Source organism: Bos taurus, chromosome 16 (genome assembly GCF_002263795.3).
Source record: "Bos taurus isolate L1 Dominette 01449 registration number 42190680 breed Hereford chromosome 16, ARS-UCD2.0, whole genome shotgun sequence".
Taxonomy (NCBI): Eukaryota; Metazoa; Chordata; class Mammalia; order Artiodactyla; family Bovidae; genus Bos; species Bos taurus.
The window spans coordinates 30661998-31618918 of NC_037343.1; the positions used below are offsets into that span (position 1 = coordinate 30661998).

Here is a 956921-nt window from a genome sequence, read left to right on the forward strand (position 1 = left end):
CTTGTCCTTATAAATACTTGAGGGAAAGGCAAAACTAAGCCAGAGAAAAATCTGAAGACTTGATAAGAAATGCACTGCTGATCGTCTTATAGATTTGTCAGTTACTGTGTGACACTTGATGAATTATTTCATGATCAGGAACATCTGAATGAATTAAGTAGCAAAAAAAAAATCTTTACACATTCCCTATAATACCTCCTTATTAATACCTGATTTACCATTCTACATTTTTATGAGAAATAAGTACACTAATGACCATAAGGCACAGCTTCTGAATGTTTTTATATATGAAATAATATAATGACTATTCTTACAATGGTAAGAGTATGAGGGGCTGGAAATAATATTTAGGCATGCCAGATTTCCTGTTGGCTTAAGATCCCACCCAGGCACCTCCATCCCTAAATACATGTGAATGTCTGCTTATTCTTCATTTTCCTGAATAAAGTTAAAGAAACTTTATTAAAAGTAGGACTTTCCTGGCGGTCCAGTGGTTAAGACTCCACACTTCCACTGCAGGGGACACAGGTTAGATCCCTGATATGGGAACTAGGATACCACATGCTGAGTGGTGCAGCCAAAATAAATACATATGATTTTTTAAATGATGATATAAGCTATAGGGTATTAGGGTTGTAACCAAACCCATTAGTGAGTACCTAACATAATTTATTTCTCACTGAAAAGATTTCCTATGGAATATAATTTGCTAGCTATGAGAGTGTAATCAAAAAGGTCTTGGTTTCAGTTTTAAATCTAAAATTTATCAGTTATTATGTGACACTGTATAGATTATTTCATGATTTTTGCCTGAGTATTTTATATGTAAGATTGAATTAACCATGTCGCCTACTTTCAGCAATGTTCTGAGTATTAAATGAGATTTGTTTAAAAGCTAATTTCAGTTTTGGTGCGTGTTAGGGATTCAATGAATCAGAGCCAGTAAATAGCTATAAAACAGTGACAATGGTAGCAACAGTAGTAGTAACAGTACTCAACAATGCCTCAACAGTATTGCAAGTATAGCAGTATAGTATTGCAAGTAGTGCAAGTATACCTTTTGCACTATACACTGATATTGTGACTAGATAGTTAATTCTTTGATTGTCTTTTTTCAAACATGATATCTTCACATGTAATGTGGTTGGCTGAAGTCTGTAAAGTGTTTATATCTGTATTCATCCATAGATAATCTAATAAATTTAATAATTTATTTATTAATAAATAAATAAATAATTTAATAAATTGTAATTCCTTTCCTGACTAGTAAACACTATGCTCTTTCGCAGCCTGTGAGTTTATTCTCTACTCTTTTTATAAGATAGATTATCAGAGAGAATCTTTATGAGAAACAATCACCAAAAAAAAATAATAATTCACTCTTGTTATTTGGTTGCTCAGTCATGTCTGACTCTTTGGGACCCCATGGATTGCAGCATTGACAGAATTCACCCTTGGATAACACTTTGTTCTTTTTGGAAGCATGGTTAACTAGAGTAATTTTAGAAATATTCAATATGGTAGAACTGAATGATAACGCATGAAGAAAAACAGAGTATTTAAAAAAGCCTTTATTTATGACTTTTCTAAGTAGAAATTCACCAAATAACTTGATAGAATTAGTAGAAAAATAACATTATCTTACCAGCATGAAGTATTAATAGCCAACCCAGTGTTGGGACTGAAAGGCCAAAAGGATAGTACTTGATACTTGAAATTACCTAAATAATTTACTAAATATAGACATCTGTTTCTATATATATCAAATTTATGTAATCACATAGGAATTTGAGGCTATATCTTAATTAAAATTCTACTTATTAAAGCATTTATATTGAATGAAACAGTATAAAACTAAATATTCAGTATCTGAACAGTCTTCCTTGATAAATGGTGCTTCAACAGCTAGAGAACCTACTCAACAGAAAGGAGGTAAGATCTGCAGAAAATATAATCTGAGCTTTAGATTTTTAAGTTCTAATAGGATCAAAAAGAATTTTTAAAACCTAGGAATAATCTTAACAAAGAAGATGAGAGATCTTTACAAACTATAGGACACTGATGAAAGAAATTAAGGATTACAAAATAAATGAAAACAAAAAGATACTCTATGCTCGTCAATTGGAAAAATTAATATTGTTGAAATGTCATATGTGAAACAAATCGCCAGTCCAGGTTCAATGCAGGATACAGGATGCTTGGGGCTGGTCATCTGGGGATGACCCAGAGGGATGGTACGGGGAGGGAGGTGGGAGGGGGGTTCAGGATGGGGAACACGTGTACACCCGTGGCGGATTCATGTTGATGTATGGCAAAACCAATACAATATTGTAAGGTAATTAGCCTCCAATTAAAGTAAATAAATTTATATTAAAAAAAAGAAATGTCCATGTTACCCAAAGCAATCTACAGATTCAATGTAAGCCTTACCAAAATTTCAAAAGCATTTTCTACAAAAATAAACCAAACAGTTCTAAAATGTGCATGGACCCACAAAAGACCCAAAGAGCTGAAAGAGTTTTGAGAAAAAAGAAAAGCTGGAGGCATGATGTTCTCTGACTTTAAATTATATTAAAAGTGATAGTAATCAAAGCAATTGATTTTATTGACTACGCTAAAGCCATTGACTGTATGGATGACAACAAACTGTGGAAAATTCTTAAAGAGATGGGAATACCAGACCACCTGACCTGCCTCCTGAGAAATCTGTACGCAGATCAAGAAGCAACAGTTAGAAGTGGACATGGAACAGTGGACTGGTTCCAAATTGGGAAAGCAGTACGTCAAGGCTGTATATTGTCACCCTGCTTATTTAACTTATATGCAGAGTACATCATGTAAAATGCCAACCTGAATAAAGCACAAGCTGGAATCAAGATTGCCAGGAGAAATATCAATAACCTCAGATACACAGATGACACCACCCTTACGGCAGAAAGTGAAGAAGAACTAAAGAGCCTCTTGATGAAAGTGAAAGAGGAGAGTGAAAAGGCTGGCTTAAAACTCAACATTCAGAAAATGAAGATCATGGTATCTGGTCCCATCATTTCATGGGAAATAGATGGGGAAACAATGGAAACAGTGGCAGACTTTGTTTTCTTGGGCTCCGAGATCATTGCAGATGGTGACTGCAGCCATGAAATTTCTTCCAAGGAGCCATGCTTGCTCCTTGGAAGATGACCAACCTAGACAGCATTTTAAAAAGCAGAGACATTACTTTGCTAATAAAGGTCCATCTAGTCAAAGCTATGGTTTTTTTCAATAGTCATGTGTGGATGTGAGAGTTGGACCATAAAGAAGGCTGAGCGCCCAAGAATTGATGCTTTTGAACTGTGGTGTTGTGGAAGACTCTTGAGAGCCCCTTGGACTGCAAGGAGATCAGACCAGTCAATCCTAAAGGAAACCAGTCCTGACTATTCATTGGAATGACTGATGGTGAAGCTGAAACTCCAATACTTTGGCCACCTGATGTGAAGAACTGACTCATTTGAAAAGACCCTGATGCTGGTAAAAAATGAAGGCAGAAAGAGAAGGGAATGACAGAGGATGAGATGGTTGGATGGCATCACCGACTCGATGGATATGAGTTTGAGCAAGCTCCGGGAGTTGGTGATGGACAGGGAAGCCTGGTGTGCTGTGGTCCATGGAGTCACAAAGAGTTGAACATGACTGAGCAACTGAAATGAACTGAATCAAAGCAATATTGTATTGACATAAAAACAGACACACAGATCAATGGAATAGAATAGAGAGCCCAGAAATAAGTTCGCACATCAGTGATCAACTAAAGGAGCCAAGATAAAGTGAAGAAAGAATAGTTTCTTCAATAAATGATGTTGGAGAAAATAGACAGCCACATGCAAAAAAGGTAACCAGACCCCTATCTTATGCCATACACAAAAATCAATGCAAAACAGATTAAATATTTGGACATGAGACCCAAACCATGAAATTCCTAGAAGACAATATCAGAAGTAAATTCCATGACAGTCTTGGCAAGAGTTTTTTGGATTTGACACCAAAAGCAAAAACAAAAGCAAAAATAAATGAGAAGACCACATCAAACTTAAAACCTTCTGCATAGCAATCAATTTTAAAAATGAAAAGGCAACCCATAGAATGAGAGAAAATATTTGCAAATCATAAATCTGATAATAGGTTAATATCCAAAATGCTTGTAATCATGCAATTCAATGGGTGGGGGGAGGCAATATGATTTTAAAATGGACAAAGGACGTAAATAGACATTTTCCAAAAGAAGACATACAACTGGCCAACAGGTACATGAAAAGGTGCTCAGCATCACTAAGCAACAGGAAGTACAAATTAAAACTGCAGTGAGATATAACCTCATACCTGTCCGAAAGCTTATCATCAAAAAGATAAGACACTACAAGTATTATAGAGGATGTGGAGATAAGGGAATCCCCGTACACTGTTGGTGGGAATGTACGTTGGTACAGCCATTATGGAAAACATTATGGTGTTTCTTCAAAATAAATTAAAAACGGAACTACAGTGTGATCCAGTAATTCCACCTCTGAGCGTTCATGCAAAGGAAATGAAAACAGGGTATCAAAGAGATGTCTCACTACCATGTTCATTGCAGCATTATTCCCATTAGCCAAGGTGTGTGTGTGTGTGCTAAGTCCCTTCAGTCATGCCCAACTCTGTGCGACCCTGTGACTGCAGCCTGCCAGACGCCTCTGTCCGTTGGATTCTCCAGGGAGAATATTGGAGTGGGTTGCCGTGCCCTCCTCCAGGGGATCTTCCTGACCCAGGGATCGAACTCTTGTCTCTTATGTCTCCTGCATTGGCAGGAGGGTTCTTTATAGAAGCAACCTAAATGTCCATCAAAGGATGAATGAATAAAAAGCCACACAAACATACTCAATGGAATATTAACCAGCCATGAAAAAAAGGATATCCTTCCATTCTCAAAAACATTGATGGAATTTGGAGGCATTCTGCAAAACAAATAAGCCAGACTACATGCTATCACATATATGTGGAATCTGGGGAGGGGGTAGAATGTCAAATTCATAGAAACAGAGAGTAGAAAAAATGATTTCCAAGGGCTAGAAGCTGGGAAATAACAAGGGAGTGGTAAATGTTACAGTGAATAGATTACAGTGACAAGATTAATAAGGTTTCAGGATCTAATGTAAAACATGGTGACTATAGCTGATAACACTGTATTTGTAACTGAAATTTGCTAAAAGTAGAATTTGTATTTTCAAATACAAAAAAAGATAAATATTTGAAGTGATGGATGAGAATTCCACCATGAGATACACTTTAAATATTCTACAGTTTTACGTCAATTATGCTTTAACAAAGCTGAAATTATAAATTTATAAATAAATAAAATTCAAAGAATGAGATGTAAAATCTTTTCACTGGCTTTTTTGCAGTCATTAGCTTAGTCATAATTTATTCTCTAAAAACATAACCAAACCAAGAAATACACTTCACATTTACTGAGACCAATTTGATCCAGACTCTGATAAGAACAGAAGTTGAAAACAAAATGGAAGATCTGATGGTGAATTGATACAAATTTACATACTAGCTCTGTAGAAATGATTGTGAAAACTCTGGCAAGACATTTGCTTAATTGGAATCTAAATTTTCACATGTATATATTTAAAATAACAAGAAAGTGTTGTTGTAACCACTGAACTTGGGAAAGTATTTTGAAAACTGAGAAAAACTTCTATGGAAAGCAAGTGTATTATTTGTTTTGCATGAAACAAATAATAATCTGTATTTTATTATTTTGTTATTTACTGAAGTGACAGATAAAATGTATTGATGAAATGTATTTTACACATAAAAGGTATGCCCAAATGGCAGTGATACCTGTCTTAGAAAATTTTATCAATAACTGTATTTTAAGACAATATTTTAAGCCTAATCCACTATTTATGAATACATAGTCTTTCTAAAGTATTTCATACTCTTCAAGATTTTTGTTTTGTCTGATCTTTAAAAAACTGCCAGTCCATCAGGGTAAGGCTAGAGTATTTATTTAGGAAGAACACCCCGGTAAAGCGGTTTGGTTGTTCGTTGGAGGGGGTTCCGCGCTTCGCTCGGCTCTCCGTTGGGCAGCAGACGCGGCGCCGCATTCGAAGAAGTGGCCTAAGACTTGGGCAGCGGTCTCAAAGAAAATGGCCCGGACCAAGAGGACAGCTTATAAATCCACGGGTGGGAAAGTGCCCCGCAAACAGCTGGTCATCGAAGCGGCCGGGAAAAGCGCCCCCTCTACCAGCGGGATGACAAAACCTCATCGCTACAGGCCCGGGACCGTTGCCCTCCGAGAAATCCGTCCTTACCAGAAATCCACCCATTTTCTGATTCGGAAGCTGCCTTTCCAGAGGTTGGTGAGGGAGATCGCCCAGGATTTCAAAACCGACTTGAAGTTCCAGAGTGCCGCCATCCGTACGCTGCAGGAGGCTAGCGAAGCGTACCTGGTGGGTTTGCCTGAAGATACTAATCTGTGCGCGATCCATTTGGAGTTTCACCATCACGCCCCAAAGACATCCAGTTGGCTCGCTGGATAGGGGAGGGGGGCAGGAGGGGAGCTTTCAGTGAAAACAGTTTTTATGGTGTTTTGTAAATTCTGTAAAATACTTTGGCTTAATTTGTGACTTTTTTTGGTAGGAAATTGTTTATAATATGTTGCGTTTGTACTTAAGTTGTTCCATCTTTCACTCAGGATGATGGGAAAAGTGGCCCTTCACAGACCTCAGTTAATATGAGCACTGTTGCTCAGAAAAGACAAGTTGTTAATATGCAGAAGGGACGAGTGATATTTCTTGCTTCTCATGATGCATGTTTTCTGTAGGTTAACGGCTTGTTGGGTAATTATAATGGTACTAGAATTGATAAATCTATACTGGGTCCTTTTGCAGTAAAAGTGATTATGACTTGATCCAAGTGTTTTTAACAGTTGGGGCTGTTAAGTCTGACCATACATCACTGTGATAGAATGTGGACTTTTTCAAGGGATGAAGATAAGTCTTAACCACAGCATAACTTGCAGTTTCCTTAAAAAAAAAAAAAAAAAAAAAGTAAACCTCGCAGCTATAGAATACACTATACACATTTATAATAGCTATTTTGTATATTGTAGAGTCAACATTTTAAAATTAAGTGTTTCACATTGACATGTTGGGGGGAGTCTTGCCATTAAGATGTGTGGGATTCAGAGTACAGTTGGTTTTCTCCTAACTAGACTGCACCTGTTTTCCTACATAGTTCAAGTGCTTTGCACATTATACCTTCTATCAGTCCTCATTGTACCACATGTTAACTAACCCTCTAGGTGATAATGCAAACACTGATGGGGGGATTGATTTATAAGGGCCCTAGAATATAATACAAGCCGAGCTATTCACACCAACCAGTCCATTCTGAAGGAGATCAGTCCTGGGTGTTCTTTGGAAGCTGCTGCTGCTGCTGCTAAGTCGCTTCAGTCGTGTCCGACTCTGTGCGACCCCATAGATGGCAGCCCACTAGGCTCCGCCGTCCCTGGGATTCTCCAGGCAAGAACACTGGAGTGGGTTGCCATTTCCTTCTCCAATGCATGAAAGTGAAAAGTCAAAGTGAAGTCGCTCAGTCGTGTCCGACCCTCAGCAACCCCATGGACTGCAGCCTTCCAGGCTCCTCCGCCCATGGGATTTTCCCTGCAAGAGTACTGGAGTGGGGTGCGATTGCCTTCTCCAATATGACCTTTACTTTTACTTATTTATACACAAAATATGCTTAAATATTATTATATGTATAAAACCATACAGAAGCTAACATTAAAAATAAACCATCTTATAAGTGGACCAACAGCCTCTTATATCTAATCCTTTCACAGTATTTGCTGATTTTTTAAATTTAATTTTATGGAAATAAATAGATTTTTTAAAATGATACCACAAACTAATGTTTTGTTTTGCTGCAAAAACTACTACGATTTTATCATAGGAAAAATTAAGGGAAAAGACTTTTAGTTCCAGTTCTGAAAACATACTAATGTTCCTCAACATAGTTAATGTAACTGTTAATACACATTTATAGCTGGAACTAATATAAGTTTTTTTTTTTTAGTTATTTGGCTCAATATTTCCTCAGCATAGTAGATGTATTAAGAAATTTTTACTATTATTTACATCATTTTGGTTGTTGTTACAAGTACAATCACACAATCACTAACATTTTATGTATGTATTTAATTAATTTATTTATTTTGGGGTCTTCATTGCTTTGCATGGGCTTTCTCTAGTTTCAGCGAGCAGGGGCTACTCTTCGTTGCAGTGTGCAGGCTCCTAATTGTGATGGCTTCTCTTGTTTTGAAGCACAGGCTCTGGAGGGTGCAGGCTCAGTAGTTGTGGTTCAGGGGCTTAGTTGCTCTGAGGCATGTGGAATCTTCCCAGATTAGGATCGAACCCATGTCCCATGCATTGGCAAGTGAATTCTTATTCACTGCACCACCAGGGAAATCCTATTTATAGATGTAATTATTTATTAAAATGTAAGCATTAACTGACAACATAAGATTATCTCATCAATAATTAGATATTGACATGATACTGAAACGGCTATAACACACTTTTGTAAACACTGATTTTTAAATTTTATTTCTTTGTAAAATTTGAAGCTATGATAAAAAATAGTTTACCCAAATATAAAATAAAATGAAATTTAAAATGTAGACTAAAAGTTATTTGTCTTCTAATAGGTAATTTTTAAGCAAGTTATGCCATCAATAATTAGGTTACTATTATAAAATGATAATGCTGTCTTTGATCACTCTTTTGTATTTGCTGATTGATATTACAAAATACAAACATTTTTCTGAGGGATGACCTGGTTTTGGCTTTTTGCATGGTCAAATAGTGCATTTCCTATGTTAAAAATTTAAGGTGGCTTTGTATGATTTTATTTCATTGTGTTTTACTTTAAGGATAGAGGAGCTGTGCAGCTGCCTAGAAGGGTTGTCATTTAGGTGATATTGAGCTACTGAAATGAGAAAAGGTCAAGACCTTGCAAAGTGTAAAGCTGTATTCAGATTGGACTCTGCTCTTCTTTTGCATTACTTTCTTCAGGCTCTTTCTTAGGGCTTGTGATTCAGTATGTGCTTGTGTGTGTGTGTGTGCGCTTAGTCAAGTCCGTCTCTTTGCGCCCCCATGAACCGTAGCCCAGCAGGCTCCTCCATCCAGGGAATTTTTCAGGCAAGAATACTGGAGCGGGTTGCCATGTCCTACTCCAGGGGATCTTCCTGTACCCAGGGATTGAACCTGCATCTCTTGCATTTCCTGCATTGGCAGGTGGATTCTTTACCAGTGTGCCACCTAGGAAGCCCTTGTGGCTAGTGGGCACTACTAAAGCAGCCTCATACTGTAACATTCAGTAAGATTTCTTAAGTGATTACTGGCTTAGATGAAGTTTCTTGATTATTTTTTTAATCTATTTTCTTTCCACTCAACAGGTTGTATTCCTTGAGTCCAAGCAGCACAGTAATCTGGCAAGAATGTACTCCCAGAATAAGAGCTTTCCATGGCTTGAAGGAAAAAGGAGACAGCCACAACCCATGTAAGATGAGAACGGGGCCTGAGAAGAGCTCTGGGACGCCGCTGGAGTAGCCCTGAGCCTCTGGTGGAAGTGCTCATTCACATCCCCAAGTTTACTGTGAAACAAGCACTGTCTCAAAACACAAAGAGAAAAATAAAAAATAAACAGGAATCCCTGTCTCTCTGGTATTTATGTTCTAATGGGAGTGGAGAGGAAGCAGATGGTTAATAAATAATGAAAGCAGATTACATTAGTGAGGAATAAGTGTGACAGGGAAGAATAAAGCAGGAAATTGAATTTGCTATTATTAGAAAATTGAAGCACTAAAAAGTAAAGTCCGGGTTGAATCAGTAAAAACTTTACATTTAAAAATAGACATAGACTTCCCTGGTGGCTCAGTGGTAAGGAATCCACCTGCCAATGCAGGAGACATGGGTTTGATCCCTGATCCAGGAAGGCCCCACATGCCACAGAGCAAGTAAGCTCATGTGCCACAGCTGTTGAGCCTGTGCTCTCGAGTCTGTGCTCCACAACAAGAGAAGCCGCCCCAATGAGGAGCCCGTGCGCCACAACTAGACAGTAGCCTCCACTTGCCACAGCTGGAAAAGAGCCCTCGCAGCAACGAAGACCCGGCACAGCCAAAACTAAATAAATAAATAACTTAAAAAACAGACGTAAAGTAGGTGAGGTTACTGGGGCTTCCCTGGTAGCTCAGCTGGTAAAGAATCCGCCTGCAATGGAGGAAATCCTGGTTCGATTCCTGGGTAGGGAAGATCCCCTGGAGAAGAGAGAGGCTACCCATTCCAGTATTATTGGGCTTCCCTGGTGGCTCAGATGGTAAAGAATCTGCCTGGAATGTGGGAGACCTGGGTTTGATCCCTGGGTTGGGAAGATCCCCTGGAGGAGGGCATGGCAACCTACTCTAGTATTCTTGCCTGGAGAATCCCCAGGGACAAAGGAGCCTGGCAGGCTATATAGTCCATGGGGTCACAAAGACTCAGACATGACTGAGCAACTAAGCATAGCACAGCATAGGTGAGGTTACTAGCCATACGAATAGTTCTGGGAAAAGTGTCTCAACAGAGGAAGCACGTGTGCAGTCTTGGACATCTCCTTAACATCAGGAGTGATAGATGTGGTCATCTCATCTCTTTGCTCCAGGAGAGCTCAACTCCTGCCATTAACTTTGTCCTTGAGGTATCAGAGGAAACAAAACTCCAGTTCACTCCACTTGACGAATTCCAGTTACTCAATCCAGGGGCCCAACTACCTCCTACACTTCAGTGTGAGACCAAGTTTGTTTTATCCTAAGCTTAAATTGAAGAAAGTAGGGAAAACCACTAGACCATTCAGGTATGACCTAAATCAAATCCCTTATGACTATATAGTGGAAGTGAGAAGTAGATTTAAGGGCCTAGATCTGATAGATAGAGTGCCTGATGAACTATGGAATGAGGTTCGTGACATTGTACACGAGACAGGGATCAAGACCATTCCCATAGAAAAGAAATGCAAAAAAGCAAAATGGCTGTCTGGGGAGGCCTTACAAATAGCTGTGAAAAGAAGAGAAGTGAAAAGCAAAGGAGAAAAGGAAAGATATAAACATCTGAACGCAGAGTTCCAAAGAATAGCTAGAAGAGATAAGAAAGCCTTCTTCAGCAATCAATGCAAAGAAATAGAGGAAAACAACAGAATGGGAAAGACTAGGGATCTCTTCAAGAAAACCAGAGATACCAAAGGAACATTTCATGCAAAGATGAGCTCGATAAAGGACAGAAATGGTATGGACCTAACAGAAGCAGAAGATATTAAGAAGAGATGGCAAGAATACACAGAAGAACTGTACAAAAAAGATCTTCATGACCCAGATAATCACGATGGTGTGATCACTCACCTAAGGCCAGACATCCTGGAATGTGAAGTCAAGTGGGCTTTAGAAAGCATCACTATGAACAAAACTAGTGGAGGTGATGGAATTCCAATTGAGCTACTTCAAATCCTGAAAGATGATGCTGTGAAAGTGCTGCACTCAATATGCCAGCACATTTGGAAAACTCAGCAGTGGCCACAGGACTGGAAAAGATCAGTTTTCATTCCAATCCCAAAGAAAGGCAATGCCAAAGAATGCTCAAACTACCACACAATTGCACTCATCTCACACGCTAGTAAAGTAATGTTCAAAAGTCTCCAAGCCAGGCTTCAGCAATATGTGAACCGTGAACTTCCTGATGTTCAAGCTGGTTTTAGAAAAGGCAGAGGAACCAGAGATCAAATTGCCAACATCTGCTGGATCATGGAAAAAGCAAGAGAGTTCCAGAAAAACATCTATTTCTGCTTTATTGACTATGCCAAAGCCTTTGACTGTGTGGATCACAATAAACTGTGGGAAATTCTGCAAGAGATGGGGATACCAGACCACCTGATCTGCCTCTTGAGAAATTTGTATGCAGGTCAGGAAGCAACAGTTAGTACTGGATATGGAACAACAGACTGGTTCCAAATAGGAAAAGGAGTTTGTCAAGGCTGTATATTGTCACCCTGTTTATTTAACTTATATGCAGAGTACATCATGAGAAACGCTGGACTGGAAGAGACACAAACTGGAATCAAGATTGCCGGGAGAAATATCAGTAACCTCAGATATGCAGATGACACCACCCTTATGGCAGAAAGTGAAGAGGAACTCAAAAGCCTCTTGATGAAAGTGAAAGTGGAGAGTGAAAAAGTTGGCTTAAAGCTCAACATTCAGAAAACGAAGATCATGGCATCCAGTCCCATCACTTCATGGGAAATAGATGGGGAAACAGTGGAAACAGTGACTGACTTTATTTTTCTGGGCTCCAAAATCACTACAGATGGTGACTGCAGCCATGAAATTAAAAGGTGCGTACTCCTTGGAAGGAAAGTTATGACCGACCTAGATAGCATATTCAGAAGCAGAGACATTACTTTGCCAACAAAGGTTCGTCTAGTCAAGGCTATGGTTTTTCCAGTGGTCATGTATGGATGTGAGAGTTGGACTGTGAAGAAGGCTGAGTGCTGAAGAATTGATGCTTTTGAACTGTGGTGTAGGAGAAGACTTGAGAGTCCCTTGGACTGCAAGGAGATCCAACCAGTCCATTCTGAAGGAGATCAGCCCTGGGATTTCTTTGGAAGGAATGATGCTAAAGCTGAAGCTCCAGTACTTTGGCCACCTCATGCGAAGAGTTGACTCATTGGAAAAGACTCTGATGCTGGGAGGGATTGGGGGCAAGAGGAGAAGGGGACGACAGAGGATGAGATGGCTGGATGGCATCGCTGACTTGATGGACATGAGTCTCAATGAACTCTGGGAGTTGGTGATGGACAGGGAGGTCTGGCGTGCTGCAATTCATGGGGTCGCAAAGAGTCGGACACGACTGAGCGACTGAACTGATCTGATCTAAGCAGCTAAAAAGATAGGTATGAGAAGGTTGTAGCTGATTTCTGGTTTAAGTAGAAAGAGGTCAGAAGTAAAATTTTAGGCATGTTAAGTTTGAGAAGTTTCTCAGACAGCCATGTGGAGATGCTCTTAGAAAGCTTTTAGGATATCAGTTCAGTTCAGTCACTCAGTCGTGTCCAGCTCTTTGTGACCCCATGGACTCACAGCACGCCAGGCTTCCCTGTCCATCACCAACTCCCAGAGCTTGCTCATACTCATGTCCATCAAGTCGGTGATACCATCCAACCATTTCATCCTCTGTCATCCCCTTCTCCTCCTGCCTTCATTTTTCACTAGCATCAGGGTCTTTTCCAATGAGTCAGTTCTTTGCATCAGGTGGCCAAGGGATTGGAGCTTCACTTCAGCATCAGTCCTTCCAATGAATAGCCAAGACTGATCTGCTTTAGGATGGACTGGTTTGATCTCCTTGCAGTCCAAGGGACTCTCAAGATTCTTCTCCAACACCACAGTTCAAAAGCATCAATTCTTCAGCGCTCAGCCTTCTTCACAGTCCAACTCTCACATCCATACATGACCACAGGAAAAACCATAACCTTGACTAGATGGACCTTTGTTGGCAAAGTAATGTCTCTGCTTCTGAATATGCTATCTAGGTCAGTCATAACTTTCCTTCCAAGGAGTAAGCGTCTTTTAATTTCATGGCTGCAGTCACCATCTGCAGTGATTTTGGAGCCCCCCAAAATAAAGTCTGACACTGTCTCCATTGTTTCCCCATCTATTTGCCATGAAGTGTTGGGACCAGATGCTATGATCTTTGTTTTTTGAATGTTGAGTTTTAAGCCAGCTTTTTCACTCTCCTCTTTCACTTTCATCAAGAGGCTCTTTAGTTCTTCACTTTCTGCCATAATCGTGGTGTCATCTGCATATCTGAGATAATTGATATTTCTCTCCACAATCCTGATAGTTCAGTTGGTAAAGAATCCGCCTGCAATGCAGTTTGATTCCTGGGTCGGGAAGATTCACTGGAGAAGGGATAGGCTACCCACTCCAGTATTCTTGGGCTTCCCTTGTGGCTCAGCTGATAAAGAATCTGCCTGTAATTCGGGAGACCTGGGTCTGATCCCTGAGTTGGGAAGATCCCCTGGAGAAGGGAAAAGCTACCCACTCCAGTATCCTGGTCTGGAGAATGCCATGAGTCGAATACGACTGAGCAACTTTCACTTTCACTTTCCTGGCAATCTTGATTCCAGCTTGTGCTTCATCCAGCCCAGCATTTTGCATGATGTTCTTTGCATAGAAGTTAAATAAGCAGGGTAACAGTACACAGCCTTGATATACTCCTTTCCCAATTTGGAATCAGTCCGTTGTTCCATGTCCGGTTCTAACTGTTGCTTCTTGACCTCCATACTTATTTCTCAGGAGGCAGGTCAGGTGCTCTGGTATTCCCATCTCTTTAAGAATTGTCCACAGTTTGTTGTGATCCACACAGTCAAAGGCTTTAGCATAGTCGATGAAGAAGAAGTAGATGTTTTTCTGGAATTCTGTTGTTTTTTCTATGATCTAACAGATTTTGGCAATTGATCTCTTGTTCCCCTGCCTTTTCTAAATCCAGCTTGAACATCTGGAAGTTCTCAGTTCATGTACTGTAGAAGCTCATACAAAGATCCATGTATCTATGCATTTACTTATTATCTATAAACCTGTTTTATTTTAATTTTTAATTCAATTGTTTTGCATGATTATTCTTTTTATATTATGGTCTAATGAAACTTCTACTTTATTTTGTTTGTCTAATGTGAGTGAATCAGTAATTGGCCAATTAAAAAGCTCAAATTCACAGATGCATAGCTGATTGTTCCCTTGAGATCAATGCTCACAGATAGATGTAAACTATATGAAAAAAATACTCATTTGATATTTTAAGGATTATGATATTTTCTAGAAATGTTTAAGGCAAAAGGAGATGAGAGCAGCAGAGGATGAGATGTTTGGATAGCATCAAAGGACATGAATTTGAGCAAACTCCAGTGGATACTGAAAGACAGGGAAGCCTGGTATGCTGCAGCCCATGGGGTTGCAAAGAGTTGGATACAACTTAGCAATAGAACAACAACAATAAATATTTTCTAGAACCTAAATTTTTCCCATGGAACAAATATAATTGGTAACATTACATATTCAGATAAATATATGTTGTGTTTTCATATGTAATTCAGTCATCTATGCATGTAAGTGGTATAGATTTTAGAAATACAATCCCATATTCCAAATTTAAAAAATGGTGGTCTTTACTGAAAGAGATACTGTCTGAGTTACTGGCCAATTGGCCACCTGAATCAATCAGTACTTACTGTAGAAAAAGACATATTTACAGGTTTTCAAGTCAAAGGTATCAAATATAGGGAATCAGACACTTAGAAAATTGTTTAGGTACTAAAGAATTAAAAGCCAAGGGGAGAATTTGTAGGTTTCAAATTTTACTCATGAGTTTTGGGGCCTCCCTTCCCTTCCCTTCCCTTCCTCAGATGGTAAGGAATCTGTCTGAAATGCAGGAGACCTGGGTTCGAACTCTGGGTCAGGAAGATTCCCCCTGGAGAAGGAAATGACTACCCACTCCAGTATTCTTGCCTGAAGAATTCCACGGACAGAAGAGCCTGGTGGGCTCCAGTCCATGGGGTCACAGAGCGTTGGACACGAGCGAGCGACTAATGCTTCACTTCACTTCTCCCCTCACCACTTTGTCAAGATACTGCCACCATTACTGCTCCTGCCTTGTAAAGCCAGGCAAGTGCATGAGAAATAGGTGGGGAAAGACCCAGAACCCTCACATAGAAAAGCACACAGTTCTGGCCTTCCAGCTGGAACCACCATCTTCCAGTAATTCACCAAAACGACCGAAACTAAGGGAAAGAGGGGAAGCGCCTGCTGTGTGATCTCTGTGCGCTCAGTTGCTCAGTTGTGTCTCTTTGTGACCTCATGGACTGTAGCCCACCAGGCTCCTCTGTCCATGGGATTTCCCAGCAAGAATACTGGAGTGGATTGTTGTCTTCTTCAGGAGAATCTTTCTGATCCAGAGACGGAACCCACATCTCCTGCATTGGCAGGCAAATTCTTTACCACTGAGACACCGGGGAAACCGTAGGCCTTCAGAAAACATGGAAATGTTCCTTTGGCCACATACATGTGAGTCTACAAGAAAGCCGATATTGCAGACATCAAGGGAATGGGCATTGTTCAAAAAGGAATGCCCCACAAATGTCACCACCGCAAACCTGGAAGTCTACAATGTTACCCAGAATGCTATTGCCATTGTAATAAACAAACAAGGGCAAGATTCTGGCCAAGAGAATAAATGTGTGATTGAGCATATTAAGCACTCTAAAATCCTAGGTTGCTTCTTGAAACATGTGAAGGAAGATGATGATAAAGAGGAAGCCATGGGACTTCCCTGGTGATCCAGTGGCTAAGATTCCACACTCCCTAGGCAGGGAGCCCAGGTTCAATACCTGCTTAGGGAACTAGATCCTGCATGTTGCAACTAATATCTGGCTCAATCAAATAATTAAATATTTAAAACGAAAAAAAGAAGGAAGGCAAAGAGAAAGATTGTTGGGTTCAGTTGAAGCACCAGCCTGCTCCACCCAGAGACACACACTTCATGAGAACCAATGGAAAGGAGCCTGAATTGTTCAAATCCATTCCCTGTGAATTCATGGCATAACAGGTGTGAGAAAAAATAAAAAGACCTGGATGGTTAAAAAACACGTATAAAAACAAACAAACATGTACTTCTGCTCACCACTACTAACAGGAAGAGAAATAAGACATCCACTTCCTTTCTCCCTTCTCAATCTCATGCAAGCTTATCTCATTGATAGAACTTAAACAACCCATCCAGAAATCTGGAGGAAAGGAAACTGAGATATGTAATTCCAAGGCTTACAGTCCTCCTCCATTCTGAAGGAGATCAGCCCTGGGATTTCTTTGGAAGGACTGACGCTAAAGCTGAAACTCCAGTCCTTTGGCCACCTCATGCGAAGAGTTGACTCATTGGAAAAGACTCTGATGCTGGGAGGGATTGGGGGCAGGAGGAGAAGGGGACGACAGAGGATGAGATGGCTGGATGGCATCGCTGACTCGATGGACGTGAGTCTCAGTGAACTCTGGGACTTGGTGATGGACAGGGAGGCCTGGTGTGCTGCAATTCATGGGGTCGCAAAGAGTCGGACACGACTGAGCGACTGAACTGAACTGAACAGTCCTCCAACCAGAAGGGAGAGCAGAGAAGGAATTTGGATTTGATGTTGCCAAAATGCATTCTTTCCCACAGTTCAACCCAACGGCTTATATTTTAACTTTTGAACAATGGCAAAATTGACAATAGCATGTGTTGATCTAAGATAATACAACCCATTCCTCATTTAAGTGAAAATGTCCTGAAACTCTCTCAAGGTAGAGATCCGAAGTTGAATCAATCACTGTATCCATCTCTGGGGAATGGTTATGTCTTGTTTTTCCTAATGAAGATACACTGTTCTATGATAATTAGAGATAAAATTATAAGGTAGAGGTGCACCAACACATCTTACATGTAATATTTAGGAAGAAAGAAAACAATGGCTAATATATGCTAATTAAAATGAAGAATTTGTTGCTGCTGCTGCTGCTGCTAAGTCACTTCAGTCATGTCCGACTCTTAGTGACCCCATGGACTGCAGCCCACCAGGCTTCTCCGTCTATGGGATTTTCCAGGCAAGAGTACTGGAGTGGGGTGCCATTGCCTTCTCCAGTGCATGAAAGTGAAAAGTGAAAGTGAAGTTGCTCAGTTGTGTCTGACTCTTAGTGACCCCATGGACTACAGCCCGCCAGGCTCCTCCGTCCATGGGATTTTTTTCTAAATGCTTAAAACTAGTAATGAGATGCTGGTGCTTTTAATTTCACTTTTCCACTACATAGTCTGTCTCTTTCTTGCCCTCAAATCATTTTTGTTGTTTATGATTATTTACTTGGTGAAAATTTCTCAATAGCCCTACATGCACTAGATTCAGGAGTCTTCACTAATTAGACAGGAAGTACAATGAAGTACCCTTTGGAAATCTTCTGGATTCCAGACACACATCCTTTCATAACCATTAGGTAGCAGGATCAATCACTCCAACCACCATAATAACCCACACAATTGCCTGCTGGTTTCAGAGCCATGAAGCACAAACTATCTAGGATGCAGTCTCAATGCTCTAATCAATCTAAATCCTTCCATATATATTCAGTTGAAATTTAAAGGTGATACTTCTTCCTAATTAATGCTCTAAATTTCATGCAAGACTTAGCTATGCTATTAATTCATTCACCTCTTAATTCTGGGACCAAAAGTATTAGATGGGGCTATAAAAATAGCTGTGTTCTGCTACTATAAAAATATAAAAGATCAGGACTTCCCTCGTGGTCCGGTGGCTAAGACTCCACACTCCCAAAGGAGGAGGCCTGAGTTCAATCCCTGATCAGAGAGTTAGATCATGCTACATGCCACAGCTAAAGATCCCACATGCTGCAACTAAGATCAAAGATCCTGTGTCCACAACTAAGATCTGACCCAGCCAAATAAGCACGTTTTAAAAAATAAGTAAGAGATCACTTAACTGCTGCTAAGTCACTTCAGTCGTGTCCGACTTTGTGTGACCCCATAGACGGCAGCCCACCAGGCTCCTCCGTCCCTGGGATTCTCCAGGCAAGAACACTGGAGTGGGTTGCCATTTCCTTCTCCAATGCATGAAAGTGAAAAGTGAGAGTGAAGTCGCTCAGTCGTGTCTGACTCTTAGCGACCCCATGGACTGCAGCCTACCAGGCTCCTCTGCCCATGGGATTTTCCAGGCAAGAGTACTGGAGTGGGGTGCCATTAAGGGTGATTGAAATGCTCTTTTTATCACATTGCTTGAAAGCTTGAAAGCTCTTTTTATCGCATTTTGACTGAGAATTTAAATTCCCAAACTAGTAATTTCCCACTTACAGGCGATATCATGTTGACAAAGTCAACCAGTCCACCATCAAGTCTTGTAGTGATTAATCTTTCATACTGTTTCTTTTATAACAGCTAGTTTACCTCCCTAACTAAGCCATGCCGTCAAAGAGCACATTATTCAGGCACGCATAATAATTTAAGTAGTTATTTGCTATTTCATACTGTGGAAAACCAGTATATATTTTCCACTTAGGACCTTCCAAAATCTGCAGAAGTAAAACAACTTCCAGCTGCCATTTTTGATGATTTAGTTCTTGGAAACATTTTTGGTTCTCTATTCTATTGTATTCAAGTCGTGTAAAGAAGCCAAAAACCTCTAAGTATTTCAAGCAAGCAAAAGTTAACATAGAGAATTGGTACTTACAAAACCATTGGAAGTATTAGATGAATGAAATCTTCAGATTGCTTTTGGGTTTTTTAGTTGTGATCGAATTAACCAGAAATTTACTGTTAGGACAAATGTTATAAAATGACTGGAAATCTTCACTGATTACTGAGACTTCCATGAATATTTGTGGAGTCAAGGGAGAATAGGGGCTTCCCAGGTGACACACTGGTAAAGAATCCACTTGCCAATGCAGGAGATGCAGGAGACATGGGTTCAATCCCTGGGTCGGGAAGATCCCCTGGAGAAGAAAATGGTAACCCACTCCAGTATTCGTGCCTGGAAAATTCCAGAGACAGAGGAACCTGGTGGGCTACAGTCCGTGGAGTAGAAAAGAGTCAGATACAACTGAGGACAGCACATACAAGGGAGAATAACTTGCAGGACCTGTAATGTGTGATTATAGGACTCACACAGAAGGGAAGGAAATAAATTCCACTGAAATAAAAGAGAAAAGAAAAGACCTCAGCATAGACGTCCACCTCAGGGTTTTGATGTAAAGAACATGGAAAAGATGATAAAGATTGTTGCATTTTGATTCACATTTTTATGGATACTCTCTAAATGATACAATACGAAAAACAGTTAACCTTGAGAAAGTTACAGCAAACATTCTCTCTCTTCTCCCACAACTTACAGTCCAGGGAGAAATACAGATGAGTAAGCAGAGTATCTAGGGACACTTTTCTAGATTCATGAATTGATCCTTCTCACCCCTGGCTCTGAAAGAGCCAAGAAGGCAGGGGCAAAGGGCCCTAAGGAAATAAACCACTTGTATACTGAAAATTTGGAGAAGGCAACGGCAACCCACTCCAGTACTCTTGCCTGGAAAATCCCATAGACAGAGGAGCCTGGTAGGCTGCAGTCCATGGGGTCGCTAAGAGTCAGACACGACTGAGCGACTTCACTCTCAATTTTCACTTTCATGCATTGGAGAAGGAAATGGCAACCCATTCCAGTGTTCTTGCCTGGAGAATCCCAGGGACGGGAGAGCCTGGTGGGCTGCTGTCTATGGGGTCGCATAGAGTCGGACACGACTGAGGTGACGTAGCAGCAGTAGCAACAGCATACTGAAAATTTCAAAACATTGCTGAAAGAATTATATAAGACTCATTAATTGGAATGACATGCTATGTTCATACACTGGAAGACAACATTGTTGACACTTCCATGGGTAATGTTGACATTACCCAAAGTGATGTACAGATTCACTGCAACACCTAACAGAACTCCAAAGCCATTTTAAAAGAAATGGAAAAAAACATTCTTAAAATACATATGGAACCACAAAGGACCCCAAAGAGCCAAAACATCTTGACAGCAAAGAATAAAGATGGAGGTTTCACATGTCCTGACTTCAAAATATTACAAAGTCTGTAGCAATTGAAACAGAATGGCACTGGCATAGAAACAGGCAGATAGACCTGTGGACCAGAATAAAGAGTCCCCAAGTAAACTCACACAGACGTGGCCAAGTGATAATCTCTGAGTATCTATGATAACACAATGGGGAAAGGATAGGCTCTTCAACAGCAACAGAATGAAAAGGCAACATACTTGCCATCCTTATACCTTAAAAAAAGACTTATAACTCCAAATACATAAGAGCTACTACAACTCACTTTAAAAAATATTTTAATGAACAAAAGAATTGGATATATATTACTCCAAAGAAGACATACAAATAGCCAACAGACATTTGAAAAGTTGCTCAGCATCGCTAATCATCATGGAAACGCAAATCAAAACCCCAGTGAGATATCATCTCACATTTGCTAGGATGTGTATTACAAAGAAAAAAAATTATTTAACATAGCAAAGTTGGCAAAGAAGTCGAGAATTAGAACTTTTGTCCGCTGTTGATGGGAATGTAAAATGGTGAAGCTGTTATGGAAAACAGTATGGAGGTTCCTCAAAACATGAGAAAAGAAGTCCGACTTCCAGAAATATGACCAAATGAAACGAAATCGTTACAGCAGAGAGATAACTGTCATTCCCTGTTCATTGCAGCATTTCAAACAATAGCCAAGAAAGGTCAATCTCGGGTGGAGTGGGAGCCTGGAACTCACATGTTCCAGGACCAGGGGAGCTTGTCGTTGCACTGAGAGGACGCAGCAGGCAGAGCTCCCAACCCTGGCCCAGCCTCAGAGGATACCCACCCTTGCCCGGGACAGGCAGGTATGTTTACGTAAACTATTTATATTTCCATGCCATTGTCTGGAGACTGGGACACCTTTGTTGGCATACACTGTTCCCCAGAAGTACTCCAGGTACTTCCAAGTATGTCTGCACAGCCTGAAAAGCCTTATAAATACCCTATCTGCAACACTCCTATTGCCACAGACAAGAGGAAAGATGAGATGGTAAACACAAAGAGCTGTGTATTCCTCTGCGAGAAACTATTCACACGTTTGTATTTACAGACGACATCCTCCCTCTGATTTCAGGCCCTTGGGTAACTGTAAGCTATTTGGAAGGCCCCCAGGGGTTACTCCTGTGCAAATGAGCAGCCCTAAGATTTCCATCTCCCTCACAACAATCGTTTTCTTTCTTCCAGGCCCTTCGATTCATTAGTAAGGTGACCATATTTCCCAGTTTGCCTGGGACAACCCCTGTTTGCATCTGCTGTCCTGGAGTAAGTAGAACAGCTCCAGAGCATCCTAGTTTGTTCCATAAATTGTAGACCATCCTATCCCTTAGCCATACCTGTGTTTCAAGTTAATTCTGTCCTCTAGTGGTTAGAGAGTCTCATTACACATATCCCAGACGCAGATGGCCCTGGAGGAGGACCCTCTGGGGTAACATCTTGGCCCTCTGGGATCCCAACTTCAGTGAAAAGCTGAGCTACTCTAACTGGTGTAGATGGAAGTGACAATGAGTCTTTGTCCAATTTAAAATGCTGATTATTAATGAACTCCCAGGGCTACCCACGGGCACTCACCAGGGAGGTGATCTTTCTGGGGGAAGGGGTGACTCAGGTCATACATTTGCATAACTGGGTCTACTTGCTTTCTTGAGAATTTGAGGGATTCTTGGTCAATTGCTGAGCCATATCTGGAAGACTCCTGTATTCCACCTACTTCCTTCCCCTGCTGGTCACCTGTTCAGCCACTGACTTGATGGAGAAGACCTAGGTCACTCAGAATGACCTCAGGCACCTTCTAACCTTTCTTCTTTGTCCCCTCACCCTCACCGCTTTTCTCTGCAGAAGTCGGTGCCTGCCCCTGAGCCCTTGGTCTCTCTCTCCCTCCTCTTCTGGGGAGCACAGGCCATCAATCATTCCTCTCCCTCATCCTCATCCCTCCTCCCCACACACCTCCTCTTATCTGCACACTTCTCTTGACCTTGCTGTTCCTTCCAGTTACCTCCTCTTTCTTTTTAATTTCAAACTTACTTTTTTCTGTTTGAAAAGCATTATCTGTATATTAGAGAAATTTGGAAAATACAAAAAGGTATTGGAAGGAAAAAGATTACCTATTATTCCACAACCATAAGACAACCACTTTTAAATTAACAGTCCTGTTGATGCCTAAATTCCTGTGTGTGTACAACATACATCTTCATAAACTTGGTGGCCTGTTGCATTTACTATGTTATAAAATAATTTCCCATTTAATATATCTTGGACATTTTGTCATATGATATTGTTAAAATATATATTTTATGATTGCTATCTCAAAATGACTGTATTTAACCCATTTTTATTAGATATTTAATGTTTTCTATCTTTTTTCTTTTAAAGAGATAGTTATTATTTTAAGAATTTTTATACTGAAGAGTTCAAAAGAGGTGAAAGTAAGTGTTACTCATTTAGTCGTGTTAAACTCTTAGCGACCTCATGGACTATAGCCCGCCAGGCTCCTCTGTGCATGGGATTCTCCAGGCAAGAATACTGGAGTGGGTTGCCATTTCCTACTCCAGGGGATCTTCTTGACCCAGGGATCAAGCCCATGTCTCTTGTACTGCAGGCAGATTGACCGTCTGAGCCACCAGGGAAGCCCATCAAAAAGTGGTAGGTTTTTTCAAATTTTTTGATCTGTATTTAAAAGGAACGTTTGACAAAGATTCATTGGAAATAATCTGAACAAACAGGAGAATAGTTATTACCAATGAAACCTACAAAAACAATTCCAGGACATACAATTTATCCGATATAACAACACCTCTAAATACTGTCACTGATATAAAACCCTGGTTCTCACTTTTCTAAAGACACAGTGGTATAATTAATAATATCCAATCACTTCTATTCTTTATTCAGTATATAGAAATTAAAATATCAATTAAAAATGAACATATCCTCCTCTTTAAATGCTTCTCACAGATATAATTTCAATATTTTTATTCAATAGTGGTGTGGTTTAAGAGATTTTTCATTCATGAGTCCAACAACAATCCACCTCAAAGGGAACTGACAGGCTATAGGCTCACAGTGCAAATAAAAGAGTTCAGGAATGCAGCAACAGACATTTCTAAAATACAAAACAGATAGAATTCTTAGAAAATACATGCAATAAGCTCTGCTAAGCAGCTGGCCACAGAACTATAAGATTTAGTAATTCTACTGATGATTTCCATGGGACTCCAGATGTTACCAAATTCAACCTAAACTCTCAGCTTCGGATTTGTATTTTGCTTTTCCAGTTTCACTAATGACACAAACATGATTCAAATCCCTGAAGTATTCATTATAGTCAAGGGCATATCCTATTACAAACTTGTCTGGAATTTCAAATCCAACAAAGTCCGGTTGATAGCCAATGCTTCGAGGGGTCCTTTTCACCAGCAAGTTGGCAACCTCAACCATCTTTGGATTATGCTGCTGGACGAGGGATAGGAAGATCTGCATTGTTTTGCCAAAGTCAATTATATCTTCAACAATCAAGATGTTCTTTCCAGCTAAAGTTGAGAGATTATCTCCACCAAGGACTTTGATGGCACCTGTTGACTGGTCATTACAGTAGCTCTTAAAAAATCTAGTCTGATAAAATCTACAGTCACAGGAATGAACCTATCACTATTTCTGTTCAGCTTTAACGTAGTCCAGCAGGTCCGCACAGAACGTATAGCCCGCCTTGAGCACACGGAGGGCCACGATGTGGTGGCCTCCCATATCCCCCATCACATCTCGGGCCAGCTTTTCTGTCCTGTCCAGAATGAGTCCATGAGGAATAAACACCTTTTCCAAATCCTTAGCATAATGGTTTGGTACACAAAATAGATCTAGGTCATCACCTGGCTCCTCATCACTAATCGTGACACAGGTGCTGTGGCACGCCATAACGGAGTTGGCTGGTGCGCGGGCCGAGGGCAGTCTGGCGAGGCGGCGGTGGGGTGGCGCAGGGGAAGCCAGAGGGCCCACCCGGAGCTCTTCCTAGTGTCTGCTGTTTTCTGCTGTCTTAACTGTGGCCATCGTTTATTATTTATGGGAATAAATTCCTAGAAATATAACTATGGGCATATGTCAACATTTTTCAGGCATTTTCTATTTTATCAAATTATGAGCCAAAATATTTGCATAAATGTGTATTCTCCCAACAACTCTGTATTTGGCTTTTCTGAGCACCCCCTGGGGATATTCCTCCCTCAATGGGGTATTGCCGTTTTAGAAAGCAAGCTATACAATAAAAGAATATGGAAAATAACATATATATATATGTGTGAATAACTGAGTCACTCTGGTAGACAGCAGTAATTAACACAACATTGTAAATCAACTATAATTTTTTTTAAAGTTGCTAATCTAGCAATGTTCTCTGTCTCCAGGTTTTCCATGTTTACACCACCTATTTATTTTTTTAATCTCTTGCAATGTGACTTCTGGTATCAGAGCTTTTCTAATCCAAAAGTCTTTTTCAGACTTGATTCTTCTTGTTCCTTTGATTTATTTTCTCAATCTCTTGAGGCTCTGCATGCCATGCAGCCTGGAGCCCTGAAGTTAAACCTTCTGCTCTGGGGCTCCTCATTGGCAGCCTCTCTCAGTGAGCTTGAGATTCCGGACTTTGGGGGCAAAGTTTAATACACCCCACATCCAGATGGATGGATGGATGGATGGATCATAAACCTATGTCCTCTCCTTGGGCTCTGGCTCTTCCTACACCTTCAGCTTTCCTGCTCAGACTACAAACACCCGTCTCCTTCTACCACCAATAGTCTCCTTTTCTGCTTCAGTTGGGGGTGACATCTCTAGGGATGGATCCCAGCTTACCTCTCTACCCAGATACTCAATCCTGAGACCTGGACAATTTCTATGTCTGCTGAACGTCTTCTTCTGGATGTCTGTCCACTTCATCAACTCCTGTCAACAACTTTGATATCAAAGTCTCCCTCTTTCTCTAGGATCCTCTTCCTTATTTCTTCTACTTCTGTGTGTGGCTAAAGGGACCATGGCACACTTGACTCCTCTTCTCCCCTTGCTCTCTATCTACCACCTATTGTCCACCAAGCCCCATAGGAGAACATCTTCCTGGTGGGTTTCTCCATCTGCAGCCCTCTTGCCAGTCTCACGGCCACTGCTTTAGCTCAGGCCTTCGTCTTCTCTTCTCTGGACAATCTCATTAATTTCTTTGCTACTGGTACCCTTCGCCTAACCTCTCCTTGCTCCAATTCAGCCCATATGCTCAGTGGTTACCAAAGGCTCTTACCTGAGCCGTCTCCTTGAAGCATTTCTAATCATCTAAATTATCTGCTTAAGATTTGTCACCAGTCAGTAGTTCCTCACTAACCACAGAATACCCTCCTCAACCTCTTCAGCCTATCTTTTAAAAACACTTTCAGTTTTAGCTCTGGCCTTTACTCTTAGCCTAAACTCCCACCCCACCCAGCAAAGCTCAATCTGACACCATCACTCACATGTTATAGGAACGTGCCTTACTCTCACCCATCTATACATCTTTGTTGATGTCATTCTTTCCAATTGCTTTGCCGTGCTTCAGGGACCAGATTAAATCTTACATCTTCCACAGAAACAGTCCTCATTCTTAAAAAAATTAAGTGACCCTTTACCCTCTGAATTCTTATATCATTTACAAGTAACATACTTGAACATCCTTGTGTAGGTTTGTCTGTCACAGAGGAGGGTTTCTGAGATGAAGGTTGGAGGCTGGAGGGACTGGGATGAGCTAATCACTACACACTCCTAGTACTTACTACAAAATGCCTTAATAGTGCTAACGTTTACTGGGCATTTACATGAGAAAGCATATTGCATGCATTGCCTCGTTTAATTTTCACAGTATATGAGGCAAACAGGAAGCTATATAGGAGGGACTTAAGGGCTGCCGTCTAACTGGAAGCAGAAAATGCCAAGTAAATATGTTGTTTTTACTTAGATTTTATACTGATTCAAGGTGGCTTTGGAGGATACTGAGAGCAGTTATGGAAAAGAGGGACAAAATCTTCCCAGCCTACCACTTGGAGATGCAAACTGCTAATGTAGGAGTTATTCTTATGCTCATTACACAAATGAGAAAATTGACGCTTAGAGAGGTGGAGTGACTTGCCCAAGGTCATACTGCTGACCCAGGTGGAGCTGGACCTTGAGCCCAGTCCTTGTGATGACAAAACCCAGGCTTTATGGCATCATCATTATCACAGTACAGCTTGTCTTACCAAAAGTTTCCCTCTTTGGAGGTAGGAGTTTGCTTTTTTTACAAAGTTATTTTTCTCAAATCAATTGTCACAATGCTTACCATGTAGTTAGAGCCCAATGATTATTGTTTGAATGGATGAATAAATGAATAGGGAGTGAATACAAGAGACAAAGCCATCATAGTAGCCTTTTTCTTTTTATACTCAGATTACTATCCTCAGAAAATCCAGTGATCCTCTTATGTCCAGAAACTCCCCTTGTCCCTCCTTGGGAATAGAGTCTATGTTTGCCTGCATGCTGCTGCTGCTGCTGCTAAGTCGCATCAGTCGTGTCCGACTCTGTGCGACCCCATAGACGGCAGCTCACCAGGCTCTCCCGTCCCTGGGATTCTCCAGGCAAGAACACTGGAGTGGGTTGCCACCTCCTCCAATGCATGAAAGTTAAAAGTGAAAGTGATGTCGCCCAGTCGTGTCCAACTCCTAGCGACCCCATGGACTGCAGCCCACCAGGCTCCTCCGTCCATGGGATTTTCCAGGCAAGAGCACTGGAGTGGGGTGCCATTGCCCTCTCCGGTTTGCCTGCATACATTGGTGTAAATACATTGGCTGGCCTGGCCAATGCTAAGATTTCCTGGGTGAAGTAGTGTGGATATAATGATACTCATAGCTACTAGATAAGAAAACAACAGCATTTTAAAAAGCTAAGATTGTGGCATGACTCACAGCTATCAAGCCTCCTTTATTCCTCTAAGGGAAGGAACCATTTCCTGTAATTTTCAATAAAACTTATAATAAAGAGAAGCCATGTATTTTAAAAAGGCTACGATTGGCTTCTTGTTTAGCAACTTTAATTATGTAGCTGTACAATTACTCCTTCAAGCATAACCTGGCTAGCTCTGTTACTGAGTTTGATCTTTTACAACACTGGGCTGGATGTGTGCTGAAGTGTACTGTTGATCTGGAATACAGTAAAATCTCGGGATTTTGTTATGCACTGAACTGTAGCCTTCCAAAATCCTTATATTGAAGTCCTAACCCCTGTACCTCAGAATGTGACTATTTGGAAGTAGGGCCTTTAAAGAGATAATAAAGGTAAAATGAGGTTATATGGCTGGGCCCTAATCTATCATAACTGAAGTCTTTATAAGAAGAAGAGATGAAAACACAGACATAAGGACTTACCCAGTGATTAAGATTCCACCTTCCAACACAGGGGGCGTGGGTTCAATCCCTGTCAGGGAACTAAGAGCCCACACACCAAAAGGTGTGGCCAAAAATTAAAAGTAAGTAAATAAAAAGTTTGTATGTATGCACTTCCACTTACCACCTCACTCTGCTTGACTCCCTCAAATTGTATGTAATCATTTTATACTGTTAAGTTAGTCATGTTCCCATTATGGCTTGCAATTGTAATTATCTTTTATTTTTTTGTCTGGCTATTGATTGTGAAAACTGATAAACATGTTTTACTATTGTGGGGAAAAAAAAAAAAAAAAACAACCAGGGACTTCCCTGGCAGTCCTGTGATTAAGACTCACTTTCACTGCAGAATCTGTCTGCAATGTGGGAGACCTAGGTTCTATCCCTGGGTTGGGAAGATCCCCTGGAGAAGGGAAAGGCTACTCTCTCCAGTATTCTGGCCTGGAGAATTCCATGGGCTGTATAGTCCACGGGGTTGCAAAGAGTCGGACATGAATGAACGACTTTCACTTTCACTTTCCACTGCAGGGGGCGCAAGTTTGATCCCTGGTGAGGGAACCAAGATCCCACATGCCACGTGGCCTAAATAAATAAAATTAAAAAAAAAAAAACAGACACAGAAGGAAGACTATCTGAAGACAGGGAGAAAGCAGTCTTCAGCTAACCTAAGGAGAGAGGCCTCAGAAGAAATAAAACCTGCTGACACCTTGATCTTGGACTTCTAGCCTCCAGAATGGTGAGGAAATAAATTTCTGTTGTTTAAGCCACACCGTCTGTGGTACCTGGTTATGGCAGCCCTAGCAAACTAATACAGATCTTAAGGTCTTGATGTGGGAAAAAACCTGGAGGCCATCCGGTACATTCACCCTTAGGAGTCTTGCTTTCACCACTTCACATCCCCCTCATCTTTCTAACAGTGTTTTCCTTTGAACAGCTCCTCTTTGAAGATCTCCTCACCTTCACAAGATGCTTATTTCATCTCAGGCAGCTTTGACTAACAGTGAGCTTTGCAGATAGAACAAAATCTTTGTCCAAATTCTGAAGGCAGCTCTGCAAGTGTGCTATAACCAGCATAGAGCAGAGAACTGGCACAATTTCTTTGCAGGATGGGTTCCCTGGAATGCAGACTCTGAAGTGGAGTTTAGGGGACAGGATGTTTATAAAGAAGCGTCCTCAAGATCAACACCTGTGGAAGAGAGGGGGCCAAAGCAGGAGTGGGCAGAGGGAGACATGGACCTGAGTACAGCCCCAACCACAGCCTTGCAGAACCCACAAGGGTCTCTGGCTTTGACTTATCATTGGATGTGGCCCCCTGGGTGGGGCTGTGATCTTGAGAGGCAGCTCATGGAACCTGAGGGAATTCCAGATGCAGAAGAGACGTGTATGCGGAAGAGCCGCCTCTCAGTCAAGGCCTAGCCTGTGGAATCTCTTATCTGAGGATGAACAATGTGAGCCTGCCATGGAGTTTATGAAACAAACTCACTCACAGAGCTTCCCTGAGCAGCTATCTCTAGGAATCTTTACAGCTCAACTAGAACTGGAGCTGGGTCACCAAGTAATCTCAGCATAGCACCCCAGCAGTTGAAGCATCAAGTCTGGGTGGGCTCTGGAAGTGCACCACTGTGTTTACCACAGAAGCCTGGGTTTACAAAGGACATTTGTATGGAAGCACATACCACTACTGGCTTTTAATGACTGCCTGTGCACGCATGCCAAGTCACTTCGGTCGTGTCTGACTCTTCGTAATCCTATGAACTGAAGCCCACCAGTTTCCTCTGTCCGTGAGGATTTTCCAGGCAAGAATACTGGATTGGGTTGTATGCCCTCCAGGGGATCTTCCCCACCCAGGGAATCGAACCCACATCTCCTGCAGCTCCTGCATTGCAGGTGGATTCTTTACTGCTGAGCTGCTAGGGAAGTCCTAATGACTGTCTACTGAACCCTTAATTTTTTAAAAATCTCTGCCTGCCAAGATCCAAAGGACCCATGAGACTGGTTTTCTTAGAATGCAATTAAAAATTTTTTAAATTTTGTAACCTGTACCTGGTTCTTCCCTCGTCCTCACCAAATGCTTCCCAAATAAAACTCCACTTGCACAAGAATTTTATTAGGCAGTGACTGCAGGGACTATACTAGACTGATTTCTTTAATCAGAGATCTGTATTGCAAAGGGCAATAAATTCCATTTAATGAATTAGGAAAAAATTTTCTTTGTTTGCAATGTCAAAAGTCCTGGGAACATTTGTGTGGAAGTGATATGCTTTCGATTTATTCCTGTGATGATTCAGACTCTTACTGCCCAGTGAAATGGTCTGGAAGGGCTTCCATTAATCTGGTTTTATGGGAGCAAAGGGGAATGTGAAAGACAATGTTCCTGCAGAAGTAGGAGAGGAGCCAAAGCAAACACTCCCAAACAGAATCAACCCAAATGACTGGAAGGAGGAAATAAGGGGAAAAATAGCTGAGCATGTGGTCCAGAGTGGGACCATGCCCACAGAATCCTGGGCCTTCTGACAGAGGGAGCTTGAAGCCACATGTGCAGCAGGGAGGGGTGGTCTCTACCTGTTTTGCTCTGCCACCCTGCACTCTGTTTTCAAGACACACATAGGGGTCTTTAAAAAAGACAAAACAATCCTATTAAATTTAAATTCTAAAAACTGCCCTCCCTTGCCCTGCCCTCCCTTCTCTTTGCTCTTCTCTTCTTTCCTGTAATCATAGGAACAGAGCAACAAAGACCTGGACTCACAGCATTTATGCAGAGTCACCATCAACCTACAGGACGAAGCTAATTCCCATGGGCTTTGATGAAAAACGCTTTCTTTTTGTCTGTAGCCTCGATTGGTAGATAAGAGTTAGAAGGCTGGCTCTGCTTGGCAGGGGAATTGATGGGCAAGGGGGAGGGTGAAAGCCCTGATTGGAGGAAAGATGAGGAGATGAGGGCCTGGCTCTGATTGGTAGGGGAGCCTGCCATTCGCAAACCCTTGAGTGGTGGTGGAGAGAGGAGTCATGCTCTGATCGGCTGGGAGTTCTCTGGGTGTAAGCCATGTTTACCTCTGTGCCTCTGAGAACTGGTGTTGCCTGTTTCAAACCTCTTGTCTCCAGCGCTCCATCTCTCCAGCATGGGGTCCACTTTGGAATCTGTCTGGGTGCTAATCCCTCCTCACCCCAGAGGGGTACTGCTGAATCCTCACCTGCCATGCTGTCAGCCTCCCCAGGTTGTAAGGAGGGCTGTCTCCAAGCCACCAACTCTGCACTTTTTTCAAGGGCAAGGGCCCAGCTTGGCCCCAATGATCAGTGTTGCAGAAAAGATCACAGGCATTAAAATGGCATGTCAGTAATTCTCTTTGAAACTTACTAGAAAATATGAAAAATAATGCACCTCACCTCCTTGTCCCCACCTGTAGATTTAGAAACATTACTGAAGAAAGCAAAAGGTTTTCTTCCCAGTGCCTGACTCCTCATTGGTTTAACTGACTTTGAGGACATGCATTAACATCTGCTGAAGACAGGCTTTGTGCCCTTTCCAGCCCCCACTTCCATCCCCTTCTCCAGCGGTCCATGTGTTTTCACGAGGTCTTCAGGCTCAGATTGGTGTACCCACCAAACATTCCTCCTTGTAATCATGTGAGGCAAGAGCTGATGTCTCAGAAAGGCATCTGGAAATTGAAAACTGGGTTTCTCTCCTTTTGAGGTCTTCTGAGGCTTCTCACTTCTCTCAGTTTACCCTTAATGGGAATAATAAAACTTTTCGTTTTTACCAGAGTATTTCACAGAAGAACTAAAAACAAAACAAAACAAAACAAAAACCTATAGGTGACAATGTAGGGAAAAACAATACTATTAGAAATAGGAGCTAGAATATTTAAGGAGGAAAGGGTGATGTGTGGGAAGGTCCTAACCCATAAGTTACCCAAGAAAGAATGTGGTGGCTGACTGCACTTTCCACCTTGTAGCTAAGACAACACGCAGAATGTGAGGTCACAGAAAGGTTGCTGTGGAAGTTTCCCCAGGGACACTGTCTCTGGGCCTCTGGGGAAGGGAAACACAGGCGCTGGGGCAGAGGTCTGTTGGCTGTGTGAGCACCTTCTGAACAAAGGCTTTTGCAGACAGGTACCTCTCATCTCAGGGCTTCCCTGATAGCTCAGTTGGTAAAGGATCCGCCTGCAATGCAGGAGACCCCAGTTCGGTTCCCAGGTTGGGAAGGTCCCCTGGAGAAGGGATAGGTTACCCACTCCAGTGTTCTTGGGCTTCCCTTATGGCTCAGCTGGTAAAGAATCCACCTGCAATGTGGGAGACCTGGGTTTGATCCCTGAGTTGGAAAGATCGATCCCCTGGAGAAGGGAAAGGCTACCCATTCCAGTATTCTGGCCTGGAGAATTCAGAGGGTCATCTGAATGTAATGACCCCAGTTTTCAATTTCCAGATGCTTTTTCTGAGACATCAGCTCTTGTCTTACATGATTACAAGGAGGAATGTTTGGTGGGTGCACCAATCTGAGCCTGAAGACCTAGTCCATGGGGTCACAAAGAGTGGGACATGACTGAGTGACTTTCACTTTCACCTTTTCACCTCTTATCTCTTCCCACTCTGTCCTCATTCAGGCCTGCATTTGGGATTTTTGTTTTTTACCATTTCGATGTTAGCCATATGAATTTATTGTTATTTAAATGATTGATCTCTTAAGTGTTTATGCCTTGCTAGTCTGAATAGTAATGAACCAGAGGGGGGAAACACACACACACACACACATGCTCAAAATGCATGATTTCTGAAATCCTGTTTATCTTTCATTGTTTTCCCCTCTCTTCTTACTATATTTGCCTCTGACAAATCAAGGCTGCTTTGCAGACGTGTAGGCAGACATGGCATTTACGTGTCCTATATTATATCTGCTGCAGCCAGAGAGCTCTGGGGAGGGTGCTTCCCAGGCTGCACCAGGAGCCTAGCATCTGTGCACAGACTGTGGCTCTGCAGGGCCTGGCCTCGCCTGCTCCCGCACCCTCCCCTTCCTGTCCTTTTGCCAATTCATCACTCTTCGCAGAAGGGAAGCAACCAGATGGATTTTGGCCACCGCTAATGTACTTCTATTTATGAGTAATCATTTTAAACAGAAAATGGGGTTTGCTGTCCTGAGAGAAGGTCAGAGAAGGCCAAAGCTCTCATCCTGAGAATCCGGTTTTACTGAGTGAAGACAAAAAGGTAGAGGGGCTAAAAGGTAGTTGTTGGTGAAAAGCAGTGGCAGCCGAAAGCTAAGCCTATGGATACACCAAATGGAAAAGCCATCTTTTTTTCATTAGAGGAGGAAATGAATAATTTAGTTTTGGCTAGGTACAACCACCCCAGTCATATATCTGGAACAAGGGCTCAATAAAAGCTAGATGACCTAGGAGCTAAAACAAAAGGAGTAGTAGAGACTATATCTTCTATTTGTGTTATTGTTGTTCAGTCACTCAATCGTGTCCAACTCTTTGCGACCCCATGGCAGCACACCAGGCTTCTCTGTCCTTCACTATCTCCCGGAACTTGCTCAAACTCATGTCCACTGAGTCGGTGATGCATCCAGCCATCTCGTCTTCTGTCGTCATTAGGTGTTGCCATCTGAAAACCAGGAGTAAAACACAATTCCGTGAATTCAGATTATTGACAGTCATGAGCACCGTAGGACAAACACCACACAGATCCACATTCGGAAGGCTTTTCACCTCAGGTAAAGTCCTACGTTAAAGTTTTTGCATCACATTCTAAGCTCTGATTAAACTCTCATTTCTGTGTTAGATTGAAAGCGCTTTAAAGCCTACAGACTAAGTTTTGAGTATTCCTCGTGTGTGCGTGCTCAGTTGTGTCCGACTTGTTTGCAGCCCCACAGACTGTAGCCCACCAGGCTCCTCTGCCCATGGGATTTTCCAGGCAAGAATACTGGAGTGGGTTGCCATTTCCTTCTCCAGGGGATCTTTTTGACCAACAAATTCTGGCCGCGTTCTGCCCTTTTGTAGACATGTTGATTCTAATTGCTGAGTTGATGTGCTGTCTTCTGTTTATACACCAAGACACTGCAGGTGCTGAGGGAATCCGGAAAGGGGGCTGAGTGCTGCTCCCCAGAGCTCCGTGCCTAAGCCGCTCTGCTTCTCTGGCTCTCGTGAGCCCCTCCCTCTCGTCCTCCGTGTCTGTGCTATGCTGTGGCACCCATAGGGGTTGCTTTCATTTAGTAAACAAAGATATAGGATGCCCAGTTAAATCTGAATTTCAGATAAACAACAAACAATTGCATAGTATAAATTTGTCTCATGCGATAACTGGCATCCTGTATTTTATCTGGCATCCCTAGGCTATGTTTAGACTGTCTGCCAGGGAAGCCCCTGCCTTCTCACTAGGGCCCCTAGAGTCCATTACAGCAACTGCCCCATGCCTGTGGCCTGCAGTACGGAGTAACTGCCTCTGCTGTTTTTTCCCATGTGTAAGACCCAGAGCGGACTTCCCTGGTGGCTCAGTAGTAAAGAATCTGCCTGCCAATGCAGGAGTCACAGGTTTGATCCGTGAGTCAGGAAGATCCCCTGGAGAAGGAAACCCACTCTAACCCACTCTAGTATTCTTGCCTTGGAAATCCCATGGACAGAGGAGCCTGGTGGACTACAGTCCATGGGGTCACAAAAGAGTCGGACACAACCAAGCAACTAAACAAAAACAAAGACCCAGAGTAACAGTGATCAAGGGCACAAAGTTGTAGCTAATAAAAAACAGGAGGAGGAGGATGCAGTGGCACCCCCAGGAGAAACGCTCTATAGATATTTCCAACTTCATGTTCATAAGTGGAAAATCTTTGACTTATTCTCTTGATCTTGACCTTAAGGAAGTCACTGGAACTCCTTGGATCCCAGCTTCATTTCTGACACAATTCCCACCTGATAACTCTAAAGGAACATGGTTTTAAAGAGCCAGGCAATACTTACATACAAGAGCTGTTGCTTAGCTAGTTTTTTCATTTGCAGGAAAGAGACACTTTACAAGGTCACCAAGTGCCAGGGCTTCTGGAAATGGAGTGTTGTTTGGGTGATGGATCTTGGTGATTCCAGACGTTTCTGCTCTGCTCTGGAGGCTCTGTTGTTTGGGGGACTGCAGCTTATGTGGTTTCTCTGATGTCTGCTCCACTTCTCCTTCTTCCTGTTTGCCAGGGCTGGATGCATAGTCTGGACCCCAAATTCTAAGGACCTGAGAGAGGATCTGCTGAGGCAGATACTATTAACTGAAACTCCTGATTCGATGTTGTTTTGGAGACTAGACATGTGTCCAGATCACCATCCTTCCTCTTGTTCAGGCTTGAAGGAATGCATCAGGCTGGGGCACCAAGCCCCAGATCTAAACAACTGTGGCCTGAATTTCAGGATGATGGGACACAGCACTTAGCACTTTATTGAGAAGGGACCACCTGGCAGTCTCTTCCTCCAAAGGGGCTTTGGGCACAGTGGGCACTTCAAGTTTCTGAGTGGATTTCCACCTTTTATCCTCATGCACAGCTTCAAAGAACCTCCGCTGACCGTGATGCCACTGTTGCATTTATCCACCAAATACAGACTTCCAAGTGGTCCCTCCTCCGTGATGGCAAATAGAAAACTTTTGGTTATTCAAAAGATCATGAAGTTACATTAGCAATATATAGAAGAAGGGGTACTTCCCTGGTGGTCCGGTGGCTAAATGCTACACTTCCAGTGCAGGGAGCCTGGGTTTGATCACTGGTCAGGGAAGTAGATCTATCATGCCACAACTAAAGATCCCAGATCCCATGTGCTGCAACTAAGACCTGGCACAGCCAAATAAATAAAATACTTTAAAAAAAAAGAAATATATAGAAGGGGAAGCTGACTAAACAGCTAGTTGCTGTGATCTCATTCGTCATCCAGATTCCAACTGTGGGGACTGCCTCCCTTCTTTGCCTTTTAATTACCACTAAACTATCCTATATCCTAATCTCCTCTCTGGTGATGGCCGAACTACTATTCCTATCTAGATAATTTAGTTTTTCCAATCAAGAAAAAATGAAATTAAAGAAAAAGCAGACTGCCTATAGTTATAGTTACTTTTAGACTCAGTTCCTGTCTGGACCAGAAGCTTAGGCAAGGATTTTTTTTGTTTTCCTTCCTTGTTTACTTTGTGCAGATCTTGTCAACCCCCCAATCTTGTACTTGGAAAATAACAAGCAGCCATTTATGGGCTGTCATCATTCTGATGAATGGTATGAGCCTTCTCTGTTCCCTAAGTGCATATCTTCTTCCTGACCCTTGATCTGAGGCAATTAAGAAAAGCAATAAAATCACAAAACCTCACTCTTGATCAATGTATTCTGGCCAGAGGGAGATCAGGTTGTCCTTACAGAATACCTATAATTAGATTGGGTTTGAAATTTGGACTGCTGCATCAAGTAGGAAAAAAAAAAAGCATAGTCTTTTTTCTATGCATTTTTTAAGCATAGAAAAAAAATCACCATCCCAACATTTCTGAAAGAGCCAGAGAGATCCAAAAGCTGTGAACAGACTTAGGAGTGAAATCAAGGCCTTTCGAACTAGGGACCTTATTGTGACACTTTCTAAGTAGCCAGTTGTGTAGTCGTTAGGTCTTGTACAAACAAGGGGTGGTACTTGGAAGTCACCAAAATTTTTGTGTAGCCCAAGTAAGCAACAACAGTGAAAGGGAATAAAGTATTCTAATAGCAATGATTCCCTTACCACTCATGATACCTTGAGATGCTGTGAAGCTACAAACTAAACTTTTTTTAATAACAGTTTTATTGAGGTATAATTTATGCACATAACTGCATCTATGTAAAGTGTACAATGCATTTTGAAAGATGTATAAATCCATGAAACTATGATCACAATCAAGGTACATTTCTATCAGTTTCAGAAGTTGCCCTGTGACCTTTGTAATCCATCTTCCCACCATCCTTTGCCCCTCAAGGATCTGTTTCGGTCACTATGGGGTTAGTTTGCACTTTCTAAAATTTTATATAACCGGAAACGTACAGTATATAGTCTTTTGTTCCTGGCTTCTTTAACTCAGAATAGTTAAGAGACTTAACCATGTTTGTCTGTGTATCCATAGTTTGTTCTTTTTTTATTGCTGAATAATATTCTATTGTGTTCGCGATGAACTATGGAGTGTTTCCATTTTTTGGCTATTATGGCTGCTATGGACTTTTGTCCATTTTCTCTCTCTTAGGTAAGAACCTAGGTGTGGAATTGTGGAGTCATGCAGAGATCTGTACTTCATAAGAAACTACCAAGCTGTTTTCCAAATGGTTGGTGCCATTTCATATTCCCCCTCCTTGTGTATGTGAATTTGGTTGGTTCACAACCTCACCAACACTTGGCAGCAAGTGTGCACACATGCATGTGTAAAATATGTGTAACATAAAATTTGCCATTTTAACTATTTTTTAAGTGTACAATTCAGCAGCAATAAGTATATTTACAAAGTTGTGAAGCCATCGCCACCATTATCTTAAAAAAAATTTTATCCTCCAAAGTTGTTTTAACTTTTACATTTAGACTCATATAACTTTCCGTTCCCGCTTCCCTCAGCCCGTTAACCATTGTTCTACTTGCTGTCTCTTAGAATTTGCCTATTACAGGTATTTAAGTCAAATCACACTGTTTGTTCTTGTGTCTGGCTTATTCCACATGACGTGTTTTTGAGGTTTGTCCCTGTTGTAGTATGTACCCTTTCATTCATCTTGTGGTTTTGATTTGCATTGCCCTTCTGATCGATGCTGTTGAGCATCTTTTCATGTATTTATTGGTCATTTGTAGGTCTTCTTTGGAGAAATGTGTATTCAAGTCTCTTGCCCATTTTAAAATTGGGTTGCTTGTCTTTTTGTTGAACTGTCAATGATCTTTCTATATTCTGGATATTAAACCTTTACCAGATATCTGAATTGCACATGTCCTCCCTTTCTGTGGGTTGTCTTTCCGTTATCTTGATAATTTCCTTTGATGTACAAATTTTAAAAATACTTTTTGAGGAAGTCCTATTTACCTGTTTTCTCTTTTGTTGCTTGTGCTTTTGCTATCATACCTAAGAATCCATTCCCAAATCCATCGTCATGAAGATGTACCCTTATGCTGTATACACCCCTAAGAGTTTTGTGGACTTAGCTCATATTTAGGTTATCAAACCATTTTGGGATGATTTTTGTATATGTTGTGAGGCAGGGGTTCAGTTTCTTTCTTTTGCACGTGGAAATCCAGGTGTCCTGAAACTCTTTCCTCACTGAATGAACCTGATGCCCTTATCATAAATCAACTGGGCAAAGAGGTCCAGGCTTGTTTCTGGATTCTTAATTCTATTCTATTGGTCTATGAGTGAGTGAGTGAGTGAGTGAAGGTCACTCATTTGTGTCCGACTCTTTGCAACCCCATGGACTATACAGTCCATTGAATTCTCTAGGCCAGAATACTGGAGTGGGTAGCCTTTCCCGTCTCCCGGGGATCTTCCCAACCCAGGGATCGAACCCAGGTCTCCCTCATTGCAGGCAGCTTCTTTACCAGCTGAGCCAAAAGGGAAGCCCCCCATTGGTCTATAGGTCTATCTTTATGCCAGCATCATACTGGCATAAAGGTTACATAAAGGTTACATACTGGTTACTGAAGTTTTGCAGTGACTTTTGAAATTGGGAAACCTGAGTCATCCAATTTTGTCTCTTTTTTCAAGACTGTTTTGGCTTTTTGGGCCGCCTCGCAGTGCCATATAAATTTTATAGTTGGCTTTTCTATTTTGGCAAAATAGGCTCAAAATAGGGATTACATTCAATCTGTAGATCACTTTAGGTATTATTAACTTAACAATATTATCTCCCCATTCATCAATATGATACCTTTCCATTTATATAGATATTATTTCTTTTATAGTGTTTTATAGTTTTCACTGTACAATTTTCTCTTTCTTGGTTAAATTTATTCCTAGGTATTCTTTCAGATTCCATTGCAAATGAAATTGCTATCTTAATTTCCTTAATATCATTACAGAATGTTGAATTTTGTCAAATGTTTTTTCTGCATCAATTGGGATAATCATGAAGTTCTTTCCCCTTATCCTATCAATCAATATGATGAATTACATTGATTTTCTTAGGCTGAACCACCCTTGCATTCTTGGGGTAATGTCAGTCTTCTAATCATTCTAGCAGGTGTGTGGTGGTATCAGTTTTCATTTGCATCTTGATGACTAATGATATTCAGCAACTTCTCATGTGCACATTAGGCACTGTGTATATACACAATGCCTAATGTAAATAAATTTATCCAGTAAAGGCCTTGTATTCAGTACTGAAAGGGGCTTTCAAATGGGTTGTCATAATATTGAGTTCATGAGATCTTTACATATTCTGAATAAAGGCATTTACTTGATAAATTTATTGTGAATTTCCCACCCTCCATCTTCAGCTTGTTTTTTCATTTTCCTAACCATGTTCAAAGAGCATGTGTTTCAACAGTCCAGCTGATTAATTTTTTCTTTTATGGTTTGTGTACTTTGTATTCTAAGAAATCTTTACTTACTCAAAGGTTGTGAAGCTTTTCTCCTGTTTTAGAAGCTTTATAGTTTTAGCTTTTACATTTAGATCCATTTATTTCAAGTTAATTTTTGTGTTGTGTGAGGTAAAAGTTTAAGTTTATTCTCCAGTGGGACAGAGAGTTGTTTCAGCATTATTTGTTGAAGACGTCCTTTCTCTCCTAACTGCCTTGGCATGTCAGTAGGTCATTTGAACACATACACAGGGCTTTCCTTTTGCCAAACCTCAGTTTTGATTATTGCAGCATTTGGTTTTGAAATCAAGAAGTTCAAGTCTACCAGTTTGGTTCTAACAAATTCACTGCTATCTTCTAGGTCATATGCATCTCCAAACATATTTGAAAATCAGCCTGTCAACTTCTAAAAATTGCTGGAATTCTAAAAGGGACATTGTCAGGTCTATGGATCAATATTATTTTCGTAAAATGAATTAGCAAGTGCATTTTCTCCTTCTGAAAGAGTGTTTTGTTGGATAGGTACTATTTCCTACTTAAATGACTGCTAGAATTTACTGGAGAAGCATCTAGATATGCAGTTCTGTGAGAAAGTTTTCCATTGTGCTATTTAGTGCTATTCAGACTTTAGATTCTGAAGAAGGTTCCTACCAAGAAGCTTTTTACTCTTGGAAAGCCCATCCACTATCAATGCCACAAATGCTAACAAGAAGCAAAAAGTAATAATTTTGGCTGGAGAAGATTCCTGTCTATCAAGGTGCTATGCAGGTGGCCTAGACAGAATTTTACTTTTACTCCTAATGCATGATACATGGTGGAAAGGAATGGACTTAAGCTTCCACCGCCATGAGCAGTAGTATTCTGTTCCTTCATTCTCCCCTCCCTTTCGCAAATAGATTTACTTTGCCAGAGGCTAACTTCTTTAAGCTGGTACCACTTCTTGTTTTGAGAGCCCCAGCACCCAGCTCAGTGCTAGGTAAACTGTAGCATTCCAGTCTTTCATGGTACAGACAACAATTAACACTGTCCCTCATGGTGCTGCAGTGTTTTCGGAGCCCCAGGCAAGAGACTGAGTTTAGGACTTAACTCTTCTTAGGACTGCGAAGAAGAGATGCCTAGTAGCCTCCACCAAGAGAGACTGAAATGCTACCAGAATTCCTCAAAATTCTTTAGCACATAAGGCTCACTAATTTATCCTTGAGGTTATTAAAATATCAGCTGGCACCAGAATTTGTACCATAAACCTTAGATCACTCTTACTCTTTTTGAAGATGGAAGCAACACGATAGAAGTGAATGTATAATGGATTCTGGAAGTACAAGGCCTGATTTTAGGGATGTATGCTTACTGATCTAAGCACCAAATGAATAAGTGTGCAAAATCTACGTACACTTCATAAGTAAGCATGCAAGTGTACTGAAAATGTTAGTTGGTCAGTTGTATTCAACTCTTTGTGACCCCATGGGCTGTAGTCCACCAGGCTCCTCTGTCCATGGAATTTTCCAGGCAAGAATACTCGAGTTGGTTGTCATTTCCTTCTCCAGAGGATCTTTCTGACAGAGATTGAACCCACATCTCCTGCATTGGCAGGCGGATTCTTTACCACTGCGCCACAAGGGTAAGTTAATATCAACTGAGCCCACAGAAATGAATAGAGTTATACAGGTCACGTTAGTGGGAACACAAGCATTTAGTCTCTCTCTGGATTGGGGTTAAATGCCACAAAGTCAGCTTCAGCAATACAGGTACTAGGTAAAAGATTTCTTTGTTCTTTTTCCAATCTTCCCTCTTCATTTCTCAATTCCTATCCCTTTCTCCACCTTACGATTTCAGCAAGACCCAATTCACATCTGTCCTTTCAAAACAAAGCCTACCTCCAAATTTTAAATCCTCTTAGCATAATACACAAATTCACAGCTCAATATAGTAAACCTCCCAGGGAGATTTGATTTTTAAATCTGAAGGAATGAATTTTTACAGTGAATTTCAGTGGCTGTTTCAGGCAGATGCGGAGATGTTTTAGAAGCACAGGAGCATTATGTAGGAACCTATTAGACTACCCAAAGTAACCTACTTGTGGGGCCAGACCAACTTCTGAAATTACTTTACTTTCACTTTAAATAAAGCGGTTTTTCTCAGTACCCAAGAGGTTCAAATAAACTCTCTGAGACATTTTGTTGGTGTAGATTTTAAATTACAAGCTTGATCTGTTACCCCCAAATACAGTTTTTAAGGAAGATTAGTTACAAATCGTTGTCAGTACTTTCCAATGACAGGAAAAAATTACATGATAGTCAAACTGGATGAATTCTTTATGTGAGAGATAACAATTCTCTCATCACCAGATGGAATTACTCCAATTCATGCAATAAATGACCATTACATTTTAAAAAGCTGCCCTAGTTTTTCTAGGTGAGATTTCATGCCTATTTTAAATCAAGACATCAGTATGCTCTTGAGCTCAGCTCCCTCTCCACGGGACGCAGTGAGGACAAGCCTGGCTTTCCTGAGATGCAGCTGCCTCCAGGGACCAAGGCGTCGTCTCAGATCTTTCCCCTCAGTGTGAAGGCACCTGGGAAATCTTCAGTTTCAGAAGCAATGGCCCTGGTGGCCAATGTAATACTACAGAGTATTTAGAACTTCAATAGTGATCGAAAAAAGGAACAGGAAGGAAATTTTGACTTATCTTGACATAAAACCGGCAGAAATCAGCATTGCCAAATTTCTGTAGCTAGAAATCATGAGGGTAAAACAGAAGAGGTTCGTCTATGTTGGGGATACCCACACAGTAGACTCTGTGAATGTCTCTTACAGAACCACATAAGATAGTACCATCAACATTTTATATATTTACATACAAGTTGAATACAAATTCTTAAAATTTATAATAGAACATTAAAATAATCTTCTAATAAAATCAGCCTTAAGTATAAGGAATCTAGATTTCAGTATCTTGTACACTTCTAAATAAATATCTTTGATCTATAATCCTTGAAAATATTATAGTTTATGGTGGCATGATAGAGACAAGTCAAACAGTATTGTAAGTAAAAATAAAACATCAATTTAAAAATAAGCCTAAAAACACACTGAGTTGAAATTATAGAAAATCAACACTAAGTATACAGTAATTAAATATCAGGTATAACCAAATGCGTGCTAAATGACACAATTTCAACTTCTATAAAAAGCCCTTTTAAAAATCATAAGTCTAAATAAATAAGCTGAAACACGAAGGGATGTACTGTACCAGCCAGTAACAACTAGTAAGAAAATTCTCTTTTTCTTTCAAATGATTCTAACTGAAAAACATGAAATAATGATCATTGCTAAAAAACTATAATTCATGTGTTTTGTTTCTTTTAGAATGCTATCAATGAGATTAAAAGGTTAAAGAAAGGCTTCCTAATTGTTAGATCACTGTACTTTAGAAAAGGAAAACTGACAGATTTAAATAAAAATCAGACATTTGTCTATTTAAGATATGATTGGATTTTCATCTAATGACCCCATATTAGGTCTGAATTAAGCCCATGATATGAATGCATATTCAAGCATCTGAGTGTCTGATCTGTTAATACTGAATTATATATGATGATTTAATTTCATTCATTAAAGTATTAGTTTATTTTACCTAAGACCAGAATCAAAACATCTAGAGCAGGAACTAGTATCTTATTTACCTTTGTAGAAGGGGTCTTAGATTCTCAGAACATAATAGGTGCTCAGTAGGTCTTACTGAATTGAGCTGAATCCGGCATTCATTACAGGAAGCACTGAATCCATGATGAAACTGGTTGCCTGAGACTCAGGGGAAGCTATTCAGTTTTATCTCTAGGCCTGTGATGAACTTCTGGCTAGTTAACCAAGTTAACTGTCACTGTATCTGTCACAGTTTCTCAATTCAGGGCCAAGACTTCTATAATTCATCTGTTCCACAGTTATGCCTTCTTGAAAGTTTTGTGCCTGCACATTTATAGTCATGTTGAAAGGATAATCTTTGTTATTCTATGTTGGGTTTTTGCTTATGGTAACTGTCTGAAACACACACACACACACACACACACAAAACCATTTTGCAAGTGGAAAACAGAATCTGGAAAGAGTGCACAAAGCCTAAATTATATAGCTCCCAAAGTGAACTAAAAAAGACACTGAAACCATAAGGAAACTCCTTTTCATTACACACAAACTTATTGCGGGATGGCTGGAAGCAACGTCTTTGGACCAACAATCGTAAATCAAGAGTGTCCTTTAACCATTAGCTTAGTGAAGTGAAGTGAAGTCACTCAGTCGCGTCCGACTCTTTGCGACTGTAGCCTACCGGGCTTCTCCGTCCATCGGATTTTCCAGGCAAGGGTACTGGAGTGGGTTGCTATTTCCTTCTCCAGGAGATCTTCCCGACCCAGGGATTCAACCCGGGTCTCCTGCATTGTAGGCAGACGCTTTACCATCTGAGCCACCAGGGAAGTCAACCATTAGCTTGAAGGTAGCCAAAAGTGGTTTGGCTCCAACACTGCCCTGTCTAATTCTGCTCAGTGCAGCTCACTACACTGGGAGGCAGTGAGGAGGAGGTGGACACGCTGTCCAAAGACCATGCCATCCACCCACAGTGCTCAGATCAATATCGCTTCATGGTGTGATTATTCTGAGAGTTCCTCTGGATTGCCATTTACAGTTGCTGTTTCTGATGTTTGTTGTTCCTCTGGGGAGCGGGGTGGGGGAGGTGAGGGCGCATGTTACGGAACTCCTGAAATAAAAGCTGCTGAGAAAGGTTCACTCTTTGATTCTCACTGCCAGCATGCCTGTCCCTCTTGAATGCTTGCTAGGAGAGGTAGATCCAGTGTTTAAGTTCTGCTATTCCCTGTAGTAACTTAGTGTAATAGAAGTCCACGTTGTCTGCGAAGTCTGTACAAACGGGTGACCCCATGTCACCAAAAGTGCAGTATAATGCAGTTCCTCCCACACTAAGCAAAACCGTCACTATGCACAGCAAGACCAGTAAAATACAGGAGCCACCTCCAACTTCATCTGCAAACAGGAAAACAGAGGAAGGTTAAGCTGACACAAGAGTCAAATTCTAGTATCTTGTCTCACCGGTTAAGATAACCAGATGTTTGTAATGTTAGTCCTCTAAGGATGGTCCCTGATAGAAAGCTAGTGTATCAATGACTACGAGGACCTGTTACCATAAAGATGCACACTTGTGGAACTTGTGAATGCTAAAGTTAAAACTAGTTCATTTATCCAACGGATGTAACCACTTCCATAAAAAAAGAAGAAGAAATCTGGCAGTACATCTCAAACACATGTGGTTAAGGATTTTTATAGAAACAGGATTATGTAATTGTATTCTCCTTTGACATATTTAGTTTAGTAGCTCTTCACAGTTAATAGACCTTAAGAGATTTAAGAGTTTATACTTAGTACACATTTTATACATACAAATAAAAAGGACTGTATCATTTGTGCTGTGTTTCTTAAGTGTTTTGGGGGGTTTTGGTCAGTTCAATACTTTTATCATCTTTTCTGTTTTTGCCATGATTCCCACTCACCATCTTATCTTGGTTAGCAATCTATTTTATGTATTTTTTCAGCTATTTCTTTATCATATATTTATGTACAAACATTTAGATATAATTTATTTTAAAACACCTATTTTGTTTTATTTATCTACACGCACTGACACTGTTTAGAGCTGTGCTGTCCAACATGGAAGCCAAGAAGCGCAGGTGGCTACTGAGCACAAGTTATGACTTAGTCTAAGATGCGATGGTTCCTAAGGGAACTAGGGACTGTCAGTTCTAAGTCCAGGGTTCCTCCTACTAAATTCAGTACCAATTGGTACAAACAAAGAACTGAGCACTTTATCTAGAGAAGACTGTGATAGTTACAAGCAAGGTTCAGAGGTAAAAATGAGCAGTGAGAACAGATTATTTCCATGGCTCATGCCAGCTTTATAGTTGTAAAAATTTAGAAACATCTACTGCCATCACTTTATGTCGTACTCAGAAATTGTGTCTACACACTGACATCATTATTTAATACTGCAGTTGTTTTATAAACATGAAAAGCACACTGAGAGATTCTAGGCCATGTTTCTACTCACTCTGATTTACCCAGGCCTTAGGTAAACTTAACAACAACCTTAAATACAAGCCCAGGAGGAAAAAAAAACAAACCAAACAACAGCAACAGTGTTAAACTACTGCTCTTGAGAGACACTTTTTTCCATAGAGTTGAGAAGAAATCACCAAAAAGAATATATTTGTAATTTATAAATATTTTCCACAACAATCAAGGAATATTGACTGCCACTGAAAACAAGACAAAAACAGCAGGCTCACTAAAAACAAAAAGTCAGAAAACAAAACACTAAACAAGAAACTGAAATGAGCTCTGAACACTGACAACTATCTGTGGGCCAGGCAGGCAAGGAGGTGAATTTTGCAACTGGTCACTTATTTGAGCAAACAGAATACTTAGGACTTACTTAAGAACTTATGATAGATCCCTTCTCTGTGTGCCTTTATATAATGCAACTAAGTCTACATATTCTTTACAAATCCTATTACCAAACATCTTACTGTACATTAATTCATTCTTTTGGCAAACACGGATCAAATCTGTGCCAGACACAGTGCTGAGCACGCTACCTTGATCTAGGCTGTCGTCTATTTCTTGGAACCTCACTCTTCGCTTGGATGGTTTCTGCTGCATCTGGGCAGGACGATCTCCTACACTATCATTCCTCTTCTTCAATATAGAGACCAGTCCTTCAGCAGGAACAACCTGTCAGAAACGACAAGCACCATCTGTTATATCGTGGTAAGACACCTCAGGGATATTTTACATGTAATGGTAAGAAGGCTCATTCAATTCAACAAGTGTTGGAATTCCTATTAGAGTTTTAACCATAGGAAAAAAAAAAAACATAACAATTATCAAAATTTTACAAAATAATACTTCCACTTGTATTCAGATACTGCCAAAGACACACTTCTAAAACACTGATTTCTAAAGCCTTGAACTGAATGCAGGGCCAGGCAGCGTGACACAGCATCATCGACTGGAAATCAGGCCTCCTTTAAAGCTCCCCTTACCTGTTATGTCATCTATAAAATGATTCCTTTCCGCCCCTCTTTGCTTAATCATGAGTGCTGGGTTTTGCTTTACAACAGAGGCTTTTTTTTCATTCATCAGCAACTTTTAAGAAATGAATATGTGAGGCTAAAAATATACTTGATATCAACTTTTTAACATCAAAATCAGTGTTGTCCTCAATTTCTCTGAGAAACTACACATTTACTAAGTAATGTTACAGTGCTCTAAACACTAAGAACTTCTCTTCTAGAATATCTCTCAGACCCAGTTTACTAGGCACGTATTACCCTGTAGTATGCATAGTGTGGCAAACTATGGCCAGTAGGCCAAAGGCCCACGGCCTAGCTTTGTAAATACAATTTAATTGGAACACAGCCAAGCTCACTCATCCACATATTGTATGTGTCTGCTACAAAGGGAAAACTAAATACAGGCCATAATGTCTAAAACATTCAATACTTGGCCTTCATAGAGTTTGGTATTATCTCTTTAGTCCCCCACCTCTACCCCTTTCTACGCTGTCTTTCTGGTTTTCACTTGGGATACCTCTCCTCTCCCTCCACCCCACCCTTTATTTAGGATCAATGACAAAACAGAAACCCTTGCCATTTTCGAATGAAAAGACTCCGAGGTGTAGGGAGGAACAGAAGAGAACTGGTTCGTAGAGCCAGGCTGGGAGACTAGAGGCCTTACTAAAGGCCCCCTAAGCAGTATGTTGGTTCATACAGGTTGACTTGAGGCTGCCTGCTTGGACACGCTGCAGGTGATGACACAGTTGGGCACTGTGTGCCTAACACTGTACATGTCAGTGATCTGCAGGTATCACCTCACTGTAAGCTGGCTACTTCCTGTAATGTCATTTATCTGATCAATGGTATAAAATACTTAATATGACTTGGAGTTCCAGCCAACCATCTCTGATAATAAATTATTTGGAGTTCCAGCCAACCATCTCTGATAATAAATTATTTGGAGTTCCAGCCAACCATCTCTGATAATAAATTATACATAAATATTATAGATTCTATTAGTTCTTTTTATAACTCAAGGCTTTTAGGCTCAAATAACTCAATATTGTCTTCTACTGGGCTTCCCTGAACATGGGTCTATAGAAACCATTATCTCAAAAAAAAAATCAATGTCAGTAATTTATTCTTTTTATAGAAAATATGTATTTCAGATGATGTATTTCTTTTGAGAAAGCTAAAGTACTTTAGTGACATTAAAATGATAAGTACAAATTATGTAAAGGAAGTTTTCAATCTTTCATCAGAAAGCAAAACATTAAAGAGAATCTTCATAAAACAAAGAAAAACTTCACAAGTATCATGCTGAAACTGGGTACTTAAGGGAGAAAAAGAAGTCCTAATACATTTCTAAAGGGCAAGACATGGAAAATGGAAATTAACTTTTCATTGATTCATTTACTATCAATTTTCTCAATAAAATAGTATTTACCAAAAGTGATGTCACCTATCACAGGTGCTTTCAAATCGCTTTAACTACTTAGAATAAACAATTCTGTTAAGAATAGCTCTGAAGAAGACCCCCAGAATCGCATTGCTATTAACTTATATCATTGTGATCTGAGTTTTGAATCTGTAAATTCAAGAAACAGACCCAACAGAAAATCTAAAGAACTGCAACTATGAGTAAATGGATGGTGAAAGGCCAAGAGAAACTCTCAGAATCATCTGGAAAGACACAGATGGTGCTTCTAAGACCTAGAAGCTATACTAGGTGCAGGAGCTGTTCGGCCCCCACTTTAGCTCCTGCCTGGCCTAATTTGGGGTGTTTGGCTCCAGAAGTCAAGTAGTTACAGGACACAAGCCTTTCCAAGTGGCCCCACCTTATTTACCATGGGTGGCAGTGAACTTTGGCAAATTTTTTAAAGAGGGAAGAGGAAAGAGTATGAGAAATTACAGTTATGTGGGATGAGCCAACATGCTGTCTTGACACCCTCCCCACTCAACCCTTAATTCCTAGCAAAAATCTAACCACAGGCTTTACTTTCTTTTCCTTTTTCTCTCCCACCAAGAACATGTTTCAGCAAGACAGTGTCTGAAGTGAAGGAATGTGCTGTTTTCCGTTATTTCCCTTCAGTCTTGCTCAGGGATCTTCTCCAGGGATCCTTTTTTAACTGCCCTCTGGTCCTACAGACTATAGGGATGGTGGGACCAAGTTTAGGCATAGGAGATGCAAGCCAAAAGGGAAACTCTTAGAAGACAGGTCTTCTCTGTTCTGCGAGGAGTTTTGAAAGGTCTTAGAACCTACCTCTAGCGTGGAAATTCCTACTTACCATGCCAAGGCAATTGAACAAAAAATTAAAGAAATGGCTTCGGTAGAGTTTAATTTTATGGTAGAAGGGCAAGTTAGTTAAAACAAGATCATGGTGTTAGTCTTGGGTCTCATTCAAAAGTTTGCCAAGTGTTTCCAAGTTTAGGGGACACAGAAATGTGTCTTCTTCAAACTACTTAAAAAAAATTTCTATGCTTCTATGCCTTTTAATTTTTTTATCATAATACCAAGATTAAAAGGTTAAGAAATTTTAAACCTCAAAAAACAAAGCTTTAAAAACTAAATTTAGGTAATTCTCTGGTGATCCAGTGGTTAGGACTCTGTGCTCTCACTGCTGAGGGACCGGGTTCCACCCCTGGTTCGGGGAACTAAGATCCCACAAGCCACATGGTACAGCAAAAAAAAGAAAAAGAGAGAAAATTAAACTAAATTTAGTTTCCCACTTCAATTACCAAATTCCTTTCCTACTGAAACAAAGTATACCAAGCCTTTACACTGATAACAAAAAGAATGTCTAAGCTGCAATTAGTGTAATTTTTACTGGTCTACACTATGAATTAGTGCAGAATTAAAAAAAAAAATGAAATATCCACCTGACCTGGCTCTGCATGGGCTTCCCAAGTGGCATCAGTGGTAAAGAACCGGGCTGCCAATGCAGGAGATATAAGAGACACGAGTTCCATCCCTTTGTAGGGAAGATCCCCTACAAAGGAGGAGGGCATGGCAACCCTCTCCAGTAATCTTGTCTGGAGAATCCCATGGACAGAGGAGCCCGGTGGGCTACAGTCCATAGGGCTGCACAGAGTTGGACACAACTGAAGCGAGTTAGCATGCATGGTGGTAGCTCTGTATTGTAAATAAATAGCTCTCCTGCACTTCCCCTCAAGTATCAATGATCATCACAAACAGCATTTTAAGAATGAACTGGTTATAAAAACAAGATTATTCTGCAACTCTGCTGGCACAAGAAATCATAATATGACAAGGAAAAACACAGGCCTTGCTATTAAATCTGCCTCCTTAAAGGAGAAAATAGATATTAAATAATATTATTTTATTGACCTAGGCTTTGCTCAATCCAGAACCTTAAGGCTGGTAAATTTTGCTTGGTTTGCAACTAACTTGATAATTAATATTCATAAATCATATTACAAATAGCTTGAACGCCAGCAATCTCACTGTTGAAACACATGTCAAGTTTTCTGCTACTATTCTTCACTGAAGGAAAAAGTCATGGTTCTCTGTTTGGTCCTTTAGATCTGGGTTCCATAATAAGAACTGTAATTTAGTGAATCTCCACACTTTCTGTAAAGACATTTACATAATATGTCATACTTAAGTCCTATTTCACAGATGAAGAAGTCAAGCTGAGACAGATTAAATAACTTGCTTACATTTGTAGCACCAGTTATTGGCAGAGTTGAATACAAACACAAGATTAAACCTCCTGCCATGTCCTTAATGTGAAGAGATCTTATTTTCCATGATTACTAAAATTTTGCTTAGTGTCATTTGTTATATACTACAATTAAAGTGAGATGAACAGAACTTTCAAATAAACCTAATAAGTTTCTTTTGTCTTTCCAAAGCACTTTATACAACAAATCCTTATAAGTCACCTGAATTAAGAGATACTTAAATTAATGGCTAAATCTATCTAGAGACACTGGGGAGGAGATGGTTAGATGAAAGATCATTTGTGTCACTCAATTCATCTGGAAGTAGATTAATGTCATGGCTACTACTACAGCAAATTAACATAACAAGTCACAGCTGGAGCAACAGGAACTGCGGCTAAATGGAGGAAAGTCATCTTCTAGAAAGAACACAATGGTTATCTCCCCACACTGCTGCATCTTAGAACACGCTGCAATTCGGACAGTGAAAAACAAATGATGATGAAGTACAGTGATACTGAATTTTTCCAAGATTAATTTAAAAAGGAAAAAAGTTTTTTAAAATAAAAATATGAGTTTTATAATGCACCTAAGTTTCTAAATTAGGCACTATCTCATATTTTTGTAATTACGTTTTATTTGTTTAAAGGGACAATAAGTATAAAATAGGAAAAGAAATGGGTAAGAATGTCAAGACACCATCCCACTTTTTAATCCCCAGTAAATCATTTTAAATGATTCCAAAGGTAGATTCCAAAACAGAACTCCTGATTCTCTTTCCCTCAAAACTGCTCCATTAGCAAATCTTGTTAGTTCCTCCTTCATAAAAATATATCTTCACCACATCCATTGCTACTGAGTCCTTCACTATATCTCACTTGAATAATTGAAATAACTAGATTGATCTCCTTTCTCTGGCCTCTGCCTCCACTTTTCTAGTCTCCGTAGAGCAGGCAAGAAACAAATAAAATCACATCTTCTGCTCAAAATCCATCTCAAGATGTTACCACTGATTAAGTTTAATTCCAGTGCCTTACCTTGGTCTACGAGGCCCTCAGGGAACTCGCTCAGCTTGTCTTCTCCACCTGAACGTCCACCGTTCTGTTCACTGTGCTCCAGCTTCGCTGGCCTTCCAGCTGGTCCCCTCCCTGTCCTCCCCTCCACTCTGGTTAGCCAGAGCCCATTCCTCCACCCTCCCCAGCACTTTGGTCTCTCTATACCCCTTCCTCCTGCTAAAATTTCTTCAGAGCCATTATCAATATATAAAATGGTACTGTTTATTTTTATATGAACTTAACTTATTATGTGTCTCTCCCTCTAGAGAATAAGTATCATGAGAGCAGGTTACTTGATCTGTATTCACTGGTATCTCCTTAGTTTCTAAATTATAGTAGGTACTCAATAAATATGCCAAAGAGCAAATGGATATACTGATGAGCAATTTATATAAAGCCCCTAGACTATACTTGCTCAAATAACATAGCCTTTCCCCTTAAAATAATCAAAACCAAATCTATCCTTAAAGGTGATTTATTTTTCTAAGTGAACTAGGTCAAAAAAAGAAAAGAGGAGCAGGGGAAGGCTTACTGTATACAGGTGGCTGTTGGGCTTTGCAGAGAATACAAAAATGCATTCAACAGGATCCTCGCCCTTCAGGAGCTTGCAATTTAGTGAAGAGGGCAATATACAAACAGGTGTGTGTGTCCTTTAATAATGGGACAGGTAGATAGAACTTTGGGAGGAATGATGTTCAGGCCCCTCCCTCATCTGCAAGTCAAAGGGAAAAACATTATGGACTTTGGTGATCAAGAAACAATGGCAGCAGCTAGCATTTATTGAGTACTGCCCATGACGGGCACTGTGCTTGGCACTCTATATGCTAAAAAGGCAGAGCTTAGACCTCGAGAGTGGACAAGAAATAAACGTGTGGGGAAAGAGTTTGTCACTCCAGAGCAGACTAAGACTAACACAGAAGGTGAAGACCAGAGGTGACAATATTCGAGTAATTCCTGGGAGGCAGCAGGGAGGCCATGCTGACAACAGTAACAGTTTTAGAACAAAGGAACAGCAGGAGATGGTGTTGGAAAGGCAAAGTGGGCGAGATCACCAAGTGTCTCGAACATCAAGCCATTACTATAGAGCCCTTATCCTGGAGCCAAATGGAGTCATGGGAAAAGACTGACAAGCAAACATTATTTTATAGCAGAGGTTTAAACTCACAGTCTATGTGTTAGATCCAGACCCTCAGGTGTGTTTGGTTGCACCTAGAGAATTTCAAAAAGCTATTCAGCTTTCTAGACAAGAAATGGGAACGTTCCCCCATCACCTATAACTGAGTCATTTCATTTACCCGTGTTGCGTGAGTGGCTGGGGAAGCCTATCGAGACACGACTTTTTTTTTTTTGAGACACGACTTCTATACAGTACTAAATATAAGACCATTTGAAGGGGGAGAAGATGATATGAGCAATGGGGAAACTTATTAAGTAGCTACTGCAAGAGTCCAGAAAGAGGCAGTAAAGATGTAAATTTAAAGAATGATTTAAATGGAAAAGAAAAGGAGCTGGGTCCGAGACATGACAAATAAGAGATGAAGTAAGTAATCAGAAAATTTAGAGGGCAGGATAAAAAAGAAAGGCAAAGATGAGACCATCTGGCACAGAGAAAGGATAGGTAATCCCTGGATAATCCTCTGGGGCTCATTAGACACTTACATAAATCCTGGGTCAAGCATTTTCCATGCACCCTCTTACGTTATTAGAAGACTATATTTCCTCTATGGTGACGAAGCTGGGTTAACCCTGCTCCTCTTTTTTTTTGTGTGTGTGTAATAAAGTTTTATTAAAGTATAAAGGAGATAGAGAAAGCTTCTGACACAGGCATCAGAAGGGGGCAGAAACAGTACCCGCTTGCTAGTGTTAACAATGAAGTTATATAATCCAAAGACTGTCTGGAGGTTGTAAAGACCTCATCAGACCTACTCCCATAATTTACATTTTAAGATAACACTGTCCTCAGGCAAGACACATCCTTGTAAAGACCAGGTCTACTCCCATAATTAACATTTTAAGATAACAGAAGGTTGAATCCAAAGACTGTCCTTAGGCAGGATACATTATTGTTATATAATCCTAAGGAATGTGGAGAAAGAAAAAAAGTTTGTCCTTTCTTCCTCCTTGAGAATTCCAGATCCCTCTCTCCTTGGGGACCCCTAGACTCCCTATCAACCTGCCTAGGAACTGACTCTCTCATTCCCCCCTTTTTTTTTAGGAGAATTATGTTGCCTAGGGAAAAGGGGCATCGTTCTCGTTCCATAACTACTTCCAAGCTGACTGGGGCGTTGTCCCTAAATTGGTAAGGCAACATATTCTCCTAATCCTCATATTGAGGATATCTGATCCAGGGGGCCCAAATAGTAGCTGGAGGAAGCTACAGCAGTAGCAGGAGTTTGAGCAACCATTTGTAACTTGCTCCTCTTAAAATAGTCATTCAAAAAAACACCGTGATTGCTGTTTCTAAGATTCTCCTTTGTCTGAGATCCACGGAAGAGCTAATTATATGATTTCCTAAAATCCTGCTGCTTGATCCTAGCCTTGCATCTTACATTGGTAAGGGAATCCCACAGTGGTTACTTAATGTAACTTAATCCCCAATCCCACCCAAGAGACAGAGATGACTACTGCACAGAAGTCACTTAGATTAGTTTCTCTGGAGACAAACTCAACACCAATTCTGGGTTGTTACCTTCCTCCCCATCAGAAAGTTCTAGGTTATGTCCTTCCCTATTTTGGTTCCCGTGAGACAGGTAGACCTAAAGCTAAGTAATGCTGCCGATATAGACACAGGACAAGGAACATGTGTTGCCCTCTTTCAGATTAAAAGTTTTTTTAAAGACCCAAGCAGTAGTAAAGGAGTAAAGAAATTATGATATTATTTCTAAAAACAAAAATCGCTTGAATCTGAAGCCTTTAGTTTTCTGAACATATGACATCTCTGCCAACAGATTACACATACATATGTTAAATGAAAAATGAATGGTTTACTTTCATATGGCATATCATGTTGCCAAAATCTGCTCATAAAGGGATCTCTGAATTACATACTATGATTATTTTCAATGTGAATAGATTAACTTTTGTAAAAATTTATCCAATACTTGATGTGATACTTATTTAGAAAACAAAACAACTCCCTCTTCTCCACATATGTAGCAGCCTACTATGGGCTGAGTGGACTTTTATTATCAATAGCAGTATGAGGCTGGATCCTGATGCCTCCTTGAACTTGTATAGCATATTTCCTCCTAAGGTTCTGATGTTAGGAACAGCTAAAGAGTTTAAAGAGACGATAATGCAATCCTCCCAGGTTCCAGAACAAAGCAAGTCAATGATGTGTTAGCATTACCAGGTTGCTGGGTAAGAGGAGTTTGCATTCTGACATTAAAATGTCAGGGTATTATGGGTATTGAGAAAAAATTTCATCTTTTTCTAAAAACTAGGATAGTCAAATTCAGTAAACAGGTAGCACCTGCAGTCAGACAACTGTTAGACTGAGGCTTCACACATATAGCATCCTTCTCTGAATTTTTAATCACTGCATCTGTAATGTCATGGCACTCAAGTTACATAAAAATCACTGAATGAGGGGATAAGTGAGTGAATTGCTCTAACGTACAGACACTCCACACGTGATGAACTTTTTTCTTACGAATCTATGAAATGAACATAAATATTTTTGATGCTTTTTGAAAACAGTAGAGAGGGGTAGAATGGGGAGGGAGGTGGAAGGGATGTTCAAGTGGGAGGGGACATGGGTAAACCTATGGCTGATTTCATGTTGATGTTTGGTAGAAATCAACACAATACTGTAAAGCAATTATCCTTCCATTAAAAACAATTTTTTTTTTAAAGATTAAAAAAAATAGTAGATATGATACGTTTGATGACAGTGTGTCAGGTTCTAGGTTCTTTTTTTACGTAAGAAAGAACAGCAATGCTTCGGATACTAAGCTATTATTTTACTTAGCAAAATTATTCTGGCTTTGAAAACATTTCCCAAACCTAGAAAAGTTTCATTTATGCATATTTCTTTATTAATGAATTAAATTACTGTACATGTTTTTAGTTCTCTATGAGATTTTGTATAAATTATCTCATCTTAATGAAATAACGATGTTTAAAAAAAACAACAAACACTTCCACTGTGCTGGTAATGGCTATCAGGGCCAAGCTCCACTGAAGTCAAGGCTGAGCAATGCAGAAATGGCAAGAGAATGAAGGCAGAGAGAGATATGGCAATGAGAGAACATACCATTATATTCTACCATAAACAAAGTGGTAGAAAGTGTGACAGGCTGTAAGGCGATCTGTGAGGGGCGGAGTCACTGGCAAGAAATGATGAATTTGGGAGAGAAGGACTCACAAGGAGAGCACAGTTATGTGGAGGAACACAGGCTAGGAGCCTCAGTGGCTCCTGAGGGCAGGAAAAACATCCATGAATATTATTTAGTTATTAAGAAATTATGTTCTGTATCCTGTTCACAAAAGTATGGACAAGTGTGGCAGCAGACAGCCCCTCAAATGCCACGAACTTCATCTAATTCCTCACTGTATCTTCATCACCTGACACATGGAAGACATCCTGAATGCAATTTCATTGAAAGCATGAAATAAACAGTGTTTGGATTAAAAAGAAGTTTGCGCTTAAAAGCAAACCCCCTATTACCTGAACATTTTACTTAGCTCAAAACTTCATTCTTAAGGCACTAAGGAAACAGTAAGCACACTGATTTTCAGTTTCAAAGTTTAAAAACTTTTCCTGACACAGTTAGGCAGATTTTATTAAAGTATATTTTTTAGGATGGAGAAGCAGTATTCAGAAACAGTCAGAAACAGTCTGTTTAGCATTATCATAGAAAAGTAAACTAGCTTTGTCAGTCATATGCAGCTTCTGGGGTTTTAAAAACAGTACAATTTAACAGACTAATAGACTTTTAGGAAAGGGGACCATCGTGCAATGCAAAAGGCCAACGTAGAGGCAGAGGTTTATAACAACAATAAAAAACATGACTGAGAAAAAAAAAAGCTCAAAAGCTTAATTAGATTTCATAGTGCCAATGAAACTGACAACTACAATGGGGTGGTGGGGGGAGGGAGGTGGGGGCGCAGAAAGAATCAGTAAAAAAAAAAAAAGGAAAATTAAAAAAAAAAAATCCAGAAGAATCTATAGAACATGTCAAAACACGAGAATAATAAATGTTTTTCTTGAGTAAAAAAAAAAAAAATGCTGCTTATAAGAGACCTTTATTTTTTTATTTAATTTTTTTTTAATTTTATTTTATTTTTAAACTTTACATAATTGTATAAGAGACCTTTAATATAAATATATAAAAGAGTAAAAGTTAAAAAAATGGAAAAATATACCAAAGATATACTGGAAAAAAAAAAAAGTAATTTCACAGGAAGGATGATTTTAAGATGTACATAGCATAATCTCCATGGAGGAAACCTAGGAAAAGCTGACATTATGGGTTTTAGGAAGGACTATTCCATTTAGTTGTAGTACAGTGTTAATTCAACAGTAATTCCCCACCATAAATGGGGAGGAGAGACTCAACAGGAGTCTCTCTTAAGGCAGGGAGACTCAACAGGAGCTCTCTGTCCTTCTCCGCAGTTTATATTTAAAAAAGTAAAACTAGACCATACAACAAGTCAGCTTGATTCTTGAAAAGAAGCAGTTAGACAGTAGTAAAGTTCTGGTATTAAACCTAGATTTGGATATGGTTGTGACTTTGCTTTGATAATTCCCTGTACCTGAAGTCTGATGAAAATAAAGAGAAAGGAGTTCTGGGTCCAGTGTTATACTATTAGATCTATTTAAAATCTTTTTTTTTTTTTACTATTCTTAAAAATTATGATACAAAAATTATATATACACACACACACACACACACATATAACATTGCCATTTTAACCATTTTTAGGTGAAATTATATTCATGTGGTATAACCACCACCAATATCTATTTCTAAAATTTTCATCACCCCAACAGAAACTCTGCACTCATTAAGCACTACTAAACAATTTTCAGGAAAAAAATTAAGAAGAAAAGTCAGTTTATGGAGGGTTGACTGTCAATGGCAATAAAAAGATCTAGTTAAAAAGAATGACTATTTTATCTATTTTGTGAAGAAAAAAATTTTTAAAATCATAGTTGATAGAGAGTTGACTATAAACTGCAAGAAAGCAAGCTAGTAACATGACAGTAATTATCTTAGAAAGCTCTCACAGAGTTTCATTTCCATATGTATTCTGTTATCTACTTTGGCTTGGCTACATTTCCATCTTCTACTTGATGGTTTTTTATTTCAGTGATAATGCAGAATCAGAAAACAACAGATACAAATTAAATTAAAAGGTTACTTAGAAAAAAATATAAGATGAGACAAGAAGAAAAGTAGTTAGCATCCTAATTCTCAGAGAAATAAACAGAATTAGATGGTAGCTCCATAAGGCTGGTAACAGTATTTGAAGTCAGTATTTGAAGGCTGAGCCAGTATTTGAACTAAGGTGGTCACACATCGCTCTTTCTACTAGGTCAGGCTGCCTTTCAGAGGTGCTGTAGTTTTGGTATGGTACCCGCTGCCCCGGCCTGAACTTTAAAAAACTGTATTTTCAAACAAAGGATTTGGTCACTTTGAATATTCTCTCCTGCCCTCTTTTTTGGTTTTGATTAGCTTAATTACTATTTAGAGAAACTTTAAAACTTTGAATTATTTGTAAAATTGGACTTAGTCAAGGAATATTTAGTTTGTTCAAACCTAGAGCTGATAAATCCAGTCAGTATTTCCAACTCTTACTGTATTTTAAAATGTTTCATTCATTGTTATACTGTTTTAAAGAATTTCAAAATATATTAGTATTAAGAAGAAACAGTAGTATTTTATCTTCTAGATGTATGACAAGAAACGTAAGATTTCCTTACAAGAATGTAACTAATCTTGTCTTGTTCATAATTCCCAGGCCTGCCGAATGAAAATCGTAAAAATACGAAAAATGGTGTATATAATACTTACTGGAGGCATGCAATATAATTACCTGAGGTATAAACATCATGACTATACATAGTGAGTCAAAGTTTATGCTAACTAAATTTCCCTGTCATGTTTGAGGCCAGAGAAAAATTCACAAAAGCAAGGCAATACTTAACATACATGTGCTTTCAAATTTCACTTTTAAAATTATATTTATATTAAATCTCAAATTTACCTCTGCGATCTCTATCCTTTTTGCAAGATCATCGAGAGAGAGACAGCTTTCATCAGAAGGCAGGTTCTCCTGTAGGCTATAGGATGCTTCTTCAGGAGAAAGATCTTGAAGGAAATCAGAGTCTTCCTCTTGGTTATCTTCGTATGAGAGGGAATCTTCAGTATCTTTTAAGCATCCTCCTAAAAGGCTGTTCAAATAGTCGTCTGTCTCTTTACTGACTTGTTCTTCCTTATCTCCCTGTTCCTCTGGGGCCATATACACCTCTGGAAGCACTGTACTTAAATCAGACACTGGATTATTTTCACAAAGTACACTCTCAGAACCCTCTGAGTCAGCCTGCCCCTGTGGTGATTTTCCATCACGCTCTGTGAGATCAGGTTGCTGCAGCTCATTTAATTCATTGTTCTCAAGTTGGTCTGTGGGCAACGCCTCAGAAGCATCCCGGAGTGGCAACCGGAGTTCCTTTCTTTGTGAGTATTTACCCTCAGAAATCAATGCAGGAGGTATATGGTCAGAGCCTGGTAAAATCAATGGCTCTGTCACTGACTGGCTGGAAACCTTAGGGTTCTTAGCAATGCGCTCTGTTTCGGCCACGTCTTGGCAGGCCTCTGTCTGAGCCAGCTGCAAGCGGCTGTCATCCTCAGGAGCATTCCCTGAGGAGTGGGGGCTGGACCTGCTCCCTGCCGACTCCGAGGGCTGGGCGTGGAGCTCCTGCGTGGCTTCAGAGCTGCAGAGTGGCTCCTCCGTGTGGCCCTTCCTTGCAGTTACCGGGAGGCTCCGGGGATCTGCCTGCCTGACCATCTCATTACAGCAGGGACTGCTCTCCAGGGTCTCTTCTTTATGTTGGCTTTCTTTTCCTGATTCCATGCCAAGACAAATTTCACTCTCTGAAGATGAAGAAAAACAAGTGGTTTTAAGATTCAACACGGCACTTTGCACAGAAGGGAAGAGAAAGGACATGAATTGTACGTGGGACACAGTAATGCTCTGCACCTCTGAAATGGAAATTCAACCTGTTGGATTATAGCATCTCTAAGTAGAGGAAATACTCTAAACATTTAGTAAGTAATCCTTTAGATATAAAAATTAACAGAGATTATTCAAAAACATGTTAAGAACAAGAATATATTGCTTAGTCTTCATTATAATTGAAAAAAAAAAGTCATTTTTCAAAGGTTTAAAAGATATTCTAAACTTGATTAGCTGCATCTATTTAAACAAATATTTTAAAGTGTGGGAGAATTATTTTCATTATGTTTATGAAATATACTGTGTCATATTGTAAGAAAAACAATACTGGTTCTGATCTTTTAAGGCTAATTAAGGAACATGCTGTGCTGTGCTTAGTCACTCAGTTATGTCTGACTCTCTGTGACTCCATGGACTGCAGCCCACCAGGCTCCTCTGTCCATGGGGATTCTCCAGGTAATAATACTGAAGTGGGTTGCCATGCCCTTCTCCAGGGGATCTTCCCAATCCAGGGATTGAAACCAGGTCTCCCACATTGCAGGCGGATTCTTTACCATCTGAGCCACCAGGGAAGCCCAATAATACCGGAGTGGGTAGCCTATCCCTTCTCTAGGGCTATTTCTGACACAGGAATCAAACCAGGATCTCCTGAATTGCAGGTGGATTCTTTACCAGCTGAGCTTCCAGGGAAGCCCCTAAAGAACATAAATCTGTTTAAATTTATTTAAGCATCCTTAATAATAGCATCCTTAATTAATGTATTAGAAAATTACTTGTAACTTCTCAAGGGGAAGTAGTAACAGGCAGTGGTAAAAAGCAAGGCATAAGTCTTGGTACCAGGCAGAAATGGGTTTGGAATTTTGATATTTCTTTCAATTTCTATTTTAAATAAAATCAATGTAAAATACTTCCCTTTGATTTAAAATTAAACCATTAAAAACTTTCACAAAATAATACTGAATGCATATATAAATTAGTAGATCAGAGAAGCTTGTTCATGATTCAGCTTTTGGTTGACTGTGCTACGTCACTTTAGTCACTTTCACTTCAGCTAAGTCAAGAAGTCACTGACTGTGATCTATGGGCTGCAGCCTGCCAGGCTCCTCTGTCCATTGGATTCTCCAGGCACGAACACTGGAGTGCGTGGCCACGCCCTTTGCTAGGGGATGTTCCCGACCCGGGGATTGGACCTACGTCTCCTGCACTGGCAGGTGGGTTCTTTACCACTAGTGCACCTGGGAAGCCCTTTCGGTCGATCAAGCATTCCTAACTCCTGGCATGCTGCACTTCATGGGGTTGCAAGGAGTCGGACTCAGCAAGTGAACAACTATCACAGAAATTTTAACTTTTTCTTTTATCATATATTATTTAAAAATGATGTAAATTAAATAATACACGATGGGCCAAAGGTTAAAATCAAGGATGCAATATAGTGATGATTATACCTTTTCATGTATCGGTACTTCAATAATTACCAATTAGCAATGGTGGCACATACCGTAACAAAGAAAAGGCAGGACTTAAATGCCATCTTCTGATTTCAGAGAATCAGGGAAAGAAACTGGCAACCTCAGCTCTGTACTGCTGAGTTCGTATTACCTCTCCCAATGCCTTAAGTCAAAGTCAGATGAGGAGAGGACAAGGAAAAAGAGGTCTCTTTTGGGGAGAATACAGCATTCTTTCTTTTGTCCTACTCCAAAGAATCACTTGGGGAGATTGTAAAGCTCCACGAGATGGTGAAGGACAGGGAAGCCAGCTGCAGTCCAAGGAGTAGCAAAGAGTCGGACATGACTGAGCGTTGAAGAACAACAAAGAATCACTCAAAATTGGGAAGACTGCAAAAAACCATTTTAATCCCCATTAGGTTGTCAGCTTCACCACTGAGCTTGCTGGTCTGCCTCTCTGTTAAGATGGGGGAGGTCAGAGCAAGGAGGGCCCCAGCCAGCTGCAAAGGGATCCAAGCTCTCCTCCCTAGGTTCCCAGTACCCAAAGGTTCAGAAGACAGCCCTCCAAACACATCCATAGAATTCAAAGAGTAAAGAGCATAAACACATGGCAGAGAGGCCCTCACATCAGAGGAATGGGTATGCTGTCTCAAGCTGAAGGTCAGTTACCTGAAGGACCACAAATGTCCAGGAAAGTGACTTGGAAGTAAGCTCCTCCGCACTTGGTCCTGCTGGCGCCACCAACGTCCCTATGGACTAGATTCAGGCCTATGCACTGATCTAGATAGCTCAAAAGGGAACAGACCACGCGCCCAGCCCTTGCAGAGCTGGTGGACAGAGAAGAGCTTTGAATAAAATGAGATTTAAGTGTTAAATTTGGAACAGAATAGGACTAAGTCATAAAGAATCAAAATGAAAGTATTTAATAGCTGTAAGTTACTGAAAAGTTAGGGAGGGAATCAGCCTGAGATGGCATTCCACTGTAACAGGGAAGAGCAAATTCTGACTTTATGTTGGATCTGTTTCTTTTACTTTAACCTTTGCTTTTTATGCTTTTGTTATTATAATCACTGTCTACCACTGGAAGCAGATACAATGGCCTGCCACAGGGAACCCTGCCCCTCCAAACTGACTGTTAAATTAGAGTACCTTTGATCAGCTCACAGACAGACATTCTGACCCTGCTCACCTGTGAAAGGCTGCAGAAAAGAAATTAACATAACCCTTCCACAAGACTGGTTATTTCAGGAGATTTCTGCAAGACTTAGGACCTTTTTACTTTACTTCCTCACCTCCTTCCCCTCTCTGTTCTATAAAAGAACCTAATATCCAGGCTCCCATAAGACGGTTATTTTGAGAAATAATCTGCCATCTTCTTGGTCTGCCAGCTTTTTGAATAAAGTTGTATTCCTTGCCTCCAACACCTCATCTCTGATGTACTGGCTTGTCATGCGGTAAGCAGAGTGACCTTGGACTCGGTAACAATACAACCAGAAAGCGAAGTGGCTGACTGTAGTTACCAGATGAAACACAATCAATTTAAGTAGTTCCTAATGAAGCAAGATAGCACGTAAGTGGTGTGTAATAAAGACTATCATTGGTACAATGTATTATTTATAAAATACTAGCCTGAGAACAGTTGCTTCATTCCACTATTAGAAATAATATAAAATATAAAAAATTTAGTAATTTAAGATGTAAAGGGCAAAAATTTCAGACTAGATCAAGACAGTAGCTGTAATTTATGTGTGATGCCATATAAAGTATAAATGATGTTTTTAATACATATTCAGTCTCCAAATCAAACAAGACATATGCTATTTTATAATTTGTTGTATCAAATTATGCTTTTGGAGAAAAGCTTAAAAACCTGTCTTTACTGGTAATGCAAAACAGTCTTCTGCCTTAGTCTTCCATCTGTCTGATTCCTGCTCTCTAGGGGCAGCTTCTTTTCAATTCCTTTAGCTGTTTCTGCTCATATTTACCCTCCATTTCTAGAGAAGACTTCCATTGTTATCTATTGACTTTTCAGTTTTAGAGACCACTTACTAACTTCCTACTAAGGAAGAGAGTTAGTTCTCATGGTTCTTTAGATTCTTTGCCCCCACAGTGATGTTTTCTTTCCCCTCTAGCTCCCATTACAATTCAACATAAATCTGGGGCAAATCAATATTTAAAGTTTACAGTACTATGGCTTTGTAAGTATTATTCACAAGATACCCAGACTGCATTTTTCTTTCTCATTTATGCTGTTTTCTTTTGTGTTGATAACTGCCTCATTACTCTGTTAAAAATAATTTTAATCTATGCATCTTTGAACTCTGACAGATGGACAACTATGGTATATGTAACAACAGATAATCTTTCAGTTTTAAAACATATTCTTCTTGAGTCCCTGACCTGGAACTCCTTTCCAGGCTTGCTACACAGGTATTGTCCTGGAATTTCTTTTCCCAATGATCCTAGGAATTCATTTTGGCTCTATTTTGGAAACTTTGTTTTCTCTGAATCCCAGGTCTTCCTCTTTGTTTATTTTCTCTTATTTTAAGGACACTTCCTAAGAAAACGTACATGGAAGGTAAACTTTTTAAGATTATTCAATCTTAAAGTCTTTACTCCTTCACCACTGACTAAAACTTTGGTTGGGTAAAGTTTTCTAGGTTAGAAATCCTTTTCTCTCACAATTTTGAAGACACTGCTGTATTATGTCTAGCTTCCAGTAGGGCTTCCTATTTGGTAGAGAGGGGATATCAAGGTCTAAATGTTTCCTACACAGCTTTTTAACTTAAATTTAGAAGTACTCTCTGTGCTTCCAATTCCCAAACCCTCTCAGGCAGAAATCAACCTTTTCCCTGTAGACACTTAGTTTTCGGCTTTCTCTGGTATGTTAAGTTGGGGTTCCCAGGTGGCTCAGTGGTAAAGAATCCATTTCCAATGCAGGAGATGCAGGTTCTTATCTCTGGGTGGGGAAGATCTCCTGAAGAAGGTAATGGTAACCCACTCCGGTATTCTTGCCTGGAGAATCTCATGGACAGAAGAACCTGGTGGGCTACAAACCATGGAGTTGCAAAGACACAACTGAGCGACTGAGCATGCATGGTATGTTAAGCCAGTTGCCACCCATCCATCTGCTTTCCAGCTTCCAACATTTTCTGGATGTCATATCTGCTGCTGGTTGGTTCCTTGCCAATTCTGTCCTTCTTGCTTTCTGACTTTAAGGATCCCTTTGTGACATTACAATAGTATTAAAAAAAAAAAGTAGAAGTAAATGGTTGATCCACTATGTTTAACCAAAAATATATTTTGAATTTTCTATAAGCAGGTATCACAGTATAAACTTATTGCTAATGTTTCTGTTAATACTAACATGAATTTCTGTTAACTTTCTTTCTTGAGCCCAAAGATCTAGTAAGGTAAGTCTACTAATCCCTATTGCATTGACTTAAGACACACTAAAAAAAAAAATTCTACTCTGATGAAATAACAATGGAATAATAGTCAAATGTATGACATACTTAATAATACCAAATTAAAGAGGTAGTTCTCAAATGAGAAGTTAGACTTAATCTAAGTTCTAACATGTGCTCTACAAACGCACATGCCTTTGAGTTACTCTCGCAACTCTCATTCTGCCATGAATTCTCTTTAGGGAAAAATTCCCTATGTTATTTATGGATGAGACTAAAGCATTCATGAATTAACATGTTTCTTATACTTTCTCAATATCTTACTAATTATCATCAGGTAAAAACATTTGAGTGATATCAGGCTTGAAAAAGAAATTTTCAATGTTAATATTTATTTTGGCAGATTGATGAAAAAATGTGCCTTCATTAAGTCTGAAATATTGATAATAGTATAAATGAGTACATCTTCTACAGAGATTAATGCAAAACTAAAAATGTATACACTTGGTCCTCAGGGAAAAACAGGTTAAAAACCATAATGACATTTATAACTACTAAAATGACTTAAAAAAAAAAAAAGACTGACAATATTAAATGTCAGCAAGGATTTGGAGCAATTGAAATTTTCATATATTGCTGGCAGGGTATAAAATGGGACAACAGCATTGTAGAACTATTTTGACAGTTTCTTACAAAGTTAAACATGTACATTCCATATGACTCTGATTCTACTTTCAGTTCTTTACCCAAGAGAACTGAAAACATATCTACAAAAAACAAACAACTTCCTATCAGTTTTATTCATGATATCTCCAACTTGGAAATTACTCAAATGTCTATCAACAATTATGTGAATAAATGAATTGTGTAAAGTTAAAAATGGAATACTACTCAGCAACAAAAAAGAATGTATTAATGGTACATTTAGTCATAAGGGTAACTCTCAGAAGAAAGTATGCTGAGCAATTCTATTTCTATTACATTCTAAAACAAGGAAAACCTATTGATAATAACAGGAAGCACTGGATTGCCTGGGACTAGAGGTGGGAAGGACTAAGTATAAGAAAATTGGGAGAAAGATTTTGGAGTGATAAAAATGATTCATAGTCTGACTGGGGTAGTAGTTACATGAGTGTACACAACTGCCAAAACTCATCAATTTGTACACTTAAAATGGGTACATTTTATTGCATGGAAACTGTACTTCAATAAAGTTGATTAAAAAGTGGGAAGGGAATGATAAATGGAGAACTCAGGACAATGACTACCTTGGGGCAGGGGAGTGAAGCAGGTGATGGGATAGAAAGGAACACAAAGGCAGTTTTAACAGGAGGACTGACAATAATCTAGTCCCTCTGTTGGGTATAAGGTTCACAGGTCTTCATTTTTTTAATACATTGTTATAATGTATATATGTAACATATTTTCATAAATACTACTTAATAAAAATGAATTAAAATATAATAAAAATACATGGGCTTCAAGGCCAGAAAACAGGGTTTTAACTTTGTGTTCTAATTAGTTCTAATTAGTTTGGATAAGTCACTTACCTTCCCTGAGGTTCTTAAAATGACTTAGCCTACCTTAAATCGGTTGTTAAGAGGAAAAGATGAAATAATATACATAAAAGTATGCTGAAAACATAAAGTAATATGTAAATAACTTGGAGACTTTAATCATGGTAGATTAATTAGAAAAGTAGGAGTTGGACGCGACTGAGGGACTTCACTTTCACTTTTCACTTTCATGCGTTGGAGAAGGAAATGGCAACCCACTCCAGTGTTCTTGCCTGGAGAATCACAGGGACAGGGGAGCCTGGTGGGCTGCCGTCTTTGGGGTCACACAGAGTCGGACACGACTGAAGCGACTTAGCAGCAGCAGCAATGAATAACACATAGAGAACATTAATGGAATACTAGCCATAGCGGGTGGTGATAACATGGGAGGAAGTGGTGGAGGAAGGGTAATGAGAGCAGTCAGCACGTAGATTTCTTACCTTGTGCCAGGTACTGTTCTAAACCTTAATGAAATTACTAACTTAATCCTCATAAAGATCCTATGAGGTAAAAATAACCCACATTTGGAGCTGAGCAAAGGGAGGGATAGAAAAAAATTAAGCAACTTGTCTATGGTCACACAAATGTTTTCTTTTGGCCACGCCATGTGGCATGCAGGATCTGAGCTCCTCAACCAGATATTAAACCTGTGCCCCTGCATTGGGAGTGCAGAGTCTTAACACTGGATTGCCAGGGGAAGTCTCTTAAGGTCACACAAATTTAAGTGGTAGAGAGGATTCAAACCAGACAAGTTTGATACCAGAAACAACCACACACAGAGAAAAGCAAGTTACTTATTATACAAGGAGCTTAAGACCAAGACATATATAAAGAAAGAAAAGCAAAACTCTACACTGTAGAACACATAAGATATTAGAAACAAGGAATACGGGGTAAAACAACGGATTCATTTTGATATTTGGCAAAACTAATACAATTATGTAAAGTTAAAAAAATCATTTAAAGTAATATTTTCATATTTCTATTTTTTCATATTCTTTCTTACATTTCTCTGTATTTATTCATAGAATAACCTGTCTGAGTAGACTATGAGAGATTTGACATTTTTCTTTAAAAGATACTATTTTATCAGACTTGGCAAGATTTCTTTCTCTAGAATTTAGTTCACACCCTTCCCATAAAATGGTTATTAATGAAATGTCTGCACTGTGGAATCTGATAATCCACACAACTTCCTTAGCAGAAGTCTGCTGCAATTCAGTTAGAAACCAGAAGACACAGGTTCTGGTTGTGAGTCAAAGCACCAAGTGGCTTATGTGTGGTATCTCAGTTTCCCTGTCTGTGCCACTCATCCTGCGGCAGAGGCTAAGCTGGAAGTAGTGCCGAGCTATTGCTGGGCAGTGTCAGACTCAAACTTAGAACAGCCTTCTTCCCAATGTGCACAACACAGAGACATATTCACACCCAAACTAGGTGACTACTTTGTGATGTTTTCCCATAGGATGTTTATGAAGCTCATTATATTCTGATTTCCAACATAAAAATGACCAGAAAAAAGAGACAGGAAGAATAGAATATAGTAGGATTGACCTAAGGCAACCCAAATTTGCCACATAAGAAAAGAGGGGATAAAGTAAAGATCTGAGGGGAAAAAACTTAAAAGAGAAAAAGGCAAGTGAAATTGAAGGCATCATCATCATCATTTTATCTTTTCAGGCAACTCAGTTAAGACACATGATGCTGCCTGTTTAATATCAGAGTTTTCAGGCCCAGAAATATAAAGTAGTACTAAAATCATATACATGGAAAAACAAATACTCTAAAACACATTTTAAAAAATCTATCTTTAGTTTCTAAAGTTTTTATAATGAACATACATTATTACTATAAGAAAACAAATTTCTAAAACTCTTAACTTTTGATATAAGACAGTGATATAAAACATAACTATAATGCTTTAGAAATATATATATATAAATTAAAGTATACCACGTTAGCCAACAAAAAAGGAAGAGAATAAATTACTATAGATACGCTATCAAGATACAGAGCTTATCTTGATAATATCTAGATTTACAGAAAAAAATTTCTGGTAAAGTTTGTAAAAAAATTGTTGGTTTTTATACAGAAAAGAATGCCTGAATGCACTAAAACCAATTCGCTTTCACAGCTTATTTGCAGTCTTGTCATATTCTCTTAGATACATATAACCACCTACTGAAAACATGAAACAATTTTATGTTTTTATAAGAATTTAGATTTTATAATTTCTACTACTGGATATCTAAAAATAGGATTATACGATGTTAAAAAAAAAAAAACCTTGCTTTGCTATTTGTCTAGGAGCAGTATGCGCAGAAAAGCTCCTTCACAGCAACTCAGATGTAATACTTGTAAAATATTATATGAGGCAGGCATTTTTAATGTCTACTTCTAATTTAAAAACATACCCAGCTCTTTGGCTGTAGCTCCTCTTTCCTTTGGATCTTCAGACACTATTAACTGCGTAAAGCATTTCCTTCCCAGGGACTTCTGGACAGCTGCTATCTAAAAAGTTTTTCAAAAAGAAAGAAAGAAAGAAAAAAAAAAACTTTGGGGGAAACTGTTGCATTAAGTTAGAAAGCTGAAAACAATTTGAGGAAGGTTTCATTATTTTCTAAACCAGTCCATACAACAAAACATGACACGTTTTTCCTATAAACATTTTCAAAGAAAATCTCTTACCTTATCTTTGGATAAAAGAGGACTGTAGGAAAAAAGAGAGAGAGGGGAAAAAAGAATTAAAAAAAATATTATAGCAGCAAAATGCTTCCAAACAAATGTCACTGAAACGGCTGTAAAAAAAAAAAAAAAAAGAAAAGAAAAAAATACAGCTTCTCCGGATTCTAATATTAGCACAGAACATTTCCACTGCTGAAACATTACCACTGGTTCACAACAGTTCAAAGTGCAACTATATCATGTGTTAATCTTAGATGGCCAATAACTAATGAAAAACCTCCAAAGAAGCTATAAATACTGGGAGTCAGCAGGGGAAAAAATGTCAACCTTTGCTAATCATGTATTTCAAGAGTATTTTACACATATTAAAATTTCAGTTTATGTCATTATCGTCGAAAGTTGATTATGGTAGAAGATAATTTTATTCACATTTTCCACAGAAAAGGATAAAAAAAGACGTAATCTGTAAATATATTTTAGGGAACACTCAAGATAAAAGAATGCATACATTCACCAAAAAGTATACACAGTAATGTTCACAGCCATTTTATTCATAATGTTAAAAAACTGGAAACAATCCAAATGTCTATTAACAATATAATGGATAAATAAATTACTGCACAGTCATATAATGAATCCACATAGGAGTAAAGCAGAGCAAATTACCACTGCAGGTAGCAACATGTAACACAGACGTAATCATGTGCAAAAAAGCTAGATACAAAAATCTAGTCTGTGTGATAACATTTATGTAAAACTGCAGGACAGGCAAATACAGTGTTACAGAACTCAGAGAGCAGTTACTATCTGAGGGGATGGGTGCTGGCTTTGTACACAAATTAGGGTGCTTTCTGAGGGGCTGGACTGTTTTGATTCTTGGTCAGAGTATTAGTTGCATATATGTATCTGTACAGGTAAAAATTCAGCTGTGTATTGTAATAGTCAAACATTTTGTATTAATTTTAGGTGTATAATTTTGGGGAATTATCAAATATAAGCATACAATTTTAGGTTTGGTTTACAATACTATCTACTGTTCACTAGTAGAAATTCTCTAGAGATGTGAAGCAGTGTGACTGAAGACTAGTTTTTAAATTATGTGTTGGCACTAATGAGGACCTATTGTATAGCATAGGGAACTCTACTCAATTCTCTGTAATGACCTATATGGGAAAAGAATCTAAAAAAGAGTGGGTATATGTATAAAAGTATAACTGATTCACTTTGCTGTATACCTGAAACTAACACCACATTATGAATCAACTATACTGCGATAAAAATGAAAAAAACATTATGTGTTGGCAAGTTGCCTTATATTTAAAAAGAGGAAAAAAAAGAAAAAGAGTCACGTCTATATTAGATTCAATAATTCTTTATTTTTAAATAATTAAAACATTTGTAACAGATTAAACAATTATTAGTTCCCTGGGAAGAGCAGAAAAGTATCTATATTGAATGTTTTGAAAGTAAGAAAACAATCTCCCTTATCTATCTTTAATATTCCATTATTTAAAAGTTTTACAAAGCCAAAAGTTAACCTATTTAACATATTAAAATTAGGTCATAATGCAGAATCCATAAAAAGACTGTTTTAAAAGTTCAAACTAACACAAGAAAATTGTACATCCCAGAAATCTGCACTAGTTTAAAATAATTATCATATCCCCTCACCTTTATAATTCTGAGTCTTCAAATAATAATTAAAATATATATACTTAAGTGCTTTATTATTACTATGTTCAGTTTTAAAAATCCAACTCTTTGATACAAATCAAATAATTTAAAATTATCTGGTATTCTGATTAAATGCATTTGCATTCCAGTATCAGGCTACTCTTAAAAGTGTGTTTTTACTACAACATACAGAGACAGACATAGAAACACTGGAAAACAATTGTAATAAAAATCCTAACACAAATTTTTCCATCGGAATCACCTAACCTCTTAAGCAAAAGTTAATTGAAATTAGAAGTTACATTAAAAAATTTCTAATTAGAAGGTGCTTTGAATTTTGTAAAACAGACCTTTTGCTAAGTTTTGTGTAAGAAACAGATAAAATCTGAGAAAGGAACCAAATCATTTTATTAATTTTAATTTCTCCAGTTAGCATTAACAAAACAAATAAGTGAATTCTGCATTTTAAATATTCAGTATTACAATGCTTCTCCAATATTCTATTCCAATTCACTGTAAACAGTCAAGTACTTACTCTTGATGTGTTGCACAAAATTTAGCAAGCCGTTCAAAATCTTCACCATTAAATCCTTTCTCTGAATTCCTCAAAGGTGTAACTGTATGTGGTTGTACAGTTTTCCATTTTGTTTCTAAATTTAAAATATTTGTTAGTCACTAGCTATTACAAAACATGTTTAGAAGGGAAAATACTTAACTGGCTCTACTGATAAAGATTATCATGCAAAATTATCTTTTCAGCCCAAAGTTAACACAGAAATAGCTAAGTGATTGTTTTTAAATCTAAGTATATATCCCAGAGACTAAATCAGCCAAGGACATCAGAAGAAATGAAAAAGTTGCAAGTGTTCTTTTCTTGGCACTTGTATGAAAAACAAAATACAAAGACAAAAACTTTCTTAAAATGAGGTAAACTTGCGGTAAAAATGCTACTTTCTTTGCAACACTAACTTGACTAGAAACATCTACTTCCTGACCTAGAAAACCAGGTCAAATATGTTAACTTTCTAGATAGCAACTTGTTAGATTATTGATAATTCTGCACTCTAGTTTGTACTCACCCCACTGTTCTTGAATGGCAGAAAGATTTGCGAGCAATTGCTCGTGATACAGTCGTTCGAGCTGAATGAATTTCATTGCTTTCTCATCTGAACAGAAAATTTAAGGAAAATAGGAATCCAGGCTACAGAATAATGTCTTAGATTAACTGAGAATTTTGAAGTTTATAAAAAACTGAGAGGGCTCTAAATAATTTTAAATTTAAACAAAAAAGTAAGGGTTTTTGGTTTTGAAGTAGGTAAATTTTAATGTTGCATATCATGCAGTAAGCTACCTGGTTTCTATTCTATCAGTAAACAGGAGACACAAAGAGAAGGTTTTAATGTTCAAGAAATGCCTGCTTGCTAATAATACCTCTAGCAGAGTCAATTAAATATAATTTAATTGGAAATAGGGCCCATATGGAATCCGTAATCTAAGTGTTCCCCCTCCTTTTTCTCTCCTTAAATTACCTTCTGTCAAGCCACTATGTTACCCTCTAGTCAAATGTTTGTTTCTGATTTCAACTCCACGTGATCCTTATTTTTCACTGAATGCTTTTTTTTTTTTTTGTAAATTAACTTGCCATAGTGATTTTTATAATTATGTGATTTGACTTTTTTTGGTAGATTTTCTTAGGAATTTCTGCCTTCTCCATCTGTATCACACATTTAGCATTATATGAGGTCAGGATAAGCTGTCCAACTGTCTACCTTCCTTTGGGCCATGTTCTAAATGTTGACCCAGAAAGAAGGAAGAGAAAAAACTCATTGTTAGCTTTTTAGTCTTCCCATGGTCACTCAGAGGTTTAGTTCTCTCTCTCATTTGTGTCTTAAATATATGCCAGGGATCATAAAATAGACCAGGGAGAAGCAGAGACAATTCTATTTTCCTCTGCTCATAACTTAAAAATATACCAATGTTTCTCACACTTTACTGAACATAAATGTTATTTGAAAATCTTGGTAAAATACAGATTTATGAGTCTGATCCCCAGAAGCTCTGATTCTAAAGCCCACGAGTTTGCATTTCTAGGAAGCTCCCAGGGAAGCTGATGTGCTCTGCACTGTACTACATCATACTCATCATTTGGGTAGTCCTAAGCTTCATTTCCTTAAGAATTTGATTTCCTCCAGACTTAGTGATGAACAGCCACTGCCCTAAGTTTCTACCACACTTTACTAGTTTACTTGATAGGGGTTCAGGATGACAACTGCTTGTCCCCCAATCTGTAGTGAAAATCAGTAAGGTTAGGAGAAAAAAGAAATCACACAAATGGGGAAATAAAGATACTTAGGATGAGTTCTCTCTAAAGTGTATATATTGGACCTTCTCTGAAAAAATAAAAACAATTTTAAGAGAGGGAAATTAAAAAATGGAAGGAATAAATCTTTCTTTTACTAAAGTTATGGGCTTTCCAGGTGGTGCTAGTGGTAAAGAACCTGCTTGCCAGTACAGGTAGACGTAAGAGATGTGGGTTCAATCCCTGGGTCTGAAAAATCCCCTGGAGAAGGGCATGGCAACTAACTCTGGTATTCTTGCCTGGAGAATCCCATGGACAGAGGAGCCTGGCAGGCTACAGTCCATTGGGTTGTAGAGAGTCGGACGTGACTGAAGAGACAGCACAAACAAAAGTTAACATGCAGTCTTCCTTGACAACAGTTATTCTGTTTATCGCTAATGAAGAACTCTTCATTAGCAATAGATATAGCAAATTTTGCAAATTAGATATAGCAAATCTTCCCTTTGCTATATATATATATATAGCTATAATAAGAGTCATGAGATTTGCTGTGTATAATATGGCTGACAAACTCTACCATATGAATATTACTTGCTTTGTACTTCTGTTTAATTCAAAAGAAAACAAATCCAATGGGTTTCTATTTTTTTGCAACATGCATTCTCCCCTTCCTCCACACACAAATATTTAGATTTTGGTAAAATTAGAGCTTGTCCACAGGAGGTCAAACTTGGGTGGTTCTAGAGAATTTTCTGGAGTAACAAATGTCCTACATCTTGTTTTCTGAGATGGTCACATGGGTCCATGAAACAAAATCCAGTGACAACAACAGATCATACATTCATTGTAGGTAAATCTCAATTTTAAAAGTGGGCAGTTCACTAAGCGTTCTAGGCATTTCTTCTTGTAATTAAAAAAAGGATACAGTCCTCCTCCTGGAAATAAGACTCTGCTATCTGTTAAAAACAAATAAAAAACAGAGAAAGTTAAATTAACAGTTGAATAAAAAGACAAATTTGGAAGAAACCAAAACCTTGAAACTCTCAAAATCTTTGATATCAAACTAAGAAAACTCTTAACCATATTCGCCAGTTCAGAAAAAAATATGACTCTAGGCACAAGACACATTTTTGAAGTCACTTGTCTCAAGAAAAGCAAACACAGACATTCTTTGGTCTGTACACAATCTCATTCTTTCTATTCTATTTCAAGTCAAAGCAAACATCACTGATTCACTAGAGTTTAGAATAAGAACTCTAAAGAATGAGAGAGATGCTATCGAGGCTTATAAAGTAGAACATGAATGAAAGGATGGCTGTATCATGAACTAAAAAACTGAACTATGTCAGGTCACAAGGGATCTTAAAACCCATTGGTCTCATTAGTATTTCACAAACTACCTCAGGGGACACAGACTTTTCATTCTCTTTTGATATTTCAGAAAAGGACAGACCAAGTGCTACTAGTTGAGCAATGATGTTTGGAATAGATACAAAGTGCTGCATGGGATAAAGGGCACTGGATGGGAGGGCAAGGTCCAGGGACTCAGCCTCTGCACCCAGCTGAGGCATATCCCTTAGCAGATTCATTCTAGGGCAACTTTAAATTTAAAAATTCTTTGAGTCTAAAAACTTTGGAATCCTTTATTCAGATATAGCATTTATCAATAGAACAGTAAAACCAAAAGTATACATGGAGAAATATTTGCATGAATTGACTATTGTCATACTTAAAATACTTCATTAAGTAGTTTACACTTTCAGTTTGCCCTGATTTTTCCTAAGTCTCTAATGAAAAAGGTATTCTGTTTATGGATCAAGACCTCTACTTTCCAGGAAACTATCAGTACAAAGAGCAGTAAAATGCCAGTCAAACCTATAAATCAGAAATAAAAAAGGAATGTTTTTTTCTCTAAATCCCACAGTGGAAAAAGTATAGTTTTAAAGGAAATAGTTGCCTAGCTTAAAATTTATTCTATATATCTAATATTCTTCCAGGAGCAAAACAACAATATAGATGGACCCAATCACCTCTCTGTAAATTGTCAGCTTAATCAATTAGCTTTCAGACTTCTGGGACAGTTCCAGTCCCATAGGTGCAACCATAAAGACAGGATCATGAAACCCAAGGCCTCAAAAGTAAAAAGGCACTTCCAGGTGAAAGGGCAGCTTGAAAAATAAATACACAGGGTGCCTTCTCCTATAAAAACCTACTCCTGACAAGTCGAGCAGGGTAAAAGAAGGTGTGATTTTCTTTGATGCCCCAAATGTCTAAATACAGGAGGTAGCTTGGTAGAGCAGAAAAACATGAAAGTTTGAAGGTGAATAATCTGTGTTCTAGACCAAGCTTTGCCACTACCAGCTGTGTGACTCTGGACGTGTCATTTCATGTCTCAACCTCGGCTTCCTTATTTGTAAAACAGGGTCAGTAATACCTACAGCTCCTGGAGACAGAACGTGTGTCTAGTACAGTGCCCAGGACACAGCAGCAAGTGCTTAAAACGGGTTGCACTTGCTGACTCTGGACCAGAAATACTCTACCAGTGCAGAGCAGAATCGTGAAGAAGTGAGTTGAAAATCACTTTGGGAGGGCAGTAATTTTAAGTAATTTTAACCAGTTTTCCTGGTTTAAAGTATCTTTTATCTACTGGGAACAAAAAGGAATTAGGAAGGCGTATGTGTTTGTCCGCAGTCCCACAGAGTGGCTTCAAGGATCCCAGTGAAGCCATTTCCTGCTTGAGTCTGAGATGAGTTTCATGACATGCTCACTGAGCACAGAGTACAGCACTTGAACTTCTTCTCACGTCTATAGGAAAAACTCTCAAGTTTATGACTTAGGTTATACACTTAAAGCTAACCTGCCATTATATTAACAACGTCAGTGTATAAGAGATTACTCACACCCAAGAAAAATAATTTTTCTTTTTTGGCCACACTACACGGTCTGTGGAACTTCCCTGATGAGCTATCAGACCCATGCCCCCTGCAGTGGAAGTGCAGGTCTTAACCACTGGACCACCAGGGAAGTCCCCAAGAAAAGTAATTTTTAAATGGAATCTTCGAGAGATCCAAGAACTTTAGTGTGGACTCTGGAACCAGACATGGACTTGAATCTTGTCTCTATGACTTATTGGCTGTGTGACGTCAGACAAGTTAAAAAAAAATCTTCTTTGGTTATAATAATGTGTCATTCTGACAGTATTACTGTGAGGATTAAATGGCCTAAAAAACCTAGAATAGTGGTACTAAAACAGTATTTCCTATTTTAGTATTCTTATCATTGAGGCTGTTATTACTACTGTTATGTCAATACTGACAGAGATGTACAATGGATGCTTGGAAAACAAGAATCAATAAAACATATTAAGTGCCAAAAGAAAAAAAGAGTTCCAAGAGCTAAAAAACGTAAGTGAATATCTGCAGTGATCATAGTCATTAATATCAAATGTCCTTTGGCATATATTCATCCATATAATATGTTAGAAATAGTAACTATCCTGTAATTAACTCTCCATTAATACTTCCTTATTTCTGTCAGTGGAACTACCATTCCTCCTAACTGGGTATTCCTAGAATTACTCTTCTCTGATTTCTTTATCATCCCTTTTTTCATTATCTACACCGAGTCCCTAGGTCAAGATTTCAAATTCACCTCTCTGTGTTTCCACTGTCACCACCTTAACCTAGAAACTATTCTCACTTTATGTTTGAATTATAAACTTCTTCTTTTACCTCTTACCTTTATCAAAAATATATATATTTACATGGTTTAAAGAGTTAAACGGTTCTATAAGATGTGTTTAAGAAAGGCCCTGCTGTTCGTGTTCGATTCTCCTTTCTTCAGGAGCAAGCACTAAGATATCTCTTTTTAAAAAAATGCTGTATCTCTAAATATTATGCTTATATTTTCTATTTCTTGATTTTTTTTTTCAGTTTTAGAAAATGGGGATTGAGTCTTTTGCTCCTTCCCCTACAAACATATACCACACATACTTTCTCTCACATATTGACCTATCCCATGCTGTTATATTGTAGTAAAAGGTAGGCAAACATTTAATGTTTACCTTATTATGAGTAAGCCATGTAGTAAACTCTCATTATTTTTCCTTTCATGAAAACTTTCTGTTTTCACTGGAGTTTCTTTTTTCCTTTTTTTTTTGGTATAGTTTTCCATGCACTTATCGCTTATACAACGCTAGTCTATCAGAGTTGAAAACTTCCCTCAATGTATTCAGACACACCAAATATTCAGAAATCGGAAAATGATATAAAAGTTTCTCCCCAGACCCTTCTGATCTGCTCAAATAAAAGTGGGTACACTCTCCTTCTTGGTACAAAGCTGTCATCTAAGACTCTCTCTTCTCCTAGAGAACCCCTTCACCCGTCTCCGGGGTAGCACCCCATTTTCTTTTATCTTAATCTTCCTGTTCCTTGGTTTACTCTCTTGTTTTGGTGGAGTACATCATATAGTGACTTCCTGAGAAAGGATGAAAAGGAAATATCACAGACCCTGACATAGGAACATTCCTGGTATAGCTGAGGAAGTGCTAGGAGGCCAGTGTACCTGGAAAGAAGTGAATAAGAAGGAGTTTTAGGAATTAAGGTCTAAGAGGTAACAGGGCCAGATCATGGAGTGTCTTGCCATGGTAAGAATTTTGGCTTTTACTCTCAATGTGAAAAGAAGTCAATGGATGGCTTTGAACAGAGAAGTCTCATGATCCCAACTAACATTTTATCTGGATCACAATGACTGCTATGTAGAGGAAGGGGAAAAAAACCTAGATGGAAATAAAGGTAAAGCAGAGAGGGTTCTACAATTAGTTTACTGCAAGAATCTGAATGAAATCTGATCGTGTCTTGTACTATCAAGATGGCGGCAATGAAGGAGGAAAGAAGACATCAGAATCTACATATATTTTTTAAATAGATTGGCAGGATCTGCTGATTAGATATGGACGTGGGGAAAAGTGAAGGATGACTTCAAAGTATTTGGTCTCAGCAACTAGAGGGATGGATATGCCATCTAACAAAAGGGAGAAAAAAAAGTCAAAGTCTGATTTTGGGCATCTTAAGTTTGAGAGGCCCATGAGATGCCTCAGGAAGCTGGATGTTTAGTCTATACTGCAGGACTGAATCCTCAAAAACTCCAATGTTTAACAATCAGTAAAATTTGGAGGACTCAACAAATGACCCAGAGAAGGCATATCCAGTGAGGTAAGATATAAAAGTGGAAAGTGGGGGGGTCCTAAAAAGCAAAAGAAAATGCTGCAAAATAGAGCATGTGATCAACTTGTCAGAGCTTCTAATACTTCTGGTAGGAAGAAAACTGAGGACTAACAATTAGATTCACATGAGTGTGCAATACGGAGATCAATCCTGGCGTTTACAGTGCAATTCTGGTGGGGTAGTGGCACAAAGGCCACTCTGGAGTGAGTTCAAGCGTCATCTGAATATGGAATGTCACCTAGGTAGAACTCTTGCCCAATGTATTTTCAGTTCAGTTCAGTTCAGTTCAGTCGCTCAGTCAAGTCTGACTCTTTGCGACCCCATGAATTGTAGCACGCCAGGCCTCCCTGTCCATGACCAACTCCTGGAGTTTACTCAAACTCATGTCCATCGAGTCGGTGATGCCACCCAGCCATCTCATCCTGTGTCGTCCCCTTTTCCTCCTGCTCCCAATCCCTCCCAGCATCAGAGTCTTTTCCAATGAGTCAGTACTTTGCATCAGGTGGCCAAAGCACTGGAGTCTCAGCTTTAACATCAGTCCTTCCAATGAACACCCAGGACTGATCTCCTTTAGAATGGACTGGTTGGATCTCCTTGCAGTCCAAGGGACTCTCAAGAGTCTTCTCCAACACCACAGTTCAAAGCATCAGTTCATCGGCACTCAGCTTTCTTCACAGTCCAACTCTCACGTCCACACATGACTACTGCAAAAACCATAGCCTTGACTAGACGGACCTTTAGTAATGTCTCTGTTTTTTATTATGCTATCTAGTTTGGTCATAACTTTCCTTCCAAGGAGTAACCGTCTTTTAATTTCATGGCTGCAATCACATCTGCAGTGATTTTGGAGCCCCCCAAAATAAAGTCTGACATGTTTCCACTGTTTCCCCATCTATTTGCCATGAAGTGATGGGACCAGATGCCATGATCTTAGTTTTCTGAATGTTGAGCTTTAGGCCAACTTTTTCACTCTCCTCTTTTACTTTATGAAGAAATAATCAGACAGATCCTAATTATGGGACATTTTTACAAGAACTCTTAACTCTTCAGACGTGTCAATGTTATAAAAGCAAAAATAAACCAACAAATAAAACAGAATGCAGGGAATTGTTCTGGATTACTAAGGATTAAAGAATGTTCACAACCAAATGCAATGTGTGCTCCTTCACTGGATCCTGGATCAGAGGGAAACTAGTTATAATGAATATTTGTGGAACAACATGAAGAAACAAATATAGGCTCTATATTAAATAATATTAAACCAACGTCTCATTTCTTGGGGTTGATAATGGCATTGTAAGTTATTTAGGAGAGTGTCATTGTTCTTGGGAAATTTATGTGCAAGTATTTAAGGGTGAAGTGATGTAATGCCTGAAAATTACTTTAAGATGTTTCATGGAAAATAAATATGTGGGGTAGGGTTGAGTGGGAGGAGGGGAAACGAAAATCTGGCAAAATGTTAACAGCTGTCAAATTCAAGTGAAAGACACAGTGTGAACTTCTGGGAATTACTAAATAATGGGGAAAAACAAGTCACTCCACTTCTCTCTAACTTGTGTTTCCCTTGAGAGTAACTGACAGGATATTTTGTATTCTTGGACTATGGAAGGCAGTCATCAGCTGACTGCTGTTGCCCTGGTGTCTCAGTTTACTGCAGTCTCAGCCATCTCTTTCCAACAAGCAATGTTTGAATTAGTGACAGAGAAATATAGTTACACCGCTAATGTTTAATTACTTTTATGTTAAGCATACCAAGTGTTATTGATATGTTAAGTACTTGTACATGCAGTATTTCACTGAGTCGTCTACAACATTACAGAAGATGAAACTAAAAGCTGCTTAGTTTGTTAGTATGGGTTAGGGTTAGATTTTAAAGTAGAGCCAGAGCCCATACTTTAAAGCCACCAATATACTCTCTAATCTTCTTTGCCAGGAGAGGACAGACTGCTGAGGTATTTCAGAAGCATAACCTACAGGACTAGCAAACTGACATATTCCTAGGGGATGAAGGTGGAGTTCTACTTTGAGACATTAAAACAAATTAAATAATCTGCATCTGATCAAGACTGTTATCATCTTCCTGCCTAAAAATGTGATTTTCTACTAGATCTGCTTCAGCTATAGGATCACCTTGCTAGTAGAAAAGAGCATTTTCCTTACATTAATGTAACAATAGCCCAGTGACATAAACTGCTTGAAAAGATTTGGCTACACTTAGCTGTTTCTATTTACTCCAAATGTCCATTTCCCCAACTTTTTATTGAAATTCTACATAAGACTTCAAAGAATAGTAAAATCAACAGTCATATACCTTTTATTTAGATTTGTCAATTATTGACATTTTGCCAAATCTTCTCTTTTTCTTTCCCTTTCTTACACGTTTTTTCCCACTGAAATATCTTAAGTTGCAGGCATTATATAACTTTACTCCTAAATACTACTTTCACGTGTGTTTCCCAAGAATGAAGACACTCTCCTACATGACCTTCAATTCCATTATCAATCTCAAGAAATTTGACAATGATGCAATAGTAGTATTATTACACAGTCAGTATTCAAATTTCTGTCAAGTTGTCCCCAAAACACACGCTTTGAGAGATGTGGGTTTGATCCCTGGTTCAGAAAGAGACCCTAGAGTAGGAAATGGCAACCCACTCCAGTATTCTTGCCTGGAAAATTCCATGGATGGAGGAGCCCAGTGGGCTACAGAGTCAGACAGGGTTGCAAAGAGTCAGACACGACTGAGCAACTGAGCACAAAACAAAGCCCTACAATTATAAGGAACTTGCTTTGTGAGGGAGTCTTTTATCTCGCATTTGTAAAGATGATTATAATGTCTCTCTAAATTGTTTGGAGAATGAAATAACCATTAGTGTAAATATCCTTTACAAACTCAATCCACTGTACAAATTTAAAGAAGGATCAAAGATTACAAAGCTGCCTTGGTATTGGTGGTTCTCAACTACAGTTCTCAACTATGGTTAACATGTACTATATATGTTACCAGCACACGAGAGGTCAACAAGTAGTACACATTTTCTCAAAGGCATTCTTCAAGCCCACCAAGGAGGTAATATAAATTTGTAAGAACATATGTTTTCCTGCATTGGGACAAAAGCTATTTTACTTAAAAAAAATTATTCCCTGCTTATTGCAAATGTTTAATGAACAGGAAGAGTGAGTGAAATAAAATTGAAGCTTCTTCCATTCCCATATATGAATTATTTTCATTTTAAAAAAAGAAAATAAAACACAGCTCATAAATACCTTAATCTTTTCAGAATTATCTCATGTAAAAAACCTTCCGTATTACTGTCCTTAAGGTCTCCCAGTCTCCAGGCTCTCCATCTTCTAGTTTACGCTCTCAATCATCAAGAATTATATTTCTAGAATTCTAATTTTGGCACCTCCATAATTAAAAGCTCTCAGCCTCTAAAAGCAAGACCTTAATGTTACAAGTTATCCAATCTTAATTCCCATCTCTCTTCCATCTTAATCTTCAAAATGATATCCCAGTCATGTCTTTGCAAAGGCTGATCTCTTTCTGTACCAGTTCATTTTCTTTATCTATTGTGAGCCTATAAATCCTGCAAAACCCAGCTCAAGAATCACCTTCTTTCTGTCTAATGTCCAAAGGACAAAGTTAATCATGCATTTGTGCTTTTGCTGAACCTGAAGCACACACCTACTCTAATACTTTATACAGACTTCTACCATTAGTTGGCTACATAATTGCTTTTCCTATTCCACAGTGTCTGTCTTAAAGACATGTTCTTAGGTAATCTGTTTCCCTAGTGTCTAGCTTAGTTTTGGGTACCTTGTTGGTACTTACTAAGCACTTTCTACATTGACTCATTTGTAGACAATGACTCTCTTTTGTACACACTAAGTAAAAGAAGGGGTTTCCCTGGCAGCTCAGGAGTAATCAATCTGCCTGTAATGCATGAGACGCAGGAAATGCGGGTTTGATCCCTAGGTTAGCACGATTCCCCAGGAGTAGGAAATGTCAACCCACGCCAGTATTCTTGCCTGAGAAATCCCACTGAACAGAGGAGCCTGGGCAGCTCCAGTCCATGGGGTTTCAAGAGTCGGACACAACTTAGTGACTAAACCACCACCACCACCAAGTAAAAGCAGCTAGTGATTGTATGAGCCATAGATTGATGATCCAAGCCAACATGTGGCCACCAGTCAGTGATATGCCAGATTTCCTACCAGCTACTGATCCAAAGTCACCTTTTCCTGGACTCACCAATGACAGGTGGAGCAGAATCAATTACAGAGAATTGGATTTTAGATTATTACAAATATTGGCCCCAGAATTTCAGTGAGGCTGCAATTCAAAGTTCAGCAAGATACCTGGTGAAGGCAAAGGGGAAGTGCTCTTGAATCCAACTGCTCAACTTCACCTCGTATAAGTGAGAACAGAGATTGCAGAACCAACTTTGAGGCTTCCAGTTGATCGTTAGCATTTACTTCTGCAGATTCTTCATCACTAACGGCATGTGTCACTACATGTAGTATATTTTCTTGCATTAAAGGTGTGCTATCTTCTGAAGAAAGTCCTTTGAGAGTAAATAAAATGCCCATGTTAGAATAAATTTCCATCATGGTAGAACACTTAATAATAATTATGCCTTTTAACGATAAAATTTTCAAATAAAACTGATTATAGGAAAAAAAAAAAAAACCCACAGAAGCCACAAGTTATTTTCCTCATTAAGTTAAGATTCTGCTTGACATCTGATTCTTTCTATTAGCAATTAGTTAACAGAAGCAATTCTGTTAGTTCTATATAAACTTTTCTATTTACAATACATTATAGATTAAGAATCTATATTCTTAATTAAGAATATTAAAAAAAGAGAGATCTAAAGAAAAGTATGAAGGTTAAAATCTGACAAAAAATTTGACTCTCCCAAAGGAAAAATGAATTAACTATAATTTGAAGTCATACCTTGCTCCAAATGAAATAGCACTAAATAAGAAAGTAAATGTGGCTATCATATCAAAGGCTAAAGAAGTTAAGCCTTCTTCTCTAAACTCTGGTCTGATAACTTTAGAACTACCTCTGGAGCCCAGGAGAGCAGAGGGAATCAGATGTCCAGAGCTAATGGTCACAGAAACTTTCTTCCTAGTAAAAAAGAGTAAAACAAACTTGGAAAAAAAAAAAAAAATCAGCAAATAAATCCTTGGCCCAGAGCTCCTGAAATAACACACCAAATTTTAAAACTCTAAACATAACACATTATAACTTTACCCTTCACTGAAATCTCAGCATGAGTTCTAATTTTCATACTGAAATCGAGTAGACTGTGTGAATCTGTACTTACCTTCAGCTAGTCCGTCTCAGGAAGGCTCTTTCTCACTAATTTAGTATATGCACACCATGATTGAAGATGCCTTCGGCCTGGAGATGGCCTGCCATTTTATTTTGTATTTGTGAAAAACAGGAATGATTTTTCTGCTTTCTAATTTTTTTTTTTTTAATTTTATTTTTAAACTTTACAATATTGTATTGGTTTTGCCAAATATCGAAATGAATCCGCCACAGGTATACATGTGTTCCCCATCCTGAACCCTCCTCCTTCCTCCGTCCCCATACCATCCCTCTGGGTCATCCCAGTGCACCAGCCCCAAGCATCCAGTATCGTGCATCGAACCTGGACTGGCGACTTGTTCCATATATGATATTATATGTATTTCAATGCCATTCTCCCAAATCATCCCACCCTCTCCCTCTCCCACAGAGTTCAAAAGACTGTTCTAGACATCAGTGTCTCTAACTGCAATGGTGGTAATGCCAATGTAGGAAGAGAAGCTTTCTATAGAGAACTACAAAGAAACTAAGATAAATACTGTTTTCTTTCCTTTTCCTCCCAGCCACACTACTATACCCAAGACATTAAATCACGTAAGACTGTGATAAGGCTAATCATCCAAATTCTATATTTTTCTTAATTAAATTCTTCTTAATTTTTCATTAAATGTTTGGTAGAATTCACCAAGGGGCTTCCCAGGTGGCTCAGTGGTAAAGAACCCACCTGCCAATGAAGAAGACCCAGGTTCAATCCCTGGGTCGGGAAGATCCCCTGGAGGAGGGCATGGTAACTCACTCCGGTATTTTTATCTGGAAAATCCTGTGGACAGAGGAGCCTGGAGGGCTATAGCCCATAGGGTCGCAAAGAGTCAAACAAAATTGAATGACTGAACAACAACGAAAACAAAATTCACCTATGAATTAAATGTCTGGTAGAATTCATTTGAGGAAAAATTAGTGTCAATCCTTCTCAGACTTTTCCAAAAATCAAAGAGCAGGGAACAGTCTCAATCTCATTTTTACAAAGCCAGCATTACCCTGATACTAAAGCCAAATAAAGATACTACATAAAAAGTAAACTACAAATAAATGTCTCTGATGAATACAGATGCAAAAATTCTCAACAACTTAACTCAAAAGCACATTTAAAGGATCGAACACTGTCATCAAGCAGAATTTATTCCTGGGATGCAAGGTTGATTCAACATACATTAACCAATCAATGTCACACAGCACATTAACTGAATGAAGGATAAGTAACACATGGTCACCTCAATGGATGTGGGAAAAATTATTTAACAAAATTCAATATCCTTTAATGATAAAACTCTCAACATAGTAGGTACGGAAGAATGTACCTCAATATGATAAAAGCCATATATGACAAACTCACAGATAACATCATACTCAACAATGAAAGGTTAACATATTTTCCTTGAAGATCTGGAACAAGACAAAGGTGCCTACTCTCACCACTCCTATTCAACATAGTACTGGAAGTTCTGGTCAGAGCAATCAAGCAAGAAAAAGAAATGAAAGGCATCCATCTCAGAAAGGAAGATGTGAAACTGTCTCTGTTTGCAGATGATATAATCTTATAGATGGAAAACCCTCAGGACTTCACTAAAAAACTGTTAGAACCAACAAATGATTTCAGTAAAGTTACAGGATATACAATCACCATATAAAAATCAGTTGCAATGCTATATACTAACAGCGAACTATCTGAAAAAGAAAACCATTTTATTTACAATAGTATTAAAACAACAAAGTACTTAGGAATAAATTTAACAAAGTACATGAAAGCTACTGTTGTTGTTGTTCAGTTGCTCAGTCACGTCTGACTCTTTGCGAACCCATGGACTGCAGCACGCCAGGCTTCCCTGTCCTTCCCCATCTCCCGAAACTTGCTCAAACTCATGTCCATTGAGTCTGTGATACCATCCAACCATCTCATCCTCTGTTGTCCCCCTTCTCTTCCTGCCTTCCATCTTTCCCAGCATCAGAGTCTTTTCTAATGAGTCGGCTCTTTGCATCAGGTGGCCAAAGTATTGGAGCTTCAGCTTCAGCATCTGTCCTTCCAATGAATATTCAGGATTGACTTCCTTTATTTAGTAATGACTGGTTTTATCTCCTTGCTGTCCAAGGGACTCTCAAGAGTCTTCTCCAACACCACAGGTCAAAAGCATCAATTCTTTGGTGTTCAGCTTTCTTTATGGTCCAACTCTTGCATCCATACATGACTACTGGAAAAACCATAGCTTTGCCTATACATACCTTTGTTGGCAAAGTAGCCCTCCAGAGTCCTCTGTCTACAGGGATTCTCCAGGCAAGATTACTGGAGTGGGTTGCCATGCTGTCCTCCAGGGGATCTTCCCAACCCAGGGATAGAACCCAGATCTCCTGCATTGCAGGTGGATTCTTTACCACCTGAGCCACCAGGAAAGTCCACGAATACTAGAGTGGGTAGCCTATCCCTTCTCCAGGGGATCTTCCCAACCCAGAAATTGAACCGGGGTCTCCTGCACTGCAGATGGATTCTTTACCAGCTGAGTTACTTGGGAAGCCTGAAAGCTATTGAAGACAAATATAAATGTAAAGATATACTATGCTCATGGGTTGGAAGAATTAAAAAATAACTACGCTACTCATAGCAATCCTCAGATTCAATGGAATCTCTATCAAAATTGCAATGGCATTTTTGAAAGTATTAGAAAAGTATTAAAATTTATATGGAACCATAAAAGATAACATATAGCCAGAGCAATCATGAGCAAAAAAAAAAAGAAAAAAAAAAACCAACAAAGTTAATAGCATCTATGAGATTTCAAAAACTACTACAAAATTATAGTAATCAACAATAACATAGTTGGCATAATAACAGATGCACAGAACACCAGAACACAATAGAGCATCACAATAGAGCAACAGATTTGTTTCTACACATTTATGATCTTTATCAAACATGCAAAGAACACACACAATTAGAGAAAGGATAGTTTCTTCAACAAAGAGTGCTACGAAAATTGGCTTTCCATATGTGGAAGAATGAAATTGAACTCATTTTACTACATATGCAAAAAATCAACTTGATATGGAATTGAGATTTGAAAGTAAGACCTTAAACCATGCAACTGTTAGAAGAAAATATAGGGGAAGAGCTTCCTGACACTGATGTAGGTAAGACTGTTTTGGACATGACACCAAAAGCACAGGCACCGAAAGCAAAAGTAGACAAATGGGATTTCATCAAACTAAAAAGCTTCTTGCACAGTAAAGGAAACAATCAACAAAGGGAAGAGACAATCTATGAAGTGGGAGAAAATATTTGCTAACCATCCATCTGAAAAGGGGTTAATATCCAAAATACATAAGGAATTCAAACCACTCAATACCAAGAAAACAATGTGATCGAACTGTTGGTGGAAATGCATATTGGTACAGCTATTATGAAAAACAGTACAAACACTCCTCAAAAACGTAAGACTAGAACTACCCTGCTGCTGCTGCTAAGTCGCGTCAGTCGTGTCTGACTCTGTGCGACCCCATAGACGGCAGCCCACCAGGCTCCCCTGTCCCTGGGATTGTCCAGGCAAGAACACTGGAGTGGGTTGCCATTTCCTTCTCCAATGCATGAAAGTGAAAAGTGAAAGTGAAGTCGTTCAGTAGTGTCCAACTCTTAGCGACCCCATGGACTGCAGCCTACCATGCTCCTCCGTCCATGGGATTCTCTAGAATCAAGAGTACTGGAGTGGGGTGCCATTGCCTTCTCTGAGATGATCCAGCAATTCCACTTCTGGGTATGCACACAAGGGGAACAAAATCAAGAATCAAAATGATTATCTACACCCTAAGGTTCATTACAGCATCACTTACAGTAGTTCAGATATGGAAATAACCCAAGTGGCTTATTGTCAATGGATCAACACCTGAAGAAAAGGTGATGCACAGATACAATGGAGTATTATTCAACAGTGAGAAAGAAGGAAATGCTACCTTGTATGACAACTTGGATGAATTAGGAGGTCGTCATGCTGAGTGAAATAAGCTAGTCAAAGACAAATATTATATAATTTCACTTATGAGTGCAATCTAAAAAATAAAATTTTAAAGTGAAACTCAAAGAAGCAAAGTAATATAATGATGGTTACCAGGGGCTGGTGGGGGCAGTTGGGGAGATATTGATCAAAAGGTACAGAGCTGGGAGGCAGTCCTAAGATGGCAGAGGAATAGGACAGGGAGATCACTTTCTCCAGCACAAATTCATCAAAAGAACGTTTAAACTCTGAGTAAAATCCACAGAACAACTTCTGAATGCCGGCAGAGGACATCAGGCACCCAGAAAAGCACCCCATTGTCTTCGAAAGGAGGTAGGAAAAAATATAAAAGACAAAAAAAGAGACAAAAGAGGTAGGGACGGAGCTCCGTCCCAGGAAGGGAGTCTTAAAAACAGAGAAGTTTCTAAACACCAGGAAACACTCTCACTGCCGAAGTCTGTGCCGAGCCTTGGAAGCACAGAGGGCAACATAATAGGGAGGAAAAATAAGTAAATAATTAAAACCCACAGATTAGGAGCCCAACGGTAACTCTCCCAGCGGAGAAGCAGCGCAGATGCCTGCGCCCGCCACTAGCAAGTGGGGCTGGGCAGGGAGGCGTGGGCTGCATGGCTTAGAGTAAGGATAGGCCGGAATGCTCTCACGGGTAATCACAGCGAACTAATTTGGGCTAGCAAACCAGACTGTGGGATAGCTACCACAGGAAAAGCCCTAAGACACTGCCAGGCCCACACACAGAACAAAGGGCGGAACAGAATTAGCTGGCTGCAGACCATCCCCCTCTGGTGACAGGCAGCCAGAGCCGGAAGGGGGCAATTGCAGCCCCAGAGAGACATTATCTACCAAACTGCAAGCAGGCTTCTTTGCTTACTAAGACTTCTTGGGGTTCTGGACAGTCATCCGCCTGAGAAGGTGGGCCGGTTGTACACCCAGAAAACCAAGCGGCAGGGACGGAAGAGGTGACCGCGCAGCGACCGCGCTCGCCAAACACCTCATCACTCAAGAGCTGCTCGGAGCTGGGAAGGGCACAAAACACAGGCCCAATGGAGTCTGCGCCTCTGAGGACTACCAGAGTGCCTGAACCTGAGTGGCTTAGACCTGGGAGGTGCATGCAGCCCAGGCCCGGCCTTGGACGGTTCCGGCGGAGCAACCTAGAGCCTGAGCTGTATGGGCAGGGGGGGTGCATGCACCGTGAGTGGGGGCAGGCCAAGTGTGGCTGAGACACTAGGAGCACAGGCCAGTGTTATTTGTTTGCAGCGTCCCTCCCTCCCCACAGCGCGACTGAACAAGTGAGCCTAAAAGTGTCCACCACCACCCCCTTGTGTCAGGGCGGAAGTCAGACACTGAAGAGACCAGCAAACAGAAGCTAAAACCGAGGGAACCGCCTTGGAAGGGACAGGTGCAATAGATTAAAACCCTGTAGTTAGTACTGACTACATAGGAAGGGGCCTATAGATCTTGAGAAATATAAGCCAGACCAAGAAACTATCCGAAAATGAACTGACCCCACACTGCCCACACCACCACCAAAGAAAGTCCTAGATATATTTTTACTATTTTTATGATCATTCTTTCCTTTCTTTTTTCTTTTTATTTATTTTAACTTAAAAAAAATTTTTAAGTCCTCTATTGCTCCTTTAATTTTCATTTTTATAACCTACTATTACTTTAAAAAAAAAGACTTTTTTAAAGCAAACTTCATATATATAGTTTTTTAAAAATAACTTTTGTGACTTTTTTTTTGTCTTTTATTAAAGAAAATACTGTATTTTTGAAAATCCAACCTCTACTCTAGAATTTTAATCTTTGCTTTTTGGTATTTGTTATCAATTTTGTACCTTTAAGAACCCAATCTTCAGTACCTATTTGTACTTGGGAGCGAGATTACTGGCTTGACTGCTCTCTCCCCTTTTGGACTCTCCTTTCTCTCCACTAGGTCACCTCTGTCTCCTCCCTCCTGCTTCTCTTCTCTACCCAACTCTCTGAATCTCTGTGTATTCCAGATGGTGGAGGACACTTAGAGAACTTATTACTGGCTGGATCTGTCGCTCTCCTTTTGATTCCCCCCTTTATCCTCCTGGCCACCTCTGTCTCCTTCCTCCCTCTTCTCTTCTCTGTATAACTCCATGAACATCTCTGAGCAGTCCAGACTGTGGAACGAACATAAGGAAGTGATTACTGGCTAGCCTGCTCTCTCCTCTTTTGATTCCACCTCATCTCATTTGGGTCACCTCTAACTCCCTCCTTCCTCTTCTCTTCTCCATGTAACTCTGTGAACCTCTCTGGGTGTCCCTCACTGTGGAGAAACTTTTCATCTTTAACCTAGATGTTTTATCAATGGTGCTGTATAGAAGGTAAAAATAAGACTGAAAACCAGAAGCAGGAGGCTTAAGTCCAAATCCTGAGAACATCATAGAACACCTGACTTCAGGGAATATTAAGCGATAGGAGCTTATTAAACGCCTCCATACCTACACTGAAACCAAGCACCACCCAAAGGCCAACAAGTTCCAGAGCAAGACATACCACACAAATTCTCCAGCAACACAGGAATACAGCCCTGAGCTTCAATATACAGGCTGCCCAAAGTTACTCCAAATCCACTGACATCTCATGACTTGTTACTAGACACTTCATGCACTCCAGAGAGAAGAAATCCAGCTCCACCCACCAGAACACCGACACAAGCTTCCCTAACCAAGAAACCTTGACAAGCCACTGTTACAACCCCACCCACAGCGAGGAAACTCCATAATAAAGAGAACTCCACAAACTGCCAGAATACAGAAAGGCCACCCCAAACTCAGCAATATAAACAAGATGAAGAGACAGAGGAATACCCAGCAGGTAAAGGAACAGGATAAATGCCCACCAAACCAAACAAAAGAGGAAGAGATAGGGAATCTACCTGATAAAGAATTCTGAGTAATGATAGTGAAAATGATCTAAAATCTTGAAATAAAAATGGAATCACAGATAAACGGCCTGGAAGCAAGGATTGAGAAACTGCAAGAAAGGTTTAACAAGGACCTAGAAGAAATAAAAAAGAGTCAATATATGATGAATAATGCAATAAGCGAGATCAAAAACACTCTGGAGGCAACAAATAGTAGAATAACAGAGGCAGAAGATAGGATTAGTGAAATAGAAGATAGAATGGTAGAAATAAATGAATCAGAGAGGAAAAACAAATTAAAAGAAATGAGGACAATCTCAGAGACCTCCAGGACAATATTAAATGCCACAACATTTGAATCATAGGAGTCCCAGAAGAAGAAGACAAAAAGAAAGACCATGAGAAAATACTTGAGGAGATAATAGTTGAAAACTTCCCTAAAATGGGGAAGGAAATAATCACCCAAGTCCAAGAAACCCAGAGAGTCCCAAACAGGATAAACCCAAGGTGAAACACCCCAAGACACATATTAATCAAATTAACAAAGATCAAACACAAAGAACAAATATTAAAAGCAGCAAGGGAAAAACAACAAATAACACACAAGGGGATTCCCATAAGGATAACAGCTGATCTTTCAATAGAAACTCTTCAGGCCAGGAGGGAATGGCACGACATACTTAAAATGATGAAAGAAAATAACCTACAGCCCAGATTACTGCACCCAGCAAGGATCTCATTCAAATATGAAGGAGAAATCAAACGCTTTACAGACAAGCAAAAGCTGAGAGAATTCAACACTACCAAACCCGCTCTCCAACAAATGCTAAAGGATATTCTCTAGACAGGAGACACAAAAATGGTGTATAAACTCGAACCCAAAACAATAAAGTAAATGGCAATGGGATCATACTTATCAATAATTACCTTAAACGTAAATGGGTTGAATGCCCCAACCAAAAGACAAAGACTGGCTGAATGGATACAAAAATAAGACCCCTATATATGTTGTCTACAAGAGACCCACCTCAAAACAAAGGACACATACAGACTGAAAGTGAAGGGCTGGAAAAAGATTTTCCATGCAAATAGAGATCAAAAGAAAGCAGGAGCAGCAATACTCATATCAGATAAAATAGACTTTAAAACAAAGGCTGTGAAAAGAGACAAGAAGGACACTACATAATGATCAAAGGATCAATCCAAGAAGAAGATATAACAATTATAAATATATATGCACCCAACATAGGAGCACTGCAATATGTAAGACAAATGCTAACAACTATGAAAGGGGAAATTAACAATAACACAGTAATAGTGGGAGACATTAATACCCAACTCACACCTATGGACAGATCAACTAAACAGAAAATTAACAAAGAAACACAAACTTTAAATGATACAATAGACCAGTTAGACCTAATTGATATCTATAGGACATTTCACCCAAAAACAATGAATTTCACCTTTTTCTCAAGGGCATATGGAACCTTCTCCAGGATAGATCACATCCTGGGCCATAAATCTAGCCTTGGTAAATTCAAAAAAATTGAAATCATTTCAAGCATCTTTTCTGACCACAATGCAGTAAGATTAGATCTCAATTACAAGAGAAAAAATATTAAAAATTCCAACTTATGGAGGCTGAACAACACACTGCTGAATAACCAACAAATCACAGAAGAAATCAAAAAAGAAATCAAAATATGCATAGAAACGAATGAAAATGAAAACATAACAACCCAAAACCTATGGGACACTGTAAAAGCAGTGCTAAGGGGAAAGTTCACAGCAATACAGGCATACCTCAAGAAACAAGAAAAAAGTCAAATAAATAACCTAACTCTATACCTAAAGCAACTAGAAAAGGAAGAAATGAAGAACCCCAGGGTTAGTAGAAGGAAAGAAATCTTAAAAATTAGGGCAGAAATAAATGCAAAAGAAACAAAGGAGACTATAGTAAAAATCAACAAAGCCAAAAGCTGGTTCTTTGAAAGGATAAATAAAATCAACAAACCATTAGCCAGACTCATCAAGAAACAAAGGGAGAAAAATCAAATCAATAAAATTAGAAATGAAAATGGAGAGATCACAACAGACAACACACAAATACAAAGGATCATAAGAGACTACTATCAGCAATTATATACCAATAAAATGGACAACGTGGAAGAAATGGACAAATTCTTAGAAAAGTACGACTTTCCAAAACTGAACCAGGAAGAAATAGAAAATCTTAACAGACCCATTATAAGCATGGAAATTGAAACTGTAATCAGAAATCTTCCAGCAAATTAAAGCCCAGGTCCAGACGGCTTCACAGCTGAATTCTACCAAAAGTTTAGAGAAGAGCTAACACCTATCCTACTCAAACTCTTCCAGAAAATTGCAGAGGAAGGTAAACTTCCAAACTCATTCTATGAGGCCACCATCACCCTAATACCAAAACCTGACAAAGATGCCACAAAAAAGGAAAACTACAGGCCAATATCACTGATGAACATAGATGCAAAAATCCTTAATAAAATTCTAGCAATCAGAATCCAACAACACATTAAAAAGATCATACACCATGACCAAGTGGGCTTTATTCCAGGGATGCAAGGATTCTTCAGTATCTGCAAATCAATCAATGTAATACACCACATAAACAAATTGAAAAATAAAAGCCATATGATTATCTCAATAGATGCAGAGAAAGCCTTTGATAAAATTCAACATCGATTTATGATAAAAACTCTCCAGAAAGCAGGAATAGAAGGAACATACCTCAACCTAATAAAAGCTATATATGACAAACCCACAGCAAACATTATCCTCAATGGTGAAAAATTGAAAGCATTTCCTCTAAAGTCAGGAACAAGACAAGGGTGCCTACTCTCACCACTACTATTCAACACAGTTTTGGAAGTTTTGGCCACAGCAATCAGAGCAGGAAAAGAAATAAAAGGAATCCAAATTGGAAAAGAAAAAGTAAAACTCTCACTGTTTGCACATGACATGATCCTCTACATAGAAAACCCTAAAGACTCCACCAGAAAATTACTAGAGCTAATCAATGAATATAGTAAAGTTGCAGGATATAAAATCAACACACAGAAATCCCTTGCATTCCTATACACTAATAATGAGAAAATAGAAAGAGAAATTAAGGAAACAATTCCATTCACCATTGTAATGAAAAGAATAAAATACTTAGGAATATATCTATCTAAAGAAACTAAAGACCTATATATAGAAAACTATAAAACACTGATGAAAGAAATCAAAGAGGACACTAATAAATGGAGAAATATACTGTGTATATGGATTGGAAGAATCAATATGGTGAAAATGAGTATACTACCCAAAGCAATCTATAGATTCAATGCAATCCCTATCAACTACCAATGGTATTTTTCACAGAGCTAGAACAAATAAATAATTTCACAATTTGTATGGAAATACAAAAACCTCAAATAGCCAAAGCAATCTTGAAAAAGAAGAATGGAACTGGAGGAATCACCCTGCCTGACTTCAGGCTCTACTACAAAGCCACAGTCATCAAGACAGTATGATACTGGCACAAAAGACAGAAATATAGATCAACGGAACAAAATAGAAAGCCCAGAGATAAATCCACGTACCTATGGACACCTTATCTTTGACAAAGGAGGCAAGAATATACAATGGAGAAAAGACAATCTTTTTAACAAGTAGTGCTGGGAAAACTGGTCAACCACTTGTAAAAGAATGAAACTAGAACACTTTCTAACACCATACACAAAAATAAACTCAAAATGGATTAAAGATCTAAACGTAAGACCAGGAACTATAAAACTCTTAGAGGAGAACATAGGCAAAACACTCTCCGACATACATCACAGCAGGATCCTCTATGACCCACCTCCCAGAATTTTGGAAATAAAAGCAAAACTAAACAAATGGGATCTAATTAAAATTAAAAGCTTCTGCACAACAAAAGAAACTCTAAGCAAGGTGAAAAGACAGCCTTCAGAATGGGAGAAAATAATAGCAAATGAAGCAACTGACTAACAACTAATCTCAAAAATATACAAGCAACTCCTGCAGCTCAATTCCTGAAAAATAAACGACCCAATCAAAAAATGGGCCAAAGAACTAAATAGACATTTCTCCAAAGAAGACATACAGATGGCTAACAAACACATGAAAAGATGCTCAACATCACTCATTATCAGAGAAATGCAAATCAAAACCACTATGAGGTACCATCTCACACCAGTCAGAATGGCTGCGATCCAAAAGTCTACAAGCAATAAATGCTGGAGAGGATGTGGAGAAAAGGGAACCCTCTTACACTGTTGGTGCGAATGCAAACTAGTACAGCCACTATGGAGAACAGTGTGGAGATTCCTTAAAAAACTGGAAATAGAACTGCCATATGACCCAGCAATCCCACTGCTGGGCATTCACACTGAGGAAACCAGAACTGAAAGAGATACGTGTACCCCAATGTTCACTGCAGCACTGTTTATAATAGCCAAGACATGGAAGCAACCTAGATGTCCATCAGCAGATGAATGGATAAGAAAGCTGTGGTACATATACTCAATGGAGTATTACTCAGCCATTAAAAAGAATACATTTGAATCAGTTCTAATGAGGTGGATGAAACTGAAGCTGATTATACAGAGTGAAGTAAGCCAGAAAGAAAAACACCAATACAGTGTACTAACGCATATATATGGAATTTAGAAAGATGGTAATAACCCTGTATGTGAGACAGCAGAAGAGACACAGATGTATAGAACAGTCTTTTGGACTCTGTGGGAGAGGGAGGGGGGGATGATTTGGGAGAATGGAATTAAAACATGTATAATATCATATAAGAAATGAATCGCCAGTCCAGGTTCAATGCAGGATACAGGAAGCTTGGGGCTGGTGCACTGGGACGACCCTGAGGGATGGTATGGGGAGGGAGGTGGGAAGGATGGGAAACACGTGTACACCTGTGGCAGATGCATGTTGATGTATGGCAAAACCAATACAATATTGTAAAGTAAAAAATAATAATAATAATAAATTAAAAAAAATGTACAGAGCTGCAGTTATGTAGGATGAATAAATCTAGAAGTCTGATATACAGGCATGATGATTCTACATAATAATACTGCGTTGAACACTGAAAATACACCAAGAGAGTAGCTTTTAGTTGCACTCATCACACAGTAATAAATGACAACTACGAGATGAGACATGTTAACTGGTTTAACTGCATTATGTGTATCAAATCATCATGTTGTACACCCCAAATATGTACAATTAAAATAAATGAAATGTAAAATGCTGCTGTGAACAAGGCTGTTCAATCATTTAAGAAAAGTGAAGGTAAGAGTACCTGTGTAATAAAAGTATCTTCTAGCTGCTCCACACCCCACATGCTGTATTTTTTTTAACCCCTGTGACTATTTTGCATAAACTGTGGATTGCATAAACAGAAGCATATCAGAGTTTGCAAGAAAATAACTGAACGGCCTTGCAAAGAAGAATTATGTAACATTCCACACTAAAGAGCGGGTTTCTGTTTTCAGTGTTGTTAAGCTTTTAGGGAAATAATTTTGGGGCTTCCCTGGTAGCTCAGAGGGTAAAAAAAAATAACATCTGCTTGCAATGCAGGAGACCCTGGTTCGATCCCTGGGTTGAGAAGATCTCCCGGAGAAGGGAATGGCAACCCACTCCAGTGTTCTTGTGTAGAGAATTCCGTGGACAGACCATGGGGTCACAAAGGGTCGGACATGACTGAGCGACTAACAACGTGCGGTGGCGCGACGGGGAAGCATCCGCCTGCAATGCAGGAGATACAAGCTTGACCCCTGGGTGGAGAAGACGCCAGAGAAGGGAGTGGAAACTCACTCCAGGATTCTTGCCTGGGAGATCCCATGGACAGAGGAGGCTGGCAGGCTGCAGTCCATGGGGTCGCAAGAGTTGGACACGACTAGTGACTGAACCCCCACTACCAAAGAAACATAAATTGTTATCATACACGTAATCAAGTGACAAGGATATACTTTACACATAAAATTCAATAGGAAAACAATAGTTGGCCAAGTTCTAGCTACATCAATTTTTAAACTACTTAAAATACATCCTGATTAATTTCACATTGCTAGGATAAAAAACTCGCATTGAGAAAACTATTCTCAAAAAGTTGGGAGGAGGAGGACAGGGGACGTAAGGGCAGCCCCGAGTGCCGTTTCTGTTTCCAGTACTTACTAGCTATTCCTATGGCACATCAGTCAATCCTTCACTCCCTAGCCTCCCAAGCGATCTCTAAACTGGGTGTTCTACCATCTTATAAAACTATTGTGAGAATTAAATGAGACAGTGAATGTAAAAGGCAGGTATCCTCCCAAAGAGCATCTTAAAATAATATCCTGAGGCTTTACTGTCACTTGAATTAAAAAGGTCACAGGACTTGTAAAGCACTTCTGAGACAGTACTGTTTTTGTAATTTGAAGACAACATTAAGAAGAAAGTGTAAATAAAGCTAATGAAGCTCATATTTCTATTGTCACATTGAATAACAGGAATGATAAAAACTATGTTGGAATATCAAATTGCTTATTTATTACTCACCAGTACTATAAGTTTGAACATGCTTGAACTTATTTTTAGTAAAGACAGTAAGGAAAATAAATACTTGCGTAACCATAAGTACTCAGAATGACTAGCATGTTGTGAATTGACACGTTCATAATGTACTAAAACATTTTAAAGTAGTCATAACAAAGCATTTATGTCATAACACGGAAGTTCCAGTATTTTTCCATGTGAATTTCAAATTAATTATTTTTCATGTCACATTGGTCTTACAATCAGTTAATAGGAAAATTCATTCTAATACATTAAAAGTTTTCTTTTAATGGTAAAGACATATTTTAACAGTAAAGATATATTTATCATTAGTGAGAAAAGCCAAATCAGAACATATACTGGTACATATAATTTCACCTTCACTACAAACTGTCATTCAACATAAATGAAGCTTTCTTGTGTCAGATATGAATCTATACATACAGACAGGAACAAAAAATTCGATTTGTCTTCATCTGTGGGCTACGGTTAAAACTTGCCATTAACCAATTTGGTGTTCTTTTTATAAGTATACGTAGGTGGTGACAGTCAAATCACAGGCCTTCATTTCACTTAATATCTGTCAACTTCGTCAAGCTCTAAAATAGACATCACAGTTTACATGTACCTATTGAGGTTTTACACTTTAAAAAAAAAAATTACTTGTAACTGCCTTGGGCCAGAGATTAGAGGAGTAGTCTTACCTGAGAGATTTTACTCAATTTATCATACGATAAAATTCATAACTGAATTCTGTGTCAGTTTTGACACGTAGTTTTATTCAACTCAGAATCTGTCTCTCGTGGTGGTCAAGAGACACACCTGGGGGACACCAGTGCTGGGACCCCTGACCTTAACTCATTAGGAGTGTACTCTAACACTAAATTACCGGCAGTATTCTCCTTTAACAATCTAGCACTGATCTACCATTTGTTAATATATTGAAGAGATATTAACTGTTTCTCTGCGTGACAGGGAGAATGATGTAACCAGATAACTTAAAGGTAAAAATCTCATAGCGAGTACTTGAGGTAGTAATTAATCAAGATAATGGAAAACTATCACAGGCAAAATGGGGTTTGAAAAGGTGCTACAATGAGACATCGAGGTCTAGGTAAAGACAGAAGCAATGACTATACTCAGGATCAAACAGTGAAAGTAATGATGTAAACGAGGCTGATGGGGATGTTTGGGGATGGAAGAAAGGTTATTGAAAGGCTTAATGTATTTCACCCTTACGTTCATAGCAGAACTATCCACAATAGCCAAGAAATGGAAGCAACCTAAATGTCCACTGGCAGACGAAGGAATAAGGCAGATGTAGGACATACATTCAGTGGAATGTTCCTCAGCCATAAAAAAATTAAATAATGCCATTTGCAGCAACATGTATATATATATATATATACACATATATATGAATGAATAATAAACAGTAAAGTCCTACTGTATAGGATGGGGAACTATATTTCAGTATCCTATGATAAACCATAATGGAAAAGAATACTTTAAAAAAACAATGTCTATTTATATAACTGAATCATTTTGCTGCATAGCAGAAATTAACACAAAATTATAAAACTATACTTCAAATTAAAACAATAAAAGTTCAATCATTTCAAATACTGTCTACTACTTCAGAGTATAAGGATGCTTTCTTATATGCAGGTTAGTGTGACTTTAGAAAACAATCTGGTTTTTGTTCATGCTGGTCCCTCTGCCTGGTCAGTCAGCTTTTAAAGAGTAGAGGTATGTTTCATCACTGTGACATCAACAGTAAGCACAGTGCCTGACAAACAGCACGTACTTACAACACTTCTTGGGGAAAATGTTGGTTAAACGTTACATACCACAGAGTAGACTACAAGCCCATATTCACTAAGCCACTAAATCCTCACAACATTATAGATAAAGCAACTGAAATTAATCAGAGATTAAATGAGAGCCTTGGCTTTGAAGTCAAGTGCCTGCCTGTGAATTCAAAAATCAACTGCTTTCTAGTTCTGCAACTCTAGGCAAAGTCAATCTCTTTAATCCTTTATTTTTCTATCTGTTAAACTGGAATATACCCTATATGGACTCTCCTAAGAAACTTCATTTAGATGAGAGGTAAAGAAACAGTCATGTCTGACTCTTTGTGATCTCATGGACTATACAGTCCATGGAATTCTCCAGGCCAGAATACTGGAGTGGGTAGCCTTTCCCTTCTCCAGGGGATCTTCCCAACCCAGGGATTGAACCCAGGCCTCCCACATTGCAGGAGGCTTCTTTACTAGCTGAGGCACAAGGGAAATCCAAGAATATTGGAGTGGGTAGCCTATCCCGTCTCCAGTGGATCTTCTGACCCAGGAATTGAAACGGGGTCTCCTACATTGAAGGCAGAATCTTTACCAACTGAGCTATCAGGGAAGCCTGCCCATCAGAACAAGACCCAGTTTCCCCCTCAGTCAGTCTCTCCCATCAGGAAGCTTCCATAAGCCTCTTATCCTTCTCCATCAGAGGGCAGACAGACAAAAAACCACAATCACAGGACCACAACCTTGTCTAACTCAATGAAACTATGAGCTACGCCATGTAGGGCCACCCAAGACGGACAGTCATGGTGGAGAGTTCTGACAAAACGTGGTCCACTGGAGAAGGGAATGGCAGACCACTTCAGTATTCCTGCCTTGAGAACCCCATGAACAGTATGAAAAGGCAAAAATATAGGACCCTGAAAGATGAACACCCCGGGTTGGTAGGTGCCCAATATGCTACTGGAGATCAGTGGAAAACAAACTCCGGAAAGAATGAAGAGACAGAGAGAAAGCAAAAACACCACCCAGTTGTGGATGTGACTGGGGATGGAAGTAAAGTCTGATGTTGTAAAGAGCAATATTGCATAGGAATCTGGAATGTTAGGTCCATGAAGGCAAATTGGAAGTGGTCAAACAGGAGATAGCAAGAGTGAACACAGACATTATAGGAATCAGCAAACTAAGATGGACTGGAATGGGTAAATTTAACTCAAATGGCCATGATATCTACTACTATGCACAAGAATCCCTTAGAAGAAATGGAGTAGCCATCATAGTCAACAAAAGGGTCCGAAATGCAGCACTTGGATGCAATCTCAAAAATGACAGAATGATCTGTTTCCAAGGCAAACCATTCAATATCACAGTAATCCAAGCCTATGCCCCTGACCAATAATGCTGAAGCTGAATGGTTCTATGAAGACCTACAAGACCTTCTAGAACTAACACCCAAAAAAAGATGTCCTTTTCATTATAGGGGACTGGAATGCAAAAGTAGAAGTCAAGAGATACTTGGAGCAGTGGGCAAATTTGGGCTTGGAGTACAGAATGAAGCAGGGCAAAGGTTAACAGAGTTTTGCCAAGAGAACGCACTGGTCATAGCAAACACTTGGAAGGACTAATGCTGAAGCTGAAACTCCAATACTTTGGCCACCTGATGTGAAGAACTGACTCCTTTGAAAAGATCCTGATGCTGGGAAAGATTGAAGGCAGGAGAAGAAGGGGACAACAAAGGATGAGATGGTTGGATGGCATCACTGACTCAATGGACATGAGTTTGAGTAAACTCTGGGAGTTGGTAATGGACAGGGAGGCCCGGCGTGCTGCAGTCCATGGGGTTGAAAAGAGTTGGACACAACTGAGTGACTGAACTGAACTGAAATTAACACTGCTATTTATTCACAATTCCATGATCTATCTACTTTCAACTAAGAACATTGAGTTTCGAAGAAAGATATTAGGAAACAAAACTACATTCACTGCTTAAAAAAAAAATACTTTCCCCTGGAGAAAGAAATGGCAACCCACTCCAGTATTCTTGCCTGGAAAATTCCACGGACAGAGGAGCCTGGTGGGCTACAGTCCATGAGGTGGCAGAGTTGAACATGATTGAATGTCTAAATTACAACAAGAGGCAGGATGATTTTTGAGAGGACAGGGAATGGTGATTGGCTTAATGTATTTAAGAGAATACTTGATGAGGCTTGAACTTTGAACTTCCAGTTTGTGTTAAAGGGAGTCCTCAGGCTTTTTAAATCAGTTTGCTCTGGCTAAATGGGAAGAAACTATCCAGAAGACTAAAAGATGTCATTGGGGATTCCCAGGTGGTGCTAGTGGTAAAGAACTCCAGGAACCTGCTAACGCAGGAGATGGTAGGAGAAGTGGGTTCAATTCCTGGGTTGGGAAAATCCCCTGGAGGAGGGCATGGCAACCCACTGTAGTATTCTTGCCTGGAGAATCCCACGGACAGAGGAGCCTGGTAGGTTTTCTATGGTCCACAGGGTTACAGAGAGTCAGATAAGACTGAAGCGACTTAGCACATAGGTATTTTTATCCTAGGTTAATAAAAAGCAAAAAAGCCAAAACTTTCCTTGACCCAATTGTTGACAGTCCTTCTCCACTACATTGAGGCTAGATCAAATAAAGAATCTGAGGATTCAGAGACAATTAATGAAACAAACCAAACTCTACCACTTCCTTCAGGGTGAACCAACACCCTTTTCTCTGATCCTGTTTCATCTTGCTAAGGCTGTTTGGCAGGAATTGTTCTGAAGAAGCAAGGCTGCAACATACTCAGAGAGAAAGTGTGTGTGAAATGGTCCTGTGGCAAAGTATGTTCAGTCAGACATGAAACAGAACTTTTCTTTAAACATACTTCAAAATTAGAAAATGTCAAATAGCACAGTTTAACAATCAGGCTCAGTTTGAAGTCAGACTGCCTGGGATCAAATCCTGAGAGTGTCACCTGTCAGCAGTACAATCCTGGGCAAGTTACTTCTCTCTGTGCTTTCAGATTTCTCCTCTAGAGATTGAGACTAATCATGGTACTTAATAAGAAGATTAAATGAGATATTTCATACAAAGCAGGTATCGTGGTGGCATTCATACACCAACTGCTCAGAAAATGTTTAAGAACTTTTGTTTTTAAAACTCAGTGAGCTGCAATCAAATTAAATTAAATATGTCCATGACAGTGAATTTGGAACTCTATGAATTGTTATTTGGTGATTTTTTTATGTATAACATAAAACTTAACATTTTAACCCTTTTGAACTGTATGATACAGTGACATTACATTTACAATGTTGTAATTCACCACTTACCATTTGCAGAACTTTTCATCACTCAAACAAAAACTCTGTACCCATTAAAACTAACTCCTCATTCCCCTCCTGCTTTACACCTGGAATCCTCTGTGGATGACAAATGTTGCCTGCCATATCAGTAAACAAAGAATGTTGCGGCCATCACATCATTAGCCCCTGTAGCTGCCCGGCTGCTAAGCCCTGAGAGAAATCAGGATGGACAAAAACAAGCTGCCAGCCACTGATATTAGCCACCGCAGCCTCTCCCCAGTGGTGCATCCTGAGGGGATTTGGGATTGAAAAAAGCAAGATACAGGCCCTAGATAAGTGAGTCTCAGTGAACTCCAGGAGTTGGTGATGGACAGGGAGGCCTGGTGTGCTGCGATTCATGGGGTGGCAAAGAGTCGGACATGACTGAGCGACTGATCTGATCTGATCTGATCAAAGAAATGATTTCAGTGAGCCCAGACTTTCACATCTTCCTATACATAGAAAATCTATAAATTCACTGAGTGTTTTCTTTATTTAACGTTTTCTAGTTTCCTTTAACGGTAATTTTTCATCTGGTTTTTGTCGCAAAAATTGCTCTGTTTCCCAGTGCTTACCTTACCTCTTGGGAATAGTCTCTCTGGAAAAAGGTTGACTCCTGGGTTTAAATCCTCAGAAAGTCTGCCAAATTAAACAATCTCTCTTCTAGGCTATACTTTTTTTCCAAGTCAACAGCTCTACTCTACTTTCTGTCTCCATGAATTTGCCTAGACTAAGTGCCTCATGTAAGCAGAGCAACACAATGTTTGTCTTTTTGCGTCTGGCTTGTGTTACTCAGCACAATGTCTTCAAGATTCATCCATGTTGCAGCATGTATCAGATTATTACTCCTTTTAAGGCTGAACAATGTTTCCATATATATATATATTTTTTTTCTTTATATATTTTATCAATGGACATCTGGGGTGTTAACACCTTTTGGTTACTTTGAATAATGCTGCCCTGAACACTGATATACAGGTATCTGAGGCATTACTTTCAATTACTCTGGGTACATATCTAGAAGTAGAATTGGTGGATTTAATTCTATGTTTAACTTTTCAAGGGTCTACCAAACTGTCTTCCTGGAGCTCTATAGAATTTAAACTCCTCAACTGACGTATCTTTATGAGCCTGCAATAGTTATGCGTTTTCCCCTCCCCCCATCTCTAAGACAAAAATAATATTACATCCCAAAGATTGAGGTGATGTTTCTTCATCAACAGTATGTACACCTCAAAGTTTCTATCATACAAAAATATTATACAGTAGTACTCTTCAGAGCATTTTAATTTAAATCCATCCCTCTGGACATAGTTTACGGATTCTTTTTCCTGCTTGCTGAAATTTGCTGTTGAATCCTCTTGAGTGAAATTTTCATTTCAATCACTGTATTCTTAAGTTCCAGAATTTTGGCTTCACTTCTATTAATAATTACTAGATTTTATATACAACAGATGTGAAAAAGTACTTCAAGAAATGAACTTCATGAAACTCCAAGGGAATTTAATAAATGCATGCCCATGAGAGCTCCCACAGGCTGTTAGAGAAAAAAAAATTCCACCTGTCATATCAGTAAACACAGGATGTTGCAGCCATCAAGCCATCACATTACAGCTGCCCAGAGGGTGAACCCTGAGGGACTCAGGATAGAAACTGGATGCCCACTATCTAGTAGCCAGCCACTGCAGCCACCCCAATGAGGTACCCAGAGAGTCAGAACAAGAAAGCACAGAACACTGGTCCCAGGGAGCCGAGGTGCACGTCAAATGGATGATTTCAGCAAGCCCTTGCACCTTCCCATTTGTAGAAAAGCACTAAATTCCTTGAGATGTCTTTTTTTCTTTAATTAACAGTGATCTTGTAATATTCCCACTACCTGGCCTCTGTTGCGAAAACTCTATCTTGGCTCCTCCCTTACCTATTTGGAGCAGTTCTGTAGAGCTGTATGAGAGGCTGCATCCTGGGCTTAAGGTCTCAGTTTTGTCTGTCAAAGAAAGTATGATTCTCAACCTTTAGGCTGTGATTCTTTTTAGCTGACAAAGATAATTATCCTATCAGAAAACAATTCAATCTTGAAAACTGTGCTACTACTTGTAGTGTCTCCTAAGTGCTTGGGGTCATTCTATTATGTCTTTAATTTAATCCTTAGCCATTAATTTATAAGGACCCAGGTCGAGAGGATTCAGGTCACCTACCTTAGGTCACAGGGCAGCTTGACTGTGGCCTGAGAGCTTAACCACAGTGCTGTGCTGCTCCTCTAAAGGCAGAGGCTGCCACCTGAGGGCATAGGGGGAGAATGCGTTGCCCCAAGCAGTCAGTAATTACACTATAATTACATAAGATAACCCTCTGGCCCCAGGTCAGGTCAGAAAGGAGCTGACTCATTTTTCAACCTTGTCTCTCATAATACTAGTATGTAGTGTTAAGGAAAAGGAAGGAATATTTCCTTTTAACTGCTTAAATGTGTTTAGCCAACAACTGAAGATATTTAAATGTTGAGCACTCTTCTATTTCCACAGCACTAACTTGAACCTTTGAAAGAGGAAATTTTGGAAGGAACAAAGCACAGCAAATTTAGCATAGAAACTGCATACTGATATATTGAAATTTATTTCTGATTCATTTCCCAAATTCATGGCCAAGACAGGCACTAGCATACACAGGCGATTTGAGGAATTTTAGTTATGCAATGGTTCTAAGAATCATAACATGAAATCACAGCAATGAAAACTTTTTTTTCAATGTCACTATAAGGAAGGAAAGACATAACAATAGCCACAACTTTATTTTATGACAGAGGAGCCTTGGTGGGCTACAGTTCATAGGGTGGCAAAGAGTCAGCCACAACTGAACGACTGAAGACATGAAAATTACTATTAATACTTCATGACTTTTGGGGGATGGGACTCAAACAAGGCTCAAAGACCACTCCTTTCACTACCTAAATCATCTATGTTTTAAGTGTTTTAGTAAGAATGTGCCATCATAGCAGACTCTAACATAAACATATTCAAAAGAATATCCTTATTTTCTTCTCAGATACCAGAAAGGACACTTATCTTGAGAGGAAAGAACAGCACTTCTTTCAGCTTACTTGCTTTGCTGAGCTCCTAAAGAAGCAGAACTTCAGAAAATTTAATGAGCCACATGAAGCCACAGTCTGGTTCTATAAGCTTACCTTATTATATAAGCACCTCGGTATCCAGCCAGACTGTCTTAAACTCAGAAACCATTATTTACTTTCTCCTTTCACATTAAAGGCTCACTTAGGGCACACAACTCTCTGAGTAACCTAAACTTAACACTTAGATTTTATATATAACAGATCTGAAAAAGTACTTCAAGAAATGAACTTCATGAAACTCCAGGGGAATTTAACAAATGAATGCCCATGAGAGCTCCTATAGGCTGTTTCAGGGCAGAGTAAATGGAATGACTGTTAATAGGTACAGGGTTTCTTTTTGTGGTAATGAAAATAAACTGAACTGTCTAAAACTGACCATGGTAATGACTGCATGGCTTTCTGAATATACTAAAAAGCACTGAATTGCATACTTTATTATATGAGTGAATTATATGGTATGTGAATTATATCTCAATCAAGCTGTTAAAAATTTATTGGTTTTAACTATAATTCAATAAAAAATAAAAAATATATTGATTTTCACTTGTTTTTAGGATATTTACCTAAAGCTTCACCAGATTTAGCCACAGGGAAAATTTGATGGAATGCAGGTTGAAACCCTGTTTAGTTGACTATATCAAGGGGATTCCATTTTCTTAAGGAAAAAAAAATTCTCGTAATATAATGACAACTGGATTTTCCTGGGGACAAGTTCCAGGTTTTAGCATGTTTACAGAAATGTGGCCTTCAGAAAACCAGCAAATAATGATGTCTCCTAATACTTCTACTCCAATTTTTTTCCCCTAGTACTAGCTACTGGATACATGAAAAATTAACTACAAATTAAGCATAATGTATGCATGTGTGCTAAATCACTTCAGTCATGTCTGTTGAGTCCCCGTGGACTGTAGCCTGCTAGGCTCCTCTGTCCATGGGATTCTAAAGGCGAGAATACTGGAGTGGGCTGCTATGCCCTCCTCCAGGGGATCTTCCCGACCCAGGCGCTGAACCCACGTCTCTCAGGTCTCCTGCACTGGCAGGGGGGTTCTTTACCACTAGCACCACCTGTAAGCATAGTAGTACATAAATTCACCTTAATGTCTGTTTCTAAAAAACAACTGTTGAGAGGGCACCCAGCTATAAAAAACTTACTTCTGGTTTGGGGTTGAACATCATGTTCTATATGTCTTTCAAATCACATTTGAGAAGCTATTCTATTATTAGAAAAGTACTTATCTGCAAAACTGTGAGACTTTATTTATGTAGACTCTTGGAATTAAATAGTGAAAAGAGTAAATATGCTCATGTCTAGATCTCTAACTATAAACTCTCTGCCTTTTTAATCCTAACATGCAGAATGGATTGGCAAAACATAAGATGGAAGAAATGTTTGCAGAGGGCTTTTGCAGTACCCCAGTTAAAGATGACATTTAAAAACAAAAATGTACCAGTATATTGCTTACACATGAAAAACTCAACAGATACACTAGAGAGGAATTACCAAGTTTTAATTGAGTTTAGACTGTACCATCTTGATTCAGAAATCTGAGAAATTCACAGCTCAAAAAGGAATTTTATAGATATATGGAGATGAACATCATCATTACACAGATGTGGAAACTAAAATACAGAATAGTTAAGACTCACCAAGTGACCAAGAACCAGAAGTAATAAGATTTGAACTTAGGTTTTACAACTCATAATTCAGTTTTCTCACAATCTTAAACTCATTTTATTAAAGGTATATAAAATAATTTAAAAAATAATCTGTATAAAAAGTGTCCCTAAGTTTTGTAAATCATATGTTTCAAATGCATTAGGAATACTAATTCCACACATATCTGCTCACTGGATAATAAGTACTAAATAACTTGAAATTATATAATCACACCTAGGGTAACTGGAATAAGATCATGGAAGAAATAAAAGGGGCCATCAATCTTGAAGCTATGACCGATTGTTACACATACGCAACTAGGTCTCAGTTCTTAAAAGCATCACAAAGTCACATTAGAAAGGAACAAATAACTTTTGACTTATGTTTACAGAGTGAATCAATTTACATACAAATAGCGCTGTATATGTCACGGGTTTACACTTAGGTCTTTTAAGAAAATGCTTTCAAATCTCTCATCAAAATTTTTTTTGCTTTACGTCTACTAAGAAAAAGCAAAGAAAAAGGGATCCATTAATTGGAAAGCCAAATGATGAGTTACAGTAAAAAGTTGTCAAATTGCCCTACTGAATAAACAAGGATTTGTAGAAACTGAAAAGTTTCATATTTTACTCCAAATAAACAAATACAAATAAAAAACAGGATATGGATAGAATGGCCATATTTCTCAACCAGCCAAAGAAGTAGGAGAGCAGATGAGACAGCCCATTTTGTTCTCCAGAGCCTCACACAGGCCGTATGTAAAGTGGTGCTACACTAAGGTGTCCCATAATAAGGTATCCAGAACTCTCTAGACCCACATGGTTCTGATCAAAAAATAACCAGAGGCTGCCTTTTCGCAAGGGTGCCTTATGATTCAGGCAAAAAAAGTCCATAGCTCCAAATTTTAACTGCTAAATTATATGCCAGATGAAAAATACTCTGTAACCAAAGTAATATAAAGCTAGATGTCTTACTCAACATTGTTATATGATGTATATTAATATACATTAATGGAGTGAGATGTAAAGATCCAAAAAAGCTATGTAAGACTGGACTAGCCCATAAAATCACTGGTTAGAAATGAAAGCCAAAGTGACAATGGAAGGAAATTTTTAATGCTGATATTGGTAGAAAATGGTCTAATAGATACAGTAAAAGGCTATATATATATACATACATACATTAAAACCATCTAGTGAGAAGACATGTACAAAAAATGCCACCTTCAACACATTTATTATAGAATACTGGGAATAGCCAAAAAGTGGTTAAATACTTCATGGTACACCCACACAATGAACACTATAGAGACACATGTCACATACATGGCATACCACACAGCTGTGGTTTGTACGTGCGATCACAGAACTAGCTCTGGAACATATTAAGAGAAGAAAAGCAAGAAGCAGGACAATACACACAGTATGGGATGGGAAGACTGTTTATTTTAGTTAAAAATAATAATTAAAATAAAATACCTTGTGGTATCTTCTTTACAGTGCCTCTTTTGCTTCTTGGACTTCTGCTTCCAGGTATCTTGTGGTCCTTTCTCAAGAAGACCTGCCCGTCTTTGGGGCTTTCACAAGAAATGTTTTCCGAGTTCTCGCTTGCAGCCACCTCACAGCTTGGTGTGCAGCTTTCATTATTGTTCAGACTGTCCTGCTCCAACACTTCAGGTTTGCCCATCGCACTGCCACTGCTGGTCAGAAGCTCAAGCCCGTCCCCATCAAGCTGATTTTCATTTTCATCTGATGCAGAAGGCAAGCATGTTACTTTACTTTCCACGCCGTCACCAGGATGACATCCATCTTGTGGTTCTATCTGCAGATTATATGCAGGAGTTTCGCTGTCATCCATTAGAGCATCTTTTGTTGAACCGTTTAAGTTTCATTAAAGTCCTTCAATGTCTACAATGACAAAAAGAAAAATCTAGTTTATTTTTTTGAACTCTGGATTTTCAGTGATCTTTGATTTTCCTCTTCTCCTGGACTGTTTTACTGCAAATATGGAAGAGACAGAAATGACAAAGGCTCACTCCTACTATATCTACTTTTCTCACAACCCTACCCCACCTCACCTGGTTCCTGCTTGAATACAATGGCTCTAAATCCTGGGTGCATGTTTATTACCTGTGGAGCCTGTCAAATTTCTATTGTAGACCTATGAAATCAAAATTTCTGAGGACTAAGCCTAACTATTGATGTATTTTTTGAAGTTCTCAAGATATTCTAATGGTGCAACATGCTGGAACCACCTCCTTGATGAAAGAAATTATTGGTTAAGTAAGGTTGTCTGCTAAAACCAATCATTCATCTTATCCCTGCACACTTAAGAGACAAGTGAAAGTTAAGTGTAAGTCCTTGTGTAAGTCCTTATATGGCCAAGCAGCAGCAATATTTACAAATGAAAACATTTAAGAACAGTTTTAAAATAAAATTTTTAAAAAGTATATGGGGGAAAATTCAGGTAGCATATATTCTCATTACATACTTTACTTTCTAAAAATAAGCGCTGAAAAGTTCTTTAGAATTGTCAGCAAATTTCTTTTATTCAGTTTAAAAAAAGAGAGAACCATGATTAACTCTAGGCTACTTAGTTTAGACTTGGAAAAAATGTAAATCTACCCCAAGAATCCTTGTAACATTTTAAAGACATACAAAACAGACTTTAAGCCCTGTATCAGTCACGTTTTTTTCCCTTCTTCTCATCCAAAAGTATATCATATTTTAAGAAAAATGATGCCAGCCAGATTTAGGTATTTTATGCTTGCCAAGTTTTGCTTTGGGTTTGAATCAAATATAATTCAGCAATTTTGAGAAAAACATTGTGGTAAGAATTTTGTAAATTCTTCAAATTAATAAACAGAAAAGCTATTTGCTCTTTAGAAACAGTAAATATACACAGTAAATAAACATCATATTTAATTTTTTTTGAAAAACAGAAAAACAAAGTATAAAACAAAACATGAGCTCTACACTGACTGTATCACATGCTTTCAATTATCTTACAACTGGAATATTTTATCTGATTCAGAATAAATGTACTGCTTACCAAATATAAAAAATATCTAAATCTGGCTGGTATCATTTTCCTTAAAATATATACTATATTTCTTCATTAACAGATACATAATATAAAAAGTAAAATGATTTAACTTGACTAAGAATAACTTAGTTTAGACCTAAAATGAATTCAAACTAGAGTATAATTTTTAATTGAAAAGTGATTAATAAAGTATTTTCAGATCTCTATCATGAGAAAATCCAAATTCTAATAAGAGCTTAAAAGTGCATGTGGCTAATATGGTGTCCTATGATGGATGAAGAGATAAGCAAAATGCGATGTATTTATACAGTAGAATGTTATTCAACCATAAAAAGGAATAAAATTCTGATACATGCCACATCATGGATGAACCTTAAAAATAGTAAGCCTGATGCAAAAGTATAAATACTATATGATTTCACTTATATGTAATACTCGTAATAGGCAAACGCATAGAGATAGAAACTAGATTACAGGGTCTGAGGGCAAGGGAGGAAGTTACAGCTTAATGGTTCCAGAGATTTTGCTTAGAATGACGGACAAGATCTGGAAAGAGATAGTCGTGACAGTTACACAACAGTGCCACTGAACCGCAGACTCAAAAATGGTTAAAATGGCTTATTTTTGGTCATATATTTTTACCACAATAAAAGTAAAAATAGTGAAAAATTTATGTGGCTCTGTAAGAGAAATGTCAGTTCTTAAAACTGTCAACAGCCTCAGCTGTTTTCTAATGTAAACAATCAAGTTATTTTCTGTCATGTATCTGCGGTTGAAAGCATAAAGGTTTTATTTTTATCTGAAAGAGACACAGAGATTTCTTGCCAAGGCGGAAGGCAGAAAGCGATCTAGAGAGCCCCAAATAATACCAGTCACCTCTTGCTGAGTCTCTGTCATGTGTTAGAAGCTGTGCCAGGCACTTCATGTATCTTATTTCTAATCCTCCAAACAAGCCTACATGGAGGTATTCATACTGTGTTTGAGATGAAGACTCTGGGGCTCAGAAAGGCAAAAATATCTTGATTAAAATCGTATTTATTCCTAGAAATAAGTGGAATTGAATCTGAAACCAGGTCTTCCTGATTTGAATCCTATGCAGTTCAGCATAAATAACGTCTAAGAACACAGGCAGACCAAGGTTCAATTTTTGGCTCTGCCATTTAACAAACTGTGTATGTGACCTTAGGCAAATTACCTAGCATCTCCAAGCTTTAATTTTCTCTTTGTAAAAGTGAAGAACTGTAATACCTACCTCGAAGAGTCATTTGTGAGGCTTAGATGACATGGCAGATAAAGCATGTAAGCAGAGTACCTGGCCCACAGTAAATGTTCAAGAAAGTCAGCCATTAAATACTGCCCCCAAAATTTCACAGATGGGCATAGTAACAGGTTTATTCGAGTGGCTTAAGGTTCAGAAACAGTGCTTTTCTAAACCTCCTGAAAATTATTAGGTTCCTAATAACAGACTAACACTAAGCAGCATCATTTGAGAATGCTGCAGTATTAATTTATGATAAGGATATCTCAGCAAGCTCCTGGAACTTTTAACTATCTCTTCTATAAACCATTTCAGATGATAAAGATATCTAGAAATTAGTGATTAAGGCTCCTTGTTGAGTATAAAATTACAAATCACATTTTGCAACTTTATCGAGCATCATGTGCCAGTTAAACTGTTCAGACCAACACTCTATTCAATTCTCACAATTTCTCTAGCACATAGCTAATTTTTAGTCCTATTATAGGCTTCCCTGGGATTTCTTTGGAAGGAATGATGCTGAAGCTGAAGCTCCAGTACTTTGGCCACCTCATGCGAAGAGTTGACTTATTGGAAAAGACTCTGATGCTGGGAGTGATTGGGGGCAAGAGGAGAAGGGGATGACAGAGGATGGATGGCATCACTGACTCGATGGACGTGAGTCTGAGTGAACTCCGGGAGTTGGTGATGGACAGGGAGGCCTGGCGTGCTGCGATTCATGGGGTCGCAAAGAGTCAGACACGACTGAGCAACTGATCTGATCTGATCTGATCTGGTGGCTCAGATGGTAAAGCATCTGCCTGCAATGCAGGAGACCTGGGTTCGACCCCTGGGTTGGGAAGATCCCCTGGAGAAGGAAATGGCAATCCACTCCAGCACTCTTGCCTGGAAAATCCCATGGACGGAAGAGCCTGATAGGCTATAGTCCATGGGGTCGAAAAGAGTCGGACACGATTGAGCGACTTCACTTAACTTCACTTCATACTAATGAAGAAACCAAGTCTCATAATCTCGTCAAAGGTCAGCTAATAAGTTTAGAAATAGAACATGGAATGGTTGTGATCCTGAGGCTGCACTTGTTCATTATGCTCTATGGACAATGGGCAAAAGCAAGTTAATATTTCACTCCAGCTGTGGTATACCTCAGAGAAGAATCTCACCCTACAACAGAGGATACACTTCTAACAACCAAGAAGCTCAAGTTCCTGGAAGTTCTCTCTTTCCCTGGGAACTGCTGGATTCACACAATATACAATTTCTTATCTAGCCCACCTTCTTCTGCTGAGAACTTAAAAAAAAAAAAAAAAAAAAGATGTATATACTAATATACTATTTATGTTGAATATCTATTACCAGTAAAGTATGTCTTATTTCTTTGGGCCTAAAGACATTTTGCCTCCTATTATTTTGTGATGATGTAATTAGTTGAATTCTCAAAAGCCCACTTTGTAAACTATTTTCTAATACTAATACTTTCAAGTATGAATGTTCTGTAATTATTATTAGACACTGACCAATTCTTTGTGGCTTGGCGCAGAAGTCACTCCATTTGTCTTCCCTGACTTCTACATTCTGTAAGATATAATGTATACCTCTGCAGCATTCATGCACAGAGTTTCTCCCAAATACAGTTTTCTGCAGTGTATATACATACATACGTATACATGAAGGAGTACAGGACTTATTTTCTACAGTTTTCCTCTGAAAAGCAGAAAGGCACACGTATTCCTATATACTCCTCTGCCCATATTCTGAGAGGTAAAGGAACCTGTTATATAATATTTGGTGTCTATCTTCATTTCTAACAAATTTCATTTGGAACACTTTAAGCAGTAGGATAATATTCTTAATGGGATGTCAAATTAGTACAGTCCTACTGCTTTTAGAAACAGTTATAAATTAAAGTGTTATTTTTGTCTCTTCTTTCTCCTCTTCCCTTTCCCTCAGTGCTACACTGACAGCATTTCAAAAAGTTGATATTCAGGTACACCTATATTGCACTATATAAAAGCATTTAGCCAAGAGAAAATCATAGCAAGAAGCCTCAATTAACACACAGTACTTTAAAATATGCCCTAATATTACACTGGCTTTCCTAGTGGTTTAGTGGTAAAGAACCGCTTGCCAATGAAGGAGATGCGGGTTCAATCCCCAGGCTGGGAAGATGCCCTGGAGAAGAAAATGGTAACCCACTCCAGTATTCTTGCCTGGGAAATCCCATAGACAAAGGAGACTGGTGGGCTACAGTCCATGGGGTCGCTAAAGAGTTGGACACGACTTAGCGACTAACAACAACGTTGGAAGTTAGAAGTACAGCTGAAATGGCAATCTAAGTTATTTGTTGTACCTAAATTGTATGTCTATTATGTAAGAGTCTCTATAACTGCACCAATTCTCACAAAAGAAACAGTGGCACAGTACAGTGACTGCATAGCACTGACTTGGGCATAATTTTTGCCAGTTTTTGCCTTTTTAAAGCATGATAGTAAGTGCTGCCCAAGTTTTCAGCCTCTTGTGGCAAAAAAGCATACCAAATATGTACACTGCATAAAAGTTATTTGACATGTTGACTCCACGCCGAAGAATTTTGAGAAATCTATTCATGAGGCTTACATAAAACTTGAAAAAAAAAATTCTGAGGAAGCAGCTTTAAATAAATAGACTAACAAATCTACATTTTGTCAAAAAAAAAAACAACAATCTCACTCCCAGGTATGATTTGACTTCATTTTTTTTGGCTATCTGAATCACCAGGGAAGCCCCTGACTTCCTTTAAAAACATTTAAATTTATTTGACTTCATTTTTTGATACATCTTAATGGATTATCTAGGAGAAGGCAATGGCACCCCACTCCAGTACTGTTGCTTGGAAAATCCCATGGGTGGAGGAGCCTGGTAGGCTGCAGTCCATGGGGTCGCACAGAGTCGGACACGACTGAAGTGACTTGGCGGCGGCAGCAGCAGCAGCAGCAGCAGCAATGGATTATCTGGCTAGACTAAATATCAAGTGTAACTAAAATTAAAATATTAATTTATAGGAATGGTTAAATATATAACATTATTCAATTTTTTTAATTAAAATGCTTTAAGAAGATTTTGAGTGCCATTTTTCTGTAATTCATGTAAATGAGGCCTAAACACTACACTTTTACCTTTGCAAGAAGCCAAGATTCTTCTTAAAAATTAAGATGCAACCCCAAGTTTAAATTTGATGACTTATAGTCAAACCAAAATTTAGAAGACAAATTACCAAATCAATAACATATTCTATTAACCATAAATTCAAATATGCCTACTCATAATAACTCAGAATTGAGGAAGAAATTCACTCCAAGCCTACGTTGGGTCTATGAAGGTAACTACATATCACTTTACGTTTTGCCACCTTACTCACTTGATGTGTTCTAATACTACTTATACCTCATGACTAAACCTACAGTTTTCTGTGATTAATGTTTTGTTTAGACATATGTACCTGTTGGAAACATTTAGTATATCAGGAATCAAAAGCATGCCCCAGAAAAACAATTCTCAAAAATTTTGCAGCCCCAAATTAACAATTCATTTTTTCATTGAGATCATGTACATACAAAATATACACGAAAAAATTAAAACACTGAAGCAAAGGTTAGACTACACACATATGAAGCACTGTGATACATTCTCCATTCTGTTCAATACTATTTCTTATTTTCTTTAAATGCTACTCAAGGTCCACTAGGCAGATTTCATACCCCACTAATGAGCACCAGTCACAGCAATAAGGCAGTTTCTAGGAAATAACAGAATCTCAACCCGAAGACCACAAACTGAGTAGTAGATAAGTTTGCAATTATCTCCACAGCTTTTCTGAAAATGATGCAGACCATATGCATCATAACATAAACTCAGACATAAGCTTCACTTAAAATGTTATCCCTATAATATCAATAAAATAATTTTTGCTAATTTATATCATTCCCTTCACATTAAAATTTAGCTAAAATAATATGCTTGATTCAGGGTTCTTTAGCTGACAGTTTCAGTTGTTAGCTATATTCTGTATCTCTGTTAACCAATGGTAGCCACTAACTACATATGGCTCCTGAGTACTTGAAATATGAACAGTGAGACTAAGACTCAATTTTTACTTTAATTTTAGTTAATTTAAATTCTGAAAGTTGTTGATTCAATTACTGAAAAAATTATGCATGTTTGGAGTAAACTGGGTATGTGAATCTGCTTTTTCACCTAAATTTTAGGAAATTTAAATATAGATCAAACACTGCCAATTAAAAAATGTGTCCAAATTGAGATGTGCTATACTTGTAAAATAAACACCATATTTCAAAGACTTATTGGGAATGGCAAGAATGTCAAATAATAGACCTTTAATAATGTTAAATGTTTATTACATGCTAAAATAACATTTTGATCTAATGAATTAAATAAACTATTAAAATTAATCTCACCTTTTAAAAATAAATTTTAAAAAACTAGTCTCATCTTTTCAAACACTTTTCTAATGTGGTTACTAGAAAAGAGAATTCTATATACGGCTCACATTCATTTCTATTAGACCACATTGCTCTCCATTACACTGCACTGACAGTGCCACCATGGCCAAAGTCACGGCTCACAGTGAACCACTCCATTCATGATTCTTGCTAATACTAGTTATTCGGTTAGCATTTCCTGAGTACAGACATTATTATTACTATAATTTAACAAGGTAAATACCTAGTGAAAGAAATAGATACTAAAAGCTTTTAAAATTAATTTGTAAGTACTTGGTTATATCCTATTTTCAGGATCATGTTGTCCCCCTTTTTGGGTACTTTCCCATATTCAAAATACTCCTGGTACTTAAGAAATGTTGAATAGTAATTGTAATAAGTAAGATGCCTGGTTCCACATAGGGAAAGGAGTATGTCAAGGCTGTATACTGTCACCCTGCGTATTTAACTTATATGCAGAGTACATCATGAGAAACACTGGGCTGGATGAAGCACAAGCTGGAATCAAGATTGCCGGGAGAAATATCAATAACCTCAGATATGCAGATGACACCACCCTTATGGCAGAAAGTGAAGAACTAAAGAGCCTCTTGATGAAGTGAAAGAGGAGAGTGAAAAAGCTGGCTTAAAACTCAACATTCAGACAACTAAGATCACGGCATCTGGTCCCATCACTTCATGGCAAATAGATGGGGAAACAGTGGCAGACTTTATTTTTTGGGGCTCCAAAATCATTGCAGATGGTAACTGCAGCTATGAAATTAAAAGATGCTTGCTCCTTGGAAGGAAAGTTATGACCAACCTAGACAGCATATTAAAAAGCAGAGACATTACTTTGCCAACAAAGGTTCACCTAGTCAAAGCTATAGTTTTTCCAGTAGTCATGTATGGATGTGAGAGTTGGACTATAAATAAAGTTGAGTGTTGAAGAATTGATGCTTTTGAACTGTGGTGCTGGAGGAGACTCTTGAGAGTTCCCTGGACAGCAAGGAGATCCACCAGTCCATCCTAAAGGAAATCAGTCCTGAATATTCATTGGAAGGACTGATGCTGAAGCTGTAACTCCAATACTTTGGCCACCTGATGAGAAGAAATGACTCATCTGAGAAGACCCTGATGCTGGGCAAGACTGAAGGCAGGAGAGGGGGACGACAGAGGATGAGATGGTTGGATGGCATCACTGATTCAATGGACATGAGTTTGAGTAAACTCCGGGAGCTGGTGATGGACAGGAGGCCTGGCGTGCTGCAGTCCATGGGGTCAGAAAGAGTCGGACACGGCAGAGTGACTGAACTGAACTGAAGATGCCTACATAGTAACCTTTCTAAATAATTTCTATATGATAATATGTACAAAGGTAAGCTAGAATGTTTTACTTAATAAGAATAAAAAGCTCTATCTCACAATAAGGAATTTACTCTTAATAAATTGAAAAGTCACAGAAAACAGGTCTTAAGAAGGTAGATAAAAATATAGCAAAAGACACAGATGCAAAAAATTACATATAAAATGGATACACAACAAGGTCTTACTGTATAGCACAGGGAACTATATTTAATATCCTGGGATAAACCATAGCAGAAAAGAATACAAAAAAAGAATGTATATATGTGTATAACTAAGCCACTCTGCTATACAGAAAAAATTAACACACTGTAAATCAACTATGCTTCAATTGAAAAATACATTAAAAAATAATAAAAACACAACAAATTATATAACAGATTCTTTACCAGCTGAGCCACAAGGGAAGCCCAAGAATACTGGAGTGGGTAGCCTATCCCTTCTCCAGCAGATCTTCTTGACCTAGGAATTGAACTGGGGTCTCCTGCATTGTAGGTGGATTCTCACCCACTGAGCTAGCAGGGAAGCCCAAATGAAAGTGAAAGTGGCTCCATCATGTCTGACTCTTTGCAACCCCGTGGACTACACAGTCCATGGAATTCTCCAGGCCAGAATACTGGAGTTGGGTACTATTCCCTTCTCCAGGGGATCTTCCCAACTCAGGGATTGAACCCTGGTCTCTTGCATTGCAGCTGGATGCTCTACTGTCTGAGTAACCAGGGAAACCCAAGAATACTGGAGTAGGTAGCCCATCCCTTCTCCAGCGGATCTTCCTGAGCTAGGAACTGAACCGGGGTCTCCTGCATTGCAGGCAGATTCTTTACCACCTGAGCTACCAGAGAAGCCCTATATAACACAACTAAAAGAATATAAAAAGAAAATCAAGAAAAACAAATGCGCGATTATTGTAAAATGTGAAGGTAATGATTCTAAGAGAGTACAACAAACATGGATTTTATTTATGCATAGAAGGTACTCTTGCAACAACCTAGAGGGGTGGGATGGGGAGGGAGATGGGAGGGAGGTTCAAGAGGAAGGGGATATATGTATACCTACGACTGACTCACGTTGAGATTTGGCAAAAGCAGAATTTTGTAAAGCAATTATCCTTCAATTAAAAAAGAAAAAAAGAAAAAAATTACTGTTTGATGTACATTAGATTTCTTTACTGTATGACCTACATCACTGACTCTTTTATAATTTCTCTTTATATTTTTGTATTGAGATTGGGGGCTTGAATTCCAAATCAAACTTCACATATCATCCAGTGAACTACTGCTTTCTTCAACTGTATAAAATTTGTTGCTTAGTTTATTTTTGTGATTTTTATTTTTAGAAGTCATACAGTACTACTTAAATATCTTTAACTTTTTGATAGCACCTTTTTCCTTTTTATCCCATTTTATTAATTTTATTAAAATATTTTAAGTATATAATTATAAAGAAACTACTCATTCTTAGGAACCTGAATCTATTGTTTGTTGTTTCTGTCGACTCTTCATCGTGGTGAATTATTCTGTGATTTTGGACAAGCTGCTCTGTAGGGATCTTGCATAGGCAGATTTAAGGACCACCTCTTCCAGACTGCTTTAGCTTTTGCCTGGTATCCCTGGTTATATTACCAGTCAAGGCCAATTATTGTATTAATTCTTAACTGAGGAAAGCATTAATATGAACCTCAAACTTCAGAGTTAATAGACTCATGATTACCAACACAAAAAGCAGCAGCCACTTTCCAACAGAGTTATGAAGGGAGAGAAAGAAAAACTCCTCATCTCTTTGCTACTAGGCAGAGACCCCCTTCCCCTAAATCTATCACTGGAGAACTGAGGTCTTCAGGGTCCTGGCTGCATGTGCAGCTCTTGGCTCCAATGCCCTGTTCAGGTTCCTTGGCTTGGACTTAAGGCCCCCTTTTCTGTCCCAGTGTGGCAGTTAAAACCCAAGTCTACTGGATAACTGTCCCTCTTCTGTTGTCCTAAAATAGCTGCTGATTATACGTGATTATTTGATTTGAACCGAGATCTATGTGAATCTGGAATATGCCCTGTTAATTACCATATACTGCCACTTTTTAAACATCTTTCTAGTGCCTAGGCTAGTGCTAGATGCAAAGAAACCACTCAAGAATTGTCTGTTGAATGAACATTCTCCTTCAGTGTGTAAGCTTGGTATTGGGAATCCTGAGAACAAGTAAGTATTTAGCAGATTTTTAATGTGCTTAGTCGCTCAGTTGTGTGCGACTCTTTGTGACCCCATGGATTGCAGCCCGCCAGGCTCCTCTGTCCATGGGGATTCTCCAGGCAAGAATACTGGAGTGGGTTGCCATGCCCTCCTCCAGCGGATCTTCCCAACCCAGGGATCAAATCCAGGTCTCCCACATTGCAGGCAGATTCTTTACCAACTGAGCTACCAGGGAAGCCCAAGTATGAAACAGTGGGTAGATTACAGGATATCATCCAAACTACTGAGTAGAAATAATGTTGGATGGCACTTCCAGCTATGATTTATACTTGAATCACAACATTAAAATGTTTGATGGACTAATTATGAAATTCTAATGATAGCAAGATGCATGATATTGTGATGAATAATTGTTACATTTGTCCTCATTATAGAGACAGAATACTTCCTTGAGAAGAACTTATAGGCTAGTGGAGAGCACAGGTGTATAACGTACATAGTCAGACATAATGAATAAATACTTAACAGAAAAAGAGAAAACAAGGGGAAAAAAGTTAACCAGGGATCTGTAAATTCATAGGATGATAAGTGGACATTTCCTGATAACATCAGTTCAGTTCAGTCACTCAGTCATGTCTGACTCTTTGCGACCCCATGAACTGCAGCATGCCAGGCCTCCCTGTCCATCACCACCTCCTGGAGTTCACTCAAACTCATGTCCATCGAGTCGGTGATGCCATCCAACCATCTCATCCTCTGTCGTCCCCTTCTCCTCCTGCCCCCAATTCTTCCCATCAACTGACTCCAAAAATTGAGGTGGGAACTATTTGTATGTTAAAACAGATGTTATGAAGCATAATTTAAAAAAACATAAAATTCCAAAAAGTATTTAGGTTCAAATACATGCCTTCACAAAATGATTACACTTATTGTGAGGAATAACCATAACAACAGAGTGTGAGAATAAAAGCAAATATTCATACGGTACTTACTCTGTGCCCTGTATATACTGATTCATTTAGCTTCACAACAATCTTCTTAGGTAGTTATTATTAGCACCTCTATTTTATGCGTGAGCAAGCCAAAGCACTGATAAGTACTTATCAGGTCAAACAGCTGTCCAGAGTCTGTGCTGCCTCTGGTGACGACACACAAGGTAGAATCTGAGCTAAGCTGTTGAAGAGGAAAAGCTGGGACAAATTAGGAGGAGGAGGAAAAGAAACTCTAACATAACTTAAAATACATATAATACAAATTTATTCTTTGTCCTTAGAGAAATCCAGTCATAGATGGAGACAGCTTACACTGGATCTATGCTAAAACATTTACAAAGACCTTTTTTTTTTTTTTAAACGAAGTAAACACTGTATTTATTAAAAGATCTAGTGTAGCCTTTTAGGCATCAGGGACTGGTTTCATGGAAGATAATTTTTCTATGGGTGGGGGTGAGGGGGTTGGTTTCAGGATGAATCAAGTACATTTACTGTGCACTGAATTTCTATTATTACATTGTGATACATCATGAAATGATCATACAACTCACCACAATACGAATCAGTGGGAGCCCTGAGCTTGTTTTCCTGCAACTAGACGGTCCCACCTGGGGCTGATGGGAGACAGTGACACCTGAACTGTGTTGCTTATGTCCAGTCTACTCTGTGATTTTGTTTTGGTTGCTGTCCCTGCAGAAAACTCTGCTTCACACAAACAGGATGGTAGAAATATAAGCAGGCTTTTCAGGGCTTTTGTGGAAATCTCAGGATATTCTGCCTTGACTTTGATCTAGAACATGTGAAGATTTGAAGGTAACTTAAACCTACTTTTAAGGCCACCACCTTTGCGATCTCAAGCAGCTGATCCTCTTCTACAATGGACAAAACTGATTCACCTGGCATCCATTCCTTTCCAGCCCAGGGGTCTTTCGTGGTAGGGGAGTAATGCTCAAACTCTTTTGAAAGCTAAGACAGGTGATAATACATCCAGTTGGGAGAAAGAAGGCCCTGGCTCAGTCTCTTTCAAAATCTCTTTAAATGTTCAAAACATCAAAAATTCCAATTGTTCACTCATCGCTCCCATAATTCCAGTCTGGCTTTGAATGCAGCCACTGTATCTGCTGACTTGAACACAGCTGTCGTTCTCCCCTGGAGTGACAGAGTGAGTTCTTTGAGCAGGCTGACTATGTCACACAAGTAATCAAGTTTTGCCACCCATTCTGTGTCACTGAAATATACTGCCAGTGGTGACTGTTCTAAAAGAAATCTCTGGAGTAGCTCTTGTAACTCAAAACCTCTGGCCAGTGATCTTCCTTTATAAAGACACCTCACTTTTGTGTGTAAGAGAAGACGTGTGTGCTCTTGTGTCCATCTCACTGAGCTGTGCTAACAGACGTGAATTAAGGGCATGTACTTAAATGTAATCATTTTATTCACACCCTGCAAAACGTTGTTATGTTCAGGTGACATTTTTCAGCTAACCAGCATTTCTGCATGGATGACACAGTGCATAGGATCACATTCAGAAGCAACCTCTTGGTTACCTGAGTAGTATAACCAGAAAGTTTTAGTCATGGCAGTAGCTCTGTCTGTATATACTGACATGGAATGACCAATTCCATGTATCAACAATTTCCTGATATGTAATCATTCAAAGACTTGAATAGTTCTGCAGCTGTGGTGTTGGCTGGCAACAAAGGTTTATGTAACATATCCTCACGTACATCCTCCTGAAAAATATATGCACAAAAACAAGCATTGTTGCCTTGTTGTCAACCTGGATTGTGTACCACAGTGACTCATTAATCCTCTGATAATTATGACTCAACATCCTCTGCTATTTCATCAGTTTGTCTAGTTATGGTGCCAGCCAAAGGAAGAACACGTGCCGTCTTGTGAGCTGCAGTTTCTTCTAAAAGTTCATGACAAATGTCCTAAGCAGCAAGCAGGATCAACTCTTCACCAACAGGAAAGGGTTTCTTGGCTTCAGTAACGCAGTTAGCCACTAAGAACGATGCTCTTAGTGCAGACACGTTTGATGAAGTGGTGGCCTTCAATAATTGCTTCTGTTCTTCATGTTCACACTTTTTCCTTTGGAAAATCTCCAAAGGCTTGTCCTGTAATGCAGGGTGCTTCGTCTCCATGTGGCAAAGCAGTTGTGAAGGTTTCATGACTTCATTGATAGTCAGTCGCCACGTATTATAAAAAGCAGGCTTGGAGAATGTGAATCACTTGTTGCAATGAACCCATAACTTAAGTAGGACTCTTGGTATTTTCTTTAAAATGCAGCTTTCTTTTTGTTGGCAGTCAGAGTCTTCTGCTGTCTCATCATTGGGTCTTTCCCCCTTTTCAAAGAAGCTCTCCAGCAACATTTGTTTTTCACTCATTTTGGTGAAGGTTATATTGCAGGCTTCCCAAAACTGTGTGAGACATGTGTGCAGTGTGGGAAAAAGAAATGGATGGAAGTGGTATATAAAATAAAGGGTGGACCATACATGGACTGAAATAAGCGTTGGATTCTGACTTAGAGCCTGCTACCAGATGTGGCTTAATTGTCACTTGCCACTAACTCATTGACAGAATTTTGATGGGCCTGCAAACAATTGATTATTATGGTCTCTGCCGTTAACCTCTTTGCTAATGAATCTGTATCTGCAGTCACTTCCCAGCACTAGCATCACTGCCTCAGCTCCACTTCAGATCATCAGGCATTAGATTCTCATAAGGAGTTCACAACCTAGATCCCTCACATGCATATTCACAGTAGGGTTCTCATTCCTATGAGAATCTAATTACAGGAGGTGGAGCTCAGACAGTAACGTGGGCCATGGGATGTGGCTGTAAATACAGATGAAGCTTTTTACTCACCCACTCACCTCCTGCTGTATGGCCTGATTCCTAATAGGGTTGGGGACCCCCATCTAGTGGGTGCTGCCTCAAATTTGCTTACTTATTGCTTTAGGGCTTTTTCACAAGCTATGCCAATGCAAGTATATTATTTCCCAAGGTAGAATCCAAGTGCCTGAAGTAAGAGAATGTATTACTTCTTTTGCAACACTTAACATAGCAAAGCCCAAGGCACATTAACAGGTGCTAAATAATGATTGTTCAATTGAACTAGAACACCAACATCTCTTTTTTACTACCTCTTACCTAAGGAAATAAACTTAGAAAAAATGGTTACATCACTCAATATTTAAACTTTATTTAACAAAAAAGACCCCACAAATATTATCTGGTAGGAAACAGAAATAGAAGGGAAACTCTAAAAGAGCACTTTTGTCATTGAAAGATTAAATATAAGGGCAATTCAGCAAATCTGAAAAAAAAAAAAAGAAGCATGAATTAGAACAAAAAGCAAAGATTCAATTAAATGGGCCCACTCTATTTTCTGATCCAGAAAATTTTGAGTCTGTAATTACAAATCCTTCATTTTATGCTACGTAAATTAAAGGATAAGGTTTAACTATTCAAAGAACATACAGAAGAATTGTTTTAAGTTCCTTTCAAATATAGAGATAAGACAAATGGAACCAGACCAAGGTCAAATTTATTTTAATCTAGAATTTCCTTTTTTTTCAACAACAATTTTACTTGAAAGTTTCATCTTCTCACATTCTTGACTGGATTTCTCCACTAAAGAAAAACATAAAAGACATTTCCATGCTCATTTAAAAGACAAAATGAAACCTAAGAAATAAATGGAATAAAACTGGTTCCAATAAAAATTATGACCACTCTTGCTGAAATTAAGAAAATATATTATTTTACTAATAGGGATCTCCTGAAAATTTAAAAGTAAAAGGCTAATATCATAGAGTAATCTCAGAGGTCCAAGTGAAAGTGGCAATATAGTTTGAGAATTTGAATGATGGGTATAAAATATTGGATGAATTACAGGATATCACCCTGACTACTACTGAGTTTCCTTGGCCCAAAGTTAGTTCAAAGTCAGACCCAGAAGAATGGTCAGAAGGTCTAGAAAGAGAATTAGAATAAGGAGGTAAAAGCAGGAGAGGGAAGAGGCTATGGGGTGGGGGAAGGGGGGGACAACAAAGTCATAATAATAGTGCCAGAGGATTACTGTTTACATTTTTATTTCATAAGAATTGCCAATTGTGAAGATGTTTTAACCACAAAAACATTTGCACCTGAATCATTTTAGTACATGTTCTTTTAGTTACTAAAAGGAAGATGTCCAACTTAGCAATATTTTAAAAAACCTACAACTTTGCAATGATCCATCAACAACAGAGGGTAGGATACCTTCTAAAAAGCTAAGAATTGAATTAAGAGAATTCCCTGGTGGCCACTGGTTAGGACTCCTCGCTCTCATTGCTGAGAGGGCTGGTTCAGTGTGACCAGAGAAAAAAAACAAAACCCAAAATCAATATTTTATGGAAAAAGTGTTATTTTATTTGCTCCATATTAGAACAAGACTTCCAAAGGTTTGCACTCTGGCCCAAGCTTGAATTTTGAAGGCCAAGTTTCCATGGCTCCCAGAAGGCAAAGTTAAAACCCTTTATTAACATCTACCGAGAGCCAACTAAGTATCTAACACCAGGCTCAGTGCAGTGTACACTGCGGGTGGAGCAGGGTGGGGCGGGGTGAAGAGGAGCATAGGACAAAAAGAACTGAGGTGTAATTGTGTCCAAAAGTGTTCTATTTGAGGTGACAAAGCATGTATGAAAGAAAGAAATCACAAGAGAAGGCAATAATAATTGAGAATAAGTCAAAAGAAAAAAGTGATAAAAGCATATGAGAAAAAAATTAGGCTACAAACACTGAAATCTGAATTCTAACCAAGCCCTAAACTTGTTTGAAAAGCCTGAACAAGAAACCCCTCTGAGCCTTAATTTCTTCAGCAATAAAATCATGGGCCCTTTTAATTCTAACTATTTATGCCATTATTCCTCTTGAATGGCTATTAAAAGAAATAATTATGATAGTCCTTATGAACTGACAAATTATTTTTACTTAAAATTAAAAGATGTAAAAACAGAATTATGTGTTTATAACTCCAATACAATTATTAAACCAAAACAAAATTTAAAATTAATACAAGCAATAAAAACACCAATAATATTAACATTAACATTAATTTAATATGATGTATGATGCTGCTCTGCAAAAATTAAATGTTTATTCATAACCTGAATTTGGTATTCACTGTGATAACACAGGTTCCTTCGAGTTCAGCATATCTATTTACCATGAGCACCTTAAGACTCAGCTTTCCCACCAGTTTTCTCTACTGAGAAACCTTTGTTTTTACAACATGCTATAATGTTGCTCCAAAGACGTAACTTATTAATTTTACCAGGTGATTATAAAAAGAAATTTGAGCACTGAAATCCCATAGCAGAAAGTTGTTTTATGGCAGTGTTCATGATGATCTTGAATAAGCTTATGCTATTTTCTTTGGGGAGAAGGAAATGGCAACCCACTCCAGTATTCTTGCCTGGAGAATCCCAGGGACAGAGGAGCTTGGTGGGCTCCCATCTATGGGGTCACAAAGAGTTGGACACAACTGAAGCGACTTAGCAGCAGCAGCAGCAGTAGCAGCAGCATTTGCTTTTATCTTATCATAAAAATGAAAACAGGAAAATTTTTAAATTCTAACAGTTTTTTTCTTTTTGTACTTCTCTATGTTTTATACATTCTCTATGATAAACATGCATTTTTTTTCCAACTGAGCTTTTAAATGATAGCTTTATTGAGATATCACTCACATACCACAGAATTTACACATTTAAAATGTGTAAGTCAACCGTTTTCAGTATAGTCACAAAGTTGTGCACATATGTCACAATAAATTTTGGAACATTTTCATCATTCCAAAAAGAACCTCCTTGCTCCCCAATACCCATGTACCCATTAGTAGTCACTTCCCATTCTCTCAGCTCACCCAGCCAGCTCTAGGCAACCACTGGTCTACTTTCTTTCTCTATGATCAATCCATTCTGAATATTTCATATCAAGAGAGTCATATAATATGTGGTTTTCATAACTATCATCTTTCACTTAGCATAATATTTTCAAGGCATATCCATGTTGTAGCATATTATCAATACTGCATTTCTTTTATTGCCAAATAACATTCCATTATATTGGTTTACCACTTTATCTATTCATCAGTTGATGGATATTTGGGTTGTGTCTACTATCTGGCTATTATGGATAATGTTGCTACAAACATTCCTATATAAGCTTTCGGGTTGTTTTTTAACATCTGTTTTCAGTTCTTTTCAATGTGTACCTAGGAATGGAATTATGAGTCATATGCTAATTTGATGTTTAAGTTACTGAGAAGGCATCCTATTTTTTCCACAGAGGGCGTACCATTTTACACTCTTACCAGCAACATACAAGGCTACAATTTCTTTATCTACAGATATGAAGTAGTATACATAGTTTTGGTTTGCATTTCCCTGACGGCTAATGATGTTGAGCATCTTTCCATGTATTTATTGGTCATTTGTGTCTTTGGAGAAATGTCGATTCACATCCTCTACCCAATTTTTAAGTGGGTTATTATTTACTGAGCTGTAAGTTGTATTATTCCTGTTCTCAGAAAAAAAATTTTTTAAGGCATTGAACATATGCTAATATATGTTTTTTAATCACTAAGAATGTGGCAAGGTTACTATAAATACTGAGAGTTATGAAGAAACTTCCCTCACCCCTGATGTCTTCCTTTGGATTCATCTCTGGGGAGGTAAACTGATTTATCAGTTTGGTAAATTTGGTAATACCTAAGCTTAACTGTCTCAGCCACCTTTCTCTCTTGAGTGACCCTGCCAGCAGAAAATAGACTGCTCTGCTCTGTTGTTCTGGCTGGGTAGGCCTCCCATACAGGAAAAGACAGAGGAAAAAAGATTGAAACAAAGATTAAGAAGGAAAAATTAGACAGATGAACAATAAAGAGAGGCGGGACAGGACAGGCACTACAGTACAAAGACTAGGAGTTGTTAGAGGAAAATGAGTATGATAGGTTGGGTGGATGGGAAAAGTCTAAGAAGTAGCTGGAGGCCTACTGAAGTTGCCTTTTCAACTCACACTGCCCTCTGTTGTTGTTGTTTAGTTGCGAAGTTAGGTCTGACACGTTTGAAACCCCATGGACTGTAGCCTGCCAGGCTTCTCTGAGAGCCTGAGGCTCCTGGACGGCTACAGTCCATGGGGTTGCAGAAGAGTCAGACATGATTAGAGAATAAACAACAACCATTTTCTACTGAAATATAGGCATCGTCACATGCTGTTCAGTTCAAATATAAACTGCTACAATTTATCAGAAAACAATTTCATAACATGTTCCTGATTAGCTCAGTTGGCAAAGAATCCACCTGCAATGCAGGAGACCCAGGTTTGATTCCTGGGTCGGGAAGATCCTCTGGAGAAGGTATAGGCTACCCACCCCAGTATTCTTGGGCTTCCCTTGTGGCTCAGCTGGTAAAGAATCTAACTGCAATGTGGGAGACCTGGGTTTGATTCCTGGGTTGGGAAGATCCCCTGGAGAAGGGAAAGGCTACCCACTCCAGTATTATGGCCTAAAGAATTCCATAGACTGTAAGTCACAAAGAGTCAGACACGACTGAACGACTTTCACTTTCAGGGGAATGATTAAATAAATTAGCTTATACCTTAGATGTTACGCCACCACAAAATGTGCATATTGTGAATCTATAATAAATGTAACTTAAAATCATAAATATGATTTCAATTATGCCTACACACACTCCAGGGACACTGAAAGTACATATATAGAAATGTTCACAGTTCTTGCTGTTGGCTGATGGGAGTACAATTTTTTTTTTATTCTTTTCTGTATTTTGCTGTATTTGTTTTCTGTGTTACTTTCTGTATTTCTAACACACAATATTTTTTCTATTCAAGAAAAACGTTAAAGCATTGAATCAAAGACACAACATTTTTTAATAACTCCTAAGAATGCTACACAGTGAATCCATATATTAATACTGTTCACCTCTTTACAAATAATCCAAATAAATACAAGGTTATCACAAAGTTTAGCAAATTAAAAACAAAACAACCAATTTACTAAGTGCTCTGTGTACTTAACATTGAGAAAGACAGTCACTTTAAAATGCATTATATCATGTAATAAATGTGTTTTTTTTTTTCTCTTGGAAATTGCTTTTATCCACTATCTCAAAGGACTCTCATTGCTTTAAGACCCTATTTTAGAGCAGCAAATAATCACTGGGTATATTTGCCAATAACCTACAGAAACAGGAGTTGCTACAAGGCCAGTTCTCAAGGGCACAAAGTAGAAACCTCTATGGCGGACAGAACACTACAGATCTTAGAAATGAATTCATCTAAACTGTTACATAACTCTTCCCTATTATGTTTACCAAACCCTAGGTCAAAAAGGTTGCATTTAAAATTCTGGAAAAATGAAGAAATAAATTCTACAAAATACTTAGTAAATTAACTGTAAGTTAGACAAAACCAAAAAAGGTTTTCATGTAAATTTCCTTCCTTTTCTTAAAAAATTACCTGTATATATTTGAGATTTGTATTTTTCATCAAATGTTTTGGTGAAAGGGCTCATTTTTATTGCATTTCACACAGTACTTAGTATAATTCTGATCACCTATGGGCTCAGTTCAGTTCATTTGCTCAGTCGTGTCCCACTCTTTGCGACCCCATAACAGCAGGTCGCCAGGCCTCCCTGTCCATCACTAACTCCCAGAGTTTACCCAAACCCATGTCCATTGAGTCGGTGATGCCATCCAACCATCTCATCCTCTGTCGTCCCCTTCTCCTCCTGCCCTCCATCTTTCCCAGCATCAGGGTCTTTTCTAATGAGTCAGCTCTTCGCATCAGGTGGCCAAAGTATTGGAGTTTCAGCTTCAACATCAGTCCTTCCAAGAACACCTGGGACCTATGAGCTCAAACATTAGCCAATGAACTAATAGGAACTAATGCTAGGTTCAAGGTCATTGATGAGCTACCATATTTCAAAACTATTCACCACAGCATATATGGACATTTTAATGTGCAGGTTCAAATGGATATCAGATTAAAATCAACCTATCAATTCAATTAGAATAAAGAACAAAACCATTTTAACAGTATTTTAAAATTATAAACCTAAGCTAGGAGCTCTCCAGTTTACTCTCTAGTCCCCTTTTGAACAAAAGGTAAAAATTTATTAATTTTATCATTTCAGAAGTTATGAAATTTCAAAATGAGTTTAGGCTGATATGTTTACTTTTAATTAAGGTTTTCTCTCATAAGCCAGAGGCAGATTACTGTTCAGAAAACACTATGTTTGAAAAGCAATGATACTCCAATAAAAATTAATTTAAAAATACTAATAAAATTTTAAAAAAGAATACACTATCTTTGTGTTCTACATAGGAAAAACAGTGACTTAACAGATTTATGGAATGCATGTATCTTTGTGTCTCAAAAATCTATAACGACATTATTGTCTGGTCAATTTAGCAACTGTCACCCTAGTCTTAGATTTTACTGCACATCAAAACACTGTATTCATCTCAGGTGAGTCTCCCTGCACATCAAAACACTGTATTCATCTCAGGTGAGTCTACCTATCTCCAACTACCAATATCCCATTGTCTGGTTCTAAATTCCTATTCTTTCTAACTTCAATCTTTACTATCATTACCTCACTACCATTACCCAGTTCAACCATATCAAGAACTCCAGACTCAGGAGTTCCCTTGTGGCCAAGTGATTAGGATTCTAGGCTTTCACTGCCAAGGCCTGGGTTCAGTCCCTACTTGGGGAACTGAGATCCCACAAGTAATGCATCATGGACAAAACGAAAAGAAAAAAAAGAACAAAATTAAATTATTAAAAAACAAAGTGAAAACTCCAGACTCCTGCATTTTCTTTCTTTTTTTTTAAACATTAGTCAGACTCCTGGCATTCTTTCTTTTCAAGCACTGAATTCATGTATCATCTCTAGCTACTTCCTTTGTTATCTTATGCATCTACTGCACTGACCCTATAAACCCCAGGCCTGATCAACCTGACCACCTTCTCTGCTCTTATACCCAGGCGCTGAAGAAAATCATAACTATGCAGATTGGAAACTATAAAAGCAGTATCCTTCCAACATCAGGTGCAGCCTCAATGCTGGCCTGACATTCTTCCCCAATTAGTCCCAGAACCACATTCCCAGAGCGACACTAACCTTCACCACTGGCCTCCAGTCCTCTTCCTATTCCTAGCTCAGCAGTCTCAACTGGGCCACAGGTAAACAGAAGTTACCAGATGTCAGTTGGTAATCAGTTATTTCCCCTTCTTATCTCAGTAGTACAATGTTTCTATCTGCTGTTCAAGGGTAATCTTTCTACTTGTACCCAGTTTCTTACTTTTTTCTACTTCCTCAGGAGCATGCGTATATAATCAACCTATCTGTGAATGCATTCCTCTCACTGGGTAGGGGAGCCTCATAAAATGCAGCTTTCCTTTATCCTGATTCTGAGTTTATGAACAACTCTTTGAACTGCCAGGAAAAATTCAACCACTAAGAATTAATCATCTTTCTGTAAAATGCACAGGTGGTAAACAAATTTTAAAAACAAACAAAGTAACCACAGAACTGTGTAAAGGCATTCAAAATAAAAGGTAAGATATTTGAGGAAGATTTGTTTCTTAAAAATGAATCACTGTGCCTTTTCTTATAAAATAATTTATTAAATTATTTTTGTCATAAATAAAATATTACCAAAAAAATAAAGCATATATATAGGAATGTTTATAAAACTATAGCTGCTTATAAGGATTAGCAATTTATAACCAAGCTCAAATTAATTCTGTGAGTCTTATCCTATTCTGGGTCATGGACCCTTTGAAGAATCTGACAAAAAATGTCTCCTCAGAAAAATACACATAAAAAAAAAATGCACATATACTACCACTAAGTTTTGAGAGTTATTTCAGGTGGCTCACAGACCCCTTGAAGCCTGTTCTTGGACCCAAGGTTAAAAAACTCTGACTGTTTTCAGAGATTGTATTTTATCCATGTCAAATAGGTAGATACTGTTTTCCTCTCCTATAATAAAATATCTAAATAAACATTAATGATATTAATTCTTACCGTGATGTGACACAACGGTGACATGCTAATTTATATCTCCAGCGTACCAAAAGTTACTAGGAAGGCAAGAACGGAGATAGGTGCAAAAGTGAATATGCCTTCTCACTGTCAGCCATTCAAGAGAAATATTTTGATGGAGGTTTGGGGAAAAAAAAAATTCCAGAGTAAGGCAGCTTATTCTAGGTAAGAAATTCTTAGAAACGAATTAAAAAAAACCAGTACAGAGAAAACCTGTCTCAGAGGAAGATAACTTGCAATGCTTTGAAAGACTGCTGATAGAATATGATTTTTCCCCAAGGTATTTTATTTCAGTGGAGAATATTCCCTAAAGGAACACCTATGACAAAAGAGACACTATTATATTTATGCTAGCAGGAATTCCTTGGCAGTCCACCAGTTAGTTAGGCCTGAGTGGTTTAACTACTGAGGGCCCAGGTTCAATCCTTGATTGGGGAACTAAGATCCCACAAGCTGCATGGCACAGCCAAATAAATTATATATATAATAAATACAATATATATGTGTATATATTTCTAGCACTGTCTCATATTAGTGCAAAGTTTCCCTGTGTAATAGAGAAGAACAAATCTGACATCCTATTGGATCTATTTCTTCTTCTTTAACTTTTTGTATTCTATTGTTTTTGCCAGAAGTTTACAATGTTGCCAATAGCCTAAAACATACAGGATAGCCTAATCTCAAGACTCTGATCTCTAAAGGTAAAAACACTTTCCTATTCACATAGGGATAAAAAATAACATCTGTCTGGCTGGAGGTTTATAGGAACACTGTGACTGGCTACCTGGAAAGCTGCAAGAACAAAGGATTTCCATACTGAAAAGTTCCCAGAGACCAACCACAGGCACACTCCTTTCGGTAAAAAGAAGCCTGACCTCTAACTGGAGGAATGGTTCTTTGGGAAACTAGTTCATCACCTTCTCAGTCTGTTGGCTTTCTGAATAAAGTCACTCACTATTCCTTGCCCCAAGAACTCGTTTCCCAAGCAGTATTGCTAACACTTGTACCCAAAGTTTCTTCCTGGCAAGTCCACCAGACATCAAAGGTAGGACAAGAGAGGTCAATGGATTCTGACTGCTAAATTAAAGCTTCTGTTCAACTTTCATTACAGGAAAAAACACTAATTTTTTGAAAAGCCATGTTTTCCTTAAATTAAAATTTAGCTTCCTTCCCCCTTCCCCTCTATGGAGCACAACTACTTCTGTAATAGAGAAGAAAGAGAGGAAAAAAGAAAGGAGTAAAATTTGTTGTACTCCTACCACCCCCCCACCCCCACCCCCACCGCCAACGTTATACTAAACCATGACCTATTCTGACTTTTGAACTTTACATGGAAGACAGAATAGGAGAAAACCAAAAGGTGAAGCTAGGCAGAATAAACTAGAGGAGATATTATTCTGGACATTTTTTTACATACTCCGAAGCACTGGAACAAAATGAAAACTCTCCAGCAAAATATACAGTTTTATGCAAAGTTTTATACAAGTACATGGAAACTGTCATTTTAAGACAGTCTTAGAATATCTGTTTCATCACTGTAGGTAAGTGTTTCTGAAGCAGAATTTTTGCTCATAAGTTTCTGCACACACACATTTACTCTTGGAGGCTGTCAGGGAAGGTAAGCCATACTCTCAAGCATCAAAGACCTGTCATGATTTACTAGGGAATCCCTAGGTTTTCCCCAGGTAAACAGCTGAAAGAGGACAAAAAGGCTGTAGGCATCAAAATCCACAAAATTATAATTAACCAAGAGGGTACCTGATATAATAAAAAATTATCTCCTGAATTAAATAGTTTACTTTAGGTTAATTTGAAATAGATCTTTATCTGGCTAGCAAAAATATGAACTTTGGTTGACATAAGACCTATTAGGTCAATTTTAAACTAGGGTTCAACTGTAAGACTAATAAGACAAACCATTTCATCTTACAAAACATTTAATTATATGATCAAAGAAGTCACACGACATTGCTTCTCATTTTGGCTCTTTACAGTGCTGATGCAATGCTATAGGTATAAACTCTAATTGGAATAACAAAGAACTCCAGAACAATTTTTTTTTTAACTATTGAAGCAAAAGGAACCTAGTGATTACTTTGTAAACTGTTGAAGAAAATAAAGCTTAATGACTGATTTTGGATTAAGAAGTCACAAATGGATACAAAGTCTTTTCCTCAGGAAACTAAACTTTGCAATTTTCTAATCAGCATAGTTTCTACAAAATTCCATCCCTCTTTTAATTTGGGTTGAACATGAGGGAGGAAATCAAGTCTGTTACTTGCTATGAATCCTTCTGAGACCTGACTTAAGAAAACCTTTTCATCCCCACAGTGGAAAAAACAAAAATCTAATCTTCGGTGCTTCATAAGAGGGAAAAAAAAAACTCCATGAGGATTCAATAAATAAAATGCAAATTCACAAAAATAAATCCTTGCTGAAAAATCTTAAAGGAAGATGTTTCAGTTCATTTAATAATTACTTTTAAGATTTATCTGTACAGTGTTAATATCTGCAGAAGAGAGAAACAGTGAACAAGAAAAACAATGCATGCATAAATTAAAAATACAAGTGGTATGCTCTCCAGTATCCAGGAACAACAGCATTCTTTATGTGATTATAAAGTTCACATCTTTTAAGGAAACTATTTACCTAAAAATCTATAACATAAAAGGCTCTTCAAAATGGTTGTTTGCCTTCATTCAAATTACAAAACCATAGCCATCTATTTCACTGGGTTTTCAAGATGTAGCAAACATAGGAAAAAATTTAATTATTTATTCAGGTAGTAGTTTTCTAAAAAAATCAGTATTCTTATAAGAGGATTTAATAGCTACGGCAATTACAAAAAAGCAAGAGAGTTCCAGAAAAATAACTACTTCTGCTTTACTGACTACGCCAAAGCCTTTGACTGTGTGGATCATAACAAACTGGAAATTCTTCAAGAAATGGGAATACCAGACCACCTTACCTGCCTCCTGAGAAATCTGTATGCAGGTCAAGAAGCAACAGTTAGAACTGGACATGGAACAACAGACTGGTTCCAAATCTGGAAAGGAGTATGTCAAGGCTGTATATTGTCACTCTGATTATTTAACTTATACACAGAGTACATCATGCAAAATGCTGGGCTGGATGAAGCACAAGCTGGAATCAAAGTTGCCAGGAGAGATATCAATCTCAGATTTGCAGATGACACACCCTTATGGCAGAAAGCAAAGAACTAAAGAGCCTCTTGATGAGGCTCCAACATTCAGAAAACTAAGATCATGGCATCTGGTCCCATCACTTCATGGCAAATAGATGGGAAAACAGTGACAGACTCTATCTTTTTGGGCTCCCAAATCACTGCAGATGGTGACTGCAGCCATGAAATTAAAAGATGCTTGCTCCTTGGAAGAAAAGTTATGACCAACCTAGATAGCATATTCAAAAGCAGAGACATTACTTTGCCAACAAAGGTCCATCTAGTCAAAGCTATGGTTTTTCCAATAGTCATGGATGGATGTGAGAGTTGGACTATAAAAAAATGCTGAGTGCCAAAGAATTGATGCTTTTGAACTATGTGTTGGAGAAGACTCTTGAGAGTCCCTTGGACTGCTAGGAGATCAGACCAGTCCATCCCAAAGGCAATCAGTCTTGAATATTCACTGGAAGGACTGATGCAAAGCTGAAACTCCAATACTTTGGCCACCTGATGCAAAGAACAGATTCCTTGGAAAAGACCCCGATGCTGGGAAAGATGGAGGGCTGGAGAAGGGGATGACAGAGGATTAGATGGTTGGATGGCACTATCGACTCAATGGACATGAGTTTGAGCAAGCTCCGGGAGTTGGGGATGGACAGGGAAGCCTAGCGTGCTGCAGTCCATAGGGTCACAAAGAGTCAGACACGATTGAGCGACTGAACTGAATCACAAGATACTGTTAATTCCTAAAATCTCTTGTGAAGTTGCCCAGTCCTGTCCGACTCTTCCCGACTCCATCGACTATAGACTGCTAACCTCCTCTCTTCTTGGGAATTTCCAGGCAAGAATACTAGAGTGGGTTGCCATTTCCTTCTCCAGGGGATCTTCCAACCCAGGGATTGCACTGCAGGGAAACTCTTTACCATCTGAGGTACCAGGGAAACCCTTAAAATCTCTTATGTACAGTTAATTAAAATATCAAATGCTCCGATGTTAATAAAAATAACTAAATCTGTCATTTAAAAAAAATTTGTCCTACAGTCAAAGGGAAAAATAATCTTGAACTGTATTTTGACACACACACACTACCTTTCCTCTCCACGTGGCTAATGATGATGAACGGGGTGGGGGTCTGGGGGGAGGCCCTAAGAGATGGCAGGGAGGAGGTCATATAAAGGCAAAAAGTTTCCATCTCCAAATATGGTAAAGAGCAGAATCTGAAAACTGTGACCAAAACAATTTAAGAAATCTCAAGCTATTATAAGATTCAGAACTTTTTAATGATGTATTGCTTTTTTTAAAGATTGTTCAGATATGATTTTTTTTTTACTTTTTATTAAAGAATATTCCAAAAGTTATTTCAAATGCATTTTTAAAAAGTATCCCTTGGTTAAAAGGAAATATAATTTCCCCCCAAAGGAATGATCCATAAATAAAGAGAAGCCTATATTCACAAGAATCTTCAAGGCCCTAAACAAAAGAACACACTCATAAGAGTACTGAGACATAGATTATTGAATGTAGAACTTCTCAATAAAAATATAATCCTCGTAGAGGCCACTTAAATTGAGCTTTTTAAAAAACTTTCAGGACTCTGCTGGTGGTCCAGTGGTTAAGAATCTGCCTGCCAATGCAGGGGATACAGGTTCAGTCCCTGATCCAGGAAGATATCACATGCCATGGGGCAACGAAGCCCATGCACCACAACTAGAGAGTAGCTCCAGCCTGCTGCGTCTAGAGAAAAGCCCATGCAGCAACGAAGACCCAGCACAGCCAAAAATAAAACTGAAAAAAAAAAAAGCAAATTGCCAGACTATCAATTATTCATCCTTAATTGACTAAAGAAAATTAGCTAAGGCTAATTTGTAGGAACAAAACAGTGTATTTCCTCTTATCCAACTAAAATGGTAGCAACGGATAGCCACCTATATTTAAAAACAAATGAAATCCTACATTTTCCTACATAACATGCATGCACCTCTCATGAAACAAGCAACAACCAGTAACTGCTGCTGCTAAGTCCCTTCAGTCGTGTCCGACTCTGTGCGATCCCATAGACGGCAGCCCACCAGGCTCCCCCGTCCCTGGGATTCTCCAGGCAAGAGTACTGGAGTGGGTTGCCATTTCCTTCTCCAGTGCATGAAAGTGAAAAGTGAAATCGAAGTCACTCAGTCGTGTCCGACTCTTAGTGACCCCATGGACTGCAGCCCACCAGGCTCCTCCGCCCATGGGATTTTCCAGGCAAGAGTACTGGAGTGGGGTGCCATTGCCTTCTCCGAACCAGTAACTATCCCTTGCCCAAATCTGTCCCTGATCCTTTAATACTGCACACACTGCCAACACTGTGCTAGGTCTATACTGACTAGATTTTATACAAGGAATTTGTTTACTGATCAGGTACCATAAAAGTTGTGGAGGAGGCAAGTTTCTCACATTAAATTACAATGAATATAATTAATCCTTCAAGAACATTTTGACATTAAGTGTAAATGTAAAACCATTCGGCTAAAATAGTATTTAGGTAAGTTTAACAGAATACAGACATCAGGATAAGAACAATGAAGGATCATAGTAACCCACAGAAGTCTGTGAGCTGCAGTTACCCTTCCAACAGGGCTATCTTTCAGTCCTAACAGCTCTGAACAAGAGGCGTTCCATGTAAATCACCACCTCTGTTGCAAAAACAAGTTAAAACACATTCCTAGTCAATATGTCAGGAGCTTTCTCTAAAAACTGCCATATTTCTTTTATAGCTTACCCAAACCACCATATACATTTGTGTTTTGCTGCTACTCCCAGTGTTTGGGAGTCAAAAAACATACCCTCTTCCTTCCTAATTTTTGCTAAAAAGGTTTTATCTTTCCTTTGATAACACCATCATATAGAGAAGCACATACACAAAAACTCAGCCATACCTGAAACTGCTTCAGAACATGTCTCCAAAAGCAGATAATTCTACCTGTTCACCATAAAGTTCAAACTTCTTGTATGTCTTCAGGTTCTCCCTACTTAATGCCAACAGACTTAGTAGACAAAGACTCATACAGTTCCTTGACACACTGTTGACATGCAGATGTAAATAACTGCAACAATGACACCCCAGGAAATGACTGAGCACTCTATACATCTTATGACCCTCACTAAACAAGCACAGGGCAACCTGTTTATCCTCCTCAGTATTAACACAGTCAACACTAAGAGGAAGAGACCCTCCAGGGCTTTCATCCTGCTTAGAATCATCTCAGTTTGAACATCGTAGCACTTCAGGAAAAGGATTTTTAAATTTGCCTCACAGAATTTACCCCAGACTCTTAGGATAAGAAAACATCTTAAGAATCACACAGAAATCTTATAGGTAACATGCTAGCCAATAAGGAAGGTCTTAGCCACAAGCTAAGACCAGTAGCATCAGAATTCAAATGTAGCATAAATGTAAAATACACACGAAATTTCACAGACTCAGTATGAAAGAATGTAAAATATCTCACTGTTACCTTTTAAAACAGATCACTTGTTGAAATGATATATATAGGATTAAATAAAACATGTTGAAATTAACCCTACCTATTTTTTTGGTAATGTGACTAAAAACCTTTAAATTGCTCGTGTACTAATGCCTTGTATTTCTAGTGGACAGTACTACTGTAGATCCACAGCCTTAATTCTGACAACAAACTTTTACCACCTGGCATTTCCCAATCACAACAGTAACATAAAAGTCAAAAGAAAAGAAGTATTTTGGCTTCTTTATCAGTTAAATTGAGGTAACAATAGAAAAAACTTTAAAATAGTGGAATCACTTTGACTGACACCAAAGAGATATTTTCAAAAAGGCAAAAATAGTACCAGATGCAAAAACTATACTTCTTAAGAAAATAAGATGGGGAATAAACAACCAAGGTTTTTCTAATAAAGTAGGTATAAATGCTGATTATAAGGTTCATCTTTAAAGTAAAATGGACATTTCTTTCATTTCTAGCAACTGGGACCTCAGAAAAATAAAATATGTAATATTCTGTCTCTTGTGTTGTTTAAGCATCTACAACCTCAAACAAACCACTATTAACACTATAAAAGGGGAGATACTTATCATAACCTAATTCTCTTCTCCAAAATCAGAAGAGAATAACACCACTCAAAAGCAAAATTAAAAGTGACATCATTTTCTCCAGGGCTGAATATTATGAAGAAACCAAATTTTAAGAAAAGTATTTTTACCACAATTTTTAAAAGTATATTTTAAAAGTGAGAAATTGAACCACATAGTTCTCTAAGTGAACTATTTCTTCTTTTACTGTAACACATCTTTCTGCTTTGATTTTAACAATATTTAGACCTCCAGAGCTTGCATATTTCTGAATCTACAAAAATATTTTTATAAGGAGAGAGGGGACAGCTGAGTAAAAGGATGGGGGGCAGGTCTGGTGTTCACTCAGGTATTCAGAGGGTGCAAGAATAATAACTTCTGGAGAACTGTCAATGGCAAAATCCCATTTTAAAAAGAATTTTCAAAAATTAAGACCAAAGGGTCCCCTGGGCTCCACAACAGTTGAGAAGATACTTTCTATGCTGTCCTAACAAATTTATAATTGGAAAAGATCACAGTTGGCCACCAATTCCTTCTCCATTTGATATTTACCAGCTGAGTAAACCCTCAGACTTCTATTTGCTAAGTGATACATTCCTTAGAAACCTTTTCCTTGTGCATTTAAAATGCCAAGATCAATTACGCGGCCAGTAAAGTATGCAGAAAGGATGGTGTATATTTTAAAATAGGAAGTTGAATGCCTGCAGCTTCCTGCCTTGGTACAAAGAGTGATGCTGGTAAAGCTCTTGAGTATAATCCTTAAACACTGAAATCACTCTCAAAGAACTGAGGCTTCTAACACTGCCTAAGAGGTTAAAAAGACTGCCAAATTTTCCATTAGGGCATCCTATTTTTAGAGTCTTTGGAATCTCTCTTTTAAATTGCATTCCACAGTAAGATGTGTTGGACTAAGTTTACAAAAGCAACAACATAAGCATTCTAAGACCTTTATGTTTCCAAGCCTAGGAAGAAATGCTAAGCTTTTACATTTTTCTTCTTTAAGTCTTAACTTTACACCTTTAACAACACGCAAATAAAAATAAAACAAAGGTATATATTGGCCCGGAGGGAGGAATGGGAGGCACTAGGAGCTTCTTGACAGCCTAAGTGGTGAGGCGAGGGGGGGAACAGGTATGAAGGAAAATACAAATCACCCGCAGAGGTGGAGACTGTGGGCAACAGAATGAAAAGGAACAGAAGCGCAGAGGAAGCCGCAGGCTCCGCGGGCAGCCGGGCGACGGAGGACCTCTGGCGCGAGTGCCCTAGGGAGGGAGAAATGGGCGCGCGGCGCAGGGAGAGGCCACGGCGGCGAGAGAAAAAGAGGAAAACAGGGGAGCGGAGAAGGGGCGGAGGTGAGGGAACGGGGCTCCACCGCGCCCGGAGGGCAGAGGCGGCGATGCCAGAGGAGGACAGCGCCGGGGAAGGAACGAGGGGGGGGTCCCAATGGCTTTCCCCTCGGCCGCCAGCCGGCCGGTCTCCTGCATCTCGCTCTTCCTCTCCTTACCTAGGAACAGGAGACGCAAGGAGGGCTACCGCCGGGCGCCGAATCTGTTTCCAGCCCCGCTCGCTGACATGGCGGCCGACGAGCTGTCACAGAGGTTGCTCAGGTCTCCCGCCGGTCGGGTGGAGGAGACACCTCTCGCCTTCCCGCCCCGCCTCCTTGTGCTCACCCCTCCCGGCAGGCGGGAGGGCGGCCGGCGGCCAGGGACCGCGGAGCATAGAGCGCGGACGGCTAGAGAGGAGGCACAGAGGGCAGACGACCATAGAGTCCCAGTTCAGACACCGCCTAGACGGGCCTTCTCTCTCCCCGGCCGTCCACTCGCAGTCCTCCGGCGTCTGCGCCGGCACGGAATCGGAAGTGACGGCAAAGGCAAGACGGAGAGGTCATTCGCAGGCACAGGGTGGAGTGTTTACTTCCGCCGGCCTAGTCCTGGAGTAGGGCTAAGTGGCACGTGGGGTGTGCCTTGTATGGAGTTCGTCGACAATGTAACGATCCTGGGTGACCCTGGGACAGGCCTTAGAGGGTGAGAATGTGGGTCCCGGGGGCGGGAATTCCCTCTCGGCTGACGCTTTCAGCGTTTACCCGCGCTGCGCGATTTTGCGTTTTGAATTCCGGAGTGGCGAGGTGGAAGGACGTCCCGGCAGAGAACTGTCGTGGCTTGTATGACTTTCATACGCAACTGAAGCCCGATGTGGAATTTGGGAAATTGTCCTCGCGCCTGTACAAGTCCCGTTCCGAGACCAAGCGGTACGTAACCAGTCCGAGAGTGGCTGAGACCGTGGTGCGCGTGCTGCGGGGAAAACGAAAAGCTGGCCAGCTAATCCTGGAGTGCAATCCAGGTGAGTCCCTCGCGGACTGCATTTTCACGTCTGCGTACTGTCAGAAACATGACCCCTTCGTTTAAGGAACTTTATGGTCTGTGTTAATCCTGACTTCCCATATTTCTGTATCAATTTGCACTTTACAAAATGTTTTGATAAAACGTGCTCTTAGATTTCACTATCTTCCCCAAAGAACTTTTCATCTCTTTAGTGCATTTTCCATAGACCGTAGCAGGATGCTGGGAACACAAGATTTATAGACTTACTGAAGAATAATTTTTTTTAAAGCACCATTTCCTATCACGAGCAGTCAAGTTCTGTTTGAAGTGAAGTGGAGTGAAGTTGCTCAGTCGTGTCCGACTCTTTGCGACCCCATGGACTGTAGCCCACCAGGCTCCTCCATCCATGGATTTTCCCGGCAAGAATACTGGAGTGGGTTGCCAGTTCTTTCTCAAGTTCTGTTTAGGTTTCGCAGTACCTTTGCTATTAAAATATCCGGATAGCCAATAGTAACTGGTAAGCTAGAGGCAAGCTTTTTTGTTTGTTTTTTTTCTTGAGAGGTAGTGGAACATTGTAATTAAGAGCGCAGGTTTTTCACTCTTTGACGAAATGCTTTCAGAGCCATGCAGCACCACGTACCGGTTTTGATGTTGAAGTAAAGTGACTGTCTAATCCCCGATTTCTTTATATGTAAATAAGGAGTGTAATATCTACGTTGGGGATGTTGTGAGAATTAAAATTAGATCATACAGGTAAAACATCTAATTTCTTTGATATTGAAAAAGATTATGGTGTTTCTTTTGCAAATAAACTTTTCGTTCTTTTAATGTGCTAGGTCCTGGAGTACTCACCCGAGCATTGCTTGAAAGTGGTGCCAGAGTGATTGCCCTTGAAAGTGACAAAAATTTTATTCCAGAATTGAAGGTATATTTTTGTTTTTAAAAATAATTTATTGTTCAGTCAGCTACATTCCAGTGTTTTAGGGAAGTAAAATTAAGCACACAGATTATTTTTAAAGAATCACTCTTACAGGCTATGCCATGAATATCTCCTTACTCTCAATGGATAGAACAGAGTAAGTATCAATGATTGCTGAATGACTGAAAGATAGGATTCAAACTTTTTTTTCCTAATTCTAGCTCTGCTACATGTGGGTGACTTTGAACAAAATGTATAACTGGTGTCTCTAGGCTTGTTTCCTCATCACTAGTGGACTATCCTGTGCCTCTTCTTTCTTAGAAGGGGCTTGGAAGGGAGCTTAGAATCTAGTTGCTAGTATTAGGTTAATGGGACTATGCTAACCCTGGACTTCAGGACTTAAGGACTCAGAGGCTGGAGAAGTTTGATGTATTCTTATAAAACTCCGTGGAGTAAAGGTATTATCCAAATGGATTTTTTAGTGAATTCAGCTTCATGTATGGCTGACAAGTTCAGTAAACAGTAAAGTGGAAATTCCTGGCCTCATTGCCAGCCTCTTTTTCTTTTTTTCTTTCCTTTCTTTCCTTCTTTTATAAATCATTTGGTTCAATTCAGGAAAATAAAACCATACAACACATTAGATGGTTGTTTTTCTACAACTGAAAAAAACCAAGATTATAATCATGTTATGTAATTGATGTTTAATCTGCTGAAAGTCCAAAAACATGACGAGAAAAAGGACACACAAAATTGTTCAGAGATTCAAGATCTTGAATGTGATTAAGTAAACAAAGCCATCTGTAATTTCAACCTGGAAATTAAAAACAAGATAGCTTTTATTTTGGTATTTAGAAGGGTGCCTACTTTTGAAGATTACTCTACATGTTCAGAGTTTTTCCAAGAGAATGCACTGGTCATAGTAAGCACCCTCTTCCAACAACACAAGACAAATCTCTACACATGGACATTACCAGATGGTCAATGCTAAAATCAGATTAATTATATTCTTTTCAGCCAAAGATGGAGAAGCTCTATACAGTCAGCAAGAATAAGACCGGGAGCTGACTGTGGCTCAGATCATCAATTCCTTATTGCAATATTCAAACTTAAATTGAAGAAAGTAGGTGAAATCACTAGACCATGCAGGTATGAACTAAATCAAATCCCTTATGATTATACAGTGGAAGTGACAGATTCAAGGGATTAGATCTGATAGACAGAGTACCCGAAGAACTATGAACGGAGGCATGACATTGTATAGGAGGCAATGATCAAGACCATCCCCAAGAAAAAGAAAGGCAAAATGGCTATCTGAGGAGGCCTTTCAAATAGCTGAGAAAAGAAGAGAAGCTAAAGGCAAAGGAGAAAAGGAAAGATGTACCCATTTGAATCACTGAAGTGAACTGAACTACAGATGGCATTAACATGTCCTGTTTACAGTTTGTTATCCTGTAACACAATGGTTTTCTATAAGGTCAAAGTAACAGTCTCAAAACAATTGAATCAATGAAAAAAGGATAAATAGGGTCTGGAGAATTCCTCACACACAGTATTTCTTGAGAGAATGTAAGACTACCCTTGAAAATATTTCTGAAACTGTAAATAGAAGTGCAAAATTGAAATGTCTTAAGTCTCCATTCCCTCTTCCCCTTAGCAATAGCTTGAGCCCAGCCTTTAACTCATTATAAAGTGCAGCCAAAAATGGGAAAACTCTATACAGTCAGCAAAAACAAGACCAGGAGTTGACTATGGCTCAGATCATGAACTCCTTATTGCCAAATTCAGACTTAATTGAAGAAAGTAGGGAAAATCACTAGACCATTCAGATATGACCTAAATCAGATCACTTACGACTATGCAGCGGAAGTGACAAATAGATTCAAGGGATTAGATCTGATAGAGTGCCTGAAGAACTATGGATGGAGGTTCGTGACATTGTACAGGAGGCAGTGATCAAGACTATCTCCAAGAAAAAGAAATGTAAAAAGGCAAAATGGTGGTCTCAGGAGGCCTTACAAATAGCTGAGAAAAGAAGAGAAGTGAAGGCAAAGGAGAAAAGGAAAGTTATACCCATTTGAATGCAGAGTTCCCAAAGAATAGCAAGGAGAGAGAAGAAAGCCTTCCTAAATGATCAGTGCAAAGAAATAGAGGAAAACAATAGAATGGGAAAGACTAGAGATCTTTTCAAGAAAATTCGAGATACCAAGGGAACATTTCATGCAAAGATGGTCACAATACAGGACAGAAATGGTATGGACCTAACAGAAGCAGAGGATATTAAGAAGAGGTGGCAAGAGTACACAGAACTACAAAAAAGATCTTCATGACCCAGATAACCACATTGGTGTGATCACTCACCTAGAGCCAGACATCCTAGAATGCAAAGTCAAGTGGGCCTTAGGAAGCATCACTACGAACAAAACTAGTGGAGGTGATGGAATTCCAGTTGAGCTATTTCAAATCCTGAAAGATGATGCTGTGAAAGTGTTTCACTCAATATGCCAGCAAATTTGGAAAACAAACAGCAGTGGCCACAGGACTGGAAAAGGTCAGTTTTCATTCCAATCCCAAAGGCAATGTGAAAGAATGCTCAAACTACTGCAACAATTGCACTCATCTCAATGGCACCCCACTCCAGTACTCTTGCCTGGAAAATCCCATGGACGGAGGAGCCTGGTAGGCTGCAGTCCATGGGGTCGCTAGGAGTCAGACACGACTGAGCGACTTCACTTTGAGTTTTCACTTTCATGCATTAGAGGAGGAAATGGCAACCCACTCCAGTGTTCTTGCCTGGAGAATCCCAGGGACGGGGGAGTCTGATGGGCTGCTGTCTCTGGGGTTGCACAGAGTCAGACACGACTGAAGCGACTTAGCAGCAGCAGCAGCACATGATAGTAAAGTAGTGCTCAAACTTTGGCCACCTTATGTGAAGAGTTGACTCATTGGAAAAGACTCTGATGCTGGGAGGGATTGGGGGCAGGAGGAGAAGGGGACGACAGAGGATGAGATGGCTGCATGGCATCACTGACTCGATGGACGTGAGTCTGGGTGAACTCCGGGAGTTGGTGATGGACAGGGAGGCCTGGCATGCTGCGATTCATGGGGTCGCAAAGAGTCGGACACGACTCAGCGACTGAACTGAACTGAACAGTGCTCAAAATCTCCAAGCCAGCCTTCAACAGTATGTGAATCATGAAATTCCAGATGTTCAAGCTGGATTTAGAAAAGGCAGAGAAACCAGAGTTCAAATTGCCGGCATCCGTTGGATCATCAAAAAAGCAAGAGGGTTCCAGAAAAACATCTATTGCTGCTTTATTGACTAAGAAAAGCCTTTGACTGTGTGGATCACAACAAATTGTGGAAAATTCTTAAAGAGATGGGAATTCCAGATCACCTGACCTGCCTCTTGGGAAATCTGTATGCAGGTCAGGAAGCAACAGTTAGAACTGGACATGGGACAACAGACTGGTTCCAAATTGGGAATGAAGTACATCAAGGCTGTATATTGTCACTCTGCTTATTTAACTTCTAGGCAGTGTCCATCATGAGAAACATTGGGCTGGAAGAAGCACAAGCTGAAGTTAAGTTTGCCGGGAGAAATATCAGTAACCTCAGATATGCAGATGACACCACCCTTATGGCAGAAAGTGAAGAATTAAAGAGTCCCTTGATGAAAGTGAAAAAGGAGAGTGAAAAAGTTGGCTTAAAACTTAACATTCAGAAAACTAAGATCATTACATCTGGTCCCATCATTTCATGGCAAATAGATGGGAAAACAGTGACAGACTATCTTTTTGAGCTCCAAAATCACTGCAGATGATGACTGCAGCCAAGAAATTAAAAGATGCTCTGTTGATGGACAGGGAGGCCTGGTGTGCTGCAGTCCATGGGGTCGCAAAGAGTTGGACACGACTGAGTGACTGAATTGAACTGAACTGAAAGTGAAGAGCCATTCAAAGTTTCGAGTGAATTCATATGTATGTGCCAGAATAAAAGAGAAGTAATTAAATAGAACCTTTGCAACCCTAAATCAGAGCCTTAAGTGGTGCTCTTAGCAAGCAGTGCTTCTAGCCACCTAAAGGCTCTCAGTTGTACTAAAAACTAAAAGGATTTTCAAGGTTAATGCTTGACTCAGCATGTTTACCTAAATTTAAAATCCTTCTCTCCCCTAGTCCACTCCCCTGATAAAATTCTCAGATTCCACATTAATAGTGTTTCAAACAGGAACAATTTGTTTTCCTCTTTGGATGTGCTAGAGATACACATGTTGTAAATTGTGTTCTATAATGATAAATCATCACAACTTGTGTAAATCAACTACTCTTTAATTTTGTTTTTATTTAAATAGATGGAGTTATATCTCATTTGAATTGTGAAGACTATTGTTGAAGAAATAGCTATGTGTATTCAGTAGAAGAGACATCATCTTTTGTGGTGGTTATTCAGTCGCTCAGGTGTGTCCACTCTTGGCGACCCCTGGACTGCAGCACACCAGGCTCCTCTGTCCTTCACTATCTCCCAGAGTTTGATCAAACTGTTTTCCATTGAGTCAGTGATGTCATCCAACCATCTCATCCTCTTGTCTCCCCCTTCTCCTCTTGCCCTCAGTCTTTCCCAGCATCAGGGTCTTTTCCACTGAGTCAGCTCTTCACAACAGGTGGCCAAAGTATTGCAGCTTCAGCTTCAACATCAGTCCTTCCAGTGAATATTCAGGGTTGATTTTGTTTAGGATTGACTGGTTTGATCTCCTTGCTGTCCAGGGGACTCAAGAGTCTTCTTCAGTACCACAATTCGAAAGCATCTATTCTTCGGTGCTCAGCCTTCTTTACGGGCCAATTCTCGTATCCATATATGACTACAGCAAAAACGATAGCTTTAACTAGACAGATTTTGTCAGCAAAGTGATGTCTCTGCTTTTTAATATGTTATCTGGGTTGGTCATAGCTTTTCTTCCAAGGAGCAGTTGTCTTTTATTTTTATGGATGCAATCATAGTCCACGGTGATTTTGGAGCCCAAGAAAATAAAGTCTGCCACTGTTTCCATTGTTTCCCCATCTCTTTGCCATGAAGTGATGGGACTGGATGCACTCTGCTCTCTCACTTTCATCAAGAGGCTCTTCAGTTCCTCTTTACTATCTGCCATAAGGGTGGTGTCATCTGCATATCTGAGGTTATTAATATTTCTCCCAGCAGTCTTGATTCCAGCTTGCACTTCATCCATACCAGTGTTTTGCATGATACACTCTGCATTGAAGTTAAATAAGCAGGGTGACAATATACAGCCTTAAAGTACTCCTTTCCCAATTTGGAAACAGTCTGTTGTTCCATGTCCGCTTCTAATTGTTGCTTCCTGACCTGCATACAGATTTCTCAAGAGGCAGGCCAGGTGGTCTGGTAGTCCCATCTCTTTAAGAATTTTCCACATTTTGTTGTGATCCACACAGTCAAAAGGGTTTAGTGTAGTCAGTGAAGCAGAGTAGATGTTTTTCTGGAATATCCTTGCTTTTTCTATGATTCAATGAATCCTGGCAATTTGATCTCTGGTTCCTCTGTCTTTTCTAAATCCAACTTGAACGTCTGGAAATTCTCAGTTCACGTACTGTTGAAGCCTCGATTGAAGGATTTTGAGCATTACCTTGCTAGAATGTGAGATGAGTGCAGTTGTGCGGTAGTTTGAACATTCTTTGGTGTTGCCCTTCTTTGGGATTGGAATGAAAACTGACCTTTTCCAGTCCTGTGGCCACTGCTGAGTTTTCCAAATTTGCTGGCATATTGAGTGCAGCACTTTTAACAGCATCATCTTGTAGGATTTGAGATAACTCAGCTGAAATTCCATCACCTCCACTTGGTTTGTTTATAGTTATGCTTCCAAAGGCACACTTCCTAAGGCTTTTGTGGTAAACTGTGTCTTAGTTCATTTATGTCTTCAACCTGTACTTCAGTATCCAGGTCTACAACTTCCTACCTGCATCTCCACTTAAGTCACGTTATAGGTGTCTCAAAATTATCATGACCAAAATGTATTGTTTCCACTCCCAGCTCTGTGCCTTTTTCTATCACTAGTTTTTTTTAAGGGTCCTCTTGAAAGTAATCATTAAATGCTAAATTTAGAAATAGAGTCATATTTATAGGTTGAATTCAAACAGTTAAGAAAGCTTAGTTTTTTCTTTTAACTCATAACTTTAAATTGAAGATTCACTGAAACCTTGTAAATACCTGTAGAATTTTTTGTGCATGAGAACCTCAGTGTGCACATCAAAATGTTGCTTTCTTCTGTTTGATTTTTAGTAACTTCGAATTAAGTTTGTAGAGTCAGTAGCTAATACTTCCTCTCACTAGTAAGTTCTCAAGCACTGCCAGGTGAAAAACGTATGGGCAGTAAAAAGATTGAGGTATATTTTTTGTCTTCTAGCAGGCAAGGAGCTTTCCTTCTGTTGCTGGCTCTGACTTTAGGAAAAGTAAAGGAAAAATTAAGAAGAAGCTAGAGAGTGACCTACAGAATGGGCCATGTTTGTTTGGTAAAGGACTTACTAAACTGTTTTGGGAAAAAATGGAATACTCTCTTGAATCTGTCTAGAAATATTCTCTTGGATCTATCTGTCTTTCACTTTAATATTTTTATTGTTATTTTCTGTTATAAAACATCTTCCCATTTTTAAACACTAAAATTTCTAAACAAGTTCTCTCTTTCTCTCTCTAGTCCTTAGGAAACAGTGTGAATGGAAGACTAGAAGTGATCTATTGTGACTTCTTTAAACTGGACCCTAGAAATCATGGCATGGTGACCCCTCCCGTTATGACTTCAGATATGCTTTTTCAGTATTTGGGAGTGAAAGCACATCCTTGGAAAAAAGGTGATTTTTGTCTTTCAGTAGAGAAGTAGCTTAGAGTTTGTCAGTTTTTCTTTAGCAGTATACCAGGTTTGTTAAGATTTGTGTAAATATTTACATAGTATAGTTTATGGGCAGTTGCTCTTAAATTGATTATGGCTTTTCCGTCACCTAGATTCAATCAGAGCAATTTTGTAGGGGCTAAGTTCTAGATCATGGAATGATGCTAAGGCTTAGTTTTCATTGAAGTAACTTTAAAACAATATAGTTTGTTAACCTAATTTGACTCAGTAAAGTATACTCATAGGAAAAAAATGTTAAGAATTTATTTAAATACTTTTGCTTGTATCCTTAACAGGTTTCCCTTTAAAAGTAGTTGGGATCTTACCAGCTAAAACTGAGAGAAACACACTTTGGAAAATTTTACATGACCTGTATTCCTGTTCTTCTGTTTATAAATATGGACGAGCAGAACTAAATTTGTTTATTTCTGAAAAGGAATGCCGGGTAGGTTGTTACAAGTACCTGATTAGGTTTTTGTTTTGAAAGAGTACTGTGATTTTTATCAGATTAGTCTTAATCTGCGTGATTTTAATTTGGGCTCATGACATTTAAGAGTACCGAGGTTATTTTTAAATTTCTGTAGAGCGCTCCTTAGGTTTTATTTTTAAAAGGTTTTTGTGTGATAAAACATATGTAACTAAAGTTCGCCATTGTAGCTATTTTGAAGTGTACAGTTGCACTGCAGTGAGTGCACTCACCTTGTGGCACAGCTCTTACCAGCATCTGTCTCTTCACAGAGCTTCTTCATCATTCCATTCTAAAGCTGTGCACCCACTAAGCAGCTAATTCCCCTTCCTCCATCTCCTGGACCCCTAGTAACCGTATTTTCTGCCTCTATGAATTTGACTAGTCTGTGTTCCTCATGTAAATGGAATCGTACAGTATTCCACTTTGTGTCTGGCTTATTTCACTTACTGTTCTGTCTTTTTAGGGTTCATCCAAATTGTAGCACATGTCAGAATGTCATTCCTTGTTAAGGCTGAATAATAACTCTGTTGTATATTTACACCACCCCACCATCTTTCGTTTATCCATTTTTATCAATGGATATAAGTGACATGTAGCACTGTGTAAGTTTAAGGTATATAGTGTAATGTTTTGACTTATATACATAATGAAGTGATTGTCATAAGTCTTCTAAGCATCATCTCATACAGATAGAAATTAAAAAAAAAAAAAACTTTTCCTTGTGAAGAGAACTCTTGGGATGTATGAATTTGTTTCTTGAAGTATAATTGATCTAAACACTACGTTAGTTCCTGATATATATAACATGGTGATTTAAAATGTCTATGTATAGAAAATGATCACCGTGGTAAGTCTAGTTAGCATCTGTCATCACACAGAGATGCAGTATCATTGACTATATTTCCCAGGCTGTACCTTTCATCCCTCTGATAAATTTATTTTGTAACTGAGAGCATGTGCCTGCTAATTTCTTTTTCCTATTTCATTTATTCCCACACCCCCTCACCTCTGGCAACCTTCTGTTCTATCTGTAATTCTGTTTCTGTTTTATGTTTGTTATTTGTTTTTTAGATTTCACATATGAATAAAATTATACAGTATTTGTCTTTCTCTGTCTGACTTATTTGATATAGCTTAATACTCTATAGATCCATCCTTTGTTGTCAAAAATGGCAAGAGATCATTCTTTTTTAGTGCTGAGTTATATTTTGTGTGTCTGTGTAATGTATATATATGTGTCTATATATATATATACACACACACGTATTTTTAAAGAACATATCCATCTTTATCCGTCTTCTTTACCCATTGAACTATCAGTGGGCACTTAGATTATATTTCTTTCTTGGCTGTTGCGAATGATGCTGTAGTGAACATATAGTTGTAGATTTTTTATTCTCTGAAAGCTGAGGGCCTCCTAAAGTCCTTGAAAGTTATGTTTCTTTGCTGCTCAGAATGCTTCATGTTATTCATGTTTTAATCCAAGATAACTGGAAATGCTTATTTGTTTAAGAGCTACAGATTGGGATGGGGGTTGTGGGGGACCAGGGTCCAGAGATGAAAAGATGATTTGCTCACCCAGATCCAAATAGTAAGTAAATGGTGGCTGTCCCTGGAAAGAGAAGAACTTCCCAGATGGCTCAGTGGTAAAGAATCCACCTGCCAATGCAAGAGCCACAGGAGACGCGAATTCAATCCCTGGGTCAGGAACATCCCCTGGAGTAGGAAATGTCAGCCCACTCCAGTGTTCATACCAGGGTAATTCCATGCACAGTGGAGCATGGTGGACTACATTCAGTCTATATGTAGCCCATCAGGCTCACATGTTAAATGTACACGATGATATATTTCAGTATGAAAGTTTAAGGAGACTTTTACTTGAAATGGTTAAGATTTTGCATTTAATTCTCATTTTCTTTCATTTCTAGACGCTATTAAGATATTATTACCGTTTCTAGATGCTATTAAGATCTGACAGTTGATTTTGGTGTATTTTCCTTTTACTAGAAACTAACGGCAAATCCCCAAACTCCAGCCTTGTATCAGTCATTAAGTGTGCTCGGTCAAACAGCTTGTGGGATCAAGGTCCTGTGTACGGTGAGTAAAATCCTAAATTTCAACAAAGAGGTTCATTGTTTTTCAAAGAGGCTGCCTTTCTGTAAATGAAGAAAAATCAAATTTCTTTTTTCCCAAGTATTTAAGATAATAGAGCACTGTGGCGATGTTTTGTGTCACAAATACGTATTTCATTGTAAAAGTGTTTATTCTTTTACAGTGGAGAGTTTACCTTTTTTTAAAATTTGATAGCTAATAGTCAATTACAAAATTTTTTTCCCTTCTATCTAAACATTTTTCTTGTTTTTAATGGCTATTTAATATCTCATTATAGAGCATTCTCCTTTTTAGTTTATTTCCTTAGGCAAGATCAGAGCTATCTAATAGAAACATAATACAAGCCACATGTGTAATTTTACATTTTTAAACAGTAACGTTATAAAAAGTGAAAAAAGGTTATTGTATAATTTACATTCTTCTTTGCATAGTAAAAATCCAGTGTATATTTTACACTTAAAACCAATTCAGACTGGACGCACTTTACGTGTTCAGGAGCTACATATGACTTGTGGCTACCCTTTCGTGTGTATGTGTGTGTCTGGCATTTTTAATAGAGGCCTAAAGTATAAGAAAAAAGTGATACATACCATTTCTTTCATAGCATAGTTTGCCCATTCTGTTTTTTATTGTGGTAGATTATCCATCAAGTTATTGTTAGGGATATGTCTGTGAATGTTCTACGAACCCTTGTTCTTCCAAAGATATATTTGTTTAATTTTAAAGTCGCGTACAGTGTTTCTCCATGGAGTCTCTTCATTGCTTCTGTCCAGAAACACCTTAAGATCTTCAATACAAGCTTGGTCGTTAGAATGTGATCTCATTTGATTTTAGCTTTTGTTCCAATTCTGGTTTTTCCCTCCAACGCATCCCAGGTTCTTAGCTTGGATCACTCTGTACCTTGTCTTATTTCTACAGTGCTCTCATCCCTTTTCTGTATTCCCAGAAATCTTTTTCGCCTTTGACCTTCATGGCACTGACCCTGCTTTCTGCCCATACCAGTCTTGGTGCTATAGTTCTTGGTTTCCCTAGAATCCTCTCTTAACCCCACTGATCTCTTCTCATTCTGTTGGCTTTTCATCTCAGCTGTTCTCTCCTCCTGACTTTTGTTTAGTTGCTTCAAAGAGGCCCTCAGAGGACTTCAGCTTTCAGGATAGTTTTATTGTTTTTTGCAGTATTTATTTTCAAAAGCCCTATATTGACTTTTGCCATTTATTAACCTCCAGAAAGGACAAGTTATTCCAGACCCAGCATTTTAAACAGTTTTCCATTATATTAATGTTTCTCCTACCAGAGGGTCTGTTGTTAAACCCAGTTCTCAAGGTCTTGTAGGTTTTCCTCTCCTGTGAGTTTGGTAAATAGAAATGAGGTCTCCTCTGTGCCCACTGCAGAGCCCTAAACTACTGTAGATAGACCAGGTGTGGGAGTGTGCTGTGCACTGCCTGCTGCTACTGCTATTGCTCTGCCTTCCTCCTCTCGGTAACATTCATGAAACTGCTGGGAACTGATGGGCAACGATTGCATTTTTCATTCTATGTCAGCAGCAGCTGCAATTAGTAATAAATTATCATTTTTGACAGTAGACTTTCAAACCTTACACCCAATATTATGTCTTAGTCTTTTAACTCTGTGTCAAATGCTGTTCTTTTGGAATTAAATGTGTGTATATGAAAGTGAAAATTGCTCAGTTGTGTCCAGCTCTTTGCAACCCCATGAAGCCCATCAGGCTCCTCTGTCCATGGAATTCTCCAGGCAAGAATGCTGAAGTGGGTTGCCATTTCCTTCTCCAGGGGGTTTTCCTGACCCAGGGATTGAACCCAGGTCTCCTGCATTGCAGGCTGATTCTCTACCATCTGAGCCACCAGGGAAGCCAAATATGTGTTTAATGTATGTACACATATTAAATAAATTCTTGTGTGTATATGTGTATATACACACACACACACACACACACACACACAAACACACACAATTTCTCAGTTGGGTCATCTTTTAAAATTGCTTCACATACAAAATTGTTTATACCAAAGTTAGATACAAAGAAGTAATGATTCTTTTAAAAATTGACATAGTTTGTCTCCTTACATGTCCCAGCATATTCATATCAGTGACTTTTCCACTAAAGTAGAACAGAAACATCCTCAGTATTGATCTATTAGCCCCTAAACTGATTGTGCCTATAATAGAGAAATGCTTGCTAACTTAAGAATGTATTTACATAATTATATTAAGGGCAGCCGTGTTTATCTAAGCAAGTAATAGAGTTACCAGTATTGGGATAGACCTTTGACCCTCCTTTTATCTAAAAAAAAGAGAAGAAAAATGTGTATGATTTAACTGTCACATATTTTTCTTAAATTCAGTTAGACTTGGCTTTAATTTATTCTGCTGTATAGGCAAGACATTTTTTAAGGCGGTAATGATGTATGGCACTTTGTCCAAAAAGAAATGAAAGAAATGTGTTTTTTTAATTTATCTTCCCTCAAGGAGCCTTCCTCATTATTTGACACGTATGCTATAAAGGGAGAGCTGGAAAAGCAAAGGCATAGGGTAAGAATGAATGAATACCTTTTCCTTTCTTCCTCTGAATGTAACATACTTTGTTTTCTTTTGCATTACCTGGTATTCTGTATTTACTGAAATTTTAAATTTTAGAATATGTAGAACTTTAAAAAATATATCTTATTGCTTTTAATAAATATTCAAATTATTTTGGTAAAGAGTTGTATTTTTCAGCTATTTGTATAGTGAAAGTGAAGTCGCTCAGTCGAGTCTGACTCTTTGCAACCCCTTGGACTTGTAGCCCACCAGGCTCCTCCGTCCATGGGATTTTCCAGGCAAGAATACTGGAGTGGGGTGCCATTTCCTTCTCCAGGAGATCTTCCCGACCCAGGGATCGAACCCTGGTCTCCTGCATTGTAGACAGACGCTTTTATTTGCCAGCATAATAATAGGCTTAAACCCAGATTCTGTCTTCTCTTTTTAATTTTTGAAATGAAGATACATCTCAAATTTGGAAAATACGGTTATTTTAATAGTCATCTAATTTGATAAACTAAAAACAAGATTTTTTTTCCCTTTATAAGGTGCCAAAGTGATGATGTTATAAAGTGATCCTCCATTTAGATTATATAGAGCTACTTATAATAATTTTTGGACTCAATTCAGAAGTTCCACTTTGGGATTAAATGCTAACGATGCCCTAATCTCAGTGTATTAGCTCAGTATGACGTTCCCAATCGCTTCCTACTTTGTTTTTTTCTCACTCTTGCCACTAAAGGAAAACAGGAAAATGTTCCATTTTTAAATAATCATGACTTCAGAGTAAGCAGCGATCGTTGTAGTTTTAGTGGTGTTCCCCTGTCTGTGAACATAATTTATGGAGCCTCACAAAACAGGGTGCATTTTGGCTTGGCACCGCTAAGTGTTTATCCATATGGCCTGAAAACGAGTAACGCCCTGCATTTAATGCACTTTCTCATTGACTCGTTGACAGTGTCAAAAGGTACAATGTTGTTTTGGCTAACATAATTGTTCAAACTTTTAGAGATGAAGATGAAATAACCAAATGTTACATTTCATGAGAAATTTTTATTCAGGTATTTCACATGTGTCTTTGATGTTGGTGTGTTCATAATTGTTAAGAAGCACTTTTAGATATTTAACAGATTTTCTAAAGTGCATGATCTTCATTATCCACATGGTTTGAGGTTTCCACTTTTTTGAAGCCATGTTTTTGTGTTGTTCCTGGAAATTTTTTCTTAAGCTATTAAATACAAATAGCCATTCGTTGACATTGGGGAGGTTATTTTTTCTTCCTTATTTATCAAATGAACCAAAATCTGTAACTCCAGATCTATCTACAAGGTGCTTTTTAAAGTCACTTTCAAAAAACTTGGTAACAATGCTTGCAATTGTAACGTTATTCCCCTCCCTAGTTAATAATTGCTAAATATTTAAAAATTTTACTGCCTTGCTTTTTTATTCTTCAGCCTCAAGAATTCAAAAGCAGAAACCAAAGCTGATTGAGATTTTCTTTTTTGGCCATCTTGCCTTCCACAAATAGTATTTTTGTTTACATATGTGTATATATACATTTTTTTTTAATAAAGAAAGGGATTGTTGTATAGTAGCTGAGTCATGTCTTACTCTTTCGCGACTCCATGGACTGTGGCCTGCCAGGCTCCTCTGTCCATGGGATTTCCCAGGCAAGAATACTGGAGTGGGTTGCCATTTCCTTCTCTGGGCGATTTTCCAGACCAAGGGATCAAACCCATGTCTCCTGCTTGACAGGTGGATTCTTTACCACTGAGCCACCTGGGCAGCCTAAATAAGAGATTACTAGCTAATATGTGAGATTTCCTAAGAACTCAAGCATAAGGCTCCCTGTGCTCTGAGGAATTAATTTTAGGGGGGAGAAACAGCTTAACGTTACATCAAGTCATGTACAGTTTTTATTTTAATCTGTATAACACTATATACTAGAGCAGGTTGCAAACTTTTTGTGTAAAAGAGAGTACATGTTTTATGATTGCAGGCCACATACAGTCTATCATATGTCCTCTGTGGATTTGTTGGTATTGTTTGTTTTCTAAGAGTCCTTTATGTATGTAAAAACCATTTGTAGTTCCGTAGTATACAAAAACAGGCAGGCCATGCTTGCTAACCCTATATTTTTTAAAATGCAAATAAAAATTATAAGGCAATAATTTTTTTATGTTTAGTGTTTGCTGTTATGCCTCAAATACAGAAGAGACTCAGTATATATAAGTGTCACATTTAGGATTTCATTTTCCCCTGCTTACAAGTTAATAAGCTGTCACTCTTTCGTAGTGCTGGCCAGAGACACATAGCCCTGTGTCCCTTGGAAAAATGTGAATTGCTTGGTTGAGTGGTGTGCGTGCAGTGGGTTTGCCTTGCAGCTGAGGAACACAGAGCTGGGGGTGTCCATCCCTTTTATAGCAAACATTTTATCCCGTAGAGGGGCATTATCTCATCCCCCAGGAGAATAGCCCAGGTTAAGAGCAACTGGGGCCTTGCTTTATTGGCACATCCAAAAAGAAGCTCTAGAGACACTCAGGGTCTATGATGATTCTGTCTTCCAAAAGGTAAATTGAATGCATCAGTGAACAGTGTCTTTCACGGGCAATATTTTATGACTAATACATTTTATTTTCCTTTCTCTGCAGGAATCATTAGAACAAAACCTGTGTTTTGTTCAGTTGACTCCTCATAGAAATTTATTTACAGGAACCTTAACACCTTTTAACTATGATGTATTTTTTCACATGTTAAGACAATGTTTTATGAAACGCAATGCCAAGCTAATAGACCATTTACCGTAAGTAAGAATTATACAAGCAAATACAAAAGTAGCAACTTAATGTGAGAATTGTGCTTTCATGTTAAGAGCTTTGTTTTTATATCTTTTATGGCTTCGTTAACAGTGAGGGACCATGTTTTCACTCATCTATTAATATTGCTTCAAAATACTTCCTTTTTGCTGGTACATATTTTGAGGAAAATATATTTTCCACACAATTTTCCAGTTAAGGAAATTAATTTTCCAGTTAATTTTCTTAATTTTCCAATTAAGCTCTCCTGAGCTTAATTTTTTCCCCCTTCTTTGAAAAAACAACTAGGGATGCCTAAAATTTGTTTTATCTTTGTCGAGATTAATCTACATGAAGACCTGGCTCCTTGCCACTGGCATTAGTGGTGGCATACCCACCGTCTGCATCTGGTCATTGCCTGTCCTCGGTGGTTCTGTTTCCTAACCAAAGTAGGCACAAATCATTATACCACCCAGGTCCTCCTACTGTGGGTCATACCCTGTATTTCTACCTAAAGCTTTTGAGACGCTATGAACTGCAAGGATTTTTATACCCGTCACCAGGATTCCATTCACAGTCAGAAAAGTATTGGAATATTTTCCTCCAAAACATTTTACTACAGTTGTTTACTTGTTATTGTCAGAGGCTCACTGGTGGTTTCTCACTAGACCAATACAGAATAAGGCAGTGCTTATTTATTTATTGGAGAAGGCAATGGCACCCCACTCCAGTACTCTTGCTTGGAAAATCCCATGGATGGAGGAGCCTGGTAGGCTGCAGTCCATGGGGTCACTAAGGGTCAGACACGACTGAGCGACTTCACTTTCACTTTTCACTTTCATGCATTGGAGAAGGAAATGGCAACCCACTCCAGTGTTCTTGCCTGGAGAATCCCAGGGACAGAGGAGCCTAGTGGGCTGCTGTCTTTGGGGTCGCACAGAGTCGGACATGACTGAAACGACTTAGCAGCAGTAGCAGCAGTATTTATTTATAATTTATGTAATTATAAATTATAAGTTTATTATCTGCTTCTAATTTATTCACAGTAATAGTTAAACAAAAATGTGAAAAATTATTTCCTCTTTGAAAACAGACAGTAGTTTCTGCTGTTTGAATACTTACTGAACTTCTACCTAAACGTAAATGGAGTTAATTTTTTTGCAAAGAGAGTTAAAAGATGAAGCAGGTGGGCAGAATAATTTTTTTGAAGGACAAATGTTAAACTAGTGTTTTGCTTAAGAATCAATTAGAACATGTTAAAGCCTAAATCTGCTCTTTTCATTGCAGCAAGCCATGAAACTTTAGGAATATAGACATAGTTAAAGCTATTTATGATATGCAGGCTCTTAAATTGAATAAGATTAATTTACATATATTGTTAGATGTTTAAAATTGGGGTTAGAAACCACCTCTATCAGCATTCACTGCCAGTTTTGTTATGAAAGATATTTAAGCAGATTTACTTTGTGTTTATTTTGCAGGTCATTGAGTCCAATTGATGCAGTGCATATATTGAAGCAAATTAAAAAAAAAAAGGATGTAAGAGTAGTAGATATGTACCCTAAAGACTTTCTGCGCCTTTTTGAAACCATAGAATGTTCGAAAGATGATACCTGTAAGTGGCTATATGATGAATTCATGGAGGATGCACTCTCATAGTGAAGTGGACTGCTAAGACATTAACTGGAGCTGTCTACTATTTTGGAAATTATGACACAGATGAAAAAGAACTGAGTTTGAAAAGCTCACATCCTTTCAGAAGATAACTGTTCTTGTTTTGCACAACTAGGCAGATCATTTCTTCTGGACTGATAATGGTGTATTGGATAAAACAGTGGTTGCTATTTTATTCAAATGAAATGAAAACGTCTGTTAATTGAGGATTTAATCAAATTGGATTTGTTTTGTTTTAAATTCCTGTCTGTTGTAAGCACACTGGTAGTTATAGGGTATTACTAGGTGAAATTTAGTTTTAGAAATTCTTTTGGCCTTATATCGTACGCTGTATTTAAATTTTCCATTTTCGCTGTCGATTTTTATATCCTCCTGGGGGAGCAGAAGAGTACAGAAATGTGGAAAGTAAACTGATTTAATAGGTTTGTTTTACTTTTCAGTTTATTGAAATGTATTATCAAGTACTGTACAGTTATTTAAATTTTAATATGGTTTAAACTTTTTTAGAAATAAAAATATTTTAAGTAATAGGATTTTGTGACTTTTTGTTTCTATCTGTTCAAACATAAAACTGACCCTGACTTCTTCACTTTAAATTCTGTCTTGTGTAGTCAGTGTACTTCAGTGAGTTAATCAGTCTGTTATTCAGAAGTTTCATGCATTTTTGTTCCGTCAAGAACATCTGAAGTTAAGACTTTTACAAAGAGTCAGACACGACTGAGCGACTGAACTGAACTGAAATGGAATTAAAAATATCTGTTTTCTTAGCTCTTTGAAGAAGCTTCTAGATTTCACCTGAGGCATATCTAATCTCCTCTGTTAGATTTCTTTGGTGTTATATATAATACTTCATAATACCTAAGACATATTATTAGTAACTCACTGTAAGGCACATTAGTAATAATATTTAGCAAAACCATTTCTTCCTGACTTTCCTGCTATTGTCCTTGGTTTACATTTCAGTCCAGCTGGAAACTCTGAGTCCTTTTTTCTCTTGTAATTCCTATCCTGCTATTACATAATCTGTCTGATCTTCATAATGTCTTTCAGTCTTCCTTCTCAGTCCTATGCCTTAAGTCTAAATTTCTCCTGAAACTTACCTACTTCTCTCTCATTTTCATTACATCTTGTTTATTACTGCTATATTAATCTTTTTAAAACATTTGTTTCACCTTAGATTCTTCTAAGGCCTTGGTTTCCTAATGAGTAATAGTGGCGTTTATCAGGGTTATTATCAGGAGTGCTGGGGCTTCCCAGGTGGCAGGAGTGGTAAAGAACTGCCTGCCAATGCAGGAGGTGTAAGAGATGCGGGTTCAGGCCCTGGGTTGGGAACATGCCTGGAGAAGGGCGTGGAACCCACTTCAGTATTCTTGCCTGGAGAATCCTCTGGACAGAGGCGCCTGGCAGGCTACAATCCATGGAGTCACAGAGTCAGACATGACTGAAGTGACTTAGCAGCAGCAGGAGTGGTAGTGGTAAATGTTGATATAATACAGAGTTTAAGAAAAGAAATTAATAATTATGTATTCACTAAAAAATAAAGTAATTAATGAAGCTTAATATGTGGGGATAGTTGCTCATGGTAACAGGTGCCCCAAGAATTTTGAATTAAAGTTAGCCTTGTTGCACAGTAAAAACACAGGGGAGTCAATAGTAACCAAAGCCTCTGGAGAGGTCAGTTAACTAAAAATTTACAAGCAATGTAATTATCAGTTAGGCCAGTTTCAAATAAGTGGTGGAGCCACAACCCTGATGGTGGGAGTGTGTGCTTTGTTGTAAACTTGGCTGTATAGGGGCAGAAAAAGAAGTCGAGGTGGGTTCAGGATGGGGAACACATGTATACCTGTGGTGGATTCATTTTGATATTTGGCAAAACTAATACAATTATGTAAAGTTTAAAAATAAAAAAAAAAAAAGTCGAGGTGTAGGATGGGTCCCTGTAGTTCTTGGTTGATTTTTTTTAACATGAGACATTTAAATAGGTTGTTCAGTTGCTAAGTCGTGTTTGACTATTTGTGACCCCATGAGCTGCAACACACCAGGCTTTCCTGTCCTTCACTGTCTCCTGGAGTTTGCTCAAACTATATTCATTGAGTCAGTGATGCTATCTAACCATCTTGTCCTCTGCTGCCCTCTTCTTTTGCCTTCAGTCTTTCCCAGCATCAGGATATTTCCCAATGGGTCACCTCTTCACATTAGGTGGCCAAAGTATTGGAACTTCAGCATCAGTCATTTCAATGAATATTCAGGGTTGGTTTCCTTTAGTATTGACTGGTTTGATCTTGCAGTCCAAGGGACTCTCAAGAGTCTTCTCCAGCACTACAATTCGAAAGCATCAGTTCTTCGGTGCGCAGCCTTTTTTATGGTCCAATTCTCACATCCATACGTGACTACTGGAAAAACCATAGCTTTGACTATAGGGTCATTGTTGGCAAAGTGATGTCTCTGCTTTTTAAAATGCTGTCTAGCTTTGTCATAACTTTCCTTCTAAGAAACAAGTGTCTTTTAATTCCATGGCTGCAGTCACCCCCCCAAGAAGATAAAATCTGTTACTCTTTGTATTGTTTCCCCATTTATTTGCTATGAATTGATGGGACTGGATGCCATGATCTTAGTTTTTTGAATGTTGAGTTTTAACCCAACTTTTTCAGTCTCCTCTTTCACTCTCATCAAGAGGCTCTTTAGTTCCTCTTTGCTTTCTGCCGTAAGGGTGGTGTCTGAATATCTGAAGTTGTTGATATTTCTCTTGGCAATCTTAATTCCAGCTTGTGATTCCTCCAGTCCATGACATAATCTGCATATAGGGCTTTCCAGGTGGCTCAGCAATAAAGAATCTGCCTGCAGTGCAGGAGTTTCAGGAGACAAGTTCAGTCCTTGGGTCAGGAAGAACCGAGGAGGGCATGGCAACCCACTCCAGTTTTCTTGCCTGGAGAATCCCATGGACAGATGAGCTTGGCAGGCTACAGTCCATAGAGTCAAAAAAGTCAGACGTGACTGAAGCGACTTGGCACACACCCATGCCCTCTGTATAGAAGTTAAACAGTGTGACAATATACAGCCTTGATGTATTCCTTTCCCAATTTGAACTGGTTCATTGTTCCATATCCAGTTCTAACTGTTGCTTCTTGACCTGCATACAGGTTTCTTATGAGGCAGATAAGGTGGACTGATATTCCCATTTCTTTCAGAATTGTCCACAGTTCGTTGTGATCCACACAGTCAAAGGCTTTGGTGTAGTCAATGAAGCAGAAGTAGATATTTTTCTGGAACTCCCTTGCTTTTTCTATGATCCAGTAAATGTTGGCAATTTGATGTCTGATTCCTCTGCCTTTTCTAAATCCAGCTTGTACCTCTGGAAGTCCTTGGTTCACACACTGCTGAAGGCTAGCTTGAATGGATTTGAGCATTACCTGCTAGCATGTGAAATGAGCACAATTGTATGGTAGTTAGAACATTCTTTGGCATTACCCTTCTTTGGGGTTGGAATTTTCTAGCCCTTTGGCCACTGCTGAGTTTTCTGAATTTGCTGACATACTGAGTGCAGCACTGTAACAGCATCATCTTTTAAAAAGTATTCAGTCCTGTCAGATTCTTTGCGATCCCATGTCCTGTAGCCCGCTCGCCAGGCTCCTTTGTCCACAGGATTCTCCAGGCAAGAATACTGGAGTGGGTTCGAAGACCTCCTCCAGGGGGTCTTCCTCACCTAAGGATCAAACCCATGTCTCCTGCATTGGCAGGCAGATTCTATATCGCTAGTGCCACCTGGGAAGCCTTTAAACATGTTACTAGGTTACAAGAATGAAGTCAGCTGAGAAAGACATGTTAAATAAAGCTCAGAAGGATTAGCTGATGTTTTTAAGAAACGGTATGATGTCAAAAGACCAGAAAAGCACATTTTGTGGAAACAAGGTAAAAAGAGCTGGGTATGGGTGCTGATACAGATGTATGCAGGGAGCAAAAGATGAATTAATGCCTTTTAACTGGGAGAACCTGGGGACAGGAAGGATCAGCCTGAAATAATGGCCATGAAGCTAACAGGACCTGCCAATGAAAAAAGAAGGACTCCCAGATCTGAGGCTGGGTTATGCCAGTGATGGTTCCTTGTTCATTACTTAGAACCCTGAGCTTTCAGTCTTTACACTGAATTTCTCTCTCCGTCTCTTTCTCTCTTACACATTCTCTGAGCCAGAATGTCTGCTCCTGACCAGAGACCTTAGCCGCATAGCTCCTTAATCTCTACGTGGTGTCTCTTTCCTGATGGGCAGAAAGGATTTATAAGTTTACTTGCACAAACTGCCTAGGATGGTGTCTAACAAATAATAGGCACTCAATTAATGTTAGCTATTAGTATTACAAAAAACAAATCACCATTCTTGTTACCCTTTCCCTGTATTTTGTTTCCCTCGTAGCTAAGTTGGTAACAAATCTGCCTGCAATGCAGGAGACCTGGGTTCAATTCCTGGGTTAGGAAGATCCCCTGGAGAAGGAAATGGTTACCGACTCCAATATTTTTGCCTGGAGAATCCCATGGACAGAGGAGCCTGGCGGGCTACAGCCCATGGGGTCTCAAGAGTCAGACACAACTTGCAAATAAACCAGAACTGGTGTATGCTCTTGAGAAGTACCAGGCGGTGTCACTTCTGGCGGAATGGAAGAGGATTTGAGAATGACAAAGATTTGTTGAGTGCTGTGGGCAATTGGGGAGTTAAGGAAAGACTAATAAAGAGGGTCTAACTAAGAATAGAAACAAAATATACAGTTGTATCATTTTATCCTATACTACTGTGTCATGGTAGGACTAGAGCAACGGAGGAAAAGGACAATTAGATTAATAGAAAGTGAAATTTGTGTTTGAGGACATTAGCTATTAGATCTGTGTGTGTGAATGATTTCTGTTAGTGAGAAATTAGTCTGATATTCACTGTCTTTCAGATGGGATGGATGCAGCCTAAAGACAGTGACGGGGGGACCACATCTCTGTGGGGAGCAGTTTGACTGGTGTCCCCAGCTTCTTACTCCTTCAGTCTACCACTATATGCCAGAGGCCATACTTAACAGGCTGCTCCCAGACTAAGCATGGTGGAAGTACTGAGGAAGTCCCCATCTGATGACACACAGAACTCCAAAGGCAGTTTGGGGGTTTTCCTGGTGGTCTAGTAACAGAGACTCTGCGCTCCCGATCTGGGGACTTGGGATCGATTCCTGGTCAGGGAACTAGATACCGCGTGCCCCAACTAGGAGCTTGCATGCTGCAGCTAAAGGTCATTCATACAACAGCTCACACCTGGCGCAGCCAAATAAAAATATTTAGAAGACAAAAACATTTTCAGAGGGCAGTTTTGACTTAAGAGCTCCCTATTGAACTGACTAAAACTTGCTATGAATTTTGCTGTGTTTGGGGACTTCCTATCCAATCTTCCTGCCTTTCCTCTCTCTTCCCATAGATCACCCTGCAGTCACAGTCTGAAGCCCTTCCTGCCTTCTGCTCCCTTCTCTTAAAAAGGTTTTACATGGCTAATCTTTTCTTAGCATCTGCCTCTCTATGGACCCAAACTTGCTGAAGAGTCAAGAAATGTGAAAGTAATAGGAAGAAGAATGGTTGGAATAATTGAAGCATGTGTTAGAAATTCAAGTCATTTAAATTCTGATAAGAAGGTGCCAGAGATGGAGTGATGCCTAATGATGCAAAGGTCCCAGTACTACGTACTTTGGGGTTAAGCACTTTGAAAGGTATTTTGCCAAAAGGCCTTTTATTTTTGCTGGCGGCCGAGGATAATGAAGGGTCATTTGATTCATTTGAATACCCCAAACCTGGTGAGTTTAGTACAATGTTCAAATGGAATATTGGGAACATGGCCTGGTGTCTCTGAAGAAAATGTTTCACTAGAAAAGGAAAACAGCTGCCCATACAATTAGCTCTAGGTAAGGTCATGGTAGAGGAACCAGAGGTCAAATTGCCAACATCTGCTGGATCATGGAAAAAGTAAGAGAGTTCCAGAAAAAATCCATTTCTGCTTTATTGACTATGCCAAAGCCTTTGTGTGGATCACAATAAACTGTGGAAAATTCTGAAAGAAATGGGAATACCAGACCACCTGACCTGCCCCTTGAGAAACCTATATGCAGGTCAGGAAGCAACAGTTAGAACTGGACATGGAACAACAGACTGGTACCAAATAGGAAAAGGAATTCGTCAAGGCTGTATTTTGTCACCCTGCTTATTTAACTTATATGCAGAGTACATCATGAGAAACGCTGGACTGGAAGAAGCACAAGCTGGAATCAAGATTGCTGGGAGAAATATCAATAACCTCAGATATGCAGATGACACCACCCTTATGGCAGAAAGTGAAGAAGAACTAAAAAGCCTCTTGATGAAAGTGAAAGAGGAGAGTGAAAAAGTTGGCTTAAAGCTCAACATTCAGAAAATGAAGATCATGGCATCCGGTCCCATCACTTCATGGGAAATAGATGGGGAAACAGTGGAAACAGTGTCAGACTTTATTTTTCTGGGCTCCAAAATCACTGAAGATGGTGACTGCAGCCATGAAGTTAAAAGACACTTACTCCTTGGAGATAGTTATGACCAACCTAGATAGCATATTCAAAAGCAGAGACATTACTTTGCCAACAAAGGTCCATCTAGTCAAGGCTATGGTTTTTCCAGTAGTCATGTATGGGTGTGAGAGTTGGACTGTGAAGAAAGCTGAGCACAGAAGAATTGACGCTTTTGAACTGTGGTGTTGGAGAAGACTCTTGAGAGTCCTTTGGACTGCAAGGAGATCCAACCAGTACATCATAAAGGAGATCAGTCCTAGTTGTTCTTTGGAAGGAATGATGCTAAAGCTGAAACTCTAGTACTTTGGCCACCTCATGTGAAGAGTTGACTGATTGGAAAAGACTGATGCTGGGAGGGATTGGAGGAAGGAGAAGAAGGGGACAACAGAGGATGAGATGGCTGGATGGCATCATCGACTCAATGGACATGAGTTTGAGTGAACTCCAGGAGTTGGTGATGGACAGGGAGGCCTGGCGTGCTGCAATTCATGGGGTCGCAAAGAGTCGGACACAACTGAGCAACTGAACTGAACTGAAGATCATGGTGGCTAAAGATTTCTAGGAGAGCTAAGAGCTTACAACAGGAGATCCTTTTTCAGTGGTATTTATGAATCTCCTTGTGTGTTTATTTTAGAATATTGATAAATTTCCATTAAGAAAATAGATATTTTTCTCTGTAGAGTATATAAGGATGCTGCTGCTGCTGCTGCTAAGTCACTTCAGTCGTGTCCAACTCTTTGCGACCCCATAGACGGCAGCCCACCAGGCTCCCCCGTCCCTGGGATTCTCCAGGCAAGAACACTGGAGTGGGATGCCATTTCCTTCTCCAATGCAGGAAAGTGAAAAGTGAAAGTGAAGTCGCTCAGTCGTGTCCGACTCTAGTGACCCCATGGACTGCCGCCTACCAGGCTCCTCCATCCATGGGATTTTCCAGGCAAAAGTACTGGAGTGGGGTGCCATTGCCTTCTCTGATATAAGAACGCAGTCAGCATAAATGCAGAAGGTGGTTGGGACCAAAATAGGCTTGCTCTATATTAGCAGGATTTTTTAAAAAAGTTCTTTGTTATTGTGGAATATTTCCATTTGTTCTCTCATCACTGAAGTGTAGAATAGCGTTTAGCAAGTTACTTATCTGGGTCTTGGTTTGCCGTGTCCATGATAGATGGATTTAACTATGTGCAAGGAGATCCAACCAGTCCATCCTAAAGGAGATCAGTTCTGGGTGTTCATTGGAAGGACTGATGTTGAAGCTGAAACTCCAATCCTCTGGCCACCTGATGCGAAGAGCTGACTCATTTGAAAAGACCCTGATGCTGGGAAAGATTGAGGGCAGGAGGAGAAGGGGACAACAGAGGATGAGACGACTGGATGGCATCACCGACTCAATGGACATGAGTTTGGGTAAACTCCGGGAGTTGGTGATGGACAGGGAGGCCTGGCTTGCTGCAGTTCATGGAGTTGCAAAGAGTCGGACACAACTGAGCAACTGAACTGAATTGAACTGAATATAATTATCTGACAATGTGTTTTCAAAAGTTTATTTCCTATAGGGAGGAAAATATCTTTTTTACCCACCACAGAAGGAGAATCTTCTAAAAAATGAAGTCAACATGAGAAACCATGGAAATAGGGAGATGTCATTCTGATATTTGAACCCCTGGCCCCAGCTATACCCGAAGTCATGATGTAGTGGTTTAGCTGCCAAGTCATGTCCAACTCTTGCAGCCCCATGGACTGTAGCCTGCCAGGTCCCTCTTGGGATTTCCTAGGCAAGAATACTGGAGTGAGTTGCCATTTCCTTCTTCAGGGGATCTTTCCGACCCAGAAAGCAAACTCCAATCTTCTGCATTGCAGGTGGTCTCCTGTATTGTAGGCCAATTCTTTACTGACTGAGCCACCAGGTAAGCCCACCTGAAGCCACATACATGTTCAAAGCCAAGGAAATGCCTGTAGCCAATCCATTTCCTATTTTGTTTAAACTAGTTTGGGATGGAATTCTATTACTTTTAATCCAGAGTTCTAATATAAATACTCTCTTAATAGCACTCATCAATAGAATCCCATTCCTATATTAATACAGAGTCTTCTGAATTTACTGCAAATTAGCATGCGTCTAGCACCGAAGACTTTATGCTTTTGAACTGTGGTGTTGGAGAAGACTCTTGAGAATCCCTTGGACTGCAAGGATATCAAACCAATCAATCCTAAAGGAAATCAGTCCTGAATATTCACTGGAAGCACTGATGCTGAAGCTGAAGATCCAATACTTTGGCCACCTGATGTGAACTGACTCATTGGAAAAGACCGTGATGCTGAAAGATTGAGGGCAGGAGGAGAAGGGCATGACAGAGGATGAGATGGTTGGATGGCATCACTGACTTGGACGTGAGTCTGAGCAAGTTTCGGGAGTTGGTGATGGACAGCGAAGCCTGGCGTGCTGCACTCCATGGGGTTGCAAAGAGTTGGACACGACTGAGCGACTGAACTGACGGAAAGTGATGACTGTGGTTGGTGACTTCCAAGCCACAAGTATGGGCCTTTGGATCAGTGAAAGAGGAAGGGTTTTTTAATTCCATGACCTGGAATATATTATTTGCACCATTATATAGGCTTGAATGAGGAATTCTAGTTACCTGATGAGATATGTATTAATTATAGACTTTTAAAATAATTCAGTAATTCTTGGTTAAACGTTCCTTCGGTTTATTATGAAAATTGCTGGGTAATTCTGTAGTAAAGATTTATAGCTACTACTTAACTTACCTCTTGCTAATAAAAATAGTGTGTTAAACTTTTTGATAGGGTTTATGGGGAATTGAAACAAAATATTCTATGCTCTTTTTAATTTTTATTTGATCATTTAAAGTGAGGATATGAAAGTAATGGAATGAATAAGGTGTATTTTTAAAATTCAACTTTGACTCCTGGTAAAAGTTAATTGTAAAGCATATTAGTAAGGCTCTTTATTGGAAATATCAAATCTCCAAAACTTTGAGAAAGAAGGTCATGTGAAATATCTCACCCAGGATTTCCTTATAATTTATGGTATAGAAACCTTTACTATATATCTTGAGCCTCTCATAACATCCTTCAGTTCTCTTTAAAATAAACCTTTTCTTTTACTGTTTTCATACAAGAGAAACTCCCACAAGAATTTCTTGAGTGCAGGACAAGATTGAGAGCTTAGGGATTCTGAGCTTTTTTTTTCTAATACATCTAAACCATAGTGTGATCCCTTCTAGGGAACTTTATAGTATGATCAGCCACCTTTACAGTTTCTGAGTGGTCTTTGAATAGGAAATCTGGATGGAATCTGATGCTTGTGATTTATCATTTGGGAATTCTGAAGAGCAGAACTTCCCATTTCCTAATACTTTGATCAGATCAGATCAGTCGCTCAGTGTCCGACTCTTTGCGACCCCATGAATTGCAGCACGCCAGGCCTCCCTGTCCATCAGCATATTCTCCTGGAGTTCACTCAAACTCACGCCCATCGAGTCGTTGACGCTATCTAGCCATCTCATCCTCTGTCGTCCCCTTCTCCTCCTGCCCCCAATCCCTCCCAGCATCAGAGTCTTTTCCAATGAGTCAACTCTTCGCATGAGGTGGCCAAAGTACTGGAGTTTCAGCTTTAGCATCATTCCTTCCAAAGAAACCCCAGGGCTGATCTCCTTTATGATGTACTGGTTGGATCTCCTTTCAGTCCAAAGGACTCTCAAGAGTCTTCTCCAACACCACAGTTCAAAAGCATCAATTCTTCGGCGCTCAGCGTTCTTCACAGTCCAACTCTCACATCCATACATGACCACTGGAAAAACCATAGCCTTGACTAGACGAACCTTTGTTGGCAAAGTAATGTCTCTGCTTTTGAATATGCTATCTAGGTTGGTCATAACTTTCCTTCCAAGGAGTAAGTGTCTTTTAATTTCATGGCTGCAGTCACCATCTGCAGTCATCTTGGAGCCGAGAAAAATAAAGCCTGACACTGTTTCCACTGTTTCCCCATCTATTTCCCACGAAGTGATGGGACCAGATGCCATGATCTTTGTTTTCTGAATGTTGAGCTTTAAGCCAACTTTTTCACTCTCCACCTTCACCTTCATCAAGAGGCTTTTTAGTTCCTCTTCACTTTCTGCTTTAAATCTTTTTTATTAAGAGGAGGGGGGAAAAAAACCCTTAATCTTTCTGTTACTGACTACGTGATTCTCATTTTAGAACATGATATTTGTATTATTATGGAATTGTATATTCCATTGGTAGGAACAGATCCAAGTTTGTTGGCCTAAAGTTTAAACAACTTTAGGGAGCCATCTTTTTAAAACTATGGAATAGATACAGTAGTAAGAAAAAATACACACACACACACATATGCCATTTTAACCATTTTAAGCTTCAATTCTGTGGCACTAAGTGTATTCACATTGTTGTGATACCATCACCATTATATATTTTCTGAACTTTTTCATCATCCCAAATAGAAACTCTATATCCATTAAATGAATTTTCCATTTCCCCTCTCTCCCCTGGCCCCTACTCTTTGTCTCTGATTTTATCTATTCCATGGACCTCACATCAGTGGGCTCGTATAGTATTTGTTATTTTGTGTCTGGCTTGTTTCACTTAGTATAATGTTTTCAAGTTTCATTCACACTGTAACATGTTCAAATTTCATTACTTTTAAAGGTTGAATAATATTCCATTGTATGTATAGACTACATTTTGTTTATCCATTCATCTGGACATGGACACTTAGGTTGTTTCTATAATACCTTTTGACTATTATCAAGAGTGAAGCTATGAATTCTCTTGGAGTCCCTGCTTTCAGTTCTTTTGAGTAGAGGGATCTTTTTTTAACAAAAAGGATTCAAAACAATGAATACAAATATAAGTACAAGAGGGCATATTTGGAATAAGAAAAAATATAACAAATATAAATTTTTAAAACCTGTTAAATACCACAAATATGAAAAAATCCAGCAAAAGTTCAGTTTGGTCACTCAGTTGTGTCCGACTCTTTGTGACCGTATGGACTGCAGCACGCCAGGCCTCCCTGTCTATCACCAACTCCCAGAGCTTGCTCAAACTCATGTTCATCAAGTTGGTGATGCCATCCAACCATCTCATCCTCTGTCATGCCCTTCTCCTCCCACCTTCAATCTTTCCTAGCATCAGGGTCTTTTCTAATAAGTCAGTTCTTTGCATCAGGTGGCCAAAGTATTGGAGCTTCAGCTTCAGCATCGGTGATTGCAATGAGTATTCAGGACTGATTTCCTTTAGGATTGACTAGTTTGATCTCCTTGCAGTTCAAGAGACTCTCAAGAGTCTTCTCCAACACCACAATTCAAAAGCATCAGTTCTTTGGTGCTCAGCTTTCTTTATAGTCCAACTCTCACATCCATACCTGACTACTGGAGAAACCATAGCTTTGACTAGATGGACCTTTGTTGGCAAAGTAATGTCTCTGCTTTTTAATATGCTGTCTAGGTTTGTCATAGCTTTTCTTCCAAGGAGCAAGCATCTTTTAATTTCATGGCTGTAGTGATCATCTGCAGTGATTTTGGAGCCCCACCCCCAGATAAAGTCTGTCATTGTTTCCACTGTTTCCCCATCTATTTGCCATGAAGTGATGGGGCCAGATGCTATGATCTTCGTTTCTGAATGTTGAATTTTAAGCCAGCTTGTTCACTCTCCTCTTGCGCTTTCATTAAGAGGCCCTTTAGTTTCTTCTTCGCTTTCTGCCGTAAGGGTGGTGTCATCTGTGTATCTGAGGTTATTGATATTTCTCCCAGCAATCTTTATTCCAGCTTGTGCTTCATCCAGCCCAGCATTTCGCACGATGTAGTCTGCATATAAGTTAAATAAGCAGGGTGACAATATACAGCTTTGACGTACTCCTTTCCCAATTTGGAACCAGTCTGTTGTTCCATGTCCAGTTCTAACTGTTGCTTCTTGACCTGCATACAGATTTCTGAGTAGGTGGGTACGGTAGTCTGGTGTTCCCTTTTCTTGAAGAATTTTCCACAGTTTGTTGTGATCCACACAGTCAAAGGCTTTGGGGTAGTCAATAAAGCAGAAGTAGATGTTTTTCTGGAACTCTCTTGCTTTTTTGATCATCCAGCGGATATTGGCAATTTGATCTTTGGTTCCTCTCCCTTTTCTAAATCCAGCTTGAACCTCTGGAAGTTCTCAGTCCACGTACTGTTGTATGTAGCCTTGCTTGGAGAATTTTGAGCATTACTTCGCTAGCATGTAAGATGAGTGCAATTGTGTGGTAGTCAGAACATTCTTTGTATTGTCTTTCTTTGGGATTGGAATGAAAACTGACCTTTTCCAGTCCTGTGGCCACTGCTGAGTTTTCCACATTTGCTGGCATATTGAGTGCAGCACTTTAACAGCACCTTTTAGAACTTGGAGTAGCTTAACTGGAATTCCATCCCCTTCACTAGCTTTGTTTGTACTGATGCTTTCTAAGGCCCACTTGACTTTGCATTCCAGGATATCTGGCTCTAGGTGAGTGATTACACCATTGTGGTTATCTGGGTCATTAATATCTCTTTTGTATAGTTCTTCTCTGTATTCTTGCTACCTCTTCTTAATATCTTCTGCTTCCATTAGGTCCATACCGTTTCTCCTTTGTCTTTCGCTTCTCTTCTTTTCTCAGCTATTTAAGCCCTCCTCATTCAACCATTTTGCCATTTTGCCTTTCTTTTTCTTGGGGATGATCTTGATCACTGCCTCCTGTACAACGTCATGAACCTCTGTCCATAGTTCTTCAGGCACTCTCAGATCTAATCCCTTGAATCTGTTTGTCACTCACACTGTACAATCATAAGGCATTTGATTTAGGTCATAACTGAGTTATCTAGTGGTTTTCCTACTTTCTTCAATTTCAGTCTGAATTTGGCATTTAGGAGTTCATGGTCTAAGCCACAGTCAGCTCCTGGTATTGTTTTTGCTGATTGTGTAGAGCTTCTCTATCTTTGGCTGCAAAGAATATAATCAATCCAATTTCGGTATTGACCACCTGGTGATGTCCATGTGTAGAGTTGTCTCTTGTTTTGTTGGAAGAGGATGTTTGCTATGACCAGTGTGTTCTCTTGAGAAAAACTCTATTAGCCTTTGCTCTATTTCATTTTGTACTCCAAGGCCAAACTTGCCTGTTACTCCAAGTATCTCTTGACTTCCTACTTTTGCATTCCAGTCCCCTGTGATGAAAAGGACATCTTTTTTTGGTGTTAGTTCTAGGTGGTATTATAGGTCCTCATAGAAGCATTCAACTTCAGCTTCTTTGGCATTAGTGGTTGGGGCATAGACTGGGATTACTGTGATACTCTGTGGTTTGCCTTGGAGATGAACAGAGATCATTCTGTCATTTTTGAGATTGCACCCAAGTACTGCATTTTGGACTCTTTTGTTTACTATGAGGGGCTACTCCATTTCTTCTAAGGGATTCTTGCCCACTGTAGTAGATATAATGGTCATCTGAATTAAATTCACCCATTCCAGTCCATTTTAGTTTGCTGATTCCTGAAATGTTGGTGTTTACTCTTGCCATCTCCTGTTTGACCTCCTGTTTGATTCATGGACCTAACATTCCAGATTCCTATGCAATATTGTTCCTTACAGCATCAGACTTTATTTCCATCACCAGACACATCCACAACTGGGTGTTAGCCATGTTACCCCAAACTAGTTCTGAGCCCAGAGAGCAAGTTTATATTATAATATCATAATATAACATTATCAGTTTCTATAGCGAGGGTGAAAAGATAATTCAGTCTTCCCTCTAACATGGTTGCCTAAAATTTTTTTTTTTTTTTTATTAGCAGTAGTTTGAATTTTCTTCTTAACTAATTGGTGATTCCATGTCTCTAACTTCCTCTGCATTATTTTGTACTGGCTGGGCTTCTCACCTGAAGGCAAGCCCCTTGGGGCTCCAGCCCTTTGATCTCCCTCCACACTGCCCCAGGTCCAGTTCCATGAAGTACTTGGTCCTCCCCATTCCCTCAACCCTGTCTCTGCCAGGTTGGTCTTGGATTGGTGAGTGAAGTCTGGATCATAGTGGTCCCCAGCAGTGACTCATTTAGCCTTTTCTCCTTGGGATTGAAGATGTGGCTGTGGAGGGACTGCTGACATTCTCAAGACTGCCACCAGGAAATAGAGGATGACCCCCAGTACTCCATGGCTTCTATGTGCCTGAGACTCCTGCTTCCTTCCTTTGTTCATTGAGGAAGACTAAGAGCCTGGAAAGGGGCTTTTTAAGTGAAGAACTCTGAGTATGAAGTTTCCTTAGTCTCTGTCTACTGGCCAAGCATGGGACAGTGGGTGACCTACTTGGTAAGAAAAATGCTTTGCAGGGGTTAGGCTACTTCCCAATTCTTGAAGCCCTCTTTTTGTTCACAGTTGGGTGCCAAAGATCCTCAACACTAGGCTCAGTACTCTAAACTCAAATCAGGGATTATTTAACTCATTCTAACTTTACATTCTGGGGCTCAACATTGAGTTATCTTGGCTTCACATAACATCTCAAAAACTGAAATTCCTGGACTTCCCTGGTAGTCCAGTGATTAAGAATCCACGTGGCAATGCAGGGCATGTGGGTTCAATCCTTGGCTGGGGAGCTAAGATCCCACATGCCACAGAGCAACTAATCTTTTGCGCCACAACTGTAAAAGCCCAAGTGGCCCCAACAAAGAGCCCCCTGTGCTGCAATAAAGACCCAGTGCAGCGAAAAATACCCCCAAACAATAAAGAACCCCCAAAACTTAAATCCCACATTCTTTCTGAGCCTTAAACCTTCAGTTGAGGAGCCCATGCCTTCTCTTGCCAGTGTACTGCTCACAGGCACACAGCATCACACCAGTTTCATGAAACAACCCACAAGAATAGGGACCGAGACCCTGCCATTCAATCATCTGTCAAATCTCTGCATGCTGATTATGAGCAATGCATTATTTAAGATCGCAGGAAGATAGAAGTTTGCATCCCTGAAACTGTGTCCATGTTTTTTGCTTTGTAGCTATCTTTTTAATGCCCAGCATCTGCTTCTGAGATAAAAGTTTTGACTCCGTGTTGCCATGTATGGGCCCAAACAGAGATCTCTTGTGCATAGCCTCTTGGACACTGAGCTTTTCTGGAAGCATAGATGACCTCTTGTGGTATAAGCAGCTTGATGAGAGTTCCTAACTTCTCTTGGCTCTCGTGAAAGTATCTGATACTTGTTCCAGGCATTTCTTGCCTGCCCTGGCTCCTATTGTTCCTGAACAATGAACATGAGCAGGGAATGAAGAAAAATAAAGGTAGGTATTAGCAAAAAGTGCCTCCATAACTCTGCATGGGAAAGCCAGATGGGCAGAGCCCAGGTATTGCACTTTAGATATTAAAGAGGCTGGGATGTAGTGACATTGGTTTTCTCTCTTTAACACAGACCAAAATAAGAGTTATTTAACCAAGCTGTCTCTTCCATGGAAATGTCCAGTTAGGTGAACAGTTGGAACTGTAGGGATCTTCCTTTCTTATTGTATCATTGTCTGGGATATTGCTTTTTTCTTCATGGGAGGTGATGGCTCACCACCAGCCAAGTCCCAACCAGTGGGAAATGAGAAACTTATATATGCACACTGAAGAAGGCAATGGCACCCCACTCCAGTACTCTTGCCTGGAAAATCCCATGGATGAAGGAGCCTGGTAGGCTGCAGTCCACGGGGTCGCTAAGAGTCAGACATGACTGAGCGACTTCACTTTCACTTTTCCCTTTCATGCATTGGAGAAGGAAATGGCAACCCACTTCAGTGTTCTTGCCTGGAGAATCCTAGGGACGGGGGAGCCTGGTGGGCTGCTGTCTATGGAGTCACACAGAGTCGGACACGACTGAAGTGACTTAGCAGCAGCAGTATATATATGCACACACTAGGAAAAAGTGAGACTGCAGGAACAGGATATTCCTCTAAGATGTGGGGCAGCTGACTTTCTGCATCAGAGGGAAGGGGAACAAGTCATACATTAGAGGAAAAAGTGTCATGTCTGGGTAGCTGGAACCACATCCCAGAAAGGAAGGAATAAGTCATCTCATCTCTGAGCATGGAGCCCAGCATCATGTTCCCTTGAGAACTCCACATGCTTTGCTGCTGCTGCTGCTAAGTCGCTTCAGTCGTGTCCGACTCTGCGATCCCATAGACGGAAGCCCACAGACAGAAGCCCACCAGGCTACCATCCCCGGGATTCGCCAGGCAAGAACACTGGAGTGGATTGCCATTTCCCTCTCCAATGCATGAAAGAGAAAAGTGAAAGCAAAGTCGCTCAGTCGTGTCTGAGTCTTAGCGACCCCGTGGACTGCAGTCTCCCACATGCTTTAGTGACAGGGACTATTCTATGGTACAATTAGCCCCTGGTTCTCTGGAACTCCTTGTGACATGTTATTTAGTTCAGTAAGAGGTTTGTGAGTTGCTTCTATGTATCGTGCTTAATGCTAAATACTGGTATGAGATGATTATACCAGCAGTGTTGTTGAATGCTCAGGCATTAACCTAAACTTACAGATGTAAAAGCTTTACCTTAGAATAATGACTCCCTGCATTTGTAAGGTGAATTAAAGATTTAAAAAATACTTTCATAGGATTTCTTCTCATCACTTTGTAAAGTATTATAATCTTCATTATAACGTTACTAAACAGGCTTGGAAAAGTCGCCAGAGCTCACACAGCAGACCTGGGACTCAAAGTCATGTTTTGAAATCCTGACCCACAGCTCTTTCCACTCCAGCACAGCCACTGCTGGGCGACTTCAGGGAGTGCCAGAAGTTTGCCTCTCAAGGTTGTGAAAGTCAAGCTATTCTTAGGGCACGAGAATATTACCTCAAAAATTACTAACAGCAAAAGTAAAATGTACATTTACAAGGAAGAGTTTCAGCAGCCCCCACTTTTACCAGCTGATCAAACTTAATTTTATTAGTAGCAAACAACCTGATATTATGCATGCTCTGATATGATCTGATGCAATATGAAGTGAACAATCTATAATTTGTAGTGTGAATTTTTACTAAAAAACACTTAAGTCAAACCTCCATTTTCTAACATCTAGATCTAGCCTGAATTTTATAGGGCATGCAGGGTACTGCGGAACAAGGGAAATGACACTAGGAGAAAATAACAGGCAAATACAGAATGTGGAACATTTTAACAAGAATCCTAGCTTAGAATCTTAAAAGAGTCACTGTCATGAAAAAGAAAATGCAATCCTGTTTTATGAAGAAAAAGTTAGCAAAGCCATTCTTAGAGTGAATGTTTTTTGCTTGCTATTATAGAATGATTTTTTTTTTTGGTCGCATGTCTTTTGGGTTCTTAGTTCCTGGACCAGGGATTGAACCCACACCCTCGGCAGTGAAAGTACAGAGTCTTAGCTACTGGATCACCAGGGAATTCCCAGAATAAATTTTTAAAATTTGGAATATCTTTATTTTTATATAATTTTAAAATGATTGAAAATAAGCACAAATAATAATGATCATAGTTGTAATTGACATATATATTAAATACTATGTGCCAACACTGCTATTTTACTTGTTCTAACTAAATCTACACAACAGCACTGTGTGGGAGGCAGTATTATTTTCCCCATTTTTTGATGCAGAAACTGAGGCTCAGAAGTTGAATAGACCAGGCAAGGTCATACAATAGGTATCATTACTTATTATGATGATCATTACCTATTATCTTCCAAAGGAGAATGGACAGACAACCTCTTGGCTTCAGTTTTTTAATTTATTTAAATTTGAAATATAATTGCTTTACAAGGTTGTGTTAGTTTCTGCTGAAACAACACAACGTGAATCCAACAAAGAGCAAGAATTAGCTATATTTATACATATATACCTTCCCTTTTGAGCCTCCCTCCCACCCCCAATCCCTATCCGACACTTCTAGGTCATCACAGAGGAGAGAACTGAGCTCCGTGTGCAATATAACAGCTTCCCATTAGTTATCTATTTTATATATGGCAGTGCTACTCTCTCAATCAGAATAATTTTCTTAGATGTGATGATGTTGTTTTACAGAATACTGTTATTCTGCGGAAATGCATGTTACAGTACTTATGACACGTCATGATGTAAAGAGTTGTGAAACGTTATGATGTCTGCCATTTTCAAATGGTTCAACACAACAACTTACTTTGAAGTGTCTGAATCACTATTATAAACATACATACATAGCGGGAGAAAATGAGCAGAAACTGCAAAATGCTAAGAACTGTGTGATCTAGGTGGAGGGTATACAAGTGCTCACCGCACTGTGCTTTCAAGTTTCTGTCTGCATTGAAAAATGATCATAATAAAATGTTAGCGGGGGGAAAAACCGCCTCTCCATGCACCGCCGCCTTAGGAAAGAAAGGTCAAGAGAGCACAAATGACAGCCCAAACCCGCTTCTCCCCGGCGGGCGCAGCCAGCCTTGAAGGGACCCCATCTGGGCATGCTCAGAGGCCGCACGCGCCCGCCCCGCCCCTCGGGCGTACGTGAGCGCAGAGCGCAGGCGCGCGGCTCCGGTGGCCCGCGAGACCCTAGCTGCTAGTCCCGGCAGACGCAGAGGTGTCCGATCTCGGCAAGGATGGAGCCGTCGAAGGTGGAAAAGTTCAGCACCACCGACAAGGGAAACGGGCTGCGCGCGTTGGCACCGCTGCGGCCGGGAGAACTGCTTTTCCGCTCAGATCCTTTGGCGTACACGGTGAGCAAGGGGAGTCGTGGTGTCGTCTGCGACCGCTGCCTTCTCGGGTACGTATCGCCCTCGCCCGAGTCCAGAACAGTGCGGGGTCCGGGATGCCGGGGACGTAGCGGGACAGCTCTCCCCGGACTCTGCCGTGCCGTGGCTGCAGTAGATCTCCGCGATGTGCCCAGATGCCCAGCCCCGCACTTCCCTTAGACGCGCGGCTCCCCTAGGGCACCTCGCGGCAGACGGGCTCCGCCTGGCCGTCGCCTGAACTGCCGCGGCGGGTGGGTGAAGGGACCCCAGGCTCATCGCCTGCAGCTGTGCAGGGCAGAGCTGGACCCGCTGCAGGATGGGTTGGGGAGAGCCGGTGGGCAGACTTACGAGGAAGCGTTGAGTCGTGGGTAGTTTTGCTGGGGAGCAAAAAAGTCTGCGTCCTGGGGTATAAGCTTCATTGGTGCAGTTGCGAAAATCACAGTTGGTGGAGGTAGGGATGAGTGGGAGCAGGGATGGTGTAAATCTGGATCACAGCGGAGGCCTAGCCAGGCAAGTACTGAGCTTGCAGGAGGCGGAAGACTCTTGGTGTTTACGGAGCACTTCCTGTGGTCCAGATTCTGTTGGGCCTGTAGATAAGAAGAAGATGAACGGGACATCCTTAAGAATCCTTGAGGAGCAGATGAGTGAGTGAGATGATTAATTACAGTGTATCAGAAGGGCTGAAATTGAGACGCTTTCCAGGGGGCGCTAGTGGTAAAGAACCCGCCTGCCAGTAGAGACATAGGAGACCTGGGTTCGATCCCTGGGTCGGGAAGATCCCCTGGAGGAGGGCATGGCAACCCATTTCAGTATTCTTGCCTGGAGAATTCCATGGATCTGGAGATTCCAGTCCGTAGGGTCGCACAGTGTCGGACACGAGTGGAGCGATTTAGCACACGCTAAGTACTGTACAGTAGGAGCATAGGTTATTGAGGTTCCACAGTGTGCTTTGCATATAATAACTGTGCAGGCAGCTCTAGTTCTTAACCATCTATCTAGAGGCAAGAATTTATGTGAAAATGTTTTATAAGCCTGGACACATTGGACCAATGTAAAGTGCTATGTGACAGCAGTTTATGGAAATGTGTTAATATGTATGCACAGTCATAGGAATTGTATTCAAGAAACAATTGTTATTGAGCTATTATAGGTCAAGGAGAAAAGCTCTGTTTGAGATGGGCAGGATGATTTTTTTCCCAGGACTTCTTTTCCAGATCCATTAAGCTGGGATTGGGATTGTGGAGGTGAGGGGGTTAAGTGCAAAGCTTAAGTCAATAGCTTGACCATTAATACTGTTATGTCCTTATTTGGTTCATAATTGAGGAATTTATTTAATTTCATATTTTGAAGTTACTTAAGTGTATTTTATTTGTTGCTTCCTAAAGTAATGATCACAGTAACAACAACAGCAATTCGTTGAGAACACCTTGACATTTCTGTAGAATGTGTGGTTGAAAACAGTTCATTCCTTTCAAGTAATGAAATGCTGAAGGCTCCAGCATTGAAAGGTATAGATCTTTAATTCTCATTCAAGCAAGTTAGAAAACTGGGCTTTTCCTCCTGTTCAGTCTTGTGGGGGCTGTATCTAGAGTTTGAATGCAGTCTAAAACAGAGAACTTTCATTTTCTTAAACCCTGCAGCATTAATTGGGGAAGATGTGGAGCATCTTGCAGATAAAACCAGACTGCCAAGTTATTTCATAGTTGGACTAGAAAAGTTTTGTAATAAATACAGTATGTCCGATTATTCATTAAATTATCAGAGCTAAACTTGAGTCATAAGACAGATGAAATCGTACGTTTTCCAAAATAAACTACACAAACCCAGCCCTTCGTATGTGGGGTGTTTCTTGATTTGCCATACAATTCCATTACTGCTATCACTTATTTTTCTTATTAACAAAAAGTGTAATGATTTAAATTAAAAGAAAAAAAAAGGTGTTTCATGAAATTGTATTGGGGAGTTCTCAGCATTCTTTTAAAGTCTGGAGGAAACCCAGGGCTGAAAATGGGTGGGAGCCAGGGGAGTTCCATGGTTAAAATTGTACTGTAGAAGTAGTTGGAGTTGGGACTCTGGGAGTCTGTGGCCTCTGATGCTGCCTGGTAACTCTGGGTTCTGCAGTGTGTATTATCAGCACCCTGACAAGGGGCTCAACTGCTTGGGGAAGTGGTTATTGCTGGAAAGTTGCTGTCTCAACCATGCTTCTTTGTGATGTTAGTTTTTATTTTTGGGGTGTGGGAGGGGATGTGCTGTGCTGCAAAGCTTGCAGGATCTCAATTTCTGGACCAGGGATTGAACCCAGGCAGTGTTCAAATAGTGTATAAAAGGCATTCTCTGGGTTTACAGGTGGTTTTCTGAAATATACCAGTACCAGCTGCAAGTGAACTGCTGCAGTGTTGACCTCTCAAGGGTCATAAAACCTTGAGAGATGCCTTGAAATCAGGATTTGCAGATTCCTGGGCAAGGGCTAATGGGTTTACTGGTGGGTCAAGGACTTGGAATAAATAAAGTAGAAGGATCGATAATGAGGTGGGTTGGGAAAGGTCTCGTTGGATATGACTTCCATTTTTCCTTTTTTAAGTGGGAGTTATAATTCCTGTTTCTTTTGCTTCTTCCTTTTCTTCTGCAAGGAGGTTTGGGGAAGGGCCGTATGTCAGAGCCCTGAGCCTGAAAACATTTGGTCCATGTGAATGCCACAGCAGAGGACGTTCTTAATCAGACAGCATGACCTGCTTTGTGGATAGCAGTAAGTTCTCCTTCTTCAGAGAGCCTGGTGCTTGTTCAAGGGCTCAAGAACAGAGCGACCATTGGAGACAGGGATGGAGGCTGGTGCCTGGACCTCAACAGTGCAGACTTCCTCTCACCTTGGCCATCGTGGCTTCTACTGTTACAGTTTGTAAGGGATCCTGAGTTCCCCACACGGCAGCACACGTCTGGGGACAGCCAGCTGGCCAGCTGGGTTGGGTTTTTATTTTAGACCCTTTTGTCATGAAGGGATCACTGGTTTGTTCTCATTGGAACACTCATGTTTTTCCCTGCACTTGAATTTGCCTTTTCTACTTGTACTGCATCTCTTGAGACCGTATGAAATCTTCTGTGAAGGCATGGTATTCCTCTCAAGGTTGCCTCTGACCTTCACAGAGAGAGAAGTGTAGCAATGAGCTAGTTGATACCCATGGGTTGACTGCTCTTGATTTATGCTGTCATTTGAAGCACCTGATTTCATAGGCGTGGTTCTTAAACTTCAGTCTCAGGACTCCTTTACTCTCTTAAAAATTATAAAGATTTCCTAAAAGGGTTTTAAAAAAAATGTACTTAGGACTCTGAAGAGGTGTAAAGGAAACCATAACCACATAAATAATGTGATTATATTTGTTGATTTTGCTGCTTAAAAAACTAAATTGATCAGTTTTGAAATTGTGTACAGTTGGCCATCCATGGATCAAAAATCTTCAGGGGACAGAAAGATTCTAGAAAGTTCCAAAAAGCAAAACTTGAATTTTCAGTGTGAAGGCAACTATTTACAGACCATTTAACTTTTATTTACAACTATTTCCATACATTTACGGGGGTTCCTTGGTGGCTCAAATGGTAAAGAATACACTTGCAATGCAGGACATCTGGGTTCTATCTCTGGGTCGGGAACCTCTGGAGAAGGGATTGGCAACCCACTCCAGTATTCTTGCCTAACATACATTTACACTGTATTAGATTCTAGAGATGATTTGAAGTATATGAAAGGATGTGTATAGGTTCTGTGCAAATAAGATGCCATTTTACATAAGGGACTTGAGTATCTTTGGATTTTAGTATTGGCGGGGTCCTGAAACCAGTCCATAGCAGATACCAAGGGATGGCAGGATTTAGACATAATAAATAATTACATTTTGACAAGGATTTTAATGAAGTGGACTATATTTTCAAAGCAAAAGAAAACTTACTGAGAAAACTTGATTTACATTTTTGAATATCTCTTTAATGTCTGGCTTAGTAGAAGACCCACATTCTCATCACTGCTCCTGCATTTAGTGTATTGTAAAATCACACGTCATTTAGCCTCTAGAAGACTCCACTGTATACTATGAGAGGAAGAGAAGAAAACAGACAAAAAATGTCTTATTATCAAAATAGTTTTGACTTTGTGGGCCTCCTGAAAGGGCTTCTGAGTCCCTGGACCATCCTTTGAGAGCCTCTGTTGTAAAATACCGTACATGTCTTGTAACATTTGGAAAGTCTGGGGTTTCTTTAATGTTTTTTGTGAACCACGAATAATATTTGGCTTTGGTTTTCGCATAATCTGCCAGGATATATTGGGATCAGGAACTAAAGTACAGAGTTAGTGCCTGTCTGTCAAGATGACTCACTTCTCACTCTGGCTGGTTCTGGTTAAGAGTCAAGGGATTTGGATGGTGATTAACCTTGATTTTCAAAGGAAAGTAAGAGCCATTTTCTACTTACTTGTTACCACAATATATGGTGATTGAAAATTATTATTCAATAGGTAATATTTACTATAATTTACTAAGCAATGAATGGCAGGGGCTTCCCAGTGGGCGCTGGTGGTAAAGAACCCGCCTACCAGTGCAGGAGACATAAGAGATGTGGGTTCGATTCCTGGGTTGGGAAGATCCCCTGGAGAAGGAAATGGCAACCCACTCCAGTATTCTTGCCTGAGAAATCCCATGGACAGAGGACCCTGGAGGGCTACTGTCCTTAGGGTCGCAAAGAGTTGGACATGACTAAAGTGACTTAGCACACACTAAGCAGTGACAGGCCTGATTTTAAGCACTCTACCTTATGTGCTACCTCACTTAATTCTCATAGTGACTCTAAAAAGTGTGCATTATGTTCCTTATAAGCACAGATAGGGACTAGAGAGCTTTTATACCTTTGTAAACTGAATTGGTATGCTCCTTTGGAGGGCAGTTTGGTAGTACCTAGCAAAATTGAGCACTGTGGTTTTTTTGACTCTATTTTATGGGATTCTGACAAAAATAACATTGGTTGCACAGGGATACTTAGCATAGCAATTTGGTGATGAAAAGAAAGGGAGAGAGAATTTTAATGCCCATTAATAGAGACTGGTTAAATTATGCTGCAGCCATATTGTGGAATAGCACATGGCTGTTAAGACTGAAGTGGATCTGTTTCTACAGATGTGGATGGATGTCAATAACACATTAACTGGGTAAATAAAGTTGTAGAACAATGTATGTATTTGAAAGTCTTTTTGTATATGTGCTTGTGTATAGAAAAGTTCTGGAAAAACATCCCAGCATTCTGTTACGATTACTTTTGGAGAATGAGACTTGGAGCTGGGGGAAGATATCCCTTGGTCCTTTATATATTTTGTATTTTTCAAAGCTTGTATCATTTTTGTAATTAGAGATTTGAATAAACTTTGAGAAAATCTTTGTTTCATTTGGAATTGTAAAAGGGTGGTATTGCTTGGGATGAAGATGATTTTGAAATGCTTGCCAGTTTATGTCTGCTTTTTTTTTTTTTAAGTTGCATTTGAAGGAGAAAGAAATGGCAACCCACTCGAGTATTCTTGCCTGGAAAATTCCTTGAACAGAGGAACCTGGTGGGCTACAGTCCATGGGGTCACAAAAGTGTCAGACATGACCTAGGCAATTAAAGTCCCTTTTTTTTATAAAAAAATATGTATGTATACACATATGTAAACAAAAATACTGTTTGTGAAGACATGATGGCCGAAAAAGAAAATTTCAATCAGCTCTGGTTTCTACTTTTGAATTCTTGTAGCTGAAGAATGTCTTTGCTCTTTGACTTGTGCAGAAGATAGGGTTTAGGGAGTATGCAGGTTTGTGCAAATATGCATATATGTACACATACATGGGCTTCTCAGGTGCTGGTGGCGAAGAATCCACCTGCCAATGCGGGAGACGTGCGTTCAATACCTGGGTTGGGAAGATCCTCTGGAGTAGGAAATGGCAGCCCACTCCAGTATTCTTGCCTGGAAAAATTCCGTGGACAGAGGAGCCTGGCAGGCTGCAGTCCATGGGGTCGAAAAGAATCGGACATGACTGGGTACACACACACATACATATATAATATGTATTTTAGAAGTCATGAGTTCACATCAGTACTTTCAATTCAGATTTGTCTCTTCAGGGTTCTTTTTACTTTTCTTCATTCCCTAATCCTTTCTTCCTCAGTGAGAACTCTGAGCCTTGAAAGCCTCAGCATATTTACTCATTTGCTCAATTCTGTATATCATCTAAAATTGTTTCAGAATTGCTTTGCCCACATTGTTACCAAAAGGACCAGTATGGAATTCGTTTGCAATTTCCCCTTTCCTTCTACTCTGCCAGAGGCTGAGAATATATCATTAAATACTGTATTCGTTTTACATTCTTTCTTCCCCCCACTTTCAGTATATTTATTTGTATCCATTAGAAATCCAGTTGAATTCATTTGTTTTACTTTGCTTTCAGTTTTAGTTTTTCTCCCTTATCCTTTTGATTTAATTTTGTATTTTGAATATATGAACATTCATATGCTTCCAAAACTCAAATTATGGAAAAGAGAAATGTCACCCCTCCCATATTCATCCTGTTCCTCACTCCCACCCCTTGCAGGTAACCAACCTCATTGTTTTCTAGTGTATCTCTCTCTCTCTGGTAAAGAGAAACACATATATGTGTGTGTGTCTTATTTTCCATTCATATACACAAGATCGCATAGTGTATTTGCTCTTTTGCACTTGCTTTCTTCACTTAAAAAATCTACTGGAAATCACTCCATGTTTACAGAGATCTTTCTTACTCTTTTTTATGGCTCCATAATACTCCATTTTATGAATGTACCGTAGTTTCTAGTTTTCCTATGCTTGGACATGTAGGTACTTTTCAGTATTTTGCAGTGGTGAATAGTGCTGTCATGAACAACCTTGCACATAAGTATTTTCATATCGTTTCAGGTGTATACTGGGGGTGGAGTCCTAGGAGTGGGATGGCTAGGTCGTAGTGTGAGTACCTATGAGGGTGAGGGTGGTACCATTTTACATTTCCTCTAGCAGTGTATGAGTGCTTGTTTCCCTCAGTTTCGCAGACTTACTATATAGTCAGAGTTCTGAATTTTTACCAGTCTGATGGGTGAGAAGTGGTATCTTAGTATAGTTTTAATTTGCATTTAAATTGCACTATCAAAAAGTTACTGTATGTCAACAAAATGTAACTGATTTTGCATATACTTACTATGATTGCATTTTGCAATATACCCTGTACTGTTAAATTTATGTATGTTAAAGTAAAGAGCCATTTTCCTGAAAAACAATTATATTATCAGTAAAGTTAAACATCTTTTCATATGCTTAAAGGGCATGTTGATATCTCTTTGTGAATTATCAGTATGTATCTTTAGCCCATTTTTCTGTAAGACTTTTGTTTTTTTCTTTCCTCCAAGTTTAAAACATTTTTTTGTCTATTAGAGTTATTAGATTTATGTTTGATAAATATTGCAAATATTTTCTTTCTGGCTGTCACTTGTCTTTTAACATTTCTTGTGATAGAGCAATTCACACGTGTTTTCTTCTAGAACTTGTTTCTTCTGTTAGCCAGCAAGCTGTTCAGGTTTTCCTGTAGCTGCTTATGGAAAAACCCAAAAGAACTTTTTTTTAAAAATTAAGTACAAGGGAAAAACACAGTAACTTTACAATGGGAAAACTTGGCAGGCATTATTTAAACAGGTGATCAAAGTTAGTATCACCAGTAACAGCACAAATTGACCTCATGTGCTTCTTGATACGCCCTGAACAGGACACAGCATCACTTTTGTGATGTATGGATGCCAGAACATGTAACCTGAATTTAGTTGTGAGGAGACTTCAGTGAACCCAGCTGTGCATGCATGTTAAGTCACTTCAGTTGTGTCCAAGTCTTTTCGACCCCAAGTCTTGGCCCACTGGGGTCTTCTGTCCATGGCAAGAATACTGGAGTGAATTGCCATGCCCTCCTCCAGGGGATCTTCCCAACCCAGGGATCAAACCTGTGTCCTTTGTGTCTCCTGCGTTGGCGGGCAGATTCTTTACCATTAGCGCCACTTGGGAAGCAACTGAGGAAGAGTCTACAAAATAACTAGGCAGTGCCCTGCGAAAATGTCAAGGGTGTGAATGACAGGCAGAGACTGAAGAACTCTTGAATTCAGGGAAGCCTGGCAACTAAATGCAAATGTGATCCTGGATAAAGAATTGGACATTTGTGGGACAACTGATGAAATTTGAATAAAACCCATAGATAAAAGTATTGATTCAGTGTTAATATTTTGATTTTGTTAATTGTTCTTTAGTTTCGTAAGATACTAACATGGGGAATCTTTATGAAGGACACCTGCAAATTCTTTACTATTTCTTACAACTTCTCAAAAGACTGATAAAAATCAATCTGAAATTAATTTCAAAATGAAAAGTTTAAAAACAACGAAAGCTTTATCTTTTTGAGATAGATAATGGATGGCGTGACAGGCTGTCTGGTGTTTAAAGTGATGGAATTGGGAGGTATTGGGGAGTTTAGGTTATGTAAGATTGGTTATGTATTGATAATTTCTGAAGCTAGTTGATGGGTTTTTTTTATTATACTGTTCTCTCTACTTTGGGGAATGTTTGAAATTTTCTATGAAAAGGAAAAAGGAAAGGAAAAGAGTCCTTAAGTGTCTGTTCATTCTTGGCCAGTTGTATTTAAAAGTGAGACATCACAAAGTTTTAGGTTAAAAAAATTCTGGGCATTTGTACAGGTTCTTTCCCAGTGGGTGACTATATATATGGTCATCCGGTGTCTCCCAGCTGTCAAGGCTATTCTCTAAGGCTGGTCAGTTTTTGTGGGAAGGGATTATATATCACTTAGGGTTTGATCACAGACCCAGAATCCTTGAATGACAAGGGATAAGGATTATAGAGATTAGAGTTGACATGATAAGTTGATAAAGATACTGTTGTTGTTGTTCAGTCACTCAATTTCATCCAACTCTTTGCAACCCAATGAACTGAGCATACCGGGCTTCCCTGTCCTTCACTATCTCCTGGTGTTGGCGCAAGCTCATGTCCATTGAGTTGATGCCATCCAACCATCTCATCCCCCTTCTCCTCTTGCCCTCAATCTTTTCCAGTATCAAGGTCTTTTCCAGTGAGTCAGCTTTGCATCAGGTGGCCAAAGTACTGGAGCTTCATCTTCAGCATCAGTCCTTTCAATGAATATTCAGGGTTGATTTCCTTTAGGATTGACTTGTTTGATCATCTTGCTGTCCAAGGAACTCTCTAGAGCCTTCTCCAGCACCACAATTGGAAAGAATCAATTCTTTGGCACTTAGCCTTCTTTGTGGTCCAACTCTCACATCTGTACATGACTACTGGAAAAACCACAGCTTTGACTAGATGGACCTTTGTCGGCAAAGTGATGTCTCTGCTTTTTAATACTCTGTCTAGGTTGGTCATAGCTTTTCTTCCAAGGAGCAAGTGTCTTTTAATTTCATGGCTGCAGTTACTCTCTATAGTGATTTTGGAGCCCAAGAAAATAAAGTCTCTCACTGTTTCCATTTTTTCCTCATCTGTTTGCCCTGAAGTGATGGGACCAGATGCCATGATCTTAGTTTTTTGAATGTTGAGTTTTAAGCCAGCTTTTCAACTCTCCTCTTTCACCTTCGTCAAGAAGCTCTTTAGTTCCTCTTTGTTTTCTGCCATTAGGGTGATGTCATCTGCATATCTGAGGTTATTGATATTTCTAACCAAAATGATCACATGGATCACAGCCTTGTGTAACTCAGTGGAACTATAAGCCATGCCATGAGGGCAACCCAACATGAATTGGTCATGGTAGAGGGTTCTGACAAAACATGGTCCACTGGAGAATAAGTGAAGTAAAGTGAAGTGAAGTCGCTCAGTCGTGTCCGACTCGTTGCGACCCCGTGGACTGTAGCCCATCAGGCTCCTCCATCCATGGGATTCTCCAGGCAAGAATACTGGAATGGGTTGCCATTTCCTTCTCCAGGGGAATCTTCCCTACCCAGGGATCGAACCCTGGTCTCCCGCATTGCAGGCAGATGCTTTAACCTCTGAGCCACCAGGGAAGGGCCTCTGGAGAAGGGGATGGCAAAGCACTTAAGCATTCTTGCCTTGAGAACCCCATGAACAATATGAAAATATGCTGTTGCCTCTGCCCTCTGTAGTGGGCCTGAAAACTTGGTAAGTCAGAAGAACTGGTGGAAAGATAATCTGGTATCAAGTGGAAGAAAGGAAGAACAAATTGGAATCCAGTTACAACTAATAGGACAATTGGAACCTGTGTCTCTCCTTGCCTTCCCCCTCAATGACACCGATGGCCTACAGAAATTGCTGATGCTCTTTGCCACAGTACTGTTTGCCTTGAAGAATGTTCAGAAAGAGATACAGTGGGAATTATTGGAGGAAAGAGCTGGCCTGCTGCCCCAGGCCATACAGTGAGCCATTAGATGAGTAACAGTGCACACAAGCCGCAGCAGAGCGCGGTGCCCTACACAGACTGTCCGGATACACTGTCTTGCTGCACTTCTGCCTCCCAAATCTCACCCATGTCTATTTTGGCCAAGCTTCACCTAGAATCACACAGAGAGGGAATTTTGGTAAGTGTGGTTCCACTTTGCAATGTTGCTAAACTGCAGAAGCCAGCACAGGTCATCCCATGTCATCTATACATACTTCATTTAACTGTACTGAACTGTACTTAACAGACAAGTGCAAGCTCACTCTCCCACCTAACTATCCTTTGCACAACTGAAAACACTAGCCCTCTCCCAGAAAGAGTATCCAAAATCTCTTCACCCATCTTTGGGTGATTTCATTCTTCTTAGAGCTGAGTCTCATTCTCCTTTCAGTAGTCTATAACTTTGATATCCAGTAATCACTGTCCTTCTCTGAGATCCATCTGTCTTCTCCATTGCCATATAGGCAAGTTAAGTGAGGATGTGGGAGGAATCATCACCTTTGCCTCTCACAAACATGAGATGATGTTTGTGAGATAGTGCTACCACCAGTGATGGTAGCATTACGCCCTCAAGAAATGCAGTATTGGTTTTGGGTCAGTGTTTAGGAGAGCAAAGCCAGTTCTAGTGGCTTCCACTTGAACCATAATAGCCATTACTACATGGGTTAGGGAATGAGCGGGGATTCTGACAGTTGTTGGTGATGTCCTTCCCAAATCTGCATTCTAGAACTGGAGACTGTAACCGTGAGGTGGATTCAGGGGCTTACCAAGCCCACTGTGAAATGAATCTGAGCTAAAATCCTGTTGATTCTCTGACTTCCACAAGCTTCTATTTCTGAGAGATTGGACCAAATTTGGGTTCTGGGCCAAGAATTAAGTTCTGGGCTAATATCCAGTAACCCACCCCCACCAACATCTGCATTATGAGGACCCTAGTGCAAAGTTATCCTTGTAAATGGCTGTAGATGTCTTTTGGGAAGCCTAGGAGGAAAATTTATATTATCCATATTTGACTCTCTGGTAGAGTTCTTCTTCAAGGACCTGACCTTCCCTTCTCTCAAGGGGCTCTGGGTCTGTGAAGTGGCTCAGGAATGGGAATTGGTGGGAGGAAAGGGGGCCAGAGGATGAGATGGTTGGATGGCATCATTAGCTCAATGGACATGCTGCTAAGTTGCTTCAGTCGTGTCCGACTCTGTGCGACCCCATAGATGGCAGCCCACCAGGCTCCTCTGTCCCTGGGATTCTCCAGGCGAGAATACTGGAGTGGGCTGCCATTTCCTTCTCCAATGCATGAAAGTGAAGAGTGAAAGTGAAGTTGCTCAGTCGTGTCCAACCCTTAGCAACCCCGTGGACTGCAGCCCACCAGGCTCCTCTGTCCATGGGATTCTCCAGGCAAGAGTACTGGAGTGGGGTGCCATTGCCTTCTCCGCAATGGACATGAGTTTGAGCAAAGTCTGGGAGATAGTGAAGGACAAGGAAGCCTGGTGTGCTGCAGTCCATGGAGGTCGCAAAAAGTCAGACATAACTGAGCGACTGAACAACTACAGCACTTTATTTTTTCAGTGATTTAAGTCATACTTCTCTTTAGCAGCCCTCAAATTTTTTTCCTTATATTAATCAGGTAAAACTTGAGTAGACTGCCTTTCTATTTCAGTTCTAGGGATGCAGTGATTAATTAGGCTATGTCAAAGATCTCTGCAGTTCGAATCTTTCTGGTTACTGTTTTGGCTGCCTTTATGATGTCTGCTCCCACCTTCTCTTTGGTGACTGAGTACTGTCATCCCTTCTACCATGGGGCCCCACTGTCCCCCATTCAGTTTTGGGAGCCCTGTCTGATGGCAGGAGTTCACACTTTTATTCCTGGCCTCTGGAGAATAGCCACCACGGAGCTCTTAAGGGAGGCCAGGGCTTCTCTCATGAAGGTATTTCTTTTAGCTTGGTGAATGGCAAGTTATCTGGATCCTTCCTGGGACATGGTTCGGGCGTGGGTAAGCAAGTCTTACATATTAAATCCACTCAACACTGTGATCTCCCTAAGCCATCAGATAACTTCCTCCTCAGTGTATGAAACCTCTGACATTGCAGTTTCATTTAGTGTAGGTCACCTTTAGATTGGAAAAGACTCGGATGCTGGGAAAGATTGAGGGCAAGAGGAGAAGGAGACGACAGAGGATAACGTGGTTGGATGGTGTCACCGACTCAGTGGACATGAGTTTGAGCAAACTCCGAGAGAGTGAAGGATGGGGAAGCCTGACACGCTGCAGTCTGTGGAACTGCAAAGAGTTGGACATGATTGAACCACTGAATAGCAACAACCTTTAGTTCAGCTCTCAGCCAACCAAGCAAATGTTAAGAGTCATTTCCAGCTGCTTGAGCCAACTTACTGAATTCACACCTATTGAATAAATCCACTTATATCAATAAATTCAGCTCAATCCAGAATTATTGGGAATTCCCTGGTGGTTCAGTGGTTAAGGATCCACCTGCCAATTCTGGGGATGCAGGTTTGATCCCTGGTCAGGTAACAAAGATTCTACATGCCATGGGGAAGCTGAGCTCACGTACTCTAAAGCCTGTGTTTCACAAGAGAATCCCTTGTGCCACAACAAGACAGACCATGTGCTGTAACTAGAGAAAGCCCACTCCCCACAGTGGGCCCAGAGCAGCTGAAAAAAAAAAATCCAGGGATTTCCCTGGTAGTCCAGTGGGTAAGACACCAAACTCCCAATGCAGGGAACCTGGGTTCGATCCTTGGTCAGGGAACTAGATCCCACATACCGCAAAGTAGACCCACTGCAGCCAAATAAATAAAAATAAATATTAAAAAAAATCCAGCATTATCTTCCACCTGTACCCAACACTACAGCTCTCAGCATCCTTTCCCATATGTGTTTCCCAAGTTTTTGTTGATAGAAATTGGCAAAATCTTGCAGTTCTTTTGGTGTGTTATTCACCTCCAAATGGGTCACGTTTTTTTAGCTTTGTCCTTGGGGCCCAACCAGACTCGAATCTGGCCATAGATCTAGAAACTCTCGAAGGCAGTGAAAGTAGTTCCCAGAGAGAATCAGTAGTCCTTTATAAGGCACTTGGCATAGGGAAGGCCTTTGCAGGTTCTTCAGGCAAAGGGAAAGCAACCTCTTCAGAGTACTTTTACTGGTAAAGGTGATTCAACATAATTTGGGAGTTCAAGGTGCCAAATTTCATGAGTATCTGCCCAAATGTTTGCATTTCATATTTAGGGCCCCACTCCTTACCCGTCAGTTCCCTAACTTTATGTAAGAGTTAAACACATGAGTTTGGACATTCAGCTTATGTTGTCATCCAGTTCTTGCTGAATGTGGTCTGTGAATCAGTAGCATCTCTATCAACTGGGAGCTTGTTAGCAATGCAGAGTTCTGTGCTACACCGCAGACTGACTGAATGAGAATATACATTTTCTGTATGTGACTTCAAGATATCTGTGTAACTTGTATTTACACTAAATTAAGACTGATTTCTGTAAGTTTTTTTAAACTTTTTAAGTTCTCAGCAATCCAATAATTGGATAAATATTACATTTGAGATTATTTTGGGGATTTTTATGATTTTTTTAACTTTTAAAGCTATATATACATCTAAAATTTTTGCAGGTTAATGTTTTAGATGATTTCTACTTTTTATTTGGGAGTTCTGCAGTCTTAATTAGATGTGATGCTCCCTCTGGTGGACAGTGGATGAAAAGCATGCAGACATTTTTCAGGATACTGAGGGGCTTGGTTTTCAGCTACTAAAGCTTAATATTGGGACTTCCCTGCTGGTCCAGTGGTTAAGAATCCTCCTTGCTAATGCAAGGGATGCAGGTTTGATTCCTGGTCAGGAAACGAAGATCCCACATGTGGTGGAGCAGCTAAGCTCATGTGCTGGCACGACTGAAATCGCACACCACAACTAAAGACTCTGTGTGCCACAAGGAAAGAGCCCACTGACACAGCAAAGATCACGAGTGCCGCAACTAAAGACCCAGTGCAGCCAAACATGAATAAGGAGTTCCCGACCCAGGGATTGAACCCTTGTCTCCTGCATTATAGGCAGATTCTTTACTGTCTGAAAGCCCAAAGAAATATTAAAAAAAAAAAATTATTTTCCCTGAGTGATCACCTTCATGACTCTCCCTTCCAAACTGTTCTCGACCTCTGACGTTTCCCATAATGTTTGTTTTGAATTTGAACCAAAAATACTCCAACCAGAATCAAATTTTGTCATAGATATCTATCTAAAACTCACCATAATGAAAGAGCACTGGCAAACTGATACGGTAACAGTGCCTTCTTTATTTTTTGGCCATGCCACGAGGCTTGTGGGATGTTAGTTCCTGGACCAAGGATTGAACCCGAGCCCTTGGCAGTGACAGTGTGGAGTCCCAACCACTGAGTCACCAGGGAATTCCCAACAGTGCCTTATTAATAATATTGATCATGTTATTCACATTGAAAGTCAAAAAATCTTGTCTGAAACTGGTAGTTGGATTTGTGATGATATGGGAGAAAAATTGTGCCTTTGATCTATTTATAATGGAATTTATTACTAGGAAATATTTTGTGCAATTAATCCCCCCCTAGCTTTTGCTATAATAATTACTTACTAGGATGAAAATAATTAATGTGACTGGTGCAGTGACCTTTTCTTCTATATCACATTCTGATCTTAGAACTCAAATGGTTGCTTTTCCAGGGGCATAGGTATATATCTGAACTGTTCCTTTTCAGTTCACCTGTGTGCCAAACACCTTAGACTTTTGTTTTAAAAGTAAACGTTGTCAAAACCATTACTTCACTTGTCTGAATCCAGTAAAAGATTGCCTTTTTAAAGTTAGCTTGTTGCCATTTTACTGTTTTACACATGGCCTATTCATGTTCAATTTAAAATACTTAAGGGCATTTATAGTCCTAGATTAATGTTGATTTTTATTCATTACTCTGATTGAAAATGATGATGTTATGAAGTTCTCTGGTTTGTTTTGTTGTTGTTAGCCATCAAGGCAAAAACAATGAGAGAAATCTCATAAGGGAATAAAGATAGATTGATAGATCAACAGATTTGGCTTCATGAAAGAACTGTCTTATAATGGGAAGCCAAGAAACTGAGGGAAATATTTGTAACACAGAAAGGCATATATCTTAAATATATAAAAATCATTCATAAATCAATAAGAGAACTGGGACCTCCCCCCTCTTTGTTTCAGTCTCTGTAAACAGTTGTCAGCCTCATATTTCTCTGAGAGATTTTCTGATTCACAGGTTCTCAACGTTGTCTACCCATTGGAAGCAGCTTTAAAAGAATACTGATGCATGGGTCCCACCCAGAGATTCTGTTTTATTTGGTTTAGAGTATGGTTTGAGCATAGAAATTTTAAGACTCTCCAGGTTTTTATAATGTTCCGTCTTGAGTTGACAACTACTCTCTTTTTCACCATAACTAACTCCCTTCTTTGCATCTTTAAATTCAAGGGCGAGGGTGAAATTGGCACAGCTGGGTTTAGTCAAGCTACTTAGGATACCATAAATAATTCTGCAGTTGAATTTCAAACTGCATATTTACATTAGCATGTTCTGTTCATATTTAAATAATCATCATATGTGGGACAAGCATATATGAAGTTGTGTTTTTAATTTGAATGGTTGTGATATTTCTCACAAATTAACTTCATGAGTATATAAAAATTTAATTCTTGTTGGCATTTTTCAACTACTGCATTTACTCTTGTTAAGAAATAGATGTTAATTAGATTGATATTGTACAGATGATCAAGAAAAGGATGCTTGGATATTTAGGAAACAGTTTCTCTGGACGTTTTTTTCGTTTTTGACTGTATGATATTAGATAGTTTAGGTACGGAAGACTTAACCATTTTACAGAAGACTTTCTTAAAGTCTATGAAACACTGGTGTTCACTCCTTGTAAAATTTACTTGTAGAATTTTAAAAAATATCCAGACGTCCGGGCCACATTTTTAAAGCCCTACAGGTAAGGCTGATGCCTAGGTAAGGCTGAACTGAGAACTTTTAGGAAACAGGGGCTGGGGGAGCGGAAAGACAAACAGATTAATAGTAAATAGATATAAGTGAAATAGATAATAGCTATGGGGTATAACTAATGGAGAGATGCATATAGATTCTATGTGTATCTGCTTAGTTGCTTCAGTCGTATCTGACTCTTTGTGACCCTATGGACTGTAGCCCACCAGGCTCCTCTTTCCATAGGATTCTCCAGGCAAGAATACTGGAGTGGGTTGTCATGCCCTCCTCCAGGGGATCTTTCTGACCCAGGGATCGACCCTGTGTCTCTTATGTCTTCAGCATTGGCAGGCGGGTTCTTTACCACCAGCGCCACCTGGGAAGTCCATGGATTCTGTAGCAGATCATTTTGACTATATTGGAATGTTATTTGTATGGAAGGTTATAGTGAATAAGGTTGGAATAGATTCTGGAATACAGAAGGCCTTGATGGTCAGGCTAAATAATTTGAACTTTATTTTGTAGGTATTGAGGAACTCATAAAGATTTTTGAGTAGCAATATGAAATGTACAAATGTTGAGAAGACTTGTGCAGGAGAACTGGTTTGGTGAATGTGACTGGGGAGAGGTGTGGGAAGACTGAAGATGGGGATTCCAGTTCAGAGAAAATTTCCTTTACTTGGGTATGAAGTAATGAAGGCCTAAGTTAGGGGGGTGTTAGAGAGCCTGGCAATAAAACAGGTCCTTTTGAGAGAAGAGTTGATACAGTTCATTGACTGACTGTCAGGCGAGGGAGAAGTAAAAGATGAATGCAGGTTTTGGGCTTTAATTGTTGGAATAATGACACTAGGCAATGATAGTGGTGCTATTTGAAGTCATTGGTGTGGCTGAGATCCCCAGGTAATAAGTTACTGAACAAAAGATAGCACTGTTGAGGACCAAGCTTAAGAAAAATCAGTTGTCAGAGCTGGGAGACAAGAGAAGGCTATTAAATAAGGTAATAGTGCCCTTTTGAGGGGCTTAGGTTTTACTGTCTATGTAACATAAGTGATTTAATTCTCTGAGCCTCAATTTTACTTTTTTTGAAATGAAGGGGGCTAGAAATGAAGGGATTGAATGATTTCTAACATCCTTTTGAAACTCTTCTACCGTTCTTGAGATCATTCCTGTATTTGTTGCCTCTTCCTCCTTTTTTTTTTTTTTGTAACAGCTTTGTTGAAATATAATTCTTATACCATATCATATATTCAGTGATATAACATAAAAGACCATTTTTTCCATTTTTAACTGTATAATTCATTGGCATTAAGTATGTCGAAATGTTACGCAACCATCTCCACAATTGTAGCACATTTTCAACACCCCCAAAAGAAACCCTGTACCTTAAGCCTATCTTCTACTCTAAACAAACAGAGGAAAACCTTAAGATTTAAACCCTTGAATTCATCTTGTTTTCCACCTGCCTTGAAACCAAATGAGTTCACAGCCACCTAGAAATCACTTTCAGTTCAAATCAGCTCCTTGCCATTTTGACCCACTAGGTGGCAGTGTGGGAACACCAGGTAGGAAACGTGACTGGAGGACTATATCTCTGTTTCCGTTTCTACACAGCTACAACAGGCACTAACTACAGTTACATCTATTTGTGGTAGTAGGTGTAGTTGTTATGCAGGCACCCTCAGAGGACTGAAAGTCTCCCACCTGAAGACTTTGCTAATGCCGAATACTGTCTTTACCAGTCGACCATATTTCCAGTCACCTAAACCTATCTTCCGGAGAAGGCAATGGCACCCCACTCCAGTACTCTTGCCTGGAAAATCCCATGGACCGTGGAGCCTGGTAGGCTGCAGTCCATGGGGTCGCTAAGTGTCGGACACGACTGAGCGACTTCACTTTGACTTTTCACTTTCATGCATTGGAGAAGGGAATGGCAACCCACTCCAGTGTTCTTGCCTGGAGAATCCCAGGGACAGGGGAGCCTGGTGGGCTGCCGTCTCTGGGGTCGCACAGAGTCGGACACGACTGAAGCGACTTAGCAGCAGCAAACCTGTCTTCACAGTCCCATCTGGTTTCTGTGCATCATTTGTTAAGTGCAGTGCCTCCTTTATCATTTTCATTGCTCTGTATCTTGGAATCCTGTTCAGTCTTCAAGCCAGATTTTTCATTTTAGCTTTTGGCCCCAGTAATTCCTTGGGTCTTTTTTCACCTTTCCCATTGCTTTTCCTTCTTTCTCCCAGTCATGAAAATCCTCTGCGATAGTGATTCTTGACTTTGCTCTAGGAACCACCTGGGGAGCTTTAAAACATCCTGTGATGCTCAAGCTACACTCAAGATCTGTTAAATCAGAACCTTTGGAATTGGAACCCAGACATCATTATTGTTTTATCTCTAAATTGCCTACTAAATATTTTTGTCTTCCTATATCTTTTATACAGTCTATGAGAAATGAGCTAATTTAACTAGATCCACTCTAAGATCATAATATTTCAGTATTCCTAGCGATGTATGTCTTGCTTTTTTTTCTTCTTTGTCTGTTACTAGTTCTTTTCATTCTTATCTGAAAATGTCTCTTTCTTTCGTGCGTTCCCGCTGCCTCTGGCTTAGTACAGGCTCCTGTCTTTGTCAGTGCCCCCTCTACCCAAAGACTACCAGGAAAATACGAGCCATTGAACGAAGTGGGGTTTATTAATTCATTTCAATGAGAAAACTCACAGACCGTGGGGGAATTGTGGGGTGTCACAGAGGATGTTGGAAGGGATTTGTTGTAGGATTTGGCTTGTGTTAAGTGATTTGGAGAGGGCTCAAGGAAGTAAGACTTTGCTCGGAGTTGGATGCTGTCAAGAAGCAGGGCGATTCAGTGATTTAAATCTTACCTAGAAGGCTGCTGCTAAGTCGCTTCAGTCGTGTCCGACTCTGTGCGACCCCATAGACGGCAGCCCACCAGGCTCCTCCGTCCCTGGGATTCTCCAGGCCAGAACACTGAAGCGGGTTGCCATTTCCTTCTCCAATGCATGAAAGTGAAAAGTGAAAGGGAAGTCACTCAGTCGTGTCCAAGTCTTAGCGACCCCGTGGACTGCAGCCTACCAGGCTCCTCCGTCCATGGGATTTTCCAGGCAAGAGTACTGGAGTGGGGTGCCATCGCCTTCTCCGACCTAGAAGGCAGGAGGAATGAATTGAGGCTACAACTATGACTGATAAAGAAGCTACAGTCACCTGTGTTAGCCAGGATGGGGAATGTTTGATCATTTTTGTGGCTTGGACATTGTTCATGTTTTGTGTTCATGGTTTTGGAGAGGTCTTTTTTATTTTATTTTTTTGTCTTGATCCATCTTTGCCACAGAATAGCTTTGTCTGACGATGATGCTTGTGGAATTACCTTCAACAGGGGAACGCCACCCACTAGCTAAGAGTGTCGGGCAGCTCCTAGCACTGTGTCTACAGCCAACACCTGAGACATTGTCCTTATACTTTGAAATTTTCTCCTTCCCTTAATTAGCCAAAGCTGATAGTGCCAGGCTGGCTCTGACAGTGAGGGGCAGCTTCTTTCTAGAGCAGTTTCTTAGACAATTGTATCTTTTTATAGATCTTCCCTCTTTTGGTTTGTTCTGTGCAGTACTGATATAATCAGATCAGATCAGATCAGTCACTCATTCATGTCCGACTCTTTGCGACCCCGTGAATTGCAGCATGCCAGGCCTCCCTGTCCATCACCAACTCTTGGAGTTCACTCAGACTCATGTCCATCGAGTCAGTGATGCCATCCAGCCATCTCATCCTCTGTCCCCTTTTCCTCTTGCCCCCAATCCCTCCCAGCATCAGAGTCTTTTCCAATGAGTCACTCTTCGCATCAGGTGGCCAAAGTGCTGGAGTTTCAGCTTTAGCATCATTCCTTCCAAAGAAATCCCAGGGCTGATCTCCTTCAGAATGGACTGGTTGGATCTCCTTGCAGTCCAAGGGACTCTCAAGAGTCTTCTCCAACACCACAGTTCAAAAGCATCAATTCTTCGGCGCTCAGCCTTCTTCACAGTCCAACTCTCACATCCATACATGACCACAGGAAAAACCATAGCCTTGACCAGACGAACCTTTGTTGGCAAAGTAATGTCTCTGCTTTTGAATATGCTATCTAGGTTGGTCATAACTTTCCTTCCAAGAAGTAAGCGTCTTTTAATTTCATGGCTGCAGTCACCATCTGTAGTGATTTTGGAGCCCAGAAAAATAAAGTCTGACACTGTTTCTACTGTTTCCCCATCTATTTCCCATGAAGCGATGGGACCGGATGCCATGATCTTTGTTTTCTGAATGTTGAGCTTTAAGCCAACTTTTTCACTCTCCTCTTTCACTTGCATCAAGAGGCTTTTTAGTTCCTCTTCACTTTCTGCCATAAGGGTGGTATCATCTGCATATCTGAGGTTATTGATATTTCTCCCGGCAATCTTGATTCCAGCTTGTGTTTCTTCCAGTCCAGCGTTTCTCATGATGTACTCTGCATATAAGTTAAATAAGCAGGGTGACAATATACAGCCTTGACGTACTCCTTTTCCTGTTTGGTACCAGTCTGTTGTTCCATGTCCAGTTCTAACTGTTGCTTCCTGACCTGCATACAAATTTCTCAAGAGGCAGATCAGGTGGTCTGGTATTCCCATCTCTTTCAGAATTTTCCACAGTTAATTGTGATCCACACACAGTCAAAGGCTTTGGCATAGTCAATAAAGCAGAAATAGATGCCTTTCTGGAACTCTCTTGCTTTTTCCATGATCCAGCGGATGTTGGCAATTTGATCTCTGGTTCCTCTGCCTTTCCTAAAACCAGCTTGAACATCAGGAAGTTCACGGTTCACGTATTGCTGAAGCCTGGCTTGGAGAATTTTGAGCATTACTTTACTAGCGTGTGAGATGAGTGCAATTGTGCGGTAGTTTGAGCATTCTTTGGCATTGCCTTTCTTTGGGATTGGAATGAAAACTGACCTTTTCCAGTCCTGTGGCCACTGCTGAGTTTTCCAATTTTGCTGGCACATTGAGTGCAGCACTTTCACAGCATCATCTTTCAGGATTTGGAATAGCTCAACTGGAATTCTATCACCTCCACTAGCTTTGTTTGTAGTGATGCTTTCTAAGGCCTACTTGACTTCACATTCCAGGATATCTGGCTCTAGGTCATTGATTACACCATCGTGATTATTTGGGTTGTGAAGATCTTTTTTGTACAGTTCTTCTGTGTATTCTTACCATCTCTTCTTAATATCTTCTGCTTCTGTTAGGTCCATACCATTTCTGTCCTTTATCGAGCCCATCTTTGCATGAAATGTTCCTTTGGTATCTCTGATTTTCTTGAAGAGATCCCTAGTCTTTCCCATTCTGTTGTTTTCCTCTATTTCTTTGCATTGATCACTGAAGAAGGCTTTCTTATCTCTTCTTGCTATTCTTTGGAACTCTGCATTCAGATGTTTATGTCTTTCCTTTTCTCCTTTGCTTTTCGCTTCTCTTCTTTTCACAGCTATTTGTAAGGCCTCCCCAGACAGCCATTTTGCTTTTTTGCATTTCTTTTCCATGGGGATGGCCTTGATCCCTGTCTCCTGTACAATGTCATGAACCTCATTCCATAGCTCATCAGGCACTCTATCTATCAGATCTAGACCCTTAAATCTATTTCTCACTTCCACTGTATAATCATAAGGGATTTGATTTAGGTCATACCTGAATGGCCTAGTGGTTTTCCCTAAATGTCCCTTCAGTGACTGATTCTTAGCTCTCTCAGATTAGCAAGTGGTCCTGTCTTATCTGGCCCATCTCTGTTCAGCCTTACCTCTCAGTGTACCTTCTAGTTATGGGAGTTGAGGGAAGTGACTTCCTGCTCTGAACTTTGCCTTCTTCACCTTGAACGCTACCTCTCAGGTATGCTTAGAATTAAGAGAGATAACATGTGTGAAAGTATTTGGTATGGAAGAGGTGTTCATACTTACTGTTCTTGCTCTGCTTCTCACTGATTTCCTTCATTGATCTGCGGTAGTAGGTAATATTACATACTTTAGTTCCTAATTTGGTTCTTACTAGATTTTATTTCCCATTTGGTTTTAGCCTCCTTGAGGACAAGGATGTAGTCTTATTTTCCTGTGAATTTCCAGGGCCTGGCACAGTACTGAGCACACAGGGATGCTTGATAAGCATTTCAGTTTCTGAGATTTACAGGGTTATCAGAGCACTATGTCTACAGCCAGCTCCTGAGACGTTTTCCTTGTACTTTGAAACTTTCTCCTTCCTTTAATTAATTAATATGCTCTATCAGTTGGTACTACCAGTTAAGAGAGCTAGTATACATTGGGCCACAGGCTGAATTCTTTTTATCAAAATTATAATTCTGTGTAATCACCAAGAAGTTTATATCAAAATAAATTTTAATAGGTGAGTATTTAATTTACCTGTTAAAGATGACTGAAAGTTCAAAGAAAGTAAATTTTAAACATAGATAACTTCATACCAAAGTACTTTTGCTCTCTGCCTCAGCCTACGTGTAGTCAGCTACAGAGATAATTTTAATTTTTTTAAAAAATTGAAGTATAGTTGATTTACACGTTGTGCCAATCTCTGCTGTATAGCAAAGTGACTCAGTTATGCACATATAGACATTCTTTTTATAGAGATAATTTTAAATAATTATTTAATAGTGTATAATTTTTAGTGTTGATCTTTCATGTCTCTGTGTCTTTGAGTGACACAAGATAATGAAACTCTCTGATTTCCTATTATTTTTATTTTTTAATGCTTTTAAGAATATTTGATTTTCAGCTTCTTTACTTTATTCTCACGTTGCTGTCTAATACAGCAAATTTCTCTTCTGTCCTTTTTCTTTCTCTCTAGTTGTTTAAGTTTTGGTCTTCTGTCCTTTTTCTTTCTCTTTAGCTGTTTAATTTTGGGCATCTTAACCCCTGGACTTTTGTTTCCTCATTCATAAAGTAAGGATAATATCTATGTCGTGTGATCTTTATGAAGGTTAAGTGAAAGAACACATCTGAGAGTACCTAGTATAATGCCTGGAATATTGCTGTTTCTCAAAGCATGACCCACAACCATCAGAATAAGTTGGCAGTGGGCTTATTTTAAAATTTGTTTTTCTGTGTTTCTCAGAATATCTACTATTTTAGGCACACTAGTGTACATTCTTACTAGACTACCTGGGTGGTGTTGGTATGCAGCAAATTTTAAGACTTGCTTACCTGCAGGATAAGAACACATTCCCTATGGAATCTGTCTTTTTGTCTACTTTGTCTTATTGGCACTGAAATTTGAGACTACTGGGGTGAAATAAATATTACTTGAATGTGAATAGTTGCAGCATATCTCAGTAACAGCCTGATTAAAGTTTTTACTATTGTTTTCTATGCTTAGCTCTGACGTTTTTCTTGGCAAACTTCACTTTTATCTGTCTTAACTTTGCTTTTTGATTGATTTTCTTGAACCTGACCTTTTAATATTGGAGATCTATAGTAAGATCTTCTCTTGTCTTTAGTTAAGATATACAACTCGAGCTAGCAGATGATTCTAGAAGCCTACTTTAGACTTGTAAGAACTGTCTTTAGTCATTAATTTATCAGTCACAGAATGAGTAACTTGATTTAAATATAACTTGGAGCCCACCCCTGAATGAGCAGGATTTAGTGAGCAGTGCATTTTTGGATGGTCAATTTATTGACAGGTCAAATGATTCATGTACTGGGCATTGGAAATGGAAAAGCATAGTAAGTGGCAGCTATATTAGAAACTGAGCTTAGTTTTCTACAGCAGATTGACACCTTCTGAAACTCTTTTTCTTGTATTTTGAAGCATTTCCTATTTTTAACTTTTTCTTAATGTAGATCAACAGATTATTCAATTAGTCAGTTTGTTTAAGTGTTACTCTCTTTTCCATGTACTCATAGCATATATCTTTTATTCTGTGTACTACGTTGTATTTTAGTTAATTATTTGAACTTATATTTATTATATAATTTTCTGTCTCCCCTGGAATCTCTGATTGCAGGATCTATGTCTTTTAGTACTGCCAATATATACCGATTCTGATGGTTCTTCCTCATATAAATTAAATTTCTCAGTATAGTTTTCAACCTTATTTTCTGTATTTTCCATTAGTACAGGTAAATAATTTTATTTTCCTATCTTGGAGACTGTGATCCTCTGCCTTCCTTCTAGGTCCCGCAGCCATCCTTTTTGAAGAGTGTTAACGTTCCTTCTCCTTTCTTTCAATGATGTCATTTGGAGAACAGCACATTGTTTTGTCTTTAAGGCTTTTGATCATGGATGAGAATGAGTGTGATGTGTAGACTCCTTTTGGGGGGAGCCATTACTCTTTTTAGGGAAGCAGTTACTCTTTTTTGAGATTTGTTTTTAATATTTATTAACCTGTTTGTCTACGTGTTGTGGTAAAAAAAATTGCTCTGTACTTGGAATAAGAAGACTTAGGTTTGAGTCCTTCTTCTGTTACTTGTCAGATTTGTGACCTTTCACTTGCCTCATCTAATCAGATGATAGTTCCTATCTGTATCCATGGCATTATAGTGAAGATCAATTTATTATAGTATATATTTGTGTATATATATATATATATAGTATAGTATATATTTGGTATATATTATATACCAAAGGACTATGTAAATGTGGTATATTATCAAAATCATCACTCACATCCCTGAAGGAGCTTTTAAAAAAACGGAAGGTCAGTTAATCTAGAGATGGAATTGGGTTTTTCTGTTTTTGGCTGAAGCATTCAGAAGTTGGTGTAGTTACTTGTAGGTGAATGTCACCTATAATGTCTTTTGGATAATGAATCTGTTATTACTCATTCTAGAGGAATTGCAACCTGTTAATACTTATGTCATACCTGTTAAGGAGCTTTGTTATCAGATACATTCTGGTTCAGGTTCTGGTTTTGCCATTTACTGGAATTTTCCCTGATGCTCAGCAGGAAAGAATCTGCCTGTAATGCGGGAGATGTGGGTTTGATCCCTGGGTCGGGAAGATCCCCGGGTAAAGAAAACGGCAACCCATTCCAATATTCCTGCTTGGAAAATCCCAGGGACAGAGGAGCCTGGCAGTCCATAAATTCGCAAAGAGTTGGAGACAACTTATTGACTAAACAACAACAACAAAAATGCCATTTATTAATTGTATGAACCTGAAAAATTACTTGCTAAACCCAGTTTCTTCATTGATAAATAGGGTTAATAGTAATAATAATAACAATAACAACAGTACCTACCTTATGAGGTTGCTGAAAGAAATAAATGAGAAAACCTATGATAAAGTATCCAGCATCAGGTGCAATGCCTAAGATATTATTTGTGATTGATAAGTAAATAGTAATAGTGATAGATGGTACCACCCTTATGGCAGAAAGCGAAGAGGAACTAAAGAGCTTCTTGATGAAGGTGAAAACTCAACATTCAAAAAACGAAGATCATGGCATCTGGTCCCATCACTTCATGGCAAATAGATGGGGAAACAATGCCAACAGTGACAGACTTTATTTTCTTGGGCTCCAAAACCACTGCAGATGGTGACTGCAGCCATGAAACTAAAAGATGCTTGCTTCTTGGAAGAAAAGCTATGACTAACCTAGATGGCCTATTAAAAAGCAGAGACATCACTTTGCCAACAAAGGTCTGTATAGTCAAAGCTATGGTTTTTCCAGTAGTCATGTACAGATATGAGAGTTGGACCATAAAGAAAGCTGAACGCCGAAGAATTGATGCTTTTGAACTGTGGTGTTGGAGAAGACTCTTGAGAGTCCCTTGGACTGCAAGGAGATCCAACCAGTCCATCCTAAAGGAAATCAACCCTAAGTATTAATTGGAAGGACTGATGCTGAAGCTGAAGCTCCAATACTTTAGCCACCTGATGCGAAGAGCCGACTCATTGGAAAAGACCCTGATGCTGTGAGGGATAGAAGGCAGGAGGAGAAGGGGACGACAGAGGATGAGATGGCTGGATGGCATCATCAACTCAATGGACGTGAGTTTGAGCAAGCTGCAGGAGATGGTGAAAGACAGGGAGGCCTGGTGTGTTGCAGTCCACGGGGTCGCAAAGAATCAGACACACTGAGAGACTGAACAATAACAAAATGGTGATAGTAAGTATAGAGGATGATGATATTTAACACTTTTAGAGTACTTGCCATGTCAGGAACAATGCCAAGGGTTTCAACGTGCATTATCTTATATAATCTCACAAAATCTCCTGAGGTCTCTGTGAAAGTGTTAATCACTCAGTCGTGTCTGACTCTTTGTGACCTCATGAACTGTAGCCTGCCAGGCTCCTCTGCCCATGGAATTCTCCAGGCAAGAATACTAGAATGGGCTGCCATTCCCTTCTCCCCGGGATCTTCCCTACCCAGGGAATCCAGCTCGCCATCTCCCGCATTGTAGGCAGATTGTTTACTGTCTGAGCCACCAGGGAAGCCCATGAGGCCCATGAGGTAGGTATTCTTATTATTCCCATTTTATAGATGAGGGAACTAAAATTTAGATAAGTTTTAACTTGCCCTAGGCATCCAGCTAATGCTATTATTCCTGAAGTCAGACCCCATGAACTTTATTACTAATTAAGCTTTTCTTTCCTGTTTGAAACTTGTCAGATGTCAACAGTAATTATACATTCTGTGATGTAATAAAATCGACGATAATCTGTCTCAGAGATTAGGGAAAATTCTACAGACAAGAGTGAATATATAAAACCCTTTCTTGTAATGTGTAGCTAGCCCAGTAGTTTAGAGATTTAGGTTGAAAGTTATGTATTTTTTGTCCTTCATTATCTTAAAAACTTTTTTTGTTAATAGCATCTGTTAAAATAGTGAAAAAATAATGGTCTATTTATTAATATATGAAATATTATTTGTAATTAACCACAAACAACTTGGACTGCATTGAGACTTTGTTTTTAATCACAAAGACCCCAAATAGCAGAATGGATGAAAGGGGGAGAGAGAGAAAGAGAGAAGGGAAGAGAGAGATACAGATTATTACATTTTCGGTGAATGCTCATTGCTGGTATTTATGAATATATATATTTTTTCTCTGTTGTGCTGTCTTATTTGCTCCACGCTCTTGTAAGAAAGCTGATGTGAGAGTCAAGGCTGTATGAGAGAACATAAGTACATAATTACACAACCTTCTTTCCCATAAATGGTCCCTTAAGCCTTTAGTTCAGCAATAGAGATAACTTAGTGGCTGTTCTTCTAAAGAACAAAGAAGTTCTATAGTTTTGTTTTTAGAGAAGGCAATCTTTGTGTTTGCATACAACAATGCTTTGGTAAATGCTGTGTATTTAAGGGAAGAATAGGGTACCTTTGGGGGCTCAGTGAGTATTTTGATGTTAGTCTTAAAACATATTTTCATGCTGTGAATGATAACTTGTGATAAACTGATGCTCTGGGTGTCTTAATGGTGGTTCTTTTCATCGCCAGTTTAGTATGACTTATTATGTAATGCTCTTTAATGTTTTGCTTGAATTAACGTGAATGTTTTATGAGAATACCAGATTTCAAGGACTTATCAACAGCTTAATTCTTAGTTTAATGTTAAAGCGCATCAATTGAGGTCTACATATCATCAAGGGAGAACTCCTCCTTTCATTGTCTTAACTTAAAAAGGAACATTAGAAAAGCAGTCACGTGCGTGCAGTAGAAAATCAGTTTTGTTGCTGTGAGCAGTAAATCCTCTCTAAATGTACAACTGGGTTTTGTTTAGGTTCAAGAGAGGGCCAGTGAGATCAATCTGGTTGTGTAAGAACATATGGTCTAAGTCAGAAGAAACCTGAAATTTGGGGTAACGAGTTTTATCTCTTTGGGAAATCTACTTACAACCATAGACTCTTGGGAATCCTTAGGTTCCCTGGTCCCTCTCTGCTTGTGGTATAATGTTTTCTTCTCTCTGTTCTTAGACGGCAGTTTTCCAGGATCTTGTTGGATATTTCTCCTAGGGAGAAATGTATGACTTTGATTTTCTTGCACTTGAAATTGGAGTAATACTTGTTTCTCACTATCTCTTAGGTTATTGTGTTTATAAAAGACGTGTGGCTTGTTACCTTAATTTTACCAGCTGAAGTTCTGTGTCTGTTAGTTCAGGGGCTGGCCACATCTTTAGAAAAAGGTACTGAGATTGAGTAGCAGTTTATCCTAGGACATGTGAGAGGATGGGTATGTGTGCCTCTGACTGAGGGTTGTGGAGAGCCTATCTTGGTTGTTCCTGCTTATACTTGGCCATGATCGAGGCCAGGAAAGGGAATGAGATGGCTTCTAGCAGCCGTTGTAGCTGTTAAAAAAAAAATCTGATGGAACTTGTATCACATGGGTGCTTTTGTGTTTGATGGAAATAGATACATGACTAATTAATCTGTAAAGTGATAAAAAGTGCCTGGTACCTGCCTGTAACTTTGAGGATTGGGTCGGTGAGGAGGACTGCCATGCCTACACATAATAGCCTCAAGTGAGACCGTCAGTATAGCGGTTGTTTGTCCTGGCCTGACCCAGAGCGTCATGTCACCTTTCATGGCAAACTGAAAAGAGTCAGTTGCACAGTCATGTCCGACTCTTTGTGACCCCATGGACTGTAGCCCGCCAGACTCCTCTGTCCATGGAATTCTCCGGGCAAGAATATTAGAGTGGATTGCCATTTCCTTCTCCAGGGGATCTTCCGACTCAGGGATCAAACTTGGGTCTCCTGCATTGCAGGCAGACTCTTTCCCCTTTGAGCCACCAGGGAAGCCTGGATTCTCATGGCGAACTGAGAATCACTTTAATGAAAGATGTTAAGGAAGTGTTTTAAGCTTCTCAGAGAAGAGATGACATACTGATCTGAAGGTCCTTGGAGCACTTATTTATTAACTAAAAACATATTTTTTTATTTATGTGTGGCTGTGCTGGGTCTTTGTTGCTGCGTGCAGGCTTTCTCTAATTACGGTGGCGGGGGCTACTCTCTTGTGGTGCTCAGGCTTCTCATTGCAGCGGCTTCTCTTGTTGCGAAGCACAGGCTGTGGTGCTCGGACTTCCCTAGTTGCAGCGTGTGGGCTCAGTAGTTGCGGTTCCTGGGCTCTAGGGCGCAGGGGCGCTCAGTAGTTTGGCTCACTGGCTTAGTTGCCCCGTGGCACGTGGGATCCTCTTGGACCAGGGATCAAACCTGTGTCTTCCTCATTGGCAAGCAGACTCTTAACCACTGGACCACCAGGGAAATCATGGAGCTGATTTATTACGTTCATAATCTTTGTGTAGCAAGGCTTCCCTGTTGGTTCTTTTTAAAATTGAAATTTAAAGAGATCCTTTAAAAAAGAAAACAATGAAAAACCTTCCGTGGATTGCATTGAAATTTGCTTTTAATTTATCAGAAAGACCCAAAATAGCAGAATGGAAGGGCTTAGGAGAGGATTGATGGCTATATTTTCTGTGAATGCTCATTGCCAGTAAAATTTATTTTTGCTCTGCAGTGCCATCTTATAAGAGAGCTGATGCGAGAGCCAAAGTTGTATGAGAGAGCATAAACGCATACCTCCTGCTTTCTCTTAGACTAGGAACTGACAGTTATGTCCAAATAGGTAGTTTATAAGTCTTACCTTGCTAAGATTTGGGAAACACATTTTAATACAGTGAAAAATGTGTTGCTTATTGTTGAAGCTGGTTGATGAATACATGAAGGTGCATCATACTTTACTTCTTTGTATGTTTTAATATTTTATTGTACAGAATGTTCAGTTAAAAACACTGTAAATATGTGACAGAAAATCTCATATGGAGTCTTAGGAGCTAGACTTCTAAATGTTATTAAAAACAAATGAGGAGACTTGAACTTCCGGCAATGCTTACATATGTATATTCTCAAGAAGGCCGAGTCCAGCAAGGATTATGGCAGCGGGAATAGTTTCTGATCCACCTGGCACTAACCAGTTTATTCACTATTTAGCAAGATATTTATTTAAAGCCTTCTACTTGTCAGTCATTGCTTTAAGTACTGAGCAACAGCAGGGGACAAAACTGACAAAAATCCCTGGGTTGTTCTTGACACATGCCAAGCGCATTACACGTATTTTCACACCTTACCCACAGCGCCCAGTGCAATGCTAGATGGTGAGGTACACCTTCAGTGAAAGTGTGTTCAGTGAATAACTGTATAGAATAAGTGTGGTTTTTATTCCCATTTGACAGTTGAGGTCACTAAGGCTTAAAAGAGGTTACTAAAGTCACACAGCTGTTAATGACGGAGCTAGATCTTAAACTCAGGTCCTTGTGACCTCAGGTCCATGCTGTGAATCCTGACCTTGTACTGCCGCCAGGACAGAGGATAGGCGTCTACAACTGAGCACTTGCATGTCCATAGACGCTTTCTCACCCATTATCACTTTTGTACAGACGAGCCTTAGTATCTAGGTGAGTGTGTTGTTGTTTAAAGTCGTGCCTGACTTTTTTGTGACCCCATGGACTGTAGCCCGCCAGGCTCCTCTGACCATGGGGTTTCCCAGGCAAGGATACTGGAGTGGGTTGCTGTTTTTTTCCTCCAACCTATGGATCAAACCTGAGTCTCCTGCATTGGCAGACGGCTTTTTTTTACCACCACTGAGCCACCAGAAAAGCCCTTAGGGTGAATATCCTGAGATGCAATTACATTGAATCTCCTATCACTTAAAACATCAGCTATTAGATATTCTTATTGTGGTTTAAGTTGGTTTATTTTTCTTGTTTTAAATTGTCCTTATCTTTAGTCTTAATCCCTCTTATAATGTTTGGTAAAATATTACTCTAGCACTATGCTCTCATAGTGGGTCTTCAACAGATGTTTTTTAGAATGAAAACCTGGGAGGACCTAATAGCTAGTTTTCTCAGTCATCTTTGTCCTCAACTACATATGTATGTGTGTTTACTTGAGATTCACCTTTATGTTTTTCCCATCCAGTTAGTTGATATTTGATAATTGGTTGTCTTACTACCAATACTGTAGAGGTAGGTGGCATTTGTGATACACTATAGGTATTGCTTTTGAACTGTGGTGTTGGAGAAGACATCTGAGAGTCCCTTGGACTGCAAGGAGATCCCACCAGTCCATTCTGAAGGAGATCAGCCCTGGGATTTCTTTGGAAGGACTGATGCTAAAGCTGAAACTCCAGTACTTTGGCCACCTCATGCGAAGAGTTGACTCATTGGAAAAGACTCTGATGCTGGGAGGGATTGGGGGCAGGAGGAGAAGGGGACGACAGAGGATGAGATGGCTGGATGGCATCGCTGACTCGATGGACGTGAGTCTGAGTGAACTCCGGGAGTTGGTGATGGACAGGGAGGCCTGGCGTGCTGCGATTCATGGGGTCGCAAAGAGTCGGACACGACTGAGTGACTGATCTGATCTGATAGGTATAGGCTTTTTAAAATTAAAGATCCACTGGGTGTGTGAGAAGTACTTGTTTTCTCTGTTAAGCAATTAAAAACTCTACATTAAAGATGCAATCTGGGTCAGAGGAGATTTCATGGGCTTTGCAGTCAGATAGAGCTGAACTTACTCATTTTTTTTCAGTTATTGTGTGACCTTCGACAAGTTGCATAAATTCCGTGAAGTTTAACTTTCTCTTTTATGATATAAAGGGTTCTATAATATCTGCTGCAATAATAATTATGTGAGTGCTTACTATATGAAAAACCAAGAATTACGGCATAGCAAGTTTAGATAAACCTGCCCTTAGGTCACACAGTCACTAAGAGTGGATGTAAACCCAGAATAGAAATCCGGATCTGCCTAATTGCCAAATTTGTACCTATTTGCTGGTAGGAAAGCCATATAAATAGTCCCTTCTACCCATTTTTTCAAGTAGTTTCTCTACGTTTCAAAAAGAACATTAGAATATATTTATGTTGAAATGTGATGCCAGTCCAGGTTCAATGCACGATACTGGATGCTTGGGGCTAGTGCACTGGGACGACCCAGAGGGATGGTATGGGGAGGGAGGAGGGAGGAGGGTTCAGGATGGGGAACACATGTATACCTGTGGTGGATTCATTTTGATATTTGGCAAAACTAATACAATTATGTAAAGTTTAAAAATAAAATAAAATTAAAAAAAAAAAGAGAGAAAAAAAATAAATTCAGTTCAGTCACACACACACACACACAAAAGAAAGGTGATTTTAAAAGGCAGCACTTTTTTTTTTCAGTACTCTTTTTTTTTTTTTTAAACTTTACATAATTGTATTAGTTTTGCCAAATAAAGGTACCTGTTGGAGAAAGTTCTATAGGTAATTTGGTTCATAAGACCAGATTTTAATTTCAAAGTCTAATAAGTTCCTTGATTATATTTATTCAAATATTACATAAAAAGGAAAAATAGAGTGCATGAACACAGAAAACCCTGGGTAGTCCTCAAGAGAGACAAGATAATTTTTAGAAATGGCTTGATTTTGAGAAAGAGAAATGAGGTTTAAGTATATTAGGAATTAACCATATTTTAATGTTGGTCTAGTTTCAAACAAGTAAGTCTATTTCAGTTCGTGTCAGAGGTGTCTTTAAGTGTAAGGACTTGAAGCGTGTTGTTTTTAGTAGACAAACATGACTACTTGGAACAATATCTTTTTGTAATCCCACCTTTAAAAAGTTGCTGAGCAGGAGAAATCCAGAGACAAGCTGTCTTTGAAGCTTTTTGTGGCATATTTGAGAATTGAGTAGTCAAGAGCTTTGTGTCTTAATGATGTGTCTGCTTTTATGTGTAATGTTCAGTCAAATGCCAAGTTGTAAAACCTTGTCTACCTCCCCACTCCCCCTAATCAAAAAAAAAAAAGTTGTTTTTCTTCTGTATATTTGCATGGGAATAGGAGAAATAGGCTTTCGTCCTAAGAATAGAAAAAAAGACATTGCCCAAATCAAGTGTATTTTAGTTGGGTCTAGAACTTCATTGTAAATTGAAACTCTTCACATAGACTGAAAACAACACCTTGATTAAGTACTTAAAGTTAGGATATAAATGCCTTTTTGCTTAGGTCACTGGATCCTAAGTTAAATATCATCCTCTTCTAGTATATAGTTGGGTAGCAGAGTGAAGTGATCTAGAATTTATTACTAAAAGTGTGGTCTGTGGACCACCAGCGTTGGTGCCTTTTGGAAATGTAAAATGTCAGACCCAGCCCTTAGCCAGCTTAATCAAAGTGTTCGGGTGATTTGTGTGTGTCTCAGAGTCTGAGAAGCACCAGTTGAACATGAGCTATGGACATGAATCTGACCCTTTCTAATGTTGTGACATTGGGCAAGTTATTTAACCTCCTGAGTTTCAATTTCTTTATTTGTAGAACAGAGATAATAATGGTATATGTACAGTGCTTAGAGGAATGGAGTTCACAGGAAGTGCTTCATTAGAATTAGCAAGGCATTTTTAAGGTGTAGGGTACACTATGTGCAGCACATGAGTAATTACAGAGTAAAATGCCAATGTTTGTTACCATGAACCCATTATTAATTTACTGGTAAAGGTATTAAAAATAGCTTTAGGATCATATACTAGTATTATCTTTCTGTATCAGTGTTACTTGTCATGGAATAGCAAAGTGAAAAGTAGATAACTTACAACTTTGGAGCATGAATAAAATCAATTTAAGTGCAAATTCACAGTAAGAACTTTAATCATCCCATAAATCACCAGGAGGTTGTAGTTGAGGATTTGACCATCTTTGCCAAAAGTACCAAAAAGGCAACACCTTAAGGTTATCATAGGGCTGTTTTCTTTCTACCTGAATTGCCTCATACAACTGTACCTTCTTAGAAAGAGGGTGGAAGAAAGGAAGGGGGAGAATGACCTGCAGACTCTCTTCCTCCCCCCACCTCTTCCTGTCTACCTTCTTTCCTCCATTAACCTCCAAGAGTTGTTGACTTGTGCTTTAGAGGTTGGAATCCTCTGTACATATTAGAGAAGAAAAAGCCTAGTGCCTACATTTTATAATCCTATATGTAGAATTAAGTTTTGCTGTTAATAATTATTTAATATTAGTTTGTAAAAAGACTAGTCAAGCCGAATTTCTGTAAGAACTGTGTAAAAGGTATGTCTGTCTTGTCTGTGGAGGAAAACTACAGACTGCAAAGTTTAAAAGCTGAAAGTGCCCCCTGAGGTCTGTCCTGATGGGGCTTTATCTGTAAACCTACATTGTTGGAAATGCTTCGTAGAGTAACTGTGTGGTTTCCTTTACTCATACAACTGTTAGGTCAGTGGGAAAGAATTACAAGACAGAGCTGCCAAATAAACTATGAAAAACGTAATAGGCAAACTTTTAAAATCTTAGATATGGGCATATCCCAACAATCTGTACTGTTCTAAGGTGTGATAGCTTAGGAGTGAATATGATTTGAATTTAATATATTTTTAAAGAGTGTCAAATTCAGAACTAGCAGATCTATCTCCTGACCCTAACCATGGTCCTAAAGTAAATTGCTTCAGGAAATTGGATCCCAAAGATTACAATCTTTTTCCTTAGGTGGGAAATTTTGAAGTGTGTCTGTATTCCACTGGAGATCAAAGAGATGAAAGAATTTTGTGCTGATTGACGTGACAGCTGTGGATTGAGCAAAACTTCTTTTTGAAAGGGCTGTCTTATCTTGAAGATTATGACTTTGGAGGAACTAAGGTGAAGCAGTAGAAAGAATCAGAACATGTGCAATTCTTTAAAAATTTATTGGCTTAAATAAAAATTTGGCATGTGTTATGCATAATTAAAAAACCCTTTACACTTTGTGCAAAAAAAAAAAAAAAAAAAAAAAAGCTGAAAGTGCCCTGATATAGAATTAGAATATTTTGTATTTTATTTCACTTTATTTAGGTGTTAAAAGTGATTAAGCATATATAGAATTAGGTTGGGCTTCCCTGGTGGTTCAAATGGTAAAGAATCTGCCTGCATTGCAGGACACCTGGGTTTGATCCCTGGGTTGGAAAGATCCCCTGGAAGAGGGCACAGCAACCCACTGCAGTATTCATTCCTGGAGAATCCCATGGACAGAGGAGCCTGGCGGGTTACAGTCCATGGGGTTGCAAAGGACACAGTTGAGCAACTGACACTTTCACTTTTTTTTTTTTTTAGGAGTAGGTTACAAATAAATCTTGGGAACTTTTGGTAGGCCTATGGTATACTGAGTTTGATGGCCCTACAGATTTTTTTGTTTTGTTTTGAATATCAAAACCTCAGCCTTAGTGATAGACCATTGGGAAAAAATGACTTTGGTGTATGGCAACAGTTGGCTTCCACAGGATTAGGCAACAGAGGCCCACTTAGTCTCTTGGCATCACTGAATGACCCCAGGCTTTCCCCTGAGGGGCAGGACCTGCCTCTCTGCAGTTTATGACATGGATGTGTTACCCCAGGAAAGAACTCTGAAGGGACTGAGCCATTTGTGTCCAGCTTCCCAAACTCCCCAGTCATGTAAGTCATAAATGGGTCTTGGGCTTTCAGTCCGTAGTGTCTATCTGCTATTTTAGTACAGAAAAATGTTTCTTGAACCTTACAAGACCTATTACAAAGTAATGTCCTGAGCCAAAAGCAAGTGAAGTTGTAAAACAATGTTTTTAGAAAAATGGTTCTGAAATAAGCCTGGAGTAGTGATTTATAGAGCTAATCATAAAAGATTTTTCTTCCCTGAGATGAACAGAATACCCATCAACAAAAGTAATAAGGAGCCAAGATACTTTCTTTAGTTTAAAAAAATAGGTATAAAAAATACATAGTACCATAATAAATCAGATTTACTATGAATATATTCTAGACCCAGACTACTAAAGTAGTCTCCAAGATATAAAGCAAGTTAGACTTAGTGTACTGATTTTCCTTATTACCAGAACCTAAGCAGTGTAAAAGGATTAACTAAAGCATTAAGATACATGCTAATTAAGGGAATGGAAAAGCTTAAGAAGAGGAGACCAGATTGACAAGAAACTCTTATTTGTCCCTTTAGTAATAATCAAGCTGTAAGAAAACATGGGAAATCTTTAAATAGAACTGTTTCATTTTCTCCATTCAATTAAACAATAAATATTGTCAACTGTTCCTTCAGTGTGTAACTTGAATTTGAACGTTTCTCTTTATTTGCACAGCAGCCAACATTGTCTAAACAAACACACATGCACACATACACACACAAACACAAGCTTGTTTATTTCTGTGCAGCTGTATCTACCTAAGTGTACACACATACGCTGTGTGTGTGTATGTGTTTTAAGGGAAAAAATGGCCTGACAAAACTACATGTACTACAGTTGGGTTTTGGAGAAGTAAACCTAAAACAGTTCTTTTTGTTCTGGCCCAGACTTGGTTATTCATCTTAGAGCAGAAGCAGGGAGCATTAAGACACATAGAAGTGGTTATGTCATCAACGAAGAGCGAGTCCATGGTATACAGGCCTCTGTATTAGCTTTATTGGGTGTACAGAAATCATGATTTTGATCTCTTAGATCAGAAATGTCGGATATGTGTCATGCATGCTAGCACTTCTTTCTGCCTGAGTAGACTCGACTAACTTCCTGTGGTATTGTGGAATTGGCTTCTAGTCCCTCTTAATACCTTTCTCTTCCTAGCAGGCCATTATCATCTGATTATAGATTGTAACATGAAGCCCTTTCAAACTTATTATATAAGTGAGGGCCCTGGGCAGTGTCATCTCCTAAGGCTTCACATACCATCTCACTGTGTTTAGGGCTCTGAAACCTTTATGGCTTTGATCCTAGTTACAGTAGTTAAACTCTAGACTCTCTCCTCTGCAGTGGGCAGCAGCTGAAATCTCTGTTCATTTCTGTTAGCTTTATTTTAGCTGCTTGCGTCTTGCTCTGCTCAGTTGCTCAGTGATGTCCAACTCTTTGCCACCCCATGAACTGTAGCCCATGAGGCTCTTCTGTCCATGGAATTTCCCAGGCAAGAATACTGGAGAGAGTTGCTATTTCCTTTTCCAGGAGATCTTCCTGACCCAGGGATTGAGCCTGCGTCTCTTGCGTCTGCTGCTTTGGCAGGTGGGTTCTTTACCACTAGTACCACCTGAGAAGCTTGCATCTTGCCCTGCTGCTGCTGCTGCTGCTGTGTCGCTTTAGTCGTGTCCAACTCTGTGCGACCCCATAGACGGCAGCCCACCAGGCCCTGCCGTCCCTGGGATTCTCCAGGCAAGAACACTGGAGTGGGTTGCGATTGCCTTCTCCAGCATCTTGCCCTATCCGTGTGTAATTTTTGAGTGTCAGCCAAAAATTTTGGTAGATTTCATACTTAGAAATTGGGGGACACGTGCTCTTCTCTTTGAGTCTCTTTTTTCGTTTCTTCCCTTCATTTACTAGCTGTTTTAGATGCCCCAAACTCTGGTTTTTCAAGCCAGTAAGTTAAGTCTGAATTTTTTATCTTGATTTTAGCTGTCCTTTATAGCACAAACTGGGACCTGCCTTCAGAATAAAAGTCATTCAAACCAACCACCCAACCTGGAAATTCACCCAGGACTATTCCCTTCTTCCAAGTATAACCCCCGACTCCCTCTCTACCCACACTTTTGTCTTCTCCTGTGATTTTCTCTCTGCTTTTGGTAGCTCTCCAGTGCCTTTGGTAGTTGATTTTTTAATATTTTGCCCAGAGTTTATAGTTGTCATGGGCAGGAGGATTGCCGCATACAGGAGCAATTGCCCATGCCTTCTTTGTTCTTTCCTTTTCTATGTAATTTATTTATTTTGGTCGCCCTGGTCTTCATTGCTGTGTGTGGGCTCTCTTTAGTTGTGGGGAGTGGGGGCTCCTCTCTGGTGCGCTGGCTCCCTATTACGGTGGCTTCTCTTGTGTGGAGCACAGGCTCTAGGTGCAAGGGCTTCAGCAGTTGCAGTGCGTGGACTCAGTTGCCATGTGGCATATAGCATCCTCCTGGGCCAGGGATCGAACCTGTTTCCCCTGCATTGGCAGGTGGACTCCTATCCACTGTGCCACCAGAGCAGTCCCCTGTTCTTTCCTTTTTTAAAAAATTGAAATGTAGCTAAAATATTATTTATTTATTTCTAATACTGCTTCAGTTATACTGGACTGAAGCTCTGTAACCACTACATAATAACTCTCCTCTTTCTTCCCCAGCCCCTGGTAACCTCGAATCTAATTTCTGTTTCTATGAATTTGCCTCTGCTAGATATTTCATGTAAGTGGAATCATACAATATGTGGCCTTTTATGACTGGCTTCTTTCACTTAGTGTAATGTTTTCAGGTTCCATCCATGTGGTTGCATATCTCAACTTTATTCCTTTTTATGGCTGAATAATATTCTATTGTATGTATGTATTTCATTTTGATTATCCATTCATCTGTTGATGGACGCTCGCATTGTTCCAACCTGTTGGCTATAATATGCAAATAATGCTGCTGTGAACATTCACAATGTAACTTTTTGTGTGGACATTATCGTTTTTCTTGGGAATATGTGTAGGACTGTATCATGCATTTTTTTTTATGTGTGTTTAATTTCTGAATCATGTATGTTTAATCATTTGAGGAACTGCCAGATTGTTTCCCCATGTGGCTGTGCCATTTTACATTCTTACCAACACATGTGGAGGGTTCTCATTTCTCCACATCCTTGCCAACATCTGTAGTCTGTGTTTTGGTTGTAGCCATCACGGTGGGTTAGAAGTGTATTTCCTTGTGGTTTTAATTTGCATTTCCCTGATGGCTAATGTCTCCCTTATTCTTAAAATACCTAAGTCTCTTGACTTGCATGTAATACCACACTTTCTTGGTTTCCCTATTATCTCATTATCTACTTCTTAGTCTCATTTGTTGATTCTGCCTCTTCTGCCTGCCCTTGAAAAATGGAGTTCCTCAGGTACAATCTGGGTCTTCTTGTCTTTCTGAACATTTTTCTTAGGGAAGTTTGTTCAGTCTCATGCATTTCGATATCTTCTGTAGTAGAGGCAGTCCTTCTAGGTCTTCATTTTCCTTGACTTTTAGATATGGTATCATGAGCCTCCCTTAAGATGACCACCAAGTGACCGGCCAAATTAAAATCTGTGGTTCTAAAATTGTGAGCAGTTTGCTTTTGATTTTCTAAGTGTTAGTTTGAACTTTAGATGAGTGTATATGTTGGTGTTGGGGATAGAAAGGGAAGCTTTTGAATACCCTTGTTGGCAGCTGGAAATTCTGAGGATTTTTTTGGAGCACCTGGGAATTTGCTCACCTGCTAAGACCTCCTCACTGTGTAGAAGAGCTGTTTCTCATCTGACCAGAAGAGGCTCAAGGAGTCAGTGTCATAGGTGACTGACAGGTTGCTGAGATGGTGGCCTACTTTCCTCCCTTTTGTATAGGCTTTAGGTGGCTCAGATGGTAAAGTGTCTGTCTACAATGCGGGAGACCCAGGTTCGATCCCTGGGTTGGGAATATCCCTTAGAGAAGGAAATGGCAATCCACTCCAGTACTGTTGCCTGGAAAATCCCATGGACAGAGGAGCCTGGTAGGCTACAGTCCATGGGGTTTCAAAGAGTCGAACACAACTGAGCGACTTCACGTACGTTCACGTTACTGCTTAGTGAGATTGTGGGTCATTCCTTCTTACCAGGAATCTCACTTTCTTCTCCTTTTGGGTTAAGGACAGGTGGGAGTCAATAATAAGTAAATTTTTATATTCAGTCTGCAAGTGTTCTTTGTCATTTTGTGATACCAAAGGTGAGCCTGAGATAATCTATTACTAAGTTTATGTGTGTATGTGTGCTCAGTCATGTCCGACTCTTTGCAACCACGTGGATTGTAGCCTGCCAGCTCCTCTGTCCATGGGATTTCCCAGGCATGAACACTGAGGTGGGTTGCCATGCCATCCTCCAGGGGATCTTCCCAACCCAGGGATTGAACCTGAACCCACGACTCCTGTGTCTCCTGCATTGCAGGCGGATTCTTGGCTGCTGAGCCATTGGGGAAGCCTGAGAAACATCTATTACCAAGTTTACACCCAAATTTATAAGCCTGAGACAGATTTGTTGTTCATATGCTAAGTTGTGTCCCACTCTTTGCAACCCCATGGACTTCAGTTCGCCAGGCTTCCCTGTCCTTCGCTATCCTAGAGTTTGTTCAAACTCATGTCTATTGAGTTGGTGATGCTATCCAACCATCTCATCCAATGTCGCCCTCTTCTCCTCCTGCCCTAAATCTTTCCCAGCAGCAAAGAGTGAGTCAGCTCTTTGCATCAGGTGGTCAAAGTATTGGAGCTTCAGCTTCAGCATCAGTCCTTCCAATGAATATTCAGGTTGATTTCCTTTAGAATTGACTGCCTGTCTCTTAAAACATTGCCTGTAAATTGATGATTCTCAAATGTATGTCTCCAGTTCCCACCTCTATCCTCAGCTCCAGGAGACTACCTGTAGGGCAGTGAAATGTCAGGATGACTGCTTATAATATGCATTTGGTTCAAATTAGAAGAGAAGGCCATTTGTTTTCTAATCTAAGCTATAGATAGGGTGAGTAAAAAGTGCACAAAAAACATAAAACAAATTTCAAAGGGGGAAATAGTGCAATAAATTTTGATCTAAATATCAATCAAATTAAAACTTGGTACGCTTTGGAGCAACTGGTCATAGCCAGAAAGGGTATTGTATTGTGGCATTCAGAGCATTCTTTTTCTAGTAGCAAAAGGGTCATGACCTTATAAGCATAGAGAACAAAATGTGTAGGGAAAGAGCAAATCAGCCAACATGGCATGGTCAGCTTCCCTTGCCCCACGTTTTGTAAATGATTACATAACAGCTGAGATCACTTATAGAGCTGTGCACGCACGTCATGAGGTACTCACTTGGCCACGGGCAGCTTTTTGTTCTGTAAGCATATGTAAGCTCCGCCAGGAAAGCCCTTGTGGGTGTTTTGTGTTAGGTTATATTATGGCTGCTGCTACAGCTGTTGTGCCAGCCAGGAGAGAATAAACATGTCTGCAATTCCTATGGCTCCTCGCATTTTCTTCCAGCTTCTTCTTAGCTCATGTCTTGTCTACTATGGACTCAGTGAACAGTGTGCACAGTGAGATACAGTGAGAGAAGTGTAATCTTAACGTGCCATTTGACCTGTTGTTGAGCAATGTCCTTTATTGGTTTTTACCTTTAGAATCATCCTTTAGACCAGTGGTCTTCAGAGTTGAGTCCCTGGACCAGAAGCATCCCTGGGAACTTGAACTGCAAAGATTCAGGCCACATCTCAGATCTGTAGAATCAGAAACTCACCAGGTCAAGTCGAAGTCTTGTGTTTTAACATGTTCTCCAGGTGATTCTGATTCACATTGCAGTTTAAGAACCACTGCTTTGGACAATGCATGAAAGACACATAAAATTATGGCTATATAATGGAATGTGAATTTTATTTTATTTAAAAAAATATGTATTTATTTGGCTGCACCAGGTCTCAGTTTCCTTTATGCAGAATCTAATTCTCTGACCAAGGATAGAACCCAGGGCCCCTGCATCGGAAGCATGGAGTCCAGCCACTTAGCCAAGGAAGTCCCTGGAATGTGAATTTTAAATCTTAAGAATGTAGGACAAGAATAAAGCAGAGCTGAGGGAAGTTGGGAGGAGATGTAGAAGAATGGGTACAGGTTCTGATAGTTTTGTTTTGTGAAGGAGTCATCAAAGTATTTTGTATTTGATAGAACAAAAAAGAAATTGGTAGTATATCTAAAAAGTAACGAACTAAAATTAGTGATATTTTGACATTATTGACATTGAGAGGAATAGAGAGGGTGTTTATGGCAAGTGTAAGTTAACTAAAGCATCAGTCCTATCAGATGTATCTCATAGATACCTGTAGGTGATAAATTAAGCTGCTGCTGCTAAGTCGCTTCAGTCGTGTCCGACTCTGTACGACCCCATAGATGGCAGCCCACCAGGCTCTCCTGTCCCTGGGATTCTCCAGGCAAGAACACTGGAGTGGGTTGCCATTTCCTTCCCCAATGCATGAAAGTGAAAAGTGAAAGGGAAGTCGCTCAGTCGTGTCCGACTTTAGCGACCCCATGGACTGCAGCCTACCAGGCTCCTCCGTCCATGGAATTTTCCAGGCAAGAGTACTGGAGTGGGGTGCCATTGCCTTCTCTGAGGTGATAAATGAAGAAATATTGGTAAAAGTGAATTATTTAGAAAATTAAGAGTAACTGCAGGAAAACCCCTAAAATGAAATAGTTAAATATGATTGCCTTTAGGAACAGGAGAACGGAACCCTTGGTCCTCCTTGATTTTTTTTAACCATATGCTATATATTACTTTGATTACAAATTTAAAGACAAAAGAAAACATGCTTCAATTGCGGAGGAGTATCCACTCATTAAATTGCAGAAAGGGCTGCCTGTCACTGTTCTGAGCTCTTTTTCATATGGTTGAAAGCCTCTGATTCTTGTAATTACACATGGGACTTCTGTTTGAGTGTTAGATGAGTGGGTTTGTAGAGGTGTGGTGTGTGTGTTTTTCTGAGGCTCCTGTGGCTTGTGCTGGGTCATTAATCTTTAGTTTATATTCTTCCCATTTTTTTTTTTTTTTTTTATTACTTAAAGAGCATCAAAATCATTGGAAAACAAAAATCAGGCATTTTAGTTCAATGCTTACATAGTTTTATAGAATCATCCATAGCATAAGACTTCATAAGTAACAACTTAAGCTTTTATTTCCCAAGATAGGTCTGAATGTTTTCCACTTTCTATATTTGAATTGGGCTTCCTGCTAACTAGCTTTTAAAGGTTAATGAGATTAAGAGCCAAATTTGGTGCCTGTGCAGTTCTTAACCTAGTTGACTTTATGAGCTGTCTTCCTCCATTTTTATAGAACTTCTTTTATATCCAAATGTAATGATCTATTTATAGATAAGAGATAAAGTGTTTTAATCTTACTCAGGGGATCCCTGATGAGCCCCAGATGAAATCCAAGTGAAACAATAAGCTGAGCTCCAGTGCATTATCCTTATGCTAGCTGAAGCTTTAATCCTCTCATAAAATATTTATCTATGCTTTTTATCACAGATATAAAGATCTTTTGCATCGGAAGGTATATTTTATTAGTTTGCTAATTATGGCTGAAATGAAAGACAAAGTGTGAATGCATTCTTAGTTTTAAATATGTTTTTAAATTGGTTAAACCACTTAAAAAGCTTTATTTTGGAATAATTTTAATATTATAGAAGAGCGAAGAAATAGTACAGAAGACTCACATGTCTGTTATCCAAATTCAGCAAATTTTAACTTTTTGCTACATTCAGTTCAGTTCAGTTGCTCAGTCGTGTCTGACTCTTTGCGACCCCATGAATCGCAGCACGCCAGGCCTCCCTGTCCATCACCATCTCCCGGAGTTCAGTCAGACTCACGTCCATCGAGTCAGTGATGCCACCCAGCCATCTCATCCTCTGTCGTCCCCTTCTCTTCCTGCCCCCAATCCCTCCCAGCATCAGAGTCTTTTCCAATGAGTCAACTCTTCGCATGAGGTGGCCAAAGTACTAGAGTTTCAGCTTTAGCATCAGTCCTTCCAAAGAACACCCAGGATTGATCTCCTTTAGAATGAACTGGTTGGATCTCCTTGCAGTCCAAGGGACTCTCAGGCGTCTTCTCCAACACCACAGTTTAAAAGCATCAGTTCTTCGGCACTCAGCTTTCTTCACAGTCCAACTCTCACATCCATACATGACCACAGGAAAAACCATAGCCTTGACTAGACGGACCTTTGTTGGCAAAGTAATGTCTCTGCTTTTGAATATGCTATCTAGGCTGGTCATAACTTTCCTTCCAAGGAGTAAGCATCTTTTAATTTCATGGCTGCAGTCACCATCTGTAGTGATTTTGGAGCCCCCAAAAATAAAGTCTGACACTGTTTCCACTGTTTCCCCATCTATTTCCCATGAAGTGATGGGACCAGATTAGGTTTATCATATTTGTTTTTTCCTCTGTCTATACTCACACTCATACACACACACACACACACACACACACACACAGGCACACACTACTTTTTGAGAGTATGCTGCATACATAATGTCTCTTTTACTTAACACTTTATTGTGTCTTTCTGAAGAACAGCAATATTCTCTTATATCACCACTGTATACTCAATAAAATCAAGAAAACTTAACATTCACACAATACTTGTATCTTTAGTCCATATTGCCAATTTTTTCAATTGTTCTAATAATGTCCTTTGTGTGTTTTTCCCCTTCCCATTCAAGATCCAGGCTAGAATTGCTTGTGTTTGTTATTGCTTGGTAGTTTTCTTTAACCTGGAATATTCCTCAGCCTTTCTTAGTCTTATGACATTAATATTTTTATGATGTTAATATTTTGGAATACTGCAGGTGGTTGTTTTATAGTACATTCCTAAAACAGGGTTTGTCTGGTGTTTCCTCATGGTGAGACTTGGGTTATTCACCCCTAGCCAGAGGGCGACATAAACGATGTGTTCTCCCCGTCTCATGTCAGGAGGCACACAATGTCCATGTGCTCCTCACTGATAAAATTTTGATCACCTGGTCAAGGTCCTGCCTAGGTTAAGTAGTTACGATTTTCCCCTTTGTAACTTGTAAGCCAGTTTGTGGGGAAGATACTTTGAGACCATGGAAACATCTAATCCTCATCTTTTTTTTTTTTTTCTGCATGTGTTTAGCATCTCTTTATGATTGGTTCTTGCCTGAACCAAAATTTACTGTGATGGTTGTAAAATAATGATTTTTATTTTTACTTATTTATTCAAATCTAAACTTATTTATTTTAATTAGAGGCTAATTACAATATTGTATTGGTTTTGCCATACATCAACATGATTCCTTTTACTCCCTCCATATTTATGAATGTTTATTCTCTTCAAAGGAAGAGCCCCCCCTTCTTCATTACTTATTATCTGTTGATAATAGTATGATAGGTTCAAAAAAATAAAAAGCTGATTTTATTCAGTGAGTTACAATCCATCATTGTTCTTTTTGCTTAGATGTTGAAGTTATCAAAGATTTGACTAAAAGAGCCCCTTAAATCTGGCTCTTGTATTTTTGATCTGCCTCCATATTTTTTAAACACTCTTTTTCTCTGGTGCAACAGACTGTTTTAGGTTTGTCTAGTATATTCTCCCTCCTTGGATCAGCCATTTTTATGAATTCCTTTAGCTTCTTTTTTTTTAAAAAAAATTTCAATTTATTTTTAAACATGTTATTGAAGTATAGTTGGTTTACAATGTCAATTTCTTCTGTACAGCAAAGAATATGTGATTCAGTTACACATATATGTATCCTTTTTCACATTCTTTCTTTTATGGTTTATCACAGGATATTGAATGTAGTTCCCTATGCTATGCAGTAGGACCTTGCTTTTTATCCATCCTATATATAACAGCTTGCATCTGTCCTTTAGCTTCTTTTGATATCGTAACAACCACGTCTAGACTATGAGGTAGCGAAATTTACAATATTTAGGGCTTTTTCCACCAAGGGAAATTGTGGGAAGAGGAAAAAGACCCAGATTAAAGAAGTAGTTGGTAAGACTTCACCTGTTTTGGGAGGTGTGTTTGATAACGGAGGTGGTGACAGTGGAGAGCAGATGGCCAACAGCAGAGGCCACTCCAGTGGGTGGCCAAAGAGACTGGCCAAATGTGACCATACTCCTGGTTCTTCATGGCATGTTTTATACTTGTCATACCGGGATTCCACAAGTTCCCTTCTGCTCTAGTGATGGACTGTGGAGGTACTGAATGGGCTAGTGGGTACTGGGTTTAGGATGGAAAGGCTGCCATGTGTAGTGACTTAGTGAGCAAAGGCAGATGACTGTGGTTGTGGACCATGGCAGTGTGTGGTAGCACAGTGTCCCAACAAGCCATTTGGCAGGGGTAAGGGATGGAGAGAGGGATTAAGTACAAAGAAGCACCCCAAGAGAATTTGGGGGATGATAGAACTTTTCTGTCTATGCATTTTTGAAAAATTATAGAATTGTATATCAAAAGAGTGATTTTAATAAGGTATAAATTTTTTTAAAAGGCATGTTGGGTGTTTCTTGTCAAGGTAAAGAGAAGCCATTCTTCATTGTATAAAAACTCTAGTGTCAAACATTGTGCATCTCTTGGCCTAAATAAAGGAATGATACATTGATTCCCAATGTTTTAGTGATAGATGTCCTTCCAATATCTCTTTCAAACTCTAGAACTTCTTCCATTAATTTATATTTTAGTATCAGCACTGAATCCCTATGCCAGAGCAAGAGTTATTAGCAGGGTATTTGACACAATTCCAAAAGTAGACGCCGTCATATTTTGGTCATCTTCAGAGTGACGGCAGTGTCGAGTTCCTACAGGTGCATTACTTCCCAGGTTTGTGAATTAGTCCATTTTTCCTGAAGCAAGTCACGTTGTTGGAGAGAGGACCCAAATTATTTGGTAGAACACTGACTCCTGCTATCTCTGTTGGGTTTGATGAGATATATTTTGACAGGAATCCATCAACTGGTATTTGGTCACTTCCCCTCCTCCAGCTGTATTAATATATAGTTGAATATTGTGAAAGTTTAAAATGTACAATGTAATGATACGTGTATATATTGCAAAATGTTTACCACAGAAAGGTTAGTCAACATATCATTCACCTCATGTAATCACCATTTTTTGGTTGTTATTGAGGGCAGTTTTCCATCTTCTCCTTATTATTACCATCTTGAAGGATAGTAGCATCTGGAAAGCATAAGTAAGAGGTTTCAGTTCAGTTCAGTCACTCAGTCGTGTCCGAGGTTTAGCTGAGAGCTTTTCATTTTTTTTTAATTTTCCCTGCATTTAGTGCTTCTCACTTTTGGGAAATTTGTTTCCTAAAGCAGGAAGATACACCAAATGACAATCTCAAATCCCTCAAGTCAAGCTAATAAAAGAGTATATAACAAAACTGTCATCGTTCTTTCTTTGCTTTAACATACCGGACCGAGTAAGACCTTACTTACAATAAATAAACATTCCCAATCTCTGGGGGGAGAAAAGGCCCCACAGGACAATATGTTAGTGGTAAGTCCAGGTTAACCATAACCAGTGGGCTGGAAAAACTGAAAATCTGGTAGACTGCTTCTTCAACCACCACCCTAAAGCCACACAAACTTTAGTTTAACCAGAAACCATCCAGGAGAGGAGGAGCTGTTCCCCCGACGTGGAACAGCCCATTTTCTAGCCTTGTGGGGATTTATACTACTGAATATCATTTTTCTCTTGTGTTGTTAATCTTTCTCTCTTTACTGACTCATCCTTTCAAGCACTTAAATGTGTTACCTTGCCTTCCATCCCAGATAAAGTGGCACCCCTCTCCCTTAGCCTCTTGTCTCTCAAGGCTACTTCCTGTATTATCTTCTCTTTTTCACAAGCACAAAAATCTTCAAAAGCTGTGTTTACAATGGAAGACTCCACTTCAGTTTCATGTGTAGGTCCTCCTTGCCTCTAGTAGCCAAAGTTAAGATTTTAGGTCTTTTCAGCACCTGTTCCTCGGCCGTCTTTTCAGGACACATTCTTCCTTATCCTCTGGTGATCTCGGGTATCGTTGCAATTAATTATAGACTAGCAGTTCCCCAAATTATAGTTTTAGTGTAAAGAGGCCTCTCTTTTGAGAGATCTGTATATTCAGCTGTCTGCTTGGTATTTCTTCCTAGATATCTCAGAGGTGAACATGTTTAAAATACTGTGTTCTCAGTCTTCTTAAATCATCTTTCCTCCACTTTATTTCAATTATTGTTGCCACCATTTTTGCCCTTGTGATGCCTTGGGAGGGATCTCTGACATTCTCTCTCTCTCTCCCGCATCAGTCTGATAACCAGTGAATCCTACTGGTTTTAGCAATGAAGTATTTCTTTTTTTAACTTTTAAAATTTTTGGCAATGTTTCTTAAATAGGTGTTTATCTCAGTGTCTCTACTGGCTTCACCCTAGTTGAAACCAGCATGCCACCATGCCATCACCTCTCATATAAACCAGTGTAGCAGATTCCTAATATGTTGCCTTGTATCCATGTTTATTCCCCTTCTAGCTGTTGTTCTTTTTTGTTTATTGGAGTATAACTGCTTTACAATGTTGTGTTGGTTTCTGCTGTACAAAGAAGTGAATGAGCTGTATGTATACACGTATCCCCTCCCTCTTGAGGCTTCTTCCCGCGCCCCCATCCCACCATCTAGGTCGTCACAGAGCACGGAGCTGAGTTCCCTGTGCTATACGGCAGCTTCCAACTAGCCAGCTACTTTACACATGAGGTAGTGTATGTAGGTCACTGTTAACTGTCAATTTGACCCACCCTCTCCTTCTCCCCACCCCATTCCTGCGCTACCAATAGGTAGCTATTGTTCTTAATTTAGGGCTTAAAATCCTTCCCTGCCTGCATTCTCTCCCTCCCCGCCTCCACCTTGAGCCATTTCTTACCCTTTTCCTTTTCTTTCTTCTTGTTCTAATCAAGTCCAGCTATCTTTATGGTCTGTATTACTAAATTTTGCTTGAATTCTCCTTCTTTCCATACCTACTACCAATGTCAGAGTTTAGACCTCTATTATTTTACTTGAATGTCATCCCTGACACAGTCTCTTAAAGGTGTTTTTCACTACCTCCTGACTTCTTATATACCAGTCCAACCCCTCTTAAGCACCAGAATAAGTTATCTGACATTTCTTTGGATGCTGATTTCCTATAACATCAAGACCCACTCAGTGGACATTAGTTTGAGCAAACTCCAGGAGATAGTGAAGGACAGGGAAGCCTGGCATGCTGAAGTCCATGGGGTTGCAAAGAGTCAGACATGAGTTAGCCACTGAACAACAAGTCTAAACTCCTCAGTGTGTTTCTTTAGTCCTGCAGTCCTGATCATCCTCTCAACTCTGGGCTCATCTCCTGATTGTCTCTGCCCTGAACTTGTTTCAGCTAGACTGGGTTACCTGAAGCCACTTCTCCTGTCCCCCACCATTCCCAGCAAGCTGATTCTTCTCTCCAGGGCTGTACTCAAAATTCCAGGCTTCCCCTCACATCTATACACAACACACACACACACACATGTGTGTGTGCACACCTCTCTATCCCCCTCTTTCCCCCCACCACAATCCAACTTGGCTACCTTCTAATCTCTGTTTTAGATTTACCTCCTTCATGGAATGGGACCCTTCCTTGCTCTGCCTACCATCTCACACTGCATTAGGTACCCCACTCTGTTACACTCTCCAAATTAAGTTACAGTTAGGCTTATGTGTTTGTTTCTTTTCTAAACAGTAAGTACCTTTATCTTTATGTCCTTAGAATTAGACACATGTATTTAGAATAAATGATAATGGCCGCATGAACATGAGTGTTCTGAGAGCTAAGAAGTATGTGCCACAGCAAAAATCAAATAATAGTACTTTTACTGTGTCAGAAAAAAATATGTCTGTGTGGATATTTTCTCAATTGTCATATTTTTCCATACATTTTTCTTAACTTTCAGTTACATACTACTTATTAGCAAAATTAATGAATAATTACGCTTCCCAGAAGACGCTAATGGTGAAGAATCCACCTGCCAAAGCAGGAGATGCAGGTTTGATCCCCAGGTTGGGAAGGTCCCCTGGAGTAGGGAATGGTGACCCACCCCAGTATTCTTGCCTGGAAAATTCCACGAACAGAGGAGCCTGGCCAGCTAATGTCCATGGGGCTGAAAAGAGTTGGACATGACTGAGCAACTGAGCACACAATGACATATGTTCGAAAAAGCATGGAAATAGACTGCTATTATGCTTTGTATGACAGGTTTTGTTTTTCTACAGAAACATGCTTATGACATGATCACTTTCTGCCATTAAAATTGTCCTAAGTTTTTATGATGAATGTTAAAAAAATTTTGTTGAAGTATAATTGATTTATAATGTTGTATTAATTTCTGCTGTACAGCAAAGTGATTCACTTACCAGTTCAGTTCAGTTGCTCAGTTGTGTCTGACTCTTTGCGACCCATGGACTGCTGCACGCCAGGCTTCCCTGTCCATCACCAACTCCTGGAGCTTGCTCAAACTCAGGTGCATCGAGTCGGTGATGCCATCCAACCGTCTCATCCTCTATCATCCCCATCTCCTCCTGCCTTCAATCTTTCCCAGAAGTAGGGTCTTTTCCAATGAGTCCATTCTTTGCATCAGGTGGCCCGAGTAATGGAGTTTCAGCTTCAGCATCAGTCCTTCCAATGAATATTCAGGACTGATTTCCTTTAGGACTGACTGGTCTGATCTCCTTGCAATCCAAGGGACTCTCAAGAGTCTTCTCCAACACCACAGTTCAAAAGCAACAATTCTTCGGTGCTCAGCTTTCTTTATAGTCCAACTCTCATATCCATGCATGCTACTGGAAAAACCATAGATTTGACTAGAGGGACCTTTGTTGGCAAAGTAATGTCTCTGATTTTTAATATGCTGTCTAGGTTGGTCATAGCTTTTCTTCCAAGGAGCAAGCACCTTTTAATTTCATGGCTGCAGTCACCATCTGTAGTGATTTTGGAGCCCCCCAAAATAAAGTCTGTCACTGTTTCCATTATTTCCCCATCTACTTGCCATGGGGAAATAGTGTTGGGACTGGGTACCATGATTGTTGTTTTTTGAATGTTGAGTTTTAAGCCAACTTTTTTACTCTCCTCTTTCACTTTCATCAAGAGGCTCTTCAGTTCCTCTTCACTTCCTGCCATAAGGGTGGTGTCATCTGCATATCTGAGGTTATTGATATTTCTCTCTGAAATCTTGATTCCAGCTTGTGCTTCATCTAGCCCGGCATTTCGCATGATGTACTCTGCATAGAAGTTAAATAGGCAAGGTGACGATATACAGCCTTGATGTACTCCTTTCCCAATTTGGAACCAGTCTGTTGTTCCATGTCCAGTTCTAACAGTTGCTTCTTGACCTGCATACAGATTTCTCAGGAGGCAGGTCAGGTGGTCTGATATTCCCATGTCTTGAAGAAGTTTCCACAGTTTGTTGTGATCCGCACAGTCAAAGGCTTTGGTGTATACATACGTATACACCACCTATACACTCATACATATGTATATATTTTCATATTCTTTTCCATTATGGTTGATCATAGGACATTGATTATGGTTCACTATGCTATAGAGTAGAACCTGGTTGTCTGTCTGTCCTGTACATAATAGTTTGCCTCTGATAATCCCAAACGCCCAGTCCTTTCCTCCCCTTTGGCAACCGCAAGTCTGTTCTCTAGATCTGTGTGTCTCTGTCTGTTTTGTAGATATGTTTATTTGCGTCATGTTTTAGACTCCACATTTAGGTGATATCATGTGGAATTTTTCTCTATGACATTGCGTTTAGTATGATGATCTCTGGATCTATCCATGTTGCTGCAAATGGCATTATTTCATTCCTTTTTAAGGGCTGAGTAATATTGCACTCGGAGAAGGCAATGGCACCCCACTCCAGTACTCTTGCCTGGAAAATCCCATGGATGGGGGAGCCTAGTGGGCTGCAGTCCATGGGGTCGCTCAGAGTGGGACACAACTGAGCGACTTCACTTTCACTTTTCACTTTCATGCATTGGAGAAGGAAATGGCAACCCACTTCAGTGTTCTTCCCTGGAGAATCCCAGGGATGGGGGAGCCTGGTGGCCTGCCGTCTCTGGGGTCGCACAGAGTCGGACACGACTGAAGCAACTTAGCAGCAGCAGCAGCAGCAATATTGCACTACACTCACACACACACACACCACCCCCCCCCCCCCCATCTTCTTTATCTGTTCAGCTGTAAATGGACGTTTAGGTTGTCTCTATGTCCTGGCTATTGTGAACAGTGGTGCTGTGAGCACAGGGGTGCATATATCTTTTCGCATTATAGTTTTGTCTGTGTATATGCCCAGGAGTGGAATTGCTGGATCATGTGGCAATTCTACTTTTAGTTTTTTGGAGGAGCATCCTTCTTGTTTTTCATGATGACTGACCAACTTACATTTCCACCAACATGTAAGAGGGTTCCCTTTCTCCATATCCTCTCCAGCATTTGTTATTTGTAGACTTTTTAATGATGACCATTCTGACTGGTGTGAGGTGGTAGCTCATGGTAGTTTTGATTTGCATTTCTCTCATAATTAGGGATGAGAAGCTTCCTTTCATGTGCCTGTTGGCCATTTGTGTGTTTTCTTTGGAGGGTTGTCTATTTAAGTCTTCTGCCTATCTTTTGATTGGGTTCTTTGTTTTTTGGTTGTTGAATTGTGTGAGCTGTTTGTGTATTTTGGAAATTAAGCCCTTGTCGGTCACATCATTTGCAAGTATTTCCTGTTATTCCATAGGTTATCTTTTTGTTTTGTTCATAGTTTCCTTTGCTGTGCAAAAGCTTACAAGTTTGAATAGGTCCCATTTGTGTATTTTCTTGTAGATTTGGCTGTACCAGGGTCTTTGTTGTGGCACGCGGGCTTCTCTCGAGTTGTGGCTCGTGAGCATCTTGTCTGGGTCACGGGCCCTAGGGTATGCAGGCTCAGTAGTTGTGGTGCTGGGCTTAGTTGCTCCAGGGCATGTGGAATCTTAGTTCCCTAACCAGGGATTGAACTTCTGTCCCCTGCATTGCAATGCAGATTCTTAACTACTGGACTACCAGGGAAGTCCCCCATTTGTTTATTTTTGCTTTATTTCTATTGTCTTGGGAGACTGACTATGATGAGTTTTAAAGTGTCAATATTTCATGGCATTCCACATTATTTATGTTGTTCTGCATAATTCCTAGAGCAGCATGTGCTGGGTGTTCAGGAAAGATTCTTGTTGACTAATCAAGGGTATCATAACTCCTGCTAGCTGATAACGTTTGGAAGTCTTTAGAGAGTAGATGTGTTTGAAATCATTTTCCTTGAAATGCAATCAGATTTTTAGGTTTAAGATAATGTGGAAAATACACAAAATGCCAGGATATACCCAAGTGTCATTTGATGTATTCTTCTCACATTCTCTTCAGTTAATGTTTTTCAGAAATTATCTTAGACCATTTAGAGTCATTGTAGGCTTTTGATAATATTTGAACTCTGGTATCTTCTGCCTCGTGGCAGACTAACAAGTTAGACTAGGCTAACTTGTCATCTCTTGTAGCGCGGTAGTTACCCTGGTGATGACTGGGTTTCTCCCAGTCGGCATTCATTGTAAGTAAGGCAGAAACTTACTAAATTTATACTCAGCTAATTAAGAGTTTATAATAATTCTGACATCCTGATTTGAACTTTTCTTTGTATTGTTTAAGGCAAAGAGAAAAGGATTTGCTTAGCTAATTAAAACTAAACAAGGAGGACTGTTTAATGTACTTGAGGCAAACCAATAACTGTTTTCAAGCATGTAAAATAAACACAAACTAAGTAAAATTATTTTTTATTAATTTAAGCACTAATGGATTCTCTGAGGCACAACTTCTGTCTGGTATTTGTTGAGGTTACTAAGAAATACTGATCCACTGGTATTTTTCAAACTCTTTGTTCATGACTTAGTTAGAAATACATATTATATAGCTATCCATTGCGAACACATGTGTAGCTGAAAGGAAAGTTATAGAAAGCAATGTTTAACCTTACCACTTATTTCTACTTTTATTTTCACATATTTCAAAATTTTAAAAAGTACTTCTAGGAACTCACTAATTGATCAAGACTCCATTTGACGTAAGTACTTCGCTAGATTATGAATTTGGGTCCATGGCTTCCTTATCATTCTGTTGCCAGGTGCTAGCAGTGGCTGGCATGAAGTAGGTGCTCATTAGATGCTAACTGAATACACTGGAGGTTGGAAAGATGAGTAAGAAATGAAACAGGATTTATAAAAGGGGTAGATGTTTCTGGCAATGAAGTTTTTGGATGTAATCAAGGCAGCAGAGGCAAAGCCCTTGTGGTGTTGATATTTACTTAAGCTTTCTTGTTTTTAGGTAACAGAAACCGGTTCGAGCTAGCTTAAGCAAAGACGGATACACTAAAAGGATTCAGGCTATCTTATAGAACTGAAGGGCAGAGGTACATCTCACAACCTGGGAAGGGATTGAAGCTAGGACTGGAAAGGCTTCAGGATCCCATGCGTGTTCTGCATTGTTTCATCTGTGTTTCTGCTTCATTGCTTTCATTTTTTTGTTTTGCTGCAGAATGGTTTGCTGTGGTGCTCGGTCCACATGACAATTTATGTCCAAAGCTCCATCTTTTATATTTCGGTCCAGCCTTTTTTAAAAATTGAGTATGACTTGTATGTGTTAGAATAAATTAGTCTTTTGGTATGTGCTGTGTGGTAGATGTTAGTAATCTCAAGTCACTGCTTTTAGATTATATCTGCTCTGACATCCTGCTCTAAAAGTAGTGTTTCTAATGTCTTCGTTTTGCCTTCTGGGTCATCTGAAGACACACTGTATACATGTATGCATATGTAATTACTGCTTGCAAAAGTGCTAATTAATTCAGCATATTTTGCAGCATCCATTCCTATTACTAGGTTAGGCCATAGGATGGTTACAGAGATTAATATAATGTATTTAGAATCATTTTGCCCCTTGAAGGTTATGGCCCTGTTTTCCAGCAAAGTGATCCATTGATGTTAGCTCAAAAACTAATCTTCAATTTTCCCATACCTCCATTTCATCCCTGCTTGCCCCATTTGTCTCTTTCACCTCTATCCTTTTCATCTGGGATGAAGATCTTATTTCACCTTTCTTCACTTTCACTATTTGTATTCTACACGTGGGCTCAGGCTAGTGTCAGTCCTCGAAGCCTTATCCAGGACCCCCCACAGTTATGAGCTGACCTCAAGGAGGGGCTCTTTACTAGGCATAGCCTGGCATGCCGGGCTCCTCTTGGGCCCAGGAAAGAAAAACAAGAGAGCTGGACCAGAAATTACAGTTCTTATCTTCAAGAAATGTATAGACAAATGAAGAAGGTAAAATCACAAGTGTTATTAATATATCATTATAACTGTCATAACTCAAGTTTGAACACGGTACCAAAGGAATGTTTATACCAATGCCCGTCACATAGTAGGGCCTTTAGAAGAACTTTTAGAATCAGTACATAATGAGTGTGTTCATCTGTTGTAGCTTCACTGTAGAGGTAACAGCTGAGCTGATTTTTTTTTTTTTTTGCAGGATCTGTGAAAGTTGGAAGATGGGTGGGTAGTGGGTTGACATTTTTACTGTAAGAACAGCTTGTGTATAGGAATGAAGTTGTGAGCTGGTCAAGTGTGAATGTAGCATTGGTTCATGTAGCATTGGTACAAGGTAGGAGAATAGTGGAAGAGATTGGTTAGAGTCAGCTTGAGAAAGGCCTTACAGGTTATGGTAGAGAATCTGGACTTCGACCTCAGAGCTACATGAGAATTTCCAGTGCGGGAGTAATGGGAGGAGATTTTCTTTTTTTAAAGGTTGCTCTGTGGTGAGTCTAAGCTTGGGGTGGCAAGGAATGGGCAGTACAGTATGAGCATGAATCATGGTGTTGTTTTAAAAGTCCAGGCAAAGACACTGAAGACTCCATCCATCTAAGGGCTATAGCAATGAGGGTGAAAAGCAAGTATATCTGATATACTCTGGGGGGATAGACTTCGCAGGATTGTTAGCTCCAGCACAAGATTAGACTTAATCAATCTAGTCTACTTAGTGTATGGGCTGGAGGCTCAGGTGCCCCATCCCCTCCCTTCTGTGTCCTCCTCCGTGACTATCATCCTGGGTTTTCTTGGTTAATCATCCCTTAGCTATTTCTCTTGTTTTCTAGCCTTGCAGCTACTTCTTAGAACTGATTGTAAAGGTTTGGTTAGTCTTTTTGGCTATCACTCACCCTCTGGTGCCACCCACTTGTGGATGCTTGGGAATCAAAAATGAAAAAGGAAAATCCAGTCTTACGGGGATGATGGACATATGCACAGTTCCAGTAAATGGTGATGGATGGTCTCATGGAGGCATGGACAGAATTCTGTGGAAGACTGGAGGAAGGACGATCTAATGCTCCTGGGGTCAGTTAATGAAGAAGAGAAGAAAATGTTCTAGCTTAGTGCTGGTGGAAGCACATGTCAGATAGGAGAGAATTTTGAGGGGGTCTGTGGGATACTCAGGTGAGGGTCATCAGGAAGGGTGATGTGATGGATCTAGAAGAGCAGTAGTTCTGGACCTTGACTGCCCGCTAACGAAACTAAAAACAACAAAACAATGACCTGGTGCTTCTTATAGAGATTCTGATTTAATTAATGTGGGATGGGGACCCAGCTTGTTATGTTTTAAAAGCTACTGAGGTCATGCTAATGCACAGCCAAGGTTGTCAGTCACTTTAATCCTGGAAATTGTGGAATGCCTTGATCAGTTTGGGAACAGAGAGAATTAGAAGAAAATACAATTAGACAAAACCCCTGATTAAGAAACACCAAAGGCTTCCTATGTGATCATCATGAAACTATGAGCCATGCCCTGTAGGGCCACCCAAGACGGATGGGTCATGGTGGAGAGTTCTACAAAACGTGGTTCACTGGAGAAGGGAATGGCAAACCACTTCAGTATTCTTGCCTTGAGAACCCCCTGAACAGTATGAAAAGGCAAAAAAGATAGGACACTAAAAGATGAACTCCCCAGGTCAGTAGGTGCCCAATATGCTACTGGAGATCAGTGGAGGACTAACTCCAGAAAGAATGACGAGACGGAGACAAAGAAAAAACAACACCCAGTTGTGGATGTGACTGGGGATGGAAGTAAAGTCCGATGCTGTAAAGAGCAATATTGCATAGGAACCTGGAATGTCAGGTCCATGAATCAAGGCAAATTGGAAGTGGTCAAATAGGAGATGGCAGGAATGAACATCAACATTTTAGGAATCAGTGAACTAAAATGGACTGGAATGGTGAATTTAACTCAGATGACCATTATATCTACTACTGTGGTCTAGAATCCCTTAGAAGAAATGGAGTAGCCATCATAGTCAACAAAAGAGTCCGAAATGCAGTATTTGGATGCAATCTCAAAAACGGCAGAATGATCTGTTTGTTTCCAAGGCAAGCCATTCAACATCACAGTAATCCAAGTCTATGCCCTGACCAATAATGCTGAAGAAGCTGAAGTCGAATGGTTTTATGAAGACCTACAAGACCTTCTAGAACTAACTCCCAGAAAGGATGTCCTTTTCATTATAGAGGACTGGAATGCAAAAATAGGAAGTCAAGAAATACCTGGAGTAATAGGCAAATTTGGCCTTGGAATACAGAATGAACAGGGCAAAGGCTAGTAGAGTTTTGCCAAGAGAATGCACTGGTCATAGCAAACACCCTCTTCCAACAACACAAGAGAAGACTCTACACATGGACATCACCAGATAGTCAATACTAAAATCAGATTGATTAGATTCTTTGCAGCCAAAGATGGAGAAGCTCTATACAGTCAGCAAAAACAAGACCCGGGCTGACTGTGGCTCAGATCATGAACTCCTTAATGCCAAATTCAGATTTAAATTGAAGAAAGCAGGCAAAACCACTAGACCATTAAGGTATGACCTAAATAAAATTCCTTATGACTATACAGTGGAATTGACAAATAGATTCAAGGGACTAGATCTTATGATAGACAGAGTGCCTGAAGAACTATGGACGGAGGTTCATGACATTGTACAGGAGGCAGGGATCAAAACCATCTCCAAGAAAAAGAAATGCAAAAAGGCTAAATGGTTGTTCGAGGAGGCCTTACAAACAGCTATGAAAAGAAGAGAAGAAAAAGGCAAAGGAGAAAAGGAAAGATATACACATTTGAATGCAGAGTTCCAAAGAATAGCAAGGAGAGATAGGAAAGCCTTCCTCAGGGATAAGTGCAAAGAAATAGAGGAAAACAATAGAATGGGAAAGACTAGAGATCTCTTCAAGAAAATTAGAGATACCAAAGGAAATTTTCATGCAAAGATGGGCACAATACAGGACAGAAATGGTATGGACCTAACAGAAGTAGAAGGTATTAAGAAGAGGTGGCAAGAATACACAGAAGAACTATACAAAAAAGATCTTCACAGCCCAGATAATCATGATGGTGTGATTACTCACCTAGAGCCAGACATCCTGGAATATGAAGTCAAGTGGGCCTTAGGAAGCATCACTACAAGCAAAGCTAGTAGAGGTGATGAAATTCCAGTTGAGCTACTTCAGATCTAAAAGATGATGCTGTGAAAGTGCTGCACTCAATATGCCAGCAGATTTGGAAAACTCAACAGTGGCCACAGGAGTGAAAAAGGTCAGTTTTCATTCCAATCCCAAAGAAAGTTAATGCAAAAGAATGCTCAAACTACTGCATAATTGCACTCATCTCACATGCTAGCAAAGTAATGCTCAAAATTCTCCCAGCCAGGCTTCTACGGTATGTGAACCATGAACTTCCAGATGTTCAAGCTAGATTTAGAAAAAGCAGAGGAACCAGAGATCAAATTGCCAATATCCATTGTATCATTGAAAAAGGAAGAGAGTTCCAGAAAAGCATCTACTTCTGCTTTATTGACTATGCCAAAGCCTTTGACTGTGTGGATCACAACAGACTGTGGAAAATTCTTAAAGAGATGGGAATAGCAGATCACGTGACCTGCCTCCTGAGAAATCTGTATGCAGGTCAAGAATCAACAGTTAGAACTGGACATGGAACAACGGACTGGTTCAAAGTAGGGAAAGGAATATGTCAAGGCTGTATATTGTCACCCTGCTTATTTAACTTCTGTGCAGAGTACATCATGTGAAATGCTGGGCTGGAAGAAGCACAAGCTGGAATCAAGATTGCTGGGAGAAATAACAACCTCAGATATGCAGATGACACCACCTTTATGGCAGAAAGCAAAGAAGAACTGAAGAGCCTCTTGATGAACGTGAAACAGGCGAGTGAAAAAGTTGGCTTAAAACAACATTCAAAGACATGGCGTCTGGTCCCATCACTTCATGGCAAATAGATGGGGAAACAGTGGAAACAGTGTCAGACTTTATTTTTTTGGGCTCCAGAATCACTGCAGATGGTGACTGCAACCACAAAATTAAAAAACGCTTTCTCCTTGGAAGAAAAGTTATGACCAACTTAGCTTATTAAAAAGCAGAGCCATTACTTTGCCAACAAAGGTCTGTCTAGTCAAAGCTATGGTTTTTCCAGTAGTCATGTATGGATGTGAGAGTTGGACTATAAAGAAAGCTGAGCACTGAAGAATTGATGCTTTTGAACTGTGGTGTTGGATAAGACTCTTGAGAGTCCCTTGGACTGCAAGGAGATTCAACCAATCCATCCTAAAGGAAATCAGTCCTAAATATTCATTGGAAGGACTGTTGTTGTAGGCCTGATGTGAAGAACTGACTCATTTGAGAAGACTCTGATGCTGGGAAAGATTGAAGGCAGGAGGAGAAGGGGACGACAGAGGGTGAGATGGTTGGATGGCCTCACCGACCCAATGGACATGAGTTTGAGTAGACTCCAGGAGTTGGTGATGGACAGGGAAGCCTGGTGTGCTGCAGGCCATGGGATCAATGAGTCGGACACGACTGAGTGACTGAACTGCATTGATGGGCTTCCCAGGTGGCTCTAGTGATAAAGAGTCTGCCTGCCAATGCCGGAGACTTAAGAGATGCTGCTTTAGTCCCTGGGTGGAAAAGATCCTCTGGAGTAGGAAATGGCAGCTTGCTCTAGTACTTTTGCCTGGATAATCCCACAGACAGGAGAGCCTGGCCTGCTACAGTCCATAGGGCTGCAGAAAGGGGGACATGATTAAAGCAACTTAGGATAGCTGCAACTTAGAGATAGGTGGCAAGGATGTGCCAGCCAAGGAGACTCTGTAAACATAATTCCTAAATCTTAATTGTACCCTGTTTTAATTAAGTTATTAATGTGAGTTTTGCATAATTCTTCCCTTTTATGACCCATGGTGAATAGTCTATCTCCTGATACCTTAAATACTGGATTTGTGTTTATATATTGTTGATTGACAGACTGATGCAAATGATAAACATTAATCCTTTGGTCATTGATGTAGAAAATCATGACCTTTAGTTCTTATCAGTAGCAAATACCTATACCTGCTTCCAAGTTTATTTAAAAGAAGCCTGCATGAAAGTAACAATTTCCAAGAATCCGTTTTATTTTCTGAATTCTAAGTCACCTGTCATTTTTGCCATAAATTCTTTGAGGCATGAAATAGCCTGTCAGTTGTCTATTGCTCTCAAAGTTAATGAATGGTTATCAATTTATCATGGGTAATAACCTAACTGCAAATTGTAAAGAAGGCATTCTATCACATCCTAGCATTTTTGCCTCAAGGCTGTATCTGCCTTTTCCACAGGATATAGAGGCTCAGTGTTCCCAAAGCTTTCAATAGTACACATTTCTTACTTGAAAACCTCTTTACGCTTGGTAATGGGGCCATGAAATATTAGCTGTTTATATCTTGTTTTTTTTTGGAATAGATTTTGTGTAAATAAAATTTCTTGATGTAGGATGTCATAGTTTTACATCAAACCAGCACAGCATTATAGTTTTAGAGATATGTAGTTTTATTTCTAATTCACATTCCAGTCGTTCATTACAAGTACAGTGTAGTGATGTTCCAGCTTTGTAGCCTCTTGGTTAGGCAGTTAATGATTGGAAAAACAGGATTGTTTCAAGGAACCTTACCTTTTAAAGGCATGCCATTTTCTTTTACCACCAGCAAAGACAAAGAACTCTGTAACATGAGCTCTTTTAGATCAAGGACTTGGACTTGACTGTATATTTTTTTAAAAACACAATAAACCGAGTCCACATCTTACTCAACTTCCCATTTCAGGCACTGAGCAGAGTATGAAAACTCAGCACTATTTGTTGAATTAAAGTGAGCCATCACCTGTGCTTCCTCAAGGCTGGGTTATCTTAATGATGGGATTGATTTAATCTCATCACCAGTTTTTATCCTGGCAGTATAAGCAGAGGTGACTATGTAGCTACATGTGCTTATTTTCGGTTACAAACTGAAGATCTTATTTCAGTCCCAGTTCTTTCTTTGTTAATGAGCTACCCTCAGAACTTGCTTCCAGTCCTGTAACAGGCTTTATATAAGATTTCTTTGAATATTTTCATCTATTTAATTTTGGTTCATTCAGTTGGCGCCTAGCTTAGTGGCTTGCGAATATAATTGTGATTAAGTTAATTCGTTAATATGCCTTGTTAGGTGGGAGAATAGACATTACTGAGATTTCTTTAAGGTGTTAATATGTTTTCAAGAATCTCTGATCAATTATTACCATTGTGATAGATTATTTACCTGTGTCTGTATAAAAAGCTTCAAGTGCTTTTGGCTTCTGAAAGTTAGAGGAAGTAAACTGTTCTGACTGACTGCTGCTTGTGTGCTTATTCCTGAGACGTATGTGGGGAAGCAGGGAGAGAATCAGGTTGCCTTATCCATCTCATGTATTGTTTGGTTCTCTTCCTGTGTTTATTCTGTCTCCCCAGCCGTGAAATAGGCATTTGTCTTGATGGAACTGTATCTTACATTTTATTATAGCTGCTGTCGAGCTGTGCACATAGTAGGAGCCCCCTAAATTATTGATTGGTTGCTTAGCTGATTGATGAGTTAAGGGGGTATCCTTGACAACGAAAGCATCTTCACCATCTCAGTGCATGACAGTTTCTTAATGATTGTGTATCTGTCTTAGAATCCCAGATTCTCTCGTCAACTGATTTCATATGAAAATGACCCTTGTTTTTCGGGGGGTGTATTTCTATATACTTGTTCAGGATTTCTCTTTTTGCCTTGTGAACAGTGTACTCACATAGGCTCTAATGTGAGCCAGCTGGTCTGAAGCAACTGCCTTCATCTTGGCATTAACGGCCTTCATCAAAGTCTTTCATGGAAGAGGAGCCAATGGGAAGATCTCTGGTTACGGTTCCATCAGATTCGCTCCCCCTCTCTTTGTTTTGAGATTTGGTGCTTAGTTGGGTGATAAAAATGTGGACTGTTGTGCAAACACAGTTGAGGTTTACTGATAACGTGCAGAAAAATGACTTCGGATCCCCCCATGGGCTTCCCTGCTGTTTGTGTGTGCTTGGTTGCTCGGTTGTGTCTGACTCTTCGCGGCCCCCTGAACTGTAACCCACCAGGCTCTTCTGTCCATTGAATTCTCCAGGCAAGAATCCTGGAGGGGGTTGCCGTTTCCTCCTCTAGGGGATCTCCCTAAGCCAGGGATTGCACCTGATTCTCCTGCATTGGCAGGTGGATTTCACCATTAGCGCCACCTGGAAGCTGCTACACCACCACCACCGCCATAACATTTTGTATTTTTCAATTATGTTAAGGAAAAAGTCACCTATTGCTGTTTTGCTAAGGGTTAAAAATTAGGAGTGGTTTTATAATTTTTTCATAAACACGTTTGACATATACTGACATGGTCATTAACTTTTGTTTTTTGACCTATTTGTGTGGTTATTATTTTTATGAGTAAACTTAATATTTAATAATCCTTCTATTCCTAGATTGAACATTTTGTGCTCATAGCATATCTTTCATTTAACGTATCCCTGAGTTCTTTTGGGCATCACTTTTAGAGTTTTTGCAGTAATTTTTAATATGTTCTTTGTCAGATTTTGGTGTCAGTGTGATGCTGTAAATATTTGACAGTTTTCCTTCTTTCTCTATACCCTAGAAAAATTTAACTTGTATTATTTCTTCATTTGAAATTAAAAAAAATGTTATATTAGGAAGGGAACTGAGAAACTTCGTCTAGTTGTCTTAATTTTACAGATGAAGACCCGGTGGCTTGTTTATAGCTGCTTAATGGCAGCTGCTTGGGATGTGGAATTAGGGCTGTGCCACAGAGGTGAGGACTATTCCTTGTAGCTCAGTTGGTAAAGAATCTGCCTGCAATGGAGGAGACTCAGGTTTGATTCCTGAGTGGGAAAGATCCCCTGGAGAACGAAATGGCAACCCACTCCACTATTCTTGCCTGGAGAATCCTATGGACAGAGAAGCCCGGCAGGCTACAGTCCGTGGGGTCGCAAGAGTTGGACATGACTTAGCGACTAAACCATCACCATAGAGGTGAGGAAATAGCATTTACTGAGCATTTACTTAGGTGTTTAAAACCAGTAGCATAGTTTTGATGTACTCATTAGATGTGAGTTTGCTTATTTGAACATCAGGGTAAAAATCATACTGTTTTTTAGAAGCAGACTGTTTACAAGAGCAGTTTTAGATTCATAGCAAAGTTGAGTGGAAAGTACAGACCCCCATCTACCTCCTACCCCCACACATGCACGGGCTCCCCCACTGTCAACATCCCCCACCAGAGTGGTACACTTGTCATCACTGATGAACTCACACTGACACGTCATTATCGTCTAGTCCATAGTTTACACTAGGGTTGACCATTCCATGGGTTTTGACAAACGAATAACTACATGTTTCCACTAATAAAATACCACACAGAATAGTTTCTCTGCCCTAAAAATCCTGTGCTCTGCCTGTCAGTCTCTCCCTTCTCCCAACCCCTTGTGACCACTGATATTTTTTGCTATCTCTATAGCTTTGCCCTTTTCAGAATGTAATATAGTTGGAATCATATATGTAGCCTTTTCTGACTAGCTTCTTTTACTTAGTATAACATATATTTAAGGTTCCTTTATGTCTTTTCAATGGCTTGATGGTTGTGTCTGTGTGTGTGTGTGTGTGTGTGTGTGTGTGTGTGTGTGCGCACGCATGCATGTTGAATAATATTCCATGGCCTGGATAAAATTCTATTGGCTTTGGATGGCTGAATGCCTTTACTGAAGATCATGTCTCAGTCTTCTTTTAATCCTTAGAATCTAGTCAGTCAGCTTACAGATGTTTACTGAAAGCTGCTGCTGCCGCTGCTGCTAAGTCTCTTCAGTCGTCTGACTCTGCGGCCCCATTATATCAGGACTCCCTGGTGGCTCAGCGGTACAGAATCTGGCTGCAGTGTAGGAGCTGCAGGAGACCTGAGTTCTTATCCTTGGGTCAGAAAGATCCCCTGGAAGAGGGCATGGCAACCCACTCCAGTATTGTTGCCTGGGGAATCCCATGGACAGAGGAGCCTGGTGGGCTACAGTCCATAGGGTTGCAAAGTGTTGGATACAACTGAAGCGACTGAGCACGCATGAACAAAGTATATCGTCACTCTTCTTGACTCTAGTGATACAGCAGTGATCAAAACAGTCATGATCTTTGCTGTCCTCATGGAACCTGGCATAATTTCCAGAACCTAGCAGGTGCCTGGTTAGTGTGATTGAAATGTGTTTGCTCATGGTTCCTCAACCCAGTTGGAAATTTTCTTCTTTAAGGAGTTTGCAGTCATGGTAATGTTCATTTATTTCCACTAGGTGGCGGTAGTGTCATGTAGCCAGAGCAGTTTGCCCCATAATTGTCACTAATTGTTTGCTTATAAATATACTTCTCTTTATAATAAGTAAAATTTAAATCTGTTTATATTAATTAGAATGTAATTACTAATTAAAATGAGGACTTTTCACACACATTTCAGGATGAATTCCAGTAAGTAAAATTCCTCGTTTTCTTAAGTTTGTCTTCCTTTGTTTAATAATGAAACATTTGTTGGGATTCGGCTCCGTGCTAGGCATTGTACTGTTTTTGGGGATTTAGAATTGAATACGATTTCCTTTTTGTCTTTGACATGTCACAGTTTGATGAAAGAGGTAGGAAAAGAGATTCAAACTTACAATGAAATGTGTACGTGTTAAGTGTGCCATTAGGTGAGTGTTGACAAATGTATATACATGTGAAAGAAAGTTAGTCGCTGAGCTGCGTCCGACTCTTTGTGACCCCTATGGACTGCACCTGCCAGGCTTCTCTGTTTGCAGAATTTTCCAGGCAAGGATACCGGAGTGGTGGCCATGCTCTTCTCCAGGGGATCTTACCGACCCAGGGATTGAACCCCGGTCTCCTGCATTGCGGGCAGATTCTTTACCATTTGAGCCATCAGGGAAGCCCGAAAGACGTATATACACGGGTTTCAACCCAAATCCCTATCAAGTTATAGATCATTACCGTCTTGGAGTGGCTGTTTTTAAGGGCCACGTGTAGGCTGAGTTAACAGAAGAAACCAGTTGAAAGAGAAGTGAGGGTGATCAAACCAAGCATTTCCTGAGAGAGTAGTAACCTGGTTTCTTGAATTACTGTTTATTAATTTAAATTCAGTCCTTTTCGATCCTAGATGTACTTTAGATCTGTGTGTGGGATTTTACACGAGCTGGTTTTGGTGGTTTTCTGTCACTTGCAGTCAGAACATCACATCCATGCTGTCCTTAGCTTTCTAAGATGAGGGACTTGGCACCATATTGCTAATAACATAACTTAGAAACAAAAAAAAATACCTACCAACCTTAACAGCAGGTTATTGAATCACAGAGCTAAGTGTTTCAGTGCTGAAAACTGAAGCCTAATCAAAGCAGCTAACTTCATTGAGGACTTATTCTGTGCCAGGCACTGTTCCTCTTTGCGATCATCATCTCTTTCTAGGGCAGTTAGCAGCAGGTGGTTACTGTTCCCTCAGTCGGGAACATTGGCAAGGAAACTGATGTTCAAAGAAATTATAGAACTTCCATAAGATCATAGCTAGAGGAGTCAGATCTTGAAACCCAAGTCTCTCTGGTTCCAAAGCAGCCGCCCCCTCCCCCGCCCCCCCCGCCCCCCCACTGCCCCTTCTGCGCCTCCCCCCCGCCCCACAATATATCATATATATCATACTGTCTTAGAAGAAGGGATTTTTAAGATACAGAGCAGAAACACCACAAAAATAAAATGAAGACCTCAACTCCTTTTATCCTAGTTGTGGAAGTAAATGAAGACCAACCAAAGGAGAGCAACCAATGGCTATTCATTTAGTGCTTGCTGTAACAAGGGAATCACCCAGGCTTGTATTTGTCAGAGACTCAAAGGCAAATAGGGGAGTGGGGAACCTTGATAGTGGAAAGGAAGGTTCAGGTGTGCCTTGATGGGAGACTGTTTGTGTGGGGAAGCTGTAGGCAGGCTAACTAGAGCAGGTCATCCTCTGCGGTTGGCCTTCCCAGGTGGCTCCGTGGTAAAGAATCTGCCTGCCAATACAGCTCGATCCCTGGGTTGGGAAGATCCCCTGGAGAAGGAATGGCACCCACTCCAGTAGTCTTGCCTAGGAAATCACCTGGGCAGAGGACCCTGGTGGGCTATAGTCCGTGCGGTCGCAAAGAGTCGGACATGACTAAAGAGTAGCACATGCTACGTTCTCTGGAAAGTGTAGTGATAGATGAAGCGGTGGAACCCAGGCCAGTTTGACTATGAAACTCATGTTCAAGTAAATTTTGTGTTTTGTTCATTTTACTTCAATAAAAACAAACCAATCAAAAAACAACAGCAAACTAAAACTGCATCAGTTTCCTAGGGCTGCCTTAAGAAATTAATACAAATTCGATAACTTAAAGGGGAGGTGACTTTCCTCACAGTTTTGGAGGCTAGAAGTCTGAAATCAATGTTTGGCAGGGCTTTCTCTAAACATCGTATTGAGAAACCCTTTCTTGACGCTTCCTAGCTTCCGGTGCTCCCAGAAATTCATGGCATTTGTGGCTCCACAATCCTCCTGTCTGCCTGTGTTGTCATGTGGCTTTCTTCCCATATGTCTGTGTCTTCTCTGTGAGTTCTTAGAAGGACACCAATCACTGAATTTAGGGCCCACCTAATCCAGTATGACTGCAGCCTAACTAATGACATCTGCAAAGACCCTGCTTCCAAATAAGGTCACATTCTGAGGTTCTGGGTGGTCGTGAGTTTCGGGGCCACACTATTCACTCCAGTACAACAGCTTTGTGAAAAGCCACTTGACTGTATACAAGAGTCTGTTTTTGGACTGTGCTGTTCCTTTGGTATATATATCTGTCTTTATGTCATGAGTGTAGTGTCTTGATTACTCTAACTTTGTAGTAAGTGTTGGCATCAGATAGTGTGAGTTCTCCAAGTTCATTCTTTATAAAAGTTGTTTGGGTCCTTTGCTTTTCCGTATACACCTTAGAATCAGTTTGCCAGTTTCTCTAAAGGAGCGTGCGAGAGGTGTTCCTTGGCTTGTGGTCGCATGACTTCAGTCTCTGTCTCCATCTTCATGTGGGCTTCTCTTCTCTCTGTCTTCTTTTCTTCTGCCTCTTGTAAGGACAGTTGTCCCTAGATTTAGGGCCGACTCAGGTAATTCCAGTTGGAGCCCATCTCCTGATCCTTAACCTCTTTACATCTGCAAATATCCTTCTTCCAAATAAGGTGAGTTTCACAAGTTCCTGGGGTTAGGACATGTTCATATTTTTTTAAACCCACTCTAAGAACCACGCTCAGTCTCCAGCTTAAAAAATCATTTCATTATGATAAAATGCAAAACAAGGGACTTCTCTGGCGGTCCAGTGGTTAAGACTCTGTGCTTTTGCTGCAGGGAGGGGTGGCGGCTGGTTGAGGAACTAGGATCCCACATGCCGGGCGGTCCAAGGAGGGGAAAAATACAAAGCAAAAACAAATCATAGTTATACACTGAGTATATGATGAATGTCAGGATTCATTCTTTTCTGATCTTACATCCTGCAACTACCCCCAGCTTACTGGACTCCAGCCACACTGCCTTCTTGCTGATCTTCAAACATTCCAAGCAGGCCCCTTGCTCTGTTCCCAGGGCTGGGGTTTCTCAACCTCCAGATGCTACAAGCTACTCAATCAAATTCATCTGAGTCTCTGCCTCATGTTATTTCTTTGGAGGGGTTTCTCTCTACTCTAAATACCAACTCTCTATCATTTTTCATCCCATACACTGCTTTATTTTTCTCCTAAGCACTTACCCCCATCTGATAATTATAGTTATTTTTCTTTCTGTTTTTGTCTTCATAAATAATAACGTAAGCCCCATGGTAGTAGGGACTCTGTTGTTCTTTAATGTATTCCCAACACTTAAAAAGGCATCTGGCACATGGTTAATACTTAGGAGAAATTTTTGAAATAATTTGTATGAATGAGTAGGTGATTTTCTTCAGTAGAGAAATACCCTTAAAAAAAAGGTGATTTTAATCATACTATATTAAGACTCAGATTTTTAAAAAACAGCAGCTTAAAGAATGTGCTAATTGTCAGATTTGGAGCTCTTACACTGTTGGTAGGAATGCAAACTAGTACAGCCACTATGGAGAACAGTGTGGAGATTCCTTAAAAAACTGGAAATAGAACTGCCTTATGATCCAGCAATCCCACTGCTGGGCATACACACTGAGGAAACCAGAAGGGAAAGAGACACATGTACCCCGATGTTCATCGCAGCACTGTTTAGAATAGCCAGGACATGGAAGCAACCTAGATGTCCATCAGCAGATGAATGGATAAGAAAGCTGTGGTACATATACACGATGGAGTATTACTCAGCCATTAAAAAGAATACATTTGAATCAGTTATAATGAGGTGGATGAAACTGGAGCCTATTATACAGAGTGAAGTAAGCCAGAAGGAAAAACATAAATGCAATATACTAATGCATATATATGGAATTTAGAAAGATGGTAACAATAACCCGGTGTACGAGACAACAAAGGAGACACTGATGTATAGAACAGTCTTATGGACTCTGTGGGAGAGGGAGAGGGTGGGAAGATTTGGGAGAATGACATTGAAACATGTAAAATATCATGTATGAAACGAGTTGCCAGTCCAGGTTCGATGCACGATACTGGATGCTTGGGGCTAGTGCACTGGGACGACCCAGAGGGATGGTATGGGGAGGGAGGAGGGAGGAGGGTTCAGGATGGGGAACACATGTATACCTGTGGCAGATTCATTTTGATATTTGGCAAAACTAATACAATTATGTAAAGTTTTAAAAAAAAAAAAAAAGAATGTGCTAATTGTCAAATTTGGAGCAATTTGAGTATTAAGAAAGAATAAGAAGTCTGATGGTAGCATTTAGAATAGGTGACAATCTACTAGTCCGTAGCCCCTGGAGGAGAAAATGGCAACCCACTCCAGTATTCTTGCCTGAGAAATACCAGGAACAGAGGAGCCTGGCAGGCGACAGTCTAGTTCAGTTCAGTCACTTAGTTGTGTCCAACTCTTTGCGACCCCACGGGCTGCAGCACACCAGGCTTTCCTATCCATCACCAACTCCTGAAGCTTGCTCAAACTCATGTCCATCTTGTCGGTGATGCCATCTAACCATCTCATCCTCTGTCACTCCCTTCTCCTCCTGCCTTCAGTCTTTCCCAGCATCAGGGTCTTTCGCAGAGTCAGCTCTTTGCATCAGATGGCCAAAGTATTGGAGCTTCAGCTTCATCATTGTTCCTTCCAATGAATATTCAGAGTTGATTTCCTTTAGGATCGACTGGTTTGATCTCCTTGCAGTCCAAGGGACTCTCAAGAGTCTTCTCCAACACCGCAGTTCAAAAGCATCGATTCTTCAGCATTCAGCTTTCTTTATGGTCCAACTCTCACATCCATATATTATTACTGGAAAAACCATAGCTTTGACCAAATGGACCTTTGTCGGCAAAGTAATATCTCTGCTTTTTAATGTGCTTTCTAGGTTGATTACAGCTTTTCTTCCAAGGAGCAAGCGTCTTTTAATTTCATGGCTGCAGTCATCATCAGCAGTAATCTTGGAGCCCAAGAAAATAAAGTCTGTCAGTCACTGTTTCCATTGTTTCTCCATCTATTTGCCTTGAAGTGATGGGACCAGATGCCATGATTTTAGTTTTTTGAATGTTGAGTTTTAAGCCAGCTTTTTCACTCTCCTCTTTCACTTTCATCAGGAGGCTCTTTAGTTCCTGTTGGCTTTCTGCCATAAAGGTGGTGTCATCTGCATATCTGGTTGTTAATATTTCTTCCTGCAATCTTGATTCCAGCTTGAGCTTCATCCAGCCTGGCATTTCGCATGATGTACTCTGCATACAAGTTAAACATGCAGGGTGACAATATACAGCTTTGATAGTCTCCTTTCCCGATTTGGGACCAGTCTGTTGTTCCATGTACAGTTCTAACTGTTGCTTCTTGACCTGCATACAGATTTCTCAGGAAGCAGGTAAAGTGATCTGGTATTCCCATATCTTGAAGAATTGTCCACAGTTCGTTGTGATCCACACAGTCAAAGGCTTTAGTGTAGTCAGTGAAGCAGATGTTTCTCTGGAATTCTCTTGCTTTTTCTATGATCCAGCGGATGTTGGCAATTTTATCCCTGGTTCTTCTGCCTTTTCTAAATCCATTTTGAACATCTGGAAGTTCTCAGTTCATGTACTGTTGAAGCCTTGGTTAGAGAATTTTGAGAATTACTTTAATAGCATGTGAGATGAGTGCAACTGTGAGAGAGTTTAAACAGTCTTTGGTATTGCCTTTCTTTGGGATTGGAATGAAAATTGACCTTTTCTAGTCTTGTGGCCACTGCTGAGTTTTCCAAATTTATTGGCATACTTAGTGTAGCATTTTAACAGCATCATCATTTAGGGCTATATTCCATGGGGTCACAAAGAGTCAGACATGACTGGGCATGCACACATTATTATTATAATAGTCCATCAGTTCAGTTCAGTTCAGTCACTCATTTGTGTCCAACTCTTTGCGACCCCATGAATTGCAGCATGCCAGGCCTCCCTGTCCATCACCAACTCCTGGAGTTCACTCAAACTCCCGTCCATCGAGTCAGTGATGCCATCCAGCCATCTCATCCTCTGTTGTCCCCTTCCCCTCCTGCCCCCAATCCCTCCCAGCCTCAGAGTCTTTTCCAATGAGTCAACTCTTCACATGAGGTGGCCAAAGTACTGGAGTTTCAGTTTCAGCATCATTCCCTCCAAAGAAATCCCAGGGCTGATCTCCTTGAGAATGGACTGGTTGGATCTCCTTGCAGTCCAAGGGACTCTCAAGAGTCTTCTCCAACACCACAGTTCAAAAGCATCAATTCTTCGGCGCTCAGCCTTCTTCACAGTCCAACTCTCACATCCATACATGACTACTAGAAAAACCATAGCCTTGACTAGATGGACCTTTGTTGGCAAAGTAATGTCTCTGCTTTTGAATATGCTATCTAGGTTGATCATAACTTTCCTTCCAAGGAGTAAGCGTCTTTTAATTTCATGGCTGCAGTCACCATCTGCAGTGATTTTGGAGCCCCCCAAAATAAAGTCTGACACTGTTTCCACTGTTTCCCCATCTATTTCCCATGAAGTGATGGGACCAGATGCCATGATCTTCGTTTTCTGAATGTTGAGTTTTAAGCCAACTTTTTCACTCTCCACTTTCACTTTCATCAAGAGGCTTTTTAGTTCCTCTTCACTTTCTGCCATAAGGGTGGTGTCATCTGCATATCTGAGGTTATTGATAATTTCTCCCGGCTAGTGGTATTCAAAAAGGGTAGTAGGGTAAGGAGGAAAACAGAGGAAATCAAAAAACAAAGCTCTACCATGGAAACAGAAATCCCCCATATAAGTATAGATGGATGATAGAACATCACCATTGTGAAATATTCTCTCAGAAATGTTTATCTTGACTCTGATCAAGCCTGAACCAAAGTCAATATTTTAGGAAACACGGGGGATAGAAAAACAAGGTAAATGCCTGAAGAGGAAAATAGTCAAGTTCAAAATACATGACATTAAATAAGAGTTTTCTGGAACTTTTCAAAATGTCATTGTCATAAAAGAGCACACTCTGTGTGTGTGTGTGTGTGTGTGTGTGGGTGTGGGTGTGTGTGTGGCTGGGTGGGTGGATTGGTGTGTCTGAGAAAGAGAAACAGAGAGAAACTATTCTTTAGCCTAAATAAAGCTAAAGAGACATAATTGCCAGTTGTGATCTATGAACTTAGACTGGATCCAGGTTGTAGGGGGAAGTTAAAACAAATGTTCTTTCATCTACTGGTGAAATCTGAACACAGACTGAATAATAGATAATACTATATAATTGTTTATTTTCTTGGGTGGAGTGATACTTTGTGATCATACAAAAGATGTTAATCTGAAGAATCACATGCTGGTGATTTTAGGGTGAGTTATGATTTCTGCAGCTTTCAAATGGATGAGCCAAAGAACATCCACGTTGATGTATGACTGGAGAGATAAGCAGACGTGGCAAATTGTTAAGAAACGTTGAATCTAGGGGAAGGATATAGTGGTGACCATTGTATTTTTTCCCCCGCTCAACTTTTCTTTTTGAAAAAAGTGGGAGGAAAACAGTTTACTTACAAAGCTGGGAGTGAAAGAGTAGAGCTTGATAATCCAAGTGATGATTATGTGGCAATTAATTCCCCAGGGAAGATGAGGCTGCCTTGAACTGGGAAAGGATGTTGAATGAATTGACTAAGCATGAAGCTGACCTGTCCCCTGTGATTTATGATGTGTGTGTGTCCTTCTCGCTCTCCTTATGTGGGTATTTCTGTAGTCTATAAGGCTGAAAAAGAAATATTGGAAAGACAGTCATCCTTGTATTGAGAGAATCAATCTTAAAAGACAGGTACAACAACTTTAGGTAGGTGGCCTGTGAGTAAGTCTCTCTCTCTGATATTTGTGAGAGCAGCTCTGATGATTAGATATGTTTTCAAATATCAAAAATATTATTTTTTTTTCCTGTTTTTATCTTGTCAGAAGCCTGAAATTTCCCTCTGGCTTTTATAGTCAATAATCAATTTTTATGTCTTTAAGGAATTTGAATTATGCTATTGATTTCACAAGTATTCTTTTTTTTTCATACTACATTTCATTACTGAACATTAGTAAAGTTTATGGAACCAAAAGAGTATAGTACACACTCTAATCCACTTATTTAATCACCCACCAATTTCTCAGAAAAGACAAAACATCACAGATTTTCTTACAATTAAATCTAGTTTCTAAAGCAAACATTATAATGATAATAATGCATTTAATATTTAGTAAAAATTTCATTTATAGGATATGGTTTTCAAAGCTGTATATCTTTTTTTTAAAAAAATTACCAGCTTATAGAGCTCTGTTTTTATTCTTTTTATTTTATTTATTTATAATTGAAGGATCAATGCTTTACAGTATTATGTTGGTTTCTACCAAACATCAGCATGAATCAGCCATAGCTTTACCCGTGTCCCCTCCCACTTAAATATTCTCTAAGTTATGGTGTGACAAAATTAACTAGGATGCCAATTCTAAATTGCTATTATGTAGTAATAGAATTTTCCTTTTAATAAAGCAGTGCCTTCATATTCTTCAGCTTACCGAGGTTCATAAAATTTATCTCCATATGGTACCAATCTCAATCATAGATAAGTATTCATGAATTTTTAGAAATGAAACTTCTCATGGGAAGAGATCAAAGAGTTAGCTTGAATGGGTTTAGATAAACAGCATTGCTTGATACTATCTTTAATGTGAAAGTCATCATTTACTAAAGATTAGTATGTTGCAGAAGAAGAAGGGGATGACAGAGGATGAGATGGTTGGATGGCATCACCGATTTGATGGACATTAGTTTGAGGCAAGCTCCGGGAGTTGGTGATGGACAGGGAAGCCTGGAGTACTGCAATCCACGGAGTCGCAGAGTCGAAAACAACTGAGCGACTGAACTGAACTGAATAGGTTGACTGGGCGTCGCTGGTAGCTCAGCTGGTGAAGAATTCCGCCTGCAATCCAGGAGACCCTGTTTCGATACCTGGGTTGGGAAGTTCCCCTTTAGAAGGGGTAGGCTACCCACTCCAGTATTCTTGGGCTTCCCTCTTGGTTCAGACGGTAAAGAATCCACCTGCAATGTGGAAGACCTGGGTTTGATCCCTGGGTTGGAAAAATTCCCTGGAGGAGGGCATGGCAACCCACTCCAGTATCTTGCCTGGAGAATGCCCATGGACAGAGGAGCCTAGTGGGGTTGCAGGAGCCAGTCCATGGGGTTGCAAAGAATTGGACATGACTGAGCAACTCAGCACAGCATAGCACACAGTATATTGTCTCTCCCAGATCCCAGAACTTATTGGATAATATAGCCTTTTTATTTTTGACATTCTTTGAAGGATTATATTGTTTATATATAGTAAATTGTTGCACCTTTTCTTATTAAATAGAATTATTTCTAGAGTTGTCTTCAGGATGAATGAGGTAACACATTGTCTTATAGGTGTAGTGCTGTGATCCCTTGATTCTCTGCCTACTTGCTGTTTGCTGCATGTAATGATGCACTGTTTTCATAGTTTGTCCACTAATAACATAAGCCATGATTTTGGGCTCTGCTTCCACAAAAGCAATGGGTGACTGTGCAGTATCTTCCTTGCTCTTTCAATATTTGGTCTTTGTTTTTAGAGGCAATTGATATAATTACATCCTGGGTCTCTGATTTACCTTAGTGACTGGGGAGGTAAAGATGAAAGAACTAACCAGTTCTAGAAAGGTTTTAAAAAATGAAATAGAATTAACTGTTTGTGGTCTTGAATGAGCTTGATCTGTGGGGCAATTCATTGATTATATGTTCATATGTTGTTTAATCTTAACAGATGTCTAGTAATACCTTATTTTTATGAATCATTTAAGTTAATTTCTTCATGTCTAGGACTTTTTTTTTTTTTTTTGGATGTCTCAAAGGCGAAGCTCTAGGCTCATTTCAGAAGTGAAAATGTTTGTGAAATTAAGCCTAGGTCATTCAGACAAATCAAGTTCTTATCTCTTCTAAGCTTTCCCGGACAGGTGGCTGGCTGGAAGTCCCCTCCATACTTGCCCAAATTAAATTCCAAATCTCTTGGTTTGCAAAAGACTCTCTTCACACCTGTAGGGGTTTTCTAACTAAGCTCTCTTGAGTTCACTTCCTTTGTTAACTGTGTCATATACTATTAGACTCTGGGCACCTTAAACTCAATTTGAAATTCAGATAAAGATTTGAGAGTAGCTTAAAAAATAGCAGAATCTTATTAGTGCTGTTTACCCCTTAGGTCAGTAGTAAGAAGGGATGATTCTTAGGTTCTTAAACTGTGCTGTAATTGGGGCTAGATTCATGGAAGTCAATTTTAGAGACATAGGGTGGGCCTGTAATTGAAAATGTCTCCATTTTTTCTGAGTTGACTTGATTTTGTTAACAGTCCCCTTACTCACAGCCTAAATTACTGTCTGTTAGCATTGATTGAGTGTTTATGACATGGCAGGTTTTGTACTAAGTCTCTCTTGCTATCTCATCTAACCCTCACAACAATTCAGTGAAGCACATTTATAACAGTCATCATCATGACATGATGACCATCGCTCCTGTTTTATAGTTGAGGAAACTGAGCCTTAAGGAGATAAAGGACTTGTCATATATGTCCTGCTTTGCTGAAATATGTTCCTTTTTTATCCACTTTGTTGAGGGTTCTTATTGTGAGTGGATGTTGAATTTTGTCCAGTGCTTTTTGTTTCATGTATTGAGATGATCATATGGTTTTTTCCTTTCATTTTATGAATGTGATATACCACACTTATTAATATGCATATGTCAAAAGTCACACTTAATGAGGAAAGACTGAAAGGTTTTCCTATCAGATCAGCAAAAAGGCAAGGTTGCCCACTCTCACCATTCTTATTCAATATAGTACTGCAAGTCCTAGCCAGAGCCATAAGGCAAGAAAAGAGGTAAAAGCCATCTGAATTGGAAAGGAAGAAGTAAAATTGTCTCTGTTTGATGATAGCATGATCTTCTAAATAGAAAATTCTAAGGACTCCACTAAAAAACTGTTAGGACTATTAAATTCAGTAGACAAAATCTAATCTAATGTATAACATGGTGACTATAGTTAACAATGCCATATTGTATATTTGAAAGTTGCTGAGAGAGTAGATTTTAAAAGTTCTCACCAAATTCACACAAAATCTTAATTGTGTGAGTTGATGGATGTGTTTACTCACTGTGGTGATCATTTCATAATATATACATATATTCAATCCTTATATTGTATACCTTACACTTATATAATGTTATATACTCAATGATATCTCAATAAAGGTCATCCAAAAAGAAAAAGAAATTTATTTAAAAGTCACAGTACTCTTAAGTGGTAGAGCTGGAATCCAAACCCTGAGCATGATGATTAGAAAGTCCAAGCTCAGCCTTCACTATGTTGAACCTACTTATCTTAGAGCTTTTACTATGTTGCCCTGTATCTTGATTCTGCTTCTTTGCTTAGGACTTTATGACTGATAGTTTTCAGTTTGTGTGACTGACTTTCAATTTTGAGTCCCACTCTGGAGCTGTTCTTAGGTTAGTAGTCTTCAGAAGGGAGTATATATACACCTGGCATTTCGTGGAAGCTTTCTAGGGATTTTGCATGCAGAAGTAGTTTAAATGGTATTTAGTTGCTCAGTGCACATATCTGCTTTCCTGAAATTGGTTGCCTGAGAGCACTTGTGGTTGGCTGGTTCTCCTTTCCTACCGTCCCCTTCACAAATTGCTTTCCTCCTACTTGGCCACAGTCATGCATGCTTCTCCCCCAGAGTGAATCTTTCAGTAGTTGATTGCTTCCGGATGCAAAAACCTCTGGCTCTCCAAACAAAGGCACCATTTGGCAATTCTTAGCTCCTGAGTGAGAATCTGTAGCAAAGCAAACAGAGTCAGAATCCTAGATGGGACAGATCCTAGATGGGTCAGAATCCTAGATGGGTCAGAATCCTAGATGGGACAGGGCCTTACTTCATCTTGGTAACAAATACACCACAGGTGTCCATGACTTATTTCTTTTAGAGTTGAACTTGATTTCTCTGTGTATAGAGAGGGGGAGGGGTTACTGAGAAGGCAGATTAGCACATTTATTTGAAATGAAAAATGAAGTCAGGCTTTTCTGAAAGATAATAAGTTTGATTTGGTTTATTGATTTGATGGTGAGGATATGCTTAGCAATTAGATTGTTTGGTAAGCATATTTCACAAGTAAATGGGTGAAATCTACAGTAACCAGGGTTGCAACAAAAATATATTTAAAATACTGTTGGCTTATACATATATATGTATATGTATGTGCATGTAATAATAATAATATAAATATTATTCAACCATAAAAAAGAAAGTAATCTTGCCTTTTGAGACAACATGAAGATCCTGGAGGAAGTTATGCTAAGTGATATAATCCAGACACAGAAAGACAATACTTTATGATATCATTTATGTGTGAAATCTCAAAAAGTTGAACTTACAGAACCAGTGAATAAAATGGTGGGTGCCAAGGGGTAGGGGAAGTGGTGAGACCTTGATCAAAGGGTACGAACTTCCAATTATAAGATAAATAAGTTTTAGAGAGCTAATGCATAGTATGATGACTGTCGTTGGTAGTATTGTATTATGTACTTAGGATTTGCTCAGAAATTAGATCTTAAATCTTCTCATCACAAAAAAAGAAAATAACTATATGAGGTGATAGAAATGTTGATTAGTTTGATTGTGGCAATCATCTCACAATATATATGTATATTAAATCATCGTGTGTACCCTGAATATACAATTTTTCTTTGTCAGTTTTATCTCGTAAAACTAGAAAAATAGGATATATACATACATAATGTTGGAAATTCTTCATTAAGTTTATGATTATAATTTAAGAGGTCAACTTAAAAATGTCAGAGGAGTGCATTCTTTTAGGAGGTGCAAAAGCAAAGAACTTGAAGCACATGGTATTGGATCGCTGTGCCCTTTTTACCTATATCAGCCTTGATCAAGACTGGTTAGAGCCCCTCTTTGTACAAGGAAGGATTTAGGACTGACTTCTCCTAAGTGTTTTACAATTAGATTATGTATCTGAAGCACTGTAATTAAATTAATCTCAGTTACCACATCTCTTTCTGTAGAGGCTGCCTTTTAGTGTTACATGTGTATTGATTGTATAGGAGATGATTTCTGTTTGAGGAGTTATGTTCTAGAGCTTCCTAATTCAGATTTCAAATCTTATTGATGTCTGGCTGTGTGTTAAATTCTGTTAGACATGTTGGTGGATATTAAACTTACAGTAGATGGAGAAATGTCCAGTTTGACAATCGCACTCAAAGATATTGAAGAGTTTAACAGTTAACTATAGTCTTATTCCTTGATGAAACCAGAGCTGATTGGTAAGAGGAAGTTGAGCAAAACTTCTTATGCCAAATATGTGTAGGTGAACCAAAATGTTAATGCAAGAAGTAAGAGAGTAAAAGAAAAAAATGACTGTAAGGAATACACAAACTCCAAAGTAGAACTACCACAGTTTTTTCATTTAAATAAGAACATTTTTTTAATGGCTGAGTAGTACTCCATTGTGTATATGTACCATAGCTTTCTTATCCATTCATCTGCTGATGGACATCTAGGTTGCTTCCATGTCCTGGCTATTATAAACAGTGCTGCGATGAACATTGGGGTACACGTGTCTCTTTCAATTCTGGTTTCCTCAGTGTGTATGCCCAGCAGTGGGATTGCTGGATCATAAGGCAGTTCTATTTCCAGTTTTTGAAGGAATCTCCACACTGTTCTCCATAGTGGCTGTACTAGTTTGCATTCCCACCAACAGTGTAAGAGGGTTCCCTTTTCTCCACATCCTCTCCAGCATTTATTACTTGTAGACTTTTGGATCGCAGCCATTCTGACTGGCGTGAAATGGCACCTCATAGTAGTTTTGATTTGCATTTCTCTGATAATGAGTGATGTTGAGCATCTTTTCATGTGTTTGTTAGCCAGTCCAGATTCGATGCATGATACTGGATGCTTGGGGCTGGTCCACTGGGACGACCCAGAGGGATGATATGGGGAGGGAGGAGGGAGGAGGGTTCAGGATGGGGAACACATGTATGCCTGTGGCGGATTCATTTCGATATATGGCAGAACCAATACAATATTGTAAAGTTTAAAATTTTTTTTTTTTAAATAAAGAACATTTTAAAGATAATGAGTTTCAAGTCTGAAGTCAGATTTGTGGAGCATTTTGTATGGGAAGTTGGTAGGCAAGAATCCTAGAGAGTAGAGAAGATAGCCTGAGGTTAGGTGGACACAGTGGTTAGGTGCCCAGTGGGAATACTGACCTTCCTTCTCAAGGCATCGGGTTCCTGCCTGAGTTAATCTATGACCATCCGTCCATTCTCTTTTTGCACTGCTTCATCCCCTAGAAGTTTTGAGGGAGTAGAACCAGTGTTTGCTTTAATAATTTTGCTTTATCAGTGAGTTATAGCATATAGCTATATCTATAAACCTCTGGCCTCGTTTCATACCTGCTTCAAAAGTGTTTTGTTTTAAAACTTATTCTCCAACTGGTCGCCAGTTCAGCATCCATACATTACGTTATCATAAAATTGTCTTTCTTTTTCTCATTTTCTGTGTGACTACTTTTACTCTTTTTACTTCTTACTAAACCTTTTCAGTTGTCTTTTAATAAACCTAGGGGGTAGGATGGGGAGGGAGATGGGAAGGAGTTTCAAAAGGGAGGGGATATATGTATACCTATGGCTGATTCATGTTGAGGTTTGACAGAAAACAGCAAAATTCTGTAAAGTAATTATCCTTCACTAAAAAACTTTTTTCCTTAAGGGCACATAATTTTTGTCCTCTGTGCTCTAGCTCTGATGGATTGTTACATTACCCCTTCTTGCCTGATGAAAAGGGGCCTCATGGTATGACTCAAATGACACCTCCACTGTGCTCTCATAGTTCTTATATAACACTTCTCATGTGATATAGTGCATGATTTATAAATTGGATTTCTTGGCTAATTTGTGAGAAGCATGATGGTATCTGTCATTCTTCATCGCTTTCCTTGGAGCCTATCACAGAGGAGGCTTTTTATGCTTGTCGGCTGAATGAATGGATATATGTGAACATCAAAGGCATTAAAGAGAAAGACGTTTGAAGAAAAAGCCCAATAATAGTATTATTCAACATTTATGGTATGTTTCTTATGTGCCATAATAAGTGTTTTGTGTGTACTAACTCATGGAATTCTCATGACTTCATGAATTACTTCTCAAATTTTATTTCATAGATTAAAGACAAGTGAGAGTGGCTTAGAAACTTGGCCTTCATTCATTCTTAATTGGAATGCAAAGGAAGCTTTAATAGTCTATTTTGACCCACTCTAGGTGACATTATACCCTCAAAGTTAAGACTCTGGATTCTAGAGCCAGGCTACCTGGATTCAAATTCTGGCTCTGACTTTAATTTGCTATGCAGGTTATTGGGCAAGTGTGCTTTCATTTGCTCATTTGCCAAAAGAGGATGACAGTAGAATGTGCATTATGTGATTATTGTGGATACTGAATAAGTTAACTGTGGTATTGGAGAAGACTCTTGAGAGTCCCTTGGACTGCAAGGAGATCCAACCTGTCAGTCTTTAAGGAAATCAGTCCTGAATATTCATTGGAAGGACTGAAGCTGAAGCTGAAACTCCATACTTTGGCCACCTGATGTGAAGAACTGACTCCTTGGAAAAGACCCTGATGCTGGGAAAGATTGAGGGAGGGAGGAGAAGGGAATGACAGAGGATGAGATGGTTGGATGACATCATTGACTCAATGGATATGAGTTTGAGCAAGCTCTGGGAGTTGGTGAAGGACAGGGAAGCCTGGCGTGCTGCAGTCCATGGGGTCGCAAAGAGGCAGACACAACTCAGCAACTGAACTGAGTAAGTTAATGTGTGCAACACACTTAGGCAGTGCCTATTAAAAAGAAACAGCCACTAAATGTTAAGTATTTTTATTTCATAAATGACTCTATTGACACTTTTACTTAACACAGTTAAATGTCTTGAATGTCAGATTTGTGGCTATCTTCTTTGTGAGCTTTTTCAGAGGAGAAGGCTCAACAACATAGAGAATAGGGAGTATATTCTCTGTGTTTCTCAGGGTTAGTTGCTCAGTCCTGCCCAACTCTCTGCAACCCATGGACTGCAGTCCACCAGGCTCCTCTGTCCATGGGATTTTCCAGGCAAGGATACTGGAGTGGTTTGCCATTTTCTTCTCTAGGGGATTTTCCCAACCCAGGGATCAAACCCAGGTCTATTGCACTGCAGGCAGATTCTTTACTGACTGAACTACCAGGGAAGCCCAGGAAATTCTATTTTCCGTAGGATTTAAAAATGACTTAGTCCCTAAGATTTCAGTCTTGTTAATTTAGGGAAACTAAGAGGCCATTCTCTGTCCTTGTTTCAGTGTCTCTGCTGAGCCACTAGCATGTTTTCCAGGTTCTTGAAGATTTCCAAGTTTCAGTGATGTCAGAAAAGGAGTGACCAGTGGTACTTTCCTCACAGGGTTCTTGTGAGGGTGAAAAGAAGTGGCTTGGAGCACTGTGATCACACACTCTGCAGGGTTGTTTCAAACCATGACTTTGGCCTGTAGGTGAAGTGACCTTGCAGCAAAGGTACTGTGGGACTTTAATAAGTAAACGTCCATGAACGAGATCTAAGAAAGAACCACCTTAGAATGATTTTTACCTGCAGTGATCCTCTTAGAGACTGTTCTGTGAGTCTCCTAGTGAGGTCTTTCAAAGTCTTGGGGAAAAGTTTTCTCCTCATAGGCCTGTAATTTGTGAATGCTTATGGATGGCAGGGGAGAAGGCAATGGCACCCCACTGCAGTACTGTTGCCCGGAAAATCCCATGGATGGAGGAGCCTGGTGGGCTGCAGTCCATGGGGTCGCTAAGAGTCGGACACGACTGAGCGACTTCACTTTCACTTTTCACTTTCATGCATTGGAGAAGGAAATGGCAACCCACTCCAGTGTTCTTGCCTGGAGAATCCCAGGGACGGGGGAGCCTGGTGGGCTGCCATCCATGGGGTCGCACAGAGTCGGACACGACTGAAGCGACTTAGCAGCAGCAGCAGCATGGATGGCAGGCCAAGGGGAGAGGCACAAAGTGGAGATTAAGGGTTACCTATAGTTTGCTTCTGCATAATATGATCAGATTGGAGGGCCTTGTTGCTCCCATTAACAGGTGTGCACAATTCCCAACGGCCTGAAACCAAGCAGCAAGCACAGATAGCTTTACAACACATGGCACCGAGGGCATTGTTCCATTCACGAAGGGATTTCTTCCTCTCGCAGGAAAATACAAAGGAAGGGGTAAACCAGGACATTCAGAAAGACGGTCACAGATGAGAAGGCTCCAACCCTGTAATTATGAAAGGGATTTTGTGAGCTTTTTCTGTGAAAGCCCGTGCTGCCGCTACAGGTTGTTTGAATTACCCCTCTCTGCACTTCTGTATGGTAGTCAAATGTGAGGCTTTCTTTTTTAGTCACATCAGTGTCAAGATTTTCAACTTTACCTTAAATATATTTGTATTCCTATTTTAATTTAGTTTTTGTACTTAAAATTTTTTTTCATAGACATGCACTTGTTGATTTGAGGAGAGTTCCCGCTGAAGTTCTGCCTGAAAGACTTCTGTACTTTGTAATTAAAAAACAAAACAAAACTACTATTGTAATTATTTGTCGTGCAACCGTAAACATCACTAAATATTTAACACTCAGTTGTTCATCAGTATAATGAGTATTATGATGCTCTCTCACAAGCTTTTTGTGAGGATGAAATAACTTATGGAGAGTGCTAACTGTAGTGCCTGGCAGATGATAAGGCCTTAATATATGATAGGTATGGATCTTTGTTAGTCATTTTTTAATGATGGTTAATAACATGGGACACATAATCATATTGAATTATAAAAATAAATTACAAAACTGTATCCTGGGCCTTGAAAAATAAAATCTTATATATATTTTGTGTGTGTATTGATTTAACAGTGGTTATTTTTCTATGTAATTGCATTATTATCTTATGTTTGTTTTTCTCATTATTTCACAGTTTAAAAAACTCCCCATAGCCATGACTATTTGAGAGAAAAATTTTTTCTTTACTCTCTTCCTTTTTTTGCCCCCTTCTTCTTTTTCTTCTTTTTTGTTTTTTGAACTAAGAGTACTGTTGAAAACTGTCATGACTGCCTACAGAAATAATGTTTAACTCTTTTTGGCCAGAGGATAAATTGAAAATACTTACCCCTCTTTGGGATAGGATGTTTACTTTGCAGGTATATTGATGACATTTGGTGGTATTGGTGAAAGAAAAATGCAGAATTAGAGTGTGGCTGGTCATTATACCTTCCCAAAATCTATTTTGACATTTTTGAAACATTTCCAAAGTCGGTTTTTATCTGTGTGAGGTAATATTAGATGACCTGATCTGCCAATCACATTTTTATTTCTCACATGTTACATTTGGTTAAAAGAAGATAAAATCTTGACTGATTCTATGGTAATAAAATTTCTATCAGAACTTCACATAAAAACCACAGAGTTTAGTAATGACTGTCTTTGTGTGATGATATTAAGAATTTTAGAGTATATAACATAGCCCCTTCATTTTTAACAATTGTTAGTGTAGCTTGAATAAAATACAAAACTGGACTCAGAATCAACCGTGGGAAATCATGCATTATTGCTAGAAGGACTTAAAGAGTGTGTGGAGAAATTAAATTTTAGATTGAAGTCAGCCTTTTATTTTTATTCCCGTAATTCAATTCAAGAAATGGTGACTGTAGACACTGGGACTAGAAGCACAGTGAATGCACTGGAAGTACTGAAAAGTTTGATTTCTTAGGTGGGTTACATATAGTCTCTGTGCATAATTAAAGTTCAGTTCAGTTCAGTTGCTCAATCGTGTCCAACTCTTTGTGACCCCATGGACTGCAGCATGCCAGCCTTCCCTGTCCATTACCAACTCCCAGAGCTTGCTCAAACTCATGTCCATTGAGTCAGTGATGCCATCCAACCATCTCATCCTCTGTCATCCCCTTTTCCTCCCACCTTCAATCTTTCCTATCAGCAGGGTCTTTTCCAATGAGTCATTTCTTCACATCAGGTGGCCAAAGTATTGGAGCTTCAGCTTCAGCATCAGTCCTTCCAATGAATATTCAGGACTGATTTCCTTTAGGATTGACTGGTTGGATCTCCTTGCAGTCCAAGTGACTCTCAGGAGTCTTCTCCAACACCACAGTTCAAAAGAATCAATTCTTCAGTGCTCAGATATCATTATAGTTAGATAATTTGGGTGGACTGAAGTTTTTCCTTGGGTTATTACAAATTCTAAATTAGCAGAACTGAAGAAAATGATGTCTTCTCAGACCTAGGATATGCTGAACTTTATATTCAGACCCATACCTGGCTGTCCATTCTTAGTGATGGGTTGTGGTGATAAGGACACTTGTCTGGCAGTCAGAAGGTTCTAGGTTGCTTCTAGCACTAACCTTAGCTGTGTACCCAGACAATCTAATTGTCTTGTTTAGGTTGTAGTAAAGTGTATGTAGCATCAAGTGTATCACCTTAACCATTTTTAACTATATGTTTCGGTGGCATTAAGTCCATTCATATGGTTTTGCAACCATCACCACCATCCATTTCCAGAAATCTTTTCATTTTACAAGTCTGAATCTTTGTATCCATGAATAGTAACTTCCCCTCCCCCTTTCTGTTTTCTATGAATTTAACTACTCTAGTGAGTGAATGAGTGAAAGTTGATCAGTTGTGTCCAACTCTTTGCAACCCCAAGGACTGTAGCCTGCCAGGCTCCTCTGTCCATGGAATTCTCCAGGCAGGAATACTGGAGTAGGTAGCCTTTCCTTTCTCCAGGGGCTCTTCCCAACCCAGGGATCAAACCCAGGTCTCCAGCATTAGAGGCAGATTATTTACCATCTGAGCCGCTCAAAGTACCTCATACAAGTGAAGTGATATGGAATTTGCCTTTCTGTGACTGGCTTATTTCACTTAGCGTAATTTCCTCAAGGTTCATCCTTGTAGCTGGTGTCATAATTTCCTTCCTTTTTAATGCTGAATACTATTCCACTGTATATATACAATATTTTGTTTATCCATTCCTCTGTAGATGGACACTTGGATTACTTCAGTATTTTGACTAGTTGTGTAGTGCAGCTGTGAGCATCAAAGTACAAGTATCTGTTCAGGAAACCTCTTTAAATTCTGTTGTAAATATATCCAGAAATATAATTGCTGGATCACATGGTAGTTCTATTTTTAATTTTTTTAGGAACTGCCGTACTGTTTTCCAAAGTGGCCGTACCATTTTACATTCACACTAACAGTGCATAAGGTTCCAGTTTCTCCATATCCTTGCCAATACTTATTTTCTGTTTTTTTGCATGCACCATGGTTGCCTGTATGTGTGATGGTCAGTGTAAGTTTGTTGATACGTTGTTCAGATTTTTATGGATAATCTGAATGAACTAGACCAATGTTGCCTAAACTTTCTGGAGTGGGTGGTAAGAACACTTGCCCCATACCTGTTGAATCAGAATCTCCAGGTTTGAAAATCTATGTATTTGATCCTAGGTGATTCTTACTGCCAGGCAATTTGAGAAATACTGATTAGAACTTTATTTGCCTTGATTTTTGGTCAGATAGATTCATAAAATTTCAATAATCTCCCTCTTGGAGATTCATAATGAATATTATCTTAGTAAAAGATTTGTAAAAATACCTCTCCCAAAGCTCTTTTATCTTAGTCTAGTCCAGCATTTCCTAGCTTAAGCATGAGCCCTCTTTTGGCAGCATATTTAACTTCTTATTCTAGGCTCTTACGCCTTAAAATGTAGTTTGGTCGTTCAGTTCAGTTGCTCAGTCATGTCTGACTCTTTGTGACCCCATGGACTGCAGCATGCCAGGCTTCTCTGTCCATCACCAACTCCCAGAGCTTGCTCAGACAGATGTCCATCGAGTCCATGATGGACATCTCATCTGTCGTTCCCTCCTCCTCCTGCCTTCAATCTTTGCCAGCAAAGGGTCTTTTCCAGTGAGTCGATTTTTCCCATCAGGTGGTCAAAGTATTGGAGTTTCAGCTTCAGCATCAGTCCTTCCAGTGAATATTCAGGACTGATTTTCTTTAGGATTGACTGGTTTGATCTCTTTGCAATCCAACGGACATAGTTTGGTAAATATTAATTTAAACTGTTTAACTCATATTCTGTGTGAAAATTTGACCGTTCTGAAAATTTTACAGCTCAAAGGTCTTACTAGACTTAGTGGATTTACAACCTAGCATAACATATTCAGGCCTTAACTATCAATTAATTCCCTGTGTGAAAGAGGTCTTTTGTCTTCTATGTGCCTACCATACCCTGTCTGCTTAAAACTAAGGGGACTTTTTTTTTTTTAATTTTTTAAGTGGTTTCTTGGGATTGTTTTAATTATTTTAGCTTTAAATTTATAGACTTATTTATTGTTATCTTTTGTCACTAATGAAAGAGAAGGAAGATTTTCACACAAGAGGGAGAAATATCCAGGATTCTTCTTGTTTCTGTAGTAGTCAAAGTGATTCTGGTACTACAAAATGTCCTATAACTGACGAAAGTGAAGCATAGCTTTTTGTCTGCAAAGCAGAAAGTGCTGGGTGTTACCTAGAATCAAAAAGTCGGGTACAATAGCTTTTAGCCACTTGTGGTTATTTAAATTTGATTTAAATTTAAAAATTTAGTACTTTAGCAAATTCTCTGGCGGTGCCTTGGCTAGGACTCCTCGCTTTCACTGCGTAGGGCACTGGTTCAGTTCCTGATTGGGGAAGTAAAATCCCACAAGCCTCACAGTGCAACCAAAAAAGAACAAAAAAATAGTGGTTTAACCAAATACCTACATTTTAAGTGTTTGGCTAGTGGCTCCTGCAGCTGTAGAATGTTTCCACCATTGCAGAAAGTTCCATTGGGCATTGCCCAATCTAGAGGATCTGAAACGTGATTATACTTTATTGTTTGACCTACATGAAGTATGTCAAAGTTGCCATGTGTCATTCATGGAGATTATTTGCTACATGGAACCATGGAGCCAGAAAATTTTTCATTATATCTGAAGATAAAAATTTAGAATTAGAAAATAAACCCATTCAAAACCCAAAACAGCAACTATATACTCTTATAAGCTCAAACCCATTCAAAAAACAAAACAATAGCAACTATATACTTGTACAAACTCAGCTGTAACTCTTAACACTCATGAAAAGGATTTTTCATAAAACCTTTCAAATCAATTCTGTAAAATTTTTTATTGAATTTTTATACATACGTAGTGCATATGATAATGTGTATACACAATGTATATAAAATCACACGTTTATGTATATAAACTATATATAAATTATATATGGACATACATGCACATGTGCACACACACAACATACATAAATGTGGTTATGTATCAATACAAGAACTATTGATCAGTTTTTACAAACTGAAGATCACAGTGTCACCAGCAACCCATATGCCTTCTTCCTTTTGTTTTGTGACTATTGCGGTGCTTGTTTATTTACTAACTAATGAATTATCACTTCTAAATATTAACTGAATTTGAGAAACCATATTACAAGAACATTCTTCAAAAAAATTTAACTTTGAAATAAAATCGATTTGTGGTTGTACCTCCAGTCCTCTGAAGTGAATCATATCTTCAATTTGTGAGGTAAAATAGACACTTTAAAAAAATAAAATTTTTAGTGGAAGTGCTCATAAGAGAATAATTATAAAATACAGCTTTTAGTTTTTTGAATTGTCTTTTATCAGACATGACTATCCAGTTGCTCAGTCGTGTCTGACTCTTTGCGACCCCATGGACTGCAGCACGCCAGGCCTCCCTGTGACTGTAAGAAGTAACAAAAGGCACTATTTGTGAACATCCGAGAGAAACTTTCTTGAGTATTTGATAACGGCTCTTCACTAGTAGCAATCCTAAAGGAAATCAGTCCTCAATATTCATTGGAAGGACTGATGTGGAAGCTGAAGCTAATACTTTGGCCACCTGATGCGAAGAACTGACTCCTTGGAAAAGACCCTGATGCTGGGAAAGATTGAAGATAGGAGAAGAAGGGGAAGACAGAGGATGAGATGGTTGGATGGCATAACCGACTCAATGGACATGGGTTTGAGCAAGCTCCGGGAGTTGGTGAAGGACAGGGAAGCCTGGAGTGCTGCAGTCCATGGGGTTGCAAAGAGGCAGACACGACTGAGCAACTGTATTGAACTGATTCACTAATACAGTTCTGTTTGGGAAACATGGAGATTACTGGTCCTTTAGAGCACTGAAATATCTATTTCATATACACTGAGGAAGAAAAACCTACAGAATTATCTTCAGATTTAGGATTACAGTACGTATTTAACAAATGAATATAACAGCTTGAGTGGTTAAACGCTCCCCTAAAGGGACAATAAAAATGTTGCTATTTGTTTCAGTTGTAAAGCAAAGTTTAGAGCTCTGATGATGATGAAAGCCGAAGCATGTTTATATAGATTGTTTTATGCCTATGTATTGTTAAGGATCTGCAGCAAAGACTTTCACTAGCTATTGTAGGCTAGCTTTTCTCAGATTTTTTTAAAATTAGAATTTGCAAAAATTTCTATCTTGAGTTAGTTCAAACAAGTATTTTTATAATTGAAAACAGTAAATCACACCTTACTACTTGTGATCTGGGATATATTTTTTATTCTATTCATCTTTAGTCCCTTGTTTAGATCGCTTAAAGAGTGCCTATATTGATTTTACAACCCACTAATGGGTTGCAGCTGCATATGTGAAAATTCTGTTCTGGTCATCCACAGCAGTTGCTAATTGAGGGACTGTGACTTCCTCTCGCTACATGTGGGACTACATTGGTATAGATGCTCCTCTTCATGGATACTATTGGTCATCCAAATTCAAGTTTGCCTCTGTTAGTAAATGTGAACAACTACCACCTGTTAGACTGTGTGGCCATGGTTTCCTGATCTTACTTAACTTGTGTGTGCTTAGTCACTCAGTCGTGTCTGACTCTTTGCGACCCCTTGGACTGTAGCCCACCAGACTTCTCTGTCTATGGGATTTCCCAGGCAAGAATACTGGATTAGGTTGCCATTTCTTTCTCCAGGGGATCTTCCATACTCAGGGATCGAACCTGTGTCTCTTGTGTCTCCTTACTTATGTCTTCTTAAAGTTTTCATAGTGGTTCAGGGTGTGCCCCCTCTCTTGTGACAGGGGGTTCATGTGATCCCAGGAAATAGCCATCGTGAAGGTAATTCTGCTCAGAGAGTCTGCACTTCACTACCGTCACGCCTTCCTGCTCTCCTTATTTTTTTAAATTAAGATAAAATTCATACAACATAAAAATTCACCATGTTAACCATTTAAAAGTGTACAATTGGATTTTTAATATATTCAGTGTTCTGAAAATATCACTGCTATCTAATTCTAGAAAATTTATGTCACTGTGAAATCAAACTCTACAGCTCTTTCATTTCAGTTCAGTCACTCAGTCGTGTCCGACTCTTTGCCATCCCATGAATCGCAGCATGCCAGGCCTCCCTGTCCATCACCATATTCTCCCGGAGTTCACTCAAACTCATGTCCATCGAGTTGGTGATACCATCCAGCCATCTCATCCTCTGTCATCCCCTTCTCCTCCTGTCCCCAATCCCTCCCAGCATCAGAGTCTTTTCCAATGAGTCAACTGTTCACATGAGATGGCCAAAGTACTAGAGTTTCAGCTTTAGCATCAGTCCTTTCAAAGAAATCCCAGGGCTGATCTCCTTTAGAATGGATTGGCTAGATCTCCTTGCAGTCCAAGGGACTCTCAAGAGTCTTCTCCAACACCACAGTTCAAAAGCATCAATTCTTCGGTGCTCAGCCTTCTTCACAGTCCAACTCTCACATCCATACATGACCACTGGAAAAACCATAGCCTTGACTAAACGGACCTTTGTTGGCAAAGTAATGTCTCTGCTTTTGAATATGCTGTCTAGGTTGGTCATAACTTTCCTTCCAAGGAGTAAGCGTCTTTTAATTTCATGGCTGCAGTCACCATCTGCAGTGATTTTGGAGCCCCAAAAAGTAAAGTCAGCCACTGTTTCCACATCTATTTCCCATGAAGTGATGGGACTGGACGCCATGATCTTAGTTTTCTGAATGCTGAGCTTTAAGCCAACTTTTTCAGTCTCCTCTTTCACTTTCATCAAGAGGATCTTTAGTTCTTCTTCAGTTTCTGCCATAAGGGTGATGTCATCTGCATATCTAAGGTTATTGATACTTCTCCCGGCAATCCTGATTCCAGCTTATGCTTCTTCCAGCCCAGCATTTCTCATGATATACTCTGCTTATAAGTTAAATAAGCAGGGGGACGATATACAGCCTTGACGTTCTCCTTTTCCTATTTGGAACCAGTCTGTTGTTCCATGTCCAGTTCTAACTGTTGCTTCCTGACTTGCATACAGGTTTCTCAAGAGGCAGGTCAGGTGGTCTGGTATTCCCAACTCTTTCAGAATTTTCCACAGTTTATTGTGATCCACACAGTCAAAGGCTTTGGCATAGTCAGTAAAGCAGAACTAGATGTTTTTCTGGAACTCTCTTGCTTTTTCCATGATCCAGCAGATGTTGGCAATTTGATCTCTGGTTCCTCTGCCTTTTCTAAAACCAGTTTGAACATCTGAAATTTCATGGTTCACGTATTGCTGAAGCCTGGCTTGGAGAATTTTAAGCATTACTTTACTAGCGTGTGAGATGAGTGCAATTGTGCAGTAGTTTGAGCATTCTTTGGCATTGCCTTTCTTTGGGATTAAATGAAAACTGACCTTTTCCAGTCCTGTGGCCACTGCTGAGTTTTCCAAATTTGTTGGCATATTGCATGTAGCACTTTCACAGCGTCATCTTTCACGATTTAAAATAGCTCAACTGGAATTCCATCACCTCCGCTAGCTTTGTTCGTAGTGATGCTTTCTAAGGCCCACTTGACTTCATATTCGAGGATGTCTGGCTCTAGGTGAGTGATCACACCATCGTGATTATCTGGGTCATGAAGATCTTTTTTTGTACAGTTCTTCTGTGTATTCTTGCCACCTCTTCTTAATATCTTCTGCTTCTGTTAGGTCCATACCATTTCTGTCCTTTATCGAGCCCATCTTTGCATGAAATGTTCCCTTGGTATCTCTAATTTTCTTGAAGAGATCTCTAGTCTTTCCCATTCTATTGTTTTCCTCTATTTGTTTGCATTGATTGTGTGTTATATAGAATTGAGGAACTGCCAAACTTTTGCACAGTGGCTGCACCATTTTATACAAGCAATGTATGAGGGCTCCAGTTTCTCCACATCCTCAAAAGCACTTGTTATTCCATTAAAAAAAGTTAGTATAGCCATCTTACTGGGTATAAAGTAGTGTCTCTTTGTGGTTTGATTTGCATTTTCCTAGTGACAAGTGATTTGGGCATTTTTTATTTGTTCATTGGCCATTTTACATCTTCTTTGGAGAAATGTTCAAATCCTTTGACTATTTTTAAATTGGTTTATTTATCTCTTTATTGTTGAATTGTAAGAGTTCATTATTCTGAATAGTAAACCTTTATCAGATGTATGATTTTTCAAATATTTTCTCCCATTTCATGAGTTGTCTTTTCATTTTCCTGATAGTGTCCTTTGATGCACAAAAGTTTTTAATTTTGATTAAGTCCAACTTACTGATTTTTTTCTTTTGTTATTTCTGCATTTAGTGTCATACTGAAGAAAGTACTATCTAATGCACGATCACTAAGATTTATATCTGTATTTTCTTATAAGAGCTGTAGCTCTTCCATTTAGTTCTTTGATCCATTTTGAATTAATTTTTGTATATGGGGTGAGTAAGAGTTTTTATTCTGATACCTAATTGTCCCAGTATTTGTTGAATAGGTACCTGCGTACACTTCTGTTTATAGGAGGGAGAATGGAAATTGTCAATTCACGCATTGGTTCAGTAACACAGATCCAATATTTCATTTCTTTTTTCTTAAACAACTTTATTAAGATATAATTTAAATACCATGAAGTTCACCCATTTTAATTGTACAATTAAAATTGTGAGAGGAGAGAGAAGATAAGCAGACCCCATTCTAGAATAAATGGTTGATACCAAAGGCGATAATTGTAGATATAGCCTATGAGACAGAATTCTTCTTCTGTTCTGAAAAATGTGCCATGCCATTTATCTTCTAGTAATTTCTTGATTGTTTCCTAGATGAAGATATAAGACAGAGCTTCTAGATTTTTACATAAAGGAAAGTCTAGGTAAGCTCACAGATTGTTGGCCTATACCAGGAAAGTAATTTCTCTGGGCCTGAGTTAAGTACATTTTTCACTGTCTTGCTCCAGCTGTCTCTCATCATTCACCCGTAAGCCTGTGCTTATAAAGTCCTCTTGATGGTTGAAAATTCATTTACTGTGTGTGGTTTTATTATAGAAATGTGATCATGTGATATAGTTGCAGGAAGAAAGATATAAATAAGAGACAGTACTTTATTGACTAGACTTTATTTTCCTATTGTTGACATCGTTTATATTTTGGCAAAAGGGAGTTGGATCTCATAAAGAAAAAATTCCCTCTGAACGTTTGCCAGAATCAGTTTACTGTCATTTCTAGTTAAAAAGATTTTCTTTTTTCAAACTTACCATACACCTTCTTTTTGCATAGCAGATGGTAAAGATCAGTGAACTGCTATAGAGATTACAGGGTTTTTCTGTATTTTGATCTTTGATCTTAAGGCAGCTTTTAACCCTGTAGTAATCTCCCAAGAGATTTGAGGAAATATTTTGTAAAACAAAATTATGGGGACTATGAATACATAATTGGTGTTCTCAAAGCATTCTGTCAGAAGTAGAGTAAATGCTTTTAAGAAATCATTATCAGCTGTTATGTTTTTTATTAAGCTGATTCGTTAGGTTTATTTCTAAATGCATTATTGTAATTTAGTTTTGAATTTATTCTATTGTTAGGGAAATAGACTTTCCTTGATATATCAACAAGCAGCTGGAAAAAATCACCTCAGTGAACAGCCAAAACTCTCTAATTAAGTTTTCAGATTAAAAATTATATGAGTATCTTAATTTGGAATTTGGAATGGTGCTTATGACTTTTTACTAAGCTTTAATTTTGGTTTCATGGTCTTATCTTTTAGCAAACAAGTTCATGCATTAATAAAATCAAAATTGTGCAGAAAGAGCATTTCCTCTACCCTTAAAACATGACCTCCTCCTCTCCACAAAAAATGGTACAACTGCAGGCTTATAACTTTTTTTGAACTCATCAGAGAGCTTAGGTCCCAGAGCAGCCCACGGGTGTGAGGTCTAAGGAGAAACAGTCCCTATAGAGAGAGACATGAGCACTTACTTACCCGGGGCAGCAATTGCTGGGCACTGGCAAGAGTTTAGCTGAAGAATTCATGGATGCTGAATGTGGGCTGGTAAGAGAATGTGAAGACTTTGCAGGCTGTACCTCTAGGTAGATTTCTATACACTTGCAGCCTTTTCCTCTATGAACTCTACCAGGTGTTCCCCCCCAAAGACAGGTGCGGCTCCTGAGAAATCATCCTCTGGAGGTATAGGGATTGGTAAGAAGAGCCCCTGCCATGGATGAAGCAAGAAATTATGCCGGTACACTTGTTCCCTATCTTTAGTTTCTCGTATACTGAATGAAAGCAGTGGGAAAGGCCGAAAAATCACTTTGCCTTAGGGCACTGTGAAAACCCCATTTGCACTTGAGGGTAGGAAGTAGAATCAAAGCTACACTTGGGTGACACTTTGGGTTCAGAACCACAGCTGGGTAAGGGACAGGAGTAGTGAGAAGGGCACATCCTTGAGACTCAGTGACTTTCTAAGATTTATGCTTAATGAGAACAACAGAAAATCCCTATGCCTATCACAGGGTGGTGAGCATCAAGTAACAGGTAACAGTTGAACACTGCTGGGAGACTGGCCAGACCATGCAGACTTCCCTGAGGTGCAGCACAAAGGAAAGACCTAAAGCTGAGAGCAGGGCAGACATTAAGAACCAGTCCCCACTCTAAACACAAGTTACTAGGAGAGGAGTTAGAAGACTGTGATGCCCCAAGGACACCATATCCACAATAAATCTCAAACCTAGCCTGATTTCTGACTGGAGGAAAGTGAAGTGAAATGTGCTCCGTTGTGTCTGACCCTTTGCAACTCCATGGAATATAAAGTCCATGGAATTCTCCAGGCCAGAATACTGGCCTGGAATCCTGGAATACTCCAGGCCAGAATACTTCTCCAGGGGATCTTCACAACCCAGGGATCAAACCCAGGTCTCCTGCATTGCAGGCGGATTTTTTACCAGCTGAGCCATCTGACTAGATTAATTTAAACCTTCACCCTAAAAACATAGCGAAAGAAAAGAGTTATGTTGCTTCCTATGCATAAAATCTATTACCTTAGTTCTTAATCTCCTTCACAAGTTCAACTTTCAACAAAAAAATTAGGTGGCCTACAAAAAGGCCATCAAAAAAACCCCCAATACACTTATTGCCAAGAGACAAAGTAGTCAACAAAATCAGATTTAGGTATGACATAGATATTGGGACTATCTGACTTAAAACAACTATAGTTACTGTATTGAAAGCTCTAACTAAAAAGGTTAACATGGATTACATGGATAGTTTTAGTGGAGAGATAGAAACTATAAGAAAGAATTAAATAGAAGCACTAGAAGTGACGAAAGGCAGCCATGAAGAATGCCTTTGATGGGCTTATCAGTAGTTCTGACAGCCAAGGGAAGAATCATTGAGCTTGTGAATAGGCCAAGAAACTACTATAAAGGAGAAAAAAGTCAAAAAAGAGTAAAAAGAGGAAAACACAAAATAGAACAGAGCATCTAAGAGCTATGGAGTGATGTTAACAAGTCAAAGGTAAGCACGATTTTTATATTGTAAACCGCTAAAGAAACTGGAACAAGTAAAACTATAGGAAGAAAAGACAGAGCAGGGGTTGTCAGGGTTGGCGATGGGGAAAGGTTTGACTGCAAGGGGCAATGTGTGGGAACTCTGGAGGTGATGGAGCTATTCTGTACTGTGACTGTGGTGCTGGGTGGACGGCTCTATCCATCTATCAAAACTATCAAAAGTGTGATTTACTCTTTGTAAATTAAAAACAACAACCAGGATGTGAGGGGAAAACAAAATGGAATACAAATGAATAACATATCACTAAAGAGAGTGGGGAGGAAAAAAGCTCGCCTAATTAATGTCAGAAGATAGTCTTTTGACTGGATGTTGTAAGGCTAAAAGACAAAAAAGAGCTGCACACAAGCACTGCACTCTTGTTGGCGTATTTGTTTCTCACAGAGGTATGGATTAGCAATTCTGAAACTATATGTTTATTAGAGTTGAAAAAATAGGTAAGGAGATTCAGTTTTCTGCCAGAGAAATTACAAATAAGGAATGTGACCGATTAAAATGAACCCTGTGGTGTTGGATTGCACTCAGAAGTATCAGTATAAATTCATTCTGGATATTTTAGCTGTATATGTAAATAGATATAGAAATAAATATAGGTGCATATGTATGTGTTCGGTAGTATATGTACATATACAGTTGACCCTTGAACAACATGGGTTTGAACTGAATGGGTCCTCTTATATGCTGATATTTTGCAATAGTAAATACTGTTTGCTATATAATACAGTACTGCTGCTGCTGCTAAGTCGCTTCAGTCGTGTCCCACTCTGTGCGACCCCATAGACGGCAGCCCACCAGGCTCCACCGTCCCTGGGATTCTCCAGGCCAGAACACTGGAGTGGGTTGCCATTTCCTTCTCCAGTGCATGAAAGTGAAAAGTCAAAGTGAAGTCGCTCAGTCGTATCCGACTCCTAGCGACCCCATGGACTGCAGCCTACCAGGCTCCTCCATCCATGGGATTTTCCAGGCAAGAGTACTGGAGTGGGGTGCCATTGCCTTCTCCAAAATACAGTACAGTATTTACTATACTACAGTAGCACATGGTCTGGGGCTGGTTGAACATGAGGATGCAGGGGATCTGATGCTATGGAGGACTGACTGACTGTAGTTATACAAGGATTAATACCCACATTGTTCAGAGGCCAACAATATTTCTTATCACTGTCCATGGAGAGGGTCTGCCTAGAATCAGAGATAGCCCATTGACATGAGCACAGCTGGTTCCCATATCTTGTTTTCTAAATACCATTCTCCAGTCAATGGAGCTAGGGTTCCTTTGAGAATCAGTTGATTCCAGGACTGGATGCGAGAAAATACAAGATGAGCCTGGAGCATCTTGTATTACCAGAACTAAGAAAGTTCTTAGAAGAAGCATGTGGGCATGTTGAGAGGCATAGGAGCTAACCCGAAAGAGCTGTCAATGACCAAAGTTGGAAAAATTGGAACCATAAAATATCAGAGTAGTTTTAGACTATAACTCACAGAATAAAGTAATATTTAGGATCCCAGACTGATGCAAATAAATTAAATGAATAAGTGAGTGGGGAGGTAGCATATAGAAGAATTTGAATTGTAAATGTGGAAGGGATGAGGAAAGTAGAAAATTGCCATTAGAATACAACAGTAGTAATTTTCACAGGCAAGATCCAGTGATGGATACCAAAATTAGTGGATATTTGCAGAATCTTAGAATGTCCCTTCCAAGATATTAATTACAAGGGAAAGAGAGTATCTTTACAGTGGATTAACCTGGAAAATTCTACCTTAACGAAGACAAGAGCACCTCACCTTTGTGGTATTCTTGCCAAAATGCATAACCTCAATTTAATTGTGAAAAAACATCAGACAGATGTTAAATACTTGATCATTACTCTTCAATGGTATCAAATGTCAAACACAAGGAAAGACTTAAGGATTACCACAGACTGAAGAAGACTAAAGATATGCAGGGTACCTAAATGCATTGTAGAATCCTGAACAGAACAAGGATCTTAGTGCAAATATTTAGCTGGATGAAGTCTGAGTAAAGCCTGTAGTTTACTTGATGATTTCATCAATTTTTGTTTCTTAGTTTTGATAATTATGGTATGATTAAGTAAAATATTAATATTAGTGGAAATTGGATGAAGTGTATTTGGGAATTCTTTGTACTATTCAAGGTTTCTGTAAGTTTAAAATTATTTTAAAATAAAAAGTTAATGGGACAACTGTAGGTTTTTTTTAAATTGCTGCCTGATGACTGAGATACTATAAAAATAAACCCCAATGTTCATCGCAGCACTGTTTATAATAGCCAGGACATGGAAGCAACCTAGATGTCCATCTGCAGATGAATGGATAAGAAAGCTGTGGTACGTATACACAATGGAGTATTACTCAGCCATTAAAAAGAATACATTTGAATCAGTTCTAATGAGATGGATGAAACTGGAGCCTATTATACAGAGTGAAGCAAGCCAGAAAGAAAAGCACCAATACAGTATACTAACGCATATATATGGAATTTAGAAAGATGGTAACAATAACCCTGTATGCGAGACAGCAAAAGAGACACAGATGTATAGAATAGTCTTTTGGACTCTGTGGGAGAGGGCAGGTGGGATGATTTGGGAGAATGGCATTGAAACATGTATAATATCATATAAGAAACGAATCGCCAGTCCAAGTTCGATGCAGGATACAGGAAGCTTGGGGCTGGTGCACTGGGATAACCCAGAGGGATGGTATGGGGAGGGAGGAGGGAGGAGGGTTCAGGATGGGGAACATGTGTACAACTGTGATGGATTCATGTTGATGTATGGCAAAACCAATACAATATTGTAAAGTAATTAGCCTCTAATTAAAATAAATAAATTTAAATTAAAAAAAATTAATAAAGCTCCCATCTCCAGTTAAGAAATTTAAACTTGTAAATCTCCATTCACTTTAGGAAGATTAAGTTCTTTTGCATTCTTCTACTTTTGTTTTATAGATTTATTAAAACAAGGAAGAAAGTTTTATAACAATTTTCCTCTCATATATTTTGGGATCTATACATTTTATTTCTCAAGTTGGTGAATTTGAACATAACTACTGCTAAAAACTTCTGGCCCCCCAACTTTTTAAAACTTGGCATTTGCTTCCAACTCTTACTTGCATTGTTGATTCATGAAATGTTGAGTAATGGCTATGTGACAGGTGTTGAGCTGGGACACGTGGTACGAAGACTGTTAGGGTAGGTCTGTCCCCTTGGTGAAGCTGCAGTATTGGAGAATGTAGGGAAAATTGTAGTCGAGGAAATCTCATTGTCATGGGGGCATCCTATTCTGTGTGGTTTTTTTCTTCAGTCTCTTTGTACCTTCTGTTTGGAATTTGTCTCGTTTAGAAACTCAGCACCTTGGCACTGTTCCTTTTCGTCCACCCTCTGAAGCCATTTTGGACTTCTCAGTATTTTCTGATGACTTTCCTAACTCAGAGAGGAGCGATAGGTTTTGTCTTGGTTGTACTTTATCTAGTATTACAGTTTCTCAGGTGGTGCAGTGGTAAAGAACCCACCTGCCAATGCAGGAGATGTAAGAGACATGGGCTCGACTTGGGTTGGGAAGATCCCCTGGAGGAGGGCACGGCAACCCACTCCGGTATTCTTGCTTGGAGAGTTCCTCTGGACAGAGGAACTTGGTGGACTACAGTCCATAGGGTCACACAGAGTCGGACACGACTGGAGTGACTTAGCACGCACACACAGTTTCTCAGAATGCTTTTTGCTTAACAAACTACTCTTAAAAAAGAAACTTTGGAGTATAAATAAAATGCCTTCACTTGAAATTCTGCTGCTCTGTTTATTTTGTGGTCTTACTCATGCAATAAGAAAATTAATTTATGAAACCTATTTGTAGAAAAAGGCATTTATACACATTTTGCAAGAATATCAGACAAGCAGATCTCACAAAACTTATTCATTGACTCTAGGTAAGGAATCATGTTCAGGGGCAAAAATGAAGTATCAGTTTACCTCGATACTTCATTTAGTTCTTATCACATTAGATAATGATTTTGGAGGGGTTGACTATGATAACTCAAAACAGTGAAAGGTTGTAAAAAAAAAAAAAAAAGACTATGGACTGTTTTGTCTTGATGAGAGTATAGCTGAAGGATGTTGGATCTGGGAATCTTTTACATTACTCTCGTGTCTTACCTGCATTCTGTCAAATCCTTTTACTTCTTCCTGTGTTCCATTCTCCGTATATTCCATTCGTCCTTAAGCTGTTGCAATGATGTTAGTCTACTTGCTGTTAAATGTGAACCTTCTAATTCTTAATGATTTGGTGTCAGAGGGCTTGTGCTGAATTCAGGTTACACATGTTTATTAAATGTCTTCTATGTGGTAGACTGTGCAAAATCCACTTTCATACGCCTTCTTTCATTTGATCTTATTTAGTTAAACGAGACTGTGAAATATAGCTGACACAGAATACCATTTTATTGTGTGGCCCGAATCATCTTGAGCGAAGTGTGTGGGATTACTAATGGGATTCTGGAAGGCAGCGGAAGAATGGCATAAAATATGTATAAAGTAACATACAGGAAGGCTGATAAGACTGGAAGATAAGCTTGTGTGTATGTTTTGAAAGTCACCTCTAACACTAAATGCTAGTGATGGCACCTTTGCCTACATAAAATCATAATGAGTTTGCGTTTTAAGATGGAGTACTTTGGATGGAAATAAATTGCTTTATTATTAATGAATCTAGGGTGAGGGTAATGTGTGCCACAGTTGTAGCACATGATTTACCTGCTGATTGGTAATATCTTGGATTCCATTATATGAAAACTTTCTTATTTATAGTTCAATCTGTAGTGTATTTGAGCTAATTTTGAGCTTTGTTAGTCAGAGCTTATGACTTTGTTTGCCCTTTGTCTCTCGGAAATATTCTAAGAACGATTCTAGAGTAATCATTTATTACGTAGTGAAGTCTCGTAGAATATTGAAAATTAAACCTGACACGGTGAAGAGAATTTTTTTTTCTCCTGGAGTGAGCCCACTGACGAGGATCTCTTGCTGTTTCTTGACTCTGTGCAGATTACATATTTTGAGTTTTTGATAAACTCTATTTCCTGGATGTTTTCTCTTGCTGCATGCATGCCAAGTTGCTTCAGTCGCGTCCAGCTCTTTGCAACCCTGTAGACCGGAGCCTGATGGGCTCCTTTGTCCTTGCGATTTTCCAGGGAACAATACTGGAGTGGGTTGCCATGCCCTCCTCCAGGGGATCTTCCTGGCCCAGGGATTGAACCCACATCTCCTGCATCGGCAGGCGGGTTCTTTGCCACTAACACCACCTGGGAAGGCCCTCTCTTTACTGGGTGCCCTCTAATTAACTTTTTAAAAAGCACTGAACGCTAGTACCTCCCCACCTCCTTTAAAACTGTTCTGTGAGAACAAGGAGAATGATTAACTTTCTAATTGATGTATGGTGGCATCACTATCTAAAATACTTTCATTAAAGCTACTTATTTTTTAAAAAAGATAGCCAAGTTAAATATGTAATCACTCTCCAGAGTAATTACAACGAAAGAATGGATGTAATTAGGAATTGTGTCTATTTTTTGTAGCCCATCCCATAACTGACAGTTCTGCTTTGTCCATGCAGTTGATAATAAGTGGCTCTGATAGTTTCCTTTGAGCAAGTGCTAAAGGAGCTGGCACTTTCACACTTACGGTCCAATCTGACTTTGACATAACGTTTTCATCTCGACTCTGGTGTGGCATCTGTAGTCATACAGGGAGGTCAAAAACGTACACATGCTGTGTGATGTCTCTTTTTTTTCTCCTGCAGTGTAGCTGGAAATGTGGCTTTTTAGGAACTGACTGATTTTTCTAAATTTCAATAAAGATAAAGGACATTTTGAGTTTTTTTTTTTTTTTTTTTAATGGCTCCTTCTTAAGAAAAGGAGAACTGAGTAAAAATGAAGATTTAAGATTGAAGTTTCACTGCCTAGGTTGAGCTTGAACAGACTGTGGCAGAATTGGAGAGTAATTAATGTAGCAGATACGTATAGATTTGTTCCTTTTAGAAATTGGTCATACAAAGGGTGTGACCTCGTTCATATACCTTTTCATAAAATTTTGCTAAGCAGTGTATTTATGAGAGTTTTGATTAGTTTCTTTTTCCTCAAAAAGTTAACATTGTGATTAATATTATTTTGCTCAAAATAACAAGTTCTTGTTATGCTTGCTGAATTTGAAAATATTTTAATGTGTGCTTTACAGCTCTTTTTGTTTAGGATAAACATCTTGAAATTGGATCCAACTCATCCTTTGCAGATGCTATTTTCTTCTCCTTCCACCTGATGACTTACCCTGTTCATCTGGGTCACTTTGACTCAGCTTGGATGGATGCTCAGTTGCTCAGTCATGTCTCACTCTTTGCAACCGCATGTACTATAGCCTGCCAGGTTCTTCTATCCATGGAATTCTCCAGGCAAAAATACTAGAGTGGGTCGCCACTTCCTCTTCCAGGGTATCTTCCCCCTCCAGAAATTGAACCTGCTTCTCCTGTATTGGCAGGCAGATTCTTTACCACTGAACCACCTTTGGCTCAGCTCAAGGGGAGTCTGTTCTGACCTCCCAGTGTGCACTCCACTCCCATTCCGGCCACTCCACTTAAACTGCTTTTAGTCAGGCCATCAACAGCCTAAATCCCTGGGAATGTGTTTTGGTTCTTACTCCATCTTGCTGTGAAATTTGTCGGTATTGATGTCTCTTTTTCTTACATGCTGTTTTCCTGCTCTCCTGATTTTCTTTCCACTTACGTGGTTGCTGCTTCTTATTCTTTGTGAGCTCTTCTGCTCATCCCACTAATGGTGATGTTCCTCAGATTATTTCTCTGAGTTCCTTTTTTTTCCCCCCTTATGTGTCACATCCTTTCAGTGAAACATCTTATTTCATAACTTCAGCTATTATTTGGTCCAAATGGTGATGGTTTAGTCGCTAAGTCATGTCTGACTCTTCTGACCCCATGGGCTGTAGCCCGCCAGGCTCCTCTTGCCATAGGATTTTCCAGGCAAGAATACTGGAGTGAATTGCCATTCCCTTCTCCAGGGGATCTTCCTGACCCAGGGGTTGAACCTGGGTCTTCTGCACTACAGGCAGATTCTTTACCGATTGAGCCACCTGGGAAGCCCTAGTGAGTCTTAGAGGAGTCCAGATGAGTCCTAAATAAAATTCCCAGTTCACATCTTTCTTTTGCTTTCCTGACTCATATCTAACTGGATTCTGGGCCCTTGCAATAGGTGTGAAAGATCACCAAGATGTCCCAGAAGCCCTTTAAATTCAGTGTATCCAAGCATTCTTTAGGGGATGCCCCCTGCTTTCTGGTCATGTCGTTTTCTCTACTGGAAAACATTTAGTGCCTCTCCTTGCCTGCCAGTACTCTATATTTCTAGCTTCATTTTCCATTGTACCTTTGCTTCAGTGAAATAAAAATATTTAGTTTTCTACCAGAATGTCCGGAACCTGCCCATATCCTTTTTATTTTCTTTTGTTTCTTACCTCCCTCATCTCCTACAGATGCTTGCACAGTCCTTATGCCAGCCTGATACTGAAACTTTGCCTGATCTAGTTGGTCTACATTCCTCTTTCCTTTCTGTGAACTCTTATAGGTTTGTTGAGGATTTTCCAGGTGGCTCAGTAGTAAAGAATAGCCTGCCATTGCAGGAGAGGTGGGTTCGATCCCTGTGTCAGGAAAATCCTCTGGGGGAAGAAATGGCAACCCACTCCAGTATTCCTGCCTGGAAAATCCCATGGACAGAGGAGCCTGGTGGGCTACACAGTCCATGGAGTCGCAAGAATCAGACATGATTGAATGACTGTGCACATACACGTATTTTATTAAAACCCATTTAATGACATTACCTCATTCTGTTAATTATTCTGTATAATTATTTAGTACTTGCCTTACCTCCCCTCCAGCCTATCATATCCATCAGGCTGGAGTTAAGACATTTTCCCTCAGAGGACCCACACATTGGGCTTGACATATGGTGGGCATGTTGTAGCCTGGTGTGGTGTCTGATTGAGGGGTTGAGGAGTGATGCCTGTGACAGCTCTCAGTTACCATTCATGTTAAGTGCTGGGCCACAGCAGGACTAATTTCTGCTCCATTTCTCAGCCTGCGTGTGGAGTCAGACTAGACTCATGTTAGATATATGTGGGGAAGCAGGTGTAGATTTTTTTGATCTCTGGCTGTTTTCACTTATCATATTATTGGAGTCATATTATTTGAAACTAACATGAACATTTTCTCCCATATTTCAATATCTCTGAAGTTAGGATGAATTTTACAGTTGATGACCTCTTACCATAATAATTGGCAGTGTGATTCATCAACTCCTGCCTAGCTTTGGTGGCTAGCTTCTCCCTGATACTCTGGCCTGCTGTCTACATGCTTCTAGCCAATGAACACTCTGAGGCAGAGAGTAGCTGTGGCCCGCGGTAAGCTGCAAGACTGTAAGGGAGTGGTGGGTGCTGAGTAGACAAGCAGCTCCTGCTCCGTTGGCATTCCAGATCTGCGTTGAGATACAGAAGGTATTCTAGTTTCAAGCCAAAATGAGGAGATGGATGTACTCTATGTTGTCTGCTTGGTGTCTTATCTCCAGTACCTGGAGAGCTACAGTCTTCTCTGAGTGGGCCCATAAATGAGTCAGGGAGCAGTTTTGCACTTTTTCTGTTGAAAAGAGTTGGTGGGCTTCTCCACCTCAGGGCCTGATCACCTGTGCTCTTTCCAGGTCTTGTCCAGGCCTGCTCAAAAGTCTGGACTGGCTCTTGGAAGGAGTTGTTCTTGCTGTGACCAGTTTTACATTGAGCCTGTGGTTTTTGCCAATTAAATTTAATCAAATAGGATAAATTAACATTGACAAGATAATTGTTTATGTTTAAAACAGAAACTTTTTTTGGTTTTATTTGCCTCTGCCAACATGAATTCTAATGTGTTTAATCCTTATCATACTATGAAATAAGAGTGTAATTTTGCAAACAGATATGTTGATGTGACTGTTGCATGTTGATCAAGGAACTGTATAGTACATGGGATACAAAATGGTTCCATGAACCAAAGACTAGGGTTTTTTTTTTTTTGTCAGAAACTATTGAAAAATCCTTTAATAATGGTGATGAAACACTGAAAAAATTACCAGCATAAATAAGATTTCCATGTTACTTCCTTCTAGACTTTTGTCTATTAAGTTTTGTTTTATTTTTTTATTTTTTATTTTATTTTATTTTTAAACTTTAAAATATTGTATTAGTTTTGCCAAATATCAAAATGAATCCGCCACAGGTTATACATGTGTTCCCCATCCTGAACCCTCCTCCCTCCTCCCTCCCCATACCATCCCTCTGGGCCGTCCCAGTGCACCAGCCCCAAGCATCCAGTATTGTGCATCGAACCTGGACTGGCGACTTGTTTCATACATGATATTATACATGTTTCAATGCCATTCTCCCAAATCTTCCCACCCTCTCCATCTCCCACAGAGTCCATAAGACTGTTCTATACATCAGTGTCTCTTTTGCTGCAAAGACTAGGGTTTTGCAAATAACTATTTCCATTGAATATTTTACTTGATTTTCTTCTTATATATCCTCAACCACTGTTTTTATTTGGTAGTATCTAGTATTTCCTGAGTGACTTCACCTTCACTTTCATGCGTTGGAGAAGGAAATGGCAACCCACTCCAGTGTTCTTGCCTGGAGAATCCCAGGGACGGGGGAGCCTGGTGGGCTGCCGTCTTTGGGGTCGCACAGAGTCAGACACGACTAAAGCGACTTAGCAGCAGTAGCAGTATTTCCAAAAGCTTATTTGAATGAGTAGGTATCAGTAATCTAGTTGGCTAATTAAAAACATCTCTTGATTTTGAAAACCATGTGCAATGTGACAGATTGAAAGGGAATATGCAAAATGAGCATATTACAATAAATCACCTGTGAAACTTACAGGTAAACGTTTACCTCCATTAGTGAAGATGTTGATTTTCACCTTTATTCCCAGTGGATACGCTGAGTCAGACTAGCTTACACATGTTGCTTGGTAGTCACTTTTCTTGCCGAGTTCTCTTAAGTATACTTGTTTTTTCTTGTTCATTTCTTGTTCTGATTTCCTTTGAATTGAATATTTTTAAATATTCCATTTTATCTCTTTTATTGGTTTATTAACTATGTTTTACTTTTTGTTGTTGCTCTAGGATTTAAAATATTTATCTCTAACTTATCTGTTTATCACTACTATTAAATAATATCATACACAACATGTAATGTATGGATGTTATAATAATAGTATACTTCCATTTGCCCCCTCCCATTTTTGGTGCCATTTCATCATAAGTTTTACTTGTATGTATTATAAACCCCACCGTATATTGTCACCTTTACTTTAAACGATAAATTATCTTTCAAGTACAATTTTAAAATGTGGAACAAATTTTTTTATTCTTTTTTTTTTTTTTTTGACCAAGCCATGCAGCATGTGGGATCTTAATTCACTGACCAGGGATCGAACGTGTGCCCCCTTCATTGGAAGTGTGGAGTCAAAGTTTTTGTCACATACATAGCATTTCTAATCTATCTTTGGATTTATCTGGATTTCCATCTGGTATTCTTTTCCATCAGTTTACTTTAAAATTTTTAAGTTTCAAGTCTTCTGGTACCAAATTATCTTTGCATTTAACTAAAATTTTTATTTTGCTTCATTTTAAATATTTTTGTTTGGTATAAAATTCTAGCTTGGCTTGCTTTTTTTTCTTGACAGGCCCCCATTACTTTCTTTAATTTCAACACATTAAAGATGCTCCATTGTCTTCTGTTTGCATTGTTTCTGAGATGATTGCAGTGGTAAAGCCTTCTCAGTGACCCGGAAAGTCTACATGATTTGAAACTTCCTGGCTGTTTCCCTTGTTTCCTCCTCTTACCTCCCTCCCTCATTCAGGCAGGCTGAGTGCTTATCTGTTATGGATTTTTGTATTTATTGTTCCATTTTTGTGGGCCACTCTTCTCCAGCTTTCACCACATGCACGTCATCCTATGAGAAAAGCATTCTGTGGTTACTTTCTATATAATAGTAATACCTTCCATTCTGCACTTATTTTCCTTCTGACCCAACATAACTTTTATCCATAATGCCTATCACTGTGTCATCTTTTGTCTTGATTTGTTTTTTGTCTTGTTTCTACTATTGAACTTAAAGTCCACCTAGGAAGGGAACTAATGTTTTCTTTATATTTTCGAATAGTACCTGACCCTTAATAGGGGTTCAGGAAGTATTTGTGGAAATAAAGAAAAGAAAGACAGATGGATAGCAGGTTTCAGTTCATTTAGGAAGTGATGGTATAAATTTGGGGCATTAAAGATAGCTGTCTGTATCCTTAGAAAACATATTAGATATGAGGGTACTTATGAGTTCATTGTATGGAAACCTCATAACCTCTGTTAATAATTCTTCAGCTGACCTTGAGTAGGTTATACTCTCTGAGCCTGACAACTGAAGGAATGGAGTCAGACAATGTCTAAAGTGCTCTGCAACTTTTCATTCATCATTCTAATAAACAAGTTCATAATGAGGTCTCCTTCCTAGTTTTTCCTTTAAAAATCCATTGTAATCAGATTAAACATGTAGTAGGGAGATTAATTATACCATTTCATCTGTGGAAAGCCTTCATTGGTTTTTGATTGCCCTAAAATTCTTTGATCAATCATCAAAATTGCTCTTCCATGTTCTATCCTGTCTCCAGTATTCCATATCACCATTCCTACTCTGTATCCCATACCTGTTCTACGTTTTATATTTTTAGATGCTGTTTTTGTTCCTTCCATTAAAGATTCCTGTCTTCCATTCCTATTTGTGAAAATCCTTTCTGTCTTTCATGTTTAATATCAAATACTATCTTTTTTTGTGACATCTTTCCCAGTGCTCAGAATTAAATGGTTGTTCCTTAATCTGAACTTCTTTTGGACTCTAATATTTTGGAATGAAATATTATATTTGAATATGCTTAAGAGATCATAGGGCCTCAACACTTTTTACTGTTTTAAAACATTAAGTAATTTCATTGTTTCTTGACATAGGTAGGTATGTTGGTGCAGTGCAATAACATTGACTGTAGGAAAAATCGTGTAGCCAGTGAAGTTTGTTTAACCCCATCCTTCCTTTTCCTTTGGAGGAGTATTGACCTCTCTTTCAGCGTTAGTTTGTTTTTCAATTTGCACTTGATAGTTGGGGCTTTGCACTCCAGCTTTCTTCTCCCTAAGCAGCAGCCTCCTCTAGCTCCATTTTAGAGTTAAAAATCTCTTATTATTATCTTTATTTATCCTATGTTATTTTCAGGTACTTTCAAATTCTCTACAATTGTTCTTAGTATTTTTTATTTAGTATTTTAAATCCTATCAGATTGCCTTTAATATAGACTCTAGGGCTCTGTGGCTTTCAATGAAATAAAAAAAGTCACATTAAACTTTAGTTTTCAGGTCATCTTTTCCCCCATTTCTCTCATGAATTTGAAGGTTGCCTTTTTGATTTTATCATTTTATTACATTTTATTGCCTTTAGTGTTTATACAAAGGGCATCTCTCGATATCTTTTTATTCAGATTCTTTTGATAACTTTTACTGGTTTTCACATATCAGTAAAGGAATCTTTAAACAGGGAAGGTAATTTATCAGGCTCTTTACTGTTCCTTATTGTAAGGTGCCTCAAAATGTACATTTGTTTTAGCCTTATTGGTAGTTTTGTTTATTTGATCACAGTGAAATATTGATATAAATTAAGTAAGCGTCTTCCCATAATTAGTAATTTAGATTACTCATCAGTTAATGATGTAAAGTTGATCCTTACCTATTAGATATGACAAAGTAAAAATTGAAGAATGGATATTTGAGGAATTTAGACTTAATTTCATTGTTGGATATCTTACTTTTATAAGATCATGTCTTGACAGGTATGGGTATACCTTGAGAATATCATGGGTTACTTTCCAGATCACTGCAATAGAGCAAATATATCACAGTAAAAGTGCGTCATAGTGCTTTTGGTTTCCCAGTGCCTGTAAAAGATATGGTTACACTATACTGCAATCTATGAAATGGGCAAAAGCATTATATCTAAAAAAGCAATGTACAAACCTTAATTTAAAAAGTACTTTTGTTAAAAAATGGTAGCCATCATCTGACTCCTTTGCTGGTGGAAGGCCTTGCCTTGATATTGGAGGCTGCTGATTGGTCAGGATGGTGGTCAGAGAAGTTTGGCATGGCTGTGATAGTTTCTTAAAATGAGACAGCAGTGAAATTTGCTGCCTCAATTAACTCTTCCTTTTATGAATGATTTCTCTGTAGTGTGCAGTAGCATTTTACTCCCAGTAGTTATTGTTCAGTTGCTCAGTTGTGTTTGACTGTTTGCGACCCCGTGGACTGCAGCACGCCAGGCTTCCCTGTCCTTCACCATCTCCCGGAGCCTGCTCAAACTCATGTCCATTGAGTTGGTGATGCTATTCAATCATCTCATCCTCTGTTGCCCCCTTCTCCTCCTGCCTTCAATCTTTCCCAGCATCAGGGTCTTTTCCAATGAGTTGATTCTTTCCATCAGGTGGCCAAAGTATTGGAGCTTCAGCTTCAGCATCAGTCCTTCCAATGACTCTTCAGGATTGATTTCCGTTAGGATGGACTGGTTTGATCCCTGACTCTCAAGATGCTGCTACTGCTGCTGTGTCGCTTCAGTCATGTCCGACTCTCTGCGACCCCATAAACAGCTGCCCACCAGGCTCCCCCATCCCTGGGATTCTCCAGGCAAGAACACTGGAGTGGGTTGCCATTTCCTTCTCCAGTGTATGAAAGTGAAAAGTGAAAGTGCAGTTGCTTAGTCGTGTCTGACTTTAGTGACCCCATGAACTGCAGCCTACTAGGCTCTTCCGTCCATGGGATTTTCCAGGCAAAAGTACTGGAGTGGGGTGCCATTGCCTTCTCCGCTGACTCTCAAGAGTCTTCTCCATTACCAAGTTTGAAAGCCTTGATCCTTCAGTGCTCAGCCTTCTTTATGGTCCAGCTCATGCATCTGTATGTGATACTGGAGAAACCATAGCTTTGACTATGGACCTTTGTCGGCAAAGTGATGTCTCTGCTTTTTGATACACCATCTACGTTTGTCATAGCCTTTCTCCCAAATAGCAAGCCTCTGTTAATTTCATGGGTGCAGTCATGGTCTGCAGTGATTTTGGAGCCCAAGAAAATAGTCTGTTGCTGTTTTCATTGTTTCCCCATCTATTTGCCATGAAGTAATAGGACCAGATGCCATGATCTTTGTTTTGTGAATGTTGAGTTTTAAGCCTACTTTTTCACTCTCCTCTTTCACTTTCATCAAGAGGCTCTTTAGTTCTTGTTTGCTTTCTGCCATAAGGGTGGTATCATCTGCATATCTGAGGTTATTGATATTTCTCCCGGCAATCTTGATTCCAGCTTATGCTTCATCAATCTTGGCATTTCCCATGATGTACTCTGCATATAAGTTAAACAAGCAGGGTGACAATATACAGCCTTGATGTACTCCTTTCCCAGTTTTGAAGCCATCCATTGTTCCATGTCCAGTTCTAAATTGCTTCTTGACCTGCATACAGGTTTCTCAGGAGGCAGCTAAGATGGTATTCCCGTCTCTTTCAGAATCTTCCAGTTTGCTGTGACCCACACAAAGGCTTTAGAGTAGTCAATGAAGCAGCAGTAGATATTTTTCTGGAATTCCCTTGCTTTTTCTATGATCCAGCAGATCTCCTCACAGTAGAAGTTCTGCCAAAATTAGTCCTCTCAAACCCTGCTGCTGCTTCATCAATTAAGTTTATGGAATATTCTAAACCCTTTGTTGTCATTTCAGTAATTTTCACCAGGAATGGCTTCTGTCTCACAAAACCGCTTTGCTCATCAGTAAAACACCTCCTCATTCATTAAATTAGGCTGGATGGCATCACTGACTCGATGGACGTGAGTCTGAGTGAACTCCGGGAGTTGGTGATGGACAGGGAGGCTTGGTGTGCTGCGATTCATGGGGTCGCAAAGAGTCGGACATGACTGAGCGACTGATCTGATCTGATCTGATCTGATAGGTGCTTTACAGTGCTGTGTTGGTTTCTGCTGCACAGCACAGTGAATCAGTTACACATATACATGTGAATGATGGAGTATTAGTCAGGGAATCTGTTTGGCTGAAGTAACAGAGACCAGATTTAACAATGAATTAAACAAGGCTGATGTTTCTTTCTCCTTCATATAAAGTTCCATGTTGGTCCCTATGTGATGCCACCCGGCACTGGCCCAACTTCCCTCTGTAATTTTGTGTCTTCATTAAAGGTTTATCGTGAGATTGTGGCAATTCAGTCACATCTTCAGATTCTGCTTCTAATTCTCTTGCTATTTCTACCACATCTGTAGTTATTTCCTCCACTAAAGTCTTGAACCCCTCAAAGTCATCTGTAAGTGTTGGAATCAACTTCTTCCAAACTCCTGTTAATGTTGACGTTTTGACCTCTTCCCATGAGTCTTGAATATCCTTAATGGAATTTAGCATGGTGAATCCTTTCCAGAAGGTTTTCAGTTTACTTTCCCCAGATCCATCAGAGAAATCATTAGCCTTAACGAAATGTATTTCTTACATAATCAGACTTGAAAATCAAAGTTACTCTTTGATCCAAAGGCTGCAGACAGATGTTGTGTTGGAGGCCTGGAAGCAACATAAATCTCCTTGTGCATCTCCATCACAGCTCTTAGGTAGCCGGGTGCTTTGTTAAGGAGCAGTGGTATTTTGAAAGGAAACTTTTTTTCTGAGCAGTTGATCTCAACAGTGGGCTTTACACACTCAGTAACTATGTTGTAAACAGATGTGCTTTCATCCAGGCTTTGTTGTTTCATTTATAGAGCCCGGGCAGAGTAGACTTAGCATAATTCTTAAGGGTCCTAGATTTCAGAGTGGTAAATGAGCACTGGCTTCAACTTCAAGTCACCAGCTGCATTCGCCCCTGACAAGAGAGTCAGCCTGTCCTTTGAAGCCAGACATTGACTTCTCATCTCTTAGCTACCAAAGATCTAGACGGGATCTTCGTCCAATAGAAGGTCATTTCATTTACATGAAAATCTGCTGTTTAGTTAGCTGCTTTCATTAATTATGTTAGCTGTATTTTCTGGATAACTTGTTGCAGCTTCTACATCATCATTTGTGGCCTCATTTTGCATTTTTATGTTTTGGAGACAGCTTCCGTCCTTAAACCTCAGGAAGTAACCTCTGCTAGCTTCAAACTTTTCTTATGCAACTTCCTTACCTCTGTCAGTGTTCACAGAATTGAAGAGAGTTAGGGCCTTGCTGTGGATCAGGCTTAGGTTTAAGGGAATATTGTGGCTGGTTTGACCCTCTTTCCATCTTTATAACTGTCTCCATATCAGCAATAAGGCTGTTTTGCTTTCTTACTATTCGTGTGCTCACTGAAGTAGCACTTTTAATTTCCTTCCAGAAATTTTCCTTTACCTTCACAACTTGGTTAACCATTTGGCAAAAGAGGCCTAGCTTTGGGCCTGTGTTGGCTTTCGACAAGCCTTCTTCACTAAGTTTAATCGTGTTTAGCGTTTGTTTTAAAGTTAAAGACATTCTACTCTTGCTTTCACTTAAACATTTAGAGGCCACTGTAGCACCCTATTCCAGTATGCTTGCCTGGAAAATCCCATGGACGGAGGAGCCTGGTGAGCTGCAGTCCGTGGGGTCGCTAAGAGTCAGACATGACTGAGCAGCTTCCCTTTCACTTTTCACTTTCCTGCATTGGAGAAGGAAATGGCAACCCACTCCAGTGTTCTTGCCTAGAGAATCCCAGGGACAGGGGAGCCTGGTGGGCTGCCATCTATGGGGTCACAGAGTCGGACATGACTGAAGTGACTTAGCAGTAGCAGTAGGGTTATTAGTTAGCCTAATTTCAAATTCTTGTGTCTCAGGGAATAGGGAGGGGGAGGAGAGGAAGGGAGAGTAGAGCAGTCAGAACGCACACACAGTACCTGTCAAGTTCACTGTCTTATATGGGTGGGGTGCACGCTGCCCCCAAACAATCAGAATTGTAGCATCAGAGATCGCTGATCACACATCACTATAACAAATATAATAAGAATGAAAGTACTTGAAATGTCGGGAGAATTACCAAAATGTGACACAAGAGACGTGAAAGTGAGCAAGTGCTTTTGGAAAAATTATGCGCAACCCACAATTGCCACAAACCTTCAACTTATTTAAAAAAAAATGCAGAATCTGTGAAGGGCAATAAAACAAAGCTTAATAAAATGAGTTAAACCTGTATTAATCGTGAAGATGTATTTGGTCCTTCCAGACACTTTTGAATGCTTTACATACTCCATTATTTTTAATTCTAGCAACAATCCCATTATTAATCCCATCTGTTAATAAGGAAATTGACAGAAAATTTAGGTAAATAGTCTCAGGTCATACAGTTGGCAGAACTGAATCTAGAACTCTGGCTTCTAGCAATAAAAAAGTCTTTGCCTCTCCCGCCCCCACTTTTAGGGCCTCCCTGGTAGCTCAAAAGGTAAAGAATCTGCCTGCAATGCAGGAGACCCAGGTTTGATCCCTGGGTTGGGAAGATCCCTTGGAGGAGGGCATGGCAACCTACTCCAGTATTCTTGCCTTGAGAACCCCATGAACAGAGGAGCCTTGCAGGCTACTGTCTATGGGGTTGCAGAGAGTCTGACACAGCTGAGTGGCTAACACTCCCCACCTCCCACCACACACACACACATATACACACTTTTAACATACTTGGTTTAAGATTCCCTTTGGAGAACAAAAGGGTTTTACTGTTTCAAATACAAATGTTAAATGCCACTGCACTGCAGAGTTCATTTAGTTACTATTACTTATCCTTTGACATCACTTTTACTGTGATCTTGATACATGCTTTAATTCTGTGTTGCTGTTTAACTTTCTGATGTTTGTGACAAATATATTTACATCCTGAACTGTATCCATATGGGTATAAATTTCCTAAAGATACATTCCTTAGACTGGATTTCCCTAGAGAATTTTATTTCTTTGTGTCTCCTATGTGGCACCCAGCACAGGACTTTGACATATAAATTTTTCAATAAGTAAACTTACTATAGCCAAGTTTTTAGTTATAAACCCACATTTTTGTCCTTGGGAAAGCAATTTTAATTTGGTGTAAAATATGGTACTGATAATAAAAATCAATCTTGAGAATGTCACGTGAGAGGAGCAGTTCTGCCCCACCCACCCCCATTTCGTATTCCTACGGTGACACATATCACTTCATAGGTTGGAACAAGAAAGAAGTCTTAAGCTACAAATATATGGAGCATACTTTTCCTGCAATGGGATGGCTCATATGACATGTGTATTCTAATTAAGCTTTTTTTGAAATTCAGGTCCGCATTCTTACTTGATTAATATTCACCACTACTATTTTTATGCAGATCACATGAAAAATGAACCCTACATGCCAGGATAGCTTGCATGAAATTACTATTCATCAGCATGAATCAATAAGCACACAACTATAACAGTATCCACTGGGAAAAGTGAAAAAAAAAAAAAACTGTTACTAAGGTCATATAATATGAAAGAAAAAGGAGAAAAAATTCATTTTTGCATTGAAAAACATAAAAATGTTTCAAGAGAAAATTAGTATGACTATCTATGATCAAAAACCAATAGATGAAGTTCTGTTATATTTTACTGCATGCATGAACCTTGAAAACACGAGGCTAAGTGAAATAAGCCAAACACAAAAGGACAAATGTGGTATGATTTTTCTTATATGAAATACCTAGAACAGGCAAATTCAGTGAGACAGAAAGTAGATTAGAGGTTGCTAGGGCCTGGTGGGAAGGAGAAAGTGGAACCCATTTCTTAATGGTAATATAACCTTTTGAGGGGGATGATTTAAAAATTTCGGTTAACAGTGTTGATGATTGCACCACCTTGTGAATATAATTTAGGCCACTGAATTGTACTTAAAATTGGTTGAAATGGTAAATTTTATGTTGTCTATTTTACATTTTAAAAAGCATATTAATTACTGGGATGGAAATGTAAGCATTTTCTTTAGTCTTTGCATGAGAAAACAACTGATTTCACAGACACTGAACCAGATCACACCATTGGCCCAGAGCCTTCTCTCTGCCCATGAGTGAGCCTTGCCTGGCATGCCTCCAGGTTGTACATGGTAGACCTGTGTGGGTCAGGGGGACAGAGGAATCTAGAGGTGATCCGCTTGTGAGACATTGTAGTTGGGAAAGGAACTGACTGACCCAGAGTAGGAGACATGTGAAATTTTGCAAACTTGGAAGTCCTAAAAGAATGAAAATGGAGAAAAAGAAAACGAGGCAGGTAATGCTAAGAAGATAAGACCAGATGTGCAGTGGAGGAAGGCAGCTTGCCTGGGGAAGCTGGACACCTTCCTTCTGTGCTCTGAAGGCACCCAGGCGGTGTTAGTGGTAAAGGTAAAGAATCCGCCCGCCAACGCAGGAGACGAGGGTTCGATCCCTGGGTGGGAAGATCTCCTGGATTTGGAAATGGCAATCCACTCCAGTATTCATGCCTGGGAAATCCCATGGACGGAGGAGCCTGTTGGGCTACAGTTCATGGGGTTGAAAAGAGTTGGATACGACTACACACACACACACACACACACACACACACACACCCGTTCAGGGTTGTGGTATAAAGAACACACACACTGAAATCACTTAGCTGTTCATTCCTTTCTTTACCCTTTGTAAATCTTCCTGCACTGGACTAAGAGACCAGGGGTCATGTCCACCTCTGTATTCTCAGAGTTTCGGACATGAAAAGGACTCAGTAAGTCAGTCAAATACCTGGGAGAAGGGAAGGCTGTGGTTGGCACAGACAGAATCAGCCAGCCAAATGACTACCAAGAGAGATGTGTGGAACTGCAGAAAAAAGGCAGTTAAAAATGGCTGGGGAAATACCTACATTTACTTCAGTTCCCTCTTGAAATACAACAAAAATAACAAAGGAAAAATTTTTTTTTAAGAGGAGGAGGGAGAATTGGCATAAACAGAAAACAATGTAAAAAATAGGAGGAAGAAAACACCCAATGTAATTGTAGAAGCTGATTTAAAAAGTCAGAGAGTTGCTTTGAAAGGAAATAAAAAGTTGAAATCTAAACAGATGATAGAAAGTGAGTGTTTGCGAGCATCCTGAACCTGTGAAAGAATCTCTAAAGGTGCCAATGATCTGTTGAAAGAAATGACAAAGAATTAATGCCCCCCGCCTTCAGCTCTCCCTGATGTTGCATAGCCTGGGAATTGCCCCGCTAGGGGGCATCAGGCATAGCTGAGGCAATGGTGCCAGGCTGAACACTAGCAGGGGTGGGATGTTGTAAGTGACAGTCTATACTGTGTTGTAACCCCTTTGCACAGTTGAATCCTAGAGCAATGGCAGAGGGACTTATACTCCCCCAACAGGATGTGGGAGGACACTTTTCTATTTTTCTGGGGAATTTTGACCAGCCCTAGTTCCCATAATCAGGCTTTCCCCAAATCACTCAAGGCTTCTGTTGTACAACTTGGTAGGCACTGAGCAATGTGAGGCTACTGAGCATTGAAATATAGATGGTCTGATTTTAGATAGTAAAATTCACTCTGTATTTTAAAAACTTCATAAGAGAAAAATATAAAGCACCTCAATAATTGATATACTGATTACATGTTGAAATGATATTTCTTTTCTTTTTTTTTTAAAGTATTTATTTGGCTCCACTGAGTTGTGGCAAGAGGGAATCTTGGTTGTGGCATTCTAACTCTTAGTTGTGGTATGTGGGATCTATTCCCTGACCAGGGATCGAACCCAGGCCCCCTGCACCAAGAGCTCAGAGTCTTAACCACTGCACCACCAGGGAAGTTCCCCTGAAATGATATTTTTGATATAGTAGGTTAAATAAAACATTTTATTTAAATTAATTTAACCCATTACTTTTTAATGTTGCTACCAGAAAGCTTAAAATTACATATTTCTACTGGATAGCACTGCTCCAGAATGAAGCCTTCTACTCAATAGTTGGCTTTTACTTACTGACTTCAAAACAGCTTTCAATATTCTACCATAGAGGGGATAGTCAAAGTTCATTAGACTTTTGAGGAAACATGTTAATATGAAGGACAGAGACAAAACGAACTTTTTTTTTTTTTTTTTAAAGTAACTTTCCGGAAATAAACAATGCAAGGGGAAGAAAACAAAATGAGACAACAAAAAAAACTGTCCTGATATTGTTAGGGAAATGTTACTGCAACCCTGTTTTGTTTTGTTTTTTTAAACTCATAAAACAAGTATTTTTGGAAATTAAAGCCCAAGTGCTAAAATGAATTGTGGGGCAAAGTAATAGCCTCCTAAAGATGTTTATATCCTAATCCTGGAATCTATGACTATGTTGGGCTTCCCAGGAGGCACTAGTGGTAAAGAACTGGCCTGCCAGTGCAGGAGACATGAGACACTGTTTCGACCCCTGGGTCAGGAAGATCCCCCGTAGGAGGGCATGGCAACCCACTCCAGTATTCTTGCCTGGACATGGACAGAGGAGCCTGGTAGGCTACAGTTCATAGGGTCACAAAGAGTCAGATATGACTGGGGCAGTCCCCAAGAGCTATAGTTTCATTTTCAAGAATCTGTGGCCCTATCCTAACCTGGTCTTATGAATGGCCGGAGAAGATATTCACATTCTTGGCATGGTTTCCCAGGGAGCTGAAAGATTCAGCCCCTCCGTATCTCTGATCCACTGCTTTGTTCTAATATATCAAATACCCACTAACGGAAAGCTTTCAAGGTTAAGTCTTCAGAAAGAGTATTAAAATGAAAATATTAGCAGGAAGAATCATGCCCACTAAAATTTTAGCATAGGTTAAGGAAGAGAAGCAGTTATGCAGAACAGCAAAAATGGTTGATTGGAAAGAGAATCAGCAGTATTTGGTGGAAATTTGATGAGCTTTACCATTTTCTTTGTCCAAGTTCTAAAATATCCCTATTTTTATAAGACAGGACTCTCTTCTCCCAGCTCTGGAATTCTGAGCCTAGAGACGATAAATCTTATCTGAGTTTAGAGAAGAAAAGATCACAAATTGGTGTGGTAGTTTTTGGATAAAAATTACTAAGACTAAATCTGGGTTAACAGTTCTAAGTTAGGTTTATTAGTTTTATCTTTTAGATATTATCCTCATTAGGGTAATATAAAATATACCTAAACCTAAGTTGTCAGCCTTAAATTACGACAGCATTTTGTCACAAATGCTCTTCTGCTCACTGGATTTGCCCAATATGGATTGAGAAACGTGACTCCAGTATTTACGCTTACTCGATCCAGACATGTATTTCCATTTACATATGTGTTTCTACCTGTGAACATATGTATGTGAACATATGTGAGACTATACATATATATATAAATGTATTCTGTCTACATATATATATATATATATATATATGATACAGATAGAATATATACATAAAAGCCTTCAGAATGTTGACAATGAGAAGTATTTACATGATACTACACGTTATACTTTGGCCACCTGATGTGAAGAACTGACTCATTGGAAAAGACCCTGATGCTGGGAAGGATTGAAGGCAGGAGGAGAAGGGGATGACAGAAGCTGAGTTGGTTGGATGGCATCACTGACTTGATGGACATGAGTTTGAGCAAGTTCTGGGAGTTGGCAATGCACAGGGAAGCCTGGCGTGCTGCAGTCCATGGGGTCGCAAAAAGTTGGATACGACTGTACGACTGAACTGAACACATTAATCTATCAGTTCTTCTAGCATATTTATTCTGAATCTTAAGCTGTGTGGAGAAGAGGAATGGTTCTCTTCTTATCTGGATTTTTCTCTGTGTCCACATAGCTGAGTTGGGATATCCGATTCTTACGTCAGGGCTTTGTTAGTTTAATGGGTAATGATTTCAGCTTTTCTTAGCATATTTTCTAATAACAGATCCTCAATGCCCTTAAAAATGGTTTATTTAGACTCTTTTGCTCTTCTCTAGTATATTCGTATATCCTTCCCATTTCTCACTGTTGGCCTTGTTTATAAACTTGTGTGATGCCTCAGCCCTCAGTCTCTCAAGAGACTGCCTACTCTGTTTTGTGTTTTGAAGCCACTTCTCTTTGACTGCTCAAGGTTAAGGAGGAGCCTGGAGGTCCAAGCAGAAAAATGATTTCCAACGGGGTAGACATAGGGAGACACCTCTATGTTATACCATTAAATCTCACCTGCTCCCTTTCCATGCATAAAGAGCAATTAAAGGGAATTATCTCTTTAATCACTTCACTTTTGGTATTTACAATAGCACATCAAAAGAGGATATTTAATCCTTAAGGTTAATGGTTATGATTTTTAAGAATTGTAATCATTTGTACATTTTAAAAAGTCCCATTTTGATTTGCTAATCCAACCTCATGAATGCAGCTGTGACTCAGTCCTGTCCAACTTTTTGTGACCCACGGACCATTGCACCCCAGGCTCCTCTGTCCATGGGATTTCCCAAGCAAGAATACTGGAGTGGGTTGCCATTTCCTTCTCCAGGGGATCTTCCTTACCCAGGGACTGAACCTGTGTTTCCTCCATTGGCAGGCAGATTCTTTACCACTGAGCCACCTGGGTAATTCCACTGTTGGGAATAGAATTGTTGTAATTCCATTAGTTACCTTGGCTGGTGAAAATTAGCTGTTTACTCAGTTTTGCCTAGTGAATTTTAGTCTTGGCAGAGGGTATAGTCTCATGGTGAAGGGCATGGATTCTGGGGTTCGAATATGAGCTGTGCTATTTCCTATGTGGTTTTGGGCAGCTTAACATATTTTCTCTAGCCTCAGTTTTCTCATTTGCATAATGGGGTTAAATTTGGTACCTATCTCATTGGGTTATTATGGTAATTAAATAAGAAATAGCACAGTTCCTGGTATGTTGTTAGCACCTGTTTAATACTTATTGTCAAGAGGCAGAAAGGTGTAATTGAATTAGACAAGCATGGTTTATAATCCTAGCACTGAGGTGGCAGTCAGAGTGGAGGTTTTGTTTTGTTTTTATATATACAAGATCTTTAGCAAACTGTCTAACCTCTCTGTGTTGATTTCTTCAAACTAAAAAGTTCAGTAACCTTCCTTATCAAGTGAGTGGAAGGTCTGGTATAGAGCAAACTTATAAAACTGCCCGCTGTGCTACTTCTCTTCTCCCTTTCCGAATGCAAATTTAGAAAATCTTTTACTTCTCCACCCCCTTCTCTTAAAACTCAGCAAGTATTCTTTTATAACACATGTTAAGCAGTTGTCATTCAATCTGTTTTGTTTTACTGGGATCTTTTTTTTTTTTTTTTAATGCCTGCCCTATTTTTTTGGTAAGTAATAGGAAATGAGTAGAAGGCATTGAGAAGAGATCAAGTTTTAGAGAGCTTTAAGGTTTTATGTCTAAAGAATAAATAGAAAATAAAAAAATAGGCAACAGAATTGCTTTCATTAGATGCTATGTGGTAAGAAACTAAAGAGATGCCTGGTAGGTCAGAGAAATGAAATGCAAGTCCTGTGTTCTGTCTTTGATTTGGTGATGGAAATAGCAATATCAGTAAACTATATGCAGGCTGGAAGCGTGCTGGAGGGACTACCCAAGGGATTGTGAAGTCATTCTTATTCACCTAGTGGGTAAAGATGCTGAGAATCTGAGGTGATCTGATGGTGATCAATCTAAGGTCATGTGCCTTTTCTGTAGCTTCTTGGGGATGTGCTGAGAATGGTAAATTCAAACCAAGATGGCTCAGCCTGGAAGGCAGTGATAATAAAAAGTAAAATTTTAAAAAAATTTAAAAATTAAAAAAAAAAATGAAAGAAGGGGGACAGTAGTTTCTCTTCTGCAGACTTGCTTCAGGGTAGGGATTAGGATAGGGAGGGACCAGGACTCTATGAAGAACTTGCAAGTTTCATTTTTCCCTTTGTTTATCCTGGGCAGTCAGAAAGCTGGTGTTGGGGATATGGAGCTCTGAGGATAGTAAAATATTGATAGGAAGCAGCACGGTGTGTATCACATGGCTCCATTCTGTGCACCACCAGCTTGCTTCACAGAACTATGTCCCCTTTTTGTAAACATGTATTTGGAAACAGACACACAGACTTACTATCCTGAAGGAAAAAAATCTTAGCTAAGATAGCTACTTATACACATTATTTCAGAATACAAATATAATGCCCACATAATACAATAAGGAAGAAATAAATGGGAAGTTATCATAAAATAGTATATGTTGCCTTATATGAATGTTTAGGCATGATTAGAATTCATGGAAGAATTACTGTAAATATGCAGCTCTAATGAAGACTCAGAAATGTACTGAGTTGGTGATTCAAATAGCATAACATTATCATCTGAAATGTTGAGCAACTCTTGCTAAAGCTTTGGACAAAAAAGTATTAATTTTCTTTAGTTTACATAGTAATAGCAATCCTGGAAAATTCAGCATGTTAAATTACTAAAACAATGCAAGGATTGCTTCTGCCCATATGTAAAAAGGAATTTGGTTCTAGACCGAAATGTGCTAGTTGAAAGCTGTGTGGGACTGTGACACGTACTGAGGGATGTAAGCACCCTTGTCTCCTGCAGGGTGAATGCCCGTGTTTCCTCCCACCCCACCACTCATTGTGAAATCCGATCCACCCTCACAGCTTGCTCCCACACCTCCCAGGGATCAGTGCCAACCCTCCTGAGCAGAGCTTGTTTCCTTCCACATTTGCCAGGGGGATTAGAAGTCCAGATAGTGATTACTGCTGGGGTCACATCCAAATCCCAAGAGACTTCCCCCTTCCCTGTCATTGCCAAGCCCATTAAATAAGCTGTCTGTTTCTAATAATATTACCTAACAGCTAGCTTGGAAATTCTTTGTTTGTTTGGGAAGGGAACTTTCAGCGTATAGGGAAATATTGCATAATAACTGCGAGCAGAAGCTCTGGATCCAGATTGCCTGCATTCCAATCCAGTCACTGCCACTTCCAAGCTGTATGCTCTTGCATGGGTTACTGAACGTCTCAGTGTCTCTGGTTTCTCATCTGAAAGGGGAGAGGTACATCGAGTTACTTACCTTGTGGGACTGTTATGAGGATTTCATTAGAGGCCACATGTGATGTGCTTTGAGCAATTCTTGACACATAGCACTGTGCACACAGTGTGTAAACAAGACTTGTGAGAACAGTGAACAGGCCTTTAAAAAGTGAGACAGGAAATGATTAATTTGTAAATATGCAGTGCAGAAAATGAAATAGATCATGTATTTTGATTTTCTCTCATAGAGAATCTTCACCAGAGCTCTAAATAGATTTTAATGGATAAAATCCATCATATTATTTCCTTTCTCTACCTTTTGGCAATGATAATAATGGTTAATAGCTAACAATTATAGAGCTCTTAACATGTACAAAGCGTGGTACTAATAGGTTTATAAGTATTGTATCATTTAATTTTTAAACAGATCTATGAAGTTGTTACTATTGACTTCATTTTTACATATAGAAAAATGAGACAGGGTGAGTAACTCCGAGAGTCACAGTTTAGAGAGTCAGACTCAATCATGCAGCTCCAGGGCTCCATTCTTTTTAATCACTGGGCAGCACTGAACAATGAAATGGACATATACAGACAGCACCAAGAGAAGCCTCAAACACCCAAGCCTGGGAAAAACCTCAGCTAATTGTGCTGGGTGACTAATCCTTGACATTTTCTGGCTGACTCTAAGATTTTTATATTCAGCAGTCTGGTGAAGGTTTGTTTTGACTAACTTATTACTTATTGATTGATTTTTGGCTGTGCTGGGTCTTCGTTGCTGCCCAGGCTTTTCTCTAGTTGCAGTGAGCAGGGGCTACTCTCTGGTTGCGGTGCGCGGGCTTCTCATTGAGGTGGCTTTTCCTGTTGCAGAGCACAGACTCTAGAGCACAGGGGCTTCGGTAGTTGTAACTCCCTGGCTCTAGAACACAGGCTCAGCGGTTGTGGTGCTCAGGCTTAGTTGCCCTGCGGCATGTGGGATCTTCCTGGACCAGGGATCGAACCTGTGTCTCCTGCTTTGGCAGGTGGATTTTTGACTGCTGAGCTACCAGGGAAGCCCTGGTTTTGTTTTAAATATGCATTAGTGTCTGGATCAGGAGTGTTCATAAGTACTTTCTTTAATGTTCAGTATGGTAACCAGCCAGTAGTCATATGTTGTACTTGAGCACTTGAAATGTAGCTAGTGTGACCGAGGAAGTTAATTTTAAAATATTGGATTTTAATTAAATATGAATAGCCACATGTGGCTAGTATTAGTGCAGGCCTAGGTAAGTAAAGGAGATGCAAAGAGAAAACGCTGGACTTGCAAAACCACCACCCTGTGTTTCAGTAGGAGGGAGTCTGTTACAAGGTATAGAAAATACATGGAGGGAGTGGGACTGGTTTCTTTCTGCCTTTTGGACATGGGGACCTTCGTGCCACGCCTTCGGAAGTATCCTTTGTTTAGCAGGTGGGTGCCCTGTGGGAAGTCCTCTGGTGTGTTCACAGGTCCTCGGCTTCAGCATCCCTGGCACTGCTAAACTGGCTCCAGAAACCTTTAATTATTGCAGCATATGTTTCAGTTTTTAAGCTGGAAGAAATTTATTCCCTTCAGCCTGAAGTCAGCACAGATGGGATCTACAGCCGAGACCTCAATATGAAAGAGCTAAATTGCTGACCTTTCATAGTTGCCATGATGCTGCTGACCTCAACAGCTGTGGTTGCCACAGTATGTGGAAAGCTTTTCTAACAAAAAGCAAAAAATTTCCATTTAGAGCCATCATTGTGATTTGCATTCAAGGTAGGTAAATGAAAGGTGGTCTATGTTGCTGGCTTTATTTTAAAGAAAATCTATGGTATTAGAACAGAAGAATGTTGCTTGTGTTCAGTGTGTCCAGGAGTGTTGTAGTATACATTCCGATCTAAGTGTGTATTCAAAAAGGAATAAATTTCTGTGAAAACACTGACTATGAATTGGGGTATCTGAGATGTTTCTATGCTTAGTACAAATGTATATATGCTTGCTGCTGCTGCTGCTGCTGCTGCTAAGTCACCTCAGTCGTGTCTGACTCTTTGTGACCCCATAGACGGCAGCCCACCAGGCTCCACCATCCCTGGGATTCTCCAGGCAAGAACACTGGAGTGGGTTGCCATTTCCTTCTCCAATGCAGGAAAGTGAAAAGTGAAAGTGAAGTTGCTCAGTCATGTCCGACTCTTCTCGACCCCATGGACTGCAGCCCACCAGGCTCCTCCGTCCATGGGATTTTCCAGGCAAGAGTACTGGAGTGGGGTGCCATTGCCTTCTCTGGTATATATGCTTAAACCCAGATATTTCTCATTTCTTGAATGCTATAAAGTGGTATCATTGCTGAATGTATATTATGGGATATTTTGGGTATTCAACATTAAAATTTCAAGATTCATCTGTTATTGCATGTAGCTGTAGTCCATTCATTTTCATGGCTGTATGATAGTCCACTGTATAGATTATATAACACTTCATTCATTCTCCTGTCAGTGAACTTCGGGGTTGTTTCCTGGTTAAATGTTCTTTCAGTTGATTATATTTTCTGTTGTGTTATTGTTGGGAGGTAGCAAGGATAGGGCATAGATTATCCACCTCTGAGAAGGAGAGAACAGTAGGAAGAGCAATCTGGAATGAAGGATATATTTGAAATAAGGAGAAGAGTTGGGAACTAATGTATTTTATTTTTTGGGTATCTGAACTGTCACATGTGCCATCTCATTTACTTCTCAAAACAGTCATGTGAGAAATTTTATTATCTTCATTTAGTTAGTGAAGAAATGGACCTACACAGAGGAAAACCAACTTTTCCAAGATCACACAGCTCATAAGAGATGGAGCTAAATGTTCAACCCGAGTGCTTTCTGACTTAAATCCTTTATGCTTTCTCTACATAGGGCTGACTAGAACAGTCAGGATTATATGACCCTACATAGGGCTGACTAGAACAGTCAGGATTATATGACCCTGAGAGGAGACAAAGTATAAATGGAAAATATAACAGTGTACTGTCAGACTCTGTCACTTTAAAGAACAAAGTCAACCTAGCACCAGGAAATTTGATTTCAAGGTAGACTACTAAAAGAAAACAAAAGGAACTTTCTGCTCCAGGCCCTGCATATTGCTCTCCAGCACAAATCTTTCTGACTCTGCCTTCTGACTTGGACAGTGACTTTTCCAACCAGCTCTGTGGTCTTAATCTTCCAGAAATTTTCCTTCTGTCAGGGATGAACCAAAAAGTCATGTCACCCCAGGATTATCCTTCATCAGCCACTCAATCAGAGTGAAGAATAAATTGACCCTGTTTTATGGCAGCAATCTGCCATATGAGGTTTTGAGTTTTTTTTTCCCCGATGGTGAGTCTTTATGAAAAGTTAGGATAGAATTGGGTGCCAGGGACTTCCCCGGAAGTTTAGTGGCTAGGACTTTGTGCTGGCGACCCAAGTTTGATCCCTGGTCAGGGAACTAGATCCCATTGAGAGAGTCAGTTCCTAGGCAGGTTGATAAGGAGTCTGCTGCTGCTGCTGCTGCTGCTAAGTCACTTCAGTCGTGTCCGACTCTGTGCGACCCCATAGACGGCAGCCCACCAGGCTCCCCCATCCCTGGAATTCTCCAGGCAAGAACACTGGAGTGGGTTGCCATTTCCTTCTCCAATGCATGAAAGTGAAAAGTGAAAGATAAGGAGTCTAGGGGTCCCCAAAGGAGAGAGGGGTCTGGAATTCTCAAGGAGGAAGAAAGGACAAACTTTTTTTTCTTTCTCCACGTTCCTTAGGATTATATAACAATAATGTATCCTGCCTAAGGACAGTCTCTGGATTAAACCTTCTGGCTAATTCTGTTATCTTAAAATGTAAATTATGGGAGGTCTTTATAACCTCCAGACATTCTTTGGATTCACTGGAGAGTATATAACCTTATTGCTAACGCTAGCAAGGGGATACTCTTTCTGCCCCCTTCTGATGCCTATGTCAGAAGCTTTCTCTATCTCCTTTACACTTTAATAAAACTTTATTACACAAAAGCTCTGAGCGATCAAGCCTCGTCTCTGGCCCCAGATTGAATTCTTCTCCTCTGGGGCCAAGAATCCCGGTGTCTTCGCGTGATTCAACAACAACCTTTCACCATGTGCTGCATCTAAGACCTGGCCCAGCCAAATAAACTAAGTGAATAAATAAAATGAATTAAAGAGAATTGGGTGCCATCCTAGCATATGAGAGCACTTTGTTTTTTTCGGTCTGTAGCAATTTTTGATGGCTACTGTGCAATTCATAGTAAAGTGTAAGTATATATATTCAACATTTACTTCCATGATTTTAAATTATTGACTGCTACTGCTAGCCCAAGGGATCATACAGCCAGGATGATTGTGCATCTGAATAGAGAAAAATCTCTTTGGTAAACAGAGGCTGGAAATTGCCGTTGCTCTTTGCAGGTGGCTGTTGTACTTGTTCATGTTTTATTTAGGTGTTTAGCAGTGCCATTTGAGTTTTTAATTAAAGTTGTGCCTGCACTTCAATTGTTTATGAAGCCTCACATAGATTTAATCATCCGATCAGCTTGATGAGGATTTGCAAAGGTGAGCTTTATTGCTTCACACAGTGGCTTCTAGCTTCTATCTGGAATGTAAAGGGAGCATTGATTCATAAGAACATTACAAATAGCTCAATGATCATTGGAGTATATTGAGTGGAGATGAAATGCAGACGTCTATTACAGACACTCTGTCTCTATTAACCTCTCTAACCTTCCATTTACTTTGATGGATAGAAGGATTTGTGTCCTGAAATCTTGGAGATATCACGTGTTTCAGATGTGGGATTATCTTTAAGATGGTGTTGTTAATCATTTTAGCACATCAAGACTGAGTTTAACTGATTTTGAACAGTTTTGCTTCACATTTTATTATGGTAATTCCTAAATTTGGAGAATAGATAATTAGCAAATATCTTGAATTTACTCAGTAGGATGAAAAAATACCTGTATTTTGTTATTTACTGTATTTAGAATTTGAATTCTATATATATTGAACTAATGTTCCTATGACTGCAATAAAAATACCGCATTTCTGTTTTTGCCATTCCTTTGGGAAAAGAAAGGATGGATGAAGGTAGTACATACTGTTTAGAGAGGTTATTTTATCCTAGGGTAGAATGGATTATAACAATAATCTTAAAATAATATTTGAGTTTCTGAGCTTTAAAACCGTTGTTACTGGGATGTTTTAAAACTTTATACAGTTATTACGTACATTATTTTTAGAGTTTAGTATTATCAGTGTTTTCCATTGTAATGGACTCTTTCGTTACCTAGAAATATTTTCTTTTTTTAGCTTTGAGAGAAAGCTTTGCTTTGAAAATAGTCACTGAATTAATCTAAGGAAGTATGTCTTAAGATACTGTGATATTGATAGTCAGCTGCCCCAAACATTTTTAAAAAAACTAGTATCATATTCATTGAGTATTACCAGTTTCAATGAATACTCATATTCATTGAATATTTACCAGTATTTTTTTAAAAAAACTAGTACCATATTCATTGAGTATTACCAGAATTTTGTGACATTTATAAATTTCAGTTTCTGAAAAAAAGTCAGTGGTGGGTATAAAGCCATTTCTTTTCGTGTGAATGTTTTCATTTTTCAGTATTTCCCTAAGAATACACTCACAGGTACCATTTAATTCATAGTCGGTTTTTCCTTTTCTGCCCAGGATAATTAACTGAATAAAATTTAAGTGTATTAGTTTTTTTATTGCATGTCTAGTATTTTTCATTTTGCTTCTTTTGCCCTTTTTTTTTTTTTTTAATCTTAGGTTTTCCATCTAAACTGCAGTAGCCTGAGAGTAGCAAGAATTTGGAAGTGGCTAGGAATTTATACTGTATCAATATCAGAAGTCATCAGTTCAGTTCGGTCGCTCAGTCATGTCCGACTCTTTGTGATCTCATGGACTGAGCACGCCGGGCTTTCCTGTCCATCACCAACTCCCAGAGCTTGCTGGTGTCCATTGAGTCGGTGCTGCCATCCAACCATCTCATTCTCTGTCATCCCCTTCTCTTCCTGCCTTCCATCTTTAGAAGTCATAAAATAGCACAACTATTTCATGTTGTCAACCATGTTATCGTTTCTTAAAGTTGTCTAAATACCTCAAGGACTTTTAGCAAATGGATCTGAAATGAAAACTTAAAGTGCAAGTCATTTCTGGTGTAGTTGCAAAACTTAGTTATTAAAAAAAAAAAAGCACCTGACATACTGTGTTTTAGTTCCTTTGTTAAATTATTTTACAGCTGACGACTAAGCTTTGTGAAGGCAGGTACTGTTTTTGTATTGTTTGGTGCTTATTCCTCACTGCCTAAATAATATCTGGCTTAATACATAATTGTTAAATGAATAAATCAATGAATGACTTCTTAAACTAATGACATAAATTTAGTCACTTAGTAATTGAACCTTTGTTTTAGGATTGAAAGTGTGAAAGTGTTAGCAGCTCAGTTGTGTCTGACTCTTTGCGACACCATGGACTGTAGTCCATCAGGCTCCTCTTTCCATGGGATTCTCCAGGCAAGATCACTGGAGTGGGTTGCCATTTCCTTCTCCAGGGGATCTTCCCGACCCAGGGATTGAACCTGCATCTCCTGTACTGCAGGCAGATTCTTTACCACTGAGATTATGTACCTTAAATATGGACTTCCCTGGTGGCTCAGATGGGAAAGAATCTGCCTACAATGCAGGAGACCCAAATTTGATCCCTGGGTTGGAAAGATGGCCTGGCGACGGGAATGGCTACCCACTTGAGTATTCTTGCCTGGACAATTCCACGGACAGAGGAGGCTGACAGGTACAGTCCATGGAGTCACACAGAGGAGTTTCTTTGCCTATTATTTCTTTAAAAAAAAAAAAGAGGAGAAAAAAGGCAATGATGAAAATTGCATAAAATATGACTATAATCTTTGGTCTTGTTGAATGGCTTTTTAAAATTAATTTTTTATTGGTATATAGTTGACTTACAATATTAGGCTCTTTTTAATCTGAGGATTAAAAACTTCAGGGGAACCTAGTCATGGGAGGCTGTCCATACTTTTTGAGTTTTACCTCTGGGAGCTTGACCAGGTTCTCAACAGTAAATGTTGGAGAAAAATTCCCTCATGCTTCTGGCAGGGGGAGGGGAAGAGGAGCCATTCTGAAAAACACCAGAGCACTTTGCACTTCCTAACAATGCTTCCCTCAGAAGAAATTAGTTTATCATATCCTAACCTGCTGTTAGGATATGCGTTACTGGAGCCTAATGGACCTGGAGGAAGGGAAATACCCACTCCAGTCAGCTCTAGTAGATGGGAAATGCTAACTTCCTCTCTGCCTTCCATGCGTGAAGAGGGAAATATCCAACTCCAGTCCACTCTAGCCATTCTCTCACCTAAAGAGACCAAAAACAAACAAGTACTTGTGATGTTCACAGTCCAGAAGCACTGGCTCATTAAAAGGCAGAAGCCTAATCACGAGACTGCTTTTGCCCTACGACTCACTCTTGTCCATGACTCAGCACTTCATTATTAAAGGTCTATTTACAGCGGTTCCTTTTACCCGGGACAGCATATCCAGCTATCAAGAAGAAGAAGAAAAAAAACACACAGCAAAAGAAAAAAGAAAAAATCATAAGGCATACCAAAAGGGGACAAACACAGTTTGAAGAGAAAGAAGTGTCAGAACCAGATATAACAGAGATATTGGAATTACCAGACTGGGAATTTAAAACAGCTGTGATAGATATGCTAAGGGCTCTTATGGATAAAGTAGACAATATATAAAAACAGATGGACAATACTAGCAGAGAGACAGAAATCCTAAGAAAGAAACCAGAAGAAATGCTAGAAATAAAAAAATGCTGTAACAGAAATGATTCATTTCTTTAATATCTACTAATATTACTCTCTGCTAATATCTACTGGGTATGGTTGAGGAAAGAATATTACTCACTGCTAAAATGGGATGATCTACGAAGCCGTGAAAGCCATGGAGGTACTTAACTGCATATTGCTAAATGAAAGAAGATAATCTGTTAAGTCTGTCTGTACGGTACAACTCCAATTATATCACATTCTGGAAAAGGAAAAACTGTGGAGACAGAAAAAGACCCATGGTTACTATGGGTCGAGTTGAGGGAAGAGGTGAATAGGTGGAGCCCAGGATTTTTAGAGTGGTGAAAATATTCTGTTTGACACTTTAAAGATAGATATATGTTATTGTACACTTATGAAAGCTCAGAAAATGTACAACAGCAAAAGTGAACACTAATGTAAACTGTGGACTTTAGGTGCTTATAATGTGTCATGCATGTAGGTTCACTGATTGTAACAAATGTGGTGTGGAGGGCGTGTTGATATGGGAGTGGCTATGAATGTGCGGGGGGCACGGAGTAAATGGGTGATCTCTGTACCTTCTTTTCAACTTTGCTGTCATCCTAAAAGTGCTCAAAACTTTGTTATAAAAATAACATGAAGTTAAAACAGTATGGCATGGGAGAAAAAATATCTGAAAGTTGATTTATCTTTCAAGATATTTTTCTTGAGTATTTTCATGTCATAATATTGCTTCAAAATTGTTGTTGTTTAGTTGCTAAAGTCATGTCAGGCTCTTTGTAAATCAATGGACTATAACCCACCAGGCTCCATGGGATTTCCCAGGCAAAAATTTTGGAGCAGGTTGCCATTTCCTACTCCAGGAGATATTCTTGACCCTAGGGATTGAGCCTGCATCTCCTGCATTACAGGTGGATTCTTTACCTCGGAGCCATCAGGGAAGCCCATAGTCAGCCTTTTATCATAGGTTAATTGAAAACAGTCAGCTTCCCTGGTGGTTCATGCAGTAAAGAATATGCCTACAATGCGGGAGACTTGGGTTCGATCCCTGGGTCAGGAAGATCCCCTGGTAAATGGAATGGCTACCCATTCCAGTATTCTTGCCTTGAGAATTCTATGGACAGAGGAGCCTGGTTTGTAACAGTTCATGGAGTTGCAGAGTCAAACATGACTGAGCGACTAACACTTTTCACAATTCAAAGCACAGCTATCTCCGTGTGTACCTTTTGTTTCTGCAACTGACCTGCAATAAGACCCATTCAGCTTAATAGTGTACACGGACATTTTGCAGTCATGTCAGCTCCCTGTTAATGCGCTTCACCGCGTGAAGTCAGTGGAATAGTCTCAGCCTGGTTCACAAAGCCCTGGTCTCTCAACTCCCCTTGTTTAATTTGCATTTTCTATTTTTACTCATCACTTTGATTTCAAAATTGCTCCATTGAAGGGAAATTGTGGCCTTTAAAATCAATCTGAAATTTTTAGGAATAGCAACTTATTAGGAAAATAGTAATTGTTTCACATGCTGTATGTAGTCCTAGGAATGCTTTAGAATTCACTTTTGCTTTTATTCCTCCTTGACTTTCCCCTGACCATGAATTCTCCTATTCCTGATAGCATTTTTGTACTTCTATTCTTGTAGTCTGGGTGCCTTTTAGGCCCACTGTAAGGCTATCCTGTCACCTTTACCAATCATTGTTAATCCTATATTGCATGCTTCACTAATGCTTCACTAGATGTTTTAAATTTGAAACTTCATGTTGGTGAAATAAATTAGACCTTCCTTTATCAGTGTTTTCTCAAATACATTTACATAAAATGATGGCTACCAGTTTAAAATTTTCAAATGGTTACATAATTGGTTTAGTGCATATGCATGATCCGTAGTGTTCAAATCTTTGAGACCCCCGTGAACTGGAGCCCACCAGGTTCCTCTGTCCATGGAATTTTCCAGGCAAGAATATTGGAATGGGTTGCCATTTCCTTCTCCAGGGGATCTTCTGACCCAGGGATAGAACCTGCGTCTCTTGTGTCTCCTGCATTGGCAAGCAGATTCTTTACCACTCAGCTACCTGGGAAGACAAATGGTTTAGTAATTGATTACAACTCTGTATTTCTCCTGATTAGCTCCTTTTGAACTGTATTTAATATGACGCAATATTATATGTTGTGTGTGTGTGTATGTGTATGTATATTCTGTCCTAAATTTTATAGGCTAGGGATGAATCAGTTTAATATATTGACTGTCTTCTAAAAAGCAGCATCATGACAGCTTTTATTTCATGTGATATGTTAGATTTTGCTGCTTACCATTTCAAAGATTATATAAAAAAAGCAAAGAGGCTTAATATTCAAAATTATTATTTGCAATTCCATTTCAGATATGACTTTTTTTTCAGGTTAGAATAGTGCTTTTCTACTATTAAGGCAATATGAATTACCTAAAGGTATTTTTAAGATTCAGGTTCAGATTCCATAGTTGTGGGATACTGTTAAGCTCCCAGCTGAAGCCAGGCTTCTGGTACTAGTAGCTGTCACTTTCTGTCATTTTGGGAGGAGGATATTATCTAGAAGGCTTCTTTCAGGGATGGCAGAAATCTCCTGTCATTCAGATGTCCTCCCAGCGGGTAGGTCTTACTGTGAAGACAGAAGCTAGGTTAGTGATTCCTTAAGGATCTTTCATGCCTGTAAGGTCCTTTTGCCTTCCATCTGTATGACTCCACCCCTCAGAGGAGAAGGTGCACCTCATTTGAGGAGAGGCTGGACCCATTCTTTTAACTGACCTCTGAATTAAGAATGTCAGGAACTTGTGTTTATGATAACAGTAGAGGCAGACTTATATTTTAGCTTGGAGACATAGGCTTGGTGTGACAACTGCAAGTAAAGTTTAATGAATCTAATAATTTAAGTGTAGCAGACAGTCCCATTTAATAGAATACTTCAGTATCTTTTTGAAAAGTGAATATAAGGAATTCCTTGTTGTTAAGTTGCTCAGTCATGTTTGACTCTTTGTGACCCCGTGGACTGCCAGTACACCAGGTTTCCCTGTCCACTATCTTCTGGAGTTTGCTCAAACTCATGTCCATTGAGTCAGTGAAAAGTGAATGTAAGATATTCTTTTTTTTAAAAAAAAAGATAATTCCCTAATTTTCATTTGTGTTAGCATTTCTGTTATTGGCTTTTAAAAAAGAAGTGTTATTTTATATGGGCACACATTTTCACTTTTGAACTTATTTCATAAAATTTCAAACTTGCTGCATAAATAATAATATGGGAAAAGCATGATGGTGTACACTTTTTTCCCTTAGAACACGCTAAGTAATTTGCATGGTTACCAGGTGAGAATTTTGTTTGCCCTTAACTAAGCATTTAACATAAAATCATGAAAACTGTATTGTGTTTGTTGAAATATTTGAGTGAGGGTGGAGACCTTTTTTTTTTTTGCTTTTATCTTTGAAATAGTACAAGTTTTGAGAAGCACAAAAGACTAAACTTTGTCTATTCAATCTGAAATTTGCCTCTTGACCTCCAGGAATATTATTTTGGAAAAATTTGCCAGTTTTCTTTTAAAGATCTCAACCATTATTGGTCTTGGCAGTCTAGTTGAAAGTACTTCTCTATGTAAATACACATATTCGTTTAGCAAATGTTTATTTACATGTAAAATGTGCAAGGCACCGTGGGAGACACTGATGAGGTTACAGAGAGGTACCAGATGCAATTCATCTTTGAAGGAAATCCTCATTGCCTTTAATGCATTTATCAATCAGTCTGAGTTCACTGGTCTTCCTTCATGATGTGAGAAAGTCTTTAAGTCAGATAAAGTCTTTATGTCAGATAAAGTCTGCTGTGCTCTCTAGTAGTGTGGAGGGAGAAGATGAGAGAAATGTTTCAACAAGTGTAAAGGGTAGGACAGGCTTGTCCTATTTCCACGACAGGACATGAGGCTCGGGCGTGGGGACGTTAGAATCCTCCCAGTGAGATGGAACCATTGTGTGGACATTCTGCTGCTTTCCTTTTCTAAAGGAAGGACAGAGCCATGTTCATGTTAGAGGTAAAGAGCTCTAACATTGTCGGGGCAAAGAAAGCTCTTTACCCCAACAATCTCTCCTTCTCAGACTTTAGAATAGAGCTGAACTAATCAGAGAAGTCAAATTATATCATCTCTTGGTTGTCTTTTTTTTTTTCTCCCTGTAACAGCTTTATTGAGATATTCACACACTGTACCAGACTGTACATTTACTCATTTAAAGCATATAGGTGAGTGGTTCTTAACATATCTGTAGAGTTGTGGAACCATCACTGTAATCAGTTTTAGAACATTTCAGTTCAGTTCAGTTGCTCAGTCGTGTCCGACTCTTTGCGACCCCATGAATTGCAGCATGCCAGGCTTCCCTGTCCATCACCAACTCTCGGAGTTCACTCACACTCATGTCCATCGAGTTGGTGATGCCATTGAGCCATCTCATCCTCTGTCATCCCTTTCTCCTCCTTCCCCAATCCCTCCCAGCATCAGAGTCTTTTCCAATGAGTCAGCTATTCGCATGAGGTGGCCAAAGTATTGGAGTTTCAGCTTCAGCATCAGTCCTTCCAATAAACACCCCGGACTGATCTCCTTTAGGATGGACTGGTTGGATCTCCTTGCAGTCCAAGGGACTCTCAGGAGTCTTCTCCAACACCACAGTTCAAAAGCATCAATTCTTCGGTGCTCAGTTTTCTTCACAGTCCAACTCTCACATCCATATATGACCACTGGAAAAACCATAGCCTTGACTAGACGGACCTTTGTTGGCAAAGTAATGTCTCTGCTTTTGAATATGCTGTCTAGATTGGTCATAACTTTCCTTCCAAGAAGTAAGCGTCTGTTAATTTCATGGCTGCAGTCACCATCTGCAGTGATTTTGGAGCCCCTCAAAATAAAGTCTGACACGGTTTCCACTGTTTCCCCATCTATTTCCTTTGAAGTGATGGGACCAGATTTAGTCACTCCAAAAGAAATTCTGAACCTCTTAGAGGTACTTCTTGCTTCCCTCATCCTCCACTGCTCCCGCCCCAGCCCTTTGCAACCACTGGTCTACTTTCTTCCTTTATGAATTTGACTATTCTGGATATTTTGTATCAACAGAATCATACAATATGTGATCTTTTGTGACTGACTCCCTTCACTTAGCATTATTTTTTAAGGTTCCTCCATGCTGTAGCATAGCAATACTTCATTTATTTTTTATGGCTGAATAATAGTCCATTGCATGTCTATATCACACTTTGTTTATCTACTTATCAGTTGGTTGACATTTGTTTCTTTTCACTTTGGAAATGTGATGAAGAGTACTGGTATGAGCATTCATGTACAAAATTTTGTGTGTTGCAGTTTTCATTACTTTTTTCTGTGTATCTAGGAGTGGAATTGCTGAGTAAAGTCTATGTTTGAACTTTAGAGGAATTGCTAGATTGTTTTCCAAAGTAGCTCTTTATTATTTTTTGAAGCCATTTCTTCCACCTGTTTTCACTTTCCCTGCCTTGATTCAGGTCTTGATGCCTCTTGCCTGATTGAAGAGACTCACTCGTAGGCAGTGGCACAGTGGCTAAGAGTGTAGGTTGTGGAGTCAGATGAAATCAGTGCCTAGCATGTGACAGTAGAAAGTTACTGAATTCTGCCTATCTCAGTTTCCAGCTAAAGAATTATATGTTCCTAGAAGGCAATGGCCGGAGAAGGCAATGGCACCCCACTCCAGTACTCTTGCCTGGAAAATCCCATGGATGGAGGAGCCGGGAAGACTGGAGTCCATGGGGTCGCTGAGGGTCGGACACGACTGAGCGACTTCCCTTTCACTTTTCACTTTCATGCATTGGAGAAGGAAATGGCAACCCACTCCAGTGTTCTTGCCTGGAGAATCCCAGGGACGGGGGAGCCTGGTGGGCTGCCGTCTATGGGATCGCACAGAGTTGGACATGACTGAAGTGACTTAGCAGCATCTTCCATGCAGTTAGATGTGGCCATGTGACTTATTGTGGCCAGTGAGATGTAAAGAAACATTGTGTGTGACTTCCAGGATGGATCTTTGGAGGGAGCTTACTGAGGGGGATTGTGTTGGTCTCTGCTTTTACTTCTTGCTGCCTGGAATTGGATACACTGGTGCTCTAGTAGCATCTTGGTCTCACCAATAACTATTGGCCGGAGCTGGATGCCTGGTCACCATGGATCTTTCCAAGCATCCCAATTTCCTGCCTTTGTTTACATGAGAGAAACAATAGAACTCTATGTGATCAAGCCTCTGTAACATTTAATTTTGTAGATACAACCACATCTGTTTTGAAATTAATTTTACTACCACCAACCTTTCCCTTACCCTGTGCCTTTCCAGTTTATAGGTTTTGTTCATGACTGGCCCCTTCATATTTTGACAATTTTATCTCTTGCTGCACCGTGCGATTCAGCCACAAGGACTGCTCTCTAGCTGACATCAGTGCATCTTAAGTGCCATTCCCATCATCTGCAGTGCTGACATTGCCTTTTAACCTCATTAACTCAGCAAATTCTTACCCATTCTGTAGTTTTGATTTAGTTGATCATTTTTAATGAATTCTGTTCTGACAACTCTTTGTTTCTAATCTTGAGTTTTCCTGGATATTTGTTACATGTTTTGACTAAAACATTTGTCATTTTGCATCAAGGCTATTTTAAGAGTAGAATGTAGGTAAGATGAGTGTGGCCTCTGAAGTCAGCTAATATCCAAAGTTATCCATCAATATTGGACGTGTAGCTACAAATGGCTCTTGTCCACCTTAATCTCACTCAGTTCTTTACCCTTTCTTAACATTTTTCCCCCTATCCTTTCTTCTCTATCACCTGGAATGTGCTTTATCATCAGCAAAACTCCAGGCAGTATCCTGAAGGTCTTCTCTGAATGTTCTCTTCTCGTTGCTCTAAGTGAAATCTGCCTGCCTCTTAAGGACAGCGCTTCCTGTCCTTCCAGCTAGGGGCTGTGTTTTCTCATATCCTGTGTTCCTTGGTGTCGAGAGAAACCGCATATCTTTCTTGCTCCCGTTGCTGCTTTTAAAGATTGTGTCTCTTCTCCTTCGAAGTTACCAGGTTCTTTGAAGCATTTGCCTTTATATCCCCATCACCTCACCTTCCATTTACTCCTTTACATTCATGACTCACTTTTTCTTTCCTCATCATTACTCTTTGTGTCATTCTTGGTGTAGTGAATATCCACCCAACACCTGGCCTCTTCATCCCTATTTCTTATTATCCTTCCCTTTATCCCAGGTTAGCTACCTCTTCTGTGGTCATACTCCAGAACCTGTGGTGACCAGTAACTATTACTTCTGTTACTTCAATATCTGGGTTCCCACTCTCCACCTACTACTGCCTTTCAGATGGCTAGCACAGCACTGATACCACATAATAGGTGGGATATTAAGCATTGTTACTGTTCTGCTTCTCTGTTTCTGTTGTAGCATCAGAAGTTCTTGAAAGTAAGAACTGTATCTTATTATGATCTCTATTTCTACAGAACCTACCACAGTCCATTGTACAAAACAGTTCTTAGTGATGTTTATGGGCCCAGTAAAATAAAGAGCAGTAACAATAGGAAGAATTTGTCTTTCAAAAGGTCCTTTTATCAGAAAAAAAGATAATTAAAATTTACCATTTAAATATCACATGGCTTTAAAAAGCCATTTGAGTAATGACATTTCAAAAATTGTTTTCTTTCTCATTCCCTCAGGGGGAAAATAGATGTTATAATTTATTGCCATTGGGATTCTTTAATTTTAGTCAGGGTTAATCAGTTATAAATTTCCATCATCCAAAGATGATTATAACTGAGCTAATAAATAGGAAGATTGCTTTTTAGTAAAATGAGTCAGCTTACCTGAGAAGAATTAATTATCTTTTCAGTGTTAGAAAACTTTTTACTGCTCACTTAATGAGTGGAAAGGAGAGGGGAGTGGATGTGTTAAGATTTTCTCAGCCTTTCTTATAATCTTTGTAGAAAAATAGAAGTATTTGATGCCATTGTATTATTCCTGATTTTTTTTTTTTGGAGATAAGAGAAAGATATGTAAAAGTTTTCTACTTATTTTGGTTGGATGTTGACTTTCTAGAATGTTTAAAACTAATATGTACCAACAGTTTTCCCAGAAACACTAGTTTCATTATTAGTGTATTTATGTGTGGTTGCTCATTATACCCATGAATATTTCAGTAAATAACTTCTACTTATATTGCTATTATACTTTTCAGTAATTTTTCATAGTTAGAATATGAAGGGCTTGAAAATCATTGGGAAAAATATTCCAGGGATTTATAAACATTCAAGGTTTTATAAAATTCTGAATTTCTATAAGGTTAAACTTTTTAATATATTAATATGTTTTTTTACCCAGAACTTGAGGTATTTCAAATAGTATCTGGAAACATCTTTTAGAGTTTGCCATTAAAAAATCTCCTAGATAATAATAACATGGTGATGATTATAAGGAGCACTTCCTATAAACCAAGGACAGTAAGTTTTTGTCATATTTTATTTATTTCTTATTATAGCCATGTAATTTTGGTGTTATTATTATTCCCACTTTAGTTCAGTGTTTAGAGAAAGTAAACTGAAAATTAAGTTCCAGGCCATATGGCTTCATTGTCAATGATTTACCTATTGTACTTTTCTTGTAGTGCCTAATTGAGGAATTAATACAGACTTGATCTGTGAGAAATTAATTTAAAATCATGCATCCAACAAGAGATCAAACTCAGTAAATTTAATCTCTTTAAAAGACAACACAGCTGAAAATGGGCAAATTATATGAATAGGCAGCTCACACAAAAGAAACCAAAAATGGTGAATGGACTTGCAAAGATGCTCAAGCTCTATATATCAAGAGAACACCCAGTAAAAGCACAGTGAGATAATATTTCACACCCATCAGGCTGACAAAAAGTAAAATGATTGTCAACAGGGTTGACGAGATATGTATTTAAGAGAATGGTACTGCTGCGGAGAATTTCATGGAGAGAGGAGCCTGGTGGGCTACCTTCCATGGGGTCCCAAAGAATTGGACATGAATGAGCAAATAACACACACACACTGCTGCGGGAGTGTGAATTTTTACAACAGCTTTGGAGAACTGTTTGTTGACATGTAAAATATTTCAAGATGTGTACTCTTATAACTCAGCAATTCCACTTCTACAAATATGTGCAGCAAAAGTCAAAGTGGGGTCCTGAAACTTCTGGGCTTTCCCCAAGGTACTTTCAGAGGATCTATAAGGTAAAATCCATTTTTATAATAATATTAAGACAATATTTGCCTTTTTCATTCTAATTTTCTCATGATCATACAGTGAGTTTTCTCAGAAGCTCCATTATAACTGATTATTCAGCAGATTGAGTTCAGAAACATTGATGAGAATTCAGCTGCATTTATTAAACCATACACTTAACAGATTTGCATAAATACATGACAGTGCCACTCTCCTCACTAATTTATTTTTGTTTTGTGAAATATAGTTATTTTCATAAAAATATATTCTATCAACATGTAGTAGAATTATCATTTAAATGAATTAATATGTATTTTTTAAATTTCTTAATTTTAGTCTTTAATATAGGAAATATGGATAGATGTTACCTGCATAAGTAAAACCTCTTTGGAGTCCTTCAGCAATTTTTTTTTTTTTTTACATTGAATTTATATTATATATTGGAGTATAGTTGGTTTACAGTGTTGTGTTCATTTCGGGTGTATGGCAAATGATTCAGTTATATGTATACATATATCAATTCTTTTTCAGATTCTTTTCCCATAGAGATTATTACAGATTATTGACTAGAGTTTTCTGTGCTGTACAGTAGGTTCTTGTTAATTATGTAGTAGTGTGTATATGTTAAGTCCAAAATAGTTTTGAAAATCATTGTATATGTGTACATTGCAAGTGTTCACCATAGTATTGTTTATAAGAGTAAAATAATAAACCCAAATGTCCATCAATATAGATATGATGCCAATTCTATCAGTGTGGAATGGTAAAATAAATTGTGATATATCTTTATATATATACACACACATTCATCCATATTTCTCAGATATTCCTTACCTTATGTGTCAAAATGTTTTTGAGACTGTATTTTTCTATTTATAAGTACACAATAAAAATAGATGCAAAGTTTATTAAAAATTAAATATCAGTTCATAATATTGCAAGTTTGTTGACCTTCATCTTGAAGTGTTAGCCACTCAGTTGTGTCAGACTCTTTGACAAGCCATGGAATATAGCCTCCAGGCTCCTCTGTCCATGGAATTCTCCAGGCAAGAATACTGGAGTGGGCTGCCATTCTCTTCTCCAGGGGATCTTTCCAACCCAGGGATTGAACGTGGGTCTCCTGCATCGCAGGCGGATTCGTTACTGTTTGAGTCACCAGGGAAGCAAGGTAGAAATAAAAGTGGTACCAAACAGAAGCTACTCCATTTGACTAGATGCACGATAAGCACCTTTTATAGGACTTGGTTTTTCAGAATGTAGAACATGTTTGTTGTTTTATTTCAAGAGTACTGTACTGTGTGCTTATTGAAAAAGAAGCGTCATTTAATTGTATCTTTGTATAGACACTTCCACTGTAACGGCTTAAACAAATAGGAACTTATATTCTGATTCAAAGTCTGGATGTTGGTAGCTGCTGGCTGTTGGATGTTATCAGGGTCTTTCTGTCTGTTAGTATTTATTCTCTTATTGTTTCTTGTGCTCAGAAAGTTGAAATGGGCAAAATGCCTCTCATTAGAAATATAGTTGACTCTTTTTATTTACCACAAGCACTAAATTAGCCAAAACTGAGTCATTGCTCCTAGGTGATATTCAGAGTTAGGTTCCTATAAGTCGCTGCTGCTGCAGCCACCAAGTTGCTTCAGTCGTGTCCGACTCTGTGCGACCCCATGGACTGCAGCCTACCAGGCTTCTCCGTCCATGGGATTCTCCAGGCAAGAACACTGGAGTGGGTTGCCATTTCCTTCTCCAGATAAGTCGCTGGGCATATTTTAATCAAAAATCAATATATAACCCTATTTGGTATGTGTTTCTGTTTAAAGACATACTTTTTAATGTATGTTGTTGATTCACTAACACTGTGCTCATCGCCAGCAGTACTATAACTCATTCCTGAATGAAGCTTATCTAACACAAGTATTTCCTGGGTAACATACATCATAGCTTCCTGTGCTTAGGACGCTAGATAACATTGCAGTACTATGCTAGCTGGCCATTTAAAATAGCAAAAACACCAATGAAAAGCAAAAAAAATAAGAGAAGTGTGGCACTGGATAGACCATACAGAGGGTACCTGTTTACAGTATGAGAGCTGAAACAGGACAGCAGAGTGTCCCTTTGTTTGACCTCAGCTGGGAACATGCGCACTGGGTGACTCAAATGTTTCCCTCTCTACACATATCCACGAAGGACTGCAAAAATGCTGCACGTATTGATTTGGAGTTATAAATAAATTTTAGTGAGTCGGCAGATTTTCTAGTAAAGCATCCATGAGTAATGAGGATCAGCTGTATTCCTTTACAAGACATTAGCCAGAACTGGGTAACATGGTCTGTTCTCAGAACAACCAGTGTCCATGGGCATGAGATTTTTACCAGTTTAGAACAGTGATGATTTATCCCCCTGGAGTTGGCAACCTGCATGCTCTGAAATCAAAAGATCTCTTGTTATTTCAACAAATCACAGTTCCCTTGGCAGGGAAGAGTGAAGTGGTTGTTGGGTAAGCAATGGACGATGTCTGCTGTATGCCCTAACAAGTGCTTGGCGTCTGGAAGGGACCCAGTACATTTTTGCTGAAGAAGGAATTGGTGAATGAATGACAGGGTCAGTTTTGAAAACAACCTTTAATATCTCTCATACCTCAAAGATTTTTCCATTTGCTTCTGAAATTTTTAAAAAAGTGGTATTTTGACTGGTTAACTCCAAGTCAAAGTGAAAGATAATGTAAGAGAATAAAGAAACTTTACTTTATATGGATTAACTTCGAGTTGAATAAATCAGCAAATTCTTAAATCAGCAAATGAGATCTAGTTTCCTGACCAGGAATCGAACCTGGACCCCCTGCATTGGTAACACAGAGTCATAGCCACTGGACCAACAGGGAAGTCCAAATGAGTCAGAGAAAATAATAAAAAATGAAACATCAGTTGAAGTTGAAATTTGTGTTCAGAAAATGACTGAGTAGCCCAAATTTCATTTGATCGAACTTTAAAAAATTTTTTTCATATTGTTCCTTTTCAGAAATGATTGTTTTTATATTTTGAAAGATATTAACTCTAGAAAATGTTTTAAAATATACTATGATAATATAGATATCATTATTTTAAATTATCAGGTTCTCATATAGTATCTAAGAGTAAAAATATTTTACTTTTTAATACTACCATTTGTACCAAACACCATTTAAAAATAAAATCAATTAATACAATATAATTTAATTTACATTTTGTTTAAACAAAGTATACATTTGTGTTTACTATTCCCAATGTTGTAATAAGTTTTAATTCAAATTCAGTCTCTCTCTCTGTGTCCTGCCTTAGACCAAGAACAATTTAAAGTCATTAAATAGTAGTACATATTGGCTTTTCATTATTATGCTTATTTGGTTATAGAAGTAAAATAATATTATTATATAAAATTGGAAAAGAGGAAAAAAAGGGGAAATCACCCCAATTTGTATCACTCAAAGAAAAATGTAAACAATTTGGTCTATTTCTTTTCTCCGCCCCCCGCACCCCATTTCAAGAACTTAATTTCATAAAGTATATGTAATGTGAAAAATCTGTTCAACTTTCTAGGTAGCTTTTATTATTATTATTATAGATTAGAATAACTTACAACTTTAAGGACAGAGAATTGTATTTATTACTATCATTTTTAGAGCAATAAATGAAGCAGCTAGGATTAAAGTTTGCTTCTTCTGGAACTCTTTATGCTCAGTTTACCTTCTCTATTCCATACCTGTTTTGCATACTGAGCTGGAGTCCAAATAAACTTCCATTTTGGTCCATTGTCATAGTTTCTCCTGTCTTTTCTCTCTAGACCTTTCTTCATTTTGAACACTCTGGTAGTTCTCTCCCCTTCCTATACCTTCTTGAAGCAAAATTTCTAATCCCAGAAATCTCAGCTAAGTGTTTAGAGAAAAATAATATGATTATCTGATTAAGGTAATTCATTCAGTTCAGTTCAGTCGCTCAGTCGTGTCCGACTCTTTGAGACCCCATGAATCGCAGCACGCCAGGCCTCCCTGTCCATCACCAACTCCCGGAGTTCACTGAGACTCATGTCCATCGAGTTGGTGATGCCATCCAGCCATCTCACCCTCTGTCGTCCCCTTCTCCTCCTGCCCCAATCCTTCCCAGCATCAGAGTCTTTTCCAGTGAGTCAGCTCTTCATACTGAGTTGCAAATAAATTGTAGTCATAAGTCTTTTGCAGTGATGTGTACATTTTATCACAAGGTGCTATCAAGCTCAGAAAGGTTTTTGATAAGTATAATGTGAGTGTAATATTGTGGGACCATGAGAGAATCTTGTATTGGCATAGCACCTTCTCACTGTAAGAGGGCCACACGGGCATGAAAATCCTTGCAAACCACTCCTATTAACTCTCATTAGTTGGCTATCAGCTGATGATCATTCTCCTTATAAATATCTTGGGAATTAATAATTATAATGAATTGACTGGTGAAACATTTAATTCTTTGTCTCCTATGGGCTTGTCTTTTAAGGTTTCTTTGGGACTAGGTCAGCACAGTGTCATTGGAAAAGACTCTGATGCTGGGAGGGATTGGGGGCAGGAGGAGAAGGGGACGACAGAGGATGAGATGGCTGGATGGCATCACTGACCCGATGGACGTGAGTCTCAGTGAACTCCCGGAGTTGGTGATGGACAGGGAGGCCTGGCGTGCTGCGATTCATGGGGTCGCGAAGAGTCGGACACGACTGAGCGACTGAACTCAACTGAACTGAAGGCCACTTTATTCAAAATTGAGAATGAGTTATTTGAGATTTCATTATTGCTTACTTCCAAGAGGACTTGAGGAAATTTAGAGTTAAAAGTTAAACAAAGTAATATACTTAATTATAAAATATAAGAGGAAAATTTTAAAGTAGCTCAAAGGAGAAAATGGTCTCTAGGCCTCTGAAATGAAGAGATTAATATGATTAGATGGTGAATTTGACTTTTGGATTTCTCACGGTTGGAGCTAAAATAGAAATATGCTGCTGTTTTATTTTTTAACTAGAGGAAGCATTATTGATGATTCATTCATACTGATAAAGTGTACTCTGAATTTGAAACCAAGATGAACATCTTTTGCCATTTTGAAGGCTTAGGTTATAGTATATTAATGAAAATATTGACCAGATTTTCTTGTACCTTCTTTGAAATTTTACCTATGGTACTTTTATTTTTATGATTAAGCAGTATGATATTTACAATAGCAATACTTATATATTTAAAGCATATCTGATTTCAGTCTTTAGGCAAAAGCATTTTTTTCCTTCATCCTGATTTAAAACTATTTTAGATTTTAAGATGACTTAGGGAAATTGAATGTATTAATGTCTCTTAGACTTATCAGAATTGTATTACTTGACTAGGCCAAAGAAATTTCCTATTTAGACACACAGATAATGTCACTGGAACAAATCCCTCTTCAACAATTTATTTGGGTCACAGCTTTCTTCACGTATGTGTCCTCTGCCTAAAAAACATCTTTAAGTCTCCAGGTTTCAATTCTTAGCTGTTAGAATGACCCACAGCACAGCTCACAGTATCGAATTTTGTAGAGAAACATATAATAAGAGTTTAAATCTGTACTTTTGCAAAAATGTTAATTAGTCCTTAACCTATAATAGATATTACTTTGCATAAAGCAAACAGAATTCTAGGAGCTATCATTGCCTTTTAATATTATTGAAGATATAACAGCCTTCTCTGATTTTAATTTCCACAAATGAAACTTTTGTAAAACGTTTTTTCCTTCTTGAATCAGACCACTTTGATATTAATCATTCTGATCAAGTTAAAAACAGAAACAATACAGACTTTAGTGAATGTAAATTGAGCGGTGAAACACATGATGCGAGTCAAATTTTGAAACTAGAGGCAAGTATTTTGGGTACATGTGGGTTTTAGAAAAATGGTGAATTGTCTGTGTGCTTGAAAGGGATGATCAGATTTGTGGCGTTTGTGGATTTTGGTTTTTTAGCAACCATGGAAGGGGCGTGGGATTTTCACACATGGCATAGAAATAGGCAAAATTATCTCGAGACTTTGAAAATATACTCAAAAGCCTCAGTTTTCACTCTACGCTTCTATGCTTTGTTAGCAGACACTTTATGTAAGTTATCTGGTGTAGCCTACCCCACAGTCTTATGAATGATCACTTGTTCTCACTTTACAGAGCAGAAAATTGAGGCTAACGGGATATAGGTGCACTGTTGGTAGGGTGTGGGCTTAGTTTCTCAGTCCTTTCCAGCTGCTCTAACAAAATGTCACAGACTGCATAGTTTATAAACAACTGAAAAATTTCCCCACAGTTCTGGAAGCCAATATCAAGGTGCCAGCATGGTCACATCCTGGTAAGGGCCCTCTTCCTAGTTCATAGCTGGCACCGTCTCACTTTGTCCTCACACAGTGGAAGGGATAAGGGATCTATCTCTCTGGGGTCTCTCTTATAAAAACACTAATCCCTTCATCAGCATCTTAGAGTGGAGTACAGGTCTTTGGTCTCCTTAAGTAGATTTGTTCTTAGGTATTTTATTCTTTTTAATGCGGTGGTAAATGGAAGTGTTTCTTGAATTGCTTTTTCTGATCTTTTGTTGTTAGTGTATAGAAATGCAACAGATCTCTGTGTGTTAATTTTGTAACCTGCAATGTTTCCAAATTCATTGGTGGTTCTAGTGGTTTTTTGGTAGCATCTTTAGGATCTTCTGTGTATATTATCATGCCATCTGCGAACAGTGACAGTTGAGCTTCTTCCAGTTTGGACTCCTTTACTCCTTTTTTTTCTCTGATTGCTGTAGCTAGGACTTCCAAAACTATGTTTAAAAAAGTGGTGAGAGTGGACATCCTTGTCTTGTTCCAGATGTTAGAGGGACAGCTTTAGGAGACCAAAGACCGTGAAAAACGGAAGTTCTCGAGTAAGATGGTCAGCCTCTCTTGACTAACCTGTCTCAAATACTTTGCTGTGCTTTTCTTTAAGAGCTAATGTGGGTTTAAATTACTTGTATTTCTCCGAGGATGTGATGGTGCCTGTGAATCACAGATTCATTTTTCCTGAAATATTAACCATTACATTTTCTTGTTTTGTACTTTAAGTATTAGAAATAGGAAATAAAGTGATAGGGACTATAGAAAAAGGAATCCAAACTGATTCTAGTTTCCTGTGATGTAAATCTATATTATTTTGATCACCTCTGCTGTTTTGTATAAAAAAGCACTGGATAGTTAGGTGGATGGTGGATATGAATCTCTTTAATTTTTAAAAAGGCCTTTGGGCCCAAACCAGCACAATTACCATTTCTAAGCAAAAATGGAGTATCCCTTTAATGTGTTATTATAAATATTTATGCCTAAAGGAGTTCTTTTTGTTTAGCATTTTCCAGTGTATTTTATTTGGGCAGAGTAGATGTTACATTATCCTTGAATAGAATGACATGATTTTATTTTGGATAATCTCTTTTTCATACTGTAGAATTTCTTTTGCTTCAGAAATTTTCAGGGAGAAACAGCCAAGAACTTGGTAAAGAGGCATTAACGTTTCTAATGAATTCTGAGACTTTAAAGAAGTTTACAAACATAAAAATTCTGTAAATAAATATTTCTGTGGTGTTTGTTTTAAAAATTGTATTTAGACTTCCTTATTTATTTTGGCTTTCTCCATTTAAAAACAGATGGAGAGTTTTTATTCTTTATTCTTAAGAGTTTCTTCATGATATTCACTATTTCTCATACAGCATAGAGCACCTTGGGTCTTAATTATATGAAAAATACTTTCATAGGAATTCTATTCAGAGAATCTTTCTTAAAACTTGTATAAAAGCCGAGTGTACTAATCAGACATGCCATAAGTCAACACTCTTTGGCAACTGTAAGTGGTACAGGCTCTACTCCATGTGCTCTGGTCTTTTTCTTAGCTCAGACTTCTTCCCAAAGAAATCAGCTTCAAACTACATTTCCGCAGTGATCAGCCACAAATTAAAATTCAGTCCTTGAGATACTCAGTATGCAGAAGATCCCTGGGCAGGGATCTTCACTGTGAATAAGGCTGCACAGGCACACACTAGGCTCTGTGTTCCTTCTGATCATACTGGGCTCTGCTCCATCCAGATAAGTGTGCTTCAGCAGGTAGGAGGGTCACCTGGCTTTTCTGTGGTGTCCAAGCCTTTGCCTGTAGCTGATTGGTCAGTGGTGAGCCAGTTACCTTCCATGGTGAGAATGGACTTTCAAGAAGACATTCAACTGCTAGACATACTGGGAGACTTCTAGGAGATCAAGGCGTATTACTAGGGAAAACCCCTGTGTAATAAATGTATTACCTATGAATGTGTTGTAGATGCACTCTTCTTTTGTCCTCTAGAGGAAGTTTAAAATGGATTCTGTAGGTGCCTGGGCTGGGTGAAATTTGGCAGTCAGTGGAGTTTGTTCATTTTTTTATATCCTTTCCAGGGAACTTCTTTCTACCTGGCAACTGCCTATATTTTTTTAGGGCAGTTTCTGAATAGTAAGGATGCTTTCCCCCCTCAGATAGCCAAGAAGGACAGATGTTCCCTTAAACAGTAGTCTAGTTGTTGGTATTTAAGGGAACTATTTAATTCCCTTTCTTCTCTGATTTCTTTTATAAACATTTTTTATTAGAGTATAGTTGATTTACCCAAAAAAGATGTCCTTTTCATTATAGGGGACTGGAATGCAAAAGTAGGAAGTCAAGAAACACCTGGAGTAACAGGCAAATTTGGCCTTGGAATATGGAATGAAGCAGGGCAAAGACTAATAGAGTTTTGCCAAGAAAACGCACTGGTCATAACAAACACCCTCTTCCAACAACACAAGAGAAGACTCTATACATGGACATCACCAGATGATCAATACCGAAATCAGATTGATTATATTCTTTGCAGCCAAAGATGGAGAAGCTCTATCCAGTCAGCAAAAACAAGACCAGGAGCTGACTGTGGCTCACACCATGAACTCCTTATTGCCAAATTCAGACTTAAATTGAAGAAAGTAGGGAAAACCACTAGACCATTCAGGTATGACCTAAATCAAATCCCTTATGATTATACAGTGGAAGTGAGAAATAGATTTAAGGGCCTAGATCTGATAGATAGAGTGCCTGATGAAGTATGCAGTGAGGTTCGTGACATTGTACAGGAGACAGGGATCAAGACCATCCTCATGGAAAAGAAATGCCAAAAAGCAAAATGGCTGTCTGGGGAGGCCTTACAAATAGCTGTGAAAAGATGAGAAGCAAAAAGCAAAGAAGAAAAGGAAAGATATAAACACCCGAATGCAGAGTTCCAAAGAATAGCAAGAAGAGATAAGAAAGCCTTCTTCAGCGATCAGTGCAAAGAAATAGAGGAAAACAACAGAATGGGAAAGACTAGGGATCTCTTCAAGAAAATCAGAGATACCAAAGGAACATTTCATGCAAAGATGGGCTCGATAAAGGACAGAAATGGTATGGACCTAAAAGAAGCAGAAGATATTAAGAAGAGATGGTAAGAATACACAGAAGAACTGTACAAAAAAGATCTTCACAACCCAGATAATCACGATGGTGTGATCACTGACCTAGAGCCAGACATCCTGGAATGTGAAGTCAAGTAGGCCTTAGAAAGCATCACTACAAACAAAGCTAGTGGAAGTGATGGAATTCCAGTTGAGCTATTCCAAATCCTGAAAGATAATGCTGTGAAAGTGCTGCATTCAATATGCCAGCAAATTTGGAAAACTCAGCAGTGGCCACCGGACTGGAAAAGGTCAGTTTTCATTTAATCCCAAAGAAAGGCAATGCCAAAGAATGCTCCCACTACCGCACAATTGCACTCATCTCACACGCTAGTAAAGTAATGCTCAAAATTCTCCAAGCCAGGCTTCAGCAATATGTGAACCATGAACTTCCTGATGTTCATGCTGGTTTTAGAAAAGGCAGATGAACCAGAGATCAAATTGCCAACATCCGCTGGATCATGGAAAAAGCAAGAGAGTTCCAGAAAAGCATCTATTTCTGCTTTATTGACTATGCCAAAGCCTTTGACTGTGTGGATCACAATCAACTGTGGAAAATTCTTCAAGAGATGGAAATACCAGACCACCTGACCTGCCGTTTGAGAAATGTATATACAGGTCAGGAAGCAACAGTTAGAACTGGCCATGGAACAACAGACTGGTTCCAAGTAGGAAAAGGAGTACGTCAAGGCTGTATATTGTCACCCTGCTTATTAAACTTATATGCAGACAACATCATGAGAAACACTGGGCTGGAAGAAGCGCAAGCTGGAATCAAGATTGCCGGGAGAAATATCAATAACCTCAGATATGCAGATGATACCACCTTTATGGCAGAAAGTGAAGAAGAACTAAAGAGTCTCTTGATGAAAGTGAAAGAGGAGACTGAAAAAGTTGGCTTAAAGCTCAACATTCAGAAAACGAAGATTATGGCATCCAGTCCCATCACTTCATAGGAAATAGATGGGGAAACAGTGGAAACAGTGTCAGACTTTATTTTTCTGGGCTCCAAAATCACTACAGATGGTGACTGCAGCCATGAAGTTAAAAGGTGCTTACTCCTTGGAAGGAAAGTTATGACCAATCTAGACCGCATATTGAAAAGCAGAGACATTACTTTGCCAACAAAGGTCCGTCTAGTCAAGGCTATGGTTTTTCCAGTGGTCATGTATGGATGTGAGAGTTGGACTGTGAAGAAGGCTGAGCACCGAAGAATTGATGCTTTTGAACTGTGGTGTTGGAGAAGACTCTTGAGAATCCCTCAGATTGCAAGGAGATCCAAACAGACCATTCTGAAGGAGATCAGCCCTGGGATTTCTTTGAAAGGACTGATTTTGAAGCTGAAACTCCAGTACTTTGGCCACCTCATGTGAACAGTTGACTCATTGGAAAAGACTCTGATGCTGGGAGGGATTGAGGGCAGGAGGAGAAGGGGATGACAGAGGATGAGATGGCTGGATGGCATCACTGACTCGATGGACGTGAGTCTGAGTGAACTCCGGGAGTTGGTGATGGACAGGGAGGCCTGGCGTGCTGTGATTCATGGGGTCACAAGGAGTCAGACACGACTGAGCGACTGATCTGATCTGATCTGAGTTGATCTACAATGTTGTGTTGGTTTCAGGTGTATCGCAAAATGAATGTTATACATATACATGTATTCCCTTTTTTTAGATGCTCTTCCTATATAGACTATTACAGAGTATTGAGTAGAGTTCCCAGTGCTATACAGTAGATCCTTATTTGTTGTAGTTTTTCAGTCGCCAAGTCATATCCAACTCTTTGTGACCCTATGGACTGCAGCATGCCAGGCCTCCTTGTCCCTCACCATCTCCAGAAATTTGCCCAAGTTCATGTCCTTTGAATCACTGATGCCATCCAACTAACTCATCATCTGTCACCCTCTTTTCCTTCTGCTTTCAGTCTTTTCCAGGGTCAGGGTCTTTTCCAGTGAGTTGGCTCTTTACATCAGGGCCCAAAGTATTGGAGCTTCCGCATCAGTCCTTCCATAGAATATTCAGGGTTGGTTTCCTTTAGGATTGCCTGGTTTGATCTCCTTGGTGTCCAAGGGACTCTCAAGAGTCTTCTCAAGCACAAGAGTTTGAAAGCATCAGTTCTTTGGTGTCCAGCTCTCACACCTGTACATGAGTACTGGAAAGACCACAGCCTTCACTATATGGACCTTTGCTGGCAAAGTGATGTCTTTTCTGTTTAATAAACTGTCTAGGTTTTTCATAGCTTTCCTTCCAAGAAACAGTTGTCTTCTAATTTCATGGCTGCAGTCACCATCTGCAGTGATTTTAGATCCCACGAAAAGAAAATTTTTCCCCTCCTACTTGCCATGAAGTGATGGGGCTGAATGCCATTGTCTTAGTTTTTTTAATTTTGAGCTTTAAGATGGCTTTTTTGCTCTCCTCTTTCACTGTCATCAAGAGGTTCATTAGTTCCTCTTTGCTTTCTGCCATTAAAGTGGTTATCATCTGCATATCTGAGGTTGTTGAAATTTCTCCTGGCAATCTTGATTCCAGCTTGTAACATATCCATCCTAGCATTTTGCATGATGTGCTCTGCATAGAAGTTAAATAAGCAGTATGGCAATATACAGCCTTGGTGTACTCCTTTCTCAATTTTTACAAAAAATTTATTTATTTTAATTGGAGGCTAATTACTTTATAATATTGTATCGGTTTTGCCATATATCAACATGAATCCACCACGGGTGTACACGTGTTCCCCATCCTGAACCCCCCCCACCTCCCTCCCCATACCATCTTTCTGGGTCATCCCAGTGCACCAGCCCAAGCATCCTGTATCATGCATCGAACCTGGACTGGCAATTCGTTTCACATATGACATTATACGTGTTTCAATGCTATTCTCCCAAATCATCCCACACTCGCCCTCTGCCACAGAGTCCAAAAGACTGTTCTATACATCTGTGTCTCTTGCTGTCTTGCATACAGGGTTATCATTACCATCTTTCTAAATTCCATATATATGCATTAGTATACTGTATTGGTGTTTTTCTTTCTGGCTTACGTCACTCTGTATAATAGGCTCAAGTTTCATCCACCTCATTAGAACTGATTCAAATGTATTCTTTTTAATGGCTGAGTAATACTTCATTGTGTGTATGTACCACAGCTTTCTCATCCATTCGTTTGCTGATGGACATCTAGGTTGCTTCCATGTCTTGGCTATTATAAACAGTGCTGTGATGAACACTGGGGTACACGTGTCTCTTTCAATTCTGGTTTCCTCAGTGTGTATGCCCAGCAGTGGGATTGCTGGGTCGTATGGCAGTTCTATTTCCAGTTTTTTAAGGAATCTCCACACTGTTCTCCATAGTGGCTGTACTAGTTTGCATTCCCACCAACAGTATAAGAGGGTTCCCTTTTCTCCACACCCTCTCCTCATTTATTGCTTGTAGACTTTTGGATCGCAGCCATTCTGACTGGCGTGAAATGGTACCTCATTGTGGTTTTGGTTTGCATTTCTCTGATAATGAGTGATGTTGAGCATCTTTTCATGTGTTTGTTAGCCATCTGTATATCTTCTTTGGAGAAATGTCTGTTTAGTTCTTTGGCCCATTTTTTGATTGGGTTGTTTATTTTTCTGGAATTGAGCTGTAGGAGTTGCTTGTATATTTTTGAGATTAATTCTTTGTGCTTTGCTTCATTTGCTATTATTTTCTCCCATTCTGAAGGCTGTCTTTTCACCTTGCTTATAGTTTCCTTTGTTGTGCAGAAGCTTTTAATTTTAATTAGGTCCCATTTGTTTAGTTTTGCTTTTATTTCCAATATTCTGGGAGGTGGGTCATAGAGGATCCTGCTGTGATTTATGTCGGAGAGTGTTTTGCCTATGTTTTCCTCTAGGAGTTGTATAGTTTCTGCTCTTACGTTTAGATCTTTAATCCATTTTGAGTTTATTTTTGTGTATGGTGTTAGAAAGTGTTGTAGTTTCATTCTTTTACAAGTGGTTGACCAGTTTTCCCAGCACCACTTGTTAAAGAGATTGTCTTTTCTCCATTGTATATTCTTGCACCCTTTGTCAAAGATAAGGTGTCCATATGTGCGTGGATTTATCTCTGGGCTTTCTATTTTGTTCCATTGATCTATATTTCTGTCTTTGTGCCAGTACCATACTGTCTTGATGACTGTGGCTTTGTAGTAGAGCCTGAAGTCAGGCAGGTTGATTCTTCCAGTTCCATTCTTCTTTCTCAAGATGGCTTTGGCTATTTAAGGTTTTTTGTATTTCTATACAAATTTTGAAATTATTTGTTCTAGCTCTCTGAAAAATACCGTTGATAACTTGATAGGGATTGCATTGAATCTATAGATTGCTTTGGGTATATATATACCCAAATATATATATATATATTCATTTTCACTCTATTGATTCTTCTGGTCCATGAACACGGTATATTTCTCCATCCATTAGTGTCCTCTTTGATTTCTTTCATCAGTGTTTTATAGTTTTCTATATATAGGTCTTTAGTTTCTTTAGATAGATATATTCCTAAGTATTTTATTCTTTTCATTGCAGTGGTGAATGGAATTGTTTCCTTAATTTCTCTTTCTATTTTCTCATTATTAGTGTATAGGAATGCAAGGGATTTCTGTGTGTTGATTTTATATCCTGCAACTTTACTATATTCATTAATTAGCTCTAGTAATTTTCTGGTGGAGTCTTTAGGGTTTTCTATATAGAGGATCATGTCATCTGCAAACAGTGAGAGTTTTACTTCTTCTTTTCCAATTTGGATTCCTTTTATTTCTCTTTCTGCTCTGATTGCTGTGGCCAAAACTTGCAAAACTATGTTGACTAATAGTGGTGAGAGTAGGCACCCTTGTCTTGTTCCTGACTTTAGAGGAAATGCTTCCAATTTTTCACCATTGAGGATAATGTTTGCTGAGGATTTGTCATATATAGCTTTTATTATGTGGAGGGATGTTCCTTCTATTCTTGCTTTCTGGAGAGTTTTTATCATAAATGGATGTTGAATTTTGTCAAAGGCTTTCTCTACATCTATTGAGATAATCATATGACTTTTATTTTTCAATTTGTTAATGTGGTGTATTACATTGATTGATTTGTGAATATTGAAGAATCCTTGCATCCCTGGGATAATGCCCACTTGGTCATGATGTATGATCATTTTAATGTGTTGTTGGATTCTGATTGCTAGAAATTTTGTTAAGGATTTTTGCATCTATGTTCATCAGTGATATTGGCCTGTGTTTTCTTTTTTTGTGGCATCTTTGTCAAGTTTTGGTATTAGGGTGATGGTGGCCTCATAGAATGAGTTTGGAAGTTTACCTTCCTCTGCAATTTTCTAGAAGAGTTTGAGTAGGATAGGTATTAGCTCTTCTCTGAATTTTTGGTAGAATTCAGCTGTGAAGCCCTCTGGACCTGGGCTTTTGTTTGCTGGAAGATTTCTGATTACAGTTTCAATTTCCGTGCTTGTGATGGGTCTGTTAAGATTTTCTATTTCTTCCTGGTTCAGTTTTGGAGAGTTGTACTTTTCTAAGAATTTGTCCATTTCTTCCACGTTGTCCATTTTATTGGCATATAATTGCTGATAGTAGTCTCTTATGATCCTTTGTATTTCTGTGTTGTCTGTTGTGATCTCTCCATTTTCATTTTTAATTTTATTGATTTGATTTTTCTCCCTTTGTTTCTTTTTTTTTTTTTTTGCGTCTCACAGGTTTTTTATTTTATTTTATTTTTAAACTTTACAATATTGTATTAGTTTTGCCAAATATCGAAATGAATCCGCCACAGGTATACATGTGTTCCCCTTCCTGACCTCTCCTCCCTCCTCCCTCCCCATACCATCCCTCTGGGTCGTCCCAGTGCACCAGCCCCAAGCATCCAGTATAGTGCATCGAACCTGGACTGGCAACTTGTTTCATACATGATATTATACATATTTCAATGCCATTCTCCCAAATCTTCCCACCCTCTCCCTCTCCAACAGAGTCCATAAGACTGTTCTATACATCAGTGTCTCTTTTGCTGTCTCGTACACAGGATTATTGTTACCATCTTTCTAAATTCCACATATATGCATTAGTATACTGTATTGGTGTTTTTCTTTCTGGCTTACTTCGCTCTGTATAATAGACCCTTTGTTTCTTGATGAGTCCGGCTAATGGTTTGTCAATTTTATTTATCCTCTCAAAGAACCAGCTTTTGGCTTTGTTGATTTTTGCTATGGTGTCTTTTGTTTCTTTTACATTTATTTCTGCCCTAACTTTTAAGATTTCTTTCCTTCTACTAACCCTGGTGTTCTTAATTTCTTCCTTATCTAGTTGCTTTAGGTATAGAGTTAGGTTATTTATTTGACTTTTTTCTTGTTTCTTGAGGTATGCCTGTATTGCTATGAACCTTCCCCTTAGCACTGCTTTTACAGTGTCCCACAGGTTTTGGGTTGTTGTGTTTTCATTTTCATTCGTTTCTATGCATATTTTAATTTCTTTTTTTATTTCTTCTGTGATTTGTTGGTTTTTCAGCAGTGTGTTGTTCAGCCTCCATATGTTGGAATTTTTAATAGTTTTCCCCCTGTAACTGAGTTCTAATCTTACTGCATTGTGGTCAGAAAAGATGCTTGAAATGATTTCATTTTTTTTTAATTTACCAAGGCTAGATTTATGGCCCAGGATGTGATCTATCCTGGAGAAGGTTCTTTGTGCACTTGAGAAAAAGGTGAAATTCATTGTTTTGGGGTGAAATGTCGTATAGATAGCAATTAGGTCTAACTGGTCATTGTATCATTTAAAGTTTGTGTTTCCTTGTTAATTTTCTGTTTAGTTGATCTGTCCATAGGTGTGAGTGAGGTATTAACATCTCCCACTATTATTGTGTTATTGTTAATTTCCCCTTTCATAGTTGTTACGATTTGTCTTACATATTGTCGTGCTCTTATGTTGGGTGCATATATATTTATAATTGTTACATCTTCTTCTTGGATTGATCCTTTGATTATTATGTAGTATCCTTTGTCTCTTTTCACAGCCTTTGTTTTAAAGTCTATTTTATCTGATATGAGTATTGCTGCTCCTGCTTTCTTTTGGTCTCTATTTGTGTGGAATATCTTTTTCCAGCCCTTCACTCTCAGTCTGTATGTGTCCCCTGTTTTGAGGTGGGTCTCTTGTAGACAACATATGTAGAGGTCTTGTTTTTGTATCCATTCAGCCAGTCTTTGTCTTTTGGTTGGGGCATTCAACCCATTTACGTTTAAGGTAATTACTGATAAGTATGATCCCGTTGCCATTTACTTTATTGTTTTGGGTTCAAATTTATACACCCTTTTTGTGTTTCCTGTCTAGAGAATATCCTTTAGCATTTGTTGGAGAGCTGGTTTGGTGGTGTTGAATTCCCTCAGCTTTTGCTTGTCTGTAAAGCTTTTGATTTCTCCTTCATATTTGAATGAGATCCTTGCTGGGTACAGTGATCTGGGCTGTAGGTTATTTTTTTCATCACTTTAAGTATGTCTTGCCATTCCCTCCTGGCCTGAAGAGTTTCTGTTGAAAGATCAGCTGTTATCCTTATGGGAATCCCCTTGTGTGTTATTTGTTGTTTTTCCCTTGCTGCTTTTAATATTTGTTCTTTGTGTTTGATCTTTGTTAATTTGATTAATATGTGTCTTGGGGTGTTTCGCCTTGGGTTTATTCTGTTTGGGACTCTCTGGGTTTCTTGGACTTGGGCGATTATTTCCTTCCCCGTTTTAGGGAAGTTTTCAACTGTTATCTCCTCAAGTATTTTCTCATGGTCTTTCTTTTTGTCTTCTTCTTCTGGGACTCCTATGTTTCGAATGTTGGGGCATTTAACATTGTCCCAGAGGTCTCTGAGATTGTTCTCATTTCTTTTAATTCGTTTTTCATTTTTCCTCTCTGATTCATTTATTTCTACCATTCTATCTTCTACCTCACTTATTCTATTTTCTGCTTCCATTGTTCTACTGTTGGTTCCATCCAGAGTGTTTTTTATATCATTTATTGCATTATTCATTATTGATTGACTCTTTTTTATTTCTTCTAGGTCCTTATTAAACCTGTCTTGCATCTTCTCAATCCTTGTCTCCAGGCTATTTATCTGTGATTCCATTTTGTTTTCAAGATTTTGGATCATTTTGACTGTCATTATTTCAGAATTCTTTATCAGGTAGATTCCCTCTCTCTTCCTCTTTGGTTTGATTTGATGGGCATTATCCTGTTCCTTTACCCACTGGATATTCCTTTGTCTCTTCATCTTGTTTATATTGCTGTGTTTGAGATGGTCTTTCGGTATTCTGGCAGTTTGTTAAGTTCTCTTGATTGTGGAGTTTCCTCGCTGTGGGTGGGGTTGTACGGGTGGCTGTTCAAGGTTTCCTGGTTAGGGAAGCTTGTGTCGGTGTTCTGGTGGTGGAGCTGGATTTCTTTTCTCTGGAGTGCAATGAAGTGTTATGAGATGAGTGCAATGAAGTGTTATGAGATGAGTGCAATGAATGAGTTATGAGATGTCAGTGGGTTTGGAGTGACTTTGGGCAGCCTGTATATTGAAGCTCAGGGCTATGTTGCTGTGTTGCTGGAGAATTTGTGTGGTATGTCTTACTCTGGAACTTGTTGGCCCTTGGGTGGTGCTTGGTTTCAGTGTAGGTGTGGAGGCGTTTGATGAGCTCCTGTCAGTTAATGTTCCCTGAAGTCAGGAGTTCTCTGGTGTTCTCAGGATTTGGACTTAAGCCTCCTGCTTCTGGTTTTCAGTCTTATTTTTACAGTAGCCTCAAGACTTCTCTATCGTTACAGCACCGTTGATAAAACATCTCCTTTCAATGACAATGGGCTACTTTTCTGGGTTCCTGATGTCCTCTGCCGGCATTCAGAAGTTGTTTTGTGGAATTAACTCAGCGTTCAAATGTTCTTTAATGAATTTGTTGGGGAGAAAGTGGTCTCCCCATCCTATTCCTCTGCCGTCTTCGTGGGTTTGAACCTTTCTCAATTTTGAACCAGTTCATTGTTCCATATCAGGTTCTAACTGCTGGTTCTTCACCTGCATACAGGTTTCTGAGGAGACAGGTAAGATGGTCTGGTATTCTCATCTCTTTAAGAGTTTTCCACAGTTCGGTGTGATCTCCCTGTGGTCCACTGGAGAAGGGAATGGCAAACCACTTCAGTGTTCTTGGCTTGAGAACCCCATGAACAGTATGAAAAGGGAAAAAGATAGGACACTGAAAGATGAACTCCGTAGGTCGGTAGGTGCCCAATATGCTACTGGAGGTCAGTGGAGAAATAACTCCAGAGAGAATGAAGAGACAGAGCCAAAGCAAAAACAACACCCAGTAGTGGATGTGACTGGTGATGGAAGTAAAATCAGACGCTGTAAAGAGCAGTATTTCATAGGAACCTGAAATGTCAGGTCCATGAATTAAGGCAAATTGGAAGTGGTCAAACAAGGTGGCAAGAGTGAACATCAACATTTTAGGAATCAGCAAACTAAAATGGATTGGAATGGGTGAATTTAATTCAGATGACCATTATATCTACCGCTGTAGGCAAGAATCCCTTAGATGAAATGGAGTAGCCATCACAGTCAACAAGAGTCTGAAATGCAGTTCAGTTCAGTTCAGTTGCTCAGTCATATCTGACTCTTTGCGATTCCATGAACCACAGCACACCAGGCCTCCTTGTCCATCACCAACCCCTGGAGTCCACCCAAACCCATGTGCATTGAGTCGGTGATACCATCCAACCATCTCATCCTCTGTCGTCCCCTTCTCCTCCTGCCCTCAATCTTTCCCAGCATCAGGGTCTTTTCAAATGAGCCAGTTCTTTGCATCAGGTAGCCAAAGTACTGAAGTTTCACCTTCAACATCAGTCCTTCCAATAAACACCCAGGACTGATCTCCTTTAGGATGGACTGGTTGGACCTCTTTGCATTCCAAGGGACTCTCAAGAGTTCAAAAGCATCAATTCTTTGGTGCTCAACTTTCTTTATAGTCCAATCTCACATCCATACATGACCACTGGAAAAACCATAGCCTTGACTAGACAGACTTTTGTTGGCAAAGTAATGTCTCTGCTTTTGAATATGCTGTCTAGGTTGGTCATAACTTTCCTTCCAAGGAGTAAACGTCTTTTAATTTCATGGCTGCAGTCACCATCTGCAGTGATTTTGGAGCCCAGAAAAATAAAGTCTGACACTGTTTCCACTGTTTCCCCATCTATTTGTCATGAAGTGATGGGACTGGACGCCATGATCTTCGTTTTCTGAATGTTGAGCTTTAAGCCAACTTTTTCATTCTCCTCTTTCTCTTTCATGAAGCGGCTTTTGAATGCAATCTCAAAAATGACAGAATGATCTCTATTCATTTCCAAGGCACATCATTTAACATTACGGTTATCCAAGTCTATGACCCGACCAGTAATGCTGATGAAGCTGAAGTTGAATGGTTCTATGAAGACGTATAAGACCTTCTAGAAGTAGCACACAAAAAAGATGTCTTTTTCATTATAGGGGACTGGAATGCAGAAGTAGGAAGTGAAGAAATACCTGGAGTAACATGCAAATTTGGCCTTGGAGTACAGAAGAAGCAGGGCAAAGGCTAGTAGAGTTTTGCCAAGAGAACCCACTGGTCATAACAAACATCCTCTTCCAACGACACAAGAGAAGACTCTACACGTGGACATCACCAGATGGTCAATACTGAAATCAAAACTGATTATATTCTTTGCAGCCAAAGATGGAGAAGCTCTATACAGTCAGAAAAAAAAAGACTGGTAGCTGACCATAGCTCAGATCATGAACTCCTTATTGCCAAATTCAGACTTAAATTGAAAAGTAGGGGAAACCACTAGACCATTCAGGTATGACCTAAATCAAATCCCTTACAATTATACAGTGGAAATGACAAATAGATTCAAGGGTTTAGATCTGATAGACAGAGTGCTTGAAGAACTATGGACTTAGGTTCGTGACATTGTACAGGAGGCAGTGATCAAGACCATCCCCAAGAAAAAGAAATGCAAAAAGGCAAAATGGTTGTCTGAGGAGGCCTTACAAACAGCTAAGAAAAGAAGAGAAGCAAAAGGCAAAGGCGAAAAGGAAAGAATATCCTTTGAATGCAGAGTTCCAAAGAATAGCAAGGAGAGATAAGAAAGCCTTCCTCAGCGATCAATGCAAAGAAATAGAGGAAAACAACAGAATGGGAAAGACTAGAGATCTCTTCAGAAAATTAGAGAAACCAAGGGAAATTTTCATGCAAAGATGGACACAATAAAGGACAGAACTGGTATGTACCTAACAGAAGCAGAAGATGTTAAGAAGAAGTGGCAAGAATACACAGAAGAACTATACAAGAAAGATCTTCACAGCCCAGATAATCTCACGATGGTGCGATCACTCACCTAGAGCCAGACATCCTGGAATGTGAAGTCAAGTGGGCCTTAGGAAGCATCACTACGAACAATGCTAGTGGAGATGATTGAATACCTGTTGAGCTATTTCAAATCCTAAAAGATGAGACCATGAAAGTGCTGCACTCAATATGCCAGCACATTTGGAAAGCTCAGCAGTGGCCACAGGACTGGAAAAGTTCAGTTTTCATTCCAGTCCCAATGAAGGGCAATGCCAAAGAATGCTCAAACTTCCACACAGTTGCACTTGTCTCACACACTAGCAAAGTAATGCTCAAAATTCTCTAAGCCTGGCTTCAGCAATACATGAACTGTGAAATTCTAGATGTTCAAGCTGGATTTAGAAAAGTCAGAGGAACCAGAGATCAAATTGCCAACATCCGCTGGATCATCATAAAAGCAAGAGAGTTCCAGAAAATATCTACTTCTGCTTTATTGACTATGCCAAAGCCTTTGACTGTGTGGATCACAATAAACTATGGAAAATTCTTAAAGAGATGAGAATACCATACCACCTTACCTGCCTCCTGACAAATCTGTATGCAGGTCAGAAAGCAACAGTTAGAACTTGATATGGAACAACAGACTGGTTCCAAGTCAGGAAAGGAGTACATCAAGGCTGTATATTCTCACCCTGCTTATTTAACTTATATACAAAGTACATCATGAGAGACGCTGGGCTGGATGAAGAAAAAGCTGGAATCAAGATTGCTGGGAGTAATATCAGTCACGTCAAATATACAAATGACACCACACATACAGCAGAAAGCGAAGAACTAAAGAGCCTCTTGATGAAAGTAAAAGAGGAGAATGAAAAAGTTGGCTTAAAACTCAACATTCAGAAAACTAAGATCGTGGCATCTCATCCCATCACTTCCCCATCACTTCATGGCAAATAGATGGGGAAACAGTGGAAACAGTGAGAGACTATTTTCTTGGGCTCCAAAATCACTGCAGATGGTGACTTCCACCATGAAATTAAAAGATGTTTGCTTCTTGGAAGAAAAGTTATGACCAACCTAGACAGCATATTGAAAAGCGGAGACATTACTTTTCCAACAAATGTCCCTCTAGTCCAAGCTATGATTTTTCCCGTTCATGTATGAATGTGAGAGTTGGACTATAAAGAAAGCTGAGCACCAAAGAATTGATGCTTTTGAACTGTGGTGTTGGAGAAAAGTCTTGAGAGTTCCCTGGACATCGAGGAGATCCAACCAGTCTATCTTAAAGGAGATCACTCCTGAATATTCATTGGAAGGACTGATGTTGAAGCTGAAACTCCAATACTTTGGCCACCTGTTGAGAAGAACTGACTCATTTGAGAAGACCCTGATGCTGGGGAAGACTGATGGCAAGAGGAGAAGGGAATGACAAAGGATGAGATGGTTGGATGGCATCACTGACTCAATGGACATGAGTTTGAGTAAACTCCAGGAGTTGGTGATGGACAGGAAGGCCTGGTGTTCTGCAGTCCATGGGATCGCAAAGAGTCAGACATGACTGAGTGACTGAACTGAACTTAGCACAGTCAAAGGCTTTAGCCTAGTCAATGAAACAGAAGTTGAGTTTTTTTTCTGGAATTCATTTGCTTTCTCTATGATCCAGCAACTGTTGGCAGTTTGATCTCTGGTTCCTCTGCTGTTTCTAGACCTAGCTTGTACATCTGGAAGTTCTTGTTTCACATAATGTTGAAAGGTTGAAAGCATAACCTTTCTAGCATGAGAAGTGAGTGCAGTTGTTTGTTAGTTTGTACATTCTTCAGTTCCGCCCTTCTTGGTCATTGGGATGAAGGTTGACGTTTTCCAGTCCTGTGGCCGCTGCTGGGTTTTTCAAATTTGGTGACCTTTTAAGTGCCGTGCTTAGTCGCTCAGTAGTGTCTGACTCTTTACGACCCCATGGACTGTAGCCCAACCTCTGTCCATGGTGATTCTCCAGGCAACAATACTAGAGTAGGTTGCCATGCCTTCCTCCAGGCGGTCTTCTCCGCCTAGTGATTGAACCCAGATCTCCTGCATTGCAGGCAGACTCTTTACCATCTGAGCCACCAGGGAAGCCCACTTTAATAGCATCATCGTTTAGGATTTTAAATAGCTCTGCTGGAATTCCATCACCTCCATTAGCTTTATTGGCAGCAGTGCTTCCTAAGGCCCACTTGACTTCACACTCCAGCATGTCTGGCTCTAGGTGAGTGACCAAACCAGGTCAGTAATATTTTTTTTTGTACATTTCTTCTGTGTATTCCTACCATCTCTTCTTGATCTATTCTGCTTCTATTAGGTCTTTATTGTTTTGTCCTTTATTGTGCCCATCTTTGCATGAAATGTTCCTTTGATATCTCCAGTTTTCTCAAAGAAATCGCTAATCTTTCCCCTTCTGTTGCTTTCCCCTATTTCTTTGCATTGTTCATTGAAGAAGGCCTTCTTGGCTCTACTTGCTATTCTCTGGAGCTCTACATTCAGTTGCATATATCTTTCCCTTTCTCCCTTGCTTTTCACTTCTCTTCTTTCCTCAGCTATTTGTAAAGCCTCCTCAGACAGCCACTTTGCCTTCTTGCATTGCTTTTTCTTTGAGATGGTTTTGATCAGTGCCTCCTGTATAATATTACAAACCTCTCTCTATAGTTCTTCAGGCACTCTTTTATCAGCTCTAATCCCTTGAATCTATTCATCACCTCCACTGTACAATCATAGGGGATTTTATTTATGTCATACCTGACTGGCCTAGTTGTTTTCCCTGTTTTCTTTAGTTTAAGCCTGAATTGGATAGGAACTGATGATCTGAGCCACAGTCAGCTCCAGGTCTTGTTTTTGCTGACTGCATAAGTGCTTCTCCATCTTCGACTGCAAAAAAATATAATGCATCTGGTTTTTCTATTGACCATTTGGTGATGTCCATGTGTAGAATTGTCCCTTGTGTTGTTGAAAAAGGGTGTTTGTTATGACCAGTGCATTCTCTTCACAGAATTCTCTAGGCCTTTGCCCTGCTTCATTTTGTACTCCAAGGCCAAGCTTGCCTGTTACTCCAGGTATCTCTTGATTTCCTACTTTTGCATTCTAATCACCTATGATGAAAAGGACATCATTTTTTGGTGTTAATTCTAGGATGTCTTCTAGGTCTTCATAGAACTGATCAGCTTCTTCGCCATCAGTGGTTGAGGCATAGACTTGATTTATTGTGATGTTGAATGGTTTGCCTTGGAAACAAACCGAGATCATTCCGTTTTGTTTTTTTTTTTTTTTGAGGTTGCACCCAAGTACTGCATTTCGTATTGTTGCTTTTGTATTGTTGATTATAAGGGCTACTCCATTTATTCTATGTGATTCTTGACCACAGTAGTAGATACAATGGTTATCTGAATTAAATTCACCCTTCAAGGATCACTGCCTTGTCATTGGAAGGAGCTTGCATAACTCAATGAAGCTATGAGCCATGCCATGTAGGGCCACCCAAGATGGATGGGTCATAGTGGACAGTTAGGAGAAAATGTGGTCCACTGGAGGAGGGAATGGCAAACCACTCTAGTATTCTTGCTGCGAAAACCCCATTAACTGTGTAAAAAGGCAATAAGATATGACATAAAAAGATAAGCCCCCCAGGTTGAAAGGTGTCCAGTATGCTACTGGGGAAGAATGGAGGACAATTACTAGTAACTCTGGAAATTATGAAATGGCTTGGCCAAAGCAGAAATGACGCTCAGTTGTGGATGTGTCTGATGATGAAAGTAAAATCGGATGCTGTAAAGAACAGTATTGAGTAGGAACCTGGAATGTTAGGTCCATGAATGAAGGTAAATTGGACATGGTCATACAGGAGATGGCAAGAGTAAACATCGACATCTTAGGAATCAGTGAACTAAACTGGATGAGAATGGGTGAATTTAATTCAGATCCTTATTAGTTATCTATTTTTATATAGTAGTGTATATATGTCAATCTCAGTCTTCCAATTTATTTCTCTTATTTCTTAGATACACCGGTTTCCTCTATATCCACATACAGCTGACCCTTGAATAACGCAGGTTTAAACTGTACAGGTCCACTCATATGCAGAGGTTTTTTTTTCTTCACTAAATACACTCTACAGTGTTACATGGTCTGAGTTTGGTTGAATCCGTTGATACAGAACCTTAGATACATGGGCCACACTATAAAGTTACAAACAGATTTTCGCCTGCAGGTAGGGCCAACACCCCTACGCCCTGCATTGTTTAGGATTGTTTAGTATACATTCTTGTATACTAGAAGAACAATTAATTTTGCCTTAGTTTTATTTCTTTTCCATACTTCAGTTGCATAGGCTATTGGAGAAACTAATTATGAGCTAAGTGTTACTTGGAAGAGAGGACTTCACTTATGCTCCATGAATCACTTTCTCTGGAGCACTGAGCAAGCTGAGAAGTTTCTCTGAGTTGACTTTGTGTTCAATAACATATCTGAGTTTATATGAACAAGTGATAAGGGATCCCTTTTTTTACTTTTTTGCAGTGGGATCTAAAACTTTCATTTATTTTAGTATACAAAAGTATATCTTCTCTAGTTTAGAGGTAGCATACTACTATTTGTCTTTGAGGGGAAGAGCAGATAAAAATTCATCACTTTGCTGTTACTGATACATTCCTAACCTATTTCTTTAGATTCTTTTTCATTCAGAAATTCTAGTTCTGGATGCACTCTTGAGATAATCAGTTTGCAAACAGGATGTTTGTGTAGCCTGTGAAAGCTGTTTTCCTCACTTTTCTACTCCTCTGAGATTATCATATTTGGCCTCATAATATGCCCAAATTTTGTCTTCAAATTTATTTTATATTTGTTGGTTATATAAGATGAGGAGAACCAATTAATTTGGAATTAGAAGGAAACTTAAGTCATGTTCTTTTGCAGTGCTGGAATTTCCCTTACATCATGTCTGTAAATGTACATACCAGATTCTCCTTGAACATATCAAAAGACTGAGAACTCCACCGTCTCAGGGCATTTCTTTTGAATTGTGAACTGTTGCCCCAAATATCTTTACCTTTAAACAAAATCTGCCTGTCTCTACCTTCCATTCAGTATTTCTTGTTTTAGCCTCTGGAAATGCCTAGAATAGGTGATCCTTTTTATTTAGGGGCTTCTAATTAATTCTGCTTTTTATTTGACCTGTATATTACTGATTTTTTAAAGAAAAATATGGGTTTTTCAATTAGAAATGATATGTTGATTTTTAAGAGAAAGAGAATGTTTTCTTGAACTGTCTGGTGGTTGTGTTTCTAATACTTCTTTTCCTCTCCCTCTGCTGCCCAAGTTTTTTCTCTATAGGGAAACCTTACTGATATGCTATTACTCTGAACCTTACCCCAAAGAGAAAAGCAGTAACTTTTCAAAGGCTCAGTGGTTCCTCTAGTCAGACACAACTTTTCTCTTGGATTCAGTTGACTTTTTTTTTTTTAAACTTGAGAAGTTACGTTTATTTATATAGTTATATGATGTGTAAAAATAACCCCAAACATTTAAATAACTCATGTTAAAGAATTTTTCTTTATGCATCAAATGGCAACTAAATTATCCAAGTACTTTGAATCATCTTGCTATTCATTTTGCTGAAAGTCTGTGCTAAAATTCATAAAAGTCTGTGGTTGAAAGCTATGGAGTGGGGAGGTGAGGTTTTAATACCTGCTACCAGGTTCATCACTCACCTTCCTGGGTGTTTTGATTCTGTTCGTTATTTTTAAAAATTGAGATGAAACATTTTATATAGTTGGAGATCTTTATTTGCAGGCAGCAGAAATAACCTCTGAACAACTTAGACAAGAAAAAAGGAAATGAAAAGAAATCTGAGGAGCCACGTCTAAGGAAAGCAGGATTCAGAAGCACCCCAGGGGCCTCGTCCTTAGGAGTGTTTTGCAGAAAGCATTCTCTCCCAATTTTGGTGGCAGTTCTCTAGTTGGCTTGACAGACTTTCTGCTGGATATCTTTTGGCAGTTTGGAGCTTCTTCTGTTTTCAAGTCTGTTGGAAGTTGCCTTTGTTTTCTCCCACAAATATACTGATGTAATCAATTCTTGAAGCCTGTAGTATTTTTTTTCTGATAATATTTTTGGTTTTGTAGTACCTTTCCAGGTTGGGGAGTGATGGTTAGTTTTTCCTATTTCCTATTTACTCTTTTTTTTTTTTTACGAGGACCATTAAAGAGATTAAAAAGTTATACCACTGCAGTCAATGTAAGCATTTAAAGCTATACATGTTCCTTTAAGTATTACTTTAGATTACATTTTTAGCTTTTTAAAAATTATTTAATCTATTTTCTAATTTTCATGACAATTCTTTGATCATTGAATTATATAGAGGTAAGCTTTTAAATTTCCATAAATATGAGATTTTACTGGCTTGGTTTTGATGCTGATTTCTAATCTAATTCTTTTATTGTTGGAGAAAATTTTATATATATATATATATAATATTGATTCTTTGTAATTTTTGAGATTTGCTCTGTGGTCTAGTATGTGGGCATATGTTGTAAAAGGTCAGTGAGTGCCTGAAGAGAGTGTGTGAATACACATGCATATAAAAAGTGCAAGGGTCTGTATTACATGAAATCAAATAATTGTAGAGCTGCTTCTTCTTCATCTGCTTGATCTATGACTTCTTGAAAAAGACTTGTTATAGTGATAACTGTTATGGTGATATACTGGTATGGTACTTAATATATTCCAGGTACTATTTTAAAGGCTTTACTTGTATTAATTTGTTATGTATTCCTCATTTTTATCTTAGATCTATTACTTTTACTTTACATATTTTTAGACTGGGTACACTTTTTGCTGGGTACTAGTACCAGGTGGTTGGACTCTCTTAATCTTTGTGGATTGACTTATTCATCTCCAGTAATATTTTTAACCTTAACATCTTTTTTTTTTTTTCTGATACTGATATAGTGACACAGGCTTTTTTCTATTAGTATTAATTAAATTTTAATATTAATGTAACTATTTGCCCATCATATTCTTCTCATTCCAGATTTGCGTGTTCTTTTATTTGAAGTGTGTCTCATCAATTGCCCGTGGGTGGATTTTGCTTTGATCCAGTTTTGTCTAATAGTGGTAGTGGAGTATGATCATTAAAAACAAGGACTCTAAGGCCATCTTGTTTGGATTTGGGTTGTTGTTTGGGATATTGATTTCTGACAGCTATAATTCTACACTTGGGGGAAGGAGGTGTTTTGACTTTGCTTTATTTAGATCTTTAACCTCTCCCCATGTTATATGCTCCGTATCTCACTCCGTTCTCCTGTGAATGAGGTGCCTGATATATTCATGTTTTGATTCTCTGTGGTTTTTGTTCTTACCCGTTCAGTGTCACCTACCGCATTGCACTTTATGGTGTGTTTCCTTGGTCATCTACTTCTTATCTCTTAAATGAGCGTAATAAAACTGTTTACTTACAGAACTGTCTGAAGTGAGTCAATAGATATAAAGAAGTTTGAACCATACCTGGCACATCAGAAGTGCTCAGAAAGATTTCTTCTTGTTTCATCACTGATATTAGTATTATAGTTTGACTTTTAATGCTCTTGGCCACCTTGAATGCATCTATAGGCTGTTATGTATCACTATGAATTGCATCATCAGATTTATTGTTTTTATTTTATAATGTGGGCTTCCCTGGTGGCTTAGTGGTAAAGAATCTACCTTCAGTGCAAGAGCTGCAGGAGGCAGGGGTTTGATCCTGGGTTGGGAAGATCCTCTGGAGAAGGAAACGGCAACCCATTCCAGTATTCTTGCCTGAAGAATCCCATGGGCAGAGGAGCTTGGCAGGCTACGGTCCATGGGGTTGTGAAGAGTCAGACACAACTGAAGTGACTTAGCACGCATGCACAGTCCTGTCTGTTATTTGTCACTATGAGTCTCATCATCAAATTTATTGTTTCATTTTATAATAAAGTTTTTCTTTGTTTTGACTGTTTGTTCCTCAGGCAGCCTAGGGGGACATAACTTTGGTGTATCCCAATTTAGCATGTTGAAAGTAGTAATTGAATTTAATGGAATTAAAAATCATTTCCTAGAAAGAGTATATTACAATTAACCTATATGATAAATTTAAACTTGGACAGTTTTTATATTTGAAAAGCATAGGATACTTTGAGTTAGTTGATAGACTGGATTCTGAATTTCATATGCAGAGATTAAAAACTCTATTAAAGTGATTTTTTTTTTGCCTAAGTGGGAATCTCTGTATTTTCATTAAATTTATGTTAAAAAGAACATTAGTGGTGGGGATTGTTACACAATGTTCTTAATGCCACTTAATGAATGTTCTTAATGCCACTAAAACTATGCACTTCAAAATAGTTAAAGTGGCACATTTTATGTTACATATATTTTACCATAATTTTTAAAAAAGAACACTAGTTATTTTTAAAAAGTCACTAGTTTCACACTGAAAGAAGATGTTCACCACTGTGAAAATTTAAGTCTCATGGACTATACAGATGGAGTGAGTAGAACATCTTGGTGTCAGCGTGCTGACTTACGTTTTCATTCTTTCTTCAGCCATATATGATTCTCATTCATTTCCTAATGTTAACTTTATTTTTTAACTTTATTTTTATTCTTTAATAGGAAGGAAAAGCTGATGCGATGCTCTCAATGCCGAATCGCCAAATACTGTAGTGCTAAGTGTCAGGTAAGAATTCTGCTGTATATAAGTTCTCTACTCTTAAATTTGTTCTCCGTTATGCCTGATGAACTGTTTCTTCATAGTCTTTTATTTATTGTAACATTGTTTTCTTTCAACTTAAAAATCATATATATATATGCTAAAAATTATATATATATATATAATATATAAACTTTATATAGTATATAAATATATACATGTACATGTGTGTATATATATGTGTCTGACTCTTTGTGATCCCATGAACTGTAGCCCACCAGGCTCCTCTGTCCATGGAATTTTCCAGACAAGAATACTGGAGCAGGTTGCCATGTCTTTCTCCCAACCCGGGGATCTTCCCTGAATCTCTCCGATGCAGGGATCAAACCTGCATCTCTTGCATCTCCTGCATTGGCAGGAAGGTGCTTTACCAGCTGAGCCATCTGGGAAGCTCATATATCACTGAAGAAAAGTTAAATGTTTACTCCTCTCCATCTTCTTGTCCTTTTGATCTAAATCCCATTTCCCAGAGCTAACCGCTGTTAAGTTTCTTGTGTAACTTTGAAGCATTTTTTGTGCAAACACATTCATGTATCTTTATCTTTTGTTTTAAAAAGCAGATACAGGTTATTCTGGCACAGATTCTTGTATACTTTGATTTATCTTTTCATTTAATATTCTATCTAGAACAACTTTTGTTATCATTTTGTTTATTCTATTACATGAATGTACTGCAATCATAATTTCCCCACTAATGAATGTGTGATTTCCCCCCAATATTTGGTATTGCCAGTAGTGCACCAATAAACTTCCTTTTGTGCACATTTTTGCACACTTGTGCAAATTAATTGTAGGACAAATTCTTCCACATTATATTGATTAGTAAAAGGATATATGTAGTTTGAATTTTTAAAGATAATGCCTAGTGCCTTTCAGGAGTTTGAGTTAATTTGTAACAACTGACAGTCTATGAGAGTACTGCTGTTCACATCTTTGAAATTCTTTAAAGGATGAATAACTAACATTCAACATGACCTTTTCTTCTAACCTTATGATTAATCATTTAATAAGAAATTTAATTATGCTCTAATGAATTGTGTCATAATAAAAAGTCGTAATTGGAGGTTTTGTGTTTGTGTCACTTCTCACCCACCCTCCATCCATACATTTTGCTTCTTATTTTGGTGTGTGTGTGTATGTGTGTGTGTACATGCATACATGTACACACACACAAGTGAAAACTCCTCTTTTCCTTCTTTTAAATCTAGGCTGTGCTTATCTGAAGGATTTCTGCTATATCACTTTTTCCTTTGAAAATAATTTCTCCAGACTACAGATAAAGTGTTCTAAATGGAAAAGAAACATACAAAAATTAGAGGACCCATTTTAATAATATTCTGCCATCAGGCCAATTAAATTATCTCAGAGGAAGCACTTAATCTCTCTGGATCTTAGTTTCGTGTTTTGTACTACTACTAAGAGCTCATATGTATTAGACATCTACTATATGCCATGCCCTATTGTATTCTATTTATTCTTAACAAGAGTCTTCAAAGGACTAACTATTATTATTATGCTTATTTTACTATTAAGGAAACTGAGGTGTAAGATTGGCAAGCAGCCTGCCAAACATTGTATAGCTTGTAGGCTCTGCAGTTTGTTAAATGAATCCAGGTAGTCAGAATCCAAACTCTTAATGTCTCTTCTAACCCTAAATTTCATTCTTGCTCTAACATTCTGATTAGCTGTAGCTTTCCATTTTCTATTGTAATCTCCTTTTCATCCCTGGCCTTTATTTTATTTTTAATAAGGATGTACAGCCTCATGAGTACATCCCCAAGGAATGCAAACAAAAAAAAATACAAGAAATAGAAGGTTAGAAATAACATTTTCCTAATAAAAATAAGGAACATGAAAATCAATTGAATGTGCTATACCTCATTTTGTAAACCAAAAATTCTATCAGAATTTTAAAGATGCCAGAGTTGTATAAGATCATCAGCAATAATAGCAACAAAAAGCAAAATATGAAAACAAACCCACCCCTTTTCTGCAAAATAAATTCTGGAAAGACTATCCATGGTGATGGTTTAGATATTTTATTCATGTGAAACTGAGCTACATGTTTCAGGGAACTTCAAGTTAAGAAGACTCCATATAGAACCAATGAATTATCATGTTACTTGATACAGATTTTCTCGCTAAGCTTCCTTTCTGTTCTCAATGACCTGAACATTTGCTTTTATTTTCCCTTGTTTTTATGAATGTTTTCCCCAGTGCTACTCCCTCCTTTTACAGTACACTCAAGAAACAAAAAAGCAAAACCCGTTATCTGGTTAGAATGAGTAGAGGAAGTCTGGTGGGTAGGTTTGTCGTTTTGATTCATTATAGTGCGTGTATTTTTACCACATATATTAGCTGTTTACTGTAGCATTAATAATAATGTCATCGTCAGATACTGTAGAAGGTAATGGGGAAATAGCTAGTAAGATGAAAGATACCATCTATAACACAGTTAGTGCATATGCTTGTGTGTGTGTGGGGGTGGGGGGGATGGAGTGTGTGCACAAAGGTGGTGTGGGAGTCAGAGAATGGCCGGAACATATGCATTTAAACTGCTCTGTTAAACTCACCCTTAAGGTACAGCATTAAACACTGTAATTATTGCGGATACCTACAAAGGAGCACAAAATTAAACTGACAACTGAACTATGAACTGTAATGAACAAGAGCACTTGGAATGGAAATTGATAGAGAAGATGTGAATTCATAACATAAAATCTATAATACATTTACCCGAGGGGGACATAACTTTTGTTCACCAGCTTAGCATTTGATGTGTGGGGCCATCGCATCAGTGAGTTGTCCACAGGGGGCTGAGGTGTTACTGGGTGTAATGTCCCCTGAGTCCCTAAGAAAGATATCAGTGGCATCAGTTCTCACACCTCATTTTTAAACATAAGGGAAACCAGGATGCGTTTGCATTATAAAAGTTAGCACACTATAGATTGAAAGTGAAAGTGAAGCCGCTCAGTCGTGTCCCACTCTTTGTGACCCCATGGACTGTAGCCTACCAGGCTCCTCTCTCCATGGGATTCTCCAGGCAAGGGTACTGGAGTGGGTTGCCGTGTAAAAAGTCTTCCTCCAGTGTTCTTCCCCCATTCCTACTTCTGTTCTTCAGAGATAATCTCTGTGTGTTTGTTTTGTGTGGAAGATATACACCAAACTGTCAGTATATGTTTCATGCATACTGTACACATATGTACATATTTACTGCTATGTCAGAAATGTTTATATTCTTCTGTGTAGACTCTCTTATGGGGTGTCAGATATTGTAATAGATGGGCTGTGGCTTATATATGGGATCCAGTTTTATTTCTATATTGGCGTAATCAGAAATATCACCGATGGTTATGAGTCAAAGAAGAGGAGCAGGCTAAGTTTTCTTACAAAAATTCTCAAAATTTATAATATTGATAGCAAGTAAACCAGTTTCAGACAGGTTCACCAATTATTACTTCATCTCTGTTGGATTTAATTTGATTCACAATATGTACATTTCTAATTGAATTAAGGGCTGAGCAAAATAAGCAGCTAGGCACCACATCAAACTGCAGTTTATCTACTTTTTAAAAGTACTATATTAGCAGGAAGAGGCTCTATTTTATGTTGGTAATTATAGACCTCTTAAAAATGTGAATCATATTTTTGAGTTTGCGTTTGATGTTTAGTTGTAGAATGATTTGATTCATTTTTGATGAATCCCACATTAGTGAGCACTTAGCAGGGTGATTTAATGAGTTGTCAAACCCAAAATGATGATAATGAAGAAAGCCAAACTGGGCTTCAGGCTGCTAGGATATGCACTGGGTGCTCTGTAGAGAAGTTGACTTCATGTCTAATTGTGAACAAAAAAGGAATACTGTATAAAGGTTAAAATTATTTGATCATGTTTAACTTTAGATTTCTACAGCATTCTGCGGGCTTGAGCTTTTCTTATCTCACTTTATGGTTGCCTGTGGAATGATCCCCTCCACTCTCATGGCTTCAATTGGCAACTGTGTGTTAATTTTTCTCAGAACTCTATCTCCAGCCTCTTCCTTTCTCCTGAGCACCAGACCCGCATCTTACGGGCACCTCTACTTGGTGTCTGAAATCTTGTGTATCTAAAGCTGAGTTCATTATCTTCCCCCAAACCTGCTTTACTCTGTGTTTTTCAACCTTAGTAAATAATCTCACCAACCACTCAGCAGTCCCAGGTGCCATGGTGTCATCATCTCTGACCCCACATCCCATTTACCACCATGTTCTGCTTATTCTACCACCTGAAGGTCTGCATTGGCTCACTTCTCTCTAGCTTCTCTACAACTACTCTTGTACACATTACCATGATCTCTTTTCCAAGGTTGTCTGCAGTCTTTAATCTGCCAGCTTCTATTTTCTACACAGGAACCAGAGTGTTATATTTTTTCTAGGGAGAGTGTTAGTTCCTCAATTGTGTCTGACTTTTTGAGACCCCATGGACTGCAGCCTACCACGCTCCTCTGTCTATGGAATTCTCCAGGCAAAAATACTGGAGTGGGTAGCCAATCCCTTCTCCAGGGGATCTTCCCAACCAAGGGATCAAACCTGGAACTCCTGTATTGCAGGCAGATTCTTTACTCTCTGAACCACCAGGGAAATGGCAGCTTAATCTCTTATTCGCCAGTTTTAGACCCTGGCCCTCCTTTTCCTCAGGGTGAAATTCAAACTCACAGACTTTACCATGTTTTTACTTCAGGGCCTTTGGCTATATAAGTTCCTGGACCTAGATCAGAAGTCTCCCCCTAGCTACTGAATTTCTATTTATCCTTTAGAACTTGGATTAAATGTCACTCCCTTCTTTCTTACCCCCTTGAAACTAGTTTGTGTTCCTTCTTTATCATACAGAAAACTAATTGTGTTAATTTTGGGGTTAATTTCCTGTGTCTAGTTAGACGTCAGGCTCCTTGAGCGTGTGCTCTATGCTGCAGCTGTAGTATAATGTGTGAATGAATGAATGATTGAATGAATACCTTTCATTAGTGATAATTGTTGAATTAGATTTTAAAAAATTACAGCATCTCTAAATAATCTGTCTGTAGTAATATTTCTTTTTAATGGAAATATAAATAACATTTAATGCTGTGATAATTTTAGATATACAACATAATGATTTGATAGGTGTATATTTGATAGATCATCACAATAAGTTTAGTTAACATCTATCACCACACGTAATTATAATGTTTTTTATTGTGATGAGAACATTTAAGATCTATTTTATCACTTTCATATATACATGTTGTTAACTATAGTCACCATCCTGTACGTTACATCCCAGGAATTATTTAATTCTTATAAATTGGAAATTTGTATCACTTGACCATCTTTACTTCCTCCCCAGTCTTCTGTCTCTGGTGAATACCTACCTATCTGTTCTCTGTATCTATAAGTTTTTTGTTTTGTTTTGTTTTTTTGACTCCACGTACAAGTGAGACATAGTAATATTTTTTGATTCACCAGTATAGGTATTATCTATTAACTTCCTGCTCTGATGGACAGGGAATGTAGCTTACCTATGTTGACTGTCTCTCTTCTTGCATAGCTATATCAGGATCCTCCATTCTTCCAGAGTTTATCCAGCAGATATTTACTGAGTACCTGCTAGCTAGTCACTGTTCTAAATTGGGATTAGGGTGGTGGGCAGTTAGCAATGAACAAGTAAACTAGGCCCTGGCATTTATAAAGTTCATAGGAGTGAGGAGACAGTAACAAATGCCATGATTGTATTAATGTAAGTGAGTATGATTTGGCTGAGTATTAACTTGCCATTGCATGGGTGGTTACAGAGGGACTTCCTATAGAGGTGACATCTGACCTGGAATCTAAAAGTACCTAGTTTTGGAAATGTCTGGGAACAGATTTTTTTTTTTTTTTTCTTAATTTTAATTGGTGGCTACTTACTTTACAACATTGTAGTGGTTTTTGCCATACATTGATATGAATCAGCCATGAACAGGTTTTTTTTAATGTAAAAGGAACAGCAAATGTAAAGGCACTTGAAGTAGGAAAAAGCTTGTTATCTTAGAGAAATGAAAAGAAGCTGGATGTAAACAGATTCACAAATTCATATAAAAAATGAAAATGATATTTTATACATATATAAAAATAGCCTCCCAAGCGCTATTAGAAAGGATTTTCCACACCAAGAGTGAACCCTAGTGTACACTGTGGGCTTTGGGTAGTAATGTTGTGTCAACATAAGTTCATCAGTTCTAACACATGCACCACTGTTGTGGGGATGTTGGTAACAGAGGAGGCTATATGTGCATAGGGGCAGACGATACATGGGGACTTTATGTACTTTCCTCTCAATTTGCTGTGAACTTAAAACTGCTCTAAAAATTAAGATCTTAAAAAAATTAATTGTATGGGGAAAAAAGCAGTTGGAGGTGAGACCAATGAGTTAAGACTTGAAGGACTTGATCATTCATTCATCTATTAATTTACTCAGCAAATAGTAGTGCTGATGGCAGGACTTTTCTTGACTCTGACACAGTGTTTTTTTTGGCCACTTTATTTATTTTTAATCGAAAGATAATTGCTTTACAGAATTTTGTTGTTTTCTGTCAAACATCAGCCATAGATGTACCCATGTCCCCTCTCTCCAGAATCTCCCTTCCATCTCCCTGACAGAGTATTATTGAACAAGACACAGAAAATCCTTGCCTTTATGGAGCTTTCATTTTCCTTGTGAGACAGATATATAATACTGCCTTATTTTTATGCCTAAAACAAAGGGGGTAAGAGAAAATGATTGGGATTGGGAGTCGATTTTGATATAACTATGTATGTATGTATATACCTACACACATATATACATATACCTATCTATATTTATCTTCTCTATATATAGCTAATATATAATACCGAGAAAGAGATATATCCATATCCATGTCTATAGGGAGATAAATATTTCTCTATCTAAGACTTCTCAGGAGGTGGCATTTGAGTGGAGACCTAAAAGCAGTAATCAAGACATGTGAATATTGGAGAAAGAAATTTCAGGTTGGATGTACCTCAAATGTAAAAGCAGGAATGAATATGGTGTGTTCAGTGAAGGACAGGAAGGCCAATATGGTGAACCAGAGTGAACAACAAAGAGAATTTTATAGGAGATAAGATGAGAGAGATAGGAGGAGTCAGGTTATGAGGCCATTGTTTCCTATGGCTAAAAATAAACATTTTGTTTTCTGTGTGATGAGCTGCTACTCGAGGGTTCTGAGAAGGGAATGGGGATTAGTAGTATGGATTAGTAGTATTGAAATTTGAAAGGAAGTTTTCTGGCTGCTGTGGGAACAGGGTATAGGAGGCAAGGGTAGAGATAGAGAAACCTATTAGAGGTTTCTAACCTATTAGAGAAACCTCTAATAGGTTTCTCTATAGTTGATTATAGTAGTCTGGTTTCTGTATGATGGTTGATAGGACTAGCGTAGTAACAGCAAAGAGAATGGTTAGATTTGAGATATCTTTTGAAGGAAGAACTGACTGAGTTTGCTCATGGATGCTCATTCATTCAAGTTGAGAACTCAACATGTGTCAGGCATTGGTCTAGTCAAGAGCTCTGATGGCTTGGGTTAGAGTGGTAGCAGTAGAGGTGATAAGAAATCATTGAATTTGAGACATATTTTGCAGGTGTAGCTAAAAGAGTTTGTCGATAGATGTAAGAGGTTAGACAAAAAGAACAGACATACAATTTTTAAGTTTCTGGCTGGAGTAACTATGGGTGAATGGTGGTGCTAATTAGTGATTTACAGAAATTTTAGTGAAAGAGGAGAATTATAATATACAAATGTTTAGTCTATACCCATTAAACATCTGCATGGAGGCAACTGGATATTGTTGCTCAGATTGCAGGGGATTAGACTATATGAAAAAAAAATGTAGGGGAAGTGAACATGGGGATGGGAAAGAGAAGAATCAAGAGTGACTCCTTGGCTTTTGGCTTTAAAAATTGGGTAGATGATTCTCTTTACTGACATGGGGAAGCGAGTGTAATAGACCCAGTTTTAGGTGGAAAAAAAAATCTGCTTTTGCTGTGTTAGAATTGTGATAAGTATTATATGTCTGTTAGGTTAAATTTCTTTTTCTCGTGTTTGTAATTTTAAATGTTGTGTGCAAGCCCCCATCCATGTTTTATCAATTCTAAACAGTATCTCTTGATTCCCTATGTTAAAGGTGAAGATATTAATATTCCCACTCTTTCCTCTTCTCTATCACTCCATTTTCCATAGTTTGCTAGTTGTACCTTTACTCTTATGTTTTCAAGGTTAATGATAATTGCATGCTGTTCTAGAACACAAAGTTTAAATTTAAGTATGAATTTTAAAAATTCAAAATCAATAAAAAGTTACAAATACATGATTTCAAAATATCGCTTTCTAGATTTAGATTCAGTGCAATCCTACTCAAAGTCCCAAAGATTGATAGCTGATTAAAGTTTATGTGTTAATGCAGAAGACTTAAACTGAGTCCTTTATTAAAAGGAGAGCAAAGTTTCAGGGTGTAGACCACTTGATTTAAACACTTATGCTAAAGCTGCAGTAATGAAGACAGTGGTTTTAGGATAGACGTACAGCACAATGAATAGAATAGAGAGTTCAGGAACAGGCCCTGTTCTGTGTTCTTTCTGTGATAGGTAGTTGTGGCCGCAAGAGGGGACTCGGAGAAGCTCAGGAAAAACAGTTTATTATACTCATAAATCTAGAAACAGGACCATGAATCGCCACACGGCATTACATGGGGGAGCCTCTCAGGAGGCATAAAGGAGAAGAGAGGGGAAATTAGAGGCTAGCGCCTTTAGTAAGGTTTCCGCAGAAGGCTAAGAAGGGTAAGATAAACAGTTTCAGACTGGCTAATTTGAATAATTCCAGGGAGATTTGAGCTATTGGAGTGGTTGCTAGTTGCCCTACCTGACTCTGTGAATTTTACATGTAAAATATCATGTATGAAACGAGATGCCAGTCCAGGTTCGATGCACGATACTGGATGCTTGGGGCTAGAGCACTGGGACGACCCAGAGGGATGGTGTGGGGAGGGAGGAGGGAGGAGGGTTCAGGATGGGGAACACATGTATACCTGTGGCGGATTCATTTTGATATTTGGCAAAACTACTTTACAATTATGTAAAGTTTAAAAATAAAATAAAATTTAAAAAAAATAAAGCAGATGGAGGAGGTAGGTCTCTGATTGGTTAGTTTGCATATCAAAGGCATGCTCCCTGCTGAGCCTTTTGCTGTCTATTCCTAGGTGGTACTAGTGGTAAAGAACCCACCTGTCAATGCAGGACACATAAGAGATGCGGGTTCTATCCCTGGATCAGGAAGATCCCCTGGACGTGGGCATGGCAACCCACTCCAGTATTCTTGCTTGGCAAATCCCATGGACAGAGGAACCTGGTGGGCTACAGTCCATAGCATCGCACAGAGTTGGACATGACTGAGGTGACTTAGCACACATGCACAAGAATTGGCTAGCTCTGGGATGGGTAGTCTCTCTCCAGCCAGAAAGGTTTTTAAGATGTCAAAACATCATAATATATAGAAAAATTTTAAAAGCATAAATACAATCCCACACATATTTTCTGCAGAGATACCAAGGTAATTCAGGGTTGAAAGGATAGTCTTCTGTGTGTGTGTGTGTCTGATTTAAGTTTTTTAATCCTAATATTGAAAACAAGCAGAAATAAATGAATTCAAGCATTCATCAAAATGAAAACATACACCTCATAAAGAATTAATCAGGAAGGATGATCTTCAACAGATAGTGATAGATATGCATATGGAAAAGAATTGATCTCTCTCTCTTTCTCTCTCTCTCTCTGTGTATGTATATATATATATGGGGGCTTCCCTGGTGGCTATATATATATATATATATATATATATATATATACAGCACCCCCTCCCCCACCAAAGTCTCATAATAGATTACAGGCTTAAAGGTAAAAGCCAAAGGTATAAAATTTACAGAAGAAAACTTAGGAGAAAATCTTTGAATTTTCTAGGTCAAGTTTTTCAGGCTGGACACAGAAAGCACTAACTATATAAGACATATGGATAAAGTGGACTAGAGCAAAGTTGAAAAGGCAAGCCACAAGCTGGGGAAGATGTTTGTAATTCATATATATCCGACCAAAGAGTTGTATCTGTAATTTTTAAACAGTGCTTGCAATTCAATAGTAAGGTAATCCAGAAAAGTGGACAAAAGATTTGAATAGACACTTCAGTGAGATATACAGAAAAAAGGCTTAAATATCATTAGTCATTAGAGAAATGAAAATGAAAAGCACAATGAGATACCATTATATACCCACTAGAATGGCTAAAATGGTAAAGACCGACGATACCAAGTGCTATCAAGGAAGTAGAAGAACTAGAGCCTCATACTCTGCTGGTGGGAATGTGAGATGTTATAACTGCTTTGGAAAAGTATGGTACCTTCTAAAAGTGTTAAATGTGTACTTACCAACTAACCTAGCATTCTACTCCTAGGTAGGTGTGTGTGTATTTGTATTTGTGTGTGCACGTGTGTATACACATAGATACACATGTCATTTACTATTTCTCAGCCATAAACAACAACTGGTGATGCATGCAGCAAGCATCAACATGACTGAATCTCAGAAACTTTTTACAGAGGCGATAAAGCCAGATGGAGAGTAGTAGTGTGTTCTGGAACAGGCACAACTAGTCTGTAATAATGGAGACCATATCTTTGGTTGTTGGGGATGGAGGGCTTGAATGTGAAGGCCCACAAAGGAACTTTTGGAAGTAATAACATTCTATATCTTAATTTTGATGTTGTTCACATCAAACTATACTCTTGAATGGGCACATTTTATTGTAATATAATTATATGTTAATGTATTCTTTAAAAAATATTGTTCACTCCACAACTATTAAGCATGCAAAGATCTTATTTATTCCTCTCTAATAAAGTGATCATAACTTTAAGCCACTCAAAGAATGAGACTGCTGTTTGAGGAAACCCTTATAAGGGAGTAAGCATGAGGGAAGGAAGACCAAGCAGAAAGTAAAAGCAGTGATCTGGATCAGAGATAATTTTAGCATTGCATTCAACTCTACAACTTACTCAAAATCATGCCAGTAGTAAGGAGCTGTTTTGGGACTCTCTTGTGTAGAGACTTCTGGTTAATACTTTCTTTTTCAGTCACTCCTTAATCCCATTCTCTGCCCCATACATCGTCTTCAATTCCGGATTCTTGCTGGAGTTCTGCTTGGCAGGAGTTGAAGATTTTGAAGGTAACTAAGTCAAAAACTTACCTGCCACTCTGAGGCAGCCTCGTTTGCCCTGTTTCTTTAGCCTGTCCTTTTATCCTCACTTTCTGACCTACAGAAAAGAGGTTAAAGCCTTCATCCACTGATGGCCCTTCTGGTTTACTTTGGGAGTTAAAAACATGATAGATTACTTGTGTTGGGGAGATAAAATGCATGTGCCCATCTGCCATGTTCCACTAGAACTCAGCACTGACATTTCAATTAATCTAGCATGGAGATTTCTTTCAAGGAAAATTGGAAGTGTGTAGAGAATTATTTATTTTGCCCTTTCAGATAAAATGTATCAATTGCATCATTCCATCTTGATATGACCTCTCAGTAGGTCAGAGGTTGGCAAACTTTTTTGGTGGAGGGCCAGATGATAAATATTTTTTTTGTTTTTTATCAATGATAAAAGATCTGTGATTCTGTAATATCCATTCCTAACAAATATGTGAATTATGTCCAAAAGGCATGAAACCCCCTTGTGCATGCTTTGTGGATTGTAAGATTTCTGTCCCAGCTCTTCAACTCTGTTGTTGTAGTATGAAAAGAGTGAGTGTGAACTGTGAATGTGGCTGTTTCAATAAAACTTTCCAAAAATAGGTGTCAGAATGGATTTGACCTGAACCTTGTACTAGATGGTGATTGACTTACTTTGGGACACATGTTGTTATTTATTACGAGATTCCTTAATTAACCAGGAGACTGTAATCCCCATTTTCCTAAGGAGTAATTATTTATTAGTTTTGTCGACTTCTTGCCCTGTAACCATCCCCTTGCCTTACTCGGTCTTTGTATTTGGCCCTATCTGTCTGATGTGATTAAGGCTGTGGGAAGGCATTCTTGTTCTACATTTGATACAGCATCCAGAAAGCTTTTAAAGTGATAAGTCTAATGTCTCTCACGAGGTCTCTAGCGTGCTCTAAGGAGAATTTATGCAAGATTTTAATCAATACTTGTCAGTCAGCGGTAGCTTGTTACACAGACTGCTTAGCTTTCCAGTTTTGTTTTCCCAGATTCCGGCTTTTCAGGTCTTCAGACATCTGTCAACCTGCAGTTCATTAGTATACTACATTTGAAGCATGAAGAAGATATTATTTATTTGCCATTAAGAGGTTGCAAGTGAATGGAATACTTGGGTCTTCTTTCTTTCCTGCAAGTCTCATGGCAACTCAAATATCCTAAGTTTTGCTCATGGGAGACAAACTGTAGATGATTGTGCATATTAATGGTTATTAATTTAAGCTAACAGTGGTTATCAATTACAAATGAACTTGTTGAATAAGCTGGCTTAAAAGAATTCATTTTCTTTTTTCCACAGTTTAAGCCAATTTCCTTCATCTTTAAATGACCCCAAATCTGAGGAAAATACCATTCCAGATTTTCATAAGTCTCACATGAGGAGATTTCAGGGGCTTTCCATATGGTATTAGTGATAAAGAACCCGCCTGCCAATATAGGAAACGTTAGAGACATGGGTTCAGTCCCTGGGTTGGGAATATCTCTTGGAGAAGGCCATGGCAACCCACTCCAGTATTCTTGCCTGGAGAATCCCATGGACAGAGCAGCCTGGCTGGCTACAGTCCATAGGGTTGCAAAGAGTCGACACAACTGAAGCTTACTTAGCATGCATGCACAAAGAGGTTTCATGCTTTTTTGACGTAATTCACATATTTGTTAGAAATGGATATTACAGAATCATAGGGGTTTTTTTGTTTTTTTTTGTTTTTGCCATTGAGAAGCTGCCTTAGAGATGACTGAATACAGTCCAGTTACAGAATAAATGTCTAGTGAGCCCTTAGTTGTAAATTAGATGTATTTTACCCAGGCTGGGCTCAATATATATTGACCCTTCCCACATGCTATCCCACAAAATAATAAGCTGCCCTGAAATGAGTATTTAATCCAACCAAAATTAAATGTTAAATAGTTTTTAAACAGGTTATTGAGCTGTAGTGGCTTCGTGTCCAACTCAGGGAGGAAAACATTACGATAATAGCATAAAGGTTATTTTGTGTAAGAAAGAAGAAATAAATGGATTTTCTCTTTCTGTCCTAACATTTCATCAATCCTCTCCTTTCGTAATTAAGCAATCAAGACCATCTCAGACTGGTCAAAGCAAGAATTGTTAGGGATTTTTCTGATCTTCTTTTTGGATGGCCTAAATTTAAAATAAACAGTGATAAATATATAGTAAATTATATCTCCTAAATGGTACTTATTTTAGAATAAATCATCAGATATCTATTGCATGATACAGTCGTGTCCAATTCTTTATGACCCCATGGACTTAGCCCTCCAGGCTCCTCTGTCCATGGAATTTCCCAGGCAAGAATACTGGAGGTGGGTTGCCACTTCCTACTCCAGGGGATCTTCCTGACCCAGGGATCGAACCTGCATCTCTTGCATCTCCTGCATTTGCAGGCAGGTTCTTTATTACTAGTGCCACATGGGGAGCTCAAAAATAAAATAATAATATTTAAAAATTGGTGAGTTTACTTATTCTTTGTGTTACGAAAAATTTCTTTGCTGTTATAAAAGAATTTATTGAAGTGTTTTTTAATATTTAAAAATTAATACATTTAAGAGATTATTGGAGTTACAACCAGGTTTTCCAAAATAAACAAACGTTAAGAAGTTGTGTTTATTAATAGTGATTTTACTTCTTTCTCTTTCATATAAAAATGCTTCCCCCTGAATCACCATTACTAGATATAAGAAAGATAATTATGTTTGCTTCTAGTTATAAATATAATGTATGATATTTGTAAAAGATAACAGTATTGGGAAACTATACAGGGAAGAACAAAATTGGCTTTTTCTTATAGGAAAAACTGGAAAATTAGTGCCAATTTTCTAATATTTTAACAAATCTACAGTGAGCATTCTTCAGCTTATTTATGTATATCATTTCAGTTCTGTTCAGTTCAGTCGCTCAGTCGTGTCCGACTCTTTGTGACCCCATGAATCGCAGCACGCCAGGCCTCCCTGTCCATCACCAACTCCCGGAGTTCACTCAGACTCACGTCCATCGAGTCAGTGATGCCATCCAGCCATCTCATCCTCTGTCGTCCCCTTCTCCTCCTGCCCCCAATCCCTCCCAGCATCAGAGTCTTTTCCAATGAGTCAACTCTTCGCATGAGGTGGCCAAAGTACTGGAGTTTCAGCTTTAGCATCATTCCTTCCAAAGAAATCCCAGGGCTGATCTCCTTCAGAATGGACTGGTTGGATCTCCTTGCAGTCCAAGGGACTCTCAAGAGTCTTCTCCAACACCACAGTTCAAAAGCATCAATTCTTCGGCGCTCAGCCTTCTTCACAGTCCAACTCTCACATCCATACATGACCACTGGAAAAACCATAGCCTTGACTAGACGAACCTTTGTTGGCAAAGTAATGTCTCTGCTTTTGCATATGCTATCTAGGTTGGTCATAACTTTCCTTCCAAGGAGTAAGCGTCTTTTAATTTCATGGCTGCAGTCACCATCTGCAGTGATTTTGGAGCCCAGAAAAATAAAGTCTGACACTGTTTCCACTGTTTCCCATCTATTTCCCATGAAGTAATGGGACTGGATGCCATGATCTTCGTTTTCTGAATGTTGAGCTTTAAGCCAACTTTTTCACTCTCCACTTTCACTTTCATCAAGAGGCTTTTGAGTTCCTCTTCACTTTCTGCCATAAGGGTGGTGTCATCTGCATATCTGAGGTTATTGATATTTCTCCCGACAATCTTGATTCCAGCTTGTGTTTCTTCCAGTCCAGTGTTTCTCATGATGTACTCTGCATATAAGTTAAATAAACAGGGTGACAATGTATCATTTTAATTAGGGTTAATCACATTATAAGTATTACTTCTATGCCAGCAAAATGCACTTTAAAAATTCTGATGTTCTCTACCAAACACTCATCAGAAAGATTAGGGAAACTTATAATTCTAATGATGAGTTAGAGAGTCCTCACTTGCTTACACCCTAGAAACGTTTGAATACAGTTATTTTCATTTTTCTTTAGCACACTAATGGGTCACCTATGATATTTTGTGTCTATTAGCATTTCTTTGATCACTGTTTTTTTCTTGGTGTTTTTGGTTTATTGGCATTTCTTTTTTAGGCATGAATTTTCTCTTCATGTCTTTCAGTTTTTTCCCCCAATTTTATGGAAATATTCACCCTTTTCTTATTTATTCTATAAGACCTCCTTGTATTTTGGAGACATTTAACACTATCATATACATAGTTTAGATTTTGTTTTCCTAGTTCTTTATTTTCAACCATATTTGAGGTATTAGGTTTTCTTCTTTCTGATATACAAGTTATTTATTTTTATGTTGTTAGCATATACATCTTTTCATTTATGGTGTCTAGGTTTAATGTCCTGCTTTAGAAACTCTTTCCCACCTCATTATTATAAAAATGTTAATTCCTGTAAGACAATAGTTTAACTATAAGTATAGAATAGTATTTTACAGTTTTAATCTATCTTGTATGTTTGGTGACCTCCTTTTTAATTTAGCCTAGCTCAGTGGTTTTTCAGCATTGGCTGCACATGAAATCTGGCGCAGTGATTAAAAACAATTTAGACATCCGATTCTATCTCAGCAATACTGTGAGACTCTGTGGGATGTGTCCCAGGCTGTGTATTTTAAAATATTTTCTTATGTGTGTGTTAGATGTGTAACTGTAGCAATGTTCTAGATCTGGGGTTTTCAGCTCTTTCAGGCCTAACTCCATCTTTCTAAGACAGTTATTTTATTGTTCTCTCTACTATCTTCAAATGAAATTTCTTAGGTAATACAGTCTACCTAGTTACATATTTCAACATTCAATATCAGTATAAATGCCATAACTGGAACATAAAGGAGAATGAACATTAAAATAACTTAAAATAATGCATACTTTTGTGTGTAAGTGCTCAGGTGTGACTAGACTAGAAGACGTAATTAAGAAGTCACATACTTGTACCTGTACAGAGTCACTGTGAAAAGGGAAGTTGGAAAATGCACATCAGAAAATGTGTTTTGTTGGTTAACACACATACCAAAGCTGTTTTTGGCTTCAGTGATATGCTTTTGTGAAATATTGAATAATTGTAGCATTTAATTCTTAAATGCAATCTTACCTTAATTTCCCTGGAGAATTCAGTGCTATTAAAACTACGTAAAAATGTCTTTGTATAAACAAAGGAGGTTTACTTCTAGGCTCAGATAACTATGAATAAGTTTGTCACCTTTCTAGAAAGTCTGATCAGACATTTACAAGTCCTGTTGCATTTGGAACAGTTCTTCATTGTATGGGACAGTCTTATGCAGGATGTCTACCATTTCTGGCTCCTGACTGCTAAGTGCCCATGGTGCTCCCCAAGCATTGTGTGAAACAAAAATAACCCCAATAAAATGCCCATACAACTCCCAAGATTAGGATTACTCCCACTGAAAACCACTGGGTTCAGTTCATCAGTTTATGTGCTGAATCAATATAAATGCTATAAACCATATGAAAATGTATATACTCTGAAGTTGTTTTTGAGTCATACATGTACTTATGCATGGAGTTGAGTCAAAGATGTCTTAATTTCTTTTTTGCCCTATCTAAAATTCTTCTCTCCTTGCCTTTGTTTCTTTTTTTTTTCATTTTTAAAATATAAATTTATTTATTTTAATTGGAGGCTAATTACTTTACAATATTGTATTGGTTTTGCCATACATCAACATGAATCCGCCACGGGTGTACACGTGTTCCCCATCCTGAACCCCCCTCCCACCTCCCTCCCCATCCCATCCCTCTGGGTCATCCCAGTGCACCAGCCCTGAGCATCCTGTATCATGCATGGAACCTGGACTGGCGATTCGTTTCACATATGATATTATACATGTTTCAATACCATTCTCCCAAATCATCCCACCTTCACCCTCTCCCACAGAGTCCAAAAGACTGTTCTATACATCTGTGTCTCTTTTGCTGTCTCGCATACAGGATTATCATTACCATCTTTCTAAATTCCATATATATGCATTAGTATATTGTATTGGTGTTTTTCTTTCTGGCTTACTTCACTCTATATAATAGGCTCCAGTTTCATCCACCTCATTAGAACTGATTCAAATGCATTCTTTTTAATGGCTGAGTAATACTCCATTGTGTATATGTACCACAGCTTTCTTATCCATTCGTGTTCTGATGGACATCTAGGTTGCTTCCATGTCCTGGCTATTGTAAACAGTGCTGCGATGAACATTGGGGTACACGTGTCTCTTTCAATTGTGGTTTTGCCTTTGTTTCTTAATTCAGTATTTTAATTTCCTTTGTCTTTCATGTTAATTTGTGCTTATTATACTTTATTGTTGATTTTCAACTATGAGAACAGAAAGCATTACAGTTAGTGTTGTGAATAAAATCTTAGTTGTACCCTGTATTTGTAGTAATAGAAGAAAATAGAAAAAAGTAGATCGAGGGTTTATCTTTGAGAAGGGGTAGGTATGTAATGCGGAGAAGGCAATGGCACCCCACTCCAGTACTCTTGCCTGGAAAATCCCATGGACGGAGGAGCCTGGTCGGCTGCAGTCCATGGGATCTCTAGGAGTCGGACACAACTGAGCGACTTCACTTTCACTTTTCACTTTCATGCATTGGAGAAGGAAATGGTAACCCACTCCAGTGTTCTTGCCTGGAGAATCCCAGGGATGGGGGAGCCTGGTGGGCTGCCGTCTCTGGGGTCGCACAGAGTTGGACACGACTGAAGCGACTTAGCAGCAGCAGCAGCAGCAGGTATGTAATGTTCATGTGTCCTTATGCAACATGTCCTTGAGGTCTCCATCTGATGACTCAGATGGTAAAAAATCTGCCTGCAATGTGGGAGTCCCGGGTTCAGTCCCTGGGTTGGGAAGATCTCCTGGAGAAGGAAATGGCTACCCACTCTAGTATTCTTGCCTGGAGAATTCCATGGACAGAGGAACCTGGCGTGCTGCACTCCATCGTTAATGTTTGTAAAGTGAAGATAATGCCTAATGTTTTTGTATGATTGTGAGATTTTCTTCAAAGTCAAATGCAGTTGCTTAGAAGATTTCTTTTTAAACCTTTTCTTGTGGTTTTTTCTATTAGTAAGCCTATGGTAAGCCTATAATTAACGTTTTAAAAACATGGTTTTTGTATCATGGTTTCTAGTGGTATGATTACCTTCCATATTTATATAGATCTGGTTTAAGATGAAAATAATGAACTTCTTTTTTTTTGCTGAAGCAAGTGGGAAAATAAGTACGTGTCCAGCGTTTTTGTGCAATGATCTAGGAATAGCCTGAAGAGATATACTGTCTACTTTCTAATTATTGCTGAGAATAAAAACTAACTTTAATTATGTTAAAGAAATAAAGTCATTTTTGACAAGAGCTTTCTACAATTTAGAAGCTTCATTCTAATTAATGTCGTCTAACAGATCTGTTGGTTTGTTACCTGGGGTACACGTTGTAGTTTCCTTTCCCTGGTAAGCTTCCAGAAGGCTGAGCTGCTCAAAACTGGAGGTTTTAACATGAAAGTTATGGGTGATCTCTAATAGTTTTAAAGTGTCAATTAAAATCTGCTCTTAAGATCATTTAATCAGTTATCTCAGCCTTATTTTACTAATTGCAGTTCTTTTCCAGCCAGACACTTTCAATATCAAATGTAGACTCTTGCACCAAAGTTATGGTTCTCTCCTCAATCAATAATCAAAAATATCCATGCTCTAGTTTCCTGTCAGTGAGAATGACTGTGAATTTGTTTGCTTACCCACCCTCATTCATAGACCAGCTGAAGGAAAGAAAGTGTATAGGTATCTCTGAGTCCGTATACTCCAACCTGGCTTCCCAAAGGATGGCAATAACAGTAACAGGAAACTCTGTATTAACTTATTTATTTCTTAAATACAGGACATTTTAGAACTTTTAGTAGGCTAAAAATATTTTGAATCTCTAAGCAGGTTCTACAGTATGAAATGTTTTTCAAACTTATTTGACAGTGTAGCCATATTAATTTTAGGGATCTTACAGCACATTGATACTTGCTAATTGTAGTCCACGATTAGCCCCCTGAGCAATAGAAATCTTTTCTTTCACTGAGTTATATTCTATTGACATTAGAAGCAGCTCTATGAAAGGCCATTGTGTTGTGAGCTATTGTCAACGACATTGTCCAGTATACTGATTAGCATTCTTGGAATAAATCCCTCCTGTGATTTAGTACTTGGTAAATCTATGTATTTTTCTCTTCTGTCAGATGAGAATTATGATTTCTTTTGCTTTGCCTGTAAGGCAGCTCATATAAATGGAGTGCACAAGCATGATCGTTACTTCTCTCTCCTGTTTAGCTTACTAAGAATTTATACTCTCTCTCTGTATATTTATGTAGCTTGGTAGTTAGATTCCAGCTCTTGAGCCTTACTTTCATCATCTTTAACATAAGAATAATATCTACCATTTGGATTATTGTGAAAATCAAGTGAAATATTTTTTAATGGCTCAGCCATATATCTAACACACTGTAGAATGCTAAGTAATGCTAGAATACTTTTTTCCCCATAATCTTAACATTACATTTTGTTTCTAATTTTACAATCTTATCTCATATGCACCTCTCTTTGAAATACTCATTTTTATTTGGAAATGAGGCAAGTATAAATGGGGCTTCCTTGGTTCCACAGTGGTAAAGAATGTACCAGCCAATGGAGGAGATGCAAGAGATGCAGTTTCCATCCCTGGGAAGATCCCCTGGAGTAGGAAATGGCAACCCACTCCAGTTTTCTTGCCTGGAGAATCCCATGGACAGAGGAGCCTGGCTGGCTGTAGTCCATGGGGTCGCAAAGGGTTGAACACGAATGAGCGACTGAGCACACACAGACAAAGTATAAATACTTATTAAAAAAAAGCACATTAAGAGCATTGCCATAGTGAATAAGAAGGAATGAAATGAGGCAATTGTGAGTAGAGTTGATAAAAGAAATGATGTACCCCTTGTAAACAATGTCTCCAAGGTTTGGTTTACTACGAGTTAGTGGTAGACAAACCATGCCTTCACCCAGCAACCTGGCACAGGCAGTCTTTCTGAGCAAAATGCTGGCTTGAACTTGAATCTGAGTCACAGCTTCAGAGTAGCTGCAGCTACTGTTTTGGTTATGCTGCATGTTGTGCTATTAAGTGGAAAAGAGAGACCTCATATAGGGGGAATTTCATAGGCCCAGCATCTGGGAAGCAGATTTATAATCTCTGAAAGAAGACAATGTGAGCATGAAGCATGTCAGAGGTAGGACTTACAGCTCTCATTTGGAAAAGAAATATTAGATATTTGGTCTAGTGGTCTCCCTCTCACCAGGGTTAAATATTAGACACTCTGGATTATATTTCCATATAGAAGCAATCCCCTATAAAGGGAGTCATGGCATTTCAGACTCGAGGACAATGTCTGTCCATCTAGTCCTCTCCCTCCTCGTGTTTCGATATTGGTAACTAGCTCTGTGGTCTCTTCACCCCACCAGCCATGGCTAGGACTCTGGGCTAAGTGACTGTGCAATCCCAACCATTAACATTTCAGAATGTTAATAATTAGGCCAGGACAACATAAATAAACCAAGACTGTTCTGAGTAAAAATAGCCTTCGGTCATTTCAGCTAATAACTCCTTTCTATGTTATCTTAAAAAACAAAAGGATTTTTCTATTTTTTAAAATGTTGTTAGCCCTGCTGATATTTCTGTACTTACTATAGCAGCACAGAAATTCAGATAGCTATCTGTCCTGTTTTAATTTTTCTGAACCATGTGTTTTATTTTCTAATTTGGAGTGATGTTTTCTTTTTGTATTCAAAATCACTGTCTATTAAGGAATCCTATTTAATCACCTAAGAGACTATCTTATGAATTATTAAGAAAGACATAATCATTCTTTCTTTGGATGCTACCAGCCAGGTAATAACCACGGGGCAAATAAAGGATAAAGGTGAAATGGAAGCCTTTGATGTCCATGCTTGGTAATTGCATACTAAATCCTGGATCAGTAATAGTATTAGAATATTGCTTTCCTTTTCTATTTGCACTTATATTTAGGCTATTAAAATTAAGTTAATGTTGATGACTCTCAACATTCAAAACCCATATAAACGAAAGTTAAATTTTTATGTCTTGTATGCCCTCCTCATTCTTGTCTTAACAGAAAAAAGCTTGGCAGGACCACAAGCGAGAATGCAAATGCCTTAAAAGCTGCAAACCCAGATATCCTCCTGACTCTGTCCGACTACTTGGCAGAGTTGTTTTCAAACTTGTGAGTATAAAACTTGCGAAATATGCTTGGGTTTTAACTTAACATAAGCGCTTGCAATTGCATGTAGTATTCATATTTAAGGCTAAATTTAAATCTTTATTAAAGTACAAGGTGGATTATTCCAGGGAGTACCTTAAGACAAAACTTGCTATTTTCTATTAATCACAACATTGGTGGCAGCGATGAAGTGCATGGCCCCCTTTTTGAAGGCCCTGTATGTGTTCTGTTAGGAGTGGAGACATGAGGTCCTATGTTTGGGGCATGAGATGTTAGTGATTCCTGTTACATTGCCTTTATTGTTGTTCTACTGAGAACTAATGCACAGGGCAAGTATATCATTTTTGGGGTTGCTTCTTTAAGTGAGATTTTAATTAGATGATTCAAGGAACAGCGTTTTGTTTTTTTTTTTTTAAAGCTAACATCCGTTGAAATTGTTTCTCCCATCCCTTTTCCTACCTTGCCAAAGTGACTAGTGGATTCTATGAAATCACTCTTTGGGAATAGCTTCCAGCTTTTGTTTTTCCCAGGCTTTAGCATGTACCTCTTTATTGCAAGCTTCAGCTCTATTCTGTCCTGTTGTTTATTAACTTTTTTGGCAATAAAATTTTATAGGGATTTTTAAAAATGTAAAAGTATATACCTAAAACCGGTGCAGTGTTTATATCAGCTACATCAGTACTAAAAGATGAATTTAGAATACCAAATGGGTATTGTCTTTGGACTGATTATACAACATCTGTTACATATACTTACTGCTATTTTCAAATGTATATATTGTATTGAACTAACTCAATAATACACACATTAATTTCAAAGCTTTAGTAAATTGAAAGCAACTTTGTTATTATGCATTCCTTTAATTACTTGATATTAAAAGTATAATAATATGATATTTGAGTCTGAACTTTGTCAACTTTATTAATATTGAAAAGATAGAGAACCACTGTTAGAGCAGGAATAGGTTACTTCAGAATCACCCAAGGTTCTAGTTCTCAATCTCCACCCCCAAACTACAGAGTCAGAATGTAATAAAGAGTAGTTATAATGATTACTCCCTTCTATTGAGCCCTTATTTCCAGGCCATGTGCTCATTGCTTTATATGTTAAACATATCACAACAACTCAGTGATATACATTACTTCTTATGTGTGTTTCACATAAGGAAATTGACTCCTCTTGCGTCAAGGTTAAGTAACATGCCCAAGGTTGCACATTCTGTAATAAACTCATTTTTATTCATCTATCTTTGCTTTTCTGTAATAATTAATAATAAAATCCTTGCAATGACACAAGTCAGTGGTAGAACTGGGGAAAAAAAAGTATGGAAACTTTTTGTAAAAGAATTTTGTGTTTAGAAATTAAACTGGTGGGTCAAGTTGCAACACATTTTAACATGATGAAGAGAAGGAATACATAGAAAATTGTCTTTTTGACATACTTGCATTTAAATATCTAAAGATACCTAAACGTATTCATGTATATATTGGAACACTTTAAATTGTTTTTGATGTTTTCCTTCTTTCTTCACAGATGCAAGAAACACCCTCTGAATCAGAAAAACTGTACTCGTTTTATGATCTGGAGTCAAGTAAGTGATTGTCAGCATTTTAAAAGTTCTGTAATTTATTTGCTGAGCTGGTGAGCTGCTTTATTTTTGCCTTTGTTTTTCTGTCTCTGTTTGTGAGGCAACAGACCTTTTCAAGTTTTTATGTAGACTGACACATTAGTTTATTTAATTTATTCCAGGATAGCTTTGGCCATAGAGGGGTTTGTGAAGTGCCATAGAGGAGTCTTAAGTTAGGCAGTGAGGAGAGTGTAACCCTTAGTCAAGCTGACAAAATAATTTCACTTCTATTTTCCCCTCTGTTGTTCTCTTCTTCCACACTTGGCTTCTTTTTGATGTCAGGGAACAGTAATATGAATGGGGGAGCTCCAAGGAACATTTAGGTTCACTGGTCCTTTAGATAATATGGAAAATAGAAGGTACCGATGACTGAGGCCTCTCTGACAGCAATGAGTGTTGTTCAACTCCTGAACTACCATGGCAGTGGCCAACCTCCCTGAGAACACTGAGAGGCTTTGCATCCGAGTGTTTAGTGAATGTAAGATTTATTTTTCTTTCATATTGGCACAGATCCTCTTCATTGAAGTTGCAAATGACTTCAGCTCAAAAATAGCAAGAGCTTGTGGAGTAAATGTGCTATACAGTTTAATATTTCTGGATGGAGACAAATAAGATGACCTAGTACAGATTTATGGTTATGGAATCCTAAGTGCCAATGATAATAAATTATTATTTAAGAAATCATTGGCTTAATTGTTCTGTTGCACAAGTAATTTAAAGAAAATATGTAGACCTGACATGAGCAACAGAGTAATGCTGTAGTTCATCTTGATCTATGTTTTCAAGTTTTAATAGAGAACTAATTAGTCATTTTTTCTTGTTATATTACTGAAGATAATTAACATCTCTTAAAGTGAGTTTTGCTATGAACAGTAGCCCTGCTCACTAGCAGTGTCATCAGTGCTGCCGTAAGTGAAGTGCTCTCAAATGTTATTAATTGAATTGTGCACTCTTAGCCTTCACAACCCTTTGTGGTATAAATGAAACTGAGTTTTTCAAGGAGTGATACTGGCTTTGGAACTTTCTCCTTCTGTTTGAATGGAAACCTTATATATCTTGTTTATTCATTCTTTAAAGAACTTGAAGATGCGATTTCTTTGGTTGATCATGTTTTCTTCTTGATATACTTTCTCCTTGACACATATCATCAATTTGAGCTTATTTAACCAAACTTGTCAATTTTTGCTTTCTGGGGTTTTTTGTTTTTTGCCTTTAAAATGATAACGGTAATCAGTCATGTCCTGATTGTAAATTGTTTCATGAAAAAGTCTGCTTAAATTCATTGACGAAATAAGCATTTATGGTGGTTTGAGCATGTGTGCAGGAGGATGTTAACAGACATCTGCTAACAGACATCATTACTGATTTGGGTTTTACTGTTTTTTTCATGTGGGTGTCTGTATTTTGTTTTGCTAGGTGTTTGATCTTATTTTGTAGATGACATTTGGCAGAATTTAACTGGTAACATGTATATAATGATTTGTAGCTGTCAAAAAATTAAAAGATAGGCATTTAAAAAAATTTATTTTTTAATTAATTTTGTTGTTTTCTGTCAAATATCTGATCTCTGTTAGAGTGAAATTTAGGGCAGGAAATATCTGGCTTAATAGCTACCACTGAATACCTGAAAATTATCCACTGAAAGTTCACTGTATGATAGTACTATTTATTTTCTGTTTAAAAAAGATATTAACAAACTGACTGAAGATAAGAAAGAGGGCCTCAGGCAACTTGCACTGACATTTCAACATTTCATGAGAGAAGAAATACAGGATGCTTCTCAGCTGCCACCTTCCTTTGACATTTTTGAAGCCTTTGCAAAAGTAAGTGTTGACTTTGGTATCTTTGCTAATGCCAGAAATCAACCCTTTACTCCTTATTTTGTTGTTGATCCATGAAAATCCAGGACTCTTCATGTCTTTATCACTTCCCTGCCTTTATGAGTAGAAAATGGGAGAAAGTATTGCTAATAATGAAAAGAGTATTACTTTTTCTGCTTTATCACTATGCTAATTAACAGCCAAGAGTGTTCACTGTTAGCTGTGAAAGCTCACCCTCAAAAGAGTGTGCTTTCTTTCCTCAAGAGAGAGTAACATGTTCTATTATTTCTTACTAATGGATTTAAGTTTGCCATTGAGTTCATTTAGTTTAGCGGTGGTGGTTTCAGCAATGGAAACTCTTTTGAGGCGGAAAAATTATTGGAATCCATTTCTTGATTTAGTGAATTCTAAATAGAATGAAGATATAATCGTTTCTGATTTAAAAAGGATTTCCTAAATTGCCTAAAAATTTGGTTTAATGTTTCAAGTCACTCAAATCTTAGATTAGGAATATAAAATAGGTGTAAGTTAATATTTCATTATGGTCTCTTGGCAGTGGTTATTCTGAGTGGTCTTTTTGTAAGTGATTCTGGGCTTTGTTTAGGCTCAGAGAGACAGAATGCACTGGTTGATTCTTGATGTCTACCCTGGGACAGGGATAAAGGGATCAATATGTCCTGCACTATTATCATATGTTTGCTTTCCTTACTTGGCCATACTGTGTGTTTTGATCTGTTTAAATATTTTATCAATATTTTAAAATATTGATATATTTTAATAATAAGCAAAATTTTACATTTGAGGGTGATTTTTGTTAATTTTACAATTTATAACACACATCCAGTGACATATTTATCCTGTGAATATATTTAAAATATGTTTTATATTATAATCTGCTTATTTTCTAAGTATTTCAATGTAGTTAGTATGATGGCTATAGATTTATTTTTGTATTTCCCAAGTGTATTTTTATTCTTTAGAGTATGTTCTTATGATTTTCTGGTACTATCATCTTAGCATTACATTCTGGTTTGTCTGTAATTTTAAATTGATTTCAGAATATAAGGATTGCTTATGATACATCTGAGAGGTTTCATATATATGTATTTCATATGCTTCTGAAAATTACAACCTATAGTAGTGCTCTGTATACAGCACACACAAGCTCTTTTGCGCTTTTACCTACTATACAAAGTATAGTAGCTTTTACCTACTATACAAAGTAACACCTACTGAAAGATAAAAATATACCTATGATGACTATAACTTCGTTCCTAGTGTCCCCTATTGTTGGGAAATGTTCAAGTGCTAATTGCTGGAGTTATTAGTGTTCATAATACCTGTTTTAAAATGGTTTGCATTGTTCCATGTAAAATGTGAATTACTATCTTATTTCTCTGCTTTCTTTTAAAATAGTTTTAATCTTATGAATCTTACAATGAACTTTTCTCCGTATTGTTTGGAGAGGGGGAAATTCTGTCATTACAATTAACCAAGAAAACTTTTAATAATATGCTTTCCTTCTCCCCACAAAATTATATTTGTTATTGCTGCAAAAGTAAAACATTTCATCTTTGTAATTTATGAGGGAATTGAACTCAATCTGTGATTTCTGTCTTAAAGTTTAGGTTAATATATATAAACCTATACTTTAACCTATATACTAACCTATATATATGTACATAGATACATATATATATATATATATATATATATATATATATGTATGTACCTGTGTATATATAGGTTAATAATCAGAGGAAAGCAGCATTGACTTATGGCTCCTGAACTTCCTTGTAAAAGTTTTGTTTATATTTTATAGATTGTAGTTATTTTTCTGCTTATAAATTTGTCCTTAAAAGAGAAAACTCTTCTCCCTCTCCCCTCCTCCTCTCCATCCCTCCTTCCTGTCCTTCACTTTTTTTTAAAGAGTAGATTAGTATTAAGCTCATCAGTGTCCTGCAAAGCATAGGGATGACCCACTAAGTTTATAACTTTGCAAGTGTGTGATGATGTAGATCATGACAAATGCATTGCAAGTGGGTGGAGAATGCTGGTCAGGAACTTTTATCCCCAGCTACTGCCCTCTTCCTGTCTTGCTGGGAAAAAGAATTAATGAAAGAGAAGAAATGGGCAGTACAGGGAGGTTTGCAACCGGTTGCTGCTTCTCTATGTGCAGTCTGGCAGCAGTGGTTCCATGCTGACCTGCATTTCTCAACATAAGGAACTAGCTTTTGAATTTATGCTTTAAAGAAAGCTGACTTTACCTGGCCTCAATAAAGAAAAGCCTGCTTTATGTTTTGCTTTTCCTCCCACTCATTTATATTTGTTTAGGTTCTCTGAACGTATTAGACATGCTAAGCTTATGTTTCAGTTCATCTGATTGTCATTTAAGACAGGAGGAATTCTGAGAGCTTTTTCAAATTGGTTTCTATCTTAATTTTTTATGAGGTTTTGATTATGGACTTTTCCAAACACACACATAAGTAGAGAGACAATTCTGATGAACCCTCATGTTTTCATCACTTGGCATCAGTAGTTTTCAGACTTGTTTTATTAATGTATCTGATAGATTTCACACAGGTGTTTGTCGCCTTTACTTGGATTTCCAAACATTCCTTACAATTACTCTTTGGTTATCAGGTCTCTTGGCTTCCTGAGAGAGGTGTTTGTTAGTGAATTCATTGATCAAATTATGCAAGTTTTATTTTGTTTTTGTTTGGTGGTGAACTGTGTACAAAGCACTCTTGGGCCAAGGTTATAGAAATATGTGGCTAATCTAACTCTGAAAATTACGTTCCAAGGCAAAGAACCTCAGCAAGTCAAAAGTCTTTCTTGGGGATATGCACATATTTATCAAACTTGCACTACCTGGAAATGAAAGGGGTTGGTGGAGGATGAGAAGGTTCTTAATCCTAGGAACAAGTTTCTTCTCTGCTGAGCAGATAGCTTTTTCTAGTAGCAGCCCATGATTAATTCCTCAAAAGTTGGCAGTTTATATTTTGAACACTCTGGGGTTTTCTGTTGAAAAATAGTGTATATTTGTTTTGGGGCTAGATTCTTGGTGCCTCTTGTGCTTCTGCTGCTCAAGACTTTGTTTTACTTAGAAAATTTATCCACCCCCGCTCCCTCCCCCACCCCCCTGCCCCACTTCATTACTCTGAAGACATTATAGTGTAGTCTTTTTCCAGTTATGTTTCCAAGTATCCCTGGTTTTCACCACTTCCTTATTAGCCGTACCAGCCCCCCATTCCCCCCACCCCCACACAGAGCAACTGACAAATTGGGATTCAGAGGCTAGGAGTTTGCTGTATAAAATATCCTGTCCACTTAGGAATTTGTTGCCTGGTTGTAAAAATTAAGTGGGGAGGAGAAATTTTTCTAGGGTAAGAAATCAAGGAGAACTTCACATAGGAAGCAGAAATTAATGGCATGCATTTCAGAAGAGAAGATGGTGTTTGGAATCAATTAGAATGGTCTAGAAATACCTGTGGGGAGCAAGGGGGTACAGCTCCTCTAACCCCATGTGCTAAGAAAAATTCATTGGCTTCCTATCAAGGAGATTTGAAAAGGCAGTTGTTACCAGTGGAATACATGTTACAGTTATACACATTTTCAGTTAGTGATTACAATCAGAGTTGAATGAAAGCTTTGATGCTTAAAATGCGGTTTATTTTCAGTAGTAATAGAAATTAGAGGGGGTGGTAGTGCCTCCAGAATTTCTAAATAGGGTGGCTACAGAGTGATAATCTGGTTGGATGGAAAGGTGGGAGTGGTTTGCCTGTAGCTTTATTTGCTTCAGTTCAGTTCAGTTCAGTCACTCAGTCATGCCCGACTCTTTGCAACCCCATGAATCGCAGCACGCCAGGCCTCCCTGTCCATCACCAACTCCTGGAGTTCACTCAGACTCACATCCATCGAGTCAGTGATGCCATCCAGCCATCTCATCCTCTGTCGTCCCCTTCTCCTCCTGACCCCAATCCCTCCCAGCATCAGAGTCTTTTCCAATGAGTCAACTCTTCGCATGAGGTGGCCAAAGTAGTTAACGGTTTTTAAAAAAATTTTAGGTTGTATGTTACTTGAGGGTGGGGCTGAATGGAAATTAAAGCATCAGGTATGAGGAAAGTGGTGGTTTACCACTGATGGTATTGAAGGTGGCCAAAGGATAGGAGATGGACTGCAGATATTTGTGAGAATAGTGATGGCATGTGATTATCTATATCTTCATCAAAAATAGAGACCAGACTCATCTCTACTGGCTCTTTTTCAGATTGTTTGGAGAAGGGAAATTGTATGTTTTCATCTCTACATGCCCTTCCTCCTTCCCACTCCCCAGCTTTTTATTTTTTCCCACTTCTATTTTGAAGTAGAACTTCTGGTTAAATTTCAAAATGGATTTATATTGGCAAGACAACTCCTATGGTTCAATCTATTGATTGAGCTCTAAACATTTGCTACAAATATGCAGATAGTATGTACTCATAGTCATGAATATAAGCTTTTAGAAGGGAGAAAAGTACAATTAGAGGACAAATTTAAATGGGAGGCTGAGTAGTCGTGTTATGGTTAAGGCATTTTTTCAGACAAGTAAGTGAAATTTTGTCAACCTCAATTTCCTTATCTGTAAATGGGAATGATGATCATAATACTGGTGACTTAGTGGTTAAGAATCTCTCTGCCTATGCAGGAGACACAAGAGATACAAGTTCAGTCCCTGGGTTGGCAAGATCCTCTGGAGGAGGAAATGGCAACCCACTCCAGTATTCTTGCCTGGAAAATCCCATGGACAGAGGAGCCTGGCGGGCTACAGCCCATGGGGTCACAAAGAGTCAGACACAGCTAAGTGACTGAGCGCACAAACAGAAAACACAAAAAATAATAATAAATACAGATTAAAGTGAGGATTAACCATAAAGTACTTAGAGTGTCTGATGCATGTTATTAATTTCTGCTAATACTGCCCCATTTTCCACCTTTATTTGTGTTCCAGTATGAAACAGGAGTGTAATCTGCAGCTGACTGTAAATCAGAGTCACAGATACTTGCATACAGATGTGTCCGGTGCTGGTATCCCACACTCAGCATTACCTCTGTTGTTGAGAAGAAAATTTTGCAAACAGAGAGTAGTACCTTTCCCCTGGTAACTGGCTTCGTTTCAGCCCGTAGCTTTCATGGTCAAAAATCATTTACTGTGTCCTACGTTCATCACAACGTCATGATTTCAGAGTAGTTCTTGGGATTTCATGGAGGAAATATAAAAGCAGGCTTTCTATGATGAATGAAATGTTTCTTATACATGAATCTTAAAAGGCTGAAATGAAATTATGAGAGTTTTGTTAGTTGCCATGGCATAGTTTACTGAAATGACATGTATACTATTTCCTCTATTCTATCCCCTCAAACGTACACTGGTAATTATTGGTAATGGTCTTTCTAAATTTAGTGTCAGTAGACTTAGTTTTAAGCTTATTTCCAATGCATAGAGTATATTTTTTAGAAATTATTGTACAGAGTTTTAAAAATATATACTTATTTTTTCCTGGACTTAGAACTTCCTTTTCTAAAAATGCCTTTGGTAGACTGATGAGAATGTGATAAGCTCTGAACAATAAAATAGAAAATGGACTAGTTGCGTAAAATGTTTCAAAGCCAGATATTAAATTGGAAGCAACAAGAATAAAAGTGACCTTTCTGACCACAAAACATGTCATTGTTATTGCTGCCAGAGCTCTACAAAGTACTTTTTAACTCGATAATATACAACTGCAACAGAATTTTTTGATTAGCAATTCCACATCTGTTTGAGAAGATGGTTTTTTTTTTCTTTTAAACAAAATAATAGTTTTCCTGGTAGAACGTTCTTTTTATTCTTAAGGGTACATCTATGACCTCCTGATCTTGCCTTCCAGACTCATGCTATTAGTGGCCACTGGTTTTGCAATATATACTGTGATTGCATAGATCTGAAAGTGAGAATTTTAGAAGGTTTTTTTTTTTGTATTATGATACTTAAAGTTTACATTCAGTTTCATTCTGAGTAAATTCTTTTTACAGGGAGAGATTTACTTTTTATTGGAAATGCAGTGAAGAATGGGTTAGGACAAGAATCTTGCTAATTCAGAGGATGAAAATATGTAGTGATTTAATATTTTTAATCAAGATGTGTTAGAAATAAGACACAAACGGTAATATATTAAAGATCATATAGTTGCATTTGGTATATGCCATTTGAGTGTTAATAAATAGTCCCTGGTATTCTGCCATAACCTCATACTTTTAGCAAAGTATATAAGTCAGCATGGTGGAAAAAATTACTAAATAATCCCTTTTTGGATCTTTCTATTTGCTGAAGAATGGTGTACCTCAATAAAAAGGAAGAACAAATTTGTTTCTGATATATTCAGTTTTTAATCTTAAGTTTTTCATCTAGTTAGCCCTCTCATTCTGGATGTAGGGTGCCTTAGTACTTCAGTGTTGCTGTTAGGTTAATTAGTGGGACAAATATGGCCTCTGTTGTTTGAAAGGTCAGGAGTGTGTGTGCATTTGCCACTCGAGGGTTTCGAGTTCATGCAGGACCCGATTTTAGAACCTTTTTGTTGATCAGCTCAGTTGGATTTCACTACTGTAGCATGCTTTAAAGTAGTAAAGAAAGCAATCTTTTGAATTAGTAACGTGATGGATTATCTAATTACAAAGTTTATATGAAATGGCAGTATGATAACTTTGACTGCATTACTAAATGATTCCAGTGACTGATCAGATGTGCCTGGATTCCATTAAGGAAAAATATGCCATTAAATATTTAATACTAAAAGCGAGCAGACACACCAGGATTGCTAACCTCTAATCACCAGGGTGCGTGTATCTCAACATTTGGAGGTAGCTGCTAGATAACACAGCTCTCTTGTCTTGCTCAGAACAGCTGTTAGAAGACTTAATTTTGGGGATTATACTTTTCTTCAGGTTTTAAGTAAAATGGGCAAACAGCCAACACACTTAACTTCATGTAGATCTTGGCATTCTAATTATGAGAAGCTGATGCATTTATGATTTATGTTGTTTTATACAATAGATTGACTCTGAGTAGATTCAAGAGACGATTACTCTCAAAAATGTTCTTCCAAGTGAAGTGACATTTGTAGGACACTTGGGATTTCAAAACAAAACAAGTCATGTATTTTTAGTGATATTTATCTATTATATTCATTATTAACCATTCAGTTACTATTTCTCTTCATTTATGTATAAATAGCCTGTGATAAATGGATGTCTGTTTATCATAGTTAAGGACCAGATGCCAGCTAACTTCTGAAGTTCAGAAGGATAATTATTAAATTCTTAATCAACATTTTTATGTATACCTGCATTGCTCAAGGTTAATTATGAATATAAGGCCAATACTTTGATTAAAACTACTGATGGATGACAGTGTTTGCCAAGCCTTGTTGCCTTATCTATTTGAGTGTATAACTTGCCAATAATTCAGATAGAGGTAATATTTTTAAAATGATAATATGTCATTACGGAATGGCAGACTTTACTTTCATTGCTTTGCCTTTCCCTCTAGTGACAAAAACTCCTAGTAGAGTACTGTGTCTCCCTACTAGAGTGTGACTTCTTAGAGCTAGCAATTACCAGGGAATTTTCATGGTACAAAAAATCCCTGGGAATCTTCATGGTACACAGTAGGCATTTAATTATTGACTGGGTCAAAGAATATATGAAAACTGTATGTTTTCTGTTTTATGGAGAATCCTTAGTTAAATATATTTAAAAATTATTACTGTAAATATATAAGACTAGATAAAAAAAGAACCTATATTATGGTAAAATTCAAGAAGTTCAGTTGATAGCTCAGAATCACAGAAGCTGCCATATTCATAAATTCTTCAGGAAATTATGAATCATTACATTAATTATTCTAGAATTCATCAAATTTTTTCTGCAAAAGTCCACATAGTAAATATTTTAGACTTTGTAGGCCAAGAGGCAAAAGTGAATTATTACTGGCAATTTGTAATGCACGGTGAGAGGGCTACTCATGGTCTCCATGGCAACCCCTTAACGCTTCCATTATAGTTGAAACCATCCATGGATAAAATATAAGTGAATTGGCATGGATGTCTTCCAATAAAACTTTGTTTACATACATAGAACATTGATTTTCATATAACTTTACTTGTACTCAAATATTCTTCTTTTTATTTTTCCCCAACCTTTTACAAATGAAAGAAAACATTCTGGGCTTGCAGTCTATGCAGAAACAGGTGGTGGATCAGATTTGGTCCATGGGCCTTTGCTTGCCAATCCTTAAATTATTTTTTGTAAGCCAAAAGATTTTTGTGTGTGTGTGTGTGCACAATAGGAGATAGCACATGCTATCAAAACTTCTCTAATTAGGGGGGAGGGAGGAGGGTTCAGGATGGGGAGCATGTGTATACCTGAAATTTAAAAATGTTAAAAATTATTTAAAAAAAATAAATATGAAAATATAAAACTTGAAAAAAAAAAGATAGGAAATATTTTATTTAAATTACTTTTAACAGTTACTTTTTAACATGCCATTGGTTCTACAGTTTTACATTCCCAGTTACATTTGTAAGCACAATGTGTATACAGTAATTATCTCTGGATTTATTATTTTTTATCCCCAAAACATTTGATTCAATATTTAAGATGTTTTAATTAAATAATATAGTAGAAAAGATGATTAACATCTTATTTATCATAAACTATCATTATTAGTTTTTTGTTTGTTTTTTTTTTTAACTGCAGATGTTATAGTTTGTTATATTGCCTTGAAAAGAAATGTAACAACACAGTTTTCTAGTAGAATTATTTTGGATGTATAACTCAGGTTTAGAAAATTTTTGTTTAAGTCTTCAGATCTTTTTCTTAGATTGTGGATATTACCTTCAGATTTTACTGTGCTTTGACTATTTGTGTTATGAATGAGATGGACCTCTTATGGGAGGAAAAAAAGCTTTAGGGGTATAACACTAATAGTAATGAAAAATTATGATATGATAAACTTCCGTTAAATTTTATAGCAGGGAGAAACAGAGTGGTAGTTCTGAAGGCAGAAACTAGACATTGCTACATGATGTAGAAAATAAGGTGTTATGTTATAAAGGTAAGCAGGTAAGTGTGGGGATGGCTTCTGTAAGTCAGATGAAAAAATGTGGCCTGATCAGGAGAGAAAATAGCCCAATTGCTATCCGAAAGGATCAATTTTCATTAAATTTTTCTTCAGTACCTAGTGTTACATGTTAAAGATACATATTTAGATAGCTGTTCTTTGTACAGTATGACAAAGGAAGAACAGAAAGCCCTGTCATATTGGGCAGGCTGCCTATGACTCAGGACCTAGAAGAGCTTTGTCATTAGAGTGGTCCCAGCATGCATCAGGCTGCCTTGGCATGGCTTTGAGCTTCCTGTCCCTGCAAGTGTGTCGTTCCAGGTTAGAAGCACATGTCAGGATGAGTTATCTCCATGAATAAGGTAAAGTGAAAGTGTTAGTCACTCAGTTGTGTCCAACTCTTTGCGACCCCATGGACTGTAGCCTGCCAGACTTCTCTGTCCCTGGAATTCTCCAGGCAAGAATACTGGAGTGGGTTGCCATTTCCTTCGCCAGGGCTCTTCCCAACCTAGTGATTAAACTCGGGTCTCCCACACTGCAGGCAGATGCTTTACCAACTGAGCCGCCAGGGAAGCCCCATGAATAAGGTAAAGCTTGATGATTTGTAAGATACTCTGTGTTTGTCCTCTTCATGGTGCATCATGGAAGAATGCAGTATACCTTCCCCATCCTCTCTACCCAAGTCCTGCTTATTCTTAAACATTTCAGCTCAAATCATTGATGAAATCCACATGACTAGGATCGATCCTTCCATGCTGTAAAATCAGTAGCCACTGGTATTTTCTATACCGATCATTTGACAACTGTGAATTTTCTCTCTCTTTATTAGCTGTATGTCTTCATTTCCTAAATTCCCAGCTAGATTGTAAACTTTGTGAGAATAGGGGTCATGTTACCCAGTTCCTTCCTTAAGCATCAGAGAACCATACAATTTTAGGCCTGAAAAGAAACTAGCCAGTTCCCTAGCCTCCCTGCTTCCTCTCCTCTACCTCTTTCCATGTTGCGGTTAAGAGAAGGTTGATAAAATAATCACCCTCTGCCAGGATGGATGCTAAAATTTAAGTCTTTGGAGCTCAGTCAAATGCTCCTTCTCCTATCTGATGCCTGAGTGTTCAAGAATTAGTTTCTAAGTTGAAGTAAAACTGTGATGGAGCAAACAATGTCACAAACAACTCTTCATCAGTATCTATTCCTTATATATTTTTTCTACCTTTATTGAGATGTAATTGACATATAGCATTGTATATGTTTAATATGTTGTGTGTTGCTTTGATATGCTTACATATTGCAGAATGATTCTTGACTGTAGGGTTAGCTAAAACCTCCATCACGTCACATAATTATCTTTGTGTGTGTGTGGTGAGAACAGTTAAGATCTACTCATGTAGCAATTTTTAAATATAAAACAGTATTATCAGCTATAATCACCATGCTGTCCAATAGATTCTCAGAATTTGTTCATCTTATAGCTGGATATGTACCCTTTCACTGACATCTTCCCATTTCCCTGGGTCCACACTTCTCTATTGCTTATATTGAAAGTTATCAGTATAAAGCCAGGAAATTAAGAATAAGTTACACTGTAGGATTACTCTTATCAGCATTGGAAACTAGACTAGATTGTTTCTATAAGGATGAGTTTCAGTATCAGAGACTCTATCTGGCTATGTTTAAATGACAGTGACTTTCCAAACCATCTGGATGTATTCTGTCCAGATAACTGTTATGAACAGGACTGCTGTATTAGATACTTGACAGTTTGTGGATTTGTCTTGTATTGCTCTTTTTTTTTTTTTTATCCCATACTTACTGGGAAGCCAGAGCGTATTAGGCAGAGGTTTTTGTCTTACATTAGTAGATCACAACGTACCCCAGTGTTCTTGCCTGGAGAATCCCAGGGACGGGGGAGCGTGGTGGGTTGCCGTCTATGGGGTTGCACAGAGTCAGACATGACTGAAGTGACTTAGCAGCAGCAGCAGCAGTAGATCACAGGACAATTGAAAGATTTATCACAAGTGGCCTAGTGCTCTAGTCACCCAATTTTATTTTTTATTTTAGTTTTCCACTCCTCAAAGTACTTTAACAAATATAATCACATTCATTGCTTATAACAACCTTCTGAGTTGCTATTATTCCTTTTGCAGATGACAGAATGCTTAAGGTCACATTGTTTTTAAATAAAGGTGCCAGAGATTTAACTTGAGTATCATGATTTTAGATTTTCCTCATCCCACCATACTGCATTCTGTGTTATGTTCTATATTAAAGGTCTAATTATGAACTACTCTAAGCCTTAGGAGCAAAACCAGAGTGGAAGAAATGGGAGTATGTATCTGATAAGATGTCTGTCACTAATACCAAAGCACTGCTATAGTATTATTTAAATTAAATGTTTAAATTATTTAATTGGGATTCCTTCTGTTTCCATAGAGGTGGTGCCTCATGTCTTACACCTCTCTCCCTCATGTATTCAAATCTAGGTAAGTGATAGCACGAGGGGTCAGGGGAGGGGAGGTTTTTCCTATCAAATATTTCTGAGCTGATGCTGCCACAACTGTAGGTGAAAATAAAGATAACTGAAATGAAATTTGCACAGAGTTAAGATACTTTTTGAAATCTAGATTCCACAACCTTCGAGTACTGAATATTAAAACAGTAATCATTCAAGAGCCTTCAACTTGGTCTGTCTTGTTTTCAAGCCATTATTGGATGTGTTTTTTCTTGTAATTCTGTAAGTACTTACATGTATGGATTAAAATATTTTATACTACAATAGAATATATACAGTAAAGGATAAAATCATCTTTGGCTTCTTTGACAACTATTTTTCTGTTATGCCTTTAAAATTTATGACATGAGTGACATAGGCAAATAATGTAGAAATACTATGTTTTGAACAAATACTTGTCAGTAAAAGCATTGGAACTACATATGACCAGATTTGACAATTAACATTTGGTTTTAGTTTTGATGCTATAGGAAAAGATTACCAGCGCCTCTGTTTATGCAGAGCTCTTTCATTAGGATCTGCCGAAATACAAACAGGATTAAAAATGCCCTTTACAGCATTTTCTTTCTTCCCCTCCTGCTCCTCATGGCTGGCGGTATTTTATTGAATTAACGGGACCAACCCAGCGTCTGAAGAGGCCCGTGTGACTTGCTGGGTGATGTCCTGGGGCCTGTTTCATCCTTCACAGCCTTTCATGGGCTCCTGGTGTTTCAGGTTTAGAGCGAAATTCGTAGCTATGTTGTTTTGGTGCCTCGGGAGTCTTTTGTAATAATAGGTGATTGTGGATTTTCTTGTTTTGTTTGTCCAAGAGTCCATAGAACAGTACCCACTTAAACCTCAAGAATGCAGATATTATGGTGTGATATTGTCCAAATTTTAGAAATCTTTGAATTGCCTTTTGTGGCGTGACCTGCCCCTGTTTTTCCTTCTATACCTCTTACCATTTTGTTTTAAAAAAATCATAATTTGTTAATCTTCTTTTTACCTGTTGAATGACAAACATTCTGCTGTCATGGCCTAACTTGCTGAGCCTTACTATTTCCTCTGATCTTCAATCTCATATTTTCTACTTAATAAAAACCTTTATTTGCATAATCTGTTTTAAGTTCAGATTCATCATGAACAGTACTTCAAAGTGTTGTCTTCTCCTTCTCCTCAATAGGATGGGCTTCTTCTCCACCTTTTCTGTCTTTCCTCTTGGCATGGCAGTCTCCTGAGTCAGCCACATCAGGAATATCAGAGATGTCTCGGAATGAATATTCCCTCTGTCTTGCCTTCTATATGCCCTGCTTATGCTGCTTTTGAAATATCTCTTAATTCTGTGTTTTTTTTTTTTCCTTTTCTCTCTTTATCTATTTTTTGCCTCTGGCCTAGTTAAGGTTCTTTTTATCTTGCTTACATGGCCTATCTAATCTTTTTTGCTTCTCCTTTCCTGGATCTCAACTCATTTTTGATATTGCCTTTAGAGATATATGGGCTTTTCCTCAGCTGGTAAAGAATCTGTCTGCAATGCAGGAGACCTGGGTTCAATCCCTGGGTTGGGGGTTGGTAAGATCCCCTGGAGAAGGGAAAGGCTACCCACTCCAGTATTCTGGCCTGGAGAATTCCATGGACTGTATATCCATGCGGTCGCAAAGAGTCAGACACAACTGAGCAACTTTCAGTTCATTTCACTTCACTTATATATATATATATATATATATATATAAAACTAATCTGATCATTTGTATTCTCCTGCTTTAAAATGTTGATTTCCTACTGCCTATTATATAAAATCAAGGTTTTACAATATGGCACTTGAAGGCTTTGCAGGCCTCATTCCTTGTTCCTTTCCTGGAACTGGGTGACTGCTCGAACAGGCTGTAACTAGAGGGGTATAACCATTTCTTAGCACCTTGCATAGTAACTAGTAAGTTGCAAGGATTTAATCAACATGCTTTCTCTTTTACGTTGTTGCATTGTCACTGGCATCTTGCTTTTCCTTTTTCACATTATTGCATCGTCAATGTGTTTCTTCACACTTCCAAAGCCTGGTGATATCGGAAGCAGTGCTGCTATGACAGTAGCAAATGAATGTAGGCAGGGCAGGTATGTCCTCTGGATGGGGAATTATTTTTGACAGGCTAAGCTATTTTGAGCCTGTTTGTAAAGCTGCCAGTAAATATGAGAACACACAAGGAGAGGTTATCAAAGTCAGTGTGACTAATCAGCAAAGCCTGGTTATGGCTGCAGGTGTGTGTGTGTGTGTGTGTGTGTGCGTGCGTGCACACATGTGTGTGTAGATGTGTAAACAAGGAGGTAGAAATCATTGTGTTCCTTTGGATCCTGAGGTAATGTGCTTCTACCTGTAAGTCATTCTGATTTGACAGAGGAAATTTAGCTTTGAATGCTAATAATCATCAGCAGTAGTTGAGTAGGCTTCTGCTTTGGAGAAGGAAATGGCAACCCACTCCAGTGTTCTTGCCTGAAGAATCCCAGGGATGGAGGAGCCTGGTGGGCTTCTTCTATGGGGTCTATCCCTTCTACGGGGTCGCACAGAGTCGGACACGACTGAAGCGACTTGGCAGCAGCAGCAGTAGCAGCAAGTTGGTTAATTAGAGAATTATAAGGATGTAATCAGATTTTGGAATTCCATTCCTAGAAGATATCTATGTGTGTTTGCTAATGGTTGTCAGGCAGGCTTCTAGCTTTTCTTTAGATACTTGCTAAACATAATTTTTCTATGCTGAAAATATTTTCCTCATATCCCAGTGATCTTTAGATATTCTTCGTCACTTCTTACCTCCTCAAAGTCACTTAAGAGAAGCTTGCAAAGTCCTTTGAATTTTGTAGAAGCAAGGTGTTATGCTGTATAGTTAGAGTTATATCTCTTTCAGTTTACTGGGAGGGTATTTTCTACATGGCAAGCAATGTTTAGACTTAGATGATCTTGTTAATTGAAAGTTTCTTTTGAAAACAACTTCATGTTTTCAATTACAAAATAATATAGTGTCTTAGTGAGTGTGATAATTCACGTATATACTAATAGTTATCAGCATTAGTTGAATAGGATTCAAAGTACTTTAAACTCTTGCCATTTGTCATTTCCCTAACAGTAAAGATTCCTTTCCTAATTCCAACCTTTGTATGTACAGCTCTTTCCATTCTTCCTGGCAAATTCCTTTTCATTCTTCAAGGTTCACTTCAAATGCTCCCTTTTCTAGGAAGTCTTTTTCAACTTCCTTGGACATGTTCCATTATGACAGGAATGAGAAAGTAGAAGTACAAAAAAAGCAGATTAAAAAAATCTAAGAGCAGTAACGTTTATCCTTTCATCCCCACAGCCAGGAGCTGTTGTCAGGAGTTGGCCAGTTTATCACAAAAGGGCATAGTCAGAGGTTCCAGTCCATCAGGGTTGAACGGCTGCCCAAGATGACTGCGGTATCTCACATCCAGACACTTGGAAGTCTTTCCTCCCATTCTAATCATGTCATTTTCTCCTTTTTGATAGTTTTTATCTCTTATCATTCTGGTCCTCTGTGAAGAATCAAAGGATTCATGATTTTTTAAAAAGCAGATCTTAAAAAATTACCAATTTACTAGGGGCTTCCTTGGTGGCACAGACAGTGAAGAATCTGTGGGGAATGCAGGAGACCAGGGTTTGAACCCTGGATCGGGAAGATCACCTGGAGAATGGAATGGCAATCCACTCGTGTATTCTTGCCTGAAGAATTCAATGGACAGAGGGGCCTTGCAGGCTACAGTCCATGGGGTCGCGAAGAATCGGACATGACTGAGTGACTAACACTGTCATTGTCGTATTTATAACAAAACGATAAGCATTAGGCATTAAGTGATAAAATAGGTATTAAATAGTATACTGTGTATTTTTTGAAAATATTGCTTATGAATAACTTCCATACATATCAAATTATGTGAAGTAGGAAAATTTGAAGATTAAGGAGGTTCTGAATCTTTTTGTGGAGGAAGATTTATTTTGGTAAACTTACTGCTCTATTTTTAAAACCTGGATTTCCATATGTGTCTAGTTTTCCCTGAGTCAGAGCACATTTGTGGTTAAGTTTGCCTTTTTTTCCCCCCCTCTTGCAGGAGCCAACTGTTTCCTTAATGGGCTTTACCAAGTTTGTGGGGGCCCATTTGCCCTTCTGTTTCTAGAATTGGTTGAATCTACTTGGCTAAATTGTGATTCATAGGAAGAGTGCTGTGAAATTTATCTTTTGGCCATGAGGCCATTTAGCAAGTGACTGACTTCCTCTTTTCCAAAACCTAATTAGTGTCCCTGGGAGCATTTCTATGCAAAATACCTATTCCACAGTTCTGTTTGCTGTCTTCTAAATGGAATTTCAAAGCCCAGTAACTTCAGCAGGTGTTCAGATTACAGTAGACACAGAGCACGAGAGAAAAAATAGCATTCTGAAACTTCCTTCCTGGTAAGTAGAGGAAATAAGGGTAGCAGTCACACTGCCATTTATCCTCATGCAGCCATTCAATTCACTTCTGATGTATTTAACATAGTGCTCGTTTTGGCTATTCTATTCCCTCTTGTGATAAACTGGCCAATCACTGAACTGACGCTTGACTGCTGCTGCTGCTGAGTCGCTTCAGTTTTGTCCGACTCTGTGTGACCCCATAGACGGCAGCCCACCAGGCTCCTCCGTCCCTGGGAGTGTCCAGGCAAGAATACTGGAGTGGGTTGCCATTTCCTTCTCCACATGCTTGACTGGAGTTGTATAATAATCCAAGTGCCTGTTCTGATGTTTTTATCTGCATATATTTTATACTTCGACGTTTCCACTTATGTCATCATTTCATATGTTTACTAGAATATGAGTCCATTCTGTGAAGTGGAAAGCCCATGAAGAGCGTGTAGGCCTATACTTGCAAATATTTTTGTTTGTCTGTTTTGTTTTGGCCCGTTGCCTGGCTTATAAGATCTTAGTTACCCAACCAGGAATCAAACCTAGGCACATAACAGTGAAAGTATCGAGTCTTAACCACTGGACTGCCAGGGAATTCTCAACATTCAGTGTTTTTGAACAATTAAAAATATACGCTGATGTTAGAAATAACTTTGTTCTGTTATATAAATATAGAATGAGTGCTGTAAAAAATTTTTAGTGTGATTAAGCTTTTAAAATTTTAACGCAAGGAAGTAGTTTTACATTTTTGTGGATGAATCCTAGATTGGATGCTTGTTTTGATGTTGGTTTTTAGAATATTGACATTGTAGTCCTTTTCATCTTTATTTTCACTGACAGCAGAATCCCAAGTATAAGAAAATGTGATTAATTCTTTCACATTGAAGCCATTTAATTGTTCTTTGCCTAACAGCTGCTTTTTATTCAGTACATTGAACATAAAATTCTAGAGTGCCTTTGTGCAATCATAAATTTTAAATGTGAGCCATTCTTCCTCTGAAGGCTCATATGCTGTTGTTGCTTTGATTTGTCAGTTTGGTAGGCTCTTTTGCTAGAGATTGCTATTGCAGTTGGCCAGGAGGGCATTCTTCTGGGACTAAACTCTTTCTCCAGCTTTGTGTGTCACTATGGTATTTATTAGTATTATGTACCGGCAAAAAGATAGGTGGGAGAAACATCAACAACTTCAGATATACAGATGATACACTCTAATGGCAGAAAACAAAGAGAAACTAAAGAGCCTCTTGATGAGGGTCAAGGAGGAGAGTCAAAGAGCTGGCTTAAAACTAAATATTAAAAAAGCTAAGATCATGCATCCGGCCCCATTACTTCATGGCAAATAGAAAGGGAAAAGGTGGAAGTAGTGACAGATTTCCTCTTCTTGGACTCTAAAATCACTGCAGATGGTAACTGCAGCCATGAAGTCAGAAGACAGTTGCTTCTTGGCAGAAGAGCGATGATAAACCTAGACAGCGTGTTGAGAAGCAGAGACACTACTCTGCTGGCAAAGGTCCGTATAGTCAAGGCTATGGTCTTCCCAGTAGTCACATACGGTTTTAAGAGTTGGACTGTAAAAAAGGGCAGAACGCCAAAGAATTGATGCCTTCCAACTGTGGTGCTGGAGAAGACTCCTGCGAGTCTCTTGGACAACAAGGAGATCAAACCAGTCAATCTTAAGGGAAATCAACTCTAAATACTCATTGGAAGGACTGATGCTGAAGCTGAAGCTTCAGTATTGTGGTCATCTGATGCAAACAGCTGACTCATTGGAAAAGTCCCTGATGCTGGGAAAGATTGAGGGCAGAAGGAGAAGAGGGCATCACAGGATGAGATGGCTGGATGGCATCACCGTGCAGTGGACATGAACTTGGGCATACTTTGGGAAATGGTGAGGGACAGGGAAGCCTGGCGTGCTACAGCCCATGGGGTCACAAAGAGTCAGACACAACTGGGTGACTGAACAATAACAACTGGCCACAATGAAGTGAGGGAAAATTGGTTTGACTTGTCATTCCTAAGCTTCTTTTATTTCTAGAACAAATTGGTGAAGTGGAGAAGTAGGGTCACAACAAAGCGGTGACTTGGATATTTTGGGTCAGAAAGAAACAGCTTAATACATTTCAGCTCAACAAATGTATGTTGTCTCTGTTTATAGCACTATGTGGAAAAAGAAGGGGAATTAAGACTTCATTTCTGCCTCGTCTGTTAGGAGACATTAAAGAAGTCTATAAATAACTTATATATTTATATTGGAAGTTCCTTGCGTAGATTAAAGACTATGTCTTAATCTTCTTTTTTAAAAAATTTGCATGCCAAATTCAGCACACTGTAGTTGCTCAGGATATTCTCTGGTGTACTATAATATTGTGTATAATGACTGTAGTAGTCCTGAGATGGACATCTGGTGTGGGGGATCATTTGATTTGGGCCTTTAAGGAAAGGTGCTGTAGGTGCAAGAGACAATTCTGACTTCCCAGAATTTAGCAGCCACTGTTGCCCACACAAGTTAGTGTGGGCCCTGCAGCTAAGAATTAGGCTGCTACAACCCTGGATGCCAAAGGAATAAGCATTCCAAGGAGATTTTCCCCCCTGCCCCCCGAGGAGATTTCTTTCTTCTCTTTTTTTTTTTTTAAATAGCTTTACTGAGGTATAATTGACATACAACAAGGAGATTTTTGCTGCTGATTTAAGTTTAATGAATCTGACTATTTTGTGTCAGAAGCAGATAATTTAAGATTTTCCTCGAAGTCTATCCCTGCGGCTGTCCCAGTGAGTCTGTCTTCCCTATGTGAGCCTTCCATATGCCACTGGCTCTTCTTCATCCTGATGGGATTCCCTTGATTCATGACAACTTTGTTCTCACGTGGGAAGTTTGGCGGTAGACTGTTGTTTATTTGGAGTTTGTTTTTCAAAATAAACTGAGAAAGATGTTTTAAATGACATGAAGAAAAAAGAGTAGCTTAGGTGTCTCAGGAACCTTGGTGATCTCAGGTGGTTGGGACCCATGAAAGAAGACAGTTTCAAAAAGGAGATGGCCAACATACATGAAAGGGGGAAGATGTTAAGGGGAATAAAGTCAGCATTGAATTTAGCAATTAGAAATTCACTGGTATTTTTAAAAAAATCTTATTTTTTTAAGGGTAGGAAGCAAGATTTATTTATTTTGACCATGCCATACAGCACGTGAGATACTGAGTTTCCTGACCAGGGATCGCACCCATGCTCCCTGCATTGGGAATGCAGAGTCTTAACCACTGGGCCACCAGGAAAGTCCCTCCCTGGTGCTGTTTTTATATGTTGTGTGGACTGAAACTGTGAAGACTTTCATTTTTTTTTTTTTACTTCAGAATAAAACCAAATACCTAATCAGTCTTATTTCTTATTCTTATTCATTAAGAGGAACTAAAGAACCTCTTGATGAAGGTGAAAGAAGAGAGTGAAAAAAACTGGCATAAAACTCAGCATCCAAAAAACTAAGATCATGTCATCCAGTCCCATCACTTCATGGCAAATAGATGGGGAAACAGTGACAGACTTTATTTTCTTGGGCTTCAAAATCACTGCAGAGGGTGACTGCAGTCATAAAATTAAAAAGATGCTTTCTCCTTAGAAGAAAAGCTGTGACAAACCTAGACAGTGTATTAAAAAGCAGAGACATTACTTTGTGGACAAAGGTCTGTGTAGTAAAAGCTATGGTTTTTCCAGTAGTCATGTATGGATGTGAGAGTTGGACCATAAAGAAAGCTGAGTGCTGAAGAATTGGTGCTTCAAATTGTGGTGTTGGAGAAGACTCTTGAGAGTCCCTTGGACTGCAAGGAGATCAAACCAGTCAATCCCTAAAGGAAATCAACTCTGAATAATCATTGGAAGGATTGATATTGAAGCTGAAGCTCCGATACTTTGACCACCTGATGCAAAGAGCCGATTCATTCGAAAAGACCCTGATACTGGGAGAGATTGAGGGCAGGAGGAGAAGGGAGCAACAGAGGATAAGATGGTTGGATGTATCACTGACTCAATAGAAATGAGTTTGAACAAACTCATTCAGGGAGATAGTGAAAGCCAGAGAAGCCTGGCATGCTGCAATCCATGGGGTCACATAGAGTTGAACACAACTTAACAACTGAACAACAACAGCCAAAATGATAAGATGTTTCTTAGGATGCCCCTAATGAAAAACTGAGTTATTCTTTTTCATTCTTAGGAAAAAATGCCTTGCTTCTACCATATTTGAATTCAGAATTACTCCTAGCTAAATTGGTATGTTAATCCATTGTTCTGAAAAATCAGCGAGTATCTTTTGAAGTATTTTGTGGAGGGCTGCAGAGTCATGGTGATTTAGGATTTTGCAAACTTGATTACTGTGTTATGTTCTATAATGAAAATATGCAGCATGAAGAAAGAAGTCAAAATGGTCTTATCTGAGCAATCATTTGCTTTAGTCAATCCTTTGTAAAGCATCATTTTTACAATATTAACCTGAAAAGTAGTGCACAAATGTTAATTTTGGGGATTACTTATACCTTACTAAGTTGGACGTGTAGGTTTATTTTAATGTATGTTGTGATCACTTAAGTATTGTACAAAGGTACTAACTAAAGTGATTATGTATTGAAAAGCTGTACCTGTTAATGGCTCTATCATGCTGTTGAGTATTCACTCACCAGCAGGTGATGTAGGAGATATAAACCAAACTGTGCTATTTTGAATAGACATCTGCTTGAATAGCAGAAATGTTCATATTTGTATATAGAGAATATACTTTTATTCATGAGCATTAAAACAATAAAATATATCTGTCTCTGTGTAAGTTTTTGGAGGAACATGATGGTGCAAATAAAACTTGAAGATACAGTCTCTTGAATGTTTTTAACTCCACTCAGAAATACATTTTGCAGTGCCCTTGGGAAGCTTCCCAAAATCAGTGGTGTCAGCGCCTGGCTTACTTACCAAGTCTAGGTCTTCCCAGGCTTGAAGGGAATGAAGACTTTCGTAGCCTGGTTTGTCATGGTTGAATGCTGCCAGTAGGTATCGGTAGCATATTCAAGAGGAGGGCAGAGCTCTTAAACATCGTACTTGCTTTTAAGGCAAGATTATAGTTGAAAAATCATAGGACAAACTAACTTTGTATACTTATGAAAAGGGGCCTTAAAGTATTTTTGGCTCTTTCATATTAGATTTTATGATTAAAAATTCTGTGGTAATCAATAATAGTCAAACTTCAGTTAGCATTTTCCTTCTACATGTGACTATGGAAGCTTATATGTTAATTTCAAATTATCCTTTTCAAATGGTTTTATTTCCTTTATCATCTATCTTTAATATTCATTTCTTAATATCTTTATGAGAAAGTAGCTGTTATCTGCATATTATAAAATGGAGGCAATCTGACTTGACCATTAAATTTTTTTCAAATGTAATAAAGCTGTGAAATTACTATGACCCCTAATATTTTATGTTAGAAGGACAATTTGTTCTATATTGAAGATAACAAGGAAACTCTTATGCTGTGGCTTGTGCTGAAATGAGGTTTTGTATAATTCTATGAAATTGTTGTTTGAGTTTATCTTATTTCTTGGGGCAGTTTTGTCCCTTATAAGATTTTATTTTATTATTATTATTATTTTGTAATCAAATGTGAAATGGAATGTTTAATCATTGTTTCTCTAAATGAAGTCTGTGCTCCTCCTCAAAAGGTGAACTGTGAACCCTTTTGGACTCAGCAGTTATTGTGAGAGATTTAGAACACTTGTGAAAGCTTGAAGCGACCTCTGGAAAAGTGAATTATTATATTTTTGTAAATCTATACTTATTTCTTACTTCAAATAATTGTATCAAAAGTTATCTCACATTTCATGTGTGTATTGTAGAGATGTAAGACCAAGCGGGTGTATGCTAATAGTTCTGGGTTGAGCAGTCAGGCTGTGCTCAGTGATGGAGCTTAGGAATATAATTATTTTCAACCAAGATGAAAGTTGCATATCTCATGGGTTGCTTTAACATAAACAAACAAGTCACAACCCAGAGAGATTTACCAGTGGACTATTCTTATATTATTTCTGATACAGATTTATTAATTTGTAGCCAAGGGCTGAAAAGCAACAGAGGCATTGACAGAACGTTAAGTTCAAGCTAATGTTATAGGTCTCTACACTGATCATGCTGTAAAATAGTCTTTTCAAGGTCGTGATGACTGTGACTAATTAGGAATGCTGGGGGTTCAGAGAATACTCCCATTCCAGCAGCATGGGTGGGTGGGTGGATGGGTGATTGGGTGGCCTTCAGGCTTTGGGCTGTGATTCACTTGGTTTTGAGGGTGAATGAAAAAATACTTTTTCCTCACTATTTTTTCTTCTTGTGTTCATGGAAGTCTTCTTTTTAAAATCGTATTTTCAGTTTTTTGTTGCTTGTCATTTACTAATATTCAGAGAAACAAGTTATTTTTATGACATGTATGTGCATTACAGGAGTATCTTTTCAAATTCATTATTTTTCTTCATGCTTTGAGCTAGTTTTTTTTTTTTATAGCTGATGTATGTTTCTACATGTACTATGGTTACCTTTATAGGAATTTTTTTCAAATTTATTTGCTTTGTACAAATTCCTTGCTGTCATTTTGTATATGTGGTCTCTAGAAATTGATGCAAATATATTTTATATTATGTTGTTTTGTTAGTTGCTAGTATCGTCTGAAATATAGTACCATTATTTAATATTATATGCATGATATGGGATTTTATTTACCACGAAGATTATTATGCTTTTTTCCATGCTAACTATCTGTTGATTTAAAACACTTAAAAATAACTATGTGGTGCTATTCCTTATTTTTAGGTTAGTAGACTGTAATTGCATATCTTGAACTTGATATTTCCAACTGGATTCTAGTTTATAGTATACAAACAAAACAATTACTTTCCTCCTACAAAATCAGTTTAAAATCACTGTCAATACATGTATTTTAAAAATATTTTTTATATTGTTTGCCCTGGTTCCTTGTAACTTTGGGATTCTTCAGAGGAACAACCAACTATATGTATGCGTGTGTGTGTGTGTGTGTGTGTGTGTGTGTGTGTTGAGGGGTAAGGTGGGAGGAGGAGAAGAGGGGAGAGAGAGAGAGATGAGTGGCTGCGGCTGCGGCTGCACTGGGTTATTTCCCACGTGGCAACGACTTGTTTGAGCTGGGTGGCAGCTGCTCCTCTTAGCTCTACTCCTTTCAGTATTGCACTCCAGTCTGCTATATGCAGCCCACTCAGCTAACCTCAACCCATTCTTTCAGACTTAATATAAACTTGAGCAACAGATTTTAAAAAAGTCATTATAATTGAAGTAGTCTTCTTGCTTCTTTTCGCTACCATCTTGTTTTTGCAATTCTTTCCATTTGGAATCTCTTTCCCTGTTGAAAATCTGCCACATCCTTCTGTGATCAATTACATCTTTGCACAAAAGCTCTTCTAATTTCATATGATTGAAAATCTGGCTTGATATGGAATGAGCAAAAAAGGGATTTGCTTGTTAGGAACCAAAAGATGCCTCCTTTGGCATTGCTAAATCCAGAGGCTCAAGAGCTATCATGAGGATCTGTTGTCTCTCCATTGCTAGACTCTTTTTCCATGGGATGCCTCCATTCTTGGACAGGCTCTTACCTTTTGGTGGCAAGACATTGGTTGCAAGCTATAAGTTTTCATCCTCCCAGCTCCAAATCCAGCATGGAAAAGAACTTGGGTTTTTTTGGTTGCTTAAGAAAAGTTCCTAAGATTAGTGGTGATTGTATCTAATCAGCATGGCTTGGGTCAGGAATGAGTTTTTGAACCATTTTCTGTAACCAGGGGGATGTAGTGTTTTTTATTTACTCAGCCTAGGTCACCTCCCACCCCTGAAGTTAGCTTCATGGAAGCAGGGAGACACATAATGGGGAAGAGATGATTACCCAGAGAGGAATATGGGTATGAAGGCTGGATGACAAAAATGGTATACACCTTCCCCTTCCTTGGTTGCCCTAAGGCAAATTCTGTGTCCCTCTGCTAAACTTCTCTGATACTGATGTTCAGCAGCACATATAATATCCTGCTTTGTATTATAGTCATTTGTTTATTCACTTATTTGCCAGACATTTATTTGCTGCCATTGATTATGTAGGCATTGACCAAGAGGATGAAAATATGAAGATAAAGAAGACTCATCAGTTGCCCTTGGGGAATTCACAATACAGTGTGTATCATTTGTTTGCCAACTGGATTGTAAAGCTTAGGGTATATCAGAAACATTACTGTGCTCCCTGGTAGCACATAACATAATATTTTCCACAAAATAGACTCTTGATAGACAGTAGAAAGTTCGTGCATACAGCTTACTAGTAGTCTTATTACTTCAGGCTTGCTAGATGAATGAATCTCAATTTGTGACCATTTTGTTTGTATTCATACCTGAAGAGCATTCCCACTATACCTGTATGCTTCTTCCTGACTGGCAAGAAGTATGGTCTCTCTTGGTCAGATTGCTATGGTGCTTGGAAATTCTTGTGTCAAAGTTACTTGTTGGTTTATCTTGGCTCCTGTAGTAGAATGCGGAGAAGGCGATGGCACCCCACTGCAGTACCCTTGCCTGGAAAATCCCATGGGTGGAGGAGCCTGGTGGGCTGCGGTCCATGGGGTTGCTAAGAGTCGGACACGACTGAGCGACTTCACTTTCACTTTTCACTTTGATGCATTAGAGAAGGAAATGACAACCCACTCCAGTGTTCTTGCCTGGAGAATCCCAGGGACGGGGGAGCCTGGTGGGCTGCCGTCTATGGGGTCGCACAGAGTCGGACATGACTGAAGCGACTTAGCAGCAGCAGCAGTAGTAGAATGGGATATTCCCTAGGGCAATGAATTGCTTAATACATGTTTGTTGATTTCCTTCTGTAGAATGATGGAAATGTATGTGCTTTGATCATGGGAAGCAGTTTCAGTTCTTTTTGCATGATCTCTTTATAGTTTATTTGTTCCTAAGACTTCGTTTAGATTTTTCCCTCAAGTTCTCATTTATGTTTAACAGGCAGATTTGGGTTTTGTTCTTCATTTGGTGCTTTTTATATGTACAATTTGAACTGGTGTTATTTTAATACCTGTCACAAAGTCAGAGTTGGGATTAATAATCACAGAGGACTTAGATCTCTGGAATACTAAAACTGTCTTTAGGATGAATATTATTACAAAGAAAAAAATGAATTCTACTGACTGGTTGTGTGTTTTCTGTTATTCAATCTGACATTTACTTCCCTTGTTTTTATTTTTTCTGCAATAAAATTCAGGCTTTGATTCCCTGAGGTCTTTGTAATTGCTACTGAAAGAAACAAACTTGGTGTGCTTTGAGAAGGATAAGAGCCAACATCGAATACTGGCCATATACGAGGCACTGTTGCTTGCATATATTATCTCTTAAATCTTCCCAATAGTTTTATAGGGGTAATACTATTATTACACCTGTATTGTAGGAGAAAAACTGAAGCTTGAAAAGGTGAAGGAACCTCCCCAAGGTCACATAGCGGGTGACTGACAGAATTGGACTCCTAAACCGTGTATCTCTGATTGCAGAGCCCATGGTGTAAGCGCCTGGACAGCACAGAGACTTGTAAACCCAATTCATGCTTTACCACCCACGTCTCTCTCCTACCACCTTGAAGGTTGAAAGCATCTTCATGCTGGTAATATATTAAACATTTGCTGGACTAATGTTTTCACCAGTATTCCCAAGAAGACAATTTTGTGTATTTCTTTTCATCTCTTGTGTAATAACAGTGGTAGACTATAGATAACGATACAGCCAACACATTATCTTTCATTTCTCTAAGTATCTCTCATCATTTGACACAAGCGAAAGTCATTGTCTATAATATATGCAAATGTGTATTTTTCAACTGTGATAATAGGTATAATCACTTATTTCAAACACTTGTTCAAGTGTTTAAAATGTTTATTTGCATTATAAAGAAAATCATAAAAGTGCAAATCAGAAATTCAAGTGCTTCAGAAACCCTACCTCTTAAAGACCAGTATTTCCATCATTCCATAGATGGTTTGGGTCTACATCTGTATCTATATCTAACTTATACACTCCCGCATGCACACCGTATGTAATTTTCTTTTAATAGTCATATACTGTTCCATGATATGCGTGCATGCTAAGTTGCTTCAGTCATGTCTGACTCTGTGTGTCCCTATGGACTGCAGTCTGCCAGGTTCCTGTGTCCATAGGATTCTCCAGGCAAGGATACTGGAGTGGGTTGCCATGCCCTCCTCTAGGGGATCTTCCCTACCCAGGGATCAAACTCTCATCTGTTCCATCTAACCTGTATTGGCAGGCAGGTGCTTTACCACTAGCACCACCGGGGAAGCCCATTCCATGGTATGAAACATGTCAAAATGTATATAACTCGTACTCTTTTGGGGGTATTTCAATTTATTTTTTTATTGCATGAAACATCAGTATATGTGCATCTTTACATAATAAAATTGTATTTTTTTTTTTTTGCATAGGATGAAAGGAAAGTGAAGTTGCTCAGTCATGTCTCTTTGTGACCCCATGGACTGTAGCCTGCCAGGGTCCTCCATCCATGGAATTTTCCAGGCAAGAATACTTGAGTGGGTTGCCATTTCCTTCTCCAGGGGATCTTCCCAACCCAGGGATCAAACCCTGGTTTCTCGTATTGCAGGCAGACTCTACCATCTGAGCCACCAGGGAATAAGTTAATAAAAATGAATTTCCAAATAAATTTTTTTGTGCATTGTATGAAAGTGAAAGTTGTTGAGTTGTGTCTGACTCTCTGAGACCTCATGGACTATATAGTTCATGGAATTCTCTAGCCCAGAATACTGGAGTGGGTAGCCTTTCCCTTCACCAGGAAATCTTCCCAACCCAGGGATCGAACTCAGGTCTCCCGCATTGCAGGTGGATTCTTTACCAGCTGAGCCACATACATGTTGCCAAATTGTGCTCCAGTATATATTGTATTAACTTATACTCCATCAGCACTGTATGAGTGCATCTTCTTTAACAGCCTTGATAGCATGCGATATTATCATTCTTTTTAATCCTTGTCAACCTTATAAATGCTGTAAGTAATATCTCTTTGTAATTTAATTTCAATTTCTTATGTTATAAAATTCTGTTGGGTTTTGAATCTTGAAATTTTGCTTGATAGAAGGTTGAGACTGTCACTATTTTTCTCTATGAAATTGAGGCTGTGACAATTCTAAATAGACCTAGACATTTTCTTTGGCTTTTAAAAGTAGAAATGTTTCTTCCTTCTTTACATGGTTGAGTCTAATATACAAGTAATGTTGTATGTTTTTAATGATTCAGTCATTATCACAACATTATGATTGCTTTTTGTATAGCTTTATTTTAAGAGCCATTAGATGTAGAATGCTTTAACATGGTGGGGTATATGCTTTACTTTTAGAGCAAAACTTCCATTTCACTTCTGTTATTTTATGAAAGAATACCTGGAACCAAAAGTGGCAGTTCCCATATGATATCAGAAATTGTACTATAAACACAGGAGAACCTCTGTACTAATCTCAGCTTTCTCCTTTACATTCAAGTACTTTGGATTTAGTAGTTTCCCAGTGGTAAAGAATCCACCTGCCAATGCAGGAGATGTGGGTTCGATCCCTGGGTCAGAAAGATCCCCTGAAGGAAAGGGCAACCCACTGCAGTATTCTTGCCTGGGAAATCCCATGGACAGAGGAGCCTGGCAGTCCATGGGGTTGCTAAGTTGTGTCCAACAACAACAACAACTTTGAATCCCATTAGGCATTAGCCAAGTTTCTTAGCTTTACTGTTCTTTTGGTATAGAAGAAAACTAATATTCAATATTTAAGTATTTTTTCAATTCACTATGTTTGTAGGGCTTGAAATTGCTATGCCATTATATTTTATCTTTCCCCCTGCTTTTTGCCTGCAGTAATAGCTGCTGCTTATTATTTTTTAACCTCTGTAAGCATGTTTTTGCCTTTTAGGAATAGTTATCTTAGAAGTTCCTTCTTATTTCTCTTTGGTTTTTGACGAAACTGTCTCTAAACCTGCAGGTTTAAATAGACAAAGGAAAAAAACCTCTGTTGTTCATTACCTTTCCAGAAGAAGGTGTAGCAAGAGAAGAAAAGAGCAACTATACTGTCCCATCCCTCTTCATTTTAGGCAGCTCTTAAAAATTACAGATGACGGAATATTCATCATACTGCAAAACACTCCTATACTCGTAACTCATAAACAATATTGACAATTAAATCCAACATGTTCTGTTAACAGGAACCAAAAAAGCAAAGTTGTCTCCCTCTAAAATATGAAGATCATTGCCCTATGAGACAAGGGTGAATAGAGAGAACACATATTTAGGACAGAAATGGAAGTCTTGGAAGGAAAAATCTTTTAATTTAATTAAAATCATTACTAATCTCAGATAGACTCATAGCATCCTTTAATTGGTGCAGTGGATTTATGGCATTTGCACATTAGAAAAAATGCTACATTTTGACATTTGATGCCTAGGAAAATAGACTCTTTTTTTTTTTTTTGCTGGGAAATTTATTTATACTGCTAGGATTTGAGGGAAAAAAAGGATGGGTTGCTGCTTCCTAGTCTAAGTCAGAAATTTAAAGTTTTTTGCCTTTAAAAACAAATCTTCTATTGTTTCTCTCACGTAAGATTGGTTATTATATAGTCCAGAAACACTAACTTTTATTTGTTGAGGATTCCGATTTTAGTGTTAAGGGCATAGAATACAATAATTCTTGATGCGTTGTTTCCATATTCTCACTCTGTAGCCTTTGAGGCCAAGCCTCAACCACTATATTGAAAATGACTTCACTAACACACCTAGTTACATTCTAAGGACAGATCCCAATATGCCTTTTCTGTTGCTATGTTCTGTTGAGCCCTTTGAGGCATATATTGTTGACTGCTCTCTTCTTGAAACTTTCCTCTTAGAACTTCCAAGATACTTTTTTCACCTTGTTTTTAAAAATCCCCCTACCTTTAAATATTTGATCTCCCTCAAGGTTTATCCTTATTTCTCTTTATTGCTCTCTTTTTCACAATGTTTTCTTAAGGGGTATCATCCTTAGAAAGCATCACTAAGAACAAAGCTAGTGGAGGTGATGGAATTCCAGTTGAGCTATTTCAAATCCTGAAAGATGATGCTGTGAAAGACCTGCACTCAATATGCCAACAAATTTGGAAAACTCAGCAGTGGCCACAGGACTGGAAAAGGTCAGTTTTCATTCCAATCCCAAAGAAAGGCAATGCCAAAGAATGCTCAAACTACTGCACAATTGCACTCATCTCACATGCTAGTAAAGTAATGCTCAAAATTCTCCAAGCCAGGCTTCAGCAATACGTGAACCGTGAACTTCCAGATGTTCAAGCTGGTTTTAGAAAAGGCAGAGGAACCAGAGATCAAATTGCCAACATCCGCTGGATCATGGCAAAAGCAAGAGAGTTCCAGAAACACATCTATTTCTGCTTTATTGACTATGCCAAAGCCTTTGGCTGTGTGGATCACAATAAACGGTGGAAAATTCTGAAAGAGATGGAAATACCAGACCACCTGACCTGCCTCTTGGGAAACCTGTATGCAGGTCAGGAAGCAACAGTTAGAACTGGACATGGAACAGACTGGTTCCAAATAGGAAAAGGAGTACGTCAAGGCTGTATATTGTCACCCTGCTTATTTAACTTATATGCAGAATACATCATGAGAAACACTGGGCTGGAAGAAGCACAAGCTGGAATCAAGATTGCCAGGAGAAATATCAATCACCTCAGATATGCAGATGACACCACCCTTATGGCAGAAAGTGAAGAAGAACTAAATAGCCTCTTGATGAAAGTGAAAGAGGAGAGTGAAAAAGTTGGCTTAAAGCTCAACATTCAGAAACGAAGATCATGGCATCTGGTCCCATCACTTCATGGCAAATAGATGGGGAAACAGTGTCAGACTTTATTTTTTTGGGCTCCAAAATCAGTGCAGATGGTGATTTCAGCCATGAAATTAAAAGATGCTTACTCCTTGGAAGGAAAGTTATGACCAACCTAGACAACATATTAAAATTCAGAGACATTACTTTGCAAACAAAGGTCCATCTAGTCAAGGCTATGGTTTTTCCAGTGGTCATGTATGGATGTGAGAGTTGGACTGTGAAGAAAGCTGAGCGCCGAAGAATTGATGCTTTTGAACTGTGGTTTTAGAGAAGACTCTTGAGAGTCCCTTGGACTGCAAGGAGATCCAACCAGTCCATCCTAAAGGAGATCAGTCCTGGGTGTTCATTGGAAGGACTGATTTTGAAGCTGAAACTCCAGTACTTTGGCCACCTGATGCGAAGAGCTGACTCATTTGAAAAGACCCCGATGCTGGGAAATATTGAGGGCAGGAGGAGAAGGGGACAACAGAGGATGAGATGGTTGGATGGCATCACCGACTCGATGGACATGGGTTTGGATAGACTCTGGGAGTTGGTGATGGACAGGGAGGCCTGGCGTGCTGTGGTTCATGGGGTCGCAAAGAGTCGGACACAACTGAACGACTGAGCTGAACTGAACTGATCATCCTCTTTTTTAGATTTAGTTGTTGCTTATTCACCAGTAAGTGCATCTTTATCTCTTCTGCAGACAGCCCCCCTGAGTTCCAACCCTGTGTTTCCAACTTCTGACTATTTACCACATATCCCCACCTCGCTTTTCAGTTTGTTAAAGAGTGAATGATTACCTAGCACTTTCCCTCAAATTTGTACTCACTCGTATATTTCCTTTACCATTTAATGTTGTTGTTCAGTGGCCAAGTTGTGTCTGACTCTTTGTGACCCCACGGACTCATAGCACGCCAGGCTTCCTTGTCCTTCACCATGTCCCAGAACTTGCTCAAAGTCATGTCCATCAAGTTGGTGATGCCATCCAGCCATCTCATCCTCTGTTGTTCCCTTCTCCTCCTGCCCTCAATCTTTCCCAGCATCAGGGTCTTTTCTAATGAGTCAGCTCTTTGAATCAGGTGGCCAGAGTATTGGAACTTCAGTTTCAGCTTCAGCATCAGTCCTTCCAGTGAATATTCAGGGTTGATTTCCTTAAGGGTTGACTGGTTTGATCTCCTTGCCTCTAAGTTCCTCTACCTAGAAACCTTTGGTCTTTATCTTAATCTCCATAAGGGCTTCCCTAGCTCAGTTGGTAAAGAATCCACCTGCAATGTAGGAGGCCCCATTTTGATTCCTGGGTTGGGAAGATCCAGTGGAGAAGGGAAAGGCTACCCACTCCAGTATTCTGGACTGAAGAATTTCATGAACTGTATAGTCCATGGAGTCACAAAGAGTAGGACATGACTGAACGATTTTCACTTAATCTCCATAATCTTTAAAAACAATAAACAAAAGTATGTAGTCTGTGCAAGCTATAGTTGTTACTTAAATTGTTAATATTTTATTTGGATTTAATAAAATTTAAGATACTAGATTTTAAAGTTTTCTTTAACCTTAACTGTTATTTTGAAAAGGTGTCTTTAGCCAATTCTTTTCAGGGAACCTGGGGATGTGTTCTGTAATTTTATTTTTAAATAGGTAGAGGGAAAATATGACATATAGAAAATTTGACTACACATAGTTTTCAGGACTATGTTTAAGAAAGCAAGCGAGTTATTTTGTATATAAATAGTTATGTTTGTAAAAATAGATGGTATTACATATAAGTATATATCATAATAGTACATATAATATAAATATATTACCAAAATTAAGTTATTTATAATTCTGCACTGACTGTATAAGAAAAGAGCTGGCCAATGAGCAGGAAAATTTCTTCAGGAGATTTTCTATGCATATTGATACTTTCTAACAAAGCCAGTTTATTGTTGTAGTAGAGGGAGTGCAGATTTTTATTCTGGCTGTCTTTGAGGACATTGAGCATGTATATGCTATTCTGTGAAATCGTTACAAGTAGAAAAGGAATGCTTTGTTCACTGCTGAGGTTGTGGGGGGAAAGTTACCATTTCTTGGATTGTTGTAGAAACAAATATTAAAAAGCTCACAGGAAAGAAAATCTATATGATTTTCATAGTCACGGCTGAGGCTTTGCTGATTCTGTAGAAACTGTTCCTGTGTGCTTAAGCAGTCTGCGTGTCCAGACTTCAAAATGGTCTAATTAAAAACAGTAACTTTCTTCTCTCTCTCTCTCTCTCTTTTTTTTTTGTTTAGAATCAATTTATTTTGAATATGTCCTTCTGATATTTTCTAGATAAAAGTAGAAGGTTAAACCATCCAAGGATATCCTGGATTTCAAAATACAGCCCCCACCCCAATCCCGCAACAAATACATGTACACATACACACGGAACAAAACCCTAAATGAAACTCTTGAGCTTTCTGTGAGAAATTTAGTCTTTATAATTCATACTTCCCTTGAGGATTGATTTTGTTGTGCTTTTGATGAATTCTGACTTTCTTGTTCCATGGCTGTCATCTCAGTTGTTCAGTGATTTATTTTTTTGTACTCAGAGAATTGAGTTTTCCAGATAATATAGCTATACCTTGTATTGGTGTCAAGGTCAAAATGTTTTAATTTTATTGATGGAGCTCATTGTAACCTGAGGGTCTTTTGCTGTATATTTAAATTCTGTCGTATCATCTAAAAATGGTCATATCTTGGCTTTTGGTCCAGCAGATACTTTTATTAAATTCCTTGGCTATATCTAGTTTACTTTTCTTTGAGAGAAATATAACGGAATTCTACCAGCATCATGATTGCAAATAGATTGTTACTATGGCAACCTGACAGTTTTTAATATTAGAATTTTCTTGTTAAAGCAAAACTTAGGACATTGGGGACCTTCCCCTGACTATAAAAACTTTATGGTCTCTCATAGTTGGCGGTACCCTGTGTCTGCTAAGAAAACTCTTAATTCTTTAGCAAGGAAACCATTCATTTAAACACTTCATTTGCTCATCAACCCCTCAGCTACTATGTTAGGAAGAATTATACTTTCTCAACTTATACTTTCTCCCTTTCTTTGGTGTAAGGTCTTCTAGAGTTGGCACCAGTGAGATTTGTAAGAGACACTAAGTAAAGAGAATCACAGTATTGTACCTGACACCAAAGGATTTTGCTATCGACCAACTGCATGAGTGGTTTTGGGAAAATGGCTTAGATTCCTTGGGACAGGTTTTTGAAAATGATAAGTGGAAATAATAATTCTTATTTGTCTCATGGATTTATTTTAATAAAGTGAAGCATGAAATATTACTGTTTTTATTCATAGTGAATAAAAGGAATAACTAATACATTTGTTCCATAATGGGTTTATGTATTATCTCATGTAACTCTCACAGTAACCCTGAAATAGATATTTTACTCTCATTTATGTGTGAAGACATTTATAAGCAGAGAGCTTAATTGATTGGCACATAGATTTCACAGCTATTAAATGTCTAGGTGGATTTGGAATCAGTTCTTTTTCTAGTTTTATTGCTTTCCCTCCCAGTTCTTGTGCCTACCATGGTAGCTGGCATGTAGCTGACTCTGAATATTTGTTGAATAAGTGAATGTGGAACTGAATACTTCCTGGAAATATAAGCTTCAGGAAGACTGACCACTTATTGATAAGCTAAATCTGGACTAGTCAAGAAATTAGAAATTAGTAATTTTTCAACAAAGTAGGCCCTGTTAGTTTCTATACTTTTCTTTATAATCTCTCATTCATTAGGCCTTTATCAAACTTTGTGAGTGACACTGTGTCCCAGGGACTCATGTATACAGAGATGAGTAAGACAGCCTTAGCCAGTGGTCTGGGTAGTCAGACCCTGTAATGAACTTCTCTAAGAATATGTGATATTTCTATCAAGATAAGTTTGTTATTAAGGCCTGGAGACTGGTCCCTTCTTTGACTCTTTATTAATACTTAAAAATAACAAGAAATATATTACTCTGAATTTCTGAGTAAGTTTAATTTGTCATAGACTCTTTAGGTTCTACAGCTGTTATACCAGTTGAGTCAAGCCAAATTATTATTTGTTCATCTTACATTCTTTGAAAGTCCTTGAGTGCCTGCTATGCTTGCCATATAAACTATTGGTTTATTTCTTCAAATATGAGAGTCACAGTACTGTCTACTATTCACAGGGGGCTCCTGCCCTTAGAGCACATGGGAAGGGCTATGGGAAAGTCTTCCAGTGTTCAGTGCCAGTTGCTCCGCCGTGCCTGACTCTGCAACCCATGGACTGCAGCCCACCAGGCTCCTCTGTCCCTGGGATTTTCCAGGCAAGGATACTGGAGTGGTTTGCCATTCCCTTCTCCATGGAAAAGTCTTTGCAGCTAGATAAATTTGGAACAAAAGTTATCAGTCAGAGAAGCAGTATATGTGAAGGCACAGATATAAAAGATGTTGTTTTTGGGAAACTGCTAAATAATTCAGTATGGACAGGATGTAGGAACTTGCTTAGAAGGGAGGCTAAAGATAGGCTGGAGCCAAGGAGTTGGGCCTTATCTTGAAGGAGAACATCTCTATATATATATATTTTTTTTTTCTTTTTTTTTTCTTTTTGGCTGCTCTTGGTCTTCATTGGGGCACATAGACTTTCTCTAGTTGTGGGGCTGGCAGACTTCTTTTGTCATGGCACACAGGCTTCTTGTTGGGGCTTACAGGCCCTTTAGTTGTAGCACATGGGGTTAGTTGTGCCATAGGCATGTGGGATCTTAGTTCCCTGTCCAGGGATCTGACCCACGTCCCCTGCCTTAGAAGGCAGATTCCTATCTGCTGGACCACCAGGGAAGTCCCCATTTAAGTTGACAAGGGACATGGGATTTGGTGAGTGAAATATGTGCTTCAGAAGCTCTTTCTGTCTCAGTTTGGAGGGTCATGGGAAGAGAGTAAAGCTGAGACCAGAAGACTGCTACAGTTACCAGGTCAAGAAATGATGTGTTCCTGTACTGTGGCAGTGGTAACTGTGGCCATGAGAAGGGAAGAGGGAAGGAATGAGAATATTTTTGAGAAGGTAGGATTGCAGCACTTGGAAGCTGCCCACTGTGCGGGTTAGAAAGAAAGGAGTGAGGATGCCCATGTTTCTAACGTGGCACACTGGGGAGAGAGTGGTAGTGCCCTAGAAAGACAGTGAATACAGCTTGGGGAGTTGAGAATAGGAAAGAGAGGAAGTGGAGAGGGAGTTGCCCATATAGATCATGAATTTCACTTTGGATGTGTTGAGTATGAGATGTTTGTGGGATATCCAGGTGGATGTATTCATCAGGAAACTGGATATATGCAGCTGAATCTCAAGAACAATTGGGGTAGGAAATTGAGACTTGAGAATATAGTATATATCCTCAAAAATATAGAGAGGATTTCTTATTCTGTGGAGGTACAAATACTACAGGGACATGGTGGAAACAACGAAAACGGTAAGAGTATGGGTGGAACTCTGTGGAACAGGAATATTTGAGAGGCTGATTGCATGTGTGTTCAGTCATGTCCAACTCTGCAACCCTATAGACTGTAGCCTGCTAGACTTTTCTGTCCATGAGATTTTCCAGGCAAGAATACTGGAGTGGGTTGCCATTTCCTTCTCCAGGGGAATCTTCCCAACCCAAGCATTGAACCTGCATCTCTTGCAACTCCTGCATTGCAGGAGATGCATTGCATTACAGGCAGATTCTTTACCTGCTGAGCCAACAGGGAAGCTCCCATTTAAGAGACTAGCTGAAAAGAAAGAGGAAGCAGATATGGTGACTGATTGAGAGGAAAAGGCAGGGGAAAACCTAGAGAAAAAAAATGTCATAGAAACCATGGGAGAAAAAGACATTTCAAGATTGAAGTCCACAGTCTCATGCTGTAGAGAAGTCAATTATGATGAAGACTAAAAAGTGTTAATTGATTTCAATGGTAAAGAATCCTTTAGTGGTTAGAGTGATGAATGCTGACTCTTTTTATGAATTTTGGCTACAAATAAAAATAAATAGGATGGTAGTTAAAAAGGGAATGCAGTTTTTGGGTTCATTGGTTGGTTGTTTTAAAGAGATTTGAGCTTGGATGCATATTTAAAGGTAAGTGGGGTAGATGGTCACTGGTGATGAAGTGAGGTTTCTGAGGTGAGAGCAAAGGGGTTAGCCTTGAGTCCTGGGAGAGACACTTCCCTCCTGAGACTACTGTGGGTGGTTCCACTGTGTATGCTGGAAGACTTACCAGAGTGGGCTCACCAGTTGGAGAGCCTTAAAGTGTCCTGTATCCTCAAAAGAGAAATACGTGTGCATCTGCCCCTGGAGAAGGAAATGGCAACACACTCCAGTATTCTTGCCTGGGAAATTCCATGGACAGAGGAGCCCGGCGGGCTACAGTTCATGGGGTTGCAAAATGTCGGACACAACTTAGCAACTGAACAACAGCAATGTCCACATTATACTATTCTATATTACTTTGACCTCACAGTGCTCTAATTTTTTTAAACTCACCTTCAGATAATAGCTTAATATAACTCACAGTTTAATAAAAAATTTACCTTGACCACATTTATATTAAAGTAGCCTTTTGGAAGCACTCTAAGGTGCCAGTGAACCATTAGTAAATACCAAAGTACATAGTATGTGTAGAGGTGAGTGATTTGTTGTACAAACTGGCAATCAACATAGCTCAGAAGTGGACTGCTAGTTCTGAGACTCTTGACGAGGTTGCCTATAAGGCCGTGGCCCCATCACTATCTTGAGGGGGTGATATGATGTAGTTTAGGGATTCACACTCCATTCCTGGTGAGGAGCTGCAGGTTGGCCTTACAGTTGCCACCAAGTATAAAATAGTATCAGATGTGATCTGGTTTGTCTGCAGTGGGCATTCCTAGTATAGACACAGTGAGAAAGGTATTTTACCAACCACGGCAGCTAGATTGTTGTTCTTTGTAATCCTCCTCGATTTTATCTGCAAGTTTTCTCAACTCATGCTTCAGTTTTCAGTCTTAACCCTTCACGTCAACTAAACTTATTTTCTTGAAAATGGTTTATTTTCTTGAAATGACTTCTTTCCTTACGTTTTCAGTTCCCCTCACCCCTGCCTGATCCCCCTCCGTCTTTGCTCAGTCCCTTATAAGAATGCAGACTGCTAGTTCTGCGAGACCTTTTAACCCGTGAATGATCTCAAGAGACAGGTTGACAATACCTGCTCACATAACTTAAGAAAGACTGGTAATTGCCATACCTTTTACTGTGTCATATGGTTTGTTATAGCATATACCTGCAAAAATTACATTGTAGTGTGCTGGAGTGACTTGTATGTTGGAGTGGATTTTTATTAGCCATACATTTGCCCGTGTAGAGATCATGTCTGCTTAGTATGTGACAGTTATAGTAAGTTTAAGGTCCAGACATGTTGGATTAATTGTGGGAGGTCGTCATGACTCCTTTACGACCTACCTGTATGATAATCAAATTCATTTTTTTCCCAAGACCAATATTTTCTTCTTTCTATTATAATTAGCTTTCTCACTCTGCAAGTTAACTATGATAATAAATAGTGACTACTTGGCATGTTTTCTCAAGTATGAAAATAAAGGCTTATACTTAATGTGTAAGTTACAGCTGAACGTAGGTCCAGACATATGTTTATTAGTGTTGCTGAAATCATCGGGACTTCTTGTCAGTGCTGTTGCAAATGTTCCCCAAGGGCCTTCAAGTTGCCTCCTTTTCTGTCTCCTGTAAGTAAAATAAATACATTTTAATTTGCATGAATTTCAGATTTATTCATCCCTTTATTTGGAGGTCCAAATATAAACAGCAACAACGAGTACTGAGGAGTCCAGATGCTGCCCTGGGCTTGTTAGATGCCTCATGGTCTCTAAACATTTGGTCTAGTGTTTCTGGCTAAATGCCAGGAGCAAATTATACTTTCCGTGCAACTGTTCACTTACTGTCTCCCTTCTCAGAGCATGATCTGCAAAATGTACTCATAAGACATCAAATTTGAATTGTAAATTTGTGTGTGAATATTATTTTACAAGTAGTCAGAAAAGAAACCAAAGGGGAACATTTTTGTAATTTGTTAGCAAGCTGTACACATAATTTATAGCTGATGCTCATTTTGACCATATCATCATCAACATTCTGTAAGATATAGAAACACCAATATTCTCAAAGCTTCCTTTCTTTTTATTAAAATTGCTTTATTAATTTACATATTTTCTGTTCTACTTAAAAGCTTTCTTAATTGAATCATCGTGAGGTAACAAATAGTCTAATTTTTTAAACAGGGAAAATTAGATATTTTTTAACGTGGAAAACTGCCTGTCTAAAAAGAGGTATATAACCTCAGAGATTTATTATTACTTTTCTTTCAACTGTTCTGTATTTGGTGATAGGATAATGGATGATTAAGATGCCAGGTTGGTAAATTATGAAAATTGTGCATCTCATGTGTTTTTATTTCAGAATAAAGCTAGATTCCCCCCACCCCCCCAATCTGGACAAAGGAAAAGATAAACTTGGAAAAAAGAATGCTACAGAGTTTCCTTTCTTTATTTTGTGAGGTTTATGTACTTTGTAGTCCTGGTATTGCTTATTGATAGTAGGAAAACTAAACTCCAGACACTTGAAAGAAAAGCAGTGGAATGAAGTGCATCTGATGGCTACGGCCTTGATAGTGTGTTGATGTGTCTGAAATTCTCACCCCCTGAGTTAAAGTCAAAGTTAAGTCTTGAGGTTTCTTATAAGCCCATTTTTAATTTAGACAAGGTTTTGTTTTTACAGGTGCACTTCATTTGTGAAGAAACTTCCTGTAGAAAAGTCATACCTATGAAGTTTATAATTTAAGAAATTAACTGTACTTTTGCTTTCTGGGAGCTTTAGCTCCCTCCCTTGACCAGTTTCCTCTCTGCTCACATACCAATATAGTTAACTTGACTCTATTGCCTTTTTTTCTAGAACCGTGTCAGTCGCAGAAGTTTTGAATATCATTCAAGTATCCCCTTTAAGTATGGAAGAACACACTTTTGGTCACCAAGGAGATGGCTTCTTTACGATCAGTGTACTTAATTTTATTATCACTGTTTTCTCCCCATAGGCCCACATACCTATTGTGATAAATACCCAAGTGATTCTCATCATCTGCATTGATAGTTGGGGAATTATTTTGAACAGAGTGGCTCCCTCTATCCATAATATTTTCAAATGGCCTCAACTGAGGGAGACTTCCATGTAACTGAATTCTTCCGTGTAACTGAGGGTGACCTGGGTCACCCTCGATTATTGCTTTGAATTCCTGTTGGTGATTCTATGGCCACTTGTAGTCACATAAAATCCCTGCCAACTACTAGCAGCTGTGAACACATTTACTGAGCATTTTCTATGTGCTCTGAACTGTGCTCAGCACTTTACTTGAATTATTTTGTAAAAGACCTGTTTGAGATCAGGGTCATTGGGAGGGTAGATTTATGTACACTGTTAGATCTGCAAACAAAGTATAATATCAAGGAATAATTTTCAAGAAGTTAGAACTTGAGTCATAGAAATGCAGACTAAAGTGTGTCAATGATTTATTAACTTATTAACAAGGAAACCAGTAGGATTACTGCTGGTTCCAACCTTTATATATTTTTATATATATATGTATATATATTATATGTTATGTATATTGATACATGTTCATATTTTATTTACATATATATGCACGTGTGTGTGCTTACTCGCTCATTAGTATCTGACTCTTTGTGCCCCTTTGGACTATAGCCCGCCAGGTTCCTCTGTGCCTGAGCTTTCTCAGGCAAGAATCCTGGATTGGGTTGCCATTTCCTCCTCTAGGGCATCTTCCCTACCCAGGGATCGAACCAGCATCTCCTGCATCTCCTGCATTGCAGGTGGATTCTTTCCCCTCTGAGCCATCAGGGAAGCCCACATATATGAATACATTTATAAATTTATATATAGAATAAGATTTCTAGATTGGAGATGAAACTGGTAATATTCTACAGTCAGTAATAAAACTATAACATACAGTCTTCTTCTTCAAGAGTAGTTTATGTTTAATTTTTCTACTGGTTGGTTTGCTATTTTATTTAAGTATTGATATGCTAAATGTAAATGCTTAACATTAATCTAATGCAAATACCTCCTTTTGTTATTTTTAATCAATTGTTAGAAACTGGACTGTCGTGAATGGTGTATTTGAGGTTGTGTATAATCATAATTGTCATGGAGTCTGAAATCTGGAATGTACCCTGGTCTTTGTTTATGACTGGACAGTGTGAAAAGTGGGAGATATAAACCCTAAAGACATGGCGAGTAGGGATCCTTGTCGATTTCTGTGAGTGCTGTAGGCTCTATGTACAAATGAGCTTGTGCTTTTGATGTCATAGGTATGGCAATTTTATGTTTTTCTGGTCTTGCAGAAGCTGGTGTCATTTAGGGACCAGTGGGGCAGAATATTGCAGTTTGGATCAAATTGTTTAATTTGAAACCTCTAGTTACCAAAAAAAAAAAGACATAATCATAAATACATGTGAATGGGAACTTCAGTTGTGTGTGAGCAGGGGAACATTTCCTGAAGTGCTGATTATTGACAAGAAGGGGAGAGGGAGGGAGGAGAGTGAAATGGACTCCTCTAACACATTTAAAGCCCAGCTTAGCCAGAGTGAGGATTCTGAGGTCCTGTCTCTTTCTTCAAGTTGAAAATCAAAGGCAAGACTTTAGGAGGGAAGTAATATAGGAGTTGTAATAACAGTTATAGCCTATGCTTATTGAACATTTACCTACCATGTAGTATGCTAAGCTCTTTGCATGTGATAGTTTGGTTTTACAAAGATAAGCTTATTATATTTGATTTAGAAAAGTAGGGGACTTGCCCATGACTACAGCTGTGGCCCTTCAGCCTGAATCCAGGGCCCTTTGTATTCTGCACTGTTGTTGAGTAGAAAAACTCTATTTCTTCTGCCTGTTTTACTGTACCAGGGAAGGTGCAGGAAGAGGGGGTTAAATTCCAGTTCCTCTTAAGAAGTGATTTTACAGTAGTGGTTTGGTGTAGGGTAGGATGGCATAGCAAGTACTGACAATGAATCTAGGCTTATTCGTTCCTGTTTGGGGAGAGAGATTCACCCTTGGTTTTACCTTAAATTGTTAGCAACCATAACAAACCAGATTCATGTATAATATTTTCTAGGCAGTTTTTGTTGACTGTTTAGTTATTTTAGTCATGAATACATTTCTTCCGTTTTCCCCATAACATATGTTGAAACAGAAGTCTCATCTGCTAGAAGCACTATTAAAAGTGCTTACATAACAATAATGTTGATACACAAGATCATTTGTATCCAAACAAAGAAGTTTAACCACTGTACTTCATTTATCTTCATCTGTCCCTAAGTGGCAAAAAAAGAGATGTTGAAAAATAAGAGGAGGTAGGAAAAGAAAAAGACATTAACTTCTTGGGAAGTGATGTAGTTTTTGAATCTCTACATTGTATTTGGTTTCATGTTTTCCTTTCTTCTTTTCACGATTCCTTCTTTTTCATGGTTTTCTTTTTTTTCCCCTTCTCTTAATAGGTTTCAGGTTCTAATAAAGTCCAGCACCCATGGATGTCATCATCCTCTGATGTTGGAGTCCTTTTTCTATTTGGTTTTTATAGCTAGATAGTGTTAAGCTGTGTTTCCATAGCCTTCTGTTTAACTCATGTCTTGGGAATTTCTTCTTTTCTTGCCACAGTTGAGAATGGGTGACTATATTCAGGAATCACAACTTTTTCTTCCACTGCTTTCTTAACACTTAAGCACAGGTTGTGCTCATAGTATGCATTTAAAATCCACATTTCTTCAGTGTTGTCTCCACTCATATATTATGCAGATATTTTTTGGGTTGCATACTATACACCAGGTACTGGAGATGTGTTCAGTTCTGGGGATACAAAAATGACAGTGACCTAATCCCCTGTGCTTAAGACGCTCAGTTTTCTTGTAGAGGAGAAACATCTGTTTAAAACAGAAACATTGTAGTATAGTATGACAGAGCTTTCATCATCCATTAACTAATCATAAAAATAACTATTTCATAATGTTGCAAGTAAGGTGAATATGATAGTGTTTGGAAAGCAGCCAGCCACAGTCCCGGGCACATAGGAGATCATTAATTTTTAAATGGAATCCATTATTATTCATAAAGTACAGTAGGTTCCTAAAGAAGAAGGAGATAACATTTTCCTGGGCTTGTTCAGTAAAGAATCTTGAGTTAACTCAGACCCATGATCCAGGCTGTACTATTGTATATGGTATGGTAGCCCTGCTTCCTTCTCACTTTTATGGTATCCAATCCTATGCTAGAATTTAATTCTCAAATGTATCTTTTTAATGACTGCTAAGTGCTTGTGAGTACCCAGAGGGCAGGTGCTATATTTCTATGTATCTCTGCTTTTCCATGTTCTTTCAGAAATATGTAAGTGTTTGTTAGATAAATGTATTTGTAGAATAAATCGGTAGATTCTAGGAAACACTGCTATGGAATACTAGGGTGATTTTAATTGCTGGGTCTTTGCAAATAAAAGAGCCAAACTGAAGAAAGCCTCTTTGCACTCACAGTTGCAGGAGCAGCCATATTTTTCCACTGTGTGTGTTTGGTATGGGAATCTGATCAAATGCAGTTTCAACTATAGGATGCAGTTGGGTGTTGTCGCATCTGACAAGTGCAGAAAAGATGAGGCCAGCAGGGGTCAGCTTAATACCAGCTTACATTGCAAGCACAGTGCTTTTTACTTCTCTGTAAACTGGAGTGAGAATAGAAACTGAAACATACAGTCCAAATATAAAATATTAAGCTATAGCAGAGAATTGCCAAAAAATGAGGTAGAATGTTTAACCAGTTTTAATGGATGACAAAGACTACCAATGACAGAAAATAAACGATGGACAATAGATGGATTCACTCTCTTTTTCTTGATCTGACAGAATAGGACTTTCAGCTAAAGTTATTTTCCTCACTGGCTCTTTTGTGTTGACATATGCCAAAAGAAGCGTGGAAATAGCATGTGTATTCCTTTGATCTTAGTTACTTGGTAGGCTTTATAACACAATACTTAAATTTATGCCTATTTTGGGGCTACCTGGCTATAACGATAAACCAGCGCTACTCACAGCTTGCATATAAAATGTCAATACTTCACAGAGTTGTATTCATAATAAGAAACTGTACATGAAATCATGACTTCTGAATGCTAAACTTCAAGTGAAATAACAAATATCTATCTATCTATTAGCTGGAGGTTTTCGTGTTGTTCTGTTCTCAGTCGCTCAGTCGTGTCCGAGTCTTTGAGACCCCGTGAACTATAGCCCACCAGGCTCCTCTGTCCATGGGTGTTCTCCAGGCAAGAATACAGGTGTGGGTTGCCATGCCTTCCTCCTCCAGGGAATCTTCCCAACCCAGGAATGGAACCCAGGTCTCCTGCATTGCAGGCAGATTCTTTAACATCTAAACCACTAGGAGACGATTTGAATGGCCTTTATATTTGCAGCCTTGATGTATGGGTTGACATTTAATAAGACTAGACTCTCAAATCCTAAGAACACAATGTGTGCTAAAACTCAGAGCCTTGCCTGCTAATCGTAGTTACTGAGAATAAGTACTCTTAGCAGATCGAATAGTTGTTTTCTTGATGTCTTCGTACACTTCTTTTCCTAAGGTAGTAGGTGCTTGTTACTAACATTGTTGAACTAAGACATTCTTATGTTAAGGCTGTAGGAACTGTTAGACCTGGAAGATACCTGGAGTGTCATAAGCCTCTCATGGGTGGCTGTACAGTGCTCCATGGCAGGGCTGCTGCTGGCAGAGCACTTCAGACTTCCTTTTTCCTGTTTAAAAAAAAAAAAATTAAAAGTTTTATTCAATGTAATTAATTCATTTGACTGCATCGGGTCTTAGTTGTGTCTTGCGAGATCTTTTCTCTGGAGTGCACGGACTTTCCTAGCTGTGGCCCGAGGTCTCGGTAGTTGCAGCACATGAGTCTAGTTGCCTCGTGGCTTGCGGGATCTTCGTTCCCTGATCAGGGATTGAACCTCTGTCCTTTGCATTGCATGGTGGACTCTTAACCACTGGAGCACCAGGGAAGTCCCACTTCAGACTTCTTATAGTCTCTTTTCCATGATAGCATACTGTGTTTTTGTCTCCATACTGCGTGTTTGCTTTGGCTTGTTCACTCTTCTGCATATTTGAATTGGATGTTAAATATACTGTAGAAATCAAGAGCCTGCCTTAGTGTTGTACCCTTCTTCAGTTGTAGACTAGAAGCCCATGCTCGTGAGTAAGGGCTGGTGACAGCAATCTCCCCTCCTGGTTTTAATGGCTCCCACGGGATTGTTGTGAGCCATGTCTCCTGGGCCACTTAGAGCCGAGAGAGGGGTCTCCTCAGAAAGCAATAGGGCTCTGCTTCAAAGCACAGTGGGTTTCATGCTCCCAGCAGTGCCTGTAAGGACTGTTGTGAGGCCTGTGATCCACATTTGGTCATGCTTCAGGGCTGAAGTTGCTAGACTAGAGTGGTATCAGGAAGGAATACAGGACGGGATTACTCACTGAACTAAGGAGTGACTCTGTGGTCTGTACAACAGACAGACAGCTCTGCCTAGCACTGGTGTTCTGAAAAAGCCTGCTTTATTGGCAACATTTTTTCTTTCTAACCAGGTAAGAAGTCCCTCTGTGTCTTGATTAGTTCTCTGTTGGGGGTGACAAACTGCTACAAATTTAGTGGCTTAAAATAATAATATACTTATTTTACAGTTTCTGTGATTCCTGTAGTTAATTACTTCAGTATTATCTAAATTTTACAAACCTGTGATGTAGTCTCCCTTTAGTTTTAGTATTCTAAGTTTCGCATCTGGGCATCTTATAATACCTGACTTTTCTAAGAAAGAACAGAGTCATATAGCGAAAAACACTGATGTGAGCATAACGCTGACATTCAGTCCAGCGTTTTATTCTGGTACTTCTCTGGAGACGGAAATGGCAAACCACTCCAGTCTTCTTGCCTAGGAGATCCCATGGACAGGGGAGTCTGGCGGGCTACTGTCTTGGGGTTGCAAAGAGTCAGACATGATTTATCAACTCAACAACAAAAACTCCTGCTTTAAGCCACTACTGCTGGATGCTGTGGACTCTGTTTTCCAAATGCACATGATTATTTCCTGTTTTAAAATTGCTAACTTACTGCATATAATTGAAAGCAATACAACTTGAAGAAAATTCTACAGCTCTGGTTTTTCACTGATTCAGGTTGAGAGTCCTTCCATCCAGTATAAATTCATCCAAATTTTATTGACTAGCCCATAAACTCTGTGAAATAAAATGTCTCACCACAGATACAGGCAGCCTGAGAGCCAGTCGCATCCCATGGGAACACAGCTCATTTCTGACAGTGTAGAGAGCCAGTCTCAGCCTCGCTCCCCTGCTGTCTGCTGTGTCAGAATTCCGTTTTACAAATAACGTACTAGAAATGTTAAGCCAACACCATTAGGGTCATTCAGGAATAATACTTGAGAGAATAAATGCAAGAGCCATACTGCAGTATGGGAGAAAGACTATTAATTTATAAATTAGATCTGGATTCTAGTTCTGGCTCCATTACTTGCCACCAATTATTTAACTTATAAGCCTTAGTTTCCTGATCTAGAAAATAAGAATATATCAGCATCACAACATTAGGACTTCCCTGGTAGTCCAGTGGTTAAGACTTCGTCTTCCAAGGCAGGGGATGCAGATTTGATCCCAGGTTGGAGAGCCAAGATCCCACATGCCTCGCTGCCAAAAAATCAAAACAAGCAATATTGTAACATTGCAATATTAAACTAATTCTTATAGTGATAATAAGAAGTGAAATGTTAGCTGCTTAGTTGTGTTTGATTCTTTGCAACCTCATGGACTGTAGCCTGCCAGGCTTTTCAGTCCATGAAATTCTCCAGGCAAGAATACTAGAGTGGGTTGCCATGTCCTTCTCCAGGGGATCTTCCCAACCCAGGGATAGAATCCAGGTCTCCTGCATTGCAGGAGATTCTTTACTGTCTGAGTTACCAGGGAAGCCAGTGATAATATAGGGGTCATTCAATTCAATATTTATCAATTTATTAATATTGGTTATAGTTACATTTTTTCAGTAAATCTACTAAGTATAGTGGCAGATCTGGAATGAGTAATGATACCATTCAAAAAGTGAGCAGAGAAAACTGCGAAACTTCAGGATCTAACCCTGGGTCTCAAATGGTATGCTTTAGATAAGGGTACAGGGGGATAGAGTGGGATTACTGGCATTTAGTGGGATAGATAAAGGGAAGGTTTTGCTTATTAGTTAGGTTTAGACACATAAACTTGCTGGTCTTTATTGATGCTAATTTAGTACTGAGAGCCTACAAAGTCTCCAACTACTTCAGAGTAACCAATTTATCAAGGCAATGGTGATGTTAATTAGAGTTTGGATGATTTTATGAACAGTGATATGATTTCCCACTGATAACTGATACCATGATAAAATATGCAAGAAATAATAGGGAAACAGGATCTTCCAAAACCCAAAAGAAATATGGAGAGAAATCTTAATGTGTATCATTTTACATGACTCCACACCTGGGAATGGTGACTATGTGAGGCTGCCTTCTCTTACTGCTCATAGGAAAAGAAAGGACCTTCTTTTTTAGAGACTCACAGAAGAATGATGAAGAACTCTAAGCCTGGTGTGTGAGTAGAAGTCTACTGAAGTGAAGAACTGGAATTAAGGTTGACTACAAGCCTACTTTCCATTCAACAAGTATTATTGAGCATACATGTCTGTGCTCAAGTAACTAAGGTGTGGTCTCTGTCTTTGGGCTGCATTCCAGGGAGGCTGTCTAAAGGGTTGTAAGAGAGATGCAGAAAAAGTGGTCTGAGGATATATGGGCATAATGTCTAGTTGGATGGTGGGGAGAATTAGGGATGGCTTAAAAACCTTGTCTTTGGTAAGATCTCTCTGCTTCTATGCACCAGGAATGGTTTGCTGGTATTTGAGAACTATGAAGTTAAGTATGTTCAAATGAAAATTTGAAAATGTTTCCCCACAGCATTATTCATGTCAGATTTTAGAGGTTTGCTATGGACATGGAATAATCAACACAAACCATATTTTTTCTATCTTGAGAATTGGGCTCAGAAGGGCATTTTATAGGTATTCTATCAGTTGGTAAAACTTCAGTTCCTATGTTAAGATATGATTGTTCGCTTTTTAGATTATTTAGGCTATACGTATAGTTGTGGTCCATCTTTTTCCTTGGGCCAAGCATATATTCAGCTATCACTAGGCTGATTTGTATTCATGCCATGCAAATATATTTTAATATTGCTCTTTTTCATCTTTAAAATGCAGGCAAAAAAAATTTGGACAAAAAGTTGCAAAGTGAATTTTATATTATTCAGTACTGAGTATATATTCTGTATGTATCTTTGGGGCAAGGCATTTTTCAGGTTCATAAAACTAGATATAACCATTCATAAGTATAAATTGCCCTAAAAGATGTTTAATGGAAGAGAATTAAGAAACCATGGGAAATGAATAAGAAAAGAAAAATATTAGTTTCTGCAATTTAAATGTTTTACTTGGATTCATACTCCATTTTGAGTTTTTACTACTTAAAAAGACACTTTTTTTTTCTTTCTCGTTTCAAAGACTATGTTATAATATTTTCCTTAAAATAACTGCTGAAGGTTTTGAGTCACATTGATCAAATTACTCAAAATTATTATTTAGTAACTACCCCTGTATCAGGTACATTTTGGACATATACAGATGAATAAATGATATTTTCTGTCTTCATAGACTTCATTATCTGGAATATAAACAACTTACTATAATAATTTTATTAGTCCTCTGATAGTAGTATGAACAAAAAGTTTGGAAGTATGGAAGGAAGAACTGTTAATTCTGTTACGGCAGGTTGGAAATGAGATTTGATCTAGTCCTGGCAGGAGGTATATAACGTTGCCTGATGTTAAAAATAAGGGGTGTGAAGGGAAAGGCATGGCATTTCCAGTAGAGTTCTCTCCCCGTCCTTTAAAAATTGCCAAACTTTTTAGGAATCATAAGCTTTGATATTGGTGAGCAAAAAAAAAAAAGTGTATTAGATGAGTGTTAAGGATGACTAACATGGAACAGTTGTTTGTGGGGTTTGCATGATTCCCTTTTGAAATAGGTTTTCAGCATTCAAGAGAACTGAGAAGTTAGTTGGTGTCTTGAGGAACAAGCTTAAAATAAGGAGGTGAATCAGTTGCATCTGTGTTTTTATAAATAGCAAATATCTGGACCTTAAGCATTAAAAAACATTTGTGAAGAATTAGTTAATGCAGAGCAGAAGATTCTCAAACCCAATACTTTGGGAGAAGAAAATCCATTTTCTCATTAACTGGAAGATTGTCAGTGTGAGGGGATGGAAGTGGTTCTGAGGTACTTTCACATAATCCTACTTAAAAAAGCAAGCACTGCGGGAGTATTTTCTGTTGCTTCTTTGATTTATCAAGATGCCCCCACGGGAGAAGGCTTATACAAGCTGGACGGTGCGCTGATTTATTAAGATATGTGGCGGTCACTGAATGCTATACTGTGTCTGACATGTTTATTCCTCCTGCTGATTTGCTGACTTTTCATTGTTGTTTCATGTTTATATTGAGACCCGCTGAACATGTGAATATACCAAGAACTATCACCCTTGAAAGATGTGTTCTTTAAAAATGAGGATTGCAGGCTCTCTAGAGTCATCTTGTCTCTTTCTGCTGGCTCATATTTGTGAAATGAGGGTTTATTCTTTAAAAATTAAAAAAAAAAGGAAGAAAGAAATATATGCTGACCAATATCATCCATCTGATCCATTGTCAATAAAGAGCCATGCAAGCACGATTACCTGGAGTTGAGTTAATGTTTCACAAAATCAGGATAAACAAAAGCTGGCAGGATTATTTTTTAGGCATATTTCTCTTCATATGCACCTTTGATTTAAAAATCACTCTCCTTTAGGTTTTTATTTCTTCAAAATTACCAATTGGAAATTGACATTCTTCTAGTAGTAAGATTACCGGTACTATCTGTGTCATAGAATTGCAAGAATTAAGCAAGAAAGTCGATGCAGAGTGTTTGGAACATAGCAAGCACTGAGTGATTAGCAGTTAGCATTTTTGGGCTCATCACCCCTAGGACTACCACCATCACCATGAATATCATCATCCCTGTAAGTGCTTACTTTCACATTCTCTGTTACCTTAGAGTCTCTGACAAGTAAAGAGGACTAGCCAGTTAGGTCTCAGGAATTTAAGAAGGCCTTAAACGTTTTGGACTAAGAAGGATTTGGTCCAGACTGTGTGTTCTGTGTTTATGAAGACAGTGCATGCAGTCCCCACAGAATGGTCATAAAACACTGCATTGCATTAAAAAAAACTATTGAAAGACATGGTCTTGTTGAGGTGTGAGAAGAAAGTTGTATTGAACAAATATAGAAAAGTTACCATATTTCATCAATTCTAAGATCCAGATCTTATTTAATATTTTGTTTTATCTGAAATCATTGTGCTTTTTAAATCCATGGCATGTTGTAGATTAATTGGCAGTGTGTTTCTTTCTTACATAATTTAAAATGCATCTTAAAATCACAGGCATTTTAGATTTGATAAAATGTTACAAATGTTTACCTATGTGGTATTCACAAGAATGGGGGTGAGCATCTAGACAAAGAGAAATCAACGCAACTCCTTAAGAGGAGGTCATGGGACTTGGGTAACCACTGTGTATCTGACTGGGGTCAGTCAAACCCTCTGGCTTCTCTTCTACTATGCGACTGACGTTTACATTCATCAGCTGCACCATCCTAACTGCTCCGGTGGTATTTCAGGCCCAGACTTCTTATCTGGGCTACTTTGATAATAATCTTTTTCTTTTTTCACTAATCTATCTTTTCAAACACTCTGAGAGTCCTTTTAATAACAGTTGAATCTTATTACTGCCCTCCTCAAGTCTCTAAAATCTGCCTTCCAAGACGGCAGAGCCCGGTCCGGCCCAGTCTTCCGTCTGTCACCTGATGGTCACATCTCCCTGGGCAAGTTTGTCAGCCTTTCTGAACGCATTGTCCTAATTGTAAGACTGGAGTGATAATCATTCTTTATCTCAGAGGGTCATTATGTTTGCTATTTACCTTGCAAAGGGCTTGTTACATACTGAATGTTTAGTAAATAGCAGTGTTCTCACTTAACTCAGTTTCTTCATCTGTAAAATAGGGTTGATCATTTTTTCCTTGCTAACTTGGTCGGATTGCTTTGATGATTGATGGAAATGATTTATATGAAAGCATAAATTATTTTTGTTCTTAAAATCATGATATTTTGTTCTTTAAATTACTATTTTCTGAACTATGAAGTGCTTTGTCAAATTAGAGATTATTTTTACTGAAGCGTTCTAGGCCTTTAATGAACTTATTCCATGGTTTCTTTCTGGATCAGTGCACTACAATGCACTCCAGCTATATACATCCCCAGAATATACTAGATACTTTGACATGTTGTTGTTGTTGTTTAGTCATTAAGTCGTGTCTGACTCTTGCAACCCTGTGGACTGTAGTCTGCCAGGCTCCTCGGTCCATTAGATTTTTCAGGCAAGAATACTGGAATGGGTTGCCATTTCCTTCTCCGGGGGATCTTCTCAACCCAGGGATTGAACCCGCATCTCCTGAATTGGCAGATGGATTCTTTACTACTGAGCCACCTGGGAAGCCCGTGCTTTGACATGCTTGTGTGCTATATGTTTATGATGTAGGAATTTTATTCTTCACTATATTTTCTATATCCACATCCATCAAGATCCAGTGTAAATATCCTTACCTTTTCTGATTATACTAGAAAAAAATTGCTTTCTCCCATTTTCCCTCAGAAGTTGTAGGAATTTGGGCTTCTTTGTAACATCAGTTTTATTTAGATTTATATTGTGTCAATTGTTTTGTCTATTTTCTTATCCATTATATCAAAAGTTACTTAAAAGTAGGGAAATGTCTAAGAAATCATTTTGCCCACAGAAATTGTCTAGAATTTATTGAATTGAACAAGGCATTTGAAGGGAAGCAAAAAAACATTCTTGACAATGGGGTTAATGACTAAAGAGGTAATGTGCTTACAACTTGTAGAGCCCAGTCGTGTTGCCTGGAGTGGCTAGAGTGTTAGGAAAGTTGTGAGAAAGAAGAGTTGAGAGGTGGGGTAGCACCTGGTTATGGATGTCCCCAGCAACCAGCCAGAGAAGATGGAACCCACTATAACAAGACTACCATTTTCAATTGTTATTTACCAGCAGAATTTTCTTCTCACATTTTTATAAGAAAATCCTAGTGTATTCAAAAGAGGAAATGGAGTTACTTGGGCAGGTTTGTCAGCCTTTCTGAACTCTTTTTGATAGAGACACTGGATTCCCACCCTCCCTGGATGCTCCCTCTTCCCCATTACTATCACACTGGTACCTCAGCAGAACAACTGGAGTTTCATTCAGGAAGCAAGGTTTGAAAATCAGTGTGTTAGAGATTAGCCTGCTACCTTCTTGCGTCGGAGAAGAACATGATGGGAATTGTGCTTCACATCTGGTAGCAATGTGAAAGATATACTGGAGAGGAGGTGTTTGATTTCTTTTTTAATTGCTTCATCTTCTTTCTGAACTAGCGCTGAACAACTGCCAGCCTTCAAGGATTATCCTGTTGAACGATTTTTCCTACCTGCCTGCTCTCTCAGCTTTTTGCAGAGCTATTGTCTGTTTTGCTCATCTTCACGCCGGTGACTGAGATGAATACTTACTGTTTGACTGTACTCACTAAATATTTCCCAGGCTGTCAAGGCCTATCCATGCTGCTTATTTAGTGTACCTGTGCCAACTCTGGGCAGTTATTTATTTATTTTATAGGCAATGATGTTAGGTTTTAGCCCCATGATAGCTTATACTTTGTTGCTGTCTTCTACTGCTTGTTCAAAAAGATACTTAAAATGGGCCCTGGGAAAGATGATTGTATTGAATTATTGTCTCCAGAATAATTATATGCCAATTCAAAAGGAGGTGAATATCCAAGTGATAGAATAAAACAAGAGCAATTAGTTAAGATACAATGAGTTTTACTTCTAACAGGAAAAGTTTCCATCTTGTTTGTTTCTCCCTCAGAGGATTGTGTTGTAAACCTGAGTTTCTTCATACTTGTATGTAGGTTATAAAGTTAAAAAATAAAACAAAGCATATTTATGTTCCTAATGATTGTTTGGCTATGACTTAGAAATTGAAAGCTTGATATATCTGTCTGTTGGTTATAAAGACTTCTTACGTCAAAGTAATTAGTAATTTGGAAATTAAAAAATTAATTATGTACTGTCTATCAAGGAGGAATACAATTGTCTAAGCCAGTTACAATCTTATACTTTTCATTTAAGATGTGAATAAATGGCTAGTATAATTTTTTTCTGAGACACATTTTTTAAATGTTCAGATTTAAATACTCAGATTTATCACAAATCTTTGGGTTTGATCACGCCTTTGAAAGGAATTCATGTTTTCTTTTTAGAATAAAAAAGCAAGATTTGTTGAGGGAGTATAGAGTAATTCAGAAAGATATCGGTAATTTTTCCCGTTTTTACTACTAAGTTATAGGCAGTTATTTTGATTGGTAGCTTGAAAAAGAAGACTATGCCCATGTGATGCTGGTAACGGGATTGGGTATGCAAATCACGCACTTGAAATAATCAGATGGCTGTGTGATGGTTTATTTGTACACTGGGTTGAATGAATGTATACCATGTGGCATGTGTCACTCTGCGCCACACGTCCTCTCTCTGTGTAAGTTTGAAGGACAGGTATTTGCCATCTGATGTGGGTTTCCTGGATGCTTATAATCAGTGAAATAATTACTCTTCTTAAAAATTGTTTTTAAAATATGTATTTTGGGGTTGAATGGCAAGATGTTTTAAGATAATATCACCCTGGGTCCAGATATCTATGTATATTTATTTTGTAGAGACAAGTAACTTACTTAATCACATAATTCAGTGAACCTTCACAAAGAGCCTAATATGGGCTGGGTAGCGTGCTGGATGTCAGGGACTGGCGCTGTGGACAAGTGAAAGGGAAATGGGCTTGTAGGGTGGTGACTGAGCTAAGCAGAGGGCCTGGTACATACAGAAAGTCCTAAGAAATTATTATTATTTTTAATTAATTATTAAATTATTAACTGAAATGAGGGTCACAGTTGAAATTGTGGTCTATCTAAAATGGGCAAATTAGTTAATACTGTTAGTTTGTTTCTTCGTCAAAAATACAGGGTAATAAAATCACCATCGGAGGGACTATGTCAAGATTAAATGAGTTATTCAACAATATGGAAATATTACTGAATGGGAGAGGATATTTGTAAATGATACAACCAAGTAGGGATTAATATCCAACATATATAAACAATTTATACAACTCAACATCAAAAAAACAAGACAATTTGATTAAAAAATGAGCAGAAGAACTGAATAGACATTTTTCCAAAGAGAGAATGCAAATAGTCAACAGAGCGCGTGAATAGATGCTCAGCATTTCTAATCACCAGATCACCAGGGAAATGCGAATCAAGGTCACAATGCGATATCACTCACAGCTGTCAAAATGGCTATAGTGGAAAAGAAAAGAAAAAGATCAAACAGTAAATGTTGGCAAGGATGTGGAGAAAAGGGAACCCTTGTACACTATCGGTGTGATGGACATTGGTACAGCCGCTGTGGAAAACAGTATGGAGGTTCCTCAAAAATCTAAAAACAGAACTGCCATATGACCCAGCAACTATACTCCTGGCTATATATTTGAAAAAAAACACTAATTGAAAAAGATATATGCACCCCAAAGCTCAAAGCAGAATTACTTACAATTTCCAAGATATAGAAGCAACCTAAGTGTCTATCCAGAGATGAATGGATAAAGATGTGGTTTACAACATAATCGAATATTACTCAGCCATAATTTTTTTTTTTGCCATTTGCAGTAACATGGATGGACTTGGAGGATATAATGCTGAGTGATATAAGTCGAACTGAGAAAGAAAGACAAGTACTGTATGGTATCACATATGTGGAATCTAAACAATACAACAAACTAGTGTCTATAATAAACAGAAGCAAATTCACAAATAAACAGCCAATTAGTGGATACCAGTGAAGGAGCAATATAAGGATAGTGGAGCGGGAAGTACAAACTATTGGGTGTAAAATTGGCCCAAGGATATATTGTATAATATGGGGGATATAGCCAATATTTTGTAATGATCATAAATGAAAAGTTACCTTTAAAAATTATATGAAATATTAAAATTTTTTAAAAGATTAAATGAGGTAAATTATGGGAGTATGCCTCATATGGGACATGCCCAGAAGTATGTCTGGCACATATCAGATAGTTAATAATTGTTGGTAAAATACTGAAAAGTAAAAAAAATCCCCTGTTCTCAAGATGTGTCATGGCTTAGAACAGGGGATTCTTACACATTATGAAGTTGGACTTTAGCTGTCATTCCCAGGTATTTGCTTTAAAATTCAGTCTGAGTTTCACTAATAATCCAAAGAGATTTAGACTCTACGAAGAAAACACACATACACAAACACACCTACACACTTCCCTGCTCCTGTGCTCGTAATTATTCTTCTCTTGTCCACAGGTTTAAATTTTCTTAAACCCATGAAATATTTTTATATTTAAATGTCCTCTCTAATAACAGGAGAATGTGAGAAATGAGCAGAAGCAGCAGAATTATATTATTGGATAAAAATTTGGATACAGAAGGAGATGTGTAGGTATTGAAATTTCAACAGCTTCATTCCCCTCACTTCTACATATTTTGTGGTTCGTATAAAAAGATTTATTGTGTTTTTTCCTTGTGATTGAGTATTGACAGACGTAAAGTCCAGTGAAGGAGAAGGCAATGGCACCCCACTCCAGTGCTCTTGCCTGGAAAATCCCATGGACAGAGGAGCCTGGTGGGCTGCAGTCCATGGGGTCGCCAGAGTCGGACACGACTGAGCGACTTCACTTTCACTTTTCACTTGCATGCATTGGAGAAGGAAATGGCAACCGACTCCAGTGTTCTTGCCTGGAGAATCCCAGGGACCGGGGAGCCTGGTGGGCTGCCGTCTGTGGGGTCGCACAGAGTGGGACACGACTGAAGCGACTTAGCAGCAGCAGCAGCAGCAGAGTCCAGTGATGCCGAAGGGATGTGACGTACACGTGACAGGCTACGGTTTGTGCCTGTCTGCACGAAATGCCACTCATTTTAAAGAACTTTTCCCTTTCTTTCTTAACAGGAAGAGAAAATGATGTGTTTTTCCTGCTAGACCACAGTAAACTGACTTGTTTTAGTCCTTATTGCTATTTTAAGAAAAATTGCTGGTGTGAAGTATATTAGATGCAGTGCAGTGTTTTCCCTTGTTAAGGTCAATTCATATTTTAATAATGTGTTTTGTGTTTATCTATCTTTAGAGTTAACCATTTAAAAAAATCTGATCTCTAAACTGATCATTTCGTACATAATTGTTTAAATACCATAGGTCATTTGATGACCTTTGTATGTTTTTTGATTTTTTGAATGTCTTTTATTTGAAGATTGTCATGTCTTTAATGCTAATAATGCCTCATCTTTTCTGAAATTGGATTTGAATCATCACTAAAGGATAAAATGCTATGACTATAAGGTGGCATTCAAAAACAAGGAACACTTATTAAATTTAAACTATTACTTTCAGGCCCATATTTTCGACTCTTTCAGAAATACTTTTGAGTTAAAATTGAAATGTCAAATAACATAAAATTTAAAATACACATTTGGTTCAGTATTACCATCATACAGTATTAAATATTAAACATTAATTTATTTCATGCTGCTGGCAGGACACAATGATTCAGTGTTTAATGAAAAAAAAATTGTCTGCTTGATGACTTCCATGTATTGTAATAGAACTGTGCATGTTTATTTACTGTGGATTAATAGGCTTTGTTCTGCTAGTGCATACTTAAATATGGTTTATAAGTCATTCATAAATATACCTATGTCAGACATAGTCTATACTGAAATCCACAAATAGTCTTTTTCGAAGTATGCCTTTGTTTCTTCTGTGAAAGGAATATTTATGAAAAGGTGCCTCTATCTTGTACGCTACATTCCTTACAGTAACCAAGGCCTCATTAAAACTGGGTGCTTTGCACCTGGTGATGGGTTTAATGTAGGTAGTAAAATCTTACTATGGATGAATGGGAAAGGGAAGCTGCTTTAATTAAAGGGAATGAATCTAAAATAATACAATGTACTATTTGGAATGGAATTAAAAAGCAATCTTTAACAGAGAGCACATTTATTTCATTATATTTTGGAGTCAACATAATTATACGTATTATTTGTTTATAACACTGAATGTGTGACCTTGGGCAAGTTACTGATCGCACTATACTTCAGCTTCTTTATCTGAAAAATGGATATAATCATAGTTCCTACCTGATGTATTTTGAGTATACTTGGAATTGTCTGTGGCACTTAGCAAGCACTGTGTGTTATCTTTTGTTATTTTTGTATATGATATGTAGAGTAGGGTAGGGAAGTGGGGACAGAGAATGAACCAGAGGATGAGCCACTCAGAATCAACGGAAATAGCACGCTTTCAAAGGCCCTGTTAGGGATTCAGGCTGGCTATTTTTGCACTTGAGATGAGCTCCAGTCACAAAATGATAACATTCTGTGGAAGGTGTCTTATGTGTTTTTTAGTTCCTAAGTTGTCTCCGATTCTGTGACCTCATGGACTGTAGCCCGCCAGGCTCCTCTGTCCATGGAATTTCCCAGGCAAAAATACTGGAGTGAGTTGCCATTTCTTTCTCCAGGAAATTTTCCTGACCCATGGATCGAACCGGTGTCTTATGTCTGCAACTTACATACAAATATCTCAAGGAAGACACTACTATTTGAAATCAGCTCAGGTTACTTTACGTTATGAGAAAAAAATTGTTCCTCTGTGAAGTTCCTTTCCCTCATCTCCAAACTCCAAATCCAGCAACATAATCCTCATCTCCAACTCAAATAGAGAACCTACTGCCAACTCAAATCTACCTGTTGATTTTCTTTGAATTAAGAAATTACATCCCTAGTGGCTCAGTGGTAAAAAATCCGCCCGCCAATGCAGGAAGCGTGGGTTTGATCCCTGGTCTGGGAAGATCGCGCATGCGGTAGAGCAACTAAGCCTGTCTGCCACAATTGAGCCTGTGCTCTAGAGCCTGTGAACCACAGCTACTGAGGCCACATTCTCTAGACCTGGATTCTGTAACAGGAGAAGCCACTGCAATAAGAAGCCTGTGCACTGCAACTAGAGAGGAGCCCCTGCCTGCTCTCTGCAACAGAGAAAAGTCCGTGTAGCAACAGAGTCAGCACAGCACCCCCCAAAAAAAATCACGCCTGAAATGAATTTCCAGAACTGCATGTAGGTCGTATGTAATTTTTAGCAGACCTTAAAGTAGTTGGAATTCAGGTTTTCATTTTAGTTTATTGATCTCTTACAGCTAATAACTGTTATTGAACTTTTTTGGGGTGTTGTCGAGGTATAATTGGCCTTCCCTCGTGACTCAGATGGTAAAGCATCTGCCTGCAATGTGGGACACCCGGGTTCAATCCCTGGGTCAGGAAGATCCTCTGGAGAAGGAAATGGCAATTCACTCCAGCACTCTTGCCTGGAAAACCCCATGGACGGAGGAGCCTGATAGGCCACAGTCCATGGGGTCGCAAAGAGTGGGACACAACTGAGCAACTTCGCTTCACTTTCAGTTGGCGTACACCACTATAGGAGTTTGAGGTATACTATAGCATAGTGAACTATGATATCTCAGTGAACTCCGGGAGTTGGTGATGGACAGGGAGGCCTGGGAGGCGTGCTGCGATTCATGGGGTCGCGAAGAGTCGGACACGACTGAGCGACTGATCTGATCTGATCTGATAGCATAGCAATTCAGTGTTTGTGTATATTGCAGAAGTATCACCACTAGAAGTCTAATTAACATCTGTCACTGTGCATCCTTAAGGAATTTTTCTTTATGATGAGAACTTTTAAGATTTTCTCTCTTCAGTTCAGTTCAGTCGCTCAGTCATGTCTGACTCTTTGTGACCCCATGAATCGCAGCACGCCAGGCCTCCCTGTCCATCACCAACTCCCAGAGTTCACTTAAACTCACGTCCATCGAGTCGGTGATGCCATCCAGCCATCTCATCCTCTGTTGTCCCCTTCTCCTCCTGCCCCCAATCCCTCCCAGCATCAGAGTCTTTTCCAATGAGTCAACTCTTCGCATGAAGTGGCCAAAGTACTGGAGTTTCAGCTTTAGCATCATTCCTTCCAAAGAACACCCAGGACTGATCTCTTTTAGAGTGGACTGGTTGGATCTCCTTGTAGTCCAAGGAACTCTCAAGAGTCTTCTCCAACACCACCAAACTTTTAAATTTGCAACACATTGTTATTAACTGTAGTCACCATGCTGTACATTACGTCTCCTTGACTTACTTATTTTATAACTGGAAGTTTGTGCTTTTGACTCCCTTAACCCATTTTGTCCTCCCCCAGTCCTCTGCCTGTGGTAACCACCTCTGTGTTCTCTGTATATATGAGCTCATTTTGTTTTAAGATTTCACATAAAAGTGAAATCATAAAGTATTTAACATTTTCTGTCTGATTTCACTTAACATAATGCCCTCAATGAACTTTCTTGTCTCAAATGGCAAGATTTCTTTCTCTTTCATGGCTGAAAAATATTCCAGTATATGTGTGTATGTGTATGTATGTATGTTTATTTATTCTCACCTACACTTGTTATTTCTTGTCTTTTTGAGAATGGTCATTGTGACAAGTGTGAAGTATCTTTTTGTGGCTTTGATTTGTATTTCTCTGATCATCTTTGGTATTGAGTCTTTTTCATGTGTTAGTTGACCATCTCTGTCTGTTTCCACCTTCTTTGGAAAAAAAAAAGCTGTTCAAATCCTCTATTTTTTAATGATTTGTTGTTTTACTGTTAAGTTGTTTGAGCTCTTTGTATATTTTGACTATTAATCCCTTATCTGATACACGATTTGCAAATATCATCTCCTATTTGGTAGGTTGCCTTTTCATTTTGTTTGTGATTTCCTTTGCTGTGAAATAGCTTTTTAGCTTAACGTAGTCTCAGTTTTTTATTTTTGCGTTTGTTTTTGTTGCCTTTGTTTTTGGCGTCCGATGGCTACCTTTTAAAGTCCGATCTAGGACAGTTATGTTTACTGTCTCAAGTTTCATAGTTATCCTTAAAGGCGTCTTTCAAAGTTACTTTTTTCCTATTTTGCTTGGTAAAATTCTAAATGTATGAAAATCACCTTAAATGAAATCTCAGTTGTAATCTAATTTCTGAATGAATTAAACAGAAGCTGCTATTTTGTCAGTGTTACAACCCTATTGACTATTTCTAGTGTAATCAGTGGGCTCCTTTTTGATTATTCAAAGCGCTATATAAGGGTAATAATGTCTTACTTGTTTTCTCTAAACTTATGTATTGGGTCTGGTGAAGAGTTATTTTTCAAAATAAAATAATCTCTTATGAAATTTGAACATTATCTGTCTTTACACCTAGCTTTTGTGAAAAACCGCATTGCATGCTGCCGTTTTGCAGTCACTGAAAATAGTGTTCTAAACTTAGTTGCTTCTCCTCAAATAGATGTTCTATGATAACCAGAATTCTCAAGAAAGAGTTGAAGATGTAAGTATTGCACTATGAAAATGAAAAATTTCAAATGTAATTAGTCACAGTAGACACAAGGTGAGAATAGATTAGATAGTGTTGCCAAATTTGTAGAGACATGTTAGACTGAAGAACCAATGGAATCAATGTATCATATGAATATAGAGAAGTATAGGTTTTTTTGAGACAGTTTTGCAGGTATGTTATGTAGCAAGAGAAAGAAAAGGGGAAAGTATAGTTGGTGGGAGAATGAAGAAAAAGAGGAGGATGGAAAGGAATGCGTTTAAATTTATCCTGCAAGCACTTAAAATTATTAATGGACTCCATAAAGGCACATTGCCACAAGTAACTCAGTTTGAAGGCAAGTTCACATGAAACATATTTGACTGCCTGGGGCAACTGCTCTCAGCAGAAATGAGACAAAGTTTTAATATAAAAAGGACAAGATCACTTATCTGAGGGGGAAATAAGTTTCGAGTTCATAGAACATCCTATCTAAGAAACAGTTGCCAAAGCAGATATAGTGCAATGAAAGGTAAGGGCAGTAGGCTTCATGTGACCTTATCTTAATTAAATGATAAGGAAACCTAGTTTTCAAAGTACATAAACACATATACAACAACAACAGCAGCACACACATACATACATACATTTTTTTAAAGAGGAAAGAGAAGCTGTATTTTGATGTTGCTTTAGGTAAAGCTTTTAATCATATTGTACCATGATTCTCAAATATGACTTTAAATGAAGAGTTTTATAGAACCTTTTTTTTTTTTCAGGATTATTTTTTCTAGAACATTGAGAAAATTTTAAAAAAGAACCAAAAAAATACTGTATAATGGTCCATTGTGGGCACTTTTTCATGAATTAAAGTGTGGAATGTTGAATAATAGCAACAGTGATATTATCCTGTGTTTTTATTGCGCTTTATAATTTTCACATCTTGTTCATGATTTCAGTTGATCCTCAGAACAACACTATGAAGCAAGTAGATGGTTTCTTCCTTCTTTAGATGAGGAAGTTGAGGCCAGATCAGTAACATGATTTGCCCAAAGACGTGGGTCTACAAACCAGGCTTTCAGAGCTTGACTGCAGAGCAGTCAGGTGAGGCCTAGAATGTCAGCACAAGGAAGCCCAGGAGCAGCTTTGATTTAGGAAAAGAAGTATTGAAATGCTGATCAGCAGGTGCTAGAGAAGACCCTTGAGTCCCTTGGACTTCATGGAGACTTCAGACCAGTCAGTCCTAAAGGAAATCAATGTTGAATATTCATTGGAAGGACTGTTGCTGAAGCTGAAACTCCAATTCTTTGGCCACCTAATGCGAAGAGCTGACTTACTGGAAAAGACCCCGATGCTAGGAAAGATTGAAGGCAAAAGGAGAAGTGGGAGGCAGAGGGTGAGATGGTTAGATAGCATCAGCGACTCAATAGACATGAATTTCAGCAAACTGTGGGAAATAGCGGAGAACAGAGATTCCTGACTGGCTGCAGTCCATGAGTCACAAAGAACTGGATCTGACTTAGAAACTGAACAACAGCAACAAATTGCTGGTGGAACAAATGACTCAGACGAAGCTTTATTAGCAAAACCGTGCAGAAGAGGCAGCCTTTGTAAACTACTGAAAGCAGACACTTAGATCTGAATGGAAGTTTAGTTTCCAGACTTAGAGAAATTAGTTTATATATACTGATTTGGCCAAAATTTCTTTCCAATAAAATGTTGTCTCTGGAGAAGTTTCAAGCTGGAAAGAAGGGTAACTTTTGGATGAGACAGGAAGATTTTAAATCTTGTGAAATCGTTTCAAAATTCAAAGAGCCCAGTTTCTGTTCTGTACCCAGACTTTTCCTGTGTATATTACATTGGTTAGAGGGCGTGATTTGATTATGTGGTCAGGAACAGTCTGGGCAAAATTGTTAAATCATCAATTTTTATGTTTTCAGCCCTAGCCTCACTTTCTTGTGGTTGTTTTCCAGTTTTATAAAACGCTTTACTCCCAAACACTTTCTCAATGACTCAATGCCCTTGTACTTCACAATTATCCAAAGAGATACCCTCACTTTCTGTGAACTATTTAAATCAAGACTCAAACCTAGTGTCAAGAGAATGAATCTTCTGGAACTTTGGGTTCGGCCAGTTGGCAGGAGGAATTTTGATGATGAACAAGAGTGAAGGCAGGAAAGGATATGTTGTTCTCTTTGCTCATGAAAACAAAGTGAAGTTCTGAGGTAGAGTTTATCTGTAGCAGCTACCCATCCAAGGGAACAATCATCCAGATTCTAGAATACCTGGATTCTTTTAGGAGGGAGAGGCTACTAAAATTTTTCAAAGCAATCATTATAACCCACTTCAATTTATCCCTGTAAAGAAAATAGGTAACGCGTAGCTAGAAAATAAAAAATGCTACTGTAGCTTTTTTTTTTTTTTCTTTAAAAAGCATTTTAAGGCTGTGTATTTAATCACAAGAAATGAAACTTGGGTTTTTAGTGTTGTGCTTGTAACACATAAAGTTCGCAATCTGGGGCTCGAGATATTTCCTTCCAAGGAAATGCACACTCTGAAATGCTGTTACCTGCCGGAGTCCAGCATCTGGCCATTGGTTATACTGAGCAGCTAATTTTTCACTGCAGTTCCTCTGCGGACTCAGTGCAAAGTCATACAACACAACTGACACAACAGAGTAACCTGAACTCAGATCAGGAGCCAAGTGAGTTTACAGCTCCATCACCTTCAAGCCTAACAAGGAAGTCGTTTCAGCATTTGGCCTGTTAATCCATTTAGTGATTGGATGTGTAATCTGGGTATTTGACACCTATAACTACCAAGACATATGCTGAATGTTATTTTCTCCATGAAAGCATTTAATTATCAGAATAATTGGAATTTAGATGTCTTACCCTTCCTGGATATACTATAATCATATTTAGCAGTGTAAAATGTTGGAATCAAATTGGGCATGAATTTTGGCAGAAACATGTGTCTTTTGGACATATTCTGTATGCCTCAGTTTCTGCATCTATAAAATGGAGCTGCTAAAAGTTGCACCTTCATAGGGCTCCTGTGGGGATTAAATAAAATCCTAGATCTACTATTAATGCATGTTGTAAATACCCCATGCCATTTATTGCATTTTATAGAATTCATTTATGAACATAACACTTTTTTGATGATAACAAATGCATATATAATGTAAATAATTCATTTTTTGTAAGTTATACTTGGTCTGCAATAGTATGGAGCACTCCATGTATTGTAATGACTCCGCTTGGAAACCTCAGTACTTGGGATTGCTGCTATTTCCTCTATAACTGTAACCTTAGGTACTCAGACTCAGGATTTTCCAGTAGAAAAATGTATATTGTACATTTCCAGTAGGATCACATTTGAATAACTAGAGCAAGTCCAGTTCAATATAATAAACACATTTTCATGGTTATAGTTTATATTAATAATCTTTATTCGATGCAAAGAATGTGTGTTTGAAAATTGTCATCATTGTTCAGTCAATAGATCATGTCCAACTCTTTGGGACCCCATGGATTGTACCATTCCTCTGTCCTCTATTGTCTCTGAGTTTTTGCTCAAACTCATGTCCATTGCATTGGTGATGCTATCCAACCATCTCATCTCAACCATCTCATAATTTATTATTTTGAATAATGAATTTTTTAGAATATACTTAATATTCTATATTTTCCTTTATTTGTACATTATATGTAGTAAGTATACTTGAATATCTTTATAATTTAAATGTTTCTTTGAATAAACAGGGCTGGTAATCATAACTGTAGGCTGAAGCTTAGGTACTAGAGATATATAGTTTGGGAAATGCCCTTGTTATCATTGCCTTCTATTTATCAAGTCAGTGGGGCTCCTTTAAGTCATACATCTCCTAGCTACCTGGAGTCTTGGTCTTGGCCTCTTCACCTTTGTTGGCAGCTGCCTGGTTCTTGGCATGTTCATTTGGGTATACCACTGTTAGCCTGGTACTGCCCTGGGTGCCAACATCAAGAAGGTAATTTTATCAGGAAGAAATCAAAGTCCATCTCAAGTGAGCATCCCACCCTGATTTATTGTCTTATTTTGTTTTATTTTTTTAAGCTATTGGGAAATAAATTCCTTTGATTTCATATCACATTTCTCTCTTGGGTCAGAACATCTCATCAATATTGATGCTTTAACTTAAATGAGAATGCAGTACTAGTGTGTAATTCATACTGGGCACAGGTGGTGCTGACGTGATCTTCAGAAGGTGAAGGCCCTAAATCCCTTAGGTTATTAAGCAGAAACCCTCCCGCTCCCTAATTATTTAGCCATTTGTTACCTGCATAGTGAAACAGATTGCTCTTCACTATTGGTTTCTTACATTTGCTCAAAAGCCCATCACCCAGTTTTGTCATGGACGAAGCTATATCTTGGACTCTTCTTATTTGAATACTAAATTGGTAAGGGAAGCATAGTAACTTGGCTGTCACCTGCCACTCCCCAATTTCATTTTCTGGTAACTCTCAGGCTGTGTCGTCTTTTGAATTGCTTGTTCTTTTTTGCATGCCATATCAGTGATTGGCTCCCGTGTGACCTGGGTCAGCCAGGCTTCATGGCCACTGACTTCCCTGGAGTAAACCTTTGTTGCAAATTACAGATCTCATGATAACCAAACATAATCAGAGGGAGAGATGGCCATTCTTTCTTTTTTTTTTTCACAGCATGGGCCCAGTAATGAGTTTATTAGATATAGGACTTTGGTATGTATACATTTCCATATGTATGTCTGGCTAGAGAAAATTCTCATTCACAAATGTCCTTGACTTATAAAATAAATCAAGAAAATAATAATTTGTGATATAGAAGGATGCACTATAGAGTCCTATAAATCAGAAACCTTTCTGAAACTTAGATGTTTCAACCAACAAAGAAAAGGGGAAGAAAGGACAGAAAAGGAAAGGGAGGTTTGAGCAGGTCTACCCAGCAGTGCAGTGTGACTGGGATCATCTCTGAGTTACACAGCTCAGGTCTGGCACTTGAAGTGTGGTTAAAAAGTGATGCAAGATAGTTTTCTTTGCAGTCAAGATACATGCTCCAGGCTTAGTGAATGAAACCAAAAGCCTCTGTGTTCTTGATCCATATTACATTAAAACCTAGCTCATATACCAGGGCTCAGTTCTGCCCTTCGGACTAATGGTTCACCTTGATCCTGCCTTCAAAGCCTCAGGTGGTTCCTACCACTTGGCTTCTCTCTCCTTCCAGTGTACCCACAACCATTTCCCCAAGGTAGTATGTTAATTAAGAGACTTGGTGTGGAATGTAATAGAAAGCAACTCTGGGTAGCTTAGGTCAAAGGGGAATTTGTTGACTGGGTCTTGGATTATTTTGTGAGATTAAAAAAAAAAAAATTCCTTGGTAGCCAAGCCAGAGCTTGTGGACCTGCCCGGCCTCTGGAATGCTCCCTTGTGTGTGACCACTTCACCAGTATCCTGTCTCTGAGTGTCTCTGTTTCAAACCTTTGTACTCTGGAATCAGAGTCTGTTTGGATCAGTTTGGGTTAAGCGTCAGTTAGCAGGGCCATGTAGCTCAGAAATGAGTGTTTGGTAAACATTTCGAGGAAAGGGGAGATTGTTAAACTGAAGCATCTCATGGCATAACTGCTCCATAACCCAGGTGCCGTCCAATCTTTGTTTCTGTATTTATGATGGTTCCTTTGCTTTTGTCCCTAAGGCCAGTCAAAAATCTCTGTAGCTCACTGCCTACCTTCTCCGTGTTGCCTTTCCTGAGCATCGGGTCTCAATGACAGCATTCTCTTTCTTCCCACAGTAAATTACTCCTGTCTTTAACTTAGCAGGCTCTGTTCTGCATCATTTTGTTCTTCTGATAAGCTGAGATATTGACTGCTCCCAGACAGTTTTTTCACTTCCTTTCCAACTGTTACGAAAGCCAGGGCTGAGCTTTCCATTCAATTATTTTGGCTTTCCTTAGTCAAAAATATTTTTTTAATATGATCTTTCTTTTCTTTCTTTTCACCATCTGTCTTTTGTCTATGTCCTTGTGGTGTGATCCTTGATCTTACCTGTGGTTTACTTTAGAAGAAATGTAAATAGTAACAGAAAAGATGGCATTTGTCACACGAGTTCTCTTTTTGGTGCCCTTGCACTACCTGGAGTAACTCTGGCCACAACTCTGCTCGCATCTTGGTCTATTAAAACCTATGCCTGTTGTCCAAGGCTTTGCCCCACTCTCACCTCCTTTATTAAGTCTGTCTTTATCATCCTGATCCCCCAGCAAGATGTCAGAGATAGACATTTTTTTCCCCCTTGAAGATACTTTTATTCACACTTTATATAAAACTTGACATGTATGTTTGTCATTATTATTGTTGTTGTTAACATTTTTATTAGGGGTGTTACTTTTCTATTAGGGACTTCCCTCATAGCTCAGTTGGTAAAGAATTCGCCTACAATGCAGGAGACCTTGGTTTGATTCCTGGGTTGGGAAGATCCACTGGAGAAGGGATAGACTACCCACTCCAGTATTCTTGGGCTTCCCTTGTGGCTCAGCTGGTAAAGAATCTGCCTGCAATGTGGAGACCTTAGTTCGATCCCTGGGTTGGGAAGATCCCCTGGAGAAGGGAAAGGCTACTCACTCCAGTGTTTTGGCTTGGAGAATTCCATGGACTGTATAGTTCATGGAGTCGCAAAGAGTTGGACATGACTGAGTGACTTTCACTTTAGAAGGGTTGATGGAAATTGGAAAGGAGGGGTAAAATTCCCCAAGACGTGGCAACCCCGCTACCAACTGGATTTTAGTCTTGATTCTGGCACTTGCTTCCTGATTGATCTGGGGCAACTCATTCCCCTTTTCTGGGCTTCAAACAATCTCATTTTTCAAAATGTCTTTATTGAGTGTTACAAAAGCCAAAGTGATAGTTGAAAGCCCCTATAAACTTATATATATCTATAGAACTAAAAGAAGAAATAAGCGCAGCTCTGTAGCCTCCTAGACTTTTATTTTTCAAATGAATATATGGAAACCTCCAAGTATTTTAACCTAAATTATGTCATGCTGTCCATAACATGTGGCAACTCGGTTTGTGTTATTTGATTAAAAATCTTGATTACATACATTAATATTTCTCGTTTGTTTTATCTACTATATTATGAGGAAGAACTGTTATTTAACAATCTCTTATTGATGAAGATGCCCTTTAAATGTTGAACTTTCCTTAAAACTAGGAAATTAATATATGCACATATATTTTTTTAAGTGTAAAATGAAAATGTTCCTTCCTCCATCATCACTCTCTCTGAAAAAATAAAAAAAAAACACTTTAAAGTATATTATTTTTGTTCTGATGGCTACCATCATAGTTTTAAATAATATATTCCTACGTACCTTGATTTTTCTTATAGTATTATTTTATACTGCCATAAACTATTCTTTTCTATAAACTAGAACTCCATCCTCTGTACTTTTTCATTAGTTGAGTTTAGGAGACTAAAAACCAATAGACAACATTTATAATATTCTAATTATATTAATATTATTAAGCATAGAACCAAGTACGGTGGCAAAGTGAACAGACCCGCAGAAAAGGAAATCCAATTAAACCTGTATTCTTTAAGAAAAATTTTCTAAGAATCAAGATCAAGTAGATTCAATCTGCTATTGATTCTGACATCTCAAGTTACCTTTTTTCTTGGATTCTTTGTCATTTTATTATATAACTCTTCAGATACTCATTTTTCATAGAGAAATCAGGGATAGTACTATTATGGCTTATACCCATGCATATTTGAAGATTTTTATTGTTGCCTTAATAGATAGTTTTGACTACATAAGATTTTTAGCTAAGTTATTTTCCCTGAGAACTTTGAAAATATTCAGTTCAGCTCAGTTCAGTCGCTCAGTTGTGTCTGACTCTTTGCGACCCCATGAATCGCAGCACACCAGGCCTCCCTGTCCATCACCAACTCCCGGAGTTCACTCAGACTCACGTCCATCGAGTCAGTGATGCCATCCAGCCATCTCATCCTCTGTCGTCCCTTTCTCCTCCTGCCCCCAATCCTTCCCAGCATCAGAGTCTTTTCCAATGAGTCAACTTTTCGCATGAGGTGGCCAAAGTACTGGAATTTCAGCTTTAGCATCATTACTCCATTATATTCTAGAATCCAGTGCACCACATGAGAAATTTAACTTTAGTGTAGTTCTTGTACCTTTTGCAACTTACTTTTTTTTTCTAGAAGTATATAGGGATACACACACACACATGCATGCACAGACATACAGAAACACACACTTTTAACTGCATGAATTATCACTGAGAATAGTAATATCTGAGTTTTTTTTTTTTTTTAATCTGATTCAATGTGTAGTTTTTTTTGGTCTGAAGCCTAGTATAGCATTTATTGGCTTTGTGAAGAATTTTTCTGTAATTTCATTTATTATTTTCTCCTCTCTGTTTTGACTGTTATTTGCTTCTGAAAATCCTGATGAAAAGGTCTTGGTCTTCCTACATGTTAACCTCAAAGTCTTTTATTTCCCAAATTATCCATTACTTAGTCTTTCTTCATACATATTTTGGGAGTTTTTCTGAACTTTGTTTTCAAAATTAGTTTTTGGCTATATTTATTCTACTAGTTTGTCCATATATTGAATTTTTTATTTTTTAAATCATGAGACAATTCTTAGGAAAAATGTTTTTAACTATTTCAGTACTGTTTTGAGTCCTACCTTGAAAGGCTGATGCAAAAAGGACTCTTAGTCATGGCCAAAGAACACAACAGATTGAGAGTTAAGTCAGAAACATTTTCAAGGTTTAAAAAAAAATTTTTTTTCCCTGTCTTATTTGGAGGTACAAAGTGATTTTTTTTAAGTATAAGAATGAACTCATCTCTCATTCTAATGTGAAATACTGCCTGAAGTGTAGCCTATTATCAGTGAAAACTACATACTCTTTTCATGCATACTTTTATGTCATCCAATTTAAATCATGTGTCCAGGCAACCACAGATTCAATTGACCACTGTTATAGGTTTTTGCCTAGCCTTGTGGTTTAGGAGAAGGACAATAATAGATTAAGAGGAAAATATATATTAAGAGAATCTCTGCTAAATTTTTTTCCATGTAAAAAAAATACTTTATTATTGTCTCTTGTACACAGGAAACGTTAACACAAAACACTTTCCTCTTTTTTTATTGAACTCTAAAATACACTATAAAAGGGGTTAGCTACAGGTCACGAATCAGCTACTCATCACTCAGCTCCCGCACCTGAGAGAGTCCAAGGACACTTAAATGCAAATGCATTGCACTTTTCACTTTCTTGAGTGACCCCCATTTAAAATGTATCTTGAGACTATTTGCATAGTAGAATTTTTAATCCTAAAGTGCTGACTCACTTCATTGGAGAAAATGAGGTTTTCACTTGTGAATGTGAAAGCATTCCTGATTTTCTGGATCATTTTCTTCCCATTCACTTTGGATAACACCACCTTATAAATAGGATTTAATTCACAGAAAACAGCAAACTGAAAGCTCCAGTGGTATATACTATAGTCATTTATTTTCATATTTTAAATACCTTATTATTAATGGAAAATAGCTTTAAAGCCATCCATGATATGCACCACAGCTAACTCAGTTTGACAGTGAAAGATTCTTTGTTGCTCTGTAAGGGCAGATATAAAATATATACCATAAGAGCACATCTTGTGCATATATAATCAAATTCTCTCTGCTCATATTTTTTGGTACTATAAAAAGAGACAGGAAGCACTACTAATACTGCTTTTACGTCTTTCTTTTTGCCACAGTGTTTTCTTTTACCTACTATAAACATTTAAACATGTCTTTTTTTTACTGTCTGGTTTCAACAGTTTTATATACAGAAAAGATACTTTAGTTCTAATATGAATTGGGTTTATATGGGGTCTCTCTAAACATTATTTGTGGAATATTCTGAACACATACAAAAATGATATTTCAATGATCTTCAAAATGCTGAGGTTTCCAGTTTCTATAATTCTGCTCTCAGACCAGGCAGTGTGTTCATCTCTGTGTGGCAGCCTGCCTTTTAGGCATCATTAATGTTTTAGATTTTCATAAATTCTGCCATGGTCAAACAGACCAAGAACCTGGTCTATAAACTATAAAGTTGCTCTAGGAATTAAACAGCTGCTAGCTTTTATTTTTTCCTTTTGGTCTCATCTCCAAATAAAGTGAAGCCTAAAAATAAGAATAAAAATTGGGAACGAAAATATTTTGAAACATGCTGGCATATGTGTGTGCGTACATGCTAAGTTGCTTCAGGCTCTTTGCGACTCTCTGGGTTGCAGCCCACCAGGCTCCTCTGTCCATGGGATTCTCCAGGCAAGCATACTGGAGTGGGTTGCCATTTCCCCTTCCGGGGGATCTTCCCAACTCAGGGATCAAACCCACGTCTCCTTTGTCTCCTGTATTAGGCAGGCAGGTTCTTTTCCACTAGCACCACCTGGGAAGCCCTGCTAAAAGTATTTAGTTTCTATTATATTAAGAAGAGAGCAGACACAGTGCATTCAGGGTAATCCCCAACCCCAAAAGGGAGAGAGAAATGAAACATTTTATAACTTAAGTTAAAATATCTCATCAATACAAGTGACTTGTATCTCAGAGATGAAAGCTTGAAATTTAAAGTAGAAAATGCTTGAAACATAATGTGATTCTGAGTAAGCCTTAATGACACTTTTATATCACCCTTGGCTAAACTGACATTAGCTAATTAACATCCCTTCAATACCAATAAACCGTTGAGGACCTTATTTCTCAGTATTGTCAAGGCGATTCTTTCATGGTCAGACTTTGCTCTGTATTCACACTCAGTAGGAATTTGATTCATACTGTATGAAAAGTTTCAGCTCCATTTTTTTCAACTCTGCCAGTTCAACCACATGACCATAGATTACATAGAAGGCCAAGGTGTCAGTCAATTACTAAGCCATGTTTTCCTGCTCAGATATTCATTTGTTTTGGGTATCAGTAATAATAAAATATTTTAAATGTACTCATTGGTTTGCTTTTCTTATGGCTATTTAATCACATTTGTGCTCCAGTTTGTTCCATAGAGAGCTTGAGAAGACCAGCAGTAGAATTACATACGGTGCCTTAAAAGTATCCAGGACAAAGAAAATGGAATTTAAATAGGAAACCAAAACCAGAACAAACCCCAAAGCACAAAGACTCAGGACCTTAAGTTCAGCAGATGTTTTGTTCTTCTTGTAAACTGTGATGTTGACTGCCACCAAACAATGATTTTGTTTCCTTCCTGGTGGGGGGACCTCTGACAGGATATGGCACTGCCATGAGCCTGATGAGTGGAGATGGCTCCCCCTAGATACATATTCAGGGCTTCGCAGGTGGCGCAGTGGTAAAGAACCTGCCTGCCAGTGTAGGAGACACAAGAGACACAGATTCCCTGGGTCGGGAAGATTTCTTGGAGGAGGGCATGGCAACCCGCTCCAGTATTCTTGCCTGGAGAATCCCATGGACAGAGGAACCTGGCGGGTTACATTCCATAGGGTTGCAAAGGGTCGGACACGACTGAAGTGACTTAGCACACAGCACATAGATACTTATTTATCCCAGAGCCTTGCTGTCGCCAAGCTGAGGACCACAGTTGTACTTAATTTACCTACATAGCCGTGTATGGTTGTGTATCCCTAACCAGACTATAAGCAACTGGAGAGGAAGAATTATAGTTTATCATTCTGCCTCTTCTTCAGTGAATAATGTATTAATAATGTGTATGGGAAGGGATCGTAGTCTGGCTGGAAGATAGTGTGTGATTCATACTCCAGCAGAGACTGAGACTGATTCTTCAATTTCAGTGAACTGGAAGGGGTTAAATATAGGATGATTAGGACAGAAACTAGTGTAGGGTTTATGACACTTCCTAATTACAATGGATAAAATGGTGTTAACTCTTGTCTTTTTCTTCTGTGATCATGTACTTTCTGTCTCAGCCGTGCACTTAAGAGCAGATCTGTTAATGAGATATTTGACCTTTAGTTTTTTCCAGGTTAGTAGTTCAAAAGTAGTCCTATTTTTAGGACTGGGAGAATAGAAAGCTATGCAAAGTCAAATAGAAATCTGTGCTGCAAAATCAGGTTTAGTGTCACATTTCATGTTTCAGTCTTCATTGCATATCTGCACTCCCTACCTTTCTCCTTTTGAACTGAAACAGTCTCAGAGGTAATAGAACCTGATTTTTTTTTTTTCTCCCTTTGTATAGGTTTCAGTCATTCTTTATGTTAATTTTGTATCTGCTTAAATCAACACATAATTTAAACACAATTCTAATTCCAAATTGTGTAGTTACAAAGGCTTCTTGCACAAGTTTTAACTGATATATAGAATTCTGTATTCTGAAGTTAAAATTTACACTGCAGCATGGTTTTCTGTGTCAGGTGTTTAGCATTTAGCATCTTGCAGGCTAAATGCAATGTTCTCTTACATGAGATCTTTAAGGTACTTAAATTTAAGACATATGGTGGTGTGAGAAGCCAGTAACCATCCCAGGGTGGCTTGAAGGAGCACATTCTTTCTGTACAGTGTGTGTTCTTTAAAGGCAGCAGCCATTGCTGTCTCCCTCATTGTAATTCACTCTACATCCAGCGCTACTGGAAAACTAATGAAAATGCTGGGACTACAAGGCTTTATTTTACTGTTGAGAATTCTCAGTGGTTACAGTATTATGTAGTGCCTAATTCTCTTGGTGTCACATTTTTTTTAATAGTGATTTTTATTTTCAATGCAGTAATCCATTTCGTTCATTAACCCCCTAACCACTGAGTAAGCTTCATGTCTCAAAAGAACTTCCCAAGGAAGAGGCATACATTAGGTTTATTATAAATGTAAATGTTCTCATCCCTCCTAAATCTCTCTCTCTTTTTCTGTATATTTTTCTCATTGGCATTAAAAACTATGACTTTTAAGTCAAACTGTGAAAGATCTAAGGGCTACAAGAAGAGAGTAAATACTGTGTTTCTCTTAGAATATGATCTCAAGTGATACAATTGTTGTCATAGCAAAATTAGGTTAAATTTAATAAAATCTGCTCTTTGCTCCCATGGAGAAACTAAACTGGGACATAAGGATTTTAATGTCACTTCATTCCCCTTTCATTTGATTTCCCATCCTTAACGCAAAGTAAACATTGAGTATACCCTTTATTTTGAAAAAATTGATTTGCTGTGGGCAGCTAAATGGTATTGGATCCTGTGGGTGATCTGTACAGATTTGTACCCCAAACAGTAATTGTCATTCATGTCATGCCTTTATGTGTCAAGTGCTGTATCTGATGAATAACCGGCACCCTGGATGACTAAGGTGGTTTTGAAATGTTAAGGGATATTATCTCCAGGATATTATGAAATGTCTTAGGATCTTATTTTGAGTAATTCCCTTGCCATTTAAAGCAGTACGTTCTTTTTGTGTGTGTATCAGTGTGTGTTTATATGTACATTTTAGTAAAATTACCCCAAAATCGGTTTTTAATATGGAATTTAGAATTACTGTGTTGATGCTTATCTGAGCACTGTAAAAATATTACAGCTGCATTTTGTTGTTACACTGTTCGCTGTAGTAGAGATACGTATTTGCTTTTTAAAATAAGTCCTCCTATTGCTGCTGCTGATGTCAACTGCCCAGTGACTACAGAAGCTGCTTTCTGTACAGCATCTTTATTACTCTGCAAGTGTCCACAGCCGTATCAATAAAGCAGGAAACAGTATGGAAAACATACCTCTTTGAAAGTGGAATGTCAAGTTCAGTGAGAGTAGGGTAAGAATGATTGATAGTTTAGGAGAACAAAAGACTGCTTTCAGAAATGAATGAGGACCAGAATCTAAGTGCATCCAATATAGTGCTTAGCAATAACCCAGGAAACTCACGGGTGAAGAATGTACTGAGTTCCTAATTTGAAAAATTCTCTTGAATAAAATGCATTAGATAGAAAAGTAACTAAATTAAAATATTTAGATGAAAATATAACTCATGTGAAAAATACTTCGAAGGAAGCTAAGTAACTGAGGAAGTACTATCACGGTGGAGAAATTATGCACATGCGTGTATGCACTGGGCCGCCCAGGTGGGGCTAGTGGTAAAGAACCCGCCTGCCATTGCGGGAGACATACAAGACATAGGTTCCATCCTTGGGTCAGGAAGATCCCCTGGAGGAAGACATGGCAACCCACTCCAGTATTCTTACCTGAAGCAGCCCATGACAGAGGAGCCTGGTGGGTTATAGTCCATGGAGTTGCAAAGAGTTGGACACGACGGAGGTATCTTAGCACACACAAATGCGTATATGCATTAGCACTAAACTGTCAAATACAACAGCCAATAGCTGCATTTGGCTACTTAAGTTTAAATTAATTAAAATAAAATTTTAAATTAGGTTTTTAGTTGTACTATTTCAAGTGTTCAACAGCCACATGTGGCTACTGGCAACCATATTTAATGGTGCAGACATAGAAAATTTCTATTATTGCATGAAGTTGTCTGGGATAAGACTGCTCTAAAAGAATTTCTTCTTAAGATGGGAACAAAGATCGTGATACTGTTTTTTAATGATAAAAATAAGCCAAATAGTATAAAAGTGAAAGTGAACGTGAAGTCGCTCAGTCATATCCGACTCTTTGCGACCCTGTGGACTGTAGCCTACCAGGCTCCTCTGCCCATGGGATTTTCCAGGCAAGAGTACTGGTGTGGGTTACCATTTCCTTCTCCAGGGGATCTTCCTGACCCAGGAATGGAATCCTGGTCTCTCATATTGCAGGCAGACACTTTACCGTCTGAGCCACCAGGGAATAAGTTAATAAATTTGATCTCTGATTCCTCTGCCTTTTCTAAATCCAGCTTGTATATTTGGAAGTTCTCGGTTCATGTACTCTTGAAGCCTGTCTTGAAGGATTTTGAGCATTACCTTGCTGGTGTGTGAAATGAGTGCAATTGTGCAGTAGTTTGAACATTCTTTGACATTGATCTTCTTTGGGATTGGAATGAAAACTGACCTTTTCCAGTCCTTTGGCCACTGCTGAGTTTTCCAAATTTGCTGGGATATTGAGTGCAGCACTTTCACAGCATCATCTTTTAGGATTGGAAATAGCTCAACTGGAATTCTATCACGTCCACTAGCTTTATTCATTGTGATGCTTCTGAAGACCCACTTGACTTTGCACTCCAGGATGTCTGGCTCTAGGTGAGTGATCACGTCTTTGTGGTTTTCCAGGTCATTAAGATGTTGTTTTTTATAGTTCTTCTGTGTATTCTTGCCACCTCTTCCTAATCTCTTCTGCTTCTGTTGGGTCCATACCTTTTCTGTCCTTTATTGTTCCTATTTTGCATGAAATGTTCCTTTGCTATCTCCAATTTTCTTGACGAGATCTCTAGTCTCTTCCATTCTGTTGTTTTCCTCTATTCACTGAGGAAGACTTTTGCCGGGGTCCAGCCCCGGTGGATCCAGGGAAATTGAAGGGGAGACGGCATCGGCGATCAGGAAACAGTTGCTTAATTAAACATTAATTAAGGATATAAAGAGTGGTTAAATAAGGATAGCTCAGTGAGGAAATTCAGTGGAGAAAAGAGGCTGAATAATTCAGCCAGAAGGTGAGAGAAAGAACGACATGGGGAGACCAAGTTTCGGTGAACAAGGCCCGCACTTTATTTTCCAAAGTAGTTTTTTATACCTTAAGTTATGCATAGAGGATAATGGGGGAAGGGGTAGAGTCATGCAGTAAGCCAGATTTTCTTCCTGCAAACTTATCATATGCAAAAGTTTAGGTGATTTGCATCATCTTCTGGCCCGGAGGCCTGTTAACATTTTAAGACCCTTTCTTCAGAAAACTTATTTTTCTCTAAAGGTGATTAGTCAGGTGCCACCCTCCAAAAGCATTAAAATTGCATTCCTATAGGGAAAAGGTGTGGTGGGCTATAACAAGAAAAAGAATTAACTCAAGGGTCCAAGATTACAAACTTTAAAGCGACTACTTACACCAATTATATTAATCAATACACTGCCAGGGACACAGCAGGTAAGGGATATGGAAACTTAGCAGCAAACATTGGCCCAACAAGTGAAAAACCCTTCACCAATACAATTTCTAATCAATCTTTTAACTGCTCAAAGGAATCTGTAGACAGTTTAGAACATCTCATGCCTCTCACAGTTGGGAGGCTCTGAGCAATCACATGTGGCCGGAAAAACCTATTCAGGCAGGCTAGAGGACTTCCAAAGGAGTTTGTAGGTTGAAACACTATCACATCCAGGAACTTTATTAACTGGAGCTGTAAGTTAATTCTTTTTTTTCAGAGAGAGGTAGTGGGGGACAGCCCCCCATAAAGTCAGAGGTGTAGGTGAGAGCACAAAGCAGAAAGTAGGCAGACTCTGGTTTTGGGGGTAGATGCTCGAGAATTTCCAGGGGGACTCCTGAGGCTTGATCCCGCCTTTGCCTATGCCCAGCCTCCATCCTCATGACCTTTGCCACGGGCAGAGCTCCTGCTCCCGGCAGACTTTCTTATCTCTCCTTATTATACTTTGGAACTCTGCATTCAGATGGGTATATCTTTCCTTTTCTCTTTTGCCTTTCACTTCTCTCCTTTTCTCAGCTATTTGAAAGGGGTTCAGACAATCATTTCGCCTTTTTGAATTTCATTTTCTTGGGTATGGTTTTGATCACCACCTCCTGTACCATGTTACAAACCTCTGTCCATAGTTCTTCAGGCACTCTTTCTGTCAGATCTAATCCCTTGAATCTTTTTGATACTTCCACTGTATAATCGTAAGGGATTTGCCTTAGGTCATACCTAAATAGTCTAGTGATTTTCCTACATTTTTCAATTTAAGTCTAAATTTTGCAGTTTAAGTAGTTCATGATCTGAGCCACAGTCATCTCCTGAGTCTTGTTTTTGATGACTGTATAGAGCTTCTCCATCTTCAGCTGCAAAGAATATAATCAATTGATTTCAGTGACCACTTGGTGATGTCCATGTGTAGAGTCAATCTTGTGCGGTTGGAAAAGGTTGTTTGCTGTGACCAGTGCATTCTCTTGGAAAAACTCTGTTAGTCTTTACCCTGCTTCATTTCGTACTCCAAGGCCAACCCGCCTGTTACTCCAGGTGTCTTTTGACTTACTACTTTTGCATTCCAGTCCCCTGTGATGAAAAGGACATCTTTTTTGGGTGTTAGTTCTAGAAGGTCTTCATACAACTCTTCAACTTCAGTTTCTCTGACATTAGTGGTTGGAGCATAGACTTGGATTCCTCAGATATTAAATGGTTTGCCTTGGAAGCGAAGTGAGATCGTTCTGTCATTTTTTATATCATTAATGTGTTATTAATATTTTTGATATTAACCCCTAATTCCATAGATTATTTTAAATTGTATTTTTAAGTCACTATGTTGTCTTTTCTTTTTGGTGATGATTTACTTTGTTGTGCAAAAGCTTCTGAGTTTGACGTATTTCCTTTTGTTTACTCCTGCTTTTTTTTCCTTTCCTTGAGGAGACAGATCCAAAAATATAGCAAGACTGATGTCAAAGAGGCTGGTATGGGACTTAGACTCCTGACTTCACCAGGGGTACCTCTGTGGTTGTGATACCCCTCTTCTGGGCCACCACCCCAGGGGTATGGGGTTCTGATCAGACTGTATTGAATTTTAGGACGGAGATTCCTCCCGCCTGTCTCAGTGTGGCCTTTCCTATATATATATATACTTAGTTGTGGAAAATCTGTTCTGCTGGTCTTCAGGTCATTCTTAGAAATGGTTACCCTATATGTTATTTATAGTTATCCTATATATCAGATCAAATCAGATCAGTCACTTAGTCATGTCCGACTCTTTGCGACCCCTTGAATCGCAGCACGCCAGGCCTCCCTGTCCATCACCAACTCCTGGAGTTCACTCAGACTCAACGTCCATCGAGTCAGTGATGCCATCCAGCCATCTCATCCTCTGTCGTCCCCTTCTCCTCTTGCCCCCAACCCCTCCCAGCATCAGAGTCTTTTCCAATGAGTCAACTCTTTGCATGAGGTGGCCAAAGTACTGGAGTTTCAGCTTTAGCATCATTCTTTCCAAAGAAATCCCAGGGCTGATCTCCTTTAGAATGGACTCGTTGGATCTCCTTGCAGTCCAAGGGACTCTCAAGAGTCTTCTCCAACACCACAGCTCAAAAGCATTGATTCTTCGGTGCTCAGCCTTCTTCACAGTCCAACTCTTACATCCATACATGACCACAGGAAAAACCACAGCCTTGACTAGACTAACCTTTGTTGGCAAAGTAATGTCTCTGCTTTTGAATATGCTATCTAGGTTGGTCATGACTTTCCTTCCAAGGAGTAAGCATCTTTTAATTTCATGGCTGCAGTCACCATCTACAGTGATCTTGGAGCCCCCCAAAATAAAGTCTGACACTGTTTCCACTGTTTCCCCATCTATTTCCCATGAAGTGATGGGACCGGATGCCATGATCTTTGTTTTCTGAATGTTGAGCTTTAAGCCAACTTTTTCACTCTCCACTTTCACTTTCATCAAGAGGCTTTTGAGTTCCTCTTCACTTTCTGCCATAAGGGTGGTGTCATCTGCATATCTGAGGTTATTAATATTTCTCCCGGAAATCTTGATTCCATCTTGTGTTTCTTCCAGTCCAGCGTTTCTCATGATGTACTCTGCATATAAGTTAAATAAACAGGGTGACAATATACAGCCTTCACATACTCCTTTTCCTATTTGGAACCAGTCTGTTGTTCCATGTCCAGTTCTAACTGTTGCTTCCTGACCTGCATACAAATTTCTCAAGAGGCAGATCACGTGGTCTGGTATTCCCATCTCTTTCAGAATTTTCCACAGTTGATTGTGATCCACACAGTCAAAGACTTTGGCATAGTCAATAAAGCAGGAATAGATGCTTTTCTGGAACTCTCTTGCTTTTTTGATGATCCAACGGATGTTGGCAATTTGATCTCTGGTTCCTCTGCCTTTTCTAAAACCAGATTGAACATCAGGAAGTTCATGGTTCACATATTGCTGAAGCCTGGCTTGGAGAATTTTAAGCATTACTTAACTAGCATGTGAGATGAGTGCAATTGTGCAGTAGTTTGAGCATTCTTTGGCATTGCCTTTCTTTGGAATTGGAATGAAAACTGACCTTTTCCAGTCCTGTGGCCACTGCTGAGTTTTCCAAATTTGCTGGCATATTGAGTGCAGCACTTTCACAGCATCGTCTTTCAGGATTTGGAATAGCTCAACTGGAATTCTTTCACCTCCACTAGCTTTGTTCATAGTGATGCTTTCTAAGGCCCACTTGACTTCACATTCCAGGATGTCTGGCTCTAGGTCAGTGATCACACCATCGTGATTATCTGGGTCGTGAAGATCTCTTTTGTACAGTTCTTCTGTGTATTCTTGCCATCTCTTCTTAATATCTTCTGCTTCTGTTAGGTCCATACCATTCCTGTCCTTTATCGAGCCCATCTTTGCACGAAATGTTCTTTTGGTATCTCTGATTTTCTTGAAGAGATCCCTAGTCTTTCCCATTCTGTTGTTTTCCTCTATTTCCTTGCATTGATCCCTGAAGAAGGCTTTCTTATCTCTTCTTGCTATTCTTTGGAACTCTGCATTCAGATGTTTATGTCTTTCCTTTTCTCCTTTGCTTTTCGCTTCTCTTCTTTTCACAGCTATTTGTAAGGCCTCCCCAGACAGCCATTTTGCCTTTTTGCATTTCTTTTCCATGGGGATGGTCTTGATCCCTGTCTCCTGTACAATCCTATATATAACTATAGCCTAATAGTTATCCTATTATAATTTTCATAGTGTCTGTCTGAAGAGGTGAGCTTAGAATGTTTTTACTTCACCATCTTGATCTATACCTTCCTTCAGATTATGATTTCTTTGTGTACCTTTAAAAAAATTGTTAGCTTATTGTATTAATTGTGTTTATGCAAACTTAAATCCTTTCTGGTGTGGAGTATGAATTTGAGATAAATGACCAGTTTCCTACTTGTTAAAAAAGAGTTGATATTATTAATCCATGCATCATAATAGTATGAGAAATAATGAATTGATCATAGGGAACAATTGGAAAAATGTAAAACATTATATACAGAGTGCCACAGATACCTGGAAAACACCATGTAGGAAAAGCAGTGGTTCTTGAAGACTTGGTACATTTTCAAATTAAAAAAATTTAAGACATTTCTGAATTAATGTGTAAATACTATGATATTGAAATTATTTTATGTCTCTGGACAATGATATTGATGTTAATGCTTTATTTAGGGGATTCATCTGTTTAAACCACCGGAAAAACCCAGGCCCTGATTTTTAGGACTGAAGATATATTTAAATTTGTTGTAGGTGTTCATGGACATTGAGATAGTTTCAGTATTATGTCAGTTTCTTGAAAGGTGTGTTATTTAACTTTGCAACATCTCTGTGAGATGGATAAGGGGAAATTTTCATTTTTTCTGTAGATTTAACATGTAAAAACCTTTTAGGATTAAATACATTATTGATATCTTGTTCTGTGGCAGATAGACTGAAGCAATGCAACACCTGTTACTAACCTAAACTAATTATTCAATAAGTTATTGCTAGTCATTTCATTTAAATTGACACTAATCCCTTTTATTTTTAATGAGTGACATAAATTGATTTAACAGAATTTTAGCAGGATGATAAGATGAACAAAAACTCAATGTAGAGTTTCTCAGGAGAAAGTGTAGAATTTTTGGATATAAGCAAAGATAATTTATTAGGAGATGTTCTAACATTATTCCTATAATGACTTGTAAATTAATGAGCTACTAATTGCAGACTTAGGATACTTGTCATTATCAATGAATTATAAAACAATATTGGAGCTTTACTTGTGGAAATTATTTCAGGCTCCTAAATTGCTTATCTTAATCTGAATGATGCTAATGTGGCTTCTAAATTTATCTGAAAAAATTTTTTTAATCTGGCTCAAAAATCTCACTTCATTAATTTGTTCATTTTTGGTTTTATTACTATGGATATTTCCAAGGCTAATTGAAACTTCTAAAAGTAATGGAAGAATATGAAATAATATACAGTTAAAAAGAGGCCTTACGTTTAGAAGAAAGATTGTATCTGGATTGTAGAGTTTTCAATTTATTTATTTTTAATTGAAGAACTGTTGCTTTACAATATTGTGTTGGTTTCTGCCATACATCAAAACATGAATCACCCATGGGTATACATATGTCCCCTCCCTCTTGAACCTCCCTCCCATCTCCCACCCCATCCCACTCTTCTAGTTTGTTACAGAGCCCTGCTTTGAGTTCCCTGAGGCATGCAGCAGATGCCCACAGGGTGTCTGTTTTTGGTATGGTAGTGTGTGTGTTTCCAGGCTACTCCGTCCACCGTCTCCCCCACGCCCGCACCATGTCCATGATCTGTTCTCTATATCTGCATCTCCACTGCTGTCTATTTCATATATATGTGTTAATATGTGATTTTTGTCTTTCTCTTTCTGACTTACTTCATCCTATATAATAGGCTCTAGCTTCATCCAGGAATGGTAGAGGTTTAACTGTTTTCATAAAATCAGATCCATGATTATTGTCAGGCATAACATATCTTGTTTTTTTTCTCTTTGAGAAATTCATGCATAAAAGGAATATCAGTAGAATAGAGGATTTTGAACTTTTTAACAACTGAAACCTAAATTGCCACTTCAACTGCTATAAAAGATGTGGTCAAGATATTAAGATTTGTGAGTATTTTGGGTTTTTTGCTGCCATTCAGCAGGAAGTACAGGGAACCCCTGAGATGGGGATGCAGACAGTTCAAGTATCACCAGCCAGTACTGAAGACGCAAGAAAGGATGTGTGGGAATCAGAACAAGACATTTGATTGATTTTCTTGTGCCTCAAAATGTTGGAGGTTAGAATAGATGCAGTACCACACAGTTCAATAGTCTATGAATCTTTTGCCTTCCTTTAAAAATATTATAAATTCAAGAGTCCTATAGGAGAAGCTATTTTATTCTCATTGAACATTGAAAGCCAATTGAATTGCTCTGCTTTAGCATCTTTTGAAGTCAACTTTGAAACGGAAATAAGGGAAATATTTTTATGTAAGTGTAAATAATGACATGTGATGTCAAACCTAGTTTATAAATATATTTACCGTAGTTTTTAGAGATAGATGGGACCTTAGAGAGTTATTTGAATGATTAAGTGTAAACTACTATTATTTTTGTTTTATGCCTAAAGTTAAAGGCGCGAAAGGGGTCATCTGCTTAAGTTCAAAATGTTAATGAAGTTCCAAAGGAACCCAGTTTTACAGCCTGGCATCTTAGTATGGAGTTTTCTCCACTTCAGTGTTGTTTTATTTAGTCTTTCTAAGTGCTCTTAGAGAAGGAAATGGCAGCCCACTCCAGTGTTCTTGCCTGGAAGACTCCCACTGACGGAGGAGCCTGGAGGGCTTATCATCTATGGGGTCACACAGAGTCGGACACGACTGAAGCGACTTGGCAGCAGCAGCAGCAGCAAGTGCTCTTGAGTATATTAAATGGTAAGGAAGCATAAAATGGTAGAGTATATAATGAACATTTTCTAAAATAGCTACATAGTTCTCTAATAGTAGAAAAAGTGAAAAGTGCAGCTAATCATGTATTGTAATGTGTCCCAGTGAAAATATTACCCTTCTCCTCCTCAGGGTCTACCTTTTTACCATGAGACATATGGAAAATTGGACTTGGTTAATAGTTTTCCATGAATTATTACTGAGGTATAGAATTTAATATGTCAGTCATTGTACATGCAGTTATTAAGTGTTAATTATTAATGCTAAAGAAAATTAGGACGAACAAATAACTTTACGTAATAATCAAATGCTAAACAAATCAGAAATATGTTTTGAAACCAAGGAAGATGAGCTATATGATTTATAATGTCTTCCTGAGCTTTAAAATTCAGTGATGATGATTACTTAGACACTCTTTGTTTTGGTGTTTTTCATATAAAAAAAAAATATATATATGTATTTGCCTTTTTGGTGTATTTGCATCTGTCAGTTCAGTTCAGTCGCTCATTCATGTCCGAATCTTTGCGACCCCATGGACTGCAGCATGCCAGGCTTCCCTGTCCATCACCAACTCCTGGAGCTTGCTCAAACTCATGTCCATTCAGTCAGTGATGCCATCCAACCATCTCATCCTCTGTGGTCCCCTTCTCCTTCTGCCTTCAATCTTTCCCATCATCAGGGTCTTTTTCAGTGAGTTGTCTCTTTCTATCAGGTGGCCAAACTATTGGCACTTCAGCTTCATCATCAGTCCTGCCAATGAATATTCAGGACTGATTTCCTTTAGGATTGACTGGTTTTATCTCCTTGTAGTCCAAGGAACTCTCAAGAGTCTTCACCAATACCACAGTTTAAAAGCATCAATTCTTTGGTGCTCAGCTTTTTTAATGGTCCAACTCTCACATCCATACATGACTACTGGAAAAACCATAGCTTTGAGTATATGGAGCTTTGTCAGCAAAGTAATATTTCTGCTTTTTAATACGGTTGTCTAAGTTGGTCATAACTTTTCTTCCAAGGAGCAAGCATCTTTTAATTTCAGGGCTGCAATCACCATCTGCAGTGATTTTGGAGCCCAAGAAAATGAAGTCTGTGACTCTTTCCATTGTTTCCCCATCTATTTGCCATGAAGTGATGGGACCAGATGCCATGATCTTAATTTTTTGAATGTTGAGTTTTAAGCCAACTTTTTACTCTCCTCTTTCGCTTTCATCAAGAGGCTCTTTAGTTCCTCTTCACTTTCTGTCATAAGGGTGGTGTCATCTTCAACATCTGAGGTTATTGATATTTCTCCTGGCAATCTTGATTCCAGTTTGTGCTTCATCCAGCCTGGCATTTTGCATAATGTACTCTGCATGTAAGCTAAATAAATAGGGTGACAATATACAGCCTTGACGTACTCATTTCCCGATTTGGAACCAGTCCATTGTTCCGTGTCTGGTTCCTACTGTTGCTTCTTGACCTGTATACAGATTTCTCAGGAGGCAGATAAGGTGATCTGGTATTCACATCTGTTTATTCAAAGGTTAGCTTGATAGTTTTAAAACAGAGTTTCAATTCTTTTTTCCAAATATTCATTTAAAAAATCAGAACAAAATCAAGTTGTAAAAGGACTAGAAGTCATTGTGCTTCCCAGTTCCACTCAAAATAACTCATAGTTGAAGGAAGTTGGGCACATCAGAGATTCGTCGGTATAATTGGTAGCACAGGTAATGGCAGTGCTGCAGTCCAGGACTTGAGCAAAACATCTTTAGTAGTAAGTGAGATTATGATCAGCATTGAAAGGTGGACTGCTCCTTGAATATTCTATCTTTGCATAATTTGTAATTATCCTTCCAGTAGTCCTTGATGAAAATATGTCCTGCATCCCATGTAAACTACCATGATGTAGTAGATGGCATCATCACTAAGTGGTCTTCATGTAAATTAACATTTTTTTCCTAACTTACGCAAAGTGTGTTTAGTAGAAGAGATGCTCCTTCAATAACTTAATAGGAAGGCTGTGGAACTGCATTTGCAGTACACTGAGGAGTTTACTGCCTGCTAAGGCCATTACCAGGGCTTTCATAGTTGTGAGTCCCTCAGCCTGCCCTGTGAAAACAGAGTCCAAACTGTTTATACAGATCAAATTGCTGCACTTTAAGTTCAGTTTAACAGAGACTATAGATGGGAGTTTATTTTGGATAAAGGGAAACTGTCCAGAACAAAATGAGGGCCAGAGAGTGTAAAAAGAGCTAATAAATATGGAAACTTACCTTGTGAAAGGTACTGGAACATAACATTGACTTTCATGAATGGAAATAATAGAAAATCAGATTTAATCTTTCTAATGGAAGTTTCCCCATTTCCAAGTAGAAGAGAACATCAAAATTTTTTGTGTGTGTATCCTGTGAGGTATGTCTCTCCTTAATACCTACAAAATGCTGCTTATTTGCATGTTTTTAAAAATGAAGATTATAGTTGATCCAAATCTGTCCTCTAAACTGCTGATTAGATTTGGAAGAATATGGACAGAGAGGTTGAATAAAAGAAATACGGGCCTGAGAGTTATTATATGTTGTGGGTCCATATCCATTATTCAGTAAGAGGATTTTTAGAATTAGTCTTTAGCAGGTTGATTTGAATGGGAAACAAACTGAGGGGATTTTAAGTATGTTCCATTTCTTACAGTAACTTCTATTGTTACCTATTTTGAGTGTATGTGGACACTCACATATACACACTTCTTCTGACTTACCTTCTTTGTAATTACTGCTATATTTGTAAGCACAGTGAAACATTTTTGCTGATGTGGTTACGGTTTACAGTTGGTCTACATCGGCCCCTCTTTTCTAGGATCTGCCCCTGGTTCTCTTGGTTCTCCAGGCACATCTTTAGGTTTATGTGGCTTTAGATGCAGTAAGTGAACATGCCTAAGCAAGAACAAATTATTCAGACAGTATCTGATATTTAAAAGGGGACTGACATTTCATTGTGTCTGATTGGAATTCTCTGCTTTGGACTTACTTTGTCCATTGTTTTCAGTGGAAGATACCACCATTCTTCAATATCAAATTAATTCCTTATTGCTCTTAATAAGATAACAAAGAACTGTGTATATAAAGATGAGAGGAGCCTTCCTATTCCAAAGAAGGATACGTTTTGCTGCAACAGATCTTGCTTTTAAAAAGAGACATAAATGCCTTTATTTTATTTATTAATTTTTATTGGAGTATAGTTCCTTTACAATGTAGTATTAGTTTCTACTGTACAGCAAAATGACTCAGCTATACATATACATCTATCCCCTCTTTTTTTGATTGCCTTTCTACTTAGTTCACCACAGAGCACTGAGTAGAGTTCCCTGTGCTATATGGTAGGTTCTCATTAGTTACCTATTTTATATGTAGTAAGAATCCACCTGCAGTGCAGGTGACCCAGGTTTGATCCTCGGGTCAGGAAGATCCCCTGGAGAAGGGAATGGCTACCCACTCCAGTATGCTTTCCTGAAGAATCCCATGGACAGCAGAACCTTGCAGGCTGCAGTCCATGGGGTCGCAAAGAGTCAGACAAGGCTGAGCGGCTAACACTTACTAACCATTTACTTAATCAATAATGTATATATGTCAATCCTCAAATCCCAATTCATCCCGCACCCCCCCCCCCCCAGAAATACCTTTATTTTATCATTACTGATTCTTTCTTGGCTTTCAGAGCACCTGCCTCTCTTCTTTCCTCTCTGCTTTCCTTTGTCAAAAGCATGAAGTGAGATTCATGGTGCCCTAGAGCCTTTTGTTTTTAGATAACTCTTTTGGATAAAGCTTGGGTAAATGACTTCCGATAACTCAACAGTTTACTTAAAGAGAATATGACTGTTTAGGCCAATATAGTACTGGCCACCTGATGCGAAGAGCAGACTTATTGGAAAAGAGCCTGATGTTGGGGAAGATTGAGGGCAGGAGGATAAGGTGGCAGCAGAGGATGAGATGGTTGGATGCCATCATCAACTCAATGGACATGAGTTTGAGTGAACTCCAGGAGATAGTGAAGGACAGGGAGGCCTTGCAAGCGGCAGTCCATGGAGTTGCAAAGAGTCGGACACAACTGAGCGACTGAACAACAACCCACATACCAAGTTATTTTTGACATGAGGCCTTTGTAATTGCTAGTTCTCTGGTTGGGATGGTCTTAAGTCTGTGGGTCTCAGTAAAAATGTCACTCCTGAGGAAGACCTCCTTGACCACTCAATCTAAAGGAGCTCCCCATTAAAGCTACTGCATTACAGTCTCTTTGAAGCCAATAGTATTGTATAAAATATTGTTGTTCATTTACTTGTTTACTTGTTTATTGTCTTTCTGCTGCACGAGGACAGGGTCTTTGCTGGTCTAGTTCAGTTTCTAGTAGCAATCCTCACAAAGAAATCCCATGTGTTCAAGAAGGATGCTTGAATAAATGTGCTAGAAATCAAAGGATTGAAATCCTCTTACAAATGAAAAGTCTTTTAACTAAAAGGATTTTTTGGTTCTTTTCAAGTATAATCAAAAGTGATTTTGGAAACTGGTCAGACTGGATGCTATGATTTGATTAAGTTCATTTAATGAAATTATAGAATTTAGCAATTTCAGCATATTAGAATTACAGAAGTATTCCATATTCTAAGGGACCAGTCAGAACACATGTTTCCAATCAAGTGTGCTTGTCAGATAAGAGGATATGCTGCATAGAAGAGAAGGGGACTGTAGAAGGGCTGGACCTCCTAAAGTGACACCAAGGTTAGGTGAAATCCTTGCATGCCTTCAGTAGCTAACAGCATAGTGTCAGGTACATAAGAGAGTCAGGAGGGTGCTGGACATCCTCTTTAATGAACACAACTCCATTTTGAGTATTTCTTCAAAATGTCAGAATGAACAAATATATAAAATGTTGTGTGTCACCCTGAAGCGGGAAAAAGAGACAAGAAACTAAAATCATGGAGGTCGGAAGGTTTCTGTGATAGTACAGAAAACTCAGGCTGCATAGTTGATCGAACAACATCCCCCACTCTCGTTCCCTGGCTACACTTCCTTCTCCTCTGCCTGGTGAGACATTTGTGGGTGGAGTGCATCCATAGCCTCTTCCTTTCTTGTGCCCAGCTCTCCTCATTCCTGCCTGCAGGGGACTTGCTTTTCTGAACCCTGGCTGCCCTCTGCCCTCTGCTGGGAAACAGAGGAGTTGGGAGGAGGGGTGTTTGCTAGAAGCTCCAGGGAGGATTCAACAAATTACAAATTCCCAATATCAGAAACAGGAAATCTGAATGAATGTCAAAGGCTGTGTGTATGTGATATGGAGTATACTATTTAACTGAATAGAAAAGACATGCACATATTAGATGTTAAATAACAACATTAGAGCATTATGATTTAGTGTCAGATTAATCACGATTATTACTAACCCACTTAATAGATTCTGTCCATTCCTTCAGGGTATCTGTGAGAAGCCACTCAAGTGTGATAATAGAAAGTTTAGAGTTCCTTGCAACCTCCAGTTTATATTGATGTTTTAGGTGTAAACTTTTCTCTTGTCCTAAATCTCAGTTACCTCAGACTCCTTTCACAATAAACTATGGAAAATTCTGAAAGAGATGGGAATACCAGACCACCTGACCTGCCTCTTGAGAAACCTGTATGCAGGTCAGGAAGCAACAGTTAGAACTGGACGTAGAACAACAGACTGGTTCCAAATTGGGAAAGGAGTTCGTCAAGGCTGTATATTGTCACCCTGCTTATTTAACTTATATGCAGAGTACATCATGAGAAACGCTGGGCTGGAGAAAGCACAAGCTGGAATCAAGATTGCCGGGAGAAATATCAATAACCTCAGATATGCAGATGGCACCACCCTTATGGCAGAAAGTGAAGAGGAACTAAAGAGCCTCTGATGAAAGTGAAAGAGCAGAGTGAAAAAGTTGGCTTAAAGCTCAACATTCAGAAAACTAAGATCGTGGCATCCAGTTCCATCACTTCATGGCAAATAGATGGGCAAACAGTGGAAACAATGTTTTTCCCAGACTTTATTTTAGTGTTTAGCCCAGACTTTATTTTTCTGGGCTCCAAAATCACTGCAGATGGTGATTGCAGCCATGAAATTAAAAGACACTTACTCCTTGGAAGGAAAGTTATGACCAACCTAGACAGCATATTAAAAAGCATAGACATTACTTTGCCAACAAAAGTCCGTCTAGTCAAGGCTATGGTTTTTCCAGTGGTCATGTATGGATGTGAGAGTTGGACTATAAGGAAAGCTAAGCACCAAAGAATTGATGCTTTTGAACTCTGGTATTGGAGAAGAATCTTGAGAGTCCCTTGGACTGCAAGGAGATCCAACGAGCCCATCCTAAAGGAGATCAGTCCGGGGTGTTCATTGAAAGGACTGATGTTGAAGCTGAAACTCCAATACTTTGGCCATCTGATGCGAAGAACTGACTCATTTGAAAAGACCCTGATGCTGGGAGGGATTGGGGGCAGGAGGAGAAGGGGACGACAGAGGATGAGATAGTTGGATGGCATCACCGACTTGATGGACATGGGTTTGGGTGGACTCCGGGAGTTGGTGATGGACAGGGAGGCCTGGCCTGCTGTGGTTCATTGGGTCTCAAAGAGTTGGACACGACTGAGTGACTGAACTGAACTGTAAGATGAAAATTTGGACATTTTCTTGTCAATTGGGACTTCATTATTAAATGGAAGAATATATTTATTGAGAAGCTACTCAATGACAGGTACTCTTGTTAGGAACTTTAATAGATGATATGTAATTCTCTTAGGAACCTTGTGGTTTAGGTATTATTATACCTGTTTACAAAAAAAGGAGGTGGAGGCTCTGAGAAATTAAGTTCTTGCTCAAAGTTATGCAGCTAATGAAACCCAGATGAGCTTAAATCCCAGATTTGATTTCTGAAATCAGCCCATTTTCTATTAACATGAGTATCTCCCTATGCTTTATTCCTTGTCTGTATAAAGTCAGGCTAATAATACCTCCATATCTGTTTTGTAAAACCATGAGAACTCGATGAATATGAACGTAATACCTATATAAATTCTAAGCTCTATTATGATTATTAGTAACATCAATCTGACAACATTACCAAAATGGTCTTTTAATTAACTGTCATTTTATACCAAGGGTTCTGAATACCCATCATGATTCTGTGAAGACTTCTATCTGCAACAGTGGATATTTTAATTATTTATTAGACTCCGTGTGGTTATGTTTGGGTTTCTTTGAGGATGAGTTTTACACCTTTCCAATTGTTGGCAAATATTCATTCTGGAGAAAAGCTATCCATCTGTTCAGCTGCTAGCCAAAACATCACAGCAAAATAGCAGATTCAGCTCTAATGTGCATCATGATGGGACAGTGTAACACAAAATATGAGTCGTATCCTCATCAACAGATGTGCAAAGAGGTAGTGTCCATCTAGGAAATTTTAAGATTGTCATCATTTAAGGGTAAAGCTGGGTTTAGAGGAACAGAGCAAACACCCAAAATTGCATTTACAGATAGCATTTGAGTTGCAACTGAATGAACAGAAATAGAGGGGAAAACAAAAGGCTATATTATTTAGCTTAAGCCCAGCCTCTATTGCAGATAGACTTGACATCTCCTAGACACTGAGGGAAAACTGTTGGCACACCATAGAACTGAGGTCTACTTGACTAGATTGATCATTGCAGTAGCCCATATATTCTTCTTTTTTAATGTCTGAAATTACTTATAACAAGATTTACAGCAGTATATATGTTTTTTTAAATATACATTTTTTTCTGAAGTATTGTTTTCCATTACAGTTTATCATAGCATATTGGATATGGTTCTCTGAGCTCTACAGTAGGACCTCATTGTTTATCCATTCTAAATGTAATAGTTTGCATCCACCAACCCCAAACTCCCAGTTCTTTCCTCTCCCTCCCTTCCTCTACCTTGGCGAACACAAGCCTATTTATGTCTATGAGTCTATTTCTGTTTTGTAGATAGGTTCTCCAACATATTCTTGAAACACACAGATTCTTGATCTACCTGAATGTTATTATTTTCCTTTTTTTTTAAGGCATCTGTCCTGTATGCAGCACGAGTAGAATTGTGCTTTTGGCCAGAATGCCCAGGTATATTGCTTTCTTTGTTTTGCTAAATACTTTTTTTATTATTAAAGACACAACAAAATGTTTATAACAGAAATACAAGGCACAAATAATAGTAAACAGAGACGGGTATAGCGATCAATCAGCCTGACAAATAGAACATTCCCCCTACCTCTGAAGTTCCCTGTACCTCCTTTATCTTACCTCCATGTCTCCTGTGATGTAACCACTATCTGAGATCTTAAGTATCATTCACTGGCTTTTCTTTATATGGTTTTTCACATGTGTATTACAGTTGATGTTTTAGTTTATTTTTGTATGTTTTTAACCTTAAACCTCAAAGTAAGTTTAATTGTTTTTTTCTTCTTTTCTTTTCGACCCAGTGTTCTGAGAATTTATTCATGATGATAAATGTAGCTATAGCTCATTCGGTTTCACTGCTGTATAGTTTTCTATTATGTGAGTATATCATAGTTTAGTTACTTTCTGTTTTTAACAATTACACACTCGATTGCCACGAACATTTATATACTTATCTCCTGTTGCAAGTATACAGGAGTTTTTTCTAGGGTGTATAATTTGTAATGGAATTGTTGGGCCATGAGTAAGCTTATGTCAGCTTCACTAGATACTATCAAATTGTTTTCCAAGGGGACTGTATAAATTTATACTTAACCATCTGTGTATCAGAGTCTGTATTGTTTCACATTTTTGCTGACTTCAGGCATTGTAGGATTTAAAGATTATTGCCAATTTGTATCAGTTTACTTATAACTATATTTTGTAGTTCTAAACATTTTTGTTTGAACATTAAAGGATATTTTTATCTTTCCTCATTTTTGTAATCTTTTGTTTTTGAAAAACTTTGACAGTCCAAACTGCAAAACTTTGCGAGCTTAATTCAGCTATATGATATTTATGCTGAGTCTTCCTCACTAGTTTTAATTCTTTGTTTTGTGATTTTTTAAAAAACTGCAAGCTTATGTGCTTTTGAAATTCTGTGAGGTTTCTATTGAAGGTGTTTTCATCCAAAGTGAATTTGATTTTTGTTCTGGTGACTTACTAGGACAATCTAAGGTTAATTTCTGTGTTTGAAACTTCTTGGGCCAGAAGTGTTAATTTAGGCTTCATGCTTGCTTGGTCAATTATCAAGTTAACGGCTTTGAATTCTCTGGAAAAGTATTACTCCACTCTATTCAGTGCTAAAGACTAGCTTGGCAACCTCCTTGTTCCTTCTGTGGAAAAAGTTTATTGAATTCACTCTAAGGGTATGATCCTTTGGAATCCAGATCTATTCAGGAGTTTGACCCAGGCGCAGATCCCAGTGCTTTTTCCCTGGCTGCTGTCAGAATGGAGGTTCATGGTCCTCGGGCTAGCCGTGTGTCCCCAGTCAGAGGGCCAGCCTCAGAGTTTACTTACCTCTCTGGGTTGGTGCTTTTGCTTCACTGCAGTCATCTAGTGATACTTTCCTTTCTTGTCATCTAAATGATTAATTTTATATTATTTTTAAATTTTCTCTTTTTTGATGGAACTTCTTATATACCTTAATTTTTCTTTAATTATAAAAACATCCAGTGATGTAGAAAAGATGAAGCGATGAAACAGGAGGTGTATCACCTAGATTCATTGTTAGTATTTTGTCATATTTGCTCTTGTGTGTGCGTTTGCGAGTGTCGGGGGGCGGGGGCGTTGGTTTCTTGAACCATTTGGAAGTCAGTTGCAGATATCATAACACTTGACCCTGGATATTTTGTTGCACATCTTCTAAAAATAAGGACTTTCTACTTTATATTCACAGTACCATATTACACCTTAGAAAATAAAAAGTCTCTCATATTTTATTGAATGCCTACTCTGTATTCAAATCCTTCAGTTGTTATATGTTTTTTTCTCTAAAATGAGAATACGAATAATGTAGTAATGCATTTATTTGTCCGTAGGGCTATTTGGGTTATTTGGTTCACCATACTTTCAAATGTGGAAAGACACTTGGTTGTTTGACTTTTTCTGAAGTTTGCCCATAATTTTTGTTTTTTAAGTAGCTGGAGGTGATACATCTTTTGCCCTTTACTCACTTTCCTTTGAGGTGCTGATTATTTGGGTATGAAGTTAAAGAACTGTAATTCTATAGAAAAATTATTTTTATGTCCTTTTTAAAGAGCTTCACTTCTCAAGTGGAAGATACAGAGGTAGTTAGCTCACTGACTTTCCCCCAAATAGTTGTAAGTTTTAAGTTCTGTCAAGGTAAGTGGACTGACCTTACCTAGGATTGCATCCTGGGTAGGCTTTTTTTTTTTTTTAAAGACATTTGGTTTTCTTTACACAACAAAACCAATCTGTTGTTGAACTTTTGTTTGAACAACTGAATTCTGCTGACCCCTTTGTGTGCTGCTGCTGGTCAACCCAGTGGGGTGAAGATGGGTGGAGAATGATGAAGACGAAGAGTGATCCAAGTTACTTATGGGGAGAAGATAGATGGATAAGGATTTCTTCTTAAATATAAATCTAACCTATTGTTGTTCCTCATTACTGGCAACTTTCTTTAGGGTGTAAGGCTTGATGAATTTAGTGTTGCTTGAGGTATTTTTTAAATGGCTGAGGATTCAAAAAATATATTGCTATTGAATAATAATAAGCATCACATAAGAAATATGACTGTGCTGCTTCTTTTTGATGATTTCATAGTTATTTATGTATTTAGCTACCCACATGAAGCCCCCATATTTGTATTTTTCTTTGCTACTGACTTCACAGCAGCTCAGTAGGACTTTAAATATTTATATTTTCTGGCACCTGCCCCATGACAATATACATTGACCGTACATACAAAGATGTATTTAGTGAAGAGACTGTGCAACTGTTTTATTACTGTCCTGATCTTCATCGGAAATGAAGCTGCTTTTTCAAACACTGTTTAGGCTTGCTATCTAGCAGTCAGTAATTGTGGCGATTATAATCATGAGCTTCTCTTCAGCATGTGTATGGCTATGGTGGTAATAACTGGTGAATCATTGCATTTTAATATGAATGAACAAAAAATAGAAAGCTCAGCAGAAGCATTCGTTAGAGGTAAAAAATCTTTAAAAAAAAGAAAAGAAGATGTACCCATGAATTTTAACTTACTAGATAGTAGAAAAAATGACTTTCATAATAGAATATATATGTATGTATGCTTTTATAGTGCCACTAACATGAACATATAATTTTAGAATTCAGCTGGTTTAGCTGCAAAATGACTTTTCTTCCTCCTTCTTTGTATTTTTAAATTATCATCCCTCAGCAATTAGAAGGTTCTGTGTCTTCATTTTTCAACCTTAATATCCCATTAGCTGTCTATGGAAAGCTTTAAAAAATATTTTCAGTGACCATAATGGAAAAATGTTGAGTAAAACAGAATCATCTCTTTACATGAAAGAACCCAGTGGTCTAAAACAGTTGCTATCTTAGCCCTACTTCCTGGGGGTATATTTGTTGTACGGTTATTTATTTACTTCAGTGTGCTGATTTTTAAATTTCTTGTTATCTTAACTCCTTAATAAATTAGCTGATGCTATTAACTTTAACGTGTTGGTTTCAAACCTCATCTCTTCATCTTTTCCTTTTCCTTTTCTCCAGATATGGTTAATTGAGAGTTCAGTTTGTTCTTCCTTTGAGATTTCTTGCCACGTTTGGTTTAATATTCAAGCACAGACTGGACACTTCTAGCTAGATTTCTATGGCATTTGATACTTGTCTCTTTCCTCATCAGTCCATCTTGTGTGTTTTTATCAGATAAATCTTTTTAAAATGTATCACCTCCCTACTGATTCGTGGTCTAGGATGTGAAATCTTTCTCTGGCAAGATCTGAAGGAGCACGCCCCTCCTTGTCTTTTTCAAAATCATATTCACAGCTTGGCGTTTTGAAGACCATGTTCCATTTAGGCTAAAATCATCACTTCTTTAAAAAAAAAAAGTCTGACAGCTTCTAGAAGGTGGGGAGGAGAGTATATATTTCAGTACCTAGAAGATTAAACCATAACCAGTTTAATGCAACTTCTGTCTCCTGATGTTAGGAGGTGGATTTGGTGTTACAAGAGAGCCACCAACCAGGGAAGGTTATGGGAGCCAGTTCTGCAGAGCTCCTGACAGCAGGTGTTCAGAAGATACAAGCTAGGATACTTAAGGTACCTCTGAAAGGCATTTCTTGGAGGAAGAGGAGCACCAGGAAAAGAAAGCACCAGGAGAGGAGGAAACATTCTTTAGTCATATGCAGATTTGAAACTAGGTTTACTCAAAGTTTACAATTGTTTTGGGGATCATGGGAAGGTCAGTGAGCCAAGGGGAGCATCAGGGTAGGACTGATCTTGGCTTTTGAACAGGGCCTCCTGGACTGGAAATGCAGTGGGATAGTCCCAGGCTGACACAAACCAGGAAGCTGAGTGTTCCGTTGCCCTTCGACTTGGGTGGGGGTGGTGGGAGTATGGGCCTGAGAACACTTAGGCTCCCTGTTTTGCCCATGCTGTTCCTGTGAAATAGATGCCTTTCTCCAATCCATTTCCGCAGTTGTCACATTGCTATGATGGAAGGAGCACAGATTTAGGTGGTCAGCTGACCTAGATTTGAGTTTTGTCTTTTTGCTGGTTACCTGGGTGACCCTGACCAAGTTACTTCCCCATTCAAAACTCCAATTTCCTCCTTCGATAGTGGAGATATTGATACAATCTCTGCTGATATAAGGAATGAAAAGTCTGCCTCTCAGTTTTTGGATTTAGGAAATTGCTTTTTTTTCAGCACCTATAGTCACTGATAATCACACACCCGTATATTTGTGTGTGTGTGTGTGTGTGTGTGTGTGTGTATCTTTGTGTGCTCCTGCTTAGTCACTCAGTCATGTCCAACTCTTTGTGACTTCATGGACTGTAGCCCACCAGGTTCCTCTGTCCATAGGATTTTCCAGGAAAGAATACTGGAATGGGTTGCCATTTCTTCCTCCAGGGAATCTTCCCGACCTAGGGATTGAACCCATGTCTCTTGTGTCTCCTGCCTTGGCAAACAGGTTCTTTACCAGTTGAGCCACTGGGGAAACCATATATATATATGTGTGTATATATGCATGATACAGAAGATTTAAAGATTTACCGGTTTCCATTGTTTCTCTTAATTTCATTTGTTTCTCTGCATCTTTGACACTTCAGTCTCTCTGCTGGCAGAGGCTTTGCAGTTGTAGATAGCATAATCCCCTGCTCCAGATGGTACTAGAAACTCCTTTTGTGAAAAGACAGTGCATTCTGATATAAGGGAAATGTTTGCCTGACCCCTCTATATTTTCTGGAAGATCATAGATGGAAAACAATGTATTGAAATATATCCCTAACATCTCAAGAGTATCCTATCCATGTTTGTATGCCCTGTGCTTGGTGCATGGTTGTTGAATTGTTAAAGGATGCTTTTCTTTACATTAAATTAAGTTATATACTTTTATTGTAACTGTTCTCTGAGAAAATATTGGCAAAATTTATCAGATATTTATAGAAATGAACACTGTTGTTCTAAAAATACTTTTGAAATTTAAATACTTCAATTTGTCAATACTTAGGAGGCCAATGAAGGATGAAGTTCTGAGTGGAAATTTAAAAACCTATTAATCATTCAAAGAAAATTCTCATATATTTTATTTACTAGGACATTTTTTTCATTACAAAACATGTAATTGTTTACTAATATTGTGATGTTTTCCTCCACTGTTTTCTATACATATTTGCATGTTATTTTGTTGTTTTTTTATTATAAGAATCGTTTCTTTTCATAAAATATTCCTGAAAAATGCTTTAATAGTGCTTCTCATATGCTGTATCATTATTCATTTAATCATTCTTCTAATACTGGGCATTTAAGTATTTATAATTTTAAATGTAATTAAAATAAATATCTTTTGTTAACCCCTTTGATTATTTCCTTAAAATACTTTCTTAGATAAACAATTACTATGTCAAAATTTTAAATGTATGTATATATATTTTTTATATCAGTAGGGTGTATATTTTAATCCCAAACTCTTAATTTATCCCTAACCTCCCTTTCATGTTTAGTAACAAGTTTGTTTTCTATGTCTGTAAGTCTTAAATAAGTATATTTTTTAAAGTTGTTTTCTTTATATTGCCAATATTCTTCAGAAAGGTAGATTTAGTTTACCAGCCTGATATCCTTTAAGTGCATTATGGCCTTTTAATCTCATCGTAACCTTGCCAACAGTGTTTTCATAAAAAAAAAAAAAAAAAAAAGGCTTTGAACTTATTTATTCATCTAGTCTGTGTTGCAGATATATTCCTTATTAACTGGGATGTTTGTTGTAACTAAATACCTGAGGTCATGCCTCTATTCTTCTGTATTACTTCTGCATTGCTTATTGACGTGACTGTTTCTACAAGATTGTAGAGGGATCACATTTTCCTCATCTTAATGCTGCCCATAAAGATATGAGCATATATTGTTCTTAGTCGCTCAGTCATGTCCGACTTTTGTGACCCCATGGACTGTAGCCTCAGAGAAAGCAATGGCACCCCCCTCCAGTACTCTTGCCTGGCAAATCCCATGGACGAAGGAACCTGGTGGGCTGCAGTCCATGGGTTCGCTAAGAGTTGGACATGACTGAGCAACTTCACTTTCACTTTTCACTTTCATGCATTGGAGAAGGAAATGGCAACCCACTCCAGTGTTCTTGCCTGGAGAATCCCAGGGATGAGGGAGCCTGATGGGCTGCCGTCTATGGGGTCGCACAGAGTCAGACACGACTGAAGCGACTTAGCAGCAGCAGGACTGTAACCTGCCAGGCTCCTCTGTCCATTCGGATTCTCCAGGCAAGAATACTGGATTGGGTAGCCATTCCCTCCTCCAGGGGATCCCAACTCAGGGATCGAACCCAGGTTCCCTGTATTGCAGGTGGATTCTTTAGCATCTGAGCCACCAGGGAAGCCCATATTATGTGCTCAGTAAACATAGAAAATAATGACCATGTAATACCCAATACCCACCTTGATGGATTCCACCACTTACTAACATATATATGCATATATTTTAAGCAAATACCTCCTCTTTTTATTGGAAAGCATCACATAAAGTTCCTGAGTGTCTTTCTTGTTTTTGTATGAAGAATCCATTCATTGGTAGGCCATATTGGTGAATTTAAAATAAGAATTCTTATCCCTGCCTCCCAAAGTCAGTTCTGGTATCATGTGTATGTAATTTAGCTTCTAAATCACATCATAAACACCAAGTAATTTAGCTTGTAAGCAGTGTCCATCCAAGAATCTTATGTTGTGCTGTCAGTGGAAAGTGACTGGAAAATGTAGCTAGTGGTTGGTAAGAATGTAACCAAGATGGGAGCTTTCCCAGAGATGTGAGATGTATATTAAACCAGTTTCTGAAAATCATTTGCTTTCTATATTTTATGGCCGTACCTTGTGGATCTGCATTTAGAATGATAATTCATGCTAATGGCTTTCATCTCCCACGAGGTAGCAGAAATCAGTTCTAAAGTGGCAGAATGAAAGGATATAGCAAATAAAGTCAATGAGCTGTCAAAGAATTTTTCTTCATCAAACAAGTCCCAAAGCACCATGTGTTCTACTGACCTTCCTTCACTCTTCTTTTCTTGGATCCTTATGCTGATTTGGTTCATGGGTTTTTTTTTTCCCCACATAATAGAAAAATTAACAAACATGTTTGGTCAGTGAAACAGAAGGTATTTGAAAATAATACCTTGGAGCAGTGTCTCAATCTTCAGGAAAATGGTGAAGAGGAAATACAGGATTGATTGCTGTTGCTAAGCAACAGCTTTCCCAGCAGATGTGCAGGGCGCAGTGGTGGTGTCTGCCAGCACACGATGCAGGCTAGAAAGCTGTGCAGCACTGTGACGTTTCAGAGGAATCAGAACCCGGGCCCAGTGTTTCCTCTCTCATAATTTTCTAAGATCAGTATTTGAGACATTAACATCATATGTCAAATATATAGACTGAAAACTTTGGATCACTTTGGGAATTTTTAGAGAGCTAACTGTGAATGGATTTATAGAGCAGACTCCAAAGGAAACAGAATTCCTATTTCCTTCCAGAAATATTATTAGTTTTCCCATTCATGCATTTATCCATTCATCCATGAATATGTTCACACATTCATTTAGCTTAATGTTCAAGGCACTGTGCTGCTCTTAAGAGTGGTACCTCTTGTATTGCTAATGGGTGCACTGTAGGTGTGATGGTAGAGAATTAGAGGTGGCATTGCAACAGTGCACATGTGGTATAATGAAGAGCCTCTTGGGCCTTCTTTCTAGGACTGTAGCCCTGGAGCTTTTAGGCATGTGAAATCTCCTGGGCAGCTTATTAAATAATTTCTCAGCCCTGTTCCTGGCGATCCTATTATCAGAGGTCTGGAAGGTAATTTAGGAATATTCATTTTAAACAAGCTCCATGAATTATTCTGATAGTGGTACCACTCTTAAGAAATACTGAAGTAGATGGATTAGAGGAGATTTCACCACTCTTACCAGGCAAGTTTTAATTCAATTAAAACTGTCACCTGTCAGTTTTAATTCAATAACAGAACTACTTTTGTGATTTTACTTGTTCGTTCAATCTGTGCCTCTTCAAACTTGATTCTTTTCTTTTTCCAAAAATTTTTATGCACTGTTTTGAAAGTCTTTATTGAATCTGTTACAATATTGCTTCTGTTGTATGTTTTGGTTCTTTGGCCATGAGGTGTGTGGGATCCTAGTTCCCCAACCAGGGATCAGACCCTCACCCCATGCTTTGGAAAGCAAAGTCTTAATCACTGAACCACCACAGAAGTCCCTCCAAGTTGAATCTTAAGTCTCTCCATATTAGAACTGCTTTTGATTCAGTAGAGTGAGACTAATTGGGGTTCCTTCCAGAAACTTCTGTGGAACTATCGCTTCTGGAGCCCATCATCACTGCATGTGACTCACCCATGAGCAAGAAATGAGAGTACGTATAACAAAGTACACAAGCAAAGCTTGGTGTAAATCTGCAGTACAAACCCCAGAGACTAGATTTCCAAACTGCCTTTCATTGAAAGCAAAAAACAAGAGAACAAGCAAACATCTGAACCAACAGGTCATCCTTTTTTTTTAACCCCAAAGCTAATAACATTTTAGTGGTCTGTCAATTGTGAATCTGGCCAATCCTTTAATAAAATCTCGTGTGCCTGTGTAGTATTTGCATAAATCAATGAGTAATTATTTTTTATACTGTCTTTTAATAAGATATTTTTTTCCTTTCTCCAGTTAAATATGCTGCAAAGCCCAGTATTGGTCCTAATTAGACCATGTTTGAAATCTTGGCATCATGCCATGTAGTACTATAGACTAATAATGTACGGTTCTTATTAGTTTATATAGTTTGTTAACCATTCATCTATCAAGCTAAATGACTTATAAATGACTGTACATTTAAAACTGTTCAAAAGTTATTAAGGTCTGTAATTTATCATCACGAACACTTCTGACCTTCTTCTTGTTCCCTTACCAAAATGATGTTCATTGAATGTATACGACACAATAGGAAGAAAATTAAGTTGCACTAAAGGCATTACCAGTATGTGTAGGGAGGTTTAAAATATTGGCAATAATCAAATAGAACTTAATTTATATGTTTTGTAATAGAGACATTTTTCATTGCACTTATATTTTCTAAATTGCTTCCATTTTGAAATTAGGTGCCTTCATTTTGGACCATATTCAACAGTGAAATAATGTATTTTCTGGATCTAAAGCATCATATATGGTTTGGCCTTTAGCTGAATCAAGTAGTAAAGATCAAAATGAATCATGCCTGAGTGGAATGGGGCTTTAATATTGCTCTGCACTGTGTTTTTCCTCATCCCACATGCTGTTTAATATTATTAATTCAGCTTGAATAATGATGAGACAAAAAAAAATGACTCTAGTTGTTTTTGGCTAATGCATTCTTGGATGTTATAGAAGTGCCTGTAACACCTGAATGGTTCCACAGAAATAGCAATGCATTTTTCATTTTGCCCACAAGAGAAAATGCAGCGTGATTGCCTCTAAGCAGCAGAGAACAGGTTTCTAGATGTATGTTCTTTCCCAGGTACACATATATACCTTCCATTAGTGCTAATAGGGCCTGTGTTTGCATCCAGAAATTCAGAATTTAGAGTATGACAAGCAATGAACATTTGAGGAGTTACTACTGAACCTTTCAAATAAGCTGAAAGGCATAAATGACTTTGAGTACGGGGTAAGTGTGGTAATCCCTTGGAAATGAACTACTCAGACTATTTAACTCTATTATCAATGAAATATTAGAAGGGGACCGTTCACATGTTTAGATTCATTTCAGCTTAATAGCATCTATGTACACTTTGCCATCTCCCTGGTAATGCACTTCACCACGTGAAGTCAGTGGAATAGTCTCAGCCTTGTTCACAAAGGCCTGGTTTCTCAACTCTCCTTGTTTAATTTGCAGCCATTATAATGGCTCTTGTAGCAGCTCTGTTGCAGAAACAAAAGGTACATACAGAGAGCTGGCTGTGCTTTCAACTAACCTACAATTTAGGGATGACTGTCATTCAAGAATTATTTTACATCATATCGACACAAAGCAAAATGTATAATCTTACTTTCCAGAATAGACGCATCTAAAAAGTTTGTCACCTGCAGTTTTATATACTGATTTGCGCTTCCTTTATTTTTTTTTCTATAGATAAATATTCATTTAGATGAAAAGACATTGCACCAAGATTTAGGCAATATTAAGAAGGTATCAAGTCTCTTAAGACTTTAGAAATCACAGATTTATAGGAAATAATAACTTTTCTAATAAAACATGACAGCTCCCAAATAGCTGAGCTTATTTTTATGTTGGTGACCTGAAGGGAAAATGAGTCAGTTAGCTGCTTTGGAGAGGCACTGGGAAGTCTCAACCACGTAGCTCTTTGTGTGAGCCCGTGTCATGCAGCAATGTACATGTCTAACTGGTTTATGCGAGACAGTGGTTTAAAAGGTAGCATTGACTTAACAGATAGGTACAGGGTGATCATTGATCACTCATCTAAGTCCTAGGGATGTAATGTACAGCATGATAATTATAGTTACTAATATTGTGTTGCATATTTGAAGGTTGCTAACAGGATAGATCTTAAAAGTCCTCTTCACAAGGAAAAAAATATTATGCCAGCTATGTGTGATGATGGACCTGAGCTAGATTTCTTGTGGTAATCATTGCACACAACTGTTGAGAGTTGAACAATGTGGAGGTTAGGGGTGCTCACCCTGGTGCGATGGAAAATCTGTGGGGGATTTTCTGTTTTAAAATGTTACCCTGTAGAGATAACTGCAGTTGGTTTTCTGTGTTTGTGTGTTTTTTCTTTTTGTTATTACACAGTTGATATCATGTTGTATATCAAATTTTTATATTCTACATTTTTGTTTATTATTGTATTAAATACATTGTTAACTTTCACTAAATTCTTTGTAGATCCTGATTTTCGAATGCAAAGGAAATCAATCCTATTGAAAAGATATGCTAAAATTAATATAGTTTTCTGTTGTTTAGGTTATACCTAAATTTTTGCTAGTGTAAGTACCATTGCAGTAAAGTTATGATTCTTTTTTTGCCACCTGTTCCATTATTTAATGTACATTTTATATTTTCTTTAAACTCAGGATTTGCTTGGGACTTCCCTGGCGGTTCAGTGATTAAGACTCCATGCTGCCACTGTAGGGGGTACAGGTTCTATCCCTGGTCAGGGAACTAAGATCCTACATGCCATGCAGCCAAAAACACAGACAATTTTCTTAAGGCCCCCTCCTTTTGCTAACTTGAATGTTTTTTGTATATTTGCTTTTCTTTTTTTTTAATTAATAATGAACATTTTTCAGTGTATAAATTTAGTTACAGTGTTAGCTGTAACCTATACCTTGAATTCTTTTTTGTTACTTTCTAAGAAATAGGTTGTTGTAGGTCTAGTGTTTGTTTTTTCAGATGAATAGAATTTTGTATTTACATTCAGTAATTTCTAGTTTCAGAATATGTTCAGTGTATTTATTATAGATTTTTTTATAGGTAAATAGTTGTTCAAACTCATGGACATTTTTCAAAAAGTGCAATATTACTTGGAGATGCAGAGTTGGTGTATTAATAATCCAGTCTTGTAGGTAAAATCTTTTACAAACTATACTTATGGATTGATCACTGTATTTCAGTCTTCTCCTACAATTTGTCTTTGTTCATTTCTAATAGCTTTTGATTTTCGTATTTTGATATTACATGACTGAGTGGAAAAAGGTTCAAAATTATTTCATCATAGGATTCGTAAAATATAAATTGACCTACAGGCTTGGTTTTTGCTCTGAATTTTTTGTAATCTGATTTATCTTATTTTATTTTGTTGAAGTATAGTTGATTTACAGTGTTTCAGGTATACAGCAAAGTGATTCAGTTATACTTATATGTATATGATTTTTTAGATTCTTTTCCATTGTAATCTGATTTTAATTTATTAACTATTTTAATTATGATTTATATATCTTTACCTGCTCTCTAATTTTTAATCTTTCTGTTTCATTTTGTTTCTTGGCCCTATATTAAGTTCTTTGTCCTGTTCTTGACAGAATTTTTTACATCTATTATACCAACTGACAGATGTCATTCGCTTTGGTTCTTCTTTGGAGTTATCCCTTATTCATTGGTTGAATTTTCTGTCCCTGGCCTCATAGGCATTATCTTTATCTTTATCTCTTTCCTCTAAGGCAGAAGTTGTAAAACATTTTATGCAAAGAGCCAGATAGTAAATATTTTACACTTTGTAGACTGAGAGGCAAAACAGGATATTATGCAGCTACTGTAACAGAAGCAAAAACAAATTTCTATAAATTTTTTATTGGTTCAATTCCAAATAAAAGCGTAATTGAATAGAGTTTTGTTGAATTTTGTTTTGTTTTCTTGTAATATGGAGCTACTAATGAGACAAATATAATTCTTTTGGACAGAGATAACCTTTTGGTTGGGGGCTTCCCAGGTTGGCTCAGTATTAAAGAATCTGCTTGCCAGTACAGATGAAGGAGATGCGGATTTAATCCCTGGGTCGGGAAGACCCCTTGGAGGAGAAAATAGCAAAGCACTCCAGTATTCTTGCCTGGAAAATTCCATGGACAGAGGAGCCTGGTGGGCTGCAGTCCGTAGGGTCACAAAGAGAGAGACACAACTGAGTGACTGAGTATGCAACCTTTTGCTTCACTGGGGTTCAGAGTTCTTACCGTTCAGTTCAGTTCAGTTCAGTCACTCAGTCGTGTCCAGCTCTTTGAGACCCCTTGGACTGGAGCACGCCAGGCCTCCCTGTCCATCACCAACTCCCAGAGTTTACTCAAACTCATGTCCATTGAGTCGGTGATGCCATCCAGCCATCTCATCCTCTGTGGTCCCCTTCTCCTCCTGCCTTCAATCTTTTCCAGCAATGGGGTCTTTTCAAATGAGTCAGTTCTTCACATTAATTGATTGCAAATATTCATCTGTAAAAACCATTTTTAGCCCACAGGACTTAGAAAAACAGGGGGCAAGCCGTATTTGGCTTTCAGTCGATAGTTTGCTGCCTTCTGTTCTAATATCTTGAAGAATTTCCCAGACTTGTCTTCTTTTCTTCAGAATTCACTTTCTATATTGTCCATTTGGCTTTTTATTGTCTTGGATGCAAATTTTAAGTTTCCATTTATTGTTTTAAAATCTTATCCAGTTTCCTTTACATTTCAACCTATTGACTTTTCAAACCATGTTCATCTCTGTCTGTTGTTCTTTTTGAAGCCATGTTTTTTATGCTTCGCAGGAAATACAAAATGGAAATCTTTAAAGTAGTCATAGTAAGTCATTTGCAGATGATTTTCTATGTATCACCGAACGAATGTGCACTTTATCCTAAAGCTTCAATTTTCACAGGCTTACGCTATACTTCCAAATTTATACTTGTTTTTTCATGAGGACAAATTTAAGCACTGCTGCTGCTGCTAAGTCGCTTCAGTCGTGTCCGACTCTGTGTGACCCCGTAGATGGCAACCTACCCGGCTCCCCCGTCCCTGGGATTCTCCAGGCAAGAACACTGGAGTGGGCTGCTATTTCCTTCTCCAATGCATGAAAGTGAAAAGTGAAAGTGAAGTCGCTCAGTCATGTCCGACTCTTCGAGACCCCATGGACTGCAGCCCACCAGGCTCCTCCATCCATGGGATTTTCCAGGCAAGAGTACTGGAGTGAGGTGTCTCAAATCTCAACACACAGATAGTTGCTTGTCTTTTGTTCTCTCACTATTTACGTATCTTTCTCATATTTTAAGCCAAGACTATGTTGTTGCACCTAGCCTCTCACTCTTTCCCAACTCTTTCTCCTAGTGTGACTTTGTTAGAGAGGCATAGTCTTTCCTGTCACTCTTCATTTAACAATGATGGGAATGAAAGTTACATCTGTGTCATCAGAGGTAGCTTGCACATCTTATTTAACTATACCCATACCGCCCCCGGCCCCAAGTTTCTGTGCTCCTTTCTAGGCTTGTCAGTGTTCGCTCCTTGTCTCAGTTGTATTAATGTGATTCCTGTGAAAAATTGAGATTGAATAGTAGATATGGTTAAAAAGTGCCTACCAACCCAAAAAAAGAAACTTTAAAAGCTTTCTTAAGCAAATCTTTCCCTACCAGATATTTGTGATTTATTTTCTTTATCTTTCTTCTAGTTAGGAATGAAAGAAGACTACTCCATGGTTATATAAATTTGTAGACTTTAAAGCTTCTTTTTTCCCTTTTATTTAAAAATTTTTGTATTATTCAACCTTTTCTTGGATTGCTTTTTCAGCCTTTACTCTTCCTGCAAGTGTCTCTGATAAATATTACCATACATGCCACTTTTTCCTGGGCTACATTTCTTGTGACATGTTTTTTTTTTTTCCCAATGAGGTTTATTTAGTAGTATCCAAACCACTGTCCCTTTCTACTTCTTATTCTGCATTTTAGATGGAAATATGAGGACACAGTATTCCATCTTGAAATTCTGGGAGATGTTAAGGCTTACAAAATAATATAATAGCATGGGCCAAGGGTTAACATGAGAACATGGAAGAGAGAGAGACATACATTTGGATAATAGATATGAGAATCTGATGGTGATGAACAGTGATTTAAAAGAGAGGAGTAGATGTAGAAATTATTTATACCCAGGAATTCAAATTGTGTGATGTTTCATGTAAAATATTTATTTTATATAGCTTGGATATACAAATAATTCAAATATAATGTCAATGTACAGTATCCATTCAGTTCAGTTCAGTCGCTCAGTTGTGTCTGACTCTTTGTGACCCCATGGACTACAGCACACCAGGCCTCCCTGTCCATCACCAACTCCCGGAGTTTAGTCAAACTCATGTCCACTGAGTTGGTGATGCCATCCAACCATCTCATCCTCTGTATGTATAGAAATGCCTCTCATGGTGGTCATTTTAGGTGATTTGAAGTCCTAATACCTGCCTTGTGTGCTATGGCATAGAATGGCATTCCCTGCTAATGCCTGGCAATGAAATGTTTGGAAAAAAATTTTTTTAAGAAAATGTCTGAATCTTTGGCAAATCTCTGTTTCTATTAGTGAATCATAAAGTTAATACTAATTATATTCCTATGAATCTGGCTTTTTATTGTTGTTAAATCAGCTGAAGTGATATACTTTCTAAAACTATATTAAAATGTAATATACTTGCTCTAAAGTAGCTAAGGTTTTAAGATTGTGTTTTTCCCAACCTTTTGTGAATTTTATTAAAGCATCAAATACAAAATGCTCTCTTTCCACTGTATGATTAGTTATGTACTGGTCAGAATGACAAATTTACTTTCTGAGAAGATGCTGAGCTAGGAGTTCCATTCAGGCAGTGCCGAAATTGGCTTTATAATACTACAATGGATACAAATCTAGAAATAAAATTGGTTATTGATTTTGCTTGTTTTGCATTGTAGTGAGAGAAAAATAATGTTTGTAATCTTTCATTCAAGCATACCAGTTCTGTGCAGAGTTTTCTTCTGTTCACTTTGTATGGGGTTTTTTTTTTTTGACCCCACTAAAACTTTCCGTGTGGTACTAGCTCAATTGTGTGTGACATTCAGCCTGCTCAAATACCTGTTTAGTTTATTCAACTGCTTCATTTACCCACAGAATTCATGTTGCTTTTACTTAAGAGAAATTCAAAATTCCTCATCTTTTCTTACAAGAAGGTCTCATGTTGTTTTATGGGGGCATATTGGCTTCAGTATAGATTTTACCCCCTACTTTGATATTTATTCATCTGTCATCTAGACCGTGTTTTTGTTTTTTAAACAATGATAGTTGTTTTATGGTAGGCTGGGTCAAAAATAGTTTTCTGATTCTTTTGAAAGTAACTAAACATTACAGGACACAATTCAGATTTCCAGGAAGGCCTAACATTTAAAAAAGAAAAAAAAAAGGACAAATAAAATTAGGTGTGTTTTTTTTTTTTTTTTTTGCCATTTTATACTTTGCTCTTTTTATTCATTTTAGGTTTAAATGGTGTCTAGGTTTTGACAAATTATATTTTCAGAGTTTTCTGTTTTTTTTTTTTTTTTCTGTTACTTCAATATGTCATTGAAATTGTCCTGTGAATAAAGAACATTATTTCATGTAAGATGTTCAATAGAAAATCTGAGTGTTAACCTGGATGCTGCACCAGGGATGTGTATGTACGTATGTTTAGTTGCTATAGTCATGTCCGACTCTCTGAGATCCTGCAGACTGTGGCCCATCAGGCTCCTCTGTCCATGGGATTCTCCAGGCAAGAATACTGGAGTGGGTTGCCATGCCCTCCTCCAGGGGAATCTTCTAGACCCAGGGATTGAACCTGGGTCTCCAACATCTCCTGCCTTGGCAGGCTAGTTTTTTTTTTTTTTACCATTAGCACCACCTAGAAAGCCCCCCAAAGATACCCCTTGTTGTTGTTCAGTCTCTCTGTCGTGTCTGACTCTTTGGCACCCCATGGACTGCAGCACGCCAGGCTTTCCTCTCCTTCACCATCTCCTGGAGCTTGCTCAAACTCATGTCCATTGAGTCAGTGATACCACCTGACCATCTTCTCCTCTGTTGTTCCTTCTCCTCCTGTCTTCAGTCATTCCCAGCATCAGGGTCTTTTCTAATGAGTCATCTCTTCGTGTCAGGTGGCCAAAGTATTGGAGCTTCATCTTCAGCATTACACATTCCAATGAATATTCAGGACTGATCTCCTTTAGGATGGACTGCTTTGATCTCCTTGTAGTCCAAGGGACTCTCAAGAGTCTTCTCCAACACCACATTTCAAAAACATCAATTCTTGGGCATTCAGCCTTCTTTGTGATCCAACTCTCACATCTGTACATGCCTACTGGAGAAACCATAGCTTTGACTAGATGGACCTTTGTTGGCAAAGTAATATCTCCGCTTTTTAATACACTGTCTAGGTTTGTCACAGGTTTTCTTCCAAGGAGCAAGCATCTTTTAATTTCATGGCTGCAGTCACCATTGACAGTGATCTTGGAGCCCAAGAAAATAAAGTCTGTCACTGTTTCTCTTGTTTCCTCATCTATTTGCCATGAAGTGATGGGACTAGATTGCATGATCTTAGTTTTTTGAATGTTGAGTTTTAAGCCAGTTTTTTCACTCTCCTCTTTCACCTTCCTCAAGAGGATTTTCAGTTCCTCTTTGCTTTCTGGCATAAGGTAGTGTAATCTGCATATCTGAGGTTATTGATATTTTTCCCAGCAATCTTGATTCCCTCTTGTGCTTCTTCCACCCTGGGATTTCACATGATATACTCTGCATATAAGTTAAAAAGACACCACTACAGAATAATAAGCCAATATCTTAGGAGCTATGTCTGGCTTTCAGGCTAACATAATAGAACATAGTTCTGGCCAGATATATTTCCCTTCCAAATAAAGTTACATTTAAAAATTAAAACATAAGATTTTAAGATTCTGAATGAAGGCCCATAGGGTTCCCTTTTAAGTGAAATTAATGAACATTAACCATCTATTCTGACTAATCATCCATTCTGATAATTTATACAATTTCTTGTCTCTTGATGCTTGACTTGGAGAAGGCAATGGCAAACCACCCCAATATTCTTGACTGGCTAATCCCATGGACTGTAGCCTGCTAGGCTCCTCTGTCCATGGGGTTGCAAGAGTCAGATATGACTTAGTGACTAAACCACCTATATTCTAAAATGTCAAGCATGTAGATAATTGACCTTGTAAATAAAAGTGATAGCATTATATCAGAATTTTCCTCTTAAGAAGCTAAAATTTGCCATTTGGAAGAAAAGTGGGGATTTAAGGTCTCATGCCATGTAGAAGGATATACATTACATGCTAAGCAGGAATCTTGCTGAAATAATGAAGGAACTAGGTAAATAAAATAAGTGGTGAGCCCTTACAAAATTATTCAAGCTAGAATTCTTTGATTTATAGTTCCTCCATGCATTTTGATTGCTCCAAAGAGATAAGCTAGTTCTTTACTCCATAATCATTTGTTCAGGATACAGTGTTAAGCATTTGAAATATGACACAAATGAGATAAAATAGACACAATCTGCCTTCAAGGAGCTCATATTCAAAATGGGGAGGTTAACAGGAAAGCTGTGTGGACTTCAGCAATAACTGTTTCAGTGGAATATGCAAAAAGGAATTGATGTGAAGAAACCTGATGTCAGAAACGTTAGAATGAGTGAGGTAAGAAATGGGGAAGGTAAGAAAGAGATCATGGAAAAAATTAGGAAAAAGAGAGATTTGGGGTCTACTTTTTTGGCCCACTTTTATTTTTTCCTTGCCACCTGCATATAAAACTTGGGAAATGTTATATTTCTAGGTTCTCTTGAAAGTCAGAAGAACAAGATACCCTGGGCTCTGTTTTCACACGTGACTGAAGTTTAGCAGTGGGCCAAGCTTCCCATCTCTCGATGGGCTGGTGCTCTCTGGTTCTCCCCCTGGTCCATGGACGATCTACCCCTCTACTTTGAGGTGGAGACTCCTTGTTGTTTTTCAGTTACTAAGTCATTTCTGACCCCTGGACTGGAGACTTCTAGCCTGGGATATTTTCACATCTTGGCAGTTAAGGGAAACAGGCAGATGGAACAGGGGAAAGATGTGGGCTAGTGGTGGCCTGCTGGTGTTTAAATATGAAAAAGACTTGAGAGTGTTATTAATGAGGGAGAAGAACCAGGACCAAGTATGAGACTGGATGTGGGGCAGGTGTGTTACGGGCTTAATTGTGCAGAATCTGTATGTTAAAATTTCAATCCCCAGTTACCTCCAAATGTAAATATACTTGGAGATAAAATTTTTTTAAAGTCTTTTTTAATTGAAGGATAATTGCTTTACAGAATTCTGCTGTTTTCTGTCAAACCTCAACATGAATCAGCCATAGGTATACATATATGCCCTCCCTCTTTAACCTCGCTCCCATCTCCTGCCCATCCCACACCTCTAGGTTGATGCAGAGCCCCTGTTTGAGTTTCCTGAGAAATACAGCAAATAACCGTTGGCTATCTGTGTTACATATGGTAATGTAAGTTTCCATGTTACTCTTTCCATACATCTCAACCTCTCCTCCCCTCTCCCCATGTTCATAAGTCTGTTCTCTATGTCTGTTTCTCCATTGCTGCCCTGCAGATAAATTCTTCAGTACCATCTTTCTAGATTTTGTATATATGCGTTAGTATATGATATTTGTCTTTCTCTTTCTGACTTACTTCACTCTGTATAATATGCTCTAGTTTCATCCACCTCATTAGAACTGACTCAAATACATTCCTTTTTGTGGCTGAGTAATATTCCATTGTGTATATGTACCACAACTTCTTTATTCAGATTTATTCATCTGGATAAGTAAATCTGTAAATATACAGATTTATTCATCTGTAGATGGACATCTAGGTTGCTGCCATGTTCTAGCTATTGTAAATAGTGCTGGAATGAATACTGGGGTACCTGTGTCTTTTTCAGTTTTGTTTCCTCAGGGTGTATGCCTAGGAGTGGGATTGCTAGGTCGTATGGTGGTTTTGTTCCTGGTTTTTAAAGGAATCTCCATACTCTCTTCCACAGTGGTTGTATCAGTTTATATTCCTGCTAACACTACCTGAGGATTCCCTCTTCTCCACACACTTACCAGCATTTATTGTTTGAGAAGGCAATGGCACTCTACTCCAGTACTCTTGCCTGGAAAATCCCATGGACATAGGAGCCTGGTGGGCTGCAGTCCATGGGGTCGCTAAGAGTCAGACACGACTGAGCGACTTCCCTTTCACTTTTCACTTTCATGCATTGGAGAAGGAAATGGCAACCCACTCCAGTGTTCTTGCCTGGAGAATCCCAGGGACGGGGGAGCCTGGTGGGCTGCCATCTATGGGGTTGCACAGAGTCGGACATGACTGAAGCGACTTAGCAGCAGCAGCAGCAGACTTTTTGATGATGGCCATTCTGACCGATGTGAGATGATATCTCATTGTAGTTTTGATTTGTATTGCTCTAATAATGAGCGATATTGAGCATCTTTCATGTGTTTGTTAGCCATCTGTATGTCTTCTTTGAAGAAATGTCTGTTTAATTCTTTTTCCCACTTTTTGATTGGGTTGTTAGTTTTTCTCTTATTTAGTTGTATGAGCTGCTTGTATATTTTGGAAATTAATTCTTTGTCAGTTGTTTCATTTGCTATTATTTTCTCCCATTCTGAGGGTTGTCTTTTCACCTTGCTTATAGTTTCCTTTGCTGTGCAAAAGCTTTTGAGTTTAATCAGGTTCCACTTGTTTACTTTTGTTTTTATTTTCATTACTCTAGGAAGTGAGTCATAGAGGATCTTGCTTTGATTTATGTCATTGAGTATTCTCCCTATGTTTTCCTCTAAGGCTTTTATAGTTTCTGGTCTTACATGTAGGTCTTTAATCCCTTTTGAGTTTATCTTTGTGTATGGTGTTAGGAAGTGTTCTAATTTCATTCTTTTACATGTAGCTGTCCAGTTTCCCCAGCACCAGTTATTTAAGAGGCTGTCTTTGCCCCACTGTATATTTTTGCCTTATTTGTCAAAAATAAGGTACCCATAGGTGCATGGGTTTATTTCTGGGCTTTCTACCTTGTTCCATTGGTCTATATTTCTGTTTTTGTGCCAGTACCATACCCTTTTCATGACTGTAGCTTTGTAGTATAATATAAAGTCAGGAAGGTTGATTCTTCCAGCTCCATTCTTCTTTCTCAAGACTACTTTGGTATTTGGGGTCTTTTGTGCTTCCATATGAATTGTGAAATTTTTTGTTCTAGTTCTGTGAAAAATGCCATGGGTAATTTGATAGGGATTTCATTGTATGTGTAGATTACATTTGGTAGGATAGTCATATTCACAATATTGATTTTTCCTACCCAGGAACATGGAATATCTAGCCATCTGTTTATGTTGTCTTTGATTTCTTTTCATCAGTGTCTTATACTTTTCTGTATGCAGTTCTTATGTCTCCTTAGGTAGGTTTATTCCTAGATATTTAATTCTTTGTGTTGCAGTGGTGAATGGGATTGATTCCTTAATTTCTCTTTCTGATTTTTTATTGTTAGTATATAGGAATGCGAGTGATTTCTGTGTATTGATTTTGTATCCTGTGACATTGCTAAATTTACTGATTAGCTCTAGTAATTTTCTGATAGTATTTTTAGGGTTTTCTGTGTATAGTATCATGTCATGTTCAAACAGTGAGAGCTTTACTTCTTCTTTTCCGATCTGGATTCCTATTTCTTTTTCTTCTCTGATTGCTATAGCTAGAACTTCCAAAACTATGTTGAATAATAATGGGAAGGGTGGACACCCTTGTCTTGTTCCTGATCTTAGAGAGAATGCTTTCAGTTTTTCACCATTGAGAATAATGTTTGCTATGGGCTTATAATGTACGGCCTTTACTATATTGATGTAGGTTCCATCTATGCCCATTTTTTGAAGTTTTAATCATAAATGGGTGCTGAATTTTGTCACTTTCTGCATCTATTGAGATTATCACATTGTTTTTATCTTTCAGTGTGTTACTATGGTGTGTCACATTGATTGATTTGCCTATGTTGAAGAATCCTTCCATCCGTGTAATAAACCCAACTTGATCATGGTGTATGAGCTTTTTAATGTGTTGTTGAATTCTGTTTGCTAAAATTTTGTTGAGGATTTTTGCATCTGTGCTCATCAGTGTTAGTGCCCTGTAGTTTTCTTTTTTGTGTGTTGTCTTTGTCTTGTTTTGGTGTCAGGGTGATAGTGGCCTCATAGAATGAGTTTGGAAGTGTTCCTTCCTTGGAGATAAAGTTTTTAAAGAGGTTCAGAATGAAAACTTTGAGGTGGAGCCCTTATCCAATGTGATAGGTTTTCTTATTAAAGAGGGAGAGATTCCAGGGAGGGGCACACACTGAGGGCCACTGTGAGAGGCCACAGCAAGAAGATGGCCATCTACAAGCTGAGCAGAGAGGCTTCAGAGGAACCAACTTGACCTCAGACTTTAGCCTCCAGAACTGTGGAAAAATAAATTTCTGTTATTTAATCCACCTAGTCTATGGTACTTTGTTATGGTAGCACTAGCTGATTAATACATAGAAGTCCTGGAAGCAAGAGGGAGAGAAGATTATTTAGGTAGCAGAGACTATTGGCCTGTGAAAGAAGGGGCCTCTGATTATTGTCTAGAAAAATCCCCAGCACCTTAAACACATCTGGCTCAACTCAATGCATGTTTATTGAGTTAATTTAATTGAATTACTAGTAAGAGGGCTTCCCTGATAGCTCAGTTGGTAAAGAATCCACCTGAAATGCAGATCTTGGTTCAATTCCTGGGTCTGGAAGATCCCCTGGAAAAGGGATAGGCTACCTACTCCAGTATTCTTGGGCTCCCCTTGTGGTTCAGCTGGTAAAGAATCCACCTGCAGTGTGGGAGACCTAGGTTTGATCCCTGGGTTGAAAAGATCCCCTGGAGAAGGGAAAGTCTACCCACTCCAGTATTCTGGCCTGGAGAATTCCATGGACTGTATAGTCCATGGGGTCACAAAGAGTCAGACAGGACTGAGTGACTTTCACTTTTATTTCACCAGTAACAAGAAAACAGCTCCAGAGTCAGAGGTATTCACTGTGGGGAAAGGAAGGAAGATTGAGAGAGTTCTTAGTTTCCAGCTTTTGTTTTCTTTGTAAAAAGGTTGAGGAACAATTGGATTGGATTTGTTGCCTTAATATGGGACATCCCTGGTGACTCAGTGGTAAAGAATCTGCCTGCAATGCAGGAGACATGGGTTTGATCCCTGGGTTTGGAAGATTCCCTGGCTAAGGGAATGGCTATGCATTCTAGTATTCTTGCCTAGAAAATTTCATGGACAAAGGAGCCTGGTGGGTTATAGTCCACGGAGTCACCAGGAGTCAGACATGACTGAGCAACTAACTCTTTCACACCTTAATATTAGCATATGGTGTTGCTAGCTATGGGGCCTTTACATTTATGTGTAAGTTTTGTTTAGTGAAAAAGGATTTGGGCTGTATTTTGTTAGATATGTGAGGGCAAGATTTGCATTTCTAAGTCTGTGCATGGATGTCATTCTTCTCATCTTGGGGGTTTGATTGAAGAGAGGTAATGGATTGGAGAAGTTGAGGAAAAGGGGACATCTTTGGAAATGCCTCTGAGGAAAGGGGGAACAAGCTGACTTGGTTCTCGTAGAACCTGCAGGCAGGGTTGAGACCCAGCTTGAGATTTGCAGTAAGAGGAGTCTTCTGACTGGGCGGAAAGAAGAATGTAGCATCAGCTTCATCCACAAGTTGGGGAGATCAGATACGAAAAATGTAAAGGTCACTTAAATGTAAATGACAAAATGCAATTTTTTTAGTTTATAGGAGAAAAAATGGATTTATAAGGCAGGGTTTCAAGAACTTTGGAATTTATAAAAAGACTTGTACAAATCAGTGGTTTTTTTTTAAATTAAAATTCTTCAAATAATTAAAGTACATTGTTGAAGATACTAATAAAAAGAAAAAAAATCACCCATAAGCTCACCATCTAAAAATAGCAATCACAAATACTTTGAAGTGCCTATTTCCAGAATTTCTCCTATGTATCAATAGAAATCACTAAAAAATAATTTTTAATAAATCTAAAAGGCCTGAAGGTGAATGATGTGAGAGAGATTACTGTACTTGGGCTGACATGTCTTGGCTTGCAATGTGGCAGTGTTAGAGCAACTGTTACTTTCATAAACAGGCTCCATTTCTGGGTTTCCTCTGAACATTGTCATCATCAGTTTGCTGGTATCTCCTTCTTTACCAAGGTCAGCAGGCCACAACAGCTGGTACCACCACATTCCTGATTGTCTAATTAAATATTTCACATAAAGCGCATATACCATCTGCTTCGGTTACAGATATAGTGATCCAAATAATAAACTGAATTGCTTGTGTGTGCTTCAGCTGATCTGGAGATGAACCCGCATTTTTGACATAGTGGGAAAATGCTGGGCTTGCACTGGTTTAAAAAATGCTCCCGCTTCTGACCCCCTTTAGCAGGGCTGACTGTTTGTCATTAGGGATTAGTGATTAGTGATTTTTGCTTATGTGTTCATGTTCTCACCTGGTGTCCCTCATTACTGGTATCATATGTATGGCCTGACAGAATTAGTTAGAGGGGCATTCTGAGCTTATACAGATGAGCAAACTCATTAACTTATCTCTAAGAATTATATTTGTTACCTTGGTATCACCATATTCTATCATTATCTGTGGAAACTATGGCTTTGTCTGTAAGCAAACAATATATTTATATTGAATGAAAAGGAGTCTATATATATTATGTGAAAAAAACCTGGATTATATGAGGACAGGAAATCCTTAACAGTCAAGAACGGTTGTCTTCAAGAAAGACTTGCATCTCTGAGACGGTGTGGGTTTAATGTTTCACATCTTGATACTTGGATAAGAAACTTCTATTTCTATTGCCAGGTAGAAAGACCTAGGTTTCTTCCTATGTAACTTCGGCTAAGTAACTTAAATGTTGTGAACTTCAGCATTTAAACTTTAGTAAAATAAGGCTGATAATACTTTATTTTTGGTTGCTTGGAGAATTGAATCAGATATGTGAAAACAAAATGCCTCCTACAGTTCCTGGAGATTAGTTGGTTTTTCCCATCCCCTGCTCCTTCTCCGTCATAGTGGACCTCTGTCTAGCATCCGTATCTCCCTCTTCTGGGAACAGCACCTCCACATTTGCTTTGGTACCATCTCCTCCGTCTTTGGATAGAGACTTGGTGTAATTGTTAATCAAGATCCCTGGTAAACATACAGGCCAAGCCAACCACTCAGATGCACTCATGATTCTTGAGCTATGCATCATGCTTTGGCAAATGTGTAGAATAGTGTCCTGAAGGGACTGACTGACCAGTAGTTTCTACTGTTTAGAGCCCTGCCATTGCTTTGGTCTCTTACAGCAAATACTTTTTTTAAACTTAAATTACCTGGGTTGCTTTGTTTATATTGCTATACCCAGAGTCCGCTGACTAGTACACTTGACTGTTAAACTTGAATAATTTCCCCCAAGGTACTTTCATTCATGTGTTGATTACGTTCCTCTTAATCTGTCCAGTGCTGAGTGCTGGAGTGCATTCAAAGAAGAGAAAGAGCAGGTTTCCTGCTCCCGTGGTGCTCTCAATTCAGTGGCTTCACAGAGGACATTTGGCCCCAGCACAGTAGCTCATGTATTGCACAGTCTGAGGCATAACCCCAAATTAAATTTAGTGTTGGGCATAGTGACAGCTAATCTAACTCTAAAAAAGTTAATTAAGATGTTTTAAGTTAAAAAAAATCCCTTTAATTCCATTAATTACGTTTTTATTAACGAATAGCTTTTACTTGGGCTTTTCACTGGTTTCATTTCATTTCATCTTTGTATTTATTCGATCTGATGAAGACAACGTGTCTTTATGGTTTTATGTTAAAAAGTAGGTGACACTAGAAAATTCAGAGCTTTTGCTGAAAATTGTGACCTTTGCTTATTTATGCTGATAATTTATTATGTTTTATGTTGCTATTATAGCATTCAAAAGAGTAGACGAAGATCTAATAATTTAGAAGCACCAGAGGCATTATTGGACCAAGATGACAAGCCTTTAATGACTATCTTAGCTGGTAAAAGCCAGTACAATTGCTGCATGAATATTCATTTGAGAAGCATTCATTTGTAGGAAAGTTGTAAATCTTACAACATATAAATTAAAAACAACAACACTATAAATCCTGGTCGTTTTTTATTAAAAGTATCTTCAGATGTTCTCATCAAATTCATTTTGCCCTTTTTCTTATAATAAGCTTTGCTTGTGAAAAGAAAATAGGATTTCATTAGCCTCATCTGAATATTAGAACTAATAAACAGGTAGTGTTCAAATCATACGAAACTGCTGATAGTTCTTAAAATCAGTCCTGCGCTTTTCTCAGAGGCATTAGTCACTTCCCTGGTTATATCTGTTCTTAGAAAGGAGGACCTGCCTTGACTGTGAATGGGGACAGGGTTGCCATCTGCTTATTCTCAGTGTTATTCAGAGCAACCCATCGGCTTGGTCATCACTAGGCATGGTTAACCCGTGGTAAGAAAGTCAAGGCTGATTGGGCTTTACTTATTTTTCTCTTGTTGGGAAAGCAGAGATTGTGCTGAATATACCGAAGTCAGGCTGGTCTCCATAGTTAGTTATATCCTGTGTACAAGGCAAGCCCTTAGCTAGTAAAAATCGGTGTAGACGGTTGAATTGGATTCTGATCCAAGCAGTTGATCCTTGTTCATGCTCTTCACTACAATGGCAATGTCAAACAAATAGGAAACCAGAATTGAAAGAGACATGTACCCCAATGTTCATTGCAGCACTGTTTATAATAGCCAGGACATGGAAGCAACCTAGATGTCCATCAGCAGATGAATGAATAAGAAAGCTATGGTACATATACACAATGGAGTATTACTCAGACATTAAAAAGAATACATTTGAATCAGTTCTAATGAGGTGGATGAAACTGGAGCCTATTATACAGAGTGAAGTAAGCCAGAAAGAAAAACACCAATTCAGTATACTAACGCATATATATGGAATTTAGAAAGATGGTAACAATAACCCTGTATGCGAGACAGCAAAAGAGACATTGATGTATAGAACAGTCTTATGGACTCTGTGGGAGAGGGAGAGGGTGGGATGATTTGGGAGAATGGCATTGAAATATGTATAATATCATATATGAAATGAGTCTCCAGTCCAGGTTTGACGCACAATACTGGATGCTTGGGGCTGGTGCACTGGGACGACCCAGAGGGATGGTATGGGGAGGGAGGAGGGTTCAGGATGGGGAACACATGTATACCTGTGGCAGATTCATTTTGATGTATGGCAAAACCGATACAATACTGTAAAGTTAAAAAAATTTTTTTTAATAAATAAAAAACAAACCTAAAATGGTATGTAATATGACTTAGTTTTGAAAAGATAGTATAAATTTTCAAAATAAACTTTAAATTTTAAAACAATTTGAATTTACAGCAAAATTGTGAAGATAGTACAGAATTCCCCTACCTCCCACACTGATTTCCCTGTCATTAACACTTTACATTAGTATAGTACATTTGTTGAAATTAGCGGACCAATATTGTTTTGGGGCTTCTTCTGCATACAAATATTGTCTCTTCTCCCTTATTTATTTAAGTTATTTACTGATTATTTGGATATGGATATTTATTTCACACTTTGGTTATAATTCAGTACTGCTTCATTTATGCTGTTGCTCAAAGTATTCCAGCTTTGGTCATTGGGAGCTCTTTCAGTTGACTTCTGTCTCCCTTGGACATATTCCCGCCTTTGTGGAGTTTGTTTATAGCTCTTCCTTACTTCCTGGCATCACAAAACGCTCCAGGCTTATCTTGTATATTTCCAACTCTACTCCTTGAATCCATTTTTCCTGCAGTGAGCCCTGGTTCCTTTTATTAGAGAATGGTATTAGAAACCAAGAGCTGAATGCTAGTTGTGCTTATTGCTACTGGACTGTCTTTGCGGCCAGGGCTTATGAAACGTTTTAATTCTAACTTTTTAAAGGGGCCTGAACTTCTCTACTGACCAGTATTTTTAAATATCGGTAACCAAAAGGGTTACATAAATAGGTGTAAATTTGTTATTCCTAGGGAAAGAATGTTCTATTGTAGCTACAGTCAAAAACTGCCAAAAATAAAATTAAAAACGAAAGCATGCTTTGTAAGAACATGCACTGTTGTCTTATAATTCCATAACTGTCTCCTTAAATTTAAAACTATAAAGTTTCTGATTTTTTTGTTTTTTTTTTAAGTAACAGTTCTCTGGATAGTGATGTGAAGAACACCATTTATGCTTTTTGTTTGTTTGTTTGTTTACAGTGGACTTTTCATTTGTTTAATTTGGATTAGAATGAGAAATGCCAACAAACCAGCAACTGAATTTAGCTCTTGAAAGCTGGAGATTGACTGTCTTAGTTACACAACCGAAAAAGCAAAAGAGACAAATGACAGTATCTGTGCCCTGGAGTAATTTTCAGAAATGTTAATAGCTAGCACTGATTGAGCGATGAGAACAGGATAGCTGGAAACAAGGAGACTGTGCCAGGTGTGTTTTGGACAAATATCACTCCTGCCCAAGCCTAAAGCACTGCCAAAGATCTGAGAAATTTTGGCTTATAAATATTATGAATTTAAAAATCTTTTAAATATCGGTGATATTACTAAAAGTAAGTTTTTTAGAAATGACAGTGAAAGTTATTTTTGTTAGCTTTTAAGACAGTGCTGTCCCTTGTATGGTAATATAGTACTCTGAAAAAAATCTTCATTCTTTCAAGCCTGTTACTGCAGGAAAGCCACCACTGCAATGACTGATATCGACAAGGTCTCTAAATCTTTTGGTTAAAAATTCAGCAAAATCAGAGTTTCCATAGAGCTTCCCAACCTGCTTTAAAGCTGTGTGGAAGAACCATCCACCCATTTTAATAATCTAGGCATGTGATGATTCCTTCTGGTGATCTGCAAAGTAATTACTTAGTAAGAGGTGTTCTTTTTCAGAATAGGGAAAGGCTGCACCACAGAAGGTAAACTTTGGAAGAAAGGTGGACTATTATCATAATGTTCTTTCAGTCTGTGTGTGTTTTCTTGAGCATTGTGTCGTATGGTGGAAGATTTCCTGGATGATTTTTTGTTTCTGAACATACCTGTCCAACTGACAGAATAATGTATTACCTTGAGGGTCACTGGAATATAGTCCCACCGTGCTTAAGTGTTTATGAAAATTTCCCTATTGTCACAGAGCCCAGCGTCACATTACATTATATGGGCCTGCACTACAGTATTGCTCTTAAACTTTAAAGGAAATCGAACTAAAATTGAACTCAACTTCAAGTACAGCTTTTTCATTTGAAAGTGACATTATACTCATTACAAAAAGTTTTGTTACATTCACTTTGAAAGCCATTAAGTTATTTACTATTACTTCCTTCACAGTAGCCCAAGTGCTTTCAATCTCCTGGGCTGAAGTGAAACTTCAGTAGCATAAACTTGACTTCTGTCCCTTCCCTAGGAGTCATACTTCGTATGGACCAGTGAATTTCCAGGAGACGACAATATTATGTCATATGTGCAATAATTTGATGTCTTTTTTTGATCCAAACTTTTGCTAGACATTCAGGAGAGGTTGGAATGTAGTCCGGGTTGGAAGACTCCTGCTCTCAATGGGCAAGGTAGAGCATCAAAAACCGCAGTGGTTTGGGACTTCCCTGGCAGTCCAGCAGTTGAGACTCTGTGCTTCCAATGCAGAGGGCGCAAGTTTAATCCCTGATCAGGAAATTAAGATCCCACATGCTGAGTGCTTCCCTTTGCTGTACACCTGAAACTAACATAACATTATAAATCAACTATATGCCAATAAAATTTTTAAAGAAATTGCAGTGGTGAAAAATGAGGTAGCTGTAAGAGAGTTCATGCAGAAGGCTGCAGGGTTCTGGTTAGAGCTTTGGTGTGACAGAAATCATCTTCATTGTGCTGGAGGGACCAAGTGTAATTCTACAGATATTTTTGTAGAAAATCTTGAATAAGGAGAAAGGACAGCAGAGCTGTCCCATAGAACTTTCTGTAATGATGGAGATGACCTGTATCAGGACCCTGCAGTATGGTGGTCACTGGCCACCTGCATCTTTTGAGTCCTTGAAATGCGATGAATGTGCCTGAGGAACTGAATTTTTAATGTAATTTGGTTTTTAATTTAAATAGCATAGCTTTAGAGGGCTATGTTTGTCATGTATATTCATCAGATAATGTCCAAAAACTGGGGCATAATAGATAACTCAAAAAATGTTCAATTTCCCTCTAGGAAGTATGTAGGCTTATATGATACTTCTTTTAAATAACAACCTAGAGGAGAATAAATCTCTTGTTTTAACTTTCCAAATATAGCACCATTGCACATATATCTCTTAAATTTCAGGATGGAATCAGGAACTGGTAGAACTATGAAACTGTAGAGAAATATACCTGAAAACAATATACCTCTCTTAATCTTGTGTTTCCAAATGAAAGAGAACATAGCTAATAAATTTGTATCCATTTTGTTCCCCAGCTCCAGACTAGGTGAACATGATTCAAGATGCTTTGGTAGTTTTCCAATATATTTTTCCTCTTTGAATAAAAGGGGAAGTTTGAGAGGGGGTTCAGAGGTAGGAGGGAAAGAAAAGCAGGCCTAGAATTACGGAAAGAGGAAACGAAAGGGAAGTACCTGCAGAGCTAAGGGTGCCATGCTTGTGGCCTGATTGTGGAGCTAGTGGGTTTTTGTAGCTGTGCTGCCAGTGGCTCCTTCTGGAGGTGTCTCAGGAAATGGCAACCCAGTCCAGTATCCTTGCCTGGGAAATCCCATGGACAGCAGAGCCTGGCAGGCTACCACCCAGGAGGTCATAAGTGGTAAGTCATTTTCTCTTCGCTGTGATTAGCAGTTGACCTGGATCTGGTCTATACTGTGGGAAGGAAGCCTGGCGAGAAGTGTGGAAAGGGCAACGGTGATGGAGCTGGGAGCTGCTTGGCTATCTCTGCCGGGTCAGTCAGACCGCAAGCTACTGAGGGGCTACGCTTTTTTCTTGTCCAGGCACCTCATCCAGTGTACTGCATAACCCAGACTTTTATCTGAGGGCACATTTTAAAATGTCTTACAGGGACTTCCCTGGCAGTCCAAGTGGTTAAGACTTGGTGTTTCCACTGCAGGGGGCACAGGATCCTGCATGCCACATGAACAGCCAAAGAATAAAAATTATATTAAAAAAAAGTCTTAGTAATAAGCATGTTCTGCTGCTGCTGCTGCTGCTGCTAAGTCGTTTCAGTCATATCCGACTCTGTGACCCCATAGACGGCAGCCCACCAGGCTCCCCGTCCCTGGGATTCTCCAGACAAGAACACTTGAGTGGGTTGCCAATTCCCTCTCCAATGCATGAAAGTGAAAAGTGAAAGTGAAGTCGCTCAGTCGTATCCGACTCCTAGCGACCCCATGGACTACAGCCCACCAGGCCCCTCCATCCATGGGATTTTCCAGGCAAGAGTACTGGAGTGGGGTGCCATTGCCTTCTCCAAGCATGTTCTAAAGATATGTAAAGCGGTATATAGTTCAATTTAAGCTCCAAATAGTTGGTGATTTCACTTTTTTTGGACAAATCTTATTATTAGTTATTCCTATTCCTTATTGTATTTTAACCATTAATTTATTCTTCATGCCTCTTCTTCCTTTTCCATCTCATTTACTTCAGAAATGTATGTTGTTAGTAATGTAACTCTCAAGCCGTCTCTAATTTGTCGGGGGCTGCAGTCTTGGATTCCCTTAACTAGAGGTAATAAATGAGATACGAAGATAAATGTAAGCTAAGAATATTTCTAATAAGGAATTATTTTTTGTTTAACATGTTTTATTGGGCTTAATTAGAATGAAAAAAATAATCATAGTGCCACCTCTCACTTGGTGTCTCAGACAGTAAAGAATCTGTCTGCTTCCCTGGTGGCTCAAAGGGTAAAGAATCTGCCTGCAGTATGGGAGACTCAGGTTCTATCCCTGGGTTGGGAAGATGCCCTGGAGAAGGGAATGGCAACCCACTCCAGTACTCTTGCCTGGAAAACTCCGTGGATGGAGGAGCATGGTGGGCTGCAGTCCATGGAGTCTCAGAGAGTCAGACACGACTGAGCGGCTATTGCTGTCACTGTCACTATGTTAGTCTCTCAGTCGCGTCCGACTCTTTGAGACCCTGTGGACTGTAACCTGCCAGGCTCCTCCATCCATGGAATGTTCCAGGCGAAAATACTGGAGTGGGTTGTCATTTCCTCCTCCGGGGAATCTTCCTGACCCAGGGGTGGAAACCTGGGTCAATCTCTTGCGTCTCCTGTATTGGCAGGTGGATTCTTTACTATTAGTGCCACTAGGAAGCCCCTTTCTTAACATATTTGTTCTTAATTTAGTTCTGCTTATTAGAATTTCTCAAAGACTCACTCTACTTATTACATGAAAAGCCTCCATTGTCAGTTGAAATGCATCCTTTATAACCACATTCTTTTTATTTTGACTTCACATTTTACCATTTTAAAAAAAATGAATGCCTTACCATAACCATGAAATGTAAAGATCTCAGTAAAATTTATTTTTCTCCTTTCCCCAAGAGAGAGCTGATCTCAGGTTCATTCTTTATTAATAACTAGATTTAAATCAGTTTAGTCTAATATTTATTCTTTTAAAGAAAATGTGGTGATTATTGATTTGATTTCTTTTTCCCCAGTCCTTTAAAGCTAGGACTAAATAATGGTACATTTTAACATAGATAGGTGCCATAATTTCAGATTTCATCTTATTTTATAGTAACATTTACTAAAGAGACTGTTAGAATGTGAATTTGTGTGTAAAGCACACAGAGAGAGCCTTATCTGTATCCAATTATGTGTAAGTGAAAGTCCTTACAACTTCAAACAAATGTAACATTCTTAATTTTTCCACTGTAACTTTAGTGTTTTAAGATTTTCTGATTGTTTGCATATATATTTTTGTGGAGATGCTCAACTGTATAGTGCATTCACATTACACATTACTGGAGTTTTTGATTTAGCAGGTCTATGGTAGAGCTCGAGATTGTGCATTTTGATGAAGTTCCCAGGTTGCTGATGGCTGTTGGTAGTGGGGAACACAGCAATTCAGAAATTGCTGAAGAGGGCTTCCGTGGTGGTACAGTGGTTCAGAATCTGCCTTGCAATGAAGGAGACAACAATTTGATCCCTGGTCCGGGAAGATCTCACATGCCACAGAGCAACTAAGCCTGTGCACCACAGTCACTGAGCCTGTGCTCTAGAGCTCAGGAGCTACAACTGCTGGGCCTGAGCGTGCTGATGAGCATGCTGCAACCACTGAGTCTCTAAACCACAACTAGAGAGCAGTCTCCGCCTTGCCGCAACTGGAGAAAGCCCGCGGACTGCAGCAAAAGTAGTCCCCGCCTCGCCGCAACTAGAGAAAGCCCGCGGACCGCAGCGAAGACCCAGCACAGCCGAAACTGAAATAAATAATTTTTTAAAACGACGGGGTTAATTTATTTGATCCTCATAAGAACCCAGTATGGTGTTGGGCAGATGTAGAGAGGAACCTGAGACTTGCAGAAATTCATGGTTTTCCCTGTGGCACATGATGAATTACTGGTTGATCAGAGACGAGAACCTGTGAAGACGTTTCAGTTGTCCTCCTGTTCAAGTCAAGAGTTCAGTTCCCCCAAAATTCTCTCTTGATTTCAAATGCTTGATATTTTTGATGCATTCTGTACAGAGCCATTTTTCTATGTAGATACACCCTCCCCTGGCACTCACATTTAATAAATACGTGTGTTAAATGGTCTCCCCTTTTAAAGATATAACTGATATTAATGTGTTAAGATGTTCTAAAAATGCTAAGTCCTTCTGTAGAAACAGAAGGCTTATATAACTTGTTAAGGCTTCCCTTTATCATGAGGAAAGATGTTGATTTCTTTTTATCCACTAGCCTAGTGCTCTGGTTTTTTTTTTCACTCTAATTTGTGGTGATGGTTTTAAGCAGAACCATTATTTGTGGATGCAGGGAATAAGGATGGAACATGAATGATCCAGGCAAGGAATCTTAAAGTCGTGACTCTTATGTGTAAGACATTGGTGTCCAGAGTGGACTGGGGTGCGTGCTTTCTCTCCCTTCCCCACAGTTTCTCTCTGAACTGGTTCAGGGTCCTCAGCATATGTTTGTGGAGTGATCAGTCAAACCTAGTACCACCCAGTGTCCAGAGCTTACCTTTTGAGTGTTGCCTAGTGATCTTTTCTAATATTATGAAGAAAACATTGGTGTACTTTCCTGAGACTATTTTTTCTAGTTCCTTATTTCTCTGTTCCCTTGCTTCCCTCCTTTTGTTCTATTTTGATCTTGGACCTTTGTCATCCAAACAAGGAAGAGAGAAATGTAGTGCCAGGAGAACAGATTGAAAATCCTGACCCAGTGATCTTCATTATTATTATCTTGTTTTTGTTGTCTTCATCTCTGTAGGACACAGGAAGCCTTGACATGGTTAACTTAACTTAACTTAACTTAACATGTTGAGTATTAATTAAAAAAAAAATTCTCCATGCTTTCACACCTGAATCTCACTCTGTGCTTCAAGCACTCCTCTCCTGTCCTCGCTCTTTATAAAGCTTGTATTAAGCCTTAATGTTTGCCAGGCTATGTTTGGTGCTTTATATACAGCATTTTACTTAATTCTCACATCGGCCTTATAAGGTACACTTTTGAAAAAGTTGCTGATTAGGGCTTCCCTTTTGGCTCAGCTGGTGAAGAATCTGCCTGCAATGTGGGAGACCTGAGTTTGATCCCTGGGTTGGGAAGATCCCCTGGAGAAGGGAAAGTCTACCCACTCCAGTATTCTGGCCTGGAGAATTCCATGGACTGTATAGTCCATGGGGTCACAAAGAGTCAGACAGGACTGAGTGACTTTCACCTTCACTTTGAAGAAGTAGAGCTGTAGTGGTTATGGTACGTGGCCAAGGCCTTGTACCCTGTGTGTGGAAAAGCTGGGTCTTGAATTCAGGTCTTTTGGATGCCACAGCTTATGCCTTTAAGGACTAGTTTGTATAACTCCCCGTGTGAGACCATTACTCAGAGGAGACTTGTATTGAATAATCTCATACAAGATTAATAATAATTTCATGCTTATTTTTTGTGGAGCCGAATTTATTTCAAGATTTGATAATCTAGATATCTTGAAATAAATTTGACTCCACAAAAAATAAGATTCTGATGCGAAACTTGTCTCCATGTTTCCTCTTGTTCCTCAGTTCTTTCTTTTTTAAAAAAAGAAATTCTTGTAAAGAGAAGGAAAGAATTATAGCATTTTCCAGAGAAATGTGCCTCTCCTAAGTACACACGATTGGCAGTATCTTGCCTTTGCTGTCCCTGGGAGTTCTTATTCTGGTCATTTGGTCTTTAAAGCAGTGTGTGATGGAGTTTCAATGTGTCTCAAAGCCGCAGAGTACTACTGTGATACAAACACCAATAAACTGCAGGGTGTGCATTAGGGTCTTCTCTTTATTTTTTCCTTTGAAATATTTGGCAGTTTTTAGAAAAAGGCAGCCACTCTAAGAGATTGAGGTCACACATTTACAGGGAGGCAATTGAGGATATCTCCCAAAGCCTATTCATTTAAAAATCCTTCCTTAGCCTCTCCTATATCTTTGAAAATATCATTTTCATCTTTCCTGTGTTTTTCCATAGGTACCTCTTCTTGTGTGAATGTGTTTTTTAACAACATTTAAAATACAGAATTCAGATTAAAATCAGGGTTTAGTGAATCTTTATTTTTAATGGTAGCTCTATACCAAAACCACAACTAACCATATGTTCCTTCCCTCTCTCCTTTTTTCCTCTCTCCATCCCTCACTCCCTCCCTTCTTCCTTTTCTTTTTGCTCTGCTTTCCTTTCTTTCATCATTGCTTTAATATAGAATAACTGGTATTGATTCTTGGACTTTTCCCTTACTGAGTACCCTTGAGAAAATCCATTCATTCCTTTGAGCCTCAGCTTCTTTATCTGTGAAAAGGTGATGGTAATGTCTGTCTAGATGTTTGTGAGACTTGGGTAACGTAGTGTACAGCACACAAGAAAGTGCCTCTCTGCAGTGTCCGGGTGGTAGAAATGCCATTTCTCTTCTCAAAAAATAAGTTTACCTTCTGGAAAATGATGATAAAATCAAAGCACAATGGCTGAAGTATCACAGAGGTTAAAGGGACAGATTTTAGGCAGTTCTTATCTAACTTATAAGGTAGATATCTTTAAAATAAATGTCAACTAGAAATATTAGTAACCTGTGGCCCTTTAAAAAAGCAAAACGGGAATAGAGACACAGATATAGAGAATGAACATATGGACACCAAGGCGGGAAAGAAGGGTAGATGGGATGCATTGAGAGATTGGGATTGACATATATACATTATTGATACTATGTATAAAATAGATAACTAGCTAATGAGAACATACTGTACAGCTCAGGAAACTCTACTCAGTGCTCTGTGGTAACCTAAATGGGAAAGAAATCCAAAAAAGAGGGGATATGTGTATACGTATAGCTGATTCATTTTGCTGTATAGTAAGAACTAACTCAACATTGTAAAGCAACTATATTTCAATAGAAACTAATATACAAACAAAAAACTTTTAAAAAGTAGAGTTACTGCAGAGCTTCCATTTGGAGTGCTGAGAAAGGCTTGGAATTAGTGGTAATGTTTACACAGCATAGTGAATGTAATTAATGCCACTGAATCAAATACTTAGGAATGGTTAAAATGGCAAATTTTGTCATTTAAAAAGAAGTCAGTTAGGTGGATATTCACAATGTTCCTTGGGGTGTTATCCGGTAAAAGGAAAGCTGAAGTTAGGACCATGCTACACAGATCCTGTGCAGAGCAGAACCTGTTTGTACAGTTCAGTCCAGAGATAGTAAGCTCCACCAGGGCAGGAATCTGCTCTCTTGTTCACTGCTTTACCAGCACCTGCTGAATGAATCAATCAGCAACATTTTATGTATGAAACTTGCTGTTTAGCTCAACCAGCTAGGTTCTCTCTGTCATTCATTGTCTTTGGGCTGTTTTATAGCTCTGTAATATTACAGACATCAAATAGTTAAGCAAATGATCTTGTCTATGAAAAGCTAATTGTGATCAGTGAATGCAATAGATTATTGCCCTATGTATAGTGATCAGTTTTTCCAATTTTGCCTACTTTTGCTTATTTCCAAATAAACACTGCTGCTGCTAAGTCGCCTCAGTCATGTCCGACTCTGTGCTACCCCATAGATGGCAGCCCACCAGGCTTCCCCATCCCTGGGATTCTCCAGGCAAGAACACTGGAGTGGGTTCCATTTCCTTCTCCAATGCATGAAAGTGAAAAGTGAAAGTGAAGTCACTCAGTCGTGCCTGACTCTTAGCGATCCCATGGACTGGAGCCTACCAGGCTCCTCCATCCATGGGATTTTCCAGGCAAGAGTACTGGAGTGGGGTGTACTGATGCTTATATATTTGTTTGCTCTTGTGATTCTCTTTTGAATAGATTATACCATCTCACTGGTTCCTTAATTAATGAATTTAATGAAAGTTTTACACTTTTTTGAGATTTATGATTTTAACTTAAAAATTACTCCTTAACAGCACAATAGAAGAGCACAATTTTGAGAATTAATGGATCTATTTATGTCACTTTGAATAAGGCACTCAAGTCACTGATCAGTGATTTTCTTATTTAAAAAAAAAAGAGGTTGACTTAAATTGTCTCTGGTCTATGATTCCCCATTTTGTACTTTTATAATTTTATATTCTGTAAGTCCAAATGTACTGTCCTGCGTTTGGTAATATCTAAGTCAATGGTCATAAAACCAAGGAAGTTAAGTATCTTACTTATGTAAGAATTTCAAGAGAAATTCTTCAGTGTTTTTAGCACACATGTACACATAAATTAGTATTAAAGATATTTTATTTGGTTGTTGATGTTCCTCATGGAGAAATTATAATACTTATGTTGCTATCGACAGTTTTCAGTAGTGAGTGAACTAAAAGGGTGAGCATCTGACAGCCTACTTTTTGATAAAGAGAAACATTTGTTTGACTGTAGAAATGATATCTTGGCTTATATCAGCACTTACGGATAATCATAGGTGTTATTGCAGTCAGTGTCGTTTTTAAACCGTTATTATGTTCAAAAGAGCATTTCTGAAGCACAGAGTGTTGCATTATGCCATATATAGTAAATAAATTTAAAATTTCATTCCTGCTGTCTGGAAAGTCACTAAGAAGCATTGGTAGAGTAGGTATGTCTTAACTCAGGTTGCTATAACAGAATGCCACAAATTGGGTGGCTTAAACAATAGAAATTAATTTTCTCCCAGTTCTGGAGCCTAGAAGTCCATGATCAAGGTTCTGGCTGATTTGATTTTTGGTGAGGACTCTGTTTCTGGCTTGCAGATGGCCGTCTTCTTGCTATGTCTTCATGTGACCTTTCCTTTGTGGGTACTTGTGGTGAATAGGGCAAGCTCTTTGATGTCTCCTCTTAAAAGGACACTAATTTTATTGGATCAGGGCTGCATCCTTATGACCTCTTAGGTACTTCCTTAGAGACACCTTCTATAAATATAGACACATTGTGAGCCAAGGCTGCAACATATTTTTTTTTGCAGGGCCACAGATATGCAGGCCATAACAAGGTGTGATACTTTTAGAAGCAGAAAGTACACATCAAAGGTACAGATTGGGGATGACAGGAAGTACTGCCCTCCAGAGATGGCCAGGTCACTGAGCGTTGATGAGTCTGATGTTGTGAATGTGTGTGCTGACTTGGAAACTTAGTTATATTGGCCTATTATTGCTCATCTGTTTTTTCAACTCTTATTGTCCAAGTATTTCCCCGTAGAAGAAAAGGGTGATGCACTTGCTTATCTTTCCTATTTAATGTAAAAACTGAGGCCTCTGTGGGTCAAGGTATGCCTTCAGGTTTTTTCAGCCTTTGTAACGATATCTTAGAAAGGACAAGTGTTTTGTATTCATCTCACTCCTAGTTTTCCACCTAACTGCCTTTACTGGTTTGATGTAATGGGGATACTGCCTGTTAGGGAATAATAAAGCATGATCTTTCTTGGATCTTGGGGTGGCTTACTTGGTTTAAAATAATCTAGTATGTGTGTAGATAGAGTTATTTCAAGTCATCTGGCTTTACTTCCATGCCTAATGCCTTTTCTCATCATTTATTAAAGCTCGCCTTTTGGACTTTCATATATGTCATATTAGTACCTTGTAAATCCTTCTAGTAATACCTTTCTATTACTAAGGTGGAAACACTGTTGTTTCTACCCCATTTGCTTCTCCCTCTCTGCCATTTTTATAGGGTTCTTTAACCTGCTAATGTTCCAGGATATTAATTTGAAACAGCCAGCTTTCTTAGGATGAACTGACCTCTTTTTACTCAGTTCCTTTTCAGATTCAGTTTGGAAAGCTAACTTTTCATAATCTTCTGAGCTAGTACTTGACTTCCCTGATGCTTGAAATTTGGCAGCCTTATTATTCTCAAGACTTTATACCAAGAGTACACACTATTTTATTTTTTCTGAACACTATTCCCTGGCTCAGTCAGAAATTTGATGTATATATTTGTTTATTTTTTGTATGCATTTTCTCTAATTTATTCACCTTGCTTCTTCCTAACTTTATTGTGTCACTAAGGGGGTTAGCTAGGCCGTTTCTGGCTTTTGTCTCTTAAGCTAACCTTCTCATATTTAGCTACATGGGTAGAGCTGTCAGATTAAATGATGTCTAATGGACTATATTTGAGTTTGTGCTTGAAAATAATTTTAAGACATATTTGATGTTTTCTCCTTTGTTTCTGGTTATTCCTGAAGTTCACAAGTTTAGTCTACCTGAAAAATACTGTTTCTTGAATACTGCTTCTTTTGCATGGAAGTTTCGTTGATTGCCCTGGACTTGTACAAGTTTCTAATACTTTTGTTGATGGCTTTTCTCTTACATTAAAGATGTCCTTGGTCTTTATATTAACCTGTTCTTTGGTTCTAGAGTCTAGCTTCCAGAAAGCAACATGGTCAGTTTGAACGGACCTTAGACCAAAGCCAAAAATATCATTAAAGAGTTAATAAAGCTAAAGGAACTAAGATTATTTAACCTCCTAAAGGTAAGGTAAGGCTGTGGAAATGTTTAGGTTTGTGCTCTTAGAAAAGATCCTTGTGTTCTTTCTGTCAACCATGCCCACCTGCACTTAGGGGCTTATGTAGAGTGCCTTTTCAACCTTGGTGTGATTGCACTTCAATATCACATTTAAGGGGGCTTCCCTGGTGGCGCTAGTGGTAAAGAACCCACCTGCCAACGCAGGAGACATAAGAGATGTGGGTTCAATCCCTGGGTCAGGAAGATTCCCTGGAGGAGGGCATGGCAACCCACTCCAGTATTCTTGGCCTGGAGAATCCCATGGACAGAGGAGCCTGGTGGAGTATGGTCCATAAGTTCACAAAGAGTCAGACATGACTGAAGTGCTTAACATATACATACACACATCACATATAAGAATTAAGGGCTATTCTTCTAGGAAGGATTTAGGTTTGACTCATGGAAGGTATCCTTCCAGTCACATTCAGTAGTGGAAAGAACCACTGGGAGATGGTCATTGTGGAATCAGATCTTACTCTCTGGATGAGTTGGACACGACTGAGCGACTGAACTGAACTGAATAATGGGTAAAAGGTATAGTGCCTGAATGATATTAAGGAATTCTTATTACTATCTTAAGGGATTATTACACTGAAGTTTTAAAAATGAAGCCTATAATTATTTTTTAAAATATTTATTTACTTATTTGGCCCTTAGTTGTATCACGCGGAGTCCTTTGCTGCGGTGTACAAGCTCTCTAGTTGCAGTGTGTGGGCTCAGCAGCCGTGGTGGGTGGGCCCAGCTGCCCTGTGGCATGTGGAACCCTAGTTTCCCAAGCAGAAATTGAAACTGTATTCCCTGCATTGCAAGGCAGACTCTCAACCACTGGACCACCAGAGAGTCCCAAACCCTATAAACATTGCCACATGAAATGATATGATATTTGGAATTGGCTTCAAAATAATACAGGAGAGCTAATGACACAAGGTGTAAATGAAGAAAGATTGGTCAATATTATTGAAGCTCTCTACTTCTGCATATGTTTGAAATAATCTGTCATAGAATTTTTTTTTCTTTAAGAATCTTATGTCAAGATATGTAGTAGGCTTTGGGAACAATGAAAAGGAAGTTGAGAGAGAAGAAAAAGAGATATTGAGTGTTTAGCATGATACTTGGTATGTTTTATGTATTGAATTGTATTGGCTATAATTATTGCTAAGCCATGCATGCACCCATGCATTTATCCAATTACTCTGTTACTTATTTCAGTAATAATTTATTGAGTGTATATGATGTGGCAAGCACCGAAACACTTCTATAAATCACGTAAAAATAGAGCCCATCACACCCAATGGTATTTTTGGCCTGAACTCATTCTACAGAGTTTCTGAACTGTATGTGAATAGCTTCCAGACTAGAGGATTTTAAACGGCACTGTGTCATGTTCTGCCTGGCTTCATTCAAGTTTAGTGTTTAATATTCTTCTCAGGGTAGCTCTAACTAACCATCTGCTGGGTCTTTGCCTTCTTTTTGAATCGTCCAGCTCTTAAAGGTCACAAGTGCCACCTCTTTGACTCCAGAAGGACCATCTCTGATTTCTGGCCTGGTTCATCCAGTGACTTCCCATGGAACAGGCAGCTCCAGATTTATAGTTGAAATCCTATGGGAAAGCTCCCTCCCCCTGCCAGTTCACCTTTAGAACTCTTGTTACACTCTGGAAGATTTTCCAATTACTACATCTAATTACAAGGAAGAATAAATTACTGAAGCAAGTTAAATTATCATGTGTGTCATAACAGTAATTAACATTCAAATAGGAAACTGCTCCCATTTTTATAAACATCTGAAAGTAGAGGCAGCACCCCTTTTGAAAGAAGGAAGCTAGAGGGTCTGAAACCTGGAGTAGGGATGGTCTGGGAGGGTTTCTAGATTGTGCCTGTGTGCTAAGTAGCTTTAGTCATGTCTAACTCTTTGCAATGCTGTGTAGACCATAGCCTACCAGGCTTCTCTGTCCATGGAGAACCATGGGGTTCTCCAGGCAAGAACACTGGAATGGGTTGCCATGCCCTGTTTCAGGGGATCTTCTTGACCCAGGGATCGAACCTGCATCTCTTATGTCTCCTGCATTGGCGGGTGGACTCTTTACCGCTAGAACCTCCTGGGAAACCCAATGTTTAGAATAGTCTATCTGGATAAGATTGATGTAATTGGAGAGGTTGATTTTTTTATTGTTCCTGTTTTAATCTAAATTCTTAGAAACATCAACTTGTCTCTGCATGTCTCACTATCTACTTTGTTCTCATGACCATACATATTTTCTTGGCTCTTTTTTTCTCCATATTTCAAATAGGACTGGACACCAGTCTGCTCATAGGACATTTCATGTGCTAGCATTGCTTGGAAAGCAACTCACAGCCTTCTCAGAATCCACTTTTCAACAAGTCCCTGTGCATTCCTTAACCTTTTCAGTGCTCTTCTGTCATGAAAATGCTTGTTCTTCTCCTGAGTGGTCTCTTGACTTGGTATTGTGTCTTTGAGCTCCTGTGTAGAGTGAACATACCTTTCTTGCTCAGTATAGTGCCTAGCCTAGCATTACTGTGTCTAGTAATTTACAAATTCTTATGGGGAACACATGTATACCTGTGGCGGATTCATTTTGATATTTGGCAAAACTAATACAATTATGTAAAGTTTAAAAATAAAATAAAATTTAAAAAAAAATTAAAAAGTCCAATAGTTTAGGAGGCATCTCTTTTTTTGTTTGTTTTTAATTTATTTTAATTGGAGGCTAATTACAGTATTGTGGTGGTTTTTGCCATACATTCACATGAATCAGCCATGGGTGTACATGTGTTCCCCATCCTGACCCTCCCTCCCACCTCCCTCCCCATCCCATCCCTCAGCGTCATCCCAGTGCTCCAGCCCTGAGCACCCTGTCTCATGCATCAAACCTGGACTGGCGATCTCTTTCACATATGATAATATACATGTTTCAATGCTATTCTCTCAAATCATCCCACCCTTGCCTTCTCCCACAGTGTCCAAAAATCTGTTCTTTACATCTGTGTCTCTTTTGCTGTCTTACATATAGGGTCATTTTTACCATCTTTCTAAATTCCATACATATACGTTAATATACTGTATTGCTTTTTTTCTTTCTGACTTCCTTCGCTCTGTATAATAGGCTCCAGTTTCATCCACCTCATTAGAACTGATTCAAGTGCATTCTTTTTAGTAGCTGAGTAACATTCCATTGTGTATATGTACAACAAGGAGGAATCTCTTTTAAATTATGTGGTAATGGTGTACGGAACTAGTACTAACGGGTCTGTAGCTGCTTTTAACCTCATTTGGTGAGTAGTGTGTAGGCAGTTAAAACTCAGCAAGGTTTGGGAAGATCATTTTAGTCTGCCGTTAGTATTTGGGATTATGAATTGTTTTTATTTATTTAGTAGACTACTAACCTGATGAAAGTGAAAGTGGAGAGTGAAAATTTGGCTTAAAGCTCAACATTCAGAAAACGAAGATCATGGCATCCGGTCCCACCACTTCATGGGAAATAGATGGGGAAACAGTGGAAACAGTGTCAGACTTTATTTTTCTGGGCTCCAAAATCACTACAGATGGTGACTGCAGCCATGAAATTAAAAGACGCTTACTCCTTGGAAGAAAAGTTATGACCAACCTAGATAGCATATTCAAAAGCAGAGACATTACTTTGCCAACAAAGGTTCATCTAGTCAAGGCTATGGTTTTTCCTGTGGTCATGTATGGATGTGAGAGTTGGACTATGAAGAAGGCTGAGCGCCGAAGAATTGATGCTTTTGAACTGTGGTGTTGGAGAAGACTCTTGAGAGTCCCTTGGACTGCAAGGAGATCCAACCCGTCCATTCTGAAGGAGATCAGCCCTGGGATTTCTTTGGAAAGAATGATGCTAAAGCTGAAACTCCAGTACTTTGGCCACCTCATGCGAAGAGTTGACTCATTGGAAAAGACTCTGATGCTAGGAGGGATTGAGGGCAAGAGGAGAAGGGGACGACAGAGGATGAGATGACTGGATGGCATCACTGACTCGATGGACGTGAGTCTCAGTGAACTCTGGGAGTTGGTGATGGACAGGGAGGCCTGGCGTGCTGCGATTCATGGGGTCGCAAAGAGTCAGACATGACTGAGCGACTGATCTGATCTGATCTGAACCTGTCTAGAATTTATTTAGAAAATCGACACCATAACTCTACCTTGGATAATAATGAATTGTTATGATTTTTGTTCATGTTCTTCTTTGAAATTTATAAATTCTTAAATGATGTAAGGATAGTGAACAACAGGATCTAATTTAAGAAAGCAGTGGTCTTAATATCATAAATAGGTATCTCTGGTGTTATGAAAGGTTTGACTAAGTCATGGATATAAGCAGAGATCTTTTTACCCTCAGGACAAATATGAATCACAATGATTCCTACAATAAGCAAATTGTAAGCCTGACAAAAATTTCAAAACTTCTCTTCCTTTTGCTTTATATTTAAATAGAAATATTATGTATTTCTACCAATTTTAGTTAAAGTCTGTAATTTGGGGATTCATACAGTATGTTTGTCTGTTCTTTATTTTTCTCCTTTTTTAAAAAATTGAAGGTGTGAAAGTGTTAGTCGCTTAGTTGTGTTCGACTCTTGTGACCCCATAGACAATAAGTAGCCCGCTAGGCTCCTCTGTCCATGGGATTCTCCGGGCAAGAATACTGGAATGGATTGCCATTTTCTATTCCAGGGGATATTCTGGACCCAGGGATCGAACCCAGGTCCCCTGCCTTGCAGGCAGATTCTTTGCCAACTGATCCAATAGGGAATAGTTTATTTACAATGTCATATCAGTTTCAAATGTACGCCAAAGTGATTTCATTATGCACACACACATACACATATATTCTTTTTCAGATTCTTTGCCATATAGGTTATTACAAGATATTGAGTGTATCAGTAGTTGTTCCCTGTGCTGTGTGACAAGTCCATGTATGTGTTATTTGAACTCAGGAGTGGCTAACCTCACCACCTAAGGGAAGAGCCAGCATTGACCAGCATCATTGACAAAAGCCCAATATAAGTGTATTCTCATTGCTTTGAAAATGTTTTCCTGTTGCTGATTTTAGGCCATGTATGTCATTTCTGTTTTAAATAACAAAAAATTACTTTTTGGTCACGGTATCAGTTCAGTTTTAAATGCTGTCTTTTTTTTTTCTTTTTTTATGTTTTCTCTATCTGCCAAGGTCCGAAAAGCCAGATATGGCCCCAAATTTTGGTTCCCTTTTTGGATTTGGATGGCAATGGGAGGATTTAGGAATGACATTTAGGAATGACCCATGAGCTGGAACTCATCAGTGTGGTTGAGGGAGGCTAATTTTGTTTACTGATTTCCAATTTTGCAACTCTGCACTTGTTTCTGAGACTAAGTGTTGTGTAAAAAGATAAGGATTATTTTGTGGTCACTGGTAATGGAGTTTTTGCTGGGGCCTGGAGGAGGCAACTGAAAGGAAAGGAGGATGTTGGAATGGAATAAAAAACGAGCTCCTTAGCGACTTTGTGTAACATTAGCTTAGACTAGAAGACTTGTTCCCCATTCTCTTGCTGCTCTTGAGTAAATAAATACCTATTCTAAAAGAACCATGGAAGATGTAGTAACTTGGGTCAATGTAAATTGCTTTTCATGTGGAATGTATTTAAGATGGAAACTCCTTTGAATAAATTACAGATTTGAAAGAGGTTTCTATTCTCTTTTATCCTGCATAATATATATCAAATTTGTGGCTAATTTACACATTTCATTTACAATGTATTTAAAAGCCCTCCTCAGTGAATAGTTGGTAATTAGATGATTGACATATTCTAGCACTTGACAATCATACACACCAGTACATTGTCCTCTATTTTTCAGGAGTATCTCCAACAAATATTTGAAACTTCCCTTAGCAATTGCTTTTGAGCAAAATTATAGGGGACTGACGGATACTGTATTTCCATAAATGGAATGAATGCTCATGCTGTAACACCCCGTCTTCCCGGATGGTTTATGAAGTACTTTCAGATCTGTGATGGAACAAGTGGTTCAACTTGAGTAGGCAGATATGAATATTTATAGTGTTTTAATTCTTAGGTAGTGAAGGAACTGTAGAGTTTAGGGTACCTCTAAGTGCAAAAGTTTCTTATAGAAAAAAAACTAACCTTTTTTGCTTATTTTTTTTTAATATGTGAATAATGGTTATTCTAAATCTCAAAGATCAGAGCAGTTATTTTGTTGAATGCTTCCCTCGTGATTTAGTGGTAAAGAATCTGCCTGTCAATGCAGGAAACATGGGTTCCATCCCCAGGTAAGGAAGATCCCCTGGAGAAGAAAAGGGCAACCCACTCCAGTATTCTTGCCTGGAGAATCTCATGGACAGAGGAGCCTGGCGGGCTTGAGTCCATGGGGTCACAAAGAGCTGGACACTACTTAGTGACTAAACAATAGCAAAAACTTATCTCAGGGCTACTTTTTCTTTTATCTCACATAACAATTGGAAAATACTGTGTTTATTGTCATAATTCATATTGAAATTCAACTTTAATTTTTGGTGCAACAGAGGGATAGTTACCATGTCACAAAATACCATTATATAAGAGATAGAGAAGGAAGTTTGGCATCCTGCAGTCCATGGGGTCGCAAAGAGTCAGATATAACTTAGCAACTGAACAACAAAAACAGAATTTCGTACTCAAGTATGATTTTATAAATAAAATTAATGCTCGTGTCTGTATGACCAGTGTCACTTCTGCATGGACTGTATGACTTCTTGCCTGTGTGCTAAGTTGCTTTAGTCGTGTCTGACTCTTTGCAACCCTAAGACTGTAGCCCGCCAGGGTCCTCCGTTCATGGGATTCTCTAGGCAAGAATACTGGAGTGGGTTACCATGCCCTCCTGAAGGGGATCTTCCTGACCCATGGATCGAACCCATGTCTCTTCTGTCTCCTGCATTGGCAGGCGGGTTCTTTACCACTAGCACCACCTGAGAAGCCCACATGATTCTTTAATCATACTTATATTTTTTCCCTCAAGTACTCTTTATTTAAATTGAGTTACAATTCATAAACAATAACAGACATAGACCTAGATATAATTCAGTGATACTTGAATATTGATATGTAGGTATTCATGTAACACACACATTCATGTACTCCCATCAGTATGTAAAGCATTTTCATGATTTTAGAAAGTATTATAATATTATAGTATTCCTGATTTTAAAATTGGCAGAGAACTTTGGAGTAATGATCAGAGAAAACTTCATTTCAGTCTATTAGGTGTTTACTAGAGGAAAGCATGATAGAAAAAGGAAGATGTATTAAATATTAATAATTTAATAGTTGTTGAGGCTCTGTTCCTTGCATGAGTTATTTTAGCTCCTAGAGTAAATCCATTATTAATAAACAAATACTGTAAAATTTAAGATATTTACAGGTGACTGCACTCTCCTCCTCCCTCAAACTTTGTTATTGAAGTAAAATTATAGGCAAGGCAAATCAGGCAATTAAAGTAAAAGAAAGGGATTACAATATCAATTTCATATAAATAGAATTTAAGATTAAAAAATTTAATGGAATGAATTTTATCTCTTTCATAAAAGAAATAAAACTGGGTGGATGCCAGGACAGAAGGAGTTGGGGAGTTGGGTGAAATTCTTTAAAGGATATAAGGGGCGCAACCCTACTGTTATATAATAAATAAGCCATGGGTTGTAATATCCAGCATAAGGAACATGGTCAATAATACGGTAATAACTTTGTATGGGGACAGATGGCTACTAGACATATGCAGTGTCAAATTGATGTATGCAGATGTCAAATCATTATGCAGCACACCTGAAACTAACATAATATTGTATGTCAGCTATATTTCCCACTGAAAGGAACTATACTGTTCATTCAGATTCAGTTATCATTGAGATATCTAATTGATTCTTTTTTGTGCCAATGTTAATTCAGCCCTACCCATTCCTTGGGAACTAAGAAACTGTAATTATTGGACCAAAGTGGAAATCATAGTCATTCCCATGTCATGACCATAGCAAATTTTCTGATGAAAAAAAAATATATTGGAGGGTGATTTGGAAAATGCCATGTATTTTGCTTGCAGAAATCTCTGAGAAGTGTTGTTAGAGGCCACAAATACCACAAGGAATGTACAAAAAAAATACAAACTTTAAGAAATGATAGATTAATTGGAGAGACATACTAAATTTGTAGATGAAGGGCTAAGCATTATAAATATGGCGGTCTTTCCAAACTAAGTATTTTTGAGACATTTCTTCCAGATGATTATTTAGATTTTACATGGAAGAATCGATAGACAAGATAGTGTAATATACAGAGAAGTCACAAAAGAATTAGCCTATAAAAATGTGAAAAAATATTTAATCTTACTAATAGTCAAAGAAAGACAAGTAGGGAAATGCCATTTGGCAGAAATTAATAAGAAATGTTAATGCTGAAATGTTAGCAAGAACTTAAGTCACTTCCATGTTACTGCTATTGTTGTTTGCACTGATTTGTGATTGGTACAAAGCGAATTTGAAAGTATTTATCAAGAGTGTAAAATTATTAATTCATAGTGATCCTATTTGGTGCAACTAGTATTTTTCTTTATTTTAATGGAAAAAAAGAAAAGGCCCAGCAATGTGAAGTGGTTAAATGAATTATAAGTGAAACTAAAAAGAAGTTACTTGAACCATTAATCATTTTTAATAATATGGGGAAATAACCATGGTACAATATTAATTGAACAATATGTATGTATATATATAAAACATCAGTCTGATATTTTGTAATCAGATGTATTTCTGGGAGGGAAGAAATCATAATATGTAAATTCTCAATTTAGGATAACACAAAATAGTTCATTCTTGCCTGTGATAACCAGGAACTATACCAAAAATATCCCTTTTCTTAACTTATAAATACCTAATAAACTGCAATGTGGTTTTCTTTGATTGCTAGTCCATGGTTCTCTGCTAATTTTAAAATTAGAAATTCTATAATATTATAAATTAAAATATTATAGTACTTTATATGGTTATAGATATTCTTCGTGTACTTATGGGGGCATGAGTCACATGAACGCCTATCAGTATTCAAATTAATCAGATTATATCTAAATCTATACATGTAATTCTTTGTGAATTATAACTAAATTGAAAAAACAGTGTTAGAAAAGTATAACATGTATGTAGTATACATTATAGTATATATAGAGTCCCTTTCTTTTTTCTTTGTATTATTCTGTAATTTGGAGACGGCGATGGCAACCCACTCCAGTGTTCTTGCCTGGAGAATCCCAGGGACGGTGGAGGCTGGTGGGCTGCTGTCTATGGGGTTGCACAGAGTCGGACACGACTGAAGCGACTTAGCAGCAAGAGCAGCATTCTGTGATTTCTGTACTTTCTATAATGGTCAGAAAATAAAAAAAGAGGCAGTATCCAGAATTAAGCTGCAACAAATTCTGATTATCACCAAATTTGAAAAATCAAAATCATTTCCATAATTTGGGAAAAATGAGCTTATTAGTTACATTTTGGACCTAAGCTTCTTGCCATATTTGTGGAGTTGGAACTCAAACCTGGCGCTGCCAGTGCATTGTATGTGCATTACCTTATTCTGCCTCTTAATTGTTCTTTAACTGTGATCTGGGACAAGCAAGAACATTTTGATGACTAATCCAGGACTAATTTCTATTTGCTTTCCTAAGAACATAATTTGTGTTTTTTATAGTAAGTTCACTTTTAAGCTTGCCCATTTCATATATCATATAATTAGAGGTTTTTCAGAGAAAGTTTTTTGCTCTGTAACAGACTTTCACTAATTTCCCTTCTCTCTACTTTGTAAATTAATTTTGGCATTTTACCTTTTCATTTACTGATTTGTTTCCTTCCTTTTGATTTACTAATTTTTGACCACCCCTTCCATCTTATTCATTTGTTCCAGTATTGAGAATAAACTTGAATTTACCCATGACTCTTAGTTCCTTTGCATCTATCCTTTGCAGAGCTCATGAATTATAATCTAAGTTAATCAGTATGTCAAGGTTTAAATTTGCTGGTGGAGGGAATGTGGGGAAGGAGATACATAAGCCTTTAGAAAACTCAAGCTCCCTAAGGAATTCAAGTGAAGTCAGGACTTCATTCCTTTTTAAAGCAATGTAAAATGACAGGAAAAATTACAGGTATGAAATTGTATATTATAAACAGAAGATTTAATTGAACCAGAGTATATAGTAAGAGCAAAGACCCTGAAGACATTGGAAAAGACCATGATGCTGGGAAAGATTGAGGGCAGGAGGAGAAGGGGGCATCAGAGGTTGAGATGGTTGGATGGCATTACTGATTCAATGGACATGAGTTTGAGCAAGCTCTGGGTGATAGTGAAGAACAGGGAAGCCTGGCATGCTGCAGTTCATGGGATCGCAAAAAGTCAGACACAATTTAGCGACTGAATAACAACAATATAGTAAGAGATATTGAACCCCTACCCTGGAAGAACTTTTCATTACCAAATCTGGGATAGACTTGGAGCACAGAGGCCTTTGCCCATTGACATTGGATTGGTGTCACATGTTACAATGAGCGTGCGTTTCTAAAGACTGCAAAGCATAAAGGCAGCAGCATAGACTTAGCAGAAAGATGCATGTGACTTTTGGATGTGAGTGGGTGCACTGCTTGACATGATTCCCCTGGTTGTGATGAAGTTTTTGTTTGTACAGAAAGGAGAGAATCTTGATGCTTCTCAATAATATGGTTTATTGTTCCTACTCAGTGATGGATAGACATTTCAAAGAAATGACAGTTATAAAATACTGTAGCCTGCAAGCTTTCTCCATCTTTTTCATTCTAGGGACTGTATGATGGGACAGAGGTTTGGTCCTTGTTTAGTGTTTGTATCATCAAACTTTCTTTGCAGATGTGGGTTCTGCCTTCTGTTCTACAGTATAAGAATGCTTTCCTATGTTGTTAAAAGGTATAAAGAACAATATTTTATCGATTGCTTTTCATTATTTTGAGACCATTTTGTACTAACATTTATACTTAACATACTTCCTTGCTGGAGTTCCCTTTTCCCTTGCATGGCTGAATCTGGCAAAGGTTCATGCATTTCTCCCGTCTCTATGGGAAATGTAATTACATGGAGATGCTGTCTCTACAAATTTTATTGATTATTGACAATTTTATAGTTCTTGCTTTGTCTTGGACACAGTTAAGTATACTACATTGATTAAATTATTTATTGCTCATCACACATCCGTGAAGTTTAGTATTAATGTCTTCATCTTACAATGGGAATCTCTGGTTCAGAGACATAGCTCTGTCAAGGTCATAAAGATAGTCAGTTACAGAGTGAACCCAAGCAGTCTGATTTCAGAACATAACCTCTTAACACTATACTGTTAACATCTTGTTTTGCATCTCAGCTGCTTGAAGCAGTATGTTTAGAGACAAGTATCGGAGTACCTTGCTTAAAAATGACTAAAAGACAAACAATCCAGTTTAAAAATGGGCCAAGGGCTTGGATAGACGTTTCTCCAGGGAAGTTATTAACGAATACAGGAAAAGATGCTCAAGATCATTGGTCATCAGGAAACGGTGAGGTACCATTTAACATTTACTAGGATAGCTATAATTAAAACAGTGGAAAATAAGAAGTGTTGGTGAGGATACAGAAAAGTTAGAATCTTTGTACAGTTCCTGGTAAGACTGCAAAGTGGTACAGCCACTGTGGAAAACAGTTCCTTAAAAAATTAAACCTAGAATTATCATGGGACTAAGTGACTCTACTCCTAAGTATATCTCCAAAAGGACTGGAAAACAATACTTAACAAATATATGTACACTTATGTTTGTAGCAGCACTATTATTAAAAGGTAGAAACATCCCAGATGTTCATTAATAGATGAATGAATAAGCCAGTTGTGTTGTATCGATACAGTGGAATATTTTTCAGCCATGAAAAGGAAGAAGTGTTAATGCATGCCATAGCGTGGATGAATTGCAAAAACATTATGCTAAGTAAAGGAAGCCAGACCCAAAAGCCCACATATTGTATGAATCCATTTATATGAAATATCCAAAAGAGATAAACCTACAGAGATAGAGCTCAGATTGGTGGTTTCCAGGAGTTGTGGGAAGAGGGAGTCAGGAGCAACTGCTTAATGAGTACAGGGTGTTGTCCTGAGGTGATTAAATGTTTTGGAACTAGGTGGAGGTGGTGCTTCTACAACATTTTCAGCGCCCTGAATGCTACTGAGTTGTTCATTTAAAATTTTTAATTTTTGTTATATGAATTTCACCTCCATAAAAAATTAAATGAAAATGAGCAAGCTATCCCGCATCACCTGGCCGGCAGATATTGCTGCTTTTAAGGAGCACATGCCTGCATGTTCTATGGCAGAGCAAGGCAGGCAGGCACTATCCGGCAAACATTAGGTTGAGTACTTGACGTGTGCAGGGCACAGTGATTGACATGCTTCCCAGGCTCTAGGATCCTGCCATCTTGAAGAATTAACAGAGGCTGCCGCTCTGTGTCGACTGAGCTGACACTCGGTAAATAAAGGGCTTAACATTTTGGATAAGCAAAGAACTAACATGCCTTTTCCCACAGCAAGTAGTAAGAAGAGAGTCACAGGCCTTCAAGCGTGTTCAGACAGCGTGATGCTATCTTTCTTCTCGCTCGTTAGGTTAGGTTTCAGTCATGCACAGTGGAACAAATGATTCAGGTGAGAGGAATGTTCCTGAAAAGAGCCCTGTACTCATCGGTACCTGTACTCATCGGAATGTAAAGGGAGCCTCCCATTGTGTGGCCCAGTGTAGCCAGTGCCCAGACGTTGTTCCAGTTTAGTGTGGGCTTTTGATGTTCTCAGGTTCTTTTCTAAGTTGGCTAAGAGTTTTAAGTATACAGTGCATTCATCTCAACAGTATCCCTGAGGAGCTTAAAGAAAATAGATAGTATTTTCCTTAAAAAAAAAAAAAGAAGGGAAATTTGGGATACGGCAAGGGGAAGCAGCTTGCCTGAGGTTAGGTAACTGACCTTATTTCTCTGAATTCCTCACCCCTTCACTTCAGATGTATGTGTGCAGAGATATTTGCTCCTGTATAACCCTCTTGTGGTACTGAGCTTGTTGATTCAGCTCTATCTACATTTCAAGGTTTTTTACCCCAGACATGGAGTGATAAATGAAAATGTTTATTTGCAGATGTTTGAATCATTGTATTCCCCAAGTATTTCTGCCTAGTTGGACAGATTTTATATGTCTCTCTGTTAAGTAAATTTATTAAACTATAACCCACCTTCTCCCCTCTCAAACCTCCCATTCACTTTTACCAGTTGTCAATTAACCTAACCTAAAATACACATTCCAGTCTCTGGGGGCTTCTTCCTTTCGCAGTAAATCTTGCCTGAGAATTTTCCTGGCCTGAGGCCATTCCGGTAGAAGAGTCTTTCAACCTTTAATCCTTCACTTCTGCTCCTTACCCCACTCCTCAGCATCTTTCCTCCACTTGTCCCTCAGTTCCCAGGGGAAAGGAGTCTCCTCCTACTTTCTGGATCCCACTGTTTTTTATTCTTTCAGGGACCTCAATCCACCAAGTTATTCTTCATTAGTCTCTCTTTTCAGCTTTTTTTTTTTTTTTTCATGTTTATGGATCAGTATATTTTCTTTGAAACCACACCCAAACAGCAGTGGAAGATGTACAAGAGAACTTGGTTCACCTTATAAATCAAGCATTTTGAGTCTTACAATACTTCCAAAGGATTAAAAGATAGATGGTTGATGTCTTTATCAGCTTTGAGAAAAACATGATGAAATATAAACACGAAGAAAGCATAAAAAATAATAGAATGTACACACAGCTGAAGAAAGAAACCTTATCAAGAGTTAAAATCTCCCGTGTATCCCACCCTGATTGAATCCTGCTCTCACTTTCCAGATTTTGATATTTATCATCACTTCTGTATTTTAAATATTTTTACTACAAGTATTCTTAACATATTTTTTCCTTTGGATTTTTAATTTCTTTTAAACATAATTTACTAAAAATTAGTTTTGTATGTATTTATAAGTATGGTTAAATCTTTCCTATTTTAGGAAGGGAGGAAGAGAGAAAGGAAGAAAGAAAGGGAAAGAAAACCAAAAAACTCCTCTGTCCCGACTGTTTCTCTACTTATCCTGGAATCAGTCTCTTCTTTCACAATCAAAACTGAAATTGTCTGCATTCTGACTGCATTTTCGTACATCTCATGGGCTCACCTGCCCAGTGCAGTCTTAGGTTCAGGCCTATAACTCAATTGAAACTGCTCTAGTTGATGTCACCCTGTTGCTAAATCCAGTGAGTCCTGGATTCTCTTGGTATTGACTCCACGGTGCTGAAAACTTGGCCTCTGTGTACCAGTGCCAAATCAAATCTCAGAGACAGTTTTGGGTGAAGTAGAAAGGAATAGCTTTGTTGTCTTTGCCAGGCAAAGGGGTACACGGCGGGCTCATGCCCTTCAAAACCATGTGTCCCAACTTGGGGTGGATTTGGTGAGGAGTTTCATAGCAATGGTTTCAGTGTGGGGTTGCTGATAAGGATCAGGGCGCTTGCAGGGCCTGCATCTCCTTTAATCTGGCCTCAGGCGTTCTCCTGATGAGTTTGTATGGTTAACATCAAGTAGTTAACATCTTCCATTTGGTGGGGGTTTTAGTTCTAGGAGGAGCTCAAAGACATTGTTATGTGTGTCCCTTGAGGTGGAGCCAGGACCCTCTCCCAAGGCTGCACCGTGGTGTCTTGGCTGCTCTTGCCTTGTCTCCGTATCCCCTTCCTTCCGTGAGTGGCATCTGTTTGAACCTGCCCTGTGGAACTTGGGGAAGCTCTTGGAGGCTGAAGCCTATTCCCTCCAAATAAGGAATGAGGGAATGAGGGACACAGAAGTGTTTCTGTGCCCAGGAGCCCTACGGGGTCCTGCTCAGTTTCATCCATGACATAAAAAGTGTGTGTACTGTGGATGGCTCCTTCTTGAAACACTTTCCTAGTTTAAGTTTAAATACTTTTTTATGTTTGTGGCATTTCCCCCCCTTTTTTCCTTTGTCCTCTACACACTCTATATCTGGGTGACCTCATTAATTCCTATAGGTTTGTTTCCATATATATGTGACTCATCCCCAAATTTCACCTGTGTTTTAGTTTCCATTGTGTGTTTCCAGCTGCTAGCACAACATGCATTCAGTCTTTTGTGAGGGAATGAATAGACTAATGGATGGATATTTTCCTAATGGCACTGATTGCTCTCCCAAAGGTATTGGTTATTACTGTTTCTATTAGTCACCACTTAAAATAGTGTAAACTCCATGTGAGCAGAGACATTGTCAGTCTTGCTCACTGCAAGGACAGCGTGCCTGGCACGTGATAGATACTCATTCAGTATGAGCAAGTGAATGAGTGGGTGTCCAGGAAGATCCTAGTGCTGGGAACAGCTCCTCTCTGGACCTGGCCACGACAGTTACTTTTTTCACCTTCAGGTGTGTTTCTCATGGACATCACTGTGAACCGCAGTTAGTGAGCTTTTTTTAATCATAGTCCCAGCAGTGCCACTCGTCCCTGTATTAAGTAGAAAGAATGTTTTCTAAGAAATCTTTCTTCCTCCCTCCATCTCTCCTGTTACCTGAAAACTGTTTTTGCTTCTTGGTGGGTCCTTGAGCCAAAAGACACAACCAAGCCAAACATCAGGAGAAGCATTTATTACTTGCAGCAAAGAAGGAGAACACTGGAGAACTTTTCCCAAAGCAGTGTCTCTCTGAACAGCAAAACTGAGGAAGCTATAAGTGAAGGGTACATGCCTAGTCATGAGGGGGCTTGAGCAGAAGACAGTTTAGTATAGAATTAGGGCAAAGTTTAGCTGATTGGAGTCTTGAGGGTCAGGTTCTAACCAGGCTGTGGTGTCAGCAGGTACTTAAGTCCTCTACCTGGGTGGGAGCCTTGGTTCCTGCAAATGACTCAAAAATGTGTATCAGATTGTTCTGTACATCTTCTGAGGAAGAACTAAGACTACTATCATTTCTCGATTGCTTTTCTTTTGTTCCCATAGTCCCCCACGTCCTTTAAGATCATTAATTACTTAGATCCATTCAAGGGCAAGCACTGTGGCCAGCTTACACCACAAAATGGCTTTGGCCAAAAATGGCTTCTCTTCTGTCAAAAAAAATCATGCCTGGTTCTCTTTCTCCAGGGACCCTGTTCCCCAGCTGTTTACAGAATATCGAAAGCAGTCCCTCATCTTATAAGAAGCCTTATTTTTATACCATCCTCCTTCAAATCCCTTTCCTAGGAACCTACTGGGAAAAAACAGCTCAACACTACGTGTACATTTAAACTTCGTGCTCTGAATTGACTCAGCTAGGGTGGGAGTGCGGAGAAGGCAATGGCACCCCACTCCAGTACTCTTGCCTGGAAAATCCCATGGATGGAGGAGCCTGGTAGGCTGTAGCCCATGGGGTCGCTAAGAGTCAGACACGACTGAGCGACTTCCCTTTCACTTTTCACTTTCATGCATTGGAGAAGGAAATGGCAACCCACTCCAGTGTTCTGGCCTGGAGAATCCCAGGGACAGGGGAGCCTGGTGGGCTGCCGTCTATGGGGTCGCACAGAGTCGGACACGGCTGAAGTGACTTAGCATAGCATAGGGTGAGAGTGAAAGAAGAGGCCCTCAGAGAACTTGAACTAAACACAGAAACATACCTTCTGTCTTGAGTATTTCTTTTATTTAGAGGATCTTTTCTTTAGATCTCTGAATCTTTGGTCTTCAGTTCATGGAGATTCTGACTTTTGTAGAGCCTTCTCTCAGTTCCCTTTACCCTGAGGTCATGAGGTGTGGCTGAAGGCAATGTACCAGCACAGCAGGGGGTATACATAGTGGGCCTGGTAACCTCCGGGTTTCAAACGTATTTTCTTTCCATCTCACTGTCTTCTTTGTTTTGGTTGCTATTGTTGTACTTGTTCCTTTTGTAAAGTGACAGCAGCTAAATTTATTTGTCAACATAAGTTCCCTTTTAAAGAGTGTCTATATTAATAAACACTGAGCAAAGGAAGCTAATCTGAATTGGTGTTTTTACTGAGAGCACTCTAATTAAACACAGGCTGATAAAACATCAACCAGCTCCTTATGCCTCTTGGAAAATCTGATCTTTTTTCCTAGTCTAGCAGGCTGAGACCTGATTGCCTTTATTTCCAAGCTCAGAGGGCCATAGGTAAACAAAGATTAGAATGGCCTTGTGGTGAATATGCATAAGCCTATGAAATACAAGTATAAATTGGTTAAAGAGCAATAAAATTGTTTTTGCTTTCATGAATGCTTAACAGCATTATAAAGACATGAACATGTTGTCTATTTCAGTGAACTGCAGCCTTACCACTTGATAGGTTTAACTATTTTCAAGATCATTTCTTTTTATAAAATCAGGGCAAGCTGGAAAATGTCAAACAGCCCCTAAGTATAGAATGAACTCCTATTTTCATTGTCATTTTATAGTCATATGTAGTTGTGGTTTTGGTTTTCTAAGTTACAACCAGTCATTGAGTGTAGAAGTCACAATAATTTATAATATTAGGAACACGGCATCTATTATCTCACCAGCCATTAATGTGCCAAGGATCTTTTCAAGTGAAAGAATGGCAGAAAAATAATTGATGTGTTCTGAGAGTATGAATATTTAAAGCATCAGGTTAACAATACAGTTGAAGGTGATTAACTGTGCAATAGGTCACTACAGTAAGATAAATGTAATTGAGGCATCCAGCTGAAAGGATTATGTACTTAGCCCCTAAGCCACTTAGGATATATATTAAGTAAGCTGCTGGCACCCTACCATTTCAACTGAAAATAATTTTTCCTTGCATAAAGCAAATACTACTAACATAAGATCTTCAACATGAGTTGTAATTATAACACTTACATAGGAAGTTGGAAGTTGTTCATTATGTAGTATATGGCATAATTCATATCCTTTTATGGGAATCCTGACATACTAGTAATCTCTACCTCTGGACTAACCCTCACATGTTACTGTGCTTGAGAGTTTGAGGTGATTCTGGAGTAGGCATCATAACTAAGAAATCTGATCTCAAGATTCAAGATTTTTTGCTGCCACCACTTGTTAGGAAGTGCTCGTTGTTTTGTAATGATGCCTGAAAACCATGGACTCCTCAGCATTGTATACATTTGGATTCAGAGGTAATACAAAAATCCAGATCCTTCTAAATAGGAGATAAGAATTTTAAATGATCCAACAACATTCATACTATGCTGTTAATTTAAAAAGAATTCACGGGCCGGGTGTGGCTGCAGTGTTCAAATTGGTTGGCTACAATCTTCAGAAACACTTCTGTGTTTATGGTGTTAGTCCACGTTCTCTCTGAGGTGACTTGTAGCCGTCACTTGTGCCCAGGATCTGACAGACTCCTTTTCCCAGAAGCACCGCCACCCCCAAATATAGAGTCTCTTTAGCTTAACCTAGTTCTGGTGGGTTCTCTTGGAATAATTGAGGTAAGACTGTCCCTCCACTTAGGCAGTTTGGAGATGCTGCCTCTTCAGTTGATGGTCATTTCTGTGTGCCGTGACTTCACTATTATGCTTCTTTTTCACTTTGGAAAAACTGTGCCTACAGATGTAGCCTGTACAGTTAGTCTTTCTCTGACAGATTTCCCAAGGCAAAACTAATTTAGCTTAGCCAGCCAGATACGCTGCAGCCTCACTCACTTGTACAGGGAGCTCAGGGTTCCACCACACTGCCCTCTTCTCCATTCCCAAAGCTCTCTATGCTCCCTCAGGAGGCACACAGGCTTTTCCCTCTGTAATAACCATCTTTTCACAGACACACATGCACACACACACATATGCACACGCACACACTGTTGCTGGCAAACTCTTACTTCCGAATGAAGCCTGCCCTAATCCATATGCACTCCTACTGGCAAACCTCCCATCTCTAACCCAGACTAGGTTGTTGTTATCGTTCAGTTGCTAAGTCGTGTCCAACTCTTTGTGAGTCCATGGACTGCAGCACATCAGGCTTTCTTGTCCTTCACTATCTCCCGGAATTTGCTCAAACTCATGTCCATTGAGTCAATGATGCCATCAAACCATCCCATCCTCTGTTGCCCCCTTCTCCTCCTGCCCGCAGTCTTTCCCAGCATCAGGGTCTTTTCCAGTGAGTCGGCTTTTCGCATCAGGTGGCCAAAGTATGGGAATCAGTCCTTCCGCTGAATAATCAGAGTTGATTTCCTTTAGGATTGACTGGTTTAGGTTCCCCTATTAAACTGCTACACTCTTCATTATACCTTGTCATTTTCATCATAAAGCATTTATCACAATTGTAATATTGTAGCTGTTTATTCATTGGTTTAATTCCATGGGGGTGGGATTAATGCCGGTTTTGTTTGCTAATGTATTCCCAGGGCTTAGCACCACGCTTTCTGTGTGAAGTGTGTGATACATACTTGTTGAATGAAATAATTAGCATTCATAATTTTGGTTTGAAGGCTGCTATTAGTTTAACTAGGGAAGAGTAATATGAGGGTCTGAATAGAGGCCAGAAGAGTCATAGCTATATGTTGAAGGAAAAATCAGGACTTGGAAAGACATATTCCTGCCTGACAGTTATTTGAAATGTGCTCTTCTTGGGCAGATCTGTATCTGATTATCTTTTTAGGCTTTGGAATAAAAACTTTTAGGTCATATATTTATCATCAAAAATTTATTAAACAGTTACTATGTTGTGGGCACAGTGCTAGGCTCAGGATATGTTGTAGGAAGGGGGAGGCCCCCCGTTCAAGGCCCCAGGAGCGGGCTCTTGTCTAACACTCAGAAAAGAATTGTCCGAGGAGACACGTGCGGACAAAGCAAGAGATTTTATTGGGAAAGGGCACCTGGGTGGAGAGCAGTAGGGTAAGGGAACCCAGGAGAACAGCTCTGTCACGTGGTTCGCAGTCTCAGGGTTTTATGGTGATGGGATCAGTTTCCGGGGGGGTCTTTGGCCAATCACTCTAATTCGGAGTCTTTGCTGGTGGCGCACACATCGCTCAGCCAAGATGGATACTAGCGAGAGGGATTCTGGGAAGTGGACGGACACGCGGTCCTTTTGACCTTTCCCGAGCTCTTCCGGTTGGTGGTGGCTTATTAGTTCCGTATTCCTTACCAGGATCTCCTGTCATAAAACAACTCATGCGAATGGTTACTAAAGGACCTGGCCAGGGTGGGCGGTTTCAGTCAGTGTGCTTCCCCTAACAGATACAGCTATTGAGGAGGTGTAGAAGTAAATCAGTGACTTCAGTAGAGTGTGATATGCTGGGGTAGAGCATCTTCAGAATGAAGTGGGGCATGAAGGAGGTCCCTCAAGTCAGACGTGGAGGCTGGGGGAGGCTTGCTGGAGGCAATGAGGCCTGAATTGGTTTTTTGAAGTCCCCATAGGAGATGTAGTTTTATGAAAGTAGGTGCAGCATGGAAAAGTGGGAACAGCCTGTGTGTGGGGAGGAGGGATGTAACCTGGTATGCAGAGGAGACAGAAGGAGCTCTGTCTTAACTGGTGCTGGGGGGCACGCAGGTGAGGCGCAGTGTAGTGGAGGCCAGAGGGTGGGGCATAGTTGGGGTGCTTGGAACCACTGTAATACACAGTAATGTTACTGAAAGTTACACTGAAAGTCATTGGGCCCCAGAGAGGAAGAGACATGTCTGGAGGAAAACAGACCTTTTTAACTACCACAGAGAAAACAGCGTGTCACACTTGGGAATCAGGGTTCAGCCACACCAGGTGCCCCTGCCAGCTGCGTTTGCATTTGCAGAAGACTCTACTTGAAGGTGCTGGGTGGTGGTGGTGGGGAGGGGGTTGCTGAGAAGTGAGGGGAGGGAATGAGGTTCATCTAAAGCAGTTGCTGGAACTCAGGGCTTGTCTGACCTTACTGTCTGTCTCAGCATGCAGGGCAGTATCCTTCAGGGTGAGAGGTGTAAATCCCTTCCATGTGTCTCTGCCCTGGAGACTCCAGAGAAGCTCCAGCCTCCTCCCCTTCTTTGAGACTCACTGCCTCCTTTTAAGCTCCCCAGATTTAAAAATAATGGCTTGTCCTGGGTGTGACATGATCTCTGAGCATTTGCCCAGTGCCTGCCCACAGGATGCACCTACAGAATCACTGCTGCCTGCCTCTCGGGTCATGCTGGAATCCTGCAAGCTCTAATGTGAGGCTGGACAACTGCCACCTTCCCAGCTCCCTGCTCCCTCCGTTTTCCCAGACCTCTTTATTCTCCAATTCCTCAGGAAACTCAATTACCTTTATTTCATTATGCAGAGCAATTTAGCTCTCAAACATCCTTAGGCTCTGGGCCCACCTTTGCAAATCCAGAAGCTCATTAATGTTTCACAGCACTGAAGCACTGGCAGGAGCTTTGAAATTTCGCTCTTTTCTTCTTGCCTCCCTAGGTATCTCAGAGTGAAAAGGAGCTGTGTAGAGATTATTTTCCCACTAATATGAGTTTCACTCCCCCAAACTTCAATATCAGAAAGAGATACAGTCAGTTTCGATTTTTAAAGAATTTTTTTTTTCTTCCCATACGTATTAGATAGGTAAAGAATCACATGGAAATCTATCTAGAGTACCAGGTAAATGAAAATATTAGAACAAATAAAGAAGTAGTTCTCATAAATGTGAATGAATAGGACAGTGGTAATAACCAGAATGGATTTGGAAGAATGAGTTCTGTCAGTTCAATATTCTGAGTCCTTTTTAAAGCAGAGAGATGAAGGCAGTGGAAGAGGACAGGGTTATGAGTGTTATCCACTTAAAAAATATTCACAGCCTAAGAGTTGAGAATTATGTTTTATTCAGTGGGAATTTTTAGGACTTCAAGCCCCGGAGACAGCATCTGAAGTAATCCCAAGAGAACTGCTCCAGGGAGCCAAAGGGGCTACAAAAAGGGCCAGGCAAGTTAAAGGCATGCAGCTTTCCAAGCTGCTTTGCAGTAGCTGTGGAACAGAGTTCAGAGCAAATGTAAATTGAGGTTTATGGGCAGAGCTTTCAGGAGGCTATTATTTTCTGATATGAAGGGACTGGCTGGACTGGCTGGGCCTTTTACCCTTCACCCTTCTCCATTCTTCCCCCCCACCCACTGGATGCTGGTTTCCTGGAAAGTGATAGAATGGCCCTCTGGGTGAGCATAAGGAGAAAAGAGATATGTCAGGGGTATCAAAGGAAACATTAGAGGGAGCTTGGGTCTCCCTCTGGAGAGCCAAGCTATGAGAAAAAGAACTTCCTTTGGGTAAATCATTTTATTTGGTATTCTATTGTAAGCAGCTGGTTTTAATTCTGGCTGTTTATACTTGTATTAAATTGAATTGAATTCTGGGCTTCCCAGGTGGCGCTAGTGGTAAAGAACCTACCTGCCAATGCAGAAGACATAAGAGATATGGGTTTGATCCCTAGGTCAGAAAGATCCCTTGGAGGAGGGCATGGCAACCCACTCCAGTATTCTTGTCTGGAGAATCCCATGGACAGAGGAGCCTGGCAGACTGAAGTCCATAGGGTCGCAGAGTTGGACATGACTGAACCGACTTAGCATGCACACATACATGTTTAGCACGTGCACATACATGTTCTTTCCCTCCACTTAATTTTTTTTAATTAAAAATTTTTGTTTATTTATTTATTTTGGGCTGTACTGGGTCTTCATTGCTGTATGGGCTTTTCTCTGGTTGCAGCGAGCAGGGACTACATTCTAGTTGCGGTGCACTGGCTTCTCTTCTTGCAGAGACGGGCTCTAGGGCACAGGGGCTTCAGTAGTTGTGGCTCCAGGCTCTAGAGTACAGGCTCACTAGTTGTGATGCACGGGCTTAGTTGCTCTATGGCATGTGGAGTCTTCCCAGATCAGGGATCAAACTTGCATCTCCTGCATTGGCAGGGGAATTCTTTACCATTGAGCCACTAGGGAAGCCCTCCCCCCCCTGCACCCCCCCCCCCCACCGACCCTTTTCAATTTGTATGACCAACTCCTTTTCATCATTTGGTATTCAGTTGAAAAGAGCCTCCACAAAGAGGCCTTCCCTGGTCCTTTCATCGTAACTCTTTCTTTCACATTCCTGTTACATCACTGTTTTATTATTAAATTGTTAACATCATCTGGAATGATCATGTTTCTTTACTTCTTGGTACTGTACATCTCTCTGTGGAATTAAGCTGCATTACAACAAGAACCTAGTGTATCTTTTTCATTGCTCTGCCTGCATGGAGGACTGTGTCTGATATGAAGTAGATACTAGTAAATATTTTTTATGTGAATATAAGATGTATTATATGGATTAAATAGATACTTTTTAATTTAGTAAGTAATTTATTGGGAAGAACAAAAACAAATTGAAGTAAAATGAATGGTATTAGACTGATTATATATATTTATATAATCTGTGCTTATGTGTCTATTTATGTCCCTGAGATCAATAAATTGCACACTTATTATGTGCTAGGAACTCTGACTTCTAGCTTTTTATATTTTTCAATAGTTTGTATAAAAAAAGAAAGTAAAAAATTTACCCCTTACTCTACCTTTCCTAGGTATTTCTAAAAAACAAAAAAATTTCCTCTTTTCACCATTGTATATGTGTTTACTCTGAAATGTTTGCTCAAAGTGAAGTTTGGGATGTGTGGTGGCCTTTGAAATAGAACTGCATTTCTGTCCCAGTAGAAAATGCTCTTTCACAAATATCTCAATGGCTTTGTGTCAAAAATGCGCCATTTTGCATGTCAAGACTCCCTTCTTCTCTTACTGTGCCTTTCAATGGATGGCAGTATAGAGAATGAAATTTTAGTGTCAGACGCATCAATTACCACCCAACGGAGCTATTTCATTTTTCACCAGTGATAGAGAAAGAGAGTCGAGGGAATTATGAGTCTATTTTTAACCTTAAAGTCACAGCATTCAGAATAAGATATCTTCACTTAGAAATCAGTCCTGCCTTTGACTGTGGATCAGTACAAGGATTAATAATTCACTCTGCAACCTGCGCTTCCTGGGCCAGTGCTCCCTGGCTCTTATTTAGAGGTCTGTTTACCTCTGTCCATTCAGTCTACTGTACATAACCAGTGGAGAGTAAGCCCATTAACCAGAATAATTTAAGCATCTCAGTTTTCTGCAATCTGCAACATACTGGGATCTCACTGGCAACGTATTTCTTTATGAAGCTTATCTTTCATATCAACTGTGAGTCCAGATCCTTAATACACTGATCAGAAGCATGTGGTTCTGTGACATGTGACAATTTAGAAGCCCTGTAATAGATGGCTTGGCTTGCAGATTCTCAAAGCAGCCATCAGCCATCTTTCCGGTGTGTTTTGTGTCTTCACCTACTGTCCCCTTTCTAGGGCAGTTGATTCCTTCTCAACCTTCAAATTCAGCTCAGACATGTCCTCTGACAGGGCAGTGTGCTGGGGCTCTCCCTCTTCAGCCTGACTTGAATGCCTCCCTTTCCTGGCTCTTCAAAATTCCTTGTGAATATTTTAGAAAACAGCATTCTTCTGCAAACATTAATTTCCTCCACTAGACTCTAAGCTCTTTGGGGCAGAGACTGGATCTTATTTGACTTCACATCCCCAACTCTTGGCACAGTGCTTCATAGGCATTTTTAATGTTTATTGAAGGAGTCAAAGAAATAGGTCTTGGTGAGTTAACCTTGGATTGTGACCATGATGGAGAACTTATTTTCATGGGAAAATAAAATAACTTAGGATTATAAGCTTTAGGGGATTAGCAGATGGCATTCTGAAAGTTCCTTTGTGAAGTTTAATGTCTAAACTGTTTAAAAACCTTGATTCTGTGTGGTGGTGAATTACCAGTCCTCTGCCCTCATCAACAACTTCTTGGTGGCAGGATTTTTACAAATCCTTTTCATGTTGTTGTTCTATTTCCTTTCACTTTTTTTTTGTTACCAATTCTTGAGTTTTGTGGACCAAGGGTAAGGATTGTTTGAGGAAAGGGTCTTGGCTAAATTTATTGGAAATGATGAGCAAACTGGAGGAAGTCTTGAATAGTTAAGTGTTTGAAGTTAAGAGCCAAGGCAAGCCTCTCAGACTTTAATATTAATCTAATAGAAATGCTGTCCTTAGAATTGTCATAGCTGAGGATAGATAAGATTCTTGCCATGTTGTAATTTGGGTTCTGTCTCTCCTGCTGACTCTGAAAATCTTGAGGGCATTTAAGTGGATCTTATTCATTGTATTGCCAGTGTCTAGCATAATGAATGTTTGGTGAGAGATCAATCAGTAAATGAATGATGATATTTCCTTCTCGGGATTGATGAGAGATCAAGCTATTGGATTTGATAATGTATTTTCTTTATGCTGCAGGTAGGTTTTGATTACTATAGAGAAGATCTGCTTAATGGAGTCAAAGTTTTATATTTTTATTTAATCAAAATGTATAGAAATATCAGTGTACTCATCCTACTGGGTTTCTATTTTGAATCAAGAAAATTATAGAATGAAAGGGATGAAAATTATATGCTTTATGTCTTTTATTATTCTCAAAGAATTGGAATTTGCCATGGAGACAAAGCTAAGTGGGAAGCAATAATCTTCCTTTTTAAAGTGATGCCAGATTATTTGCCGTAATAATAATAATAATAACAAAAGAAATGTCTTCATTCCTTTCACTCTCCTCATCGGATGCATGGTTTGTTTAGGGTAAAGAAGTTTAGGAATGAAGAAAACCAATTCATTAATTCATTTTGCTGATTTAGTATAATGTTAATTTTGTAGTAGCTTCATTTCTTTAATGCATTGTTATTGTCATAAATTATGTAGGTTATGAGAGGTTGGAGGGATTGAGGAAAGATAAATAGAGGAAACAGAGCATTTTTAGGGCAGTGAAAATACTGTATGATATTATAGTATGATACTATAATGATGGATCCTTGTCATTGTACATTTATCCAAACCTATAGAATGTACCACACCAGGAGCAAAGCCTAATGTAAACTATAGGCTTTGGGTGGTTATGATGTTAAAATAGATTCATCAGTTGTATCAAATGTACCACTCAGGTGGGGGATGTTGATAATGGCAGAGGCTGTGCCTGTGTGGAGCGGGTGATGGGGAATGGGAAATCTCTGTTCCGTCTTCTCAATTTTGCTGTTAACCTAAAACTGCTCTAAAAATATTAAGTCTAAAAACATTCCCCTCAAAAGTATAAACAATAAAGAAAGAGTTCTTTCTATGTTGTAGTACTTCTTGCAAAATTTTGTTAAGTACATCCTATGGTGTTTTTTTTTAATCTTTTTTTGATGTGGAACATTTTTTTTTTAAAGTCTTTATTGAATTTGTTACAATATTGCTTCTGTTTTTTATGTTTTTTGGCCTTGAGGCATGTGGGATCTTAGCTCCTCGATCAGGGATTGAACCTGCACCCCCTACATTGGAAGGTGAAATCTTAACCACCAGATTGCCAGGGAAGTCCCCGCCCTATTGTGTTTAGAGGAAAGGAGAGGAGAAAACACTGAATCTGAGACTGTATTACAGGAAAGATTAACTAGGAGGGGTACTAGCTTCAGTTTCTAGGGTCATTGTAATACCACTGATAAAGCTATGTGGCCTTGAAGTGTGTTGGACAACCTTCTGTGTTGTGAGCCAGGCTGAGACTTTGAAGACATAAACCCTCGATCACTCATTAAACCAGTAAACATATTTCCACAGGAAAAAACCAAGAGCTAAATAGAGTAGCATCGGTAGAACCTTGGTTCCTTGATATCTCACTTTGCCAACAAAGTAATTTACAGAATCACTTTTTAAGTTTTAAGGTGAAATCAACAGAGATAACACACTAAAGGCTTTGGAGCCACCAAGACTGATTATTTTCATTGATTCTTTATTTCATTGACTCATTCAGTACAGACTAGGCACCATCTTATGTGCTTGGATTTAGAGACAAAATCATGCTGTTGTTTTGACATTAATGAACTTACAGTCTAATGAAGCCACCAAAATATACAAGAGCGATTCAAGGGTGGGAGAGTAAGCAAAATGTACAAACTCCAAAATCCTCTGATTTTTGCATATGAGGTCACTGGAAACCAAAGCAAGTTTAGATGGAGGGCTTAATGGTGTCATAGTATATGGAAAATCCCATGGATGGAGAAGCCTGGTAGGCTGCAGTCCATGGAGTCGCTAAGAGTCAGACATGACTGAGCTACTTCACTTTTCACTTTTCACTTTCATGCATTGGAGAAGGAAATGGCAACCCACTCCAGTGTTCTTGCTTGGAGAATCCCAGGGACGGGGGAGCCTGGTAGGCTGCCATCTATGGGGTCGCACAGAGTCAGACACGACTGAAGTGACTCAGCAGCAGCAGCAGTACACATTATAAAGTGTTGAAAATTTGAGTAATGAATATGAGTGTGGAGATTTTTTTCTAGCAGTTTGGCTATGAAGGGAGAAATAAAGTGAGCTAGAGGTGAGTGGAGTTAGAAGGGGGCTTTGTTTTAAGATGGAAGTCTGTGAGTCAAACTTTAGGCTCAGGAGAGGTAGTTAGTGGAGAGAGAAATAAACTAAAGATTAGGAAGTAGAAGTTATGACTGCTGGAGCGGTAAGGAGGCAGGAAGAATGAAGTTTAGAACACAGGAGAATATTGTTCCAGCAGGAGGAGGACTATTCCTCTCAAAGAGGGAGAATTTAAAGAATGGGCATGCATGCTGTTCCTGGGGAACGTGTTAGCCGCTTGTGTCCTACTCTCTGCGTCTGTCCATGGGGTCCTCCAGGCAAGAATACTAGAGTAGGGTTGCCATTCCCTTCTCTACGGGATCTTCCCAACTTTCAGGGACCAAACCTGGGTCTTCTGCATTGAAGGAGGATTCTTTACTGTCTGAGCTAATAGACTGGTAGGAGTTCATAGCAGGTTATGGCTTCTGTGAAATCAGGAGCAAGATCATCAGGTGAGGAGGAGCAGACACAGAGGATTGGGGCTTGAGCAGAGAGATGGAGGTTTGAGGGGACATCTGAGGAAATGAATCTGGACGATGCAACAAGGTTCCAGGGTCATGAGCAGGTTATAAGGATGAACCAGGCACCATCTATGTGTTGAAACACTAATCCACAGAGTTCCTCCATCACAGCTTGGCAGCCAGGTGTTATAGCAAATAAAAATAGCAAACATTCATTGAGCGCTTACTTTGTGCCAAGTATCTTATGTGTAATAACTCTCTTGGTTTTCACCACACTGCTGTAAAATAAGCTCCTGTCTTTACCATCTGCATTTTGCAGATGAGACTGGAAAGTTGAATACATCACTCAATATTCTGCAGCTAATGAGTAGCAGGGCTGATGTTCAAGTGCAGGCAGTGCTGTTCTGGAGCCAGCCCTCACTTGTGCTTTCCTGGTTTCGAGCCCACAGGTGCACAGTGGACCACCCCATGTTGCATTCTGCTGAGAAGTTGAAACCGAAAAGGAGTTGATGATGCTGGTGATAGAAGGGTTGAAATTGCGTGGAATTAAATGATGCCCTTTGGGATCTGGGTGGATGGATAAAGGGGTGGATCTGGAGTGGGTTTAGGAGTTTGAGGTCCTTGGAGAACAGAGTACTCCAGGGACTAGAGTGCAAGAGGAGTGGTTAATAACAGGAGGGTATCACATGGATCTGGAGGGAGGGGGTAAGGTTTTCATCCAACACACATTTTCCTGAGGTATTTTATTTTCTTTAAAAACTTTGGCCATGTTAGGTGTTCTTATGGGCACTATTTTTGACTAATCAGTCTCTACACAATTTGCTTCCTATAGAAAAAGAGCTTAGTATTTGAGATATTTCAAGTTTTCACCCGAAAGACTTGGAACAGAGTATCAGCATTAATAGGGAAGAAATGTATTGGCATTTATACTGCTCTGTTGGGAAACAGCAACTGTTAGCTATAACGTTGCATCGTGTGGTCTGCAGCACAGTGAACTGTGTGATGAGTTTATTGAAAGTTTTTGGGCTTTAGATTCTCCAGAGTGAAGCGTACTAGGCAACTTCTTCATCCACGGGATACAGACAGAAAATCCCTATGGAGGACAGTGTACGAACATTAAACAGTGACTTACATGGGTGGTCAGGTCATATCAATACCAAACAATACAGGCTAACACTTCTAAAAGGTTTTTTTCACATATATAGCTACTTGGTGGTCCTCACAGTCCAGGACTCACTCCAAAGCAATTGGGAACAAAGGAGAAAACTTTAAAACCAGTTATATTACTATTCTCAGTGAGATCCAAGAGGATATTACATCTATAGAGGAAGAGAGACAGCTTTGAGTAAGGAACATTTAGGAGTACATTCATTCTTTTACATGATCATAAAACTATATTACAAAATTTGATCATGCATTAAGCAAAGAGAATCTCAATAACTACAGTGCAGAAACCCCAGAAATTCATAGCAAAAATATAGCCCCCTCAAAATTTAACAGCCTGTTAATTTTAAAAATGCTGTCTGCATCACTCAGAAAGGAATACAGTTTGGTTGGAAAGAGCAAAAGAAGAAAGGATGTGTGTTTCTTGTTCTTTGTAGAAAGTTGGATTTCATGTTATCCCAGGCAAGGTCAGCAGGATTTGGGGTCGTGTCATACCATTTCTTTTCTTTTTTAAAAAATGAATTAATTTGTTTTTGGGTGTGCTGGATCTTCGTTGCTGCATGCGGGCTTTATTTAGTTGCCAGAAGCGGGAGCTACTCTCTAATTGTAGTTTGCTGGCTTCTCACTGTGGTGGCTTCTGTTGCGGAGTATGGGCTCTAGAGCGCAGACTCAGTCGTTGTGACACATTGGCTCAGTAGGTGCGGAACCCATCTCGAGAGCACACACTCAGTATTTGTGATGCATGGGCTTAGTTGCTCCCTGGTACGTGGGATCTTCCTGGACCAGGGATCAAACCCATGTCCCCTGCATTGGTAGGTGGATTCTTAACCACTGTACCACCAGGGAAGCTTGAGTCATACCATATCTTGATTTGTTGTAGGTGGAGAAAGGTGAACTATAGTATATCCTAGTGATTCTCAAACTTTTGATCTCAGGATCAAAGTACTTTGAAGTATACTCTTTATATTCTTCAAAGTTATTGAGGACCCCAAATATACATTTTTATAAGGGTTATATAAATTTTTGCCATGTTACAAATTTAAAACTGAGATATTTAAACTGTTTATTAATTTATTTAAGATAAGAAATCCGTTAAATATTAGTAAAATATTTTTATGAAAAATAACTTTTTGAAGACAAAAATTAGTAAGAAAATTGACAATGTTTTATAGTTTTACAAATCTCTTTAGTGTCTGGTATAATATTCAGTGGCTGAGTCCTTATATCTACTTCAGCATTCAGCCTCTTGTGATCCCATACAACATGTGGCCTCTGGAAAACTCTGTCCACTTACTCACAAGATGATAAGAATGAAGAAGGCAGAGTACCTTAGTATTATTATGAAAATAGTCTTGACCTCTCAGATCCTCTGAAACAGTCTTTGAGAGCTGCTTTGAAGACCACTAGTATACATAGTAGGTTATGTTTTCCAAATAAATCAATAAATACTTGACGTGAATTCCAGGTTATCTTTTGGGTGATAATATTCAAAGAATATAACTTGAGCTTCAAAATTAAATTTGCTTTCATTCAAAAACCTTTATGGACTAATCAGTGAATTTAGCAAAGTTGCAGGATACAAAATCAATACACAGAAATCATTTACATTTCTATATACTAACAGTGAAAAATCAGAAAGAGAAATTAAGGAATCAGTCCCATTCACCATTGCAACAAAAAAAATTAAACATCTAGGAATAAACCTACCTAAGGAGACAAAAGAACTGTACACAGAAAATTATAAGACACTAATGAAAGAAATCAAAGACACCATAAACAATGGAGAGATAGTCCATGTTCCTGGGTAGGAAGAATCAATATTGTGAAAATGACTGTCCTACCAAATGCAATCTACAGATTCAATGCGATCTCTATCAAATTACCATTGGCATTTTTCACAGAACTAGAACAAAAAATTTCACAATTCATATGGAAACACAAAAGACCCTGAATAGCCAAAACAACCCTGAGAAAGAAGAATGGAGCTGGAGGCATCAACCTTCCTGACTTCAGATTATACTACAAAGCTACAGTCATGAAGAGAGTATGGTGCTGGCACAAAAACAGAAATATAGACAAATGGAACAAAATAGAAAGCCCAGAAATAAACCCAAAACTCAAAAATGGATTAAAGACCTAAATGGAAGACCAGAAAGTATAAAACTCTTAGAGGAACACATAGGCAGAACACTCGATGACATAAAGCAAGATCCTTTATGACCCATCTCCTAGAGTAATGGAAATAAAAACAAAAGTAAACAAGTGGGACCTGTTTAAACTTAAAAGCTTTTGCACAGCAAAGGAAACTATCAGATCAGATCAGTCGCTCAGTTGTGTCCGACTCTTTGCGACCCCGTGAATCGCAAGGAAACCATAAGCAAGGTGAAAAGACAACCCTCAGAATGGGAGAAAATAATAGCAAATGAAACAACTGAAAAAGGATTAATTTCCAAGATATACAAGCAGGTCATACAACTCAATACCAGAAAAACAAACAACCCAATCAAAAAAGTGGGAGAAAGACTCAAACAGACATATCTCCAAAGAAGACATACAAGATAGCTAACAAACACATGAAAAGATGCTCGATATCACTCATTATTAGAGAAATGTAAATCAAAGCTACAATGAGATATCACCTCACACTAGTCAGAATGGCCATCATCAAAAAGTCTACAAACAATAAGTGCTGGAGAGGGTGTAGTGAAAAGGGAACACTCTTGCACTGTTGGTGGGAATGCAAATTGATACAGTCACTATGGAAGACACTATAGAGATTCTTGTAAAAGGTAGGAATAAAACCACCATGCTGCTGCTGCTGCTGCTAAGTCGCTTCAGTCGTGTCCGATTCTGTGCAACCCCATAGATGGCAGCCCACCAGGCTCCCCTGTCCCTGGGATTCTCCAGGCAAGAACACTGGAGTGGGTTGCCATTGCCTTCTCCATTGTGTGAAAGTGAAAAGTGAAAGTGAAGTCGCTCAGTCACGTCCGACTCTGAGCGACCCCATGGACTGCAGCCTACCAGGCTCCTCCATCCATGGGATTTTCTAGGCAAGAGTACTGGAGTGGCTTGCCATTGCCTTCTCTGAAAACCATCATATTACCCAGCAATTCCACTCCTAGGCATATACCCCGAGGAAGCCAGGATTGAAAAAGACACATGTACCCCATTGTTCATTGTAGCACTATTTACAATAGCTAGAACATGGCAGCAACCTAGATGCCCATCAACATATGAATGGATAAAGGAGTTGTGGTACATATACACAATGGAATATTACTCAGCCATAAAAAGAACGCATTTGAGTCAGTTCTGATGAGGTGGATGAACCCAGAACCTATTATATAGAGTGAAGTGAGTCAGAAAGAGAAAGATAAATATGTTATTCTAACACATATATACAGAATCCAGAAAAATGGTACTGAAGAATTTATTTATGGGGCAGCAATGGAGAAACAGATATAGAGAATAGACTTATGGACATGAGGAGAGGGGAGGAGAGGGTGAGATGGATGGAAAGAGTAACATGGAAACTTATACTACCATATGTAGAATAGATAGCCAACGGGAATTTGCTTTATGGCTCAGGAAGCTCAAACAGGGGCTCTGTAACAACCTAGAGGGGTGGGATGCAGTGAGAAATGGGAGGGAGGTTCAAAAGGGAGGGGATATATTTATACCTATGGCTGACTCATGTTGAGGTTTGACAGAAAACAGCAAAATTCTGTAAATTTTAATCTTCAATAAAAGAATAAATTTAAAAAAAAGAGCGATGAAAAACTATGAAAAAAAAACCACCTTTATGGTCTGAACTGAACTGATGGTAGAAGTATATCTAATCAAATAAAATTGGCATGCAATTCTGCAGAATGAAATTACATGGAATTAGATGAGAAAAAGCCTCATTCTGCTTAAAACATAATAAGTGCAGAGAAAATCCTGGTTCCCTTCCTCTGCTCACCACTTCCTTCTTAATAAGTACCTAATTTGAGATGACATTAGTCTGAAAGTGTATAGCTCTTGCTTTACCAAGTTATACTAGTTAAGTATGAGAATAGAAATAAAGTGGTACGTCCTATGCTCTGTCTCCACATACCCAACTGCAGGCTCTTCTCTCCATATCATTTCTGCAGGTCTGTGGCTATCTTGTCAAGTGCACTGTGCCTGCAGTGTATGTTCGTAGACACTTTTCCCTCCACTTCTCCAGCACCATCATCCTTGCTTCGAGGTGCAAGGCATTCTCAGCTATCTTTCTCTGTTCAGGATGTGAACCATCTGCTGAGAGCCTCTTCTGTCCATCACCCAGACTCTCTTATCTTCGTTTCCAGTAGCCATTAGGTATTGAATATACTTCCAGGAGTAAAATAAACTTTAAAGATAATTTGCTTAAATAGCCACATATTTGCTTATCTAATCAAGTGATGTTTGAACCGATCTGTTGGTAGAATGGAAATTGTGGGAAAAAGATGAACAAATAATTGTTTGTTCAGTGTCCGTTGAATGGTAGACTCTAGGCTAGGTCCTTTTCAAATCTTATTTTAATTTTTCGTTCTTTTGATAGTCTTTCAACACAAGCTTATTATCTCTGTTTCACAAATTGGGGAATTGAGGGTCAGAGGTTAAAGTTACTTGTTTGTTGCACTGTGTTTAGTAAGTAGCAGAGTCAGGATTTTAAACTGCTTGGTCTCAAACCTTGTCCTTTTTCTGCTGTTTCAGGAAGACTCACTAGTTAATAGAAACTCCATCCTGCATAAAAAGGACATAATTACATATGAAAAATAGAGAGTTACAGAGCTATTTTTTCCCCAGAGCTATTTTTTCCCCTCAAAGAATATTTTAAGTTATAACTTTGGTAGAATTTTATTTCAGCCTGGAGCCAAACTTCTAAACAAGTCTACTTTCTCTGAAAAAAATCTCAAGTTGGTAACTGGGGAAAATTTTGCCAAATCTTTGGGGTTTTGGCAGGGCTCTAGATGGGAAAATAAGCCATTAGGCTATAACCATGGTTATATGGACAGGACATGGACGGGACTTTGTTGGTTCTGTCTCCCTGTGGCCTCTTCCCTGTGTCCCCATCTCTGCTTTCTTTCATGGTTGGGTCAGGCCTTTCCTTTCTGGGACAAGCTTCTTAGTCTGTCCCCTCCGTGGTTGGGTCAGGCCTTTCCTTTCTGGACAAGCTTCTTAGTCTGTCCCCTCCGTGGTTGGGTCAGGCCTTTCCTTTCTGGGACAAGCTTCTTAGTCTGTCCCCCTCCGTGGTTGGGTCAGGCCTTTCCTTTCCGGGACAAGCTTCGTAGTCTGTCCCCTCCGTGGTTGGGTCAGGCCTTTCTTTCCGGGACAAGCTTCTTAGTCTGTCCCCTCCATGGTTGGGTCAGGCCTTTCCTTTCCGGGACAAGCTTCTTAGTCTGTCCCCCTCAAGTGGTTGGGTCAGGCCTTTCCTTTCCGGGACAAGCTTCGTAGTCTGTCCCCTCCGTGGTTGGGTCAGGCCTTTCCTTTCCGGGACAAGCTTCGTAGTCTGTCCCCTCCGTGGTTGGGTCAGGCCTTTCCTTTCCGGGACAAGCTTCTTAGTCTGTCCCCTCCGTGGTTGGGTCAGGCCTTTCCTTTCCGGGACAAGCTTCGTAGTCTGTCCCCTCCGTGGTTGGGTCAGGCCTTTCCTTTCCGGGACAAGCTTCTTAGTCTGTCCCCTCCGTGGCTGCAGAGAAGTCTTTGGTTTGGGTCCCAGTCTGTCACGTCCAGAATTAGCGGTATAGTAATTTTTTTTGTTAGTAGTAAAATATTGTATTATTTTAACCAATAGGTGTAAAACATGATTCATCAGACCTTCCTACTAGCCCTGCTCAGAAGGTGGGGGTAATCTGTTTCCCTCATTCTTGTGAAAACTCCCACCAACAGCATTAGCAGACTGTAGACAGTTAAGATGTTAGTGGAAGAATGTAGGAAATGATCAAACAGATAGTTGACCCCTAATTACAAAATCTTGATTACCAATTCACATATTCAGTTAATATTTATATTAATTTTAAAGTTTATATTATATTCTGTTACAAATTTGGGGTATAAAATCCTTTGCCTGATTGATGTGCTATATTCTAGATTGGATTTTTAGTAAGGTTTTGGGTATTTTGAACACGGCTTAATCATTTTATGATAGTTGGCACAGGATTTTGGAATAATTTGGAATGAGTGGTTTTAATCACAGATGTGAAGGAAGATGAATTGAACTCCTCTTCCAAGTTTAATTCTAATTACTGTTGCTCTCATGCTGAAATTAAAGCTGAACCTGAGATTGGTGACTTACCATTTTTTGTTAAAATGAAATGTTCAGCATGAGTGAGCTATAGTAAAAAATAAAAAACCTCAAACAAGTGAAATACAATTACCTTTGCTTGATCAAAGTAATTTTTGCCCCCATAGTTACCTAAGTACTATATGTATCTGTACATATACATATATATACTAGTATATGTATCGTACTATGCATATATACACATATAGGTATAGTACTATACATACACATATATACACTATATGTATATGTATCTAAGCTATATGTGTCAAAATTTTAGCAGAATGACCTGAATCTAATAGCCAAGAAGTGTGATGTATTTTGAGAAGGAAGGCAGTCTTATTATAGATGTCTTATATATTTTCTTTAGGTATTATTTATTTCTTTGGGCATTTAAGTTGTTTGAGAAAGAAAAGATTTTTATGTTTTCTTCTGAGACTTAAATGATTAAAATATTTGTGCAACAAATTTATGTTTATGCTAAAAGTTACTGGGGTGTTTTTTTCTTTAAAATCAATCCTAGTGATGAGTCAGAAACTGAGTTTCTTTTTTAATAGCTGCGGCTACAGAAGAACAGAGAGGTTAAATGGGCTTCCTTATATACAGAAGTAAATGGTTAATGCAGATAAAAAATGTATGGTATTGTAACTTTCTTAGGACATGAGATAAAAGGGAGACACAGAAATCTTCAGGTTAAATTGTAGACAGTTGGTGTATCTTTGAATATTAGGAAGCTTCCTGTCTTATATGGGTGCTTTCCAAGATGGTCCGTAGAATACTGATCACTATTTTGAAGGCACTCAAGATCTGAAGTTAATTTTAATATTCTGTCTACTTGGCACATTTTGGATTTTGTCTGATGTAGCAGAAAAATTCCTAAGTAGAATAATTTTTTAAACATGATTACATTGGATTAGAGCAGTGAACACATTGCTCTTCTCAATAATGCTTCCAGCATTTGAATTCATTAAAATAATAAAAAGCCTTTCTTTATCCGCCTCATTTTTTTTAATGCAATTCTGTCACAGAGCAGACTTAATCCTTTTGTTGGTGAAGGTAGTTAAAATTTCCCATCTGAAAGGAAAAAAAAAAGTTCACTTCTTCTAGTTAATCTGATACCTTTATCTTCAGGGTCTTACGAAACATCTTAGTAAAAGCAAAATCAAAACAAAAATTGGGTCTAGTCACAGTGATGCAAGGGACATGGTATTGCATGGTATTGCATGGCAATTCCCACCATGATGGGTGGAGCACAGAAGTCTTCAGGTTAAATAGTAGACAGTAGGAGAAGGCAATGGCACCCCACTCCAGTACTCTTGCCTGGAAAATCTCACGGACGGAGGAGCCTGGTAGGCTGCACTCCATGGGGTCGCTAGGAGTCGGACACAACTGAGCGACTTCACTTTCACTTTTCACTTTCATGCATTGGAGAAGGAAATGGCAACTCACTCCAGTGTTCTTGCCTGGAGAATCCCAGGGATGGGGGAGCCTGGTGGGCTGCCATCTATGGGGTCGCACAGAGTTGGACACGACTGAATCGACTTAGCAGCAGCAGCAGCAGGTGTATCTTTGGATATTAGGAAGCTTCCTATCTTATATGAGTACTTTCCAAGATGGTCCTTAGAATACTGATCTCTATTTTGAAGGCACTCAACACCTGAAGTTAATGTTAATATTCTGTCTACTTGGCACATTTTGGATTCCTCAGGGCTCTGAACCCAGCCTTGCTCTTCATCGGTGCTGTGTTTTGAAGAAGTCACCTAAACTCTCTTGAGTCTCATTTTTTTCATACAGAAAGAAGGACTTCGATTTAGATCTCTGAGATACTTTTTAGTGCTTTGTTGTTGTTCAGTTGCTCAGTCATGTCCGAATCTTTGCAACCCTGTGGACTGCAGCATGCGAGGCTCCCCTGTCCTTCACCATCTCCGAGAGTTTGCTCAAACCCATGTCCATTGAGTCAATGATGCCATCCAATCATCTCATTCTCTGTTGTCCCCTTCTCCTCTTGCCTTCAATGTTTCCCAGCATCAGGGTCTTTTCTAATGAATCTAATGAGTTTTAGTGCTTATTGCTTATATAATTTAATCAAAATGCAGCAGGATGTATTATTTCCCAATTCGACCTTCTTACTTTTCATACCTCTTTGGACACCACACCCTCCATCAGCTACTACTCCATCGCTTTCATTTCCCTTATAGGAACACTTCTCAAAGGAGGTGTCGTTATCCCCTGGTTTTGCTTCTTACCCTCCCATTTTTTCTTAAACTTACTTTATCACCCTTTGGCCCCCTCTACTCTAGTCAGACTGTCTGTCAAGGTATCTGCATTGCTAAACCCAATACATTTGTCCTAGGACCTGCCATGGGCTGTAGGGTTTCCTTGCTACTCACCCACCTGAGAGCACTAGATGAAGCCTTTGAGTCCCTTGGGTGCTTAGGTGGTGCAGGTCTCTCCTTTCTGATGGCAGGTCTCTCTCTTTCTGATGGCAGGTCTCTCTCTTTCTGATGGCAGACCTGTGACAGATGAGTTATCACTTACTACACAGTAAAGGGCAGATCCCAGGAGTATGTTGGAGGCTAGAATGGGAAATTGTGCTTTTAACTTCAGATGTCACTAGGCAACCTGCAATCTGAGATCACCTGTATAGCATGCTTGGCCCTGTGCTGTTGAATAGCAGGCAGTCTATACCTGTAAGATTTTTCTTCATCTTTTTTTTTCTCCTTCCATCTTTTCTCCACCCTTTACTTTTGGCCTCTACATCATAGCGTGGAATTATAACCACAGAGCACATTCTGATTCACCTTGCTTTCAACATGTGATAAAGGCATATTCTTCATGGGGGCTATTTCCCAGCTTTTCTCTCCTGTCTCACCATAAATGAGGGCTGCTCCCCTGGCTGTCCCTGCAGCTCATGACATGAATCCTCTGAGGCATAATAGCCCTCTCCAGCAATAAATCAGCAGAGCTGCTCCTATTCCTTGGCCTGGGAAATTAACAGAGCAGGATACCCCGCTTTCCCTGAGGGTTTGCTGAAGCAAAGTTTGTTCACAGTGAAGAATGTAGCATGCAGCTCCAGCTTTAACCCGATCAGTGAACATGTGGGTTCAGATGGAAGCAAAACGGGATATTGTAAATATACGTGTGCTTCTGCCACCAAGGCAAGAAGTGAGGAGGCATCTAATTATTCTTGAACAGATGGTCCTCTGCCAAGTATCATCCTTGTATGCAGGCATACAAGAAAATGGCCCGAGTCTAATTCAAAAACCACACAGAGTCATCCGTGGGTTCTCTGTCAGTTTACCTCAGTGTGTGGATGGACACAGCACCATCACCCTTCACTAGATTAGCAACAGTCTGGAGCGTGAAATTTTAAGCTCTTTCCTCTTCTTTTCTCCAGCCTTCTTTCTGAGGCATCATCTCTCAGAATGCATGGTTGACTTGTTAATTACAGGTCTGTGTCTCTGGAGCAGAGGCTCCGTTATTTAGATTCCTCAGCCAGTTTACCTCCTTTTTGTCATCCTATTTCCCACTCCAGTTCTCTTTTACCTTGCTTCCCTTTCAAGTCCCTTAAAAAAAAAAATTAACTAATTTGTTTATTTGGCTTCAGTGGGTCTTAATTGAGGCACGTGGGATCTTTCCTTGCGGTGCACGAATTCTCTAGTTGTGGCTCACAGGCTCAGTAGTTGTGGTCCTTGGGTTTAGTTGCCCCATGGCATGTGGGATCTTAGTTCCTGTGCTGCTGTGCTGTGCTTAGTTGCTCAGTCGTGTCGACTCTTTGCGACCCTGTGGACTGTAACCCACCAGGCTCCTCTGTCCATGAGGATTCTCCAGGCAAGAGAATCCTGGAGTGGGTTGACATTTCCTCCTCTAGGGGGTCTTCCCAACCCAGGGATCAAACCCATGTCCTCTGCATTGCAAGGTGGATTCTCAACCACTGGACCACCAGGGAAGTCCCAGGCCCTTTTCTTCTGTCCTCCTCAACACACACCTTTTTTCTGTCTACCTCAACACTCACCTTCAGGAGAGACCTCCTAGCAGTCTTTCGTGCCTCACCATGCCTCAGGTCTGTGTGCTGTTACAGTTAAAGTCTTTCCTTAGCTGTGGAAGAAGAACTTTTCCCCCTTGTTTGAAAAGGTCAGCAGGAGACTGTTTTCAAACCCTCAGCATTATCCTCCGTGTACTTGCCCTACTGAGTTCAGTCCACAAGCATTTCCATCCTTTTGGTGCATTTGCACTCCTGCGGCTTGGATCCTTGATACTCAGATGTTCTGAGGTGCTAGACATGTCTGGAAATTGGGTTTTAAGAACAGGGTTAAGTGTGAGGTCATGTAAATTTTTTCATTACCTTTATTCTTGACTTCTAAAGCATCCCATGTTTATTCACTTAACTATTCATCCCCCTGTGGTGCTCCCTGCTGCTGCTACTGCTGCTGCTAAGTCGCCTCAGTTGTGTCCAACTCTGTGCAACCCCATAGATGGCAGCCCACCAGGCTCCCCTGTCCCTGGGATTCTCCAGGCAAGAACACTGGAGTGGGTTGCCATTTCCTTCTCCAATGCATGAAAGTGAAAAGTGAAAGTGAAGTCGCTCAGTCTTGTCCGACTCTTAGCAACCCCATGGACTGCAGACTACCAGGCTCCTCCGTCCGTGGGATTTTCCAGGCAAGAGTACTGGAGTGGGGTGCCATTGCCTTCTCCGGTGGTGCTCCCTGAGACCTGTGTATTTTTCCTGTGAGATAAGAGCATATTATTTTGTGGTATTCAGTATCTTTTAAAAAATATTTATTGTTATTATTTTATGTATTTTGCTGTGTTGGGTCTTAGTTGTGGCATGTGAGATCTTCAATCTTATGGGTGGGATCTAATTCCCTGACCAGGGATCAAACTTGGGCCCCTTGCATTGAGAGCATAGAGTCTTAGTTCCTGGACCAGCAGGGAAGTCCCAGTGTCCAGTCTCTTACGTGTTTCTTCCAAATATGTAAGCTCCCTGAGGCCAGGTCTATCTTCCATATGGTTTATTATAATAAGTCAAACATACCTGGAATAAATTCCCACATCTACTCCTTAACAGTGGCAAGACTCTTCGAGCTTTCTAAGCCTCTGTAGCAGAGGTATGATCTTGAATTGTCACTAAATAGCTAGTAATGCCTGACACATAGGAAGGACCATGTGCCAGGCATTGTGCTAAGGACTCTGTAGGAATTGTTTCATTAAACACTCATGATATCTGTGAGGTGAGTACTGTATTATTACCTGCTATTTGGGGATGATAAAGTCAAGGCCTTAAGAAGTTTATTACTCACTCAAGATTGCACAGCTAGGAAGGTGGGCAAGCTAGAAACTAAAACACGATCATCTGACTTCAGAGCCTGTGCTCCTTAGTTTACAGGCTCCTTAAAGAGTGATATAGCAGCTATTCAACAACCATACTTTGATAATCAAGATAAATGAGGGGCAAGAGCTATACTTTACAAATTGTCCTTAATCCAGTGAAGCTGAGATGCCTATAGTGTCTTTAATTCTCTAAATATTTGCACAAAATTATTTAATGTGATCCTAAACAACTCAGTATTATTAGCCAAAATTAATGTATTATCATTGTTAGAATAAAAGTTGCTCTTTATTGAGCAGCTACTCAGTGCTCAATACTTAACTAATTTGTTAGTTAACAGGCTTTACATACTTAACTTTACATACTTACTTTACATACTTAATTAATTTTCATAACAGCCTTATGAGTTAGGTGTTACTAGCATGCCCTCATTTTACAAATAAGAATCTGAAGCTCAGAGAAGTCAACAAAATCTGTCGAAGTCACATTGTAGCTACAATGGCAGTGCGCAGATTGAAGGTTAGATCTGATTCCCAAGTCCATGTTCTTTCCACTTACACACACCTAATTAATTAGAACTGTTCCTAGAGAGCTCAGCCTATTTGACTGCATGTGGGGCTTTCTCAGTGAAACTACCACAATCCTATACAAGGAAAACCCTGTGGCCTCAGATAACCCCAGTTTGATTTAGTCCAGTTCCTGCAAAGTTGTAGATGGATGAAAATGTTGTGAACTAAGAATGGAATCATATTTTAAACAATTATTTTATCAACATGTTGTGCTAAGTCACTTTAGTCATGTCCGACTCATTGTGACCCCATGGTCTGTAGACTGCCAGGCTCCTCTATCCATGGGATTCTCCAGGCAAGAATACTGGAGTGGGTTGCCATTTCCTTCTCTTCTTTTATTGGTATTTCTGTTTAAAAAAGTCTACTTCCAAGGAGCCTGACATTTTATAAAAGGAGTGAGCATAAACCTAAAAATGATTTTATCATTTTTCAGTTCCACGGGCTTCGTTTCTTAAAGGTGTATACTTACACAATTTTCAGGAGTCGCTTGTGCACGTACCCCATACACTTTCCTAACACAAAGAATAATAGCTGCGTTCTAGATTGTCTCCAAGCTCTTTTCAGGCAGATTAAGTGTCTATTTTATCTTGTTCTCCGCCTCTCTGTCCTGTCTACTCTACAACCTCATGGACTGTAGCCCTCCAGGCTCCTCTGTCCATGGGAGTTCCCAGGCAAAAATACTGGAGTGGGTTGCCATTTCTTTCTCCAAGGGATCTTCCTGACCAGGGACTGAACTTGCGTCTCCTACATTGACAGGCAGATTCTTTAGCACTTCCCCACAGCCTTGTCTCAAGACCGTGCATATGATATTTGAGTGCAATTGCCTTTCCCATCATGTTCTTAAGATGTAGCTACTCCCCCCCTTTAATTCAATTGGGCAGGTTGGTGAGACTCAGTCTCTTGAAATGCCTTCTGTGGCGCTCACAGAGCCACATTTCTGAGTCATTGTATATCGTTAAGTAATGCTTATATGAGGTGGCGGCCAAGTTGACTTTTGGGCAATTGTGTGCTATCCAGGGCACCTGTTTCATGCTTTCAGAACTAGCCAAGTGTGTCCCCTTCAGGGGAAGTTCTGTGCCCCCAGTCTCCAGTGACATGGGAACATAATGACTATGTCCAAATATTTTGTATCTTTTTGTGAGATTTCTAAAGGTCTTATTTATGAAGGTTATTAGTTATGCAGAATCTGCCTTTATGGATAATTCTATGAAATGGCTCTAATTAAAAAGAAATGGATAGATTGCCAGTCAGTGTCAGCTAATTAAATTATGATATGCTCCTGTCATTAATAACAATTCTGACTGGAGAAAAGAAAGAAAAAGATAAAAGCAGATCCTTGAAATTTGTTGATAGAGATGGTATATTACTCTGTCCATTCTTATATAATTAGAGGAATAAAACAGCAGCTTCCCATTATGTATTTGAAATAGGGAAATCTGTTATTGTTTTCTTCTAGGGTATAATTAATTCAGCTGTAGTATTTTAGATGCTATGGTGAAATGGAGTTTCATTAAAAACTATAGTTTAATAATAAGGGGTCAATCAAACTGACACTGTTGCAAACATAACAATGAGCTTCAAATAGCAAAAACACATTGCTTCTTCAGTGTTAATCAGAGAAGAAATTGCATTGAGAAGGGGCTGGGTTAGAATTTTGAGGCTGGTTGCATCTCAGAATCTTGAGCTTCTGAGGGGAAATACTGCACAGGATTGCATCCAAGAGTGCCAAGGACATGGCAGTAACAGCCTCTCAAATCCTCAGTAATACTCTGGTGGGTACATCCATCACCACTTGTCAGCTCTGCAAGGATGCTGTCGATCTGGGCGAGGAGCGGCTTGCTGGGCTGCAGGAAGTAGTTTATAAGTACAGTCAGAGAATGAAAAAGAAATCTCCAGCTTTTCTTCCAGCGAAAGTTATAAATCTTTACAGGAGCTTCTAGAAGCAGTTTATTAACCATGCTGCTGCTCTGTGAGGATGAAAATATCTGACTGCCCACTATGAAAGCTTTGTAAAAGTCACCTTTTCTGCATTAAATCAAATTTCACCATCTTTGTCTAACGCCTTTTTGTGGGGTTATTCAGTTGGGTGTTCCTCCCGGTGAGTAGATGGATGATAAAGACCTATCGGATGGAGGATCCAGGGCAACTTTGAGAAGTGTTGTGGCCAGGGAGAAGTTTCTTATGGGATCCCCAAGCATAAATAAGCAAAATCTGGAGATTTTAGACTTTTACTAATTTTTTACATTATAGTTTAGTTGATTTACTATATAAGTTTCAGGTGTACAATACAGTGACAACGTTAAATGTTATCGTCCATTTATAGTTATAATAAACCACTGGCTATATTCTTTGGGCTGTGCAATATAGCCTTGTAATTTCTTCATTTTGTATATAGCTAGACTTGTACTAATTTGACTTTATGAAATTCACATAGGCTTGTGATTTGATTGTTTCGCTGTGAATGGACAAAGGAGGTTACTGGAAAAGAAGAAATAAGATGCAAAGTACTCCAAATTCTTTTTCTTGAATATATGGAACTGGCGATTGAAAAATCTGAGTGTGTTTTAAAGTCCCTATAGCATGCACTTGAACATAATCATTAAAGATGTGTAAAAATACTCCAATTAAGAATGTTTTAGGTAAGTGTGAGGTGAACTAAGTTCTAATTCTCTTTTTTTGTGTGATCTGGAGCAAATCCCCTAGGTATTGATATACTCTTTTTAGCCTCCTGCTTTCATTAAGATATGTTTCTAAAATATTTCTGTGCCCTTGGGAAAGATCTTTTGTAAATATAAGGTTAAAAGGTTAATTTTAGGTCTTTGGTTTATGAAAAATTAAATTTCCTGGGAAGTTTAATCAGATATTAATATAACACCCCATCAGTCCTGTGGAACCTGCTGTGAGTTTCAGCATTACTCTTTATTGATTAGAACATGTTCTTTTTGCTGCTCATGAATTATTGATGGAGGATCCCCTCAGGGTACTGAGGCATTGTAGAGGGAGAAAATAAAACCTCTTCCTCTGAATGGCTCAGACAGAGCTTGGTGGCTGCGGTGCCTGAGGAGGCCACCTCCCTTGGCTCCCTGTTATCTCAATCCCTCTACAGCCCTTCCAAAATCGGGAGTTGCTGGAAAGAAACATAAGGGGTTAGACTGTGCCCAGTGAACTTAATGGACCTGGCCACTTTAGAAAACATGTTTCACATATATTCGTTCACAGAGAGCAGTTCAAAGAATTGTAGGACCTATTTAGAAAATAGATTCTTCTAACAGTTAACATGTTAGTCGCTCAGTCGTGTCTGATTTTTGCAACCCTGTGGACTGTAGCCCACCAGACCCCTCTGTCCATGGAATTATCCAGCAAGAATACTGGAGTGGGTAGCCATTCCCTTCTCCAGGGATCTGTCTAATAGTTGATTGGAGAAAGTGAATTGATCAAAACACATTCTTCATATTTGTTTGGCTTTATTTATTTATTTTTTTTTCTAATTTTATTTTATTTTTAAACTTTACATAATTGTATTAGTTTTGCCAAATATCAAAATGAATCCGCCACAGGTATACATGTGTTCCCCATCCCGAACCCTCCTCCCTCCTCCCTCCCCATACCATCCCTCTGGGCCGTCCCAGTGCACCAGCCCCAAGCATCCAGCATCGTGCATCGAACCTGGACTGGCAACTCGTTGGCTTTATTTTTTTGATCCCAGAAGCTGAAGATCATCGAAACAGTTGTTTTAATATTAATACCTTTATAATTGGTGTGTGTATATGTGTGAAAGGGGTGTGGATCCTGAGAATGCAGCACTTGGAGGCAGAGTGAGAAAGGGGCAGATGAGAACTGTACAATATTTGTCCTATTTGTAAATTCAGTCTTTGGGGCCATATTCATAGAATAGGAAAAATAAGTCAAGTTCTATTTTGTGTTTGTTCAGCCTGATTTCATTAACTAGAAGAATATTTTTTAAAAATAAAGGTATTTTGCATTTTTAAAAGAATACAGAGGGATAAAAGTATGTGTGTGTATGTGGCATATAAAGGCAAATGTTGTGCTTAGTCACTCAGTTGTATTTGACTCTTTGTGACCTCGTGGACTGTAGCCCACCAGGCTCCTCTGTCCATAGTGATTCTCCAGGCAAGAATACTAGAGTGGGTTACCATGCCCTCCTCCAGGGGATCTTCCCAACCCAGGGGTCGAACCCAGGTCTCCCACATTGCAGGCAGATTCTTTCCTGTCTGGGCCACCAAGGAAGCCCAGGAATACAGGGATATTTGGAGATATCTGGGATATTTTGGAGAGATCTTTGGAGATTTACTTATTTTAAAATGTGCTGCTAAACAGCAATCTCAAAACCCAATGGTAGAATTATAAGCACAAAATTTAGTGTAGGGTCATTCTTAGTTGACCTTAAACGGGAAGGAAAAAAAAGAATATCTGTGCATTCTTGGGCGAATTTCAGTTTCATTCTGTGACTTGGAGGAAAAACCAGTGATGATCTAAGGCTGTGGTTGCTGCAGTGGGTGATTAGGTGTTCGCCATCTTCTTTAACCAGCTTTTGATCTGGCCACTATATTTAGGTTGTTATGATATCCAAAGGGCAGAAAAAACTCTTACACTTTTGTAATTGGGAAACCAAGTGATACTTTTAAGAATGTACTGAACCTTGAAAGTTGTTACTTACCAAATGAAAATAAAAATGCCACATCAGGTAGACAGAAAATTTCCTTCTTTGATACTTCCTCAGCTCTGGCAGTATTTCTTTAGTAAATAATCTTTTATGTTCTACTGAGACTCTTCAATGTAAATCACCATATGTGCACCTTGGGGAGATATAAAAAATAGAAATTCATATTAAGATTGCAGCATCTTAATTCTGTAGGCTGGCAGGAAGGAGAATTGGGAGTGACTGCTAATAGGTACAATGATAAAATTTCCTGGAATTAGATAGTGGTAAGGTTGCATAACTGCAAATATACTAAAATCACAGAATTATATCCTTCAAGAACATGTATATTTTGGTATGTGACTTATATCTCAATTTTTAAGAAGATCACTAATGCTGAAATTCTAGTTACCATGTGCCTATCATGTTGGTTTTGAGTAGTCAAAATAGTGGCTTAACTTGTAATTACCTGTTATGTCTTCTATTTCTTGTATTTTACCTACTGCTTCCAAATTAATTTTACTCAATCATTTATTTTATAGTGATAAAAACTTTCAGTGAATTCTCTTTGATTTTGGCAAGTCTGCATACAGTTGGGCAGACTGTACTTTATACAGCTCTTAAGGAGCGCCTTTCTTATCTTGCTTTTTAGGAAAGATTCAAACTCATTGCTTCGCATTCAGGACTATCTGTACCTTAGCTCCAGCATACCATTCACCAGCCTCATTCACTTACAGGTTCACTCATTCATGAACTCATTTATTTTGTTTGTTCATTGGTTGCTTTGTTGGTTCATTCATTCTTTCACTCACTCATTCCTTCAATAAACTGTATTCCTTATCTTAAAATTGCCTGCTGGTTGGTATGTTCTCTCTGCCTGGACTGCCCATGCTCTGCTTCATCCCAGCTCTTTCCCCATCTTTTTTCTTCACTTCTAGGCATTCTCAAGTCCCTCTTTACATACCACCACTTCTTTTCCACTTTTCTTTACCATGGTACAGTCAGTATTTCTTTTGTAGACAGTAAGAGATTCATTCTTCTTGACTGTCTCTAGACTCCTGTGTCTCAATACCTGCCTGTCTTTCAACTTTCAGATGTAAGCAAGAGGGACCTATGCTTTTAGAATTGATAATAGATATCAAACTGAAGAATGATAGCTGGGTAGGTTAGTTTTTTGCTATTGCGTGATGGTAACTACAAATCAAGGAGATCTACGTTTTTATCAGGTAACCTAATAAGCTTTCACCTCTGTAGAGTGTTCTGTGCATGGTTAATTCCAACCTGTTGGAACTATGTTGAGATGGTAGTTTGGGAACGTATGCAGTTCCTACTTGAGAGGATTTAAGACTATGAATGATAGAGAAACAAGCACCAGTGACTGATCTAACAATCCCGAAAAATACTCTTGCTATCAGTGGGCACTGCCAGATTTAAGAATCCTCTGCTTTTCTCATCCAGTTTTCTTTCCTGTTTGCAGAAGTGAACAAAGGATGGTTTGGGAACACCTTTTCCCCTTTTAAATGAGATAAAAAAAAAAGTGAAGGTGAAAGTCACTCAGTAGTGTCTGATTCTTTGTGACCCTGTGGATGGTAGCCTGCCAGGCTCCTCTGTCTATGAAATTCTCCAGGCCAGAATACTGGAGTGGGTAGCTGTTCCCTTCTCCAGGGGATCTTTCTGACCCAGGGATCGAACCCAGGTCTCCCTCATTGCGGACGGATTCTTTACCAGCTGAGCTACCAGGGAAGCCTTAAATGAGATGACTCCTAGCAATTCTTTCTACTTGTGTGATCTTATATGCTTCTCTTTTGTTTAGAATTTTATTTTGGGTTGAATGTGAAAAGACTTTCAACTGTGTATTTTTATTATATTTTTACCTATATTTTTGGTGAAATTTCCACATTCAGGTGGTGCTAGTGATAAAGAACGTGCCTGCCAGTGCAGGAAACATAAGAGATGGGGTTCAATCCCTGGGTTAGGAAGATCTTCTGGAGGAGGGCATGGCAACTTGCTCCAGTATTCTTGCCTGGAGAATCGCATGGACACAGGAGCCTGGTGGGCTACAGCTCATTGGGTCGTCAAGAGTTGGACATGACTGAGGTGACTTAGCATGCAGTCACTCAGTCCACATTCATTTATTTAAGAAACTTTAGGGTAACTGATATTAGAATCACTTATTGTCCCTGTATTTTAATCAAGTTTTTGTTATTTGGCCAATTCCTTGTATATTGATTGCCACTGACTTGTTATGAAATGACTCAAGGAATGCTACTGGAAGTGATAATTCTGTGGAAGAAATTGATGCGTGTCCCTAATATGACTTATTTTATTTATGACCCTCCATCATTTTAGAGCATTCTGAAGCTGTCCAAATTTGGATAGCTTTCAACAGTTCAAATTTTAGTATTTAATCAGACCGTGCAGTATTATAATTAATCAAAAGCTATTTGAATTGCCTGTGTTAACCGGCCCTTGTGTCTGACACTCGGTGTAGAAGGACGAACGAGACAAAGTCCCTACCCTCAGCAGCACAAAGAGGGGTCGTGTAGACAGACCTATTTAACTAGTGAATTAGACTGTTTATTTCTTGCAGGTGTTTTTGTTGTTGTTCGTTTATTTTCGGTTGTGTGGGGTCTTGGTGGCTGCGTGTGGCCTTTCCCTGGTTGTGCTGAGTGGGGCTATGCCTTGCGGTGGTGCACGGGCTTCACGTTGAGGTGGCCTTCCTTGCCGTGGAGCACAGGGTCCAGGGAAGGCAGGCTCAGTAGTCACGGCGCACGGGCTTAGTTCCCCTGTGGCAGGTGGGATCTTCCCAGACTAGGGACTGAACACACACCCCTGCCCTGGCAGGCAGATTCCTAGCCACTGCCCCACCAGGGAAGTCCTAGACCTATCTTAAAAGGTTTGACTCGAAAAACTTTGAGGTATATTACCAAACTGTAGCTCTTCACCACATCACTGTAAGAGAAAGATTTACTTTTTGATTTCAAGGAGCATATTTGCATTTTAAATATTAGTAATTTTTGCACTCAAATACTGGTGTGGTTGTAAGTCAGAGAAGCTCTTCTTCCTTTCCAGTTCTTACTGCCGACTTCAGCACTATCCCGTGGCCCAATGCTAGTTCCTCCATTGCTGCTAAGTCGCTTCAGTCGTGTCCGACTCTGTGCGACCCCATAGACGGCAGCCCACCAGGCTCCTCCATCCCTGGGATTTTCCAGGCAAGAATACTGGAGTGGGTTGCCATTTCCTTCTCCAATGGATGAAAGTGAAAAGTGAAAGTGAAGTCGCTCAGTTGTGTCCGACTCTTAGCGACCCCATGGATTGCAGCCTACCATGGCTTCTCCGTCCATGGGATTTTCCAGGCAAGAGTACTGGAGTGGGGTGCCATTGCCTTCTCCGAGTTCCTCCATTATGAACATTTTCTAGGTGGCATAATTTTTAGGTTGGCTTAATGTACAGGCAAGCATCTGGAAAATTTGGTAAATCCAAACTCATCGCATATAGGTATAGAAGTAAATGGACAGCTATGTGGTTACTTAAGTCCTCCAAAAGTCATGTTTTGTTTTCTGCTCAGAGATGCTATTTATAAATATAATGGTCATTTGGGAATAAACTAACAATTCACAGATTCTTTTGAAAAACTGTTTAAAACTAAGCACACATAACAAAATTTGCATATACTTTCAAGGGTTTCATGGATCCTGAAACACAAAAGTGGACCTGCTAGGAGCAAATAAGAAGTATATGTTAATTTATCTTCTGAAAATTATATTACAAATGTATAATTTAAAATTTTCCTACATTTATAAATTATCTAGATTATCTATAAATTATATAAATGATCTAGCTGAGCTGAATACATGCATGTTTATTAAATGCTTTTATGAAAAGCCCCAATTTAAAATATGTCTTAATGGAATTTAGGTTGAAATATATATTTGGAGTACTATTTCTAAAAGAAAATATTTCCAAGTAAAGGCGATTCCTCTTGAAATGTCAGTCATATGCCACTTCTAGAAGGAAAGGTGAGAAAATAAAAACATTTTTCTTAATGTAATACAGCAAGTGACAAAGTGAGCTGACATGCTTGTGAAGCTAGGTAGGAGATGTGGTTTGTAAAGAAAGATTAAAATGTCATTTTATCTGAAGTTTCACTAGTCATTTCCCCAGGGCTATCTTTGCCTGTGTATGGAAATGGTTCTTCTGGTGCAAATATCATGCATTTTTAAATAGTTTGATCATAACAATAATGTATTCCTTTTGAAGTACTTTTAGCCTATCGATGGCAATGGTTTAATTATGGAGTTTAAAATGAAAACTTAGAATATAATTTTAATTATAATAATAAGAGCCACTGCAGTGTCAATTGCTAACTTAGCTCTGACTGTTATTAAAATAATGAAATGTTTTCAAGTATTGTTTTGATAGCAGTTGAGTTTATTGTGCTATTACTCTGCTACTTTTTAAAAAATATGCTCGTGAAAGAGCGAAAATTTGAATTTCTTTAAGAGGATGTTTGATCATGTTGCTCCCAGTATAGTGTACGCCTCCCTCCATTCAGTTCACTTCAGTTCAGTCGCTCAGTCGTGTCAGACTCTTTGCGACCCCATGAATCGCAGCACGCCAAGCCTCCCTGTCCATCACCAACTCCCGGAGTTCACTCAAACTCATGTCCATCGAGTCGGTGGTGCCATCAGCCATCTCATCTTCTGTCGTCCCCTTCTCCTCCTGCCCCCAATCCCTCCCAGCATCAGGGTCTTTTCCAATGAGTCAGCTCTTTGCAGGAAGTGGCCAAAGTATTGGAGTTTCAGTTTAGCATCAATCCTTCCAAAGAACACCCAGGACTGATCTCCTTTTGAATGGACTGGTTGGATCTCCTTGCAGTCCAAGGGACTCTCAAGAGTCTTCTCCAACACCACAGTTTAAAAGCATTAATTCTTTGGTGCTCAGCCTTCTTCACAGTCCAACTCTCATATCCACACATGACACTGGAAAACCATAGCCTTGACTAGACAGACCTTTGTTGGCAAAGTAATGTCTCTGCTTTTTAATTTGCTGTCTAGGTTGATCATAACTTGCCTTCCAAGGAGTAAGCGTCTTTTACTTTCATGGCTGCAATCACCATCTGCAGCGATTTTGGAGCCCCCCAAAATAAAGTCTGACACTGTTTCCACTGGTTCCCCATCTATTTCCCATGAAGTGATGGGACCAGATGCCATGATCTTAGTTTTCGGAATGTTGAGCTTTAAGCCAACTTTTTCATTCTGCTCCTTCACTTTCATCAAGAGGCTTTTTAGTTCCTCTTCACTTTCTGCCATAAGGGTGGTGTCATCTGCATATCTGAGGTTATTGATATTTCTCCTGGCAATCTTGATTCCAGCTTGTGCTTCTTCCAGCCCAGCGTTTTTCATGATGTACTCTGCATATAAGTTAAATAAGCAGCGTTTCTCATGATGTAATCTGCAGATAAGTTAAATATGCAGGGTGACAATATACAGCCTTGACATACTCCTTTTCCTATTTGAAACCAGTCTGTTGTTCCATGTCCAGTTCTAACTGTTGGTTCCTGACCTGCATACAGGTTTCTCAAGAGGCAGGTCAGATGGTCTGGTATTCCCATCTCTTTCAGAATAATGATGACATGAGTCAGGAATCAGGTTTTAGGGCACATAAGCAGTTGTAGCAGATGGGCCTCTTCACCCTTCTTTTTGTAGAAATTCCCAACTAAGGAAAACAAAATTGAAAACTACTGAAGGGACAATGAGACATTATCATTATATAGCAAGTTTAATAATATTCAGGCCTTTTGAAGCTTTTTTAAGTTTTCTAGCTTCTCCATTTAGTAAAATATGAAGATTTACTATGGAAAACACTCTCATCCTTGCCTGACATTATGGGAACTGGCCCAACTGATACTTTCAGTAACTGCAGAGCCTGGGAGCTTTTTCCCTCAGTCAGGTTATAAGAGCTGATTTAAATGATGTGTTGTGGGAAAGTTACCTTCTCTGCATTAAATCAAATGTTCACATTTTCAAACTGTTGAGGTTTGAGTGTTCTTTATATATTCTAGATTCTAGTTCTTTATCAGATACATGATTTGGAAGTAGTTTCTCGTAGTATGTAACTCATCTTTTAATTTTGTTGAAGTCTAGTTTATCAATAGTATTTAATATTTTTTTGATAGTTCTTTTCGTGTTGTCTAGGAGCTCTTTGCCTAGTCCTAAAACCAAAAGATTTTATCTTTGTTTCTGGATTCACTATTCTGTTTCATTGCTTGTGTGTCTATGCCTTTAACAATACCACACAGTCTCAATCACCATAAGCTGTGTAGTATCTTGAAATCATGTAGACTGATGATGCTGCTGCTAAGTCACTTCAGTCGTGTCTAACTCTGTGCGACCCCATAGATGGCAGCCCACCAGGCTCCCCCGTCCCTGGGATTCTCCAGGCAAGAACACTGGAGTGGGTTGCCATTTCCTTCTCCAGTGCATGAAAGTGAAAAGTGACAGTGAAATCGCTCTTAGCAACCCCATGGACTGCAGCCTACCAGGCTCCTCTGTCCAAGGGATTTTCCAGGCAAGAGTACTGGAGTGGGGTGCCATTGCCTTCTCCAAGACTGATGATACCTTTCCCTTTTTTCTTTCCAATTATACTTTTAGCTATTCTAGTTCCTTTGGCTTTTCAAATTAAATTTAAAAAAATTTTTTTTAACTGTGGCATACAGGATCCTAGTTCCTCAACCAGATTGAACCCATGCCCCCTGCAGTGGAAGCGTGGAGTCTTAACCACTGGACCGCCAGGGAAGTTCCCCAAATATATTTTAGAATAATCTTTTATATAGCTACAAAATTTGTTGCTAGGATTCTGATGCTAATTACGTTCAATCTATGTATCAATCTGGGGAGAATTTACATTTTTTACCATGTGAAGTTTTCTAATCCATGAACATGATATGTCTCTCCATTTGCTTAGATTTTCTGTAATTTCCTTTATCAACTTGTAGTTTTCTTCATATAGATCCTATCTATGTGTCATCAGATTTACAACTGAGTATTTCATTTTTGAGCAATTATAAATGGTACTGGTTTTAAAATTTTGTGCATCCATGTGCTCTTGTGTGCATGCAGGTGTGCAAACACACACACACTCTTACTTGATTTTTGTAAGTGTACCTTGCATCCTGAAAAACCTGTGGTGATGATATGTGTAAGTGCAGGTGTTCAAAACCTTGCCTTTGATTCACAGCTTCATCTTTCCCCCTTCTTATGGATGGATGGGTGACTGCATGGTTCATTCATTCATTCAGTAAGCATTCACTTCAAGGCAACCACCATGTACATGGTTCTTTGATAGATAGCTCTGATAATCTGGAGTTAAACCAGACAGAATCTTTGATCTTGTACAGTAGCAAGCAAGAGGGCAGTGTAGGCAGCCACTGATAATACTAATCATGATACGCTAGGCATCATTCCAGCGGTAAAACTCTGTGTGTGGTGGGAATGCAAAGGAAGAAACAAGTAACTGTAACTGTGAGGATCAGGAATATCTTCATGAAAAAAGTGGGATATGTGTGGAGTGAGGCTGATCACTGGAGGGAAGGGCTCTGTGTGTACCCAGCCCTTGAAGCCCTGCAGCTGTTGAGCTTTATTGTCATAGAGGGGACTGAAAGGCTTCCCTGGTGGCTCAGTGGTTAAAAAAGGAAAAAAAGTCCACCTGGCAATGCAGGAGACTCAAGAGATGTGGGTTTGATCCCTGGGTTGGGAAGATCTCCTGGAGAAGGCAGTGGCAACCCACTTCAGTACACTTGCCTGGGAGATCCTATGGATGGAGGAGCCTGGTGGGCTACAGTCCATGGGGTCACAAAGCGTTGGACACGATTTAGCATCTAAACAACAGGGGACTGGACAGATGAAACGAGCTTTGACTGTGGGGTTCTTGAATCCTCTGGTATGAAGTTTGGACTGTGTTCTGTAGTAAATAGGGAGCTATTTAAAGTTTTTAAGCAAGAGAATAACATGATTGTGATGATTTAGTAAGATAATTCTGGTAATAATGTCAAAGATAGATTAGAAAGTAAAGGGACTAGAGGAAAGGATCCTCTAGTCTGTTAAACCCTTGTGATGATTTAGGCAGGAGAAATGGAAATGCAAAATTGATCTCTTTCAAAATGGTCAGAACCATCTGAAATGCAGTGAGTTCATGTAACTGCTGCTTTTGCTCCAAGCAGCATTTTCTCCTTGTGATTAGGAGGAGATTAAAATCCTCTGTTATCTAAGGAGAGTAAAAATTGGGTTTTTGAAAACAGAAATGCATTGTTTTCACTTAAGATTTCTAGCTTCTTTATAAATAATAAACATAGGTTGTAATTTTCTTTGAGTGATGAAGTTATGAATTTTAAAAGGGCAATCACTCTGTAAGAATCAGTACATTTTAGCATACATTGGTATTCTTAGGGGAGGCAGTCACTCTGCATTACCTGTTTTGTAATTAAAATTTTTCAGTTTTGGGGATTCGGCGGGTATAGTACTTGTAATAGGAGCTCAGTTTGAGCAAATTCTACTGCTCTTTATAACACCAAAGATATGGAGGTCTAGAAACTAACTACATAAAAGAGTGAAGGAGCCTAAGTCTTTTTGGAGATAATTTTGTCTATATATTGTTGCTGTTGTTCAGTCGCTCAGTCATGTCTGATTCTTTGTGACCCCATGGACTGCAGCATGCCAGGCTTCCCTGTCCTTCACCATCTCCTAGAGCTTGTTCAAGCTCATGTCCACTGAGTCAGTGATGCCATCCAACCATCTCATCTTCTGTCGTCCCCCTTCTCCTCCTGCCCTCAATCTTTCCCAGCATCAGGGTCTTTTCAAATGAGTCAGTTATTCACATCAGGTGGCCAAAGTATTGGAACTTTAGTTTCAGCATCTGTCCTTCCAGTGAATATTCAGGATTGACTTCCTTCAGGATTGACTGGTTTGATCTTGCTGTTCAAGGGACTCTCAAGAATCTTCTCTAGCACCATAGTTCGAAAGTCTTAATCCTTGAGCACTCAACCTTCTTCATGGTCCAGCTCTCACATCCATACATGACTCCTGGAAAAATCATAGTTTAGACTAGAGATTAAGCCTTAATTCTAAACTATGGCCACTCAAAGTGATGTGATGAATTGTGTGAGTCACTCTGCAGGTCATTGTCTGTGGTCACCTGATTCTGGAGAACCTGTCTTCTTGGGGATACTCTCCTTTCTTTGCATTTTTAACTTGTCTTCAGATTGTAGCATCACTTAATGTTCTTAGTTTCCTAGTCTCTGTGCCTTTGAATAGGAGAAGAGATAGCTACAATTGCATCTTGATTCATCAGAACTTTAAATTATAGAAATACTTGAGATAATTCAGTGAAGGGCATACCGAAGAAGAATTTATTGTGATGTGGTTATGAATATTTATATATTAAGAGTTTAGTACTATCTTTGCCTTATCAGATTACAGTACGGTAGAATTATCTTAAAATAATTCAGTCTTTAAAAAGAGAGAAAGAAATGTATTCAGAACTTCCTCAGCCTGATGGAGAATTACTCCTCTCCTGTGAACAGATGAGTCCTCTCCCGGCAGCCCCTTCCTATAACCTCTCGTGAGTCCCTTGACACACGTGCCTTTTCTTATGTGTACCAAGCGCTTTATTCAGGGTTGATTAAACAACAGCATCATAGATGCAGACTGTCATTGTTCCCTTTGGTCTAGTTTGAATAGTGAACATGCAGCAGAAGATGCTGTTAGTTGAAAGAAAATAGCTCAGAATGTCAAAAGGCTAGTCCCTCAAAGATCCTTTGAGAAATGAGAAAATGTAAAATGTCACTTTAGGAAGCTGAGATCAGCCACGCTCTTATGTATTCTTAAGTTTATTTTTACTGCATTTGATAAATTTCCTTTTGTCTCACAGAGTGTTTAGGCACAAGTCATTCTTTGTTTTAGAGGTGTTAAGTCAACAATTACCCATCAAAGCTTGTAAGACCCCAAACTGAGGTATTTAGAAACACAGGTGCATGAAAACATTGTTTTTTATTGTGCATATTTTGCTGAGGGTATTGTTCAGTCGCTAAGTTGTGTCTGACTCTCTGTGACCTCATGAACTGCAGCACGCCAGGCTTCCCTGTCCTTCACCATCTCCCAGAATTTGCTGAAACTCATGTCCATTGAGTCAGTGATGCCATCTAACCTTCTCATTCTCTGTTGCTCCCTACCTTCAGTCTTTTCCAGCATCAGGGTCTTTTCCAATGAGTTGGCTCTTCGCATCAAGTGGCCAAAGTATTGAAGCTTCTGCTTCAGCATCAGCCCTTCCAATGAATATTCAGGGTTGATGTTCTTTAGGATTGACTGGTTTGATCTCCTTGCTGTCCAAGCCTCCTGAGCCACCAGGGAAGCCCCTTGCTGAGGGTGCCAGTGAATAAAATTGGGATTATCTCTGGGGCTGAGTGATCCAGAGACCTCTTTCATCTCCGGAGGGGAGAATGATGGGGTCTGAGCTCTGCCAGGGTCCATTGTATTGATCATTGGACGGACTTTCCTCTCACACTGCCTGGACTTGGCGTGAATGCCAGCCCTACTGCTCACTGGCTGTCCATATTAAACAGCTTTCTTAGCTTCTCAAAATTCCAGTTTTCTCATCTGTAATATGGAGGTTAATAACATTTACCTTGCAGGCTCTATTAGTAAGGATTAAATAAATCCTCTCTGTAAAGCACTTTACGATGTTTCTGGTTCATAGAAAGCATTCAGTTAATGATAGGTGTTACTCTTCATTCTTTCCACAAATGGGTACAGGCCACCTACTGTTTCAGCCCCCCTTTTTAGATGCTGGAATATAAAGAAAACAAAACAGGGAGTGGTTCCTCCCCTTGTGGAGCTTATAGTTTAGTAACAGGAGGCAATGATAATCATAAGAAATAAGTAAATTATGTAGCATGCTAGAAATTGAGCAGAGCTATGGGACAAAATTGAGCATCACTATAGGGACTGGGCGTGTAGATTGCAGAGTAAGTTGTGATTTTAAACATGGAGTCACTTTAGGCCTTGTTGAGAAGATGACTTTTTTTTTTTTTTTAATTAGAATATATTTGCTTTACAATGTTGTGTTACTTTCTGCTGTAGAACAAAGTGAGTCAGTTAAATGTATGCATATATCCCCTTCTTCTCGAGCCTCCCGTCTGCACCCCCCCACCCCTCTGGTTCATCACGGAGCACCAAGCTGAGCAACCTGTGTTATGCAGTTTCCCGCTCCCTCCCATGTTACACACAGCAGTATATCCATGTCAGCGCCACTGTCTCAGTCAGCCCCACCCTCTCCTCACCCCACTGTGGCCACAGACCATTCTCTATATCTGCATTTCTATTCCCCCGCAAATAGGCCCATCAGTACCATTTTTCTAGATTTCATACATATGCATTAGTACTTTATATTTGTTTTTCTCTTTCTGACTTCAGTCTGTATTACAAACTCAAGGTCCAGCCACATAAATACAAATGACCCAATTTTCTTCCTTTTTATGGCTGAGTAATGTTCCCTTGTATATATGAACTACATTGAGAAGATGATATTTGAAGAGAAACTTGAAGGTCTTTGTTAATATTATTAACTCTACCAAATAGGGTTTTACTTTGTATATACATTTCTACCATTATTATGTGTAGTACAAATTGTTAATATAACAAATTGATACTTAATAGTATTAACTTTCATTATAGAAACGATGAGCTATATATACAGTCACTTTGGCTTCCTCTTTTCCTTTCCCTTGCATATCTCCCCTCTCAATGTCTCTGCCCCACTGCAGTGAGTGTACAGATTAGACTAGTTTAGAAATGAGTTCTTTAAAAGCAATATAAAACAGAAAATAGAGAGTTGTTCTGCTGATTCAAATTTCCTACCTGTCTTTTGTCAGATACTTTCCAATAGAGTATCATGACATGGAAACAACAGTATTTCTGAAAATACTAGGGCTCATCTCAGTTGCAGTTATTGACAAGAAAGCTTGTAGCTTTTCTGTGAATGAGAGTCAGTCAGCTGTTTATGCAGACTGGTTAGATGGTGTAGCTGAAAGAACAGGAAAGCTGCCCTTTCCAATCTCCTATTCTAGTCACGATCAGGTGATGTTTTCTTCTTCATTGCTAGCATCAACTTTTGATACTGTTGCCCTTTGCTTTTCTCTATAGGAAAATCAGAATCTATTCTATAATTTTCTCTGATGCAGCTAAAGCGGTCGTTACCAGCCATAGCAGATTCATTGTCCCCTCTTCCAAGCATCTGTTGGAATATACCCCCTTTATTTTCAAAATGAAATTTATAGATAAAAGAACCACCTATACATTGAATTTTGAAATTAAAATAATGCTATAATTATAAAAAAGATAACTTTAAAATATTTATTTATTTAGCTGCCCCAAGTCTTAATTGTGGCACACGGGATCTTTAGTTGTGGCATGTGGGATCTAGTTCCCTGACCAGGGGTCAAAAAGAGGCCCCTTCAAGTGGAAGCATGGAATCTTAACCACCGGATGCCAGGAAAGTCCCGAAAGATAACTTTAAATGCATTTTACTATGTAAAACTTGTTCGTTACTCTGCTAAGAGATGTAATGAGATAATCAGATATTTGAACCTATTTCTCATGCGTAAGGTTGGATTAAAGAAAAGTCAAACAACATTCAACTGGGTATTGGCAAAAGTTCTTTATATTTGAAATTTTGAAATGATGACTAAATAAGTATACATAGACACCCATGGAGTAACCATAGAAGTAACAGCTGCAAATGCAGATGGGTGCAGGTATGTTGTATTAAACACCATGATTTGGTGACACGATTTTCCAAAATGGTGAACAACTCTGATATAATTTCAAATGAAACAAGGTATAATCCTTCCTCCGTTTACATTCAAGGAAATTGCAGTCTTTGAAAATTTAGTAGTTATTAAAATGTGTAGGAAACTTTGTGTCTCTAAGTAAATTGGGGTTGGATTCTAAATTTAGATAATTATAAACAGGAATTTTTCATCTACAGAAAAGTCCAGTGAGACATTGGAAAGACTTGCAGAATGCAAGATAAGTCTTTGTTATTGAAGACTGTCCTGTCTAGCTTGCAGGGCTCCAGTTTCCCGTTGTAATCATTGAAAGCATCCAAAAGTAGCCCCAGGGGCAGTGCCGCTCCCACTGAGAGCTACTGGTCTAAAGCTGTTGCTCACCACTTGTGCCCATGTGGGGTCTTGTTGAAGCTTCAGTGCTCTTTGCTTCCTGACTTAGCTTGGCACCATGCTGCACCACGTGTGGGTGCCCCTTCCTGCTCTGGTACTGTTCTTGAAGCACTTTCCAGACATCTGGCTGATAACTCCTTAGGGATGCTGAAATCTGCTCAGGTGGTTTCCAGTTCTCCAGATTCCCCAGCCCCTTTCTTAAGATACATTATATACTTTCTTCAAAGGTTATTATGTATATTATGTATAAAAGGAAGTGAATCATTAGGTAGTTTTCACTCCTTTTCAGCACCTTTCTGATTACAGAACTGGTTGTTGTTGTTCTTGCTGGTGATTTATGACTGATTGGCTGTTTTTCTTTCTGTTGTCATCTAAATTTCATGGCCATGTCCTGGCATTTGTCTGTTGCTCAGTATCCCTGCCACCACTTCTGATCGTGATCATCATCACTGTTGCAGTTCTCACTCCTCTTATCTTTATGAAAGTGTCTTTTATGATATGTCACCACTCCATTGGAGTATTTCTTTGCTTCCAATTCATCTATATCATGGTCCTCTGCTGTGCTTTTAAAATTGCTGTAAACTCAGGGATCAGTTAATACTGTTTTTTTTTTTTAATTAATTTTTTTTGTTTACTCCTTTTTTGTTCTGTCTATACCAGAATGAGAAATATCTAAAAGACTTGATCTAGAAAGCCCTAGTTTCTTTGTCACAGAAACCTCTAGTATGTAGTGTAATGTATCAACTACATTAATGTAATGTAATGTATATCTTGTTTACCACATGGGCACAGTAAGATTTTGTCTTTCGTTTGGTATGACAGACAATAGGTCAGTACGTGTTCTTAAGATGAGTAAAATGATCAAAGTTATATTCTAATGACTTAAATTATATTCATTCTGCAGGGGGGTTTTGTGGTTGTTTTTTTTTTTTTTTTTGAGAAAAATTGGATGTGGATTCTATTTCAGCATGTGGAGTACTAAGAAACTTGTTCAAGGTTTTAAATATGCCATCGTCATCCTCTTTACTAACTAGAGGGAATTTCCATAATGGTTGACACATCAGAAATCTGTTAAAGGAAATAGGATCAGATTCTGTTTTGAGTAGAAGATCAAACTCTACTTCGGGGTCATGTGTGGCCTGGGATGAGACCTACCCAGGTCCCCTTGTGTGACCATAAGACATGTTCAAGCTTGAGACATCACAGCCAGTTGTTTTCTTTTTTAAAATTATGCTATTTGTGCGTCTCTCTAGCACTTAGGACATCTGACTTGTGTTGCACTGATCTTTTACTTATTTCTCCTCCCATTAGATCCAAAGCGCGAGGGGTCGTCTTAGCACTATTGTGCACCCATATCGCCTCACACCGTGTGTGTGCTCAGCAGCTAAGTCGTGTCCAACTCTTTGCAACCCCACGTACTGTAACCTTCCAGACTCCACTATACATGGACTTTTACAGGCAAGAATACTGAAGCTGGTTGCCATTTCCTCCTGCAGGGGTTCTTCTCAACCAGAGATTGAACCTGAGTCTCCTGCATCTCCTGCATTGGTAGGCAGATTTTTTACCATTGAGTCGCCAACCATTGCCCTTAATCAGTGTTCAGTACATGTTAGGAAATTGACTCTACCCACACTTCATCTTCTCATTAGAGCACAGCATCTTCAAATTTTATGACATTTCATTAATCACCTTCAAAGAATTTTAGATGCTGATTCAGTTAATATTGGGCTTCCCTTGTGGCTCAGCTGGTAGAGAATCTGCCTGCAATGTGGGAGACCTGGGTTCGATCCCTGGGTTGAGAAGATCCCCTGGAGAAGGAAAAGGTTACCCACTCCAGTATTCTGGCTTAGAGAATTCAAGAATAGTGCATGAGGTTGCAAAGAGTTCAACATGACTGAGAGACTTTGAATCAGTTAAAATAGCCTTTTAAAAAATCATAGAATTATAGACTTCTATCGCTGGAAAGAATTTCTTTAAAAAAAAAATCACCTTGGCCAACTTCATCTTTAATAGATAGAGAAACAGAAAACTGAAGAGGTTAGTGACTTGGCCTAAATCTTTAGCCAGTTAGCAACAGAACTAAGGTGGCTCGGTGAAAGAATCTTCCTGCCAATAGAGAGACAGGTTCGATCCCTGAGTCAAGAAGATCCTCTGGAGAAGAAAATGGCAACCCACTCCAGTATTCTTGCCTGGGAAATCCCATGGATGGTGGAGCCTGGCAGGCTATATTGTCCATGGGTTTGCAGAGTCAAACATGACTTAGTGACTAAACAGAAGCAGCAAGAGAATTAAATCAAGAATATAGGTTTAAATACTTCAGAAAGATTATTTTTCACTTATTAAAACTGACCATTGCTTTCACAGTAATAGTTGTAGTCTAGTTCATCATTAATTCAACAAATATATATCGACCATTTTTAGGCACAGAATATGCTATTAGGCTTTAGCAACGATATATATACAAAGACAAAATTTGTTTTCTAAGAAGGATGTTAAATGAAGGGATTTAAAAATAAAGAAAATGTAGTAGCTCAGCAGTAAAGAATCTGCCTGCAATGCAGGAAATGCAGGAGACTCAGGTTCAATCCCTGGTTTGGGAAGATCCACTGGAGGAGGAAAAGGCAACCCACTCCAGTATTCTTGCATGGAAAATCCCATGAATAGAGGAGCCTGGTGGACTACAGTCCATGGGATCTCAAAGAGCCAGACACAATGGGTCCTGTATACATACATGCATGCAATGCATTTATAGATGACAGTGACAGAGGATAGTGAAAGGGTGGCTGAGATGACCTGCATGAAGAATTGATGGGAAGAATGGCTAATGAAGGCAGGTGGAGAGCTAGGCTCAGCCTTTGATGCTGGGGATGCTATTACTTTGATGGTTCCTGTATGAAAACACACATTTCTTGGAAGAAAAAAAATGGAAAATTTGACAGTAGGCATTTTTTTTTAACTTTTAATTTTATATTGGTGTGTGTTTAGTCACTCAGTCGTATCCGACTCTTTGTAACCCCATGGACTGTAGCTCCTCTGTCCATGGGATTCTCCAGGCAAGAATACTGGAGTGGACTGTCATGCCCTCCTCCAGGGGATCATCCCAACTCAGGAATCAAACCCAGATCTCCTGCATTGCAGGCAGATTCTTTACCATCTGAGCCACCAGGGAAGCCCATTTTATATTTAGTAGAGCCAATTAACAATATCAGGCTCATTTCCAGTGGACAGTATAAGGACTTAATCATACATAGACATGTTTCCCATGTCCCCCACACATCCCTTCCATCCATGCTGTCACATAACATTGAGCAGAGTTCCCTGTGCTATACAGTAGGTCCTGTGGGTTATCCATTTTAAATACAGCAGTGTGTACTTGTCAGTCCCAGACTCCCTAACTATCCCTTCCCTCAACCTTCCCTGCCTGGTAACCGTAAGTTGGTTCTCTGAGGACAGCATGCATTTCTGTGTGATGATTTAATTAGGTCTTTTGGACTTATATACTAGGACTTCCCTGGTGGCTCAGACGGTAAAGCGTCTGCTTACAACGCGGGAGACCTGGGTTTGATCCCTGGGTTGGGAAGATCTCCTGGAGAAGGAAATGGCAACCCACTCCAGTATTCTTGCCTGGAAAGTCCCATGGATGGAGGAGCCTGGTAGGCTATACAGTCCATGGGGTCACAAAGAGTCGGACATGACTGAGCGACCTTTACTTTTTACTTACTAGTAGTTTATATATTACCTTATGTAAAACAATAAAACCGTATAATGCAATTTAAATGCCTTTAGTTTTATTAGGAACAAAAATATAAAGATGCAAACCAAGGATTGTCACTGTTAGAAAAGGTATTTTTAAATTTTTATCTTTATTTTTTTACTGGCATATAATTGCTTTATAATGTTGCGTTAGTTTCTGCTGTGCAACGAAGTGAATCAGCTATACGTATAATGCAGGCTTAAGAAAGATGATACTGATGAATCTATTCACAGAGGAGCAATGGGGACACAGACACAGAGAACAGACTTTTAGACAAGGGTGGGGGGAGGAGAGAGAGGGTGAGACGAAAGGAGAGAGTAGCATGGAAGGATATACACTATATGTAAGTAGATAACCACTGGGAATTTGCTGTATGACTCAGGGAACTCAAACTGCGGCTCTGTAATAACCTAGAGGGGTGGGAATGGGCGGAAGGTGGAAGCCAAATTCAAGAGGGAGGGGGCATAGAAATACCTATGGTTAATTCATGTTGTTGTATCACAGAAATCAAACCAATATTGTAAATCAATCGATCAATTAAGAATAAATAAATATAATTTTAAAAGACATGCTCTATAAATAGAATGACTGACTTAAAACAAAGAAAAAAGAAAAGGTATTATTTTACAGCCCAGACTGACTTAGGCCAATAACGTTCTCTTTAATTTTCAATTGTTTTGAACATACTCAGCTTCACTTATTATCTGGTAGGCATTCTGGCACTTCAGAATTTTGGATTTCTGTGGTTTTGAACTCCATTTTTGACTAAAGTTATTCAGTTTTTGGTGAGAGAACAGGGTGAAAAAAGAGGAGAATTCATTGTTGAGGATAGTCTCTTATCCCCCTTATATCTTTCCCTTTTACTGGACTTCACTGAGCATTCTAGAGATGATGTTCCCTGGAAATCAAAGTAAAAACCAAAAAACTCAAAGTATGTTTTCTACTGACAGAAACTCGCTCTGAATAAATTCCATGAACCATAGATGTAAAATTATGCCTCCTTTGGGAACCATAGGGTTGGCCTGACGTTAGTAATTGCTGTATTCCACATTGATTTGTTTTGGTACAGATATGAAAGTAATTCTGCATAGCAGGGAGAATGTTCGCTTGACTTCTTGGTTAGCACATCAGCTACGTTTAGCCTGTCACGGCACATGCTGCCATCTTGCATTTGGTCTCTGAGTTCCAGCTCAGTTATAAAGCTGGACTTACCAGAATGACCACCTAGTGTTCAATGAAAAGGTTCAGTAAGAGTTAAATGAAATATGTCCTTTAGTCAAGTATGTGATTTTTTTCTTTAATGAGTAAGTGCATTTTGGAAAATTATTTGGCAACTGGGGATATTTCATTAACATGTAATAGGATTAATATTTAGTGAATCACTTTTGAAATACATGACAGATGTTTGGGGCTTTAGCAATTTATCATTTGGCAGTAAGGAGTAGTTTTCAGAATTCCTAGTAACATCTTATATGAATACATTTTCATAAGGATGTAGATATGTGTGCTAGAGATGAACACACGTATGTTCTTGATATCGTCTCTCCTTGGCTCCATAAAATGTTGGAAATTTTTTTTCTTTTCTTTTTGTGTTATCAGTTTTTCCTTCCCAGACATTCTATAAAATATGTTTCTTTTTAAAATTTGAAAGAATAAAGGGGGATTTTTTTTCCCTTGGAAATAGAAATATTTTCAGATATCACAGTAACTTGTTGGAGATGATATGTTACTATAAAAGAGGATATAGGTATGGTATTAACTGGTGTCTTATTCTGAGCATGAAATTTTTCACTTAGTTTATGATATTTTATTTTATTAGACATCTTTTAGTAAATCTCTTTGTTATGTTATGATGCTCCCGTCATGGGTAGTAGTCCCAGATGCCATCATTAAGACTATGTTCTTTATCCCAGAATGACATCACTGAATACTCATTTAGGGACCAGTGTCCAGAATTCATTCTTCCTCCTTGCCCTATAGGGCAAGTCTTTGAAAGCAAAAAGTGAAAGTATTAGTGGCTCAGTCATTTCCAACTCTTTGTGACCCCATGGACTGTAGCCCGCCAGGCCCCTCTGATCATGGGATTTCCCAGGCAAGAATACTGGAATGGATTGCCATGCTCGCCTCCAGATCCAGGGATTGCAGTCTGAGCCACCAGGAAGGCCAGGGCAAGTCTTTATCCACTATTAGGAGTCTGGTATTAGCTGCAGTTAATTTTACGATGTGAAAGAAAAAATAACAGTGTTACTTGTTTGGGAATAAACTGAAAAGTATGGAAACAAAAAATGTCTGTTTAACAGACATAGATGATTGTTGTAGTATTTCATTTTTAAAAGATTACAATTAAAATGAACACTAATTAGAGCAGTTATCCTTGACAAAGTGGGAGGGTTTCAAAATTTATGATAATGCTGGAAAGTAAAGTCAAACAAATGTGAGGGAAGGGTCTCAGCCTCGGTCTGACTCAATTGGCAGTAATATTTAGCTTCCCACTGGTTCTTTGTTGCCACATATTTACTAAGTGGATTTTAAAAATACTCATCAAACAAATATCATGCATTAAGATTATATCCTAGATTGCTTTTGTTTTATCTTTAGTATCATGAAATATTTACAGACTAGTACATAATACGGGCTGGAGACTGCAGACACAACACGGTATTCTGTCTTAAAAGCTGTATTCATACTTTCTAATTATTAGCATATGTGACCTTCTCAAAGCAAAGACTCTGTGATTATTTTGTATCCCTACTGTAGCAGTGTGTGATGAACAGGAGATGGAAGAAGGCCATTCTTCATTTAGTTGATCTGTGTCAGTGCTGAGTAAATATTGAGCAAGTGCTGTGAGTTAGTCAAGGTGCTCAGTGTTGGTACCAGCCTGTGTGATACATGGTCTCTGCCGTTCTGGGTCTCCCAGTCTGGCAGGAGAGGCAAATGTGTGAATACCTAACCACAATCTATTTTTCAGTGGTATGTACAGAGTGTTCTGCAGGCACACAGGAGGGAGAGGTTGGGTTGAGGATAATGATTTCCCAGAACAAGTCACATTCAAGCTTGGCTGGCCATTGATCCATCATTTATAAATCAAATATTGGCCATCCAGTAAAGGTCATGAGCCAGACACTGTGCCAGATGCTAAGGATATAGAGATGAACATGATATACTCTCTGCTCTCAGGACTAAGGATTTATAGAAGACAGATATGTATACAGATGATTAAAATTCAATGAGGAGGGCTGTGAGTGGAATGCTGTAGAGGGAGAAGAGAGAGACAGACGAGGAGAGCCTCACTTGAAGGGGAAGATAGGACCAGCAAAGACCACGTGGGAATGACCCTTGAACTTAGGGTGTGGGACTGGGAATTTAGTAAGTCAGTAGTGGGCGGGTTGGGGTCTGGTTTCATGCAGAGGAACCTGATCTATGAGAATGTGGGGCATGATAGGGAATAGTGTTCTTAGCAAAAGCAGTATAGCATGTGACAGAAGGTGAAGCAGGATTTAGGACATCTGATGGGTAACTCAGAGTCATTCAGGAGGGAATATATTCATTACAACATTTACCCAAGAGACGGACACCCAGCTACAGTGGCACAGATATAGGAGTTTATACTCTCACATAAAAGAAACCAGGCAAACATTCCAGGGATGGAGTAGCAGCTTTAACAAGCCCTCAGAGGTCCTGGCTGAGTCTCTCTTTGGCTCTGTTGTACCTGGCTTTCTTCTCGAAGGTGCTGCATGGCTTAAAGCAGCTGTTGGAGCATCAGCCATTGTTTCTGCACTAAAGAAGGCAGATAAGCCAATGAGCGCACATGCCCCATCTTTTGAAGTAACCTCTGCTGAGATTCCACAGCACTGCTACTTACCATGCATTTAAAAACAGATAAATAAAAAAGCGAAGGTCTTCCTTATTGAAGAAGGGAGACTTGATGTTCAAGAGCAACCCATTCCCTGTTACCTAGAGGTGTGTCATCAGATTTGAATTTAGAAGGGTTTGCTTGACAGAGGATGGAGGATTTGTTTGTTAGAGAACTGGCATTGCTTCCCTGGTGGGTCAATGGTAAAGAACCCTCCTGCCAATCCAGGAGATGCAGGTTCAGTCCCTGGATCAGGAAGATCCCCTGGAGAAGGAATTGCAACCCACTCTAGTGTTCTTATCTGGGAAATCCCATGGACAAGAGGAGGGCTACAGTCCATGGAGTCAGACTTAGTGACTGTAATGTTGAAACTGGCATTAGATTGACAGAAAGAGGTACCTGACAGCTTTTCTTTTTTCCTTTTTTAATTTTTTCCATCACTGAAAGTCTTGAGTTGGTATAAATGATAGCTTGCTTCATCTGATCACTGGGTGAAGATGGGCTGTATCCCATGTGATTACTGCATGAATTAACTCGCCGGTGGTGTTTGATGTAGGCTTCTAGGGTCACCATGAGTTTTCAGTGCATTTGAAATGAAGGGTGGAACTGAGTTATATCTCCTGTGATTTCATTGTTTAGTAGAGCTTCTACCTGGAAAAAAAATCCCATCATCTGCTTTTAAAATCATTTCTGCCCTTTGAATGGCCTTTAAGATAGCACTTATATCTTCTGGGCTTCCCTGGTGGTTCAGTGGTAAAGAATATGCCTGCCAATGCAGGAGATGTGGGTTCCATCTCTGGGTCAGGAAGATCCTCTAGAGAAGGAAATGGCAACATACTCTAGTCTTCTTGCCTGGGAAATCCCGTGGACAGAGGAGCCTGGTGGGTACAGTCCAGGGGGTTGCAAAGTCAGACATTACTTAGAGGCTGAATGACAGCAATAACATATATCTTCCACTTCTCTTTATTTTATTTTTTTGTCTAACATGTGAATTTCAGAGAATAAACTAGAAAGCAGAGCTGTGTTCAGCTACTTTCTTTCTGTTTAATCTCGCCTCTATTACATATTTAAAATAATTATTTGTAAAGTTTTACAAATAATTATTTTAAATATGTAATAGAGACGAGTCACCAGTCCAGATTCGATGCACGATACTGGATGCTTGGGGCTGGTGCACTGGGACGACCCAGAGGGATGGTATGGGGAGGGAGGAGGGGGGAGGGTTCAGGATGGGGAACACATGTATGCCTGTGGCGGATTCATTTCGATATATGGCAAAACCAATACAATATTGTAAATTTTAGAAATAAAATAAAATTAAATAAATAAATAAATAAAATAATTATTTGTAAAACTCTATGGTACTTCTGATTTATGTACTTGGTTACTGCTAATATATAGGCACTTTCAGAACCACTTATTATTCTTGTAGTCCTTTTCCCTTAAAGTTCATTATCGGAATTACACAGCTGTTATTCACCTCCTGGGAATTTATGTCGTTTGTGCTACATTGTAATGGTTTTGAGATCGAAAGATACATCAGTAATCATATAGTAACTATTAATTTCTAAGTTCCTAACAGAAAGATATCCTGTCATAAAGAAAATACATACATTTGACCAGTGGTGAGAAATACTATTATTGCCTTGTTTTTTAGGACTAAAGGAACTCAGTTTTTAAAGTAGTTTTTTTTTTTTTTTTTTACTGTAAATGTGAAGTTGCTGGCTGCATGCATGACAAAATCGATTCCTAAGTTTCCTGCTTAAGAGTATAAGTGCCATTACTGGTTTGCATAACCTGACACATGGATCAGAATTCAGGATGCACAGGAAATGACTTCTGTTGGAAAATGAAAAGCTCTTTTTTAAACAATAAGATAATCACGTCTTATTGCTAGGCTGGATTTTTCTTTCTGAATTCAGTAAGCCTTTTATTTTTAAAAAATTTAATTCCCTTATATTAACTGGAGGTTAATTACTTTACAATATTGTGGTGGTTTTTGCCACACATCAACATTTTGCATTCTATTAACCTGGCTTCAGGTTATTTTTGTCATCTGGGGAACCTGCTTCCTGTGCCCTGTTTAAGCAGAAGGGGGCAGTAGAGAAATCAGTTGGAAAGTCAGCAGCCTGGTTTGCTTCCTCCTGATAGAAGTGGTTGTGCCATATAAATATGCTGAAAGGAAATGAGAGTTGAAATTAATCCCTTTTATTTATTTAAGCCTAAAATTATTAGAAAAAAATTAAAATAGCATGATTTAGATTTCTTGTCAGTTTTAGCTTATATAGTTGCTGCAGAATAGCTATAATAGTTGTGGGGTTTTTTGTTCTGAAATCTGATCAGCAAATGTAGAGTGTGTTATTTCGTACAGTTCTGATTTCAGTGAGACTTGTTTTCTGCAAGATATCTTGTGTGTTTACAGAAAAGCAGATGCTCCAATGCGTTTTTGTGGTTTATTTTGTTTATCCATTGGAGTTAGAGTTTCTAAGGAAAACCATTTCATTTCTTGCTGAAACAAAGGGGAACTTAATGTCACTTGACTAAATTTTGGTTTTGGAGTCAGAGATCTAATTTTTTGTTGTTGTTCTTTTTAATTTGCCTGCATAAATTTTTTCCCCCTATTTGTTACAGGAAATGAGGTCTAAGCTAGCTGACTTGTTTTCATGCCCTTGATCTTTGAAAATGTGTTACTACATTAATTGAAGCAATACTGTTTTTCTGTAAAGAATGACTTAAGTCTTGCAGATGGGCCTGGCTAACTAGTTTTATTTACTGTGTATGAAAGCTATTCTGTTTCTCATTAATATCTGATATTTTCCCCATATGATTAAAGACATAGTAAAACAGCAGAGCTAAGGGCTTCTGTCTGAAAGCCAATCTGGTGTTTTGATGTATTCTGCATTAAAGAACAATGTCTAAGGCTTAGCAAGTAACTAGTACTTCTTTCACTGGTTTACAAGTGAAAAGAGGAATCATAAAGTTTTATTGGATCTCCCTCTGCAAGAGAACCAGTGACGATAAAGGTGCAGCTCTGTTCTGCAATCTATTACGTGTGTTTGTTTTTATATTGTGGTAAATTTATCCTATTGATTTCTTGGTTATAGCCCTATTTTAGAAGATAAACTATGAAGAAAATGGCCTCAGTGTGATTTACAAAGTGAGAAATGTTAGTTTTGCTCTAAAGGTTAGGATGCGTACCATGGCCCAGTGTCTAGCAGAAACTGTGTGTGTGTGTGTGTGTGTGTGTATCACACAAGTGCTTTACACAGAGGATTAAAGTTCATTTTTACTGAAAGCACTTAGTGGCTTTCTAGTCCATTACCTTTTGATCCCAGTCCTTCTCATACTCTCCCTACGTGGAAGGTGTCATTGGTAAGTGCTAATTGTACAGAAGTAATGGAGTAGGAAATGGCAACCGACTCCAATATTCTTGCCTGGGAAATCCTGTGGACAGAGGAGCCTGGCAAGATACAGTCCACAGGTTCACAAAGAGTCAGATACGACCTGAGCACAGCACAGCAGGAGCAGTGGTTAGTCTTGGTGAAATTACCAAGGCAAGACTCTCTGAGTCCTCTATCCAGTGCCCTAAGAATCTTGAGGTTTCCTTCTCTGGCTGATGGGAGCAAGCTTTTGGCTTTGTTACCTCTTATTCTTTCAGGTAGCCTGTCCCCACGCTGGAGTAATGTCCTCATGTGCCCGTGCTGATCAGTGGTCTGTTGAGTACTTAAGGGTGAGCACTCACAGATTTGTAGAGTTTCCACTGTGCAGTTCTTTGTTCTCTGGCATTCTGATCTCTGAGGTCTAGCCCTGTAGGTCTCCCTGTACTCTCAGCTTCATTATCTTAACTCAGGAAACCCACCAGGCTTCCCTCTGACATGCCATAACTCTCTGCAGTGAACTGGGGTCACCTTTTTGTTCAGTTCCCATCTGTCAGTGATCCCTGGTCTTTGTCTCATGATGTTCAGTGTCATGAAAACCTTTCTTTTTTTCCTTATTTTTCATATACCTGATCCAGGTTGTTTCATGTGGAAGGGTAGATCCAATTCTTATTACTCCCGCTGGGCTGGTAGCTGAAGTGTCTGTATCTAAATTCTCAATGCTATCCCCTGTCAGAGCCCATCTGAACTTAGTGATTTTCTCTCCTCTTGATACTGGAGTTCTGTTAGTAGCAGTATAAGGTTTAAGTTATAGGTCCCACCATGGAAATCTATGCAGCGTCTCCAAGAAGTCCCATTCCTGTGCTGCCTGCTGGACTTCTCTTCCTTTTGTGGATTCCTAAGCAGGTTTACAAGGAGTGCCATGAGCGTGGCCGCATCTCTGCCTGTTGACCGTGAGTCAGCATGAAGTGGACATTCTCAAAAGGAGCAGAATGAGGTGGTCATTTCTAGGCAAATGCATTTATTGCTCCTACAGCCTCTTTTTGAAAGGTTTAAGGATGAGATTGTAAGTTGCCATAGTTTAAAGTCTCTCTGTGTGCCAGTCTTGACTGTATATACGGGTGCGGAAGACAGGATGAGTGAGAAGCAGATGTCCTATCCCATGGGGAGCTCTGTCTATGGGAGAAAAAGTATGCAGATGAAAAACTCTAGTACAATGTGATAAGCTGTGGCTTTCCTATTTAAAGACCTAGGCACCAGAGACAGTCTCTGTCATTCCCATTTTAACACAAGCTGAACAATACTGTTCTGGTGCTTTTGTGAACTTCAGATTTCTGGTGAAAACAAAATTCCCTATCTTATCATTTATCAACAAACCATCAAAGAGCAAAAAAAAAAAAATTTTTTTTTTTGAAACATTTCTTCTTGCTAAGATTATCTCCAGGTGACACTTTTTATCACTTTACTAATTTGTAGTCACCTACATAGAATTTGCTGTTTGTTGATGTAATTTTTCAGTTCGGTGATAGGTTTTATTCTGTTTACCATGTGGAGAGCATTTCTAAGCCTTGATCTTTAAAATATGTATTCCCTTTGGCAGCAATTCTAGTGGAAAAAATGGGATTGTCTCTTTTTATTAAGTCTCTTCTATCTTTTTTATAAAACAACTGTGAGATGTTTGGTCTTCATTAGTATTTTAACTTGTGCTTTAAGAAGTAGAATTATATCTGTAAAAATATATTACAGAAGCATTGCTATTCTCCAAGATGTTATTAAATGAAGTAATAACAGGTCTTTTCCAGGTATATTTGCAAATGTTCATTAGCTGGTTTTTAATTTTCTTTGTTTTATCTTTTGATACCAATCAAGATATTACTTCTCAAAGCTTAGATTTTTCAAAACACACATAATCCACATTTTGCAGTAACCTTGGCTTATGTAGCACATGAAAGAAGAAATACTGGAGCTATTTAGCTCTGATCCTTTTCTTGGTACCCATCTAATGTGAATTGTCAGTGGCTTCTCTTAAAGAAACCTAATTATTCACCTGTTTAGGAGACTCTAGTAAAGAACTGATTTGGGAGAAACAAAATAAAGTAATCCAGTAGTACAGTCATTGTAGAACCAAAAATTTAACATAGATTTATTAGCACATTTGGCCAGTTTTACATTTCTTCCAAAATGGACCAATTTTGAATTTTTTCACAAGAGTCAGTGGAAATCTTAAAGAAAATAGCTCAAATTTTGCAACAACAAGGAAATGAGGTTTAGCTATTCTCTCTGTCTGATAATTTATCTTATCGTTTGAAGAATAAAGTCATAAATTTGGGGTTGTTTATAAGTGCTGCACAGCCTTCATTATGAAATGACTTAGTAATTAGCAATTTTAAGTATATAGTGGGTATGCACCCACTCTATCTAGGGTAAGAACATACCAGGCAAGTAATATTCCTCCAAAACTAACTTCTATGCAGTATGTATAAATTAACTGGTCAATTGCAAGGAGAGCCAACCAGTCCATTCTGAAGGAGATCAGTCCTGGGTGTTCTTTGGAAGGAATGATGCTAAAGCTGAAACTCCAGTACTTTGGGCCACCTCATGTGAAGAGTTGACTCATTGGAAAAGACTCTGATGCTGGGAGAGATTGGGGGCAGGAAGAAAAGGGGACGACAGAGGATGAGATGGCTGAATGGCATCACTGACTCGATGGACGTGAGTCTGAGTGAACTCCGGGAGCTGGTGATGGACAGGGAGGCCTGGCGTGCTGCAATTCATGGGGTCGCAAAGAGTCGGACATGACTGAGCGACTGAACTAAACTGAACTGAAGAGCTGGTTAATAAGCAGCTCTTGTTTGTCTATCATAAGCAGGCCTATCTTGTATCAGCCATACACTGAGCAGACCTTTTGCTAACTATATTATTCACCCTGCATGGTAGAGTACCGTGGGAAAAAGTACTGTCGGTTCACTCCAGATAGACGGCTGTGATGGTGATGTTACCTAAACTAGCAGAATGCTGTGTGGATGAAAAGACGGTGTCCACTGTTTTGGTGACTATTGTGCACTCCTCCTGGGCAAGAGGAGGAGGATCATCCAGAGAGCTGTGTAGAGAAAGAAAGAAGGATCATCCATGAGCTGTGTAGAGACATTACCACGTGGGTGAAAACAGTCCTCCTTGTGTAGAGGAGTGTATATCTATATAAATGATATATATGATAGAATGATAGATTTGGAATGATAGATTCGAAGCTCAAGTAAACTTGTTCTTGAGCAAAGCCACCCAGAAGAATGTTAAGGAAAAGCCAGAGGTTCTTCTGGCTGCACTGAATTCTGCCCCATAGGCACTCCTTATATGTGTGGCGTGGAAAGACCCTCTGCTTGCCCACTGTGGCTTTTTTTCCCACCCATGCTGGCCCACGTGGGTTTCCTTCAAGATCATTTGCTCCAGAGTCAAAATATCAATAAGAGGGAGAGCCTTTAACTCAGGAGGCCTTAAGACAGCTGTAACACTGTTCAAACACTGGTTATTATGGATGGGATCACTTAGCATCAGTAGTATTAGCACCTGGATTCTTTTAACTAGGAAAAACATATGTTGTCTTCTTTGGGGGGGTTGAACTTTGTTAATGATTTATTAAGAGGGAGTGTGAAACCTCTAGACATATTTCTATCACATGAGTATCTTGCTCAAATAACCATGTTGTACCCAAATGTTATGCTGGGTGAGGGTTTTTAGTAAAACAATTTTTTAATGCCATTTCTGTTGTATTTTGGTTGTTTCTCTTTGTGAGAGGGTGTGGTGATTTATCTCATGGGCAGTGAAACAGAAAACATCCTAATGAAAGGATCTTTCCTAAATTAGTATTTGAAGAATATCTAAAATCATAACCATCTTCATTTTCGTAGCTTAGAATCCTTATGTGGAATTGTAGTAGTTTAGAATTAGACAAGACCTAAGAGATGATCTGATTGGACTCTTCCTTTACAGATGAAGAGATTGAGTTCCCCTGAGGTTAACTGACTTGTCAAAGGCAACAAATCTAGAGACTAAGCTAAGACAGAGCCTGACTTCTGACTTCTAGATCCATGACCTTTCCTCACTGGAATTTGTAGTTTCTGTTTATTTGTTGCTGAGGTCTGCCTCTTCTGCGAGTCTGTCTACCCTGGAGTTGGGTGTGCATTGCTGAATGAGGAATATCTTGGCTGTGTGTCCTATTGAGGCTGCATTTGGGACTCTGACTGTATTAATGTATCACCATGCCTTGTTTGGCCTCCTAGTCCTACTCTTATCCTAAGAATTCCGCCTTCCTGTAGCATTTAATGGGGAGTCCTGGGACCTTGGAAGAAAGGCTTCCCTGCACCCTTGCCCGAGTCTCGGCTTCCTCCTCTGTGCTCCCACACGGCAAATTGACAGCCTCACACTGAGGCCTGGCCTCTGCCCACCTGATTGGCTCCCTGGTATGCATCTGCAGCCCCAGGAGAAATTTATTTTAGTGAGACAAACAAACTTGGAGACCAGGGTATCTGTAATCAGTGATTTGGTTGTAAGTGAGAATTCGGTCAGAGACCTCTATTCTTGTTTTGTTGAGAGCTGACTATATGAGACTGTTGATGAAACCTGATTTTTTTTTTTTTTTTTTTGGTATAGGTTAATAACTTTCCTGGAGGCAAGCAAACAATGTTTTCTTGACCATACAAAGATTTCAGCTGCAGAGAGATATTTTTTTCAATCATCTTCTTAAGATACATTGCATTTATTTTTTTTTTTTTAATAAAATCTGACCTTAAGCTTAAAAATAAGTTTGTCAGAAGCCAGTCTTATTTTCCCTTGAGCTAACTTCAAACCTCAAATGACTTGCAAGCTGCAAGGTGAGTGCAGTGGAGCCAGGCGGATGCAGTGAATGGTAAAGAATCCATTAATAAAAAGCCTCCCATTCTGGCTCTTTCCAGAACTATAACAGTATTTCTTTATCAGGCCCAGGATAATTTTATCTTTGTAACATGGTACAGTACCAGCCTAATAGGTAGTAATTTCCTTTATTAGACTTGTATTGAGGTGGATTAGTAATTCTGCTAGTTCATTCATCAGATATTTATCAAATATGCTCTTTGTATTGCCTATTGTGCTAGGTTCTGGCAGATGATTAAGAAATGGTCCTTTTCTAGGAAGAAAAAAGACAAATAAAATCACACCAATACACTGAATACAGTTCTGTGGCATATGTAGAGTATTGTAGCTACACAGGGCCAGATGTTAAACCTTCCTGGAGCCAAAGAAGACTACACTGAAGACAGTGTGTTAGAAGAAAGAAAAGAACTCACTGGGCAAGGCCAAGGGGAAGAGGCCTTCTTTTTTTTTTTTAAATTTTATTTTATTTTTAAACTTTACAATATTGTATTAGTTTTGCCAAATATCGAAATGAATCCACCACAGGTATACGTGTGTTCCCCATCCTGAACCCTCCTCCCTCCTCCCTCCCCATACCATCCCTCTGGGTCGTCCCAGTGCACCAGCCCCAAGCATCCAGTATCGTGCATCGAACCTGAACTGGCAACTCGTTTCATACATGATGAGGGGGAACAGTGTGTACAGAGCGGTGGCGGCTTGATAGTCCTGGGGTCAGCGCTGAGTTCAGTCTGACTTTCTGTGTTAGCTTGCGTGTGGGGGGTGGGGGGAGGGATAAAGTGAGTATTTGCTTTGCTGGTTGGACTGAGCTAAACCAGTTAGTTTGAACTTCATCTTCTGCCCATCAGAAACTGTTAGAGGTTTTATTAATAAAAAAGGGAGTAGGGCTTACCTCGGAGAAGGCAATGGCAATCCACGCCAGTCCTCTTGCCTGGCAAATCTCATGGACAGAGGAGCCTGGTAGGCTGCAGTCCATGGGGTCGCTAAGAGTTGGACACAACTGAGCAACTTCACTTTGACTTTTCACTTTCATGCATTGGAGAAGGAAATGGCAACCCACTCCAGTGTTCTTGCCTGGAGAATCCCAGGGACAGGGGAGCCTGGTGGGCTGCTGTCTATGGGGTCACTCAGAGTCGGACACGACTGAAGCGACTTAGCAGCAGCAGCAGCAGCAGCAGCAGCAGCAGGGCTTACCTGGTGGCTCAGTGGTAAAGAATCTGCCAGCCAATGTAAGGAGACCCAGGTTGGATCCCACATGCAGTGGAGCCACTTAGTCTGTGCGCCTTACTCAATTAATGAGCCTGTGCTCTAGACCCTGGGAGCCACAAGTACTAGAAAGCCCATGCACCCTAAAGTATGTGCTCCCCGACAAGAGAAGCCACCACAATGAAAGCCCATGCACTGCAACTAGAGAGCAGCCCCCGCACAGTGAAGCTTAGAGAAAGCCTGTGTGCATCAGTGAAGACCCAGTGTAGCCAAAAATAAATAAATAAAAATTACATATAGTAAAAGAAAGGGAGTGAAATCAGATTCTTGTTTGTGGAAAATATTTTAGTAGCTAACTAGTAAATAATGAAGGATGTGGATGCTGGAAGTGAGGACCCAGATTGAGAAGTATTTGTAACAGAAGGTATAGGGTATGTGTTAAGAAGCAGGCAGCGGCTACGATGTCTGAACCAGTTTGGATGATATTTTTTAGGTGGATCAGGAACTCAGTAAAACAAGGAATTTAGAGGAAGGTGAACTTTAGGACTGGATTAATGTTGATGGCATTAATTATGGGAGGGCATAATCCTTTTGTTGAGATTGTGACTAAGGTTCTTTTCTGGGATTCCTGCATTCATAGCTCCCCTGTGGCCCTCCCTGGCACAGCTCTTGTTCTGTTTGTATTGTCATGGTCAGGTATTTCTGTGGAGCATAAACTGTTTGAGGTCAGGGCCTAGTTTTACTTTGTTGTTGCTGTTGTTAACCCCACTCCTTGGCACAGCGTTAGGTATATACTAATAGTACTGGGCTTCCCTGGTGGTCAGTCCATAAAGAATCCACCTGCAATGCAGAAGACCTGGCTTCGATCCCTGAGTTGGAAAGATCCCCTGGAGAAGGAATGGCAACCCACTCCAGTATTCTTGCCTGGAGAATCCCTGTGGACAGAGGAGCCTGGTGGGCTACAGTCTGTGGGGTCGCAAAGAATCGGCCGCTGCTGAGCGACTGAGCGCACAAACACAAGAGTAGGTGCTTGGTAAGCACTTCAGTGCTTTGATGAGGCATCAGCCGCCTATGTAAGGAATTCCTCTATTGAATTCTTCCTTTACCCAAGATTTTTGCTTTGTGTCAGAAACAAGACTAGCTAGTTCTAAAAGTCAGTTATAATTTTCAGTGTATGAGCAAGTTTCTCTGGGCTTTCTCTTTTCCAGAAACTGCCCAGGCTTAGATCTCACTGTTTCCTTGATGACAACTGACGGAAGTTCTTATTGTTGAGAGATTACATGATGAAGTGGGCGCATGTACTGGAATCCGGGGCAGGCAACCCCAAAATGTACTTCAATGGCATATGGATTATTTTGAGTTGAAGTTCCTTATGAAGCAACCTATGCAAAAAGGACACTCTGACCCTCCTTCTCTGACTCCCTGAAGTCAGGACATAAATCTGTCATGTGAAAGGTACTCTCTGGACATCCGAAGGAAGAAGGATACCCCTTATTGCTAAATTTAGGAAATCTGGGGCCAAGAAGCCTGTATAAACAAATCTGTTACTTCTTTAATTTACTGCCCCAAGCCCAAACTCTGTTTAGATCCTTCACTAAGTAAGCATTCAAAGCCTAACTTTCTTTGTCCTGTTGATTCGTCACAAATGTGTTTGTTGTTTCTTTGCCCAAAAAAGTATAAAAACTGCCTGCTTTGGTGACTTCTTAGGTCCCATTTCTAAAGAGACCTCTGTACACATGAGATAAAGTTTGTTTCTCTTCTGGTCATCTGTACTGCATCAATTTTATTATTAGTTCAGTCACAAGAACTCAAGAAAAGGGAGGGGAGGGTTCCTTCTCCCTGAAATATACATATATGTTAATATATACATATGTATTTTTTCATATTAACACTGGCTGCTTGAAACTATGGCTCTGTGATAAAAACAGTAATTCTTTTCTAGATTTGTTTATTTGGGAGTTCTCTTTTTTGAAAAATACTCTCGTGTTTATGGTCTTCAGTTAAATGCACTTATAATTGCTGTAGGGGGTTCCCATGGCATGGCCACAGCTGGAGGTCTGGTGGGCTTTTATAAATGGCATTTGGAAGAATGATTAGTTTGCCAAAGCATTAGCAGTCTTTTGTATTGTTTCCATCTGTTTCTTGTCCAAAGAGACAAGTGTTGGAATTTTATTTATTTAATGAACTTTGTTTGAGTTAGCTAATTTTCCCACTGCCCAGAATTCTTGAGGGAAGTTGTGAGCATTTATCACAAGGAATTACTCTATTCAGTTCTTGCTCAGCAGCACAGAGGCAGGGGGTATCACTTTTATGGCCATCAAACACATGATATTTTGATCTTTTCTGTGATTAAGTTATAAGAAGAAATTGTGAACTTGCTTGGTTCTTGTATTTAGTAAAATTTTATTTAATTATAGTTGCTTTATAATCCTGTATTAATTTCTACTGTACAGCAAAGTAATTTGGTTATACATATATAACCATTCTTTTTCGTATTCTTTTCCATTATGGTTTATCAAAGGAAAAGGATACTGAATATAGTTCCCTGTGCTCTACAGCAGGACCTTGTTTATCAGCCCCAGTTTGTATCTGCTAAGCCCAAACTCGCAATCCATCTCTTCCCCGACCCCAACCTCCCCCTTGGCAAGGGCCATATTCTTAAAGCATAATTCAGCAGTGCAGTAAGTTGGTTCTGTTTTTGGTTTCTTTTCTAAAGAAGGGGAAAATAGATATATTTACAGTTCTAAAGTTTTCTCATCTGGAATGTGTTCTGTGCCCAGGTCTTGCATTACTTTCTCTTATTTCACATTCACAACAACCCTACTTGGGCACTATTGTCGTCCTCACCTTACTGTTCGGAACAATGTTGCAGAGAGCTCACAAAAATCTACAAAACTCCCTTAACAGTCAGTTATCCGAGGTTGTTTCAAACCCAAGTCTTGGCCACGAGGGGGAAGCTTATCTCAGAAGCTTGTGAGATAAGCCTCTGTCCCCACAGCTCTGATGGGCTTGGAGGCGTCCACATGCAGATAAAATTGTTGGAAATGGAAGCTGAAAGACTTGACCTCCTTTGGAAGAGGTGGTCACAGTTGTGCTGTGAAAATCAACCAGAGGGGGACATTTCAACTCTTTCTTGGTAACCATGGAAATCATATCTAAATTATGGCACCTGGTGTATTAGGACTACACATTTTAAGAAATTAATAGTCTTTTGTCTTCTCTCTGTTAGTATGATGTAGGATCATGTAACTGCCAGTGAGCTGCTTGCTTGCTGGCAGACAAGGGAGAGTTTTACTTCCTTGGCTGTTTAAAAATCGTGATAATTTTTGCACTCTCATTGTGAAATGGATGAGTTCAGAAAAACAGTTTGGAGAATATCTGTATTTAACCAAAGCATAAGCGATTTCACCTTCAGTAAATTTAATTCCTGACTTTGGCTTTAGACCTCAGAAATCTTCAATGAGATATTTTGTTGCATGCTAATAACCTTAGGGATTTTATCTGCTGCTGTTGTGGCCCTTTGAGAAGGATTCTCCCATTGCAGGGGATGCCTAAATATAATGAATGGTAAGAAGTATCGGGAATATTTCTGAGTGCTTAAACCCATCTGAGGTTTATTAATTTTCCGGATATGGGTTAACATGGTTCCATGAATAGGCACAAGGCCTAGAGAGTAGGATTAGGAAGGTTTCCAGGGGCTCTGAACTCATGTCAAGCAAAACTGGCATGCTTGGCAGCTAAGTCAACTGAATAGGGAAAAGGCTTTGAAAGTGCTTTATCTCACTGCATAATGTCTGTAAATTTTATTCAGTTAATTTACAGCTGCAGGGCTCATGAGGCTGAAATTAAAGTTTTGTAAAGTTTCGATAAGAAGGTAGCCAAACAAGTTGGATGAGCTGTGGATGCTTTGGAAATGAGTTGGCAGTCGTGCAAAAATCAGAGGTTTGAATTTCAGGAAGTGTGTTGGCTTCCACAGTGCCCATTTGATTGTGGAAATCACGTATTTCCCACCTATCATTTCAGGCATCTTTTCTCTCTCTCATGTCTTCTCCAAGCTAACCTATAACAGCGAAATATGCATCTTTGATAGTTAAGTCTCATCAGCCCAGTGTTCTCAGGAAGCCTGTTTTATAAGTGGAAATCAGTGGGAATCTTTCTTTCTACACTCTCACCCTTTGCTCTTTTATCTTTCTTTTCAGGTTGTGGGCATTTTAAGAAAGTCTTTCTCTCGCTAAATGTTTAGCTGGCAGATGTTCCTTTGCTTGGAGTTCAGGTCTGTCAGTGGCTGGAGGATCACAGATAAGGATACACAACACAGGTGTTCATATACAGTGATATTAAACAGGCAGAAGTCTTCAGAATAACATCGACCACTGTTAAATATTAGTATTCTTTAGTGACACATTGCTGTAAACCTCAGCAGGAAAATTTCATGTGACTAAATTGGATTATGTCTGTATTCGTATTTGTTGCTCTGTCGTATCCAACTCTTGTGACCGCATGGATTGTAGCCCATCAGGCTCCTCTTTTCTTGGAATTCTCTAAGCAAGAATATGCTGGAGTGGGTTTTCAGTCCCTTCTCCAGGGGATCTTCCTAACCCAGGGATTGAACCTGGATCTCCTGCATTGCAGGTAGATTCTTTACCATCTGAACCACCAAGGAAGCACCAAACAGGATTTAGTAACCTATTTTAAAAGTCATTTTGGAAGCTGTCTCTGAAGAGGAAAGGAGGACATGAGGATTGGAGAAATACATAGAGGTGGCTTCAGCTGTGTCTGTATTATTTTCTGTCATGGGAGAAAAAGGTTTCAAGCAAATATGGAAGGTGAGTATGAAGACATTGGTTGTGGTACATGGGACATTGTTATATTATTGTCTTTGGTCGTGTTTTCCAAACTATCTCTGAGTGAAAGACCATTTTTTTCTTTTCACTTTCAATCTATCACGAATGGTATGCACACCTGTTGAGTCATGACTAGCCTGCAACTCTTGACATCCACGCCACTTACCATGTAAAGTCAACAAGATCCAGCCGGTACCTTAAGACAAACCCACAGATGGTGTATGTGTCATCCTTGTCAGGTTGCTATAAAAGTTTCTAGATGATTATTCTTTATTTTGCTTCTTATCTCACAGTAGACCCATAACTGTGTTCCTGGCCAGTGGCATACTCTAGGGTTTGTATGCCAGAAGTATTTCATAATAAAAGTGTTTAAATCATTTTGGAAATATTTCTGTTTTCCAAATATCTCACATTAGCTGATTTACCTATTCAGTGTGTTTGACCCCAAAGTGGGCCATTCTTTTATTTCACAAGTTTGTCTTAATCTTGGAGCTGTGATAGGTGCCCCTAAAAATGCAAGGATGAATAGACATTGTTCCTGCCTTTGAGAATTTGCTCTGTAATGAAGATGGCTTGATTCAACTTTTGTTTTTGAGCACTTGTTTTGCCTTAGGCTTTATCTTAGGTGGTGAATATTCAAAGATATGTAATTCACAGACTTTTTTTTTTTGGCCTGGAGTTTCCCTTTTATAGTAGAGATCCAGTATTTGTGTTTCGTACAGGTGTCTAAACTAAATGGTATGGAAAGCCTGAAATAGTCATTATTTGTAACTTGGGCCGGTTGGAAAGTTTTATGCAGGAGAAGCTTATTTGACCTGGATCTTCCAAAAGGATGAATAGAGGTTTTTCAAAGTGACAAAGGGATCAAGTCAAAGGAACTGCATGAGCAAAACTGGAGAGATGTGACAGATCATAGCTTGATGAGAAGTGATCAGTGATTGGCAGATGGATGTGAGTCTAGAATGCACCAAGACAGGGGAGGTTAGCAAGGTAGAATGGAGCAAGGTGGTGTTGGGGCCTGGACTTGTAGGCTAAGAAGTTTACATTTTTTTCTTGATCACATGAGATGATTTTAAGGCATGAACAGATTTCCGGTAGGGCCCAGATAGTATAAAGAGTTATTCAAAGGAGAGGCTCTTGTAGGGAGTTTGTTAAAATTGTCTAAGTGGGAGGTTATAAAGACCTGGCTCTGGGAATTTAGAGGAGGGAATCAGCATAAGGACCATTTCTGAGCTGAAAGTGAAGGTGTGGGGTGCAGGGAGAGAGACTAGCTGAGGGTCCAGACCTCCTTCACATAGATATATGGAATCACAGATTTTTCCATGGATGAAAATACTGATGATTTTTGCAGCAAAGAGGAGAGAGCATAGAAATATCACTTTCAATGATCCCGACAGTCTCAAAATAATTGAAGTTATTTCAGGAATGGAAGAAGCAATGTAAAAACTGAAATAGAGGACAAAGGACGAAATACAGATTTGCCCTAGGGAATGTAGTAGGAGGACCTTCTTTATTAAATAGCAGCTAGGATGGTTGACTTTCATTTTCTGATAAATATCTTTAGCTCTCACTTTTGAGCTCCATGTGTTCATTCATGCTTCAATATTAATTGAAGGCTACCTCCTGAGAAGCATTGGATTATGAGCTAGGGATATAAATGTTAAGTTGTAAGCCCTACCCTAAAGGAGCTCACAGGCTAAATATAGGGACAGCAATATGGGTCTGGGTAGGTAGGCTTGGAGAAGGCAGTGGCACCCCACTCCAGTACTCTTGCCTGGAAAATCCCATGGACGGAGGAGCCTGGTGGGCTGCAGTCCATGGGCTCACTACGAGTCGGACACGACTGAGTGACTTCACTTTCACCTTTCACTTTCATGCATTGCAGAAGGAAATGGCAACCCACTCCAGTGTTCCTGCCTGGAGAATCCCAGGGACGGGGGAGCCTGGTGGGCTGCCGTCTATGGGGTCATACAGAGTCGGACACGACTGAAGCGACGCAGCAGCAGCAGCAGCAGCAGCAGCAGGTAGGTTAGTTATAGGAAGGATGGCTTCCCAGGTGGCACTAGTGTTAAAGAAGCTGCCTGCCAGTGTAGAAGACCTCAGAAACTCAGGTTTATCCCTGGGTTGGGGATACCCTCTGGGGAAGGAAATGGCAACCCATTCCAGTGTTATTGCCTGGGAAATTCCATGGATAGAGGACCCTGGTAGGCTACAGTTCATAGGGCCACACAGAGTCAGACCGACTAAGTGACGAAGCACACGTAGGTCATGGGAGGGGTGGCTAATCTTGCTCATACGACTGAGGGCCATGAAAGCATTGGAAGAGATAAGTTTCGAGAATAGTCTTAAGAGATGAGTACATGTTAGGTGAAAACAAGTAAGAAGGACTTTTAAAGAGGAGTGGAGGGTAGAGGTTAGAGGGAGAGGTAGGTGGGGCCCAGATTCTTGAAGGCCCAGTATGACATGGGAGAGTTTATGGTCAGATGAAGAACCTTTGAAAGGTTTCATTGGAAGAATTACTGAACAAATTTAGGTTTAAATAGGTTATGCTGGCCACTGTGGAGAGTGGGTTATAAGTTCTACCCTGCAAGGGCAGAATCAGGGAGACTACCTGGGAGACACTGCAGTAGCTCAAGTGAAAAATGATCAGGATCAGGCAATATCAGGAATAGAATGAGGAGTAATATAAGAAATAGAAGGAGACATAGAGGTTGATTCGGGTCAGAAAATGAGAGAGGGAAGGCCCATGAGACGGCACAGGTTCAAACATGAGCTACGTAAGTGGAGGGACCGCCACTAAGAGCCTGGGGCAACCATACTGGGGAGAAATTTGATGAGTTCACCCTTAGACTGTACGAGACACTTGGAGATGTCTGGCAGGTAGCTAAATGTTCATGTGCAGAGAGAGGACTTTGGAGAAATTGAAGCTGGTGCGGATTGGCGGGGGCGGGGGGGGGGCAGTCATCAACATGTAAAAACAGGTAGTTAAAATTGATAATGGAGGCGTTTGCATTCATGGGGCTAAAAGAAAATCAAAGTTACACTGTTCATCCTTTGGTTCAAATTTACAGGGAATTGAGCTCAGAGGACAAAAGAAGCCAATTCAAATGCAACTGCTGGTGTTTATTTTTTGCTTATCTAAAGGAAGACAAGTGAAAAGATACTGAAGGACAAAAGGGGGGAATCTTTTCTTTTCTTGGATTGTATAGTTAGAGAAATTTTTTTTTTAATGTAAGCATGAGATAATTTGAGAACAGGTACAATATATTAAGATGGTGCTAATGGTAAACCTACCTGCTAGTGTGCAGGAGACGTAAGAGACGTGGGTTGCACCCTTGGGTGGGAAAATCCCCTGGAGGAGGAAATGGCAACCCACTCCAGTATTCTTGCCTGGAGAATCCCAAGGACAGAGGAGCCTGGTGAGCTACCGTCCATGGGGTCCCAAAGAGTTAGACACAACTGAAGTGAGTTAGCACATACATACACATAAAATATCACTATAAAATTTATATAAGCCATATTTTTAAAATAGGAAAAGATAGTTATAAACTGAGCATTTAAATACTGTGATGATTTAGAATAAGTTAAAAATACTGTCAACTCTGGGAGAGAGTGAAGGACAAGGAAGCCTGGTGTGCTGCATGTAGTCCATGAGGTGGAAAGAGTTGGACACAACTTAGCGGCTGAACAGCAACAAAAATACCTCAAGTAGCATTTAATCAGGGAAATTCCCTGCAAGTTTGTAGAATGTGTGGATGGAGATTGGCAGAGATTTAAGGAGCCCATTTTGTGCCAGACACTGTGTTATAAGAGGTAAGGATAAATAGGCAGAGTCTGATAAGATTTTTTTAAGAGATAATACCCTATCTTCACTGAATCATCAATATGACTGGGATGCTGCAGTATTTGTTCCTGTTTGCTGATGTAAGCTCTCAACTGGAAAATATAGAGACGCACTAGCATTGCAATTCTTTTTTGTTTCACAGTCAAATCTTAAATTTGGCTGCCTCTGATTAGAGGTATGATTCTAAGCAGAACCAACCCTAGCATCTCAAGAAGTAGTTGACAGAACTTCATATATTACAAGCTTCTTAGTCCATAAAAAATATTAAATGAGATGTAGGATGAATAGCAACAAGGTTCTACTGTTATAACATAAGGAACTACACTAAATATTCTGTGATAAACCATAATGAAAATAATATATAAAAGGATATATGTGTGTGTGTGTGTGTGTGTGTGTGTAACTGAAGCACCATGTTGTATAGCAGAAATCTACACAGCAATGTAAGTCAGCTCTGTTTCAACTAAAAAACCAAAGTGTTGTTAGTAACATATTCATTGAAATAAGTTTTAGCAATTTATCTGATTTGTGGAAGAGACTGAAACTTAATAATTCCTTTGCTTCAATATAGTAATCTATAACTGTAAGTTAAGTGGTAGTTTTTGTTGATCTTGTTTTAATTTGTTTTCTCAATGATAATATCTGTAAGACTTAATGGGGGAAAAGGTACATAGAAATTTGATTCACAGGAGTCTGTATAACATTGTAAGCAAAGAAGCTTTGGGAAGCTGTGGATCCTTCCCTGCAGATTGAGTCACTCTCTTGGATTTGAGGTTACTCACAGATGCAAGAAATTCAAGTCCAAGGGGGATGTGGCTGAGCTGACCCGTGAACAGTTCAGTGGGTGGGCGTCCTCTCTCTTGAGAAGGTACGCACACCCTGAATTTCGAACCAGACCCTGGGTGTGCTCGTTGGTCCCTTGGGCCAGGCTTGTCCAGTCCTCGAGGGCAGGTGGGGAGATGAAGGTTGCAGGCAGATTTGTGCAGACATTGAGTGTTGAGTGGGATTGACGTCGGCAGTGCTTGTCAGTGTAGCGCTTGCCCATCCGAGAAGTCTGCAGACATTTGAGTGACTCGTGACGGGGGTGACTTTACTCATCACATTGGCAGGTGCCACAGCTCACACTTGACATGTGCCTTCTGATTTCTTCAGTACCAACCTGGCTTTTTCATGCAAATGTATTCTCTGTTAATCAACATTTCTGCACTGTCTGTTGAGGGTCTACAAAAAGGTTATGCTAATCTAAACAATTAGGCAGGGTGATGTGTTAGGTAAATGTAACCTCGTGTATCCCAAAGATGAAGACATTGCTGATTTTTTTTTTTTAATTAACTGGAAAAAAACTCCAGCTTTTCTGTTCTATTGGCATGAAAAATTATGAGCTGCTTATATGTGTTGGATTGTCCATAAATACTTACTAGGCATGGTGCTGTTAATGGTCATTTAATGATTTAATCAGAAAGGGCTGGCTTTAGATTTCTGATGAGGTAATGAGAATTGGCATTTAACAAGTTAATTGGAACTGGAAAGAGCTATTAAAAGGCCATGAGAAGGTCTTTCATGAAACTCTTGAATATGCTTCAGTCTGAAGAACTTATTAAATTATGCTAAGGGTGTTTTTCCTTTCACTTTAAATCACCCATTAGGATCATCTAATCAACTTCTTGAATGTTGCTGCAGATGAAATTATTATTAACATCATAATTGTTGGAATTTATATTTTTTCCCCTCCAGTTGTCAGTGAATCAGTGTATAATAGACAATAGTCCTTCATAGCCACACTGGGACCAAACCAGGATCATTTTTAGGTGTCTTTTTTTTTTTTTTTTTTTACATCTTTTTGAGTTTAAAACTTTATTACTGTGGATATCGGTGACAGTTTTTAGTGCTCAGTTTCAGTAATTGCTTCATTGTTTCTTGCAGACATCGTTCTATTCTTTGAACAGACAGCTTTGCTGGAATCATGCGTTGTGCATAGATCAGTTCATTGTCAACACAGAGGCAGATGGAGTGATGAGGTGGTTGAATTTTGCTAGCCCTTTACCAATAACTCAGAGAAAGCTGTTTATTTCACAGCCAACTATGGGACCGAATGATTGTTTGTGTCCAAATAAAGATCAAATTGAACGTTCCTGAAATTATTCTGAGGAAATCACTTGCCTATTCGACTCAAGGATATTAATAATGAGAACTACTATGTGCTGAAATCTTAACTACTTGTTTTGGACCTACATTCACAGTTTGAGGCTCTGTCAACACTTTTTTGAGACACTTTACCAAGCAATGAATGGTGAATATGGATTCTCTTTTGAATCAATAAAGAGCTTGAAACGTAGTTTATCAGACATTTTCATATGCAAAGACTTGCTGCCACCCCATTTGTTTACAGACTGTTGGCCAGTGACCGTCCGCTTGCAGCATCCATCTCCAGAGCATCACAGCTCAAGCCGTGCAGTTACCACTTTTAATTCTTAACACACTAGACCCAGGAAACTAGACAGGCTAAATCTGTTAGTTGAAAATTGTTGTCAGTCCCTAGTATTGTTTAAAGACAGACTAGCTGGAAGATATTGGCAGGAATTCCACGTTTCTTTGCTGAGAGACAGCTTGGAAATAGTTTGGCAAAATGGTATTTTAGTTATTTTTGGAATTTTTTTCAATATTTTAATGTGTTTATAAGACCTATGTGTATGGTTTATGTTTTAATCAGAGGGTTCAAATGTGTGTGCACACACACACACATACCTGTCTTTATGTAATAATGTTTATTAAAAGGTATAATAAATCTTTTATAATTTAAAAACTATTTTAATAGGACAGGGGAACCTGTCTAAAGAAATACAGTGTCATATACTAAGAGATGAACATAACTTTCGTTTTTAATGTAAAATTCAAAACACTATACATAAAATAGGTCACTCAACATGAAAATTTTTCTAGTATTTTATTATCATCATATAACTATTCTGTAAATGGCATATGAAACATTGGGGCAATTTGAAAAGAGATATTTTATTTTACTTTTTTATTGGATAAAATATACATTTTATTGATAGCCATAAAAAATATAAAGAAATGAATTGCACTAAGCCTTTTCATAGGAGTAATCATTATTCCAATAAGACTTTCAAGAATGATAATGTTAGTATTCCCCAAATACGTGTCTGTACACAGCAAATTTCTAATAAAACCCCAATATAAATTTCATGACAAAATATAATTCAGAACTCCATGTCAGACAGAAGGGTTTGGTATAAATCAAGATACACCTGCAACAGAAGGAGGGGGGATGTTGGCCGAATTGGACCTACTTTGTAAGGATTTCATTAAAAGCCTTAGTAATTAAGACTCTTCAGCTCATGAATGGATACACGAGTCAATCGAACAAAAGACAGAGCACCAAAACAAAGCCAATCAATATGAAATTTGCTTTATAACAGATTGCTGGGCAGTGAGGAAGGTGAATTATTTATTAAATGAAGCTAGTACTATTTTTTTTTGTTATTCACTTTATATATTATTAAATATAGTGTTAATACTAATATATATAAAATAAAGTAAAAAAAAAAATTTGTGTGTGTAATAAAGCCCATTGTGAATACTTGATGCCTCTTGGCTATTCCTTTTTGCCTTTTTAAAATATTGGTGTATAGTTAGTTAATAATGTGTTAGTTTCAGGTATACAGCAAAGTGATTTATTTATACATGATCTATTCCTTTTTTTTTTTTTTTTTGCAAAACAATTTGTTTGCAAAAATTAGTAACTTGAAAACCCTTTCATAGGCATCTCTTCCTCTGATCCTATCAACAAGGATAGGATTGTTGATAGGATCAGAGATATCCTATCTTTCTTAAAAAGAGATATTTTAAAAGGAAATAATAGCTTCTTATTTATTAGCTTTAAACAATTAAATGTTTAAACAGTGGGCTCTAAGGACACAAGATAGAAAGTATTTTCTTCTAAAGTCTATGGTTGCTGCTTGTGGATCTTCATCAACCTTCTTAAGATAGTGTGTGTTAGTTGCTTACTCGTGTGCAACTCTTTGTGACCCCATAGACTGTAGCCCACCAGGCTCCTCTGTCCGTGGAATTCTCCAGCAAGAATACTGGAGTGGGTTGCCATTTCCTTCTCCCAGGGATCTTCCTGACCCAGAGATTGAACCCAAGTCTCCTGCATTGCAGGCAGATTCTTTACCATCTGAGCTATAGGGAAGTCCCTCTAAGGCAGTAAGTTCTTGAATATTCAGGATACCTGGAAAAAACTCAAAGCATTTATATAGTGCTTTTAACTTAGGGCTTTATTGGTTGGCAATGACCAAATATTTAAGATATGCTTATTGGCATGCAACAAGCAGATGAATGTGAACATCATTCATTTGGAGTAGTTTGAGAATTAATTCCATCTTCTTTCTTGTTCTTGATTTACACCTTTGCAATATTGTCTCTTTAGGTACAGGTGTAAATATATTCCCCCCCTCAATTGCTTATTATTTTTGGGGGTGTGTATTTGACATTCATATGTTTGATACAAATAAAATATTAAAATGAATCTAATGGTAATTTAGAAATAAGTAGACACAGAAAGGAAAAATAAGATTGTAACAAAAAGAGAAAGAAATGGCAAACCACTCCAGTATTGTTCCCTCGATTACCCCAGAGACAGTATGAAAAGGCAAAAATATATGACACTGGAAGATGAGTCCCCCCGGTCAGGACATGTCCAATATTCTACTGGGGAAGAGCAGAGAAAGCTCCAGAAAGAACGAAGAGGTTGGGCCAAAGAGAAAATGATGCCCAGTATTGGATATGTCTGGTAGTAAAGTCTGATGCTGCAAAGAACAGCATTGCATAGGAACCTGAAATGTTAGGTCCGTGAATCGAGGTAAATTGGGTGAGAATGAACATTGGCATTTTGGGAATCAGTGAACTAAAATGGACAGGAATCGGCAAATTTAATTCAGATGACCATTATATCTATTACTGTGGGCAAGAATCCCTTAGAAGGAATGGAGTAGCCCTCATAGTCAACAAAAGAGTCTGAAATGCAATACTTGGGTGCGATCTCAAAAATAACAGAATGATTTCCATTTGTTTCCAAGGCAAACAATTCAACATCACAGTAATCCAAGGCTATGTCTCAACCACTGATGCTGAAAAGTGAAAGTTGAATGGTTCTATGAAGACCTACAAGGCCTTCTAGAGTTAACACCAAAAAAAAGATGTTCTTTCCATCATAGGGGATAGGAATGCAAAAGTTGAAAGGCAAGAGATACCTGGGGTAACAGGCAAATTTGGCCTTGGAGTACAAAATGAAGCAACACAAGCGATGACTCTGCACATGGACATCACCAGATGGTCAGTACCGAAATCAGATTAATTATATTCTTTGCAGCCAAAGATGGAGAAGCTCTATACCATCAGCAAAAACAAGACCTGGGGCTAACTGTGGCTCAGCTCATCAGCTTCTTATTGTGAAATTTAGGCTTAAATTGAAGAAAATAGAGAAAACTACTAGGCCATTCAGGTATGACCTAAATCAAATCCCTTACAATTGTACAGTGAAAGTGACTAAGAGTTAAGGGATTAGATCTGATAGACAGAGTGCCTGAAAAACTATGAACAGAGGTTAGTGACATTGTACAGGAGGCAGTAATCAAGACCATCCCCAAGGAAAAGAAATGAAAAAAGGCAAAATGGTTGTCTGAGAAGGTCTTACAAATAGCTGAAAAAAGAAGAAAAGCGAAAGGCAAAGGAGAAAAGGAAAGATATACTCATCCAAAGAATGGCAAGGAAAGATAAGAAAGTCTTAAGTGAACAATCCAGAGAAATCAAGGAAAATAATAGAATGGGAAAGACTAGAGATCTCTTCAAAAAAATTGGAGATACCAAGGGAACATTTCATGCAAAGATGGGCACAATAAAAGACAGAAATGGTATGCAATTAAGAGAAGCAGAAGAGATTAAGAAGAGATGGCAAGAATACACAGAAAAGCTGTACAAAAAAAAAAGTCTTAATGACCCAGATAACCACCATGGTGTGTTCACTCACCTAGAGCCAGGCATCCTGGAGTGTGAAGTCAAGTGGACCTTAGGAAGCACCACTATGAACAAAGCTAGTGGAGGTGATGGAATTCCAGCTGAGCTATTTCTAATCCTAAAAGATGATGCTGTGAAAGTGTTGCATTTAATATGCCGGTAAATTTGGAAAACTCAGCAGTGGCCACTGGAAAAGGTCAGTTTTCATTGCAATCCTGAAGAAGGGTGATGCCAAAGAATGTTCAAACTACCATACAGTGTGCTTATTTCACATGCTTGCTAGGTAAGGGTCAAAATCCTTCAAGGTAGGCTTCAGCAGTACATGAACTGAGAACTACCTGATATACAAGCTGGGTTTAGAAAAGGGAGAGGAACCAGAGATCAAATTGCCAACATCCTTTAGATCATAGAGAAAGCAAGGGAATCCAGAAAAACATCTACTTCTGTTCATTGACTATGCTAAAGGCTTTGACTGTGTGGATCATAACAAACTGTGGAAAATTCTTAAAGAGATGGGAATACCGGATCACCTTACCTGTCTCTTGAGAAACCTGCATTCAGGTCAAGAAGCAATAGTTAGAACTGGACATGGAACAAGGGACTGGTTCAAAGTTGGGAAAGAAGTATATCAAGGCTGTATACTGTCACCCTGCTTATTTAACTTCTGTGCAGAGTACATCATGTGAAACAGTGGACTGGATGAATCACAAGCTGGAATTAGATTGTTGGGAGAAATATTAACAATCTCAGATATGCAGATGATACCACTCTAATGACAGAAAGCTAAAAGGAATTAAAGAGCCTCTTGATGAGGGTGAAAGAGGAGTGTGAAAAAAATTGTTTAAAACTCAACACTTAATAAACTAAGATCATGGCATATGGTCCCATCACTTCATGGCAAATAGATGGGAAAAAAGTGGAAAGAGTGACAGATTTTCTTTTCTTGGGCTATAAAATCATTGTGGATGGTGACTGCAGCCATGAAATTAAAAGATGCTTGCTCCTTGGCCGAAAAGCAATGGAAAACCTAGACAGAATATTAAAAAACAGAGACATCACTTTGCTGACAAAGGTCCATCTAGTCAAAGCTATGGTTTTTCCAGTAGTAATGTGCGAATGTGAGAGTTGGACCATAAAGAAGACTGAGCGCCAAAGAACTGATGCTTTCGAATTGTGGTGCTGGAGAATACTCATGAGAGTCTCTTGGACAGCAAGGAGATCAAACCAGTCAAGTCAATCCTAAAGGAAATCAGTCCTGAATATTCACTGGAAGGACTGATGCTGAAGCTGAAGCTCTCTCTGATACTTTGGCTACCTCATGCAAAAAACTGACTCTTCAGAAAAGACTCTGATGCTGGGAAAAATTGAAGGTGAGAGAAGAGGGGAGCAGAGGATGAGATGGTTAGATAGTATCAATGACTCAATGGATATGAATTAAAGTAAACTCCAGGAAGTAGTGGAGGACAGGGGAGCCTGGTAGGCTGCAGTCCCCATGGGGTTGTAAACAGTTGGACATGATTTAGCAACTGAACAACAATAGAAATTAATATGCTAGGTCAGAAGGTGTATGGTCAAGTCTGATCTGGGCAGGAAGTGGAAGGGATGTGTGACTACCTCGGTGTGGCACAGCCCTCCCAGTGGGAAGTACTTGTTGGGAACTTGATGGGGTGGGGTTTCAGGTAAGGAGTTGGTATTGGAGATTGGAAGAAAGAAGTGAGGGGAGTTCATTGTGTCTGTTTGAAAGCTCTGGAGTAATAAAGAATGTATTGCTTTTCCAGTCAACTGTCCTCAGGCAAGTCGAGTTTTGCTTCTCCAGACAACTCTCCTCAGGCAAGTCGAGTTTGCATGGCCTCATTGGCCACATGAGGGAGAGAACCGTGGAGAGAACCGTGGCATGGGAAATTTGGAGAGGTTCCCTGTGGCCGGTGTGAGCTGGCTTGAAACCTTTTCAGCAAGCCTGGTTCTTGCCCTGAACTTCCTGCCTTTGTTATCCTTTCAGAGAGCTGGATACCACCCCCCCAACCTCACCCCTGCTGAGTGAGGCTCACACCAGGGAATCAACATAATTTACAACCCCTCCCAACTCCTACTCTGTGCTTTGCACAAGTTAGGAGAACAGTGGGTTTAAAGGAAATAGGTTGAAATGAGTTCTGTTCTTGGGGAGCAAATAGAAGCAGATCAGTGTGATGTTTCTTTGTTTGCAAAGCTATCTTTTCCCTATGTTTTCTAAATTTTCTACTTATTTAAGAACTCAAGAAATGAATACTTTGTAATAGAAGAACATTTAACTGGCTCAGTAGGGCAACTTTAAATTGCTTATCTGTGCCTAGTACTTATGAAGCTCTTTAGATTCCCGGATTATACATGAGAATTTGGACTGAACACATACAAATCAAAGACTTGGATAAAAAGTGTTCATGCACAAGCACAGAGCCCATCATTTTCTTGCCTTTGATAAGATAGGCAGATCATGTGGCAGTTATTATAAGTGTCTCTCCTCATAGACTGTGCTTGTCGTCATATAATTGGAAGTACCGTTTAGATGATAAACACTTGCCAGAGCCACGGATCCTTTGTTCAACAAAAGCTGGCTCTGGTATCTTTTTCATATACGTCGTTTTCTCAGGCCAGTAGAATGTTATTAACTCAGACCGAGGCTCTGGTTGACAGTATATTCTGGTTGGATCTTTGTGGTCCTGCTTCAGAGTACTTGAATCCATCAGAGTATCTAAAAAAGCATCCCCCTAAATACAGTGGACTGAGATTGCCAGATTTATTCAAAGATTATTTCTGTTTAAAGGATTTAGACCTCAGCTCTTCATTCTTCCCACTGTCATAATTTTCTGAGTGCTGAGGCCTTGCAGATCTTGTCTCTCTGTTTATTCAGTTATAGAATTTGCCAACAAAGAGGCTTGGACCAAGATCTGCTAATCCCCTGGTAAGGCTAGTGAAGGGGTTAGTTTTTCATATTGTCTATTCTGCTTGCTTTGAGTGTGTTGGTTGAAGAAAGCTCCAGACATAAAGCAGCTCTAAACACTCAAGCTAATAGAAATAAGCATGAGTGCAGGTATTTCATATATGTATATATATATATTCAGCAGCAAGCTGTTCTACATTTGTTTTAACACTTTTTGCAATTTTTTTTAAACAAAAGATACTGCTGTTTACTCTTCAATTGTAAAGGGAATAGTGTTTGATATCCATAAGTTTTGCTTACTCAGTCCTCACAGAATTGCCTTTCTAGTATTCATAAAGAAAAATATTTTATAATTTTTACTAAGTTTGGGGGAAATACTACTATAATTGTGGTTTGATAGAAGGTGACTGTCTTTGAACGTTCAGCTCATTTAGAAGGAGTGTGAATGGTGGTCCTGATGTGTGAACACCCCACTAGGATTGAAGGGCACGTTGCAGGTGGTTTCTCCTTCCGAGCTGGCTCACCGGGGCTCTGTTACTGGCTTGATTGACTTGTTACTTGCAAAGCATACATGGCTGTTCTGCCCTGTGTCTCCTGCTGATAAACTACCAGTATAACTGTCTTTAACCCAGGCCTCTAAGCTTCTATGCAGTCTTCTCCAAATCTTTAGGCATGCATCTGTCTTCTCCATCTGTGTTTTCAGAGAACCTTGTGCTTACCTTATCACCTAACAATTATGTTTGCATGTCTGACTCTTTTACCATATTGCAGGGCACTGTATCCTAATCATCTCTGTCCTTATAGTGCCTAATAGAGTGTCTGATATATAGTATAAGTCCAGTAAGTATTCATTAAATGAACTATTAAATAGCTAAAGCCTAAGAAAGATTGAGATACTAAATGACTGTGGAGTACTTCCTTCTTATACATATGTTTGACTTTTTTTCTTCCTGTTAAGGACAGGCATGTAAAGTTGTATTTGTGCTAGCTACCAGGAAGCCCATGGTATAGACTGAGACTCAGAATCAAAATCAAAATACCATGTATTAGTAATAGGATGATGTGTGCAGGGAGTTTTGGAAAACCAGGGGAGGACACCCTGTCCAGCCTGAGAGACCAGAGAAGGCTGTCTGAGGGGGTAGCCGCTGGAGTGGAAGATGATGGCTGTAGTACGGAAAAGCCATTGATGTGAGGAGGGGTCATACCAATATGAAGGAAGGTCCCTGCATATACTCAAGGCCAAAGACGAGAAAAGTCTAACCAAGGCAGGGAAGAGAACGTGGCAAAAAGGAGCCAGATTAGAGAATGTGAGATACTCTTTCAATTTTGGTGCTGCTTAGATATGAAAAATAGGAAGTGGGAAAAGTGTTAGGTGTGTTAATATTAAGAAATTTCTGGTATTCCTGGGGGGATACTTAAACTTGAAGAAGTGAGGTGCAGCTCACATGGTATAGGACTTTAAAGCTCTGAGGGTCAGCCAGAAATAGCTCTGTAAATTGTTTTGGAGAAGTAAAAACAGTCACTCTGGACCTTTGTGTACCTGCTGGAGCCTTGAAGAGTGATTCTTTGAACTCAGACAAGCTAGAGGTTTCTGAAAGTCTGGAAAGTTATGAACTGTGGAAGAGAAGGCACTGTGTAGAGGATCACTCAGGGGAAGCCTGAGTATCCGGACAAACACTCCAAGTCCCAGTGACTTGGATGTTAGTGGTGCGGTGTTGTCCAGTGAGCAGAAACTCCGCTGCCTCATTTCTTATCACGTGAGCTTGGGAGAGTTACGTAGCCTATTGAAGGCTGCTTAGGACAGAAGGCTGTGACCCTTCATCGAGTCTGTGTATGGATTTAACTGGGGATTAAAAGGTGAGGCATATGGAAAGCCCCAGCTTGTGAGCCCCGTTCTCTTTCATTCTGATTTGCAGTATAAGGTTATCACCAGCCTTCATGGTAGTGTTTTTCCTCTGAGCAGAAACAGCCCGAATGCTAAAACCCCTGCATAATCCTAGAGGTCTCTCTCTCTCTCTCCCCCAGGCAGTTGCCTCTGTGACTGGGGCTGGAGGAGTCTCTGCAGTGAGTGTATAGATTCTCCGTCTCCGGCCCCTGCCCTGCCATTGGGACCCCACCTGTTGGATACTCCCTTGCTTGTGATCAAGTGGGTTTTGATGTTTTGATGGTCCTGTCCCTGCCCTGATGAAGGATGTTTATCAGCTGACAGAGCACACAGCACAGATACTTTACATAAGCCAGAAATTTGCATAGGTTGTGTGTTTCTTCTTCTTCTTTTGTTTTTTTTTTTTTAAATCTGAAGTGGGGGAAGAGGGGAAAATGCCAATAAATGAGATTTATTTACATTTTAAGTATATCCAAATAGGCACAGAGCCTTCAATAACATCTTAGAACTTTATCTGTTGGAATTTTAAAAATGAGTTAGAAAATTGTTGCCCAAAGATATTGTTTTCTAGTGTTAGAAATTTCAAAATTTTAATGTATGGGGTTATTTTCCAAAAAGTACGAATGTGTTTATTCCTGGTTCTCCAGTGGTTTCCTCTTATCTGATGGGTCTTGGGTAATTTTAAACAGCAGCTCAAGTTTGCATTGTGCCCTGTAAGGATTTTTGAAGTTATTTTAACATTTTCTCTTTTGGGGAAAAATAGACATTTAAAATAACTGCAGCCTCCACCCCCCAAAAAAAAGTAAGATTAACCCCACAGCTATGCAGTTTAATTAATCACATTTTATCATTAGAAAATATAATAGTCCACACATGGCCTTTCATCTAAATTGACATCTTATGCTTGAAGTAAGATTTGAGGGCCTCCCTGGTAGCTCAGTGTTAAAGAATCCATCTGCCAGTGTGGGAGACATAAGAGACACCGGTTTGATCCCTGGTCCAGGAAGATCCCACATGCCGAGCAGCGACTAAGCCCGTGTACCATTGGAGCCTGTACTTCAGAGCCTGAGAACTTCAACTACTGAGCCCGCCTACCCTAGAGCCTGTCCTCCACAGCAGAGGCCACAGAAATGAGAAGCTTGTGCACGGCAACTAGAGAGCAGCCCCCAGTTGCCAAAACTGGAGAAAAGCCCATGCAGCAATGAAGAACCAGCACAGCCGAAAATAAAAAATAAAGTAAGATTTGAATAGATAACATGCATAATTAGGACAGAATTTTGTATAACGTAGATGAGTAATGGCTATAAAGGCTTTTAAAGAAAAAAATGTATTGAATGATTAAAGAGCAGTTATCTCTGTTTCTGAGATTATCATCAGCTTTGCGGGAGATGAACAGTGATAACTTGGTTAAAACACCTCTTTTCTTCTCTGTTTTGTCTTCTATGCCCAATGGAAAGGTTACAGGTATTACAAAGAGTCGTGTTGATAAAATATCCCTTGATAATAGAGATGAAAGTGGCATTTGAAGCACAAGATTAATATTCCTGATGCAGCATTTGCACCAAGTTAATCACTCATGCCTGCCGTCACTCTTTTTTTTACTGGGTTAGCGCATACTTTTCCAGGAACTATTAGGATTTCTAGTGAAGCTACAGTCATACACAGGACGTTGTCTAAATCACTTGAGTATGTGTTTAAAAGGAGCAGTCTGTCAGTGTGCAGTGGAAATGCCAAAGCACAAATCACTAGCATACTCTCCTTGACCATCAGAGAAAACAACCACAGCCAAATTTAAAGCACATTTTCCCAGTGTGAAGCCAGAAGTGATTTCAGTGCTTGGCTGACATCAGGGTTTTGTTCAGAAAGAGCACACCATCTTCTCTGCTTCCCCAGTGCCCATTTAATGACCAACTTGTAGCTGTCACTGAGGGCTGAGACAAGAAGAGCTCTTGTATATGATTAACTTTTTTTTTTCCCCCTTAGAACTTATTTCTTTCCCTCTTAGGACGTACAGAGTGAACACGTAAAAGCTTGTGTGTTGGTCAGTTTTGCTATTTGTATGCTTCTTTATAGAATTTTTCTAATATTTTTTAATTTTAATATTTTATTGATCTGAAATTTAACCCTGGATTTGAAACAGTTTCACCTTTTCTTTGATGGGAAAATGATTCCCTATCCAGTGGTAGACTGAACAGTAGACTCTCTGAGGGCAACTCCTACAGGGTATTGTTGTTCAGTTGCTAAGTGGTGTCCTACTCATTGAACGCTAGGCTCCTCTACTCTCTTCCGGAGTTTGCTCAAATTCATGTCCATTGAGTTGGTGAAGGACCAAGGGGAAAAAACAGACTAGATTTTTCTAGCCTCAGAAATTGGGAATTGGAAATACAATTTTTTCCCTACCTACATTTCTCCCAATCTCCCCTATACAAACACCTCTCTCACCCCCCAAAACTATGCTAATTTCGGAGTTAATTATTGAATAACAGCGCCATAGAAACTCTGAATGATTTATAGGATGAAACAGTGTTGTAAATGTGTGTGGCTGGCATTTGGAGGGGCAACAGATGGTAAATAGAATCAGTCATTGTGTCTATTCATCTCCTTGACTCTTCAACTTCTTTACTATTACTGAAGATGAAGGGACAGCTTTCTAGCAGAGGCCTTGGCTGAATAGTCATAAGCCTGTTTTCATGGGTGTACAAAAAATATGAAAATCATGGTCATGTGAAATGGGAATGTTTTGGGAGCTGATAACTTCAGTGATCTGTGAAGGTTTTATGAAGATCAGAAATATTTCTGGCGCTCTTAAAAGAACAGCTTAAGTAATTTGGGGCAGTTTGATTCCAACTAAAAATATGGATGAGTTGGATATACATCTTTTCTAAAATAAATTCTCTGGATCAAATATTTATAATTAAAATAGATCCTAAGAATAAAGATATTATTTATGGACATGGAGAATGTAACTGACTCCCAGTGCCTAATGTTTTAGTTATACGAAAAAGAATGTACTAGGAAAAAATAATCTTTTAAGAAATATATTTATTTATTTATTTGGCTGTACCAGGTCTTAGTTGCGGCATGCAGAATCTTTAGTTGTGGCATTTGTTGTTCAGTCGCTCAGTCGTGTTCGGCTCTTTGCAACCCCATGGACGAGGCTTCCCTGTCCTTTACCATCTCCCGAAGCTTGCTCAAACTCATGTCCATTGAGTCGGTGATGCCATCCAACCATCTCATCTTCTGTCATCCCCTTCTCCTCCTGCCTTCAAATTTTCCCAGCATCGGGGTGTTTTCCAGTGAGTCGGCTCTTCTGATCAGGTGGCTAAAGTATTGGAGCTTCAGCATCAGTTCTTCCAATGAATATTCAGGGTTGATTTCATTTAGGATTGACTGGTTTGATCTCCTTACAGTCCAGGGGACTCTCAAGAGTTGTGGCATACTAACTCTTAATTCCGGCGTATGGGATCTAGTTCTCCAACCAGGGTTTGAACCTGGCCCACTTCATTGGTTGTGTGGAGATTCAGCCACTGGACCACCAGGGAAATACTGGGAAACGTGTCTTTATGCACTGAAATTTCAAATAAGAGTCAGGTAATTACCCACACAGGAGTCCAAGGATTCAAAACCTCTGAAACTAAAAATATGGTTGAAATTCTCCTGAATATAGCATGTATGTATATAGCATGAATGCACACAGACATATGGACTTGTTAACCAAAACTGCAGAAATGGAGACCTGATTGCGATCAGATCAGATCAGTCGCTCAGTTGTGTCCGACTCTTTGTGAGCCCATGAATTGCAGCACGCCAGGCCTCCCTGTCCATCACCAACTCCCAGAATTCACTGAGACTCACGTCCATCGAGTTGGTGATGCCATCCAGCCATCTCATCCTCTGTCGTCCCCTTCTCCTCCTGCCCCCAATCCCTCCCAGCATCAGAGTCTTTTCCAATGAGTCAACTCTTCGCATGAGGTGGCCAAGTACTGATTGCGATAAAGACACATTTATTTGCAGTTTGCTGGGTCTATAGCTCAAGAGACACAGATTTCAGAAGCACTTGAACACGGACTACAACATGGAGGAAACTTATCAAGGCAAAAACTTCAAGGCCACAGTGAGTTAAATAAATTGTTTCTCAAGAATTATAATTGGAGCTATCTAGAAGGAAGGGTGCTTGTTAAGCAAGGATTGGTTGGGGGGCTGAAGTTGAGGCATGGTTACAATAAAGACCTTGAAACCCTGAAGTCACAGCTGGAAAGTGTTGTTCTAAATATGGTTGGTGGTGTCCTTGGGTTTGATACCATTCAGAAAAAATTCATGTTCTCAGTGGAGCAGGGACATGCCTGAGAACAGATCCTCAGTGGCGGCTCTACTCCATTTCTGTATGCCTTAACCACGGTTACTCCAGTGTAATTTCAATTTGTCATCATATTTCTAAGATAAATAAACATGTGACTCCCTCCTGTGGAAATTATAAGCTTTTCTGAAATCATTAAAATGGGATGCAATGTAGGAAGTATGTTAGATGGAGCATACAATGCTCATTTTTCAAAACATTTTGTGATGTGGTACTGAAGATAGAAATGGACGATCGTCAGGTCTCCTCAGACTTACCTCTTGGGTAAAATAAAAATTTTAACTAGATTCCTTTGTGAAATTTCTCTCATTCCTCTCAACTTTTAAGCCAGAAGGAACAAGAAATTGAGAACTCCTGAAGAGTACACGTGTGTACATGTTTGCTCATGTGCTTTTACATGGGTTACATTTCTGTGGCATTTCTGAGCTGTGTCAGATGTGTGTTTCCTGGTGAATATTTTTATGGTCCCTCCCTTAGTCTGTGTTGGAGGTTTCAGAAATTGTCAACTCATGTACCAAAGGGATCCAGAAAAGAACAAGAGTATTGCATTGGCTAGAAAGTCAGTGTATGAAACAGATTATAAATGATACTTTATAATTTTTTAAATTTAGATTTAAACGTTTGCTTGCTATAAGTCTAGTCGGTTAGAATTGGGAGTCTGTTTTGATGAATGTTCAGATGATGCTGAGGAATGGGCTCTGGTTTAAATCTTCATGTGGGATCCAGAGTGGACCTGAACTGTACTGTAATCTTGTATCACAGCAATGTTGGAACTCAACTTTGCCAAATTGAGGGGGTTTTTCTGTTTTTTGTTTGTTTGTTTAACATACTAAAAATCACAATCAAGATGCATAAGCAGGTATGTGTGTGCATGTGTGCTCAGTTGCTTCAGTCATGTCAGACTCTTTGCAACCCTGTGGACTGTAAGCAGGTAGTCTTGTCATATTTGTAAGTCGAGTTGCTATGTCAGTGAGTTAAAGTATTCTATATAGAACACTTTGCTTATTTAGAGAAAAGTGTCCTGGGGCCCACAAAAATTAACTGCTAAACTTTTTCCCCTGCAGCATTTATAAGAGCCTCTACTCCTCAGATTTTTTTATTGCCATTGCTTTCCCATTGTCTCAAAAGGAGAATAATAACTGTTGAAGTCTGAAGGAGAAACCAGGAGATCTTTCTTTTATTCACTTGTTCAACGAATATTTGTTGACTTACTTAGTTCAGTTCAGTCACTCAATCGTGTCCGACCCTTTGCACCCCCATGGATTGCAGCATGCCAGGCCTCTTTGTCCATCACCAACTACTGGAAAAACCATTGCTTTGACTAGATGCACCTTTGTTGGCAAAGTAATGTCTCTTCTTTTTAATATGCTGTCTAGGTTGGTCATAACTTTTCTTCCAAGGAGCAAGCGTCTTTTAATTTCATGGCTGGAGTCACCATCTGCAGTGATTTTGGAGCCCTGATAAATAAAGTCTGTCACTGTTTCCCATCTATTTGCCAGGAAGTGATGGGACCAGATGACGTAATCTTAGTTTTCTGAATGTTGAGTTTTAAGCCAGCTTTTTCACTCTCCTCTTTCACTTTCATCAAGAGGCTCTTTAGTTCTTTGCTTTCTTCCATAAGGGTGGTGTCATCTGCGTACCTGAGGTTAATTGGTATTTCTCACGGCAGTCTTGATTCCAGCTTGTGCTTCTTCCAGCCCAGGGTTTCTCATGATGTACTCTGCATAGAACTTAAATAAGCAGGGTGACAATATACAGCCTTGATGTACTCCTTTCCCGATTTGGAACCAGTTTGTTGTTCCATGTCCAGTTCTCACTGTTGCTTCTTGACCTGCATATAGATTTCTCAAGAGGCAGGTCAGGTGGTCTGGTATTCCCATCTCCTAAGAATTTTCCACAGTTTGTTCTGACATTGACTAACTGGTACATGCCAAATGTGGTAGAACCCAGGGATATAGAGAAGATTAAGAAGGGAGGGAGGGAGGTTCAAGAGGGAGGGGTAGCTAATTCACTTAGTTGTACAGCAAAAACTTTACAACATTATAAAGCAATTCTACTCTAATTAAAAAAAAAAAAAAGGAAGGACAATGCAAGTGTCTTCATGAAGCTTATAGCCTAGTGTTGGAAGAAAGATTCTGTACAAGAATTTAAAAGAGCAAAAGATTCTAATTCCCTTAAAACATGAGTGACAGGAGGAATCTGGAAATAGGCAAATGGACCTGTAGTTATGGTGGCAAGAATTGTGGGGTACTTCTGGCCAAAAGCTCAGTTTGCTCTAAGACGTAGGAAGAGCATTCATATGCTGGAAATTGCCAGCAGGGTAAATGGGGAATGTGGATTTGAGGAGAGTTAGGGCCTTCCCAAGTGTCACTAGCGTTAAAGAACCGTCCTACAAATGCAGGAGACATAAGAAGGGATGTAAGTTTGATCCTTGGGTCAGGAAGATTCCCTGGCAAAGGGAATAACAACTCACTCCAGTATTCTTGCCTGGAGAATCCTATGGACAGAGGAGCCTGGCAGGTGACAGTCCATAGGGTCTTAAAGAATTGGACATGACTGAAGTGACTTAGCACGCACACAGGAAGACCTGAAAATAGTCATGACAGAATGGGGAAGCCAGCATTGCAAGAGAAAAATTAAGGCTAGTAGAGAGTTATTTTCACAGAGAGGGATGCGATCTTCTCAGTCATGTGGTTTTCCTTTTTCCCAGATTCATTCAAGTTCTGGACCTAGGCAGTGGGAAGGCAGATAATCTTAGCAATTCTTATTCTTCAGTCATATGAAGGTATTAGTATAGAGGGTCCCTCCATTTTCATTTAGTTATTATGTTTATTCTGGCAAGTATATGGAGGATTTATCCCTTTGTTAAAAACATTTGACTCATAAAAATTTTTCAAGAGCTTATATGATCAAGTAAGTCGGCAAAATGGTTAACATTAACATCATGTGCATTATAGGAAGCAGTAACTCTTAAGAAAAAGACATCTTTCTAAGGTATTCTGGCTAATGAGCCCTTCTTTGGGAGCTGAGGATAATGGCATTTGCCTGTCTGAGAAATAAGTTACAAAAGTAGGTAATTTAAAATAGATTAAATTAAAGAAGGTATTTTAAAGATGCTTAATAAGTATACATGCTCAATAGATTTTTCCATCTTTCCTTATTTAGATTCTCTTGATCTCTCTTTCCCTTCCATATATATAGACAAATGCGGTCTTTTATATTGTGTATTAGATTAAGTTGTGCTATTCTGTGCTGAATGGGTTTTCCTAAGAGAGAATCTTGAATATGTTCAATTTTCCTTTTCAAATATTTAGAGGAAATATTTTGACACTAAGGATCTTATGCATTCCCTAACCCCATTAACCTTTAGTTTTAGTTCCACATGATTTGTTACTTTGGTCTGGCCTCAGTCCCTGGGATGCTCATCTCTGTCTCAGGGACGGGAGTTGGCAAGCAGCTCTGGTAGGCTTTGCTTGGGGTCCTGACCAGAAGAAGCATGTCAGAGCTTGTCATTATTGCCTAAGCCAGTCGTAAACAAGATTTCCAACTCAGAAGTTCAACTCTAGAAATCAGTGTGTCGAGAGGAATTTTAAGTTGTGTTTATTTGTTCCATTAGGTTGGGATCTTCTTAAAAGAAAATCAATGATAATGCCTCATAAGCTGTATCTATGATGTTTTTTGCCTTTTACAATGAAGTTGCATCCATATTATTCCTCTTCTTGTATTGTATTTGACAACATCCTTCATGATTTTATACTGTCGACTAAAAAATAAAGTCACAACTTGAGAGTAGAGAGTTCTTTTATTTGGTGAGAATGTTTAGGACTCCGAACCCCCGGGAGACAGCATCTCAGTAGCTCTGACGAAACTGCTCCAAGGAGGCAGGAGGAGAAGTTGGGCTATATACAAGTTTGCAACAAAGGGAGCAGGCAGTCTGAACATCAAAGATCAGGTATCGTTTAAGGGCTTTAGCATTCCATTTGGGGGGAGGGGTGGCAGCATCCACTGGATCCCAGTTTTGGGGAGCCTTCATTCACATTTGGAGGCCAGGAATCGCTGATGGCCCTGACATTTCTTGTTTGTTCATATGGCAGGAGGTATTTACATTTCATAATGTACACACATATTCATATTTATCTACATAAGATTAGGCCCTGTGTCAGCACACAGCTTAATATACTTGCCATAATAGAATATGACTGAGAGTTGATGGGACCGAGGAATTCTTGGGTGCATTTTGGTTTTGCCATGTCTTGCTCCAAAGCGATGAAAGTACTGAAGTACCTTTGCCCTTAACACATATCCACACACACTGTGTCATGTTTATAGGTAATAAAAGCAGGAGAGAGGAAAGAGAAATGAGCGAATGGTGCAGCTGGCACTGCTCCTGAGCATTCTGCATCTGTGCGAGGGATGGAGAGAAGCTCTCAGTGTCTGTGTGAAAGGAAGCCCCGTTTCCTTTGAAGACCTTTTGTGAACCTTCTTGGTAGCTCTGCGGTGTTTCATTCTGCAATGTTTCAGTCTGTTGTTATGCAGCTCATCACAAGATTTCCAACTCAGAGGCTGATTTAATTCCTGGAGATGGAGTTTTTAAAGTATTTCATTCCTTTTGTTTGTCCTTGTCATATCGTTATCTCAGGGACTGAAGCCTTTGACTGCCTTCCTCACTGTGTTTTTTTGGTAAAAGTTCAGTTCTTTCCTGTCAGTTTTTTTGCCATTCAGCTTTCTTTCCAGGGTTTTCAGAGGTATGAGGTGTGTGCCTAGTGACAAACTTCGTGACTTCCTCAAGTAATAATCCTCAAGTACCTCAAGGTACCCAGTGCAAACTGACCTAAGTAAATTTATTTGTGACTAATTATGTGGAAATATGTCTGTAGCCTCCAGTTGTTAGGGGGAAGGGAGAACTGAAGGTCTTGTCATGCAAGCAGTTCCAGGCAGGGTGGTGTAATGAAAGCAAGTCTCAGACTGATTCACACACAAATATGAACATTACCATACAGGCACAAAAACTGTCACACCGCCTGTTCTGTAAACTTCTTGAAGCCCCTGTCTCTTTGTCCTTGAGAGCTGTCACAAGCACCTTACAAGGAATCATTCACTAGAGGTAGGTGCGAAGGTGTTTTAGCTTCAGGATTCAGCTATTCAACCTAGTCGGTTGACAAAGCTCCATTCAGCTTCCATTGTATTTTTAAATATAGAGGATTCTAAGATGTGTATTCTATATTGTATGGGAGTGTCCATACAATTTAATGTTCAAGCCAGAATACTTCTGAGAACAAAAGGGGAGCTATTTGTAATTATTCTACGGTAAGTGGTGTAAACCAGGGCTATACCAGGGAAATTGGAACCTGTGATGATTCTAGCTCTGGGCAGGCTAGGTTTGCATCCTCTGCTCATACAAAGCAAAGATACCTATTTACATTGTATTTTCATCCATGCATGCTTAATCGCTCAGTCATGTCTGACTCTGTGTGACCCCATGAACTGTAGCCCGCCAGATTCCTCTGTCTATGGGATTCTCCAGGCAAGAATTCTGGAGTGGGTTGCCATTCCCTTTTCCAATTTTTATCCATCCACATATCTTAAACACTCATTGTATCCACCTAGGAAAAATTATTTCTATCATCTTTTATGCAAATTAGCATCACCTTTAAGGTTGACCAGAGGAAAAGATATTTGAAACCTTTTTGTAGCTACTTCTGGCTTGGTGGCATAACATGTCAGAAAATAACCACTCCTGGAGTAATGGCTCACTAACCTACTTGAGGTGTTAACTAATACCTTTTGGATGTGAATTGAAACTCACTAAAACACATCCATCACCCTGTAATACTTCTGTACTGAAGTACTTAAAAGTTATGCCTTTGCTGGAAGACAAAATCCTGGTGGTTTTAAAAGAGAAAATGCAGTATTGCTTAGTGTGTACAGTGTGAACACAGCTTAAGACTGCATTAAGAGGAAAACACAGGCAGACTCAGCCTTTAGCAACTATATGCACTCTCTTTTATGTCTTCTGAGTGCTTTAATCATAAAATATTAGTGTGCTTCTTTGGGGGTAAAATAATGTGCACTAAAGAATACAGATAGTCACTTATAATTTGCAGTTAGTAGATTTTTAAAGTAAATAATTCAACAGCAGCACTATAGGATCAATAATTAGTATGCTGAAGAATGAATAATGCAACTGATGTACATTCTTTTGTTTTCACTGATAGGGTGATAATGGTTTATCTTTCCTATATTCTGCAGGTAGGCATGGTTTTCAAAAAATACATGAAAATAAGATTACTATGGAAATACAGAGTAAGCACATGTCATAAAGGCATTTGCCTAATGCAAATGGCAGTCAACAGCATGGTAAAGCTGATTCCCCCCAGATCCAGAGATTATGTTTCAGAAGCACTTACTTGCTGAAGTAAGGTTGTAAGATTAGTAAATTGGTTATTATTTCATAGGGCAATGAAACTGTAATCTTGGGGTTATCTTTATACCAGAGAAAAATCAGTTGCTTCTCTATGGACAAAAATCTACAAGTTAACAAGTAACAGCAGTCTGGACCCTGAGAGATAATAAAAAAAGTAAGCCAAAGATACAGGATCCTACATTGCTAAATAATCCTCAAGTAGGCCTGTGAGACAGATCCACTCTGACATTGAAAGGACACAAAGTTGTCCTTATTTCCAAGTTTCTGATAATTTTTCCTAACAAAGTTTTTTGTTTAGTTTGACTTTGGTTTAAATTGAACTATGTGATTCTTCAGCAGATACTGCATTGTGACCTTTGTATGTGTTTTGTCTGTTTTTTTGTTTATCTGTTTGGATCAAGGGTTGGAACTTGGAACTCAGTAAGGAAGGGGCTAATGGCTTTGACTTAATCTGAAATGTAAGCAAGACCAGCTGTGTTGTTATTGGTTTGGAGCTTTTATTTCGTGTGAAGGGAGCTCTTCAAAAATCCAGGAGCTCAATTCGGCCCTTAGGCCAACTGGAGAGAAGTACATTTATTTAAAATTTTTTCTAGCAGAGGGAATGATGTATTCGATTCTCAGCTGGCACACTAGTAATTAAGAAGCTAGGAAAAAAAGAAAAAGAAAATAGTTCTATATTTAACTGTGCTTATAGATTGTAAGAAATATTATCTTCTTTTATAGTTCCCTATCGTTGCAGAATTCACATTCTAGTTGGGATATAGACAATAAAGAAGATAAGTAAGGGGTTGGATAGACAAAAGAAGAAAATTAAGGGGTTGTGTATTTTGTAGCAAAAGAGTACACTGAACTTGAACACTTAAGTTCAAGGTATCTTAAGGGCTTCCTCCTTTGTGTGGTAGGAAAAAGAGTCCCTGATAATCTTTCTTTTTACATTAGTATTAGTTCTCTTTCCTTCTAGATTCCCCAGCTTTCCTAAAGGACTTTTGCTACACAGACACGGTTCTCCTAGGGCATTGACTTAAGGGTTGATGAAGAAAGTTAAAGATAATTTAAAGATTATTGCAGTTTTATTTTCCTGTACAGTACTAACATTCCAAATTACCCCAAAGGGTCTGAAAAGGCCTCCTTTCCCCAAACTATCTCTTTGCTTGATCTTCCCTTTCCTCTTTCTCCCCCTCTCATTCTTTTACGATTATTCAGACTTTAAACTGCTCTGTAGTGAGTCATTAGAGATTACATTTGTCAGTGAAAATAATCAATAAACAGTCTAGAATATGAATAGAAGAGTTTTATTTGAGCCAAACTGAAGACTATACCCTGGGAGCCACAGATTTAAAAAGCACTTGAATTGTGTTCCACAGGACTACAAAATGGGAGAGAATTATAAAAGCAAAACACCACGTTACATAAATTGTTCATCAAGAATTAGGATTGGAGTTGCCAAGAAGTAAGAGTGCTTGTTAAGCAAGGATTTGCTGGGGCCCAAAATCATTGCATAGTTATAAGAGGAGACCCTGAGATCATAAGGTTGCAGCTGCTAACAGATAATGTTTTGAGAATGGCTGGTGGTGTCCTTGAGTTTGACACAGTTCAAAAGATTCATGTTCTCAGTGATGCAAGAACAAATCTGAAATCACATCAACAATGGCCACTGGCTCCATTTTGGATACTTGAACTGCTATTATATATCTTCTCAGAACAAAGAACAAACATCAAACATGACAGGGGTACATTCCTTCAAGGTTTGAAAAGAGATTAGCACATACACAGTGAGTCAGCATGATGTTGGTGTCTGGGAAGAGAGCCTCATCTTCGAAGGAGTCCTAGCATGGGTGTCATAGGAACGGGGAGGGTCACTTATCCCTGTCTTCGAATTTGACCATCTAAACAATCCAGTAAATGAATTCTTTGCCTTTTTTTTTTTTAATGTGAAAGCAAATGTACAATATATGACTGATAGGTCATAAGACATGCTGTTCTAGTTAGCATAAAGTTCAAGTCAAATCACCTATAAGCCAGAATGACTTTTTTCATACCTCGATATATGAAATTTTCTTTCATCACATTCATTTGCTTACAAAGGTTTTTATAATTAGTAACAACATTTATGATTTTGTATGAAATGTTTATTAAATTCTTTGCTTTTAGGGGACAGATTTCATTTCCTTGCTATATAGCTGACATACCCTAGTTTGTTTGGGGTTATGGTTTTTTTTTTGTTTATTTTTTTTTGCACTGGAGACCAGAATTTGCAGCCAGATTATACACTGAGCCTCGTTGGTTTCCACTAAGCTCATGTTTACCCAACACTTCCTATATGCCTTGAAGTCTGCTGGTGACCACAGGGATTGTGAAGACACAGAAGGCACAGTGTTGTGTTCCCTGCACTTGGACACTTATAGAATAGTTTTACTTACCTACCCAGGTGAAACAATTAGAGAAAAATAATGAAAAATACGGGACAGTCTACTTGGGAAGTAGGGATGGAAAATAAATTAGGTTTTTAATTTATCACATAACATGAGAAAAAGTATAGTCCAAATTGTCTGGATAATTTCTTAAATGGTCCAAATGTATAAAAAATATTTCTGTTAAGGACTGTTTAACAGAAGAGTCCTTAAGTTGTTCAGATGTTCTTTCAGCATGAAGGGCCTCTTTCAGGCTTGATCAGCCCCATCATCTCTTTAATGTACATGTCGTAGGACTTGCAGCCAGATTCGCTTACCATCAGGATCTTTATGATATGACTCTGCTGCTGCTGCTAAGTCACTTCAGTCGTGTCCGACTCTGTGCAACCCCATAGACGGCAGCCCACCAGGCTCCCCGTCCCTGGCATTCTCCAGGTACTCTACTCTTTGTCATCTAGTTCGGAAATGTGTGTGGTGTACTCTGGCACACCTAAGAGGACAGGAATGATTTTTGGCCAGAATGAGCAGGGATGGGCTCGTGGAGGGCTTTATTTGTTTGTCTGTCCTCTTTCTCCTTGAGGGTAGCCCAAGATGTTCTTTTGTTCATTGATGTGTCTCTGGTGCCTAGAACCATGATATTAACTAGGTATTTGATAAATAATTGTTGAATGACTGAATTGAGTCATTCTCGATTGACCCAGATTGACCCTGGGGTCATTCTTGTCTTATCCCTCTCACTTATCTCCACATGAAATCAGTCAATACACTGAGTCAGTTCTACCTGCTGACACTCCTTGAATCCCAGAATCTCTATGTGTTTCTCTCCATCCCTACTGCCCACTCCTTAGTTCAGGCCACCACTGTAAGGATCACTGAATCAGCCTCTAACTGGTCCCTTGCTTCCTGTCTTGCCTTCCTCCCTTTAGCCAAGAATGCTTCCACAGCACGTGGATTGAAAAACTATCCATCTTTAAATCCTTTATGACTCCCCATTGGCTTCTAATAAAGGTCAAACTCCTTAACATAAATAGAAAACCCTTCAAAATCTGTCCCCTGCTTACCTCCCAGTCGTTTTTGACCTTAGAAGCTCCTTCTGTGCTTCTGCCATATTGAAATTCTCCAATCCTATATGCTTTCTATCCTCAATGTAATTCCTGTAACTCATGTTCCATGTCTGAATTGTGTCCCTTCCACCCTCCACGTCATTCTTCAGGGCTGAACCTTTTCAATGTATCTTTCTTTGGACTCTCCAGTCTGGATGAATTTCCACAACTTCATGCTCCCATAGTGTCCTGATTCTCTTTTTTTATGATTAGGGTACTTATCCCATGATATTGAAATTACTTATCTACCTCCTCCAGTATTCTGTTATATCTCTGAGGCCAAGGACTTTGTCTTATGAGTTGTGTGTGTGTGTGTGTGTGTGTGTGTGTGTGTTTAACTCTAGAAGCAAACAGAGGTCTGACATAGAATGTGCAATAACTATTGAATGGATGAGTGAAAGGCTAGTTCAGTGGGACTTGAGTGTTGCACTTGAAAGGTAGATGGACTTCATATACTCTCAAGACTGAAGTGAACTGAATATTATTAGAGATGAGACAATATCTCTGTTGTAGGATAGAAAGGAACCAGTTAAAAAGAATGCATTTTGTTGTTGTTAGAAATGAAATTTGACTGTGTTAGTGAACACTGGAAATGAGGGCATCTGTGCAGTAATTGGGGTTTATGTGGCATTTGAGTCCTTAAGTCATTATATTCCTGTTTTCCCCCTTGTCTTCTAAGAGTAAAATTGGGATAACAATAGTCCAAAAGGAATATTTTGGGGGGAAAATATTTGAAGTGCTCAAATAAAAGTTGCCCAGATGTTTTATAGTAAAAAGAAAAGCTTATATTATCTCAAAGTTTTTTTTTTTTTTTTTCTTTAAGTGTGTGTATATGTTTGTGAGTGTATCTCCTGCTTGGTTTATGGAGGATACTTTAAAAGAAATTGCTGAGATATACTTTTATTGAACACTGGCAATATAGATTTTTATTTGAACTAATTTTGAAACTTGAAAGAAGGGAAAATATTAGTTTTCGTTTTCATTTGACAAACCATTATTTCCCTTTTTAAAATGAGAGTATCACCAGAACAGGAAAGGCATTCCAGAGCATGTGTAAAAAGTTCTGCAATAGTTTTTGCCTCAAAAAGAAATCTCTTTCTTCTCTGAGGTTTGTGGTGTTATTTTGCACTCTTTTATGACCTTTTACTCAATGATGGGTATTCTGATTATATAAGAAGTTTATTCTTCTAGTCTCTCCTTTCTTTTTTAGTATTTTAAATTCTTTACTCTTCTGTGTATACGTTTCATGTCACCTAGAGGGCATGAATTGGAATAGGCAGCCCCGATCTTGGCATGGTTTCTGGGCAGCACCATAGTACAATCTGTTCTCCATGCTGCTGCTTTGGAAATTATTAAGCTTTACACATTTAGTTCCCATGCCAGGCTATCGTCTTCTTGAGGGACTTTGTAGAATTCAGTTTGGTACCGTTACTTTTTAGCACAGTTTCTGGCACTGTATAGTCTCTCAAAGAATATTTGTTGTAAATGGAGAAGCATGGTAATTCATGGTTCAATTATTTATAATATAGTTTAATTATTTACAATAATTGTTTATAATTTACAATAATAATTTACAATAGCTAGCACTATTTACAGTAGCTAGAACATGGAAATAACCTAGATGTCCATTGACAGATGAATGGATAAAGAACCTGTGGTACATATATGCAATGGAATACTACTCAGCCATAAAAAGGAACATATTTGAGTCAGTTATAATTAAGTGGACTTCCCTGGTGGCTCAGACAGTAAAGCGCCTGTCTACAATGCAGGAGACCAGGGTTTGAGCCCTGGGTTGGGACGATCCCCTGGAGAAGGAAATGGCAACCCACTCCAGTACTATTGCCTGGAAAATCCCATGGACAGAGGAGCCTGGTAGGCTACAGTCTATGGGGTCGCAAAGAGTCAGACATGACTGAGCGACTTCACTTTAACTTTTCACTTTCATAATGAGGTGGACGAATCTAGAACCTATTGTACAGAGTGAAGTAAGTCAGAAAGAGTAATATAAATACTGTATACTGATGCTTATACATGGAATCTAAAAAGAGAAATATAAATATCATATACTAGCACATATATATGGAATCTGAAAAGACAGTACTGATGAATTTATTTTCAGGCCAGCAGTGGAGAAACATAGAGAACAGACCTATGGACATGGGGGGAGGGGAGGAGAGAGAGTGTGAGATGTATGGAGAGAGTAACATGGGAACTTACATTATCATATGTAAAATAGATGCCAATGGGAATTTGCTCTATGACCTAGGGAAATCAAACAGGGGCTCTGTGACAGTCTAGAAGGGTGGGATGGGGAGGGAGATGGGAGAGAGGTTCAGGAAGCAGGGGACATGGGTGTACCTATGGTGGATTCTTGTTGATGTATGACAGAAAACAACAAAGTTCTGTAAAGCAATTATTCTTCAATTAAAAAATAAAGTGGCAAAAAAAATTTTTTTTGGTCAACTCCACTGCTTATCAAATAAGGTCCAAGCTTTTTAGTTTGGCATCAAGACCCCAAATTACATATCCAGCATTTTCTTGCGCACACAACTTTTGCCCACATTGCCTCTACACACCAGCCACATTGGACTACCCGCTTTGTTTAAATGCCCTACACTTCTCTGCTGTCTTATTTCTATCTTAGGTTCCCCACCCCAATCTCACCTCTGAAACACTCATCAAGAACCAGTTCCTCCTGATTCTCCAACTGGAAATAGTGTTTCCTCTTTTCTGCTTCCATATGACAGTCAGTCTTGTTTTCTGTCTGTGTGTATGGCTTACTTATTCCACTTAAGTCTTAGAGGATGAGCCCTGTCTCAGTCATTATGATGACTTTTAATAAATACTGTTACAATAAATATGTCCAATAAATGCAGACTCACCATGAAGCAAAGCATTTTCTTCTGTTTTTAATATTATTGTTATTATTATAAACCCTAACCAAAAGGAAGACAATTAAATCATTTATCTAGCTTGACCATGCAAAAATGATAGGATGCTAATGTAAGCAGTTCAAATAAAGGAGCCAAAAAGGGCAAGTGACTGATATTTCTTTCAGTCACTTGGCTTATTCATTATTATTTTAGTCAGTACCATTAATGGTCTTAAATTATTAGTTTGCTGCTAAGTCACTTTGGTCGTGTCTGACCCTCAGCGACCCCATGGACTGCAGCCTTCCAGGCCCCTCCGTCCATGGGAGTTTTCAGGCAAGAGTACTGGAGTGGGGTGCCATTGCCTTCTCTGAATTATTAGTTTATATAGCAGTTAATCAACCATACAGTGAAGTCTAAGATTTTGAATTGTTTTTAAAACCCAAAAGAGTTACATTGAATCAGATTTGATTCTTCCCTGAGTAAGTCAGTCAGTCAGTTCAGTCGCTCAGTCGTGTCCGACTCTTTGCGACCACACGAATCGCAGCACGCCAGGCCTCCCTCTCCATCACCAACTCCCGGACTTCACTCAGACTCACGTCCATCGAGTCGGTGATGCCATCCAGCCATCTCATCCTCTGTCGTCCCCTTCTCCTCCTGCCCCCAGTCCCTCCCAGCATCAGAGTCTTTTCCAATGAGTCAACTCTTTGCATGAGGTGGCCAAAGTACTGGAGTTTCAGCTTTAGCATCATTCCTTCCAAAGAAATCCCAGGGTGATCTCCTTCAGAATGGACTGGTTGGATCTCCTTGCAGTCCAACGGACTCTCGAGAGTCTTTTCCAACACCACACCTCAAAAGCATCAATTCTTTGGCCCTCAGCTTTCTTCACAGTCCAACTCTCACATCCATACATGATCACTGGAAAAACCATAGCCTTGACTAGACGGACCTTTGTTGGCAAAGTAATAACTCTGCTTTTCAATATGCTATCTAGGTTGGTCATAACTTTTCTTCCAAGGAGTAAGCATCTTTTAATTTCATGGCTGCAATCACCATCTGCAGTGATTTTGGAGCCCAGAAAAATAAAGAGCCCAGAAAAATAAAGTCTGACACTGTTTCCACTGTTTCCCCATCTATCTGCCATTAAGTGATGGGACCAGATGCCATGATCTTCGTTTTCTGAATGTTGAGCTTTAAGCCAACTTTTTCACTCTCCAGTTTCACTTTCATCAAGAGGCTTTTTTAGTTCCTCTTCACTTTCTGCCATAAGGGTGGTGTCATCTGCATATCTGAGGTTATTGTCATCTGCATATCTAACGGTTATTGCCGTTATTTCTCCCGGCAATCTTGATTCCAGCTTGTGTTTCTCCAGTCCAGCATTTCTCATGATGTACTCTGCATAGAAGTTAAATAAGCAGGGTGACAATATACAGCCTTGATGTACTCCTTTTCCTATTTGGAACCAGTCTGTTGTTCCACGTTCAGTTCTAACTGTTGCTTCCTGACCTGCATATAGGTTTCTCAAGAGGCAGGTCAGGTGGTCTGGTATTTCCATCTCTTTCAGAATTTTCCACAGTTTATCGTGATCCACACAGTCAAAGGCTTTGGCATAGTCAATAAAGCAGAAATAGATGTTTTTCTGGAACTCTCTTGCTTTTTCGATGATCCAGCGGATGTTGGCAATTTGATCTCTGGTTCCTCTGCCTTTTCTCTGCAGATGGTGACTGCAGCCATCAAATTAAAAGACGCTTACTCCTTGGAGGAAAAGTTATGACCAACCTAGATAGCATATTGAAAAGCAGAGGCATTACTTTGCCAACAAAGGTCCATCAGAGGGGTCTATTCGAAGGACACTGAAATCTCACCTCGCATTTGTCTGCCTTGGCCTTTTCAGTGTGGGTGAGTGGGTGGATTGTACTGAAGAAACTCCTCTCGGCTGCACGTTTAGGAAGTCTCCACTCCCCTGTGTCTTCTCATTTCTTCAGCTGTTGAAATGCAAAGTGGGAATTGTGAATGGACACAGCAGAACTAGAGATGGATTTGTTGTTTTGCCTTTTGGTATCTCTTTCTGTGCTTTCATTCTTCTTTAATTGAATGAAAAGTAGAGAACTAAAACATTTTAATGGATGTATGCGTTTGTGTACATGTTTAAATCTGCCAGTGCGTCTCATACCACTTCTTATGCAAATGACCATATTGGCAAGGAATCGATGAATGAGATCATTGCTGGCTGAGACTTTATAATAGCATTGCCAAAAGTATTTTCCATGAAAAACTAACTCTAAGTGATGGTATCATGGTAGAGGGCTTGGGTGGTATAACCCCTGGAGAGTTTCAGTGTGTATTTGCATATTAAAGGATGAGAAATTCTGCTCAGAAAAAAGTGATTAACTTTTGTTTATCCCAATGTTTCTTAAACTCGGATGATGAAAGAACAGTTGTTTCAAATATCACTTATGTCTTACTCAGCTTGGGCTACTGTACAAATTACCCTACACTGGGGAGCTGAAACAACAAATATTTATTTGTTCCAAATCTGGTGATTTTAGAGAAGTCCAAAATCTAGGTGCCAGTGGACTCAGTGTCTGGTCAGGACCTACTTCCTAGGTTCTTGCCATATCCTCAGGTGGCAGAGAAGGAGATTATCTCTATTGTGTCTCTTATAAAAACACTAATCTCAGTCATGAAGGCCCCACCCTCATTACCTAACTATCAAAAGCCCCACTTCCAAGTACCAGTCACATTGATGATTAGGGCTTCATTATATGAATTTAGCAAAGGCAGAAGTATTTAGTCCATACCGACTTATTTTGAGAGAAATGCTGCTTTATTTTACTATGGTTATTATACCTTTTAGGTGTCACTCAGTGGTGTCCAACTCTGTGACCCTATGGACTATAGCTCACCAGGTTCCTCTCTCCATGGGATTTTCCAGGCAAGAATACTGGAGTGGGTTGCCATTTCCTTCTCCAGGGGGTCTTCCCAACCCAGGGATCGAACCCGGGTCTCCTGCACTGTAGGCAGACGCTTTACCCTCTGAGCCACCAGGGGAAGTCCTTAATGAATTCTCTTCGTTTTCTTTTATATGAAAATGTCTTTATTTTTATTCTTGTATAATAATTTTTGCTAGATATAGAATTATGGTATAGAATTAGATACAGAATTAAGGTTTTCTTCCCTTCTCAACATGTTTACCACAAACTTACTGGCATAGAACCGTATAAAAATTCTGTCTAGAAAGAACAAGTCTAGAGGTCAGAAGTCCAAAATTGATCTCAGCTGGCTAAAATCAAGGTGCCAGCAGGGCTGTGTTCCTTCTGGAGGTTCTAAGGGAAAATCTGCTTCCTTGTTTCTCCAGCTTCTAGGGACTGCCCATTTCCGGATTCATGGCCCCACCATCAAAGCCAGCAGTGTCAGGCTGACTCTTTATCATTGCCATTTCTCTTGTACCTTCTTCTTTCTAGTCTCCTTCTTCCATTTCTAAGGACCCTTGTGATAATACTGGGACCAGCTAGATAATCCAGGATAATCTCGCCAGTTTAAAGTCAGCTGGTTTGTACCCTTAATTCTATCTACAGCCTAAATCATCTGTCACATGTCATGGTCACTGGCTCTGGGGATTAGAATTTAAACATTTTTATGGTCCATTCCTCACCAACCACAGCACTTTAAAGCTTTTGTTCCACTGCCTTTCCACCCTCTACAGTTTCTGGGAAGAACTCAAAATAATGTCCCTGTAATATGATTTTCTCTGGCTACTTCAAGATTTTCTCATTTTGTTTGTTTGTTTTTTTACCACCAGATTGAGTATGATAAATATGAGGTTTTTAGAAAATGCATCCTACTTGTGGTTTGTGGAACTTCTTGAATATTTTTTTTTCTTTTGCCAAATTTAATCAAGTTTTGGTCATTGTGTTTTCAAATAACTTTTTCTACTCTGCATCCCTTTCTCTTCCTGTTCTTTCTCTGGACTCCAGTAACACACATTAGACCTTCTGATATTTTCTCACAGATCTTTGAAGCTTTTAAAAGTTTTTCCAATCTTATTCTCTTTGTTCTATAGATTAGAGGCTTTCACTGACTTTTTCTTTGCTATTGCTACCCACTATTAAGTTATGCAATAATTTTTTTTATTACATATATTGAAGGTTTTACAATTTCCATTGTACTGTCTCTAGTTTTTAAAACATTAACTTTCTGATACTATTTCCTATTTGTTCATTTATTGCAAGCATATTAACCTTTATTCCATTGGGCATAGTTATAAAACCTAAATAAAAATATTCTTATCTAGCTATTGCAACCTTTATATCATCTTGGCTTGGTCTCCACTGATTGCATTTTCCCCTGGAAAATGGATCACCTGTTCCTCTCTCTTTGTCTAGTAATTTTGACTTTTATCCTGATTATTTTGAATATTTTCTAGGATTTGGGACTCGGTTATATTTCTCTGAAGAATACTGGATTTTGTTTGCTTTTGTAAGCAATTAACTTGGCTCAACTCATGATCCAAACTTGGTTAACTCTGTGAAGGGCTACTTTTCAGTCCCTTTGGCCTTAGCTGGGCTTCTTGGCATCTGCTTGATCCAAGTGGATTTCAGAAGTTAACCAGAGATTCAAGTGGATTTTATGCAGTAGATTTAGGGTTTCCCCTTTGTGCTGTTGTTGACATTTCTTCTCACTTTCTTCTTTTTCTTCAAGTTTCAGTTGCCCAGCTGATACAGACTTACCTTCAGCCACAAAACCTTAAAAACAAGGAACTCACCAGATGATGTTCATTTTTTTTTCAAATGTTAATTCCCCTATAGTTTCTGCCTACTTTTCATTACTCTCCAGTGCCTTCAGATAGTTGGTTTTTATATTTTATCCAGAGTCTCTAGTTGTTATATTTGGGAAGGTTGCTATGGTAGAAGCTATGACCAGAAGCCTTATTATAACTTTTAATAACTGTTGTTTCTAGTGTATATTTACAGCTTTTTTGGCAAGCCAACAAAAAGGAAGATAATTTTTTTCTCCTGTTTTTATTTGCAAAATGTGTTTTACCAGAATTTGTCTGACTCTTAGAAGTATCAAAGTATATTCTTTGGAGGTGCAGGCCACTTCTTAATTTAGCAGGATCCTATCTAGACATTCCTCTAGTATTAAAGACCTAGACCACAATCAACTTGCTGGTTACTACATTTAAATTTTTCTTTGGAAATCGTGCCTGAGTCATGGATCTCTTAAGTTGGAATATTAATGGAGTTGTATGCTTTAGGAACTGCTGCAGCACCTACATAGTGCTTTCTTTCCGAGTATCTTTAGGTGCTAGGCTTCTTCAGTACTACGCAGTCATGACGTGATTAATTACAGTGAGCTATAGTTAATCTGAAATCTTAAAATATATAATCACTTAATTTTGAAAGATACATACAAAGCTAAAACCTGCCCTGGTCACTGTTCTCAGTCCCCATTTCCTCTCCTCCTACCTGCCCATCTTCCCTCAGGTAACCATTGCTAACATTTTGGTGTATGATCTTCAAGACCACACACACACACACACACACACACACAGAAAAATGGAGAATTATTCCGTGCTGTTTTGATAGGTAGGATTATATTGTGTGTGTGTGTGTGTATAGCATCCTTATTTTTACTCACTAATAGGCCTTAGATATCTTTTCATATTTACCACATACAGATCTACTACATTTGATTTTGTATACTTCTGTTTTTCTCAGAGTTAATTTATCCTGTTGTAATCTCCTTAGGAAACCCTTCAACTAGTATTCTTAATTGAACCAGTAAAGCCTCATTGTTGTGGAACCTACTTACTTTGAAATTTGTGATAATTAGACCAAGAATAGAATTAAAATTTATGGCTGCCAATTAATGACTTTAAAAGAATATTTTTTTCTAACTAAGAGATAAATAGCTTATAAACCCTAGTTTAAAATGTACCAATTACATATAAATTTTTATCTGTGTTTCATTATCTAATGAAATAGTAGCTTGTTCTGCTAACTGTATGCATTTGAAAGCAATAAAAGGTACATGCCGTTAAAATAATTCCACAATCCGATTTGTCACTAATTAGGACTCTGCCTTTGCAAAGTTAGACACGATCATTAACTTCACATCTTATTCCACTGCCTTACTTGTTTCTGTTACTTTCTGATTAGAGTTCTGACATATCTCTGGGTGAAGAGTACTCCCCTTGGGCCTGATCCCTGAGTAGTTAGGGGAAGGGAATATAGACAGAGACTTTCTCTTTTGGTATTCTAATAGCCTGAAATGTTTAAAAAAAAATCATTTTGGATATCATTTTCAAAAGATAAAATGGGAATGAGGAAAGGGTGTTTTCAAATGGATGCATTAAATATTTATAAAGTCTCTTACAGATTGTTACAGAAATACCCAATTGTGTTTCTGGCTAAATACCAAGAAAGTATAATTGGACTTGATCGATATTAAATACTACTTTCTCTTTGTTCTTCTTTGAGAATTTAACTCAGTTGTGGCATCTTCAGAAATACCCAATTGTATTTCTGGCTAAACACCAAGAAAGTATAATTGGACCTGATCGATATTAAGTACTACTTTCTCTTTTTCCTTCTTTGAGAATTTAACACAGTTGTGGCCTCTTCTCTCATCTTTCACAAAGAGGTAAGGTGAATGTTATCATCCCTGCAACCATCAGGGATGGAGGGGAACAGGAAAAGAAGAGGACCTAAGACATAAGCTATTGGCATGCGTTTAGGAATTGCCAGTTCACCCCTCACTTGTTTTCTGTTTCTCTGGATTTTGTGGCTCCCAAGTCTCCACTGCCTTAAAATAAAGAAGAAGAGGGTGACCATCTCTCAAAGCACAGACTCAGGCCTAAGAAGTGACCACCACACCCATGAGCATGACAGGAAAGTGGGATGTTGTCATTCACTTCTCACAACTGAGGCTATACATCCTGAGGATGTGGGGGAGAGTGTTGGGGTTTGAGGCAGTACCCTTTGCAGAGCCTGCCCAGTGCTAACTCCTGAGCAAGTGGCTAAAAAAGAGACTACTGCTGCCTTTGATTCAGGAATGAGCCTGCAGAGAATGTTGAATTCTCTGTTGAATGAAGAATGAATGTTGAATGAAGCAACAAAGCAATTCTACATGCTTTTGGGGTTGGATGGAGATAAGTTTGAAAGCAGCTTGAAGTGATATCTTTTGGGATTACAAAGACCATCTTTCTCTTTTATGATGGCTTTGTTTCTTGATTTGAGATTGTGTTTATTTGTTTGACTTATTAACATTAAAATAATTAGGAAAATAATACATGCATTCAGGAACTTATGTTTAATTTCTGACAATATTTTTGTCCTTAAATGCTTAGCATGGTTTATTTGCAAACACAAACATGGTGCATCATTGCAGATTAACATTTGTAAAGAGACTTGTCTTCAAGATTTTTATCTAGTTTAGGAACATAATCATAATTACCATGACAGTATTCTTTTGTGTGTGTGGAATGTGTTGGATATTAATGTTGAGCTGAAGGTATCTGGTTTGAAGCTTTCCTTATACAGAAGAAAACTTTCCTGCCTCTAGCAAATTCTCCTAGTTTCTTTTCTTTTTATTAAACATTAACACTTTTTTTTTTTAGATTTTTGGTTCAAAATTTTTCTTTTCATGGCAGAACAATATGAAGCAGCTGTAATGTCAAGATTAAGAACCCAAGGTCCAGAGCCAGACCACTGGCTTAGTAGTTTGCCATTGGACAGGTTACTTATCTCTGGGACTATGTTGCAGTATCTGAAAAATGGAGATAACGATACCGATGGTGTTTTACCTAATTGATCACTGTCATTTTATTTTCAGATGGGAGCTACCTTGTTTCCTGATGAGACACACTGATTCTTCCCATGTTGGTCTTGGTGTTTTATTTTTGTTAGGAAGATCACCTTTTCATTAACCGTGTGTGTGTTAGATCGCTTCAGTTGTGTCTGCCTCTATGTGACCCTGTGGACTGTCGTCTGCCAGGCTCCTCTGCCCGTGGGATTCTCTCGGCAAGAATACTGGCGTGGGTTGCCATGCCCCCCTCCAGGGGACCTTCCCAGCCCAGGAATTGAACCCACATCTCTTGCGTCTACCTGCACTGGCAGGCAGGTTCTTTACCACTGGTGCCACCATATTGATCCTTTCCCTGTGGACCTGTGTGTGGTGATTCTGGATGAATGACTTTGCAAATTGTATGCCTGTTATGTCTGTAAAACTGATTCCCTGCCAAGAGTCATTCATACTGATTCCACATGAAGGAGATTCTTTGATTTGTTACTAATGAGTGGTATTTATTATTGTGGTTTCTATTAGTGTAACTAACAAATGCCAATGTAATTCATTATTACTATTGACAATATACTTACGTGCATTATTCTACTCTTGGTAGAGACATGGAAAGTGTGACTGGCTCAAGGGTACAGTCTCTTCTGCTCTTGTTCTTCACCAGCGTCTCATATTCCATCCCAATGGTATTACCCTCCTGAGCATTGCTTTGATCAGCATGGACATATTAAGCTTAAGGGTTTAATTTTATTATCACTTTTGATTTTTCTTTTTCAATTGTTTGTATCATCAGAATACAAGTTTTGTTATGAAGAAGAAAATTATAAAACACTGACTGGAAGGAAGCAAACTGCATCCCTTTAATAAAGGCAATGACAGGACAGCTTTTTACCTCTTGAGTGTTCCTTTTTTTGCTGACCTATAGTTTAATTTCCTTTGTCTAGACTTACTAGTCTAGATATAAGCAAAATCATCTGGAACTGATGTTTTTCACACTAAACCCTTCTTTCTGATCCTAGCTTCCAGGAGGCTTCTTCCTCCAACCACACCTCCAGATGAAAATTACTTAATTAACCAAGAAATATTTAGCTGTCCTTAACTGCTTTTCTAAACAGTGACATATGTTGAATTCATTTATGTTGAGAATTGACTAGAGAGTTGCAAACCACAGATTCATTCTCATGAACCTCTGCACAGTCTCTTTTCCCCCCAAATAAGGTCTTGCTGGGGACTGTGTACTTCTCTTCCAGCAGCACCAGCTTAGTCGGCACCGGGATATGTGGCCCTCATAACTGTTTGTGGTTTTCCTGCCTCATGATGCTGATGGGGCCAGTCCTCTCCAGAGCATGGGGTACATACAATAACATGCATCTGGAAGTTCCAATTTCTCTTCCAGGTTGCTGTTATACATATGTTTTTCATTTGAGCAAAGTAAGAGAATGGATCTGCATCAAGTTATTGAATGAACATGTCAAATGAAAATAATCTTGCTCGTGACACTCGCACCCAGGAGTAAGTTGTCCTTAGTTTTGGTTATTGAGCTCTGTTTTCCTGGGAGAGCCCTGAGGCTGTGGTCCCTAGGAGGGCATTAGAGAGTGGAGGAGTGTCTGTGTTTGTACCAGGAAGTACAAGTCTACAGAGCAGTATTAAGTATTGAAGAACCCCTGCAGTCAGATAGTTCAACTCAAAATCATCTGCTGCTACTGCTAAGTCGCTTCAGTCATGTCCGACTCTGTGCGACCCCATAGACGGCAGCCCACCAGGCTCCCCTGTCCCTGGGATTTAAAACTGTGCTCCTCCTCTGGCTGTCTGGTATATAGATATGTAAAACCAGTTGCAGTATTAGAGCTTAGTGTGTTTAAGTACTGATGATAGGGTTTAGTTTAGTTTATCACTGGCAATAGTCATGATCTTTGTGACATACCCATGCCCCCAGTTCTTCTAATCTATCTTTATTGAACTATCCTGTCTCCAAGTGGCTGTTACAGTGACCTCAGAAACGACTCTAGCAGCTCTTATTCACCAGAAACTTTTACTTTTATTGACTCTCTCTGAAAGTTTACCAATTCCAAGAAAGGTTATTCCAACTAAAATAAAGTATTAAATTCTGCCATCCACTCCTCCCATTCCACCCTTTAATTATCAAACCACTCTCACACAGGATAGTAAACCTTAAATATTTTAGCTTTTTTCCCAGCAGGGAAACAGCAGCGAAACAGCAGCACATAAAACAACATGCAATTATACTAAAAGATTTATTTGTCTCTGACCCAGGAAGCTATGCATCAGTGCTTTAAGATGATAAAGTCTGCCCTTCCCACACTAGGGGAGCTAATGAATTAGCATAAATACCTGTGAGTAGGTTAAATACACGCAGTATGACAGATAGCAAAATAAGGGACCTTTAAACAATTAACAAGGGCTTGAAAACCTGATCTATCAGGTGTTCTAGAAGGTGTTTGCTTATACATTGAGAATTTAGCTCAAATTATATTGAACAGTTTTAACGTCTTCTTTTTCTAAGTCATGGTGTGTTGTCCAGTTCATTCACAAGAGAGTTTCCATCTGATCATACTTATTTAGAAATTGTTATTATTTTGGACATAAACTGGCTAAAACCATTTTGCTGTTTATGAAAAATAATTTGAAGAGAAAAAAGTAATGTAAAAAATATTAAAAGACTGATCCTTTAATTAACTTCAAAAAGTTGAGATAAGATTGATTTATAAGGTAAGTTTCATATATCCATGCTAGTTCTACTTCTGTGTACACACACTACAGGGTGCTCACCACCAAAAATTTAGTTTCCATCTGTTACTACACTATCTTCCCTGGTGGCTCGGATGGTAAAGCGTCTGCCTACAATGCAGGAGACCGGGGTTCGACCCCTGGGTTGGGAAGATCCTCTGGAGAAGGCAGTGGCACCCCACTCCAGTACTCTTGCCTGGAAAATCCCATGGACAGAGGAGCATGGCAGGCTACAGTCCATGGGGTCGCAAAAAGCTGGACATGACTGAGCAACCTCGCTTTCAGTTTTCTTTTGTCACCATACTAAAAAGACTGATTCGTAACCTACAGGAAAGTACAGTTTTTAGATGTTTTCTAAAATGTCTTGTGTATACACATATTGTTAAGACGTGAATTACAAATCTAATAAAATTAAACCTCCTAGGAGTCCACTTGGAGAAGGCAATGGCAACCCACTCCAGTACTCTTGCCTGGAAAATCCCATGGGCGGAGGAGCCTGGTAGGCTGCAGTCCATGGGGTGGTGAAGAGTCAGACATGACTGAGCGACTTTGCTTTCACTTTTCACTTTCATGCATTGGAGAAGGAAATGGCAACCCACTCCAGTGTTCTTGCCTGGAGAATCCCAGGGACGGGGGAGCCTGGTGGGCTGCCGTCTATGGGGTCGCACGGAGTCAGACACAACTGAAGCGACTTAGCAGCAGCAGGATGTCCACTAAGCAACATTTGATTAGCCCAGTTTGAACTGCTGCCTTTGTATTTGACATAAATTAAACTGAATGCTTTAAAAATTTAAATTTAATTCAGAAAGAGTTTTCATCCAGCAATTAAAACTAGTAAGATTTAGTATTAAATTTTGATATTTTTATGGTGACAAGCCTTGAATTTTCTTCAGGATTTTATTTTTCCCAACTCTGTATGAAATGTCTTCCCTCTGTGTTCCCTTCTCTCTGTAGTTATTTGTTGGGGATATCATAAAGCAAATTAATGAAAATTATCTCCTGCTTGAGTGTTTATAAAGCAAAAACAGATGCAAAGGAGGAAAAAAAACTTGGAAGAAAGTTATCTGATATCAGTAATAGTTAGATTATTGTTGTTCAGTCACTAAGTCATGTCCGACTCTTTGCAGCCCCATGGACTGCAGCACGCCAGGCTTCCCTGTCCTTCACCATCTCCCAGAGTTTGCTCAAACTCAATGTCCATTGAGTCAGTGATGCTATCTAACCATCTCATCCTCTGCTGCCCCCCTTCTCCTCTTGCCCTTAATTTTCCCCAGCATCAGGGTCTTTTCCAATGAGTTGGCTCTTCGCATCAGGTAACCGAAGTATTGGAGCTTCAGCATCAGTCCTTCCAATAAATATTGAGGGTTAGATATTATAATAATGAAAACGAGGGGAGGGGGGAAACAGAATGAGTTTGCTCATTAGGTAGGCATTAAAGTTCCTTGAAGGCAAGAACTATACATTAATTACATTGAATCCACTCAGCTCTTAATACAATGTTTTATTTAGGATGTTGTCAAGGAAATTTTGTCAAGGGGACAGAAATTAACAGGACTTGGAGCACATTCTCACATTTGAGGTGCTAATAATTTCTAGTGTGAATTCATTGATAACAGTGTTTCAGTATTTAATATTAATTTGATTTTTCTGGATGGTTTTGGACTTGAGTTACATTTGGAGGTGAAACAAATGAAAAGGATTGCATAGTAGAATCTGGGGAGGATTTTCTCATAGTACATTTTGAAATACCTTAATAGTTAAATCTGGGATGACAAAGTAAGTATAATTGTGGGGTGTTTACTCACTTTATCCCAAAGAAACTTCATTGATTTGCCATAGCATTCCTTCAGATAGTGAGCATCTCAAGTAAATTTAAATTTTGATTCTGCACACAACTCACTTTACGCCTAGCTTTTCAGCAGTGAGTTGACCAAATAAAACAAAGTGCACATATGAACTCGCTTCTTTGAGTTGTGTTCCTGAATCCTCTGAGGAAAATCTGGGCACACCTGTGCGTGCCTTTTGTTAGACTGACTTAGTTTCACTGAGAACCAGAAGTAAAATATTTTCTTTTTTAAGATGTGCTTTGGATTCAGCTAGAAATGGGTCGCCGAGAAACATCATGGGTTCACTTTCTCTAGAGAAGAATGGGATCATGTTTTCTTTTCCTGTCTCTGGGACTTATGCATATTTATATTCTGCCTTTTTCTAGAAAGAACTTAAGTTTTAAAGAAGGAAAACAAAATGTATAGAAATAATCAGGATAAGAAACTAAGGAAGGAAAGTGAGTTGAAAGCAGACTGGGGACTTGGGTACAAATTTCATGCCATGAGAACCTAGACAGTCACAAGAGGTAGACCACACATTTGGCTGTTAGCTTTTGAACAAAGCCAGTACAAACAGAGTAATATGAATAATGCACTACTCCCAGTGTTTCTACCAGAACTAAGTTGAGTCCTCTCTCAAAGGCTGAGAGATAAAGCTGACCTCAGGAGAACCCTTTGCTAAAATGATGACATTTAATCAATTAACAAATATTGGTTGAAGCTGAACAGTTTGTCAGTCATCATAGCAGACACTGTGGATGCACAGACCATACCCTGAAGGAGTACATAGTTAGTGTGTGCAGATAAATAAATGAAATAAACTTGGAAATCACAGTGCAGTGTAGTAAATGCCGTGGAGGGGAGGAAGCTCACGGCATCACGGCACAGTCCAGACTCCGGGAGGGAGTGTATCTGGGGAGTTAGTGTCTCAGGAAAGTCCTAAAGGATATATGCTTCTGATCCTTGGCAAAAGCAGAAAAATGTTCCAGGGAGACAGAGCAAGTGGTCTGTACAAAGTGCCAAAGGCAGGAAAGCGTGATGCCTTCTGAGAATTGTACATCATCATTCAGTATGACTGCAACAGAGAATGCAGAAGGGAGAGGGTTCTGAGAAATGAGACAGAGAACTCAGGCACACACCCTGAGCTGTTGGTACAGACACTGTGGTTTATGCTGAGCACTGTTCCTGGGGTTTTACTTGTTAGGTTGTTTTTTTTTTTTTTTGTATTTTACCAAATTTAGCATTTTAAGGTACTTTCTGTGGCCTTGATGTGGTTTGCCACACATTTGATCTCAGAGCATGAATCAATGCATTTTTCCAGTTGTTATCTATTTGGGGAAACACTTATATGGTACCCAACTGCCCACTTATATATCTTGTTTCAGCTATCTGTCTCTTTTATTTTACCCTTAAGCATTTACAAGAGTTTAAAACATCTGTTTCTAATGAGGGTGGCTCCCTGCATAAAACCAGGATTATGTTAGAAATGAAAAAGAAGGAATATGTGTCAGGTAGGTGACCAGTAATATATGGTAAGTGAAAAGTGTAAAAGTGTTCATTGCTCAGTTGTGTCCAGCTCTTTGCAGCCCTATGGACTGTGGCCCGCTAGCTCCTCTGTCCATGGAATTCTCCAGGCAAGGATACTGGAGTGGGGATCTTCCTGACCCAGAGATCAAACCTAGGTCTCCTGCATTGCAGGCAGATTCTTCACCATTTGAGCCGCTAGGAAGACTAGTATATGCTAAGCAAATGGGTGTTCCCGGTACTGGTGAGAGACTGCTTCCCCACCTTCTGACCGGCCTAGCAGAGCAACAGGAAGGTAAAATGGGACCTGGGTGTCTTTGTTGGTGGAACGGAATGATAATATCAGAGCTCAGATTCGTTCTGCAAATGGGAACAGCAATAACTAAAAATTCATTAAAATTGCCAAGTCATTTAAATAAATTGACATGTTATTTAGAGAAACTTTTCTAAAGCAGTAGATTTAGTGATCTCTGGAGTAGCTCTATTTGTTAGCACTGCCAAATTTGAAATTATAACTTAAGTGTTCTGCACTGTCTTCTCTATTTTAACTTTCATGATAATACTTACATGCCCTTCAATATAAATGGATTTTGTTTAACAAATATTGCTAGTAATTAGGCTTTTTACCAGTATCAGCTGGCTTCTACAAGCGAGAAACACATTTCTTCTTCATTAGTTCTCCTAATTGAGTTTCAGAAAATGAAATATTACTATGCCACAGAATAACTGTCTTATTTGCCTTTTCCCTAAGGCTTCTTACAAAAGTTTAAGACCTTTTAAAAGGAAAGGAACACTTGTTGTTGTTTTTAATCTATCTATCCCTCAGCATCAAGTCTAAAATTATTTCTTATATCTTCTTGGAGATAGTGCTTTTAGTTCTGGTTCTCAAGACTGTGCAATATGACTAACGTCAGTTCAACATGCCACTCATGAATATGAGTAAAAGGACCCTAATTCCAGGGTCATAGCAGAAGCAACACCTCCAGTTGGTCAAGTATCTGCTCAGTTTTAAGCAAGTTGAATTCTTTAAAAAAAAAAAAATTTATTGGCGTATAATTGATTTACATTTGTTGGTTTCAGGTGTACAGCAAGTGAATCCGTTATATAGGCTCATTTTTTATATATCCTTTTCCTATATAGGCCGTCATAGAGGGCTGAATAGAGTTTCCTGTGCTATACAGCAGGTTCTTATTAGTTATCTATTTTATATATAATAGTGTGTATATGTCAATCCCTGTCTCCCAATTTATCCCTCCTCTCCTTTTCCCCTGGTAACCATAAGTTTGTTTTCTATATCTGACTCTATTTCTGTTTTGTAAATAAGTTTATAAGCATCAGATCAGATCAGATCAGTCACTCAGTCGTGTCTGACTCTTTGCGACCCCATGAATCTCAGCACGCCAGGCCTCCCTGTCCATCACCAACTCCCGGAGTTCACTCAGACTCATGTCCATCGAGTCAGTGATGCCATCCAGCCATCTCATCCTCTGTCGTCCCCTTCTCTTCCTGCCCCCAACCCTCCCAGCATCACAGACTTTTCCAATGAGTAAACTCTTCGCATGAGGTGGCCAAAATACTGGAGTTTCAGCTTTAGCATCATTCCTTCCAAAGAAGTCCCAGGGCTGATCTCCTTCAGAATGGACTGGTTGGATCTCCTTGCAGTCCAAGGGACTCTCAAGAGTCTTCTCCAACACCACAGTTCAAAAGCATCAATTCTTCGGCGCTCAGCCTTCTTCACAGTCCAACTCTCACATCCATATGTGACCACAGGAAAAACCATAGCCTTGAATAGATGAACCTTTGTTGGCAAAGTAATGTCTCTGCTTTTGAATATGCTATCTAGGTTGGTCATCACTTTCCTTCCAAGGAGTAAGCGTCTTTTAATTTCATGGCTGCAGTCACCATCTGCAGTGATTTTGGAGCCCAGAAAAATAAAGTCTGACACTGTTTCCACTGTTTCCCCATCTATTTCCCATGAAGTGGTGGGACCGGATGCCATTATCTTCGTTTTCTGAATGTTGAGCTTTAAGCCAACTTTTTCACTCTCCACTTTCACTTTCATCAAGAGACTTTTGAGTTCCTCTTCACTTTCCGCCATAAGGGTGGTGTCATCTGCATATCTGAGGTTATTGATATTTCTCCCGGCAATCTTGATTCTAGCTTGTGTTTTTTCCAGTCCAGCGTTTCTCATGATGTACTCTGCATATAAGTTAAATAAACAGGGTGACAATATACAGCCTTGACGAACTCCTTTTCCTATTTGGAACCAGTCTGTTGTTCCATGTCCAGTTCTAACTGTTGCTTCCTGACCTGCATACAGGTTTCTCAAGAGGCAGATCAGGTGGTCTGGTATTCCCATCTCTTTCAGAATTTCCCACAGTTGATTGTGATCCACACAGTCAAAGGGTTTGGCATAGTCAATAAAGCAGAAATAGATGTTTTTCTGGAACTCTCTTGCTTTTTCTATGATCCAGCAGATGTTGGCAATTTGATCTCTGGTTCCTCTGCCTTTTCTAAAACCAGCTTGAACATCAGGAAGTTCACAGTTCACATATTGCTGAAGCCTGGCTTGGAGAATTTTGAGCATTACTTTACTAGCGTGTGAGATGAGTGCAATTGTGCGGTAGTTTGAGCATTCTTTGGCATTGCCTTTCTTTGGGATTGGAATGAAAACTGACTTTTTCCAGTCCTGTGGCCACTGCTGAGTTTTCCAAATGTGCTGGCATATTGAGTACAGCACTTTCATAGCATCATCTTTCAGGATTTGAAATAGCTCAACTGGAATTCCATCACCTCCACTAGCTTTGTTCGTAGTGATGCTTTCTAAGGCCCACTTGACTTCACATTCCAGGATGTCTAGCTCTAGGTGAGTGATCACACCATCGTGATTATCTGGGTCATGAAGATCTTTTTTGTACAGTTCTTCTGTGTATTCTTGCCATCTCTTCTTAATATCTTCTGCTTCTGTTAGGTCCATACCATTTCTGTCCTTTATCGAGCTCATCGTTGCATGAAATGTTCCTTTGGTATCTCTGGTTTTCTTGAAGAGATCCCTAGTCTTTCCCATTCTGTTGTTTTCCTCTATTTCTTTGCATTGATCGCTGAAGAAGGCTTTCTTATCTCTTCTTGCTATTCTTTGGAACTCTGTATTCAGATGCTTCTATCTTTCCTTTTCTCCTTTGCTTTTCGCTTTTCTTCTTTTCACAGCTATTTGTAAGGCCTCCCCAGACAGCCATTTTGCTCTTTTGCATTTCTTTTCTACGGGAATGGTCTTGATCCCTGTCTCATGTACAATGTCACGAACCTCAGTCCATGGTTTATCAGGCACTCTATCTATTAGATCTAGGCCCTTAAATCTATTTCTCACTTCCACTGTATAATCATAAGAGATTTGACTTAGGTCATACCTGAATGGTCTAGTGGTTTTCCCTACTTTCTTCAACTTAAGTCTGAATTTGGCAATAAGGAGTTCATGGTCTGAGCCACAGTCAGCTCCTGGTCTTGTTTTTGCTGACTGTATAGAGCTTCTCCATCTTTGGCTACAAAGAATATAATCAATCTGATTTCAGTGCTGACCATCTGGTGATGTCCATGTATAGAGTCTTCTCTTGTGTTGGAAGAGGGTGTTTGTTATGACCAGTGCATTTTCTTGGCAAAACTCTATTAGTCTTTGCCCTGCTTCATTGCGTATTCCAAGGCCAAATTTGCCTGTTACTCCAGGTGTTTCTTGACTTCCTACTTTTGCATTCCAGTCCCCTATGATGAAAAGGACATCTTTTTTGGGTGTTAGATCTAAAAGGTCTTATAGGTCTTCATAGAACCGTTCAACTTCAGCTTCTTCAGCGTTACTGGTTGGGGCATAGACTTGGATTACTGTGATATTGAATGGTTTGCCTTGGAAACGAACAGAGATCATTCTGTCGTTTTTGAGATTGCATCCAAGTACTGCATTTCGGACTCTTTTGTTGACCATGATGACCACTCTAATTTAAAAGCTTTCCTATTATTGTAGAACATGTATAATCATTTTAATTTGAATATTCTTTCTTTTTCTATAATAATTGACTGTCTTTTATTATCTGAGACTCTGCTACTTTGGAAAACCTAGCAGCAGCACACCACCTGACTTGACTATACATACATCATACCCCAAGGATCTGTTGCTTTCTCATGTACTTTTACTGATTTGGAGCCTAGAAATGTAGGATTTGAGTAGGCAAGTGGGTACCTTTGTTAACTGTAAGAAATATTATCTATACATTATTTTTATTACACTAAAAGTCCTTTTCTGTGCTGCATGACTTTGAAATTTTCCAGCAATATTTTATTGTTTCCCCAATAAAACTGATTCTGCTTTTCTGAGCCGCTTGGATTTGAGTTCTATAGAACAGCAAAATGTTTTTATATGGCCCTTCAGACTGCCAGCTGTTATGCTTAGCTATAAAAAGACCTCCTCAAGCTTCCTCATACTGGCTTTTTAAAAGCCATCTCCCAAGTTTTTGAGAAAGAGTAAAATTTTTATTTCCCTAGAAAGAGAAAGACAGGGAAAAGCCCCAATTCTGCCAAAGAGAAATGAATCATTTATTCTTTCATAAGATAATGTGCTGCTTTAGGTTACTGACTGGGGTTTGCTTCTATCATTCATGGTTTCCGTCATAGATTTTTAATGCAAAAGCTCTATTTGAAGAACAGTAGGAGAGAGGAAGGGAGAGAGGACAGGAAAGAAAGGAGGAAGGGAGAGAGGAAAGCACCAATGAGTCTAAGCCACCACCTAAGAAGCTGCTTTTTTTTTCATTTTTGCATATAGCTATGCTTTCCATACCTAGATATTATAGGTGGAGTTTATGGAAGAAGAATATGAAAAAGGCTAATATTTATTGAGAATATATTATGTCCCCAACATTATGTTAAAGTATAACATCTACTGTTTAATTTAATCACTGCAAAAACCTTTTGAGGTTGATATTATTATAATTTCAATTTCGCCTTTGAGAAAATTGCAGTAAGAAGAGATGGCATCTCTTCTTAGATCCAAGATTGGGACCTAGGAGGTATGATACTTGTGCTCATTGAGGGCATGTGCTATTAATCTGTGTGTCCAAATATTGACTGAAGTGAGAAAGAGCCCAAGACAAAAGTTTTGAACTCTTTACAGGAGGTTCTTAAATGTGAACAAAAGTTTTCCACACATTTTATTTTGATTGATTGTCATGGCTTTGCATCTTAGTACTTCCCTTCTCCCCTCCCCGTCCACCCACCGCCCCAGTATGTGGGATCCTGCTTATGCATTGATTCCCCTCATGTATTTGGGCCTGGTTTGGACACAGATAGAGAGAAAATCTTTGAGTGCACGTCTTGTGAAGACTCTGAATCATCAGACTGGTTGCAAACTGAGCCCTACTGTTTACTCTCTGTGGAACCTGGATAAATTATTATAAGGTGCCAAACCTTAGTTTCCTCATCCACACATCTTTTACTGGAGTGACAGATGAAACAGATGCTCCCCAGGTATTTGTTTGATGAATGAATTTTTCTCCTCTTTTCTTCCTGCTTCTCATAGCAGAGGGGAGATGACAGGACACCTAGTAGATATGGCAGGATAAAATGAGGGAAAGCAGGGAAGAGAGGCATAATAAATTATATTCTTGCTAACTTGTTGGTCTCTTTTTCCCTTATCAACTTTACTGAGCAATAATTATATATAATTAAATGGATCTATTTAATTGGATGAGTTTTGACAGTTTTATACACCCATGAAACCATAATCACAGTCAAGATACAGAACATTTTCATTACTCTAAAAAAATTTCCTGTTCCACTTTTTTCATTATACTATTTTTTATTGCAGTAAAATATATGCAATATGAAATTTAACATTTTAATCATTTTTAAATACACAATTCAATAGCATTAATTGCATTCACAATATTGTACAACCATCACCACGATCTGTTTTCAACAATTTTCTCACTCCAAATAGAAACTCTGTACCCATAAAAGAGTAACTCCTCATTCTCTCCTTCCCTCCAGCTTTTGGTAACCTCTAACCTATTTTCTTTCTTATGAATTTGCCCATTCTAGATAATATTTCATGTAAGCAGATTCATATAATATTTTTCCTTTTGTGTCTGCGGTTTTTCACTTAGCATAATGTTTTTAAGATGCTTCCATGTTGAAGCATCTGTTAGAACTTTATTCCTTTTTTATTATTGAATAATATTCCATTGTATATATACGTCACAGTTTGTTTATCTACTCCTTTGTTTGGTATTTGGTTTTTTCTGTGTTTGGGCTGTGGTCATTAATGCTGCAATGAACATTGGTATACAAATACTTGTCTGAATCTCTGTTTTCAATTCTTATGGTTTTTTACCTGGAAGTGGAATTGCTGGATCACATAGTGTCTAATTTTACAAGGAACCACCATAATGTTTTCCAAAGCAGCTGCACCATTTTACATTCTCACCAGCAATTCATAAGGGTTCCAGTTGCTCTACATTTTATCAGTACTTTTTTGTTTTTGATAATAGTTATCCTAATGGATATGGGCTTCCCTGGTGACTCACATGGTAAAGAATCCACCTATAATGCGGGAGACCTGGGTTTGATTCCTGGGTTAGGATGATCCCCTAGAGGAGGGCATGACAACCCACTCAAGTATTCTTGCCTGGAGAATCCCCATAAACAGAGGAACCTGGTGGGCTACAGTCCTTGGGGTTACAGAGAGTCGGACATGACTGAATGACTAAGCACATCCTAATGGATATGAAGTGGTATCTCACTGTGGTTTTGATTTGCATTTTTTAACAATTAGTAAAATTGAGCATCTTTTTATGTGCATACTAATGACCTTATACCTTCTTTGTAACTGAACACTTTTCTAGTCCAACCCTCTGTCCATCCATCCCCAACTGCTGATCACCTTTTTGTCACTGTACTCTATTTGCATTTTATATGAGCAAAATCATTCAGTTGCTGCTGCTGCTAAGTCACTTCAGTTGTGTCCAATTCTGTGCGACCCCATAGAAGGCAGCCCACCAGGCTCCCCCATCCCTGGGATTCTCCAGGCAAGAACGCTGGAGTGGGTTGCCATTTCCTTCTCCAATGCATGAAAGTGAAAAGTGAAAGTGAAGTTGCTCAGTCGTGTCCGACTCGTCGCAACCCCATGGACTACAGCCTACCAGGCTCCTCCATCCATGGGATTTTCCAGGCAAGAGTACTGGAGTGGGGTGCCTTTGCCTTCTCCAAATCATTCAGTATATACCCTTATAACCAACTTCTTTCACTTAGCTTCATGGTCTTGAGATAACACCCACTTTGTTGGTACTATCAGCAATTTACCCTTTTTTATTGATGAGTAGTGTTCCATTATGTAGACATACCACATTTTTGTCTTTCCATTCACCTATTGGTGGATATTTACTATGAATAAATTTGCTATTGATATTCACATGTAAATTTTTATATGGACTATGTTTTCATTGCTTTTAGGTAAATATCTAGGGGCATAGTGGCTAGATTATATGGGTTTATGATTAACTTTATAAAAAACTGCCAAACTGCTTTCCAATGTGATAATGCCATTTTATGTTCCACCTGGCATCATATGAGAGTTCCAATTGCTCTACATCCTTGCCAACAATTAGTATGGCCAATCTCCTTAATTGAAACAATTCTAATGGGTGTGGAGTGGTATCTCATTATGGTTTTTATTTGCATTTCTCTGATTAGCTAATGAGGTTGATCATCTTTTCATGTGCTTTTTTGCTGTTTTATTTTTCTTTTGAGAAATATTTGTTCATATATTTTCCACATTTTATATTTTTTGGCTTCATATTATTTTTAAGTCTTTCATTTTTTTTAAATTTTATTTTATTTTTAAACTTTACAATATTGTATTAGTTTTGCCAAATATCGAAATGAATCCGCCACAGGTATACCTGTGTTTCCCATCCTGAACCCTCCTCCCTCCTCCCTCCCCATACCCTCCCTCTGGGTCGTCCCAGTGCACCAGCCCCAAGCATCCAGTATCGTGCATTGAACCTGGACTGGCGACTCATTTCATACATGATATTATACATGTTTCAATGCCATTCTCCCAAATCTCCCCACCCTCTCCCTCTCCCACAGAGTCCATAAGACTGATCTATACATCAGTGTCTCTTTTGCTGTCTCGTACACAAGGTTATTGTTACCATCTTTCTAAATTCCATATATATGCATTAGTATACTGTATTGGTGTTTTTCTTTCTGGCTTACTTCACTCTGTATAATAGGCTCCAGTTTCATCCACCTCATTAGAACTGCTTCAAATGTATTCTTTTTAATGGCTGAGTTATACTCCATTGTGTATATGTACCATAGCTTTCTTATCCATTCATGCTAATGAGCATCTAGGTTGCTTCCATGTCCTGGCTATTATAAACAGTGCTGCGATGAACATTGGGGTACACGTGTCTCTTTCCCTTCTGGTTTCCTCAGTGTGTATGCCCAGCAGTGGGATTGCTGGATCATAAGACTTCTTTATATAACATGGATATGAGTACTTTGTCAGATATGCACTGCAGACATTTTCTCCCTGTGATCTCTCTTTTTGTTTTCTTAGTGGTGTCTTTTGAAGAGCAAAAGTTTTAATTTTGGTAAAGGTCAGTGTAACATTTTTTACTTTTATGGTTCTTTTTCTGTGTGTCTTATTTAAAAATCTTTGACAGCAGAAATTCACAAAAAGTTTCTTATAGACTTTTTAAAATTTAGCTTTTACGTTTAGATTTATAATATATTTTGAAATAATTTTTTCACATGGTGAAGTTAAGGTTGATGTTTCTTGTTATTTTATTTTATTTTTTTTGTCTGCACCTCATGGCATGTGGAACTTCCCCAACCAGGGACTGAACCCTCATCCCCTACAGTGAAAGCCTGGGAATCTTAATCATTGGACCACCAGGGAGGCCCTGATGTGTATTTTCTATGCATATATTCAGTTGTTATAACATCATTTATTGAAGAGACTTCCCTTCTATTGAATTACCTTGTCATCTTTGTTGGAAATCAATTGACTATATATAGTCAACAATATATTATTGTCACTATATATATAAAACAATATATATAAAATATATATAACAATATATTGACTTAAATATATAAATTTTTAAATATAAATGAATATATATATATATATATATATATAATAGAAATATATATATAAAGCAGTAAAGCAATCTCTAGATTTCCCAGCAAGAATACTGGAGTTGGTTGCCATTTCCTTCTCCAGGGTATATTCTCAACACAGAGATCGAACCTGTGTTTTGTGGGTCTTCTGTACTGCAGGTGGATCTTTACCTCTGAGCCACCAGGGAAGCCAGATCTATATATGTATGGCTCTATTTCTAGATTCTTTTTCTGTTTATCCTTTCTCCAATATCATACTACCTTGATTTGTAGAACTTTTTAATAAGTCTTGAAATCAGGTAGTGTATACCCTCAAATTTTTTCTAGGCCAAGCAAAGTACAAAGATTGCAATGGATCCTCTATTAACCTAAAGCTTGTAGTGTTCTCATTGTGTTCCGTGGAGCAGCTGCCACTGAGAGAGACTGTCACTAGCCCAGAGTCACAGAGCTAATGAATATTGGAACTGGGATTCAAGAGAGCTCTGCTGGCTCCAGAGGCCATGCTCTCAGTCACTAGTAGTCAAGATAATGTATTTGGGAACTACAGATATTTATTTAAAGATACTCTTAGCAATTTTTTGCATGCCTATTTTTCTCACTTCTTATTTCTTCCAACCTAAAATATATATGCAAGGTATATGAGCGGTTAGATATACTCATGGAAGGATAGATAAGTCTTTAGTCCACCATCTCAAACTCATGGTGGACATGCCTATCATTGGAAAGTCATGTCAGGTTTATTTCTGAAATGCATTTTAATTAGCCTGGATTTTTTCCGCTTTTGTCTATCTCATCTAGACACCATCAGGCAGAAAATAAGTCTTGTACTATCAGTATCACATAGGAAATCATTAGAATTTTCCAAAGTTTTCTTTTCTCATACCGTCCCATCAATGTGCTGGTCAGCTGGCACCGTTATCATGCCCTATGTGTGAGGTCTCGGAATATGGAAGACTTGGATTTCACTTGTTAAAAGTTGTCTGAAACTTTGGTTGTGCCTAACAGTTCTTTTTCTTCCTCCTTTTAAAAGACAAGAAAAATGAATGGGCCGTTTTATAACCCCTTTCAATCCTCTGATCTTCAGTGAGGAAAATGTTGAAAGGCATGGTACAGCTGTTTTATGTTGCAGTTAATAATCTAATTAAATGTATCTTATTCAGATCATTATGGACTTCATTAGAGCTGGACTTTTCATAAGAAAGATGATGAGTTAGATTTATGCAGAATCATCTGGGTCTTTTAAATTTTGTGATCATGCCAGCAGTGCCTGATGAAAAAAAAAAGTTCAAATCTGCCTATCTGATTTAGTTGGTGGTTTGTTTTTGAAAGGTTCTTGCTTCCAATTTTGCTCACGTTTTTGTGAGCAGACAGTTTTCACAATGATTAATAAGTGAAGTTTGTTTCAGAGAGAGTACCATTGGGAAATGAGGCATCATCTTCTTAGAAGGCTATGTATCATTTGAACATCCTGGTGCATATGGGAAATAAAACATCTAAAGTAATTGGCATTATCTAGGTCAAAAAGAAAAGAAATTACATTTTGCTTGCTGTATTTTCTGTACTGGAGAAGAAATTAGTTTTCTGGTCTTCAGTTTAATTGCTGATTTTTTCCAGTGTCAGGGAGAAGTATCTAAGCTAGAAATTGATTTGAAAATAGAAAATGACTCATGTTAGCCTTAGTTACATAATTTGTATATAAAGGTTTCAGAGTATTTTTACTCTGTTTTAGATATGATGATCAACTTCTGCATGACTTCCTAGTCTGTCACCTTAAAAGGGAAATTGATATTAAGCTGTGCTCAACAAAAATTTCATATTTTTAAAGAATTCTTCTTAGGATGCCTTCCTCTTCATAATTTTATATTTTATAAGTCAGGGTATGTCTGTGGTCTTGAATTCCTCATCCTTTTAGCTCTGATCATAGGATCCTAATGACATGCATAGCTTTTCCCCACTTGGATAATTTATTCTATCAGTTTAACTGTGGTTGCTGCTGCTGCTGCTAAGTCGCTTCACTCGTGTCCGACTCTGTGCGACCCCATAGATGGCAGCCCACCAGGCTCCTCCATCCATGGGATTCTCCAGGCAAGAGTACTGGAGTGGGCTGCCAGTGGTTGGTCCCAAACAATTCTGTGCTGCTTTTCAATAAGAGGCAATATTGAAATATAATTTGATGGTTGATATTCTATTGGAACTTTGGTCTTGCCCACTTGCTTGAAGCCAGGAAACCTGCACTTCCCTCACAGTCTCCCAGTTGGTTCATATCTGTATGTGGCCTGCATAAGCATTCTCTATGCAACTGGCACAGTAACAGAGATTCTCTAACCATCTCTCAGTATTCACAGTTTTAGTGTGAACTGCTTGCAAGGATCCAGTCTTCTTTCTCCATATCCTGATCCTTAACTCCTGATATTCCTCATGCCTGGCCTAGGGATTCCTTTAACATTTTTATGGTCAAGTCATATACATTGAACCTGACGTTCAGAACCACATCTTGCCCGTGCTTTTTCTTCCCTCGTCCACAGTGATTAATGTTCCCCCAGGCAGACTACCTTTGGTTATTCTAGGTGGGCAGCACGCTGAGTCTGGCCTACCCTCGAGACCCTCATCTTTTGCCCAGCCTCCCATCTAGGATACCCTCCTCTTCCATATCTGTGGGCCTGCATCCTCAGAGTCAACCAACCACAGATCAAAAATATTCAGGGGGAAAAAAAAAAACAATTCCAGAAAGTTCCAAAAAGCAAAACTTATTTACTGTGGGCCAGCGACTGCTTACATAGCCTTTACATTGAATTAGGTATTACAGATACTCTAGAGGTGCTTCTAAGTATACAGGAGGGTGTGTATAGATTATGCACAAATACTATCCTGTTGTATTTAAGGGACTTGAGCAGACAGATTTTGGTATCTTTGAGGGGTCCTAGAACTAATCCTCGACAGATACTGGGGGGCTACTTACTGTGCATTGATGCTCTTTGAATTCCTAGTTGGCTAAGATTATATCTATGAAATTTTTTTGTGTATTGGACCAGACTTACCTGTCTAGAGACTATTGTGGGGCTGGAGCTTGTTGGTGATCTCCTTAATTGAATAACAATATAAAAATTCTAGACTATGAGTCTAGTGTTGGCTTATACTAAACTTCTGATCTTTCATTTTGAAGTGAAAAGAACATTGGCTTGTAGTTTATGGCCCTAATCTCTATATACTTTGGTGAAAGACTGCCCATGGGCTGTATTAACACAGTCATTGCTTGCTCTCTAACATGTATTCCTTATTGATATTTCATATAGATCTTATTTTTTGTTGCTAAATTTACCCTATATGTCATATGATATGTATTGCTACTTTTGTTGAGTATTTTTATTAAATGTCTAGCTGTTTATTCCTAGTATAGTGAAAAGTTAATTATTTTTTGGTATATTATTTTGCATCTATGCATCTTAGTAAATCCTCTTATTAATTTAAATATTTCTTTCAATTAGAGTTGGATTTTCAAAGTATATAATCTTACTATCTGCAAGTAAAGACTATTTGTGTGCATATATAAAATTTATATATGTAAGTATGTATATATGTATTTTTCTTATATCAACCAGAACTTTCAAAATAATATTTTAAAAGAGATCACAATAGCCATCCATGTCAAGTTTCTCTTTTTAATAAAAATGACTTGAACACTTAACTATTGGGCATTGATTGCTATTGGATTTTGCAAAATTGTCTTTATCATGTTTAAGTAATTTTCATTTTTCCTAATTAAGTATTTTTAACACACCTCTTTATTGGCCTAACTTGTTACAGGCTGGTCTCCATAAAGGCCTCTTTACCTGTTCTGCAGCCTTAATTCAAATAAACAATTCATCATAAGATTTTTGTGCCAAGTGAAGGGGGCTGGAAATCAGTTTACTTGATGAATTTTTTTTCTCAGTGATCTGACCTCTAGCCTCTCTGCAAAATATGAGTTAGCGTGTGTCATCTTTAAATTAGTTCTTTCTTTATGTACTTACATAATTTATTTCCCAAGCCATCCATTTACATGAGAGTCTTTACTCTGGCATAAACATTAACAAGTTTATATTCATTTCCCTGAAAGTAAAATGAACATCACGTGATATCTTCATTTTTCTGCTATGTGTTCATCTAGAACATGTTATTTTGGTGTGTGTAGACATGGACTTATTTAAGCCATTTCCCATAAATTGAACCATGAATCATTATCAGTTCAGTTCACTCGCTCAGTCGTGTCCAACTCTTTGCAACACCATGGACTGCAGCACACCAGGCTTCCCTGTCCATCACCAACTCCTGGAGCTTGCTCAAACTCATGTTCATCAAGTCGGTGATGCCATTATAATTTACACTAAGAACTGAATCCAAATATTGACTTTTTATTGCACAATGAGCACCCCCTAACTTAAAAAAATATACTGTGTATCAATTAAAGTTAGATCTGTGTTTAATTATTTATAAAACTGTTGAATTAGAGGAAAATTGGAGTATGTTATTTTGTGGAATGATTTTTTTTTTTTTCATTTTTAAATACAAGTCTTAGCCAAAAGAGCCTGCAAGGGAACTTCACTGAGATCTGGGAGAAAAATGAAACATACCTGAGAAGCTACAGTTTCTCACCAGGATGTACCTACAGACACTGCAGCAGTTGTAGTAAATGCTGAATCTTCCTAAATCTAGTGCTCTGACAGGTTTTCCTTTGGTTTTCCTTGGTGAGAATCATTATTTGGTTTCCTTTCTGTGTTGAGGATTTTTGCCTTTTGCAGAGTCCTCATCCCAGTGTTTCTGAGAAAAGAACATACTGTCATAGTTTTGGGACGTTGCCGGGGAAAAACTACCCCTTCAGACAATTATTTTGTATTTTCCTTTTACTCCACATGTAATACATTATTCATCAGTTTCTAAGCATGTTCATTATCAATGCTATTTAATCATGTTTTAAAAGTAAACAGCATTTATCAGATTTTCAAGTGGGTATCCACTTTAAGACAGCATCAATTCTTTACCACAAACCTGTGCTCTGCACGGGACATGTGTCTATCTTTTGTGCCATTACCTGTGCAAAGGCTGGGAGCTACCCCCCTGTCCCCTTGAGTTATTTCCTATGTTTTGGGTCATCCCTCATGTTAAAATAATCATATATTTTGGTTATGTTGGTTCTATCTCAAGATATGTTTTAATTATGTGAAGTGAAGTGAAGTGAAAGTCGCTCAGTTGTGTCCGACTCTTTGCGACCCCATGGAGGATACAGTCCGTGGAATTCTCCAGGCCAGAATACTGGAGTGGGTAGCCATTCCCTTCTCCAGGGGATCTTCCCAACCAAGGGATCAAACCCAGGTCTCCTGCACTGCAGGCAGATTCTTTACCAGCTGAGCTACCAGGGAAGCCCTGGTATATGTACAGTAGTTAATATTGCTTTTTTTGGACTTTTCTGAATATCCATGATGGTTCAGGCATTTTGTATTCAAAATATGTTAGTGTCTTAACTGACTTGCTTTTAGTGCTTTACACAGTACTATGAACTCCATGAATATTTGTTTGATTGAATAGCAGCAATGCGTTGTAAGGCTGATGAATCATACAATGTTGTGTGTATTATCAGGAATTCTTAGATTTCTTGATTCCTTTTTGCCCGTTTTTGATAATAATGGCAGTGGAGACAGTGTTAGTCCATGCAGAAGGTAGAATGGATGATCATGATAATGATGTGTCTCTATGCTGCTGCTGCTGCTAAGTCGCTTCAGTCATGTCCGACTCTGCGAGACCCCATAGACGGCAGCCCACCAGGCTCCCCCGTCCCTGGGATTCTCCAGGCAAGAACACTGGAGTGGGTTGCCATTTCCTTCTCCAATGCATGCAAGTGAAAAGTGAAAGTGAAGTCGCTCAGTCATGTCCGACTCTTAGCGACCCCATGGACTGCAGCCCACCAGGCTCCTCTGTCCATGGGATTTTCCAGGCAAGAGTACTGGAGTGGGGTGCCATTGCCTTCTCCATGTGTCTCTATACTTACGTGCAAATGTTGGCCTGTATTTATCTGTATGTAGGTAAGAATGAGGATAAAGAAATAGTGAGAGTGGCTGAAAAAAAGAGATAAAAATTTCCCACTGTGTTCTGGAAATAGTTTTAGGCATTTTGATTTTTCCTTTAGTCCTCAAGATATACTTATTAAGCATCTACTAAGAACAGGCATTAAAGCTCCAGAGACAGCCTCAGTAAGCTTAGCCTAGTAGAAGAGATAACAGGAGACTGTGTGGTTAAGGCTTTGATAAAGGTAGGGTTTGCACGTCAAGGCACGAAATCAGGCCTCCATACTAGAGTGGAATTCAAGAAGTCTTACTTCAAGGAGTGAGTCTCGGGTTTAGTCTTGAAGATGAAAAAGGAGGTAGCTTGACAGAGAAGGGAAGAAGGGGGGCTTCAGCCAAAGGCAACAGCAGCCATGGAGAGTTGATTTATACAGCTTTAATTTCTTCTTGAGGGATAGAGGAGAAACATTTTGAATTTAAGGTGTCACACTAGGTGCCTCTTTTAGAATTGGTTCATTCATAATATTAAATTCTTTCATATGGGTGGAAAACCTACCAGTGCTCAAAAAGAGCAAAACTATTGCCATTGAATGTTCTGTGGTTTGGCATGTTTACCTCTTGATATACATGGTGTGTCATGCTCCTTTTGCATAACTTGCAATTAGGAATTTAGAGATAGTCTGAGTATGTGGTTCTTTGTAAATTGCAGCATGATTGATGTACATTGTTATATTAGTTTCCTGTATATATATATAATGATTTGATATTTGTATACATTGTAACATGATCACTACAGTAAGTCTAGTTACCATCTGTAACCACACAAAGTTAATAAAATATTATTGACTATGTTCCCCATGCTGTACATTACACCCCCATGACTTATTTATTTTACAGCTTGCTCCCTTTTATTCATTTAGCCACCCTCCCCCTCATCCTCCTTCCTCAGGCAACCATATGGTTCTTGAATTGTGATTATGTTTCTGGGATTTTACCCCCAGTTTTTTTCTTGTCATATTAATTTGCTTCTAATCATAATTTTTCCCCATTGTTATAATATGCAGTATATATTTGTGAATCCGGAGGAACATCTTAGAAATTTTAATTAGCATATAAGAATATAAAATATCCAAAGGATTATCTGAACAAGAATAGGCTTTGGAGGGAAACTGTTAAGCTATCCATTGTCGGTTTAATATTCATTCTAGGATATACAGGTAACATGCCTCAACAGCCTATTGTATTTGGGAAAAAATGGATGTTCACAATCAGATGGGCCCAGGGTCACATCCTCAAAATGTCACTTATCAGTCAGATGACCTAGGCCAGATTCTTTAATCTTTTGATCCTCAATTTCCTTTACTGTGAAGTGAACACACACTGAAACTATCTCTATAGGTGAAGCTGTTATAGAAAAGTGTTACAAAGTACCTCAATAAGGGCTTTAAGGCATAGTATAATAACTTCCTTATTGGTAGTTTCATCTAGGAATGCAAGCTATTTATTTGGTCAAACCTTTATTTTTATAATAAGGATTTCATACCATCTAAGTTTAGCTAGATATAATTCCATTGAATCCACTGGAAAAGAGATTCCGACCCCTCTAATTGTCTCCCAGAACCAGAAATTAAGATTGTCCTAATGTAGCCAGTGTATTTGATTGCTTTTGCTATGAATGTTTTACTAGCTCTCTTTAGAATTACTTTCTTTTAGATTATAACCATTGTTGAATTGCCCACAAGGCAGATTTCAGGCTGTTGTGTGCGTGCTTAATGCCCTAGCAGCACTGAGATGCATGCACAGGCGAACACACACATACACAATTTACTTTTATAAAAAAAGGTCAAGTCTGAACAAGTTAACCAGAAATTTACTATTAGAAGTTCTGTAAAGATGTAGTTAATTTCAGCATATGCAGCATTTTTCTTTTGATATATAGTGTTTTTATTTTGAAATCTCCATTGTGGGAAGAGAGTAAGGAACATCAAATGTTTTCACTGCATGGGGACTTTAAAGCCCCTCTGGATGATAGGTATGTCTTAATTAGGAAGTAGTTCCTAGTGAGTAGTTCTTCACCGATTATCAAAAATGGAAAAAGCACAACCATCTGTCTTACAGTTATTTGCCATTTGTGCAACATTTAACCATTTCCAAACAAAATTCTAAGCATCAGGATATTAAGACGCAGTAGAATCAGTGAAGGGTAGACTATAAAATGTTAACGCTCTGTAGGAATAGGAGTTGTCCAAATATTTTAGCATAGAGCCCTTTCTTTAAATGAAAGAGGATACAGGAGCCCACCAAGCCATTTTGGTAAGAGTATATAGAATGCTTACTGAGGGGAATGTGTGGGGAATGGGGATCCCCAGAGTTTGACACCTCTTCCTTGGTTGCCCCACCCTCCAGGCTGTGGGACTCTGGGGAGGTTCTGGGAAGCAGAGTTTGTAACTACTGGTTTAATATAAGCCCCAGCTGAGAACCCTGACACCCAGAAGGCTTTATCCCAATGTGGCTGAACTCAAGTATTTCTGGCTCTGGGGGCTGCATTTGGAACTAATTTGGCAAATTCCTATCAGAAAGGAGTGTTCGGAGGGCATTCTCAGCTTTTATTGGGATAGTTCTTTGAAAGAAGGAAAGTGTGGCAGAATCATTCCAAGCCCAAGTTCATGTTTGTGTAAGAGAAAAGATAAGCAACAGCATTTCTTAGATCTCTGGTGACAAAGCACAAGTAGTTGACTTTTGAATATGCTGGGATGGATTAAAAGCTGAGAGTTTGAATCCTGATGGTTTTCCTATTTCTTTAACCCCTCAGGTTGGAGCTAAATAAATCCTCCTCCTTTTTAATCTTTGCATGTTAATAACGTTCAGATCATAATGCAATAAATATCCAAAAGAGCCCCAAATTACTTGTAAACCGAAGCATTAGAATACATCCATTTGAAAGGTGAATGCTTTCTTTGATTCATTAGAGTGTCTTATTAGGTGACTGAATAAATCCAGTTTAACACTACCCAGGAGAAATGTTTTATACTTAATTGTACATAGCCACAACTTATGTTGGACATTCACTATAATTTAGACAATAATAGTGGTACTGATTCACTCTGAATTAGTGTAAATTACTTTTCTAGTACTTGGGATTAGTTTGGGCTGAACCATTCTCTTTTCTTCCCAAATCTCTTTGATCTCCTGCTAGGATGTTGAGAATACTCAGGCCTGGGCTATGTCTTTGAAACACCATAAAAGGTAATTGGCAAAGAGAGGATTGAACCTGTGACCTTGCTTCCACTACAACAGGACCTAATCAATTGAGAAAACTCCTGTCCGCAGCTTTTCTTTAGAGGGTTCTCCTCTCTTTATTGCCATGTAACTGATGTTTGCGATCTTGTGACTCAACTGTCACCAATTACCCCTACCCTTTTAATCCCACATGGTATTCCTGCACATTAGGCGCTTAGTAAAATTTATTGAGTCAATTAGTAAATGGAGACAAGAAGTCTCTAGCCAGTTTATAAGCATCAGTTATTCCTTTGAGGAATGCAGTGATATTATGGTCACATTTCAAAGGCTCCCTCAGATTATCCTAGGTATTGTGCTTATTATTGAGCTGTGTCTTTCTTCTTCCCCAAAGCCTATATTTACCTTGGCCATTTTGGTTTTGTATGTTGGCCTTCGTAAATGTATATTTTCTAATATATATTTTCTAGGCAATATCATTAGATGAGGCTGGGTATATACTTGCCTATATCTGTGTTTACATATGGATGAACGTATAATTTGTACATCTGCATATGGAGAGAAGGGCATCTAAATATGAGTAAATGTGTTCCGTCATGGACAGAGCAACCGATTGCAATTTCAAAGATTATTTTTGTACCTCCACTGAAAAACTTTAGATTGTTATTACTCATTACTAGTATTGTGTAGAAGGTAAATTCATGTTGAAATCTCTAAATCTCCACAGTCTGTTTTGTTTCTTCGCCTGTAACTGGATTTGCTTCTTCATGACGGGAGGAAATAAGCAGCGCTAACTGTGGCTTTCAGGTATTAAACCCCGGTAGAGACTTGAATGCCCAACACTGTTTTTCCTACGAGGAAAACCTTTCCTAGTTTATGGAAATAAGTATTTAAATTGGCAATGCTTTGATTTCCCTGTTTCTACTTCCAAAATTTCCCTGAAGTTATTTGTTTTTTAAATTGCAGACAGCAGAAATTCGCTATACTAAATTCACTACAAACTAAGGCCAAGAACCCTTATACCCTGGAGCAAAATTATACAGGAAGTAGTGTGTGGGCCTGAGATGGAAACACGGAGAGATTGCCTTCGTGGTGAGACCTGCAGCAGACGTCCCGTATGTCTGCTGATGGAATGTTGGGGTGGGCGTGCCATCTGCCTCTGCACATGATGCAATGGAGAATTCTTGGAATTGTTACATGACTATGATGTAAACACTCTTCTGAGTTCTAAGGTCCTTAGTATTCATGTAGAGAAGTGGCTTTTACGGTCCAGAATCCAGTGGGCTGCAAGCTCACTCTCTCGCACTTTGGGAGTAGACAGTTTGCCTCAGCCATGGTGCTCGGTCTATTTCATGTTTCAGTCTTTCTTCCATGGAAGATTTTATTTGAGAAATAGGTGTCACTAATTGAGACATGTTGTTAAAACTCTTGTCTTAGAAAGCTGAGTGGCCTCATTAATAGACTATTAAGATGCAAGCTTTCTGCTTTGAGTTTCTTGTGGTTTTCCTGACTCCTTGTTCTTTTTTTGAGTGTAACACAAAAATCTGAAACCATAAATAAAAGATGAATTCTACCGTGTTAAAATAAACATTAAAAAAACATCTGCATGGCCAAACCCCTATAAAAAACAAACTGGGGGAAAATATTTGCAGCTTATAACCTAGGGAAGGGATAATTTGCTTAATGCTGGGTCTGTAAATGCAGTCCCAAGGCCAAACCCTGCTTTTATAAACTGAGTTTTTTAGAACTTGATTTATACACCCATCGGTTTGCATCTTGTTTGGGGCTGTTTTCACCATACGGTGGCAGACATGAGCAGTTGCAACAGAGACCATGTGGCACACAAAGCCAAAAATATTTACTGTTTGGCCCTTTATAGAAAAAGTTTGCCACTCTTCGCTCTAATGAATAATGAGTTCCTACAGTTATGAATCAATATGAAAAAGACTAAACAGCTCAGTAGAAAAATAGGCAAGGGGTTTGTATGTCAGTGTCTCAGCAAAACACAAAAACAGCTAACCATTTTCAAATGAAGACTCAGATTAAGGGGCAAGATGAAGGGAATGATGAGGTGTGATGAGACATTCAAAGACCAGCAGGGGCAGGAAGCCATCACCATCACTCCAGGTGGAGGGCACACAGAGGGAAAATAGTATTACTAGAACTCAGTGAGAACAGTAGCAGGGGGGTGACGGATTGCCCAAAGGAAGCTGTAAATTTGGAGGCATATAGCCACCATGAGAAGCATGGCATTGGGATGAGGCAGAAATAGGAAAGAAATGCCTTGATATCTCTCTCCTTCTACCTTCCAATCTCCTCCTGGCGCCTCCCAGTTACTGAACCTTGCCAGGCAAGAGAGGTCAGGTGAAGCTGTCCCCATGGGTCAGCCTCCTAAGGCACAGATGAAAAGATCCTCAACTCATTCATAATAAGAGCAATGTAAGTGAAAACTTACACTGAAATGTCTTTTTTTTTTTTTCTTTTTTCCAATTAGATTGGTAAAGAGCAAGGTGTTCACTGGTACCCTGTGTTCAAGGGTACAGAGAAACAAGCTGTGTGTGTGTGTGTGTGTGTGTGTGTGTGTGTGAATACATTTTACAAATACATATACCCTTTGACTCAGCAACTACACTTCTATGAATTTATTTAATACATACTTTAGCAAATACTTGAAGTGACATTCACTGCAGCATTATTTGTAATATGAAAAGAATGGAAATAACATTCACCAATAGACTGGTTATTTAAATCAAGCTATGGAAGTTCAATGGAATACTATAAAGTCATAAAAATGAGGATAAAGAATATGAGTCATAAAGAATGAGGACACTCTTTATGCCCTCATATGAAATTAAATCTAAGTTATATTGTTTAGTGTGCAGAGAAAATGAAAATGGACTGTGTAGTATATGGCCATTTAGGTAAAAATTAGGAAGGAGAAGAATATGTAAACATACTTTTATATGCATAAAAGTAAAGCTGATAAAGTTGGATGCCTCTAAAGAGGAGGGACTGGGCAGGGAGACTGTTTTGTGGTTTTGAACCTTTTCAATTTTGATTCATGTCAGTGAATTACCTATTTTTTTTTAAAAAAAAGAATAACTATTGCTTTGCTAGGCAAAGGAGGACTCACCTGGCTCCTACCCTCAAAAATTGTATCCCCTACCTATTTAAAAATAAAGCAAAAATAATCTTATGGATGAGTTAGTTGCAGTCGTAGGTAGCTTTCATATGAAAATTTCATTTAGGAGAATCTCAAAATTCTAGTCCCCACCTTGTGACTTCTGTTAATTTCAAAAACAAAATCTGAGAAGCTGATTGGGATATCCAAGTTGGGCTGGCTCTTAAGGCTTCAGTGAGGAGGCTCTGTCTTCTCCTCAGCCCCATTTTGTTGGCCAGTTGGTCATGGCCCCAGGTACTGCCTCTTAAATTTTTGTTTTCCTCAGCATACGCGAAATCAGTAACACTTTATTTATTTTTAACTATTCTCTATCATTGTGCTTTCAGTTAATTCACTGTGCTTTCATCCTGCCCGCATCTATTGGTCTATATATTGAGATTTTTCTCTGCATGTGTCATCCCTCCTAAAGATAGATGTATGCTTTAGTCATTTGGAGCTGCGTCTTTTGAATATTTATTTTGACATGGAGCAAATTGTGGATTATCAACAAGTAAACATTTGGACAATCAGGGGATCAAAATATAGGAACAGATCTGGATTTCTCAAATCTGTCTCCTTTTATTTTTTTTTCTGGGCAATATTTGCCTGAAGTGGAAAGAACTGAATATGGATGAGCGCATGTTGCAAACTGATTTTCCACCATAATTGCTTTGCAGTACGAAAATAGGCCGAGAAAGTAGATTGAGAATATAGGCAATCAGAGATGAGATTCTTACACCTGCCAGATACCATGTGTAGCACACGAGCATCCACAGAGAAATTGAAATGCTGCTATCTGTGACAAGAGGTTCCAATTAATGTGATTCGGAGGCATCTGTCTGCCAATAGCTCACCTCATGAAATGACGATACTGTCCTGAAGTTGGAGTCTGTCAAAAGGCTCATTTGGTGAGTGGCAGAGAAGTCATCTCGGAACTTTGCTGTAGGCTGTGACCTTCATTCCCTTCCATTTATTTCAACTCAGGACCAGCAGCTTCCAGGGAACTCTCCTAGCTGGAAGACTTGCAACAAGATGGCATTTATACAATAAATGCTGTTCTAAAAACATATGTTCCTCAAATACATGGCTATGGAGCAGGGGTTTAACATAGCAAATTGCCAGGTTTTGATCACTGGAATAAAGATATGCTTACCACCTTCATTTTGGCATGAGAAAGATTTGGACAGCATTTGGATCATTTCAGGCCCTAATTTAGAACTAAAGAGTTCAGATGGGGCTGCCTGGTAATTCTGTATCCTGAGGCAGTGTACTGGGGGATAAGGTGTGGGAATGTTTGTCCTGCCAAAGACTTTGTTCCTCATTTTATTTTGAGGGCTAGAACACTCTGATGCTTCATCCACTGTGCGTGTGTGTGTGTGTGTGTGTGTGTGTGTGTGTGTTTTCCTTTCCTTTGCCTGTGTTGTAATTAAGAGCTTCGTGCAAGCTCATTTATACAGTAAGGATTAGGCAGAGGGCCTAGAGCTCTCTGGAAAGCTCTCTCTCTGAGCATCAGCAAAACGCTAAGGTCCACTGCAGTCCTGCAGGAGGCCGGGGCCATGTATCAGACAGCAGGAGCCAAGGGGCACTGTGCAGACCTGTAGTGTCCTGCTTGGCCTTGCCTTGCCCCCTCCCAGCCGTGTGCCCAGATCCCAGCGCCGCTCACCTCTGCCTTCTCAGCACGTTTGTTGCACTGATGGTCTCTTCTCCACTTACTTGTTCTCTGACCTCTTCATGTGTGACTTTTCCTTCCTTAACTAGATGTGAATTCTTGAGTGGATGAAGCCAGGTTTTATCCTTTTCTCTTTTTTCCTTCAATACCAGTAATGGAATATACAAACTGATTTTGGGCCATAGTTTTTCTTTTGATGGTGGCCTTTGGCTAAGTAAATCAAAATCCACTGCTGCCTACCCCACTATTCACATTTTTGATAAATAAATTTGGTGGTGTCTGAATTGCACGGTTTTTCTATGGGAATTGGGCTGATTTTGTTTGATATGAAATATTGCAAATTTTCCTGAAAGTCTAGATTTACAGAAAAAAAGGCCGAGAAAGACTTGTATTATTATCAGACTGTTTTCATGGAGTTATGTTTTCATTTGAGCCACAAAAATCCACCAGAACACATTCTATCTATGAACAACTTCGTAGAGGAAAGAAACGAACATTTAGTGAGTCTGTTTTTGCCAAGAACTGACTGTTCTAGGAGGTTTTCCATACATTATTTAATAATAATTTATTTTTCAATTCCATATATTATTTTTTTAATTTTTATTTTATTTAACGTTACAATATTGTATTGGTTTTGCCATATATCAAAATGAATCTGCCACAGGTATACACGTGTTCCCCATCCTGAACCCTCCTCCCTCCTCCCTCCCCATACCATCCCTCTGGGTCGTCCCAGTGCACCAGCCCCAAGCATCCAGTATCGTGCATCGAACCTGGACTGGCGACTCATTTCATATATGATGTTATACATATTTCAGTGCCATTCTCCATATATTATTTGATCCTTGTGTGATCTTCTGAAATATGCACTATTTTTAAAATGTCTTTCAATTAAAACTTTTATTTTGAGATCATTGTAAATTACATGTATTAGTAGTTTTCATAAACAATACAGAAGAGCTCTCTGTGTTTTCACCTGGTTTCCTCCAGGGGTGATATCTTCCAGAACTATGATACAGCATCACCAGACACTGACATTACTGTAGTCAAGAAATAGCATTTCATCACCACACGTGTCCCTTAAATGTTGCCCTTTTCTAGCTACATCCATTTTTTTTCCCACCTCAACCCCTCTAGTCCAAACAGCCACTAATTTACACTCCATTTCTATAATTTTGTCATTTCAAGAATGATATACAAATAGAAACATATACTATGCAACCTTTTGGATTTTTTTTTTCATTTAGCCTAATTCTCTGCAGATTCGTCCAGCTTGTTGTGTATATCAATTATTTCTTCCTTGTTTATGATTTAGTAATATTCCATTTATTACTAAGTAGTTTAACCTTTCACCCCATGCAGGACATCTGAGTTGCTTCTAGTTTATGGGTATTACAAGTAAAGTTGCTATAATATTCATGCACAGGTTTTTATAGAAATAGGAATTTTCATTTCTCTGGGATAGATACTCAGGAGTACAATTCCCAAGCTGTGTGGTAGTTGCACATGTTGTTTGAAACTTGCGGTGATCCTCTAAAGTATGCATTTTCTTTATTTACTACCACTACTATTGCTACTGCTACGGAGAAGGCAATGGCACCCCACTCCAGTACTCTTGCCTGGAAAATCCCATGGATGGAGGAGCCTGGTAGGCTGCAGTCCATGGGGTCGCTAAGAGTCGGACATGACTGAGCAACTTCACTTGACTTTTCACTTTCATGCATTGGAGAAGGAAATGGCAACCCACTCCAGTGTTCTTGCCTGGAGAATCCCAGGGACAAGGGAGCCTGATGGGCTGCCGTCCATGGGGTTGCACAGAGTCGGACAGAACTACTACTACTATTAATTATTTGCAGATGGGGAAACTGAAGCTCAGAGTAGTTAGTTGCCTTGCCCAAGCTTACATAGCTAGGAAGTAGCAGAGCTATGACTTGAACTCAGGTCTGTCTGACTCCCCACATCCTTACATTTTCCAGTCAAGGACTCTAATATAATATGTAGTCTTTACACGTAACGGTGGAATGAAAGACTGGGGGTGCTGTTTCTGCCTGACCTTGGATCCCTAAAAGTAAGGAGGTGGTTTAATGGTTATGCTGCTTGAACATGAGAGGAGACAACAAGCATCAGCACAGAGGTACCAGAGTCCATGATAGACATCGTTAAATTAGAGCTCCTAGCATTGCGATGCCAAGGTAGCAAGTTTTATGATCCCTGCTTTGCTGAGAGGTTGAAGGGACTTGTTCAGTGAATCAAGGGCAAAGCCCGGGCTTGTATAGATAGAAAGTCCCCATCCCTTTTCTATCTGGTTGCCATCTCTCTTTCAGCTCGTACATCCTTCAGTGCTGGGACAGGCAGCTGCTGACGGTTGATCCTCAGAAAGACAGATGCCATCAATTATTGCTGTGTTTGTGGGAAAGATGAGAGTGGGAGAAGGAGGGAGGAGGGTGAGACAAATCCAGGTGTGAGCTGATCTGCTTGTGGCAGGTACTGAAACTCTGACGGTGTTTATAGTTATTAGATGCACTGCAGGGAATTGCAGCCCCTTCCTGTAATCTAAAGGGTTATTTCTGGGTGACATCTTGACAGGAAACTGTCCTTTGGGAGAAGAGTGCTCACTCAGTGTGCTTGACCAACAGTTAATTATTAATACTCCGTGCCCTAATAAGTAGAGTGTTGGTACCTGGGTGCCTATTATAGAGCTATTGGTATTCTGCTTTTTTTTTCTGATAAAAAGGATAAAGTTTTATTAAGCAGTTGCAGAAAATTGCAGCCACAGAATTGCACATTTCTGCAAGAGTGAAACGGTCTTTTCCATGTAACTTTAGAGCCTGTGTAATTCATGCTATTACAGAAAATATCCCCTTTGTTTCAGAGATTTTAAACAAAGGCAGGGTCGTCATCACTGCTTTCTGCAACCTAAATATTGTTTCTGAATTAAAATGGCTGATTTCAGTTAAGTCCCAACAGACTACAATGGAGCCGGAATGAAAATGACCTGATTTTATGTTCATGGCAGCAAAGCCTTTTGAAATCAGCTTCTACCATAACTTAGTATCTTTGTAACCTGAAATAATGTTTATTTCCAGGGGTCAATATTATTTCTATTATAATAACAGATTTTCCCAGTTAATTCTTCACTCAGTTTTAGATCTCAGTGTTTAATACATAATAAATACATAAATAAGATTCCAGGGTGGTCTGAGCTTAAGCTCTCACTCCCTCTTTTCTTAGCAGATAGGTAATATGCCATCAGGATTGTTTAGTTTGATCTATTGTAGTGATTATCATGCCAATGATCTTTCCTTTGTTTATGTGATTTCCTGTGAGAACCCTATATCATAGAGTCATAAAATACTATTGCTAGAAGCATTTGGAAAAAAAAATGTATAAGGTGACATCACCAGGAGGGGAATCCACTTTTAATTTTATCCACAAATGAGAGACTTATACTGCCTCAGTGAATTTCTTTAAAAAAAAAAAAAAAGTTAATTAATTTTTTATTTGGCTACGTCAGGTCTTGGTGTGTGGGATCTATCATTGCAGCACGTGGGCTACAGAGAGTGTGGGCTCAGTGGTTGTTGCCCAGGGGCTTAGTTGCCATAAGACATGTTGGATCTTAGTTCCCTGAAAGTGAAAGTGTTAGTTACTTAGCTGTGTCTGACTCTTTGCAACCCCATGGACTGCAGCCCACCAGGCTCCTCTGTCCATGGAGTTCACCAGGCAAGAATACTGGAGTGGATTACCATTTCCTTCTCCAGGGGTTCTTCCCAACCCAAGGATCGAACCTGGGGCTCCTGCATTGCAAATGGATTTTTTACTGCCTGAGTCACCAGCGAAGCCCTGACCAGGGAGCACACCTGTGTCCCCTGCATTGGCAGGCGGGTTCTTAACCACTGGAGCACCAAGGAAGTCCCTGCATCAGTGATTTTCAAACAACATTCTGGGGAAGCAGCCCTGTCCTTTCACACAGACATGTTCATGTCCCCTTCCCCCAAGGCCCAGACACGTACACACATCTTCCTTCCATCACATCAGATCACATTTATTTTGTGATTCTATGTTCTTGGGGTTTTTCTTAATGCTTTGATAGATGTAAGGGTTCCACAGCTGAAAAGTTTGAAAACTATAGTCAAGATGCTTAATAAGTCTTCTTAGGGCTCTGTCATCGGTGAAACATGGTAAATGCACATAATTTGTGTGTTGGTATGTACTTATGACCTTCTTTGTGACAAGTTTGGCAACAACGGAACTTTGAAAGAGCTTATTTTACAAGTTTTTTTTTTTTTAAACAAAACAGCCTAAGTTGATTGGCCGTCTAGAATACAGTGTAGAGTGCTCTAAGTATCTGCTTGATTTTCCATGTCCTATAAGATGCTACTTTTTACCTATGTGATTACTCTGCTGCTGCTGCTGCTAAGTCACTACAGTCATGTCCGACTCTGTGCAGCCCCATAGACGGCAGCCCACCAGGCTCCTCCGTCCATGGGATTCTCCAGGCAAGAGTACTGGAGTGGGATGCCATTGCCTTCTCCCATGTGATTACTGTAGATGAACTTTAAAAAGACCAACCTGTCTTCTCCCAAAGACAAATGGAAAAACTACCATTTTGTTAGGCAAGTGAGTGTTTTGCAGTTGCATGGTTACACTATGTATATCCTGTATTGGTGGTGGTGGTGGTTTAGTCACTAAGTCATGTCTGACTCTTGCGACCCCATGGACTGTAGCCTACCAGGTTCCTCTGTCCATGGGATTCCCCAGGCTCGAATACTGGAGTGGGTTGCCATTTCCTTCTCCAATGTATCCTATAGATAAACATAATTATATGGCACGGTTTTAAATGAGAGTACTTGATCTAAGAGTTCTTTATGATCTCATCTACAGAACTTAGGGAAGGTTAGAAGAACTCTGTTTTTGAAAAAAGAGCAAGCTTATTTCTGGGACAGGGTTCTCTTTCGAACACTTGGGGTTTAGCATATAGCTCCTTTGTTCATTGAAATTCCTGTTGCTGGGTCTTAGTAACCTCACCACATCCACTGATTCTCTCTCTCTCTCTCTCTCTCTCTCTTTCTCTCTCGAACACTTGGGGTTTAGCATATAGCTCATTAGTTCATTGAAATTCCTGTTGCTGGGTCTTAGTAACCTCACCACATCCATTGATTCTCTCTCTCTCACCTATTTACCTCCCTACCTACTTATAATGTAATCATGATCTATTCAGATGACAAAAGGGAGAAATTATACCCACTGTCTTTATCAAGGGTATGTTACTAAAGTTCACAGGCAGACCCAAGCCCCTCTCTGTCCAAAGGCACCGAGTCTTGGAGAGTCTGTGTCCTCTCTGTGGTTTAGGCTGGCAGAGTGTACAGGATACCCAGCCAGTTTTTTCTTTCTGAGTTCCAGACTTAGACTTAGCATTATTCTCTTCATGATTCAGCTAATTCCAGTGACCTGATCCATAGAGTCACTGATACTGCTTTTTGGTTTATAGAGGGATGTTAGGAATCTCTGAGTTTAGCCATCATTTGGATGGAGGAGACAAATCTTACTGATAGTGCTCTTACGTTCAAGGTGATCCATTTTATTTCTAGATTTGTTTTCCTCTTGGATCATATCTGTCATAACTTTCCTTCTAGATGCTATCCATCAATATAGTCTTTAAATTTTTTGAAGTTCTCCTTTTCTGGAAAAAGATTAAGCTGTATTGTGTATCCTGGGTTCAGACTGCAGGCCTGTTTCTCAACCCAGCATGCTGGGGCTCATCCCCCTACGTGGCTCAGCTGCATTGGCCAAGAGTAATAGTGCACGCACACTTCTCTGAGCATATCCCCGAGATCTTATCAGTACTTTACAATACACTCTTGCTCATTCACACAGTCTTAGGGACAAAGGCTACTGATCTGTGTCCTCTGCAGTTAGCCTATTCTAGACAAGTGGCAGGTGTTCAGGAAAGTTCTAACTGAATGGATTCTCAACCTTCTGCTGGAATTCATGTCTGTCAGATAAAACTACCCATTTTTAGGTAGCTTTTTTTTTTTTTTTATCAACTGTAATATAGGCCCTAGCCATACCATCTGGATTAGGTATTAAAAAAAAACTATATTGTATATCTATTACTGTACCTAAGATTACTATGTTTTGCCTCCATATAATATTGTAGAAGGCAGAATATGGTGAGATGTGGTTGAAAAAAATACTGGACTGTGATATAAGAACTGATTTTAGCTCGAGTTCACTCCTAGGTGACCTGACCAAGATATGTGACTGTCAATTGATGATCTCTATAGTTTCTTGTTTCATCTCCTCCCACCTAGTATGCTGCTGCTGCTACTAAGTCACTTCAGTCGTGTCTGACTCTGTGCGACCCCATAGACGGCAGCCCACCAGGCTCCCCCGTCCCTGGGATTCTCCAGGCAAGAACACTGGAGTGGGTTGCCATTTCCTTCTCCAATGCATGAAAGTGAAAAGTGAAAGTGAAGTCACTGAGTCATGTCTGACTCTTTGCGACCCCATGGACTGCAGCCTACCAGGCTCCTCCATCCATGGGATTTTCCAGGCAAGAGTACTGGAAGTGGGGTGCCATTGCCTTCTCCGCCTACCTAGTATAGTGGTGGTCATACATATGGTAATTTGAAGGAGTTAATCTGTTATTGTTCTCTGTTTATTCTCACTAAATGATCAAAATTTACCATTCACATAGATGTCTCTGAAATAATAGTTTACAGCTATTAGGTTTGTACTAAGAACCAGTCACTGTTTTAGAGCACTTTATAGAAATTATCTCATATGATCCTTAGAATAGTACTATGAACGGGATTCAAATAGTGCATACCTTCATTTACATGATGAAGAAACTTAACTCCAGAGAGATTAAACAACTTGCCTAACATGAATAACTAAAAAGTGGAGAGCCAAGATTTGAACTCATGCAGCTCAGTTCCTCTTTTCTTCTATGTTATCTACGTCTCTTTGTCTCAAAACCAAAGCCACAGCTTCATTTTCCAAACAAGACTAGGGCCCACAGTAAAGCATTCATTCTCAGCATCATCCTATACATGGAAAAGAATTGTCTTCTTGACAATTCTCAAATAGTAGTGACTTTGGAAAATGAAAAAGCATGACCCTTTTCTGGTGAAAACCATTGGAGGAAAAAAAAAAGGAAAATGATTCAAGCAACTTCATTTGGTCATTTTCCCAGATTCAGTTTTCCTTGGTAATCTAATAAGACACATTTGATTTATCAGTTATAGCTTGCTATATTATCTAATCTTCATTTTTCTAATTGCTAATTTGAAAGACTACAGTTCTGGAAGGAAATCCATAAAAGAGGAGATATGTGTATAGCCGAGTCACTTTGCTTTACACCAGAAACTAACATGGCAATTAAAGCAATGTATTCCAATAAAAATTAATAAAAAATAAAAATAAAGGACCACAGTTCTGCTTGGACATGCATTCTAACAAAGCTTTCCATCGGTGCTTTCAGCATATCAGTTCTTGAGACTGCAATCACTGATAGCAAGAGTTTGCTTTTTAAGTAGATGCATCTTTAATTCCTATCACTTGTGCCTCTTAGCTGTTTTCGCTCACCAAGGATATCCAGTGCAAGACAAACACCCAGTAAGTCTGAGAGGAACAAATGTCTGCCTGTGTCCTGGGTGGAGAGGCAACCCTGGCTGGGAAGTTTAGACAGTGAGTTGGTAGAGAGGTATACTTTATTGCTGCTCTAAAAATTCCTGGGCTAACAGGTCACCTTATTCTTCCTAAATTATATCCCTCTGTCCTGATGTGAAGAAGCAGCAGCAGAAAATTCTTCACAGGATTAAAATTTAGATAAGAAAATTCAGAGTTATGGTTATAATTGCTATTTACTGTTATGATGTAGAATCACCCTCACATCATGAAAAGTGTAAAAGTGAAAGTTTTCCTTCGCCTAGCAACTTCTCATTTTCCAAGGGAATCCATAGTTGGTATGTATCCCTGCACGTGCTCACGCACGCACACACACACACACACACACACACACACAGTCATGTGCACACATTCAGAGGTATGCTACTTATATTCATCTACAGCTTGCGGCATTGACTCAAGGCCATCTTAACATGCTAACAAATATAGGTCTGTCCTTTTCTTAATGGTCACTTGTCAGCCAAAAAGTTTGTTTGTGTTTTACCAAGCATACTGGGTATTCCCTGGTGGCTCAGACGGTAAAGCGTCTGCCTACAGTGTGGGAGACCCAAGTTTATTTCCTGGGTCGGGAAGATCTCCTGGAGAAGGAAATGGCAATCCACTCCAGTATTCTTGCATGGAAAATCCCATGGATGGAGGAGCCTGGCAGGCTACAGTCCATGGGGTCTCAAAGAGTCGGACACGCCTGAGTGACTTCACTTCACTTCACTTCAGGCATACTGGTAATGTTATATCATAATGATTGCTAGCATTTGTTGAGCTCTTATTCTGGGTCTGGTATTTTATTAAACCCTTTACATTTATTCTCACTAAATGATCAAAGTTTACCATTCACCAGGATGTCTCTGAAAGAATAGCTAACAGCTATTCGGTTTGACTAAGAACCAGGCACTGTTTCAGAGCACTTCATAGAAGTTATGAAACCATAGATAGGGAAACCAAGGTTCAGAGAGGTATAGTAACTTCAAGGTTATACAGCGAGTATGTTGTGGACTATGGATTTAAACCAAGTGGAACCAGGATTTAAACCAAGGCTGTTGGCCCCAGAATCCACATGTGCACTGTAATACATGTTACCAACCCCCTGCTCATAGACATTCATCTATCTTTTACACCATGACAAGTATTTCTATAATGAACATCTTTGTATAGATGTGTACATCTATATTATGTTTGTATACATTTTTATGAATATTTATCTTTGATATATAATGTTTTATGTTTGAGAGCCAACTTTTTTGTTAATGATACTGACTTGTGCAAAGAGGTTACAGTCTATCTCCAGAGGGCCTGATGTCTTAAGCATAGCAATATATCATCTTGATAATGACAAAGAATTCAGTTCTGTTGTTTTATTAGATTTTTGTTTATTTAATACAAGGTCAGCCAGTCTTTGATTCTGTTCAGTGTTACTGGCTCCCAGGTGCCAGTGGAGTCCATGTTTTCAGCTATCAGAGTCATTCAGAGCCTAGGAAAAGAATCCCTGATTATGGAACAATTTGGGGGACTTACTCTTCAAAAGTCTAATCTTCAAAGAGGTCACCTGCTGAATACTGAAATAATACAGTCCTTTTACAAAGGTATCTTATGCTCAGTATCACACTGGAAAGTACAGTTCCATTTTTCCACTTTCCATTTGAATGGTTTAGATTTGCCTAAAAAAAATTAATGAATAATATACAAATAAAATTTGGTGTGTGAAACTTTGACTGTATTGCTGAGAAAACAACAGAATTGTAAAGCTGAGATGGCTTTTCATCAATAGAGTGATTAATTACTACATCAGAGAGTGCAGAGGCTAATCAATAGTATAATGATTGATATGACTTTCCTGCCTCCCAAGAAGCTTCTACAGAACCTCTTTTTCTTCCATCTCCCTACAGATCCTTATAGGGATTGGGCAACTGCTTGGCAAAGCAGGTGTCTTTGTGGCTGTAGGATTCCAGATCCATCAGTTGCAGTCCTGAGCATGGGCTTCAGTCCACACTCTCCTGTTGCCTGGCCACAGATTGCCCTGTGGCAGGGGCTTGTGTGATAGTGTGGATAGATCCAAAGTCAGAATATACTCTCCCCACCATAGGAAGGGGCTCTTGAGAGTCCCTTATACTGCAAGGAGATCAAACCAGTCAATCCTAAAAGAAATCAGCCCTGAATATTCATTGGAAGGACTGATGCTGAAGCTCCAATTCTTTGATCACCTGATGTGAAGAACTGATGCACTGGAAAAGACCCTGATGCTGGGAAAGATTGAGGGCAGGAGGAGTCAGAGGGTGGGAAGAAGATGAGATGGATTGTATCAGTGACTCAATGGACATGAATTTGAGCAGGCTCCAGGAGATAGTGAAGGACAGGGAAGCCTGGCCCGCTGCAGTCCATGGGGTCCCAAAGAATTGGACACCACTGAGCGACTGAACAACAGTAACCACCACAGAAAGATTAACTCTGAACACTTCCATCATGGTGGAGTTATATTTTGCACCAAGACAGAAAGATGTAGTGGAATTCTGCACATGCATCATGAGGCTTCAAAGCTCCTCAGTCTTCCCTCAACTCTACTGGGGCAGTTAGTGTCCTTCCAATCTTTGCCCTGAATGGAGAGAGAAGATGGTAGAGAGGCTTTTCGTCTGCGTTTGGAGAGATGCACTCCATTTTTCCTTTTTCTCAGATAACCTAATGATTACCTTGTGACAGTCACATGTTTCTGCCACTGTCATTGTGAATAGTTGCTGGTCATCTTAACAAAATAAATGATGTTCTTTTTAGCTTTTATTTTTGCAATCAAATTCATCAATGATCCAGACAAACTTATAAAGATTTGTCCTGGTAACTATGTAAATATGCTCATGCAGTTAGGCTTTATAAAATAAGGGGGCTCTGGGTTTCATGCAGTAATGAATGTTGAAGTTTCACATTCAATCAAAAATAAAGATGAAGAAAGTTTTATTTTCCATTACAGAGTAACATTCCTTTTAGCATACAACTTAAAGAACCTAAGAGAAAAACCATAATGCTGCGAGTGAGTCAAAGTGGCTCAGTCGTGTCTGACTCTTTGCAACCCCATGGACTATACAGTCCATGGAATTCTCCAGGCCAAAATATTGGATTGGGTAGCCTTTCCTTTTCTCCAGAGGATCTTCCCAACCCAGGGATTGAACCCAGGTCTCCTGCATCGAAGGCAGATTCTTTACAAGCTGAGCCACCAGGGAAGCCCATAATACTATAAGGAGGGTGGAAATGAGAGAGGCAGAATAGTGGTTGGTACCAAGGGTTTTATAATGAGGCTTTCTGATTGCAATCCTGGTTCAGACCTAGAAAAAGTTATTCAAACCCCTGGGCTTCAGGTTCCTTATCTGTAAAATGGGAAAAATAATTATAATAATAGTATCTACTTCATAGGTTGCCATGGGATTAACACACGTAAACTCATGTAAAGCATTTAGACTAGTAAGTAACACCACAGAAAGCCCCCAATTCAATAAATGTTAGCTACTATTTTGATTGTTGTTATTATAAAATAATTATTATTTTGTCATTTTCACAGGCTTTTTTTTTTTTGTAACAAGTCAGGAAACAGACAAAAGTATTTTAAATAGAGTGGTTAAAAATTTGAACAAAAGCTAGTTTAGTGCATGTAAGAGAGGAAACAGAATTTACAGAGTTTGTAGGCTTTTGAATTATGTAGACTGAGAGTTCTCCTCGTTATGTAAGTTCCCACAGCTCATTAGGGAATCAAGACCACAAGAAGCCCCTCTAATGAGTTTAACACTTTCTCACTGGAAATCACAGTTTCTGAGACTACTGTTTTACCAGTGGTACTTTTTTCAAGGTATTGTACTGGAGAAAAGGGAGACAGCATAGGTTTTTGTTTCACCGTTAGCCTCTAGGTACGTTTTATTGGACTCCACATTCTCTTCCCGTGCGGGGTGGAAGAAAGTAGATGTCAAGTCTGCCAGGAGGATCAGATTATGTTCCGGTGGATCTGGGACAAAGACATTGCTCTGATTGGGTAGAGGAGCTCCTAAAATCCCTTGGTTCTAAGAATTGGATACTTGTGAAATGATAGTAAACTGTTCTGGCAGGCCAGGAACGATTCTATAAGCAAGAAGACACATGCTGTGTGTGCAAAGAGAAAGATGTTTTAAAATCTCCTTTATTTCTAATATATCTTATATATTCTTTTTTCCCTTGGCTTTATGGAGGCATATATAATTGACTCTTGTTATAGTTCTTCATGTTTCTCTGCTATATAAAAATTTTCTTTCAGGAAACTGAATTCCAAGGAAGCAAGGATTTTATTTTTAATACTTCTCTTTATTTAAAAGATGTGTATTTATTAGTATTTTTTTTTGTACTAAGGTCCTTGGTACTGGCATTATAGGATTTGAAACAATTAAATTGTTATTTGCCTTCCTTTTTGTGGGCATTTAAGGTAGAGCAAACGGAGAAGGCAATGGCACCCCACTCCAGTACCCTTGCCTGGAAAATCCCATGGATGGAGGAGCCTGGTAGGCTGCAGTCCATGGGGTCGCTGAGGGTCGGACACGACTGAGCGACTTCACTTTCACTTTTCACTTTCATGCATTGGAGACGGAAATGGCAACCCACTCCAGTGTTCTTGCCTGGAGAATCGCAGGGATGGGCGAGCCTGGTGGGCTGCCGTCTATGGGGTCGCACAGAGTCGGACACGACTGAAGTGACTTAGCAAGATAGAGCAAATGCAGCCAGATAATCTAGATTTGGGTTCTTGACAATATTGCAAACACAGATTTAAGACTGAATGATCAGATGAGTGTCTTCATGTGAAGACTTCACCTGAGAGAATCCTTTGTGGAAATAGTAATAGCAGCTTTTTTTTTTTACAATCACTTTGGATTGTAGGAGGCTCTATGATCAGTATTTATAAGTCAAATTCAGAGAAAGTCATTGTTTACATTAAAGATACTTCCCTTTTTACCCCTTCTTCTCCAATGTCTCATTTTGGAAGAAATCAAAAGACAACTTAATAAGTGGTGGAGAGAATATGTGTGCTTGCGTGCATGTCTGCTCAATCGCTTCAGTCTGTCCAACTCTTTGTGACCCCATGGACTCTAGCCTGCCAGGCTCCTCTGTCCCTGGGATTTCCTAGGCAAGAGTACTGGAGTGGGTTGCTGTTTCCTCCTCCAGGATCTTCCTTACCCAGGGATCATACCTGAGTCTCTGGTGTCTCCTGCATTGGCAAGCAGGTTCTTTACCACTAGTGCCACCTGGGAAGCCCTGGAGAGAATATGGAACAGAGTTTTTCAACCTTGACAGTATTGCTATTTCATCCTTGGTTGTCGGGCTGTCCTGTGCATTGTAGGATGATTGGCAGCATTCCTGGCTTCAACTTACTAGATGTGCATCACACTCCCCCTCCCCAGGTAACAACAAACTAAAGTATCCACACATTGCCAAATGTCCCCTAAGGGGCAAAATTATCCCTGATGGAGAACCAGTGGTATAGAGAATAACAGAAATGCCCCCAATTCAGAAAACAAGTGGAACTCAGAGGCAGTAGAAAAGCAACAAACAGTTCAGATTTTCTTAATCAACAAAGTAAAAGTTCTTGTTAAGAAAATAAAAGAAATTAAGAACTAAGGAAGACATCAGGAGATTATTTGCAACACTGAAACCAAAGAATCAATACGTTTACCATACAAAGATCATAAGCTAATCAATATGAAATCGACATAGATCCATTTAGAAGAATAAGCAAAACACATGAAACGATTTTCACCCAGAAAATATACTAGCAAACATGACATTCAAACTCATTTGAATTTTGACATTCAAACTCATACATAAAGCTGGTAATAGATCTTGTTCTCACAATTCCCCTGTGGTTCAGTAGCAAAAGTTATTAGACGAAGCAGAGCAAATTAGGGACCTTGCTTAGGAAAGGGTCCCAGGATAGAGGAAAGCCACAATGGCCCAGAGCTGAGTGTCAGAACTCAGGGGAAGTGAGGAGAACATTTCCAAGTCCACGTCCAAGCAGGACCAGGGGACAGTGACAGACAGGACTTCTTGTTTTAGAAGGGGAGGAAATTAGAATGAACTCTGATAATAACAATGAACCGGTTAAAAATTGGGAAAGGAATGTGTCAATGCTGCATATTGTCACCCTGCTTTTTTAACTTATATGCAGAGTACATTGTGCAAAATGCCTGGCTAGATGAATCACAAGCTAGAATCAAGACTGCCAGGAGAAATATCAACAAGCTCAGATATGCAGATGATACCACTCTAATGGCAGAAAGTGAAGAGGAGCCAAAGAACCTCTTGATAAGGGTGAAAGAGGAAAGTGAAAAAACTGGCTTAAAACTCAACATTCAAAAAAACTAAGATCATGGCATCTGGTTCCATCACTTCATGGCAAATAAATTGGGAAAAAGTGGCAGATTTTATTTTCTTGGGCTCCACAATCACTGTGGATGGTGACTGCAGCCATGAAATTAAAAGGCAGTTGTTCCTTAGAAAGAAAGCTATGACAAACCTAGACAGTGTATTAAAAAGCAGGGACATCACTTTACCTACCAAGGTCCATATAGTCAAAGGTATGGTTTTTCCAATAGTCATGTAGATGTGAGAGTTGGACCATAAAGAAGTCTGACTGTCAAGGAAGTGATGCTTTCGAACTGTGGTGCCGGAGAAGACTCTTGAGAGTCCCTTGGATAGCAGGGAGATCAAACTAGCCAATCCTAAAGGAAATCAACCCTGAATATTCACTGAAAGGATTATTGCTGAAGCTCCAGTATTTTGGCCACTTGATGCAAAGTGCTGATTCATTGGAAAAGACCCTGATGCTGGGAAAGATTGAAGGCAAAAGGAGAGGGAGGCTGCAGAGGATGAGATGTTTAGATTGTATCACCAACTCAATGGACATGAATTTGAACAAACTCTGAGAGACAGTGGAGGACAGAAGAGCCCAGCTTGTTATAGTTCAGGGGGTTGCAAAGAGTCAGAATGACTTAGTGATGGAACAACAACAGCTGTTCACTGATGGTATTGGTGTGAGCTCATGGTGTTCAGTAGAGAGAGTTGTAGAAATAGACACGGATGTAAATCTTTGTGTCATTCATATAGATATTTCCCAGCTCTGTCTACCAAGAGGGTCTGTGAGCAGTGCTTCATGCTGCACACCTAGTCTAGACCTTGGCTTCTCAATACTAACTCCACTTTAAAGTATTCCCTGGACAAATGGCTTTGTTTTTAGGGCTGGGACAGAGAAGTAGAAGATGAGCCTGGAATATCTCACTGTTCCATAAAGCAGGGGTCCCCAGACTCTGGGATCTAATGCCTGATGATCTGAGGTGGAGCTGATGTAATAATAATGGGAATAAAGTACACAATAAATGTAATATACTTGAATCATCCCCAAATCATCCCTGCCCCCCATGGAAAAGTTGTCTTCCATGAAAATGGTCTCTGGTGCCAAAAGAGTTGGGGATCACTACCATAAAGTAAGGAAGTGTTAGAGTTGGGGACCACTGCATAAAGTAAGGAAGTGTTCAAAGAAAGGTAGGGAATATGTCAAAAGGACACAGGAACAAGCTTTAAGCAGCTCTCACTAGGCAAACCTGGGTCATTTTGAGCATAAAAATAGTGATAGTAATAATCTGTTGAATAAAATAGGAATTCATGATCCTCTACTGAGCTAAATAAAATCAGTGCTTAAAGTCTATATTTGAGGAGAAAGGAGATATTTGTGAAATCTCAAAGTAACTCCCATACCCTCAAATCCTTATTAATTACAGATGAAGATGAGTGACTTCACAGTGGAGAAGCCTGGAAGACCACCTTAGCCAAGTGATCAATGTTAATAGCATCAGTAGTAGGACTGATTGAAATTAGGTACCACCAGGTAGGCTACAATGAGAACACAGCAGCGTTACTGTGATAGACTAGCCAAAGATGCATAAATTGAATCTAATCACAAAGAAACATCAAGCAAACCCAAATTGAGGGACATTCTACAGTATAACTGGCCTCTAATCTTCAAACGTGTCAGTGTCAGGAAAGATAAGGAAATGAATGCTTTGAACTGGATCCTTTTACCATAGAAGTCATTACAAAATGATTGGCGAACCTGAAATAGAGTCTAAGGATTAGATGGCAGTGATACGCCAGGGTTAATTTCCTGATTTTCACGGTTCTATTGTAGGACAATGTTGTATAGGAAATGCACAATTTGATGGGAGTGGGGCAGCTACCTCTCAAATGGCTCAGAAAAAATAAACCATCCTGTTTTTTCAACTAATGTTTAATATTCTTTTGAAATAAAAAATAACAAAATTAAAAATGGCAGTGCTGATACCTTGCTGATATATAACCCTTTGGATAGCAAATTAACAATATGTATCAAAAGCCTTAAATGTATGTATCCTGAGGTATTTGTATTATAGTGTTAAGTGAGAAAGTTCTATTAATAAGCCCTACCTACAGTGACTTCTTTACCACGTACAAAATATCCTTAACAGACTGGAAAACCCCCATCCCCATTATTCTTAGTGTTAACCCTTCAAGGCAGCTCTGAATGGCCATACATTGGCTAACCTTTTCCCCAATTTTTTCAGTATATGTTTTAATTTCCTTTCACGTAGCTCTGTTTCCGTGTATTCTTTTTTCTTTTACCTTAGCCAGCTCACTGCACCCAGCACCATCCCTGCTTCATCTCAGCCTGTCTCTGTCCTCCCTGCCCCTTGCATCTCCCTGAGGACAGGATTTCTTGTTTTCTGTGTTGAAACATTTTCAAACATGTGCATTTATTCTGTAGTGTTAGGGTTAGGTTCTCTTTCCTTCGTGCTGTAGAGACCCGTGATAATGCTTTTCTCTTTCTAATCTGCATCTGCCGGTAGACAGACAGGATGGCCCAGTTATTAGCTTCACTGGATACCAGTTAGAAGTCTGAACACTCATTCACCAGTGCTGTCCTCAAAGGAAACTCCTTTCATATTGTTGAGTAAGGAATCTTCTCTCATCTTCAGTTGATAGTACTGCGGCTAGATTCCATGCAGTCTCATGGGTACTTTAATGGGAAATTAAAAGAAGATATCTTCTGAAGTCCAGAAGGCCTCAAATGAACTTTAATTAAACATCTACTATAAATAAAGAATCCTTGTAAAATATTCACAATAGCCTTACAAAGGATTTGTTATATTATCATTGAATACTGGGAAGTGGGGTTTAAAGAGGTTAATAATGTGACTGGTTAATCAGCTGGTATGTGGTAGAGTCAGGAATAAGCCCTCACCTCTTGGTGCAGAGTTCATGCTAGTTCATGAAACCCCTGTTCCTCCAGAAATCACGAATGAAGTGTTACCTGATCACTAGGAAATCACATGGCCTTAGCTTCACAGTTAAGCTCAGGACACGTACTTTAGGACAAAGTTGCTGATGAAAGCCAAATTTCTATGATGCTTTTGAATTCTAGGAGATATATTTTGACTTTTTCCCTCCATTCTTCTTTCTTTTTTGTATTTACAGATAATATTAATAAGATAGTGTAAACTGTACACCAAGAGGCTCCTCAGGTAGAAGTTTTAGGCTCTCTGTTCTCCGAGTGTGGGCATTGAATACCATATGACAGTTGAGACAGTGCAAGAAAAGCCCGTTATCTCTTTGTAGTGCAGCCTATGATTTTCCATGTAATTTTCCTCTTACCCACTCATCCACTTTTACAAAAATACATTTTTTAGTACTTCTGCAGCTCAGCATTCCAAACTGTCTCATACCTGGCACGTCCCTTTAGGCTCATGACTTGCCCATCCGTCATCTTGATCTCAGCCTTGCTGCATTGGCAAGATTTCCATTGTTAAATTGTCCTAATTATAATAAAAAAAGCAACCCCCAAACTCAAAATTAAATAAATTTAATATATCAAGCCAGTAACTATTATATTGTAGTCTAGAAATCACATGGTAACTGCTGTTACATAATAAAACTGTGCATGTGAATAAAAAAAAAATGAGCATGTGAATAAAGAAAATGAGCCGTAGGTGTTGAATGAGAGATTCTTGGCATGGCAATTTTCTCATATTTAAAGGAGACACAAAAAAACCTGTGAAATGTAATCTGTCTTCTTGGCACTTTTGAGAACAGTCCTGAGTTCTGTGTTTTTCTCATGGAAATGCAATTTCTATACCTATTTATTCCTTCCAAATATTAAGCATGCTCTTTTGGTGCAGAGGTGCTTATGACTTCGTGGGTGACAAGTGCTTATGAAAAATGGACGGTAGAGTGTTGTTTCTTGATGTGAATTAATTAACAGACTTCTCAGGTCCTAGATTTCTCAATCATTTGCCTAGAATGTGCCCCACACCTTGTGGTGCTTCTCTTGTGCCTGTGTCGGGGGTGGGAGGGGATATACACGTCTACGGTAATTGAAAATCAGAACAAACGTGACGGGAATCTCTTTCCCTTCTGCTTCTTCCCCGCGGTGGTGTGCCCTTGAGGGAATTTATGCCCGTGTGTAGATGACCGTGCAGGAAGGGGTGCGAGGATAGTAGGTGGTGATTGGTAAAACCGCAGTCACACAAATTCCAACGTTTCCCTGCTCGTGTTTGCATCTACTACATGGGAACATATGTACATGCTATCGATAGAGGTGATTGTGAAAACTGTTGATACCTCCTGGAAGGTGAAATCGCAAACTGCAAAGGTTTCTTGCCAGGGAAAATGTAGCTCTGGCAGTGCCACCTGTTGTTTAAACCAGAGAACAGCTTCAGGTTCTGTTGCACAAATATGGAAGCCAACGCTAGGAGAGAACACCAGGGAGCTTTTCTCTTGTCTCTTCACAGGGAACCTCCAGTGCCTCATTTATAACCTCTCATCCGTTGGTTATAAAGTAGGCTAGCAAGTGCGGGCTTTCACAGTGTATTGAAAGTGCACATTGGTCCTTGTTTGCATTGCGACTTTCAGTGCTTTCTTCCACACCGTGAAGCTTAAGGCTCTCCCTTTTGGTGCTTTTTTTCCCTCAAGAAAACAAAAGAGGAGTTTATCTTCCTTACAGCTGCTAATGACGGATGAAAAAGTAAGAAAGTGCTCTCGACTAGTGTTACATCCAGCAAGCAGCTCGACCACAGTTCATGATGGCCAGTACTGGTTGCTTTTGCTGCTGTCCATACATGGATTCTGGAGAAGACTATGGCACCCCACTCCAGTACTCTTGCCTGGAAAATCCCATGGATGGAGGAGCCTGGTAGGCTGCGCTCCATGGGGTCGCGAAGAATTGGACATGACTGAGTGACTTCCCTTTCACTTTTCACTTTCATGCATTGGAGAAGGAAATGGCTGCTCCAGTGTTCTTGCCTGGAGAATCCCAAGGATGGGGGAGCCTGGTGGGCTGCCATCTATGGGATCATACAGAGTCAGACATGACTGAAGCAACTTAGCCACATGCATGGATTCCACCTGATGTGAAGAGCCAAGTCACTGGAAAGACCTGATGCTGGGAAAGGTTGAAGGCAAAAGAAGAGGGTGACAGAGGGTGAGATGGTTGGATGGTATCACCAACTCAATGGACATGAGTTTGGGCAAACTCTGGGAGACAGTGAAGGACGGGGAAGCCTGGTGTGCTGCAGTCCATGGGGTTGCAAAGAGTCGGACAGGACTTAGTGACTGAACAGTAACAACAATGTGTGGGCTTATTTTCATATCAGATGACTTGTTCTGCCCCCGGGGTGTTTGCCTTTCTGTGGGGAAAATAGTTTCGTTCCTGGAGGTATTAAGTGCCAGGAACGAAACTGTTTTCCCCACAGAAGGGCAAACAGTGTTAAGTGTGTGTAGTGGAACAAATGTGAACTCAGTAGGAGTTTCCGACAGATGGGGTGTGATCATATAGGTTTCAAGCCATCTTGATTGCTAGAGATCAACACCCACTGTACAAATTTACCATGGTTTAATGCAAAGGCTTTCACAGAGTTAAAGAACTCTACCTGTTGAGAAACAGGTAGCTCGGTCAGAAGGCAACGCAAGGCCAGGTGAAGGACATCACCTTGTTGGATTCCAGTCTCTGAAACTGTTCCTGGTTTTTAGACCATTTCTCAACATTCTAAATTCTAAGCAGCTTACACTGGAGCCTTGGGGAGGAGGGATTCCCAACCACAGCATTGACAGTGACCTAAGTGGCTTTCAATCCTCCCCCTTCCTCATATTCCTTTTCTAAATTTCTCAGACACAGGTGCCAGACATGTATTGCTGACTTTCTGACCCTGCTAAACCACTAGCAGTAAATTCTAAGTTGTCTTACTGAGGATTGACACCAATCAGTGGTGTCCATGTTGGCCTTTAAATTCAAGAAAGCCAAAGCTCAGACAGAGAATTTAAAAAAAGAAACAAACAAACAAAGAAACAGTAATAAATGGGAGGCAGAAGATATTTGAAAGCTACTCCTCAACCTTGGAGGCAAGTTTATAAGTTCTTAGGGCCTTGATTTCCTTATCTGTAAAATGGGAAATTCAGGTCAGATTGGATGAGATTTTTGAGGTCTCTTGTACTTTCATGTATTTGGAATTAATCTTATAATATGGCATAGGATATATATATATAAAATCCTATTTAAAAATGTCAATTTCCAGTCCAGTTGCAATACTAGGCTTTCCTTTCCCTGGAACACATGCGGTGATAGCCCTCTTTCTAGCCTCATGATTCTGGGAGAAGCGTCCGTGTGTTTTCTATGACAGAAACTCTCCAAAGTTTTCATAGAAGACTCATAAATAAACTAGGATAAGCATAGTTTTCCTTGGGGAAATACCATCTTCCCTTAACCCTTTTCAGCCTATTCTTTTTGATCTTCAATACATTTAAACAGGTGACACAAATTTTATATCCGTAAAGAGCACATCATAGTGAATATCTGATGCCTTAAAACAGCTATGTTTTGGCAGGTGTTTTAGACCTCTAATCCTTAACCATGGATAAGAATTTCCTCTAATCTAAGAAATATTTTATGATGAATATTTAAAGATGAAGAAACTCACTTTTCCCCGTCTCCTGTTCTTTTTCCTATTTGGATTTTCTCTGTCATAACTATTCATTCTATGAATCAGCAAAGGTAATTCATTTAACTGCTTGCCAAAAATATACTCAGATTTCTCCTGCAAGAACTCATTTTTAGGCAAACCAAAATAGTAGCAAATGAAGAAAATAAGGAGTTTATTAAACTGTGCTTACTCTGGGTTCATGTTGATCTGACTACTTGCTTCGCTGGACGTTTCTTTCAAGGATAGACGCTGGGCCCAGCCGTCCCTGGTGAGTGTTCCATGCCCAAACTTCGGTCCTTACTTTCTGTATGGAAAAGCTTCATCACTGGTGTGTTCTGGTAGTCAACTAGTATAAAAGTAGAGGTCAATTTTTAAAAGTCCATTTTTAATCATTTCATACATTTTGACTACAACCAAATTGTTGCTCCAAAGAGAAAATATGATGCTAAATTCTGTTTCCCATCAGAAATTCAGAAAAGGTGGAGAAACATCTTGTAACACCCACAAATACCATTCCCAATGTCATTTTAAAAATCATCATCATTATTATTTCAGGCTCTTATGGACATATGTTTGAGCAAACACAGGGTGATGGTGAAGGACAGAGAAGCCTGGCGTGCTGCAGTTCATGGGGTTGCAGAGTCGGATACAACTTAGCGACTGAACAACAACATTATTATTGAGGATAGTACTAAACTTTATAATATACACAGTCTAATATGAAACAATATCACCTCCCAACAGCTTCTTCCTTTTCATTCTGGTTATTCTCCTTGGGGTCACAACAGTATTCCAGGTTTTTGTTTCTCATTTTTAATGAAAAATAAAACATGCTTAATGTTTCTTTTCTGTTTTAAATGATGAGAATTCTGAGATCAAAAAGGTTGAGACTTGTCTGAAGACTCCTGCTATCTTCAGTATTAGAAATAGATGGTCTAAGTTGGAATCTGATGTTCTTGCATGCGTGCATGCATGCTAAGTCACTTCAGCCATGTCCGACTCTTTGTGACCCTTTGGACTGTAGCCCACCAGGCGGCTCTGTCCGTGGGATTCTCCAGGCAAGAATACTGGAGTGGGTTGCCATGCCCTCTTCCAGGGGATCTTCCCAACCCAGGGATCAATCCCACTTCTCTTATGTCTCCTGCATTAGCAGACGAACTCTTTACCACTAGAGCCACCTGGGAAGCCCATATTATACATACAAGCCCATGTTATTTTCTCCTTTAATAGCCTTTCACGCATATGTGTGCCTACACATATACATGTTGCAGAGTCATTAAGGGTCCAATTAAAAATATATATTCATAAATGTTTCCAAGTTTAGATGAGATGATGAGGATACATTGAAGTTAGGATTGTAGAATCTTCCCACAAATGGAAAGGACACTTAAGAGAAGGCTCATTAAGTCATCTAGCTTCAGGCTCTTCTGCCCCCAAAACCACCTGGACGAATCACCACTAAACTTTCTATATGTTAGTAGGGTGTTTCCCCCATTACAGGGGTTCACAGAGCGTTTCTGACTTGACTGCCACAGTCTGGATAGGTATTGTGATGGATACTGCATTAAGTGCTTTGAGTATAATATCTCAGTGCAACGCCAAGTCCCACACGCTTGGAGATATTTTGTTTGTTTTGACACTGTTTTACAGAGTTAACATTTATTGAGTGTGGACTGTGTAGGGGTGAGGTATTTCACGGCAACCCTAGTTTCCTTAGTTTTTTGCTGAGAAGAAACTGAGACTAAACGATTTGACCAAAGTCACGTTGCCAGCAAGTGCCTTGGCTGGTACTTGAACCTGAGTCTGTCTGACTCCAGACTCTAGTAAGCTCTTTGCCCCTGTACTCTGCCATCATCTCACCTGGAAAAGGTCCCGCAGTGTCTCAGTGGATTTGCCCACGCTCTGCAAGCCTGAACACACTCCATCCTGTGGTTTAATGTCTTCACAGGGATGCTGAGGGCAAAGGAGGGGCTCTTGTTTTCAAAACAAATGACTTTGGCATTCATGAGAAAAGGACACCTAGGAAATTGCCAGCACCTTGCTTGTTGACACTGCTGCTTTGCTTCCCTGGCTTGCTGCTCCTCATTAAACTGCTCCCTCCCTGTGTTGCTGGAGAAAGGAAAAGAAAACTTCAGAGATACAGCTACTCCCAAAGCACTGTTGTTACTCGAGCTTCTAGCATTGGCTTTTCAAGATCTGAAAAATAGTGGTGGCATTCATACCGCCCTCACTCCCACCAGGATCTCAGCCTAGCTGACTTCCACGCACAGAAATGTTAATGGGCCCAGGGAGCCGGGTGGGGAGGGCAGACTCCTTCCCAGAAATTCAGGCTAAGCCGGTTGTCAGCCCAGAGGAGCGCCCACCTTTATTTCTTATTTATGTGGAGTTGTAGAATATGGAAAGGGCCCTCAGACTTCACAGAGGCGAGCAGGGTCTCGTGTGTTCCCTGCACAGGCTCCGGGCGTGTGTGCATAAGGGCCTGATTGCCACTGTGTCTCCAGGGTCACTGGGACCAGCCATCGAGCATAGCCTGTGGCCCTTCATTACTGTCAAGAGTTTAGAGGCCCTGAGTTGTTTTTTTCTTTTTTTACCCTCCTCTCTTGCCTTATTTACAAATAAGGACAGGCAGGAGAAGGGAAGGGACTTCATCACTATCACAGAATCACAGTACCAGCGGTCCCCCTCCAGGCAACCCACATCTGGGAACGGCACTCGTTTGCTGACATTGCTTTATTATAAGTGTCTTTGTTGTATGGACAAGGGCCATGACTTGCAGTGTTTTTGTTTTGGTATAAGATCACCCCCTTGACAGTGGTAATAGCTTTTTAAAAAACGACTTATTTGGCTGGGCTGGGTCTTAGTTGTGTCGCATGGATCTTTAGTTGCAGCACTCAGGCTCTCAGTTGTGGCATGTGGGATCTAGTTGCCTGACCAGGGATTGAACCGAGGACTCCTGCACTGGGGATGCGGAGTCTTAGCCACTGGACCACCAGGGAAGTCCCCAGAGTTTGTTAATTGACTCATTGCTGTCATTTCTCAAAATTTCAGTTTCATTCTTTTCTAATGAATTTAATCCTGTTTCTCACTCCCAAGCACAAATTGCCCTGGAGTGTATTTCTTGTCTTACCCTTCTGCCTTTTCTTCCATTATTTAAATATACATATATTTATATATAAATTTATATATTGTGATACTTTACATGAGACCTACGCTCTGAACAGATTTTTAAGTGAACAATACTGTATTCTTATCTAGATGCACAGTGTTGTACAGATCTCTAAAATGTGTTCATTTTCCATAACTGAAATTTTATATCCATTGATTAGCTGCTCTCTCTTTTCGCCTCCCCCAATCTCTGCCATTCTGTTTTTTGCTTTGATATGTTTGCCTATCTTAGATAGCTCATATAAGTGGAATCATGCAGAATTTGTGCTTCTGTGAATGGCTTGTTTTACTTAGCACAATGTCTTCAAGTTTCATTCATGTTGTGACATACTGCAAGATCTCCTTCTTTTTCAAGACTGTGTAATATTCCGTTGTAGAACCGTACCACATCTGAAAAATACATTCATCCTTCAGTGGTCATGTAGACTGTCTCCACATCTAAGCTACTGTAGATGATACCACAGTGGACTCAGGGTTAATAGCTCTTTGAGATCCAGATTTGAATCTTCCATTCTTTCCTTATCTCCTTTTCTTCTCCTAACTCTCCACCTCTCCCTCTATAGAATGAACATCCAAAGTGTTAGAATCATGGATCTGTTTTATTGAGGAGCCTCAAATTCCAAGGGCATTTACTTATTTCTTCAGGCATTTATTGCTATCAGTGATTCTGTGTCTAATCTCCTTCCCCTACTTTTTTTGAACCTTAATGAGATATCCGGCAACTGTCTTGGTTTTCCCTTAGTTATTAAAATTAGCCCGTTCATCTGATTTTAATTTTAACTTTACATCTGATTCAAATATCTTTCTCCCCATCACAGGTTAGACTTAAAACTCAGGGAGCTCAGAGGAGAGGGGATTGGGAGCCTCTCCTTCCCCTCCTTCCCATTTCCTCCTGTGGTAACTTTGGCACATATGCCCTGGTGGGCCAATCGGAGGGTGAAAGTGAAAGTGTTAGTTGCTCAGTTGTGTCCGACTCTGTGACCCCATGGACTGTAGCCCTTGGGGCTCCTCTGTCCATGGGATTCTCCAGGCAAGAATACTGGAGTGGGTAGCCATACCCTTCTCCAGGGGGTCTTCCAGACACAGGGATAGAACCCAGGTCTCCCACATTGCAAGCAGATTCTTTACCATTTGAGCTACCCGAGAAGCCCATCAGTCGGAGGATGGTTCAAGACAAAAATTCTGTTTTCTTTCGGGGAGAACATGCTGGTTGTCCCTACTGCTCTGTAACACCCTCTGTAGCAAGTATCCGAATACTGAACTCTTGCAGCATGCCTGTGTGGGTGATTTGGAGGGCCCTGTGCCCCTGTCTTCCTCCCACCACTGTGGAGGTGCTGGACGTGGAAGCCTTGGTTCTAGTTCTGTCGGCCGCCTCTGGGATTAGGCATCAGCAGGATGGCTCAAGCTCAGCTGCATCGTGTGGTATCCACCTGGCCCATAGGACACACATGTGTTTGTGGCAAAGCAATTGGTGGCGTACAGGCTATGCCACCGCCTTCCTGTGAGCGCCCCATTCTCACCTGCCCTGCTCAGGCAGGGAGAGGCGAGATCAGGAAATAGCTGCTCAAGTGGGCAGCTAACCAGGGAACTGACCCCAGACTCACTTCCTTTTTTAATTTTTTTAACTGAAGTAGAGTTGATTTATAATATTGTATTTATTTCTGCTGTACAGCAAAGTGGCTCAGTTATGCACATATGGACATTCTTTTTTTATATTCTTTTTCATTATGGTTTACTCCAGGATATTGAATATAGTTCCCTGGGCAATACAGAAGGACCATGTTGTTTATCCATTCCATGTATAATAATTTGGATCTAATAACTCCAAACTCACAGTCCATCCCTCCCCCACCGCCCCTTGGCAACAAGTCTGTTGTCTATAAGACTCACTTCAAGATCCCCTGGAGGAGGGCATGGCAACCCACTCCAGTATTCTTGCCTGGAGAATCTCCATGGATAGAGGAACTTGGTGGACTACAAGTCCATAGGGTCACAAAGAGCTGGACATGACTGAAGTGACTTAGCACGTTTGCACACTTATCAATACCCAAGGACATTCCCTTCTGGAAGGGAAAGCACCCTCTCCCATCCCCTGTAGAACCACTTTTCATTTTGAAAACAAGGCCAAAGATAAACTCGCATTTTTTTCAGACTCCGCAGTCTGGGAAGGACAAGTGTGGTCATGGAGAGGTGGTAGCAGAGTTCTGCCCTGGTGGGGAGGATGTATGGTACCGGCTGTTGGCCGTTTCTCTGACAGTCTCTTTAGACTATGGGGGTTTTAGCATCTTGTCCTCAGCTTTGGGCTTTGGTTTCAGTTCTGGACCAGTAGGGAAAGGCTCTCTCAGCCATTAACTGGGGTAGCAGGAAGGAAGTGGGGAGGGGAAAGACCCAGCATTTTTTTGCCAGGAGAAAAATAATCAGGAAAGAGTAATCCGACTCTTCCCCTCCCGCACTCTTCTCAGTTTCTGGCTGCTCCTGTTCCTGAATTTCATGATGCGCATTGCTGTTGTGTTCTAGAGGTTCCAGAATCCTTTGTCCTGTTCATTGTCAGGTCCCCAGTAGCCCTGCGGTGTGTTCGTTGTGTTCATGATGTTAGTTGATACAGTAGTGGGGTCCATGTGGAGGGCTTCCACACAGCGAGCTCGCTGCACCCTGCCCCACCTGTGCTCTCTGTGGGCAGGAAAGACAGGCGTTTGGTGCTGTGAGACAGGTCAGTGTGCCATACCTCTTGCCTTTACCTACTGATCTGAATTCAGCTCGCTTCTGATTTTTTTAAAGATGTCATGAAAACAGACCTCATTGATTTACCTTGTTGTCTTGGGCAATGACCAAACCGAAGAGGCCCCAGGAACAACAGAAACTAGCTGCTTTTTCCCTGATTCACCATCTCTCATATTCACAAGAAATCTTCTCAGAGCAAGTTGGAGTTATGCATGGGTTGCTTATCACGGCACAGTTTTCTCACACAGTTTCTGAAAGCGTGAGAGAAGACAGCTGTGAGGGAAGGGCTTTCCATATTATCACCTGGCATTTCCATCTGGTAAGGTGGGGTGCAGGTTTCAGCTGCCCTTTGGTAGGAAGAGGTGGGTCTGCCTGAGCCTTCCTGAGCTGTGCCTCTCCACACGTATTATCTGCCCTCTCTTACCCAGCCTCAGCAACACTCTGCACACGCTCACCACCCCTCATCGACCCCCCACCTTCCCTTTCCAATCAGTTATAAGTCAGAATGGCAAGGCTTGCTTTCCCTACAAAGTATATTTTTACTCCAACAGCCTTAAATGTTATCCTGGGGGACCACTGCATATAGTTAAATTGAATAATCAGGGCACGTTTGTGCTTTTAATGCAAACGTACGTGCGTGCTCAGTTGCTTCAGTCGTGTCCGACTCTTTGCAACCCTATGGGCTGTAGCCCACCAGCCTCCTCTGTCCGTGGGGATTCTCCAGGCAAGAATCCTGGAGTGGGTTGCCAAGCCCTCCTCCATGGTATCTTCCCAACCCAGGGATCGAACCTAGGTCTCCTGTGTTTCCTGAATTGCAGGTAGGTTCTTTAGCCACTGAGCTACATGAGAAGCACTTTAATGCAAACATCAAACCCCAAATCTTTATTTTTTAAACTAATCTTAAAAGATTATAGTAGATTTGATTCCCAAAAATACAGTCAAGACCCCCAGTTCTCCTCTTCTCTTACTCTCTAAATGCCCATTTGTCTTCAGAGCACATAAAACCCCCACTCACAGAGCTCAGGAACAATCTGATTCTCAAACGCCACATCTGGTCCAGAGGTCAGCTCTGAGCAGACTGGAGATAGACTCTAAATATTCATTTATTTGGCTGTGCCAGGTCTTAGTTGCAGCACATGGGATCTTTACTTGCAGCATACGAATTCTTAGTTGTAGGATGTGGGATCTAGTTCCCTGAACAGTTTGGAACCCAGGCCGCCTGCATTAGGAGGGCAGAGTCTTAGCCACTGGACCACCAAGAAAGTCCCAGACTGGAAATAAACTTTAAATATCAAGAGATATGTGCTGCACTCTTTCCAGGGCTGGTTCAGTGAGGACATCAGGGTAATGATCGTGAACGACCAAGCAGGGAGCTTGGAGGGACTTGGTTTCCCCACCTTTTCTTTACCCTCTTTGCAGTTTTCATGGGGCTCTGTGAGAGGACTCAGTACTGAGCAGAAACTTATGTTTTATTTTTGCAGTATTATGCTAAAGTTGCCTCTTTACATCTTTAAGCCATGGCCATGTTGATAGCTGTGGAAAACTGGAGGTGAGGGATGGAGCCCTCCCGGGTGGTTTGACCTACTTTCTCGCATCCTCTCATTTTAGCTTCTTTGCACCCCTAAGCCCCGGCCCCCTGTATAGCTAGGTGACCATCCCTATTTTAAATGACCAGACCAGTGTACAGGGACGTTGTCCAAGGTCAGACAGCTAGTCAGTTGATAAACCAGGGTTTAAATCCATTTCCAAGTGTAGTCTTCAATCCCCCACATGTGATCACTTTCCTGCTGTAAGCATTTGTTTGCTGCTGTGGCAAAGATTTATAGTTTGTCTGCTGAGTCTCAGGACAGTGGGGATCTCTTAGGCTTGCCTTAACCTTACTGGTGAATGATTGAAAAGAAAGGAAGAGCCCCCGTTTGTGAAATCTTTCTTTGCTTACATTCTTAATAGGACCCTCCTCCCTTTAAATGTTGTCATTGTTACTCCATTTGTTTATATCTGATAACATCTGTCATCACATGGGTCTCCCTAGGGAACAGTGTCTAGGGGCTCCTCATTTCATATTGTTCAGTAACTAAGTTGTGTCTGACTCTTTGTGACCCCATGGACTGAAGCATGCCAGGCTTCCCTGGCTTTCACCATCTCCCGGAGTTCGCTCCAACTCATGTCTATTGAGTCAGTGATGCCATGCAACCATCTCATCCCCTGTCATCCCCTTCTCCTCCTGGGTTGTCCCCAACTCAACTCTATGGCTGACCATACTCTAGTCCTAAACCCCACATAATGCTTTGTGTGCACATGTATTCTTGGGCTCCCAAGATAGAGTCTCCTACATGAGGAAGCTGGATGAACGCCTGGAAAAGTTATTCTGTTTAAATTCTTTCCTTGAAGTTCCTTTGGTAAAGGAGCCAGACTGGAAATCATACCAGAACAGTTGCGTTTCATAGTTACAGTGTAATCGGGAAACTGTAATTCATGGCCATTAAATTGCTTCCTTTGAAGTGTAAGCAAAACCAGAACAACTTTTATGGCCCTTTAACCCACAGGATTATAGTGCACATGAATTAAAGTCAAGTGTGTTATGAACTCTCCCAGGTACCTTGCCTGGCAAAATTCCATTTTCACCCTAGTGCTCATTAATAGGTTGACTCTCAGTTGAAAACGGGAGGGCAGGTATCAGGATCCTGGAAGGGCTTTTCTTCTCTCTCACCTTTGTGTTTTTATCAAACAAGACAGAGGACACTTACTGTGGATACTCGACTGAAAATGAAAATTGTTCTTTCTCTGTTGGGGCTCTTCAGAAAGGGCAGCTGAAAAAAATTAGTATATACTTAGCACTTTCTAAATGTCAGCACTGTGATGGCCATTTTACACGCTTGTTTTTTACTGAAGCCTCACAGCAATCCAGTGAAGTGGATGTTAGCATTCCCATTTTACAGACAGGAATGATACCGACTTGTGAAATTGAATAAGTTCTGGAGGAGATCGGTCCTGGGTGTTCTTTGGAGAGAATGATGCTGAGGCTGAAACTCCAATACTTTGGCCATCTCATGCGAAGAGTTGACTCATTGGAAAAAACTCTGATCCTGGGAGGGATTGGGGGCGGGAGGAAAAGGGGATGACAGAGGATGAGATGGCTGGATGGCATCACCGACTCGATGGATGTGAGTTTGAGTGAACTCCAGGAGTCGGGGATGGACAGGGAGGCCTGGCGTGCTGCAATTCATGGGGTCGCAGAGTCAGACACGACTGAGCAACTGAACTGAACTGAAGGTCACTCAGTAAGTGGTGGGGTCTGAATTCTGGCCGAGATCTGAACCAAAGTGTGTGCTTTGCCCTCACCCTATGTTGCTTCCCAGAACTCATGCCTGATGCCACAGAAAAATCTATAGTATTTCTGGAGCCCCATATCCTGGGTCCTAATATGACTAGTATAATCAGTTGTACAATAAATCACTGAGATTTACACTATTGTAACTTTTCAAGGGAATTTCATGGGAAAACCATAGAGAGAGAAAAAAAAGCAATAAAATTGTATTGTATTGTAAAAATGTATGTTAGTATTTAATGATTATGTATGAAATATTTATATGTAATAAACATGTTTCATGACATCTATATCTAACTTTAAGAGAATAGATGCTGAAAATAGATATTATTATAAAAAATATCATTTTTTTTCATTAAAAATTTCATTGAGAGCTGAGTTAGTTTTAAAAGAGGGGGGATCTTTCAGAGTGTGGAATATCAAGTTATGCTTCACTTGTTCTAAGAGGACGTAATCTGTCGGACATAAAAAAAATTTTGAACTTAAGTTGTATGTATTTCTTAGTAATAAATTTTGTCATCTTTATTTACTGCTTGAAATATTTTCAATATGGACTTAGTCCTAGGCAATTCTGCTCTAATGGCAGAAAGCAAAGAGCAACTAAAGAGGCTCTTGATGAGGGTAAAAGTGGAGAATGAAAAAGCTGGCTTAAAATCCAGCATTCAAAAAACTAAGATCAGGGCATCTAGTCCCATTGCTTCATGGCAGATAAATGGGAAAAAGTGGAAGCAGTGATGGATTTTATTTTCTTGGGCTCCAAAATCACTGTGGATGGTGACTGCAGCCACAAAATTAAAAGATGCTTGCTCTTTGGAAGAAAAGCTATGACAAACCCAGACAGCATATTAAAATGCAGAGACATCACTTTGCCAACAAAGGCCTGTATAGTCAAAGCTGTGGTTTTTCCAGTAGTCATGTCTGGTTGTGAGAGCTGGACCATAAAGAAGGCTGAGCACTGAAGAATTGATGCTTTTGAATTTTGGTGTTGGAGAAGACTCTTGAGAGCCCCTTGGACAGCAAGGAGATCAAACTAGTCATTCCTAAAGGAAACCAACCCTGAATATTCATTGGAAGGACTGATGTTGAAGCTGAAGCTCCAATACTTTGACTACCTGATGCGAAGAGCTGACCCGTTGGAAAAGACACTGGTGATGGGAAAGATTGAGGGCAAGGAAAGAAGGGGGCAACAGAGGATGAGATGGTTGGATGGCATCACTGACTCAATGAACATGAGTTTGAGTAAACTCCTGGAGACAAGGAAGGACAGGGCCTGGCATGCTGCAGTTCATGGGGTCCCAAAGAGTTGGACGTGACTTAGGGATTGAACAGTAGTAACAGTTGATTAGGTCATTATAAGTCCCACCACTCCACTAGATGGCGCTGTGGTAACATGGATATGCCTGATGCCCCACCATTGGTTTGAGAAGCAGGTGAGAACTCTGTTCTGTTAGGATGTTCCAAAGTCCAAGGAAGTGTGGATTAACGCTCCATTGGTATAATAGAATTTTTTCACATGTCTGACTCTGGTTCCAGTTCTTCTCCATGTCTTCAGTTGGTATATCTTTGTCCTGTTACCATTCTTTCCCTCTAGATCTTCAGCCTTTCTTCCTACACCCTGCCCACCAATTCTCTTCACCTATAACCTTCACTCTTCTCTCCCTTACGAGTCATATGCATTTTCTCCTTGAGGGTACATAATGCTCTTATATTGTGCGGTAATAGACTGAGACATTTATGAGCCATGCAGTGGGACCAATTACTGAGGCTAGTTTGCCAGGAGACGGTCATCTTGCCCTGCAGACTGGGGTCTTTCCTTATACCTGCATGGTCTTCTTAGTGGGCTCAGCTTGCTGTTTCTCCCTACAATGAATTTGGTGCTTTCTCAAAAGTGGTAGGCTTGGCTTTAGGAAATACAGTCAGAAGAAGGAAAGGGGCTCTGGCATGGGGTGTAGAATATTGGAGGCATAAAACTTGATCTTGATCTTCTTGGGCATCATTCAGAACCAGGACTAACAGGGAGCTGCCAGGGCCTCTGTCTAAACCCCTCATTTTGAAGTGAGGAGAGATTAGGAAGATCCTTATCTCCTGAGTAAGCTGCCAGTTCCAAAGAGGGAGAGCCTTGATGTGCAAGGAAGGAACCCATCTGTGAGTGCTGTTTACTGTAGGGTCTGCAGTTCTGAGGATTACTTAAGAGAAGTGACCTCTGTTTGACTATCATTTGTAATTCAAAAGGGGATCATGAAAAATATTTAAACTATTTTCAGTCGTCCCCGTCAAGTGTTCCTCTTTGCTATGTGAGAGAATTAACGTTTCTGCCTTCGCATCCCAGCTTTGCAAAGCCAGAGATCACCTGGTGGGAAACAGGCATGCTTCTCAGATTTAGAGCTTGGTAAGGCTGGCTGATGTAAAAACTTCCCCCTTCAAAGCGTGATGAATTCCTCATATCCTTTGGTGTCTAGGATGAAGCTAGATTCTGTCTCTTCATAGTACCATGAGCAAGGGGAAACTTTCAAAACACCTACACCCTATGAGGTTGAAGATGGGTTGGCAAGAGGAGGAGGTGCTTATGGGAATCAAGCTTGTAGGTGGGCAAACATGTTTGGACTTGCCTGGCATGTTTTCTCTTCGATGTAATTCATCTTCTGTTGAAATAAACCTTTCTCACTAGTCAGAAGTCCATTTTCCCAGATGCTGTTTAATTCACACTAACAAATTACGATGAACAACTTAACAATATTTAAATTTAATGTTTAGTCATTAATATTTAATTAATAATAAAATAAAATTTAATATTTAATTTAATAATAATAAAACATAAACAATGTAACAAATTACAATGAAGTTCAGGTGAACCGTTTGAGAGGCAGTGTTTACAACTGGTCTATAATGACCCTAAGTATGGCTTTTTCTGGTGACCTGAGGAATTAACCTGGCTCCTCTCTTCCATCAGAGGAGCAGGACAGTGGTCCCATTTCATCAGACGTGGGTGAAGTAGTGTAAATAAATTTGTTGTTTATTGGTAGATTTTTCCTTGCCACCACAGGACTTTAAAAATTACATGAAGTCTTTAGGTGAAACAAGTCAGTCTTTATTTAAGTGATCTAGACTTTCAATTCATTGGCATATTTTTTCAAAGAAATCTTTGATCTTTTTGTTTTCCAGTGCTGAATAAACCAGGGATGAGTTGAACAAATATTCCTTAATGTTGTAATAAGACATGTTCTCCGCCATCCAGAATCCTACAGTTTACGAGACAGCAGGAACTCAGTGAATAACCAGTGATCAGCATAAGACCTATTGACCTTGTATTTGAGTTTTCTGTTATCTTGATTACTGAATATTCAAAAATGAAACTCCTTAATGACTGTTTTCTTGCTGTTTAGTCATAAATCACGTCTGACTATTTTGCAGCCCTGTGGACTGTAGCCCGCCAGGCTCCTCTGTCATTGTGATTTCCAGGCAAGAATACTGGACTGGGTTGCCATTTCCTTCACCGGGGGATCTTCCCAAACCAGGGATCAAAGCTGCATCTGTTGCACTGGCAGGTAGATTCTTTACCACTGAGCCACCCCGGAAGGGCAATGACTGTTTTGTGTGCTAAATCGCTTCAGTCAGGCTCGACTCTTTGCGACCCCATGGACTGTAGCCCTCCAGGCTCCTCTTTCCATGGGATTCTCCAGGCAAGAATACTGGAGTGGGTTGCCATTTCCTTCTCCAGGGGATCTTCCCAACCCAGGGATCGAACCCACGTCTCTTGTATCTCCTGCATTGTCAGGCATGTGCTTTACCACTGGCGCCACCTAAGAAGCCCCAAGCTGACTGTTTTGGTCTGTTGCAAGCTAAAGACTGATGACGTACTTGTGCCTGTGTGGTGGTGGCCAGGGAAGGGGGAATGGGAAGAGTCCTTTGAGCCCAGCCCTGGCTTAAGGTGGGCTTCCCTGGTGGTGCTGGTAGTACAGAACCCACCAGCCAGTGCAGGAGAACTTTGATCCCTGAGTTGGGAAGATCCCCTGGAGAAGGGCATGACAGTCCCCTCCACTATTCTTGCCTGGAGAATCCCATGGATAGAGGAACCAGACGGGCTACAGTCCAAAGGGTTGCAAGGAGTCAGACACGACTGAAGCCACTCAGCACGCACGCTAGTTTTGAGGGTGTGGAAGTTTCCTGTCATCTTCAGTCCTGGGGTGTGATTGATGTGACAGGACATTCTAGAGAGAAATGGAAGGCGGAAGCCTCCTACAGAGCACAGCCCCTCCTCCCCCACTGGGAGCGGAGCGATGGAGGTAGTGTCCCATCTGTGTCTTCACGTCCTGTTTCCTTTTTTCCTTCCGTGGTCGCTCTTTCTCCTCTCCCCCTTCCTCCCTCTCTTCTTCCCACGTCTTCTGGGAAGACTAGAGAAGGACTGACTCTGTTATCAGCGCCCTGCCTTGTGTCACCATCTGGCTGGCTTGAGGGTAAGAAGCAGGGAGGGGCAGAAGAAACAAGGTAGCTGTTTGGGAGTATTTGTCTGCAGCCTGGCAGGCACAATGCCGTCCTTGAAAAAACAAGCGCCGAGATTTATATATTTGATCATTATCAAGAATCTTTATTCTGAGGAGTTAAGCAAGAGAAAGTGTCTTCAGTCAGCCATTATGGAGAGTAAATGGGAGTCGGGAACGGTCACAGCTTATCTCATTTACCTTCTTGACAACCTGGTGAGGGAGGAATAATTCTTCCCATTTTGTGGCTGAGAAGCCAGGATTCAAAACACCAAGAGAAATGGTCCACGCTGTGCCCCGTGCCCAGCAGACGGTTGATAAATGCCTGTTAAATGAGTAACTAAAGTAGGTGATAGGGACTTCCCTGGTGGTCCAGTAGTTAAAACTTTATTTTCCAATGCAGGGAGCCACAGTTCGATCCCTGGTCAGGGAGTTAAGATCCCGCACGCCTCATGGCCAAAAAACCAAAACAGAAAACAGAAGCTATATTGTAACAAATTCAGAAAAGACTTAAAAGAATAAAGTAAATGATAGGGCTGCGATTTGAAACCAGATTTTATGACTTCAAGTCCAGTGATCCTTCTGCTTTATTATTCATCTTCCTGGAAGGATCTTGGGTAAGCCTAAAAGATCAGTGGTATCCCGTACTGTTTATTCAACAGTTAATGTCTGATTTTGAAAGAAGAGGAACACATCGGTTTCATTAACCTTTATCTGTCCTTTACTTTGCATGCGTGTGAGCTAAGTCACTTCAGTCGTGTCCAACTCTGTGCAATCCTGTGGCCTGTAGCCTGCCAGGATCCTCTGTCTATGGGATTTTCCAAGCAAGAATTCTGGAGTGGGTTGCCATGCCCTTCTCCGGGGACCTTCCCGACCCAGGGATCGAATCCACATCTCTTGCATCTCCTGCATTGGCGGCAGGTTCTTTACCACTAGTGCCACCTGGGAAGCCCCTCTCTTACTTTAGTTAGTCTGTAATTTTTTTATACATCCCTAACCTTAACCTCCGGAGAAGGCGGTGGCACCCAACTCCAGTATTCTTGCCTGGAAAATCCCATGGATGGAGGAGCCTGGTGGGCTGCAGTCCATGGGGTTGCTAAGAGTTGGACATGACTGAGCGACTTCACTTTCACTTTTCATTTTCATGCATTGGAGAAGGAAATGGCAACCCACTCCAGTGTTCTTGCCTGGAGAATCCCAGGGACAGGAGCCTGGTGGGCTGCCGTCTATGGGGTCGCACAGAGTCGGATACGACTGAAGCAACTTAGCAGCAGCAGCAGCAACCTTAACCTCTTTTGGTGGAGGCATCCTTTTGTCTTTTATACTGGCACAAGGATCAGTTCTGAAAACATGGATTCTGGGTCCAGACTTCCTGAGTTTAAATCTGCCACTTACTAGCTATGTGACTTTCAGTTCAGTTCAGTCACTCAGTCCGACTCTTCATGACCCCATGAATCGCAGCACACCAGGCCTCCCTGTCCATCACCAACTCCCAGAGTTCACTCAAACTCACATCCATCGGTGATGCCATCCAGCCATCTCATCCTCTGTTGTCCCCTTCTCCTGCCCCCAATCCCTCCCATCATCAGAGTCTTTTCTTAGGCAAGTCATTTAACCATTAGGTGTCTCAGAATAACCAACTCTAAAATAGAGCTTGTAGTAGAAGGTACATCAAGGGATCACTTTGAGGACTATATGGGTTGATATGTGTATAATACTTAATTCCTGGTATGGAAGAAGTACTATATAAATGTTGTTAATATAACCCTATTGTAAATATTACCATTATCCTATTTTTTTTTCTACTTTTGGAAATAAACTTCATGAGAGCAGTGTGTCATTATCACATCCTCTTTTAAAAAAAAATATGAATAAACTATCTTATGTTGTTATTTTTAAAATTTCTACATTGCTTTCTCCCTTATGTTTTGTTTTCATATTTAGTTGTTTTTGTTATGGCAAAATATGCCATTTTAACCATCTTTAAACATACATTTCAGTGGCATTAATTACATTCACACTGTTAGGCAATCATTACCACTCTTTATTTCCAAAACATTTTCATCACCTGAAATAGAAACCAAACCCCATTGATCAGTAATCCCCATTCCCTTCTCCCCAGCTCCTGGTAACCTCTAGTCTACTTTTATCTCTATGAATCTGATATTCCATTTATCCTGTAATGACTTGTCTTCTTTCACGTAGCATGAGGTCTTTGAGGTTCATCCACATTGTAGGCTTTATGAGAACTTTATTTCTCTTGGGGTCTGAGTAATAGTTCATTGTATGTATACGCCACACTTTCTTTATTCTTTCGTCTGTCCACGGACATTTGGGTTGTCTCCAACTTTTGGCTATTGCGAATAGTGTTGCTGTGAACACTGGCCTATCTGTTTGAACTCCTGCTTGTAATTCTTTTAGGTATATACCTAGAAGTGGAATTGCTGGATCATATGGTAGTGAAAGAGACGCAGTCGTGTCTGACTCTTTGTGACCCCATGAACCGTAGCCTGCTAGCCTCCTCTGTCCCTGGCGATTCTCCAGGCGAGAATACTGGAGTGGGTTGCTGTTCCCTTCTCCAGGGGATCTTCCCAACCCAGGAATCAAACCCAAGTTTCCCACATTGCAGACAGATTCTTTACCATTTGAACCACCAGGGAAGCTGCTGAACGTTGGCATGTTTGTTTGAACTCCTGCTTTTAATTATTTTAGGTATATACCTAGAAGTGGAATTGCCGGATCATATGTTAATTCTAGGTTAATTCTTTGACGAACTGCTGAACTGTTTCCCCAGCAGCTGTATTGCTTTGCATTCCCACTGGCAATGCACCAGGGATCAAGTATCTCCACATCCTCACCAGTGTTTTTCTTTTTTCTTTCCTCTTCTCTTTTCTTTTTCCCTTCCTCCCTTCTTTCCTCCTTCCTTCCTTTCCTTTCTCTCTTTCTTTCTTTCTTATAGTCATCCTAATAAGAATGAAGTCGTGTTTGCATTTTGTTATCTAGTTTGTCACTGTGTTTGTCTTATAGTTCTTTACTAAAATTATAGCTATTAAATAAAATGAAGCTAATTTATCGTAAAAATCAAGCTATATTTCAGATGTGTGTCCCTGGCTAGGTTACTGACTTAGAATTATTTATCCAACAAGAGTCATGTCTTGATAAAACTTATCAGGTTTCCAAACCACGAGAGTTCCAGAGAAGAAAGTGTCGTTGTCCCTTTCTTCCAGGGTTAGTGATCTCCCTATCCTCCCAAAAGGCGGTGATGTTACCTGAGTGGGGCTCTTAGCAGGAAGGTGTCTTCTCGTCTTCACTTCTCTTTTGAAGAAATGCTGTGAGCCAAGCCTCAGAGGAGCCAAACCTGTGACTGTACATTTTGGAATTCACTCGCTCGCAGGTGTTGGCAGCCCTGGCCTGGGCCCAGCACAGCGTTTTCCCTGGAGGGATGCCCCGCTCTGGATTTCCTTGTCTACAGACTGTGTTATTGTCCAACCTTTCAGCTGGGATCAGGGAGAGGTTGGTCGGTCTGTTGCCAGAACAGCGCCTACGTGTGACCTCTTGTCTGAGCGCCTGCCAGAGAGCACTGCTATCTCTGCAGGGCAGTTGAGGGCTTGAAGACGCGCCTGACAGCGGCTGGGCCCACTCCCAGCTCTTCTGATCGCACCCAGACAGTCGGGTCCTGGTCCCCACCGCTCACCTTTGTCCTTCCTCCTGTGTCCTCACGTACTCCCAGCCACCTTGAGTTGGGTCTTGTTTCCTGGTGCTGTTGGATGCTCTGGGGTTCTGAGGAAGGGCGAGGACTCCTGAGTGTGGGCTGCAGCCCTTGCTCATACTGCGCTATTTGCATAGCTAAGTGACCTGGAGACAGTTCCTTATAGCACAGCCTGCTCTGCCCCAAGCCCACATCCCAGTTTTTTCCAGGAAAGACAGTCCCTGCCTTGAGTGATTCATGGCTAAAATCGAATGAAATCACATGAGATGAAAGTGCACTGCTCACCAAATATGTTAGTTGTTAATGTCTCTCCAAAGCTTCTTGAGGAGAGAAGGAGTCTTTTGTGTCTTACAGCATAAGACATAAGCTCGGTGAGCTCCAGCTGAAAGAAAGATGCTCACACTTCTGATTTCATAGGGAAGTCAGTTCTCTAGTTATCCCCTCCCCCAACCACCACTGAGTGACATTCCCAGTTATATTTGATTAAAATGTTTGCTTCTTGGAAAAAAAAGCTATGACAAACCTAGACAGCATATTAAAAAGAAGAAACATCACTTTGCTGACAAATGTCTGTCTAGGCAAAGCTATGGTTTTTCTAGTAGTCATGTACAGATGTGAGAGTTGAGCCATAAAGAAGGATGGCATTAAAGAATTGATGCTTTTAAATTGTGGTGCTGGAGGACTCTCGAGAGTCCCTTGGACAGCAAGGAGATCAAACCAGTCAATCCTAAAGGAAATCAACTCTGAATATTCATTCAAAGGACTAATGTTGAAGCTCCAGTACTTTGGCCACTGGATGCAAAGAGCTGATTCATTGGAAAAGACCCTGTTACTGGGAAAGATTGAGGGCAGGAGGAGAAGGGGGCGACAGAGGATGAGATGGTTGGATGGCATCACCAACTCAATGGTCATGAGTTTGAGCAAACTCTGGAAGATAGTGAAGGACAAGGAAGCCTGGCGTGCTGTAGTTCATGGGGTCACAAAGGGTCAGACGTGATTTAGTGACTGAACAAAAACAACGGCACTCAGGTGACGGATTCTGTTTCCCTGAGATGTCTTATAACGAGTTAGTCTTTTTCTTCCTGTTCCTGGTGCTCTTCCATTTAAAGGGGGCTCCCCATATTTGGCATCATTAAATAAATTCACTAAATGTCTCATTGTGTCGGGCAAGTGTGTCATTTCTTAGATTAAAGTCCATTCCCTGAACTAAGTTCAGAAGCCCCAAGAGCCAGAGGTGACTGCACTCGTGCAAGGACACCCCACATACCCATCTCCCCAAAGCAGACGCCCTGGCTGTCTGCACCAGCTAATGTAGTCTCCATGCCAATTCATAAATCAGAACTTTTCTGGAATGCAGGTCATGTTAGGGCTTTTGTATCTGGGGCAGACTCCTCCTTCCAAAGCACAGAGGCATGTTGCTGAAGAACAGGAAGGAGCTGGAGGAAGTTGAAACCTGGGACGAATAAGTGGCTCTTTCCTCTCCACTCTCTGTCCACAACCACAGGCTTTGAGGTTTTTGTGTCTCAGAAAGTGTCCCCTCTTTGGATGGGGATACTGGAGAGCCAGCCAGCACTTGTTCTGCATGCTGTTCTTGATTTTGTTGGGTTCTTGAATCCTGGGTTTGGCTATTTTTAAGCTACTGCTACCTTATATTTTATAAATATCTGTATTATTTCGTACTTGCAGGTAGAGGTCTTGTGTCTTCTGGCTGTCAAAATGTGTTGGGTATTTATTGAATCCCTACTGTGTGCCTAGCACTCTTTCTGACCCTGTGAATGCATTAGGTAACTGGATAGACAAGGTCCTACCCTCCCGGGTTTATCTATTTGTTCCATTCTCAGCTTGTTAGGTCACAGTGTTTAAAGTAAAATAACATCCATATCATGAGTTCTAGTCTATACACACCTATAAAAATTACACAGAGAAAAGTTCCACTCATCACAACACACTACATCCCTAATCAAAGCCGCCTGGTTGGCGGTTTGGCACTGTTGACCTCAAGGGTCTGGAGAAGTTAAGACCTAGTCTGGATGGTTTGTCACCAATCAGCCAGCAGGTTTTCACTGAGCATCCTCTGTGTACCTAGCAGCATATAGAAAGTCATTTCAGAATACGTCCTGCTATTCGTTAAAGCAGTATAATGCGTATGTTCTTTTTAGTCAGACAAGATGGCTTGTTTATGTGTGTGTGTGTGTGTGTGTAAAGTAAAACAAGAACATTTATTAAACATTCATTGCACTGAGCATTGCTAACTGCCAGGAATATATTATGTGTTGGAAAATTAGACACTGGAATGAGTATAATCTCCAGTGCAAAAAGTACAGTGTGCAAGAGATAACACTTAAACTTTTTTCTCTAAAGCTGCCCAATTTCTGGCTCAGATTCCTCTTTCCACTAGTGTGGTGGAAAACCACCTCCCTCTGGAGGTTCCGGGGCCATTCCAGGACCAAGTCGGTAGGGGCTTGGGTCTCGGCCACCCTTGGGCAGGATCTCCCTTGGCTGGGTCTCCGCCAGCCCTTGGCAGCTCTCCCTCTGCTGCTTCCTTGCCACACGGAGGACTTAGGAGTCTCGCTTGAAGTTGCGTGTGGCTGTGTTACCCATTTCCTCCTCCCACTGAAGTGTGCTGCCAGGATGTTAGCGCTACCAAGAACCATTCAGACCTCCCGGTCCCCCTCAGCCCCCACTACCTCTGCTGAGGTTCTGGGCAGAATCTGCTCCCTGGGAGAAAAAGAAAGAGGAGAAAACAAATTACTGCCTCGAAATGTCATCCACAGTTCACTTCTGCCTAATCTGTAAAGATTTCCCAAACACGTTGGCATAAATTACCTACTGAATCGTCATAGCGGCTATGAGTTTGTTACTGTTCTCACCATTCTTCAGGTGCATGAAAAGGCTTAGGTTACACACTGTCATTCGAGTGGAAATCACACAGACAGTAAAGAAATTGTGGTGATCACAGGCTGCCCTCAGGATTACAAAGCCACCTCAGATGTGGAGTGTTCCCAAGCACAAAAGTTAGTGTAGGAAGTAGACATCAGAAACATGACGGTGGATGATATGCTTTGTTTTACTATTTTATTTATTTGTATTAAAAAAATGTTTTTGATGTGGACCATTTTTGAAGTCTTTATTGAATTTGTTATAAGATTGCTTCTGTTTTATATTTTTTGGTTTTGTTTTTGGCCGTGGGGCAAGTGGGGTCTTGCCTCTCTGACCAGGGATCACACTTGCACCCCCTGCATTGGAAGGCAAAGTCTTAACCACTGGACCACCAGAAAAGTCCTTTTATTTGTAGTTTTTTAAAGGAGTTGATTGTTTTGAAGGTTGAGTTTTACAAACTGTGTCCTTTGTATGGTATCTCCTTCTCTTAAAAAACTTTTCTATATCTTTTAGTTTATCTCACTCCATAACATAGTGTTGTGATCTGCCTATGGGGCTTCCCTGGTAGCTAAGTGGTACAGAATCTGCCTGCAATGCAGTAGACCCTGGTTTGATTCCTGGGTCAGGAAGATCCCCTGGAGGAGGGCATGGCTACCCACTGCAGTATTCTTGCCTGGAGAATCCCCATGGACAGAGGAGCCTGGCAGGCTATAATCCATGTGATCAAAAAGAGTCGGACATGACTGAGTAGCTGACAACATATACAACATCCACATGGATGGATACTTAAGGGAAGTGGTTGGTGAATTAAAAATTTATGTTCTTAACTAAGGGCATAAAACTGCATTTATGACTGAAGTCTTCTCTGTTTCTGAAATGAGACCAGAGATGCCTTCTGCCCAAATGGGCAGGACGACCATGGTGGTGAGGAAGTAGCCAGAGCTCTGGGCCATGAGCCCTGGGCTCCCCAGTGTACCAGGAGAAAGTGCCTCTTCCGGAGGTTGAGGACAGGGGTCTAAGGTTAATCCAAGGTGCCAACCCCGGGAGAGAGCAGCCTTCCCACATCGCCTCTGATGAGCCAGCGCATCCACAACAGGAGTTTAGGAAGAAACCCTGACTGCCGGGTGTCTGTCTATTGTTGTGCATCTTTACCCCAAGGTCCCAGCAGCTCCCTGTCTGCTGACTCCCATGCTTTCAGTTTGTGGGGCCGACTTCTGACTCTTGAAACACACAGGAGACATCTGGGGAAGAGTGTAAATAATGATAATCACAGAGTAGTGTCTAAAGTATAGGCTATGAAGCACTTAATAGTGTGGGCAGATTTTCCCTGGATTTAGGATTGGACTGCAATTTCCACTTTAAAATTGCTACTTATACGACTTGGGAGATATAAGCATAGAGGAAACTATTCTAACATTTTTGTGTGTGTGTGAGGGAAAGAGCAGTCAGAAGAAGGTGAGAGAAAGATGATGAACCAACCAAAAAGGACAAATCCTCTGGCTTCCTTTCTATGCTTTCCAACTAACCTATTTTCTAAGCATCTGAAGTGCTTAAATATGTGGGGTTCTCCATTTTGTGTGGTTCTGAATGGAATATCAGATGCTGAGTTTCATGTCTGCTTTTTTAATTGTGGTAAAATATACATAACATGGACTTTATGATCTTTTAAATTTATTTTTAATTTAAGGATAATTGCTTCACAATATTCTGTTTCTGCCATATATTAACATGAATCAACCATAGGCAGACATATGTCCCCCCCGCCACCCCGTCTTGAACCTCCCTCCCATCTCCCACCCAACCCTACCCCTCTAGATTGCCACAGAGCTTGGGTTTGAGCTCCCAGCATTATACAGCAAATTTCCACTGGCTGTCTATTTTGCGTATGGTAATGTATGTTTCCCTGCTGCTCTCTCAATTCGCCCCACCCTCTCCTTCCTCTGCTGTGTCTGCAAGTCTGTTCTCAATGTCTGTATCTTCATTGCTGCCCTGCTAAGAAGTTCATCAGGACCATCTTTCTAGATTCCATATGTATACATTAACTGTTTTTAAGCATACAACTCTGTGGCATTAGGTCCATAGTCCACAGTTTGTGGACTTCCCTGGTGGCTTAGATGGTAAAGAATCTGCCCGTAGTGTGGAAGACCTGGGTTCAATCCCTGGGTTGGGAAGATCCCCTGGAGTAGGAAATGGCAACTCACTCCAGTATGCTTGCCTGGAGAATCCTGTGGACAGAGGAGCCTGGTGGGCTACAGTCCGCAGGGTCGAAAAGAGTCGGACACATCTGAGTGACTAACACCTCCACAGTTTGTGCAACTGTCACTACCATCCATCTCCAGAACTTTCTCAGCTTGGCAAACTGAAGCTCTGTATCCATTAAACAGTAGCTCTCCATCTGTCCTTCCCCTAGCCCCTGGCATCCACCAGTCTACTTCCTGCCTGTATGAATTTGACTACTCTAGGTCCCTCATATAAGTGCACTCATAGTGCCTGTTAAAGTGTGATTGCTTTTTTCAAGGTTTAGTACTGCTAATGTTTTATAAGTTGTGTATCTGCTTGCATTATTTTCATCCTCTCTCTTAGAGTGCCAGTAGAGTACAGCGACTTAGAACATGGATTCAGGTACTGACTCACATAGGTTCCAATCCTGATTGCCTCTTCCTAGTGATGCAGCTTTGGGCAAGTGGATGAACCTCTCTGTGCTTCTGACTCCGCAGCTATCACATGGGGGTAAAAACTATGCTCACCTCCTAGGGGTGGAGTGAGGAGAAAACAAGTTAATAAGCATGGGATGCTCCAAACTGTGTCTGGCACATGATAAAGACTCAATGAACATTGAGTAGCAGGAGCAGCAGACCTTCTGTGTCCAATGTGACTGATAATTGGGACTCCTGGGACTTCCCTGTGGGTCCAGTGGTTAAGACTTCACCATCCAATGCAGGGGTGCAGGTTCAGCCCCTGGTTTGGGAGTTAAGATCCCACATGCCTGAGGGCCAAAAACATAAAACAGAAACAATATTGGAACAAATACAATGAAGACTTTAAAAAAATGGTCCACATCAAAATAACTCTTAAAAAAACATTATCTGGGACTCCATTTACATTTTCCAATTATGGAGACTGGACCTTGATGGGTTTTACACACTAGGAAGTAGCCAACCCATGACCACTTCAGGCCTCGTGACCACATTCTAGAGCCGTGCTTCTTATGCTGAATGGCTTCCTTTGTTGAAATCTTTTGGAAGAACATGGTGTGACAGCCAGCCTCCAGCATGATTCTTGCCTCCAGGTATTCACATCCTTGTGTAGGATTCCCCCCTACCTTGCACTGGAGTTGGTCTGTGTGACCAATAGAGCATGGTAGAACTGATGGTATGCTGTTTCTGTGAGTGGGTTATTAAAGACATTGGCTTCTGTTTTGGTCCTTCTCTTTCTTGGGTTTCTCACTTGGGGAGAAGCCTCCTGCTTCCTTGTAGCTGCCGTGTGGAGCCTCTGGCAAGCAGCCAGTGAGCACCCGAGGCCTGCCTACAACCATGTGAGTAGAGTGCTTATGGGAGTGTTTCTCTTTAAGGCCTTGCAGCAGTGGGGACATTTAAGTTGGGCCCTGTCTCGCCGATCACCGAACCCAGGGTAGGCAAGGCCCAAGGGGGGAAGCAGGAAGATGAGAGGAGCCGTAGGAACTGCAGACATCCTTTATTTGCTGGTGGCTGTTGCTGCAGCAAGTCAAACATGCTTTATTCTCTAATGCTTGACTCTGACACAAGCACTGTTTCAGATATTGCTCATATAGGTATATGGTAGAACTGATGGTATTGCTCATATAGGTATATGGTAGAACTGAAGGGGTTTCAAAGAGTCAGACACGACTGAGCAACTGAACTATATAGGCATACAGAACAAAGGTGGGTCATGGCAAAGTGAGTACATCGTGATATGCATGTGCATTGCTATAAATGATCTCAGCTGTTACTTAACCATGCAAAGTCATTGTTTACAGAACGTGGGGCGAGAGCGAGAGGCTGTGGGGCAAGAGAGCCTGACCATTGCCATCTTGGCTAATTTCTATCCCCCTACAGGCCCTAAAAGTTGCAGAGGAGTTTTTCAGGAGAAGTGAGACAGGGGACTTCAGGTAGAAACCTGTCGTCATAAATGTTGTGAATTTTATGACAGGCACTAATTATGTAAATAGTCCTAAGAAGTTGCGGAATCATAAAGTTAGAAATGATCCAAGTGTTTATATCTCACCACTCCCCAAGAGGTGATTCTGAATAAGTTGAAATGTTTGCAGTCTCAGTAATAGAAAAAGAACTTCAAAGCAGCGTGGATTATAAAAGGGAATTGCTTGGTGTGTGCGTGCTAAGACGCTTCAGTTGTGTCCCACTCTGTGCGACCCCATGGACTTTAGCCTCCAGGCTCCTCTGTCCATGGGATTCTCCAGGCAAGAATGCTGGAGTGGGTTGTCATGCCCTCTTCAAGGGGATCTTCCCAACCCAGGGAATGAACCCCACATCTCTTATGTCTCCTGCACTGGCAGGCAGGTTCTTTACCACTTGCAGCGCCTGGGAAGCCCAAATCCATTCTGATGGGCCCCATTTAGGGCACATATGCATCCTCCCTTCACACCAGCCACTGTGGCCAGAGGAACAGCATTTGCTGATTGGTTTAAGCTGTGTTATTGCATCTCCCAAGGGGGCAGGTGTCAGCTGATTCAATTGGGCCAATCAGGGCCCACAGTAAGTTGAGGCTGGAGCCTCTTCCATTATATTACATGCGGGAAGGGTGGTGGTGGCAATGAAGGGGATGGATGCTTATCAAGACTCGCTGCCACCTCAGCCTGGATACGTGTCAAGCGGGCAGAGGTGCCACTTGCTCATGGGTGACTGGGGACCCGTCTCAGGCCAACCACAGTGCTTGGAATTTTAGCTAATCATCTCTAGTTCTTAATAAGAGTCTTTTGAGGTAAGTCATATTCTGTAACTGAAAAAAACAGACTCAGAGAAAGTAACTCGACCAAGGCTGCACGCCCAGCAAATGGCTGAACCAGGAGTGGAACCGGGCATGTCTGCTTGCAGAGACTGAGCTTTTATCTATTATGTCGTGATGTCCTAGGAGGGAGCTGCTGCCATGTTGGGAGAGTTTTGATTGTTAGGTCTGGTGTCGGAGTGGAGATGTGGTTTGTCTGATCTGTTTAATAATGTAAAACTGGACCTGCCTCCTGGTGAAACTCCTCTGTATTTTATTCCAGTTCTGAGGTCCAGAGCAGTGGTTTTCAGGCTAGCAGGGCATCAGTTCCAGAGATGATCCTTTAGCATATACAGGTTTGGGAACTCCTACTTTAGAACACGGGCTTCCCAGGTGGCCCTACTGGTAAAGAACCCATCTGCCAATGCAGGAGATGTAAGAGACTTGGGTTCCATCCCTGGGTTGGGAGGATCCCCTGGAAGATGGCGTGGCAACCCACTCCAGTATTCTTGCCTGGAGAATCCCTTGGACAGAGGAGCCTGGCAGCCTGCAGTCCATAGCTTTGCAAAGAGACATGACTAAAGCAACTTAGCACGCACGCCTGCACTTTAGAACATAACCAGCTTCTTCTCTTTTCCATGTCACGAATCTTGAAATATTTAAGACTGTTTCACCCCTGTGGCCATTTGCCTCTTCAGGTTCTTGTGTTGTGCTTCATAGTCCATTTGCCTCTTCAGGTTCTTGTGTTGTGCTTCACAGTTGAGATTTCAGAATCAGAAAGACACTGTTCAAACCCTCCTCTTTGTTGTTTATAAGTCATATATTTCAGGGAAGTTTCTTATTATCGCTAAGCCTTAGTTTTCTTATTTGTAAAATGGGAATAATCAGCCTGTATTTTTTTTAAAAATTGTTGCAAGGAAAAAGTTTAAAAAGCATGTGGCATTTCTTAGCATGATACTGGCACACAGAAAGGGTTCAATGGATATTACTAGCTGTTAATAATGATTAAATCCCCTGCTCCTCTAGCTCTTTTTAAAATTGTATTTTCAAGATCTCTTTTACCCCTCGTTTTTGGTGCACTTTAATTTTCCTCTTAAAATGCGATTCCCCTGCATTTTCTTTAGAAAAGTGGGTAGTGGTATGGGGTGGGTAGATGTTAGCACACAACTCTAGGCATCTGACCATGTCAGCAAACGGTAGGATTGTAACTTCCTGTGGTCTGAGTGCGACATTTCTCTGCATGCAAATATCCTCTAGATATTCACCATCTGGGAATTTCCCATCCTTGCGTAAGTTCTCTTCTCTTGGGAAATTTATCAGTGGACAGTTACAGAAATATCTGGATCATTCAAGATTTTTTGGACATTCTTTGGCTTATTTTCAGGCCTAAGCTGTGTTTGGAGGCATAGTATGAGAGTTTCATCATCAAAGTAGGTTGTTTCCAAGGCCACTATGATCTGCTTTCTCTAATGCAGATCTGTCTGCATTTTCCTCTGCAGCAACCGTGATGACGGACTGTAAGGGATATGTCCTCTCCAGCAGAGTGCATTGCCATTTACGTAAAATGCAAGTGTGTTTTAGTTCTATTTATTTTTATTTCTTGATCCTCAAATCCATGTTTACTTGATGTGTCCATGTGAATGAGCTTTCTGTGAAACGCCTGTAAGACAAGAGCGTGACTATTGAGTCCTGATGGGGATAGTGCCCAGCTGGCCCTTGCTAAGGCCTGAGGGTGTGGGTGGCGCTTCACGCTGAGGAGATGGGCATGGAGTGTCCTCCTTTGATGGTGGGCCATTCAGGGCAGTAGAGCCTTCACTGAAGACCATGAAAGTGCCAGGAGTTTACCAGTTTCAGTCAGCTAATCAGGGCCTTTACAGCTGGCCTTAAAATTTCTTGTAATTTTGTTTGTGGTCTCATAATATGAAAGCAGATGGGCTTACTAGGGGCTGTGCAGGTAGTCTGTCCTCCTTGGCCCAGATGCAGGAGTAACAGTCCAGTTTCACGTAGCACAAATGTGTTCTGAGGCACTGCCTTTGATTCAAGTGTTAGGAAACAGGTACTTTTACAGAAATAAAAATTACCAATACCAGCTTCCCTGGTGGCTCAGACAGTAAAGAATCTGCCTGCAATGCAGAAGACCCAGGTTTGATCCCTGGGTCAGGAAGATCCCCTGGAGAAGGGAACGGCTACCCACTCCAGTATGGCCTGGAGAATTCCACAGACAGAGGAGCCTGACGGGCTACAGTCCATGGAGTCGCAAAGAATTGGACGCAGCTGAGCAACTAACACTCCCTTTTTTTCATCAGCTTCCCTTAACTTCCCTTATTCTAACAACTAGAGGAGAAAAACTGTTGAGAGAGACATTTCAAAAAATGTTTTAACAGACTGTTAATCATTCTCAAATCCAATTTCATGTCTCCTTCCCCAGTTCCTTGAAGAAGTGAAATGAAAAACAGATTAACGTATTTGAATTGAGGTGAAAAAAAAAATATCAGACATTGGTGGTCTGAAATTTAGTGTTTCAGTGACTGCCAGAGGAACATGTTCCCTTGGTTCGGGGTCACTGATACATTATTTAAAACTTATTTTTAGTAAGGATCATACTGTGAGTGATGTATTACTCTCAGCAGTAGCACTTCAAAGATTTATTTCTGAGAACCCTACAGTCTAATGCACTGGTCACCTTAGGAACAGATCACTTGTTTTAGTGCAGGCAGGTGCCAAGTGGAGGGAGCAGGAAGGGGATCTGAATCCAAAAGGATTGGGGAAAGCTTTGGAAAGAAGAGAGCTAGTGCAGGGGTTTAAGGATAGATAGTTTTCCAGGCAGAAGGAATAGGATATACAGACATTTTTAGATGCGAGAGAACATGACATATTCAAAGATGTAATTAAATAGTGTAATATTGCTAGAGATTAAAATATGAGGGGGGAGTGACTAGAAATTAGGTTAGACAGATGGGGAAGAGCCACATGTTAAAAGGTCCGAATGCCATGCACAAGAGTTAAAATCTTTATCTCAGTGGTACTGGGAGCTACTGAATAATTTTGCATAGAGGACTATAGATCACTGTGTTTGCAATGTAGAGCTTGGAAGGGGAGAGCTTAGAAGTAAGGAGATCACTGGTGCGGGCTGGATGATGTTGATCTAAGTGGGTGCAAAGGTCATGGAGATGGGAACAAATGGCCAGTTTGGAGATATGAAGTGGATTGGACAGACTTAGGATATGATTGGGTGTGAGACATAAAGACATGCTTGTCCTTGCAGACTGGTTTGTATGAGTGGGTAATGGAGCAGGGGGTTATTATTAGATAGAAAAAAAGAAAGAGGAACAGGAAATTAAGAAAAAAGGACAGGAATGAGGTAGAAGGTAATGGGTTTGCTTTTATGCATTGATATCTTTGAGGTGCTTGTTGGACAAATAGAGTTGTCTATCAATTGTCTATTGATAGCTGTGCATTTGAAGTTTAGGAGAGAGGTGTATGTTTGAGCGTTATCAGGATATAGAAAATAGTTGGAATATAAGCATAAATGAGAATTCTCAGGCAAAATGTGTAGAGCGAGAAGAGGAGGGCCAAGGGAGAAGGACCTAAGGAGTACCGACACTAAGGGGGATGTGAAAATGTATTCCTACAAAGGAGACCAAAAAGGGTCAGCAAGAGAGGGGTAAGAGACCCAGGATAGAGAGATGCTACAAAATCCAAAGGAGAAGGGAACGCCCTTTTGGCAGGTGAGTACGCCAGACATTGTGGAAAGATTAAGATGGGGACCAAGAAGTAGCCTGGAGACTCGAGTTATGCAGAAGCATAAGCTGTGCAGGTTCAGTGAATCTGAGAGGGCAGCTGTCAGGCTGCAGAGCAGCGAGGAGGAAGTGGGAAGGTAGAAAGTGATATGTGGAGAACATTCTCTTAAGAATTTTGGATGCATAAAAGGAGAGAGAAATATACTACACCCATTCCCGACGAGGTCAAGGGAGATTATTGTTTGCATTTTTAAATGAGAGAAATTTAAACATGTTTATATGCTGAGAGAAAGGCAATATGGAGGGGAAGTCTAAAGAATCTGGGAAGAGAGGACAGTCAATGCAGCAGGTTCTAGAATAGTGTTTCTGAAAGTCTTGTTTGGGGGCAACAGTATCAGCATCACCTGAAACTTTTTTAGAAGAGTAAATTTTCAGCCCCTATTGAATCAGAAACTCTGGGTTTTCGGCCCAGCAGCCAGAGTTTTAACAAGCCCTCCAGGTGATTCTGAAACACCCTCAAGTCTGAGAACTCTTAGAGGGAAGCGCTTCCCTGGTGGCTCAGGTGGTAAAGAATCTGCCTGCAATGTGGGAGACCTGGGTTCGATCCCTGGATTGGGATCCTCTGAAGAAGGGAATGACTACCCACTCCAGTATTCTGACCTGGAGAATTCCATGGACTGTATAGTCCACGGGGTCGCAAAGAGTCGGACACGACTGAGCGACTTTCACTTTCACTTTTCAAAGGGAAGGGAGAGGGGTGTGATCCAGAGCCCAGGTGGGTACACACACCTTACGCAGGAAAGGAAGTATCTCTGTAGGATTCAAGTGCAAATAGATTCTTGGTAAATGGTTGTGAAGTTGCTTCTGATTGAATAATTTTTCTTTTAGAAATAGAAAGTAGCTTTGTCTATGAAAGATTCCAGGATAAGAGTAGGCTTAATTGAGTCTATCCTAATGTAATACCCATTTAAGTTTTGAAAGTGTTGCCTTATAGTTGAACTAGAATATGATTAATCTGAAGCTAAAATATAACTTTATTCTTTCTCTCCTTGGATCTTACTCCTGGCCATTTCTTACGGGAGTAAGCTGTTTTGCTTATTGGTTTCTAATTCCTTCTAACCAGAATTGTTCCTATCACACCATGTGTTTGGAAACTATATCTTTAGGTGTTTGGGGGTTTTGTTTGTGATTTCAATGGGGCTTTTACAATATTGTCTTAGTCATTGGATACTCTGGGAGGTTGCTGAGATCACATCACTCAGAACCAAAATAAAGATGAAAACAAGTAAGGATCCATCATATCAATAAAAGATTGACAGATGTTACTAATAGCTTCTTATTAACATTCTCACATGGAAGGTTTGAAATTATCAAGAGAAAAGCAGGACATATATCTTGAAAAGCCAAACAAAAAATCTGAGTGTCTGGTCAAGGGTCCAGGTGGGCCATATAGGCTGAACTTTTGATCTCATGAAAAGGTGGTTGCCATTTCATCTTATGACTTCAATATTATGAAGGACTTTGACAAAGAAGCATCATTTTGACATGCCCAATTCTTATAAAAAAATAATGAAAGTGAAAGTGAAGTTGCTCAGTTGTGTCCGCCTCTTTGTGACCCCATGGCCATGGGATTCTCCAGGCAGGAATACTGGAGTGGGTTGCCATTTCCTTCTCCAGAGGATCTACCTGACACAGAGATCGAACCCAGGTCTCCTGCACTGCAGGCAGACTCTTTACTATCTGAGCCATCAGGGGCTCTCAATCTGCTGTAATTAACCATTAATTTTCTTTTGCTATTACCTTTTGAAGAATGCATTTATATTCTAATCTAGGCACAGAATCCCTTAAGGGTGAGAATTTGAAAAGTTACAACTGAAAATAATGTCCTGAAGGCCGTGGCAAAATAAGGAAGGGGAGAGATGTTATGTCTATTATTAATAGATCTTCATTGCCAAGTGTTCTCACCTGATAGGGGAGCAGGGTCATGTTGGGGCATCATGTACCATCATGCAGAGCACCAGCACTTTAGAAATTGTTGTAAGAAACACCTGACTACATCCCTCATGGTGTGACTACAAAAAGGGAATTCCTACTTCTGAGTGGAATACAACACTCCTCAAAGCAAGTCTAGTGTGATTTTTTTTTTTTAATCTTTGTCTGATTTTTTTGCTCATCCTATGGATTAAATAAATTTTCTTAATATTATAAAAATAATTGATATAGACTGTGCACATTTTCCCATAGTACCTGAATTATTAATAAATATGAAGTAAGTAGGCTTAAGTGCGTGTGTGTGTTAGTTGCTCAGTTGTGTCCGACTCTTTGTGACCCCATAGGGTGTAGCCCACCAGGCTCCTCCATCCATGGGATTTTCCAGGTAAGAATACTGGAGTGAGTTGCCATTTCCTCATCCAGGGGATCTTCCCAACCCAGGGATCAAACCCGGGTCTCCTCCATTGCCCACAAATTCTTTACCATCTGAGCCACCAGGGAAGCCCAAGTGGGCTTTGGAGACGGTTAATTTTTAAAACTTTGTTACATTGAGATTTCTTTGGTACAGTATTTAACTTATACTTTTATTGTAATGTCAGGTCAGCCTTCAGAATGGTATTTTGATTGTTTCATATTTGATCAGAAACTGAGAAAATAAATGCCACTTTTATTTAAATCTAAGTGTGATCCTGTCATAACAGTAATTAAAACCCCCACTGCTTTCAACGATGGTAATTCAGTATTACCAAAAACATTTTAAAGGAGAATATGTGTGGATTAGGAGAAAGTCACAGCTCTACAGACCTCCTGTAAAGAAGACACCACAGTGCTTAGAGGCCCTGGGAGTATGAATTGTGCCCCAAATCCCTTGAAGCAGGACCTAGAGTCTTCTACCCAAGCCTGCCTCCAAGACATGTGCATAGAAGCAAAAGTTCTTTTGAGTGAGAGGGAAAAAATGAAAAGAGAAAAATAATATCAAAATCTTCTTTTATGCAACAAGTTCCATGTGATCATTTTCCAAGTTAAAGGACCCTTCCTTACTTTCTAACCATAAACAATTTTATTGGAGCCAGAACGTACACATGCTTTTAATATTAACACTAAAGGATCTTGCTTAGAAATGTCTGGCTTTTCTGTTTCTTTCTTTGCTTTTGTTATGGCAGGTTAGATTGAGCTTTTTCTTTCAGATCTGAAAGTCTTTTTTTTTTTTTTTTTTTTTGCTCAGTACCTTGAACATTTGTGTTTATAAATGTTTGGCTTCTGACAGCTGTTTTGGGTTCAACTGTGTAAGGGACCCCTTAAATTTGAACCGCTTTGCAAGTGTTTATTCCCTTGAAACATTTCTAATGTAAATGTATATATATAGAAAAAGGATTCTGAAAGGTTCTTCATAGTTAGGTGTAATCTGTCCTGACAGGCCAGCAATTTTGATTTCTTACAGTGATTATGTCCTGGTTGTCTGTCCAGCCTGGGCTCCCGGAGCACGCCTAGGTACTTAGTTGACCACAGGACATACAGTAGCAGCCCTAGATACTCATGGTTTGGCCTCTCGAAGTGGGCAGAGCCTATGGACACAGGCCTGGCCCCATGGGCATCCTACTAGTATTTGGTATACTGTTGTTACTACCCATCCAGAATCTCACCATTTATTTGGCTATGTGTTCATTCTATATTCAAAGGTTTATCAAGTACCTGCTGTAAACCAGGTATTCCAGATGTCAGACATAGAAGTCTGAGTCAGACAAGGTTCCTATCCTCTTAGAGCTAAAATTGTAGCATAAACACCATAGGATGGTTCAGATTAGAGGTTGGCTGATTTTTCTATAAAGAATCGGGCAGTAAATAAATATTTTAGGCTTTCTGGTCTTTGTTATAACTATTCTACTCTGTCCTTGAACACAAAAGCAGCCATAGACAATATGTAAGTGAATGGGCAGGGCTGAGTATCAATAAAACTTTATTTACAAAACAGGTAACTGGTGTATCAGGTAACAGCAGCAATTCAGCAGGGCAACATCCGTAACACAGTCTGTACTAGGATTCTGCCTTCCAGACTGGAAGGCATTGCTCCAGTCAGCATCCAGCAGCCATAGAGAGTAAGTGCATTTCTCGCCTTTTGCTGGTTATTGCAAAATTACTGACTGCTGCATTTGTCATGTTCTTGAAACTGTTTCTCTGCCTTGGGATTTAATAGGTTTTCCCAAAGTCCTCAGTTAGGAAGTATCACCCTGATTTGCTCTACATGTCATAAGTGTGTGACAAGCAGGAAAGAGATAGGCAAACTCAGGTCCAGACGCTGAACTTGGAAGGAAGCATTTAATTCTGGCTCTCTTTTCCACTTGGCAGTGAATGATTCTTTGTGACACTGTGGACTGTAGTCCGCAAGGCTCTTCTGCCCATGGGATTTCCTAGGCAACGATACTGGAGTGGGTTGCCATGCCCTTCTCCAGGGGATCTTCCTCACCCAGCCACAGACATCCCTCCCGTGGGAGGACTTCCATTTACTCTGTGCATAACCTTTCACCTCATGCCTGGCGCTGTGGAGGAAACAGAACTCAGATTTTCCCCTCAGGGAGTACACAGTCACAGAGGTCAAAGAGATGAAGTAAATTCATACCTTCTTTTCCCAATGTATTTGACCACCTACCACATACATGCAAGGAAGGTGGAGAGACCAAGACACAGGCCTTGTCCTAGAGAAGTTCACAGGAAAGTAAACAGAAAGTGATGCACAGCAAGATGCAGTCAAATGATTCAACCCAAGATGGAAACCACACTGCTTTGGTTGCTGAGTTCTCTTCTCTCTAGGTGATTCCGAAGGCTGCCCAGAGTGCCGTGTATACTCACGGGTGAGGCATGTTACAGTATCATCTCCATTTTTAGGTGGAGAGACTGAGGCGCAGAGAGCCCAACCCCACAGCTGGTGAGCATCAGGGCTAGCATATGAGCTCATGCTGCTTCCAACCTCCAGACCCTGAAAGGTAATTCTGCTCTTTAGAAGAACATATGCTGATGTGTACCATCCGGAGACTGAACTTTCTTTTTGCCCCCCCCCCCCAAAAGAGTCTTGTAACAGTGTTTTTGATTTTTAGCAAAAATATGACTACCCCCTGGATAGTGAACACTGAATTAGAGGCAGTCTGGCGGCCGGGCTCTGGATCAGGCCCACAGATGTGTTGTTTGGCCAACACAGGTTTTTTTTTTTTTTTTTTTTTTTTTTAGACATCTGTATTTGGACACTGTTAGATTCCTAGGGCTGTAAAGCAAAATACGAAAACAAAGTACCACAAACTGAATGGCTGAAAACAACAGAAATCGATTCTCTCACAGTTCTGAAGAACAGAAGTCTGAAATCACCGTGTCAGCAGAGGTGGTGCCTTCTAAGGGTTCTGAGTGTGAGGCTGTCCCGTTCCTCTGTCCTGGTGACGGCAGACCATGCTTGGTACTCCTTGGCTCATAGCTGCATTCATCTAACTTTTGCCTCTATCTGCACATGGAGCTTTCTGTGCGTTCCTCTTCATACAGCCTTCTGACAAGGTGCGCGATTCGTATTGGATTAGGGGCCCCTCGACTCTGTGATCTCATGTTAACTAATTCACCCACAGTGGCACGTATCCAAAGAAAGCACATTCTGAGGTCCTGGTGGTTGGTCCACGGTCCAGTATGTCTCTTTTGATGAGAGCATGATTCTATCCCTAACAAATATTTTTAGATAGGACAGAACTTCCCTCTTCACCCCCACTTCACTCTCCTTCATCCCCTCTAGAACAGAGTCACAGACCTCTGTTGCTTCTGGCCTCCTTGGGCATCTGATTTGACTGTTTCTGCCCTCAAGGTTTTATTTGGTGGTGTGGCGGTTGTTTCAGAGAAGGGTTGAATGCTAGACCTTTAGTCATCTGGATTTCCCTCACTAGGAAGCTGGGTTTATTCTTTTCACTAAAGACTGTTGCTATCCTCTCATGGAGCAGAAAGCCACATTTCATAACAGGGAGGTCTGGATTATCACAATAGCCATATACTTTTTTTTTTTTTAATTCAGGTGTACTTAATTTGCAATGTTGTGCCAATCTCTGCTGGACAGCAAAATGACTCAGTTTTACACAAATATACATTGTTTTTTTAAATATTCTTTTCCATTATGGTTTATCTCAGGAGATGGGATATAGTTCCCTATTTGTATGGTAGGACCTTGTTACTTATCCATTCTAAATGTAATAGTTTGCACCTACCCCAAATTCACAGTCCATCCCTCTCCCCAGATCTATCTCCCCTTTGGTGACTGTAAGTCTAATGTCTGCGCATCTAGTCTGTTTTACAGATACGTTCAGTTGTGCCATAATTTAGATTCCACATGTAAGTGATATCATATGGTATTTGTCTTTCTTTTTCTGACTTAACTTCACTTAGTGTGATGCTCTCTATGCACCTACGTTGCTGCAAATGGCATTACTTTGTTGTTTTAATGGCTGAGCGGTTGTCCAATGGGCACGTGTACCACATCCTCTTTATCTTTTCATCCATCAATGGACATTTAGGTTGCTTCCATGTTTTGGCTTACAGTGAGTAAAAGTTGCTCAGTCATGTCCAACTCTTTGCAACCCCATGGACTGTAGCCTGCAAGGCTCCTCTATCCATGGACTTCTCTAGGCCAGAATACTGGAATGGGTAGCCATTCCCTTCTCCAGAGGATCTTCCCAACCTAGGGAGTGAACCCAGGTCTCCTGCATTGCAGGCGGATACGTTATCATCTGAGCCACCAGGAAAGCCTGGTTTACAGTAGCCAGATACTTTAAAGATACATGCCCACTGTGAGAGGGATGGGTACTTGATACTAGGCTGAACTGCCCTGAATTTGTAGGCCCTTTCCTAGGTGTTTCCCAGGAGAGAATTCTTCATGAACGTGGTAGAAAGAACTTTGCAGCATGGATCACCATCATTTGGTTTAGCAGAAGTCAGAGCTAACAGGAGGAAATGGGAGAGGAGACTGGGCTGCAGGAGCATAGGGGCGGTGTGGGGAGCAGCGCTAATGAGACACAAGACTCTTGGAGGGTGAGGCCATGCTGAGCTCCCCACAAGGCTTGTGGTAGACTAGCCATGCTCTGAAAGGCTGGACATGCCCTACCCTGGGGCATTCAGACTTTTGAAACAGTTCTCCCTTCCCTCCCCCACACTTAAACGTTTTTCCAGTAAAGATGATTCCTACTCACTCATGGAATAGAATGCCACACTCCATAAAAAGGCTCTTTAATTTTGAAAGACAAAAAATACCTGTAGAATCAAATCAACTCTGTAAGTGATTAAAATGATGAATGGTAACCGTTGTACTTATTTTTTATAGGAACACGTAGGTGACTTTTAGTTTATTGCAATTCTGGTTCTACTAACTTTTAATTTGCCGGCACACATTAGGCAAACTTTTTTGAGCACTTACCATTATGTTGGATACCATGAGAGACATAAAGATGGATAAAGTATGATTCTTGCCCTAGAGGAGCTTATAAATTAGCAGAGAGAGACAGTGCATACCAACATAAATAATAGCACTGGGAATGGGTAAGGGAACATATAAAGGTCCTCAATTTCTCTGGTTGTTCAGACTTAGATGATTTTACTGCATTGTTCACTGAGCCAGGATTTATGGAGCTCCACCATGAGCCAGGCTCACTGCTTGTACAGGGGGTTTACCTGCAGTGGTAATGCCGAGCAGGCTCCGGGGCCAGGCTGCCTGGGCTTGTGCTTGGCCCTGCTTCTCAACAGCCGTGTGACCTGAGGGAGGTGCTTAACCCCTCTTTGCCTCAGATTCCTTAATCTGTAAAGTGGGGATAGTATTAGTCTTTACTTCATAGGATTTGGTGAGGATTGAAGGAGTATATACGTAGACTGAGAGTGAGCCCATGTTGTAATATAGCACGATTCCTACCTTCCTGCAGAGGTGCTGATAACAAGCACCAGAGAAATAAAGGCACTATTACAAATTGTGGTAACTGGAAGGGCGTGAGAGAAAATATTATCAGGCAATGGAGAGAAAATTAAAGAGGAAACTAGATTTTTTGGTTCGGGTAGGCTGCTACACTGGTTGTATTTGAGCTACCCTGAGCTGGTGAGCATGCAGAAGAGAAGTGGTTTGGAGAGGGGGGAGCTGAGCACTGGGTAACAGACAGATCTGATCTAGCAGAGCCTCATGGGCCATTTGAAGAAGTTTACATTTTATGTCAAAGCAGTAGGAAACCATTGAAAGGTATGAAATATGAGCGTGACCAGATCGAATTCATGTTTTTAAAAAGACGATTCTGATACTTTTGAGTGGCTCCAAGAAGGCAAGAGCAGAAGCTGAGTCCAAGGCTGTTACAATCAGAGGAGACAGAAGATGGTGTTAACTAGGAGGCTGGCAGCAGGGATGGAAAGAAGTGAATACATTCCAGAGACTTTCTGGAAGCAGAATTGTCAAGATTTGGAAGGGCTGGATCCTAATTATTGGAGTCCAAACTCTGCTCTCCTCTCACCACCCCATTGCACTGAGCACTTTGTCCTTGCCCTCCAACCCTCTGGAGTTGACAGTGGAGCTTCAGGTATGTGAACTCACTCACAGCTTCAGAAGCGTGTCTCCAACCTCTTACCCAGCAGCTAAAGTGCCTGTGACCTAGTAGTGGAGTGAAAACACAGCATAATCCTTATGATTTGAAATCCAATTTCCTTTCCTCTGCTTTTCAGGAGCTAGAGGTAAGGACAAGAAAGCAATCTGGTATCAGGGGACTTCCCAAGTGTCTCAGTGGTTAAGAATCCAACTGTTAATTCAGGAGATGTGGGTTCAATCCCTGGGTCGGGAAGATCTCTTGGAGAAGAAAATGGCAACCCATTCCAGTATTCTTGCCTGGAAAATCTCATGGACAGTGGAGCCTAATGGGCTACAGTCCATGGTGTTGCAAAAGAATGGGACCCAACTTAGTGACTCAACAATCACAACATCAGGACTTATTAAGATATTTGAGGACATGGCCTGGGGTAAGAACACCTTTGAATCAGTGGCCCCTGCTCACCTGTTTCAGTTGAAATGAGTCAGTGGCACCCAGAAGCTCTCTAAGACCAGCTGTCACCAGGGCAGGGAGTTCAGTGGTCACAGGAGACCACGCTGAGGAGAGTACGCTGCTCACTTCAGCTAGGCTTTGCAGGCTGAGTCTCCTTCAGTCACTTACCAGCTATGTCACCTTGGACAGGTTCCTTAATCCTCTTAAGCTTGAGACTTCTCCTCTGAAAAGTGGGGTTAATGAAAGCTACTTCACAGCATCATTTTAAGTATCACGGATCATGTAAGCCAAGAGCCCACCACATAGTAGCTTCAGGTTTTCCCTCAGGAAGAATAATGTAGTCTAATCAGACTAGAGTGTGTGTTTTGTTAATAGATTGTGTAAACTAAAATTGTGCAACAGCCAGTTGGGGTGCAACTAGGTATTCAGATGAAACAGTGACATTTTTATATGTTGTTTTAATAGTGCTTATCATAAATGCCAACAAAATAATACTTTTTAGAGACACTTGGTTTTTACACACACTTTGAGAGGTAGTAAAATCTCCCATTAATGCTAATAGCATTCTGGCAGAGCGAAGACTTAGTGGTGTGACGAAAAGTAAGTTACCTTGCTCTTTTCTTAATGCAGTCTCAATTCTGAAGCAACACAAAGGAATGCTCTCCGTATTTATTCAGGGATTTGTGTGTGCGTTTGATAGGTACCATTTATCTCCAGCAGAGGAATCCACACTTCTGGCCTTTTTCCCTCCTCGGTTAGTTCGGATTTCCTCAAAACCCTTTGCCCTTTGGAGAGTTGCATGCTATTAAGTAAATGAACGGAGTATGTTTCTGGGCTCGCGCTGACAGATTTATGACAGGATGGCAAAGTCAGCAGGGAAAACAGGGTCAGGCACATACCCTGGCTGAGAAGCTCGGCTGATTCAGACAAGAGAGCTTTGCTTGTGCTTTTCCTCAGCGTAGTAGAAAGAGGTTTTGGCTGAGGCCTTGAAAGCGTGTGTGCTAAAATAAGCTCTGTCATCATCTTTACTGGTGGAAGAGATAGGTGCAGTTGTTACATTATTGCTATGTTTTGTTATGCCCTATCTGCTGAATAGTATTAGTGAATTATTGAGATTAATTTTCATAGTGACTCCCTGTTAACTTCATCCCAGGCTCTCAATGTTTTAGTTGAAATGAGAACTTCTTCAGATCTATTCTTATTTCATTTTGCCTCCCCTTATGACTTAATGAAGATAATTCACAAGTACTTACATTTGGAGGAAGAGGAGAGGTTCGTTTCCATAGTATTACGAGGGTAACACATTATTAACAATCAAATAATCAAAACCATCACAAATTGAGAAAACAATCAAAATTGCATGTTTTTAGAGGTTGCTTTAACAGGACACAGTAGCAGTCCCCCAAGTCTGGAAATCTCAGTTTTCTGATGGAGAATATTATCTCCCCTCGTGATCAGGGATGGGGAGAGGGAACATTTCCTCAACAGTCTGTGGAGACATCTTCCACGAGCCCTGGGAACTAAGCCTCGTTAGTGACCAGCAAAAGAAAGAAACCTGAAGAGACCCAAACTTACAACATAGGAGGGACATGGGCAGCATAGAATTATTCATTAGAACATGGGAAATGTGTGTTTTGTGTCTACCACCTACATTTGTGACAACATGGATCATTATGTCTGTTTTACCGGGGAGAAAACTCAGTTTCAGAAAGGTTGATTAACTTAAACAAGGTTACGAGAGATTAAAAGATGTCAGAGCCAGGATATAAAGCCACATATATCTGACTACAGAATCCGTCCCTTCTGCTTTGCCCCATAGCAGTTTGTACAACATGTGTCGGTAACAAAATTTATTTGGCCTTGAACGACTTTCACCCTCCGCTTTGGATAGTGACCTTTTTGAGTGTAATGCAAGTTCTGAATGATTTTGGTGAAATGAAAAGTTCTAACGATTCCTTCTTAAAAAAGGAGTGGGAGCCTCAAAGGAGGATTGCCATTTCAGCTGTCTGATGAAGGGCATTTCAGGCAGAAGACACAGCGTGGCTAAGGCGCAAAGCTGAGAAAGGTGCAGGCTTAGTCAGAGAATGAAGAGTAGTTCATTTTGAGGAGATCTGAGCGCATCAAGAGGTGAGGGTTTTAGGCCAGGACCTGGGAAGCAGAGGAAAGCCATTTCTGAAGAGAGGATTAAAGTGCTCAGAGCTGTGTTCTAAGATTGTTCTGACAGCAGTGCATAGATTGGAGTGGTATTGAAATAAACTGAGGAAGAAGTGACCTTTTCCATAGAAATTGTTAAGGAGCTCGAGAAATCTGGGTTTTCATTTACTGAGTTCAGGAAACGTTAACTTTGTCACAGATGTTTCCCAGAGGTATGAATACATACTGCACTCTACTGGTTCAGAATGCAAGGTTTAGGGGGAGTTAAGAAACACCCTTAAGCCACAAGGTAGATGCTTAAAAATGAAACATTGCCTCAAAGTGAGGCATAAGCAGTGAAAATATGAAGACATTAGTTCGTGCTATTCTTCCTGCCTGTTGCCTTATACCAACCATTCCACCGAAATGATTTCTTCTATGGCTGTGTGGCTAAATTAGTCACAAATGGAATTATTCAAGGAATGGTGCATTTACTTTGCGTTTAATGCTCTGTCATTACTGCTCTGTTTAGGTCTTTGATCTCTGTTGCTTTAATTAAGAAGAAATTCTTGAATTATGCCTGGCCCTGGTCTGAGGGCCCCAGGAAGTCTGTGTCACACAGTAAGCAGGTCATTGGTGAGCTCACTAGATGAACTGAGTCTGTGTTACAGATGCTTCAGCACCCTTCGTAGTAGGTACATATAGATACCAGATGTGGTCACAGGCCAACCTTTCTTGCTTCTCAGACTGAAGCAATTCACAGTACAACAGATTTCCTTTCAGGGACAAGCCTAGGTTTCCATAAATGCCACTATGTATGCTGTTGACCTTCCCCTGGACAGCTTCTCCACTCAACGGGTATTGATCACCAGCTATGTGCCTGACATTATCTTAGGAGTTGATGGAGGAAGTTCCACCTATGAAAATTGTGTTCAGAATTTCGAACTTCTTTCCAGTTCATTGATCTTGCAACTCGTTCCCAATTTTAAAAACAAACACACGAAAAAGACTTCCAGAAACATTCAGTCATATTTGAAATGGGTGTATTCCTAACAGTGAAATAAAGAGGTTTAATAATACAGAGAATATAGTACTAGGATATTGTATAAGAATTATGATGGAATAAACACCTTTCATCCTCTTTATTCTCTCAAATATCATTCATCACCTGACAATGACAAGGAGAATGAGAAATAGAACTGATGAGACCAACAGTCACCTACAACACCAGTCTACCAGCAGTGAAGACAGAGAGCCTTCGGAGGTCTGACGGCTACATTCATAGGGCAGAGTGCCTATAGTAATGGCTGCCAAAGAGAAGCAGGCAGATTTCCTGCAGAACTCTGGAAAGTCTCAGAAATTGAAGAAGCCAGGTGCTGAGAAGGATGAGTTGATATGGAGGGCTTGAAAGAGAAGCAGTGTTTGAGAGGCTGCATAAGATCCTCCCCTGTCTCCCTACAACCCAGGGTGGAACCCCCTCCTGCACACAGTTAAGATTTCTGGAGCAAGCCCCAGACCCCAGCTGCAGGATAGGTTTTGAGGGTGAGGAGAAAATAGGGACGCTAGATTAACTAAAAGTTTGTTTCCCCAAGGTTAGATCCTTAGCAGTCACGTTTAAGCAGAATTAAAAAAAAAAAAATCTATGTTTAGAAAACAGGCTACAAGGAAACAACCTGTAATTGTAGTTCCCGGTTGGAAAACTCTCAGTGATTTTTTTCTTTTTTCCTTTTTCACATTTTGTTTAATATGTATATATTATTTTCATGCTAAAAAACGCTACATAATGCAGGAAAAATAATAATTGTGATAAGGAAGAAAGAGGGAAATGGTTGTCAAGATTTAGTGAATGTGCTCCTGATAAACTTTATTTTTTAGAGCAATTTTAGGTTCATGGAAAAACTGTAGAGAAAGCGTAGGTTTTTGTATACCCATTGTCCCCACACGCGCACAACCTCCCACGACTAACATCCGCTCGCAGTGGTCCATTTGTTGCAGTCAGTGAACCTGCACTGACACATCCTTAGGGCTCAGGCTCAGTGTTGTGCGTTCTGTGGGCTTGGACAGATGTTTAATAGCGTGGATCCACCAGTGTAGCATCCCACGGGGCAGAGTCACTGCCCTCAAAACGCTCTGTGCCCTCCTGTTCATCCTTCCCCCTCCCATTAGCCTCTGGCCACAGCGATCTTTTTATTGTCTCCGTAGTTTTGCCTTTTCCAAAATGTCATAGTTGAAATCATGATGTTGCTTTTTCAAATTGGCTTCATCACTTAGCAAGTAATACACATTTAACTTTCCTCCGTGTCTTGCATGACTCGATAGCTCATTTCTTTTTAGCACTGAATATTTTCTTTTCTGGACGTACCACAGTTTGTTTATTCACTCACCTACCAAAAGACATCTTGGTTGCTTTCAGGTTTTGGCAGTTATAAATCTGCATTTTATATGATTCTATTTTCTCTCCTCTTAGCATATCCATTAAATGTCTTTTAAAGCTGCATTTTAGTGGTTGCCCTAGAATTTGCAATGTACGTTTACAACCAATCCAAGTCCACTTTCAAATAACTCTATACCATTTCATGGGTAGTATGTGTACCTTATAATAACAAAATAATCTTTTTTTCTCCTTCCTGTTCCTTGTGTAATTGTTGTCATTCATATCATTTATATATAAGCATATATATATAATTGAATGTATTGTTGCTATTATTTTGAACAGGCTTTTGTTAAATCAATTAAAAATAAAGATAAAAGGGTTTTTTAAAAAATTTTTACCTTCTGAAAGTGAAAGTGGAGAGTTAAAAAGTTGGCTTAAAGCTCAACATTCAGAAAACGAAGATCATGGCATCCGGTCCCATCACTTCATGGGAAATAGATGGGAAACACTGGAAACAGTGTCAGACTTTATTTTTCTGGGCTCCAAAATCACTACAGATGGTCACTGCAGCCATGGAATTAAAAGACGCTTACTCCTTGGAAGGAAAGTTATGACCAACCTAGATCGCATATTCAAAAGCAGAGACATTACTTTGCCAACAAAGGTTCGTCTAGTCAAGGCTATGGTTTTTCCTGTGGTCATGTATGGATGTGAGAGTTGGACTGTGAAGAAGGCTGAGTGCCGAAGAATTGATGCTTTTGAGGTGTGGTGTTGGAGAAGACTCTTGAGAGTCCCTTGGATTGCAAGGAGATCCAACCAGTCCATTCTGAAAGAGATGAGCCCTGGGATTTCTTTGGAAGGACTGATGCTAAAGCTGAAACTCCAGTACTTTGGCCACCTCATGCGAAGAGTTGACTCATTGGAAAAGACTCTGATGCTGGGAGGGATTGGGGGCAGGAGGAGAAGGGGACGACAGAGGATGAGATGGCTGGATGGCATCACTGACTCAATGGACGTGAGTCTGAGTGAACTCTGGGAGTTGGTGATGGACAGGGAGGCCTGGCGTGCTTCGATTCATGGGGTCGCAAAGAGTCAGACACGACTGAGCGACTGATCTGATATGATCTGATTCTTTCTTCAGTGCTCTTCCTTTTTCATGTAGATCTGAGTTTCCAATGTATATCATTTTCCTTTTCTGTGAGAACTAATGTTTCTTGTAAGATGGGTCTACTGGAAACACATCCCCTCAGTTTTTCTTTGTCTGAGAGAGCCCTTATTTCTTCTTCACTTTTGAAGGCTAATTTCATAGAAAACAAAATTCTAGATTGGTGTTTCTTTTCCCCCCTCTCAATATTTTAAGTATTTCACTTTACTGTCTTATTTGCATGGTTTCTGAGAAGTCAAGTGAGTTCTTTTCCTTATTCCTCTATAGGTAAGGTTCTTTTCTCTTCTGATTCTTTCAAGTTTTTTTTTTTCCTTTATCTTCGATTTCTGAAGCTTAGATGTGATACCTTTAGGAGTAGGTTTTTTGGACATTTATCCTGCTTGGGCTCTTTGAGCTTCTGGAGCTGTGGTTTGGTGTTTGACATTTAATTTTGGGGAAATTCTCAGTCATTATTGCTTCCAATATTGCTTCTGTATCTTTCTCTCTTCTCCTGGTGTTCCCATCTCACGTATGTTATACCTTTTATGGTTGCCCCATAATTCTTGGATAGTCTATTCTATCTCTCCCCTTTGCTTTTGCATTTTGGAAGGTTCTTTTGTCATATCCTCATGTTCAGAAATATTTTTTTCTTAATTATGTCCGTCAAAGGCATTCTTCATTTCTGTTACATTGGTTTTAATCCCTAGCATTCTTTTTTTGATTCTTTTAGAGTTTCCATCTCTCTGCTTACAATATCTATCTATCCTTGTATGTCACCTACTTTTCCCATTAAAGCCCTTTAACATATTAATCAGTATTTTGAAATTTCTGGTCTGATAATTCCAAAATTTGTACCATACCTGATTTTGGCTCTGATAACTGTTCAGTCTGTTCAAGCAGTGTTTTTTTTTGCTTTTTATTATGCCTTGTCATTTTTTGTTGAAAGGTTGACGTGATGTAGTGCATAAAAGGAACTGCTGTAAATAGGCCTTGCATAAAGTATGAGGGACTGGGAAGCGTCCTGTAGCCCTGTGATTTTTAAGAAGAATCTAGTTTTGGTTGCAGAGTCTCCATTGTGGTGGCTCCTCTTGCTGCAGAGCACAAGCTCTGTAGTGCGGGCTTCGGCAGTTGTGGCACACGGGCTTAATTGCTCTGAGGCTTGTGGGATCTTCCCAGACCAAGGATCGGACCTGTGTCTACTGCATTTATTGGTGGGTTCTTATCCACTGCACCATCCGGAAAGTCCCTGTAGCCCTGTGATGAGGTCTCAGCCTTTTGGTGAGCATGTACCCTGGGCTGTGGACCTTGCCAGTGCTCTTCAGTTTTATCCCCTCTCTCAGGTGGGACAAGATGGCTGAATTATTCAGCCAAGTTGGAGTAGGATATTTCCCTTCCTGAGGTCACTTATTCTCTGATAAAACCCCAGGAGGACAGGTTCTGGTAAATAGTTTCTCCCAAGGCCAGGCCTTGTAAAGAATAGAATTCTGTGGTGTTTATCAAAACGGTTCCTTTTGCCCGCCCTCTGCCGGAAACCTGAAAGGGTTTTTCTCAAGTACTCACTGTGAGGCTCTGGTCGAGCTCTGGGAGGTAAAACTCACAAAGGTGTGGGGTCCTCTACGCCTGAGTCCCACTAGAGTTTTTCACTCAGATTTGTCCACACCGAGCTTCCAGCAATTTATCAATTACAGTTTGGGTTTCCTGTGCCAGCACTGGTTTTCATGGAGGTTTCTGCTTGAGGGTTTCTGTTTCCTGTAGGTTGTGATTCTCTGTATCTGTCTTTCCAGTTTGGGGGCAGCTGTCTGCCCTATGACCTCACTTCTCTGAGAGTTTTCTGCAGAATCATTAAATTTTCATTTGTTCAGCTTTTTACTTGCTGTTAGGATGGAGTAGCAACCTCTAAGCTCCTTACATGCTGAGCTGGAAACTGGAAGTCTCATCCGATTTTTAAAACAGGGTTTTGGACCTTTTTATTTTCCTGAACAAAATGCCAGCAGCAGGACCTGCATAGGCATGCCGTGGTTTCTAGTCTTATAAGAATTTATAAAGAAGGTCTTCATGTCTTATCCAGTAAGCCCCCTGTGACTCTTGTAAATTTAAAGTAAAATCCCAGTTTCTGGCAAGATCTGAAACTGTAGCTTTTTGGGTTTTGTCACATATTTAAAACATCATACCAGAAGTAAGCCCATGAGAGGCATTATTATATATTAAGGGCTACTGTGATTTTTTTTGCTCCCATGGATGCTTCTAGAAACCTAGTGAAACATTGAGATGATTGGTTTTGCAGCTGTTGAGGTCAAACCTTAGCCCAAGATTTTGTGTCTCTGTTTTCTCTTTACTGTTCAGCACAACCAACATGCAGAGTTCTGTTTCTCCTTCCCCTCCACTTCATCTACTTGACATGTTGATAGGAGCTTGGCCAGGCTGCCTGGCAACCGAACCGAAAGCCATATGGCTTGTTCAGGCAGAAAGGATATTCAGGAATAAAATAACCATGTGGATGGCCCTGCACAAAGTCTTTTAATCACAGAGGCATTGAACTTTAGAAAGAGTGTTGTGATCACCTAGTCCTTCCCCTTGTCTCACAGTTCTGGAATCAATGTTAGCAAAATTGTATTTCTGACAACACCAGGATTCTCTAATCATTTTGTGTAGAGTAACCTTGCAAGGTAAGTGATAAAGAGAGATGAGGGAACATGAAAAAGTGAGAAATTCAGCCACTTGCTTGAAGTCCCAAAGGTAGTGGTAAAAACAGAGCAAGAAGTGAGATTTGTGACTTGCATCTCACTGCGAAGTCAGTGGTTTTGAAGCATTTCTTCTTCTCTCCCACCCAAAAAGTCTCCCACTTGACTTTCTTTAGTCAAGTGTCAGGAAATATCTTATGTGAAGTAGATGAGAACAGCTACTGGCCCACATGGGAGGCTGTGTCGTGTGGTGTAGTGTAGAACAGAGACTCCACAGTTGTACTGCTTGGGCGCCTCATCTGCAAACGGAGGATGACCGCTGTCCCTGCTTCAGAGGGTAGCTATGAAGACAACCCAGAACAGTGCGTGGCTGTCTTAAGTCTATGATTCATCCATCCTTTCATTTGCACATTCAGAAGTTTTCATTGAATATGTTACTATATTCTAGGTTCTATTTTAAGCACAGGGTTATGTCCCTGAAGAAAACAGGTAGACATCCTTGCTTTATTGACATGTATACATTATCATGTGTAAAATAGATAACTAGTGGGAAGCTACCGGATTTAAGCACAGAAAGCTCAGCCTGGTGCTCTGTGATGACATGGTGGGGAATGGGAGGCCTTGATATATAACAGAGACCTCCACAACATTATAAAGCAATTATCCTCCAATTAAAAAAAAAGGCATTCTCATTATAAAGATTCTGCCCTGTCTGTGCTCAGTCATGCCTAATTCTTTGTGAACCCATGGACTATATCCCGCCAGACTCCTCTGTCTATCATGGAATTTTCCAGGCAGGAATACTGAAGTGGATTGCCATTTCCCTCTCCAGGGACTCTTCATGACCTAGGGATCAAACCCGTGTCTCTTTTGTCTCTTGCAATGGTAGGTGGATTCTTTACCACTATTCCACCTGGGGATCCCTATTGGTGGTGGTGGTTTAGCTGCTAAGTCGTGTCTGACTCTTTTGCGACCCCATGGACTGTAGCCTGCCAGGCTCCTCTGTCCGTGGGATTCTCCAGGCAAGAATAATGGAGAGGGTTGCCATTTCCTCCTCCAGGGGATCCTCCCGACGCAGGAATCCAACCCAGGTCTCCTACATTGCAGGCAGATTCTTTACTGACTGAGCTATGAGGGAAGCCCGGGGAGCCCCATTAGTGTTGGTGAAATGAACTTAAGAAAAGACCTGTAGGTCTCCCTCCTCTCTCTCCTTGGCTCCGGGGGTTCTGAGGGTGCAATGTGCAAACCACTACAATAGGTCAGGCATTTTAACAGCTAGAACATCATTCAGAGCTAGAGGGGGGAGGGGAAAAAAATGGTGGGATTATATGACAGCATTTAAATTTTCCGTTACTGACATAAACCCTTCCAGAAATATCAGGTAGAAGAGAAGGATGATTCCTCTGTTTGAGGGTCCAGTTTGGACAGCTGATTAGTGACTTGTCCCCCTTGCCCTCCTTGGCCATCTCGGATGCTCACAGCTGTGTGTCTTGCTTTGTGTCTTATGCAGGCTGATACTGTAGGATGGAAGGCTGAGAAGGAAATTTAGATCCCAAATGCTGACAGATGAAGTGTTCTCTAAAGACTCATCCCCTTTAAAAGTGAAGTTATAACCCAGATAACTTTTCAAAGCCAGCTGATGTGGGGAAAGTGGAAAGCTCCAGAAAATTATTTGGTTGAAAATTATGTTCTTAGGAATCAGGGTTGACTCGGTTGAGAATGAGCCTGTACATCTCTGCACAGAAGCATGAGAACCTTTTTTGTGTAGAGCCTGAGAGAAACCTGAGTGGATAATGAACCCTTCCCAGGTGGCGCTGTGGTAAAGAACCCGCCTACAAATGCAGGTAGACTTTAAGAGATGCTTGTTCAGTCCCTGGGTCATGAAGACCCCTGGAGGAGGGCATGGCAACCCACTCCAGTATTCTTGCCTGGAGAATCCCGTGGACAGAGGAGCCTGGCAGGCTGCAGTCCATAGGCTCACACAGAGTTCGACACGACTGAAGCAACTGAGCACGTACTGAATCCTAGTTTGTGATTATCTTCAGTTCTTCTTAGATACCTACAAACGCATGCATCTTATCTAACTCTGCCTTCCCTCAGTAATTTGCAAAGACATCTGGTAGCATTTCACCAAACTGAGTGGATTTTTTAGGGGAATTTTTTTTTTTTCTTATTGTTGCCATTTTAAGGGGCTAAATACCATCCAGGAGACCTTTGGCATTCACATGGACTATGTCTCAGGGCAGCTACAAACCTCCAAGTGTAAAAATGCCATATAACATGTAATTTTCCCTTTTTCTCTTCCTGAAAAATGTAAAGTATAATTGAGAAAGTTAAGCAACCCAGATATGTAATGATTCCATGAATTCAGGATTAAAGTAATTTATAAAATTACTATCTGGCTATTGTTTAGACGGATTCACTTCTATCACCAACATTGGTCAGTTGGTTTTCATGTTAGCAGGATCGTTTTCAGGCAGGAAAAAAGTTTTTTCCATTTTACCCAAGTTTCTGCTTTCATTGTGAAGAGCCAAGAATAACAGAGCCTATGAATCAGTCACTAGGTAATGGACCTTTTCCTGTGGACATCAGGCTTATAGCAAGGAGAATTCAAATATCTTTCTCAATAAAATTACAAATGATCACATATCATGTACCCTCAGCATCACATATGCAAGTGTAAAACCCATGAATACTAAGTGTCTACTGTAGTGCAACAGATTAAATTTTGTAAGCTAATACCAATTTCCCCTTGGACTTGGATTTTACCTGCATTCATTTGTTTTATTAGCTTTTCCCCCAGAATCATCCTGTCCAGTGCTCTCAAATAAAATATATAGATTTTACTCAGTTTTTTGTGCATGTCATACCTTACTGTCTAGAAAGAGCCATCAGACAGAGAAAAAAGTATTGGTGCAGGATAATGAGTAGGGGGCTTTGGACACAAGTATGTTACATGTTGTTGTTTAGCTGCTAAGTTGTGTCTGACTCTCTTGTGACCCCATGGATTGTAGCCTGCCAGGCTCCTCTGTCCATGGGATTTTCCAGGCAAGAATATTGGAGTGGGTTGCCATTTCCTTCTCCAGGGGATCTTCCCAACCCAGGGATCGAATCCATGTCTCCTGCATTGCAGGTGGGCTCTTTACCACTGAGCCACCTGGGGAGCCCTAGTATGTTGCACAGAACACAGTAAATGATGGGAAAACAAACAGAAAGCCCTTCTTAGAGTAGGAAGACATTTTACAGGCCATCAGTTGACTACATTCACCCAACTCTCTTTTCACCTTTGATTTTATAAGTGGGAAAAGTGAGATGAAGTAATGTATCTCCCTAAAGTCACACAATGGAGTCAGGGCTAGGACCCAGGTTTTCTGACGCCTGTGTCTGTCTGTCTTGTTATTGTGCCATGGTACCTTCTGAGACGTTGGCTCATGCTCGTCACAGAAATTTGGTCAGGAGTTGTCAGGAGCCACAGAACATCTGAGCTAGAATGGGTGCCCTGTGTCATCTGTACCACTCCTCACTTGATGTGAGGGGTTCTTTACCACCCTGATGGGTTATTATCTGGCTCCTGAGATGACAGTCTAGCTCTTACGGATTTTCTGTGTGGGATCCCAGTTAGACTACCCTCTGATTTCTGTCCATTTGTCCCAGTTTTCTTCCTTGATGTGTCAAGCACTTTCTATTTTTTAGTAATACAAAGTGAGATAAAACGTGTCTCCTGCCCTCCAGGAGCTTAGTAGGGGAAACTGTCAAATGAATGAGTAAGGAGGAGCCAGCAGGATAAGTACTCTGGAGGGGTATGTGCTTTGCTGTGCAGGAGAAACATGTAAATCAGGCTGGAACCAGGTGAGGAAAAGCTACTTGAAGGGGGTGACCCTTGAGCTGGGTTTTGGAATAAGTAGATAAATAGATGAAGAAAGAAGAGGGGGCATCTCAGACAAAGGGAAGAACCTGCGGAAGGGCTCAGAATCATTCTTTAGCGCATCACTTTAGAGATGAGTATGATGATCTGTACAGCTGGAGGTAGGGAGATTTATGGCAAGTGAGGGGAGAGAGGTGAGGAAAGGACGCAGGAGTATGATGCAGCCGCCTGCATCGTGTGCAGCTGTGTTGTCAGAAGAGTGTTTTATAGCCTTCACCCCTCTTAGTGAAAATCACTCAGTCGTGTCCGACTCTCTGCGACCCCACCGTAGCCTGCCAGCTCCTCTGTCCATGAAATTTGCTAGGCAAGGCTACTCAAGTGGGTTTTACCATTTCCTTCTCCAGGGGATCTTCCTGACCCAGGGATAGAACCCTGGTCTCCTGCATTGCAGGCAGATTCTTTATCATCTGAGCCACCTTAAGATGCTTTCAAATTTAACTTGTCCTGCTTCGGAGCATGATGATCAGAAAACTTTAGGTTCAAATCCTGACACCAGTATGAGGCTATTCTAAGCGTTAAGTTTCTTCATCTGTAAGTTGAGGGTGGTAGTAATTTTTCCCAACTTTTGTTTAGATAAAAGGATACGCGGGAACACCTCACATAGTTCCTGACTCACTGTAGCTATTAAAGTCTTTCTCCTCTTTTCCTAAAGTCTCTGTAGTAATTGCACCCAGAGGCCCTGCCTTGGCTGTTGTAAACTCTAACATTAGACTGCTTTGTTTTTGTTTTGTTTTTGGCAAGGATCCTGTCATTTTTACCTAACCACACATTTCTGCATTATGGAGTGAAATCAAACCCAAAGTAAAGATTGCCCTTATTACTTCCTAAGGCTTTGAGAGAGAAAGTGATTAGAAAGGTAAGTTATGATTTTTCCAGATATCCTGCTTTTAGCAGACTAAGAGAGTGAGATGATGAGGATTTCTGAGAGAGTCAGACAAAAAGGTCAGGGAAGCTGCTGAATTTGATTGAAGTATGTGGGGGAGACAGTGTTTATATGGTAGATATATTTTGTTTGAAGAAGGATTTTGAACCTACTCAAGTGTAGTAGCAATATGTCTGGAGCAGAGGATGTGCTTTAGCTAAAAGCACGTGCAAGAAATATAGCCGTCTTAAGAAAGACCCCGAGTGTAAAAGGAAGAGTTGAATTATTTCCAGTGAAATGGAAACTCAAATTAGAAAGGAAAAGCCTTGCCTGGAGAAAAGTTGAAGTTAAAAAGTAAGGACTGGCTACTCTCTAGTCCTGTGCAAGGATCTTTATCAAGAGAGGCAAGGGAGATGTGGGAGAGGAAATGAGACTAGTAGAGCCCATGGGAAAGCGGTGAGGGAGATTTAATGATGAACGGAAGTGAAGGAAAGGGTGATGCGTGTGGCTTTGTATTTGTGTATTTGCTGTGTCAGAATAATGACTTTTCCCCTTCCTTCCTTCCTTTCCACAGCAGCCCCCTGCCTTTTTTTTTTTTTTGGCTAAATAATCAGGTCTAAATTATGACCATGGTAAAATGATGACAGCAAAGCTCAAAGTGAGATGAACTTCTATGAATAATACTCAATTTCATGGAAAAACTCATCTGTAGTTGACAGTCTTTTCTTTACCTTTGGATTTAATCCCTTTTCATCATTTTCTACACTAATTCTTTTGAAAGTAAATTGACTAGTGCTGCAGATAAACATTTACTTATTTGGTTTGATATAATTTGTCTTCCCCTGCATCTTCACCAGCAGTGTTATCCTGAGAATTAGTTTCTATTTCAATAAAATGAGAAATAGATTAAATAGCATGCTGGGATGGTGATCATTTTTTCTAGGTTTTGCTGAAGAGCTGACATCAAATATGTTAAAAAGGCAAAAGGCAGGGTAGTTCAACTGCCTGAAAATGGGTCTGCAATGTTCAAACGGTGACACAGTGCGAGACAGATCATTGCCTAAGAGAATGTAGTTATCACTAGAGCAAGTCAGAGCTTGAGATGGGTAGGCAGAGAATGGAAAGTCAAGGGTCAGTTCTTACCACCATCCCTAATCCTTCCCAGGTGTAGCAGAGCAAATTCATTCAGAAGAGAGTAGCAAAGGAGATGAGGAGGTGGGGGAGAGGGTGGGTTGCAGAGAGCGAGGAGGGTGCCTATGAGCCACAGTGGTTTCTAAGGGCTCAAAAGTAAGCAGGTAGAATTAACACCATCAAGTGTAACACTCCATCCACCTAGCTTGTGGTAGGCATTGTTGTTTAGTCGCTCAGTCGTGTCTGACTCTTTGGACTCCCATGGACTGTAGCCCACCAGGCTCCTCTGTGCATGGGATTCTCCAGGCAAGAATACTGGAGTGGGTTGCCATGCCCTCCTCCAGATGATCTTCCCGACCCAGGGATCAAACCTGGGTCTCCAGCTTGGCAGGCAGATTCTTTACCACTGAGCCACCAGGGATTGCCACATCGCAGTTTCCACTTTGTTCTCTCACTTGCTCGGTGCAGTTTATCTAAGTTGTCAGTTTCTCTGAGGACCTGTCCAGTGCCAGCCTTAGGGGCTAACCTGATTTTTGCGAATAAATGTCTCAGATATTTACTGAGCATATGAGTGTGTGTTGTGTGTTGGGCTTGCAGGGGGAGGCCATGGTGAATCAGTTGTTGTTTCTCCTCAAGTCCATTTATCTATTTAAAAAATACTTACAGAGACTTACTGTGTGCCAGACACATTAGTAAGTACAAGTGTGGAAAATGTCTTGGTTTATTTACATATCCTCCTGATAAGAAACATTCAGGTCAATTGCAGTTTTTACATTTATAAATGATGTTACTATGGACATTTTTCTTGTATGTGCCTCCCAGAGTTCCTTTGCAGGAGGTTGTCTTAGGTAGTGAAAATGAATAAACTATAGCTATACACATTAACATATGTAAATCTTAGCATAATGTTGAGCCAAAAACCAAACACATATAAGTTGCAACACAGTAATAAATCAGTATGATTCCATTCATAAGAAACCAAAAGCATGAAAAATAAACATTATGTTGTTTAGGGATACATGCATATGGGATAAGACTATCATAAAAACAAGGGAATAAGTTACACAAAATTAAGACAGAGATAATCTCAGGAAGATGGAGAGGGAATGAGATGGGGGACACACAAAGGCTATTGTACTGTTCCACCCATACAGGAAACTCTGGTTCATTTCTGTTTATTTAGTGAGTAAATGGAACCTTGACATACATTTATATTAAGTATCATATTTATATTTTTGATATATATTTAATTTTTACTTAGAATATTTTTAGAGGGAGGTGTGGATCATGACCTCAAGAAATTTACAGTTCATTGAAATAGAAAAGACGTATTAGCAAATAAATTCCACAAAGTGCTTGAGAAATATGACTTGTGGTGTTCAGCTGCTTATAGTCCCTTGTAGAGATTAATTTTTACATAATTTCAATTACACAGTTTCAATTCAAAGTAGACTATGATAAATGCCATATAAGTAAAGCGCTATAAGAGTATAGAGAAATGAAATTGATAGGTTATAGGAAAGCTTCTTAAAGGAGGTGTCATATAAGCTGGATCTTGCAGGATGAATAAAATTATGAGCAACATAGATCATGAGGGAAAAATTGTTTTAAAGAGGAGACACTGTAGGGCTTCCCCCATGGCTCAGGTGTAAAGAATCCGCCTGCCAATGCAGGTGACACCGGTTTGATCCCTGATCCGGGAAGATCCCACATACCCCAGGGCAAAAAGCCCTGTGCCACAACGATTGAGCCTGTGCTCTAGAGCCCAGGAGCCACGACGACTGAAGCCCAAGCACCCTGGAGCCTGTGCTCTGCAATAAGAGAAGCCCCCACGGTGAGAAGCCTGCATTCCACAACTGGAGAGTCACCCCCGCTCACCACAAGTAGAGAAAAACCTGCGCAGCAGTGAAGACCCAGCACAAAATAAGTAATAAATAAATAAAATTATAAAAAAAAAAAGAGGAAACACTGTAAACAAAAATGTAACATCTCTTGAGTACAGGACATGACGGAGGATGACAACGAGGCCAGTGTGACTGAAACTTACAGTCAGTGCTGGATGCAGAGGGAAGAAGGGATGCGGCTAGACTCAGGACCTTTAATGTCATGCTAAAGAATTTTGTCTTTGTTCTGCAACTACTCAGTGGATCTCAGATTTCTCTTTATCTGGTAGCATTTTGAAGAATGGATTGGAAAAAGATGCAGGGGATGGGAGAGTTCGCAGAGAGCCTACCTTGGAAAGTTGCAAGCAAAAGATGAACGTATAAGAAGTAGTGGACAAAACCAATACAATATTGTAATTAGCCTCCAATTAAAATAAATAAATTTAAAATTTAAAAAAAAGAAGTAGTGGAAATGGAAAACAAGGGATGAAAGTGAGAGCTGACACAGAGATATGACCTGATTGGTAATTGAATTAGGAATGATCCACCACTTTCTTTATCTTACCTTTTTGCCCTGGTTTTACATTGACTCCTGCATCAGTCCCATCTTGATCTGCATCCTTGTATTTATTTAATTGCCACATAACAAGCAACTCAGGAAAGGCATTACCAACCGCATTTTACCTAACATCTTTAAAACATTTATCTGGGTATTTGCAACAGATATTTATACCGGGGCAAATGGGTAAGGACTAAGGGAAATATACTTTTCCTAATTACAGTGTTGATAGCTCAGGATTTGATCACTTATCTCTAGTTTAATCACATCAGTACCTTAACATGTAAAGGTACCTCATGCGCTACCTTTTCTAGTTCCTTTTCACTTAAAAGTATTACATCCATTGGGATTCTCTGGTGGCTCAGATGGTAAAGAGTCTGCCCGCAAGGCGGGAGACCTGAATTCTATCCCTGGGTCTGGAAGATGCCCTGGAGAAGGAAATGGCACCCCACTCCAGTATTCCTGCCTGGAAAATCCCATGGACGGAGGAGCCTGGCGGGCCGCAGTCCATGGGGTCATGAAGAGTCGAATACGACTGAGTGACTTCACTCACTCACTCACTCATTACATCCATTAGCTGTTTTATTTTTAATTATTCAAGGTAAAGAGGATTATTGTGTTGCTTTTTTTTTTTTTGATTGTGTTTCAAAAAAGTTAAACAGAAAAAATTTCTTAAAATTTCAATGAAAATCATTGTTGAAAATCTTTCTGAAGTTCCAGGGGCCTTAGTAGGTACAACTTACTAAACACATTTTAACCTTAACTTGGTGTTGAGCTTCTAGGCTTCATTTATGGTATGTAGTACTGTAGTTGAAGAACAGGCCCAAAACTAATCACATAATATACTTTGGAAAGTATTTATTGTTGTTCGGTCACAAAGTCGTGTCTGACTGTGACCCCATGGACTGCAGCGCATCAGGTTCCCCCGGCCTTCACCATCTTCCTGGGTTTACTCAGATTCATGTCCATTGGGTCAGGCTTTTGTTATTTTTGCTGTTCATTCTTGAACCCTGAACCCTACATGTAAGCTTGTGTTCCTGACATTTTGTATCCCTACCGCCTCTCCTTAGAATAACATCCTGAAAAATATTTTTAGTTTAAAGATTTTATATAGTTGGAGTCCAGCATATCAATGTAGAAAAGTTTCCCAATTATAGTAAATTCAAGTATGGAAGAAAAAACATCTCACCTTACTTTGTTTCTTTCTCCAAATACACTGGACCAAAGAGGTCTAACTGTCTTGAATTCCTTTTTCGGGAAATAACAACACTGTACCCAAAGGTATTTATTTTTATCACTTTCTGGGGTGTTTTGGGGATTTCATGATTACATGCTTGCCAAGCTCCTTTGTTTTAGGTTCCTACAGCCTCCTGCTCAGCCTCTAATTGCTACCTATTCTGTCTGATAACTGCTTTTCTGTTTTGATTCTAGTGCCTTCCTAACAGTAATGATATTTAGTCTTTGCCGTGATAGATCATCTAGGTATGCACTGACCCCGCATCGGGAAAGGTAGTTGCATATGTTCAAAAGGCATTGGCTGGAATGTGGCACCCCAACATGTATAGGGCATTTGGGAAGTTGAGGCTCTTCATTTTAGAAAGAGTTTTACAGCTCTCTGCTGCTGTGGGTAGCCGATGCTTTGTTTGCCTTCAGCTTAGTAAAGCTTGCTCTGTCTACACCGTGTTACAAAACATATGGTTAGTGCATGTTGACTTCCAGTGTTTCTTTTGCACAGAATCTTCGCCATGGTGGAAGCGATGGGGACGGGGAGATACCTGTCTTTAATCAGTAGCAGGAGCATCTGGGGAGCCTGTATCACAACCTGCTCAGATTAGAACAGTGGTAACAGTAGTGCCCACCACACTGTGCTCTCCCCATTTACCTGTAAGCTGCATCTTCATTGATTTGCTTCTGAAAATCAACTCTCTGACTCACTGGACTGAATTATTATCAGGCAGTCATGTAAAAATCATTGTCTTTTTTCCTATTCCTGTCAATCTTTTTTTTCATGACAAGCCAAATACATACTAGAAATCAGTAATTCTCATACTTATGTTTACTATCCTTGTAACTTTTTTGTTATCAACTTACTATTTCCTTAATCTCCTTTTCATGCTTTTTTCCTTTCTATTTCGTTTTTGTTCCATTTCCCAAAATGATCCTTGCATTTCAGTTTTGTGAACTTATCTTTTATTGATAATGCTTTGGTTTATTTTTTCCCCTTCAAACTGTCTTTGTAATAATAATCTTCCCATAGCAATATTTCTGTGTTATTTTCTTTGAAACCAACATTTCTTTTCCTGCCATTGATAACGTACTGATTTTTTTTTTTTTCACAAACAGCAGATTAATTCTCTACTCATTGTCTCTAAATTCAAAGTTGGAAACCTTACATATGCAAATTCGGTTCTATTTGCTTTAATTATCAAACTCTGTTTCCTTCAGTGAATATGTTCTGTTTTGCATTTAGATGTTGCTAGAAAATGAGAGCGTACGTGCAAAATAAGGCTGGAGGGAAAGAAAGAATCATTTGGAATTTTATTTTTCATTTAAAAAACTAATTAAAATTGTATAACCTAAGCAAAGGAAAACTTGACTCTTTTGTGACCGTAGGGTGGACTGTTGGATCTCACAAATTAGGAAGTTAAGATGTTTCTTCTTTGTGTAGGCAACTCTGAGTGTGATCATTATAAAGGACAATGCAAAGGAAGTGGGGAGTTTCAATGGCCAGACCACAGGCAGCATAATCTGAGTTTTAATAGTTAGGATTTGTGTATGGTCATGAAGAAGTATTCTTAAAAATATATCTTAAGAGTATATTTGCATTATGATAAGGTGAGCATTAAGTGGACATTTCACTCTCAGATATTTGTATAACCAAGGAATGCAGTGCCCTCTTGGTCACCGAGGACTCTGGCTGAGGCTTTAGAAGATTACCCACCCTTTGGCAGTGAAGTGACAAGGGTGTTGTAGAAACAACACGCCTTTTCTTTCTCCAAGTCCTGTGTGGTTTCTGTTCGTGTCTTTGTGTGTCTTTCTCAGTTCCTTATGTGTTAAGTAGTCTTGAAGGCCAGTACTCTTCTTGAAAACTTCCTAAGATTCTGGAGCATTCAATTCCTATCTGTATGACTTGTCAGGCTAATGATGAGTGGCTTTGAAATCTGTCTGCAGGGTCTCTACCCAAACTATCCTCAAAAGTGCTTTCACTTGGTTCTTTAGAGAGAGCTATATGGTAGGTGGGGGGAAAATGTGAGTTTGGGCTTTAACAAATTCCTTTCCAGGGGAAATTGCACTGCTTAACTGAGTATTGAAAGAAGATATTGGGAACATATGTGCATTAGGTCAGCCTCCAGAGTATAGCTAAATTTGCAAGACAGTTGACTTGGCTCAAGTGATGTAACTTTATATCATGATTGTCCTTTGGGTTTTGAGTGACTGGCAATAGTCTATTTTGTGATGATGGATTCAGAAGATGGTGAAAACAATGGACTGACCGTGGTAGTGAATGCCTTTGAGTGATAGTAAGAGTCAAGGGGAGCAACCTAGTCTGTTGGTGGGAGAGGATCTGAGAGGTCAGGAACTCAGGGCGTGATGTGGCTGTGCTGACACAGACATCCTCAGATACCAGCTGTTTATCGACATCAATTGATATTCTTCCAGGAACCTGGAGTTCTACGGAGTGATGTTGTATTTTATTCATTCCAAGCTGCATATTTTTTATAATTTTACATCTCTGAAATCGGAATCTGTTTTATATGACTGACAATCTAACCTAGTTTGGTTGTGTGTTTTTCTGCTGCTACTGCTGCTGCTAAGTCACTTCAGTCATGTCCAACTCTGTGTGACCCCATAGATGGCAGCCCACCAGGCTTCCCCGTCCCTGGGATTCTCCAGGCAAGAGCACTTGAGTGGGTTGCTATTTCCTTCTCCAGTGTTTTTTCCTAGTGGTGTATATAATGGTGTATCTTACTAATTATTGAGTTTGTCTTATAGTTAATAAACTGGGTGGTAATAATGATCTTGCTCCTATTCACTAAGTTTCCTGTGTGCCAGGAGACTTTCCGAGGCCTGCATGTATTATCTCATTTAATCCTCACAATTCCTCTAGTTTATAGCTTTCTGATAAATTCTGGTCTTTTATTTTTGGGCTCTTCCTAATCTAAACTAATTGGCCAATAGTGTAGAAATGCAGTGATGGTGGTTTAGTCGCTAAGTCATGTCTAGGTCCCCCGACCCCATGGACTGTAGCTCACCAGGCTCCTCTGTCTAGGGATTTCCCAGGCAAGAATACTGCAGTGGGTTACCATTTCCTTCTCTGGAGAATCTCCCTGACCCAAGGATGGAATCTGGGTGTCCTACATTGCAGGCAGAGATTCTTTACCAACTTAGTCACCAGGGAAGCCCATAGTAATGCAGGCATATACCTAATGTGGCACATTTCATCCCACATAAAAAATACAGATTCCCTGATGTTTAAATGTGATCAAGTGGGAAGGCAGAAGGCATTCATGAAAGAAGAGAAAGCGATCGTGGTTATTTCAGAGAGAGGACCACGTGGGAAGGAGTTCTTTCCAGATTCTGTCTCTGATCCCTCCCTGTGTGAGTGCCTGCAGCTACCATGACAGTCATGTGACAGAGTATCCTCAGCCTCATTTTCTCCTTCTTTCTTCAGCCACTTGCTCTTTTATAGCTGATTGATCTTTCCAGACTGTGCTGGGAGAGAGCATCCCTCTCTTCATGGCACTAATTTGGTGGAGGCGGTGGGCTGCAGTCAGACAGTGGGAGAGTGGAAAATTCAAAAGCCATCCATTTTACTTGACATCTCCCAGCTGGTCTTCAGTAATCCCCAGCAATCCTTTGTGTGAATGATCAGGGGATGGGGAGGCCAGCCCGCCTCTTAGGGCCGTGGAAGAGCAGTGGCCTCGTGTGTTTCTAAATTGACCTGACAGATCAGAGTGGTGCCCTGCATTATTGCAACTTGTATTTTGACAGAGTGACTTATAAAGAAATATGGTCAGTAGTCAGGAAAATAATCTTTGGCTGAGGAAGGCTCAAATTTGTCAGAACTGGAGAGAAACGTGACATTTGTTTTTACTTGCTTGTTTCACTGGGATCACCAGGCAAAATGGTGGAAGGGGTAGCGTTTGCTCCTTGCTCCTGGTGCTTTGGTGCATAGTGAAAGTCGCTCAGTTGTGTCCAGCTCTTAGTGACCCCAAGGAATTCTCCAGACAAGAATACTGGAGTGGGTCACCTTTCCCTTCTCCAGGGAATCTTCCCAACCCAGTGATCAAACTCAGGTCTCTCACATTGCAGGTGGATTCTTTACCAGCTGAGCCACTAGGGAAGTCTAAGAATACTGGAGTGGGTAGCCTATCAAAATCTCCAGGGGATCTTCCCAACCCAGGAATCGAACCAGGGTCTCCCTCATTGCAGGCGAATTCTTTAACAGCTGAGCTTTTGGTACATATAAGGCCCTTAATAAATGAATGAATAAGTCCTCATATCTGAAGGCCCTGGTACATCATCCTTCCAGATCTCACCTTTCAGTGAACCCCCTCTCCTAGTCTGTCCTGTGTATAATTCCTCCAGGACCAAGTTTTCCGCTAAGATCAACTACATTTTGCTGCTGTGTGAGAGCAAGTGAATCTGTCCCAGAGAACATGCACTGATCTCTCTGAGCCTGCTTTTTCTCCTCCTGATAATGAAGCCACGGTACTCATAGCTCATTGGTGGACTGGAAAAGTAGACGAGATCCAGTGAGAAGTGCATCCAAGGGCACCGCAGAAGTGTCAGCTGGCTCTCCGGCAGCACATTTAGGTTTAGTCATGGCTTTGCTGTGCTGGAAAATTGTGGGTTCAGTGGTGTGAACCCACACCTTGCATTCCGCTTTTCCTGCATCTCCTTTCTGGTTCTTTCCTTTCTTTCTTTTTTTTTTTTTAAATTGAAGTATACCCTTTCTGGTTCTTCAGAGAAAACAGTTAGATCCTTTTTTTCTCCTCTCCACAATATGGAGTGAAAACAAGGTACATATCAGAGGCTTGTGGACCTTTTTAAACCAAGAAAGAAATGTGGTGGGTATTTCCTACCATCTGGCAAAATCCTAAGCCCCTATTCCTTTTACTTGTTGGTGTTTCCTTTGTAATATCTGCCGTTATCAGATGTCACCACCTTTAACTTTTTAAAGTCAAAGGGGTCTGTATAGGTATTAAGTTTATGCCAGTTTTCTTCAATCTTAGGAAACGGATTTTTAGAATTGATGATTAAGTCAATATTTTCCCACTTTGTCTCAGAAGGAATTAGAAGTTTGAGTTATACTTGTGATTCCAGGTTCCGGGTTCCTCTTTAGGCATCCGATCTTCACTGAGCCTTCCCTGACGTGACCCAGCCCAGCTAGGGACCCCTCCACTGGGCATTAGTTCAGTTTGCGTGTGATGTAGTTCATACAGCTGTCATGCCTGCTGGTCTCAGAGTCCTTGAGCGCAGGGTCTGACTGCATGTCCTGTTACAGTTCTAGAACCTGTCTATGTGATTTGCTGAGTGACTTTGTTGTAGGAAGGAATGGAGATGGGGAGGGAGAGAAAAGGGTGGAAGAGTGGAGGATGTTAAGAGAACTTTTTTTTTTTGATTGTACAGTGATGATTGCCTTGGTTTATGAACATTTCTATATGAAAGTCACAAAAGCTAACAGAGTCACTAATGTACTCAGTCCATGATCATTCATTCAGCAAATATTTTTTTAACATACTCATTGTATCAGACCTGTCTGAGCCAGGAGGAGAAAACGAATAAAATGGAAGATCTACCCTCCTGGAAGTCAGGCGTACAGAACTCGTCATAATGTCCTGCATCGAGTGTGGCAGTGGATGTGTGAACAGCACGGCAGGATTGCTGGCCAAGGGGCCTCACTTCCCAGCCGGGCAAGTCCAAAGGCCTCCCAGGAGGGAAGATTTTTCAGGTGAACCTTAAAGGATCAGTGGGAGTGCATTCAATAGGTGGGAAAAGGAGAGGGGACAATTCTAGACAGAAAGATTGGCCCGCCCCACAGAGATGTCAAGGTATTAAGAGTGGAAAATTCAAAGGCAGCGTGAGAGGCCAGTGCCGGGAAAGAGACTGGAAGATTTGGTCAGGACCAGATTCAAGTCCAGTAGTTAGCCTCTCTCCCTAGCCCAGGGCTTGTCTATCTTTTTTTTTTTTTTTTCTTTCTTTTAAAATTTTTTAGTGTCTCAAGAATCAGTAGAACTTTATTCACTTCCATTCTTTCACCATTAACAGAAAACTGGAGAAAGCAAAAATGTTTTATGTGTTTACAAAGATAAATGACCTCCTTATGCAAGGAAGATCAAAACCTCAAACAATAACAGGGAAGATCTTTTTAAAGCTCATGCTTCAAACCTAGAAGCATTACATCATTAAAAAGCAGAGACATCACTTTGCCAACAAAGGTCTATATAATCAAAGCTATGATTTTTTCAGTAGTCCTGTATAGATGTGAGAGTTGGACCGTAAAGAAGGCTGAGGACCAAAGAATTGATGGTTTCAAACTCGTGCTGGAGAAGACTCTTAAGAGCCCTTTGGACAATAAGGAGATCAAACCAGTCAATCCTAAAGGAAATCAGTCCTGAATATTCATTGGAAGGACTGATGCTGAAGCTGAAGCTCCAATACTTTGGCCACCTGATGTAAAGAGTTGACTCACTGGAAAAGACCCTGATGCTGGGAAAGATTGAATGCAGTAGGAGAAGGGGGTGACAAAGGATGAGATGGTTGGATGGCATCACTGACTCAATGAACATGAGTTTAAGCAAACGCCAGGAGATACTGAAAGATAAGGAAGCCTGGCGTGTGGCAGTCTATGGGTTTGCAAAGAGTCGGACATGACTTAGCAACGGAACAACAATATATTGCTTTGTTGCTACAGAGTCCCACACCCTAGCCAAGACTAGCAAGCTTTATTTTCAGCAACGCACGTTACAGAAGAAAAGATATATTTAATCTGCTTTTCCAGATAACCCTCCTCTTCACTTTCTGATGAAGTCTGAATGGGGAGAGGGGTCCTCCCTTAGGAGTCTCTGTAGCTTACCACCAAAGTGGTGCAGGGCGTGTGCTGGTGTTTTATCCAGTCACCATCTCAGGCTCTTGGTCAAAACAGAGGCTGGGAATAGTATGCATTTATGTATACATTATGCTGTTTAATTTAAAATGGCACCAGAAGAAAGGACAAATAATTACCTTGGGTCCTTGCCTTGAAATCCCACCCGTCTGTCCTGTGTATCTGTTTGTAAGAGTGGCTGGAGGAAGCAGGGGAAAGGCTGATTACCTCTTAGAGAAGGGGGTTGGGCGGGGATGAAGCGGTGGTTTACCTTCTCTTTTATTTGACTCTGTGTTTCTGAATATAAAGGGGCGCACCTTGAAAGATCACAAGAGGGACTGTCATCCCGGGGCTTCATTCCACATGCTGGACCACAGGAGTAGAGTTGTGACTCTGTCTAGTCTGGTGTCCTTTCTTCCCTGGCTCCCGCTCACATGGATCAACAGGCAGTGTCCAGGGATCGGGTAGGTGTGGAAAACCACACAGGGATTGACCCACTGAAGTGCTTCCTCAACCGTGGCCATTGCCTGCCAGAAACAGCTTCAAACCCTAGTCCCCAAAGCACCCTAGTACAGGTTCGTGCAGCTTGTAGAGGAGCCCTGCACACTTCATGTGGTATAAGGTGAAATATATGCTTCTGGGGTTTCACTCCCTGAGATGTCGGGTGTGATCAGGATGATAAACCTCACCTGCCAACATTTCTCCTGGAAAGAATACTCACCTTAATTTCTACATGGTGAGCGTAACCTTAGCTCACATGTGAATTTATCTTTCATTTTAAGCAGTTGGTTAGTGCTCAGTATTACTTTTCACATGGAGTATTTTTCTGTAGTTTTCTTTTTCTCCATTAACTTGATGGAAAAACACAGATGATTTGAGGCATACTCTGCTCTGTCCAGTTCAGGCTCAGTCAGGTGATGCACATTACCTAGCATACTTCATTTAGAAGTGGAGCACTGGAGCTCAGAAAAATTGGCTTCCCTGGTGACTCAGATGGTAAAGAATCTGCCTAGAACGCAGGAGACCTGGGTTCAATCCCTGGGTCCAGAAGCTCCCCTGGAGAAGGAAATGGCAACCCACTCCCGTATTCTTGCCTGGAGAGTTCCATGGAGAAAGGAGCTTGGCGGGCTACAGTCCATAGAGTCACAAAGAGTTGGACACGACTGAGCGACTAACACACTTTCAGAAAAATTACAACAAGGAATACTCGACTGCCCACGGGTAGATTTTTGCTCTGTTTACATGGAAAGAGAATAATGAAACTAGATGATCATGTAAGAGAACATTTTTTGCGATTCAGGTCAAACAAAAGAATCTTTAAGTGTGCTCTGTGGAAAAAAGTTGAGTTCACTGTGGTCATAAACTTTTTGGATAGGAGCGTGACTCAATGAAATTTTTAACAGAAAAGACTCTTATGTCAGAGCTATGGAAACCTACAATATCCTGTAATAAATTATTTAAGAATATCATAGTAGTTCTGAGCCTCAGGATGTGGGAGGAAAATTAAACAATGGAAATCATGTTCCAGGACTTTGTATTTTTATACATACTTGACAGACATCGACAGTAAGTGGTTTTTTCATCAGATGACTTATAAGGAGGTGAAATGCCAGGTAATATCCACAGGGAAAGAACAATGGGCAAATTTGTGAATATCATTTCTGTTTGGCTTTCTATTATCAAGGACAGTTGTTGAAGATATAATAAGTTCTGCTGTGAGTAAAGCCCTTAGAAAAATGAAAATGTGGGTGGATTTTAGAAAGCAAACATGATATCTAAAGGGGCTTCATTCTTTGAATCCTCATTTGCTAACATTGGGTCGTTTAACCTTGGGGGAAAATGTAAAACAGAAAGCCCAAATTTATGATTGCTGTCCCTTCACTTATGATACTGATCTTGATGTTGATTTTAGCCGTGGCAAGTCAATGCTGAGTATTCTATATGTCTGTGTGCATGCGTGTGAAGTCACTTCAGTTGTGTCTAACTCTTTGTGACCCCATAGACTATAGCCTACCAGGCACTTCTGTCCATGAGATTCTCCAGGCAAGAATACTGGAGTGGGTTGCCATGCCCTCTTCCAAGGGATCTTCTCAACCCAGGGAAAATGTGCATCTCTTATGTCTCCTGCATTGGCAGGCAGGCTCTTTACCACTAGCGCCACCAGAAGAGGCTCTCTATATGTCCAGGGTACACTATTTGTGACCATGGCTTGAAATATGAAAGACACTGTTAAAGTTGTGGAAACAGTACTTGAATGTACTAGGGTCTAGAAGCACACATTTCCAAATACATTGTTATATGGGATGTGGTAAAGTAGTTTACTTAAGTAAGATTATTATTACCTGGGTTGTATTATAATACATTTACCAAATCAATAATATTCATTTAGTTCAGTTTAGTCACTCAGTTGTGTCTGACTCTTTGTGACCCCATGAACTGCAGCATGCCAGGCTTCCCTGTCCATCACCAACCCCTGGTGCTTACTCAAACACATGTCCATTGAGTCAGTGATGCCATCCAACCATCTCATCCTCTGTCATCCCCTTCTCCTCCTGCCTTCAATCTTTCCAAGCATCAGGGTCTATTCCAATGAGTCAGTTCTTCCCATCAGGTGGTCAAAGGATTGGAGTTTCAGCTTCAACATCACTCCTTCCAATAAATATTCAGGACTGATTTTCTTTAGGATTGACTGGTTGGATCTCCTTGCAGTCCAAGGGACTCTGAAGAATTTTCTCCAACACCACAGTTCAAAAGCATCAATTCTTTGGCACTCAGCTTTCTTTATAGTCCAACGCTCACATCCATACATGAATATTCATTTAACACAAGGACAATTTTTTAATTTTTCCATTGAACAAGTGGTATTCATGGTTTAATTTGCTTTAAGTTAGTTTTGTACCCAAAACAGCATTATTTATCAACACATATTTTTTAATGCTCTTTATTTTGTATTGAGGTATAGCCAATTATCAGAGAAGGCAATGGCACCCCACTCCAGTACTGTTGCCTGGAGAGTCCCATGGATGGAGGAGCCTGGTGGGCTGCAGTCCATAGGGTCGCTGGGAGTTGGACACGACTGAGCGACTTCACTTTGACTTTCCACTTTCATGCATTGGAGAAGGAATTGGCAACCCACTCCAGTGTTCTTGCCTGGAGAATCTCACAGAGAAGCCTGGTAGGCTGCAGTCCATGGGGTCGCACAGAGTCGGACACGACTGAAGCGACTTAATAGTAGTAGTGTAGCCAATTATCAATATTGTGATAGTTTCAGGTGAACAGCAAAGGAATTCAACCATATATATCCATTATCCCCTGAACTCCCCTCCCATCCAGGCTGACACATAACATTGACCAGAGTTCCCTGTGCTATACTGTAGGTCCTTGCACGTTATCTATTTTAAATAGAGTGGTGTGTATGTGTCGATCCCAAACTGCCTCACTATCCCTTCTCACCATCTTTCCCCCCAGCAGCCATAAGTTCGTTCTCTAAGTCTGTGAATTTGTTTCTGTTTTGTAAATAAATTAATTTGTATCATTTCTTTTTAGGTTCCCCATGTAAGGGATGTCATAAGATATTTCTTCTCTGTCTTACTTTACTCAGTATAACAATCTCTAGGTTCAACCATGCTGCCGCAACATTATTTCATTCTTTTTAATGGCTGAAAGTGAAAGTCACTCAGTTGTGTCGGACTCTTTGCAACCCCCCGTGGACTATACAGTCCATGGAATTCTCCAGGCAAGAATACTGGAGTGGGTTGCCTTTCCCTTCTCCAGGGTATCTTCCCAACCCAGGGATCAAACCCAGGTCTCCTGCATTGCAGGCAGATTCTTTACTAGCTGAGCCACAAGGGAAACCCAAGAATACTGCAGTGGGTGGCCTATCCCTTCTCCAGCGGATCTTCCTGACCCAGGAATCGAACCTGCATTTCAGGGGTCTCCTGCATTACAGGCAGATTTTGTACCAACTAAGCTCGCTTGCTCGCTCGCTCTCGCGCTCTCTCTCTCTCTCTCTCTATATATATATACACACACACACCCACACACACACCCACACACACACACACCCACTCCCCCCCCACCCCCCAACATCTTCTTTATGCATCCCTCTGTCAATGGGCATTAGGTTGCTTCCATATCTTGGCTATTGTAAATAGTGCTGCAATGAATATTGGAGTGCATGTATCTCTTGAAAGTATGATTTTCTCTCAGTATATCCCCAGAAGTGGAATTGCAGGGTCATCTGGTAGTTCTGTTTTTAGTTTTTTAAGGAACCACCATACTGTTCTCCATAGTGGCTGTACCAATATATATTCCCACCAACAATGTAGAAGGGTTCCCTTCTCTCCATGCTTTTTCCAGCACTTACTGTTTGTGGATTTTTTGATGATGGTCATTTTGACTGGTGTGAGGGATATCCATGCCAAATGCCAGACTGGATGAAGCACAAGCAGGAATCAAGATTGCTGGCAGAAATATCAATAACCTCAGATATGCAGATGACACCACCCTTATGGCAGAAAGCAAAGAACTAAAGAGCCTCTTGATGAAAGTGAAAGAGGAGAGTGAAAAGTTGGCTTAAAGCTCAACATTCAGAAAACGAAGATCATGGTATCCTGTCCCACCACTTCATGTTAGTTAGATGGGGGAACATTGGAAACAGTGACAGACTTTATTTTGGGGGGCTCCCAAATCACTGCAGATGGTGACTGCAGCCATGAAATTAAAAGACGCTTGCTCCTTGGAAGAAAAGCTATGACCAACCTAGACAGCATATTAAAAAACAGAGACATTACTCTGCCAACTAAGGTCCGTCTAGTCAAAGCTATGGTTTTTCCAGTAGTCATGTATGGATGTGAGAGTTCGACTATAAAGAAAGGTGAGCACTGAAGAACTGATGCTTTTGAACTATGGTTTTGGAGAAGACTCTTGAGAGTCCCTTGGACTGCAAGGAGATCAAACTAATCAATCTTAAAGGAAATCAGCCCTGAATATTCATTGGGAGGATTGATGCTGAAGCTGAAACTCCAATCCTCTGACCACCTGATGGGAAGAACTGACTCATTGGAAAAGACCCAGATGCTGGGAAAGATTGAAGGCAGGAGGAGAATGGGGGCAACAGAGGATGAGATGGTTGGATGGCATCACTGACTCAATGGCCATGAGTTTGAGGAAGCTCCGGAAGTTGGTGATGGACATGGAAGCCTGGGGTGCTGCAGTCCACGGGGTCGCAAAGAGTCGGACATAACTGAGTGACTGAACTGAGGGATATCTCATTTTAATTTTGATTTGCATTTCTCTAATAACTAGCAATGTTGAACATGTTTTCATGTGCCTCTTGGCCATCTGCATGTCTTCTTTGGAGAAATGTCTGTTGAGGTTCTGCCCACTTTTTGGATGGGTTGTTTGTTTTGATGAAGTTAATCCTCATGAGCCATTTATAAATTTTGGAGACTAAGCCCTTGTCGGTCACATCATTTGCAAATAATTTCTCCTAATCTGTGGGTTGTCTTTTCATTTTGTTTATTGTTTCCTTTGCTATGCAAAAACTTTTGAGTTTAATTAGGTCCTATTTGTGTATTTTTGTTTTTATTTCCATGATTCTAGGAGACAGATTGAAAAAGATAATTGCTGTGATTTATGTCAGTGTTCTTCCTATGTTCTTTTTTTTCCCCCCTATGTTCTTTTTAAGAGTTTTATAGTGTCCAGTCTAACATTTAGGCATTTAATCCATTTTGAGCTTCTTTTTGTGTATAGTATTAAGGAATGATTTAATTTCATTTTTTTACATGTAGCCATCCAGTTTTCCCAGCACCCTTTGTTGAAGAGACTATCTTTCCAACTTTGTGTAATATTGCCTCCTTTGTTGTAGATTAATTGACCATCAGTTCAGTTTAGTAGCTCAGTTGTGTCTGACTCTTTGCGACCCCATGAGTCTCAGCACACCAGGCCTCCCTGTCCATCACCAACTCCCGGAGTTCACTCAATTCATGTCCATCGAGTCAGTGATGCCATCCAGCCATCTCATCCTCTGTCGTCCCCTTCTCCTCCTGCCCCCAATCCCTCCCAGCATCAGAGTCTTTTCCAATGAGTCAACTCATCGCATGAGGTGGCCAAAGTACTGGAGTTTCAGCTTTAGCATCATTCCTTCCAAAGAAATCCCAGGGCTGATCTCCTTCAGAATCAACATCAATCATTATCAGAGAAATGCAAATCAAAACCACTATGAGGTACCATTTCACACCAGTCAGAATGGCTGCGATCCAAAAGTCTACAAGCAATAAATGCTGGAGAGGGTGTGGAGAAAAGGGAACCCTCTTACACTGTTGGTGGGAATGCAAACTAGTACAGCCACTATGGAGAACAGTGTGGAGATTCCTTAAAAAACTGGAAATAGAACTGCCTTATGATCCAGCAATCCCACTGCTGGGCATACACACTGAGGAAACCAGAAGGGAAAGAGACACGTGTACCCCAATGTTCATCGCAGCACTGTTTATAATAGCCAGGACATGGAAGCAACCTAGATGTCCATCAGCAGATGAATGGATAAGAAAGCTGTGGTACATATACACAATGGAATATTACTCAGCCATTAAAAAGAATACATTTGAATCAGTTCTAATGAGGTGGATGAAACTGGAGCCTATTATACAGAGTGAAGTAAGCCAGAAAGAAAAACACCAATACAGTATACTAACGCATATATATGGAATTTAGAAGATGCTAACAATAACCCTGTGTACGAGACAGCAAAAGAGACACTGATGTATAGATCAATCTTATGGACTCTGTGGGAGAGGGAGAGGGTGGGAAGATTTGGGAGAATGGCATTGAAACATGTATAATATCATGTATGAAACGAGTTGCCAGTCCAGGTTCAATGCACGATACTGGATGCTTGGGGCTAGTGCACTGGGATGACCCAGAGGGATGGTATGGGGAGGGAGGAGGGAGGAGGGTTCAGGATGGGGAACACATGTATACCTGTGGCGGATTCATTTTGATATTTGGCAAAACTAATACAATTTGTAAAGTTTAAAAATAAAATTAAAAAAAAAAGAATGGACTGGTTGGATCTCCTTGCAGTCCAAGGGACTCTCAAGAGTCTTCTCCAATACCACACCTCAAAAGCATCAATTCTTCGGCACTCAGCTTTCTTCACAGTCCATCTCATATCCATACATGACCAATGGAAAAACCATAGCCTTGACTAGATGGACCTTTGTTGGCAAAGTAATGTATCTGCTTTTGAATATGCTGTCTAGGTTGGTCATAACTTTCCTTTCAAGGAGTAAGTGTCTTTTAATTTCATGGCTGCAGTCACCATCTACAGTGATTTTGGAGCCCAATAAAATGAAGTCTGACACTGTTTCCACTGTTTCCCCATCTATTTCAGTGTCAACAAATAGATTTTTAAATGAGTATTTTTGGTTTGGCCTTAGTATCGTGATTTCGTGACCTGATGTTTGCCATTATTATCATTTACTTTTCAAAATCCAGTTAGATTAGATTTCACAATTTTCATGTTCTAAGTGATGAAGCAAGAGAGAAGGTTTTAGGTGACAAATAACACTCTGCAAGTGGACAGAGTTGGGCACGACTGAAGCGACTTAGCACAGCATGCACAGGACTTTAATAGAGTTCATGTCACCTGCTAAAAATAAGATTATGTACTCATTATACATTCTCTAACATTTTCTAAACACTAGAAATGTCTGGAGGTGCTATGTAAGAATTTAAACCAGATCAAAGTCATCATGTGGAACATCTTGAATCAGATTTATAGAATTATTTATATAATTTATTTATAGAATTATTTTTTTGTGTGTTCGTGCTTGCAATCCTTGCTTGCTATCTTTTAACCAGTGGTCCATTAGGTTTGCAAGTGAAATAGCACATTAGTAAATGTTATAATGTCAGACTTCCATGGGGCTTGCAATGCAGCAGAGACATGGCTCAGTGATGGGATCTCAAGCAGACTGGTTTGCCCCCACCTTCTTACAGCCCGCTTACAACACAACACAGGGGCTCGCCAGCTACTTCCTGATAAAGGGCAAATAAATATACTGAAGCGCTTGTCTTGTATATTGATTGTTAAAAGTCCTGATTGAAACAGATGTCACAACCATCCTTACTGTTGTAAGCCTGGGGAACACTTGTGGATCCTGGGATTTATGATTTTGTCTTCTGAGAAAACTTCTTCTGCAGCCTGGTCTCCTCCCGTTGTTCTTCTGGTCTGGAGACTGCAAAACCTTCATCTTCAAGGCTAGGAAAAGACTGTAAATGAGTGACCAAAGGAAGGAGTGAGGTATTAGGAAAGGCCTGCTTTGAGTCATGAAAGAGGGATAGATATTTGCCATGCAGATTGGTGGGAGAAAGAAATAAAGATTTTAATCTCTTAAGGCTCGTGAGAATGTTGGGAAAGAATTCTCTATTCAATAAAATATCATATTCTATGGAAAGAGAATAATATTCCCTGACTAAAATGCTTATCTTGCTTGTGAAGTTAGAGAATTGTTAGTTCAAGGAGTAGCGGGGAGGGCTGTTATTTTGAATGAAAACCCCTGCTTTTGGTTTTCATTCCTGCCTACTCTTCTTCCTTTCCTTCTGTCCACAGAGCTTAATAAAACTAAGTGCAGTAAACTTCCTTTTGAAAAGGTACTCTAATTAATAAACTCTATGTGTCAAAAGTCCTGTGTCATGAGCATTCTATTTATGCTTCAAATAGAGAAATTTTTAAGGAGATGCAGATGGTCTTTGAGGAAACCACTTTATATTCGGTTCAGAAACTGAGTTCCCTTATGTTTAAATGTGTTTTAAAATTTATATATTTTGAAATTGAAAGCATTCTTTGAAGTAGGCTAGAAACCAGCTAAAGCTACTTGCGCACAAGACTCAGTTCTTTGTAAAAATCAGTAATTGGGCTGGGTGGGGGCAGCTGGGAAGTGGATGGCTTCTCCTATTAGGGTGTAGAATTACTCTGTTCTGAATTGGTGGTAAGCTCTCTTATAGCTGTTCAGCTTTGCCATTAAAAGCCATTATACTGGTGATTTCCCCCTGTGTCTCAAACATCTTCATTTGTCTGGCACTATAATAGAAGGCTTCTAGTTCAGAAAATTTGACCCAAAAGATTTGAAATTTAAATAAGTGGTATTGACTGCTGCAGAGAAGTTTGTTTTTTTTGTTTTTTTTGTTTTTTTTTAACATATCATATGATTCTATTTAATAAATCTAGAAAAGAGAAAAGTATGGAGACAGTCACTGAAGCTGAACAGGATCCTTTGGGGCCCTCCTGGGTACAAAAGCCCCTCTGTGTCCCCCATTTCTTATTTGTAGAAAAAGGCTTTAGTCTCTTAAGCCTTCCCTGAGTTCCAAAGAGCATTCTCTTTATTTTTTTTTTGGTGTTTTTTTTTTTTTTTAAAGATAGATAAATTTAATTCTCCCAAATCTTCCCACCCTCTCCCTCTCCCACAGAGTCCATAAGACTGTTCTATACATCAGTGTCTCTTTTGCTGTCTCGTATACAGGGTTATTGTTACCATCTTTCTAAATTCCATATATATGCGTTAGTATACTGTATTGGTGTTTTTCCTTCTGGCTTACTTCACTCTGTATAATAGGCTCCAGTTTCATCCACCTCATTAGAACTAATTCAAATGTATTCTTTTTAATGGCTGAGTAATACTCCATTGTGTATATGTACCACAGCTTTCTTATCCATTCATCTGCTGATGGACATCTAGGTTGTTTCCATGTCCTGGCTATTATAAACAGTGCTGCGATGAACATTGGGGTACACGTGTCTCTTTCCCTTCTGGTTTCCTCAGTGTGTATGCCCAGCAGTGGGATTGCTGGATCATAAGGCAGTTCTATTTCCAGTTTTTTAAGGAATCTCCACACTGTTCTCCATAGTGGCTGTACTAGTTTGCATTCCCACCAACAGTGTAAGAGGGTTCCCTTTTCTCCACACCCTCTCCAGCATTTATTATTTGTAGACTTTTGGATCGCAGCCATTCTGACTGGTGTGAAATGGTACCTCATAGTGGTTTTGATTTGCATTTCTCTGATAATGAGTGATGTTGAGCATCTTTTCATGTGTTTGTTAGCCATCTGTATGTCGTCTTTGGAGAAATGTCTATTTAGTTCTTTGGCCCATTTTTTGATTGGGTCGTTTATTTTTCTGGAGTTGAGCTGTAGGAGTTGCTTGTATATTTTTGAGATTAGTTGTTTGTCAGTTGCTTCATTTGCTATTATTTTCTCCCATTCTGAAGGCTGTCTTTTCACCTTGCTAATAGTTTCCTTTGATGTGCAGAAGCTTTTAAGTTTAATTAGGTCCCATTTGTTTATTTTTACTTTTATTTCCAATATTCTAGAGAAGTTTTTAAACTCAAAACAAAAGTGTCAGGTTCTGGACCTAGAACACGAACAAAATGACTTAAGAATTTGGTTTATAGAATATTTTAAAGTTCACTTTAGTTTTTGTTGTTTTTACAAAACAGAGATGTTCTATGGCTACTTCTACTCATTCACTAAGTTTTTACCATCTAGAAAGGCTACAGTTTATCTTATAAACACTTTCAGTTATTTCAAAAGAAAAATTATAAAGAGTATACATGATGTTATATTCAATAATTATAAAATACTTTAAATGTATGTTTTAGTTTCATGTCATGGGAAATATTCTTATAGTAATAGTCAAGCTTAGTTTTTAAAACTACTTTTTTAACCTAATTGCTTTCTTAGCTATAATCCCATTAATAGGCTTTTCTATTGTGTGAAATATTCATTAATTGTTTAACCTGTTTAATTTCCTAAGAAAATGTTTTATATAGAGATAATATTTTGGAAAATGTCTAAACTTTTATTTTTGGCTCCATATACATTCTTTTATCTCTTGGTATAAAAAGAAATTCTTTTCAAATTTTAGTAGTGCACATATGGAAATATTATCTACCTATTATTTCATGCAAAAAAGATAAAACCTGAGGGCTAACTCATATCCACCATTGCTATCAGTTATATATGTCAAACGAATTCCTGTAACACTTTTCTTAAATCACATATTACTGAATGGAACCAATATTTTTAAAATAAAAGTAGATGTATGCAAAAAATTAAACTTCTTTTTTTTTTTTTTTTGCCAGCTCAGTAACACTAGCCCATAACAGCTCTCAGAATACAAATGAGGGACTTGTTAAGAATTTGTTAAATAAAACTTTAAAACAGTCCTACTTATATTGTGGAGTGGGACAGAATGAGAGATGGTGACAGATTGATAATAGTGAAAATAGGAAAAGAAGGGAAGAAAATAAACAATAAAAAGAAAAGATGGAAGAGAAGTGAAAGGGAAAGTGAAGGACCATCACCTATCTATTCACTGGTTCATTCATTTTCCAAATACGTATTTTGTGCTCAATGTACTGGACCTCTGGCATTTTAAGCAGAGAATTAAACAAGTCCTTAATGCTCCTCTGATGAATACTACTGCCTTCCCCTTCACTGAACTGAAAGAAAAGAGGACGAGACAAAAGTGAGCTGGAATAAAGAGAAAGAATGGACAAAGAAATATGAGCAGAAAATATAAAAGTTGGATGCCTAAGGACAAGAGAGATGGAAGGTTAACTTCTACTTATTCTTTTTCATGGTACAGAATTACATCCATCTCCCCTTCTTCACACCCACAGGATACTTTTGATTTGTTTCTGGCATCTTCTCATACCCTATTTGGATAATGACTCTCTGGGTACGCTAAGGTCTACACCCAAACAACCATCTATTGGAAAAAAATGTTTCTTAGTGTCTTCCATGTGCCAGGACTGTGCTAGGCAGGGAGATGCAGTGGTGAATGAAACTCTATCAGCACCCTCTGAGTATTTTATGATCTAGTTGTGTCAAGTAAATGGATAAATGATTCAGTGCGATAAATGCTGCTAAAGAGATAAGTAAAAGTCAGCTATGTCTTGGGATCAGTAAGAGTTTCCTGAAGTAAGAGAGAGCCAAGTTGATATTTCCCCTTGTTAGCTTGTCCTTTTTAAAAATTCCATCAGAATGCCTATTGTGGAAAAAAACCTTCAGTTTCCTTATAAATTTTTAATTTTGGTTTGATTCAAAAGTTAGTAAATTAGATTTGTTTGACCTGGCTTTTCATTGGTGAATTGTTTTAGGTAAAGTCCTGATTACACATTTAAAATAGATGTTCTAATGTATATTTCCCCCTAAAAGATTCATACCCATTTAAAAATATTTATGAAGTTTCAAAAACAAAGCACAGGATCTTTTGTCGTGTATTTTTAACATCCATTTTATGCATAAATATGTATAGGCAGTACACTGTTGCAGCTTAATATGAAACAGATGCCCTTAAAGCAATTTAATGAGTGTGTGTGTCTAAAGTATGTATATGTACACCAATTTATTTCCTGACTTAAAACTGCAGTCTTATCAGACTTGTAGAGGAAAAATGCCAAATCATGATAGGTTGCACTAGATTTCATCTAAGAGTTCTTTGGAACAGTGAAAGAGACTAAAAGGACTGAATGCTTTTTCATACTTTATGTTCTTTCACGTAATGCTGACTTAGAGAAATTCCTATTGCTGCTTTTTCCTTTGCAGAAACTTTATAACAACAAACCAGATCCATTTGTAGACACTGGTTCATCTCAAGTTTGTGGTGGCCTTTTCTGTCTTCTTCTTGATGGGTTTTGTTCTGTTTTGTCCTGAGTGTCAGTGTCTAGCCCTAACTGTTCCCCTGAACCCCAACTGCTGATTCTTAGTCTTGGCTTGATGTCTAATAGGTCACTTCAAGTTTAGCATCACTAAAACAAAGCCACTGGACTTCCTCCCAACTCCAGTAACCAAACCTGGCTCCTTTCACAGTCTTCTTCACAGATATGGCGATGGCAGTCTTGTTCAGGCTCCATACTTGAACATCATCCTTGGCTCTTTTCATCTCCATAAGCAATCCATCAGCAGTACCACCCACTCCTCCCCATTTCTACAGCTACCAGCCTCCATGCCACCATCATCTCTTGCCTGGGCTCTTGGCTTGGTCTCCTAACTGTTTCCTCTACTTCCAGTTGTGAGTTTCTATAGCCATTCACTACAGAACAGCCAGGGTGATCCTTTCAAAACAGAAACCAGATCCAGTCACTCCTTGGTCAGAATAAACACAGTGGCTTTCTGTCTCATTTACAGTAAAATCCAGGCCTGGCTATAAGTCCCTATATGATCTAGCTACCTCTCTGATCTCATATCCCACCCCGCTTCTTCTTACCTACTCTGCTTTGGCCATGTACCCGAGAGCATTCCCACCTCAGGGCCTTTGCACTTGCTGTGACATGAACCATCATCACCTAGATACACACATGTTCATTTCCAGAGTTCCTTCAGATTTCTGCTTAATTGTCCTAAAGAACTTTCCTGAACACCTTTTTCTGCCCTTTATTTCTTTCTTAGCATTTATCCACATGTGTCATTTTTCTATCAAATATTCATATCTTCCCTGCTAGTACTTAAGCTCCATGAAGGCAGGAATTTTTATTTTTTTCTTTCTTGTTCTATCCCTAATACCTCCCTGAGGCAGGATTTATGGCCAGGCCCTAGATTTTCTAAGTCCACTGCTCTTTCCATGGTTCTGTATGCCCTTCCATAGGTTTTAAATTCCCCAAGTGCAATGATTGCATCTTTTATTTCTTTTGCCCCATCGCCTCATGGGATACAGGACCGTGCTGTATACTCAGTGTGGGGTTCCATGTGCCAAGTCAGTGCCGTACATAGCCTGATTGAATTACTTCCTGTGCTCATATGGTTGGTCATCAGCTTGGATCGCAGACTTACTCAGGATGTACTTCACCCTTTGTAGGAATAAAAGACAAGTTGCTGTTATTCCCCAGATACACAGTGGCATTTGGAAACTATATGCAGTTTGTTTGCATGAAAAATCTAACATGATGAGATGAGACTTTGTTCTCAATAAATAGATTATTTATTCTGAATTTTGAATACTTGATGGAGAGGATTAGATTGTGCTGGTTTAAGCCTGAGGGTTTTGTGGTGGTGGTGGTGGTGGTGGTTGTTTTTGATGTTGATGTTTGATGTTGTTGATATTTCTGCATTTAACCACCCAAAGTTCTTTTTTTAAATGTATACAAATTTTTTTATATATATATATATATAAATATATGTATGTGTGTCTGTGTGTATATTTAAAGAACGGGATCACACACTGCATTGTTGTTCAGTCACTAAGTCGTGTCCAGCTCTTTGTGACCCCATGGGCTGCAGCACACCAGGCTTCCTTGTCTTTCACTATCTCCCAGAGTTTCCTCAAACTTATGTCCAATGAATTAATGATGCTATCCAACCATCTCATCCTGTCATCCCCTTCTCCTCCGGCCCTCATTCTTTCCCAGCATCAGAGTCTTTTCCAGTGAGTCAGTTCTTCGCATCAGGTGGCCAAAGTATTGGAGCTTCAGCTTCAGCATCAGTCCTTCCAATGACTATTCCGGGTTGATTTCCTTTAGGATTGACTGGCTTGATCTCCTTGCTGTCCAAGGGCCTCTCAAGAGTCTTCTCCAGCACCACAATTCAAAAGCATCAGTTCTTCAGCACTCAGCCTTCTTTATATGCTACATACTATTTAGATTTTCATGCATCGTATCATGACCTTTTTATTGTGTCACCATGATATTGACAGAAAAATATTGTTTTTAAAGATTATCCATATGTCATCAGTTCTCAAACTTAAGGAAAGTATGTCCCAGACATGTTCTTTTACAAATGGAAGAGTATCCGTGTTTGGCTTGAGTCTTCCCAAAGCAAATACTAAAAGGCTCTTGCATTTTATTTTGACAATTTTTGTTCTTTTGCCTTATGAGGTTTCTTAGGTTTCTTAGGTGACAGGTAATCCTGACTGTTTCCCTCTTGTTTTTACAGGTGATCTGCAACTCTTTCACCATCTGTAATGCAGAGATGCAGGAAGTTGGTGTTGGCCTGTATCCTAGGTAGGGTGGATGCTATTTCATTTACTGGAAGAAGCCTCTTTAATTCCCACCCAGCTCCCCAACCTTTTAAAAGTAGTTAGAAAGGCTATTACATGCAGCTGGTTTGAGAGCCAAGCTTGAAACTTAATGATAAATGATAAGAAAAATGGAAAATGTGAATTTTAAAGATAACAGTTTTATAACCCCACATTATGTTCTATGCTATTAATGGAGAGGCAGACCTCAGACCTAAATTCTTGTTGGGAATTGTGTTGAGGAGTGCCCTGTGGTTCAGTGGTTAAGGCTGTGTGCTTCCAGCACAGAGGGTGTGGGTTTGATCACTGGTCAGGGAACTAGGATCCCACATGCTACAGGGCATGACCAAAAAGGAAAAAAAAAACCCCACAAACATTAAAAAAAAAAAAATTGTGGGTGCTAGTAAACCACCCTGCCCTGATCTTATTCCCTAGCCTTCTGGGCTGATCATATGATTATTACACCAAACTTGCTCTAATGCACCAGTTGGGTCCATTTTGTCTTTTGGCTCTGCCTACTCTGAACCCCTGGTGGCTCAGACGGTAAAGCGTCTGCCTACAGTGCGGTAGACCTGGCTTCGATCCCTGGGTCTGGAAGACCCTCTGGAGAAGGAAATGGCCACCCACTCCAGTACGCTTGCCTGGAAAATCCCATGGATGGGAGAGCCTGGTAGGCTACAGTCCATGGGGTCGCAAAGAGTCGGACATGACTGAGCGACTTCACCTGACCTTCACCTTACTCTGAACCCCAATGCTCCATGAGGTGGAACACTCTTAGGCTCTGGTCTCCCAAAGAGCTCTCTCCAGCTCTCACCCAGGTGATCTGTATCGCCGAGCTGCTAGAGTCCCCTTCAACGAGCACTCTGAATTTCATTTTGTTTTCAGGCTATTAACGTCCAAATACAAAGAGGGTCTTTCTTATAATTAACTGTGAATCTGAGAAGTCAGCTTCTTATTTCTCATGTGTTATAAACCACAGGTCTATGGTATGGATCAATAAATGACTCTCGTAAGATTATTGTGATGATGAAATTTGATCAACATGCTCGTGTGCTAAGAAGGTGCTCTCTACATAGTGAATGTCCACTTAGAGTTATTTCTAATTATTATCAAATGTGGCAGCTTAAATACATTCCCTTTCCCGAAAGTAAAAGATATTCCTCCAAGGTAATGAAATGACTTGGCCATGGCCTGGAGTGCATGGGGGTCTTAGTAGTGAGATAATCTCAACATTCTGTTGAAGAGGAAGTACTTCTAATTATTCTGCAACATGGTTGCCTGTGTTCTAGGGAAGTTGGCAGTTCCACCGAAGGAGTTCAACAAATGTGATCCCGAGTGGGAAGCTCAGGGGTATTTTGGCTGCTTCCTACTTAGCTCAGAAGTAAATAAGGTATCCCTTTACCTCAGAAATTTTTCCTTTGCAAGGCAGTTCGTTTTCCCCCATATTCATGCTGGGTCGCCTTAGTAGCTGGCACCTAATGAGACAGCCACCTCCCCATCCCCTAAAGTTTATTAACAAATTTCCCTAATGAGCTTTCATCCAGGGAGCCTTTCACTTCATGGGAAGTAGGCTAGTGCCCTGAGAGGACTCAATCCCTGGTACACTGTCAACCCTACCTGTCCCCCTGCCCCTAAATTAAAGTGTCTTTTGCCATTATAGTTGTTAAATTTAGATGTTTGATTCTGTCTACTGAGCCACAGTATTCTCCTTTTTTTTTTTTCTTTTCGCCAGTATGTCTTTGCTCAATCACAGCTGTGACCCCAACTGTTCGATTGTGTTCAACGGGCCCCACCTCTTGCTGCGTGCAGTCCGAGACGTTGAGGCAGGAGAGGAGGTAAGGAATCCATGTCTCCCACTGGCTGACCTCTTTTTCCATTAAAACCAGTTGTGCCTGAAGGGCAGCTTTTCATTGTCTTTCTGCTGAAGAAAAGATAAATAACACCTCTACGCACATATATGTGTTAATATACGATATTTTTTTTCTCTTTCTGACTTCAGTCTGTATAACATTCTCTTGGTCCATCCGTGTCTCTATAAATGACCCCATTTCATTCCTTTACATGGCTGAATAATATTCATTGTATGTAAATATCAAATCCCTTTTATCCATTCATCCATTGATGCACTGCGGTGACCTGAACGGGGAGAAAGTCCAAAAGGAATCAGCTATACATGCGCATACCTACAACTAATTCATTTTACTGTACAGAAGAATCTAATGCAACATTGTTAAGCAACTATGTGCCGGGCTGTGCTTAGTTGCTCAGTCATGTCTGCCTCTTTGCAACCCCATGGCCAATAGCCCACCGGGCTCCTCTGTCTATGGGGATTCTCCAGGCAAGAATACTGGAGTAGGTTGCCATGCCCTCCTCCAGAGGATCCTTCCAACCCAGGGACTGAACCTAGGTCTCCCACATTGCAGGCAGATTCTTTACTATTTGAACCATGAAGCCACTATACTCCAATAAAAAATTAACTAAAAAAAAAATACCTCTGCCCAGAGACTAGTTTAACCATCGTTACTTCCAGATATAGGTGGGCTAACTTTTTTTTTTTAATCATCATTTTCCTGGATGATGAAAAGTTCCTACTATATGTGTGTGGGAAAGACGTGTGTGTGTGTGATATAGTGTGTGTGTTTTGTGCATATGACAGCTCATCGGCCACTTGCATCTCTGCAAGTGGTCATCCTTCTGCAGTCAGAGAGGTCAGCCCAAGCTTGTGAGAGATCTCAAGGGTTTACTTACTCTCAAGGCCATTAATGGAGAAGGCAATGGCACCCCACTCCAGTACTCTTGCCTGGAAAATCCCATGGATGGAGGAGCCTGGTGGGCTGCATTCCATGGGGTCTCGAAGAGTCGGACATGGCTGAGCGACTTCACTTTCACTTTTCACTTTCCTGCATTGGAGAAGGAAATGGCAACCCACTCTAGTGTTCTTGCCTGGAGAATCCCAGGGACAGGGGAGCCTGGTGGGCTGCCGTCTACGGGGTCGCACAGTCGGACACTGAATCGACTTAGCAGCAGCAGCAAGGCCATTAATTACATTTCAAGAATGATTCATTTTTACCTTTGTGTTAAGAAAGCAAACAGGTTTTATAGTCTTTCAGGTTGTCATTGGGTCTTTACAAACCTATCAGCGTAAGCTTCTCAGAGTAACTGTCCAAGCAAAGATGTGAAGGGAACAGTGGACAGGAAGTATGACCTCCAGCACTGAACTGCCCTTGACCTTTCCATTCTGCAGGCTGCCCAGCCAGCCTCTTTTGATAAGGACCCTTCTCAGAAGTCCGAAGACTCATAAGACAGCTATAATGGGCTACTCCAGCGCTGTTGAACCCGAGCCAGTGCCTACTCTGAATTCTGGGTTATAGATATTTATGTTTTTTAGAACCCAGTTTCCCTCTACCTTCCAATTTGCTAAAGTGGATATTTATTGCAAGGAAAACAGACTATCATAAGCTTTTATTGCATTTATGCAGCACTCAGCCAATAAAGCCTAAACTCAGAGGCACCATATTTTATGTAGACAGGGATTTGGCTTTGATAAGACTGCCTCCAAACTGAGTTGCAACTGAATAAGCTGTCTCTTATCAGCCACTTAATTGAATTTCCAGTGTTTAGGATTGGTGTAGTAGGTACATGGGGATATCTGTCAACAATATGTGGAATTTAGATTTTTTTTTCCTTAGACCATGTGTGACTTCAAGCCAGGGAAGAAGGGGACTGCTATCCATTTTCAACAACATTAGTTTGGGAGCTGAGCGATGGCTGCCTTTTGATAATGTTGTTGTTTTATTAAATTAAAAAAAAAAAATAGGTAACTTGACAAGCATACAGGAACACTATGAGAAACAGTTGGACTTCCCAGAAAAACAGAGAAATTTCTTCATATCTTGTTTTCTAGGCTTGTCTGCCAATTATTCTCCTTGGTTAGTTTTCATTTAGTTGAAAAACACCGTCTTTTAGTGCTTATTTCATGTCCTTCACTTTCCATCTCTGGAGCAACAAGCAAATCCTTCTTTCCTCACACAAAGTAGTTCTGCTCAGCATCTGCCCTGTAGACTCAGATATTTCCCCCTACAGTCCTTATCAAAACGGCTTCTCAACAGAAGGAATTGTCCCCATAAGTCCTTTTTATACCAGTTCAGAAAATAAATGTTTTCCTACCATTATACACTTTCTGTGCTCAGTGGCTCTGTCTTCCCACCGTTTTACCTTCTTAATGTTATTTACCCCTCAAATATAATCTCTTCTATAAAGTGTTTCCTGATTTCTCAAATTATAAGATATTTTTTCTCTGAGACCTCTCTTAGAGTGGTTATTAATATTTCTTTGGCATTTATTCTGGCTCTTTTAGTGACTTCTCCGTTCAGCGACAAGCTTCGTGAGCACGGGCAGTTGTGTCTTACTGTGTCTCCTTTGATCTTCCCAGGTGGCTCAGTAGTAAAGAATTCCCCTACCAATGCAGGGTTTGATCCCTGAGTTTGAGACATGTGTTTAATCTGTGGGTTGGGAAGATCCCCTAGAGTAGAAAATGGCAACCCACTCTGGTATTCTTGTCTGGAGAATCCCATGGACAGAGTACCTGGTAGGCTACAGTCCATAGTGTCAAAGAGTTGGACACGACTCAGTGACTGAGCATGCATGCTCACACACATGCACATGACTCCTTTAGTATCTGTTGGATCATAGAAAAAGCAAGAAAGTTCCAGAGAAACATCCACTTCTGCTTTATTGACTACACCAAAGCGTTTGACGGTGTGGGTCACAACAAACTGTAGAAAATTCTTCAAGAGATGGGAATACCAGACCACCTGACCTGCCTCCTGAGAAATCTGTATGCAGGTCAAGAAGCAACAGTTAGAACTGGACATGGAACAATGGACTGGTTCCAGATTGGGAAAGGAGTATGTCAAGACTGTATACGGTCGCCCTACTTATTTAATTTATATGCAGAGTACATCACTCGAGATGCTGGATTGGATGAAGCACAAGCTGGAATCAAGACTGCCAGGAGAAATATCAATAACCTCAGACATGTAGATGACACCACCCTTATGACAGAAAGTGAAGAGGAGCTGAGGAGCCTCTTGATGAAAGTGAAAGAGGCAAGTGAAAAAGTTGGCTTAAAATTCAACATTCAGAAAACTAGGATGATGGCATCCAGTCCCATCACTTTGTAGCAATTAGATGGGGAAACAATGGAAACAGTGACAGACTTTTTCCTGGGTTCCAAAATCACTGCAGACGGTGACTGCAGCCGTGAAATTAAAAGATACTTGCTCTGTGGAAGAAGAGCTGTGACCAACCTAGATAGCATATTAAAAAGCAGAGACATTACTTTGCCAACAAAGGTCCATCTAGTCAAGGCTACGGTTTTTCCAGTAGTCATGTATGGATGTGAGAGTTGGACCATAAAGAAAGCTGAGTGCTGAAGAATTGATGCTTTTGAACTTTGGTGCTGGAGAAGACTCTGGAGAGTCCCTTGGACTGCAAGGAGATCAAACCAGTCAATCCTAAAGGAAATTGACCCTGTATATTCATTGGAAGGACTGATGCTGAAGCTGAAGCTCTGATACTTTGGCCACCTGATGCAAAGAACTGACTCATTGGAAAAGACCCTGATACTGGGAAAGATTGAAGGCAGGAGGAGAAGGGAATGACAGAGAATGAGATGGTCGGATGGCATCACCTACTCAATGGACATGGATTTGAACAAGCTCCAGGAGTTGAGGATGGACAGGGAAGCCTGATATGCTGCAGTTCATGAGGTCGCGAAGAGTCAGACACGACTGAGTGACTGAACTGACTGAACTGAGAATTAGCAGAATTTGAAAATTGGCTACAAGGTTGTGACAAAGACCAGAGACATGATTAGCATTCAAGTTTGATTTTAAAGAGAGGAAGGATTTTTCTTTTTATTTTTTAAAGATTGTATTTATTTACTTTTATTGAAGTATAATTGCTTTATAGAAAAGGAAATGGCAACCCACTCCAGTATTCTTGCCCGCGAAATCCCATGGACAGAGGACCCTGGTGGGCTACAGTCTACGGGGTCACAAAGAGTCGAACGTGACTGTGAACACACACACAGAATTGCTTTGCTAACAGAAATTGTTAGTTTCTGCTGTACAACAGTGTGAATCAGCCATATATATATGTGTGTGTGTGTGTGTGTGTGTGTGTGTATGTATCTACACCCTCCCTCTTGAGCCTCCCTCTTAACCATCCCCTATCCCACCCCTCTAGGTCATCACAGAGCACCAAGCTGAGCTCCCTGTGCTATACAGCAGCTTCCCACTAGCTATTTTATACATGGTAGTGTATATATATGGAGAAGGCAATGGCACCCCACTCCAGTACTCTTGCCTGGAAAATCCCATGGATGGAGGAGCCTGATAGGCTGCAGTCCATGGGGTCGCTAAGAGTCAGACACGACTGAGCGACTTCCCTTTCACTTTTCACTTTCATGCATTGGAGAAGGAAATGGCAGCCCACTCCAGTGTTCTTGAGCCTGGAGAATCCCAGGAACAGGGGAGCCTGGTGGGCTGCCGTCTATGGGGTTGCACAGAGTCAGACACGACTGAAGCGACTTAGCAGCAGTCATGTAGTAGCAGCAGCAGTGTATATATGTCAATCCTACTCTAGGAAAGGAAGGATTTTTCAAAGTCTATTTTCAATTCAGAGCCAGTATTAGAAAAATTTATAATTGTGACAGTGTAATTTGAGAAATGAAAACAGTTTAATTTTAATTTGATCTTATTATCCACTCAGAAATACATAATGAGAAGATGGGCTTCATGTAAAAGGGATTCATTTTGCCTTGAAATTTTCAAGTAAGCAACAAATTCAATATCCAGCAAATATCTTTCGTGATATTACTCTAATGTTGGAAATGATATACTGCATTTTCCATAAGAGCTACACTAAAATGGCAAAGCTACGGTCAGTAGCATTAATATTTTAATGTGATCTTGTTCTTTGCCATTAAAACATCCACTGATCAATGGCAAAGTTTCAGATATATGTTCCTGCTAAATGAGCCCTATATTGAATGAGCAGATTCTCCATTAAAACTGGTGACTCAGTGAGTCTTTGATAAAGGTTTTTAGCTCTGGTTGATAAAGTGATTTAGCTGCCATCACTAGTTAGTAATTTGGATTTTTTTTCCAAAAAAATTATGGATAAAAATGTTTTCACTGTTGAGACATTCAGTTTTTATAGTGTATTTTGCAAACTTCACTGGTGTGAAAGAGGCCCAAGAAGAATGGGCCATTCTTCACTGGAGGAGTCCTGTTTGAGCCGTGCCTGAAGGAGGAGAGAGTTCTGAATAGGCTGAGAACGGGTAAAAGGGCATTCATTGGCTGGTGAAGGTCAACACCATACACATGCAGGGTGTACATTGTTTCAACATAATTATGTTGCATATACATAATTATGGAAGATGGTAGTGGGCAGGGTAAATAATCCACCTGCAATGCAGAAGACCCAGGTTCTAAACCTGGGTTGGGAAGATCCTCTGGAGAAGGAAATGGCAATCCACTCCAGTATTCTTGCCTGCGAAATCGCATGGACAGAGGAGCCTGGTGGGCTACAGTCCATGGCATTGCAGGAGTCAGACGTGACTGAGCAACTAAATCACCAAAGGGTACAGGGGGAGATTTTGAGGTTAGAAAGGCAGACAGAAAATCAGCTTGGGAAGCCTTGTGTACCCTCATCCTGTATTCAGGGAGGAACCATCAGAACTTTGTGCAGACAAATGATGTGATCAAATGTGAGCTTTAGGAAGATCTCCCTTAAAGCAATTTAGAAGATGTGCTATAGGCTAAAGGCAGCAGGGAGGCTAGGTGGAAGATCATTACACAGTCCAGGTAATGGTTCCAGGCAGTTACAGGCTACTGAGGGAGGCTGTAGGAGTCTCTCTATTGGGGTTCAATGAAATAACTAGCCTCCTGCTGCCCATTCTCTGGCTGGAATGATCACTCATGAGTTTTGGCCCTTGTAAAACACTCAAGTTTGTCAAGCATATTTCTCTGGTGAGACAGGCCCTGGATTTGTTGGTTTCACCCTGGGCACATTGTAATCACCCAATAACTACTACTGGTTAATCCTGATATTTGGGGCTGATGACTAAGAGCCATTTGGCTGGATGGAGAACTAGAGTCGTAGGGACTCTTCTGATAACCCGCCTGCCAGTGCAGAGGACATGGGTTCAGTCTCTCATCTGGAAAGATCCTACTGCCACGGGCAACTAAGCCCGTGTGCCACAACCACTGAGGCTACCCGCTCTGGCACCAGCACGACACAGCTAGAGGGTCCATGCGCTGCAACGGAGGAAGACCCCACATGATGCAATTCTACTCCCCAACCTCTTCCCCGACCCAGCACCACAGAGGCATGAGCCATGTTATTGTAAAAAGAGTGTCAGCCTGAATCAATAGATTTGGGTACAATTCCCAAATGGATCTAAGACCTAGGCTGGTTTTCACTGGTGAGTGAGTGCCCAGCACATCGTAGATATTCAGTAACGTCAGTGTACATTCCTTAAGGACAGGCACTCTTGTTTTCTGCATGTGGAGCAGCATGTTTTAGCCATCTCACATGGGAAAGGTTTATAGAGGGCCAGCCAGCTGAGGCTGTGGCTTCTGTCACCCTGGTGATGGCCAGCGTGAACTTGACGTCCTTCCCCACTGACCGCTTTAACGAGGCCTCCCGAAGCCATGTTTTCTGTGAGGATATGGCCTCCCCTGCCCCATCATGCTGTCAGACTGGAAAGATCAGGCTTTGTAGACAGGAGATGCTTTCTTTTAAGTCTCAGAAAGCCACATGGCATGTTCCGCTCTAGGGAGTGTTTGTCTTCTCCCTCAGTGGATAATCCTGCCTCCTCCTCCTCCTTTACTACCTGCTTCTTCCCCCACCACACAGCAACCCCCCCTTAATTACTTCTACACATAAAAGCAAATAAAGAAGTAATTTATGCAGTGTGTCACTAGCTGATCTGGTACAGAAAAAGGAAAGCTAGAGGAGGATGAGGAAAGTAGGAGTGCTCGGGTGAGGGAGGAGTCAAGTTGTTATTTTACATACGGCGGTAGGGGGACTGCCCTTGTGATCCAGTGGCTGAGACTCTGAGCTCCCAGTGCAGGGGGCCCTGGGTCGGGGAACTAGATCCCACATGCCACAACTAAAGATCCTGCATGCTGCAACTAAAGAGCTGGAGTAGCCAGATAAATGGGGTAGTAAGGTTAGACCTCAGTGAGAAAGTCAGTTTTGATGGAAACTCAAAGGAGCTGGGGGAGGTCGTCATAGTAGATCTGGGGGAAGGGCAGAGGAAGCTCCCATGAGCAGGGTGTGTGTGTGTGTGTGTGTGTGAAACGCCGGTGGGGCTGTGCTGCCTGAAGCAGCCAGGAGGGGAGAGGAGATAGGAACAGACCTGTTATGAAGCCACTGCTGCCCCCACCACCTGTGATGAAGGACCAGTTTCTTTATTGTTTTTTTCCTTATTACAGTGTCAGCTGATAGTTTTATAAGATTTAATGAAAACGAATTGCTAGAAAAGTGAATTTAAAATAAGAGCCTAATATTTTATTATTAGAGCCACATAAAATTTCTCTTACCAGATTGATGTCAAAATTTCTAAATGTTTCCTTTGCATTTCTGTACTCACTTCAACATAGACCAATAATCCATGCTGCAGAACCACACTTTGAGTCGTGTTATGAGAATCCGTTGTAAGGACTTGGCTTTTGCTCTAAGCTAAAGGAGGAGCCGTTGGAACATTTAGAAGAGAGGAAAGATCTGATCCAACTGACATTTTAATGAATCAGTCTGGTTTAGAGGACGGAGTGCAGGCAGCTCAGGGGAGAAGCAGGGATGCTTGGTGAGACTTGCATTTTACAGGCAAGAGATGATGATGGCTCAGACAAGGATGGAACAGGAGGAAAAGGTGGAACATGAGTGGCTCTGGATGTGTTTCTATGGATGAGTCCACAGAGTGTCCTAGTGGATTGAGTGGGGAAAGTGAAAGCAAGGGAAATCAGGGGCGACCTCAGGGTCTCCACTTGGATAACACAAAGGATGAATTAATGTCAGCTGAGACTGGGAATGTTCCAGCTGTGAGGGAAGGTTGGAGAAATCTGGAGTTCCATTTTGTATGTTTTGAATTAGACTTTCAGTAGATAGGAGGTCTAAGAAATGTTTAAACACCTTGATCTTACATAAAGACCTGCGTCTTGAAGTGAAAAGCTAGGGCTAGAGAGAAAGCTGGAAAGTCCCTCAAGTGTGCCCTCTCGCCTGTGGTCTTTCACTATTGGATGCAAGGCATGTTGTTGTTCAGTCGCTAAGTCGTGTCTGACTCTTTGCAACCCCATGGACAACGCCACGTCAGGCTTCCCTGTCCTTCACTGTCTCCTGGAGTTTGCTCAAATTCATGCCCATTGAGTCGGTGATGCTATCTAACCATTTCCTCCTCTGCTGCCCTCTTCTCCTTTTGCCTTCTGTCTTTCCCAGCATCAGGGTCTTTTCCAGTGAGTCAACTCTTTACATCAGGTGGCCAAAGTGTTGGAGCTTCAACTTCAGCATCAGTCCTTCCAATGAATATTCAGGGTTGATTTCCTTTAGAATTGACTGGTTTGATCTCCTTGCTGTCCAGGGGAGTCTCAAGAGTCTTCTCCAGCACCACAATTTGAAAGCATCAGTTCTTGGCACTCAGCCTTCTTTATGGTCCAGCTCTCACTCTACTGGAAAACCCGTAGCTTTCACTGTCTGAAAGTAATGTCTTTGTTTTTTAATACACTATCTGGGTTTGTCATGGCTTTCCTTGCAAGGAGCAAGTGTCTCTTAATTTCATGGCTGCAGTCACTGTCCTCAGTGATTTTGGAGCCCAAGAAAATAAGATCTGTCACTGGTTCCACTTTTCCCTCTTCTATCTGCCATAAAGTGATGGAACCAGATGCCATAATCTTAGCTTTTTGAATGTTGATGAAGGTGAAAGAGAAAAGTGAAAAATCTGTCTTAAAACTCAAGGCAGGGCATAGTTATTATATTTAAAAGGGTTCAAGGAAGTCAAGTTAGGTACCTTCATCAGTGATCACATCCTGACATTAAATTCTCCCTATCTGGAAAGTGTTCCGTCTTTTTAAATCCTCACAAGTGAAAGAACTGTCTCCTCATTTCCAACAGTCCAAATGTGGTTGAGCCTAAGTTCCATGAAGCAGCTATAGAATTGAGTAGGATTTAAGAGCGATCTGGCTACATAATCTGCCATCCATTTGATTGCCAGGATTAATTGCCAGCGGTTACACAAAGTATTACCAAAACTTACTAACACCAAACATATAACAGCTCTTGATATTTTCTGTTTAGTGAATAAAATGTGCAAAAGTGCAGAGTTGATGAGCCCAATTCTTTAAAATATTAAATACATGATATACCTAACAAAGACTGGAAGGTAACGCCTTAAAAAATTTTACATGTGATTATTTGGGTGGAGAGACTGTAAGAAGCATCTCCTCACACTTTCTGGTATGTAACTAAAACTAAAACACGTTTTACTTTAACAATTTGATGTAATAGCCTTTTGTTAAAGAAGGTGGGCCCAGCAGCCATGTGACGCCTCCCTCTCTCTGGCCTCCGCAGCTCACCATCTGCTACTTGGATATGCTGATGACCAGCGAGGAGCGCAGGAAGCAGCTGCGGGGCCAGTACTGCTTTGACTGTGACTGTTTCCGATGTCAAACCCAGGACAAGGTATGTGGTATGGAACCAGCTTGAAACACCACCCAGGCAATATCCCCATGATTTTGCAGAGAACTCTGCTTTCATTTCCCGTTAACCCAAAAGCGAATGACTCTCAGTGCATAATAGGAAACAAAGGTATATAAAATAATACATTGTGCTGCATATGTTTTATTTCCTGGGACTCTTATCAACCACCAGGCAACAAGAGGTTTAATCTCAGGTAACAATCTATGGAGTCTAGAGGGAATGTGGGTGTAAAACATGTAATTGAAAAGATGTTGGAGGCCAGAGTGCTATTAGAGCCTACAGCAAGAGGGCTAATTAAGATATGAGTGGTAACAGTTATTGCTCAGTGGTAAATACACCAAGTTTTATCTAGTTTTTATTTCTTTAAAGTTCCTCCTGTAACCCTTTCTGCTGTAATACTTTATCAGATGGAGATTCCTTATCCAGCAACTTTTACTTTCTGAGAAATGGAGAGTCAAAATAAATGCCATAAAGATAATAAATGAACTTTTCTCACATTACTCATATGCTTTCCTTACACTGAACCTATTTACTCTTAGTTTGCACACAATCATGTTGTCTAATGAACTCTTACTTTTGTAGAGTGTTTTATATTTGTTGGAATTCTTTTGTAATCATTATCTCATTGGAACTTAAGACTCATAAATTAAGAAACAGAACTCAGAAAGGTTCAGCGCTGTGCCTCTGGGATAGGATGAAGGAAAAGTGGTAGCACCGAGTCTCAAACACCGATCTTTTGATGAACCTAGTGCTCCTTCCACTGTATGACAACTGCCTGTGGCTTCTGGTGCCCACACCAGTGGAGAAAGGTAGTTGCTTTCACTCCATAAGAAGAGAGCATAAGCTCACTCTAAAGATGCAGAAATCAATGATCATGATTGGTTTTCATTAAAAATAGCTTATAGAGAGAAAGGTTCAAGAGGCAGGGGGCATATGTATACCTATGGCTGATTCATGTTGTTGTATGGAAGAAACCAATGCAATATCGTAAAACAATTATCCTCCAATTAAAAAAACAGTTAATGGTAAGTTTTGCTAATAGGATGTATCTTCTGAATCAAGCACCATCTTGAATTAATGAAAACACTCTGATTAATTTGATCAGTCTGATACTTTAATTTGCCATAACCATGCCCGTCATATAGAAAAAAAAAGCATTAGTTATAGAAAAAGCATAGATTATAGAAATAAATGAATGGAATGGGGAAAGTTGGATCCATTGCTGATAGCTCCCCAAGCTTCAGTCTACTTTAGTGTTTACGTTTTGCCATTCACAAGCTTTCCAGGAATCAGATCCCCTGGAATTCCTCCTCAGAGTTGAACCTGGAATGGCTGGGAGCAAGCTAGAGTCCCATCAGCATCCTTGGTTGGGGATGGGAAGGCTGTTGCATTTAGTGCCTCTTACCTGCCATTTTGGAGAAGGGCATGGGAACCCACTCCAGTATCCTTGCCTGAAAATCCTATGGACTGAGGATCCTTGTGGGCTACAGTCCAGAGCATCTCAAGGAGTCGGACATGACTTAATGACTGTGCATGCAAACGCACATGCCATCTGTATGGCAGACCTCAGTTGTTTTTTTGAGTGATTATTTGATTAAAACTCAGGTCATGTTCACTTTTGGCTTATTGTTATAGTTGAAATATGGGATGAAATAATATGTTAGGAAAGAGTTTAGCTACAAATAACAGATAACTCAAAGTAAACTGGCTTTACTAATATGTTTTTTTCAGTAATTCTAGAGCAGCAGCCCAACGTGAGAGCAGCTACTGGTAGGTCTCATCACAGACCCAGAATCCATCTGTCTTCCCCCTTAGACAGCCCTAGCATATGCTTTTGTCTTCATGGCCCCAGGATGACTACTGCCCCCCAAGCCCCAGTCATTGCATCCAAGCTCTAGACAGGAAAAACAAGGGGTGATAAAAGGCAGAGAAAAAAGGGAAACTCTCCTGGGGATTTCCACCTGTATCTTATGGGTCAGAGCTGTGTCACATACTACTGCAGCTGTAAAAGAGGTGAGGAAACAGAATTTTGGCTTTTCAGCCTTTATACTAGAAGAAGACAAGGGAGAAGAAGTTGTGAATAGCTTTTTGGTAGCTCATCTGTAGTGTCTATCACATCCATTAAGACCATTTTCTTTACTCCTTTGAGTTCAAAGTTTGAGATAATATTAGGATTGTCCAGAGGAAGAGAATGAGCAGGGTGTATATGTGTGTTTGTGTGTACACATGCATGCACACATGTAAAGAGACAGAGGTTGATTTATTGATTATAAGGATTTGGCTCATGTGATTATTGGAGACTGACAGGTCCCAAGATCTGCAGTCGGCAGGCAGGAGACCCAGGGTTGCTGATGGCATTAAGTTACAGTCTGAAAGTTGGTAGGCTCAGCAATGCAAGAAAGCCAGTATTTCGGTTTGAGTCCAAAGAGAGGAAGAAATTGAAATCCTGGAGGAGGAGTTTGCTCTTACTAGTGGTGGGGTCAGCCTTTCTGTGCTATTCAAGGCTTCAACTGATTGCGCGTGGCCCACTCACACTGGGGAGAACAATCTGCTTTAATAAGCCAGTTTATCCACGTGTTAATCTCATCCAAAAACACTTTCATGGGCACACCCAGAATAATGTCTGGGCACCCTATGACCCAGTCAAGTTGACATATAACTTAAACCATTACGAATATTGTGTTAGAGGCAGGCCAAGCTGTATCATCAAAAAAGTACTGGCGGGCAGGAGGCGTGGCAGCATCTGGCTTTGGGAAGGCTGTTGGTGCCCAGTAGCCCACAGGTACCTAGCGCACACCCGCCCCACCACCATCATGACGCCCAAGGGGAGGGTCAGCTCCACCAAAGGGGTGGCGAATGGGGAGCCCAAGAGATGGGCAAGGTTGTCAGCTAAGCCTGTTCCTGAAAACGTGGACGTGAAGCCACAGAGGCATCAGGAAAGGATACTCTTCAGACCAAAAAGTGCACACAAAAGGGAAAAAGGGAGCAGAGGGAAAACTGGCCGAAATGCCTAAGCAAGAAACTCAAGAAGATTTACCTGTAGAAAATGGAGAAAGTAAAAATGAAGCAAGTCTAGCCTCTGATGAACAGGAAAGAAAAAAGCTGTCTGATTAATATCATCTGCTATGTCATATCAGTGGCCCCTGTCTCCCTTCTGGCATGACTCAGAGGAATATTTTTATCTAATAATTTGTAAATACAAGACTTTTAGAAGCTCTGGAGACATTTTTAAGAAGAAAATTCTACTTCCTTCCCTTTTTAAGTGTAAAGGGTTTTTAAAAAATTTTTTTTGGGGGGGAGCATAACTGCATTAGCTTCTGCTGTACAATAAGGTGAATCAGCTATATGTATACATATATCCCCCACTCTGGAGCCTCCCTCCCACCCCTCCCCCATCCCACCCCTCTGTCACACCCCTCTAGGTCATCACAGAGCACCGAGCAGAGCTCTCTCTGCTATACACCAGCTTCCCACTGCTGGTGCTGCTAAGTCGCTTCAGTCGTGTCCGACTCTGTGCGACCCCATAGACGTCGGCCCACCAGGCTCGCCGCCCCTGGGATTCTCCAGGCAAGAACACTGGAGTGGGTTGCCATTTCCTTCTCCAATGCATGAGAGTGAAAAGTGAAAGTGAAGTCTCTCAGTCGTGTCGCGTCCGACTCTTCGCGACCCCATGGACCGCAGCCTACCAGGCTCCTCCATCCATGGGATTTTCCAGGCAAGAGTACTGGAGTGGGGTGCCATCGCCTTCTCTGAGCTTCCCACTAGTTATCTATTTAACACGTGATTATATATATATATGTCAATCCTACTCTCCCAATTTGTCCCTCCCTCCCCTTGCAAGGGTTTTTTTAAGAGGTAAAAACATTTTCTGTTTTTTTACTTTTTTGGTACAACCAGGAAATAGTGGGATATTGAATAAGGAGGTTTTGATTGTCTTGAATGTCCACTTAACATACCATAGATGGGGATTATTTTTTATATCTTATAATACAAAGCATATTAAATGGCAATTTGAAGTCACATTGTATGTTTACTGTGTCTTGAACATTTGAACTTCCATTCCTGTGTTGTTTTCAGTAGAATCGTTTCCTAAAGAAAATCCCTTGTCTTGGTTGTCCCTGTCAGAATTGCATGCTAACATCTTTGGTCATGGTAGTGCAGTTTTTGTACTAACTTTGGTAATATACTGTGAAAGAAAACTGAAAATTTTAATATATAGTGTGCTGCTGCTGCTGCTAAGTCGCTTCAGTCATGTCCGACTCTGTGCGACCCCATAGATGGCAGCCCACCAGGCTCCCCCGTCCCTGGGATTCTCCAGGCAAGAACACTGGAGTGGGTTGCCATTTCCTTCTCCAATGCATGAAAGTGAAAAGTGAAAGGGAAGTCGTTCAGTCATGTCTGACTCCCAGCGACCCCATGGACTGCAGCCCACCAGGCTCCCCAGTCCATGGGATTTTCCAGGCCAGAGTACTGGAGTAGGGTGCCATATGATATTAAAGTGTGAATTAGTGAAATTTATAATGTAGTAACTTAACAATATTTGAAGATACTGGTACTTAATATCCTATTAAGAAAAATTTGCCTTCAAATTTTAAGCTGGAAAGTCACCAGAATAACTGTTTTAGGAAAGAATCACAATGACATGATTTTTCAGATTTTAAGAATTGTGAGCAAATTGAAATATCTGTGTACTAATCCTCAAAATAGCCAAGAAGATCTCTATTATTATTTTTTAAAAAATGCTTGATTTCTGTGCTGGATTCCAGTCCATTGTGTACCTATCTTGGGCAAGGCATTCTTCCTCTCTGATTTTTTATGTCATCTGTTACACAAAGGAGGGTTGTATTAAGACTCCATCATCTTAAGGCCCCTTCTGGCTCTATTACCCCTTATTTCTATGAAATATTTCCTAGTGGAGTGAGTAGAATATATATTTAGATGAGAATATAAACTTGATTTCAATTAGTTCATCAGTTATATTTTCAAGTTTCTATTTGAGAATTTTGTTGTGTTTAGCGATATAAACATTCCTTCTGAATTCTCTATACTGTTTATTTGATTTGAAAAATATAAAGGTGAATTCAATTTAGTGCATCCCCAAAAGAGCATACATTCAAAATTAATTCAGTCAAAAATTATATTTACTTCAGGTCTTAGATTTAAAGTTTTCAAGCTTATTTTTCTGCTTTTCTTGGAACCTAGAAAATTCATCTCAACAGGTTTCTGCATCAAGTAATATTTATTATGTGCCTACATCTGCATGTTACTGGACTTGCCTGGTGTCGTATTTCAGGAAGGCAAGAGGCCTTTTAATAGCAGGGGTAATTTGCATTTGTGGAGTTAGCTGTCATTTGTAATCGGCGACAACTTAATTTCTGGAAGAAATAAAACTTACCTTCTCGAGAAGGTTTTGGAATGATTTGGCTTGTGCAGGTCAAAATCCAAGGCAATAGGAACAGAACAGATGAAATGGAACTGATTGTTTCTGTAAGTTCATGGATAGTACCTAGTATGCTTCCCTGGATGTCACATGTTTTATTGCAAAAGAAAAAGCTGTGTTTACTTTCCATGTCACTTTCTTTCCTAATACCTGTTACATATGATCTTTCTTTTAAAACACGTCTATCTACTCACAGCCCTCTTGCCCCATTCCTAGATTATTGAAATAGACCCTAAATGGTCACCTGACACTCAAATTTCTTTCTCTTTCATGTGTCTTTTACATGGTTTCAGAGTAAGTTTTCTGAAACAGCACTACTTCCATGCTGTTGCTTTATTCAGAATTTTTAAATGTATTTAGCATTATCTTTAGTCTTCAACATAAACTTCAAACTCAGCATGGCATTCACTGTCCTCCAGGATCATGACCCAGGGTCCAGCCTACCTTGGTTTCTTTTTTCTCTTTTCCTTTTCCCTCTCTTCTCTTCTTCAGTTATCTGATCTAACTTGATTAATCTAATTATAACCTTCCCCCATCTAAAAGATTCTGAAGTGGCTTTCAGGCACACATGCGTACATGATACACATGTATGCAGTAATATATACCTGCATATGCCATATAACAGATACATTTTATATTGATTTGTGAAATAAGTGACAAAAAATCAGATAAAACCAAGTTAGAACCCAGAATGCATGCCATATGATCCTGTATAGTGATAAGAAATAAATTACAAATTTGCTCTGAATTTCTCAGCAGCCAAACATCTGTGTACTGATCCTCAAAATAGCCAAGAAAATCTCAATTATTTAAGAAAAAAAGAAAAGTGCTCTATTTCTGTGCTGAATTCCAGTCCATCATGTATCTATCTTGCACAAGGCATTCAGCCTCTCTTGATTTTTTTCTACCTGTAATACAAGGGAGTTGTATTAAGACTAATTTCAAAATGCACAGTACCTGGAAGACTGGACACATACATGCTCCTCAGCTGAAGCAGTTTTTTCCTTTCTCTGAGGCCCCCGCCATGGGTCCCACTGAGACTGACTGATCAATATCCTTGTCCAGACATCCACAAAGATTTAAACAGCTGACTTTTATAATATTCTTCAGTGTGGCTGATTGACATAATTTCACATTGTAGCTTAATCAAAGAAGTAAGGAAGGTGAAAATTTATGTAATCTAGGTTCTTTATCTCTGGCTTACTTCATTCCAAGAGTAAAACTTATAGAACTATATAGAAGAAAGCAAAGATTGCATATCCTTCAAGTAGTCCTTTATTATTTCTTATAGTCTTTTAATTAAAAAAAAATTTATTAGAAGTCAAAGTACTAGACCCCCATTGAAAACCTTATTAGTACACGCTGTCTCCTGCTGCTCCCCAATTCTTGCCCCCTAGAGGTGCCCCATTTCAGCTTCTGGCTTTATTCTATGTTTCTAAAACTAAAGCGCCCTTACATCACATGCTATTTTGCTATTGGGTTGCTTTAATGACTTTTTTATTTGCAGGATTTCAAATTTGCTTTTTATTCCCAATCTTCCAGTTTAGGTTTTATTGCTACATGTTTCTGTTCTGTAATTTCTTATTCATGTCCAGTACGTGCCTCTCTGTTAGCTATCTATTTGCACATCCTGAAGTCTTGGTCGTTCAGTGCTATAGTTCAGTTTCCTGGAGTGAAATCACATACAGATTCTTGATCTTTTATTTTTGTTGAGTATCTGCCTTAGCCTTGCATTTCGCTGTGTGCTTTGGAATTCTGTGTGGCAGGCCCATTTTTAGTGGGACGTCTTCTTTTGTTCTTTTTCCTCCTCCTCTGCGCGTCTGCCCTCTCGTAGCTTTCTGCTTGCCTCCCTCAGGCCCCAGCTCAGAACCAGACTTCATGGCGTTTTAAGTGTGGACCACAGTGATGTTGAGATTGCAGACCTGGTTACTTAGGCAACGGGCATCTGACTCTGTACCCGGAGAGACTATGTGTGTCTTCTAGGCTTTCCAGGGCCAACAGTTCCTGTAAATATTTATCCCCAGGAAACATGTCATCATCCTATATTTTCAGCCTCTTTTCATAACCAGGGAAGACTCACCCTTGCCTTTAAGCTCACCTTTGTCTGTGAAACACTTTTCTCTCTTAACCATTGGGACTAAATGCGTGTCTGTGACTGCCAGCTTCCAGACCTGAGGCTCTGGCTTCGGTTTTTCTGACTGCTCTGCATTTCTGTTACTGGTCCAGAAGAGATGTTGATCTTGTTTTGAATTAGTAAAGCCATTTTTGTTTCTCTTTTTATAGTTTACTTATCATTACTATCACTTTGGAGTAGAGGTGAGCACCTCCAAGTCTGAACTTACACCATCTTGTTGGAAGCCTGCTGTTCGCTTCTCATAGCTAAGAATTCAAGTCTTTGGCAGCGGAAGAAAATATGAGGATAAACAATGATCTAATTCTCCCGAGGGCTTCCAAACATGTGTGCACTTTTCCTGGTACCAGCCTGTCTGCGAAGCAGGCATCTGTGTCTTGTATCACTGGGCCTTCTATGGACAGAGTTGAGTAGAGTCATTCTGAAAGTATATCCATTTCAAAAATAGTTTAAAAGATGGTTCTGTAGGGGAAACACCCTCAGAAACTCCTCATTCCTTGATACTACGATTCTAAGTTCACTTGCTCTTATTTTCTCCTGTGGGGTTTCCCTGATGGTCTGCCATGCAGAAGACACAGGATTCACAGGTTCAGTCCCTGGGCTGGGAAGATCGCCCGGAGGAGGGAAATGGCAACCCACTCTAGTATTCTTGCCTGGAGAATCCCATGGACAGAGGAGCCTGGTGGGCTACAGTCCAAAGGGTCTCAAAGAGTCAGACACGACTGAGCAACTATGCACACACATTTTCTCCTATAGAAATAAAGCAATGTCTTTGGTAATCATTTCAGTTTCTTTTCAGAGACTCCCTTTTCTTGGGTCTCTCTGAAGCCTTCCACAACCTCTGTGGGTTACAGAGCCCAGCGTCCCTTAGAGTCACGGCTAGTGCTGGTGCCAGGCAAGCGCAGCCTTGGTTCCTGTATGTGCTGTGCTGTCCCTGCCCTGTCACTGCTAAACTGGAAAAACTGGGGAGAAGAGGCAGGCTTGACCCAAAGGGAGGAACAAGGATTGTCTGAAGAAGGAGTAAAGGATGTAGAGTTAAAGCTGTATTCAAAGGAAATGAAAGTTTTCTACCCAGGAAAAGGTTTTTATGGTAACTTGAGTCTTTTTGAAATATGAGCAATTACTGAAAGGTCATTAGAAAACCAAGATATATATATATATATATTTGCTGCCTTCTTCTATTTTGCTAAATTAATTGTAAGCAGAAATGCCTCATGGTAGGAATGATGAGCCCAGTCAGCTCTGAATTGTTTTTTATTTCAAGTTTTAACAATCTAAGTAGAATGTGTTTCCTGTTTCTAAAGTTTTCATCATAACAGAATTACATTATCTTCAGAAGATTAGCACGATTTGGTAGGAAACTGAAGGAAAGAGAGAGAAAGTGTGTTGTGCATGTGTGTGTGTGATAAGTTTTTAAGCAATAAAACCTAACACTACTATATGTTACCTGTCTTGTTTCTCCAAACACCCAGAAGAATGGTTTTTCCAAAAATGGCTGTAAAAATGTTAAAGTGAGGAAAGGGGTTGATTGGCTTCATAATCACCTAACCCCACATGCAGTGTCTCTGTGAATGCCAGGGCAAGGCTTCTGGGTATGGCACAGTGGGCATAGCAGGCTGTGAAATATACCCTGTAGCTATGGCATTAGCCCTGGGGTGTGCTGTTTCCATATCACAGGTCACAGCGCTTCAACACTGACTTCCCCCAGAGACCATATGGCTCTGGTTTATCCAAAAGCCCACCCCAAGGGTAAGAAGAGGGTTTTGCCACAATTTGTGGGGACATGAATGCCATCTCATAACCTTTACAATTCTTGCATACAAATTCTTTTCTCCGGGGTTTTGGTGTAGAAGCAGCTCTGGCTTGGGGAACGGATTCAGTGGTGGCAGCTCCTGTGACAAGGAAGTATGTATTCTGTGTCCTGGGCACATTACCTCACTCAGCACGTGGCACATGGTGCTCAAGGAGCGCTGCGGAGTGAAGTGGTGGTGGTTGTTTAGTCCCTAAGTCGTGTCCGACACTTTGCAACCCCATGGACCCTTCCAGGCTGCTCCTTCCATGGGATTTCCCAGGCAAGGATACTGGAGTGTGTTGCCATTTTCTCCTCCGGTGGATTTTCCTGACCCTGCGTTAGCAGGTGGATTCTCTACTGCTGAGCCAACAGGGAAGCCCTAGAGTGAGGTACTCTTCCTCAAAGCATAGAATCATCATAATTTTGTCTACTCAAGCTTCGGGGCTCTCACTGTGTGCCGGGCATGATTATATACCTCCTCTCACTTAATCTCCATCATCTTATAAGAGGGTGGTTGCTCTCCTTCACACTTTGCAGATGCAGTAACTTCAGGAGCTACATTCTTAATTGCTCCACTGTATTTTCTCTGTAATTTCATTAATAGTATATACATTTTCCCTCTCTTAGATTTTAAAAATGGGAGTATGATTTGCGCCCATTAAAATTCACTCTTTTTACTGCACAGTTCTGAGTTTTGACAAATACATGCCGTTTGCCTCACCACAACTACCCAGATACAGATCAATCCCAACCCCTCCCCAGATTCCCCTGTAACTGCTTTAAAGTCAGCCTCCACCCCCACCTCCAGCCCCTGCTAACCCCTGCTCTGCTGTCACTAGAGCTTAACCTTTTCCAGAATGTCATATAAATTGATCCTAACAGCCATTTGATTCTATCTTCCTTCATTTAGAATGATGCATTTGATACTCAGCCATGTTATTTTTACATGCATGTAAATTTATAATCTCAGTATTTGGTTTATTGTCAAGTTGTAATCTATTATGCAGCTGTCCCACAGTTTATCTATTTACCAATTGAAGAGTGTTTGGGTTCTGTTCCAATTGGTGGTGATTATCAATGAAGCCACTTTAAACATTCCTATGTAGGCTCTTCACAGCTATTTGTAAGGCCTCCCCAGACAGCCATTTTGCTTTTTTGCATTTCTTTTCCATGGGAATGGTCTTGATCCCTGTCTCCTGTACAATGTCACAAACCTCAGTCCATAGTTCATCAGACACTCTTATCTATCAGATCTAGTCCCTTAAAAATATTTCTCGCTTCCACTGTATAATCATAAGGGATTTGATTTAGGTCATACCTGAATGGTCTAGTGGTTTTCCCTACTTTCTTCAATTTCAGTCTGAATTTCATGATCTGAGCCACAGTCAACTCCCGGTCTTGTTTTTGCTGACTGTATAGAGCTTCTCCATCTTTGGCTGCAAAGAGTATAATCAGTCTGATTTCGGTGTTGACCATCTGGTGATGTCCATGTATAGAGTCTTCTCTTGTGTTGTTGGAAGAGGGTGTTTGCTATGACCAGTGCGTTGTCTTGGCAAAACTCTATTAGCCTTTGCCCTGCTTCATTCCGTATTCCAAGGCCAAATTTACCTGTTACTCCAGGTGTTTCTTGACTTCCTACTTTTGCATTCCAGTCCCCTATAATGAAAAGGACATCTTTTTTGGTTGTTAGTTCTAAAAGGTCTTGTAGGTCTTCATGGAACCGTTCAACTTCAGCTTCTTCAGCGTTATTGGTTGGGGCATAGAATTGGATTATTGTGATACTGAATGGTTTGCCTTGGAAAAGAACAGAGATCATTCTGTCGTTTTTGAGACTGCATCCAAGTACTGCATTTCGGACTCTTTTGTTGACCATGATGGCTACTCCATTTCTTCTGAGGGATTCCTGCCCACAGTAGTAGATATGATGGTCATCTGAGTTAAATTCACCCATTCCAGTCCTATTATTTTAGTTCGCTGATTCCTAGAATGTCGACGTTCACTCTTGCCATCTCCTGTTTGACCACTTCCAATTTGCCTTGATTCATGGACCTGACATTCCAGGTTCCTACGCAATATTGCTCTTTTCAGCATCGGACCTTGCTTCTATCACCAGTCACATCCACAACTGGGTATTGTTTTTGCTTTGGCTCCATCCCTTCATTCTTTCTGGAGTTATTTCTCCACTGATCTCCAGTAGCATATTAGGCATCTACCGACCTGGGGAGTTCCTCTCTCAGTATCCTGTCATTTTGCCTTTTCATACTGTTCATGGGGTTCTCAAGGCAAGAATACTGAAGTGATTTGCCATTCCCTTCTCCAGTGGACCACATTCTGTCAGACCTCTCCACCATGGCTGTATATTGTCACCCTGCTTATTTAACTTATATGCAGAGTACATCATGAGAAACGCTGGGCTGGAAGAAGCACAAGCTGCAATCAAGATTGCCAGGAGAAATATCAATAACCTCAGATATGCAGATGACACCACCCTTATGGCAGAAAGTGAAGAAGAACTAAAGAGCCTCTTGATGAAAGTGAAAGAGGAGAGTGAAAAAGTTGGCTTAAAGCTCAACATTCAGAAAACAAAGATCATGGCATCTCGTCCCATCACTTCATGGCAAATAGATGGGGAAGCAGTGGAAACAGTGTCAGACTTTATTTCGGGGGGCTCCAAAATCACTGCAGATGGTGACTGCAGCCATGAAATTAAAAGACGCTTACTCCTTGGAAGGAAAGCTATGACCAACCTAGATAGCATATTCGAAAGCAGAGACATTACTTTACCAACAAAGGTCCATCTAGTCAAGGCTATGGTTTTTCCAGTGGTCATGTATGGATGTGACAATTGGACCGTGAAGAAAGCTGAGCGCCGAAGAACTTTATGCTTTTGAACTGTGGTGTTGGAGAAGACTCTTGAGAGTCCCTTGGACTGCAAGGAGATCCAACCAGTCCATTCTGAAGGAGATCAGCCCTGGGTGTTCTTTGGAAGGAATGATGCTAAAGCTGAAACTCCAATACTTTGGCCACCTCATGCGAAAAGTTGACTCATTGGAAAAGACTCTGATGCTGGGAGAGATTGGGAGCAAGAGGAAAAGGGGACGACAGAGGATGAGATGGCTGGATGGCATCACCAACTCGATGGACGTGAGTCTGGGTGAACTCTGGGAGTTGGTGATGAACAGGGAGGCCTGGCATGCTGCGACTCATGGGGTCGCAAAGAGACACAACTGAGCGACTGAACTGAACTGATGTAGGTTTTTGTGTGAATATAAATTTTCATTTCATTTGGGTAAATATCTAGGAGTAGGATTGCTGGGTCGTGCAGTAAATATATGTTAAACTGTATAAGAAATTGCCAACCTGTTTTCTAAAGTAGCTGTACCATTTTGAATTTCCCACCATCAATGAATGAAAGCTCCAGTTACTTCACTTCCTTGCCAGCACTTGATTTTATCAGTTTTGTTTTTGTTTTTAATCATTCAAATAGACGTATAGTTAATTTCACTTTCTGGCTTTAATTTGCATTTTTTAATGGCTAATGGGGCTTCCCAGGTGGCGCTAGTGGTAAAGAACCCACTTAATAAAGGCAACATAAGATATGTGGGTTCAATCCCTGGGTTGAGAAGATCCCCTGGGGGAGGGCATGACAACCCACTCCAGTAGTCTAGCCTGGAGAAACCCCCTTGGACAGACTGATGATTTATTATTTTCATGTGCTTATTTGCCATCTATATAACTTATTTGGTGATATACTTGTTCAAATCTTTTGCCCATGTTAAAAGTTAGGTATTTTCTTCTTGAGTTTTGAGAGTTCTTTATCCTGCATCCAAGTCTTTTATTAGATACATATTTCAGAAAACGTTTGTCCTTGTCTGTGACTTGTCTTTTAATTCTCTTGAAAGAGTATTTTGAAGGGTGGAGGTTTTTATTTTATTTATTTTATTTTTTGGGTGGAGGTTTTTAATTTTACTGCCATTCAGTTTTCATTCTCTTTCTTTAACAAATCTGTCTTCTGATGGTATATCTAAGAAATCTTTGCCTAACCCAAGAGAATAAAGATTTTTCTGTGTCTTCTATTAGAAATTTTATAGTTTTAGGTGTGATCCATTTTTTAGTTAATTTTTATATGTAGTACAAGGTTTGTTTATTTATTCATTTATTTTTGGCAAATGGATGCCCCATTATTCCAGTAGCATTTGTTGAATCAATATCTTATGTAAGACAATAGTATATCATAGAAAGGGTGCAGTATTAGGTATTGGAGTAGTTGAGCTCTAGTCCTGGAACACCTACTCGGATCACTGGTGACGCTAGGCAGAGGTCAAATCTGAATGTTGGGTAGCAGGGCAGTTGACTACATGCTTTAGAGGCATGCAGAGTCTGCTGCCTCCTAACTGTTGGATGTTGGCAGGTCTCCCTGTAATAGTCCCTAGTTTTTCCTTTTGTAAGATGAGAATAATCCATATCTGGCAAAGCTGCTTGGAGGGTTCAATTAGATAATGTAAGTCTAGCTCAGGAGGTGGTATTTCCTCAGTGATGGTGGCTATTATTGTTATCAAGTTGTCTGAGGAAAGAGTCTAAATGGAAAGTTGTAGGAATTACAGCATCTGCTGTTCCCATCATTTGCTGATCAGATTCCCCGAATTGCTCACCTAATCTTCTTGACAGCTTTTGAAGTCTTCCTGCTCCAACTTTTAGTCATCTTTGCCTGCTTCCTTCCCCTTTTTTGTTCCTAATGCCTTCTGTTTGGCTCCAGTGATCCCTGTGTCGTGGTGATTAGTACTTTTCACTCTTGTATTCACCCTGTGATACCCCGCCCACCCCTGCCTGGGCGCTCCCTCCTGAGAAGGGAGCTGACCTGTGTCCAGGCTGAGGCATCTCACGACCCTTCATCACATGTGACCCTGTTCATTCCCACATTTCCTGACGAGGCTCACACTGAAGGGTGTGTGGTTGGGCTGTATGTAGGAGTGTGGGGATATGTGCGGGGAGGAGGGAAGGGAGGCGGCTGTCTGAATGAGTGGGAAGACAGCAAAGACAGCAGGAGTGACGCCGGCCAGAGTGACCTGCAGGCCATTCCTCCCCTTCCCCCCAGATCCCGGGACAAACCAGATGTCATCCTGGCTCTTTCCTCAAGTTCCCTCCCAGAGGAGATGCTGCTGCTTTTAGGATTTAGCACGTGGGAATTCTTCCTTTCTGAGTGTGACTACACTTGGAATCTTTTGCCCACGATGAAGCAGAAATCATGGAACTCCATGGGAACAGAGGCCAGACAAGACTTCCCTTGCCACTGATTTCTCACTTCAGTGCAGAAGAGTGTCTTCCATCCTCCCTCAGCCCTGAGCCTAAGAATAGGCCTCCTCAGCAGTCACAGCAGCTCAGGGCTCCAGAGTGGGTGAGACCAGCTACTCTGCAGGGCAATGGGCAAGGGTTGTGCCTAAAACCTGTAGCTGGCTCATGGGAAGATGGGGTATTCTCATTCCTTAAATTGTAATAATCTGTGTAGAAATTAAGAGAATATGATGCCACTCAAAAATAACTTTTATTTATTTAATTTGCAAAGTACATTTCCCCCCCCCATATCTATTTGCTGGGCACAACAGCAGACTTGAAGGCTAAGACTTTTTATCCATGGCACCTGCCCAAAGTCCTTAAAATATGACGTGCTTGACTTCCCAAACCTTTGGAATCCTGTGGGTCTCTGTCACACAAACTTCCACTGACATCTCACCGTCGTGATATGGGAAGAAGCAGACTAAATAGTGAATTTCATGGTAACTCCTTGGGGCTCACTATTTGTGTAGTTATAGACAGGTAAAGAATTTGCCTGCAGTGTGGGAGACCTGGGTTCAATCTCTGGGTCAGAAAGATCCCCTGAAGAATTGAATAGCAACCCACTTCAGTATTCTTTCCTGGAGAATCCCATGGACAGAGGAGCCTGGTGGGCTACAGTCCATGAAGTTACAGAGTTGGACATGACTGAGCGACCAAGCAGCAGCAGCAGACAGGCCCCTGCGGCAACATCGCCTCCATAAGGGGGTGAAGCTGGGAAAATGGTGTCATTGGTGAGTCCAGGAGAATGTGTGATGCGGCTCTGTGAGTTGTGGATGGGGGCTACCAACTGTGGTTCCACTTTCTTAGACCCTTTGAGAAGTAGCTCTAGGGCTCCAGGTAAATACGGCATGTTGTATGTGTTTCTGCATTTCTCCACACTCTTACCCCAAAACCTGCTGAAATGACGCTAAGATTGGGCTCTCCCTACATATTGTTGAGTGCATACTTTCAGAGCCTAAAAGAGGCACAAGAAAGCATGCTTTTTACTTAGATCCATAAACAAATATCACAAAAGGCTAGTGATATGTCAGAAGGTGTCAGTTCAGTTTGAATAGCTGGAAGAAACATTAGGCATCTGCTTCAATACCTTCCTTTTACAGAGAGTAAAAGTGACCTGGACAGTGAGTGATGTTAGAGAGTCAGGACCAGAAAACCCAGGGATGCTAACTCTGAGACGATACTCTTTTGATGAGGCGCTGTGGGTACTGTACCTGGGCGTCGGGGCAAAGGTAAAGGTTAAAAGAGTAAGTTGGCTAGAAGTTCCCCTCTGACTGTTTTTCTTGCAAGATCACTTCCATTTGTTCACTCATCTTGAAGTGCTTAAAATAATATCTTTATCCAATTTCTCATCTCCTTTGGATGACAGAGCTCTAGAAATAAAAACAGAAAATATATATATATTAGATTGTTTTTGTATTGTTTAGATAGATTGTTTTACCACTGGGTAATTTAGTGTATTTTAATTGTAATGCGTGTCCAAGACCAAGAACGAATGTTCGCTAATGCTTCCACTAACCACCCAGGAGGATGAGATTCGGTTGAGCCTGTAAAAGACTAAACCACGAGCCGCTAGTGGTGCATCTGAGGAACCAAGACACACTCTGCAACAAGCACTGTGATTTCCAGGAAGTCTTTTCTGTTCCAAGCCTGAGCATTAATTCTCAGGACATCAGGCTTCTGGTATTGCCTAGGACTTAGGAGTGGACTTGTCTCCTTTTTCGCTTCTCTCTCATCCACAGTCACCATTTATCGCCAATCTTTCAGCAAACCTGCATGAATGTTTACTTCCCTCCTTCCTTTTTTCCCCCTTTCTTTCTTCCTCTCCCAAGTATTTAATGAAATAAGGCTTGTAATACACCAACTATGGTAATCCTAAGAGAAAAAGACCTCCCCTTCCCACACATTCTAGTGTGGACACAGACATCAGATACACAGTTCTGTCAGTACAGCAGTTATCTGAATGGAAGCCTGTTTCAAGTGCAGTGGGAAAAAGGAAAGGAAAAACAAATAACCCTGCACAGTCGGAGGAGACTTCACAGAAGAGGTGGTATTGACCTGAGATATAAAGGCTGTAAGGTGTTTTCCGTGAGGCAGGTTCAGAGGGAGCATTCCACACCGAGGGCACACCCTGGGAAATGTCCTGGAGGTTTGGAGAGTGTAGCGTGTCATCGTTGTTCAGTTGCCAAGTCGTGTCTGGCTCTTTGCAACCCCATGGACTGCAGCACGCCAGGGCTCTCTGTCCCTCACCGTCTCCTGGAGTTTGCCAAGTTCATGTCCATTGAATTAGTGATGCCATCCAACCATCTCATCCTCTGTCATCCCCTTCTCCTCCTGCCCTCAATCTTTCCCAGCATCAGAGTCTTTTCCAATGAGTCAGTTCTTCTCATCAGGTGGCCAAAGTTTTGGAGCTTCAGCTTCAGCATCAGTCCTTCCAATGACTATTCAGGGTTGATTTCCTTTAGAATTGACTCGTTTGATCTCCTTGCTGTCCAAGAGATTTCTCTACAGTCCTCTCCAGCATCACAGTTTGAAAGCATCAATTCTTTAGCACTCTGCCTTTTTTATGGTCCAGCTCTCACACCTGTATCAGGAAACTGCATATTGTTCAGTGTTCCTGGAGGATAAAGGTTGGTAAGGGTAGTGACTGGGGGTAAGGGGAGAGGTAAACCAGGCGAAGAGTTTGGATTTTCATTACAGAGTGATGGGAAGCCATTAAAGAACATGAGGGTTGGCTTTGACCAGCAGCAGCCAGGAAAAATATAATCGTGTGTGTAGAAATAAAAAAGTCAGAAACTAGTCTACAAAGGAAAATCAGAAACTCTCAAAACAGGTGAGGAAATTAGTGAGGTTCTTATACTATTACATCCAGAAGAAGGGCTTTTTGAAGGCTGCTGTTGCATGTTTGTGATGGTGTTACTGAGTCAAGCTTACTCTGCTTGCTGCGCAACAGGCCAATAATTGGGTGACGAGGTGTTAAGGCAAGGAATAATGACTTTATTCGGAAAGCTGGGTGTCCAACAAGATGGTGGACTAGGGTCTTAGACTACCCTTTTAAGGGGTCTGGATGCTAGTTCCTTTTATGCAACAGAAGGGGAGGAGGTGAGGAAGTAAAGTAAAAAGGCCATAAATCCTGCAAAATATCTCTTGATTTGGCCAGCCTCTGGGAAGGGATGTGTTAATTTCTTCTTTCCTGAAGCCATTCACAGCTGGGCAGGGTCTGGGTGTTTCCTTGAGATCCCAACGAGGGTACTTTAGTTTAACATTCAGGCAGAAAGGCCATTATGTATGCTTACAGCTACAGACAGCATCTTTTTAGTGAGTATAGTAACAAAAGCAAGGGAAAGCCAAGGTTAAAGTAAAAGAAGCAGATCCAATATGGAGTCAGATTTTGTTCTTACCTGACTTTTTCCCTCCCCACCACCCCAGAGAATGAGATGTCATTGGGTGCAGTTAATATCAGGGGATATGGCAGCTGGTCTATTTCAGATACTCATCTGCTTACAGGCTGTTTCTGGGTGCTTCAGTTAAAGACTAGCATGTTTACCAATTGTGCTGAGTATTAATTGCTGAGGAGAGGGTGTGATGGTTCTCTGAACTAGAACTGTACTTCTCGGTAATTAGGATATTGTATTGCTTCAGATGCAGACATCAGCATGTCTGCTGTTCTCCTTCAGCATGTATTGCCCAGGCATTTTCAGACCCTGAGAACTCTTAAAAAGTAAAGAAAGATGTGAGCTTTCTGTCTCTCCGTTTTTGATATGTAAATTGAACCCTGAAATTGTTAAAGCATTGATAATGCTTTCCTGTCCATGAAATTAAAATTTGAAAGCTGCAGCTAAGGGCTCATAAAAACAATTGTCCCCACATTTGTCATTAAACCCTTTTATGCAGTAAATTTGCGTGTCCTTAATTTAGAATCATCTTGCTTTTTTTCAGAATTTAGTCAATGTTTGCGTTTTTTTCAGTGTCGTCTTATGCTAATTTATTTATTTATTGTGCTTCTCAAAATGAAACACAGAAAGCAGCAGCCAATTAATAAATTATGTTTTCTGCAAATGAAATAAAGACATGTTAATCATTTCTAAACAATTAGGCCGCATTCAACACGGAGAGTTCCTCAGTGGGAATGGCACACACCTTCAGAAGATGAGAAAAACTCCCTGAGTTTGACGTCATGTCAGTGACTATCTACTTTTTTACAACTGTGTCTTGTTATGAATAAGGTCAATGAAAGTCGTGGTAAGAATTGTGCAGACTAACCGCCTTAATTACATAGCATTGCCTTTCAAGCTCAACAAAAGGCCCAGGGCAGCTCTCTTCTGAAGCTGGAAGTCATCATGTCCAGCAGCCATAACTTATAAAAGGGACAAGGAGAACCTCCCATGTCCTCAGAGAAGCAGAAGTGCTGTAGAAAAATAAGATTCTAAGGGAAGATAAGGGAACAGGACTCTTTAGCCTGCAGGGGAAGGGGCAGGACTGCATCCAGGCTGGGCGACCTTCAGTGGTAACTAAGCCTGGGGAAATAGACTTCAATTGCAAGTGTTTGGATTAGACAGGGCTCCCCCGGTGGCTCAGTGGTAAAGAACCTGCCTGGCAGTGCAGGAGACAAGGGTTTGATCCCTGGGTGGGGAAAATCCCCTGGAGTAAGAAATGGCAACCCATTCCAGTACTCTTGCCTGGGAAATCCCATGGACAGAGAAGCCTGGAGGGCTACAGTCCATGCGGTTGCAAAGAGTTGGACACGGCTGAGCGACTAAACAGCAACCACAGTGACCTTTGGATTAGATGTACTGACCTTCCAAATTTTTTTTTTTTTTAATGGGATCCTCTTTTTCTTTTTTTTTTTTTTAATTTTATTTCATTTTTAAACTTTACATAATTGTATTAGTTTTGCCAAATATCAAAATGAATCCACTACAGGTACACATGTGTTCCCCATCCTGAACCCTCCTCCCTCCTCCCTCCCCATACCATCCCTCTGGGTTGTCCCAGTGCACTAGCCCCAAGCATCCAGTATCGTGCATTGAACCTGGACTGGCATCTCATTTCATACATGATATTTTACATGTTTCAATGCCATTCTCCCAAATCTTCCCACCCTCTCCCTCTCCCACAGAGTCCATAAGACTGTTCTATACATCACTGTCTCTTTTGCTGTCTCGTTCACAGGGTTATTGTTACCATCTTTCTAAATTCCATATATATGCGTTAGTATACTGTATTGGTGTTTTTCCTTCTGGCTTACTTCACTCTGTATAATAGGCTCCAGTTTCATCCACCTCATTAGAACTGATTCAAATGTATTCTTTTTAATGGCTGAGTAATACTCCATTGTGTGTATGTACCACAGCTTTCTTATCCATTCATCTGCTGATGAGCATCTAGGTTGCTTCCATGTCCTGGCTATTATAAACAGTGCTGCGATGAACATTGGGGTACACATGTCTCTTTCCCTTCTGGTTTCCTCAGTGTGTATGCCTAGCGGTGGGATTGCTGGATCATAAGGCAGTTCTATTTCCAGTTTTTTAAGGAATCTCCACACTGTTCTCCATAGTGGCTGTACTAGTTTGCATTCCCACCAACAGTGTAAGAGGGTTCCCTTTTCTCCACACCCTCTCCAGCACTTATTATTTATAGACTTTTGGATCGCAGCCATTCTGACTGGTGTGAAATGGTACCTCATAGTGGTTTTGATTTGCATTTCTCTGATAATGAGTGATGTTGAGCATCTTTTCATGTGTTTGTTAGCCATCTGTATGTCTTCTTTGGAGAAATGTCTATTTAGTTCTTTGGCCCATTTTTTGATTGGGTCATTTATTTTTCTGGAGTTGAGCTGTAGGAGTTGCTTGTATATTTTTGAGATTAGTTGTTTGTCAGTTGCTTCATTTGCTATTATTTTCTCCCCTTCTGAAGGCTGTCTTTTCACCTTGCTAATAGTTTCCTTTGATGTGCAGAAGCTTTTAAGGTTAATTAGGTCCCATTTGTTTATTTTTGCTTTTATTTCCAATATTCTGGGAGGTGGGTCATAGAGGATCCTGCTGTGATGTATGTCAGAGAGTGTTTTGCCTATGTTCTCCTCTAGGAGTTTTAAAAAAAATATGGAATGCTTCACGAATTTGCGTGTCATCCTTGCGCAGGGGCCATGCTAATCTTCTCGGTATCGTTCCAATTTTAGTATATGTGCTGCCAAAGCGAGCACCCAAACTTTTTTTTAAGACATGATGGTGTTTCCCCTCAAGGGTATCTTCTAAGAACAAAATCTTTCCCATCTGTCTCTTGCTTGGATTCCCAAGAAGCTTACCATTCTGTAAGTTCTGGAACCGATTTGACTCTAATAGTTGCCTAGATATGTGAGATTGGGTGGACAGGGGAGGATTTTTTTTAAAAATCACACATTCTGCCAGTAAAGAAAACTTTTAAAAATCACCCACCATGAGTTTGGGTCATTTCACCTTTATCTACTCATTCGCATGACATATGTGTTTAGCAAGCATTTGCTGAGGGCCTGCCTTGTACTCCAAGGCCTAAAAGAAGACGCTGTTAACTGAAGCTCCCAGAAAGCAGGCCAGAACTAGGCAAGAATGAAAAGAGGGTTAAGCCTATTAGGTTGATGCCTGGATTCTTACTGTGTTGGGCCATCTGTGTGTGTTGTGATCTGTTGGTTTCCAGGGATAAAGATGTTGAGAGGTCAGAAAGAAGCAGTCCTCCAGGCTTCCCTGGTGGTCCAGTCGTTAAGAATTCTCCTACCAGTGCAAGCAATACAGGTTCAATTCCAGCTCCTGAAAGATCCCACGTGCCACAGGGCAGCTAAGCCCATGTGCCACAACTACTGTGCCCACACCCTAGAGCCCAGGAGCTGCAGCTGCTGAGCCCACATGCACCTAGCGCCTGAGCTCAGCAAAGAAAGAAGCCGCTGCATATTGATGTTTGACAGAAAACAGCAAAATTCTATAAAGCAATTATCCTTCGATTAAAAAATAAATTAATTTTTTTTAAAAGTCACTGCAATGAAAAGCCTATCCATCGCAACTAGAGAGTAGTCCTGCTCACTGTGACTAGAGAAAGCAGCAAGAAAGACCCAGCACAGCCAAAAATAAAATTAAATAAATAAACAAACAAGAAAACGAGGCAGTCCTCCTCCCTGGTCCTTCAGGATCAGCACACAAAAAGAAGCAAATTAGTAAACAGGAAATAGAGTTTACTTCTATACCTCAGTCCCAGTATTTTTGTTTGTTTTGTTCTGTTTTTTAAGCATGAAAGTAAAAGTGGCTGAGTCATGTCTGACTCTTTGTGACCCCATGGACTATACAGTCCATGGAATTCTCTAGGTCAGAATAGTGGAGTGGTAGCCTATCCCTTCTCCAGCGGATCTTCCCAACCCAGGAATTGAACCAGGTCTCCCACACTGCAGGCGGATTCTTTGTCAGCTGAGCTATCAGGGAAGCCCTTTTTAAGCATGATGGAGTGGCAAATAGACGGGGTTGGGGGGCGGGGGGAGCTTAAAAATGAAAGGTGGTAGACCATTTTGTTCCTTACCCCAGAAAAAGTGGAAGAGAGCAAAATTATCACAGGATGTCTTGGGTTTCAGACTTTTCTTTGGGTGGTTTCAGGGCTTGAACAAGACAAGTTCATTTCAAGTGCGCCCCCTAGTCTTTGTGCTGGGAGCCTGCTTCAGATGTTATCTGGATTGTTCTGAGGTAACCAAATACTATTTTATAGTCGGGAAGAAATAAACTGTTGCCGTAATGCTGTTGGTTTAGCATCTAGGTATCAGGGTTGTACTTAGGAGCAGATGGATTTTTGATGTTATTAACAAAGCTTTTAGGGATTGTCTATGCCCTTTCCACATTTGTCATTTCAGAACTTAAAGACTGAATGGACAGGTTTAAATGTAAAATCACTGATATTGTCCATTAAGGGCAGTGACTGACTATCAGTCTCAATTTCTCTCTGAAACAATCCCAGTGCCGCTGTGTTAGCAATTAGAGAAGCTTAGTCTTCTCTTTCTGTAAAATATAAACGCTTGAAAACAGTTTGCCTACGTAAGTCCGTCTTTTGACTGAGCTTTTCATGCTGCCGTAAGCTCATCCCAATAATTTTTACCCAGGAAAATTACTACTCTTCGCCATCCAGCCTTTCAATTAAGTGTGCTTTGCTATGAGACATAGCATTTAGATTTTTATTAATTTAAACATTTTGTGTCAACAGAAGGTAGATCATTATTAACTGGTACAGTGTGGCGTTTCACAAAATACATACGTGTCATAGAAAAGTAATTAACTTCCTCATTCTATTGCCGAACAGATGTGTATCTGAATAAGAACGGGGCCCCAGGGTGCGCTGGCACATTTATTTATTTATTTTAAGTCATTAAATTGTTGACTCAGAGACCTCATTGCAGGTTTTCCAAACTTTGTTCTCTTTCCCATTGCTACCTCCCACCTCCCTTCCCCCGTTAAAAACAGGTTTAGAGCAATCACCCAAAATGATCAATTCATTTTTGGCTTATTGTAGTCACTGCAAGCTATGGATGGGTTCTCTTTCAGATGAGATAAGGGTCTGATGACTAAGATCGCTGAGAATACAGAGGATAAATGGGGACTTTTGTTGCAAACGTGCGGAAGGTTTAGTGGCAGCTGTTTGAGGCAGCCGGGGGCTGGGCTAATCAACCTGACCGGTGTTCACTGGCCAGCATGCCAAAGTGAGGCCAGTCCAGACCGTGTGACCACACCAGCTCACTGTCACTTCTTTCTTTCCCTCCAGTAACAGCTCTGATACTCTAAGGATGTCTTCTGCTCCATTCTCTCCTACCTGGACTGCTTGCTGAAGGGGTGTGCTAAGTGGTCTGCCTCTTGCTACCCTGCTGCTCCAGAATTTATTTTCTGTGCAGAAACCAGAGGGGTGTTTTTCAGGAGGGACTTCTCATCCACGCCCCATTCACGGGAAGGAGAGATGGAATGATCCTGGTGAGGTCACTGTGTGGCCTCTGCTGCTCACCTTTCTAATTTCAACCCCTTGGCAACGACTTACCAAGCTCTTTGCTGTCTGGGGTCCTTGCACCTGGCTTGCCTGTGCTTGAATCAGTCATCTGTGTCTCGGTGCCTCCCCAGCTCTTTCTTCATCATTCTTCAGCTCAGCATTCCCTCCTTGGAGAGGCAGTCTTGACTCCCCTGTGAAATAAGGTGCCTCCTTCCGAGTTATTCCCTGATGCCTCTCTATCTCCATTAGAGCACAATTACTACATATCATTATTGTTTGTAGTTGCCTGTGTGCTCACTTGTTAAGAAAGTCAGAAGGACTTTATCAGTCTTATTTTCCATGGTGTCCTCAATGCCTAGTGTACTGCTGCAATAGTTACAACTGATTGTAACATATTTGTGTGGCATGAATGAATTGGTCAAAAAAATACTGCTATTTGCCTGCTATTAAGCTCAACATTCAGAAAACTAAGATCATGGCATCTGGTCCCATCACTTCATGGGAAATAGATGGGGAAACAGTGGAAACAATGTCAGTCTTTATTTTTGGGGGCTCCAAAATCACTGCAGATGGTGACTGCAGCCATGAAATTAAAAGACGCTTACTCCTTGGAAGGAAAGTTCTAACCAACCTAGATAGCATATTCAAAAGCAGAGACATTACTTTGCCAACAAAGGTCCGTTTAGTCAAGGCTATGGTTTTTCCTGTGGTCATGTATGGATGTGAGAGTTGGACTGTGAAGAAAGCTGAGCGCCGAAGAATTGATGCTTTTGAACTGTGGTGTTGGAGAAGACTCTTGCGAGTCCCTTGGACTGCAAGGAGATCCAACCAATCCATTCTAAAGGAGATCAGCCCTGGGTGTTCTTTGGAAGGAATGATGCTAAAGCTGAAACTCCAGTACTTTGGCCACCTCATGCGAAGAGTTGACTCATTGGAAAAGACTCTGATGCTGGGAGGGATTGGGGGCAGGAGGAGAAGGGGACGACAGAGGATGAGATGGCTGGATGGCATCACTGACTCGAAGGACGTGAGTCTGAGTGAACTCTGGGAGTTGGTGATGGACAGGGAGGCCTGGCATGCTGCGATTCATGGGGTCACAAAGAGTCGGACACAACTGAGCAACTGAACTGAACTGAAGCTCTACAGGATATGCCAAGTAACTGCATCACTAGAAGCTTTGAAATGACTTTTGCTTGTAAAACAGCTTCAAAATAGTGTAAATGATGGGCTTCAGGAAGGAATATTCTCACCTAATTTTCCTCCAAAAGTTTCTAGGTTGGAACATGACCTATCGCAGTTCCCAACACCAACGCTTACAAACCTGCATGTAAACCACCCAGAGAGACCGGGTGCATTGCAGTGACCTAGTCATGAGACCCCCTGTCTGAGCCCCTTGCATACTTTCCTCTCAGAAAGCACACATTTCCACCGTGTGTGAAACTAGACTTTATTCACACAGGGTGGTGTGTACCAAGATATGTGATATTTCTAAGCTGATCAGGAGCATAAGGAAACGGCAATCACTCCAGTATTCTTGCCTGGGAAATGCCATGAAAAAGGAGCCTGGTGGGCTACAGTCCATGGGGTTGCAAAGAGTCAGACATGACTTACAACCACAGGAGCATAAATATTATTCACATTACCCTGTTGGATATCTTCGTTTTTTATAATTAACAAAGTGTAAGAGAGTAGTTTCATAGAGACCTGTAAGCCCAGGACTAGAAAGGACCTTAAAGGCCTTGCCCAACCAGGGCAGGAACCTCTTTGGGGTAATTCCTGCTGGTGGGTATAGAACTCAATGTGAACCCATTTTTGATGGAGATCTTAGCACACTCAGTGTCTTTGGGTAGACCGTTTCACTCCCAGGCAACTGTGATTATCAAGTTAATTAACCTCATGAATTCAAACTTGTCTTTTTAAACTCACATTAGAGTTCTAGTTCTGCTTGGTGGAGCATGTGCAAGAGTGCGTGTGTGCTAAATCAATTCAGTTGTGTCTGACCCCATGGACTGTAGCCTACCAGGCTACCCTGTCAACGGGATTCTCTAGGTGAGAATACTGGAGTGGGTTGCCATGCCCTCCTACAGGGGCTCTTCCTTACCCAGGGATCCAACCCACATCTCTTTCATCTCCTGCATTGGGAAAAGGATGTAGAGAGTAAATAGCATCCTTACTCCACCCATCAGAGTATTGGAGGCAGGTGGAGTAGTACAGGGGGCTTTCCTGGTAGCTCAGCTAGTAAAGAATCTGCCTTCAATGCAGGAGACCCTGGTTTGATCCCTGGGTTGGGAAGATCCCCTGGAGGAGGGCATGGTAACCCACTCCGGTATTCTGGCCTGGAGAATCCCATGGACAGAGGAGCCTGGCAGGACTAAGCCCAGTACAGGGTAGCACAGAGCACTCAGGCCATCAGTTAAACAACCAGAAGATCAGTTCCATCTCCATTACTCTCTAGCTACTTGAACTTGAAGATGTTACTTCATCTTTCTCAGCTGCAGTCTTATCTATAAATTAGGGACTGAGTGGTGTTTACCTTCTACCTTCTTGAAATGATTTAATGAGGTAAAGCACTTAAAGTAACTAGTTCAATGCTGCTGCTAAGTCGCTTTAGTCATGTCCAACTCTGTGTGACCCCATAGACGGCTTCCCCGTCTGTGGGATTGTCCAGGCAAGAACACTGGAGTGGGTTGCCATTTCCTTCTCCAATGCATGAAGATGAAAAGAGAAAGTGAAGTTGCTCAGTCGTGTCTGACTCTTAGCGACCCCATGGGCTCCTCTGTCCATGGAATTTTCCATAAATCTCAATAAATGTTATTGGCATTTTTTCCCCTGCAGCTAGCCAGATCTCTGAAATTCAGCCTTATGTGTAAAATAAGGAAAAGAATTCCTACCAATGAGTGGTCCAAGGTTGACTTCATTTAGTCCTAAGACATGGTTGATTGGTCAGTCAGACTGGAATCTATACATGCATTCTCATCCTAACCAGATTTCATTATGTTTTCTTAAAAAAAAAAAAAAATCGGTCTATTGAAGTATGATTGACATGCAAAAAGCTGTACATATTTACTGCATACAACTGAATGGATCTAGAGATAAGTACACACCAGTGAAACAGTCACCACAATCTATGCTATAAACATGTCCGTCACCTCCAAAACTTTCCTTTTACTACACTTATTAAGCTTTTGTGAAAGAACACAACATGAGAGCTACCTTCTTAGCAAATTTTAAGTGTACAGTACGGTGTTATTAATGGCAGGCACTATTTTGTAGCATAGATCTCAGCTTTTTATTACCTTGCCCTCAGAACATCATGAAAGACCTAAATACTTGTTGAAGTAGAAATATATGTTATTAGTAATGTTCACCCTGTGTGCTTGTACAGCCTCTGTGAGGAGATGAGTGCAGACTGCAAGGTTTGTTCTTCCTGTTCCCCTGCTGGTATACTCAGGAATACTACTTTATCCTTTGAAGTCTCAGTAAGCATTAGCCAAAGAAAGACACTGAGTTACCTGATGGGAGGGGGCTTATGTGTGTATTATGCACACTTTTATTTTTGTTTGTGTTTTTTTGGGACCTCTTATGCCACCGCTTTGGGCTTCTGCTGCCACTCCCTTTCCTCCAGTTCATCAGAGGAATAATAATTGTTTCATGCTGTCTCTGCAAAGTTCTTTGACTACCCTGGATATTAGTTCACCTGGAATTAAACGTAAGAACTTTCCTTAAGATACCTTGTTCTGCTCTGTCCTGTTTGAGAATAATTTCTCTGGGGAGAAACGAAAGGGGGAGAAACCTTAGAATCATGTAGCTCTGTTCTCTGTGTTATCTGTTGATCTCATACCACTCACCCCAAGCTGTAAATTCCTTCGTGCTTGCTTCCTGCTCACTGAGCCCAAACCTTTCCTGAAAGCCGCAGTCATTCAGCACTCCCTTCCTTACGGTCTCCTGGGTGACTGCTCCTCTCTGGGACTGTCCTGGGGTTGTCTGCTCTTGTCCATCTTCTGTTATGATACAGCTTGTGTGTGTGTCTGTTTAGCAGTTACTGTGAGGCGGTTGCCATGCTGAGCACTTTACACGCCCTGTATTTTGTTTAGTCCTGATGCTAGCTGTGTAAGGTCGATTCTGTAGTTCTGTTTCCTGTTGGGAAATGCTCAACAGCTACTTTAGCATCACGCTCTCAGATTTTGTTCAGGATGGGGAAGTGGTGCCATGGTACGAATAGAAATGGGTACAGCAAATGTGAACTTAAATGATTATCAAAAATTTTACAAGCTTACAGTTTCCCAATAGTTTAATGATGAATGTGCCCTCATTATCAAGACTATAGGTGCTTTGTTATAAAATGAAAACACATTAAAAAAGGGAGTGGAGACATGGGAAAGTGGTTCTAATATCTGTTATGAGCATCATGAAACCTAGATGACAGAAGTGTCACTGGTCTTCCTGGAGGTTAAACAAATGTGTGTTGGTTTCTTGGCTGAATTGTAGTTGGAGCAAAGAAAGGTTATTTATCTGCTCATGTGAAAACCTCACCATGACTGGCTTCCCCTCCTCCCCGTCCAACTTCATGTTTATTTCACCTCCTCCTTTTCTGCCATTCCTGCCCCCATGGAGGACCAATAGGTCCGAGTTTGGAGCAAAGTCAGAGACCTTGGTATTCCTTAAAGCACATTCCTTGTGGTGCAGGCGTGGGCATGGGGGCCTCTGCTCTTACACATTTCTAGTGAGGCAGGAAGTGGGCGTTCTGTGGATGCCTTGGTTGGTGGTTGGTAGTTTAGTCGCTTAGTTGTGTCTGATTCTTTTGTTACCCCATGGACTGTAGCCCACCAGGCTCCTCTATTCGTGGGGTTTCCCAGGCAATAATACTGGTGTGAGTTGCCATTTCTTCCTCTAGGGGATCTTCCTGACCCAGGGATTGAACCCGAGGCTCCTTCCTCGGCAGGCAGAATCCTTTATTGCTGAGCCACCTGAGAAGCCCCTGTAGATGCCTAGAGTGAACTAAAGCCCCTGATAGATATAAAACTGGCATGTCCCACAGAGTCATCTCCCACTGGTGATGAAAAGCAGGTTCCCTCACGTGTGAATGAGAAGTCTCTGAGAACTCTCTGAATGAGGTTCTGTCTACACTTGTACAGAGCAAGAGGGATATTTCACATTTGTCTACTTCCAGAAGGGAATTCCATGCCTATTTTAATTGATGATGAGCATTGAGTAATATTAAAATCTTACTTTCAAGTAATCTAGGAAGTTAAATAGTAAATTAGCAATGTTAAAGGAAAATAGCTGGGGCTGTGTACTTTGACCCATTGAGTATGACTCACAAAGAAAATAAAAACTGATTAAGACATCATGATTTTATAAATCCTCTATAACTGGCATCATAGCATTCCCTGGGGCAAGAGGTATTAAAAGAGGATTAGGTTCTCTTGTATACACCCAAAATGTCGTTTGGACACCCAGAATTTGATAGGGTCCTTATCAGACATCAGTGTTCAGACTATACCTATACCTGTACTAGTTGGGGCAGAATTGAGATTTGACATTGCCCACAACCCGGGTCCACCTGAAAGATACTCATGGTTCAGGAGATTCAGTGGGTATTCTTTGGAAGCAGGAGTATGCTGAGTATATGCTGCAGCGTGTTTCCGGTTTTACCCAGGATTTCCAGCGTGCCCTCCATGAGATCACTTGTCCCTTTCTGTGCCTCTTTCTCTTCCTGTGAAGTGGGGACCTCTCTGGTCATTGTCTGGTAATGTTTATGAAGCCCCATCAGACTTTTGTCTGGAAGGCTCTGTTAACAGTAATGCCTGCTTGGTTTATGAGATGGTTACAGGAAAATGGAGGTGGGGGTGGGGTACCGAACATAGCCGGTGCTTTTATCTTTGACATTATAAAAAGGTTCCCTGGCCAAGGGCCAGATTGGAGTTTCCTGGAACATAAAATGCAGATGTGTGCTTTTATGCCAGGGAACACTCACCATAACTTCGGCCAGCACTTCACTTCCAGGATAGGCACGGTTGCTAGGGAGAGCATCTGGGTCCTGGTGATTTTGTAAAGGGTCTCTTGTCGGTTTGAGGTGGGGGAAAAAAAAGTGGAACTGTGGTCACCTCCTCTCCCAGACCTTAGAAGGAGTGGTCTCCCTGCCAGACCCTTAGCTTATGAGTAATGCCCACTGGAATGACCCTCCCCATCCCAATTCCTGCCAGCTTCCAGGAACAGAGCCCTTTATGAATTAATTCACAGACAAGAGAATTATTTTAGAAGAACTGGAGGAGCGCTGGCTTTTTTCCACTGGGAGACAAATGCAATTCTGGGCTCTTTATTTCTGAAAATATGACTGAGATATTAAAGATAATTCTTCCCCTCAAATTGGGACATTTCTTTGGAACATCTGCCTGTGTGGCACAGTCTGTCGATTTCAGTCCTGCCTTACAAGGTGTTAGTAAGAATTGGTGAATTTGTGCAAGCCAGCTCTGAAAAGGTAGGGGGTACTAATGAAAAGTGCATTAACTGGGGTTAAGGGACAGATTCTGATGTCACATTAAATCATTTCCTTTGGTTGCCCTTATGATTACCTCCTAAAAGAGTACATCTAGACTTCTGTTCAGGACTCATTATCTGAAATTGTTAGTGTGAGCCCCAACTAAATTACTCCCTAAGTCTGAGAGTTAGTCAGTCGTGTCTGACTCTTTGTGTCCCCATGGACTGTAGCCCGCCAGGCTCCTCTGTCCATGGGATTCTCCAGGCAAGAATACTGGAGTGGGTTTCCATTTACTTCTCCAGGGCATCTTCCCGACCCAGGGTCTCCCACATTTCAGGCAGATTCTTAACCATCTGAGCCACCAGGGAAGCCCCCAGTTTGAGATCACAGATGAAACAATCTGATGTACTTGCTTTAGGAGATAAGCAAATGCCATGTTCTCGTGTGAGTTTGGAATGTTCCCAACACTAATCATTATACATACAAGTGTTCAGGGAGATGTGTGGATTAAATAGTCACTGTCAAGTTCTGGGTTTGGTAGAGGGCTCTACTGGGTTGGGTCTAGTCTTTGCTCAGTCCTCTGCATACTTTGTCTGCTCTGACTGGTACATTTTATAGTGAGAAAAATCAGCTTAAAATAGAACGAAGGAAAAAAATAGGATGAAGGTGTTTGTAACCTGTTGCACAACCACAGATTTCAAAGTCTTACCCTTCTGAATTTCAGGTCTCTTCCTGCAGACACCACAGACACAGGTGACTAATGGAGTGGAATGATAGGTTTCCATCTCCATGGTAACTTTAATCAGGTTCTCACCTGGGGAAGCTGAGCCAGGAAGCTCTGTTAGCCTCCAGGGTACACAGCTGGCCAGCAGCAGAGCTGGGCTTGGGGCTCCAGCCTCCTTGTTTCCATTTCACGGTGCTGCCTGTCACACACTCCCTTTTGCCCATTGTTCATCTTATTTATAACTGTCTTTGGAAGAGCCTCATCTAGTTCATTGTAACTGCCGCTCTTAGAACATTGCCCCTATACTTAACTTGGGTCTGTTCAGCTGCAATTTCAAGCATCTTCCTCTGTTTGCAGAGGAAAGTGAAAGCAGCTATTCCTAAAGAAGGAATGATGAGATGGAGGTGTAGCAGACAGAGGTGAGGGCTGTTGTTTGTGTCTCCCTTAAATAACACCTGCCCTGAGATTTGGGGGTATGCTTTACCTTAATGAGGGTTGCCATTTGGACAATTTTTCCTGTAAGATAATTTGTGTTTTTCCCAGTCTCAAACCTTCCTCCTTGTGGTGGTTATATGACAGGATTGGCAGGACTCTGCTAGGAATTGCAACAAATTCTGCTTAAGTGTGCTTTTGCAAACAGAGCCAGTAGCCTTCTGCTTCAGATAACCCCATCATATACTCTCAAGAACGTGTCTTTTTTGTGGGATAGGTGTCTGCTACTTCAGTGTCTTCATGCAATCTTTACTTGCCTTTGCATATCAGCTAGTCATGCTAGTTTTTCACATGTGCATGCACGAGTGCTCAGTCCTGTCCGACTCTCTGCGACCCCATGGACTCAGCCCTCCAGGCTCCTCTGTCCACAAAATTTTCCAGGCAAGAATACTGGAGTGGGTTGCTATTTCCTTCTTCATGGGATCTTCCTGAACCAGGGATGGAACCCATGGTTCTTGCGTATCCTGCATTGGCAGGTGGATTCTTTTCCACTGTGCCCCCTGGGAAGCCAGTTTTTCACACATGGTGTCATTAAAGGCAGATTTCCAGCAAGCACCACTGACATAGGTAGGCTTTCAAACTCCCCCAAGTGTGTGGATGCTGTTTTTTTATTTTCTGTAAATTGACATGATTGTATATAAGCAAATGAGTTTAATTCTCGGAGAAGGAGTTTTAGTCGCAGTGGTGGGAACACCGAGCACAGAGGGAGGGGAGCTGTTAAGGTCACAGCTGGGAAAGGCCAGTGGTTCTTAGTCACACTCAAGGCTTTGATCACTTTCCTAGAAGCCCTGAAGGGGCATGCCCCTTTCTTCTGGCAACTCTGTGTTCCTGTACGTGTAACCTTGACCTTGCAGTTGGTCGCAGTGTATGGCCTTGTGGAAATCTGTAGCTGCAGTAGAGTTATGGCAAATCGAATGAAACGGGCATTGGCAAATGCTGACAGCAGCAGTGGGAACAGGATCAGTGGAGGTGAAGTGAACGGCGCTGCTGTGGGCCCAGGTGGTCTCATGAACCTTCTCTTCAGCATCAGCGCTTGTTTGGACTGGGCTTAGTGCTCCTAGTTGCCCAAATGCTCCTCACCTGGATCCAAGCCAGTGACAGGATTGGCTATCTGGAGGAGGCCTGCCAACCTGAGAAGAAGACCTCTCTTCTGGGGTCAGCCAGCTTGGGGGCCACGAGGGGGCAGGAGGCTAGAGCTTCAGTCAGGCTCTTGGAGATGCAGAGTTTCGAGCCTGGCTGTAGATTCTTGGTGCACATCCCTTGCAGGCACTGAGATTTCAGCATTTTATGAAGAAGATGAAAGAAAGAAACTTTGCAAGGTGATTGTTCTCCATGCATATCTGAATGACATCCTTTTCATCTGCATCAGTGTGACCCATAGCTACAGTTAGCACGGAACCCAGTGGAAGATATACAGGGGATTGTGCCTGTGGAGGGCATAGGTTCTTGATGCATGAGAGGAGTTTGTCTGGATGACTCAGTTGAGGAAGAGCCTTCCAGGCAGAGGGAATGAAATACACAGAGATGTGGGGGTGGGCAGAGTGGTTCTTGATTACATTGTAATTTTCTCCCTCCTTCATGAGGGTGAGACTTTTTCTCCCTCCCACCAACAAAACAGACTCCAGTCAGACCCCTGATTTCTAGGATGGGAAGTGAAAACTCAGGGCACGATGCCATTCATGACATTAGTGCATCTAGTAAAGGTTAGAATGTGTATCCACTCAGGATTGTTACCACTGAAAAACTTAGCTTTAGCTAGATTAAATATCTTGCCAATATCACTCAGCTATGGAGTGAAATTCATTTTAGGACTAAATCCAGTGTTCCTTTCACTAAGTTCTAATTATTGTGTACCGTTGCTTGTTAATTGCTAATTAGAACATTCTGCAAGTTGAGCATGCTTCACTGAGAGAACATTCTTCTTCTTCTCTGTCCATAATGCCCACTGACTGGTTTGTGGTTGATATGAATAAGAGTGAATGCTCTATTTTTAACCATGTTTCCACTTTATGAAAGAGCTATTTTTCCCCTCAAGTTAAATCTGAAATGTTTTCAGTTTTTTTTTTTTTTTAAAAGAGGTGGAAATTGGTTCCTGTAGAGCTGTTTCCTGTGGATCATAAAGATTTTGAATGATGTTGTATATTAATCTATTGAGTGAGTGAGTGAGTGAAACTTGCTCAGTTGTGTCTGACTCTTTGCAACCCCATGGACTGTGTACCCAGCCAGCCTTATCTGTCCATGGAATTTTCCAGGCCAGAATACTGGCATGGGTAGCTGTTCCCTTTTCCAGGGGATCTTCCCAACCCAGATATTGAATGCAGGTCTCCCATATTGCACTTGGACTCTACCATTTGAACCACCAGGGAAGCCCATATTAATCTATTAGTCTCAGTATATTATCTATGAACCAGAGGACCTCAGTAAAAAGCACTGCAAATTAAACTTTGTTTCTCCCATAATTTTGATTTCAGGACTTTCCAATTTCTCTCCTAAGTGCAGACACTATATTTGAGCCTCATTTTGCTGTAGAAACAAAACAGACCACAAAAAAACTTCTTTTAAGACGCTAGAATTATTGAATTACTGGAAAAGTTTATGTGTTCAGTAATTTTATTGCCCATCCTGTACTCATCTCTCTTCAATCCAATCTAATTAGAGTTTGCATGAGGATTGGATAACAGGAAGTACAGAGAAGCAGATTGCCTTTCTCCTTTTCCTCTTAATGTGAACCATCTGAAATTAACCCAGTGCAAGAGTTTCAACATCAAATGCTTGTGAGCCAAGTGAACACATCTGTGTAAGTGTTCCAGATGCAGAGTAGGTCTGGATGGCTGCCTCTGATGTTTGAACCTGATAGAGCCACTGGCCACTTCCTCAAGGATGTGCTCAACCAGTCCTGCTGGATTCCAGCTTTACTCTATTAAAGAGACTCAGATTTCCAAATCTATCAGGGACCACTGGCAGCTGGCAGGGATGCTGCCTACCCTGAAACCCAGAGGAAGCATTTGGCCAACTGAATGCAACTGTGTGGACTGACACCCTTTGATGTAGTGGATTGTCTCGTATCATCTGGTACCTATTTTTTACTCTTAAGGGAAAAACGTTTATTTGTTGAGCAGCTTTGCATGGGGGAAATTGGATGGCTTTGCTGATCCATCCATGGATAGTTGAGGGCAGGGGCCTGTCTGCCAACTGAGTGGCAGGAGGCTCAGGGTGATGTTGGAGGTAGAAGCCAGGGGAGTCAACAGAGCTCACTTGGAAACAGTCTTGATGCTGCTGTCTGGGAACACAGGTCGTGAGCCTGTGTGGAATTCCGTATGCTGGGGTAGAGGTCACCTTTAGGTTCTAGACGGATATCTAGTCATTTGGTAAATACCAACAGTTCCGGTAAGAACATGCCATTTTCCAACGTAACTGTGACATAGTAGTATTAGAAATAAGTCAAGATAGAAATATGGAGGAAAGAGAATAATCTTCTGTTTCCTCGGCTGAGATTGTCCTTGTTGTTGCAGAATTAAGGTATTTTGTTCTTTTATTTTTGTAGTTTAAAAAAATGTATTTATTCATTTTTGGCTGTGCTGGGTCTTCGCAGCTGTTCTCGGGCTTTCTCTAGCTGTGGCGAGCAGGGGCAGCTCTCTAGCTGTGGCGCGCAGGCTTCTCATTGCTGTGGCTTCTCTCGTTGTGGAGCCCAGACTCTAGGGCGCAGGCTCAGTAGTTGTGATGCACGTGGGCTTAGTTGCCCCACAGCATGAGGGATCTTCTCAGACTGGGGATCGAACCCATGTTGATTCGTAACCACTGGACCACCAAGGAAGTCCAAGTTATTTTATTCTTCTAATACGTTACCTGTGGATTGTAGATGTTTCCTCTCTCTGCATTCATTTACTCTGTCACCAGATACTTACTGAATAACTCACCATGATGGCACGGGGAATAGATATGATTAGGTCCAGGTCCCTCAAGGAGTTCTGAGCTAACTGAGGAAACATTAGATCATGAATGACACCTTGGCGCTAAGAGAGAGGTTTGCACGGTTTCCCTGGTGGCTCAGTGGTAAAGAATCCGCCTGCCCGTGCAGGAGGCATAAGTTTGATCTATGGACCAGGAAGATCTCAAATGCCACAGGGCAGCTAACCCCGGTGGGGTGGGGCCACAACTACCGAGCCTACACGCCCTGGAGCCCATCCTCCACAAGAGAGGTCACTGCAATGAGAAGCCTGCACACCAGGAGAGAATAACCTCTGCTTGCCGCAACTAGAGAAAGCCGGCACAGCAATGCAGACCCAGCGCAGCCAAAAATAAATACATGAATACATAAACAAAGAAAATTATTAATATTTTTTTTTTTAAGAGAGGTTTGCAGAGCGGCTATGATGCTTCAGGAGGGCTGGGCTGCCTCAGAGGGTGGATAGACAAGATTTCCTAACTGAGAACATTTGAGACTGTCTCCTAAAGGACAAATGGGAAGAAAGCTGGAGAAATGAATGGAAATGGCAATCTAAGACTCTTTGCAACCCCATGGACTGTAGTCCGCCATGGGATTCTCCAGGCAAGCATACTGGAGTGGGTTGCCATTTTCTTCTCCGGAGATCTTCCTGACTTCAATCAAACCCACATCTCTAATGTCTCGTGCATTGGCAGATGGGTTCTTTACCACTAGCGCCAACTGGGAAGTGGCAAGGAAAGAGCAGAAAACTCCAATCCTAGTCCTGACAGAATCCAAAGGGCAAAGATTCCACTTGGAAGAGTAGGTGTACTGGCAGTAAGATGGAGCCAGGGGATGGGTCAGATTTGGGATGGGGCTGGGAGAGAAAGGAATGGGAATGAATGAGAAAGAATCAAATATCAAGAGCAGTAATTCAAATTGTGGAGGAGTTTGTACCTGGCCGCTGAGAGGGCAGGGGCAGATAGAGGAGCTTGAGTAGTTGAAGGGAGAAATTCAGGAGATTCATTCCACCCAGATTCTGAGAACAGCTGGCACAGTCCTGCCTTAGATGAACTATTTCCATGTTTTTATTGTTTAAAATGGAGTCACTTTTTAAGGACTCTTCTGGAGCTGTGTGGGGGAGTGGTCACCAGAAGAAGAGCCGAACTAGCTCTGCACTGCTCTAGGCTTTAAAGTGGTCGGGTGGTCATGAGACCAGCTTCTTGTTTTACTGGTGAGGAAGCTGGGGGCAGACAAAGGAGGTTGTCACAGGGACACCCAGGGGTCAGGACAGAGGTGCTGTTGGGGCTGGAACCAATACGTTCTCAATTCTCTTCATCACTTCCCAACAGAGAGAACCTTCTTCGGAGTCCTTCTGCTTATAGTCTGAGTTATGTTGATCATTTGTAGAACACTCAGCAATACTACATTTGATTTTAAAACACACACACACACATATAATGTATAATATAATATATATTTTATATATAGAATATTCTCACACCACTGAAAACAAATTTCAGGACTCATTCATTCAAGCCCCTTTTACAAGGTAGAGCTGAAATTTGAAAAGGAATTAAAACTTTTTTTTCCTAAATGATAGCAAACATCTTTGATACGTTTGGATAAGAAATGATGAAATAAATTTACTAATTTCATACCTCAGGGGCTGTGAAAAGAGCACACTAATTTACTCCTATTTGCAAATTGAAAAAGGAGAAGAGTTAAGTTCCGCTTCCCTAAGTAGTCTCTCTGTATATATACATTACACACATACGCACACACACTCCCCTTTGAATGGTCTCCTCCTGACTGGCCCCATTTTAGGGGCAGTTATGGGAGAATGGAATTGGGAGGGTCAGGGCATGGCAGTTGGGAACCTGAAAGTGGAGACTGTCACCTTGGTGAAACACTCCAGGTGTGGATGGTTAGCTGTTAGTGAATGTCTAGCTCCAATATATAGCGCTCCCTGGGGCTATTGTTTCTGAATGTTTGGAAACAATTTCCAAGCTTGCCTGCTCTTCTATTAAGTAAATAAAGCCAAAGGCTCAACCCAAAGAACAGTTAATCAGATAATGGTGGGGATTTAGTTGTGAATATAATTCCCATATGAGATTGTTCTGCCTTGGGCCATGGTCTCACTCTGCTTGGTGAAAGAATAGCTCCCACTGTGGGTTCCGTGCTGGAGGAGTCCATTGCCTTTTCCAAGTGCTAAGACTAGGAAGATCATAGGACTTGATCTATGATCAATTAAATTAAATTGAGTGAGTTGAATATATGTTCAACTTACTGTCTCACAGACATGAGTTTCACCTTTTAAGCAAGCCTAGGAAAACAGCAAATTCAAATTAAACATGAAGATGGTGGAAAGAGCATGGGCTCTGGAGCCAGACAGACTTGGATTTGAATCTTACCTCTGGCAATTCGATGTAGAAGGGACATTGTAGTGGTTACTTAAGCTTTAGGACTATCTTGTGCCACCTTTGTAAATTATAGGTATTGATGCCCTATAGGGATGGTGAGAGGAATAAAAAAGAGACATGTAAGAGCTATTCCGATTGTTATCATATAAATGTTCGTTTTCTCCTTCCAGAGCCATTCTGCAGATGTTTAAGTAAGCTTTTGTTCCATACAGGGTTCTGTGCTAGGTATTTGGGAGAATCAAAGAGGTAAAGAACCTGCCTGCAATATGGGGAAACCCGGGTTCAATTCCTGGGTCGGGAAGATCCCCTGGAGAAGGAAATGGCAACTCACTCCAGTGTTCTTGCCTGGGAAATCCCATGGACACAGGAGTCTGGCAGACTACAGTCCATGGGGTCACAAAGAGTTCAGCTTGCCTGAGCAACTGACACTTTCACTTATCTTTGAAATGAGGATGATGTGACATGCACACAAATGACGGCCCAGGAACTGTAACTGCACTGGCCTCCTTGTCGCTCCTGGAACATTCAGGCCTCACCTGCGTCTGTGCTGTGGGACTTACTGTTCACTCTCCCTAGAATTCTTGTCTCTGCTCCTCACCTCCTCCTCCACTCATGAGTCATCTCAGCAATGCCTTTCCTGATCACCCTAAACTCCCTGGGACCAGTGTTCCCCTTCCCTCTTTCCTGTTTGTTTCTCTTTCTGACAAATATATTTTTTACGTGTGTGTGTATATTCTGTCATACACAGAGCTCCTCCTCCCTCCTCATTGTAAACACTGTGATTGTCTAATGTCTTTTACTTTTCTCAGTCAGTTCAGTCACTCAGTCATGTCCAACTCTTTGCGACCCCATGAACCGCAGCACGCCAGGCCTCACTGTCAATCACCAACTCCTGAAGTTTACCCAAACTCATGTCCATTGAGTTGGTGATGCCATCCAACCATCTCATCCTCTGGTGTCCCCTTCTCCCGCCCTCAATCTTTCCCAGCATCAGGGTCTTTTCAAATGAGTCTGCTCTTTGCATCAGGTGGCCAAAGTATTGGAGTTTCAGCTTCAACATCAGTCCTTCCAATTAACACCCAGGACTGATCTCCTTTAGGATGGACTGGTTGGATCTCCTTGCAGTCCAAGGGACTCTCAAGAGTCTTCTCCAACACCACAGTTCAAAAGCATCAATTCTTCAGTGCTCAGCTTTCTTTATAGTCCAACTCTCACATCCATACGTGACCACTGGAAAAACCTAGCCTTGACTAGATGGGCCTTTGTTGACAAAGTAATGTCTCTACTTTTTAATATGCTATCTAGGTTGGTCATAACTTTTCTTCCAAGGAGTAAGCATCTTTTAATTTCATGGCTGCAGTCACCATCTGCAGTGATTTTGGAGCCCAGAAAAATAAAATCAGCCACTGTTTCCACTGTTTCCCCATCTATTTCCCATGAAGTGGTGGGACCAGATGCCACGATCTTCGTTTTCTGAATGTTGAGCTTTAAGCCAACTTTTTCACTCTCCTCTTTCACTTTCATCAAGAGGCTCTTTAGTTCTTCTTCACTTTCTGCCATTAGGGTGTTGTCATCTGCATATCTGAGGTTATTGATATTTCTCCCGGCAGTCTTGATTCCAGCTTGTGCTTCATCCAGCCCAGCGTTTCTCATGATGTACTCTACATAAGAGTTAAATAAGCAGGGTGATAATATACAGCCTTGACGTACTCCTCTTCCTATTTGGAACCAGTCTGTTGTTCCATGTCCAGTTCTAACTGTTGCTTCCTGACCTGCATATAGGTTTCTCAAGAGACAGGTCAGGTGGTCTGGTATTCCCATCTCTTTCAGAATTTTCCACAGTTTATTGTGATCCACACAGTCAAAGGCTTGGCGTAGTCAATAAAGCAGAAATAGATGTTTTTCTGGAACTCTCTTGCTTTTTCGATGATCCAGCAGATGTTGGTAATTTGATCTCTGGTTCCTCTGCCTAAATCCAGCTTGAACATCTGGAAGTTCATGGTTCACATATTGCTGAAGCCTGGCTTGGAGAATTTTGAGCATTACTTTACTAGCATGTGAAATGAGTGCAATTGTGCTGTAGTTTGAGCATTCTTTGGCATTGCCTTTCTTTGGGATTGGAATGAAAACTGACTTTTTCCAGTCCTGTGGCCACTGCTGAGTTTTCCACATTTGCTAGCATATTGAGAGCAGCACTTTCACAGCATCATCTTTTAGATCTGAAATAGCTCAACTGGAATTCCATCACCTCCACTAACTTTGTTCGTAGTGATGCTTCCTAAGGCCCACTTGACTTCACATTCCAGGATGTCTAACTCTAGGTGAGTGATCACACCATCGTTGATTATTTGGGTCCTGAAGATCTTTTTTGTACAGGTCTTCTGTGTATTCTTGCCACTTCTTCTTCATATCTTCTGCTTCTGTTAGGTCCGTACCATTTCTGTCCTTTATTGAGCCCATCTTTGCATGAAATATTCCCTTGGTATCTCTAATTTTCTTGAAGAGATCTCTAGTCTTTCCCATTCTATTGTTTTCCTCCATTTCTTTGCATTGTTCACTTAGGAAGGCTTTCTTATCTCTCTATGCTATTCTTTGGAACTCTGCATTCAAATGGGTATATCTTTCCTTTTCTCCTTTGGTTTTCACTTCCCTTCTTCTCACAGCTATTTGTAAGGCCTCCTCAGACAGCCATTTTGCTTTTTTGCATTTTGTTTTCTTGGGGATGGTCTTGATTTCTGTCTCCTATACAATGTCACGAACCTCCGTCCATAGTTCATCAGGCACTCTATCAGATCTAGTTCCTTAAATCTATTTCTCACTTCCACTGTATAATCATAAGGGATTTGATTTAGGTCATACCTGAATGGTCTAGTGGTTTTCCCCACTTTGTTCAATTTCAGTCTGAATTTGGCAATAAGGAGTTCATGATCTGAGCCACAGTCAGCTCCCAGTCTTGTTTTTGCTGATTATATAGAGCTTCTCCATCTTTGGCTGCAAAGGATATAATCAGTCTGATTTTGGTGTTGACCATCTGGCGATGTCCATGTGGTGATGTCTATGATGTCCATCTGGTGAAGTCTATGATGGAGTAGCCATCATAGTCAAGAAGAGTCTGAAATGCAGTACTTGGATGCAATCTCAAAAATGACAGAATGATCTCTGTTCATTTCCAAGGCAAACCATTCAATATCACAGTAATCCAAGTCTATGCCCCAAACAGTAATGCTGAAGAAGCTGAAGTTGAATAGTTTTATGAAGACCTACAAGACCTTTTGAAACTAACGCCCAAAAAAGATGTCCTTTTCATTATAGGGGACTGGAATGCAAAAGTAGGAAGTCAAGAAACACCTGGAGTAACAGGCAAATTTGGCCTTGGAGTACAAAATGAAGCAGGGCAAAAAGCTAATAGAGTTTTGCCAAGTGAACACACTGGTCATAGCAAACACCCTCTTCCAACAATGCAAGAGAAGACTATACACATGGACATCACCAAATGGTCAACACCAAAATCAGATTTACTTTTCTATCCTAGAGCAATGCCTACAGCACTCAGTAGATACTAATTGAATAGGTGAGTGATCAAATTAATTACCTTCAGATACTGAGAGGGTGGGCTTCCCAGGTGGCACTAGTGGTAAGGAACCTGCCTGCCAATGTAGGTGGTACAAGAGATGTTGGGTCAGGAAGATCCCCTGGAGGAGGGCATAACAACCCACTCCAGTATTCTTGCCTGGAGGATCCCATGGACAGAGGAGCCTGCTGGGCTACAGTCCATAGCGTTGCAAAGAGTCCAGCACTACTGATGCAACTTAGGACCCTCCCAGGCACTGGGAGGGCATGTGCCAAACTCCAGTGGTCACAAAAGCAGAAGTATGTCGTGGACTGTATTCATTCCCTGTGGCTGCTCTAACAAATTGTCATAAAATTAGTGACTTAGCACAAACTTCTTATCTATAGTCTATGGATCAGAAGCCTGACATGAGCCTCATTTGGCTAAAATCAAGGTCTTGGCAGGGCTACCCTCTTTCTGGAGGCTCCAAGCTACAATCCGTTTCCCTGACCTCCAACTTCTGGAAGCTGCCTGTACTCCTTGACCTGAGGGGCCCTTCCTCCATCTTCCAGGCCAGCAAAGGCAGGTTGAGTCCTCCTCACATTGCATTGCTCTGACCTCTTCTGCCTCTTTCCACTTTTAAAGACCCTTGTGATTCCACTGGCTCCACCTGGGTGGGCCAGGATGATTTCTTTAAAGTCAGCTTGCAACTTAATTCCTGTTTGCCATGTAAGCTAACATATTCACAGGTTCTGAGGATCAGGATGTGGACTTCTTTGGGGATCCATTTTTCTCCCTACCATAAGGACTAACAAGTGAGACATTTTGCTTAGAGCCTAAGGTTTGACTGCCAGTAGTGAAATAGAAAACAAAAATTTAATCAAGAACGGTCATGGTTGTCAAGATTTAATATGTGGTCTTATATGGGAGGCACTGGGAAGTTACTCAGGGCTCTGGAGTCATGTGTTGGAACTGAGGCTTCAGGAGATGAAGATGGACTTAGAGCAAGTATTTGGAGGGAGATTGATGTTTACCTCTTTAAAAGCAATTGAGTTTTTATTTCCCTCCTGTACATACAGAAAGCTAGGTTCTTATTTAGAATCTCCTAAACAAAGCAGAGTCCATTTTTAAAAACCATCCTGTCATTCCACACATGTGTAGAGCACATATATAGAGAGACTCATAAAGCCCTGTTCACAGACACACTCTCTCACACACACACACACACACACACACACACACACACACACACACATTTCCTCATACATAGCCCCTCTGCTTCTCTTTGTACTTGAGATCTCTTTTCTGTGGTACCTGGTAGCCCTCTTTTTTTTTCCCCCTGCCCTCACACCCGAGTGACTTGTATCTTCCCACTAGTAACACAACTCAGGCAGTGATTCTCACAGGGGTCATTCTGTCGATATAAACCTTCCCTAGAAGGTACGTAAGAATCTCTAGGGAGATACGTAGAGTTGGAAAAAGTCTGCCCTCCTTCAGTTTAACCATCACCCCACAGTGGCTGTGATTTGCTATAACTTCCTAGAATTGTTCTTCTCCCTGACCCCCACTGAGAATCTAGTGGATATGGAATACCTGGGTTTGAGTAGAGTCTGCGAATTTCTTACCTTTTTGATTAACTTGTTTGGCTGCCCCAGGTCTTCACTGTAGCACATGGGATCTTTGGTCTTCATTGTGGGATCTTTAGTCTTGGCATGTGGAATCTAGTTTCTGATCCAGGGATCGAACCCAGGCCCTTTGCATTGGGAGTGCAGAGTCTTAGCCACTGGACCTCCAGGGAAGTGCCCCAGATTTTCTTACCCTTTGATTAACCTCTTTATTTTTATTTTTTTAATTTAAATTTATTTATTTTAATTAGAGGCTAATTACTTTACAGTATTGTCTTGATTTTGCCATACATCAACATGAATCCACCATGGGTGTACACGTGTTCCTTAAAGCAGCACCATCCAGTAGAACTTTCTGTGATGACAAAATTGTTCTAATATATCTGTACTGCCCAGTGTGGGAGCCACAGCCACATGTGGCTGAGCTCTTAAAATGTAGACATATAGGAAAAATAGAGGACCCAGTAGGAGGATGGACAATGAATGAATGGTAGCTCCTACTTTCGTTTTGAATTGCCTTTTTAAAAATACTTTAGTTTATTTTTGGCTGGGCCAGGGCTCTGTTGCTTCATAAAGTTTTCCCCAGCTGTGTGCAGCATGTGGGAGCTACGCTTCAGTCGTGGTACTCAGGCTTCTCATTGCAGTGGCTTGTCTTGTGGTGGAGCAGGGCTCTAGGGCACTCAGGCTTTAGTACTTGCAGCTCCCGGGCCCTAGAGCACAGGCGCAGTAGTTCAGTTGTTCCGAGGCATGTGGGATCATCTTCCCTGATCAGGGATCCAACCCACAGCTCCTGCATTGCAGGTGGATTCTTTACCACTGAGACACCTGTGAAGCTCAGAATTACTTTTTAAATTATTATTACTTTTTTTTAGTTTTTGTAGTAATCAAATTGGTTCACATGGGTATAATTGTAGTCATCTTTTCCCTATCCTCATTCTGATTGATGACTCAATATTTGATTAAAGTGTTATTCATGGGTCTCCTGACAAATGATTTTTGCTTTTGCCTCTGTTCTCTCTCCTGATAAATACATACATGCGTGTGCACTAAGGTGCTTCAGTCTGATCTGACTCTTTGTGAACTTATGGACTGTAGCCAACCAGGCTCCTCTGTCCAAGGGATTCTCCAGGCAAGAATGCCGGAGTGGGTTGCCATGGCCACCTCCAGGGGATCTTCCCAACCCAGGGATTGAACCCGAGTCTCCTTTATCTCCTGCACTGGCACACAAGTTCTTTACCACTAGCGCCACCAAGGAATACATTCATACATACATTTATGAATGTATGTAGACTTTACTGAGACATAATTCATGTAGGATACAATTCAGTTACAGTGTACAATTTGATAGCTTTTTGTGTAGCGATTTGTAGCTTTTCATCACATCAGAAAATGATTAAAACTATTGCCAGGATTGCTTTTAAACATTTTCATCACCCCTAAAAAATCATTAGCAGTCCCTCCTCAGTTCTGTGTACTTACCACCCTCCTGCCCTAGCCTTTTGCTGATCTACTTAACTGTATGGATTTATCTGTTCTGAGCATTTCATATTGGTGAAATCATATAATATGTGGTTGTCAGTGAATTCTTTCACTTAGCATCATGTTCTTCATGTTTATCTATGCTGTACATGTTGTACGTCAGTTCTTTTTATTGTCAACCAGCATTGCATTGTGTAACTAGGCCACATTTGATTTACCCATTCATCGGTTAATGGTATTTGGATTGTTTCCACTTTGTTTGTTACTATGAATGATGTAGTGGTGAACATTTATGCATAAGTTTTGTATGAACATATATTTTCATTTCTCTTGGACATATATGGAAGGAGTGGAATTGTTATATAATAACTCTGTTTAACTTTTAGAGTAACTGCCAGACTGTTTTCCAAAGTGGCTACACTATTTTACTTTCCTACCAGTAATGTATGAGGATTCCAATTTCTCCACAACCTTACCAACATTTTATTATCTTTTTTATTATAACCATCCTAGTAGGTACAAAGTGATATCTCCTTATGGTTTTGATTTGCATTTCCCCATTGGCTAATAATGTCGAGCATCTTTTCATGTGCTCATTGGTCATTTGAATATCATCTTTGGAGAAATGTCTATTCTTGCCCATTTTTTTAATCGAGGAATTTGTCTTCCTCTGTTCTTTTCATGTGGCCTGAACAGGATGCTGATATGCTGACTGGTGATGAGCAGGTATGGAAGGAAGTCCAGGAATCCCTGAAAAAAATTGAAGACCTGAAGGCACATTGGAGTATCCTTTTACCTACGGACTGAGCTGTTTATAGGATTGCTTCCTTACTGGTTGGAGCCTGGCATTAATGAATTCAAGTCCAGGGTTTGACCTCTCCGTGAGCCAGAGAGCTTCACTCTGTTCCACAATCACAGGCTGCATCCCTGTCCCCAGCCAACAATTTCAGTGATGGTGAGGGAAGATTGTGGTAAGGTCAATTTTTGAAAATCAAAATTTATAGCTAGGATTAGTAGGATAGTATGGAGTACTCTCTTTACTTATGTACACGGTAACAGATTTCTGGATTCCCTTCCTCCCATGACCTCCATCTCTATAATGTATAACTTTAAATCCTTATAATTTAATGACTGTAGTCAGCCATGACTACAGTGGTAGTCAGCCATGCTGCACAGTACATTTTCTTGGCATAAGTAGTAAGGACTGTGAGTGGGTCACATTTTAGAGTAAGGAGAGACCGTTTATGATGGAGGTCCTCTGGGAAAGCTCCACCGATGTTATACTGTGTGAAAAGTAGCCCAAATCAGGGACAAGGTTTATATAGGCAGAGGCTGAGAGGGAGCCACTTCCAGTAGTGGAATTAGCTTGAGCAAAAATGTGACAAAAGGAAACCACAAGGTAAGGAGAAAGAGACTAAGGTAGATTAAAAAAAAAGATTGCAAAACATCATTAGATAAATTATATCCCAGGCACTAAGAAAATCTATAAATGAGGTTTCCAAAGTACAGTGTTCTTTAAAGAGTTGTAAAAGAGCAGGAGAGGCAGTTAGACAAATGTTCCTATTTTTTAAAGGTGAAATAAGTAATTCATAAAATCTATAGTCCAGTGGGTTTTTGTTTGTTGTTAGCAGTTTACTGGTGACCTTAAGCTGGTGACCAAAGGAATGGAAAGGAAGCTGTGATCACCAGGATGCTGCAGGGGTTCCTTAAGAGCGGGTGAGTCCACAGAGTCATGGCTTTCTTTGGTAAAGTTTGTATGTGGACTTCAGAAAGAGATTTGATTTAAAAAAAAAGTAACCAAGAGATTTATGCTAGATGCTAGAGTGACCAGACGTCTCATTAAATGGTTGAAGAGCCAAACTGCAGAACTGATGCTTAGTGGATCGCTGTCACGGTGGGGTGCTCTGTTCCCAGACCAGTCCTCTTCCACTTTGCTTCAGCACTTTGTCTGAGGATGCAGGGCACAGGTTCATCAGATTCTCAAAAATATTTAGACTGGAAGGGTGGCAGAGGTGGGATGACAAAATCAAGAGCTCAAAAGATCTTTGAAGGTTTGAATGATGCAATGATGCCTGAGATGAACATGAAATTCAACAAGAGGGTATCTCACATCTTCTATTTGGGCCAAAAAGTTCAAGTGTATAAATATATATAAAGTTTGACAGCAGAATCTGTGAAAGAACCTTAAGATTTTTAGTAAACATCAAAATTCAATAAAACTTAAGAGTATGATATAATCCCCTCCCCACCCCCCCCAGGAAAAAAAAAAACAAAATACTCCTGTGATCTTGGACTCCATTAGTAGAACGAGAGAATCGAAAATGAGAAAGGTAATAGTATTAGTCCGATCATGTCTAAAATTTTCTCTTCAGTTTGGGGTAGGCCACATTCAAAGGGATAGAGAAGAAAATGAGTTTTGAGGAATGGAACGAGGATCAAGTGGTATTTGAAACTCTGCGGACAGGATGGGAGACAATTGGAAAGCAGTCGAATCTGAGAGCAAGAGGGCTGTTCTCAGGCTCGGAGAGCTGTTGTTACACTGCAGAAAAGACTTGTTCTGTGTAGTGCCCTGCAGAGAAATTAAGGCCGAAGGATGATCAGTTCAGTCTCAGTGGGATGAGCTTTACTGACGACGAACACTGTGCCAGGTGCCTTACTGGTTCTAACCCATCTTATGGTCCAGGCAGGATTAAGAAGACACAAGCCTGTACTCCCAGCCCTCATGATTAGCTAGGTAGTAAATACATAGATTAATATTTGAGGGACATTGAAAGCACAGCAGTCAACTTTGGGAGGTTAAAGAAGGTTTCACAGAGGAGGCGACTGCCTGGGAGGGTTAGGAGGAGCTCACCAGACAGGCGGTGGAGAAGGGGAGACCCTGAGGGAGAAGCCTGTGCCTTAGTTGTTCAGTGTGAGAGATGGGAGCGTGGCCGGGCCTGGCTTCAGTGTCGTGCACCAGACTAGGTGTTACATATAGGCTCAGGGACCATGGGAGGATTGTAAGCAGTGGACGATTGTAAGGGCCCAGGGTTGTCAGTCTTTGAGTCTTAAGAAGTTAACTCCCAGGTGGATTCACTGTGTTCCCCTTTCTCTTTCCCCCTCAATTCTCTCAGGGTCGTGGTAAACTCTGCAGAAAGATACCTGTCCTGGCATCAGTACTCTTTTCTCTTCAGGTGGGCTGTCTGCCCTGCTCTCTTCACTGGAACAGAGTGACTTGTGGTAAACACCCAGCAAATGCCAGGGACTAAATTTTTGAGCAAACATTATACATGTCAGCATAAGCTTGGGAGAAAAGCCGCTTAGTTAAAATTATTCCATTTTTTTGCTCACTGAGGTGTTTTTACAGGAAGGGTTTGCCTTGTTTGCCAGGAGACTTGCCAGTGTTGCGAAGGGAAGTCGTCATGTGATTCCTGCCAGCTTGCTGGGGCATAAAGCAGATGTATTCCTATCAGCGGTTGCATCTGGCTTTTACTTCCAAGGCTTGTCACCTCAAACCTCTTTAAAATGAGTTGGAGCGTATATAAATGAATAGGCAAATAATAATGGAAGTCACACAACTTGATGTTAAAATAGGGTCAGAGTCTTGCCACAGAAATGTCTGGGCATTGTGTAAGAGACAGTCGTTCCTCCTGATAATCCATCACATATCTAATCCTAGGATGAAAAGCCACAGAGGTTAGCCTGGCGTTTGTTACAAAACCAGTGCATTGCCTAAGACAGTGCCTCCCCCAGCCTCTAGGGAATACATGCAGTAAACTTCAAGCACACACATCAGATGAGTAAAACAGAAAGCCACCGAGTCAATTTTCTTCAGTAAATGTACCTCTTCCAAGACCACAGTTAACTCCTCAGAGGCAGGACTCGGCCTAAAATGATAGAGCATCATGTACAGAAAGGCTCGTTAGCCATGTATTTTGACGCTTGAAGTTCTACCCAGGAAGTCAGGCCTTAGTGCCAGGCATTCCGCCCTCTGAGGATTATATATTTCTTGTGAGGATTAATAAACATATGAGCTCTTGGGAGTTTAGGGGAGAATGGATACATGTATATGTAATGCTGGGGCCCTTTACTGTTCACCTGAAACTACCACAACCTTAATTAGCTGTAATGTTAGCGATAGTTCTTGAGTCCGACTCTTTGCCACCCCATGGACTATAGCCCCCCAGGCTCCTCTGTCCATGGGATTCTCCAGGCAAGACTACTGGAGTGGGCTGCCATTCCCTTCTCCAGGGTATCTTTCTGACCCAGGAATCGAACCCAGGTCTCCTGCATTGCAGGCAGATTCTTTACCATCTGAGCCACCAGGGAAGCCCCTCCCCAGTACAAAATAAAATAAAAAGTTAAAAAAGAAAGATATGAGCTCCCACACACATGGCTGACTTGATTGGTTTATTTAAACTGTTTACTAATGTGTCAGAAAGCAGTGCCCTGAGAGTCTGAATGCTGGAAGAAGTAGATTTGGCTGAGCACACACACACTGTTTAAGTATAGACTTAGATCACTTTTGTTTTATACTCAAAAAATTTGAGATCCAGTGGAATGGATTTCTTTCAGTTGCTTCCCCTTGAGTGTGCCCATGGGTTGTTTTTGGTTTCATATATGCCCAAGGTTCAAATGACACAGAAGCAAAAATGAGCTCTTCCTTTTTTAAAAGGAATCTCTCTAAAGCTTCTTTAATTTCAGATGAGTTTTGAAACAGCAGCTAACAGAGTAAATAATTATAAAGTGAACTTACTCTTTAGCTCAGTTTAATAAGTAGCTGCATTCATTTGAGGACTAGGTTTCAGGAGAATTCATCTAGGAGGACTAGGAAGAAAGAATGGCTCTCTGAAAGTCTAATCCCCCAAAGCACAGGCTTGGTGGGAACATGGTTTGTTGATGTAAACAGAATTTCCTTCTCTGAGACACCACTTACGTGTTTTTGTTTCTCAAGTGTGTTTTCAGGGAGCTCATTTGTGCAAAATAATGGGCACTTCCTTCCCTCCTGTGCCTGGGAGCTCTTCAGCCTTGTAGAGACTCTAATTTCACTTTTGTTTTCTCTTGATGAACACAATGAATCCTTAACTGAAGTTAATAACAGAGTGGGAACAGGTTCTGGCCATGTGCCAGTCAATCATAAGCAGTAACGCTGAGCGGCTTCCTGATATCAACATCTACCAGCTGAAGGTGCTCGACTGCGCCATGGACGCCTGCCTCAACCTCGGACTGCTGGAGGAGGCGCTGTTCTACGGCATCCGGACCATGGAGCCTTACAGGTGAGTCGAGGGGACAGGCCAGATTAAGAGGCAAAGACTCGAAGATGTAACCTCATGCTCATCAGAGCTGCTTTATAAGACTGCTGCATCTGCTTCTCGCTTGATGTGTAAAGCCAAACCTTTGTTCACTGATGCGTTCATTCATCATCCATAGAGTTCCTTCCATATGTCAGGCGTTGTGTCTGTGCAGGGACTAGTGAGATGCTGTCTATATGGAGCCAGTGATTCTAATAAAGTGCGCTGCTCGAGGTGGCAAAGGCAAGTGCAGAGCCCGGGGCAAGGGGAGCAGAGAGGAGTGCAGGACAGACGTAGCTTGTGCGGTGGGGCTGTGGCATTAGCTCTGCTGATGGGCACGGTGTGGGGTCCTCCGTCTGGCTGACAGCAACGCTGGTTTCTTTCACTTCTCAGGGCTTCATGGTTCTTGGGGTGCCTTCACTTGAATCATTTGACCTAACTGCCTTATGACCCAAGCTGGAGAGCAGGGAGACAGCCCTCTCAAACACATCACTGAGGCAGAGGAAGGAACTGTTGGTCTTTGTTTCTTGACTAGTCTCAGCTCCTCCAGGCCAGTGTGTGTTTTGCCCCAGATCAGAGGAACTTTGGGAGGAATAGCAGTGTTAAAGTCTGGTGCTGGGAGTTTGGCACTGGTGGGTGTGGGACCCTGGTTTGCAATGGGCTAAGAACCTAAAGCTGTGGAGGTGATGGAATTCCAGTTGAGCTATTTCAAATCCTAAAAGATGATGCTGTGAAAGTGCTGCACTCAGTATGCCAGCAAATCTGGAAAACTCAGCCGTGACCATAGGACTGGAAAAGGTCAGTTTTCATTCCAATCCCAAAGAAAGGCAATGCCAAAGAATATTTAAACTACCACACAAGTGTATTCATCTCACATGCTAGCAAAGGCATGCTCAAAATTATCCAAGCCAGGCTTCAACAGGACATGAACTGTAAACTTCCAGATGTTCAAGCTGGATTTAGAAAAGGCAGAGGAACCAGAGATCAAATTGCCAACATCTACTGGATCATCGAAAAAGCAAGAGTTCCAGAAACATCTAATTTTGCTTTATTGACTACACCAAAGCCTTTGACTGTGTGGATCACAACAAACTGTGGAAAATTCTGAAAGAGATGGGAATACCAGACCACCTGACCTGCCTCATGAGAAATCTGTATGCAGGTCAGGAAGCAACAGTTAGAACTGGACATGGAACAACAGACTGGTTCCAAATCAGGAAAGGAGTATGTCAAGGCTGTATATTGTCACCCCAGTTATTTAACTTACATGCAGAGTACATCATGAGAAATGCTGGACTGGATGAAGCACAAGCTGGAATCAAGATTGCTGGGAGAAATATCAATAACCTCAGATATGCAGATGACACCACCCTAATGGCAGAAAGTGAAGAACTAAAGAGCCTCTTGATGAAAGTGAAAGAAGAGAGTGAAAAAGTAGGCTTAAAACTCAACATTCAGAAAACTAAGAACATGGCATCTGGTCCCATCACTTCATGGCAAATAGATGGGGAAACAATGAAAATGGTGAGAGACTTTATTTTGGGGGGGCTCCAAATTTACTGCAGATGGTGACTGCAGCCATGAAGTTAAAAGAAGCTTGCTCCATTGGAAGAAAAGCTATGACCAACCTAGACAGTATATTAGAAGGCAGAGACATTACTTTACCAACAAAGGTCTGTCTAGTCAAAGCTATGGTTTCTCCAGTAGTCATATATGGATGTGAGAGTTGGACTATAAAGAAAGCTGAGCACAGAAGAATTGATGCTTTTGAACTGTGGTGTTGGAGAAGACTCTTGAGAGTCACTTGGACTGCAAGGAGATCCAACCAGTCAATCCTAAAGAAAATCAGTCCTGAATACTCATTGGAAGGACTGATGCTGAAGCTGAAGCTCCAATACTTTGACCACCTGATGGGAAGAACGGACTCATTGGAAAAGACCCTGATGCTGGGAAAGATTGAAGGCAGGAGGAGAAGGGGACAACAGAGGATGAGATGGTTGGATGACATCACCGATGTCATGAGTTTGAGTAAACTCTGGGAGTTGGTGATGGACAGGGAAGCCTGGCATTCTGTAGTCCATGGGATTGCAGAGTCAGACAAGACTGAGCAACTGAACTGAACTGAACTGAAGAACCTAAGTTTGGAAGATGAGATAGATCAGTCTAGAAGAAAGGACACAGAGACATACATACCACCATCTGAGGTTGAAATAGCCATCTCCAGCATGCAACAAGGTCACCGAGTGTGGCGAAGGTGCCTTGAAAGCATCTGAGACCTGCAGGGGTTGGAGGTGGGGGGTAGTTTCCTGAGGGTAGCAGAGGCGCTGTTTCAGGCAGATGTTGAGTTTCTCAACTCTGAAGACCGTATGATGTCAGCCCTAAGGGACTGAGCAGAGGGAGGATCCAGTCTAGACTTGTGCAACATGGACAACAGGCAGGGGAGTGGTCCTCGGGGGAAGGAGGAGAGGGAAGTAGAGCCCAGGGTGCCACCTGTCTGCACTTGAGGAAGAGCCTCGGAAGACAGTGGAGTGGGAAAGTTACCAGGATCCACATGATAAGAACAGAAGCAAGTCCAGGGACTAGGATATTGGTTCAGGCAAAGGAAGGAAGCTGGAAATGACATGCTTGGTCAGGAACCCAGGAGCATGGTCAGACAGAGAAGAACCTAAAGATGGTGCAGACCCACCAGCCAGGTGCATGGCAGAAGTCCACAGGCCAGCCACAGCACCCAGGTGACCCTGAGGGCGTTTTTCAGAGCTTCTCTAGGTGGTTTCTTCCACTGCCTTGTGGTTAAACAGCTTTGGAATCCAGACTGTGAGTCAGCTTTAATCAAACTTATAGGAGATTGCCTTGAGGGCTGAGACTGTAGACTTTCCCATGAGCGTGAAATGTCTTTTTAGTATGATGAATCTTGTGGGTTCTCAGAAAAGAGGAATTGAATACAAAGAGATAAGGCTTCGTTCACTTTCTGAGCCTCTGTGTTGCAATGAGAGGCAGGTTGGGGACGGTTGGCGTTACCTCTCTGAACTCAGGGTTGGGTCTCAGGACGCTGAACTGCAGGCTGCCTGATGAGTGAATGGATGCCAGCCAGGATACAGAAAATCCTCCTTCCTCCAGACCCCCTTGGCAGCCACTCACCCCATGCTGCTGGCTGGGCTGGATGCACACTGACCCATCCTATCCATCCTCCCCATCCTTTCTGCAGCTAAGCCACCCCTGCCCCCAGTGCAGAAACATACATTGGTCCCCTGATTCATTAAAAAGGCAGCATGCCTTCGAGGGAGCTCCTTCTGCACGTACTTTTGAATCCTCTTTTCTCTATACCCACTGAGGCTTCTCTGAAGGACTTTCTTACCCCTTCATTAACTGGCAGTTTCACCAACTTAAATTTGAATCAAACAAAGAGGCCTTTCTTGTAAGTGAGGCCAAGTCCACCAGAATATACTCCATGTTGTTTGGAATACATTTGCTTATGTTTCTCTGGTGTTTGGCAGGTCATGCTCACTCTGTAAATGCACCCTCTGTTCTTAGGCTGGGTGACATGTTTCCAAGCTGCCCTCCATTTTTCCTCCTGGAGCTTGTTACGGAGTTGCTCTGCAGTGTTCTGTATTTCAAGAAATCAAACCTGCAGCAATCCACTTCAAATGAGTGGGAACTGAACGGTTTGTTTTTGGAGCTGTAGCAGAGGAGAAGGCGATGTGTAACCCAGAGCCAACAGAGTTAAGAGAAAGGAGAGAGGGGTGGATGCTGGCAGACTTGGTCTTTTTTCCCCTCAAGTCCTTTAACAATCATAAACTGTGAGGTGGGAATCCCAAAGTGGGCAGTGGGTTTTGACCCATAGGTGAGGGAACTGATGCTGTGGGACTCAGCAGTCTACACCATCTCCCAGCAGATGCTCTTGGTTTTATTGTGTTAGCCCCTCAGTCATGCCCAACTCTTTGCAGCTCCATGGACTGCAGCTCACCAGACTCCTCTGTGGAATTCTCCAGGCAAGAATACTGAAGTGGGTTGCCAGTTCCTCCTCCAGGGGATCTTCCTGACCAGGGTCTTCTGCATTGCAGGCAGATTCTTTACCATCTGAGCCACCAGGCAAGCCCAGCAGATGCTCCAGGGGCGCTTTTTGTCCACCTGTAAATGGCAACCCACTCCAGTGTTCTTGCCTGGAGAATCCCAGGGATGGGGGAGCCTGGTGGGCTGCTGTCTGTGGGGTCGCACAGAGTTGGACACGACTGAAGTGACTTAGCAGCAGCAGCAGCCAAGGACATGGGCAGTTAGGCATGTTACTGAGAGGTGACTGGATTGCTGTCTGCTGTAACAGGTTTACAATGTTGATATTACCGTTTTCAACAACTATATTGAGGTCAAGACTCTCAGAGATTTTGTCACTGCTGACCTTGGTGAAATCGTAATTGCCAACCTGAGAGAAGGTGTCCATTACTCCATTTTTATCCAATCCAAATCAATCCATTGCCCTCAACTCCCTTCTTGCCACTCCACTTATTTTTACTCAATAGAAGTTCCTTTTATGATGCAACATAAAATATTAAGTTCTTTATGTTCCATAAAGCAATTTAGAATTAATTCACATAGGACAAAATGTGTGATCTTTAGTATTGACTCATAGTATGTCCCCTGAGGGTATCTGTGCATGTATCTCTGATTATATATGCAGGGTCATCTGTCCCTTAGCACTGCAGACATTAAGCAGAATGAAAGTAAGTTAAAGATATTTCACAAATTTTATTTAAAAGTTTAATTCGGTCAAATCTCAGCCATATGATAAATTGGGTCCTGCAAGTTAGTAGAACTTGGAAAGAATTTTCTTATTGAAGAAGGTGTTACAGATCATGCTGAGGTCCCTTGGACCAGCCCGTGAAAGTCTGCTCAGCATCATCAATATAGGCCATAAATTTAAAAAAAAAAATAGAAAGAAAGAAATACAAAAAACAAAATTGTACATAGTTTTAAAAACTAAGATTTAAATTATGCTGACTAGAAATGAAACTTGATTTTCTTTAGGAACCAGGAGATGATATGAAAATAGGCTTTTTAAGGCTTCAAGGAGCACTTTCAAGATATTTTCAGATTCTGTTAATTTTTATGGTAAGAATAATGTATACTTTTAGGAAAGGACATTTTCAAAACAATGGAAAGGTAAAAACCCGCCCTCATATTTCACACTTCTGTCCTACTCCCTAACGATAGCCATAGTGAGTTTCTTTCTGAACTTTTCAATGTGTGAGGCACTCATCTGAATATATTTCAAAGCCCCACTATCCCATTGTTCCTTACTTTCCCCTCCTTTCCTCACTTTCTCTCTCCTTCTTGTCTTTCTTAGGAAGAGACTTGGTCCCAATCCTGATCTATTAAATATGCCTACTAGCATGATGGGTGGGGAAAGAAAGGTGAGAAGGAGAAAAAGAATATAGAAGCCAGTGGAATTCTCCTCTGTGGAAGAGAGAGAAGGGGAAAAAATAGGATCTCTCTCTGTCTCATGTTCCATAACTGACTTTTTTCACTTTGTAACCAATGTGGACATCTGGGCCTCATTCTGTACCCATTCTCTTTAACAGACAGCTAGTATATCATCTCATGAGTGTACCATCATCCATCCCTCTGGTTTCCATGTATGTTTACCATGTCAAACAATACTATGATTAACAGCCACGTACTTGTATCCTTGTGTTCCGATGTGACTGAATCCATAGGGTGAGTCCACATGGTAAATTCCTTAAATGCCAATTTGCTCTAGCAAAGGTGATGTTCATTTTCAATGTTAACTATTTCACATTTCAGTAGATAACTATTACCAATTTGTGTCCCCCATCCACCAAAATGTCCCTCTTTCTTCCAAAGGATTAAGAAGGGATGGCATGATCTTGATGATATCTGATTTAAATTCATTTCAAAATATATAAGGACCTTCTCATTTCCCTGATCAAGGTCTGTTCTTATAGAGTGAGGTTTGCTTGGACTGATTTGCTTGTCCACAAGTAGTGCTGGGTATGACATTTTGTAAATTACCTTTAAAGATGCAGAAGAACAGGCATGATGAAGGATCTTAAGCATGAGTGCGTATATGATGGTGCCATGATCAGAGAAAGAAGTAAGGGATATGAAATCCTCCTCAGGGGAAAGAAAGCATGAAAGAGTAAGATTTCATCTTAGGTCAGTTTCTGTGCTTTGTTGTCAGGAAAAAAAAAAAAAATAGTGGGAAGAACAGAAGTAAAATGAGCTAGTGGTTTGTGTACATGACATAGTTACAAGTAAGAGTTTGTAAATCAGACATTGCCAGTAATTACATAGCAGCCGCCTCCATTTTCATTTTGCCAGTAATTTTTAAACTTTTCCCTCAGAAGCTTCAGCAGATAAGTTAATGAAATGTAAGGTTTCGTCAGAGCAGTACCTTCTACTACTGTTTTCAAGCTGGCTTTTCTCCTGAAGATGTGCAGTTGGTCTTCTGTGGGGTTTTGTCATCCATCAATATGAAGTTCTGGTCTGGGAGCCGGCAGGGCATGTGGGTGCTCGTTACCCGAGTGCAGTCCCTCACTCAGCACTCCCTGGGCCTGCTCTGCTGCTCCTTCACGTCTCCGTGTCACACAGACCTGGTGAGATGGCTCCAGGAGGATGCTCCTCTCCGTATCCCTCATCCCTAGACTGCAGGGTCTTGTGTGGGAAGACTTCCCTCAGCCACACTCATAGAGGAGGACCCAGAATATCAAGCCAAGCCAGGTCTCCATCCGGGAGCGGACACGAGCATCTGAGTTTCACCCCATGCTCTGTCCACTTACCGTGTTTGCCGTCTGTCTTCCATGCTGAGGTTTACAGAATTATTTCACCCAATGAATGAACAAATGTTTTATTCTCTGCTCACTGATGTGGACAGTGATCCCTTAGCCACTTAGTCATTTTTTTTTATACACTGTAATTTTCAATTAAAATATCTTCGGTGGCCAACCCCCTGTGTAAGATTTTGAGCCCTGTGTGCATGTCTGTGTAAAGCACAGAGTTACCCCATACCTCTAATCACGGCCTCTCTCTGCTGCTGGTTCTGTGAGCTTCCTTTCTTAGCCATCGCCTCTTAATCTTGACACTGGGGCAGTGACCGCCTGCTTGGCCATGGGGGAAGGGGTCCATTGAGATCTAAGTGCTCTTAATTTTACCTATTTAATAGCAGAACTTTAATACCAAAAGACTCTCTTTTTGAAAAAAAAAATTATTTATTTATTTGTTTTTGGCTAGGCTGGGTCTTCGTTATTGTGCGAGCTACTCTGTAGTTGTGGTGTACGGGCTTCTCATTGCAGTGGCTTCTCTTGTTGCAGAGCATAGGCTCTAGGTACCCAGGCTCAGTAGTTGTAGCTCCCGGGCTCTTGAGCACGGGCTCAGTAGTTGTGGAGCATAGGCTCAGTACTTGTGGAGCGCGGGCTCAGTACTTGTGGAGTGCCGGCTTGGTTGCCCTGCGGCATGTGGGATGTTCCTGGCTCAGGGATTGATCCTGTGTCTCCTGCCTTGGCAGGAGACCTCTTCACCACTGAGCCGTCAGGGAGGCCCCCAGGGGGCTCTTTTAATATAGAATCTGGAAATACAACCGTAGGAAAATGCAAAGGCAGAGAGGGGAAGGAAGACTGAGGACAGCACCTCCGACAGCTGCAGCAGTTCAGGTGCACGTGTGTTTCCTAAACTACTGATGTGAGCTCATCCCGTTTTCCAGGAGTGCATAACCTGGAGCTAGTGTGAGCCTGTTGGTAGAAGAAAGGAGAGCAGGATAAGCAGTTTCTCTCACTGTACTTTTCTTGGGGCAGCAGAAAAAAAAACATCTCGCCTTCAGGGGTCCACTCCTCTAAAAGTACCCTAAGCTCCCTTTCGCTCTAACCCTCTTGCTGAAGATGTCGCCTGTATGTTTGGGGAAAGACCTGTTTGTCGACAGTGTGCTGGGTGGTTCCAGTTACATGAGAATCGCCCAGCTTTGTGGTCTTAGTTCTGAAAGAAATAAAGGACAGTCTGTGCTTGGAGTTGGCATGAAGCTCTGGCAGTCTCTGAAAGAGACGAGGGGTGACCACAAGCCCACCCATTCTCCTCGATGCGGTGGTCCCCCTGTCCACTGCTGCCACCCCAGGCTCTCTGGCCTCTGAACAAGGGCTGCAGATTTTGCCAGAGCTCCTAGCTCTAAACAGGCCTAGGTCACGGGCCAGCTTCACAAACCAAGTCTTCATCCAACCTGGCTATTCCCAAATAACTGGGCACTGCTGATATATGTACAGCCCCTGCTGGGAAGAGAAGGTGACCCACACATTGCCCCAACATGCTGTTCATAGCAGAACACACGTAAAACCCACGCTTCCTCCTGCCTCTTGGCCGTACCGCTTCTGATGTTTGTCTCCTGGCTACAGGAGGGCCACCCCTGATCATCTTTCAGAGGCCCCACCTTCTGCTTTATCCTGGATCCTAGGAAATCTTTGCTGAACTTTAATCAACCCCCCTTCCTACCCCCCATCCCATCCCATGCTTGAGTTGTTAGATCAGCCCACCAACCATAGCCACATTCCTCCAGACAAGAAAATCCTGCGGCCTCAGGCCAGCCTCATCTGTTCCCACTCTTTGACTCTAGAGACCCCAGGCCGGGTGGGGACCTGGGACCTGCCTCTCCTCTGTTGCATTTGCCGGTTGCTCAGTCAACAACCTCCCTGTGGCGTCAGATGAAAGCCACGCTCCACCCTGGGATCAGGTACCCTCACCGGAAGGCGTTTCATCTTCTGCGTTCACAAGTGTGTATCCTCTGAGATGTGGTGTTCAGTCCTCCTGTTTATGAAAGCGTTTCCAGAAGAAAAACATTTCTCATTCCATTTCACATTTTTTTTTTAACTTTCACAAGCCATTGCTGAGTACTTTGACTTTGCTGACAGAAATCTTCTGTTTCTTATTACAACAAATTGTACCCTGAGCAGCAGGATATCAAATCCTAGGGAATCTTTTGGGATGCATTGAATTTCTCCTGTTGAATCAATCTCTTGCTTGGCTGCCCCTGCAGGCACATAGCTGCTATCTCTTTTCCTTTTTCTCAACTCTTGGAAGAGAAAATAGGGGGAAAAAAAAATATATATATATATCTCTCTCTCTCCCATTTTCCTCTGTAGGGAGCCAACAGAAAATCAGGCAGGCCTGAGAAATGGGAAGTGACAGATACAGCTTCAGAAGGTTCAAAAAAAATCCATGAAAACCAACCTTAATTTCATATAAATACATGTTTTATAATTAAACAAAAATGTTTTGATCCACACATTCACATTCTATTTATCTGCGTATTTGAGTGAAGTCCATACTGAGTTTTCAGAAATTCTCCAAGGATAGATGAACGGACCTTGGATTAAATTGCACAAGTAAAGCTGATTTATCAAGCCTCATACATTTGATCACTTACAGAGAATGGTGATGCCATTTGTAAGGAACACTAAGAGGTCCTTGAAATAAATGAAAGATGGAGAGTAAATAGCCCCCCAAATGTTAGGACCCAGTTCTTGAGAGAGCCAGGTTATTTTGAGTTGGAACAATATCCTTCCGCCTAGATAGTTCAAAGCTCATAAGCTCATGAGAGCATGAAAAGTGAAAGTGTTAGTCGCTGAGTCCTGTCGGACTCTCTGGACCCCATGGACAGTCGCCTCCATCTATGGAATTCTCCAGGCACGAATACTGGAATGGGTAGACATTCCCCTCTCCAGGGGATCTTCCCAACCCAGGGATCCAACCTTGGTCTCCTGCATTGCAGGCAGATTCTTTATTGTGTGAGCCACCAGCAAACTGCCTGGGGGAAAAAATGTGTGATATGTTCAAGGGATGCAACCCAGCCAGGGACGAGGAAACTGGAGTGCAAGAGGGTGGCAGTCTGTAGCCTTGAACAGGGCAGAGGGTGGGGCCCTGGGGGCCGAGAGGGGAGTGGAGACAGCACCGGCTCTACAAAGAATGTATGGCTGATGGAAGTGGCGCTTCCTACCCAAAGCACTCCAATCACACGATTACACTGCCCTTCAGAATTAAAGAGAAACAAATCTGCTCTTGCTTGTAATGGGAACTATCACCGTAATATCCTCCCAGAGTGAGATAAATCGGGTTCAGCCATCACAGAAGCATCCGGCAGCTATCCTTTAGCATCATCTTTTGAGACGACTGGGTGAGAGGAAGCTAAGAGCCCTCCTCCACCTTTCAGCTTCCCTCAACTGAAAAGTAATTGCTCTTATTTATTAAGAGCCTCCTGTGGACCAGGCAGCTTGCTCGTCCCTCTCATCCTCCCAGCACAGTGAGCAGGAAGTTAGCCTGCCCTGTCTTCTACATGCAGAGGCTGAGGATGAGACCTACGTGACTTGCCAACTCAGTGGCAGAGCTGGGGTTCAGGCTCGGACCTTACATTTATTTATTTTATAGTGATTATAATTTTCCAGAAGAGTGTTTGAGTCAGCTTGACCCCGGATCTGCTTGATTGTAAAAGTCTGGGTTGTTACTGCACTGTAGACGGCTGAGTAGTCTTTCCAGCTCCACCACCTTGCCTTCCCGCTGCATAAATCTATCATGATTCTTTTTGTTACAAGTGACAGAAACCCAACTCAGGCTGCCTAAGCATTGAAGGGAGTTTGCTGCCCTCAGAACCGCTCAGCCAGGGACAGAGTTACTGTGACAGAAGTCAGGGATCCAGGCTGGGTCATCAGTTGGGTCTCTGCCTCTCTTACTCCCAGTCCTTCCCTCCTCCTCTCCCCACATCTGTTTCTCTCTGCTCCCTCTTCTATTGCCTTCATTCTTTCCCACACAGGCCATCTCCCCACAGTGCAGTAGAGAAGATGGCTTCCAGTAACCCCTAGTTCACGTTCTCCTAGCTCTGTGACAAAAGAAGACATATTTCCTGTAGCTCTAAATGTTTTTTGGGGTGGGGGGGCATGCCATGTAGCATGTAGGATCTTAGTCCCCTGCTGCTAAGTCACTTCAGTCGTGTCCGACTCTGTGTGACTCCAGAGACGGCAGCCCACCAGGCTCCCCCGTCCCTGGGATTCTCCAGGCAAGAGCACTGGAGTGGGGTGCCATTTCCTTCTCCAATGCATGAAAGTGAAAAGTGAAAGGGAAGTTGCTCAGTCGTGTCTGACTCTTAGCGACCCCATGGACTGCAGCCCACCAGGCTCCTCTGTCCATGGGATTCTCCAGGCAAGAGTACTGGAGTGGGGTGCCAGGGATCAAACCTGCACCCCCTGCAGTGGAAGTGGGAAGTCACAATCACTGGACTGCCAGGGAAGTCCCTCTAGCTCCACATTTAAGAGTATGTGTTTTGGGTGGACTTGTTTGGCACCTTTGGGTCTCATGCCCTCTGCTTCTTGGACCAAGGGAGATGATGTGCTGGCAGCCCTTCCAGTAACAAGGTGTGGGATGGACAGAAAGTATTCAAAAGCTTGGACTTTTGATCCAAGTGAATCAAAAGTCATGATGAATGACTGATGTGAATGATGGACAAAGTAGAACGTTCTCCACTGTACTAGTATACTCAGAGATGACCTAGTAAAAATTTTGGAAAGAAAAAAATTCATGTATATTCATTTCAGTTCAGTTCAGTTGCTCAGTCATGTCTGACTCTTTGCAACCCCATGAATCACTCACTCCAGGCCTCCCTGTCCATCACCAACTCCCAGAGTTCACTCAGACTCACGTCCATCGAGTCAGTGATGCCATCCAGCCATCTCATCCTCTGTCGTCCCCTTCTCCTCCTTCCCCCAATCCCTCCCAGCATCAGAGTCTTTTCCAATGAGTCAACTCTTCGCATGAGGTAGCCAAAGTACTGGAGTTTCAGCTTTAGCATCATTCCTTCCAAAGATATCCCAGGGCTGATCTCCTTCAGGATGGACTGGTTGGATCTTCTTGCAGTCCAAGGGACTCTCAAGAGTTTTCTCCAACACCACAGTTCAAAAGCATCCATTCTTATATTACCATGTGTAAAATAGATGGTGCTCACACGTGTCCAACTCTTTGTGACCCCATGGTCTGTAGCCTGCAAAGCTCCTCTGTCCATGGGATTCTACTGCCAAGAATACTGGAGTGGGGTGCCATTTCCTCCTCCGTGGGATCTTCCCCACCCAGGGATCAAACCCATGTCTCTTGAGTCTCCTGCAGGTGGATTCTTTACCACTTGTACCACCTATGAAGCCTGTGTAAAATAGATGTAGCATAGGGAGCTCAGCCCAGTGCTCTGTGACAACCTAGAGGAGGGTGATGGGGGCAGGTGGGGGTGGGAGGGAGATTTAACAGGGAAGGGATATATGTATACTTGTGACTGATTCACATTGTTCTGCAACAGAAACCAACACAACATTGTAAAGCAATTATCCTCCAATTAAAAATAAATTTAAAAAAAGGAAAAATCCCAAGGTGGGAAAGAGAGTCCAAAGGCTGATAAATAAAAAGTTATGACATGGGAGAGAAAGAAAAGATAGCATTTTACCGTTAACGTTATGAATTAGGAATGAAGTTCTGCAAGAGCAGATTCCTAGACTTTTAAAAGGAGCAGCAGGATTCAGTTGGACCAGAACACAAGCTAGCTGCTTAAGAAGTCTGCTGTAAGAGCAGCGGATGGGTCAGGGTGCTGGGGAGCCCTTCCTGAGCCGAGAAGCTTGTGTAGGAAAGTGCGGCCTACGGCAGCCACGTGATGCATCCCGCGCAGGTTTCTCAGCCCCTGTGTGTATTTCCTGTTTCTGGCTGGAGGCACTAAGGAACATAACCAGAAGCCTGCATTCAGTTTGGGGGCACTGCAGAAAGAGTACAACTTGACTCCATCAAGGAGTTTGATAGTGTCTTCTGGTACTTTTCCTATAGATGGGGAAAAAAATGGGCTAGTAAAGTTGGTTTATGCCTTTTCAACAGCCATTTCTTAACTGTAGCCATTAACAGATTGATAGACTCCTTTGGGCAAACATATAATGGTATGTGCCTCAAAGCTCCACTTTTTTGGTTCTGAATCAACATTTTTATTAAAGACTTAATGAGATGAGTACATAGGAGTTATGTATATCAAATTTGCAAGGGATGCAAAGCTGAGTAGAATAATTAATACTTTGGAGGACTAAACCAAACTTCAGAATTATCTCCTTAATTAGAAACATTTGGCCAATACCAACAACACGAACTTAAACAGGGATACACGGAAAAGTCTGCATTTGTGATGAAAAATTCAGTAACAGGCTGGAGAGTTTTTGAAGTATTTTGTAGTAGATAATTTTTGGATGCCCCACCAGCATTAATTCCTCTGTTCTTTTTCTTAATGGAACCTCAGATGTCCTAGCCATTTAGTTTATACGTGATTGATTGACCACAATCAATTAAGCTTAAGCTAGAAAAATGATTAGCTTAAGCTAGAAAATCATATTTCTCTGGTCTCCTGACTCAAGCCAGAGCAGTTAAAGCCAATGATGGTCTATTCTTAGACTTTTATTTGCAATATTAAGAAAGTAAACTTCCCTTTCCTATGCCTCATGATAGAGGAAGCATATGGCCGCAGGAGATGCAGGCTGCTAGGTTATTGAGAGAGAGAATGGAGATGAAATCCAGGAAGCACAGGTAAGGAGTGGAGAGAGATCCTGGTTCCCATTATTTCAGCATTGCCCGAAATCAAATTCAGCCCTATAATATTGAGTTACACAACACTTAGGCTGATAGATGTCATTTTTTATCAGCCAGTTTGAACTGGACTTCTTGGCTCATATAATGTAAAGAATCCTAACTGCTCTCTATGGGGGTGTTGCAGGAGACGAGTGCAGTACAATGGCCGAGAAAGATGCCACCGCCTTATACTGCATGTGCAAGTCGCTCAGTTGTGTCCGACTCTTTGCGACTGCATCAACTATACAGTCCATGGAATACTCCAGGCTAGAACACTGGAGTGGGTAGTCTTTCCCTTCTCCAGGGGATCCTCCCAACCCAGGGATCAAAACCAGGTCTCCCACATTGCAGGCCAGTCCTTTACCAGCTGAGCCTGTATACTGCATGATTGTAGGTAATTGGAAGAGACTGAATACATGAATTCACTGCATTGTGTCTAGAGAGTTCTTCACTGAGAGTGACCAGAATGAGAAGACTCTTGTAGTGACATTATATGGGAAATGGCAGATGAAAAACGGAGAGGTTTTGCCGAAAGATGAAGAGACTTTGTGAACGAATAGGAGACCCGGTACAAGTTTTCAGATTTTTAAAGAGCTGTAGTGTAGGAAGGGAGTAGACTCTTCCTCATAACCCAAGGAGGAGGAACTAGGATGTATGACTTGGAATTAGAAGATGACACTTTGCATGCCAGGATATAGCAGTTCATGACAATTCAAGTGTCCCATCGTGGTCCATTCTGTTTTGAAGAGTAGTAAATTACCCATCTTTGGAAGTGTATACACAACAGGTGACCATCATTTGGAATTTTATCAAAACAATTCCCTTATTAGGCGGGAAGCTTGTCCAGCTGAACTTTAATGTCCCTTTTGGCTGAGATTGTGAGTTTAAGAACCCTCCAAAACCTCTTCACTTTTAGTCACAAATAAAGTACAAAAACAACCAACTCAACTCTGATTTTCTGTTGCCTCAATTATCATTAAGTTATGAATGATACATAATTTTCCTTCCTCTGCCTGGCTCTAAGAGAACATCCTGAGGGTAAGTGTAGCTTTGATAGCTTATAATCTTTTTCTATAACTTGGTAGGTGGTAGAATAGTAACTATAATAATGTATAGAGGGAATAATATATGTCATTCTATATATAATAATATAATATATACATTATTATTCTACCACCTACTAAGTGTTAGCCGCTCAGTCTTGTCCAACTCTTTGAGACCCCATGGACTGGGGCTTGCCAGGCTCTTCTGTCCATGGAATTCTCCAGGCAAGAATACTCGAGTGGGTTGCCATTTCCTTTTCCGGGAGATCTTCCCAACCCAGGGATCTAACCCAGGTCTCCAGCATTGCAGGCAGACTCTTTACCATCTGAGCCACCAGGGAAGCCCACCACGTACTAAGTAGTGTGTGTGTGTGTGTGTGTGTGTGTGTGTGTGTGTGTGTAAAACAGAGTGGGGCTTCCCTGGTGGCTCAGAAGGTATAGAATCTGCCTGCAATGCAGGAAACCTGGGTTCGATCCCTTCCTGATCTCAGGTCAGGAAGATCCCCTGGAGAGGAGAATTGCTACCCACTCCAGTATTCTTGCCTGGAGTGTCCCCTGGACAGAGGAGCCTGGCAGGCTGCAGTCCATGGGGGTCACTAAGAGTCAGACATGGCTGAGCAACTAATACTTTCACTTTCACAGAGTGATATTGCTTACGTTATATGTATGTATACATATACACTGATATATATATACACACATATTCATATTCATGAATATGAACATGTATATTCATATATTTTAAAGGATACATTTCTCATCAGTTGCATTTGTTTTAAATTGAAACAGTTGCTAACCTCTAGAAAGTGAGAGATTTTTATACTTTAAAAAGCCTGAATTTCTAGCTTTGCTTGGGAAGTCGGAAGTCCTGCTCACAGTGGATCCATGTCCCTGAAGCATTACTCGCTGGGCAGGGCAGCAGTGGCTTTTTAAACCTGGCTTGTGCTCTGTCCATTGCCAAGGTTCCCACCGTTCCCCGACCAGGCCAGCTTCAGCTTCACTCAGCTGCATCCTCTCGGTCCCGGTGGGCTTGTCAGTGTGTGATCTCTGCCCCGAATGTTGCCTTTTTCCCTCCTAGCCCTGTGCTGGCAGTTATCACAGAGGCCACTGGGAGTAGGAGGGAATTAAGATGTGGAGGCATGCTGCTTCTCAGACCCAAAGAACATGGAAGAAGAAGCAAGCTGACACTTCATTCTCACCTGTTAGTTTTCTATGACAAAACAAGGCTTTAATTTTAAAATTTATTAGAAAATGTGGCATTTTTCATGCTTAGAAATGGATGAATAGAGCATAAGAGTTTGAAGATTTATAAGAATGTAACATCTGGGTAAAGGTTAAGTACCTTTTCTCATTAGTTCCCTTGTTACCAGTTTCTAATGAACTCAGAGTCTACTATTCCTCAGGACCTCTGATGCACACACCTGACCCCATTCTTGTTATGTTTCCCAAAGTATGTTCCCTGGGGACAATTATTCTCTTGATCTGATGTGAAAAACGATTCTGGTCAAGTGAGTCTGGGAAAAGGTAGAATAAAAAAAAGAACGGCTTCAGGTCAATTTGCTGAAAATCAATTACTGGTAGCCAGCTCACCAAACACCAGTTCCATGATAGACCTGTTTGCCACATATGCCAAATTTACCAATGATGATCTAGCAGCTTTTAAAAAAAGAGTTCAGGCTGATGAACGGACATTGAAAGATACTTTTCTGAATATGAACTAATACTGAGATGTTCTCCAAGATGTTGGGAAAATACAAATTCTGGAATGCTAGCAAAAACAAAATTCAGTTTATTTGAAAAACTCCTACTTGAAATAGTATACTTTTTCTATCGAATGATTCGACATTTCATATGTGAGAGGATTGCTTCAGCTGTATTTGATTTTTTTCTATGGCTTTCAAAATGGCATTTTTAAAAAACACTTAAGCATTTTTAACATTATTTCTAAGGTTCGTTTGCCAATTCCTAAAAAGCTTATTAACCTTAGTTCTGTATTTCTATCAATTTAGAATTTAAATTCAACTTAAATTACTTTAAAATGCTAATATCTTTAGGGGGCCTTTGAATTTATATTTAATTTACACATTTAACTGCTAGAAATACTAAACTATGGCTGATAAGCCACTGAAGGAATTATGGAATAGACAAACTTTACATGCTTGACATTTTAAACAAACTTAAAAACAACATTTGGAAATATCCAAAAGAAACCAGAAGCAGCCTAAACAATCTTATTTGTGGGAAAGTATCCATTTCTATTAATTTATATTTTATTAACTTTTTGCAAGTTTAATACTTCTTTGCCACTTGAACATTTCTGTCGAAGCTTTGAAAACATTCCCACTATAAGTCATGTCTTGAAGGAAAAAAATGACAGTTGGTAAATTTGTTAAAATCAGCAAATAATTCATCAAATTTATCTTTGAATTGACCTGCTTTCAGATGGATTTAAACTGGTTTCTTTTGTGCAGAACTTCTCAAGGTTGTTAATAAACTAGTGTACATTTTGAATGTCTAGAAGAGGCAATTAGAATAAGATGATAGTTTTCAGTCTCAAACAACTGCAAAAGCCACAAACCACGAAGAAGTGAGTTTCACACCACTACGTGGGTGACAGGTGTTGGCCTCACTTTGGTGCTTTGGGGCTTTGTGTTTAAAAGTCCCATTAATTAGATTTTAAAACTTTTTTTAAAACCTTGTTTTTTAAATAACAGGCTTCTGCCTCCCTACTTTCAAGTTTGCTTCTTAAGAGCAACTTTTAAAAAACATTACTGTTTTCAGTATTTCTAATGGTTATTTTTATACCTCTGAATAATGTTTTTAGATTTAGGTTTCTTGTATATTACCTAATAAATTATCAACTCCTGGCTAAGAAAAACTAAAACTCTACCTTATATTATCCTCTTTTCTCTATCCTTCCTCTTCCTTTCCATTACAAAATTATATTGTTTAATTAATGGATACCTGTGAAACTTAAAGCAATATACTAAAATTTCTATTTCTCATTCTATCCACTTCAGGCATATCCCTTGGTTTCCCACTCTATTAGATGGAGATTTAGTACTCCTGTTCTTGATGAAGAATTAAGATATAAAATTCTCATCAAAATGACTTTCAATGGCCATTTTAAAAGCCTGCTACCCTGTCTTTAAGATCTTTTATTTCTGATTCTACTTGGATTTGGGTTTCTTTGTTGACCATCATTTTATCTTTCTGTAAGTTTTTAGGCTCTATTCTTCTCTTTGATGTTCTGAAAGTTCACATTGATGTATCTAGGCACAGATTTTTTTCATTTATGCTACATCCTTTCATTTTAAAGACTCTTGTCTTCCTTTATCTCTGGGAAATTTTTTCTTTATTTTTTTCTTTTTAATTCAATTTCATCTGTTTTCTCTGTTCTTTTGTCCTGAAAGTCCTGGTGGTTAGATGTTTCTAGTATCTCGGGTCTTTTGCTTTATGTTCTGAGAGTTATCTTTGGCTTTATCTTCCAGACCTTTATTAGAATTTTTATATCTCAGCAAAAATTTTGTTTCTGAATTGGTCAGAACCCATTCTTGAAATTTTCCTTTTTCATAGCTCTCTATTCTATTTTCAGACTCAGCATCTTCTCGAATCTAAGGATAATTGGTCTTTCAAAAAATTCTCTCCCATTTTCTGAATGATCTCTTGTTTCTTCAAGTTTTTTTTTTTTTCCTTCAGTTTATTCTGATCTTTTTCTGTGCTCTTTTCTTGAATTTTAGGTGCTTCTTGATTCATATTAGTCATCTGTGAATCATCTTGATTCATAGTTGATTCATAATTCAACTTTATTGAGGTGTAATTCACATGCCATGTCACTTATTTAAAGTTTACAGTCGCTTTTAGTATATTCACAGAGTTGTACATCTAATTCTATCATCAATTTTAGAACATTTTCACTATTTCCCTCTAAGGAAACTCCACGTTCCTTAGTGGTTATCTATCCCCTAATCTTCTCACTCACTCCCACCCATGCCCGATGCCTTAGGCCACCACTGTCCCTCCATATTTGAAAATAAACGATTAGAAAGGTCGACTTGTTGCTCTGTGGGTTTCAAGATGGCAGTCGGTCAGAAGACAGTGCTTGAGAAGGAGGAAAAGGCAGAAGTTGAGACTGCTGCTGCAGCTGCTAAGTCGCTTCAGTCGTGTCCGACTCTGTGCGACCCCAGAGATGGCACCCCACCAGGCTCCCCCATCCCTGGGATTCTCCAGGCAAGAACACTGGAGTGGGTTGCCATTTCCTTCTCCAATGCATGCAAGTGAAAAGTGAAAGTGAAGTCATTCAGTCGTGTCTGACTCTTAGCGACCCCATGGGCTGCAGCCTACCAGGCTCCTCTGTCCATGGGATTTTCCAGGCAAGAGTACTGGAGTGGGGTGCCATTGTCTTCTCTGGAGGTTGAGACTGAGTAGAACTCAAGTCCTAGAAAGCTGGGTGTGGGAATCAGGACCTTGGAGAGCCCTGAGAGGGGCTGGTGTTGCAACTGAGCAGTCAGACCTTCTGTACTGATCAGCTTCACCTCTGTGTTCAGGATTCAGAGGACACCCTGCCACAGTGCTGACTCAGTGCCTGTAGACTCTGGGTTCCATAAGGAATGGGTGTGGGGGGACATGTGTGTCTCTTTCGCAGCTTTGTCTCTTGCACTTGGCATACTGTTTAGCACAGTAAGTATTATGTATTTGTAGAAGAATTCAGTACCATTTGTTTATATAATGCCTTACAATTGCAGAGCACCTTTTGTATCCTCATCCCTTATCTGAGATAGGCAGGTGTGCAAAGGTGGATTCGCCATGGCACTAATGAGACCGAAACTGTAGGATTCTCTGCTTGCATGAACCCTTTCTAAAACCCTGTTCTCAATCCTGTATTTGCATTCTTTTCCTTAAAGAAGGCCTACAAAATTATATTTTGTAGAGTCAGGCATCAGAAAACCTGAACCTAGGTCCTCCTCTCTAGATAACAGCAGATGTTTGTTATTGTTGTTCAGTCACTAAGTCGTGTCCAACTCTTGGCAATCCCCTAAACTGCAGCACGCGAGGCTTCCCTGTCCTCCACTATCTCCCGGAGTTTGGTCAAATTCATGTCCGCTGAGTCAGTGATGCCATCCAACCATCTTAGCAGATATGATTAGCCCCAACTTAGAGCTATTTCATGCATTCAGAAGGAAATGGCAACCAACAATGGAGTGCCAAGGAAATGGCACTCCAATGTTCTTGCCTGGAGAATCCCAGGGATGGGGGAGCCTGGTGGGCTGCTGTCTATGGGGTTGCACAGAGTCGGACACGACTGAAGCGACTTAGCAGCAGAGCTATTAAAGCTGTGGCTGAGAGAGTTGGGTGCCTCACCCAAGGTCACACATCTACTAAGAGGCAGAACGTGTCATAACTGTATGATTTTTCCCTCTACTTGTCTGCCCCCGCCCTACCCCCGAGAGGAGTGGCTTCTGATTTGTTCCTGTTCCCAGGACAGCAGCCATTGGGTTTGTCAGCAAGGGATGGGCCCAGGGCAGCTGGTGAGGACTATAGGTGGCTGGTTTCTGTTGCCTCCCAAGCTCACGGGCTGTCTCTCTATCCAACAGGAACCAAACAAGGAAAGCCACACACCCTCCCCCACCTCCGCCTACATATTTAGGTTTCAATTATGAAATACCTTTGAAAGTATTTTCTCTAAACAGAAATACTGAATTCTCCTTTCCACTTCTGTTTCTGAATAAGACTTTTAATCTTCTGTTGTTTCATGGCCTTCAAATAAAATGTAAGGTCTAAGGGGAATGAAAAAAACAGTCAGAGATCATATTTTCAACTGCCAACTAATTTGGTGATTCTCCCAGGTGGGAAAATCAATGTCTGCTCTGGAGAGGCGAATCGTGCATTCCATTGTTGTGCCGCTGTCGTTTTCTTCTGTGAAAATTAACTTGCCCTCTATGCTTTTCAGCTTCTCAGTGAAGTATATTTCATGCTTGCCTTTCCCCAGACACAGATATATGTGTTTTGAGTAGAAATCTGAGCCATTGATGCCCAGAAGAGATGGTCTGAGTCTGTTGGAGGATTGAACTGAATGCCTCAGAGGCAGAGAAGAAATCTCCCAATGTCTCAGGTCAGTCTCTTATAGCCAGCCAGACCCCAGGCTAACACGAGACCTGGCTCTAGGGGGTTTCATTCTTTCTAGAACTTCCTTATTCTCAAATTATTGATCCAGTGGCAATTTGGTCCCCTTAACTCGCGGGTAATACCATGGTGTGATCGGAAAGGCCAAGGTTCCAGAGGCTTCCTTGTTTCCATGCTGCTTCTCTCGGTGTTTGCATCTTCACCCTCAACCCTTCACTGGCCCAGGATTCATCTCGACTTGGTATTTTTGTTTTTATAGTTTATTTATTTTTGACTGTGCTGGGTCTTTGTTGCTGCCTGTGGGCTTTCTCCAGTTGCGGTGAGTGGGGCTATTCTGTAGTTTTTGGTGCGCGGGCTTCTCATTGCCATGGCTTCTCTTGTTGCAGAGTACGGGCTCTAGGGCACTCGGGCTTCAGTTGTCGCGGCACATGGGCTCGATAGTTGCAACTCCCTAGCTCTAGAGCACAGGCTCAGTAGTTGTGGTGCGTGGGCTCAGTTGCTTTGCAGCATGTGGGATCTCCCAAGATCAGGAATCTAACCTGTGTCTCCTATGTTGGTAGGTAGATTCTGTACCACTGCGCCACTAGGGAAGCCCCTCGACTTGGTGTTGACTCATGCTCCTAATGGCATTAGAATACTTTTTTCCCTGCTGTCAAGCAGCCATGACCTAAACCCTCTGTGCAGCTACACAGGCTTTTGTCCTGAAACTTTCCCATCATCCAGGAACCAAAACAGGTGGGTGCCCTACACCCTTTCTGGGACCTGCTCCATTGCTACAACTGGCATAGCTTCTGATTGATGAGGAACTCTGCCGTACTGCAAAAAATCACCCCAGCTCCTGACAAAGCCTGATCACTTGGGATGGGGGCTGAATTGTGTAATAGGCTCCTGTTTGATACCCTGTGCGTGTGTACTAAGTCACTTCAGTGGTGTCTGACTGTGCGACCCCATGGACTATAGCCCAGCAGGCTCCTCTGTCCATGGGATTTTTCCAGGCAAGAAAACTGGAGTGGGTTGCCATGGCCTCCTCCAGGGGATCTTCCTGATCCAGGGGTCGAACCTGTGGCTCCTGCATTGCAGGCGGATTCTTTATTGATGAGCCACCAGGGAAGCCCGTTTGATACCCTGCTGCTGCTGCTGCTAAGTCACTTCAGTCGTGTCCAACTCTGTGCGATCCCATAGATGGCAGCCCACCAGGCTCCCCTGTCCCTGGGATTCTCCAGGCAAGAATACTGGTGGGTGGTCATTTCCTTCTCCAATACATGAAAGTGAAAAGTGAAAGTGAAGTTGCTCAGTCGTATCCGACTCTTAGCGACCTCATGGATGGCAGCCTACCAGGCTCCTCCATCCATGGGATTTTCCAGGCAAGAGTACTAAAGTGGTTGCCATGGCCTTCTCCAGGAGATCTTTCTGATCCAGGAATTGAACCTGTGGCTCCTGCATTGCAGGCAGATTCTTTACTGATGAGCCACCAGGGAAGCCCGTTTGACACCCTAGTTCCTTGGCAAATCGGAAGCAGAGTTGTTCCTTTAAAGATGGATTCTCAGGGCTTGTCTCAAGGAACACCTTTCTTTTGACTCTGCTCTGCCAAGGTTTCAGCGACACTGGTAACAGTAAAACCACAAAATGAGGCACTGGAGCCACCTCTGTGTTTGAATCAGGACATCCTTATAAGCACCGTTGCAGTCTCCCCAGCTGTGCACGAGTGAGTGCCTGCTAAGCCTCACTTCCTTATAAGAGTATGTGTGCAAACTGAAGAACGTGTGCAGTCGGCGAGGCCAGCTTTTGTCTGTCAGCAGCTGAGAATGTTTAGGACAGTCCACCGACTGGAAATGTGCACCACAGCGAGGTGCTCAGCTACAGATTGAACTTGTAGAACCCACATTAGTGCCTCAGGTGGCCTTCGGATGAGCTTGGAATTAGCCTTCATAAACACAGACTCCTCTCTCAAGATGTCCTTCAAGAAAAGATCACTCCTCCTCGGCACCGACCCCTGAACACTGCAGGGTGCATGTGGCCGGCCTGGGGCTGGGGGCTGCAGGGGGAAAGCCCCGTAGCGGAGAGAAAGTAGCAGCAGCGACTCACATCCAGTCTTGTTGGAAACCAGCCTCACTCCTCAGCTCAGCGTAAGCCAGGCCATCCTGGACTGAGTCATTGCTCTGGCTTTATCCTGTCTCACCTCTTAGGTCTGCAGTGTCTGTTTATGTATAAATCAAAGGGTGTCATCCTTGTCCCCTTAACCAGATTGGCCAGGAATGGTTTTTGCCAAAAAATATTTTCTCAGTGGGCTTCCCTAGTGTCTCAGGGGTAATGAATTCACCTGTCCACCTGCCAATGCAGGAGACGTGGGTTCGATCCCTGGGTTGGGAAGATCCCCTGGAGAAGAAAGTGGTAACCCACTCCAGTGTTCTTGCCTGCGAAATCTCATGGACAGTGAAGCCTGGAGGGCTAAAGACCATGAGGTCACAAAAGAGTCGAAGACGATTTGGCGACTAAACAACAACGTTAAAAGGAGCAGGGACTTCTGGTCTGGCAGGAAGGAGCCTGGCCTCCTGGGCTCAGGTGTTGGGCTACTGAGGCACCTCTGAGATGACACGTGGAGAACCAAACAAGTGAAAACATGGAGCTGTCTCTGCCTAACCAGAAGGCACCTGCAGCTACAGTCCTGAAGAGAGAGGAATGGAAAGGATGAGAAACTGAGGTCTGTCACTGTCGCCAAAGTTAATGCAGGAATTAGCTTCATTGAGCCTGGTGCCGGGCGTGTCTGTGCAGCAGACTTGGTCTGTGGCATCACCACCCTCTTCCTCGATGCCATTCCTTTTGTATCCCTTCCCTGCCTCTCCTCAGTGGTGACTCCTCTAGCCCCTAAGGGCTCAAGGCCCCACTCTTGTCTCCCTGTAGTCCTTTCTAAAACCACTCTCAGATCCTTCTGTCCCACGGGGTGTCTCCTGACTGGCAAGTTATAAGCTGGCTTTCCCAAGGACACCTGCATTTTAACAGAAATCAAAGCATTAAGGTAGGGACTTCCCTGATGGTACAGTCGATAAGAATCCCCCTGCCAGTGCAGGGGACACAGGTTCAATCCCTGGTTCTGGAAAATTCCATATGCTGCGGAGCAGCTAAGCTGCTGGGCCATAGCTGCTGATCCTGCACTCTAGAGCCCGCAAGCTGCAACTACTGAGCCCATGCACCTAGAGCCTGTGCTGCACAATAAGAGAAGTCACCGAAATGAGAAGCCTTGGTGCCACAATGAAGAGTAGCTCCCGCTCACCACAACTGGAGAAAAGCCCCTGTGTAGCAACAAAGACCCAGCACAATCAAAAATAAATATTAATAAATAAAAGCATCAATCTAAGTTGTTGAAGCTGTAAGGATCACAGTCTGGTCACCAGGCACCAACCAGTGCGGCGATCCCTGGACTGTCTTGGATCTTTCAATCTCTGCACATTAATCTCCTTCAGTTCAGTCGCTCAGTCGTGTCCGACTCTTTGCGACCCCATGAATCGCAGCACGCCAGGCCTCCCTGTCCATCACAAACTCTCGGAGTTCACTCAGACTCAAGTCTATCGAGTCAGTGATGCCATCCAGCCATCTCATCCTCTGTTGTCCCCTTCTCCTCCCCTCAATCCTTCCCAGCATCAGAGTCGTTTCCAATGAGTCGGCTCTTCGCATGAGGTGCCCAAAGTACTGGAGTTTCAGCTTCAGCATCATTCCCTCCAAAGATATCCCAGGGCTGATCTCCTTCAGAATGGACTGGTTGGATCTCCTTGCAGTCCAAGGGACTCTCAAGAGTCTTCTCCAACACCACAGTTCAAAAGCATCAATTCTTTGGTGTTCAGCCTTCTTCACAGTCCAACTGTCACATCCATACATGACCATTGGAAAAACCATAGCCTTGACTAGACGGACCTTTGTTGGCAAAGTAATGTCTCTGCTTTTCAATATGCTATCTAGGTTGGTCATCACTTTCTTTCCAAGGAGTAAGCGTCTTTTAATTTCATGGCTGCAGTCACCATCTGCAGTGATTTTGGAGCCCAAAAAAATAAAGTCTGACACTGTTTCCACTGTTTCCCCATCTATTTCCCATGAAGTGATGGGACCGGATGCCATGATATTCGTTTTCTGAATGTTGAGCTTTAATCCAACTTTTTCACTCTCCACTTTCACTTTCATCAAGAGGCTTTTTAGTTCCTCTTCACTTTCTGCCATAAGGGTGGTGTCATCTGTATATCTGAGGTTATTGATATTTCTCCTGGCAATCTTGATTCCAGCTTGTGTTTCTTCCAGTCCAGCATTTCTCATGATGTACTCTGCATATAAGTTAAATAAGTTAATCTCCTTACTTGTGCTTGAAACTCACCTCGATCAGAGCAGACTGGGTATGATTGTAAGTCTCAGCTGCCTTTATGATTCTTGTGCATGGGCAGGATAAACGCTAACAAAATGTGGGCAGAGAGCAAACAGAAGGAGGGAGAAACAGCATTCTGATCATGTCCAAAGAGAATAAGACCGCTTAGCCCTGAGCGATGTCGGGTTGTTCAGGTAGACTCACTTCAGGGCACTGACGTCTGTCCTGACAGAGACAGCTTTGAATGGCTCCTGCCTCTCTGGATTGTCCCTGAGACCCTGTCAAAGCTGGGGTGTTGGCGTACCAAGCTTGTGCAGAATTGAGGCCATGCCGTGTGGTGTTGAGCATGAGATAATCCCCAGTGTAAAGGCAGTTTGCACAGCAAGGGAATTTCTTGCTACTCATCTTCTCTGTGCCAGGCACTGGCTAAAACGCTTCAGACAAATCACCTCATTTGATTCTTACTGTATCATTGCCAGGTGGTGCTAGTGGTAAAGAACCCGCTTGCTAATGCAGGAGACATAAGAGACTTGGATTCAATCCCTGGGTCAGGAAAATCGCCTGGAGAAGGAAATGGCAACCCACTCCAGTATTCTTGCCTGGAGAATCCCATGGACAGAGGAGCCTGACGGGCTGCAGTCCATGGGGTCATGAAGAGTGGGACACGACTGAAGCGACTTAGCACGCACGCGTGTGTCATTGCCAGTAGGATGTCCTTTCAGTCATCCTTGTGTTATTATTCCCATTTTCCTAATGAGAAAACCAAAACGCAGAGAAGTGGAGAAACTTGCCCCGTGAGATAAGATTTGAATCATGGACCGTCCAACTTCAAGTCCATACCTTTTCTACCGTATCGTTCTTTTTACAAAAGATGACACATTTTTTGAAATAAAATGAATAGTTGCTCTTGTTGATCTCTAAGCCCATCTTGTTGAATAGCTGAAAAGGCTCCCATTCCCATAATTTGGAATTTTTCCCCAGAGACTCCCCGTGGGAGTTAATTCATTTGATGGATGGCCCTCTGCACCCCTGTGTACTCATGTGTGCCTGCTGCTAAATGCTGCTGTCATTTAGTAGGAAAAATACAATCCTGTGTCCTAAATGTCCTTGTCAGTAGCCAAGACAGAGCCTGACATTAGATCACCCTCTTTGATTTTCCACTTGTGGGCTGAACCATCGTTACCCAGGACATTGCTGTGATCTGAACAGGAAGACTGCTCCATTGGGGCCACTCAGGATGGTGAAATGAGGTTGGTGATCATAATTTGCTTCCTAAATTTGCAGCCTACTTGGCTGCCCATACAGTGCTCTTCAGAGGATGTTAAAGAGCCTGTATCAAAGAACAGGAATGCATTCTATTAAAGTCGTATGTGAGTCCTGGCAGTTAAAAGACAGAAAGGTTAATGGGGGTAGGATGGGGGGCCTGGGGTGCAAGGACAGGGCTTGGCTGCAGCCCGCCAGCCTTCATGGTGGAGCGTGAGCAGTTCTGATAGGATTCTCACGGGGTCAGCACTGGAGTGCTCAGCTAGAGAGTTTTTCCTCTCCGACATGGTGGCAGAGGTCAGCCACTCCCAGAGGACTGTCAGCATATCCATACACAGCTCGCAGAAGTGCAAGCACAGCCTTCCCAGGGTGAGGGAGAGGTCAGAGAAATCCATTTATATGCCTCAGAAATGTCACCGAGGATGGCAGAGGCTCTGAAGAGCATTTCTTTATGAGGAAATGCGGTCATGTCAGGCAGGCGGGACTAGAGGCAGATTCCAGTCCAGAACCCAAGGGTTTGGACCCAATCCACTGCCCTTCTCTCTGTTCCAAAGAGTAAGTCACAGGTGTAGGTGAAGAAAGGGCTCTGAAATGGGAAAAAAAAAAAGCAAACAGGGGGGTCTGTGGTCAAATTAATTTGAGAAACAGCAGATTAAATGAGGTACCACAGGACAGCCCAGAGCCTCTACAGTTCACTTCGTTCTGTTGTAACATAACGAGTGCATTGGTCTATATTCTGGTGCTTCTGAACGTGCAGTAAATGTTCGAATCAGTGTCAGCAACAGGGTGAGGTAAGTGACGTGTTTAAGGTGCAGGGTTTAAGAAGACGCTCATTCTCAGGCTCCTACAGGTGAGCCCCGGGAGCAAGCATGCCCAGAGCCTCCCTCGCCTCACCCTCCTCCACCCACCACCCAGCACCCAGTGGGGGTGTGGATGTGCTGAGGCTCCCCCGCCCACACGAAATGCTGGGACTCAGTCTTCCCAGAGGTCTGCTCATCTCATGACAACTTGAGTGAGTGCTTAAAATAGCCCACCAAGGTTAAGTGTTAACTTAGACCCTTTCATTGACTCTTTTTTTCATTATTTATTTTATTTATTTATTTTGGATTGAGCTGGGTCTTTGTTGCTCCACACAGGCTTTCTCTAGCAGCGAGCAGGGGGCTCCTCTCCGTGGTGGTGCACGGGCTCTAGAGCGTAGGATCAGTAGTGAGGCACAGGCTTAGTTGCCTCTCAGCATGTAGAGTCTTCCCAGACCAAGGATTGAATCCATGTCCCCTGCACTGACAGGCAGATTCCTATCCACTGTATCACCAGGGAGGTCCCTTTCTTTGACTCTTAAAATGCCTTTTAAAAGATTATTATATGTCAATGTATGGCAAACCCACTACAGTATTATAAAGTAATTAGCCTCCAATTAAAATAAATTAATTTTTTTAAACAGGAAGAAAGAATGAAAGAAAAGACTATGAATTGCAGTGGAAAATGCCTAGCAAATGACACCTTAACCATATAGTATTCAGATTAGTATCATGAGTGATGCTCTGTGCCTATCATGGCAAACCCTGATACTGTTTACACCAACCTATAACCCCTAGTTATGAGAAAAACCCAGATCAGGGCACATTGAATAGAGTAACTTGGCCAGTGCTGTTTGAGACTGTCTAGGAAAGATTAAGAAACTGCCATGGTCCAGAAAAAAAAGGGGGAGACATGACAACTGAATGCGATTTTGTCCCTGAATTGGATTCCAGAAGAGAGAGAGGACATTGATGGAAACACTGGTAAATCCAGGTAAAGTCTATAACTTAATTATCAGTAGTACGCCAACTTTGGTTTCTTAGTTTGACAAATGTTCCTGGGTAATGTAAGATCGTAACAACAGGTAAAACTGGAGAAGGATTATGGGAATTCTGTCCTGTCTTTGCAACTTTTCTGTAAATGTAAAATTATCTGCAAGCGAAATGTTTTTAAAAAGAAAAGCCTGTTATGAAGTAGCATTGTAAAGGCAAATTTTCTGCCACCCTGCAGGCAGTATAGTTAAAGTTGATAGCAATAACCAGATTTCAAGGACTGCGTCATAGAGATTTCAAAATGAGAAATTGGTGTGCTAATTCTTGAAATGATGAGTCCTTCATTATTAAGAACCCTAACTCTGTCTCCAAGCATTTATTAAAAGCTTCTAGCTCACACTTAAGTGAAGTTGATACCATCTAGTGACATGTTACTCAGTAAAGGAAAAGAGGAAGCTATAAACTTGTCAAAAAGAGAAGGCTCCTGAATCTAATATTCCTTTACAGGATTCAGTTATATTTTTATCCTAAAGTTGCAAAAGAAGTCAAGGTCATGAAAAGTTTATGAAAAGCAATTTATCATTATTATATTTCAGATAACTTCCAAAGGTCAAAAGTGATTCAGAAAATCTTTAGAATCTGAAGGCAAAGAATTAGATACAAACCATTACTGAGATACTGAAAAAGGAAGTCTGTAAGTGCCCGTAGAGATAAATGTAAACTCTTATAATTTAAAAACAAAACTGTGTAATTGTAATCAGGTGTTTCTTCCTCATCCCTTCAAAAAAGCTGCCATTAAATCAGTGGAGAGCTTACAATTGATGAATCAAAGAATAAAACAAAAATGGAATACAGTTTTTCAAACTTCACTGCCCAGGGAACCCTGGGGTTCCATGGAGCATCCTTGGGTGAAAGTGCTCTACCCTACTTACTAGTATCCTTTTGTTATAAGATGAATTCTCAGTTATAAAAACTGTAGCTGTAAAGTTTGGGAATGAGTGTGCTAGGTACTGATTTAGGGAAGAAGCAAACTCTGCTCCTGTAACACCAGCTTAGGTGATGTCTGGCAAGGTTTCCAATTCAAGACTCCCTACTTGAGAGCCAGGGTTGTCCAGCATCACAGACACACACACGTTCATAAACCCTGGCCTCCTCCAGAATCAGCCTCGGGTTATCGAGGGACATTTGAAAGTTGTTGTCCTCAGAGCCTTGCTTGGCAGTTTTCGGTTCTCTGGTGAGTGAAGGGTTAATGTGTCATTGCACAAGGACTTTATTAATCCAGTCCCCTGCTCCAGACTTGACCTTCAATCACTGGAAAACAAGAAAACACTGAAAACAATGTCAACCAAGTGAAAAATCCTCTGTTGGACCTCAGTCCAGACATTTGTGTGAGTGCAGCCTTTGTGTGAGTGCTGCAGTAAAGGAGCTGTCCGGCAGGTATGTTTCTAGCTGATGGAAACCTCGAGTTGTTAATGGCTTTTCTGGGGCAAGGCAATAAGGGCAGAGGGCCCTTATGAGAGAGAAGGTTACTGAGCCACATGCTTTGCCCCAAAATAGCCATGGATGGAGGGACTGTACTTACCAGATAGACGTCTTGACTCCTTCCCACTGGTGAAGATGAGTAAAGACAGTTTCTTTGTGTATGTCACAGCTAGAGTTGTCTCACTGTATATAGAGCAGCAAATTCATCATTTGAGGTCCTGTGTGTAGCTCTGTTGAGAAGAACAAGCATTTATTAGCCTCAATAAGGTAGAGAACTGTCATTACAGAAAAACAGTCACTCAGGGTGGGCCCTGGCTAAAATACTGAGAAGTGTGTCATTCACACAAACGAATGGACCCAGACTTGTGAAGTTCAAGTACTGTTTACTTGGGATTAGCTCAAGTTTGGGTAAGAAGCTGTGGAATTTGGATGTGGTTGTTGATAGCGCTGTTTGTGGTGAGAGAAACCAGGCCAACTCTTGTGAGGAGGGAAGGGGGCAGGGCAGGGACGTGGGCTGAGAGGCCACCCACCAAGAATCTATATCTTACTCTCGATGATAATTCTGAAACTCAGTCTAGGCATTTTGAAGCTGGAGGGTGACATTGGAGAGGAAGAAGAAAGAAATATCTGTCTCTTCTAGTTTAAAGATAGGTATTGTCTGTCTTGGGCTTCCCTGATAGCTCAGTGGTAAAGAATACGCCTGCCAATGCAGGAGACTCAGATTTGATACCTGGGTCAAGAAGATTCCCTGAGGGAAGAAACAGCAACCCACTCCAGTATTCTCGCCTGGGGAATCCCATGGACAGGGGAGCCTGGTGGGCTGCAGTCTATGGCATCACAAAAATGTTGGACATGACTTAGCAACTTAACAACAACATTGGCTCTCTCAGGTAAAACACTTGTGAATGTGGTGCCACCATACAAAGTTGTAAACATTACCAGAGGCTGTGTTTTGCCAGGAAAATCAGTAATCTCTGAGCTTTCTTTTTCTATGGTTCAGTTCAGTTCAGTTCAGTCGCTCAGTCATCTCTGACTCTTTGTGACCCCATGAATCGCAGCATGCCAGGCCTCCCTGTCCATCACCATCTCCCAGAATTCACTCAAACTCATGTCCATCGAGTCGGTGATGCCATCCAGCCATCTCATCCTCTGTCGTCCCCTTCTCCTCCTGCCCGCAATCCCTCCCAGCATCAGAGTCTTTTCCAATGAGTCAACTCTTCACATGAGGTGCCCAAAGTACTGGAGTTTCAGCTTTAGCATCATTCCTTTCAAAGAACACCCAGGGCTGATCTCCTTTAGAATGGACTGGTTGGATCTCCCTGCAGTCCAAGGGACTCTCAAGAGTCTTCTCCAACACCACAGTTCAAAAGCATCAATTCTTCGGTGCTCAGCTTTCTTCACAGTCCAACTCTCTCATCCATACATGACTACTGGAAAAACCATAGCCTTGACTAGACGGACCTTTGTTGGCAAAGTAATGTCTCTGCTTTTGAATATGCTATCTAGGTTGGTCATAACTTTTCTTCCAAGGAGTAAGCATCTTTTAATTTCATGGCTTCAGTCACCATCTGCAGTGATTTGGGAGCCCCCCAAAAATAAAATCTGACACTGTTTCCACTGTTTCCCCATCTATTTGCCATGAAGTGATGGGACCAGATGCCGTGGTCTTCGTTTTCTGAATAGTTTGGGAAATATTTGCTGACTACACTCTGTCACAAACTCTTGTTCTAGAAAGTTCCCTAGAAGATCATTCTCTACAGGTTTACAAAAGATAAAAGACAAGGTTGTTCCCAGGCCAGCTGCCTGCTCACTTATACACATAGCTATTGAGGTCATCTTTTACCATAAAAGAAAGACTAGATTATGCATCATCTTTTCTTATTTTTACAGCTTTATTGAGATGTAATTCACATAGTATACAATTACCATTTAAAGTGTGCAACTCAATGGCTTTCAATATATTTACAGAATTATGACTCAACTACCTTTTTAATGCAATTTTAGGACATTTTCATTATCAGTCACACCACAGTCCTCTCAGCCCCTAGTTTCTAGTAATCTGCTTTCTGTCTCGTATTTGCCTGTTCTGGACAGTGTGTGTAAATGGAATCGTGCAGTAGGTGGCCTTTGTTGGCTGGCTTCTTTCACTGACCATATTTTCAAGGTTCACCCATATTATAGCATGTATTAGTACTCTGTTTCTTTTTATTGATAAATAATATTCCATTTTATGGATATACCAGATTTTATTTATCCATACATCAGCTGATGGACATCTGTGCTCTTTCCACTTTGTGGCTGTTAAGGATAATACTGCTATGAACATGTCTGAACGAATTTTTGTATGGGCGTGTTTTAATTTCTCCCAAGTATATACTTAAGAGTGGTATTGCTAGATCATGTGGTAACTCTGTGTTTAACATTTTGAAGAATTGCCAAACTGTTTTCCAAAGTGGGTGCATAATTTTACACATTCACCAGTAGTGTATGGAGGTTCCAGTTTCTCCACATCCTTGTCACCACTTGCTATTATCTGTCCTTTGATTCTAGCCAACCTAGCGGACGTGTATTGGTATCGCACTGTGGTTTTAATTTGCCTATTATTACTTATTCCTTAGAGAAGTGTCAGTTCATATACTCTGCTCATATCTATTCATACCCTTTGTCTTTACTGAGTTGTAATAACTCTTTATATATTCTAGAAAGAAGTTCTTTGCCGTATATAATTTACCTGTGTTTTTCCTCACTCTGTGGGTTATCTTTTCTTTTTGTTGTTGCCCCAAAGCTTTAATTTTAATGATGTTCAATTTATTTATGTTTTCTTTTCTTGCTTATGCTTTTGGTGCCATATCTAAGAAAACATTGCCTAATACAAAGCCATGAATATTAATCCTTGTATCTTCTTTTACTAGGTTTATAGTTAGATTTTCTTCTACTAGGTTTCCAGCTTTTATATTTATGTTTTTGATTCATTTGGACTTAATTTTTGTATATGGAAGAAGAGTAGGGACCCAGCCCTACCTCATGTGGATATGTCATTGTTACATATCATTTTCTAAGAGAAAAAAAACAGAATCCATCTCTGGACAGTCACTCTGATTGTGTTAAAGACCAATTGCTCCCCATACCTGTGTCCCACAGTTGAGGGGAAGGTGTTGGGAGAACATACAGACCCTTGACTTTAGAGAAAACAAACACCTGTTTGCATAAAGCAGGCATATTCTGGAGTGAGAGAATCTGAAACCTTGATCCAAGCCCCGGTCCTCTTGCTCATTAACCAGAGCGCCATGGGCAAATCACTTAAGGCTGTCTAAGATTCGGTTGTCTCATCCAATGAAAGGGGAGCTAATTGGAATAGAATACGTTCCAGGAGAACACAAAGTTTCTCTGCTTAGTGTAATCTTGTATACCTAGGGCCTAGAATAGTGCCCAGAACACAGTAGGCTCTCAAAAGTCCCATTTGTGGATTAAATTACCTCCATTATGCAATCCCCTAGGTTTATTATAAGAAATGGCATTTAAAAAAAAATGTGTTCCGATGTTTATGAATTATAAGATGCTAATTAAAAAAAAAAGAAACGTATGGTTTCTTTCCTTTGTCATGAAGAGATGTGAGTAGCTGTAACAATGCGGCAAACCTGCAAATGAGGTGAATATATGTTTTCTAGAAGGTGCAATTTCATTTTCAAGGTACTAGAAACCCAGCGATCCTTTAATAAAGTTAATTTATTAAGAATTTTGAGGTCATAAAATGTTAATGCCCTTTTCTAGATTTTCACACTTCACCCTGGAGACAATTGCATCTCCCAAACCTTCCTTTAAAGCAAGCGGTATTGTAGCGAGGGTGGCGGGGGCAGAGGAGGAAGGACAGAGAGACTGTGTTGTCTTTCAGCTATTTAATAGCTCTGTAAGAACTGGGAATTTTCACTATTCTTTATGAATTTCTCTCTGTTCAAAACTCCTTTTCATCTTTTTTTTCTCCTCTAGAAATTAAAAAGTAGTATTTTCATATCCCCTTAAATCAATGTCCTCACTGTGAGATATGACACTTGGTGGTTGATCATTGTATCAGTTTTTTTATTGTGTAATAAATTACCCTACAACTGAGCAACTGAAAACAACAATAAATATTTGCTATTCATCACATTTTCTATGGGGCAGGAATCTAGAGAGGATTAGCGGGCAGTTTTGGTTTAGGGTCTTTTGTGAAGTTGCAGTCAAGATGTCAGGTAGGATTGCAGATATGTGAAAGCTTGGTCTAGAGGATCTGCCTCCATGAGTCACTCAGAAGGCTAGAAAGTTCGTGCTGGTTGTTGGGAGGGAGACCACAGTTCTTTATACATGGACCTCGCCTCCGGACTGCTTGAGTGTCCTTACAACATGACAGCTGAGTTCCCCAAGAGCAATCCATACAAGAGAAAGGGAGGCAGAAAGCTCAATGTATGTGTAATTAAGATTCAGAGGTCATACACTGTCAGCCTGTCAAATATTCTATTGGGTATAGAGGCCAAGCATGATTTAATATGGGAGGAGACTGCAAGGCTACGAGTACTAGGAGCCAGGAATCCTTGGGTGCAGTCCTGGAGGCTGGCTACCATATGTACCATCTTTAAAACATGGGAAAATTAAGTGAATGAAGGACAGGCATAGTAGATAAAGTATAAATATGGGATTGACATGAAGCAAGTAAGCTGATAATCTTTGTGTATAATGTTGGATCTGCTGCAAAAAAGACATAGCATCTTAGTTTTATGAAAAATAAGCCTACAGATAGACCTTAGTAATATTCTAAGATATTGTTTTTAGAGTTTTTTGAATTTTACACATTGACTTTATTATTATTAGTGACTTAATTAGGGGATCAGTAAACAAAGGTACGCATGAATGGAAAGGTGCAAAGTTTGAACCAATGCATATCTGAGGTGTGTGTGAATAAATGATTTGGTTAAACCCTGTAACTCTGAGGTCAGACCTAGTTAATGCCTGTACAACAGAAGTTAATGCTCAGGATTTTGTTCTCAGGCTATTAATATTCATAGGTCTGGATGGTATTGCTACTGCTAAGTCACTTCAGTTGTGTCCGACTCTGTGCGACCCCATAGACGGCAGCCCACCAGGCTCCCCCATCCCTGGGATTCTCCAGGCAAGAACACTGGAGTGGGTTGCCGTTGCCTTCTCCAACGCATGAAAGTGAAAAGAGAAAGTGAAGTCGCTCAGTCATGTCCTACTCCTAGCGACCCCATGGACCACAGCCCACTAGGCTCCTCCATCCATGGGATTTTCTAGGCAAGAGTACTGGAGTGGGGTGCCATTGCCTTCTCCAGATGGTATTACTATAAGTGAATTAATATAAGTGAATTAATGAATGAGTAAGTATATCTATATAGAAGACAAGGAAAGCCATATGTGGTCCAGTTATGAGTGTTTAATATATTTTTGCTATTAATACATTTCTAAAGTGCTCAATTCTAATATAAATCTATTTGGATAAATAACATACAGAGATAAATACCTGGAAATCAATGTTCTGCATTATTTGAGAAGTGCTGACTGCTTATTGAAAATAAGATATGATCTAATGGGTTATGTCTGAGAGTAATGATGGAGAAGGCAATGGCAACCCACTCCAGTACTCTTGCCTTGAAAATCCCATGGATAGAGGAGCCTGGTAGGCTACAGTCCAGGGGGTCACGAAGAGTCGGACACGACTGAATAACTTCACTTTCTTTCACTTAAAATGACTGAATGTAGGATTTAACCTCTCTTTCCTTGTGTTTGCCCACTTAGGGCCTTAGGACACAGTTCTGATGCAGAAAGGGTTAAAGACTCTGGTTAGATGGGGCCCAGCACCTACAGCAGCAGGAGAACTCCAACCAGGAGACAGAAGACTGGGTTCCAAGGCCCTAGTCTTCACTAGTTAGCTCTGTAACCAGACAAGTCACTACACGTTCCTGGGACTCAGTTTCTCGTCTGGAAAGTAAGAGTGTTAAGGCAGATGTTCCCTAAAGAAGCTCTTACATTGCGCGGCTCCGTGGTGCATCTGGTCAGAAAGCATTTGTCAAGTGCTGGCCATACCAGGACGCTATTAGGTGGAGAGGTGGGAAGGGGCGTGTGCATCCTTCCTTGGAGGATCACAAAGCACTCTCTAACGCCACCTGGAAAAATGTCTATCTGACTAGATTTGGCCACCCAAAGCAAAGGGGAAGCAAACTACAAGGAAAGTCAGTGGGAGCATTTGGTCAGGAAGAAGTGAGTCTTGATCTGGGCCTTGAGGAGGGTATGAGATTTGACTTGAGAATCACGTGCACAGGTCACCCAGATGAAGAGTGGCCTGGGGAGGTGGGTGGCAGGTGAGCAGGGCAGAGAGCCCTGGGCTGGGAGTCAGGGATTCAGGGCTACACCCCACTGCTACAGCTAAACGGCAGTGCATCCTCGGGTGTCACCTCATGCTTCTGGTCCCTGCTTCTGCTATGCCACTCACTGGGAGGAAGTACAGATGAATGGCGGGCAGCAGGCTGTAGAGTCAGAGGGGCCCTGGAAGAGCGTCAGAGATCCAGATTGCTGCACTCTGCAGTACCGTGTCCTTGAATATGTTCTTTAATCTCCCTGGGCCTCAGTTTTCTCATCTGCACGTCATACCACGCTCTTCAAGGATTACTGTGAGGACAGAGTGAGAGGATCAGTTAGCACAGTGCGAGAGCTCATTAGCTGATGGGGGTGGTGGTCATATCATCAAAGCTCTTCTGTGAGTGAAGTGAAATTGAGGGTGTTTTTTTTTAACTTTGTATTTTAACTTTGTATTTTTTGGAGTATAGCCGATTAACAATGTTGTGATAGTTTCAGGTAGACAGCAGAAGGACTCATACATATTCACATACCCATTCTCCCCCAGACTGCCCTCCCATTCAGCCTGCCACATAATATTGAGCAGAGTTACCTGTGCTATATATAGTGGGATCTTGTTGGTTATCCATTTTAAATGTAGAAGTGTATAAGGAAGCAATTTGATAAGACTGGGCATTTTTAGAACCTAGTGGAATAGGGGACTTCCCTGGTGGTCCAGTGGTTAAGACTTCACCTTCCATTGCAGGGGATGTGGGTTCCATCCCTGGTCAGGGAACTAAGAATCCACTTGCTTTGCAGCCAAAAAACCAAAAGTGTAAGAGTATTATAACAAATTCAATAAATACTTTAAAATACTAAAAAGAAAATCATTTATTAAAAAAAAAAAAAAACTTAGTGGACTATATGTATTGGAATAATATTCAGCCATAAAAACGAAGGAAATCTTGCATTTGTGACAACATGGATGAGCCTTGAGTATGCTAAGTGGGATAAGACAGTCACAAAAAGGAAATACTGCCTGATTCCACCCAGATGAGGCATTTCAAGTAATTAAACTGATAGAAAATAAAATAATGGTTGCCAGGGGCTGGGGAAAGGAGAAATGGAGAGTTGTTAGGTGGGTGGGTACCGAGTTTCAGTTTTGTAAGATGAAAACATCCCAGAGATCTAATCCACAGCAATGTGAATATACTTAATATTACCCAACTGTAAACTTTTTAAAAATTTGGTGGAGTGAATAAAAGATGCATATTCTTCCATTTTTATTTAATGAGTATTTAAATAAATACAACATCGAAAGCATTGTGCCAGGTGCCAGAGGTAAGAGCAGGGATACAAAGATAACCAAGAGGAGGTCCCTGCTTTCAGGGAAGAAAATAACTGACAGTTTTGAGGCCTCAATTCCAGTCCGAGATGAGCCACAGCTGGGGCATGACCTTGGGCAAGTTACTTACTTCTTCCAATCGTGAGCTTGCTATAGATGTGAAATAGGAACGATTTATGTCTGTCTCACAGACTCCATAGGAATGAAGTGACAGTGTATTTAGAACAGTGGGCACAGGCTCAATAAATGCTCTTATGATCGATTCCTCTCTTAGAGGGGCTTACACTCTTGTGGGAGAGGTCAAAGAAATGCCTGCACACAACAGAAGTCACAAAGGTGGTAAGAAAAGCGAAGGGACAGGCAAGGTGTTCAGGGAAGGCCACGGATGGCCTCATCCCACCCTATGAACACCTCCTGGTTTGATGATAGGGATGCAGACTAGATGGAGGGGCCGCTGTCATGGATTGTATGTCTGTGTCCCTCACAGCTTTATATGTTAAAGCCTGAACCCCCAACATGATGGTGTTGGGAGCTGAGGCCTTTGGAGGTATTGATATTAGATTTAGATGAGGTCATAAGAGTGGGGTCCTTGTGACGGGATTATAAGAGACCAGAAAGTTAGTTCTGTCCTTCTCTCTGCTGTGTGAAGACACAGTAAGAAGACGGCTGTCTGCAAGCCAGGAAGAGGGTTCTCACCAGGAACTGAATCTGCTTGCATCTTGAACTTCTACTTCCCAGCTTCCAAAACTGTGAGAAATAACTGTCGTTGGGGCCCCCCAGTTTATGGTATCTTGGTGTGGCAGTCCCAGCAGACTAATATACCCACTTAGGAATCTCATGGCAGTGACTTAATAATGGTAGACTCTCCTCCTTGATCTGGAACTGGGAGAGGCAGGAACAGCTGGAGAAAAGCCTGAGACCCCAAGCAGGTGTGAAGTTTACTAGCAGAGGTGGTGGGGGCGGCCGCCGAGAGCTTGGAGTCTAGGAGAAGGTGGACACAGGTTGCCGCGAGTCGTGGTAGAACCTATTCTTTTAACATCTGTCTTATGGCACAGCCGTGTCCTAAAGGGTCTGGTGGCTTCTCCGGGGTCCTCCCTAAGGGTAACATATCCAGATCCCTGCTGAGCACCGGTGGGTCTGCATCGTCAAAGTTCCTCAGTGAATGCTTGGCTTAAGGCTTGAGAGAACAGTGCCTTACTTATGCCTTACTTTTGTTCACTCTGTCACCCCTTCATCTCCCTGTTCTTTTATACAACTAACCTTTATTGATACTCAGTATGGAAGAGACGGGCTTCCCCAGTGGCTCAGAAGTAAAGAATCTACCTGCAATGCAGGAGCCACAGGAGATGCAGGTTTGATCCCTGGGTTGGGAAGATCCTCTGGAGAAGGGCATGGCAACCCACTACAGTATTCTTCCCTGGAGAATCCCATGGTCAGAGGAGCCTGGTGGGCTATAGTCCATAGTCCTTGGTATGAGGTGTCTCTTCTTTGAGGCTATTTGCTTATTAAATGGTGACAGTACTTTTGATTAGTGGCTGGCTGTGTGCAGCGCTGGGTGACTGTGAGGAGTGCCCCAGGGCCAAGGCTGTGCAGACTCGACCCTGTTTTCGGGTCACAGAAAGTGTCCCCAGGCCTCTGGGTCCCTGTGCGTGAAGGAGAGGAGCCTTGCCTGCCCCACAGTGCCTGGGACCCCATTCTGCTCCAGCGTCATTTCGTCCAGGACCAAGTCTGGGACTGAATCAGGGAGGTCACTCCACATTTCTTTCCTCCCCTGGCATTCTCCCCACTGTGCCTGTCCTCTCTCTCTCCAACAGAAAAGGAGAGCAGAAATCCCACTTCCAGGCTCCTCTTAAAGGTCGTCCAACTACTTCAGTGAACGATCTAGGGGGAGAAAACATGAGAGAGAGTCAATAAAGCAAGAGCTTCGGGAATGAACATCTATGAATACTGTCCATATGGCTGAATTTGATAAATCCTACTGGGCCTGTTGGCATGAGTGGGAGCTTTGCCCGGACAAAGCCATTGGCCCAGGAAATTGCAGTGCTGTGTGGCACCGAGTTTTAAAGGATACTTGCTTTTATTTCCCCCCTTTCTTCCCTGCCTTTATGAGGTGAGCTTCTCCGGGCACAGATAACGCAGCCTTGGAAAGAGGAGCACGCCCACGCCTGTCGAGGGAGGGGGCAGGCGAGCACAGAAATGCTTAGGGAAGGGCTAAGAGAGAGGAAGAAATTTTTAAAATGAATTTAAAAGCTGTCCTAAAGAAGGTGGGAAAGAAAGAAGATAGGAAGAAGGTTCTCTAAACGCTTTTCCTGTGTCCCCTTTTATGTGTGTTTATCCATCCCCATTCTTCTAAAGCCAAAGGCCTCTGTCACACTGTGTGTGTAAGCATTTTAAGTCACTTCAGTCGTGTCTATCTCTTTGCGACCCCATGGACTGTAGCCCACCAGGCTCCTCTGTCCATGGAATTCTCCAGGCAAGAATACTGGAGTGGCTGCCAGGCCCTCCTCCAGGGGATCCTCCTGACCCAGGGATCAAGTGGCGTCTCTCATGTCTCCTGCGTTGACAGGTGGGGTCTTCACCACCGAGCCACCCAGGAAGCCCTCTGTTACTCTTGATTTCACACCAAAGGGCTAACTGAGCTCCTCCCCCACAGGGCCCGTGCCTGTGGGGTGCCAGACAGAGACTGTACTACCTAGGGAAGCAGAGAATGAAAGCCCCTTTGCTCTCACAGAGTCTGCGCACTTCAGGGCACTTGCCCACACTGATGCAAGTGGAGTAGGGCATGCCTTGATCATCCTCTAGTTCTGTTTTTATTAAATATTCACTTTGGCTCAGCCCTGTTCTGTAGATTTGAGGACAGTCTCATTGGAAGATTTTTTTTTAATGGGCTTTATGCCACATGTGTAAAAATGTCTTTTGATTGGAGAGTTGCAGGAGGTATTGAGATCAATGCCATGTGGGAGGGTGGAGGAACCATGTGGAGTGGCAATGGCTGAAGTGGATGGCAGGTCATGGGGTCTCGGTTGCTGAGTCCTTGACCTCAACTGGGAAATTGGGCACCATGCAAAGAATGCCACATCCGTATAGCATCCCGGGGAAACAACTAAGCCCCTGGGACCACAGCTGGTAGCAGCTGACGGCATCTGGCATTTTCTATGCAGATGAAGGGGACCTCTTGCAGTCAAGGTCACCTTGGATTGCATAATATGTGGCTTTGCAGTGGCTCAGCTGAATATCACATTGCTTCAGTCTCCCATTCTGAGCTGCGTCTGAGGATGCTGCTCAGCTGAGCACGACTCCAGAAATGTCAGAGTGAGCCCCACTCCCCTTGGTCTGTCTTGATATAGAGTAAAGGTGTTGTGCCCCCAAGGAACACTCTGGGGAGTCTACCACTGCTGCAATCTGCATGGAAATAGACTTAAATTTTCTCTTCTCCTCAGCTGTAATCCATCTGGAGAAAACCTCAGTTTCTTGGCACAGATAATTGGGAGAGGCTCATGGTAGGAATGGAGAAGGCAATGGCACCCCACTCCAGTACTCTTGCCTAGAAAATCCCATGGACTGAGGAGCCTGGTAGGCTGCAGTCCATGGGGTCGCTAGAGTCGGACACGACTGAGCGACTTCACTTTCACTTTCCACTTTCATGCATTGGAGAAGGAAATGGCAACCCACTCCAGTGTTCTTGCCTGGAGAATCCCGGGGACGGAGAGCCTGGTGGGCTGCCATCTATGGGATTGCACAGAGTCAGACACGACTGAAGCGACTTAGCAGCAGCAGCAGCATGGTAGGAAGGAACTCCTGGATCTGTCGTTCTGTTCCCATTGAGCTTCACTGGACATGTTGACCCCTCTCCCATACCCCAAGGCTTTGCCCCAAACCTCTCTGAGGTACCCTGGCCCATCTTCTTCCATAGAGGTATTGTTTAGTTGCTAAGTCATGTCTGACTCTTTGTGACCCTGATGGACTGTAGCCCACCAGGTTCCTCCGTCCATGGGATTCTCCAGGCAAGGATACTGCAGTGGGTTGCCATTCCCTTCTCCAGAGGATCTCCCCCACCCAGGGACTGAACCCATGTCTCTTCCGTTAGCAGGTGGATTCTTTATCGCTGAGCCACCTAGGAACCCACACAGAGGTGCTCCGCTCTTTTAAAAGAACCATGAGCTGCACCTCACCCACTTGGCCAGAGGAAGTCAACGCTGCGGGGCAGCCACATGGACACTTGAAGGGCAGCTCCAGTGAATGGCTGGATCACAGGGTTTGGAATCACCAAACCCAAGTCCAAGGTCTCAACTCAGATGTTTACCAGCAGGCTGTGTGGTATTATTAGGGCATGTCATTTCTGAGTTTGTGAAAACAGAGATTCTAGCCTACACCTCTGAGGGGTTGATGTGACGAGACAGTGGCTGTGGACAAACTTTGTAGGCTACAAAGTGCTAAAGATGTTACCCTTTGTCGCCATCCTCACCTGAGAAGGGTGTTCTAATGCCATCAAGCAGGACAGCAACCACACAGAGGCGGCACTGCCAGAACACAGTGGCTTCTGCCCCACCCATCAGGTTGTCACTGGCAATGGGATATGAGTACTTCCTTGGATGTGATGCCTCAATGTTACTATGCATCAGGATCACCTGGAGTTTAAACATACTGATTCCCGAGGCCCCAACCCTCTAATTAATCTCTTTGGTCGGGATCCATCTGTTTTTAGCTCCCCAACTATTCTGATGCAGGTTATCCATAAACCATACTTTAAGAAAAATTAGGAGAAGGCAATGGCACCCCACTCCAGTACTCTTGACTGGAAAATCCCATTGATGGAGGAGCCTGGTAGGCTGCAGTCCATGGGGTCACTAAGAGTTGGATACGACTGAGCGACTTCACTTTCACTTAAGAAAAATTAGTGAGCACTGCTGAGACTAGGTGACCATGGGGTAGAAGGGGAACACAGGTGTGATGTCCATGTGCACCCTTGGGTGGGAGGCAGGGGTACTTCATTCTGAGTTAACCAGCAGCTCTTCTGGTTCTGCCTCCATGACGTCCCATCTGTCAACAAGAGCTTCCTCTGCGTGTTCCTCTTTCCTTCTGGTTGGGATGTTTGACTTCTTGTAGTCGTGGATAAGAAGCAATGCTGGGTCCAAGATTTCCGTTGTTAAGTTTTGAATTTATTTATAACTTCAGAAGGAAAGCTGAAGTGTATCCCAAACCAGAGCCTTGCCAAGTCAGTGCAAATTCTTAGCCACACACGGAGTGTTCATCCCTGAGCATCTGGGAGGGAGGCCCTGGGGTATGGTGGTGGCAGTGGCTTAGTCACCCAGTCATCTCCAGCCCTTGTGACCCCACGGACTATAGCCCGCCAGGCTCCTCTGTCCATGGGATTTCCCAAGCAAGACTACTGGAGTGGGTTCCCATTTCCTTCTCCAAGGGATCTTCCCGACCTAGGGATCAAACCTGGGTCTCTTTCACGGTAGGCAGATTATTTACCCCTGAGCCAGTGGGGAAGTCTAGTATAGTGTCACAGACATAAGAGTGCCTTCTGTTTCATACACTGAAGAGCCCACTATTTGGTAACAACAGTTTCCTGGCTTGCCTTCAAATCATTTTCCTTGGAGGCTGTACCTGTGAAACCACGTGACTTGGCTGGGACTTGAACCCACATGGCTGGGACTCGAACGTGGCCCAAACCCACAGTCTTCCAACTGATATCACACACCTAGTTTCACAACTTAATGAAGCTCAGGTTCTTGAAGTCTCATTGCAGAGAAAATTCAGTGAGAGGCAACTGCTACTGCTACTGCTAAGTCCCTTCAGTCGTGTCCGACTCTGTGCGATCCAATAGACAGCAGCCCACCAGGCTCCCCCGTCCCTGGGATTCTCCAGGCAAGAACACTGGAGTGGGTTGCCATTTCCTTCTCCAATGCATGAAAGTGAAAAGTGAAAGTGAAGTCGCTCAGTCGTGTCCGACTCTAGCGACCCCATGGACTGCAGCCTACCAGGCTCCTCCATCCATGGGATTTTCCAGGCAAGAGTACTGGAGTGGGGTGCCGTTGCCTTCTCCGAGTGAGAGGCAAAGTGATAGGTAAAAAGTGGATTTATTTAGAAACACACACCACAGACAGAGTGTGGGCCGTCTCAGAAGGAGACACCAGCCTTGAAATGTGGTGTGGTTAGCTTTTATGAGCTGGGTTAATTTCATAGGCTACCTATTCTGGGAAAGTGAAGTGAAAGTCCCTCAGTCGTGTCCAACTCTCCAATTCCATGGAGAAGTCCATGGAATTCTCCAGGCCAGAATAGTGGAGTGGGAACCTTTCCCTTCTCTAGGGGATCTTCCCAACCTAGGAATCGAACCCAGGTTTCCCACATTGCAGGCGGATTCCTTACCGGCTGAGCTACCAGGGAAGGGGCAGAGATTTCCAGGAATTGGGCCAGCACCCACTTTTGGTCTTTGATGGTCAGCCTTGGAAATGTCATGGCTCCTGTGGGGGAGCACATGCCACATGTGCTCACTTAGCACACTGATGTGTTACAGTGAACATCTACTGAGGCTCTAAGTCCAGCTGAAGTCGATTTGTCTGCCATCTTGGACCCATGTGGTTCTAATCAGTTTACTCGTGTCCTCAGGCTGTGTCCTTCTTTCAAATGTTCTGCCCTGCCCCCTTCCCTCCTGTTTCACCTGGAGACGTAGAGAAGGGATTGAGACCATTTCCCGCGCCGGCCTTGTCCAACAGGGTCTTTTGTGAGCTTAGTTTACTCTTCATCTCAAGCACTAACCAAGGCCCTTTTGTGAGAAGTTGTCTTGGGAGCCTTTACTGAAGAGAATGTGTGTATGATGGAATCCATGGTATGAGGTCATTCCTGAGCATCTGAAACCTAAGGAAAACATATTTCTGGAAATTCCAAAGTTCTGTCAGGTGGAAGGTCCCAAAGCTTTCCTTGTTGGAGCTCCTGACAGAGCCAGTACAAGATCAGTTCAGTTCAGTTCAGTCGCTCAGTCATGTCTGACTCTTTGCGACCCAATGAATTGCAGCATGCCAGGCCTCCCTGTCCATCACTAACTTCCAGAGTTCACCCAAACCCACGTCCATTGAGTTGGTGATGCCATCCAGCCATCTCATCCTCTGTCGTCCCCTTCTCCTCCTGCCCCCAATCCCTCCCAGCATTGGAGTCTTTTCCAGTGAATCAACTCTTCGCATGAGGTGGCCAAAGTACAAGATAAGTGACCTCAAATCCTTTAGCAAGAGCAGCTCCTCAGCAATTCCAGGTACACAGCACAGGAGATAAAAACATGTCATTTAATAAAGTCCTGCAGTAGCATCCATCTCACAGGTCCCTGGGGCTGCTTGTGTTCAGTACTGCTGCTGCTGCTGCTAAGTCACTTCAGTCGTGTCTGACTCTGTGTGACCCCATAGATGGCAGCCCACCAGGCTCCCTGGACTGCAGCCTACCAGGCTCCTCCGTCCATGGGATTTTCCAGGCAAGAGTACTGGAGTGGGGTGCCATTGCCTTCTCTGTGTGCTCAGTACTAGGACAAGGCTAAACAAGTGTGTAACAACAGAGCTCTCTCTTTTTACCCCCAATCAAATGAGATCAAAAAAGAATTCTTCTTTTAAAAAGGGGAGCTGTATGTGTTCTTACACTTGTGCTGCCTCACAAATTTTTCCATCTTCATTTTCTAATATTTCTATGCAAACAATGGCTTGTATAATTGGACATGGCTATAAATGACATTATTAAATTGTTTCTGTTCAGAGCAGGAGGATACCAGAAATTTGAGTGCTTTCCTTCAGGATTGCAGTTCAACTCATACTTAATAGTTCATTAATAGTCATGTTTTACTCCTCTGCTAGACAGTAGTTGTGCTGACGTTGACTGAAGTTTCTTTTTGCAGTTGTTACACTATGGAAAGACAACAGCTGGACTTTTGTTGATTTTCCTTTCCCCCTTTCTGATTATAAAAGTTATGCTATCTGTTTTTTTTTTTTTTTAAAGTACAACAATGGACACCCCCCTCCCAACAACCCCATCACCTCAATGCAACTACAACTAATATTTTAGCTCATTTATACCAGTGATTCATCTATGCATAGATAAGGCCCCATGAGGTAACCCTAGTAAAAGAGCAGTTTAGGTGCTATTATGCTGATGACATCTAAAATCTAAATTTTGCCTTTCTCCTGAAGACAGCTACCACCCTTAGTCCCACTTCTCTGTTTCCAGAGTCTTTCCCCAACTTCTGGTCTTATTTGGATGCCTTCTGTGAAGCATCTAGAAATCACAATAAAGTGTTTGATGGGCGGGTCATTAACTCACCTAGTGTTCAGCCCTGTTGTAAATGTTGAGTAAATTAGTTAGACTGGTACTTGGCCTTCTGAGCCTCTGTTGTTATCTCTCTTCAGATAATTACTATTCATATACTTCTCGAAAATTCCCTTAGGCCAGGGAATAGCTTTGTTTCTTGCCATCTCTAAGGTTCTCCTGCCTGGGCAGCCTGCCTCGTTCAAGGCTATTCATTTCATCTTATTCTGAGACCAGCTGCTGAGCCTGCAGCTAGGGGACGGGCTGTGCCTCTCAGACTGTGTGCTGACCCTTGTGAATTTTATCTCAGGGATTTTTTCCAGTGAAGAGAAGCCATCTCACTGCCTCTCTCCACCTTCATCTTCCTCTGGACCCAGGCCGCATCTCCATCCTTGCTCAAACCGAACTCTCTGGCTTGTTCTTTGGATGAGATTCACTCACTCGTAGTTGTGCTGTCACTCAGTCTTGTCCGACTCTTTGCGACCACATGGACTGCAGCACACCAGGCTTCCCCATCCTTCACTCTCTCCCAGAGTTTGCCCAGACTTATGTCCATTGAGTCAGTGATGCTATCCAACCATCTCATCCTCTGTCACCGCCTTCTCCTCCTGCCTTCAATCTTTCCCAGCATCAGGGTCTTTTCCAGTGAGCTGGCTCTTGGCATCAGCAGGCCAAAGTATTAGAGCTTCGGCTTCAGCATCAGTCCTTCCAATGAATATTCACAGTAGTTTATACCAAAAAAGAAAAAAAAAAAAGACTAATCATTATATCCTGACAAATAAGGTACTGCTTCTCTCTCACCCCGCCCCTTTGAGTGGGTGCCTGTCTCTTTTTTTATTCCTGTTACTGGGTGAGTCTCTCCTGCTTGGCAGATGACTGGAAATGTTCTCCATCAGGTTGTTCTGACGAGGGGATGGTTCCCCGGATCTGACTCCAAGCATGATTACCAGACAACATAGCTCCCTCCCTCAGGTAGGAGGTGGGTTGCGGGTGTTATGTTGGTCATAAAGGAGGAAATTGAGAGGCACACCCTCCCAAAGAACACAGTGAAGACATGTCTGCGTTCACGCCTTGCCTTGTACATTCTTTACACAGCAATTCAGGGAGCTGGAGGAAGGGGGAGGAGCTGGAGGAAGTTACAGTGTGCAGGAATAGCTTCTGCTGGAGGAGGGTGGGTGCCTTCAGAGCCTAGAATCATACTGGATCTTCTGAGCACAAACCTGCCCTCACCAGTGCCAGGGTAAGGCAATCGTGACTTGGAAGCATATAGAATTTTAGAATTATAAGGAATGTAAGAGTTCTCCAATCCATTCTTACATTTTCCTGGGGGAGAAGAAATGTCACGGAGGGAAATGAGCCACCCACACGTGTGCCTGACTGATGTGGCCAGCAGCCCAGTCCTGTCCCTGGGCTGACTCAGGCCCCAAAGGTCAGACCAGTCTCTAGCCACGGAACGTAGTTGTCACCTACTTCCAGAAGGACTTGCCATATCCCTGTACATGGAAAATCAATTTTGAAACAATAAAGGACTGATACTGAAGCTCCAATACTTCTGCCACCTGATGCAAAGAGCTGACTCACTGGAAAAGCCCCTGATGCTGGGAAAGACTGGAGGAGGAGAAGAGAGTGACCGAGGATGAGATGGTTGGTTGGCATCACCCAGTCAATGGACGTGAGTTTGAGCAAAGTCTGGGAAATGGTGGAGGACAGGGAAGCCTGGCGTGCTGTAGTACATGGGGTTGCAAAGAATCAGACATGACCGAGCAACTGAAAAACAACAATGCAAATAAGAGGGGGTGGTGGTGGTGCTTTTTTCCTAAGCTAGTATGATGTAGTGGAGAGAACAAGGGCTTTGGAACCAGGCCAACCAGAGGTCAAATCCAAATTCCTCCACTTATTAGCTGGGTGATCTCAGTGTACTAAACCTCTTAGAACCTCACTTTTTATTACTCATGAAGGTAGTAACACCAGTCTTCAAGAATTCGTCAAAAGTATTAATGGAATAATATTCATGGTACAACTGTACCATACATCACCTTATTTTTAACATTCAAGAAATGATCGTTATTATTTGCTTGTGATTAGAGATGCATTTACCCTTCACTGATTTGTGTTTAGGAAGATGGCTTTCTCCAAATATTAAGTTTGTTATGTATATGAGAGAGGCAGGGGCTGGCAATAGAATTGTGGTTGAAAAGGCAAAATGACAGGAACAGCCAAATTGTATCATTATCTGTTCCCAAAACCTCTGATCGGGTGGTTTTCCAAATTCTGAAGATCCTAAATGCCAGTCCTTTAAAGAAATAATGTTAAAAGTATAGTGTTAAGAAACCCAAGGCTTTCACCATTTGTTCAAATCTGTCTGAAAGTGCAGATCCTAAAAGCATAACAGATATTTAATGGAATCTGTCTTTTTGATGATAATTACAGCATTCTGAAGTAGGCTTTAAACACATCTGTATACACGAACTGCTGCTTCAAAATTACTTGCTTCAAGGGGGCATTCAGTCTCTCGTTCAACTTTCAAGTTAGATAACTACTGTTTAAATTGATGGCAGGTGTTTGATCTATAAATAAGAGTTTCGCTTTGCACTTTAGCGCTCTGTTTACCTGCTGCCGGGTGTTCACTCGCATCCCACCAGGATCCTGGGGAGGCCGGAGGAGTCCGCAACAGGGATCTGCCCGAATGCGACAGCTGCAGAGCAGCCTTCACCTTCTACATTCTGAGAGGGGCTAGTTCTCCTAGTTCTCCTTTCAGAACAGGAGGCCCTGTTGAATTGGAAGATGCACCAGTCAGCCTGAAGGGAGACGAGAAAATATATTGGAAGGATAATGAACACTAGGGACTTTGGTCAGAATATCTGATAACCTCAGTAGCTACTAAAAAATCTTTCCTAGTCTTTTTTTTTTTTCCAGTCTGCCTCAAGGTGGAAACCGCATTTCCTCTGTCTCCCAGGCCACCTGGTTTTAGCAGCCAATCCATTTGTAGCACCCTGCTGCCAACATATTTCAGATTGCTACTAAGGACTCCTAGGGAAACTGGTCCTCTCTCCACAGCTCTCGGTTCACTTCTGTCATTCAAACTGCCACATTCTGACACAGACCAGGGGCTCATAGGCACCCTGATGGCTTTCCTCTTCCAGCCTCCTCAAACCTAAAACCGCTATTCAGGTCCATCAATGTGCAACCCCTCAAGGCTCCTAAGACAGCAGGCCAGCAGGAGCACTGCTCGGAGCCAGCCCGCCCAGCCTGGAAGGAGGGGCTTTCGTGGAGACACAACTTTCAGTCGATGACGGGGAGGAGATGCTGGAGACTGGCCTCCTGACCACTCACGTTCACTTACCAGTTCCAATCCTGTTTGGATGAGGACTTTGCACTTTTAGAAATGGAGTATGGAACATTTAGGGGAAACTTGGACTGGATGCTCCCACTAAGAGTACCACAGTGGCAGTGGTCATTGCCTGGGGGAGGCGGGTCATTCGTCCTTGGCTCACTTGGGAAGCTCCGGAATGGGTTCTAGACCCATGGTTCTGTGTTCTGTGAACACAAGCCTCTCCCAGCTTGCTGGGCAAGAGGCCTCTGCTTAGGACCCAGCAAGGAGGCGGTGCTGGCTCATAAGAGCTGCTCTAGCTCTTGAGCTGGCTATCTGGCTTCAATGCACAGAGCATAAATCAAGGGAGGCAAAGCTTTCTTCTGCCCAGGCAGCAGGGAGAACAGAAACCCGCTGAAATTGGCTTCCGCTGGGGAAATGGACAGTGCCCACAGCAGCCTGCTTGCCTAGGTTCACCTCCGCTGAGACCAAAACCAGCTCTGGTGGCAAATTGGGCATACCAGCCACCTAGACAGGTCCCTATATCTTGAGTCTTGGTGGAGACGAGAGTGAGAGAGAGCTCACCATCTATAATGAAGACACAGTACAGTTTACTCCAAATGCTTACAAATAATAAACTGTCAAGGATAGAGAGGAGCTTCTGCTGCCACCAGTTCCCAGATCCTTCTCACCAAGGAACTGCCCCTGAGCAACGTGGCCCTGGGGAGAGCTGTGTGCTGGGCTGGCTCGGATCCTCACTTCAGCATCCCCGCTTGTTCTTCAGTCCAGACTGCCCATCTCGCTTCCTAAGCGCTGCGGGCTCACAGTCTTTACTTGGGCATTCCAATGCCATCCTCCTTTGTCCCTAACCTGAGTATCTCATGTCTGTGGGCGCAGCTGCCACCCCAAGGAAGTCAAGAGCATACACCCAAGACAGGATACATCCAAGTGTTGATGGAAGGGTTAAGGTCTACTGCTTCCTTCTCTTGAACCACAGGGCTCAGGAGGAAAGGGCCTGCGCTTCCTTGTACATTGGGACCCACATGGCTGGGATGGGACGGCTCAACCCAGCTCCTAGGTCCCTGAGAGAGGGACAGGCAAATCCCACCCAAACCTCGTGCAGTACTGTATGTTGATGCAGGTTGGATACAGAGGGTTGGAGAAAAGTGCGGATAATTCTGAACATTTGCCTAGCAGATGAAATTGTAATCCAGCTACTGAAAGTGAAAGCAAAGTCGCTCAGTCTTGTCCGACTCTTTGCGACCCCGTGGACTGTAGCCCACCAGGCTCCTCCGTCCATAGGATTCTCCAGGCAAGAATACTGGAGTGGGTTGCCATTTCCTTCTCCAGGGGAATCTTCCCAACCCAGGGATCGAACCCAGGTCTTCCACATTGCAGGCAGATGCTTTAACGTCTAAGCCACCAGGGAAGCCCCCAGTCCAGCTACTAAATGATCTCTAATACCGAGGTGATGAACCGGGTAGCACTGAGCAGCAGCAGCCAGTACAGAGCGCTAAGGTTGGAGGCCTCATGAAAAATTGTATTTTGACTTTTTTTTTTGCTTTTTATTATTTTAAAAAATTTTATTGGAGTATAGTTGCTTTACAATGTGTTAGTTTCTGCTATACAGCAACATGAATCAGCTATACATATATATACATCCCTGTTTTTTGGATTTCCTTCCCATTTAGGTCACCACAGAGCACTGAGTAGAATTCCCTATGCTATACAATAGGTTCTCCTTAGTTACCTATTTGATACATAGTTGTATATATGCCAGTCCCAGTCTTCCAGGTATCTGCCCGTTTGTTCTCCAGCCTGACTTTAAAAAAACACAGCCACATTTGTTTTCATATAAAAAGTCCTGTGCTGAGGGGGGGGGGGGATGGCACCCCCAAAGAGGCTGAGGCATTCCACAGTCTAGATGGAAACACACACACGGCAAACACCTCAAGAACCTTGGGGCACCTAGGAGCCAACATGTGCTTGGCCTCCATTCACCCCCTGCACCAGCGCTCAGGAGGCCTGCTCTCTTCCCAGCTGGCTCTCTGATAAAGTGAAAGTGGTGAAGAGCTAAGCTTGTATCCTCTTGAATTCTTCTGATTTCCATTTTTGCTGGAGACTTTCCTAATGGTGTTATTTTCTACCCTTTTTCCTTTAGAAATAATGTTTTTGAAACATCGTGGAAACAGGTGGGAGAGGAGCCGGTGTACACATAAGTGCTTTGGGGTGGGGTCCACAGGCCTACAGGAGTGCCTAGCTCCTAGAAACAAAGAAACAAGTATGACATCTTTGGATCTGATTTTCGTAAAGAAACACCCCAGCGCAGAGCCTTTATCTGTTTAATGTACCAGAACTCAACTGCAGGAAACTGGTTTCTCTATTAGCATATTACCAAATGTGCAGTGCAGCTGCCTGGGAACGGCCAGTTTATTATTGCTGGGGGCCGTCCTGGGTTATGATCTGGAAGAATTTGAATCACCCTGTACTTTTTTTTTTTTTTTTTTCCTGCTCTCATTTTGATTTTGGCAGTGGAAGAAGAAGAGAATACTCCCAAGAGATTCAATTATTTCCTTTCAAAATTCTCTTGGAATCATAATGACTATTAGAAATTGAAGGCACCCATATCTCATGCTAGTCAGCCTAACTGGTAATTAAAGTGCAATTAAATTTTTCACGGTGTGGATTGTGACTATTTTTTTTTCAAGGAAATTACAAACTCTAAGCCCTTGAGAGTTACAGGATTAATCTATAGGCATTTAATAATTCAGCTTTGATCAGATGCAGTCATGGATGGGTCTCTGAAAAGGAAGGGGAATAGTAAAGTATTGTTTTGTTATTAATGGTGCATTTTAATTTTATTTGGTTTCTCAGAGGCCAAAAACTAAGTAACCAGTCCAGGAACGAAAGGCCATTTTCAAATTGGCTGTTACTGCTCTCACTAACGTGTGCCAGTAATGACATCTCACTGCCAGCCTCGCTTCCCTCACATAGCTTTGCACAATTTAGGGTCCATTCCTGACTTGTCACCAGTGGACAAGGAATTAACATTTGGCCAGAAGTTGGGAGACTTAATTGGCTGACCCTGTCTGGCCTTAGCCAAATGTTTTTTCCTCCTTTCATTCCCTTCATCGATTTTTCTCTTTGTTGGTAGAAATGTCTTTGCATGGCAGAGCTGTGCTAATAAGTGATTTCTTGAATTTGGATCTGAGGTCAGTGTTCTCACACAGACCTGGTCAGCTCCCCAGTCTCTGACAGCCGGCCGGCCCGAGGTGGAGCTGAACACACCAGGAGCAGAGCTCCCCCCTGCCCGCAGCCCGGCCTCAACGCTAGGGGGCGCTGGAGTGCTGGTTGGGAGGGGACTCAACGTGAGTGGCAGCTGGACCTCAACCTACTTGTGATTTGTAGGCAAGGCCCACCTTCGTGCCCTGACCTCAATCAGATTCATTTTTAATTTAGGGGAAGACATGGCTTTTTTAAAAAATATATACATTTTGAAAATTCTTCTTAAGAAATACTTATATCCTGTCCTAAATTGGCAGGATGTAAGTTTATGAGTAAATTAGTGCAGTGTAACATAGCAGCTAAGAGTTTAGATAGGAGTCAAATAAGGCTGTGCTGCAACTCCATTGCCTTGAGGTCTCTTACTTTAGATATGGGTTTCTTAGTGTATCTGAGCCTCACTTTTCCCATCTCTAAAGTGGGTGTATTGATAGAACCTGCCTCGTAGGATTGTAATAAGGATTAAAGGATATAAATCTTAGCAAATGCCTGGCACAAAATAAGTACTCAACAAATACTAGCTGCTAATGTTTTAATTATTGATCTATAGTATGGGACATTGGCATTTTTTTTGGGGTGCATTTTAATTCTGCATCCTTACTTTGAAGTACTTTTAGAATACTTTCTAACACCTCTCCAGACTAGAATTCTTCTCCTCTTCCTTTTATCCTTCCTATGAATATCAAAGGGGCTGAACCACTGGAAAGACTGTCTTACTTATCAGCATATTCCCAGCAGCTAACTTGTTCCAGTGCACACAGTAGGCCCTCAATATGTAATAGATGACCACAGAGATGGAAGGAATGTCCAAAACCAACTAGATGATGGAGCAGGAAAGAAAAGAACCACTCTGGTCTCTTTATCCTTCTGTCTCAAGTCATACGCTGCATACAGAAGCTTTAGTGAGGGACTCGGGAGTATAAATTATGTTAAACTCCTAGCTGCAGATTCTTCAAGTAATGTGCGTGAACCTGGATTCTGAAGGCATATTTGTCAGGTGAGACAGCAGCTACTGAATCTCATATTAGCTCCTGGGATAATGGCACAATGCATCATCAGTTGGAATTGGGAACAGACCACAATTTTCACTTGGTTGTCTGGAGGCATGGATGGGGTGAATACTGATTTTCAAATGCTGACTAATAGATGGTAAAAAGGAAAATATTTTTTTTTGGTTCCAACTTATCCTTTGCCCATGCCACACATTTGGCAGTAAATTAAAATCTATCTTTTATTTGCCTGAAACAATAAATTATCAGAGCAGAATGTGGGCAGGAAGACTTAGGACACAAATGAGCAGATGGCTATTATTTTCTGTATTACATATTCACAAATGTTTAACCAGTTCAGAAAAGAGACAAAATTGACTTGGAATTATTAGTACTAATAGAATTATTAGTATTATTCTAATATTTTATTATTAGCATAATATGGGAATATTCTAATAGTTTAATAATTTGGTCATTTTAATCAAATTTTAGCTGTTGGCTTGTGCAAATTACACAGTCTACCTAAACTTGAGCTGCTTGCCTATGAATGAAGGCATAACAAACTTGCTTCTGTCTTATATTCTGAAGACTTAATCGTGAAATAGCCTTTCAGCTCTGCATTAGACACTATAACACACTAGCAGAACCTGTGGATATGAGAAGTTTCTCTTTCATTTCTCCTGTTTTGACAGGAAATATATTCTTTTTACTTTTACTCATAATCTCGCATAAACAATTTATCTCTGCAGTTTTCAGCTACCTGGGCCTTGACCCCATGGATTTGTAAATCAGACTAGAAGCCTAAGGTTTTTTGAATGTTTGATAAGAAACGGATTCTGCCTCTTTGTGATTCAGCATTTTAAGTCAGTCTGGTCTAGCGTCATAAGCTTTTGTGTATATCATAATTATTATTTGTGTGTAAGTGTGAGTATGTTCTCTAGTGGGAAGACTCATGGAACTGAAAAGTCCAGGGGTATCTAGCTTTAGTCATAGCTGGATCCAGGGCTCAAAGAATACAACACTGTTTCTCTCCAGCTGTTCCCCTTGTGTTGGCTTCATAATCAGGTACATCAAATTTGTTTAAATGTGTCATTTTTTCTATTGATATTTCTTAATTCTAGAAATAGTGAATTTGTTCTTTCCCTTGAACCTTCACCTGATTCCAGTATTCCAGAAGGCCCCTCCAAAACTGTCCTTCAGTTTTATAAAAACCGTTTAGCCTCTGTGTGTCCTGGCTTTGTGTTTGGATTGTCATTTATCTTCTTTCTGTTGTACTGCATTCAGAGGCAGATCTGTAGAACTCTACTTTCCCTATCTATCAGGGATCTTGTGTAGCTTTAACCATATGGAACTATTGATAGCCAATCATTTCTGATCTATGAAATTGGCAGGTTCATACAGTTCAATCTAAAATATCAGGTTTGCAGTGGTAAATGTTTTATAGCAGCAGCAGCAGGAACCTTGCATAAATCGCTATTTTTTGGTTGTTGTTGTTGACGATTTGTTACTGGCACCTCTCCTGGCCTCAGTGTGATGTATAAACAGCTGGAGGCAAATGACAGAGTGCTTGAGCATATGGCAAGTCATTCATAACTGAGCCCCGTGCCCAAGATGACCATCTTTCATGTCACAGTTGGAGGTTCTGGCATACCGTTCCAGAATTTCACCATTAATTTAGGTTCTGTGAGTCAGATAATGAGAAAAGATAGGAGACATTTTTAGAAACTGCAGCACCTCACTGCCAGTCCTGTGAGTCTTGAAACATTCATGCTTTTTAACTCACTTCTGCCTTTGTTGGTGGGGTGAGGAGAATGTCCATAAATCCCCAAAAGACCAATCTACCTATGCGCTAAGACCATTAACAGAGAATAGAATTTCAGAGCTGGAGAGGACTCTAAAGACAATCTAGCCACTCACTCTACAGATGAGAATGTCGAATCTCAGTGAGTTAAGATATGCGCCCAGACTCAGAACTAGGGCAAGGCTTATGGCTCTGGCTTCCTGGCCCTGTCTTTTTCCTCTTATTCTATCATTTCCAGGAGCAATGCTGGCCTTCCAGAGTGAGGAGTCAAGTTCATTCCCCTCCCCCTTCATAGCTTGACTTGTTTTTAATTGTGAAATTTTAGGTCACAGACAGACACATGAGGGAACATTAGAAACTGGAACCACCTTAAATGCCAGAAATCTTCAAAGCCCAGAGACAGGCCCTAGGCTACAGCCTGCAGCCACTGACCTGGGGTATCCAAAGCATGGGCAAATTCCATCTCTAATACTGCAGTCCTTCTGCTTTGGGAGGCATAAGATTTTTTTTTTTTTAATCTTAAAAACAACTAATCATCTTCCAAGAGATTAAATTAGTTTTGATCTTACTATAGTAGCTATTTTTATAATTTATAATGAAGAAGAAAGAGTCATCTCATGATTTGAGAAGGGGAGGGGTTAACATTTGACTCTTCACTCTAGGACTCACGTATAGTCCCTACAGCAGCCTTATAGCAGCCTACTGCGCTGGTGGCCATGAAAACTCCATCTTAGGAACACTGTCGGGTCAGATTTCTCCCATTCTGTGAGTTTTCAGTAATTTTTTGCGTATATGCAGGTGTACTCTGAAAGTAACTCAAATTATTTTCAATAAATCAAATGATTATAAAATAAAACACAGTGGAATATGTTCACAGCAGTGTTTATAACATTCCTGAATTCAGGTCCCTGGGAATCACTGGACTGAATTGTACAACAGACAGCCTTCCTTTAATGGACTGGTGTAGCAAAGACTTAATCAAGACTCTGTAAATGACATTATCTTTTGGAAGAACATGATTTGATGACATTATTCCAAGTTCGCTTTTTGATGTTCTGTTTTTGTTTGTTTGCCACTCACTCGTTTTCTTGTGCCACTGTATTTGTGTGGCTCCTTCCCCGAAGTCATTTTTTTCTTTTTGAAAAGTAAATGCAGGATTCCCCTTTTATTTTGATAAGTTTCAGCCTTTCAAACTTGAGACTTTCAAAAAAATCCTGATTCCACTCCTCTGCATAAGAAGGAGGATAACTAGCCTTATTGGCTCACTTGATGTACTTTTAGCTCGTTAATTCTTCACAGTAACCCTCTGAGATCAGAAGCGTTATCCCCATTTTATAGATGAGGAAATGGAGAGTCCAGTGGATTAAGTAACATGGCCAAGATTATAGAGCTATTATCCCTTCCTCTGGACTTGTAGCAGCTGCAGGTTTCATAAACATGTCTTAAATATCTTTATCCAGATCATGGCTACAGACATTGACTAAATCCAGGCCGGGGATGGCCTATTTCCAGTGCCCTCCAGGCTGGAGGGAGATGTTAATCAACATCCTCTGGGAATAGTTTTTCAGCCACTTAGTGATCTACCTTGTCACATCTGATACTCTGTTTATTGACATTATTATTGTTTTTGAAAATGCTTTTACGTATAAAAGCATCAAACACATCTTTTAAAGTTTAGCTATTTTAAACACTTGTGATTGGTTCTGGTATAATATGTAGCACACCCAGACAAAAAATAAACTTATTTAAGATCAAATTCTCTAAGTGGGGCTGTTTATTTGGTTTGTCCACCAGACACTTGACTTTAAAAGCCAAATTGGACTCAGTGCATTCTGGCACCCCAACATCATAATATCTAGAGGGCTTCGTCAACTCAGGATTTTATGTGATGAACAAAGAAGCTGTTGAGAATCACTAAGTCCCATGCTCTGTAATGAGAACTACATAAAATTCATAGTTATGTGCAACTAACCACAAATGGGCCCCGCTCTGACAGTTTCTGTTTCTTCCCCATCAGAATGGTAGTGCTAATCTTCAGCCATGGTGTCCAAGGAAAGAGTGTCTTTCATCAGCCACACCGCACCCTTTTTCCAGGTCCTGGGCACCTGCCCCTGAGCACCTCTCAGTCTCCTGTAGGTGATGCTGGGTTGGCTACTGCTTATTTTAGGATCCTTATTATTAATTGCAAAAAAAAAAAAAAAAAGTCCTAGTCTTTCCTTATGCTTTTATATAAAATGTAGTCTTTAAGAAAAGATTTTCATCCATTGTTATCCATTTGTTGTTGTTCAGTCGCTCAGTTGTGTCAGACTCTTTGCAACCCCATGGACTGCAACACATTAGGCTTCCTTATCCTTCACTATCTCCCAGAGTTTGCTCAAACTCATGCCCATTGAGTCAATGATGCCATCCAACCATCTCATCCTCTGTTGCCCCCTTCTCTTCCTGCCCTCAATCTTTCCCAGCATCAAGGTCTTTTCCAGTGAATCCACTCTTCCCATCAGGTGGCCAAAGTACTGGCGCTTCAGCTTAAGCATCAGCCCTCCCAATGAGTATTCAGGGTTGATTTCCTTTAGGACTGATTGGTTTGATCTCCATGCAGTCCAAGGGTCTCTTAAGAGTCTTATTCAGCATCACAGTTTGAAGGCCTCAGTTCTTCAGCGCTCAGCCTTTTTTACTGTCCAGTTCTGACATCAGTACACAACTACTGAAAAAACCATAGCTTTGGTTACACGGACCTTTGTTAGCAAAGTAACGTCTCTGCTTTTTAATATGCTGTCTAGATAGGTCATAGCTTTTCTTCCAAGGAGCAGGCCTCTTTTAATTTTATGGTTGCAGTCATAGTCCACAGTGATTTTGGAGCCCAAGAAAATAACATCTGTCACTGTTTCCATTCTTTCCCCATCTATTTGCCATGAAGTGTGGGACCAATTGCCATGATCTTCATTTTTTGAATGTTGAGTTTTACGCTAGCTTTTTCACTCTCCTCTTTCAGCTTCATCAAGACTCTGTAGTTCCTCTTCTCTTTCTGCCATTAGGATGGTGTCATCTGCATATCTGAGGTTATTGATATTTCTCCCAGCAATCCTAATTCCAGCGTGTGATTCATCCAGCCCCGCATTTTGCATGATGTATCCTGCACAGAAGTTAAATAAGCAGGGTGACAATATACAGCCTTGATGTACTCCTTTCCCAACTTTGAACCAGTCTGTTGCTCCATATTTGGTTCTAATAGGTTTCTTTTTTTTCAGCCAGTATCAGGGCTTCCCAGGTGGCGACAGTGGTAAAGAAACCGTCTGCCAGTGCAGGAGATGTAAGAGACGCAGGTTTGACGCCAGGGTCAGAAACAGTCTCTGGAGAAAGAAATGACAACCCACTCCAGTATTCTTGCCTGGAGAATTTTGGACAGAGAAGCCTAGCGGGCTACAATCCATAGGGTTGCAAAGAGTTGGACATGACTGAAGTGACCTAGTGTGCCCTGCAACAGCTCCCTCGCTGCTTGTTTACACAGGCACGCTAGGGCTCTCTGTCGCACCATTCTCCGCCATTCATTCATCAACTTCTTAAAATTTTAACTATTTATTATCTCCCACTTACCAAGCACTATTAGATACAATATTTTTTTAAAAAGCATATAGGAATCCTGCCACCAGGCAGCTCATACCCTGGTGTGAGAGGCATACCTTAATGTGAGTGCTTAGTCGTATCCAACTCTTTGCAAACCCATGGACTTGTAGCCCATGAGGCTCCTCTGTCCATGGACTTTTCCAGGCAAGAATACTGGAGTGGGTTGTCACTTCCTCCTCCAGGGGACCTTCCTAACCTAGGGACTGAACCAGCATCTCCTGCATTGGCAGGCAGGTTCTTTAGCACCACACCACCTGGGAAGTCCCGTACCTTCATGACAGGATTCTAAAAATACAGCATGTCGTTCAGCACTGTGTTAGAGCTATGAAGGGAAGATACACTGTTGTGAGAGCTTAAGATGGAAGGACCTGGCATGGTCTGGGGTGAAGAGGAGTGGCATTAGAAAGAGAACACTTCTCTCAGAGAGTGATATGAACTAGCGAGGGGCTGAGCCAGTCTCAGAGAAAAGCTGGCACACAGGTCCTGAGGCAGGAGGGATGACAGACTCAAGAATTTGCACAAAGGCTAGTGTACTTGGGGGCGAGGAGGATGTGAAGGATCCGGCAGGATGAATGGCCCTGAGGGAGGCTGGCGAAATGGGCACATGCCTCAGGCTGGCTGCTTTGCTACCTTGGTCATGGTTTCAAGTTTCTGTTATTAAATGCAGAGGCCCCCACAGGGTGTCTGGAGGTGATGCCAGCTGCTCGCGCAGTTGGTGTGAATTCCTGAGCTGCAACCTGCGGTGGGCAGTTGGGCAGGCACAGCCCGTGGCTGGGGTTGCCAGGAGAATCTTCTCCTGGCTCAGCAACCCATGAGCAGACAGCACAGAGAACCTACTCCAGGGCAGGATGGCTGCCTCCTCTGTCAGCGCTGCCGCGGGCATGCAGGAAGAGTGATGTGCCTGCGCAGTTCACCCCCGTGATTAACGTTATTTACGCTTTCCAACCAAGCCTGAAATGCTCATTTGCATAAACTCACTCATCATTTAGTCTGCTTCAGAGCAACTAAATCTACCTCTCGTCATAAATACCCCAGACTCCATGCACTCATGCCCCAAAAGTTGTTGTTTCACCGGAAAGGAGAGGAGAGGGACTTATGGAGTGGAAGGTAGGTGCCTCCCCGACTATGACCACACTACCCGGTGATTCTGGGGGATGAACTGCTTGCAGATCCCTCACAGAAACTAGTTTTGGGGTCCTGAACAGGTTGGGTCTGGGTGTAAGAAGCAGAATATGTAGAACCCGGCGTTTGGATGAGGCAGGACGTGGTGGATGTTCCTGCGGAGCGGTAGCTGGCCCCGCCCTGTGCACCATGAGCTCCTTGCTGCTGCGCTCCTGGGCGTCTGTGTGGTTGGATGCTCCCCTCGACCGGTCGCACTGCACCTGACCTGCAGGGGGCGCTTTCGCATGCAGCCCTGCTTCCGGAAGGCCTCTGGTTAAGAGGAGAGGCAGGGCCTCTGGCCTGGAAGGGCTGCGGCGGTTCCGCAGAGTGCGGAGTTTAGGGAGTGGGAGGGGCATGGGCACAAGGGTTGTGGAAAAGTCACAAGGATGTTTGTCCTCAGGGAGAGACGGTGGAAGCAGAGGGAGCGAAAGAACAACAGGGCTGAGGGGCTGATGATGCGTTCTTGGGGGGAAATGAAAGACAGAAGTGGGAGAAGAAAATAGGGAGCAAAGGCAGGATGGTGATCTGAAGAGACTCCAACAGCGAGGGTGAGGAGAGCAGCTTGGAGTACTAATCCAGAGCCAGAAAGGCAGGAGATACAGGGAGCACAGCCATGGTAGAGCTAAGGATGCCTGCCCCCGGCTCTTGTTCAGCCTCATACGGGACAAGCCCCGCCTGGAGAAAACAGGGAGCCTAAGACCCTTGATACTTGTCCCTCGCTTGCTTGCTCTGGAGTAGACAGGCTGAGAAGCTGGTGACACTTCAGCATGGAGAAGGCACAAGGTGTGCGCGCGTGCATGGGTGCGCGCAAGCGCAAGCACTAAATAGACAGGGCTCCTCATTCAGAATTCTTCTCAGACTGTAGTTCTCTGCAGGTGGGGCCCCTCTGGCTTGCACTGGAAACTGCATCCTCTGTGCGGGCCTGAGGGACTGAAGCCAAGCCTGGCACCACCTCTACTCAGGGACATAAAGGCCTGGGCCAGGCGGTGGGGTAGGGCGGCTGGGGCTGCCATGCTCAAGGGCAACAACTGGGTGTGAGAAATCTCACATGTGACTTCCTGGAATTTGAAGTAGCCAGTAATAGCTAAGAATTGTATATATTTTTAAAGATAGGATAATTTCCAAAAAGTTTTAAAGATTGTTTCTATTTTCTGGACTGTGATTCATTCACATAGGGTAACACTGGACATTTATGCCTAATCTTTAATCTGTCTCCTGTGCCCCAAGCTGCTCATATCACCTACTGAGCATCCTTGAATTCATATCGTGAGAAGTCTTACAGCTTTTGAAATGGAATTCCCTAGAATACACAGGTAGTAATGCGCATCAACAATCTCTGGGTCCAGCTTTCTTTTGGAAACCAGAAGCAAATGAGGAGACACACCTTGACATGGTTTTGAAAAGCTGCCAGTAGTGGGCATTTGCAGCAGACCTGAAATCTCTTCAGAGTTGCCCATTTCCTGTACTGACATTAGCAGCTTTCCTTCAAGTGAAGGAAGGCCCTGTTTAAAAGAAAACATACACCAGATCCCCTCATATTCTGTGTCCAGCAATCTGGTACTTGAATAGAGAGTTCCTTGTACTGACTATTTTGAAAACTTTCACTCATGCTAACAAAGAAGCAATTTCCTCCATCATCTGGCTCCTGAGTGTACTAGCCAGTATAGATGTGTCTCCTTTCAGATTCATCATGATTTCTTAGGGGCTTTGCACTTTCATCATGGCCTTTCATTTTTTTTTTTTTTTTTTGCTTTTTGAATTTTTTTTCTTTGTTTGCATTTTATTATTTTTTTAATTTTATTTTATTTTTAAACTTTACATAATTGTATTAGTTTTGCCAAATATCAAAATGAATCCACCACAGGTATACATGTGTTCCCCATCCTGAACCCTCCTCCCTCCTCCCTCCCCATACCATCCCTCTGGGTCGTCCCAGTGCACTAGCCCCAAGCATCCAGTATCGTGCATCAAACCTGGACTGGCATCTCGTTTCATACATGATATTTTACATGTTTCAATGCCATTCTCCCAAATCTTCCCACCCTCTCCCTCTCCCACAGAGTCCATAAGACTGTTCTATACATCAGTGTCTCTTTTGCTGTCTTGTACACAGGGTTATTGTTACCATCTTTCTAAATTCCATATATATGCGTTAGTATACTGTATTGGTGTTTTTCCTTCTGGCTTACTTCACTCTGTATAATAGGCTCCAGTTTCATCCACCTCATTAGAACTAATTAAAATGTATTCTTTTTAATGGCTGAGTAATACTCCATTGTGTATATGTACCACAGCTTTCTTATCCATTCATCTGATGGACATCTAGGTTGCTTCCATGTCCTGGCTATTATAAACAGCGCTGCGATGAACAACTAATCTCAAAAATATACAAGCAACTCCTACAGCTCAACTCCAGAAAAATAAATGACCCAATCAAAAAATGGGCCAAAGAACTAAATAGACATTTCTCCAAAGAAGACATACAGATGGCTAACAAACACATGAAAAGATGCTCAACATCACTCATTATCAGAGAAATGCAAATCAAAACCACTATGAGGTACCATTTCACATGGCCTTTCATTTTTGACAGACTAATCAGAACAGTGATGCCTTCCATAGAGAGAGAGACAGAAAGGAGAAAGAAACACCGAGACTCCTCACTTTACCAGCTATTTGCTGCCTGACTGGAATTGAGAGACTAGGGCAGTGATCAAGTTGTAGTAAAAGAGCTGCCTGTTACTCTCTGCATACATCCCACCCTCTCCTTCCTCCCCCACCTCCATAAATCTGTTCTCTATGTCTGTGTCTCCGTTGCTGCCCTGAAAATAATTTCATCAGCACCAGTGGGAATTTGCTGTATGACTCGGGAAACTCGAACTGGGACTCTAAACTAGATGGTTAGAATGGGGAGGGAGGCAGGAGGGAGGTTCAAGAGGGAGGGGACATATGTAAACCTACGGCTGATTCATGTTGATGTTTGGCAGAAACCAACACAATTCTGTAAATCAATTATCCTTCAATTAAAAAAAAAAACATGAAAAGATGCTCAACATCGCTCATTATTAGAGAAACACAAATCAAAACCACAATGAGCTATCACCTCACACTGGTCAGAATGACCATCACCAAAAAGTCTACAAACAATAAATGCTGGAGAGGGTGTGGAGAAAAGGGAACCCTCTTGCGCTGTTGGTGGGAATGTAAATTGATACAGCCACTATGGAAGACAGTGTGGAGATTCCTTAAAAAACTAGGAATAAAACCACTGTATGACCCAGCAATCCCAGTCCTAGGCATATACCCTGAGGAAACCAAACCTGAAAAAGACACACATGTCCCATTGTTCATTGCAGCACTATTTACAATAGCTGGAACATGGACGCAACCTAGATGTCCATTGACAGATGAGTGGATAAAGAAATTGTGGTACATACACACAATGGAATATTACTCAGCCATAAAATGGAATGCATTTGAGTCTGTTTTGATGAGGTGGATGAACCTAGAATCTATTATACAGTGTGAAATGAGTCAGAAAGAGAAAGATAAATATCGTATTCTAACGCACATATACAGAATCTAGAAAAATGGTACTGAAGAATTTATTTACAGGGCAGCAGTGGAGAAACAGACATAGAGAATAGACTTATGGGCTTGGGGAGAGGGGAGGAGAGGGTGAGATGGATGGAAAGAGTAACATGGAAACTTATACTACCATATGTAGAATAGATAGCCAACGGGAATTTGCTGTATGGGCTCAGGAATCTCAAACAGGGGCTCTGTAACAACCTAGAGGGGTGGGATATGGAGGGAGATGAGAGGGAGTTTCAAAAGGGAGGAGTTATATGTATACCTATGGCTGATTCATGTTGAGGTTTGACAGAAAACAAAATTCTGTAAAGCAGTTATCCTTCAATAAAAAATAAATTTAGAAAAAAGAGCTGCCTGAACATGCAGTGACTACACTGCGTTTCCTTCCAAATTCAAATCAAAATATACAAGAGTTTTGTGCACATCAAATCCCATTGATTTGGCCTCATGGGTTTTGAATGTATGGTAGTTTAGAGAAGACTTGGGCTGATCTTCACATTTCCAGTATCTATAGAAGAAAAAAAAATGTTTCCTAAAAAGCAAATGATGAATATGTAGGAAATTATAGGGGACATACTCATTAATACTGCCTTTAAGCATGCTATCCCAAATAAACACTGCTAATCATGGACAATTCCTCACTATTTATTAAAGCAGGCCCTGGCAGAGTCTGTATCTGGCAAGATTCTAGTAGCCAACACTCTGTTATTGTACACACTTATATAAAACAAAAAATCAATCTGTCTTACTAATAGAATCCAAAATTTAAAATTTTTATTAAATAAGTTGTTTAATCAGCCCAATTAGTCCTAATAAACTTATTATATATTCTTTTTAGAAAATGTTGAAACAACAGAATCTTTGCTTATCATGTTGTTGTTGTTCAGTGCCTCAGTCATGTCTAATTCTTTGTGAACCCATGGACTGCAGCAAACCAGGCTTCCCTGTCCTTCAGTATCTCCCGGGAGTTTGCTCCAACTCATGTCCATTGAGTCAATGATGCATCCAACCATCTCATCCTCTGTCACCCCCTTTTCCTCCTGCCCTCAATCTTTCCCAGCATCAGGGTCTTTTCCAGTGAATATTCAGGGTTGATTTCCTTTTGGGATTGACTGGTTTGATCATCATGCTATTCAAGGGACTGTCAAGAGTCTTCACCAGCATCACAATTCAAAAGCATCAATTCTTAGGCGCTCAGCCTTCTTTATGGCCCAATTCTCACATCTATGCATGATTACTGGAAAAACCATAGCTTTGACTAGATGGGACCTTGGTTGGCAAAATGATATCTCTGCTTTTTAATTCACTGTCTAGGTTTCCTATAGCTTTTCTTCCAAGGAGCAAGCGTCTTTTAATTTCATGGCTGCAGTCACCATCTGCAGTGATTTTGGAGCCCAAGAAAATAAAGTCTGTCACTGTTTCCATTGTTTCCCCACCTATTTGCCATGAAATGATGGGACGGATTCTATGATCTTCATTTTTTGAATGCTGAGTTTTAAGCCAGCTTTTCACTCTCTTTCACTTTCATCAAAAGACTCTTTAGTTCCTTTTCACTTTCTGCCATTAGGGCGGTGTTATCTGCATATCTGAGGTTATTGCTATTTCTCCGAGCAGTATTTAAACCAGCTTGTGCTTCATCCAGTCCAGCATTTTGCATGATGTACTATGCACAGAAGTTAAATAAGCAGGGTGACAATATACAGTTTTGACGTTCTCCTTTCTCAATTTTGAACCAGTTCATTGTTCCATGTCTGGTTCTAACTGCTGCTTCTTGACTTGCATACAGGTTTCTGAGGAGGCAGGTAAGGTGGTCTGCTATTCCCATCTCTTTAAGAAGTTTCCACTGTCTTATGATCCAGAAAAGGCTTTAGTGTAGTCAGTGAAGCAGAAGTAGATGTTTTTCTGGAATTCACTTGGTTTTTCCTATGATCCAACAGATGTTGGCAAATCTGGAACCAGATCATCTGGTCCCTCTGCCTTTTCTAATCCAGCTTGTACATCTGGAAGTTTGTGGTTCATGTACTGTTGAAGCCTAGCTTGAAGGATTTTGAACGTTACTTTACTAGCATGTGAAATGAGCAAAGTTATACGGCAGTTTGAATATTCTTTGGCCTTGCCCCTCTTCAGGACTGCAATGAAAGCTGACCTTTTCCAGTCCTGTGGCCACTGCTGAGTTTTCCAGATATGCAATATATTGTGCTTCTGTTCGGTCCACACCATTTCTCTCCTTTATTTTGCCTGTCTTTGCATGAAATGTTCCCTTGGTGTCTCTGATTTTCTTGAAGAGACCTCTAGTCTTTCCCATTCTTTTCCTCTGTTTCTTTGCACTGTTCACTTAAGAAGGCTTTCTTATCTCTCCTTGCTGTTCTTTGGAACTCTGCATTTAGATGGATATATCTTTCCTTTTCTCATTTGACTTTCACTTCTCTTCTTCTCTCAGCTATTTGTAAGTCCTCCTCAGACAAACATTTTGCCTTACTGCATTTGTTTTTCTTGGGGATGGTTTTGGTCACTGTCTCCTATACAGTGTTACAAACCTCCATCCACAGTTCCTCAGGCACTCTATCAGATCTAATTCCTTGAATCTATATGTCACTTCCATTGTATAATAATAAGGGATTTGATTCAGGTCATACCTGAATGGCCTAGTGGTTTTCCCTACTTTCTTCAATTTAAGCTTAAATTTTACAGTAAGGAGCTGATGATATGAGTCACAATCAACTCCAGGTCTTGTTTTTGCTGACTGTATAAAGCTTCTCCATCTTTGAGTGCAAAGAATATAAGCAATCTGATTTCGGTATTGACCATTTGGTGATGTCCATGTATAGAGTTGTCTCTTGAGTTGTTGGAAAAGGATGTTTTGCTATGACCAGTGTATCCTCCTGACAAAATTCTGTTAGCCTTTGCCTTGCTTCATTTTGTACTCCAAGTCCAAACTTGCCTGTTACTCCAGGTCGCTCTTGCTTTCCTGCTTTTGCATTCCAATCCCTTATGATGAAAAGGACATCTTTTTTGGTGTTAATTCTAGAAGATCTTGCAGGTCTTCGTAGACCTGGTCAACTTCAGCTTCTCTGGCATGAATGGTTTGGGCACAGACTTGGATTACTGTGATGTTGACTGTTTTGCCTTGAAAACAAATGGAGTCCATTCTGGGTTTTTTTGAGATTGCAACCAGGTACTGCATTTCGGAGTCTTCTGTCGACTCTGAGGGCTACTCGCATTTCTTCTAAGGGATTCTTGCCCATAGTAGTAGTAGATATAATGGTCATCTGAATTAAATTCACCCATTCCATCCATTTTAGTTCACTGATTCCTAAGATATTGATGTTCACTCTCACCATCTCCTGCTTGACCACATCCGATTTATCTTGATTCATGGACTTAACACCACAGATTCCTATGCAATATTGTTCTTTACAGCAGTGGACATTATATTCACCACCAGACACATCCACAACGATCCACATCGTTTCTGATTTGGCTCAGCGGCTTCATTCTCTCTAGAGCTGTTAGTAGTTGCCCTTTGATCTTCCCCAGTAGCACCTTCTGACCTGGGGTACTCGTCTTTCGGATCTTATGTTTTTGCCTTTTTGTACTGTTCATGGGGTTCTCACGGCAAGAATACTGTAGGAGTTTGCCATTCCCTCCTCCAATGGACCACATTTTGTCAGAACTCTCCACTCTGACTTGTCCATCTTGGGTGGCCCTGCACGGCATGGTTCACGGTGTCAAAGCTCCTTCACCACAACAAGGCTGTGATCCATAGCTTACAGCACTGTAAAAAGATTAACTGGTAGAGGTAGACCAGTTTTGCACTACAGTAGTTATGTGATTTAGGATAATTATTCAACTTCTATGAGATACAGTTTTCTCATATAGAATGGGAATATTAATGTTAAACTCACAATACTGTAAGGATTAACTGAAGTAATGCTTTTGTAGAACAGTACCCAGCGCCTAGAAGAGTGCTTGACTACTTCTCAATACTCAGTAAATATTCCAGGACTGAAGGAAGCTGCAGGGTGGGGGTGGGGGGTGAGGAAGGTGGGGGTGGGGGGGAGGGAGAGATGTAAAGCCCCTAGGCACACAGCAGTCTTTGATCCATATTTGAGAAAAAGCCAAGAACAGTGACATGAACAGAACTCCTCAGAGCAGCCTTTTGGGGAAGAAATTTACATGTGCCACTAACACAGACACATAGACTTGTTTTCAGATTAGAATGTTTTAAAAAATCTAATCAGGTGGTTGTGTGTCATTGGGCCTGACAATGAAAGCTAATCAGGAAAAATGAGAAAAGAGCTACTGATGGGAGGAGGGAGTGGCTCAGAGAAGACAGAGTCAGGCAGTGATTCTGGGGAAAAAAGCAAGAGGGGAGTGTTGGGGGAGGGGAGGAGCCTGCCTGACCTGCAGAAGCTGCTCAGTGTCACTTCTTCACTGGCTTCCAAACACATGTAACCTTCTGGGTATCAGACGCAACCTGGCTGGAGGCTAAAAAGACGAGCATTTCTGTTTAATGAATTGAATTTCTACAGGACAAATGTCCACCGATGCTCATATGAGTATGGACACGTTGTTTCCCTCCCTCCCCTCACCCTTCTTTCTCTGCATTTCTTTCCTAAGAGACAGATAAACTCATTAACTATAGAAAATGATAATCCATCTGGCTGAGCCCTGCTCCACATCCCTACTCAAGAAAAACACAGACTGTGAGCACATAAACCTTGGTTAGCGACAGAGACGCGTGTCGCAGTGCCCCACGCTGGGACTCCTGCCGTTTCCATATGCCATCTTGCAGGGTCACGGAGTCAGTGGGATAAACTGATCCCTTGCATTAACTAGTGTTGCAAGAAGTACTTTGGTGCCCAAGAGGGATCTGGAAAGGCTCTTGCTGTGCTTGCCAGACCTCTTCGCCTAGGTGAAATAAGTTGTCTTTTACCCAGCTGATTTCATTCCCTGCAAAATGCCCAAAACAGTTTCATAAAGAGGTCCCTTGGGAATGAGCCAAAAAAAGCCAGTTTGAGAAAATGACTGAAATCTTAGATGCTGGGGAGGAACTGCTTGTCTGATAGGGACATCCCTTTGTAATGACACAGCTCTCTAAAGAGAGCTGAGCTGAGTAGCTCACTGAAGCTGCCTCCTTTCTTCCTGTCTCCTGTGCATCTTTTCTTAATGACAAACACCAAATATATGTCTAATTACAGAATGGATTCATCTGTATCACTCGTCTTTCTACTTCCTGGGCTTTTGAGGTAGATGCAGTACTTTTTCAACTGAAAAATAAGATTTACTCAGGAATATAGAGTGAATTGGGGCTTCCTAGGTGGCGCCAATGGTAAAGAACCCACCTACCAGTTGCAGGAGCTATAAGAGCCATGGGTTCCATCCCTGGCTTGAGAAGATCCCCTGGAGGAGGGCATGGCAATCCACTCCAGTGTTCTTGCCTGGAGAATCCCGTGGTCAGGGAAGCCTGGCGGGCTACAGTCCATAGGGTCGCAAAGAGTCAGACATGACTGAAGCAACTTAGTAGGGATGCAGTACACATGTACAGTGATTTAGGCAAAAAATTCTTCATTCCATAGTGGAAAATAATGAGGTCTGATGGTTAAACAGAACAGAGAGTCATAGAGTCTTGGATTCAAATTCAGGCCTGTTGCTAAGTTTCAATTTTTGGTTGATCCATAAAGATGCTCAAATGTTTTTCTTAAAGTTCGCTGTTTCAGTGGAAATGACTCAAGCAGTGGTGCCAGAGTATCACATTGTAAGCGCATTCACCACCCATCATGGCTTGTCTGTGGCAATTCCTGCTTCCAAAATTTGGCTGCCACTCTGTCTTTAATTGTGCTTGTGCCTCCCTCTTTTTAAAGCCTTCACATTTATTGGGTGCTGGCTGGCCTTGTTTGTAGCTGGGTGTGAAAGGTACCATTGCTCTGGAGCCTCAGGTCCTGCCTTGTCCGAGCTTTGCTGTACTGACTATAGGCACTCCCCCTGGCTTGGACGTGACACACGAGTGGGTGGGTGAGGGCAGGCTCATGTGGCCTCATGAGCCACTGGGGTTGACTAAGCTGATACAGCAGGTACCGTAACGTGCTCTCTCTTTCTCTCTGCAAATCAATATGATCTGTGTCACCTGCATTCCATACTCAGAACATTGACTTTTCATCAGTTTTTTGAATACAAGTGTTGTCTTGTGCCCAATAACCTTTGTACTTACCGTTCCTTCTGCCCAGAATATTCATCAGTCTCATTTTGACTCATCGATCAGACCCCAACTGTTTCCTGTTCTCAGAAGGTTTTTCCTGACCTTCCAGTTTAGAGTAGGTCTCCTGATAACTGAGCTTCCCGGGTGGCTCAGACGGTAAAGCATCTATCTACAATGCTGGATACCCGGGTTCGATCCCTGGGTTGGGAAGATCCCCTGGAGAAGGAAATGGCAGCCCACTCCAGGACTATTGCCTGGAAAATCTCATGGACGGAGGAGCCTCGTAGGCTGCAGTCCATGGGGTCGCAAAGAGTCGGACACGACTGAGCGACTTCACTTTTCCTGCTATTTGTTGTTGTTTAGTCGCCCAGTCGTGTCCAACTCTTTTGCAACCCCATGGACTGTAGCCTGCCAGGCTCCTCTGTCCATGGAATTCTCCAGGCAAGAATACTGGAGTGGGTTGCCATTTCCTTCTTCAGGGGATCTTCCAGACCCAGGGATCGAACCCACATCTACACCAGCAGGCGGCTTCTTGGTCACTAAGCCATCAGGGAAGCCCCTGCTACAGACCCCTACAGAAGCTTACCTGGTACTCACCAGACTTGTCAGTACTTCACCATGTCTGGCCCATCCCCAGTGATGTAAGCATCATGAAGAGAAGAACCATTATCTGCTTTATTTCCTCTTTATCTCCATGAAAAGGAAAAAGGAAAGTGAAGTCGCTCAGTCATGTCCAACTCTTTGTGACCCCATGGACTGTAGCATACCAAGCTCCTCCATCCATGGGAGATTCCAGGCAAGGGTACTGGAGTGGGTTGCCATTTCCTTATCCAGAGGATCTTCCTGACCCAGGGATCGAACCTGAGTCTCCCACATTGCAGGCAAACGCTTTACCATCTGAGCCACCAGGGAAGCCATATCTCCATAATGCCTGGCATATAACGGGTGCTCAGTAAATAGTGAATGAATGAATAAGTAAATGAATGAATTAACAAAAGACCGATCAGATAAATGGGTTCTCCTGGTTTCTCTCTCCCAGGGTGTATGTCATATCAATGATGGGGATTTTTCTTTGATCAAGAATATGTGAGGAGTTTTTGCTTTTCAACTAGAAAGTTCAAATGCCTGAGCAGGGAAATCCATTAGCCAATTGATATAGTCCTTGTGCCAGCAACATTTTGAGAGAGGCTAAGAGAAATCAGCTATTAGTGTTGAATAAAATTGGACAATGGTGGAAGTAGGTATGATGGGAAGCTTATGAAAGTCTTTTTACTTTAGACCTTACCTGGCTGGCACCAGTATTTAAGTTTTGGAAGGAAATTTCCAAAACACAGGCCACACAATTCTACTCAAATGTAAATAATATTCCATAGCCATTAAAGGATTTGGGCTCTCAATAAAAGATCCGGGGTCATTCCCTGTTTGTATTACCCTAGTCACATGTTCTCTGTCCATTGAATTCAGTGGTCAAAGGTTGACTTTGTTGAGTTCTTTCACTGGCCTAAAATTTATTTTTGTCTTGGAATCCTTCCTTGCCCATAGACTGCAAAGTTGCAAACTACTAATAATCCCAGGTCTATGCTAAATTTCATTGGATTCTGGTGCCATTCTTGCTCTCTGTTTGGTTTGGAATGCCCTCACCCGCTCTGTTCAACAACTTTCCATTTATAGCTGAATGGTAATGGTGACATTTATCTCAGTTTACTTCAGTTGCTCAGTCACGTCCAACTCTTTGCAACCCCATGGACTGTAGCACGCCAGGCTTCCCTAAAAGGTCGCTAACCAGTGGCAGATTATCATGCCACATTGTTGTTTTTGCTCAGTTGCTCAGTCAAGTCTGACTCTTTCTGACTCCCTTTCACCATCTCCCGGAGTTTGCTCAAATTCATGTCCACTGAGTCAATGATGCCATCCAACCATCTCATCCTCTGTCGCTCCCCTCTCCTACTGCCCTCAATCTTTCCCAGCATCAGGGTCTTTTCCAATGAATCCACTCTTCACATCGGATAGCCAAAGTACTGGAGCTTCAGTGTCAGCATCAGTCCTTCCAATGAATATTCAGGGTTGATTTCCTTTAGGATTGACTGGTTTGATCTCCTTGCTGTCCAAGGGACTCTCAAGAGTCTTCTCCAGTATGACAGTTTGAAAACATCAATTCTTCAGTGCACAGCCTTCTTTGTGGTCAACCCTTCAAATCCATACATGACTACTGGAAAAACCATAGCTTTGACTCTACAGACCTTGGTCAGCAAAGTGATGTCTCTGCTTTTTAATATGCTGTCTAGGTTTGTCACAATTTTCCTTCCAAGGAGCAAGCATCTTTTAATTTCATGGCTGCAGTCACCATCCACAGTGATTTTGGAGCCCAAGAAAATAAAGTCTGTCACTGTTTCCATTTTTTCCCCATCTATTTGCCATAAAGTGATGGGACAGGATGCCATCTTAGTTTTTTGAATGTTGAGTTTTAAGCCAGGTTTTTCACCTTCCTCTTTCAACTTCATCATCAAGAGGCTCTTTAGTTCCTCTTTGCTTTTTGCTTTTAGGGTGGTGTCACCCTAATGCTACATGGCTTAGCACAAGTTAGTGGACTCTGAGCAACTTTTCTGGGTTTTACACTGTCTTTAAATTCAAGAGGCTGAAGTAGATGATCTCTGATTCCTTCTAACTCTGAACAGTTTATTATTCATTCTAACAACTGTAAGCAAAGCACATACCAAGAATATCATCTGGCCAGCCAAATGCCATGAAAGATTGGTAGAAGGAGAGGAAGGCAGATGACAGACCTCATAGTAACAAGTCTTTCAATCCAACAGTTTAGAAAGTAGAAGAAAAGGCCTAAAGGGTTCTCTCTTTCTAGTCACTGTTGTGGAGTCTGGTCAGGTGGTTTGAGGCCCTTCCCGGCATCTTACATGACCTCACAGGACAAAACAAGCTAATGGACATTTCAGTAGCAAGGCTGAGGGTGCGACCAGCACACGGCTCACCTAGGCTGTCCCATGTCTAGTGCTCAACTACCACACTTGTGAACCTCAACTCACCAGAGTTTTAAAAAAATTCCTGAGAGGTACTTGTGCCCCCAAATACTTTCCCTTCTCACTAATGAGAATGCATCACCTGGTTATATTGTTCTGAATTTTATCCATTAGAAATCCTTTGGGTTAATGAAAATTTCTTCTTCAGAATGCAAACAGCTCTCTGAAATTATCAATCATTAACAAATATAATTTAATAGGATTGAATTTTTTAACACCTTCATGAAATCAGACTATTTGAAAGGAAGATTGGGAGTTTTGATTGGGTGAAGCGGGTTCTTTCTTGGGGAAGACAGCTTATGTGAGGCACCACTGACAAGACCACTGGTGAGTCCCAACCTGAAGGGAAGAATTTTAAAAAGGAGGAGATATGAAATGAGTGAAGACAAATGGCACTTCAAAACTTTGATGTCAGTTCTAGAGCTGGTCCAGCCCCAGCTTGATGGGCTTGATGAACTGCTTAAGGAAAAGACTGCCCCACAGGAACTTGTTGAGTCTAAAATGATGTGCATGTGTGCTAAATTGCTTCAGTCATCTCTGACTCTTTGCGACCCCAGATTCCTCTGTCCATGGGATTCTCCAGGCAAGAACACTGGAGTGGGTTGCCATGCCCTCCTCCAGGGGATCTTCCCAACCCAGGGACTAAGCCTGTGACTCAGTCTTCTGTATTGGCAGGCAGGTTCTTTACCACTAGTGAATCCTGGGAAGCTGCCTGTAAACAGAAGCCACATAGGTGTTCAGAGAGTTCTTTTCCTCAGCAGTATAATAAGTGTGCTTTCTAGCCAGAATAGATGTAATTTACAGAAGTGTTAAAAAATCTATTTCCAACTGTAAAAATACTGAAATATCCAGGACATAGCAAGTCAATTGTTCTTCCCTGTGATATGTGTGATCTTGAAAAATAATGAAAATGGAATAAGTCATTGTAAAGATATTGCCCTAATGAACATAGGTCTCTTTGCCAGCCTTTCTTCCTGCTAGCAAATTATATTACTCCATCAACCTGGTAGAACATCAATAATGTCTTCAGAGAATAGCTTGTAAGAGCAGAGATGCTCTATGGCAGGATTTTTTAAAACAATGTAATTTGGCATTTCTCAATTTTCTTTCATTTTGCGCAGAGAAAATGGAAGACTGTGATAAATATTTTCTACAAATGGCATCTTAAATGGGAGCACAGCTGGTAGCAACAGTATCCTGCTATTTCTTTGGATGTTGGATTCCCAGTTCTCTGTGTGAACCATGTTGGCAGATTCACTGGTTTTGCATTTTTTCAACAGTTTGTGATTTTTTTTTCCAGTTAAGTGATGAATTTGGTTTCACCTGTAGGCACCTGGTGGCAAGAGGTAATGTCAGGCTGCTGGCATGCCTGTGCTCATTGGTATCAGATTTGTGTACTAGGGGCTATTGAAATTAACTGGAGATATTTTAGGTGTACTATGAGAGGTTAACAAAGTGCACAGAGCTAATCTAAGGCAAAACTTAGACTGAGGAGATTTAGTGAGGCAGAGATACAGACTGAAAAGAAAACAGATTCAGGAAGCAGTTGCTGGGTTCTGAACTCAGCTTCTCCATTTATTGGCTGCACAGCTTAGTGACCAGCCAATGACGTGGGCAAAAGTGTTGCTTGAACACATTGAACCTATAAGGCTTCCTTCCTTCCCTGGTGGCTCAGCGGTTAAAGCGTCTGCCTGGAATGCAGGAGACCTGGGTTCTTTCCCTGGGTCGGGAAGATCCCCTGGAGAAGAAAATGGCAACCCACTCCAGTACTCTTGCCTGGAGAATCCCATGGACGGAGGAGCCTGGTAGGCTACAGTCCATGGGGTCGAAAGAGTCAGACACGACTGAGCGACTTCACTTTCACTTTCCACCTTCTGCCATGTGCGGGAAGGTTGCATTCAAAGTTGTAGCCAGTTCTCAACCTCCCAAGTTATCTCCAGATTTTCTTGTGGATGTCCAGTTTCTCAGGTACCCAGGTGACATGGAGAGGTTGTCTCAGTCATTCTGTGGCTCATCCAGGCAAGCAGGTTATAGCCTTCTGCTTTTCTTACTCTAAGTTCTAGCTATTTTTATTGTTGTTGTTGTTTTGAGAATAAACACTTTTCAATCTGTTCTTTGCCTTTGGTCAATTTATCATGCCCTGAAGTGATGGCTTTTGGCAATTTTGTTCAGCTTCATACTTTTTTGCAGAGGAGACTCTTGGATCCCATCATCTTTACCAAGTTTACTTGTCTAAGGTTATTTTAGAATAAAGTGCTTCAACAGTGCCTGATATGAAGCAAGGACTCTTAACTGTATTTCCTATCATTATCATTATTCTTATTAGTGACAGAGACAACTCTATAGTTACATATCTAATACATATTCATAGTCATCTGTTACAGAGTGTTTTTTTTTTTTTGCATGCGAGCCTCTCTCCAGCCTCTTATTTCTAGAAACTCCTTTACTATATAAACCAGCTGTCTGCAAACTTTCTGTAAAGGGCCAGGCAGTAAATATTTAGGCTTTGCAAGTCATACAGTCCAGTCACCTACTCAGTTCTATTGAGTTAGCCTGAAAGTAGCCATAGACAATATATAAATGAATAAGTGTGGATGTATGCCAATAAAGCAGTTTACAAAAACATGCTGCAGGTGGGGTACGGCCTTCGGGCTATAGTTGGCTGACCCCTGCTTTTGACTCATTGTCTTATAGATTCTACATCTTAGCAGTGCCATTTGCTCGGCTCCAACAGGCTATATTTTCTCTTGGAAATCACTGAAAAAGAGAACATCTCTGCTTCTCAGCACACATTCCAGCTCCTCCCAACACCTGTGCTCTGGGAGCCTAAGACTTCAAGAGCTCAGGGCACTCTTAAAGAGTGCCTGACATCTGTATGAGCTGATTTCAGTACAAGTACATGTCACTTCTGGAATATATGTCAACAACACTCTGTTGTTGGGTATCAACACACTGTATTACAGATACAGACACACAACTTGGTTAACCTTACTGATGGCAAGCTGTATTTCATCTTAGATGTAAAACTAGATTGTGCAACTTTTTATTAGTTGTTCATTTTTATAAATCTGATTTTTCCTTCAAAACAAAGGAAAGGTGTATATGTACATTTTAAAAGCCACAATGTTCCCTTCTTCATTTAATACTCAACATTTTGAGATCATTAAATTCATCATTATTATTATTGTTCAGTAGCTGTGTCCGTCTTTGTGACCCAATGGTCTGCAGCATGCGAGGCTTCCTTGTCCTTCACTATCTCCTGGAGTTTGCTCAAACTCGTGCCTAATGAGTCAGTGATGCCATCCAACTCCTTCATCCTCTGTTGCCCCCTTCTCCTTTTGCCTTCAATCTTTCCCAGCATCAGGGTCTTTTCCAATGAGTTGGCTCTTCCCATCAGGTGGCCAAAGCATTGGAGCTTCAGCATCAGTCCTTGCAATGAATATGCAGTCCTTGCCTGATTTCCTTTAGGATTGACTAGTTTGGTCTCCTTGCCATCCAAGAGACTCTCAAGTGTCTTCTCCAGCACCCCAATTCGAAAGCATCAATTCTTCAGCACTCAGCCTTCTTTATGGTCCACGTCTCACATATGTACATGACTACTGAAAAACCCATAGCTTTGACTATATGCACCTTTGTCAGCAAAGTGATGTCTCTGCTTTTTAGTATGCTGTCTAGGTTTGTCATAGCCTTTTTTCCAAGAGGCAAGTGTCTTTTAATTTCACAGCTGCAGTCACAGTCCGCAGTCATTTTGGAGCCCAAGAAAATAAAATCTGCCACTGTTTGCACTGCTTCCCCATCTCTTTGCCATGAAGTGATGGGCAGTGGTGGTGGTTTAGTTGCCAAGTTGTGTCCAACTCTCGTGACCCCATGGACTGTATGGCCTGCCAGGCTTTTCTGTCCATGGGATTCTCCAGGTGATTGACCAGATGCCAATTATAATTAATCTAATTGTTCTTTACACAATGGTTTTGTACCTAGAAATTAGAACATTAATTCAGTTATTTAAGACTATTAAATAATTATTAAATATATATCATAAATATAATATTTGATATATTAAATATATCAAAGAGTACATAAATTATAATGAACTATTTAAAGAAATATATATCTCCAAGTTCTTTCTGGACATAGAAGGATTTTAAAGTACCTGAATCCTGCTTTCCTACTGACATATATGATGTATTTATTATATTTTTTACTTTTACTGTATTTTTAACGTCCTAAAACTGTTTTGTCTGTCAGTATTTGTAGACTTGCCCATATAAGCATTCTTTTCAGTCCTTCTTGAACCTCTGACTTCCCATCTTCACTTAGTTCCCTTCTACCAGAAGTACATAGGTTTAGAAATTCCTCTAGTTAAGATCTGTGGTGACAAATTCAGTTTTTCTTTGTCCAAAACGACTTCATTTCAACCTCATTCCTTTTTTTTTAAATTACACCTTAGTTTTTTTTTTTTTTTAAGTTTTAGGTTCACAGCAAAATTGAGTGGAATGTAGTGAGATTTTCCATATGCTCCCTATCCCACACATGCATGCCTCATTATCAACATTCCTCATCAGAGTGGGACACTTGTGACAACTGAAAAACCTATAATGACACATCACAGCCACCCAAAGCCCATCGTTTACCTTGGGGTTCACTCTTGGTGGTGTACATTTTACGTATTTGGACAAAGGTATATATATGTATACGTAAAATGTATATGATATTTTTCTATCATTATGGTGGTAGATAGAGTAATTTCACTGCTCTGAAAAAACCTCTGTGCTTGCCTATCCATGCCTCCTTCACCTCTGAACTCCTGGGAACCACTGATCTTTTTACTGTCTCCATAGTTTTGCCTTTTCCAGAATGTCATACAGTTGGAATATAGCCCTTTCAGGTTGTTGGCTTCTCAGTTTATACACCTAAGGTTCATTCCTCCATATCTTTTCATAGCTTGACAGGTCATTTCTTTTTAGCACTGGATAATATTCCATTGTCTGGATGTATCAATAACATAGTTTATTTATCCATTCACCTACTGAAGGACACTTCTGTTGCTTCCAACTTCGGGCGATCATGAACAAGCTGCTATAAATGTCCATGTGTAGATGGTTTCAACTCCTTTGGGTAAATACCAAGGAGCACAATTCCTGGATACTGCGGTTTAGTCTGATTAGCACATGTTGTTTTGTAGGAAACTGCCAAACTCTTCCAAAGCGGCCGCACCATTTTGCATCCCACTAGTGATGAGTGAAAGCTGCTGTTCTACCTCCTCACCAGCCCTTCATGTTGCCCATGTTCGGGGTTGTGGCTGTTCCAACAGCTGTGTACTGATATGTCTTCATTATTTTAGTTTGCATTTCCTTGATGACATATAATATGGAGCACATTTTCATAATCATTATTTGCCATCTTTGTATCCTCTTTGGTAAGATGTCTGTTCAGGTTTTTGACCCATTTTTTAAATGGAGTTTTTGCTTATTATTGGGTTTTCAGAGTACTTTGTATATTTAGGATAACAAGCTTTTATGAGAAGTGTCTTCTGCAAATATTTTCTTCCCATCTGTGGTTTATCTTCCCATTCTCTTGACATTGTCTTTTACATAGCAGAAGTTTTTTATTTTAATGAAGTCCAGCTTATCAATTATTTCTTTGACTTCCCTGGTGGCTCAGACGTTAAAAGCGTCTGCCTACAATGTGGGAGACCTGGATTCGATCCCTGGGTCGGGAAGATCCCCTGGAGAAGGGAACGGCAACCCACTCCAGTATTCTTGCCTGGAAAATCCCATGGACGGAGGAGCCTGGTAGGCTACAGTCCACGGGGTCGCAAAGAGTCAGACACGACTGAGCGACTTCACTTCACTTTCATCGTGTCTTTGATGTTGTAAGTAAAAGGCACCACCAAACCAAGATTGGTTTTGAGTTCTTTTTTGTGATGGGTGTTAAGATACGTGTCTTTTTTTTTTTGCATATGGATCGCCGGTTGTTCTGCAATCATTTCTTGAGGGGGATAAAAAAGAATACTGTCTTTGCTCCATTGTATTGCCTTTGCTTTTTGGTCAAAGATCAATTGACTGTGTTTATGTGGGTCTTTCTGAGCTCTCTATTCTGTTCCATTGATCTGCTGGGTTGTCACAAAGTTCACTGACCAACGCAGTATTTTGTCTTTTCTTTCACAAATACAATACCACACTGTCTTGATTACTGTAGCTTTTACGGTAAGTCTTGAATTTGGGTAGTGTCAGTCCTCCAACTGTGTTCTGTTTCAGTATTGTGCTAGCTATTCTGAATCTTTTGCCTCTCCATGAAAACTTTAGAATGGGTTTGCTGACAGCCACAAAGTAAGTTGCTAGAATTTTGTTTGGGATTGCACTGAATCTATAGATCAAAATAGGAAGAACTGACATTTTGACAATACTGACTGTCCCTATCAGTGAACGTGGAATATCTTTCCACTTATTCTGATTTTGTTCATCAGAGTTTTCCAGTTTTTCTTGTATAGATCTTCTATATATTCTGTTATAGATTTATAGCTATTTCATTTGTGGGGTGCTAATGTCTCATTCTTTTTGTTAAAGTTCTGTTAAGTTGTAATCAATTCACTCACCATACAACCCATTTAAAGGTACAAGTCAGTGTTTTTTTTTTTTTTAATTATGTTCAAAGATATGCCACCATCCCTACAGTCAATTCTAGAACATTTTCATCACCTCCAGAAGTTTACCTTTCACCTATCCATCTTGCTTCTTGAGAAAGTTATTTTTGAAGATACAGAATACTGGTCTAGGAATCACTTTTCCTAGGCACATTGAAGGTATCATTCTACAGGCTTCCCCTGTCAGCCTTACTGCATCGCTTTTGAATGTAATCTGCCTCTCATGATTGGCAAAAGGGGAGGCTCCCCTATTAGACCCCTCCACACTGGGTAGACCCTGAGCTTGCTCTTCTGCCCCACAAGCTCCCAAAAGCAGATGAAGCCAGAGGTTCCAGCACACCAGTGGAGCAGTAGTCTCACCATTCTCCTTACTTCTCAAGGGTACCTCTTCATTTAGATTTTGGCCTGATGCTTCTTTACTATCTTGCCAGCACATTGTTACTTTTAAAAATATTTTACCTGCCACCTTACATTGTTTTCAGTGACATAATCAATATGGCTACTAAACTTGCCATATTACCAGTAAAACAGCATCAGAACAATTTTCATAAATCTGAACAGGTTCAAATAAAATCTAATTTATGAAAACAAGATTTCTACTCAAGAGCTTCTTCTTGGGAACTGATCTCAGAGTGATATGAGGTCTGTGTATTCAGATTACATCTAGAGCTTCAGTGGTGAGTTTTGTTGCCCATGTAAGTGAATAAATAGACCTTATATAGGACAAGTGGAACTTTTCTAGTGAAAATCTCATTGCCATTTTTTCCCAAGGACTTAATGACTAAATTATAGTCACAGTAGAATTCGGTCATGTTGGCTGGCCCACGGCAACTGCCCACTGTTAGCCATACTGCCAGTGGACTGGGCAGCACAGAAGCAGGTCTGGCAAGGGGATGAGGAAATGTGTGCACAAGTCCAGGGTTAAATTAAACTAATTAAACACACCTAGTTGAAAGTTACAAGTACAGGCAATGTCTTCTCTGTACATTTTTTTCAAAAAGAAAGCTAAAACTCAAACTTTTAGGTTCAAAATTGGACATTTAACTCTATCTACATCATAAGCCTTTCCTTAAGGAGGCAGCTTCTGGCTACTCAACCAGGGTCTTCCCAACCTCTCCTGGCCCATCAGGCTTCTCTTTGCTACACATTCTTTTCTTTCTTTGGTTTTTTATCCCAATGTTAGGATCTTTTTTAACAACAACAAAAATGCATCATATTACAAGTAAAGCTACTCCACCACTATTCCTGGATTGTAGTCCTTTGAGGGGGGTGCTGGGTCACAAATGAAAGTCAAGGATGTTTATTAGTGCTCCTTCTCTCCTTTGCTGAGCCCTGAACTCCAAATTCTGTGTCTCCATACCTTTGAGACTGCCAAAACTTGTGCTCAGCTCTTTAGTCTAGCTGTCTCTCCTTTGAAATCAACAAAGGGAAAAATAGCAACAAAGGACCACCTACTTGAGATTCTATTCTTTCTGCCATTTGATTCATTCAGACTCCAGTCCCTCAGTCATTCTTTGACATCTTCAAACAGTTTTATAAATATTTTGTCTAACGTTTCTTGTTAGCATGGAGTTTGGTCTGAAAAAACCTCGTCATTGCTGGAAGGAGAAATTATGCTGAAGAGATTTAAACCAAATCACAGTCATTACATCATTTCATCCATGCGTATTTCAGTTTGTATCTCTGAAAAATGTGGACATGTTCTTAGAATCCCATTTCATGTTCAAATTTCCTAGATTGACTCAGAAATGTCTTTTTATAGTTATTTTGAGTTAAAATGAAAAAGGTCTACAAATTACCTTTGACTGTTGTATCTCTTAAGTCTCTTTTAATCTAGTCTTCTCCTCCTCTGCAACCTTTTTCTTTTCATGCCATGGATCTGCTAAAGATCCTGGGTGATGACGGTTCTGTAAAACTTCCCATATTTTGAATTTAGCTGGTTGCTTTTATTTGTTCCTCTACCAATTGTTTTTCCTGTAAAATGGAATTTTATGGGCTTGATTAAATTTCTTTTTTTGTTGTTGTCAAGGATCCTTTATAGGTGGTACAAAATCTTACTGTGTCAGCTCAGACAACAGGTAGTGTCTGGCTGTCCCATGTTAGTGATGCTAAGATTGATGACTGGGTTCAGATGGTAACAACCTTACACACTGTAAAAATTTTCCATCATTCTTTGATCTACTGGTTTCATATAGTGATACATTTTCCATGGATTAGTTATTTCTTCAAGAGTTGCAAAATGCTGATTTTTCTAATTCAATTATTAGAATTAGATTTCACATTTATCAGCTAAAATTCATACTAATACATTATAGCTACTTGGTTACACTAAAATACAGTTTATATCCATTCTAAAAAAGAGTCCTAACGATAAGTGGTTTTTGCTGCCATACAAATGTTAGAACTGCTACCTGTAGTGAAGAAATGTGACCTGTAATTGCATCACGTGGGAAAACCTCAGCAAGACCAACAACATAGGTCCTGCCATCGGGTGTGTTTTTCTCTATCCCCTTTTAATTTGAGACATTCCAGTTCCCTGACCTGAAGCCTTCTGGGAGAATATAGCAGAAAGATCTTGGTGCTTATGGGTCTTAGTTAAATTAGCATGTGCTGCTGCTTTTCTCTTGCTTGTTTAAACACCTTCCTTCCTATACACTTCACCACGGAAACACCAAGGGAGCTTTTTCCTTTCTGGGCCCAGCATCCTGGGCCACACGATTGCTAGCACTATATCCACAAAAAGAAAATTCATAACACCAAACAAGCAGAATGCCTGGGTGAATGAAAATTTTGTTATTATACAGTCTGCTTGTGTTTTTGTGGCAGCATTTTGATTTCTGAATCTTGGAGTCAACTCTGACTGCCAGACCTCAGCGGGTCTCCAGGCCCTATCCAGCCAGCTGTAGAACATCTTTTACGTCAGATCCTTCTCTTCTGTTCTCATTACCACCATCCTGCCTCAGGTCTCTCTGCCTCTAGAGTCTCACCTTCCCACTCAAACTCCTGTTTTAGTCCTTGGGCATCCTTCATTCCTTCTCTGGTTCAGGCCCTCAGCCTGGCCTTGATTCTGTGATTGAAGACCTCTTGCAGGCCTCCTCCCTCCTCATCACTGTCACATGCGGAGAGCTGATGAAAGCTGTGCCTTGGGTAGAGAACTTCTCCCAGCAGGAGTGAGCTTCACCAGGTTTCCTTGGGGTGCTGTTCCGGCAAGTAATCATGATGCTTATTCCATATGTCAGCTGGGAGGCCTCCAGAAACAACCCAGGCACATGCACAGCACCCCTGCCAGAGCTGCAAGGCTGCTCCCTAAATATTTATGTGGAAGTCCCCCTCCCAGACACTTCCTTATCCTCTCCTGATTAAACTCCACTTTGTTTTTTTTTAATATCTTTAAGCAACCAGAGCAGGTACCTGTCATGGAGTAATTATATGCACCACTTTCTCTGCAACCATAGAACCCAAGATTTTCTTTGCTTCTGCTAACTGACATGACAGACATCCACTTAATAGAATGATGATTAGTATAAAATTACTTTTTGGCCTTTAAATTTAATTATGTCACATTCATAGCAATAAAATAAAGTTCCAAATCCAGGTGTGCTTTTCAAGGAACGTGTCCGAGGCAATTAAGTACAGGGAAATGGCGTCCTACACTTAAGCCTTTTGTCCGGGGATCTTAAAATCTTTCCCACACAAGTAGATAATGATGTTCGTTTTGTAAAGGGGAGAGGTGACGTGACTGATCTCTCGGCAGGCTCAGGAGATGCAGGAAAAGCCAGGACCCAGGTGTCACCTTTGTTTCCCTCTGTCCCCTCCCTTTTTAGTTCTTTAAAAGAAACATAGCCAACATTCTATTAATTTAAGTACCTCCCTCTCTTGGGTACTGCTTTCCATTTCTTTAAGAGCCTGAATGAACAAAGTTTCTATATCACATTTCATGTGGGCAAGAGCTGAGGTTCAGGGCTAGGGAATGGTGTGCAGATAGTATACTAATTGGAGAACATATGTGTCTCTTGATAAAGCCACCTCACAGTAGAGCCTAAATGTGGGTTCTATGATGTGTTCATAAATGAAAAGCAGAACCGTGCTTGGCACATGGCAAGCCCCATATAAGTCATGACTTAGGATTACCTTTTGGAGGCCTACAGGCAAGTACCTGTGGTCTCTGGACAGGCAGCATCTGGAATGCACCTTCTCTCAAGCCGCTCAATAGCAAGGATGCATTTCCATCCCCCTCCCCCCCCGCCCAACCAAGACAAGCCTTCCCAGATCCCGGGGAGCCCCATTAAAGTCCTCCTGTTCCCCTCCTCCAGGAAACTTTCCCTGATCCCACCAATCATCATAACTCTCCTCTTCGTAACTCCTGTGTCACTTTCTCAGTTCATGCCACACACTTGAACTGACCATTGCTGTGTACGAAGTCATGCTCTATCCTGGGATATTTTTAAACTGTTGTATGAATGTCTGTCTTGTGTCTAATGGGATTATGAGCCTCGAGGGAAAAGATCACATATATACAGTGTACTATCTCCTCCAGCCCTAGGATCGATCTTACTCATACAGCAGGAGCCCAGGAGACTCTCAGGATAGACGATGTAGGAGAAGAGGCCGAACTGTTCACATTTTGTTGAATCTAATATAGTAAGTTCTTGTTGAGTCAAGGTGAGATAACACTGGGTCTGAAACATAGTCTGGGTTTTCATGCTTCAGTCCACTGCAACGCTCTGTTCTAGTCCGCTGTGTGTGGAAGAGGTCAAGTATGTGCGGAGTTCTTACGTGCAGGACACGGTGGCCAACACAGAGGGGGTGTCTGAATCCAAAGCTCTGGAGTCCAGTGATGACAGAATGAATACATAGGGGCAGTAAGAAAGATGGACTGTGATGAATGATAAACTCTGCAGCTGAGACTCAGAGGACTTTGTAGTTAAAGGAGGGTTGTGGGCATATCATTGATTTACTTAACAATTATATACTGAGAGGCCAGCTTCTGGTCCAAGGCATCCTGGGTGCTGGAGCTTCTCTTGGCGTTTAGTAGAGAGGCATTCCAGTCCTGTCACTTTCCCTGAATGCAGAAGGCATTCTAGGGAGCAGGAGACCAGCAGTGAGCTTCCTCCTTCAGCATCGTGTTCTCAAGGCTGCAAAGCTGATTCTGCTTAGTGGCTCGTTGACATCCACAGCCAGCGTTCGCTCCCACTTTTGTATTCTCCTGATGAAATGCTGACTGCATGGGTGAGAGCTACTCACACTGCTTGCCGTTTGTTTTCTTCCAGGATTTTTTACCCAGGAAACCATCCCGTCAGAGGTGTGCAGATAATGAAAGTTGGCAAACTGCAGTTACACCAAGGCATGTTTCCCCAAGCGATGAAGAATCTGAGGCTGGTGAGTGTGCCAAAATCGCATGCAGCTCTTTCTGTTGGTAGGCCTCTTCCTTGTGATTTCTATCAACTCTATACCAGTGTGCAGACACATGCATTAACACACACACATGGCCATAAGTGTTTGTTTGCCAATTTCTATGGTATGAACATACCCACCATCACTGGTTTTAAACTACTAATGTCAAACCAACCAGTTCACAAAACTCAGAAAAAGTAACAATTTACTCTTACTAACTGGTGCAAACTGACCTCAGACACCCCTGTACCCATCTGTCTCCATGCCTCCCCACCCTCGGCCCACAGAACCGAGTCTAAATCTGCAGACCCTTGACCACCTGTCTGGGGACCACCTTCACAGCCTCCTCACCTCCAGCCTCCCTTCCCACGTCCACACATTACAGACAGTGTACACGGAGACACTCACCAGTGCCCAAGGCATGCTCACACTTCGGTCCTTTCAAAGCTGTTTCCTCAGGCTTGGTATAACTCTCCTGACCCTTTAAAGCCCGCTGGAATGCTGTCTGCTCCCTGACCTTCTGCAGCCTGCTCACTCTGTCAGCTGAGCCCTCACCACACAGCAGCACAAATACCTGAGGCCCCTCCCCTCAGGATACTGCAAGGTCTCTGCTTGATGCTGAGCTGGTTTCAAAATAGCCACAAAGAACCTGAGACTCAGGAAGTGTTCACTGTTGGAAGAAGAAGGGAGCGGTCAGTACAATCCTTGCAATAAGTGCAGAGACCAAGTGGGAGAACTGGGTTCATGTTGGGATGCGATGTAAAGGATGACACCTGTGCTCACCCTCTCAAGGCGCCTCCGCTGCCACCAAGGCCCAGGGCTCTATGCTGTCCTGACCGCTCCACTCTGGCAGAGCTTCCAAAAGGAGAGCTCATGTGCTCCTCTGGTCCAGGCACTGGACTGGTGGCTTGTACGGAGAACTGGTGTGTGGGGCTTCAGGGGCAGCACCTTCCCGAGGTCCTCTGGGCCATGATGCCCTTGTCTGCAGAAGAATGGAGAGACTCGGGCCCTGAAATGGGATCTTTCAGGGAGTGTCTGGGGGCTGATTATCCACATTTAGACGAGAAAAATAACAAATGCCTAAGGGATACTTTCCATGTCGTCATGTTATCTTGCCGCTGGCCTTACAAATAGCTGAGAAAGACAAAGGAGAAAAGGAAAGATACCCAACTGTGAATGCAGAGTTCCAGAGAATAGCAAGAAGAAAGCCGTCAGAAGTGAACAATCCAAAGAAATAGAGGGAAAGACTGGAGATCTCATCAAGAAAATTAGAGACACCAAGGGAAGATTTCATGCAAAGATGGGCGCAATAAAGCAAAGAAATGGCAAGGACCAAACAGGAAGAGACGAGATTAAGAAGAGGTGGCACGAGTACACGGAACTGTACAAAAAAGATCTTAATGACAGATAACCACGATGGTGTGATCACTCACCTAGAGCCAGGCATCCCGAAGTGTGAAGTCAAGCAGGCCTTAGGAAGCACTACTACAAACAAAGCTAGTGGAGATGATAGAATTCCAGCTGAGCTATTTCAAATCCTAAAAGATGACGCTGTTCATGTGCCTCACTCAATACGGCAGGAAATTTGGAAAACTCAGCAGTGGCCACAGGACTGGACAAGGTCAGTTTTCATTCCAGTCCCAAAGAAGGGCAATGCCAAAGAATGTTCAAATTACCACACAACTGTGCTCATTTCACACACTATCAAGGTAACACTCAAAATTCTCCAAGCCAGGCTTAGAGAAATAGTATGTGAACTGAGAACTTCCAGATGTTCAAGTTGGATTTAGAAAAGCCAGAGGAACCACAGAACAAATTGTCAACATCTGTTGGATGATAGAAAAATCAAGGAAATTCCCAAAAAACATCTACTTCTGCCTCACTGACTATACCAAAGCCTTTGACTGTGTGGGTCACTACAAACTGTGGAAAACTCTTAAAAGAGATGGGAATACCAAACCACCTTACCTGCCTCCTAAGAAACCTGTATGCAGGACAAGAAGCAATAGTTAGAACTGGGCACGAAACAATGGACTGTTCCAAAATTGGGAAAGGAGTATGACAAGGCTGAATATTGTCACCCTGCTGGTTTAACTTCTGTTTAGAGTACATCATGTGAAATGGTGGGCTGGATAAATCACAAGCTGGAATTAAGATTGCCAGGAGAAATAGCAATAACCTCAGATATGCAGATAACACCACTCTAATGGCAGAAATCGAAGAGGAACTAAAGAGCTTCTTGATGAATGTGGAAGAGAAGAGTGAAAAAGCTGGTTTAAATCTCAACATTCAAAAAACAAAGATCATGGCATTCAGTCCCATCACTTCATGGCAAATAGATGGGGAAAAAATGGAAACAGTGACAGACTTTATTTTCTTGGGCTCCAAAATCACTACAGTTGGTAACTGCAGCCACGAAATTAAAAGACACTTGCTCTTTAGAAGAAAAGTTATGACAAACCTAGACAGCATATTAAAAAGCAGAGATATCACTTTGCTGAAAAAACGTCTGTCCATATAGTCAAACTATGGTTTTTCCAGTAGTTACGTATGGATGTGAGAGTTAGACCATAAAGAAGGCTGAGTGCCTAAGAATTGATGCTTTCAAACTGGTGCTGGAGAAGACTCTTGAGGGTCCCTTGGACAGCAAGGAGATCAAACCAGTCAATCCTAAAGGAAATCAGTCCTGAATATTCATTGGAAGGACTGATGCTGAAGCTGAAACTCCAATCCTTTGGCTACCTGATGGGAAGAGCAGACTCACTGGAAAAGACCTTGATGCTGGGAAAGATTGAGGGCAGGAGGAGAAGAGGGCGACAGAGGATGAGATGGTTGGATGGCATCACTGACTCAGCAGACATAAGTTTGGGTAAACCCAAGAAAACAGCGAAGGACAGGGAAGCTGGTCATGCTGCAGTTCACTGCAGACACAACCTAGCGACTGAGCAAGAACAACAAAGGGATACTCAAAAGTGACATTCCCTTATGCTGGTTTTTGTTGAATACCAGCCCTGTTGTCTTTTCCCAATCTCTAAGTGACGTAAACAGGAAGAATCCTAGGATTCCTGAAGGCACTCATCACTTCCTATTTCGTTCACCTGGTCTGACATCTTTACCCAGACTGACAGAAGAACACTGGAAGGTTCCTGCAGTTTCAGAAGAACTTTTCTTTTCTGCTCTGGTGAATGGTGGTCAGTCAGTCAAATCAACTGGGCAGAAAACGCTTATTGAGGATCTACCATATGAATGAACTCCCACAAAAACATTCTGGAGGAAATTTTCCAAGGGTCACCTCCAAGTAGGTAATCTACAGGTAATCAAATTAATCCTTTATGTTGTATGGGACTGCTGCTGCTACTAAGTCACTTCAGTCGTGTCCGACTCTGTGTGACCCCATAGACGGCAGCCCACCAGGCTCCCCCGTCCCTGGGATTCTCCAGGCAAGAACACTGGAGTGGGTTGCCATTTCCTTCTCCAATGCATGAAAGTGAAAAGTGAGAGTGAAGTCACTCAGTCGTGTCCGACTCTTCGCAACCCCACGGATTGCAGCCCACCAGTCTCCTCCGCCCATGGGATTTTCCAGGCAAGAGTACTGGAGTGGGGTGCCATTGCCTTCTCCTGTATGGAACTAGAAAGTATTAATACTGCTCATGTGTACATGAATGCTCATGACGGCCATCTGAGGCCAGTGGGCCAGGCATTTTCATGGCCATTTGAAAACCAAAGGAGCTAAGGCTTAGAGTCCCACTGAGGCAGAGCCAGGTCTAGTTTGTCCAATTTAATCTAACACATATGGACCTGTGCTGGCCATTTACTAGCAGAGTAAGATTCTGTTCACCCAATTCCAGCATGCAGTAGGGGTTGTCCCCCATCAACAAACATCTCTCAGACACCAGCTGGGTGTCCTACAAGTCAACTCAACTCTGACACTATCTACCTGGAGGTGGCATCAGATTCCACAGCCCACAAGATCCTCTTCCACTTCAGATGCCACTCACAAGCCCAGATTGTCACATAGGCTTCAGACTGACTGGCTACAGCTTGAGGGTTCCCAGGATCCCACCATGGCCTTGATTAGTTTGCCAGAGCAGCTCATAGGACTCCAAGAAACATTTTACTTACTAGATCACCTATTTATTATAAAAGGCTGTACATCAGGAGCAGCCAGACGGAAAGGATGCATACAGGGCAGGGCACTGGGAAAGGACATGGAGGTGCCAGGCCTGTTCCGAATATACCACTTTCCTCAATTCTCCATGTGTTCACCAACCCGGAAGCTTTCAAATTCTATCCTTTGGAGTTTTTATGAAGACTTCATTACAGACTCATGATTGATTAAATCATTGGTCACTAGTGACTGATTCAACCTCCAGCTCCTCTTCCCTCAGAGATCAGGGGTTGGACTGAAAGTTCCAACCTTCTAATCACATGGTTATCCTAGCAACCAGCCCCCACATTTAGGTGCTTCTAAAAGTCATCTTATTAAAATAACAAGAGACACCCTGATCATTCTCATCACTTAGGAAATTCCAAGGGTTTTAGGAGCTCAGTACCAGAAACAGGGATGAAGACCAAGTGTATATTTATTATATATCACAGTGTCACACAGAGGGATGGCCCACACACATCCATCTTTTTGCAAGTTCACAGGACCTGAGTCTAGAAGCAGGTCAGTTTCATTCAGCAGAAAGACTCTCCTGAGGTTTCTCAGGGTTCAGGTGACCCAGAGAAAGGAAAAGAAAGATATATACTTGCCTTTTAAAATTTATGTTCTTGGACTTCCCTGGTGGCACAGTGGATAAGAATCTGCCTGCCAACACAGGGGACACAGGTTTGATCCCTGATCTGGGAAGATCTTGCATACTATAGAGCAACAAAGCCCATGCGCCACAACTTCTGAGCCTATGCTCTAGGGCCCATAAGCCACAGTTACTTAACCTGTGAGATGGAACTATTGAAGGCTGTGAGCCTAGAGACTGCTCCCGAACAGGAGAGGCCACTGTAATGGCAAGCCTGAGCACTGCAACGAAGAGTAGTTCCCACTCTCTGCAACTAGAGAAAGCCCGTGCACAGCAATGAAGACCTAGTGAAACCAAAATAAATAAATATTTTTTTAAAAATAAAAATAAACTGATGTTCTTTTTAGACTGGCACCCCTAGATATTCTTTCTTAGAAACTCTGGAAATAATAGGATGGAAGAAAGAGTTTGAATAACGGTTCCAAAGGCTGAGTTTGGAACAAAAATGAGAAAAGCTTCAGAAACAAAAATGCGTTACAGATTCAATTAGGCCCAGCCTCCTCCAGGAAAGGAATCCATTTAGCCCAGCTCTGATTTGGTTTAGGCCCCCATCTCCACTGGGCTCAGTTGAAATTCTTGTGATTGCTGCCATAGGACAGCCCTGGGGTCCCTTCACAGTACCTCCCTCCTGCTTTGTCCTGTCTCTAATCTATTTTCATTTCTTTCCATTTATTTCTAAGAAGAATTTTGTTAGTCACTAATTTGACTTCTTAGACCTTAAGGGCAACCGTCCTCATCTGGGCTGTCTTATCAGGGAGCCTGCTTCTTTCCTGTGAGCTCTGCACACTGCCAACTCCCTCACCCTGGCTTTGTTAGCAGTGCCTTGTTTACTGAAGTCAGAAAGAAAAAGTCAGACTTCATCCCCCTTAATAGCCAGTTTTATTGAGATGTAAATTACACTGTAATGCTTTTTCTCTTCTCATTTCGTATGTTAAAGCATTTTGAGGATCTTTTAAGCTTTTCCTGGACCTGAATAGGGAGCCCAGGCTCAGTCCCACACAGAGCTCCTCTCACACCCACACAGTTATGCGCTATTTCAGCACATTCAAGGAAAGCGCCAAGCACAAGCTGGTGTGTATCTAACTCCAGCCTGCACCCTGATTTCAAGTCCTCCTCCTTAAATGGATGATTTAGAGCCTGCACATCTATTGTTCCCATTTCTTAATCTGCTACAATGATTCTTAACCCCTCTGGTCATGTTCTTACTTATGAATTGTGTGAGAACCACTGACTCACCAGAGAAAATGTACACACATAAAACATTTTATATAGAGAGAGAGAGTGGGGAAAGGGGATATAGGGACCACCTGAAGACTCCATGGACTTTCTCTAGGCTAGCAGTCTCTAGGTTAAAAAATCTCTTCTCTAAGTGTGTATCATCACACATGTAGACAGATGGAAGGGAGACGGGAAGGAAAAGAAGGTGTGCAGAGGTGTGCCATAATCATTACTGACGCCTTCAAAGAGGAGTTTGATAGTCTCTGACTCTGGTACTTATGACAGGCCCCTACTAACCTGAAATAGGGAACAACAGTTTCAAGAGTATGTTTCTGAACCAAGAAAGGAGAAGATAAGAGAATGATCCTAAAATGAGAGCATAGTGATTAAGTTACATTAAAGGAAACAAATAGAAATTTACCTATCAGAAAGTGTAATCCCAGCAGTGACAAGGAGCCAAGCGAGGAACCTGGACTTGTACCTCTACCAGGCAGTAACAAGGTGTCATCCACCATACTCCTGTTGGAGCAATGGTGGAGAAAGCCAGCTAAAACAGAAAGTTGACATAAAATTCAGAATCTCCATGTCATACCCAAAATGTCCAGGTTTCAGTTGAAAATCACTCACCATAGGAAAGACGAAGATTTTAATCTTGATGAAAAAAAAAGACAATCAATAGATGCCAACTCAGAGATAATAGATTTTAGACTGATAAAGATTTTAAAGCCCATGATAAATATGCTTAAATAGTAATTACAAAAATCCTTAAAACAAATGAAAAAATAGAATACTACTGCAAAGAAATTAACACAGAAGAAGCAAACAGAAATTTAAAAGCTGATAAATACACTGCCAAAATAAACAGACTGGAGCTTAACAACAGAACGGAAAGAAGAATGAGTTAATGAACTTGAAGACAGAGCAATATAAGCTGTCCAATTGAAAAAACAGAGATAAAACGACTAAGAAATTCAGCAAAGCGGGAGGATATAAATTAACATACAAAAGTCAGCAGTGTTTAATAACACTGAGAGGGAACAAGGCCAAAAGAAAATTAAGAAAACAGTTCTACTTGTAATTGCATCTAACCACTTCAGCATTCTTGCCTTGAGAACCACATGAACAGTATGAAAGGCAAAAAGATATGACACTGAAAGATGAACTGCCCCCCAGCCCTGCCCCGGTTAATAGGTGTTCCACATGCAACTGGAGAAGAGCAGAGAAATAGCTCCAGAAGGAATGAAGAGGCTGAGCAAAAGCAGAAATGACACCCAGTTGTGGATGTGTCTGGTGGTGAAAGTAAACTCAGATGCTGTAAAGAACAATATTGCATACAAATCTGGAATGTTAGGTCCATGAATCAAAGTAAATTGAAAGTGGTCAAACAGGAGATGGGAAAGGTGAACATGGACATTTCAGGAATCAGTGAACTAAAATGGATGGGAACAGGTGAATTTAATTCAGGTGACCATTATTACTACTACTGTGGGCAAGAATACCTTAGAAGAAATGGAGTGGCCCTCACAATCAACAAGAGAGTCCAAAATGCAGTACTTGGGTGCAATCTCAAAAACATCAGAATGATCTCGGTTCATTTCCAAGGCAGACCATTCAACATCAAGGTAATCCAAGTCTATGCTCCAACCAGTAATGCTGAAGAAGCTGAAGTTGAACAGTTCTATGAAGACTTACCAGACCTTCCAGAACACCAAAAAAGATGTCCTTTTCATCATAGGGGACTGGAATGCAAAAGTAGGAAAGCAAGAGATAACTAGAGTAACAGGCAAGTTTGGCCTTGGAGTACAAAATGAAGCAAGGCAAAGGCTAACAGAGTTTTGCCAAGAGAAGGCACTGGTCATAGCAAACAACTTTTTCCAACGACACAAGAGACGACTCTACACATGGACATCACCAGATGGTCAATGCCAAAATCAGATTGATTATATACTTTGCAGCTGAAGATGGAAAAGCTCTATACAGTCAGCAAAAACAATACCGGGAGCTGACTGTGGCTCAGATCATGAACTCCTTATTTCAAAATTCAGACTTAAATTGAAGGAAGTAGGGAAAACCACTAGGCCATTCAGGTGTAACATAAATCAAATCCCTTATGATTATACAGTGGAAGTGATAAATAGATTCAAGGAACTAGATCTGATAGAGTGCCTGAAGAACTATGTTTGGAGGTTTCTAACACTGTACGGGAGGTGGTGATCAAAACCATTGCCAAGAAAAAGAAATGCAAGAAGGGAAAATGGTTGTCTGAGGAGGCTTTACAAATAGCTGAGAAAAGGAGAAAAAGGAAAGGTGCACCCATCTGAATGCAGAGTTCCAAAGAATAGCAAGGAGAGATAAGAAAACCTTCTTAAGTGAACAATGCAAAGAAATAGAGGAAAGCAATAGAATGGGAAAGACTAGAGATCTCTTCAAGAAAATTAGACATACCAAGGGAACATTTCATACAAAGATGGGCACAATAAAGGACATGAAAGGTATTAACCTAATAGAAGCAGAAGATATTAAGAAGAGGTGGCAAGACTACACAGAACTATACAAAAAAGGTCTTAATCATCCAGACAACCATGATGGTGTGGTCATGCACCTAGAGCCAGACATCCTTGTGTGTGAAGCCAAGTGGGTCTTAGGATGCATTACTACGAACTAAGCTAGAGGAGGTGATGGAATTCCAGCTGAGCTAGTTCAAATCCTAAAAGATGATGCTGTAAAAGTGCTGTACTCAATATGGAAGCAAATTTGGAAAACTCAGCAGTCGCCACAGGATGGGAAAAGGTCAGTTTTCATTCTAATTCCAAACAATGTTCAAATTACCATACAACTGCACTCATTTCACATGCTAGCAAGGTAATGCTCAAAATCCTTCAAGCTAGGCTTCAACAGTACATAAACCAAGAACTTCCACATGTACAAGATGGATTTAGAAAAGGCAGAGGAACCACAGATCAAATCACCAACATCCACTGGATCATAGAAAAAGCAAGAAAATTCCAGAAAAAACATCTACTTCTGATTTACTGACTACGCTAAAGTCTTTGACTGTGTGGATCACTACAAAGTGTGGAAAATTCTTAAAGAGATGGGAATAGCAGACCACCTTAGCTGCCTCCTGAGAAACCTGTATGCAGGTCAAGAAGCAACAGCTGGAATTGGACATGAAACAATGAACTGGTTCAAAATTCCGAAAGGAGTACATCAAGGCTGTATTTTTGTCACCCTGCTTATTTAACTTATATGCAGAATACATCATGAGAGATGCCAAGCTGGATGAATCACAAGCTGGAATCAAGATTGTTGGCAGAAATGTCAATAACCTTAGATATGCAGATGACACCGCCCTAATGGCATAAAGTGAAGAGGAACTAAAGAGCCTCTTGATGAAAGTGAAAGAGGAGAGTGAAAAAGATGGCTAAAACTCAACATTCAAAAAACTAAGATCATGGCATCCAGTCCCATAATTTCATGGCAAACAGATGGGGAAACAGTGGAAACAATGACAGACATTATTTTCTTGGGCTCCAAAATCACTGCAGATGGTGACAACAGCCACAAAATTAAAAGATGGTTGCTCCTTGGAAGATAAGCTATAACAGACCTAGACAGCATATTAAAAAGCAGAAACATAACTTTGCTGACAAAGGTCTGTATAGTCAAAGCTATCATTTTTCCAGCAGTCATGTACGGATATGAGAGTTGAACCATAAAGAAGGCTGAGCACTGAAGAATTGATGCTTTTGAACTGTGGTGCTGGAGGAGACTCAAGAGTCCCTTGGACATCAAGGAGAGCCAACCAGTCAATCCTAAAGGAAATCAATCCTGAATATTCACTGGAAGGACTGATTTTGAAGCTCCAATACTTTGGCCGCTAGATGCAAAGAACTGACTCACAGAAAAGACCCCGAGGCTGGGAAAGAATGAAGGCAGGAGGAGAAGGGGGTGAAAGAGGATGACATGGCTGGATGGCATCATCGACTCAATGGACATGAGTTTGAGCAAAGTCTGGGAGATAGTGAAGGACAGGGAAGCCTGGCATGCTGCAGTCCATGGTTTCGCAAAGAGTGAGACATGACTGGGTGATGGAACATCAACAGTAAACAAAATATACTGAAGAATTAACCAAGGATGTAGGAGACTATACACTGAAAAGTACAAAACACTGCTGAAAAAAATAAGACATAAACAGAAAACATCCCATGTTCATGATCGAAAGACTTATTACTGTTAAGATTTAATAGTACCTAAAGCAACCTATAGTTTCAGTGAAATCTCTTGTCAAAAACCCAATGACATTTTTTTTTTTTTTAGAAATGGAAAGGTCCATCCTAAAATTCATATGAAAGCTCAAGGAACCCTAATAGCATAACAATTTTGAAAAACAAAGTTGGAGGATTCATACTTTATGACTTTGAAATTTGCTGTAGGACTGCAGTAATCGAAACAAGGTGGGACCGGGATAGACAGCCATGAAGGCCAACGGGATACACTAGAGCTGAGAAATACACTCTCATGTATGTGTCAAATGACTGTTGACAAGAGTGACAAGACTACTCAATGCAGAATGGACAGTCTAGTCAACAAATGGTGCTGGGGAAACTGGATATCCACATGCAAAAAAATGAAGATAGAGCCTCACCTAATACTATATTAAAAAGAGTGATGCGTGGGTTAGACTTAGTATAAGAGCTAAAACTACAAAACTCTTAGAAGAATACACAGAGAAAAAGCTTCATGGTAACTGAATTTGGCAATGGTTTCTTTGAATATGGCACCAAAAGCACAGGCAACAAAGGAAAAATAGACAAGTTGAATTTCATCAACATTAAAAATGTGCGCCAAAAGACAAAATCAGCGGAGTAAATAGTAAAAATCAACAGGCAACCCATAGAATGGAATAAAACATTTGCAAATCACATTTCTGGTACATGGTTAATATCCAGAATACATAGAGAATGCCTAAATTTCAACATCAAAACAGTGCAGTTCAAAAACGGGCAAAGGATTTGAATAGCCATTTCTCCAAAAAACATATACAACCAGCCAAAAAGCACATAAAAAATAAGCTTAACATCACTAATCATTAGGGAAATGCAAACCAGAATCAATGAGATACTACTTTTCACCCACTAGGATAGCTATTATTAGAAAAGAAAGAAGCACACAGAAGAGAAAGAAGTCTTGGTATAGATGTGGAAAAACTGGAACCCTTGCGTATTACTGACAGGACTACAAAATGGAAAAGCCACTGTGGAAAACAGTATAACAGTTCCTAAAAAATGTGAAACATAGAATGACTATTTGATCCAGCAATTACACCTCTGGTTATGTACACAAAAGTATTGAAAGCAGGGACTTCAACAGATATTTGTACACCTGTGTTCATAGCAAGCATTATTAACAACAGCTAAAAGGTGGAAAAACCTAAATGTCCATGGATGATGAGTAGTTTAAAGCTGGAATATACATATTACGAGATATTATTCAGCCTTAAAAGTGAAACTACATGGATGAAACTTGTTGAACATTGCGTGCATGCTAAGTCGCTTCAGTCATGTCTGACTCTTTGCAACCCCATGGACTGTAGCCCACCAGGCTCCTCTGTCCATGAGATTCTCCAGGCAAGAATACTTTAGTTGGTTGCCATGCCCTTCTCTAGGGGATCTTCCTGACCCAGGAATCAAATCTGTGTCTCCTGTAGCTCCTGCATTGCAGGCAGATCCTTTACTGCTGAGCCACCAGGGAAGCCCCAAGTGAAGTAAGCCACTCACAAGAAGACAAATGTTGTATGATTCCATTGATATGAGGTACCTAGAGTAGTCAAAAACAGAGACAGAAAGTAGAAGAGTGGTACCAAGGGATTGAGAGAGAAAGGAATGGAGAATTCTTGTTTAGCGGGTATACAGCTTCAGTCTGGAATAATGCAGAAGTTCTAGGTATGGATAGTGGTGGTGGTTGCACAACAATGAGAATGTAATTAATGCCACTGAAAATAAAATATCTACCTGCAGATTCAAGAAGCTAAGTGAATCCAAATAAGAAAAATCCAAGACAATGCACATCAAGGCATTCTAGTCAAACTTCTGAAAACTATAAAGACAACAGTATCTTAAAAGCAGCAAGAGAAAAATGATACCTTGCCTATAGGAGAAAAACAATTTGAGTTACAGTGGCTTTCTCATTAGAAACCACGGAGGCCAAATGTACAGTGGCACATTTTTCAAAGACTGAAAGAAAAGAACTGTTAAGCCAAAAACCTGCATTCAGCAAAATAGCCTTCAAGAGTTAAGGGGAAATCAAAACATTCTCAGATAAAGGAAAACTAAGGGAATTTGTCACCAGCAGATCGCTTCTAAAAGAATTGCTAAAGCATTTCTCTAAACAGAACGGAAGTAATAAAAGCAGCAATCTTTGAACATCAGGAAGAAAGAACATGGTCAGCAAAAATAAGGGTAAATTAAATAGACTTTTGTTCTCCTCTTAAGTTTTTTAGCTGATCTTTGACAGTTGAAACAAAATGTATAACACTATCTTCTGTGGTTCTAAATGTATATAGTGGAAATGTTTAGGACAATTATATTCAAAATCAGATCAGATCAGATCAGTCGCTCAGTCGTGTCCGACTCTTTGCGACCCCATGAATCGTAGCACGCCAGGCCTCCCTATCCAACACCAACTCCCAGAGTTCACTCAGACTCACGTCCATCGAGTCAGTGATGCCATCCAGCCATCTCATTCTCTGTCGTCCCCCTCTCCTCTTGCCCCCAATCCCTCCCAGCATCAGAGTCTTTTCCAATGAGTCAACTCTTCACATGAGGTGGCCAAAGTACTGGAGTTTCAGCTTTAGCATCATTCCTTCCAAAGAAATCCCAGGGCTGATCTCCTTCAGAATGGACTGGTTGGATCTCCCTGCAGTCCAAGGGACTCTCAAGAGTCTTCTCCAACACCACAGTCCAAAAGCATCAATTCTTCGGTGCTCAGCCTTCTTCACAGTCCAACTCTCACATCCATACATGGCTACAGGAAAAACCATAGCCTTGACTAGACAGACCTTTGTTGGCAAAGTAATGTCTCTGCTTTTGAATATGCTATCTAGGTTGGTCATCACTTTCCTTCCAAGGAGTAAGCGTCTTTTAATTTCATGGCTGTAGTCACCATCTGCAGTGATTTTGGAGCCCAGAAAAATAAAGTCTGACACTGTTTCCACTGTTTCCCCATCTATTCCCCATGAAGTGATGGGACCAGATGCCATGATCTTCGTTTTCTGAATGTTGAGCTTTAAGCCAACTTTTTCACTCTCCACTTTCACTTTCATCAAGGGGCTTTTTAGTTCCTCTTAAATTTCTGCCATAAGGGTGGTGACATCTGCATACCTGAGGTTACTGATATTTCTCCCGGCAGTCTTGATTCCAGCTTGTGTTTCGGGGAGGGTAAAAGACATAAAGGGAGGTAAGGTTTCTTGAACTGGTAAAATGAGGACACCAGTAGAAGTGTGAAGAGATACCATACACAACTGAATATGTCTCTATTTGTGTATGTATGTGTCTCATTGCAAACGACCCTGATGCTGGAAAAGACTGAAGGCAAAAGGAGAAGATGGAAGGATGAGATGAGATGGTCAGTTAGCATCACCAACTCAACGGACGTGAATTTGAGCAAACTCCAGGAGATAGGGGAGGACAGAGGAGCCAGGCATGCTGCAGTCCATGGGGTTGCAAAGAGTCAGACACAACTTAGCAACTGAACAATAACAACATCTGTGTCTATATATAAGACCTAGAGTAACCATTTTAAAATCTACACAAATACACTCAAAAACATTACAGAATAGAATTCTTTTAAAAAGTTAGCTGTCCACTGGAAATGAAAGAAAGAAAATAAAAGCAAAAAAAAAAAAAACACCAAAATAGACATAAATTTTTCTAAATGGCAAACTTAAAACCCTAATATATGAATGACATTATGTAAGTGATCTATGTAAGAAGTGTAAATTTCTTGTCTAAAATATACTAAATGACAGGGATTATTAGAATGGATTTTTAATGATCCAACTACATGCTGTCTATAGGAAACTCACTTTAAATATAGCGATACAGGGAGGTTGAAAGTAAAAGGATGGAAAAAGATATACCATGAAAGCACAACTCATCAAAAAAAAGCTGAAATGGCTATATTAATATCAGATGAAGTAGACTTCATAGCAAAGAAAATGATGCTAGAGACAGAGAAGGATATTAAATTTTGGAAAAGGAGGTCAATTTATCAAGGAAACATATTAAAAGCAATCCTATGTGTGTATGCACTAAACAACCCAGTTGAAAATATGGGAAACAAAAACTAATAGAACTAAAAGAAGATACAGGCAATAGACTTACGGATATGACTATAGCTGGGGACGCAACACCCCCTGTCAACAACAGACAGAAGAAATGGACAGAAAATCAGCAAGGATGTAGAAGAATTTAACAACATCAACCAACCAACAGGATCCAACTGACATTTATAAAACTCTATCCAGTAGTAACAAAATACATGTTCTTTTTTAAGTACCCACAAAACATACTAAGAAGGACCATATTCTGGGCTATAAAACAAGTCTCAATAAATGTAAAAGGATTCAAGTCATACAAGGTAAATTCTCTGACTCCAATGGAGTTATATTAGAAAACACTAATACACACACACCACAATATTTGGAAGCAAAACCAAATCAGCATTTCCTAGCTCTGTGTCTGTGACTGTCCACAGCATTGATCTAATCCAATCTCCTCGTATTCAAATGAGGAAACCTAAGCTCAGGGAGGAGACATGATGTCTTCAGGGTCTCTCAGGTACTCAACAAATAAATATTCCTTGGATCTATTGATTAGTTAAACACAGCAACACAAAGTCAACTCTTTCTGGAACAGCTACTCCCACTGGAAGACACACACCTCAGTTCAGCACACCTGTCACCCCTTCTGGGCTCCCTCCTCTGGACACTCGGCACCTCTCATCTCCCTTTGTCACACACTGTCCTTCTATAACCCTGTCTCCTGGTTGTGCCAAAGCTCCTCCCAGAGTTAAGGCCAAGTCTTACGCATTACAGCTGCTTAGACAGTATTTCACCTGCGATGCAGGAGACCTGGGTTTAATCCCTGGGTTGGGAAGTTCCCCTAGAGGAGAGGGCCTGGCATCCCGCTCCAATATTCTTGTCTGCAAAATCCCATGGACAAAGGGGCCTGGCGGGCTACAGTCCATGGGGTCGCAAAGAGTCAGACACGACTGGGCCACTAAGCACAGCACAGACAATATTTAGTGTGTAGGCCTTTTAAGGCAATTTTGCCTGCTAGGAGGACAGGTCCTTCCAGTGGGTCCTGTACAAAGTGTAGAGCACAATGAAGTTGCAAGGATGCTGTGTAGGTCTGTCTTCTTACACGTCTACCCCACTGCTCTGCTTTCGTCCTGGATGGGCAGAGGAAAACATGCCTGCATTTCCCTCTCTTGTGATCTGACTGCAGAGGATTTTATCATGCATACATTTCTTTTCCCTCTGATTTATATCCATATTTAAATCCTGCTTGGGAAAGTCATTTATTGGATTCCCTCAGGCTTTTGGGAGAGAGTATATGAGATCCTTGATAAGCTTAATATATTTTTATTAAAAATTAATAAGAAAGCTATATTGTTTGCAACTTTAAATTATAATTTGATTCAATTCATTTTATTTAATATATGACCACAATTCTAAAATTACTTTAAAATAAAACGCTGGGATGAGATTGAAACCCGTTCTGAGGACCCTATCTTTTAAGGACCGCATCTTTACTCCTGAGTGAACGTGCTTGTCATGTGGCAGACAATCTGTGCTTCCATTCCTCCTGTGACATTTAGAGTCAGTTCACAGGGGCAGCAGCCCCCCTTGAAGGCTTCAAATAGGTCCTCAGTGGGAGATTACGCCAGGCTCTTTTTAAATGCTACCATTAAAAAAATAAAATTTAATGGAAAGAGATAAGCTTTTCCCAGCACAGGCTGGCTCTGGTTCTATACTTCCTTAATCTGTTTTACATACTGCTGCAGGAAATTAAATCAAAGCCATTCTCTCTGACTTGTGTATGTGTGGCAGTTGGGCAGGGCTGAGAGAAGGGAGACACAGAGCTCCCAGAAACAATTGTTCTGCTTTGTCAGAGATTGACTGTAACTTTGTTTGGGGGAGGGGAGCCCTCCTCTTCTTGCCGGGCTGAGGGGTTGTGGCCACCGCAGAGAGCCGGCCTGTGCTGACAGCTCCCTAGGGCTCCCTTCTTACATCACTGAGAATTGTGCCGCAGCTTAGCTGGAGGCCCAGGTGGCATCCACGACAAGGACCAGATGTCCTACCTGACCAGGTCTGAATTTTAGCTTCCTGTACACCCAAATTGACATATTTCTCAACACACACAGAACATAGTCATCACCATATTTTGCACATTACTAAATCCTATTTCTTTTTTTCTTTCCCTCCTATCCCACCCATGGCTCTGAGAAAATTACAGTATTTACTTGTTCATCATATTTATATTTGGTTTTACCTTCTAGACAAATGATATGGACTTTTTTCCCAGGCTCTTCATATTGGCCCTCTGCTCCCAGCTATGCCCATTTCTGCTCTGCTTCTAGTCACCCCTGTGGCTAGAAGATTTGATAAGATCCTCAAATCTTAGTATCTCGAATCTTACATATACACACCCAGGGATTGTCCCCACCCCACTTTTGCTTCCAGTGCTTCATTCATCACCAAATAAGAATGAAGGTCAAAACCAGCAGCATCCTGACCTGGAAGACCTTCGTGGGCCCTCCAGGTGTTGCAGAAGGCACAGCTCAGAGACCCTCCAGGCCCTCTCCTTGGTCACTGCAGACTCTCAGCAGGGGAAGGCCACATAGCACAGGCATGGAATGAACACTGGGTTCACCCTGGGGCCACTCTCAGGCCAGACATGAGGACATTGGACCACGTGGTCTTTACGGCGCTTCTGCAAGGGAACAGGCTGGGAGGCGTGGAAGCGAGGCTGTCCTTCCTGGCTGTGGCTCTGTGGATCCTGAAGGGCTGCGGGGCCAGAAGCCTCCTGCTGGCACCTGCCCTGTTGTGGCATGAGCAGGAACGAATGGGAAGACTCCAGATCAACCACCACGAGCTCTGGCTCTTGAGGAGTAGGCCTTATTCTTAGAGCTGGAAGGGAGGAGACAGCGAAGCATATGACTGGAAGAATGGCAGTGAGGAAGGAAGCTACAGCTGTAACAGGTCTAAAAACATGCAGATGGGCCTGACCCTGTCCGAGTGGTACGAAGGTGACTGTCCTAGCCTCTGAGTTAAGTCCCTGAGAATATTTTCTGGGGAGGAACCTGGAGAAATACCACGAGGAGGACTAAGACAAGCTGGTCTGGGAGTTCTGAGAAACAAAGCCAGGCCCTCACCCTGCGAAGGAGAACTGTGAGGAGTGGGGAGGCGAGAGCCCCCACAGGTCAGGCTGGCCTTTCTCTGGCCCAGCTGTCCATGGGGTGGGCTAGAACAGTATGTCTCTTCCTGCAAAGAGCTTTTCAGGCAGTGCTCCTGAGGATTCACTCCTTTTGTCAGATCACAAGTACATCTGGCCCTCTGTTGAGCAGAAGGGAGAACATGTAAGCAGCTTTTGAGTGAGAGAATTTCCCGTGAAGGGCTTTAAGCATCTCTCCAGTCTCTGTCCAATCACGCTCTCCCATATGCTTCTGCCTCAGACCCTGAGATGTCCAGAACAATGGAGCACCAAGGTGGGTATGGGGAGGAGACAGGAGACATTTGTTCTCTGATTGGCATCAAATATTTGATTTTGATTTTCTGCCCAAAGACATCTCACTGAGTTTGGCTGCCTCCAAGGTGCGGGCTATTCCCAACGCCTCCCCTCCATCTCAGACACCCCTCACTCCAACCACCCTCGGGATTTGCTTGCAGATACTACACAGGGCAGACCCACTCAAGTTAATAAGAACCAAATCCCACCACCCTGACTCCATCACAGCCACCTTCTGGTTTTCCAGCTAGGGTATCACAGATGATGGGTCTGCAGGATTACAGCTGATTCCATAAGCGGAGCTCTTTTCCAGGCTGGCACACCAGTGCCAGAGATGGCGGGCCTTTCTTTCCCTTTCTCTTTTCTCTCAGCAGCTAAATCTAGACCCCATCTGTCTGCCTATTTTCCTTCATTCCAGCCTAAAGGGAACATTTTTAGAGAGGCCCAAAAGCCAGGAACATGGGTGGAAAGTGCTCCTCCTCCTGAACACTTTGCTTCTTCCACTCTCAGGTCTCCCCCTCAAGAGACTGTATGCCCCAGCTTTAAAGTCTTTATGGCTTTAAAGATGTGCACACCTAGGAATCCCACCTCTAGGAACACATCTTAAGCAGAGTCAGCAAAGGCCAAAAAGCCCTATGCTAAAAGATCTACATCACAACAAAAACATGGTAGTGATCTGAATTTCTAAGAGTAGCTCAGTGAATAATGATCTATAAACCTGATGAAATGAACTGTACACAGCCATTAAAATGGTAATTATGGTTGGCTACAAGTAACCATTGAATAATCAATAGTTGTTATTACTTGTTGAAAGCTTATTCTATCAGTTGTTCTCAACCCTGAGGACATGTGAGAATCTCCCCAGGCTAGGTTCACCTCAAGAGAACAGGAGTCAGTTGACCATGTGTGGGGCCTGGGCACTGGTACACCTTTGGAAGCCCACTGGCTGATACTGCTGTGCACCCAAGGCTGAGAGCCATGGTACTGCCTGCCAGGTAATTTTCTGGGTGCTTAAAACACCCAAAGTGTGTTTACCTGTCTCTTGAGGCCCATTTACATGGAAGACAATGGATCTGATGACCCTTCTGTTTGTTTTTGTTTAGTCGCTCAGTTGTGTCCAACCCTTTGCGGCCCCATGCCCTGTAGCCCACCAGGCTCCTCTGTCCGTGGGATTTTCCAGCCAAGAATACTGGAGTGGGTTTCCATTTCCTTCTCCAGGGATCTTCCCAACCTAGGGCTCAAACCCACATTTCCTGCACTGGTAGGCAAATTCTTTACCACTGAGCCACCAGGGAAGCCCATAAATATAGTCACTGCACAGCCTGGCCCATACGGGGACAAACCCTCGACCCTGGTGTAATTTATTAGCATCATGCTCTAACCAACTGAGCTGACCAGCCCTTCTGTTTGAGAGCCCCCAGTTTGGGAAGCTCAGGATGATATGGTTTATCTATAATTTACTGCAAAAATATTTTGTGGATATTTTGACTATTTATTGCTCTATAACTAACCATCCCAAAACTTAGCAGAGTGAAACAACCGCCCTTTTATTATGCTCACAGATGATTTGGATCAGGAATTCAAACAGATCACAGGAGGAATGGCCTGCCTCTTTTCCATAATGTCTTGGGTGTCGGCTGCGAAGACTGGAATCTGGCCGATGCCAGAAGACTTACACCATAACAAAAAATTGGTAGTGATCTAAAGCCCACTCCAGTGTTCTTGCCTGGAGAATCCCAGGGACGGGGGAGCCTGGTGGGCTGTCATCTCTGGGGTCACACAGAGTCGGACACGACTGAAGCGACTTAGCAGCAGTAGCAGCAAAGTTCTAAGAGTAGCTTAGAAATCTGGCTGAAATCATCTGGAGGCTTCTTTATGCACATTTTTCTGGTGTTTAGGCTAAGGTGATTTTAAAGATAGGTTCACTCAGAGCAGCTAAGCCTGTGTGCCACAACTATTCAGCCTGTGCTCCAGAGCCCAGGAGCTGCAACTACTGAAGCCTAGACGACCTAGCTCCTGTGCTCCACAGGACAGGCCCCCACAGTGAGAAGCCCACACACCACAAGCAGAGAGTAACCCCGACCTGCACAACTAGAGAAAAGCATGCAGCAGTGAAGACCCAGCACAGCCAAAAGTAAATAAATAAAATTTAAAGACAGGCTCAGCTAGGACTATCAACCGAAGCATCTACCCTTGGCTTCCCCATGTGGCTTGGGCTTCCTCACAGCATAGAAGCTCCTGTTTCCAGGAGCAGGTGTACTAATAAACCAGGCAAAGATTTGCATGGTCTTTTTGACCTAGCTTTGGAAGTTAACAGCATTAATTCCATCATATTCTATTATTGTAGTGGTCACAAATCCATCCAGATTTCAGAAATATTTTGGAGGTAGAATTGACAAGATTTAGTGAAGACTGAAGGCAATGAATGTCAAAATGCCAATGCTATAATGCCATATAACATGAAAAGAATACAAAAAGCATATGTATATGTTATATGTATCATACAGATGAGAAATACAGCATGAAAACTTGTTTTAAGGTGATAACAGCATGGTACTTAATCATTAATATTAATCATTTGAGTAACTCTTTTTAAACCTCTGTTAACTACCTACACCAAATCTAAGCTCTAATAATCCCTGAAGATCATTGTTGGACACCAGTTCCAGCAAGACTCAAGCAGTAAGTCCAAGCACCACATTAAATCACCCTGTCACTTCATTTCTAGTGTGGAGAACCACTGTGCTGATCATACTGTAGGCTGCGGGTTTCTCCGGGCTCCTGGCCCAAGAAAAGATGAGGAACAGGTGGGGACCTGCCTAACTTGGGGATCTAATCCATCTTCTTTTTCCTTCAGGCTTTTGATATTATGAGAGTAACACATGGCAGAGAGCACAGCCTGATTGAAGATTTGATTCTACTCTTAGAAGAATGCGACGCCAACATCAGAGCACCCTAAGAGAACCCTGCAGAGGGAGAGCCAGCTTGTACCTTTACTGAATGCCTTGAGGTCACACACACTATATTTTATTTGTTGTGTGGGCCTCCCCTATTGGAAATGCTGTTCCATATTTACTTACGTAAATAAATCAGACATATGGTTTGCACACCACAAGAATCCTTAGTTGTAAAGAAGCATGATTATAATATAAAAAAATTTGGTTGAAAATACCATCTGGTAATTGTTTGCTTTGTTTTCATTGGTAATGTTAAAGATCTCAACATTAAAGACAGAAAATCCTATTAAAAGCATAACAGAATAAGTTGTAACTTTCTTGTTGGATATATGTTGAGAGTTGGATAGAAATCAGTGTTTTCACACTTGCTTCCAAGCAAAAGTTAATGTCTGTTTTGGCATAAAGCAAGATTTTCAGATACTGTCCTCACTGCTTGTGGTAAATGATATGTGTGTCCATTATTCACTTCCAAATATGTCTCCAACACAAGAAGTTTTATTCTAAATCTTAGAAAGAAGTCATATTAGGTTTATTAGGTTTTATTAGAAAAGGACAGGAGGTCTTAATGGAAAAGAAAAAAAATTCATATGTCTCTTGGCTCTTTGTGTAATTCATTCTAAGCATTTCATAACTCTTGGTGTGTGTCATGCTTTGGGGGAAGGAATTTTTTTCTGTAATTCTCTATGTCTAAGGTTTGACCATGTGATCTACACAGCATGAGGCACCATTACCCTGCAGGAAGCAGGGTTCTAGCACCCCAGCTCAAATCAGGCTTGCTCCCTTCCCTTTTTTCCTCACTAGTTATCCCCCAATTCCATGGTCTGCTTTTTCTCTTTCTGCTTTAGACAAATACAGAAACCTTTTCTTTTCCTCTAGTAGGTGCAAGGTAACTTCTCTTATGGCTCAGTGATCCTGTGAGCAGTTTAGTCCCCCGTCCTTAGAGGAGACTCTGGTAGTAACTGAAGCCCTTGGATTCCTGCAGCTGACAGGATTCTGAGAGAGCTTGCTGCCACCCACACCTGATTTTACAAGCAAGGAAATGCAATACAGGGAGTGATGGCAGAATCCAGAGCAGCAACTCTTGTTCCTTCAGGAGCCTCTCCCACCCCCATGGAGGGAGTGGTGAGTCCTCTGGCCACATGGTTGCATGAGGCAGCAGCAGCCATGTTAGAGTGACACATGATCGAGCCAGGAGGAACCAACCTCATTTTGCAGCAAAGAAAGCTGACACCTGGAAGCCTCACACCTGGTGGTCACTGTGATCATCAAAACATGCCTGATCTCCTGCATGCTGATGAGTCCTGCAGCCATTTCATCCATGTGCTTGGCTGGAGCTGCTGTCTGTCAAGTATTAGGCATCTCTAATGCACACAGTATCTCTAATAGCCACAGTAGCACCACAAGGTCGGTGTTTTGAAGCACATTTTATAAATAAGGAAATGGAGGGCCAGAGTTAGGTGCTCAGGGATCTCTCCTGATTTATTAAGTGACCTTGAGAAAGTGGCTAAGTCTCAGTCTTTTTGAGAGACCAGTTCTAACCAATTCAATAAATATATATTAAATGGTTGGAGAACTGCCACGTGGGGCGATGGTAAAGAATCTGCCTGCCAATGCAGGAGACATAAGATGTGGGTTCAATCCCTGGGTCATGAAGATCCCCTGGAGAAGGGAATGGCTACCCTCTTGCCTGGAAAACCCCAAGGACATAGGAGCCCGAGGGCTACAGTCCATGGGGTCAAAAACAGTGGATACAACTGAGCACACATGCATATTAAATGATTATTGTGTTCTTAGGAGAAAGAGATACAAAGTCTGAATGAGATGTATCCCTCATTCTCAAAATGCACAGTTACAGTATTTATATCAGTTTTTACTGTATAATAAACTACTCCAAAATAAATTAATTTTGTTCACTATTTTGTATGTCAGCAATCTGGACTGAATAGTTGCTTCTGGTTTGGCCCAATCTCCATACACCCCTGGATCCTGCAAAGTCACAATGCAGGAGCATAGATATGTGGAGAGGAAGAAGTTGCAGCCACATATGCAATCCACCATGGCAGCCCCTACACTATTTCAGCATAAACTCACATTTAGTGAGTTTAATGAAATCCATAAACCTTGGCGTGGCTGATCTCAGCTGGGCACACTCACTGTCTGCAGTTGCTGGCAGGTCAGATGGGGAAACCAACAAAGGTCCATCTACTCAAAGCTATGGTTTTTCCAGTAGCCATGTACGGACGTGAGAGTTGGACCATAAAGAAGGCTGAGCCCTGAAGAATTGGTGCTTTTGAATTGTGGTGCTGGAGAATAATACTCTTGAGAGTCCCTTGGAGGGCAAGGAGATCAAACCAGTCAATCCTAAAGGAAACCAACCCTGAATATTAATTGAAAGGACTGACGCTGAAGCTCCAATACTTTGGCCACCTAATGCAGAGTCAACTCATTGGAAAAGATCCTGATGCTGGGAAAGATTGCGGGAAGGAGGAGAAGGGGGCAAGAGAAGATGAGATGATTGGATGGTATCATGAACTCAATGGACATGAGTTTGAGCAAACTCCAGAACATAGTGAAGGACAGGGAAGCCTGACATGCTGCAGTCCATGTGGTTGCAAAGAGTTGGACATGACTGAGCAACTGAACAACAGAGGCCAAAGCCAATCACAATGCCAGTCCAGAATACAGGGTAGCTAGACTCCTCTCAGTCAGAAGAAATACAAAGTGCACTGCAAGGGTATAGATCTGGGGAGAGGGAGATGCTGTGGCTATTTATGTAGTCCACCATGGTAGCCCTTAAGCTATTTCAGGGGTGCAGAACATTTGGTGAATCTGATGAAACCCACAGACCTTCCTTCTAGGGAAACACACATACGGGCAATTTGCTTATAGGATCAGGCATCCTTGATCTCCCTATGGCCCATCAATGGATTGCCTGGGGTCCTTCATCTATGAAAAATAGACTCGTTGCCTGTCAGAAACATGGTGAATTTTAAATTCATTAGGAAAAGAAAAAGGTCATAATAGAAGGTAAAGGTAGCCAACTTACATGCTGAATGAGCAGAATTCACTGATAGAGCCCTGTGTTTGCCAGTTCTCTGAATGAAAGTGATCAGTCAGTGATGATCCTGGATTAAGAGATTTGCCTTCATGCCTCCTAGAGAAAGCATGATAGGCTTTGAAATCCCTCTTAGCTCACCTCCGGTTTTCTGAGAAAAAGGTTCTTAAGAGGAAGGGGCCCAGCTTGCACCAACTTTTAACAGAAAGCAAACATTTAAACAATGGTAAACATTTACCAAACAACTCTACAGGAAAACAATTTGGGTGAAGCTGAAAGGAAATGGAGAATATAATTTAAAACCCACGTCACTGGTGGCTGACAATTTATTGCTGCCCCAGCCTCCATGTCTGCTATTTCATTAATCCATAGTCATTGTAGCGGCAGGCTTTTTTCACATCAGTAACTTGACTCCATTAGTTGCTCCTCTGGGATGAGAACACATTTAAACTGAAAATGAACACACCGGGCATAATTTATAGCCATGCCATGTGGATGCCAAGACTGCAGGGGAGGAAGGCTGCCTGGAAACCTGCTCACTGTGAGAGCTCAGCACAGGCTTCCTTTAGCTAAGCAAGAGCGTGGGGCGGCTAGAAAGGGCAGTCACCCTGTGATGAAGCCAGACAGCCACAAACCACAGAGGCCCCTCAGTCAAGCCTCGCTGCAGGGATGAAAGAGAAATTTCCATATATGGGCGCCCTCCCCTGAGTTGTGCCTTGAAAACGCTTTTCTGGCCCAACCAGGAGGTGATGTTATATTCGCTCAGAGCAGCCCACTGGGCTTCCACAGGGACATGGTTGTTCTGAGCATTGTCTGTGGAGCAGCATAAAGTACCGTGAAAAGCAAACACTGACAGCAGCTTTAGGAAAACACCAGAGCCCTGCTTTCACCTGAGCTCTGAAAGAGATCAAGCTGGTTGAGGAAGCCCAGCAGCACCATCCCTAAAGTGGCACACCCATTTGATGTTTTTGAGATCGGTAAACATCCAAATGCTATTGGCTCAGTCAATATATTCAAAACCAATTCGAAATACATCAAAACTCTGAACATGTACACATTGCTATATTTAAAACGGATAACCAACAAGGACCTACTGTACAGCACACGGAACTCTGCTCAGTGTTATGTGGCAGCCTGGATGGGAGGGGAGTCTGGGGGACAATGGATACATGTACACGTATGGCTGACTCCCTTCACTGTTCACCTGAAGCTATCACAATGTTGTCAATTGGCTATACTCCAATACAAAATGAAAAAATAAAGCAGGTTATCTTCCATTAAAAAATACATCAAAAAACAATTCTCTGCTCCTCATATTTAGCTTAGCTCCATCATCATCTTTCTACCCTTCAGCACAGAAACTCAAGAGTCACTGACTCGTCCCTTGTCCTTCATGAGAGGACTAAGTTCTGTCTATTCATCCTCTGAAATGCTTTTTTAAATGTCAGAGCTTCTTCTCCTTATCCATTCCCAGGCTCTTTGCAGGCCGCGGCACTTCTGCAAAGACTCCCTCACTGATCTCCTTGCTTGTGCCATCCCTCTATTTCCTGTTGCCCATCTAGCTGCCAGTCATCTTCCCAAAACACCTATTTTGTCTTTTCCTCATATATCTCCTCTGCTCAGAAACTTACAGTGGCTCCCCATTGCCACTACACTCAAAATGTAGTCTTCAGATTGGCACTGGAACCATCAACTCTTATGCTTACTGATCCCCATGTGAACCTGCAACCTAGCTGGATCAACCCCACCCCAACTCCAAGTTCCTGAAATATGCCCTCTTCTTTACCAATTCCTTACTTTCTTCATACTGACTAAACTACCTTTCTTCTCCATCTATTTAAATTGAATCCATTCTCAAAGGTCTAGCCCAAGCCTTTTTTTCTTTTTAAAAATCATTCAAACATGTTACATTCTATAACAAGAATTACTATTTTTGATGTTCAGGTTGTATCAGTCGGCTATTGGAATCATCTTCAAGCTGGATCCTGTTTCCTATGACTTGCTATGTTTTGGGGAACACTTTTTTACTTGGTACAGCAAGATATTCTAGGCTTATCTTACATTCTTGCACTGTAGACCTGGAACTAACCATTCTCTGAAGATCTCTGGTTTCTTTTACTAATGAAAGGTTTATTAGAAGCCCTGATACAGGTACTGTGTTTGCTTACTGCACAGCTTTCTAGGCCTTTTTATTTTTTTTTATTTTTTAAAAAATTTTATTTAACTTTACAATATTGTATTGGTTTTGCATATATCAAAATGAATCTGCCACAGGTATACGTGTGTTCCCCATCCTGAACCCTCCTCCCTCCTCCCTTCCCATACCATCCCTCTGGGTCGTCCCAGTGCACCAGCCCCAAGCATCCAGTATTGTGCATCGAACCTGGACTGGCGACTCGTTTCATATATGATATTATACATATTTCAATGTCTAGGCCTTTTTAAAATCATGAGCTCACACTGATACCACTGATTAAACTTCAGCATCCACAGGGCTCCCTTAGTGGCTCAGTGCTAAAAAGAATTCACCTGCCAATGCAGGAGACATGGGCTCCATTCCTGATCTGGGAAGACTGCACATGCTGCAGACCAACTAAGCCCAAGCACCACAACAATTGAGCCTGTGCTCTAGAGCCAGGCTCTCCAACAAGAGAGCCCCTGCAGTGAGAAGCCCGTGCACCACAACTAGAGAGGAGGGCCTGCTTGCTGAAACTAGAGAAAAGCCTGCACAGCAACAAAGACCCAGCACAGCCAAAAAAAATTATATATATATATATATTTTTTTTTTTTAAAGAAATCCAGCATATGGGGTATTCTTGTCTTCCTCCTCCTTCCATATTTGAACTTCTCTCATACACACGCAATAGTTCCAAGATTATGACTATGACCACCACTAACAGCAAAACTACTAAGTGAAATTTAAATTTTCTAGTGCTTTTTGTTCTTAAGCAAGAGAGACCGTATTTTCAGAATACTATGTTTAAAATTTTGAATTAAATTTTCCTATGTGATTATGTAATCAATTTGATATCCAATTAGGTTTCTTTTTTTAATTTGATTTTACAGTTTGTCCCATTATTGATGTATGCTGGTATATAAATATCAAAGTAATATATTAATATATATTATATTTTGCTACTATAAATAATGCCATAATGAAAAACTGTGTGCCTATTTTTTATTGTCCTATGGCTAGAGATGTACACTCAGGGTAATTTCCTAAAAGTGGAATTTATGAATCAAGTGGTAAATGTATTTATAATAGGTACTGTCAAATTTACCTTGAGAGGGATAACATAATTATGTCTGTGTCCCCTCAGCCTTTCCAACAGAATGGATTCTTCTAAGCTGATAGGTGAGAAATGGTAGGTATCTCAATGTAGTTTAAATTTGCATTCTTCTTATTAGTGAAATTGGATGTCTTCAAATATTTAAAGACTTTTTGCCTATCTTTTGTGAACCATCTTTACATGCCTTTTGTCAATTTTTCTATCAGATTTTTTGTTTTTTTCCCCTCATGATCTTTATATAATAGGGAGATTTTCCCTTTATAATAAATAATCTCTCAGCTTGTCATTTGCTTTTTGACTTTGCTTTACTTTTTTGCCCTGAGTTCCTTTGGACAGAAGTTTCAAAAACATTCCATAAGAACTCTACTCCATGATAAGCCAGCTTCCAGTTTTAAAACTAGTAAGCACAACCAACTTTCCTCATATGGTTCTTGACTTAACAATTCATAAGTTTGTTACGTAGGAAGTTAGGTATGAGGAAGGAGGAGTGGCCTAGCTAAAAAGGATGCAAGTTGATCTCTAAACCCCATCCCAGACACACCAAGGAGAGCTCACAGATATGCTACAAAAATAACCACTGAGACTTTTCTACCTCCTGCTCCAGTACTCTTGCTGGAAAACCCCATGGATGGAGGAGCCTGGTGGGCTGCAGTTCATGGGGTCGCTAAGAGTCGGACACGACTGAGTAACTTCACTTTCACTTTTCACTTTCATGCATTGGAGAAGGAGATGGCAACCCATCTTGTTCTTGCCTGGAGAATCCCCGGGACCGGGGGAGCTGCCGTCTATGGGGTTGCACAGAGTGGGACACGACTGAAGCGACTTACTAGCAGCAGCAGCAGCAGCAGCACATGTGCCCTAAGCACACGGTAGATACAAAATAACCACAGGGACTTAAAGTAACCTTAGGCAGCTAGAAGCCCATTAATGGTTCATAAATATTCTACACATATATACATCTGATTATAACAGACAGGATTATGGGAAGACATCACAACAGAGCCCGCTGTCATATAACCTGCAGCTGTCAGTTGGCCTTGAGCGTATGCCCATTTGCACTCCTTTTCTTGACTGGTGGTGGGTGCAAGCCCTATTCTGCACAGGGCACAACCAAAAGGAAGAGACGGGAAGTATAAAAAGGAGGAAGCCAAGAGGGACAGGGAGGATGACTCCTTCGTGGTTGGTTTGCTCCCATATCTTGGGAATGTGTGTGTAATAAAAGATTTGTCTGGTTGAGCTGAACTGAGCTGTAACTTGTCTGTTGTTTTAGTCCATCAACAAACTTTAGTTGCAATGAGATAATAACTGAGGAAGAGAAATAAACTGACCTGACATTCAGTGCCACGACTTGATGCCTTGGGAGTATTAAAGGTTGGGACCTGAACCCCAGCCAGTGGCTTGCTTTTCCAAGAGGCTCAACCCAAGTGCCTGAGGCTGGCCTCCCTGCCTTCAAAACCTTATGGCCTTGCACTCCTGATAGAAGATGCCTTAAAATGCTCTCTTGGGGGCAAGCTATTTTTATCACCCACTGAGGGAACAACTGAAGAGGAGAGGACATTTGTACATGTCTGATCAAAGGAGCCTCAGATATCAAGTACTGCTGATGGAAAATCCAGGACTGACTATATCTCCTTGTGAGGTTCTTAACCTAGCTACCCGTCTGCCCACTCAAGGGCTCTCTCCCCTTCCACTGATGTCTAGAAACCATCAGACCATTGGTTAAAGCTGCGAGAGGGATTGTCAGAATATCCTATGAACAATCCTGAGAAAATTTGGTACAGTGATGGAAGCCGCTTTTTGCTAGAAAAAGGAAAGCAAGATATGCAGTAAAGTAGTCTTCAATTTGGAGACCACAGAGGCTAAAACTTTACCACCAGGAGCTTCAGCCCTACTGGCTGAGCTCATAGCTCTGACTGGAGCTTTAAAGCCAGGGAAAACAAAAGCAGTAGCTATTTATACTGACTCCATGTATGCCTTTCTGGTGCTATATGCACATGCTGCCACTTGGAAAGAGAGGGCCCTACATGACCACCCAAGGTCCCCAATCAAATATGCTGACCAGATCCTTAAGCTCCTGGAATCAGTCCATCTGCCGACTGAAGTTTCCATCTCCCACTGCAGGGGACACCAAAAACAAAGTACAGAGGTGGCATGAGGAAACCAAACTGCCAATCAGGAGCCTAAGAGAGCACAAAACTGTGACATAGCAGTGGTTGCTACCCTAGATCCACAGTCTACCTTGCCAGAAACTGCTTCATATACTGACGGTGAGACACTCAAAGCTAAGAGTGAGGGCTTTCAACAAGATCATGTGGGGTGGTTCCAAAAGGAGGGACTCTTCTTGCTGCCCGAGAACCTCGAATGGAAGTTGGTCAGCTCCCTATATGCCACCACTTATTTAGTAGGCAAAGCCCTCCAGAGATTACTAGAAAGGCCTTCAGCGGAACAGGCCTCCAAATGACCATAACAAGACAAAGTCACCACAGCAACATCCTGGTTTCTGTCAATCAAGGATATGCTCCTACAGTGGTTCTGGCCTATAATTCTGTTCGCTCCCTGTTTCCTCAACTTTCTCTCTTGGTTTATTTCTACTCATGTCAACAAGACACAGGCTGGTTCTGATGCAACATGGATACCAACCCCTGACCTCTATGACAACTTCCTCATATCGCTCCCCTCTGGATGGACATCAGCAGCCATTCCCAGCCCCTCTTGTTGACAGCTAGCAAGTGATGGACACTCAAGGCCCAACTCAGCAGGAAGTATCCAGAATGAAAGACATCCATTTCCCAAAGAATTGGGGTCCATACACTTGAGGAGGGGAATATTAGATAGGAAATTAGGCATGAGCAAAGAGGGGTGGCCTTGCCAAAAAGGATTCAAACTGATCTCTAAACCCCATCCCAGACACACTAAGGAGAACTCACAGATATGCTACAAAAATAACCACAGAGACTTTTCTACCTCCTGCACATGTGCCCTAGGCACACAATGGATACAAACTAGCCACTGGGCTTTATCAAGTAACCTTAGGCAGCTAGAAGCCCATTAATGGTTCATAAATATTCTACACATACATACATCTGCTTATAACAGACAGGATTACGGGAAGACATGCACAACAGAGGCTACTGTTACATAACCTGCTGTCAGTTGGCCTTGAGCGTATGCCCATTTGTATTCCCTTTCTTGACTGGTGGTGGGTAACCTATTCTGCACAGGGCACAACCAAAAGGAAAAGCCAGGAAGTATAAAAAGGGGGAAGTCGAGAGGGACAGGAGGACGACTGCTTTGCTGCTGGTCTGCTCCCGTGTCTTGGGAGTGTCTGTGTAGTAAAAGATCCGTCTGCTTGTGCTGAATTGAGCTGTAACTTGTCTGTTGTTTTAAACCTTTTAGTCTGTCGTTCAAAATTTTTGTTGCAATGAGACAAGAACTGAGGAAGAGAAATAAACTGACCTGAGGAGTTAATATTTTAAAATTCATTCTTCTACAATCCACTCTATGATCTTGACTTCAGTCAGCACCTTGCCTTGTCAAGGTTCTTTACCTGGTGAAATGATCCAGATTTTCATACTTGACTGTCAGGGTCCTTAGTGGTTTTGCCTTTGGGTTGCCTCAGTCTTCACTGAACTAGATATACAATTCCTAAGATGCACTTCAGAGAATCCCCCGAGTTCAGACATGGTTCTCCTTTACCCGAGTGTATAGATCCAACTTGAAAGAGATCACTCAGTTCAACCAGATCAGTAATCTGTTTCTTCTGTTGATTCAGAGGCAAGAAAAGACCCAAATAACTACATGAAAATCTCAGGTCCCATAATAATGGTGCCATTATTGTATTTCCTGGAGGAATCTTCCTCCCTTTTCTATGTGAGGAATTACGATTTAAGCCATGGAACTTAAGCCAGCAGATTCAAAAGTCACAGGAATAGGAAGAAAAAATCTGCAAATGCATTATTAACAGTAATTGTGAGAGAAAATTGTTTACAACCCAAATCTGAAAGATAAATGCCAACCTAGTATATTAAAAGTAAATGTGAAATAAGGACTATAAGTCTCCCAAATTGTGTTTCCCATGAATACTTTTTTAGGAAGCTACCAGATGATTTTAGCACTCTAATTTTCTTGTCTCTCTTCCCTATTTTTCAGTCTTTTATATTTTTATTTTACTTTATGAAAGATTCTGTCCATTTTAAGTCTCAAATTTTTATAGAATTTTTTCACTTCTGCTAGCATTTTTAACTTCCAAGAGCTCTTGTTTTATATTCTAATGTTCTTTTTAAATAGCATCTTGTTCTTGTTTTATGGATTCAATATCTTATCTCTCTAAGGATACTAATGAATGACAGTGGAGAGCTTTTTTTTTTCTCTGCATAACTGATTTCAACCAAATTACCTTTTTCTTTTTGTTTTATTATCTATTCTTCTTATAATATATTTTCTCAATATCTGGTGACCACTGGCTATTCATCATAATTTAGAATAGGATTCCATAAAAGAGTTTTGAGATTTTATGGCTTCTGATTATGGAATGTTAAGTTTTGGGCACAACTCTTTCATGAGAAAAATGCTGGGGGGGGAACCACAAAAATAACTTTTAAAACACTGAAGAGATTAAGGAACACTGAGGTACTTTGAGGCTAATTTTTGGATGAAAGCCTGTAACAGACAGGCTAGTGAACTATTAGATATTGTAACCAAAGCTGCTTATCCACTAAAGGCATTTGTCAGTGCTGCATATTTGGATTTCAGAGGCTTTGTGGGGGAAAAGGGACAGAAATTAAGACTCATGAAATCTCTAACATGGTTAGACTTAACAGAGATTCTGTTTATATTGAACTGGGACCCCAGAAGGCTAAATACTTATTTTAAGAGGAGACTGGCTCAGGAATGTCTTCGTATTGAAAAGAGTAATAAATGGAAAAGGAAAGGAAAGGGGAAGCAAAAAGAAGACTCTGTGACAGTCATGCCTAGAGACCAGAACTTCTGTTTATTTACTATCCAACCAGGCAAAGTCTGGGTTAACCAATGAGCCTCAGGTTGTGAACTGACTCAGGGGTGATTCTCAGCTGATAACATCCCCAAATCTCTGGCAGAAACAAATGAAAAACTCTGGCAATGCCCACAAGTCATTTTTCATGACCAGTTAATGACCAGTCAATGGTAATCAGGAACTCCAGAACAGAAGTGCCATGAGTCTGTATCAGGAAAACAACAAAGAGCAGCGACACACTCAAATTCCAAGCACGGAAATCTCATACGTATTTTAAAACAATTAAGTTCACAATTTAAAATAATAAATGATAGATTTTTAAACAGTAGAGAATAAGGAATAAAAAGTGAAATAATATATTTGAAAAGGAATCACACAGATTCTAGAGATAAAAAAATATAGTAAGTGAAATGAAAATTGCAATAGATAATCTTGTCAGCCAATTGGTCAGAATAGAAAAAAGCCATGTACTGGAAGATAGGTCAGAAGAAATGATCTATAATGCATCACAGAGAGAAAAATATGAAAAAAACAATACAGTAAATAAGTGAAGAATGAGGAGGAAATGGTAATAAGGTCAACCATGAATTTGATCTAAGATCCATAAGGATAGAAGAGTAAGAACGTGCAGGCTTCCAGTTCAAGATGGTGGAACAGAAGGATGTGTGCTCATCTCCTCCTGAGAGAGCACCAAAATTACAACTATCTGCTGAACAGCCATCTACAGGAGGATGCTGGAACCTACCAAAAAAAAAAAAGCTGCAGGGAGACAGTAGGAGGGGTGCAATCACGATAAAAATCAAATCCCATATCCACTGGGTGAGTGACCCACAAACTGGAGAGCGATAATACCAAAGAAGTTCTCCCACTGCTGTGAAGGTTCTGAACCTGACATCAGGCTTCCCAGTCTGGGGATCTGACAAAGGGACTGGGAATCCCCAAGGAATCTGACCTTGCAGGCCAGAGAGATTTGATTATAGGACTTTCACAGGACTGGGGAAAACAGAGACTCCAGACATGGAGGGCACAAACAAAATCTTGCATGAACCAAGCCCCAGAGGAAAAGAGGAATGACCCCACAGGAGACTGAACCAAAACTATCTGCTAGTGTTGCAGGGTCTCCTGTGGAGGCGCAGGTCAGCAAGGGCTCACCACAGGCATGGGGGCACTGGCAGCAGCAGTCCTGGGAGGTCCCCCTTGGCATAAACCCTCTTGGACGTCATCATTAACCCTACTGTAGAAGACCCAAGGGCTGGGTCACCTCAGGTCAAACAACTACCAGGCAGAGAGCACAACCCCACCCAGAAGCAGATAACTGGATAAAAGCTTTACTGAGCAAGGTCCTGCCCACCAGAGCAAGACCCAGTTTTTCCCTATCACCAGTCCCTCCTATCAGGAAGCTTACACAAGCCTCTTAACCTCCTCCATCAGAGGGCAAACAGAAGAAGCAAGAAGAACCACAATCCCACAACAGCTAAAACAAAACCCACATTACATGAAGTTCATCAGGATGAAAAAGCAGAAAGTTGAGTCCCAGATGAAGGGACAAGATAGACCCCCAGAAAAACAACTAAATGAAGGGGAGACAGGCAACCTTCCAGAAAAAAGAATTCAGAATAATGATAGTGAAGATATGATCTGGGATCTTGGGAAAACAAAGGAGAAGATGCAAAAAATGTTTACCAAAGATCTACAAGAACTAAAGAACAAACAAACAGATGAATAACACACTAGAAGGAATCCATAGCAGAATAACTGAGGCAGAACAGATAAATGACCTGGAGGACAGAATAGTGGAAATTACTACCACAGAATAGAATATTTAAAAAAAGGCCTAAGAGGCCTCTGGGACAATATTAATTGCACCAACATTCACATTATAGGGGTCCCAGAAGGAGAAGAGAGAAAGGACCTGAGAAAATACTTGAAGAGACAATAGCTGAAAATTTCCCTAAAATGGGAAAGGAAATAGTCAACCAAGTGCAGGAAGCACAAAGAGTCCCAGACAGGATAAATCCAAGGAGGAACACACCAAGACACTCAGTAATCAAACTGACAAAAATTAAAGACAGAGATAAAATATAAAAAGCAACAAGGGAAAAATGACAGATAGCATACAAGGGAATTCCCATCAGGCTATCAGCTGATTTCTCAACAGAATCTCTACAAGCCAGATGGGAATGGCATGATATATTTAAAGTGATGAAAGGGAATAACCTACAACCAAGAATACTCTACCCAGCAAGACTCTCATTCATATTTGATAGAGAAATCAAAAGCTTTCCAGGCAAGCAAAAGTTAAGAGAATTCAGCACCACCAAACCTGTTTTACAACAAATGCTAAAGCAAATTCTCAAGGCAGGAAAGACAAGAGAAGGAAAAGATCTACAGTAAATAAACTCAAAATAATTAAGAAAATGGTAATAGGATCATACATATCAATAATTACCTTAAATGTAAATGGATTAAATGTACCAACCAAAAGACACAAACTGGCTGGGTGGATGAAAACATGTATATGCACTTCCACCTATCACATCACTCTGCCTGACCCCCTAAATTGTATGTAATTATTTTGTATTGGGAGATTTAATCATGTTCCCATTATGGCTTGCAGTTGTAATTATCTTTTAATTTGTGTCTGGCTACTGATTGTGAAAACTGATAAACTGTGATTACGTAACTACTACTCACTCAATACCACTGTATCAAGATTTGTCAACAGAAAAACAATAGAACTCTATTATCACCAAAACTACAACTTAATAGAAAAACCTGTAATCACTTTCTAAAATCCAGATGCATATCAGAACTACCTCGGAATTGTTTGAAAAATACAAATACCTATGTATTCCTTTATTTTCTCTTCAGAGCTCCAGATATGTTTTTAATGAGCAGCCATGTTTAAAAAAACAATGGGACTATATGACGATCTTTTATTTTTACCTAGTTTGTTTCACTTTTTCTATTTCATACTCAATGATCCCATTTCATTTACGTTTTCCAGTTTCCCAGTTTCTCAAGCCTTTATCAAGCATAGTAGAAAAGCTTTTGTGTCTACATAATTTATGTATTTTATAAAACTTATGAATTTTTGTCTAAGTAAAAAATTCATGACATTTTTATTCTACTTGTTTGACTTAGTATGGATAGAATGCTAGATTTCTAATATAAACAATAGATATGCAACATACAACAAAGTTTTACTGTATAGCATAGGGAACTATAGTATCTTGTAATAAGTTATAATGGAAAATAATTTCAAAAGTAATATATGTGTATATGTATAGTTGAATCACCTTGCTGTGCACCTGAAACATTGTAAATCAATTATACTTCAATAAAATATATTAAGGAAAAAAGAGTAAGAACATGCAGCACACAATGGTTGAAAAGATTTAAGCACATAATGATTGAAATTTTCCCCAAACTGATAAAAATACTAATCCACAGAGTCAAAGATCAGTGAATTTCAAACATGGTAAATAACAAGAAATTCACAACAGGTATATCATTGTGAATTTAAGAAGAATGAAAAAAGACAAAATCTGAAAAGCAACCAAAGGAAAAAGGCAGATAATCTTCAAAAGAATGCCAGTTAGATTCACAGGTGACTTCTCATCAGCCCCAGTAGAAGTCAGAAAAAATGGAAAACTGTTTTCAACTGATGAAAGAAAATAACAGTTGCCCTAGAATATTACACCCTGTGAAAGTTCAATAGTAAGGATGAAATAAAGACATCTAAAAATAAAATCAAAAAGGGCATATAATAATACAGAATTAGTATCTATAAGGTAGAAAAGACTAGAACTTTTAACAGAAACAGACATATCAACAATCATAATGAGATATTAACTTAAAGATCAAAGAAAAAACTACAATGGAAACACAAACATATTCTAACTGATTGATAACAAAAACTTGCAGGATCAGCAGTAATCAGATATAGACAGTGTAAATATATAGGCTAGAAATGTTGCAAGGTCCTTGTACTATTCAAAGAAAAAAACAGGCCAAAAATAAACCAGCTAAGAACCTATCTCAAGAGCTTATAAAAAAACTCCGAAAACACACCCAACAAAAGTAGAAGGAAGGGAATGATACAGACCAGGGGAAAATCTGCAAAAACACAAAGTAAGGACAAAATACAGTGGGTCAATAAAAAAGTCTATTTTTTGAAAAGACTTAAAAACTGACAAACTTCTGGCAAAATTAATGAAGAAATAAAGAGAAGCTATAAGCATCTAGTATCAGAAATGAAAAGGGAACAGCATTCATGCCTCAGCATTAAATAAGAGAATTTTTAACAACTTTATACCAAAATTCTTGAAGAGATACAAATTCCTAGAAAAATGTGACTCACCAAAGTTGACTCAAGAAAATTTTTAAAAATCTGAAAAAAAATTCACTAATGAAAAACAAGGAACACTTTATACTCTTTAGTACTCTTTCTAAAAGGATAGTGAAAAGCTGAGTTGGTTTCATTAGTCAGTTCAGTCGCTCAGTCGTGTCTGACTCTTTGCAACCCCATGAATCGCAGCACGCCAGGCCTCCCCGTTCACTAGTGCATTCCACCAAAACATTTAAGGAAGAAAAGAATCCAACCCTTCACAATGTTTTTCCAAGGAAGAGAACAGTAAGGAGTACTTTCCAACTAATTTATACATTTTACCTCAGTACCAAAATCTGCCAGTACAGAAGGGAAAAGTACAAAGAAAACACAAGAACCCTAAACAAATATTAGTAAATCAAAGTTAGCAACACTTAATATGCTGGTAAGCCAAAGTAAGCACAAATAAAAGGGATAAATACATCCAGCAAATCCACTACATTTACACACTAGAGAGATGTTATCATGTGAACATCTCAGGATGTGCAGAAAAAGCATTTAAAGAAAATTCAACATCTTTTTATGATTAAATAAAACCTTAATCATAGAAGGAGAATCCTTAAAAGGTGAAGGATATCTACAAAAACATATAACAAGCACCACACTTAATAGTGAACATTAGAAGTTTGCCTTTCTTAGTAGATGAGTCTTGGAGACATAATGCACTGTTTAGTGAATATTGAATATTAGTGAATATTGTATTATAATCAAACTTGCTAACACACTAAATCTAACACTCCCATCACACACAAAGATTATTATATCATGTGATACAGGTGCTAGTACTACAATGGCATTCACATAAAAACATATCAAATCAACATTTGGTACACACCTTGAACTTACAATAATATTACACACCAAATATATTTTATTTAAAAAAAAGAAATATTCTATCAAGAAATATTTTCTCAGCATTATACAGGAGTTCCTAGCCAGCGTCATAAGAAAAAGAAAAGATTTAAGAATAAATATTAATCATTATAATCACTATATAACTATAATCGATATAATTATATAGTAATCATTATATTATATAGTATACATATAATATGTACTAAATACAATACGTAAACAAGCAAAATAATCATAATATAATTATAATCATTAACCATTTTAATCATTTTTTTTCAGAATAATAATTAAATTTTGAAGCCTGGCGTGCTGCAGTCCTGGGGTCACAAAGCATCAGGCACACTTTAGTGACTGAACAATGGTTTCTTCATAATGTTGTGTTAGTTTCCGCTCTACAGCAAAGTAATCAGCTATACACATACATATATCCATCCACTCTTCTTTATATTTCCTTCCCACTTCAGGTCACCACAGAGCATTTAGTAGAGTTCCCTGTGCAATACAATAGATTCTAATTAACCATTTTATCCATAGTAGTGTATATATGTCCTTCCCAACCTCCTGATTCATCCCGCCCACTCCCCTCCCCAACTCAGTGTGCACATATTTGTTCTCTAAGTTTGTGTCTCTATTTCTGCTTGGCAAATAGGTTAATCTGTATCATTTTTTCTAGCTTCCACATAAAAGGGATATAAGATACTAGTTTTTCTCTTTTGACTTACTTCACTCTGTATGGTAGTTTCTAGTTCCATTCACATCTCCGTAAAGGACACAATTATCGTTACAGCTGAGTAAATATGCCATTGTGTATATGTACCACATCTTTATCATTCCTCTGTTGATGGACATTTAGGTTGCTTCCTTGTCCTGGCTATTGTAAACAGTGCTGCAACGATCACTGCAGTGCATGTATCTTTTTGAATTATGGTTTTCTTCAGGTATATATATGTCTAGTAGTGAGATAGCTAGGTCATGGAGTAGTTCTATTTTTAGTTTTTTAAGTAATCTCCATACTATTCTCCATAGGGGCTGTATCACTTTATATTTCCATCATCAGTGTAAGAGGGTTCCCTTTACTCCATACCCTCTCCAGAATTTATGGTTTGTAGATTTTATGGTGATGGCCATCCTGACCAATGTGAAATGAAACCTTATTATACTTTTGATTTACATTTCTCTAATAATTAGTGATGTTGAGCATCTTTTCATGTTTTTGTTGGCCATCTGTATGTCTTCTTTGGAGAAATGTCTATTAGATCATCTGCCCATTTTTTGATTGGGCTTTTTTAAAAATATTAAGTGGCATGAGCTGTTTATGTTTTGGAGACTAATCTCTTGTCAGTTGCTTCATTTGTAAATATTTTCTCCCAATGTGAGGCTTGTCTTTTCATCTTGTTTATGGTTTCCTTTGCTATGCAAAAGCTTTTAAGTCTAATTAGGTCCCATTTGTTTATTTTTGTTTTTATTTTCATTACTCTAGGAGGTGAATCAAAACAGATTTTGCTGCCATTTATGTCAAAGAGTGTTCTGCCTATGTTTTTCTCAAGGAGTTTTACAGTGTCTGGCCTTACATTTAGGTCTTTAATCCATTTTGAGTTTATTTTTGTGTATGGTGTTCAGTTCAGTCGCTCAGTCGTGTTCAACTCTTTGCAACCCCATGAATCGCAGCACACCAGGCCTCCCTGTCCATCACCAACTCCCGGAGTTCACCCAAACTCATGTGCATCAAGTTGGTGATGCCATCTAGCCATCTCATCCTCTGTCATCCCCTTCTCCTCCTGCCCCCAATCCCTCCCAGCATCAGGGTCTTTTCCAATGAGTCAACTCTTTGCATGAGGTGGTCAAAGTTAGGGAGTGTTTTAATTTTGTTATTTTACATGTAGCTGCTCAGTTATTGTAGATACTGTCTTTTTTCCATTGCCTCCTGTGTCATAGATTAGATGACCAAAGTTGGGCGGGTTTACCTCTGGGCTTTCTATCCTTTTCCATTGATCTATATTAATGGTTTTTGTGCCTGTACCATGCTGTCTTAATTAATATCTTTGTACTATAGTCTGAAGTCAGGGAGCCCGATTCCTCCAGCTTTGTTTTCCTTTCTCAAAATTGCCTTGGCTATTTGAAGTGTTTTGTGTTTCCATACAAATTATAAAACTTTTGTTCTAGCTATGTGAAAAATGCCACTGGGACAGGGATTGCACTGAGTCTTTAGACTGCTTTCGGTAGTATAGTCACTTTCACAATATTCTTGCAATTCAAGAACATTGTATATTGCTCCGTTTGTGTCATCTTTGATTTCTTTCATCAGTAAAATTTTCTGAATAGAGGTTTTTTTTGCCTTGCTAGGTAGCTTTATTCCTAGGTATTTTGCTGTTTTTGTTGCAATGGTAAATGGGATTGTTTCCTTAATTTTTCTTTTTGATCTTTCACTGTCAGTGTATAAGAGTGCATGAGATTTCTATGCATTAATTTTTATATCCCGTAACATTACTAAATTCACTGATTAGTACCAGCAGTTTTCTGGTAAAAATGATAAACCTTTAGCCAGACTCATTAAGAAAAAAAAAAGGGAGAGGACTCAAATCAATAAAATAAGAAATGAAAAATTCCAACCGACACTGCAGAAATACAAAGGGTCATAAGAGACTACTATAAGCAACTATATGCCAATAAAACAGACAACCTGGAAGAAATGGACAAATTCTTAGAAAGGTACACTTTCCTTAACTGAAGGAAACACCTTCCAACACTGACCCAGGAATAAATAGAAAATATGGATAGGCTTATCACAAGTAATGAAACTGTAATTAAAAACCTCCCAACAGAGGGCGGCCCGGGGTGCTGAGAGACGTGCACACAAATCTCGGCAGAGCAGAGGGTGGGGTCAGGGAACAGAGAAACATGCCACAGGAGCCTCTGCCTAGCAAGCTTTGCCCTGCAGCACAGGTGGGGCTGTGGGCAGAAGCTACAGCAAAGACCCCAGGGAGAAGCAGGGGGCTGGCAGCAGTGAGGATGCGCTAAGAGGGCTACTCTGACGCAGACGTGGAAGTGTCACTGCCTGAGCCGCTGCCAAAGCCAAGGACTGCCCAAGGCCTGTGGACTGCCCACCCACAGACACCCCAAAACCTACTACTGGAGACTGTGCTGCCTTTCAGAGAGATGAGATCCAGCTCCGTCAAACTGCACACAGGCACAAGTCCCCCAGCCAGGAAGCCATCACAGGACACTCGTCCAACCCCATCCACTGGGGGCAAACTCCACGACTAAGAAGAACCGGCACCTTGAGAACTTTTTTCTTTCTTTTAAATCACAGTTTTTATTCCCCCTACATACTTCGAACTTTACATTGGCTTTTTGTGGAATTGTGGATTTTTCCTTTTTTTTTTTAAGATTTTTTTTCTTCCTTTTTTGTTATTTTATTTTTTGTTCTGTTTTTTTTATTGTTCTTTTCCTGCTGTAGCTATTCCTTAATATATACAAATCTTTTTCACATGTCTATTTATCTTTGCTTTTCTATTTTTTCTTTTAATCCTTTCTCTCACCCCTTCCTTTTCTCTTTTCTCTCCCTTCTTTTTTATCCCCTTCACTCTCTTTTTTCACCATGTACGTTAATTTGTTATGTTTCCTCTGCTATATTCCCCAGTTGGCACTCTGCTCTGGCTGAGTTTTCTGGTCTGAGTGTTAAGTTAGCTCTGTTTTTAATTGGTCAATATCATTTTGGTTTCCTTTGCTCACCAAGTCAGTCTCTTATACTTCCTTTGGAATACTTTGGTTATGTTTGTGTGTGTGTATGTGTCCCATTGTTATTCTAATTACCTGCCTGATCCTGTATTTTCCATTTATCTGGGTTTGTCTTTTATTTCATGTTATGTTTTGCTTCTTGTCTTGGTGTGTTTGTTTTAATCCCCTTTAATCCCGTAACAAACAACTTATGGAGTCTCCATCCTCCATCCAAGGACTGGGCCTGAACTGCTGAAATGGGAGCATTGAGTCCAGTATCTTAGCCAGAGAACTCCAAACCCCAGGGGTATTAATTACTGAGAACTTTCAGGAAGGCCTACACTTGTGCACAAAGTCTGGTAACACCCAGCTGCCGATGGCATCCAGTGCAGGACACTTTACCCAAACAACAAGCAAGACAAAAACACAAAAACAATCATCAGCAACAGGATTACCACAGACACTCCAAAACATACCACTTCACACAGCCCTGCCCATTAGAGGAAAAAAAGGAAAAAAAAAAAAAAACAAAACTCACCTGCTCCCAGTAGAATGCAAACACAAGTCACATTCAACAAGAAGTCAACACAAACAACTGAACCAACCTTTCCCACCAAGGGCAAAAACCAAAAGGAAGAAGGAATATGACCCTAAAAAGCCTTGGCAAAGGAGACCTCAAATGGAGTAAATTAGGGGGAAAAAAAGAGAAAACAGAGAAATACAGCACAAATGATGGAACAAGGTAGAAACTCACAAGACCAAATAAACAAAGAGGAAACAGGCAAGCTACCTGAAAAAATAATTCAGAATAATGATAGTAAAGATGTTCCAAACCCTCGGAAACAGAATGGAGAAAATACAAGAAGCAATCAACTATCAAGGATGTATAAGAAGTAAAAAACAAACAGAGATGAATAACCCAATTACTGAAATTAAAAATAGGAGGAACCAATAGCAGAATAACTAAGGCAGAACAAAGGATAAGTGAGACGGAAGATAGAACGATGGAAATAACTGCTGAAGAGCAGAATAAAGGGAAAAGAATGGAAAGAATTGAGGATATCCTCAGAGACCTCTGGGACAATATTAAACACACCCTCAAGTTACAGGGGTCCCAGAGGAAGAAGAGACAAAAAAAGGCACTGAGAAAAATTTTGAAGTGATTGTAGTAGAAAACTTCCCCAACATGAGAAAGGAAATAGTCAGTCAAGTCCAAGAAGCTAAAAGAGTCCCATACAGGATAAACCCAAGGAGAAACACGTTGGGACACATACTAAATAAGCTAACAGAGTTTAAACACAAAGAAAGAATATTAAAAGCAGCAACAGAAAAGCAACAAGTAACATACAAGAGGAAAATCCATACAATTAACAGCTGATCTTTCAGCAGAAACTCTGCAGACCAGAAGGAAATGGCAGGATATATTTAAAGTACTGGGGAAAAAAAAATCTACAACCAAGATTACTCTACTCAGCAAAGATCTCGTTCAAAATTGATGGAGAAATCAAAAGCTTTACAGATAAGCAAAAGTTAAGAGAATTTAGCACCCAACAAACTAGCTTTATAACAAATACTAAAGGTACTTATATAGGCATTAAACACAAGAGACAGGAAAGACTACACAAACAAATCCAAAACAATTAAGAATTTGGCAATAGAAACATATATATCAATAATTACTTTAAATGTAAATAGAAAAACCAATACAATATTGTAAAGTAATTAGCCTCCAATTAATATAAATAAATTTATATTAAAAAAAGAAAAAAATGTAAATGGATTAAACACTCCAATCAAAAGACATACTGGCTGAACGGATTAAAAAAAAACAAGACCCATATATATGTTGTCTACAAGAAAGCCACTTCAGACCTACAGATACATATAGACTGAAAGTAAAAAGATGGAAAAAGATATTTCATGCAAATAGAAGTCAAACGAAAGCAAGAGTGGTGATTCTCGTTTCAGACAAAATAGACTAAGAATATTATAAGAGATAAGGGAGGATACTACATAACGAACAAGGGATCAACCCAGAAGACAATAATTGTAAATATTTATGCACCCAACACAGGAGCACCTCAGTACATAAGGCAAACACAGACAGACATAAAAGGGGAAATTGACAGTAACACAACAATAGTAGGTAACTATTGTTGTAAGTAAGTAACACCCCACTTACACCAGTGGACACATCATCAAAACAGAAAGTCAAATGGTAAATGAAACACTAGACCAAATGGATCTGATATCTTGAGGACTTCCATCCAAATGCAGAATACACTTTCTTCTCAAGTGCATATGGAACATCCTCCAGGACAGACCATATCTTGGGTCGCAAATCAAGCCTCAGTAAATTTAAGAAAATTGAAATTGTATCAAGCATTTTCTTTGACCATAATTCTATGAGACTAGATATCAATTACAGGGGGAAAAAAAAAAAAAACTGCAAAAAACACAAACACATGGAGATTAAACAATAAATTTCTAAGTAACAAAAAGGTTACTGAAGAAATAATGGAACTCAAAAGATTGCTAGAAACAAATGACAAATAAAACACAATGACCCAAAACCTATGGGATGCAGCAAAAGCAGTTCCAAGAGAGAAGTTTATAGCAATACAATCCTACCTCAAGAAACAAGAAAAACACTGAATAGACAACCTAACTACACCTAAAGCAGCTGGAAAAAGAACAGAAAAACCCCAAAGTTAGTAGAAGGAAAGAAATCATAAAGATCAGAGCATAACTGAAAAAGAAATGAAGGAAACAATAGTACAGTAAAGGTTAATAAAACTAAAAGCTGGTTCTTTGATAAGATAAACAAAACCAGCAAACCATTAGCCAGACTCATCAAGAAAAATGCGGAAAAAAATCAACAAAATTAGGAATGAAAAAGGAGAGGTTACAGTAGACAATGTAGAAACACAAATGCTCAGAAGAGACTACTATGAACAACTATAATAAAATGGACAACCTAGAGGAAATGGACATATTCATAGGAAACTTCAACCTTCCAAGACTGAACCAGGAAGAAATAGAAATTATGAACAGGCAATTACAAACAATGAAATAACGGTGATAAAAAATCTCCCAAGAAAAAAAGACAAAAGCCCAGGACTAGATGGCTTTATAGGTGAATTCTATCAAATACAGAAAAGTTAATGCCTATCCTTCTGAAACTCTTTCAAAAAATTGCAGAGGAAAGAACACTTCCAAACTCATTCTATGAAGCCACAATCAACCTGATACTAAAACCAGACAAAGATATCATAAAAAGAAAATTATAGGCCAGTATCATTGATGAACATAGATGCAAAAATCCTCAACAAAATTCTAGCAAACAGAATTCAGCAAGACATTAAAAAGATTATACACCATGATCAAGTCAGGTTTATCCCAGGGATGCAACACATTCTTCAATATATGCAAATCAATCAATGTGATACCTCATATTAACAAATTGAAAGATAAAAACCATAGGATAATTTCAACACATGCAGAAAAAACTTTGGACAAAATTCAGCACCCATTTATGATAAAAAAACTCTTCGAAAAATGGGCATAGAAGGAACCTATCTTAACATAATAAAGGTCACATACAACAAACCCACAGCAAACATTACTTTCAATGGTGAGAAGCAAAGCATTCCCTCTACAATCAGGAACAAGACAAGGGTGCCCACTCTTGGAATTCCTAGTTACAGCAATCAGAGAAGAGAAAGAAATAAAGAAATCCAGATTGGAAAGGAAGAAGTAAAACTCTCACTCTTTGCAGATGACATGATACTGAACATAGAAAACCCTAAAGATACTATCATAAAATTACTAGAACTAACCAGTGAATTACAAAATCAATACATAGAAATCACCTGCATCCCTATACACTAACAATGAAAAATCAAAAAGAGAAATTAAGGAATCAATCCCATTTACCATTGCAACAAAAAAACAAAAGACCTAGGAATAAACCTACCTAAGGAGACAAAAGAGTTGTATTCAGAAAACTATAAGACACTGATGAAAGAAATCAAAGACGACATAAGCAGATGGAAGAACATTCCATGCCCCTGGGCTGGAAGAATCAATATTCTGAAAATGACTGTTTTCACGGTCATTTTTGTAGATACCAAAAGCCATTTACAGATTTGATGCAATCCCTATCAAATTACAATGGCATTTTTCACACAACCAGAACAAAAAAGCTCGAATTCGTATGCAAACATCAACGATGCCAAATAACCAAAGCAATCTGGAGAAAAGAATGGAGCTGGAAGAATCAACTTACTGGATTTCAGACTATGCAACAAAGCTACAGTCATCAAGACAGAATGGTACTGGAACAAAAGAAAGAAATATAGACCAATGGAACAAGACAGAAAGCCCACATACATATGCACACCTTATCTGTGACAAAGGAAACCAGAATATACAATCGGAAAAAGGTAATCTTTTTAATAAGTGCTGCTGAAAGAACTGGACAACTACATGTAAAAGAATGAAATTAGAACATCTCCTAACACCATACACAAAGATAAACTTGAAATAGATTAAAGACTTAAATGTAAGACCAGAAACTATAAACCTTTCAGAAGAAAACTTTCAGAACATTGTACGACATAAATCATAGCAAGATCCTTTATGACCTCCCTCCTGGAATAATGGAAACAAAAAAATAAGTGGGGCCTAATTAAACTTAAAACTTTTGCACAGCAAAACAAACTAAAAAACAAGCTGAAAATACAACCCTCAGAATGGGAGAAAACAATAACGAATGAAACAACTAACAAAGGATTAATTCCCAAAATATACTAGCAGCTCAAACAACTCAATAACAGAAAAACAATCCAATCAAAAAGTGGACCAAAGACCAAAACAGACATTTCTCCAAAGAAGACATACAGATGGCTAAGAAACACATGAAGAGATGCTCAATATCACTCATTATTAGAGAAATGCATATCAAAACTACAATGAGGTATCACCTCACACCAGTCAGAATAGCCATCATCAAAAAAATCCACAAAACAACAAGTGCTGGAGAGGGTGTGGAGAAAAGGGAGCCTTCTTGCACTGCTGGTGGGAATGTAAATTGATACAGCCACTGTGAAAGAGTATGGAGATTCCTTAAAAAACCAGGAGTAAAACCACCATGTGACCCAGCAATACCACTTTTAGGCATACACCCTGAAGAAACCAAAACTGAAAAACACACATATACCCCAATGCTCACTGCAGCACTTAGATGTCCAGAGACAGATGAATGGATAAAGAAGCTGTGGTACATATATACAATGGGATCAGATCAGATCAGCCGCTCAGTTGTGTCCACCTCTTTGCGACCCCATGAATCGCAGCACGCCAGGCCTCCCTGTCCATCACCAACTCCTGGAGTTCACCCAGACTCACGTCCATCGAGTCAGTGATGCCATCCAGCCATCTCATCCTCTGTCATCCCCTTCTCCTCCTGCCCCCAATCCCTCCCAGCATCAGAGTCTTTTCCAATGAGTCAACTCTTCGCATGAGGTGGCCAAGGTACTGGAGTTTCAACTTTAGCATCATTCCTTCCAAAGAAATCCCAGGGCTGATCTCCTTCAGAATGGACTGGTTGGATCTCCTTGCAGTCCAAGGGACTCTAGAGAGTCTTCTCCAACACCACAGTCCAAAAGCATCAATTCTTCGGCGCTCAGCCTTCTTCACAGTCCAACTCTCACATCCATACATGACCACAGGAAAAACCATAGCCTTGACTAGACGGACCTTTGTTGGCAAAGTAACGTCTCTGCTTTTGAATATGCTATCTAGGTTGGTCATCACTTTCCTTCCAAGGAGTAAGCATCTTTTAATTTCATGGCTGCAGTCACCATCTGCAGTGATTTTGGAGCCCAGAAAAATATAGTCTGACACTGTTTCCACTGTTTCCCCATCTATTCCCCATGAAGTGATGGGACCAGATGCCATGATCTTTGTTTTCTGAATGTTGAGCTTTAAGCCAACTTTTTCACTCTCCACTTTCACTTTCATCAAGAGGCTTTTTAGTTCCTCTTCACTTTCTGCCATAAGGGTGGTGTCATCTGCATATCTGAGGTTATTGATATTTCTCCCGGCAATCTTGATTCCAGCTTGTGTTTCTTCCAGTCCAGCGTTTCTCATGATGTTCTTTGATACTAGTCAGCAATACAAGGAACACACTTGAGTCAGTTCTAATGAGGTGGATGAACCTAGAGCCTATTATACAGAGTGAAGTCAGTCATAAAGAGAGAAACAAATATCATATGTTAACACGTATAAATGGAATCTAGAAAGATGAACCTGATGAACCTATTCACAGAGCAGCAATGGAAACAGACATAGAGAACAGAGTTATGGACAAGGATGGGGGAGAGGAGCAAGAGGGTGAGACGAAAGGAGAGAGTAGCATGGAAGGATATACATAAACATAGGTAAATAGATAGCCCATGGGAATTTGCTGTATGACTCAGGGAATTCAAACTCGGGCTCTGTAATAACCTAGAGGTGTGGGAATGGGCAGGAGGTGGAAGGGAGATTCAAGAGGGAGGGGGCATATGTACACCTATGTTTAATTCATGTTGATGTATGACAGAAATCAAACTATTGTAAAGCAATCAACCAATTAAAAATAAATAAATATTAAAAAAGAAAAAAGTCTCCCAACAAAAGTCCAGTTGGCTTCATAGGTGAATTCTATCAAGCATTTGAAAAGAGCTAGAGTGAAAAAGTTGGCTTAAAGCTCAACATTCAGAAAACTAAGATAATGGTATCTGGTCCCATCACTTCATGGGAAATAGATGGGGAAACAGTGGAAATAGTGTCAGACTTTATTTTTGGGGGCTCCAAAATCACTGCAGATGGTGATTGCAGCCATGAAATTAAAAGATGTTTACTCCTTGGAAGGAAAATTATGACCAACCTGGACAGCATATTTAAAAGCAGAGACAAAAAAAAAAAAAAGCAGAGACATTACTTTGCCAACAAAGGTCTGTCTAGTCAAGGCTATGGTTTTGTATAACAGTGGTTATGTATGGATGTGAGAGTTGGACTGTGAAGAAAGCTGAGTGCCAAAGAATTGATGCTTTTGAACTGTGGTGTTGGAGAAGACTCTTGAGAGTCCTTTGGACTGCAAGGAGATCCAACCAGTCCATTCTAAAGGAGATCAGTCCTGGGTATTCTTTGGAAGGACTGATGCTAAAGCTGAAACTCCAGTACTTTGGCCACCTGATGTGAAGAGTTGACTCATTGGAAAAGACTCTAATGCTGGGAGGGATTGGGGGCAGGAGGAGAAGGGGATGACAGAGGATGAGATGGCTGGATGGCATCACCGACTCGATGGACATGAGTCTGAGTGAACTCCGGGAGTTGGTGATGGACAGGGAGGCCTGGCGTGTTGCAGTTCATGGGGTTGCAGAGTCGGACACAACTGAGTGACTGAACTGAACTGAACACCCATCCTTCTCAAACTCTTCCAAAAACTTGCAGAGGAAGAAATACTCCCAAGCTCATTTTACGAGGCCACTATCACCCTGATACAAAAACCAAAGATATCACAGAGAAAGAAAATTACAGGCCAATATCACTGATGAACACAGATGCAAAAGTCATCAAGAAAATACTAGCAAACAAAATCCAACAACACAACAAAAGGATCATACACCATGATCCATGATTCATGAACAAAAGCAGAAGATATTAAGAAGAGGTGGCAAGAATACACGGAAGAACTATACAAAAAAGATCTTCAGGACTCAGATAACCACAATGGTGTGATCACTCACCTAGAGCCAGACATCCTGGAATGCGAAGTCAAGTGGGCTTTAGGAAGCATCACTATGTACAAGCTAGTGGAAGTGATGGAATTCCAGTTGAGCTATTTCAAATCCTAAAAGATGATGGTGTTAAAGTGATGCACTCAGTATGCCAGCAAATTGGGAAAACTCAGCAGTGGCCACAGGACTGGAAAAGGTCAGTTTTCATTCCAATCCCAAAGAAAGGCAATGCCAAATAATGCTCAAACTAATGCACAATGCATTCATCTCACACACTAGCAAAATAATGCTCAAAATTCTTCAAGCCAGGCTTCAACAGTATGTGAACCATGAACTTCAAGATGTTCAAGATGGATTTAGAAAGGGCAGAGGAACCCAAGATCAAATTGCCAACATCCGTTGGATCATCAAAAAAGCAAGAAAGTTCCAGAAAAACATCTACTTCTGCTTTACTGACTATATATCAAACCCTTTTACTGTGTGGATCACAACAAACTGTGGAAAACTCTTAAAGAGATGGGAATACCAGAACACCTGACCTGCCTCCTGAGAAATCTGTATGCAGGTCAAGAAGCAACAGTTAGAACTAGACGTGGAACAACAGACTGGTTCCAAATTGGGAAAAGAGTATGTCAAGGCTGTACATCGTCACCCTGCTTATTTAACTTATATGCAGAGTACATCATGAGAAATGCTGGGCTGGATGAAGCACAAGCTGGAATCAAGATTGCTGGGAGAAATATCAATAACCTTAGATATGCAGATGGCACAACCCTTATGGCAGAAAGCAAAGAAGAACTAAAGAGCCTCTTGATGAAAGTGAAAGAGGAAAGTGAAAAAGTTGGCTTTTTTTTTTTTTTTTTTTTTGAGTTTTACTCAACATTTCGAAAACTAAGATCATGGCATCTGGTCCCATCATTTCATGGCAAACAGATAGGGAAATATGGAAACCATGACAGACTTTATTTGGGGGGGCCTCCAAAATCACTGCAGATGGTGACTGCAGCCATGAAATTAAAAGACACTTGCTCCATTGGAAGCAAAGTTATGACCAACCTAGACAGCATATTAAAAAGCAGAGACATTAAGTTGCCAACAAAGTCCCCTCTAGTCAAAGCTATGGTTTTTCCAGTAGTCATGTATGGATGTGAGAATTGGACTATAAAGAAAGCTGAGCACCAAAGAATTAATGCTTCTGAACTGTGGTGTTGGAGAAGACTCTTGAGAGTCCCTTGGACTGCAAGGAGATCTAACCAGTTGACCCTAAAGGAAATCAGTACTGAATATTCATTGGAAGGACCGATGCTGAAGCTGAAACTCCAATATTCTGGCCACTTGATAGGAAGAACTGACTCATTGGAAAAGACCCTGATTCTGGGAAAGACTGAAGGCAGGCAGATAAGGGGATGACAGAGGATGAGAGGGTTAGATGGTATCACTGACTCAATGGACATGAGTTTCAGCAAGCTCCAGCAGTTGGTGATGGACAGGGAAGCCTGGCCTGCTGCAGTCCACGGGGTCACAAAGGGTCGGACATGATTGAGCAACTGAACTGAACTGAACACCATGATCAAGTGGGATTTATCCCAGGGATACAAGGATTCTTCACAAATCAATCAATGTGATGTACCATATAAACAAACACGAAAAAAACCACATGAACATCTCAGCAAATGCAGGAAAAGCTTCTGACAATATCCAACATCCATTTATGACTTTTGTTTGCCCAGACTTTACATTTAAACTGCCTTTATATGTACAATCAAAATAAAAACCCTTTACTAAACCACATGCAGATTTTTGGTTAAAAAGAAGGACCATCAAACCCAGAGGGGCTGCTGGGTTGACCAGTCTGTGTGCTGAGCCTTGAGATATTTATGGTGAAGGTTCTGCTCTGAGACCCTGGAGGCCCAGCTCAAGGGATGTGGGTGGAGCATCCTCCTCTTAACCCCTTACCAGCTCTAAGATAAAGCGACATTCATTTCACATAAAATGGCTAAGGCCTTTTTACTACTGGAAACAATTTGACATTAATTTTCAAGAGGTGCCATCTTTCAGTTCAATGTGTTTCACGGGTCACATGATCTTCGATTACCAAGGTGACACTCAGGACAATTTTATGGCAAATTGAATCCCAAATTACAGCCCCTGAAGGAGTCTGCATTAACAATGGTCTGTAAGAGCCCAGCAGGGGGTCTGAGACAGGTTATATTGAGATCAAATGCAGTCACTAACGTAACATTTCAGTGGGAACAAGAGGAATGTATTGTTAAGACACATGCTTTTCTTTTCCCTTCAGAAAAGGAGGGCTCAAATCACCATAGACACGGAATAATAAAGACAGAATTATTTTTGCATGAATTGGGATTTCCTCATAGCTGAGTTAAGAAACATGACCCACTATGAGAGAACAGGAATTACTCACCCTTCCTATTCTTTTCCCCTCCTCTCCTCTCTCTCTTTCATTAACCACTCTGATTGTTTTAGTTCTACTGTAGGCATTTTACTCCTTACATTTGATAAGGAGTGTCATTAGAATAACAGAGTATGAGAAACTCTGACTGGGTTACTAAGCAAAACCTGTAAAAAATAACAAGCATCATCCACAGACTAGTTTCTTAGGTATTTCATGATGTGAATCCTCTGTACACAGCAATGTGCTGAGTTTTGCAATATCCTAGTAAGACAGGTTTCCTACCTTTTCAGAACCTCCTATAGAAACCAGATATTAACACTGATTTCACATGGCTGCACATGCATTTACAATCACAAATATGAAACATATAAGAGATAAAAAAGTTGATTGTGCCCCATCAAGCAACATTCCCCCATGATTTAGGTAGTTTTCTCATACATTAAATATTGGACGATTAGTGCATTTTTATGATTCTTCAGGGAACATGGACTTATCACATGGCAAGCACATGTAAAAACTATACTCTGGGATTTCATTCTATTGGTTCATATTTCTTATGTATAGAATATACATTTCTAACTAATCTAAAAGAATAAATATTATTCAGTTTTTTGCTGTTCTGCTTTTCTTAAAAAACTTCAAATTAACTGCTATGTGATATGTGACTATTGAATGCATTTAACCACTGAGAATATGTCTATTTTGTGCAAGGCTCTGTTCTGGGAAACAGTCACTGCAGAGCCCATCAGAAATCACTGCCCAGTAGTGAAGACATAGAACAGACAAACCAATGATGTGTGATTTTCAGTCACTAAGTACTCATGTCCTGGGTGCTGAAGACATAGGATGAGCGTTCTAGAGATTCACTGCCAATTCCCAGAAAATAGGGGGTATAGACCCAAGAGAGAGCAAGTGAGTGCGAGCGAGCACGCGCGAGAGAGGAGTTAGGAAAGTGACGAAGTTAACTATTATGGGATGAATTCTGTCTTCCTTCCCCAAGTTTGTTGAAATCCTAACCCCCAGTACCTCAAAATATGACTGCATTTGGACACAGGGCTTTTACAGAGGTGACTAAGTTAAAATGAGGTTATTAGGGATGGGTCCTAATCCAATCTGACTGTTGTTCTTAAAAGAAGAGGAAATTTGAACATACAAAGAAATACCAGAGAGGTGTGTGCATGGAGAAAAGATCATGTGAGGACACAGCAAGAGGGCGGCCATTGGCAAGCCAAGGGGAGAGGCCTTCAGAGAAACCTACCCTCCAGCACTTCAATACTGGTCTCCCAGTCTTCAGGAGAGTAAGTTGTTTAAGCCTGTGGTCTTTTGTTATTGCAGCCCTAGCAAACTAATATGTTAACCATTCTGTTGGGATTTTTAAGAAAAAACAATCACAAAATTCCAGAAGAGTTGCAAGTACAGGACAAAAAAAATTGTTTTTTCCTGAATTATTTCAGACTAAATTGTTGACACACCAGAAAGTTCCTGAGAGTTTTCTATAAATGATACAAAGATTCTTGCAGGTGTTGCCTGAGGATGTGGGATGTTAGTGACAAAGACTATGAGATTTCTTGTGTCCTGTCTCTACCATAAGCTCTGTGACTTTGGGTAAATTACCTCTGCATCCAGTGACAACTGGGCTAAATAACTTCTGAGTTTGCTTATTTTTTTCTTCCATGAGGGTTAAAAGGCAAAAATGATTCAGTGCTGTCCACCAGCGCCAAGTGCCCCTGCCCACCATTTGTCCCTGTGCTTGTCAGCCTGTGGCCTTTGACAGGGTGCCCAGCCTCACCTTCCTCCAACTTACCAGAAGCCTCCTGCCCTGCAGCCAAGCCCAGCTCCTGGCAGTCTGTCCCTCGTGCCCCTGTGCTCATGTTACTCACTCTGTGCCAAATGCCCTTCTGCCTCCCCCCGCCCCCATGCCCCTGGAAACTTTCTGCTCACTCACTCTGACCGTTCCAAGCAGACCTCTGTGCTGCTTAGGCATCTATTCACTCCCCTCAAACCTTATCACAGCAACATAATTGCTTCTCTATTTGTCATTCTCCCCATTAGACTCCAGATCCCTAGAGGAAAGGACCTGGGTTTCTTCCTTTCCTGCAGCCTCAGTTACTGCTGCCAAGCATGGCTCACAATAGGTCATCAGTGGATAAACATGCCTTAGGAACTGCGGGCTAGACACTGTGCTGGGCTGGGCAGAGAATGGTCCTGCTCTTGGGGAGAAAGATAATAAAAGAGGTAACCACAACAGAAGACAGAGTGACCATCACTGTGCCGGAGGTACGCTAGAGGGGACAAGGAAGTTCACTGGAGGGTACCTTTCAGACCTGGAAAACCTTCCGGTAAGCAGGCTGATGCACACTTGGATTTCACCAATAGTGCTTTGCCAGGGGCAGGTAGTGAAGAAATGTTTGCTAGACTCTAAGCTCATAAAGGACTTAAGACCATGACTGCCCTCATTAACTGTTGTCTCCCCAGCTGACACACTGTGGTAGCCAATAAATATTTGTGCAATGAGTGCATGAATGAACCAACAAGCAGGTCCTCCTTCCTGTTCTTTTCAAATGTTTTTCCTACCTTCCCTCTCACCTTCTGACTTGTCCTTGTCCAAAGACGTGAGCTAATACTTAACCTAAAGGAGGTGGTGATGAAGATCAAAGACATTAACAAATATGAAAGCACTTAGTACAGTATAAAGTGCTCTATAAACATGAGTTACTACTTACTGCTTCTTCCCTTCCATGGGGCATGTTGGCTGAAGCCATTCTGAGCTGACCTGGTTGGGGTTCAGAAGCCCTTAGGACCTTATATGTTCCTGTCAATGCAAAAGAAAAAAAAAAAAAGACTCAAGCCTTCTCAATTTACCATTCTTTAGAAATGTCCTTCGTTTTATTAAGGACCTTAGAGATTCCTTCCTTTGCAACCAGAAAAGAATAATTTGGATGCAGTAATTAGGGTTCATGCAGTCACTGCTCCTGTGGACAGTCCTAATGAGGGTTTTTCTTTTTTCTTATTGAGCTCTCCCAAAGGGAGCTCTTATTAGAGAGAAAGGAGTTCCAGTCATGGTGGGAGGCAGCCTGTATTAGTCAGGGCTCTCCAGAGAAACAGAACCAATAGGATGTGTGTACATACGGGAAAAGGATGTCTGTTCACTGGTGTGGGCCACACAGGAGTATGCAGGGGTTGAGCCATGCTTAAATCATGAGCTGGGGCCGGTAAGAGGGGCTGCCACCCGCCTGGAGCCTGAGATGGCTCAGGAGGCTACAGGGAGGTGTATCGTGGAGCAAAGCCCCTCCGCCTGTCTGTGCCTGAGTGAATTCAAACACTCCATCAGGGACAAGGAGAAGCCTCCTTCCCTGCCAAGAACTCCTGAACCGAAAAGTCCCCAGTTAACTGCTGGGGCGCAGCCAGAGGGAGACACGGACAAACCAGGTGACCTCATGCGAAGTGCGAGATGCCTGAGGGTTCAAGTCGCTCCCTCCTCCTTCTCCAGGCTGGCCTAGCGCGTCTAAGGCGCTCATTTTGGCCTTTTACAGAACGGCCTTCCTTGTCTATTAAAAAAAAGCATGTGACGCTGAGTGAAGTGGATTTCCCAGGTGGCGCGAATGGTTAAAAAAAAAAAAAAAACCCTCCTGCCAGTGCAGGAGACATAAGAGCCACAAGTTCAGTCCCTTGGTCGGGAAGATCACCGGAGGAGGAAATGGCAACCCACTCCAGTATCTTTGCCGGGAGATTCCCATGGACAGAGGAGCCTACAGAGCTACAGCCCATGGGATCGCACAGAGTCGGACATGACTGAAGCCACTCAGCACACAGCTGAGTTAAGTGGAGAAGGACGGGGATGATGAAATTATTGCCTAGTCCTGCCGCCTCAGATACAGCCACCAGGTGAAAACAGTTGGCAAAGGCGGGGAGACGGAGCCGGGGAAAGCGGTAACATCAGTTCAGGTTTTCAGGTGTCCAAAAAAGGAAACTCAAGAGGCAGGGCCTAGGGGGCTGAGAGAAGCTGTGCAGAAGGTAAAACTGATCTCCCCTCAGTCTCTAAACCTTTCTTACCTCCAGTCCCCTCCACCTTTTTGCCTCGCCCTCGAGGCAGTTCCAGCTTCTAAAACTATAAGGTTTCCTTTCTCCTCCACAGTTAAAAAACTTTCCAGAAAGATCAGCAGCCTGGAAGCTGGTGTGTCTTGGTAACCCAGCACTGAAGTTGCTCAAGCCGAGGGCATCTGCACCGTCCCACGGGGTCTGGGTGACCAGCACCTCCGAGGGCGCCGAGGCACACGGTGGATCGCTGTGCTCTGCGAAGCGCAGTCCCGGCCCCCAGCAGCCCGGCGTCCACGTGCAGACTGCGGACGCGGAGGATCGCATCATTCTTCCCCGCCCCGCCCTCTGCCCGGCTGAGCCGGGACCCTGGCGCCGCGCACCCATCACTTCTGTGAACCGCGGCCGAGTCCCCGGCGGCAACACATTCGTTCAGGGTAGGGTTGCCTCTCCTCTGACAGGCACGTGCGCGTGCACAGTGCGGACTCAAGCCGTAATTCTTCATTTTTCACAAAGAGTCCATTACCACCTCTGGTCGCCCCGGGGGCGGTGGCCGCAGGAGAAGCGCGCGGTGCGGGCCTGGCAGCTCCTCCCACCGTCAAGAGAGGGCTGCGCGTGCGCAGAGTGGCCTGGCCGCCCGGGGGAGGCGCCTGCAGACCGTGCCCTCCCGGGCTGCTCCAGTACATTAAAGCGTTCTTTGTGAACGGCGGTTCGCGGGAGCTGCAGGGAACACCTCAGGGGTAGTCAGATTCTGCAGCAAAGTCTGGAACCATCCGCCAGGAATGGCTAGCCAGCACGTGAAGGACTCAGAGCCACATAGCAGTAATCAGTTTAAACCTCATCACCTGAATCAAACCAGGGGGCTTGTGAATTAATAGCTAAGGCATTTTGAAATTGTTTTTCTTAGTAATATTAGAGAGATTGAAGACATGTGGTCCACTTGAGAAACAAACTAAACCATCCTTGGTGCGGGCAGGGGGGTTTACCTGCATCCAGCAAGGAGTTTGGAGCGAGGCCTTGGGTCTGGGGTTCCACTTGATCCTGTGTCCCCATCGCTCAGGGAAGCGCTGGCAGCTATGCCCCCTGGAGCAGCTGCCTGCACCCCTTGAACGGGGTTCTCCTCGGAGTGACTGAGGACCGGGAGGCAGGGTCACAGGATGCTATGAACCTGGGAAGAAAAGTTCCACGTGCAGCAGAAGCCCACCACCTGGGCCTTCATCAGTCATCCCACTTGGGAGCGGGATGTGGGGAGTGAAGGACAGACAGCCCATCTACGTCCAGCAGGAAGAGGCCCCTGAGGGTTATAAACGAATGGACCAGTGCTGAATGAGGCCACTGGATGACAGGCACAGCCCGTGGGAGAAGTGAAAGTATGTCTGAAGAGTTTTTGTTCTAATTATTAAGTGTCTGGCGCTCTACTATCTTACGCCCGGTGAGCATTAGCAGATTCTGACATCCTTCTGCATACAGTGTCTCCTTTCACTGTCAGAACCAGCCCGAGGGACCTCGGCCGCACATTCGCTTCTACACAGACAAGGAATCTGAACCCAAAGATCTCCCTTCACCCCCTCAAAATCGAGTGCAGAATGCTGTTCTCAAACTAGCACCCAGGTTTGTGACTTCTTGGCTAGGAGTGAAGACACATGTCAGAATTCTCAGGGAAGTGTTCCCAAAACGTATATATTTATAATGTGTATAAAAGTTCCTTTCTGAGAGTGATGACCCAAAACCTCTGTGTGCTAACACTTGTGTGCCCACACTTGTGTGCCCAGCTCTGTGCTAGACACTATGGGTCATAGAAAGATCTGTGCTTGGAAAAGTTGAAGAACCTGCCACCCACAACATGCCAGTTTAGCATGAAGGTTATTTTGAGCTAAAGGCACTTGAAAAGCCGCAGATGTAAGAAGTATGTTCTGATCTCCCCCTTTTCTTCCTGAAAACAGGAGATATAACTCCCCTATGAAAGATGTCCTCCCAGTACCGAGGAGAAGAAAAATGTTCTTATCATCAGGGATGGGGAGTCAAGGCTGAGAGAACACTGCACACAGAGCCTTGTTAAAATAACTCATCTTCCTTTAGCCTCCCCACATATTTTAGTTCCGTTTTCACAGCTGCCTCTCTTCAGCTGAGTTTAAAAGCATTTAGGCTTTGCCACTTCTTTGGATCTTCATTTTTTTTTTTTAATGAAGGCTCTCATGGCACATAAAGCTTATATTAAATATGTATGTGTTTCTTCTGTAAATCTGTCTTGTGTCAATTTAATTCTAAGGTACAGCAGAAGACCTAAGAAGGTTGGAGTTACGTCTTGTCTCTGCTACACCTCCAGAGCCTACTACAGAGGCAGATACATTTTTCTTCCATTAGATACAAAGGAATGTATAAGGACTTGTTGCATCTTAGAGCAAGAACACATCCCACTTTGGAACTCCTTGATATACATTAGTGGGGTGAACAAGTAAGTGAGTCAATGAAATAGGAATTTAGAGAGGAAGAGATGACTGTAAATGGGGCCACTGGAGGAGGCCTTTAAGTTGTTCAGGTCACTCTCCATGTGTATAAAATGCCCTGTAATGTTGGTTTAAAACATGGCCGCTCTCTGTGTATAAAACGCCTTGTAATCTTGGATTCCTCTTGGGAGGAATCACTTCTAGGGATTTATCCTAAGAGACTTGCCAGAGATGCAAAAAAGAGATTTATGTTCAATGTTTATTGTAATGTAATTTATACCAAAAAAGTGGAAACAATTTTAAGGTCCAATAGCAAGGAACTGTTGGAGAAGGCAATGGCACCCCACTCCAGTACTCTTGCCTGAAAAAGCCCATGGATGGAGGAGCCTGGTAGGCTGCAGTCCATGGGGTCACTAAGAGTGGGACATGACTGAGCGACTTCACTTTCACTTTTCACTTTCATGCATTGGAGAAGGAAACGGCAACCCACTCCAGTGTTCTTGCCTGGAGAATCCCAGGGACGGGAGAGCCTGGTGGGCTGCGGTCTATGGGGTTGCACAGAGTTGAACATGACTGAAGTGACTTAGCAGCAGCAAGGAACTGTAGTACCGAAATGATGGTCAATCCACCTGATGGAATATTCAGGAGCCATTATACATTAGTTGTAAGAACACATGTTCTTGACTGGGGAAATAAATGTGCATTGTAGGATTATTAGTGGTAGTAGTGCTGTTCGCTCGGTTGTGTCTGACTCTTTGCGACCTCACGGACTGTAGCCCACCAGGATCCTCTATCCATGGATTCTCCAGACAAGAATACTGGAGTGGATTGCCATTCCCTTCTCCAGAGGATCTTCCTGACCCAGGGATTGAACCTAGGTCTCCTGCATCACAGGCAGATTCTTTACTGCTTGAGCTACAAGGTAAGATTATTAAGGGGGAGGAAAGCAAATTTTGAAAAAGGGTTAAGTCTATGATTATCCAGTATTTGTACAGGTGATTTTGTGTGTCTATTATCACAGTGGTTCTCTGAAGTGAGAGTAAAGATAATTTTTATTTTCTATTTCCAGCTTTTCAAAATCCTAGTTGTTTTTTTTTTTTTTTTTTTTAAGATTTTTCTTGCTGGCTCTTCAGGGAACTTGGGGTTTGTGGATGAAGTTCTGTGGTTTGGCGGAAAGCCTTTATTTCGAGTTTTTCTTCTGAGCACACACAAGACAATGTAACATACACATCTGGACTTGGGACTGCTATGGAAGGAAGGTGCCCAAGGATGGGTAGATTGGGGGCAATTTAACAATTACAAACAAAAAAATAAGCGGGAGGGAGAGAGTGAAGTTGCTCAGTCATGTCGGATTCTTTGTGACGCCATGAACTGTAGCCTGCCAGGCTCCTCCATCCATGGAATTTCCCAAGCAAAAATACTGAAGTAGGTTGCCATTTCCTTCTCCAGGGGATCTTCCCAACCCAGGTATCGAACCCGGGTCTCTGGCACTGCAGGCAGACTCTTTACCATCTGAGCCACCAGGGAAGCAACTCAAAAAATAAGTGGATTACCCAGCACACAGGACCGGGAGCTCCCAGAGCAACTTCCTCGGGTGACCAGGTCACTTCCCCAGATGGAGAGGCCTTGTTGGCTTGGGAGGACAATCTACCCCTCACTCCTAAACCCCTCAGCCTCCTGGATTCTTTTCAGACCCTTGGTAAGTGCAGGGAGAAGGCTTCCAAACAAGGGCTAGAGGACTCAGCTGAGCAGCCCTGGGGATGACAAGCCTCAGCAGACAGGTTTAGGGCTGGGCCAGCCTGGGACCCCATGGGGAGTGAACTTCCATAGCAGAAATAAGGTGACTTGCAGGGTGATCCATACTTTTCTTCTCTTCCTCCTTCCCCCCTCCTTGCCCTCCCAATTTTGGGCCCAAGAAGATTCTTTTGGAGGTGAGGTCTGGCCCAAGGTTCCAAATAGATGGAACCTTGGGGCACGTGGTGGGGACTGGCAGGAGAAACCGTCATCTCCCTTGAGGGGAACTGTGTTTGCCTGTTTATAATGGGGTTTCTGTTTGCCAGCTGGTGTTGCCAACTTACTGAGCTTTTGGAGGCTGGAGTCTGTTTTGTTTTAGCCTCAGCAAGCCCTCACTGAAGATTTGTTCCATGGTTACTTTGTAAATGGTGAGAAGGCATCCATGTGCTTGAATGCTACTCTTCTATCTCTAGGAGACCCGAAGGCCAAGGCTGCTCAGTGGTGGGGAAATCAATGCTGTGTGTCTGCTAAGCAAGAGCTCCAGTTTGCCTGGTGCAGGCCTGGTGCCGAGTGTAATTATGGACTTCATGCCCAAAGAGGCATTTGCAGACCTTCAGTTCTTTTGTTAAAGAAGTCTGACATTTCCACACACTTCTGCCCAGGATTTTTCTGAACCCTCTTCTTCTTCCAAAGGTGATCCTTTCATTCATTCACTCATACATTCAACTAGTATTGTTTGAGTACCACATTCAAGACTCTGTTCTAGACCCTGGGGATATAGAAGAACAAGAGACACCCATTGGTGCTGGGTACACTGGCCGCTGACAGGCCAATGTGTTTACATTCAAGTGCTCTGCATGTGTATAAAGGTTTTCTGGAAACAAAACCTTCAGCTGGAAGATCAGACATTGCAGTGGGCCCTAAGTGAGACAGGGCAGCATTTTCTCCACGCAGATGTAGGAATGGCCTGGTCTGCTGCTGCTGGAAGGCAGTGTCACCTTGCTTTGGTTTTTATGTCCTCCTGTCCCCATGTCTGCAGGAGTGTGCCATGGTCCCATGATAGACAGAGTCATTATGTCCTCCCTGAGACCAAAAGACAGGATGGAAAGGATGAAAAACGTAACAGTTATGTTAGTAACAATTTGGAGAGCTTAATGGTTTAGGAGACAAATCCACATAAGATCATGGGCTTCCCTGGTGGCTCAGTGGTAAAGAATCCACCTGCCAGTGCAGGAGATGGCAGGTTCAATCTCTGGGTTTGGGGAAGATCCCCTGGAGTAGGAAATGGCAACCCATTCTAGTATTCTTGCCTGGGAAATCCCACGGACAGAGGAGCCTGGTGGGCTACAGTCCATGGGGTCATGAAATAGTTGGACATGACTTAGAGACTAAACAACAAGTAAGATCACATATTTGGTAGTCCTCCCTTGAGGGAAGAGCAAGGGGTTAGAAGCAGTTCTAGGTGCCATCTTTATGGTCTCTCCACTCCCAGGGGATGGCCAGGGCTAGGTATCCCCTCCACCAGCTCTTCTATTGAAGGCATTTTGTCTAGAAA

The 956921-nt window shown here is 40.2% G+C and overlaps 4 protein-coding genes, 2 non-coding genes and 2 pseudogenes across 13 annotated transcripts; 5 read left to right on the forward strand and 3 right to left on the reverse strand.

The window, feature by feature from the left end:
* The first annotated feature begins 6109 nt into the window (after positions 1 to 6109).
* Positions 6110 to 9735, forward strand: H3-3D (H3.3 histone D). The gene is given in 2 exon segments (NM_001076191.2): positions 6110 to 6473; positions 9482 to 9735. Coding segments are annotated over 2 exon segments (411 nt in total). The 5' UTR covers positions 6110 to 6170; the 3' UTR covers positions 9590 to 9735.
* Positions 9736 to 23319: 13584 nt separating this feature from the next.
* On the reverse strand, positions 23320 to 35115 carry LOC132342452 (hypoxanthine-guanine phosphoribosyltransferase-like; annotated as a pseudogene).
* A 6749-nt stretch (positions 35116 to 41864) lies between these two features.
* On the reverse strand, positions 41865 to 140136 carry CNST (consortin, connexin sorting protein). Of its 4 annotated transcripts, none has more exons than XM_015475049.3 (12): positions 140000 to 140136; positions 120109 to 120254; positions 108271 to 108699; positions 82375 to 82580; positions 73716 to 73746; positions 71571 to 71657; positions 71027 to 71141; positions 68821 to 68842; positions 68547 to 68643; positions 58759 to 59645; positions 46349 to 46484; positions 41865 to 44723 (listed from the first exon to the last, which is right to left on the reverse strand). In XM_015475049.3, exons 3-12 carry the CDS (start codon positions 108647 to 108649, stop codon positions 44518 to 44520), a joined length of 2166 nt encoding a protein of 721 aa, XP_015330535.1. In that variant the 5' UTR covers positions 108650 to 108699; positions 120109 to 120254; positions 140000 to 140136; the 3' UTR covers positions 41865 to 44517. The 4 variants fall into 4 exon arrangements, with proteins under 4 accessions (XP_015330535.1, XP_005216893.1, XP_005216892.1 ...); XM_005216836.5 differs by having other exon boundaries at positions 120109 to 120289; XM_005216835.5 differs by lacking the exon at positions 120109 to 120254.
* Positions 140137 to 140367: 231 nt separating this feature from the next.
* On the forward strand, positions 140368 to 158748 carry TFB2M (transcription factor B2, mitochondrial). Its single transcript, NM_001038127.2, is given in 8 exon segments — positions 140368 to 140835; positions 141653 to 141741; positions 148436 to 148589; positions 148924 to 149072; positions 151104 to 151193; positions 153696 to 153758; positions 156398 to 156549; positions 158023 to 158748. Coding segments are annotated over 8 exon segments (1185 nt in total). The 5' UTR covers positions 140368 to 140525; the 3' UTR covers positions 158201 to 158748.
* An 18536-nt stretch (positions 158749 to 177284) lies between these two features.
* SMYD3 (SET and MYND domain containing 3) lies at positions 177285 to 916963 on the forward strand. Of its 5 annotated transcripts, none has more exons than XM_005216845.5 (12): positions 177285 to 177537; positions 345256 to 345319; positions 366825 to 366932; positions 368463 to 368520; positions 370243 to 370379; positions 749736 to 749803; positions 751550 to 751652; positions 761452 to 761562; positions 806652 to 806739; positions 811036 to 811210; positions 895761 to 895869; positions 916551 to 916864. In XM_005216845.5, exons 1-12 carry the CDS (start codon positions 177374 to 177376, stop codon positions 916650 to 916652), a joined length of 1287 nt encoding a protein of 428 aa, XP_005216902.1. In that variant the 5' UTR covers positions 177285 to 177373; the 3' UTR covers positions 916653 to 916864.
* On the forward strand, positions 212082 to 212208 carry LOC112441900 (small nucleolar RNA SNORA18). The gene has a single exon (XR_003029863.1). It is a non-coding gene; the product is annotated as a small nucleolar RNA SNORA18 (small nucleolar RNA).
* LOC132342453 (uncharacterized) lies at positions 761576 to 768104 on the forward strand (annotated as a pseudogene).
* LOC112441923 (U6 spliceosomal RNA) lies at positions 782370 to 782476 on the reverse strand. Its single transcript, XR_003029878.1, has one exon. It is a non-coding gene; the product is annotated as a U6 spliceosomal RNA (small nuclear RNA).
* Positions 916964 to 956921: the final 39958 nt, after the last annotated feature.

Coding starts and splice junctions, on each gene's coding strand:
- CNST (XM_005216835.5), bottom strand. CDS start 108,649: ATGGATGACAGCGAAACTCCTGCATATAATCTGCAGATAGAACCACAA. Junction 82,581..108,270: donor TGTAAAGAAGATACCACAAG/GTATTTTATTTT, acceptor TTACTCTCAAAG/GACTTTCTTCAGAAGATAGC. Junction 73,747..82,374: donor TTCCCCTTTGCCTTCACCAG/GTATCTTGCTGA, acceptor TGTTTTTAACAG/ATAGCAGAGTCTTATTTCCA.
- SMYD3 (XM_005216845.5), top strand. CDS start 177,374: ATGGAGCCGTCGAAGGTGGAAAAGTTCAGCACCACCGACAAGGGAAAC. Junction 345,320..366,824: donor ACTGTAGTGCTAAGTGTCAG/GTAAGAATTCTG, acceptor TTGTCTTAACAG/AAAAAAGCTTGGCAGGACCA. Junction 761,563..806,651: donor GATGTCAAACCCAGGACAAG/GTATGTGGTATG, acceptor TGGCCTGAACAG/GATGCTGATATGCTGACTGG.